Source organism: Ambystoma mexicanum, chromosome 5p (genome assembly GCF_040938575.1).
Source record: "Ambystoma mexicanum isolate Mex_15411 chromosome 5p, UKY_AmexF1_1, whole genome shotgun sequence".
Taxonomy (NCBI): Eukaryota; Metazoa; Chordata; class Amphibia; order Caudata; family Ambystomatidae; genus Ambystoma; species Ambystoma mexicanum.
Window position 1 is genome coordinate 503,903,125 of NC_090930.1, and position 1,153,433 is coordinate 505,056,557.

Genomic DNA, 1,153,433 nt, shown 5'->3' on the forward strand with positions numbered 1-1,153,433 from the left:
CCGCCGGGGTTCATCTGCCCTGTCTGGGGCGGGATTGCAGCCCACGGGGAGTGCTGGCAGTGGTTTCCCGCCTCTCTGAAGCCGGGTGTTGGAGCACTCCCATCCTCGCCTACACTACGGCATTCCCTGCCGGAGGGGCGACCACTGGACCTTTCCTCTGAATGCGAGCAGTGGGGGAGTGGTGGCCCCTGCCACTACTAGCCTGCCTCCTGCGTGCTGGGGGCCCCTGGGAGCCTCAGACGGCTTCCGGAACAGTGTCTGCAAGCCACCATGGAAGGATCAATCATCACCTGCTCCGCCCGTGTGGCGTGAGTCCCCCTCCTGGGTGCTCGGCCTGTGTGGCTCCAAATGGTGGTCTTGTTGGGGTCGGGGTGCTGAGGCCAGATCTCTGGGTCTGCTCTGCCGGGGCCCACAGGACCTGCCCCTTCCCTCCTTCCAGAGCTCACTAGCACTCTCCTCGACCTCCCGGCCCTCTGGGTCCCCCCCTGCAGACCTGGCTGGTGTCATCCTTCTTGTAGCTTCCTGGGCGCCCCTGCCCACCCCCCACCGGCGGCAGAGCGGAGTGACCTGGCCCCACCGGCGGCAGAGCGGAGTGACCTGGCCCCACCGGCGGCAGAGCGGAGTGACCTGGCCCCATCTACCTTCACTCCGGGACCCTACAGCAACTGGTGAACAGAGCTTCAACGGCCTGAAAATGCTGAGAGGGGGCTCCCCCCCACCGCCCTATGTGCTGACTACCTCCATCACCGCAAAGGACCCGACAACCCCATACAGTCTGCTCACCTCCTGGGGCACCCCAGCCCACTCTACTTCCCTGCTACTACCACCCTTGGTCAGTGTGGACCCCTTTCTAGCGGCTTGGATCTTCCTACGGATCGAGTGGTACTCTCTCGCCAGCCAACACTTGTGATCTTGGGCGAAACTCGGCGAGAATTTCACCCCCCACCCTAGTTCGTGGCCAAATCTTTCAAACTCTCCAAATCGGCAGACATTTCCACCATGCTGCTGGCAATGGAAAAGGGGAAGAAAGCAGACCCTCCAAAACCCACTCCTCAAAAGGTGCCGGATGATAGAGGGACCCTTGCAACCAAAGAAGACCTCCAAACCCTCATGTCTGATATCAAAGCGGAGTTTAGGCCCTGCATGTCAGAACTTGCTACAAAAATGGAACAAACAGAGCAAAGGGTCATTGACATAGAACATAGGATGGGGGAATCCGTAGACCTAGCTCAAGAACACTCCAACTCACTGGCGGAGGAGCAACGCATTATTCAGACCCTCATGGACAGAACTGAGATCCTCGAATTCAAGCAGGAAGACTTGGAAAACCGCGCCCGTCGCAATAACCTGCACATCCGAGGTGTTCCCTCCTCTATCCCTGACAAAGCACTGCCCGAATACGTGGGCAACTTTTTCCAATCGCTGCTACCGAACCTGGACGATGCTCAGCTCTTACTCGACCTCACACAGACTGCGCCCTTGTCGAGGCACTCACTCGGACTATTCCCCCCCATCCCCCCGGATGTGATCACGAGAGTCCGCTTTTATACCACCAAAGAAGCCATCTTGGCAATTGGTCGCTCACGCGATGAATTATCATTTTAGGGTTCTCCTCTCCAAATGTCCCATGATCTCTCTCCCCCCTGACCCTGCAGAAGCGCAGAGCTCTGCACCCGCTCGCACTCTTCCTCCGTGACCAACCGATCCGCTATCTGTGGCTGTTCCCGACAGCTCTTCAATTCTCACATATTGGCACTCCGCGGACCATCTGTCATCTTGACGACGCAGCCACCCCCCCGCCCCGAAGAGGAAATCCGCCTGCAAAGGTTACAAGACGAGGGAACCTCAGTGGCGTTCCTACAAGAGACTCGCCTGATGCCAGCGGATTTCTCCCGCCTTCGCAGCAGACTTTTTCCGCTACAATTGTTGGCTTCTAATGGCACCAAGACGGGAGGCACCGCCATCCTCTTCGCAAAGGAGCTGAATCCGCAGATTCTAGACTTGATACGATGCAAAGAGGGTCGCTTCATTGCAGTCAAATGCATCATCTTCGACCAACTCTACACCCTTATCTCAGCTTATGCTCTGAACGAACATCAGGACGGCTTCTATCGTGATCTAGAGGAGTCCCTCCTCCCATTCATAGAAGGGAAAGTTGTTGTTGGGTGAGACTTTAACGGGGGACCAGACCCACTGAAAGACATCACACAGGGACCTAAAATTGGCAAAAGATCTGCTTCATCTTTTTCGGACCCTGAACGTAGTCGACACCTGGCGAGTGATGTTCCCAGAAGAGAAAAATGTCACCTTCTTTTCATACGTACACTGTACCTTCTCTCGAATTGACCTACTGCTGGCCTCACCCCAGATCCTGGCCTTCACGGATGATATCACCATTGGCCCCTGGATCCTCTCAAACCATGCTCCAGTCTCACTGACGATGCAAGCTCACGATCTGGGAGCCCCCCACCCCCAACCTCGCCGCAGATGGAACCTGTATTACCCAATCCTGAGTGATATGTCAGTGAGGGACTCCATTGCCAGGACAATAAAAAACTTCTTTACGGAAAACCCCAACGAGGACACCTGCCCAGCCAATACCTGGGACGCCATGAAGGCGGTACTCAGAGGGGAACTGATTGCCCAAGGAGCAGCCTTTCACAAGCTTAAACAGGCGGCCCGCGCCGTCCTGGAATAGGCAGTCCGGGAGGCAGAAGCCACTCACAAGCGGAAGGGCTGGTCTCCGAAATCCTACAGGGCTCTATAGGTGGCGAGAAAGAAACTAGAGGCGCATTACGCCGAGGCCACTCCCCACCTATTGACTATAACAAAGCAATGGTATTACCTCCATAATAATAAAGCCAATAAGCTGCTGGTGAATAAACTAGCCAAAACAAAGAACAAATACCATCCCGGGCCTTCGGGACTCACAGGGCGTGATTCAATTTACGCAACGCGAGAAGCTACGACTGGCCGTGGCCCTCCAATCGGAGATAATGACGGCAGCCCAGAGGAACCTAAATGAACAGCAGTCGTATATTCAAGAGGCAGAAACCCAGAGCCCCAAGCCCGGATGGGTTTTCCACTCGCTTTTATAAACTTTTCCGTCCTCAACTGGTGTCCCCCTTAACTCAGCTCTGCAATCCATTTGTCGCCACTGGAAGAATCACCCCCACCATGCAGGAGTCCATTACGGTCCTCATCCTCAAGCCCGCAAAGGACCCCAAAGACAATAGTTTGTACAGGCTCATCTCATTATTAAACCTGGATTCCAGCATATATTCCAAAATTCTGGCCAACTGTCTGGCACCCATTCTCCCTAGCATTATAAACTCAGACCAGACTGGGTTTATTTCCCACTGGTCAACGAGAGACAATATTCGCAGAGGCCTGAATCTAATATAGGTTGCCAATCGGGAAGCGCAACAACTTGCCCTGCTGGCCCTGAATGCAACCAAAGCTTTCGACAAAGTGGATTGGACTTACTTACACCTTGCCCTCGAAGCCTTCAGTTTTGGCCCGACATTTTGGAAAATGGTTTTAGCAAACTATCAATCCCCCAACACCCGCCTAAGAGTCGATGGCTTTCTGTCGGACCAAGCCCTCTTACTTGTGGTACAAGACAGGGATGCCCCTTGTCCCCTCTACTCTTTGCCTTGGTTATAGCGCCCCTGGCCCAACACGTCTGCCGGAACCCCCGGATTACAGGCCTCCAGATGGGCTCTGTCCAACAGAAGATTGCCCTCTACGCCGATGATGTGTTGCTAACCATTACGGACATCAAGGCTTCCATGGAGGCGGCTTTGGCCAAAATTCGGGGATTTGGGAATTGGGGAAATCAGTGGCCCTGGGAGTGGGACTGGGCCCAGGCGAGAATGAAGCCCTAGAGAAACTATGCCCACTTCAGTGGATCATCAAAGCTATTCCATATCTAGAGATCCAGATACCCGCCCATCCGGCAAGTGTATCAGGCAAACCCCTCCCCTTATTCGAGGAGATGAAGGATCGCACCCGCTGGCTGTCGCAAGTGATCTCCCCTTTGGGCCGTATCACGGCCTGCAAAATTAACCTCTTTCCGCGATTTCTCTACGCCTGTTCCTCCCTACCCACCTCAATCCCGCTTCCCCCTCTGCAGCGCCTGCAAAGGAAAATGATCGATTTCATTTGGAGGGGCAAGAAAGCGCGTATCTCCCGAAGAACCATGCTGGGTAGTTCAAAATTGGGAGGATTGGGGGTCCCGGATCTCCGTAAATACCACACTTCAGCGCAGCTATCCCACTTCCAGGCATGGGGCATCGCCTTGGGGCGCCCGAAATGGGTGGAGATCAAACAGTCCCGTCTTCCTCTCCCCCTACGCTTTCTCCTGTTTATCCCCACCGCACTGCGCCGAACTTGGCCACGAATACTGACCTCCATTAAGCAAGCGATGCGTGCGTGGGATTGGGCCCGTAGACACAAAGGCATACCGGGGGACCTGAGTACCTTCTCCCTAATCTTCCTCAACCCGGCCTTCTCCCCGGGCTCGCGCCCAACGAACTTTAGAAACTGGGTGGCAGGTGGCCTCGAATCATTGGGCAGCTCTTTGATGGGGGCTCCCCACGCCCATTTGAACAATGCAAAACAACCTTTCAACTTGTGGACACTGGTGCTCCCACCCCTAGACACGAGCGGTGGCGATGAGGGCCCCTGCCCCACTACAACTCGCCATAAACTACCTGGCAGCTCGAGGGAAAATCACGGCCCTCTATGGACTATTGCAGGAGGATCCCGTCAATAAGCCCTCCTACATGTCCCAGTGGAAGGCGGACCTGGGCCATGCTATAGAGGACCACTCCTGGATGAATATCTGGTCGAGAACGCGCATGGCCTATCCTTGCATCACTAATCGGGAATGTGCCCATAAACTGCTCCTACGGTGGTACTTGTTAGGGAGAATTCTCATAAATGGCTGATTTCCCTTACCTAATGAGTCCCTCAGCAGCTTTTCTGAATTGCTAGGGTTTATTTTTTTCACCTGGTAAGAGTGTGAGCCTTTTTTGCCACTCTTACATGTGTTTTGCTTTGTGTTGTTTACCATTTGTGTGATCTTGGGCTCTGGAGCCTCACCTACTCCATGAGCATCGTTTTTATGTGTTACACAGCACCTTCAGTGCAGTGACACAGGGTTGTCTTTTAGACTTCTCACTGACTCTATTTTTCTGGGACTGTCTCCCAGAAACATGTAAAGTTGCAATTAACTTTATGTAGTCTCTTTAAATCACAGACCCAGTACAACCCATCCTACATGGAGTATTGGAAAGGGTTAATTCTTATCCCTTTTGTCGGTTTCTCTTGGAGCACTGTTTCGCTCCCTTTTCATCAAGATTTGGTTGGTGGCAGTGGTAACTACCCTATTTTTTTATACATCGGTTATCTTGTATAACCATGGTATTGTTTTAGGCTATTTTATTAGCCTCTAACATAAACCTGCTTAACCAAATATATTTTGTTTCGGCTCCGGCTGGGTTTATTCACCATTTCTTTTTTGTTAAAGTCTTTCTCGTGTTTAATCTGCGCGCCAAACCAGGTTTGGTCCCTTTGTTCGCTGTCTTTTCGCAGGCTTCTGCATAGAAGCCGTCCTTAAGGTGCCTGAAAGTCTGGGTAGGCAGGATGTGAGGGAGGGGTCTTAGGACCCCTGCCATGGGTTCCCTTGGTAACCCAAGTCGCACTCCTGTTTGGCTGGGTGACTATCCTTGCCAGGACAGCCACCCTGCTGTGTGATTGACAGCCAGGCTGCGTGAATGGGGGGGAAAACTGCATAAAAAGCAGTTCTCTGAGATTGGAAAGGCAGTCACGCCACTGGAACGAAATAACCAACGAGGAGCTGATGGAAGAGGACCCCTACAACGACTGAACCGCCCGGTGAAGCCCTGCTGCAGGTCAGAATCTTCAGAATCCGACGACAGAGAAGATCCTCCAAAAAATGTCTTCCCTTGAGCTGGTGGGACCAACCAGTTCACCCAAACTGCAAGCCAGGACCCCTCCTTTGGTCGAATTCGCTGTACAGAGCTACAGTGGGCAGGATAGCCAGGAAGGTTGGACCCTGCTTGGGTTTTAAGGAGCACACCTTTTATTTGTTGTTTCACTCTGCTGCTGGTTTCTTCCCTGGGTAGTGCTGGACCCTCCAGTCTTCCTACTTGTCAGTCCGACAGTCGCTTCAGGAACCGTGAGCCTGCAGGAACTACCAGGAACGTCCACCTCCACTACAGCTTCTTCTCTGTTTTAAGGTACGTGCAAATCCAGTTGTTCGTTTCGTTCAACCGCGGTGAAAGTGTTTGAAATCTTTCTCCAATCCGAGGGCTTGTCCTTACATTACATTAAATATGTAGTGCGCGCTTTTGACCCTCCGGCATAAAGCCGCAGATCAGACAAACGGGTAGTATACAACAGTAAAACACAAAGACATATCCTTCTCTTGGGAGAAGAAAGAGAAGAGAGGGGAAGACAGATTGTTTACAGCTGGGTGAACCCATGAGATCAAAATTGCAGGATTCTAGATAATGGTGGATCGAGGAGTCATAGCGAATAGGTTCTCCAAGTATAGATTAGGTAAAGAGATGTGTTTTAAGTTCTTTCTTAAAGACATACAAGGAGTTTTGATGCCTTAATCGATCCGGAAGTTTATTCCAGAGGGAAGGAGGCCTGACATTAAAAGCCCCGTTTTCTACCTTAGAAGTCCTACTTCTGGGCTGTACAATCAGGTTTTGAGTTCCTGATCTAAGAGAACATTGGTTGGGTTTCACAATAATGTGATTCTGTAGGTAAGTGGGCACAGCTTGTTGCCTACACTTAAAAGTGATAACCAGAACTCTAAAGGCTATCCGGGATTCTATTGGAAGCCAGTGAAGAGATCTTCTGGCCTCAGTTATGACTGTGCTTAGGGAGTCTTGAGAACTACTCTGACTGCCCAGTTCTGGACAACCTGCAATCTGCGTAATTCAAGTAGACTAATGCCTAGAAGAAGACTGCAGCAGTAATCCAACTTTGCCCCAATTACTGGCCTGGCAATAGTCTCTGCGCATTCTTGTGAAATCATAGGCCTTAAGTGGGAGAGAAGCTTAATATAGTAAGTAGCTCCTGCCACAACTGTGGAAACATGAGCCTTCATGCTTAAGGTAGAATCCAGGGTAACTCCTAGGATTTTAGTTTTTGGCAGTGGAGAGATGATGTCATCTCCTAGTTTGAAGGAACTATAGGCTGTATCAAGAGTTTTTAGAGCCCTTGCACTACCAACGATCAGTAGCTCTGTCTTGCTACGGTTCAGGGCAAGGAAGATTTTCAACATCCACTGTTCAATTAGAGTGAAGATTCTATTTACTTCAAGCTCATCCCTCTCATGGAATCCTGTTAGTGGAATGACGCATTAAGTGTCATCAGCATAATTTGAGAAAATAACCCCCTCCTCTTCTAACATGAAGAAGAAAGGTGCCATGAAGAGGTTGTATAGACAAGGTGATATGCTCGCCCCTTGGGGGACTCCGGATAGCACCGATATAGGAGTGGCTTCTGCCGTAGCCGTGCAGACTCTACTGCTTCTATGCTCCAAGAAAGATTGGACCCACTTCTCTTCTCTTTGAACTAACTTTTCTGCCAACCAACCTCGTCCGGAATCCACGGCACGATCTTTACTGCGAACTACCCTGAACCGTGTGATCTTGAGCAAAAGACTTTTGACCCATTGACTTTGGCCCTAAGCCTTTTCTACCTGATTCTATCACTCTAGTTCCTCTTGCTCAATTGCCCTGAGTACTTACCTGTTGGTGTGGTTCAATTTCTATTAACTTTGTCTTTCCCTCCCTTTTAAATTACTGGAGTGCCAGTTTTCTCCCACTTCATTTTGTGAGCTTAACTTGGCTGGAACTTATTGGGAGTGGTGTGGTGTAATAAGATTGTGATTTTTTTATTTTTCAAAGTAAACATTTTATTCAAGTATTAATCAGTGACAACAAGAAAGAAACAAACGGACATCAGAGTTAGCGCATGATTGTGGTGGAATAGTTCATTACAGTGGAAGGAATAGATAATAGGAGAGGGAATTTAGTATGCAACTCATTCATAGCAGTGTTTGGGCGGGAAAATGGCGAGAGGGGGAAATATCTTTATACTGGACTAGTACGCGTCCATGCGAAGTTCAGTTCAGCCAGCGGACGCTAGGCGGCTTTAGTGTAAGGGCCGGGTAACGGTCTGCGTAGTCCATGAATGGGGCCTAAGTGTTCTGGAAGGGCTTGAGGTTGCCCAGGCGAATTGCAGTGATTTTTCCGCAGTAACGATGTCCCAACACTTGGCCCACCATAGCGGGATAGAATAGAAGGGCCCTCGTGGTGCTTCCAGAGACGAGCGAGGGCAACTTTGGCCGCCAATAATAGATGAGTGCAAAGGCGAGCAGCGTTTCCTGACATCGGCACATCTGCCTCCCCCGGGTCACCCAGCAAAATTATTCCGGAGTCCAAAGGGATGTTCAGGCCTGTTATTGCTCCTGACATGTGTCGGGAACCCCTTCCAATAGTGCGCCGCCTTGGGGCAGTCCCATAGGAGGTGGAAAAGCGAGCCCTCTTGCGGGCACCCCCTCCAACAGTTCGGTGAGGGCCTCGCGCCCGCTTTATGCCGTTGGGTTGGTGTAATATAGTACCTGAAGCATACTTTATATCCCCCTTCCCTATTGGTAACACATGGGGTACTTTTATGGAGTCTTGACCAAATGTTGTCCCAAACATCAGGCTCCAGTGAGCGGCCCAAGTCCCTCTCCCAGTTCAGCATGTACCTTTCCTTCGCTTCAGGGTTGGCTTTTTCTAGGAGTTTGTAAAGGGTGGAGATCTTACCTTTTGGAGGGGATGCTGTCAGTGATAGTTCAAGGGGAGTTAGGTCCCTGGAGCCACGTTCTCTGAGCGTTGAGATCCAGTGCCGGATCTGAGTATATCGGAATCGTTCCTCCTCTGTGATATTGAACTTCTCCTTGCAGTCCTCAAAGGAAAGCGGCTGGCCCTCCTTTAAGAAGTCTGAGATTTTGTGGAGGCCGCCCTCCGGCCACTTGGCAAAGCTACGGATGCAAAGGCCAGGGGAGAAGCCCGGGTTACTCCAGATAGGGGTTAGTGGGCCCAGTGAGGTTTTGATTCCCCATTTTCTGTTTGCAGTTTTCCAACTGTCCACTGTGTTACAAGTTGCTGGAAGCGGAGACATTGCTGGTGGGGTTTTCTGAGATTGGATGTGAGGCAAGTCAGAAAGGGGGGGATTTACACCATGCTTCCTCCAGTTGCAACCAGGCCGGGGCGATCTACTGAGCGGGTCCAAGTGTAAGCGTGCACGAGTTGAGCTGTGCGCCGATATCTAGAGATGTCAGGGACCCCCAGACCGCCAAGTTGTCGGCTGCGGATCATGATTTTCCTGGCAATGCGAGGTCCGACAGATAAATTTCATGATATCCCGTTGTAGGCAGGCAAGATCCGCTTCCGGAATATGAGTTGGGAGCGCGTGGCAATGGTACAGCACTCTGGGGAGTAAGTTCATTTTTACCGCGGCGGCCGGGCCCAGCCACGAGATTTCTTGTTTGTCCCACCGTTTCAGATCTGCGCGCAGTGATTTAAACAGCTGAGGGAAGTTGTGTTTGTAGATTAGTAGGCCAGATTTGGGGATCTGGACGCCGAGGTGTTGGCCCATGGGATTGGAAACTCAGGACATAAGGTGTTTCCCTGGAGCCTCGGGAGGTTGATCGGAAGGACAGAGGACTTATCATAGTTCACCCTGAACTCGGAGCATGTTCCAAACGCTTCTAATTCATTGAGTAGGGGCTGTAGCGAGCTGGCTGGGTCAGTGATGGTGAAAAGTACATCATCGGCGTAGAGCGCAACCTTATGTTCAGACCCGCCCACCATGACCCCCTTGATGTTAGGATTCAGGCGGATTCTTGCTGCGAATGGCTCCATCGAGAGGGCGAACACCAAGGGAGATAGCGGGCACCCCTGCATCCCTGGCGAGTCCCCCTGGACATAGGGATGCTCGTTGATTTCCTCCCATTGACTCTGAGTTGCGTTGATGGGTGTACATAACATGCCATTAACCAGGTTATAAAGTTGTGACCTAGGCCCATATGGGAGAGGGTGTACCGGATGAAGTCCCAGTTCACTAGATGAAACGCCTTATGTGAGTCGAGAGAGATTACCAGGAGCGGAGTTTTCATACTGTTCGCGGACTCGATGATATTGAGTGTGCGCCTGATATTATCGTGTGTTCCTCTGCCCGGAATAAAGGCCGTCTGGTCTTTGTGAATTGGCTCGGAAAGAATCCTAGCCAGTCTGGCCCCTAGAACCTTTGAGTAGATTTTCCCGTCAGTATTCTTTAAGGCGATTGGCCTATAAGAGGCTGCTTGCTCAGGGTCCTTTCCCGGCTTCTGCAGTAAGATGGTGGTTGATTCGGCCATAGTATGTGTTACCTTTTTGGTAGATAGAAATGAGTTGAATGGCAATACTAGTTGCGGGGTCAGAATGTGAGCAAATGATTTATAAAACTTGGGCGTTAACCCATCAGGGCCTGGGGCAGTGTTCTTAAGCGATTTAATGGCATCTAGAATTTCCTCTGCGGAGATCGGGGCTTCCAGGTGGTCCAGCAGGATTTCAATTATGTCTGAGGTGGCAAATTTACTTATGCCATCAGACACCTTAAGACTAGTGATGTTGTTTCTAGTGTGAGTTTTTCGTAATTTGTACGCTAGCAGCCGGTTCACCTTATTGCTTTTGTGATAATAAAATTGTTTCGTGTATGCCAGCGCCTTTCCAGTGCAGTCGGCCAAGTGAATCTCCAAAGCCCTCCTCGCCTTTTTTAGTTCCCTGTCCGCCTTTCTGGAATATTGTGCCTCCCCAGATAGAGAGGTCTGCCGAGACTGGTGCATGGTCAGACACCGTCCTTCTATGGATTTCGATGTTGCTAAAGCAAGGGAATAAGGTACTGGAGGCCAGTAGCACATGGATTCGGGAGTGACCACCGTGTGCGTTTGAAAAGAACGTGTAGTCATATGTGTCAGAATTGGCTACCCTCCATAAGTCAACAGTGCCCGATTCCCTGAGAAATCTAGCAAATGCCAGGGCGCGGGAGAAGTTGGGGTTGGATGGGGGTAGGGACTTGTCCTTTATGGGGTCAGGAACTAAGTTAAAGTCTCCTCCGACTAGGAGATGTCCTGAGGTAAAAGTTAGGAGCGGGGGAAGTAGCTCAGCTATGAATTTGTCCGGATTTTCAATCGGGGCATAGATCCCAGCGATTGTGATTGGTTGGTCTGCAATATGACCCCGGATGAGAAGGTATCTGCCCGGTCTTTTTTAACCATGGGGTTGGATAAAGGGAATTTGTCACTTAAAAGAACCGCCACCCCTCGCTTCTTCTCCCCGCCAGAGGCGAAAAAGCCCTGTTTGAAGCGCTTGAATTTGATTCGGTGTTCGTCAGCTGGCAGGAGATGAGTCTCCTGGAGAATTACTATATCTCTGTTTAGAGCTGCCAGCCTGTGCTCCACCGATTTGCGCTTCCTGGGGGAATTAAGACCTTGGACATTCCAGGTGAGGATGCAGACCTCTCTAGCGTTATTAGGGTCTACTACTTCTGGGCGCGTAGCATGAATTGTGCAGGCAAGCTATGTAAGAGCTGCAGGGTTGTGGAACCTTCTCGAGTGAGCGTGGTATTGTGCTGCAATTACCGATGTCTACTAATAAAACTATAACCATTAACTGGGGATTTTGGGGAGTTGAACAGTTCTTTAAACCCAAAACTGCCCCCACCCCAAAACTCTGAGAATGAGAGCATAAAGCTCATTCGTGGGGTTACTGGCGGGCCCCGCCGCCGGGAGTTGCATCCCACTAAGTGAACAGAGAAGCCACCCGGGTCATGGAATAAAGGATCCAGGGGCTGTGTAGAGCATATGGGCCTGGGGGTGTGTTCTAGAATGCGTGCCTATTGCTCTACCCCTGGGTATTGGATGTTATCACAGTATCTCCCGTGTAGGATGTGGGGAAGCTAGATAGCTGTTGAAAATCAGGTGTTGCGGGGGATCACCAAGAGAAGAAAGACCTTAGTCTGGAGAGTCGGCAACCGAAGGACGAGCGGGGACCTCCAATCAGTCCGGGTTATTCTGCTTCCGGGGGCCCCGAGGCCTGCGTCGCCCACCAGCCCGGGACCAGCGGTTGGATATAGGTGAGCTGGGCTGGGATTGAGAGCAGGTAGCATGATCAGAGTCCTCGTCTGCGGGTTTTGTTCCTAGGAATCGGCTTGCCTCCTTGAGGTTCCGGATTTGCCTGCGCACACCCTCCCACTCGAAGCACAGAGATGTGGGGTGGCGCCATCGATATTGCACTTTCTTTTCCTGAAGTCATTCTGTAAGGTTACGAAGGGCTCTCCTTTTTTGAAAGGTTATGCTTGACAGGTCTTGGAATAGTGCGATGTTTGCTCCTCTAAAAGTGATTTGTTTTGATGATCTGGCCTCTCTCATTATTTCCTCTTTAACCCTGAAGAAGTGGATCTGGGTGAGAACATCAGGAGGGTAGGATGAAGCTTGCCTAGGTGCCGTACGGTGGACTCTGTCGATCTCCAGCGGGGCACTGTCCGGGAGAGTTATAATGAACCTAAGCAGGTCTTTAACGAAGCTCTCAAGATCTGCGTTAGTGATTGAGGTGGGGATCCCGCGGATGCGGATGTTGCGCCGGGAGCGGTTCTCGCTGTCCTCCTGTTTGAGTTAGAGTGCGTCACATCTGGCTTCCAGGGTTGCTATTCTGTTTAGGTCACACTCTAGTTCGAAAGCGTTGTCACAAAGGCCATTCTCCACCTCCTCTGTGCGCTTTTCCACCTCCTCCACCCTTCTGTCAAGAGATGCGATCTTCTTGGTGATTTCCTCCATGCCCTTATGGATCTCCTTGGTAAGGGCTGCTAGAAGGTCTTTTAAGTCTGTTTTGGTGGCAAAATGCTCGGCCTGCGGTTGCTCCGGTGAAGGAAGAGCGTTGGATGTCGCGGTAGTGGTCTGGTCGGTTTTGCCTGCCTTGTTCTGGCCAGAGTTGGACATCATTGCTGCAATATCTACTTGTTTCACCGATTTACCACTCTTTGGCATGGTCCTGCCGAGTGGTGGGAGTAGGGGAAGAGGAGCTGCTGCTGTACCGCCAAATCCACTCATAGATCCCAGGTCCAGCCCTGCCAGACAGGTCCAGTATCGGGGGGAGAGTGGCGAGCCTCCCTCCACTGATGGTCAGTTCAGACCGGCACGGGCGATGGGGATGAGTACAGAGTGGTTTTGTGAGCTGCCTGGCGATTTGTTCTTTGCAGGACCGGTGGACTAGACTGTGCCAGCGGGGTAGAGAAGCGTTGGGCGGATTGAATGGGGCCAAGACCCCCCGGAGCCAGGTTGGAGGCGCAAGAGGAGCGGAGGTGAGGATAGCCTGATCGAGGGCTGCTGTTGTCGGGCGAGGGTGCTGCTTTGGATGAAGGAATGCCCCCTGACGTAGATCTAGATTTACAGGGGCTCTCCACGCGGGTCCCGGCTCCAGCAGTGCATGCAGGGTCCACTGGGGCGACGTGCAGAGGGCTCTAGGCGGGTACGCTGGGGTCCAGATGGGAGGGTGGAGCACCAATGCCTCTCCGAGCGTCGGGAAGAGCTTTCACTGGTGTGAATCCGAGCCCTTGAATCCCAGGCGTCGCTGGCATGAAGCGGGTGTTCCCCAACCAGACCCGGCCGAGGCGGAAGGTGCTCTTACCCAGAGAAAAAGTTTACGAGGGGGTCCCCGCTTTGTGGTCTGCTGGAATGCCTCCCGGTTTGGGGGGGCGGGGGGGGGTGGCGGCCTCTGTGAGCTCGGAGCCGCGGGCTGTGTCCCGCCGTTCAGCTATACTTCGGGTCCCGCTGGCAGTCGCCGGAGTCCCCCGCGGGGCGATGTGTCCGGGTTGGGGAGGAGGCTCCGTCCAATGGGGCTTCTCCCGGTGCCTCGCCGGAAAAGTGGGTGCAGAAGATGAAGCAAGGGGTGCCCCTCCCCCACCGGGGCCTCAAGTGCTACGGGCGCCCGTTCGCCATTTTAGATTTTCCAACGCGAGCGAACACGGCTCACCAGGCTTTCAGATGGCATATAATCGCTGCCAACTCCACACGATCGATGCAGCAGGACTTCATAATGCTGTAGATTCTAAGACCGGCTCGGTGGGAGCCCCAGGCCGTGGGGAATTCACTCTGACGACGGGGCTGTCCAGGAGCACCTAAGGAGCCATGCTCCCTCAAGATTGTGATTTTTTTCAAACTGCTTTATGATGGTGAAATGTTATGTAACTAAAGAGTAAATAAATGTATATTCTTTTAATTGGATGGAAACCTTGAGTCAGTGTTTGTTTGAATCATAGTAATTGCTGTCCTTTGTTTAACTATTTGATACTGCTCACTTGCTCTTGAGATGAGTCTGGCTGCTCAGCCATCACTACCACTTTACTCTGTAGTACGGGCTTGTACCAAAGGTGAATTTGTACTGTCACTTGTAGTCTTAATTGTGTGTGGTGTTCCCAAAGGGTCCTGCGTATAATTCTGCCTAACTATACCCCCCCTCTCCGTCTCCACCACTTCAAGCGGGCTCTGGACCCGCATTGTTGGCGCCTCTGCAGCCTTCCTGGATCCTACTTCTACATGTGGTGGACTTGCCCTAAGGTAAGAGAATTCTGGTCTCGCTGTCTGGCCACAATAAGAGAGATTACCCAAGTGACTATTCCACTGGCCCCTGAACATGTCCTCCTGGGGATTCCAATCCCAGGCTCTTACCCAAGATCAGAAAGGAAGGCAGTGCTGATAACCCAACTCTTACTAGCAGCCAAAATCACAGTGGCACGCACATGGAAGGCCCCCTAGCGACCCTCTGGTGGGTAAAAATGTGGGACATCCTAATAGCCGAAAAGGTCACGGCAACCAAAGCGGGCTCCCTCCATCACTTCATGAACATTTGGTCTCCACTGTGACCAGAACTATCCGGCCCTGACCTATAAGCCGCGCTTAGTTGCGAGAGCCCTGCACCCAACATCAGTATATGCTGCACGACCCGGCCCAATGAGACTGAGGGATAAGACCCATCCGAGGACTACGAGGGATGGATAGGTGAAATGTTGATTTATATGCATTGCGCGGGGTGGTATGCAAATGTTGACGTATGTTCACCTGTGTGCTGATTTATAAATAAACAAATTAAAAAAAGACACAAGAGGAGAAGGAAGAACAGACAAAATAAACTGAGGCAACAAATTAAAAGGACACTGCTGAGGAGGCATTCAGATATTCGATCAGTGGACTCCACATTTGACTATATTTACATACGTCAATTAGAGAAGTGATGCAACCCTTTTTATATTCTGTGAATGTAGCATATATAATTCCACCAAGTAGCATAAGATAAGCGATCAAAACGTGTTAGGAAAGATTTCATAATTGTAGGGAATTTTCCTTCCATGTGGCAACCCCTAAACTTTTTGCTATTGTTTTTTGTTCTTGACTTTGCCAGAGAAGTACAGCCTTCTGCCGCACTTCTCTGGTCTTTCGCTCCTTTTCTTATGGGGAAACTGACATGCCCTTAAGACAGTCAGTACCGGGGAACGCTGTTTCCCGTAGTTTCTTTTATCATGTTGCGGCTTTAGTGCAACATGACACAAGAGGGCACTGTAAGCTAAGTTACAGCTCTCTTGGGTCTCTAGCCTTCTACAGACCCTAGATACTCTTTTAGGATGGTATTTGATCGGTGCAAGTCATTCAGGGACTCGAATGGTGGCAGCGATCGCTTTGTTTATTTTGAGCTCCTTTTGGCGTTCTGAGCACGTTTTTGCTCTGAACCCAAAATGGTGGCCTGGCTCCCAAAATGGCCAGTCCACGAGGCTCCTTTGTCCTGTCCACTGACCGTCTTGCTCCCTTCACCTTCCCCAGGTCGGGCGACCCGGGGCCTTCCTTATTTGGGCATGTACTTTCCCGCGAAACGTGATTGCTTTCGCGGGCTTCTACATGTCGTTTGTGTGCCTCCAGGGTGTGGGCTGGGATGTCTGGTCCCAATACACATCCTGGGTGCCAGAGAGTCTAGGGTGGTGTGAATGCCTGGGACCACCGTGGTCCGTGATTGGTCCACGTATGGTATGTGTGTTGATGAGCGGATCTCCCATTGGCTCCCCTCCGTTTTGGCGCGAAGGGAACCGTGGATAAGAGGGGGCTGGAAACACCACTACCATGTCGATCTCCTGAGTTCTCACGAACGAAGGAATACAGGAGCCAAGTATCCTGCAACCAAGAGGCTGGACCGAGGAATCGCTGGTGACCCGCTGAAGGAATCCTCCTTTGCACTGCTGTCGTCCTGTGAAACCCTTTCCGCCTTGGATCGAACCAGAAGGCCTGTACTGGTGCTTCGACCTTTGGAATAGCAGGAACAGCTATTCCCGGCGACTTCATCATCTCCTGCCAAGTAAGCCTTCGGAAGTGTCTCTGGGCCATCCAGTTGACTGACCAGCTTACAAGGGAGTCCTGCTCTGCAACTGCCGCCAGGTTGTGTTGTATTTCGAGTCCTTGTCACTCTCCCACGCTTCGTACGCTTGGCGTCCCCAGGTCTGAAGGGAGGAGTGTACATTTGGCTTGAATACACACGGCCGCTCCGTTGTCCTGCTGCGGCAACAAAACTGTGCTGGTTTCGTCGATTGGGACGTCTTTTTGCTCTACACGACTACGAGGCGTTCCCTGCTCTTCTGAACCTGCCAGCTGCTGAAACTAACGTGGAGAAGCCTGGGCCTGCTTGCTTCGGGGACCGGTGAGTAGTTTAGCTAGGATCTGGTCACCCTCCTGCAGTATCCCATTGCTTTTCCCTGCTGTGTAAAAACAGCACCCTTTTGGCCGTACTCGCGCTCTGCTTCTGCTCGCTGTGGAGGCTGCGCTTGAGTTGCGGAACCTGTTCTCCTTCTGCTGTGCACTAACCCGAACTGCCTGACTTCCTCTGAAGAGCTTCCCCTTTTGCCCGTTGGCACCGGCGTGGCAGGTACTTTGAGCACAAGGCTCCACTCTTCGCAGGGCTCGGACTTCCATCTAGTTAGGTGCCTCTGAAGGCGAACTGAGTCTAAAGCGTTATCGCACTGCCTGTTTTCCTTTCCTTTCAGGTGGACTACATATTTCGTGCTTTAAACGCTTGCGACTGTGTATTTGTATATATATTGTGTTGATATGGTATGTGTTGGTTTAATATTGTGATATTGTGATTTTCTCGCTACGGTCATTATTTTAAAGGCCTTAAAATAAATGTGTATCTATATTTGATATAACAACTGTTTGGAGTAGTTTGTAAGCGCTCTTGCTTTGTGTGCTCACTGCGGGCTTTCAGTCACCCTCACCCCTCTTGAGACCTAGTCTTGACCGCCGCGATCGCTACCTTGATTGGTCTGGCTTGTCCAGAGGTTACCCTGTTCCAAGTAATTAGGTTGGCCTTCTGAACTTCTGCGCCACCAGGACAGAGTTCAGAAATCCGTCTTAACAAATTGGTGTACAGCGGTGGGATACGACTGAAGGTATCCAGTGTTGCGCTCGAACTAAGGCATTTCAGGTTATTCCAAACAGTACACGTAGTGAATTGTTGTAATATAACTTTAAAAAGGCCATAGTCCTATCAAACAGTATGGAAGCAAATACCTTGTTAACTTTAAATGCTTCCAAATCAGAAACGCTGAAAAAGATGTGTGCGGAGAGAGGTGTTTCCTCTCAAGGCACAAAATTGGAAATGATCCAGAGAATCGTGGCGTGGCAAGAAGCGCAGCTTGACGCTATAACTTCCGAGGACAGTGCAGAAGGTGGTGGGGCTGCTCTCACTGGCAGAACCGACGGTTCTGCCGCTGCACTGATCCATCGCGACCACGAGGACAGGGAGGATGTAATGTCTAATGTTTCCTCTGCCAGTGTTGAGGGGGAGGCTATGCTTGAATTCAAGAAGCAAGAGCTGCGGTTTAGGCAGCAGGAGCTTGAATTCAGCATAGCCAAACTAAAAATCGAACAGGCAGAAAAACAGAAAGACAGAGTTCACCAGTTGGAACTGGCCAAGCTTCAGGTTGCAAATGGGTCCAAGGGTCCTAGACATGGGTCTGGGGCTTCCTCTCATCCACGGTTTCCGAAAGATCTGCTCAGTGTGTATGAAGAAAGGAATGACATTATGGACTGGCTGAATGCGTTTGAGTATGCATGCGAGGTCCAGGAAGTTGACAATGCTGATAAGATTGCGTGGTTGCTCAGTAGACTGCCCCATTCTGGCTGCAGTGCCATTATGGAAATGTCGAAGGCTGAGCGGGCTGATTTCGCAATGTTAAAGCAAACTCTCATTTTAAAGTTTGGGAAGACTCCGGCCCAATATTTAAAGCGTTTTCGAGAGTATAAGAAAAAGGAAGGTGGTACTTGGGTATCTTATGTCGCTGAATCTTTGAAAAACTTAACTGGCTGGGTCGAAGGTTATAAGGTTTCTACCTTCGAAGGCATGATAAATCTTGTCATGCTGGAACATATTTTTGCTTCTTCTTCCCCGGAGCTTAAGCAGCATTTGGCCGATTCGAAGGAGATAGATCCTAAGAAGCTGGCCATTGCAGCAGACTTATGGGTGTCACATCGAGTGTCCCATAAGGACAAAACTCATCCTGGTAAGCAGGAGGAAGGGAAAAAGTCCAAAGATATGGAGGGTGGGGAATCTGCTAAATCTTCTTCCCATAAGGGCCACAAAAAGAAAAACAAGAGTAAGACACAAGAGAACTCACAGGGTAGTGGAGGTCAGCCTCCGAAACAGAACTCTGGTTACAATAAGCCTCCCTACGTAAACAGACCCAATGGGGCTTGTTTTTCTTGTGGAGCAACTGACCATGTGAAGGGGGATCCCCGTTGTAAGGTTAGACCTTTGGGGGTCCACTCCGCTAATCTGGCCTTCTCCTCCTACGAGGAAGAAGAGATTACAGGAGCATCCTTCTCCTCAGACTCATTTCCCAGCGGGATAGAGGCTGAGGTAGTTTTAGTGTCCCTGGGTTCCTGGGAGCCTAAAGTCGCAGAGGCTTATGCTAGGATCCCGGATAATACCAAGCACTACTTTAAAGACAGTGTGCCGATCAATGGAGTGGATACTCCAGCTCTTAGGGATAGTGGGTGCAGTCGAACTGTAGTGGATTCTACCTTGGTAGACTCAGAGGAAGTTGCCAGAGCTACTCTGATGCCCACTAAGTTGGCTGACGGCCCCCTCCGTACGTTTCCCGTGATCCCTGTAAATCTTACTTTAAATGGTACAGCAGTCAGGATTCCAGTGAGCATTCAGAGAAACGTCCCGGGAAAGGTCTTGTTGGGCAATGATCTCAGAGCTTTAGGGCTCGTAGGAGACACTGCCGAAAGACCCTACACACGGTCTCAAGCACGGGCAGCATTGGCCAAGTCCAATACGCCGCCCCAGCCGAAGGGGAAACCCAAGGCGAAAGGAGTCTACAAGTCAAGACGAGGGAAAGAGAATATTCCCCCGAGCTCGCCTACCACTGCGGTGGAGGAAGTTGGTCAATCGCCCGGGCCTGACGAGGAGGTGGCGATGCCTGAAGTATTCGACCCCAACGATCATCCTGAACTAAAAGACTTGTTAGTTGAAGGAGGTCCTGATAGGGACGAATTCAGTAAAGGCCAACGTGAGTGCCCATCTCTGGAAGGCCTAAGGAGACAGGCCTGCTCCCAGCTTGAGGGTGAACCTCCTGGGATGCATAGGATTTACCAGGAAGGTGGACTCCTGTATAGTGAGCCCACAGAGTCTACAGAAGGAGACCATAGGAGGTTGGTGGTTCCCCTTGCTGTTAGGCCCTTCCTCCTGCAGTTGGCGCATGAAGTTCCCCTTGCTGGTCACCTCGGTATGAGGAAGACCAAGCAAAGGTTATCCATGCACTTCTACTGGCCCAAGATGGGGGAGCAAGTAGAAAGTCACTGCAGGAGTTGTGCCGCCTGCCAGTTGTCTGGTAAGGTTGGCGCGACAATCCAAGCTCTGTTGGTACCGCTCCCAGTTGTGGGGGTACCATTTGAAAGGGTAGGGATCGACATGGTTGGTCCCCTTGACCCGCAAACATCCTCAGGCAATAGGTTTATCCTGGTGCTGGTCGACCATGCAACCAGGTATCCTGAGGCCGTCCCATTTACAACTGTAACTGCCAAGCCAGTTGCAGAAGCTTTACTCGGCATGTTTACTAGGGTTGGCTTCCCTAAAGAAGTTGTGTCGGATCATGGCAGCAACTTTATGTCGAAGTATAGGCAGGCTATGTGGAAAGAATGTGGGGACACCTACCGGTTCTCTTCTGCATACCACCCCCAGACCAATGGTCTGGGGGGGCGTTTCGACAGGACGTTAACGAGCATGATTGGGGCTCTGGAGGAGCCTCAGAGAAGAAAATGGGATCTTCTTGTTTCATGCTTACTGTTTGCCTACCGAGAGGTACCACAGGAGGGTGTTGGCTTCAGCCCCTTCGAACTTCTGTTCGGTCATCCCGTACAGGGACCCTTAGCCATCGTCAAAGAGGGATGGGAGATGCCCACTCCCCCTGTTGCTACCAATGTAGTTGATTATGTGCTAGGGCTCAGAAAACGAATGGTACTTCTGATGGGCTTGACTAGTGATAAATTGAAGGCAGGGCAAGCGCTGGTGAAACATTGGTACGACCAGAAAGCTTCCCTCATCAACTTTACACTTGGTCAGCAAGTCCTGATCATGAATCTCATAAGGCCTCGAGCTTTACAGGACAAATGGTCAGGCCCTTACCCAGTGGTGGAGCCCCTGGGTGAGGTTAACTATTCAGTGGACCTTGGAAGGCCTGGACAGGCTCCCAAAGTGTTTCACATGAATAGGCTGAAGGCTTTCGGCCCAAGCGTCGAAATCGCAGCACTGCTACTGGCTTCAGATGTTGAGGAAGAGGAGTCTGAACCTCTCCCCGACCTGTTCCCAAGCAGTCCTTTAGTTAGCTCTTTTGAGGGTGTCCGAGTGGCCCCTCACCAAAATGGACAAGGCTCAGTGGTTTACCTTGGACATGAAGTAGGTGGAGGGAGGATACAGCCTCTACCCAGTAAAGTACAAGCAGTACAAGACTGGCCTACCCCCACTACGCAAACCCAAGTGAGAGCCTTCTTAGGACTCACGGGGTATTACCGCAATTTTGTGGCAGACTATGGCACCATAGCTGCTCCTCTGACTGCCCTCACAACTCCGAAGAAACCCAAGAAGGTAACTTGGACCGACGAGTGTGAGAAGGCCTTCAATGGCTTAAAAGACTCCTTGTGCCAGGCCCCTGTGCTCAGGGCCCCTGATTATCAAAGACCTTTTATCGTGCAGACGGATGCCTCTGACACTGGGATAGGAGCTGTACTATCACAAGTAGATGAGAATGGTAAGGAACACCCTATCGGTTTTATTAGTCGCCAGCTTAAGGACAGGGAGCTCAGATGGTCCACGGTAGAGAAAGAATGTTTCTCTGTTGTGTGGGCCCGAAGGAAGCTGAGGCCCTACCTCTATGGGACCCACTTCACTGTGCAGACTGACCATAAGCCGTTAAAGTGGCTAATGAACATGAAGGGGGAGAATCCAAAGTTGCTTAGGTGGTCCATAAGTCTACAAGGCTTCGACTTCACTATTGAGCATAGGCCAGGTGTCCAACATAGCAATGCTGATGGGTTGTCCAGAATGTTTAAACGACCTGAACAAGAGACTCATCCAGGGGTGGATTAGTTCCCCCTGTCCATAGTCTGGGAGGGGCGAGTGTTAGGAAAGATTTCATAATTGTAGGGAATTTTCCTTCCATGTGGCAACCCCTAAACTTTTTGCTATTGTTTTTTGTTCTTGACTTTGCCAGAGAAGTACAGCCTTCTGCCGCACTTCTCTGGTCTTTCGCTCCTTTTCTTATGGGGAAACTGACATGCCCTTAAGACAGTCCGTACCGGGGAACGCTGTTTCCCATAGTTTCTTTTATCATGTTGCGGCTTTAGTGCAACATGACACAAGAGGGCACTGTAAGCTAAGTTACAGCTCTCTTGGGTCTCTAGCCTTCTACAGACCCTAGATACTCTTTTAGGATGGTATTTGATCGGTGCAAGTCATTCAGGGACTCGAATGGTGGCAGCAATCGCTTTGTTTATTTTGAGCTCCTTTTGGCGTTCTGAGCACGTTTTTGCTCTGAACCCAAAATGGTGGCCTGGCTCCCAAAATGGCCAGTCCACGAGGCTCCTTTGTCCTGTCCACTGACCGTCTTGCTCCCTTCACCTTCCCCAGGTCGGGCGACCCGGGGCCTTCCTTATTTGGGCATGTACTTTCCCGCGAAACGTGATTGCTTTCGCGGGCTTCTACATGTCGTTTGTGTGCCTCCAGGGTGTGGGCTGGGATGTCTGGTCCCAATACACATCCTGGGTGCCAGAGAGTCTAGGGTGGTGTGAATGCCTGGGACCACCGTGGTCCGTGATTGGTCCACGTATGGTATGTGTGTTGATGAGCGGATCTCCCATTGGCTCCCCTCCGTTTTGGCGCGAAGGGAACCGTGGATAAGAGGGGGCTGGAAACACCACTACCATGTCGATCTCCTGAGTTCTCACGAACGAAGGAATACAGGAGCCAAGTATCCTGCAACCAAGAGGCTGGACCGAGGAATCGCTGGTGACCCGCTGAAGGAATCCTCCTTTGCACTGCTGTCGTCCTGTGAAACCCTTTCCGCCTTGGATCGAACCAGAAGGCCTGTACTGGTGCTTCGACCTTTGGAATAGCAGGAACAGCTATTCCCGGCGACTTCATCATCTCCTGCCAAGTAAGCCTTCGGAAGTGTCTCTGGGCCATCCAGTTGACTGACCAGCTTACAAGGGAGTCCTGCTCTGCAACTGCCGCCAGGTTGTGTTGTATTTCGAGTCCTTGTCACTCTCCCACGCTTCGTACGCTTGGCGTCCCCAGGTCTGAAGGGAGGAGTGTACATTTGGCTTGAATACACACGGCCGCTCCGTTGTCCTGCTGCGGCAACAAAACTGTGCTGGTTTCGTCGATTGGGACGTCTTTTTGCTCTACACGACTACGAGGCGTTCCCTGCTCTTCTGAACCTGCCAGCTGCTGAAACTAACGTGGAGAAGCCTGGGCCTGCTTGCTTCGGGGACCGGTGAGTAGTTTAGCTAGGATCTGGTCACCCTCCTGCAGTATCCCATTGCTTTTCCCTGCTGTGTAAAAACAGCACCCTTTTGGCCGTACTCGCGCTCTGCTTCTGCTCGCTGTGGAGGCTGCGCTTGAGTTGCGGAACCTGTTCTCCTTCTGCTGTGCACTAACCCGAACTGCCTGACTTCCTCTGAAGAGCTTCCCCTTTTGCCCGTTGGCACCGGCGTGGCAGGTACTTTGAGCACAAGGCTCCACTCTTCGCAGGGCTCGAACTTCCATCTAGTTAGGTGCCTCTGAAGGCGAACTGAGTCTAAAGCGTTATCGCACTGCCTGTTTTCCTTTCCTTTCAGGTGGACTACATATTTCGTGCTTTAAACGCTTGCGACTGTGTATTTGTATATATATTGTGTTGATATGGTATGTGTTGGTTTAATATTGTGATATTGTGATTTTCTCGCTACGGTCATTATTTTAAAGGCCTTAAAATAAATGTGTATCTATTTTTGATATAACAACTGTTTGGAGTAGTTTGTAAGCGCTCTTGCTTTGTGTGCTCACTGCGGGCTTTCAGTCACCCTCACCCCTCTTGAGACCTAGTCTTGACCGCCGCGATCGGTACCTTGATTGGTCTGGCTTGTCCAGAGGTTACCCTGTTCCAAGTAATTAGGTTGGCCTTCTGAACTTCTGCGCCACCAGGACAGAGTTCAGAAATCCGTCTTAACAAAACGATCAAAACATTTCCAGTTAGAAGATATTAGATGAAAACCAACAAAGACAAGTAGTATTCCGCTGTTTGGCTGAAGCTTCCTTTCTTAGTAAAGCATACGTTCTATGCGTCTCCTCCAAGCAGGGACCATCCCCTTCGCAGTGGCCCAAATTCCACGTTGTGCCCACCAGTCTCCAGAAGATGCAATGCCAGCAAACGGAGCCACCAGTTTCTCCGGCTGATCCTTCGCCCAGTCCAAACTCTTGCTACTTCAAGCCTCCCTTGTGCTTCCCCTGATCATCAGCTCTGTCCTCCTCTTTGCCAGGGCCTATCTTTTCCCTGTCCATCCATGCCTGCACCTCTTCCGGGAGGTCAAAGAACAGCGCCCTGTTCTTGTGTATAATTTTAGACGGGCTGGGTCAGCCTCAAAGAATTGTGCTCTGTTCTTCTGCACCTGGAAGGTGTAGTCTGGGTAGACTGCCAGGTCAGCCAATACTCTATTCAGTACCTCTTCTCCCCCCCCCACCCTCCACCCCCGAACTCCCTTGTCTGGAGAAGGCTAGTATTCTCACCCTGTCCTTCTAATTCAGGACCCTTGCAATTATCGGTCTGGGGGAGGGGTGACCCGGGGAGTCGGCATCTGCTCAAAGCTCTGTGAGCCCTCTCGATTGTGAAGCCCTGTGTAAGATTCCCAGTCCCAATTTCTTGGAATAGCATGTTTTCAATGTAAGTTGTGTGGCCCGTGCCTTCCTCCCCTTCTGGCAGTCCTTCGGGCCCGTCCTGCCTCCTCGACCCTGCTTTCCAACAAGCCAACCTTCTGCTGTAAGACATGGACTTTAACATGCATCTCTGATCTCTCGCGTGTTCTCCTTCACTTGCGTTTATGTAGTAGTGCGCTCTGCCAGGCTACGCACATCCTGGCGCAGCACCCAACATTTAATTGTACTGCTGGGATCTGTGCCCCAAGTGTAGCCTTCAGATCCGCTATGGCCTGCAACATCTGGTTGTGTAGTTCCATGGCATCACCCCCTTTTGCTTGAGCCCGGTCCATGTTTCTCCCAGGAGCCTGCTGAACGGCCTTGGCGTAATTATCTGATGTCGACTGGCCTGCTTTCGTTTTGGCCACTTTGGGAGGCATCCAGGCTGCCACCGTCTTTGGTTGCAGGCTGCAATTGTCGGTCCAAGGCTCCACTCCAGGTTACCGATGCACAACCACCACAGCCGCAGCGGAGGCACTTGAATCACGCCAGCTTCACATAGGGGTCTCACCCATAAGCCAGTAAGCCAAGTCTGGGGGAGGGCTGTTGAGCTTGCCCACTCCCTTCTCCTATTCCGCTGCCCCTTGTGTTTCGTGTTGTCTACAGCTCCTTGTACCTCAAACTTGCCCCAAGGTGGCGCCCCTGATTGTATGGTTGTAGCAGCTGGGCCTGATGGGCACAGGCTTGGTCAGGGGAAGGTTAACCGTTATGCTCCTCTTTGTCTCCAGATGCAGAGTCAGCTTTAAGGGGTGCTCGGATTCTGGTACTCCTTGCTGCTTCATTAGCAGACCCGTCCCCCAGTGCCTCATTTGTAGGGGCTAGCCGTGGCCAGCCTCTCCAGCTCCTATAGGAGCGCCAGGCTCTTCTCTGAAATCACTGCCCAGCCCGAGTACATTGCTTGCAGGCCACTGGCTTCTTACACTCCTGCTGGGTGTTTGGGGTAGGAGAGAATAGGGTTTCCAGGGAAACCCTATGGGGAAGAAAAGCCTGTTGAACTTCTCCTAGCATGTTCTGAGCCCTTCAAACGGCTGGATTGAGTGGCGAGAATCTGTTCAGTTATGATAGCAGGCAGAAGGCTGGCAGAGCTGCAAAATACCAAAGAATAGAGTGAATGTAGTTCCTAAACTGAGAAACAAAGTGAGGCATGAGCAAAGGGGGCATGTGTTTACCATTTGTGTCTCTGCTGAACAACGAAGGACTGGATTCCCAAAAGGCGAGTGTGTACCAGTGTGAGAAAGGCACGCTGTCAGGTAGGTAAAGAAGTTGCAGCTCCGAGAAGGCTGAAAACAGGCACAAGATTGTTAGAAGGTACTTGGAGCCAATGACTAGGGATCAGAATAGGAAACTAACCTACCCGGACAGGTTTCGGTATACGCTGTAGTTGGGTGTGTGACAGAACAGGGTGCGGTTCCAAGCTGAGGGGATGTGTTCCTGATTGCTCTGGAAGTGCCGCAGGCGTGTATGCAGAAGGTCGGTAGTCTGTTGCTGTGAGGAAAAAGGGGAAAACTTTAAAGAGAGACAGAGAAGCAATTAGATGGGAACGGAAGTCAGTATGTGAAGTGACCGTACCGGGAAGGCAGACACCACTGGGAACAGGAAGCGGAAAACAGGAGAGCCGCAGTTGGGAGGGGAGAATCTGCACGAAGGAAAAGAGAAGAGTTTTTTTTTTTGATAACTTTATTTATCGAGTTTTGAATAGAATTTTGCAACACATGAAACAAAACAGCAAAACCGAACCCCCCCCTTATCCCCCCCCGCCCCCAGACAACGAGCCTCCACTTCTCAAATCACCATTCCATTGAAAAAACGTATCACAATCGTTGCAGGTCCAACAGTCTCAGGTGCTGCGGGCACCAAATCACCCTAAAGTCATCTTTAAGGAATTCCAACAACTCGCCCCAGTCTGCCGCAAAGCTCTGAAGTTTGTTGAGAATAGTATAAGTCACCCACTCTAGAGCCACTATTTCCCACATCTTCCGGAGCCAGTCCTGGGAAACAGGGACCTCAGGGCTCTTCCACTTCCGTGCTATTAACTTTATCGCTGCCAACACCAGTATCACCTTTGCTTTTTCCCCCCCTTTAGGTTCACCCACCACGTTTTTTGCCCGGATGCCTAGTAGAATATGTACTGGAGATCTATCATCACCCGGGCCAAAGACCAAATTTTGCGCTTTCTGTATCTTCCCCCCAGAAAGGTGCAATTTTTGGGCATGACCACCAAATGTGCTCGGCGGTGCCCACCATGCCGCATCCCCTCCAACACCTCTCCGAGACCTCTGGGTACATCCTATGAAGCCAAGCGGGGGTATAATGCCACCCATACAATACCTTATACCAGGTTTCTTGTAATTGGGAAGCCTTAGCCAATTTAAGGATCTTTCTCCATAAACCCTCCCACTCTGATTTGCCAATCTCCCTCCCCACCACCTGTTCCCACTCCCTCATAAAGGGCCACTGGGTGCCCGCAATAACACTGCACAAGATCTTATAACTGTTAGAGATTAAGCCTTTCGATCCATCGTTAGTGAGGAGAAATCTCTCAAATCGTTGGGTCTCGGGTGGCCGCCTTTTTAACCCCTGAGTGCATAACCCAATGCCGAATTTGCGCATACCGCAATCTCTCACTTTCATGGATGGCAAATTCCTTCTTACAGTCTTGAAAAGACAATTCCCCCCCTCTGAACATATCCGCCAGTTTCCTGCAACCCCCTTCCTGCCACCGAACAAAAGCCCCCCCTCTCCAATCCCGGGGTGAAATCCCCATTACCAAAGATAGGGGTGAAGGGTGATGGGAATGTAGTTAAGCCCCCCGAGCGCACCAGTTTGTCCCAGGTGTCCACCAGAAGCTTAGTAATAGCGCTCTCATAGAGATGCTGGGGCCTGAACGGTTTGGGAAGCCATAGGATTTCTGCTAGGCTACGATGCGCAACTGCCCTGTCCATCCTCATCCAGAGTTTATCCGACGGTCTCTCGGCTCCCAACAGCCATTCCCTAATGACACAAAGCTGTGCAGCCTCGTAGTATTGCCGCAAATTCGGCAACGCAAGCCCCCCCCTCATTCTTGGGCGCCCTCAGGAGCTTAAAGGCCACACTAGCCCTTTTCCCTTCCCAGATGAACCCTTTGGTGAGCAAGTCTAGCTCTTTACAGAAAGTTGCTGGAACAGGCAGCGGGACAGCCTGGAATAGATACAGAAGCCTTGGCAACATGACCATCTTCACCGCGGCTATCCGCCCCACCCAAGAGACCCTGAGATCTCTCCACTTTTGATAGTCCTCTTTTACTGCTTTGAGGAGCGGGGGAAAGTTAGCCGCATACGACCCTACTAAATTAGCTGTGATTTTCACCCCCAGGTATCTGATCCCTCCCGGGCTCCACTTAAATTGCAAATCCTCCTTTAGCCTGTCCCGTTCCTCAACCCTTAATATCAGGTTTAGCACTTCCGACTTGTTGGTGTTAATCTTCAAACCCGATGCCTCCCCAAAAGCCACCAGCAAGGACACACTCGCTGGAAGCGATACCCTTGGGGCAGTTGACATCAACAGCATATCGTCTGCGAATGCTGCAACCTTCTGCCGCTCTCCCCCAAAAGGGATGCCCTGAATCTCCCTAGTCTCCCTGATTGCCTGGAGGAGAGGCTCCAAGTATATCGCGTAAAGTATTGGAGAGAGGGGACAGCCTTGCTTTGTTCCTCGCCGCAGATTTATTCGCCTAGAGGCCTTCCCATTAATCATCACCCTGATGCTGGGGTCTTGATAATTAGCTCGAACCATCCTCATAAAGTCCCCCCCAAAGCCCATCCTTTCCATTAATTGGAACAGAAAAGACCACTCCATGCGGTCGAAAGCCTTTTCTGCATCTAGTGCCACCAGGACCGCGGGAGTGTTCGTCTTCTGCGCCTTTTCGACTATGTGAGCCACTCGCCTGATGTTGTCCGATGTTTATCTACCTCTAATGAACCCTGCCTGGTCGGGGTGGATCAAGCTCGGGAGGATGGACTCGAGACGGCTCGCCAGAATCTTAGTATTTATCTTCGCGTCGACATTAATCAACGCTATCGGGCGATATGAGGATCTTTCCTCTGGGTTTTTATTAGGTTTGAGAAGGAGGGTGACCTTTGCCTCCTCCATGGTAGGGGAAATCCTGCCCGTTTGTCTAAAAGAATTAAACAGGGACGTCAAGTGCGGGGCTAACTGTAAACTAAACAATTTGTAAAATGCAGCAGTAAAACCGTCAGGGCCGGGAGCCTTGTATGCCGGCAGGCCCTGATTACCTTTAACACCTCCTCAGCTGAGATTTCTTCATCAATGACTTCCCATGTATTCCTGCCAATTAACTCCAGTTCCACCTTTCGTAGGAATGTCTCCTGAGATTCACTCTGAGGATCCTGGGAGTCGTACAAGGAGTCGTAGTATTCTGCAAAAGCCTCCTGAAGTTAGTCTTGCCTTGTAATCCGAGCGCCAGATTCTGATTTCAGCGCGGAGATTGCATTCCTTGCCCTGCTACCCCTTAATAAGCGCGCTAATAGTGCTTCCGGCTTATTGGCTTTCATGTCATATTTTTGCCTGACAGCTAGGAGGGCGCCCTCAGCCTTTTTAGTGCGCAGGAGTTCCAACTGACCCACCGCCTTTCTGTAACCCCGCATTGCCGCCTGGGAGGGGGTATCACCCGCTGCCTGCCTCGTGACCTTCACCTCAGCTTCTAGCTGGGTTTCTAGGGATTTCAATAGCTTCACTCGATGAGCCGCCGCTGCGATCAGTTCCCCACTAATAGTAGCTTTAAAAGCATCCCACCTGATTCCCTCTCCGGTATCCTCCTTCCTGTTAATATCGAAGAATAATTTTCTCTTTTTCTCGATAACCCCCCTAACCTCTGGGTCTCTCACTATGGCCTCTGAAAATTTCCACCCCCACAGACCCTTCGCTCTCCGACCCAAGTCCAATACCATGGAAACCGTTTTATGGTCCGCTATTCCTAATGGCCCAGTCTGTGCCTCGCGAATACATTTGGGTCTCGGCAGGCCTGGTGGGTAGTACTGCGACCCATGCACCCCGATAGAAAGGTGTAGCCCTCCTCCTCTCCCTTACATTCCCTCCAAACATCCCGCAGCGCCATCCTAACGATCCTGTCCCTCATCTTCGCGGACATTACCGCTCCTCCCCCATAAGCCCGCTGGCCATCCCTGTGCCTCCTCCTATCCCATGCAATATTGAGGTTGCCCATAAGGACGATCTCACCCCATGCCTCATCCTCCAACACCTGCAGGACTCGATGCAAAAATTGTTCCTGACCCGAGGTAGGGGCGTACACTACTGCAATTGTGTATTGGGCCTCTTGACACCTTCCCCTCGCTATTATATACCTCCCTTCCTTATCCCTAACCACACCACATACACTGAAATCCACTGTTTCGAATGGCTAGGGCCAACCCCCCCTTGCTTTGCTAGGGCCTGAAGCGTGGAGGATCTGATCAAAGCCGCATAGTTTTAAATACGCTGGTCTCTATGTATCAAGTGCGTTTCCTGCAGCCCCAGGATATCCGGCCCTTCCTTCTACATGAAATGCTCCAGCTTCTTCCTTTTGAGAGGGGTATTTAACCCCCTCACGTTATGCGTTAACCACTTAAGTGAACCCCCAACACTGCGTGGACGCTGAATCTGGTGACCTCCAATTCCCCTTCCCCTCCTCTGGTTGCTCGTTGCCCTCCCCCCCCCACACCCTCCCCTGTGCCACCCCCCCCCTCCAACCCCACCCCTGAAGGATAACTCCTTCCCGCACTTCTTCCACTCCTACCTCGGGCATCTCGCCCTTCTCTTTTCCAACATGGCTGCTCCACCTGAAACCCCAACGCTTTCATCCACCTTTTAGAGGCCCACCACCCCTATCTCTGACCAATTCACATAGGGAATCGTTCACTCGAGTGCCCTCCCTTCTCCAGATTTTCCCAGGTGCAGCAGATCGTTGTCCTTTTGGTTCTTTCCTCCGTTTATCCCTTACAGTTGCCCATTCCCAAGGCCTGGGTCTAGATCTGCCAGTCGTGTTTCTTGGACTCGAGCTTGAGGGTGTGTCCTCTTCGTCCACGCGTATCAGGTCAGCTCCTTCTTGCAGTGATGTAATGCACCTCTCAGCACCCTCCCACTCGAAGAGCAAACCCAACGGAAAAGTCCATTTGTAACGTATCACTTTCCCATTTAATATCTTCAGTAGTGGGCCCATCTGCCTCCTCTTCAGGAGCGTACTGCTCACCAGATCGTGAAATAGCGTGATCTGTTGACCCTCGAACATGATGGGTTCCTTTAGTCGTGCTGCCCTAAGAACCGCCTCCTTCTGGGCATACCTTGCGAAAGCCGCCAGTACGTCCCTCGGCCTCGCTTATTGACCCTTGGGCAGACGCCCCGTCCTGTGCACCCGATCCAGCTCGAGCTTTCCAGGCTCGCACTCACCCAGTATGTCTGCAAAGATGCCTTGGAGTACCGCTTTCAAGTTCTTGTCTTGTACAGTTTCCGGCAACATTTTCACTCTAATGTTAATTCTAGGGGAACGACTTTCCAAATCCTCCATCTGCGTTTCTAGGTTTCTGGTGGCAGTGTCCAGCCTTTCAATCGCTTCACTATTTGCAGTAGTGTCCTTGTCCACTTCCTGGAGGCCTCTCTAAGGTATCCGTCCTTTCGCCCAATTGACGCATTTCTTGTTTCATTTCTCCTAGGGCTTCATTGAGATCTGCTCGCATTAACTGGAATTGTTCCTGAAAAGTCTTGGTTAGGTTGTTTTGTAAGGCTTGCAACTCCCCAAGGAATTCTCGCCTATGCAGTATTGCTGTGTCCTCTGCAACCCCCCTGGGAGGAACCCTCCCCCACCGACTCACCGGGGGATCTGCTTCCTTCCTTGGAGGCCTGCGCCGGCCACAGTCCATGAAGGGTGCCATGATTATCACCTGGGGCCGGAGGCAGCCTAATCCCCCTCCCCTTGATCTTCGTGGACATTCTGCCCGCCTCGCCTCTCTCCGAGGTCTTGCTGCTGCCCCAGTATAAGGCCGCGGTCCAACCGTGCCCCACCGTGAACTCTCCGTGGCCAAGCGGGTGAGGTTCCCCGCAGCGTGGGACCGCCTCCGCCCGCACAACAGGCCCGGTGGCCGTGTCTCTCCTGGGGCCCCTTTGGATCCTTAGCCATTGGCCACGCCCGGCAAGCTGGGACAGCCCCTCGTCCTCCTCAGGGGCAGATATCGTTGTGGCTATGCTCCTTTGGCCACTCTAATGATCCTTCAGCCCAGCCCGGGCCAGCAACACTCTGCCCCAGCGCAACTCGCACCTAATGGCCCGGTGTCGCAATCTCCTCTCCACCTCCCTGCAGACCAGCTCAAATTGCATGTATGGCTATTGGGGAAGCCGAGGCCCTCACTCCTGCGCAGATTTCGCCGCACCGTGGACCGGTAGGTGGGACGTCCCTCCCCTTCCTACCTCCTCTTGGGTCTCCGGGGCTACCCGCCCGCGCTGCAAGACGCCGGGCCGCCTCTTCACCGCCGTGTACAGGAGAGGCTCCGCTGGGCCAATATTCTCAGGCCTCCGATCCGGGTCTCCTGTGCCCTCTCGGCCCACAGGCTGAACCGGAGACCCGTTGCTATAAGCGGAGTGCCTCCTGGACAGGCTCCCTCGCCGCTGCCGCTCACACTCTTGCAGGGACCTAGCCTTCTTCGGGACCGCCGGCGGCATATGATCCGCTCCCGCCTGCTGCGCCACCCGCCGGGCCCTCCTCCAGTTCTCCGCTCTGGGCCTCTTCAGCGGGCTGGTGCACCGCGGCCCCCCGGCGAGCCGCGCACTTGGACCGTGCCGCTGCGGGTCCCCCTGCAGTTCTCAGGGAGTCACCGACCCCGCCGGCAGCCGATCCCCCGCAACACTCACTTGGGCCCTGGTGCCAAACTGGGCCCCACCTTCCAGGAAGGCCGCTGCGTCTCCGCGGTCTTCGCCGCCCGGCTCTGGCACTTCTTGAATTGTTCTCCCGCAGGTCCAGATGGTCCCGAGCTGCCGGAATCTCAGCTAATGCTGGGGTGGTGGGCACCTTTTGCAGACGGGTCCGGGAGCGCCGTCGGCACGTCTACACAGTGCCGGCGGCCATCTTGGAATCCCAAAGAGAAGGGTTTTAAGAATAGAAAGGACTAGAGCAATTTGAAAACAGATAATCGACAACAAATTCACGGAGCGCTTGCTATGAAGAATAGCGACGCTGCTCCGTTCATGGCTCCTGATATCCTCCATCAGACACAGGGGGGTGGAGCTAGAATTGAGGAGGTAGAGGGAATGTCTGGAACGCTGCAGACACTTAGTGGCGCTATCTTGGGGGAAACTCCAGAATGCAGCAGCAATCCTCTTCCATCTGTGCCACACAGACCATTGCAGCCTATGAGGCATGACCAGGGCCTGCTTGAGATCTATCGCGCAAGCATGCTTCCGAGTATCTTGTGTGGACTGGTAGCTGTAAAAGATAAGCAAGTATGCTGGCTGAAGAAACTTGAGGGTAAACTACTGCAAACTGTCATCAATATCCCAAACTCTGCCGGTTGAGGCCTTGAGATTGGAATTCGGGCAACCACATTAATGACAACTTGGCGGGTTCAAAGAACTTTATTATATGCAAAATATTGACCAGCCAAAACTAATTTTTCCTGATGGGAAGCGGTGACAATATTATAGAGGAAAAATACTTTTGTTAATGAATTACAAAAAACGGCACATAGTTTCATATAAGGATTAGATTTGGAGCCAGATGTCTTGAGTACAGATCCTAACTATGAAATTAAGATAAAAAACAAATCAAGATGCTGGGACAGGGTAATGAACGTGTATGAGCTCTCGGAAAAAGTAAGGTATAACGAATATTCACGACAAAGCTTTACATGGTATAGACCATGTGACTACTTGACTAAATTATGCACCATGGAATTAAAACGCTTTGGACTATGCGTCTAAATATATTACCTACTGCGTCTAAATATATTACCTACCATGGACTATATTGGTTCTTGGCGAAATACTCCACCTGAAGCACGCCTCTGCAGATTGTGCCACAAGGTGATTGAGACTTGCCACTACATCTTGACTAGTTGTGTGCCAATGAAAGAATATTATAGGAAGGCCTATGTTAATCTTGTGCAAAACATCGAGGATAATGCTAAGCCCTCATTTTGGTCCACTTTCTGTGGTGCTAATTCGTTATTAATAGTCACAGCTGCCTATTATATATGGAAGGAAGCAGAGAAGGAACTTGTTAAATGTACCAAACAGGCAGATTGTTTTTTTTTTTATTTTATTTTTTTTATTTTTTATATTCCAGTTACCAACCTTTATAAGTATTAATGCATTTTTATTCTATTATGAAGGGCTAAAATTGTGAAATTGAAGTGTATTCTATTGTTTTTTTTTAAAATATTGTTTTGCAGCATTCCAGGATGGCGGCCGGCTGTGGAGGACGTGTGTAGGTGTCTTTCCCGGCCGGGCTGCATAATAAAGCACTTCAAAATAAGGAGTTTGGGTGAGTTCTAACACTAAAAAGGGTGATAATACCCCTGGAAGAAAGCATAGCACCACGGCACCGATTAATATCACCTACGGCGGCGTAGGAGGTCAGCTGTCCAGCCTCGAGTGGAGTCACCGGCGTGGAGCACGGGAAGGCGCGATCGCCAGGCAGCGGAGGGGCGTCGCGGCCCGCTGAGCAAATAACACAGCCAGAGCCCTCAGCGAGTGGTGGGGAGCCCGGGAAGGTGGACTGAGGCCAGAGCCGATGAATGAGAGGAGACGATTCGGGGGACCCCTGCCGTCACTCCGGAGGGCATAGAGCATCGGAGCAGGAAGGAGACCAGCCCTGAGACGTCGGCGGCTATCAAGGGCTGCGCAATCCGCGACAGCCACTGAAGGGACAAAGAGGCGGCTGCCGTCAAACAATCTCCTGCGAGGCCCCATCTGGTGATCGCCCCCCCCAACCAACGTACCGCAAGGAACAAATTGGCAACCAGGGGAAGGAGGGAGCAAATTCCTCTCCCCCCCCACCCTCCCGAAGAGCGATATAGACCGGGGATCAGCACAGCATAGCACCACAGGGGTGCACCCAGGGGGAAGGACTACAGAGCGCCGGCCCACTGCATAACGGGACCTACAGCCACATCATACGGCAGACAGCAGCGGGGGGGAACTTTCACCTCTCCCAACCATCGTGCATATTCTCTGTGAGGGGGAAATAGCGGAAAGGAGCGACGCGACATAGGGCGAAGACCATCAGAATCCAGACATAGCCTCAAAGTCTCTGGTGATATGAAAGCAGGAGCCTCTGCGAGCAGACGTACATGAACGCTGAACTGGCACAGAGGGGTGGAGAGGAGACCTCTCGAGGGGAAGCGCAGGGAGTAGAAAATAACCCAGAGCGGGGGACCTCCATAGGTGGGGGGCAAGCAGCATTTCTGATACAACAGGCCCCTGGGCAGGGCCCAAGGGTATACCCCGCCAGCCCTCCCAAGAGGCCATGAGAGGGGGAGAGTAGACAGTGCGGAGGGGGCAAAGAAAGGGGGCCCCTCCCCATAGACTGGCACACTGGATGGGGATCACGATATAGACCAATCGCTACCCAACTCTGGCTCCAAGTTTACAGGCCTTGGGTTCAAGAGTGTGATAGCCTAGCAAATTGCGATCCACCGAGGATCATCCCACGAGATCCCGTCATAAATGAGCCCCCCCACACCCCCTGAAGGTGATAGAAGGAAGGGTCACTTGAAGCCAAAGAAGCCTGTAACCAATACGCCAAAGCAAGGAGACGATGCCACTCAGTAGTAACAGGAGCCCACAAGCAATATTGACTTGCGCATTGATGTCCAAATCTAGAGATAAAACCCTGTCTCAGTCCCCCCCACCCCCCCCAAAGGAAGCAAGGCCGGAATCTGAGGCAGCTGTGGAGCACACAGGACCAACCCAACACAAAGGCACGAGGCCCATCACCAGACACTCGCACCTCCCCTCAGAGCACCATGGAAGAGGGAACGATGAACAAAACAGAAATGCAGAAATACTTCAGGGAACTGCAATCTCAGCTACTTATGTCCGTGCAAGAACAATTCCAATCCTTAAGAGAAGATATTCAGGAGGTTAAGCAGGATACAGCGAAGTTGGAGGAAAGAACTGACACGCTTGAAAGGCAAATGCAACAGGTAGGGGAAGCTCACAAGTCAGACGAGACTTTGGAACATCTTGCCTGAGCAGCTACTAACCTAGAGCTCCAATGTGAAAACTTGGAGAATAGGTCTAGAAGATCTAACATAAGGATTAAGAACCTACCTGAATCTATTGAGGATGGAAAACTGCGGGGAACGGGGACCCAACTATTTACAGACATTAAAGCGGACGATACAGAGCCACAAGTAAAAATCGATAGTCCATAGAGTAGGCCCCAAAAGATCTGCAGAACCAGGAATAAGGCCATGGGTCGTCTTGGAAGCCATGTCGTCCAACGTCCGATTCTCTGTAAAGCAAGGGTCACAACCCATACTAGTCAACGGCCAAGAAGTAGCCTTATACCAAGACCTAGCGCAGTCAACTCTGCAAAAGAGACGGAATATGGGTCCTTTGGTACAACGCCTAGTAGCTAATCAAATTAAGTACAAATGGACATTCCCATTTGGCCTCTTCCACCTGGGAGGGGAATCAAGCGAGGAAAGGGAACGAATTTTAGCGCTGAAGAGCACGGCAAGTAACACACAAGATCTCCCACAAAGGAGACTAAGGGGCCCCAAAAGACCACCAGAATGGATAACTGTGCCGAAAAGAGGCAAAGGAGGGAAGACCACCTAGAATACATAACTTGTGAGAAGCTGCAAGTGGTTAAGTCCCCACCGTGAATCATCTGGCAAGCAACCAGGGCAAGACAGGGACTCGCCCGAACAATCATACACAGGCCCGGAGGGACGAGGAAGGGCGTAGCTGGAATCTACAGTGGGGGTTAGGATTCCCCACAATGGGGTGATGAGATGGCTAGGGGTCTGGCAACACGTGACAGTACGTCTTAGTGCAACCAGGATCCCAGTCCCCTCGTAAAGAGGTTAAGGGGATGGGATACGGGAGGGGATGGCGGCAGCAAAGCAAGGCGAAAGAACAGAAAGGATCATCAGGATGCGACAAGAAGCACCAATCGTTCAGACCAGACATGGATAAGCAAAAGATGGGCCGTATAAGGATCATATCGCAAAACATCAGGGGGGTGAAGACACCGACAAAGGGAGCTAAACTGGAAAGACAAGCCTGGAAAGTCAAAGCTGACAGTATGTATCAAGAAACACACATAGTGAGAAAACCAAAGCTAGAATAAGAGGGGCCACACAAATATACCAGTCCAATGCAGAGGGGAAAAGAGCGGGAGTCTTAATTGCCTTACAGGACAGTCTGAATGCGCAAGTCCATAATTATTGAGCGGACAAGGAGGGGAGATATATCTTCGTCAATGTGACATTGGAAGGACAACGCCTAACCTTGGCGTCAGTATATGCCCTCAACACGGGTCAGGAGGAATTTCTTAGAGACACATTAGATGCGCTTGAAGAATGCGCAACGGGGGACATTATCCTGAGAGGGGGATTTTAATTTGGCATGGGACCCCAAACTAGACAGGAACTCTGGCAAACGAACAGAAGCAAACACATGTGGGATGTTCTAACCCACTAGTCTATGCTCTGCAACATCACCGTGCGCTGTTTTCATCAAAAACAGAATGGCCGCCAAAAAAATCTATGCGCTAAAAATCTTTGAAAAGCGCGCAGGGAAACCTGAAAAATAGGCCGCCAGACCATTTTGCTTATGTCAGTGGTAACACAGGAGACCACTACCAAAGCCTATCATTGGGCTACCCACAGAGTAAAATAAAACTGCTTGAAAAAAGCAGTGCTGCATTGCAAGGGAAACCCAGAACTGCTTTAAAAATAAATTTTTCCTTGGCTGTTAAATTTGCAAAATAATGATTCTCAAACAGCAGAAAAGATCCAACATCCTTGTTGGGTGTTAAACATCACTTTATTTAAAGAATCCACCTAATCACAATATCAGCAGAAGCACATTTCATCATAAGGAAATCCACATTAAAAGGTGCTTGCATGAGAAAAATATGTCAGAAATGGGCGCAGTACCGCCGCTCTCCCATGTCAGAAGCTGGCATTTACTTATACTGCCATTTAAAACTTGTACATTAAAATCAAAGTCTGGAAAAGAAGAGACTTCCTATCAAAAGCAATATAGGTTGATACAATTCAATCTCTGTTTTAAAAAGGATAGAATTAAGAGATTTGTGGCTATATTTGTTAAGAATGTTAATTGTATTCTAGAAAGACTATTTTAAACGGTGTTTAAAAGTTAGTTAAAGCCAGCCACACTGGGCTTCAAAGACATTCCAAAGCTTCTCCCAAACAAAGGAATCTTCCCCCCTGCTCTCTGCTGAGGAACTGGCAGGGAGTTGTGAAAGGAGGTGGGAGGAGGACTTTGGCCTGTTGCTCTGACAGGAGACAAAAGACTCCCTTGACTGAAAGGAAATGCAAATTTGGGTGTCAATAGAAACCAGCTGCTGGCAGGAAGAGGCTCAGGTTGCTCTTGGCTCAGCCAAACCTTGGAAGCGGGGCAAGACTGAAATGTGTATCTGGAACAGTAGAAAATATAGTTTTGAGAGACTCCTAGAAAACTGTGCCAAACTGGTAAAAATCTGAAATTTACAGGTTGTTAAAATGAAAATGTGGCTCACCGTTTGAAACTACTCTGGAATCTGTGCGGTGTTCAGAGACTGGACCACTAAAAATGTTGGTATTGTAGTAATTGTAATAATGCTAGGAATATGAACATTTACAGGATTATGCCCAGTTGTTATGCGCATGTATGTGGAAAGATTTGTACAGATCTGACACTGGGTAACCAACCAAAAGCGCGAAAAACTGTCAATTGTGAACCGAAACTCTTAGGAAGATGGTACTTGGACAGATACGTGCCTTATTTAATCTGTAATGTAAATATGTATTATTAGCAAGTTGGTGATATTGTAAATATGCTTTATATAAAAAATATATTTTCTGTGTAGAAACAAAGGGGAGGTTTTTCCCTGGACCATAAACACAGCATCATCATGACACTCTGGTTTCCTTCTCAAATCAGGAGAGAGGGAATACTTTGACCAATCAGTTTCCTAGAGGGTGGGCTTAGTATAATCAGCCTATTCACCCCTTTGGGAAATACATAAATAGGGACTGTTGAGGACCTAGAGACACACACATTCACCCATCAACTGATTTACTGGCGAAGCACTCTGCAGGAGAATCCAGGTCAAGATCCAGAACTCTGAAAGCAGAAGGCCCAATCCAAAGCTTCTCAGCTGGCCTTTAAAATCTTTCAACCTGATTTTAACCCCAAACTTCCAAGGAGCACAACAAATTGAACAGCCTGGCTGTGCTGTTTCTCTGCTTCTTGCCAAGAACTCTTGCTAGAACCCAGAGATCCAAACCAGCAGAGCAGAGCTGTAACCCAGAACCAATCCGTCAGATCCAGTCCAAGAAGCCGTGCAGAGACCAGAGTGCCTTGCTGTGTGCAGAACCAAGCGCCTGAATCCTGTCCAGTGGCTAGCAGATTCCAGTCCAACACCCTTTGACCAGATCCTGACGGGCCTATTCCAAAACCATAGTGGTGAGTATTTAGCATAGAATTGTCCATAGCCATTGCTTATCCTTAAGTAATCCTATCCAACCCATTCCAACATATTCAGACTGCATTGCAGAATCTCCTCTGTCCTGAATCCTTCTCTCATCCATATAGTCCTGTGATAATTGTAGTGATAAATCATCTTTGCGCTAATATATATTTACTGAAGAAGGGCAAGTGTCGCAGCGGGCAAAGATCAGATAGAGGCACCTCTGGACTGGTGGCTGTACCATTGGTATCTCACATCTTCATAGCCCCTTAGTGTAAAGCCAATCCTTGTTTGTAATCTTCAAAACCGCATCTTTCATTTGAAATCTTGACTCTTTTTGAAAAAAATCGACCTTTACTAAAACCTTCATAACTTCTGAACCGTACATGCTAAGAACGAAATTTAAGTGTCCTTATAGTTTTGCCGCAATCACGCTTAACGCGCACGGTAACGTTTGCCACAGATCGGTATTTGGCTCAATTTCAACACATGTAAAATAGTTATTCTTTACATTCAACCTCTGAATTCAGTTTCCAACCTGCTGGTTATCCCATCATCATTGCTAGTGTTTACCTGAAGCTATCCAAAGGGGCTCACACTAGTTCTGAATCCAATTTAGCGAATTAGTCATTTTTCAGCCTTTTTTCCCTTCATTCAAAGCCACATTCAAAAGCATCTGGCCTGTTTAAAATCACTCCTGTTTCTCTCTAAGCTTGCTGTGGGGAATTGGGATTGAAACTGCATTTGTAGAGTGTTTATTCCTGAAACCTGTTTTCTCTCCTTCCATCTCTATTTTGCATATTAGGGGGGATTGAGTAGTATCAGGGGGAAAGAGTGATTACATTGCATTTGATTGAAAAGTATTATTTCTGTGCTGCATTAATTTCCTGTCATTGCATTTCATTGAACCCACACAAGGTTTTCTTCTATGCTACATTATTCTTCTCATCCATATTCCTACTGATTAAAGAGATTGTTGACGGTCATATCACCGATTGGTGATCATTGTGTAAATATTAATAGTGTGATATCTAGGTATTGTTCAAATTCATAAAACTGTGACATATATCTACAAATTCATAAAATAAATCTTTTAACTTTGCAGAACAACCTACTTCTTGGTTCAATGAGACCGGGGGGATTCAAAGAGAGGGGCATGATATAAGGGTACATCGTTCTGAAATAAAAGAACTTTAGACATAAAAACATATAATTAAGGGTTCCAGCTGGGCATCTCACACTAGGCATTGACTTAGGTGTAGTGCTGTGTTGAAACCACTTACACATCCCAACGAAGGCAACGAAGACGGCGTTTGAGACACTGTCCCTCCATGTCTTGTGGAGAGTAAAGAAAGGACAACACGGATTCACATATTACTCCCACATATATAACTCTCAATCGAGAATTGACTACGTGTGGGCATCAACAGCCCTGGTCGGGAAGATCAAAGAGATAGAAGTGGGTACGCTTTTGCTGTCCAATCATGCACCGATAATAACCTCACTCAACATCCGGAGCACTAGGGGGAAGATGTGGACCTGGAGATTTCCGGCAGAGATCTTACAAGAAGTTGGTATCCTGGACACGATTAGGGAGAAAATTGATACCTACTTCCGGGAGAACGCCACAGGAGCGGATCCCCCCGCCCTCCCAGGGGGTGGTGTGGGATGCGTTCAATGCAGTCTTTCGGGGCGAAATAATGTCTCTGAGTGTAAGAAGAGACAAACAATTAGCACAATGGGAAACGAATCTGGAGGAGAAGCTGGAGGATGCAAGAAGGGAGCTAGTGAACAATCCCTCCAAGAAAACAAAGCTGGCCTTAAAACACAGCCAAGGCCAACTGGGGCTGCTTCAAACACAGAAAGCGGAACTGAACCTATGGAGAACGAAGCAGAGGTATTACATATCAGCCAACAAAGCGGATTGACTGTTGGCACAACAACTCTGAGCGAAGGGTTGAAAAATGACAATAACGAAACTAAAAAAAGATGCAAGGGGAAATCAAAACCACAAACGAAGAAATGGGAGAAATTATGAGGGCATACTACCTGACCCTATACCGAACAGAGAACCCAAATGGGGAGGATCAAAAGAAATTCCTCGACGGCATTGTACTGCCTCAAATAACAGAAGAAAGCAAACAAGCACTGGAAGAGGATATCCAGTTGGAAGAGATAACCCAGGCAATCAAATCTGCCCAGGAATAAAGCCCCAGGACCAGGCAGCTATACTGAGGTTTTCTATAAGTCATTCCAAGAAGCACTGGTCCCTCGATTGACAAAACTATACCACACCTTCAAAATACAGGGCAACATAACACCATCAATGAATGAGGTGAAGGTAGTGATATTTCCCAAACCAGGAAAGGACCTGACTCAACCAGGGTCATACCGCCCAATTGCCCTAATCAATCTGGATGCTAAGATCTACACCAAGATACTTGCTGACACTCTCCACACACCCAACATCGTTGGTGGCCCCAGATCAAGTACGGTTCATCCTGAAGAGACAGACGGCGGACAACACAAGAAGTGGTCGCAACTCTTCACGATGGAGCGCATGGGTTTCGGGCAATCCTATCTAAGAATGCTAAAGGCCAACTACAAATCCCTCTCCAATGAGGATATCAATAAATGGTCTTCTATCACCCAGTCTGTCCCTAACGAGAGGTACCAAACAAGGATGCCTGCTATCACCCCTTCTTTACGCTCTTTTTGGAACCCCTTCTGGCGAAAATACGATTGCATAGCCAGATTCACGGCATCCAGATAGGAGGGAGGGAACATAAAATTATGGCCTTGCAGATGATCTGCTGGTAGCCATGACAAACTCGCATGTCTCTTCCGGCATTGCTTCATGAGCTAGATTTATTCGGCACCATCTCCGGACTCGAAATCAATAAACGCAAGCCAGCGATCCTGAACTTAACAATGGACCCACGGGACCTCGAAGAACTTTCTCGCAATGCCAGCATGAAAACTGCAAAAAATACCATTACCTATCAAGGAATTAAACTTCCATCTTCGGTGACACAACTATATGCAGCATATTTTCTGAGCCTACTAACGCACCTGAAGACTATCCTGGGGAAATGGAACCCCCTCAGCATATCACGGTGGGGCAGGATGGCAGCGGTCAAAATGACAATTTTACCAAAGCTCCTCTACCATTTCCAGGCGCTCCCAATAAAGCTCCCGAAAACATTTTTCAGAGCACTCAAAAAGATGGTGTCGGCCTATGTGTGGAACAACAAACCGAGAATAGCAATGATGTTGCTAACGGCACAAACAAGAAGGGGGATTGGCACTCCAACACTTTAGGAAATACTATGAGGCTGCACAACTACGAGTGATAAAGGAGTGGGTGGCATACACTCCCAAACACATATGGGCAAAACAGGATGAGGCGGTGGAGGGTGCCCCTCCATCGGATCTCCTCTGGAGAGACAAAAGATATAGGCCCCCCCAACATCAAAATCAGCAAAGTTTTGGGGGCAGGCATGGATGCATGGGACTCGGCAATCAAAAGGGGGACGCTGACGACATACCCACCACCGTTTACTCCGATCTTCGGTTATCCAGACTTCCAACCAGGGATGGACAGCAATGCCTTTACCGCCTGGAAACAAGGGGGATGCACCAAAAGGTGTGATATGTACAAGGGGACAACGATCATGACATTCCAAGAATGGCGCCAGGAACTGGGTCTAAAACCATCAGATGTGTGCCATCGCCTCCAAATTACGCACTGGTTAGCGATTCCGGCTAACAGCGAGGCCGCCACAAGGCTGCAGACTAAACTTGAAACATTTCTTACAACGAATCCGGGGAACCAGCAAGCTAATATCAAACCTGTATAACATCCTGAACAAGCAGGGAGAAAAGGTGCAATGGAACTACATGAGAAAATGGGAGAGGACACTGGGGGAGCTGATACTGCGAAACCAATGGGTAGAGGTATGGCGTAAGCTTCCACAATTTGCAAGATCCATACAACTGAGAGAAACCTGGAAAAAAATTATCTTCCAATGGCACCTAACCCCAGAAAGACTGCATACTGTATATCCCACCTCCTCTGAGAAATGGAAGCACATCTGGTGGAGCTGCCCAGCCTTGACTAACTTCTGGAAAGATATAAAGGAACAAGTAGGGAAAATGATGCAGGGAACGGAGGCCCTAGAGGATAGGGTGTGGTTAGCGGGCCTATGGAATCCGACAGAACACACAACAAAAAGTAGAAAAAAAGTATAATGCTGCTTATCATAGCGGCCTGGCTATCTATAGCGTAACTCTGGAAACAGAAAGCCCCACCCCCCCACCCCAACCCTGGTACAATGGCTCCAGAAAGTATGGAACTTTATCTTGCTGGAATGGATCACCTATAAAATTTAGGGATCTCCAGAAGAATTTCAATCAAATTGGGGCACCATCTTGTCATATCTCCAGAGTGACTACATTCTGCAATGGAGCCTGCACAAGATCTGTATACTGAACATTCTATAGTTGGAGCAAGAGAAAGATAAAAGTATACAAAGAGGACATCCGCCATCCAGGGGTGGAGGGAGGGAACAGGGGAGGGGGGAGAGAGGAAGCGGGGGGGCTTTTTAAAATGTTTATTGTAATATTTTGGTGATAACGAATAAAATATATTTCAAAATCATGATGTTTTGCATACATGTGCTTGTTTTTGTAAATAAAATGTGCAATACATTTTTAAAGTTAGCGGTGACAGTTTTTTTTCCACATTCATAACAATGATGACCGAGGGTGTCTTTGCATCTACGGCCTAGTCAGCAATACTGACCATGACCTGGGTGGCGGCTGTGCTGATTTTGCAGATCCCCATTATTACCTCCTTCCCAAAGGACTTGGAGGATGACCTGCCTGAGAATTTCTACTCGGACCGTAAAGGGGGCCAAGGGCCCAGGAGGGATCTCCACATGAGGGATCATTCTATCCATTTGCCACTCCAAGGGGTTTCAGCCCAACTCCATTCCCGGCTTAACCCCAACCAGCACCCGGGCATATGTCACTCGACGTCACCACCCTGCACACCTTGGTGGTGGTGGAAATTCAGCAGAGGCTGCCTGCTGCACCTGCCATTGAGCCGGCCTGCAGTCCACCCAGGTCTCTGACCAGGAACCCCCCCACTAGGCCAAGTCCTCCCAAACTGAATCGTCGCTCGAGTCTTCCCAGGCCAAAGCGTCAGCAAATGCCGCCCCAAAGGGCCTTGACCCCAGTGGAGGAACTTCCATCACGTATGGACACCCATGCTACTCCTACAGATTATGTCCCTGCTGACGGTAAGCCTCTGGGTACTGATCAGCCAGCCAGGGCGTAATTGGCTCCTTCCACACCATGATCTCAAAGGCATACAAACTCTGTCTGGTACCAGAGAAAAGAGGGTTTCATTTCCAGCAACATGAGTCCTCGAGGAACACTGTTATGTTGGTTCCCTTGTGGACGACGTCTGGGAGGAAGGTCTTGCCCCTTTGAAGACTCAAGTACAACACCCTCCTGGAGAGAGGCTGGAGACAAAATACAGGGTCCTGGACTCTGCTCCCAGGTCGCAGCCCTCTCTGGCCTAAGTGGCGTCGGCCACCGCCAGGAAGCGGTCGTCCAATCCCTCATCCTCTTCCATGGTGTCCTGGACCAGGAGGGCAAGAAGCTTGATGCGTTCTCATTATTTACACAGTGGCTTCCACCTGCAAGGCCGCCAAATGGGTGCTGGATTTTCTTCAGCAAGGCCACGCCTTGGAATTTCTTGCCCACCTGCCCCTTAGACACTCCCTCGCAGCCCAGGGGAGGAAACAAGCAGTTTTCTGGTGCATGGAGGAAAGGATAAGCCGGCCCCTCGACACACTTCTCAGAACTCTTCTGGCTTCTTGGAGACACAGTACCCGCACCACACTTTCTCCTGCCTCAACTTGCAGCCTCTGTGTCTTCTCCCTAGCCTGGTTCTCAGCAACTTTCTGAGCACAAAAAATATAACATCAATCGGAGCACACCTATTTACATAATCGTAAATAAGAGTTTGGGTGCTGGGGAGGAATACACGCCCTGACACTGGAGCCTGTATTAAACATGAACAAAAGAAAAGTGTCTAAATTTAAATACACTCCCGTCCCCTGCACACCTTTCAAACTGAAATAAATCAGTCAATATTTACATAGAATTTACACATTTTATAAAAATGAATGTAATAATAGAACAGAAATAACAGCATACATTTGCTTGATTCAGATGAGAAATAGTAGTAGGCTTTACATATAGCCAACATTTAAAACAAAAAGAAACAAAGTCAAAAATAATCTTTTGGCAGATGAATTGCAATTTCAAGCTCAACGCGTTTCGGGGAAACCCCCCTCTTCAGGAGCAAAGATCTGCAAATACATATATAAACAACATTCTAAATCACCACATAGTCTACCCATTCTGCTCACCCCAAAACCCAAGAAGGAGACGGCCTCAATCCTGCACGTCTCTAAATTTTCTAGACAAAGCTTTCACATTAAACAAATTTTACAAAAACATTGGTCCATTCTTCATCACGATCCATCGCTATTGGAATTGTTCCCTAATCCACCAATGATGGTGTATAGAAGAGGCAAAAACTTGAGGAATAGGGTTGTGAAAGCGGAAAGGGGACCTAGGGAGACCCAATTGACATTTGCTACCAAAAGGGCACATTTCCTTGTTTGACGTGCAGCCACTGCAATAATGTGGCAAAAGGAGAATACATTTTACACCCACATACGGGCAAGAAAATTAAACTTAGAGATTTTGCTACATGTAGATCTACAGGGGTGCTCTACATTATTAAATGCCCGTGTGGCTTAATGTACGTTGGGCAGACAGCCAGATCGGCCCACGAAAGGTGGACAGAGCATAAATCCTATATTTGCTTTAAAAATGAAATCTCCAGTGGCCAGGCATTTCACCAAAGCCAGGCACACCATTGCACAGTTGAGATTTAATGTGTAAGAAGTAGTGAAGAAACCATCTAGACGGGTAGATTCTTTGAGGATGCGTGCACAGAGAGAGATTTTCTGGATAGACCTCTTGGATACGTTATCTCCAAGAGGGCTCAATGAGGAATTCTCCTTGAATTGTTTTATCTAGGGGAATAAGTATGGTTTAAATGTGTATGGAGGTGTTTTGGGTCCAATGTGGTGGTCTGTTACTTCCCAGTTGTACAGATTGTACTGATTGGGTGGCTCCATTCTTTTACATGGAATATTATTTATCTTTTCTTTGTTTGTGTTTGGGTATTTTAGGCAGGGAATTTGGTTGGTATTGGTTGGCTATGGTAACCAGTACTGTGGTAATGCCTTGCATTTTTGGCCATGCCCACGAATGTGGGATTTTTTGTGGTAATCGAGTATATATGAGTATGGATTCTGGGACCCGTGTGGTTTTGGAATTATTGTGCTTTTGTAGGCAATTTAATTTTAATTTAATTTGGCATTTTATATAGCGCTACGAACCCTGAGGTATCTGAGCGCTGCTTATTATTACCCACGGTGTGTGGTGCTCATTTATCGACCACGGAAGGATGAAAGGCTGAGTTTGGCCCTGCCGGGATTCGAACCTGCGTTAGCAGCCTCTGCACGGATGTCAAAGCGAGCGCTCTACTCGCTGTGCCACTTGACCGGCTATTAGTTCTCTCTAATATGATTTTTTTTTTATTTGAGTCTTTCTTCTATGTTTATTTTGTCCTTTGTTGTTCTTGATTTAACTGTATTTTAGTTTGGAGTAATTATTGTTAATACTGTTCCTTCGAGGTATATGGATATTTTATTAGGGGTAGATTATGTTGTTTGAAATGGTGGACACACACTTTACCTTTTGGAATGGTGCAGGTTTGTCCCTTTAAACTTCTTACGTTTGAGTGTTTGTTATTTTCGTTTTCTTTTAATCCCGTGATTAGTATTTGTATATCTTTTTTGCTTTAAATAGAAGTAGAGGTTTTATTTATGTGTACTTTTATAAAGGGGCGTGTTGGAAGGATTTTCATCATGTGCCCTTGTCACGTGACCATCGTGAACGCGGATATATTCGTAAGGATACATTATTTTTATATCCCTGGTAAGGACATTTGATCGGCACCTAAGGCATATTATTCATGCCGAAGAGAATGTCGTTTGGATGTGTAAAACTCTGCGTTAGTGTAGTTAATTATTGGGTTATCACGTAATTAGATCCGGGTAAATGCGTTCACGTGAAGTTAGTATAAATTTGATTCTTCACTGTTCTCGCGTTCTCGAGACTGTGCGACTTTACACCCTGAGAGGAAATGTTTTGGATACCCTGGAGAGGAGAATCAATGTAATTGTAAGTAACATCTTTGGAGTGCTGTGTTTATATATGGGTCATTTCAGTTTGAATTTTCTATATATGCATTTCAGTTAAGGTGAATTTATATGCATTAGTGTGTGTCTGCTTGTTTTTACAGTGGACCAACACAAACTTACTAGAGGCTGGATGCCCCATCTAACAAGTGGATTTTCACGGTCTATGTGGACTTTAAGTTTGGTTCCTGGTTAACGGTTACAAGAAATTGTTTAAGGTAAATGCACAGTGTATATAGCATTTTCACGTGGGTTGGTGATTTTAGTGTACCCTTTGGTATATAGGCGTCAATATGGTTTTAGCTCACTATGTTGAGTTGTGCACTATGGGGTTTCATTGATTGGTTGGTGACTGCATGCTTATTCTGTTTGGAATTTTTTTACAGTTGTACTTTAGATATTAGGACAGCATTGATTATTTAGTTTTATCGAGTTATAGTTGTGGGAGAGGTTTGTTTTGATGAGCTGTGTTTTATTAGGCAGCGTATAGTAATTGCACTGACTTGTTTATACAGCTGAGAACCTTTGGGGATCTCGTATGGACTTGGTTTTTCTGTGCACATTCTGCACAGTTGTGAAATGAATATTCCATTGTTCATGTTGGCAAGAACTCAAGCAAAAGGTACACATGAGGGTTATTTATCCTCTTTTTTGATTTCCTTTTTGAGTTTGATTTTTTGGAGTCACACCAATCTAGCTGAGCTATAATAGCCACGATGTAACAGTATTTAGAATATTGTTGGATCCTTATTTTTGCTAAACCTATAGAGAGTAAGCTATGGAAGTTGTGTTTAAGAATCTTCAGTATGGCGTAGACTATGTGGTGATTTATCATTTTGTTTATATATGTATTTGCAGATCTTTGCTCTTGAAGGTGGTTTCCCCGAAACGCGTTGAGCTTGAAATTGCAATTCATCTGCCAAAAGATAATTTTTGACTTTGTTTCTTTTTGTTTTAAATGTTGGCTATATGTAAAGCCTATTACTATTTGTAATCTGAATCCAGCAAATGTATGCTGTTATTTTTGTTCTATTATTACATTCATTTTTATAAATGTGTAAATTCTATGTAAATATTGACTGATTTATTTCACTTTGAAAGGTATGCAGGGGACGGGAGTGTCTTTAAATTTAGACACTTTTCTTTGGTTCTCAGCAACTTTCTCTCGGCAGCTCTTCCATCTAGCCATCCAGCTTGCCTCTCTTCTTCGCCCCTGTCTCGCGCTAAGTGTCTTTCTGTGCTCCACCTTTTATAGTTTGGAAAACAGTCAATGAGTTTCAGGTGTGTGTGATTGTGACTTGAATGCCTGACCCTGCCTCACCTTATTAGTGGGACAAGGCCAGTACATGTTACTAGTGGTAATCTTCCTAGTCTGTCTTCCTCTTCCTCGTCTGTGTAGTTGTGCTGATAAGGAGGGGAGTATGGGAGTTGTAGTATCCCAAAAAGGTAGAGGTAATATCCGGTAAATAACTGTCGGGACATGGGGTGGGGGGGGTATCATGTCTCACTGTAGTGCTTGTGTGAAAATGAGTTAAACAACGTGGCGCCGGTGTGCGGCCATTTTAGACATTCACTCCCAAACCGCAATGAAAGTCTACGTTGCTGCGAGCTCAGTTAGGAGGCAGACCTGATTTCTGCAGCGGTTGCAATATTTTAGCATGAAGTAGATGAGTTCACTGTGTAGGATAGTTTTCGCATTGTTCGCTCAAGGATGAGCTGAGAGGGGATGTGCGGGTGCATTGATAAGGGGTGCTGGGAACGAGAGCGCGAGAGACGAGCTGAGTTTTTCCACTGTCTGGATTTTCCCACTTTTGCCTCCAATACTTGCTGTCTGTCCTTCAGCAGGGGGGCAGTTACTAACACAAAAGAAAAGTGACTTTGAATGGGATGATGAGCAGGAGAAAGCATTTCAGCTAGCTAAAGATACAATCCAAAAAGCGCTTGACTTATGGCTTTTGAGAGCAGGAGAAGTTGAATTAAATGTGTCTGTACATGGCAATTAGGCCAATAGGACAGGAAGCATTTTCCTTTGGCCGTTTTGGTACGTAAGTTCCCCGAAGCTGGTGATGGATATACTCCTTTGAAAAGCAGTTGTTGGCATGCTATTGGGCTCTTGTAGACACAGAGCAAATGACAGTGGGTCATGATGTATTGATCCGACCAGCTATTCTGATCATGCAATGGGTACTGAGCTGTCCTAAAACACATTGAATAGGACATGCTCAAGAGGCTAGCATCATTAAATGGAAATGGTACATTCAAGATCGTGCCAAAACAGGAAAGGGTGGCATTGCAAAGTTACACAAGCAAGTGGCTTGGGTTCCGCCAGTTGATTTGGAATCTTCAGACGTGACAAATCTGTGTCTCCTGTAAAATGGGGGGTCCATAATGGGGATTTGATGAGTGAACAAATTCAACATGCTTGGTTCACTAATGGTTCAGCTAAATATGTGGGGACCGAGCAATACTGGAACGCAGAGTTGTACAATCCCAAAATGAAGAAAATATTGACATCAGGAAAGGGAAAGAGTAGTCCGTTTGCGGAACTGTATGCAGTTTATCGGTATTGAAGCAAGAAGCGCCAGGTCAATGTCATGTGTGCACTGACTCGTGGCCTGTGTCTAATTGACTAGATGTTTGGCTGTCAACATGGCAGAAGAATGGGTGGAAGATTCATGCAAAAGAATTCTGGGGAAAAGCACTGTGACAAGATGTCGCAGAAATGTTGCTGCGTAGTAAAGTGACTGTGGATACAAATTGTGCGACTCATTAGAACGTTGGTTCAATTTTGTTGCAGATGAACATGCCAAATTTTCAGCTATGTACGCGAGGTCTGAGGAAGATGATCTAGAAGGGATTGCTAAGTGGGCACACCAGAAAAGTGGGCATCTTGGAGAAAAGGCTATTGGGTGGGCACAAGATCGAGGAATTGGTGTTACTTTAGAAGTAGTGAAAACAGTGATTTTTCAATGTCCATTGTGTCAGCATCAGAAAGAAAGATCTATTCTGCATGTGATTTAAGTCACATTGAAGCGAGGTAAATTACCTGGACAAATCTGGCAGATCGCTTATATCGGTCTGATGCCATCAGCAGAGGATGTTGGTATGCGGGTACAATTGTGGACACGTATTCAGGATACTTGATGGTATTACCACGAAAAAGAGCTACACAGTTGAATACTACATAATTATTAGATCAAGTGGCAGTATACTATGGTGTACCTTTTACAAATTAAGTGACAATAAATCACATTTTAAAGGATAGCTGATTCCTGACTATTGTCAGGAGAAGGGCATCGAATGGATTTTCCACATCCCTTATCACCCAAAGGCTTCGGGATTGATTGAGAGAATTAATGGTTTATTGAAAGAATAGTTGCGAAAGACTGGGAGTGGTAACCTGAAGGGGTGACATGAACGCATTTCGGATGCAGATCAAGTGTTAAATAATGGACGAATTGCAAATGGTGAAACTCCATTAACACGAATGTTCGCCAGCTTTACAAATGAAACCAAACAGGGCTTTGAAATGTTGATGTACTGGGAAATGTTACCTGGGGCTCTCACTCCTTATTAAGCGACACCAGAGTCCGCAGGGGTGGATTTGCATACTATGGAGGAGATCGGAATTTAACCAAGAGGAATCAGTGTTATTGACACTGGAATTGAAGTGCAAATTTCATCAGAACATATGGGATTGATTGCCCCTAGATCTGGGTTAGCATTGAGAGGGATTGAGGTACTTGAAGGGATTGTGGATGCACATTATCAGGGAGAAATAAAAGTAATTCTGATCAATAGTGGAGAGAAAATGTTACCAATTCATAAAGGGGATCGAGTGGCTCAACTGATTATTGTCTCTGTAAAATTATCCATGATTAAAAAGAACCACCCACTGTGGTAACTACATGTGGGGACAAAGCCTTTGTCCTACACATGGGGACAAAGGTTCATCAGACAAAATGGTTCCGGGGACAAATGTTTGGGTTGAGAAGCTAGTGGCCCGCCGGTTCCGACAGATGTAATTGCAGCAGGAGAGGATCAGATTGTTTAGTAATGGAAACGGGAAAGAGGAAATGGAGCCACATTCCCGCTGACAAATGTTATTCACGTGAGTGATGTACTTCACCGATATCTTGTTTTTTCTGTAATTTATGTTTCTCCAGACTCTGTGTGTGATGTGTGCGCTTGTGGATTTGTGGGGAGTCTGTTCGGGAGGGGTCTGGGGACATGCTACAAGATGTGGCGAATGTCTCCATTGTACAACTAACTCTGATGATCTGGATGACAACTAACAGCTTTGATGTTGCCCGACACCGATTCGACTGCACTGTACCGTGGGTTTTTGAGGAATCCTCGTGACCATGGGCACAATGTTTTGCCCTCTTCCGCGACATCCATGTCTTTTGTGCGGCATGGCTATGCTGCGATTGTCAAGCAACCTGAGAATGCGGGCTTTTCTAGCCCGTCAAGTTTTGAACATCTTGCGCTTTTGCCTGGCTGATGTTCATGATGCTTCGAATTTGATTTCCACGTGTCTTGTGGCCGTACCAACTCCGGCACCTGCGCTGAAACATGTTTTCGGAATGCTGCATAATTATTCTCTGATTGAGGACTCTGATGTGAGGAATTCCTTTTCTGTTTGAGTACTGCACATTTTGTGCCGACACTGATAGCAAGTGGAGGAATATGACGCGCATTAACCTATGACATTGCTCCAGCCGATGAAGGGAGCTATCCCATTGAGGAGACAGAAGTGAACTCCGGGTGATGAAGTCTCACTGAGAGGGAGGACGCTCCACTCCAGACCCCGTTAGTCAACATCTCTCTACCTACCTGCATTGGGACTGAGTAGTGTTGCCATGGCTGTGATTAAGCTTTGTCCTATGACTGCCCTAACTGTGATGTATACTTTGTGTTCTTGTCCATGTATCTATGTATAACTAGTTGCATAGTTTTATGCATGTTTATGGAATATGAATAAAGGGCATGTAAAGAGCTGATTATTTCCTAATTACTGGTCTAAGTGTATGTTATTGCCTTCCAGAGTCCAAGAACCTTTAGTGTGTGTAATAGTGCAAGTAATTCTTTTTTGTTTTTATAACTCTGTTTATTGAGTTTAAACAGCACAACATAAAAATAAAAACAAACCTGAATCATGGGCATACAGCAGATGTAGGCAACAAGGCAGTATCAAAAGCGAAAGGGGCCCCGCGGGGCCAAGGACCGTAAGACAGTTGTGAGACCAGGCAGGTAAAAAAATGTTAACAGTGGAACTGGTCTACTTCCACCGGCAAATTTCAGTGATCATCGAGCCATTTAACCCATATTTTTTTGAATTTGCGGGGCAACCCCGTACGTTATAGATCCGGCGTCCTGAAGCTGCGCATCTGTCCAACTCATTATTCCAGCGGTTCAGGCACAGTGGGTCAGCAGAGCTCCATTTAGCCGCAATTAGTCTTTTGCCAGCCCCCAACGCCATCGCCAGAAACATTTTTTCGTATTTTGACAGGTCTACTTCTCCCCAGATGCCTAAGAGTACCATTTTGGGATCCCTAGGAATTGGCGCCGCCAGGGCAGCAGAGATCGTGTTAATACAGTTCTCCCAGAAGACTTGTAACACCTGGCAGTCCCATATCATATGGTAGAAGGTGGCAGGCTCAGTTTTGCATCTAATGCATGTCCCGTCTTCTAATCCCCACCCCCCCCACCCCCCCATCTGGCCATTGCAGTACGCGAATGATATGAGCGGTGAAGAATTCTCATTTGTATTAGTCTGAGTTTAGATTCTATCCCAATTTCCCTGGGGGACATTAATGCATCAACCCAGTCTTTTTGGGCAACGTCTGGAGCTGGTTGTGGGTTGCGTGGAGGATCTGTAGCAGGGTTAACGGGGCCATGGTCTCTAGTTCAATACGGATATGTGGTAGTATGGGGTCTGCGTGTATCCAGTCGTTTACTACCCCAATCTGTGTCGCAAGGTAATATGTGCGTATACAGGGTAAACCGATGCCTCCCTCCCATACTGATCTCTGGAGCGTGTCAAGGGCGATTCTGTATTGTTTCCCTCCCCATAACAGCATGCAAAGGTTTCTGTCAATAAGTGCAAAGGTTTCTCGGGAGATGATAAATGGGACGTTTTGAAGAACGTACAAAAGTCTGGGGAGGGTCATCATCTTGAATAGCGCGGCTCTACCCATTAGCGACAGGGGGAGTGATTGCCAGTGGGAGGTGTCTCTGTTAAACCGCTCTATCACTGGTTGTAGGTTAAGTTGGAGGAACCCTTCAAGTGTCGGATCAAGCCGTATGCCCTGATATTTAAATTCCCTAATAGAGATATGCTATGGGCAGGTCTCAGGGATCGCGGACTCGCCACCCTGGATCGGGAAGTAAATGGTTTTGGTTTCATTCACCTTTAGGCCCACAAAGTTCTGATACTCCCTAAGGTTGAGGGAGACAGTCGGGCATAAAGTGCTCGGGTTACTAAGGTATATGAGGAGGTCATCTGCGTAGAGCGAGAGGCGGTCCTCTCCCCCTCCCGGCCAAACGAATCCAGTCCAGTTGGTGTTAGCTCTGAGCAAGTGGTTCGATGGCCAGGAGGAAGAGAAGCGGGGACAGCGGGCATCCCTGCCTCGTACCTCAACCCAAGGGAAATGATTTAGAGGACCTGCCGTTCACCCTTACCGTGGCCTCCAGGGATGCATAGAAACTTAACCCATGATATAAATGATTGCCCCAGGTTCATCTGAGCCATGATTGCCCACAAAACACCCCACCCCACAGAGTCAAAGGCCTTTTCAAAGTCCACTGCCAGGAGGGCTAGTGGCCCGGTATTTCTTTGGCTGTGCTCAACGCCAGTTGGATTCTGCGCAGGTTCATGTGAGTGGATTTATTGGGCATGAATCCACATTGGTCTGGGTGGACGAGGGTCTCAATCGCCTGCAGTAGTCTGTTAGCAAGTGTTCTGGCGAGGACCTTGGCCTCGCCATTGATCAGGGATATGAGGCGATAGGAGGCACATTCCTCTGGGGGTTTCCCAGGTTTATGTATGACTACTATGCATGCCTTCCCGAGGTCCGGGGGAGAGTGACCTTAGCTCTTTGCTGCGTAGGAACATACGGTGCATATGGGTGGATAGTGTGCCACCGAGGCATTTCCATGTCTCTGTAGGGAAACCGTTGGGACCCGGAGTTTTCCCGGGTTGGAGCTGTGCAAGCGCCTCTTGTACCTCGGCCTCTGTGATTTCAATGTTCAGGAGATCTGATTGGTGCTGTGAGAGTTTCGGGATCTCAATCCGGTCAAGGTAGCATGAGGGTTCGGATAGCGAGCTCCCGGTGGGTGGGGTATAAAGATTCTTATAGTAGGCGGCGAATGCCTCAACAATGTCGGAGTCATCTGTCAGCAAGGTTCCATCCGGGGATTTAATGGCACGTACATGTCCCCTGCTTTGTTTGCGTCGCTCCAACCAGGCCAGGGTCTTATTTGCTTTGTCGCCTCATTCATAAATTTGGCTCCGGACTAGCTGGTGGGCTGTTCGTGCATGGTCTAAAGCCAGGTTGCTGAGGGTATCTTGTGCCGTTAACAAAGCCTCTTTTGCCTCTCGGTTGCTGTGTTCTAGGATTTGCTGTTCACACTCCAAGACTCGTGCTTCTGCTTCTCTAATCATTTGGGCTTGGCATTTTTTGTGGGCGAAAACCGCTGACATAGCTTCCCTGCAGAGGACAGTCTTGTACGCCTCCCAGATTGAGATTGGGCAGTCCACTGAGGCATCGTTGATTTCGAAGTATTCCGTTGTCTTTTTTTCCAGTTCTTCCGCAGTTTCTGGGAGTCGTAGGTGGTATGTGTTCAAGCGCCAGTTACAATCCGGACATCAGCAGGAATTCTTTATAGTTAGGAGCGGAGAGTGGTCTGAAATCCCCCTTGTGAGGAATTCTGCATCTAGTAGTCTGTGTTATGCTGTGGGGGATGAAGGCATAATCAATCCTGGAGAGTGACTTGTGGGCGCCAGAAAAAAAGGATAAGCCAGCCTCGTTGTTGTGGAGTGAACGCCATGTGTCCGTCAAACCCAGGGCTTCGGCGAACATGGCGAGTGGTGTGGGAGCGGGGCGGCTTCCGGATCTCCTATGAGATCTATCGGCTGCGGTGTCCATCACTTCGTTGAAGTCCCCAGCTATAACCCATAACAGCTATCCCCCATAAATCTGCCTCTTCTTCCAGGAGCAAGTTCGGAGAGCAGTTCTTTCATAAGCTTGGGGGTGCATAAATTGCTGCGAGGCCCCATTTCTCGCCCCAGATGTCAGCAAGTATCATTACGTAGCGGCCCCGGGGGTCAGTTCTGACCTTCTTAACCTGTAGGGGGACTCGCTTGTGGACGAGTATAATCGTGCCCTTGGTGCCTTTCGTGAATCCGGCATGGTAGGTATGCGAGTAGTTGGATCTTTTGAAAATGTTGGTGCTCGTACCGATCAAATGTGTTTAATTTCGGAGAGCTATGTCCGGTGAGTAATGATTGAGGTACTGGAGCACTAATCTCCACTTTATGCTGGAGCCGAGGCCGTTAACGTTCCAGGACAGTAGTTCATTCTATCTGCGTGGTTCTCTTGTCAGGGCATCTGGAAGGATCAATGGTGGTTGCGTATTTTCGGGCGGGAGGTGTGTAGAGATGTTCCTTCGGGGGAGACATCCGGGGGCCGCCCCGTAGTGGTGTGCCTGATGACTGGATGATTTTAGTGTCAACGGTCTTGCCCATAGACAGTGCTTGATTGTCTTGCCAGCGTTTGTCGGTATCATGCCTTCTCGTCCCGTGATTCTGTTTCCTTTCATTCCTAAAACTCCCCCCACCCTGTACTCCTCTCTCTTCTCACCCCCACCCCCCAAACTGGGAGCACCTGTCGCCCAAACATTAAACTTAGACCTTGGTAAACTTCCTCGGGATAACCCGGACTGCGATGGCGCCCACGCCGGATTAGGAGCGGCAGCCGCTAAGTGAGTGTTCCCATGTTATTGTGTTGCAGATTAGTCCCCATATTGCGTGGACCTTATCCCTTTTCCGTAGGGGTCCCAGCCGCGTCGCCGTCTGCATTGGTCGGAGATCGAGGGGGCGAGGGCCGCCCAGACCAGGGCTTCTGCGTGGGCGGGCCCGGCGGTGTGCGTCTCACTCTAGAATCCATGCGAACTTGGGTTTCAAGCCAGTCCCATGCATCTTTGGGGTTATAAAACAAATGAGTAGTGGACTTTAAGCAAATAGGGCATATTTGATAGACAGCGACTGGAGTTTCTTCTTGACAGAGTCAAATGACTGGCGGGCTTTTTGGACTTTTCTAGTGTAATCTGGATAGAAACCGACACTGTAGCCGTTGTATGTGATCGGGCCAGAGGCCCTTGCCATTTGTAAGATCGCATCCCGGTCCCGATAGTTCAAGCGTGCAATTATTGTTCTAGGCGGGGCTCCCGGGGTAGGTTGGCCGGTGGGGACTCTGTGTGCCCTCTCTATGGAAAAGAATTTGGATAGCTTTTTAGGGGCAAAGACATGGGCGAGCCAATCTTCTAGGAAAATTTCAGCACTAGGGCCTTCCTCTTTCTCTGGTATTCCGAGGATCCTGACGACAGTCAGGTCAAAAACTACTTCGGCAAGCAGTAAGTCGGAGTCTTGACGTTCTCGACCTGACACCAAAAAGTGAAAGGCTTCGACCCAGGAATCTAGTTGATCCCTGGTTCTGTTGACGAAAGCTAAAACGTCGAGTTGGACGTCTTCATCGCCATCAGCGCTGATCACTTTCGAAGTCAAAGGCATCTCCATCGAAGAAACCTTTGACGGTCCCTTCAAATCTCTCGAGGCAAATTCCGGTACAGGAAAAAAATCTACAAACCTGTACCGAGGTCTGACTAAGTCAATGCCCTCTATTTTTGAAGAGGAAAGTGCCTCTGAGGGGGTTGTTTCTCTGTTAAGGTCAAATCCGGCTCTAGAGACGTTCCTGAGGAACTAAATGACACTGAGTCAAGGCTGAAAGACCTCTGCGACTCCCTCCACTCTGCCAGTGGTCTAGATACGTCATGGGTTGGAGCAGGGCCTCACCAACCTTTGAGCAGGATGATTTGATAGACCTCCTGAATCAAGGTCCACAAAAAGACCCAGTTCTAAGGAAGGTAGAAGCTAACTGGGAGACTCCTGAGGCTGGTCCAGGTATGAATAGGAGCTTTACTGGAAAGTATAGAGCAGCTTCCAGTGACCCTGATTATCTCAGGAAACACCCTACACCTGAGAGTCTAGTGATCCAGGCTATCCCTCTATTCCCCCTCCAGATAGAGAATATAAGAAAGTGAATGCTTGGGCTCACAAGGTGTTTACCTCGGGCAGTATGGCTCTAAAGCCCACGAATGTCACATATACCCTAGCCAGGTTTACCCATACCCTGTGCGACTGTATTAAAGAGGTGGCTGAACATATTCCAGACGGTGAAAAAAGGGAAGGCTTTCTGAATACAATTAAGGATGGTAAGGAGGCGATTGGGGGGAGTGTCTCCAGACAAGGCTAGATACTGCTGACCGCATCAACAGATCCATGGCTACAAGCACGGTACTGTGCAGATTTGCATGGTTGAGAAAGTTGAGGTTTGCAACGGACGTGCAGGATAAGCTTCTCAACATGCCTTTCGACGGATTGAGGTTGTTCGGCAGCAAGGCGGACAAAAGCTTGGAGAAGCTGCAGACCTCCATTCAGCAACCTTATTCGTGCTTATCTTCCTGGAGAGGTTGTTCTTTTCGTTACTACTCCTCCTTTAGTAGAGGAAAAGGACAGGCTGTACAGAAAGGACAAATGAAATTCCCTCGTAGTGGACGAGGAAAGAGTGCTAAATCAGCCTTAGCAGCGGCATCTTTACCCTCAGCCGCTGCTGCAGCCACCTCTAAACCACTCTGAGGCTGTAACCCACAAGACCCCGGTGGGAGGCAGAATCTCTCAACATCTGACTGAATGGCGGGGCATTACTTCAGATGCTTGGGCACTGGAAACAGTATCCCAAGGTTACTGCCTTTGTTTTCTAAGGAGGCCTTGGGATCATCCATCGGGACCGAGCTCTGTCAAAATTCCAGATCCGCTCTTTGTGAAAGAGATTTTAACCCTGCTAGAGGAAGGTGCAATAGAACATGTACCTGTAGCGGATAGGAACAAGGGTTGGTATTCCCCTTATTTTCTAATCTCCAAGAAGGACGCAGATTTGAGACCTATCTTGGACTTAAGAAACTTGAACAAGTTTGTCAGGAAGGACAAGTTCAAGATGGTCACACTTTCTCAGATCTTTCAGGCTCTCCAACTCCAAGACTGGTTGGTATCATTGGACCTTCAGGGTGCTTAATTTTATGTGCCAATCCATCTGAAGCACAGAACGTACCTGAGGTTCTTGATTGGCGGTTCTCCTTATCAGTTTCGAGTTCTGCCATTCGGGCTGACCTCTGCCCGAGGGTTTTCACCAAACTGATGATGATGGTGGTGGTAGCGAATCTCAGGTGAGAGGGGGATTCACGTCTACCCCTACCTGGACGAATGTGTTAATCAGGGCTCGTTCACCTGAACAGGCCCAGGAGCATCTGAGGATCACCTGTCACTTCCTTCAGACTGGGCTTCTCCTTCAATTACAAGAAGTCCCATTTGATACCTTTCCAAAGACTCCAGTTCATCAGAGTGGTCTTGGATACTTCCTCGGGCAAAGGCTTGCCTCCCGAGGTGAGAGCTCAACACATTCTGCAGATGGTAACGCAATTTCAAAATGCCCAGCGTCTGCCAGCCTACGATTATCTGAGGTTGCTCGGCCTCATAGTATCCTGCATTTTTCTGGTGCCAGAGGCCAGATTGAGAATGAGATCCCTTCAATGGGCCCTCAGGACTCAGAAGTCCCAGTTTTCGAGGAATATGTCAGATCTTCTGCAGGGTCCGAGCAAAGTTGCTTAAGACCTTCTATGGTGGGCCTGCAAGGACAATATTCTCAAGGGAGAATCTTTTTGGCAGCCATGGCCGGAGATGCCTCACTCAAGGGGTGGGTAGCCAGCAGTCGTTGGTCTCCATCAGAGTCCAAACTATACATCAACCTTTTAGAGCTGAGGGCAAGCGCTGAAGGCCTTTCTGCCCTCTGTACGGGGAAAGAATGTCCTGATAATGATTCAACACAGTGGCCATGTACTACCTCAACAAGAGAGGAGGCGTAGGGTCACTACCACTGTGCAAAGAGGCAATGCAGCTCTGGTTCTGGGCAATACCAGAAGGAATCTCTCGATCAGCGGTTCATCTAGCCCAGAGAGCAGAACACAGCAGCAGACGCTCTGAGCAGGCAGAGCTGTCTCCCACGAGTGGGAACTAGCTCAGGAAGTCCTTCAAGAGATCTTCACCCTTTGGGGAACTCCTCGTGGATCTGTTTGCGGCCAAGGTGAATCGGAAGTGTGAACAGTATTGCTCAATGGAATTTCCTCCGAGAGGAGCTCTAGGGGATGTGTTCGTAGTGGACTGGGAATTTCCACTCCTGTACACGTTCCCTCCAGTCCCCGTGATTCCACACGTACTCAGGAGGTTGAGAAAGTTCAGAAGGCCAACAACAAAATCTTTGTACTGGTGTCATTGGAATAAGTTCACTAACTGGTGCAAAGACAAGAATGTGGATCCTTTTCAATGTGGCACTCCTATAGTGCTGTCCATCCTATTGCATCTGGCCAATCTGGGGTTCCAGATTGGTACAAGAAAAGGATACTTGGCTGTGCTTTCCATCTTCAAGTGCTCCTCTGAGGAGGTTTCTTACTTCAAAATTCCATTAGTTATCCAATTTCTGAAGATACTCACTAAAGTGTACCATTTCATGTCCCGGCCTTGGATTTAAATCTTGTGTTAAAGTTTCTAACGGGTATACCCTTTGAGCCTTTACATTCCTGCTCAAAAAAACACTTGACATTGAAAACTGCCCTTCTTGTGGCACTAACATCAGCCCGCAGGGTAAGTGAGTTGCAGGCTCTTTCATGCAGACCTCCTTATACTATTTTTCATAAAAATAAGGTGATTCTTAAGGTTAAATCATCTTTCTTGCCAAAAGTAGTTTTTGACTTTCACCTGTCTGTTACGCTCACCTGGCTCCCACGGGGGCGTCGATCGGAACTGGGCCGCTCTTTCCACCAGCGTGACGCGTAGCGCCGAGATGACTGACTGGACTGGCCCACTCAGCCTAGTTTGTCTGGCTCACAGGAATATACTTCTGCAAAGGAGAAAGGGGATTAACCACCCGTGGAATTGAGCGTTAACCCACCTTCCCCACCCCCCTTTGTCTTCCCACAGATCGCTCTTGATATCTCCTCTTTAGTCTCACCTGATGGTTTGGAAGGATGAGCTCTCTATCCTGCATCGAACGCAGGGGCGCGTAGATGACCAGTTACTTCACTGGTGTGGAGGAATTGGCGAGTTCCAGAGCGGTATTGACTCTAAGAATCCAGGCAAGGCGCCGTGAGATGGTAGGTAGAAAGAGTTCAAAATGTCTGATCTTCACTCTGTCCGATTCCTTGCAGGTTGCCGGTTTGCCGTCACGAAGAGTTCCACGTGGCAACCGGTAAGATTTAGGTAAGTCTATTGTGGAGATAGATTTTCCCCTATAGTCCTTTGTTTTCCCCTTAGGGGCCCGGGGTACGGCGAAGATGTTGTGTAAGCTGCGCCGACCCGAGATGAGCTAAGCACCCCCTGTGGTAATCGGGTAAGTCTTTGGGGGTTAGCTTGCTTACTTGTCCTTTTGTTTTCCCTTATCTCACCTTGTTCTTGTCTCCCTAGGTGTCGGCGAGCGGCCGGGAGATGCTGAAGATCGCGATGAGATGCAGCGAAGGCCGGTGAGTTCAGCGCGGCGCCGCAAGATGCGAGGCGCGAGGCGACGCACGTGTGACTTCTTGCTTCCAGCTAGAGTGTGTGATGGATCAAGGATTCAGGTAAGGATTACTGTGATGCTCCTGTTCTAACCTCTTCTCATTCTTTCTTCTCATTTCTAGGAGCTCTGGGCTTGAAGCGGGCGTGGCAGAAGACTGGAAGCTGCTGCAGGCATGGTGAGCGTTACGCTGCTGGATGCAGAATAACGCGAAGCGTGTGCTGCTGTTCGGGCGTGGTTTAAATAGCCTTGGAAGAAGTCCCAAGTAAGTATCCTTCCATAGCCCCACCCGAGTAAAAAGTAGTCCCTCAGGTAAAATAGTCCCTCCTAAGCCTCATTTGGCTTGAGGCCTTTTGCAGCATGGTCTGCACCAGGTAAGTATGCAGCATGGTCTGCATCAGGTAAGTATGCAGCATGGTCTGCTTCAGGTGGGTTTTTCTACTATGAGCCTGGCGCCCATGGCGCCAGGACTGACTCTATGTTTATGAGCCTGGCGCCATAGGCCCCGGTTTTGTCCATTAATGTTTGAAAATCCAGTGCCTCCCCCTCTTGCCAGATATCCCCCAGGGTAGCTGGGCCCACTGGCTCCCAATATGTCTGGATTCCTTTCCTCAGTTGGTCATCCGTGCCGCATAGCGCCACAAGTGGCGCCTGCGGGGAACACAGGGCCGGGCCTCCCATGGCTCGGCACTCTCTATGCCAGATTTCCCAGCCCAGTGTTAGCAATCTCGGTCGTCTCCCCTGCATTTTTTTTTAAACTTTGTTTTGTTGTATTTTGAAAATGCAAAAATAAACTGGCCTGACCTTCAGGCTCTGTAACTTGCAACATAGCCCGCTCCCCGCCGCCCCCGCCCCGCCGCTCCCCATCCTCGCCGCCCCACTGTTATACTGATTTGTCGACCCTTGGTCCCCTTATATGGTGTGTTGATACCGGCCTCTAGTTCCCATTGGTTCCAGTTTGTGTAGGAATTGGCGAAGCTGTGGGGAGTCAGCAGTGGAGAGCAGATATAGTATGTAAGGGCCCCATATATCTGGGGGCCTCGCGTGCAGTGGCAGTGTTCTTATGAATTCTGTTTACACTTCCTGACAGTAGAGTATGTCCTTCCTCCAGTTGGCCAACGCTGCAAGCACCAGCAGTATATTTTCTAGTTTCCTCATCGGTTGTGTCAGTGTTTTCGTCATCCCCAGTAGTGTTATGATTGGATCTGGTTTAATCTCTTCGCCGATTATCACTTCGATTTCAGGGAGTGCTTCTGACCAAAATTTGGCTATTGGCGGGCAACTCCAAGCCAGGTGTACGAAGTCGGCTGCCGGTGCACCGCATCTGTCGCATGTGGCATTTAGTTCAGGGTGGTGCTTGTTCCTTTATTGGGGTGTGTAGTAGATTTGGTGCAGGAAATTGAAGTGGATCTGCTTGAATCGTGAGTTTAGTGCTACTTTTTGTGTTTGTCGTAGTATGTAATTCCACTAATCGTCTGGGATAGATGTTTGCAATGATTTCTCCCACCTCTCTTGTCTTGGAGTTCAATGGTGACGTGTCTGTTAGAAGAGATCTGTATAGATGATACCAGTTTCCCCTCACCCTGTACCTGTATCACTCCATGTAGCAGCTGCCAGGTTGGTGGTTCCTGTGGGAACAGGGGGATGAGTTCTTGCACGGCGTATCAGAGCCTAAAGTATATAAATATAACTATGGAGGTGGTGCTTCCTTTCTCTTTCGCATGTTGGGGCGTCATGAAGGTTTCCTGGTCGAAGAGGTCGTCCAGCATGCTAATTTTGCATTTGTCTGCCCAATTGAGGAATACTTTTTCAGCGGTAAGGGGTATCCCTGGAATAAATTTAATGGGGAGGAGGGGCGAGTATCTCGTCTGCACTTTATACTTATCGGCCATTTTCCGCCAGATGGAATAAGTGGACTGCACAATATTTAGCTTTGTGTAAGGTACCGTCTGCTTGCTGATAATCGCGGCTCTCAACAGATTTGGCGAGCCAAGGGCACGTTCGATCTGCACATGTGGTCTTATGAACTGCGTTGAGTACCAGTGGCTGAGATATTGGTCTTGGGCAGCCCAGTAGTATTTTTCGACATCAGGGAGAGTAAGGCCACCCCTCGACACAGGAAGCGCGTGTGATGAGTGTGCTACTCTTGCTGGTTTGCCCGCCCAGACAAGATCTAGTACTAAGCTCCTCACAGTCCCCAGGAAGCGTCGGGACAATAGGATGGGAATCTTGGCAAACAGATATAGGAGTTTAGGGAGAATGACCATTTTCACCAGCGATACCCTCCCCCACATGGTCAGAGGAAGCGATTTCCACCTATTCACCGTCTCGCATAGTGCCTTGAGAGTGCTTTCGTAATTGTCTGATCCCCAGGTATCGGACATTTGCGGTTTCCCATTTAAAGTTAGTCGTCTACGAAGGGACTGGTGTTGGTGTTCAAGGGAAAGACAATAGATTTGGCGTGATTGATTTTAAGCCCTGACACCGTCCCAAACTTTGACCTCTCGCATGACGGGGTTGAGATTTGCGCTCGGGTTTTGAATGAACAGGACAATATCGTCAGCATATAGGGATATTACCAGTTTATGGGGACCAATATTTAGACCTCTATGAATTTGTCATTCTCGAAGGCCTGCTGCCAGGGGCTCCATAACTAATTTAAAGATCAGGGCGGATAGTGGGCATCTCTGTCTGGTGCCGCGTTGGAGGTTTATATATGCAGAATTTGTTGTTCCTAGGGTTATCGCGGATTGGGGTTGATTATAGAGGAGGGAGACCAGTTTGATGTATTGTTTCCCGAGCCCATGTTGCTGCAGTACGGCGAACATAAAGGGCCACTCAACAGAGTCAAAAGCTTTTTCAGCATCTAAAAGCACCGCTATTGCCTGCTGGTCGGGATCCAGAGCTGCTATCACCCCGAACAATCTGCGTATTCCGAACGTAGTGTTACGTCCGGGTACAAATCCCACTTGATCTGCGAGTATTAGTGTAGGCATTAGTGGAAGTAGTCTATTCACTAAGAATTTTGCGAGGACTTTATTATAGAGATTAATTAGCGAGATTGAGCGGTATGATTTGCAATTTTCGGGGGGTTTATCTTTTTTATGCAATAGGATTACATAGGCTTCTCTTAGGGTTTGGGGGAGAATGCCGGACTCACTTGCTTCCTCATATACTTTTAGAAGGAGGGGGGCTATGGTGGGGGCAAAAAATGTATAGAATTCACCAATTAACCCGTCAGGACTGGGGGCTTTGGATGAGGGTAGGCTCTTTATTGCGTCGTGAATCTTTTCAAGTGATATGGGGTCGTTTAGGGGTTCCCGGAGTTCCCTCTCTACCCAGTACAGCTCGGTTTCACTGAGATATTTACGAATCGCCTCCATGCCTGATGGGTGGTTGGCGCTGTATAGCTCTTGATAGAACGACCAGAAGGAACACTTCGACAATTTTGTCCTCTTTGTGTACCAGGTCTCCTTGCAGGGATCTGATTCGCTCCACCTCTGTGGGTTTTCTGTCTGCTGCAATCAAACGTGCCAGGAACACTCCTGGTTTCTGGCCCTCGCCGTATTGCCTGACCCTGTGTCTGTGTCCCAGGAATTTTAGTTCATGCTCAGCTAGGGTCTTAAAGTTGAGAAGTTCTTTCTTCAAATCTGCCTGGGTGATGGCTTCTTTGGTTGGGAGTTGCTGGTTTTCTAGGGTTTTTAGACGATTTTCGCTGGTGGTTAGTTCGCGACGAATTAGTTTCAAGAGTCCGTTTTCTTTGGCTAAACACACCCCCCTTACAAAGCATTTGAGCGATTTCCCACAACGTCCCTGCAGAGGTGACTGTGCCCTGATTGATTTCCAGGTAGGTCTCGATTTCTTCTCGTAGCTCTGTTGCGAACACTTGGTCAGCGAGTGCACCCGGCTTAAAGCGCCATTGTGGCGGCTTCAGATTGGTGTGTGTTAAACTGCATTCGAGTGGGACAGTGGCGTGATCGGAGAAGGTTTTGGGAAGTATCTGGCATGGGCCCCATTGCTACTTGCTGTGGGATGAGACCAGTAAGTAATCCATGCGTGAGCTCGAGTTGTGGACGCTGGAGTGGAATGTGTAGTCCCTGCCTTCCCAGTTTTGGTGTCTCCATATGTCTATTAAGTCGACTGCTTTACAGATTTCTTGCACCTGTAGGCTGGCCTTGGATGGGTTCGTTGTTGTTGAGTGTGTCCTATCTTTCTGAGGATCGAGGTGGGCGTTCCAGATTATGGTTGCATTGCCCACTTGTGCCAGTCGAGATTGCACCCAATCAAAATTATTCGCTCCGTCGGTGTTAGGGGCGTAGGAGTTGACAAAGACAGTTTCCTCTCCTGCCACCACCCCCTGTACCATGAGGGTTCTCCCTTCCCCATCTTTTTCAGCTTTAATCAGGCGAAAGCTTAGAGATGAGTGTATGAGGATTGCTACTCCTCTGGTGTAGGATGAATACGATGCAAAGTAACAGTGACAGCCCCAGTTGCGTGCCCAGCGGTGTTCGTTCTGAGGCAGGAGGTGTGTCTCTTGGATCATTGCCACCTCTATCCTATGGCGTCTGAGGAGTTGCAGGACCTTCCTTGTCTTGGCTGGGTTGTTGCCCCCTCTAATATTTCATGAAGCTACCCTGAATCTTCTTGGTAATGTGTTATTGGGTGCCCGCAGTGAGTGAGGGAACGTGACAGGCTTCCTGTGATTCTTGCATCTTTGACTTTTTTTTTATAGCATTCCTGATACCATCTCGGGGTCTTTGTGTATGAGGAGCTTTTAGGGGCAGAAGAGCCAGGGCGGTGGCTGGGCGGTGACGGGCAGCGCACGTCTTGAATGACAACATTGGAACTTTTCCCATTGCGTGGACAACCCCCAACTTGTCCGTCGGGAACTCCCCCCCCCCCCCCCCCCCCCCAAGTTGAACTAGAAACTTGCTGTGCATGGGGCACGGGTGTCCCTCCAAGAGTCGGCTCCCATTCCCAATGCCGATATTGCCCTGACGGCAAGTTTAGGTGAGCATCAGTGTTTCATTTGTTCTTCAGGTAGGAATTCTACCCCCTCTTTCCTTCCTCGATAGTCTGGCATTTTGATTGGCTGCTTTGCACCCTTGTCTGTCCAGGAACAGTGTGGCCTCGTCGGGTGTAGTGAAGAAATGTGTACCCCCATCATATTGAATGCGAAGTTTCGCTGGGTAGACCATTGAATAGGGGATTTGGTTATCCCGGAGTCTGTGCTTTACATAGGTGAAAGACTTTCGCTGAGCTTGTACTGACGGGGAAAAGTCCGGAAAGAATTGAATTTCATCGCCATCTTACTGGGGTCTGCCTTTCTCCCTTGCCAGCCTCAAGATCTTATCTCTGTCCTTAAAATTTAGCAGTTTGGCTATGATCGGCCTTGGTGGTGCGCCTGGGATGGATCTGGTGGACTGGATCTTGTGGGCTCTCTCCACTACAAACAGCTGGGACAGCTCATTAGGTCCAAATAGTTCTGTGCATAATTTTTCGATATGTTCCTCCATCTTGGTTTGTAACTGCTGTTCGCTAATTTCAATCACCCTTATGTTCCATCTGGAGCGCCCTTCTAGGTCCATTTTTAGCCAGGACTGCTTTCATTTGACCTTCTAGTGTAGTGACTCTTGTGGTGAGTGAGGACGTTCCATCGTCGCGATCTGAGACTATCTGCTCGACGTTGTCCAGTCTATCGCTGTGTTTGTCGAGACGGTGTTGAAGGTCTACTTTGGATGTTAGTGTGTCCATCTTGCAGTCTAGACCGCCTATTCTGGCTTTCAAGTCCATTAGTATTTCTCGGATGTCAGGTTGTTGTGGATTCTCTTCTTGGAGGTTTGACGGGGATTCTGGGTGGTTCTCCGCTCTGGAAGCCTTGGGCGCTGGGCCTGCATCGAAGTTAAGTTTCCTTTGGGATTTGTCATTTTTGCCCATGGTGGCTGAGGTAAAGTTTGCCTCCTGAATGATGTTAGAGACCGCACTATGTGAGGGCGGGGCCAAGAACTCCGGGTTGGAGGATTTGCTGATCACAGATGAGTGAGTTGACCTTTCGTGCGGACAGACGGCGAGGCTGTTGTTTTCTAAATGGTGAGAGTAAAGCAGAGCGTTGCCTACCTGTCACTGATTGTGGTCCTGTTGCATTGGCATAGTATGGGAGGGCCGGTGCAGACCCTGTGATTGAAGACTGCACCGTTGTTCTCTTTCTCGTTAGGGCTTGGTGCCGGGGAGGGGCGTTGTTTACGGGAGGTTCGTGGCGCGTGTAGTACGGGTTTATAAGTCTTAAATATGCAGTATATATTTCGGATGGGCGATGCGCCTCTTGTGTGTCCAGGGAGGCGGTACGCAGCCGGCGCTGGGGAGAGTGGGTCCAGTGATTTTGGGAGGGTGTCCGGACTTGCCTCTGGCTGACTTGCGGGGTACCCCTTGCTTGTGGCCTCTATCAGGTGTTTTACGTGGATGCCACTTGTTGGTGGTAGTGATTGTTGCCCTACTCTCCATACGCCAACCCGTGTCCTCACCACCCCCGCCTCGCCTCTCTCTCCTCACCTCTTCACTTGCGGCTGTTGTTGGCTCCGGCTTGGTTTCGTCCCCACGGGGGGGGAGGACCGCTCCGTCTCCTCTGCCAGGACGCGAGGGTGTTTCAGCCGCTGCCCCGCCTCGTCTCTGTGCGGTGCAGAGCACCGTGACGTGTGCGACTCAGCGCGGGGAAGCAGGTGGCTCCGGCTGCTGTCGGTGCTGGTTGCAGGTCGCGGGGGCTCTTGCTCTGTGTACCGCTGCGTTGGTTCTCGATTTCGGGCGCCTCCCGTTCCCAGGCTGCAATTTCTCCCGTCACGCGTGGCGCCGTTCTGCGTATTATGAGCCTGACTGGTGCTGCCCACTCCCACAGCGCCATTTTGAAGGGGACAGCTCCGTTTTTCACCCTTCTTTCGACCGCAGGGTCAATCTTGGAAGGTTCAGATATTGCACCTGAAAATATTGAGTGATACTCGTCAGGGATTGCGCAATTAGACAGGATTCATTTGGGTGTGTGCTGGGAGCTCACAGGGACGTCGCCATCTTGGACAGGCCTCTCTCCCTCCCCTGCATCTCTGACTTGGGTCGCCATATTAGTTTGTGTAGGAAGTATGGAGCACTCTCATCCCTCAACAGCCTGGATTCTGCTGTCTCGTCTTCCGCTAACCACCTGGCTACATATTGTAATTGCGCCGCCAGGTGAATATATATCTTAAAGTTCGGTAGATCTATCCCTCCTCTGTTGTACGCATTCTGTAGTTTCCACAGGGCCACTGTGTTTCTAGTATTGTGCCATAGGAAACCTCTGCATAGGCTGTGTAGTTTGGTGAAGAAGCGCATGGGTACCATGTGTGGGATGTTTGTGAAAAAATATAGTAGCCTAGGTAAGACCACCAATTTAAGTGCGCACTCCTATCTCACTTTATTGCTGTCTCAAATAAATTGCCAGTGGCTCTAATGCGAGGATATACAGCATCAGAGACCATGGGCAGCCCTGTCTCGTGCCTCTGCTTAGTTGCCATTTATCTGAGATTATCACTCCGGTTTTTACCCTGTCTGTGAGGGAGCTATACAACATTTTTACCCACCGCAGGTACCCAGGTCCCATCCCGTATTCTTTTAAGGCCCCCATCAACCATGGCCACCTGACTGAGTCAAAGGCTTTGACTGCATCTAACGAGACTACTGCTATTCCGTTTGGGTCTGCTCTATGATTTGGTGGTCTCCTGTGATTATCGGATATGCTTCTGCCTGGGACATAACCAGTTTGGTCCAGATGTAGTAGTTTATTTATCACCAGCTTAAGTCTATTTGCTAATACTGACATGAGGATTTTGCTGTCTTGGTTTAACATAGATAGTGGTCTGTACGACCCGCAGTCTACGCTAGACTTGTCTAGTTTAAGGAGCGGGATGATTACTGCTTCTCTCAGAGATTCTGGCAGTCTTCCTATCTCGTATGCCTCATTCAGCATTGCCAGTAGCGGGGGAGGAATCTCTTGCTTGTACGCCTTATAAAACTCACTGGGGAGCCCATCCGTGCCTGGGGCTTTGCACGTGTGTTGATGCCTCACCACTGCTTCTAGCTCCTCCAGTGTAATTGGGGCTTCTGGGTTCTCTGTCTTCTACGCTTAATTTGGGCAGTCCTATGTCCTCTAGGATCTCCTGAGTCTCTTTCTCCTCGTTCTCCCCCGTATCTGCATAGAGGTGTCTATAAAAACTGAGGAATCTCTCGTTCACCATCTCCTGGGTGTTCCAGACTTGTCCCGCCTCCCCGCTATCTCTCTAATTGCTGGTCTTGGTGCCTCGTTTTTGTATAGCAACGCGAGCAGCCTCCCTGGTTTGTCCCCTCCAGTGTGTTGTCTTTCGATATATTTCTTGTAATTCATGTTGCTTAACCTCTCCCACAGCTCCCCGCCAGCCAGTTGCAACTGGCTCACACGTTCTGCCACCTCCTGTGTGCTGCCCTCTGTAACGAGCCGCTCGGGAAATGACCTCTCTGGACACAAGTACGAGGGAACTGAGTTTAACTTTATTTTCCTTAAAGATCAGGAACTGACGGTTAGTGCATAAACGGGTCGTGCATTAGACCATTTCCACCAAGCAGCCTTTCAAGTCTCTTTCTGAATGTCCTTTGCTCTGTGGAACACTTTAAACTTTCTTTCAAGGCGAGTTTCCGGAGAAGAGATTCTTCCCTTCCCCGATCTTAATTCCCTTTCCAAAGTGAAACATAAACATAAGTCTTAAGCAGAACCAGACTGAAGGTGGCCGTCTTCTCCTGTCATCTAGCTCTAAATTTCTTTGCTTTTCTTTATGCCCCTTTTAAAAGAAGGTTGTTCGTTTGTTCGTGACCCATAGGCTCCCCTGGGTTCCCTCTTACATGTAGCAGTTCAATCCTAAACGTTTTGTAAGGCCAGTATTGTTCACGCATTCTGGCTGTGTGAGTGAGTAATTAACGTTTCTCACCTTCGATTCCTCGTTCGCCTCCGTATCTCCAAGGATTTCCGCTTCGGCCTTGAACACGCTCCGAACCTCTCATCTGTGTCTGTTCAAGGCAACTGACAGCTCGTATGTCAGGTCGGCCCTCGGCTCTCCCTTGCTTTCGGGAGCCGCGATGAATCAGCTGTTCTCGGAGCCTCTGTCGATCGCCGGGCAGGCTCCTCCCCCACGACGGTGGGAGCCGGTGCTGTGAGCGAGTTCTTCACGGCTAATCTGCCTGGGCAACACGTTGCGATCAGCTGTGCTCACCTCGCCACTTGTAATTTCAGCTGCCTCACAGTTCGTAGTAGCGGCGCACATGCTCACAGGTCAGAACCCTCAACCGTTAGGTTCCGAATGTTTCTCAACTTGGGAAAGTCTTTCAGGTTTCTTATGTCGACTAACTTGGGTAAACTTGGGTAAACTTTTAACATCAGAGCTCAACAGGAGCACAATCACTCATAGCAGACGAACATCCTCTTCTAATAAGCCCACTCGTATACAACATTCTATTACTAGAGAGAAGTACCTCATAAGGAATTCTTCTCATTGGACTGGGGGCATGTCTTTTTCTTCATAAACCCTCCCCTCTAGAGGCATGATGACATCACAATACCATTCAGTCTTCATGGCTGAGTGAACAGTTGTCTAATTGGCTCTGGCTTGTGCTCTGATCTGGCTCTTCTTTCTCCACTTCATCACACCCTCTTTATTCATTATTGCTTCCAGTCTTTTCTCTGTCTCCTACAGCTCTCGCTCTATGCCCCCCTGGAGCCTTTTAGATTTGGATATGGCTGCCCCCCTTATTACCACCTTAAAGGCCTCCCACAGAGTTCCCTCAGATTTCACGCTTCCTGTATTATTCTCAAAATAACTAATTATCTCTTCCTGTAGGTCCTCTCGAAATGTAGTATCCTTCAGTGCCTCGGCCCTAAGCCTCCATGTTGGGATTCTGGCACTGGGGGGCTGGTGTCGCCACTCCAGACCAAAGGGGAGTGGTCTGATAGTATTCTAGCTTTGTATTCTGAACCCACCACTTCCCCGGCTATTTCGGGGGTGGCGAACACATTATGGCGAACACATTATCCAGCCTTGTGTACAGATTATGTGGGGCTGCAAAGTGTGAGTAGTGTCTTTCTGTCGGGTGTTGCCGCCTCCAAATGTCCTCTAGCCCAAAGTCTCTTAACAGGGCTCGTAGCGTTCTTGCTGCGGGGGTGGGTTTATCTAGTTTTGTATCGGATCTATCCATTTTAGGGTCTAGCGTACAGTTGATCGCTCCTCCTGTGAGGGGGCTGATCTTGCTATATAATGTTCTATAGTAGGTTACTGTGTCCTGGTTGGGGCATATGTGCTTATAATGCATAGTTCCCTGTTCTCTAAAAGCCCCCGGAGCGCTACCATCGTCTCATCCGGTTCCACTGTGATCTGTAGTATCTGGAAAGGCACCTGTGGTGCCACCCAAATGATCACCCCCCCCCCCCGCACCCGCCTGGTGTATGCTGAATAAGTTGCTCCTATAGTAGTCCCTCTCCACTTTTTCTTGATTATCTCCTCTTTCTCCTTGCTAAGGTGAGTTTCCTGTAACAGAGCTACATCTACTTTTTGCCTTCTCAAGTACATCATCACCTTATTTCTCTTCAGGTAGGTGTTGAGTCCCCTGACGTTCCAGGTTATTATTCTGAGGTCACCCTTTATCTTTTAGATCCTCATCCCTGTTACTCCCGCCATATCCTTCAGCCCGAGAATTCTTAGCGTGGATCATGCGCGGAGGCGCGTGCGTGCATGCTCGTTCCCTAACAACTATCACTACTCCCTCCCCTCACCCCCTCCCATTCCAACCCCAACTGTTGCCCAGCTCCATCCCTGGTTCTCAGGTGATCCCGCATTTGGTCCTGTCCAGCTAGGCCGGTACCGGGAGCCCAGCAGGGGTTACCGCTCTACTGGTAACTCAACTAACCTATCTAGGGGGGTGTGAGATCGGGTGATCTGTATTTCCCTGTTATATGCCACAGTTTACTTGCCTTCCCATTGAGTAACACAGCTAAAGTCAAGTCCCACATCTTATACAGCACCTCGCTCTCTGAAGTCTCTGCGTCATTTCTTCGTGCCGCTTTCCTTCTGGCCCTCCTTCCCTTCCGGGCAATTTTGTGTGTCCAGCCAATCTGATGCCTCCTCTGGGGTGTCGAAGAATAGTGTCCTGTTCTTGTGGAACACCTTCAGCCTCGCCGGATACATCAGCAAGTATCTATGGCCCACCTCCCGAAGCCTCCTCGTTACTGTTCCGAAGTTGAGTCGCCGTCGTTGCACCTGGAGTGTATAGTCAGGGTATGCTGTAATTGAGGCGGATGACCTTCGGATCGTGCCTCCCTTGCGGAAGTATTCCAGGATCCTTACTCTGTCGCAGTAATTTAGTATTTTGGCTATGATGGGTCTTGGGGGGGATGGGGGGATTGGGGGGCCTTGCCAGGGCCCTATGTGCTCTTTCCACTGCAAATCCCTGGGTGAGTGCTCCCCCCCCCCCTTCTATTTCTTGCAGCAACATGGATTCGATGTACTCCGTGGGTTTCAATCCCTCTTCACCCTCCGGCCCCACGATGCGCATGTTTCTGCGTGCCATTTCTTCGGCCCTGCTCTCCAGGTTGCCCGCCTGCTGGCGTACTGTGTGAATATCGGAGGCGTGCGAGGCGCAGGCTGCTGTGTTGGCCTCCACTTCTTTTTCTAGTTCTCCTGTGCGGTCCGCAATTGCCCTTACATCTAGTCTCAGGAAGTTTAGATCTATTTGTACTGCGTCAATTTTAGATTCCAGCGCCACTTGCAATGTGTAGTCATGGCAGCTTCCAGTTTCGTTTCCCACGCCGCTTTCAGGTCTGCAATGGTTTCCAGGATTTGCCGGTGTTCTCGCGCTGGGGTTACCTCCAGCTGGGCGCTTCTATCCTAGCTTCTAGCACCTGCCGTTGGGTTGGTTGTGGGGGTTTTGTGAAGTCCTCCATCGTGGATTGCTTCCCTTTTGTTTTATTCAACTTGGTTGCCATGTCTTACACAGTTCCAGCTCCGGATGGTGCAGCCTTTTGCTACCATCAGGCCCTCAGCCTTACGTGTGTGGGCTAATTGCTGTCTCCTTCAGGTGTTTCAGCACCGTTTTCTATATCCCAGGCAGTTGTCTCCTTTGGGCTAGTTCGCTGTGGTGCTACCCAGGTTGATTCGTCCTGTTTCCGCACCTCGCCTGGGGCGCCCTCAGCTTGCACTGCACTTTCTGCGCCGCTCCTTCTGCTTGGCTACTGTCTTGTGCAGCAAGGCTCCAGTGGGGATGTCTCGGGGCAGTGCTGCTGGTGCCGTAATGCATCTCAGCGAGGTCTCCTCCTTGCCTGCCTCCAGAAGTGGGGTGGCGCCTCACTGCTTCTCTGGGCTGTCCGTGATTGTAGTGCAGCTTCAGGTACCTTGGCTGGGCTTATCTCTGCACCTTATAATGGCTTCCCGTGTGGTCCTTTGCAGCGCTTGTGGCACCATTATTTCCTGGAGCCAGTGTGTTGCAGTACGGCCTAGCTACCACTCGCCCACTGCCTATGTCTGTTTCAAAGATGTGCCCTGTGGGTCAACGAAGGATTCCAGGACCTTCAATGCTTAACGTCTATGTTTGCACCCCAGTGTGGCGCCTCCTCACCTGTGTGTCTGGGCAAACACTCCGAGAAGGTCAGAGCCTCCCCCTCGCACTGCCTCAGCCTGTCATCCACAGCTCACCTCCCGTTTGCTGCATTATTTTACTTCTTTGGGGCTGCTTGCTCAGTCACACACTCGCCTTCGCAGCCATCACTCCCTATTTCCAGGCTTTCGCTCTCATCTGGGCTCCTGTCACCCAGGGAAGCCCACTGTTGTGGCAGGGTGCTGGGACCTCCCTCTGTGCACTCCCTGCCTCCTCCAGGAGCGCTGCTGGCTTAGTTCCATGGGGGGCTCGACCTCCCCTGCGCTTTCTGCATCCCGGCTCACCACTTGTTGTAGTACCGCCGGTCGCGGTACATCGGTTGGCCAACCCGTGGGCACAGTGCTGTGCACCCGCCTCGAGCGCTTTGTGTTGCGCTCCGTGTGCCGCTGAGCACACGCCGTGGGCGGGCCCCAGAGGGCGTTCGATCACCCAGTCCAGCACGGGTCCCGCCTGGCCCGTCCTCTCTAAGCGGTTCAAAGGCGCCTCCTGCGCTCGACACCAGCACGTGCCCCCCCCATGATGGGATCGCTGCTCCAGCACTGTACGTCCCTCGGGTCTGTGGCACCCTAAGTGCCTCTTTGCCAGGCTTCGCCTCTCTCACCCTGATGTCGCTTGACTTCACCACCCGGGTCACTCCGCCGCTCCACGCCGCAATTTCTTGTATGGCGTGTCCCTGGTGCCAGGTCTGCACGTTTGCCCTGTAAGGGTCCTGCTCACTGGTGCCGCAGCTCACTGCAGTCAGTGTATTGACTTTCGGTTCTGCGGCACCCGCCGCATCTCCATGCCTGGATACTCGCAGTGCGAGTTAAGGCCCGTTGGCATCCCCGGTCAGGATTCTTCCCCTGTCCTGCACCGCTAGTTCTGTTTTAGTGTCTCCCGGGAGCCAAGTCCGCGAATTCCTTCTGCAGGGCTTCTGTCCAGTGTTGTCGCAGCTCTCCGTGTCTGTTTTCTTTGTTCTATGGCGCGGCAGCCATTTTTATGGGAGTCCGTCAGGTAGTTAGTCCTCTGCACACGGGGCACCGTCCGCTCTGGAGGTCGGATTCAGTTTCTTTTGTGCGCATCGCGTGCCATACATGTTCCCATGCATTTGCTCATCTTCCCAATGGGTTTTCTGCGGTCTGGAAGGCAGATTATTGCAGGATGTTTAGCCGATCGCTGGGATCTCTGGAGCTTCCCGTCCTCCTACATGGCCGTCTAGCCACACCCCCAGGCTTCTGACACGAGGTTGGCATGGTTCAAGAACATGGTTTGTTACCACAAAATAAAGGCCTAACTTTCCCTACCACTTTCAGGATTCTCATACCTAAGAAACAATCTCGGGTGCAAGTTGTCAGAATCTCCATATAACTAATAAGCATGTCCTCTGTGGAAAACTCCTGATCTGACCCCATCAATAGTAAATATAAAATAACAAAATAGCGTCCCTAGGAGGATGAATCCCTCCTCCTAGTCAGTCTCTGCGCAGATCATAACAATTCAAGTGCAGGAAGGCGACCAGGAGAATGTCTCCCTTCTTCTGGTAAAAAAGTCTCTTCCCAAGTTCAACCAACACTTAATCAGCAGTTGCAACTATTGCCAGAATTCCTCTAAGGGATGTTGAGATTCCTTGCTTGTCACTCTCTGACAAGAGTCAACCTCTTTATAGACATCACCGGGACGAGTGAGATTACTGCTGATGCACTTCTCAATGATACACACCTTCTTAGGAGTACTGAGACAAGGGAGATCCAACTTGATGCAACCTTCTGCACACGACCTCCTGGCTCTCCTGGGGCCCCATTTTATTTTCAAATTTGTTTATTGGCATTTGTTATTTGTTACAAGCACAGGATAATTACCATGACTGCCATCAAATAATAAATCACATTGCATCTCGGATTATTAACATTTACAACTTAACATTGAAACTTTAACTATCTCCAAGTGTTTTGTTTCTTGAGAAGCCGGTGCCGAGTGGGGGCACAGGGGGGGATTAGGACTTTCAGGGGAGGGGAACTTCCCTTAGCAGGGATCGCATGAAGTTATGATTGGGCTGCCTCGAGGACTCCAATTCTGTCCGTAGGTCTTCCTACTGTGGGTTTGTGCTGGCTCAAGGTGGCTTATCGTCGGAGGGGTAGAACAAGGGGTCTGTGAGTCCTTTCCAGGCATCTAAGGTCATACTCGAGGCATCTGTGGATCTGGCCACACTTTCTTCCCAGGCTTTCGTTTCTGCCAGCACCCATCGTTTCAGTTCTCTGTGCCAGATTTTCTGTTGTGGTCCCGATGGTTTCTTCCAGGACATTGCAATTGTCCTCTTAGCCAGGATACACATAATGTCCATTAATCTAACGAGGTGCTTTAGCTTTGCTGGTCTGGAGTATGTGCCAAGTAGGCACTCCGCAGGAGTCCATTCATATCTGGTCAGCCCCAGATTTTCACTTGTCTGCTGTATTAAAGACCACAGGGATTGTGTCCTGGCACACCGCCAGAATGCGTGGAGCAGGTCCGCATTGTCCATTTCGCACCAAGTGCATTTGGAGCTCTGAGTTTTATGGAGTTTGGCCAGCCTGGATGGGGTTAGGTATGTCCGATGCAGAAGATTCAATTGTATTTGTCTAAATCTATGATTCCTGGATACTGTTTTAGGAAATGTCAGAGCCCTTTCCCATTCCCCAACTGTTAATTCTCGGCCTATGTCTGCTTCCCATCTGGATTTCAGTCCAGCACTGCGTGGGTTGGGGGTGTCATTTAGGTGGCTATAGATCTGAGACACTGGTCTCCCTCCTTCTCCCAGTTCATACAGTAGCGTAATCAGGGGGTTTGTGTCTGGTTCCTCTGGCCATGTCGACCATCTGGCACGTGCCGTGGATCTTAATTTTTGATACCACAGAAACTGGCCTGTGTGAACATCATTTTCTTCTTGAAGCGTTTCAAATTCTTTGAACTCCCCCCCCGTGTACAAGTCCCCCCATGAGTATATCCCTTTCTGTTCCCAGTGCCTGAGGTGTTGCAGGTCCCCGGGATAGGTCCGAGACCAGCGGTATGTTCGGGGAGTATTGGTGTTTGACATGGGCGAGGGATTCGGTCCTATGCCAGATTTTGCGTCCAAGGGTGACCATTAGGGGAGCATTTCTTATCAGGTGGGTGGGGGCCCAGGAAAGTTCTTTCATATACAACGGGGAGACCAGTGGCTGCAGGAGTGGCGTCTCCGATGTGGCATCGTCTGCTAGCCACTTGGTGACAAAGCTAAGCTGTGCTGCCAGATAGTATTTTTCAAAGTTTGGGAGTTGGATTCCCCCCTGAGTATACGGTAATGACAACGTGGTAAGCGCTATCTTACGTCTTCCCTTCCCCCACAGGAAGTCTCTCAGCATACTTTCCAGTAGGCGAAAGAAGGGCACTTTGATGTAGAAGTGTACGTTCTGAAATCCATACAAGAATCTGGGAAGGACAATCATTTTAATTATGGAGGCCCTGCCCATCATGGATAGGGGAAGTTTCGCCCAGAAGGCCATAGATTTCCTCAAGGTCGGGAGAGCAGCCTTAGTGTTGCGCTTGTGCATTTGTTCCGGGGAATGCGTTATGTGTATGCCTAAGTATTTGAACGAGGTGTGTTCCCACTGTATTCCCACCGAAGGAAGCTCCGATGTTTCCTTTCCCTTAAGATTTGCCAGGGGGAAGAGGCAGGATTTTGCCCTGCTGAATTATATTCCAGAAACCTTCACGAAATTGTCTAGGACTTCCAGCACCGTGGGCACATTGTAGTATGGGTCCCTAACAAATAATAGGACATCGTCCGCATAGAGAGAGATAATGTGGTCAGTGTTTCCCAGCCGGATCCCAGCATCAAAAAATTGCTTTAGAAAATAGATAGCAATGGGTTCTAGGCCTAGTACGTAGAGCACGGGAGAGAGGGGACAACCCTGTCTGGTTCCTCTGCATATGTTCCAGACCTCCTATGCTTCCCAGTTTTTACTCTGGCACTAGGTTTCGTGTATAGTATCTTGATCCACCTAATGAACCTCAGGCCGAAGCCAAACCCTTCCAGAACCGCCAATAGCCATTCCCAAAAGATCGAATCGAACGCCTTGATGGCGTCCAGGGACAGCAGTGCGTATGCTTCTGTGCAAGCTTCAGTTTGGGCGATAACATGCTGCACTCTGCGCAAATTCATGGTTGTGTTTCGGGCTGGTATAAAGCCGCATTGGTCTTCATGTACTACTTCCCCTATAATTCTGGCCAGTCTATTTGCTAACACTGTTGTCAGGATTTTCGCATCGTAGTTAAGCATTGCTATCGGACGGTAAGAGTCACATCTATCAGGGGGTTTATTAGGCTTAATAATCGGGATCAGGGGGGTCTCTCTCATACTATCGGGTAATATCCCTGTCTCGTGTGCTTCTTGAAAGACCTCGTGTAGCAGGGGCGTTAGGGTGGACTCATACGCCTTATAAAACTCAGTGGGCAGACCATCGCTCCCAGGCGTCTTGCAAGTGGCTAGTGATCTAATAGCTTCTGTGATGTCCTCAGTTGTGATATCTGCGTCTAGGGCCTCAGATTGTTCTGGGGAGTCCTATCTCTTCAAGGGTGTCCATGATTTTCTCTAGGGGGATCTGGTCATTATGAGAGTAAAGGCGTTCATAGAAGCCCTCAAAGGTATCGTTTATGGCTTGCTGTGTCTGTGCTACCCCCCCTCTTCAGTTTGTACCCCAGTGATTGTGTGCCTGGGGTGTTCTTTCTTGCAGAGCCAGGCTAGCATTCTGCCTGGTTTGTCTGCCTCCGTATGTATTCTATTAGTTTTGGTGGCATAATCAAATTTGGCGAGCCTATTCCATGCTAAGGTAGAGTTAGTTCTAAGTACTTTGAGGTTATTCTCCCTTTGTTCTGTGGCAACCGGGGCTGCTTCCAATTGTTCTATCTGCTGCTCCCAGTGGATCAGCTCGCCCCTAAGTTGTTTCTTAACGCCCCCTGCCTTTGCTATGATTTCCCCTCTCGTTACTACTTTTAGGGCGTCCCACATTGTGCTTAAGCGGTCCACGCTTCCGGTGTTTCTTTCAATGAAGCTTTCTATGAATTCGTGTAGGTCTTCCCTAAATATCGGATCTCCCAGGGCATCTATTGGCATTCTCCACATTGGAATAGGAGGTCTGGGGCCAGTGTGATTTCAACCCACCAGAAGTGGCGAGTGGTCGGAAATGGTTCTGCCCAGATATTGGGCTTCTTATATTTGTGGCAGATGTTCGTTGCTTATGAAAACATAGTCCAGTCTGGTGTGGAGACCGTGCGGAGAGGAGAAATATGAGTACCCTCGAGCGTCAGGGTGACACTCTCTCCAGGTATCTGCCAAGTGTAACCTATCGGTTAATAGGGAGAGGGCTGTTGTAGCCGCTGAGGGCCCTTTTGGATGCGGGAAGGACCTGTCAAGTATCGAATCATGGACACAGTTGAAGTCTCCCCCCCCAAAAAAGGATTTCATGCCTATATGGCGCAATCTTGGCATACATGGAGTTTAGGTGCGATGGGATGTTAGTGTTGGGGAGGTAAGAGTTCACTATGCAAATATCTATTTGTTCTAGCCTGCCCCATAGTATTACAAACCTTCCCTCTGGGTCTGACTCGGACTTAATTACTTGGAAAGGGAGTTGTGGGTGAATCCAAGTATATACCCCTCTTGCATACTTAGAGTACGAAGTTCCGACCCCCTGGCCTCCCCAGTGTTCACTTAGCCTCGCTAGGGATTCAGCCGTGCAGTGTGTCTCTTGCAGTAACGCTATCTGCACTCTCTTTCTGTTCAAATGGGACTTGATTCTATTCCGGCGTAGGTATGAACCCAGACCCCTCACATTCCAGGTCAATATCTTTATATTTATTTTAGCCGCCATTACAGGGTAATTGAGTAACACTCACAGTTGTCCGACCCCTGTTGACCTCGTTTGTCCTTCTATCCTGTCCTGGTCTTCTCCCCACCTGTCCTCTCGTTCCGGCCCCAAGTCCTTCGCTGGTTGGAGATTTTTGAACTTGTGTAAATCCCATTGTGTTGAATGGGGGAAAAACTAAACAAAACTTTCCAAACTGACCCTAGCAGTTGCTTTTAACTTGCAGCGCTCAGGGGTTCCTGAGCCTTCCAGGCCACTCCTGGCCTTCCGGATCAGGTTGTGTGTGAGCAAACTGCTTACACCTTTTCTGGTGGGGTGGGTTGTTTGTCCGCCGCTTGCATGCTCCTCCGATCTCGCGTCCGATGTTGCAAGATTTGTAGTAGGACTTTCATAGTGATTCGTTCGTCTACGGTTCGTGTTCATTACCTTTTGTTTTCTGCAGGGACTGCCCATTGCTTGCGTTCACTGGGGGGTGGGTGGTCATCCTCGGTCTGAGTTCAGTGGTTCTTCCTTGTCGTCCGCCAGGTTGTTATGCTCAAGCCACATGTTAGCTGCGGCTGGGGTCTCTAGGAACGTTGCTTTCCCTTTATATAGAATCTTGAGACGTGACGGGTATAAGAGCATGTATTTCAAGTTGAGCTTTCTCAGCCGGGCTTTTATTGGAATGTAAGAGTTTCTGGCTCGTTGTACTGCAGGGGTGTAGTCCGGGTATATAACTATTATTGAGTCATTTCTTTTTATCTCCCCGCCTTCTCTAGAGAACTGTAGTATGGTTTAGCGGTCTCTGAAATTTAAAATCTTTGCTATGATTGGTCGTGGATGAGATCCAGGTGGGGGACGTTTCTGAAGAGACCTGTGGGCCCTTTCGACAGAGAACCCCTGGGAGAGGTTTGCCGCCCCTATTTCTTGCTGTAGGAGCGTTTCAATGAAGGTCGTCGGGTCTGGGCCTTCTAGATCTTCAGGGACCCCCAGTATACAAATGTTATTACGGCGCGCCCGACCTTCTGCGTCCACAGAGCGGGCCTCTAGCCTTGCCACCTTTTGTTCCAGATCTCTGACCGTCATCTTTAGATCTCGGGTGTTCTCAACATTTTCCTGCAGGGCGGTCTCTGTCACCTTGACTCTTTCCGTTAGGTTGCGGGCGTCCTGCCGCATGAGTTGCATGTCTGACTTCACCTCTTCAAGCCGTCCCTCGAGTGATGTGCGGAGGGCAGCTATTGCTTGGAGGACTTGCGTGTGTTTAAGGTCTTCCTCTTGTTGAGGCAAGTCTTCGGGGGATTCTCGGTCTTGTTGTGATGACTGCCGTTGGGGTCTGACTGTCGTGAAGGAGTCCATCGTGACCAGTTTCGGCTTGGTCCTGGGGGGAGACATCTCCTGGTTTGAGGTCTATAAGTGCTACCCCCTGCAGAGTGCAGGTCTGTCGACGACCCCTGTATCTAAATTTTCGTGTGGGCTTCAAGGGAACTTTGGTCCCAGGGATCCAACCCTGGCTTTTCAGTTGTTTCTAGCAGCTAGTGTTTCCAAGATTAGATTTCAAAATCTTGACCAGTGGCTGTGGGCTCAGGTTGTATGGAGAGCCTTGTTCTAGGAGTCGTTGTGGTGCAAATAAGTCCCGGGCTTCAGGCTGCGTTCAGTTTATTTCTGGTTCCTGCCTGCGTCTCCAATGGGCTACCGGCAGGCAGGTGTCGTCCCACCGCCTGTGGGTCGGGCCCCCTGGGGCTCCCAGTCACTATATTGTTCGCCCTTCTCCCCCCCCGGGCCTTAGTGCTGTGAGTGGGTTCTTTCTGCTGGGGTCTTCCTCCCATGGATCTTCCTGCGTATTAGGCAGCCTCTAGGGCGACAGGGGCCCCACAGATCTAGGCCAGTCCTCCTCGCAGGAGTCAGTGTTGGGCCCCAGGGCTGGCCGTGCTTCGCTCCCTCAGGCTGCTGGGAGGCCGTATGAGGCAAGTTCAGGTGATCCCGTTAGGGAGTGTTGTGAAGGGGACCCAGTCCCGCTTTCAGCGTTAATGAGGGGCCCGCCGCCTTCTGTTCTGTTCCCCGTATCTCCGCTCAGCTGTGAGCTGTGAGCGTGGTTGGTCTCACCTTCGTGCCGCTGGAACTGCTCAGTGTTCCCTGTTCCAGCGTCCGCGGCGGATACGACCTCCTCCTGGCCGCGCCCACGCAGCGGTTCCTCCGACCTCCGCAGCCGCAGCAGTCATCGGCGCCGGCCTCCCGCTCTCAAGTGTCCGCCGGCGGAGCAGGTGACGGGCTCCTCCACAGCGGCCGCCCCAGCTGCAGCGGTCCGTAGGATGACCCGGGGGGCCGAGGCTGGCTCAGTCCTACTCCGCGGCGGGCGCCGCCATCTTGGAGTCCCAGGGGGCTCGGCTTCGGGCTTCCGTTTTCCGTCGTCCGCACACCGATTCCGCCCAGTATTGCTGCCGAGTGCTGGCAATCGGTTCCCCCACAATATTCTGGCCTCAACTCGTGTTGTGGACCTGGATTCAGCGAAAGTTGAGCATTTGTCTCAGGATCGCGGACGGAGCTCCGTGGAGGTCTGACTTTACGGCATGCGTGCTGGCCACGCCCCCCCTCCCGGGGCCCCATAACCTTCTCGTGGAGGCAGCAGCGTTTCCAGTTCTTCCTGGGGTGTTGGTAGTGGTTTTTGCCGTTCTTTTCTCACCGCCCCTCCACCCTGCTTCCACGGGGCCTGAGAGCTGTCAATCTTGGTGTTGTTGTTGGACCACCAGGTCCACCTCGCTGAGGTCATGCCACCACAATTTTCCCTCCAGTTGCTTCTCTGGTTAGCTTTTCCTCCTCCTTGGGACTGCTCCGCTGATGGCTTCTCACACAGCTGCTGCTGGGACCTTTCCTCTTGCCAGGTTTGAACTTCCCAGTGTTTCAAGCTTCCTTTGTCAGTTTTTATACCTGGTAGTGGGTTCCTCCCCATCAGACTGTCAAGGTTTGTCTTTTGTTTCCATGGAGCGATCTTGTCTCGTTGGGGCATCTTTGTTTCAGTACCTTAATAAGAGGCTATGGTGATCTTTGTCATGCCACTTACCGGCCATTCATTACGGAGGCAAGGGACTTGCAGGGTCCTGTCCTGCCGCATCTACCCAAGGTGGTGGTTTCCCTGCGATGGTTTCCTGCAGGATTCCGCATTTCGGAGCGCCGCCATCATCGCGGCTCTGCACATGCACGGATGACCGTATTCGTCGTCCCGTGCATGCGCAGTGCTGAGGGCTACGTGGCTGTTTCTGCTTTCCCTCCAAGCCTCACTTTTGTCCATCCCCCCTATATTAAGGAATGAGCCGGACGACCCTGCCCGTCTCAATGCGGTTTTCGGCTAGTCTTGTTTACTGTAGTACTTGGCTCCCTGTGCTCTTTGTACCTTCCCTTTTGCTGCCTCGCATCCTTCCTCACCTTGCCTTCTGTTCTCCCCTGCCTTCCAGATCCCCCCCTTCTAGCCTTCTCTTGAACAGCCTGTCTGTTTTGGCCTTCCTTGACTGTCGCCCTCGTCAGTCTTTTGCCTGTCTGCCCTGGGTTCTCTACTCCTGCCCGCATCATCTTTCTGCCAGTGTATCCTGTGGAGTCCTTTCTGGTTTTACCCTTCAACCTCATCCAGCAGTTCTGAAGTTGCCATCTGCCTGCAAACACTTCTTGCTCCTGCTGAAATTTACTAAGGCCTCCCCTGTCAGTAGTTGCACTGTTCCGACGCCACATAAATCACGGGAGTGCCAGCCTGTGGCATTGGAAGCCAGCCCAGCACTGACCCTATACCAGAGCAACAGGGGGTGGGGGGTTAGGGGGGTGTTGGGTTGGTTCCTTGCACTGTCCTTTTCTCGACAACACCGTTGGCATTCTGGCTTCAAGACCCACGCAAGAGCCCCGATGAACAGGTATGCAGCGTTGGCGCGACGCACAGTATAACAGATTGAGACTCCTCTCTCTCTGGGTCTCTGTATAGAAGACATGCAAGCTCTTAGGGACGAGATGCAGGCTATTTGCCTAGAAGTCACTCCATTGCACCAGGAAAATGCAACTCTCTCAGTTTCGTACAAGAAATGGGACCTGCTTCCCCTGGCAGAGAGTGCTATGGCGCATACTGCACCTTAGCCGTTTGATGGGGACCCAAGACATCTTGCCGAGTTTTGCAACCATTGCAAGATCCACTTCCTTTTTCGGCCCACGCACTTCAATCTGGACAAAGCTAAAATCGGTTACGTTTTGGGGAAATCTAACCTGAGCTGATTTGGCCTGGGCAGCGCCCTTGGTATCCTCAAATAGTCCCATACTGAATGACTTCACCGCTTTTGAGAGAGCCTTTTTGGATGTATTTTCAATCATGGACATCAGGCAGGGCAACAGTGATATCATTGCTTTATATAATTAGTTTTCGGCAGCTAGTCACAGATTCCCTCTGGCTGGAAGTGACCCAGAAAAATCTTATTTCGATATGGACTGCAAGATGAATATAAGGACAAATTGCTGCACATACCATAACCCGATACGATACAGGCTTTAATGCACCAGGTACTCAAAACTGAACACCGGTTAAGTGCGGATGTGAGAGAAGGAACAAAAGACAGAGGAGACAGAGTGAGCTTTTGACCACTGGTACCCCCAGGGGTGATCCAAAAACCACCTGACGCAGCTCCAGAACTAATGCAACTGGGAGCAATGCACAGACCATTATCCGAATCTGAAAGGAACCATAGAAGGGCTCTCTGCCTGTGTTTGTATTGTGGGCCATCAGGGCATTTTTTGGGGACTTGCCCTCTACATCCTCCTAGGAAGTCAGAAAACTAGTTGGTCTGTCATTGGGATGGAAGGTGGCGGCGGCAGCCCCATCTATTTTAGCAGACCTTCCGCCCCACAACCTGGCTGCCAAACCCATGCAACCGGCAGCATTATTGGTATTGCAAATAAAGATTGGGTGGCTGGAAAGAATGAAGAGACCATGGCCCTGCTGGATTGTGGGGCTTCAGGGAATTGCATTGACTCCGAGTTAGCTGCCACAGTGGGACTACCCCTGCATGAAAAAGACAGCAAGCCCCTGATTGAGGTCGTTGATGGCACCCTGTTGTCCTCGGGGTCCATACACCAACAAACGGGGGTGGTGACCTTATGGGTGAATGACCATCAAGAAATGATTTTGTTGGACGCTCTTAAATCCCTGTCCAGATGTATTGGGCCTGTACTGTTTGTTGTTTCACGATCCGTACATTAATTGGGAGACTCAAATGGTTATTTTTGCCTCTTCTCATTGCACTACGACATGTTATCCTTCCAGCTCCACACCTTCCTTACCCCTGCTGCCAATGCCTTTGGGAGGTACCGGTTCCTAGTGCTTTTGTACTGTACAGTCGTTACCCATGGAGTATTGCGACTTCTACCAAGTCTTCACTGAACCAGCGGGCATCCCATTCACCTCAGACAGACCTTTTGATTGTTCAATGAATCTTTTGCCCAACTCGCATTCCTCTGTGGCAAGATCTACTCTCTTACCGTCAATTAGTGGCCCATGGACACAGACACATGCAAACATGGGTTAACCACCCCCTTACTGTTGTGGGGTCAATGCACAAAAGGTATGCCCTGGGGTCACCCCTACTGACACCCATGGAATGAGGAGAAAGGCCCTTGGACCTCGTCCTGGCACCTATGGCACCAGGCTCATGGGAGGGGTAATGAACATTGAAGGATCAATGACTTCCTGGTACCCCAACATGGCAGAGCATTGAGCCAATATCCCTGTCTACACATGCAGACCAGTGTATGGGTGTGGCTGGCCTATTAGGTGTGGCTGGCTATATAAACCACACCCTTGCCTTGCATCATGCTTCGCGTTGCTCTGCTTACAGAAGCGTAATGCTCACCACCGTGATCAGCAACCTCCAAAGACGATAAAGAAGTATTCGGATCTGCGATTAACTTCACCCGCTTATTCATAGTCAAATTCCATTTACCCGAGACTTTTTCTCGGACAATCCCGATCCGCCGCAGCAGAATCTTCAGTCCGCTTCAGCATCAACCCTTGGAGCCACGGAGCAGATCGACCGGCACCTGTAAGAAGAGACAAGACAAAGTAAGCACAAGAAAGCAGCGTCAGAAATAAAAACATCAGACTCTTAACTATAACGCCGCACCAGATTAGGCGCACGCATACCTACGACGGCAGTCCAGTGCACCAAATTCTTCTGCACTTGTCATCCATGCTGGAACCGATTGAGCGCACACACATCCACCACAGCAGTAAGTCCAACACCGAAACCTGTGAACAAGGAAAAGACTATTAATCAAGGACAATACCATTATTCAATAAGACTAATAACCAGACACGGAAAAGGCTTCTAATCGGAGCAAGGCAAGCAAAGGGCAAATCGAGTCATTGTTACGCTTACCTTGTCTCTGCGGGGGCGTTGGGGCACAGTTGTAGCCCTCCCAGGGGTGAAATGCGTCCAGGGGATGTGCTTGCCTTGGGCACCAGTGACTGCGGTAGGAGCTTCTCAGGCCGACACACCTTTTAGTAAAGGCTGTCGGCACTCCGTCCTACTACTTCTGGCAGGGGCGCTTAATTGCCAAGTACCAAGTTCCTTCACTGGTCCTTTGCAGGCGGTAGTCCAGTCTAGCTGCGACTACCCAGTTCTTTTGGTAAGTAGTGTTCTTAATCTTGTCTGTCTTCTTTTGCATGTTGGTTTTCAGCCTTTCCTTGCTTGCCTTTTGTATTGTTTGTCTTCCGTTACCTTTTGTTTGTTTGGTTCCTCAACAAGTGTCTGTTCTGTGTGTTATTATCCGTACCTTCTTTAATCCTGTTCTTTGCTCTTTCCCCCGTGTATGTGATGGAAGCGGGGCCCTGGAGCTGCTGAGCACGGATGCTGTAACCGGAGCGATGAAGAACTGGGTCTGCGGTTGCAGGTAACAGGTATGTTGTATTGTAGCGTTGCGCGTGTGCTCTTAAATGTGGTGCGGCTTTCCAGTTGTTGCGATGCGCTAACCTTGTCTTGTTTTCTGCTTTTGCAGTGACCGGACTCGTCGAAGAAGTCTGCCGTGGAGAGATGGCAAAGCGGAGCGTTGGATTCCTGGGTGAGTATTTCTCTGCAGGTTAATGCGTCGATAAGCGTCACGTTGCTTTTAAATGCAAGTTAATGCGAAGCACTGGCTCCGAGGACGAAGCGGCTTATATAGCTGGGCTCCCTTGGCCATGCCCATTAGCCTGTTCTGTCTGCCACGCCCAGCAACACCTAGTCACTGGCACGTGAAGCTGGGCAAAGAAGGCCACACCCAGCACTTTGCAAGTAAGAGGTCCAATGGAATTACTGCACCCCAATGTCAATTCCTCACATGAGTCTGGTGCCAGAGGCGCCAAGACAAAGTCCAGCCGGGCCCCCTGTGTCTGTGTGTTCTTAAGGGACACAAATGAGTCATTCCTCGGCATGGTCCCATGGCACCCACCATCCGGGGTATTTGTGTATGTGATCCAGAGTGTGTGGTTGTGACAGTCATTGCTGCAGCTGGACTGGGCTTGAACTTTACAGATGTATGAACCAGTGGAGAAACTTGGTTCTACAATACGGAAACTGCGCCCCTGCTGAGAGCAAGCAGGATGGATAGCTTGCCTACAAAATACATAAGGTGGGGAGTATTCTGGGGGCGGGGAGTGCAAAGAAACACAGAACCCAAGGAACTGAGACACTGGGTAGTGGGAATTAAGAAACATACATTTATCGTTATTTCCTCGTTGTAGATGTTGGCCATAGAGCAGACCAAGTAAACATCACTGCTGATCCAGCCCCTGAGCAGACGTCCCACGCCCAGCAACGCCCCTGCAGAGACAACACTCACGCCCCGGGAGAGAGGGGTCCTCCAACAATACAATGAGGACTGTCTGAACAAGGGACACATAGTTGCCTCCAGATCACCTGCAAGTTTCCGTTCTGCGTACAGAACAAGGAGGGGACTCTACTTCCCTGCATCGATTAACGCCAGTTAAACGATGTCACCCAAAAGGACCGGTATCCACTACCTTTAAACCTGCTCGGGAAAGGCGCTATAGAACTAGTGCCTGTAGCGGAGAGGAACAAGGGATGGTATTTCCCCTATTGTTTTATTCCAAGTAAAGACAGGGGGCGGATGGGAGGGTTGAGACCCATCCTGGACTTGCGTTGGTTGAACAAACTTCTCAGGAAGGACAAGTTCAAGATGGTCACTCTTTCTCAAGTCCTACAGGCCCTTTAACTTCAGGACTGGTTGGTGTCTCTGGACCTACATGATTACTTTCATGTGCTGATTAATCCCAAGCACAGAAAGTACCTGAGGTTTGCGGCTGGCAACTTGCACTTTCCGTTTCGGGTCCTGCCCTTTGGATTGACCTCCGCCCCAAGGGTCTTCACCAAGCTCATGGTGGTGGTGGCAGCGTATCTCAGTCGAGGGGGGGCGGGGGGATTCACGTCTGACTGGCTGATCCGTGCACGTTCTCCTGAGCAAGCATTGGATCACCTCGGTCTCAAGTGCTGCTCCCTCCACAAGCTGGGCTTCGCCCTCAATTTCAAGAAGTCACATCTGACACCTTCCCAACAGCTCCAGTACATTGGGGCTGTGTTGGACATGTCCTTGGGGGAAGTGCTCGCCTCCCAAGGTGAGGGCTCATCACATTGTGCAGATGGTGGACAAGTTTCAACATGCCTAGTCTCTCCCGGCTTTCAAATTCTTAAGGTTGCTAGGCCTCATGGCATCCTGCATTTTTCTGGTGCCAGATACCAGGCTGAGGATGAGATCCCTGCAATGGGTCCTCCAAGATTCAGTGGTTGCAGTTCTCAGGCAAGATGTTGGATCCCGTTCAGATTCCACTCTCGGTCTCCCAGCATCTTCTGTGCTGGGCCAACGAGGGGAACCTGATGAAGGGGGAGCCGTTTTGACAACCGTGGCCGGCGGTGACTGTAGTGACAGATGCTTCCCTCACAGGATGAGGAGCTCATGTCGAAGACTTGCCCACCAGCGGTCAGTGGTCTCTGTCAGAGTCCATACTCCACTTCAACCTGTTAGAGCGGAGAGCCATCAGGCTGGCACTGAAGGATTTTCTGCTGTCTGTGCGGGGGAATAGTGTCCTGATCATGACAGACAACACAGTGGCCATGCATTACCTCAACAAAAAGGGGGCGGGGGGTTGGGTCACTCCCGTTGTGCAGAGAGGCAATGTAGCTGTTGTCCTGGGCAATCCAGCAAGGAATTTCACACTCTGCAGAGGATAATGCGGTCCTCCACCCAGAGGTAATGACTCTCAAACTTCATGCTTGGTATCTGAAAGGTTGAGGTATAAGGATTGGGACCTCCCGGATGATGTGATGGAGTTGTTGCTTTCGGCCAGGAGTCCAGCAACAAAATCCCTGTATTGTTGCCATTGGCGTACGTTTTACGACTGGTGCAGAGGACAAAATGTTGATCCTTTCAAGTGTTCCATTCCTGTGTTTTTGTTTTTCTTACATTCTTTGGTCCACAGGGGCCTTCAAATGGGTACCATTAAAGGTTACCTACCTGGCGGCGCTGTCTATCTTCAAACGCTCGTCTGAAGAATGTTCTTAATTTAAGATTCCTATTGATTTCCCAATGTCTTAAAGGGCTCACTATTGTGTGCCTGCCGTCCCCTTTCCAGGTGCCTGTTTGGGATCTGAATTTGGTTTTGAAATTCCTGATGGGTGCTCCGTTTAAACCTTTGCACTCTTCTCCTTTGAGATTGTCTTTCAAGACGGTGTTCTTGGTTGTGTTTACTTCCGCTCGCAGAGTGAGTGAATTGCAGGCACTTTTATCTAAGCCACCCTATACTGTGTTTCACAAGGATAGTGTTGTACTGAGGGCATGTCCTTCCTTTTTACCTAAGGTAGTGTCTGAATTTCATTTAAGCCAAAAAGTGGTTCTACCGTCTTTCTATCCTACTCCTCCTCCTCATCCTGGTAAGGAAGAGGAGCGACTCCATAGGTTGGGCCCTTGGAGAGCTCTGAGCTTTTATATTCCTAGGATGTCCAGGGTCAGAGTGGACAATTAACTCTTTGTGGGATATGCTGGACACCGATTGGGCCAGGATGTTACCAAGCAGACCTTGTCCAGGTGGATTATTCTCACCATTACTGAATGTTACCGATTGGCGGATAAGGAACCTCCTGAAGGGTTGCAAGCTCCTTCCACTAGGGGAATGGCTACTTCCACAGCCCTACAACGGGGTGTTCCTATTAGGAATAATTGTGATGCAGCCACATGGGCTTCTATCCACACCTTTGTTAAACATTACTCCCTGGATGCGTCCATGGTCAAGATATGGCCTTTGGTAAGGCGGTTCTTTATTCTGCCATCTGATTGTGTACTCTAAATTATTTTCCCTCCTCCATTTTCTGGAACTGCTTTGGGAGTTTATGAAAGATGTGGAATACTTTGGAGGACACAATCAATTTGAAGAACGAAGTTACTCACCAACATTCTTTCGACTGGATGTTCCTCCAACATATTCCACATCGCCCTCCCATCCTGCACCTCTGGAGAATTTCGTAAGCGATTGCAGATTACGTTTCCGCAAGGCTATGTGCAGTCAAGCAGGCATTGGATAGGTGTCGCACGTTATGGAGGAAAAAACATAAACTGAGGCTACGGGCGCCGTGTGTCCTATTTATAACATGCAGTGACATTGCCTTCGAGGGACATCGGCCCAACACTATCGACGCAGGACGCCCTCTGCTGAAAAAGTTTCCAAAGTATACAGCTGTGGATATTACATGTCAAAGATGTGGAATGCGTTGGAGGAACATCCAATCAAAAGAACGTTACCAGTTGGTAAGTAACTTGGTCTTCTTCCATATTCACTTTTTTGCTTCCCATACACCTTCCTGGGGTCTGATCTAGGGTTCACTTGCACCTTTCCTACTCTCCTATGCCTCTGACTTGTTTCGCCACACTTTTCACTGCCCATTACCATCCTTCATATTCTGTCCACACCCCTTGGAGCGTTCCTCTTTCTATAATTGCTCAATGATTTCTTATGGCACAAAGAGGTCACCGCTGGATCTTTCAAGGAAGGCTGACCATTCCATTTCTCTTAATGGGGCCAAGCAATGTATCTGCCCTGTCAGTTGTTCCATCATGTACATGTCCGTGGCTTTCAGTGCCCATTGCTGCTCACCAGAGAGCTTCTCTCTCTTCCATGCCCCTGCCAGACAAGCCCTCGCTGCCAGCAGTGGGGCATGTGTGGGAGTTTCACCCACTCCCCCCTCCGCTACTTCAATCCCAAATAGTACTATGAGTGGCCTTTCTACTAGAAAAGGCTAGTTGCCTTTCCACCCCTTCCACAGCCTTTATCCATCCCTGAACCTCGTTCCAATACTTCTGTGCCTTCCCACATGACTACCACACATGCCAATAGTCTGCCTTTTTGCCCACATTTTCTCCAGCAGTGGGGATCCGCCCCTGGGTACATCTTAGATGGCCTTACCGGATCCCGCTGCCATCTATATAAGAGTCTGATTCCAGGCAACTTGTACTGGCATGCTGTAGAAGTTTGGTGTGCATTCTCATAGTGTTCTCCACTGGTTAGCATCTAACTCCATTTCCATATCCCTTTCCCATTTCTTTTTTATATGTTTCTATTTCCCCTCGCTGCGCCTCTAGTAGGGCCTGATACAGCTTGGATATTAATCCCTTCGTTCCTCTCATTGCGCTCAATACCATTTCTGTGCATGTCCATTCCCTCCGCAGCTCGTCCTTCCATTTGCCTGACATCAACACTCCCTTGAGCTGCAGGTATTTGAATACTGAGATTTTACCTATGCCCATATTCTCTTCCAATTCCGCCACCTCTATAAATTCTCCTTTCTTGAGGACCTGTCCCACTCTTTCCAGTTTTGGCTCATGCCAGTCTTGGAATCTGGTGTGGTCTGGGATGAGGTCGCGTATTTGTGGAGGGGGGGGCACATAATTGACTCCGCGGAGACGGCCATGTTGTAACACCACCTACCATCTTTCTTGACCCTACACAGCACCCAGAGTGGTCCAGAAGTCTATGCGTCTTTACTTTTTTCGGGAATGCCTCCTGCGGTGCCCAGAGCCATTTCCCCCAACGTGACCGTTATTCATTGGTAGTTTTCGATACCTACCACTGTTTCTGCTGGTCCACCCTTCTCAGTTAGCTGTATCTGCATTATATACGCAACCCTCTGCTTCTTTCCTTGCCATAGAACTTTCCCAATTCTCCTTCTTAACTCTGCAAAATGGAGGACTGGCAATGCCTGATATTGATATAAGTACATTACACGGGGAGCAGTACCATCTTTACTGCATTTAATCTGCCCAGCCAACCATGTTTCCAATTCTCCGAAAAGCCTAAGCAGTAGTTTGGAAGAGGAGTTCAGCCTGTATAGCATATCTAGGTCCCCCAGTATTCTCACCCCTAGGTATTTTATGCTTTCATCTGCTGCTGGCAACCCAAGTCTGCCCCATTCCCCTCTTTTCTCCCTGATTTCACCCCCCAACAGGAGGAGAAATTACTTGTTTACGTTCACCTTAAATCCTGATACTGTCCCATAGTCCTCCAATGTCGGGAGCACCTTTGGTACCGATGTGATTACATCCGAAAAATACAACACTTCAACAGCATACATACTTAATTTGTGACTCTCCTCTCCCACCTTAATGCTGCTTATCTGATCAACCCCTTGTATCTTCTCCCCCAGGGGCTCCATCGTCAGCGCAAATGGCAGGGGTGATAACAGGCATCCCTGCCTTGTGCCCCTGCTGAGTTTTATTTCCCTGGACGTTTTCTGATTCACGACAACCCTCGCTGTGGGGGTCTGCGTAGATTGCGCCAATAGCCCGACACATTATGTCCCCAGTGCGTAGTTTCCACAGTATTGCGAACAGAAAGGCCCATTTGACCCGATCAAAGGCCTTTTCCGCGTGTAAACTCAACCGTGCATGGTCGGCCGGATCTCCGGCAACGTGCTCCATGAGGTCCAGGGTCTTCCGTATCGCATCTGGGCCCTGTCTTCCCGCTATAAATCCCATTTGATCTGGGTGGATAATATGGGGCATCTTCTCCTCGAATCGTGTTAGTATACATGTGAATATTTTTTCATCTCCATTTAAGAGCGATATGGGCCGGTAAGATGAGCACTGGGCCGTGTTCCTCTGTTCCTTGGGTATTACCGTTATCAATGCGCTGCTTAAGGTTCCCGGCGCCTCCCCCATGTCTAAAATATTATTGTAGATTTTCACCATGTGGTGTGTCGGGACCCCTGCAAATCTTTTATAGAATCCGATGGTAAAACCCTCTTCCACTGGAGCCTTAACATTCGGGAGGCGAGTAATTGCCTCCTGAACCTACGGTTATCGGGCTCTCTAGGTGGTCCGCCTCTGGGCTTGTGAGCTAGTAATTTTCACTACCCGCAGTTATTCCTCCACTGCAGTGTCCACCGTGGGGCCCTCCGATTTGTAAAGTTTCGGGCCAAGCCTTATGCTATTTCTTTCGGTGTTCTCCTAAAGCCCTCTTTGGGATCTTCCAGAGCAGATACCCATATTTCCACCCTCTGCGTCCAGAGCTTCGCTGCCAAAAGCGCATCCGCTTTGTCCCCATTTTGGTAGTATTTCTGTTTTTAGGTATCTTAGCTTCCCAGTGTTTCCCTATTCTGATCTCTTACAGTTCCGCCCTCTTTGCCTGCCACTCCTCACTCATCTTCTCTGTCCTCTTCCCCCCCTGGAATTTATCCGTTCCTCCCCTTCCTTTATCTCTTTTCAGTTTTTCTTCCTGTAAACCTTTCCCTTTTCCTCCGTGAGCCTTCTCTAATCAGCAGCCCTCTCCAAGTTGCATTCTCCGCGTCCCAAACTATGCCTGTGTGCACCTCCCCAGAATAATTTATCTCAAAGTACTCTGCTATACCTTTAGCAAGTTGATCTGCAAGTGTAGGTCCTTCCAAAGTAGTTCATTGCATCGCCAGCTGCTGTCTGATCTATACAGCTCTTCTACATCTAGGGTCATCCGGACCATATCATGGTCCGTCCACCCCACTGATCTAATGTTACAACTCATCACCCTTGTCCCTTGGTCCCTATTCAATAGCAAATAGTCAATTATGTGCAGAGAAAAAGGTATAGCCTCTTTCACATGGGTGTGGCATTCTCCGCACGTTCAGTAGGCCGTGTGCCTCTATTGTGCGCCCCAGATGCCCTAATCTGTCCTCTCCTCCCTGGGTCCCTTCGTCTCCCTTTGTACTTCTGTCCCATGTTCTATTTGCCCAAGGATTCGAATCTCCCCCCACAATGTATAGCTCTGCTCCCAGCATCTGTATCGCATCCAACGCCTTCTGTATGAATCCTGCTTGCCACTGATTTGGCGCATATACCGTGGCAGTACCACTCTTGCCCCTTCTAGAGTGCCCTGCAGTATCAGCCCCTCCATGAGCTTGGACACTACACACTCCTTTAGCCTCCATTGTTTTTGCAGGATCATTCCCACGCCCCCTCTCAGGGCCCATTCACCCCGCCCCCTTCACCTGCCGCGCTTCTTTCAAAAAAGCACTATTACGGAGTTCCCTCACCATTAAGGTCCTTTTTGTTGGCGAGTTTAAGCAGTTTACATTTAGTGTGCCCACAACCATACCCCTGTTAACTTCATCTATCCCCTATCCCCATTTGCTTGTCTCTTCCATCCCTTTATAGGTATTGACTCTCCCCTTACCATATCACATTTGTTAGAGTCTACTCCTTTTTTTTTCATAACAGAAACTCCAACCTGAGGCCCTACCCCCAATGAACTTTTTAACCGTTCGTAACTTTAACCTAATGAATTCTGTAAAATTCGTTGACACCCTCCTTTCAACAGAGGGCCACCTTGGAGTGCAATTGATTCGCTCCCTCCAGCATTTAGCTTTCATACCTTTACATCCGGCCTGGGATTACCACTGTTCACTCATCCTTCACCCAGTCTCTTCTCAGGAGTTGCTAACTTGCGGCTGCTTTGGTGTCGTGGGAGTCTTGTGCGGAGATGGTCCATTCAGTCGCATGTATTTTCTCCCCGTTTGTCCTCTTTTCCTTCTCTTCGGGCTGGCTTCTCCCTACTCATGGATGGTCCCTCAGGCCCCCTCATTTCGACTTCCATGTCTGCAGTGAGGTGTTGCAGGTATTGCTCTACCTCATCCACCGAGGTTATGCGATATTCCACTGCTTCCACTTCGAATTGCAACAAGAATGGGTACCCCATCTATACCTGATACTTTTTCCTGAGCCATTTTGTGACGGGTCTGCAGTCTCTTCGCCTGGAGAGCATGAGGTTTGACAAGTCTTGATAGATCATCACCTGCAAGTCTTCGAAGTCAACTTCTCTACGTTGTTTCGCTCTATTCAGCATTTCTGTTTTTTGTCCTTGTACCTTAGGAACTTTGCCACAATGGAGCGAGGACCACTTCCGTATGGTTTCCCACCTCTGTGCGCTCTTTCCTGCTGTACCACTTTTCCCTCTTCTGCTTCAAAGAGGTGGTGCCAAGTGCCCGAACCTTCTCTACTTGCCTCAGGGTCTCTCCCACTAATTCTCTGAGGCCCAGTATTCGTATATTTCTCCATTTTCCAAGTCGTCTATCTTCCGCATGACTTCTTCTTCTCGGAGCTCCATCTCGGTCATCCTGGCATCTAGCTGCATTTCCACCAAGTCTGCATTGAGCTGATTATTCGCCAGCTTCTCCACCTTGCTTTCGACGGTGCCCATTCTGCTTGTTAGGCTCGCCAATGAGGCCTGCAGATCTCCTCTAAGGGCCTTAATTTTTGCCAGGATCTGCCCCAAGTCGTCTTTCCTAGAGAAGAGGGACATTTCCACCTCTGTCAGCACGCTCCCCTCTGGGGCCTTACACATTGAGTCCATCCTTGATTGTAGCCTGCAGGACTTCCTCTCCTGCTCTCCTCCGATGTCTTTCTTTTTGGACCTCCTTCCTTTGTCCCCTTCTCTCCACCCTTTATCTCTGTGTCCATCCTCCCCCCGCTGCCGCTTTCCGGGCGTCCAATCGACGGGCCCCAACCACTTCCCTTCCTCTATAGTATTCCTTCCTTCCACCTGGTTCCTGCTGCTGCCCTATCTGGTGGTGCGTTCACTGCTCTGCTTGTCCAGCTGCTGTGAGGTGCTCCAGGGTCAAGTCCCAACAGATGGGCGGCAATTTAGCATATATTCTGCCCGCTCCTTATCTCAGTCTTTCGCACCAGGTGCACTTTCTCCTCTGTGGGTCTGCTTTACTCAGGGTCTGTCTCTGTATTAATTGTTAGGTTCCGTTTGCTCTATTGTTTTGGGGAGAGTGAGCACAGCAGTAGGAGCCCAGATATGTCACTGGTGTACTGGGACTTGGCTGCATAGAGGCCGGGAGCTGTAGCAGTTGTTAATCTGCTTTCAAGTCCATTTTGGGGCACAGCGAGCAGGGGCAGTGCTTCAAAAGGTGGCCTCTGCTGTTCTCTTCCTGTTGTCAAACGTTCCTCCTGTGCATTATATCCACCTCATTGCCTGCTCCTGCGGGATGGCCAATTGCCCGGAGAAAGGGGGTGCCCATTGCCTGCTCCTCCCCTCTATTTCCTCTGGCGTTTGTGGGAGCCTGTGAGTGCTGCTTTCCTCTCGCTATGGTCTGTCTTCCTCCCACCTCTAGTGGAGATATGCCAGGGTTGGGTCCGCGTTGCAGCCTTTTGCTGTCAGATTATGCGTCTGCATCTCTGCGGTTTAGCCTTTTGCAGCAATGGATTCACTTTACCCCCTTACCGGGGGAGTAGCCTTCCTTAGGTGCTGTGTGGCTGCCTCTCCAGGCCCTGCTGCTGATGGACCCCTTTTTTTGTTTTATTTTTTTCATCCCCCCTCCACACTGGCCTTCTGTCCACAATTGTATTTGGGTGGGGGGAGGGGGGTCTGCGTTTGCTAGTGTACCATTTCTGTGGTCGTTCCCCTGTCTTCTGGTCTCCACCTCCACGCAGTGAGCCTCTCCCTCTCTGCCATTCTCACTATCGCAGGCCTCACTCCTTGCTGCAGCTGCTCCTCCTCGCTCTGCAGCGTTTGGGTCAGCCAGGCTTCATCACTCCATGGGCACCGGCTCATCTGCTCTCACGCGCCCCTCACTATCATTCAACTCTTCCGCTGCTGGGCTTCACAGCAGGCCCCGCTTCACTGTTGCTCCTCGAGGGATCTTTGATCCATGCCACTGCCCTTGCGGGGGCGCCAGCATGTACCCGAGGCTCCAGTCGGTGCGAGCTCCCTGCTGCCAGGAGGCCACGTCTTTGCCGGGGTATCCCAGGAAACCCAAGTCGCACTTTGCCATGATTGGCTGAGGTGGTTGTCCGGGCTGGACAAACCCCCCTGCTGCGTGATTGACAGCCAGGCTATGTGAATGGGGGATTTTCGCATAAAAGGCAGGACTCTTGGGCTGGAAGTCAGTTGCCACTGGAACTACAAGGAACCTAAGATAAGCGGAGAAGAAGATGGCTGCTGCAACTACTCCGTCCCGGTGAAGCCCTGCTGCAGTCCTGAGCTATCTACCCTTTGACGACCAGAGAAGATCCAGTCCGGAGTCTTCTTCCCTTGAGCCTGGTGGGGTCAACCAGCTCATCTTCCACAGCCAGAGGATCCTCTTCATGGTCGAAATTGCTGCACCCTGCTGTAGTGGTCCGGATAGCCATCCGAAGAGCCTCTCCTGTTTTAAAGGAGCGCACCTTTTATTCACCGTCGCTGCTGCTGGCCTCATCCCTGAGTGGTGCAGACCCCTCCAGACGTCATCCTTCTCGTCTCCACGACCGAAGTACCAGGAACCGTGGGTCTGCAGGAAACTACCAGGAACAACTACCGTGGCACCAGCTTCTTCCTTGAATAAGGTACTGTGTTCTGTTTCAAGGAACTAAGGTGAATCCCTTTTCTCCTCCTCCAAGGCTTGCCCTTGTCTTCATTCCCTCTTCTAACTTTTGCTTCCTCTGTAGACAATATCCAAGTACTCCTGGCAACATTGCATCTTGAACTGTCTGACTGTGTGAGCCTCGACAACAGGAACCCGGTTCCAATTGACACTGGCTCCGGCCTATTGACTTGTATTTCTGTCAGCGAGTGTTCTCTGGTCCTGTCTGCCTTGACAAAAGTATTGCCTATGATTTTTTTGCCCAAAAACTCTCTCTGGTTAGCCCAGGTGTTAAGTGTGTTTTTGCCCTGGTAACACTTCTCGCCGCGGATACGCATTTCGTTAATACGACCAAGCTGTCAAAAAGTGATCACATATGTATTCCCGGTAACGTCTTTTGTTTCACAAAACCGGTCAACCAAAACATAAGCTATTTACCTTCTGTGCCAAGAGAATTGGTTGTTTGTAGTGTATTTTACGTGTGGTTTTAATGTTAGTGTTGTGTTTTACAGATGGTTTAAAAATAAATGTACTTCTATTTTTTACCTGAAACCTTGAGTCAGTGTTTGCTTGAATCACAGTAATTGTGGTCCCTTTGTGTAACCTCCGCTACTGCTCATATATTCTTGAGATAAGCCTGGCTGCTCCGCCTACGCTACTGCTACCACTTTAATATAGTAGTGCAGGCTTGTACCAAAGGTGAACTTGTATTACCACTTGTAGTCTTAATTGTGTGTAGTGGTCCCTAAGGGCACTGCACAGGATTCTGCCTAACACTCTACTCCTGCCCGCATCATCTTCTGGTCAGTGTATCCTATGGTGTCCTTTCTGGTTTTACCCTTCAACTTCATGCAGCAGTTCTGAAGTTACCATCTGCCTACAAAGACTTCTTGCTCTTGCCGGATTTACCAAGGCCTCCACTGTCGGTGCTTGCACTGTTCTGATGCCACGTAAATCAGGGGAGTGCCACTGCATATCATTGGGAGCCAGCCTAGCACTGACCCTTGTCTCAGAGCAGAGAGGAAGGGGTTGTTGGATTGGTTCCCTGCACCGCATCATCTTCTCAACACCACTGTTTGCAGTCTGCCTTCAAAACCCAAGCAAGAGCCCCAGTGAACAGGTACGTAGTGTTAGGGTGACGCACAGTATAACACTTTACGTCTCCTTGGGGCCTACTCATCTCAGTACTCTGAAAGGTGCTTGTATTACAATATAGTACCTTTAGTCTTATAGGTAGTAGTGTGAGGAGCTTGGGGTACGAGAGGAAAGGGGAATCAGGGAGGTGAGTCATGAAATTAATGTCCCTGTCCCCAAGAGGTGAGTCCACCCCTGGAAGGTCCTCGCGCATGTTGCCAACACTAGGAGATTATTGGTTAGCTGCCACACCACCCTAGCCTTGCATCTAAAGAAGGGCTTCCCGATGGGAAGAAGTGATGTCATCCCATGATTCGTCACAGCACCCAGATTGCCGAAGGTGAGTACACATACCGCCAAGTGATGGAACTACTTTTTGGGTGCCTAATTGCAATATGCCATGTATAGCAAGATTCTAATGCACCTCTCCTGTAAGTGGAAGTCCATGCTACACCATACTGTGTCACACGGTAGAATGCCACCGCTGCTCATACAGCCCACGCCTGCTTTTCCAACCACAAAACATGACACTCTGTAAAATCTGATAAAACAATGTCTAGGACGCAGAAACGCGCACCTATCTGTGCCAGACAGCCCTGAAGTTTACAAACAACGTTCTCATGTATGCACAAGGGGAAAACTATGGCCATAACCTTTACCACAGGTGCACCAACAATAATACATGTTAATACTGTCACATGTCACTTACCCATGCCTCCATTTACCTGTCCAGCTAGGACAGTCAGTAGACGCTTGTCATCTGTATTACCCAACAGTGAAGAGGAACATCCATTGATGTCCAGGACAATAGCCACCAGAGGTACTGACAAACACCAGTGCAAGCATCAACACTAGAGCCTACGCAGCATCCATGAGACCGGGCATGGACAAAACAGGAACCTATTGGCACAAAGACACTGGCCACAGGTCCATAACATAATGGTGTTAGATGACATCCTACTTGCAAGCCCCACTGCAGAACTGATGCCTGCCAATGTCACGATTTTGGGCACAGATGACAAACTTATCATGTCACCACGGATAACTCACTGGTGAGCTCTTGCAGAACATATCCCCCCCCTTAGATGGACACAAACACCCACAGTGGGCATGATAATCCAGAGCCTGTTTGACAGTCCACTTCTCCCCAGCCAGCCCCTCTTCCAACGGGGACCTATCATGGCATGGAACCAGATGACATAGCGGAAACATGCCATGGGCAATTCTCGCAAAATGCAGGAACATGCAAGCCAGACATGAACGCCAGGAGAAACTTATCTGCCAACATCTGAACGCCATTCAAGAAAGCCATCACAGGGATAACAAAGAAAATGGGATGGTAGAATGCCTGTCAGTGTGCCTCTAACACCAAACTGTTTACCAGCCCTTACTTTGAAGAGCCAGTGGATGAGGCAGACCACTAAAACCATCTCACACTGATTTCCTGTCGGGGAAGAGGGTCTAGTCGTCGTCGCATCAGATATGACAGCTGTGGCACACCATACCAACCCCTCACCCTCTGCTACAGAAGAATTGCAGCTGGGCACACCTCCCCAGTGGTCATCCTGACCATCTCAGTCCCCACCTCCCAGCCACACTTGATTAAGAAAAGGTTCCATGTTGCCATTAGAATTGCTCAGACAATTGCCACAAGTTGGTGGTGGGTGGAGTGGATTGTTGGTGGGTGTGGGGCGGGGTGGTTATTATGTGGAGGGGGTTTGTTGTGTCAATAAATGTATGTGGAAAAAAGTGGCTCTTAGGAATTTGTATTCCTTTCTAATTGCAATGTTTATAGCCATGTGCTTCCATTTCATGGCACAACACATAGCTAGTTGTTTTCACAATTGGCTGACATCACTGCTGCTCTGCAAGGCCGATTAACCTATTGAGACACCCCATACCTCGGTTTTACAGAATCACCCAAACCTAATCTGAGTGGCCATGCTGCTGCCTGGTTATGCGGCCCACTGTGTTCATTCCATTGTTGCTGTCCCACATGGGTCGCCTCCTTCCTCTTTGTCTTCTCCATCAGGAAGATGGTTGTCTTGAGTGTTTCCTGATACACAAGTTCTGCGTTAAGCAGCATGCAAAGATGATATCCTTCACCTTTTCAGGTCTGTACATCAGAGCTCCACCTGTGCGATGCAGGCACTGAAATCTTGACTTCAGGAGCTCAAAGGCCACCTCGACCACGTAGTGTGGATATGTGCTTCATTGTATCATCTCTCCTGTTGACCTGTGATGAGAATAGTACAATGACCAGTTAATGTTCACTTACGTACTTCAACCTATGACTCCTGACGCAAAGGAGAATTCCCTTGCCTCTGGGTCTGAATGTGGATGAGACTATGCCCCTGATTCATCGAATTATTTGCGCGTAGAATGCACATTTGCGCGCCATTCAGCCCGAAAATCCCCATACCTCAAACGGGGATTATCGGGCAGAATGGCGCGCAAATCTGCATTTTACGTGCAGATCATTCCATGAATCAGGCTGCTTCTATGGAAAACCTCCTTAAGACCACTAGCATTCCCCTCCACCTTTTCAGGACACCAGCATCCCGATTCCCCCCCACCCCCTTCAAGGCACCCAGAATTCCTGCTGTACACCTGCGCCTTTGATTTTTCTCATGCAGGTTGCCACACATAGCTAATGGTCATGCCAGTTGCCCTATGTGAGTGGCCATGTAGGCAGGAAGGTTGCTGTTGGGCAAGATCATGGGATGAACCTGGAAAAATTGCACAGCAGTGTGTGATGGTCCGGTTGGTGTCACAGGTCATCTACACATTGAGAGTGTGCATCTTGCGATTCTTATAGACCTGCTCCTGGGGTGGTACCAATGGGACATGTGTACAATCCAAGGCACCAATCATGTTGGAAATGTGTGCTTTATCATAGTATCATTCTTTTATGCCATTGATGCCATCCATGGTCGCAGACAGTGCAATGTGTGTTGAGGCATGGTTCTGGAGGGCACATAATGCCTGGTTGAGGACTCTAGAACAGGTGGATTGTGAGTTGTGATATGCCATGCAACATGCCAACCGAATGCTGGTATGTGCCTGTTGCAAAACATTTAGCAGAAACGCCAACTTCAACAAAGGAGGGATGGCCATGAGTGTGCTGATGTTGCGTTCCAGCTCCCTCTCAATGAGGCACGGTACCTATACAATTGTGCTCCTTTCCAACCTATACAGTGTACATATTTGTATGTACATGAGTGCCCAATGGGAGGGTTGTACTCTGGGGATGCGTGGGATTCTCCTCTTTGCCTGTGGGGCCTGTTGTGCCTTCTGTTGCTGCATAGCATCATGTCTTCTGCCTTCAAATAATAGCGCTCTAATGTGGATTGATAGAGCTCCGCCTAGCTACCTGGTGATGTGTGCTATTCAATTGGGTATTTTAATACACTTTTAGGGCTGGTTGGAGGCCCCTGCGAGTGGGCCAGATCAGCCACATATAGAGTTGTTTACAAATGAGCTAGTTAACTGGGAACCCTTCATTTTAACATGTTTTAATGCAATACATCAATGTATAGTTTTTGCAGAATTTTGAAAGTTGCCAGTGATCAGGCACATGTATAAAGAGAGGGAATGGGAAATTATAGGCCGCTCTCATTGAACTCCCTTGCAAAGTTTTGTGAACAATTTTCATTGAGTAGGATAAATACATATTTTAGTAAAAATCATTTTATTTAAAAGCAGGGCTCCACAAGGGGGTCAGTGCCAGTGATTAGTCCTTCCACTTCATCTTTTGATACATTTTGTGTATTTTAAAAAAAAAAGAAAAGAAAAAGCAGACTTTGCACAGAACTTTGCTAGATTTGAAAATGGCCTTTGACATTGTTCCTAGAGCTCTTCTGTGAGAAACATTGTAGAAATTGTCTATCCCACTGGCTGCCTTCACAGCAATTCAACATACGTGGAGGTATTCGATGAGGCACAAGTGGGGAAACATTGCGATGTTTTGCAGTTCAGAAGAGAGTGGGGCAGGGATGTGTAATGGCCAGCAGCTGTTCTTCCTATACGAGATGGCGGAGGAACTTTCCAAAGCAGAAAATGCAGAAGCCTCATGCCTTCATTGGATCAGTTCTGGAATCCTTCTGTTTCAGGATGATTCCACCCTTATTTCGAAAACCCACATCTGTTTGCAACGGATGTTGAACAAGTCAAGTGACCTCTGCATAGGAGAGGGTCTAGCCATTCGTGTGAGCAAAACCAAACGTACTAAGGTGTGAAAGCCACCAAGATTTGACCTCTTGCTTCAGGCAGATAAGATCAAGAGAGTAGGATTCTTTTGATTACTTAGGTGGACGATTTAGCAGGGATGTTTCGTGGTGGCCACAGGATGAGAAAAGTAATGTGGCCTATCAAGAAGTGGTAGGGAAGTTATTTGATTTTCAGAGTGATGTGGAGGTTTTCATGAACCCTAGATGTGTTCAGAGGACAAGTCGTAAAAACAGCTCTTAATGGGACAGAATCGTTGGGTAACAGCAATGTCTCAAGTTGATCTGTCAAGACAATTCCCTATTAGGAATCTCTGGTTGCTGAAGATTACTACTCTGAATTTCTCTTTGATTTGGACAGTGGGAAACTTAGGAATTGTCTTACAGGTGTCAATTAAGCAGTTATTACATTGGTTAAAGTTATGGCGTACCCCCAGCATTAAGTAGGAGGTTTTTAGGGCTGTTGTGTTAAACTCTGGTTATTTGTCCTTGCTTAGGTTGAAAGAGATAGACATGGGTAGAAATGTAGACTGTCTGGGGGAAGGCCTCTTAATCGCCTTAACCCAGCGGGCCTATCTTCACAGGAATGAGTGCTCATTTTGTACGTAAAGAAAGTTTATTGTACAATCATCTGGGGGTCAGTTAGATGGTGCTGTAGAACCAAACTAACCCAAATCTCAACAAACCACATCAGTTGACATCTTGTATACAATTTTTGCAAGAGTTAAAACACTGCCAGATACTTTATTACACTCCACCCCCCACATGTGATTGGACAAAAACCTCTTCAAAGTAATGCCATCTTTCTCCAATTCCCACATTCTCATTGGCAGCTGTTATCTTAACCACCATGTTCATCTCATGGTACAAAACACCTTCTTTTAGGATGTGTCTGTGGTAGGTCATGACATCATCCAGTTGAACATTTGTAACATTTGTATTCAAACATAATTCTTTACTAGTAATAGCTGGCCTAAACCATTTTAACCTTAACCTTGAATTGCACCTGGTTTGCATACATATTTCAAGTGATATGAAGAAGGGTGGGTAAACGAGTTCTCTTTGAATTAGTGATAACTATCTCATTCCCCAGATCACTAGTTCCATTGGAACTTTCTGATCTAAATAACAGCCATTAAACGCACATAGCCCATCTGAAAATACAATTACAATTCCTGGTTTTAAATTACTTTAGCCTTGGGCATTGACTCGCCCCATGTTTTACTGCTGGCCAAAAACAAATTGTGAAACCTCTCTATCAAGCTCCCATGCATTCAAGAGATTACATCTGCAGTGTGCGAAAGTTTTCAGACCATAAACCCCATGGCCAGCTTCTTCAGTTGAGCTGACCGTGAGGTTGAAGTTACTTATTTACCCATCCTTTGGCCTCTGGCTTTTGAGAAAGTGATTCTTCAGGATTTCAAAGTTCACTTGGCAAACAGCCTGACTGCTGTGTTTTGTTAAAAAGCCCACTACATTTAGATACACACATTTCCTATGTATTTGTATCAGTGTGCATTCATGTTTAATAACTGTCATATTGTCTTCAGTGGGTTCTCTATGACCAGTCCTCTTTCTTACATGTGCATTAAAAACCTTCCCCGTCTTTCAGTGTCCACGTACTTCAGAGCACCCCATGTGTTAATTGTGTTTTTCATTTGGTGGTTTTAACATTTTATCTTTCTGCGCATGTCTAAGCTAATAAGTATACGTTGTAAACAAAAAGTAACATCCCATCCATAATTAACAACACTGTATACATATGAAGTAACAAAGAGTGGGACGTTGCTAGCTGCCATAGAGTGAGGCAGCAGGAAAAGTGAGCTCCCGTCGGATCCTTGCCATCGATATGTAATGTCTGATTTTTGCCAACAAAACGCAAGAGAGGTCGAGCAAGCATCAATGATCGCTCTGGAGAAGCCTTAGTCGCAGTGGCGGGGAACACAAAGAACTGTGTGCTTTGGAACGCAGTGACCCCAAGATAGCGACTTGAGCCGCCACGCACAGAGATTGAATTCAGAGCTGCTGCCTGACAGGATCGCCAACGTGGGTTGGAGCGGACGGCGTAGGAAGACCAGCCAGCGATTGGAGGGAAAAGATGAGACGAGCGGGGGCGGTGTGTGACAGGACTGAGTACTCTGAAGACTAGAGCTGCTGACCGCAGTCACACGGGTGATGAGAAACTGCCTGGTGAGTAGGAGGGAGAGTGTGGTGTGGGAAGTACCCGGTGGGGGCCTAAGATGACCCAACTCCGTGAGAGCTGTGAGGCATCAGATCACCCAGAAAGGGCCCTGGTTAGAACTGATCTGGACAACCATATACTTCACGGGAGCATGCCATTGCGGTGGACTGGGTGCACGTCGGGCTACACGGCCAACAAGATGATCGAGCCACGGGCACCCACTTCAGGGTGCAGCTGCAGAGTGTAGTACGCGGAGGCCCGTGTGAGCAAGACACTGGCCATTGAATGCGTTTCAGAAGTAGGCTGAGGTACAAACAAAGGCAAACCTGTCCACCCAGCCTGCCACATAGCAGGGACACACTAAGGACAGCAGGGAGCCATTGCGGCGTGACCCCCAATAGGAGGGATACACCTCTATCAGTCAGCCCAGATAGTGACCCAGATGCCAGATAAAGCACAGAAAGGCGAGGGCAAACAAATGGTGATGGATGCATATGCCCGGAAAGAAGATGGAGAGGCGACTCCATTAGTGGCTACTGGAGCGGTGTGAGGAACCTACCGGTAGGCCCGCAGGAGTAAGGGCTGATCCTAGCGGTCCTGAAACCATCACTTGAGCACAAAATAGACGCTGTGATCGTAGACGTGGGGCTGCTGCATCAGGACGTCCGTGAGCTTGCTGACAGAATGGGCATGGTGGAGCAGAGGTTACAGGAAAACACTGCCAATATAGCCAGTACACAATTATCATGATTACTAAACTTGGGCTCTCATATAAACCTTTACTCCCTTTAACTCTGGAAAGTGGAGGCAGGTGAGGAAATCAGGTAGGGGCCAAGTGGGTAAAAGCCTGGCATTCAAAACACTCACAGCAGTCTCTCAGAACAAACACTCCCATCACTTAGGACGTTGCACACTTGTTTCCTGGTTTTTACATCACTTACTGCCACTCCATTATAGACATTGTGGAGCATCCTGGCATCCTGGAAGTTACAGTGCATTCTAGTGTTTGGGCATGGCTGCCTTTTAAAAGCCACGCCCGGAGATCAGTCCGTGCTTCGTGTGCTTCCTGTAAGCTCGGGAGCACACGCTTGCCGCCACCTGGTCTTCAGTCTCCAGTTTTTTCCAGATCAGGCTTCTTCCGACAGCCGGAGTCCGCACTCGCTTTATCGGTCCTGCAACGAGAAGGAGAGAGAAATCAGTTAGTGGACACTGAGTTTCATGCGCCTGCATGCTTTGAGGCAGAACTGTAAAACTTACCTCGCGCACCGCTTGCAGCAGGAAAAGTCATTAGAACTCTTCCGCCATCTCCGCTCACCACTATTGCTGCAGTCCAGTGCTGTGAACTGGCACGCAAATCAGCAAGCGCCACGGCAGATCAGAAACATCATATTTGAATAACCCCAGTGAGGTAACTGGGCAGTCACGGACTTGGTGACTCTATTTACCTGAACTTACCTGCAAACTTACCTAAACTGAAATCCCAGTGCAGTAACTGGGTAACACGAACTCGTGGAACTAAAGCAGCGAACTACTGGAGGCAGTTCTCAAGGACAGCAACTCCAGAGCAGCTCCAAAGAAATAGCGTCCCTGCATGAGCAGGATGGAGTGCGCACCAAATGAAACACAGGTGGGACACGCACTGTAGTGAATTAGGTATCTAGGTGGGTTGGGAGGTCGAAGGAGGGTAGGCTATCCCTTTAATTCAACCCTAACCATTCACTCTTTTGGCAGGTCAGACTTCCCACTAGAGGTGGTGTAGAACCAGAGAAGGAACTGGAAGACTCCATTGCTCCTGCAAAGACTCAGGTAAGCGTGACAACAATCCCAGATGACGGATGTGATGGAGAGAGTATGGATACTGGAGAACCGAGTGGAGGAACCAGAGGGTAGAGCCCGATAGAAGAACATCAGGATACTAGGCCTCCGAGAAGGGGAAGAAGGCAAAGACCTGACAAACTGCATGGAGAACCTACTAGTACAGGAAATGGGGCCGGGCACGCTGACCCAAGTATTCATGGTTGAGCAAGCATGCAGAAATCTGACAAAAAGACTGCTGCCAGGAGCACCTCCGAGACCTGTGATGCTGAAAATAATGAACTTCAAGGACCAAGAGTGGATCCTGTCGAGAGAGAGAGAGAGAGAGAGAGAGAGAGAAAGAGAACAATCATGTGGAACTCCTTAAAACTGGCTATTTATCCAGACTATACGGCCTAGGTGCAAAAATAGAGAGCACTGTTTGGAAATACTAAGGAGAGACTGAGGAGAGCCAATCTAAGATGCTGTTAATATACCTGGCGAAGGTAAAGGTCCTGCACAATGGTAGATCACTTTTTTTTTTTATTTTTAAACACGCTGGAGGCGCAGTCCTGGATGGACGAATAGGGCTTTCCACAATTGCCAGGCAGGAACACCCAGAAACATGGTTGAAGAGGCACGACTGACTAGAGCCTGGCTCTGCTTGCGAGACCATTGGGACAGATGGTAAAGATGGACGTTGATATGCATAAATTGGGAGACCCACGGCAGTGGTTTTGGACATGAAGGCAACCTCAGTGGGCAGCTACCGAAGTCCTCCCACCTAGGAACCAGATGCCTGTTGGAAGGCATCAAGCTGCTTCATGTCACCCAAGGAACGGGAGAGGGAGGAGGGGCCGGGAGAAGCGGCTGAGCAAGAGGACGCAGTATGCGGCTAGGCAGTTATCCAAGGTTTTCTTAATGGTTTTAGTTTTGAGTTGGGGGTGGGAGATAAGCTTACCAGGTTAAGGGGTTGGCCAATGGGAAGGGTAAGGTTTACAGGGGAACTGAACTGTGACATGTGCGAGGTAAAAAGAAGTGATGGACTGGTACAAGGTCATGGTGATGGGAATGATACAACCCTGGGAGTCCACACTAGCTGGGTACAAATGGCCTGGGAATAATCACCTGGAATGTCAGGGGACTTAATAATTATTTTAAGGGACTACGTGTGCATGCGTATTTGAAAAAGATTGGGTACAAATAGCGTTATTGCAGAAAACGCACCTCACAGTGGACAGGCAAGCTATGATAGCTAGGAAATGGTGTGGGAAGCTGTACGGCTCTACTTTCTCGGCATGCGTGAGGGAAGTACCAGTGTGGATAGCCCCTCGGGTCCCTTTTCAGCTGCTGGAATTTAAAAAGGACAATGATGGTAGGATGGTTCTGGTGCACAGCTTGCTAGAAAACGGGGAAATATAATCTTAATAAACGCATATGCCCCGAACCATGACGTGACAATATTCTTCAGATCCTTATAGCTAAAATTAGCCACATACAGAGGGACAACATGGGTCTGGGGAGGAGAGTTTAATTGCACCCTCAACCCCCGACTAGACCGATCTAACGAGAAACATAGGAAACCAGCGCCATCGGCTAAAATACTGGGTGCCCTCCTGAGTGACTTAAGGCTAGCAGATATTTGGGGGGAGAAACGCTGAGATGCGAAGATGCATTTCTCAGCTCCCCATGGAACATACACCCGAATTGACTATTTATTCACGGGGGTGGAAACCTTGGGAGAGTTCGGAGCCATCGACTAGAAAGCTAGAATGTTATTGGACCATGCCCCATTATCTCTACACTGGCAGGCAACTGTCCCGAGGGCACCAATACCAACCTGGAAACCAAGGCCCTGCTAGATGATGCCTTCAAGAACCACTTGGAAGAAACACGTATTTTACCACTAACATTGGCAGTGTAGTGACAACAGGCACACTATGGGAAGCTTTCAAAGTAGTTGTCAGAGGGGCAGCACTAGGGAAAACGGGTGGCATTAGGGCAGACCTACTGAAGACCTGGGATCGTTTGGAGAATTACCTAGCATGGAAACAAAACATAACCACAGAGGGGAACGCAGGAGAGGCAAGACTGTTAGTACTGCGCCAAAAGTGTATAGCAGAATGGGAAAGACTAGGGAGACTGGATTACATGAGATACTCGCAGAAACTGCATGCGGAAGGGGACAAGCCGGGGAGATTGCTGGCATGGTTATGTAGGCGCAAAGAACCCAGGGACATGATTAATAGCGTTACAGATGAAGATGGGATTGTAGTCCGGACCCAGGGGGAAATTAACAGTACTTTTGCTAGATTTTATCAATCCCTGTACTCTCGGAACGCCGCAGCAAGCAGCGCGGACATTAATGAAGCCCTAGGCCAAATAGATCTACCACATTTAGCAGGTGAGCAGACGGCCATGCTGGAAGAAATCAGTGCAGTGATAGCTGAACTCCCGACGGCTAAAACTGGGACCGGACGGCCTCCCCAGGGAATTCTGTAAGGCATACAATGATGCACTGGCAGCAAGGCTATTGGAAGTCTATATAGAAGCGTATGAAGCAGGCATAATGGCCAAAAGCCTGCCCATACTTAAACCAGGGAAACCCCTCCAAGTCTGCAGATCCTATAGGCCGCGCTATATGATGAACCAAGATAGCAAAATCTTGGTGGCATTACCGGCAAACAGGCTTAAGAGGGTGATGGGAGGCTTGATACATGCAGACCAAACCGGGTATCCCGGGGTGCTGAACCTCATGGAATCTAAGGAGACTACACCACGTAATGGCACACATTATCTGGAGGAGGACTGTGCGGTGGCCTCACTGGACGCAGTTAAGGCCTTTCATTTGAGAGCCCTGGAACGGTTTGGGATTGGCAAGGCCTTTATGAGGTGGGTGTCATGATCTCTGCTTCCAAAAGGTCAGGGTTTTCCCAACTCCCTTGGAAGCAGATCCATAACCCAGGTTCCGAGTGCCAACCAGTCCCAATTGGGACCTTTTGGACCCAGTCCTGGCGCCAGTGGCACCAGGCTCATAAATATGCCCAGTCCCAGCGCTGGAAGCGCCGGGCTCATAATGCTTGGGTGGACTTACCTGCAGCAGACCATGCTGCTTACTTGCCTGCCAGTTGAGCCTCTGATCCTCTTCTGTTTGGAACTACTTTTCCTGATGGGTGGGGCAGGAGCCACTCCCTAGGTTCAGAACACTGGAACTCTTCTGGAAAGCAGGAACTCTTTTCTTACCTAGGCGTGGCTGTGGAAGGAGACACTTAAGCACTACAGGAGGCTATTTAAACCACACCCGATGGATGAATCTTGCTTTGCGTTATTCTGCATCCTCTGCAGCAGAACGCTCATCGTGTCTTCTGCATCTGATCCTGGGCCTAAGGAAAAAGGCTTACCATCCTGAATCCAGTCTTCAGCAACACCTTTAAAGACAAGAAAGAACAGGTTAGCATTACGGTCTTCAGTGACAGCACTTCACTTACCTGGTCCATCGGCTGTCACCAACGCCTCGCGCTGCATTCCGGCATCTGAAAGACAAAGGCTTACCTACTCTTCGTGCGCTCCGGAGGTCTTCGCACTGCATTCCGGCATCTGAAAGACAAAAGCTTACCAACTCTTCGCACGCTCCGGAGGCCTTCGGCGCTGCATCCCACATCTGAAAGACAAAACAAGGTGCGTTTAAAGACATTGGGGAACTTTAATACTCACATGCCATTACTCCTTTCCAAATCTAACCCAGTGGGTATTCCGGCACCCTGCAGCCGCTCCGAACTTGTACCTGCAAAATAAAAAGACAGTTAGAGCGCATTGTGAAGCAGGCAACAAGCGCTTACTTACGTGCTTCCAGGCGCTTCTATTCATCACACGGGCTCCAACTTCAACTCACTTCAGCCCGTCATCCGCCATCGCCGGAACCCTGCAAAACAAGAGACATCATTACTAAAGACTTTTAAAGACATTAGAATTACTCGAAACTTACCGTTCGTGCAGTAAACGACGGACAGCAGTCCTCTGAAGTCAAGAGGCCTGCTCCCCTTATCCAGTGAAGAAACTGGTTACAGCACCCTGCCCCGAGGCAGATGGAGAGCACGGCGTTCACTTACCTAAGGTGAGAGCGTTAACCTTTGGGGTTCTACAGGAGAAGAGAAAGGGAAGAAGAGAGAGACATTCAATAACCCAGTTCATTAATCCCATATTTTCTATCTGCAGACATCTTACCCTTCGAGTCAGACATACAGTGCACAGAGGTCCAGCCCAAAGAGCCAGCCGTGTGTTACACATCACCTTTGAAGATACGGTATACGCCCAGTCAAGACCGGCGCCTCTACGGGAATCAGGTGAGCGTTACAGAACGCAAAGCCTACCGCAAAACTCCCGTCCAGGCGCTATGGAAACCTCGGATACCGACCAGCTAGCCCAGTTACTTGGGGAACTAAGGGCAGAAGTGCATGCAGCCCGTCAGGAAACGAATGCTCTAAGAAGGGAACTGATTATTTCCAAGGAGCGAACAGATGATCTCGCTAGACAATTGCTACAGTCACAAGCCGGACAGACCCCGTTACCCGCATCTGGGGGAAATCTTCCTTCAACATCCTCTATGAATCCAGTGCAGATCAACCTACCTGGGAATGTACCTCTGGCTCCGCCCGAACGATTTTCTGGTGACCCAAAGAGGTTTGCAGTATTTATCAATCAGTGCCGGTTGCATTTCTTATGCCGGCCAGCAGCCTTTCCAACTGATCAAGCTAAAGTAGCTTTCGTGCTTTCGTACCTTAGTGGCAATGCGGCAGACTGGTCGATCCCTCTAGTAAATCAAGACGATCCGGTCCTCCATGATTTTCAAGCTTTTCAGCTCAGTATGGAAAAACTGTTCGCAAGACATTCACAGGGGCAGGCCTTGGACAATGAGCTTCTTTCGTTGCGACAAGGTAATCAAGACCTTTTGGCTTATATTGCGTCTTTCAACAGACTGATAGTTGAAACTCAATGGCCTGGGGACAAAAGGATTACGCTGTTTTATAGAGGTCTACGTGGAGAGCTCAAAGATGTGTTAGCCCAAGTAGTGAATCCCCCACAAGATTGTTCGGACTATATAGACTTAGTCGTTCAAATAGATCACAGACTGCAGAACAGGAAGGCCGATCGTTCCAAGTTTGATGCTCGAGTATTTTCCAAACCGCCGACTCCTTTCAAAGGAGTAGACTCCGGGGAACCCATGCAAATAGGGGGCCTGAAAGGTCCTCTAACACAAAAGGAGCGGGAAAGGAGAAAACAGTTGCAATTATGCCTCTATTGCGGAAACTCAGGGCACTTTCTTCGAGACTGTCCGGTGAAACCTGCCAAGAAGGCAGTAGGAGCTGCAGTTACCAAAGTTACAAACTCTGAGCAGGGAAACAACCTCGCCCGACAAGAATAGAGGTCCCCTTGCCGAGCGTGAAAACCAGTTCCGTGACCTCGCATTTCGTGATACCTATGGTCCTCATTAGCCCTGATAATCCGGATCGTTTACATGCAATTGAAGCTTACGTCGACAGCGGTGCCATCGGCAATTATGTGGATCATGAAATGGTTTTGAGGATGAATCTAACTCTTTGTCCCAAGGCTGTAAAGGACGTCATTACTACGGTGGATGGAACGGAGATAGCCTCCGGACCAGTAATGCATACCACTCAAGAGGTGACGCTAGTAAGTCAAGATGGACACCATGAGAAGATCGTGTTCGATGTGATCAAGGCTCCTCAGTTTCAGATTATTCTAGGAATACCTTGGTTAGAGAAACACAATCCTCTGATCGATTGGCGAGCAAGAACGGTCCAGTTTCCAGAATGTGTCTCTACTTGTCACCCTCCACCTGGTGTTGCACTGGCAGCAATTTCTTCAGAGACTCCCCAGTTACCTCCCGAATACCTAGAATACCAAGATGTTTTCCGGAAGGATCAGGCTAACTCTCTACCTCCTCATAGGTCTTATGACTGCCAGATAGACCTGATACCTGGATCTACTCCTCCTTGTAGTAGAATTTATGCCCTCACCGAGCCTGAGAACCTTCACCTTCGACAATACCTGGATCAATACCTGGCAAATGGGTTTATTCGTCCTTCCAAGTCCCCTGCTTCTTCAGCTTTGTTCTTCGTTCCAAAAAAGGAAGGAGACCTTAGAACTTGTATAGATTATCGCTCCCTGAACCAGATCACCGTCAAGAATAGATATCCGTTACCTTTGATCCCTGAACTCCTGGACCAAGTCAGAAAAGCATGCATATATACAAAGCTGGATCTTAGAGGAGCCTACCACTTGGTACGAGTAAAAGAGGGCGATGAATGGAAGACGGCCTTCCGCACCAAATATGGGCTATTTGAATATCAGGTCATGCCCTTCGGACTTTTCAATGCCCCGGCCGCCTTTCAATATTTTATGAACGATGTCCTCAGAGAGCTCATAGATGTGTGTGTTGTTGTTTACATTGACGACATCCTCGTTTATTCTTCATCGGAATCTGAACGTCGGAAACACGTGAAAATGGTCCTCGAAAGATTGCGTCAACACAAACTTTTCACTAAGTTGGAAAAATGTGTTTTCAACGTGACTGAAGTTGAATTCTTGGGATTCATATTATCACCTAGCGGAGTGCGTATGGATTCAAAGAAGGTCGATGCAGTTCTCAAATGGCCATCACCATCCTCCGTAAAAGGTGTGCAAAGCATGTTAGGCTTCGCTAACTTTTACCGCAGGTTTATCCCCGAATTTTCTCGAATAGTCCAGCCCATCACTGCCTTGTTAAAGAAAAACAAACGTTTTGAATGGTCTACCGAGGCGGAACAAGCTTTCCAGGATTTGAAGACTAAATTAATCTCTGCACCAATCTTAAAACACCCTCGCCCCGAACTCCCCTACATCGTGGAAACTGATGCTTCAAGCCTTGCCATGGGGGCAGTTCTATCACAAAAGGACCCGGTAACCAATCAGTTGCATCCCGTGGCATTTTGGTCCCGCAAATTCTCGCCTCCTGAAATCAATTACACGATTACTGACAAGGAACTTCTGGCTATCAAGTCTGCCTTTAAGGCTTGGCGGCATTATCTGCTGGGGGCCCGACACACCGTTACTGTGATTACGGATCACCGAAACCTGCAATATTTGAAAACCGCAAAAGCCCAATCCTCTAGACAACTCCGTTGGGCATTATTCTTTGCCGAGTTTGACTTCATAATTACCTATCGACCTGGTACAAAAAACGGTAAAGCTGTTGCCCTTTCTCGGATGGGAGTGGAAGAACACTTGATCAACCCTAAACCTGTACCAATCATTCCCGAACAAAGAATTCTGGGTGTAATCGCCACAGAATCCATAGAGGAAGTTAAGGATAAAGCCAGGCAACTTGTAACTCCAGCAGACATACAGAATTGGCATCTGCAGGGAAAGGACTTTGCAGTAAAGGACAACTTATTGTATTTCCAAGAACGATTATACCTGCCCAGCACAGATTTACAGAAAAAAGTAATCTCTTGTTATCACGATTCTTTAATGGAAGGACATCCCGGTATGGCCAAGACCTCAGAAAAGATCAAGCGCTACTTCTGGTGGCCGTCTTGGAAAAAAGATATCAGAGACTTTATAATGTCCTGTGGAGTATGCGCCCAAAACAAGAGTCAAAAGGAAAGACCAGCAGGCCTCTTACGCCCTATTGACATCCCACCTCGCCCTTGGCATACGCTTTCTATGGACTTCATCACCGATCTACCTCCATGCTCCGGATACAATACGATTCTAGTAATCGTGGACTTATTCTCTAAGATGGCGCATTTCATTCCCCTCAAAGGCTTGCCAACAGCAGCAACTCTGGCCTGAGAATTTCTCGAAAACATCGTCCGACTGCACGGTTTTCCTTCGGTTCTAATTTCGGATCGAGGTAGTCAATTTATTTCTCATTTTTGGCGAAGTTGCTGTCGGTCGGCTCAAATTGATGTGAGACTATCGACCAGTCACCACCCTCAGACCGACGGACAAACCGAGAGGACCAATCAAACTCTGGAACAGTATTTACGCTGCATGCTGCAACAAACTGAAAAAACTTGGAAAGACATCCTTTGGATAGCCGAATATGCCTACAATAACTCTGTCCATTCGGGAACTGGGAAAACCCCGTTTTTTCTTTTATACGGCAGTCACCCTCGAACCTCGGAGTTGGATCCCCTCCAAGATCTTGAAACACCAGCAGTAGACTACCTGCATTCTACAATCACCCAAGCCTTTAAAGAAGCTGTTTCTCACCTTCAAAGGGCTAAAGAACAATACAAGAAAGGAGCAGATCAACATCGGAAGGAAGCCCCTCAATATCAAGTAGGGGATCAAGTCTGGTTATCCACCAAATATCTACCTCTAAAAGGGCCACGCACATTCAACCCAAGATACCTTGGTCCCTATTCCATCACTACCATAGTAGACCCAGTAGCGGTCAAGTTGGACTTGCCCCCGCACATAAAGATACATCCGGTCTTCCACGTCTCTCTATTAAAACCCGTGCAACCTCAAACCCGACTAACTAAATCTCCAAAACCCATCCTAGTTGATGGAGAACTCGAGTTTGAAGTCAAAAGCATTCTGGACTCCAAGATCTCCAAATCTAAACTATTTTACCTAATTGACTGGAAAGGCTACGGCCCCCAAGAGAGATCCTGGGAACCTGCTGAATATGTCCACGCTCCTCGCCTAATCAAAAGATTTCACCGAACATTTCCTGACAAGCCAAAACCCCCGGAGAAGCCCGGTTTGGGAGGGGCCTTGAGGGGGGGTACTGTCATGATCTCTGCTTCCAAAAGGTCAGGGTTTTCCCAACTCCCTTGGAAGCAGATCCATAACCCAGGTTCCGAGTGCCAACCAGTCCCAATTGGGACCTTTTGGACCCAGTCCTGGCGCCAGTGGCACCAGGCTCATAAATATGCCCAGTCCCAGCGCTGGAAGCGCCGGGCTCATAATGCTTGGGTGGACTTACCTGCAGCAGACCATGCTGCTTACTTGCCTGCCAGTTGAGCCTCTGATCCTCTTCTGTTTGGAACTACTTTTCCTGATGGGTGGGGCAGGAGCCACTCCCTAAGTTCAGAACACTGGAACTCTTCTGGAAAGCAGGAACTCTTTTCTTACCTAGGCGTGGCTGTGGAAGGAGACACCTAAGCACTACAGGAGGCTATTTAAACCACACCCGATGGATGAATCTTGCTTTGCGTTATTCTGCATCCTCTGCAGCAGAACGCTCATCGTGTCTTCTGCATCTGATCCTGGGCCTAAGGAAAAAGGCTTACCATCCTGAATCCAGTCTTCAGCAACACCTTTAAAGACAAGAAAGAACAGGTTAGCATTACGGTCTTCAGTGACAGCGCTTCACTTACCTGGTCCATCGGCTGTCACCAACGCCTTACCAAAAAGCTTACCAACTCTTCGCACGCTCCGGAGGCCTTCGGCGCTGCATCCCGCATCTGAAAGACAAAACAAGGTGCGTTTAAAGACATTGGGGAACTTTAATACTCACGTGCCATTAATCCTTTCCACATCTAACCCAGTGGGTATTCCGGCACCCTGCAGCCGCTCCGAACTTGTACCTGCAAAATAAAAAGACAGTTAGAGCGCATCGTGAAGCAGGCAACAAGTGCTTACTTACGTGCTTCCAGGCGCTTCTATTCATCACACGGGCTCCAACTTCAACTCACTTCAGCCCGTCATCCGCCATCGCCGGAACCCTGCAAAACAAGAGACATCATTACTAAAGACTTTTAAAGACATTAGAATTACTCGAAACTTACCGTTCGTGCAGTAAACGACGGACAGCAGTCCTCTGAAGTCAAGAGGCCTGCTCCCCTTATCCAGTGAAGAAACTGGTTACAGCACCCTGCCCCGAGGCAGATGGAGAGCACGGCGTTCACTTACCTAAGGTGAGAGCGTTAACCTTTGGGGTTCTACAGGAGAAGAGAAAGGGAAGAAGAGAGAGACATTCAATAACCCAGTTCATTAATCCCATATTTTCTATCTGCAGACATCTTACCCTTCGAGTCAGACATACAGTGCACAGAGGTCCAGCCCAAAGAGCCAGCCGTGTGTTACACATCACCTTTGAAGATACGGTATACGCCCAGTCAAGACCGGCGCCTCTACGGGAATCAGGTGAGCGTTACAGTGGGTGAGATTATTGTACACCGCACCTAGGGCGAGAGTGAGAACAGGGAAACTGATCTCTGAGGTACAGAAGGGCACCAAACAGGGTTGCCCGCTATTGCAGATTTTGTATATCCTGGCACTGGAGCCACTGGTGGCCTTCCTGAGAGCAGAGAATGCGTGCGTAGGTATAGATGGCACACTTGGTGTCTTTATACACGGATGACATGTTATTGTATGTCATCCACCGTGAGGATAATATGCCGCACTTGCTAGAGGTTCTAGATTGTTTTAAAACAATTTTTATTGATTTTAACAAACACAGCAACCAAAACAGGACCATACAGTGAATATCAATCATAGCATTCAAATGTCGTATACTGTATCATGTTATATCCCCCTCTATCCTGTTGCCCTCCCCCATCCCGAGCTTACTCCCCATCACTGCCTTTGGCCATCTCCTCTTGGGGTGCCTTCCTCCCCTCACCCTCCGAGGACGACTCTTCATCAAGGTTAGCCAGCGTCGCCCCAGTTAAAGCAGCTAGCAAGTGCCTCCAGGCCCTCAATGTCTCAGCTTCATCTTCTCCTCCTCTATTGGCTGCTTCACTCCACACCACTGTTTCTGCGTCCACCCATTTCTGAAGGTCGTTGCACCACACTTCCACCCTTGGACTATTAGTTGCTTTCAAGCCCATGGCAATTCTACGCTTAGCCAGTATATAGGCCAAGTCCTTTAGTTTTCTGACATGTGCCAGCTTACGCGGTCTAGGAAATCCCCTCCCCCCCCACCATGCATGCCCATAGAGATTCTATCTCCAGCTTAATCCCGTTCTCAGAGATGGGCCACCTCCACAAAGAATTTCTTTATTACGAGGCATGCCCAGAACATGTGTATTATTCCTGCGTTCACCTCCCCACATTTGGGACATGTTTGTACCCCAGCATTCTTGAACTTTGCTATCCTCTGGGGGGTCAATCAAATACGCCCTGTGAGTAATATAGAACTAGATTTTCTGCACCCTCGTATTCTTGGACACATTTTTATGGTATCTATGAACCCTCCTCCACAATCCGTCACTCATAGATTCCCCTGCTTCCTCTTCCCAGTCCTGTCTCAACTGGAGCACCTCTTTCCCCACCCTGGACACCAGCAGTTCATAATTACGGGAAACTTTGTGGCCACCGTCTGATATATCATAGAATGTTTCTATGGCCATGTCGGGCAGACCCTCCAGTACTATTTCTGACCACTTATCTTTTATCTTCTGCTCCAGCCTAGTGTAAGTAATATATTGTCCGCGGTGTAGACCAGTATCTGCCATCAGTGTGTCGAACTCCACTGCATTCCCTTCTTGCCAAATGTCTCCCAACGTAGCTATTCCAATCGGTTCCCAATGCTTCCGGATTGTCTTCTTCAATTGCTCGTCTACTCCTTTCAATGCCACTAGCAGCATTTGTGGGGAATGTGGGGTCGGGTTCCCCATGACCCGACAAGCTCTTTGCCAAATCTTCCATCCCAAGTCTAACATTATTGTCTTGCTTCGGCACCCATATCCACTCTTAAGAAAAAACAGGAAAAACAATATACACTCAGCCCTCAACAATCTGGACTCTGGTGAGTCTTCCGATAATCTTCTGACTACATGTTGTAGCTGGCTGGCCAGATAGTAAATCTCAAAGTTGGGCAATTTAACGCCCCCTTGGTCATACGTGTTTTGCAGCTTCCATAATGCTATCCTTTTTCCAGCGTTGTGCCATACAAACCATCTACATATACTTTCAAGCCTGACAAAGAATCGCTTCGGCATCATGCATGAAATGTTTGCAAAGAAATGCAGCAACCTAGGCAGCACCATCGTCTTTAGCAATGCCGCTCTCCCCATCATGGTCAAGGGGAGCTTGGCCCTGAACCTCCTGCTGTTTTCAATGTTAGTCACTGCCTTCTCAGTATTATGTTTGTATTCGGCCTCAACTGTATGGTGTGCATCGATCCCCAGGTACCTGAAGGTCTTGGTTTCCCATTGTATTGGCAGTAACAGCAGTTCCTCCCTTGGTATCTCCTATATCTACCTAAGGGGAATATACATGATTTCTTAGGGTATACCGTTATGCCTGATGGCACAGTGTATCTCCCCATCACTTCCAGAATATGCTGTAGGTTCTCTTCAGGGTATCTTAGATACAGCAGCATATCATCAGCATACATAGATATCAAGTGTTGCCCTCCCTTTGTGCTGATCCCCACCTCTCCATATTGTTACCTCCTTGTATATCGCCTGGGATTCTGATGCTAAGATAAACAGCATTGGGGACCATGGGCATCCTTGTCTGGTGTCCCTACTAAGCTTCCATTGATCTGAAACTATTGCTCCCGTTCTAACATGGGCCAGGGGCTTACTGTATAGCAGCTGTGCTCATCTCAAGTGCGTGGGCGCCACCCCATACTCCTTCAAGGCCACCATCAACCAAGGCCACTTGACCGAGTCGAAGGCCTTTACTGCATCCAATGAGATCATAGCAACCTCCTGTGGTCCTCTTACGTTTGTTCTATGATGTGGTGTAGCCTTCTAAGATTATCAGATATACTTTTACGTGGTACATACCCATTCTGGTTGGGATGTATCAGTTTGTTAATAACCGGTCTGAGTCTATTCGCCAACACTGCTGTGAGTATCTTGCTATCTTGATTAAGCATGGATAGCGGTCGATATGACCCGCAGTCCATGCTTGGTTTGTCAGGCTTAAGAAGTGGGATGATAATCTCTTCCCTTAGGGACTCCGGCAGTATCCCTTTGTCCAAAGCTTCATTTAGCATTCCTAATAGAGGGGGAACTACCTCTGCCCTGTATGTTTTTTGTAGAACTCGCTACGGAGTCCATCCGCCCCTGGGGTCTCACTAGTAGGTAAAAGCTTAATCACTGATTCTAGTTCTTCCCATTTAATTGGAACCTCCAGGGCCTCTCTCTCTCTGCCGTCCCTAACTTGGGAAGGCCAAAATCCGCCAGCGTTTGTCACCTCCTTCCCTTCACCCTCCTCAACATCCCTATACAGTCGCTGGTTAAAGTCTAAAAAGCCTCTGTTAACCCCTTCTTGGGTATCCAGTAATTGTCTCATTCCCCGTACTGCTCTAATTGTTTACTTGGGTGTCTCACTCTTGTACAGCCAGGCTAGTAGCCTGCCCGGCTTGTCTCCCCCTGTGTGTTGTCTTTCCACATATTTTCTATAACTCAATTTACATAATCTCCTCCATTGTTCCCCACAATCCTGTTGTAACTGTCTTATTCCAGCCTCCTCAAGGGAATGCTCGCCCTTTCACATAATCGCCTCTATTTTCTTTTCCACTTCCTGCAGCTCGTGTGTTATTCCTCCTTGCAGACCTTTGGATTTGGATATTGCTGCTCCCGTCACCACCACCTTAAATGCCTCCTATACTGTACCAGCCGAGTCTACACTGTTCATGTTATGTTCAAAATATTCCACTATTTCTTTTCTTATATCCTCCCTGAATATTGTATCTTTCAGAGCTTCGGCCCTAAGTTTCCATGTAGGAATCCGTGCCCTGGGTGGTGAGTATTGCCATGTTACCACCAAAGGCGAATGGTCAGAGAGGACCCTCGATTTGTATTCCGACCGCACCAGTTCCCCCGTCAACTCCGGTGCAGCAAATATATAGTCTAGCCTCGTATACAGGTTATGTGGGGCAGAATAGTGGGAATAATGCCTGTCCTGCGGGTGGCGCATCCTACACACGTCCACCAGGTTAAAGTCTATCTTTAGGGCTTTAGCTGCCGGGGTGGGCTTGTCCATCTTCATGTCTGATCTATCTACCTTGGGGTCCAGTGTACAATTAAAATCTCCTCCCCATATAACTGCACCCCTCCAAGTATGGACTGATTTTATTGTATAAAGTCCTGAAGTAGCCTGTGGCGTCCTGGTTTGGGGTATATGTGTTGACTATGCTCCGCTCCCTATTTTCCACCAATCCTCTTATTAGTACCATCCTCCCATCTGGCTCTACGGTAGACTGCAACAGTTTAAAGGGGACATGCGGTGCAATCCACCTAATAACCCCTCTGCCGTACGCCGAATATGTCACCCCTACAGTGGTCCCTCTCCACTTCCTCTCCACCAGTTCTTCTCTTTTGTTAGGTGGGTCTCCTGCAATAAGGCAATGTCAACTTTCTTTTTAAATAACTATTGAGTTCCCTGACATTCCATGTAATTATCTTAAGATCCCCCATCCTATCCATATCCTGTTCCGCCCTTCACCCCCTCGCCCTCCGCAGTAATGTATAGGTGTAAGCTCGCTCTCTAACTTGTAACACCCCGCCAAACTCCCCCACTCCACCCCACACATCCCCAACTGTTGTCTCCCGCCCACCTTCCCCCTCCATTTCCCACACAACCCCAAATGTCGCCCAGCTCCATCCCTGGATCCCAGGCTCTCCTGCATCTAGCCCTTTCCCGGTAATACCGCTACTCGGCGCACTGCAGGGGGATACCGATTTAGCAGTAGCCCAACTAAACTAGCTGTCTATGGGGGAGTGATGCTGCGTTTCTCGGTGCTGTTGCATCACCCATTATAAACACACATTTTACCGCTCTGTCATTCTCCTTCCTCATCTCTGTTTTATCCCCCGGGCCCTGTCATGCACTGTTATATTCAAGTCCCAAAGTCAACTTCTCCCCCCCTCTGCCCATCCCCACCTCCGCAGGTTCACTTATCCATGCTGCTCTCTGTCTTGTCGTCCGCTCCTGCTGGGCAGTTCTGTGCATCCGACCATTCTGCCGCGTTCTCCGGAGTCTCAAAAAACAGGGCTTTGCCTTTATGGATCATCATCAGTTTTGCTGGGTACATCAGCATGTATTTGTGGACCACTTTGCACAGCCTCCTCTTGACCGCCCTGTAGTTCAGCCTCTGTCTCTGTACCAGGAAGGTGTTGTCTGGGTATGCCGTAATAGACGATGACGCTCTATGTATTGTTCCTCCTTTCCTAAAGTGCTCCAGTATCTTCTCCTTCTCTCTATAGTTCAATATTTTGGCGATGATCGGTCTTGGGGGTACCCCCGGTGGCGGCCTCTGCATCAGTGCCCTATGTGCTCACTTTACTGCAAACCCCTGGGTGAGCACGCCTCCTCCAATTTCCTGCAGCAGCATTTTTTCAACGTAATTGGTTGGCTCTGGTCCCTCCTCCCCTTCTGGGAGCCCCACAATCCGCATGTTGTTTCTTTGTGCGCGCCATTCCGCTTCTTCTGCCTGATCCTCTATATTGCACACTTGCTGCTTCAGTGTGTGTATTTCGAGGGGATTGTGTACTCCGACGCATTGCACATCTTTGACAGGTAATGACCACAGCTGTGCTGCTTCGGAATTTTTTTCGGCGAAGGTGTTCTGCGTCGATGACGTCGATACGTTGTCCCTTGAGGGCCTCCATCGAGGGTCGACTTCACCGGATGTTATATATGACGCACGGCGCCCATAGCCTCAGTTCTGCTTTTTCCACAAACGTGTTTGCTCGGAATCTCGGCACGCTCGGTTCTTCTACTTCAAGTACGATGTCTTCGTCTTCTTCTACCCCGAAGTTGGGCTTTAAAAAATGTCGGGACTGCGGTTCCAAGATATCCATCAAAGACCCGCATGATGTCTGCCTCTGGTACCTCGGCGAAAGCCATGCCACCGATTATTGCGATGACTGCCAGTCCCTGACATCGAAGGCCTTGCGGGAACGGAAGAAGAAATTAACGGTAGATAGGGTGTCTAAACCCCTAAGTCCAAATCCGCGGGGCTTTCGACCGACTACTCGAGGGGCGACTCTCCGCATCAGCGTAAGTCCAGGGGGTCTCAGTCTCGGAGTGGTTCTTGCCATTCCTCTGCCTCTTCTAGGCATTCGCGGAAGCGCCGGCATAGGTCGCCTTCCCCGTCCTCGTCGGAGGACTTCGCCAGAAGACGGTTGGCTTGTCCTACCAAGTATTCGTCGCCGGCCGAATTCTGCCAGCAGATGATAGCGATTTTCGAATCGCAAGGCACTGTTCCGTCCATGCCTTCGAGAGAAGCCGGCAAGGAACGGGCTAGAGCCACCACTCGCACACCTTTGGGCTCGGGTGGTCGGCATGATCATCGGGAGCTGTAGAGGTCCCGATCGGACAAGGTTGATCGCCATAGCCGTGCCAGATCCAGGTCCCGGTCCTCGACGCCATTGAGACTGTCGCCACCTGTGAAGCCTTCCAAGAAGGCGTTGTCACCCTCACCTGGTCTCCACGGGGGCGTAGCACGTAGTCATATGACCGGGAACTGCACTGGTGTAGTTTTGATAGTATAGCAGTGTCCTCTCCCTTGTTATCTCCCCAGAAGGCGTTGGCCTGTAATGTTGAAACAAGAAGTTAGCTATGAGTGGGTTGGATTGGCCCCACTACCTGCCACCGCCCGGTGCCCGACTCCTCTCCTGCTCACCTATGAGTTTGGTGAGGTTGGTGCTCCGTCCTGCTTGACCTTCAGCAGGGGCGCGGTAGGCTCAGTCTTTCTCTGGGCGCAGTTACTTCACTGTTCCAGAGTACTGTTGCTGCTTTTTCGGAATGCTTGGTTAATCCGGTGAGTCTCTATCTCAATAACAGCTTGGTATAGATGCTCATATTGTCCCAAGGCTTTAAACGTGTTTGTCTTTCTTGCAGATGCAGTTTTCATGCATCGTCTGGGAGAAGATTCGGCCCTCCTCGGATGCTGAGCTGGTTGCCTCCAGGTGAGTATAGGTGCGGATGAGTGGCGCCGGTTGATAGAGTAATGTTCGTTTGTATGGTGCGCGACTAACCTGCTGTTTTCTGTTCCCCTTTTGCAGGCGCGGCGCGGCCCCAAGATGAAGAATGGAAGAACCGCTCCGAAGAAACCCAGAGGATGCAGAATTCCAGGTGAGTATCGGGAATCTGCGTGGGAGTCCTTTTCCAACAGGGGCGGCAATCAGAGAACCAGCCGGAGATGAGACCGATGGCCGGAATTGCAGGTAAGAGCTTGTCGCTGTAGAAACTCCTGTTATTCTCCGTATCTTGTTCCAGGCACCGATGGATGGAAAGCACCAACGGGCGTGGCTGAAGAAGCGCGGGGGCAGAGCAGACACGGTGAGCGTTACACTGCAGGAGTGCAGAATAATGCGAAGCATGTTCTGCTTGCAGGGTGTGGCTTATATAGCCTTGTAAGTAGTTCCAGGTAAAGTAGTCCCTTTACCACACCCTGTCTCTCAGGAAGAATAGTCCCTCTGCCACACCCTGGATTCAACAGAAGAATCAGCCTCACAGGCAGATTAAGTAGTTCCATAAATTCAGCCCATTTCATGAGCCTGGCGCCAACGGCGCCAGGACGGAGTCCATGAGACTCTGAGGCACTTTCTTGGGGCCTGCAAAGTCCTTCTGGTTGGCGGGGACTGGGATGGGCCCAACAGCTCCAGGGGTTTTGGAGCACGCACCATGACAGCACTCCCCCCTGCCCCCCCTCACCCCCCCACCATGCCCCCCAAGGCCCCCATAAAGGCGGGGTCTCCCCTTGGTCCTGGTTTGTTTGGGTGACTATGATTAAACCTTTTCAGCAATCGTGGTGCATGAATGTGTTCACTGGATTCCCATGATCTTTCGTGTGGTCCATATCCTTTCCAGTCTATTAGATAAAACAGTTTTGATTTGACAATTTTCGAGTCCAGAATATCCTTGATTTCAAATTCAGGTTCTCTGTCGACCATGATCGGTTTATGTGGTTTCAGAACTCGGGTTCTTGGTTGTACTGGTTTTAGAAGTGAGACATGAAACGCGGGATGAATTTTCATGTGTGAGGTTAAATTCAACTTCACTGCTACCGGATTGATGATAGCCTTAATGGTGTATGGACCTATGTATCTGGGGTTGAAGGTTCGGGTTCCTTTCATGCGTATGTGCTTAGATGCCAGCCAGACTTCATCTCCAACTTGATACTTTGGAGCTTCACTCCTATGGTTGTCTGCTGACTTCTTGTACCTTTCCTTGGCTTGTTTCAGCTGATCTGTTGCTTGTTTGAAAGCCTGGGTGATGGTAGAGTGCAAACTTTTTACTGCTGGCATTTCCAAAGGTTGAGGTGAGTCCGATTAGAAGTTCGTGGATGCAAACCGTAAATGGTGTAGAAGGGGGTCTGTCCGATGCTGGAGTGCAGAGAGTTGTTGTAGGCGTACTCGGTTATCCATAAAATGTCTTTCCAACCGTTTTCAGACTCGTGTAACATACATCTGAGGTATTGTTCTAGACTCGCAGGGGTGCACAACTGATTTTGACAGGGGGCCGAAAGTACCTTACATGAGGGCTATAGTGGGCCGAAAAGTAAATGTGGGCGGGGCGGTAGGCGGGGCGTGGCAGGAGGCTTTTTAAACCCCCAATTTGTACTAAACACATGGAAAAATAATGTTTTTGAGGGGTAACGATTTTTATTTGTATTTCAAACTTACATTTTGTACTACACATTTTCCATTGTTATAATTTATTTATATTTAGTTATTGTATCTCGCCTGTTAATTAACTTATATATATTTTATTGACCCTAGATTGGACATGCCGTTATTTTGGACTGCTACAGTTTGCTATTTGGGTTGCCCAAGAGGAGTATGCCCTTCGTTGAGTCAGGTTTCCTCAAAAAGCCAAAGATGAACATCTCCTAACTGTGCCTGTTTTAGCTTTATTATTGGGTTCACTCTTGGAGTGCAACACTATGCCCCATGGCCCCCTCACCCCTAACCAAACCCTATGCCCCATGGCACCCTCACCCCCAACCAAACACTATGCCCCATGGCCTCCTCACCCCCAACCAAACACTATGCCCCATGTCCCTCACCCCCAACCAAACACTATGCCCCATGGCCCCCTCACCCCCAACCAAACACTATGCCCCAGGGTCCCCTTACCCCCAACCAAACACTATGCCCCATGGCCCCCTCTCCCCCAACCAAACACTATGCCCCATGGCCCCCTCACCCCCAACCAAACACTATGCCCCAGGGCCCCCTTACCCCCAACCAAACCCCATGGCCCCCTCACCCCCAACCAAACACAATGCCTCATGGTCACCTCCAGCATGCACCCATACAGACCCGAACCCCCCCACCCCCCAACTCAGCACACACACAAACATGCACCCATACAGACCTGAACCCCCAACTCCAAACGCCCACCCCCCCAACTCAGCACACACACTCTCAAGCATGCACCCATACAGACCCGAACCCCCAAATCAGCACACACACAGACCCGAACCCCCCACCCCCCAGCTCAGCACACACACAAACATGCACCCATACAGACCCCAACCCCCACCCCCCAAATCAGCACACACACAGACCCGAACCCCCCAACTCAGCACACACACAAACATGCACCCATACAGACCCGAACCCCCCCTCCCCCCAACTCGGCACACAAAAAACATTCAAATCAAAACATTCATACACATCTGACACCCCCCCTACCCCCGCATCTCAACATACACACAAAATACATTCAAATCCAAACATTCATACACATCCGACACCCCCCACCCCCGCATCTCAACATACACACAAAATACATTCAAATCCAAACATTCATACACATCCGACACCCCCCCCCAGCCCCCCATCGCAACATACACGCACAAACATAAAGCAAAACAGACCCGACACACAAACAGACCACTTACCGGAGACGTGCTGGAAGGCAGGTAAGCGGCAGGTAAGCTGGAAGTTACTGGAATCGTATTACGGCTGGCGTGGTCCAAGGCTGAAATGCCTTCCGGCATCAAGCCTTATTGACCACGCCAGCCGTAGTGCTGGCCCTCCATTGGTGCAGCACACACGCACTACGTGGCTCATAGGAGCGACGTGGTGCGTGTGTGCTGAGCCAATGAGGGCCAGTGTTTTGTCTGACCCGGAAGACAACACAGACTTTCCTAATGGAGGGCGGCTGCGGGCCGCCCTCCATTAAGAAAGTCTTTGTGCCTCGCGGGCCGGACAAAAGAGCATGGCGGGCCGCAACTGGCCCGCGGGCCGTATGTTGTGCACCCATGTTCTAGAGTCTGGTTGGTCCTCTCAGTCTGACCATCAGTCTGGGGATGGTGGCTGGTGGAAAGTCTTACATCGATTTGCGCTAATTCGCAACACTTTTTCCAAAAGCGCAACATAAATTGGCTGCCACGATCCGAAATTAGGATGGAATGAAATCCATGTATTCGGACTATCTGCACTAGAAATTCTTTAGCCAAGGTTGTGGCTGAGGGTAGGCCTTTCAGTGGAATGAAATGAGCCATTTTCGAAAATAAGTCCACCACCACCAGAATTGTGTTGAACCCGTTACAAGGGGGAAGGTCAGTTATAAAATCAAGAGACAACGTATGCCAAGGCATAGGCGGAATATCCAGTGGTTGCAGTTGACCTGGTGATCTTTTCTTCGAGGCCTTGTTTTGTGCGCAAATTCCACAGGATAATACAAATTGCTTGATGTCTTTATGCCATGTTGGCCACCAATAGTATCGCTTGATCTTGGCTTCGGTCTTAGCTATCCCAGGATGGCCTTCAACCAGTGATTCGTGGTAAGTCGATATGACCCTCTCCTGAAGTTCTTTACTGGGTAGGTAGAGACGTCCCTGAAAATATGGTAAGTAGTTTGAGACCGAATGATGAACACTTTTAGTAGACCAGTCTCTCAGAGTGTCTGTATCCATGAGATGTGTGATTCCTTTGTGGATGTCGTCTAAGGTTAGAGACGTTGTCACTCCTAATATTTTTTCTCCGGGAATGATGGGCACTGGATCTGGGTTGTTGGATTCCTCGTTTACCCTAATGCGATATGGGGCGTCAGCCTTGCCGTTTCGACAACCAGGTCGGTAAGTGATCACAAAGTCAAATTCGGCAAAAAATAATGCCCATCGGAGTTGGCGGGATGATTGGGCCTTTGCCACCTTCTAATATTGTAGATTGCGATGATCAGTGATTACTGTAATTGTATGTCTTGCACCCAGAAGGTAATGCCGCCAAGCCTTATAGGCCGCCTTAATGGCTAGAAGTTCCTTGTCGGTAATGGCATAATTCAATTCAGGTGCCGTGAATTTTCGTGACCAGAAGGCCACTGGATGGAATTGACCCGTTTCAGGATCTTTTTGTGAGAGGACTGCTCCCATTGCTGAAGCGTCAATCTCAACCACGTACGGTAGGTCTGGACGTGGGGGTTTCAAGATCGGGGCTGAGATTAATTTTTGCTTCAAGTCCTGAAAGGCCTTCTCGGCTTCCTCTGACCATTGGAAACGTTTGTTCTTTCGTAGTAGAGGTAATGGGATGCACTAGCTGTGAGAAGCCTGGAATGAAGCGGCGATAGAAGTTCGCAAATCCGAGCATACTTTGAACTCCTTTTAATCGAGGTTGGGGAAGGCCAGTTGAGTATGGCGTCGACCTTCCGGGAATCCATGCGTACACTATGTGGGGTTGGGACAACCCCAAGGAATTCGACCTCCGTAACATGGAAGAAGCTCTTTTCCAGTTTTGCGAACAGTCTATGTTGCCGAAGTTTATCCAAAACTGCACGGAGGTGTTTCACATGTTCCAGTTCAGACGATAAATCTACCAGGATGTCGTTTATGTATACTACGACACACACATCAATCAATTCACGCAGGACGTCATTCATGAAGTACTGGAACGCCGCTGGGGCGTTGCAAAGACCAAAGGGCATTACCTGGTATTCGAATAATCCATATTTGGTGCGGAAGGCGGTCTTCCATTCGTCCCCTGTTTTTTATTCGTACCAGATGATATGCCCCTCCGAGATCGAGCTTGGTATAGATTTGGGCATCTTTAACTTGGTCCAAAAGTTCAGGAATTAGCGGCAAGGGGTAACGTTTTTTAACTGTGACTTGGTTTAATGCACAGTAATCGATGCATGTCCTAAGGTCTTCTTCCTTTTTAGGTACGAAGAACAAAGGCGAGGCTGCAGGGGACTTGGATGGGCGGATGAAGCCTTTAGCCAGGTATTGGTCCAAATACTTTTTTTAATGCAGATTTCCAGGCTCCGTAAGTGCATAGATTCGGCCACATGGAATCTGTGCGCCGGTATAAGGTCGATTTGACAATTGTACGATCTATGGGGAGGAAGGGTATTCGCTTGATCTTTCTGGGAAACGTCCTGATAGTTTTGGTATTCTGGAGGTAGCGGATTAGGCTGATTCGAGACAGTTGTAACTTTCTTAACCAAAGGTTCCTTTGTTTGGTAACAGGTACGAGCACATTCGACTGAGGTCAGCCTCTTAGCACGCCAGTCGATGCAAGGATTGTGAGATTCTAACCATGGCATTCCCAGAATTATTTGAAATTGTGGAGCTTTGAGTAGATCGAATACGATGTCTTCCCGATGTCCGTCTTGGCACAAAAGTGTCATTTCTGTTGACGAGTGCGTTACTGGCCCTGACGCGATCTCAGTTCCATCGACAGTGGTGACTAAATCTGTAGTTGCCTTTTCGCACAGAGGAAGATTCATCCTTGTAGCCAAATCGTGATCCATATAATTTCCAATGGCTCCGCTATCAATATATGCTCTGACTGCATGCATTTGAGAAGGCTGTTGGTGATTTATGAGGATCATTGGCAAGACGAGGTGCGAGGTCTGAGAGTCCTTCTTTTCGCTCGACAAGCGGACCTCTACGCTTTTCGTGCGTGGAAGTTTTCCGACTCCGGCTCCGTTTCCACTTTGCCGGCACCTGCGACTGCTTTCTCGGGTGGCTTTACAGGTCAGTCTCGAAGAAAGTGGCCAGCAGAGCCGCAGTACAAACATAGCTGTTGTTGTCTTCTTCTGTCTCTTTCTGCTTTGGTTAATGGCCCTCGCACCCCCCCAATTTGCATGGGTTCGGCCACGTCGGAAGTCTTGGATGCATTCTCCTTTGGGCGCACAAACACCTGAGTGTCCATCCTAGCTCGATCTGCCTTACGGTTCTGTAGTCTATGATTAAGCTGAACCACCAGATCTATGTATTCCGCACAATCACTAGGGGGGTTGACGTCCTTCAGCTCCCCTCTTAAACCCCGGTGAAACAGAGTTGTTCTCTTATCGTCTGGCCAATTGGTTTCTACTATCAGTCTATTAAAGGTTGCAACGTACGACAACAGATCCTGGTTGCCTTGGTGCAGGGACAAGAGTTCATTATCCAATGCCTGACCCTGAGATGGCGGGCAAACAACTTCTCCATGTTCCTTTGGAACCCCTGGAATTCTCGCAAGATGGGATCGTCCCGATTAACTAGAGGGACCGACCAGTCCGCAGCACTGCCACTGAGGTAAGACAATACAAAGGCTACCCTTCATTGGTCATCTGGAAAGGCCCCTGGCCTACATAGAAAATGAAGTCGGCACTGGTTCATAAAAACCGCATACCTTTTTGGATCTCCTGCAAATCGTTCTGGAGGTGCCAAAGGTACGGCCCCTGGAAGGACCACTTGAACCGGATTTCTGGGTGCAGTCGGAACCGTTGACCCCAATCTAGGCAACAGTGTTTGCCCCGCCTGGGATTGAAGCAATTGTTTAGCAAGCTCATCTGTACGGTCTTTAGCCACGATCAATTCCCTCCTTAAAGCGTTGGTCTCCTGCCGGGCTGAATGTACCTCAGCCCTGAGTTCCCCCAAAAGTTGGGCCAATTGGTCAGTCTCTGAGGTTTCCATGACGCCCAGGTAGAGAATTTGTTGAAGGCTTCGCGTTCTGTAACGCTCACCTGGTCTCCACGGGGGCGTAGCACGTAGTTGTATGACCGGGAACTGCACTGGTGTAGTTTTGATGGTATAGCGGTGTCCTCTCCCTCGTTATCTCCCCAGAAGGCATTAGCCTGTAATGTTGAAACAAAATGTTAGCTATGAGTGGTTTGGATTGGCCCCACTACCTGCCACCTCCCTGTGCCAGACTCCTCTCCTGTTCACCTATGAGTTTGGTGAGGTTGGCGCTCTGTCCTGCTTGACCTTCAGCAGGGGTGTGTTAGGCTCATTCTTTCTCAGGGCGCAGTTACTTCACTGTTCCAGAGTGCAGTTGCTGCTTTTTCGGAATGCTTGGGTAATCAGGTGAGTCTCTATCTCAATAACAGCTTGGTATAGATGCTCATATTGTCCCAAGGCTTTAAACGTGTTTGTCTTTCTTGCAGATGCAGTTTTCGTGCGTCGTCTGGGAGAAGATTCGGCCCTCCTCGGATGCTGAGCTGGTTGCCTCCAGGTGAGTATAGGTGCGGATGAGTGGCGCCGGATGACAGAGTAATGCTCGTTTGTATGGTGCACGACTAACCTGCTGTTTTCTGTTTCCCTTTTGCAGGCGTGGCGCGGCCCCAAGATGAAGAATGGAAGAACTGCTCCGAAGAAACCCAGAGAATGCAGAATCCCAGGTGAGTATCGGGAATCTGCGTGGGAGTCCTTTTCCAACAGGGGCGGCGATCAGAGAACCAGCCGGAGATGAGACCGATAGCCGGAATTGCAGGTAAGAGCTTGTCGCTGTAGTAACCCCTGTTATTCTCCTTTTCTTGTTCCAGGCACCGATGGATGGAAAGCACCAACGGGCGTGGCTGAAGAAGCTCGAGGGCAGAGCAGACACAGTGAGCGTTACGCTGCAGGAGTGCAGAATAACGCAAAGCGTGTTCTGCTTGCAGGGTGTGGCTTATATAACCCTGTAAGTAGTTCCAGGTAAAGTATTCCCTTTACCACACCCTGTCTCTCAGGAAGAATAGTCCCTCTGCCACACACTGGATTCAACAGAAGACTCAGCCTCACAGGCAGATTAAGTAGTTCCATAAATTCAGCCCATTTCATGAGCCTGGCGCCAACGGCGCCAGGACTGAGTCCATGAGACTCTGGGGCACTTCCTTCGGGCCTGCCAAGTCCTTCTGGTTGGCAGGGACTGGGATGGGCCCAACAGCTCCAGGGGTTTTGGAGCACGCACCATGATAGGCGTCAACGCCATCAGCGCCATGTCCGTTGAGGGACTCTCTCAAGGCTCCGAAGCAGTTGTCGAAGTCATCAGCGCCTCGGTCGATGCCGATTCCATCGGCGCCCTGGACGACGTTTGTGGAGGATTTGCCAGAGGTGCCCCGGAGGGCTGTGGAAACTCTGAGGAAGGCCCTCATTAAGACTGTGAGGCCTGTTTTTGAGCCCTTCTGGTCCTCCACCCAGATTGTATTTATTCCAATCTTTGGATAATATTTCAGAGGTGGAAGAAGGGTCTGATGAGGAGATGGTTGTGCCCCCCTGATGACCTGTTGTCTGGTCACAGTCAGATGGAAGAACTCCGTCAGTCCTTGCATGACGCCAGTGGTCTTGATACCAATCCGGAGGTGGAGTTTGGCAGGCCTGAGCCTGGTATGCATGCCAAATCCTCGTATAGGCGCCTCATGTCGAGGGTGACTGATTACTTAGAGTGGTCTGCTCCACCTGTTGATTTTCTTCAGGAAGATCTGACAGATATCCTAGACCAAGGTCCACCCAATGACCCGGTGTTGCCATTTCATATGGCTTTTCAGAGGAGGGTGGAAGCGGCTTGGACTGCTCCGGAGGGTCTCCTGGCAGTGAATAAGTCGCTTCCGAAAAAATACCGTCCAGCCAGTGGTGACCCCTGCTACTTATCAACGCACCCTACTCTGGAGAGTTTGGTGATGCAGGTATTTTCATCTGGGGGTATGGCTTTGAAGGCAGCCAATTCCGTTTGTGCCTTGGCAAGATTCACTCGCACTCTGTGGAATTGTGCATCTTTGGCGGCTGAGCATATTCCCAAAGTGGAGGAACGGGATGGTTTTCTAGCCCTTGTGCAGGATGGCAAGGATGCCATGTGTGAAGCCGTTCAGTCGGGTTTGGACACGGCAGACTGTCAGTCGGTACATGGCTGCGAGCACCGTGATACGCAGATTTGCGTGGTTGCGGAAGTCCGGGTTTGCTCCTGATGTGTAATCCCGGCTTCTCAACATGCCCTTTGATGGTGTCCATCTGTTTGGCAGCGAGGCTGACGAGAGCCTTGTGAGGTTGCAGACCTCCAAAGCTGCAGCAAAGTCTTCGGGTGCTGCAGTACGTCAACCTCCGCCTTTTCGTCCTAGGGGACAGCAATGGAGGGGAGGTTCCTTTCGGTACTACTCTTCCTTTGGTAGATTGAGAGGCGCTGCCAGTCAAAGGGACCACCGTCGGAGTACCAGAGGTGGAAAGCAAGGTACTCGAGGTGCCAAAGCCGCTCGGACAGTTGCCTCTTTGCCCTCGGGCACTGCCGCAGCCGCGTCCGCTCAGTCATGAGGCCATGTCCCATGGTTTGCTGGTTGGGGGCAGACTTGCGCAGCATCTTCGAGAATGGTGTGCCATTACTTCAGATTTGTGGGTTCTGGAGATCATAACCCTCAGCTATTGTCTCCCCTTTCGGCAGAGGCCTCACCGGTGAAGCTCTCTTTGAAGTGTCCGGATCTGCTCCTTGCACAGGAAATCCTATCCCTGCTGGAGAAAGGCGCCATAGAACTGGTGCCTGTAGCAGAGAGGAACAAGGGATGGTATTCCCCTTATTTTTGATCCCGAAAAAAGACGGGGGATCGAGACCCATCATGGACTTGCGTTGGCTGAGCAAGCTCCTCAGGAAGGACAAGTTCAAGATGCTAACTTTCTCAAGTCCTCCAGGCCCTTCAACTTCAGGATTGGTTGGTGTCTCTCGACCTCAAGGATGCTTACTTTCATGTGCCGATTCATCCATCCAAAGCACAGGAAGTACCTGAGTCGCCAACCGCGAACCTCGCTTTTTCAGTTTTGGGTCCTGCCGTTCAGATTGACCTCCACCCCGAGGGTCTTCACCAAGCTGATGGTGGTGGTGGCAGCGTATCTCAGGAAAGGGGGATTCATGTCTACCCCTACCTGGATGATTGGTTGATCAGGGCACGTTCTCCTGAGCACGCCCTGGATCACCTGTCCGTCACCTGCCACTCCCTTCATAGGCTGGGCTTCTCCCTCAATTTAAAGAAGTCCCATTTGACACCTACCCAGCGGCTCCAGTACATCGGAGCAGTGGTCGACACTTCCCTGGGGTTGTGTTCGCCTCTTCAGGTGAGGGCAGGGACGTCATTTGGGGGTTGCCAGAGGTCGCAACTGCGACCTCTGAGGTCTGCCTTGCGACCTCTGTGGTCTCCCTTGCGACCTCTGTTTAAAAAAAGAAATTAAAAAAAACATTTCGTTTCTTTTTTTTTCGTTTTTTGTAACGCAAGGTGGCTGGCTCTCATGTTCAGGCCCTTTAAACAAAAAAAAAAAAAGAAAAATAAGAACAGGGGTGCCACAAGTCTAACACTTTCAGCACTGACCCTAAATAAGAAAGAATAGGAAACCAAACAATGTGTCTTTCGGGAATTCTGTACAATAATTGCTAAACTCATTAAAGGTTTATTTCAGGCACACTTCAGGGTGTGAGTCACTGATTTAGTCTGTTCTTAAAGGCCTCAACTCAGCCTTTAATCCTTCTGAGGTCGATAAATGAGTACCAAGACAGGTTGGGTGATATTGGGTGTATATTTTTTCTATATAAAGCGCTTAATCGTAAGTGCTATACAATAACACATCATTATCATTTGGGCATGGACGTCTGCTTGCATTCACAGTAATTTGGTAATATGGGCCTATACACACTGACCTTAACGCTACATATGGCGATCCATTCTTGCATGAAATGTACATCACATTATAGTGATATCGTAACCATATTTTTCGTAGTGTACAATGCTGTGATGTCACTTCCTGTTTTGGCAATGGGTGAAAGGTTCGTGTTCCATCGCTCCCGCGATATCACCTTGGGGTGTGGTCAAATGACATCACTTCCTGTGATGTCATCAGGGGTCAAGGGTCGTGTGATGTCACTTCCGCTACCCCTGGCATTTTGGTGAAATGACGTCCCTGGGTGAGGGCTCATCACATTCTGCAGGAATGGGCAATTTCAACGTGCCCAGAGTCTCCCAGCGTTCGATTTCTTGTGGTTGCTCGGCCTCATGGCATTCTGCATTTTCCTGGTGCCAGAGGCCAGGTTGCGGATGAGATCTTTGCAGTGGGCGCTCAAGATGCAGTGGTTGCAGTTCTCCGGCAGGATGTCGGATCCCGTTCAGATTCCACCCTCGGTCGCACAGGATCTTCTGTGGTGGGCCGTCTATGGCAATCTGATGAAGGGAGCTCCATTTTGGCAACTGTGGCCGGAGGTGACGATCGTGACGGACGCATCCCTCACGGGGTGGGGAGCTCATGCCAATGAGTTGACCGCCAGCAGTCGGTCTCCGTGGGTTGTCAGGCTTGCCCTGAAGGGTTTTCTGCCATCTGTGCGGGGGAAGAATGTCCTGATTATGACGGACAATACAGTTGCCATGCACTACCTCAACGGAAAAGGGGGGGCAGGGTCACTCCCGTTGTGCAGGGAGGCGATGCAGCTCTGGGTCTGGGCCAACCAGAAGGACATTTTTGATCTCCGCAGTTCATCTGGCTGGAGACGAAAACACAGCGGCGGACGCTCTGAGCAGGCAGAGCACGGTCTCTCATGAGTGGGAGCTGGCTCAGGAAGTTCTGTTGGAGTTCTTCGCCCTTTGGGGAACCCCACAAGTGAATCTCTTCACCACCAGTGTCAACCGGAAGTGCGAAATATTCTGCTTGCGGGAATCTCCTCCAAGAGGAGCCTTAGGGTACGCATTTGTAGTGAAGAAAGTTCTGCGACTGGTGCAGGGTAATGTGTATCCTTTCCAATGTTCCATTCCTTTGGTTTTGTCCTTTTTGCTTTCCTTAGCCCACAAGGGCCTGCAAGTGGTTACCATTAAGGGTTACCTGGCGGCAATGTCTCTATTTAAATGCTCGTCTGAGGAATGTTCTTATTTTAAGATTCCTTTGATTTCACAGTTTCTAAAAGGGCTAACGAATGGGTTTCCAACGTCGCCTTTCCAGGTGCCAGGATGGGATTTGAATTTGGTTTTAAAGATCCTGATGGGAGCTCCGTTTGAGCCCTTACATTCTTGTCCGTTGCGACTGTTATCCTTTAAAACTGTATTTTTAGTTGCGGTACTTCTGCACACAGAGTGAGTGAGTTGCAGGCACTTTCCCCCAAACCACCCTTCACTGTGTTCCATAAGGACAGGGTTGTCCTTAGGGTGCGGCCTTCTTTTCTTGCGAAGGTTGTGTCGGAATTCCATTTGAGCCCGAAGGTAATTCTTCCGGCGTTTATCCTCCTCCACATCCTGGTAAGGAAGAGGAGAGGCTCCATAGGTTGGATCTTAGGAGAGCTTTGAGTTTCTATCTCTCATGGATGTCCCGGGTCAGAGTGGACGATCAGCTCTTTGTTGGTTATGCTGGAAGGCGTTTCCAAACAGACCTTGTCCAGATGGATAATTTTGACGATCTCTGAGTGTTACCGGTTGGCGGCAAAGGTCCCTCCAGTAGGCTTACGGGCTCACTCTACTAGGTGTATGGCGGCCTCCACTGCTCTACAGAGGGGCGTTCCGATTCGCAATATTTGCGAAGCAGCCACATGGACCTCTGTCCATACTTTTGTGAGACACTGTTCCTTGGACTCATCCATGGGCAGGATTTGGCCTTTGATAAGGCAGTCCTGTATTCATCAATTTGATTGGGCATTCTAAAATTCTAAATTTGTAAATTCTTTTCCCACCTCCATACGTTGGTACTGCTTTGAGAGTCTGTCAAAGATGTGGAATACGTCGGAGGACACAATCCCCTCGAAGAACAAGTTACTTACCCTATCTGGTAAAGTTCTTTCGATGGGATGTTCCTCTGACGTATTCCACGTTGCACCCTCCCAGCCTGCCCCTCTACAGAATTTCTTATGCGATAGCAGCTTACGTTTCCGCAAGGCTTTCTGCAGTCATACTGGCAGTAAATTGGTGCCACACGTTCTGGGGAAAAAACTACAACTGAGGCTACGGGCGCCGTGCATCCTATATATAACATCCGGTGACGTCGACCCTCGACGGAGGCCCTCGAGGAACAACGTATCGACCTCATCGATGCAGGACGCCTTCGCCGAAAACATTTCCAAAGCAGCACAGCTGTGGTCATTACCTGTCAAAGATGTGGAATACGTCGGAGGAACATCCCATTGAAAGAATGTTACCAGATAGGGTAAGTAACTTGTTCTTCCGCAGCGTTCGCCATGCAAGTGGTTGTGTTGGCCTTCACTTCCCCTTCCAGTCTACTTGTGCGTTCCGCAAGTGACCTTGGGTCCTGTCGCAGCAAATTGATGTCCACCTGCACCACATCTATCTTAAACTCCAGCGAGGTCTTTAGGTCGGTCATCGCAGCATACATTTTTGCTTCCCCTGATGCTTTCAGATCTGCTATCGCTTCCAGGATCTGGTGATCATCCCGCACTGGGGCCACTATGCCTTGCGTATTTTGTCCTTTGTCCTTCCCCCACCTCCATTGTAGACTGCTTCCCTTTCCCTTTGATCAGCTTACTGGCCATTGCCTCTACAGGGGTGGTCCCCACGTCCTGTGTTGCTGGCCTCGCCTCCCTGTCTCACAGCACCACCATTTACCTTGCCGCTCAGTCTTCCGTGAGTTGCGCAGTGCTGGAGTGTCACTGTGCACGTTCAATCCTCTGTTTATACCTCTATGCCAGGCCAGCCTCTGGGTCTCTAGTCTGGATTCTTCTCATTTGCAGATGTTTTTGTACCCCCTTGATGCTAGGGTTATATATCAGTTCAGTGCTCTCGGGTATCGAATACACAGGGAAAAATCTAGCCTATTCCCATTAGGACTGCGTGGCACAGCTATGGCACAATCGCCAATTTTAGGGCTGAGGTAGGAGGAGAAAACCTTCAGATACTTGGGAGTGAATGTATGGCACGGCCCTGCCTCTACACCATAGATGACACACCGAAGGCATTAGAGGGGGTGGAGAACTCTATGAAATTCTGGAAGTGACAGCCACTGGGAGTACTGGGCAGGGCGGTATTGTTGAAGACGGTGGCACTCCCGCGCCTCGGTTCCATGTCTTTCCATCGAAAAATGTTCCATCTACACATTTTTCCATCCATTTTTTTCCAATGACAAAATGGCCATCGAATGCATTAGTGTTTTTTTTTATTTTTTTGGGGTGGGGGTGTTTTTTTATTTTACACCCCAAACCACTGTTTTGAACCCTTAAAACCCACCCAAACAAAATTAACCCTTGACCCCACAAAAATATGCATTCAATGAACATATTTTCGTTGGAAAAATTTCAATGGAAAAGGTTTTCATGGAAAGACTGCACACCCTGCGCCTCCTATACCATTTCACCACTGTACCATACAACATACCTAGGGGATTCTTTAGGTGGCTGGATGGGCTGACGAGGGAACTCCTTTGGGGGAAAGGAAGGAATAGGATTGCTCTTGGTACGCTGCAAAGGATTTGTGCCAGCGGTGGGATGAGAATACCCAACTTGGAGCTGTACTACCTGGCCGGGCAGCTGCAGTTTGTGACAAGTTGGCTCGGAGATGACATCACGTTAGACACCCAACTTCTGCAGCCAATGCTGGAGCATTATCTTTTGAAGGAGGTACTATGGGCAGATGACATGCAGATACCAAGACTGTCTAGGCTACTGAAATTTGGCAAGGACCTGTGGAAAAGGGCCTGGAGACTTTGTGGACCCCGGACCCATAGTCGAAGTATATTCCTATAGCGGGGATCATGGGGACACATCCAGGCATGGTGGGACAGATCAGGAAGCACTGGGAGGGTAAAGGTATTGATATGGTTCTATTGCTCTATTGCTCTTGGAAGGAAATAAGACGTTGAGATTTACGACCCTGGCTAGTGTATGTGGAATACACAAAGGACCATTTTTGACGTATCCGAGTGTAGTTGACAGGTTGGACAGACGGTGGCTGGGTGCGGAGGGTGAGAGGGAGGCAAATAACCCTACCAGGCACGATTTATGATATACCAGAAGGGGGACACATGGTCTCCAGAATATATGACTTATTCCAGGAAGTACTGGATACAGAGGAATTGGCAGCACACAGGGAGTGGGAGCGCGACCTGGAAAGGGCCCTCAGACACTGAATGGTAGAGAGTGCTGTCCGATATTAAGAAAGTTTCTAGAAATGCTAGGTTCCAACTCACCCAGACATGTGTGACTCACAGAGCGTACCTGACTCCACATAGAATGTCATGCATGTTTAGGAATAACGAACACGGTTGCCCAAGATGTAATCAGGAGGGTGCAGACATGATGCACATGTTCTGGACATGCCCAGTGATGGTAACGTTCTGGCATAACATAAGAGTGAAGAGAGGGGGGGGGAATGCAGGCATGGCCCTCCAAGTTTTGTTTGTTGGGATTGTTCCAGAGAGGAGGGAAACAACCTGATCTGTAGCCTAGCAAAACGTAGGAAAATGATGGCCTGGAAAATGTTGGAGGGCCGCAGGATAGAAGCTTGGTTGGCAGACCTGAAGAGCTGGTTGTTGGCTGAGACGACAGTGTGGCATAGGGCGCTATAAAGAGGAATGCATGAGGGTAGAGGGGGGAATAGGAGAGTGGAATGCACTAATACAGAGAATGTTCGATACTGTGGACACTGGAAACCCCTGAATTGGAGGAAAAGTGGCATATAGCTACAGATTAATGGAACTAAAGAGGGGCAGGACATGATAAGCCACAGCAACAGGTGTGGGGCGGGCTAACCCAGATGTTGGGCCAGAAGAGATGACATGTACTACTCATGTGCAAGTATACCTGGAAGAACACATTGTCACAGTGAAGACTGTTGGTTTGTTTGTGCAATTAAAACAATACAAATGTTAAAAAAAGAAAATGCTCTGTTGGCTGCATCCCCAGTCATCAATATGGCACGTGCAACATAAACCCCCGTTGCTTGTGGGGACCTTTCCTGACCACCCCCAACAGCTCAGACCGCATTCTGGAAAATCTAAATGCAAAGAAGGAAACTTTGGAAACCTGTGAAAACAGCCTTTGAGGAGTGGTCTTCTGCAGTTAGCTGGCTAATTGCATGAAAGGTAAACTTGTGAAGGAGTAATTAACATTGAAGTGCCATGTTTGAAGATCACCTTGTTAAGATCAAACCATTTTATTTTCAAGTTCTGTAGTTAAAATTACTTTTAGGGTACTCACCCCAGGACATCTTTTCAATTGTGGCCTGAAATATAGGGTCTGCGTCATTTTTGTTTTCAACAAAGAGGATGCTTGCATTTTCTTTTGTTCTGGTCCCTTATATTCTGGGCCTTTAAAAAGAATGGTTTCTTCCCTTGCTGAGAAAGTTGAGGGTAAGAACAATAGTGGTGGCATTAAAAGTTAACAAATTCAATAAATGCAGATGAACAAATATACATGGTTTTATGGCAGTACATTTTTTTTTAAAATGAGTATGGATATGGTCCAGGTTTTTAAGGAAATCACCTAGTGGACAGTTTTATGATCGTTGGGTTAGTAGTTAAAATTCAATTAAATCCTATAATGTTTTAGTCATTATAAAAACGAATTAAGGAACAAGTTCCTTACATGTAACTGTTCTCCAGCATGGGTCTGGCATGGATTCACATGCTCATGAATATTCCCCGTCGTCAGGCTGGGAATCCTCAGTAAAGAAAAAATCAGTTAGTTTCTTTTCTGATCTGTCTTTCTTAGTAGTAACCAATCACTGGTCTCTGGGTCATACTGTCCCCAGCCAATGACTGCCCTCTCCCTAAGCCCCGCCCCTGGCAGCCATCCTCCGATTTGGTAGCACGTAAAGCGGCAGTATGACCAAGTCAATAGCCGCAGAGGGGAAGGAGGGAGGGTTTGCATGTGAATCCATGCCAGACCCATGCTGGAGAACAACAGTTACAGGTAAGTAACTTGTTCCTTCTCCAGCATGGGGTCTGGCATGGATTCACTTGCTCATGAATATAAGAATACATAGCAGTACACACATACACAACCACGGGAGGTGGCAAGGCTCAACATTAAGCATTACATAAAACTCAACATTAAGCATCTCTTACCTCCTCACCAGGCTCACCTTAAGCGAACAGGTTGCGCAGCACTGCCTGGCCGACTCTGGACTCCTCCCTGGAATCCCAGTTGACGCAGTACAATCTCGTGAAGGTGTGCGTCGACCTCCACGTAGCAGCCCTGCAGATGTCCAGCAGGGACACACCAGACAAGAACGCTGTGGTAGCAGTGATCGCTCTGGTAGAATGGGCTCTCGGACGGCCGGGCAACGGTCGGTTTGCCAACCAATGACAGTGCATGATGCAGCCGGAGAGCCATCTAGAAATGGAAGCCTTCGAGAGAGCCTTCCCTTGGTTCACAGATCCAAAGTTCACAAACAGCTGTAATGTCTTCCAAATACTTTGTTTGGTCCACATAGAACTTCAGCGCTCTAGCTACGTCCAGCGAATGCAAAGTCCTCTCGGCCGGCGACGAAGGCGACGGGAAAAAGACTGCTAACACCAAGGGCTCATTGAGATGGAAGTCCGACGGCACCTTGGGCATGAAGGAGGGGTGCGTCCTCAGCACTACCCTCGTCTCGTGGAAAGTCAAGTATGGATGCTTGCAGGGGGCGTGGCTATCCAGCCATGGAGTAGGACGTGGTTCCCTGTGAGCTCCTGCAAATCCGAAACAGATCCGTATGAAATGATGCCAGATGTCACCCGATATCCCTGAAAACGTAGGCATGGGTGCCTGAAGGTGTCCTGTACATCAGCTGGAGCTTGTGCAAGTGGCGGGACGGAGGTTTGTGCAGAACAGGGCCTGTCGAGAAGTGGATGACCGAGGACAAAGGAATCAAGATGGCGGCCCCAGACACCAGGACCGAACTGTTCAACAGCCGACCTGCAAGTCCTGTGCTTATGCCCTGCAACTGAGATATGGGCAAAGGCCGGCACACTGCATCCACCAAGCTTATAGTGGGTACTGCAGCAAATATGGTGGAAAAGGGCTAAAAGACTGCTGCGTGGACCTGGTGCGGCTCAACCATGAGCAGGGAGCACACACAGGAAGCACCCGGAACTGACCCGGTGCATTTTCAAGGACTTGCTCGTTTGGACCACTGATGGTGGGAGCTTTGCGGGCGAGTTGTTGTGGGGAGTCCAGCAAGAAAGAGCCCAAACGGGATGTAGCCGAAATGTATGCAGGCTACGCGATGATGTAAGCACTCAGCTGGCCGAGCATCGAGTGAAATATAGCCCGAAGGGCGAGACGTGCAGAGTGAGCGCATGCACCAGACGAAGTGGGAAGTGTCCCAGGGCTGAGGTGAACAGTATTGAAGTTGGCCGGGAAATGTAATCCTCATAATATACAAAGTAACAGCGCTCGTCTGCTAAAGGTGCCAAAGGGAAGCAGCCCGGCTCACAGAATCTGTCACATTGAAGGAGAAGGAGGAGATGAACAGAGGGAGCAGGCTTCAATAACATCAGTGGATGTTACGATGATATGAACTAAGCCATAGATGAGATAAGAGGCACTCAACACGTGATATTTCAACACGTAGGCGTGAGATAAGGGAGCCAACGTGGTGCGAATGTGCTGCAATAAAGTGTAATGTGCAGCATGAGACAGAGTGAGCAGATTCCGATGTGCACAGGCACTCGGTAAACACACAACACGGGGCAAAGCCGGAGAACAAAGAAATGAGGACCGTGGATGACATCACGAAGGTAGAATACCACAGCAAAGCACTTTCAGAGTGTTCCGGCTTGGGTAACTGGAATCGTACCTCAAGGAAAAGCATCAGAACTGTGTCCTAAGAAAGGGGTGCCAACACAGCCTAATTAGACCGGGCTGTAGAACTGGAAGGATAACTGCGCATAGGCCCAGCGCAGGAGCCTGCACGCGGAAGTCGCCAGGAGATATCTGACTCGGATGGGAATTTGCACATGTACTGTAAAAACACAGCCAAAGGGCAGGGTAATTTGGACTGGGAGCAAGAATAAGTGGCTAACCGAATCTGACACCTGAGGTGTGCAGTGTGAGTGTGTAATGACTGCAACCAGGCCCGCAGTGAAGCTGGCATCCAGCTGTATAGGCCAGTCAAGGAAGGTCATGCTGATCAGCTGAAAGGGTGAGACCAGGGGGCGAACAAAACCCGGGAAGCTTTACAACCGAACTCGAGCGCCTAGAGGCCACAAAAGGATACTGCTGAGGCCAGGACTCTGATGGCAACACGAAATACACACAGGTGTGAGGCCTGAAACAGGGCATGCCACGGAGGAGGCTGGCAGAGCTTTTGAGGTTCTGAGGCCCCCATGCTTGGGTAAGGCCTTGGATATTGGAACGGAGTGTGTGCCCCCCCCTACTTGTGGAACATAAGAGGTGGGCAGACCCACAACATACGACTGCTGCGTCGTGTCTAATAAGCCGCTAAGACAAAAAGTGAAGCAACCTACGCTGGACGAATTTGCCAGAACACCGCCGGGCCCGGAGAGTGCTAGGAGCAAAGACAAGCCCCCCGCAAGTGGCATGGCCGCCGCGGGCACAAATCAAGAGGTCCTGGCTGCAATTGCGGATTTGAAAGCAGACTTGAAAGCGGCCTGGGAGGCCAAGCTCGAATTAGTTGTGTCTGAATTAAAGACAGTGTTAGACCTTAAGGTCGGTGAAGTGCAGGAGGAGGTGAATCTACTCTGACAGGATGTAAGGTCCCTGTCGGAGCGCACGGAGAGCCTGGAGAAGGAGGGGAGTTCGAACACAGCGGACTGCGCCTCACACAAGTCAGAACTGCATGCCCTGGTGCAAAGAGTGGGCAACCTGGAGAGTAGGGCGGAGGAAGCGGAAAGACACGCCCGAAGGAACAACATCTGCATTGTGGGTATACCGGAGGGAACAGAGGGCCATAACCTCACAGAGTTTGTCGAAAACATGTTGCTACAGGAGATAACCGGAGGAGTTCTGTCTCAAGGATTTGCTGTGGAACGAGCACATAGGGCTCTGAGGAGGAGGCCGCCGCCGGGCAATCCGGCTAGGCCAGTTATCGCCAAGATCCTTATCTATCGAGACCAGGAGAGGATTCTGGAACACTTTCGCAAAGGTGGAACAATCAAGCGAGGGGAGGCAAACATAACAGCCTACCCGGACTATACCCTGATGGTACAGCGGAGCCGAATGAACTTCGGGGCTGTTAAAAGGAGACTGAGGGAAGCGTGCCGGAAATACATGCTACTTTACCCGGCGAAACTGAAGGTCTTTCATAAAAACAGAACTTTATTTTGTGACACTCTGGAGGATGCCATGGGATGGCTTGATACTCAGGGTTGCCCCCAGGAGCCCGACATCCAGACGGAAGAAGGAGGCGGACGAGATAAGTAAAGAGTAATGGGAGCACTGGCAGATGGTGCGGCTTAAGACTATGGGACTTCATTATAGTCATCGATGTGGCCTGTTAGTAAATGGGATCAGAGTAGAATAGATATTGTATTGTGTGCACTACGACTGTAGCTTTATTAAGGAGCCTTGCAGGGCTAGTCCTCACACCCCCATTGAGTATTAATAGTTAAGTGGCCATTAGGGCGACTTCACCCTACTGAGCTCTGAGCGTACCAGACAGAGCTAGATGTGGGGGGTGCCTGAGATCCAGGGATGGAGCTGGGCAACAGTTGGGGAGGGAGTTGTTGGGGAAGGGATGGGCAGGGGGAGGGGAGGTAGGTGGGGAGTTCGATGTGTATATAGTTTTGGGGAGTTTGAGTTTAAACACGAGCCTACAGGGAATAGCCCTAGAATTGTATCTGTATTGCGCAGGCGGATGGGGTTGGCTGAGAGGGAGGGAGATGGGTACTGACGAGCCATGGGGATCTTAGAATAGTGACATGGAATGTCAGGGGACTCAATAGTTATTTAAAAAGGAATAAGGTCATGCTGTATTTGAAAAGACAAAAGATAGATATTGCATTGCTACAAGAGATGCATTTGACGCGGGACAAACTGGAGCTGGTGGGGAGAAAATGGAAAGGTACTGTAGTGGGGTCTTCGTACTCGGCCCATGCTAGGGGTGTGCTGGTCTGGGTGGCGCCGCGCGTCCCGTTCCAACTGATACAGGAAACGGTGGAAACTGAGGGGCGTTTGGTCATAGTGAGAGGGTTGGTAGAGAATAAAGAGGTGTGCATTGTAAACACGTACGCCCCTAATCAAAGCACGGCGGAGTACTTCCGGACTATGTGCACCAACCTGAGCTTGTGGGTGGCGCGGTGATCTGGGGAGGGGATTTCAATTGTGTGTTAAACCTCGAAGTAGACAGGTCGGATGACAAGGTGGTCAGGCTGGCCCCAGCAGCTAGGGCATTGCAGTCGTTGCTAGACTACTTTGGATTGGTAGATGTGTGGAGAACAAAGCATCCTAATGAGAGGCAATACTCACATTACTTGGCCCCACAACAGCTGCACACTAGACTTGATTATGTCTTTGTCACATCAGATGTAATGATAGAGATCGTTCACATAGAATATAAAGCGAGGGTCCTGTTGGATCACTCGCCCCTGGATCTGGTTTGGCAATACTGCCGCCCTAGGGCACGGATTCCGACATGGCGCCTCCGTGCGGAGGCGCTTAAAGATCGGGTTTTTCGGGAGGATATAAGAGATGAGATCATTAGCTATTTTGAGGTGAACACAGGCAGCGTGGACTCCGCGGGGACACTGTGGGAGGCCTTCAAGGTGGTGATGCGGGGTGTGGCCATCGCTAAATCGAAAGGCCTGCAGGATGGGGTCTTGGCTGATTTACAAAGGGTGCAAGGGGAATTAGAAAGAGAACTAAAAAGTGAAAGCATAGACACCGAGCTGGTGCTTAAACTACAGCAACAGTTCACGGAATACTGGGAAAGGCTCTGCAACCTTAATTACAAAAAGTACGTTGAGAGACAACATGCGGGTGGAGATAAAACGGGCCGTCTCTTGGCGTGGCTATATAAGAGTGAAACCCCTAGGCCGCCGATTAGGACAATAACCAGAGAAGATGGGGAGGTGGCAGACACCCAAGAGGGAGTCAACAGGGAATTTGCAGATTATTATAGAAAACTATATGAGGATAGAGGAGGAGGCAGCCGGGATGAGATGCTGGAAACTCTGCAAGACATGGGATTGGCCAAGATAAGCACAGAAGAAAGAGAAGAACTAGATGCACCAATTACTTTGGAGGAGTTGGAGGAGGTTGGTAGACAGCTACCTACTAGTAAAACCTCGGGAGCAGATGGATTACCTAGTGAATTTTATAAAGCATATGGGGCGGAAGTGCTCCCCCCCAATGTTGGAAATGCTCAATGAGGCGTTTGAAGTAGGACGGTTGCCGGAGTCGCTCAGAGAAGCTATCATAATACCGCTCCCTAAACCTAATAGACCTGGGCATAGCTGCGGATCGTACAGGCCGTTGTCGATGCTGAACCAGGACAGCAAGATATTAACGGCTGTCCTGGCAAATAGACTGCGGAAAGTAATTAGCAAATTAATACACCCGGACCAAACGGGCTATGTCCTGGACAGGAATATTACTCACAACCACAGGCGACTCCATCGGGTGATCGAATAGGGCTGTGACAATGAAGGAGAGGTGGCAATCGTGTCTTTGGACGCAGTAAAAGCTTTCGACTTGGTCAGATGGTCGTGGCTGCTGGCGGCTTTGGGAGAGTATGGAATGGGGCCGGGGTATATTAGGTGGGCGGAGATGCTGTATAGTGCGCCACTAGCCAGGGTGCGAACAGGAACAGTGATATCTGAGAGATGGCAACTTAGCAGAGGCACTAGACAGGGGAGCCCCTGGTCCCCGATGTTGTACATTCTGGCTCTGGAGCCCCTGGCACTATACCTGAGGCAGCAATACGATGCGATCGGTATTGAGGTTGGGGGGGAACGGCACCTGATATCCCTATATGCGGATGATTTGTTATTATACTTGAGATACCCGGAAGAAAATCTTCAGTATATTCTGGCGGTGATGGAAAGGTATGCCAGGTTGTCCGGTATAGCGGTGAATCCCCAAAAATCTAGCATTTTCCCGCTGGGCAGTTACAAGGGAATCCCTGTAGAAAGATTGCCGGTGTTGCAGGTGCCGTGGACTGTGGGCTCCTTCCGCTACCTTGGAATAGGTGTGTGCCATACGGCGGAGGAGGAACACAGGCGTAATACCGAGATGGCTGTTGGGAAAATCCGCAAATGTATGAGGTTTTGGGAGAAATTGCCCTTAGCGATGATGGGGCGGGGAGCGATGCTTAAGATGGTGGTTCTACCTAGGCTCCTACATTATTTTAGCAATATCCCACATATGATTCCCAAGAGGTTTTTTGTTCAACTAAATGTTATGTGTAGAGACTTTCTGTGGCATGGTACCCGGAACAGAGTAGCGCTCTGGAAGTTGCAGAACTTTCACGAAAAAGGGGGTGTCAAGCTACCTAATTTTGAGGCCGATTATATAGCGAGTCAATTACAGTTTGTGGCCAAATGGCTTTCTGATGAAGCGACCCCTGAACTTAGATTGTTTGGGTAGGACTGTGCCCCGTTTTACCTGAAAGAAATTATCTGGTTGCCTGAGTCAGAAATAAAGGAGTGCCCGGGGATGATGAGGCTTGGGTGGAAAATGTGGTGACGAGCATGTATAATGATGGGGGACCCGCTCCCGTGTTCCCCTCCGGTACCTCTGGTTGCTTTGGCGGGAGGAGATGAGCAACTGAGGGTGATTGTCAGAACCTATTGGGAGTCGGTTGGGCTAGCAACGTTGGGAGATATATGGCAGGAGGGGACCATCAGGGAGTTTGAAGGACTTGGAGAGGAGGCAGGACTACATGGGGGCCAGTATGTTACGTATCACAGGTTGGTGCGGGAGATTCGTTTAACGTGGCCTGAGACAGTGTTGGCGGAGGAACCGGACGCCATTATGGGGATGATATATGACACAGCTGAAGGGGGGCATGAGATCTCTAGATTGTATGAGATGGTAATGGCTAAAGTTGGAAAGGAATCGACACATTTGAGATTGGATTGGGAAACGGAGGTGGGAGCCCAAATGGAGGATGGGATGTGGGAGCGGGCCCTGGGATACCATAAGAAAGTATCTAGGAATGCCAGATTGCAGAAAATACAGCTGTAGTAACGCATAGAGCGTTTATGACCCCGCTGAGGAAATCTAAAGTCAGGAATGCTGGGAGACAGGCGTGCCCTAAGTGCGATGAGGAGAATGCTGATATGACACACATGTTTTGGTCATGCCCAGTGATCGAGTATTTCTGGAGAGAAGTCGCACAAAAGCTAGCAGAGAAAGGGGTCACGCTCGCTGTAGACACAGCTTGGGCCTGCCTGTTGGGAGGGTTTCCTAGGCCACGAAAACTGAAGCATGTTGGGAAACTGAAAGACTTGGTGTACGTGCTTGCAAAGCGAAGGATAGCTATGGGATGGAAAAAGTGTCATAAGCCACGGGTGGAGGTGTGGTGGAAAGAATTACAGAAATGGGCAGAGGCTGAAACGGTGGTGTGGCAGGAGGCAAGTAGCATGGCTTGGGAGGAAGAAGTGGGTACCCTGATGGCATGGAAAGCATTTATATCCGTACTATTTGGAACAATGTTAGATCCAGAGGAATCTGATGAAAATGACGCCCTGCCGTGTGTAGCAGATACTGAGTGTGAAGGACAAACATGCTCGTGAAGGGGGGTGGGAACAGGGGGGCAGTGAACAAAGACTAATTGATGTAATGATTGTGGATTGCACTGCGTGTTTGGTTTGTATTGTTGGTTGTATTGAAAAACTAATAAAATTCTTTAAAATAAAAAAAAGTATGGAGGCTTGCAGGATAGGGCCTGAATCTCTCCCACGTGTCGTGCAGAGGTGATGGCCACAAGGAACACTGTCTTCCATGACAGGAACTTCAATGGAGCTGAATGCAAGGGCTCGAATGGCGTGCCCATGAGCCTGGTCAGCACCACGTTGAGCTCCCATGCCGGGGCTGGAGTCTTCACCGGCGGGAACGATCGAAACAGTCCTTTCATAAACTCCTTCACCAGGCGATGAGACCACAGGGACGACCGTCCTGCAGTTCTGGTGTATCGGGAAATCGCTGCCAGATGTATCTTGATGGAAGCATGAGCTAGTCCAGCTTTGGCCAGCGACAGTAAGTATGGTAGCACTTGAGGGGCTGTAATCCGTAGAGGGTTAATCTTCTGCGCACGGCACCAGAGAGAGAACCTCTTCCACTTGTGTCTGTAGCACTTGAGAGTTGAGGACGCCCTGGCCTTTGCAAGAACCTCTCTGCAGTCAGCCGGGATATCGTACCCTCCAAACTCTAGTGCTGCAGGAGCCAGGCCTGCAAGTTCAGCGACTCCGGGTCGTGATGAAGAATGGCACCTCTTTCTCTGGAGAGAAGATCTGTGTCTGTCGACTGTTTGACTTGTGGGGACGCTGACAAGTCCAGGAGATCCGGGAACCATATCTGTCTCGGCCACCTCGGTGCGACGAAAATCATCCTGCACCGGGACCTCTTGAGTTGGTTGATGAGCCTGAGCAGCAACGGCAAGGGAACGAAGGCATACAGGAACAGGCCGTCCCAGGGGAACGAGAAAGCATCACCCATGCTCCTCGGCTTGGGGAACCTGCTGGCGAACCTCTGGCACTTGGAGTTCGACGCTGTTGCGAACGGGTTGATTTGGGGTTTGCCCCATTGCCAGAAGAGTTGATCCACTTGATCCTGACGTAGTTCCCACTCTTGGCACAAGGCCATCTCCCTGCTGAGTGAGTCGGCGATGGTGTTTATTATCCCTGCTAGATGAAAAGATACCAGAAACATCCCCTGGGCAACGGCCCAGTGCCACAGATCCTGGGTTTCCTTGGACAGGGCTGGGGATCTGCTTCCTCCCTGCTTCCGGATGTAGAACATCGTGGTGGTGTTGTCGGTTAAGATCCTTACCTCCTTGCCCTTGAGGGACGGGAGGAATGACTTGAGGGCCCAGAACACTGCTCGGAGCTCCAGTATGTTGATGTAGAGCGGCCTCTCCTCTGGGAGCCACAGGCCTCTCGCGTGAAGATCTCCGGTGTGTGCTCCCAACCCCTCCCGGGAGGCATCCGTCGTCACCGTCACCTGGTATGCTGGGGTCTGAATGTCCGTGCCCAACGCGAGATGCGCGCGGGTGCCCCACCATCGAATTGCTTGGCGGAATACTTCGTTGAGTGAGATCTTGTCCTCAAAGCTGCCTGTCGCTTGCATCCAACAGGCGCCGAGGAACTCCTGCAGAGGGCGCATCCAAAGCCTGCACAGGCGCACCAGATGGATGCAAGAGGACATCATCCTGTAAAGGGACTTGATGGACCTCACTCTGTCCACGTCTGTGGCCAGCAGACGCTGTACCTTGCCCAGGATGGCCTGCGTTCTTTCCTCCGACGGCAAGGCCAATCGCGCCACTGTATCGAGCTTGGCTCCCAGAAACCGCGCGACCTGCGACGGAACCAGGTGGGATTTGGGGAAGTTGATGGAGGATCCCAGGTCCGTGAGCAGCCGGACGGTCTTTGCTGTGTTTTCGATGGCGAGTTCCCTTGTCCCTGCTTGGATGAGCCAATCGTCCAGGTAGGGGTAGACGTGGATCCCCTGCAGGCCCAGCCGCGCCTCCACTGGTGCTAGGCACTTGGTGAACTCCCGGGCGCCGACTTCAATCCGAACGGGAGGGCCTTGAACTGGTAGTGCTGCCCTTGGACTACGAACCTGAGAAACGTTCGGTGTCCTTTTAGGATGAGGATGTGAAAGTATGGATCCTCCAAATCCAACGACGATAGGAAGTCGCCTTCCTCCAGCTGGCCCAGCACGTGCTGGAGGGTGACCATCCGGAACTTCTGTGCCTTGATGTATTTGTTTAGCCGACGTAAGTCCAGGATGGGACGACAACCTCCTGTCTTTTTCCTGACGAGGAAGTATCTTGAGTATACTCCGGAGCCTCTTTGGGACTGGCTCGATGGCTCCTTTCTTGAGCATCGCCCTTACCTCTAACAGCAGTTGAGGGACGTGGTTTTCCTTCCTGGCCACTGGAGGAATTCGGGGGCACTTATTTAGAAATTCCAGAGTGTGCCCGTGGACCAGGGCATCCAGCACCCAACGGTCGGTGGAGATGGACTCCCACACGCTGACGAACTTCGTCAGCCGGCCTCCCACCAGGGTGCTTCGGTGGGGGCCCGACACAACTGCCGGTTCAGTCTTGCTTGGAAGCAGCCTTGCCTACTTGACGACGACGGCGAGATCCACCTGACTTGCCTCGTCCCCTGTAGGCTTCTTGCGATGAGGAGCCGGCCGCCTGACGGTAGGTCGAGGAGCCGCCGCTGAATCCTTTGGAGGCACTTTGCTTGCCTCAGGAGTTCCGAAAGGGTGACCGCCGTTGCTGCAGAACTCCCAAGGCCCGAGCCGTCTCCGTGTCGGTCTTGATGGCCTGCAGCGACTCATCCACTGTCTTTCCAAACGATTGTTCCTGTCGAAGGGCATGTCCAAAACCTTGGCTTGCACGTCCTGGCGGAAATCCGTCGCCTTGAGCCACCCCCTGCCGTCGAAGGCAAACGCTGTTGCTCAACTGGCAGAAACCGGTGTCGGCAATGTCCGTGGCCACAGTTATGGCATGGTCCAACGCCACCTCACCCTCCTGTAGGATCGCCAGGGCCTCTGCCCTCTTGTCGTCTGGGAGGAAGTTCAACCGGGGGGCGATCTTGAACCACAATTCCCTGTCGTAGTGGGCCACAATCGCTAGGGCGTTGGCCACCTTAATCGTCGCCGCCGACGAGATGACTTGCCGTACCATGGCATCCAGCTTCTTTCCCTCACCCTCCGGTGGGGAAGTTGAAGACAAAGCCGATGCCCCCCCCTTTCCTTGGCCGCTGCTGAGACGACCGAATCCGGGGTCGGCTGTGCCCTAAGGCACAACGGGGCGGCGTCGGGGACCCGGTACTTCTCGTACCGGTCCCTCTTGGCAGGTGTCGTGGACGGGTTCTTGAGGAGGGCAAGTCCCTCATCCCAGATGTCATCCAGCAACGGCACCGCGAGGACAGTCTTCCTCTTGGCCTCGCGCCGTTGGTAGAGGAACCCTTCCTTCTACTTCTCTACGGGGCAGAGCTGAAAAAGCTTGGATGCCCTGGCAATCATGGCGTAGAAGGAGCCAATCTCGTCGGGGGGGCGCCTGAGGAATTGGAGACGGGAGGTCAGACCCATCGTCACCGCCGTCTTCCGTCCCCGTCGTGGCCGTGTCTGTTCCCGTGTCGTCCCTCGGGACCAGGGAAGCCGACAAAGGCTGAGAAGGCCGTGAGGGCTTATGGGGCACTGGATGAATTCTCCTCCTCTTGTTTGGAGGGCTTCCTGACGGACCCGGTACAGCTGGGTCATCCGTCGGGGGGTAGGGGCAGTCTCGTCCTTATCTCTGTGCGTAAGGCTTGGATTGCCGTCAAAATGGCCGCCGAGTTGTCCTGCGGCTCGTGCTGCGACAGGCGTGACAGGTACGACGGTTGCTCCTCATCCACAGGAACCTCGTTGTCATTGCCACCCTCGCTCTCGTCGTTCCCCTCGTCGGGATTCCTCCCATTGGACCGGGCCTCTTCCAAATTCTCGGTCAATTCGTCCTCGGAGGTTGTGTCCGTGTCTATAACGGCCACCGCCCCCCCCTCTTTTTCCACCGGGGTCTTCACGGGGGTCTTCTTGATGAGCTTACAAGAGGATTCCCTCTGCGGAGGCAGGGAAACTCTGGGCCCCGATGTTGCCTCCACTGGGATAGCCTCCATAGGCTTTGCCAGGGCCGCAGCGACTCCCTCGATAGAGGCCTTAGCCGGGTGAATGAAGGCCTTCACCACCTTGGGTGCGCTTGAGGCCTTCACCTTAGGGGGAGGGTCAGCGCCTCGCTCCCCCTCGGCCGGTTCCTTCGAGATCGACCGGGGCCTCTCCAGAAGCTTAGCCGGGGTCTCGGATTTTCTTTTCCCCGAGCCAGAGCGTTGGCTAGTGGTTGATGGCGTTGGTGAAGGTGCGCCCTGCCTGGCAGCCAAGGAGCCCGACCGTTCGGCGCTCCCGGTGCCTGCAGACTCGCGGTGCTTTGCCTTCTGTTGGGCTCTGTCGCCGGGGCGCCCTCACAGGTCTTAGAAGACCGCTCAGACTTCTTCTTCTCACCTGCTGGGCTCTTGCCTTCCAGCCAGTTGGAGAGACGGGTCCGACGATCCCTCATAGTCCGATCCGACATGTTCATGCAAAACGCACAGTCCTTCTCCACGTGCATTTTGTCTTTGTGGAGGCAGTAAAGGCATTTCAAATGCTCGTCCTCGAACACATTTTGTAGGTTACATCCAGGGCAGATCCTGAACAGTTGGCCCAGGAGAAGGGAAGCTCGACTCCCGGCAATGTTCTTCTCGTCCGTGAGGTAGGCCTCAAACTTCTGGCATCCTCCAAGAAGCGTAACTCGATGAAAACTTCACCCTTGAGGGGTGTAAATAAATCCGAAACGGGTCCCCGTTGATCGGAAGTAGAAACAGTGGAGCTTGAGGCTTGATTAAACCGAAAAATGAGATAAATCTCTTTGAAAAAATGCAAAACGCAGTAAAAGCTCGAGAGCTATAGCACGAGGACTCCCAACACTTGAACGTGCAGTAAAAATCTGAGGATAGCTGCCAGGTGCGGGGCTTAGGGAGAGGGCAGTCATTGGCTGGGGACTGTATGACCCACAGACCAGTGATTGGTTACTACTAAGAAAGACAGATCAGAAACGAAACCGATACTTCTTTACCGAGGATTCCCAGCCTAACGACGGGGAATATTCATGAGCATGTGAATCCATGCCAGACCCTATGCTGGAGAACTGAGCTTTTATACTGCTCATTAAAATATGTTTGGGTTTTTAGGTTTTGTTTTAAATGTACCCGTTTTGAATGTTAGGTTAATAAGTCTTTACACTGTTCCAAATCTCCACCATAGCAGTTTCTGAGTGCCTATGCTTGTCCGTGGAGTGGCGTACTGTGTCCCTGACAAGGTTATTCGTCTGCTGGAGGAAAGAAATTACCATAGGGGCGATAAGATGGTAAAGAAAAGTAGGACTAGATGCTAGAAGGGACGGGAGAGATTCAACGGGGGACGAATTATTTGTGATTGCATGGGTGCATGTCAGTCCTGCTTGGTGGACCATGATTCTGCCCAAGAGAGGACGACATGAGCTTGAGTGATATTAACATTTCCAAGGCAAATTTAGAGAATTTAAAGTTAATACACAGTTTAATGTTGGATGCATGAGGGGCTGGTGAGTGTGGCCAGGCTATCCCAGAGATTATCTGGCTTATTTGCCCCAACATCTCTATAGGTTGTACTCTACGACATACCAGGACTGCCTAGCCAACCAAGAGTGGCCTATTCAAGTAAGTACTGTGTATAAAGGTGAATATTGTTGGAATGGAGTGGTCGAGTGAATATGAGGAAATGGAAACACCCAAAAAAAATGTGTAAAGCTTTTGTAAACCATGAACAAATGATTTTAAAAAAATAAAGGGCATTAGCAATAGTTTGTTCTGTGTCATGTCATTCTAAACTTTATTTTAAACTTTATTTTAGCTGAAGGCAAAACAGTGTGGTGCCTTATTTGGGAGTAATCCATCACCGTCTAGTGATACATACCACATCTATAGTTGGAAAATATACCCCAAGTATGTCTCAGGATCAGTCATGCGTTTAAGCTTTTCACAACTGCCAAGGTGTCATTTTGATTCTGGGTTCTGAAACCATGCTCGAGCGAACAGGAGAACACTTACTACTTACCACCTAAACGGCCACAAATAGTCGGGTCCTCTGAGAGCAAAGCCCTGGACTGAGCTTCCTCAGAGTTCTTGAAGTAGTCTATAGAGACCCCCAGCAGCAATGCTGGATTTGAAGCGTTTTTTTTTCTCCTAAGAGTGAGACTCTTTTTCCCACTCATATTTGCTGTGTGTGTTCTAGGCTATTTTTGTGTTTAATGTCTATGGGGTTTATCTCACCCTCATAGGAACCATCTTTATACACATGTGTTACACAGCACCCTCCGTGCAGTAACACAGGGGTGTCCTAGGGACCCCCAAACATAGACTCCATACCCTGGGACTGACTACTGTCTCCCAGGGAATATAAAGTCCCCATTGACTTTACTAGTCAATAGATATGAACTAAACCAGTACAAACCATCTTACTATGGAAGTACTGGAAAGGGTTAATAATTTTTCCCTTATGTTCATTTTCGAGAGGGTACCGTACAGTCCCTCTCTCAAAAGTTTCTGGCTGGTGGCAGTGGTTTACTACTGTAAATATTCGACTGCAAATATTTTCCTATGGGATTTTCCCATTGTTTGAGGCTACCACTTTTACTGACAGCCTCGAACGAACCGCCGGTTTATATTTTCATTCATTTTAATCCAGTGTTTTGTTTTTTTTGGCTAGAACTTTTATAATAATTCTTTCTTGTGTCTTTCTCTGTGATCCTAACCCAGGTCGGGATCCTTTGTTCGTCCTTTTGGCAGGCTTCTGCCAAGAAGCCCTCCTCTCTGCGCCATGGAGTCTGGGGTAGACCCATTGTGTGGGAGGGGGAGTAGGCCCCCTGGATAGGGTTGCCTAAGCAACCCATGTCGCACTATATCCTGATAGGCTGGAGGGTCTCCTGCCAAGATGACCACTCCACTGTGTGAGTGACAGCTAGGCTGTATGGATGGGGATCTTTTTGCATAAAAGCAGGGTCCTGAGGACTGGAAGAGCAAGACATCGCCACTGGAACTAAGAAGCTGAAGAGGAGAGAAGCCAAAGACCTCTGCAACGACTCAACCACCGGTGAAGCCCTGCTGCAGCGTCTCACCACTTTTCTCCACACAACGAGAGAAGATCTTCATCTGAAAGAGCCTTCTTCCCTTGAGCTGGTGGGGCCAATCAGTTTGCCAATCGCCGTCCAGGACCTGCCTTGGTTGAATCGCCAGTGCCCTGCACTCAGAGACCGGATAGCCAGGCACCCGTCCACCACAACCGCGATTTAAAGGAGCATACCTTTTAATCCGTTTCGGCATCACCGCGGCTGGCTTCTTCCCTGGGCAGTGGAGTAACTCAAACCTTCCTCCACGATGAGAGCCTGTCTTCCTCTGCTGGACAACATGAACTGCAGGAACTGCCAGGAACCACCGCCACCGCAGGAGCCGCTTCCACTTTTTCAGGTACTTTGTTGTGCCAGGCCTCCCGTTTCGGAGGGTGTTTCTAAAGGTGTTTGAAATCCTTTATCTACCTCCTCCTGGGTTGGCCCCCCTCCCACCTATCGACTAACATTGTCTTCCACTCGCTGCAGCCACCTTTTCGAATCGTTTAACAAAGACTTGACTGCAGCTACAAGAACATTTTGCTCCTAGGCACTTTGTCCTGTACCACTGACTCTGGCACAGGCCTATTGACTCTGGTTAAATCTGTTAGAACTGCCTTCTCTAGAGTGCTTCTCACCTAGAAATGTGTTGGTGCACCTAACTCTTATAACCACCTATTCCTTCCCTCTTTCTTTAAACTTGTGAAGTGCCATTTTGCTTGGTTTTCACCTCAGTATTATACATGCTAAAGTACTGCCTTGCCTAAACTTGTTCACAATTCTATTGGGGAGTGTTGCTAAGGTGTCTAAGAGTATATTTCTGTATAACTTGTTCTTTCCCTCTCTTGTGAGAAATTGTTAGAGTGCCCTTTGTGTTTGGTTTTCATTGTGCCATTTTGCTCAGTTTTCACTCTTGCTCAAACTTGTCTACAATTTAATCAGGGAGTTGTGTATACTTTTCTTGACTGATTTTAACTTGCTTTAATAACTGTGATTGATGTGTTAAACTAGAAGTGTGTAAAATAAATATATATTCCTTTTAATACAAAGCTTTGGTCAGTGTTTCCTTGTACCATAGTATTGTAGTCATATTGTGTAAACCCGGACTACTGCTTATCTCCTGCTTGAGATAAGTCTGACTGCTTAGCCACAGCTACTAACTAAATCTTTGTGGTACAGACTGATACCAAAGGGGATGTATTGCTCATAACTGTAGTCTTAATGTTGTTCTGTAGTGCTCCCTAAGGGAACTGCACAGGATTCTGCCTTACAAGTAGTATTCCTCTATGGCTGTGGCTAGGCTCTTCTGGGAGTTAATCTGCACAATACAAGCTTGTCTGCCCTTGTAAACCAGGGCTTCAGTTACCTTGTCCTGCTAATGGAGGTCAGCATTGCTTCCCAAGTCCAACGCAGTGTAGACTTTCCTTACCTGCTTACATTTACAGGTATGCTTCAGGGATTGTGACCCTTTCCTGGAGCATTTTTCTGTTGATTTGTATTATTTATTTATTCACATTTTATTTCCTGAACTGTTAGGCATGGACAAAACAATGGCAGTTTCTGCGGACTGGCGGCATGGCGTTTGAGACAATGCTGTGGAACTGGGTATTACTATTCCCATAGAAACCCATGTACTGTGACATCTAGCATAACGTGATGACATCATGTCACCTTACTGTGGCTCACCGTTCCGGTGTACTGCATTTCGAGAGCCTGCCATCGCTAATTATACAAATCTGAGACAAACCTGTGGTGCTCCTCAACCTCTTTGGATTTTGATCTGCTGTTTTTTAGTAGCATTCTTTGTTTCCTAGCATTTTCCCTGAATTGATGAGCTTGCCTGTCCATGGATCAGTTGATTGGATTGTCCATGTGCCGGTTGATGTATTGATCTATAGTGTCGATTCCATCTATAGAACATTCACAAAGCACGCTCTTTTATGACCTCTAACGCCACAAAGTTATTGGTGCCTGCTCTAATCCTTTCACATCTTGTTTACTGTTCTTCTGCACTCTTTGGTCTTCCTATCTCTCGTTTAGCTCCATTAAAATCAGTTTTCAATGCTTCTATCCGTACTTTGTGTTTGCTTGCTCCTCGTGACTCTATTTCGGACTCTTGCTAAACTTGGATGGCTTTCTTTTAATTTCCGTCTAAAATGTAACTTTTTAAACCTAGTTTTTAAAGCTCTTCATGGTCTTGGTCCTCATTATCTCTCTTTGCTTGTCTTTTTATCTTCCCTCTCGTTCACTTCGTTTGGTGTCTCATCACCTTATAGTTCCACGTCCTCCTTGTGTTCAATCTCGTTTCCGTTCTTTTTCTCTCTTGGCACCTTTAAAATGGAATTTGCTCCCACTTTCTCTTCGTTCTATCTCTGTTTATTCATTTTTTCAGGTCGCTCTAAGATCCCACTTTCTATCTGATTAACGAAGGTATTTGCAATTGTTGTACTGTTCTTTGTTTTAAGTATCCTTTGTACCGTTTTTGCTCCTATGTTCAGCACTTTGGCATAAAGCGCTATATGAGACTAAATAAAATACAAAATCTCCTTTTGAGCAGGGTTGTTAAGCGATCTTGCCTCTGATTCCTTTTTTGGTGTATGGTTGACTGCGTTTACCCTATTCCACCCACTCTTGTGTGCAAAGTTCTCTCTAAGGTATTTGGTTCTCTGGTATTTCTGCCATCCCCATGTGGACTTGTTTCAGTGTTTGGAAGTGGATGGTGGATGTCTGCAGTTGATCTGTTACCTCTTTATTGTAACTGTTCATTCATCTTTATTTGTCCAGCAAGGGAAGTATGGGTTTGTAGGACTTTGGCATCCAACTGGAAGCTGTCACACCACCTTTGAATTTACAACCGTCTCCTATGTGTAGGTACACCCTTGTGCTAATCTGGTCAGTCCCTGCGAATATTTGTGCGCAGTCTGTTGTAGTGGAAAGATGTAATGATAGCTAGAACACAGTCCACCTGTGGAGCCGGGATTTAGTTCCAGGTAACTTTATTTACCGATGACTGGTCGGACTACCAAGACAACATGAATATATCACAACAGTAATTCTTAAAACAACATCACAGTGGGCGGTATATCTGGTCTTTGGACTTTGACCCTATACCTCAGTTGGGATTAAATCTTTTAAGTTTGCTGCTCAAAAACCTCTCTCTGAGGTAGGTGACTTGGCTGCAATTAAGGGAAGGTTGTTGGTTGTTTGCACTTTGTTTTCATCACAGACTTATTTCGCTAGTATGTAGCAGCAGGGGAGAGAGTCGTGCAGTATTCCTCCTGCTGTTTTGCCCAAATCCTCTGCATCAAGTTTATTCTGCTCTCTGGTGCAGTGCTCTTGCGGGATGGTTGAGGGGGGAGACTTGCTGGGCTGTAGCTACTGCTCGGTGGAAGTCCTACATAGTCAGATTGTGAAGCCCTTTATCTTTCCCCATTGGAGCAGCAAAATGGAGGCCACCGCGGATCCTGTGGCAGCCCTTATCAAAACTGTAGCTGATTTGCGCATGGAAATGTTTGCCGCTCATGCTAACATCAACCAAATGATTGATGATTCAAAGTAAGTTTGATCTACTTCGTCATAACGGGAACTTCGTGGGTGTAGCGGCTGGGCCACCACAGCCACTTTCTATGCTGCCAACGGTCCTTGTTCCCTCACCCGGTCTGATTCCTATGGTGTTAGCTAATCCTTTTCCATTAGCTCACCCAATCGGTTTATGTGGATCCCAAAGGATACCATACCGTTATCATACAATGCATGTTACACGTTCTCTGTTGCCCAACAGCATTTCTGGATTCCACAACAAAGGCTGCCTTTGTACTTGCTTGCAAATGACAGCGTTATTTGTCTTTGACATCCTATTGGCAGCCTGGAACCATGTATTTCATACTCATTACAAAGAACAGGCTAACAATCGTGAATTCCTGGAGCTGTCACAAGGGAAACAGAATGTTTTGTTCTATGTCATCTGGTGTACTCAGTTGGCAGCTGAAACCTCATGGCCTGAGACTATGAAGGTAGCAGTATTTTTACAAAGAATTTGTAGAAGAACTCAAAAATGCCTTGTCAATGGTGCCGGCTCTTCCTCACTCCTATCCGGAGCTACTGGACTTGGTGTTACAACTGGATGCTTACATGTCTGAGAGATTTAAACTACTTTGTGTAGAGGAGATCCTTAACCCATGCCAACAGGGTTAATTTAAGGTCCCCTTACCTGGGAGAAAAGAGAACCTAGACAGTCGTCTAATCCGTGCATTTTTGTGTGGGCAAACTGGCCATTTCATATGTAGCTGCCCCAAGTGTCCAAGCAAAAAGGGGGAAACTCCAAGGCACGCCATAAAGGGAGCTGCCTGGATGGGTCTGACTACAAGTGGCTCACGTTAGCTGCTTGTTTGTTCACCACATCTGGAGGTGGAGTTCCTTCTCTCTACACAGGAACCACTGTCCGCTTTTGTCTTGGTGGACTCTGGTGCCACAGGCAAATATAAGGGTATCCTCTCTGCTAAGAAGAGAAGCATTCCTGTGGTGCCAAAGGAGTGTCCTGACCCTTTAGGTTGCTGTGGATGGTACCACGTTGACATCTGCACCCGTGGAAGTCCAGACAGTAGATGGCGTCATGGTGACCACTCGGGGGCATAAAGAAAGCCTTAGTTTTGACCTTGTTGCAGCACCTCCTCTTAGTGTCATTCCTTTTTTTTAAAACTGATTTATTTGCATTTCTTTTTTTTTTAATTAATACACAAAATGCTGTTACAATAGCTCATGCTTATGAAGTGAAAAAGCCCTCATACAATATAAAATAAAAACAATTCGTCATAAAACTTGAGGCATCCACCAAATGCCAAGGACTGCAATGTATGAAATATATAATTAAACTATCCATATAAATATAAAATCAAAAATGTAGAGTTATCTTAAGTTGGAGTGATCTCTCATCTAATTAATCTTTTAACCCATATTTAGGAAATCTTGGTGTCTTTCTTAAGATACCTTGGTTGTAGTGTCACAATACAATCCTTGCATTGACTGGACAACTAAATCTGTTTGCTTCTCTTCTGAATATCGCTCCAAGTGTTGTTTATCCAATACTCGACTGCAGGAATCAAGCTTTGCCCAGCTTTCCTGTCGTGGGAGTCGTGTCTCAAACACTTAAGCAATATGACCCGAGCGGCGGGGGCATTACTGACTTGGGTAATGCCCCAGGGCCCATAGTTATAGGCCCGAGCGATGCGAGGGCCTTAACGGAGTCCCCGGGGCATTAACTGAGTCGGTAAAGCCCCAGCCGCGAGGGTCATAATGTTATTAATAGCCAGGACCGCAATATATGCGTGACCGGGGCACTAACGCTGCACCGTTTCGGGACAGGAAAAAAAAAATCAAACCACCAAGAAAATGGCCGCCGGGAAAGGGAAAACGGAGTCCGTTTTCCCTTTCCATGGCGTCCATCAGGAGCTGACGTGCTGGGAACAGAAGTGTTCCCAGCGCGTCCGCTCCCGGAAAAAAATGGCCCCGCTCCGATTCTTCACATGGCGGGATGCTTCCCTCGTCACCCGGCGGGGACGCAGGAATAAGAAGGTAAGTGGGGGTTGGGGTGTGGAGGGAGGAAAGGGAATTTAAAAAAAATCCTTACCAGAGTCCCCGGCGGGAGGGCCAAGGCAGCCTCTCAGCCGCGGGGAGGCTTGGAGCGGGGATGGCCCCGCTTCCAGTCTCCTCATTGGCTGGGGGGCTGCCACGCGCCCCGCCGAGGACAAGGCGGCTGGAATCCCGGCCGTGAATCGAAGGATTCTCAGCCAGGTAAGGACCCGGCGAGAGCCAATCAGAATGCGTGTTGCATTCTTCTTGACTCTGGCCGGGTACTAATATGGAATACGAAGATTATCTTGATGTATTCAACAATGCTGAACCGCTATCCCCTCATAGATCCTACAATTGATTGATTGATTTGGTTGAAGGGGCATATATACCTGTGGGTGGGTTTATTCAGTCCCCAAATAAGAGAAAAGGATGAGGGCTTAGGAGACTGTATTTTCTTTCAAAAACTTTATTAACAGGTTCGCAACTGTTCCGACACCACGAGCTAAGAATGCAGAAACTAACAATACAAGTACGAGTTATAGTCCTTCTACCAGCAGCAGTCCATTGTCCTGGATGACATAAGAAACCATTTCCCTTCCCTCCTCCCCAACCCTCCCTCCAATTATCCTCCATCAGCCCACAATAACCCACATGAATTAATTAGCCCCGCTCAAGGCAGCACCCAAAACACTCCTTGTTAAACAATGAAAATAAATTGTAGCAGCCATAGTGCAAGGCCATCATGGGCCATCCCCCTCCTCTTAGTCACTATCAGGGCAGCTTCTGATTCACCCTGCATACCTTCCCCTTCTCCAGCCAGGCTAGCCTCCCTAGTTAACAAAAAAGTATGCACAGGGCCCCATATATCCCCCTGCTCAAGAACACCCAGGCATCAGGGTGCAATAATCGTGCTTCACATCGCAACACCACGCAGCCATTTTTCCAGTCGATGCAACAGGGCTAGACCAAGTCTCAGGATACATCTTTTAGCCAGAAACCTACATGTTGATAACAGTTTATTCCCACCCTTGGGAAGTCTCAGGAGCCATCGAAATAAGCAACAAGCAATATCCAAATGCACTTTGTAATACACCTGCTCCCAGTCGGCTCTGTTACTTGCCGCGTCAAATTTCTTCTGCACCACCGGAGACCAGTAAGCTCAATGAAACATTTTAAACTGTATCAATTTAAATCTAGGATTTATTGCCACCTTCTTATTATACGTAAACATAGAGCGCCATTGAGCATCCCCCATATCCTCTGCCCATTTAGATCTGCATGCTAATGCCTCCCTAGGAGCCAAGCCCTGCACCATGCAATAAATAGCAGAGACCACCCTGTCCGCATTTGCCGAGTTGACTAGGTATTTCAGAACTGCACTCGGCTGCTGTTCAGTCGGGAAACCCAGGACAACCCCCCCCAATGTAAAAATCAAATCTATTAATTCCCAGGCCTGACCACTCTCTCTTAATGACCCTGTTGCACGTCTCTTAATCAGTGGTCGAAGTGGGCGGGAGCGGTTGGGAGTGGTGCTCCTCTACTTTTTTAAAGTAAGTTTTACCATTCCTATACTTATATTTGAAAAATAAATCGTTCCCGGAATGGTTTCGTTTTAAAATAAAAGTGTAGGAAGAAGTTGAAACTTGCACGTTCAGTGCACTACCCTGAACGTTCCTTTAAGCAGCAGGGGCATGTGGTTTGGGTTTTGTATTGTGCGTGGGAGGGGGTATGGGTATGGGGTTTGTGGGGAACGGGGCAGGCAAGTAGGGAACATAGTTCCACTACTTCTTTTCTTACACTTCGACCACTGCTCTTAATCATCCGTAGTGAGGCTCAGAACAACAACGCTGAGCTCAGCCACGGAGCAGCCTCAAGCAGTGTTTTCATGAACCAGTTCAGTCATACTATTCGGCGGTCCTACAACTAAACCGAGACTCAAAGGGGGAAAAATCCCTGAAGTTACCTAACCTATGGGCCCCATCAGAAGTGGGCCAGGAACTGAACTTGAATTGTGTAGTTTATTATTCTCTGATCTCCTAAGCGGCCTTCCCCGCACTTATAACCACCCAGGGAAGGTGTGCAGAGGGGAGATTGGCCAGGGTCCGTTAACCAACCCTCAGCAAGGTAGGGACCGATAAGCAAGGGACCAGGAACCGGAGGTGTGGGTTAACCGGGTGTGGTCAGAGGATGACTGAGTCCAAGAGACCAGCAGGATGATGGAGTGAGCGGCAGGTTGTGGATGTGAGTTGTGGAGGCATTTTCATAGGAGTGATAGTGGTTCTGTAGGGTGTGTGTCTGCATATTTGTGAGATGGATGTGCAGAAAGGATAGTGTGAATGTGAGAAGACCCGAACTGAGTGAAATAAGGTTTACTGTCCAATAGTGGGAGCAGGAGGAGTGTAGTAGTGGGAGGAGGGAGTGTAGCAGGAGTAGAAGTGTAGTAGTGGGAGGAGTGGGGAGAAGTCTGAGTCGTAGTTGTGGGAGTAGGATTAGTACAAGTTGTTGTAGTGAGAAGAGGAGTAGTAGTAATAGGAGGTGGCGGAGCGGGAGTGGAGTAGGAGGAGTTGAAGTAGGATTGGGAGATGTAGTACCATCAAAGGGTGGAGGCAAATTATTTTTCAGAAAATGGCTTACTCATTAAAATGTCATAGTTATAAGGTTGTCATCTTCAGATAATTTGCCCATCTGGCAAATCCATTAATGAGCAAATAATTGAATTATGTGCCTATGGTTGTGTTCTGGAGAAAATTGTCATCTTCTGTTCCTTTGCACAGCTGTAATTACATAATGGCAAGTAAGTGGCATGCATACCCAACTTTCCTTTATTGAATAATTTGCATATGCTGCTTTTTGTACGAGTGAGGTTTGTTTGTTGCCACCATGCATTATATCGATATGGCGTTAATCCCCTGTTCCTTGGGCTGGAACGGGGGATAATGGGCCGGCAGCCCAAGTTAACAACCCGAACGAAGCGAGGGCGGGTAACGAGGGCTCTAGGCGGTTATCCCCCATTCCAGCCCAAGGAATGGGGGATAATGGCTATTAGCACAGTGGGTTTCCAAAGCGGTAACACAGGGGGTGGGGGGGCGGTAAAAAAAGAGGGATTTTCCTTCGTACAACGGGATGTGCTTGCAGGTCCCCTCTTCCCTTTCCTTGGCGGCCTGCAGGAGGGGAAAGGAAGGAGCTGCGGCGGGAAGTGCCACAGAGATGAGGTAAACTGGGAGGTCAGAGGGGATACAAACAATAAGGGAACAGAGGGTGGGGGAGAAGATGGCGGCAGGGGGAGCCAGCTGTCAGGTGAGATGGAACTCTGGCTTTCAACGGTGGTTCAAGTCTGTATTCCTGGCCACCCGCCAGGGTGCTAATCAGAAATATTACTTTTATTGTCACCTACACTGCACTGTCAGCATTTGATACTCTGTCCACCTGACACGTGGGTGATGGGTAGATAATCTTCAAATACAATTAATTTAGTAATTTTTATGTAACAAGACAATTAATTAAAATACTTAATTAACATCACTACACCTCTCAAAGAAGTGCCCTTCAACTTATGACCAATGTTTGCTACAAAATGTCCTAAAAATCCCTTTTGGGGAGGGAAGAGGTCCCAAATACTTCAGACAAATGTTTATTCCTGATCAATTTTTCAGCAATGCAGCAGGCACCAGGTGCTTTAAAATGCACTATTTGCCAGTGCATGTCAAAGGAATTCTTAGGAGGTAATCCCCAAAAGCCCAAGTGAAGTGATCTGTAAACCCATGTTCCGACAGTATTACTAATCTTCGATGCTTAGGAATGCACCATTTACCACTAAAAATCCCACATTTTCCTTGGGCAGTACCCCATATTCCACCTGAAGATCAGTGCTCCATTTCGGACAAATTAAACATTTGCACTAAATTTCTTGAAAATATTTTGAGCAAGAACCCAAAGCCCATGGTAATCTTTTTTAGTTCCACTATATTGTTGAACAACTTGACAGGCCTCATCTGTCTAAAAATGTCATACTTGCTAGTCAATTTCCTGAACATTTCCTGTAGACAACCACTTAGGAGCATATGTTGGGCTGGTCGTAATGAAAATCAAAGGCGTAAAAGCCTTGCATGAGGCTTTTACGCATTTCATTCAAATCATGCCCTATTTTCATTGTGTATGGCAGATAGGAGCGGTGGATGGTAATTTACGATTCCGCCACACCCTTCCTCTCCACCATGCAAATACTCCCAACATTTGCGCCAGTATGCATTTTCATGCTAGAGAAATTACTGGGGATTCTTATGTAGTCTGCCTGCGTTTTGCACAAAAAGCAGGCAGACTAGATAGGAAGCCATTGTAAACACTGCCTGCCATGGCTACATGGCAGGCAACATTTACTCCAATTGCACAGCAGAGTGCTAAAGAGTGGCGTACAAGCATGGACGCTTCTTCTTTTGCGCTCCCTTTTGCACTCTGCCATGCAATTGAGGAAAAGTAGATGGCAGAGACCTGCTTACTCAAAAGTGTAAATGTGCAATGTCCCTTCCACCTAATTACAACGCACTTCAAAACGCACCTAATGTCAAATGAAGCTAAAAGCCATTGCAAATGTTCTGGTCTAGAATTGCACATGGTCTAGATAATTGTCATGTACTGCAAATTAATGTTATATTAGCAATCTTAAGTTCTAGGTTGTTTTTCAATCATTTTTCCCAACTGAGTGCAGATTTGTTCCGTTGAAGAATGGATGTTGCTCACCATTTCGTTTTATATGCTCGTTTTGCTCATTCCGCGCAATAGGTTGGGGGATCCCTGGTGTAGACTGTAGGGGTCAACAATATCTAGCACTTATCAGGGGCTTCAGAGGAGGTTCATAGCGAGAGTAATAGCTCTAGACCCCACATAATTGTAATAAGAACCCTTGAACTGTCCTTGAGACTGTGCCATCTGACAATGCAACACAAATAAGTGTAAGTTATAAAGTTAGTAATGCAGAAACCAAACTGCACACTTTTCTGGGATTGTGGAAAAATATTGAGCAAAAAGAATACTGGGTGCGCTTTTACTGTGCATTCGCCACAAACAAAAATGCAGCATTCCATAATACAGAACGGGGTTGTGGGGGTGTCCCCTACTCGCCATGTTCGGTATTATCTGTTTGGGGGATGCAGGAGTGTCCCGTGCTTCCAATGGAAGGAGTGCAGTGCCGGCAAATAAAGTATGGAAAAAAAGGCTCCTGTGACGGATTTCCCTACCCATTTTAGCGGTAGGAGACGTACGTCGCAGGGAGATGGACGAGTGGAGGTTCAGTCCGGACAGGGCTGTCAGATGTGGTGAGAAAACATTTGGTTTGGCCCCCTTACAATTTTTTGCACTCAGCCAGCGGCGGCACCTCTGCAAACAGGAGACTTGAGAAATCTCCCTTTGAGTTTGTGTGCAGGATCCCAAATATGGTTTATTAATACAACCCCAAATCAACTACAGCAAAGTTAGATTTCTCTACTGAAGAAAGGTTTATGCAGGACTAACTTTTGTGTCATATGTATAAATATATATAGGATAGCATGAGCTCTCCACTCCACCACCTTTAACTCTGAGTGTCAGTCACTTTTCCAAGCAAAGAGTTAAGGGCAGATCTTTTTTCCGCTGGGGCCTCCCTCTGAAAACAGCCTCTCTGAAACTTGAGCATAACCATCTTTGGTTCCGGAAGCAACTCAAGACCTGTCTCTTTGCTTCTGCCTTCTCTCTTCCTCTCATCTGCTGATCACCTGCCTGATCCATTCACTGGTCACCTGGTCAAGCTCTGAATTCGGGCCCTGGCCTTGCCTGTCCTGTTGCAATCCTGCACTGCCTCTTGGCTCCCTTGCACTTGTGGTCTGTATCTGTAACCCTACTGTGCCGCTCTTGCACTTATTCTCAACCCGTTGGCTGCACTTATGAGTACCCACACTTGCCACCCATTGGCTGCACTCTTGTTTCTCCTTTGTTCCTGCACTTCTGCATCCTACCCCACCCTCGGCACTTCTCCCCTCCCCCCTTCCCTACTCTTGCGCGATCTGAATGACACAAGGCTTAGTACGATCTGTGTTTTGTCCTACTCTTTTGGTCCCCCTCCTTGCCTTGTCGTGCCTAGAAACACTTGTGTACAGGCATGTTATGAATGCCATATCATTAAGGAGCACACTGCCCCTCTGTGCGCATTAAAACACACATCATACACAGTGACTAATGATGTACAGTGGAGGCTGGTACATTTCTGAACTTAAGAGGCTTAAAGGTTTGTGCCAATTAGGCAGGATGAACAGAGCACAGTGAGGGGGCCCAAACCAAACAAGGGTTGCTTGAGAAGGCGTTCTCACTCCCCCCAAAAAAGTTTGAAACTTTGGGTTAAAATTAGAACTTCATACAGTTTGCATTTGGTTTTGTATGGAAGCACATGGAAAACCCCAATAGTTGCAAATCACAAACCGTGCACAGGAACATTTTTCAATACATTTCATACCGCCTTTCCAGGCAAGATATGCTAGTATAAAAATATATTCATGCTTGTGGTTCTCATGTATGTCCATGCAGGCTGCATCAATATATGCCATTGTTACCATGTACGGACTCCCAGCCAGTAAAAATACCATGCCACAGAAAGTATATCCAGGATGACTGTGTACCATAAGGGTTATTACTGGCTAGATTGGCCTACATTCAATGTGGGCCAATTTAGCCAAGTAGTATGTTTGCTTTAACCTTGATGCATAGTCCTGTGCATCAAGGGTAAAGCAAAAAGAGCATTGGCAATGCTAACAGTTTGGGCATTCGTGTAGGCATGGGAAAGGCACGTCTGTATTGGTATTAGCTGGCCATTAATAGTGCCGGTGCAAAATGGTTTGAGTACCTGAGCAGCTAATGGCAGCGCTTGGCAAATGCCTAATACTTATACACAAGCCAACACTGTTGGCTTTACCAATGCTTGTTTTAACAGGACTTCAGCGAAAGACACGCAGGGTGTTTTTAAATCAAGTGGCCAAAGCCAGACCTGATAAAGACATTTTTATTACACCAGTTCTGTGTTTACAACTCCAATGAAGTCATGAACTCTCAGAAGACTCCTTTGAGAAAACACTTGCAGGCACATTGAGGGCAACGTTTGATGGCAAGGCGTGTTTAAAGCTAGCTCAAAGAGTTCAAATGCACAGGTGTTTTGGGTGGGGAGGGCAGGAACTGGGTGAGAATTACCATAGGGATTAGCATTGCCTTGAGAAGGTAGGTAAATAGCTACACAACATCTACAAGCTTTGTGTCCCTCCACATATGCCATTTCTTCCTTTCTGTACTCAATGCTATCATTGGGACTGATCTTCCCAGACCCAGGAGCTGGTAAAAAATTACTCACCAGATTGGAACTACAGCTCTACAATCTGGGAAATCTGTGCACTATGTTTATTTTAGAAGGCTCTGGTGTGTTTGTGCTTTAAACTATATTGGGCAGGGATTTGAACCGTAGTTTCTACGTTTCACAGTGAGACACTTCCCCACAAGACCACTTGAGGGTCTGAGCGGGAGCCCTATGAAATCCCTTGTCAATGTTGCACTGTACAGGAAATATTGATGTGCATTTTTTTGGTTTAAAAGGGGTGCAGATTTTGAACTTGGCTAATGATAAATCCTCTGAGTGGAAGAGGCAAATGTTCATGGGGTGACTAAAATACCTGCCCTACGCCCTCCTAATCATCCCGTCGCTGGGCCCGGCCTCCTTCACTGCGGTAGGAGGGATGCCCCAGAAAAAGTCTATTTCCACCACTGTCTGTTTGCTAAAGGAATAGTTTTAGCTTATTGGTGGCACGCCTAATAACCCAAACAAAAAGAATGCCATGCAGTGGCGCAACACCATTAAGCGGATCAGTATTACGCTCACCTGGCTCCCACAGGGGCGTCGGTCGGACCCGGACAGCTGTGGTCTCCACCCACGTGATGCGTAGTGCAGCGATGACTGACTGGATCTGCCCTCCTAAGCTTGTCTGCTTAACCCGTAGAAATATTCTCCTGCAAGTGGAGAGCTGGATTTAGCCATTTGTGGATTCAAGTGATGGCACCCCCATAGTCCTCCCCAACTAATCGCATCCGAAATGCCCTCACAGCAATCTCGCCTTATATTCTTGAAAGATGAGCTCTCCCTCCTGCGTGGATTTGCAGGGGCGCATCGATTCCAGTTACTTCACTAGTTTGAAGGCTCGGGAGAGTTCCGGAGAGTATTGACTCTGAGGTTCCTGGTGAGGACCAGTAAGTATTAAGTTCATAGAGTTCAATATGTCCGATGTTCACTCTTGTTCCCCCCCCTTCCTTTCTTGTCTTGCAGCTGGCTCGTGAAAAGATGCTCTTGTGGCCACTGGTGGAGCTCAGGTAAGAGTCTGTATTACCCGGCGCTGTCCGGTAAATGTTGCATGAGGAAAACGTGTTGTTTTGTCTCTCTTTACAGATGCGGCACGTGAAAATATGGAGAGTCACAAAAGGATGCCTCCGGTGGTAAATCAGGTAAGTCTATGGTGGTAAGAATATCGGCTCACCTTGTGGTTTTCTTTTGTCTCCTAGGTGCCAAAGTTCGGCGAAGAAATGATGGAGGCAGCGCCAACCCGAAGGATGCTGTGAAGACTGGTGAGCATGGCGCGGCGCTGCAGCTGGAGGTGCGGCACGTGCCGAAATGATGTTCTTTACAGGTCTGGAGACAAGATGGATCCAGAATCAGGTGTGGAATAGAAATAAATTCGTTTTCTAACCTTGTCCCTTTCTTTCCTCTTTGTTTTAGGAGCTCTGGATTCGAGGCGGGCGTGGCAGAAGACTGGATGCAGGCTGCAGGCACGGTGAGTGTTACGCTGCTGGATGCAGAATAACACAAAGCGTGTGTTGCTGGTCGGGTGTGGTTTAAATAGCCTCAAAAGTAGTCCCAGGTAAGAAGTCCCTAGAACCACACCTGAGTAAAAAATAGTCCCTGGGGAAAAATAGTCCCTTTCAGGCTTCATGTTGGATTGGAGTCATTTGCAGCATGGTCTGCCTGAGGTAAGTAATGACTATGAGCCTGGCGCCTTAGGCGGCAGGACTGATTCCTACTATGAGCCTGGCGCCTAAGGCGCCAGGACTGAACCCAGATAGCCCTAGCCGGGGCTGCTGAGGTTTTACTAAATGTCTAGATGCCTGCTCCGGGGGCTGAGGGGCTTGGTCCGGATGCCTGGGGGTAGGCATCATGACGGCCGGGCTCTAGCCCCTTCCTGAAAAGTTGGGCTTTGTTGACTCGACCTGGCTCCATGGGCGGCGCCAGCCCCTGGCCACTTTCAGGTAGAAGGCCTCTTTCGATGTGTCGCCAGCCTATAGCACTCGTTAAGGAGCAGCATCAGCATCAAACATGCAGAGCACAAAAACCTATCCATGTGATATCAACAGACTGACTTTGATAAAGTCTTAACTTCTGGTCTCAGCTTTTAGATGGCCCACCTCTCCAGAGATTAGCAAAGCATTATGAAAGTAAACGGCCTCTGAATTGGGGTGAAAGGTACGACTAGTGGCCAAAGGGAAGGTGAAATAGCTTTTCAGCTTACTAGCTGGGCTCAGGGAATTCAGAGGGAAATTGGAGCAGGGCTGGCTAAAGATGTGTCAGGGCTGGTGGGGTCCCATTTCTTTTTGATGTTTGGGGCACACCTTACTGATTGAAACAATGGTCTAATACACCTGTGGAGTGCTTAAATCAATAAAGAAGTCAAAATAATGCAGCAAGGAGGTTCAAAGCTGCAGATTATCAGTAGGTTTCTGTGTCATAAGACTGCCAACATGGGGGCAGCTACTTGGGGCCCATTTCATCTGTAAAAGGAGAGAACTCCTCTCCCATCAGTCAGCGTGGTCACACTGAGCAACGTGAACACTTTGACTGACAGGAGAGGAGCCCTCTCTTGTCATTCAACATGTCCACGTTGTCAGCTGAATAACGTGAGGCAGCAGAGCTCATTTCTGAGCCCTGCTGTCTCCCATTATTTTGCTGTTTGTTGCTGAGCCAAACGGCTTTGCAACAAACAGCAAAATCATTGCAGGGTCAGAGAGCAGACAGCACAGTCCCCCATGTGAATAAAGGACACGGGAGACTGCTGCCTTCTCCTTAGGAGATGGGGTCGCGAGGCCCCCCGCAAGCGTGAGGCCCGGGGCAGTTTGCCCCCCCCTGGACCCTCTTCGTGCCGGCCCTGAGTCCGGAGTGAAGGTAAGTAAGAAGAGGCAAATGGAAGTAGGGAGTGGGGGGCGGTTGCAGGTAGGGGGAAAGCAGCACAATGTGATTTATGTGCTCACTCCGCGCCGCCATTTGTGGATTCAGTATTTTCTTATTCAAAATAACGGGGCAGGACATGATCTTGTAAATCCCACTTTTCTCATGCACTTCCTTCATTTACACTCTTGTTTCATAAAAATACACGGAAACAGATCTTCCGGTTCACCTTCTGTAAGTACTGCTATTGTTGGCACATGCCATTTCGTATCGCTGCACAGTTAACGAGTACCAGGCTGTAGTATGATTTGACCCTAAATGCCAATACTGATTGATTATTTCACTCCTGGCATGTGACATCTTGAGATGCCGCCCGATGAGTTGTGCTAATTTGAAGACTTGGATACAGTCGAGGATATTTTTTTTTATTTTATTTTGCTTTTATCAATTTTATGATTTTGCAAAATGGTTTTCTATCTTCCTCTTCATTTTCTGTTTTCTTCTGCTTTCTTGCACTTAGGTTTGTCTGTTTCGAGACCATTGCTTTAGGCGGCCAAGTTTGCTGCGAGGAGTCCCGTCTCTTTTTTGGCACATTCGTCCAAGGCGGCTTTTAGGATTTTTGTCGTTGCTAGGGACCATGAAGTCCTTGAGCCACTCATTAAACGGGACCACCACACTTCTTCGTCGTACTGAGAGAAAGGTTCAAGTAGAGGGCTGAGGAATGCTCTTCTCCATTTGATGGTCTTCGGGCAGTTTAAAAGGAGATGTTTCACTGACTCCTTTTCTGATAGGATTTTGCACAGACGACAATGGTTTGTAGCAGAGAGGCCCCTAATGGCCCGGACTTCATTAGTTGGCAATAAGTTCAACCTTGCCCTTAGGAGAATAGAGCGGAGAGCTCTATCCGGAAATCTTTTGATGATTTCAGTCATAGTGTTCAATTTTTTCGGTTGAGATGATAGGTGTTTTAGGAGTTTATTTTTTTCCGCAATTGTTTGAGTTTCAATCCAGTCTTCTTGGTCCGTTTTCCTTTTTACTTTGGTTGGATTTTGGATCAATGTCTCTTCTGTGTATGCGAAGTTAGCCAGACTTGTTCTTTGTTTGGCGGCCCATGTATTCAGCATCTTGCAGCTATAGTTGTTCATTTCCGTATTTATCAGATTATATAGCGGTGGAGATTCAGGCATGAGCACTTTCCTGAAGAGGGACATTTCTCCTGCTCTTTTACTGCTTTCATGGAGCGTAGGCCCAGTTCTCGTCTGATGGCTGCAATCGATGTCGAATTCGAAAATTGGAGGACTTTCCGCCAGAAGTACCCCTCCAGTTTTTCCCAAATTGTCAGTGGGATCGTGGGCAAAGCTTCTCCTCTGTAAACCAGTCATGGGGCCACTTTTCCTTTATAGAATTTTAAGACCGGTAACGGAGAGAACCACCAAATTATCTGTCGATGATCCGAGCCTGGGTTGTGAGCTTTCGTGTTTTTTCCCACAGATGTTGTTGCATTGCAGCTTCTGTTTTGGAGCTGTCTATCATCACGCCAAGGTATTTAAAGTTTTTGATGACCTCCAGGGCTGCTTTTTCAATGTGCCAACTCGATTTTCTTGACTTCTTTCCAGGTGGTTTTTCCATTATCAAGATTTTCGTTTTCTCCTTGTTTATCTCCAGATTGTTTGCGGATATGTAAGAGGCCAAATTGTCCAGTTGTCTTTGGAGGCCAATTTCTGTCTGGTCAAGGAGGATAATGTCATCAGCATAAAGAAGTCGAGCTAAGGGTGTTTGGCCAATCTTTGGCGGAAAAGATCCTGTTTGATTTGCACTTTCTTTGTAATCGCCTAGGAAAGAGATGAACAGGGCAGGGGCCAGTGGACATCCCTGCTTGACTCCTCGGAATGTTGGTATTACTTCAGAGAGTAAGCCTTGGTGGGTCAGTTTAACTCTCATAGAGGTTCCTGTGTGGAGGGCTTTGATGGGTTCCAGTATTGCGGCCGGGCAATTCCAGGAGGACAATTTGGACCATAGCATCTCTCTATCGACTTGGTCGAATGCCTGGGTGAGGTCTATGAAAGCTAGGAAAACCTTTCCTGATCCTTCCATGAGTTTGTTCTTTAAGATACTACGGATCATGATGTTCACTGTAGTTCCACAGTTCTTTATGAAGCACGCTTGGAAATGGTCGTTGCATTCAGCAGATTTTGCCCAAGTTTGAAAGCTCCTTTGTAGAAATGAACCGTAGATCTTTCCAATGGTGTCTAGCAAAGCAATTGGGCGGTAGTTTGCAGGAACCAACCTGTCTCCTTTCTTGTATATGGGGGCGACCACGGAAGTGGACCATGAACCTGGAATTGTACTCGACAGGGTACAGTTTTTGAAGACTTGACTGATAAAGGTGGCCCATTCCAACGGGTGGTTTTTCAAATCGATGTTGGTAATTCCATCGGCTCCCGGTGCTCTTGACGATTTTAGCCTTTTTATGGTTGATAAGATGCCATCAATATCAGAGAAGTCCTCCCAGGCGGTATGTTCCGATGGCTCGTCTATAGTAAGTGAATTCACATTTGGGAGCTTGAAAATAGAAGAGAAGTGAGTTTTCCAGGTGTCCTCTGCGACACAGTTTGATGTTGGAGCGGTCGTGGGGTTATCGTTCTTTTTTTTTAATCAATTGCCAAAAGGCTCCCGAGTGTTTGTCTGCCAGTTTCCTTAGCATTTCTTCGGCATCTTGTTGATATAGGGCTGATCTGTGAAATCTTAACCAAGACTTGTATCTTTTTTGTTCTACCGTGTAGATTTTCACTGCCTCACTTGATTTTAAAGTTGCCGCTTGTCTCTTCGGTTTCTGCAGTTTTCGGCTTTTAATTACCAACTCGCTGTTGTACTCGTGCATCGGGTGGACAGAGATCCTTGCTTTTTTCTGTGTTTTTAAATAGTAGGGAATTAGCAGAGGTTGGTAGTCTGCTAGATGAATTAGGGGCCCAGTTTCCCTATATTGTTGCTTTGCGTAGTTTCTAGTGAGTTCTCTAATCCTTTCAGTCGTGAGTCTGAGACTATTTCCTTGGGCTGTAAGTTCCTGGGGTTCAGACAGGTACACTCTTGTGCTAAACTCTGAAGGCCAGCTGATTTTCAAGATGTTATGGTCGCTGGCGGAGGTCCGCAATACTTCGAATGAGGCAATCCGAGTTAGCATGCCCTCAGATGTGAAGATGTAGTCAATGGTTCCCTTTTGCGCACCTCTTTCCCAAGTCGGGATGGGGTTTGCTGGGGGAAGGGCCTGCTCAATATTATGAAGGTTTCTGGTGTTCATTAATGATTGCCATTTCTGCCCTTGAGACTCTGCCTGAATTTTTGCTCGCTGGTGGGTGGTGTTCTGTCCGTTTTTCGGGTACTTCGCGTTTAAGGCACCACTCATTATGATTAGTGCCTCTTCCTGAGCTGCTAGGATTCCATCGATCTCTGTTTCGATGATTTTAAGGAATTTCTCATCGGTGATAGACTGCGGATTCCAGTACGTAGTGATTATGACCAGACATTGGATTTCCTTTTTTTTTTTTTTCTCAGTCTTTGATGCAGAGGGGGGCGCCCATTCCACCAGCACTGCTAGATGGTTTTGAGTAGCGGCTAAGCGTTTCTTGATTGTCAGACCAGCTCCGGTCCGGACTGCTACCAAGAGACCGGAGGACGGGCGGCCCAGTCGACCTTTTCTGGCAGGTGAGACCATTACTGAGAAGCCATTGATTCCTGGTTTGTCAAGGAGCCATGTTTCTTGCAGCGTTATATCATATTCCGCAAGGTTGACTTCGCCTGGTCTTGTTAGATGGCTAAATCCTCTAGTGTTCCAAGACATCATTGTAATAACGGAGCCATCTTGAGTCTTTGTGTATTGTGAGGCTGCTGAAGATGGTTGTTGGATCTTTTCTCTGTTTGGCAGACTCACTGATGTTGGTTGCTATTTTTTCGTCGAGTATTTAGGAGCTTTAGGCAACCACGCTAGTAGTTGTTTAATAGGAGCAAATGTTGACGAAGTATTTGAGGATTGAAGAGGAGACCTCTCGCTCATCACTTCTTTTAGTTTGTCATTCGCATTTTTGATTGATGTTTTAGGTAGTCCATGTAGAACTGGGCTTGGGTTTCTTTCTTCTCTTACCCACCCCAAGGGGTTTTGATTTCCTTTTCTTTTTGAACATTTGACCTCTTCACCGAGGTCCTGAAAGGTGGCCGTCCGATGGCTTGATGGTTTAGCTTGTTCGTGGGTGCTCCAATTTGTTTCCGTTGGTGGTGGATTTTGAGTGGAGCGCAAATTCGACGAATGATTGGTTTCCTTGTCTGACGAACTTGTCCATTCTGTGATGGTATAGCCACGTTTGAGGAGGTCGATGGAGTCTTCTCTTGAACCCCTCCTCACCGCGTGAACTTTGACATGAAGAAAGGCCTTGGACATGTGTCCTTTGTGGTAAGGCTCGACTAGCGTTAAGTCTGCCATTGTCAAGTGCCTAAAATCTTTGGTATGTTTCAGGATTTTTAGGATGGTGCCTCTATTCAATGTTATTGCTTCAGAGTTTTGTGGAATCTGTTCTATCTTGAAAATGGTAGACGGGGGCAAATTATGCTGAGGCCTGTGGAGTCGTGAGGAGAATTTTTGTCTGTTAGGACTTCTTTGCTTTTTCGGGCTGTAGCGTCTTCTGGGACTGTCCAGGCTTCTTCTGCTTCTTTGTTTAGGGTTCTCATAGTCCTTTGATTCCGTTTCTTTTTGACGATTTTTTGGAGATGAAGGAAAGTTTCTCGTCGCTTGCGGACCTCTCGGATGTCTGGAGTTATTAGCTTGGGACTCTTCAATGTATGGGCCACTCGTTCGTCTGCATTTGTTCAGTAGAGGAGAGGCAGGCTTGTTACTTTTTGTGGGTGTTGTTTGCTTGCCAAAGTGCCAATTCTGTGGGTTCACAGCACTCGTCGGCGATATATGAATGGTTAGGTTCATGAGGTTTTCATCACTCATAAAATCCTCTGCTGTGATTGGGGACTTTCTTGGATTGACCCGGTTGGGATTTTCTTCTTGAGGAAAGCTGGTTGATACCGGTCTCGAAGGTTCGCTTTCCTTGTGGTCTTTCACTTTAGGCCTAACCGAGGGGCCTGTTTGCTGAGTCTGTCATTTTGTTTCCTTAGGGTCGGAATGCTCTGTGGCTTTGTCAGCCTATAGTGAAGTTTTTACTTTCTCCACCCGCTTAGGAGACGTCAGTACGCCGTCCTGGCTCTTCTTGTGATTCCGGTTTTCGGACAACTTAATTGGTGCCCCTTTTGATTGAAGGGGGGTGCTAGTAGTCCCCTGTGTGCTGATTCCATTCAAGGGTAAGTTGGTTAGGACAGGGTGAACTGGGTAAGACAGGTTCTTTTTTTTGTTTGTTCTGATATTCAGGACAATTGACAGAAAGCGCTGGTTGGTTGGATGCCAACTGTTGCTTGAATGGATTGACGGTTTCTGTTTGGGACCCTTGATCTATAGAGTCCTTAATCTCAATGGTTCTCTGGCTTCTCTGCTTTGGTGTTGGGGCCAATCTGGTGGGCGCAAGCAGAATTTTGTTGAGCAGTTCGGAGTCCAATTTTTCTTTTGCAGCGATATATCCTTCCAGATAGAACAGTTTTGTGTGAGTCATTGCCAATAAAGTTGTTTGATCTTTAAGTGAGTCACTTATTGCCTCATATAGTTTGCCAAATGGGGCAAGGGCGATTGTAATTGCAGACATTAAGGTTGGTATGTCTAGTCGTTTAGGAGGTGAATCTTTCTGAGTTTCGGCTTGTTGCCGCTCTCCTGATTTACTTTTTCTTCTTGGTGTAACTGGAGGCGGAGTCAAGGGTGGAAACTTCTGCTGCACGCTTCTTTTTTCGCGTCTTGAGTCCTTGGAAATTGGTGATAGACTTACTTGTTGTCGTGAGAGCCTTAAAGGGGAGCTTGTCTGGTTTCCCTCTGCGTTTGCCTGAATTAAGGACGCAGAGATGTCTTCAGGTTGAGGTTGAAGTCGCCGCGCACTCTCGGCTTGAGCCGTGTTAGGCGAGAGAGGTTGCGAAAGCAACAATTTTGTAGGAGTTGGTAATGGCAAAGGGTTCTGTATAGGGAGGTTAGGATTGGCTTGCGCCCGGTCCTTGCATTGAGCAGCATCCATGGAATTAGTAGATGGTAAATTTGCGGGTACTGGTGGAGTAATCGGGCGCAAAGGTATCTGATTTCCTGCACTTGCACACGGGAGACTAAAGGGCCACTTTGTTTTGGTCGTTAATTTCTGTTAAACCTGGTAGACTTTGGTTTAGGCCTGTTGGGTGCTCTATGGTGACTTCTAGTATCTCTGCGAGTTCTTTTAGGACGTCATATTTTCTTTTCCCTTGGCACATGAAGTATTCCTTCAGGGAATTGCATATGACTGTTTTAGAAAGTGCCTTGAGAGCAGATGTTTTTTCTTTTTATTCTGGACGTTGTTTGGGTAATTTTTGTTGTTTTTTGACGTTGCTGGGTGTGACACTTTTGGTCCAGATCTCGATTTTATTTTTCTTCTTTGGTGGAGGGGTCACAGACAGCGAAATAGAAGACTCCATTATTTCCAGTTCTTCTATGGAATCATCCATTTGAACACTGGATTCCGAGAGAGGAGCGTGCATCTTTCTCCCCTCTGACGTTGTCAGCGTGATTTCTTCCGGGAGCCACCTGGCTACGCCTTCACTTGGAGGCGGTGCCGCGTCTTCGGAGGCGTGGAATAAAGCCTCGGTCCGCCTTTGCTCTGATGAAGATCCAAGGGGAGGAGACCTCCTTTCCTTTTCCACTCCGACCGGCACCACGGGCTCGGCGGTGTTGCCTGAGCCCGGGACTTTGAACGGGACTTCCATGGCCTCGAGCAGCGGTCCACGAGCACCCGCAGTCAGCAGCGTTGAAACAGTGAGTTTACTTGGAGGTCGGATCGGGAGCTGCAAGTCTTTTCTTTAAACAAACCTGGCGGGACAACTCAGACCGGCTGGCGAGTCCCTCGCAGGCCGCCATTCGGTAGGCTGCACTGGAGGTGAGCCGGGTGTTTGAACCGCCTCAATTTGCTCTGGCTGTGGTAACACGTACGATGCTGTTGTTGATACTCTGCTCTGTGTAGTCTCACTTACATTCGGGGTATGCAAATTGGTGAAAACGTCCAAGTCAACCAGAGCATATGAAATCTGTAGAGGGGGGGGTTGTAGACCCCGCGCGGACGATCGATGAAGGCGCAGTAGCTATAGCTGTGGTACTTGCACCCTTTGGGTCTTTGGCGAGCGTCAAAATCAGTGGGGGGCATCCACGGGTTCCTGGGGTCAATCGGGCCGAGGGGCCCCTGCTTGGCTCTGGTCTGTTGTAGGATAGGCTGGCACTCCGCAACCAGCGCCTGTCTTCCTCCGGATCCGAAGGGGTTTTAGTTTCCATGGCTTGGAGGTCTGCCCGTCCTGCCCACGGACTGCCACAGACTGCAGCTACTCAACTGTGCTGCCAACTCTGCGGCCGCTTCGCGGGTAGTATGGGGTTTTATGGACCTCCCACACACTGGGAACAGCAACTGAAGAGAGACTCGGGTCTCTTTAGAGGTGGGCAGGGTAGACTGCCACAGACTGCAGCTACTCAACTCTGCTGCCAACTCCGCAAAGATATAATATCGCCTTGTGGCTATATGTTATGTTTTGCTAAGAAATACCCACCATGTTGCATTTTTGCCATAACATTCCTACATAATCATGCCATCTGCCCAATTATTCGTATTTACAACCTGATATTGGCATCAAATGACTGGACATTTTCATTAAGCCCAGTGAGGAAGAAGAGTAAGGGATCGTTTCTACAAGGTCTCTGCAAAACCCAGGAAAGAAGCTGGCCGAATGATTAGAACGACTGCGACCCAACAGGCCAAGTAACAACACTGGCTAAGTTAAAACAATACATGAAAATAACACCAATAAAAACAACCAAAGCAGGCCATTAAAATCTCTGTATTGTATATTTTACTTTTGGAGCATTTGTACAGTACTAGATGACTGCCTCAATTCTTTTAATTATATCTAACCTTCCACAAAGCTACAGATACGTTTCCTGAAGCATTACAGCCTTCAGTAACAATCTTAATACACATCTATTGTCAACACCGTGAATTATATGTCTCGTGGTAGCTGTGTTTATAATCTTCTTCAATATGTTGCATACTAGCACTTCGAATGCACATGTTCCTGTTCTAAAATAACCTAAGGATGCATATAAATGTGCTGGTTTTACAAACATTTGCATTAACAACAGTTGTTAGCGTACATTAACACTATCCATCATGAGCCCGTGCTTTTCGGACTGCCTCTTAACTTCGGACAAGCACAGAAAAAATACAACTAGCACTTTGTTCCACCCTTGCTCCAGGGTACATACTTAACCACCCTTCAAGCTGGTCAAAGGCATGATTTTCAGTTCTCTTACGGACTTGTACATAATAGGCCATGGACTTATCTACAATACGATCACTGACAGCTACATTTTGATGTATGGTAAATGGGGAAGCTCATGACATACGCATGTGATCATGACCGGTGTTCTACGGGGGTTGCCAGGAGGGCGTGTCCTGTCAGCCCATGATGCACAGTGCCGTAATTTAAGCAACTGGCCCACTAGGGGTCAAGGCCACGTCGTCCAGGATGTCCGTGTTTAGTGGCTGTAGGATTTAGCAGGGGCCATTGCCCTAGGTATCATTTGGAGGCTGCGTTGGGGAGCCATGGGTGGCCTGGTGACAGGAAACTGTTGTGTGGCGCTTACACAAGGAAGGCAGTCACTGTTTGTCATTACTGCACCTTTCTCCTGTTCAAGTCATCTTCTCCCTCTCTGGCGAGGAGCAAAAAAAGAGTAAAGGAGACATGGACCTCAGCTAGGGTCATGGATGCAAGCAGGAGAAGCCAATAAGCAAATGTCTTATTTGGCAGAGGCTCTTGCTGCAGTGTTGATGTCTCTAATTCCTTGCTCCCCTCTCAAACATGGCAGATAATCATAGAAAGTGGATTTCAGCTTTGAATCATTAACAGTAGAACTATTTGTCTGAAGTGAAATAGATGAATTACAGCGAACTTCAGATGAATGCTGATGCAAAGCATACGTTGAGTACACCCCGAATAGAGATTTAATATTCATCACTAGTTCTCTTGCCTTGAATGACAATTGGACAGAACTCTGAATTTACCCCAAAATCAAAAGGATGAAAAAAAACATGAGTCTCGCTATAAACAGTTTGTAGTTGCTGACTGTGCAATCTGAGTGGCTTCCTTTGTTAAGACGCTAGGCGTGTATTTGGATTCACAACTATCCATGCAGAGGCACACACTCCAATTGAGGTCCACCTGTGCTTATGTACTCAAATTGTTGAGACAAATCAGACCTTAGCTAGCTGATAAAAACAGATCTCTACTTGCCAGTGCCCTAGTAAATCCCAATTTGGACTATTGCAATAGTCTGCAGGCACCTCTATTGTCAACTTCTAAAAGTTCCAGACCATCCAGAATGGGGCAGTGAGGGCCATTCAGGGCATTGGCAGGAGAGATCATGTTACCCCTGCCAGATTGGCACTTCACTGGTTACCAGTTAAACAGTGAACCGTCCATAAAATGTTCACCGTGGCCCACAAATGTAGGTCTAGGAATGCACCTCAGTATCTTTGTGCCAACGGAGATGACAAGCTTGGTCAGCCACGCATTAAACATCCGAAATTTGGGGTAGGAGGTTTGATGCATGGGCAACCTGTGCTTGGAATGGTGTTGCGGCCTCGCTGCGGGCTATTCCTTGCCTGCTTCACACTAAAAGAACTGTAAAAACATACCTGATCAACCAGAGGGATTAACTGTTGATTTCTATTTTCGACCTACGTTTTATGGCATTGAAGTTCTCTGGTCCTCCGGTATCCTTTAGCTCTTTTACAACCTTCGATCTCTGTATTGACTGCACGTTATGTTGGATGTGTGACCTGACGCCTATGGTCGTGTGGTGCTTTACAAGAATTAAATTATAATAATAGTTATCTAGGCTGTCTAGGGATGGTATTGAGCTGCTGAAGGACATCCTTGCTCTACCTAATGGAAGTAGTTGGTAAAGTAGTTGTGAGCAGTGCATGAAAGTGATCAATTAGTTCTAAAAGTGCTTGGTAAGTGAGTCTTTCCCACTGATGATGTGTCTAGATGGTAGCAAAGTATGCATTTTAGGCAACAGATATGAAGTATACATTTTGGGATATGCAAGAGATAAATTCCCCTTTTTATTATAATTTACAAGGACTTTGTTACACCAATCTGTTATTTTTCATGCTATTCCTATTGTATATAAGTAGCAGGTTGTGTGCCAGTAGGCTGTAACAGCTGGTGTCCCTTAATTGTCTTAGCGCTTCCTAGTTATAACCCAGACCAGTCATTAGCACCGTATTACCAAAGCCTTTAACAGCCTCTATTATATTAATATCATGGTCAGAAGGAGATTAATTTGTCCTAGATATTTCTGTTCAGGTATCTTGCATGGCTTGCATCTATTGGCACTGATTTGCTTGTAAATTGTCAAGATCCTTGGGAACCACTGATTAGACGTCAATCATATTGTGAGTGCCAATATTGAGTATAAGAAAAGATTTTGCTTTTAGTTCACTATTTATGCTACATGTTAACATCTAGGTCGACAAGAACAATATCGACTCCTACAGGCTTGTTGTTTGTTTTTTTATTTTTGATTGCCAATAGAGCGAACCAAGCTCAAGAGTAGAGGAGCACTTTATAACAGGATTGGGCCAGAATTGGGCTTGGCATTTTATACAGTAACGCAGTTGACACTGGCACCTGCTAACAAACAAATGATTTTTTTCTTTTATTGAAACTTTTTATTGCTATGAAAACAATACAACAACCAAGGAATAGCATACATTTAGTACAGGAAAACACTGATACACTTCGAATGTATATAAAAATAGTTATCCACCTGATGATATCAAATCATAATTGACGATTTTGTGTAATGTTTTTATGTAATGATTTCTGTAACATTTGAAATTGGGTTCATGGTTTGTTCTAGAGACATGGTTCTGGTGTCATTCCGTTCCACATTTCGGCCACTTTAATCGTATACTATCTAAACTGCAATTGAGTTCATACACTGTAGTTTTATGTAAGTGACGATTTCGTGTAAAGTTTCATGAGTGGTGGCATTCTGTTTCACAGGCATCCAACTACGATGGTGTACTGTCTAAATCTACAATTCTTAAGGCGTTTTAAGTGTATTAACTGATGAAGTTGTGTGATGAACTTGTGTAACTGATAAGTGACACTACCGTAACACATTGAATTGGGGTTATTGTATCCCCTAAAGATATGGGTCCGCTGTCATTTCATTCTGTCCCACGTTTCTCCAACTTTTCTGGTATACTGTCCCAACTTTCCGATTCCTGAAACAGGGGGGTGAGAACAAAGCAAACTCTTGGTGCAGTATCCCTACAGGCGACCAAGCCGCCGAGTTCACAGCAGTTGCCAGGAGGCAATTCTATATATAATATATAGTTTTACACCTAAGGTGCACGCTTGTAACTTTCAAGTTTAGCAAGTACTATAACACAGTAAAACAATGGAAGAACATGTGCAATAATCTTAGAATAGTAAACCACTTTTGTAGGCACATTAGAATAGCTTTTTCAGTAACAAATTGTATTGCAAAACCATCTGAAACATATATGCAAACCTTTCCAAACTATTATAACTTTAGGTAACTTTGTTCCAGCCTTTCTTAAAGAGTCCAACCCTATCTTATGAGAGTCGCACAATGCTCAGAGGAAAACATTGCCCAAGGTTCAGAGTGGCAGAGTCCAACAGGATCTCTTCTGTGTTTGCACATAAGTACAAGTTAGGTTTCACAGGTCAAGGAAATTAGGATGTTTCCTTGAAGGATTACCCCAAGGACCAATGCCCTAAGGCAGGCTAGAGTACAATGGGTTGTCCACCCCAATGTAACCCTTTGGGGACCTGAAGGGGTGCGAGATGCAAGCGATCTACAGCCTCCGGGATCACCGGATCAAGCATGCAGACTCCAGGTAAGTTGCACCATGAGCAGGACAGTACCTTCAAGTGAAGAAGCAGCTGCTGCAGGACAGTTCCATCGGTGAGGCGACAATAATTTTGCAGGTTTCTCGTTCTTGGTGACAGAAGAAAGGGACTTCCACGGATCTGGTGACAGCTTTTGTGCAGACGGACGCCCAGCAAAGGACCTTTGTGGTTTCTGGCTTGTTGGCACCTTTTTCAGGCTTGGATGAAGAACCGTTGTCGAGCCGGTAGACTCTACCTATTTTCTCAGTCATCGTCTCTGGTGAGGGGACTTTGGAGCTGCTCTAATCACTGCAGGCTTGGAAGAATGCCCACAGCGTTCTAGGCTAAACTGTGCTTCAAGAAAATATATTTGACAAGTTGTAGTTTTTAAAGTGTTCAATTTTAATTGGATGTTTTTCAATGCAACCTGTGTCTCTTCTTTTTTGTTTTTGAGTCCTCAGGTTCGCGTCAGAACCGGCACATTTCGCTCCCATAGCTGTACCTTGTTTTTGGCAGTAAATTGATTATTGAAACAGAATATTTTGTTGTTCAGAGTGAAGGAGTAGCATCTCAATTAACATCAGATTTTGGGAGTGATGAGACCCAGATCTAGATTTAAAAATCAACCAGAACCAATGCAAATGGGAGGTGTCAGGGGGCCCATATCTCAGGCTGAGAGAGATGAGAGACGCCAACAACAACTATGTCTTTATTGTGGAAAGGCTGGCCATTATCTCAAGGACTGCCCAGTGAAACCATCTCGAAAACCCTTGGGGGGGGGGGGGGGAATCAATCAAGATAAGAAAGAACAAAGTCTGGAAAACTCCAGCGCCCGGCAAGTATAGAGGTCAGCTTGTTGAGCATGGAAAAGGTTTCAGTGACCTCACATTTTGTGCTTCCCATTATCGTAATTGGTCCAAAGCACCCAACTCAAATGCATGCCTTACACGCGTACATAGACAGTGGGGCGATTGGTAATTATATGGATTTTGATCTGGCTAGCGAGATGGGTTTTCCTTTATTGGACAAGTTAGTGGCTGAGAAAGTTTCAGCGGCGGATGGCACTCCATTAGTGTCAGGCCCTGTAACGCAACGCACTCACGATATTACATTGCTTTGCCAGGAAGGACACAGAGAGAGGATCTCCTTTGACCTTATTAGTGCACCCCAGTTTTAAATCATTTTAGGAATGCCTTGGTTGGAAAAGCATAATCCTGTAATTGATTGGTGTTCTAGAACTCTGACCTTTACTCCAGAATGTAAAGTCTCATGCTGTCAGTTGGAAGGTTTCCGAGAGATCTGTACCCACCATTCAGTCTGTGGAATCAACTCTAGGGATTGTAGGCATGTTACCTCCTGAATATAAGGAATTTCAGGATGTCTTTGAGGAAGGACAAGCAGAGGTGTTACCTCCACATCGACCACACGATTGCCAGATTGATCTTCTTCCAGGAGCCCCAATTCCATGCAGCAGAATATATGCACTAACTGAGCAGGAAAACACCCATCTGAAAACCTATTTGGATCAGTACTTGGCCAATGGTTTTATAATGCCCTCTAAAACCCCCCCAGCCTCTCCCCTCTTTTTCGTACCAAAGAAAGAAGGAAGCCTAAGAACCTATATAGACTACCGCGCATTGAATCAGATTACAGTTAAAAATAGGTATCCACTTCCCCTCATTTCGACCCCACTGGATCAAGTAAAACAAGCGCAGATCTTCACCAAACTTGACCTCAGAGGAGCTTACCATTTAATCCAAATTAAGGAAGGGGAAGAACGGAAGACAGCTTTTTGTACTAGATATGGCCTTCAAGTATCAAGAAATTCCCTTTGGGCTATGCAATGCCCTGGCGGCTTTTCAATGTTTTATGAATGACGTCTTGAGAGAACTGCTGGATGTTTGTGCGGTGGTTTACATCGATATTTGATTTTTTTTTTTTCTGCAAACCCTCAGGAATATGTGGAGCATGCAAAATCCGTCCTAAAGAAGTTGAGAGAGAACTCTTTGCATGTCAAGTTGGAAAAATGTTCCTTTCACGTCTCTGAATTTGAATTTTTGGGGTTTATTCTATCCTCTCAGGGCAACAAGATGGACAACAGGAAGGTAGACGCAATCCTCACTTGACTGGCCCCAACATCTGTGAAAGGAGTCCAAAGTTTTTTGGGGTTCAGTAACTTTTATCAACGATTTGTGTCTGACTTTTCCCAGTTAGTGCATCCCATCATGTCTCTGTTCCGGAAGAATTCGAAATTTGAATGAACCCAGGAGGCGGAAGAGGCCTTAAATTAAAAAAACGGTTTACTGCGGCTCCAGTTCTACAGAATCCACGACTGAATCTTCCCTTCGTGGTTGAGACTGATGCCTCTTGTGTGGCAATGGGGCAGTCTTCTCTCAATGCAATCCAGACACTCGAGTATTACACCCGGTGGCATTCTGGTCCAAAAAAATTCAGCAGCTGAGCTAAACTACATGGTTCCTGATAAAGAGCGGTTGGCCATAAAAAAGTGTGCTAAAAGAATGCAGACATCTACTAGGAGCATGGCACACTGTTACCATCTATACTGAAACCTGCAGTATCTTCGTTCCGCAAAGGTTCAATCCTCACGACAGTTGCGATGGGCACTTTCCTTTGCTGAATATGATTTTGTTATCACATTCCGGCCAGGAGTACGAAATGGTAAGGCCAATGCATTGTCTCGCATTGGAAATGGCGAAGAGGCCTATGTGACCCCAGCTCCAGTGGATATCATTTTTGGAGAAAAGATTCTGGGCGTAGTGGGTGCTACAGATTCGTCCCTCGAAACTGAGAGAGGAGGTTAAGAATAGCATCACCACAGCAGAACTGCAAGAATGGTTGATTGGAAAAACTCAAGGTTGTATTCAGGATGGCTTGCCATTTTATCGAGGACGTTTATACTTACCAAAAAAAAAATTACAGACACAAGTGATGGCTGATTACCATGGCTCTTTGATAGAAGGCCACCCTGGGGTGACCACAACCGTGGCTAAGATCAAGAGGTCTTTTTGGTGGCTAACCTGGCGCAAAGATGTTGTTCAATTTATTCAAACTTGTGGAAATTGTGCTCAAAACAAGGCTCAAAAGAAAAAACCTACGGGTCTTCAGTCATTGGCAGTTCTGCCCAATCCATGGCATACCCTTTCTATGGATTTCATCACTGATCTACCCCCATGCAAGGGTTTCGAAACCATTCTGGTAGTGGTGGATCTATTCTCTAAAATAGCTCACTTTGTGGCTCTAAAGGGACTTCCAACAGCACAAGTTTTAGCAAAGATCTTTCTTGAAAACATTGTGAAATTGCATGGATTTTCTTCAATCGTGGTATCTGATCGCGGAAGTCAATTTATCTCAAGGTTCTGGAGTAAGTGTTGTGAATTGGCCAAGATTGATGTATGCCTGTCCACTAGCCACCACCCACAAACCGATGGGCAGACTGAGTGCACAAATCAGACGTTGGAACAATATTTGCGATGTATGCTTCATCAGACTGACGATTCATGGTTCGACATTTTGTGGGTGGCAGAGTATGCCTACAATACGTCAGTGCATTCCTCCACTGGACTCAGTCCCTTCTACACCTTACATGGTCGTCATCCACACACTTCTGTTTATAATCCTCCAGAACCCCTGGAGATGCCAGCAGTTAAAACCCTCCATGACACAATCTCGGCTGCAATAGTGAAGGCTCACGCTCATTTGTCCACAGCCAAAGACTCCCAGAAGAAGTTTGCTGATCGCCATCGCAGTGATTCTCCAGAATATCAGCTGGGGCACTCAGTATGGCCAGCTTCAAAGAACCTTGCCTTGAAAGGGTCTCGGAAATTTCTTCCACGATTTTTGGGACCATTCGCAATGGAAGCAGTCCTCAATCCCGTGGCCATGAAATTGGCACTTCCAAAGAAGATTAAGATTCATCCAGTCTTTCATGCTTCATTGTTAAAACCAGTTTGTCCAGACACCCGAGTTGAAAAGGCCCCAGCACCACTAGAATTGCAAGGAGATCAACCAGAGTTTGAAGTCGAGGCAATTCTGGATAACAAGGTGGTGCGCCGACAGTTAGTTTACCTTGTAGATTGGAAGGGTTATGGCCCACAAGACAGAACATGGGAACCCCTTGAAAACATTCATGCTCCCAGGTTATTGAAGGCCTTTCATCAGAATAACCCAAGCAAACCATGGAGGGGTGTTTTGAACCTAGGAGGAGCGTTGGGGGAAAAATACTGTCATGATCACGGGCAGGCCATCAAATTCAGTTCCCCAGAAGGGTTGGTCATCAGCCTGGCACTCTTGGGCTACATACAAGTCAGTTCCTGCAGTTGCTCGATTTCCCACTTCCGGATCACCTAATATGGCCAACTTGTTGGTTGTGTTTGTGTAGAGGTGTTTGTCTATGCCTCTAGATCCGGCTTGTCCAACCTTTTTGAATGTGGGGCCGAAGCATTAACTTTTTGTCACCCGGTGGGCCGGCGAGCCAAAAGTCAACAACCTCACCCAAATCTGTATATTAAAAAGCAATGGTGTGTGGCCTTTGACACAATAGCATCACAGGCAGTGATAGCCATGCGGTCCCAAAGATAGCTTTTGGTGTCCGGGGCAGTGATCAAAGGTTAGTTTCTTGTGATTTCTTCCAGTGTGTATGTGTTGATATTTTTCTGAAATAGTGGGGGCGACCAAGCTTAGCGAGGGAGCTATAAGGATCTAGGGAGGGTTTGAGGGGGTGCCCTCGGATTTCTTTCCAAATATGGGGCTGAAATGGTGCCTTTTACAGCAGGAGAAGTGACCAAAAAGCCATAAGTTTACTATCAGTTATAAAGGGGAACATGCACATTCCATGTCACCAACAGCAGTCAAGAACATTTTAGAACACAACACATTTTAATGATCACTGTGTCCACAGTGTAAGACCGCACTGTCACTGATGTAACACATTGGCATGCTAGTTTTGCCCAATATATGCCTCTGTAACAACAGGTCTATGCTGGCTGTTCCCAATTTAGGCCAGCATTGTCCTGTAAAAAGCATGATTGATGCTGCCTGAGCATGTGCCCAATACATATACCAGCTTATCTCTGTAATACACATTCATTACTTCTGTGTTAATGGCGATGCCGCTGCTGCCACAACCCGGTTAATGTATTTATTTCTGCAATGTTGGTCGGGTACCTGTTTCCCACCAACATTGAAGACATAAATAAATTAATCAATCTGTTGGGCCTCCCCACAGGGACCTGGGCTGAACAGAATTGCTCAAACCATGTTCGCAGTGTTCCCTCTTGGGATGTTTACCTGCGGTCAGGCTTCCATTCGGCCAAACCACAACAGGCCATCTCCTTCCTCTACCCATGTAATGCGGAGTGGCAAACCGGACATACTGTGTGGTTCACAATGGCTCCTCGCAGCAGACATGTGGGAGTCAGGCATATGACACAGGCCCGACAAACATTCCCAGAATAAATAAAACGGGCCGCGGCTGAGGCCTGTAACTGCCTCTGGTGCCCCTTTGCAGGGGTCACCAGAGGCAGTAACAGTCCTCCCCATGTCCCGCTCCTCTGCAACGACCCGGTTAATTTATTTATGCAGTGTTGGTAGGGTACCTGTATCCGACCAACATTGCAGAAATAAATAAATTAATCGGGTCCACAGACCCGACAAACATTGCCCAAATAAATAAATAAACCAAGCCGTGGCTGAGGCCTGTAACTGCCTCTGGTGCCCCCTTCCAAGCATACCTGCCTACATTTGAAAATCAAAAACTCTGAGATGTATGCCCTGCTCACAGTCACACAAGACTCCTCCCATTTGCACATGGCTCCGCCCACATATCAAAAAAGTAAACTCTGTTACAATGTGATGTGACATCAGAAATTTTCAGTTCAAATTGAAATATGCATATTTCATTAAATTGGCTTTTCACAACCACCCAAATTGCATAGGACAAAAGGCATTCATCTTCCATAAAATCAACACATTAAAATGTGCACATGTAAACTCCAAGAACCGATACAAAGGTTTTCCCTGAATTTTGCAGTACCGAAATTGGACATTTCACCTTAGTCGTTTTTCATCAGGTTATTTAGTGCAGTGGTGAGTTGTCCAGCCTGCAAACCTAATGCCTGTGGTTCAATGGGACTTAAAAATATGGGTGGACTCAGTCCACCCACTTACCCTCGACTTGAGCCCTGGTAATCTGGGCAAAAAGAATGAAAGCAAAATAAACGCGCGTTTGCATTGAAACTTGGCAAAAAAGAATGAAAGGTTAAGCAAAATAAACGCTTGTTATTTTGCTTCACCTGCATTCTTTTTGCGAATTTGCTGGAAGCATTGCAGGCATTGCTGCAGAGACAGACACACTCGGCCACGGACCCGACAAACCTTGCCCAAATAAATAAATAAACCAGACCATTGTAGTCTGGTCCGTAGACCCGATTAATTTATTTATTTCTGCAATGTTTGGTACCCGACAAACATTGCAGAAATAAATAAATTAATTGGGTCCACGGACCCGACAAACATTGCGCAAATAAATAAACCGGGCCGTGGCTGAGGCCTGTAACTGCCTCTGGTGCCCCCTTGCAGGGGACACCAGAGGCAGTAACAGTCCTCCCAACGTCCTGCTCTTTTGCCATGACCCGGTTTATTTAATTATTTCTGTAATGTTGGTCGGGTACCGTACTCGACCAACATTGCAGAAATAAATAAATTAATCGGTTCCACAGACTCTCTTGAGCCCTGCAGGTCACATCAAATGGCTTGGAGGGCCGCATTGTGGCCTGCGGGCCATATGTTGGACAACCTTGCTCTATATCATCTCCCTTTATAAGCCCCGCCCAGCGAGTAATCCGTGCTTCACGTCGCTTCTGCTGTTGCAGTTGAACGCTTACCGCGGATCCTGTCAGATTTCAGCACCTCAGTTTTCATCTTAATTTTCCAGTAGAATTCCTCTCAGCATTTAATTCCCCTTATCTCCCAGTCTCCTCCGTCCCTGCCTGCTCCATTTTTTCTGCCATGCCGTCCTGTTCCTGCCACCTCTCCAAGCCGGAGGTTCTCTGTCAGACGCGTAGCTTCGGCAACGTTTCCCCTCAGCTGTCAGCTATGCTCCATGAGAGCACGTTTACCCGACTACCTACAAAACCGCAATTAGCGAATAATGAGTTCTAAATACTTTCGTACCTGCAGAATATTTGTCCGTCTCTTGGACTTGGCTCAATAAATATTTCTTTGTTTTTGTTTGATGGTAATAGAGTTCTGTCGTTTCTTGCAACACAGTTAGCGGCTTGCCGTTTAATAAAGTGTTTTCACTTGACAACTCCATTTCCCTTTGAGTGTTAGTCTGCTCTGCACTACTTTGGTGCAGGGAAGGCTTTAAATAAGAATTACGTCACATTGCTTCCAACAAGCCTTAGTTCAGTAAAACAAATGAAGCAGCTCCATAGCATCGCACGCTACTTGTGCTTATGTAGTTTTCTGCCCCTTCAGTAGAGTTTCATATTTTAACACCTCAGCTCAGTGACCATATATTTTCCCTTCTCAAATATTCGCTCTGCCCACAGTACCTCACTGCTGATTGGTTCCCGTTGTAGGTCTTAATTTGCTGCTGGCCTCATTTATTTTCCCATTGTCCACCTGCATCTTCTTTCCTTCTAAAGACCCCTTGCATTCACTGAGTTTCCATACTTCCCCTGTGGACCTAGATTGAGTTAACTATAGCTACTCCACGCCTCATCATTCTTCAGAACTAGCACCCCTGCACCAGAGCAGGATGGAGAGCTCAACAAAATCAAAACAAAGGTGAGCTGATGTACACCATCCTACACTGAAATCATCTCTGGATCAACCTCTACCTAGACATCTGTGGACTGAGTTTTAAGTTCCTATAGGGAATAATAGTTGTTTATCCACCTTTGCAGAAATCGCCAGTTTATTCTCCTCTAAGAATACACCCCCCCTACGCATCCGAACCAGGCGCCCCCCACAGGGTTCAGGTAAGCGTTACAGGTGGACCAGTGCGGGAGGATCACCTGGATGAGGGGTCTTTGGGGAGTAGAAGTGGGATACCAGATGGTGAGTCGTGGTATCCCCTTCCCTTTAACTCCTTTACCCCATCCTACCAGGAAGGATATGATTTTCAACTCTGGCGGTGCAAGTGAGTGAGGAAGTGCCTTGGACCCTCCTGGGCTTATTTTTGTAAATTGGCCTTTGTAAAACTGCAGCCCCAGCCCCCTGTTCCTTCCGTGTTCAGCCACGTCTTTCCCTCCCCTCATCCCACCTCCCTCCCGCCCCGCAACCCTTATTGGCCCATCCTCGACTCTTTATTTACCCTCCCTAGGCAGCCCTCTGCTTGGCAGCCCCTTCGGCTAAGGGCCCAGAGGCAAAGGGCAGCTCCTATATTGGCAGCTCCAAAAAGTATCAGCAGGTGTCCGCAGGGAAAGCCAGAAACCAGCAGCAACCAAAAAAAAGGTAAGTGTGGCATGGGTGGGGAGTAGAGCAATTACTCTACTCCGGAAAACCCTGCCACTCAACATTACCTTCCCTCAGAACTGTGCATGTTAGCAATGCGGCACTCAGTTAGAATTGTGAACTTTAGCCTGCATCACATCTCGATAGGACTGTGAATGTTAACAATGCCGCACTTAGAATTGTGAACATTAGCCTGCATCACATCTAGATAGGACTGTGACTGTTAGCAATGCCGCAGTTAGTTAGAATTGTTAACATTAGCCTCTGCCAGACCCCACGGTACTGTGAATGTTAGCAATGCTGCACTTAGTTAGAATTGTGAACATTAGTCTGCACGAGACCCGACAATATTGTGAATGTTAGCAATGCTGCACTTAGTTAGAATTGTGAACACTAGCCTGCATCACATCTACATAGGACTGTGAACGTTAGCAATGCCGCACTTAGAATTGTGGACATTAGCCTGCACCACACCCAAGCAAGATTGTCAATGTGGGCAATGCCGCTGTCACGACCCACATCCAAAAACCCCTCTGGCAAGCCCATGGGCCAGGAGAGGTCTTGGCTAGGGTCTCCAATAAACCTGCGCATCCTATGGCGCCAGGCTCATACACAGTGAAGACGTGTTTGGGGAACTACTTTATTTTGAAGCTGCCAGCCAACATGGAGGCATCCACATAGCTTGGCTCCTAGGAACCAAGCTATGCGGTATAGTGTTTTGGGTGTGGTAGTCTGGGAACTACTTTACTTGGACTACTTTCTTGAAGCTATTTAAACCACACCCGACTTGGATAATACGCTTCGCGTTACTTTGCAATCCTGCAACGTGGCGTTCACCGTGTCCAGCTATACCCGCGAACCTCGGAGAAACAGCACCTGTAAGGAGACAAAAGGAACATTGTTAGCAGCAGCATCTTACCTGCAATTTTCATCTTTCGCTGCCGACAGCTCCTGCGAACAGCTTCCTAGGATCGGCACGTCTCCCGGACCGACGGATCTGCAAAAAGGAAAGAAACAAGGTATTAGAGACATTACAACATAACAACCTGTGCCAAAAGCTTACCTAGCAGGTCGCCCCTCGACCAGCATCGCCTCGGAATTCCACACCCTGGGTGAATACCTCGATCTATGGAAAAGAAAACAGGTTAGCAAAGGCAAGGCATCACTGCGCTGCGCATAGCGCCTACTTACTGCATCATAGCGCTCATTACACGCCATCATTTACTGGCGAGACCCAATTCAGCCAATGCACCACACTGGACTTCCGCACATCTAAGGAAGAGAAAGAGACATTATTAAACCAAGAAAGGCATGCAGGAATAACAACAATATACAAGAGCAATAAGACCTACTTGAAAGACTTCAAACGGGCCGGCATCAGTGAAGTAACTAGATCGCATCCGCTCACAAAGGACAACGCGCCCCTGCCAAGAAGGCAGGACGGAGAGCACACCTGAATCAACAATAAGGTGAGGAGAGGCCCCAGAGGGGCTGAAGGCATACGGGGTGGTGGGAGGCTAATTACCCCAGTTGACCAGTCTTGAACATACCCCTCCTGTATTACAGGCAGAACCTCTCCCACTGGCCACATCTGGGAACCGCAGAGAAGGATACCACTGTCCATACGGCTGGGTGGCGTCCCCGTGGATACCAGGTGAGTGTAACAGAATGCGAAGCCTGCCAAACCAATCCACCAGGGTGCCATGGAGACATCAGAATTAGACCAATTGGCCCAATTGTTAGGGGAATTTCGTGCTGAGGTTCATTCTGCCCGACAAGAGACTAATGCTCTCCGGAGAGACCTGTTAGTGACCAAAGAGCGCACTGAAGAGATTAGCAGGCAATACTTGCAATCACAGGCAGGACAGACGCCTCTACCTGGAAGCAATCCAACGATGCAAAACCCCACCATACCATCCACTACCTCCACTCCGGTACAGATCATGTTACCGGGAACAGTTGCTCTGGCACCACAGGAGAGGTTTGCAGGCGACCCACGGAAGTACACAGCTTTCATGAATCAGTGTCGCCTTCCCTTTCTTTGCAGGCCTGGAGCATTTCCAAATGACCAAGCTCGGGTAGCCTTTGTTTTATCATACCTGAGTGGTAGCGCAGCAGATTGGTTTGTGCCATTGGTGACCTATGATGATCCTTTGTTACATGACTTTGGGGGGTTTCAGAGGAAATGGAAAAGCTTTTTGCTCACCATACCCGAGAACAAGCAGTAGACAATGAACTCCTTTCCCTCCGACAGGGGAATCAGGACTTGTTAATGTACATTGCTACTTTCAACAGATTGGTTGCCGAAGATAGGTGGCCTGAAAACAAAAGAACCACGTTGTTTCATTGGGGCTCAAGAGGCGAATTAAAAGACATTGTAGCCCAAATGGTTGATCCTTCCATAGACTATTCTGAATTCATAAATTTAGTCGTGCAACTAGACCACTGGTTGCAAGACCGAAAAGCAGACCGTTCCAAAATGGATCCTCGGGCTGTGTATTTTCGACCAAGAGACAACGCAACTCGAGTGCAACAAAACACTGTGGAGCCCATGCAAATCGGAGGGGTACGACCTCCACTAACAAAACAAGAGCGAGATAAAAGAAGACAACAACAACTATGTCTGTATTTTGGAAAACTAGGACATTTCCTGAAGGACTGCCCAGTAAAACCCCCAAGGAAGATCATCGGGGCCACAGAAAAAGATGAAGAGAAGGAATCGAAATCGGAAATCTACCCAGCTCGGCAAACGTATAGGTCAGTTTGTTGAGTGAGAGGAAAGAATCACTGACCTCACACTTTGCAATACCAGTGATCTTAATTAACAACCAACGGTCGTCAAGAATGCATGCTGTTGAAGCATACATCGACAGCGGAGCAGTTGGAAATTATATAGATCAAGACCTGGCAGCAGAGATGGGGCTTCTCCTATGTTCCAAGCCAACTACGGACAAGGTCACTACGGTGGATGGGACAGAAATCGCTTCCGGAACCCAATGCACAGCAGAGGTCATCTTGCTGTGCCAGGACGGACATCGGGAACTTATTTCGTTCGATCTCATCAAGGCACCTCAATTCCGGCTAATACTAGGGATGCCATGGTTAGTTGCTCACAACCCTTTGATTGACTGGCGGGCACGGAAATTAACCTTCCCCAGCGACTGCTCCCCAGCCTTTTATTATCAAGAACAGAAACCTGCCTTCAGTATCTCTACGACTCCCGGAGCGACTGCATCAACCCTGGGAGTAACTAATACCTTGCCTAAGGAATACCACGATTTCCAGGATGTATTCCAGAAGGACCAAGCAAACACGCTGCCGCCGCACAGCCCCTATGACTGTAAGATTGACCTTGTTCCAGGTGCACAAGTCCATTGCGGCAGAATCTATGCTCTTACAGAACCTGAAAATCTTAATCTGAAGTCTTATTTAGACCAGTACCTTGCAAATGGATTCATCCGTCCATCGAAGTCCCCTGCAGCCAGTCCTTTGTTCTTCGTACCGAAAAAAGAAGGGGACTTAAGAACCTGTATTGACTACCGCGCATTAAACCAGATCACCATGAAGAACCGTTACCCCATACCACTTATCCATGAAATGCTGGACCAGGTCAGAGATGCCCAGATTTACACCAAATTGGATCTTCGAGGAGCGTACCACCTGGTCCGAGTCAGAAGCGGAGACGAATGGAAAACTGGTTTCCGTACCAAATACGGTTTGTACGAATATCAAGTCACGCCCTTTGGGTTATGCAACGCTCCTGCAGCATTACAATATTTCATGAATGACGTCTTGAGAGAATTAATTGATGTCTGCGCCCTAGTGAACATAGATGATATCGTAGTGTACTCAACCTCAAAACAAGATCATATCAAGCACGTTCGTTCAGTCCTCACCAAGCTCCGTGAATATCATTTATATGCAAAGCTTGACAAGTGTTTTTTTTCACGTCACTGAAGTTGAGTTTCTTGGTTTTATCCTTACTCCAGGAGGCATCAGGATGGACGTGCATAAAGTAGACGCCATTTTGAAATGGCCATCACCAACGTCATTGAAAGGGGTACAAAGCATGTTGGGCTTTGCGAACTTCTATCGCCGGTTCATACCAGACTTCTCTCAGGTTGTACACCCGATCACCGTATTGTTACCAAAAAACAATAAAAAATTCTCACCTCCGGAGATTAATTACACCATCACTGACAAAGAACTCTTGAATATCAAATCCGCCTTTAAGTTCAGGCGGCACTAACTTCTGGGGGCCAGACACACCATTACAGTTATCACGGACCACCAAAACCTGCAATATCTTAAAACAGCTAAAGCCCAGTCCTCACGTCAATTACGGTGGACCCTTTTATTCGCCGAATGATTGTCATCACGTTTCGACCAGGGGTCAAGAATGGAAAAGCTGATGCTTACCTAGCAGGTCGCCCCTCTCGTATGGTCACTGATGACTTAGTATATACGACTCCAGACCCAGTACCCATTATACCTGAAGACAAACTCTTGGGCCTCACGACAGCCTTAACTCAAGTAGAACTGAGAAACGAAATTCGACGGACCATGAATCCTGATGCTTTCCTTGCATGGCAAGCGCAAGGGGAACAATATTCCATCAACGACCACTTACCCTTTTTTAAGGATCGTCTGTATGTACCCACCAAGGAGTTACAACAACATATAATTTCAGGTTATCACGATTCACTGATCGAAGGGCACCCTGGGATCACCAAGACTCTAGCTAAGGTAAAACAGAACTTCTGGAGGCCTGCCTGGCATAAAGACCTCATCCAATATATTCAGTACTGCGCAGTCTGCGAACAAAATAAGTCGCAAAAACAAAAACCATCCGGTCTTCTACAACCTTTAGACATTCCTCCCACCCCATGGCACACTCTTTCCCTCGACTTCATCACTGACCTACATCCCAGTCAACGGTTTAACACCATTCTTGTAGTCGTGGGCTTATTCTCAAAGATGGCACACTTTATTCCGCTCAAAGGCCTCCCAGACGCATCCACTTTAGACAAAGTGCTCCTGGAAGGTATTGTTAAACTACATGGCTTCCCATCAGTCCTAATCTCCAATCGAGGTAGCCAGTTCGTCTCCAACTTCTGGAGAAAGTGTTGTGCAATGGCGCAGATTGACGTCCGGCTATCTACCAGTCATCACCCCCAAACGGACGGTCAAACCGAGAGGACCAACCAGACTCTCGAGCAATATTTCCGGTGCATGTTGCACCATGAACAAAGAAACAGGAAATACTTACTATGGATAGCCGAGTATGCATATAACAATTCCTTGCATTCAAGTACGGGACAAACACCCTTTTATACCCTTTATGGTAGACATCCACGTACCTCTGAACTGGATCTCCCAGCCAGTTTGGAAATGCCAGCAGTGAAAACTCTTCACACCACCATCCCTCAGGCTTTCAAAAAGGCCAAAGAACATCTTATTCTCACCAAGGAAAAGCAAAAGCAATTTGCTGATCAACACCGGAAGAAAGCCCCTGACTGTAGGAGACAAGGTTTGGTTGGCCGCTAGATTCGTACCCATCAAGGGAACCCGGACCTTTCAACCCAGGTACTTAGGGCCTTATACCATCAAGGCAATTATCAATCCAGCGGCCGTCAAACTAGATATACCACCTAACCTATAAATCCATCCAGCATTTCATGTGTCCCTTTTAAAGCCAATGCAGCCCGGTACACGGATTGGGACACCACCAAAGCCCATACTTGTTGACGGAGAACCAGAATTCGAAGTCAGAGGCATCCTGGATTCCAAGTATTCTAGGGGCAAGCTATGCTATCTAATCGATTGGAAGGGATTTGGACCCCAAGATAGACCCTGGGAACCCTGTGAGAACATTCATGCACCACGTCTGATCAAAAAATATCATCGAAACTTCCCAACTAAACCTGGGCCGGGCAGAAGAAACACCATGAGAGGGGCCTTGCAGGGGGAGTGCTGTCACGACCCACATCCAAAAACCCCTCTGGCAAGCCCATGGGCCAGGAGAGGTCTTGGCTCGGGTCTCCAATAAACCTAGGCATCCACTGCCTAGGCCCTCTTGAAGCCAGTCCTGGCGCCTATGGCACCAGGCTCATACACAGTGAAGACATGTGTTTGGGGAACTACTTTATTTTGAAGCTGCCAGCCAACATGGAGGCATCCACATAGCTTGGCTCCTAGGAACCAAGCTATGCGATATAGTGTTTTGGGTGTGGTAGCCTAGGAACTACTTTACCTGGACTACTTTCTTGAAGCTATTTAAACCACACCCGACTTGGATAACTCGCTTCGCGTTACTTTGCAATCCTGCAACGTGACGTTCACCGTGTCCAGCTATACCCGCGAACCTCGGAGAAACAGCACCTGTAAGGAGACAAAAGGAACATTGTTAGCAGCAGCATCTTACCTGCAATTTTCATCTTCAGCTGCCCACAGCTCCTGCGAACAGCTTCCTAGGATCAGCACGTCTCCCGGACCGACGGAACTGCAAAAAGGAAAGAAACAAGGTATTAGAGACATTACAACATAACGAACTGTGCCGAAAAGCTTACCTGGCAGGTCGCCCTTCGACCAGCATCGCCTCGGAATTCCACACCCTGGGTGAACACCTCGATCTATGGGAAAAGAAAAGAAAACAGGTTAGCAAAGGGAAGCCATCACTGTGCTGCACATAGCGCCTACTTACCGCATCATAGCCTCATTACACGCCATCATTTACCGGCGAGACCCAATTCCGCCAATGCACCACACTGGACTTCTGCACATCTAAGGAAGAGAAAGGGACATTATTAAACCAAGAAAGGCATGCAGGAATAACAACAATATACAACAGCAATAAGACTTACCTGAAAGACTTCAAACGGGCCGGCATCGGTGAAGTTACTAGATTGCATCCGCCCACAAAGGACAATGCGCCCCTGCCAAGAAGGCAGGACGGAGCGCACACCTGAATCAACAATAAGGTGAGGAGAGGCCCCAGAGGGGCTGAAGGCATACAGGGTGGTGGGAGGCTAATTACCCCAGTTGACCAGTCTTGAACATAGCCCTCCTGTATTACAGGCAGAACCTCCCCCACTGGCCACATCTGGGAACCACAGAGAAGGATACCAGTGTCCATACGGCTGGGTGGCGTCCCCGTGGATACCAGGTGAGCGTAACAGCCGCACTTAGTTAGAATTGTGAACATTAGCCTGCACCAGACCCAGACAAGATTGTGAATCTTAGCAAAGCCGCACACTTAGTTTAAATTTTGAACATTAGCCTTTGCCACACCCAGACAAGATTGTGAATTTTCGCAATGCCGCACTTAGTAAGAATTGTGAACATTAGCCTTCATCACATCTAGATATGACTGTGAATGTTAGCAATGCTGCAGTTAGAATTGTGAACATTAGCCTTCGCCACACCCAGACAAGATTGTGAATGTTAGGTAGTCCAACATTTGGATAGAATTGTGAGCATTAGCCTGCGTCACATCTGGGTAGGATTGCGAATGTTGGTAATACCATACCCGGTTGGAATCGTGAACATTAGTCAGCGTCAGACCCGGACAGAACTGCAAGTGTTACAAATGCCACACCCAATTAAATTTGTGAACATTGGCCTGAGCCTGACCCGATGGAATTTGAATGCTAGCAATTGCCACACCTAGCTAGAATTGTGAACATTAACCTGCGCCAGATAGGTTCTAGAAGCGACATGAATGTTAACAATTGCCACACTTGGTTACATTTGTCGAATATTAACAAACGCCACACTTAGCTAGAGTTGTGAACATTAGCCTGCACCGGACCCAGATGGAATTGTGAATGTCAGCAAATGCCACACTTAGCTAAAGACGTGAACATTAGCCTGCATCACATCTAAACATGGTAGTAAAATGTCGGCAAGCACCACACCTGGAAAGAAGAACCAAAATTATCAGTAACTTCAACCTAGAAATTGCTCCTGCTGCATTGACACATAATCCCACGCAAACACTCCCAACCCACATCATTACGCTTACTCTCTACTCTACACCATCACACAATTAGAATGCAGCTATACTCCTGATCAATTCGGCCTAGCTGTTCACATACAAACATTACCCCATGAACACCTCATCACTCTAATAAAACACAGCTATCCCATGATATTCCGGCCTAGCTGCTCACATAAGCGTCCTACAGGTCTATCGCAGCCAGAACCCAGTCTGGGTGTCCACCCACCAGACTGCAAACATTCAACCGATATCTTTCCAACATAACGCTAGGATGCAGCTACCATCTGGCAATTACATCAGCTGCACATATAACTGGTGCACCCTTCGACACTATCTCTCTACTGACCTGGACTGCGGTCCCCGAGGGCGTTCAACCTACCAGTGCTTTGAGATCACACCAATGATATATAGAGCACTATATAAATGCCAAATAACATAACATATGCAGGGACTGAACTTAAACCTCAACCCACTCGCCCCCCCCTTTTTTAGACACAAACACTTTCTCACGGACAGCTCACTGTGAGGGAAAACGGACTAACACCCGAGCCGTATACCTGACATGTCCCACTACAATGGTCAGGCAGGGTCAGGCAATTACTGATCATTAAACACACACCTGACTTCCAGCACACTTCCCCACACAGATAAACGGCAGAGCATGAAAGCACACGAGGAAGCAGCAGTTCCAAGATGGTGGTTTAATATGAGGCGGAAGATGGCGAGACTGAAGAGGATTGCAAGGAGGGAAGTGCCCTTGACCTTTTCACGGAAAGACAGTATCTTTCATGAGCCTTTGAGAATAGGAAACTTAAGACCTGGAATTAAAGCTGAAGAATCCTGCATTGTGTGTCAGAGGTACCTGGGGCTCTCCTGCCTGGATAGGCAACGCGGGGAGAGGCGTTTGCTGCCGTGGTACTGTCCTTGGCTCCTACAACGAAGCAGCACCAGTGAGTTGGGGAGACTGATACCAGACCAGTCTATGTGGAAACCAAAATTGCAAGCAGCAACATTGTATAAAGAAAAGTGAAGAGAACAACGTATGAAGTATATATAGCAAACATTGCAAATATAATTAAAACAACAGAAGAGTGACTGAACTTTGAAGCTAAGATAAGATACTGTAGATAGTGGTCTGGCATCACGTGGGTGCTCATTTGAAAGTCTGTTAGGTATCCAACTGAAAGGTAACAAATGTTATAAGAAAAGGAATTGTGAAATCGAAGTGGACCTGCAACGGGTCAAGCCAAACCCTATACACATTTGTAAGTCTTTGATACTTGTTGTAAAGTTGACATTGGTCCGAGCCCGGCTGAGAGAGACTAATTGTGTTAAAGGGATCACAGCCCGGCTGAGGGGGATCCGGGCTGAACCGTGAGTCGCCCGCAAGAGGAATATCCTACAAACATTGTGTAGAAGGGATCTGAGCCCAGATGAGGGGGATCCAACACGACAAACATTTTGCTAAAGGGATCGGAGTGGCTGAGGGGCATCCGGGGTGAATAGCGAATCACCGAAAGTGAATACTTGTGAGAGTCTAAAGAAGAAAGGAACTCATTGTTTATTTGGTTGCATCAGGTCCTCAAGGTGAAGAGACTTTGAGAACAAGGAGACTTGTGTGTCGAAGGACCTGATGCCATTGCTTGAACTGTATCCTTGTGCTAAAGAAGGGAGAGATTGTGCTATGTTCGAGTGAACCGCATTGTCCCATGCTGAAAACGTGGGAAGGGGAGGCCAACCGCCTGAGCATCCTGACATATCATTTTTAAACACTTCTTTCTCTCCCATAACCTTGTTTCCCACACTATTTGCATTTAGACGTAAGGATTGGCAATACATTTTTTTGGTATAGGCCCTTTTTTGACAAGACATGACTAGGACTGCATTATTATTATTATTTGATGGTCGTAGCTTTCTCCCATCTGTAGTTTTAGGATAAGATAGGCATTTTTCACACCCTTCTTTGAAGTTCAATAAACACCCTTGAACTTTGGTCACTTGTGTCTGTTTTACTGTTGATGCCATGCTTTCTTTACAGGGTTTAGGAAAGCGAGACCACCATTTTGGCTAAATTTTGTGCCTTGGCACCCTTACTTCAGCTGTGATGAGAGCCTTTGACAAAAGTCCATAAAAAGTTGTGTAGTAAATACACTGCCACCAGCCTGAACCAATGGTCTTTTCACAGTAACCAAAAAGTTACTGTAAAGTCAAGAAAAGGGATACATTGGATCCCCTCTGAACTCCACATAAGGTGGGGTGTGTTGATCTTGCAAATAAAATTCAGGTACGATAAACCTACCCCTGCCTTGGTAACTGTGAGTTAGCCAATGGAAAATAGAGAAACAATGAAGGAGAAGCTCTACCAACTTCCAACAGCACTGCACAGAGGGTGCTGTGTGCTGTAGATGCCTTAACATTGGAGGAAAGCATGACTCGAAAAAGAAATACCAAGAAGAGGTATAAAGGGTTCCCATGATTAGAGTAAAAGGAGTGAGGGTGAAAAAAAATTCATACTCAGTCAAAAATCCAGTAGTCAAGCAGTGCTGGGGGACCCAGGTGGAGCGACTTTCACACAAAAATTGAAATCTACTCTAACAATTGTCTACTATCCCTGTCCCTCTCTCCACTCCCACCCACTCCAACAACAGTTGGTGTAGAGAGCAACTGGTACCTATATCAACATGATAAAAAAAGGACATATTCATCAAAAGGCACAATGGCATATCGCCATAGCATTTAGGGTATATCCCATATGATGGGTCTTTTATGAGCTAATAGATACCCTGCACATATCCCAGTGTTTTTAATTACTCATTCCATTTATTACACGATAGACATGGAATATGTATTCTCATGCATCGTTTGGCACAAAAGTGTCAAACAGTGGGCATCCAATATCGCAATTTTCCACCCCTACTGTGCATGGATTAACACCTCCATCAGATGCTTCATATATATGTTGATCGTATAAAGCCCAAAATTTGTCTGATTTGGGGCGAACCCATACGCCTTCTGAAACTGTGCTCTTCCAATGCACATGTTTTTGGTGTGAGTATAGAAACGACACTAACCAAGTACAGAAGATATATTATGTTGGCAGAAAACCAGTCGCATCATATGCCCTACATCGCCAACAATAGAATCGTCAGTATAACCATAGGGCGTCCATTTTGAGTAACATCCGCCATTTGCTTTCCTTCCTTTCTGTCAAACGCTTTGAAAGCTTATACACGGTAGGAGGCCACAACTTGTATGTTGAAAGATCAGCCCAGACAGAAATGCCAAACAGTACAGAAATACATTGTTTTCCTTCCTCACAAGTCCTTGAAGGTGAGCAGGGAGGCATTAAATCAGCGGCCCAGGTGCTGGCTGGTCTTGCTAAACCTGTAGAAACAGGCCGTTAAACATGAATTATACTTTTCTAGCAGCCCCCCTGCCCCCCCGGGGCTCTTCTTAGATCAGGCTGACCCCTAGTTCACGAATAGAAACCAGCGGATAACACGCTTTGGAATGTGTCTCTCCTACAAACACAGTATCCTTGCCGAACAAGTGCCTTATGTTCTTCATAATAAAGAACTGTCTGCTGACTACAAATTGCAACTGTTGCTAAAACGAGTATAATAGATTAAGTAAGAAACATGTCATATTTGTCATAATCGTCAATTACCGAACCCTAGCTCGAGAAGATACATTATGGGCTGTTTTGATGTGTCACAAAAAGATTGTATGATTGCATGTTTATATATATGATACTGTTGTAGAATGTTCGCTCTCTTGCATCTCACGAGGTCTGGGTGACACACGTTGCGAGACGTTAGACCCCAGCAGGCCGACTGAGAATATATTTTCTTTGCAATAAACCCTAGTACTTGGAAATCCAACCTCGTATTACTAATATATGGTGGTTAGGCCTTGTTTCCATATGCAGAGGGTCTTCAGGGCCTAGCAAAAAATGGCGCCCGAATAGGGACCGTCCCCCTTTTGCTCCATCGTGTACGTTGAATTTGAAGAAGGCAAAAAAAAACAAATCGAGGACGAGGCCTTCAAATCGGGATCGAAAGGTGTTCGGGGCGCCCCTGTGAAAGTGATGAGAGACTCATTTGCAGCTCTGTACACAGCCGATCCCTGATCGACGAGCAGCGGCCAGAGAGCATCGAGACGAGGGTCCCGAAACGAGGCAGATTGAGCCAGATACGCAGTCACGACGATTCTTGGTTGCGTCTGTATACGGACGAATTGCATCTTGAGTGACAAACTGATTGATCAGGTGAGTCGTGCCTCGATTCTTAACAGCCCTGATATGGATTGAGAGTTGCTCTTGCAAGATCAAACGCCCAGGGTAAGGTACGAATAAGATCAATATGCCTGGGAAATTGTCTTCCTGTCTAGTGGGATTTTTCCACTGCGGTAGACAATCTTTGGAAACTGGCTAGGTTGCGCCACCCATAGGGTCGCCAGCGTTTGAAATGTATGTGAAATATGGAATAGGAGCAATAATTTTTTATGTAGTTTGGCATAGGCAGACCAGACATGTAGCAGATTTGCAGTGGCCTAAAGATGGGACTTTTGAATTGGCAAGTATAGAACACTTAGAATCAGTACTGCTGTGCAAGAAAGCACACCCCGCGACATTTAATGTCATAAGAGACTGGAGGAAGGAAGCTAATCTCTGTTTAAAAAGTAGGGAGAAACATGCACGGAGACACAAATCAAACACAGAAAAAGCACTAGAACTAGATGAGCTCAAAGTGACATAGGATATCAGAAGAGGGGATAGGAGTTTTCAATTAGGCATACAAAAAATATATCCACAGCAAGAGTTGCATGCATCAGATGAACTGATAAATAACATTCCGGATGAACAGAGACAAGAATGTCCTCAAAGTAATTTTGACACTATTGCATCAGCACACATTGCTCCACCTCAGTTGCCACCCCTTATTCCTGTTGTTCCATCTGCACCATCTCCCCCTGTGCACGTGACACCATTTCCCCCACTACTGACAGAGCATGAATTAGCAGCTGCCACAGGAAGCAGTTCTACGGAGGCGGGGCCTGTGCAAAAAGTGAGCACTAGAGTAACTCGTAGTACGGTTAGCAAATAGAGAAAATAACAGTTGAAAGAATGGGCAGAAACATACATTGAAGGCAATGATGAGGGATCTACGCATAGTTCCATGTATGACTATAAGAAGCTTGGCGAACAACAGGTATTGTTAGAATGCATGGGGGAGTATCTTATAGATAGATGGAAGAAATCGACTAGTATGTTAGCACTGCAGAAGTTGCGGGATCTAAATGTTTTTTCGCGTATGAGGGTAATGTGCGGCGGAAGTAAAAGAACACGTAGGCTGGCTATTTGAGTTTAAAAGTGAGCTTGATCAATTGCATGAAGAGTTGAAAAGAGGGAAACAATAGGTGGTACCATATGTCCAGCAGCGTTGTTTTTTTCGCGCCTTTAAACCCTGTTAGTGAAGAGATGTAAATGTGTTTGCGAGAGGCGCTTAGATGGATTACGGATTCTACCATTACTCCAATGGAAGTGCATGATACATTTGATCAGTATACTGTAGAGATGCAGAGGAAGGTATTGCAGGTGATGGTTGAGTATTTGCAAGATTAGTGTTTTGAAAATCATTTTTGTTCCCCCCCCCCGATTTAATGACAATATACAAAAGAGCATTTAAACCTGAAACTGGAAGGTCCGCCCTCTCCCTCAATTTAGCTATATTGCTTAATAAACAAACCAATGAGGAAACGCGTAGTTTACAATTGCCCATGAGAGAAGTAGCCCCACATTTGTACCAAAAGTAGAGATTGCTGCGGCTGATGGACAACCACCGAACGTAATAGAAGCCCATTATACAGCACAGTTCGTGCATGTGCCTTTTTCCAGACAGGAGGTAAATAATATAAAACAAACGATCCCTGATTTAAGGAAGAATCCAGCAGGATTCTATAAGGAGACTGAGTCCAATTTGAAATAGTCTATTTTCACAATTAGTGATATGGATGTATTATTTCCTGTGATTCTCCTGATAGATATATGGAAGCAAATTAGAAATGTAGATGTTGTTGATATTTTGGGTGGGACATGGGAACATTTGATTAAAGAGGATGCAGACAGAAAAGCTGGCGAGAAGCCACCGCCGGTTCTGTTAGCATTACCAGCGCGAATAGTACAGAAATTAAAAAATTTAATACCCGAAAAAAGAATTGTCTGGGACAAATTAACTGCGTGTGTACAAGGTAAAGATGAACTGGCTACTGACTATTTCAATAGCTTCGAAGAAGTATTTGCAGCTTTTAGTGGCCAAGATTTGAGTACTGAACCCGGGAAGAGATTATTTGTTGACAAATATGTGAGAGTGTTGCTACCGAAAATTCCAAATTTAATAATGACATCTGAAAGTGCATGGCAAGCAAAATCACAGAGTGAAGTATTACACATGGCACAATACTATGAAAATAGAGTAAATGCAGAGAAAGAGAAAGAAACAAGGGACAGAGTTAATTTAAAAATGAGGGTATTAATGCAGCAGGTAGCAAATAACAGGGGCGGAGGGAATGCACAAACGAGAGGGAACTTTTCCAACATGCACGGAGGTCTAATTGGACTGAATCAATGTGCATATTGTAGAGAAGAAGGTCATTGGCGAGCACAGTGCCCACATTTACAAAATAGGAATGGAAATGCCCGAGAAGGCAGAATAGAGGTCGCCCGGCAACACAAGGACAAAATAGGAACTCAAGGATGCCACAAAATCAGAATAATCAGGGAAATCACAAGCAGAATCAGAACCGAAACCAGCATCAGCAGAATAGTGCAGGAGATGGAAACGTTTTTGATACTCAATCAAATTCATACTACTCTGGCGACTTTACATCTGATGATGTATTGTTCAACTAGGACAGCCCAAGACGGGTTGGAACCAGTATCTATTCCCGTAGACCAGAAAGGGCCCTATGTGGAGATGAAAGTTGGGAATAGGGAGCACACTTTTCTAGTGGACACAGGTGCACAGAAGTGCTCAATTGACCATCACTTGGTTCCATAAATACCACTGTCGGGGCAAAAGAACGTTTCAGTAGGGTTCGCAGGTACACCAGTAATTAGCCCAGTGTCACAGTGAGTACCTATAACATTAGGCCCATTCACTGAGTCTTGCCCATTTCTTTTGACACAAAATAGTGGCGAAAATGTATTGGGTTTAAATTTGTTGAAAAAATTGAGTGCGGTTATTCATTGTTCTCCTAATGGAGTGTTTTTGACAATATCACCACAAAAAATGCCAGTGTCACAATTTTTGTCTAAACCATTACCAACTGAATTAAGTAGTGTACCAATTTGTATATGGGCAATGAATGATAATGATGTTGGTTTGAAAATAGAGCCGGTAAAAATTGTTTTCAAAGAAGGAATTACATTGCCATGCATTCCACAGCATAACATTTCGGTAGAAGGTGAAAAAGCATTAAAATGCATTGTTTCTGATTTAATTAAACAAAATGTAATTGAAGAAATTACTGGTAGCACTTGCAATAGTCCAATTATTCCAGTTTACAAGAAAGGAGGAAATGAAATACCATATTGTTTCATAATTGATTTGCGTGGATTGAATAAAGTAGTTGATCACCAATTTCCATTGGTCGCAGATGTCACTACTATTTTAACTATGATTCCAGCATCCGCATCGCATTTTAGTGTTGTAGATCTGAAGAATGCATTTTTTAGCATTCCGGTACATCCAGATAGCAGATATTTATTTGCTTTTACATTAGTAGGACGTTCTTTCACATTCACACGAATTCCACAAGGTTACACTGAGAGCCCGAGTATTTATAGCAGAGCATTAAAAGAACAACTAGACGTGCTAGAGCTACCAACGGGTTGTGTATTATTGCAATACATCGATGACCTCTTTATTGCTGCTGACACAGAAGACATTTGCAAAGAGGGTACTGTTAAATTGTTGACGCATTTGGCAGCACATGGGCATAAAGCGTCATTAAAAAAATTCCAGTATTGTCGAAAGGAGGTGGCCTATTTGGACTACCTACTTTCGAAAGAGGGAAGGAGACTGACACCAGAAAGAATAGAAAGCATCTCTGGTGTGCCTATTCCAAAGACACAGAAGGAAGTCAGAGCTCTAATAGGCATGGCTTCATATTGTAGGCAGTGGATTGCAAACTTAGCCATAATTGTGAAACCAATGGTGGAATTAACAAAGAAGGATGTTGCTTTGCCTTTGCCATGGAGTGTGGAATGTCAGGATGCATTTGATATGCTCAAAATTGCATTGTGCTCAGCTCCAGTTTTGGGCACACCAAATTATGAAAAGCATTTCAAGTTATTTGTGCATGAGAGTAATGGTTGTGCTTTGGCTGTTTTGACTCAGGAACAAGGAGGGAGAAATAGACCATGCAGTTATTTTTCTTCCGCGCTGGATCCTGTTGTACGCGCTTCGCTGCGCTGTTTGCGAGCTGTTGCTGCGGCTGTCGCGTCAGTAAAACAAACCGAGGGAATGGTTTTGGGTTACTCCTTAACCTTAATGGTGCCTCACACAGTAGACGTTCTTTTAAATAGAACACAGACGCAACATCTTACATCAGCTAGACTGACGAGATATGAAATTGTCCAATTTTGAGATGTTGCGCTTTGAATCCTGCAGAGTTAATGCCCCCTCCCAATGAAAGAACGGGTGAAAAGGAACCACCACCCCATGATTGTTTAATGGTTACTGAGCAAGAAACGAAAGGAAGAATTGACCGATACCCCACAGAAAGAGCCAGATGGAGAACTGTTTTGTGACGTTCCTGTTTCAAATTATCCAATGGTACATCAACTGCTGCATACGCCATCACGACCCTAAAGACTATTGTAGAGAGCAAAAGGATCCCGTATAATTCAGCACAGGCTGCAGAGATAATAGCGTTGACCAGAGCATGTGAAATTTCTGAAAACCTGAATGTAAACATATATACTGACGCATTTGGGGTGTACAATTTTGGTCGACTCTGGGCTGAGAGGGGTTTTCTGACATCAGATGGAACCATGATTCAACATGGTTCTTTGATAGCAAGATTGGTGTCTGCACTTGCGCGTCCTAAACGATTAGCAATAATAAAATGCGAAGCGCATAAGAAGTAACATGTAACGTTGGAAAAGGAAACGCATTTGCAGACAAAATTGCGAAACAAACTGCCACGGAACTACATACAAAAATGTGTATTGAGAGGTGAGAAGAAGTACCCTGCATGATAGAAAATGGGATTGCCACAGTTAAGGAGAGATGCAAACAGAAGCAACTGCAGACGAAATAAAAGCTTGGTCTGAGGGTACAGCAGAATTAGACATAGAGGGTTGCTGGGTAGACAAAGAGAGTAAAAAGTGGATGCTGCCCAACTCCTATGTAACAGCGATGGTCATTATGGCTCACAGCCCCACACACATATGTGCCAGGAAAATGATTCAGCATTTAGACACAGTATGGCAGAATCCGCACATTAGAAAAACTGCCGAAAGACTGGTCCAGAACTGTATGACATGTTTACAACATAACATTGGAAAAGGAACCACTACTCCAGTAGGTAGTTTTGGCCCCCCCTCTATGCCCTTTGAAGTCATCCATTTTGATTTCATAGAAATGGAAAGGTGTCAGAACTTCAAGTACGTCCTTGTAGTGGTCTGTGCATTTAGCAAGTGGGTGGAGGCCTATCCGCTTAAAGACTGCACAACGATGAGCACAGCAAAGGTGATGTTGAAGGAATACTTCTCCCGTTTTGGCCTGCCACCAGTCATCTGGCCAGACTACGGGCCGCACTTTGTTGCCCCCGTAATACTACAGATTTGTGCAGGCCTCCAGATTGACAAGAGATTCCACTCGGCCAGACACCCGATGAGTGCCGGTCTTGAAGAACGCCAGAATGGCATTTTGAAAAACAAAATTAGTAAAATATGTTCAGGGAGTCAGCTGAAGTGGCCTGATGCGCTGCCATTAGCTTTGCTGTGCATGCGAATGTCTGTACAGGTAAGGACTGGGCTCTCCCCATACAAAATCGTGATGGGAGACCCGCGAATGTTTGGATTGCCCCGCAGCCCAGACGTTTGAATGACATTGAATACCCTTTGCTCAGCACTTATTGTAACGTGTTAACTCAGAAACTGTGTTTGATTCATCAGCAGGTGCAGGGGGCTCTTCCTGTCAAATACACCGTTCCAGGGCATTGTCTGCAGCCAGGAGAATGGGTGCTGGTGAAGAATTTTGAAAGGAAGTCTTTGCTTGCACCACGTTGGAAGGGCCCTTACCAGATCCTCCTGGCAACACAGACTGCAGTCCGAGTGGATGGTCGAAAGGCATGGATCCATGCCACCCACACAAAGAGAATTCCATTCCCGTAGAAAGTGCTGCTTGATCCAGACGTCGAAAAAGAAACAGCTGCACTTGATCCGAAAGACACGATCGCCAGTTCTGTGCCAAAAGAGTTGCCTAAACCTGAGAAAGAACCTGGGAAGATTGCCACGAGGGAAAGAGGGCCAAAGGTGCCCCACCCTTGCTCAACTGTAGCTGCATCGTCACTCATTGCATCACAGGCTGACACGAAGCCTGCCTCCCGAAGTGGAAATGCATTATTCATTGATCACACAGTACCTGGAGCAATAAGGTACGACCTACGTTCTCAAAGTCAAAAGTGATCTGATCTGCATGTTTTTTTTTTGCCTCTATTCCCAACACGGATGAATTGAGAATCGGAGGCCTAGGGAAGGGGAGAGTGGGAGCTGTATCAATCTGCATCATATTGAAAGCTCTGGAACGCGGCTTCCCGGTGCTATCTTTGAAAAAGTGAATGACCAATGTGATCACTCCGTGCGAACAAGCGGAGCGCATATGGTACCAACACGATTGATGCTTGCTCTAAAGTCTTGGGAGCACTGTGCAGAGTCACAATAAGCTTGCCACTCCTTTATCAATCCAGGTTAATGAGAACTGGCCTAGATGCTTTGCTGTTATTTGGACGCTTTGCTGTTTATTTGGATGCTTTGCTGTTTAAACGTGTACTGCTGAGAAGAAATTCTTTCCAACGAACAGTGCCGAGATAAAGATTGCAGACAATGCCTATACTTACTCCTGTTCCCTCCTGCACCAACGCTGATGATATTGTAGAGATAGAGACTAAAAAGACACAAAAAATGTTGTAAGACACATATGTTAACAATTATAACACTGTGAGCGTGGCCAACGGGCGCAGCACGGAGACGTGATCCTTCGGGGCTCCCGAGGCCGCCAGCCGTATCCTGCAATATCCTACCCGAATAAAAACTGCAAATGAAGGAAAAAAGGTGTTTTCCGGTAGCGGAATATAGCCGGCCCTATATGCTGTAATCTGAGCAAAAACTGTCAACTAAATCCATAGAAATTAGCCGAAAGAAAAATCGAAGCGACTGCATCTGAAAGAAATCCAAGATGGCCGTTGTGCGCGAACGCAGCAACGTTCCACATCCTGGTGCCCGCTGAAGCGAAGCCGCACACAGACAGCCACCGCATTTGGAGGGGAAGAGCGTCCCCTGACCGTTGCGTGGACCGGCATATCGCCAGACCACAGGCGACGGCAGCGGTGGAGGAGATCTGCTGCACATGACGATCAGCATCGAGCCTCCCACCCTCCCTCCCTCAAGCACTCACACCGAACGGTCGTGGGCGCTTCGTGTGATGTTGAGCGCCTGCTGACCTGCTCACGCCATCAGATGCCGGAGCCCAAACTGCGAACAATCCGGTAAGGAGAGAGGGAGGCGGGTCCTGGACTCTGAACCCTGCCCAAGGAATATCGTGGGGGAAAAACCTCCCGCTCCCCCCCCCTGCCTAGCGGGGCAGACATGCTCTTATCTGGCACCGAAAATCATGAAGGACTGTATAGCCGACCCATCCGAGGAAGGCATGAAGTGAGAGGACAGCCCTAACCTTGTCAAGCCCCAATCAAACAACTGAAAGAGACACTGGCCTGGGCAGAAACACCAGCACAACAACGCTGGAAACACGCAAACAGACCCGGGAGGGGGGAACCCAAAAACTGCGGACCACGAACCAAGCAGCTAGGACACTGAAAGAAGATCTGCCCGCTCTGCCCACGCAATCCTCTCAAAATTGAGTTGCAACCACAGCCTCCTCGATATACGTGAACCCATTAGCACAACCTCCCAGCTCGGGGATAGCTGGAGGGGCAAAAACTCAAAACCTGCTCGGGACTGAACCCCTGCCCAAACTCCCGCTCCAACACGGATAGGGGCAACAAGAACGGAAGAGCCAGAGAGGGAAGACGGTGGTGGGCTCAGCACCACCTCACAACAAGACACACTGAGTGCCGAATGGCGCGGACGCGTAGGTGCACAGCAGAAATCTGAATCCATCCCCTGACTCAAAGTGGAACGAATCAGGGGACACACTACCGCACACAGAAGCACCAGAAAAGACTGCATTAACAGCCCAAATAAAAGGGCGCTAAACAGTGGGACAAACGCGCAGACATTTAAAGGTGCTCCAAGTGAACTGGCAGGCCCACAACACGGGGATCAAGTAATAGCGGATGGAATTGCCACCCCCTGAGGCTTGAAGTAGGAGGGCGCCACAACCTGTAAATGCGCAAAATAATCGTTCTACCTCCAAACTGTTACGGCACATAACTACCGAACTCGAACTGCAGCAAGTGGAATAAACACTCCACACCAGTATATAACAAAGGCACTGCGCTTAAAACAAGGAGGAAACATGAGAACGTGCAAGCTACAACAAACATAGCTACAAGCAACAACCTGCAAACTGTAGTCCCCCCTGGCAAAGAAACAGAATCAACAAACCAAAAGCCCTAACTGTGCAATCCCTAATCATTGCCTCCTGCTGGGGTTGACGACCCTGTGGGCAACGAACCCAATATACCTGCGAGACGAGATTGCCAGATCCCCCCTCGCGAAACTAAACTACTTCCCACGCTACAACAACAACCTCACAACATGGGGAAAGATAAGCCCAGGAAAACCTCCACACAAAGCTGGATAGAACAATATACGACCACACCACTGTCTTGCTCGCCGGAAAGGTCGGCATCAACCGAACCAGAGAACACAGAGAGATGTGATGAGTGCCATTGCCAGCTCCACAACATCAATGGAAAAGAAAATGGACAGTATTGGTGCCGAGGTATCTCTATTGAGACATGACCTGCAGAAGCTAACTGCACGTACCGAAGAGGCGGAAGCATGCATCTCGGAGACCGAGGACAATCTGCGGGGGTGGGTTAACCGTCAGATGACTGACATGTTAGAACTCATAAAAACCTTAGAAGGAAGAATGGATGAAAGTGAGGGAAGGTCGAGGCGCAACAACATCCGCATCCTCGGCCTCCCTGAGAAGGCAGAAGGGGCATGCATGGAACTATTCCTTGAGGAATGGCTTGCAGACATGTATGATATGAAATCCTTCTCCAAATTCTTTTCTATTGAACGGGCTCATCGCATTCCAACTGGCATAACCGCACCTGGTGCACTGCCATGTACAGTCATCGCAAGATTCCTGAATTATAGGGATAGAGATGCCATACTACAAATGGCAAGAACAAAAGGACCCATCACCTATAAATGCTCGAAAATCGCTTTCTTCCCTGACTTCACCAAAGAGGTGGAAAAGCGTGCCAATCCTTTGACCCACTCAAAAGACGCCTGCAATCACTGGGAACGAAATATGGTCTAATCTTCCCTGCTCAACTTAAAATATTCAGAAGCATGGAACTGGGCAGAATGACATATAGAAGGTGATTGGAGCACAAGGAGGAAAACAGGGAACGAACGCAATAGACCACATCCAGAGAGACCACCAGACAACAGACCCCAACAGCAGCAGGAAGAAATGCCACAACAGGAAAATGCATGAAAGGAAATGGCAACAGACAAAGCAAACGGAACCACTGGAACTAAAAGGCAAGAAAGGCCAGCTCCAAAACAAATCTACAGTGCAGAAAACACACAATGGCTGGCGGCTGAACCCGACCCGCCCCCCTGACAAGGAAACGTATGCATAGCACTAAGCAAAAGTACTATACTGCGTAGATCCATTGCTTGGTGTTTGTGTTATGAAGGGGCGACAGATGCTTCAGTTGGGGGCAAAGTATGGGGAGGGGGGGAGTTGGACACAAGTTTAAAAGATGGAAAAGCTCAATGGAACAACGTAACCTACATAAAGCAGGTGTTAATCAAACACTGACCATTGTTCCCTGCCACAAGTCAAGTGCAAGCAACGCCCCCACTCTGGGAGGATTCACTGTCATCTGTAACCATGAATGCTAACGTAACTCTGCAAGACAATAAGACCAGAGCCTTAAAACTTCTTACCTGGAACGTAAATGGCTTAGGTAACAGCCTGAAAAGATGATTAGTAAGACAGTTCCTGAATAGGCATAGCCCAGATATAGCCTTCCTAACAGACTCACCTGGCAGGTACAACCAATGCATTATTCAAGCTTTCCAACTACCGTACGACCATACAGGTAGGCTTCACGATGGGAGCCAGAGGAGCATTGATACTAATACATAAAAGACTGCCGTTTACCCTCACGAAAATAACGCAAGACACCGGGGGCAGATTCACCTACGTCATAGGTACGCTCTGGAACAAAACAATATCCCTCTTGGCGATCTATGCCCCGCCTACACTACAAACCATGCTAATAGAAGATATAACGCCCTTGCTAACCAGTTATACCTCGGACATCTTAGTCCTAGGAGGAGACTTCAATGATGTCATGAGCAATATACAGGATCGTACACAACTACGTAACAGAGACCCCACCCGCCGAACCAACCTAGCCACATTCGTGGAAGCATTTGGTATCAGGGATGTATGGCGAGACCTGCATCCGGAAGAGAGAGAATATTCCTATCACTCTGGGGTACATGCATCGTTGCCACGTTTGGACTATTTCTTTATGCCGGCAGCAATAACACATACAGTAACACAAGCAGAATACCTCCCAAGAGGCATTTCGGACCACTCCCCTCTACTCGTATCAATTACGACATGCAAACCAACCCCCCCACTGGTATGGAAACTGAACAACCACCACCTAGGCTCCCTGAACTAATAGAACACCTACAAAATGCCACCACAACGTACTTTGAACTGAATAATGGAACGGTGGACTGTCCTGTTATACTATGGGAAGCCTATAAACCGGTGATACGAGGAGAAATCATCTCCTGGACAGCAGCACAAAAGAAAATATACCTGGAATCACTGAGGGAAGCAGAAGCAAACGTAAAGCAAGCAGAAAAGACACACCTAAACTAGGACTGTCCTGACACAAACAGGGCCTTGGTTCTGGCGCTAAAAAAAACCGCAAAACATTGCATTGGCCAACGCTAAACAGGCACATAGAGCAATGAGAGATTCTATCCACTGGGAGACACTCTGGGAGATCATGCGTAAAATGGGGTTCCGAGAACAATTCCTATCCTGGGTCCAACTACTGTATAATGCACCAACGGCTGAAGTCCGAGTGAATGGCTGGACATCACAATCCTTTGCCATGGGAAATGGGACGCGGCAAGGCTGCCCCTATCAGCCCTCCTCTTTGCACTGGCCATGGAACCACTGCCTCAGCTGCTGAGAGAAACATCCACATGGAGAGGCATCCCCGGCGGTCCAGAATGGGAGGACAAAGTCTCACCGTACGCAGATGACTTATTGATATATCTACGAGACCCCAAGGTGACATGCCCAGTAGTGACACAGCTACTTCAGAAATATGGGACCTTTAGTGGCCTAAAAGTGAATTGGTCCAAATCTACACTATTTGCATTAAACGATTTAGGTAGGGAGGCCCCCGAACCCTGCCGATATAGAATAGCCCCCGAACACTTCCAATACTTGGGTATCAGGATCACAAGGAACCTCAATGATTACACACTTAATAACTTACAACCCATCACAGAGCGATTTGCAGGCGACATGCAGCACTGGATGTCCCTACCCTTGACCCTGATAGGTCAAGCTGCATTATTTAAAATGCTGACACTTCCCAGCTACTTATATGTACTCCAGAATGCCCCACTGCATATACCTGTAAAGACGTTCCGGAAAATAGACTGCACACTCAGAAAGCTCCGAAACCTCTTATGAGGAGGAGACTTCAATGATGTCATGAGCAATATACAGGATCGTACACAACTACGTAACAGAGACCCCACCCGCCGAACCAACCTAGCCACATTCGTAGAAGCGTTTGGTATCAGGGATGTATTGCGAGACCTGCATCCGGAAGAGAGAGAATATTCCTATCACTCTGGGGTACATGCATCGTTGCCACGTTTGGACTATTTCTTTATGCCGGCAGCAATTAACACATACAGTAACACAAGCAGAATACCTCCCAAGAGGCATTTCGGACCACTCCCCTCTACTCGTATCAATTACGACATGCAAACCAACCCCCCCCCCCCACTGGTATGGAAACTGAACAACCACCACCTAGGCTCCCTGAACTAATAGAACACCTACAAAATGCCACCACAACGTACTTTGAACTGAATAATGGAACGGTGGACTGTCCTGTTATACTATGGGAAGCCTATAAACCGGTGATACGAGGAGAAATCCTCTCCTGGACAGCAGCACAAAAGAAAATATACCTGGAATCACTAAGGGAGGCAGAAGCAAACGTAAAGCAAGCAGAAAAGACACACCTAACCTAGGACTGTCCTGACACAAACAGAGCCTTGGTTCTGGCGCAAAAAAAAAACTGCAAAACATTGCATTGGCCAACGCTAAACAGGCCCATAGAGCAATGAGAGATTCCATCCACTGGGAGACACTCTGGGAGATCATGCGTAAAATGGGGTTCCGAGAACAATTCCTATCCTGGGTCCAACTCCTGTATAATGCACCAACGGCTGAAGTCCGAGTGAATGGCTGGACATCACAATCCTTTGCCATAGGAAATGGGACGCGGCAAGGCTGCCCCTATCAGCCCTCCTCTTTACACTGGCCATGGAACCACTGCCTCAGCTGCTGAGAGAAACATCCACATGGAGAGGCATCCCGGGCGGTCCAGAATGGGAGGACAAAGTCTCACTGTACGCAGATGACTTATTGATATATCTACGAGACCCCAAGGTGACATGCCCAGTAGTGACACAGCTACTTCAGAAATATGGGACCTTTAGTGGCCTAAAAGTGAATTGGTCCAAATCTACACTATTTGCATTAAACGATTTAGGTAGGGAGGCCCCCGAACCCTGCCGATATAGAATAGCCCCCGAACACTTCCAATACTTGGGTATCAGGATCACAAGGAACCTCAATGATTACACACTTAATAACTTACAACCCATCACAGAGCGATTTGCAGGCGACATGCAGCACTGGATGTCCCTACCCTTGACCCTGATAGGTCAAGCTGCATTATTTAAAATGCTGACACTTCCCAGCTACTTATATGTACTCCAGAATGCCCCACTGCATATACCTGTAAAGACGTTCCGGAAAATAGACTGCACACTCAGAAAGCTCTTATGGGGAGGTGGACACCCGAGGATAGCCCTACAAACACTACAAATGTCGATATGGCTACAGACATACTACTGGGCTAGCCAGATGTCGGTAATAAATGATGCAATGCATGAGGACGCCACAATGCCACATGTACGGGCATCACCCCCCTTGGAACTATATGCGGCAACACCCAGAGCTATCCCCCGAAAAATGGCATCACAGACGTCTTGTATCTGGGCAGAATCACATACCTTTAAAGGTTGGCGAGACAAAGCTACGCCAATACAACCGATATGGAACAATAGAAATCTCCTTGAAGTAGCTAAATTACCGAAATGGCCAGTATGGATGAGATGTGGTATAGAAAAAGTGGGAGACATTATAGTAAAATGTGCCATTAGACCCTACGATGAACTGATTCTGTCCTTTAACCTCCCAGAAGCGGAAAGGTACCATTACGCACAGCTCCGGCACACACTACAACACCTCCCTACCCTTGCTGACATGTCAGATAGTACTCCATTAGAGCGAAATGTAATAAACCACATCCAAGCCAAAGTCACCACAGTAATGTACAGCGTCATCACCTCCTTCGCCACACCAGAACTGGTACGGCTTAAAACAAAATGGGGAACTGAAGTTGGGGAGATTATGCCGGAAGATTGGTTTCAGATACTAATGTACCCCCGTGAAGTCACCATATCGACCAGATTACGATTAGTCCAACTAATAGTACTACACAGGATCTATTATCCGAGGGCAGCACTGTATCGCTGGGGTAAGATAACAGAACCCAACTGCTTATGCTGCCATAGGGAGGAAGGAACCTTCTTTCACACACTGTGGTAATGCCCAAATATCAGCCACTACTAGCAGCAATGCTGCGACATCCTTACAAGAGTTCTAAAGCAAACGATCCCCAGGGACCCCAAGTTACTGCTACTGAGAGCAGACAGTGAGATAGACCTATCAAGATACGAAAAGCACTGCTTCATGACTGCAACAGCAATAATCAAATATAGCGCAACTATGGGGAGCTGCAGAAACGCCGCAAGTAAGCCAATGGATCATTAATGTACAGATTTGCATCGCCATAGAAAGGAGAGTATATAAAGCCAGGGGATGCCCTGAAAAAGCAGACAGGATCTGGCAACGATGGGAAGATACGATGTGAACTCTGAAATTTTTAATGATATAACACCGTAGAATGTAGGATAGGGAACTTTCCATAAAACACATATTATATGTGATCTATATGAGCACGTATTCCATCGAATGTTATTGTACTCTGGTCCGGTGAGGACCAGTGGTTATATGTTACAAAACCAATAAAATATGATATTAAAAAAAACAATTATAACACTACTCTGCATTTTGATTACATCAATCCCAATGTTTTGGTATCTGGAAAATGTGCATCCTTGAAGCTCGATTTTGCCTACTACCAGTGTTCCTGCCACAAGCAGTCCAGTGCATGTGCTTTCTTATACTCTCCCATCATTAGAATTAAGACACAGAAAAGGATATAATAATAACACATTGCTTTTGATTATGAATATGACTCACACAATCCTGAATAGGACGAATTGTTGGGTCTGCTCCCATTTACCCCAGCATGGCGGAAAAGGGATGGGTTGGTACGTGCAGCCACTACCGCTAAATGCAGCATGTTATGCATCAATGAGTGCACTATTTTATGGGAAGTGGAATAAGAGTGATACTGGTCAATTGGATGAATCAAACATAGATGAGTTTGAAAGAGTGGTAATGGAACCTGTGGGCTGTTCCGTATTTAACAGGGCGAGAACGATAAAACCAATGGTGAGGTCGGAAGATAGACTCTATGTGCCTTTTAAATCGTCCGTAATGACTTTCTACATAATAATAATAATAATAATAATAATAATTAGGCTTTTATATAGCGCTACAAACCCTCAGGTATCTGAGCGCTGCTTATTATTACCCACGGTGTGTGGTGCTCATTTATCGACCTCGGAAGGATGAAAGGCTGAGATTGGCCCCGCCGGGATTCGAACCTGCGTTAGCAGGCTCTGCACGGATGTCAAAGCGAGCGCTCTACTCGCTGTGCCACTTGACCGGCTTACATGAATCCAGTAGTGAATAAAGATGTTGTGCCTCCCTCCTATACTATTAATTACAGTCCACGAACTGTCCCATTTTTCTTACGGAAAAAAGGCTCCTATTCAGTAGGAACATTCACTAGATGTATGAATATTGCAATACTTGAAAAAGAGGAAGAACCAATATATGTAGGAGATCCCGTATATTTTATATGTGGAGAACAGGCTTATCCCTCGTTACCTAGGAATTGGGGAGGGACATGTTACTTAGGGATTCTTTTTCCTGGTGTATTCCTTTCCAGAACTTCAGATATATCCAAATTATCCAGATCTAGGCCACGGCGAGATGAGACAGGATTAATTGCAGAAGATATAGCAAAATCATTAATACCATTCTGGGGGCAAGCGATAAATTCATGGAATATAAGAAAACTGTCTATGGTGCTAGAAAAAAACGATAAATGGAACAACTGTTATTATATAATATGACGCTAGAAGAGAAGGCAGTTAAATTAATGACACTTCAGAATAGAATGGCTCTTGATATCATTTTGGCCGACCATGAAGGTGTTTGCAAAATTGTAGGGTCAGCATGCTGCATATTTGTAAATGACTCCTCCCCTACGATTTTTGAAGCAATCAAGAAATTGCACATCTTGAGTTCTGACATTCATACCCCGACAGGTGGTTGGAATCTGGACATAAGCACATGGTTTTGGGAACTGCTGCGTTCATGGGGATGGAAAATGATTGCAATCTTAGTAACACTATTTTCAATCTTTATTCTCTGTTGTTGTTGCATACACTGCCTGCCCATCTTTTGCTCAAATTACAAATGAATGTGTACATGCAATGACAGAAAAACAAACTCCCATGTTGACTAAGGGTGAAAAATACGAAATGAAAACAATGAAGGAATTCATGTCAATTAGTATTGAAGATGACGATTATAGTAGCATGCATAGTTCAGACTGAGATACATGGTCAGATGAAGATGAGATGTATGGTTGATGCTCTTGGCATATGGCCAAAAGGAGGGTTTGTGAGTCTAGAAACGACCTTAACCAAGTACAGAAGATATACTATGTTGGCCAAAAACCAATCACATCGTATGCCCTACATCGCCAACAATAGAATCGTCAGTATAACCATAGGGCGTCCATTTTGAGTAACATCCGCCATTGCTTTCCTTCCTTTCTGTCAAACGCTTTGCAAAACGTATTATATTCTGAAAGCTTATACATGGTACGAGGCCACAGCTTGTATGTTGAAAGATCAGCCCAGACAGAAATGCCAAACAGTACAGAAATACATTGTTTTCCTTCCTCACAAGTCCTTGAAGGCGAGCAGAGAGGCATTTAATCAGCGGCCCAGGTGCCGGCTGGTCTCGCTAAACCTGTAGAAACAGGCCGTTAAACATGAATTATACTTTTTTTTGGGGGGTTTTTTGTTTTAATTTTATTGGTTTTTACAAAACTTTAAAATGAGTACAACACATACACATACACACACATATTAACATGTATCCTATGACAATCACCATCAATCCGTCCGTTTTCCATAATTTCCATTTCTAATGTTTATGGACACTGTTTCACCCAGTGTTACTGTTTACGGAAGATCCTTCTGTTGATGTCAAGCAAGTTTCGATTATTTCCAACAGTCGCGTTAAAGGGAGTATTAACTTTAAGTCAGAACCCTGAAACATCAGATTCCACCAATCGTCTGCACATAGGGAGGGATGGTTTAAGCTCCAGGGTCCCAAATGAATTGTCCTCTCAGATCTTAATTTAGTACAAAATAGCACTAAATGCTTAAGTGATTCGTTTTCCCTCGCACACAACCTACATTCAGGTGACAGATGATCGTAACCCTTCCATAGGCGAAGCCGGTCAACGGTTTTAAACATATTTAATCGAAACAGTATGAACAGTCTACACGCCTGCGGGTTGGGAAATAGTGCCACATATTTCTGAAGAGTGTTGAAGGCACGTGATTCTAATGGCACGTCGCACATTCGGCTGGCGGCTGATCTCTCCACGCAAGTTTCATCCCAATCTGCACGCCAGATTTTAAGTTTGGCTGCACCTGGGTTTTCATGAAGCATATCAATTTTGATATCATACTTCTTTAGGATTGCTTTGCATCTATTTGTCCACATGTGAACCACTTTTGAATTATCGGGAGAGGTGTTGTAAAAGATGTCAAATTGTGGAATCTGCGCACGAGTGCAGGTCTTTCGGTACAGGTTCAACAATCTCCAACATATTCTTGCATGCATCGATGTTAGGTCGAGCCCATATCTTATACACGACGTCTTCACACCCCTCGGAATTATACTTTTCTAGCGGCCCCCCCTTCGGGGCTCTTCTTAGATCAGACTGACCCCCAGTTCACAAATAGAAACCAGCAGATAACATGCTTTGGAATGTGTCTCTCCTACAAACACAGTATCCTTGCCGAACAAGTGCCTTATCTTCTTCATAACAAAGAACTATGTCTGCTAACTTCAAATTGCAACTATTGCTAAAATGAGTATACTAGATTAAGTAAGAAACGTGTCATAATATGTCATATTTGTCATAATCGTCAATTACTGAACCCTAGCTCGAGAAGATATATTATGGGCAGTTTTGATGTGTCACAAAAAGATTGTATGATTGCATGTTTATATATATGATACTGTTGTAGAATGTTCACTCTCTTGCGTCTCACGAGGTCTGGGTGACACACGTTGCGAGACGTTAGACCCCAGTCGGCCGACTGAGAATATATTTGCTTTGCAATAAACCCTAGTACTTGGAAATCGAACCTCGTGTCTGTCGTATCACTAGTATATGGTGGTTATGCCTTGTTTCCATATGCCTAGCAGGGGGTGTGAGGGTTCAGAAATGAAAGCCGGACACAAAGTTGTCATGTTTTTGGTTATAGACTTTTATTCAAAATTAAAGGCTTGGGAAAATGCCTCTCTGACCCTATTCTAAAGAGGAAATTCCCTACCTATAACAAAAAATTAAGGATCTGTATTTGTCAGGATATCATGAATCAAAAAGATGTCCTTGTGTCTAAAACATTCTATCCTGACCCTCACGCTAAAACAAAATAAGAAAGTGACAATGGAAATGTCTATAACCTGATATTTACACAAAAGGTGTTCTTAAATAAAAGTAGAATGGCTTCAATGTAAATGTTCTCCAAAGTGGAAAAGATCTTAATTCCAGAGGGTGATTCCCTTCCCCTGGAATCTTCACAGGTATCACACATGTCTCTGGGACTAACAGTTCATTAAGCCTTTGTTAACCCACAGTAATCCTGTTAGATTAACACAGTTCTGTTTTATACGTTCTCTTGCAACAAAAGTTCCTTATTTTAACACGAACACTGTTTCTGCGTGACACTCCTTGAAGGGTGGCACTTTGCCTGGTATACTCCCCTTCCAGGACTCTTTATGCACTTCCAACTGCCTGGTGTACTCTCCTGCCAGTACTTCTCTTTGCTTCACTTTATACACACTTGCAGACTTATGTATTTGCAAAAGTTAACAAGGAGAGGGATTTCCTTCCCTCTATCCACCTTTTCATGCTCTGGCTTTGCACCCGTTGGTTATGGTCCCAGACTCATAACTGTCACAGCTTTGTAAATGTTTACAAGGTGAGGGTTTTTTCTTTCTCCCCTCTTTAACCTCTCCTGGGCTTTGCTTCCCATATATTTATTACGGTTTCGATTTTAAAAAAATCGTCTGCCTTTTCCTATTCATATACAATCTTCTTTCAGTTCACTTTTGTAACTTCCCAATACTCTAATTCTCTTCAGCGTGGTCACCAAAATGCTCTAGGATCCCCACTCTGATTTGGCAGACTCACTGGCCCCTGCAGAGTTTCCAGGCTTCCTCCGCTGTCGCAGCATATCTTCGCTGCAGGTTTCCCACTCTCTGTGGCTCCAACGTCTCTCCAGGCTCTCTCCTGGCTGCGCTTCTGCACACTGGCTTCTCTTTGGCTCCCCGTAAGTACAGTGCTGCTTCTCTTGGTGGCCGTTCAGCCAGGGACCCTCTCGTGGTTCCTGGCATCTCCATGGCCCACCTCGCTCTAACAACGCTTCCTTCCTTCTCTGCCGGCGAGCCCTTTCACTTCGCAACACCGGTCCGTGCCTCTGTTCTATGCACGCCGGCTCATGCCTCCAGCTTCTGTGCACCCGCTTGTGGCCCCAGCCTTTGCCCATCTTCCCTGGAGAGATCACGTCCTCTCCTGAGCGCTCTCTGCAGTCACCGTAAACTTCAATGGGCCTCTCCCCAGTGGGGGAAGGAAACACCCTCTCTCTGATTTCCCCCCTCCGTGAGGGAGTTTGCAGTTTCTCTTAGGCTCTGGCACCCTGTGTTGTGGGTATTGTCGGAACAGTAGTCCCTTTCTGATAATATTGTAAAAATGTTTGCAATAGGTTTTAAATATAAACTATGTTTGTAAGAAGAGTATGTGGAGCTGGAAAGTCTTTCAGAATTTAACAATGCCGGTTAGTTGAGAGTTGGATTTCGGGATGTGACCAAAGCTTTCCAATACCCTTCCCTGGATGAAAAAGGGAAAACACCACAATGGGCCCTTAGATTTTTCCAAATGGGGGATTTGTCCTGAAAGGGGAAAGGGGGATACCGGGCCTCACCCGATGAAGTCAGGACATTTCCCAGGAGGCCGTCTCCCCCATGGGATCCTCCCACATACAGCCACCCCCAGGGTCCGGATCATGTAGCGGCTGTCGTCCCCTGGCCACACGGGAGAAGGTCACCACTGATAAAACAGTGATGAGTCCATTGGATTCATCACAGGGGGCCTCTGCCTTCCAGTAGATCATTACAGCCTTAGCAGCCACAAATAGCATGGTATGTATGAGTCGTCTCACTGTGTTATCCTCATGCCACTCACCTATATCTAGACCAAATAACACCTGTGTGGGAGAACCTGTTGGCCAATAAGGTTTAATCCTAGTACGGATCCAAAGTATGTGTCCCATTGGTCCTGTTTGCCCGCATTTTCTTCAGCAGGAAGGTGACTGCAATAGTTTCATAGCATATAACATGGTTGGGGTAGGGGCGTGGCTAGCTGGCATGCCGTGAGGACACCACGGATTTGAGGCTCACAGCTGAGATTCTATAATTAAGATATTTCGTAGGCACAGACCTGAATCCTCTGGGCTGAAGCATTGAGGAGGTGCTGCAAAGGAGTGTAGGCATCCTGAGGATCACAGTGGGGGAACTTGCTTTAGACCGATAAACCAGTTGCTGCGGAGAACATTTACCACTGCAAGTTACAGGCCCTGGAGGCTGACGCTGGGCACAAGGGTGCTTTGTGAATTCTAACCTGCCGGCGGTTGACATTGCTTTTCAGCTCTGCTCCACACTGGTGGGGTCTTGGAGCGGGACTGAGTCGAGCGGCTCACGGCATAAGCACCGTTGCTAAGGGAGGCTGAGACGGGGCCCGTGCTCTGCGGCTGCATATATACATACAATGACAAACGTTGTTAAAGGGACGTTATAGTTACCAGTAAAACCGAAAACCCTTGCCAGTTATGGTAAGCATCCATAACTCACGTCACCACTGTGCACTGCTAACACTAACACCCAGGGCATTAAAGATGACATCACAAATGTTATTTATGACACCACCAATGAAATAACATATTTAGGCCACTTGTTTTTGTTCACTGACCCTCTGAATATTAAAACTTAAAAGGTGCTATATATCTAGACGTTAACCTTGTTGTATGTTCTTAAAGTATTTTCCTCAGGATTTAATATGAGCTTGCGGTGCACATACACGGGGCAATAAGCAGGCCTCAAACACACAATTAATTTGTGTACATGCAGATTAACTTTAATGTTATTGACATTTTCTGAAGATGTTGTATCTTCCTTACTTTAGTTTCCCTGTATGTGCCTCTGCTTTATATGCATTGTGGGTCTTCATATGTATTGTTTATAATAATACAAGTGTGTGTTAAGTCTTCAATTGTTAGCTATTTATTCCATGTTTAACATTACTCAAAACTCTGATAAGGTAGCATTCATTAATTTACTACTGAAAATTACCAGATTACAAATATTGTATTTCTATGGTACATGCTGCAGTCATTACCTATGTGTATGTATGATTACGAACCTGTATTAACAACATTCCATTAGAATGTTTTGTTTAGAGGAGTACATTCTTTAATACATGAAGTACTTCATGATAGGTCTCCTAATCACCTCTGACATCATATTATTATTTTTATTATTATTTTTGCATTTTTTAAGCGCTCACACAGCCCAGGGGCATCGAGGCGCTGTTACAGGAATATGTCTCTTAGTTGCGTATTTATGGCACGCTTAATACCCAGAGGTTTCTAAGCGCGGACCCGGGGATCAAACCTGTGCTTCGTGTCGTCTTGTTTCCAAGGCAAGCACGTTGTCGCTGAGCTATCCTCCCGGGACAATCTTGCTACCAACATTGTAAACACAACCCCCTGTAGGCACTTTTCATCACAATTAATGTAATATTTAATGTCCCCGGTGATGTCCTGGGTGTTAGCATTGCACGGTGGTGGCGCGAGTTGTGGTTGCTTAGCTTACCATAACTGGCGAATTTCTGGATTTTTCCGGTTTTAACCATAACATTCCTTTAACAAAGGTTTTTTCACTGAATTACATTGGTTTTTACCAGCGCACTCTAATTTGCTCAAACTTCCTAATATTATACTTACCCTTAACAGCATTTTCGGCCCATCTAGAAAGTTTCACCTTAAACCTGTGCCATTCCCCACCTTCTAGCAACATTTTTAACACTTCTATGAACTTTCTGCAACTTTTTCAACAGTTTTTTGTTTGCTGAAGTTCGCGAACACGCACCATCATCGCATACTTTCCGGACAGTGTCACGTGCCCATACGTGCACGCAGTGTGTTGACGTGTTTGCGGACTGGTCCGTGCTTTGAAAACCATTAGATACTGCTACGTCCCGTCCCCTTTCCTCCACACTTTTGGGACATTCCGTCTAGTGGGACGGGACCAGAGCACTTTTGTAAAAAAAAGTATCAAATTGAAAAATATGTCCTTCTTCTCTTTTTACGCAGGGTACTGCACGCGGCCGTAACCCCGCCCTCCTTATCTCCACCCCACGCATTGCCTTTCAATCCTTTTCTACGCATGGTCGGGGCTGAACGCACTTGCATCACCGGGAAGACTTTTTCCCGTTGTCCTTCTCTACTGCTCCGGTTCTGCGGTTGCCTAGTCCTCCTCTGTTGGGACTCGTGCTTCTACTGCGACTCCTTTTCAGTCCGGGCACTTCAGCGTCGCCTTCGTCGGTGGGAGGAGGTCTTCCAGAGAGTTCCTCCACCGCATTTTCAACTCTCCATCGATGGAATGAAGAGACACCCGGTAAGTTCTTTACTATTCAGGGCACTCCGGCCAGGGGACTTCTTCCCAAGGCCCTCCAGGTCCCGGAGGGGCTTCAAAAGCTCTGCTACCAGGGTTTCCCCTAAGGTGCCTCGCAGGCCTAATAGGCGTACCAGGGTTTTCTCCGAGGGTTCCCGCGAGGGGTCTGCCGACACCGGATTTCGATCCGAGGTTCACCAATCAGGTGCTAATAGCCAGCCCAGTCGTGCTGAGGCTTTGGGTACCGGAGTTCACTCCGTGGTCTCCTTGTCTGGAGCTTCCCATACAGACACTGGGGTGCGCCCTGAGGCCTCCGTTGAGGCTTTCTGTACTGAACCACGGTTCAAGGCCCCCCTCTGTGGAGCTATAAAGACCAAACTCCATTCCCAGGTTCCTTTCATTGAGGCTAAGGTGTGTACTGACAGAACTGAGAGACCTGTTAAGGTCTTGTCTGGGAGGTGGATTCCTCAACTTTCCTGTGATCGCGGTGTTACTGGTTCTGTTGAAGGGGCACAGGGAGAGGTCACTGACCGTGTCTCCTCTGTTACCGGCTTTGCTGAGGTTCCTCTCTCTTAGAGGCTAATTCAAGGGGTCACGTCAGGATGTCCAGTGAACATCCAAGGCCCCATAGTACCAGCTATGCCAAGTATCCTTGTGTCAAGGCTAAAGTTTCGATCAAGTCCCCTGACCTGTCTGTGGAGTTACCTGCCTCATCCACACATGTGACGCAGTTCTCGTCAGATGCTCACAACATGGCGGGTCTTCCCGCGTGGTCTACGGCAGCCATTTTGGATTCTTCCCCTCACACCCACGCTATCGACGGCGGGTGCTGGGAACCTTCTTTTTGGTGGACAAACTTGTCCACAGGACAGTGGGAATCCGTTCCACCCCTCCTATGACTGGCGCCACTACCGCATACAGTCTCGCTTCCTCCACTGGTCTATGTAGATCCCGTTGGCGGCGGGCCCTCTTGGCAGCCTTCCTCACTACGTTCGTGGGGGTATCCCCCTCATGAGCGGCCTCTGCCCATTCCACTACCTAAAGTTTCGGCAGAGTATGGCTTTTTTGGGAAGTTTCAGAGTCTTATGAACACTGGTTCTTATGAACGCAGCCGCCCATCCACCTGGAGGAGCTGGAGCACTACAGGAGTAGTGCCCACCCATCCCAGTGGTTCAGGATCACCTGCCGCCTTACTTAGGTAAGCCCCTGGGCTTGCTGCACCCCTGGTAGCATCATATTGCATTTGGTGCCTCGATCATCCTACTTAGAGCATAATTCAGCATTTCACGTAATATTGCTTCATGAAGCCCCTCACCGGAGCTCAACTGCTGTTTTGCGCTGATCGGCTGCTACAGCCCCTGGAAACGCCATTGCAAACCACAAGGTTTGCACAATCCAAGAAGGCCGACTGCCGATCCACACACGCTCTCCCTGCCTAGCCTCTCACTGCCGCACCACGATTGGCTGGAGCATCCCTCTTTGCCACAATCGGGAGCCGGCAGGCATTTAGCCTGCCCAGAAGCACAAAGGCCCTGAGAACTAAGGCTGACTCCTGTCTTCAGCCTGTGCAGCCGCCCACCATCCACCTGGAGGAGCAGGAGCTCCCCCAACACTGCAGGAGCAGTGCCCACCCATCCCAGTGGGTCTGGATCACCTGCCGCCTTATTTAGGTAAGCTCTTGGGCTTGCTGCACCCCTGGCAGCATCATATTGCGCTTGGTGCCTCGATCATCCTACTTAGAGCATAATTCAGCATTTCACGTAATATTGCTTCATGAAGCCCCTCACCGGAGCTCAACAGCTGTTTTGTGCTGATCGCCTTCTACAGCCCCTGGAAACGCCATTGCAAACCACGAAGTTTGCACAATCAAAGATGGCCGACCGTTGAACCACACAAGCTCTCCCTGCCTAGCCTCTCACTGCCGCACCACGATTGGCTGGAGCATCCCTCTCTGCACCAATCGGGAGCCGGCAGGCGTTTAGCCGGCCCAGAAGCACGAAGGCCCTGAGAACTAAGGCTGACTTCTGTCTTCAGCCTGTGCAGCCGCCCACCATCCACCTGGAGGAGCAGGAGCTCCCCCAACACTGCAGGAGCAGTGCCCACCCATCCCAGTGGGTCTAGATCTAGATCGTTTGGTGCCTCGATCATCCTACTTCGAGCATAATTCATCATTTAATGTCATATTGCTTTGTGAAGCCCCTCACTGGAGCTCAACAGCTGTTTTGTGCTGATCGCCTTCTACAGCCCCTGGAAACGTCATTGCAAACCACGAGGTTTGCCCAATCCAAGATGGCCGACCTTCGACCCACACAAGCTCTCCCTGCCTAGCCTCTCACTGCCGCACCACGATTGGCTGGAGCATCCCTCTTTGCACCAATCGTGAGCCGGCAGGCGTTTAGCCGGCCCAGAAGCACGAAGGCCCTGAGAACTAAGGCTGACTCCTGTCTTCAGCCTGTGCAGCCTTCCTCGTCGTTCGCCCAGACACCATGCCCAAAATCGCCCCCATGAACATATGGCCCATACTTGCAGACCCTGATGATTTTCGCCGCTGCCGTGGACGTTCCACCATACACATTCAACAGTAAGACTCTGCACAACTGTGAACTGTGAACATTCGTGCTTACCCCCTGTACAACTGTATGTGTGCTCCCCCACAACTCTCTCAAACAAACTTTTGTTCTTATCAATCTGCCTTTTGTGCATGCCTCAGCTCTCTGAAACCTCACCCCGCTCTTTCAGGCACAGTCATCCTTTACCTGCCTCGATCCCGGTCCTGTTACTATCTAGCATTCTGATGCCTGCCTTGTTAATCTCGCCAGCACGCTTTATTCTTGCTCCAAGACCCTACTTTGCCTATTGTGACGCCATCAACACGCATGCACTTAGCTAATGTGTTGCCATTGTACTTGTAAACAGCTACTGCCTTATATTGCCTCACCACTAGTGCCGAACCCCTGCTCACTGCCATTGTGACGCTCCTGCGCGTGTAACTAACTACTTGATCCACATACATTCATCCAATGAATACGATGCCACCGCTTTTTGTGACTATATTGTGCATTTGTGTCTAGCTATTGCACTATACTGCCTTGCCACCATATTGCATTTGTGTCTAGCTATTGCCCTAGTCTGCCTCGCCACCATATTGCATTTGTGTCTAGCTATTGCCCTATACTACCTCGCCACCATATTGCATTTGGGTCAAGCTATTTCCCTATGTTGCCTCCCCACTATTGCTGCACCTCTGCACATGCTACCAACGTGATGCCCTTGTGTCGGTGACTGACACCCTGCACACCCACCTGAGGTCTACGGCCAATTACCTACTACCCTCCCCACCTTAGCACATCACTATCCACCTTAATGTGCGCCTGTTCTCTCTCTGCCCGTGCTATCTACCGCCCTTGATAACCTGCCTACTTGCACATTGTTACTATGGTCGACCAGCAGGCATATATCGTCTGCATCTACTGCGCTCTGTGCTGCACCCTCCTCCTATTAGCACTGTTAGGACCTATCCTCATCAGTAGTAACACTACTTGCAGCACTGACACTGACCCACCTACAAACTCACCCTCTCTCCTGCGCGCCACAACGCCTAACCATCATGTCTACTACCCCTCATATTCCATGCCTCAGTGGCACCCTGTGCAACACACAGCAGCTAAATCATGCCCCAGCTAATGGCACTGCTGCTTGCCCCAGCAACCCTTACCTCAACTCACCCTCCCTTTGGCTTGAATACTTTGCACCTAAACCAACCGTGCATTGGCCCCTTGAAGAATCTTAGACTAGGCTCTAGACTACCTCATGCCTCCTACCACCGCACTAATATTAACGAGCGGACTAACTTGTTCCACCCAGAGCTAATAGCACCCACCCCCCTTCACCCTCCCACACCCGCAGTGGGTGACAATCCTATTGCCAGCAACCAACCTCATACTCCCACAACACCTCTCAAAGCTGCCTTCATCAACACCAGGTCACTTACAGCACACGCACTTGATGTGGCTGACCTTATCACCACGCACGACCTTGATTTCTTAGCTGTCACCAAAACCTGGCTCCATGCAGCCTCAGGCACTCTCCTATCCCAAGCGATCCCTGATGGTTATACCATTATAAGAGGTGACCACAACTCTGGCCAATCCAAAGGAGGCGGTATTGCCTTTATACACAAAAATACCATTAGTCTTCGCCCTTCCTCTACTCTCCAAATCAACTCTACGGAATTGCTCACAGTGAAGCTAGCGATCACCCCCAATCAGACTATCACACTCCACCTCATCTACAGACCACCTGGTCCTCTATCGACATTTGCTGAAGATCTCTCCTGCATCCTTGCCGATAACACTAAGTCTAAAACCCAAATCATTATTCTTGGCGACTTCAACCTAGGCTACCAAGACCCTCATGATGCCACCGCGCACGACCTCAACAACCTGTTACTTAACCTAGGCCTCACACAACATATCAATACACCAACACACTCTAAGGGTAGGATCCTCGACTGGATTGCTACATTAAACTGTGACACCACCATTGCCTCCATCCAACCAACCATGTGCATGGACTGACCACCACCTCATCACCTTCAGTATCCCTACCAAAATGAAACACACGACCACTGAGATCGTACCTGCCACCGCCACAGAAACGAGTGCAACATAACCTGCGCCAAATTACTTCCACTTATCCTCCCCGCTCTCAATGATATTTCCCACTCATGCTCTGACCCTACCGTCCTGGTAGACACTTACAATCAGACCATGCTGAAAGCCCTTGACCTCATTGCTCCCACTAAACTTCGTAAACCTAAACCTCGAGCCCACCTCAACTCCTTGTTCACGCCACAGCTGAGAACCCTTCGCAAAGAAAAAAGGAGCTTCGAATCACGCTGGAAAAGTAACCCAACTGAAACCAAAAAAGCTAGCGTTATTCTAGCCACTCTAAACTATAAAGAGGACATACTTCAGGCCAAAAGAGATGAGTATAACAAACGCATCGAACAAGCTCAGTCTAACACCAAGAAGTTATTTAGAATCTTAAAGGAACTGGAGTCTCCTCCTACTCCTCCTGACACTTGTTCTAAAGACAGTACCTGGTGCACTAACATTCAAAAGGCCCTCCTTGGCAAAATCACCACTCTCCAAAACAAAATCAATGACAAAAAAAACAGCCTGCAGACTAGTGTGCAGCACAATATCAATCTGACCCGTGCTAGCACTAACAGCGATACTCTAAAACCATTCTCCTTCTCTCCCTTATCCATTACTGAAGTTGAGCACATCATTAATAACCTCAAACCGTCCAACTGTCAGGGCGACCTATGTCCCCCCGCCATTATTAAGGAAGCCTCGTACAGTCTAGCTCCCTATCTTAGCACACTCATAAATTCATCATTCAGTTCTGGGATTGTCCCCGACAACCTAAAGTATGCCTGGGTCATTCCCTTCCTCAAAAAACTCACCTTGGATGCTAACATACCCACTAACTTCAGACCCATTACCACAGTCCCCTTCTTCCTTAAAAATTCTTGATCGCGCAGAATACTTGCAGATCCAAGCTTACATGGAAACTAATAATCTCCTGGACTGAGACAATCAGGCTACCGCCCTCGGTATGGTATGGAAACTGCCCTCTTAGATCTAAAAACTCAGATCGAAGACCTAAAAGACAAGGGCAAGTTTGTCCTATTACTCCTTTTAGATCTTTCTGCAGCCTTCGATTTAGTAAATCACCAAATCCTCTGCCGTCACCTCAAAATCACTGCCAACTTCTCGGATAAAGCCACGGCCTGGATCACCTCCTTTTTGGAAAATAGATCCATGAGTCTTTTCCCCCTTCTGCCACTGCTGACCCCGCGCCAGTCACCTGCGGGGTTCCTCAAGGTTTGTGTGTTTCCCCGACACTTTACAATGTGTTCACGAAACCACTCTTTGATATTTTGGACTATCTGGGTGTCACATTCTGCCATGATCCTGCTCGCCTGCCACCCAGCACCGCTACATGCGCTTCTTCCTTTCTTTCCTTGTTTTACCGCTGCAGTTTTGGACTAATCTAGTTGCATGTTCCATTCCGGATTTTGGATTAAACCAGCAGATGCATTCTGGGACATGTAGGCTGTACAAAAGGCAGAGGGCTGGAGGAGGCATATTAAATTCATTTGTTTGCAGCAAGCTACTAAAAGCTGCAGAGGGCCTAATTGCATTCACCTGTTCCAAGCTACTGCAGGCTAGGCTGCAGAGAGCTGGAGAGAACTTGATTAGAGTCCCCTGCTGCTACTGCTGCAGGCTACTGAAGCCAGGGCTGGACTTAATTGAACACAGCTGCCAGAGTCTGCAATCAGCTCCACCCTGCTGGCCTGCTGGCTGGGAGGGCCTTTATAAGCTCACTTTGAACAGAATCTGGGAGTTCGTGCTGGTGCTCCTGTTAGCAGTTTTTGACCTTTCCTGGAAATCCTCTTTTGGCCTTTTATTCTTGTTGCTGTTGATGCTTGCACCTGCCTCTCCATTCTGCTGCAACCTTTTGCCCTGTTCCTTTGGGCTCCCACCTGGTGGCTCTGCCACACTCCGCTGCCTTCTGCCCTGCTCCTCTGGGCTCCTACCTGACGGCTCTGCCGCACTCCGCTGCCTTCCGCCCTGCTCCTCTGGACTCCCACCTGACAGCTCTGCCGCACTCCATTGCCTTCCGCCCTGCTCCTCTGGGCTCCTACCTGACGGCTTTGCCGCACTCCGCTGCCTTCTGCCCTGCTCCTCTGGGCTCCTACCTGACGGCTCTGCCGCACAACACTGCCTTCCGCCCTGCTCCTCTGGACTCCCACCTGACAGCTCTGCCGCACTCCGTTGCCTTCAGCCCTGCTTCTCTGGGCTCCCACCTGGTGGCTCTGCCGCACTCCGCTGCCTTCTGCCCTGCTCCTCTGGGCTCCCACCTGACGGCTCTGCCGCACTCCGCTGCCTTCCGCCGTGCTCCTCTGGGCTCCCGCCTGACAGCTTTGCAGCATTCCGCGGCCTTCTGCTCTTCTCTGGGCTTCCCTGCCTGGCAGCCTTGCCACACTCCTCTGCCTTCTGCCCTGTTCCTCTGGGCTCCTTGCCTTGCTTCCTGCCTGTTCCAACTTCTGATATACTATCCTGTCCTGTACCTGGTTATTTCATTCAACACTGCTTTCTACTTGTATACATCTTGGTCCACTGTGGTGTCTCCACTTGAATCCGTTTTACAGTGTGACCCTGGGTTGGTCTCCGTTCAGATCAGATAAGGGAAGACTTCTGTTGCCTTCACATAGTCTGTTGAAGTCGTACCCTTCTCAGTATATGGTCTTTCAGTTTTACCCTTGCACTGAGTACAACAGTTTCCTCTGCAGGCCCAAGTCATGATGTTGCTGTATGACTGTTAAGAGTAATCTGCTGGTACCTATCCCAAGGGCTTTCCTTAATCATTGGAGACCCCTTATCGTATTCCAGTACACCCCTATTTCTGATCAATCCGTGTTGCCCAGTGTACTTGCTTGTCTTTGCCTTTTCTCTGTCTCTTTGTTTACTGCCTGCTCCTGCAGTTCCTGTGAATTCCTGTTTCCACTAACAGCTTGGTATGTACCTTTAATCTGTTATTTTCTGGCATTGTCTCCGTAATCTCCCTTAAATCTACTTGCATACAGAAAGAGATAGCCTCTTGCCCTGTGCTCTCCCCGCCTAGACTTGTGACGCATATACCAATTACGCTGATGACACCCAGATACTCATCCCTATCACAGGTGACCACAAAACTGACACTCTAGCCATCAATTCCATCTATCAAATCATCCAGGCTTGGATGGCTCAGCATGAACTGTACTTGAACGATGAAAAGATGGAGATTCTCATCCTAGGATCTCACCAAAGACTTGGTATCTATCTTGACACCACCTTATCACTTTCGAGACAAGTTAACGCTGTCTCCTCTGCTGCATTTTATACATGCAAGCTCATCACGGCTTGTCGTCCGTTCCTATCACCAGCTAACTGCACTACATTAGCCAGGAACCTGATCCTGTCTAAGATCGACTATTGTAACGCCCTCTACCTCGGCACTAACCAATGTAACATCAGCAAACTACAGATCATTCAAAATAATGCCATTAGAGCGGCACTTAACATCCCTAGGAACCTCCACATCTCAGACACCAGACAGAGTCTCCATTGGCTATCAGTTTCCCAAAGAGTTTCTCTCAAAGCACTATCGCTAACACACAAAAGCCTCTCGCATCAAGCACCAAGCTACCTGGCTAGTAGATTTTCTCTACACACCTCCTCAAGACCACTTAGAAGTGCTCAAACCAACTGCCTCTCCATCCCCCGCTTCAACCTCCAGAGATCAGGCGGGAGCAGTTTCCCAGTCATGGCTGCGAAACTATGGAACTCCCTACCTAACCCACTCAGAGCAGAAGCATCCTTCCTGGCCTTCAAGAGCAAAGCCAAAGCCTGGCTGGCAGCCCAAGACCAGCCTGATTACTAGCACCCACTGGCACTCCGCTACACTTGCGCAAACCTGCTAGCTGCTCTGCAGGATTGTTAATATGTATAGTACTTGTATATTTTCTAAAATTGCATTTTTATTTTAAATTGCCTTTATTCCCTTCCCTTGTTCTCTTTTGTAGGCACCCTATAACATGCCTGTAACCTAAATCATGTGCCCGGATGCCCTTGGGCCTGGTGCGCTTTACAAATAAATAAAATACAAATACTGATCACATGAGGGAGTACTTTAAAGGTCTTTTTAGAGAAATCTACCCGCTGTCACCGCATCCTGCCCTGGCAGCTCCAGACACGGCACCTGTCGCCCCGGCAGCGGTACCACCTCTACCTCACGGCCCGCCTCCACCTCTTCCGCCTCTGCCTCCGTTGTCCCTGGGTTGACATGACCCCAGCAGAGCGAGACGTCAATTTGGCGCTGGTCGCATCGAAACCAGAGGATCCTGATGTTCTGGACGACCCTCAGGCAGACCAGGATAGTGAGGACCAGCCCCGCTCTGTCAGGACATTCCATGACCGGGTACTGGACATGATGTCACTCCTTGACATACCAGTTCCTGAGGCACCTGCTCTGCAGGAAGGGGTGCTTTCGGGGGCGCTCACCATGTCACTCCTTGACATACCAGTTCATGAGGCACCCGCTCCGCAGGAAGGGGTGCTTTCGGGGGCGCTCACCTTGTCTCTGCAGGAGCGCACCGGCCTGTACCTTCAGAAGGATGTTCTGGCCGAGCCCCGCAAAGTCTGGGATAAACCCCACTGTGGGCTACATACAAATAAGAGAATCTACGCCCGTTACAGGCTTCACACCTCTGAGGAAGTAGCCTTGGCGTCATGTCCGCTCCCTTCCTCAATGGTGGTTGCGGCCGCCACTCTGCAATCCAAGCCGGCCTCTGCGACCTCTGCTGCTGCGGCTCAACTTCTGGCCAAGGAAGACAAGTTGCTCGATTCCTTGGCCAAGAAGGTTTTTTCCAACTCAGCACTGCAATTGCGTCAGGCTAACACGGAGCTCATTTTGGTGGCAGCGAATATGAAACTGTGGAGGGATTTGGTGGACTTCCAGGAGTTCATTCCTGGGGACAGGCTGGAAGACTTTAAAGGCGGTTTGTCAGATGCCAGGGTATTGGTGCAGGATATGCTGGAGGATGCAGTGCATCGTGTCGACACCTCAGCTCGAGGCTTCATGTTGGGGGTGGACACCTCTCGTCAAGCTTGGCTTCACGCAACAAAGTTTTTGAAGAAGGTCCAAGATAAAGTTCTGGACCTGCCTTTTGACAGCAAAGAGTTGATTCATTCTTCAATGGATGACGAGATTACAAAGACGAAGGCGAGCATGCAAACTGCCAAGTCTCTGTCGGTGCTTGTGAAGCCCCCAGTCAAAGCTCCGAGATTTGGATCCCAGTCCCGGTCCTCCTCTGGCTTCAGTGGGTTCCAGGACCGCAGGTCACGCAAACTTGATCCTCCGACAGGTAGCTCCCGTGGGAGACAGCAGCGGGGTCGATTTATCGCTCGGTCTTCAGCTGCCTCTTCAGGGACAGGTAGTCTCTCTGCCGAAAAGTCTGCAAAATGATATTTTTTGTCGCTCTCACGAGACTCTGGTGGGAGGACGAATCTCATCTCATCTGGAGCCGTGGCAAACCATCACCGAAGACCGGTGGGTTTTGTCCATCGCTCGGGCGGGCTTCCCCTTGCCCCTTTCCCCTACGCCACCCTTCAATCCTCCCTTTCAGCAGTCGGGAATGCCATCCCTCAGAGCCGAGTAAAAGAAGCTTCTAGATCTCAAGGCGGTGGAACCAGTTCAACCTTTCTCTTCCCCAAGAGAAATTCAAGATGATTACGCCGTGCCAAATAAAGTCCTCTCTTCAGAAGGGCGACTGGCTCAGCATTGTGGACCTTCAGGATGCGTATATGCATATCCTGATCTGGAGCCCGCATCGGAATTATCTGCGGTTCTCCCTGGGAGAGGAGCACTTCCAATTTAGAGTGCTCCCTTTTGGTCTCAGCTCTGTGCCTCATGTCTTCACCAAGATGATGTTGGTCATTGCGGCTTTTCTTCGGCTACAGGGTATTCATGTGTATCCATATTTGGATGACTGGCTTCTGCGCAGTCCTTGTCCAGTGAAAGCCTCGAGCAATCTTCAGTCAGCTCCTGTTCTGCCTTGGGCTGTCAGTGAACTGGCGGAAATCTTCCATGACGATCTCTCAAGACCTGATATTCCTGGGTTTCCATTGGAACACGATCGACTGCAGAGTGTACCTGACTGTGGACAGGATAGTGGATCTGTTAACCACATATCAGGTTTTCATTCAGTCAGAGAGCATGTCGGCCTGGTGGTTCCAGAGGCTCTAGGCATCATGGCCTTGTGCGTGCTTGCTCTTCCCCTTGCTCGTCTCAAGATGCGACTCACGCAGATGGCTCTTCGGAGCTCCTGGCTTCAGGCAGTGGACCCGGACACCAAAATGATTCCGGTTCCACCCTGCATGATTACAGATCTCCTATGGTGGTCATCTTCCAGCACTCTGTCGGTGGGTGCTCCTTATCAGGAGCCCTCCTATCAAACAACCATTACGACAGACAGACTCCTCCCTGATTGGGTGGGGTGCGACGTTGGATCAGGCTCAGGTTTTCGATCTATGGTCGGCACAGGACAGACAATTTCACATAAATTATTGGAGCTTCTGGGGATTTTCCTGGCGCTCAGAGCTTTCAAGCCAGCGATTGTGAACAAAGTGGTCTGTATCTGCACAGACAATGCGGTATCCATGTTTTACATCAACAAGCAGGGGGGTACTAGGTCACCTCCCCTTGTAGATCTAGCCATTCAGATTTGAGAATGGGCCATTCAGCACAGTGTTTGGCTGCTGGCAATGCACATTCCTGGCCAACTGAATGTGACTGCAGACTCTCTCAGCTGACGAGCGGTGGTCAGCTACGAGTGGGAACTGAACACAGAGATCCTCTCTGACACTTTTTCACTATTGGGGCACTCCAGAAGTGGACCTCTTTGCGACGTCATCAAACAGGAAACTTCCTCTTTGTGCTTCCGGGAACGGACTCTGAGCTTCTTCCCTGGGGGATGCTTTCGAGATTCTGTGGCACAACATGAGGGCCTACGCATTCCTGCCTCTTCCTCTGATTCACCAGGCGCTGTGCAAGCTCAGGAACACAACAAATTGCACTCTCCTGTTCATAGCCCCTTAGTGGCCAGCCAGATTCTGGTTTTAGGAGCTTCAGCATCTGTCAGTCTGCTCACCGATCAGGCTTCGGTTTATTCCCTACCTGCTTCACCAGAGCGATCAGCAGATGTGGCACCCCACCCCACAATCATTCAGCTTGACAGCCTGGTGCCTGAGTTCAAATCCTTAGAAAGTTTCAACTTGTCCGCGGATAATATGCGTATTATCCAGGCGGCTATAAAACCTTCGACAAGGTCTCAGTATAGGAGCAAGTGGCTCTGGTTCTGTCACTGGTGTTTAGCTAAGCAGCTGGACCCCAGAGAAGCTACCAGCGACACGGTCCTGTCATTTGTTTCTCATCTGGAAACGCAAAAAAGGATGACTAAATATAAGAGGACACTGACAACACCCAGAACCGACCAGAGAAACTCTCACCACAACAAGCGAGACAACGCTAAGTGAAATAAGACACAAGCGACACCCATAAGGACAGAAATCGGCATCCCTAGCCAACTCCAGACAACAACCTCACCACCCCATAATTGCTACCAGGTATCGTGCTTGTATAGAGTTGTGTGAATGTTGGCACTTATCACACTTTGAACTAAGTTGGACACTGACCGTATGGAGTTGTGAATGAAGGCAGGTACCGCTCTGGACGTAATGCAAGCAGTGGCATGTGCCACATTGCGAAAGGGCTAGGGAACGATGGCTTGCAAAATAAACGGAAGATGATGAATGCCAACCACCCACCACATATGGATGGAGTAGCCTTGACTAGTCAATGCTGCGCACCGACTAAATTGGGAATGCTCTCTGAGCCAGATTAGAAGGGACGCACATACACCTGCCTGCCCCACATACAAACAGCTGTCACTTAGGTGGCATAGGCCGAACTTGGGTAAGGCTATGAATGTGAGTAGAGGCCATGTGTGAAAGGAACAGTGAGTATCGGACGGCCCAGATCAGGACAGAGACGCAGAAATGCTCCCACACCCTACCTGGAAAGAACACGGAAATCGTGCACCTCACTTTGGGGCCGCAATACCAATTAACCAATCCACTAACAATTTCACCCCTCTGCATACACCTCTCAAACGCTAACCAAAACACAACCACAAGCCTACAACACAACAATCCTAACAAACTTCACTACACTGAAAAAATAAAACACACATAGTCTGACTCAACAGAACACGACGACTACCGACCGTAAAACACCCCAAGCCCAGCCAATGGACCCACCGGCCTGAGACCGCCATCAGCACATCACTGCTCTCTTGCACTTTTCCAACTTATTCCTACTAACTCACCTCCCCCTTTTTTCCCTTTTTCAGAGCCGCCAGGGGACAACTCCGGTGGTGATAGTGCGCGGTTCAAGTATCCTTTAACATTAACATTAACATCTGGCATCTTCAGGCATACATGTCTTGTCTTGTAGGACTTATTTGTCGGCTATATGTATTGTGTAGTAAGAGAAGTGCATGAATAGAAAGGGGAGTAGGGATTGACAAGTGCTGATAGGAGCCCAGAAGAAAAGTGCCAAGAAATGCCAAGTTGGGAGGCCACTGGCTAACTGCTGAGACAGAGGACTCCCAAGGTTAGGGTAAACCGCCGCCAGGCGGTAGACCCACAAGGGCAGTGCTGAAGGGCAGGTGGGGCGGGTGTACTGGTGTCGACTAGATATAAGGCCTGGAATATGTGAAGTCCATGAGGGACCAGGTCACCAGTCTCAGCTCAGTGGCAGTGGAATGAGCTTGCAGGCAAGGGATTAAATACAACAGGAAAAGGGAATCAGAGGTATTTTTTATTTTTTGGGGCATTTCAAATTTTAATAAACATAAACCCATCCCTTCTTACCCACCCCTTACCCTCACTTCCCCAAACCCACTGCCCCAAACGCAGTCATATGTTGTCCACCAAGGATCCAAGTCTATGCAATGCCTAAAATCTGCAGTTTGTGTGGGCAAAGTGCACCATTGTAGTCATCTTGCAGAAATTGCAGTACCAGTGCCCCTTCTTTAGTAAAAGCCTGTTGCGCTCCCTGGATAGTATAGGACATCAACTGTAAAGCAACAAAGTTCCACACCTTCACAAACCAATCATGAACATGTGGAGGATCTTTATCTTTCCAGTGTTAGGCAATTACCGCTAAAGCTGACACCCTTAGAATAGCCTGTGCTTTTCGTTTGTATTTAAGCCATTTTCTTTCCTCAGAAGTAGCAATTCCCAACAGAATGTCCCTTGTATGAACCTGTGACCGTTTACCAACTATAGTTTGCATATGCTTGTTAATAGTTCCCCAGTAACTGGCCAATTTAGGACAAACTAACCATATATGTATCCAGTCCCCTTTCCCATTGTGCTCCCTCCAACAGTAATCAGTGCTGATTAATTTAATTTTGCATAACCTTGAAAGTTTTAAACTCTTCATAAAGCCTTCCTTGGCTCCTGACATTTCTGCTAGAACGGCCCTAAGACAATTAGGAGTGTCTGGTTGTAGGGGCCTGGAGGTTCTAGCCCAAATATCCTGTAATGGACTTTCTTTAGTCTCTTGAGACCTTGATCGACCTGCCAAAACCACTTTCTTTCTTGTTCCCGGCATATTATGCTTGCCTCTTGTGGGACCCCCCTGGTCTGGAAAAAGCTAACGACAATAGCTATACTGGTTGGGAGCAAGACCAGGCTCCACTTGGTGTTGCAAGTGCACTATAGAAATATCTTAATTCCTGCTTTAAAATTGACTCTGATTCTGACTCTGCCAGAATATTACTGCCCACAAGGATACCCCTACCACCACTTTTATATGATTAATTGCACTATTTTAGTATAAGCAAGAGATAATTATCACTATGTAGTGTGATGTTTGTCTGTAGTGTTCATTAAACAGGCAGGCTATGACTACAATTCAGGCCTTTAGAGTTTTCTTCAACATAAGCTGAGCTGCCAAATTTCTATACTGATGATGTTTAAGATCATATAAATTACTTTATTATAAGCCGTAGATTCATAGCAGTAGCCGAATCACCCTGGTACTAATGAGTACAGAGGCTAGATAGAGTATTATTAGTGTTGACCACTGTAAGGCTCCTTGTGTCACGATGCCTGCCCCCGGAAAGCCAGACCAGGCCCAGCAACCCCGGAAGCAGGCATCATGCCACTTGAAGCATGCCCAAAAACCCCAGTTAGGGGCTCTTTGGCTACAGTCCTGGCGCCTATGGCGCCAGGCTCATAAGAATAAAGTCAGTCCTGGCGCCATGGGCGCCAGGCTCATTACAGAAATCTTACCTGTTGCAGACCATGCTGCATACCTACCTGATGCAGACCATGCTGCACGAAGCCACAAGCCAAATGAGGCTTAAAGGGACTACTTTACCTCAGGGACTCCTTTCCTCTCGGGTGGGGCTGTGGAAGGATACTTACCTGGGACTTCTTCCAAGGCTATTTAAGCCACACCTGGACAGCCACACGTGCTTCGCGTTATTCTGCTTGCTGCAGCGTAACGCTCACCATGTCTTCAGCAGCTCCAGTCTTCGGCCACGCCCGAATAAGCCCTGGAACACCTGGAACAAGAAAAGGAGAAGGAGAAGAGGTCAGAACAAAACCCTTACCTGTATCCTTGATCCAGCACATCGCGAATCCAGCATCTCCAGGCCATTCTTCAACACCTGGGGGAGACAAGAACAGATAGGTGAGCAAGGGCAATACAAACCACCCTTAAAGACTTACCTGATTTACCACAGGGGGGTACTCACCTCATCTCTGGTCGGCGTAGTCAAATCCCGCATCACCGCCGCACCCCGGCCCCTAAGGGGAAAAAACAAGGACAATACAACCTACCCCCAAAGACTTACCTGATTTACCACAGGGGGGTACTCACCTAATTTCGGGTCGGCGCAGTTAATTCTGCATCATCGCTGTACCCCGGCCCCAAAGGGGAGAACCACAATAGACTTACCAGGATCTACCAATTGCCACTTGGAACTCTTCTGGTGGTTTAAATCCGCAACCAGCAAGGAATCTGGCAGAGTGAAGATCAGACTTTTGAACTCTTACGAACATTTGGACTTAGAGTCAATACTGGAACTCACCAATTCCTCCACGCCAGTGAAGTAACTGGTCGTCTACGCGCCCCTGCGCTCGACGCAGGATGGAGAGCTCATCTTTCCAAATCTTCAGGTGAGATTTAGAGGGAACTTCAGGAGTGTTCTGAGGGCAGACAAGGGGAGTGGGAAGGCGGGTTAACGCTCAGATTACGGGAGGTTAATTCCCTTTCTCCATTGCAGAAAGATATTCGTACGAATCCAACAAACGAAGCTAAGTGGGTCTGTCCAGTCTGTCATCTCGGCTCTACGTGTTACTCTGGTGGAAGCAACAGTGGGCCAGTCCAGATCGACGCCCCCGTGGGAATCAGGTGAGCGTAACAGAACGCGAAGACTACCCACAAATACCCACCTGGGCGTCATGGAGACCTCGGAAACCGATCAGTTGGCCCAATTATTAGGGGAACTAAGGGCCGAAGTGCATTCTGCCCGCCAGGAAACCAATGCCCTCAGGAGGGAATTGATAGTGTCAAAAGAACAAACTGATGATTTGGCCAGACAGCTATTACAAAGCCAGGTTGGACAAACACCTCTACCTGGACTCGGGGCCAGCCCAGCTCCGGTGCCACCGAGTAACCCGGTGCAGATAAACCTTCCTGGAGCCGTTCCCTTGGCTCCGCCTGAACACTTTGCCGGAGACCCTAAAAGGTTTGCTATATTCATGAATCAATGTCGCTTACACTTTTTATGTAGACCTGGAGCTTTCCCAAATGATCAAGCCAAGGTAGCTTTTGTACTGTCATATCTCAGTGGCTGTGCAGCGGACTGGTCCATTCCGTTAGTAAATCAGGGTGACCCGATTCTTCGAGATTTCCAAGGTTTTCGAACTAGCATGGAAAGACTGTTCGCCCGACATTCCCAAGGACAGGCTTTGGATAATGAACTTTTATCCTTACGGCAAGGTAATCAGGATCTTTTATCTTACATTGCAACTTTCAATAGATTAGTTGTGGAAACCAAATGGCCTGAAGCCAAGCGAATTACATTATTCCATCGAGGGCTTCGGGGAGAACTCAAGGATGTTTTAGCCCAAATCGTGAACCCGCCTTTAGACTGTGCTGAATATATAGATTTTGTGGTCCAGTTAGATCAGACTTCAAACCAGAAAGGCTGATCGAACCAAGTTTGAAAACAAGGTCTTGGTTAAAACCTACGTACCCTCGAAGGGGGTAGATGCCTCAGAACCCATGCAAATCGGGGGGGTTAGAGGACCCTTAACCCAGAAGGAAAGGGAAAGAAGACGGCAACAGCAATTATGTTTATATTGCGGAGCTACTGGTCATTTCCTTCGGAACTGCCCTGTAAAACCACCGAAGAAAACTATAGGAGCAGCAAACGAAAACCACTTGAAACCTGACTCGGGAAAAGATCACGCCCGGCAAGCGTAGAGGTCAGCTTGCCGAGCTTAAAGAAGACACTCTGACCTCGCATTTTACCATACCCATGGCCCTTATAGATCCAGAGCAGCCATCACGCATGCACGCGGTAAAGGCGTACGTAGATAGTGGAGCCATAGGAAACTATTTGGACTACGGATTGGCTTTCAGGATGAATCTACCTCTCACCCGAAAGACCACTACCGATGTCGTCACCACTGTTGATGGAACTGAAATTGCCTCTGGGCCCGTAATTCATTCCACTGCAGAGATGACTTTGCTGGGTCAGGATGGACACCGAGAGGTTATGGTGTTTGATTTAATCAAGGCTCCACAGTTTCAACTGATACTGGGAATCCCTTGGTTGGAAAAACACAATCCCTGTATTGATTGGCGAGAGAAGAGACTAACCTTCCCAGAATGTGCTACCACCTGTTAACCAAAGAGAACTCTAAATTCAATACTGGCCCCAATAATCCCAGCTGGCATACAATTACCTGCTGAATACCAAGACTTTCAGGATGTCTTTCAAAAGGAGCAGGCAAACATCTTACCTCAAATCGTATGATTGTGAAATAGATCTCATACCAGGAGCACAACCACCTTGCAGCAGAATCTATGCCCTCACGGAACCTGAAAATCTCCACTTGCGCCAGTATCTCGCTAATGGCTTCATCCGCCCGTCCAAGTCCCCTGCATCTTCCGCTTTGTTCTTCGTGCCAAAAAAGGAAGGCGACCTTAGAACATGCATTGACTACCGCGCGCTGAATCAGATAACTATCAAGAATCGGTACCCATTGCCTTTGATCCCTGAACTACTAGACCAGGTAAAGAACGCTTGTATATACACAAAACTAGACCTTCGGGGGGCATATCATCTGGTACGCGTCAAAGTGGGTGACGAATGGAAGACTGCTTTTCGCACCAAGTACGGATTATTTGAGTACCAGGTGATGCCTTTCGGACTGTGTAACGCTCCAGCAGCCTTCCAGTTCTTCATGAACGATGTCTTCTGAGAGCTCATCGATGTTTGTGTAGTCGTTTACATCGACGATATCTTAGTATACTCCTTATCAGAATCCGATCATGTAAAGCACGTCCGAGCAGTCCTAGAAAAGTTACGCCAGTATAAGTTATACGCTAAACTGGAAAAGTGCATCTTTCACACTACGGAAGTAGAGTTTCTTGGATTTATTCTGACCCTGAAAGGAATCCGGATGGATACACGGAAGGTGGACGCAATTCTTAATTGGCCTTCGCCAAGCTCAGTCAAAGGAGTTCAAAGCATGCTCGGCTTTGCCAATTTCTACCGCAGGTTTATCCCGGACTTCTCACACATTGTACATCCCATTACAACACTATTGCGAAAGAATAAACGCTTTACATGGACAGAAGAAGCCGAGAACGCCTTCCAAGAGTTAAAAAAGAAATTCACGTCCGCTCCTGTATTACGACACCCGTGCCCAGAGCTTCCCTACATAGTGGAAACAGATGCATCCAGTTCAGCTACGGGAGCAATGCTCTCCCAAAAGGATCCCGAAACTAACCAGCTGCACCCAGTGGCGTTTTGGTCAAGAAAGTTTTCGGCTCCCGAATTAAATTATGCTATAACCGACAAGGAACTGTTGGCCATCAAGTCCGCCTTCAAGGCTTGGCGGCACTATCTGCTGGGCGCCAGGCATACCATTACGGTCATCACTGATCACTGCAACTTAGAATACCTAAAGGTAGCCAAGGCCCAATCTTCACGCCAACTCCGTTGGGCATTGTTCTTCGCCGAGTTTGATTTTGTAATAACCTATCGACCAGGTTGTAAAAATGGAAAAGCTGACGCCCTGTCCTGAATAGGAATGGGAGAAACAGAAAGAGCTTTAGAACCTGTACCCATAATTCCTGAACAGAGGTCCTTGGTCTGACATCCATACACTCTCTGGAGGACATTCAAGAAAAGGTCCATCAACTCTTTGGTTCCGATGCCTTACAGGGCTGGGCAAGGAAAGGCCCAGAGTATTCTGTCACCAACAATCTACCTTATTACCATTTTGCCACTAGAGGAACTACAGAAACTTGTCGTTTCTCATTACCACGACACCTTGATGGAAGGACATCGTGGCATTGCTAAAACTGAAGCCAAAATCAAGAAACAGTTTTGGTGGCCCACCTGGCGAAAAGATGTCAAATTGTTTGTCATGTCTTGTGGCATTTGCGCTCAAAATAAAGGGGAAAAGAAAAAAAACGCTGGATTATCACAACCGTTAGACATACCACCTACTCCTTGGCATACCTTGTCATTAGACTTTATCACGGATTTACCCCCGTGCAAAGGTTATAACACCATTCTAGTTATTGTAGATCTTTTTTCTAAAATGGCCCATTTCATTCCTTTAAAAGGAATACCTTCAGCTTCAATCCTGGCCAAGGAGTTCCTTGAAAATGTTGTCCGTCTACATGGCTTTCCTTCCGTGTTAATTTCAGACCGGGGAAGTCAATTTATTTCACATTTTTGGAGGAAGTGCTGCCAGCTGGCACAAATTGATGTTAGACTTTCAACCAGCCACCATCCCCAGACCGACGGTCAAACTGAGAGAACCAACCAGACTCTTGAGCAATACCTACGTTGTATGCTACATCAATCTGAGGAGTATTGGAAAGACATTCTTTGGATCGCCGAGTATGCATACAATAATTCTGTACACTCAGGAATTAAACAAAGCCCTTTTTTTACCATATATGGTCACCATCCTCGAACCTCAGACTTAGATTCTCCCCAGCATTTAGAGATGCCTGCGGTGGACCATCTCCACGCTGTTATCACACAAGCCTTTAAAGAGGCGACTGCACATTTACAAAAGGCTAAGGATAAATACAAGAAGGATGCTGATCAACACAGGAGTGAAGCACCGCAATACCAAGTAGGGGACCAAGTATGGTTAGCCACCAAGTACTTACCAATCAAGGGAACACAGACTTTTAACCCCAGGTACTTGGGACCTTATTCTATTAAGGCTATTATTAACCCAGTGGCCATCAAGTTGGACCTGCCTGGTCATATGCGTGTTCATCCTGTTTTTCACGTGTCTCTTTTGAAGCCTGTGCAACCAGGAACTAGACTAACCACCCCACCTGAACCTATCCTCATAGACGGGGAACCCGAATTCGAAGTCAAGAATATTTTGCACTCTAAAAGGGTGAGATCAAAACTCTTCTATCTCATTGATTGGAAAGGTTATGGTCCACAAGAAAGATCTTGGGAGCCTAGTGACCATGTGCATGCACCTCAATTAGTGAAAAGGTTCCACCAAGAATTTCCAGACAAACCAAGGCAGAGAGGGAGAACAGCTTTAGGAGGGGCCTTGAGGGGGAGTGCTGTCACGATGCCTGACCCCGGAAAGCCAGACCAGGCCCAGCAACCCCGGAAGCAGGCATCATGCCACTTGAAGCATGCCCAAAAACCCCAGTTAGGGGCTCTTTGGCTACAGTCCTGGCACCTATGGCGCCAGGCTCATAAGAATAAAGTCAGTCCTGGCGCCATGGGCGCCAGGCTCATTACAGAAATCTTACCTGTTGCAGACCATGCTGCATACCTACCTGATGCAGACCATGCTGCACGAAGCCACAAGCCAAATGAGGCTTAAAGGGACTACTTTACCTCAGGGACTCCTTTCCTCTCGGGTGCGGCTGTTGAAGGATACTTACCTGGGACTTCTTCCAAGGCTATTTAAGCCACACCCGGACAGCCACACGTGCTTCGCGTTATTCTGCTTGCTGCAGCGTAACGCTCACCTTGTCTTCAGCAGCTCCAGTCTTCAGCCACGCCCGCTTCAGCCCTGGAACACCTGGAACAAGAAAAGGAGAAGGAGAAGAGGTCAGGACAAAACCCTTACCTGAATCCTTGATCCAGCACATCGTCGATCTGGAAGAGAGAAGCCTTCTCAGGTGTATTGCCACGCACCTCGCAGAGCTGTGCCGAACTCACCAACCGGGGCTGCATTCCTTTACTCCATCGCGAATCCAGCATCTCCAGGCCATTCTTCAACACCTGGGGGAGACAAGAACAGATAGGTGAGCAAGGGCAATACAAACCACCCTTAAAGACTTACCTGATTTACCACAGGGGGGTACTCACCTCATCTCGGGTCGGCGTAGTCAAATTCCGCATCACCGCCGCACCCCGGCCCCTAAGGGGAAAAAACAAGGACAATACAACCTACCCCTAAAGACTTACCTGATTTACCACAGGGGGGTACTCACCTCATTTCGGGTCGGCGCAGTTAATTCTGCATCATCGCTGTACCCCGGCCCCAAAGGGGAGAACCACAATAGACTTACCAGGATCTACCAATTGCCACTTGGAACTCTTCTGGTGGTTTAAATCCGCAACCAGCAAGGAATCTGGCAGAGTGAAGATCAGACTTTTGAACTCTTACGAACAATTGGACTTAGAGTCAATACTGGAACTCACCAATTCCTCCACGCCAGTGAAGTAACTGGTTGTCTATGCGCCCCTGCGCTCGACGCAGGATGGAGAGCTCATCTTTCCAAATCTTCAGGTGAGATTTAGAGGGAACTTCAGGAGTGTTCTGAGGGCAGACAAGGGGAGTGGGAAGGCGGGTTAACACTCAGATTACGGGAGGTTAATTCCCTTTCTCCATTGCAGAAAGATATTCGTACGAATCGAACAAACGAAGCTAAGTGGGTCTGTCCAGTCTGTCATCTCGGCTCTACGTGTTACTCTGGTGGAAGCAACAGCGGGCCAGTCCAGATCAACGCCCCCGTGGGAATCAGGTGAGCGTAACAGAGCTCCTTGTCACTTTATACTAATGCAGTTTCTCCATACATGGGGCCCATATCCTGTTTTACGTGTATGTTTCCCAGGTTTTCCTCAGTGTGCCACCGCTGTTCGCTAAATACTCCTATTGAGTTGCCTCCAGAGTCACCAGCCCGTATGCGACTTAGCTCCATCCTGGTTTCCCCCCAGATGACTTTCGGAAAAGCCACATTGAGCCTGTCCACTAGCCACACCTTGATGTTGAGATACAGGATAAACTCTGCTATGTTAAGTCTGTTCGTGTTAATCCAGATCGAGCAGCAGATTGTGTCCCATGGTATAAAAGTCCTCCATGGCCTCTTGTGTCGTGGGGCCCACAGAACTTTTCAAAGATCTTTAGGTCATTGTGCCCCGCGTACGCCTTATGTGCGATGAAGCATGTTTCCCCACTTAAGCTCACAGCGAGTGCTTTACACCGAGTTTTAACTTAACCCCAAACTTGTGTTACTGAATTAACACAACATCCACGGAGGTCTTGGTGGGGACCTCTTCTCCCAGTCAGGCCTTTCTGTTACTGATAGCCCGCAACAGCTGTTCTTCACAATTCACTAGTTTGGGGTGAGCTTAGTTTGCGATTCGTCCGAATTTTACTGCAAGCACCATCCACGTACTAATTCTCGGCCGTGGCCAGGCTGTGTTGCTCCTACTCCTTCGATAACTTTCCGACCATAATCTGCCAAATTGTGTCCAAAGGAACGCGGATCTCAAAGAAGGATCATCCCAATAATGTAGACCAGGAAACTGCTAATGAAAAACCTTGTGATGTGCCGGTATTGAATATTTTCGGGACGAGCACCGCCTGCACACGTTCTTGGTGCACAGTGGCCATTTTGGAAATAAGATCATCAAAAAAAAGCAGAGTTTTTAAAAGTCTTCGAAACTTAAGGAAGTTCAGCTTAAGTATGAGGCGCAGGAAGGATGTTTCAAACAAAGGCACCGGCCAAAGAGAGAGACATGCCTCCAGTTCTCTATTTCAAAAAGTATTTCACAAGCAGAGAATGGAGTTACAGGAGCAGAGGGCTGTAGCAGGGCAGTAGTCGGGGAGACCAAGTTGGAGATATTGTAGTTCCAGGCCCCAGAAAGCCTTGTCAATGATACAGAGGATATTGAATTTCATCCTTGCAACCACAGGAGCTAATGTACAGATTTTAGGGCTGCAGCGATACAATCACTGGGCTTGAGGCCAAGAATAAGTGTTGCAGCCCTATTTTAGATTAGCTGAAGGGGGCGTACACAACAAAAGGGGAGGTTAAGGACGAGGCTGTTGCAGTAGTCCAGCCTAGAGAGGATAAGGTCTCTAGAGACATTGAGCTTCTGGGGTAAGGTGAGGAACGGTACAATGCCTATAAGGAGGTGATGCTGAAAGTGGGCTTTCTTTACAAGCTCCAAAATGTAAGGACTAAAGGAGAGAGAACTTAATGATGACCCAAATGTTTTTGGCCTCACAGGATGGTGAGAGTAGAGTGGCCAGCTGGTAGGAGAAAAACAGGGCACAAGTATCACAATAAGCAAGATCTCCGTTTTACTGGCAATGAGACAGAGATTGATAGCCGCACACAATGCCTCAATGGCAGTCAAACAATCGGGGATAAAAAAACAAGGAGAAGAAATTAGTTTAGGGAAGTTTGATGACATCACTGATGCCAACACATGTGCCTTAGTTTTAATAACCAGCCTCCACAAGGGATTGTCAATATAATGTTGCCACAAAACTATCCAAGGTCATTGGGAGAAATACATAATTCAGCACACAATCCATTGCTATAAACACCATTGCACTACAGACTTCCTTCCAGCATAGCAACCATCTCATGCAGAAACGTAGGCATTGTCTGCAGCATGCACCTTAGAGGTCCAACAGTCACATTTTTCCCATGCTACATAGTAAAATGATGAATGCTTTATTTTGAGAGTTTTGCATACTGTGAAACATGTAATAAGTACCCAATACCCCCTCACTGACTACATATTTGTACTACTACACACAAACCATATAGAGACCACAACGCACCATGGTAGTGCGAGTTATGGTTGCGTACCTTACCATAACTGGTGAATTTCTGGGGGGTTTTCGTTTTACCTGTAACCATAACGTCCCTGTAGCAACGTTTTTCCATTGAATTTCATAGGTTTTTTTTTTAGTAGTGCAACTTAACCATAACGTCCCTTTAACAATGTTTTTTGTTAGTGAAATATATATAAATTACATGGCCTGTGGTAGCGGCCATGTAGTTATGGTTAAGTTGCTAAACCCATAGGAAGAGCACTTTTTTGATCGGCTTATAACTTCGCTCCCCCTCGACGAATCCTCACCAAACTTTGGTGAGGTTTGGTCAATGGGGTGGGGAAAAGTTATAGGGGGTCCCAAAATTTCTTTTTTTCCCATAGACTGAATGGAGAAAAAAACTTTGCTTGCGCCTACAGCCCAAACCACTGGACGGATTTTCACCAAATTTGCGGCAGGAGGGGCGGCTTGGTCCCGAAAGCGTGCTTTTGTAAATTAGGTGGAAATCCGGCCAGTAGTTTTTTTTTAAACAACCAAAAAGTAGGCCCCAAAGAATTAGTGACATCTATGTCTGCTCCGTGGACACACTTCCCGGTTCGCTCTGTGGACACGGCACCGATTGGCTTAGAGGGCAACGTGGTGTCCGCAGACATCGGACGCGTCTGCTGATTGTATGGTGAAAAGCGTGAAGTGCGTCAGATTTTTGGAAACGCCCGCCATCTTGGTTTCACGGACATCGCAGTAAAAACATATTAAAAAACACAACATTGCTCTTGTCAAGCTTATCAAATAATCTCTGGGGAGGTGAGGGGTGATGAGGATAGGATGGGATATGGCTAAACAGGTGTTTTTCACTGCGAAAGTCCGCGAACAGTCCGCATGTTCGCGGACGGTCCTCGGAAGTTCGTGGACACCTCAGCATTACAGGGTTGGTGAAAAGCAGTCCTTGGATGGCTTATAACTTTGGCGCCACTTAATGAAACTGCATGAAACTGTGCAGTTCTACGCCTGACCTGAATCTGAATGAGTTTGCAAAGTTTGGTGGGATTCTTCCAAGAGGGGGCAAAATTAGTGGGGAGGTCCCAAAATAATGTAAAGGCTTATAAATGTGGTGCCATTTGACAAATATGCACAAAGGTTTGCAAAAAGATTATAGATCTAGATATACATGTTTTCGTAAAATCTGAATGGATTTGGTTTTTTGACAAGTGTCATAATGTAGGTGCAAAGAATAGTGATATACCTTTGGTGACTGAGGTGTAGCCTGTGGCCATGGGCAGTGGCCAGATTGTCCGGGTCATGGAATAAGGTCATGATCCGGACAATCGGGCTACTGGCCATGACCACGAGGGACAACACATGGCGTTAAAGTGGCCATATCCACCTGGCACTGGCTTTGTGGTAAAGTTATTCGAAATTGGGATAGGTTTGAAAGGGAAGAAAAATTTGCTCGTGGTAATATGGTCATAGGGTTCTCTTTTCGCCTTCTGCAGGCTGCCATGGAAAGCAAAATGGGGCCCTGTATGGAACCCCGCCTTCCCTTTCCATGGTGGCCATCTTGGAAAAGGATTTTCCTTCCTGTTGGAAGAAAAATCCTTTTTTTTAGCACTTTGGGAACCTAGAGTGCTAATGGCCTTCATCCCCCATTACAGGGGCTGGAATGGGGGGGGATAATGGTCCGGAGACCTCGTTATCCACCCTCGCTTCTCTTGGGCTGATAACGTGGGCTGCCAGGCCAGTATTCACCGTTCCATCCCTGGAACGAGGGATAAACATCACAATATTGCCATTAGCATAATACAAAATGCAAATTAAATGTTGGAAAATCTTATTGAGTCTATGTACTTTACTGAGAAATATAAAGTAGGTGGAGTCTATAAGTTTTTTTTTTGTTCTATTTTTTAACCATGAAAGGTGGTTCCTAAAGGAACATTTCTTTTATTGTTTTTGGATGCATTTTTTTTTGTTGGCAGGAGAACTTATAACGAAAGGTGGGGAGGGAAATGAGGGAAGATGAACCAAACACTAATATGGAGGGGCAGGTGGACAGGGGAAAATGTTGCGCATGTGTTATTTCAAAGGTAGGGGGCAGTGTTTCTCATGCTCCTTGATTACAGCAGTGGTGGTGTCTCTTGAGGAGGAGGGATGGCATTAGCTGATTCCATTTTAAGATAAATAGCAGTTTTGCTAAAATTATGTACTGTGTACTAGATTGTTAATGGATGAGTAGGAATAGGTGTTGGAGCTGTGCAAGGGAAATTCTGAAGTTGAAAGTTCTTAGATCAGTAGAAAATGCAGTTCCGAACTCTCCGCGAAGCATGGATCTTATCGTGAAGAGAGGATGGGTTCTCAGACACGTCATCATGCCGCGTGCCAGCGTCTGGTCATGTGGCACTGTCTGGAATGACAATGACACTGTCAGATGCAATGAAGTCAGATGTTCATAGACGTTATGGTTAAGTTGCGCTAATAAAAACCTATGAAATTCAACGAAAAAACGTTGTTAAGGGGACGTTATGGTTACAAGTAAAACCGAAAACCCCCTGAAATTCACCAGTTATGGTAAGCTAAGCAACCATAACTCGTGCCACCACCGTACGAGTGGCAAGTTGTACGAAAAAATACTTTCAGGCAAGCACTCTGATCCTCAGCGTAGAGGCCACTTATAGGGTGAGGAATGGGTGACGAACCAAGAAGGCCAGTTAGCTATTACACCATGTGCCCCAACGTCATGATGCATGATGGGGAGGGCAAACTATGCAGTACTCAGCAGAAAATGCAATTGTGTGCTCAATGTTGAACGGTGGAACTGTCTGGAAGGGTTGCTGTAGAGAAAAATATGGCTTTTTCTTTCTCACAGGAAACAAACATACTATGATCAGATTTCAAAGAATATATACATACGTTTATGGTCATTGTTATGAGCCCGAGAAGACCTTTTAACACCATCAGGAATTGAGGCTGACACTGGTTAGAGTGCCTTGTTATAACCAAAAGTATTTAAGGAAAGGGATGGATAAAAATGTCCTGTTGTCGGAGGGGAGTGAACAGCCTCTAAAACCCTTATTAAAATCGTGTGTAACAATGAGGAGTCCATGCCTATTGTCGAGACTGTTCGCCTAATAGAACTCTAGAGCAGCTTTATGAGGCAGAAAAGCAAGAGAAGGATTATTAGTTTAAGGGAAGAATAAAAACATGCAACCACGTCATCCCATAGCTCTCAACTCACCCGCTTTTGGCGGGTGTCACCCGCCTTGCAAAGGGCTGACTCACCCGCCAAGCCTCCTGCACGCCCATTCATTCCAATGGGCGTCTCACCCGCCAAAAACAAAATCGGGTCATTTCACCCGCCTTTGCGAGACAAATGGTTGAGAGCTATGTCATCCACCATACAAAATACCTATGGACCCTCCTTTTGCATGGGTAATTGAGTACATAGGACCGTGCATTGGAAATATATGCATATATTTGAATGCTTCCACGTATGGTGTTGGCCCTGGGCTGGTATGTAAAACCAGCAGCTCATCAGCCTGTATAATGACCGTCACCTTTACTATATCACTTGTAAGCAGCAAGTGAAAAACAACACGGTTTGAAATTAAAGCTGGGAGAGCTAGGAATTTCTTGGCTAGGGTCGAGCCAGGGGCTCCGGCCTGGCTGTTGGTGCCAAGCACGAGCCGAGCCAGGGAAATGGACGTGCAAAACAGGAGGGCTCTGTGTCCGCAACTGGGGGGCGAGAGGTGTAGACAAGAAGCTGGGCAGAAAAGGGGTGCAAGGGGATGAGAAAAGGAGTGGGAGGGGACTAGGGCCCAGAAAAGAAGTGCAAGGGGATTGGGGGCATGAGAAAAGGGATTCAAGTGGGCTGGGGCCATAGAAAAGTGGTGCAAGGGGCCTGGGAGCGGAGAAAAGAGGTGTGAGAGGGCTGGGGGCACATAAAGTGTGCAAGGGTGGCTGAGGGCCCAGAAAAAAGGTGCAAGGGGGCTGGGGGTCCAGAAAAGGAGTGTAAGGTGACTAGTGGCCTGAGAAGAGGGGTGCAAGGGAGCTGGGGCCTGAGAAAAGGGATATGAGGAGCTGGGGGCCCAGAAAAGAGGTGCAAGGAGACTAGGGGCCAAGAAAAGGGGACTATGGGCATGAGAAGAGGGGTGCGAGCGGCCTTAGGCTTGAGAAAAGAGGTGCGAGGGGGCTGGGGGCCAAGAAGAGGGGTGCAAAGGGACTAGGGGCCCAGAAAATAGGTGTGAGGGGACTAGGGGCCCAGAAAAGGGGTGCAAGAGGACTAGGGACCTGAGAAGGAGTGCAAGGAGACTAGAGGCCTGAGAAAAGAGGTGCGAGGGGTACGAGGGGGTTGGGAGCCCAGACAGGGGGTTGCAAGGAGGCTGAGGCCTGCAAAAATAGGTGCAAGGGGTATGGGGGCCAAGAAAAGAGGTACAAGGGGCCTGGAGGCTGAGAAAAGGAGTCAGAGGAGCTGGAAGGTTGATAAATGTGGTACCGGGGGCAAAGAAAAGTGTTTCGAGGGGGATGGGGCTGATGAAACGGAGTGCAAGGGGGTTGGGGCCGAAAGAGGGGAATGGGGCCCAAACACAATGTACTGACCTTTAAATTCACCACTACAAAACAGGAGCACTCTCGCCTGACTTCCTGCCTGTCCCGAACACCTGACTTCCTGTTGTCCCATCCCAGCCAGGATGGACAGGAAGTCAGGCAAGCACGCTCCTTTTGTGTGGTCGGCACTTCAGAAGCGTGTGTTTTTTTAAAAATTACTTACAGGGATTGGGGGCAGCTGGAGGTGCTCATTGCTGGCCCCTGCTTTGGGTATGTACTGTCCCGAGATGAGGGTGCGGCCAGAGCCCAGGTTGTGACCCAACTCTATTTGAAATATGTTATTGTCTCTTGAAGGCAGTAGTCCACTGAGCAAGCAGGGAAATTATACACATATACGTGAATGCACCTAAGCAGGGTGTAGGCCCTGGGCTGGTAAGAAAAATGATAGTCTCTTGGGTAGTGTAGAGGTTGCCAAATCTCTACTAAGTCGCTACTGATCTGCAAGTGCCAAACAAAAGGTGTTTAGTAAAAAAACGATATTTATTCTTGACAAATACAGTTGGTTAACAGTCATAGCTCTCAACCATTTGTGTTGCAAAGGCGGGTGAAATCACCCGATTTTGGTTTTGGCGGGTGAGACGCCCATTGGAATGTATGGGCGTGCAGGAGGTTTGGCGGGTGAGTCAGCCCTTTACAAGGCGGGTGACACCCGCCAAAAGCGTGTGAGTTGAGAGCTATGTAACAGTACTACATCATTACGCATGTTATTAGACAGTACAACACTGAATAACTTGACAGCCATTAATAATGCCCCCTTTCGAGAGTTGACATTTGGCGCTGCTTCCATCTGTAGCCCTTCCTCCGATCTCAACAAATTTCCACTTTCCCAATTAACTATATTTTATGTAGCATGTTTTTGGACAAGAAATTGCAAAACTCCATGCAGTTATCTCTGGATCTAGACGTCACAGACAACATTGTCACAAACAGTGATTCGCAGCCATTGGCCCACACCAGAGTCGTCAACCACTCCTCTCTCTGATGAATCAGAGGTGATCATCCCAGAAACCCTGACCTGGACCCCTTCTCATGTGGCCAGGGAAAGGCAGCCACTACCTGATCCTGACCCTGGGGGTGGTATTATGTGGGAGGGACACATGGAAGAGGCTCAGGTCAGGAGAAATGGGAGAACACTCTGAATAATTTCCCTAATGATCATACAGTTTTAATGGATTATTGTTAAGTTGAAGATTCTAAGGTTAAAACAACTGCAAACATTGTGGACTTCAAGTCCCATAATGCTCTTAGTACTGAGATGAGTGTGAGAAACCAGAAGGTGTCTCATCCACTAGTCCCCAGGGATCTGTCGTCCAGGTGGCCAGGACACGGCCATCGGTTTTGGATTAATTTCCTGGGGGTGGACCAGGAAATCACCTGGGCGAGGGGTCTTCGGGGAATGGGAGTGGGACACCGGATGGTGAGACGCAGTAGCTCCTTTCTTGTAACACCGTTAACCCATTCTATGTGGTAGGATATTTAGGAACTCTACCCCCACCCCCTCACTTTTACAACACAAACACTTTCTCACTGACCGCCCGCTCTAAGGGAAAACAGACTAGCACCCGAGCCGTATACCTGACGTGTCCCAATACAATGGTCAGGCAATTATTGACCATCACACACACACCTGACTTCCATTACATTTCCCCACACGGATAAAAGGCGGAGCACGAGAGCACACTTTGAGCGAGGCAAAACACACAAGGAAACAGCTGTTCCAAGATGGCAGTTTAACGAGAGGAGAAAGATGGCGAAACAGAAAGGATCACAAAGAGATGAGTACCCTTAACCTTTTCGACAAGGAAAAATTGCTTTCATGGGTCCTCTATATTGGAAGGCATAAGACCAGGAAAACCAGTTGAATAATCCTGCATTGTGTGTCAGAGATACCCGGAGCATCCCGCGTCAATAATCAAGGTGGGGAGAATCACCAGCCACTGTGGTACTGTCCTTGGCTCCAAGAACAAAGTCGCTTCAGTGAAAACCACACAGCTGCTGAGTTGGGGGGACCGATACAAGATCAGTCTGTGTTGAAACCAAGGTTGCAAGCACCAACATTGTATGGCGAGCGCTGGTGCGAACGTTGTTAAAACGCGTGTGATCAGAGACGCAAGTGAAGCTAAACTGCTGCTGAGTGATTGAACTTTAAAACAAGCTACAATACCTTTGACAGAGTGGTCCGGCACCGCGTGGGTGCTGAAAGGTCTCTATAAGGTATCCAGCTGAGGAGTAACGAAAGTAGATACATTTGACCCGAGCCCGGCGGAGGGAGATCATTCGAAAGTGAACGAATAAATGTGAATCCAAGCAGTCCTGCAATGGGTCATGCAAAATCCAGCGCACGGTCGAAAGGGGGTTCTGGGGTGAACAGTGAATCACCCAAGACGGTTTTGTATTAAAGCAGATCTGAACCCTGCGAAGAGGGACCCGGGGTGAATCGAAAATCACCCAAGAAGTTGTACATAAGAATCCTAAGGAGAAAGGAACTTTTGAATGTTTGTTTATCGCATTAGGCCCTCTAAAGTAAGAGACTTTGAATGGCAAAGAGGCTTTGGCACAGAAGGCCCTAAAACTGAAATTTGAACTGATTCATGAGAAGCCAGAGACTGTGCTAAGCTCCAGTGTGCTGCCTTGTCCCGTGGTAAAAACGTGGGAGAGGGTAGCCAACGGCTTGAATATCCTGACATATCATTTTCTTTTGCATAACATTGTTTCCCACACTATTTGTATTTAAGGATTGGCAATAGGTGTATTGGTATAGGCCCTTTTATTTTGGCAAGACACGACTAGGACTGAGTTATTATTATTTGATTATCGTAGCTTGCTCCCATCTTTAGATTTAGGATTACATAGGCATTTTTCAAACCCAGTTGAAGTTCATTAAACACCCTTGAACTGTGATCACTTCTGTCTGTCTTACTGTTTGATACCATGCCTTCCTTACAAGAGGAAGAGGGATCCCGAGTTATCCAGCTGTACTAAGCAGTCTAGTGGTTGTAATGACCCACGCGTTTAAACATGTAATGACCCATGCCTTTAAACATTTAAAGGCACTTTAAGTGCAGGTCATCAGAGAGCGGTGGGAGCAGCATAAGCATCAGGAAGAAGCAGAAGACTGGGGCCGCTGCTGTGTTGACAGCGGGACGCTATGCTGAGAAAGTTGCAGAAGTCAGAAATCCTGTCAGATGCAGATAACATACAGCGGAAGCGTTAGTGAGGCCAGTTGTCCTGAGGGAGAGAGAAGCTCTCTGTGTCCTGGAACCTGCTCCGGTGTGTGGCGATCACTGGAATGTGTGCGGATCAGAGAAGGCTCCATTTACCAGAAGCGCGAGCAGCAGGAGTTTAGCCAGAGCTGTCCGGCACCAAGGAAATCCTGATGAACGCAGAAACTGAAGCAGCAGGTCCAAAGGAGACGCATGGAAACACTGGTGAGTTGGCCTTCGCTAGGTAACCCTGGGGTGCTCCGAAATAGATCACTGTCCCAGAACTACATTTTTGAATACCAAACTTGGGCCAAGCTCCCCAATGCCATCCGCTGGCCCTGCTAGAAAGGAGGCCTTGCCAGTGTTGTTAACCACCAATGGGAACCAGGGAGCCAAGGGGGTTGCAGGCAGGGGGGATTTAGCGATTAGCATTAGCTATACGTTGGAGAAAGGACGTTAGGAGAGACAGACATTCTATGGACGCTTTTGGTTGTTTACCCACCCATTGCCATGTTTAATCCCTATGGTATTCCCACCAACTACCTGCCCCTCCCTGCTGAAACATATCTCTTGGGTACTCTTTGAGCTAGCCATGCCACAAAGTAACACCAGACTTTGTGCTGTATAGGGCCTGCTTGTGTTATAGCTAAGCATTCATTTGAGTGTTTAATGACTTGATTGCATCTGTCAGAGTCCCGCAGTTCGTGGCAGGGACAGATCGAGGAAGTGCAGTCTGCTAACTGTTTTGTTTTGTGGAGGAGGAGCTAAATACTCTATATCGGCGCAGAGCCCTGCAGTGTCCCGCAGTTCGTGGCAGTTCGAGGTAGTGAGTGGTGTGAGATCGATTGAAGGTTGAAGGTTGGCGGCCCTGCCAGGACCCTGTGAGTTTGCTGGTCTGATTTGTGGCGGGGGTAAGCTCATGTATTCTTGTGCTGTGTCTCGATTGTTCACCTCCCCGGTATCAGTGATTTCTAACTTTCCATGGCCACTTACGACCTCTGGACCTGCTCTATCGCCTTGTCTTTGCTGTGTTTACCCTCTACAGTGATTTTGCAGGACTCTGGTTCCCTGGTCGTCCCTCATGAACTGGAAATCCCCTATCAATGTCCTGAACCATGCTACACAGAGGATGAGCGAGTCTCCTTCCTCTGTTACCTAATGCCTTTGCTTTTGCCTCCCTGCTATGCATGCAAGCTCCGTCTCCTCTCCTCCTTGACTGCCCCTCTTCACAGAGCCTACCCATTATGCCTCCCATGAAATATAACACTGAACCCGAAATCTCCTCCCTCCAGTTAGGCACTCACATGAAGAAAAATAATGTTGCATGCCACCCCCTCCACCATGTAGACTCTCTGACCTGCATGCTACTTGACACCAGATCATTGGTTAAGCACGCACATGAGGTATCTGCATACATTGACAGTCATAAACTTGATGTCTGCACCATCACGGAAATGTGGGGCTCTGCTGCGGCTGGACTATCATTGCACCTAGCTATCCCAGTCGGGTACTGTATGCTCAGACAGGATAGAGATGTAGGGAGGGGTGGAGGTGTAGCCTTCATTTAAAAAAACTCTCTGTCAGCCTGGGAGATTAAGGGACATCTCATGGACAGAGTAGAATTCCTACATATAAAAATCAGTATGAACACCACTTAACTTCATCCTGATTTATCGCCCGCCCTCCTTCTCAGGCAATTTCATTTTAGCACTTTCTAGCGATCTCCTCCCGCTTCATAGTGTTGGGTGACTTCAACCATTGGCTGGGACATGCTCATGACCCTATTGCGTCTGAACTAGCTCAATCTTTTACAGACCTGGGCTTTCATCAACTCACGATCTGGGTCATACCCTAGAATGGGTATCTGCTATGCACCTTATCACGATGTGCTGGTATCTCCTTGCACCTGGTCTGATCTTTGTTCACTTTTCTATCACTCTGCCCAACGCTACCAAAGTCAAGTCGCACTTTACCCAAACTATTTCACATCGAAATAGTAAACTCCTGACTCAGGAAAGAATTGAAGGTTTGATACCACAGGCTATGCCGATCCTGGAGACGGATGACACAGGCATCGTAGCCAAGAAAATCAAATCCACTCTGGACTTGGTGGTTAACACCCTAGCACCCCTAAAAAGAAAGAAAAATCTGCAGAGCCCAAAAGAACTAATTCCTGGTTCTCTACTGAACCTCAAACACTCAAAGCGGATTCCCTCAAACTATTTTATATCTGGAAAACGAATCAATCACAGCTAGCACTATAAAAATGCATCTAATAAATACAAAATAGCAATAACTGAAGCTAAGAAGACGTACCATAATGCTAGAATCTCTCAGGCATCCTCTAACTCAAGGGAATTATTCAAAATCATAAAATAGCAGGAGGTAACTCCAGAATCCAAAGCATCTATGATTATTAAAGACGATAATTGGTGTCTTGACATCCAGAATGCTATGACAAAGAAATTAGAAGGGATCCGGGAAGGTATAGCTATCAAAAAGAGTGCTACGGACACCAGTTGTATTCTTAGAGATGGCAATATATTCTCCAGAAACACGGATATCCCCACTTTTGACTTCAACTTTATTTCTGAGGAGGAACTAGCCTCTATCATCACTAAACTTAAGGCTACAAATTGCACAGGAGACCCTTGTGCATCCACTATCATTAAAGCCTGCCCTCCCTCACTGGTGCATGCCATCTGCAAGTTTGTCAACTCCTCCTTCTTTTTTCCGACGGTACCGTTCCGGACGAGATGAAGCAAGCCTGGGTAACACCACTCTTAAAAAAAACGAATCTGGATCAGAATGTCCCCACCAATTACAGGCCAATAACGAACACCCCCTTTCTGCTAAAATTATTGTATCGGGTTGCGTACTCCCAAATAGCTCAACATCTTAATCTGCATCCCCTCCTTAACCCTTTTTCAATCAGGCTTCAGACAAGGTTTCGGTACTGAGACCTCCCTATTGGACCTTAAATCACAACTCCTAAAGAGACTGGACAATCAGCAGATCTCGCTACTTATCTCTCTAGACCAATCCCCGGCATTTGATCTGGTCAATCATAACATTCTGGCCGACAGGCTCCTGTCTGTAGCAAATTGCTCCCAGGCCGCTACCAAATGGCTGATTATCCAACAGTATTAGTAGGGTGTGTGCTAATGAGGCAAAGGCTCCAGCTATTCCGGTGCATTTTGGAGTTCCGCAAGGAGGTAGCCTATCACCCTGTATCTATAACATCTTTATGGCTCCTTTCTTTCCTCACCTCACACAAGAGGAGATACTCTTTTCTAACTATGCAGATGATACACAATGTGTCATCCCACTCACTGGTCAGCATGATCTGGATGAAATCGAACTCAACTGTATATTCTCCATCATCGAGCATTGGATGATGCAAAACAATCTGGCGCTCAACCGGGGAAAGACAGAACTCATGGTAGTGGGTTCTGAGGGCATATAAACACCTTAAATTGGGGGACGTTCAAATCCCCACCCTCCCAAAAGTAAAAATCTTGGGAGTGCTACTGGATCAGTCGTTAAACATGAAGGCCTGTGTGGGTAGCACGGTTGCATCCGTCTCCTACTACATCAAATTTCTGGCTCATCTGAGACCTTTCATCTCCCAACAGAACGCAGAGGCGATTGAACGAGCCACTATAGGCGCTAAACTAGACTATTGCTGCAGTCTACTGGCGGGGGCTAGCAAAGTCACCATTAGCAGACTTCAGGTAGTCCAGAATAGAGCGGTTAGAATCGTAGCTGGCCTCTCATTTCGTTCCCATGTGACAGAAGCACGACATGTCGTATCTCGTATGGAGGCTCGTATCTCCTTCAGACTTCTGGTCATCACCTTTAAATGCAGTATGGAAACTATGCCCCCATATTTACAGAGGTATATTGGGGAAAAACCTTGTCATAGAAACTGTTACTCACCACTCCGAAATAGGCCCAAGATATGGAGGAGTGATCTTGGAGATGATGGTGGTACAAGAATCGATATTCAGCCTTCCATCCCAGCTCCCCTGAGTACAAGACTCAGGCTTCCTCAAGGAGGGGCTCTTTTCTACAATGTACCTCTCTGCTGTTTCAGTTGGGACAGACAGAGGTGTCAATTAAATAAAAGAGCAGGGAGAACACACACCGCCAATACCAATGCTGCAAAGGAATACAAAGATATTAGACAATGTTGAAATTAAACCAAGTAATCAGAACAGTTGTATTTAACGGGAAACTACCTAGGTAAGTATTGGAGTGGATCTTCCCCGGGGCGGATCTACAAAAAATATGAATAAACACAAGGAGTGGGATAATTCTAAAGGCCTTCCTAAAGTATCAATCCACCTAAATATCGAACCAATAACAAATAACCTGAATAAGGATATCTTGAGAAAGTAGTCCATGAAACGGAAGACAACGAAAGGAGAAAATAACAAACAGGAATGTTAGTATAGGGAAGTAGCCCCGAATGGCACGAGGGTCGCACTAGTGCCGGGTTGGTGCAGTTTCAGCAGAGCATTTATATGCACTTGAAGACACGTTCACAATATAGTCACTCAATGTTCCAGAATCCAACAAAAGACAAATATCCAAACAAGGCCGTGGAGAGAAATAATAGCAGAGACGGGATTTGTCAATGATAAGTATGTACCTGAGCACACACGCATCCAGAGTAAGCGTAGAAAGTTACAAATTGTTGACAGCAAGTCCTCTGCAAGGAAGGCTTTGTGGTTCCGCGCCCAGAAGCGGCTAACTGGAATGTAGTACCGCAAGAGACAGCAGGAAGCCGAATCCAATAACGTTCCGAGTCACAAGCCAGACGAGCACGACAGGAATAAAGGAGGAGGCAAGCCAATCCAGAAGTCAGGCAAGGGTCAAAACCAGGAAAGCAGATAAGGAATTCGTGTGGAGGAGACACGAAGTAGTAACGGACGTAACCACTGTAGCTTGTAACGCTAATTAGCAGCAACAAGCCCCTTGAAAGACGGTGGTTTTAAAGCCATATGGGGGTGTGTCTTGCCACGTACAGGACATGTCAGCTGACACGGAGTCCGTCGTAGTTTGTACAGGCGCCATGGCAACCTGTATCTGGTCCACAGAGGAGCTTGTAAAGAAGACGTATTCTGCAAAGAAGACCGCAGGGAAGCCCGAAGTGTAACAGCATCCTCCCCCAAAGACTCCGGCAACCCCCTGGCGGAATGGAAACTCCTCAGAAGCGCCGGACAATGTAAGTTGGACAGAGGCTCCCTGGTACGGTCCTCAGGCCCATAACCTTTCCAATCCCAAAGGTAGAACAACGTACCCCTAGACACCCTGCAGTCCAGGATGCGCGAAACCTCATACTCCTCCTCTCCATCCACCAAGATCGGCGAGGGACGTGTAGGCAGACGAGACCCCTGGATGAAAGGCTTGATCAGGGAGACGTGAAAAACTGGATGAATCCGCCATGAGTTCGGCAGGGAGAGCTTGACCGCCACAGGATTTATAACATCAATAATGGCATAGGGCCCCACGTATTTAGGCAAAAGCAAGCGTTTGCCCGCAATTCGTAAATTACGGGACGACAACCACACCTTCATGCCGCTCAGATAGACTGGTGCAGGGGATCGATGCACATCGGCATATTTCTTGGCACGGTCTTGAGCTCGGAGCAAATGACAGCGTACTCCCGATGAATCTTATCGAGATCTCTCACGCAGTCTCTTGCTGCTGGATTGACAGCTGGCAATACCGGATCAAGTGGGAGTGCCCTAGGATGACCACCATACAAGGCAAAAAAGGGAGAAACCTCTGTTGATGTATGCATAGAGTTGTTATATGCAAACTCCGCGTAAGGCAAAAAAGTAAACCAAGACTGCTGGAACTGAAGGCATAAACAGCATAGGTACTGTTCGATAGTAGCATTAGTTCTCTCAGTCTTCCCATCAGTCTGAGGATGGTATGCCGAGGAGTACCTGTCCTCGATACCCAGGGAAGCTGTAAGAGCCTTCCAGAATCGCGAAGTAAATTGTGTACCACGGTCAGAAACAATAACCGAGGGTAAGCCAAAGAAACGAAATACATTCGTCTTGGACAGTCTCGCCAATTCCAGAGCCGAAGGCAAGCTGGAACAAGGTATGAACAGTGCATATTTTGTGAAGTAATCAACAATCACCCAAATGGTGTCATGACCCTGAACGTCAGGGAGTTCCACAATGAAATCCATTGACACCATCTGCCAAGGTTTGTACGGAACAGGCAGAGGTTGTAATAAGCATACTGGTTTGGCTCTAGATGTTTTACATTGAATGCATATGGAACAAGTCAAAATGTAGTCCTTTACATCACGAGCCATGGAAGGCCACCAAGCCCAACTCCGTAAGGCTTCAAGAGTATTTTGACTTCCTGGATGTGCTGCAATCAAAGAATCGTGGGACCACTGGAGAGCTAAGGCTCTAGCTTGACCTGAGGGTATATAGACGTGCCCTTGGATAAATGGCATACCCTCAATTACTTCTAGATTGAAGTCAGTGATTTCTTTTGGATGGGTTGAGACCCAATCAAGGATGATTGAACGCAAAGAGGGCTGAACTGAACACCCACAAACAACTTTGTTCGGTAGGAGAGGAAGTGCTTCGACCTGTTGGGACTGGCCACCCGCATGGAGGCGAGAGAGAGTATCAGCCGAAACTTGAGCTTTAGCAGGACGGTATGTGATAACAAATTGATACTGTGAAAAGAATAAATGCCACTGCGCCTTACTAGCTGTAAGGCATTTCATAGATTTGACGGCTAACAGACTGCAGTGATCCGAGTATACCGTTACAAGATGTTTGGCCCCCAGAAGATGATGTCTCCATTCCAAGAATGCGTCTCCGATGGCTAAGAGTTCGCGTTCCGTGATGGAATAGTTCCTTTCGTAAGATGTCAACTTACGAGAGAAGTAGGCAACAGGATGAATCTCGCCGGAATGAGGACAGGTTTGTGTCAACACCGCCCCAAGAGCATAACCCGAAGCGTCAGCCTCAACAAAAAAAGGAAGATCAGGATGTTTGAGGACAGGGGCAGAAGTGAAGGCAGATTTTAATTGATCAAAAGCCTTGTGAGCTTCTGAAGACCATACAAATGGTACCTTGGCACTTGTCAGAGAGGTAAGAGGTGCAGAGATTTCAGAAAAGCCATTGATGAAGCGTCTATAGAAATTGGCAAATCCCAGGACTGATTGTAAAGATTTGACTGAATTGGGCACAGGCCATTCCAGGATAGCTCTAATTTTGGACTGACTCATGCGCACCCCGTTGTTAGTAAGGTCATACCCCAAAAATTCCACCTCTGAGGTGTGAAATATGCACTTTTCGGCTTTTACAAACAATTTGTGATCTCTCAGACGTTGGAGCACTGTTTTGACATGTATTTGGTGGTCTTCCTGGTTTCGTGAATAGATCAAAATGTCATCCAGGTAGACAACAACAAACTGGTCAAGGATGTCATAAAACAAATCGTTCATGAATGCCTGAAAGGTGGCTGGGGCATTACATAGCCCAAAGGGCATGACAAGGTATTCAAATAGACCGTAACGTGTTTTAAAAGCGGTCTTCCATTCGTCCCCCTCTCTTACGGACCAGATTATAAGCTCCTCTGAGATCGAGCTTAGTAAATACCTTGGAAGATCCCAACTGATCAAGGAGGACAGAGATCAGAGGAAGAGGGTACTGGTTTTTTATGGTAGCTGCATTCAAAGCACGATAATCAATACAGGGATGTAAATCCCCTTCCTTCTTAGGAACAAAGAAAAGTGGTGATGCAATTGGTGATTTGGATGGACGAATGAATCCCATGGCCAAGGCCTTGTCTATGTAATCTTTAAGTACTCAATCTTCTTTGAGAGTGAGTGAATACACCCTGCCAGATGGTATTTTTACTCCCGGTATTAGGTCTATTGGGCAATCATAGACTCTATGTGGAGGTAGTGTCTCCGCCATCCCTTTGTCGAAAACATCTGAGTAGTCTGCATATTGAGAAGGTACCATAGAGACAACGTTGTTAGAAACGGCTCCAAAATGCATAGTAGGAGAAACCAGTGCCCTGACCGGACTATCCTGGGTAATTCCAAGTAATGTAGTGCATCGGGCATTGCACATATTGGAAGGGAACTGAATCTGAGATGTCGACCAATCGATGGCAGGGTTATGAAGCTTCAGCCATGGAATACCCAGAATGACTCTGTAGGCCGGCGCTTTGATGATATTGAATGATATCTCTTCAGTATGGCCTTCATCGGTACTCATCTGCAATGGAACCGTCTGGTGAGTTACCATTCCAGATACAAGGATTGAACCGTCCACTGCATTCACTGTTTCAGGTATAGCTTTGCGAACCAGTGGTATTCCTGACATAGAGGCAAAGCATTGATCAACATAATTACCCGTTGCTCCTGAATAAATCACGGCTGTTGTCTGGAATGAAACACCATGATTCAGGGAAAATGTAACAGGTAGGCGAACTAGATGGCTCGGGTTCTGTAATGTAGAGTCCAAAGGCGAACTTCCCGACGTATGCACTCCGTCTACTGTCGGGATTTGGCGTTTCCCGCCTTTCTTTTGGGTTTTTTGGGACATTCAGGCAATAAATGGTCAGAGGCCCCACAGTACATGCAGAGATTGTGTGATCTATGATATTCTCGTTGAGCAGGGGTGAGTGGTCCCCTAACCACACCAATCTGCATAGGTTCTGGCGCAGGAAGTGAAGAAGACGAGGCCTCTGCTGAAACTGTGCTGAACAAAGCAGGTTTCTTTTGGCCACGTCTTTCAGATTTACGGGCATCAATCTGAAGGACTAAATCTAGCAGTTCCCTAAATGCCGTGGGGACTACAGGAACAGTGGAGAGGATGTCCTTTAACTCCTCTGAGAGGCCTTGATAGAAGACTGCAGTTTTCTTTTCTTCGAGCCAGTCAGTTTCTGCTACCAACTAATTGAACCGGGCCAAATAGACCAATAGGGAGTTGTTCCCTTGTCGATGCTTTAAGAGTTCCAGGTCAGTAGCTTGAGTAGCGTAACTTGTATCAAATACTTTACTCATCATAGCAAGAAGGGCATCACAATTGTAGAGAACATGACTGTTGGATTCTAACAATGGGTTAGCCCATGCGGCTGCAGTGCCTCCTCAATGTGACAAAACAAAAGCTGCTTTAGTAGTAGAAGTTGGAAATGAAGCGGGACGGCACAAAAAATGCAGTTTGCATTGGTTGATGAAGGTTCGGTATTGGTTAGGATCGCCTAGGAAGCGTTCAGGAGGAGCTAGAGGGAACTGGGTTGTAAGCATGATAGGGTTTGATTCCTGCTGCGGAGGTGGAAACCCTGATCCTGATGCTGTAGCACCAGCACCGGCCATCTGTGTCGCTGGTGTGGTAACCAAGGCCTGAATGGCGTCCATACGTTGGCGCAGTGCCTCTTGTGCATTGGTCAAATCGGTTCGTAGATCCGTGACCATTTGCATGATTTGAGTCAAAGCATCACTGGCCTCCGTGGACATTGTTCGTGGCTGCTAATTCTGTTACTCGACACTCCGAAATAGGCCCAAGATGTGGAGGAGTGACCTTGGAGATGATGGTGGTACAAGAATCGATATTCAGCATTCCATCCCAGCTCCCCTGAGTACAAGACTCAGGCTTCCTCAAGGAGGGGCTCTTTTCTACAATGTACCTCTCTGCTGTTTCAGTTGGGACAGACAGAGATGTCAATTGAATAAAAGATTGGGGAGAACACACACCGCCAATACCAATGCTGCAAAGGAATACAAAGATATTAGACAATGTTGAAATCAAACCAAGTAATCAGAACAGTTGTATTTAACGGGAAACTACCTAGTATTGGAGTGGAGCTTCCCCGGGGTGGATCTACAAAAAATATGAATAAACACAATGAGTGTGATAATTCTAAAGGGCCTTCCTAAAGTATCAATCCACCTAAATATCGAACCAATAACAACTAACCTGAATAAGGATATCTTGAGGAAAGTAGTCCATGAAACAGAAGACAACGAAAGGAGAAAATAACAAACAGGAATGTTAGTACAGGGAAGTAGTCCCGAACGTCACGAGGGTCGCACTAGTGCCGGGTTGGTGCAGTTTCAGCAGAGCGTTTATATGCACTTGAAGACAAGTTCACAATATAGTCACTCAATGTTCCAGAATCCAACAAAAGACAAATATCCAAACAAGGCCGTGGAGAGAAATAATAGCAGAGACGGGATTTGTCAATGATAAGTATGTACCTGAGCACACACGCATCCAGAGTAAGCGTAGAAAGTTCCAAATTGTTGACAGCAAGTCCTCTGCGAGGAAGGCTTTGTGGTTCCAAGCCCAGAAGCAGCTAACTGGAATGTAGTACCGCAAGAGACAGCAGGAAGCCGAATCCAATAACGTTCCGAGTCAAAAGCCAGACGAGCACGACAGGAATAAAGGAGGCAAGCCAATCCAGAAGTCAGGCAAGGGTCAAAACCAGGAAAGTAGATAAGGAATTCGTGTGGAGGAGACACGAAGTAGTAACGGACGTAACCGCTTTAGCTTGTAACGCTAATTAGCAGCAACGAGCCCCTTGAAAGACGGTGGTTTTAAAGCCATATGGGGGCGTGTCTTGCCGTACGTCTTCCACGTACAGGACGTGTCAGCTGACATGGAGTCCGTCATAGTTTGTACAGGCGCCATGGCAACCTGTATCTGGTCCACAGAGGAGCTTGTAAAGAAGACGTATTCTGCAAGGAAGACCGCAGGGAAGCCTGAAGTGTAACAGAAACCTGTGCTCTAATAACCAAAATGTACTCTAGCAGCCTAGATCTAAAACTAAGAAAACGCAATTGGGTGCCTTTTTCTGTGCAGCCCCTAGGCTCTGGAATACTCTGCCAACTCATCTGAGAAGCTCATTGTCTGAGCATTTAAAAAAAGGGGCTCAAAACCTTCCTTTTTAACTAGTCTCCTCTCCCTGCTTCTCATCTTTCTGTCTCCATGGTTTCTCGGGACAGCTTTGTTTCTGTTTATGTTATGTTAGTCTTGTCCGCGCCCTCACACCCACGGGTCTATGGCTGCACAGTACAAATGTAATAAAGTAAAAGTAAAGTAAACTAACTGAGAAAAAAGCCTCGCCGGTCACGGTCCAAGATTTAAAGTTAAAACCATTAACCCCAGCTGCAGTTACGCCCATAAGCAGGGGCTTATTGGCCCCATTCACCGGAAGTAACTCAAACTCTGCTGTCATGGAAAAAATAGGTAAGGGGGGAGGGACTCTCCTACAGCCTATTCAACTAAGGACCTTACTGTTGGATGCAGTCCCCCCTTTCCTTTCCTACTTTGAGACGGGTGCGCTTTCACCTAGCCCCACAAGCTTCAACGCCAGTTTTTGCAAGCACCATTTTGGGAAATCCTACTTTCAATCATTTTTGTTTCAAAACAAAACAAACAGTTTGTTCCCGCAGTCAGTGGGACACTCTGCTAACCCTGGCATAAATTCAGATGCACCACCTAACGAGAATGACTCATTTTTAGTTCTGCTTACTAAAAACAAGGAGATCCTTAAAGAGATCATGGTTTTGGAACTCGGCCCCTTCTTTAATGAGGAGGGTGCCTGGTCTCCAATTTCACCAGCAAGAACTATCAGAAGTGAATTTCTCTTGCCTCACAACAAGAATATTTCCATCTCAGCAATTGAGGATCTTGAACGGGATCAAACTGATTTGGGGAACCAATGTCTTTCACCTTCACCATCACCGGTAGCCAAGACTTTTCATGAAACCCCAAAGGCTTCATTTTTACCAGTCGAAACCCCTCAACCAGAAGGAATTATTTGTTCCCCTGCAAAACATACCGCGGTCTGCCTAGCCAAAAAAACAATGCCATTATGCAACAAGTGTGTGGGTGCCCAACGGGATTTGAAAGCACTATATGAAAACGAAAACCCATCTGTTATCAGACATTACAGAAAAAATGCTCGTAGTGGAATCCTTCATCAAAGATCTCCAGTGGTCCGTGCTGTTTGAGCTTATGCTCAGACTGGTCCTTTTTGTGGGAATTGGTACGCAAGGGCCTGAGTCTGTGCCCATACCCCGGTAGCCTAGTACTTCCCTGCAATCAAACAATAAGGTTGGATGCGGTCTGCTGCCTCTGGATGCTGCTGCAGCAAGTTTTCATCATGATAGAAGCAGCTGCTCAGATAGACCCAGCCCTAATGCAAACAGCGGAGGCTTTATTGCGTGAAGGGAGAGGGGCTGAGTGGCTGAGTTGGCTGAGTCACCAATGACCCCGCTGGCACCTTTTGGGATTTTCGGTCTGCCTTCCGTGGGGGACAAACAACGTAGATATTGTTCTAACACCTGATTCACCCTCTCACTCTGCCCGTCGCTCTCAGGATGATAGGCAGAGGAAAAGCGTGCATCGATACCCAGAAGCTTAGCGAGGGCCTTCCAAAAACGGGACGTGAATTGAGAGCCACGGTCTGACACAATGACCTGTGGCAAGCCGAACAGACAAAAGACGGACCTGAAGAACATCCGGGCCAGTGATGGAGCAGAAGGGATCCCTTTACAGGGTACAAAACAAGCCATCTTGGTGTAGGAATCTACTACTACCCAAACTGTATTGAAGCCCTGTGTACGAGGTAGATCAGTGATTAGGTCATCAAGCCCGTATGCCAGGGCCTCGGAGGTATCGGTAGGTGTTGTAGCAATCCTAGTGTGCGTCCTCTACTTGACTTACACTGAGCGCACACCGAGCAGGTGTCAACGTAGATCTCCACATCGCGTCTCATTGACGGCCACAACACCAGCGTTTAAGCAGATCTAAAGTGTGCCGTTGTCCTGGGTGGCCGTTGATAAGTGCGTTGTGGGACCAATCCAGGGCTTGGGTATGTGTGTCATTAGTGGGCAAAAACAGTTTCCCTTGTATGAAAAGCAACCCTTCCTGAAACACCGGATCCCACTCAGTCAATGCATGGGGATGTTGCAAGACCCAGTGGTGTATGGCGGTTAACATGGGTTGCGAGGGCGTGCAAGCACATACCACGTGCCCCTGTTCTAACAATGTGTCTGGAAAGGACGGGAGAGATACCCCCCAGGCGAACGGGACAATGCATCTGCCTTTCCGTGAACCACCCCAGGCCTGTGTTTAACCACAAAATCATAAGCTGCGAAGAATAGGTGCCAAATAACCTGTCGGCTGTTAATGCATTTAAGTGACGCCAGATCTTGCAGTTTCTTGTGATCGGTGTACACGACAGATTGGTGTTTAGCGCCCAGGAAATGGTGTCTCCAGACCTGAAACGCGTCTTTGATAGCTAGGAGCTCTTTCTCTGTGACTGTATAATGCGTTTCGGTCGACGTGAACTTCCTTGAATGATATGCCACCGGGTGCAGGTGACCAGTAGTTGGACAGGGTTGGGAGAGGACTGCACCCAGTGCAAATGAGGATGCATCAGCTTCTACAATGAAGGGGAGCTCTGGATCCGGGTGTTGTAGGACCGGAGCTGTGGTGAAAGAGGTCTTAAGGGAATCAAAGGCAGCTTGGTGCTCGGTAGACCAGTGGAAAGGTACATGAGGACTGGTCAAGGCTGTCAGAGGTGCAACAACAGAAGAAAAATGGGCGATGAAATGCCGGTAGAAATTTGCAAACTCTAGGAAAGACTGGAGTTGCTTACGGTTCCCCGGAACCGGCCAGTCCGTGATTGCACGGATTTTAGACTGGTTCATCGCCAACCCCCCTGGAGAGAGATGGAATCCCAAGAAATCGACTTCCTTCGTATGAAACAGGTATTTCTCGGGTTTTTTGCGAATAACGCGTTCTTTTGGAGTCGGGATAACACTTCTCTGACATGAACGATATGTTCTTCGAGTGTAGGGGAGAACACAAGTATGTCATCCAAATATATCAGGACATAGATGTCTAAGATGTCACTGAATACATCGTTAATGAAACGCTGAAAAGTGGCCAGGGCATTACATAAGCCGAAGGGCATTACAGTGTATTCAAATAAGCCTTGGTGAGTGCAGAATGCTGTCTTCCACTCATCCCCTCTGCGCATGCGAATCAGGTTGTATGCCCCCCGGAGATCCAGTTTGGTGTAGATAGACGCATGGGTTAGTTTATCTAAGAGAGTAGAGATGAGGGGGAGGGGGTAGCGGTTCTTGATGGTGACAGAATTCAACCGCCTATAATCCACACAGGGGCATAGATCCCCCTCCTTCTTTGGAACAAAGAAAATGGGGCTTGCTGCGGGTGAGGTAGAGGGTCTGATGTGGCCCAGAAGTAAGGCCTGTTGGACGTACTCTTTTAAGGCTAGTTCTTCGGACGGTGACAGAGAATAGATATGGCCCTTTGGTATCGAGGCCTCAGGGACCAAAGCGATGGGGCAGTCGTATGGCCTATGGGGCGGCAGACCTTCAGCTGATGCCTTATCAAACACCACCTGGAAATCATGATATTCTGAAGGTATACCGGTTAAGGCTGCCCCTACCGTATGCGAGATCCCAGACGGCCCATCCTCCCTGACTGTTAACGAAGCCACCGCCCCAAGAGCTTTTGCAGGGTTTGACATGCCCTCTGTGTCCACCAGGCAGTAGTGTTGACAAACCTCGGACTCAAAAAGAACCTGGCCTGTACCCCAATTTATAAGCGGATTATGCTTCCTCAACCAGGGAATGCGGAGTATGATCCCGAACTGTGGTGTGAAAATGAGGTCAAAGGATAACATTTCCTTGAGGGTGCCTTGAATAATCATTTCCATAGGGGCGGTTTGCTGTTTGATTGGACCGGAAACAAGGGAGGAACCATCGACGGCCTGTACGGGCTTGGGGTGCTTTTTTGAGATCAGTGGTAGGTTCAGTGTGTTGGCCAGTGTGATGTCTATGAAACAACCGGTCGCCCCTGAGTCTATGTCTATGTGTACAGAGTGTGAGCACTCCCTGGTGGGGTATAACAGAGCATGGACAATGACCGGTCTTATAAGGCTGAAAGCTGGGATGGCCTTGGAGGAGTTCTGTAACAAGCTCTCCTTGTCCCCTGTTCTCAAGGGCGAGCTTTCTGAAAACCCGAGTTCATGTTCTTTGGGCGGTGAGGACATTCCTTAACGAAATGCCCATTGAGGCCGCAATAAAAACAGGCATTGGGTGATGGGGCTGCATATACCGCCAATTTGCATGGGTTCACTGGAAGTATCTGCCGAAGAGAGGGATTGGCTGTTAGAAAGGCCGACTTCTGCTCAACGCTCGGTTCTCCGGACATCTGCCTGAAGTGTTAGATCTACCAGGTCGGAATAGGACGCTGGGAGAGAATGTACAACCGAAAGGGCATCCTTCATAGCACTACACAAACCTCTATAGAACACCATGGCCTTCTTGTTTTCAGGCCAGGAAGTTTCTGCGGATAATTGGTTAAACCGTGTAATGTATTCTATTAGGGTTTTCTTACCCTGAGAGAGGTCTAGTAACTCTAGGTCCTGGGACTGTGCTTTATGCCTGGTGTCAAAGACTTTGGACATTTCACTCACCAAGAGGTCGAAATCATAGAGGGCCGGGTGATAATTTTCCAACAAAGGGTTCGCCCAGGTAGCAGCTATACCGTCAGGTGTGAAAGCAAAAAGGCCGCCTTGGTGGTTGAGTCATGGAAAGCCTGGGGTCAGCAGAGGAAGTGGAGTTTGCATTGGTTGAGAAATGTTCGATACCCTCTGGGATCACCCTGATACCTTTCCGGAGCAGCTAGAGGGAACGGAGTAAGTATTACCCGGGAACCGGAGGTGTGGGAGGCGTGGAGGGGCCTGAGTTTGGGGGCGCGATATCCCCGAATTCGGAGTCCGCCGGTAGTGGATGGCGGACACTCTTTAAGGAGTCTAGGCGGTGGTGGATGGCGGTTGTAGCTGCAGCCATGTCCGTCCTAAGGGCTGTGACAGCTTGCATTAGAGCGGCCACGAGGTCCCCGGATGAGGCTGCCATCATCTGGAGGACCAGAAGGCTTCACAGTCTGTTAAGACTTGATGGTCGTCTAGACGATGAACCCTCTGTCCCCAAGTACCACACGGGCAAATAATAAGATAACTGGCCGTGCAGTCTTTGAGGCCACAGGTGTAGAGTACCATCAGCCTGGAACCAGGAACGCCGGAAGGACCCCCCTGACCACTGTAAGGCAAGCAACGAGGTTAGGTAATGAAGGCAATTCAAAATAGGAACAAGGAACAAGGCACACAAGAAGGCTTACCCAAATGCAGATGGTAGGATACCCTGGGTGTAGCAATGGGCAGGGGTCTACAGTGGTCGACGGCGGCAGGCGACAGATGTTAAGTAGGATGGCACTCGAGATGTAAGGTTAACACCTGATTCAGCAGAAAAACATGAGCAAGGCACAATGGCAGGGAAATCCGTGCACAGTCCAGAACACAATCCAGAGTCAGAAGCCAAGCGGTAGCGACTATAACAGGGGATGATCCAAGAACAAATCCGGGTGAAAAGCTGAGTTCGTAGTTTCCGGGTAAAACGAATAGAGCAAAGGTACCAAGGAGAGACAAGAAGAAGAAGACGTCCGTGAAGCAGTCCGTGATCGATGTAATCCAGAAGTAGCAAGAACAATGAAAACGCCAAACAGTAACTGCCGTGAGCAGCTGTGAAGTGTTGTTTGAGTATCCGCTCGTTTCTTTTGAATGGTAAGATGGTCACATGATCGGGTCACACAGCGCACTTTCCGTGTCACGTGCTTGGTCAAAACAATGGAGATTGCTTCCTGGTCACGTGATGTATGCTCCACGTCCCGTACAGCCTCCAAAGCATGTTACTACCTGGTCACGTGATGTTTCAAGCGACGAGCCCCCAAGCAAAGCCGATACCTATGGTGCGGCGTGGAAAGACGTCATGGCATCCGCCACTGGAGGTAAGGAGTCCGAACCGGGCATAGGACTCTCTTGTGTCTGTGCCAGGAACTGTCGCCCAGCCGCCGTCGGCGGCTGCGTGGAGGCAAGTGGGAAAAAAGGGAATGTCTGTTGGCATGGTGTCGTGCGCCTGGGGATGTGACATTGTCCCTGCCACCGAGCCTTCAAGAGCAGTGCAACCACAACCAATCATGTCAATTACCTGCACACAAGAAAGCTCGACAGAACAACTTGCCATTAACCATCTAACGCAGTGGTCTTCAAACTTTTTGGCCTGGCCCCGCCCCCCCGAGCAAAATCTGGGTAGGCCGGGCTCCCCCAAAAATGCCAAATGGACATTATGTACAAATGGCTATGAACTATTGTGCGCCGTCACTGCAACCTACTCCCAGTATAGTCCCTGGGCACCCCCACGTGCTCCCATCACAGTCGCTGGGCTCCCTCATCCCACTCCTACCCAGTCCCCGGGCTCTCCCCACCCCATCACAGAACCTGGGCTCTCCCCAACCTGCTCCCACCACTATCCCAGTGCTCCCATCCATCCTGCACCCACCACAGTCCCTGGGATCCCCCCCACCTCGTTCCCAACACAGTCTTAGGGCCAGTGGGAGCTGGTGAATTTTTTAAGTGGAGGGGCATAAATATTTCCCAAAAAAATGTTCTAGCGACTGAGCGCAGTGGTGGAGCCAGAACCAATCAATGGGGGCGGGAGGGGGTTCGTGGGGTGTTTTCCACCCGAGAATTCTTTTTAAATAATGGGTTCAAATGTTGCATTTTGGAGCATACTTAAAAAAAAATGGGTAAAAATCCAAACAGTTTGCAATTGGCACTCGGGGGCAATGGGGAAAAGCATGGTATTTTTGACTGGACATCTATGACAGATAAATGATCCCTGTCCCTGGGCTCCACAACGCCTCAGAAGGAGAGCGGATTTTGGCAGGTGGGTTTTAAATTTTTTAAATGCCTTTGTTGTACAACCCTCCTTCCTCCCTCTAACTCCCACTCTCCAAAATCAGCTCAACAGACACACCACACATTACACATCACTCTATCATTCATACGAGTACCCATCACCATGCACTCACTCATTACAAGCATACACGCATCCATACACATATTTAAGTAAAAAATAAATCAACATAAATATACCTTCTGCAGGGGCCTTTGCATGGGTGCTGAAATGCCCCACTCCAGGTTGCTCTGTCCATATGTGCGAGGAGGCGCAGGAGATCCCCCTCGCGCATACAGACATGCAGTGCCCCGCCAGCATTTCCAAAGAGCTATGCAAGGCTGGCTAAGCAAAACGCCACCAGTGTTGCATGGCTCAGTGAGCATGTGTGGCTGGGCAAATGAACTGTCAAAGGGAAACAGTGTTTCCCTTTGACAGTCCAGCCAGCCCAGAAGCACTCCCTCAGCTGGAAAAAGAAGCGGAGGGAGTGCTCAGTGTTTCACTGGGCTGGCTCCTGGGCTCCTCTATAATGGCTGAGGGAGCCACTGAGTGGACACCCCCTCGACCATTATGGATGAGCCGCCATGCTCGGACTGACTTATAGGGCAATGTCCGTACCAAAAATGCAAAATGCTAGTGTAGGCCGGTCAAAATGGCCCACTTTTTTGGCCAATGTGGCCCAGTTTGATGAGTTACTTCACTATGCAGCTAGTAGTTTTGACCATTGTTGCTGAATAAATATTCTTTAAATATCACAATTTGCTTACATTTCAACAAAAAACACCCCCTTGGGTACTATTCAAACCGTCTGTGACTAAAGGAATGAATATCCATTTGCAACTGCGGGCCACTTTTTCATTGGTGCCTGATAGAGTTTTATGGTCCAGTCTGACCATGTGAGCCGCCCCTGCCCTTTTCCTCCAATCTAAAAAAAAAAGAAACGTTCCTTTTTTTTAACATTTCATGCTGGGCTCTCACGCCCCCCGCCCCATAGGGGGGCACAACCCACAGTTGGAAGACCTCTGATCTAACGGGTCACAAGGCATCTCAAGATGGCACAGATTGGAATTGGGTGGCAGCTTGTTTGAACGGCCATAATAATTAGCAATTAGAAGGAGAAACCGCCACCTCCTTCACACTAATCATGGTTTTGTCGTGGAACTCGAGAGGGTTCACCAATCTGCTATCACAAAGGGACTCTCCCATTCTCGAGTCTGATCTCTTTTGTATAAAGGAATCCTGGCTTTTGGAGTCTCTGACTGTGGATGGTTACCATTGTCTTCTGAACCCGGCATATAAGGGCATTAAAGGAAGACCAGCCTCTGGCTTATTGTTCAGCATTCAGAATGACATTAGTATAACAGCAAAATCATATTCCTCGCCAAACGCCTTCCTCCTGGCAGTTCATCGGACTTGGAACAAGGATATATATGTGGACATGCCCCCCACTCTAGTGTTTAATCTGTACTACCCTAATGTATTAACGAAATAATCTTTGTTGGGGGCTATTGAAGATGTAATTTTTGAATGGCAAAATGCGAACAACGGCAATTCTAACCTTTTTGTGTGGTGATTTAAACGCATTGTGTTTAGATATTGCTGATGTTGGTGGCCTGACTCATAAAGTCGCAGCTAGGAAGCGTGGGAATGCATGTAATGAGCTAATGAGTGCCTGGGACTTGACCATGTTGAATGGTATGATTGTGCGAGATATGCTGCCAAATTCTACCTGGCATCGAAGTAGTTCCAGTAGTTTTCAGGACTACTTCTTTGCCTCCGGCGAAATCCTGCAATCGGCTAAATCCATGACAGTAAACAAAAGGTGAAAAAACAGGGAAAGGATAATAATCCCCGGTATGAACAATATATATAGGAGTCAGTGGGAGTCAATAGAATCTGCTGGAACAGTGAGTATGGTCAAATTCTACGTTATTCTTGAGCGCCTGTTCGCTCTAGATAACCTAGTCTATCAAGTGGACCCCTAGATGGGCTATAGAAGACATATCCCAGTGAATCGGGCAGATAGCCTGGGCCACCCTTACCTCTTGTGCAGACAGGCCCACCCACAGTGCCACTGATTTCCCAAAATTAATGTTAAACCCAGCCACCCGCCCAAACGCGTGAAGCTCATGCTAGGCCGCCTGTAAGGAAGGGACAATGTAAGTGATAGATAGGAGCACATCACCTGTGGGATGTATTGACCCACTCTGCTATACTATGCGGCATCACTCTGTTATCTATGGTGCAAGAAACAGCAAAAATGGTGGCAAAACTCTTGTGCGTGCCAAAACCTCCAAAACCGCATTTTTCAATACACAAAAAGATGGCTGCACAACCTGCCACGCATGGTGCATATGTGGTGGAACAGAGCACACACTGCAGAAAAAGTGCAAGTGGGCTCCATGACAAGCAATCAGAGTGCAGAGGGAGCAGCAGCACTTTGCAAGTGAAACTCCAAAATTTGCCTATAATGGCATTTACTTTGCAAATAAAACTCCAGAATGCCCGTACATAACACTTACCAACACTCAAAATCTTGCTTGGTGCTCAAATTCATTTAACCTAAGGAAGCACTGTGAATGTACAAAGTCCTGAAAGGTTAAGAGCAAAACATTTTTCAGCAAAACTGGATTGCGTGTGAATGACAGTTCCTGTCAAAAATCTGTGTGCAGCACACTGAGCTCTCGTGGTTAAGCTTTAAAGGTATCTAAACTAAAAGCCTGCTGGATTAGCAAAGTTAAAAGGATTGTTGCTGAAATAAACACAGATCTCAGTTGTTTTTGATCCCACAGGTTTAAATCTAAGAATGTAATTTACCTAGGTCATCTGATGCAAAAAGTTTGTTTTCTGCTGGATTTTAGATTAGCAAGTATAAAAGGATTGTTGCTGAAAGAAACACAGATCTCAGTTGTTTTTGATCCCACAGGTTTAAATTTAAGAAAGTAATTTATCTAGGTCATCTGATGCAACAGGTTTGTTTTCTGCTGGAATTTAAGTCAAGAAACTAAGAATAAATTAGCCTGGCTGGGCTGCAAGAAGTGGAAAAATAGGTTTCCCCCGAGGGGAGGGCCTTCCTCTCAGCAGATACTCACTGACATATGATAATTGTGGGGTAGGACAGACTTTTGTCTGCAGCCAGAGACTGTACAATGGCAGATTCTCCAGGCCAGGAAATGGACGTGTGAAGAGGTCGTAAACTTGGCTTGCAAAAGGTTCCCAAAGGTGGGGGCTACTCCTTGAGCTCCAGAGAGAGACAAAAGGCGGACCATTTGCTGCTAAGAACATGTAATGAACAATTTTTAGAGACTCATAACTTGTTATCAGAAATGGTGAAAAATATAAAAAGGGAAGATTTGTAAATTTCAAGATGTGATGGAGCTGTGTAGCATATTCAGAACAGGAATGGCAATATATGTGGTTTTATGGGAACTGTATTTATGGTAGAATTGCTACACTTTGCACACACATTCCTATGGTAAACACACATATTTGTGGAAATTTGGAGAAAGTTTGAAAAATGTTTTGATGGTGAAATGGACAAAAAGCTGCAGAAAGGCGAAACAAGATCTCACAGCTGCAGGATTTTGATGAACAGATACTCCATAAAATATGGAATCCTTGTATGTTATTTTCATAGAGGTTACAAATGTATAAATATGTATTTAGGACAACATTTGATTTCAATACCAGTGGCTAGGGGAGGTTTCTAAGGATGGTAAATGCCAAGCCATAAATGTGACATCATCTGTCTTGGATCCAATCACTCGAATGCAAGGCGGAGATGAGGCTCTGATCCAATCCCGGTCCACAGGGGCGAGTTTAGTTAAGCCAGCCCATACACCCATTTTTGCGATGTCATTTAAAAGGATACATAGAGACAACTGACAACACATAGGAACTCACTCTTCTGATTCCAGCGAAGCACTCTGATCCAGCATTCAACATCCAGAATTTAACATCCTTCCAGATTTAGATGCCAAGGACCAGGCCAAGCAGTAGCTGAACCATTGTCAGCAAGGCCTCAATCCTCAAACCTATCCTTACAACCCAGTGAAGCGCTGTGGTGTGAGAAAGCATCCTGAAATTAGCATCCTGAAACTCAAGAAGGGCAGATCCTGTGCAGTTCCGGAGACCAGCCTAGCTGATCCAGTCCTGTGCCTGATATGCTGTCTTTGCTTGATAGACCCAATCCATTGACCAGAACAGTGACTGTCCAAAATCTTAAATCCTAGTGGATTGTGAGTATTAATAGGACGCTAGAGAACTATTGTATATCTTGCATTATCTTGTTCCATTCTGATTTCAGAACTATCCCTACTTTCCTAACCAGTAACAGTGTCAAAATCTTTAGTGCTGTCTTATTCTGTCTAGTTGCAAATGCGCCATTTTCATAGTCATCTTTATTTGTGTTACTCTGATCCATAAGTCTTACTTTGAGTCTATGGACTGGTGCCGCCGGCGATCTGTTACTGAAGTCATGAATCAGTCTCGGAGCTTACTTTGTCCTGACTTGGTTGCCTAGCCTGAACGCTCTAGCCTTGAGTAGAAGCATAAGCCATATTTTCTGATTCTAAACTGAAGTCCTTGTGCAAATTCGTGTCTTTATTTTCGAAAAACACCTCTCACTAAAAACTCCATAACTCTGTCAATTCTTAAGATAGAAGCAAACTTTCAACTCCCACTTGTACCTAACATCCTCAGCTGCATCTACAACTATAAGTGCGAAACAGTGCGGTTGACCCGGTATATCAAAATTTGCATAAGTAAACGTTTGCCGCAAATTTACCGTTAGCAAAGGTTTTACACGTGTGAATAGCTTTAAATTATTTCCCAACTTGCTTTGGAGATTCCAATTGTTTTCTTTTGATTAAATCATTGCTTTTGCTTGCATGTATCTGTTCAACGTGGCTCCCGTAGGAATTTATGATAATTTAAGCATTTTTGAACATATATTGTGTTTTTTCTCAGCCAATGTCATGATTCCTGCCCCCAGCCCTCTGAGACATCAGGCTGGAGCCAGGCCAAGATCCCCTACATGGGCCTTAAGGGCCTCTCCATCCTACCAGAGACCCACTTGGAGTCAGACCTGGCGCCTGTGGCGCGAGGCTCACACATAGCTCTAAAGAATCCCTTGGCATTGAACTTGTAATGTTTTGTGGGCAAGATGGATGCCCCACATAACCCAGTTCCTTGAACTGAGTATGCGGTCTAGCCTTTTGGGTGTGGTTCATCCCAGGGATACCTGGAAGCTATTTAAACCACGCCCGGCCCGAGAAACACGCTTTGCGTTTCTCTGCACCTGCAGCGTGACACTTACCATGCTCGGATCGGTCTTCTGAATGCCTTCGCCTTTCCTCTGCATCCTGCGCACCTGCAAGAACAAGAACAGCATTAATATTATACTTACCTTGGGGAGCAGTCGGCTTCCATCCATCGCCCCTCCGGTCCTGTGGGCAGCTACGGCGGTGTCCTCTCCATCTCGGCACGCCGCATCCTAAGGGAGGATAAATGAACGGAAGAAAAGACATTAGTAAGCATTCTTGTATCTTAGCTTACTCGAAAAACTGTAAGAAGAGTCAAAAGCTTACCTGAACTCAAGCTGCTTGGGGTAACTTCAGCTGCGGAGCATCTCATCGACCTGCAAGGGGAAAAGACATTCCAGGTTAGCACGGAAAGCATAAGGATGCGCCGCACATCGCGCCTACTCACCACATCTTGCCCTCTCAGTCGGCTGGGATATTGCAGCACCTGAAAGGGACACAGAGACAAACATTGGTGAATACAAGGAAGAGCGGGCAGCATCGTGCATCGCGCTCTCACTCACCGTAGTGCTCGGCTACCCTCAGCAGCACGACGCCATCTCCGACCCCCATCCAACACCTAAGGAAGGAGAGACACGTTATAGAAGGGACACGAGTCAAAAGGACAGTTCATAAGAATCGTTCAACCTACACGTCGGGCTGAAGTTACAGCAAACCCAGTCCATTGGGCCTGTGCCAGTGAAGCAACTGGGCAGCATAGAGCCCTCATCAGTCAACACACCCCTGCACCTAAGGGCAGGATGGAGAGCGCACCACACAAGAAAGCAAGGTGAGGAGTGGACAGAGGGAAAGGTTTGGTCCCCAAGGGAAGAGGGGGTCAAGCAAGCAGAGACAATAGAGTTAAACTCTGGCAATACTGTGTTTCAGGTCCAGTCTCCAGTCGAACAGATTCCAGGGAAGGGTTCGAGGTCGTAGGAGGTCCAAACAGGCTGAGTGGTGTCCCAGTGGATACCAGGTGAGCGCTACAGCCAATTTCAAAGCCATTCTGACAGTTGAAAAGTGAAATCCGTTTTCTCTTGTGTTTAAAGGGGGATGGTGGGAGTGATATTCTGTTTGTTTGGTCTTATTCCTGAGTACCTGCTCTCTTCTCACATCTATTTAAATTGCTATTGGTGGGTTGAGGGGTGTTGCAAGGGGAACCTCTAACCATAGTGCTATCTATTCCAAACCAACCCAAAAGTATTCCTTTCTTTGCTGCATACTTTTTGTGTTCATTACTTGATTCCCAGTGCATTAAAGATCTTATTCATTGTTCCTGTCACACCATTGGTGATTGTTGTTACCTATAAAAAATATATTGTTATTTTAAATTCTAAATAAATAAACAAATAATTACCTTTACACTTAGCCTGATTCCTGGTTCAGTGTAACTTGGGGGGTATTTTGAGAAGGGTGTGATATCAGTGGTATATCATTCAGAATATTGAACTTATAGATAAAAATAAATAAGGGTTTCATTTGTGCACTACATGCTGGGCGAGACTTGGGTGTGTGCCTTATTGAAATCTCTTACACATCGGCATACATCTAGACCTTATGGGGGGAGCCCTGTACTACCGGGGCCTGGATTGTGTCATTCCCTCAGATGTGTTGGGCCAACGGCTCCATAATAAGTGCAAACAGGAGGGGCAATAACGGGCATCCCTGACGTGTCCCACAGGTAAGGGGAAGAGGGGGAGAGCATTCATGAATGATCTCAAGAGAGGTGTTCAGGGTGCAATAGTTGGCGGCTATCACCTTTCTAAACTGCGGGCTGAAGGCTAACGCCTCGAAAGTCAGGTACAGAAAAGACCAGTCCACCCTGTCAAATGCTTTAGTAGCGTCCAATGCCAGGAGGGCAAGTTTCTCATTGTCATGAGAGGCCAGTTCAATCAGGTTTAGCGCCCGCCTGATGTTGTCCCCCGTTTTCCTGCCCAGGATGAAGCCCGTCTGATCCGAGTTGATCAGTCGGGGAAGAAGTGGGGCTAGGCCATGGGTGCACAACATACGGCCCGCGGGCCGGACAAAACAGCATGGCGGGCCGCAACTGGCACAAAGACTTTCCTAATGGAGGGCGGCCCGCAAGCAGCATCGGCCGCCCTCCATTAGGAAAGTCTTTGTTGTCTTCCGGGCCGGACAAAACACTGGCCCTCATTGGCTCAGCAAACACGCACCACGTCGCTCCTACGAGCCACGTAGTGCATGTGTGCTGCACCAATGGAGTGCCAGCACTACGGCTGGCGTGGTCCATAAGGCTTGATGCCTGAAGGCATTTCAGCCTTGGACCACGCCAGCCGTAGTACGATTCCAGTTACCTCGCCAGCGTTCCAGTTTACCTGCCTTCCAGCACGTCTCCGGTAAGTGGTCTGTTTGTGTTTGTGTGTCGGGTCTGTTTTGCTGTATGTTTGTGTTGTGTATGTTGGGGTGGGGAGGTGTCGGGTGTGTATGAATGTTTGGTTTTGAATGTTTTTTTGTGTATGTTGAGATGCGGGGGTGGGGGGTGTCGGATGTGTATGAATGTTTGGTTTTAAATGTTTTTTTGTGTATGTTGAGATGCAGGGGTGGGGGGGGTGTCGGATGTGTATGAATGTTTGGTTTTGAATGTTTGTTTTGTGTATGTTGAGATGCGGGGGTGGGGGGGTGTCGGATGTGTATGAATGTTTGGTTTTGAATGTTTTTTTTGTGTATGTTGAGATGCGGGGGGGGGGTGTCGGATGTGTATGAATGTTTGGTTTTGAATGTTTGTTTTGTGTATGTTGAGATGCAGGGATGGGGGGGTGTGCATGAATGTTTGTTTTGGAGTGTAAGTGCGGTGTATGTTGAGATGCAGGGTCTGTATGTGTGCATGCTTGCTAGTTTCTATGCTGATTTGGGGGGTGGGGGGGTTTGGGTCTGTATGGGTGCATGCTTGAGAGTTTGTGTGCTGAGTTGGGGGGTGAGGGTTCGGGGCTGTATGGGTGCATGTTTGAGAGTGTGCTGATTTGGGGGTGGGGGGTTCTGGTCTGTATGGGTGCATGCTTGAGAGTGTGTGTGCTGAGTTGGGGGCTAGGGGGTTTGGGTCTGTATGGGTGCATGCTTGAGAGTTTGTGCGCTGAGTTGGGGGGTGGGGGTTTGGGTCTGTATGGGTGCTTGTTTGAGAATGTGCTGATTTGGGGTTTGGGGGTTCGGAGTTGGGGGGTGTGGGGGGTTTGGGTCTGTATGGGTGCATGCTTGAGAGTGTGTGTGCCGAGTTGGGGGGTTGGGGGTTCGGAGTTGGGGTGTGGGGGGTTTGGGTCTGTATGGGTGCATGCTTGAGAGTGTGTGTGCCGAGTTGGGGGGTTGGGGGTTCGGAGTTGGGGGGTGGGGGGTTTGGGTCTGTATGGGTGCATGCTTGAGAGTGTGTGTGCCGAGTTGGGGGGTTGGGGGTTTGGGTCTGTATGGGGGCATGCTTGAGAGTTTGTGTGCTGATTTGTGGGGTGGGGGTTCAGGTCTGTATGGGTGCATGTTTGAGAGTGTGCTGATTTGGGAGGTGGGGGGTTCTGGTCTGTATGGGTGCATGCTTGAGAGTGTGTGTGCTGAGTTGGGGGTTGGGGTTTTGGGTCTGTATGGGTGCATGCTTGAGAGTATGTGTGCTGAGTTGGGGGTGGGGGATTCGGGTCTGTATGGGTGCTTGTTTTAGAGTGTGCTGATTTGGGGGGTTGGGGGTTTGGAGTTGGGGGGGTGGGTGGTTTGGGTCTGTATTGGTGCTTGTTTGAGAGTGTGCTGATTTGGGGGGTTGGGGCATAGTGCTTGGTTGGGGGTGGGAGCCATGGCGCATAGTGTTTGGTTGGGGGTGAGGGGGACATGGGGCATAGTGTTTGGTTAAGGGGCAATAAAATATATATAATTTAATTAAACAGACGATATACAATAACTAAATAGATAACAATGGAAAATGTGTAAGCAAAATGTAAGTTTGAAATGCAAATAAAAATCGTTACCCCTCAAAAACATATTCTTTTTCCATTTGTTTAATACAAATTAGGGGTTGAAAAAGTATCCTGCCACGCCCCGCCTACCGCCCCGCCCACATTTACTTTTCGGCCCACTATAGCCCTCAGGTAAGGTATTTTCGGCCCTCTGTCAAAATCAGTTGTGCACCCCTGGGCTAGGCGATTCGCCATCACCTTGGAATAGATGTTAGCATCACTATTCATAAGTGATATTGGCCTGTGCGAGGCCCAATCCTTAGGATCTTTCCCCGTTTCAGGACCAAGATAGTGTTGGAGTTTCTCATCGAGTGCGTTACAATTGCAACCTCCCAGAATGAATTAAAAAGATGTTAAGGGTGCAAGCAGCTGACCACTAAACCGTTTATAAAATCTAGGTGAAAAGCCATCTGGGCCCGGGGTGCGGGACTTCAGGGATTTGATTATAGCCTCCACTTCCTCCTGTTGGATCAGAGCGTCCAGAGCCTTCCTATCTTCCAACACCAGCTGGGGCAGGGAAGCCTCTGCAAGGTATTGCCTCCTTGCTTCCATCGGTCTGTCTGTCGTGGCCATGTTCTCCAGTAAGTGATTTTGAGCAATCTGCAATTTCACCTGCTTGGTTCCGGAGGCCTGCGATAAAGTTTTGCCTTGTAGTCTTCGCTAGTTTCTTCGTTAAAAGGTGATTGGCCATATTACTTTTAACGTAATTCGCCTGCTTAAACGATAGTAGGCTCTGTACCGTTTCCTCCCCATATAGGGCTTCCAGCTTATTACGTGCCACCAGTAGGGCAGCATGCACCTTAGGTGACCATCCCTTCTTATATTTAGCTTCAATATCTTGTATCTCCTGCTCCAGGCGAACTCTCGTCTGTTTCTTCCTTTTGTAATATGCTGCCGTGTGGGCTATTAAGTGCCCTCTAATAACCGCCTTCATGGCATCCCATGTTGTAGCCGGGGAGGTCAGTTCTGAGGGGGTTTTCTCAAAAAATTGTTTTTAATTGCATGTGCCACCTCATCTCTTAGGGCCAGGTCGTTCAATATCGGGTCATACAGGCGCCCCTGGGGTCTGGAGACGGGGGTCGGGTTCGATCTAATCTGTAAAGACACCGGGGCGTGATCCGTGAGAACCTTCGGGTGATTTCCACCTTATTCGTGAAAGATAAGAGCTGGAGCGAGACTAGTAGCAAGTCAATACATGAGGAAGTGCGGTGGACATGCGAGAAGAAGGTGTAGTCCCTTCCCTCGGGGTGCAGCACCCTCAATGCGTCCACCACACCCAGGGATCTGAACAGGTGGAGAATCCCAGTGCAATTTTGTAGTCTTTGGGGGCTGGTGCATGTGATTGGTCCTTATCCAGGTCGGGCACCCCGTTGAAGTCCCCTCCCATAATGATCTGGCCTTCCAAGAATTGGAGGAGGGCGGACTCCAGGTCTGCCAGAAAGCGTTCCTGGCCCTCACTCGGGGCGTAGGTCGAATGCAGCTGACCCAGGAGTGTCCCCTTCACACCTATGAAACGGCCACCAGGGTCTAGTCTAATTCCTGGAACGGGACGTCCTTGGCCACCAGGATAGCTGTCCCCCCAAACCCCCCAAGGCCAGGAACTGCTTTGGGAAATCTCTGCTCCTAAAACAGGCATAGTCCTCCGGCAACAGGGGAGTTTCCTGGTGGAATATCACTGCCCCCTCTAGATGTGTCAAGCGTTTCAGTATAGACTTCCACTTCACTGGGGAATGGAGGCCTTTAACATTCAAAGTGATGAAGTTCACCTCTTGGAATGGAGTTTCCACGCTCTCCTCGGTTAACCCGCACAGGGGGAGAGTGGTGGGGGGGGGTGTAAGTCAGGCGATCAGAAGTTGCCATTCAGGGTGTAGGGATTTCTGCATACCTGCTCCAGCTGAATTTTCCTTTAACAAAAAACAACAGAACTTTGAACTGAGTCCGAACTCTGGACTCCCAACTTTTCGACTGCCACAGGTCATCGGCAGTACACTCCAAGGGCCTTCGGGTGACATTCACCTTCGAGTCAGGCATAGGCTGTGTGAAGCCTGCCAAAACTGACATCATGTGCCCAGTTTCTGTAAGCTCCTTAGGGTCGGCCGTCCAGGGCATCATTTGGCGAGGGTAATATAGGATTCAAGCTTTACCTCCATCGTTCATGGCCAGAGACGGATCCGGCTGTAGGGACCCTTTATCTCCTATTTCGACTTTTCTGGACCCTTGACCAGGCCACTTGTCTTGGTTTTGGGAGGTCGTCTGCATCCTCAGGCAACATGGAAGCCACCTTATTTGTACGGCGAGGAGGGGTTCAGTATCGTTTCTGCATCCTCTAAATGTGCAATTGCTTGTGAGGTTCCTTTGTAGGAAAACTGGACTGCGGGTAGGAACAGACATCGATATCTAATCTTTTGCTCTCTGAGGAACAGAGTCAGAGGCCTAAGGGCCCTCTGTTTCTGTAAAGTCACTGCTGCGGGGTCCTGAAAAATTTGCAGGGGGGACTCCTGGAACGACAGTTCGTCATGGTAGCGGCCAATTGCCATTATTGCATCCTTCGTCGTATAGAAGTGGACTCGGGTGATCACATCCGGCAGGGACTCGGAGTCCAAACTACTTTAGGGACGCAGTCTGTGGGCGCGATCCAACAGGAGCTGGGGCTTCTCGAAGTTTGGCAGAAGGGATAGAAATAGGTCTCCAATGTATTCTGCTAGGTTCTGGTCCGGGACGGACGCCGGAACTCCTCGAATTGGTAAGTTATTTTGTCAGGCCCTGTTCTCCAAGTCCTCCTGCTTGTACTCCAAGATCTCATTTCTGTCAGTTATGGCTGTTGTTGTATTTCAAGAAACGACGTTGCATGCTCACGGGCCAGGTCCTCTACTTCTCCCAGTCTTTGCTCTGCCTCCGTCACTCTTTGATCCGTATGCTCAAGTTTGGTGGTAAGTTCTGTCATGCAGGAGCGGAATTCTGATTTAATATCAAACATAAAGGCCTGGATATCTTTCTTGGTGGCTAGTTGTCTGGTCCCTCCTTGTGATGCTTGCAGTGTGGATTTGGCTGTCTCAAGCTTCTTTTCTTTTTCCCCCAGGAGCAACATGGTGGAGATATCGCCACTCTTCAGGGCTTTAAGATGTTTGGCCATAGCAGTGCTATCTCTCTCCGAGCTCTGCAGAGCTTCTATTGTGTAGGAGCTAGTCGGAGAGCGCTCTCCCATGCTGAGACAGATTGACAAAGTTTGCTCTTGTTAGAGTGAGCACTCAACTTCAAGCTCCAGGGCTCCACCTTGAGTGTTGGGGTTCATCCGGGGCTTTATGGGCCTGTCTTCCACCTTCTCTATGGTGGGGCGAAAGGCAGGAAGTCAGCTAACCAGACCTCCGGATTTCTCCAGCCCTCCAATTACATCAGAACCCTGCAGGGCTGTCACAGCGGTGCCAGAGCGGTTTCCCTGGGCCCAGTCGCCTGGTGGTGTAGCGCGGTGGGACCCCCGTCAGCTCTAGGGAAAAAGGTGCGACAGAGCCCTCTTCATGGGCCCAGTATTCGCAGAGCAGGAGAGGGCGGGGGGAAAGAGTCCTCCAGTGCCAGGGATCTGATCTGTGTGCACTGGTGAGCCAAGGGTCTCTTTGGGCACTTCCCCTACCCAAGTCCGTGTGAATGATGCAGTGGGGGGGGCATGCAGATGTCTCTCTTTTCAATATGCTCCTTGACAAATTGCCTCTCGCATCCCGTGCCAGCTCGCCCCAATCGCACGCTTACCGGCGGTAGAGCGTTGTCCTCCACTGCTATGTATTCGCTTGGCGGGAGGAATCTTCTTGGGCAGTGTTGCTGCAATGAGCAGCCCAACTGTGATGCTGTGTGGGACTCCGCTGCACAGCCCGACTGGGCTTAAAGATTGGGTGTGATTCCAAGATGGCCGCCGGCACTGAGTAGACATGCCGACGGCGCTCTCTGGACCCGAGTGCTGTGAAAAGCCCACCGCCTCATCAACGCCCCTCGTTGGGGGCGAGCAACCCCCCAGGGGGGTAAAGAGAAGGATTTGTTCCCTTGGGCACAGAGGAACGGCTGAGGGACAGCTCCGCGAGCGACGGAGCTGCAGAGGGAGCCACGAGCGCCAGGCGGCCCGAGAGAGGACGACGTCGGGAGCACCAGAGGTGGCGCCGTGAGGAACCGGGGGACCCGCCCGTCTTCAGGTGCCCGAACGGGAGATAGTATTGGCCCCCGACAGCAGGAGCGGGCGGCGACTGCGGCGGGGGCGGGAGAGCTCCGGCGGTCGCGGTGACTGCTTCACCCACCCGCTCCGGTGTAAAGCACGGTGAGAAGCAGCGCCCAGGAAGAGGGGAGCGGTGCGGATCCGCAGAAAGGGGGATATCTCGCCGGGACTGGTGCGTAGCAGAGAGCAGATCATTGTTGGCTTCGGCAGGGGATCGGTTGAAGGGGTTCTGCTGGTGCTCCCATTCCCGCCGTTAGAGCGCAGCTCTGCAGGGGAGCCCGGGCGCCGGGTCACCACGCAGCGGGACGTGAGAGGCTGCAGCGGCTGTGCCTGCGCTGGGGTGGACAGCGCAGAGGGACATTCCCCAGCGCAGCAATTTAATCAAGTACCAGCATGTTGTTTTAGGAGCCGGAGGAGGACCGTTTCTACTGGAGAGCCCCCCGTTCAACCGTGGGGTGAGGAGAGGCTGGTGATCGCCAGGCGTGTATAGAGGATGCAAACTCACAGACATGGTGTGCCTGCCATTGGTTCGGCCCGTGGTGAACGCGGCGGACTCTCCCCCGAATATGCCCCTCCCTTGTTGCTTCTGGCGAGGGCAATAAAGGGAGTCTACAGAGGTTGCACGAAGCAGGGAGGCCGTCTGGATTCGGCCCGGTAGTGGATTAATAAGGGGCCACACCCGGCGCATTGCCATTCCCCTCGGGTGGTACGCAATAGGCCAGCCTTGTAGCGGACCCGCGGAGCTCCGGGCCCAGAAGAGGATCAAGGGGTTGTTGTTGGTCCACCGTTGGATCCCGAGGAGACCTACTAAGACACGGGGAAGTTGGGGAAGAGTGCATTATGGCCGCAAGACCTAAAACCAAAGGTGGGAAGGGGGCACAAGCCCTGGGGGACTCGTTGGGCACACTCCCGGTGATCTGGCCTGTTCAGACCCTGAAGGAAGGCGCTGAGAGGTCTTCGGAAAAGGCAGCAGAGAGCGTCGCTCTGGGGATGCCGGAGGAGCGGGCAGAATTGTCCAGACAGGAATTCCTGGGAGAGCTACATGCTCTGCAGTCGAACCTAGCAAAGACATTTCAAGAACAATTTCAATTAATGCTTGCAGATCTGAACGAAGCTTTAGGGGGGATAAGACAGGAATTGCAGCAAATTGGGGAAAGGACAGACACGCTTGAAAAAGGCCTCCAAGAGCTAGCTGAAGAAACCACAGACAACAGTGAAGCCATAGAAAGATTGGACGTGGCTACACGAAACCTTGAAACCCAAGTGGAGGATTTAGAAAATTGATCCCGGAGGATTAATATTAGGGTGAAAATGCTGCCGGAATCGGTTTCGGACAAGGACTTTAAAGGGACAGTTCAAAGCATCTTTGCTGATATCCTGGGTGAAGAGAGTCCCGAGAATATTGAGATGGATCGCGTGCACAGGACTGGGCGAATACCCAGAGGACAGATGCAGAGACCTCGGGACGTGCTTGCGGCTTTTACGAGATATGCCCAGAAGGAGGCGGTCCTCCGATCAGCACGGCAGCGGGAACCCATTATGTTCAAAGGGTGGCAAATAGCGCTATATCAAGATTTAGCGAGTGGTACGCTCCTGAAAAGAAGGCAAATGGGTCCAGTGTTAAAGGTGCTAAAGGAGAAGGCTGTAAAATATAAATGGACATTCCCGTTTGGCCTGCTCTTTGAGTGGGAAGGAACTCGGAAGCGAGTTACCACGCTACAGGAGGGGGCGGATCTGCTTCGAATAGAGGTGGAGGAATCCCCTTCAAGTTCGGGAGGGCAGGGAGCGGAGGGGTGCCCCAGGCCGAGACCCTGGGAATGGATGCAAGTAGGAGACAAGAGGAGGAGAAGACCTAAAGGCAAGAATTTGCAGTGAAAAGGAAGCTCAGAGGAAGAGCAAATTGGAACGGGAACTGATCCATGAGTCTTCATAGCGGTAATTGAGGTGGTGGGCCTCTTGAAGGTGTGTTGTAGATATGGGTCCTAGGATAGCAACCATTTTGGGTATGAAAAGGGCGTAGATGCCCGAGATAGGAGTGGAGGGAGAGCGGGGAGGAGTTATTCTTTCAGGGGGGGATTAGGGGAAGTGGAGTGAAGTGGAGTGAAGTGGAGTGGAGTGGAGTGGGATGGGGTGGGGGGAGTGATGAGCTGTCCATTGGGGGAAGAGGTAAAAGGGCGGTAGCACATGACGAGGAACATGACATATGTTTTACCTCCTTAAGTGGCTAACACACATAATGTGAGGGGGTTAAATACCCCACTCAAGAGGGAAAAGCTTGAGCACTTCACGAAGAAAGAAAAACCTGATATCATGGGCCTCCAGGAAACTCACCTTCTGAGCAAAGATCAGGGTAGGTTGAAGTTGCGGGGCTTTGACCAGATACTCCATGCCTCTGGCCAAAGCAAGGCGAGGGGGGTGGCACTGGCAATTAGGAATACGGTGGACTTTAGGGTTGACGCAGTAATAAAGGATAAAGAGGGGAGATATATTATAGTCAGGGGGAAATGCCAGGAGGCCCCATTCACTATTGCAGTAATCTATGCCCCCAACACTGGTCAGGAGCAGTTCCTGCTTCGAGTGCTAAGATTACTAGAGGATCATTCTGGGGGTCAGATAGTTTTGATGGGAGACTTTAATATAACTTGGGATAGGGAGAGGTATAGGGATGGCAGAAGAACGAGAGGAGGGGGAGCAGTAATGGCGACTGAGTTGAGAGATAAGATTGGTAGAATGGGGCTGAGGGACGTCTGGAGGGAATTTGAAAGGAGACGAAGAGGGCTACACCTTCCTGTCGGGAGTGCATGGCTTCCAGTCCAGAACAGATTATATATGGGTATCGGGGGGATGGGTTGGCGGTATTCGGGAGGTGAGCATGGGGCCAATAGGAATAGTGGATCATAAAGTAGTTTCGATGGTTCTGGAGCTGGGCCGGAAGGTAAGGGGGATATGGGGCTGGAAGTTTTCAAGGGCGGTTCTGAGGGACCCGGAAGTGCGGAGGGGCATGGAGGGGAAGATTAAGGAATTCTTTGTCACCAACCGGAAGGAAGACACGGGGAAGAGATAAGGTGGGACGCATTTAAGGCTACCATCAGGGGGGATCTGATAGCGGCAGCGTCCTTTCGGGCGAAGCAACTGACAGCGAGGGAGGTCCAATTAGAGGCAGAAGTGGAAACGGCTAGACAGGCAGCAGGCAGCACCCCCTCCTGGGTAGCCATGAAAGTTTATAGGACAGCGTTGGGGCAACTGGAACTCTTGCGAACCAAAAAGGCTGAGGGAGCGATGTTGGCAGTGAGGCAGAAATATTATGCAAAGGCAAATAAAGCAGACGTGCTGCTAGCGCGCCTGCTCAGAGGAAAGAGGGGAAAGAATGCTGTCACAGCATTAAAAGTGGGTACCGGGGAGAGAGTCACAAGGCGGGAAGAAATACAGGAGGCGCTAGCGAGCTATTATGAATCCCTCTGTGCCTCCCAAAATCCCAGCAGTGAGAGGCAGGAAAAGATCCTCCAATCGTTACAGTTGCTGCAAATCGATAACGTGACAAGGGAGGCCCTCAATCGGGAAATTACTGAGGAGGAGGTTTGTGGGGTGATTAGGGCCCTTCCAGCAAATAAAGCCCCAGGTCCTGACGGCTATACATCAGCCTTTTATAAAATGTTCTTGTCGCATCTGGCCCCACATTTGACAACATTATTTAATCGATTCCGACAGACGGGTAAAATAGCTCCCTACATGGAAGAGGCAAAGGTGACCTTAGTCCTTAAACCACATAAAGACCCGGAAGAGAGAACGTCTTATCGCCCCATAGCGTTAATCAATACAGACACCAAGATATATACAAAGATCCTGGCGAATAGACTCGACCACATTCTCCCACAGTTGATACACCCCGATCAATCAGGCTTTATTAAAGGTAGGCAAACCGCAGATAACATCAGGCGGGTGGCCCATCTAGTTGAAAAGGCACAGAGGATGAACACTCCTGCGGTTTTGGTGGCACTCGATGCAGAAAAGGCCTTTGACCGCGTGGAGTGGTCCTTCTTGTTTAGAGTAATGGAAAAGATGGGCTTTCATGGGGAATTTTTGACAGTGGTGCAGGCTAACTATCAAGCCCCGTCCATTAGGACGACATGTTGCTAATGCTGACAGCACCAGGCGAGTCTCTCCGAGTTAGTATGTCCCTACTGGAAGGTTTTGGAGAGGTTTCGGGCCTGAAGATTAATACTGACAAGTCAGAGGTCTTAAACCTAACACTGAAGGGAAGAGAACGGGAAGAACTGCAGGAGGGCACTCAGTTTCTATGGAGCCCGGGAGGGATTAGATATTTGGGAGTCAGATTAACAGCGACTTTAGCTGGGTGGTATTCAGCAAACTTTCCTCCTCTTCTCGAGGCAATACAGAGGGATTTTCGAAGGTGGAGAGAACTCAGAGTCTCGTGGTTAGGCCGGATTGCAGCAGTAAAGATGGTCATCCTCCCGCGCCTGTTGTATTTATTCCAGGCAGTCCCACAGCCCGTTCCGTCTAGCTTCTTTAAGCACTTGGGAACCCTGACTAAAGAATTTCTGTGGGAAGGGAAAAGGCCAAGGGTGAGTGGTAATTTATTGATGGCCCCTAAGGGATAGGGAGGCTTAGTGCTTCCAAATTTTCGGCAATACTACGAAGCGACCCAGCTCCGAATCATTAGAGAATGGCTGAGGGAGGGGGACGGGCAACAAGAAAAGCTTTGGGTGAAGATGGATAGAGCGGTGGCACATCGCAAGTTGGCGGAAGTGCTTTGGCTACCCAATGGGGCTAGGCCTCAGCATCTTTATGAAAGCTCAATAACCAAGTTAATGGCTGATAACTGGGATAGGTTGGTGGGCTCTAAGGGAATTACTACATATCCATCACCATTTACCCCTATCTTTGGCAATAGTAACTTCACCCCGGGCATGGAGAAGATGGCTTTTCTGGGATGGCAGCAGGGGGGGTGTAGGAAGTTGTGTGATATGTTTCGGGGAGGAGAACTCCTTTCGTTCGAAGATTGTAAGCGGGAATTCGCAGTACAGGAGGGGGAGAGACTGCGATATGCACAAATAAGACATTGGGTAATCCACCCTGGGATTCGGGAGGCGGCAGTTAGAGATACAACGCAATTCAAGACCTTTCTGCTAACCAATGACGGATCGAAGGGGCTCATTTCCAATATATATAAGATCTTGGGGAGCGCGCACACAGATCCCGAGTGGGCGTATATGCGGCAGTGGGAACGGGTGGTTGGGCGGGAAATCAGCAGGGCAGAATGGGAGAGGCTATGGGGAACGATTCCTAAGCGGGCCAAGGCAACTCAACTTCAAGAAATGTGGTACAAGGTTTTATTTGGGTGGCACTATACCCCGGCCCGGCTCCATAGAATGTTCCCCGCTAGATCGAGTTGTTGTTGGAGGGAATGTGGTCTAGCAGGCACAGCGGAGCATATCTGGTGGACGTGCCCCAAGATTGGCCCCTTTTGGGAGGAAATACGGAGGGCGATGGAACAGCCCTTTGGCCCAGGAGACTAACGAACGCCGGAACAGATACTCCTGGGCGTTCGTGGACCTTCGGAGATGAGGGGATTCAGGGGTAGGGAGAAAGCAAAAGCGATATTAATCCTCGCAGCAATGGTGTTAATAGCTCAGAGATGGAGGAGCCCCGTGATCACCATGAATCAAGACTGGCTATGCAAAATATGGGAGATAGTGGCACTGGAATGGTCATCGTACGCCATGGACGATAAAGTCCAGCAATTTGCAGCGGAATGGGGTGAAGTTATGACTTTCCTCAAAGATGACTTTAGAGTGTTCTGGTGCCCGCAACGCCTGCGACTGCTGGACCTACAATAAGCATGGAGAGGTTGTTTGGAAGAAAGACGTTTGGTGGGGATGGGAGCTCATCACATGGAGAGGTGGGGGAGTGGGGGGATGTATGGGAATGTTTTCTTTTTTTTCCCTTGGGTGTTATGTTGTAAAATTCAATAAAAAGAGTTTTAAAAAAAAAAAGATTGGACGTGCAGCGGCTGCCCGGGTGCTACACCCAGCCTGGGGTCTGGAGCTCCTACAGCGCCCCGGTGTGGGGGAGTGACGGGATGCCTCCTGCAGTCCCACGCCAGAGTTCCGGCATCTTTGTTGACATCAAGGGGGCCTTCCGCGCCCTGGCTCAGCCATGGGTGGCCGGGTAATAGGTCTCTCTCGCTGCAAATTGAGGTTCTTGTTAGCTGGGTGGGCTCCCTCAATCATCTCCTCACCAACGGACGGCCTTTCCTTCCTTCGTGCTTCTGGTGGGCGTCCGCCATCTTTGGAACGACAAAGCTGCGGTCCCAGACTCAGCAGCGGATTTCGGCCATCAGCTATGCTCGATAACGTTCCATATTGGGGCTGCTGGTGCACGGTCCCTTCCTCTCGTGGGAGACAGCTTTGCCGGCTTGCAGGTTACGCGGAAACGGTATTATTGCTCAGGCATCAGGCTTTACACAGAGCCATCAGCAGAGCTGCCACATCGGTGGAGCTGCTGGCCATGCCCCGACTTTAGGACTTTTTAAATTTCTAACCTGGAGAGAGTGAGACCTTTTTTCCCACTCTCTCGTGTAATTTTCCGTGATTTGGACTCTCTGTTTCTTTTGACTTTGGAGTATGACAAATTCCATAGGCATCATCTTTACATTGCGACACACAGCACCTTCAGTGCAGTGACACAGGGAAGTCTCTCAGATGTCCCAAAGGTTTAAATACCTTATCTTGGTGAAACATTTTGTAAATTTCTAGACCCAGCACACACAATAGTGTTACTTAGTATCCCCTTTGTCTAGTTTCTCATGTAACAATTTTATGTTACCCTTTCTACAATTAATGGCTGGTGGCAGTGGTTTACTTTTTCCTACCACTGTGTGTTTTTACAGCGGTCTGCAATTGCAGCTACAATAAAGCACCCATGGGTGCCCATTTTGTCAAAATGGCCCGGTCTTTGTTTTTCACCATTTCTGGTTGTGTTGGAAAGGTCCTTCTTGAGATTTACTCTGCGCGCCAAACCAGGTTTGGTCCCTTTGTTCGTTTTGTCTTTAGCAGGATTCACCGGTGAAGCCCACCTCTGGCTCCAGCGTGTCTGGCAGGGGCAGGAAGTGAGGGAGGTCCCTGAATCTCCCTGTGCTTAATCCCCTTGTTTACAGGAATTAACCCAAAGGTGATTGGCCGGCTGGCTGTCCTTGGAGGACAGAAACTGTTTGGTTGTAGAGGTGCACACTTGGGTTGTAATGAATGTTGATTAAAATTCAAACGCTTTTTTTGTGAATGTGAGTAAACTTTATAGTGCTCCTTGTTGAGATTTATGCTACTTGATCCAAATAATGAAAAGAAGGCATGGTATCTCAAGAGGAACTCGAGATACAAACAAGGGCACAAACTTGAGCAGCATCAATAGCTGCAAAACATTATTCCATAAACAATTTGTTTATACTGGAGAAAATAATTCAGAACAATATGGTTTAAACAAAAGTATTATTATTGGTGATAACAATTACCAACATAAATCTATTTAGAGATAGTCATAACAAATAATTCTCAGTGCCATGATTCTCATAGTTCCAAATTTGCCTACATTTTTATCAAAAAACACAATTATTTTACAATTAGATACTGCAAATGAACATCTAATTCGATTGTCATTGAATAACCATAATTCATTCAATTTAAACTTGTTTCACAAAACACATGGGGGGTCATTCCGAGGTTGGAGGTAGGTAATTACCGGCACCGGTAAGGGTGCCGATGCCGGTAATCCCTTACCTCCGTATTCCGAGGTCCCTTTGCGGGTCCTTCCTTACCTCCTGCTTTTAGCAGGAGTAAAGTACGGGACCCGCAAAGGTACTTCGGAGGTAATTACGGTACCGTAATTTACGGTGCTGTAATTACCTCCTTCCCCATTCCCATTGAGCCCTATGGGGCAGAAATGGGAATGGGGAAGGACAAAAGGTGAATGGGGAATTACCGGTCCCTCCAACCCTGGAATGGACCGGTAATTACTCCATTCACCATGCCGGATTTGGGACGGTTTCGGAGGCAACCATGGAGCTAATTACTCCATGGTTAGCTCCAAACCCGGAATGAGGCCCATGGTCTGATATCTAGACAGGGAAGTGCTGTTGTTGTATCTCCTATTTTATACTACGCCTTTCGGGTTGATTAAAACCCTTCTTCAGGTATCGATATCAGTTGATTCTTTCTGAAAAAATTAATATAAAATAGTATTACTAAATTAATCATGATGTTCTGAAGGTTATTAACTAAAGCAAAAAACTGGAACCTAAATAAGTTAGTCACTTAACTAACCAGTAACTGTAATCAGTGCTCCTGGTCAATATTCGCAATTTGACTCTGAAAAGGATGTTCAGATCCTATAATTAACAGAAAAGAGATGTAGCAAAAATCTGTGACTTGCATTTTACCTATTAGTGAATCGCGATCTATCACGGGACCAGTAGCATAAAAGAAAGTGCTGGGTCCCGCTCATGGATCGCGGCCTATATACATAGTTAGTGGTTATAAGTGACATAACTTGTGACTCACCTATTCGGTTAAGTCATCCACAATCTTGTCGACCGCGGATTCGTGAAACCTTTCCACGGTCCCTTAACCTCATCATGAACGATGCAAGGTGGCTAGAGTAAAAGACAGTAAAAGCTTGGATGTAACTACGAGTTAATGTACGTAATCATACATAGACATATGGCGCAATTAACCCTTTGTTTTACCTATATAACTCAGATTGAGCTGATTTAACATGGCCGGAAATATCTACAGTTCATTTGTGCAACTGTATGATTAATACAGAGATTAGCCAGGTCTGTCAGAAGAAACATGATTCATTGTATTTGGCCACAATAGACCTTTCATCCGCTTTTGATGCAGTAGATCGGGGTCTATTGTGGGTCAAATTGCAGAGGTCGGGTATCCCATATGGTTTACTTTGGCCTAATCAGAGGCCTACATTCCAGGTCGAACAAACAGGTTTTACTTGATCAAAAAGGATCATTGTCTCGCACCACCCCAACTTCTAGAGGCATCAGGGAGGGATGCAGACTTGCTCCCTGCCTGTTCAATTTGTATTTGAGTGATATCGGGGACTATTTAAATTCGGCAGCATTGGCTTCTCCTAGGATTCACAATCTAAAACCTATCTGGCTAGCCTATGCCAATGATTTTTAAATTTTCGATCTTACCCCGATTGGCCTACAGCGCCTCCTGGCTGCATTTGCTAACTTCGCCTCGGCTCATAAACTCAAGATCAAACCAAATAAAACAAAAATATGACATTGTACAAGGCATAAATTAGTTTCCTGAAATTGATTAGCAGAGTTTGCTAATTCAAATGTCCTTGATTAGCAAATAAATCAATTTGATTAGCAATATTGTACTAATATTTTTAATGTAATCAATGCAAATTTTTACAAATCCACTTTTTCGGCACACTGCTGCCACCCAGAGGCCAGCCATGCACAGTGAAACTTGTTTTTGACATTTACTGCGAACAAGGTAAATGCTAAATGAAAGTTTCAAACATCCCCTGCAAATGGTACTCACCCTACATAAAATCTAAACAAGTGGTTTGCCACACAATGATTGCGCCACACTTGAGTTTCAAATAGACATTTTTCTTTATATTTTAATGTTGGGTCTCAAAGGTTTTCCATTTAATATCACATAGCCCCTAAGTTGACACGTGTTTCGGCTACTCAAGAGCCTTTTTCAAAACAAATAGGGCTAAAGCATCTCAATTCAGTACAAAATCATATTCTTGCTCCATCATTTTTGAAAGAAAGTCCCGGGTCAATCCCTCATCGTACTATTTTTCCTGTTCCTCGCGACGTTTTGAAAAAGGCTCTTCAGTAGCCGAAACACGTGTCAACTAAGGGGCTTTGTGATATTAAATGGAAAACCTCGAGACCCAACATTAAAATATAAAGAAAAATGTCTATTTGAAACTCAAGTGTGGTGCAATCATTGTGTGGCAAACCACTTGTTTCTGTTTCTCTAACCGAGGAGGTAGGGGATTGGTTCCTCCAAATAATTGCCACACGGATGCGACACGGCTGAAAAGCTGATAACAATATAAGGTCGCAAACATAAGAAGGTGTACCCACAATCATCCCCACAAGACAAATATTCTCTACATAAAATCTACTCGACAATGCGAGTGGGTAAGTAGACTTTGCGAGGCCTGGATGAGTATCTGTAAAATGTAAAAGGTTTGCAGCCTTTTTATCATATCTATTTATTTGTGTCCCCATTCATGCAGCTAACACCGTTTGGCCAGCTCTCTCCCGCAGCTGCAAATATATAGTGCAATCATAATCATAATCATAGAGCAAAGCAAGCTCTCAACACTTATTGCAGTGTATGGTATTGCAGTAGATCTGTAGATGTACAGACTGAATGGAACTATTGATCACTACTTTGTGTAAACATGTAGTTATCTTTGTACATTCATTATGTAAGAGGAAAGAAAGTAGAGACTAAGCAGAGTGGATGGTGTAGTAGGCAGTGAACTGGGAAAACTTGGTGGAGTATTGTAGTTTGCGTGCATCTCACTTTCTGGGTAGCTGGTATAAAGGAACAGGGTGATAGAATGGGTTGCTCACAGGTTTCACAGATGAATGCAAACAGAATGTCACAGAACTAGGTTTGCAATGACAAGTATTTTGTCGTGAAATCATGTACATTTTAAAAGTGTTCAATGCCAAAACACAGGACATCCTGTCCTCTCTCTCCCCACACCACCTTTGCCTGCATCCACTTCTCTTGGGTCCCCCTCGCACATCCCCCCTTCTTATCGCCTCCTTCTCCCCTGCCACACCTGAGGAGGTCTTTAGACAAGTCCGGTCCATGAAAGCCTCCTCCAAATAGGTTGACCCTTGCCGTCCTAAAACCACCAAGGACAACATTGATTCTCTTGTTCCAGCCTTGGCCGACCTCTGCAACCTCTTTTGCCACTGTAGGTGTCCCCACTTCTATCAAGCACTCTCTTGTGCACCCTCTGCTCAAAAAGCCTTCTGCTGACCCTTCTATCCCGGCAACCTATCACCTAATCTCCATCACTCCTTTCATGAGCAAACTCCTCGAGAAATTAGCTATCTCTCAGCTTACCCTCCATACTGAATCTGTTGGTTGTCTCCATGACCATCAGTCTGGCTTTAGAGCATCCAGAGGCATGGAAACCTCTCTTCTGAACCGCGTGAAAACCTGCTGTTAAATCCTCACCCTAACTCTCCTTCTGTCCTCATTCTTCTCGATCTCTCTTCTGCCTTGAACACTGTTAACCACAACATCCTGATCTCCCATCTCTGTGATCTGACCATGGCATGGCATGCCTCCTTTCTCTCTGACCATCCTTCCCAGGTGGAACTTGAGTCCTTTCTCTCCTCTATCACTCTCTCCACTTGTGGCGTCCCCCAGGGATCTAACCTATCCCAGTGGTTCTTCAATGTCTGCATGGCCCCTCTTGCCCACTTGATCTCTACCTTCACCTCTAACATTCCGTGATATGCGGATAACACACAGCTTTCCTTAGGCTACCCTCTGCCTCTTTCTCCTCCTCGCTCATTCCTGACTGTGTTTCGGTAATTCAGTCTTGGTGTTCTGCTAGCGATCTCTGCCTCAATGCCAGTAAAACAGAGATCATCCTCATTGGGACCCCTGCCCCTGCTTTCCCAATTTCCCTCTGGCCGGCCTCCCTTGGCCTTGCGCCCTCACCTTCTATTGAGGCAAAAAACCTTGGGGTCATTTTTGCCTCTACTCTCTCTTTCTCTTCTCACATCTCGGACCTCTCTAAAAAGTCCCACTACCAACTGCACCTCGTCAGAGCTACTCTACCTTTTCTCACCTTCCCCCAAAGTCTCGCCGTCTCCAGAGCCCTGGTTCTCATTAGGCTAGACTACTGCACCAGACTCTTTCTCAATCTGCCTACTTCTACTTTCCACCTCTACAACTCATCCAGAACAGGCACTGAAATCCCTCCACTGGATCCCTGTAGGTGCTAGGATCAGGTTCTAGACCCTCTGCATAGTCAACAAGGCTTTCTGGGGCCAGTGACCACACTATCTACAACACTCATTTCCTAAATACTCTCCTTCTAGAGCCCTCAGTACTGCCTCCTCCGACTCTCTGGTGTGAGTTGTTTTTCCAAGCAGAGATTTGGGGGTAGATCATTATTCTCTGCAGGTGCCTCCCTCTGGAACAGCCTCTCTGCCTTGAGCAGGAACTCCTTAAGTTCCGGAAACTCCTCAAGACCTTCCGCTTTCTCTCTCTCTCCCTTGCTAACCTCCCCTCTCTTTCGCTCCAGCTTCACTCCTCCATCTCTCCCCTAACTCTGCTCAGTTTTGTTGACTGGTCGCCTGGCTCACCTCCAGAGCCTCACAGGTCCCAGGCTCCCCCGCCAGTCTTTGCACTTGCCTCCGGGCCTCTGCACTATGCCCAGCACTACTGCACTTTCAGCTTTTGTTCCATGAGAGGGGTAACCCCTACTGCACTTCATCATGTGTTCCATGAGAGAGGTAACATCTCTGCACTTAACCCACGGCCCTGCTGGACTGGGCGCACCTTACCCCCTCCCCTTTGACCTCCGTCTGTACACTTGCATGACCTGAATTTACTAGACCTAGTAACTTCTATCTTGTCCCCTCTTTTTCTCCCCTCCCTAATCTCACCGCGCCTGTTACATTTCATGCACTTGCAGTAGGTGAAATGCCGTCAGGCCTAGTACGCTAGTTAGTTTTTGTCAGATCATTCGGAAACTTCAAGGCCTAAGAATGACTACTGTTTTTCCCTTGCACCCTTCCCACCTTAAAGCGCTTTGATGCACGTCACTTGTTTATAAGCACTGTACAAATAAACAATTACAATGTACTCATTAATAGGATGCATCTTCCCCATCAAAATTAAATTTTGTTGATACTATGACATTTAGATACAAAAAAAGCTAGATTTGCTGTAAAACATGGAGACAGTGCAGTGTTTTACAGTATCAATACAGTAATTATACATTATGTAACAGCTTAAATTATAGGAATGGAATTGCATGACTGTCTTTTTAAAAAAAAAAATTAACACATACTGGTCAGACAGGATATAGTTAACTAAAAGTATTATCTCCATTACTTCTGGTTTGCAATTATTTGAAAAATGAAAACAAATTCTTGCCTAGCCCTCATTTGGCAATTAAGAGTGGAGGAGATGATTACTGCTGCACTCTTCCTCCATTAGCCCTGTTGAACTTGCAGTGAACAAAGGAAAGAGAGTGAAGAGATCCCCCGAGGGTATGAGAGGAATGCAGGGTGAGCTGTGCTTTCATCGAACAGGGTAACTTAAATAGCTAGCTTTGCTACACAAGTTTCAATTTAATTAATAAACCTACAGAATTGCATAGCAAATTGCTATGCGACACTGCTTATTTTATGCCTTGTAATGTACAAATAAGAAAAAAAACGAAATTGTCTACTTGCAAAATTGATCAGAGCCCATTGGAAAAAGTTGATAGTTTCATGTAATCTGTGATTCCCCATCTTTGTTAAACAGCCCAAACGGCTTGTTGGGGGTTGGCTGTTGGCCCGAGGGGCGGCACTTTGTAATCAACTGTCATGGGCTGACTCCAGATATGGCAAATTCTCTATCATTCCTTGTGTGAACTTTTACAAAGGTAAAATAGTCCCAAAATGAATGTACGGTATAGAGCTTTTGCCACTGGGGGTCTTGAATGTACTATCATTGAGGGGAGGATGTGGAGGAAGGTACTGCAGGTATCACCTGGGATTCCTCTTGCTGCAATTCCATATGAGATAGGTCTTTATTCATTAAAAAAAATAGAGCTAATTGGAAATACCTGGCTTTTTAGAAATGCTTGGCTTTTTATTACAAAAATGCTATGTCCAATGCCCACTTCTTCACTTTACATGGAACTTGATGTCATTCTTAAGGAACGTGGTGACCCATTTGTGCGTGAATTTGCAGCATTTTGCAAACAATTCCTCTGTGATCTCGGGCTTGCATAGAGTGATCTTGTTGATAACCCAATGAGGATTAAAAATAATTTCTTTATAGACAGGCCTGGGCCCACACAATTGATACTTTTCATTCGTATGACTCCTTGAAACACTTGTGACTTGACTTTAAAACACCTGGTATTATTGCTCCTTATCTCTCTATATACTCGCATCGGTCCATCAGACACCTGTTTATTCGGTTTCAATGGCATTTGATTTATACCAGGGAAGTTCTTTATCGTTATCTGTCAAATTAATGCGGCCTTTGTCGATTCTGCAATTTGTTAACTTCAACTGAAACATTGGAACATTTATTAATCCACTGTTCTTATCTCAGAAGCAAGTGAGAACTGCACTTTAGGAGATTTTTAATATCTTTGGCTGTAATGTCAAATGACTTGTTTTGGCACTTTTGTTTAGCTGGATGAACCACCTCACTGGTCCTGGCGGTTACTGGTTTTCTAACATCGTTAAAATTGGAGTGAACTGCTGTTTTTTCTGTCTCTTCATTCATTTCTTTAAAAAAATAATGTGTATGATAAGTTAAAATTATCTAGAAAGATATATAATTTGTCTTAAGTGATCTTGTATGTTTTCATTTAGGAAATAATAATGAATTGGGATCTGTTAACACATTTTTATACTGTGTGATTAGTTAATATGAAAGCAAAATGTATTGTAATTTTTGTCAAAGGTTATTGTATAATCATAATACAATAAAGGGCACAGACTTTAGGAGTGAGAAACAGATAAAACCACAAAATTAATTATTGATGGAGAAGTCAGGTCTTAGTTAAAGGGATAGTGCGCTCAAAAATGTTATTGTCCGGATTGTTCGGGCATGTGTTTTTCAGCATACTGTGATCGATCGTAAAAAACCTTCCTATGCATCTTACCTTAGTTTTCCTCACTTTTACATATGCGAAAACAAGGGGTTGGGCGCGGTCATCTTGTGCTAATCTTATCCGTTGCTGCATCACTCTAAGGTCGAGTGCCCCTGCGCCACTAAATCATATCCCCCACCCCTGAAGCTGCTATCACTATTCCAAATGATAGGCTCCACCTATTTTCATGACGTTAGTGGGCAGCGTAGCCAAACGTGCCCAGTCATCACTCACGTAATAACGTCAGGTTAACGCAGAACCCAGAGGATCAAAACACACATCCTCTCACAGCGTGTCCCAAATCGAATTTGCTACCAATAATTTTGAAGAAAACATCATTAATCTGCAATTTCGCAAGTGCTTTTATTTATCAAAGAATGCTCCAATAACCACATTATCGAGATTCACTGATTGCGATGAAAGACCAATAGTTGTGTGCCCTTGAGCTTGAGTGACAAATGTTTAAAATGACTCACATGGTGTTCCTTTCGGGGGAAGATGTGGATTGGATGCATCAGATTCTTGATACACCGTAAACGATGACAGGTTGCTCCTTGTCTCTAGTACCGCCAAAGGGCATATCGGTCCCGGCTATCGTCCCACATGATGGTGATGCTGAATAATGCGGTTAGACGTATCTGCCATTGTTGGTTGAAAAAGCCATTCCACGGCAGCTGGAAACTATGGCATTTACAGAACGTTACAATATATCTGTGTAGATAACAGAATAATAATATATTTTAGTATCCGTTCTTTATTCTAATTTATGTTATAATTGTGCACTGGATGAAACAGAATAACGAACACAAACCACACAATGAACACACACAGACAATGTGGTGGACTATTTTAGACTACGATGTGCATGAAAGGTTAGCGCTGAGAAGTCGGTATAGCTCCCAAAGATATGGATAAAATGACTCAGAAATGGGACAACAGACAGATGGCATTGTAACGGAACTGGGAATATTATCTATCGAAAAGCAAACCAAGTACCCTTGGAAAATGTTCTGCCTCCAGCCCTTCCAATAATGCTGCTTTGATTGCACACCCTGATATTTCATGGGACAAAGTGGTTTAGATATCACTAGCCTGCATACGGGTTGTGGTTTTGGGTCGTCTATGAGTAATTGTCACAATATGCTCCAACGAACAACCCACAACAATGTAAATAATCAACACCGGCTAAAAATCCAAACCTTCACTCATTCCTACTTAAACTAAACACAAATAACAATTATTAGTAGACTTATAAATGAACCGCGAGTTACACACTCAGTTTTTTAAATATGGCGTGGTATACGAAACAATGTATTTTGTCCACTATTTACCTCAAATGGCATTTTTGCACGTCGCTGAATTGACCCATATACAAACAGAACAATTTCCCCTTTTTTCATTGTAAAAAATATTATGTATAGTTCAACTTACATTATGTTCAATAGTTCCATTCTCTTGGCGTAACGCGCAGTGTCTGCTCTGAACAACGGTTTGCATAAATTGAAACTAAATGTTCCAATGTCCACTTTCATAGTAGTAAATGTTATATTTTTTGTGGGTATTCCACATCTTCTGTCCTTCTAGCCTGGCGATTGTTCCCTTTGGTCCAAAGTCACATAACAATTTAAGCTTTTTTCAGCATCTATGTTAGGTAGGTTTCGTTTTTGTGAATGAATGCCACAATATTTAAACATACCGAACAAGATGCCGCAGTGTGTACTGATTAATTTCTTCTATACCCACAAGCATCATCCCACGAAGTGACCTTCACTCCATGGACCAATGAGCACAGTTGGCCCACATATCATTCGAAAAACCCAAGAAAAATAAACAAATTGTTGGCTGGCATCAACCAATGCTGCACGATCTTAGATACTGTATCACCCATCACTAGTGTAGGTTATGAACCTATATGTGATGTAATTCACGACACTGTGGCCTTTCCATGGGCAAAAGCATTACATCTGGAGTCTCCACGTTCACGAAGAGCAACTACCTTTGATGATTATTTTTTCATTTCAGAATAAAGTTAACCTTATTAAACCCTGCAACCTATGTCTTTGCTTCTTTCTCGAGAGGTTTGTATTCATTATGTTCTGAGCGCAACAGGGGACAGCCGTTCACACTATCTATCCCACCTGAGGCAGCTCTTCTAAGTTCAAGCGAGACAGGTCACATTGCTTCCCCATACCAGGTTAGTTGTATTCATGATCCGACTGGGCCTTGTCTCAATCGGCCGTGCGTGTGCATAGGGTAAGCGCAGAAGAGCGTTAGCCATTTTTTCGGATTCATTCCCTGATTTTCAAATGCAGACCTGAGAAGTCTGTAGCCTTGTGCTCAACCTTGCAGTAGTGCGCAAAGTCACGCAATCGCGACGGTCAAGGGAAAAGCGTATCTTCTTGGGAAGGCCGTAGCAAGTCATGAAGGGGCCTGAGGCGATGAAGATTTGGTTCACACTATTCCAGTAGGGTGTGCCCTTCGCGCAGATCAGTTTTCGAAATCTGAAAACGGCCGGTGTGCGCAGGCCAACCCAGCCAACATAGAATTCCTTTGGTAGACTATCCGTTGTACCGTGAATATCGGCAAGAAATCACATAGTCTCTAATAGGCACGGTATAAAACTATGAATTGTATTCTGTATAACTGTCATTCGAGGAGAGTTGGTACTTGGGGTGTAATATTCAATGACAGTTGCTTTTCGTTTCACAGAGCTGGGGAAGCCATGACTTCAAATTAGTTTTTGAACACATTTATATTGACAGTAAGTAAAACCGATAGTACAAGGCACTCAAAGCCTTGTGTAACCTAGGATTACTTTTGTGTCTGTACAAAACAGACCACAATATCATCTGATGTTATGATATGGCATTTATAACGCACATATGCACAAGTGCTTCAAGGCGCGACAAGGCAAGGGAGGAGAGACCGAGGGAAGACAGAGACAAAGATCTTTCTAGGCCAGGTGACATTGATATCGCAAAAGTGCAAAAGGAAGGGGTGAAGGGTAAAAGTGTAATTGGAAAGGGGGCGGGGCAGTGGCGTGCATAGGATAAACAGTCAAAATAAATAAAGGAAGACATTAAATAAAAAGCGCGGCCAGCAGGTGGAAAGTGCAAGGGTAAGTGCAGACAGCAGGTGTCAATTGCTGGTAGGGGGCTGTAGGGATACAGAAACAGTCCCCAAGTGCAAGTGTTGCCAGGGGGGCTGTGCAGGTGGGCAACTGGAGGGGAGGGGACCTAGGCCTGAGATAAAAGGGTACCCAGGTCAGACAGTATCCTGGCAACCAGCACAGTTTCAGGCAGCAGATCAGCAGGGGATAGGAGGAGAAAAAGCAGATAGAGATAGAGGAAAGGAAGGACCCAAGTTGGAACAGGGAGGGTCGATAGGAGAGCAAAGAAGTCAGCCAAGCCAGGGCATGATGGGTGATATCCCGGTTATCACAGAGACGGTTGAAGAGGATGTTAGGGTTCACCATGTCAAAGGCAGAGTAGCGATCGATTAAGATGAGGACACGGGGTGAAGGAATCAAGGTTGGAGATCACATGCTTAGGGATGTTCAGGAGAGCTGTTTTCTGTGAGTCCTGAAAAAGTACACACAGCATCCAGTTGGATGTTAAAGTCTCCAAGAAGGAGACTTTAACAAGGAGACTTGTTAATTAAGAGGCATTAAGTAAACATTAATGCTGACCTTGGACAGAGTGGAAGGAGGCCAAGAGGGCCTCCCACCGGGTGCCACCATTAATGGGAGAAGAAGAGAAAGTAGAGATCAGAGACCATATGTAGAGTCCATATGTGTGGCGAGGTAACGACAAAGAGGATGTCGATGAGGGGTTTGCCTGGAGGTAGCACAGGTATAGGTATCAGCGATAGGGAGGCCTGGGTTGGAGACCAGGATGTATTCGTAAACTTCTTCCTACCATATTTAGTGAGGAGAGCAGGGTAGTCGATAGAGAAACAGTTACAAAAAATAGGAGAGACAGAGAGCGCCAAGGAGTTGGTAGACATAGGAAAGAAGAGGAATGGTGTAAGAGGGGGCTGGGAAAAACACAAGGGAAGGACACAGGGAGGGGCGCATGCAAAGCAAAACACGGGGTCACACTGTATGGAAACCTAGCAACAACAGACACTTATTACGAAAATGTTGATAAAGAGGATACATTGGAAAATTACATTTTGGACACAACGGTGTGCGATTTAGAGCTATGGCGTACCCCAAAAAAACAAACACATCAAAAGACTAAAATAGTCTATGCGAGAGTTACTCGCCAAGGTGTTTGAAAACTTTAAAAAACACTAAGGCAGAAAGTTTTGGAAGTTATGGGGTTGACACAGGTCAATTGATTAATCATTGCTATGTAGATTTTACCCACCATTGGCTTTCAATGCCAGTGCCAAGCACTGCATATGTGTATGTGGTTTGGGTCACGAATTAGGGTTTTACATACACCAATTCTCAGTGTCCCGTTGACTGATGGCAAATATCCATTTGACCATCATTATATCAGCAACCAAAATGGGTAGTGCAGCAATGACTTGCTACGGCAATTCCATTTTCAAATATATCACGAATCGCAATCGCAGACATGTGTCTTATCGTTTGAGGAACATTAATATCAATAAAGGGAAGGTGAAAGAAATACATGAATGAATCCTACACCAAATTTAATCTGCATAATTGAATAGTTTTTAATACTTTTTGTAGCATTGAAATTGAGTGTAATAGCATTCCATTGTTGATGTACAATATACAAACATTGGGGAACATATCAAAAATGTTATTGTGAGCAGATTGTGAAGACAGCTAGTTATTATTTATATCGGGAAGTCAACTGTTCCACAAGTACCTTTTTAGGTGGACAGAGGTCGTTTGCAATGTTTTGTGGCACTTTGTGTCCTAGGAACAAAATCTGGATCGATTCCATGAGTATGCATTGCCAACACATTCAATGTCAAATCTTTCACAAATGTGAATTCCATTTCCTTCGTTTTGTGAAGGCATTGAGGTAACAAAGCATCCCGAAATGTCCTGCAGTTTTCGCTTGTTCCCGTTGTGCTCAAGTACAACTAGTCTTATTCTGGCCTCCATACCATCTATGCTGAAATGCAAACTTTTGGGCCTGTACTTTAGTTACATGTTGTGGAACACCTCCAAATCTCCGGTATGACAGAATTCTTTGAGTCCCTTCATGTCTCATGAAAGCGGTTCATTGTACACAATTTCCTCAAGAGCTTTGTTTGGAGGTGAACATGGCACCAACCACTTCTTTTTGCGTTTCTGCTCCTCCGATACAGGTCCTTGTACGCATTTGTGAACATTTTGGTTTTCTGTCCATGAGTGTACGTTGGAACAATGGTGCATCAATGAATGACATATTTCAAGTGGAGTTTTGACAGACCCATCACAAGTTTTGGAGCTCCAGCAAAGATAGTTGCTGATAGACTGACACCACTGTAAGATTTCTTCAGAACCCTTTTTTCTACCAGCAGCTGTAATTATTTTATTGACTGATTTGGCAACGTGACATACATCGAATTGATGACGAATGTGTGGAAACTGCTCTTGCATGACCTTGGCTATCGAAACATGCTGGTCAGTGGCTATCAGCTCTATTTGTATTCCCCTCGATTGAAGATGTTTGACGGATTTGATGAAACCATGTTTCTCTATGGCCACAGAAGATGTACTTTCGGATACCTGCACTATCGCCGAACTCACAGGTTTTTTACTTTCCATGTCTTGAAAGTGGTAATTGCAGTACTTTGCTGAAAATCCTGGGCTGTCACACTGACTGTCACCAGCTAGCCTTGAAGAGGGGGCATACTGTCACACACTTCATGCACCTGCCATCCTGGAGGCTATGGAATACATGGCGGCTTCACCGCCATTATAATGTGCCATTTGTTTTCTTTCCATTTCCTGGTTCCGCGCTTTAGTCTTTCTGTCTGTCTCTGTGTTCTTTCCTTTTTAACCACGGCCCTTCTTTGGCGCCGCACGTTGCAACCCTACTGCTTTCCCTTTCAGGTTTACGCACTAGTACTCTTGCTTACTTGCGTGCTTCTGTTCGATATTCTCTTCTAATTTTGTTTACCCTCGTTATTTCTTTTCACAGTCGGGTCTCGCCTTGTACTATTTTTGTGACTCTCCTTCCGTCTATTTTCGTATGGGCAGCTTCCCGTCCTCTCTCGCGGCCACGCTCTCTTGCGGTCCTTGCTCTGCCTTCTTTACTTACTCCGGTTCCACCTCTACCCTTCTTTTCCTACTTGTACCTTTTCCTCTTTTCTTTCCTCGCTTGCTTTCTTTTTTCCGTTCGCTGGCTTACCTGCCTTCTGTATATCCACGGCATTCAGTTTCCAACGCCTTGGATTGCCATCAGTTGTGTCCTGTTTTCTTACCCTTCCGGAAAGACTGATTTTCCTACTGAGAAAGTTATCCTCCATTGCTACAATCCTGTGAAAGACTCTAATAATTTCTTCAGGATTACTGGACTCTTCGCTTCTCAGCATTCTACCGGTCCTACGGCCCCTGTGCAGTCTTACCTCTGGAATACATCAGCGCTGGGATACCATGCTCCACGGACTACGAGAGGTTTTTTCCACCGTTTGGGCTTTTTCCTCTCTGAGGCTCTCTCGGAACGGGGTCCTCTGTTTACCTTATCTATTAAGGTGTCAGAGTGGCTTCACTCTGAGGGAGGCTGTATCTCTTCAGTAAAAAACGGAGAGATGGGAGAAAGAAGGGACGCCTGCAAGACAGTTCTTCTGAAGACGCAGTTGAGGAGGAGGGGGAGATTGTAATAAGTGATACTCAAGGAGTGGAAGACAAAGTGTTCCACCCTTACTTGAAAATGCATCCAAAATTCTATGGCACAGTTGCCCTTACAAACGTTACTTCATTGATAAATTAACTTGGGTTTTGGAGTCTAGACACATTACAAAAGTGAACACCCATTCAATTCATAACGGTTTGGGTCACAGAGAAATAGTGTTTCTTAGTTGAAAGTGAAACACACGCAAGCGATGAACACTCCGGTTTGCAAAAAGCAATAGAAATATATCCAATTTGAAGAATAAATTGATTCGTCAGTGATGGATCAAAGTTACGACAGTGTAGGAGACAAACACGAAATATCTATCGCCTCAGTGGTCAAAATGACATCACACCTAGAGTAAATTTACTCGTTACTTGGATTGCGAGGGTGAACTGTGGCGCAAAGTTTGTGCATAAGCACCATCATAATCTTCAACACAGACCTTGTGAGGCAGGTGGCCCTGAAGTCATGCAGCTCGGTAACGCACAGCAGAGGTGTGTCTTCTCCTGATATGTTGGCCAACCATCCAGAGTTTTCTTTGCAGCAGCAGTTCTCCACCTCGGTTGGCATGACCTTGCAGCGATTGCAGGTACACCAGGTACTTCCATGCGACTAGGCTCAGGTTCCAGCGATTCATCTTCCCAAATATCGTTCGATTCCCCATTGTTTCCACATCTTTCTCTTTCGTTTACTTCCTCCTCGGAATACTCAGGCTCGTACTGGTACGGCTGTATTACTACCGTTATGCGACAAGTTTTTAAATCAAATGCAAGTAATGATTTAAATCAATAGTAAGGCTAGTGTAAGTATCGGTTCGCATGGGCTTTGTGCTAAGAAAGTAGCTGAACAGAGCAGAAACGAGTCACAGACAATCCAACAAAAAAGATAGTGAAAGATTGAAAAAACAACTCTGAAGTTGTCTGATGAGAAGGGGTCTGTTTATACTCACTGAGGAAAGAGGCGCTCAGCCATTTCCATGGAGACACGTCAATAGCGTGCGCACAGAGAACCTTGATACGAGACATGCATTGGCTTTGTGAAAAGGGGCGTAAGCTTCTAGTGATGTCAGCTTCAGGGGCGGGTGATATAGTTTACGGCCGCAAGGGCACTCGAAATTAGGGTGATGGATCAACGGATAAGATTAGTACAAGATGGCCGCGCCCAACCCCTTGTTTTCGCATGTGTAAAAGTGGGGAAAACTAAGGTAAGATGCATTGGAAAGTTTTTTACGATCGATCACAGTATGCTGACAAACACATGCCTGTATGACTGGAACAATAACATTTTTGAACGTACTATTCCTTTAAGTAATCAAAATGTCAGCACTTGTATGTTAGGTAAGTGGTAGGGAGGGTAAGAGTGGACAAGTGACACCTATCCTTCACAGCAGTCCTCAAGTGTTCGGTGTCAGATGAGAAGGGGAGAGTTAAGGCAGCTTTTAACAAAAATGCTTCAGCTAAAGAGTCTCACTGGAATGTTTGTAAAGATGTTAGATGCTCTAACACCACAATGGGTCAAAAATGGCCACAGAAAGAGTCACAAAATAATTCTTCTTTTAAAATAATTATGGAAAAGATTAGTATATATCTTCAATGTCTACTGGTTTAACATGCAGGAAAATGGGTTGCATTCTGGGATTTGACCTCTTCATTCAGGATGTGGAATATACAGCTAAAATAATAATCTGTTTGTCTTAACATGTTCATAAAAGGCTTTACATATTGCCAAGTGGCTTTAGGTGATTGCTGTACTTTGCAAGGGAATTCTATAAGACTGTATTATTGTAGTTTTTGAAAGTCAGATGCAGGGAGCATAACCTCTGCATCTCTAATGAAAGGGGTGCCTGGTGGGGGGGTAGGTGATGTAGTATGTGCCCTGCAGGGCCCAGCATGCGGCAAGCCCCCCCTGGTCCCACAGACGACACGCAGCTCGCCGCCTGGGCTTCGCGCATGCACTGAAGCATCGCGGGACCGCCCCGTTTATTCCACGCAATGGAGTTACGTCACTCTGTCGTACATGTCTCTTAAAGCAACACACCACACTCCTCCTTTTCCATAACAACAAAGAGTGGAAATCTCTCCCACAATACAACCATGGCAATAACATAACAAAACTCTGGATTTACTCTAAGCAAAGTTGAAAGTTGACTTCATGTTTCTATCACATAATCTTTAAGGTGAGCTGGGTTCCCCGGCCACTACGTTGCGGTATTGCCGGCCTTCGCCACAGCTCGGCCTCTCCTCACCTGCGTCCCTTGGTCCAGGGGGCATGAGAGCGGTCACCCCCTCCGCCTTCGTCAGGCTCTTCTGCGCGCTTTCTCCCTGGCGACCCACTTGGTGGACTGTTCTCCCTGATCCTCCAGAAGAAACTGGTATGCCTCGTGACTGTGGCGCTGCCGTCGGACACTGTCACCATTGACCCTTTCACAGCCACTATGTCACCATTGACCCTTTCACAGCCACTATGCGCATTGGGTTGGGTTCGTACGCAAGCGACAACTTCTCTTGTGGGTGCTGGTTTCTCACTATCACCTCATCTCCCAGCGTCAGCTGGTGCGGTCTGACTCTTCTTTGGATGTTCCCCCCTTCATTCCTGGCTCTCCTCTCCATACCCACTGTGTCATTGCCAATTTCTGCCGCTTCTCGTTCCACGGTGTCTGGCAGCAGCACCCTCGGACACCTTTTGAACATGGCCTCTGCCGAAGCAAAGCCCCGGTGGAACACTGGGGAGTCGCCCGATACTCCCTCAAGAACTGGTGAAGGGATCACCTGAGACAGTGCCCTTGGCAATGGGATATGCAGAAACACCTTACTGAGGGTCATGTGGGAGTTATCTTGCAATGGTGTATCCCGTACTCACTCATGAGCTGGCTGAAACTTTCACCTTGAAATGGTGGCCCGTTGTTGGAGCACACCACCTGTGGCAGTCCATGAGTGGCAAACACCTTCTTCAGAGCCGCTGCCACGTCACCAAAAGCTACCGACTCCAGGAACTCCACTTCGGGGTACCTTCCCCATTGGTCAACGACCACTAGAAAGTGTGTGTCTCTTCCTGTCGAACCACATGTACCTTCGAATGGATTCTGTCCTCCCACGTATTCCTCATCTTAGATATAGCCTTACCTTCTGCTTTGCTGCTTTGGAAAATATATCCTTACCTTCTGCTTTGCTGCTTCGGAAAAAAATGTTCTCTCCACCAGAGGGCGCTCCAATCGAGGCTGTGGCGTCGATGTCCCTCGCCGGCATCCGTCGAGCGCCGATGTCATCCACTGTATAAATGCCTCGAGCACGCCCGTTGGCCTCAGTTCCGTTTTTCTGTTAGCTTCGCTTCGGATCGAGAAAACGGTGCTTCAGTTCGTAGAAATGTCGTCTTCATCTAATCCTCCCACTGAGACTGGATAAAAAAAATTCCAGAAATGTGGGAGAAAGATGTTGCTGACTGATCCCCATCGGAATTGCCTCTGTTGCCTCGGTTCCAACCACCGTATAGACAAGTGCGGTTCCTGTCAATCGATGACCCATAAGGCCTTAAAGGTACGGAGAGGTAAACTGGCGGTAGGGGAGGAATCCTCAAAGTTTTGTTCGAATGGGGAGAAAAGACTCGACTGAGTCTTCATTAAAACATCACAAAAAATATAGTTTGAGGAGTAGATCCAGGAAGTCCTCTTCTTCTTCCTCAAAAAAGGCAAATAAAAGACGACACCAGTCTCCCTCTTCCTCGACGTTGTCTGAGGAAGTTATTACATGTCAGTCGAAACGTGATTCCCCAAAAAAGTGGGAAGCCTTGAGAACATCTATGCTGAAGATTTTTGAGAATGAGGCCCAGACTCCCTCAAAAAAGTCTAGCGAAGGCCATGCCCCTGCTTATACAAAAAGTGACACAGGAAGATCTAAGACAAGAAAATCCGACAAAAAATCATCGAGGGTGTCGTCCAGGGAATCTTCCCCGACGCCTCATATAAAACGCCTACCGGTGCAAAAATCGGGGTAGAACTCGAAAGAATGGTGTCAGACACTCATACGCCATCAAAACCCTCATCTAAAACTTCCTCGAAGACTCTATCGTAGGCGGTCGAGCACAGGGTGTCAACAAACCATCCAAAAAAGTTACGTCGATTGCACAGTCGACGGTGTCGAAGGCTCCTTAGACGGTGTCGACAATTCCTTCGACGCGGTCGACAATTCCTTCGAAGGTGTCGAAGATTACCTCAACGACATCTAAGGTGATGACTACAACGTCGACGCCATCAGCGCTTTTGTCAACGTCTTCGTTCATTCTGGTTACAAAATCGACATCTGTGTCGAAGTCTATGCCACCTGAAAAGGTATTTCATCCTGAAAGTAGACAGGATTTCTTTAGAACCATGTCCTCCATTTATGAGGGAGGTTCATCAGGAGAAGATGTTTCACCTGCTGGTGAGAAATTTTGTACAAAACAAGTCCCCGAGGAGTTGATGGACCCTCAGTCTAAGATGGCAGACTTATGTGAATGCTTGCAGTCAGCAAGTGGTCTGGACACATCTCCAGAATATGAATTTGAAAAGCCTGACCCGGCTGAGCATGCTGATGCAGGATATAGAAAGTTGACGAACAGGTAACTGAATTTATGGGGTGGAGCAGAAATTCACCTGTTTATCAGGAGGATGATATGACTGACATCCTTTCAGGCGTAACTCAGCAAGACCCCATACTCCCTTTTCATGTAGCTCAACAAAGGAAGGTGAACACTGCATGGGAAAACCCTGAATCTATTCTGGCAGTAAATAAAAAATATATTTAAAAATATAGGCCCTGTTCTTCAGATCCTGAATATTTGAGTAAACACCCATCACCTGAAAGTCTTGTAGTTCAGGCAGCTTCTTCTACTATAAATGCTGTATATCCTACAATTCCCCCAGATAGGGATGATAAGAAGATTGATGCATGGTCCCGAAAGATTTTTACGTCAGGGAGCATGGCTTTAAAATCTACAAATATAGGGCATGGCTTGGCGACATGGTGAACGGTCGGGTCCAGTGAGAGCTCCTGGCCGCGACCGCGTGTTTACCTGTAGTGCCCCAGTAAAATCAGGCTTTCGCGAACAAAACAAAGTCGCCACCCGACAGAGCCGGGAGGCTTCGGCAGCCCATGCCTTACTTTTTCCGTCCTAAAACTGGAGGGGGACCGAGCTTGAACTGTTTTTCCCCTGCGAGAGGTCTCGGCACAGATGGCAATCCAAGATGGCGGACTGCAGAGCGGCATAATCAAGCCTTCTGTCCGGCGTCCGGGCGGAGCGGGAACTGGAGGAGCTCACTCCGGAGCTTACAGCAACCTTTCTCCCTGAATCGGCAGGTCCCGGAGGCTCACGGCACCCCCGCCCGAAGAAGCACCTGTGTTGGAGGATCGCCTGACCCCGTAAGCAGGGCGCACCGCATCTTTAGACTAGCAGCAGCAGCGAGTTGAGTCCCGCTACGGAAAGCGGCAGCACAAGACTCCTTCGCCCGCCGTCTCCGAGTTAAAAGACCCGTGACTTTCCGCAGCCTGGGGGAACTTCAGCAACTGCGGCGCCTGTATCACCTGATCCGCAGTGCCCTTCGCTGAAACCAGCAGACTCCGCGGTCATATGAGGCTCAACGACCCCTCGGGCAACCATCAGCGGCGTCAGAGCAAGCCTGGCCAGGCACGGGGCCCTATCTCTCTCCCGGAGACTAGCAGCTCCTCCCCCATCTCGGGGGAAGCATCAGGGCCCGCCAGGGAGAAGACAGCAAAGACCGTCGCTTCTCCGGGTTCCCGCCCCCCGATCCGCTAGCTCACCGCCACCTGCAGCCTCGGGGGCCCGTGGGCGACTCGGGGCCTCCTGCGTCCCGGCTGGGGCTGGAGACGCGGGGGCCTAACCCACATCTAGCTGCCAGCAGCAACGCCTGGACCCAGGAGGGAGCTGGAGGTGCACACCTCGGAGCCAACCACAACCTCTCTCCCTGAAGCGGTGAGATCCAGAGGCTTCCTGCATCCCCGTTCGTAGAAGCAGCCGAGTCGGTGCAGTGCCCGACCACTAAAGCAGCAGGACCCTGCGAGTCCCCCCCCACTTGCCCCGGCACGGGAGGAGCGAAGCACGGCGTCTACAGACCAGCAACAGCAGCGGGGCGAGCCCCACTACGGAAAGGGGCAGTGTGGGGCCTCTCATCCCGTCCTCCCTGAGGTTGAAGGTCCCTCGACCATTGGCAGTCTGGGGGAACATCAGCAACTACCGTTTTGGTAGCACCTGCAGCCGCAGGGCCAGTCAGTGTAACCAGCGGGCCTCGCCTCTGAATGAGGCCCAACGAACCATCTGGCAACCACCTGTGGCATCAGAGCAAGCCCGGAGAACCACGGCACGGGGTCCCGCCGCCCTCCCCAAGCTCACCAGCACCTCTTCCACGGCAGCCAGGAGGAAACATCAGGCCCTGACAGCATAAAGACAGCTAAAATCACCACTTCTGTGCCGTGGGGTTCCCCCCCTCCACCTCCCCGTAACTTACCGTCAACCACAGCCTCTGGGGTCCAGGAGTGACCAAGTGCTTCCTGCTTCCTGCGTCCCACTTGAGCCGGGGGCACGAGGGTCCATCTCACACCAGACCGCCATCAGCAACTCCTGGAGCCTGGGAGGAACGGGACCCCCAGCGATCCCAGGGGGAAGGTAAGGTGGCACCTGCCGCATTCTGCAGAAGTTCCTTGGGCCAGCGAGTCAACCTCCCACCCCGGCTCCCAGGCGAGGGGTCGAGCCACCTGCCCAGGCACGGACCCTTCCGGGAGCGGGACTGGGGCACGAACTTGTGGGGGAAGCCGCATCTAGCCTCCCACATCGAACCTCACAGCTCCGGGGGTCTCCCTGCGCCTTCCACCGGAGACACCATCTAGCCACCAAGGGCGACCTGTAGCCCGGACACCTCCCTCCTGAACTCCAAGACTCGGAAAGTACCAAGCAGCAAAACACTCAGCCTGTTCTTTAGCAAAGACCCCACACGAGTCCGTCCGGCCGGGCGAACGGGATCAAAAGGGGGCCCCAGGCATTCTAAAACAACCCACCCCGGGTGTGGGGCGGAAAGGTTCCTGCACAAATCACAAGAAGTAATGTCTAGGAACCCAAAAGCATCCAAACAAGCCGACATCGCGACCCTGCTATCCACCAACATGGGAGAAAAGACTAAGAAAGGGGAATGCAGCAACGCTGTGGGCGCATCCCTGGACACCAGCGGCGAGCCTCCAACCCAAGCAGTGACTAAAGCTGACCTCTAGGAGCTCCTCTCTGCCATAACTAAGGAGTACTACAAAGGGACAGAGGAGCTGTAAGAAGATTCAATTCAACACTACAGCTAAGTCAATGCCTAGTCTGGGATCCTGAATGGAAACCCTTATTGATATATCTTTATGTCCAGTTCAGGAGTTCTGGATGACTACCCCTATATAACACCCCTCTCTTAGAATCCCCCTGACCCCACTGAGCCAAGAAGTAGTTCTGTTTTGCAAGTTAAAAGGTTTATTTGAGAATTTAAACAATATATATATATATATCACACTTTATAATAAATTAATATCTGATAGTACACTTAGACATATGATGTTGATCAACAATGGGTAATCTGGCACTAGCACACTTCTTTATAATCAATGAGGAGTTAGTATAGGATGGATAAAGTAGCAAAAATACTTTTATGATTTCAAGGGAAAAGCAATGAGGAATAAAATGCAGTAAAAAAATACTTGATATGATTTTAGCAAAAGATAATATAATCACTTTTTCTCTGGCAATTCACCCCCCTCCCCTATGCAATGTAAGAAATGGAAGGAAATGGAAGTAACACACACAGTTCTTAGGAATGCAATCAAATATAATTAAGTTCACCCCAGCAAGCTTAGACCACAGATAGAAGTTTGAAACACAGGCCCAAAATGCTTTTAAAAGGTGATGGCAATGAAGTGAGAAATATGCTGAAAATGGTTTTAATTCCCTTTAGGAGGCTTAGGGGGAGTGGTAGCTACTTGGGATGAGTTCAGGCTCACTTTAGCAATGATTCAGGGATGGTTCTTAAGATGCAAACGAATTTTAGCAGTTCAGGCAAAAGCAGCTATCTTTTCACAAGTAAAGAAATCGGGCCAAATCGCAAATCGCGACAAAATTAGCGAGTGCGCGAATCGTGATTGCGGAATAAGTATAAGGAGTAGGAAGTCGGTTCTAGGCTTGTTGAAAAGCTTTCAGAGGAAAGTTAAACCAAGTTCGTAGCCCAAACGGTTCCAGAGATACGGACAATTAAGTAAAGATAGTTTTTCGGATTTAAAGTAAACTCAAAATGACAAGTGACAGCTATGCAGCTGCAGAATTGACAAGTGACATTGGTGCAGCTTTACAAAATGACAAGTGACAACTTCTAGGAGGCAGTTCTGGTTAGGTTAAAATAGTTTGGATTAGATTATTTTAAACTAAGAGCTTACTTCTGTCACAATCTGACCTAAGTACTCACAATATATTTTTGAAATATGCCTCGCCACGGATCTGGTCAGGTTTTGGACTGGACTCCGGTTCTGGTCTCTGCACTTCACAGTGATCTGGGTCAGCTCTCTGGTTCTGCTCACAGCGGTCTGGGTCACTATGGATCTCTGGTCTGGTCTGTCCGGATACAGCGGTCTCTGCACGGCTCCTGGATCTCTGCACTGGCCCTGGCAAAAGTTCTTGGCAAGGGATTCAAGCAGCTCGCCCGGCTGTGAGTAGCTTGCAATGATTTGAGGCCTGCTGCAGAGAACTCAGCTTGTGGTTTTAGGCCTCTGATTTAGGTTCTAAAGTATAAGTTCTAGGTTCTGGAGTATGTAGCTGGAGTCAGTCTGGAACTGGTATCTTCTGGATGTTTTGTGGTCCGGCAAAACGCTCCGCAGCAACTGGATTTGAATGTCCTCTCTAGCTTCCAGCTTTTCTCTCTTCCTTGATAGGGGAAAGGAAATGTGAGTCATGGTGATGCTGTTTTATGGCCTGCAGAAAGGACACTCCCCTGTCAAATTCCACACAAATCTATATTTGACCCAAATACATATTGCACAGATACACAGTTGTTTAAAATTACATGCAACCATCACATATCACATGAGGTATACTCTGTTCAAACTCTGCTCTTCCTGGGGGCTTGCATTCAGAATGGCAACATTTTGCGCTTTTTAACTGGTTTTGCAATATCGGACATTTACCCAAATTTACACACATGTGCGCAAGGAGTATGGACATTAATTGATGAAGTGTCAGATTTTTAACATGCAGACATTTGGAGTGAGACCCTATTTTCCGCTAGCAACCCCCCAGAATACACCACAGGGTTCTAAAGCATCTCAAAATGTTCACAGAAAAATCACAAGAATTATGGTATCATTTAGATAATTTTGACAAGTCCGCACCGTGAGTTATACATCTTTCTTAAAATCATATTCTGGCCAACAGGGGTGTGTCTTCCCAGGTCACATGGTGGAGAAACCAGTCTATCCACTTTCTTTAAGCTCAGCCTGTCCTCAGAGGGGGCTGCCCCTCCCCGTTTCTGCCAAGAGGAAGCCACTTTTACGACGCCCCCAATATAACATTTGCCTGAGTCCAGGACAGGCCTTTGTTCAACTCCCTGTAGCTGCTCCACCCCTAATCTAATCAGAGAGGTGACAACTCCTTTTGGCAAGGGGAAGAGTGGCTGAGCAGGTTTTAACTCCTGTGGGGGTAGATGTCAGGCAGAATTGGAATCTCTTTAAGCCAGTTTTAGCTACATGTCATTTTTTTGTTCCCAGTTTAAATCACTTACGATTTTTACATACACATTAAATAATTACTTCCTTCAAGTCATTTCAGAATATAGTTTTACATTGTATCCACCTCTTAGCAAATCTTTCCTTGGTCTGGTTTTGTTTAATTTGTTCAATTTTACACAAAAGTCTGGTGGTTTTAAAACGCTGGCTTTCTGATAGTGGTGAGTACTGGTAATGCAACCATTTTTGGGATTTAAGAAAATGAATTCCCCACAGTTCTAGGTTGCTTTTGGCAATCAGCATTGCCATTCCCAATGGTTTCAGGCTACTGTGTGGGTAACCCAATGGTGGTTTTAGGCAGTGCCCTCCTGTGCTCACAACATAGGCAAAAATGGGTGGCAGCCTCTTCTTCATGCATTTCCCTGTGCATTTTCTGGGAAGTTCTGGCCATCATGATGTTTTCCATGCCAGTACTGCACAGTTTTCCTATTCTGGCGTACATGTGGGCTTTACGGCCATCTTGGATTTTCTAAGCCCACAGTACCAAATGTTGCAGCATGATAGCTCAAACGTGGGTCAGGACACCCAACAAAGCCCCCCCACGCGACTGCACTTTGAATTTGAGTCGATGGGGAGTCGGGTGCACAGAAGGTTTTGACCCACGCACTGGTATGTCCGCATAATCTTCTTCCAATTCTCCAAATAGCACAGTTCAGCATCTTTTCCTCCATCCGGTACTGATCGATCGGTTCTCCTCGCCGGTCCTGATGGGAATATTGGGCGGTACCCCGGGCCCCTTGGGTCTCTGCTCCCGGTCTCCGGATCGTCCACCTTGGTCAGTCTCCATGGTTTCATCTCTCCTAGGATGATAAAGCAAAGCGGCAATACACATTCCTAGACATTTTTCCACCACTATTAATGGTGTGGTGAACATATACATTTTATGATTCGGAAGATATGAACATATACATTTTCTTTTTTAAATTAGGAGACAAGAACATCTATATATATGTATGGATCACAGAATTTTATATGCTATATGTGGAATATTTTAGGGTTGGAACTGAATTACTCTGGAGCGGCCCCCTCTGGTATTGCAGAGGACTCCTCCAGTTGCTGCAGAGTGTGCCTGGGATGGCAACACTTTAGCTGATTTATATGTACCCACTTGTCTTCCCCCTCTGCCAAACCGCCTTTGGGGGATGCGGATCTTGTAGGCCACAGGGGAGATCTTGTCTATAATTTCAAACGGTCCCTTCCATGTAGGCAAACATTTTCTCTGTTTGGCCTGGTTTCTTTGGAAATTGTATAGATAGACCCGATCACCCACCTTATATTCCTTTCGGGTAGTTTTTAAATCATAGTGGGTCTTCATGCTCTCGGCTGATCTTTCTAGATTCCGCTGAGCATATGCAAAAGCATGCTGAAGGTGTTTCCTTAAATTCTCCACATACTCATGAGTTGTGGAGGCATTTATCAACGTTTGCTCTTGGGTTCTGTAGAGCAAATGCTGGGGAAGCACCATCTTGCGTCCAGTCATCAACTCAAATGGTGACATTTTGGTTGCAGATGAAGGGGTAGATCTGATGGCCATTAGGACCAGAGGTAATCGGATATCCCAACTTGGCCCAGAATCTGCCACAAACTTTTTTAAGATGCTCACAATTGTCCGGTTGTAATGTTCCACTGCTCCAGAAGAAGCTGGCCTGTAAGCAATATGTAGCTTTCTTTTGACCCCCAGTATCTCCCACATCTTTGTCATCACTTCACTGGTGAAGTGGCTACCTCTGTCTGACTCAATCCTTTGAGGTAGACCAAAACGGGAAAAGATGTGGTTAATCATCAGGGCAGCTGCAGTTTCTGCCTTGCAATTTGGGGCTGGGAGACATTCCACCCACTTGATAAACAAGCATGTCACAGTCAACATGTACTTATTCCCCCTAGCAGAGCGAATCACGGGGCCTATAAAGTCAATTTGCAAATCTGACCATGGGAGTGTCATTCCCCTCTTTTGGAGAGGTGCCCCGTGTGTGAGGGATGTTGGCTGAAATTGTGCACACACAAGACAACCCTTCAAATATTGGTTGATGTCCTGGCCCATGTGTGGCCAGTATGCAACCTCTCTTAAGATTTCCAGTGTTGTGTGAAACCCCCTATGACCGGCAGTGGCCGCATCATGGGCGTGACTTAACATCAGGCTCCGGAATGAGGTAGGAACCACCCACTGATCATGGCCAGCTTTGGATTTCCTTACCAGCAAACCGTCTTGGATTCGGAACATTTTTGGACATTTCATCAACACTCTTAGGTCCTCTTTCCCAATGTAATCGGTATCCGTCAGGGGCAAGTTCTCAGGGTCCTCAAGGTGTTGGTAAAACTTACCAATAATTGGATCCCCCTTCTGAGCTGTAATTAAATCTGCATCAGGGGTCTCCTTACTCCATTGTGCAGTTGAAAGATCATTGTGAGCATTTGTCTGGGACCTAGTGATAACAGTGACCTGGATTTCCCCCAACAGGGACTCTATTTCTATTAGATCCCCTTGGATGGCCCTGGTTTTGGCCAGCTGATCAGCTAAGTCATTTCCAGTTTTGTCTGGTCCCTCTACTTTGGAATGACCCTTGATCTTTTTCCAGTAGATGGTCATCCCATTCGAGGTGACCAGATCATCAATGTTTTGGATTAACTTCCCATGTTTGAGGGGTTTGTTATTAGCACATAACATGCCTCTGGTTTTCCAATTAACCAGGTGCTCCACGAACCCGTTCCGTACATAATCCAAATCGGTGATTATGACCAGTTCGTGGAGTTGATGTTGGACAGCAGTGAGGATGGCCTGATGCACAGCCATCAACTCTGCCACCTGACTACTTCGGGGACCAATTTTGTATCCAGCGGAGGGTTCTGGGAACTCCTTCACCCATGCATTCCCTACGCCGACCACCAGTTCTTTCTCCCCGTTGTTGTCAACATGGTACGAGCATCCATCCACATAGACAGTGGGCATTCCCTCACACTTGTCTTCTTCAAAGACTTTGTGTGGGGAATTAAGGTATGCCTCCATGTTGTCCTTGATTTTTAGACTTTCGTCCTCGAGACAGTTTTCTCTGGCACAATCATGCAAGTCAGCCAGACCTTGCGCGAGGGGACTCTTCTTGTTTTGGCCATATCTGACCTCCACAGGAAAGCCTTGCATTGACAGAATCCAGGAAGTAATTCGGGAATTACTCACATTTCCGGCCCGGATTCTGTCACTTTGGAGATATTGCAGAGGCTGGTGTGGAGTCTCCACTATGATGTGTTCCCCATGGATAAACGGGCGGTAATTCTTCAATGCCCACACCGTTGCCAGGAGTGCCTTCTCACAATCGTTGAATTTTTCCTCCACAGAGGATAAAGTTTTGCTCGCATAGGAGATTACTTTATTGACCTTGTCATGCTTTTGGTATAATACTGCCGTCAAGCACGTATTAGAGAACCCCGTCTCCAGGAAGAACTCCTTGTTTCTGACAGGGTAAGCTAGGCAAGGCGCTTGTGAGAGGCTTCTTTTGAGTTGTCTTATCGCCTCGGCTTGTTCTGGACCCCATTCCCACTTGAGCCCCCCCTTCAGGAGATGAATCAGGGGTCTGGTGATCTCTGCGTAGCCCTCAATGAACTTTCTGCTGTAATTAGTCAGTCCAAGGAGGCTCCTTAGTTCCCGCAGAGTTGTGGGGTCTTTCAGTTTCTGAAGTGCTTCCACTTTCTTTTCCTGGGGACAGAGACCCTGAGGAGTAATCTCATGCCCCAAGAAATTAACACGGGTTCTACACCACTGTGCTTTCTGAAAGGAAAGTTTTGCTCCGGCGGCCCTCAACTGGGTCAGAACATAACGGATCTCCGCTATGTGTTCCTCCACAGATGAACTTTTGATGAGGACATCATCTACATAAGCCAGGTTACCCCTTGCACCCAGGTCGGGCATGGCCTTGTGTAGGAAAATGTTGAATTAATTGCCGGAGTTGAGGTATCCGAAGGGAGTCCGGGTCCATGTGTACTGCTGGCCCCCAAAGGTAAAAGCCAGCTTGTATTGGTCCTCCCTACTGACAGGCACAGTCCAGTATCCATTGGTCAGGTCTATTGCAGTGAATACCTGTGACCCCTGGATCTGGGCCAGCCCTTGGTCAATGTAGGGCAGAGGCCATCGGGAAGTATGGACCCGTTAGTTGAGCTCCCTGAGGTCGGCGCAGAGTCTCCACTGGCCGTTTGGCTTCAATATTCCCAGCACCAGGTTATTGAAGGTGCTGTGTATCGGACGAATTATTCCCCGGGACTCAAGGTTCTTAATTATTTCAGTAAGGGACTCCATGGATGCGAGAGGCAAACGATATTGCTTCACAAACACTGGAGTCATTCCAGGGTCCGTGGGAATTGTTGTGGTGTGGATGTCGGTGCGACCACAGTCATATGAGTCTACCGCAAAGAGATCTTGGAAATCCAAGAAAACTTGTTTCAACTTTTGCTTCTGTTCCAGAGTCACACAGGCATCAGCTAGGTTGACTCTCTCTTCCACCATCTGCCTGAAGCCTGGAAAGACTTCTGGTTTGGCTATCTCAGCGGCCTCCTCCAGCTGGGTGGAGAAGTCCCTGGTCAGAGTGCTGATTTGGACTGGAGGCTTCATGTGGGAAAGGCAGCCCTCATGGACCTGGAAAATCACCTCATCCCTCCTGAAGTCACAAGTCACATCTTCCTTACCATAAGGGCAAGAAGTGTACACCAGGAAGTTCCCCCCATGCCGGGTAAAAATCCTGTCTGGTGTTGTATTGTCATCACTGTCACTGTCAAAGCAGTCCTTGGGGATTGGTCCTAACAGTTCATTTCCTAAATCGATGGAAAAATGTCGGTCATCAACCGCCATTCCAATAATGGTGCCTGCGGCTAGAGTAATACTCTTTAAGTCGCTGTTATCCACCTTTATTAGAATGGTGTCATGTTCTATGTTGACTAATGGAGTTGGGTTTACCCCCAACCCTTGTTGTTGGAGAGAAGCGTTTAGATGTATGTAAGCATCAGGGTTTTTCAAATGTTGTCCTCTTTTAACTTTCACTTCCAGGGAGAATTGTCGGGTCCTTTCTGGGATGGTGACTTCCTCTGTGATCTGAATTTCAACTGCATAAGGTAGCAATTGAGCTGACCTAAATGCTTTTTCTGGATCATCAAAGCCCATGGGATTATCCGCTAATCGGGACCAAGCTTTGAAGTTTTTTAGGTCCAAACTTGCCAATGGAGATTTTGAGCATACACCTGCTTGGCAGGAGATGTTTGGAATTAGGTGCTTCCAGGTCCATTTCCCATTTGTCTATCAGTTTGAATGTGGGAATGGCTGGATCTTTTGGGAGTTGGCGGAACATGGCTTCGCTGATGAAGCTCTTACCGTTGTTCACACACACTCGAGCGAGAACAGAGTCCTTCCCATCATTTAACTGAACAGGGATGAACAACTGCTCTCCAATTTGCTGAATATCAGCCAGGCTCTGAGCTGATTTCACATCTTTCTGGACTATAGGAGTGGGAGTTTCTGATTGTGGATTAGTAAAGAATTTCAGGGTGTTTCCTTCCAGTGTGGAATACCACCTTAAACTGGAAGGAAGGTTGATTTTCAGAAATAGAGAGGACCCCCCATCACCAGTCTGTTGTCCTACTGCTATTACTGTCACGTCTGGAGTTTGGTTGTTCTGGAAGTGAAATTCTACTTGGTCAGATTTTTGTTCAACCATGTGGCAGGTGCCGTTTAAACTAACATGGTTCACACTCTGTTTTAATTTTATTGGTCGGCTAGTCTGGGTCCAGAGGACCTTGTTTACACAATCTATTAGGGGTGACAACCTTCTCAGGAGGTCATTCCCTAGTAAACAAGGGGTGCCCTCTGGAGTCACTACTATGACCGGGTGTTTCACCTTGTGTCGCCCAATTTTAATGTCCAAGTCTGCAGTCCCCTCAACGGGAATTTCCTTCCCGTCAAAGTTCTGCAGTTGTCCAGGAAGAGAGGTGAGAGGAATTCGGTAATTCTCCCCCCTTCCTGCATTTAGTTCCTCAAAGGCCCTTTTGGACAGAAGGGTAGCTTGGGATCCAGAGTCCACCAGTGCCAAAATTGTACCCTGCCCCTGTACCTGTACCGGGGCATAGTATCTTCCCTCCTACTCCTCAAGGGGGCACAGATAATGCACATTTTTGGACAACTGGTGGGCTAACTTTCTGGTTTTGGACATTGCTAGCGAAGAGATTTGGGCAGAATTCTATGGAGAGCCTTGGGAATCTGAAAGAAAAAGTTGGCAACTGGAGATCAGAGCCATTGTGGGTTCCCCTGGTTCCGGTTCTGGGCCGCGCCCCCCTTTTTGGAGGCAGTCACCAGGATGGGTTTGAACCAGGGGATTTTGGTATTGTCGGTTCTGGGATGAGATAATGGGCGGCGGTAGCTCAGTCTCCACATCTCCCCAGTCTGACTTGACATCCCTTGGGACCCATTTTTCCTTGGGAGGAGTTCCCCAGGATCTTCTGAGGATCCCTCTCCCTCAAATTGGAAGACCTGTACCTCCTCCACAAAGTGGGTCTGTTTGGGTCCTTTGTTTCTCCTACCCCCCCTCTGCTCCTTGGGTGCCAACCTTTCAGGGGTAGGAGATTTTGTTTCCGGTTCCTGGTTTTCCAGGGGCTGTTTACAAGTTGGGAAGGAAGCTTCCTCCAAGGCTTTACACCCCCCTTCCCCTTGTGCCTCCTCCCTGTGAACCGGTGTGTTATCGGGGTGCTGCCCCAGTCATTGTTCTGGAGCACCAGGTCCAGAGTTTGGGGCATTCTGCGATGGCATGCTCATCTGAGGGTTGTGTTGAGCCCTCAGTATGTGACCCAGATCTCGTGCCATATTTTGGACCTGGCGCTCAAGTTGTGAAACCCGCTCAGGCTGATACGGGGCTCTATTTTCTCCCCTGGGCTGATCCCGGGAAGGGTAGCTATCCCTTCTCTGGTAGTACCCCTGGTTGGGAAGATTTTGGTACCCCTCCACCCTTGGCTTCCCCTCTCCCGGATTAGGTTGTCTGGGCTCAGGGAATTGGGGAAAGAAGGATGGATGATTTTGGGGCTGGAAATTGGGTGGATACCTGGGGAAAAAGTTCTGCCCAGGATTTGGAGAATTTCTGCCCTCCTGTGGGAAGTTGGGAGGGAAGTTCCCTGGGTTAGGTGCTTGGCTGGATCCCCCCCCCTTGGGCTGGAGGAGTCCACACATAACCCAGGATTGGTCGGTTTCCCTTATAGCGGGGATTTACATAGTCAGGGGAGCGGGGGACCCCATTTGTGGGACTACCTCCTCGACTCCCTGTCTGTGACTGGCCCGAGGGCCTTCTGGGCTGTGAATTATTTGGTGCAGGCAGGTTTTTAGGCACCCCCATCTCCAAATCTAAAACGGAGGCAACCTTTACCTCTGCCACCTTGGCAGCAGCAGGGGTGCTGTTGCTTTTGGGGTTTTTCGGCGCGTTATTTTTATTTTCGATAGGCTTCTGCACCTCATAGATCCGGGTAGCCTGTTCAATGACCCAGTCTAAAGATCTTTTCTCATGAAAATCCGGGCTGGGTCATTATGTATTTGGGTAAGGCATGGAAAAACGTATTGATAAATTCTCTGCTATCCGTGCGCACCCTTCTGGTGGTCTGCGCAAAATCACGTTTTAATTCTTGCACAAACTCTTATGGGGCCTGATCCTCCCCACATTGCAAATTGTAGGCTGCCCTGCGAGCCTCTTGAGGATTTCTGTGAACAGAAAAATGTTTCAAGATGGCCGCCTTATAGGTGGACCATCTTAAATGATTTTGGTCCTCCAGCCCCGCAAAGAAACTGGAGTATTCTGGGGAGAATGTCCATTTGACGTACTGGATGCAGCTACTGCTGTCCTTCAAATGGAAAGTCTCCATCATTTGCTCATAGAGCTCCAAGTGTTCCCAAACGGAATACTTGGCGTTCTTATGATAAGGCGTGATGACACACCTTATTGCCTTTATTTGCTTCAATGGGTCCTTAAGCAAGGCCCTTTTTGCCTTATTGGCCTTTTTGGTTCGGGTAGCCCTGGTCCATTCATCCTCTGACTCAGAGGCACTGCTCCCAGAGGTTCCTGTCTGATCTTCCAGGTTTTCCCGGATTTTGCGAGCCTGGGAATGGCTGGCAGAATGTGGGGACCTGGTCTCCTGTGTCCTGCGCCGTTCAGAGGAGTCTTCAGATTCCTCCTTGCTGCCAGGATTTGATGGGTACCCCCCCCCACTGACCTAAATGGGCAGAAGTTTTCAGGATGCCCTTAATGGGCCTACTCTCCTGGGGTTCCCCACTAAATTGCACTGTGCTTGGGTGCCCATACCCGGATGCCGGCCCATCCATTCCTGGGAGGTACTGGCCTATGAGCCCCATACTTCTAGCTGGATAGTAATCTGCCATCCCCGTGGCCCTGGGCTCATGTGCGCGAGGGGACATGGGGGTGGCAGAGTCCAGGGACTGGGAGAGATGAAGGCCTCTGGTACTAGGGCTCCTGAGGCTATGCTCAGGAGTTTCTCTTTCCCAGCGAACCTCATCTCTATCCGCCCCTGCTTCCTGTTCCAATGCAAGAGCCTGCGCTTTCAGTTCCTCAGTTAAGGCCTTACTAGACTCTATCAGTCTCTCCTGCATCGCTACCTGTTGCTGGAGCCTATCATTGTGCTGACAGAGAGCCTCATTTTCTCTCTGTGCCTCCTGATTGGTCCTGGAGTACTGGGCCAGTCTTTGCTGCAGGAGGGTTACCTCCTGAGTCCCTTCCCTACTGGCCTGCTCCTTTGTTGCCAGAGCCTCCTCCACCCTCCTGGTGTGCTCTAACAAGTTTTGGTGTTCTTTTTGGAGGTCACCCAGTCCCTGGAGGGCCAGGTGATTTTCTTCCATTTTCCTTTTTAAATGGCAGACTTCCTGGCCTAAGGTGTCCCTTTCCTGACTAAGAGTCTGCATCTGTGCCGCCAGGTCGTCCCTTTGCCTTTGGAAGGCACCAGCTCTCTGGCGCTCCTGATCAAACTCTGCCTGGGTATCCAGGTCTTTCAGAATCAATGTATTGCTTTCTGCCTTTTCCCTATCTAGGTGGCTTTGCAGGGTGACTACCTGCTCAGCACATACCCTATTGAAATCTAATTGTTGCTCCAGCTTTTTCTGGCTCTGTAGTAGGGAGTCCAAACCTTCTTGGTACTCCTTTTGCAAGGCCAGAAATCTGGTATCCTGGTCAGCCTTTTCCTGTTGTAGGATGTCCATATCCTCTTTTATTTTAATGATATACTGCCTACTATAATTTTCTAACTCCTGGCTCCTCTGCATCCTCTGCTCAGAAGAGACCAGGTCAGATTGGACCTTCTCTAACACCATCTGTCGCTTATTTGCCAGATCTTGGCTTTCAGTACATTTATCCTACATGTCTCCCATATATAGGTACAGGTATGCCGCTATCCTGGCAATCTTATTGTGTTCATCTTTGGCTATCGTTCACTCAGGGCCACATGTAATGGACCCTGATCTCTCCATATGTCTGACCCTGTTTCAAGGACCTGTTGCGCGATGGCCTGCAACCAGACCGTTTGGTCCTGGTGAGTCCACTCACCTCTCACAAATAGCTTATGTAAGAGGTGCTCCCTCGCTATTTTCATGTCTACCAAGGTCGTCATTCTAGAGATTGATCTCTGTCCTGACTTACAGAAATTAGTATTTTATTTTTGCAAAACAGACCTTTTCCTTAGAGTGTCCCTTTGAAGAGTGCTTTACAGCGTAAAACAGCGTGGTGATCCGACCGGATGTATGTATCCCGTCAGTTAGCACACTGTATTAAGCTGCACAAGAGATAGATCTAACCCAGACGTCCGGCTCGAGCCCCCACTTTGTAAGAAGATTCAATTCAACACTACAGCTAAGTCAATGCCTAGTCTGGGATACTGAATGGAAACCCTTATTGATATATCTTTATGTCCAGTTCATGAGTTCTGGATGACTACCCCTATATAACACCCCTCTCTTAGAATCCCCCTGACCCCACTGAGCCAAGAAGTAGTTCTGTTTTGCAAGTTAAAAGGTTTATTTGAGAATTTAAACAATATATATATATATATCACACTTTATAATAAATTAATATCTGATAGTACACTTAGACATATGATGTTGATCAACAATGGGTAATCTGGCACTAGCACACTTCTTTATAATCAATGAGGACTTAGTATAGGATGGATAAAGTAGCAAAAATACTTTTATGATTTCAAGGGAAAAGCAATGAGGAATAAAATGCAGTACAGAAATACTTGATATGATTTTAGCAAAAGATAATATAATCACTTTTTCTCTGGCAATTCACCCCCCTCCCCTATGCAATGTAAGAAATGGAAGGAAATGGAAGTAACACACACAGTTCTTAGGAATGCAATCAAATATAATTTTGTTCACCCCAGCAAGCTTACACCACAGATAGAAGTTTGAAACACAGGCCCAAAATGCTTTTAAAAGGTGATGGCAATGAAGTGAGAAATATGCTGAAAATGGTTTTAATTTCCTTTAAGAGGTTGAGGGGGAGTGGTAGCTACTTGGGTTGAGTTCAGGCTCACTTTTGCAATGATTCAGGGATGGTTCTTAAGATGCAAACGAATTTTAGCAGTTCAGGCAAAAGCAGCTATCTTTTTACAAGTAAAGAAATCGGGCCAAATCGCAAATCGCGGCAAAAATCGCGAGTGCGTGAATCATGATTGCAGAAAAAGTATAAGGAGTAGGAAGTCGGTTCTAGGCTTGTTGGAAAGCTGAGACTCTAAGCTTTCGGAGGGGTCAGCTCTCTGGTTCTGCTCACAGCGGTCTGGGTCACTCTGGATCTCTGGTCTGGTCTGTCCGGATACAGCGGTCTCTGCACGGCTCCTGGATCTCTGCACTGGCCCTGGCAAAAGTTCTTGGCAAGGGATTCAAGCAGCTCGCCCGGCTGTGAGTAGCTTGCAATGATTTGAGGCCTGCTGCAGAGAACTCAGCTTGTGGTTTTAGGCCTCTGATTTAGGTTCCAAAGTATAAGTTCTAGGTTCTGGAGTATGTAGCTGGAGTCAGTCTGAAACTGGTATCTTCTGGATGTTTTGTGGTCCGGCAAAACGCTCCGCAGCAACTGGATTTGAATGTCCTCTCTAGCTTCCAGTGGCTCTTTTTATGTGGTTTGAAAGTGGGTGTGTGCGCAGCATCACTAAGCCAACCCCTCTCTCAACTGATCATTGGTCAAGCTTTTCTCTCTTCCTTGATAGGGGAAAGGAAATGTGAGTCATGGTGATGCTGTTTCATGGCCTGCAGAAAGGACACTCCCCTGTCAAATTCCACACAAATCTATATTTGACCCAAATACATATTGCACAGATACACAGTTGTTTAAAATTACATGCACCCATCACATATCACATGAGGTATACTCTGTTCAAACTCTGCTCTTCCTGGGGGCTTGCATTCAGAAATGGCAACATTTTGCGCTTTTTAACTGGTTTTGCAATATCGGACATTTACCCAAATTTACACACATGTGCGCAAGGAGTATGGACATTAATTGATGAAGTGTCAGATTTTTAACATGCAGACATTTGGAGTGAGACCCTATTTTCCGCTAGCAACCCCCCAGAATACACCACAGGGTCCTAACGCATCTCAAAATGTTCACAGAAAAATCACAAGAATTATGGTATCGTTTAGATAATTTTGACAAGTCCGCACCGTGAGTTATTCATCTTTCTTAAAATCATATTCTGGCCAACAGGGGTGTGTCTTCCCAGGTCACATGGTGGAGAAACCAGTCTATCCACTTTCTTTAAGCTCAGCCTGTCCTCAGAGGGGGCTGCCCCTCCCCGTTTCTGCCAAGAGGAAGCCACTTTTACGACGCCCCCAATATAACATTTGCCTGAGTCCAGGACAGGCCTTTGTTCAACTCCCTGTAGCTGCTCCACCCCTAATCTAATCAGAGAGGTGACAACTCCTTTTGGCAAGGGGAAGAGTGGCTGAGCAGGTTTTAACTCCTGTGGGGGTAGATGTCAGGCAGAATTGGAATCTCTTTAAGCCAGTTTTAGCTACATGTCATTTTTTTGTTCCCAGTTTAAATCACTTACGATTTTTACATACATATTAAATAATTACTTCCTTCAAGTCATTTCAGAATATAGTTTTACATTGTATCCACCTCTTAGCAAGTCTTTCCTTGGTCTGGTTTTGTTTCATTTGTTCAGTTTTACACAAAAGTCTGGTGGTTTTAAAACACCAGCTTTCTGATAGTGTTGAGTACTGGTAATGCAACCATTTTTGGGATTTAAGAAAATGAATTCCCCACAGTTCTAGGTTGCTTTTGGCAATCAGCATTGCCATTCCCAATGGTTTCAGGCTACTGTGTGGGTAGCCCAATGGTGGTTTTAGGCAGTGCCCTCCTGTGCTCACAACATTGGCAAAAATGGGTGACAGCCTATTCTTCATGCATTTCCCTGTGCATTTTCTGGGAAGTTCTGGCCATCATGATGTTTTCCATGCCAGTACTGCACAGTTTTCCTATTCTGGCGTACATGTGGGCTTTTTGGCCATCTTGGATTTTCTAAGCCCACAGTACCAAATGTTGCAGCATGATAGCTCAAACGTGGGTCAGGTCACCCAACAGAGCTGAAAGGCAAAATTGCGTCCCTGGATAGGAGAGTGGGGGAAGTCGAAACCAGAACAGAAGAAACAGAAACCACCCTGTTTGAGCAAAACTTCGAGACCGGGGAAGGGGCTGATAGACTCGCCGCTCTGGAAGCCAGGTGCGAAGCCCTCGAGAACAAACAAGAAGAAGCCGAAAACAGATCCAGGTGCAACAATATCCGTTTGAGGGGAATTCCAAGTTCGGTCCCGGACGAAGAACTCAACACCTATGTCAATGACCTGTTTCGCTTCATCCTAACGCTCCCAGACGGAGCTCCCCTGGAACTGGATAGGGTCCACAGGGTCAGAGCCAGACAAAACGCCGTTGCGATGCCGGACGTTTTAGCAAGGGTTCACTTCTATAAAGTCAAGGAAGAAATCATGCAGAAAGCCAGAAGCTCTGCCCGAATTAGCTTCCGAGACGCTGAAATATCTTTGTACCAGCATCTTGCAGCGGCTACTCTCGCAAAAAGGAAGGCCCTTAAGCCACTTGCCGAATGGCTGCGTGAGAGGAAAACGACCTATCGCTGGGGCTTCCCCACAGCTCTAGTCTTCAATTGGGAGGGCAAATCTCGCATAATCCCCTCCCCCAGAGAAGCCGAGCGATTTATGAACCCGGGGAGCGAAGAGGGTTCATCCGCTGAAGCTACGGAGGCCCCGGGGAGACCCCGTGGGGACCCCACCGGAGCTTGGACCAAGATATCAGGGCGCCGCAGACCCCCAAGGCCCCCGGGCAAGCCAAAAAAGGATAACAACCGCTGAGCAAGTGGTTCCTGCCATCTGGGGCCCTTGGGCGAGGGGAGTCCCACGATTCCCCCAGGCCCCATCGCCCGCGCCACGTCAAGAGATGCCGAAAAGCTTCAAGCCGACTCTATCAAATGGATTCTCTAATCTCAGCCTGAAGTTTACTGGTCAACAGAAGAGGCACTGTTTGCCTCCATGCAGAGTTACTACACCGGTCCGGCCGAGTGCACCGTTGGTCGAAGGCTGGTCCTGATACCATGTTACTGTTTGGGGGGGAGAGGGGTGGGAAGGAGGGGTGAGGAGGGGTGGAGATCCTCCTAAAGGGGGGAGAACTGAGGAACAAAACACCGGAAGACATGGAACAAGAAATTCTTAAGGAAAACCACAAAATGACCCATTTAAGACTCACAGGATGGGTCGCTAGAAAAAACACTTTCACAACCTGGAATGTGCAAGGGCTCAACGCACCAAGAAAGCGGAAATCAGTTGAACACAAACTAGATCAATTAGGTGCTGACATTGTTTTCATCCAAGAAACCCACCTGATTGCGGAAGATGAAAAGCGAATACGTTTCCGACGCTACCCGAAATGCTACTTCGCCTCAGCCGCACAGAAAAAGAGAGGAGTCGCTATATTACTAGGCCAAGATCTCCCCCTAACGCAGATCACCATCAAAAGAGATCCGGATGGTAGATTCCTACTCCTGAAAGGCCTCCTGGTCGAACTCCTGTTCACACTGATGGCAATCTATGGGCCAAATAAAGAGCAAGACCAATTCCTCCGCAGTCTGCTCCCAACTATCACAGCATTCTCCACGGGCCACATGCTAATCGGAGGCGATTTCACTCTCCCCCCCAGACCCGAGGGTGGATAAGACACTCCTGGCCTCGAGGGAAGACTTTGGCAAATCCCTGGCCCTAGCGGAATTCCTTCGGGAACCCGAGACTATAGACATATGGAGACTACGCATCCAGGGAAAAAGAGACTACACTTTCTTTTTGCATGTACACAGAGGTTATTCACCGATTGACCTCTTACTAGCCGCTAACAACATGGCCCCTTGCATGGAAAAAATCCAAATCGGTCCTATCGCAATCTCGGACCATGCGCCAGTCACGATGACGCTGCTGCTTCACGGAGCTCCTGAACCTAACCAGCGGCAATGGAAACTGCAAGACTACATCCTTACCGACATAGTGGCCAGCTCCGACCTTGGGGAGGCGATACAGAATTACTTCACCGAGAACACAACCCCAGAATCCTCAATGGCAACGGTATGCGATGCCATGAAACCGGTGATCCGAGGGGTGGCGATGGATTCAACAGCCAGACTCAAGCGCCAAAATCTGATGAAGCAACGTAAACTGGAAGAAAGTCTCGTTGACCTGGAAAACAAGCTCAAGCATTGCTATATGAAAACAACACACCGTGAACTAAAAGGAGCTAAAAGAGAGCTGGAGATCCACTTAGCAGACCGGGCCGCCAGAGCACTAATCTATACTAAACAGTACTACTACCTTAACAGTAACAAAGCGAACCAGCTCCTAGCACACAAACTGAAAAAGCTCCAAACCAGGAACCACATCCAAGCCCTGCTGGACAAGAATGGCTCCTTAGACCATCTGGATCCTGAAAAGCTTGTGATAATGATGTAGCACCACAAGGAAATCATGGCAGGACCTACGACGCTAACCTCGGCCATCACTCAATTCTTGGCTCCTATCCCAAAGCCACAGCCAGCCCCGTCACTGTCTGACTTGGCGGGCCTAATCTCAGCAGAGGAAGTCATCGAAACGATCCGCCACCTGAAAAACACGACTCCCGGTCTGACGGTCTTTCTTCAAAATTCTACAAGAAATTTGCCCACCTGTTAGCTCCACAGCTGGCAAAGCTATACAACTCCTTCCTCTCCACTGGCTCTATGACAGCATCCATGAACGAGTTGATAACAGTACTGATCCCAAAACCGGGGAAAGACCGAAGGCAATGTGCATCATGTAGGCCCATAACGCTCCTAAATGATGCGAAAATATTCGCCAAGATCCTGGCAAACCGGCTGGCCCCTTCCCTCCCAGAGATTATCCACCCAGACCAAGCGGCTTCATTCTGGGAAGGGGCACCCAAGACAATACCCGCAGAACCATTAACATCATTGAATCAGCAAACAGGTTGGGCTCAAGGCTAGCAGTCCTCTCCTTAGATGCGCATAAGGCATTTGATATGCTCGATTGGGGCTACGTGGAGAAAATCCTACAGCATTTTGGCTTCGGCCCAAACTTTGTAAAATGGGTTCTAGCCAAAAGCCTCTTACGCAAATATGCCTTAACGGGGCCAAATCCAGCAGTATAAACATAACCAGAGGCACGAGGCAAGGATGCCCACTTTCCCCGCTTATTTTTGCCCTATCAATGGAACCATTTGCGGACAGGGTCCGCCGAAACTCATCAATACACGGCCTCACGATCAAAAGGAAATCCTACAAAATCGCCTTATATGCGGATGATGTGCTCCTCACACTAACCCGACCAGCAGAATCAATAAGAGCCCTATGGCAAACTCTGGAAGAATTTCGTGCAGCCTCAGGGTTCACAATAAACATCTCCAAATCAGTAGCACTAGGCATCAACATTCCAAGCAATTCCAAATCCAGTCTTGAAGCGGAGTTCCGGATCCCCTGGGCAACAAGCAGCATAAGCTACCTAGGAGTTCAGATACCCAACAAAACTGAGAAGCTGTACAAAGCAAACTTCCCTGCACTCTTCAGGGACCTGAAAAACGATATCAACCGATGGAAAAAGCAAGAAATCTCATGGTTCGGCCGGATTACGGCGATAAAAATGAACCTAACCCCACGACTGCTATATCACGCACAAGCCCTGCCAGTGACAATCGGGGGGGGGGGAAAGCTCTGCGAAAGCTGCAAGGAGAGATTTTGAACCTCGTCTGGGAAGGTAAGAAGTCCCGCATCCCGAAACGAATCATGCTCCGAAGTGCCGCCCTAGGTGGCCTGGGGGTCCCAGATGTAGCGAGGTATTGTCTCGCAGCCCAGCTAGCCCCGACCTACACCTGGAAGCTCCACGTCAACCGCCCCCGATGGCTACAACTGGAGGAAGATTGGAGCAGTGCCCCGTTAGAAACCCTGCCTCACCTCAAAGATCCTAAAAGGACCCAAGACCTGGGCCCCCTACCAGCAACAAGGAACACGATCGCTGGTTGGAAAAGAGCAGCCTGCCGGTGGAAATGTAGAGGCACAATGGGTCCCCTTACACCAATCTAGGACAACCCAGACTTCTCCCCGGGAGTCTCACCAAATCAGTTCACGGAATGGAGAGCTGGGGGCTTAGAGACTATGGCAGACTTCTTAGAGAATGGCCTCCCTCTAAACTTCGAGGAGTGTAAAGCAAAGTTCAAAATTCCGGAGACTGAAAGGTTTCGCTACATTCAACTGAGGCATTGGCTGTCGAATCCTCAGGTCAGGAAACAGGGTAGTAGAGAACTAACAGCATTAGAACTTACCCTCTCGGGAAGCCCCCCCCCCCCCCGAGAGGGAAAATCTGAGCACTTTACAAGTTGTTAGACAGAGCAGACCCCACTAAAAAAGAACCATATATGCTGAAATGGGAAGAGGACATCGGAAGACCCATTGAACCAGAGGAATGGCACCACATTTGGTCCCGCGCACAGAAAAGCTCGAAATGGGTGACAAACAAAGAAAGCGCATTTAAAGTATGCTAGAGATGGTACCGAACCCCCGTAATCCTAAATAAGTGTAACCCGGCTGTCCCTGCGCAGTGCTGGTGGGGGTGCTCAGACCGGGGAACTCTGTTCCACCTTCTCTGGGCTTGCCCGAAAGCCACCCTATTCTGGAAGAATATTTTGGAACAGATCAAAGCAATCACCGGGCTCACCATCCCCTGGGACCCAGGAATCCTGCTGCTGGGGGCGATAGGAGACGGCCAATTCCCTGTAACAGGCTGCCTGGCGGAACTCTGCTCCCATCTCCTCACAGCCGCCAAGATTGCCATTGCCAGACTCTGGAAAAACCCAGAGGGCCCATCCACGCAAATGTGGTGGTCCAAATACTGGGATATAGTGGCAGCCGAGAAAGTGACAGCCATCAGACTAGGCAACAAGCCCAAATTTGAATACATATGGGCCCCCTTCCTGGACTACGTGCAACAATTCCCCGGGTGGCAAGACAACCCCCAGCCCTGCGCTGGATGGAAACCCAGTACTGAAAAGAACGAAGCAGAAAATATGCCAGAGGCACGCTTGGGTTCTTCCACATCCCTCAGGTGCTGTAAAACCACCCTGACCAGACTCCCCCATCCCGAAGAGCCTGTGCCGAAGAATCCGTCCCAAATCCTGTCAAAGAGTCTCCCCGAACCTTTGAAACTATGCCTTGGCTGAAATGAACAGTCTTCTGTTCCTAATGTGTACACAGCTCCTTGTCCCCCTCCCACCTCCTCAGTTGTTATTAACAATTTTGTTTTCATCTTGTTTTGGTAGAAAACGCATGATTGGCTAAATCTCAGTTACATCTAATGCGGCTTTCCTCTCTTAAAAGCTTAACAAGACTGTATAGTATGTAACATTCAAAGAACCCATATAACTTGTTGTGCCAAAAACAATAAAAATAATGGTGGGATGAAAAAATCTACAAATGTAACTTGCACCCTTGCAAGATTTACATATACCCCGTGGGACTGTATGACAGCGGCAGCTGAACACATCCCTGAAGGTGAGGAACGTAAAGGGTTCCTGTCCATAGTAAGGGATGGAAAGGAGGCTTTGGGGGAATGCCTTCAATCAGGTTTGGACACGGCTGACAGTATCAGAAGGTCCATGGCGTACGGGACTACGCAGATTTGCTTGGCTGAGGAAGTCCGGTTTTGCACTGGATGTGCAGTCAAGGCTTCTCAATATGCCATTTAATGGCTCAAGGTTGTTTGGCAGCAACGTGGATGAAAGTTTGGAGAAGCTGCAGACCTCCAAAGCGGCAGCAAAATCACTTAGTGCCGCCATACGACAACCTCAACAACGCCCCTACACAAGCCCATCTTCCTGGAGGGATCATCCCTTTCGAGTTTATTACTCATTTGGAAAAGGAAGGGCCAGTCAAAGAGGACAAAGGAAATTTCCTTGGGGGCGAGGAAAAGGTACTAGATCTGCCCCAGCAACGGCAACTGTCCCTTCAGCCGCTGCTGCAGCTGCCGCAAAGCCACTCTGAGGTTTTGACCCACAAGACCCCGGTGGGAGGCAGGATCTCACAGGATCTGGAAGAATGGCAGGGTATTACTTCAGATGCTTGAGCACTGGAAACAGTATCCCAAGGTTACTGCTTTCCTTTTCACAAGAAACCTCAGAATCACCCGCCGCGATACAACTCTGTCAAACATCCAGACGTGCTCCTGTAGCAGGAAGTTTTAACCGAGCTACAGAAAGGTGCAATAGAACATGTACCTGTAGCGGAGAGGAACAAGGGTTGGTTTTCCCCATATTTCCTCATACCAAAAAAGGACTGAGGATTGAGACCCATCTTGGACTTGAGAAACTTGAACAAGTTCCTCAGGAAGGACAAGTTCAAGATGGTCACACTTTATCAGATCCTTCAGGCTCTCCAACTCCAAGACTGGTTGGTATCATTGGACCTTCAGGATGCTTAATTTCATGTGCCAATACATCTCAAACACAGGAGGTTCGCGATTGTCAATTCTCACTATCAGTTTCGAGTTCTGCCTTTCGTGTTGACCTGCGCCCCGAGAATTTTCACCAAGTTGATGGCGGGGGTGGCAGTGAGTCTCAGGAAAGGGGGGATTCACGTCTAACCCTACTTGGACTATTGGATGATCAGGGCACGTTCTCCCGAACAAGCCCAGGAGCATCTACCCAAGACCTGCCACTTCCTTCACAGACTAGGCTTTTCTTTGTGCTTAAAAAAAGTCAAACATGATACCATCATAGAAACTCCAGTTTATCGGAGCAGTCCTGGATACTTGCTTGGGTAAAGCCTCGCCTCCCGAAGAGAGAGCTCGCCACATTCTGCAGATGGTAACAAAATTCCAGAATGCCCAGCATCTACCTGCCTTTGATTTTCTCAGGTTGCTCGGTTTTATGGCATCCTGCATTTTTCTGGTGCCAGAAGCCAGACTGAGGATGAGATCCCTTCATTGGGCCCTCAGGACTCAATGGTCCCAATTTTCAGGGGAAATTTCTGATCTTTTGCAAGTTCCAGCCAAAGTAGCACAGGATCTTCGATGGTGGGCTTGCAGAGAACATATCCTCAGGGGAAAATCTTTTTGGCAACCATGGCTGGAGATAACGGTAGTGACGGACGCCTCACTCACAGGATGGGAGCTCACACCAACGAGTTGACAATCAGTAGTCGTTGGTCTCCATCAGAGTCCAAACTACACATCAACCTATTAGAGCTGAGGGCAATCAGACTAACTCTGAAGGCCTTCCTGCCCTCTGTACGGGGAAAGAATGTCCTGATAATGATGGACAACACAGTGGCCATGTACTACCTCAACAAAAGAGGAGGAGTAGGGTCACTACCCCTGTGCAGAGAAGCAATGCAGGAAGGGATCTCTTTATCGGCAATTCATCTAGCCAGAGAGCAAAACACAGCGGCAGACGCTCTGAGCAGGCAGAGCACAGTCTCCCACGAGTGGGAACTAGCTGAGGAAGTCATTCAAGAGATCTTCGCCCTATGGGGAACCCCTCAAGTGGATCTGTTCGTGACCAGTGTCAACAGGAAGTGCAAACTGTACTGCTCAAGAAAAGTTCCTCGGAGAGGAGCTCTAGGAGACGCGTTCGTGGTGGACTGGGAATTTCCACTCCTGTATGCGTTTCCTACAGTCCCTGTGATCCCTCAAGTAATCAGGAGGTTTAGAAAGTTCAGGAAAACCATGATCCTAATTGCCCCGGATTGGGCCAGGAGAACGTGGTACCTGGATCTTCAGGACATGTTCATCTGCCCTCCAACACGTCTTCCACCAAGAGAGGATCTTCTCTCGCAAAAGCAAGGTCACGTTCTCCATCCACAGGTCAAGACACTCAACCATCACGCATGGCTTCTGAGAGGCTGAGATACAAGGATTGGGACCTTCCAGATGACATCATGGAGATTTTGCTTTTAGCCAGAAAGCCAGCAACTAAATCTCTGTACCGGTGTCATTGGAACAAGTTCCGTAAATGGTGCAGAATGTGGACCCTTTTCAGTGTAATATTCCCACAATATTGTCTTTTCTGTTATACTTGGCTAATCTGGGACTCCAGGTTGGCACGATAAAGGGTTATTTAGCAGCGCTATCTATTTTTAAGCGCTCTTCAGAGGAAGAATCTTACTTCAAAATACCTTTGATTGCACAATTCTTGAAAGGTCTTAATAATGTGTTCCTCCAATACCTTTTGAAGAACCTGTGTGGGATTTAAACTTAGTACTAAAGTTCCTCACATGCATCCCATTTAAGCCTTTACATTCTTGTCCGTTAAGGCTCCTTACTTTAAAAACCATACTTCTAGTGGCAATTACATCAGCTCGCAGGGTAAGTGAGTTGCAGGCACTTTCTAGCGGGCCACCTCACACCATCTTTTATAAAGATATGGTTGTTCTTAGGGTCAAACCCTCTTTTTTGCCAAAAATTGTCTCAGATTTTCACCTGTCACAGAAAATAACACTGCCTGCTTTTTACCTTCCGACACACGCAAGTAAGGAGGAGGGAGGAAAAGCTACATAGATTGGACCCTTGGAGGGCTCATAATTTCTATATTTCAAGATTGGCGAGATTACGTCAGTGTGACCAACTCTTTGTGGGATACACAGGCCGTAAATTGGGGCTGGTAGTGACTAAGCAAACATTATCTAGATGGATAATTTTGGCTATAACTGAATGTTATAGATTGGCTTGGAAAGATCCTCCGGATGGGTTAAGGGCTCATTCAATCAGGGGCATGGCGACTTCAACAGCACTTCAAAGGGGTGTCCCAGTGCAAGATATTTGTGCAGCAGCCACCTGGTCATCCATGCACACATTTATAAAACACTATGCCCTAGATTCGACTTCTTCACATGGAGGTCTCTTTGCTAAATCAGTACTTCAGTCTAAACATGACTAATATCTCTGTACTCCTGCCTCCAATACAAAACTGCTTTGGGAGTCTATCTGAGATGAGGAATACGTGGGAGGACACAATCCATTTGAAGAACAAGTTACTTACTAACTGTAACGTTCTTTCGATTGGATGTTCCTCCCACGTATTCCTCATCGAACCTCCCAGTCTACCCCACAGTACAGTTTACGTGGTTTACACTCAAAATTCCTTTAAGGCTTGGGCATACCATTAACTACAATCCTTGGCAACAATATACGAAAAAACAGAACTGTGTCCAAAGGGCGTGCTCAAGGCATTTATACAGCGGATGACGTCGGTGCTCGACAGATGCTGCCGAGGGACAACGATGCCGCAGCCTCGAGTGGAGCGCCCTCTGGTGGAGAGACATTTTTTTTCCGAAGCAGCAAAGCTGAAGGTAAGGAAATATTTTCCAAAGCAGCAAAGCTGAAGGTAAGGATATATTTAAAATGAGGAATACGTGGGAGGAACATCCAATCGAAAGAACGTTACAGTTCGTAAGTTACTTGTTCGTCTCCCACGATTGTGTGCTTCGGGGGATGGACTCGATGGATTGCTCTCATTGTGCCGGGGCAGCTGCCTTACACCAAACCCATCCAGCTACAAATTCATCCGCCTTCTTTTCCAAATCCGGAAACCAGACCTTTAACCTCAGGCGGCCCTTAGCTTTGGCCATCCCCTGATGTCCCTGGTGGGCCAGAAAGATGACTTTCTGGATTTTGATCGCTGGGACCACCATTCTATCCCCTCCCAGCAGTAGGCCCGATTCAGTGAACGACAGCTCTTCCGTGACCCTCCATAGTTGTTCCAGGGTGACACGGTCCTCCTGGGTCCTTTTGCTGAGTCCTTCCAGAATGGTCTTCCACTCCCCTTTTTGCAGTGCACCTCAAAGTAGGCCAAAACTCCCATCTTCCTCCGAGGCCTTTGCTAATTCCTGGATGGGAATGGAGTTTGGGGTAGAGGACTCAATGATTACCTGTACATGTTCCTCCGCTTCTTCAGCCGTGACCTCCCTGACGACCCCTTTCTTCTGTGGGTATCTCGACTAGTAGTCTGCTGCATTGTTGGCACCGGGTTGGTACACCAGAGAGACTCTGTATTGTAAGAGGGCCAACATCCACCTCTGTATCCTGACTGGGGGCTTTGAGGACGATCCCGCCATAATCGGCAGCAAGGGCTTGTGGTCTGTCACCACCATTACAGGTCTCCCCAGCACATACAGGCGGAACCCCCACAGCACCGCCAAGTCCTTGTGCTCAATCTGGGAATACCTTTGCGTCGTTTCAGAGAGGGTACCGTTGGCAAACACGATCGGCCTCACTTCACCCTTACTGCCCCGAAGCCAATGGGTTTGTATCCACAACTTTTTCAGATGAAAGGGACGGGTCAAAGAACGCCAGTGTCTTCCGCCGTGAGGGCCGATTTCACATCATCAAAAGAGGCCTGCTCCACTGGGCCCGACTGCCAGATGTTGTCCTTCCTTGTCAGGCTCTTCAACGGCTCTGACCACGTGGCCAGATTCCTAATGAACCTCCTGCAGTACGTTACCATCCCAAGAAACTGCGCACCTCTGTCATCGTCTCCGGGGACCTGGCGTTCATGATGTCTTGCACCTTTCCTTAGGTCGGGCAGCAACCTGCCTTCCTTGAAGACAAATCCAAAGAATTCGGTGCTTGTCTTGAAAAACTCACACTTCTCAATGTGCAGGCTGAGTCCCGGTGACTGTATCCACTCGAGTGTCTTAACCACCCTCACCATGTGCTCCACTTCCGACCCGGCAAACACCAGAACATCATTGCTAACGTTTATGATGCCCTCTAGGTCAGATAGGGCACCCTGTATTATATTCTGGAAGACCTCTGAGGCTGATGACACACCAAAACTGAGGCGCTTGTACCGGTATAATCCTTGGTGAGTTGGGAAAGTGGTTATATAAATGGACTCAGGGTGTAACACAACCTGAAGGTACTCGGCCTTCATGCCAAGCTTTGAGAAAAACCTGGCACATTTTAATTCGGCAATAATGTCATCAATTGCGGGTGTCAAAAGCCTATCCCTCTATCACCTTGTTTGGCAGCCTCATGTCCAGAGAGATTCTGATCGACTCAGGTTGTTTAGGTTTTCTTGCAATGACAATGGGTGGTACCTAGGGCCCTGGCCCTTCCACTTTCTCGATAATGTCAAGTCTGGTCAGATTCTCCAGCTCTTTGTCCGCAAGCTCCTGTAGATGAAACAGAACTCTCCGGTGTTTCAGGGCAACTGGGCACCAGCTGCCGATTTACGACAAATACACCTGCAAATCTCTCCAGCACTGCCTGCACATCCTCGACGTACACGCTGTATGCAAATGCCACAATCCCCAGTGCCTCAGCTGCTGCACAATTCAACAGGGTGTTGCCATTAATGTCTGTGATGAACAACGTGGCTTTTATTGCTTTGGATCCGTGTTCCACTTGTGATACAAACGCCCCATCAGGGAAATAGGTTGGTCCCCTCTTAACGTGAATATGCGTGCTCTTGGGTGCTTCAGCACCGAGGGTCCACCATCGCCTCATAATGCGCTTTTGCAATGAGGTTGATGGAAGCCTGTGTCCACCAAAACGGGAATCGATGAGCTGCCAACTCGTACCATACACTTTGGCTGTCTCCTTGTCTTTGCCTTTAGCACGCTCATGCTGGCTATGAAGAAAATGTTTGCCTCGTCCTCCTCCTCTTCAATCTCCAGTTCTGCCGCCTCCTCTTCCTGGTCCGTGAGGGCCACACTCTGAGGCTGCTGTTGTCTTAAGGGCCCAAACCTGACTGGGCCCCTCTGAACGACCACTGGGATTGGTGTGAAGCACATCCACACGTAGTGGTCCAAATTGCCACACCTTCCAGATGCTTTCCCCTTCGCTGGACATTCTGAGGATGCGGGCCGTCATACCTGCACTGGAGGCACAATGCTGGTGACTTTATGCCCCTCTCACGTGTCGGCGCCATAGTCCTCTGTGCGTATCGCTGCGTTCATTTTGGAGGCAAGTGTTTCCGCCACCTCATACGATCAAACCAGTTCAAGAATTTGTGCTGTCAGCCATGGTCCCTCAGTAGCTGCCAACACAACTTGCCAGATGCACACCCTTGGATTCATTGGTTCTGTATCATACCTTCCTCGTTGTCCCACGCATATGTGGGCGAGAGGCGCCAAAGCCGGCCATGAAACGTGTCCAATATCTCATTGTGTTTCTGCTTGGCATTACACATGACAAACCTCTCGTAATCCATATTTGCAAGGGGCATAAAATGTTCCCTTAGCACATCTGTTGTCGCACCGTATGTCCCATCAACTGGTAGCAACGACTTATAGACCTGACGAACCGCAGAGCCAGCCTTATAAATGCCACCTTGCTTTCATCGTCCGTCCCTCCTGTAGCCCTGAAATACATCTCAAGGCAGTCAATCCAGAAGTTCCACATTGGTCCCAGATTGAATGGTGCCCCTGAGACATCAAACTCCAGCATTGGGGCTAGTAAACCTTGTTGGCACGGCACACACACTCTCACCTGGGCGACTCTACCAGCTGCAGGCCTACCATCCTGATTGTCCTGCATTGTGCCGGTTCTAGTGGGTGGAACTGAGTTTCTGGCACTCAGGCACCCCTCTGACAGGGGCCGCAACCCAGACAAGCACGTGGGCACACAGGCGCCTCTTTTTGATAAGGGCCGCAACCCAGATGACACACTTGCCACCCTATCACTGAGTTATCTGGAGCCCACCTTGCCGATGCCACCCTCCTCCATATGCACAGAGAGGCTCAATAAAATTGAAGAGAAGAAAAAAATTATTTCCTCCCCTTTCTTTGTTCCAAATTGTGCACAGTAGCAGGAAACCAAGAACAAGAAAAAAACAGAACAATCAATGTTTTTTTTTGTTGTTTTCTTCAGATGTGATCGATCATTGCATCTGTGGGTGCTCCATAAAATTGAACGGGAGGTGCACTCCTGTAGAAAGCTGCAACCTCAGCGAGCAGACGAAATATAATGTCTCTTACCGTGACGTACATGTCGGCACTGCGGCCATTGAACGTTCTTCCCTCGAGCTACTGCTTGTGTTCGCCAGCGCCTGGCCCAACTGTCAGGTCCTTGGAATCACTGATGACTTCCTCGCCGCCAGTGAAGTGTGCACCCGCATGGCCTAGCATGCGGCAAGCCTCCCTGCCCCCGGTCCCACAGACGACACAGGACTCGCTGCTCACAGTCCGGGCTCTGCACGTGGACTGATGCATCGCGGGACCGCCCCGTTTATTCTACGCGACAGTTACGTCACTCTGTGCGCGTGTGTTTCTTAAAGCAACACATCACAGGCGACACAATGAAAATGCAAGGCTTTTTTTCTAAAGCTTGAAACTCTCGCTGACATGCAAGCTTCAGGCTTTAGAAAAAAAAGCCTTGCCTTCTAGCAGCCTGGTGGGCTGGGGCTAACCAAGGGACTTTAAAGAGCACCGGCAGGGCCCTGTCTCAAAACCAATTTGCTGGGGCTCCACCCCTGCTAGTCATGGCCTACTTAAAGCCCTGTACATTGTATTATGTCAGGCTAAGACATACTATCTCATGTTACATCATGCCAGTTGTCTGTTGTCTGGGCCCTCTCTTCTGACACCTCAAAGACAAAACATCTGTAGAGCCACTCCACCTTAAATGGGATGATGGTACAATGCAGGTGGGCATACACAATTAACTAGCAGTTGGAAAAGCCAACCAGACACCACATCACAACCACAGTATTACCAGGCTGGCAAGTACTTACATTTTGTCCTTCAACCCCCCCATCTTTTCCGGGGTTGTCAGAGGACTTATCATGTGCTTTAAATTGCTCAATTTGCTGGTAGCTTGACACCACTTTTTCTTTTCCACAAAACATTTTATTACATTTTTGGTGAGAGTCAACAATGCAGTATTCCAGCTTGACACCACTTTTAACAAACATACCTAGCCATAGAACCCCCTAACCCCAACAAATAGAACAGTTCCTGAACGTAGCACCTTCATTGCAATTTGAAGAATGAGCCCTTTAGACCCACCCCCAACCATGAAGTTTTATTCTAGTTCAAGCCGTTTAACGTTAGTGAGGAAGCCGGACGAGGAGGTAATAGTGGAGATGCCCATTTGCAATGAGAAAATTGAAGTACCTTACCCAGTTGTAGAAGTGTACCAAAAAAGTGACTGTGACTCAGGCGGGGGACATAGTCGCAACACCCCACACCGGCTTTTGCCGGGCCGTGCATTTGGTTTACCAGGTTTACAATTCACTTTGTTTACCCTGCGGCCCTCCACACATTTCCCTTTTTCCATGCCCTCCACCAACACCCCCCGACCCCCGGAAATAATACACTGACTCAGGTTGTGGATGTACAGTCCGCAGTTGCTATATTAAGCAGGAGGTAGCTTACAGGTGCTCTGTTACTTGGTAATACAGCATCAGGTTATTCTGCTCTGAGCTGCACACCCTTACACTCCTCACTTGGTGGCGTGCAGCATCCGTTGAGCGGAACTGACGCCATTACTTTTCCACTTTAACTTAGCATGAACTCAAACTTGATGGCGAGCAGCATCCGTTAATCGGAACGGACGCTGTTACTTTTCCACTTTAACTTAGCATGAACTCAAACTTGATGGCGAGCAGCATCCGTTAACCGGAACGGACGCTGTTACTTTTCCACTTTAACTTAGTATGAACTCAAACTTGATGGTGGTCAGCCTCCGTTTGTGCGGAGCTGACACCATCAACTTTAACTTTTCCACTTTATTAACTTGTTACTTGTACTTTGAACACTGCCCCTTTTGGCACCGGCTTTTTTTTGCAGCCGGTTTCTCTACTACTACTTTCCCAGGTGCAAGATCGTTAAACCTTTTCACCCCCTGTTGCCAGCACCCCCCCCCTTGCTCCGCGTTGGCCAGGTGTTTGTGCTCTAAACTTTCCCTTCACCCAACCCCTTCCTAACCCTGGCCCCCCGCTTTCAGGTCCCTATCTTATTCCTCGCCCCGGGGTCCTGCCACTCTCTCGCCTCCTCAACCCTTCCTCTCTAGGTACCTGACCTCTGCATCTTCCACCCGGTCTCCAGGCCTACTACTCGCTCCCCGTTTCTTGTGTGACTCTCCCCTTGTTGTTCCCCATTAGGTTTCTGTTCTCCTTCATTCCCTGTTGCACTTGCCCCCTTCCCTTACCCCTTTGCCTGTCCCTCTTTTTTCTCTGGGGGTTCCCCCCGCCCCCACTCGCCGCCCCTTTTGCTCCCCCTGGTACCCGACCACTAGTCCTCTGCCAACTTCCCAAGTAGCTGCGCCGCTTTCTGTACATGTGTCCCCTTCGAAGGGATTGTGTCGCCTGACGTATTCCTTATCTTTGATAGATCATCTCCCAGCTTGCTGGCCTCGGAAAACAATTTTCAGAAGAGGGCGCTGTGCGTCGACGTCCCTCGAGCCGATGTCCCTCGACGGCCTCCGTATCGGCGCCGACGTCATCACGAGTATAAATAGACTCGCGCAGCGTCCATTGCTCAGTTCCGTTTTTCCGTGCTTCGTGGGGCCTCGGAATATCGTTGCTCAGTGCTTCAGTCAAATATATCAATTATTCCTCGTGAATACCGACTCGTACTCAATGGCTTCCTCACCCGAACCGACGACTCCACGGTCCGGCTTCAAAAAATGTCGAGACTGTGGAAAGAAAATGTCGTTGACGGATCCTCACAGGATCTGTTTGTAGTGCCTGGGAATCGAGCACCATTGTTTGGAGTGCGAGGACTGCATGTCCATGACGGCGAAAGCCTTGAAGGAGCGTAAGGGGAAGCTCGAGAGAGGTAAGGCAGTTAAAACGTCTTCGAAAGTTCCCTCGGCATCACAAAAGGCATTCTCGTTCTAGGTCTGGAAGTAGTTCCCATCACTCTTCGAGATCTAAGCATTCAAAAAAGAGACGAAGATCCCCTTCCTCGTCTTCCATTTCCCCAAAAAAGGTCTCCTGCCCCACAAAACATAGCTCTCAGGCTGAGTGGGAGGAATTCAGGAAAAATATGCTAAGTGTTTTCGAGAAAGCGGCCTCGACCCCCTGGAAGACTGCTGAGGGTGATACCCTGGGTGAAAGACCCGAAAAATCAAAAAGCCGCGAGTCGCAGTACACGGCAAAAGAAGCCACTCGAGAGCGTCACGAACCCTTGAGTAAAGGCAAAGTTGCGTCTTCGACGCCGTTGTCGAAGATCCCTTCGACACATAGATCGGCGTCGTCGACGCCATTATCGAAGGGTTCTTCGACGCACAGGTCAGTGAGTCGACGCCGTTGACGTTTTCTCAGCCAATCATGACGAATTTGGCTCCTTCTGCTCTGGAAATGGGATTTATACCATTTTCAAGACCTGATCACTCCAGAGCCTTATCTTCTATTTATGAAGAAGGGGAGGATTCAGATCAGGAAAGACCTTTTGAGTTGCAGGGATCTGCAACTCCTGCACCAGAGGAATTTACCTTTGAGGAAGGTAGGTTGAAAGACCTCCATGAATCCCTACAGGAAGCAAGTGGGTTGGACACTCCCCCAGAAATGGAATTTGCCACACCAGACCCAGGGGAACATGCTGAAACCCCTTATAGAACCTTGATGGCAAGGATAATAGAGTTTATGGGATGGTCCACACCCTCACCTGCTTTTCAGCAAGCCGACCTCACAGACATCTTGGTCGAAGGTCCACAGGAGGATCCTGTGGTGCCATTTCATGCGGCATTACAAAGTAGAATATTGGCAAACTGGGAAACACCTGAGGTAATCCCGGCGGTTAACAAAAAATGATCAGCTAAATATCGGTTGTCTTCTGCTGACCCTGAATATTGATCCAAACACCTAACTCTGGAGAGTCTGGTTGTTCAGGCAGCTACTTCAGCAGGTAGTAAATTGGCTTACCCTACTGTTCCACAGGATAGGGATGATAAGAGATATGACTCAGTTTGTTTGTTTGTTTGTTTATTTATATGGCACACCGGACCAGAAGGTATGAGGAGAGAATATTCTCAACTTAGTTACAATACTGTACATTATTTACATTATTATACATAGTGGGTAGATGCAGTTACAGTGAGTAGAAACAGTTACAAGGATACAGAGTAACATTGCGACATAGTTACAAGTTGAACAAATGTGTAGTGGTTGCAGGGTGTCATTATTGGCTGTCATTATTGGTCTTTGTTCTTAAGCCACTGGAGGTAGTTACGCCTAAATTGGTGATAGGTTTGAGGTGCTCTGATGGAGGGTGGTAGTGAGTTCCAATGTTGGGCTGCTTTTACCTGGAAGCTGTTGCCGCCCATTTTCATGCGCTTGAATCTGGGAACAGCGAGCAGGTTAGCGTTGCTATTTCTGGTGAGTCTATTGGGCATGTATCTGGTTATTCTGTCTGAGAGATAACGGGGAGCTGCGTTGTTAGGGCATTTGTGGGTGAGGGAGGCTACCTTAAGCAGAATTTTGTCCGAGGTAGTGAGCCAGTTGTGAGTTCTCCTAGTATTCGAGATGTGTTCTCTTTTAGGGAAGTTAAGCGCTGCTCTGAGGACATTGTTCTGTAGAATCTGGATTTTATTGGTAATCTGTTTGTTGGCGCCTACATAGAGGGAGTTACAATAGTCCAGTTTAGATAGTATGAGAGCTCTGGCTAGAGTAATGCAACTTTGGGTGGAGCGAAGGGTTTGGCAGAGCGTATAAGCTTGCATGTGTAGGCTGTAGTGGATGCCATGGAGCTGACCTGTTTATGGAAGGAGAGGGTGGAATCGTGATAGATGCCAAGGGTTTTCACTTCCTTAGCTCCCTTTATAGGGTTGCCGTCAATGGTGAAGCTGGAGTAGTTGAGGTCCAGTTTGTTTAGGTTCGTGACTGATCCCAGGATGATGAGTTCGGTCTTGTCATCATTCAGGCATTGACTATGGGAGGCCATCCATGCCTGGATGATGAGGTACACCTTGTTCACCAAGGCCAAATCCGTGTTGTAGTCTCCCGTCAACGGGATGAGGATTTGGGTATCAGCATAGTTAGTGTAGGTGATACCCAAACCGTCGAGATCATCAAACAGGGGCTTAGTGAAGGCGTCGTACAGTGTGGGGGAGACACAGGACCCCTGCGGGACCCCGCATGTGATGGGAATGGGGTCAGCGGAGGCCGTGGTGGAGAAGACGCGCATGGATCTGTTGCTTAGGAATGATGTGATCCAGCCTATAGCTTCTTGGGAAAAGTGAGCCGCCGAGTCTAAGTGGCTACATAGGATTTTATGATCAACAAGATCAAAGACTGCCGAGAGGTCTAAGAGGAGCAATAAAGCAGTTTTCCCATTATCTCTCAGAGTGTCAATTTGGGTCTTGAGGGCGACGAGTGCGGTTTCTGTGCCGTGTTGGGGTCTAAAACCTGATTGCCGGACTCCTAGGAGGTGGTTTTGTTCAAGGAATTTTTGAATTTGAAGGTAGGCTGTCTTGTCGAGGATTTTTAGTAGGAAGGGGACGGTGGTGATGGGTCTGTAGTTAGTGGGTACGGCTGGGTCGAGTTTGGTTTTTTTTAGTAGGGGGAGAACCCGGGATTCTTTGAGGTTTTTGGGGATGGTGCCAGAAGAGAAGGAGGCGTTGATGAGTTTGGTGATAAATGGAGATAGGTCTCTGGGCGCGTCTTTGAAGATTTAAGGTGGGCATAGGTCTCCTTGGCAGTTAGAAGGCTTGAGGCCGAGTATGATTTTTTCTACTTCTAGCGTGTAGACTTTGGAGAAGCTGAAGCGAGTGGGGGGGTTGAGGGGAAGGTGTTGAGGGATGGTGTGAGTAGGGGTGTTGTTAGGTTTGGCCTTGGATAGGGTCTCTTTCTTGTTGTTAATTTTGATTTGGAGGCCTGCGACTTTATTGGAAAGGGCATTTTGGATGCTGGTGCACCATTGTTTGTCTTTCTTGCAGGTGTCTGGGACCGGGATGGGAGTCTCCAGCTCTTTAAGGATGGTGAACAATTCTTTAGTGCTGGATTTGGCATGCAGTATTCTCAGATTGTAGGATTCTTGTTTGGCGAAGAGGATTTCTTTTTTGTAGGTAGAGACTATTTTGTTGAGGATCAGCTTGTTGCTGTCAGTGGGATTTTGTCTTCAAATTTGTTCCTTTTTTCGTTTTTCTAGTCTGAGGGCTTTTAGGTGGGCCGTGAACCAAGTATTCAGGTGTTTTAGTGGTGTGATGGCATCTAGGACGAGGCGCATGCTGTTGTTGTAACTTTCAACCAGATGGTGGGGGTTGGAGTTAGCAGGGAGTTGGTTCAGTGTAGGTAGAATGAGAGGGATGAGTTTTTCTGCAGTTATGTTTTTCTTGCTTCTAGTCGGGATGGCTGAGGCTAGGGAGATGTTAGCGATAGGGCTGGCCGCTTCGAGTGTGAAGGAGAGGAGGAGGTGGTGGTCAGACCAAGATTGCAGGGTGATGGCAGTGATGGAGATCGCACAGTTGTGGTCTGCTATCCAGTCAAGAGTTCTCCCTTTGTTATGAGTGGGGGTGGACACTCTTTGGGTGAAGCCTCGTTCTGATAGTGAGTAATTAATGGCTGACACTTGGGTGTCTTTAGGGTCATTGTAGCCAAAGTTAAAGTCTCCTAAGAGGAGGCATTGAGAGGTATTTTTTAAGTTGTTAGAGAGGATGGAGTTAAGGTCTTCCTCAAAGGAGCCTAGAGGTCCGTATAGTAGGTGGATGGTGATGGTTTGGGAGTTGGTAGTGGGGAGTTTGGCTGTGAGCAATGCACAGGATGAGTAGTGATCGGTATTGTCAGATTTAAGGTTGAGGTGGGTTTTGGCGATTATAGCGAGGCCACCACCTCTAGAATCAATTCTGTCTGTTCGGAGGATGGAGAAATTCTCAGGGATGGCTAGCGCAAGGGCTGGGCCAGCTGCTGCATGAAGCCAGGTCTCTGAGAGGGCTAAGAAGTCTAGTTCTTCCATTAGGATGAGGTCTGCTATGTCTGTCGCGTGGGCTACTATAGATCTCGCATTGATTAAAGCCCCTCTTATGGGAGTAGTGGTATGTTTACTCGTGGTAGGTGTAGAGGTTGATGATCGAGACTTGTGTTTGGTAGTAGTATTAGTTTGGGTAGGCTTAGGTAAGTTTGTACCTTTGTTGGACAGGATGGTCAGGATGTAAGGCTGGGGCCAATTCGGTGGTTTGGTATGGGTGGAATCCCTAGCTCTGGGCTCCTATATTTTGGGGAGCCTGGCGCATAGTTTGGAGTTTCTAGCAGAGAGGTTGCACGGTGTAGAGAGGTGCATGGTGAGTGGCGGGGTGGTAACCATGCTGGTCAGGCCTGGTAAGGGGGTGCTGAGGAGACTAGTTGCGTGGATAAGGTGGATGATGACTCTCAGCAGTGCTGAGTATATACCTGGTAGGTACATGTTAGTGGGAGGAGGTGCGAGCAGTGGGCATGTGTTTGATATCAGCTGGTTCCTGAGTTGTTAAGGTTAGCCTTACCTAGGATCAGAATCAGGTAGGCAGCTAAGGCACGTTAGATTGCAATGGCTGAATGGGCCAGCGATACACCTAGATTCAAAGTCAAGTGGACAGCTAAAACACCATGGAGTGCATTGACCAAAGGGGGCAAAGACTCACCTATATTCAAGAGTCACGTAGATAGCTAAGACAAATTGGAATGCATTGACTAAGGGGGGGGCAAGGATTCACCTAGATTCAAGAGTCACGTAGACAGCTAAAACACAATAGAATGCATTGACTAAGGGTTTGTGGGGTACTCTATATCTAAGTGAGGGGCTAATTAGTCTAATTTTCTAGGTGGGCAGGTGAAGTAGCAGGACATGGAAGCTAGGTCTGTAGGTACATCTGGATTAGAGAGTCGAATACAGCCAGGATTAGAAGGCAGCTATCAGAGGCAGACTAAATGCTACTATCAAGATACATTATAGTGGCAGGCAAAATACAGTTTTCAAGGGCAGGCTGAATACAGCTTTAAATACAGCTTGCAGGGGCAAGTTAAATGCAACTTTGAAAGGCAGGCTAAATATAGCTTTTAAAATACAGCTTGCAGGGGCAGGCTAAATGCAACTTTCAAAGGCAGGCTAAATATAGCTTTAAAATACAGCTTGCAGGGGCAAGTTAAGTGCAACTTTCAAAGGCAGCTAAATGCAGCTTTCAAGGCAGGCTAAATACAGCTTTAAAATACAGCTTGCAGGGGCAGGCTAAATGCAACTTTCAAAGGCAGGCTAAATGCAACTTTCAAGGCAGGAGCTTGCAGGGGCAGGCTAAATGCAGCTTTCAAGGCAGGCTAAATACAGCTTTAAAATACAGCTTGCAGGGGCAGGCTAAATGCAACTTTCAAAGGCAGGCTAAATATAGCTTTTAAAATACAACTTGCAGGGGCAAGTTAAATGCAACTTTTAAGGCAGGAGCTTGCAGGGGCAGGCTAAATGCAGCTTTCAAGGCAGGCTAAATACAGCTTTAAAATGCAGCTTACAGAGGCAGGCTAGATGCAGCTAGCAGAACAGGCTGAGTACAGCCTTCAAAGGCAGTGTACATTTAAGAGTTCACGTGCAGCTGTCATGTATAGCGCAGAAGCATGTAGATGCGTATGCATGTGTAGCTGTGGGCCATACAATGGGTGTGCCTGATATAGGGTGGTGCAGCAAGTGGGTGGGATTAGATAGCAAACGGCATAACTTGGGAGAAGTTGTCAGGAGTTTGCTGCCAGGAGGGCCATCTAGTATCACATTTGTAGTAACAGGTACTCGGCGTTCACATATAGGTTACCTCAATGTAGTGGAATACAACGGCGGAGCACCAGGAATATGGTGTACTGCGAGGGTCAAGTCCAGTGGATAGTCTGTGTAGGTTCTGGAAGCCTGGGGGTGTGATGATAGCAAGCAGGGTAGATGAAGGTCAGGCTTAATGTCCTGGCGCAGCCTGCAGCTCGGTCAGCTCAGTCAAGATCGGAAGTCTTTTCCCGACGCCTTCTCACGGCGGCCGGCTCACGCCTTCCGGTTCTCTGATTGGCCTCTTGACTATGGCCAAAAAAGTCTTTTCCGCATGTAGCATGGCGTGGAAATCCATCAATGCTACTTGTACGCTCGCAAGGTTCAGCCACACACTTTGGGAGTGTGCTTCATCAGCGGCTGACTGCCTCCCGGAGGGAGAAGAAAGGGAAGCGTTTCTCAACATCATTAAGGATGGTAAGGACGCAATGTGCGAATCCCTTCAGACTGGCATCGATTCTGCTGACAGCATCAGCAGGGCCATGGCAGCAAGTACAACAACCAGGAGATTTGCTTGGTTGCGAAAGTCTGGGTTTGCTCCAGATGTGCAAAGCAGACTCTTGAATATGCCCTTTGACGGCTCTTCTTTGTTTGGTAAGAAGGCGGATGACAGTTTAGAAAAACTACAAACATCAAAGGCAGCAGCAAAGTCCCTAGGAGCTGCAATCCGTCAGACACCATATCGCCCCTCAGGAACCTCTTGTAGAGGTAAGTCCTTTCGCTTTTATTCCGCATTCGGAAAAGGCAGAGGACAGCCGGTTCAAAGGGGTCAGAAAAAAATTCACCCGAGGTGGACGGGGTAAAAATACAATAGCCGCAGCAGCAGCAGGTGCCTCTTTACCCTCGGCATCTGCATCAGCTGCCTCCAAACCGCTCTGAGGACTCTCCTCACAAGACACCAGTAGGGGGCAGGTTAACTCAACATCTGACGGAATGGCAGGCTATTACGTCAGATGCTTGGGCATTGGAGACAGTTGCCCAAGGTTACTGCCTGCCCTTTCTACGCATCCCTCAGAGTCATCCACCAGGGAACAGCTCTCTGAAAGTTCCAGATCCGCTCCTCTTGCAGGAAATTGTAGACCTGCTAGAGAAAGATGCCATAGAACCGGTACCTGTAGCAGAGAGGAACAAGGGCTGGTACTCCCCCTACTTTCTCATACCGAAGAAGGACGGAGGACTGAGACCTATCTTGGACTTACGAGAATTGAACAAGTGCCTCAGGAAGGACAAGTTCAAGATGGTAACTCTCTCTCGGATCCTTCAGGCCCTCCAGCTCCAGAACTGGCTGGTATCTCTGGACCTCCAGGATGCTTATTTCCATGTGCCAATCCATCTCAAACACAGGAAATAACTGAGGTTCGCAATTGCCGGCTCTCATTATCAATTTTGAGTACTGCCATTTGGGCTGACCTCCGCCCGAGGGTCTTCACCAAACTAATGTCGGTAGTGGCTGCAAGTCTAAGGAGGGAAGGGATCCACGTCTACCCCTACCTGGACGATTGGCTGATCAGAGCTGTATCTTCGGAACAAGCTCAGACCCAGCTAGATTATGTCTACCACTTCCTTCACAAACTGGGCTTCTCCCTCAATTTAAAGAAGTCACAGATGATACCATCACAGAGACTCCAGTTCATTGGAGCGGTCCTGGACACTTCCCTGGGAAAAGCCTCGCCACCAGAGGTGAGGGCTCAAGATATTCTGCAGATGGTCACCAAGTTTCAAAATGCCCAACGTCTCCCAGCCTTCGACTTTTTGAGGTTGCTAGGCCTCATGGCATCCTGCATCTTCCTTGTGCCAGAGGCTCGCCTGTGAATGTGATCTCTTCAGTGGGCACTGAGAACTCAGTGGTCGCAGTTCTCAGGGAGAATGACAGACCTCCTTCAGGTTCCGGACAAGGTGGCTCAAGACCTTCAGTGGTGAGCCTGCCAGGAAAACATCTTGAAGGGGGAACTGTTTTGGCAACCATGGCCGGAGATAACAGTAGTTGCAGATGCCTCACTCACGGGGTGGGGAGCCCATACCAACGACTTGACCATCAGCGGTCGTTGGTCTCCATCGGAGTCCAGACTACATATCAACCTGTTAGAGCTGAGAGCAATCAGACTAGCGCTGAAAGCTTTTCTGCCATCTGTACAGGGGAAAAATGTCCTGATAATGACGGACAACACAGTGGCCATGCACTACCTCAACAAAAGAGGAGGCGTAGGATCACTGCCACTGTGCAGAGAGGCAATGCAGCTCTGGTTTTGGGCAATTCAAGAAGGAATCTCTCTATCGGCAGTTCACCTAGCCGGAGAGAAGAACTTGACGGCGGACGCTCTGAGCAGGCAGGGCAAGTCTCCCACGAGTAGGAACTAGCTCAGGAAGTCCTTCAGGAGATCTTCACCCTTTGGGGAACCCCTCAAGTGGAACTGTTTGCCACCAGTACCAACAGGAAGTGCGATCTGTTTTGTTCAATGGAATTTCCCCCAAGAGGCGCTCTAGGGGACGCGTTCGTAGTGGACTGGGAGTTTCCACTCCTGTACGCGTTTCCACCAGTCCCTGTCATTCCTCAAATGATCAGGAGGTTGAGAAGATTCCGGAGGACCATAATCCTAATTGCCCCAGACTGGGCCAGGAGAACGTGGTACCCGGACCTTCTGGACATGTCCATCTGCCCTCCAATTCGTCGTCTTCCACTCAAGGAGAATCTTCTCTCACAGAAGGGAGGCCAGGTTCTCCATCCAGACATCAGAACCCTCAACCTTCACGCCTGGCTTCTGAAAGGTTGAGATACAAGGATTGGGACCACCCTGATGACGTCATGGAAGTGTTGCTTTAGGCCAGAAGGCCAGCAACCAAGTCTTTATACCGCTGCCGTTGGAACACATTTTTCAGCTGGTGTAGAGAAGAGAATAGCGACCCCTTTTCATGTGGTACACCAACGGTGTTATCATTTCTACTCTACTTGGCAAATTCAGGCCTTCAAGTTGGCACTATCAAGGGCTATCTCGCAGCGCTATCGATCTTCAAGTGCACTGCGGAGGAGCCTTCGTATTTCAAATTACCCTTAGTAATACAATTTCTAAAGGGATTAACTAATGTCTACCTTCCAAGACCTTTCCAGGTTCCTTTATTAGACTTAGATTTAGTCTTAAATTTCCTGATGGGTACTCCTTTCAAACTACTCCACTCTTGTTCGCTAAGATTTCTCACCCTTAAAACTGTCTTATTAGTGGCTTTAACATCTGCTAGAAGGGGAGAGCGAATTACAAGCTCTAGCTTGTAAACCCCCTCATACAATTTTTCATAAAGACAAGGTTGTCCTACAGGTGAAGCCTAATTTCCTCCCAAAGGTGGTTTCTGAATTCCACATCACTCAGAAAATTACTTTACCTTCATTCTATCTGCCTCCCCATCCGGGGAAAGAGGAAGAACGGCTACATAGGCTGGACCCAAGGCGGGCTTTAAGCTTTTACATCAGCAGACTTGCTAGGATTAGGCAAGCAGACCACTGTTTGTGGGTTACCCAGGGCATAAGTTGGGACTACCGATAACAAAATAAACCATTTCCAGATGGATTATTTTGGCCATCCTGGAATGTTACAAACTGACAGGGAAAGAGCCTCCTCATAATTTTAGGGCTCATTCAACCAGGGGTATCGCAGCCTCCTCGGCCCTCCAAAGAGGGGTTCCGGTTCGAGACATATGTGCGGCTGCCACATGGTCGTCCGCACATACCTTCACAAGATTTTACAACCTGGATTCCTCCTCTAGTCAAGAGACTAGGTTTGGCAAAGCCGTATTACATTCGGTTCATTCCTAAAAGGAAACATGGTGTTTTACTCCCACCTCCAATTGCACATCACTGCTATGGGAGTCTATCAAAGATAAGGAATACGTCGGATGACACAATCCCTTCGAAGAATAAGTTACTTCTTACCTTGTAACGTTCTTTCGATGGGATGTTCCTCCGATGTATTCCTTATCGCCCGTTAGGAAAGATTTCTTAATTGTGGGTAATTTTCCTTCCATGTGGCAACCCCTAAACTTTTTGCTGTTGTTTTCACCAGGATCTAGACTTTGCCAGAGAAGTGCAGCCTTCTGCCGCACTCCTCTGGGCTTTCGCTCCATTCTTAAGGGGAAACTGACATGCCCTTAAGACAGTCAGTACCGGGAAACGTTGTTTTCTGTAGTTCTTTTATCATGTTGCAACATTCGCGCAACGTGACACAAGAGGGCACTGTAAGCTAAGTTACTGCTCTCTTGGGTCTCTAGTCTACTACAGGCCCTAGATACTCTCTTGGGATTGTTAACGAACGGTGCAAGTGAATCACGGCCGGGACTGGTGGCAGCGATCGTTTCTTTGTGTTTTTGAGCTCCTTTTGGCGTTTAAGCGCGTTTCTCGTGCTTAGCCCAAAATAGTGGCCTGGCTCCCAAAACGACCAGACCACGAGGCTTGTTGTCCTGTCCGCTGACCGTTTTGCCCCCTTCACCTTCTCCAGGTCGAGCCGACCTAGGGCCTTCCTTATTAGGGCATGTACTTTCCCGCGAAACACAGATGCTTTCGCGGGCTTCTACAGGCCTTGTGTGTGCCTCCAGGATGTGGGCTGGGATGTCTGGTCCCAATACACATCCTGGGTGCCAGAGAGTCTAGGGTGGTGTGAATGCCTGGGACCTCTGTGGTCCGTGATAGGTCCACGCATGGTGTGAGTGTTTTGTGAGCAGATCTCCCATTGGGTCCCCTCTGTTTTGGCGCGAAGGGAACCGTGGATAAGAGGGGGCTAGAAACACCACTACCATGTCGATCTCCTGAGTTCTCACAACAAAGGAATACAGGAGCCAAGTATCCTGCAACCACAAGGCTGTACCGAGGAATCGCTGGTGATCCGCTGAAGGACTGCTCATCTGCACTGCTGTCGCTTGGTGAAACCCTTTCTACCTCTGATCGAACAAGAAGGCCTGTACTGGTACTTCGACCCTTGGAATAGTGGGAACAACTATTCTCGGCATCTTCACCATCTCCTGCACGTAAGCCTTCGGAAGTGTCTCTGGGCCATCCAGCAGGCTGACCAGCCTACCCAGGAGTCTTGCTCTGTAACCGCCGTCAGGTTGTGTTGTATTACGAGTCCTTGTCCCTCTCACACGATTCGTACACTTGGCATTCCCAGGTCTGAAGTGAGTAGTGTACATTTGGCTGAAATACACATGGGCGCTCCGTTGCCCTGCTGTGGTAACAACCTGTGCGGGTTCACTGCGTTTGGGACGTCCCCAACTCAACTTCTGCTGCTGCGGAATCTACACGACGCCGAGACGTCCCCTGCTCGCATCTGAACCTGCCAGCACTGAAACTGACACGGAGAAGCCTGGGTCTGCTTGCATCGGGGATAGGTGAGTAGCATCGCTAGGAACTGGTCGCCCTCCTGCAGGAGCTCATAGCTTTTCCCTGCTGTGTCTAACAGCACGCCTTTCCATACTCACGCTCTGCTTCTGCCCACAGTAGAGGCTGCGCTTGAGTCGCGGAGCTCTGTTCATCTTCATTTGTTCACCAAACTAAACTGTCTGATTCCCTCGAAGAGACTCCCCTTTTTGCCCGTTGGCACCAGCGTGTGCAGGTACTTTTGAGCACAAGGCTCCACTCTTCGTAGGGCTTGGACTTCCTTTTAGTTAGGTGCCTCTGAAGGCGGACTGGGTCTAATTATTATTCGCAATGCCTGTTTTCCTCCCCATCTAGGTGGTCTACACATTTCGTGCGTCTAACTCGTTAGACTTGTTTGTATTTGTATATATATTGTATTGGTTTGGAATGTGTTGGTTTACTTGAGTTTTATTGTGATTTCTCGCTACGGTCAATGTTACAAAGGCCTTGTAATAAATGTGTATATATTTTTAATATAACACCTGCTTGGAGTAATTTGTAAGTGTCCTTGCTTTGTGTGCTCATTGCGGGCTTTCAGTCACCCTCACCCCTCATGAGACCTAGTCCTGACCGCCGCGATCGCTACCCTGATTGGTCTGGCTTGTCCAGAGGTTACCCTGTTCCAAGAAACTAGGCTGGCCTTCTGAACCTCTGCCCCTCCAGGACAGAGTTAAGAAATCCATCTTAACAGCCCCTCCCATCCATCCCTGCAGTAATACTTCCCTTGTGGTTGCAGCTTACGCTCCTTCAAGGTCAATAACCAATTAATGTAAAACAACTGTTAACGTCAAAACGGAACTGAGCAACGGACGCTGCGTGATTCTATTTATACGCGTGGTGAAGTCGGCGCTGATACGGAGGCTGTCGAGGGACATCGGCTCGAGGGACGTCGACGCGCAGCGCCCTCTACTGAAAAAAAAATTCCGAGGCCAGCAAGCTGGGAGATGATCTATCAAAGATAAGGAATACGTCGGAGGAACATCCCATCGAAAGAACGTTACAAGGTAAGAAGTAACTTGTTCTTCTCCCCTAACTGGATTTCCCTGCGCCCTGTTACCTTGTGCCTCCCAGCCCCTACCGCCAGTTGCTTAGTCCACTGCCATAACTCTCGGGCGGCTTACGGCACCTGAGAGTTCCCCACGTGCCTCTTCGTAGGCCTCTTTACCTGGTTCGGCGCCCCGGTTAGCTTTGATCAGTTAACCTCCCCTAGGCACTTACGCGCCTTGGCTTAACCTTCCATTTACATTATATTAGCTTATTTTCAACTTTACTTTTCATTTTTCGCTTTTCATTTTGCACTTATTTTTCGTATTTCTCTTTACTTTCTATCCCTTCTCCCACCACCCTCCACATGCACCCCGTGGCGCATCAGAGGATTATGCCTCTGCCGTCACATTCAGTGACCTCACACAATTTTCCTTTTTCACAAATTTTGTCCCCTCTACTTTCTTTTCCCCTTTACCTTTTTCCCTCCTCCCCCAACCCTGCACATACTACCGGGCACATCGGAAGTTATGCCCCCGCTGCCATCATATTCAGTGACCTCCTACACTTTTCCCAGGTCACTTGACCTCTTACATTTTCCCAGGTCACCTGACCGCTTACATTTTCCCAGGTCACCTGACCTCTTAGACATATCTCCCTTGCCAATTATCCCTATTTTATGCCTTGAGCCAACCCTCCCCGTGATGGAGTCCCTTCTCAACATAGTTTGTCTTACCACCTGGAGTCCTCCTTCGCCCCTTTGTTACCATCTTTTCCCCCATTTGTGACATCGTTCTAATACTCTGCACCTGTGGCGGCGAACCCTCCTTTCTTTTACTTGTTCACTCCCCCAAAAAGTCCTTACTCTCGTTGGGAAGCCACTGCTTCCTGCCTAATTATGCCAGCCAGAGCAACCTTCTCCCTGGCAACACATGCTTAGGGTTTTTTTTTTTAAGATCCAACTTGTGCACCCTACCTTAATTTTCCACTTTACTTTTATTTCACCTACTTTCAACTTTACTTTTCACTTTACTTTCACTTCATTTATGACTTCTTTTATATCCTTCCTCCCACTACCACCGACATGCCCCCATTGCACATCAGAGGTTATGCCCCCGCTGCCATCCTACTCAATGACCTCACCATTTACCTATGTCGCTTGACCTGTTACACCTTGCCCAGGTCTCCTGACCTCTCACACATTTACGCCCCCCCAGCACTCTTCTACATTTCTACCATCTGTTTCCCATTTGTGACATCCTTCTTATACTCTGCTCTTGTGGTGGCGAGCCCAACTACCTGTTACTTGTTTACTCCCACCTGAAAATTCCCTGATCCCGTTGGGGAGCCAACCGTTTCCTTCCTTATTGTTTAACCTCCAACCTCTTATTCCCCCCACTTAAGTTCACCACCCTCTCAATCTCTGTCCTTACCTGCTAACTACCACCTTGGCTGTCCCTTTCCATGTCCCTGCGAAGTCCCCCTGCCCCCACCCTTGTTACGCCAGCTAGAGCACCCCACTCCCCCGGCAAGGCAAGGCCCTAGGGAGAGGGGGATCCAACTTGCGCAACCTAACTACCACATTGTTCGCCAGGACTTTGTATGGTTTGGGCGTTTGCTACTATGTGTTGGCTATCGTTAATTTTGCGTTTCACATGCTCTTGCTCCTTTATGCAATTCCTTTCCCTTGCTTTGTTTATCGCATCTGTAGATTCATGAAGACTGTCCTAGTCCTGGTCTGTTCCGCCATTTAATGCCAAGCATCCCGGAATCCTCATTGGTGCCCTTTGTCCCCTTTAATACTATACTGGAGTACCCGCCTGTGCTTTCAGGAATGTTGACTGCCCTTCAGAATAGCATTCATATGGTTAGTCTAGTCATCTTTACTTTTCACTTTCCTTTCCCTGTTGTGGTTTCTAACCCTAGTATAGTCCTGGGATGGTTCGCCTCGCTCCCACTATACAGGATTCTCAAATCTAGGTGTGTTGTCCCTTGTAGTCTTGTACTCAAACTGCACTGTGGAACTTAAACTCCTATTATGAGACTTAGACCTCCAACCCATTAATCGGATTCACAAATCTAGTTGAGCTATCCCTTGTAATCTTGTACTCCAACTGCACTGTGCATTTCTTCTCCATTGTTAAATGTCCTCCACCTGCTATGTGAACTTCTTCTCCATTGTTAAACTCAGGCCTCTCTCCCACTATACTGGATTCTGCAATTTAGGTGTGTAGTTGCTTGTACTCTTGTCTTCAAAATGTATTGTGTTAAACTTGGGCCTCTCTCCCGCTCTACTCTTGTATTCACACTGCATTGTGAAACTTAAGCGGGGGGGGGGGGGGCTGAAGAAAGATACTGGGCTTGGCAGTCCCCCCGCCTTATGTCTGCTCCCTGGAGCACAGCCATCTGTGGCTGGGCCTGGGGACACCCTTTTCATCTAATAAGGAGGCATGGTGGGAGTGCCCCCCACCCTCCTTCCTAATTGGGTCTCACAGTTAAGTAAATTATGGGTTACCACCACTATGTGCCGTAACAGTTGCCTTGGAAGCTATGTGAGGCCTCACTTTCTTTTTGCTGCCCCCAACAGTGTCCCGCAATTCACAACATTATATTGTCCAGTTGACTGATTATGTGATTTGAGTTTAAGCTTCGCTGTACAACTGGTTGGGTCTACTGGCCGTGCATTGCTCAGTGTAATTGTGGATGTCCCATTGGTTTTCTCCCCCTGTATATGTGTGACCTGTGCTAAATGTGTATTACAAGGTTCTGACTTCCTAATCCACCGTCAGGTGTTTCCGCTGAAGTACCTTAAGCATTGCAGCACATAATACAGTGTTACGACACCTGTTGTCACTGTGGTGCCCAAATGCACTACGGCTTCAATCCCTATTGTTATTTGTCAACTTGCCCAGCTATTTCATACAACATTATGTTCTAAAGTTGGCACTTTCCTACCTGCGCCTCATTAGCCCGGACATGTCCATCAGATACTTATGTTAGTGTATTTCCTGCCACAGCTCTGAAGCTCACCTTTCCCCTCTTGAGCTAAACTTGGCCGTACCGCCACCCTCCCACTTGTAGCATGCATGCCTATGCCCAGTGTGTTGCCCGATACCCTATGGTGGGTTGCCCTCCCTTACATCCCCATTGCATACAATTACTTCCCATAACTGTCATATCCCATAATTTTCCCTTTATTTCCCATTGCTCCCCTGTCCCCCTCTGTTCTTAATAGCCCACTACCACCCAGCGCTGTTCCCTTGCCATTTCCCACCTCCCCATTCAATTAATGCCTGTTTTTTGTCCTTTTCCCGCCCCCTTCTTATCCCAACTGCCCACTTCTATTGTCCACTGTTTCCCCTTGGACAGCCTGCATACTTTGTGTTCTTACCCAGCACCAACCCTTTTTCTGCAAATTATCCGCTTGTCAAACTTCTTGTGAACACTGACCTGAAAAATACAGCTAATATGTTGTTGGCAGAATCCAGGGCAGTTCCCTTAGGGAGCACTACCCCGGATTAGGACTACAGGTGAGAGCAATAAATTCCCTTTGGTATCAGTCTGTACCACAAAGATTTAGTTGGTAGCTGTGGCTGAGCAGTCAGACTTATCTCAAGAGGGAGATTAGCAGTATTCAGGGTTGACACAATAGGTAGTACAGTACTATGGAGCAAGGAAACACTGACCAAAGTTTTGTATTAAAAAGAAAATATATATTTATTTTATACACTTCTAAGTCAACACATAGATCACAGTTAATAAAGTACGTTAAGTTTAGTCAAAAGAAAAGCATATACAACTCCCTATTCAATTGTAGACAAATTTGCGGTATAGTGAAAACTGATCAAAACAGCACAGGGAAAACCTACTACAAATGGCACTCTACCAATTCAACGAAAGGGAGGAAAGTACAAGTTAAACCGAAATATCTTCAGACACCCCCTAGCAACTCTTCCCTGAAATTTTGTGAACAAGTAATGCACAGTAACACTTTAACCAAAAGACAAGTGAATGAAAACTGAGCAAAATGGCACTCCACAAGTTAAAACAGTAGGAAGGATGAGGGGTTTAGAAGATTTAGGTGCATCAACACATTTCTCATTGAAAACTAATCTAGTGAGAGCAGATCTAACAAATCAGCCAGAGTCAATAGGCCTGAGCCAGAGTCAGTGGTACAGGACCAAGAGTTTAGGAGCAAAAGTGTTCTTGTAGCCGCAGTCAAGTCTTTAGTAGAAAACTTTTGAAGAGGTAGATGCAAGGCGAAAGACGATGTTAAGAGAGAGGGCGGCCGACCCCACAAGTAGTTAAAGGATTTAAAACACCTTTAGGGCTACCAGGGAGAAAGGGCGGCCTGGCGGAACAATGTACCTTAAACGTGGAGAAGTGGCTCCTGTGGTGGCGGTTGTTCCTGGTAGGTCCTGCAGGTCGAGGGGTCCAACAGAGGAAGAGAGGCTCTCGTCGTGGAGGAAGGTTCGAGTCGCTGCACTACCCAGGGATGAAACCAGCCGCGGTGCTGCCAAACGAAGTTTAAAAGGTACGCTCCTTTTAATCGCGGTCCGGGTCAATAGCTGCCTGGCTTTCCGGTCTTCAAGTGCGGGGCACTGTCGAGTCGACCAAGGCAGGTCCGAGGATGCGATAGGTGAACTGGTTGACCCCACCAGCTCAAGGGAAGGAGGCTCCTCCGCTGAAGATCTCCTCTCATCGTGTCGAAGAAAAAGTGGTGAGACGATCGGGCAGGGCTTCACCGGTGGTGTAGATGCTGAAGATGTCTCTGGCTTCTCTTCCCTTCGGTTCCGTAGTTCCAGTGGCGACGTCTTGCTCTTCCAGTCCTCAGGACCCAGCTTTTATGCAGAAAGAGACCCGTTCATACAGCCTAGCTGTCACTCACACAGTGGAGTGGTCATCTTGGCAGGAGACCCTCCAGCCTATCAGGTTAGAGTGCGCTCTGAGTTGCGGTGGCAACTCTGTCCAGGGGTTCTACTCCCCCTCCCAAACAGACCCACCCCAGACTCAGTGGCGCCGTAAGGAGGCATTCTTTGCAGAAGCCCGCCAAAAGGACGAACAAAGGATCCCCGACCTGGGTTAGGAAAATGGAGTAAGACTCGAGAAAGAAGTTTTATCAAAGTTCTGGCAAATAAAACCTACCGGAGTAAAGTTAATAAAAAAATAGACCGGCGGTATGTTAGAAGCTGTCAGTAAAAGTGGTAGCCTCGAACAATGGGAAAATCCCATAGAGAAATATTCACGTTTGAATATAAAAGGTAGTAACCACTGCCACCAGCCAGAAACTTTGTAGAGGGGCACTTTAAGGTACCCTCTCGAAAATGAACATAGGGGAAAAACTATTAACCCCTTCCAGTACTTCCATATTAAGATGGGGTGTACTGGTTAAGTTAATAAAAATCGACTAGTAAAGTCAATGGGGACTTTACATGCCCTGGGAGCCCGTTGTTAGTCCCAGGGTATGAAGTCTATGTTTGGGGGTCGCTATGACACCCCTGTGTCACGGCACGGAGGGTGCTGTGTGACACATGTGCATAAAGATGGTTCCTATGGGTGAGAAAAAAGATCCCATAGGCATTAAACACAAAAATAGCCTACAACACACATAGCAAAAATGCCTAAGAGTGAGAAAAAGAGTCTCACTCTTAGCAGGTAAAAAGAAACAAGCCCTTCAAATCCAGCAAAGCTGCTGGGGGACTCTATAGGTAAGGGAAATTAGCCATGAAATGAGAATTCTCCCTAACATATGTTAGTACAGCACACCACGTTGTGTTCATACGCAGTACCAATCCTATTTGCCCGAATTCTCCACTTGTCAAGCTTCTTGTGCACACCTTCCTGAAAATACAGGTAACATGTTAATACAGCATACCACGTTGTGCCAATCCCTTGCCCTGCACCTTTTACACATGCCTAATGCGTGGGCAACTGGTCCCCCATGTAAATTGTGGTAATCCATCTGTATTTCAAGTAAACCTAACAGGATACGTGGCAACTTCTTAACTAGCCCACATCCCCCTTTCACTCTCTTACGAAAGTGTGTGATCCTGGGCACATTATCTAATCGCTGTGTTTTTCTGGAGTCCCTATAAGTGACCCATTCATATCTTCTATTGCTCTCCCATTATGGTATGAGCTGTTATAAGTTAACTCCTTACTTGTGTTATTAATGTCTATCGAGCTGCTACCCATATCGTAAAAAGTGTCCTTTGCATTAAGTTCTGATTACAATGTGTTGTCATTTGTTTTGAATTGACTTTATTATTTTTTTTATTTTATTTTTTTATTTACTCGTATATAATTGCTTTAGCAATTTTTACAAGAATCTTGCAGTATTCCTTAGGAGCTAAGAAATTACAGACATAAAAGAAGAAGGAAGAACGAATGAAGATAAGTCCAAAAGTCGAGCAGAGCGAAGCCCTGGTGGCAAGGTCGCGCCCAGAAGTCAGGAGAGAAGAGGAAGAAGAAGAAGATGAAATGTTATTAGATTAAGTTAATTGCCTCCATCAGGGTCTTTTACTGCACCGGTGGGTCTCTGTTCAGTTCGTTCATTTACTTTTTGGAAGGCTGCTTCCAGAATTTTTGCTGCGGCCAAGGTCCAGGGAGTCTTTCCACCTCACATTAGTCTATTCCACCAGGTGGCTTGTTCCTCTCCATGTATGCCTACCCAGCTGGTACACAGGTTGTTGAGGAAGTCCGTCCGTATTTTTCTTAGCTCCGGGCACTCCATTAACAGACGTCTTATTGTTTCCGGTTTGTCGGTTTCTCCACATAGTCTGCAATCTTTAGGTGCAGTTTTTAGTCGGATTGCCTGAATTTCTCGTGTCGGGAGGAGATTTAAACGTGCTCTCATGTAGAATGCTCTTAATCTTTTATCCGGAACCTTTGTACATTATGGTAGCGCTTTATTCAGGCTATTGAAGGTTGGTGGGAGATGTTTTGCCAATTTATTTCCATGTGCTTTTTCCAGGGTGTTTATCCAGTCTTGGGTCTTCAATTTGTCTTTTACTCTTTCTGGGTTTGCTTGCAAGTCTGCTTCTGTGCATGCTACCTCCTCCAGTTTCTATTTTAGCTTGTCCATCCAGCTGTTTAAGGCGGTCAGTTTACGACTTGATATTTCAGTTCTGATAATCTTATATGTTGGTGGGGCCTCTGGTAGTAAAGTATTTCTTAGGATTTGCATGGCACTCAATGTTACTGATTGTTCTAGAGAGAGCAGGCCTAACTCTCGTCTAATAAGGTCCATTGAATCTGAATTAGGTAGACCTAGCAGAGTTTTCCACAGGTACCCTTCCAATTTCTGCCATATAGTGTTCGGTATATTCAACATGGCACCCATCCCATAGGTGATGGTCGGGACTACTTTCCCTTTGTAGAATTGGATGACCGGAGTGATAGAAAATTTCCCGTATTTTCTATCCAGGGTTCTCATCTGTGCTGCCAGGTTTTTTGCTTTTTTCCAAAGAGTTGTTTGCATGGAGTCCTCTTGGTTTGAGGCATCTATCAGGACTCCTAACTACTTGTAGTCAGTAACCACCTTGATTTTTTTCCTTATCCAGATACCATTTGTGACTTCTGTTTTTTTTTGTATCTCTCCTTCTTAATGTCAGAATTTTTATTTTTTTCTTATTTATTTGTAGGTTGTTTTGTTCCATGTATGTCGCCAAGTTGTTTAATTGGCGCTGTAGGCCTATCTCCGTCTGGTCCAGTAGAATAAGGTTGTCTGCATACTGTAGCCGTGAAATAGTTGCGTTTCCTAGTTTAGGCGGGAAGTACCTTGCTGACAGTTCTGTTTCTTTAAAGTCACCCAGGTATGCGATAAAAAGTGCTGGGGCTAATGGGCAGCCTTGCTTTACTCCGCGGTTGGCTGTAATTCCACGCGTCAGCGTACCTTGGGTGTTGAGGCAAACTCTTATTCTGGTGTTCTCGTGAAGGGCCCTCACTGGGTCCAGTAGCTCTCCTGGGCATTTCCAACTTTCCAGTTTGCTCCATAGTCTTTCCCTGTCCTCTCTGTCGAAAGGTCTATGAAAGCCATATGTACTGGTGCCGCTCCTTGCTTTACCTTTGCTTTTATAATGTTCAGCATAAAAATGTTTACTATGGTGCTTCCGTTCTTGAGGAAACCCATTTGAAAGGGGTCGTTTACCGGTGATGTCTTGGCCCAAGTTTGAAAATGCCTTAACAGTATAGTAGCGAAGATTTTCCCAATTATGTCCAAGAGTGCTAATGGGCGATAATTGCCCAGTTCTTCTCTGTCGCCTTGCTTGAAAATCGGTACAATTACTGCTTCTGTCCATGATGTCGGGATCGCTTGTGCATCTCTGCAGTGCTCAAAGAGCGTACTGATGAAATCTGTCCACGCGTCAGCATTTTGTTTGATATCTATATTACTCAGGCCATCCGGGCCTGGTGCCCTTGATTTATTGATTTCTTGAGTCTTGTTATTGCTGTACTTATCTCTTGTTTATCAGACACATCAAGCCAACGTGGACCTTTCGTTCTTTGTATTCGCGTCGTAGATGATGACGGAACTTTGAACAGATCTTCTAAAAAAGTGGCCCATTTTTCTTCACTCACCGCGTTGGTCAGTCGGTTGACTGCTTCTTTATTGGGCTTTTTGATGAGTGTCCAAAAATCACTACATTTCTTGGAGCTTAGGGCCCTAAACATCACCTCTGCATCCTTTTGTTCTCCAGCATTGGATCTCTCATGGATTCACATGCTTACAATATTCCCCGTCGACAGACTGGGAACCCTCGGTAAGCTTATAAAGCCTTTTCCCATAGGAAAACGTTCGACACTTTTGTTTCCTATCTATGTCGTTTTGGGCCGCGCACGCACGCCCCACTAGGACGTAGTGGTATAAATGCCCCGCCCCTGCGTCTCCCTTCAGATTTCAACCGTCTCCAAAGTGGGAACACCTTGTGTATTTTCTACTTGGTTAGGTTGTGCTGTTGCGGTTTTTCTCCTAATGTCGGGAAAAGCACTGTTCCGCTCGTGCGCTACGTGCGGACTAAAGAAGGTCTACGAGGGGGACGGACATATGGACTGCATTTACTGTCTGCACCCTCATCACTCGGCTCACAAGTGCGACATATGTAAGGGCTTCTCCCAGAAGACTCTTAAAGATCGGAGTCGCAGACTTGTCGCATGGTTGAACGACGGAGCGGGGGCATACCCGCCTTCGGAAGTGGGCTCCACATGCAGCGCGACCTCTGTGTCAAAATCTTCAGGGGCTCCCCGCCGCTCATCGTCATCGGAACCCCCGGTAAAGAAATTGCGACCGGTGGACAAGGAATCATCGGTAGGCCATTCCAGGGACTCTTCTTCGAAGAAGGCCTCTTCGTCCTCATCTTCAGCGAGGAAAGACAAAGAAAAATCTAAATCCTCCTCGGGCGATCGTCATAGATCGACCTTGAGTCGAGAGACAGAGAAACGCAGGTCGAGTTCAGAAAAAGCGGGAGCAACGCATAAGCCTGCGTGACCACCACCATCATCGACGGTTGGGCAGTCGTCAACTACTTCTCTGCCGCTGACGCAGTTGACATCAACCGTTCCTGGATTGCAGACGATGTCGACGACGGGGCCGACTATTGCTTCGTCGACGGATATCCCGCAAGAGGCCTGGCGTCCAGAGGTCTACGACCCAATTTTGCCGGACACACTTCTACAGCAGGAGGCCCTGTCGGTGTCCTCGGGAGACGAGGGTGAAAGGATGCCTGCCCTTGCAGACCTGGGGTTACAAGTTACCAAACCATTCTTCGGGAGCATTCCGGGTTCTGCCCCCCTGCTCAATCCGCAATCGTTTTTATCATTGGAGGTCTTGTCCACGCTGCAAACGCTGCTGAGGACACTGGATGACAGACTGCCTCGAACAACTCCGGCCAGGTCGGTCGTCGACGACCCAGGCCCGCCTCGCCACCCTCCACCTTCAACCCCCACGGCAGGGCCTCCGGAAGCAAATCTCTCGGCCCCACGCCGCGAGGAAGGGGAACTGTTGGATTCGGAATCAGGCAGCAGAGCGTCATCGGTAGTCTCCCTTTCCCACTCCAGGGATCCAACCTGGGAGTCCGATGCAGAATTGGAAACCCAGAGGAGCCCGGCTCAGCCGTCTCCCCCAGACGATATCGGGTAATTTCACAACATGATGGCCAGGGCTTGCACGGAATTCGGGCTAGCCCAAGAAGAAGAAAAGGACTGTTTTCTTTTCGACCACATGGGTAAAAGGAGAAGGTTGGTGTTTTCAGTGCTCATCCTGGATCATGTGTGGAAGGAATGCCTTCAAACCATGCGTCACCCTTTCTCAGAGCCAGCGATGAAGGGTCGCCTAGGGAAAAAATTCAAAGCCCCGGACTCTACTCCCAAGTGCCTTTCCTCAATCAACACCTGACTCTGTGGTATCGGCGGCAGCAGCGAGAAAGGCAAGGGCTCAACACAAGTCTACGATCCCCCCGGAAAGTGATGCTAGACGCCAGGATGTGTTCGGCAAAAAAGTCCTGTCGGTAGGTGCTACCACAGTGAAGGCGGCCAATTCTCTCGCCATAGTTGCTAGATACGACAGGGAGATGTGGCATTGGTTGGCGCCTATACTCGAACACCTTCCGGATGAACATCGAAAAGCAGCTATGTTGCTGGTCAGGGAAGGTGAGGAGGCTTCAAATAATGCCATTAACATCGCAGTAGACCTTGCAGAGTCGGGGTTTAAGCAGGTGAACAACGGCGTAGTTCTCCGACGACAGGCATGGCTAAAATGCACCAACTTCCGACCGGAGGTGCAGTACAAGGTACTGGATATGCCTTTTGAAGAAGACCACCTCTTCGGCGAGAATGTCGACGAAGCCATGAAGGGCATGAAGGAGGACTCGGACACGCGTGTTCCTTGGGGGCCCTCCAGAGTGGTCGGAGTTTCCGGTCTTTTCGTCCATTCAGAGGAGCATCGGGGAATTCCAGATTTTCATCGAGGGACCGACCCTTCGGTAGGCCAGCATATTCCTCTCAGGGATACAGGCAAGCTTCGCAAGCGGCTAAACGTCGCCGGGACTACCAGGCCCCCAAGAAGAGAGCAGGTTACTCGTCGTCGACGAGGGATAAACAGAGCAAGGACCAGCAATGACGGGCATCAGAACGTTCTGGGGGGCAGAGTATCATGTTACATCAACGAATGGGAGCTAATAACAACAGATGGACACTGTAAAATACGGACATTCCCTGCAATTCAAGAGCAACCCTCTGCATATTTCACCGGTGTGTGTAGCTCAATCCCATCTGAGCGTGTTGCTGCAGGAAGTAGCACTTATGCTACAAAAAGGGGCTATAGAACTGGTCCCGTCGTCACAAAGGGGCCAAGGGGTTTATTCCCGATACTTTGTGGTGAAAAAGCCAAATGGAAAGTGGCGTCCCATCCTAGACCTGCGCAAAATAAACAAGTCATTGAAAAACATAAAGTTCAAGATGCTCACGCTCCAAGAGGTGATCAGGTCAGTTCAAGAAGGGGTTTTCTGGCGTCTCTGGACCTGCAGGACGCGTACTTCCACATACCGATGTGTCGGCGACACAAGAAGTACCTAAGGTTTGTGGTAAGGGGGACTCACTACCAGTTCACAGTTCTTCCCTTTGGACTGAAATCTTCCCCCAGAACGTTCACGAAATGCCTGGCTCCGGTGGCAGCCTGGCTGAGAAGGCAAGGCCACCATGTATACCCGTATCTCGAGGACTGGTTGGTGAGGGGGTCCTTCCCGGCGTCGACGCACAGGAGTCTACAGGACACCATGAGCCTCTTGCAACAATTGGGGTTTGCGATAAACTTTGAAAAATCCTCGTTAACGCCGTCCAAAAGCTTGGTGTTTCTGGGTGCACAGTTCGAGGCCCAGTTGGGGTTAGTTAGACCATCCCTCGACAGGATCACCAGGTTCAGTCGATTGGTAAGTCAGTTGAAAATCAATTCCAGGCTGTCGGTGAGAAAATATACATCAATCCTGGGAGCTATGGCGTTCTGCATTCCTCTGGTGCCCAACTGCCGCCTTTTCATGAGGCCAGTGCAACAGTTTTTGGCGGATCGTTGGACGCAGGCTCAGGGCCTCTGGTCAGACAGGCTGACCGTCGACGACGACAAGCTCCTATCAACTCTTCGGTTGTGGAAGAGAGTTCAGGATATTTCCAAAGGAGTACCCCTACAGGAGCCGGAGTTCCGGTTCACCGGGGTGACGGACGCGTCCCTAACTGGCTGGGGAGTGCACATGGGCACTCTGCAGACACAAGGCCGTTGGTCTCAGAAGGAATCTCTCCTGCACATCAACGTTCTGGAATTGAGAACGGTTCGCTGGGCCCTGAGAGCATCCTGCCTCGCATCAGGGGATCCACAGTGAGAGTTTTGACGGACAACACCACGGCAATGTTTTACTTAAGGAAGCAAGGTGGCACGCGATCCAGAACCCTCTCCATCGAGGCTCAGAAGGTGTGGCACTGGGCTCTAAAACACGATAAATCCATCGTAGCTCATCACCTGCCAGGAGTGAGGAATGAGCAGGGGGACTCATTCAGCAGAAATATGGACCAGATTCACGAGTGGGAAATAGACACCGATCAATTGTCAAAGGTCTTCGAGAAATGGGGGTGACCTCCGCTGGATCTCTTCGCCACAAAGGCGAACAAGAAGTGCGAGATGTATGCCAGCAGGTGGCCACAGGAAGATTCGGTGGGAGAAGCATTTTCCTTCCCGTGGACGGGCAACCTTCCCTCCGTTCCCTCTGATAAGGAGAACTCTGCAGTGGATACGCAGGTACAGGTGCCGAGTCATCTGATAGCGCCATGTTGGCCGAGGCAACCATGGTTTTCCGACCTGCTTCATCTGTCAGCGGATCACCCGATAACGTTCCCCAAGGTGCCCAACCTCTTGTCCCGGGATGAAGGAACGGTGTGGCATCACAACCCGAGCAGCCTCAACCTCACAGCTTGGCTCCTGACTTTTCAGAATTTGGTGCCTTGAACATTCCCTCGGACTGTCGGAGGATATTACAGGCTGCGCGGGCCCCGTCCACCAACAAGTCCTACAGGTGTAAGTGGAGGAGATTCTGTACGTGGTGCCAAGGATAGGCAGGAGTGGAACCTCTGAGGGTTACTCCGGAACAGCTTCTCCCGTATCTACTACATTTGGCGAAGAGTGGTTTGTCTTTTTCATCACTAAAGGTTCACCTGGCGGCCATCTCTAGGTTCACAAGAGGGAGGAAATCAACGCCCTTGTTTAGTGACAGGTTAGTGAAACACTTCATGAGAGGTTTATTCCGGGCGTTTCCCCCAGTTAAGCGTTTTCCACCGACGTGGAGCCTTAACATGGTACTTGCAGGGTTAATGAAACCACCCTTTGAGCCAATGGCCACGTCGTCGATGAAGTTTTTATTATGGAAAGTGGCTTTTCTAATAGCCATAACATCGGCTAGACGGATCTCAGAGTTGCAGGCATTGGTCATAGACCCTCCATATCTCAGATTTTTCAAAGACAAAGTGATCTTGTCAACGAGTCCTCGTTTTATCCCGAAAGTTCCTACGACTCATCCATTACATTCATTCATTGTCCTGCCCACCTTCTTCGCGACTCCCTCATCAGCTGCGGAAAAGGTCTTGCATACCCTGGATGTCAAGAGAGCTCTAAAATGTTACCTTCATCAAACTCAACAACTTCGATCTACGCAGCAACTCTTCGTTGCATATGGGCCTTGGGCAAAGGGGAAGGCAATTTCAAAACAAGGACTGGCCCGATGGGTCTCGTCGACGATTGCCTTCTGTCACTCAAAAGCGGGAAAACCGCTACAAGGACGTCCGAGAGCTCACTCGACCAGGACGACTTCGTCGTCGACGGCGTTGTGGGCGGGGGTTCCACTGACAGACATTTGCAGGGCGGCAGCATGGTCAGTGCCCCATACATTCACCCGCCACTACTGCCTCGAACGAAAGCATGCGGACGAGATACAAATGGGACGAGCAGTCTTGCGACATCTTTTTCAATAAGGTAAGCCCTTCTCGGGATATGTATTTGTATATATATATATATATATATATAGATATAGATATAGATATATGTACGAATATACGCATGGAGGTAAACGCGTGTGTTTTATGTATGCTTTTTGGCTTATATAAATATTACTCAGTGCAGTACTGTGGCATGTTGTTAATTTCGAATCTTATGTGATCATGATTCGCCTTTTTGCAGGATGGGGTGGGTGCTGGATTGCATTTACACCGCCTCCATTGTTTCAAGTTCACTGCTGTGCATTCTATTCTAAGCATGTGAATCCAATGCTGGAGAAGGGAATAGTTTCTTACCTGTAACTCCATTTCTCCAGCATTGGTATCTTTCATGGATTCACATGCTGTCATCCGCAATCGCCACCGCGGTTGGCGGCTCCTTCCACGTTGGAGACTGCGAACCGGCAGGTAGGGTTTGCAGTCCCTTCTTTGTTTTTGGTAAAGGCTCATTGGCCGGCCGCAGGAGTGCCGGGAGTTAAATTCTCCTTCCTCCCGGCAATCGCTGCGTTTCAACCTCGCTGGTTCTCGCTCCAGCTCCCCTGGTTCCTTCGCTCTGTTGCTGTGTTGGCTCCTGTCTTATCCGCTGCTCGCTTTTGCTCGACTGCGGATCTTGGTGCCGGCTGGTTTATTCGCTCTCCTAGCGAATCGCTTTACCTACCTGTCTTCTCCCTCTTTGCCTTCCCTTCTGGCAGTGGTTTTTCTCTCTTCCTGTTTTTTCTCCAGCCGTCTTCTCGGCTCTCCCGGGGATCTCCTCTCTCCTCTCAGTTGCTGCCTTGGCGGCGGGTCCTGTTTCATCTCTTCGACTCTGTTAGCGGTTCTCCAGTTTTCTCTTTTCTCTTCTTCTTTCTCTCTGGGCTGTGTTCTCGGGGCCTGGTGGGTCAGCCGTCCCGTTTCCTCCAAGGCTGCTGGTACCCTACCTCGTAGGGTTTTCTTCTATTCGACGGCAGTTAACTTCCCTGCTACCGGAGTGTGTTTTCCCATCATCTTTCCAGCGGAGTTCAGCACTTCTTCAGCCCAGCAAGTTCTGCTTTGGACATTCAACTGCCTACGTTCTCCCGGCTAACGGGTTTTTTCCCCTGTGGGGGTTTTTCCCTTATTTTCCGGCCTGCTCCCGGAAGAGGAGTCCCGGGACGGCTGTCCAGCCAGCTGTCACTGTGGCTTCACTCCGAGACAGGCAAGTGCTACCAAAAAAAGGAAGAGACTACCTAAGTCGGCGGAATCTACTAAATACAGACAACTCAGGAAGTTCAGGTGAGGAGAGTGTGGAGGGACGGGAGGACCAGTCGGTTCAGAGGTCTAAACAGTCACACATGCGCCCTCCGGCCTCCCCAAAATGCAATCATCTTGTAGTTTTTGTTTCACCCCGTTCCACTTTGGAGGGGTCGAAATCTGAAGGGAGCCGCAGGGCGGGGCATTTATACCACTACGTCCTAGTGGGGCGTGCGTGCGCGACCCAAAACGACGTAGATAGGACACAAAAGTGTCAAACGTTTTCCTACGGGAAAAGGCTTTATAAGCTTACCGAGGGTTCCCAGTCTGTCGACGGGGAATATTCTAAGCATGTGAATCCATGAAAGATACCAATGCTGGAGAAATGGAGTTACAGGTAAGAAACTATTCCCATACTGCACGTGACGGTGTCCTAAAATCGAGGTTTTGTATGCCGTTGTTGCCAATTGCAGGTTTCTCCACCCTGTCGTGGTGTTAAGCCTCTTAGCTTGTTTTTTTGTTTTCCTTAATTCTCTTCTTCTTTCAACTAGCTCTTTATCGTATGCGTGTGTGTTGTTTGTTTTAGCGGGGGTTTCCCCTTTCCTTTTCTGTCTGTGCTGCAAGAGGAAGGGTAGATAGTCTGGTCGTGCTGTTTTCTGGTCCTTGGTAAGGACTTCTCTTTGATATTTCTCCGTAATGTTTGCGATGTCTGAAGCTGTTAGGCGCAGGCGAGTTAGCTGGTTGTTCGTCTCTATCGAGTGTTGATACGTTTGGGTGAGATGGCTTGTTGATGACCATGCGATGGTTACCAAATTGTGGTCACTCTCTCTGGTTCTAACTACTGCGTAATTTTCTATGCAGTGTAGCATAATTTTCGACGTAAAAACGTAGTCCAGGGTAGCTTTTTATTTACCTCTCTCCCAGGTTGGTATCGTCTCCCCCCATGTTCTCGATGTTGCGACATTGTGTAGGTTCCTTGATTTCATCAAGGCATTCCATCTGGCTCCTCTTTCTTCTGCTTGCGTCTGCACGTTCCTCCTCTCACTATTTTCCGTATTTTGGTTGCAATTGGAATTCAAATCTCCACATATGATTGTGTGTTTGTGGATCTTCCACTGAGATGATATCCAGCTTGTCTTCTATTTTTTTGCAGAACTCCAGGCTTGATATTTTCTGCGGGTGCCGCTTTCAACCATTTCCACTGGCCTTTTGGTTTTCTTAGGTCTTCCCTTTCTGGCTCATCCTCTCCTCTTTCTTTGGTCTCTTCATCCCTTCTATTTTCTTTTGTGCCCTCTTTTGCTGGTCTTTGATGTTGTTCCTTTCTTTCCGAAACATGACTGTCGTTATAGAGTCTCTCATTCTTCCATGCCGGTCCTTTCTGCCTTTGCCCCTCGGGGTAGAGCTCTTTTACCGCTTAGCTCCCGTCTGCCTCCTTGATTGCTGTAGTTCCTGTTTCTGAAGTTTCCCTCTTTCTTTTCCAATCTTCCTTCGTATCTTTTCTGCTTTCCCGGAGATTGAGGGTTTTTCATCTGTTGAAATATACCCTCTTCGTTCTCCTTATTTCTTCCCCTTCTACTCAATTGTTTTTCTTGTTGCATGATTTCGGTCAATGTGAAGCCTATCTTTTTAAATTCTTTTTGAGGTTCATGTGTCAAACTCTTTAAAGCCTTGCTTTTAATGTGGAGATATGTTTTTGCTTTCTGGTCACAGTGGTATGGTTCTATCAATAGGAAGTCGTCTGTGTTCAGGTGTTTTAGTCAGTTGATTTTATTCAGTGTTTTTAGCACTGTTTTCCTGTTTAGGATGATGTACTCACTTTTACGCGACGATTGTTCCAGTTTGAACACTCTGACTTCTTCCGGTTCTTTTTCTCGTCTAGTTAGTCTCTCTCTCCTTGGCGTCCTTCTTGTCCTTTCCTCCCAAGTTCGTTGTAATTTTTGTTTTTTCGGTGTTGGCGACCATCTGTTCTCGTTTCTTCGATTCCATTCTCATTTTTCTTTTGTGTGTTTCAGACGACTCTGCTCCATTTGGTTTTCACCTTGTTTTTCGCCAGATATTTGCCCCTTCTTTGTGTACGTCTTGTGCTCCGTACACATCACTGTCTCGATTTGGTCTTGTTTAAAATGCTCTTCTTGTGGTATCTGTTCATGATCTTTTTCATGGACGGTTTCTTTATCTGTCTCCACCTCAGAGTAGACTGATATATCCATTAATGAGCTTGTCATTAGGAACTCCTCTGTCGTTTTTGGCGCGTTTTCTATATGGATAACCTCTTTTTGCTTCTTTGTCATCTTTTCGGTATCTCGGCTAGGACTTTTAGTTAAATCCACATTTATTCTCTCTTTATTGTGCACTGGTCGTAGGGTTGTCTACTTCTGCGTGTCTATTTGCTTTGCCAACTGTAGGGCTATCTTTTTTTTATTGCTTTTAGGATTTAGGGTCTCTTCTGGCTGTATAGATTGTCTGTGGTTGCTGCGCGTCTGTTCCATATCATCTTTCTCCTTTGTTGGACATGTTTGGGTTGAACTTTCCACGGTCTTGTTTAGTGGCTTAGTTCTTTGTGTGCCTTCCCTGGAGTCTGTCTCCATTTGTGCCCATTTCGCCTCCAGCCTTGATATTTGTTTTTCATTTTTGGCTTCTACCGCCGTTATGTAGCCTTCTATAAATTCAAATTTGGATAGTAATTTCCCTAGGATAGTTGTGTTGTCTTTTGTTGCTTCGTTCATTGTTTCGTACAATTTGCCAAAAGGGGCAAGAGCGATCGTTATTACTGCCATAATTGTTGTCATATCTTGTTTTCCATTTGGTGAGTGTTTTTGTGCATCCATCAAAATTTCACTGTGTCTTCTGTTCTTCCTTGGTGTTTGTTCTTGGGTGTGAGAATGGAGGTAGGCCTGTGACATGTTTTCCGGCCCACCAGGAGTCCTGGGTGGAGATGGGGTTGGTTGATACATTCCGTGCTCCCCGGTGGTATCCATTAATAGCGATGTTTTTTCTGCAGTTTGGAATGGTCGAGTTTCACTTCTATTTAAGTTGTGCAGATGAATTTTTGTCCAAGGCGGCTCACTCATTTTCCCCTGTGCCCCTTGTATTTGGGGAAGCGCCCTTCCCCCCTCTTCCTGCAACTTTTTATGCCTCTGGGAATCTTGAACCAACTTTTTATCTGTGGGGTCTTGTTGTTCCTGTTGTAGTGGACTCCCCTCTAGCTGCGGGTTCACCTCGGCGACGGGAGAGGCATTTTCCCGTGGCCGGATCTCCTCATTTAAAATTTGAGGTGTCGATTCTTTCGTCATCTTACTAGAATGCTGACTCTCCTTTTCTTTCCTTGATGGAACCGTTGAATTTTTTTCTTCTAATTGAATTGTGGTGTCCGATGTTATTGATTTCTGAGGTAGGTTTAGAGGCCTGTCCGGTCCCGTTTCAGTTTCACTTTCAGGACTTCTGATGCCTTTCGAGTCCTCAGTTTTTCTTGTTTTATTTGCAGGTAGAATCCCGTCTACCACTTCTAGCATTTCTGCGTCGGTCAATTCTATTACTGAGTCCAGTTTTCATTTGAATTGTTGTTTCTTAAAGAAATTCAACAGAGCATTTGAAATTAGTCGGTTTGGTAGAGTGTCTGTTTGGTTTTCACCTCTCTTTTTTCCCCCCTTTTTTTTTGTCTAGTTTTTTATCTTTAACTTCACTAGTTTTGTCCGTGCCTTTGCTACTGGTCAACATATTTCGAATAGGTTTTCCTTTTCTTTTTGCTTTTGGCACCTCTTCCTTTTGTCTTTTGGTGGTAGTTATTTTCGTTGGTTTTGCCTGAGACGTTTTTGGGGAAACTCTCGATCGGTTTCCCTCAGGCTCCTTCGCTTGTCTTACTTCCATACATGCTGGATCAAGTTCTGCCAATTCTTCTCTAACCACTGGTCGTTTTATTGGGTCAGCGTTTGCTGACAAGTCTTTATCCTCTGTTATGTCAATTATTAAATAATCTGGATTTTGAGTCCTTAGTTGCTTCTGGTGGTGAATTTGCGCTGTTATCTGTATTGTAACTTTCCCCTCCTTTCCTGGTTCATCAGATTTGTTTGTCTGGGCTCCTCCTTTTGATGGGTCGCCCTCAGGGGCTTCCCTACTCGTTGTGTTCAAACTTTGCAGTTTTATCCGTTCCACCTCTTCCACCCTCCCTGTGGATGTCGACTTCACTGCCGACTTTACTGCGTGCTTATTTGCCTGGACTGTCGCTATTGCCTCCGACGGCTCACGTGTATTTGTTGGGCGGGCTGGGGCAGGAGCAAGGGCCAGCCTGGATAGCCCTCCGGCCATCTCGACTGGAACACCTCTCGCCGAAGCGGGGCTCCTGCCTCTATCTCTGTCTCTGCCCCCATTATACACTGCCGCTTCCGCTTGACCTGTTAGCAAACTAACTTTGCCTCCAGGTGCTGACCTTGGCATTTCCTACCCCGTGCTGTTTACAGCTTTTAACATTTTCCGTGGTTTATTTTGACGATCCGGGGGACCTCTGGCAAAAAGTCAAAAAGGGGGTTTGTGGCTTGTGGGGGCGTGAGTGTAGCGGAGCCGTTCTTACCTCGTTTTACTAGAGGTGACTTCTTCTCCGGCAGATGCTTTGCGTTACTTCTGAGGCATCTCGGCTCCAGCTCATCCGCACCAACGTCCACATCTCGCACCCCCGTGAGTTCTGCTTCTGCCGTTGTGTTTTTACTTTTTTCTGGGTCCTCAGGCTCCTCTGGGTCTGTGCCACTGCCCCTCTGCACTGACTGCATGACTGCAGACTGCTCGACTCTGCTGACTCCGTGAGGCTCCGCTGTCCGCTACTCGAACAGGATACAGTTTTTAAAGTGGGTCTGCCCACAGTAAAGGAAACGAAAGGCAGACTCCTGCAGACTGCTCGACTCTGCTGACTCCGCTGTCATGTTTATTATTATTATTATTATTTTTTTTTATTCTACTGCAATCGAATGTGCCTATGCTTAATGCCTGAGATTCTGGGAAAATTCAACACATACATCAGATGGACAAACACTCACAGGCTCAATATTGACTGAGGCCAGAAATTCAGTGAAGCAAATTAGCAACGGTTACGTTTGAGGAATAACACATACGAAATGCATTTGTGGCTCCTATGATTGCATTGAAAGAGGCTGCGCTCTAACCATGAAGTTTTATTCTAGTTCAAGCCGTTTAACATTAGTGAGGAAGCGGGACGAGAAGGTAATAGTGGAGATGCCCATGTGCAATGAGAACATTTAAGTACCTAACCCAGTGGTAGAAGTGTACCAAAAAAATAACTGTGACTCAGGCGGGGGACAGAGTAGGAGGTAACGGAGCAACGTGCAACACATTTTTTCAGTGTTGCAGCCATACTGGTTGTCACCCAATTGAGTTGAAACAGATGTCAGTTTAGCTATAATTGCTATATGGTGGTAAGGCTGGGGAGTTGCTAGGTCTGGAAAAGACCCGGGGCTAAGCCCATGTCGGAATTGTTGGGACTGGGGGCTAGCTAGTCTTTTGGCTGTAGCTCCCGAGATTCTATCCGGGGCTACAATCAAAAGATCAGGGGCTGTAGCCGCCCCCCAAGCAACGCCCCTGTGGTAAGGTGAAGTCTGTTTGAACTTCACAAAGAACAGATGGTGAAAATTGTTGCAAAAAGTAGTGAAAAAATAAAAGTATTCGAACGCTGCCCCCGACCGTTCCCGCTCACTTAGACCACTCTCACCACATACATCCATGCTTTGTTTTACACATTGAAAACAGTCCTCGCATCTTTTCATCAAAAAATACACACCCATTTTCCCCAGGATTATTAATATTTCCTTTAGACTGCAGTTTTGAAAGTTGGCGTTTTGCATGCAGCTGAGCTGTAACGTTGCCATTCATACTAAGACCAGGCGTGGATTTCTTTCCCTTCTCTTCTCGGCCTGGCGGTCACCCAAAGGCTCATTGCGTTCTGCGACGGAACAGGATTGCTCGCTGTTTGCCCTCACGCAAGAGTGCGGAGCTGTTCCCAGCACCTGCACTAATCACCGGAGAGGGCCGTTAGTCCGCTCCCGGCTTCACGAGGTTCGCCACTGATCCGGATCCTTTCAAGAGAACAGACTTCTGTCTGGCTCGCCGTGTTTTACAACAGGCTCAACAGCGTAGCATGTCACCACAGCGATTTTGCGGTGGGCGGGGTCCGGGAGGGAGGTAGGCGGGCGCCCGCAGGTTCAGGCTTCCTCTGTACGACTGCAGCCTTTGCATCTGCCTCACAAGCCTGCATCGCCTGGACCTACGCACTGCACTGTACGGAAGACAACCCCTGCATTTCAGGATGGTGATATACGTTTACATCGCGAGCTGCTCTGGCTCCACATCGGTAAGCCTCGTCTTTTTTTGTATCCAGATGCAAGAAGTTGGTGTTCCCTCGTGTAGGGCGAACGTAGACATTTTCATAATTGTTGAATCAAGTTTGCTCACTCTGCCAACTTTGGCATTTCACGTTTAGTACTTTGTTTACGTTGGTTAATTCATGGATGGAGAGTGCCTGGTGAAGAAAAGGCGTTGAGTTAATTTCGCTGCTTTGTGAAAACACATTCTAATTTGCAGCACATAGTGTTTACATTGAGGGCATGCGATGTTTTGCTTTAGTAAATTCCGTTTACCTTTTCCCTTAAGGTAGGTGTGATACGCTTGTTGGCTGCCTGTGCCTTCCACAGCAAATGAAACACGCACACTATTGCAGTAGTCAAATGCTCGTTTGAGGCGGTGTCCAATCCATCGCCAATACTTATGAAATAATGGAAGCGGAACCGCCTTCCCGTTTTCCTGGTACCATCTGTAAACCCCAGACTGGCACGCGTCACTATGGTAATACGACGGATGCCCCTGGTACAGGGTGTATGATTCCGAGGAGCATTCTTTACTAGCAGAAAAATGCCGGACGTTTACGCCCCAAGGGAACGGCTGCATCATACCACTTCCCGCGCTGTTGATGGCCTGTGCGGATGGTAATAATTGCTGTGAACTTTGACCATACCCATCACAGAGGCCGTCGCATGTTTCCTCCAGCGACCTTTTGTGTACAAAATGTTATGGTTTCGCCATTGAAGCCACTTCCTCAGTTGTCTCTGTTTAGGAGATCTTGCGGGATTGCTTTCTGTTTTTTGCAATTTACACAGCAGATTAGACGTGGTTTAATGCAGTTGTGTGTTTCAGAACTTGTACCGAGTGACAAGAGCATAACTGGGATATTCCCAACGGTTGTCCCCGAGCCCAAGGGTCCAAGGCGTTTCCTTTGGATTTATCACGCTCTCCACACACAGAACATGACGTTGTTGAATTTCTTCCTTTTGGTTCTTCTCTACCAGGATGTACATTTACTCCATAGTTAAAGTGAAACCAATCTATGTTGTGCGTGTCTTCCTTTATTGGCTCTCAGAGATCTCTTGATCAAATTTAACATTAGTTTGACGAAGACCAAAATGTTGACATGTTTGTGAGGTGTTTGGTTAAGCCTAAGCAGGAGGCTATTTATTGATGGTCAGAAGCTGAAGCGGGTTCACCATTTTCAATCTGTAGGACTTGCTTTTGACACAATTGAAGTCCTACAGATGGGAACACTAGCATTCGGTTAAGGGATGATTTGGGGCCGAGGTGAATATTGTTGCTCCATTTCATTATGCCACAACGGCAAAGATGTAATTACTCAAGTTGTTAGAGCATATGAAAGGGAATGGTAACCTATGATGTTGTTTGGTTGCAAGGTTTGGAATGCTTCTCGTTTTTACTTTGTGCTGTTAGGTACAAGTGGGAACTCATGCATTAGAGTGGATGTCTATCTAAAGAATGGTCCCACCTGACACTCTCCCGTATACTTCTCCACCTAGAAACCTCTGAATCATATGACCCCTTCTCACACCTTCTCTACTTTGATCTCCAAAACTGTCTCAACCTCCTACGTATTAGGAAAATCAACACTACCAAGCATCTCTTAACCACTCTTGTCTTCTCTAAACTGGACTACTGTGCCAGCATCCTCTTTGGTCTCGTCAACTATGCTTTTTCCGTTGACCAGATCATTAACTTTGCTACCAGGGTTCTCTTTGAACTCCCACACTTCACATCTACTTCCTCGTACCGTCACCAGTATGGATGACTGATGATGCAAAACATGACCAGATTTACATTTCTTCTCCTGGATTGAAAATCTATCCATGGTAAGGCAACACTGACTCTGCAAGTCTTCTCGTAATCTCTTCTCTGCCTCCTCGATTACCCTTGTGGCTCCTCGTCCTACTTGCCCTTCCGCTTCTTCTCTCTTCTTTCTCCACTTGCATGGAATTCTCTTCTACTGGACAGCCGAGAAACAGTTCACACGGATTTGTTCAAAACCAAACTAAAAGCCTACCTCCGCGCCTCTGAGTTACCCTCTTAACATACCTCTCATCTGCCTGCTAGCTAACGTTTTTCCCATGCCTCTAACCTGCCTGTGTCCCTCACTTCCTCTGCCTCCTCAATAGCACTTCACCCATCATGGTCACGTCCAGAGTACAGCTAGCCGTACCGCCTACCTGCACTTAAAAATGTCCAATGTTGGGGATCCAAGATGGCCGCCTATGCAGGGAGACGTGAGTGAGTCTCGCTCCTGCCGGGCCGAAAATAAAGCACCGATCCGTGAGTTCCAGATGAGATACACGCCCTCGTGAGCCTCCCAGTCACCTGGCATCTCAGGACGAAAGTAGGAGCCCGTGAGCGGCTGCCCGTTGCAGCGCTGACAGAGAAGAACACCCCCCCCCTGCCGGAGCAACAACTAGCTGGTGTGCGGTGAAGCCGTGACGGGAGGGAGGCTCAGTCGGGATCAACAGGAGCGGAGGACGCGGACTGCCGGAGCCGAGGGCACCTAAGGGTGTCAGCAGACTGAGGGGAGAATCCAGCGTACTTCGGCGGATGAGCGGATAGAGCCGCACCGTGGACGCCTGCCCCTCCCCCCGCCGGCCAAGGCGCGGGCTGCGCCGCAGTGAACGCGGGAGAAGCCGCGGGTGCGGGACTCCTGATCGGGGGCCCCCGGTGAAGCGGCACACACAAAGCGCGCTGACAGACCTCGTTTGGGGGCTGGGAAAACACGGCCCACGCCCCGCCGCCGAGGAGCCAGCGAACTAGGCTAAAGGCAGAAGCGAGGGGAGCCAGGTTGGCTCCGGACCGGGAAAGAGCGCAGGGACGGCATCCAGAGGCCCACGCAAAGCTGCAGGTGAGAGGCCTCCATCTGCCCCGTCCCCCCCACTTCCACATCTCCCACGGCATAAGTGGACTCATTGGGCCAGACAAGCCCTGGACTGGCTGGGGGTAGACACCCCATAACTCTCAGCATATAGATCCTCGTGGAGGGGAGGGGGCAGGGGGGTGCAGGAGTGGGGGAGTCTGTCCACGCTCCCCCCCCACTAACAGCAAGAGGGCTCACATGCTGGCAGTTCCCTAAGAAGAGGTAAGGTACCTGCCCAACAAAGAGCACATACAGCGAACCCAGAACAAGGAGTGATCACAAAAGGGCACCCCCCCTCCATGAAAGACTAGGCCGTAGTGGGAACCCACGAATATACGCACATAACAACAAAGAGACTTCCGCGGGAGGGCAATGTCTAAAGCTAAGGGAAAAGGGGGCACATCCCAATCAAACCCACAAGCGGCCAAACAGGACTCAAGCATTCTACGGTTTATAGTCATAATGTCGGAAAAAAAATGTCGACAGACAAAAATGTCAAAAAAAAAATGTCGAAAATAATAATGTCGACATCCTATACTTATAATGTAAAAAGTCATTTTTTCGAAAAAAAAATGTCGACATTTTTTTTTGACATTATGACTATAAACCCTTAAAACTATCAACACCCCCCTGCCACCCCCCCACACCCCCCAACCACCCTTTCACCCCTCATACTCAACACATACCATTTATTTATTTATTTATTTATTCAATAAATAAATAACCTAAAAAAGGATCATTTACTATGGGGGGGGGTCCCCCCCACACCCCCCCAACCACCCTTTCACCCCTCATACTCAACACATACCAATTATTTATTTATTTATTTATTCAATAAATAAATAACCTAAAAAGGATCATTTACTATGGGGGGGTCCCCCCCACACCCCCCAACCACCCTTTCACCCCTCATACTCAACACATACCAATTATTTATTTATTTATTTATTTATTCAATAAATAAATAACCTAAAAAGGATCATTTACTATGGGGGGGTCCCCCCCCCCCCCGCACCCACCCAACCACCCCTCATACTCAACACATCATATATATATTTATTTATTTATTTATGCATACACTAAATTAAATTTCGAAAAAATATCGAAAAATGTCGACATTTTTGTTTGTCGACATTATTGTTTTTCGACATTAATTTGTCGACATTTTGACTGTCGACATTATTGATGTCGACATTATGACTGCACACCGCATTCTACAACTGTGGGCTTCATATACACCAGGGGGAGAGCACAGGAAGACTCCACAACAGAAGACACCCCCCGCCCCCACAAATCAAGCAATCAACCCCCTTCTAAGGAAGACATGCACGCCTGGTTCGTGGAACTGCAGGACAAATTTATGTCAACGGTACAGGACCAATTCGCTACATTTAGAAACGACATGAAGCAAGCTGTCCATGAGATAAATAGACGTAGCCAAATTAGAAGAGAGGACCGATACCTTGGAAAACATTGTTCAAAATGTGGAAGAGGAAGCAACACAGACAAACGAAACACAAGAACAATTGGTGCGATTAACCCACAACCTGGAAATTCAATGTGAAGACCTGGAAAACGGATCCTGCAGATCTAACATCCGCATTAAAAAAATGCCCGAGACAGTGTTGGATAGGGATCTCAAGAACGCAGTGCAAGAACTGTTCAGAGACATAATCGAGGCACAGGATGTAGAAGCCATAGGAATAGACTGAGTTCATAGAGTGGGTCCGAAACGCATGGGAGCCCCCGGGGATAGACCCAGGGATGTGCTAGTGGCGCTATCCTTGTACCCACAGAAAGAGAACATACTAAGGAGGGCAAGGCAAATGGATCAAATAAGGATGAACGGGGTAGACATCCAGTTGTTTCAAGACCTGGCAGCAGCGACACTACTAAAAAGGAGAGAAATGGCCCCACTGACCAGAGAACTGGTCTCAAATGAAATAAGGTACAAGTGGACTTTCCCGTTCGGCCTACTATTCGAGTGGGAGGGCAAGCAAAGGAGGGTGACAACCTGCGAAGAGGGACTTCATATAATGGATATACAGATAGAGGAGGCTGTACGCAGTAATACGAAGGCAAGGGGGGAATCGCCAAAAAGACTGAGAGGGTGGGTGGAGGCAAGGCAGAGAAAAAGACGAAATGGAAAAGGGGGTATAAACCCAGCAACAGTGGAATAGGGCCTGGCCCAAAGAATGGTGACGACAAAGAACTGCCACCACCCTCTGATCCTGATGAGACACTCAAAACTCTCATGGAACGAGATTGGAGATAAGTCCCATTCACGGCCCGGCCGAGGATCAGGAACAGACTCACTGTAATGGTCAAAGAGGACGCAGGGTTTAGGACTCCCCGCAAAGCACGACCCGAGTACTCTGAGGGCAAGGAGCGATTGGCACAATGCCATGGCAACCATAGGGACCCGGGTCCCCCTCGGGATCAAAGTTTGGTTATTGTTAAAAAGTTGGGGGGGAGTTAAGGTGTTAGGGGGGAGGGGAGGGTGGGTTTCGCCGGAAGAGAGAATGGACCTCCGCATAAGGGCGCAGTGGGCTTCCAATCCGGGCCAGAAACATGGGTAAGGCCAGAATACTAACATTAAATGTAAGGGGCATGAATTCCCCTGTGAAGAGGAAGAAAATAGAGGATTTGATCAGAAGGGAGAAAGCGGACATTCTGCTACTCCAGGAAACACACATTAAAGCAAAGGACAGGGGAAGGATAGGTCTTAGAGGGTACAGAGTATTGGCACAATCTAATGCAGAGGGGAAAAGAGCGGGGGTAATGATTGCCGTAAAGGGTAGACAAGTCGCAACTCTCATAGACAAGCAGATCGACAAAGACGGGAGATTTGCATTCGCTAATATCATGCTAAACAGCACCAAGCTAACTCTAGCATCGATATATGCACCGAACACGGGCCAAGATGGATTCCTTCGGGATACAATGGGGAGACTGGAGGGATTTGCGAAGGGAGAGATAATCATGGGGGGACGATCTGAACATGGCATGGAATCCGCAGGTAGATAGGAGTTCGGGGGGACCCCAAAACCAGGGCGCTCCATCCAACCATCTCAAACAAAGAATGGAGCATATGGCGCTATGCGATGCATGGAGGGAGCTAAAGGGTCAAAACAACGGCTATACATACTATTCGCACGTTCATAATACGATGTCGAGAATCGACTACTTCTCGGTCTCGGTGGGGCTGCTAGGCAAGATCCAGGGAATAGAGCTAGGCCCCATATCTTAGTCAGACCACGCCCCGCTATGGTTAGACATACTGACCCCAGGGCAGGGAGGGGGGCTCTGGCGCTGGAAATTCCCGCAAGACCTTTTGATGGACCCGGCTACGGGAGAGGCATTAAAGGACAAAATAGTTGAATACCTTGAGCAGAACGATACGGGCGATGTCCCAATGGGAACAGTTTGGGAGGCGTTCAAGGCAGTACTCAGGGGGCATATGAAAGCCTTAAAGGCCACCAGGGATAAACAGAGGTATGTTTGGGAAAGAGAGCTTGAAAAGAAACTGACAGACATCCGAGAAGAACTATTGACTCACCCCACCAAGAAACTCAAGAAAGTGCTCAGACACACGCAGGGGCAACTAGAACTCCTCCGAAACAAAAAAGCGGAGAGATCCTTCCTATACCTAAGGCAACAATATTCTATTAAGGCCAACAAAGCAGACAGACTTCTAGCAAGGCAGCTCTCGGCAAAGCAAAAATCCATGACCATTCTCAACATCAAAAACACACAGGGAGAGACCCTTACATGCTCCAAAGACATTGGGGAGACATTTAGGGCATTTTACCAAAATGTATACGCAACAGAGCACCCAAACGAGGTTGAACAGAAGATCTTCTTAAAGTCCCCCCCCATACCGAAAATATCTGAAGAAGCCAAAATCGCACTGGAATCCCAGATTATGGAGGAAGAGGTGAAGAAAGCAATAGCAGACCTCCCAAATAACAAAGCACCTGGTCCAGATGGCTACACTGCCCCATTCTATAAAAAATATGCAGACATACTCACCCCAATTCTAACGAGACTGCTGAATTCCTTCAAGGAAAGCGCAAATGTAACCCCATCCATGAATGAAGCAAAGGGCCTGGTGTTCCATAAACCGGGTAAGGACCCCTCCCTCCCCGGCTCGTATAGACCCATTGCACTGATTAACCTAGACTCCAAGATTTACACGAAAATTCTGGCGGCCAGGCTCTCCCCATTGCTCCCCTCTCTAATTAACCCCGATCAATCGGGCCTTATCCCGGGCAGGCAAACACACGACAACCTTAGAAGGGTAATTCATCTAATAGAGAAAATAGGCATCACACACTCGCCAGCAATTCTATTGTCACTCGATGCCGAAAAGGCTTTTGACCGGGTGGAATGGTCTATATTCTTTAAAACCCTGGTACACATGGGATTCGGTAACCATTACATAAACATGATCAAGGCCAACTATAACTCCCCCTCGATAAGAATAGCGGTAAATGGGGAAATTACGGAAAGGGTACCTATCACCAGGGGAACAAAACAAGGCTGCCTGCTATCCCCCCTCCTTTACGCTATCTTCCTGGAACCATTGCTAATCAAAATAAGGGAAACAATCCACATCAAGGGGATAGAAATGGCAGGCAGTCAGCACAATGTCATAGCCTATGCAGACGAGATGCTTCTGGCACTAGAGGACCCGAGGAAGACACTTCCAGAGACAGTGCAAGTGCTGGAGACTTTCGGGAAATCTCAGGCCTAAAAATAAACCGGAGGAAATCGGAAATCCTCCTCTTAGAAGGGGATAGGGGGGCTCTGGAGAGGGAGGCGGGTCGGTTAGGCCTGAGAATAGCGGAAGAAGGAATCAAATACTTGGGGATAACAATTACACACAGGGTGAACACGCTATATAAATGGAACTACTCCCCCATTACTAACTAGAGTGAAAAAAGACCTAGAAAGATGGTGCCCGCTTATGATTTCATGGTGGGGAAGAATCCAATCGGTGAAAATGAACACTCTTCCCAAGTTGCTGTATTATTTTCACACTCTCCTGATATTAATTCCCAACTCGTTCTTCAAGGCGCTATATAAGTCCGTCTCGTCATTTATCTGGAACAGAAAACCCCCGAGGGTAGCAAGAACCGTCCTCGTGACACATATCAGAGAGGGGGGGACTATCACTTCCACACTTCAAACATTACTACCAAGCGGCGAAACTGTGGGTGCTGAAAGAATGGTTGGGGGATGACCAACGAACCATGTGGGTACCCCAAGACAGGGCGGTAGCGAGAACCCCACTTGAGGATGTGCTATGGAAACTCAAGCAACATAGCCACCAAAACCTCTGCATTAGCGAGATACTGAAAACCACACTGAACGCCTGGGATGAACAAACCAGAAAGGGCACCATGACCACAGCTACAGCCCCATTCACGCCTATTTCTGGGAACCCCCAATTCCCGCCCGGACAAGAGCAGGGAGCGTTTGAGAAATGGGAGGACGCATGATGCAGAAAAATCGGGGAAATGCTTCAAGACAACGCAGTGAGAACATTCGACGAATGCAAAACGCTGTGGAAACTCAACAGCGGATAGGTATAAATACGAACAACTTAAACACTGGATAACAACGCCTGAAATTGCACAGGCAGCCACCAGGGAACTGACCACCTTCGAAAAATTCCCCCTAACTAACGCCTTTGACAAGAAATTAGTCTCCACACTCTACAACTTTATCAATACACAAGACAAGAAAATAAAGTGGGCCTACATGAAAAGATGCGAAAGAACACTGGGGGAGGAAATCCCTAGGCACCAATGGCAGTCGCTGTGGGCAGATATCCCTAAATCGACACGAGCAGTGCAGACTAGGGGAAATGTGGATAAAAAGTTACTCAATGGCACTACGCACCGGAAAGGCTCAATTCCATGTACCCCTTATTGTCTGACCGCTGCTGGAGGGGATGCCCTGAAACCGGCACCTGGAGGCATATTTGGTGGGACTGTCCAGGGGTCAAAGGATTCTGGAGAGAAATGATACTGGAAATGAAAAAGATGTTCCCGGATGCAGACCAGCTCGGAGAGAAAGTGTGGTTGTGCGGATGGAAAGAGCAACAGGCCAGGAGATACAGCAAAGCACAATGGCGCAGCTTCATGGGCCTGGTCATAGCGGCCTGGGCAACTATTGCACAGAAATGGAAGAAGCGCGACCCACCACTAATATTCACCTGGCTGCAGAAGATCTGGTCCCAAATGGCCATGGAAAAGATAACTCACCGAATACAGGGCTCGAGCGAATCCTTCATGAAGGAATGGGGGGGTCTTAGAATATCTGCAATCAGACTATATGGAACAATGGTGCCCGCACAACATAAGATTTACAGACATATTTTCCTCATAACTGGTCCCGAGAACAAAAATGGACAATAAACTACTCTTCTGGGGAGTGGGAGGGGAGGGCAGGTTGGGGGGTGGGTGATGGGGGGGGGGGGGTTGATGTTTATGAAATTGCATAATGTTTATACTGTAAATCAATAAAAACAAGTTTAAAAAAAAATGTCCAATGTTGGTTGTCCTTAATCTATGTATGTCCACTTATGTAAAGTCAATGAAAGGAAAGAGCCCTTGATAACGACCCTTGCATCCCCTACACAACCATGTAACTGAAAACAGTAAAAATGAATCCTGAGTGGAACCTGGAATTACTTTAGGCACACAAATCTATATCAAAACTGTAATTCGTGAACAGTTTACAAATCAATTCATAGGAGGAAAATTCATCAAGATAACATTTAATAATGTAGTTAAACAATAAAGAGCTCAACGCGTTTCGGGAAGTGTTCATCAGGAGCTTGAATTAGGTTTTCAGTTCAACATATTCAATCTTGCATTACTGCAAAATAAACAGTGTATTAGCCTTAACTGTGTCTTAATTTGAAGAACAAATGGATCTATTTAGTAGAAGATCAGACTCCCATATTAGGGATCCGCCTTCACCTGGATTCCAATGGCAGACAATGAGACGGAATATGTCTGATAATCGCCTCCAAAGGACAAAGCCCCTGTGTCCACTTCAGAGATGACTAATGCGATCGGTGGAGACATGAACAATAGTCCACGTCTAACTTTTTCTAGAATTTTGTAGAGAGGTAAAAATTCAGGAGTAACTACAGTGTAAATATATCACCTACAACTAAGAGACAACAGATGTCATTGCTTCAAAACCTCCGTCTGTATGGTCAAAAACGACTAATCTCTCCCTACAAATGAAACCTAATATAAGTGATGTGCCTCAGCGTATCATTCAATGTGCTGGACCAAACGTCAGCAACCTAATGGTTACAAAGGAAACATTTCCTACCTTATGTACGTGTGCGAGAAATCAAAAAGTGTCAATAAAGTGTCTTAGATCAAGTCCATAACAGATAGCGGATTCCTCAAATCATGCTATAAAAGAAAAGACAAAAACAAAATGGTCACTCTTCCAACATACTGCTAGCAAGTGTAGTATCCAAGAAGTAAAGGGGTAAACTCGCCGTTGCCGCACGCTCTGGCATCTCACAGAGATGTTTACAAGTGGGAAATGCATGGGGCGCTGAGCCACCCGCTATTTCAGTCAAAATATCACGTGTGTTGTCATCACGATGACATCACAATGCAAACAATATGTCAACACGATGCAAAACAGGCTAAAAGCCCTGTCTGACTGTGTAGGCGGGTGGCACGCCACAAATTCGATGCACAGCAATAGAAATGTTAAACAGCAAAGCAAGGACTCACATTGGTCATGGTGTGCCAAAGAACGCCTATAACAAATAAAATGCCTAACTGATGTCAATGTTGAAATAGCAAAGCAAAGAATCTCCATGTAGTAGTGCGACATCAAATACTTATGCCAAGTACTGAAACAAAAGGGTAAGTGCCACAAAGTATGCAATCCAGTTGGATAGGGACCAACCCAGAGTAACATTCTATGGGATCACATATCAACTGAGGGAAGATCGTTAGTTAAAGTTGTTCAACAGAAGGATTATAGAAAAGCTCCCAAATAATAATTTTAGCACTCATCAAATAGACATTAGACAAGGCTTGGAGAAATGAATGGATTAGCCCAAGGACAAAGGTGTTTTTGACCCAAGAGTTTCCGATCACTCTTGTATTCTACGTTCTCCCTAAAATACATAAGGATTTAACCAATCCTCCTTTGAGACCCATACTAGCGGGTACAGATGGCATATTCAACCCCATAGCTACCTATCTTGATAAGGTGTTACAGGCTATAGTCCAAGGTATTTAACATACCTCAGATACACCTCTGACTTCACCAAGTGCATTAAAGCACTAGACCCATTACCCACAGACTGCATCCTAGTCTCTTTCGATGTACAAAGTTTGTATACCACCATTTCACACTCGGGGTCTAGATGCTCTCGAGTGGGCTCTACTGAGAGAAGGCAGCCATAGGCTTTGTCCTGGAATTAACAAAAATTATTCTGTCTATCAACTTTCCGCTTTGAGCATATTGCCCTTTAGAAACGTGCATATGTAATGCATGGGATCACACCACAATAAGTTGTTTTTCTGCAGAACTTTCTGCACGTGTAATATTACTTTTTTATATTTGGAAACTCACTCTGTGCTTTACTTCGCCATTCATTTCTTCAGGATCTATACATTTTCTTTAGCCAGTATCTCAAGACGTCGTGCACACTTATTTATGACGTTATCAAATTGGTTGGCTTCTTTTCACACTCCTGCAGGTTCTCATCACATTGAGGTTACATTCGGTAGAGTTGCCTCATTGGGCATCTTCTTTCAAACACTCGCTGCATTATTGGTATTATGGCTGGTGATGGGTACGGCACAATCTCATGTCTCCAATACACAGGAGGTAGGGGGATGGGATCTCCTGCAGATGCACACAGCTGCTCCTCTACGCCTCCTCCCTCTGGTCGAGTCCTCGACCACCTCCTCAATTCTCTTGATGTCCTTGTATTTCCTTTTGAAGAAATGTTTCTTTGGTGTCCATGTTTTCGTCACCCCCCTCAGGGTGCCTGCTGTTTTGATGTGTTCGTCCACACTCCAGGTCATGTAGTTACATTGTCCATTCGGGGTACAGTAGACCCATCGTCCCACATATTTCTTATGATCCTTTGGATACCAGAACTTTGTTCCCTCAGGTGCTACAATGCTGGCCTTGATGTAATCTCTGATGGCGTCATCAGTCAGCTCCTTTACTTCTGGTTCATCCTTGGCATGATCTTCATTACTACTGTTTCTTGGTAGTTTTCTTACACTTATTATCCTTATCAAATAGAATCCAAATATGATTATCGCCTTGGCAAACTCCTGGAAAGGTTGGACATCTCTCAGCTTAACCTTCATTCCAATTCTATTGGCTGTCTCCATGACCACCAGTCTGGCTTCAGAGCTGCCAGAAGCACGGAAACTGCTCTCCTAAACATCCGTGAAGATCTGCTCACCAACCTTGACTCAAACATTCCATCTGTCCTCATCCTCCTCGATCTCTCTTCTGCCTTCGACACGGTCAACCATACCATCCTGCTCAACCGTCTCTGTGAAAACCTGGGTATCACTGATCAGGCTCTGGCCTGGCTGACCTCTTTCCTCTCAGATCGACCCTCCCAGGTCCAACTTGGGTCCTTCCTTTCATCTATTTTCCTCTCTACCTGTGGTGTTCCCCAGGGGTCTAACCTCTCGCCCTGGCTTTTCAACCAATACCTGGCAACTCTCGCCCACTGCATTGCCATTTTCTGCTCAAATTTCCAGTGCTACGCTGACGACACTCAACTCATTTTCAAGCTGCCCTCTGCCACCTCCTCTCCCTCTCTCATCTCTGATTGCCTAACTGCCATTCAAGATTGGTGTGCCGCCAATGATCTTTGTCTTAATGCCAGCTAGACGGAGATCCTCCTCATCGGCACACCTTCACGATCCTTTCCCCTCACTCTCTGGCCGGCCTCCCTTGGCCCTCCTCCTACCCCCACCTGCAAGGCTAAGAACCTCGGGGTCATCTTTGACTCCACCCTTTCCTTCTCCGCCCACATCTCTGAGGTCTCTAAAAAGTGAAATTTCAGAATGCACCTCCTCAGAGGTACTCTGCCTTTCCTCTCCTTCCCCCAGAAGCTCATGGTATCTCAAGCTCTGGTTCTCTCTAGCTTGGACTATTGTAACAGCCTCTTTCTAAATCTACCTGCCTCTACTCTACGCCCTCTGCAACTAATCCAGAACAGGACTGCAAGACTTGTCCTTGGCCTTAAGCCCTGGGATCGTATCTCTCCAGCTCTGAAATCTCTCCACTGGCTCCCAGTGGATGCAAGGATTAAATTCAAAACCCTCTGCATTGTCCACAAAGCTTTCTGGGGCCTGGGTCCAAAATACCTTCAGCTATCCCTCCGCAAATACCTCCCCTCTCGAGCTCTTCGCTCCTCTACCTTCAACTCACTCAGGGTCAGTCGTTTTTCTAAGAAACGAGCTGGGGGTAGATCTGTCTTCGGCTGTGGCCTCCCTCTGGAACAGCCTCCCTTCCACTCTAAAACTTGAGGAGAACCATCTCCGGTTCCGGAAGCACCTCAAGACCTTCCTCTTTTCTTCTGCCTTCGCTCCCCCTCTCCCCTGCTGATCTGTTCTTTGTTGGCACCGTGCACCTGGCCACCCTCTGTCTTTTGGGCCCAGGTACCTGCTCATCCTGCCACCCTCCCGCACTGCCTTCGGGCCACCCCTTGCACTGGGGTCTGTATCTGTACCCATACAGCCCCCTCTTTTTCTTCTTGCACTTATCAGACCTACCATGTCTGCTGTCTTAAACCTAGCACTTGCAAATTGCTGGCTGCATTACCACTGTTTGTTGCCTTTATTATTTATTTATTGTTATTGATCTGTTTCGCCTCTGCTTCGCACTTTTCCCCTCCCCCTCTCCCATGCACTTGCGCGTTCTCAATGTCACTGGGCCTAGTAAGATCCTCCCTTGCCTTGTCGCGCTCTGAAACACTTGTGTACGAGCGCGATAGAAATAAAATATCAATCAACCAATATTGCTCCAAGGAACTTGAACAAGTTTGCCAGCCAATAAAGAATCCACAAGAACGGGAAGGCGAACCTACTGTCCTCTTCAATGGCTGATGTCTTGTCCACCATTTTTATGTGCAAATCTGTCAGCAACTCTATGGCCTCTGTTAATGTTACATTCTCTCCGTCATGAGATGGTGTGAATGTGCAACATGATGGCCTGATCTTGGCGCAAACGCCTCCTTCCGTAGCTGTGATCATGTCAAGGAACTACAGGTTCTGGAGGGTCATCAGCCTTATGGCCCTCAATACTTTTTATCGCATTAAATCACTTTATGGTGGCATTGATTGTCTGGAGCAGCTCCCATCTGGTGATTTGTAACCACCTGGCGTTTACAGCAGTCTGAACCGCAGGCATGAACATGGATGTGAACAACACTGCAGCTTTACTGAACAATTGGTGCTCATCGGGAACATAGCCAAAAGCTTGTTTTGATTCTGCTGAGAAGTAAATGGATTTCTTCCTTCGCAAGAGATTCTATTGATCTTCTTCTCAGGTGATCATCTACTTTTGGGAACTATTCAATCTTCAGGTCACTTTGTGGGATCTCCAATGCCGGAACATGATGTAGACAAGAGAACACACTCCACCCCAATTCCTGGGTAACCTCATGTATGCTCTATATCCGCAGACCCCATACCGATCCATTAAGGCAGCCGTACCTCTACTCATTCCTGGAACGTCCATGGTGTTTTTACATCCCTTATCATGTCCAACATAATTCTTTCCCTTGCTTTGAAAGCACATAGTCGCATTTATTAATGGGACTACGGATACTGGCCCAGCTTTATCCTCCACCATTGTCAGCAGTATAGAGTATTTAGACCATGACTTCAAACACTCATCGTTCACCTTCTGCACTCCTTACACTGCTTCTTTTCTTAGTAGATGAGCTGCAGAGGTTGTCTTCCCATCTTTTACTGGTGTGTACTCGCCATAGATCCGCAACTGTGACCGTTCCCAGCATCCAAGCATTCCAGTCTTCCCTGTCATGTCAGAACAGTTAATTTTCTTCTTCAACAATCGCCTCATCCTGGCCTGTAGCAGGGGACATGAGCATCCAGGTTTCTTCTCCATTTGTTTTGTTTTGATATAATCATCCTGGTATGGGAACGATTGCCTTGATCTCCATTGCAATGTCACCCAGCTCCTTTGGAACTGTCCTCTGGTAGTGCATGCTGCTAGATGACTGAGGCACTTCGCATCCTGCACCAGCATTTCTTTTGAAATTAATGTTTTGACAGTATTCATGGCATAGGGGATGAGAGAGCCCCCACCTTTTCATGTGCTGATACCACATATTATTTTATTTCCCAGGTGAGCTGCGTTCTCAAGATAAGTATTTATCCCCTGATTTTCTTCTTCTGCATCTCTTATGTCGTTTAACATGCTCGTAGAGATTAACAAAATTATCTTCATTTGTACCTCGACTGGGAAGAATCATAGACTTTTTTTCAATGTTATCAGTAGGAAAATAGATTTTCAGAAATGTGAGATACAGAAAGATAAAGAGAATACACATGCATATGTATATTACGCATAAACGTCTGCAGAACCATTTGTTGTGCCATCCTAACGCATGCTGAGTTAGTGCTCTCTCCATAACCGCATTGCACGCTTCTTGAATCATTTTTACTGTAAGTATTCAATTTCGTATGTGTAATTGTACAATTTGCTCAATCGCGTCAATAGTCTTCTTATCACTGGACCATTCTCGGGATCCTGTATAAAGGTGTGAATATCAACGTGTCTCCTAATGAGGGTAAGAACACAAAAATAGCAACCACAAGACTGTTTGTATTAGTTCCAACAGGTATCATGTATCTTATTCATTAAAACCGATATCCTCCACGAAATGAATCTGGATATTGATATATCTTCCAATTTCTAATCAAAAACTGATGTTTAGGCATAATACTGATGTATAATTTGTTTTCCTCGATATATTTCTAAAAGTTTATTTCAGCCTCTGGATTTTTTCCACAGGTCTATGCACTTCCTGCTAAAATATATAAGGAGTGTCCATTCCAGTACAATAAAAACATGTGCTATCACTTGCTGCTTTATCGTCCTTCTTCCTGGTCATCGATCGAGTCTGCACATGTAAGACAAAAAGAAGAATTTCTGCATCTGGGTCAGCAACCGTTGGAGGTCTCGCCTTCACGTTGCTCAAATACAGCCAAGCTAGTCTTCCCGATACCTTAACTGCAGAAGGGGAGACTTCCTCAATGCACAATGGTCCATTACCAGAAGGTGGCACGAACCTAGATTTAAAGTTCTTTATCAGTATTCGGTCCCAACATATAACTTTGGTGTTGGCGATAGTTCACTTGGATTGGTCACTGGATCATCCTCTTCCGTGCTCTCGGACCTCTCTCCCCGATGCTTGACTTGATCTGAAATGAAAAATACTGGTAGTCATACATGTCAATCGTGCATTTCATCACCTAGAGTGTTCGCTACACTCTGGGCATCACTCCTGACCCTAGATAGAGGTGTAAGAGGCGTTTCCATACGACGCCCCGTAACTGATTCGTGCAGGGTCAGGTGGAGGTCAGAACCTGGCTGATTCTGAAGGGCATATAAGGCTCGGGGAAGACAATATAGCCATCTTTCTTTAAATTCAAATTAATCTTTGCAATCCTTTCCTTGAGCCAATTGAGTCTCTCACATTTCCTGTTTGCTTGCGGGTGATGAGCAGAAGAAAACGTGTGTTTTGTGCTTAATAGAATCTGTTCAAATAATTGACAAAATGTGGACCATTATCGGATCTTAGTATTTCGCACACACTCCATCTCGGGAATACTTTGCACACTGAAAACTTTGCTGCACAAGTGGCATCAGGGTGTACACATGGATCAGCTTCGATCCACCTGGAGAAGGGACACACTTCCATTAATAGATACCTGTAGCTATTACCTGATCCGTAAATGCTGGAACTGACCCTTGGTTGAGGTATTACTCCTCTAATTGTTCTTAGTGTATGCCCAGCAGTAAACCGTAGATGCACAGTGCAATTCACCATGAACTGTGCAACGTGTTCAAATCAATTAGGAACAGACCAGTGTTCTGTAATAGTGGCAGAAAAACTTTGGTTATATACGTGGGGTAATGTAGTTGCTCAAGTGTGTCTTTCAATAATCCTGTCGACATTCTGGTTTTCCTTTGCTTTCCTGTCGCCATAATGCTTCCGTGGGGGATAAAGAACACCCCCTTTGTTTACATAGCTCTTGCTCTTCCTGTGGGGCTCTTGCATGAATCTCTATTAATGGGAGCATATTAAACCCTTCTCGTACTAACATAGTTCTGGTTAAACCCTCTTTAATATCGAAACTTGAAATATCTGGGGAATATGCAACTGTTTGGGCTTCTTGCGTGTAAAACGCGCGCAAGCGCCGGTTTTCCGATTCATGGAACACATTGCGCGTGGCTTTCCTGAGACCTGCGTGTAATCCTCGCGGGTCCAACACGTCACTGCGACACTACGAATGCCTTGCGCAAGACATCCAGTGAAGGCGCACACCGTCCAGGGCACACATCTAAAAATGGGGCGGAACACGTGGAATGGGTAACAAGCGTAAATGTGGGCATTACCTGGGAAGTACCACAGTAAAATACTCGCAACGCCCACACGTGCGCTAACAACACGTATTCATGTAATTGAACTGGGCTCTCCTGCGCATGGGAAAAGACGCGCTAATCCGGAAACGCGTCCACCAAGCGAAAGCAGGCGTAAGCATCACTGCGCATTGAAAACAATGCATAAAAAGCATGTGCGTGCGAACACAAACGCGCGTATACAGCTACGATGAATGTTACCATTCCTCGCAGCAGTGATCGTGGGACACCGCAGGAGGAGGAGGATAGACTGGCCCCACAATTTTTTTCCCAGGACCAGCCTTTTTGGGATGCCTGATGACCCGGTCTATGGCAGGTATAGGTTTCCATCTCATATCATCCTAGACCTGGTCACTGAGTGGGAGGATGACCTCGCATCACCCACTTGTTTTCCCAAGCACTGAGCCCCTTGGAAAAGGTGCTCAATGTACTGTATTTTTTGGCCACTGGGTCATTTCAGCAGACAACTGCCATAGTTGGGGGTGTTTCACAGGCCACGCAGTCACGCTGCCTACAGCAGGTGTTGGCAATCATGACTGCACGCCCTTAGTCCGCAGGCACATAGACATGCCCAGGACACCCGCAGAAAGGCAGGCCGTGGCCCCGGGCTTCTATGGGGTGGCACACCTCCCCAAAGTTCTTGGTGCCATTGATTGCACCCATGTGGCCATACGTCCACCTAGGGCCACAGAGCACATCTATCGCAATTGCAATCGCAAGCACTGGCATTCCATCAACGTGCAGGTTGTATGTGGTGCCAAGGGAATCATCACCTCTGTATATGCTAACTATCCAGAGTCCACCCACGATAGTTTAATCTACAATGTAGTTTAATCTAGAATGTCACCCCTACACCTGGCCCTGGAAGCTGGGAGGCATGGCAACTCGTGGGTCACTGGTGAGTATAAATGGCCCGCCATTTGCATACATGTCTCACGCAGACTAAACCACATCACTGACAACCCATCTCACCTCCACAAGGCACAGTGCCTACGCTCTGAGCACCTACATGATGGATGATGCCAATACGGTACCCCACCACACCACCCCAGGTAAGATACAACGCAGCCCATATTACAACTAGGGCCATAGTGAAGCTCACATTCGGAGTGCTAAAGTCACGCTTCTGCTCCCTTGACCACTCTGGTGGACAGCTACTATATGCACCTTCAGTAGTGTGCAGGATCATTGTGGCAGCATGTGTCCTGCACAATGTTGAAACACGGCGGCCCGTACCGGTGGACATGGTGGTGTCCCCACATCCCTAACCACATGCACGGCGGCTGCGCATGGGACGGGAACGGGCATGTGGCGAGGCTGCCCATACCCAGTTTGTGGCAACATTTTGTACCTAAAATCCAATAGCTGCAGAGTGCACACACCCTGGCACATGCCAGGCCACAATCGATGATGGCAAAGGGACAAACGTCTGTCCAAGCCTTAGCACCCTGAGAATGTGGCCTCGGAAGTGCCACATTGTGTTGCTTTTAGTGCTATGGAATACACACAATCTGCCGTGTACAAAAGGGAATTCTGGAAGAAGGAGCTTCCAACCACCACCATGCCAAAGCAACCGTCTAAATGCTGGTATGATGCCCAAACCCCCACTCAATTCATGTCGCCTGTCCCACACAATGTTCCGTGGCATTCAATTCCCAAGCAGAGAAACAAATGAATGGCCAACACATAACACCACTGCCACAAAGTGATGAACAATCAATGGACCAAGTCCATGAATCAACCCACCATATCAACTAAACGCAGCATACACAGGAACAACAATTGTCCAGTACAACATACCAGAGCCATAGCACCCAACAGTGAAGCCCTCCTCCCGTGACCAGACACAACTGCACTTGGGCTACAGTGTGCAGCGACGTTCGCATGTCAGCCTTGGACATGCATGTGTTCCAGACAACCAAAGGGATCATCTAATTGTATACAGCCGTAAGGCCAACACCAATGAAGACGGACCAGCAAATAAATGACGTTAACACAACAACAAAGTATGGGACTAAATGCACAAACCAAAAGGGACAAACGATCATGATTCCCACGAGCGGTGTATACACATGTTGGACTTGAGACTGCCCACAGATATCATAGAAGCCCATTGCCAATGTGTAAGTTACTTTCACACAATGCACTCCCTGCAAGCCCGTGGAAGGGGGAGGCAGGAGGCGGACATGTGTCTGGACCCCAAGGCACAAACAAGGAGGGTACCAACACGCGTCAAGCCTGCATGGGCCCAGCTGGAAACCACAGTGGCCCTTCATGTGATGGTGCTGCTTGTGGCTGCAGGACTGCTTCCCTCCCCTGATCAGCTGGCCCAGGAGTCAAGACTGTGGAGCGTAGCCCTGCAGCTGCATCCATAACCACCACAAACGGATGCACCAACACAGACCCTCCCTCCCCTTTCAGACGCTTGGGATGCAACCGGATCCACACTCCACGCACTCACCTGCGACATCACAGAGGCATCCATGTCTGTTTCACCGCCGGAGCCATAGGCATCTTCAGAGGCTGACTCAGACTGAGTCACGTCCAGGATGGCTTGCAAAACCAGTGGATTGTCATGGGCTGCCCCCCCGCGTCCTCCACTGGTGGTTGGTCGTGGCTCACTATCCTGTACCTCCTCCCCTCCTCCTCTGCCTCCAGTGCCTCATCACCTGCGCATAGACAGAAAAGCACATGATTAGTCATGGAAACAGCGTAGACCATATACATAGCCCCCACGATGTCGACATGCAAGACGTCAGCCTGCCCTGTCACAATCTCACACACGTATGCAGTGTCAATGCAAGTGATGGACAGCATGAAAGAAGACATGACCATGTGTGGGAAGGGCAAAAACACATATGGTGCATGGCGCTCAGCACCTGCTCCAAACATGGAGCACCTGAATGGCATAGTCCATGCACCAACATCCATGATGTAAACACACATATGCCACGTACCATAGCCTTGCATTGCTCTGCTAAATGCAACAGATGTAACGTGCTTACCACTGTCACAGAGCCATGAATGAGGGATGTGACCTGACGTGTAACCCAAAAACTTAATACACAAAAGGTGGCAAGATGCAAGGCTGCAGTGAAATGTTGAATGTGGACACACATGTCCCATGAGTGAGTGGTCCCTGCACCACAGGTGAATGTCGCACAAATCAAACACAACACACTGACAACCCATGGGAATGTAGCGGCCAGGTGGAAGTGGAAGTGCATACAACATGTGTCAATTGCGTGAAGAGGGTTGTAGGTGTACATCCAACCTCCCCCGAGAGTGGTGTATGGCGTGGATGCAGTAAACGTGTAAAACTGTCAGCTCAGAGGCCTGTGACTGAGGACAGAGTATGGGCAAGTGACTAGTGCATTCCATCATTTATCGTGGACGTCATCGGGGGTGAGGAGTAGTGAAAGCACAACACATGTCCAATCACCATAAGAGGGACCTGACCTGGATAAGGATCACCTCCAGTCCAAATCTGACACGTAGCCCATACCAGAGAGAGACCCTCACCACCAACTGATTGCAATGTGAGAAGTGATTGACCCTGAGTGAACATTGAAGGCATGATCACAGTCCATGCCAATGTGGAAGATGGATTTGAGGTAACCTTGCCCACAGCTCCCAAATGTCCCTGTGGAGATTGCACCGTGAAGGAATTAAATAGCTGTACCCTCTGTGACGCAATGCCAATATCACAGTCCTATGGAGATGCAACACCTGCTCCAAGACAAAAGAACAACCCACACAGTCCAACTCAGGATGAGTTGCCGAGCACAGTGATTAGGAGCACATATATATTGCTAGAGGACTTTGCAGTACCACACCACATGTATGACCAGTCCCCTGGAGACTGCGGGCTGCCGTGGGGAAAGGGAGGCCACCCCAATGGAGGTTCGGCTGGCAGGGTGAACAATCAGAGACGTCAGAGATGAGCAGAGAGAGGGACAATGTGGACTAGAATATGGTCACAGCCCATCAGACATCACGGGTTTGATCAGGAAGAGGGCTAAGAGGTCCGGGACAGAGGGTGTAACTGGAGGATTGAGCACATGTGCAGATGTCCATTGTCAGGGAGTGCAGCACAAGTATGTATCGGACCACCATAAAATGGTACACCCATGGTAGTCATGTGAATGCATGCAGAACTGCCACACAATCCACACATGGCCATGACGCAACATATATGTGTCCTTGACACACATCCATCACCACTCACCAGACATTGCCTTATAATTTGGAAGTCCCCCACGCCCTGGATCAGCTCTGCATCAATCATCTGACTAGCGATGTCCTCATGTGTAGTGAGTTCTTCTTCCCCTGCTGCTGGTCCACCTCCAGTCATCAGAGTGGAGGAGTAGTTGGCACCCATCTTACCTTTGGCTCGGTGCCGGAGGTCATTCCAGCGCTTCATTGCCTCAGAAGCTGTGCACCTCTTAATGCCCAGGGTGCTGATGCGATTGGCGACACACTGCTAGTCGGCCATACGCTGGGCTTGCATATGAGCACTACCTGCACGCACAAGCGTTTCAGCCTCGTGTTCCTGCACGTAGTCCAAGAGGATCTGGATCTCCGCATCACTGAAGCTCCTCTTCCTCACCGTAAAAGTCCCCTGTGCTGTGCCTCGAGGACTAGGGGCCTCATCACGACTTGGGCGGTAACGCCGGCGCTATTGGCGCCGGCGCTATCTGCCCTACTGCCGAACTCCCCGGCGCTAATAGCGCTGGATCACGAGTTTGGCGGTAATGTTAATCCCCATTCCCCATTGAGCCCATTTGGGAATGCCCCATTCCCCATTGGGCTCAATGGGGAAATTTCGCACTAATACCGACGGCGGATTTCCCGCCGGCGGTATGAGCGCGAAATTTCAGCGGATTTCCCCCCAGCTCAGAGCTGGGGCGAAATCCGCCGAAGTCCTGATTTGGCGGACCCTTAAATCCGGCGGTAATAGCGCTACCGCCGGATTTAAGGGTTACCGCCAAAGTCGTGATGAGGCCCTGAGTCTGTTTGCCTACTGCCCGCTTACCCTTCGTGCAGGATTGTGCAGTCCCTGTGTGGCTGAGACCACTTGGGTCAGTAGGGGCAGGAGCACTGGTGGCCGGAGCTGAGACATCAGCCACTGATGCTGCGAGTGGAGGTGGCCGTGCAGGCATGTGTGCCTGTGTGCTGGTGGCAGGTCCCTGCAGCGCATGCCTCTTGGCCTTGGGGACATGGACATGTGCCCCTTGGTCTTCCTGGCCCGGGACCACAACAGGCATGGCAGAAGGACCCTGAGCCTGGGTGGCAGGTGCTGCAGCTGCCCCTGCAGCCACCGGACCCTGGTGAAAGGGGGGCATGTCCCTCCCTGTATGGACCTTGGAACTCCGGACCCCTCGGCCACTTCTGCCAGCTCCAGCACGTCGGGCCCCTTGGCTACCTCTGCCAGCTCCAGCACCTCCGCCCCCTCGCCCACCTTTGCTTCCCTTCCCACCTTTTCCCCTCTCAGTCATGGCACAGATGGAATGGTGCAATGGGGGATGCAGCAGACAATTGACTTGGGCAATTGGAGTGAGTGGGCAGGGTACGTGCTGTTAAACGTACATGCGTGCCACAGCGAGGCTCAGTGTGACCCCTGGTGGAAAATGGACGGGTCGCACAACGCTAAGGCACACCCAAAAACAAAAATCAACATGTACGCGACCCTTGGCAGTCCACGTGTGATGAAAAAACATCCTGCATTACGCTGTGGCACCCAGCAACACAAAAAATGCACACGCGTGGACAACGTAGGCTACTATGCACCCAAAAATGGGGTACGTGACACACGGGGGCAACCACAGAATGAAAAATGCATGCGTGACTCACCGTCTGCCTAACACACACGCGCCTGTGCACGTAGGCAACTCTCCCGCCAAAACAAAAAGTACGCACAGTAGTGAAATATTCCCATGCAAACTCACAAAGAAGTAAAGTTCACGCATCTGTCCCCACGAAAAGCATGTACAGTGTACTGTTTTTCTACACAGACCTTTAACCCGATACGGAACAGCAACACCCAATGTCCAGCGTCACGTAACTTACGCACTTAGGGCCTTTCCTCCGATTACACGCTAACACGCTGTTTCTGCACGTGCAGAGTCACTGTTTTCCGGCTTGCCACGTGAAAACATGCAGAAGACCCACGCTCCTGCCTCCAAGGCCATTTACCTGCCTCCAACTGCCCCGAGCTGCCTCCTAGAGTCGTCTGCTGCTGCCAGCCCACTCTTTGTGCCCGCTGCCCACGTGCCCTGCATTTTGGTGCCTGCTCTGAAGCCATTACCAGTGATCCTGTTGTTGTGACCATCTCTGCTGATCCTGAAGACTCCCGACTGCCATACCACCGCTCCACAGCCCAGCCCCAGGACCACCTTGCCCATCCACACCTGCCTCGGGGGTTGCCATGTCCACCCAACACCATATGAGGCAAGTGGCAACCCCCTGGCAGAGAGGCAGAGGGCGTCCGCTTCTTCTCCACCGAAGTTGGCATCCTGGTGGAGCAAGTCCTGGGGCATCATGATGCCCTCTTCCCTGGGCCATCGTGAGTTGACAAGGAAGGACGGAGGAAGATCTGGGCGGACATCGTGGGTGCCATCAACGCAGAGGGGGTGGCACCCTGCGACTAAAGAGCTGGGAAGACATCAAATCCAGGACCCACAACAAGGACCGGCGCCTCCTCAAGGTAGTTGATGATCGAGCGAGGCGTGGGGCCGGTTGACCACAAACGAGATGAGTCCTGGAGCGCTTCTACCCAGCGCTGTACCCCCAGGTCTTGGAGTTGGTGCTGGAGTCGACTGGTAAGTGTTCATGTGTTCTTGTCCACCATAGTGCATGTTGACATGTTGCTGGAGTGTGCACCTTGGCCTAATGTCTGGCATGCCTCCTGTACAGGTGTGCATGTCCCAGACAGTGCTGCATGCAAGTCCATTCAAACATGTGCCACATCAATGGAGTCTGTGTTGAAATGCATGATGCGCACCGGCATGTAACGACGCACACATGTTTGAATACCTGTGTCTGGACTGGGGCATGCGAGAGGTGCGACACATGGGTGCTCATGTCACCATCATGGACGTGCATGGTGTACATGTGCGTGTGTCTGAGTAGTGAGTGTTGACTGGCCAACCCCATGGATGCATGACACATGAGCATCTCAATGCGTGAATGACTCATGTGGCCCAGTTGTCCCCAAGTGCACTGTGACGGGAGGACTACATGGCCTGATGCACGACTGTCGGGTGATTTATGTGATGTGCATGTACCAGGATGCATGTGAGGGTCAGCCCCTCTTCTGATGTGCTTGCAGTGCCTTGTACATGAATGTGAATGTTTGTTGCACATGGCATGCATGTCTGCGCATGTGTGCTGCTTGCACTGACCTGTGTTGGGGAGGGTGATGGTGGTTGTGACGTTTGACAGTGCCACTCATGTGCATTTGCTTTGTGTCAAGCAGATATTTGTTCGGTACACTGATGCTTGTGTTCAATGTCTCCCTATCCACAGCGACGACGGAAGAAGAGGGCGGAGTTGGTGCTGTGGAGCACCGCAGCAGGGATGCCTCACCCAGGCACCGAAGCAAGGCCCAGTCACCCTCCCAGGTTATGTCATCTTCTGGGAGCGAGGAGGCTGGTGCTGCATCAGTCATCGGTCGTAGCAGCCGAGGGGATGCCCAAGAGGGTGAAGTTGGTCGTGGGCTCCTCGGCAATGGGAGGGACAGGTGAGACCACACAGGGGCAGTCCGATGCGGAAGACAGTGGGGAGTCATCCAGGTTGGTGGTGGTGTAGGAGGAGGAGGAGGCCACATCAGCCCAGCACATGGGGCCTGCCGGGGGTGATAAGGTAGGTGTTTCTGGTGCAGTCCAGGGTCAGTGGCCGGAGGCAGTGCAGGTCACAGTGGAGGGGCCTGTGACTGCTCCTGTCCCTGGAACTGTACCAGTGTGCACCTGCGGGCATGCCTCAGGCCGGACCCATCTGCAGGTGGCGGATGTATCCACGGAAACGGATCTTCCACTACCTGCGGATGAGGCAATTCATGACAGGGTTGAACCAGGCATACAGGCAGCATTCGTGATGATGTGCTGCCTTCCAATCGGGGTCTTGCACATCATCACAATGAGGTCTGTCGCCTCATCAACGGGCTAGCACAGTTCATGGTCAGGAATGTGCTATGTGTGCTGGCCACTGCTGCAACCCCCCCCTTTCTCTTCCTCCTCTGTACGCCAGTCGTCCTCACTGCCATCTTCTGGCCCAGATACCACCAGGGCCCCCTGTGTACCTCTCTCAACCCCGGCGGGCAGTCTGGTGGAGACCACATCCCTGCCACGGTTGGGAGTCGAAGGAGGATCATCAGAGGTGGTCACCGCAGCAACCGGACCAATGGCAATGGAGGAACTGCAGGCATCAAGCAGCAGGGCACGTGTATGACAGCCCCGGGGGTTGTCATACCGTAGGCTGTCCCGGGGGTACAGGCACCAGGCTTTTTGGTGGCAGCAGGCTCGACGTAGGAGGCAACAGGATTCTGGGCCCTCAACATCAGAGGGGCAGGTATCTGCTATCGGGCAGGAGGGAAATGTGGACCTTAACACAAGGATGTCTTCCGTGTTGGATCGAATAGGCCAGAAGATCGGAGCAGAGCGGCAGCGGGCACATGGGGCACGACCAGGGCGGAGAACAGCCTGCGTCGGGCGGAGAGGCGTGCTGAGTTGCCCGAGGAGTCTCGCAGGGAGTTTGAGAGGAGCATAATGGAGTCCCTGCGGGGCCTCGAGGGGAGAGCACAGGCCTGCCTCAGGGAAATAGATGCAGAGTCTGATGATGCCCTGGCCGAAACTCTTGGGGAAAATGGTGAGTCGTAGGACTAGCCTGCTGCCTTTGTAAATAGTTCTTTAGGAGTAGGTTTCATTTGATTTTTTTGATTTTTATTTCGAGTTCATGGACTTTGATCCACATCTTGTAAATATTTCTTTCTTCTTAGACTTGTTATGGATGTTGATTTATGTTTTGGGATCATGGACCCTGGAGCTTTGAATATAGTTGAATAAATATATTTTACATTTTTTGTTCACTATGAAGGATTTTTTTTATGATTTCTGTTTATAATTTGAGAAGCATCAATGGAAATGGACCACTTTTGAGTTTTTCATTTCTTAGATCACATTTCTTTTTATTTTATTTTCATTTGTTTTACATTCATGTTGATTTTACTGGTTGTCTTTTAGTTAGTGTGAGTTTTATACATTTATACCTTTTTATACCTTAACATCCAAGTGGTGTCTGCTCTCAATGCTTTGGTGCATGTCTCACTCTTCCTTGGCTCTGTTACATATCCCTGCTGTTGAGCAATGTTGTTCATGTGTGTGCAAACATGCAAATGTGAATTCGTGATTCCCATGCCATAGGGAATGTACTGGGGAGCAGGACCAATGGATGGGTGTTGAGGTGCACTATGGTGGGGCAGCGTGTGGTGGCATTTTAGTGGACATATGCTACATGATTGCATGTTAGGCCAATGTGGTGGGGGGGCATGAGTTGGGGCCTGCCAGCAGGTTGCCGTCACTGGTGGGGGACATAAGTCAGGGCCTGCCTGCGGGGTATGGTCACAGGTGATAGGTGGGGCCCTTGTGGTGTGGGCGGCCTGCGGGGTATGGTCACGGGTGAACTGCCTGCGAGGTATGGTCAGGGGTGATGGGGGTTAGGGGGGCTTGTGGTGTGGACTGCCTGCAGGGTATGGTCATGTGTGATTTGGGGGGGTCCCTTGTGGTGTGGGCTGTCTGCGGGGTATGGTCATGGGTGAGCTGCCTGCGGGGTATGGTCACGGGTGATGGGCGGGGTCTCTTGTGGTTTGGGCTGCCTGCGGGGTATGGTCACGGGTGATTGGGGGGGCCCTTGTGGTTTGGGCTACCTGCGGGGTATGGTCACAGGTGATGGGTGGGGTCTCTTGTGGTGTGGGCTGCCTGCGGGGTATGGTCACGGGTGATTGGGGGGGGGCCCTTGTTGTTATGTTATGAAATTTGTAATGCGCACCTGGTAACCAGAGGCTGATGGGCGCAGACTAACAAACATGAAACAGAACTACGTATACATCAAGAGCTAAAGCAGTCCATGGTTAATACTGACACGGGTCTACACGAAGAGCAGTGTTTTCAGCTTTTTAAAAAAAAGTTCTGTTGAAGCCAGAGTTCTTATGTGAGTAGGGAGGGCATTCCAAACTGTAGGAGCCGCAACTTCAAAGGACCCTTGTCTTGTCTTATTGGTCTTGTGCCGAGGAACCACGAGTATGCTCGAGTTGTCTGATCTCAATGACCTTCCCTTGTCTTTCATGATTATGGCTTCCTTCAGATACAATGGCATTGGACCAACAATGCTTTTTTTTGTTATCAGAAGGAGCCTGAACAGAATTCTTGCACCAACCGGTAACCAGTGGAGACTCCTTCTGGCCTCCGAGACATGATCTCTTTTTCTCAATCCCTTTACTACTCTTACTGCCCCATTTTGGATGACCTGAAGGCGATGAATCTCCGACTGAGGAATGCCCACCAAGAGACTACAGCCATAGTCTAATTTTGAGCCAATAATGGCTCTAGCCAAGGTTTCAGAGTTTTTTCAGAAATAAATGGGCGAAGATGGCAGAGTTTGAGGAAATAGGAGGCTGACGAGACTATTCACCTGCGCCTTCATGTTTAAGTGTCTATCCAGACATACGCCCAGCGTCTTAACCTTGGACAGTGTATTAATAACACAATTGTCCAGGTTATTGTTCTTATATTCCTCGCCTGGTTTGTCCAGTTTGTTTGGCGACCCTACCAGAAGGAGCTCCGTTTTGGCACTATTCAGGGCCAGTCCGTTAGCTACCATCCAATTTTGGATCTTCGCATAGATTCTATTAATGGAGGCTTCATCCTTTTGATGTATTCCTGAAATAGGAAGGATGCATTGCGTGTAATCCGCAAAGTTTGCAAACACGATCCCCTCCTCTTCCAGCATCTGGAAGAAAGGGATCATGAAGATGTTATAGAAACACGGAGACACGCATGCTCCCTGAGGGAACTCCATATAGTAAGAGCACGGGATCGGCTTCTGCTATTTCACTGGCAACTCTAATTTGCCTATCCTTTAGAAAGGATGTTACCCATTGGATGGCCTCTTCAGAAAATAATGCATTCTCTTTTAACCTGGTGGACAGAATCGAATGGTCCACCAGGTCAAAGGCTGCTGAGAGGTCCAGAATCATCAGTAAAGCAATCTGACCCTTATCCATAGCCTGAATGAGATGGGATTTAAGTGCGAGAAGCGCTGTTTTCGTGCCATGATTGGCCCGGAACCCAGATTGATAATTATGTAGAATTTGATTCTGTTCCATAAATAAAGAGATCTGGTTGTACACCACCCTATCTAGTATCTTAAGAAGAAAGGCAGTGTTGGTAATGGGCCTGTAACTAGCGGGGGTGAGCGGACATAGATTCGGCTTTTTCAGTAAAGGTGTAATCCATGCATTTTTCAAATTGGTAGGCACTACCTTTGACTCAAATGAGGCATTAACAAATTTGGTGAGGGCTGGTATTAAGGTGGGTAGGCATTCCTTGATTATAATGGCAGAACATGGATCACCTTTACACCTTTATGGTTTGGGCTACCTGTTGGCCATGGTCACGGGTGATTGCGGGGGCCCTCGTGGTGTGGGCTGCCTGCGGGGTATGGTCACAGGTGATGGGGGCCCTTGTGGTGTGGGCTGCCTGTGGGGTATGGTCACGAGTGATTGGGGGGTCTCTTGTGGTGTGGGCGGCCTGCGGGGTATGGTCACGGGTGATTGGTGGGGTCTCTTGTGGTGTGGACTGCCTGCAGGGTATGGTCACGGGTGAGCTCCTTGCGGGGTATGGTCACGGGTGATGGGGGCGGGGGGCCCTTTTGGTGTGGTCTGCCTGCAGGGTATGGTCATGGGTGATGGGGTTGGGGGGGCGTTCCTTGTGGTGTGGGCTGCCTGCAGGGTATGGTCAGGGGTGATTGGGGGGGGTCCCTTGTGGTGTGGGCTGTCTGCGGGGTGTGTTCGTGGCTGATGGCTGTACGCGCAGGCCTTTCCACACGATTTGGCTGATGTGAGCGGGGTATGCTCCGATTTTTCACGCCTTTACGATGGATGGTGACTGTGTGCTGGGCAAAGGATGGCACAGGGCCTTGCACCGTTTGCCCATTTCACTGGCTTTTTCCTGCGCATGGGACTGTGTTGGGGGCATTACTGGCGCTGCTTGCTGTTCATTGCGCCACGGCTACTGATGCCTCGGGGGAAATCCATGAATATGCTTGCCACACAATTGCTGTTTTGCGCTTTCTCGGTGTTAGCGCTGGATTCTATGTATCGGGCCCAACATCTATTTGTTTAGTATGGGCTCCGTATTTTACGACTGCTAAGGACGCATGTTGTACTGGAGAGCCATCTGCACAGAGATAGACCCTCATGTACGGTTGACGTCACACAGGCGGAGTCACTGTACACTGTCGCTTCCTATCCTTCATGTTTCTGAAGCGCGACAATAAGCGCTATTAAATCTGCTGCTTGCTCTGAAAAGTGAGACGGTTGTCTTGCACTCGCCACTACTTCAAATTCACCATTTAATCTGCGTCTTATTACTGCAGAGCCTGAATACCTTTCCCAACTAGTCTGATCAATTTTCAAATAACGGTCAAAAAGAATCTCCCCTTCCGTCAAAGCATTTTCTTTCACACGGGTTAGATCATCCTAGAATTCAACATAATTCGCACAGTCATGCACATGATCACCTTCTATTTTACATTTTACGGTTTTAATTGCTGGATTGGAAATCATTACTTCATAAGCGGAAGCTCTTTGGGATGTTACCCTTTGGTTTCTCTAAAAGGGCAAATTGGGCATGCTTCACGTAAAGAGTCGAAGATTAGCCCATGACATTACTTGTGGACTTCTCAATTGCAAATGCGGCAGCCGCCAAAGACTGTTTGCAAGGGAAGTGTTGTCTCATAACTGGGTCTAAGATCCTGCTGTAATATGCCAAAGGCTTGTACCCTAATGTTGTCTTTTGTGTAAGCACTACTGTCATGACTGCCCCATTTTTGTGCGACAGTAGATACAATTCCTCGCCATAGTTGGGAATCCCTAAAACTGGAGCTGTCAAATTGTTCTTTTCAACTCCTCAAATCCTTCCTCCATTTCTTCAGTCCATTCTATCCTTTCCTTACCAACTTGTGCTTTCTTTAGTGCTTGCAAAAATGACTTCATGTATGTGCTGAAATGAAACACCCAGGCTCTGCAATAATTGCACAAGCCCGAAAACTGTTGCATCTGTCTCACTGTTTGGTTTCGGTGTCTTCCTAATTGCCTCAGCCCTTTCATGTGTCACTTTTTTCACTTCATGTGAAATTAACTGGCCTATGTACAACACCTCTTCCTTGCAATACTGTAATTTCGCCTTGTCCACCTTATATCCTTTGCCTGCTAAAATGGTCATTAGTTGGACAGTCTTGCCTACAGTCGTCTTCTGTTTGTACTGCAAATCAATGTCATCTACGTACTGTATCACTGCCTTTTTAAGATCCATATTGCCTAGAACCATCTGTAGGACCATATTAAAGATCGATGGAGGACTCGCAGTACCCTTAAGGCAAACAAGTATGTTTTAGTCTTTTTTTTTTCTTTTTTCTAAACATAAAGGAAGTCGGGTCTTGTGAGTCCTTATGTAGCAGGATCGAGAAACACATTTTTCAATTTGATCATTGTGAAATACTGAGCTTCAACTGAGATGTTGCACAATATTGTCACAGGATTAGGAACTAAAGGAAACTCTCTGCCTCTACAATCTGGTTAAGAGGTTGCAAATCCTGGATACACTTCCACGGCCCCCCTTCTGATTATTTTGATCAGATACACTGCGGTATTGCACAATGACTTCGATGGCACTAGGATCCCCTGATTCATCAGTGCTGAAATAGTCTGGAATATACCTTTACCAGCTTCTCGGGACATGGGCTACTGCTTTGCTCTAGGTGAAATTGCTCCTGGTTTAAACTTTATTTTAACATCCACTATTCCCTTCAATAAACCTACGTCATAGGCAGGGCTCCAGATAAGGAAAGTACCAGGCTTTTTTACGACGCAAGCTTTATTATTTTACTGGGTGCATTGACACACAGGTTTAGAGCAGAGGGCAGTGCAAAGGTCAAGTTACTTGACAGAAAGCTGAAGGCTTTTTGTGATTTATTTTCATGGATGTAATTGCAAGCCACCTCTGAAACAGAATGTATTTCTCTGAAGCCTTTCAAAAACATAAACTGCACACTGATAAAAGGAATGGTTTCTTTCCATTCAGCTTCAGAAGCACTGTGCATGTTTTCCCAGACTTTTAGGATTGTATCATTAATAAAATGGAAAACTAAGCTGCAATTGAGAATTATTTTTTATTTTAACAAGTTATACTTCTTTTCCAGTGAAAGCAAACCAGTATTGCACGATTATATTTTTCAGAGTTCCGGTGCTGTGTGCATAATCATGCAGAAGCAGATCATTTTTACACTTTTAATTTACAGTCTAATTATGTAAAATGATGACTATGCACAGTTTAATTTACATCCATTGAACCTTGCAGTCAATGGGGTACACTACTATAAATGGTCAGTGGCAGCAGAGTCTTTGCTCAAGGGTAATTGTCATTACACTGATCACAGGTGTTATAGCCTCTCAAATCTTCAAGACTACAAATAAAACATCCAAAACCTGACCCTCAAGAAAGTGCAAGCGCTGTTCAAAAACAAACAAATGAAAGTTGCATTGGTAATTGAAATAGAATCTCAGCAAAAACCTGCCCCTGTGATAATCCAGATAGGTATTTAACTTTATGTAGCGCTTCATAAATGGTTTGTCATACATCTAGGTACTGTGATCATTATACCTCAGTTGATGCTCAGTTAACCAACTTCTGAAGGATGTTAGCCAGTAAGATAGCTCAGCTGGTTGAGCACTCGTTGCTGCAATCTCTGCGTGATCTGTGGGTTGTAGGTTCGAATCCTGGCAAGTCCAACTCAGCCTTTCATCCTTTCGCAGTCGATAAAGAAGTACCGACTTTGGTTTGGTGGTAATAGTGATAAATATGTTCTATGTACAGCACTGTGCCAAAAGAGCTATATAAATAACCATTTGACCACTAGATTAGATATAGAATTTAGCATGAAGTCTTTGCCTCTGCACTGTTGTATCATAACATCGGCATACCATTAGGTAGTAATAGCTCCAGGAAATTAGGACTTTCATTAAACATCAAAAGACAATTCTTCTATCGAATCTCAAAACACACAATACAAATTCATGTATGCTTTACTATATAACTGGCTAGGTTTTAGTGATTTCAACATTTAAATATATACAGGAGAGCTCAAATGGCCAGAAATAATGAAAGATGTATTCTATCAAAATGCAGAAAGCTGCCGCATAGTAATGATTTCCATACAGTTTTTTTCACACATCGGCTGGATGTCGCATATATTTTACTCTATTGCGAAGGAGAAAAGTCATTTCTATTCTCTTAAAATCACATTTACTCTCAAAGTTTAAAAATAGAGTAAAATACTCCCACCTCAAAATATTATCTGGAGCACTGGTCATAGGGGCCTGTGGTCCATAGGATACTTGGCACCTTTTCAAGATCTTCCTGAAAAAATGCTCGTCATTGCCGCACTATTGTCATTCGCTGTGGGATTCCTCTCTTCCCGATCCTTCTCCAGTATGTAATGCTTATAAAGAACACTACTTCATCATCGATACGTTCATCTCTGAACATGTCTTCATCTGTATTGTCAGTCATTCATTGTTATGTCAGTCAATATGTATCCCTCTTCAAGGGCTATCACAATTTTCCATGATCTATCTTCGTCATCCATCCCTTCAAGCTTTGCTATCTGGCCTTGTACAGTAGCTGCTTCCAACTCTACAGGAATAGTCTGCCCATCTTCCTCATCCATAGGTATTCATGGTCTCAATAGAAATTGATCAGGTAGCCTCACAGCAGACCAGGCTGCCAATGCTTACTCCGTATAAAAAGACTTACGGATCTACCGGGATGCCTTGCAGAGCTACTTGCCCTGTGAACGCCAGTATGTACTTTCCTACATTTAAATAGTGTTCCAGGAATGGAGCACACTAGTCCTTGATTGGTAAATGAAATCGCCAAGTTTTGTCATCAAATCTCTTCCTAAAATGTGTCTGTAGTGAATATAAAAAAAGGAATAGACATGTCACATTCCCCTATAGAGACCAGTGATTTGTCAGTAAAAGGGACTATATTCGTAGCTCCAGAGAAACCTTTACATTAGGTAGGTACATTAGGTAATTTCCCTCCCGGATACACAAGCAAGTTTCCCCAGTGTGTACAAGAAAAGGATTTTCCCCCCATCGTCGCATCGACCCTTGGTTCCTCTTGGGGTAGTCTGGTGTCACAGATAGGACTGAACACATCAAGTCACCCTGTGAGCTATCCTATTGAGGGTACAAGCTCATCCCGTTCCCCTAAAAGGATTCACTCCTTCCACAATGACACCTCCTATTCTAGGCATCAATACTTGTCCTGCGTTCGCATATTGTTGTGCCTGCATAGGTGTTTGTTGCGATTGTCCTTGTGGTGGGTGCATTTGTACTTGTCCCTGCTGTTGCCCTTGCTGTATTTGCGGCTCCTTTGCCTGATTGGATGTGCGATCCTGGCCAAAGAAATCTCTTGTTTGTGTGCTATATGGTGGTGCATAAGCTGTCCCCCACACCCACTTTCTTGAAAACTGGCCATTTTGTACACTCCCTCAGCTCCTGCACACGCACACAATATGCCCTATTATTCCGCAAGTCCAACACACTGGGGGTGGCCCTCTGGCAAACCCTCCTTGATTGTATCCTCCCTGAGCACCCTGGTTCTCACTCTGTGATCCATTGGGCATGAATTATTCATCTGCAATGTACCTATTGCTTCCTACATTCCCAATCCTTCGCCACTTGTCAATACTGCCCCTTCCATGGCAAATTTAAACTAATTTGGTTCCTCGGTTTTTCTATTTTGGTGTTTCTTTTTGTTCTTTTCTTGTAATAACCGACAGTGATGTACTATTGTCAACTGTTTTTCGGCCCATCCCCACTTGTTTTTTCATCGATCTTTGTACTGGTAACCCCTGACATAAAATATGATACAATAGTGCCACTGTCTTTTCGCCACTAATCGCGAGTTTCAAGCTGCCAGTTTTCCTGAATACCCTGAATGTAAGAAATGGGGTCTTCATCCTTCATTTTCCATGTCATAATTGTACCCATATCCGATGTCAGGATATTGTACCCTGAGAGCCATCCAAACATCTGCCCTACAATTATTAAATGGCGCTCCATCATGCGCTTTGTATTGGCAGTTACACTTGAGTTACCCACTTTCTTCCATTTGTCGTCCCCCCTCTCCGCAGGAATGGCTGCCAGGAGACCTTTTATGTCTCCTGTGGCCAGCGTGTTTCCGCCTGTCATTTTCTCTTAATTCATAGATCCATTTCCCAGCCCTCGACATCAAACTAGGTAGCTTGAATTTTAAATTATCCTTATCCATCTGCGGCCATGGAATGTATTGTGTTCTTGCTCCCACCTTCTCTAGCAAGGGAAACTGCGAACCCCATCCCATAGTCGGATCCCACTATTAGTCTATCTATGGCAGGGGTAATCGTCCCCATTCGCCTTCATGCTACTAGCAACCTTAACCTGCTTACGTATGGTGGAGACTCTTCCTTCTCACTATATGATCGTCTTCAGGGAAGCTCAAGATATGCTATGGGCTCTGGCGTCCTCTCTTTAGGATGTTCCGTATTTGACCATCTTACTTCCTTGTCCATCTGTCGGTTTCCTGGGGGGGGGGGCACGCCGCCTTTCCTTCTGACTCACGACCTGACCATTTTTCATCATCTGATATTGCTAGACCCCAACTAGTGTGACTATCGGTGCTTTATGTGGGCCGAGGCTGGGCCCCGGCAGTCTCCAAAAATTGAGGCTGAGCCGGGGCCCTGCCTGGGCCCCCGGTCCCACCACTTCACGGCGTGTCATTGTCACTCCACGGCCGCAGCTGCGACGGGAGATGAGCCCACTGTCATTAAGTCAGGCAGCTGTGACTGACGTGAGTGCAGGGCAGTCGCAGCTTCGCTCAAACTAGTTTGTGCGAAGCTGTGGCTGGCTGGCACTTGTGTTAGTCGCAGCTCAGGAAACGCACGGCGTCCCCACCATTAACACCCTTTGTCTCCACTACCTGTTGTGCCTTTTACAGCGTAAGGCTGCGAGTAAGAATTCCGTTTCAGCAGTGCACTGCAACAGGCTCAACTGGAGTGGAGAGAAGTGTGTTAATGTTTGACCCATTAACTCCATGACGGAGACATTAGCTTCTGAAAGCGTTTCGGAAAGCCTGTCATTGCGTAACCTGCCAGGCAGACAAATAGTGCCTCAAAGGGTGACGCAGTATTGTCGAACCACTACTGATTGGGATTTGAAAACAGCTGATAAAACACGAGCAATCCATCACTTAAGACACTTCTGATGTTTTACTAAAGGTTTCTAAAATTCAACCGGTAAAGAAAAATATTTTTCTAGTGATACCATATCTCACAAATGTAAAGTGTGAGCATTACACTCTATAAGTTACCTCTATCGAACATTATGGAAACCCACCTTGAAGCCCTAATGTTATTGCACACAGTATTTGAACAACACATTCTTGCAACCCCAACATGTTTCAGCCTTGCTTGAATCAAGGTCTCGGCTTACCTTGGTGGATGGAAAGCTCTTAATCATAGCCACTGGCAATTCTTCGGGATATCTTCCATTCCAGAATTTAAGTCAATCAGGACCATTGCTCAAGGGTACCAACCAAACGCAAATCAGTCTTCTTCCTGCCACTGTCGGGAGTTATCCATCCTAAATGCAAGTTCATGCCCCACTCTGCAAGGGAATACAAGGAACCCCTGACACATTTGGACTGTGTGGGGCCCCGTCAGTGAAGTGCAGCTCGGTCCAATATGCAAAAAGAGCAGGGGATCCCTTTTGGCCCACTTACGGGGACTCACTAAATGAACAACAACAAAAGGTGTTGGATGGAGAGATGCCTTGGGTGGCACGGCTATGCTTAGATGTGGCCCTTAGCTGGCAGTGCTGAGAGCTCCTGACTGTGCTTCACTCATGACAACCAATGAGGCTCACGCATGTCTGGAGTGGCTTATGGCCTCCATAGGACAGACGTAGCGCAGGTTCAGGATTGGCTGGCCGTTCTACCATTGGGACCTAACTAGATTTGTTTAGGTTTTGACTTTCTGTAATAAAAAAAAAAAACATTCTGAAAAACTGGTTATGATTACTCAAAAACGCAACCTGTCCCATTTCAGATATGAAATGACGAGCCACTACTGGATTCTATGATTCCTTAACTTTGATTCTGGTTCTTGTAATTTCTGCATTCACAAGAGGGGACTCCCAAAATAATCTCACATGGAGGAGGTGCTACTGTACGCTGTGGGGCTACACTGCTGTACAGTGTAGCATTATATCACACTCTGTTACTATTTACTACACCAGGACTTTAAATGTTGCAGATAAGACACAGTGCCATTAAATGATTTGCCCAGGACCACACTTTTTGGTTGTACCAACAGTGTTGCAGTATGCGCTTACTTATGTAGACGAACCACCCGTGTTCATTTTTACATGTTCTTTTTTAGGCCACGCCCATTAGGCAAGCCACGCCCCCAACTGAGGGCCCCCCTCTCAATTTCTTACCCCATTTAAAGCACCAGTGATTATCATCCTATTCACGGTCTAAATCTAGTCTACTTAAGGGCAATGCTCAGTGTTTACCAAGGAGCATATTTTCTTCTTCAATTCGTGGTCGCAGTATCAGGATTCGATTACTGCTACCTTGAGTTCCATACTTGCTATCCCGTCTTAATTGTTGATAGACCGTATCGATCCTTCCTCCAATGCCTTCCGCATCATATCTTTCAGAAGATACTCTAGGTGCTGCTGGCGTTACTTCCTTTATCGGGTGAATCTCGCTCTATTACATTTGTATTTCTGCGCTCGGCCGCATTTATTCCTTTAGGTTGAGACTGGCATCCAAACCTTGCTGTCCCCTATTCTGTTCCATTTCTTCTACTTCCCTTCGCTTTCTCGCATCCCTTCTAGCCTTTTCTTCCTCTTGCCTTTTGTTCTTCCCTCCTTACTCCTTCTCTTCGTTTCTCTTCTCTGTAACCTTTTGTCCTTTAATCTTTGTGCTTCCTATCCCCGTCTTCTATCGCCCTTTGTCTATTGTCCTACTTCCTTTGTTCCTCTGGTCGTTTTTCATCTCTTTTGTTCCTCCCCATATACCTGTTGGCGTTGCTCCCTGCTCTTCCTTCCTTGTTCATCCTTCCTCAATCTCTTTTCTCGTTCTGTCCTTCCTTTCTTGCTCTGCCTCACTTCCTCGATGGTTTTCGCACCTAACCTGAGTAGTTCTGTCCTCCCATCCATTTGTTCTGTACAAGCGTTACCTCGTCAGCCCTATCCTTTTCTAGCTTCCATCGCCTGATCTCTCGATCTGTTTGTTGATTAATTTCTTTCTGGTCTCTCTTCTGGACTGTCGTAAATACTGTAAGTGGAGGGAGGGGGGTTCGTATGTCGGGTTACTATACACCGCCGCTGCCTTCAACTGTTTAAAAGGATAAACCCCAAGCTCTTCTAGATTTACTCTTTTACTTTTGTGCAAGGTAAGAGGAGCTGAGGGCTCAACACCCTCTCCCTTATGCTGATTAAGCATCCACTCCTCTGGTGGTGGGTCCTCCTTTTTTTCTGTGTACGCAGCGTGCAGGTATGTGGTTATGTGCTGCAATACCGCATTTGACCATGATTCCCCTTGTGGCCTTGGCATGAACATTTTATCCGCTGTGCCCTTTACCCATTCTGCACTATACTGTTTGAGCTTGGGCGCATGTTTTGGCAGTGTCTTACAAAGGTCTTACAAAGGTGCATGAGAGGAGTGTCCTCCATAACGACAAGTCTCAATTGACTGTTGATACCTACTAGATCGTTAAATAAATAAACATTTAAAAACAACAAATATGAGCATGCACCATCAATCGCTGCTCAGTCCTCCTTTGTTTCGCTAATCTATGTTTTGATTGGCGTCAGCCATTTAATACACCTTAACTTCAAAAATTTACTTTGCAATCTTTCACAATTCTATTGCTCCTTGAAACTTCACACAATAAACAATATTTAGACTAATCCCACACTACAAATTATTAACCCCCATGATCACCTGCCCTTCATTATTAATCATTTATAATAAGGGGTATACTTCTCCCGCCTCTACTTATTTTATCCTTTACATGGTTTAAGACATCACCTTTCACGGTCTGACCACGCATATTCTCTGTTTTATCCCTACTCCCGTTGGAGTTTGAAATATCTTCTTCCAATTCCCTTGAACTAGGATTTCTTGGTGCTATATTTGTATACTTAACATTTCCTGTTAATCAAAATATCACAATCTCTCCCCTTTAGATTTCCATTTCCCTTAATCTACTTACATTTGTTAATCGACTCGAGGCCTTCGGTATCGTCTCCTCCTTCAATCTGACCACTTCGCCTTCCGTCCGCAGAGCGCACGTGGAAACTGAGCAGGGATTTCTTCAAAGGAGAAACTACCCACCGTCTCAATTCTTCTTGCAAGTTTATTTCTATTGCCCGCTTTCCACAGGAAGCCGCGATCTTCCAATGCCGGAGGGTGCGTGATCGTCCGAAATACTGGAGCAAAACAAGTTTGGATCTTTAAACCATCCTCTGCTACCATGTGAGCATACAGCCCTTTAGGAACGTGTATATGTAATGGATGGGATTACACTAGAATAATTGAGTCCACATAACGGAACTAACTCGGGAAGATGATGAAGTACTGTTTTATTAGCAAGTATCTAAAACCGGGAGGTTACAACGAACATCAACAGACGTACGCTCAGTCTCAATGATCTCTGCAGAAAATAGTGTTTTTATATGCAAAATGCGTAAGAGTGACATGCTATGTGGCAACATTGAAAAAACCTATCAAAGGTCCGGATTGGTGAAGGGAGACATCCAAGTATGCCTTTCTATAGGAGCTAGGATTGTTATTGGTTGTCCATTATCAGGTGGGCAACCTATGCCTACCTCTTAAAAACATGTAAAATGCAGTTTCTCATTGGTCTTGGAACTATAAGGTTCTTCATTATATGGACTAAGATAATTGGTTGGCATGCTTAGGCCACGTCTGGAACATTCGGCTCATTTGGCAGCACGTAAGCCAAGACCCAGGTGCAGGGAGATGGGACATGAATCTACCTCACCACCCCATTAGCCCAACATCTCATCGCTCATGCCTTCTGCCATGAAATTGTCTTTGTACGTGGCTTTGCTTAATATCCTTGAGAATGCTGAGGACGGAGGGTACTCGCTATCGTGTGTGGGACTTAAAGTTCAAGCTCGATTTCCGTCCTTGGCTCGCGTGACGGGTGACCACGATTTGGTCCATTTTGCAGCTTTTAAATGCTTTAAATGAATAAAAGTTTGTCATCCTTTGTGCTCTATCTTGCACCTTAATGTGTGAAGGTTCATCCTCTGCATACTCCTCCTTCTTCAGAATATATAACTGACCTTTCTTCTTGCGTCTTGCCTCCAGGCCAGGCAGCCTTGCCATACAGCTTCACAAGCTTATTATTCGTGCTCTGACACAGTTTTCTATTTCAGCTTCATGGGTTCTGGCCTACTAAATTCATGATACCAATGTCCAGTTGCTATACAATGGCAGCTTTGCCTGCATTCTATTCACTACTCCTAGCCACCTTCCATGATGACTTGATCTACCTTGCATTTCAGCAAATGTACATTTATTGAGTGGTTGTTTTCTGCAGCACTTTGTCCATGTGTAATCTTCCTTTACTATATTGGGGAAACTCACTCGATGCTTTACTTTGCCATTGGTTTTCAGGATCTATACAACCTCTTTAGCCAGCATCTCGAGACGTCGTGCACACTTCTTTATGACGTCGTCATCAATTCATTGGTTAGCGTCTTTTCACACTCCTGCAGGATATCATCATGTCGAGGGTACATTCGGTAGGCTTGTCTCAATGGGTAGCTTCTCTCAAACACTTGCTGCGGTGTTACCATTATGGCTGGTGCCAGGCACGGCACAATCTCATGTCTCTAATACACGGGCGTTACGGGGCGGGATTTCCTGCAGATGCACACAGCAGCTCCTCTACAGCTTTGATAAACAATTTTGTTTACAAGCATCTGGCACGTCGATGGGTTCAGCCATAGCCCTGGCCTATGCAACCTTCTTTATGTGTCCTCTTGAATACACACATGCTCCAAAACATAGAATGGTCCTCTAAATTACTTAACTGGAAGGGATGCATCGATGATGTGTTTGCCATCTGGAGTGGGACAATTGATCAGCTTGTCATGCTTCTAGAATACTTGAACTCGATACATTATCGAATTAAATTTACAGTGGAAGTAGGTGACCCAAAACTAACTTCTTGGATGTGGAGATTGAGATAGTCAACAACAAATTATGCACCACCATCTTTAGGAAACCAACAGACGTCAACAATACTTTACATTATCTAAGTCAACACCCGAGACGACTTGCCAGTTCTTGAGACTGCGTCTCGTCATTTCTGACACACAAACATTTGAAGATGAATGTGATATGCTGACAGTGAGGTATCGGGAGAGGGGGGACCCAATCAGCATTTTACAAGAAGCTCGCACTAAAGTGAGCGCAAGTTCACGGGATGACCTGTTGACCCCAAAACACAAGAGTGGCGATATGCCGTTCATATACACCATGAGATGATCTAGTCGGAGTCACCATATATCTAGGATCATTAAGAAAAACTGGAAGTTAGTCCAACTTGACAGACAGCTCAATACACTTTTCCCCAGTCCATCTATGATGGCCTATAAAAGGGGTAAAAACCTTTGTGACCATTTAATAAAGGCATAAAAGACTAAGGGGGTCATTCAGAGGTTGGAGATAAGGGAAAAACGATGCCGGTAAAGGATTACCGGCATCGCTGACCGCTACGGGCTATTCCGACCAACCAGACCGCCATTTACGGCACCGTAAAGTACGATGCCGTAATTATCGGTCTTGGGGTCGCGCGTGCACCCCACCATGCCGAAATTAGCGGCATGGCGTAAACCGGAGCTGATCATAAGTAAGGAGCACACGTAAATTACGGCCTCCTCAAGCCCGTGAAGTACCTTACCGGCATGGAGTACATACGGGCATCTCAGAGAAGGAGTAAAGAACCCTGAGCAGTGGGTTCCAGAGCCACAGGTGCACACAATCAGCACAGGTGGAGGCAATGGAGTCTGCCACAGCAGAAAAGGAACTCGGCCACACACCACACCCCCTCCCACACCAAGATGACACCAATGGAACCAGCAAGGGCACAACCACAAAAACCCCACCAACAATACCAGGCCCCCCCATTGAGGAGACACAGTGGGAGAAGGAGGGGGAGACAGGCCCTGCATGCAGCACCAGTGCAGTCTCCGTCACCACCCCAGCAGCCCCCATTCCCACGCAGCATGTCCGGTCACTCAAGGAAACCCCTGAGCAGATAGACACCCCTGACCACCTTGACCGTGACATGGTCACCACCATATTTTGCCTGAGACATACTGAGATAAGCGAACAGCATACAAATACACACTGCTATCCTGGCACAAGAGACGGTGTAGCCTGTGCCCCACACCCATGCCACAGGCATCTACCAGGACACAGTGGTGCTCATGCATGGCATGTCACAACCGTCCATTACACGGACACCAAAAAAATGCTGTATTACCTCCCCAAGCACACAAGGGCCCACCAATCCCCAACATGGACCACCCAGGAGACACAACAGTAAAGTTGGCCCCCATGCATCTGCAGGCATGCCAAATGACATTGGTGCCCCTGACAGCACTCACGTGTCATAGATGGACCAGCATGGCATGCAGGTGGCGGATAGCAACTGCAAACAATACCAGTCCCCTACGTGCAGACGGAATGCAACGCAACCAAGAACACCACATATGGATGGGCGCGACATCAAAGAACAATTCATGACTCAATGGCCCAGCTGATTATCACGCTACCGTGCCACATGGGGCGACATGCAGGATGACGTGCCCGGCTGCTTGTTGAGTTGTCTGACTGTGTCATGCCAGTGCATTGGTGGCATGAGGTGGGTGACTGCATGAACCAACTGGGCGGAAATGATGAAGCCATTGTACGATATTCACCCCACCAGTGCAACGGCACATGAGTACAGAGTCCCACATCGATGCAATAAGGCACTCACAATACACTACGTTTCCACCATCTGACAAGGCCAAATCCCACTACACATGCACCAACCAATGGCAGCCACCACAACCGTACGCACATATAGGTCGACACGCTGCATATGCACAATGTGGCTGCCCCCAGCATGGCACCACATGGGAGACACATCCCTGGGAGTGGATTGAACTGGGAGCAGCAGGGATACCCCACCACGTCACCGGCATGGCATACCCATAGGAGTGTTGGAATTCACCATAGTATGGATAAGAGCAGGATGATGACCATGAGCCACTGACTACATCCATCACACCCAAATACGAATCCACACAGTACACAGCACCACATGGATCGAACATCAGGACTGCTGCATGCATCAACGAAGCCTGTACCACGAGATGACCATGCCATTCATTGTACGTGGACCATCTTGTAGACGCACCCCCCCCCCCCGACAGCATTCCATTGAATTGGACACATATTGGGGCCATGAATGGGCGAAATGCATCCATGGACATGTGCGTGTGGCCATCAGTGAAACCCTGCCATGTCAGCCAAGTTCAGTTCTCCACCATGACAGTTCAAACACTCGCCTCAATTGGCTAGACATGCAGGTGTTGGTGGCTGTCCCTTGACACCATGGTACATGACCCCTGTCAGTAACCCACAGAACAGGCCCAGGGTAAACCAAATCACTGGCCATACCCGTGCATGCGTGTAGATGAGGCGGTCACCTGGCTGGCGTAAGGCACATATGAGTTGGCGACGCTGGACTGGTGTAATGGGCCATACAAAGAGCAGACAAGATGTCCAGAACACAAGTCAGCAGAGGGTGGCATGACATGGGCACACAGGGCACTGGATGTGTGTATACTTGTACACCATGCACTGTCAGTCGTCATCATACACATGCTCAATGATGAATGTCCACAACTGTTCAACTTTGCAACACCAATAGTGTATTGTAAAGAAGGAAATATTGTGAACATTAACTGGACCCCTCCCTCCCCCCAACTGCACAACGAACCCTCAACCTCCATCCCCCTCCCCCCCAACTCCACAGCACTGGTCCCATGTAGGACTTAAAGGCCACATGTGGCAGCAATGACTATTGTTCCTTGCTCCCCTGGCCCGGGGGGGGGGGCATGTCCTTGCGCGGCATTGAACGCCGAGTGCGCCTTGCTGGGCTGCCTTGTGTGGCCTCACTGGATGCGGCCGTGTCCGCCTGCTCTGGCTGGGTATTCGAATGGCCTGCCTCAAGGGAATTGGCTATGCGGCCAAGGATGTGGCACAGACGGCTTGTGCTGTCAGGGTGTCACACAACCGGTCGGTGCAGTCGGTGAGTGTCTGCCGCATTTCCCTCAGTCCATCATGCCATTCAACGTGGGCCTGCCGGTTGTCCTCCATAAACTCTGTTATGAGGTCTGGGAGCTGATTCACCCGACGTGTGCCGAATGATGGGAAACCATCAGTGAAACCACTTGCCCCTGCATGCTCGGCTGAGGGCTGCACCGGTGGACTTGGGACATCATCATCATACACCTACGGGTCAATTGGAGGACTACAGACAGGTGTTGGTACATCTCCACAGTCACTACATGAGGCCAGGGGTACGATGCAGGGCTCCGGGGTGTGGACTCTGTGTTGCTCCTCCTCCTGGGACACCCCGCAGATGGGTGACGTGCTGTCTGCATACTCGTCAGGGCCAGTGGCAGCAGCCTCCCCAGAGATGCTCGACTGCGCCGATGTTGGGGTTGGCATTGTGGCAGGCACCAATGCTTGAATGGGTTGTGGTGGGGCAGCATCCAGTGGCCTTTCCGGAGGCGGGGGGGCTGTTGTTTTTGGTGCAGGGATTCGCTTGACCCTGCCACTACCCCTGGAGGTGTTTGGCTGGCTTGGTTGTGGGTCGGCGCTGTCATGGTCAGTGCCTGTGGGGGTAGAAGAGAGGGACAACATGAGTGATTGTAAGATGTCCTTTTTGCATACATGGCTGCATTCACATTTCAGTCGATCGCAGTTTGTGGACTTATGGGTGTAGCTACGGCAGTGGTACATGTGCATGAGTATGTCATGTATGCATGTTTGGGAGTGACTCATCGTGGCCTGGTTATGTGCAGTTTGGCTGGCACAATGCCGAGCCGGCTGCACAGTGTGCATGATGGGATGTGCAAGTTAATGCACTATGGTTGATGTGCGTTATGTACTCGCACTTGGCCCTTGATTGCGTGGCACTTGCCTCTGCATTAGTTGGATGGGGGATGGGTTGTATGGGGGGAGAGCAACACGAGAAGGTGCCTTCAATGGCCCTTGGGGCAGTTTGAATCATGCAATGGACATTGGCAGTGTACACTGTGAACACTCACCTCCTTCGGCAGAAGTCGTTGCCCCGCACTCCATATTCCCCACGCCCTTGATCGATTCTGTGCCCATCAGAGCCGCACACGTCACCTCCCACGGCTCTAGTTGCACAGGGGTACTTGGTCCGCCTCCCGTCTGCAATGGCCTGGCTCCGGTTGCTGGAGAGGAGGCCCCGCACCCGCAGGTCATCCCACCGCTTGCGGCACTCCCTGGGGGTGCGGGGGGTGTTTCCTATGGCGCTCACACTCTGGGCGAGTTCAGCCCAGATCTTCTTTTTGCGGAGGATAGACTCCCTCCGCATGTTGCTGCTGATAACGACATCCGCATGCTCAACCAGGTAGTCCACCATGCCCTGAAGTTCCTCTGGGCTGAATCTCCTCTTGCGGATGCGGTCCGCTGCCTTCTTTGGTGCTTTCGGCATGTTGGTAGTCGTCTGATCCTTTTCCAATGTCTTATTTGCTCCAAAGGGTGCTGGCGGATGAGGATTGCAATGGATTGTGTTTTTAAAGATGGCCGCCGCTCTCCTTCCCGTTCCTGTGCGATGACGTAATTTCCGGTTCCTTTTTTTCGGTGACTGTAATTTACGGTATCCGTAATTTACGCTCACCGTTATGTACTGGCGCTAGTCTTCCAAGGCGGTGTTGCTATTTACGTGTCGCAGCATGCCGGTAGGGGGTTTGCGGGTCGTTTAGCGGCAGGCCGCTCAGTACTTTTCCGGCATGGCGAAAAGCGCGTGTCCGCGAGGTCGGAATGCGCCGCAATTAGCGGTCTGACGCCAGGGCGGTGTTGTACTTTACGCCATGCCGGACAATACCGGTACTTACCTCCGATCTCGGAATGAGGGCCTAAAACATTGAACCAACCAATTTTGCACCAACGTAAGAATGTACCTTTCCATTGCAATAGTGTCATCAAATGCACATATGTGAGGCATTCATGCGCAGGGGCAAAGATCAAATTGAGGGATTTTGCTACATGCGACTCGAGTAATATTATCTGTGGACTCAGCTGCCTTTGTGGCATCTTTTACGTTGGGCAGACTACAAGACGCGCGAAAGAAAGATGGAACGAACATAAGAGCAACATTAGTACCTCAAACACTAAGTTACCAGTTGCTAGACATTTTTCAGAGAGGAGACGCACAGTGGCACAAATGAGCTGTATAATACTCTAGTTTGTACATAAGCCCCAGAGAGGTGGTAACATGTCTAAAAAAAAACAGAGACAGCAGGTATTGTCATGGATTGGCAAATTGGACAGTCTTCACCTAGCAGGGATGAATGAAGATTTTTATTTGGGAGCTTTTCTACAATCCTTCTGTTGAACAACTCTAACTGCCGATCTTCCATCAGTTGATATGTGATCCCACATAATGTTACTGTAATTCTGCTGTAACCATATAGCATCAAATGTATGATCACTTGTCGATATCCATTAGATTCTGACTATATTGGGGTGGTCCCTATCCAACTGGATTGAGTACTTTGTGGCATTTACCCTTTGGTTTCAGTACTTGGCATAAGTAGTTGATGTCACACTACTACATTGAGATTCTTTACTTTGCTATTTCAACATTGACATTAGTTTGGCACTTACTTGTCATAAGCGTTCTTTGGTACACCATGACGATGTGAGTCCTTGCTTTGCTGTTCAACACTTATAATGCTGTGCATCGAAATTCGGGTGTGTCATCCGCCGACACAGTCAGACAGGGCTTCTAGCCTGTTTTGCATTGTGTTGACACATTGTTTGCAACGTGACATCCTCGCGTTCACGGTATGACGTCACGCGTGATATTTTGATTGAAATAGCGGGCAGCTTGGCGGCCCGCACTTTTCCCACTTGTAAGCATCCCTGTGGGATGCCAGAGCGTGCAGTGACGGTAAGTTTAGCCCTTTACTTCTTGGAAACTCTACACTTGCTAGCAGTATGTTGGAAGAGTGACCATTTTGTTTTCGTCTTTGCTTTTATAGCATGATTTGAGAAATCTGTTATCCGTTTACGTACTTGATCCAAGACACTTCATTGACCCTTTGTGATTTCTCTCACAGGTACATAAGTTAGGAATTTGTTCCTTTGTAACTATTAGGTTGTGGACGTTTGGTCCAGAACATTGATTCACTGAGGCACATCACTTATATTAGATTTCGTTTGTAGGTAGAGATCAGTCTTTTTGACCATACAGATAGAGGTTCCGAAGCAATGGCATCTGTTGTCTCTTAGTTCTAGGTAAGATATTTTTTTACACTGTAGTTACTCCTGAATTTCTACCTCTCTACAAAATTCTAAAAAAGCTAGCCAGGCATTATTGTCCATGTCCCCACAGATCGCATTAGTTATCTCTGTGACGTGGACACAGGGGCTTTGTCCTTTTTGGAGGTGATTTTCAGACCTATTCATTCTAATTGTCTGCCATTGGAATCCAGGTGAATGGGGATCCCTAATATTGGAGTCTGATCTTCTACGGAATAGATCAATTTTTTTTCTTCATATTAACTTTGAGACATAGTTAAGGCTAATACACTGTTTATTTTGCAGTAATGAAAGATTGAATATGTTGAACTGGTGACCTAATTCAAGCTCCTGATGAAGGAGATTTCCCGAAACATGTTGAGCTTGTTATTGTTTGATTAACTACATTATTAAATGTTACCTTGATGAATTTTCTTTATACAAATTGATTTGTAAAGTATCCACGAATTACGGTTTTGATGATGCATTTATTTGCCTAAAGTAATTCCTGGTTCCAATCGGGATTAATTTTGACTGTTTTCAGTTATATAGTTGTCCAGGAGACGCAAAGGTTCTTATCAAAAGCTTTCCCTTCATTGATGTCATATTTTCCACCTGGTGCCTGGGTAGTTCTCCCCCACCCCCCCGCACTCTCGTTTTCACTGGTTACCCTTAACTTGGAGTGCAACATCAGTGTTTTTCTTAACACACTTGTATTGTCCCCATTGACTTTTCCATTTACTTCCCTCCCAGCCTAGTCAGAATGTCCCTCAAACTCACCCCATTGTAAGAAGCTCACTGCTTCCTGTCAAATCTGATGTCTTATATATTGTACGTTCTTTTGTGATCAAAAGAGCATTGTTCCCCCTTTCTCTATATATTAATAAGGTATGTGAATGCCTTTGTCAAGTACACATATTTAGTTTGGGCTATTAGGTGGAGGGGAGACGCAAAGCTTGTAGTTGTTGTTTGGTTATTTTCCCACCCATGCTATGGCCATTTCCACCCATTTCTTTCCCTTCTCTTCCCAAAACACCTCCACATGTGAACCAGTTGAGCTCGCTTTAATCAAGCGTTCTCATCAAACCTTGCACTCAAAGTGCATGCCAGTGTTTTTTCCAAGCAGCCTTCTGATGGTTAATAAATTACTTGGAGCTGTACATTACTACTGTAATAAAAATGTCCTAACCAGATCTACCTTCAGCCACTCCATTTATAAGCACTATGCATGTCCTCTGAAGTCCTGTTGAAAACAAGCATTGGAAAGCAAACAGTTTTGGCTTATGTATAAGTTTTAGGCATTTGCCAGGCACTGCTGTTACTAGACGTCCAGGTACTTGCACCATTTTGCACCTGCTACCATCAACAGCCAGTTAATACCACAATGTCAATGACTGGTAAGTGCGTTTCTCATTCCTACACAAAAGCCCAAACTGTTAGTATTGCAAATGCTTGTTTTTACTTGGAAAGGCAAATGTCGAAAAGCTTCCTGGTCATTTCAAAGGTCTACCTATCCAGGTAGCCTGCCCGTATCTGGGCCTGATTTCAGATGAAATCAAATTGGGTCCTGCTTCCAGTCCTTTCCACTCCTTTGTGGCTTTAAAGTGGGGTTATATATGGACAGAAACCTGGAACAGGAGGCTCCAACCCACGTTTAGCTATGACAGGTGTGTGTGCAGTGCCTTCAGCCGCATTATGGCACAGGCAGTGGCTTAGGACCCAGCTCGAGGGAAGCCTTCTACCACACTGACGTGGGTCGGTGGTGGGAGTTGATGCTCTGTTTTGGATGAGCTTCTGCCCCTTGTTTAGTGAGTGGTGGTGTACTGCAACCGAGCATGGGCAGCAGTTGAGAGCCAAGCTGGGCTCAGAGGTGACCGATTACCACTTTTCTCATGGTTCTCTTACCTCCAGCTCTTTTGCCCATACATTGTTATCTGCATTAGACTACTTTGTTTTCGTTCTCCTCTTTTGTCTCATCTGCACCTCGATGTAACGAAGTTCCTTCCTTCCTACCTACCTACTCCGGGCCCCTTTGTCTCTCATTTTTGTCTATACAGACCTCTCTGTGTCTCACTATCACTGGGCCTCATTACGAGAATGGAGGTAATGAAAAAAGGAAGGTGGCAGTGCTCCAGATAAGATTTTTAGGTGCGAGTATTTTACTCCCTATTTTTAAACTTTGAGAGTAAATGTGATTTCAAGAGAGTAAAAATGACTTTTCTCCTTTGCAAGAGCGTAAAATGTATATGACCTACAGCCGACGTGTGCAAAAACTGTATGGAAATCATAACCATGCAGCAGCTTTCTGCATTGTGAAAGAATACACCTTTATTATTTCTGTAAGGTTGATCTCTCCTGTATTAAATGTTGAAAACACAAAAACCTAGCCAATTACATAGTAAAGCAAGCATGAATTATATTGTGTGTTTTGAGGTTCGATAGCAGAATTGTCTTTTGATGGTTAATGAAAGTCCTTGTTTCCTGGAGCTATTACAACCTAATGGTATGGCAATGTTATGATACAACAAACAGTGCAGAGAGGCATGGACTCCATGCTAAATTCTATATGTATTGTCCCTGGAGGATAGCGCAGGGGCAACATGCTCGCCTTGGAAGCAAGACGACACAGAGAAACACACGTTCGATTCCCCAGGTCCGTGCTTAGAAACCTCTGGGTATTAAGCCCATTATATAGCTTTTGGCAAAGCGCTGTACATAGAACATATTTATCACCAAACAAAAGTCGGTAATCCTTTATCGACCATGAAAGTTGGGCTTGCCAGGATTCGAACCTGCAACCTACAGATCACGCACACATCGCAGCAACGAGTGCTCAGCCGGCTGAGCTATCTTATTGGCTAACATCCTTCAGAAGTCGGTTAACTGAGTATCGACTGAGGTATAATAATCACAGTGCCTAGCTGTTGGATGAACCATGTATGAAGCACTACATACAGTTAAATACCCATCTGGATTATCACGGGGACAGGTTTTGCTGAGTTTCTATTTCAATTACAAATGTAATTCATTTCTTTTTTTAACAGCGCTTCCACTTCCTGGAGAGTCAGGTTTTGGATGTTTTAATTGTAGTCTTGAAGATTTGAGAGGTTAGAACACATGTGATTGGTGTAATGACAATCACTCACCCTTGAACAAAGACTCTGCTGCCACTGACCATTTATAGTAATGTACCCCATTGACTGCAAGGTTGAATGGATGTAAACTAGACCGTGCATAGTCATCATTTTGCACACTGTTTTTATAGTTGGAGTGTAAATTAAATTATAAGTGTAAAAATGATCTGCCTCTGCATGATTATGCACGCAGCTCAGGAACTTGGAAAAATACAATTGTGCAATACTGGTTTGCTTTCACTGGGGAAAAAGCATAATTTGTTACAAAATATTAATTCTCAATTGCGAGTTTTCCATTTTATTAATTTTACAATATTAAAATGCTAGGAAAATAAATATGCACAGTGCTTCCGTTTGCAGCAAGCAACACAGCAGAAGCCGAATGGAAAGAAACCATTCCTTTTGTTACAGTGTGCAGTTTCTTTTTTTGAAAGGCTTTAGATAAATGCATTCTGTTTCAGAGAAGTTTATCCATGGCTTGCAATTACCTCCATGCAGATAAAAATCAAAAGAAGCGTTCTGGTTTTTGTCAAGTAACCTGACCTTTGCTCTGCCCTCTGCTCTAAACTTGTGTGTAAATGTACACAGGAAAATAATAAAGCTGGCGTATTTACAAGATTTTCATGTGTAAAAAGGCCTGGTACGCACCTTATCTGAAGGCCTGGAAGGCGGAATGGTAATGGCGGCATCGTTAACGGGTCTGGGGCATTCTGACCCAACAACCCGCCAATACCGGCACCGCCCGTACCGTGCCCCCTCATACCGGCATGGGCGCGTACATGCGCCCCTTTGGAGAGTAAACGCCGGCATGCCAGTAATAGGAGGACATCACAACCCACGCGGGCATGCAAATACCGGCATCCTGAAGGCGGTAATCGGGGCCTGCACGATGGCGGCCATACAGGCATTGCGGACCACCCGTAAACCGCAATCGGCAATCAAGCCAACTGCCACAGGTGCACACAATCACCACAGGTGGACTCAATGGAGTCTGGGCCAGTATAAAAGGAGTACACCCACACACACCACACCCCTTCCTACACCAAAATGCTACCACTAGCTGTTGTAATCATGGCGCTGGAGGACATGCCTATACTGCTACAACAGCAACTACAACTACAGCAGCAACAGACAGCACAGAGGAGACGAAGGAGGGTGAGACAGGCCCAGCAATTACCACCAGTGCAGCCAGTAGTACCTCGTAGGCAGCCACCAATCCCTTGCATCAGACCCAGCCCATTCAATCTAACCCCTGACCAGATCCACACCCTGTACCGGTTGGACCGGGACACCATCAACACCATAGTGGACATGATAGGCAACGACATTGCCAGCCTCATAGAAATATGCACTGCCATCCCCCCGCTACTAAAGGTGGTGTCTGTGCGCCAGTTCCTGGCCACAGGCACCTACCAGCACACAGTGGGCCAGCTGCATGGCATTTCACAACCACTATTTTCACGCATGCTGACCCAAGTGCTGGATGCCCTCCTGAAGCACGCTAGCACCTACATATCCCTACCACGGACTGCCCAGGAGATAGCCGACACCAAAGTAGGCTTCCATGCACTGGCAGGCATGCCCAATTGTGTTGGTGCCCTGGACTGCACCCATGTAGAATTGGTAGTCCCCCATGCCGCAGAGGCGGTGTACCGCAATCGCAAGCTATACTACTCCATAAATGTGCAGATGGTATGTGACTCCAGCAAGATCATCACACATTGCTGCGGCCAATTTCCCGGATCAACACATGATGCCATGGTGCTGTGTAACTCCACGCTACCCCATCACATGGAGCGACATGCTGGACCACGTGCCTGGCTGCTTTGTGAGTTGCCACACTGGCCCATGACAGTGCATCTGGGTAGTGATGTGTTGGGATGCATACTCCACCTGGGTGGGGAGTGGGGGGATGCATACTCCACCTGGGTGGGAATGGGGGGGTGCATACTCCACCTGGGTGGGAATGGACGGTGAGTGGAGAATGCACGCAGAGCTAAGGACTCCTGAGCTGAACCCCCCCAAACCCCAACATGACACATCATTGGCACACATCTGACCATTCACATATATAAATGACCACATGTAAGATGCATAACCTGGCCACCATGTGCATGACAAGCAATGCATGACTAAACAGGATTGCAACTGTGCCAATGTGGCTAGTGTGACCATGCACAGTGTAGTTTACACAGCAGAAATGGGAGGTGAAACATTGTCGTACAACCACAGTACATCCTCCTCAGCATGCATTATTTCACCCTGCATCATCTGTTCAATGCCATCCAGACTACCTCACCATATTGCAGTATCGAATGCATCCAAACAATATTGGTGCATACGTACAGGGACATGTGCAGGTCCACAGCAAATAGCTGTGCCCATGACTGTGTATCCTGAAGGTGGCAGCTCAGAGTGACTCACATAGGCCTATCTGTATTCTCTTGCAGGTGATGGAGGATATCCCTTGAAGCCATGGCTACTTACCCCTGTGCGGGACCCGCGTAACATCCATGAAGAGGAGTACAATCGGGTACATACAAGGACCCGTGTTGTGATTTGAGCAGACCTTTGGCCTGTTGAAGGCGCGGTTCCGCTGCCTAAGCAGGTATGGTGGAGCACTCCTTTATGGCCCTGAGAAGGTGGCAAAGATGACCATGGCCTGTGTCATGCTGCACAACATGTGCGTCCAGAGAAATGTACCACTGCCACCTGACATTGACATGCATGCACCGGGTGAGGATGATGAGTATGGAGATGGTGGAGAAGCTGCACCCCTGCCATTACGTGATGCACAGGATGGCCATGCACTATGCCAATCCCTGATTCACAAATAGTTCTGACACCCAGGGGACCTTGATAGAAATGTCAGTGACACATTTATACTGTGTCCATGTGGACATGCACACAGGGAATGTGGGGAGTTGGCCACTGTACACCGTCATACATTAAATTGATACACACGAAAAGATGACTGTCCAGCCATTGAATTTTTTTAACACAATGGGTGTATTTATATCAACTGAAGAAAGTGCAACCCCACCACTCCCAAAACCCCCCAGTGAACTTCCAAAACACCCCAAATTACTACTCCTAATACTCCCAATCACCGCCAACACCATTTTACCCACTCCCATAGTTCTCCCACACTATTTGCGGGACTTCTTGCTGTCCAGGGGTGCCATTTCAGTGTGCCTCGTACTCAGTCGTGTTTGACGGACAGGGCTGGAGGGTCCAGAAGAAGCGGGGGCAGAGGAAGCGGGTGTGGTGGATGGGGAGGATGCTGTGCTGATTTGCATGCCTGGTGCAGGTTGCAACAGCTGAGACCTTGCCGGCTACCTCCTGCCAGATATCCTTCTTGCGCTGCTGCACCTCGCGCTTCAGGTTCTGCTCATTTATCACATCACCATGTGGGGCAAGGGTGTCTGCCAGCATGTTCAGTTCTGCATCAGAAAAGCGCTTTTTGCGCGGGCGAGGGGGTGGGGGGGTACTTTTCCAGGTTGCCTTTGACATGGTGAATGGATTGCCACTGGTCTCTCCTGGAAACTGTTGGTTTGGAAGGATTGCAATGGATTGTGTTTTTAAAGATGGCCGACGGCCCGATGACGTTACTTCCGGATCCGGTATTACAAGCCCGGTATTAGCATGTTGTTATTACCGAGTCGGTATTAAGGGCTTCCTCCTAGGCGGATGCGGTATCGGCGGGTCCCGTGATGGCTCTATTGGGGGGGGGGGGGGGTTGGAGGGCCTTTAGCGGCATGCCGGTATGGCCATTACTGGCATGCGGGTTCGCTTGTGCTCGCGCACTCGTAATCATCCGCTATTAGCGGCATCATACGAGCACGGACCCGCTCGTACCTCCATGCCCGTAATGGCCCTGTTTTTAGCGCGCTACTCGTAATGGGGCCCTTTGGCCCTTATTCCTTCTGTGTGGCAGAATGCTTGTGCTAGAAAAGTGGTGATAGTGGTTACACCTTGGCTGGCTTCTGCCCCAGGGAATGATTAACTTAAACACCATGAAGAGAGGGTCTCTGGAATGCCCCTTGTGACCCCCATAAGCATGGCAGCCCAAAGAGCCAGAAATACACGATGCCTGTCACTGTTTGGCCAGCCCCCAGGGTCAGTGACATCTACATATGCAAACAGATATTCGAAGGGATTGTGTCCTCCGATGTATTCCTTATCTGATAATACGTTTCCAGCTTGCTGGCCTTGAAATCTTTTCTGTAGAGGGCGCTGCGTGTCGATGACCGCCGAGTCGATGTCCCTCAACAGCCACCGTATCGGCGCTGACGTCACCATGCCCATAAATAGCCACGTGCGGCGTCCGTTGCTCAGTTCCGTTTGTCCGTGCTTCGTGGGGCCTCGGAACATCGTTGCTCAGTTCAGTCAGATAATCTAATCTACATCTACTCGAATATACCAACTCATTCTCGATGGCATCTTCATCAGAACCGACAACGCCGCGATCCGGCTTCAAGAAATGTCGAGACTGCGGTGAAAAAATGTCGATAACGGATCCACACAGGATCTGCTTGTGGTGCTTGGTAGCCGAGCACCATTGTTCGGAGAGTGTGAGGACTGCATGTCCATGACGGCGAAAGCCTTGAAGGAGCGCAAGGGGAAGCTCAAGAGAGGTAAGTCAGTCAAAACCTCCTCGAGTTTCTTCGGCTGAGTAGAGGCATTCGTCTCCTCGCCGTCAAACATTCCCATTCTAGATCTCGAAGTATCTCCCACCATTCGTCGATATCAAGACACTCAAAGAAGAAGGCGTCGAAGATCCCCTTCCTTGTCTTCGTCTTCCGTTTCCCCAAAAAGGGTCTCCTGCCCCACAAAACATAGCTCTCAGGCTGAGTGGGAGGAATTCAGGAAAAAGATGCTAAGCGTCTTCGAGAAAGCGGCCTCGACCCCCTGGAAGACTGCTGAGGGTGATACCCTGGGTGAAAGACCCAAAAAATCAAAAAGCCGCGAGTTGCAGTACCCGGCGAAAGAAGCCAATCGAGAGCATCGCGAACCCTCGAGTAAAGGCAAAGTTGCGTCTTCGACGCCGTTGTCGAAGATCCCTTCGACACATAGATCGGCGTCCAGGACGCCATTATCGAAGGGTTCTTCGACGCACAGGTCAGTCGAGTCGACTTCGAGGCCGAGAAAGGAGAAACCCACGGCCACCTCACAGCCAGTGGCCATACCCAGAGCCTCGAGCACGAGAATGTCGTCGACAACCTCGAGTAGAATCCCGATACTCTCGAGTTCATATAGGCCTCTACCACCTTTCTCGACACCTTTTTCGATGGCTTCGAAGCCTTTAACGTCCGCGTCGACGACGTCAATCATGACGAATTTGGCTCCATCTGCTCTGGAAATGGGATTTATACCATTTTCAAGACCTGATCACTCCAGAGTCTTATCTTCTATTTATGAAGAAGGGGAGGATTCGGATCAGGAAAGACCTTTTGAGTTGCAGGGATCTGCAACTCCTGCACCAGAGGAATTTACCTCTGAGGAAGGTAGGTTGAAAGACCTCCATGAATCCCTACAGGAAGCAAGTGGGTTGGACACTTCCCCAGAAGTGGAATTTGCCACACCAGACCCAGGGGAACCTGCTGAAACCCCTTATAGAACCTTGATGGCAAGGATAATAGAGTTTATGGGATGGTCCACACCCTCACCTGCTTTTCAGCAAGACGACCTCATAGACCTCTTGGTCAAAGGTCCACAGGAGGATCCTGTGGTGCCATTTCATGCGGCATTACAAAGGAGAATATTGGCAAACTGGGAAACCCCTGAGGTAATCCCGGCGGTTAACAAAAAATTATCAGCTAAATATCGGGTGTCATCTGCTGACCCTGAATGTTTATCCAAACACCCAACTCTGGAGAGTCTGGTTGTTCAGGCAGCTACTTCAGCAGGTAGTAAATCGGCTTACCCTACTGTTCCACAGGACAGGGATGATAAGAGATATGACTCTATGGCCAAAAAAGTATTTTCCGCATGTAGCATGGCGTTGAAATCCATCAATGCTACTTGTACGCTCGCAAGGTTCAGCGACACACTTTGGGAGTGTGCTTCATCAGCGGCTGACTGCTTCCCGGAGGGAGAAGAAAGGGAAGCGTTTCTCAACATCATTAAGGATGGTAAGGACGCAATGTGCGAATCCCTTCAGACTGGCATTGATTCTGCTGACAGCATCAGCAGGGCCATGGCGGCAAGTACAACAACCAGGAGATTTGCTTGGTTGCGAAAGTCTGGTTTTGCTCCAGATGTGCAAAGCAGACTCTTGAATATGCCCTGTGACGGCTCTTCTTTGTTTGGTAAGAAGGCGGATGACATTTTAGAAAAACTACAAACATCAAAGGCAGCAGCAAAATCCCTAGGAGCTGCAATCCGTCAGACACCATATCGCCCCTCAGGAACATCTTGAAGAGGGAAGTCCTTTCGCTTCTATTCCGCATTCGGAAAGGGCAGAGGACAGCCGGTTCAAAGGGGTCAGAAAAAATTCAGTAAAAATATAAAAGCCGCAGCAGGTGCCGCTTTACCCTCGGCATCTGCATCAACCGCCTCCAAACCGCTCTGAGGACTCTCCTCAAAAGACACCAGTAGGGGGGCAGGTTAACTCAACATCTGACGGAATGGCAGGCTATTACGTCAGATGCTTGGGCATTGGAGACAGTTGCCCAAGGTTACTGCTGCCTTTCCGATGCATCCCTCAGTCATCCACCGGGGAACAGCTCTCTGAAAGTTCCAGATCCGCTCCTCTTGCAGGAAATTGTAGACCTGCTAGAGAAAGGTGCCATAGAACCGGTACCTGTAGCAGAGAGGAACAAGGGCTGGTACTCTTTCCCCCCCCCCCCCCTACTTTCTCATACCGAAGAAAGACAGAGGTTTGAGACCTATCTTGGACTTACGAAAATTGAACAAGTTCCTCAGGAAGGACAAGTTCAAGATGGTAACTCTCTCTGATCCTTCAGGCCCTCCAGCTCCAGGACTGCCTGGTATCTCTGGACCTCCAGGATGCTTATTTCCATGTGCCAATCCATCTCAAACACAGGAAATACCTGAGTTTCGCAATTGGCAGCTCTCATTATCAATTTCGAGTTCTGCCATTTGGGCTGACCTCACCCGATGGCCTTCACCAAGCTGTCGGTAGTGGCTGCAAATCTAAGGAGGGAAGGGATCCAAGTCTACCCCTACCTGGACGATTGGCTGATCAGAGCTGTATCTTTGGAACAAGCTCAGATCCAGCTAGATTATGTCTGCCACTTCCTTCACAAACGGGGCTTCTCCCGCAATTTAAAGAAGTCGCAGATGATACCATCACAGAGACTCCAGTTCATTGGAGCAGTCCTGGACACTTCCCTGGGAAAAGCCTCTCCACCAGAGGTGAGGGCTCAAGATTTTCTGCAGATGGTCACCAAGTTTCAAAATGCCCAACGTCTCCCAGCCTTCGACTTTTTGAGGTTGCTAGGCCTCATGGCATCCTGCATCTTCCTTGTGCCAGAGGCTCGCCTGAGAATGAGATCTCTTCAGTGGGCACTGAGAACTCGGTGGTCGCAGTTCTCAGGGAGAATGACAGATCTCCTTCAGATTCCGGACAAGGTGGCTCGAGACCTTCAGTGGTGGGCCTGCCAGAAAAACATCTTGAAGGGGGAACTGTTTTGGCAACCATGGCCGGAGATGACAGTAGTCACAGATGCCTCACTCGCGGGGTGGGGAGCCCATACCAACGACTTGACCATCAGCGGTTGTTGGTCTCCATCGGAGTCCAGACTACATATCAACCTGTTAGAGCTGAGAGCGATCAGACTAGCGCTGAAAGCTTTTCTGCCATCTGTACAGGGGAAAAATGTCCTGATAATGACGGACAACACAGTGGCCATGCACTACCTCAACAAAAGAGGAGGCATAGGATCACTGCCACTGTGCAGAGAGCCAATGCAGCTCTGGTTTTGGGCAATTCAAGAAGGAATCGCTCTATCGGCAGTTCACCTAGCCGGAGAGAAGAACTTGACGGCGGATGCTCTGAGCAGGCAGGGCACAGTCTCCCACGAGTGGTAACTAGCTCAGGAAGTCCTTCAGGAGATCTTCGCCCTTTGGGGAACCCCTCAAGTGGATCTGTTTGCCACCAGTACCAACAGAAAGTGCAATCTGTTTTGTTCAAGGGAATTTCCCCCGAGAGGAGCTCTAGGGGACGCGTTCGTAGTGGAATGGGAGTTTCCACTCCTGTATGCGTTTCCACCAGACCCTGTCATTCCTCAAATGATCAGGAGGTTGAGAAGATTCCGGAGAACCATGATCCTAATTGCCCCAGACTGGGCCAGGAGAACGTGGTACCCGGACCTTCTGGACATGTCCATCTGCCCTCCAATTTGTCTTCCACTCAAGGAGAATCTTTTCTCACAGAAGGGAGGTCAGGTTCTTCATCCAGACATCAGAACCCTCAACCTTCACGCCTGGCTTCTGAAAGGTTGAGATACAAGGATTGGTACCACCCTGATGACGTCATGGAAGTGTTGCTTTCGGCCAGAAGGCCAGCAACAAAGTCTTTATACCGCTGCCGTTGGAACAAATTTTGCAGCTGGTGTAAAGAAGAGAATATCAACCCCTTTTCATTTGGTACACCAACGGTGTTATCCTTTCTACTCTACTTGGCAAATTCAGGCCTTCAAGTTGGCACTTTCAAGGGCTATCTCGCAGCGCTATCTATCATCAAGCGCACTGCGGAGGAGTCTTCGTATTTCAAATTACCCTTAGTAATACAATTTCTAAAGGGATTAACTAATGTCTACCCTCCAAGACCTTTCCAGGTTCCTTTATGGGACTTAAATTTAGTCTTAAATTTCCTGATGGGTGGGTACTCCTTTTGAACCACTCTACTCTTGTTCGCTAAGATTTCTCACCCTTAAAACTGTCTTATTAGTGGCTATATCATCTGCTAGAAGGGTGAGCGAATTACAAGCTGTATCTTGTAAACCCCCTCATACAATTTTTCATAAAGACAAGGTTGTCCTACAGGTGAAGCCTAATTTCCTCCCAAAGGTGGTTTCTGAATTCCACATCACTCAGAAAATTACTTTACCTTCATTCTATCCGCCTCCCTATCCGGGGAAAGAGGAAGAAAGGCTACATAGGCTGGACCCAAGGCGGGCTTTAAGCTTTTACATCAGCAGACTTTCTAGGATTAGACAAGCAGACCAACTGTTCGTGGGTTACTCAGGGCACAAGTTGGGACTACCGATAACAAAACAAACCATTTCCAGATGGATTATTTTGGCCATCCTGGAATGTTACAAACTGGCAGGGAAAGAGCCTCCTCAAAATGTTAGGGCTCATTCAACCAGGGGTATCGCAGCCTCCTCGGCCCCCAAAAGAGGGGTTCCGGTTCGAGAAATATGTGCGGCTGCCTCATTGTCGTCCGCACATACCTTCACAAGATTTTACAACCTGGATTCCTCCTCTAGTCAAGAGACTAGGTTTGGCAAAGCCGTATTACATTTGGTTCATTCCTAAAAGGAAACATGGCGGTTTACTCCCACCTCCTATTGCACACCACTGCTATGGGAGTCTATCAAAGATGAGGAATACGTCGGAGGACATAATCCCTTCGAAGAACAAGTTACTTCTTACCTTGTAACGTTCTTTCGATGGGATGTTCCTCGGATGTATTCCTTATCGCCCCTCCCATCCATCCCTGCAGTAATACTTCCCTTGTGGTTGCAGTTTACGCTCCTTCAAGGTCAATAACCAATTCATGTAAAACAACTGTTAACGTCAAAACGGAACTGAGCAACGGACGCTGCGCGAGTCTAATTATACGCGTGGTGACGTCGGCGCCGATATGGAGGCCGTCGAGGGACATCGGCTCGAGGGACGTCGACATGCAGCGCCCTCTACTGAAAAAAAAATTCCGAGGCCAGCAAGCTGGGAGATGATCTATCATAGATAAGGAATATGTCGGGGGAACATCCCATCGAAAGAACGTTACAAGGTAAGAAGTAACTTGTTCTTCTATCTGATAAACGAGGTACAAGACATGTTTGTGAAATATAGGAACCAATCTTGGGATTATTTCATCTTTATAATGTGGGGTTTTAATGCCAAGTTGATGAGGTAGGAAGTTGAAATTGAGGATTAGGACTACTGAGGCTAAAATGTACCGTAATTAGTATGGCCTAGTATTTACAACAAGGATGTAGGTGTATTAAGAAGGCTATGTGTAAAATAAATATTGTAAAATGCACCAGCAGTTTATTTGAAAGAGGATTACTAATTCACCCTACGTTCCACAGGCATTTGACGAGTACAGAATTGCACTGTGTGCGTCTATTCAAGAGTTATGTTATGAATGGTCACGCTATGTTAGTTTTCAAAATAAAGTATTGATGAAGAAAACTGGCGTGGGTGATCCCTCAATAGAACATAAATGAATGGGAAAAGTGGAAATGGGAAATCCATAATATGGGCAGGATGAGAGCTAGTAAAGTTGTTTGGAAAGCTAATGGATATGATGAGGATTTCATTAAGATCATGGGGGTCGAATGCTCTGTAAAAACCTGGGAACAGCTAGTTTAAGCCACACATGGTCATGGTCAAAGTCAGCCTCCATGCTTAGAGAGTAGGCAGGGCTGGCTGACGGACCGCAACCAAGAACGTGATAAGGTACCGTAGAGCGGCAACCAAAGACGCTCTTCAGAGGCACTGTCAAACAAACTGATGTACAACCAATTCCCCCTTCCTGCTCCTCCAACATTTGGGGCTAGCCACACTACACATAGACACATGAGAACCAAGCTAATCCTCGCACGCAACAAACTATCTGAGACTCTAGACGTAATCTTAGAGGGAACATACCCTTGCACATAATCCATAAATCCATTGACGCTACACAAATGCACATCAACACTACATAATAAAAACCCGCATCCGCGGCTCTGGCCCCCCTTATGGATACAATGACCCCCACATCCAACACACACACTAGCACACATCCGAGGAACTGAGTCGTACCCATACGATTCCAACAAGCAGGGCCTCTCGAACCAACTCCCACACGAACGACATCGCACACACACAGACGCCTGTTCCTCCTATAATATTTATAACATGGGCTAAAGAAAGAAAATGTATCCGCGAGTTGCTATAGCCAAAAAGGAAAGCAAAAAAAAAAAGATTGGCAGTACATAACTCTGGGCCTAGAGAATACTCAACACATTAAATTGCCCTACATGTCTGAAGAATTATGGCATGGGCTTAAGCCTTATGAACGACATAGTGATGCTATGAAGGGGAACACTGCAGTCGGAGTAGAGTAGTTGGAGGATTCATCTGTGTTTTCAGAACATGGAAAGAGCTAATGCTCCACACAAAGATGTAGGGTATAGGAGGAACCTGTGGATAGTCAAAAAAGAGCCGGATATGTGGTCTGATCTTATTCTGTCCCCAATGATGACCCTTGAAGTTCAATTGTTACCAGAACCTGGCCACCATACAAAAAGTGGGTCCCTCCGACTGGGTTTATTTCAGGTACTTTACTGTTATCCTTGCAGTAGTTAATTGCAAAATACATGAAAGGGAACGAAAGGTTAAAACAAGTCTATTATTTTCTATCTAATATTTTTTTGGGTTCATTTGGAACACTGTGGCCAAATTGGAAGACTGCAGTGTTTGTAAAAATGTGATGTACACAAGGAAGTTTTTGGCAATCTGGGTTCAGTCAAATGAGCCTGATCGCAGAGGTAGGGCTGGGCTATGCATGTTTATAACTGGCTGTCGGCAGGGATGCTTACATGCTCCAGCCAGTTTCATCCTGGCCGATATGACAATCTTCATAGCAACTTTAGCGGCATTCCTCCAGTGTCTAGGAAGTAAACAATGGCTGCTACTGATGCTTTAGGAGAGTCAGAATTAGGGGCAGGGGGGGGCATAGGAGGGGGGTGTGTGCCACAAGTAAGGGTATGTGTACTTGGGCCACACACTAACTAGAGCCCTGGCCTATGGAGCGTGTGCGGGTCAGGGCAGTAGACTTTGATTTTTCTGGGGTGACTGGATCCTGGTGGACAAAATTTCAGGACGTCCCCTCGTAAGTATAGGGATTTTCAGTGGCAATGGTACTGCATACTCTGCACCCCTGGTGGGAGCAAAGCAGGAGCACTGGGGTGCACTGGTAGCATACCTTTAGTGCACCCAGCTTCTCCTTTTAGTTCCAAATCACAGGCTCCAAGCCCCACTGACAAGCTGCATGTGTGTGCCGTGGGGGTGGGGGGGGGTAGCCTGTGACTAAGAAAGAAAAGGAGAGGCAGTTTGCACCAAAGGTATGATACCCGTGCGCCCCAGCCCACTTCCTTTATTTAGTGAGAGGTGCTAACTCCTAGCAGGCAGCCCTTGGATTCAAGGAGCCGTGTGGTTAAAGGGCTACCTGCGGGGGTCTCTGGTTCCCCACAGCCAGCCCCATGTGGTTCCTTGAGTGAAAGGGCAGCCTGCTGGGAGTTGGCGCCTCTCACTAAAAAACGGAAGGAGGACTATGGCGCCCAGCCTCTGTTTTTTGTTTCTTAGTGAGGAGCCAACACCCAGCAGGCTTCCCTTTCATCACTGACGTAGCGGGGACCTCTGCAGCACCTGCGGTGTGGGGGGCGCCCACCAGGTCTAGGGGGTGCCCTGGCCCAGTCCTCATCCATCTCGGGAGCCTAGCTGAGGGGCAATGTGCTCGCCTTGGAAGCAAGACGACATGGAGCAACACAGGTTCGAACCCCGGGTCCGCGCTTAGACACCTCTGGGTATTAAGCGTGTTATAAATAACCTATCGTATCATATCCGGGTGAAGGATGGGCCAGGGCTCGCACTGCGGGAAGGTGGTGCTCTGCCTCTGGCTCAGAAGGGGTAGGAGCTGAACGTGACATTTGCTACACGTCACGATCAGCTACTAACCCTTCTCCGGCTTCCTCGCGCTTCGCCATATGTAGGAACCAGCAAGCTTTCCCAGCTTCCTGGTTCCTGTCTGTGTGCAGAACGGAGGAGCTGGGAGAAGAGACTTGGAGTGACACAGTGGGTTTCGGGTTTAAGCTGAAAACCGGTAAGAGTGTTTTTCTTCTTCTTTTTTCTTTCTATTTAAGTGTATGTGTATTTTTCATGTATGAGGTGCATGTCACATGTATGTTTGTGGTATGGGTCTGTGATTGGTGGGTGAATGAGTATGAATAGGATAGTTGGTTTGAATGTTCTGGGTGGGTGGGCCCGTGCCTGTGTGGGCCCGTGCCTGTGTGAAGAACACAGTGTGGGTGGATGACGTGGTGAACGTGTATGAGTGGGTGACTGGTGGGTGAATGGATATGAATGGGATTTTGTGGGTGTTTGTTCTGGGTAGGTGTGAGCCTGTGTGGAGAATGCCGCATGAGTGGATGTGAGAGATTGTAAATGGGTGAGTGAATGGTGGGTGAATGTGTATGAATCTGGTAGCGTGTGTGTGTGTGTGTTTGAATATTGTGGATAGGTGGGTGCCTGTGCGGAGAATGCAGTGTGAGTGAATGTGAGAGATATATGGGAGAGTGAGTGGTGGGTGAAAGGGGATGAATGTGGTTGTGTATGTGCGCACAAGGTCCTGGGAGGCCGGAGACAACTAGAGCATTTTTGTACACATCCATAAGTGACATGGCATGTTTTACTGGGATAATTGTTCTTATGAGCCTAGATTAGCCTACATTGGAACCAGTTTGAACATGTTTTCTTCTTGCGGAGTGTCCCTTTTTAAAGGCCAAACCAACTTTCTTACATTGCTGTACTGGCATATATTGGCAGATCCAGCAATGACATGTTTTTTTTTTTTTTTTTTTTAATCGTCATTACTGCCATTATGTGCAAAGCGAACAGGAGTATGTTCTTATATAGAAATACTGGCATATGTTGGTGGACCCAGCATGGAAATGTATGGGCACAGCCAGCATGAAAATGTTTTTTAGACTGGCATATATTGCGCGGAAAGACCAGAAAATGCATTGGAAAAGCTCCTGTGTACTGTTGTTGTCTTGCATCTATTGTATTTTTTTAGTTACCTTACAAAACCAATTGCAAACTGTCTGGCCTTTACCCAAATTCTCGAAGTGTGCTGTATAATGCACCATTTTAACCCATTATTCAAAACATTTTCTCAGGGAAGGGGGATAATTGCCCCCTCCCCCCACCCCTGAACCTCCAAACCAGTTTTCATTAGCCCGGGCTCCCTCGCTATGCCTGGTCAGAATCGCATATTTGTTGCAAATATTTACAGCCCCCAATAAATCAACTCACCAGCCATCACTGGTGGCTGGTATATTTGAACGCGATAACGAGCCGAGAGGCTGACGCTCCAGACGGATGATCCTTGCACATCGAGCACATGGAATGGACTGCCCGCGGAAGTGCCTTTACAATCTATACAAAATCTATGACCAGAATTCGATAGCCCACCATATGAGCAATCACCTTCAAGGAGAGGGCGAGTTCTGAAAGGCACCCGCGGTCGACCTAAAGGGAAACAGAAGGAACTCATCACGCTGTGACCCTGCCACATCTTTCTCGCCTTTTGAATCTGAAAGATGAGCACACACAACAAGACCATTGGTCTGACCGGAAGGATTACAACTTATCGGATGTCGCCATGATAACTGATGCCTGACTTACACAAGTAGAACGATCTTTCATGAAAACCCACTATTCTTGAGATCCGATACCGCAATAACGCAAAGGTAGGATAATCCGTATATTCCCTGGGTTGGTTGGTTGGTTGATTGATTGATTTATAGAGCGCTTTACACCAAGGCGCTGTACAGTGGAACAACATAATACAAGATAACAACAAAGTAACAGTGGGAGCAAAATGACATCATGAATCATTCGACAAAACAGTGCAAAGAGCAATTAACTGAAGGTGGGGGGGAAGAGGAGTGGGATTAGGTGTGGGGGGTGGAGATGAGTTGGACGAGGGAAATGGAAGGGAGAGAGGAGGAGGAGGAGGAGGAGAGGGAAGAGAGAATATCAGAGGGAAGGGAGAAGGGAAAGGGGGAGGGGAAGTAGCAAGGGCAGAGGGGGAGTTTTCAAGGAGGAGAATGGAGGAGGAGGGATTTAAGGGAAGTGCGAAATGAGGTGAAGGTTGTGGTAGAGCGGATTGTGAGAGGGAATGAGTTCCAGTGCAGAGGTGCAAGGAGTTGGAAGGAACAGAAACGGGAGGAAGCGCAGGGGGATGGAGGTACAGTGAGAAGGAAATGATCAGCGGAACGAAGGGAACGGGAGGGGGAGTAGAAGGAGAGAAGGGAGGAGAGATAAGGAGGAGCAAGACCATGGAGGGATTTGAAGACAAGGCAGAGAAAGTAAAATTTTAGCTGTAAGTGAAATGGTAGCCAGCCAAGGTAAGATAGTGAGGAAGAGATGGAGTCACGGGATGTAAGGAGACAAAAGGGTATGAACAGCAGAGTGGTAGATGGATTTAAGAGGGGCAAGATGAGATGCGGGAAGTCCAAAGAGTAGGGAAGAGCAATAGAAGAGGCGGGAAAAGATGAGAGAGGAAATTAAGATTAAGAACCTTCACCAATAAGAGAAACTTTTCAGTTACGACCATCAGCGTCCGACCTTTTGGACTGCTGGCAAGGGGAACATACCTTGTTTAGTCCTCTCTTCACGTCTTCCAGAACCAGAAGATCTGAACTATCGCTATCTTAACCAATTACTTGTACTATTTTACTATACTGGGCTAGTAGAACAGCACCAAGATACTGTTTGCTTGTAACAACTTCAATCCTATGTTGCCCCTGATGAATTTCCAAGGATTAAACCCTGAATAGATTAGGAAAGAAACATGTTGGGCTTTTTAACCATGTTTGAATTTTTATATGTTTGAGTGAATACGAATACATGAGAATATGAATGGAATGAATGAGAATGAAGTGGAAGAGTGATGAATTTAGGTATGTCCAAAATGATTCTGCACAACACAAGCCACTTTAAAGTCTAAGTCACGATTTTGAAGTTGTCCCACACACACTATCACAGTGAATTACTGTCTAGCACTACACTAGCCCCTTGAACACACTTTTTTTTAACACGTTTTGAATCATAATTTTGTGATATGATATATGTTGTATATATTTTTGTATAATGCAAATTAAAATGTGTATTTTTCCAACTCAAAGCAGTAATGCTTAAATCATTTTCGAGTGTTGGTTATTCTTTGAGGACATGAGTTAGCTTCTCCTGTCTCTATAAGAAAACAGTATTCTGGAGTCATAAACTCTATTATTTGTGTTAACCCCCTTATGAGGGTCTGCTTTAGACTCCAAACAACCACCCTCCACCTCCTTGTGTATTGATGTGGCTGGTATATTTGGACCAGGCACCGCCCCTTCTTTCTACGTTAGGTGACGCATTTAAGCTTTGATTATAAAGCATACTTGCATCTTTAACTTGGAGTAGTGTGTGCCCCTGCAGCTGCATAATCATCATGGACGTTGCGCACGTCTGGTGGTCAAGGCAGGTTTGGAGTGTGACTTGCCCTGTGCTTTATGGAGTTTAGGGGGGACCCGAAATGTTGTTACACCATTGCCTTTCATCAAGGTGTTGCATAGTTAGAGCTGTATACAGGTGTCTGTGCTTTTGATTTAGAAAAAAAGTTGGGGCATCGGGCAATGCATCTCCTTCTGAATGAAATAAAACAAAGAGCTGCTGGCTACCCTTTAACTATGCAGTGCTTTGACTCAATGGGCTGCCTGAGGGGTCGGCGTATCTGGGGTGAGTTGGCAGGGCCTGCAGCCCTTTTTGGAGAGTGCTGGCCTGTACCGCAGCTAGCCCCGGCCACTTAAAGCTCTAGCTGCTACTACACACAGATGATATGGTTCATAACAATTAGCCCCCTTTGCTTACGTAATTGCCTGGGCTTTGTAACTGCGTTGTGTTGACTTTCCGAAGAGGAAAGTCATTCCACCGCCCCCCGAATTTGAACCTGTTATTTCTGTGACAGATGCACCAACCCACATAGTTATTTGGTTTAATGGCTTGCACTTAAAAATGGGAACAGAATATAATGTATGCACCAACCGCATGATGGACATTGTATTCCTAATTGTACACTTCTGTAATTTAAAATGTTTAGTTTGCTGTTAGGCCGTTCTCCAAACACACAACTGAAACCAGTAAATAAAGTTCGTAAAATACTTTTGTTGCCTGCAGATATTCTGTACAGAACGTAGTGTTGCCGGAAACTCTATCATTGCTTCGGCCCTGCTAACGACTGATGTGATAGAAGTTTTAATTTTAGTTTAGAAGGAATGGCAACATTTTCCAAGATATTTCTGTTTTTGTCATAAGGGGTGAAGGATTCTTTACTGAGCGCTTCCCGCGTGTGCGCGAGACAGTAGCTTTAGCATGAGGCAGGAACGTTTTGGAAAAGGCAGCTGGCTGGCACGCACAAAGTTACAGGAAGAGAGAGAAGTAGTTAGAATCGATTACACTGCTCTCGTCGCGCACCTCGTGCCAAGGAGAGAAGAGCAAGGGGACGGGTACGTAAGCCTACCACTGTGTGACTCCCAGCAGTGCAGCGTTCACTCGGGAAGCAGTTTTTGAATGCCTTTTCAACCATTTCTTGGTGCAAAATGCAATGTTCTTATAATTTGCTTCATTCTAGTTTGGAAGTCGAGCTTTACTCTGCACGGAACCAGCATTCTCTTCAGCTAGAAGAGGTATGATCCTTGCAGTGATTGGGAGACTGGGCTTCCCCTGTTTTCTGTGATGCCTGCACTCTGGCGTAGCTGGATTTTATATGGGATGTAGTCTGTGCTGTCCCTTGGACGTTGCATTCTTTTTTTGTCAAAACCTTTTTTATTGAAACATCAATTCACATTGAAATCTTTAACAGTATAAACAGTGGCAAGGATATTTGAATGCAGTTCAACAGTACATCAATATTCACCTGCCTAGAACTCCACGAATAGCGCTGAGACCAATTAATTTAACAGTGGGTTGACATTTCATTTTGATCATTATAGTTCATTTGTGACATTGTTACTCTTGGGGATGTATTGCTGCAGTTGTATGTAGAAGAAGAAAAGAAGGAAAGGAGAGGGAAAAAATAAAAAAAAAATCATTTTCCACCTGCTTCCCCCATAGTCCGGGTGTTGTTCTTAGTGTCCGATATTCTCCTGTTCTGGTGCTAGGTCAACCATGTCCCTTGTTTGTACTGAGATTCTCAGGGCTGGAGAAGGCATTTGATCAGTCTTGGTTGGAAGAACATATGTTCCTTTTCTTCCACATGGTCTAGAAATGGGCCCCAGATTTGTCGGAATTTGTCCGTTCGATTCAGTAATGTGGCTGTTAGTTTCTCCATTCCCAAGAGTTCCCAGACCTTGACCCACCATTGTGCAATACAGGTGCCCTCAGGCTCTTTCCAAAAGCGCGCGTAAGGCGGGCTGCCATCAGTAGTTGAGTGATGAGCTGCGCTCTAGGGCCAGATTGCGGGTATGATCCGTCCTCAGGGGAATCTCCCAAGACCATCACTATTGGGTCCAAGGGGAGGAGGGATCCGCAGATGTCTTTAATTTTGGAGCGAATCTCCAACCAGAAAGATTGAATGGTCGGTCAGTGCCACCACATGTGACCTAGGTCCCTTTTTGCTCCGCACCCGTGCCAACAAGTGTCAGGGTAGTCAAAATTCATAGCATGCAGTCTCTGCGGTGTGAAATACCATCTGTAGCATATTTTGAGTGCGCATTCCCTCACCGTCGTGCATCTGGAGGACTTGTGTGCTCTGGCCCAGATTCTCTGCCATGACTCAGGAGAAATCTCTTTCCCCAGCTCTTTCCCCCAAGATACCATGTACGGCAGTTCCTCCTCCTCTGGGGCTATTTCTGTAAGACGATAGCACGTAGCTACATTATGGGCACGTTGACCTTCTATCGCAGTTAGTTCTAGGCCTATGGGGGGGTCTGCTGGCTGCTTTTCTAACTAGCGGGTTGGTGATCCAGTGCCTAAATTGAATGTATTTAAACCTTTCAGATTCTGGGAGGTTAAATTCTCCTTGCATTGAATAAATGTTAAGGGGACACCATCAGCGTATGTCTCATGCAGCCTCAAGATTTTAGTTCCCGACCATTTATGATAAGATCTATGTTGAAGCCCCGGGGTAAAGATAGGGTTTTGTGTGATCTGAGTCATAGGGCCCAGACCCGGGGTCAGTCCTCTTAAGGTGAGCTGTCTGTCCCAGCATCTGAGTGAGACGCTCGTGGTTGGGAGGAGTGGAAGTTGTGAGGCTTGTGCTTCCCGCGGCAGCAAAGGGAGGTGAGATAGGGGGGCCACAGTGAATGTCTGTTCTATGTCTCGCCATTTGGGGGGGGTCCTCTTGGACCACCCAGACCAGGATAGGGGCTATCTGAGATGCACGATAGTATCTTACCGTAGATGGGAGCCCTAGTCCACCAAGCTGCCTACTTCTGATGAGGATCTTGCGCTGGATTCTAGGTGTTTTACCCTGCCAGATAAATTGGCATATGGCTTTCTGAAGGTCTTGTAGGTCTCGCTCTGGGATATAAACTGGGAGCGCCTGAAATACGTAGAGAAGGTGGGGTAGTAGAATCATTTTAACAGCTGTCATTCGCCCCAGCCAAGAAATCTCCTGGGGGGCCCATTTTAGTAGTGATTCCTTAGCTTCTTTAAATAGCGGGGGAATATTAGCCTTCACCAGCCCAGAGTAACTTGCAGTCAAGTGCACTCCTAAGTATGTTATTTTGGAGGTTACCCAGCTGAGGGAGAATTTGTTCTGTAAGGCGTTTAGCACCTCGGGGGTTTCGGACAGGTTCAGCCCCTTTGATTTGGCTGCGTTTATTGAGAAGCCCGAGATCTGCCCAAATCTATCCAGCAGAGCCATGAGCGGAGGAACTGAGGTCTGGGCCTCTCACAGAAAGCAGAGCACATTGTCTGCGTATAAGGCCACTTTGTGAGTCTGATCTTTTAATTTGAACCCTTGGATTTCAGAGTGTAGGCGGATATGTTGGGCTAGCGGTTCCATTGCAAGCGCAAACACCAGCGGCGATAGGGGACAGCCTTGCCTGGTCCCTCTGCCAAGAGGTATCCGCGGAGTCCAATGGGCGTTGAACCTGGGTGGTGGGGATCTGGAAGTTGGCCAGTATCAGCTTGGAGAAGTGCGGGCTAAACCCAAAGCCCTTCAGGACAGAGTGTAGGTAATTCCATGACATGCTGTCAAAGGCGCGATGGGCATCTAATGACAGTAGGGAGAGCGGAGCTGAAGTAGAGGGGGCGAGGGCTATCAGATCAATTGCTCTTCTGATATTGTCATGGGCCGATCTACCCTGAATGAAACCCGTTTGGTCTCGATCTATTAACTTAGGTAATACTTCCCTCGGACGACGCGCTATGATTTTACTGAAGATCTTACCGTCGGTATTGAGCAAAGCTATGGGCCGATAGGAGGCGCAATCTGCTGGGTCTTTTCCAGGTTTTAGTATTAAGGTGGTAAATGATTCGCCCATAGATGTGGTGACTGATCCCAATTCCCACAGGGTATTAAATAAAGTAGTTAAATGCGGTGTGAGTTCTTTCACGAAGGTTTTATAGAATTTGTTTGGGAATCCATCTGGACCCGGGGCCTTCCCAGTGGGGAGGGATTTGATGACTGCTTCTATTTCTTCCCCCGTTATTGGAGCTTCTAGGGTATCCTTCAGGGATCGGGGTACTTGTGGGAGCTCCGCTTTGTCTATGAACTCATTAATGAGGACCGGATTCCCTATATGCGGGGGTAGCGTGTTCCGTGAAGTAGTCTTCTATGATGTGACACTTGCCCTCCTCCAAGTATGTGCCTTTGCCTGTCCTGTCTCTTAAGACGTCTATTCTATTTTGTTTGGTCTGCTTCCCTATTTTGGCCGCTAATAATCTATTTGCTTTATTCCCTTTTGTGTAAAAGAATTGTTTGGTGCGCATCATGCCATAGGCCGCCCGCCCCACGTGATGCGCTTCCAGCGCTTTCTTGGCCACCCTCAAGTCCCTTAATGTGCGCCGAGTGGGTTTCCTCATATGCAGCCCTTCCAGTCTGAGGACTTCCTCCTCTAATTGCTCTCGCAACAATTTCCTGGATCTCCCCCGTTGCGCAGCCTGATCTATTAGGTGGCCCCTGAGTACCGCCTTCCCTGCATCCCAGATAGTCCCCCAAGCTCACATCTCCCGTGTTGTTTTCGCTATAATACAGCTCTATAGTTTCCTTGATGTGGGTCCGAATCATTGGGTCATCTAATAGGAAGTCATTTAGCCTCCAGGGGGGTTTCGTGGGAGGGGTGACTCGAGGGGGTGTGATAGATAATAGGACCGGGGAGTGATCTGCTAGTGCCTCTGGAAGGATCTCTGCCTCTAACACATTTGGGATCAATGAGTCGGCTATCATGAACATATCGAGTCTTGAAAACCCTCCATGTACTGGTGAGAAGTACGTATAATTCTTTTCTTCTTGGTGAAAATATCTCCATACCTCGATCAGGGAATGATCTCTCAGCACAGAGGTGAGGGCCTTGAAGTTGTTACCATCGTTTACTGTGGGGGGGTAGTGTTTTGTCAGCCAAGGGATTGATTACTGCAATAAAATCCCCTCCTAGAATTACCTCCCCCTCAGCGTGGTCAAATGGGGCTTTGGACAACTTTGTGAGGAACTGACTTTGATTAGAGTTCGGGCCTTAGATTGAAACTAGAGTGACCTTGCGGCCGTCTAGTGTAGCGTTAACCAGTAGAAACCTCCCCTCTTCATCACAAAACTGTGCGTTATTTTGGAAAAAGATCCCTTTGCGCACCAAGATGGCAACCCCACGCTTTTTCAAACCGCTCGATGCAAAAAATCTAATGGGATAATTTCTGTCATTCAGGCGGAATTCATCCGCTGGGCACAGGTGTGTCTCTTGAAGAAACAGGAAGGAGGCATGTAAAGACTTCAATCTATGGAGGAGTGCTTTTCGCTTCAAAGGGGAATTCAGACCATGCACGTTAAGTGAGATACATTTGTAGCTAGGGGTTGCCATGGCTCAGTCAGTCAGGTTCCATGGGTAATTTGAATCTCCCCGCCATCACCAGGCAAATGCGTTTACTTGAGTGGGGCACAGAGGACCAACCGGGATGAGGGGCATGGTGAGCCAGAACATAAACTTTCTCTGATAGCAACAGGTGGGAACATAACATAAGAAACTCATTAAAAAACGTATAAAAAAGGTCTATAGCATCAATTACGGTAGTTATTTCCATCAAGAACTGCAATGATCGGAGTCCCCAAGCAAGGTAATTTAACCTGAATAATACTTTTGTAGGGCGCCATCCAGTCTGACGTCCAAGTCGGTTACAAATAGAGAATTTCCAGAACCCAAACTACGTTTAGACCCAAGGTTCAGGGGTAGCGGGTAACTACCATAGTTAAACTGGGGTTTAACATGGGGGAGTTGATCGTTATTTGCAGGTAACAGTCTGATTGAAGGCCTCTGATGAGACCTACCAGGGGGGGGAGAAACAAGGGAAGAGTAACATTCCAGTGCATAGGTGAGAACCTGGGTGTTATGCTCCCCACTCTCACAGCGGGGTTCCCGCATCGGGTCCCGGCGGGGAACAGGTGGTGTCCTCGCTGGGTACCTTCCTTCGGGTGAGGGTATAAAGTCGCTCTCTCACCTTCAGCCTGTACAGATCTCTGCCCAACTCTTCCCCTCCGAGGACGCCGGCGAAGGGGCCCCGCCAGGGGTTTTCGATGTCTTCCTCAATTCTGATTCATCATTAGGGGCTGTCGCATTCTCCGGTCTATGGCGGGATCTCCCCCTCCTAGGCTTTGGCGCAGGGCGAGAGATGGACTCGTCGCCCTCCGGGGGCCGTGGGTTGTGGTCCGCCCCATCAGAAGACTCTTCCATCAAGCTTTTCGCTTCTTCCTCGGAGGATATTATGTGGTGTTGGTTGTTGAGTTCGAATATAAGCTTGCAGGGGAACGCCCAACGATACCGGAGTCTCTGATCTCTCAACCAGGCTGTCACTCTGTGCAGGCGCCGTCTGCGAGCTAAGGTGTATGGGGCCAGGTCCTGGAATAAGTGTATCTCGGTGCTCTGAAATCAAATTGAGTCTGCGTTCCTGGCTGCCGCCATGTCTTCTACCGCCAGAAAGAAGAAGTGCACTCGGGTAAGTACATCTGGAGGCAAGTTCTTCTTCAACTGGGCCGAGGAATACACGCGGTGCGTTCTGTCCAATTTTAGCTCCTCATTTGGTGGCAGCTCTAAGAGGGCTCTAAAGAATGTCTCGACATATTCCGCTAGGTCCCGGTCGGGGATCTTCCGGGGGACTCCACGCAGGCGTATGTTTCGTCTCGACCTGTTTTCCAGATCAGCTTGTTTTGCCCAGATGTCCTCCGATGATCTTTACTCTTCCTGCCAGGGCATCATTGTCATGGGATTGCACGCAGGTGACATTCTCTAGGTCATTGACCCTGGATTCCAGCCCCCCAAGGTGGGAAGTAATATCTGCAAGCGACTGGGCCAAAGAGTCATTGGAGGTTTTAATCTTCTTCTTAATTTCCTGGGTGATATCTTGTTTAAAGGACTTGAACATATTCTCCAAATCCTCTTTGGACACAGCCATATTGGTATTCAGCTCCGGAGTTAGAGCAGGGAAAGTGGATGGGTCTCTTGGTTGAGGTGATAAATAGGCTTGTATACTGTTTTCTGCCTTGTCCCCGATTTGGGCATCCCCAGGGTGATGTAGATTGCGCTTGATTGGCTTCTCGTGGAGACCCCAAGTTCCTGAGGAGAGGAGTATGTAAGAGCGCTCAGCCCGTGCTTTGGTATTGTTATGAGCTTCTAAACTTGTTGTGTCCCACCGCAGCTATAAATCAAGCGGAGTATACCAGGGCGCTTGGACCCTCCCAAAGAGTTTCTCCTTAACAGTGGCCCCTTCTCCCGGCTCCACGGCTCCTATTAGGTTAATTCCAGGACCCCCTGGCGTGTTTGTTCGTGACCCCTTTGCTTTCAGTACCTGATTATCTTGCTGTCTATGCTGTCTGATCCCGTAGTCACGTGGTCATGGAGCAGAGTGGCCTCATAGTGCTGTAAATCCGCCGGGCCGGTGGGATGATCAGGGTCACTCTCCACGGACCCTTTATTGTCAGACTTCGCGGGTCAGGCACTGCGGGTGCAGCCCTGGCTTCAGGGCCGGAGGGCCAATGGTGGAGTGGGCTGAGAAGAGCGGCAGCTCGCAGCGGAGGTTCTCAGAAGGCCCGTCCGCCTTGTGCTGCACAGCCCCGAGCAGCGCTCCCAGGGGGGGGGCGGCAGGGCGGGCAAGCGAACGCAGTGCTCTTGAAGGGGCCAGGAGGCGAGGGACTCACCCGCAGGGAGGATCAGCTGTAGCCCGGTCTGGTTCTCCTGTCGGGACCCGGGGCCCGGTTTCCAGGGGCCGGCCGGAGCCGCTCTCCGGCGCTGCAGGGGGGGGGGCGGGGACCCAGCGAGGGAAGCCCGTCCGTTCTAGGGCTCGAGTAGCCGGAGAGTCAGCTGTCCTCCAGCCAAGGCGAGCCGTCCCGGGCGGGGCTTGCAGGGGGACTGAGTCGCTGCCGCAGGGATAGTCGGATGGCTGGGTTAGGGATACTGTGAGCGCTCCATACGTAGCTCCACCACCTCCGATGACGGATGACGCTCGGTTTTGATCGCCTCGGACCTCGCTCTCCACAGGGCACTTCTGCCGGGCTCGGCATTGCTCGTGTGTCCGTTCCACCCTCGGCGCCTTGGGTCTGTTGCCGCCGCAGGGGCCCTCCGTCTCCCCACAGGGATTGCTGAAAAAGGCGCGATCCGCCATCTTGGGTTTCCCAGTGCCAGGAATCACTGCACTAAAAGTGCATTAATCCCCGAGTCTTTCCCTTCAATAATTCGGCAGCGGGTCCCTCTACATGTCATCTCAGTTCGGTTTTCGCATGGGGCTGAAATTCTTCCTTTGAGAGGGTTAAAACGGCCGACTTGGGCGCTGCAGACCAGAGCTCAGAGGAGGCACGTCCGCATGGTGTGCCGCCTGGCCACGCCCCTGGACGTTGCATTCTTAATAATCGGGCCTATTTTTTAAAAAAAAATTTATTTACTTGTTTATAATCAAGAGCATTTGATTTTTACAAGACGTTGATACGCAACATAGAAAAACACATTTTGTAAAAGAAGAAAGATTGAAACCAGTAAACTAAGTGCTTCTCTAAAGAAACTTAATGTCCCAGCAGAAAAGAAAATCAATATTCATTGAATTACACTTGACTAGGTTGTAAATTCTGGTTTAGACTCAAAGCTGCTTCTAAGATCTTGACTGTCGCTATAGACCACTTAGTTCTGTCTCCTGCAATCAGACGGCACCACCATGTGTTTTCCTCTCGGAGTGATAAATCATACATCAAAGGGAGCAAATAGGCTACCCGCAAGAATGCGGTTCTAGTGCAAGTCATGAGTAAATGTCTTATAGTTTCCACTGTATCTGGCTCCGAACAGAATCTGCAAGTATGAGCGTTAGTTTTCGTGCGGATTGCTATAATTTCCTGCGTCGGTAGCTGATTGAATCTTATTTTCATAAAAGTTTTCTGCATTTCTTTGTTGGGAAATTTTTTGCAGTAGCTCATAGGTTGGTTAAGTTTATTTATTGTTGCTGGTAAATGAGCCAGGAGCTTGTTTCCTATGGTTTTTTCACCAGTTTGGATCCAATCTGCTTGTGCTATTTTTGCTTTGATTCTGTTGGGATTCACAATCGGGTCATCTGCTGAGCAAGCCAAATCTGCTAATTGTTTTGTAAGTTTTTGTGCCCAATTATTTAGTGCTCTACAACGGCCTTGGCTGAGCTCTATCTGGACCAGCTTATAGATTGGAAGGGTATCTGGAAGAATAATTTTCTGAAAGAGACGCATCTGGCTTTGGTTAACTGATGCATGTAATGATAGTAAGCCCAATTTGCGTCTAACAGCAGCAATTGAGGAGGATTTGGGCAGACCCAACAAGGCTTTCCATAGGTAGCCTTCCAGCTTTGTCCATATGGTATTATCAATGTTCAACACAGCATCCATGCCGTAGATGATTGACGGAACTACCTTTTGTTTGTAGAATTGGATCGCTGGAAGAAGCGAGAATTTGCCATATTTCCGATCCACTAATTTCGTTTGGGTTGTCAGAGTTTTGATCTTTGTCCATAGCGCTGAATAGGTCGCACTTTCTGACCTTTTTGAATCTATCATGATTCCCAAATATTTCATAGTAGACACGGTTTCAAGTTTCGTGTTGTTCAAATACCAGTGGCCTTGGTGAATCGTTGTTTGACGACTTTTCCCCATCGTCAGTATTTTTGACTTATGGATGTTTATCTCCAAATCGTTATCGCTGATATAGTTTGCCAAGTTCGTGAGTTGGCATTGGAGACCTATTTGGGTTTGATCTATAAGTATCAAGTCGTCAGCGTATAACAATCTTGAAATTTCAGTATTGCCCAATTTGGGTGGAAAGGCTCTGACCCCAGGTTGTGTATGCCTGAATTCTCCCTGTTTAACACCACACTCTGATGGAAATTGGTCCAATAGCATCCCTTGCCAATTTAAGCGTACTCTTAGTTTGGTATCCGTATGTAATGCGATCACCAGGCCTAAGATCTTTGCTGGGCAATTCCATGTTGTTAATTTCGCCCACAGCTTTTGACGGCTGATCTTATCAAAGGCTTGTGTTAAATCAATGAACGCAATATAAACTGAAGGAGCACCGTTCTTGATATTATCCTTTATGATGTTCAAAATCGGGATGTTGATACTGGTGCTTGCGTTTTTAACAAAGCCCGTTTGGAATTTATCTAGACAGGGCGCAGATCTCGCCCAGTTGTGAAATCTAATTAATAAGAGGGTCGCAAAGATCTTTCCCATGATGTCAAGGAGGGCGATGGGGCGGTAGTTTGCTGGACTTTCTCTATTTCCCTTTTTAAAAATAGGTACTATTACCGCCTCAGTCCATGTTTTAGGTATTTGCCTAGTGATCGTACATTGCTTGAAAATGTTTGTAATTAAGGCGGCCCATTCCTCTGGGTGCTGCTTTAGATCTATATTGGTTAAGCCATCAGGGCCGCGAGCCCTAGAAGTTTTTAATTTCAAGATAGTCGCCAGAATTTCATCGCAATCAGCCAGGTCTTCCCAAGATGATGTTGTGCAGCATGAAGATTTGTTTGAAGTTTGCGGGATAGGAGCAAATTGAGATGAAAAGAAGGTTATCCACGCCTGCTCTGATACGGCATTCGAAAGTTGATTGTTTGTCTCATCATCTTTATCTTTTTTTTAAAAAAAATGTTTATTTATAGCAAGGCAGTATAGGTTACAAACAGTATCGGATGGCAGCATAACATAGCAAAAGAAAGATTCTGGCTGTGTGTCCTTTTCCCCCCATCATTCCGGTTTTCCCGGGCCAGAGATTCAGTCTATCACCCCCGCCCGGTGTGTACTCTCCCGGTCCCTCAGGGCCCAACGGGCGTTGATTGGTTTGAACGTCATTGCGGGAAATCGCTGATCATAGTCCAGCACTGGGGCCCATACATTCTGGAAGCGGTGCAGAGTCCCTGCTCTCGCTGCGGTGACCTTTTCCGCTATCAAGATGTCCCACAGTTTTCCCCACCAGTGGGCTAGGCAGGGGCCATCCTGCGACTTCCAGAAACGGGCCAGAACTGTCTTGCCCGCCAAGAGGCATTGTGTGAGGAGCTTAGCCCTGTTGCCGGAGCGGGGGTAGATTCCGGGGACCGGGATCCCCAGCAGAATTGTCTCAGGGTCCAGTGGGAGGGCGGAGCCGGTGATTTGTTCAATGGTTGAGAGACACCTGGTCCAGAATTGCTGGATCTTGGGGCACGTCCACCACATGTGAAGGTAAGAGCCTGGCTGAGTGCAGCCTCTCCAACAGGCGGGGTCCACTTGTGGATTCATGTGGTGGAGTCTGAGAGGGGGGTAATACCAACGCAGGGTGAGTTTGTATGCACATTCTTTGTTGGTGACGCAGGTGGAGGAGGAGTGGGTGCGGGACCATATGTCCACCCATGTTTGGTCCTCAATCGGGTGGCCTAGGTCCGCCTCCCACTGGGCCATGCATCGGGTTTTTGCCACCAGGAAATCCCCCAAGAAGCGTCTATATATGGCTGAAGTTCTTCCTCTAGCCGGCAGATCCGCAAGAGTTAGCTCCAGAGGAGTCGGGGGGCGAGTTGCCGCTTGGAGGGTCCGGGGGTGCGAACACCAGTGGCGGAGCTGGCAGTACGTGAATCTGTCCCTCTCTTGAAGCCGAAATGTCTCCTTGCACTGTTCGAAGGTCCGGGGTTTGTTTTCCGAGTACATCTGCCCCAGGGTTTCAAGGCCCCCGTCTATCCAATTCTGGAAGTTGCGGGGATGAGTTCCCGGGGAGAAGTTGGGATTGTGGAAGATCGGCGAGAGGGGGCTCTGGCCCCTCGGGATTCCTTTCTGCTTTAGAGCCCAGTCCCAGGAGCTTAGGGTCTGCTTCGTTGTCAGTAGGACGTCCTTCCAACGCGCCCTGAGGGAGGGTTGGATGTGAGGGAGGAACCGGAGGGGGAGCGGAAGCTGGGCTTGCTCCAGTTCCACCCATCTGGGGCGGGCTGTGCTCGACTGCCAGGCGTGTATGTGTGATAGTTGCGCCGCTGCGCTATAGGCCTGCAGGTCCGGGACCCCCAGGCCTCCTAGCCTGGCGTTACCAATCAGGGTCTTGTGGGGGATCCTGGCCTTTTTGCCTTTCCATATGAATTTCGATATCTTCCTCTGTAAGTGGTGGAGGGTCTGGGCCGGGAAAGGCACCGATAGGGACGAGCAGGCATAGAGGAACCTAGGGAGCAAGTACATTTTGACGGCTGTAATCCGGCCCATTAGTGAGATCTCTTGCGTGGTCCAGGGCTTCAGGTCTCCCTCCAGCTCCCTGATCAGTTTGGGAAAGTTCGCCTGATAGGTCTCCCTTGGGTTCGCCGGGATGAAAACTCCTAGGTAGGGGATCGAGTGGTCCCGCCATTCGATCGGGCATAGACCCGTTAACGCCTCTTTTTCCTCTGGGCGGAGGCCGATTCCCAGGGCCACTGATTTGGCGAAGTTAACAGTAAAGCCGGTAACCTCCCCCAATTCCTTTATTTCGGCCAGGGCGTGCTTCGCTGAGGTACTGGCTTCTGTGAGTGTCAGTAGTACATCGTCCGCGTAGAGAGCAATTTTGTGGTGGGACGGGCCCACCTGAAGTCCCTTGATGGACTCATTCCGCCTGATCTTCTGGGCGAAGGGCTCCATCGTGAGGGCGAAGAGCAGGGGTTACAGCGGGCAGCCCTGCCTTGTCCCACAGGTCAGAGATATCGCGGCTGAGTGGGCGCCATTGATCCTGAGGATGGTTTTGGGCTGCTTGTAGTTCGCTAGGATCATGGCTCGGGTTGTCGGGCCGAACCCAAATGCTTCCAGGGTACATTCCAGATAGGACCAATCGACTCTGTCAAAGGCTTTGGTTGCGTCCAGGGCCATTAAGGCCAGGCCTTGGGAGTTGCGGTGGGCAATGTCCACCAGATTCAGAGTCCGCCGGATGTTGTCCCCTGCTGCTCGATGAAGAATGAAGCCTGTTTGGTCGGGGTGGATTATTTCCGGGAGAATAAGTGCCAGGCGGTTAGCCAAAATCTTCGAATACAGGTTGGCGTCAATATTCAGTAGGGCGATGGGCCTGTATGACGCCGGATCCCTCGGGTCTTTCCCCGGCTTAGGAAGGAGGATCGTCACCGACTCTTGCATTGTGGGGGTTACGGAACCCGAAACCTGGAAAGAGTTGAAAAGAGCCACCATGTGGGGGATGAGCTGGAGCTTAAATATCTTATAGAACCTCGGGGAGAATCCGTCTGGGCCCGGGGCTCGCGGTTTGAGGGCCTTGATGGCTTCGTCGACTTCATCTGTTATTGGGGCTTCCAACTGCTCTCGTGTGGAGTCTGGGAGACGCGTTAAGGCTGCGTTTCGCAGGTATGCCTCCTGCCTCGTCCGATCTCGTGGGGGCGCTGTCATGACCTGGGTTAAGTGGTCCGAAGCTAGTTGTAGTTTCATCTGTTCGGAGTGATGCATCACCCCCCGTGGGTCTCGGAGCCCTATAATTGTGTTAGTCCGTCTTGTTTTAGCTAGCTTGGCTACTAGCAGCTTGTTGGCCTTGTTGCTTTTGGCATAGTAAAATTGTTTGGTCTTCGCCAAAAGTTGCGCAGTGTGTTCCGCATAATGGGCCTCCAGTTTCTTCCTGGCCGAACGAAGCGCTCTTTGCGTTCTGGGAGACCAGCCACTCTTTTTCTGGGCTTCCTCAGCTGCTCGCAAGACCTCCTCCAAGGATAAACGGACGTGTTTCCGGTTTCGATGGTATGCTACGCCTTGGGCTATCAGGGATCCCCGAATTACAGCCTTCATTGCATCCCAGTTATTGGCTAGGGAGGTGTCCGCGGCTGGGTTCTCCTCAAAGAAGTTCTTGATGGTGGTAGTTATATTGTCTCTGATTGACATATCATCGAGGATCGGGTCATAGAGCGCCCATCTGCGTGGCGCCTTAGCGTGGGTGTTCTGAATGCTTAATTCCATTATTGTCGGAGCATGGTCTGATAGAATTCGCTGGCCTATAGATACCTCATTAGTGAGGGCGAGAGTTTGGGGGGAAGATAGGAGGAGGTCAATTCTGGAATAAGTTCGGTGAACGCCCGAGAAGAAAGAGTAATCCTTCTCGGTGGGGTGAAGCACCCGCCATGTATCCACCACCTCCAGGGTTCTGAAGAGCCGCAGCAGACTGAGGGCCTGACCGAACTCGCCAAGAGCAGGGGGGTGGGATTTGTCCTTAGTGGGGTCTGGAACCCCATTGAAGTCCCCTCCAATTATTGTCTGGCCTTCCGCAAAGCTTGAGAGGGAGGAGCCCAGTGAATCATAGAAAGTTGCCTGTCCCGAATTGGGTGCATATGCCGCTACCAGGGTGTAGAGGTCCCCCATTAGGAAGCATTTGATGGCCACGAAGCGGCCCTCCGGGCACATCATGGAATCTCAGATCTGGGGGTGCAGGTCTTTCCGGAACATAATTGCTGTGCCCCCCTTTTTAGAGTTCCCCGAGGCGAAAAACTGGCGTGGATACATGCTAGATCGGAGACGACCGAAGTCTGCCGGGAGGAGATGAGTCTCTTGAAGGAACACCACTCCGGCCTCCTCATCTTGTAGCTTCTGGAGAATCGATTTGCGCTTGGGGGGAGAGTTGAGTCTGTTAACATTCCAGGAAAGGCATCTCAGCGTCTGGTGTTCCGGGATCGGGGAGCTAGAGGTTCCATGCTTGGGGGATGGAGGGGGGACTCCAGGTTGTCCATTAGCTGCCATCGTGAAGAGGGTGTAGAAGCGATCTGTACCGCACTTGCAGTTTTAACGGAGGCCCCCAACGGGAGGCCAACTTTTTAACTGGCGGGGTGGGAAACATTGTGGGTGTAACCCCACCCCAGGCCAACAGGGCCAATTGTATCTGAAAAAGTAACGTACGCATCCAAGGACTCTAAAATGGAGCGGACCTTGGAGGGGGGCATAGGCCGTGAAAGAAGCCCGCCGCACTGGGTGAACATAGGACTGTGTTGGGCCGGAGTTGCTGCTTCTGGGTTTAGCTGAAAGGGCGTCGGGCGTCCGGGACGCCGGAGGAGCGGAGGATATTTAGGGCCGCTCGGACTCCGGCTATCATTTTCTGTTGTTTCGGGAGGCCCTGGACCATGAGGGTCGCCTGGGTTGGGGAGGGAAGGCTGACGTAGGGCTCCCTGAAGCATCCAAGTCTGGGGAGGTAGTTCCTTCGGAGGAGGAGGATTTCTGCATGATTTTAGCGGCATCTTCTAAATGGGATATTCTCCGGAGGGAGCCATTATAAGAAAATTGCAATGCTGTGGGGAAGAGCCATCTATATTTGACTTGACGCTCCTGGAGGAAGAGGGCTAAAGGTCGGAGAGCCCTTCTTTTCTGTAGGCTTGAGAGGGAGAGGTCCTGATAAATTTGAAGAGGGTGACCTTGGAAGGAGAGTTCATCTCCGGACCGACTGATAGTGGAGATAGCTTCTTTTGTGGAGAAATAGTGAACTCTTGTAATGACATCTGGGAGCTGGTCGGAGTCTACTCCCCGACGCGGACGCAGTCTGTGAGTCCGATCCAGCAGCAGTTGGGATTTATCTAGTTGTGGGAGGAGGGTTTGGAAGAGGTCTCCTATGTAATCTGCAAGATTTTTGTCGAGGACTGAGGACGGAACTCCCCGGATTCGGAGGTTATTCCGACGGGCTCTGTTTTCTAAGTCTTCTTGTTTGTGTTCGAGGATTTCGCACCTGTCTTGGAGGGCTCTTACTGTTTGCTGGATATCTCCCATAGCAGATGTTTGGTCTTGGGAGCGGTCCTCGATCTCACTCAGTCTCTGCTCCACCTCGGTCACCCTGTGGTCCGTTGATTCCAATTTGGTGGTGAGTTCCGACATGCAGGACCGAAACTCAGCTTTGATGTCTGCCATAAACGCCAGTAGATCACCTCTGGTAGCTGGGGTGTCACCCTCCTCCTGGGAGATCGTTGGGGTGGGTTTAGCTGAATCCGGTTTCTTTCCCTTGTCAGGAGCGGTGAGCATGGTGGCAATGTCCACGTTTTTAGTAGCTTTCGACTGTCTAGACATGGTGGCGAATCGTGGGTGGGAAGATGGTTTGGAAGGCCCACCCTGTGGTCGGGCGTCAAGGCTCTTGATTGAGGAGAGGGAATGCTGGTTCCGAGCTTGGCCGGTGCACAGTGGCTTCAAATAAGGGGGTGAGCTCTCCAGATCTTGGTGGTGGGCAGATGTGTGGGGCGTAGGTCCCGGTGGGTAGATAGATTGTTGTGCGCCCGCTTGGGACTGGGCCAGGGAGAGAGCGCGGGTGATACAGTGGGCCGGGGCGCCCCAGGAAATACGCAGCCAAGTCGCTTCTGTAGCTGAGGGGGGGCTTCCCCTCCGGAGTCAGGGGTAGCCCGGGGGGGGAGGGGCGGCCAGGCCCGGGGGTTAGCCTAGCCAGGTCGAGGGGCGTCGGTGAGGGCCTTAGGCCGGGGCTCCAGGTGGGCGGCGTTGGTTCGTGGTGCGTAGGTCAGGCCCTCCTCGGGGCTTGCAGCTGTGGACCCCCCAACGCGGCCAGGCCAGGACCACCCCTCCTCCGTGGACCCAGGCCCGGATCCCCTGGTGGGGATGATAATGGGAGGGGACCTCCAGGTCCCGGGCCAGGACGGAGGCCCCAGACGTCGGTATGGGCCGGGGCGCCCCAGGAATGCGGCGTATGGGTTCAGGATCTCCGGGTATTGGTCGGGTAGCGAGGAGTGGAGGCTGGAGCCGGGGGACAAAGGGGGGGGGGTGGTGTGGCCCCCACCTCAGGTGCTGTGGCAGGTCTGGAGGGCTCCTCTCGTGTGGCCCCGGAGGGATGGGAGGCCAGCCCCCCACCCGGGTCCTCACCCCCAGCAGCCCCTACCTGATAGGCACCGTCCGTGCCGTTCTTCGTCGGGTAGCTGCGGGCAGGCCTGGGCCGGAAGCGCGGGAAGCGGAGGCCCCCTGCGGGCGGCTCAGCTGCGCAGCGGTCGCTTCGGGGAGACCACCGGAGGAAAAGTCCGGGGGGCTGGTGCCACTCCGCCGCGCCCCGGGCACTCGAGGAGCTGAGCCGCGTCCGGATGCGGCTTCAAGGAGCTCTCTTCGCCCTCCTGGGCCGGGGGATGAGCTCGGCCGCCATCTTGGGAATTTGTCGCTGAAGACGGCTCGGGAAGCCGGGGCGAATAACTTCGTCCCCGCTGGGCGTTATGATCCCCGCTTCAGCCTGTATGAGCCCCAGGCCATCCGACGTCCATAGGATCAGTCGGGCTCCGGTATCGAGGCGTAGAGCCGCATTAGGGGCCCAGAAGCGGCGGGCCTCGCACGGCGGGCCTCAGGGGAGCAGCCACATCGCTGGCGCTCCAAGCCACCCATCATCTTTATCTTTAATCAGGGACCAGAATTCTCTGGGATTTTTTGTTGTTAAGGTCTTTAGCATTTGCTCTGAGTCGTTCTGGTACATTGCTGCTTTGTGTTGTCTCACCCAAGATTTGTATAATTTTGTGGCAGCTTTAGCAGAGTCCTTTTGTTCCTGATTTTTGGAGACTTTAGCCAGGCGGTTTAGTTTACGCATTTGTTTTCGTTTTGGAACCAATTCACTATCATACTCATGTATCCCTTTTCCGTTGGGTCGATGACATAGACCTTTTTTCTTTCCTATGCGGCAACAACAAGGGCATGTAGTTTGGTCTTCTAGTTGGGTCCGTCATTGTTTTGCTGAATACATCACATTATTTGGCGATTTCCTTGATGTTTGTCGCTGTAAGTTGGATTCGCGAAGACCTTCGCGCTACCTCCACCTCAAACGGATATACTTGCTTTGGAGTTGATTCTGACTCGAGAGTCATTATCAAGGGGTTGTGGTCGCTAGATTTTGTTCTGTATACCTCAAAAGAATCAACAAAGGGGAGGAAAGAGTAGGACACATAAATGTGGTCCAGTGTTGCTGACGTTTCAGCTCGTTCCCAAGTTGGAATTCGGGGTAGATGGCCTCGAGCTGATGCAACGTTGTAAAATTTTCTTGAGTCTATACAATCAGACCACAGCGCACCTCTCACAGCTGAGGGGCAGAGATAGGACGTGGCAGAAGTTTGATCGATTCTTGCGTTCAAATCGCCACAAATTATGATGTAGTCAGTTTTCTCTTCAAAAAGGAATTTGTCTATAGTTTCCGCAATGTTATCAAGAAAATCTGTATTACTTATGCTCTGCGGATTCCAATAGACGTTGATGATTGCGAGGTTAGATTTCGTGTTACTTCTCGATGGGGTTTCTGTACGGAACCACTCAGCTAATAGGGCTAACATGCCATATGATTCGGCCACTTTCTTTCTAATAGAGATGCCCGATCCGATTTTAATTGCCGTTAGGAGGCCTGAGGACGGTCTTCCAAATAAACCTTTAACTGCTGGAGAGATGTGTGTCATATCCATCTAGCACTGGTGGTTCCATTAGCCACGTCTCCTGGAAACAGATGACATCAAAGTTGCTCAAGTCAAAAGCGTCTAGCTTGGTCAGATGATCATGACCCCTCGTGTTCCAAGAACACATGATACTCCTATTCCTGCAAGGACATTTCAGTTTTAAAAGTGCCGTAGGCGTCGCTGAATCTTTTAGTTGTTAATTTTGATGGTTTGGGTTTAAAACCTTTTTTAACCATCTCCAGGGCCCCGATGGTTCGCGCTTTTTATTGTGGGGCCACTCAGCACTTTCGTCAGTAGACTCTGGATGCCTATGATTTTTCCCCCATCTGGGATTTGAACTCCAGTTGCCATCATATTGGAAATTTCGATGATTTGTATTGATGATAGACGAATGTAGTCTCGATCTGAATCGCCCCCTGCTAAATTCGGGTTTCTCCCTAAAGGCAACTCTTCTATTGCCCACTGACAGATCTGTAAAGTTAGGGTGACGTTCCGATTGGTTTGCCACCGTGTTACTTGGAAGAGGAACAATCTTTACCGCAGGTTCAGACACAGGGATTTCTTCTAGCGAGAAGCCCAATTGAATCAAGGCCGCGGTCACATCTTCATCACCGTCTAGGTCCACAGGATGGTTCACATGAAGGTAAGTTTTTGCCTTCCCGTCCCTATGGTAAGGCTCAACTAGTACAAGATCCGATGTTTTTAAAGATTTCAATGCTGGTACATTAGTTAAGATTTTCAAGACCGTCTTTCTGTTCAAGACTAGGAAATTTTTTCCAGGTGCAAGTTGTTGCATTTTATAGACTCGAGTAGATGTTGCTTTAGAGTCACACCGCTGCCTTGTCTCTAAGGTGGTCTTTGTTACAGCATTTTCAGTTTTTGACTTTTCAGAGATATTGTCATGTTGTTTTGGTCGCAAGTCCCGTTCTTTGGCGGAAGAATCCGCTGGTTCTTTTTCCCCCTCTTTACAGATGGCAACTTTTGTTTTGTTTGTATTTGAAGGTAAGGATTTACTCGCAATTTGTGGTTCTTCTGCATCATTTGCATTTAACTCTGAGTTCATTTCCTCTTCATTCAAATGAACCGTCAAATCAAGGAGTGACAAGTTCCTCATTGAACCTTGCTCATTTGGTTTGGAATTATCAAGTTCGATAATAGTTTGTTCAATTTCTGGATTGTTGTACACTGGGGCTTGAGGTGCAATCTTTTCCTGAATTGGAACAGTTACTTTAGGAATTTTAAAGATTGATGGCGTTTTTGTGAGTTCTTTGCTTTTTTTCCCGTTTAGAGGCGTAAAGATTGGACGCTGATTTCTTACGGTTTGGTTTTCCTTTGCGCCTTTTGTTTGCAAGTCCTTTGGATTTAACAAGGGAAGATGTTCTAACTGAGTTTTGCATATTTTCTCCAAAATTTCTTACGGTGCTTAATCTGGTAATTAAAGACTCAAGCCGGGTAAGCTTAGAGTCCCATTGTTTTTCTTTCTCCACGTTTTGTTGGTTTTGAGCGGTGATGAAACCTTCCAAGAATGTTACTTTTGTATTTGAGGTTGAGACAAGAGTTAAGGAATCCTTCATTGAATCGTTAATTGATTCATACAATTTTACAAAAGGTGCAAGGCCCACTGTTATAGCGGACATGATTGTAACGAAGTCCGTTTTTTTTTGTTGGTGTGTCTTTAGGTAGGTGACCTACCATGTCACTGGGTCTTCTGTTTCTCACCGGTGTTGAGGTGTCTTTTGGAGAGTCGTTGTATGGAAACTGTCTTCCAGATGCAAAATCTGATAGTATTGTTTTTTGACCATACGAAGCCAGCACAGGTGGAACGGCTTTAAGAAGGGACTTGTTCCTTAAGTCCGGTTGGACTGGTATTGGTGACGATGTCTTTCTTTGGTTATGTCCACTCGTTAGAGGGGAAATAGTTGCTGGTATTAATAGATTATTCCCCAGTCCGCCTCTCTCTGAACGATGTGGGGGCACGTCTTCGTCGGAGATTTATTGCCTCTGTTCGTGCTCCTGTTTGTCAAGAAATGATCCTGTTTCTTTGAACATCCCTGCCACCTCGACTGGTGGACAATGGAATGGTTGACTGATCACACTGGACCTCAGCTGCACTATAGATGGTATCCGCTATCTTTTCCTTTTGTGGCAGCACTGAGGGTAATTCCAGCGGGACATCAAGCATTTCTGCGTCAGAAAGTTCGATGTCTGTTTCTGGTATCCTCTTTGTTTGTTTAAAAAAGAATTCTTTGAGAGTGTGTGGTGTCGGGAGATTCTGAAGAGTAGATTTGACTAGGTCGCATTTTTTTTTTGTTTCTAGTTTGTAGCCCTTTTTTGTTGCTGGGAGCCGTGATCTAAATGTTCCCCCAATTCCTTTTCACTCTTTCTTGATAATGCTCTTTTTTTTTTTTTTAATAGCGCCATTGCAATTTCTCTCTTCTTGGCAATGAGCTCACAGGCTGCGGCGTTTGGTCTGTTTCCCAGAGTTTGTCGGTCCAAGACTACGTCCATGGACCCATTTTCATGAGTACAAGTGGTCACAAGAGCCAAGACAGCCTGTTTTCTTGAGGCTTGGCTTTGCCACGAGGTGGCAGCAGAGGGGAGCTCCGCGTCTACATCGCCGGAGACTAACACAGGCTGAGGTTGAGAAGCAACGGCTTCCGCCTGTGAGGAGACTTGGCGGCTTTGATGATCCGGATCCTTGGTGATAGAGGGGGGGGGGCCCCGACACTCTCACCGATGGAGAAAGAGGTACGTGGGAGCCACAAACAACCCCCGCTGTCGACGTGGCGGCGCGCAAGCTGAGGTCGGTCGCGCGGGGTCCTACGACTCCGCTTGGCTCGCTCGCTCTCACTCGCCGCGGCGGAGGCCCGCGGGGTGCCAACAGCCGACAGCGGCGGGCTCGTACTATGCGGCGGGCTCCCAACCTCCGGCGTTGGGACCATTGCAGTTGCAGAGCAATGGCCCTCCCCTCGCAGGTCCACAGCAGACTGGGCTCCAGATGTATTCGGAGACGAGTGGGGGGGGAGGGAAACTGTGTGAGTTGGGAGCAGAAAACTCGGAGTGAGCAGGTACCGGGGCCAGATACGTTGTTTCACAGGAAATGTTCGTAGAATCCTCCTCCGAGTTTTCACTCATTACACTCTCCAAAGTACCGTAAGACATGTCATTTAGTGCATTCTGAGCATTCCGAGAGATCGCTACCTTACAGGTCACGTTTTCAAGGGGGTTTTCAAGGGGGCTGGAAGTAATTTGGGTGGGGGCGTTAAGGAGCATAAGGAGTTAGCATTAATTCCGCGGTTTTTTCTTGCCGTGTAAATTTTACGCGGTTCTTTCTGCTTCTCCAGGCACAGATATTTGCTCCTCAGTACCCTACCAGATGGACTTTTTATTTGGGGGTGAAGGGAGGAAAGTTCAGAATTTTCCATAACGATTTCAGGTCTAGGAAGCAGGGGGTCCGTTTGCAAGTCCATCTCTCCTTACCTCCTAGCCTCAGTAGACTGCAGTTGACTGCTCGCACCTCAGCGAGCCAACTCCGCGTGTCCGCTCCGCGTGAGTACTGAGGCTTTTGACAGTGAACACAGTAGAAGGACTGCAGGCGGGCCTATTATGGGCAGGAAAAAATCAGGACAACCTTTTAAGGGTCGCAGACCGAGGAGAGCTATCACTGTTGGTGATGCTGGACCTTTCCGTGGCCTTTGACATGGTCGACCACTATATCCTGCTCACCCTCTTGAGTGGTACGCTAGGTCCGAATCTGACAAGTGCTTTGTTTTTGTGTACTTTTTTATTAAAACATTTTTTTTTGTTTTTTTTGGCTGACCGACAACAGCAGGTCAAATTTAGGGGACATATTTCAGACCCTATCCTGATGGGATGTGGAGTAGCACAAGGGTCCTCCTTATCGTCCCTGCTTTTTAACCTGTACTTGCGGCCTCTGATGGATATTCTGAGGAGTCACGCATGGGTTGAATTATCATTCCTATGCCTATGACACCCAGATTTTTATCAAAATTGAAAATATCGAGCAAACTTTTCTTAAGGTTAAACAGTGCCCGGAAGAAGGAAGTGAATGAGTGGACGTCTGAAAAACCAGCTTCAGCTGAATGCGTCCAAAATGAAGCTAGCACCGTTTGAACCTAAACATCTAATCACGGCTTCAAAAGAATCCTTTGTTCCTAGCATCCTTGGTGTAGAGCTGGGGTTCACTTCGAGGATCAAAAATGTGCCTGCATCTGGCAGGATAATCTTAGAAGCGAGGGTCAGATTGGTGCCACTGTGCAGGCAATTTTGTACACACTGCGATTGCTACAGCAAGTCTTGCTGATCATTCCAGGTGAAGACCATGTTGTGGTGGGTGCAATGACGAATGTTCATCTGGACTATTGTAACAGTCTTCTGCTAGGCATTTCGGGCAAACAAGTGCACAGCCTTCAAAAAGCCCAGAATGCGGCCGTTACACTGGTCGGCTGTTTAGGTATATCGCCCCATGCATCCACTTTTTCCGAACACTGCATGGATGGCAGTGGAGGACTGTATCACATTTAAGGTGGCGTATGATTTTTTGAAATGTTTAAATGGACTGGCCCCTGAATATTTGAGAGAAAATATGTCGCTACCAGCCAACTACGATGCTACGCGATCAAAAGACAAGCTGCTGTTGACTGTTCTACTGTCGGTATGCGTCTCATGAGGAGACGGTAGGTTTCGCTGTCTTTGGCCCATGGCATCCACAGAGAGATTATGGCCTATGACATGCTTTATCAGTTTTGTAAAACCCTCAAGACCTTTCTTTTCAAGTAGTGGGGAGGTGGGGTTAGCGGGGGCTTGGGGGTTCTATTCATTTATCAAAAAATGATTTTGTGGGTGTGCCTATTCTCTGCCATTTGTTTCTGACATCTGCTGCACCGCTATACGGTGAAGTTCGTCCTGAGCGTGTTTTAAATGCTCAAAATCAAATCAAAATCATAATTGCCAGACTTTTTTATGGATAAAAATAAGGACTTGATGAGGTGCAGCTAAAAGCTGCTCCTACCTTTATGGCATCATCTAGTATTAAGGGGCTAATGCATACAGCGCTGTAAATTTACCTTCAACATGACATGTAAACTATGTTTTTGTTCATTTTGTTATGTTACTGATGACCTGGTATGTGTGTATGCCAGCAGATGGCGTGTAAAGTCAAAAGTAGCTCCTGGTAACTGTTGGCGTCATCCTAAACAGGCTCTTCTAGGCTACAAGCAGAAGTTAAAAAGCTTCCCGCAATTTTGAGCCCAGCCTCTTTGTGAATGGAAATCGATTAGAAACCTTCTCCTCTCCACTCCTTCATGAAATAAGGGTGTACTGCTCCAGTTCGACTCTGCAGCGCTTGGAGCATCACAAAAATGCATGTCTTTTGTTGTAATATGTCTTCTAAATTGAACATGCTGGTGCTGCTGTGTCAAGCTTGTGTGTGTTATGCCATGACTGGCGACGTTGAATGGAATGTTCAGGGGAGGGATTTGCCCAGAAAAGACAAACATGTGCTCTGTCAAATTTGTTCTTGCCGGAGCGGCCAAGGCCAGGGTCCCACATGTTGAGAAGCGCCTCTGCCCTTGACTGCAATTTACCCGCTTCGCTATTTTATGTTTGGATGTGCCTCCTGGAGACTGGCAGTATGCAGCAATATGCAGTTGATTTACAGGCTGCATTGAAAAGTTGTCCTTTGCTCACCAGGACAGCCCAAGCCCAAACACTAAAGTGTCCGAAAGTAGTATACATGTTTCGTAGTTTGCAGACGTTTTACTAGTGTAAGGGCGAGTATTGTGACAGATGAATAGAGCACCACACCCAGTGTGGCTTACATGCTTAAGACTGCATGCTTTAATTACTATCACAGATGTAGTTAAAACGGTTTGAGCTGGGATGGAGAGGGACATGCGCTGAGCTGTGGATTGCCGATGGGCTGTGGCGCATGGGCACGAGCATGCCGTGCTGCATTTGCCAGCTGCGTACTAGCATAAATTGATAGCAACAGGCCCTGAGAGCGGTGCGAACCAGGTGATTGACCTGTGACATGCAGCAGTGAGCCCCGGGCCAGACTGCATGGGCTTGGAAAAGCTAGGTTTGGCCTCTCACCGCCTGCTTGGTCAGGCCCTGGGCCAGGAAGCGAGAGCTGCATGAGCACAAGCATGGCCGGTGTGGCCCAGGTAGAGGAAGTGGCCTGAGGATTGGGCTAGACCAACCTGGGGCAAGACTTGGTGTGCTGGCGGCAGCAACAAGTCTTGGCTGCTTCTGTCAGGCGGTTTGGGTGAAGAGGACCGGGGCAAGACCAGGGTATGCATGCAGTGGGAGGCATGGCGGGTCTACCCATCAAAGCGCAGCAAAGATGCAGAGTGGGAAGTGGGCAAGACCTACCCTTACCAGAAGGAGCAAGTTAACAGCGTGAGTCCGCTGTGGGGCATTCCAATGGAGGACCCTTGGCGATGATGATCATGATGATGGTGGTGCTCCTCTGAGGGAAAGGGGGTCTGTCTGGAAATTGTAATTTAAGTGGTCTTATATACTGTCTGTCTGACACTTGCTGGTCTTGCTGAGCTTATAATCATGCCTTTAGCGGTAACATTTTGTCATAGGCGCCCCTCTGCGAGAACGAACACAGCCCATTGACCTGTTCTTTGGGAAGGTACTCACTCGAGAGTCCGCAGCCACACTTTAGCTCACTGTGCCTGGGTGGGGGTTACGTTGGAGGCAATGGTCTTGTGCAAGCAACAGTGATATTTGACATCGTATGTGGAGCGCAGGGAAGACCACATTATTGGCAACACTGCACCAGATAATTCGGGAAGTCACCATAAGGCATCATTCTCTGAGTGGTGTACACATGGATCAAAATAAAAAATGGGACCTTATCGGGACAAGCAGTGAGGCTGACTAGTGTGACAAATTCAGTAAGCCCAACTTGTGAAGAAGGCATGGTGTGACGGGCCTACCAGGTTGGACACCAGAGCCAGTCCTACTCCAGAGGGTGAAGTTGGCAGTTGAGATCACTCCAGTTCCTGTCCTCTCCCCTCATGCCTGCATGTATATGACCAGTACCACTGTTTTTTGTTTTTTTTAAACGGTTTTTATTTGTTTGTTTTAAAAATTAACAATACAAACCAAACTGGCAGCGCTTTTTGCAACAATCACATGAACATCAATTAGTCAAGACCACTGCTCCCCCAATCCCTCCCTTGTTTGTCCTTTACTTTCCATATCTGCTACGTGTGGCAGGGTATCACCTCCTTCTGAGTCTGCTGAATCCGTTATTGTTCCAAACAGTCCTGCTATTAATACTCTCCATGCCATCAGGGTACCCACTTCTTCCCCACACATGCTACATGCCTCCTGCCATACCACCGTTTCAGCCTCCGCCCATTTCTGCAATTCCCGCCACCATACTTCCACCCGTGGCTTATGACACTGCTTCCATCCTATGGCATTCCTTTGTTTTGCAAGCACATATGCCAAGTCCTTCAATTTCCCAACATGTTTAAGTTTCCGTGGTCTGGGAAACCCACCTAACAGGCAGGCCCAGGCTGTATCTATAATGAGCGTGACCCCTTTGTCTGCTAGTTTTTGCGCCACTTCTCCCCAGAAACTCTCAATCACTGGGCAAGATCAAACATGTGTGTCATATCAGCATTTTCCTTATCGCATTTTGGGCACGCTTGTCGTCCCGCATTTACAAACTTCGATATTCTCATCGGGGTCATGTAAGCTCTGTGCGTTATATACAACTGTATTTGTTGTAATCTAGCATTTCTTGACACCTTCTTGTGGTATCCCATAGCACGCTCCCACATCCCATCCTCCATCTGTGCTCCCACCTGTTTCCCAATCCAACCTCAAATGCGTCAACTCCTTCCCAACCCGGTTCATCACCATCTCATACAAACTAGAGATCTCATGCCCCCCCCTTCTGATATGTCATATATTGTCCCCATAGTGGCGTCTGGTTCCTCCGCCAATACAGTCTCAGGCCAGATTTTACGAATATTATGCACCAGCCTTAGGTACGTGACATACTGGCCCCTATGCAAGCCCGCCTCTTCCCCTAGTCCTTCAAAATCCCTAATGGTCCCCTCTTGCCAAACATCCCCTAATGCAACCAGCACGACCGACTCCCAGTAGGCCCTGATTATCATCCTTAGTTGCTTGTCTTCCCCTGCCAAAGCAACCAACGGCACCTGCGGGGAACACGGGTACGGGTCCTCCATCATTCGACATAATCTACGCCACATCTTCCACCCCAGCAACATCATTCCCGGGCGCTCCTTCATTTCTGACCTAGGCAACCAAATAATTTCCTTCAGGTAAAACGGAGTGCAGTCCTGTCCAAACAGCTTAAATTAGGGAGTTACCTCATCAGAGAGCCATTTGACCACATATTGCAACTGACCAGCAACATAATAGGCCTCAAAATTAGGCAGCTTAATACCCCCCCTCTCATAGAAATTCTGCAACTTCCATAGCGCCACTCTATTCCGGGTGCCATGCCATAGGAAGTCTCTGCACATACTATTCAGCTTGGCAAAAAACTTCTTAGGTATCATATACGGAATATTGCTGAAAAAATGTAAGAGCCTAGGCAGGACCACCATTTTAAGCATCGCCCCCGTCCCATCATCGCCAACGGCAACTTCTCCCAAAACTTCATGCTTATATGGATTTTTCCCACAGCCACCTCGGTGTTATGCAAATGTTCCTCCTCTACCGTGTGATACACACCTATTCCGAGGTAGCGGAAGGAACCAACCGCCCATGGTATCAGCAACACTGGCAACCGCTCCGGAAGGGTGACTCTGTAGCTACCCAATGGGAATATGCTCGATTTTTGCGGGTTCACCGCTATGCCAGACAGTTCTGCATACCTTTCCATTACCTCCAGAATATATTGAAGATTTTCCTCTGGATATTTCAAATATAATAGTAAATCGTCAGCATACAGGGATATTAGGTGTTTCTCTCCCCCTACCTCAATGCCTATCATGTCATATTGTTGCCGAAGGTACACTGCCAGGGGCTCCAGGGCCAGAATATATAACATCGGGGACCAGGGGCACCTTTGTCTGGTGCCTCTGCTAAGTTGCCACCTCTCGGATATCACCGCTCCTGTACATACCCTAGCTAGCGTACAGCACTGTACAGCAACTTCGCCCACCTAATGTAGCCCGGCCCCATCCCGTATTCCCTCAGGGCCTCCAGCAACCACGACCACCTGACTGAATCGAAAGCTTTGACTGCATCTAAGGACACAATCGCCATTTCACCCTCGCTCCCCCATTCAACCACCCGGTGGAGTCGCCTATGGTTGTGGGTTATATTCCTGTTGGGGACATAACCTGTTTGGTCCGGATGTATCAATTTACTAATAACTCTCTGCAATCTATTAGCCGGGACCGCCGTCAATATCTTGCCGTCCTGGTTCAGCATTGACAAGGGCCTGTAGGAGCCGCAGCTATGCCCTGGTTTGTTGGGCTTAGGGAGCGGTATTATAATCGCTTCTCTAAGCGATTCCGGCAACCGGCCCACCTCAAACGATTCATTAAGCATTTCTAGCATGGGGGGGGGTGGAGGGGGAGTACCTCCTCTCTATATGCTTTATAAAATGTGCTAGGAAGTCCGTCCGCTCCCGGGGTCTAACTGGTGGGCAGCTGCCTCACCACCTCCTCCAATTCCTCCAAAGTAATCGGTGCATCCAGCTCTTATCTTTCTTCTGCACTAATCTTAGGTAATCCCATATCTCAAAGTTTCCCTTCTCCTCTCGGCTGCCTCCCCCCCCCCCCCCCACCCCTGTTCTCATATAGTGCCCTGTAATAATCCAAGAATGCCTCATTGACTCCTTCTTGGGTGTTCGCTACCTCTCAATCCTCTCTGGTTATCGTCCTAATTGGGGGCCTAGGGGTTTCACTCTTGTATAGCCAAGAGACGGCCCGTTTTATCCCCACCTGCATGCTGCCTCTCAACATACTTCTTAAAGTTAAGGTTGCAGAGCCTTTCCCAAAGTTCCGCACACCGCCGCTGTAGTTTAAGTACTAGCTCTACATCCCCCCTCCACTATTGAGTTCCCTTTCCAGTTCATCCTCAGCTCCCCCTAACTGTCAGGACCCCACCCTGCAGGCCCTTTGATTTAGCAATGGCAGCACCCCGCAACACCACCTTAAAGGCTTCCCAGAGCGTGCCCGCCAAATCCACACTGCCAGTGTTCTCTTCAAAATAATGTATAATCTCGTCTCTGATATCCTCTCTGAAGACCGGATCCTTGAGCGCCTCAGCACGGAGGTGCCACGTCGGTATCCGCGCTCTAGGGCACAGTACTGCCACCCCAGGACCAGAGGCGAGTGGTCCGACAGGACCCTCGCTTTATATTCTATTTGGGTGGTCTCTACCACCACATCTGGCGTGGCAAAAAAATAATAAAGTCTCGTATGTAGTTGTTGCGGGGCTGAGTAATGCGAATACTGCTCCCTATTAGGATGTTTCAGCCTCCAAACATCTGCCAGCCCGAAGTCATCGAGCAGCGTCTGCAACGCCCTGGCTGCTGGGGTGGGCCTATCAATCTTATCAGATCTGTCTACCCTGGAGTTCAGCACACAATTAAAATCCCCTCCCCAAATAACCGCCCCACCCCCACACGTACCCAGGTTGGTACACAGAGTCCTAAAATATGCCGCCGTGTTTTGATTGGGGGCATACGAATTTACAATGCATACCTCTTTATTCTCCACCAGTGCCTTCAATATAACCATCCTCCCCTCTGTATCCATCACCTCTTGTGTAAGTTGGAGCGGAACGTGTGGTGCCACCCAGACCAACACTCCCCTAGCGTAGGCAGAATACGGAGAACCCACTACAATACCTCTCCACTTCTTCCCCACCAGTTCCAACTTTTCCCGAGTCAGATGCGTCTCCTGCTACAGTGCAATATCAATCTTCTGTCTTTTCAAATACATCATGACCTTGTTCCTCTTTAAGTAACTATTGAGTCCCCTGACATTCCACGTTAGGATCTTAAGATCCCCCATAGCTCATAAGTATCCTCCCCCCTTCCGTGCAGCCAATCCCACCTGCCCATGCGATACAGATACAGCCCTCTAGCTTTTTCTTGTAGCCTCATGTACAAACTCGAACTCCCCATAACTATGTACACCACAAACTCCCCACTTCTCACCCTCTACCCAGCCCTTCCCCAACACCACACTCCCCAACTGCTGCCCAGCTCCATCCATGGAACTCGGGCACCCCCACATCTAGCCGTGGAAGCACCAACCAATGCCCAGAGCTCAGTAGGGTGAAGTCGCCCTAATGGCCACTTAACTAAGGTTACTAAGTGGGGTAAAGAGATCCGCTCTGCAAGGCTCCCCTAAAAACAGCAATAGTCACAGTGCTCATAATATATTGTTTAACAGTCTGAACTTCTCTGCCTAAGGCCGCTCAAATGACTATAATCAAGTCCCAGAGTCCTATTCCGTGCCATCTTGTAGCGCCCTCCTCGTGCACTACTTAGCTCCTCCACGTTCCACCGCGAATCCCTGAGATAAAGCTCCTCCGGGTATCTCCTGCAACAGCATAGATTCGATGTACTCCGTGGGATCGTGGCCCTCTGATCCTTCTGGCAGGCCCACGTTGCGAATGTTATTCCGTCGGGCGTGTCCTTCCGCCTCCTCCGTCCTGTTCTCCAAATTGCCCACTCTCTGCACTAGGGCATGCAATTCGGCCTTATGGGAGGCACAATATGTGGTGTTCGGGCTCACCTCTTTCTCGAGGGTTTCAGTGCGCTCCGCCAGAGACCTGACGTCCTGTCGAAGTAAATTCACCTCTTCCTGCACCTCACGACCTTAAGGTCCAATGCCGTTTTCAGCTCAGTAACGGCCAGTTCAAGTTTAGCCTCCCAGGCCGCCTTCAGGTCCGCAATCGCAGCCAGGACCTCTTGGTTAGTGCCCGTCACAGGAATGCCGCCTGCAGGCGACTTATCCTTGCTCTTGGAACTTTTCCAGACCAGGGGACGTCTTGGCGAAGTCGTCCAACGTGGGCTGCTTCGCCTTCGGTCTCACGGTTCTATTAGACATGATTCTGCAGCCATACAGGCCGATTCGCGTTAGTATCTCAACATAGGGGACATGCGTTCCGCGCAAGTTACAAGTGTGCACACAGTCCACTCCTATCGCCCGACCACCGTGCGGCCTGTTCCTTCCTTTGTTCCGGTCATTGATCGGCCATTTTGTTTCGTCTTCTGTCTCCGGCGCTCCTTATCTTTTTCGCACAAAACTCCACCACCATTCCTCCTATGCCTTCCAAAAGTTCACCAAGCGCAGTCAGACCGTTCACACACCAACATGTGTTTTCAGCAGTCATAGGCGCGTTGTTATGCACTATTTCGCCAGGATCATTTCAGGATCTCCGGAGCTCCTCCAGATCGCGTCCTCCTACATGGCCCTCGTAGCCACGCCCCCCACCAGTACCACTGTTAAACAACCCATACATCTTCAACCAAGTGTTGCCACTTTCTTTCTTTTCATTTCAGGTAGCAGAAAGCAAAACCCTAAGCAGCCAAGATTACAGCCCCAAAGAGCCTCCAGTCAGAATACTCAAGTCATCAGATGGACCGATGAGCGGGTAGAGCGAGAGCTGATAATAGGAGCAGCGGAGAATCCGCTTGGCTGCACGCCGCCAAATTACATCCATGCACTCCAGCAACCGCAGCAGAGCTCCACAGCAGGAACATATTACAGATTTGCCCTAATGTGGCTTCCATAAAACCCCAAAGACCTCCCAATTCTTTCTAGTGATGTAGCTGCGGGGCTGCCCCTGACTGTTGCCGCTGACATTAACTGAACCCCTATTTTACATGGGCCACCATCAGCCCAACATGGAGGTCCCTTGTGGCAAAAAGGCGTGGGGCTTGACCCTCTTTTTATGTATTCTGTCATTTTGCATGCCTCTTTCGCAGAGAAGCCAAGTTGAGATTAGCTAGGGCATGAAGGCCAACAGGAGAAGGTGGTGGGAGGATAAGGAAGGGACCGGAAACAAGTAGATGGGGCTTGTTCGTGTGAGGTCCGAGGAGGAGGTGACCGACTAAGACACCAGAAGGAAGAAGGATGGTAAACTGGAGTGTGGAGGCGTTTTGTAGATGAGGTGAGGTAGTGGTTGGTGAGATCAAGTGGTACTGTTGTGAATGCGTGTGCAAGGTGGCTGTGTGAGAGAGTTGGAGAGAGAGTGAGTGGAAGGTGATTGATAGAGTGAAAGGAGGGCGACCGAGTCAAAGGTTGGGTGGATTAGCAGTGGTGTGGAGAGTGGAGAGTAGTAGTGGAGTGGGGGGTAGAAGTGGAAAGTAGTAAAGGACACACTAGTAAGAGAGAGTAGGTGGAGGGGGGAGTAAGAGGGGAGAGAAGGAGGTGAGAGGGTGAGGTGAGAGGGGGGAAGTAACATCAGAGGGTGGAGTTGAAGTGTAGAAGGAGAAAGACACTGGAGGGAAAGTGAAGGAGAGAAGGAGGGAGTTGAGTTGGAGGAGATTAGTGGAAGAAAGGTAAAATAGCAGAGAGAGATGGGGAAGAGGAACATTGGGGTGTGAAAGGCAAGGAATGGTGGGGCTTGAGTGTCTGGAAGGTACAATCATACATCCCTTAGAACTAACCTTAATGGTAATGTAGATCGAGCCTAAGAAGTCCCAGAGGGAAGTTACACATGTAAGGCGATTTAGGCCCTCACTGACTGCAAGGCTGAACTTGGATAGTAGGCGTTTACAAGCTCTAGATACTAACCTGGGGAGCACGGATGCCTGGGTCATGGAGGGCACTACTGCTTGTAGACAAGAGATCGAGGGATGTCCTTCAGATCTCTCCCAAGAATTTTAATAAAAACACTTGGACCATCTCTGGGAGTCAACATGTTCTTAAGGCCATCTCTGACATGAGTTAGGTGGCATATATGCATGTGTGTGTATATCTCAGCCACGCTTCTTGTTTACTGGTATTAAGAAGCCGGACAGTCCATTGGATGTAGTCTGAGGCCTGCTTTAGTTTATATAGGTAGGTTGACCTTTAAAGTACTGAAATAAGGGCAAAGATGAAGGCACTGTTATTATTAGTTTACTAGTTTGTGTTACAATTTAGTTACTCGTTTGGGGCTGTAAAAACCCTTTTTGCATTATGCTTGTTATTGCCTGGTAGAGCTATTAAGAATTCAGGTAGTAGGGCGGATTCCAAGATGGCCGCCGGGTTGCTGGGACGCGATTAAAACGCGCTCTGCCCGGGCCGCCGAATAAAGCACCATAACGCAGCGAAATGGACGCGGCGAGCGGTAGGATCGGCCTCCCCCTCCCCACCCCCCACACTCTCCCGAGCCCCCAGGAGTGATCATCGGGCCCTGTGAGGGTCGGGCTCAGCGCGTGGGCACGGGGAGCGGAGCCCGCCCTTCCCCCACCGGGAGGTTACAGTGGGCCGGGCCGGCTCCTCGGCCGGGAGATCCGGGTCGGAGGCGCCCCGCGGGGCAGAGAACGAAAAGAACCGAGCGGGGGGCCCGGGTTGGATTTCCCTGCTCCCTCCCCCTCTCCGCAGAGGTCAAACTACGGCATGACGAGCCCCCAAAGACGCAGCGGAGGCACCGCCCACCCTCCGTCGAGGACAGCGGGAGCCGCGAGCAATGGAGCCGCGACACAGAGGGAGCCGCGTAGGCGTCCCTGCCCCTTTATGCGGCGGTGAGGTGAGGTGAAAACACCTGCCAAGTTCTCCCCCCTTTTGTGGGAGACAAATTAAAGGAACGAGGAGACGGTCGCAGGAGGAAGTCTCCCTCCCGTGGGGGCCCTTTAGCTGCTCCGGTCGAATCGCACGGAGCGACCTGCAGGTAGAGGGGCACAAACAATGCAACTCCCAGAGGGGGGCGAGGGGAAGGAGACCCCCCCACCCCAGCTGAAACAAGGAAGTCAGGACTGCATAATACGCGCACAGATAAAGGCCATAAGGAGAGGGAGGATGTATCCATCGCCTTGATAAATCCCATGAGGGGTAGCCCAGCAGCGGAGGAGGGGGGAGACTGGTGGGGCCAGAAGGTAATAACCCAAGCAAGAGCACAAGAAGAAAGAAACCCTGCTCTGGGGAAATTCCAGCAAGCACGGAAGGGGCCGAAATAAAAAGGAAACATTAAGAACAGTCCCAACAAAGGAAGGGTTCCAGCCCGGAGCGGGAAGAGAGCCCGACGGGGGTGGCGGCAGAGGCGCAATACTTAGCCCCGAGGAGACCACAGAAAGCCAACGTGCACTCCAGATACACTCCTCGAACATGTCAAGGGCGAAAGGGAAGAGTAGCGCCACCCAGCAGACCCCTTCAGACCTCAAAGCAAGCCGCAAATATCCTTCAGATGTGGTCGACTGACTCCACGGCGCAAGCTAAGGGAAAGTCCCAGGAAGAACTGCAAGGGGAGAGCATGGCGCCATGCATCACCAACAACCATCCTCGAGAGAGGACATGCAAACATGGTTTCAGGAATTACAGGAAAAGTTCATGTTAACAGTACAGGAGCAATTCACGACAATGAAGGATGACATGAAACAGGTGGTGCAGGAGCTGAAGGTTGATGTGGCCAAAATGGAGGAGAGAACAGATGTACTGGAGAGAGTACAGGAATACATATGCTGTGGCTAAGCAAGGGGATCCAAGGTCAAAGAGCAAGTACCTTACAAAATGGGGCGATTGCGCATTGTAACTTATAACATTAGGGGGTTGAATCACCCCACAAAGCGGGTTAAATTGGAGAAGCAACTCAAAAGGGAAAGGGCGGACCTATTACGGCTCCAAGAAACTCCTATCAGAGCAAGGGACAAACGGAAAACTCGAATAAGAGGATACAAGATTTGGATACAAGCAAACTCAACAGAAAAAAGATCGGGAGTCCTTATAGCAATAAGCGACGGGTGGGATGCCAAACTGGAGGATGTCACCGCAGATAAAGAAGGAAGGTATGCGTTCGCAAATTTATTGATAGAAGGCCAGCGCATCACACTGGCGTCCGTTTATGCGCCCAATATGGGACAAGATGGCTTCCTCAGAGATGTTCTGGGAAAATTGGAAACCTTCGCAAGAGGGGAGGTGATTCTGGGGGGAGACCTTAATATAGCATGGAATCCACAGGTGGATAGAAGCTCAGGGTGTGCACAAGGCCAAGGGGCGCCCTCAAAACGTCTCAAGCAGCAGATGGACCAGCTTGCCCTAAATGATGTGTGGAGGGAACTGAAGGGGGAACAACAAGGGTATACCTACTTCTCACATGTCCATAGCTCCATGTCAAGAATAGACTACTTCTGGGTATCTGTGGGACGTATGGGTAAGATTCAAGGGCTGGAACTAGGAACGATTGCCCTATCCGATCATGCACCCCTATGGCTTGAACTGAATCTCCCGGGGAAAACCAACGGGCTCTGGAAGTGGAGATTACCAGGGGATATAATTCAGGACCCGGTAGCGGGGGAAACTGTAAGGGAAATGATAGAGGAATCATTAACGCAAAATGACACTGGGGAAGACCGATGTCCACAGTCTGGGAGGTGTTCAAAGCTGTTATCCGTGGGAAGATAATGGCGCTGGAGATAACGAGGGACAAACAGAGGTATATGTGGGAAAAGGAACTAGAAAGTGCAAAACAGACCTACAGGAGAAAATAACAGCACATCCCACTAGAGCTTTAAAGAAAATGCTAAAACACACACAGGGTCATCTAGAGATGCTTTGCACAAAAGGAGCAGAAAGGAGCCTATTATATCTAAGACAAAGATACTGCATAAAAGCAAACAAAGCAGACAGGTTGCTTGCAAGACAACTCCATGCAAAACAGAAAGAAACAATGATCAAGACCATTAGGGATACGAAAGGGGATCAGCTGACGCGCACACAAAATATTGGGGAGACATTTAGAAAATTCTACCAGAAACTATACTCTACAGAGCACTCGGATGCAGAGGCACAGGATAATTATCTTAATTCCCTCCACATCCCATAAATTTCAGAAGAAGACAGACAGGCTCTAGAGAATCCAATACGGGAAGAGGAAGTGGGAAAAGCAATAAGGGACCTCCCGGTAAATAAAGCACCCGGCCCAGATGGTTTCACGGCCCCATTCTATAAAAAATATGCGGACATGCTGATTCCGACCCTAACCAAGCTCCTAAATTCATTCAAAGATTGCGGCAATGTGACCCCCACAATGAACGAAGCGAAGGTCCTAGTTTTCCACAAACCAGGGAAAGACCCGTCCCTCCCAGCGTCATACAGACCAATCTCCCTAATAAATATAGATGCAAAAATGTACACAAATACTAGCAGCAAGACTATTCCCGCTCCTTCCAAGGTTAATTAATCAAGACCAATCGGGCTTCATCCCGGGAAGGCAAACCCATGACGACCTGAGAAGGATCATTCACCTAGTGGAAAAATAGTCATAACGCAAACCCTGGCAGTTCTCCTCGCAGTCGATGCCGAGAAGGCGTTCAACCGGGTAGAATGGTCCATGCTATTTAAAACCCTGAAATGTATGGGATTTGGGGAACAATTTATAGCAAAAATAAGAGCAAACTAGAACTCCCCATCCAGTAGAGTGGCCATCAACGGGGAGGTGACCGAGAAGGTAATAATATCAAGAGGTACAAAACAAGGCTGCCCGCTCTCCCTGTTACTTTATGCTATCTTCCTGGAACCCCTACTAATGAAATTAAGAGAGTCCACTCACGTCAAAGGGATAGACATGGCAGGCATGCAACACAAGGTCATAGCATACGCAGATGACATGTTAATCGCACTAGAAGACCCGGGCCGAACACTAGCAGCAGTGGTGGCGGAACTGGAAGACTTTGGGGCCATCTCTGGCCTAAAAATTAACAGAAATAAATCGGAAATTTTAATACTGGCAGGGGACCGGGGGAGAATAGAAAGGGAAGCAAAAGTACTGTACCTCAAGATCGCAATGGAAGGCATAAAATACCTGGGTATAACATTAACTCACAAGGTAGGGCTACTGTATGGGAAAAACTATCCGCAGCTCATTGCAAGCTTACGCAGAGATCTGGAAAGATGGAATCCTCTGATTTCTTGGTGGGGCAGAATTCAAGCGGTCAAGATGACCATCCTCCCGAAGCTACTGTACTACTTTCAAGCGCTCCCGGTGGGGGTCCCCAGAACTTTCTTTAAAACCTTATCCAAAGTGATCTCATCCTTTGTGTGGAAAGGGAAGACCCCGAGACTGGCCAGGGCAATCCTAACCGCACCAACCAGGGAGGGGGGGATTGGCACTCCCCTACTTCCAGAAATGCTTCCAGGCGGCTCAGCTAAAGGTGCTCAGGGAATGGATGGGCGACAACCCGCAACCGATCTGGGCGAAACAAGACAAAGCAGTAGCAAGAGCCCCGCTGGTGGAATTACTCTGGAAACAGAAACAACATAGACACCCCAACATGGGGATTAGCAAAATAATGAAGACAACAATGGAGGCATGGGACAGCCAAACACGAAAAGGGATAATGACCACCGCACTGGGCCCTTTCACGCCCATTTCACGAAATCCACAGTTCCCACTGGGGTTGGAACAGGGGGCCTATGAAAGATGGGATGAGGCGGGAATAACGAAAATTGGGGAAATGTTCATTGAAGTCAGGACTCGCGAGTCGTGCTACCCTCGCATATAATGCCGCAAACGGGACAAATTCAGATACGAACAACTCAAACACTGGTTAAAACCCTGGAAATAACTGAGGCAGCGACGAGAACCCTCACTCCATTTGAGAAATACGTCATATCCAACTCAGGGGAAAAGAAATGGGTCGCCACTCTTTACTCCTTCATTAACTCTCAGGAGGAAGAGGTCAAGTGGTCATACATGCTCAAATGGAGCAGAACACTGGGGGAGGAACCAACAAGAAAGCAGTGGGTGGACCTATGGACACTGATCCCCAAGATGACTAGATCAGCGCAGGCAAGAGAAATGTGGACCAAAATAGTAACACAATGGCACTATACCACCGAAAGACTGCATACAATGTTCCCCAAAACGACAGACAAATGTTGGAGGGAATGCGGAGAGGTGGGAACGTGGAAACACACCTGGTGGGATTGTAGGGGGATAGTGCCGTTTTGGGAAGAAGTGAAGGCAGAGATGGGGAAAATGTTTCCAGATGTGGGACAAATGGGGGTGGGAGTATGGATGTGTGGAATAAGAAACGAAACTGCTAGAAAATACAAAAAAACACAATGGAGAGGCTTCATGGATCTTCTCATAGCAGCATGGTCAACAATAGATCAGAGTTGGAAAAAGAAAGACACCCCACTGACTTTCACGTGGCTACAAAAAGTGTGGACATATTTGGCAATGGAGAAAGTCACCCATACAATACAAGGAACGAGGGACAGGTTCGCAGCGGAATGGGGAGGAATCCTGGAGTACCTCCAGTCGGTTCCATGTAATAATGTCGCCACAAAAATATCGCCATGCAAAAATATCGCTGAAAAATTGTCATTTTTTGTGGCGTCATTATTGCATGGAACATGCGGGGGACACCCCCGCAACCCCCAAATTATTTAAAATAAAAATGTTTTTTTGCCCTTGTCGCCATATATATGGTCACCCAAATAATATTGCCACGACATTTTCCCAGCGATATTATTTACGGCGACCATATATGTGGCGATATTACCCGATACCCTCCAGTCAGAATTTATGGAACAATGGTGCCCACACAACATTAAAGTAACGGACATATACAGTGCATAATGTAATCCCCGAACGTTGATAACTGGTGCCCCCTGAGGAAGGGTGGGGGTAGTTGGGGGGGCGGGGGGGGGGAGGAGGGGAGGAGGGGAGGGGAGGGGGAGGGGGGTGTTATTTTGTTTGTTGTACGTTATGTGAAAATCAATAAAGACAAGTTTAAAAAAAAAAAAGAATTCAGGTAGTAGTCCATCGCTGTCGCGACCCTCGCCCAAAACCCCCTCTGGCAAACCCATTGGCCGGGTGGAGTCAGGCCCCTAGAGCCTGGCATCCTCTTCAAAAGCCCTCATGGGGCCAGTCCTGGCGCCTATGGCGCCAGGCTCATACACCATGAAATACAATGTGCTTGGGAACTACTTTGTTGTATTGTCAGCCAACATGGAGGCATCCACATAGCTTGGTTCCTAAGAACCAAGCTATGCGGTCTAGTGTTTTGGGTGTGGTAGCCTAGGGACTACTTTACCTGGACTATTTTGTTGGGGCTATTTAAACCACACCTGAGCAAGACAACACGCTTCGCGTTACTTTGCAGCTTGCAACGTGACGCTCACCGTGTCCAGCTATTCCCTCGAACCTCAGAGAAGCAGAACCTGCAAGGAGACCAAAGGAACATCATTAGCAGCAGCATCTTACCTGCAGTCTTCATGTTTAAACACTCGCAGCTACCGAGAACAGCTTCCTCGAATCTGCACGCCTCCTGGACAAAACGACCTGAAAGAGGAAGATGGAGGCAACATTAAAGAAAGCAGTAGAGACATTTACAAATTACGAACTGCTCAAAAGGCTTACCTGGCTGGCCGCCTCTCGGCTGGCACCACTCCGGACATTCCACTCGCGCTGAAGAACACTGCGACCTACAAGGAAGGAAAACGCAGGTTAGCAAAGGCAAGACTTTGCAGTGCTGCGCATAGCGCTTACTTACCGCATCATAGCGCTCTTAATGCGCCATCATTTACCAGCGGGGCTCAACCAAGCCAGTTTGCCGCACCGCAGCTCTGCATACCTAAGGGAGAAAAAAGAGACATTTTAAACAAAGATGCAGGTTAGCAACAAAACTAAAGAACAGCAATAAGACCTACCTGAACAATATCAAACGGGCCGGCGTCAGTGAAGTAACTGGACCCACTCGCCCATGAAAGACAACGCGCCCCTGCAAAGAAGGCAGGACGGAGAGCACGCCTAATTCTACCACAAGGCAGAACCTTCCCCGCAGACCACATCAGGGCAAAGCTGAGAAGCATACCAGCGAGTCACCCGGCTGGGTGGCGCCCCTGTGGATACCAGGTGAGCGTAACAATCTCCTGCAATTTGTGTGTCATCTTTGTCAACAGCTGACTTAACGTACTCCTTCGAATGGATTGTGTCCTCCCACGTATTCCTTATCTTTGATATTCCCATATCCAGCTTGCTGCTTCGGAATTTTGTTTTCCCCAGTAGAGGCCGCTGCGCGTCGATGCCTGTCGATGTCCCTCGGAGGTCTCCGTCACAACCTCATCGTCGTCACTGGTATAAGTAGGCGCACGCAGCGTCTGTTGCTCAGTTCCGTTTTTCCACGCTTCATGAGCTTTGGGAACATAACGCTTGGTTTCCATGAGGAAATGGAATTTTTTCAAGTTTTTCTTCGAGAAAATCCTTCACTACTTTGTTCAAGATGGCCCCTTCATCAGCTTCAGCTGTGCCCCGAACTGGCTTAAAAAAAATGCCGAGATTGTGGGGCAAAGATATCCTTAACAGACCCCCACAGGGTTTGTCTATGGTGCCTTGGGGCATCCACGTTTGGAATATGAGGAGCGCTTACTGATGATGGCAAAAGCCTTAAGAGAGTGCAGTTGGAGAGATGTAAGACCAAAAAAACCTATTACCCCCAATCAAACATACCTCAGACGAGTCGAGACTGTTGTCTCCTAAACAATCCTGTTAGAGATCTCGAAGCGGATCACACCATTCATCCGTATCGAGACATCATATAAAAGGCGACATAGATTGCCTCAACCTCATCCTCCAGTTTACCGGAGAGGGTAACATGTCTTACCACAAATAGCTCACCGGCTCAGTGGGAGGAATTTCGAAAGAAAATGTTAAAGGTGTTTGAGAATGTGGCCTTGCACCCCCCACCCCCACCCCTTAGGGACCCCTAGAGGTGATACACCAGGACAAAAACCTGGTAAACTTAAAATCTGTGAGTCGTCGACCTCGGCATCACATACTCCTCGAGAGCGTACAAAACTCTTGAGTCGAGAAACTGCATCTGTGACGCACAAGTTGTCATCACTGTCGACTCGCATGTCGAAACCAAAAACTGCGTCATCGACGCTGACAGCGATTATGTCGAAGGAGAAGTAATTGACGCCCGAAGGTCGACCCCTTTGACACCGCTCGGTTCAGTACCGTCAACGACTCAATTGAAGATGTCGAAGCCACTGTCGATTCTATCCACTACCTCGAGGCCAATCTCAACTCCATCGAGGCCAATGACGTCCACGTCGACGGTTACAAGCTTAGCTCCACCCATAGTGTCTGCTATTGCTCCTCCTTTGTTAGAAAGAAGTTACACACCTCTGACCCGCTCAGATTGCTTTAAATCTTTATCCTCAATTTACGAGGAGGGAGAGGATTCTGATGCTGAAAGACCCTATGGTCTAGAATGTGTGAGACCTTCCATTCCAGAATAATTGATCCTCGAGAAGGTCAGATTGAAGGACCTGCAGGACTCATTACAGGAAGCAAGCGGGATTGATACTTCCCCTGAGGTGGACTTTAGTAGGCCTGTTATAGGAGATCACCCAGAGGGTAATTATAGGACTCTTATGAATAGGGTTCTGGAATATATGGGGTGGTTTAGGCCCATACCAGTAAACAAGCAAGTTGACCTCACTGATATACTCTGACAAGGGGCCACAAGAAGACCCCATCATCCCTTTTCACAAGGCCTTTCAGAAAAAGTGTTCACAAATTGGGAAACGCCGGAGGTGATCTCTGCAGTCAGCAAAAAACTGTCGGCAAAATACAGAGCATCAACTGCCGACCCACTGTACCTATCTAAACATCCTACCCCAGAAAGCATAGTTGTTCAAGCCGCAACTTCTTCAGGAAAACACACTTCATATCCCACAATCCCACAGGATCGTGACGACAAAAAGTTTGATGCCATGGCCAAGAAAGTTTTCTCGGCATGTAGCATGGCCCTGAAGTCTGCTAATGCCACATGCACGCTGGCAAGATTCAGCCACACCCTTTGAGAGTGTGCTTCAATGGCGGCTGACCATCTCCCTGAAGGGGAGAAGAGGGATGGTTTCTTGAATATTATCAAGGACGGGAAGGACGCGATGTGAGAGTCCCTCCAAATTGGTCTCGATCCGTTGACCGCATCAGCAGAGCAATGGCGGCTAGTACCACAATCCACATGATTTGTGTGGTTGTGGAAATCTGGATTCGCTCCTAATGTACAGTCCAGATTTCTGAATATGCCCTTAGACGGCATCTATCTATTTGGAAAGAAAGCTGATGACAGTTTGGAGAAGTTCGCAAACTAACAAGGCAGTGGCCAAATCCCTTGAAGCTGCAATAAGGCAAACTCCAAACCGCCTTGCAGGTGCACCCTGGAGGGGTAGGTCCTTTCGCTATTACTCAGCATTCGGAAAAGGCAGAGGACTGCCAGCTCAAAGAGGCCAGAGACGCTTCCCCTGTGGTGATGGGGTAAAGGTACTACGACTGCAACAGCAGCTACTGCTTTACCCTCAACATCTGCGTCAGCTGACCCAAATCCTATCTGAAGAATTAATTCACAAAACATCAGTAGGGGGCAGGTTAACTCAACATCTGACAGAATGGCAGGCTATTACTTCAGAAGCTTGGCCATTGGAGACAGTCATCCACCGGGGAACTCTTTGATGTTTCCAGACCTGCTCCTTATGCAGGAGATTGTAGACCTGCTAGAGAAAGCTGCTATAGAACCGGTGCCTGCAGTGGAGAGGAACAAGGGTTGGTACTCCCCATATTTTCTAATTCCAAAAAAGGACTGAGGAATGAGACCCATCTTGGACTTGCGAGAATTGAACAAGTTCAAGATGGTTGCACTTTCTCAGATCCTTCAGACCGTCCAGCTTCAGGATTGGTTGGTATCTCTGGATCTTTAGAATGCTTACCTTTATGTGCCAGTACATCTCAAGCACAGAAAGTACCCGAGGTTCACCATTGGCAACTCTCTATCAGTTTTGGGTTCTGCCAATTGGGCTAACATACGCCCAAGGGTTTTCACCAAGCTAGTGGCGGCTGTGGCAGCAATTCTCAGGAGAGGGGGGATTCAAGTCTACCCCCTACCTGGACAAATGGTTGATCGGAGTGAATTCCCCAGAACAGGCTCTGCAGCATCTAAACTGTTTGCCACTCCCTACACAAGCTGGGCTTCTCCCTCAACTTCAAGAAGTCCCACATGATACCATCACAAAAACTCCAGTTTATTGGCGCTGTCCTGGACACATCCCTGGGGTAAGCCTCGCCACCAGAGGTGAGGGCTTAAGACATTCTGCAGATGGTAACAAAATTTCAAAATGCCCAATCTCCCAGCCTTCGATTTTCCTAGGTTGCTCGGCCTGATGGCATCCTACATCTTTTTGGTGCCACAGGCCCGTCTGCATATGAGATCTCTCCAGTGGGCTCTCAGGACCCAGTGGTCACAGTTCTCAGGAAAGATGTCAGATCTCCTACAAATTCCGAACAAAGTCTCATTGGACCATCATTGGTGGGCTTGTCGGGAGAACATCTTTAAAGTAGAACCCTTTTGGCAACCATGGCCGGAGATAACAGTAGTGACGGATGCCTCGCTCATGGGTTGGGGAGCCCATACCAACGATGTGACCATCAGCAGTCGGTATCCATTGGAGTCCAAACTACACACAAACCTTTTAGAGCGGAGACCAATCAGACTAGCGCTGAAGGCTTTCCTGCTGTCTGTACGGGGAATAAATATCCTGATAATGAGGGACAACATAGTGGCCATGTACTACCTCAACAAAAGAAGAGGTGTAGGGTCGCTACCACTGTGCATAGAGGCAATGCAACTCTGGTTTTGGGCAATACAAAAGGGACTCTATCAGCAGTGTATCTAGCCGGAGAGAAGAACACAACAGTGTATGCTCTGAGCAGGCAGAGTGCAGTATCCCACGAGTGGGAACTAGCTCAGGAAGTCCTTCAAGAGCTCTTCGCCCTTCGGGGAACCCTTCAGGTCGATCTTTTCGCAACGAATGCCAACAGGAAGTGCGAGCTGTACTGCTCTGGGGAATTTCCCCCGAGAGGAGCTCTAGGGGATGCGTTTGTAGTGGACTGGGAAAATCCACTCCTACGCATTTCCTTCAGTCCCCGTCATTCCTCATGTAATAAGGAGGTTCAGGAAATCCATGATCCTAATTGCCCCAGATTGGGCCAGGAGAACGTGGTACCTGGACCTTCTAGACATGTCCTCCGATTCGTCTTCCACAAAGAGGATCTACTCTTGCAAGAGGAAGGTCGGGTTCTCCATCCGGATTTCGGGACTCTCCGCCTTTCAAGCATGGTTTCTGAAAGGCTGAGGTACAGATATTGGGACCTGCCGGATGATGTAATGGAGGTGTTGCTTTCGGCCAGAAGGCCAGCAACCAAATCTCTATACTGCTGCCGTTGTAACAAGTTCTGCAGCTGGTATAGAGATAGGAATATTGACCCTTTTTCATGCAATACACCTATGGTGTTAGCTTTACTTTTACACTTAGCAAATGTAGGACTCCAGGTCGGCACAATTAAGGGTTACCTGGCAGCACTGTCCTTCTTCAAACGCACTGCTGAGGAACCCTCATACTTTAAAATACCCTTCGTAATTGAATTTTTGAAGGGGTTGACCAATGTTTATCCTCCAAAACCTTTTCCGGTTCCCCTGTGGGATCTGAATATAGTTTTAAAATGTCTAATTGGTACTCCTTTCGAGCCCCTTCATTTGTGCCCATTGAGATTTCTTACACTCAAAATTGTCTTTTTGGTGGCAATAACTTCTGCCCGAAGGGTAAATTACAGGCTTTATCCTGCATACCTCCCCACACTGTTTTTCACAAAGATAACATTGTTCTGCAAGTGAAGCCTAATATCCTCCCAAAAGTGGTTTCGGAGTTTCACAGTACCCAAAAAGTTCTGCCTTCTTTTTACCTTCCTCCACATCCGGGGAAGAGGAAGAAAGATTGCATAGACTTGATCCAAAGCATGCTTTGAGATTTTATATTAGCAGACTTGCAAAACTGCGACAAACTGACCAACTTTTCGTGGGATACAGAGGTCATAAGCTGGGTCTAGCCATCACCAAGCAAACCATTTTAAGATGGATCATCCTAACTATTCTGGAATGTTACAAATTAGCTGGTAAAGACATTCCACAGCACCCAAGGGCTCATTCAACCAGGTCTATCGCTGCTTCGTCTGCTCTCCAAAGCGGCGTTCCAAAGACATTTGTGCAGTTGCCACATGGTCGTCTGCACACACCTTTACAAGATTTTATAGCTTGGATTCCTCCACTAACCAAGAAACTAAATTTGGGAAGACAGTGTTGCATTCAGTGCATACTTAAAGATACCATTTTTACTCCCTCCTCCTAGATATATTACTGCTTTGAGAGTCTCTCAAATATCAGGAATACGTGGGAGGACACAATCCATTCGAAGAATAAGTTACTTACCCGTGGTAACGTTCTTTCAACTGCATGTTCCTCCCACGTATTCCTTATCGCACCTCCCATCCTTCCCGCAGTAAAACTTTTCTTGTAATTGCAGTCTGCGCTCTCTAGGATAGTAACCAGCCCATCCGGCACAATACTTAACACTTCAAAAATGCAACTGAGCAACGGACGCTGCGCATGACTACTTACACCAGTGATGACGTCGAGGTCGTGACTGAGGCCTCCGGACATCGACTCGACAGGTATCGAAGCGCAACGCCCTCTAGTGGGGAAACATTTATTTTTTCGAAGCAGCAAGCTGGAAATGGGAATATCAAAGATAAGGGATACGTGAGAGGAACATCCAGTCGGAAGAACGTTACCACGGGTAAGTAACTTGTTCTTCGAAGGGATTGTGTCCTCTGACGTATTCCTTATCTTTGATAATTCGTCTCCAGCTTGCTGGCCTCTGAATTTTTTTTCTCAGTAGAGGGCGCTGCGCATCGACGTCCGTCGAGTTGGTGTCCCTCGACAGCCACCGTATCGGCGCCGACGTCACCATGCCCATAAATAGCCATGCGCAGCGTCCGTTGCTCAGTTCCGTTTTTCCGCGCTTCATGGTGCCTCGGAATATCGTTGCTCAGTTCTTCAGTCAAATATACTTCATTATTCCTCGAATGCCGACTCGTACTCGATGGCTTCCTCATCCGAACCGACGACTCCACGGTCCGGCTTCAAAAAATGTCGAGACTGTGGAAAGAAAATGTCGTTGATGGATCCTCGCAGAATCCGTTTGTGGTGCCTGGGAGTCGAGCACCATTGTTCGGAGTGCGAGGACTGCATGTCCATGATGGCGAAAGCCTTGAAGGAGCGTAAGGGGAGGCTCGAGAGAGGTAGGGCAGTTAAAACTTCTTCGGAAGTTTCCTCGGCGGAGTCAAGACATTCGTCTCCTCGCCATCACAAAAGACATTCTCGTTCTAGGTCTCGAAGCAGTTCCCATCACTCTTCGAGATCTAAGCATTCAAAAAAGAGACGTCGAAGATCCCCTTCCTCGTCTTCTTCCGTTTCCCTGAAAAGGGTCTCCTGCCCCACAAAACATAGCTCTCACGCTGAGTGGGAGGAATTCAGGAAAAATATGCTTAGCGTATTCGAGAAAGTGCCCTCGACCCCCTGGAAGACTGCTGAGGGTGATACCCTGGGTGAAAGACCTGAAAAATCAAAATGCTGCGAGTCGCGAAAGAAGCTACTCGAGAGCACCATGAACCCTCGAGTAAAGGCATGGTCATGTCTTCGACGCCATCGTCGAAGATCCCTTCGACGCATAGATCTGCGTCTTCGACGCCATTATCGAAGGGTTCTACCTCACAGCCAGTGGCCATACCCAGAGCCTCGATCACGAGAATGTCGTCGACAACCTCGAGTAGAATTCCGATAGTCTCGAGTTCCTCGAGGCCTCTACCAACTTTCTCAACGCCTTTTTCGATGGCTTCGAAGCCTTTAACGTCCGCGTCGTCGTCGTTTTCTCAGCCAATTATGACGAATTTGGCCCCTTCTGCTCTGGAAATGGGATTTATACCATTTCCAAGATCTGATCATTCCAGTGCCTTATCTATTTATGAAGGAGAGAATTCGGACCAGGAAAGACCTTTTGAGTTGCAGGGATCTGCAACTCCTGTACCAGAGGAATTTACCTCTGAGGAAGGTAGGTTAAAAGACCCCCAAGAATCCTTACATGAAGCAAGTGGGTTGGACACTTCCCCAGAAGTGGAATTTGCCAAACCAGGCCCAGGGGAACATGCTGAAACCCCTTATAGAACCTTGATGGCAAGGATAATAGAGTTTATGGGTGGTCTACACCCTCACCTGCTTTTCAGCAAGACGACCTCACAGACATTTTGGTTAAAGGTCCACAGGAGGATCCTGTGGCGCCATTTCATGCGGCATTACAAAGGAAAATATTGGCAAATTGGGAAACCCCTGAGGTTATCCCGGTGGGTAACAAAAAATGATCAGCCAAATATAGGGTGTCTACTGCTGACCCTGAATATTTATCCAGACACCCAACTCCGGAGAGTCTGGTTGTTCAGGCAGCTACTTCAGCAGGTAGTAAATCTGCTTACCCTACTGTTCCACAGGACAGGGATGATAAGAGATATGACTCTATGGCCAAAAAAGTCTTTTCCGCATGTAGCATGGCGTTGAAATCCATCAATGCTACTTGTACGCTCGCAAGGTTCAGCCACACACTTTGGGAGTGTGCTTCATCAGCGGCTGACTGCCTCCCGGAGGGAGAAGAAAGGGAAGCGTTTCTCAACATCATTAAGGATGGTAAGGACGCAATGTGCGAATCCCTTTAGACTGGCATCGATTCTGCTGACAGCATCAGCAGAGCCATGGCGGCAAGTACAACAACCAGGAGATTTGCTTGGTTGCGAAAGTCTGGTTTTGCTCCAGATGTGCAAAGCAGACTCTTGAATATGCCCTGTGACGGCTCTTCTTTGTTTGGTAAGAAGGCGGATGACATTTTAGAAAAACTACAAACATCAAAGGCAGCAGCAAAATCCATAGGAGCTGCAATCTGTCAGACACATATCGCCCCTCAGGAACCTCTTGGAGAGATAAGTCCTTTCGCTTCTGTTCCGCATTCGGAAAGGGCAGAGGACAGCCGGTTCAAAGGGGTCAGAAAAAATTCAGTAAAAATACAAAAGCCGCAGCAGCGGCAGGTGCCTCTTTACCCTCGGCATCTGCATCAACCGCCTCCAAACCGCTCTGAGGACTCTCCTCACAAGACACCAGTAGGGGCAGGTTAACTCAACATCTGACGGAATGGCAGGCTATTACGTCAGATGCTTGGGCATTGGAGACAGTTGCCCAAGGTTACTGCCTGCCTTTTCTACGCATCCCTCAGAGTCATCCACCGGGGAACAGCTCTCTGAAAGTTCCAGATCCGCTCCTCTTGCAGGAAATTGTAGACCTGCTAGAGAAAGGTGCCATGGAACCGGTACCTGTAGCAGAGAGGAACAAGGGCTGGTACTCCCCCTTACTTTCTCATACCGAAGAAAGACGGAGGACTGAGACCTATCTTGGACTTACGAGAATTGAATAAGTTCCTCAGGAAGGACAATTTCAAGATGGTAACTCTCTCTCAGATCCTTCAGGCCCTCCAGCTCCAGGACTGGCTGGTATCTCTGGACCTCCAGGATGCTTATTTCCATGTGCCAATCCATCTCAAACACAGGAAATACCTGAGGTTCGCAATTGGCACCTCTCACTATCAATTTCGAGTACCACCATTTGGGCTGACCTCTGCCCCGAGGGTCTTCACCAAGCTAATGTCGGTAGTGGCTGCAAGTCTAAGGAGGGAAGGGATCCACGTCTACCCCTACCTGGACGATTGGTTGATCAGAGCAGTATCTTCGGAACAAGCTCAGATCCAACTAGATTATGTCTGCCACTTCCTTCACAAACTGGGCTTCTCCCTCAATTTGAAGAAGTCACAGATGATAACATCACAGAGACTCCAGTTCATTGGAGCGGTCCTGGCACTTCCCTGGGGAAAGCCTCGCTACCAGAGGTGAGGGCTCAAGATATTCTGCAGATGGTCACCAAGTTTCAAAATGCCCAACGTCTCCCAGCCTTAGACTTTTTGAGGTTTCTAGGCCTCATGGCATCCTGCATTTTCCTTGTGCCAGAGGCTCGCCTGAGAATCTCTCCAGTGGGCACTAAGAACCCAGTGGTCGCAGTTCTCAGGAAAAATGACAGATCTCTTTCGGATTCCGGACAAGGTAGCCCGAGACCTTCAATGGTGGGCTTATCGAGAGAACATTTTGAAAGAACTGTTTTGGCAACCATGGTTGGAGAGAACAGTAGTTACGGACGCCTCACTCACAGGGTGGGGAGCCCATGCCAACGACTTGACCATCAGCGGTTGTTGGTCTCCATCGGAGTCCAGACTACACATCAACCTATTGGAGCTGAGAGCGATCAGACTAGCGCTGAAAGCTTTCCTGCCATCAGTACAAGGAAAAAATGTCCTGATAATGACGGACAACACAGTGGCCATGCACTACCTCAACAAAAGAGGCGGCGTGGGATCACTGCCACTGTGCAGAGAGGCAATGCAGCTCTGGTTTTGGGCAATTCAAGAAGGAATCTCTCTATCGGCAGTTCACATAGCCGGACAGAAGAACTTGACGGCGGACACTCTGAGCAGGCAGGGCACAGTCTCCCACGAGTGGGAACTAGCTCAGGAAGTCCTTCAGGAAATCTTCACCCTTTGGGGAACCCCTCAAGTGGATCTGTTCGCCACCAGTACCAACAGGAAGTGCAATCTGTTTTGTTCAAGGGAATTTCCCCCGAGAGGAGCTCTAGGGGACATGTTCGTAGTGGACTGGGAATTTCCACTCCTGTACGCGTTTCCACCAGTCCCTATCATTCCTCAAATGATCAGGAGGTTGAGAAGATTCCGGAGGACCATGATCCTAATTGCCCCAGACTGGGCCAGGAGAACGTGGTACCCGGACCTTCTGGACATGTCCATCTGCCCTCTAATTCGCCTTCCACTCAAGGAGAATCTTCTCTCACAGAAGGGAGGTCAGGTTCTCCATCCAGACATCGGAACCCTCAACCTTCACACTTGGCTTCTGAAAGGTTGAGATACAAGGATTGTGACCTCCCTGATGACGTCATGGAGGTGTTGCTTTCGGCCAGAAGGCCAGCAACAAAGTCTTTATACCGCTGCCGTTGGAACAAATTTTGCAGCTGGTGTAGAGAAGAGAATATCGACCCCTTTTCATGTGGTACACCAACGGTGTTATCCTTTCTACTCTATTTGGCAAATTCAGGCCTTCAAGTTGGCACTGTCAAAGGCTATCTCGCAGCGCTATCGATCTTCAAGCGCACTGCAGAGGAGCCATCGTATTTCAAATTACCCTTAGTAATACAATTTCTAAAGGGATTAACTAATGTCTATCCTCGAAGACCATTCCAAGTTCCCTTATGGGACTTAAATTTAGTCTTAAATTTCCTGATGGGTACTCCTTTCGAACCACTCCACTCTTGTTCGCTAAGATTTCTCACCCTTAAAACTGTCTTATTAGTGGCACTAACATCTGCTAGAAGGGTGAGCGAATTACAAGCTATATCTTGTAAACCCCCTCATACAATTTTTCATAAAGACAAAGTTGTCCTACAGGTGAAGCCTAATTTCCTCCCAAAGGTGGTTTCTGAATTCCACATCACTCAGAAAATTACATTACCTTCATTCTATCCTCCTCCCCATCCGGGGAAAGAGGAAGAAAGGCTACATAGGCTGGACCCAAGGCGGGCTTTAAGCTTTTACATCAGCAGACTTGCTACGATTAGGCAAACAGACCAACTGTTCGTAGGTTACTCAGGGCACAAATTGTGACTACCGATAACAAAACAGACCATTTCTAGATGGATTATTTTGGCCATTCTGGAATGTTACAAACTAGCAGGGAAAGAGCCTCCTCAAGAACAAGTTGCTTCTTACCTGGTAACGTTCTTTCGATGGGATGTTCCTCCGACGTATTCCTTATCGCCCCTCCCATCCATCCCCGCAGTAATACTTCCCCTGTGGTTGCAATTTACGCTCCTTCAAGGTCAATAACCAATTCATGCAGGACTTATCTTATGCTACAAAACGGAACTGAGCAACGGACGCTGCGCGTGGCTATTAATGGGCATGGTGACGTCTGCGCCGATACGGTGGCTGTCGAGGGACACCAACTCGACGGACGTCGATGCGCAGCGCCCTCTACTGAGAAAAATGTTTCGAGGCCAGCAAGCTGGAGACCAATTATCAAAGATAAGGAATACGTCGGAGGAACATCCCATCGAAAGAACGTTACCAGGTAAGAAGTAACTTGTTCTTCTCGCAGCTGGACTGCAGAGGGTGAGTTGGTAGGTAGTGGTCCATTCCTGGCCCAAGGCCCAGGACAAGAACAGTGCTACAAAAATGAGCCAGTACCCGACATTCAGGGCATCCCACATAATACTCTGTGTAGCTCCACCCCTCAGCCCAACCACATCACTTCGTCCAATTCAGCCCCATGAAAAGAAGGGGTGGGGGAGAAAGCTACCACAGCACATATTTTACCATTCACAGCGCTGCAAATGGACGATAGTGATTCATGCAGATGAGCGTTAACTGGTGAGTGGCTGGCTGAGGTTTGAGTGTTGCTTTGACATGGCTGCTAAAATTAGGATCCTGTACTTTTCAGCAGCTGGAAGGAACCGTTAAAGAACTTGCTCTGCGAAATGTGATCCAGCATCTTAATGTATTCTCTCATTCGTGCAGAGAATTTCAGATGTACTATTCATGGATTGTTTACACTTTCTTTTCCTTGCCCATTGCCTATAGAGATCCCAATCTTTGTTCTCTGCCCCTTTTCGAATCCTAAGAACGGTGGCCCTGCGGAATGCTTCAACAATCCCCACTTGTACCTTGTCACAAGCTCTCAATGGTGCTGTATTATGTTAATCTGATGAAATACCCCAACAACCAATTTTACAAACTTGAATGCCTTTTTGCAGAAGTCTCTTGCAGAACTGTGAGTGGGTTTATTTACATAAAACGGAGGTCTGGCATGTGTTGTTAGTTTTTTTTTTTTGCGCTTCAGTAATGTAATCGAACAATTTAGCGCCAGGTTATTGACCTGCATGCTGCTGTTAAGATTACAGCATCCTTTAGCACCACTTCCAAGGCAGGAACATGGCTTGCACGAAGCGCATGTTTTCCTCTGAAGACATTTTGAAATGCTTTGGTGTAGACCTGTTTTACAGCAGATTGAATATTCCTATTTTTAGATCTGCGAGAAAAGTGGTTGTATTCACTTGTTTGGCTGCCCTGTGTTGATTTTTCACAATGTAGCGACGACACAGCCATCATTTACCATTTTTTTGCTGTAGTGCTTCCCAGAAAGATTCGGTGCACGGAAGACCGCAGGGAGGCTGAATTAAAGGACGTTAGCTTCTCCCCGTGTCCCGGGATCATGTTTCAATTTCCAGACGCTGTACAGCCCAAGGACGCATTGCTTACTGTGTGCCACCGAAGCATCGAGCAGGGAGTCTGTTTCCTGCGGAGGGTTATTGCTTGATTTACATTTCCTTTTAGCTGACCTTCACCCAGAATCGACTACAAAGAAATGTCCAACTACAGCTTTGACAGTAGTACCGAGTTCAAAATCAGATATTGGTGTTTGCGTTAAATAAGTACAACATAATACAATGAGAATGTATAGGAAACGCCCCCCACCCCCTCCCCTACAGCACGGCGCAGTATGCTTGTGTAGCTCCACCAGAAACAGAAGAACATTTAAGTTATGGGGGCATTGGATTTGGGAATGTTTCAAAAAAGGTAGCAGGCACTCCTCTCCAGAAAGAACATGGCATAATAACCTGTTCTGAGATGAGAGTTTGCAGCACACGCTTTTTGCTCACTGTACCTTTCACAGATGGGAAATATCCATTTGCATATCAGTCTTTGTCCCGCCCACATGGGCAGTCCAGCACCGAAATGCTATGGCAATTCCTCTCTGAACAAGAGTACCAACAGCAACCCCATACATGTGTTTCAGCCTTGTTGAGCCTCATCTGTGAGGTGAAGCTGTGGCTCTCTGAGCACAGTGAGCAGATTTGGGAATGTGCATCATGTCCTTGCAGTCTTTGCTGTATTCAGGGATCACAATAGATGCACACTTTTTCTCGATTACCTTATGTCCTTTACGGGTTAAATGTCTTTAAGGCGTGTGGTAATGCACTTTCATACACATTCTCAAAAATACAGGCTTAATGTCACATAGCTGTATTTGTAATGCACTAGTTGGCCTGGGTAGTCCAGGGCGGTGCCTTATAGGAGTTTGTATCTGACTAACCAGGCTCTCCTAGACTACAAGCAGGAGCGAAGTAGCTCAGTAATTTTGTTCTCCGATTTTATTTATTTAAGCCACTGAAAAAACACACACACACACACTCTTGACAAGAGCATTTTGAGAACGCAGTGAATTATTGGGATAGGAGACCAATTACCTCACAGCATTTGCATTCACGAGTGAAGACGGTGTGCCCACCTTTGTAGTACATCCTCCTGTGCAGGGTTATTTGAATTCTGGGATTCTGTGTCCATGCCATAAATCCTATATTGGGAACCCAATGCATTTTCACTCATGCCATTATCTTTACCTCAATATGCATATTTAAAGCAAAAAAAAGAAAGTAAGTTTAAAGCGCATACCGGTGTAAAGTTGCTGAAGAGCTCAATGGTGAAATTCAAGCAAATGCACTGATACTCGAGCACTGTATACCGTTCTTTTGCCGAAGTAAATTACTTCATTGTAATTTATTTTGACAACCTTACTTAGTGGTGAAGTAATTTTTGTATGGGGTTGTTTTTTATGTTGGGGGGCTGTGTGGTTAAGGGGTGGGGATGCTAGTGGCAGGGAATAGGGTATTAAGGGTGGGGCCCCAAATTAAAACAAAAATGTGAATCAAAATTCGAAGTAAATCACTACGAGGTAGTTTACATCAACAAAATAACATAGAACCCAATAACGAGCATCCCAGTTTTAAATGGAGCTACCTGTTGTATCAAACTGAATGTTGCTTTAATCAAGCCCTACAGACATGCAGCCATCACTTTACAGACACCATGATGTCCCTGACACTGTTAATGAAGCTGGGAGGGAAAGGCAGAGGATGAGTAAGGAGAGAGGGTTCTAAGGTGTTTTACCGAAGCAGTGTCTGGGACATCATGGTGTCTGTAAAGTGATGGCTGCAAGTTTGTAGGTCTTGATTTAAAGCAAAATTCAGTTGGATAAAACGGGTAGATCCATTTAAAACTGGGATTGCAGATTGGCTCGTTATTGGTTATTGGCTTGTTATTCGTATATTGTTTTGCTGAAGTAAACTAACTCATAGTAATTTACCTTGCATTTTGATTCACATTTATTGGGAACACCACCTACAATACCATATTCCCTGCCACTACCATCCCCACCCCTTAATTCCACATCCCCCTTACATTAAAAAAAATACAACCCTCAAAAAAAAGTAAGGTTGTCAAAATAAATCACAATGAAGTAATTTTCGGCCAGCAAAACAACGGTATATCGTGCTGAGTGTCTGTAGGTGCATTTGCTCGAATTTCACCATTGAGCTGTTAAGCAACTTTACATTGGTCTGCGCTTAAAATCTTACTTTCTTTTTTTGCTTAAATATGCATATCGAGCTAAAGATCATGGCATGAGTGAAAATGCATTTGGTTCCCAATATGTGATTTATGGCATGGACACAGAATCCCAGAAACCAAATAACCCTGTAGGAAGGATGTACTTCAAAGGTGGGCACACCGTATTCACTCGTGAATGCAAATGTTGTGAAGTGATGGGACAGGAGCAATGTGATTGGTGGAATGATACACGTGATATGCCTTGGATAACAGAGGTTCAAAGACTACACTGTCAGAGGTGATTGTAGATTTTTCTTAAAATTGTGTTGACTGTTTTATTGTTAAAAGGCTGTTTGAGCTTTTCAGTAAAGAAGAGAAAGCAGAATATGTCACCTCTGTGTCTTTAATAGAATCATGACTTTCCTGAACGTTAATGTGGAAAATATGGATTGGCTCGTTATTGCAATGTAATAAATGTATTAAACGTTGCAGCACAGTTCAGTGGTACAATCTACAAAGTAAGTTAATTGAAGAAAATCAAAACTTCTGGTGTTATAAGTACACAAGTACATATTGATGCCCATGCAAATGCACAATATATTGTCAAATAACTATTTTTAAATCGTGCGTTTGTTGAGCTTCTAAAATATGTTTCACAATTGAAATCACTTGTCTTACACACTTGTGTAAAGAAAGCACCACTTTTCTTTTTAATGCTGTCAACATTTTGCCAAACACCGCACATGTTTATTTAATTTTTGATGGTGAAACGTGGGCATCTTTCATGACTCACCGTAAAGCGATGCCCCGTGGTTTAGCTGACCCGTTCAGAGCGTCCGTTTATTTTTTTTTATTGTTTTTTTGTCAGCTACTGTCAGCTACTGGGAATGGGAAAGTTATACGTCCAGTAACATGACACCAGCAAAAACGCACCGAATTCCAAGTCCAGGTTTTGAAATTATGTTGGCATGACCGAATAAGAGGTACACTTTGTATACAATCAGTTGTATACACCATGTAAGATTGTGTTCATCTTGGTGCAACATTGATTTCTCCTGCACGGGGTCTGGCATGGATTCACATGCCCATGAATATTCCCCGTCGTCAGGCTGGGAATCCTCAGTAAAGAAAAAATCAGTATCATTTTCGTTTCTGATCTGTCTTTCTTGGTAGTAACCAATCGCTGATCTCTGGGTCATACTGCCCCCAGCCAATGACTGCCCTCTCCCTAAGCCCTGCCTCTGGCAGCCATCCTCAGATTTTTACCGCACGCTCAAGTGTTGGGAGTCCTCGTGTTTAGCTCTCGAGTTTTTTTACTGCATTTTCACGCTTTTTCAGGAGATTTTCTCATTTTTTAGGTTTAATCGAGCATCAAGCTCCACTGTTTCTACTTCCGATAACGGGGACCCGTTTCGGAATTCTTCTACGCCCCTCAAGGGTGAAGTTTTCGTCGAGTTTACACTTCTTGGAGGATTCCGGAAGATCTGCGGCCTACCTCAACAGACATGGCCCAGGACAAGGGAAGCTCGACGCCCGGATCCAAGCTGTTCAGGAACTGCCCTGGATGCGGATTATATAACGTTTTCAAGGAGGACGAGCATTCGCGATGTCTCTACTGCCTCCATGGGGACAAGACGCACATGGAGAAGGACTGTGCGTTCTGCAAGAACCTTTCGGAACGGACCAAACAAGATTGTCGTTCCCGTTTTACCTCCTGGCTGGAGAAGGGCACAGCAAGTGAGAAGGCGAAGAAGAAGGTTGAGGGCGCCCCGGTGACGGGGACCCAACAGAAGGCCAAGCACCGCAAGTCCGCGGGCTCCGGGAGCGCCGATAGGTCGGGCTCTTCGGTTGCCAAGCAGGGCGCTACTTCCCCGGCACGCTCGACCATGAGCCAGCGCTCTGGTTCGGGGAAGAAGAAGTCCGAGAACCCGGGTAGGCCGCTGGAGCGGACCCGGTCGATCTCGAAGGAGGAGCGAGGCGTTGACCCTCCCCTCAAGGCGAAGACCCAGGACGCACCTAAAGTGGAGAGGGCCTTGATCCACCCGGCTAAGGCCTCTACCAGAGTGGTCTCTGCGACCCTGGCGGAGCCGGCTGAGACTACGCCAATGGAAACGGCCTCTGGGCCCAGAGTATCCCTGCCGCCGTGGAGGGAATCCTCTTTCCAGCCCACCGCTAAGACCCTCGTGAAGCCCCCGGCTGAAAAAGAGGGGGGGGGGCGGTGGCCGCTACAGACTTGGAATCAGCCTCTGAGGAGGAACTGGTGGACACCGAGAGGGGCCTCAACGAAAGGTCCATAGGCCTCAATGAGAGGTTCATAAACCTCAACGAGAGGTTCGAGAAGGTTCGATCCCAGGGGACGGTCCCTGCTGACGTGATCGAAGATAACGACGAGGAGGACGAACAGGGCCCAGTGGAACAGCCTTCACGTCCGTCGCAGCCATTGCCCGAGCCCCAGGATAACTCAGCAGCCATTTTGTTGGCAATCCAATCCTTATGTACCGAGATAAGGACGAGATTACCACGAACCCCGACGGAGGATCCAGAACCAGGCCCGTCAGGAAACCCTCCGAACAAGCGGAGAAGAGTCCACCCCTCTCCGCCCTTCGTGCCCGCGAGGCCGGTGGACCCCTCATCCCCTTCGCCGGGAGAGGATACGGGGACGGACGCCGATGATGACACAGCAGACATCCCGTTGCCACCCCCCCCCCGCGGGCATCCCCAGCCGACGAGGTTGGCTCTTTCCATGCCATGATAACCAGGGCATCCAAGCTCTTCCAGCTCTGCCCTGAAGAACAGAAAAAGGAGGGGTTTCTGTACCAACGACGAGAGGCTAAGAGGAAGACGGTCCTCGTGGTGCCTTTACTCCACGACATCTGGGACGAGGGGCTTGCCGTCCTCAAGAACCCTGCCACGACACCCGCCAAGAGGGACAGGTACGAGAAGAAGTACCGAGTCCCCGATGCCGCACCCTTGTGCCTCAGGGCCCAGCCCACGCCGGACTCGGTCGTCTCGGCAGCGGCTAAGAAGAAGGCAGCGGGCGCGGCGTCTTCAACTTCCACTTCCCCGCCGGACAGCGAGGGCAAGAAGTTGGACTCTATGGGATGACGGGTCATCTTGTCGGCGGCAACGACGATTAAGGCGGCCAATGCCTTAGCGATCGTGGCCCGCTCTGACAGGGAGCTCTGCTTCAAGATAGCTCCCCTGCTAGATTTCCTGCCTGATGATAAAAGGGCAGAGGCCCTAGAAATTCTGCAGGAGGGCGAGGTGGCGTCGGATCACGCCATTACGGTGGCAACGGACATTGCCGATACCGGATTTCGCCAACTGGGCAACGGAGTTTGCCTCCGACGACGAGGATGGCTCAAGGCAACAGACTTTTGCCAGGACGTCCAGACCAGAGTGTTGGACATGCTGTTCGATGGCAACAACCTCTTTGGTAAGGCGGTGGATGAGTCTCTACAGGCCATCAAGACCGACTCGGAGACCGCCCGGGCCCTTGGAGTGCTTCAGCAGCGACGGCCCTTTCGGAGCGCTGGAGGCAGACAGGGTGCCTCCAAAGGATCCAGCGGTGGCTCCTCCTCCTACCGCCAGGCGGCCCGCTCCTCTTCCCAGGAGGCCTACAGAGGTCGCGGCAAGCAAGGGGGGGGGTTCCCGCCGTCGTCGCCAAGGAGGCCAAGGCGGCAAGGCTGCGTCCAAGCAAGACTGACCCGGCCGGGTGGTCGGGCCCCCACCGAAGCACCCCAGTGGGAGGCCGACTGACGAAGTTCGTCGGGGTGTGGGAGTCCATCTCCACCAATCATTGGGTGTTGGACACCCTGGCCAACGGGCACTCACTAGAATTCCTAAAGAAGTGCCCTTGCATTCCTCCCGTGGCCAGGAAGGAGAATCGCGTCCCTCAACTGCTGTTGGAGGTAAAGGCGATGCTCAAGAAAGGTGCCATCGAGCTCGTCCCCAGGAGGCTCCGGGGCTCCGGAGTGTACTCAAGGTACTTCCTCGTCAGGAAGAAGACAGGTGGTTGGCGCCCCATCCTAGACCTGCGTCGGTTAAACAAATACATCAAGGCACAGACATTTAGGATGGTCACCCTCCAGCACGTACTGGGACAGCTGGAGGAATGCGACTTCCTATCGTCGCTGGACCTGGAGGATGCCTACTTCCACATCCCCATTCTAGAAAGGCACAGGAAGTTCCTCAGGTTCGTGGTTGAAGGACGCCACTACCAGTTCAGAGCCCTACCGTTCGGATTAAAGTCGGCACCCAGGGTTTTCACCAAGTGCCTGGCACCAGTGGCGGCGCGGCTGCGCCTGCAGGGGATCCACGTCTACCCCTACCTGGACGACTGGCTAATCCGGGCAAGGTCAAGGGAACTCGCCGTCTATCATACGGCGAGGACCGTCCGGTTGCTCACGGAGCTGGGGTTCTCCATCAACTACCCCAAATCCCACCTGGTTCCGTCACAAGTAGCACTGTTTTTGGGGGCGAAGCTCGATACAGTGGAGCAATTGGCCTCCCCTTCAGAGGAGAGAACCAAAACCATCCTGGGCAAGGTACGGCGATTGTTAGCCACAGACGTGGCCAGGGTGAGGTCCGGATGATGTCCTCATGCATCTACCTTGTACCCCTTTGCAGACTTCGGATGCGTCCGCTACAGGAGTTCCTCGACGCCTGGTGGGTTCAGGCGGGGGGCTGCTTCGAGGACAGGATCCCTCTCGACGAGGAGTTGCGTCGGGCGATCCTATGGTGGGGCACCCGGGCTCACCTCACAACGGGCACGGACTTTCAAACCCCGGCGTTTCAGGAGACAGTGACTACGGACGCCTCTCTGGAGGGTTGGGGGGGGCCCACACCGGAGAGCTCCACGCAAGAGGCCTTTGGTTCCCGGAGGAGAGGTCTTTTCACATCAACATCTTGGAGCTCCATGCAGTGTTCTGGACGCTCAAGTCGTTCCTTCCGTCCCTCAAGGACAAGGTGGTGAGGATCTTCACCGACAACACCACCATGATGTTTTACATACGGAAGCAGGGAGGCACCAGAACCCCAGCCCTATCCAAGGAGGCCCAGGATCCGTGGCACTGGGCCGTCGCCCAGGGGATGTTTCTGGTTCCCTTCCACCTGGCAGGAATAAAAAACACCATCGCCGACTCACTCAGCAGGGAGCTGCGCTCGTGCCACGAGTGGGAACTGCGCCAGGATCAGGTGGATCGACTCTTCCAACGATGGGGCAAACCCCAGATCGACCCGTTTGTGACGGCGACGAACTCCAAGTGCCAGAGGTTCGCCAGCAGGTTCCCACAGCCGAGGAGCATGGGCGATGCTTTCTCTTTCCCTTGGGACGGCCTGTTTATATACGCGTTCCCTCCATTGCTGCTCCGCCTCATCAGCCAGCTCAAGATCTCCAGGTGCAGGATGATCCTCGTCGCACCGCTGTGGCCGAGGCAGATCTGGTTCCCGGACCTTCTGGACTTGTCAACGTCCCCGCCAGTCAGGCTGCCGGCGGACGCGGATCTTGTCTCCAGAGAAGGAGGCGCCATTCTACACCACGACCCACAGTCGCTGAACTTGCAGGCCTGGCTCCTGCAGCGCTAGAGTTTGGGGGATACGATATCCCGGCTGATTGCAGAGAGGTTCTTGCAAAGGCCAAGGCGTCCTCAACTCTCAAGTGTTACGGTCATAAATGGAAGAGGTTCTCTGTCTGGTGCCGTGCACAGAAGATTTACTCTCTGCGGATTACGGCCCCTCAAGTGCTGCCGTACTTACTGTCGCTGGCCAAAGCTGGACTGGCTCACGCCTCCATAAAAATACATCTGGCTGCCATCTCCCGATATACCAGGACTACGGGACGGGCGTCCTTGTGGTCTCATCGCCTGGTAAAGGAATTTATGAAGGGACTATTCCGTTCATTCCCGCCGGTGAAGGCTCCTGTCCGGGCGTGGGAACTTAATGTGGTGCTGACCAGGCTCATGGGAGCCCCATTCGAGCCTATGCACTCGGCGCCCTTGAAGTTCCTGTCATGGAAGACAGCGTTCTTCGTGGCCATCACCTCTGCACGACGAGTGGGAGAGATTCAGGCCCTATCTTGCAAGCCTCCATACTTGACTTCTTTTCATGACACAAGGGTAGTGCTTAGGACGCACCCCTCCTTCATGCCGAAGGTGCCGTCGGACTTCCACCTCAACGAGCCCTTGGTGTTGCCAGTTTTCTTCCCGTCGCCTTCGACGCCGGCCGAGAGGACTTTGCACTCGCTGGATGTAGCCAGAGCGCTGAAGTTCTACGTGGACCGCACAAAGAGTTTTCGGAGGACGTCACAACTATTCGTGAACTTTGGGTCTGTGAATCAAGGGAAGGCTCTCTCGAAGACTTCCATTTCCAGATGGCTCTCCGGCTGCATCATGCATTATCACCGGTTGGCAAACCAACCGCTGCCTGGCCGTCCGAGAGCCCATTCGACCAGAGCGATCGCTGCTACCACGGCGTTCCGGTCTGGTGTACCCCTGCTGGACATCTGCAGGGCTTCTACGTGGAGGTCGACACACACCTTCACAAGATTCTACTGCATCGATTGGGACTCCAGGAGGAGTCCAGGGTCGGCCAAGCAGTGCTGCGCAACCTTTTCGCTTAAGGTGAGTCTGGTGAGGAGGTAAGGGATGCTTAATGTTGAGTTGTTGTATTGTTTAATGTTGAGCCTGTTGCCACCTCCCGTGGTTGTGCATGTGTATACTGCTAGTATTCTTTTATTCATGAGCATGTGAATCCATGCCAGACCCCATGCTGGAGAAGGAACAAGTTCCTTACCTGTAACTGTTGTTCTCCAGCATGGGTCTGGCATGGATTCACATGCGAACCCTCCCACCTACCCCTCTGCGGCTCTTCACTTGGTCATACTGCCACTTGGCGTGCTACCAAATCTGAGGATGGCTGCCGGAGGCGGGGCATAAGGAGAGGGCAGTCATTGGCTGGGGGCAGTATGACCCAGAGATCAGTGATTGGTTACTACTAAGAAAGACAGATCAGAAACGAAACTGATACTGATTTTTTCTTTACCGAGAATTCCCAGCCTGACTGGGAATATTCATGAGCATGTGAATCCATGCCAGACCCATGCTGGAGAATAACAGTTACAGGTAAGTAACTTGTTCCTTAAACACACTAATTTTCACTCATGGGCGTAGTCGGTTTGCTTGGAAACCTATTAATCCTTCTATTTTTGTCTTTCATTACGTTACAAACCCATTCATTGTCAGTTTGGTATTTAGTATTAAATGTGCTGGATGTCTTTCGTTTTGTGCCATAGATGTACATGGCTGGTTCATTGGCATCTGTTTTGTATTAATATCCTAGCACGTTAAACTGTGATAAACAATACATTTTTTGTTCCTTAACATTCCACGTAAATTAACTTTTCCATGCTCCCATATTTTGTTCTGCCTTTCAGCAGAATCTACTAGCCTGCCTCCTAGGCAACATAGAGTCCGGTGAGCCTTACTAGACAGGTAGGGTCTCCACATGAGTCTTCTATGTGCTATAATTCAAACAAAGTAGAGTATCTGAGACAGAGTTTCAAAATGACAAACTAAAAGTTATATTGTGCATATCGTACCCTCGAGCGGACTTCAGGTTCTTCCACGACCAGTATTTCATGGAGAGCGGAGAAGTGAAGTGCACGCTTCTCCCTTTATACAAGAAATGAAGCCTGCATCAGCATAGGTCCTTTTTGTTATTCATTTACAAGAGATAACAACACAAATATATTAAGACTACATACATAATAGTGCCCTAATCCCCAGAAGGTAGAACACATTATTAATTCAACAATATTAGTTGTTATTGCGAGTGTCCACATTACTTATGCCTTTTAATGACAAACTCTTTCGGCAGTTAATGGACGGTGACTTATGTTCGAGGCCTTAAATACAGAATCCACTTGCCCTCTGTTTCAACAGTGGTCACCCTATTTGTATAACCTTAAAAAGATACCTTTTGTGCGTTTAAGAAAGTGGAAAAAGGCTGAACACCATGACTCAATGTGTAACTAACCTCTGCTTGGTGCAGTCAGTATTTGCATAGCATTTAAAGAAGAGAATATAGAGCCATGTTGGAACAGCTTAACTTACTTTGCAGAATAGATGGACCTGTCCTTAAAGTTATTTAACCTAGGTTTATCTGTGAAGGCCAGGCGATTGATACATGCCCTCTCCACTGACCCAGTCTTTTCCTGTAATAACTGATGGAGAAAGCCATGAACACATTCCTATTTTGTTTCTACTCAATGACTGACAAATGCGATTCCATTTTGAATATTAGTGAAAGAACCGTATTTTGATAACGAAAATGGAATTGGCTTAGGACTAAAAGATGCATATTATTCTTATATTCTAGCACACAGGTGTGAACTGCCCCATCCTCCCGCCCACACTTTTTTCCTATAAATACCCCACACTGCATTTTATCTCATTAAATCATTGCAATATAAATACTGGTTCATTGACTTTTACTTGAATTAATAAGTGAACAACATGTACAAAAATATGACTATAAGAATGCATTTTCATTTCCCCAGGTTTATGGTAACTGTCTAAATAAATGTAGTCTCCTGGATTTTGCTGCCAGAGAGGTGCATATTGCTACTGCATAATCCTATTTTCCCAACAATTTTGTTGAACACACTGCTAGGAGGTTGTTCTAAATGCTTCGGCAGAAGAATGGAAGTATGAAATAATAGTTTGCAGCAAAGATGGTTGTGAATGCAGTGCAGGGGGTTTCCCCTATTAATACGTAATAGAACTGGCAAATGCATAACTTCTGATTAGCTTATTTGTCGTGAGGGGGGGTCTTCATCCCGTCTAGGTGGCTTTTTAGCCAGCAACCCTTTGCATGCTGGGAGGACTGGAAGGCCTATTCTTATAATGGAAAAGGTAAGGCAAACTAAAATTCTCCCCATGCAAGGTGTCACCTAGAGGCAAACCTGGCAAAAGGCTAACTCTTGTGACATTCGGTTAGGTGATGGCTACGAAAAAAAATACCTGTGCTGTACATTGGGTGCACTCTTTCTCGATGGTTCAAAGTAGGGATGTAACGGTATACTGTTAAAGATACCGTGAACGACTTAATTGAACAATAATAACAGTCATGTTGTTTATACCGGTATACCGTTTATACTGTTAAGTGTGCTTTTCAATCTGATTTGGAAAGGCTGCAGTAAGCAAGTGCTGCGCAGTCTTGGTCTTGCACTGTTGGATGTGCCGTCTGCCAAGGGGGCCTTGTTTGGCGGACCAGAGCATTGGGAAATTGAGGCCACATTAGTAAATGCAGCTTTGCTGCTGTGACCGCTCTTTCTCTGTGATCAGTAGTCGAGTCAAAGATCAGCCGACTTTGCACAAATTGTGTTGAAATCTGCCCAGTTCCTGCACCTTTGTGTTCCCCATGCAAAGCTGGTAAGGATGAGCTGACTTACTGGTTCTATAAGCATACCGGAAGACTCCAGTTCATAGACTCCGCCAGACCTGGATTTCATGGGCAAACTAGAACAAAGTTATTTTGTTTCAGGCAGTATTTATTTGAAAGGCAGCATATGGATTTTAAACGTTTTCACACAGTCGTGCTGCTCCGCTCTACAGGTCACATCTTCTATAGTGATTGTCCAGATTTTCAATTTGCAATTAGCAAGAATACAGGGACATCACGAGGATGAGCTGAGGGCCTGAACTGAAAGTGAGCATTTTATTTTTCCTTTTGTTTGTATGTAAACAAATGTAATAAAATGTTTAGTGACTTGCAAAACAGTGGAGCCAGGAGCACTTTGCTTAGCAACCACTCAGCCAGCAGGAGCAGAAATGTATCGATTCAGCCTGGTCCGGCATCATGTGCCATTAGTTCAGTAAGTTAAGGTCCTACTGCACTGAGCAAACACACATTGGAACAGCTCTTGCTCTGGCTGTGAAAATTGTAAAAAAAAAGATGGCCAGCGAAGTCATGCATATCTAATAACTCTCCCCAAGGTTTAGATTCACGGAACATAAGTTTCTCACGGTCATAGATTGGATAGCCATCCTGTTCTGTTTTAGCTTATAATTCTGGGATTTGTAGATTTTTAGAATTTCCCACCAATTTGAAAGATGGGGAACTACACATCCCAGAATTCAAAGGGGGGAATGAACTGGATGCCCTTCTGATGTATGTGCACAAACAACTTTAGCTCTGTAGACCAGGCATGGATTGGCCGATAGGGCAGCAGGCCCATGGGCGAACCAAAAATGCGAAATGCTTGTGTGGGCCAGTTTTTTGGGTTAAAGTGGGGCACTTTTTTGGCCAAAGTGGGCCAGTTTGATTAGTTACTTCACTATGCGGCTAATAGTTTTGACCACTCTTGCTGAATAAATATTCTTTTAAATGTACAATTTGCATCACATTTTATCAAAAATCTCCCCCTTGGGTACTATTCAAACAATGTTCTAAAAGGAACGAATTCCCATTGCAACTGTGGGCCACTTGTATGTTGGTGCCCGAGACAATTTTATGCCCCAGTCCGACCCTGCTGTAGACTTTGTGAACAGTGGGCCTATAAGTGCTTTCTGCTAGTAAATAAACTGGCCCCCACTGTCCTCTGTATAGATTTGCACATTGGCACTAGAGTGGTTGCTTCGCTTGATCCTTCACCTACCTGCCTTCTGCATATGGTACTGGACGCAAGCAGGCAGGACAGATTCTACATTCAATTTGAAGTATCCAGAGCAATGGGGGTGAAATATTTCTTAGGTCTATTCTCAGTTTGTGACACCACCCATGAAAGCATTCCTCCATCTGAACTCGCATCACAAGGGTCCTTATGCACTCAGACCTGGTGAAAACGGTAATGGTGGTGAGGTGGTGGTCTAGGCCATATTTGTGCCGATATGTATTTTAACTGTCATTTTCAAAGTTTAATTTTTTTGCCACTATCTTTAAGAAGGTAAATGAACATGTATTGCAAGAATCAAGAAAGAAATCAACAGCACCCACTGAACGTTGTCCCTTTAGGATTACATGGTCAGTGGGGACTCCGACATCAGCCTCATAATACACCAGGCAGATGGTAAACAAGCTATAGTGATTAGATCACTATGCAACCTTTCTGTGTGTCTGTGTTGGCTATGACATTTTGACAAAAGAAACACAATGACATGGGCTTTCAGACCGCACATGAGTGACTTTTCTTCCTTTAATGGGATAAAGAGTTGTCAAAACAAACTTTTTGTTGCAGTGAGGGGTCATGATGCCCATGCCATGTGGTTCCAAAAAAATGCAAGTCGAGGCCAATTTTCAAAGCGATGACCTGTGACTGAGCAGCAAGCTCATTGCTCAAAATGTGCATTATAACACTTCCACTAGTCACTCTTTCATTCAAGGCGATCAACGAGTGAGCGCCATGAAAGACCAATTCTGCAGCGGCCTTAAATTCCTGGAGGATCAGCTAAATATGTGCAGACACAAGTTTCAAAATGCTACCTTGCTACAGCTGGAAAATCCTGCCTGCGTATTCGTACGTTAGCTAAAAAGCATTTACTTAATGGTAAGTTAAAGAACTTCAAATGCAAGAAGGCAATGTAAAAAAAAAGTCCTTTTTTTGCTACAAGTAGTTTCAGTTGTAGCAGTTTTTAATGCCATTCCGTAAACCACACGTGCCTGACACAAAATCAATATGTTAGCAATAGGAAGAATAAGTACAGTGCCAAGAAGGAAAAGGATTTACTTTGGGTTGGCAGCTTTGGGGTTTATATATTCATAATGGATAATGTTTTATAAACATATGACAATGGGGGATTTCCCTGGTTCTATCATTGAATTTACATATAATAAGTCACACCGCGAAATTCACTCATCTCAGCGGGTATTCCCTGCTGCCATACGAAAGGGTAACATGTCCGTAATTACTGAACACCTTTTGGCCCGCAAGTAAACTAAAGGCTGTAACGTAAAGAGTGTGTGTGTGCGTGTGTTTGTGCATGCGCACAAGCGCATACTACCATCAACCTCCATTGATCTGTGGCATGCAGATTATCAAGATGGCAACATGTTCATCTTCACCAGTAGCCAGTGGGGGTGCTAACAGCCTAAATGACCACTTAAGAAAAGCTATTAAGTTTGCTTTGCCAGTCGCAGCAGCCCCCCCACCCCTCTCTACACACGTGTGTTTGTGTTGTTTGGTGGAAGCAAGAGGTGGCATTTCAGTGGAAAGTGTGTTGAAAAGCCGAATTCTGGTCCTAGGTGCCTGGCTTTCTTTGCGATGATAAATCTGACCATTTTTGACCTTTTTAAGAAAATATTTGTTAAGATAAGTAACTTCACCTGCTATACCGCGATAACCATGATATACCGTAATTTGGCAAGAAGGTTATCGTACCACCATAAAACTAATACCTTGACACCCCTAGTTCAAAGTGTGTTGCTATTGGGAGGAAAGGTCTAAAGAATTCACTTTTGGTAAATTCACTCCTCTGTGGGATCTGCGGGTGTGTGAGAGAGTTGCTGTAATGCTTACTAGTTAGGAAACTGAAACAGGAAGTACGGCTGCACTATGAAAGCAATCGACATGAAGCGTTTAGATGTTCTGTGTTTGATAGGAATGTAGAGCCTGTTCAGAGAGACTTGGATGATTGCAACACATTTTAACTGAAATAATGCAATGACTAAATCCGGTTAATCATATTATTATAAACGAACGAAACTGACTGTTGATGTGCTTAAATACTGCAGAAATATGTGAATTCATTAAATCCAGGGGTCAAGTCCTGAATAAAAGGTGGGGGGCTCGTTAACACAAGTAGAATGTGGTGCCACCAGGAATTAGTAACAAGGTGCCCACTGCAAAAAAGTGGGGGGACTCGTCCACCCACGTGTGTACCCTTTGCTTGTGTTCTGGTTAAGTCTGTTTACCGCCTAGACCTGAAATATTTCTTTTTGGTGGCTTAAGGTTCCCTTCCACTATAAGATTGGGAAAGGCAGACTGGTTGCATTTATAATCATTGTTCCCGTTCTCTGCAATGCATGGAAAACTCCATTGTGCCATTTCCCCAGTATTTTATTGTCGTCGCCCGCCCCATTTTGGTGTTGGGCTCGGTTGCGGTGTGTCCCCATGCTTATGTATTTGCAAGGGCCTGTGGACGCAACCACACTCTGTAGATGCCTGGCGATTCTGATGTCATTGGAATTGCTAGGTATACAAGGTAAAGTGTTAAGGAAAGTGTGTGTGTCACTTTCCTCCTGAAAAGATGCAAAGAAATGTTCCTTTGTGAAGCCATGTAAAGAACCCCTGATGACTTGTTGCTCCTGTGTCCAGTGGCTCGGAGTGGGTTGCATGATGGCATTGGCCAATGCTTCTTACAATGCTAGATGCCTGGAATTGTCTATGGCAGGATTAATATTGAAATACTCTGCATGCAGGAGAGCAATGCATCTGGGATTGATGCACGATTGTGGATTACCCCTTATTCCGCATCCACAAAGAAAGGTCAGTGGCCCAGGATTAGCTCACGTATAGCTGTGAAAACTGGGATTCTCCCTCAGGCCCAGAGTAAGCAGGTGTACTTAAGGATTTGTATGTATAATCTGTCTGATTGTGTCACTTGGAAATTTGGTTTGCCTTGTTGATCCATCAAGGGTTATAGTGGTGAATTGACAAGCAACATGTGTCTGGAGGCCGTTTGATGGCTTTTTCTTTAGCTTGCCTGTAGAATTACCTCCTTTACCTCCTGCCAGTTTGACATGCTTGTGTGCTGCAGACTGCTTTCATAAAGATTTTTTGGGTACCATAAGTTTGATCTCACCAGGGCTTATTGTGATGTCACTGCATCCTGGTCTTCTGCTCTCTTGAGTACTGCCTGAGTTATGAAAATAAAGGACAAGTGTACATGATGGTGTCAGCCATGGTTTGTTTCAGAAGTTTCTTTAGCAATATTATTCAAGGCTGTATCACGCCTGCATACATACATCTAATGATCCAATAAAGGGCTCATATATTCCCTTGGGCTTGAAAGTAAAATCATTCTTCTGGTATAAAGATATCGATGATTCCATCACTGGTCTTGACTTCTGGACATCCCCAAGGGAGACAAAACATTAATTTGTTGAGCCTTTTGCTATTTTACAAGTTTTCCCTTAACAGTGGAGATGGGTCCGATTAGGTCACATGCAGGAGGGTAGTGGATTGGGGCTGGGAGACCATGGCGGTCCCCAGAGGACTGCCTTCTGTTCTGTGATGCTGGCCTCAGAGGTGGTATTCTGCGGATCCCCGAGGGTTACCACCAAATGTATAGTCTCTTGTGTCTGGTATCTTCCTGTCATCCCAATTAGCCACCATCGTCCGCATGTCAGGTCAGGGGGCTGTCTCCAAGCCAGTTCTTCCTGACTCTTATTTTATGTCCATGCAAAAGGCATTTGAATCTAGTGAACATAAGAGAGAGCAATTTACATAGTTAATGGTTATCTAGAAAACCTGTTGTGGTTGCAGTCCAAGGTCTAGTCTAAAGAGACTCCTAAACTAGCTCCATGGGGCTTTACCTAATGGCGAGCGTGAGATATTCTTTTCCAGGCACTGTCTCCAAGCTAAACTGATGTCTTGTTACCAATATTGCTTCAATATGCTGCACATCTACTTCGCTTCAGCTTGCTGAGAGGATACTGTCCTGAATTTGTAAACCAAAAGGAATCGTTTCTGGGTTTTTTCCCTGTCCCATTTCTTTTGTCTTAAGTGCTTTGCCGTCTGTGCACTCGCACAATATATCCTGATCCGATATCCTGAGCAGACTTTGCATCTCTTTCCTATTTTACTGCAAAACCATAACATCCCCTTTAGTCTTCTATTTCTTGGGTGAACGTGCTCCCACTAATAGATGTCCAACAAACACTAAGTTGATTTCTATGTGAGCCTTGGGCACTGCTTCCCTGAAGCATTGCAGCACTAAGCATGTTTTTTCATACATTTCTATGCTGTACATCTGCAGGTGTACAGACAGACGTACATGCTCCTCCTTTGCCTTTTGCCCTCCTCTCGCGCTCTCCTCTACCGGCATTTGTCCTAATCTTCTTTTCAGCCTTCTTCTCGATGACTCGCTCTCCTCATTCTGTGTCTCCTTTGTTCGCGCGTATTTGACATCAAGGTCAATTTGCTCATAGTACTGTGTCTCTGCTGACCTGGTATCATCCCAGAACGGTTTGGAGTCCATCATCCCTGTGATCCATTCATTCTTTTTTGTTTCACTAACTCCATGCTTTACAATTTATACTCTGATGCAGGCTATATCCATAACTCATCCATAGTCCTCCTTCCACATACAAATGTTGTGTTGCAAGATACTACCCTGGCACAAAGTAATTTGCCCCTAGTTCTCCTAATGCACACAGCTCCCAATTCTTTTTTTGCCAAGAGTGAATTATCACTAGCTGATGGCTAGTTACAAGTGGACATTTTGAGGCATGTGCTTGTCTGAACTATTTGTATACATCCACTCTCATGTTCTCTTCCACCTGCCATAAACTATATATTCCTGTGTGGCTTGCTAGATCCAATGAACCATTTAGGGTCCCAGAGGGCTGACTCTCTAATCTGGACTGGAGCACAGGCGTGGTGATGAGAGAGCTTATTTTTGTGTTGTAACCTTATTTTGTGTTTGGCATTAGGACTAAGCAGAAAAATGCCTAACTGAATACTTTTAGCATTATCTCTCACTTGCAACCAGGAATCCTCCCTCTGGTACTCGCATGAATACAAAGGGGCCACTGAAGACCCAGTCCTTTCACCGATCTCGCTAACCAGGGACCCATACATACTTTCTGGGTGATCCATTGGAAGGTTGGTTCATCATAGAAACTGCAGGATTAGGCAGGAACACTGCTTTCCTAAAATCCCTGCATTACAGAAACAGTAAACAAGTCTAAAATGAATGATGCACTGGCTTTACACCCGCACGTAAAACTACACATTAAAAGAATTTGAATGATAAATATACCGGATTATTCATAAGAAATATATATTTTTTACTTTGGTAGGATATTGTGCCTCACTTATAAAAAAAAAAAAAACTTCCACAGGAAGAACATGGTTATAATTTCGCCTGCTACCTTTTATTAGCAGTTGTATCCTCCTCCCGAGTTGCAGCTGCGTGCACCAGAACATGTCGCTCTAACAAAAAGCCTTAATGTGGTGACTCGAATAAAAACATTTCCATAGTTTCTTGCAAAAGCGTAGACCTAATGTCTCCACCTTTAGAAACCTACGTTGAGGTACGGAACTGTTTTTCTCCATTACACGCCTAGTGAAAGGATTACAAGAAATTCAGGACCAGAGTCCCTTACCATCCCCTAAGGATAGCTTTGTTTTTAACAAACCAAATTGTTCTCATTGTCTTTTACCATTAGAAGACTTCCCTCTTTTAATACTACTGTATTCCTAAATTCACTACTGCATTCCGAACACCAGGTGACATCTGATAATAAACATTCTCCAGCATTGGATCCTTCATTGATTCACATGCTGTGAATATTTCCTGTCGTCGGGCTGGGAAAACCTCGGTAACTTTAGCATAGCGTTTTTCTATGGAAAAACACTGAGGGTCTCATTACACGGTAGGCGGTAAGGGTTAACTCTCACCGGTAATGGTACCGGTGACCGTTAACCCTTACCGCCTTACTATGAGGTCCCTTAGCGGGTTGGTACTTTAACGCCTGCTTTTAGCAGGCGTTAAAAACCAACCCGCTAAGGGACCTTGGTACTAATTACGGCACCGCAAATTTGCGGTACCGTAATTGGCACCTTCCCCATTCCCATTATGCCCTATGGGGCAAAAATGGGAATGGGGAAGGGCAATGGTGGAAGGGGGAATTACCGCCCAGCCAACCTTGGAATAGGGCGCTAATTCCCCTTTCCACCAAGGCGGTGCCGGTATTTTACCGGCATGGACCAAGGTGCTATTAGCACCTTGGTCCACCGCCTACCGTGTAATGAGGCCCTGAGTGTCCTATCGATGTCTTTTTGGGTGCTTTAGCTGCACTAATGGGACATCTAGCATAAATAGCCCCGCCCCTGCGGCTTCCCTTCAGATTTCAACTGCCTCCAAACTGTTGGGATCGCCTTGTGTTTCACTCGAAAATTGCTCTTAGTGGTCTACACATGTTTTCGCTGTTTTGTTCTTTTCTGACCGATCATGTCATTAGTAGGCCTGAAAAAAATCATTGTTTCGGCCGTGTGAGACCTGCGGCCTCAAGAACGTTTACGAAGGGGATGGGTATGCAGACTGTCTTTATTGCCTGTATCCCAATCATTCCGCAGACAACTGAGATTTGTCAAGTCTTGATCTGCTGGCTGAATTAGCGTTCTTACCCTGGTTCGGAGGTTGGTTCGGCCCGCGGGGGCGGGTCATCTGCTACGACGGAGAATGTGTCATCTTCGCACCCGATGGTGCAGTCGGCGGAATCCCCCTCGTAAGAAGCGGTGCACGGCAGGGCCAGCGTCAGAGGTGGGGAAGGCCGGTAAGTCGTCTGGAACCAGGTCGGTGCATCAGAGTAGATGGATTGGGTGGCCCCCCTCAGGACAAGGTGCCCAGGGTTGAAAAGTCAAAGGAAGTGAGTGCCAGGTCAGAGAAGTCAGCGATGCTATCGCACAAGTCCTCAGCGGCTGATAAGGAGAAGTCGAAGTCTCTAACGTCTCCTCATTGAAGCGATCGTCAGCGAAGGACCGGCATTGTTCCTCTTCTGGCCGAGAGCCTTCCAAACATCGAACCAGCTCCATGGCCAAGTGGTCCGCTTTGCCGGAGAAGGCCAGGCCAGTGGCGACCTTGGTTCCGTCGCTGAGGGGTTCGTCTACAGAAGTCCCTCTGTCGACGGTGGTGGTGCCGCCTTCTGTTCCTTCAGCGGCTGTGGTGACGACAGCTCTGTCGTCGATGGGCTGGATTCCTCATTGACGACCACAGCGGCAGGTGGGCCGTTGACATCGGCAGTGTCATGGCAGTCTGGGTCCGGCTTTGGCCCGTTGGAGATACTTCAGCAAGACCCCACGACATACACTTTTGACTCACATCCGTAAGAGGAAAGTCATCCATTTTTCGATCCATCAGCGTTGGATCTGCAGCCGTCGGAGCCGTCCACGCCGGCAGACCTGGGGGCTGTCTCGCCTCAGTACCCATTGGTGAATCCGCACTCGTTGCTGTCCAGGCAGGTGCTGAACATGCTGCAGTCGCTTTTTGGGCAGTTGGATGCACGGCTCCCAGTCCCTCCAAGCTCTGTGGAGCCTGTGGAGCAGGAGGCGTTGTATATGGCGCGACCGAATGAGGGTGTTGGATGCCCCTCACCCAGGCCACCCGCAGAAGTGCCCCCGGTGCAGTCTCCAGTGGTTTTCACCCCTCCCTTGGGCCTTCCAGAAGGGGAGCTGGTGGATTCGGATGTTCCATGTGACACTCTGTCAATGGCATTGTCGTCGCCCAGGCTGGCGGATACCTGGGATACCGGCCCATAAGTGGATCCCTGAGCAGCCCTCTCCGCCAGATGATGTTGGTGCTTTTCATGCGATCATGGCAAAGGCTTGTCAAGAGTTTGGCCTTGCTCCGGAAGAGGAGCGAAATTACAGTTTCTTTTTTTTATTTCATCACATGGGGAAGAGGCGGAAGGCGGTCTTCTCTGTCCCCATATTGGACAACATGTGGCAGGAGGATCTGCGCACGATGCGCTATCTGCTCTCGAAGCCTGCGGTTAAAGGCCTCTTGGAAAAGAGGTTTAAGGCGCCGGAGTCTTCACCCAAGTGCCTCACGTCGCAACCCACTCCGGAGTCGGTGGTGGCATCTGGTCGTAAGGCACGTAGTCTGAAGTGTGCGACACCCCCGGCCAATGAGGCCCGTATGCAGAATGCATTTGTCAAAAAGGTGCTTACAGTGGGGGCTATGACGGTCCAGGTGGCCAACTCTCTAGGACAGGGAGACGTGGTACCAGTTGGCTCCACTCTTGGATCATCTGCCTGAGCAACAAAGGAAGGAGGCAATGCTGCTGTTTCGTGAGGGGGAGGAAGCCTCCAACCACAGCATTAACATTGCGGTGGACCTGGCAGAGTCAAGGTTCAAGCAGATCAACAATGGTGTTGTTCTCCAGACACAGGCCTGGCTGCGATGTACCGATTTCCGGCCTGAGGTGCAACGCAAAGTGGTGGACATGTCATGTGAAGGTGAACAGCTGTTTGGGGTGAAAATATAAGTGTCGTTGAAGGAATGAAGGAAGACTGTGATACGGCGAGATCACTGGGAAAGCTGCAGAGTGGACGCTCTTTTCGCCCCTTTCATGCATTTCGTGGCGCCTCGGGGAATGGCAGATTTGTGGGCGCCTGCGACAGGGGCTACGGTTGTCCCAGTTATTCCTCCCAAGGGTTCTGACGTTCTTTCCAGTCTGCGCAGAGGAACAAGGACTTTGAAGCGCAGCAGAAGAGGGGTCTGGCGGCCTCAGCTAGTAGCGGCCGGCAGTCTAAGCCTCAGCAATGACTGCCATATATATAGGCAGTGAACTAAGTGGCAGAGTGGTACACCATGTCGACGAGTGGCGTTTAATTACGATGGACAGATGGGTGCTGGATGCAGTATGATATGGGTGCTGGATGCAGTACTTTATGGCCACTCAAGAGTTTCGGTGCCCGCAACTCCCTATTCCACCAGTGAAGGTGTTGCAGCCCCCTCTACCAATCTTGCGGCAGCAGGTGCGTCTGATGTTGGAAAAAGGAGCAATTGAACTTGCCCCGGTGTCGGACAAGGACAGGGGGTGTACTCCTGGTATTTCGTGATCAAAAAGCCAAATGTAAAGTGGTGCCCTATTCTGGACCTGCAGCCATTGAACAAGAATCTGCAGCGCCTGAAATTCAAGATGCTGATGTTGCAAGACGTCATACGTTTCGGTCCAGCCAGGGGAATTCTTAGCGTCGTTGGACCTCGAGGACACTTCATTCCACATCCCGATGCTTCCCAAACATCGCAAGTTCCTACGGTTCGTGGTCGGCGACGATCATTGCCAGTTTTGGGTTTTCCCGTTTGGCCTCAAGTCAGCTCCCAGGACGTTCACCAAGTGCCTGGCTCTGGTGACTGCCTTCCTCCTCAGGGAGGGGCATCATATTTATCCGTACCTGGACGACAAGTTGGTCATGGAGGCGTCTCCTCAAAGTACACCAGAGTCTCTCTGGGCATCAATGCTCATGTTAAAGCAGCTGGGCTTTGAGGTCAATTTTGTAAAATCTTGTCTAACGACTTCCAGGCACTTGGTTTTCCTAGGGGCCCAGTTTCATACGCAGCTCAATCTGGTGAAGCCGTCAGTCGACAGAATTCAGAAGCTGATCTCCAGGGCGGCCTCGTGGGGGCCAGGAACGTCGGTCACGGTCCGAGGGTACATGTCTCTTCTCGGATCCATGGCATCCTGCATCCCTCTTATCACTAATTGTCGTCTGTTTATGAGGCCAGTGAGTTTCTCGCCTCCAGGTGGTTGCAGAGCCTCGGTTCCTGGTGCGCTAAGGTGGTCATCTCCCGTGCTTTGGTGGAGGCCCTGCAGTGGTGGACTCGCTCTGACAACATTGTGAGTGGCATGCCCCTAGTGGATCTGGATTTTCAGAACACAATCGTGACAGACGCGGCCCAGTTGGATTGGGGTGAGCACCTTGACCAGTTTCAGGGCTTAGTCTCTAAAGGAGGCGTCATTACACATTAAACGTTCTGGAATTGGAGGCCGTACACTGGGCCCTGGAGTCTTTCCTGCCTCTCATTCAGGGTACAGTGGTCCGTATTCTGATGGACAAGACCACCACAATATTTTACCTGTGCAAGCAGGGCGGCACGCAATCACGGCTCCTGTCCTTGGAGGCTCAGGCGGTCTGGCATTGGGCCATTGCTCACGGGATTCACATCACCGTTTTCCATTTGCCAGCCGTTTAGAATGTTCAGGCGGATGCTCTCAGCAGGGCCGCAGGTCAGTTGCACGGATGGAAACTGAAGGACGCCCAGGTGGCGAGAATTTTCAGGAAATGAGGGGGGGGGGGTGTCTCCCCCTCTGGACTTTTTTTAGTCAGCCCGGAAAGCGAGCAGTGCCCACTCTTTGCCAGCAGGATGGCTCATCCAGACACAAGGGGGGGGACGCGTTCTCATTCCCGTGGACGGGCCTGTTCGCATACGCATTTTGAAGGGATTGCGTACTCCGATGTATTCCTTATCTTTGATAGATCATCTCCAGCTTGCTGGCCTCGGAATTTTATTTTCAGTAGAGGGCGCTGTGCGCTGACGTCCCTCGAACCGACGTCCCTCGAGCCGATGTCCCTCGACGGCCTCCGTATCGGCGCCGACGTCACCACGTGTATAAATAGACTTGCGCAGCGACCGTTGCTCAGTTCCGTTTTTCCGCGCTTCGTGGGGCCTCGGAATATCGTTGCTCAGTTCTTCAGTCAAATATATCAATTATTCCTCGTGAATTACTCGATGGCTTCCTCAACCGAACCGACGACTCCACGGTCCGGCTTCAAAAAATGTCGAGACTGTGGAAAGAAAATGTCGTTGGCGGATTCTCACAGGATCGGTTTGTGGTGCCTGGGAATCGAGCACCATTGTTCGGAGTGCGAGGACTGCTTGTCCATGACGGCGAAAGCCTTGAAGGAGCGTAAGGGGAAGCTCGAGAGAGGTAAGGCAGTTAAAAGTTCTTCGAAAGTTTCCTCGGCGGAGTCGAGACATTCGTCTCCTCGCCATCACAAAAGACATTCTCGTTCTAGGTCTCGAAGCAGCTCCCATCACTCTTCGAGATCTAAGCATTCAAAAAAGAGACGTTGAAGATCCCCTTCCTCGTCTTCGTCTTCCGTTTCCCCAAAAAGGGTCTCCTGCCCCACAAAACATAGCTCTCAGGCTGAGTGGGAGGAATTCGGGGAAAAAGATGCTAAGCGTCTTCGAGAAAGCGGCCTCGACCCCCTCGAAGACTGCAGATACCCTGGGTGAAAGACCCGAAAAATCAAAAAGCCGCGAGTGGCAGTACCCGGCGAAAGAATCCACTCGAGAGCGTCACAAACCCTCGAGTAAAGGCAAGGTTGCGTCTTCGCCGTCGTCGAAGATCCCTTCGACACATAGATCGACGTCGTCGACGCTGTTATCGAAGGGTTCTTTGACGCACAGGTCAGTCGAGTCGACGCCGAGAAAGGATAAGCCCACGGCCATCTCACAGCCAGTGGCCATACCCAGAGCCTCGAGCACGAGAATGTCGTCGACAACCTCGAGTAGAATCCCGATACTCTCGAGTTCATCGAGGCCTCTACCACCTTTCTCAATGCCTTTTTCGATGGCTTCAAAGCCGTTAACGTCTGCGTCGACGTTTTCTCAGCCAAACATGACAAATTTGGCTCCTTCTGCCCTGGAAATGGGATTTATACCATTTTCAAGACCTGACCACTCCAGGATCTTATATTCTATTTATGAAGATGGGGAGGATTCGGATCAGGAAAGACCTTTTGAGTTGCAGGGATCTGCAACTCCTGCACCAGAGGAATTTACCTCTGAGGAAGGGAGGTTGAAAGACCTCCATGAAACCCTACAGGAAGCAAGTGGGTTGGACACTTCCCCAGAAGTGGAGTTTGCCACACCAGACCCAGGGGAACATGCTGAAACCCCTTATAGAACCTTGATGGGCAGGATAATGGAGTTTATGGGATGGTCCACACCCTCACTTGCTTTTCAGCAAGACAACCTCAAAGACATCTTGGTCAAAGGTCCACAGGAGGATCCTGTGGTTCCATTTCATGCAACATTACAAAGGAGAATATTGCCAAACTGGGAAACACCTGAGGTAATCCCGGCGGTTAACAAAAAATTATCAGCTAAATATCGACTGTCTTCTGCTGACCCTGAATATTTATCCAAATACCCAACTCCGGAGAGTCTGGTTGTTCAGGCAGCTACTTCAGCAGGTAGTAAATCGGCTTACCCTACCGTTCCACACAACAGGGATGATAAGAGATATGACTCTATGGCCAAAAAAGTCTTTTCCGCATGTAGCATGGCGTTGAAATCCATCAATGCTACTTGTACGCTCACAAGGTTCAGCCACACACTTTGGGAGTGTGCTTCATCAGCGGCTGACTGCCTCCCGGAGGGAGAAGAAAGGGAAGCGTTTCTTAACATCATTAAGGATGGTAAGGACGCAATGTGCGAATCCCTTCAGACTGGCATTGATTCTGCTGACAGTATCAGCAGGGCCATGGCGGCAAGTACAACAACCAGGAGATTTGCTTGGTTGCGAAAGTCTGGTTTTGCTCCAGATGTGCAAAGCAGACTCTTGAATATGCCCTTTGACGGCTCTTCTTTGTTTGGTAAGAAGGCGGATGACAGTTTAGAAAAACTACAAACATCAAAGGCAGCAGCAAAATCCTTAGGAGCTGCTATCCGTCTGTCACCATATCGCCCCTCAGGAACCTCTTGGAGACGTAAATCCTTTCGCTTCTATTCCGTATTCGGAAAGGGCAGAGGACAGCCGGTTCAAAGGGGTCAGAAGAAATCCACCCGAGGTGGACATGGTAAAAACACAAAAGCCGCAGCAGCAGGTGCCTCTTTACCCTCGGCATCTGCATCAGCCGCCTCCAAACCGCTCTGAGGACTCTCTTCACAAAACACCAGCAGGGGGCAGGTTAAATCAACATCTGACGGAATGGCAGGCTATTACGTCAGATGCTTGGGCATTGGAGACAGTTGCCCAAGGTTACTGCCTGCCTTTTCTACGCATCCCTCAGAGTCATCCACCGGGGAACAGCTCTCTGGGAGTTCCAGATCCGCTCCTCTTGCGGCAATTGTAGACCTGCTAGAGAAAGGTGCCATAGAACCGGTACCTGTAGCGGAGAGGAACAAGAGCTGGTACTCCCCCCTACTTTCTCATACCGAAGAAAGACAGAGGACTGAGACCTATCTTGGACTTACGAGAATTAAACAAGTTCCTCAGGAAGGACAAGTTCAAGATGGTAACTCTCTCTCAGATCCTTCAGGCCCTCCTGCTCCAGGACTGGCTGGTATCTCTGGAACTCCAGGATGCTTATTTCCATGTGCCAATCCATCTCAAACACAGGAAATACCTGAGGTTTGCAATTGGCGGCTCTCATTATCAATTTCGAGTTCTGCCATTTGGGCTGACCTCCGCCCCGAGGGTCTTCACCAAGCTAATGTGGGTAGTGGTTGCAAGTTTAAGGAGGGAAGGGATCCACGTTTACCCCTACGTAGACTATTGGCTGATTAGAGCTGTATCTTAGGAACAAGCTCAGATCCAGCTAGATTATGTCTGCCACTTCCTTCACAAACTGGGCTTCTCCCTCAATTTAAAGAAGTCACAGATGATAACATCACAGAGACTCCAGTACATTGGAGCGATCCTGGACACTTCCCTGGGAAAAGCCTCGCCACCAGAGGTGAGGGCTCAAGATATTCTGCAGATGGTCACCAAGTTTCAAAATGCCCAACGTCTCCTAGCCTTCGACTTTTTGAGGTTGCTAGGCCTCATGGCATCCTGCATCTCCCTTGTACCAGAGGCTCGCCTGAGAATGAGATCTCTTCAGTGGGAACTGAGAATTCAGTGGTCGCAATTCTCAGGGAGAATGACAGACCTCCTTCAGATTCTGGACAAGGTGGCTCGAGACCTTCAGTGGTGGGCATGCCAGGAAAACATCTTGAAGGGGGAACTGTTTTGGCAACCATGGCCGGAGATAACAGTAGTCACAGGTGCCTCACTCACGGGGTGGGGAGCCCATACCAACGACTTGACCATCAGCGGTCGTTGGTCTCCATCGGAGTCCAGACTACATATCAACCTGTTAGAGCTCAGAGCAATCAGACTAGCGCTGAAGGATTTTCTGTCGTCTGTACAGGGCAAAAATGTCCTAATAATGATGGACAACACAGTGGCCATGCACTACCTCAACAAAAAAGAGGAGGCGTAGGATCACTACCACTGTGCAGAGAGGCAATGCAGTTCTGGTTTTGGGCACTTCAGGAAGGAATCTCTCTATCGGCAGTCCACCTAGCCGGAGAGAAGAACTTGACGGCGGAAGCTCTGAGCAGGCAGGACACAGTCTCCCACGAGTGGGAACTAGCTCAGGAAGTCCTTCAGGAGATCTTCGCCCTTTGGGGAACCCCTCAAGTGGATTTGTTTGCCACCAGTACCAACAGAAAATGCAATCTGTTTTGTTCAAGGGAATTTCCCCCGAGAGGAGCTCTAGGGGACGTGTTTGTAGTGGACTGGGAGTTTCCACTCCTGTACGCGTTTCCACCAGTCCCTGTCATTCCTCAAATGATCAGGAGGTTGAGAAGATTCTGGAGAACCATGATCCTATTTGCCCCAGAATGGGCCAGGAGAATGTGGTACCCGGGCCTTCTGGACATGTCCATCTGCCCTCCAATTCGTCTTCCACTCAAGGAGAATCTTCTCTCACAGAAGGGAGGTCGGGTTCTCCATCCAGACATCAGAACTCTCAACCTTCACGCCTGGCTTCTGAAAGGTTGAGATACAAGGATTGGGACTTCCCTGATGACGTCATGGAAGTGTTGCTTTCCAGCCAGAAGGCCAGCAACTAAGTCTTTATACCCCTGCCGTTGGAACAAGTTTTGCAGCTGGTGTAGAGAAGAGAATATCGACCCCTTTTCATGTGGTACACCAACGGTGTTATCCTTTCTACTCTACTTGGCAAATTCAGGCCTTCAAGTTGGCACTATCAAGGGCTATCTCGCAGCGCTATCGATCTATTCTATTCTATCTATTCTAGTATACTCTCACTACATGTATCCTTTACTAAGGTCTGACCTTACGACGTGTATCCTTTGATTGTCCAGGTGGAGGTATACCTAACCAGTGTTCTGTTCATGACACCATCTAGGTAACTATCACCTCATCACCCATCTTCCCTTCCTAGGTAAGATCATCGAGAAAGTGGTAGCCACGCAACTGCAGCAACGCATCGACACCAGCAATCTCCTCCAAACCTACCAATCCGGGTTTAGACCCAGACGCAGAACAGAGACGGCAACCGTACAGGTGGTCGACTACGCTCTCTATCCTTGACGACAGCCACCCCTGCCTCCAGGTTCTACTCTACCTCTTGGCTGTTTCCGACACAGTAGACCACAGGCACTCACGGACACCCTACATTGGAGCATGGGGATCGGCAACCTTGTTGTACGCTTGTTCATATCCTACCTTGCCAACTGACAGCAGTTTGTTTAGATGGATTACTCTAGATCACCAATGCCACCCATGATCTGTGGAGTCATGCAGGATTCCATCCTCTCACCATTGATCTTCAATCTCTACATGGAGCCTCTGGGAGCCATCCTAGCCTTACACAACATCCACCAACATGCTGATGTCACACAGCTATACCTCAAGATCGACCCCCTCAAGGACATCCACAGACTCAATACTTTCCCCTCGCTGATCCAGTCTTGGATATCCAATTTATACCTGAAGTTCAACCCCTCCAAGACCAAATTCCTATTCATCACCAGCACCACCAAACACCCAGACAAACATACTTGGTTATCACCCATGAACCATGAGGGCTTCACACTTGAGTTGACCTCCTGCGCCAGGTCCCTCCTGGTTCCACATCGATGGACACCCCTCCTTCAAGACACACATAACTAAGAAAACTCAGACAGCTTGGTATCGGCTCTCCCTTCTGAGGAAAACCAACCCCTTTCTTCCTCCCTCCAGACATCTTTAGATCCACTGTTCAAGCACTGGTCCTATCCCACCTGGATGGGAGCAATGCCCACCTCGAAGGCCTCCCGTTGTTTTCCTTTGTACCCCTGAGAAGTGTCCCACATGTGGCCGCACACCTCTACACAGAAACGACCACATCATCCGGCCCTCATCGACCTTCACTGGCTTCCAATGCACATACGAATCACCTTAAGTCTTGCTGCATCATCTATAAGGCAGTCGCCCTCAAGTCACTCAGCTGCCTCACAGAGAATCTCAGCATCTCCAGAAGCCAGGACACGTGCAGACTTGAAATCTGCTGCTGCAAAAAGGAAAGGACCAGAAAACTAGCCACCTCTGTCTATGTCCCAAGGCAATGGAACCTCCTCCCCATCTGCATCACACTCTCCCCCACACTCCTACAATTCGTAAAAAAAACTCCAGACCCACCTCTTCAAGGAGTCTCTCCTCCTTAACAGCTAGGGCATCATGTTGCCCCCCCACCCTCCACGCCACCTGATTTGCTAGACGCCGTCTGACCCTCTCCTCTGTTACACCCTATACAGCTCCACCACGCCTCTGTATTTTACCCGCCGCTGTATATCTTTTCTTTTTTTTATACCTCTGTAAAGCGCTCCTTTGCTTCTCGAAGATAAGCCCGTGCTCAATAAATACGGTATTAATTTAATACAAAATGGTCTTGCATGGTGCACTTCTGTCATTTTTTTTTTAGCTTTGATGCCCATGGCGCTGCAACAAAGGGGTTAATGAAAGAGAGGACAAGGCTAAAGCAAAACCAGTAATGCGATGTTGCAAGCTCTATGTACCTGGGTCTTGAGTGCCAGTGTGTTCCTGGGTGGGAATTGGTCAAGAGAGCCTATTGTGTATATCCTCCAGAAGTAGAAGCCCAAGCTTTATCAGTTGGAATCGGCTCTGGGAGAAATGGTTAGGCCAGGAGTCTGCAACCTAGGGCTTTCCAGATGTTTTAGACTATGGGCCTCATGCCAAGTTTGCCGGTCTGGAAATAAGGGTGTGCCGATAAGCTCACTGGCACCCTTGTTTACAGACTGCAAACTATGTGTTTGCCTGCGGCTGTACCCGACAGGTCTGACCCTGCCGGGCACAGTGGTCACGGTAAGCAAAGCCATCATGGAAGCACCAGCACCGTTAACAATTGTCCCGGTGCTTCTGTGTCCCCACTACCATAGAGTCCTAAGGGACTCGATGAGAATGGGGATTAACAACATTACTGGCACCTAACTTCCTGGCCGCCCTGACTTGTAATAGCCCGTTGGCACCGGGAAGTCAGGTGTTGGTAATTCTTTATGGGTCCGGCGGCAACCTGCCGCTAGCACCGGCAGGGTTGCTGCCAGACCCGTAATAAGGCCCAATGACTTCACTGACTATGCTAGCTAGCTAGCAAAGATGGTAGTTGTAGTACAAAACCTCTGTAGAGCTAAAGGTTACAGGCCCTTTGACACTGGTGTGTGTGTGTGTGTGTGTGTCTGTGTGTGTGTGTGTGTGTGTGTGTGTGTGAGGTTATGATGTTGTTATACTGCTATTCTAGAGTTAAAGTTGCAAGTTTGTTTTAGTTGTGTATGTTTAGTGTGTTCAGTGAATTGTGAGGGACCTTTCATATCAAATCAACCCTTTCCACTTAGAGAGACTGGCATAATGTGTGCTGTTAAGCAATATGCAGTGTGCAAACATTTGATTACAGTTTGAGTTTGATAGTCCAGTTGCATGTTGAATTATGTAGCTGAAGTTGAACATTAAAATGTGTCTAGTACACACGCACACACAGTTCCTTAATAAAACGGTTCTTGTGCATTGAGGTTAATGTAAAGACTGGAATAGCCAACGCGTTTAGTTATCGGAAAGCAAAATCAAGTAATTGAATACAGGACAACGTTATTGTGGTTAACTGGAGGGTGTGGGCGTTCTGCATCTGAGTGACGTTTACAAAGGGCAGAATATAGCTTTCATGCCCTGGCGGCGGTGCGGACCAGCCTAAACTTTGTAGGCACCTCAGCTTGGGCTTTGGGGCTTTAATTCCCACGTCTGCCCTGCCGCAGGGGCGTGAAAGCTCGCACCCTGGGTTTTCCTGGGGTGCGAATTTCATGTTTTTCTTCTGATGGGAGAGCACATCTCCCGTCGGAATGAAAAAAAAATGGCTGCTGCCATTAAAATAGAAAAGGGACTATGTCCCTTTTTTGATGACTGTAGCCATGGAAAACAGGTTCCAAAATGACCGCCGTAATCCGAAAAGGGACCCAGTCCCTTTTCTATTTTTATGAAAGCTGCCATTTACATTGACCCCCCTCCTGACCCCCCACCAGACCACCCCCGGTGGGAGGTAAATGCATGAGTGTGCCTGTGATGCTGGAAATGCATCGTAGTGACAGGGCCTCTGTATCCTTGTCCTTTACTGCCTTTAATGGTGTGTTCTATCGTGTTTTCCGTGTGGGACTCCTGGTGGTGCAGCTCTCTTTTGGGTTGGTGTACAGGCCCATGGGATACCCTTATGGCCCCCATGCGTTGGGGTATAACTCTGTGCCCCTGGTGTATGTTTTTGGGCACCTGTGTGTGGCCCACAGAGCAGGGTATGGGCTGGTGGCAGCTCCATGATGAATTTGACAGGCACTCTGAGTATCCTCTATTTTGGGATACCCAGGCCCTGCCATTGGAATCAGTTGATTCCCGATAGGAAACAAGATGGCCCCTGTGGCCTCTTGCTTTCTGTTGCCTGTTCCCTTGTCTTCCCAAAGTCCCTGGAAGCCCTGACTCGGTCCCTTCCCCTGACTGGCTGTTGGGTGGAAGTTCCATATATGGCGGCGTTGTGAAGTCCAGGCCAGACTGGCTGGAGCCTTCCCAGTGACTGTATGTTGTGGGTACGCCCTGTGGTTGGGACTTGGGTGAATGGAGTGTGTGACGAATAGGCATTCTGTGTTGTGGATGTCTAGTATCTGGTGTTTGACACAATGACTGAGACAGCCCTGCCCGAAACTGGTATGAATGCAGTGTGGAGTGTTGAATGGCTGGGTACTTGTCTCAATACACATAAATTGTTGTGAGTGTCTGGAGAGAAGTGAATGGCCTGAATGCACTATGCACCCGATTGGATGCCTGCCTGCATGAATGCCCTTCTGACCGATTGGTTGCCCGGGTGTGACCCAGCAGAATGAACGGGAGATCAACTAGTATATCTGGGGGCCTCTCAATGCTAGAATTCGTGTTCAGAAGCTGAAGAGAAAATGGTGTTGAAACTGAAGCTTAACCTTGAAGCCCTGCTGGAAGAGAAGAATTGCTGTTGCCCTTCTTCATCAATCTGAAAGCTGCTGTGTCTCCAAGGACTGACCCAGAGAGGACCTAGTAAGGCGCCCTCTTCCCGAGCTACGAGGGACCATCGTGCACCAGCTGATCTTTGCCAAAGCTCCCTGGTAGACAGACCTATGACCGGCTGCCAACCGGAGACGGGGTCCCCCGCGGAATCACAAGGAGAAGCGCCTGGACACTGTTTTCCACCACCGTCGAAGACCGGAGCCGCCATGCTCCTGTTGCCCAACAACTTTCGATTCACGGACGCGCTCGTCCACACCGCTGCTGCCTTATCCTGCCAGAGACGGCCAGGCCGTCGACATGCCGAGGAGCATCCGCTGGTGGGTTTCCCGCCACCCAAAGACCACATATGCCGACGACTCGACGCCCTTGCTAGGCCACAGTTTTTCAAACTCTTTGTGGTCCTGATCTATCGACATCGAGGTGCCCTGCACGCCTCATCCTTACAGGACGTCTGCGCTCCGTCGCCGACAAGCACTGCTAGGAACGAAGCTGCCACTTCATCGCCGGACGGTCGACGACCCGTGGCTTCTGCCTTTAAAGGGAGTGCACTCAAGAAGGGCCGTCGATTTCCCGACTAGGAACTCTACAACACCAGGTACTTTGGGGTTTCTTTACTTTACAGGTTGCCCAGGTGGGGGGGGATATCCACACAGAGCTATGTCTAGGTAGCAGGGCCAGTATTCTGCCTATTGTTCTAACCAACTGCTTGCCTCTTATATCTATTGTTGGTTTCCTTTACAAACTGACTTGTGACATTTAACCGTACATTTGATGCACTTTAATGAGATCATATAGTAAGAGTGGTACCACGTAGAACTGTATATCTGCCATTGTAGATAACCGAGTACAAATTGAGTTATCGTGATATTGTACATAACCTTGAACACTAATTATATAAAGACTGTGTTAACTAATGCAGTGTGTGGACATTCCTTTGTGGGGGCTTGGGGACTACACTGTACTTAAGAACCATCCTGCATCACCTCCTGAGAAGCTATTTATTTATTTATTTTATTTATTGCATTTGTTACTCGCCCAAACCCTTAGGTACCACGGCGATGTTACAGACAGCTTAGTTAAAACATTTCTTGGAAATTGCCAGTCGGGCGCAGTGCATGTGAATACAAAATAATCATACATGAAAACTTTAAATGCAGGGCTTAAATACAGTGATATTTCCTGAAGCATGGAAGAGGCTTTTAGTCTTGGTTATATCAAGCTAGGCCTTGATTGCTCGACCACGTACCAATAATAGAGAATCTTAGCTGGGGTCCTCTGTGCCTCTCCTCTACCATATAGAGAGCAGAAGTACAGACACCCCCCTCCAGTCTTTACACTTGCCCAGGAAAGGTGGATTGTGATTGGTCAATCTGCCTTTCCCGGGTGTGATTATTACAAACCACATCAGAGTCTCGGTAGACAAGGGATCACATATAGATGCTTGATCAGGTCGGTCCCAATTACTTCATCTTCACTTGACAGTGGCTGGAGGCAACAGACTTGGGCAGGAACGTGTGGGAGATTATTTTTTCTCATCACAAATCAATAGTAGATATTATTTAAGGCCTGAAAATGGGGAGAGGATTAAATAGGTGTGCAGAGCAGACCAGAAACCTATGCGCTGTGGAATGGTTAAATAAGGAAAAAGGGACAACAGTATGGTCTTAGTATATATCCAGTTTATAGCAATCTTGTAAGGTATTAAATTGCAGTATATAAGTTAAAAAAAAACGATTATTATCTATATTTATCTTACAAACCGAAATCACAGTCACAATCCATAATAGGCATTTATCCAAATACCCGAGTCAAAATCCAAAATCATGATCTAAAATATAATTAACATTTGCCCAAACACCTGACCCATAGTCACAATCTAACCATAATTAGAATCTGGTCCAACATAACTCATTGGACAGCATGTGCCAATGTTTTGCCCTACTTGGCTTTTTCGAGGTTAACAAAACTGGTTTATATAATTGCAGATGATTAATCTTTACTAGTTAAGAGGGGAAATGAGAGAAATAGAAAGATTGAGTTATGTTAAAATATGATACATTATTAAGCATGCTGATACAACATACATAATGTCTGTCAATTTTTCAATTACTCATGTTGCAATTGGATAGGGCTTCTGGTTCACGTGCTGTAAAAGCTATGGAAGCCTTGATGTAAGCTTTCATGCACTGATTTCCTAGAAGCTACAGACATCGACTGGAGGCAGTGCAGAAGCCTTGAGCACTGCTTCTCCCCCATTTCACCGGCAGACGCTGCAGGAGCACCGTATCTAGAGCTCACAGACCCGATCGGAGGTAAGCCCTGCGGGGCTACATTATGCTGAACACTAAAATTGAATTTGAAAGGAAAATCGAAAGGTTTTGTGGCTAGCGCTACACACGCACCTTTTTTACTGGAGATATTTCCATTATATTTCCATGATGCGCACTTACTGAAAGGGTGCAATTGAAGGGGTACATCTTGTGGAGAAGCTACCTGGCTATTAGAATAGTAATGGAGAATCTCCGTTCCAAAATGGCCACCACATCGTGCTAAGGAGCCAGTCATAGCCAGGGCAGCTGCTCCGCTTTGATTGGGTTGCTACTTCCTAAGATCCAATCCTCGACACGGGCAGGTGGAAGCCGGCCCCTTCTACGAAGGCCCCGTGGGTAAGGCCTCTGTCTGTACCTGTACAGCTCGGAGGGCTCCTCTCGCCCTTGAACCTCCCAGGCAAACTATGGAACAGTCTGCAGGCAAGCAGCCTGAAACCCCACAAACTAGGGCATCTGCAACTCAACGCACCCTGCTGAACATTGTCATTGCCTTCCCCAATAACCATAACAACTGTGAACCATGGTGTGCCTGCACCATTCTGCCTTCCTTGCTTTTCTTACTCTCACTTAGGCCTTCTTTGTCACAAAATTTTAATCTGGTGTGTGTGTGTGCGCGCTCAACATCTTTGCACCCCTTTTGCATTGCATTTTGTGTCTCTTTAAAATCAAAGTCCCAGGTGTGTGTGTTTAACATCTCTGCACCCATCAGCAGTACTACACATGCTCTTGTTTGCATTGGCTACTAGGCCGCCTGGTGAGATGTGCTCCAACTGTGCTGTGCAGCCACTCCCCTTTCTTCCAACGATCCTCTACCGCCTCTATGGCACTCACCATCTCCCCTATCTTTAACTGCTACACTATCACCTGTTCTCCCTCTCTCACAAAGTCGAAGAAAAAAGCTTAAAGACATCCTGACCACCAACCGTGGCCTACCTCTTGCAGACATCTGTCAGCGCAACTTCCAGACAGATCACAGATATCCTCTTTTCTGTCCCCTCTCCAGATCTATGGACTCTTCATCTCTACTCTCTCCCCTCTCACATCCTCTCCCACTAATGGTGGCACTTAATGGGAGGTCCTCTTGGCGGGCTTCGCATCATCCAAGTGTATCATTAATGTGTCTCACACAGGCACTATTTTGATTCAGGGTCCTCAACCCAACCTTCTCTTCTTTGACCGGCTCCTGCCGTCCCTCATTAACTTCCTTCCCAGACCTGCTACTCCTTCTTCCACTCTCTGTCCCCACCTCCCTCCGGCTATAAGATATGATTGGTTATTTATAACGTGCTTAATGCTAAGAGGTTTCTAAGCGCAGACCCGGAGATCGAACCTCTGGTGTTCAATGTTGTCTTGCTTCCAAGGCAAGCACGTTGGCCCTGAGCTATCCTCCGAGACGAGGCTGGTGTATCACGCCCCTGTACTCCTCCGCAAATGACCTTCAAAGGTGGAGAACTCTTGCATCTAGCCACGCTTAATGCTTGTTCCGCCATCAAACACTCTGCCTCCTCCTTGAAGACATTGACCTCGATATCCTTGCCCTCACCGAAGCGTGGTTTCAAACTCAGCTCAGCCACTGCTTTTGACTCCCTTGTCCCTGTTGGCTATACAATCATTTCCAAGCCCCACCCTAACTGTGCTGGCATTCGGGTTGCTTTCATCTTCCCTGAGTGGGTTCTTTCTTCCTTCATACCCACCCAGCCTTACTCTTCCTTTGGGTCTGCAAGCCGGTCATCTCTCCCACCTCCTCTCTGACCATTGCTACTATCTGCAGTCCTCCTGGCTCTCCCTCTTTATTTCTCTCTGAATGGGCCGATTTCTCCTCCTCCTCTCTCCTGGCAAATCCCTCTAAAGCGATTTAAACATCCACTTTGACTCCTCAATCTCGGCATCCACTCTCTTCTGTGACCTTTGCACCTCGCTCTCCCTCTCCATTCTCCCTTCCGGTCCTACCCACTTAGCTGGACACATTCTTGATGCCTTCAACCACAATGATCTTTCAGTCTCCTCCCCGCTGATCACCCCTCTCTCCTGGTCTGACCACTCTCTCCTCTCCTCTCACCTGGGCCCTCTCAGCCTTCTGAACGCTCCTCTCCCAGCCCCAGCAACCTTGTTCACGAACATCTGTCTGATGAACTAAGTGTCGGCTGCTGCCTTTGCATCTACCTCCACCTCCACCCCCACCCCCTCCTCACTATTGACTTAACCTCTGAATCTGTGCTCAGCAACCTCCATCTTGCCATTACTAACACCTTTTGGCATTTTTGCCCCAGTCAAGAGGATTTGCCTGAAACATGCCTCCAAGCGTAACACCTGGTATGACCCCAAACTTGCAGCCTCAAAACGCAAGTGCAGAGCTGCGGAACGGAAGTGGCAGATGTCAGGCTAACCCTCGGACAAACTGGCCTGTCGCCTGCTCCAAAGGCAATACAGACTTTCCATCCGCACCAAGAAAATTGCCCACATCCAGGCTTGTGTATCTGATGTATCCAACAACACGGCTGAACTCATTAAAATCTGCATGGAACTAGCCAACCCTTCCGCAGTCTCATCTTCACCCCTTCCTTCTCAGACCCTCTGCAACACATCGGCCACACACTTCACTGAAAAAAACAGGACTTCCTGAGCCCCCTTGCTTCCCTCTTCCCCCTTCACCACCACCACCACCCTGCCTCCTGCAGCCTACCATCCGTCCTCTGCCTTTCTCTCCTATCCCACCTGATGAGGTCACCAGAGATGTCCCCTCCATAAAGGTCTCCTCCAAACAAGTTTCCCCTTGCTCTTCCAGAATCATTAAGGACAATATTGGCTCTCTTGCCCCTGCACTTCCTGATTTCTGCAATCACTCTTTTGCTACTGGATCTTTCTCCTCCTCCCTCAAGCACTCCCTTGTGCGCCCCCTCCTGAAAAAATCCTCTGAAGACCCATCTTGTCCTTCTAACTAATGCCCCATATCTATCACCCTCTTCCTTGAGAAACTCTTGGAGAAGCTGTTCCCCCCCCCCAACCAACCCAGCACACTGAACTTGTTGGTTGCTTCCACGACCATCAATCTGGATTCCAAGCATCGAGAGTCGCGGAAACTGCTCTCCTGAACACCTGTGAGGAACTGCTTGCTTCTCTTGATTCCAGCTGTTCTCATTCTACTTGATCTCTCCTGCATTTGATACAGTCAACCTCTCCATCCTCATGGAACGATACCCTAGGTATTTCGGAGCGGGAACTGGACTGGCAGACCTCCTTACTTAGTGACTGTCCGTCCCAGGTTTATTTTGGGTGCTTTCTCCTCCCCAACCTCCATCTCCACCTGCGGTGTCCCCCAGGGCTCCAGTTTTTCTCTGTGGCTTTTTATCTTACTCCACTTGCATGCCTCATTCCTACCTTCTCCCCTAACTTCCAGTGTTATGCAGATGATTCACAACTCTTCTTTAAACTTCCCTCTGACCCTCTCCTTACTTCCTCCATCATCCCTGACTATCTGCCATGCAGTCCTGGTGTACCTCCAACAAATATCTTCCTTAACGCCAGCAAGACTGAGATCCTTCCTATTGGGACGCCTGCTCCATCATTCTTCCCTTCACTCTGACCATCTTCTATGGGCTCTCCCCCGCCTCCTTCATCTGAAGCCAGAAACCTTGGTGTCATCTTAGACTCCTCTCTATCCGTCCTGCCTCACATTCTGGACCTTGCCAAGAAGTCCCACTTTCAACTCTACCTCCTCAAAGGAATTCTTCCTTTCCTCACTTTCCCCTAGAAGCTCAATGTCTCCAGAGCTCTGGTTCTCTCTAGGCTTGACTACTGCAATAGCCTTTTCCTTAATCTACCCTCTTCTTTACAACCCCTCCAGCTAATTCAGAATAGGGCTGCAAGACTTCTCCTTGACCTCACACCCATGGACCGCATCTCTCGAGCCCTAAAAGCTCTTCACTGGCTTCCGGTACCCTCTGCATCATCCAAAAGGCTATCTGTGTCTGGGGAGCACGCTATCTACAACTTGCTCTCACTAAATACACACCCTCCAAATCTCTAAGTTCTTCCAGCACCAACTGTGTGTCAAGCTCTTTGCTAAACAGCGAGCTGGTGGCCTTTCTCTTTCCACAGCAGGCTCCCTCTTATGGAACAGCCTCCCCTTCCTCTTTGTTTTGAGCCGGATCTCCTCAAATTCCAGAAGCTCCTGAAGACATTCCTTTTCATCTCCTCCTTCCCTTCCCCCTCCTCTGCTAAACTCTACAGCTGCTGAGATTGGGGACCAATGCCCTTGTGTGTCCTCCTGACCCCTGGCCTCCAACCCCCAATCGCTGTTAGCCTCTGCCAACTCCTAGCACTTCCATCGACTCCCCCTGGCTTACGCCATCACATGCCTGCACTTATTTATTGGCAGCTGACCACTCAGCTAGGCACTTACAGCTGCTCACCCTCCCGAGCACTTCCCTCCTGTACACCTATCACTACCGCCCCCCAGCCTCCCCCCTCCCACTCCTCTCGCTCTGTACTCGCACGTTCTGAATGCTCACAAGGCCTAGTAGGTCTGTCTCTATCTTTTACTGTGATATTGACTTTCACTCCCTTGTTCCTTCCCTGCTGCCCTTTGGCTGCTTTGAAACACGCTTTACTTGTTGTATAAGCACTTTACAAATGCACAATAAATAAATTGAATAAAAGAAGCTACATGTATTTAACAAGATGAAAGGTTGTAAAATAGCCACTCCTTGTTGTAAACTGGCCTAGCTGAGAAAATCGCTTGCGGCTCAAATCGGCGATTGATCTCCATGTTGCAGATTTTGAATCCTAACTGGGGCGACTCAGCCACTCATCCTCCCAAGATCATGAAAAGGTTATTTCTTTTAATTGGTCCAATGGGAATTGTGTAGAGTCGTGCTTTATATAACAAGCTTTGCAAATATTTTAATAATTTGGTTTTTAAATCTGTTTATCGTATAAGCATAATCACATTATAGAAGGAATAACCGGAGATCATAGTACCAAGGTACAGATTGAAATGCCACAAAAAACCAACAAACGTTGTAAGCTTATTTGGCATGTTCTCAATTCAAATGGTGAACAAAGTGTATTGCAATTAGGCGGGTGTTGATCTATGCACCCAACATTTTATTCATCGACAAATGGTTTGATCAATAGGTTAATTAAGCCTTAAAATCCCAAAGGAAGCTGATCTACAAAATCTTTGTAAGGAATTTCATTATAAATCTTTCAAGCAAGCTCTTAATACTGTAAGATGGGTCTGGAAATTAAAGTTACAGGTTTCTACTGTGTGTAGTTATATGAAACAAAAAATACAAACCTTTACTAGTCTGGTATTATCCCTGAAGCCAAGAATGTTTCTAAAAATCAAACGTCTCAGGTGGAACATTTGTTTTTTCTTTATGGTTTCATTCTTTTGTCTCACACTTTCTACCAATCCTTCTCCAGAGAGGGAAGGTGCCAGTTTGGAGGGCCCCAGTCCCTCTCTATTCGTTTTTGGTTCTCCTCGATAGCTGTGTCCCCTTATCTTGCCCAATACTGCAACTGCACAATGCTTGCGATCTCTCGGTCTCCCCTACTAAGCAAAACTGACATGGAGAGAAAGAGAGACAAAACCCTCCAAGCGGCAGAAGATTACAGAGAGCTGAAGCAGCCACAATGCCTATGCACACAGAGCTCCACCAACGACTGCAACTCTGAACAGAGTCAGAAGGCTCTGGCTGAGTGGCGCGGAGCCCCACCAGCAGACTGTAACCTGGCATAGGGCCGCAGAATGGTCCAGTTGGGAATTTGGCATCCTGTATACGCCCGGAAATTGCAACAAAAAGAATGTTAATGACTGTAGTGGACCACCATTATTGAAATGCAGTGGGCCCCATGTCTCAGAAAGGGACGGGGCTTAAGTGACCATTTATGCCATTCTTCTCTTGTGATGCCTCCCAGGGGAGGAACAAAAGTCGATGATTTGGTCCGGGAAAACAGGTGAGTGAGGAAGCCAATGAAAGGGACACGAGGGACGATATAAGGAGGAACATAAAACTTTAAGGTGTGGGTTGTTTGTTTGGGTGAGGTCGAAGGAGACCGACTGAAACCAGATGTAGGAAAGACGGTGGAAAAAGGTGTGGAGAAGAATTATTGAAGGAATGTCCGAGGTGAGGTATTGGTTAATGAGAGAAATGTGTACTGGATTGTGACTGTGTGTGAAAGGTTTGAGACTGTGAGTGGGAGTGCAAGGGTGAAAGGAGGGTGACTGGGAAAGAAGGTTTGGGAGTAGTAATAGTGTGGGAAGAGGAGAAAGAGGAGTCGTCGTTTTGTGGAGAGAGGGGTAACAGTGTGTAAGACAGGGGTATTGCGAGAGGGAGAGTTGTATGGAGAGAAGTAAAGGGGGAGGGGGAGATCAGAAGATGCAGGTATGTAGTAAAGAAAGCTGAGGGGAACATCTCGGGGAGGGAGTAGGAAGCTGTAAGGAGAGACAGTGGGATGGGAAAGAGGGATGAGGAAGGAGGACAACTAGGAGAAAGGGTGTGAAAGGTAGAGACCAATTAGGGCCCGAGTGACTGAAATGCACCTATTCTTATTGGAAACTACCTTTAGTGATCTTTTGGCTACGGACCAGTTCGATTGTTCTGAGAGTGAGCTTGTGAGATGAAACGTTTTCTTTCGGGCCATCAATTTTATCCAGATTATTGTTAGATAGTAGGGGTTGACAATTGAAGACCGCCTGGGCTAAGAGGGATTGCCCATCCCTACGATAGATGGGGAGGGGGAGCCCGTAGAGAGCCCCTCGAATACGGACAAAATAAAAACTGGTTGGTTTGTTCTTCAGGCTATCTGTGACAATGTATATATGGACTTGCTTTCGCTACAAAACACACTAACGCATCCTTAATTCAATGTTGAAAACACATTTTTCTTATCCTTTTATTTTCCTTTTCATTGCTTCATTTCTTACCTAGATGAGAAAACTAGGGTGCAACTGCTTTTTCAGTGCACATAGGCAAAAGTAACGCAGTAAATATGTTCAACATGTGATATTTGATTTTTCGAAATAATATAAAGTTAGACTTTTTTTGTAAATGCACATCCTGTCGCTAGCTCAAAGCAAACGAGGCTGAACACCTATGAATATCACTGGTGAATGTGGGTTACTTGATTTACAGTTCGGTTTAGAAACAATAAGGCAGTTACTTGACTCTGGTGCTGCGTTCCACGGAACTGTGCGCCTTTCTCGATGCATCACGCCCTCCGAACTTCCGCCTTTTTCTCTTTAAAAACTGTAGGCGAGGCTGCTATATGGACAAGCGATCCCCATAGGTTCTCCTCCGTCAGCTGAGCCATAACCGTGTACTTTGGTTCTCAAGTAACATCTTCAGGCCCACGGTGCACTGTTATGGGGCATTTGTGTTTTCTTCACATCCTGCCAAAAGCCATCATAACTCATATGGGCGAGACGCCGTCTTTATTATCCCTCGGGGAATGTACATTTCTGGAAAGTTTTTCGTAAGACCTTTTGAATTGTTGGCATCACAGTGGATCTCGTTTTTCTCATTTATGTTAACAATTTAGTCGGATTGACAAACATTTGCGTTGGTGCGGCTTTATGAAAGACAACTTTGTTTCCCGAAATTCAATCTGCATTTATAAGAATCTTCTGTAAGTCAATAAACACAGACAGTCCCGAACATCCGTTTATTATTTAGACTTCGCAAGGATTCTGTCCAAGGGTTCTAGAAATAACCCTAACGTATGTTTGATTCTGCGAGCAATGAAGTACATTCTTCATTCGTTTTTCTGGCATATTTTAAGAAGACTGTGTGCAAGGAATGGTGGAGAGTAGTTCCCCATCACCTTCGAATCTCCACCCACTCTGCTGCTTGCTGCGATTTTTGTCTTGTGCAGCTATGGCAATTTTTCTAATCGCCCAGATACGGTCCCTGTAATGTGCTTGCGAAACTCGCAATTTATTAGACTAGGAAGATATTAGTCCAGAAACCGACTTTAGAGACACGTATGGGGGATTGGGCAGTCCCAGGATTCAGTGCCTTAGAATAGTAAATGAAAATGAATTCACCAGTTGTATAGGGACGTCATTTCACCAAAATCCCAGGGGTGGCAGAAGTGAAATCACACGACCCTTGACCCCCCCATGACATCACAGCAAGTGATGTTATTTGACCCCACCCCGAAGTGATATCCGGGAAGCGATAGAACACGACCTTTCACCCGTTGACAAAACAGGAAGTAGCATCATATAGCATTGTACACTACGAAAAATATGGTTACGATATCACTATAATGTGATGTAGATTTCATACAAGAATGGATCACCATATGTATCGTTAAGATTGCTGTGTATAGGCCCATATTACCAAATTACTGTGAATGCAAGCAGACGTCCATGACCAAATGATAATGATGTGTTATTATATAGCACTTACGCTTAAGCACTTTATGTAGAAAAAATATACACCCAATATCACCCAACCTGTGTTGGTACTCATTTATCGACCTCAGAAGGATGAAAGGCTGAGTTGAGGTATTTAAGAACACACTAAATCAGTGACTCACCCCCTGAAGTGTGCCTGAAATAAACCTTTAATGAGTCTAGCAATTATTGTATTGAATATCAGAAAGACACATTATTTGGTAATCCTATTCTTTCATATTTAGGGTGAGTGCTGAAAGTGTTTAGACTTGTGGCACTCCTGTTCCTATTTTTCTTCTTTTTTTTAAGGGGCCTGAACAAGAAAGTCAGCCACTCCAGAAGTAAAGAGCCACATGGTGCTGGCCACAGCCCAGGAGCTTGCATTTAAAAAAAAACTTTTTTTTTTCTTTTTTTTTTATAGAGGTCGCAAGGAAGACCACAGAGGTTGCATGGGAGACCTCGGAGGTCGCAGTCGCGACCTCTGGCAACCCCTAAATGACATCCCTGTGTATTTTGTTTTTTTATTTGCTTTTAGTTCGTTTACAAGAATAAATTCATGTAGAACCTTTGCAAAAATATTAAATCCATATACAAAAATGTCATCATTACCTCAACATATATTAAAAAAAAAAAAAATTAAAACAAAGTGCATGATAGTTTGTACAATATTCATATCCAAGTCATCATTTACATTTTTCATATATAGGCCAATTTCACTGCAATCGAAACAATAGCATGTTAAAAGAAATATTTACTAATCAATTTGCCATGTAAATATTTCATTTTCAAATCAATGCGAGTTCTTTTTCAATATGCTTACAAAAGCTTACCAATTCATAGATTAAACGGTTGTGAACTCCTTGCATCATTCGAGACCATAAAAACTCGAGGCAGTCCTCATATTCAATATTACAAATTTCCTCAATCTATCTGTCCTAATTGTTTTGAAATGAGGGCAATAGAGTATGAGGTGCTTCAATGTTTCATAAGGTTCGTTACAGTCATCAAAGCGACATCCCACAGAATCTTTTATGTCATTTACTTTCCAGTTCTTAGTTCTTTCTCTTGTGTGGTAAAGATTAAATCTAAAACGAATATATGCTTTCCTAGTAATTTCACAGGGAAATAGTATAATGTGGTCATATCGAGGGATGCGCTGCTTGACAAATGCCCCGTATTCCTTATATAGTTTATAGGTCATGATCCGATTGATAGTTAATCACCAATCTAAATCAAAAAGTTTTTTTTTTTAGCATAACAGGGGCGATGGTAAACATCATTCACTGTAATATTCACTTTGCTTAATAGTTGTTGCATTTTCAAATGGTGATTATGAAATGAGACAGGAGTATGTGTACCCAGCATCTGATTCATATCCACATATAACAAATTTGTAGGTGGATAATGCATTTTCATATAGTTGGAAAGCTGTCTCCATTTCCATCGAGACGACAGTGCGACCATCACCAGTTCATGTCGGATGATGGCATTTGGTATAGACATTGGTAAAAACATTGCAGCGTTCAAAAGTGATCCTTGTAAGCAATCCAGCATGGTAGTCATATCGCACAGACAAATATCAAGTGCATAAAGGATAACACTCTCAGTCTTCAGTGACATAAATTCAATTAACGGTGTTAACGAAAACTTGCAAAACCGTGAGTAAATCTTTTTCATTTGCGAAAGGAGTGGCCTGGTTCTTGCACTTTATAATATCCGTCCATGAACTAATAGAACTCTGGGCCGAGAGGTGGTACCCTAAATAAATAGCAGTGTTAATGCAAGATATCTGTGTGTCCATGATATGCCATCTGAAATTGCCTTTTTTCTGTTTCACTCCAAATTAAATAATGGCAGTTTTTGCCGGATTTGGGGTCAGGTTATGTTCCTTTGCAAATTCCACAAAGAGTGTTAATTTAGTTTGTAACCCTGCCGGGGTAGGGTCAAACAAAATAATGTCATCTGCGAAGGCCATCCTTTTCAGTGAGATACTCCCGACCTTCACAGAGATCAAGTTCTTGTTTTCCCAATTCTTGTCAAGATCAGACATGTAAAGGTTGAACAGGGTTGCTGCAAGGTTTTAACCCTGTTTTAAACCCAATGCTGTTCATATTGGAGCAGTGGTACCCCCATCCGTTGATACTTTTATTCTATACAATGTATTTGTGTGCAATTTCATAATCCAATACATCGGAACACTCGGAATTCCCATCTCCAACATTTTCAACCACAACAAGTTACGAACAACATTGTCGAATGCTGCACTCATATCTATCATTGCAATATACACCGGGTTAGAGTTCTTGTTTTTTGCTCCTGCGATAACATGAGCAAGGATACCTACATTTAAAGTTGTGCTCATGCACTTCCTGAAACCAGTTTGAAATTTTGAATATAAGCCCTTTGTCTCAATGAATTTCTCCAGATCGTGTAAGAGTAAGATCGCAAAGATTTTTCAGTATCGATTAGAGAAATCGGGCGATAGTTTTCAGGAAGAAAAGGATCACCCCTTTTAAATATCGGGACTATGTTTGCAGTTAGCCATGATGGTGGAATGTCCCCGGTATTGAAGGTTTCAAATTTGATGTTTGTGATTTCTGCCCACATAACGGGATCCGCCTTATAAAGACAGGGGGGAAGTCCATCAGGACCTGCAGCCTTAGAGTACGACAGCCGTGAGATTGCCCAAATGATGTCACTAAGGCTCCACTTAGGCCATGGTATATTATTTTGGTCCACTAATGAACTCGGAACAAGGCGAAATGTATTGGGCAATTGATATTTGGCCGTTATGTAATTTACCCAAGTCTGATCAGAGATGCAATTTGGCATGGGCAGCAAGATAGTTTTACAGTGAGCTTTTAAGGTGCGCCAGATGACGCGGATATCATGTGACGCAATGGCACGTATTAATTCACAGTTCTCCTTGTTGTGTCTTAAAATACGCGCAAATCTTAGGTTGCGTTTGTAGAGGGACAAAATTTGTCTCCGCCTTTCCGTAAATCCCTTGCTACCTAAATTGCTTTGTTTCAAGTGTCTTAGGGATTTTTTTTCCCTTTTCAGTAGTTTACATTTTTGATCATAAATATGAGTATGTTTCACAATACTTTGGTTTTTACGAAATTTATTCAATACAGTTTTAACTATTTCAGAGTACTCAGTGCAAGACAGTTTTTGAGGGTTAGCACAGTCTTGCCCAAGCCGCCCTGTTTCTAGCGATATCTGTTTAACGATCTGGTTGCATACCCCATTGTTCCACCTAATGGAGTGTTGGGGCGATTGATTTCCACCAATGCTAGTGTACTATTTGCTCTAAACTGTTGACAGTTCAATTTCAGAGATGTAGTAAGTTGCGCATGATCGCCGATCAATATCTGATCTATTTCTAACGGAGCCATGTGAGTATGGGGCATTTGTCACTCCTCTTTCCCATGTTATTTTGGATTTCATGTCAATAGTCACTAGTGAATCCAAATCCCAATCAGTTAGGAGTTCTCTGAACTTAGCTCCTCTCCTACACGATAAGGTTGATGAGTTAGAAAGGCCTATTTCATTCGCGTTTCTGCAGTCACAGTTAAAATCCCCCCCTACAATGATATCACAAGTCGAATACCTGCCATCGATGAATTCTAAGCATGCATCCAAGTCATCAAGCATCTTATCTATTGTTACATTGGCAGGGTTCCAATATAAGGAAATAACAATTAATGAGGAATATCTAATTGAAGGTATGTCAAGATGGATACCTAGTAAACCTAGAGTCCCAAACTGATTTAGATTGAACTTTAAGTGAGGTGTTAATTGCAATTGCTAACCCTCCAAAGCGGCAGGCTTGTTGATGTCTCTTAGCTGGCGAGCTAAAGGTAGAGTAACCAGCCATTAGAAAGGGTTCAGTTTTCATAGATTCTTGTACAATGATTATCATTGGTTGTTCGTCACTAGTAAGATTGGAGTGCCATTTCAATAAATTCATATAGCCACAAGAGTTCCAAGAAATGATTTTAAGTTCTGTATGGTTAGGTGGCTATGTGACAGATGTTTGATTGTTGAAGAAGTATTGGAGCACAAAATGGCAGAGCCTTGGTTCCAGCCAAGGAAAACCTTTTTCATTTGCTACACCTTTGAGAAGTTCAACTAAATCCGAATCCGAGCCCTCTTTCAGTTTCATACTCGGTCCACTCAAGTCAAAACGATTTGCATCAAGCTATCTTGGGGGTTCTAAAAATGCAGCAGCTTCCTCCTCGGAGCCAAAAGTAAGCAATGCCAAACCCTCACTTTTTATTTCCTCCCTGCTGAACCAAATAAATTTCATTATGGCCTCAGAGCTGAGATAACATACAGCCCTGAAATTATTTGATCTAGCCATAGAGACCCTGGTAATATCAGATTTCACCATTCTCAGTTGGGGTATTTTGGAGAATAGAGAGAATATGAATGACGGATTAATGCGTCCGTCTATCAATTCCACAGCGTTCCCCTCAAATCCAAGAATATACTGCCTTTTAGCTTCTAGGTGTAAAGACCTCATTGGAATTGAGTTCAGCGCTGGAGCATCAGAAGTTCCCACTTTCAGAAAGGTGCCAAGAAGTTGATTTGAAAGAATCCCACTATTACCACTCCTATTCTGACTATCTAACTGAGGCATTTTACTCGGGGCTTCATAGGTTTCATAGTTATTATGCAAAGGGGCGTTGTTGTTAACACTTTGTGATAATTATCTACTTTGTGAAGAACCATGAATAAATATACAATTTTGGGACCGTCCAGTATAAATTGGTTCAGCTTGAAGAGAACGTCTAAGCTTAGGGCTCTCAATAGGAAGCATAGTCGATGATTCAACCAATGCTATTTTTTTACCCATACCATTTACTGCAGTTGCCGACTTAATCTTATTCACCCCACCTGGTGTGGTGTTGGTTATTTCGGCAACCTCAACTTTCGTTGTTTTACCCATACCATTTACTACAACTAGGGACCTTTTTATACTCTGCTCACATTTATTGTTCACTATAGGTTCCATAGTCCCAACATGCATACATGCTTCACTGTAGGATTTTCTTATCGGTAGATTCAAACTACCACAACCAGGGGAGCCAGATTGTTTAGTATCATTTTTCGTCGTACAACTTCTCCCTACCGTCGGGAAATAATTGTTTAAATGGTTTTCGCTTCGATGCCTTTCTTAGGTTCACTTACAGACACTACACCTCCCTTATCATGATTTTCCAAAACCTTTAAAGACATCTTACATGTTTTTGGTTTAGTTAGAGATTTGCAGTTCGTTACTTTCTCAGATGGGTTCTTCTCCAACTTTATACTGCCTGAATTAGAATTTAGAGTCTTGGGAGGGACTGCAACCTTCATTAGTGAATTTGTTATAATACCATTTTGACTCAATTAATTCTAAGCTAGGAACAGCTCTAATATCCTTTCCTGATCCACCTTCCCTGTGGATCATTGCTTCCTTCCTTCGATTAGCGTATCTCTTAATAGCACGTAATGTGTATTTAATTTTTTTTTAGCTCGTCGAGACATGAAGGTAAATGTCTACTTAGATACAAGATTCTCATTCTCTATCTTTTTTTGTTGTTCAATTTCTTCAACTAATATGGATGGACTGTCAGGGGTCGGTAAGGATGGTTCCCTTTTGGAAAAGTGAGTTGCAATAGTGATATTCAATGATGCCTTGATCTCTTTCAAGTCATTATCACATTTGCACTTCACAGGTTCAAGCAAAATATCCTGACTACTCCGTTGCAGACAATTCATACATTTGTCATGGCTCACAACACCTCCATCACTAGTTCCTTGTCCACTGATTTCAGATTGAATGGATCTAAGGGTATCAACTGCAGTTATGAACCCCTCAATTCTATCCATTAGTCTTTGTTTCCTTAAATTCAAGGTGAGGGAGCTCATGGCCCTTGTCAAGAAGATCTAAAATTTTGGTGATCACCGGGAGAGGGGTTGGGGTTTTCAGAATCATCCTGTAACAATTTATTTACTTTGGACTTTAATCTGATCGGGGGAGTATGAAAGTGCGTGCGGGATTGCTCCAATATGTCTCTCATCCGGTACATCATCTATCTTAGTAAAATAACTGCTATTCGGTTTTCTAGCAATACCCATCTTTGTTGTACCATAAACTAATGGAGTCATCATGCTAATAGATTGATTAACTTGTGCATCTAGTGTAACCATCTTCTGCATAGTGATATTAAATTGGTCTTTACTAGGAGTGCAGGAAGCCGATATAATCATACAATCACTCGTATTCACATCTGCACAATCTCTTTCCTCATCCTTTATAGGGACATGCATACAAACAGAAGATACAGCATGAACTTTGGCTAAATGGGTAGCATGATTCGCAGTATCTAAGCAGGCCACGGGGTCGATAGTAGTACTCCCAGCCAAAGCGTCCATTAATGGCAGTTCGTGATATGAAGTGCGACCTTTGCACACCATAGAGTCAATGTTAGAAGATGTTAAAACATTAGTTAATACCTCAGTGCAACGCCCACTTCGCAAGCCTTGAGCCATTATTAATTGCCTCACGTAAAATTACAGTGGGATATACAAATACAGCAAATGTTAAGACTTACTTTTTAGGATTAAACAGCTTCAAGAAGGGAACCTCTCCTACTGCGAAACCAAATAGTTTCGAAGTCACAACCTAATCAAGTGGAAAATAGCCTGTCGTTTTATGTGTTGAAGACAGCCGTGTACCCCGAGACTGACCTGCCAACAGCCAACAGTACTTTTTAGGTACTTCGCTGGTGCACAGTGCGAGTGCGCTGGGCTAGCTGGTTATAACGAAGTGACGTGGGAGTAACACTCATGGGGGGCAGAGCGCCAAAACCCAGAAACACCTTAAAGTAAAAGGTTGTAAGTGGAACGATTTTGCCTGCTACACGTATCGAGTCAAAAATAAACACATAATGTCCTTAGCAGTGTGCTCTATCAGTGCACAATATAGTTAAAAGTCCATTCTATGGACACACAATATCCTCAAATGGTCCGGGCTATGGACACACATTGTCATTAGTCAATGCTTAGTGGCCAAAAGTAGTTAAAAGGGTGATACCCATTCAGACCTGCTTCTTCCTGTTGCAGGGTCAGGCAAATCGTGTGCAGTGAATAAAGACGTCCTCCTGATGGACGGACTGACTGCTGCTGCTGCTCGTGGCTCAATAAACGTGGAAGCAGTGCAGAAAAACGTTGCTCGACCTCAATTCCAACAGCCAACAGTACTTTTCAGGTACTTCTCTGTGTATTGATGGGCGACATGTTGGAATGGTCAGGAGTCGCAGTTGTTACCCCTCGTGACTTCTTTGTGACCCTTGGCTATGGCATTTCAGCGGTCATGCCAAACTGAAAATAAAGATGGCTAGTCACGCCCCTGTTTAATGAACGTAGTATCTCTCATCCCTTCCTAACCCCTTAGGTGCCTCATGAATAAAGACTGCTAGGGGGATGATGGTGGGTCAGGGGGCACTTCCTCTTGATTCAACCTGAACCATGTTAGCAGTGCATTCATGCGGCAGCGCAAGCAGCTAGATTGAGTTAAGGGGTGGCAGAAGATGAAGACACATGGCTGTTCTTAGTGTTGTTAGCTCCTGCAGTGCTGGGAACAGTCCAGTTGCCCGAGTGGTGGACCTGGCCATATACTAAAGTAAGCATGGGTGGCAGAATGTACGTAAGGAACACGTGAGTCGGCATATTACATTGTATGACTTTTAGCATACGCATCAGGCAATGAATGGTTACGCGTTTGAGGTTGCATTCGTCCTATGATGGAAGCAACTGAGCAAGAAAGTCTGTACCTTACATATTCTGATGATACCCAGATCTTGAGGCTATTACTGGCATAAGATACTAGTATCTGAATATATGCCGTTACATTTAGTGTGGTACATGAGAATGTGAAGCATTATTTGTGATATTGGAACACCAGACGGACAGTTATTCTTCATTAGTTGACATTTAATTAGGTAATACAAGTGTCCGTTTTTAATTTATTAAAAAAATAACCACATTTTTTAATGTCTGTGTCGACCGGGACTTTATATGTATCCTTGTTTATGCAAACAAATATTTTACGTCTCACTTCGAAAATGTATCGGTCACTGTCATACAATGCTACCAAAAAGCTAGTCCAAAAGAAAAAAATTTCATTTCATTTGCATCTTGCATGCAGTAAATTCCCCAAGATGGTCTCGTTGTGAACACATGCTAGTTAAAAATAAAATTGTAATCTCGGCGAAACCGACATTCCCGCCAACGGCAGCTGGTGCATTTTTTAATTGTAGGTTTGTAAATATTGGCCCCAAATTTGAGAGTATGATCGAGCATAGTGAGGGAGCCTGGTCCAACCCAGAGGGGTTCGCGGGGTAGTGGGCGTTACATTTCCCCACCCACCCCACCGAAAACGTTTTTTGAATAATGGGTAAAATTGATGCATTATACACCATACGTTCCGTAAAAACGTGGGTAAAAATTCAGTTTGCAATCGGTATTGTAGTGTTACTCATGAAAAAAATCCAATAGGTGCAAGTTACCAACAGTTTACAGGAGCTATTAACCAAAACCTTTTCATGGTGCCCTTTCCCAGCAATAGATGCCAGTATAAAACATTTTGAGGGATATGTGGGTGGGCTCCACTTTTTTGGATATAATTAAAGTACATTAAATTATGTATGTGATGTCAACCAGAAGCCTGAAGTGCACTCTTTCTGTTCATATGTTGGGGTAGTGGTATATATTGACAGAACCAGTTTGTACATGCTTTCTTTTCGTATCACTACTGGTATTATACGCTAAGCAAATATGAGCAGTCACCAGTTCTGAGTACACACATCAGTGTATGTCCACAGTTTAACACATTTTCACACTAGCTGTGCCCATACATTTCCCTGCTGGCTGCACCTATATAAATGCCAGTATTCTCATATAAGAACAAGCTCATGTTTGCTTTGCGTATAATACCAGTAGTGATACTATAAGAAAGCATGTACAAGCTGGCTCTGTCAATATATACCACTACCCCAACATATGGAAAAAACGCCTGTTGGCTTTCTCATTAAAAATGCCACGCTACAATAAGAAAACATGTCCAAACTGACTACACCAATGTTGGCCAGTATAGACACAGAATCCTCATGTTTGCTTGATCATAGATGCCTAATAAAACATCTCGAGCCATGTTAAGAAATAGCTACACTGACTGCACCAAAATGCCAGTCTAGCCACACAATAACACTTACCATGTTCCTCTTACTATAGATGTCCAGTAATACATGATAGCCCTCTCCACCCTGGTCCAAAGCAGTGCTCTGGGCCTGCACACTGTGATGAATTAAGGGAATGTGTTCCTTCTTCCTAAGGGGGGCGCCTTCCCCCACCCCCACTACCTGTGAGGCTAGGGAGGTGAGCCTTGGGGTTGAGGCAAGTGGGACCTCACCAGAAGAGACTCCCCCTGTTGGGGACAAGGACACCTGTTCTCATGAGAACACCATGTTGCCCTCCAAGTTATGGCTTATATGGACTTGTGTAATACACCAGAATGTTATCAGTTTCATGAAGATAAAGTGAATCTACATTATCGGCAACAAGAAACCGAGGCTATCCCTTTAAATCGGTCTCCAGTGGACTGTACTGAGAATACGGAAAAGGGATGAAATGCCAAAGAAAGTGAGAGGGTGGTAAGCCGAGAAAGAGAAACTGACGGAACCAGCGGAAGCCCCCTTTAAGTAGCAGAGCGGAACAAGGAATGGCTGTCGCAGAACACAAGCCTGTGTAAACCAGAGCAGCTCGGACGCAGAGCGATAAACACTGGGGAACTGGCGTTTGAAAGAAGAGGAAATCCGAACACTTTGGAACAGTTTGGTGGTGGCATGCCCACAAAGCAATTGTACAGGTGGACAGCCCACCCATATAATGCTGCCTACCCCACCAGCATGAGGAAGGAACACCCCGATCCAAATCACGGCATCACTGCTATCCTGAAGGCAAGAGTGCGATTTAGGAGATAGATGCCGTGGAAAGTAAGTCGGGGAGCTATGAAGAAAGCAAGAGGGAGTCCGACAGGTACAGGCACCTTTACCCCTGAAAATAAAAGGTAATGGGGTGGGACGGGAATACCAGAAGGCCAAGAGGGACTTGTGATAAGTTTAAACGAAACCCGTCCCAGTACTAATGGGAAAAGAAGTGGAAATAATCTGATAAACCCAATGAGATCAGTGGAAACATGAAAACCAGTAAGGGGGAGTGACATTTTTTTCGAAACTATTTATCCTGGGAAAAGGGGAAGGATAACCCATATCCAGACGATAAGAAAGAGGGCTTACTTGAGAAAGACACTTGGGGAATAAAGACCTGTGAGCTCAGAAAAATAAGCCTTGTACAGGAAACGGCACCCTGGGAAGAGTTGGATTATGAACAACCAAGATATTCGGGAGGAGAGCAATATACACAAGGGTTTTGAGTTCTACAAGAGAGGAGAGGGAAAGAGAAGGAACCTGAAGAGAACTAAGACAATCTCCTAAGAAAGAGGGAAGGGAAAGTACCAATCTCCTAAAAGAACTGTAGAACTTAATCCAGAGGATAACCAGAGATTATTTACGAATGTTTATTTATTTATATACCCGGGGGTATCTGGGCGCGTTGCAAGTTCTTTACATGCTACAAGTTGCAAATAGGATCAGGTACAAGAAGGATATTTACAGGACATAGTAACAATTTTACACGCCAGGAATAACAAGATCATACATAGGATAAATGCAGACACCCTTTTACAGAGATATAGACGGTGTAGTGTTCTGGTAAATCCTAGATGAAGGAGATTGGTGACTGTCATTAACCCTTTGCAAGGAGCCAACCGTTGGCACTTCTCCTAAAGCTAAAGGATTGGTCAGCTCTTAAGGATGTAGGTAAGGAGTTCCAAAGGTAACAGGAAAGCTGCTACCCCCTGCTTTCTTCAGTTTAAATCTAGGGACCTACAGGCAAAAAGAATTAAAGGTCCTGATGGGGCGTGTCAACATACTTTTGACAATTTTACCCCTTGGGCATTTATGAGTGAGGGATATCGTTTTATACTGTATCCTATGTTTAACTGATACCCAATTATTCTTCCTTCTAGTCTCAGTGATGTGTTGTCTTCTAGGAATGCTAAGTGCAGTTCTAAGTGCATTGTTATGTAATAGTTGAAGTTTATTGACTATGTATTGGCTGACACCAAAGTAGAGTGCATTGCAATAGTCTAGTTTCGAGAGGATTATGGCTCTTGCTAGGGTAGTAAAACTCTCTGTAGATAGAAATGGGTTGCAGGCATAGATCAATTTACCTGTGTACGCTGTCGCTTGGGCTGTAGCGTTAACTTGCTTACGCATGTTCAAAGCTGAATCCAGGTAGAAACCTAAGGTTTTCACCTCCTTTCCCACTTTAATGTCAATACCGTCAATGTTAAAAGAAAGGTATTTATTGCTGAGTTTGAGTCTGGCAGGTGCTCCTAGGAGCAAAAGCTCAGTCTTAACATCATCCAGACATAGGCCATGCGTGGCCATCCATGCCTGAATGATGAGAGATTTTGTTGACTAGTGCCAGGTCAATGTCATAATCGCCAGTCAGAGGAATGAGGATCTGGTTGTCATCTGGATATTTGGTGTAGGTGACACCCAGATGGTCTAGATCATCAAACAAAGGCTTGGTATAAACATTGTACATAGTAGGCAAAACACAAGATCCTTGCTGTGCTCTACCTGTTATAGGTATGAGGGTCTGCAGATGCTGAAGGTGAGAACACCCTCATAGACCTATTATTCAAAAAGGATTGAATCCAGGCTGCTGCTTCATGGGAGAAGTTGGCAGCTGTGGAAAGATGTTTGCAGAGCACTTTATGAGGCACCAACTCAAATGCGGCAGACAAATCAAGTAGAAGTAAGAGGGCAAGTTTCCCATTGTACTTAAGTTTGTTGATTTGGTTCTTCAGGTCAATCAAGGCTGTTTCTGTGCCATGTTGGGGTCTTAAGCCAAACTGCCGAAGCCCTAATAAGTTGTTAGTCACCAGGTACGCTTGTATCTGGAGGTAGGCAACTTTGTCTATTATCTTTAATAGAAAAGGGACGGTTGTAATAGGTCAATAATTAGTTGGGATATTGGGGTCCACTGTGGATTTCTTTAGGAGTGGTAGTTCCCATGGGTCTTTGAGGTTTGTGGGGACTGTACAGGTATGGATGACGAATTAGAGTAGTAATGAAGGGGGGCAAGTCTCTGGCAGCCTCTTTGATAATGGAGGCCGGGCAAGTATCTCCCTGGCATCTAGAAAGTTTAAGTGAAGCTATGATGTCTTCCACTTCTTTGGTTGAGTCTTGTGCAAATTTAAATTGCTGGGGGCGATTTATTTAGCAGGAACTGATTGGGTTCTCTGTAAGGTCCCTAGGTCAGGGAGATTCAATTCTTTTGCTGCTATTTTGTTTTGAAGGAGAGCGATTTTATTGAACAGTGCATTTTGGATATCCGTACACCAGGTTTATCCTTTATGGAGGTGTCTGTGGAAAAGATGGGGGATTCCATTTCTCTTAGGATGACAGAGTTCTCTGGTGCTAGAGCCATCTTTGTTGATCCTATCGTTTTAGGTCTCACGTTTAGTTTGTATGATATCCAATTTGTATTTAGTTGTGATCTTTCTTTAGTAGGTTGTCTTTGTTGGTCACTGTTGGGTAATTTTTTCCACAGTTTCTGCTTTCCTTTTTTCTTCCCGTAGAGCTTTGAGTTTATGGGTGAACCAGGAGTTAAGATGGGCTCTCGGTTTGCTTATACGCATTTTGAGAGGCACAATGTAGTCAATAGCTTGTGTGATAGTAGAGTTGTACAGATCTACTAGCAGAGCTGGGTCTGAGGAGGCAGGCATAGCATTTAAGTTCGGGAGTAGATGGGGGCATAACTTGCCAACTGTAATGGTGTGTTTATTCCTAGTGGTAAGTGGAGGGGCTAGCAGGTTAGTCCTGATAGGAGGTAAGCGATCTTGGATGGGGAATGTCAAAAGGTGGTGGTCAGTCCACACGTATGGTTCGATGGATGTTATTTTTGTTTCACAATTAAGATCTGCTACCCAGTCAAGGGTTCTACCTTTGGCATGCATAGACTGATTAACCCTTGCGTAAAGCCTAATTCCTTTAGGGAGTTAGTCAATGCTAAGGCATGCGTTTGGTATTGGCAGAGAGTGTATTTATGTCGTCTTCCTCAAAAGAGCCAACAGGGCCGGGAGGTCTATAATGAGGTGCGTTGTTAAGGTTCGAGTGTAAGAGTTAGTTTCACAGTCAGCAGTTCACAAGAAGTGACCGGAGGATGTGAGGAGACTCTTAAGTCCTAGACTGGACTTGGCTATAAAGGCAATTCCTCCACCTCTAGACGATACTCTATCTAATCTCAGGATAGTGTAATTCTCCGGGATAGTAAATTGGAGGGAATGACTGGCTGCTGCATGGAGCCAAGTCTCAGTAATTGCTAAGAAGTCAAGTTGTGTAGAGCTAATCAAGTCTGCTATATCTACAGCGTGGGCTACATGTATTTGCTATAGTATGCTACGATCAAGTATCAAAGAGGCCAGTTAGGAAGGGGCAGATATTAGGCAAGATCAAAAGGTCAAGTCTACAAGTTAGTACAGCGTAGTAAATAAGCATTTTAAAAAAAACAAGACCAATGGTAAACGTGGCCACACAAACAAGGCAGGAATATCTCAAGAGTATTAAATTACACAGGTAGTTTTAGACTAATGATATGAATGACTGTTGCAGATGCAATGCTAGCCGCCGTTGCCGACTGCAGATCGTTCAAAATATATAAAGTTGGTAAATGCTCTGCAATAACTCAGTTTGGGCGGTGAATCAGAGACTTGTAGGAGATGGTGTCAATTAGTGCCTATGGTGTTTGTATGAGCATGCACGAGCCATCACTTGATAGCTGGTAGACATATACAGCTTTCCCTCAGCGATTGTAGAGCAGGTTGGCACAGGCCGGGACCACAGATATAGCATGTGTAGATCTCAAGTGTATTATGACTGCACAGACATTGCACGGACAGAGCGCAGACGGGGCCTTTTTCTTCAGCCTTCTTTGGCTAGCCGGCTTCTGCCTGCTGGCGTTATGGATTGGACAGCTAAAGAGGCTAGTTGCTAGGCAACTATTACACAGCCTCCTTGTGAAGCAGGAAGACGCCGCCATTTTAAAATCAGGCTGCTTATTGGCTTCCTTTCCCCACGTTTTCAGTACGGGGCAAGGCGGATCACTTGAGTAAAGCACACACTCGGGCTTCTGCGGCACAAGGATACAGTTCAATATCTACAGTTCAGGACTTTCTTTGGCCAAGCCTCTTTACTTATTGCAAGTCTCTTGAATCGGGGAGCCTGCTGTGCAAAAACAACACTCAAACTCTCTTTACCCTTCACCTGTATTCAAGTTTGGTATTCACCCTGGATCCCCCTCTTCCGGGCTCAGATCCCTTTCAAACCAATGTTCAGACAATAATTTCTCGGGTGACTCACGGTTCACCCCAGATCCCCCTCAGCCAGCTTCTGGTCAATTAGTCTCCCTCTGCCGGGCTCGGACTAATTGTGATTTACATTATGCTATGTTATGAGAAGTTTTAAAGCGCACTGTCACCAGAGTTATCTTGGCGCTAAGAAGGAGAGAAGGAGGAATACCAGTAGAAGGCGTAGCAGAGTTAGCAGAGTTAGAATAGCAGGGTCTTCACAGATTTTCTAAACGCTAGGTGATTAAGCATAGCCCTAATCTTAGGTGGCAGGTTGTTCCACAATTGAGCCGCGGCCACAGAGAAAGCCCAACCTCCAATCAGTTCACGACGGTATGAGGGGACCACCAACAGGTCGGCTGATGAGGAGCGCAGCGAACGGGAGGGGAGATGGCGTACAAACTTGGACTGGAGATATTCTGCCCTCAGTCCATGAAAGGCTTGGTGAAGAATGCAGAGAGGCTTAAACTCAACTCTCTGGCTAACAGGGAGCCAGTATAAAGCACGCAGTACCGGGGTGATGTGAGCCCCATAGGGAGAGCCGGTCGCAGTGTATGCATCCAGGTTTTGCAGGCGCTGAAGCTGCTGGATTAAGCCTTTAGGCTGTGCCGGATATAGTGAGTTAGTCGTCCAGTCGGCTGAGCACCATGGCAGCAACAACCGGGGGATGGGGAGAGACTGGTAGAAGCGGTAGAAACTTCTTCAGTATCTTAAGATGGAAATGACCCACTTTGCACACAGCTGAGACTTGGTCATTCATAGACAGTGAAGCAGAATGGGTGATACCGAGATGCTTAACCTTTGTCACTAGGACAGGTAGAGGAGCTAGAAAAGAAAACCAAAAGGTAGACACCCAAAGTGAAGGATCAGGGGGGTACCCACCACCATCACCTCTGTCTTGTCCCCAATCAACTTCAGCCAGTTTCGGCCCATCCACTCACCTATAGCAGTCAGGCACTGATGGAGGCGCAACGACACCTCAGTAGGATCTAGATCGAGACGGATCAGAAACTGGGTGTCGTCGGCATAAGAATAGCACCTGATGCCGAGGGAGCAGATGAGACAAATAAGAGGCCAAATGTAAATGTTGAAGAGAATGGGCGACAAGGCAGAGTCTTGAGGGACACCACAAGCAAGGTGAAAAGCACGAGAAAGATAGGAAGGAAGCGAGAGCACCTGAGCACGGTCGGCCAGGAATGACGAAAACCAAGCTAGGACCTGACCCACAATCCCAATCTGGGACAGGTAGGTCAGCAGGGTGAGTTGGTCGACAGTATCAAAGGCTGCTGAAAGATCTAGCAAAATCAGTGCCCCCACCCCACAAGCATCAACTAGCCTGGCCATGTCATTCTGAACCGATACCAGTACGCTTTCCGTGCCTCAACCAGGCCTAAAGCCGGATTGTGCAGAATCAAGTAGGGTAGATGACTCTAGAAAAGTGGAGACAAGAGGGGAGACCAAAGATTCCAACAATTTCATAGGAAATGGGAGGAGAGAGATAGGATGGAAATTAGAAGGGTCAAGCGAGGGCTTCTTCAAAAGGGGGATCGCGGTGGCGATTGTAGGTTCAGCCGGGATAACTCCTGTCTGACAGGAAACATTAACCAATGAGTTGAGTTCCATAGAGATGTCACCAACGATTTATTATTTTTTTAAAACATTTTTGTTTTCATGACTACTAGTGGAACTATGTCCGACGGGGAGCTAGATTTAATGCGCTGTATGGCCTGCATAACTGTTTCCTCAGAGAACAATGGAAAGGTAGACAACTCTTTTACTTCCGGCGAGCTACCCACAACTGTGTAGTCGTCATTTTCAGTGGCAGGCACCTGAGACGATTGGATAGTAGATCGAATAGCCTCAATCTTGGATCTAAAAAAGTGGTTTTCTCAGAGGAGAACTATCAAAGACTTTCGAATGTGCACAGGGTTTAGTTTGACCCATTGCATGACCACTTAGATCTCAATGTTCCTCTTTCTCACACTCCGCATCAGTTAGATACCTAACAGAGACTTTCGAATGAGCGCTCAGGTGGCGCTGGACCACTCTGTGTATGGTATCTCTTGTTCTGCTTTTTCTATAACAAATATCGGGAAGGTCTCAAATCCCAGTTCTTGAAATGTCATCTCCAGTCTAGTAGAAACCCCAAAAATCGTTGAAATTAGTTCTATCTGGTAGGAGAAAACAGATCGTTTTTTAGGTCTACTTTATTGTGGTCGCTAACATGGCTATTGATTACCTCAAGCCTTATGATGTCATGTGCTAAACCATTGTAAACCACAACATAATCGAACCTTGATTTAAGGATATTTCTGTGCCATGTCGGTTGTGCTGGGATATCACCTTCTGTGTAACCATTTAAGACAGTCAGACCCCAACCTTACCAGATGTTCCGCCATAAAGTGCCATCTTCTACCTGCAGTATTGCATATGGATTTCCCATAGTCCACCTCCCTTCCACCTCTACATCTTGGGGCAAGCAATGAGAATTGAAATCGCCTACCATTAATACTTCTGAAGCAGTATATTGTGATTTAAATGTTCCCATCATGTCATCTAAAGTAACTTCTCCTTTGGTTCCAATTATATTCGCGTCGCTCATCATAAACACCTCACACCCTGTTCTCTTTATACAAAGTTGCTGCTTGCAACCTTGGTTCAAAGCACAAGCTGGTTTGGTGTCAGTCTCTCTGACTCTCCGGCTGTGCTGTCTTTTCTAACGCCGCTTTGTTGCAGGATTCAAGGACAGTACCACAGCGGCAATGGCTCCTTTCCGCCTGGGTTATCCGAAACACTGTGCAGGTTTGACCCGGCTTAGTTCCTGGTCTTCGGTTTCTTACTTTCCAAGGCTCACGAAAGTAACGGTCTTTAGAGATCAAGGGTACTCCCCAAACCCCCCCCCCCCCCTGCAACCCTCTCTGTTCTCGCTATCTCACCCCTTGTAGTAAACTGACAATTTGGAACTGCTGTTTCCTCGTGTGTTTTGCCTCACTCAATGTACTTTCGCGCTCTGCCTTTTATCCATGTGGGGGAAGTGTGATGGAAGTTAGGTAATAATCCGTAATTGTCTGACCTGGCCTGACTATGTTGTTGGGACATGTCAGCTCTAAGTCTGTGTGAACTGTTTCCAAAAGCGATGGCCGTGTCCTGACCACCTGGATGACCATCGGGTGAGACACCTTCAGGTTTCTCACGCTACATACACAAGCACGCATACAAATTCAATTTCAGCTCTTACCTTCAGGCCCAGTCTGGATGCTTCTCCTCACTGCAACACTGCCTCCAGTGACAAGGGCCTTCCAAAGCCCACACACAGAAACGGGAACCAGGAAGCACAGTGCACTTCCTGGTTCCTGTGCATGCGCACTGGAGTCGAAGCAGAACCTCACATTTCCAGCGCCCATTCTGCGCCCCTGCACATTTAGATGTGCAGTGCCCCAGCCTGCTTTCCCAATGGGCCATGTAAGGCTGGGGAAGCAAAACACCCTTAGCATTGCATGGTCCATTGGACACGCCCGCTTGGGTACATACACTGTCAACTGGAAACAGCGTTTCCCTTTGAAAGTTTAAGCCGTGTCACCTCCATAATGGGTGAGGGTACTTGCATATCGGCACACTTCATTCAACATATTGAAGTTGTCCATGTTTTTTACTTTCTGTTTGTCCGATTCACCCAACGTGTGTGTGCGAACATTGGAATTATTTCCGCTACGCATAGACAGAGTATATTTGGTTTGGACAATCCCTGCTATTTATTCTCACTTCCAGGGTTGCGCACTGCACCATAATATATATTACTACAGTCATTGGGCTCACCATCCAAGCATGTAGACGTTTCGGTGATGGTATAGATTGAGCTGTACCTATTTGAGAAAGTTGTTTCTATTTTTTTTTAATCACTTTTTGTTATTTTATAAACACACCAAACTTTACAAACATTTAGGACATTCATGTATATGCTTCATGTCATTGTATTCACATATTATGCTTCAGTCCTTCCCCCCCTCCCGCCCCCTTAACTCGATCCCCCTACTTCAATACCACTGTTTTCGTTCCTCAGGGTTGGTCTTCCTCATTGTTCCCACTCGTATCATCTTCACTGATTCCGCCCTCGGAGGGTCCCACCATTGTGGCCACCAGTTGTCTCCACGCTGAAGTTCTTTCTATTTGCAGCTGGAATGGCCATTAAACACTTGTTTTTGGCACCCTTCACACAGGGAAGGCTTTTAAATGGATACTTCACTTACGGTGTGGGGGCACTTGCCTGCATGCATGATTTGGCATGCTGACTGTGAGACATGGCTCAGATGTCAACTAACCAGGGTTATTGGCAATGTATGATGTGGTTTTTGTAAGTTGAACTAAATGTGGTTTTCTTTTATATCCCCACCCCAGTATCCTTTAAGTTCTTATGTTTTGGATTTACTTTGTGGGTCCAATCAGTGAATGGTTAATGAATATTTATTTTGCTTGTGGTATTTTTTATTTTTTGTCTATTCCTTAGATTATGATTGGATTGGTTGGACTGGTGTGTCATTACTAAATGGTACTTCCTCCAATCCTTATGCACCTGATCTCTTTTTAAAAAAATGTTTATGCCACTTTGTTACATGAGTGCTTCGTGTTACTTTTCACATTAGCCTGGAAAAAGACAGTGATGTTGAAACATGTACCAGCTGTTTATTTTAATTTTTTTAATTAAAACTTGGTTTACTTAATGAATTGACTGTGGTTGTGTCATTGTTTAATTATCTATGATTTACAGAGGGGTATCCTATATGTAAAGCAGCTACGATTATGCCGGATATGTGGGGAGACGGCGAGTAGGCTCATAGCCTGGTTGATCCAGAGAGAGTGGGGACGGCGCTGATATGAAGGTATTAGGGATAAGGATGCCTGATTGGTTACACACCAGGAAAGCATATGTGTTGTGTTCCATGACTTCTTCAGTGATCTGTATGCTAGGAAGGATGGGTTTGATGCGGAGCTAGTGGCTACAAGGTTGGAGGAAGCAGACTTGCATAGGCTGACTGAGGAGCAAAGTTACAATTTGGGGAGGATGATTGGGGGTGGGGGTATGATGTGGAACGGGCCATTGGGAGTTTGTGCCTGGGTGTAAAGACTGGGTAAAGACTCCTGGGGTGGATGGTCTGATGGTGGAGGTGTACAGAGAATTTATGGATTTGCTTGTGGACCACTGGAGGCCTAAGAGTTCTGGGAGCAGGGGGTGCTCTCTGGCCCCATGCAAGAGACACTGGCGGTTATTCTCCCCAAGGAAGGTAGGGATAGTGAGGATTGTGCTTCTCACACACCGCAGTCCATGATTAATGTGAAAATCCTGTGTGAAATATTAGTGGGTCAGCTGAATCGGGTAATCCAGATGCTGGTGCATCCGGACCAGACTGGATATGTTCTAGGAAGGAGTGCCTTGCATAATCTCAGGATTCTGTTTAAAATCCAAGACAAATTCTGGGACTCCACCGAGAGTGGCAGTAGTCAGTTTGGGCTCTTATAAATCTTTAATTGGGACTTCCAGTGAATAATGCTGGGTGAAATAGAACTCTGCACTGGTTCCTAAATTGGGTTAGGCTCCTGTATGGGGCTCAACGACCAGAGTTCATGTGAATGGAGCATCTCCAGTCTGTCTAGTGTGCCTGGGAATGTGACAGGGATGTCCTCTTTCTCTGCTGATCTTTGCAAGGGTCGTAGAGCTGTTGGTGTGTGTAATGAGAGGTATGAGGTGGTTGGCCTGCTGATGTGTGGGGTACAACATTTTATTTCCCTGTACACAGACACTGTATGGCTGGGACCCAGTGAGTAACTTGGGGTGGGTTGTAGCATCGGTTGATGAGATTGGGGTGCTATCAGGACTGGTGGTGAACCAAGCCAAGTTCGTGCTTTATACCATGCCTTAAGTGGGGGAAGGCCTGGTGCATTTAGGGATGGAAATCTCTGAAGGGGGAGAGGGGCTTAGCTACCTGAGTATTTTGGTAAGTGCAGACTGGGAGCAGGCGTACCAAAGGAATATTGAAAGAGCAATGCAAGCTTTCAGAGTTTTGGGAAAGGTTCCCTATCTCAGTGATGGGGGAGAATGGCCTTGGTTAAGATGATCGTTTTGCTGTGCTGACATTGATGTATTTTTCCAGGCAATGTCCATGCCTGTGCCGGCGTCATGCTTCCTTACTCCGAACAGGGTGCTGTCTAAGTTACTGGGAAAGCATGGAGCACTGAGGGTTGTCCTTGCCACTCTGCAGTTGCCTGCTGTCAAAGGTGTCATGACGCACAGGTGGTCGCTGTGGTGTAAGTGGAGACCGATCCATGTTTGTATGCTGTTACGTTGCAACATCGACCTTGGAGTGACGGTCTAGTCTTTTCTAACATACTAGCGCATCCTTTGTTTGTCTACGCGCGGCTCAGCACGTTGCAACCCTCTCTGTTCACGGGGTAAGACGCTAGTGCCTTTTCTTAACTTCCTATCAGTTCATACACATTTCTCCTTGCCCTGCCCTTTGTTTTACGGTCCGTTTTTCTCCAGAACGTTTTCTCTGCTTTTGCTGATCTTCCCCAACCATTGTGTTTGTAACCTTCCTGATCCCTCTGCACTGCATGTTACTTCCCACAAGCACTGTTCTTTCATTCTGGATTCCTTTGAAATCCTTCTTCGCTTTCCGGAGTGGAGTCGCTATTAGCACCTTGATGGATACCAATCAGCTCCGTATGTGCAAGCCATCTCTCTGGGGGGTTTTCTGCCTTCACAGGCTTTTCCCCCGCAAGGTCACTCTTGTCGGTATTCCGTGCATCTGTCTGTTTAAAGCGGACTGGCACAGTGGCTGCTGAGAGGAACAGACCTTTTCTCTTTAAAGAACGCCAGCCAGTTCGACAGAGAAGAGAACAAGTAAGGAAGCCCCTGACGCAGAACCATTACAAGAACAAGGTACGAGCTCTGATGACCATTCTGAGAGTTTTGAGAAAATGGGGTATTGGAGTGCCTGACTTCAGATGTTACTACTAGGCTACTGTACTCCAACATATGGTGGATTGGTTCGTTAGTCGTCACACTGAGCTGATTATTGACTGGATGGAGATGCCATATGCCCTGCAACGTTTGCTGGAGCTGCTGGGCGGACGGGCGTGGGTATTAAGGAGGCGTCCTACTCAAGTCAGTACCATTATCTGGATATTATGGCAAGCTACGAAGCTCCTGGGCAGAGACTTCCCTTTCTACGAGAGATGTACCCAACATCTAGTACGTTTGGGACGTACCCTCCATTTCTTAGGTTTTACTAACATTATGGTGCAGATCAAGGCTATTTGGGATGGCTTTCCGGAGAGATCGCAGACTCGCAGGGTAAATCTTATGTTGCCAGAATTGACTGGGGACACTGGGTGTATTTTGCAGATCTTTGCAGCAGAAAGGGCGGAGAAGAATGTTGAGGCGGCCGCATTGAGACAAAAATGGGAAGAGTATATGGCGGAAATTTTCATGGATGAGGAATGGTGCAAAGTGTTGCCACGCATGAAACAGGTTTCAAGGAATGCGAGTCCCGTGTATCCAGCACAAGCAAGTGAGATGGGCATACATCACTCCTGTGGCAGTGGCTAAAACGACTTTGGGCACCGACCCCTCTTATTGGATATAAGAAGGAAATTGGGTTGCATTTGCACATGTGGTGGGGATGCGATGTGGTTAATTTGTTCTGGATTGGTTGCTGGGCAACTGTTGGAGCGAACGGGGATGAGGTTTCACCTGACAGCGAAGCAGTGTGTTTTGGGGCTACTCCCTAGTAAAAAAGTTAAATGTCAGAAGACGTTGACTTGAGTATTTTTATGGTGCCTGATTCTAGCGAAGCGCACACTAGCGATGACCTGGAAAGTTCAAATGGGGCCTATATATGGTGACTGGCTGAGGGCGGGATGTTAATGGATCAGGGCAGAGAGGGATGTGGCTCTTGCGCTGATATACCCTGAAAACGATCCTCTGCGATACACCGCCTGGCATGAAATGTGGACCTGATACATGATCGCTCGGATCTGACCTCCAAGTATATCTTTGGTCCTTTGGCTGTTGGGTTAGTGTAGTGGAGATGGCGGGAGGGCTGACCTCGGGCTGACGGGGAGAGTGAGGGACAATATGGGAGGAGTGGAACAAGGTGGGGGTGCATAGCTGGTGGAGAGCGGTAGCGCTGATGTGTAGGTTGAGTTGGCTGCAGGAGTCCAGGGGGAATGATGGGACCTGAGAGCTGTAAACACACAGGAGTGGAAATGTACTCTTTCACTTGGGGATATTGGTAAGTGAAGGTGGGGGAATCGTTGTTCTTCCCTGGTGTACGAGTATGCGATTAGTAGCCTGGGTAAATGTTCTAGAATGAGTTACTTGAAGCTCAAAATACTGTTGTATTTCATCACATGTTTGTTTGAAAACTGATAAACAAAAGGATTAAAAAAGAAATTCTTCAGTGCTTAACCAGCATTGTTCCATGGTCGAACCTACTGGGACAACTCCATCGAGGCCCTCGCAGACTACCTTTCCATGAGCAATAACTTTTGCTGCCTTGTCCACTGTGCTGTCAGACGATTTCCTGCTAAGGGGACTTAAGAACAGCCTCCCATGTCCACAAAAATAACAAAGCATCCCATTTTCACACTGGAACCATGCATCTTTCCCATTTGAGCTGAGCCTTCCTGCATTTCTCTAGAGGACATTCTGGAATACACTAATTACTCCGATTTTAAAAGCCTGAAGGGCTTTTCATCCGATTGCAAAGATGAGGAGTTGGCAAGTTTCCGAACTTGGAACGAGAGTTCCTAGCATCCCTCCAAGGCCTTCTGCTCCAAAAATGCGGTCTGAACTCCATCCTTGGGATCCGGCCGGATGCCATACTAGACTGCCTTCTGCTGAAGTGCAGCCAACCCCACTACAACCTCTCAATGTACCCTCAGACTCGGAGTTTCACAATGTTGTACAAGATACAGTTTCTACACATTCCTCGTCTACTAATGAATTGTATTATATTGTCCCAGACAATGGATTACCCAAACAACTTCCACCACGGGATTCTCCTCTGGACGTGATCAAAGGTTTCCATTTTACTATGGCAAAGGTCAGAGAATTTATTTTCTGAATGTTAGACCTGCTGCCTACTGCGGGTTTCCTATAAAAGCAGAGAGTCAACCAAAAATGTTTCAGTCCACATCTTGGAGCATGAGCTGCTGGCCATGAAGAACCCTTAAGCAGCCCCTCGCTGTGGAAGGGCGCTGTGGGCTTTGGGCACACATGGGGGACCTGCTTCGGTTTTTTGAGGCCACGCCGACTTCAAGACAAAACTCGCCAACCCACCCCGCAGGTTGAAGCCTGCTTGCCAAGTGTGCTGGGGGTGTTTGGCACTTGTAGGGGAGTGAGGCTACAACCCATTAACACACTGCCACCTGATACCCAAGACTGCACTCTATCTTCCCTGGCAAGTTGGGGAGCTGCAACGGGGGTGGGGGAGGGAATTATACTGCGCTCCTCCAGACCTATGCTGCCTGCTTCTGGCATGACCATACGTCCCCCTGCAGACCCCTGCAGCTGACTTCCCTTCACCCCCTCACCCATGAGCCCTAAACTACAATTCTTAACCAGCAGCCCTCTCATGGGGCTCAACGATAGTTGGTGGCTATAGGAAGATGGAAGAAACCTACGCCATGGAGAGGGTTGCTTGTCCCCACTACCCCCTTAATACCCTTTCCATTTTTTCGGAAATCCCTTCTGAGCTTAAGCTCAAGTTTGAGCCGGGGGAACACAGGAGGAAATCCTTCTTGCTGAAATCGCAGGCTGCCAAAATGGCCTCTGTAACAAAGGACAACCACGAAGCCCCCCCTCCAATGATCACAGGCGAAGCATACAAACTAAGCCAAGAAATTTGCAGTTTCCTGGGTAGTGCACTGGTCACAGGGGGTAAACTGCTCCCTCCCACACTTCTGTTTCCCTCAAGTCTTACCAGTATTGAAGGAGGGGCTCATGAGATAACTCTGTTGGCGAGAACCGTGAAAATGATGGGGTGTTTGGTTTAGGTACTGCTGTTGGCAGTATTGTTGGTGGAGGGCCCCTGCTGGACCTGCCTGCCGAGGGAAGGAAGGACGGGGGCAAAATCATTATGGGTGACTTGGAACAATTGGTTGCTAGCGTTGCACCACCAGTTGTGCCGTTGTCCTCTTCCATCTCCATCTCCATCTCCATCTCCACCCCAGTTTTGGATCCCAGAGAGAACTACTACACACAGTGTCTCCCTGAGCTATGCACTGATACCCCAGGAGACGACACAATCCCCAAGCTGGCCGCCCTTTACCACCAGGACACCATGGATGACAGTCCAACCACTCTTATCCCTCCCCAGGCCTTTAGGCGAGGAGTGGCCGCTCATGATATCATAACTGATCCTTTGCTTACGGATCAAAACAGAACCCCACAACTTGTAGAAACACTGGGACCAGCGACCGCAGCTGAGGACATGCCTATAGCAGGACATGATGCCACTAATGTTGATGGGTTTTGGGGTGAGAACCAGATCGACCTGATGGACCTCAGCCCAGCAACAAGCTCCCCACCCTGCCTTCCATTGTGAAGCAACCGATTTCTTGTACTCCCTTTCCTAAGAACTAGGATCCACCCCATGGTTGCAGCTGTAAGCAAGTCCTAGACGAGCTGGCAGTTATAAAAAAAGACTTGTATTCGCTCTAATTGAATCTGGAGGAAGAGGGCATGGGGTAACAGGAGGCCAAATTTATGGTCTCGGGATGCAGGACCCACATAACCCCATGAGGCATCTGAACCATGGACCAACACAGAACCCCAGAGCACTGGCAACAAAACTGGCTCCTACCCCCTTATCAGGAATGCACCCCAGGTCGTTAACCAGAATGAGCCACACGCACCATCCTCAAAATAAGGAATCCCGGGGAGCAATATGTGTGGTAGTTTGTTCCAAAAGGAACCAACAAGCCCCAACAGACTAGTGCATCACATGCGAATAGGATCCATAGAACAATGGAAGATTTTTTGGGCCCCCCCAGGGCTGTAGCCGAGTCCGTCATTGTTCCTCACTTGGGACCCTGGGATGGCCCGAGTAACAGCAATAATATTGGGAGGCAAGGGAGGGGCACTGTATTCTTGCATGGGTTACCCAAGCTGCACCCTACTGAATGAGAACCCAGGGACGCGCTCTTACTGGTTCCATACAATGAGAGCCTGTCCATTTGTAACACAAGATGCCATAATGAGTTGCCAAAGACTGCATTTTGAGGGCGATTTCTCTAGTGACGCTGTGGAACTAGATTTCAGGGATTGGAGAATGACATATGGGGTCCTGGAGAGTGAGGGCTGTACCCAGAATAAATCCAGCAAGATTTCCATCAGCCCTACCGCTTCTTATAGTAACATTTCCCTGACTGAAAATAACTCCTAAAATCCTGTTTTTCGGCTGTAAACTTAAAGCCCGTTGGGCTTAAGATCTATGGGTCACTGGCCTGGCAAATAGTCGGAAGGTCTTCTACTATTCATGCTCCTTTGATTGGGGGGGGGTCTTGTGTTCTCATGAATCACTTATTCTCTGGCTGTTAAGTAATTTACTAGCTTTTGTATCTTGTCAGGATGTATTTTGATGGCCAATGGCCGAGAAAAGTTATGAAAATTGTTTTGACAAAAAATGAAAGGCACCTGCTAGCGCCCAAAATGTTATTGCACACCCCAAGCCAGGTTAGCAAATCCTTCTTCGCCACGAGCAGTCCCACCAGGCAATGAAGGCAAGCAACTCAATGATTTTGTTTATGGCGATCCTGCTGAGGTACGTGTGAGGGGTCAGAAATGTGAGCTGGGCAACGTTGTGACGGTTTTTCAAAAGATGCCATTTTATTAACTTTCAAGGTTTGATAAAAGCCTCACTTTCCCTACTCTGACGAGGATTTCCCTGCAGCAACAAACAGAACAGTTAAATTCACATCATAACAACTGCTTCTCTTTCTAATCTAGGTGAATTTCCCTTCGCCAGACTCCAGTAGGATTTTGTTCAACAGGTCAAAAATGTTAAGGAAATCCTGTTTCGTAACAGCGTTCCACTTCAGTTCTCTTTTGGTTCCAACTTGATAACATAAAATCCCAACTAGATAAAACAATAAAAGTACAATTTGATGACACAAATTCCAACTTGCTTTCAACCAATAAGTCCCAAGTATTCAAAAAAGCTTTCCTCCTTTTTACTTGGGACAAATTTCTTGAAGTCCATTTTGTTCAGCAACTCAAAATGTTTCCTTACTTCATTGGTTTCAGATGTTTCGACAATATTGAACACTTCTGCAGTAATTCACACAACTCTTGCTTCAATGATATTAATTTGTCATGATGACTCTGCATTAATCTACAAGACTTTATTGGTTCTTCAACCTCTATTTCAAGATATCTAACTATACCACAGTACTTCAATGGCTTCCACTTGGTCTACCCACCTGCCAGGCTTTTTAAGACAAAGCTCTCTGCTCTGGTATACTCTCCTGCCAGAACAGATCCAAATGCTACAATGTCCTCTGACCTGGTGTACTCTCCTGCCAGGCCAGAGTAAACTACTACTTTCAAGTACCTCTGTGCTGAAGGTTGTACTCCAGGTTAGCAATGTCTTTTGCTCCAAAACATCAAATATACAAAACACTTCAAGGGAAACCAGAATCACACTGGTGCTATTTGTTACACACGTGGGATTGCCGCACAATCTGCAGGTTATGTGCCACTCCCTCTGAACATCTTCCTTCAGAAGGAAAGCCTTCCTGCCACTCTTGTTTCTCCCCTTTTCCACTAACCAGCAAAGGTTTCTGTTTTAGTTTCACACTTCTTTGGCAATGAGGTTTTAAGTCCTTCTCTCTTAGGACCTCCTTTTCATGAGCAATGTTTTTTTACCAACACTGAAAACACCAACTGCCTTCTTTTGGCATTGGCAATTCTGGTTCTTACTTAATTGCCTGGATATATTTCCCTTTACGCTTTGGCAATGATGGATTATCTTTTCTCTCATAGGTATTGGCCCTTTTTGTTGTTGGTTTTTTTTTTAAACACTTTATTTTAGGGTTTTAACATAAGCATACAAAAACGACCTGTGTCGACAGGTTCAATTACCAACGATAAGAAGAAAGGAAGCAAAGAAAGGGAATTAAAAAACAAAGACCAGAAAAGTCAATACGTTCAGGCACATACAATCACATCTAATATCTGTGCGTCGCGCAATTAACAGCGTAAATGCTCTTTAGGACAGTCTGTTCTGTTGAATGCATCAGTAAATAGCGGGGATCTGACGTGGAACCAGGTTATGGTTGCGGGGTTTAGGTTTGGGAGCTTGCAACATTCGGAGCAGTCAGCAAGTAACTAATGTAGGGACCCCAAATATCAGGAGGTCGTGCATGCAGGGGAAGGGTCCGTGTAAACTCTGTATCCATGTCTTGACAGTATAGAATATCCTTCTTCCATGCGGTGAGTAAGGGCAGGGGGCCGCGTCCCCAAGTTAGGGCTATTCTTCTGCGGGCAAGCACTAGGAGCAGAGAAGCCAGCCTTCTCACTGGGGCCTGCAGATGTTTTGTCATGCTCAAGAGTGCCACGGTAGGATCAGGGGGCAGCACCTCACCAATTATGTCGCCCGCATGTTGTAAGACTGCGGACCAAAATCGGGCGATTCCCGGGCAATGCCATGCGAGGTGCATAAAGTCAGCGGAGGGGGTGCCACATCTTTCGCATTGGTCAGAGGCTTCGGGATGGTGGCGTCGCTTCTTCTGGGGGGTATAGTATGTTTGATGCACGAAATTAAAGTGGGTCTGCTTAAAGCGAGTATTTAAGGCTACTTTTTGGGTTTGCTGAAGGATGTAGGTCCATTCATCTTCGGGTATTGTGGCATGGAGGGCCGCCTCCCATCTCTGTTTCGCCCCTACGGCCGTCACTGCGGTGTCCACGAGCAGTGATCTGTAAATGGTGGAAACTAACCGCCCCTCCCTCCCTGCTTGGATCACATTGTGTAACAGGGTCCACGTCGGTGGTTGTTTGGGGAATGTTGGGAAGTGGGCCTGCAAGGTATGACGCAGCCTGAAATAGAGAAACATATCCAGCGAGGTGGTGCCGCCCCTTTCTCTGATCATTTGTGGCGTCACAAACACACCGTCAGGAAAGAGGTCCCCAAAGGACTGGAAATTGGTCTTGGCTAGCCATATCAAAAATACTTTTTCATTGGTCAAGGGAATACCGGGGATAAACCTAATGGGTAGTAACGGGGAGTATCTTATCTGTAGCTCGTATTTACGGGCGATTTTCCTCCAGATAAGATACGTGGATAGGACTGTGTTCAGCGTGTTGTATGGAACTGTGAGATTGCTGAAAATCACTGCTGTCAAGAAGTCAGGGGAGGCCAAAGCTCGTTCGACTTGTACATGCGGGCGGACACACTCAGTGACATACCAATGGCTCAAGAATTGGGCTTGAGCTGCCCAATAGTATTTTTCTATGTCGGGGAGTGCAAGGCCGCCCTGTGACACCGGTAATGTCAGCGTTGTGTAGGCAACTCTAGCAGGTTTGCCCGCCCATATTAGTTCCAAGATGAGGCTCCTAATTTTCAGAAGATATGTGCGGGGGAGCATTAGGGGTATATTCGTGAACAGGTAAAGGAGTTTAGGGAGAATCATCATCTTAGTCAATGAGACCCTCCCCCATAGTGTTAGGGGAAGCGACTTCCATCTCTGGATGCGCTCGCGGAGGGATTGGAACGCCTGCCCATAGTTATCCTTAAAGATCTCATCACGGTTAAGCGACATGAGGATGCCTAGGTAGCGAACCCTGGTGCCTTCCCATTTAAATCCGTGGTCGTCACGGAACGGAATTGGTAGCTGTTGTCAACGGAAATATGACCGATTTAGAGTGATTTATTTTAAGACCAGAAATGCCGCTAAATCGGATCTCTTCGCGCATGATCGGGTTGAGATTAGTTTGGGGATCTTTAATGAAAAGCATCACATCGTCCGCGTAGAGGGAGACGATCAATCTATGTGGGCCTAGGGTGAGGCCTCTATTGATTCGGTGTGTCCGTAGCCTGGAGGCAAACGGTTCCATGGCTAAGGCAAAAATGAGGGCCGACAGGGGACAACCCTGCCGAGTGCCACGTTCTAGCCTGATTCCGGGAGATCTCGTAGAGCCAAGGGTGATGTAAGAGCAGGGGCCATTATATAGTAGTGAGACCATCCTTATGAAAAATTTTCCCAGGCCCATTTGTGCGAGTGTCGCAAAGAGGAATGGCCATTCGACAGAGTCGAAGGCCTTCTCGGCATCTAACAGTACCGCTATGGCCTGCTGTTTAGGGTCGAGTGCAGCAATGACTCCAAACAGTCAGCGAATACCAAATGTTGTATTGCGACCAGGAATAAAGCCAGCTTGATCCCCCAGGACCAGTGCGGGCATAAGTGGAAGGAGACGATTTGCAAGGATCTTGGTCAGAATCTTGTTATCGAGGTTAATCAATGAAATCGGCCTGTAGGAGGCGCAATCATCTTGGGGTTTGCCTGATTTGTGAATAAGCATTATATTGGCTTCGCGTAGGGTGGGTGGTAGGATCCCTCGCTCCAGGGCCTCCTCATATACTTGGAGGAGCAGTGGGGCTAGCGTGGCTGCGTGGGCTTTGTAAAAATCGCCTGTGAGACCGTCAGGCCCAGGTGCTTTAGTGTTTGGGAGAGATTTTATCGCCTCAGTGATTTCCTCCTGTGTAATGGGTGCATTCAGAGGTTCGCGCAGGTCATGGATAACCCAGTACAGTTCGGTATCGTTAAGATAGTTCTGAAGCTCTTCAGGGCTACTGGTGATTCGAGAACTGTACAGGTCCTGATAGAATTCATGGAAGGTGCTCACAATGTCTTCTTCGATGTATGTCAGATTCCCACTCGATCTAGTCTCAGAAGACGGGCCAGGAGCGCCCCAGGTTTCTGACCCTCCCCATATTGTCTGATTTTGTGTTTGCGGCCCAAGAATTTCATTTCACGTTCGGCCGTTTCTTGGAATTTTGATAATTCTATCTTTAGGTCGGCCTGGATTTTCCCATCTGGGGATGATGTTTGTTTCTGTTCGAGGTCTTTGAGGCGTTGTTCACTTTCTGTTAACTCGCGTCTAATCAGTTTTAGGATGCCACTTTCCTTGGCCATGCACATGCCTCTCACGTAACACTTCAGAGTTTCCCACAACGTACCGGCTGAATTGACTGAGCCTAGGTTCGTCGCAAGTAAGGTGGAGATGTCCTGGCGGAGCTCCTCTGCGAAGACAGGATCCGAAAGTGCACCCGCTTTGAATCTCCAGTTGATGGGGGGGGTTTTCGGAATCTCGGATATCACGAGTTCGAGTGTGACCATGGAATGGTCGGAGAGGGTGCGTGGCAGAATTTGACAGGGGCCCCTTCTGTACGGACTGTGGGTCGACATCAGCAGATAATCAATGCGGGAGCTGGTATTGTGGACCGCTGAGTGGAAAGTGAAGTCTTGGGAATCCGGATGAGTGTGTCTCCAGACGTCGGACAGCTCAAAGGCCTGGCAGATCTCTGTGACTTGACGGCTGGCGTTGGAGGTTCTGCTATTTGCACCGTGCGATTTGTCGATTAGGGGGTCTAGCGGGGTGTTGAGATCCGCACCCCAGATGATTGTTGCAGAGGCGCACGCTCCCAAATTTGACATAATCCAGCTGAAGTTATTCGGTCCGTCGACATTGGGGGCATAGGTGTTCACCAACACTATTTCCTTCCCGGCCAATAGGCCTCTTACTAACAGGAACCTGCCTTCCTCGTCCTTCCTGCAGCCGATCAGGCCAAAATTGGCTTTCTTGTCAATCAGTATTGCGACGCCCCTCGCATATGAGGAGTACGAAGAGAAGTATCTATGGCAGCCCCAAGAGCGGGCCCAGCACTGGCTCCGCTGATGGTGTGAGGTGGGTTTCTTGTATCATGGCGATAGTGACCTTGTGTCTCCGTAAGTATTGGAGGACCTTCCTGAGTTTGGAGGATTGGTTGGCACCGCGGATGTTCCACGTAGCTGCTTTAAGTGAACCCAGATTCCTGCGGTAGAAAGGAGGGGACTGACGCCACTTCAGCCATACGGATCAGATGGCACTTAAAGGTACGGGTGGGCCATTTGCGCTTCACATGTTCCGGAATGATGATCTGTAATTGTTGTGTGTCTGAACGTAATTGGTGGGACGAGTACAACTTGATAACTCCTTTATCCCTCCCACACGTAGGCAACCCCCAACAGGCCCACGATATACCCACCCTCCTCATCCTGGGCAACTCCCAACTGGCCCATGGTAAACAGTTCCCAGTAAACCAAACAGTTAGCATTGCTGTGCTAGGTGCGCTAGTGGCCCTCCAAGTGGAGGCTGGCTCCCCATTTCAGTGTGAATTTGTTCCATTGTGGCGATGTTGTTGTCATTTGGTAACGAGAGATCTCCTTTTCGCGCCAGTGATCAAATGGGTCTCTTATGGCGGATCTCTTCTCGGTCTGTTGCCCCGTTGGGGGTTTGCTTCATTTGGCGTATGTCTGCAGCCATTGCGATCTAGGTATTCATTGGTCTCTTCCGGCGTGTTGAAGAAGTGAGTCTTACCTCCGTATTGTATGCGAAGTTTCGCTGGAAAAATCATGGAGTACTGTATTTGGTTCTCTTGTAGTCTACGTTTTACTGCCGTGAAGGATCGCCTTTGCGCCTGAACTGATTGGGAAAAATCTGGAAAGAATTGAATCTTGTCGCCTTCATACTAAAGCGCACCTTTGTCTCTGGCGGCTCTCAAAATGGCGTCCCAGTCTCGGTAATTGAGCCGTTTTGCTATTATCGGCCGAGGGCTCATACCTGGGACCGGACTTGCGTTAGGGACTCTATGGGCCCTCTCGACCACGAAGAGCTTGGATAGTATCTCCGATCCAAATAGATCTGTGCAGATCTTTTCTACGTATTCCTCCATCCTTTGGGTGGGCTGGTGTTCTCTGACCCCGACGATCCTTACGTTGTTCCGACGAGAGCGACCTTCGAGATCTTTGTTCTTGGCGCTCACCGCCTTCATCTGTGCTTCCAATGAGGCTACTCTGGAGGATAAGGCCGATGAGCCGTCATCGAGGTCAGAAACCCTCTGCTCAACTGTGTCTAATCTGTCAGCATGTTTGTCCAAGCGATGTTGGAGTAGGTCGACTTTGGAAGAGAGGGAGTCTAGCTTGCTGCCAAGGCCTCCTATTCCCGCCTTGAGGTCTAATAGCATTTCTCTGATGTCAAATTCCTGTGCCTCTCCGGCATCCTGGGATAGTTCTTGATTAGGTGATGGTGGTCTGCCGCTTGCGGAGATTGCCTTGGAGGAGGAACAGCCTTCGAAATTAAATTTTCTCTGGGATCTGTCGTTCTTCCCCGTTAGGTGCGGGCGACGTAGCACTCGGGAAGCAAGAGACTCAGGGTGTGTTGGTACCAAGAAGGCTGGGGGGGACCTCCGGCGTGTATCACAGATCTCGGGACAAAGGATTGTTAACGCCCTGCCGCCAGTATAGAGTCTGGTATGGAGAAGGAAGGGGAAATGGCTGCGAATCCAGCGTGATTTCGCCTATGGGATCCCTCGCAGGTAAGCCCTGGGTGGTGCTGCAGACTAGGCTGGGCCGCCTGCAGGTTCAGGAGGTCGGATTGCGCCAGACATCTGATTCGGTTTACCCACTTGAGTGTAATGCATACGAGTTCTTTGGGATCACGGAGGTAGAGGGGTGATCCCCTGCAGGGTGGCCTCCACCTTATATTCACCCCATGTGCATGGATCTGCTTGGGATGCACTGTGCGGTCCTCTCAAGGCCCCATGTCTGGCGAGTATGCAGTGCTACTGGTGGCTGTACGGTGCAGGTCTGGACTCACAACGCTTTCTCCCCCCGCAGGGCCGCGGGGCTGCCGGATAGAAACCACGGGAGATCGCGGGCTGACAGGTCCGACGTGGATTCTCCCGTTTGCAGCCGGGATGCAGGGCGCGCGTACCTGTCTTCCTGAAGGACCACAGCTCGGATTACTGCGCTGTCAATTGCGGCCCCAGCCGCCCCCGCCGGTCTCTCGGCCCCGTCTCGGCTTCCGCTGCCGCGCTCAGGCCGGCCTCTCCACCAGGAGCTCGGCAGCGCACGGCGGGCGACAGGCGTCGCGGAGACATGGACCTTCGTCCTCCACAGCGCTGCAGGGGCTTCGCCAAGTCGCGGACTTCCCTCCGAATGGCGAAGGCTGGTCCAGCTTCTTGCGTGTAACGGCCTCCTCTAGCTCCAGTGAGGCCGTGCACTCCGGCGGATGAAGGGAGGGGGGGAGGGCCTCACAGCTCTTCGCACACAGGCGAAACCACGGGGGGCGAGAGGAATTTCTGCCGGAGCCTGTGGAGGAGCATTTCAGCTGATAGTGGCTGGCGTTTACAGGCGCTTATATGCCATGGAACACGCGATTCTTCAGGATCGTTTAGGGAGCTACACGGAGCTCACCGGGAGGCCGCCATCTTGGACGGCTCTCTAGCACCCTCAACTTTTGTTGTTGGTTCTTATTGTGCCCCACAATCGCACTCTTCTGAAATGGTAATTTGGATTTTTGTTTTATCATTTGCGCCCAGCTCGGTTCACAACAGCAAAATTATCTTGCTTTATATTCAGTATTCAATAGGTTTCTTCTTCCCTTACTTTGCTTAACACAGTTGTATTGTTAAGGCCCATGGACTGGTCTAGTGGCTGGTTACAAAGCGCTCCGGGGTCACTATCTAACCGTGAACTGGGTATGGCGTGCACGTCCATTCGCCTTGCTGCCTCCAGGTCCTCTGCTTCAGTTTCCCCATGCAGGCCGGGAATCTCTCCTCCTCGGTCTTCTGCGACTCACGTCTGTCACCAGCTGGGCTCTCCTGGCTCCCACAACACGTTGGTGCTAGTCTGTCACTGGTGCTTGTAACGCAATTCCTGGAGCAGGTTTACTTGTTTGTGTGGTGGAGTCCTCCTTATTAGAATGGGACAAATATTCTTATAGGTTATGTTAATAGCCTTTTATACTGTGCCCAATTGCCACTATAGTGGTCTCTGGGGGATTGGTTTGTCTGGAGGTTGGCTTATTGTGCCCCCACCAGGGGCATTCCAGAACTTAGTTTGTGGACCAAAAGGAGTAGAGAAGATGAGGTTAGAAAACCAGGTGAAAAGTCATATAAAGAGGGATGGAGTCATAGATGGGAGCAAAGTGATGTTTAGTGATTACTTCAATGCACGTTGATCCATTTAGGTGAATCATAGATTGGTGCACCAAAAAAGCTCTATTCTAAACTTGATGTCTAATGAACCATTTACCTGAAGCAGTTTGAGGGACACTAGATAGTTAGTGTGTGGCTGCGTGATGGGCTTGAGATGTACTCCAGCCGCTCAGCTAAGTAGTTAAATCTTTTATGCAGTGATTTTAACAAATACAAAACAAGGAATGGAATTTGTAATGAACCAAAAACACTGGGGAAAAAAGCACATTTTTAAAAGCTATATATATGTAGTTGGGAATGGGAATAGTGGTTTTGGGGGTGGTGGAAAAGTATGAATTAAAAAAAGGGGCTGGGGGATTCCCCCCAAAAACAAAAAATGTTTTTTTAGGTGTTTTTGGTTTGTTAAAAATACATTTGTTTTGTGATTCGTTAAAATCACATGTAACCATTAAATCTTACTGTAATAGTTTATTTGTAAAGCGCTTATACGCAAGTGAAGTGCTTCAAGGCGGGAAGGGCACAAGGGTATATCATTGTCATTCTTAGGCTTTGAAGATTCTGAATGATCTAACGGCAATAACTAGCATACTAGGCTACAACATTTCTACTACTATACGTGTGTGACAAAGAGTTGGGTGGGCGGGGGGCAGTAGGGGAGGCATATGCATGCAGTAGCAGCTAGCTAGGGATGGGAGGTTTAGGAGGACATGACAGACAAACATACTAGTACATACAGGTTGTGCAAGTGCACTGACAGAAGTGCGAGGGAGGGGTAGAGGACAAGTGCGCCCAGTCTAGCAGGGAGCCAGGATTAAGTGCAGAGTGGGAACGTATTCTGAATGCAGTAATGCAAGGCAGAGTGCGGAGGCCCGGAGGCAAATGCAAGACTGGCAGGGGAGCCTGGGACCTGGGAGGCTCTGGAGGTGTACCAGGCGATAAGTCAGCTGATTGAACATGATGGGGATTGAGAACTAAGGAGGGAAGTGGGAGAGAAAGAGAAGGTTAGCAAGGGAGAGGAAGAGGAAGAGGGAGAGAGGAAGAGAAGAGGAATCTCTTGCGTTTCTAGTCCTGCTCAAGACCAAGAGGTAGGTAGGCTGCTGGCTAATCGCCATCAGCCATGATGGCTAATGGCTTTTTGACCCTACATACCGGTTACATTTTTCCATGGGGCAAACTCCATAAAGCCATATGCAATTATATGAAATCCATACTCCATGCATGGCTCTGATTAGAAAGTGATTAGAAAGGGTCTGGCACACTCTGTAGGATGACCTCTGTGACATCCTGAACGACGACTGATGTGGATAGTGAAACCTACTGCATAGAAGATCTGAAGAGGGCAAAGTCAGACTGGGAGAGAGAAGCAGGGAATGAAAAGCCAAATTAACAAGGGGGGTCCTGGGAGTCCCTCTGCCAGACATTAGTCCTGGTTACGAGAGACTTACCCAGAGTCTTTAGCTCATCTTTCACAGAGAAGAAATATCCCAAACATATCAGTCTTTGTCCTGCTCTTGGGCAGTCCAGCACCGAAATGCTAGGCAATTCTCCTCCTGAACAAGAGTACCAACAGCATCCCCAGACACGTGTTTCGGTCTGGTTGAACCTCATCAGTAGGGAGGAGCTGTGCCTCTCTAAGAATAGTGAGCAAGGGAATGAAAAGCCTACTGTATGGGTGTTGCTGTACATAGACCCCTATTTTGATGACACACTAAACGCGAGGGTCTCTGCTTTGAGGAGTATGCTTAGACCTTTTCTACATGGGTGCATGAATCAATGTGGGCTTTGCCATTGGCACAGATTAGCACAAATAAAGCAAATACAAGGTGACTGCTATCCATGTGCCCCTTGTAGCATCATCATTTTGTAGTTCCTGATGATCCACTGATGGGTAGATTAACTAGTTGTGTTCAGGGTAGTTGGGCTACTCTTCAGAAAAATGTGATATTTCTGTTTGTGGGCTACTATGTTTGGAGAACCCACCCGCTCCTCAAGAGTTCAATGACCCTCATAAGGGAAAGTGGTGTGGGCCCTTTCATGTCAGTTACTGCCTAGCTAATCCTGTCGTGCAGCAACACGCCCCTGTACATGTTTTCCATCTTTCTCAATAAAGGTTTTTCACTTGCATGTGTTGCATCGTTCCTAGCAGGGTGTTTTATTCTCGTACGGAGTTCTAGATTATGCGTCCCCTGAACCATAACACAACTTGATAATGCCTTAAAAGCGATGTAGTGCTTTAAGTGTCATACCTGTGTGAAAGCGGCTACTTCTTAAACACTACTAATGTTATAATTCTGGGTTTTAGTCACGGCTGTGGCCTTGAGCTGCCTGGCTATAAATATAGCAGATAAAATAATTCAGCAGCGCAACTCTGCGTGATCTCAGTTGGACGTAGCAGAAAGGCTCGGAGTCGCTGTGATGCTGGTATTTATAGAATTGCTCCTGGAAAGAGGGAATATGTGCTGTCTGCCCTCATAGCCCAGTGCCATACTCGTAATATGCTGCTTTGTCCAACATACCGTACTACTAGCCTTACTTTAGTCTTCATTATGTATACAAATATTAGCAGGTACCCCTGCTATCCCCAAAAAACGATTTTTGTTTTTTAGCACACTTATAGAACTTTCTGGTTGGCTCAGCCAATCAGGAACACAATCCCATACAAATATGGGCACTATTGCCATGTATTTTCTAGGTTTTCCCATATTATCCAAGCATCTGAGCCGCAAACTGGCGTTTCATGTTTACTGAAATATACAGTGCGATGAAAACATATTCAAATGCAGGCCGCAAGAGTTGCTTTTCCATGTTGTGTGAAGGAGTCATGAAGGAAGACGGACAACAGATTCAGAATTAAAATAAAACTCTTTATTAACTTAAATGTCAGGATGGAGAAAGGTCTAACTTGCCCTATTTTAAGGTGGGATTTCCCTACCTAAATGAAACCAAGGAAAGCTTGATTGAGTCAATGGGCCTCATTACGACCCTGGCGGTATGGGGTTAACGGTGCCGTAAACCCTGTATTGCCTCATTACGAGGTCCCCTCGTGGGACCTGGTAAGTAACGCCTGGTCAAACCAGGCGTGCTTACTGGGTCCCGCGAGGGGAAGAGGGAGAAAACAACGGGCCAACTCGTAATGGCCCGTTGTTTGCTCCCTCTCCCATTCAGCCCTATGGGGGCTGAAATGGGGAAGGTCCGGGTCCTTCGAGGGAGGATTTACTGGGCCTTCCGAACTCGGAATGGCCCGGTAATTCCTCATTCCGTGGACCCGGACCCAGATGGGATTTCGGCGGCAGCCATGCCGCCAATAGCGGCATGGCTACCGCCGAGGTCGTAATGAGGGCCAAAGAGTTCAACTTAGGAATCTGTCTGTGTCCAAAACTTATACTTGCCCTCACACCTAAATCTGTACAATGTGAAGGGATGTCGGCAACCAAAAGAAAACAATGTTCAACATAAAGTCCTAAGCTTCTTTCAGCTTTCAGCTTCTTTTCAGCTCCCCTTCCCCAAGAGTAAAATAGTTCCACAAAAAGTCTCAGAATTACCTTCTTCCGACTCAGGTTGAAATGGTCTTAATCAACACTCAGGGTTCCTTTTCCAAAGTCTAAGCAACACAATTTTAAATGCATGGTAACCTTGAGACTCCGTTCTCACTTCTGCAAATGTCTTAAAGCTCAAGCATTGCCTTCCCCAAGATATAGTTTTGTTGGGCAACACAGTTCAGATGAAAATCTTTTATAATCTTAAAAGTTCAATTATGGCTGTTTTCAAATATTTATTTCTGTAATTTGTATCTTTCACACACGTTGTTATCCGTGTCCCTTTCTGTTGTTCAATTCTTAAAGTTTCACTGTAAATCAAGCTTCAGCATCTTTTTATCAGTTGATTCTGTAAAATTATGTTCACTTCATCGTTCAAAACACAGTGGTTTGTCTATTCTTTAAAGTTATGCTCATTTCAAAACTCATGCATGTAGTTTGCATATTGTTGAGGATCCGTTCCCTCTTTGTATTAAAAAGTCTTTGTTCGGTTTGTTAGCAAAGCTTTGATTCAGTTTGGTATTCAATGATTATTAGTTTAACTTGTGACTCATTTTCGCTTTATTTTTTGTTCAATATTCGTTCATTTTACTTTAATTGAATTGCCTGGTGTTCGGAGACCTTCGAAAATGTGTTTCTTGAAACACGCAACCACTCCGATACAAAGTATTCCCAGCATTTCTGTAATTGACATAAAAGAATCGGACTTTTGAAAACATGCTCGTTTGAGACATGCGACCACGCCAATAAAAATTATTCTTGCATAACAGAGTTCACACGCTCATTCACCAGGTCTCACATTCATTAGAAACTCGTCTGGTCTGCCGATTTTTACCATAGTTTTTCCTGGAAACCTGGTGCATCCGGAGGGGTGGCAAGATGTCAGGTCCCGGACCTGTCACCGCCACGGCCCGGGTAAACATACCTGCCGATTGTACCCACAGTGGTGGCTTGAAAGCATGGGGGGGGGGGGGTCTCGTGCCTCAGGCGCCGGGGCTAGGAATCCGGCATGCCAACTTGCATTTCCCCAGCATCCTAGCACAGGGCGCCACCATGTTGCTTCCTGCAGGCATGCGTGGAGACACTGCACTGGTCGCATGCGCAGACGTGTCATAGTCACGGGGACTATGTGCCGGTCAAGTGGCACAGCGAGTAGAGCACTCGCTTTGACACCGTGCTGTGCCTGCTAACGCAGGTTCGAATCCCGACAGGGCCAAACTCAGCCTTTCATCCTTCTGAGGTCGATAAATGAGCACCACACACTGTGGGTAATAATAAGCAGCGCTCAGATACCTGAGGGTTCGTAGCGCTATATAAATGCCAAATTATTATTATTATTAATTATTAACCATGGCAGCGCCGCCCGCAGCATTTGAGCATTTAAACTCTGCCTCTACACTGAACAGATGCTTCTGTATGTCCCTTTGCTCCTAGGCTTTTGTTACCTTGCCTTTTCTCTGTTATCCTGTCTGGTTACTTGAGATCTTCTGGCCTTGCCTTCTCTGTTTCCTGGGAGCCGGTCCTCTCTCCTTTCTGTTACTCTATCCTCCCTCTGCTGATGTCCTGCCTGTTACCCTTGGTTCCTTCCATCCTTGCCTGACACCTCCTGTTCTGCCTGCTCCTTATGTCATCTTTTGGAATTGTGTTGAAACTAGTGCTGTTCCATCTGTCTCCATCTTCTCAGCACTTGGTGGCTTCCCCGGCCAGCATCTCTGCGCTGTTCCTGCACCACGTAAATCCGGGAAAGCTGTCCCCAAGGCCAAAGACATTTTCCCTTTTCCGCTTTAAAAATACTTATGTTAGAATGTGAGGGTCAGAATAGAACTTTGGACACACAATGTTTTATTTTGGGCGCTCTGACCACTGACGGATCCTTTGTTTTGGTTTTTGGTAGGGAAACTCTTCTAGTGCAGGGACAGAGGCATTTTCCCTACCCCTTTTATTTTAATACGCCTTTGACCAAAACTATGACCCCCTTGTGCCCGAATCATTCCTGACTCGTCACACAGCCCAGGTTGTCCTACCAGATGCAACCAAGGTTTTTAATCTTGGTGGCAAAATTCCGCCGTTGTCAGCAGTAAGGTGTTTAGCATCAAATAAGGCCACTTCTGTTTTCTTTGTATTGGGTTGCAGCCAGTGCATGGCCATCCATTTTCTGACATTATCAAGGCACTGCCCAATTCTGAGAAGACTCCTCCCGGTCGCCAAGCTTAATAAACACTTGTGTGTCATCAGCATAGGATTGGAAGCTGACTTTGTGACTCCTTAGGATGCCCATTAGTGGTCGCAAGTACAGGGGAGATGAAGATAACCTGTGATAGTGGGTTAGAGTTAAACACTCCCAAACTCACTTGTTGCTGGCCGTCCGATGAGGGATACCTAAACCATTTAATGGCGTGTTCTGAGAGGCTTCCTACCTCCCTAAGCCGTCTTAAAATGACAGTGATCTACCATGACAAATGCTGCAGAAAGGTCCAACATTACTAACAAGGACAATTCATCTTGGTCCGCCACCCGGAGAAGCTCATCCCAAACTGCCATTAGCGCCGTCTCTGTACGAAGTCCAGGCCTGAATCCTGATTGGAACAAGTCCTTCGTCACATATCCAGGGTATTCCCTGGCTGTGGTTATCCAGCTACTGGGTGGTCATTTTTTAGCTCTTCTGTATCTACATTTTATTTCTTCATTAAGGGTGTTATGACTGACTTTTTTAGGTCCAGTGCGACTGTTCCTTGTAAAAGGGACGCATTCACAAATTGCATCATAAACAGGGAGATATGTCTCCAGTCGTTGTGCTGTTAGAGGCCAGTAACCCAAATAGTACGTTGTTAGGTTGTTAGTAGGTTTAAGCGCCTGAAACAAAATCAAAACCGTATCCTCGGACACTGTTTTTTTTTTTTTCTTTCACTTTATTTTTATTAAGATTTTCAGGAATGAAAGAAAAACAGAACCCCCAACAAACACTTGGCAGTATTCAACGAATAACCATATCAAATGATTGAACACTCCCATTTTCTTAGTGTGCAGGAATACTGATTTGGCTTTGAAAATATTCACTTTACATTCTTTCAAAGCAAGCTTAACCTTAAATGCCCAAACTGGAGTTCCAGCTTCCTCTACTTCGATTCGGATGCTCTGTAGTTTTTCCTCTGGGAGGCCAGAGCAGGAGAAAACCAAGGCATATATTTTTCCTTTAGCTTCCTTGGCCTAAGAGGTGCAGCTTTAGAGCAAATGTTGTCCCTAGCCGTTGACCACATGGCAAATAATTCATCACATTTTAATGATGGATCAGTAGAGGCCAAAGCCCTCCTTACTTCCAATCCTTATAAGTTATATTCCTGCTAAATATTTAGGCTTGCGGGATAGCACCATTGGCTTGCCGTTAGAAAACGGTTTCCTTCTCTTAGGGCAAGTCAAAAAGAACATCATCACAAAATGGTTTGACAATGACACGGGTATGGTCGTAATAGTCACCCGTCCAGATCCTCTCTCCACAATTGGGTCTGGGAAATTGCCTTGAACGTGAGGAGTGATATGGAGGGGTTTTAAATCATGATTCCTCAGAGTTTGAATTAAAAATATAAACCCTTGAACTGTCTCTGGGCGTTGGTGTGTTCTTGGGGCCATCTGTAACATACAAAGTAATAACATATATTTCAAAAGCAAAGAACATCAGCTGAAATAGACGTTTTGGGATTCAATATTCTTTTTCACAGGAACTGATTTATTTCAGAGAGTACGTGAATATGTTCTTGTACAGAGAAGAAGTGAGTCAATATTAGGTTTTTATGATTTATACTGCGCACCAATCACTATTACGTTCTCTCGGTTTGCCCTGGTGGATTTGAAAGAGGGGGATGTGGAGCTCAAATTAGTGGGGAGAGAAGGAAAATGCAAGTTAGTTTTACTGTTGTGTTAATGCGTGCTGACCAGAGTTCCCTGAGCTCTGTGTGCAGGTCTGTTTCTGGGTGGAGAGCAAAGAGGCATTTATGTCCAGAGGGGGGCCGGGGACTGGGAGTCTTGCGTACCAATGGTACTCGGAGGCATTGTCTAGGACTGTGATATAAAAGTTGATTGAAGTGGTGTAACTTTCTGTTGTTTGGTGGGAGGGTTTTTCATTTGCAGTGTGCAAGTAGTTTAGTGGGTGTAAGTTTAGTGTATATGGGCTCGCAGGTCAACAACGTTACTGCATTGAGGTTAGTGGAGGGCCGAGTAAGCAACTTGGAGCATTCATCTGGTGAGGTTATGGCGACATTTCGATAGTGGTGACGATCAGGTAAAGTAGTTGTGTAGAGATGCCTTGAGGCACACTGTAGTGTTCTGCATCTTTAGAGAAATCAGCCTTGATATGGAGAGGACCAGGCGAGTAATAGGAAATATTTGAAATTTGTATTTGTATGGGTGTTAATCCTGTTGGTGCTGCCTACTCATGTGTTTGGTGGCTCCCTAGGCTGTCGAGAGCTTGAAATATGCCACAAAGATAAATTCCAAACACTTTTTTTGATAGGCTCTCCACAATGTTACTTTTATTTCAATTGCTTGAAGGTCACATATGTTCTTGTGTAATGTTCAAAAAGAAAAAATCAGCGATGATTAAAGTCCTTATTTGTTGAAAATGGAATGATACATTTCCTCTGTTACTTGATAAGTATATCTTAATTAAAGTAGGAATGTTCCTTGAGCAGCTCCCGCGTCCAAACAGAATCCAGTGCAAGTAAACGTCAAGGAGAAATCCAAGGGACTGCCCATGACCATAAATCAAGGAACATTCCTACTTTATTTAAGATATACTTATCAAGTAACAGAGGAAATGTATCATTCCATTTTCAACAAATAAGGACTTTAATCATCGCTGATACACTATACATTTATGCTTACTTCCTGATGAACCACTGAAACACAAGTGGGGAAACACGTGTAGAGGACAACTATTGTTTTTTCTTTTGTCTTTTTGAACATTACACAAGAACATATGTGACCTTCAAACAATTCAAATAAAAGTAACATTGTGGAGCGCCTATGAAAAAAAGTGTTAGGAATTTTTCTGTGTTCTGCATCTCTGGCTGTGGACAGTATGCAGCGGCCGGTCTTTTATAAGAGTCCGTGAACACTAGGAGGAGTGGAAAATATAGGAAGCATGCAGTAGTGTGTACTGAGTAGATGGTGGGTGACAATAGTTCCCAGCGGGAGTTCAGAGTAAGGGTACCAGAGAAGGTTGAGTGCTGGTAGGGTTTCTAGTATTTTGAGAGACCGGTGTTCGTCTCAGAAAGCAGATGCCAGCGTCTCTCATCAACTCGGGAGAACTTTGAGTTGGGTTATTCTTTGATTCTGATGAGGAAGAGGGATTTTGCCAAGCGAGTTTCTACTGCTGCACACCAAAAGCCTTGATAATGCCGGCTTACTTTTGCACTTTCTCACCGATTTGGGTACTTTTAATTTCCCCCTTCGTTTATTGCCAACTCAATTGGTCCGATCCCAGAATACTATTTTCCTATTTTAAGAGTTAAAGCTGGAAATACAATGCTCGGACGGAGCCACATTTTTGTGCGAAGATGATACTGCAACCCTTTTTGGCACATTACTGCACATTAGTCCACTGACCCCATGTGGGTGTGCATCTGGTGTCAGGAATGCACCCTTCACGACCGTCCATATGCATAGTGGCCGCGAGTTTCTTGCTCTGGCAGCCAGTTCCTTCCCCCATCGTGCGCCTCACACTCTGTGACTGAAGGGCTTTGTGAATTGGTTTCTTGGTTTCTGACTTGTAAGTCTGCAATCGCTAATTAAAAGGTTGATTTTATTACAGCCCCTGGTCAGTGTATCTCCGTGAGAACATGCTTGAAAGCTCAGAAAGTGATAGTGTTGTTGCTTGAAAGTCTTAATTTTACTCAATAACGTGTTAATAACCCAGTCCAATCCAGGAATATCACATTTTCCATTTCATTTTGACAGGTCGCTTTTCTTACTGTAAAAGTATTCGTAAAGAAACACGGCCTGATGATTTTGTTTGCCTTATGAAGTAATACTACTGCGGCTGTGCTCAGCTGCTTGTCTTGGAACAGAACTAAATGGCTTGGATGTGTCTGCAAATTCATACTGTTCTCAGCAACGATGGCAGGGTCACATCAGACATGGAGCCAAGAACTACTACTGGCTCAGTGCCCCATTGGTACATTCATTTGACGTGGACCTTTAAAGGAATCTTGCACCCTGAAAAGGCAAGCCTTTCTGAATGTTAGCGCCTCAGTGATACGATTAGGAACGCAATGCTAGCTGGCGGCTGTAGAGCAGAATGTAGTGAAGGCAATTCTATTTTCTTTAGCATCTTATTTGAATGGAATTGGATTTGGGAGACCCTTTCTCGTCCTTGGGATTCCCCTACACCCAACCGTCAAACCCCAAAATTGGCATTGCCAGACTGTCTTCATGGGCTCTTCTGCGCTGGCTGCAGTGTTCCCAAAGTGGATGCAGACCCACTGAACAGCACACACGTAGTTGATTCCTGCAAAAGGAGTTTGTGAGCCTGAAGAAGAGGTAGATGGTGGTTAGAGATTAGAGAGACTCCACAACAACAAGGTGCTGACAATCTGTGCTGATGTTGGGTATTCAACTCACCAAGACAAACCTAGACGTGCACCTCCACAAACCAAATACCGCGACCAAAGCAAACATTACAGAATGAAAAACCGACAATAAAACTACTCCACAGACCACCAGAAACCAACTTACCAACCCCCTCTTTTGCACACCCTTGCGCCTCTCACGTACTACACACGCCAGGAGGGCCAGTGAAACAACCCATCCAAAAAACACTAACCACACTCCCTCGCTAACCATGCTACAAAACCAAATACTTGCGGACAACAAACAACTCGGACATTGGGCACCACCCTTTTAGCCACAACCAGCCCAGTGCATATAAGCACACCTAGAAAGCTCTCTCTCTCACTCTCTCACACACACACACAAACACAAACACCCACAAACACCAGTTTCTCCTGGATCTGTAATCACCAACAGAAGAGCACATCTTCGATCCTATCTCTCTCGCCCTCACTGACCAATCCCCCTACTTTTCTTTTTACAGAGCCACACGAGTCCCTGGAGACCATGCAAATGACAGCAATTCACAGTATAAGTCAATATTACATAACATGTAAGTGAGGTTAGACAACACCTGCGGTTGATGGGCAGGCATGTTTAGCAACCATGGTCCTGGGAAAGGAAGTAAAGGAGAGTTTGACTGCTGAAAAGGGGAATACGGGGGACTCGTGGCAGTGTCACTTTATAGATTTATAGAACTGATTTGGAATTGTTGCTGCAAATGTCAGATGTTTGTTCTCAAGTGTTCTGTACAGATATAAATATGTAAATTAAGCACAACTTTGGTTCTTAGTATACGGTAATATTGCGAGGAGCCCCGGAAAAAATATTCTGCCATGCTTTTTTACATATCTGCTTTTTTCCTTTTAACAACACCAGTGTTCAGCGGGACCTATGACAGTCATTTGCCTTATGCTGTCCCAAGGCATGGGTCGTGGTACCTGCGGGACCCAGAAAAGCCTGATGTAAAGATGGCAGCTAAGACTTTTCAAGAATCGGAGTTCCAGCCACCAAAACCTTGATGCCACAGACTTTGAGGCAGTGCATGGTGGAAACCGGAGATATCACCTACCAGTAAATGCACCCCGTCCATGAACGATGTCCAGATGAAACACTGGAAATGAGGTAGCTCAATCCTTTTCACAAAGACCTAAACCCTAGCTATATTTGTGACCCGTAGCAGCAAATCTTAATACTAATAAAACAAATCTAGCTATAGGCAAACAAGACAACTTTGCAAAAGATCGGGAACAGGTGTCCCACCCAATATCGACCCCCCACTGTGGGATCCTATATAGCAGCAGAGACTTTCAGAGGCTTGCTCACCAAGACTTGGAGATATTGACAAACACTGTGAACAGCCATTAAGAGCCACGTGGTCCTCTTTGCTAGGAGGGACACTCACAGAAACCTGCTGAGCAGATCAAATAGCCAGGAACTCTTCCGGAAAGCTATGCAATGTAACTGTCTCCACTATGGCATCCAATATGCCAGTTGGAATGCCTCCCACAGACACTCACCGATGTCAAAATATCCACATATCCAGAGAGGCTGATGAGACTGGAAAGCCTAAGAAAGCTGAAAGGCAGCCAACTGTTCCCAAGCAAGCAGGGCACTGGATCCAGGGAGAGTGGTCTATGCGACTGGAGACGGAGAGAAAGAAGGACACTATATCATTGAAGAGTGAGCTGGGCACTGTGTCCGTGGGAGCAGAAAGAAGTTAGCCATCCAATCTAACCCTAGACGGATTATGAATGGCAAACTGGGTGGTATATCCCTGTGACTGTGATTTGTGGCAAAGAACCATTTTTATTGATAATTCTAAGATAGGAACAGTGGTTTTAGTTGTAGATAAACCCCTTGGTCTCATAGGCGTTTATTGGGACTCCATCTTGACGATACAGAAGAGTTGCACGAATAATTGTGTGTGATGTGTTGTGTTGATCCACATCCGACCCGAGGCTCTTGCTACAGTACTGTAGAGGAGATGGGCAGTAGGTGTGCCACTTGTTGCCTGCCTGACTGGTTTCCCCTTCATAATAACATAATGAACCCTACAAGGATGCTAATACCAACCATAGTGTGCATGGAATGCGGAAAGCATGGTTAGCAAACGGGCCTTTAAGACAAAAAAATGTCAACAGACCAGGGACTGAGACGGCCGGACATAGTACATTGCATATACTGCAATCTGAAAAAAGGTGCTGCTGCTGACCAGGTGATCTTAGGTTGGGGCCGTCCCTTCCTCCATCCCGCACGGCGATCATTTTTTAAAATGCTAACGCATTCGGTAAGTGGATGCTAAACTCTCTAATTGGCTCCTTTTCTGCTAGAAGATTGGGCCTTGGGATTACCAGAAACATAGAAGAGGCCATATGTTTCTCAGGCAGGCTTTGGTCTAGCTACACCCAAGGTGGCAGATGCTTCAATGCCCGAGGGTGTGGTAGGGGGAAGTTAATTGCCTTCACAGTTTGTTTTTCTCTGCGATTTTGGAAATGACTTCCAGTACTGCATGAAATATCTATTCTATATGCATTTCGTATCAGGAATTTCCTGCGTAAAATCAGCACTATCTCAGATCTTGCAAGGAAATATCTATCTTGAAGACCTGTAGAATACCAATCTCACATAGATGTTAAGAAGGATTTCTGAACTCTGTCCAGGAGGGGCAGTGGTTCAGGTGGCCAACCTAGTTTCTTGGAACAGGGCAACCTCTGGACAAGCCAGACCAATCAGGGTAGCTATGGCAGGCGGTCAAGACTAAGTCTCAGGAGGGAGTGAGGGTGACTGAAGGACCTCAATGAGCACACAGAGCAAGGATACTTACAAATTACTCCAGACACATTTATTACAAGGCCTTTGTAACACAGACCATAGCAAAGAATCACAGTAACACTAAGTAAACCAATACATCACACTCCATACCATATATATATAAAAGACCAGGAGGGTCAAAAGGGATGACTGCATGAAATATGTTGACAACCTAGAGGGGACGAAAAGAGGCAGTGCAGTTAATCTTTAGACCCAATTCAGCATCAGTAGTCCCAATTCAGCATCAGTAGTTATTCACCTAACTAAGACGCAGTCCAAGCCCTAAGAAGAGTGGAGCCTTGTGCTCAATAGTACATGTCTGCCAATGCATGCGGTTGTTCCAATGGACAAAGCAGGGTCTATTTAGAAGTCTCTAACAGCTCGGGAAGGTGGATAAGGCGATGAAGAATAAGTTCCCCCTATTCAAGAAGGACCTCCATTTTGAAGGCAGAGGCAGTTCAAGAGTTCGGGAGGGAGTCGCTATTTCGCAATAGCAGTGGACAGGAGAGGGGCCCCCAGGTGCCACTCATGCGTAAAGTTGGGCTCTGGCACTAGGGGCCACCGGTTGGGGTAATGATTATACACCGGTCCCTGAGGCAAGGAGACCCAAACTTCGGCAGGTTAGTCCAATTCGGTCGCAGGTTCGACAGCGGCAAAAAGGACGTCTCGGCACCTTTTAGTTCCTGAGATCCAGCGAGGATTCCCAAACGGGACAGTGGTGATTTCTCCGTTCTGGGGGGATGAATCACCCCAGTTTCACTGCAGCAGGCTTCAGGGGCAAGAGGATCACAAATGCAGTGGACGTGCAAAGAACGCTGCCACAGCAGGGCCACACGGTAACCGTGTTTACTCCGGTCTGGATGCACTCGTCTCACTTCTGACCTGGGAGTGCCAAGTGTATGAAATTCGGTGTGAGGGTGCTGTGGACACAGAGCTAGCAGTATACCAAGTTTCGAGGGCCTCCTCGAAAGGATGGCGGAGACAGAGCACTGGTCCTGTTTAAGTTGGTCAGCCCACTGGTTGGTCCAGGGACACTTCCAAGAAAGCTTACTTGAAGGTTTTGGTGAAGGTGCCGAGAATAGTTGGTCCCACTATTCCAATGGGTCGAAGCTTCTTTGCAGACCACATAGGACAACCAGATGCAGAGGGATCCCATGGGACGACAGCGGGCTCAGGGTGCCAAACCTTCCAGCGGGTCACCAGTGGTTCCTCGACTCAGCTTTGTAGTTGCAGGATACTTGGATCCTATCCTTTGTTCAGTGAGCAATCAGGAGATCGACATGGTAGTGGTGTTTCCATCCTCCTCTTATCCAAAGTTGCCTTCACGCCAAAATGGAGAGGACTCAATGGGAGATCTGCTCACAAATACTCACTCCATACGTGGACCAATCGCAGACCACGGTGGTCTCAGGCATTCAGGACACTCCAGACTCTCTGGCACCCAGGATGTGTATTGGGACCAGACATCCCAGCCCACATCCTGGAGGCACACACACAAGGCATGCAGAAGCCCACGAAAGCATTGGGATTTGCGGGAAAATGCATGACCAAATAAGGACTGGCCCGGGTCGACTCGACCTGGGGAAGGTGAAGGGGCGAGATGGCCAAAGGACAGGACAAAGAACCTTGTGGCATGGCCATTTTGAAGCCAGGCCACCTATTCGTGCCAAACGCGGTTAACATGGCAGGAAAGAGTTAAAAATAATGCAAAACGATAGCTGCCACCAGTCCTGTCCATGACACATCTGCACAGTTCATAAAAGGTCCAGCGAGAGTATCTAGGGCCTTTGGAAATTACTATTGACCCAAGTGTGCTGTATAGTAAGATACATTGCACACTTGTTACATGTTGCACAAACGTTGCAACAGGAGAAAACGACTAAGTGAAACAAAGTCTCCCAGTACTGACTGTCTTAAGGGCATGTCAGTTTCCCCATAAAAGGTGAGTGAAAGCCCAGAGGAGTACAGTTGAAGGCTGTGCTTCTCTGGCAAAGTCAGTCAGTGGTGTCTAAACAGCAGCAAAAGTTTGGGGGTTGACACATGGAGGGAAAATTACATACACATATGCAATCTTTCCTAACAATAGACTGTTGCCAATTCAGAAATTGAAGCATCAAGTGCTTCTGATTGATCCACTGCATCTTCCCGAATGGCGCAAGGATGTTGTACAGATATGCATCCTCAAGCGCAGAGAGGTACCTCCAGTGAGGGGACCAAAGGCAGCAGTCGAGTTCCAGACATTAGCATGTAGCTTTCCGCCGCAGGCCAGGTCGGTGGTCGGCTATTCTTCAGAGATGACCATATTCCCGCACAGTGAGGATACAGGCAACATCTGGCATGATCGGAATCCCGTTGCCTAGTTTTTTTAATCTTCCCTCCATGTGGTACTGCTTGGTATTCTTGCCAAGAGTAAAGATTCATAAGCAAGTGGAGAGTAGTGAGGCGTGTGGAGATTGCTAAATATTCACCTTCAAAAGATCCCTTCAATCCTCCGGCTCCAAATCTCTGCTGGTCAAACACTTCTCCAAGCAGAGAGGTGGCGGCAGATTCGTCTCCTCGGCTGGCCCCCTAATCTGGAACAGTCTCCCTCTGTCTTGAACAGATCTTCTCAAGTCCTGTAAACTATTCAAGACTTTCCTCTTCTCCTCCATCTTACCTCTCTCCCTCCTGTGCTAACTATCCTAACAGTCGCTGAGGTTGGCGGCCAGGTCCCTCAAGAGTCTAATAGCTTCCTGGCCATCTGCCCAATCGCCACTAGCACCCACCCCCCTTGCACGGGCCTTTGGGCCCACACCTGCCTGTTGGGTGCTTGTCTCAGGCTTGCCCTTTCCTGGTGGGCGGTTGACCTCCCCCTTCCTTGGGACTCTTCCACCCTCGCACTTACCTGTTGCCTCTGCAACAGACCCCTCTGGCACTTCCATCCTGGACCCTCCAGCATTTATCCCCCCCTCACCCCGCCTTTCTCTCTGCACTTGCACGTTCCAAATGTCACAAGGCCTAGTAGTACTGCTGTTTTTATGATTTATTATTTGTCATTTTTGTTGTTTACTTGTTCACTTGCTCTCTTCCCTTTTGCCATGTGGCACTTTGAAACACTGTTTTTGTTGTATAAGCGCCTTATAAATGTCCAATAAAATAAAGATCGTGGATCCATACTTGATTATGTAATTTATACTTTGAAAATACAGAAGTAAATTATTTTTAAATTCTGTTTTGTTTGGAAGAGAAGACATGACTGGCAATTATATGCACCTATTAAGTTGACGTGCTGGGATTGCGTTTTGCCTCGTTTAATATCTACATTTGAGAGGTGCACACGATGTCTTATGAGAGCCAGCCTGTAATTGGCTACTTGCATTGCAAGCTTGCTCTAAAGACCTCCCATCTCTATTCCTCTAGTTTACACTTCCCTGTAGCCTGTTCACGACTGTTTTAAGCGCCTGCTGCTGTGAACAGGAGGCATACTTTTCTTCCATATTTGGCGCTTCTGTGCCTCGCTGCTAGGCTCATAATGGCGTGTTTGAGAAATTCTGTGTTTTTTCTTGACCATATATGGCAGGACTGCTTGCTCCGCTTGTGCTGCTCTCCGACCTGAGCTCTTGCTGCTTTTTACGCGACGAACTCGCTGCGCAAAAGCAGCGCTCGCACTTGTGAGGGATTCGAAGGGGCTGCACTTGCGCTGTTTCTCGAACTCGCTTCCATTTTACAGTAACCAGGTCCTTGTACCATAAACAACATTTGTTATTTTTGTGTCTGTGTCGTATCCAAAGCAAGAGCAGTCGCTTATTGGCCGAACGTGCTTTCTTCAGACGTGAAAAATGTCTGCGACGTTGTTGAATTGGAAAAGCATGCCAACCCCAATAGGGTAATTTGCCGTGTTGGCAGAGATTCTGGAAAGATTTATAATCTTGAGATGTTTTTAAAAGGTATAAGTTCTTTAATGAAAGAAAACACGTAGGTGTCTTTTAGTAACGTAGTCCATTGTGTTAAAGGAAGGCGGTTTCTTTTTTTTGTTTTGGTGCAGTCGTTAATTTTACTTAAAGCACCGACATGTGGCCTTCGCAGAACAGTGCCAGAGAATTGTTACGGACCGGTTTTGCTGTAGTTTCCTGGGTTTTGTTTCTGCAGTTGTAACTTTAAAGTACACTTTTTTCCTTTCCATTTTGATCACTACCATAAATGCATTTTAATGGGCCGGAGAAGTGGCGCAGCTCAAGTAAATATGCCTAGTTTTGTTGTGGCAACGGACCATGACATATCTTGACTGTGGGGTCGCTAGAAATCAGTATAGGGTGGCGCACTGGGGGCAGAGGGATGGGGTGGAGGGGGCAAAACTACAACAAGGGGCGGAGAGTGGTGGCTACCTTTTGAGACCCTGTAAAGACTGGAGGGGGGTGTCTGTACTTCTGCTCTCTATGATAGAGGAGAGGCATGTTAGGCAGAAACCTGTGCAGTTCCCTCTGGGACCACTGCAAAAGATTTAAGACTACAGGTGGTTGGCAGTAAACACAATTGGTAGCAGTCTGTACCACCCAGATTTACCTGGTAGCCGTGGCTGAGCAGTCGGACTTCTCTCAAGAAAAGTTAGGCAGTATACAGAGTATTCACAATAGATCAAAAGAACACAGTAGAACAAGCAAACACTGACCAGAGCTTGGTGTAAAAGATATAATTATTTATTTAAAAGCACATCTAATAAACACACTGGCACTAAGTTTTAAGCAGTTCAGAAACACGGTCACTAAAAGATATACAATCCCTTCAACGATTAATAGACAACTCTTAGTTAAAGCAACACTTATTTTCAGACAGCGGTGAGCGCTTAACGCAGATGACCCTCTATTCAATCAGTAAAAAAAAAGGGAGAGAAAGGCAGAGCAAAGATAGAAACGGATCCCAACACTTTTAGAAGAACAGTATAGGAGGTAAAGGCAGGTTAAAACCGTAGAGTCAAAGTTCAAAAGGCCGGACCCACTTTAAGAGGCTCCGGTCGAAATGTGTCCAAGGTCACACGGTTTGAAAGTGTACAAACAGTCTCGCAAAAGGTTCGTAAAAGAGTTGGACCAAAGAAAGGGACCAGTTAGATGGTCAAGGCAGCCAGCCCAGTCCAGAAGGTTAAGGGATTATTATTACCTTGTAGCAATCTTTAGAAAGGGAGGCCTGGCAGACACGGTACCTTAAAATGGTGAGAACGCTCCAGCGGGGGCAGTTGTTCCTGGCAGCGGGTGCAAGTCGGTGCTTCGTCCGGGGGAAGAGAGGGTCTCGTCGTGGAGGAAAACAGGAGTCCGTTGCACCGCCAGGGAAGAAACCAGCCGCGGAGTTCTCAATTAAAAGGAGCGGTCCTTTTATTCGCGGTACAGGGGTACGTGGCTATCCGGCTGCCGGGGTGCTTGGCCATGGGCGCTTCGACCACTGGACGTCCTGGGATGCGAAGAAGAAAGCAAACTGGTTGTGCCCACCAGTCAAGGGAAGAAGACTCTCCAGCAGGGAGATCTCCTCTGTCGTTGGGAAGTGGTGAGTCGATTCAGCAGGGCTCCACCGGTGTCGTCGTAGCAGGTCGGCTCAGCTTCTCCCTCTTCGGATTTTCAGGTCCTGTGGCGACTTCTGAAGTTCCAGTCCCCAAAGCCCTGCTTTTATGCAAGAAACCCCCATTCATTCAGCCTAGCTGTCAATCAAACATGCTAAGTGGTGAGCGGGGTGGCTCACCACTTGGGCCAATCACACAAGAGTGCGACCTGAGTTGGCAAGGGAACCTGGTCCAAGGTGCCTAAACCCCCTCCCACACACCCTGTGGTACCCAGACAGAGTGGCACCACTTTGGAGGGCTTCTGTGCAGAAGCCCGCCAAAAGTGGAACAAAGGGCTCGACCTTTGGTTTTGAGTTACAGAGGCGAACACAAACGCCATTTTAAAACCGAGTTTTGGCAGAAAATACAAACCGGTGAATTAATATTAAATAAATAAACCGGCGGTATGTTAGAGGCTATGTTAAAAAGTATTAGCCTCGAACAATGGGAAAATCCCATAGAGATATATTCGCGGTTGAATATAAAAAGTAGCATCCACTGCCACCAGCCAAAACTCGACGAGGGGGGGGACGGGACAGTGCCCCCTCGAACAACAGACCCAGGGGCAATCGAATTGCCCCTACCAGTACGCCCACAATATGATGGTTTGTACTGGTTCTGTTAGTAATTTGGGACTAGCAAAGCCAATGGTGACTTTACATGCCCTGGGAGACAGTAGTCAGTCCCAGGGTATGGAGTCTATGGTGGGGGGGGTCGCTATGACACCCCTGTGTTACTGCACGTAGGGTGCGGTGTAACACACATAGTAAAAACACGAGACCCTATGGAGTAAAAGACCCCATAGCCCATAAAACACATTAACATACAAAGGAACACCACAAATCATGTCCAAAAGTGGGAGAAAAAGAGTCTCACTCTTGGCAGGAGAAAAAAACAAACTCCAGAAATCCAGCAAAGCTGCTGGGGGACTCACTAGGTTAGGAAATTCAGCCTTACAGAGAATTCTCCCTAACAAGGCACAGAGGACCCCAGCCAAGATTCTCTATTGGTACGTGGTCGAGCAATCAATGCCTAGCTTCTCAAGAGGTGATGCGGGCTGGTTCTTAAGTACAGTGTAGTCCCCAAGCACCCACAAAGGAATGTCCGCACATTATTAGTTAAAACAGTCTTTATATAATTAATATTCAAGGTTATGTACAATATCACGATAACTCACTTTGTACTCAGTTATCTACAATAGCAAATATACAGTTCTACGTGGTACCACTATTACTATTAGATCTCATTAAACTGCATCAACTGTATGGTTAAATGTCACACAAATTCGTAAAGGAAACCAACAATAGATATGAGGAACACATTTTTTTTATTTAATTTTTTTTATTTCAGTTTGTATTGGTAGCAAAATTAATTTACACCTTTACAAATATTACATCTTAAAATCATGTATTACAAATGTTAAAAGAAATCAAATCAATACTGTCTCTCTTGACACAAAACAACAATATTCACATATACATAACACATAAAAGCCTAAAAAGGCCTCAACAACCGTCAAAATCACCTCCAACTCTAGGGGGTAGCAGAAAAATACTAAATTTTAAAAAAATTAGACCGTCACCATGAGCACCATGTAGGGTCCTTTTAACCAAAGAGGAAAACAGACACCAAGCATCTTGGAGCTTTCTTTATACCCACATTAGAAGAGAGAGCATTTTACACTGAAACTCTATAAAACAACTTCATAGAGAACACCACTTCTAAGACGATCAAAATGATGACAATGGCCCCAGCACCTGCTACTAGAAAGTAAGTGGCTATCTCATAAATACGATACAAACATTTGGCCAGATTCCATGCAACTCCTCAGACACCTACACACTTCGTAAGGCCAAGTTGTGTTGTAGCAGCTGTTCTTCGATGAGCAGAACAAGTTTAACTGTTGCTAGAATCATTGAGGTGGTATTACCCTGCATGCAACAAAGCCAAACTAAGTGACGTTCAAAGGTAGAGTGTGAATACAAAAAGGCACCCAAACAACAACGCCTATGTCGAAGAAGTCACAATACATAAAAAGATGTTCCAGGGTTTCACTCTCGAAGGCTTAAGACAGAATCTGCACACTTCCCACTGTACCTGGGCCTTATAAACGGACCAATTCCTGATCCGATGGGCCATATGGAATAGGTCAAGGCGGAAACGCATGTAGGTTCTTCTTGCCGCTTTATCAGGGCAACATAATAAATATGGTAATCTAGGGGAGACAGCCTGCCTAAATGTGGCATAGGTAGAAAAGGAGGAATAACCCCCAATCAAGTCCGAATTGTGAGCCCATGAATTTTCAAAAAAACGCATTTTGACCTTATGCGGGTGATCTATTAGGTCTTGTTGTGACATGTTCAAAGAGATTAAAATAGCCTGTATTCGGGCGTTAAACTCGCACATCGAAGTTGGATGTTTTTGAGCTAACATTGTTTGGAAATCCTCATAGTGGGAGTTTGGAGGCGGAGTAAGCATTTTACAAAAGGTATTTACCATACGCCACTGATATTTGTCTGCTAAAGGATAAAGACCCAGTTCATGTAGAATGATAGGATTGGGGAGATAACCAGGCAAACCCAAGATAGTTTTCCACAACTTACCTTGGAGCAAATTTAAAACAGGCCCCAAGTTCACAAGACATACATCAGTTGCATAGAGCAGAATAGGTTCTACCTTCAGCGTATAATATTGGAACAAGGGGCTGAGGGAGAATCTACAGTATCTTGTAAATTGATTCTCATTTGGGCCAGCAAGGGAGCCAGCTTAGAATTCAACACTGTGCGCAATGCACCGACAGACGCTCCATTCGACAGGTGGTAACCTAGATAGGTTATTTCTTCTTTTTTTGTGATGGGAAGCTCATTAATCACAAAGTTGAATTTTGGTATTTTTTTTTTTTAGCAGTAAAAACCATTATATGAGATTTTGCTGGATTGATGGTCATGTTATTTAGAGTGCAATGCTCATAAAAGGTATTTAATTTATTTTGGAGACCAAAAGGGACCCTGTCGAATAGGATTACGTCGTCGGCGAAAGCCAACCAGTGTAGCCGAAGTTTACCCAATGCTACCGGGAAGGAGTTGGTACCTAGCCATATCTGCTCGATATCCGCCAGATAGAGATTAAATAAAACCGCTGCCAAATTGCACCCCTGTTTCACCCCTATACACGTGGGATGATGTCTGATAGAAGCCCTTCAGAGTTAATACGGACCCTGTAAGACGTGTTTTGATGCAAAGCTGCTATTATTGCTACTAATGCAGCGGGAATACCATAAGTTAACATCTTCTGCCACAGACGATTTCGTAGGACATTATCAAAGGCAGCTGAGAGATCTAATGCTGCCATATATATGGTGGCAGTAGTCTTACAATGAGCGTCGTGTAGAAGATGGGCAAGAGTCAAGGCGTTTAACTGTGTGCCCATTCCTTTCCGAAAGCCGATTTGGGCTTTTGCCAAAATGGGAGAGGCACTTAGACAGGCTTCCAGCTCGCAGAGAACTAACTTTGCAAAGATTTTTGCTGATGTGTCGATTAAGGCGATAGGTCTAAAATTTGTCGGGTTGCTTAAAGCACCTTTTTTGTGGATAGGAATCACTGTGGCCCTTAGCCATGATTTAGGAATTCTGCCGGATTCGTAAACCAGCGGAAGCGTGGCAGCAAGTACCTGGCCCAAAAATTCGGGTCATCCTTGAACACGCAAGGAGGTAGCCCGTCAGGCCCAGCCGCCTTTGAAAATTTCAGTTGGGCAATTGCCCATATAATATCTTTAAGAGCCCACGGACAAACACGTGGGAACGACAGCTGCATTGTCAGCGGTTCCGACGAAAGGTGTGTTTCAGGGGCTTCATATTTTTGATGAAAAAATTGCTCCCATTCTATGCCTGTGATGGACGCATCCATTCGCGTATCCACTTTTCCCGTCGGATTTCTTAGAATAGCCCATACTTCACGAGTTCTTTTTTTGCATAGCAACTCGATCATATTTTGATTGGCTAGAGTGAAAGCAGCCTGTCGAAGAGATTTTAATTGCGTTTTAAATCGGGCAACAATGTATTCTTTTCTCTAATGTAGCCGGAAATGTGCAACGACATTCGTTTCAGCTTGTGTAGCTCGCTGTTTTTTTGCCTTTTTAATAGTGCGACTGCGTCGACATTAACACGGAAGTCACGCAAGTTGCTGTTGTCGCGCGAGTCTTTCACAAGGTTGGCTAGGTGCCCATGAATCATTGCTAAATTTATCTCATTAATTTTTTCCATGTTACCCACAGAGGCAAAATCATCATGGGACACCAGCAGGTCCCTGTTAACCAGATACACCAATTTCCGGCACACTGACGGATGCCAGTTTACAGAGATAGTGTGCCTATCTCCTTTGACCAGACAAACCGGGGCTGAAACCTCGTAGGCCACACTCTTAATGTGTAGGCGCGAAGTCAGCATATGGTGATCGCTCAGACCCACATCCCGAATAAGGATAAGGTTGAGGAGCCCAGTGCACGCACTCGAGGCCAGCAAATAGTCATTGAGGGATGCGGCTTGACTACGCCTCCAGGACGATCTACTTGAACGATTCACAAGTTGTATAGGATAGATCCCCCTTTCCCTAAAAAAGAGTGCCAAGGTATCTCCTCTACGGCGGCCTTGTTGGGGCATAGGCAGAGGAGTTGGGCGTAGGCAATGCAGGATTGTTGAGGGGCAGATAAGAATTCAAATCGCCTCCAATGACAATTTCATGGTCGGGACACATGCCTGCCGCAAGACCCAACATACGATCCAAATCTTCTAAAAGCGAGATCAACAACACCGCGTTTGGATTCCAATAAATTGACAAGAGAAAAAGAGTTGAGATAGAACAATGCTCAAACGAGGCCTTAACCAAAAGGCATGAGTCCGAGGAGTCCATAAGGGCTAACACTGCCTTCAAGCCATTGTTGATTAATATGGCAATTCCCCCTGCAGGGCGACCAAATTTTTGTCGACAGACAGGGACCGAAAAGCAAGTATAGCCATCCAGGCAGAGTTCGCACATGGCCATTGTTTCCTGCAGAAAGAGAATGTCAAGTTTTTGCTCAGGCACAGCCCGTCTATGCCATGCCCCGAGATTGCTTAAACCACAGCAATTCCACAAGGCAACAGAGAGACTGTGCAATTATGATTCAGAAGTAGGCCCTTTTATAACTGCCGCCACTTTTAGCAAAGGCTCCAACCACGCCTAAACCGCTAAGGGTTTGGTTGAGCGAGGCCAATTGTACAGCTAGTTGGTTGGCGTGAGCTTCAAAAATGACCGCAGCGGGTTCTGCGGGGCATTCTTTTGGCGGCTCAGGTACCCAATCTAGAAAGTCCCAAGCACTTTCCATATCCAAAAACAGACGCGGAACAAGCCCAATTAAGTAAAAATCATCTGCGAACTCCAAGAGCTTTTTGGTTATAATCTGGGATTGCACTCTGCAGAGCACTCTGTGGTTGTTATGGGTCGCCAGCTTAACCCAATCCAGGTCCTTGGGTGATAAATTTCTTAAGGCTGGAATCTGAAAGAAAAAGTTCATCAGGAATGACCTATTAATCCGAGCAGGGCCATTAATCTCGGGGTTACTAGACCACCCAATGATTAATTTCATATCCTTGGGCGTTTGTGCAAAGGACAAAGCCTCATTGGCGGTCTCTACTGCTGGGACTGGGCACTTATGCAAATTCCCAACTACACCATGCCGGCTCAGGTCCGACGGCAACTGGGCAGACTGGGGATGGTGGGCCAAGTCTTCATGTGCTTCCCTGTCGATGGCAGCCTCTGGCAAAATTGCAACAGCCTCATATCCTCCGGCTGAACGTGGCGGGGGCACGTAGGGACATGCTAAGCTTGCAGCAGCAATGGCTGGCAGGGCGACCGATTCACTCACCTGCGCACCAGGAGGAGATTCCGTGGGCTCTGGGGCGGGTGCAAGGCTTGCAACCGGAGGCACCTTTGTGCCAACTAGCTGTCTAATAAAGACTTTTCTCGATTCAATATTTGGAAAGAAACAGTGCAATAGCGGTTGCGTTTTTGCCGTTGGTGTTTTAGGAACGGCACCAGGGGGGATCTGCACATTCCCGCTTTTTAGGGCTGCAATCTGCAGGTGTTTCCTACTTTCCTCGTCAAGATCCCCCAAGTCTAAACCCAAATCGTCGTTGTTACTCAGATTATTAGCAATAGGTGGTAAGCAGGGTACAAGGGGCATCTGCACTGGCCTACCTGGGTGGGCATTGATGGCTACTTTACTCTGCATGGCCTTTGTCTGTTTGAGACGTTTTTGGGCTCGTAAAAAGGACTTTCTCGCCTTGCGAGAGATGAAATGCCTTCCTTCATGTTCCACCGGCCCCTCTTAGACTTCCAACATCGAAGTAGGATCCACCATAGAGATCGTAACCAGGGGATCAATGAGCGCCGTCAACACCGAAGGACTGTCCGGAGGGACGACACTCTCCTCTACAGCTTCAGGACTCTTGGTAAAAGAAGCAAGTCCGTCCTGGAGCGGTGGAGTCCCAGCCATTTTATACAGGAGTTGTTCCACCTGCAGTAGCCGATCATGCTGTAATTTAGCTAGTTCAAAAAGGTCAAGGGCCTCTGAATCCCCATAGTCTAAGGTGAGTCTCTTATCTCCCTGCACTACTTGTGAATAGGATCGTTGGGGCATGAAGGCAAGATGAATTCCAAAGTCAGTTTGGGTACCTTGTGAGCAGGTCAAAATGTCATCTCGCGAGGATCGCAGGGTGGAATTGACATTTGCCAACATCTTTTCAAATTGAGCCAGGTAGAAGGCTTTGGATTGATTGTCAGCTAAGATATAGCCTTCCAATTTTGACATCTTGTCTTTCATGGATCCCAGCGAACCTTGCATCTCCCTTATTGAACAATGGGTAAGCTCATGCCCCTTGTCCAACAAGTTAAGTATGCGGGAGATGACAGGAAAATTAAAAGACTCATGTTGCTGGGTAATGGAAGAAGAATCTTCAGGAGTAGAGGCCGATCTAGCTCCCTCTTTCGGAGCAGACAAGTCAGCATCCTCATTTCCAAGGGAGTAAGGGTCGATACTAGGTGGAAGAAACGTCCCTGTTGGCAAACCCTCGTCAACTAGAAAGTTGTCATAATGAGGCACAGGCGTTGCTTGCAAACCTTTTACCGACGTCATTAAGGCCTCGTCTGTTAGCTTGACGTCAATATTTGTTTCTTTCTGTTGGCAGGTGGAAGTGTACTTGTTCCCGGCAAGGGAACAAGCTCGAGGCGGGAGAAGAGGGGCCAAGAGAGAGGCGCACTCTTTTTGCTAATTCACTAATTACAGTAGGTGCCATCATAGAGGTGTCTAAATTGTAAGGAAGACCTCCTTGTTCATGGACCAGGGCACAATTTGGGTCCTGGGAAAACACACCTACATCACCCACCACCCCATCCATGTCGTTAGCATCTTGTACGGTGAATGTTGGCTGAGCCAAGGAATTGGAAAGCCCAGGGGCAGAAATATAATTTTCTAACGAGGGGACTACAGCATTGCTAACAAAAACTTTGTCCGAAACCACTCTAGTGATGGTCTCCACTTGCAAATTAGACATTTTTACAGAGGCTTTTTTGGTTCCGGTTGGCGATGGAAGGGAATTGAAAGGGGTTCTATTCCCTGCGTGATACTTGGTTGTCTTCGCAGTGGCATCTGTTTTGCAACCACTTCTAAGAATTGGGCTCATACTATAATACTAAACGCACCTCAAGTACGAGTTGTAGTACCCCGCCCGTTTGTATGTACACAATGTAGCCTGAGGAAAGAACAAAACTACACCTTCCACAGTAGTGACAAGAAATGCTTAGGTAAAAGTCACTAGCCAATGCAACAACTCCAAACAGAAAGAAGTGGTGTCCAACGCTAGCTCAAGTATGAAACTTTACTCTATACCATATAGCAAAGAAATCATCCCTATTTGGAACTGACGGGACAACAAAATCGCATGTGACAGCAAACGGCAACCAAACGTTTACAGGAGGCCTGGAACTGTACACTTACGATGGTAAACATACAGTAATTCAAAATGATAGAGCGAGCACCTCAAACCGACGGGATCAAATGCTTTTAGCCCACAGTCTCCCGTCGGCAGGAAGGAACCTAAAAACTTAGGAGAAGTATAGAATAGCCCCTCTGTGCTTCTGCTCTAAACACACACCTTCCTTGCTAGCACACAATAAGTATTTCCAAACTACTGGTTCAAATACGAGGCGTACCTCTAAGAGCCCCTTAGCGAAATTCGCCACCAGCCCTTCTTAAGGTGTGACAAGCACCACACCTCCGCCTCAAGGCGCCCTGCGACCCGCGAACAGCCAACAGTACTTTGCAAGTACTTCGCGGTGCGTGGCGCGGGTGCGCCAGAGGCTGTTTGATAAGGAGGCACAAAGGGGCGGGGGGCTTCACAGGGGGCGGGGGCCGGCTTACTACAGGAACTCCTTTAAAAAAAAAAAAAAAAAAAAAAAAAAAGCACACTGATTAGAGGTCTGTTGAAAGGCACTCAAAACCGTGGGACCTCCCACAAAAACACAACTCCCAATGGCAACACTCCACCAGTAGGGCCACCCAACCCAGCAAAAGTCAATGGGCACACAGCCCGGTGCACCCCACGCTATAATCACTCAAGGTCAATAATTCAGGAGAAACAGTCACCTTGAGTCAGGCACTTCGGTGCAACCAAAAAGGACGTCCTCCGGTCGAGGGCGCGATGAATGGAAAGACCAACCATGCTCCGACTAGAGAAGCAGGGCAAAGTAGGCAAAGTCCCAAGTCCAAATCCAAGTCCTAGGGCAAAGCGACGACGCAGCCGGCAGCCAACAGTACTTGCAGAACGCAGTTGGTTAGAACAATAGGCAGAATACTGGCCCCGTTTACCTAGACGCAGTTCTGTGTGGAGACCCCCACCCCCCAACCCAACCTGGGCAACCTGAAAAATAAAGATATATTACAAGCCCAGTCCATATATTCTTCACAAGAATCTTTCCAATAGTTCAGCAACCCCAAAGTACCTGGTGTTGTAGAGTTCCTCCTCTGGGAATCGACTGCCCTTCTTGAGTGCCCTCCCTTTAAGGCAGGAGTCGCGGGTCGTCGAACGTCTGGCAAAGAACAGGGTGAACTACAGCAGTGAAGTGGCAGCTTCGTTCCTTGCGGTGCTCGTCAGCGACGGAGCGTAGACGTCCTGCAAGGAAGAGGCGTGCGGGGCACCTCGATGTCGATAGTTCAGGACCGCAAAGAGTTTGAAGAACTGTGGCCCAGCAAGGGCGTTGAGTCGTCCGGTGTCTCTGTGGGCTTTGGGTGGCGGGAAACCCACTGGCGGATGCTCCTCCGTGCGTCGACGGCCTGGCCTTCTCCGGCGGGATAAGGCGGGTGGCGGTGCGGACGTGAATCGAAAGTTCTTGGGCAACGGAGCACGGCGGCTCCAGTCAGCGACGGCGGTAGTCGACGGTGGGGGACAAAAGTCTCGGCGCTTCTCTTTGGGATTCCGCGGCAGTCCCCGTCTCCGGTGGGCAGCCTGTCGTAGGTCCGTCTACCAGGGAGCTTTGGCAAAGATCAGCTGGTGCACAATGGTCCCTCGTAGCTCGGGAAGAGGGCGCCTTTACCAGGTCCTCTCTGGGTCAGTCCTTGGAGACACAGCAGCTTTCAGATTGATGAAGAAGGGCAACGGCAATTCTCTTCCAGCAGGGCTTCAAGGATAAGCTTTAGTTTCAACTTTTCGCGCCTTGAAACACTTGTGTATAGGCGCGTTACAAATGCCATATCATATCATAACTCCAGTTTCTCTTAAGCTTCTGTACACTAATTCCAGCAGTGAGAGGCTCCCAAATATACTAGTTGGCCTCCCATTCATTCTGCTGGGTCACACTCGGGCAACCAATCGGTTAGAAGGGCATTCATGCATGCATGCAGGCAGCCAATCCGGTGCATAGTGCATTCAGGCCATTGACTTCTCTCCAGACACTCACAACAAGTTATGTGTATTGGGGCAAGTGCCCAGCCATTCAACACTCCACACTGCATTCATATCAGTTTCGGGCAGGGCAGTCTCAGTCATTGTGTCAAACACCAGAAACCAGACCTCCACAACAAGAAGTGCATATTGGTCACACACTCTTCACCCAGGTCCCACCCACAGGGTGTACCCACAACATACAGTCACTAGGAAGGCTCCAGCCAGTCTGGCCTGGACTTCACAACAACACCATATATGGAACTTCCACCCAACAGCCGGTCAGAGGGTTGGGACAGAGTTGGGGCTTTCCAGTACTTGGGGGGGGGGGGGGGGGGAGGGGAGAAAGATAACCGGCGATAGAAAGCAAGAGGCCACAGGGGCCATCTTGTTTCCTATCAGGAATCAACTGATTCCAATGGCAGTACCTGGGTATCCCAAAATGGAGGATACTCGGAGCACCTGTCAAATTCAGCATGGAGCTGCAACCAGCCCATACCCTGCTCTGTGGGCCACACACAGGTGCCCAAAAAATACACTAGGGGCACAAGGTTGCACCCTCACCATGGGTGCCATAAGGGTATCCCATGGGTCTGTACACCAAACCAAAAGAGAGCTGCACTGCCAGGAGTCCCACGTGAACTCCTGTGCGGAAAACTCAACAGAACACACAATAAAAAGCAGTAAAGGACAAGGATACAGAGGCCCTGTCCCTCCGATGCATTCCCAGCATCACAGTCCCCCAGCAACTTTACTGGATTTCTGGGATTTAAATTTTTACTTGGAAAGAGTGTGAGCCTTTTTTCCCATTCTTTCATGTATTTTGATGTGTGTTTTCCTTTGTGTTCTTTGGATATGGAGTTTTAGAACAACTCCATAGGCATCATCTTTTTCTTGTGTGTCTCACAGCACTTTCAGACTTCCCAAGGTTTAAATACCTTCACTGGGACTGACTACTGTCTCAGAGCCCAACCCCTTAAATCCCCCAATCTCGCCCAGTCCGCCCCCCCCAATCCTCCTTGCAGGCTGTGTGCAGAACCTTGATCCCCAAACATGCAATTTCTGTGCATACGGGATCCGAATCTGCAAACGCTTAATTAATCTCCTCCATGAATCAACCGTGCAAGACCCTGGGTTAAATCAACAGCAACCATGAACATTCATAGACCCAAGAGCACCCTGCAAAGAGTAAGGGTGGATGGACAGTCTCTTGATTCCAACATGGGGAAAGGGCAGTGACCCAGGCATCCAATAGGATGCAAATTGTACTTTGGCAGCCAGGTAGTATAACTGGAGTGCATAGTCCCCCCTGATCATACAGTCTGACAAGGGTTTCCAATTTCACCCTGGGGCGATTTATGGCAAAAAACATGCATGTCTAAACCATCTTGACTATTTCTATGCAGCCAAACTTAGAAAGGGGGAAGAGTCCTCCATCGCTCAAACTTCCTTCGAAGACAGCTCAAGTAGGCATAATGATTATCTCGTAACAAGAAAATATGGCTCCTAATCACTTTAACTCCTAGTTCTCCAGCATGGGGTCTGGCATGGATTTGCATGCGCATGAATATATCCAGTCAGGCTAGGAATCCTCAGTAAAAGAAAACCGTTTCACTTTCACTTAAAAACTAGATTTATCCTCTAAGCTAATCGCTGTCCTCTGGGTTTTACTGCCCCATCCAATGACAGTCTTCTCCCCAAACCCCTCCTCTGGCATCCATCTTCACATTTTTACAGCACGTTTCAGTGATGACAGTCCTCAAGTTTGCTCTCCGAGCTATTTTTTCGTGTTTTAGATTTTTGTTCCAAAGAAGCCTGTGTGCTCTGCTGACAGTGGGGACCTGTTGGCGGTGAGGTTTCACGCCCCTCAAGGGCGAAGATCCATCGAAGATTCTACAAGGCCTCTTGGGCCTACTTTGCGCCCTCCATGACGTAGGAGAAGGAGGGAAGATCCCCTTTCTGGCCCTGCACCAAGTGTGGGCTGCAGAATGTGTTTGTGAAGGACAAGCACCTGCACTGCCTCTACTGCCTTAACCCTGACCACAAGTAGAGTGCGAGATATGCCTTGGTTTCTCTAAGAAGACCAGAAAGAGCAGGCATTGTAGGCTGGCGGCATGGCTGAACGCTAAGGCCTCTGACCGTGTTCCGAGCAGAGTCATGCTTTGCCCAGGACTGGCTGGTCCGAGGATCAGTCTTCTAAGTCCTTTGAGGGCGCCACCTCTGTGGGGGTCCAAGACAGGGCCAAGAGTTTCAAGTCCGGGTTCGCCGTGGAAGTGAGTCCCAAAGTAGATAGGGCACGATCAGCATCACCTTCCGCTTCCATTGCCACAGTACCATCAAGCTCCTCTTGAAAGAGGAAGTCATCTACCCCAGCTAAACTGAGTGAGAAATCCGAGAAGCCGTGGACGGAGAAGAAAGCTGCGCAGGCCAAGCATGCTCAACTGGCACAGGCGAAGACTTCGTTGGTGGCTCTGTTGATGTCTACCGCTACAACAGCTACAGGCATGGATCCTACAAGGGTAGCTCCCACAGCTCAGAGTGTCCCTACCCCCTAAGGCACAACACTGCCGTAGTGACCTTGGCAAAGTCTGCATGCACGCCCGAAGGGGTGAAACCGGCCCAGATCCCGGTTCAAGACCCTACAGGGGGAAAAAGGGAGCGGCGAGGAGGACCCGAAACAGTCCTCCCAGGCTGTCGACCAAACCATGGAGGCCTCGTCCACGGACAAAGATCAGCAGTCCTTACATAGGGTCCACAAGGATGTTGAAGAAGACGGCGGCGCAGGGCCTAGTTTTCTTGTTCCGGCCTTCTTAGCCGAGGGACATTTCCTTGGCGATTCTGTCAACTCTGCACACCTGGGTGTCAGAAATCCAGATGAGGATGCCTCTGGCCACAGTATCTGTGGAAGAAAAGGAAGAGTCTTCTGACGCCCCCAGTTCAACTTCCTCCGTCATGTCCAGTCCCTTCTCCCCCAGCAGACCCAGACATGGGTACGGGAGCGGATACGGCCACGATGACGGATGAGGACATTGTCACAGCGGATAGTGAACCGCCACATTTGGACGCTCCACATAGGGTCTCCACCAAATGAGGTGGGATCTTTCCTCTCCATGATTGCCAGGTCCTCCAAGCTATTACAGCTGGTGCCCGAGGAAACTGAGAAGGAGGGCTTCTTGTATCGGAGGTGTGAGGCCAAAACAAAGACTATCATGGAGGTGCCTTTTCTGGACGATGTTTGAGAGGAGGGCCTGGCCCTCATGAAGAACCCTTGTATGGCTCCAGCCAAAATTGATAGGCTGGAGAAGAAATATAGGGTGCCGGACTCTGCACCCAAGTGCTTGAGGTCGCAGCCATCACGGCGTTCGGTGGTGTTGGTGGCTGCCAGAAAACGGTTGGCTAACCGGTCCTTGTCTTCTTCGTTCCATCCGGACAGTGAGGGGAAAAGGATGGACGCCATGGAAAAGATGATTTTACACAGCAGCGTCCACTATCCAGGTGGCCAACACACTGCTGATCCTGGCCTGGTACGACAGGGAACTGTGGTACAAGCTGGGACCGATCTTGGAGTTCCTCCCCGACGATAAGAATACAGAGGCCATCGCTCTCTTCCAGAAAGGGGAAGTGGCGTTGGATCACGCCTTCAGTCGCATTGGAGGTCGCCGACACGGGTTCCGCCAAATGGGGAACAGTGACTGCCTTCATTGGCAAGATTGGATGAAAACCACACATTTCAGTCAGGAAGTCCAAGTAAAGGTGCTGGACATACCCTTCGACTGAGATAATCTCTTTGGGAAGGTCATCGACAAGTACCTCCAGGCCATCAAGACGAATACAGAGACGGCCCATTCCCTAGGCACTCTTCAGCAGCACTGCTTGTCTTTTTGCTCCTCCAGGGGAAAGTCGAGCCGTTCTTCAAAAGGGTTCCCCACGTCATACTGAAAGCCTTCCAGATCCTCAACACCGGAAGCCTACAGAGGCCGTTCCCAAGCTACAGTAGTGGAGGCCAAAGTCGATGTCGCAAGCCTGAACAGACTGGGACATCCGGCCCCCACTCGTGGACCCCGGTGGGAGGCCAGCTGATGAGGTTAGTCTGCGAGTGGAGAAAGATCACCACCGACAGATGGGTGCTGGATGCTCTCGGCCAAGGACACACCCTGGAGTTCAAATGCAGGTGTCCACGGTTCCCTGTCCGGAGCAGCACATCCCTCAGCTTCTGGAAGAGGTATGAGCCATGTAAAAGGTGTGATTGAGTGGTTAAAAATGGCTCTGGGGCTCTGGAAGTCTAGTCCAGATACTTTCTAGTCAGAAAGAAGACCGGGGACTGGAGGCCCATCCTGGATTTACAGCGTCTGAACAAATGCATAAAGTCCCAAAATCTCAGGATGGTCCCGTTGCAACATGTGCTCGGCCAACTGAAAAAAGGAGACTTCCCGGCCTTGTTGGACCTGGAGGACACCTATTGCCACGTCCCCACTCACAAGAAACATCAGAAGTTTCTACGTTTTGTGGTGCAGGGACAGCACTAACAGTTATAGGCTCTCCATTTCGGCTTGAAGTCCGTCCGAGAGTGTTAACGGAATGCCTGGCACCAGAGGATCTACAGTGCATACACGTTTATTCGTACCTGGACGACTAGCTGATTTGCGCCCGCTCTCGGGAGCTGGCCGACAGGCACACAGAGATGACCTGGGATTGTCTGTCAACTATCTGAAGTCCTGCTTAACGCCATCGCAGAACGCGCTGTTCCTAGGCTGCAGACTCAATACAGTGTCTTGCCTGGCGTCACCCTCAGAGGAGAGGCTAGCAGCCATTCAAGGAAGGATGCAACGGCTGTCGTCAACTAAGACGGCCACTGTGCGGGCCATCAAGTCGTTACTGGGCATGATGTCGTCCTGCATCTACCTCGTCCGTCTGTAGGTTGCAGGTGCGACCCCCTACAGGAGTTTCTGGATGCCCGCTGGATACAGGTGTCCGGAAGCTTCGCAAACAACATCCCTTTCAGCAAAGAGTTCTGTTGGGCGATATGATGGCGGTGCGTCCCTTCCTACATCACCCAGACCACAGAATTTCAACCCCCCCCCACCCCCATACCAGGAGACAGTCACCATGGATGCCTCCCTGGAAGGTTGGGAAACGCACATCGGATGTCTGTACGCCAGATGCCTGTGGCTGCCGGAGAAGGATCCTCATATCAACATCCTGGAGCTACGGGCAGTGTTCTGGGCCCTCAATTCGTTCCTACCATCTCTGAAGGGCAAGGTGGTAAGGATCTTCACAGAAAAAACCATCACCATGTTTTATATCAGGAAGTAAGGTGGCACCACTCTCCAAAGAAGCACAGGACATGTGGCACTATGCCGTCGGACAGGGGATGTTCCTTGTCCCTTTGTCCCTCACCACCTGCCGGGGAGTCAAGAACACCATTGCAGACTCCCTCAGCAGGGAACTGTGCTCCTGCTACGAGTGGAGCTTCGTCAGGATCAGGTGGGCCGCCTACTCTTCAGCATAAGTTCTGGCATGGATTCACTTGGCTCAGGAATATTCCCTGTCGTCAGGCTGGGAATCCACAGTAAAAGAAAAAATCTGTTTCAGTTTCATTTCTGAACTGTCTTTCTCCTAACAACCAATCACTGAGCTCTGGGTCATACTGCCCCCAGCCAATGACTGCCCTCTACCTAAGCCCCTCCACTGGCAGCCAATATTCAGATTTGTACTGCACGTTCAAGTGTTGGGAGTCCTCGTGCTTAGCTCTCGAGCTTTTACTGCGTTTTTTTGCTTTTTGGAAGAGTTTCTCTATTTTCTGGTCTATCGAGCCTTGCGCTCCAGCCATCATCCTTCCGATTAAGGGGGACCCGTTTTCAGATTTCTTCAGGGCCCCTCAAGGGTGGATTTTGTCTAGTTTCTGTGGAAGCTTCCATTCGTTTCGTCAGGCCTACAACATGTGGATCATGTCGGACGAGAACAAGGATTCCCCTTCCCTGTTCAAGCTGTGCTCCGACTGCGGTTTGCGGCATGTTTACATGGACGATAAACATTCCCAGTGCCTGTACCCAACGCATAAGGAGGAAGATTGTGCGTTTTGCCCTGAACTCTCGAAACGCACGTTGAAGGATTGGTGCAAAGGGCTGGAGGAGTGGCTGCAGGCCAAGGCCTCTGCACTGGGTGGTTCCCAGGAGCATGCCTCTCTCGGATCTGGGAAAGCTGAGCGGGCTTTTAAGTCCTTTTTTAGGGTGCCCCTCCTGCGGGAGTCCAACAAAAGGCCAAGCACTGCGTGTCTGCTACCGTCGGGAGCACCGTTGCGACGGGCTCCTTGGCAGCTTGGGCGCGTTCAACATCCCCAGCGGCATCGGTCTCCAGTCAACGCTCCGGATCTTCATCCAAGAGGAAGTCGGATCACCCAGGCAAGCTGAAGGTGGCCCCGGAGACGACCAAGGAGAAGACCAAACGGGGTATGGCGTCCGGCCTACCCTCGGCAGAGAAGGCCAAAGGGGACCGCGCCTCCAAACCGGCCCCTAAGGAGAAGGCCAAGCAGGACAAGGGGCCTGGCCTGACCATGAAAGCCCAGGTGCACCAGACGAAGGTGGCTCCTTCCATCAAGGTGGTGGTAACGTCCCTTTCGAAGGCTGCGGGGGCGGACCTGCAGTGCGCCCTTCCAAAGGCAAGAGTGTCCCTCCCTGCCAGGAGGGAGTCTTCATTCCAGCCCATTGAGATGACCCCAGAGAACAAGATGCCGGTCATCTCCCCAAGACCGTCCCCTCTGGATGTGAAAAGAGGGGGAAGGGGAGGCGTTGAAGTCCTCCAGGGCACGGATATCTCCTCTGCTGAGGAACTCCTTTACCTCCAGACCATCCAGGAGGAGGGTGGCGATGAGAGAGACGTCGGAGTCGCGCCAGGGTGACAATGAGGATGACTGAGATACTGTCGAGGAGGGTGACGGAGGGCCACAGGACGTCGAGGGCCCTGGCCCTACTCTTACGCCCCAGCTGCCGGTCCCTACACCACAGCTGCCACCTAGAGATCTTTCAATGGACATTGTCTCTACCCTTCATGCACTTGTATCTGAGATACAGAAGAGGATGCCGGCGAAGCCGGCACCCGCTCTCCCAGCGGCGCCGGTGCCGACCGCTCCACTGATGATTGGGGAACCTCCATCCAAGAAGAGGAAGAGGCACCCGCAGCCCCCTTGCCACCCATCGCCTCCTTCTCCACTACCCCCCATGGTGAGACGGAGTCGGACGCAGTGACCACGACAGGCATGGATGACGACAACGACGGGATGGGAAACCTTGCATCCCCTCCGCCCAGATCCTCTCCACCGGACAATATAGGTTTGTTCCATGCTATGATCTCCAGGGCAAAGGAGCTCTTCCAGCTTGTTCCAGAGTAGGAGGGCTTCTTATACCAGCACTGCGAGGCGAAGAGTAAGACCATCCTTTCAGTCCTGCTCTTGGATGACATTTGGGATGAAGGACTGGCGCTTCTGAAGAACCTTTCTACGGCCCCAGGAAAGAGGGACTGCTTGGAGAAGAAGTACAGGGTGCCAAACTCCGTTTTTAAGTGCTTGCGGGCCCAACCGTTGCCAGATTCAGTGATTTCTGCAGCGGCCAAGAAGTAGTCATCTGGCGCTACGTCTTCGGCAGCAGCTACCCCTCCGGAGAGCGAGGGGAAGAAATTGGATGCGGTGGGAAGGTGGGTTATTTCCCCTGCAGCAACGACCATCAAGGCTGCCAACGCCCTCGCTATCGTAGTGCGCTACGACTGGGAGCTGTGGATCAAGCTCGCAGGCAGACACAGACACAGAGATGGCATGTGCCCTTTCGGTCCTCAGGAGGCAAGTCTCCCCGATCTTCGAAGGGTCTGCGGCAGGGGCTCCTCCTTTCCTCCAGCTCCTCGGACCAGGAAACCAACGGGGGCTGCTCCAAGGCCTTCGGAGGAGGACGCTGTTGTCACCAGGGTACCGGCTGGGACGTCGGGGCCCCCACCCGAGCACCCCCGTGGGAGGCCGGCTGGCGAACTTCGTCAGCGTGTAGAAGACAATCTTCACCGACCGTTGGGTGCTGGATGCTCTCGCCCAGGGACACACTCGTTCCAGTGGAAGTGTCCCCAAATACCACTGGTGGCCTGACAGGAAAACTACGTCCCTCAGCTGGTGCTGGAGGTTTGGGCCATGCTAAAGCGGCGATAGAGCTAGTTCCAAAGCGACTCCGGGGCTCCGGAGTGTATTCAAGGTACTTCCTCGTGCGAAAGAAGACTGCGGCTGGAGGCCCATTCTCGACCTGGGACGACTAAACAAATACATAGTCCCAGAAGTTCCGAATGATCGCTCTTCAACACGTGCTCGGAAAGCTACAAGAGGGAGATTTTCTGTCGTCGTTGGATCTGGAGGATGCATATTTCCACATCCCCATTCACGAAGGACAACCCAAGTTAATATGCTTTGTCTTTCAGGGAAGCATTACCAATTCAAGGCCCTTCCCTTCGGGCCGAAGTCGGAACCCATAGTCTTCTCCAAGTTCCTGACGCCGGTGGTGGCCCATCTACGACTACAAGGGATTCACGTCTACCCGTACTTGGACAACTGGCTCCTCCGTACCAGTTTAAGAAACATCGCCGTCGACCACACAGCGAGGACCGTCCGCTTACGGACGGATCTGGGGTTCTGCAAAGTTCTGCTTGACTCCATCGCAGGACGCGCTGTTCCTGGTATCCCGGCTCAACACGGTGTCATGCCTGGCGTCACCATCGGAGGAGAGAGTAGCGTCCATCCTTGGCAAGGTGCAACGACTGCTAGCACTGAAGATCGCCACAGTGAGGGCCATCAAGTCCCTGCTCGGCATGATGTAGTCATGGATTTATCTGATCCGACTATGCAGTTTACGGATGCGCCCACTGCAGGAGTTCCTCGACGCCTGTTGGATTCAGGTTTCTGGAAGCTTCCAGGATAGGATTGCGCTCAACGAGGGGTTCCGTCGGGCAATAAGGTGGTGGGGTGTGCACACGCATCTGACCTGAGGCGTGGATTTCCAGGCTCCACCCCACCAGGAGACGATCGCGACGGACGCTTCCCTGGAAGGATGGGAGCCCACACCGGAAGTCTTCACGCGAGGGGCCTGTGGCTGCCGGAGGAGAAGACGTTGCACATCAATGTTCTGGAGCTACGGGTGGCGTTTTGGGCCTTTAAGTTTTTCCTGCAGTCCATGAAGGACAAGGTGGTGCGGGTCTTCATAACAATACCACCGCAAAGTTTTACATCAGGAAACTGGGGGGCACGAGATCCCCATTGCTCTCCAATGAGGCGCAGGATTTATGGCACTGGGCCGTCGCCCAGGGGCTGTTCCTCATCCCATTTCATCTGGCAGGAGTAAAGAACACAGTTGCCGACTCTCTGAGAAGGAAGCTTTGTTCTTGCCACGATTGGGAACTTCTGCAGGACCTAGTGGAGAACCTGTTCCTCAAATGGGGCAATCCCCAGATCGACTTGTTTGCGACGGTGTCGAACACCAAGTGCCGGAGATTTACCAGCAGGTTTCACCAGCAGGGTAGCATGGGGGTCGCATTCTCATTCCCTTGGGAAGGCCTTTTTCTGTATGTGTTCCCTCCGTTGCTGTTGTTATTTCGAGTCATCAGTCAACTCAGACGGTGCTGGCGCCGGATGATCCTCGTCGCACCGGCGTGGCCGAGGCAGATCTGGTACCCGGACCTTCTCAGCATGTCAGTGTCCTCACCAGTCAAGCTGCCAGTATTCTCGACAGGGAAGGAGGCGCCATTCTTCACCACGATCCAGGGTCTCTGAACATGAAGGCCTGGCACCTGCAGTGCTACAATTCGGTGGCTACGATATCCCAGCGGACTGCAAGGAAGTTCTCACCAAGGCTAGAGCATCATCTACTTTGAAATGCTATGGGCTCAAGTGGAAGAGATTTGCTATTTGGTGTCGTCCCCAGAAAATCAACCCTCTGAGGGTCAAGGCCCCTCAGGTACTACCATATTTGCTGTTGGCCAAATCTGGGCTGGCTCACGCCTCCATCAAGGTTCATCTGGCGGCTATATCCAGCTACACCCGATCCTCAGGACGACCCTCCTTGTGGTCGCACTGATTGGTCAAGGAGTTCGTCAAGGGACTATTTCGCTCGCTCCCTCTGGTGAAGGCTATGGCTCCGGCGTGGGAGCTCAATGTGGTTCTTACTAGGCTCATGGGAGCCCTGTTGAAGCATATGCATGGAAAACAGTTTTTCTCGTGGCCATCACCTCTGCACAACGGGTTGGTGAGATCCAGGCCTTCTCTTGTAAACCACCGTACTTGACTTTCCATGAGATGAGGCTGCGGACGCACCCCTCCTGCATGCCCAAGATGCCATCGGACTTTCATCTAAACGAGCCCTTGGTCTTGCCTGTGTTTTTTCCGATGCCTTTGTCATCGGCTGAAAGGACTTTGCACTTGCTGGATGTGGCTAGCGCGCTGAAGTTTTGTGTGGCCCGCACGAAGAGTTTCTGTAAAACCTCTTAGCTCTTTGTGAAGTTTGGTCCTGTGAACCATGGGAAGGCCCTGTCCAAGGCTTCCATTTCCAGGTTGCTCTCTGGCTGTATTGCCTACTGTCACCGGTTGGCAAACCGAGCGATGCCTGGCCGTCCGAGAGCCCATTCCACCGGGGAAATCGCTGCTACAATGGCTTTCCTCTCTGATGTGCCCCTGCTGGACATTTGCAGGACTGCAATGTGGAGGTCCACGCACACCTTCACGAAATTCTACTGCGTCCGATTCCAGAGTCGGCCAAGCAGTGCTGCACAACCTGTTTGCTTGAAGGTGAGCCTGGTGAGGAGGTAAGAGATGCTTATGTTGAGCCTTGCCACCTCCTGTGGTTGTGCCTGTATGTACTGCTATGTATTCTTTATTCATGAGCATGTGAATCCATGCCAGACCCCATGCTGGAGAAGGAACAAGTTACTTACCTGTAACTGTTGTTCTCCAGCATGGGTCTGGCATGGATTCACATGCGAACCCTCCTGTCGTCCCCTCTGAAGCTCTTCTCTTGGTCATACTGCCACTTTATGTGCTAACAAATCTGAAGATGGCTGCCTGAGGAGGGGCTTAGGTAGAGTGCAGTCATTGGCTGGGGGCAGTATGACCCAGAGCTCAGTGATTGGTTGTTAGGGGAAAGACAGTTCAGAAATTAAACAAACTGATTTTTTTCTTTTACCGAGGATGCCCAGCCTGATGACGGGGAATATTCATGAGCATGTGAATCCATGCCAGACCCATGCTGGAGAACAGTTACAGATAAGTAACTTGTTCCACGTCGAATGGGGCAGACACCAGGTCAATCTGTTTGCGACGGCGGTAAACACCAAGTACCAGAGGTTTGCCAGCAGATTCCACCAGCTGAGGAGCCTAAAGGATGCATTCTCCTTGCCTTTAAAAAGGGCTGTTTTCTGTAAGTTTTGCCTCTCTTCTCTCTCCTGCTACGATCAATCAACACACTCGGACTGTGTCAGTGCAAGATTATCCTCATCGCCCCAGCGTGGCCGAGCCATATTTGGTATCTGGACCTTCTCAGCTCGTCAGTGTCGCCTCAGGTCAAGCTGCCAGTTGTTGCAGATCTTCTCACCAGAGAAGGAGGCGCAACCATTCATCGCACCCCAGGATCGCTGAACCTGAGGGCTTGGCTCCTGCAGCCTTAGAGTTTGGAGGATATGAGTTGCCTGCAGACTGCAGGGAGGTACTGCCAAGGCCAGGGCGTCATCGATGGTCGCAACTAGAAGCGTTTTGCTACGTCATGCCGGTCGCAGAAGATTACCCCTCTGAGGGTCACCTGCCCCACAGATCCTTCCATCTTTGCTATCCTTGTCCAAGACCGGTCTGGCGCACACTTCCATGAAGGTACATCTTTCGGCCATCTCCCACTACAACAGGTCCCCAGGAAGATCTTCACTTTGGTCCCACATACCCGTCAAGGAATTTCTCAAAGGACTTTTCCAATCTTTCACGCCGGTCAAGGCTTCTGCCCCGGTGTGGGAACTCAATGTAGTTTTGACGAGGCTCATGGGGGCTGCCATGGAGCCTATGCATCAGTCCCCACTTCAGTTTCTTTTGTGGAAAGCAGCTTTCCTTGTGGCGATCATCTCTGCCAGAAGGGTGGGGCATTGATGGCTATACCATTTTCATCACAGAAGTTCTCAAAAATCTTCAACTGGGTACGAAGACCCATGGGTGTCTGGGAAAGCAAGACTGCATTGTCAGCAAATAAATAATTGGAACTTTCTCTTCCGCCAAAGTGGGTGCGTCAGTTGACCTACACAGCTATTTGTTGATGAGCCCATTGATAAGTAGGCAGAACAAACTAGGGTCTAAAACGCATCTTTCTGGCATTTATATACTCCTAGCAAGAGAAACATGAATAGTGATCTAGTATGATATCAGGAATAGTCTCTGTGAGATTTATTTTGTATACCACTCTCAAATCATTTTTGTTCTGAGACAGACTGTTAAATTGAGGCGAGGGTTTAAGACCCACCCCATAGATTTTGTCCACTGTGACTATATTCCAGGGACAGTTGTCAACTAAATATACCCTGCCCCGTTATTGATATTGCTACCAGTCTGATTGGACCAATATGCTTTTCCAGTGCCAAGTGATTGGGTTCCTTTTGGTTCGCCTAACCTTAAACCTCCCCAATCAGTAGCATGGACCATGCTATCAGAAATGCTGCTCCCAGCCCCTGCCTGGTGTTGCGGGAAAAAAAACCCGATATGAACTCCATGTTGCACCAAATCTTTAATAACAGCACTGCAAAGGCGAACAGAAACATGAACAACATACAAACACCTTGCAGTCAAAGTCTGTGTTACCCCGTTGCTTTATCAACCGGCTTTACAACTTTTCGGTATATTGATTTCAGTAGAGCAAGTGGAAGATTCAATGTCCACACAAACGAGGACGTTAGTCTCCCCAGTAGCTTACTTTAAAGAGCCAGGCAGACACTCAAGGTAATTTCCATTCTTCATGAGATAACCAACACTAATGCGTACCTCTTATACAATTGAACCTTTTTCAATGCGTTTTCAAACTTTTGTTTGAAGGAACTTTATCAGTGCAACTGAATATACATTTTGGGGGTGTATGCATATTTGTAAATCATTTTGCTAAGCCAGCAGATCTCAAACGTGTGAGTAAATACATTTAGTTGCCAAGTTTATTTTTCCATTCCACCTAGAGACACATTTCACAATGGATTCCTTACTCGGCAACCTTAGGCCTAACACTGAATATAAGGGGGCATAGTCATTCTTGAATCGGCATGCTCTTTGCACTCAAATTCAGCCACATTTATACATCCCATCTACATTCTTTAAACAGTCATTGAATAATATTTGATTTTTTTTCCTCAATTTGTTTCCTCGTCACTGGCATATGAGGACCCTCTGAATTACAGATCTTTTTGCTCCTTTGCCCATCTTTCTTATGAATCCCCAACAAAAACACTGAGTACGCCAAACGTCTGTGTGTATCTGTATACAAATCCCTATATTAATTAATATGTACTAAATTAAGTTAATCAGCTGCTTTACATCAAATTTCAGGTAAGGTCCATTCATTGATATTTTTACAACTGTGATGAAGCAAAATTGGCCCAACGTATAAAGTAATTTGTAGACGGTTCATACTGGATTAAATATTGTGTTGCCTTTTGTGTCACAGAAATCAATTGCTGAATGTTGCAAATTATAAAGGACTGAGAAGATTCACTGAACAAAGTATAACATTCTATGCTTTGTATATGCTTCAGTATTGTAAGGGTGCAGGAGTAAGAGTCTGACAAATTGGTGGTATGCTTGTTGGCAAAGACTTTTATCAACGTAAAAGAAAAGGAAAAACCCATTTTACCCTATGTTTGAGTGATTGCCCCATCTCAACCAAAATACTAAGGACTCTCTCGGGATGTCCGTAACGTAAAAGCTCCACCGTTCTGCGTCCACACCTATTTCCGACCCTTACAGCTAAACTAAGGCAAAACTGGGCGTCTTCTAAATCCAGGTGGAGCCTTCTCTCGCTCTCTGGATGTGACCCTTTAAAGTCCCGTTCACAACGTAAAAACACAAGGAGTGATACAGTTCCCAAGTACCGAAAAAAGGGGTAAAACTGTAGTGCCAAGTCTGTATACTATCCTGCCAGACATGATTATAGAATTCAGCACTCTAGTAAAAGTCTCTTCCTTCTAAAGTTGGTCCTCAAACCCTTGTTTTAATCTCTTGCACTTTTCCACATCGGCCCCAGATCACTCTGGGTTGGCTCGGGTTCTTCCTGACTTGTTCTCAGTCCTTTGTGGGTCCCAGACCCATTTCAGCTTTCTCGGGTTCTCCTCGACTTCTCTTTTGGGCCTTAGCCCCTTTTAAGGTCTTTCTCGTGCGGGCCGCTCACTCCTGTGCCTCGCTTTTGTGGTTGTTTGTTTTAAATTCTTTATACTCTTTCACCTGAGCCCCAGATCCCTCTGGGCTGCCTCTGGCTCTCCTCCACTTTCACCTAGATCCCAGGTCCCACTGACCGGGTTTGGGTTCTCCCCGACTTCCTCACATAGATCTCAGATCCCCTGGGCTGTTTCGGGTTCGCCGTGGCTGGTTGTGCCGTTCCTGTGTGGGCCCCAGACCCTTTTCGACCTTTAGGCCTCAGCCCCTTTTGAAGTGTATCTTCCTTTTGTGCGGGTCCTGGACCCTGTGGCTTGCCCCTGGTCCCAGACCCTGATGTGGTGCATTGTCCCACTGAACATATCTGGTGTACTCTCCTGCCAGGTACTGTTCCGCATATATGTTACACAGTTCGTTTCAACTTTTCTTTCCCTTTATACTTCTCTCCAGTCTCCAACCCAACTTAGCTTCTGTAATTCCCTTGGGTTCCAGACTCCTTTACATTAGCCTTCCAGGACACTTGGTTCACTCTCCTGCCAAGTGCTCACTGGAGTGGCCCTTTGGTTTGTCCTTGTACTCCTTGGGGTCCTTGACCCGCGTGGCAATAGCTTCAACTTGCTTTGGATCCTGACCCTCCTTGGTTTCACCTTGTTCAGTTTCTAGCCCCTCTCACGGACCCAGGCAGCACCCATACCTTGATTCTGGGCTCCTACGACTCTGGATGACCTTCTGCCTCTGTTGCTCTTGCTGGCGCTGTCTTCCGGGATCCTGCTTCACTTTCAGTGTGTTGGGCTGCGTGACTCCCTTCAGCATGTCAGGCTGCTCGGCTTGGCTCCAGGGGGTGTCCCAAGTGTTTCTCGCACTTGGGTTCCTTCTCGCTTCCCTGGGTCTGTCGGCTCGTGACAGCACCTCGGCGGACGGTGGATTCGTTCCACCGTCTTCCTGGTCTACAACTTCTCACCGTGGTTTCACCTTTGCAGCATTCAAACTTGGCTATTGGTTCCTCTGGGGCAGACTTGACACCGAGCTAGTTCGTCTTCTAATTTGTAGTCCGTGTGGCCAAGAGGCAGTCTCCAACAACTAGACTGCATCTTCTAGTCCTCATTGCTCCCCGTTACTCCTCGTCACAGTACTGAACTGTTGATCTCTATAGAGTTCAGTATCACTCTTCGTCTCATTATTTTCTTGAGACTCAATTTACTCAACTCTATAGGTGAATGCAAGTGTGGGGAACTACAGGGTACTGACTGGTATTAAGGGAAGGAGTTGCAGATAGGAAGGTGGGGAATACCGGGTTCTCCCAAGATGATAGTAACCAGTCCCATGAAGGATTTCCCTTCCTATGAGAGCCATCCGCTGAGTACCACCACCAGGGGGACTATCGGGTAGCAGCATCACCACCTTGGCCTCATGGGAAGGGGTCTCCCCCATGGAAGCAGTGACAATACCCTGGGATTTGTCACAGTATGCAAAGTAGTGTGTTGCAAAAGGATGCACACATCACAGAATGCTGTGATGTCCATACTTGCCAATACAGGGGTAGAGATGGTTGTGTGCTTACATTGTAATGTATGAAGATGCACTTTGAAGTCACTTTTGTACTTCAGACTTTGTTGTCATACTACCAGGTGAATGAGTACCAGTCCTTTGATAGCTGGCATCTGATAAGTACCACAGCAAATGATGGTAATAGCAGTTAATATTATGGAAAATGGTGGATGCCTGGCCGATGCCCATTAAATGCCTTTACAAGAGCCAAAGCTGTCAACTTTTTCAAGCCTTGTTAAAATGTGCTGTGGAAAATCTGGTTTAAATGCAGGGAGAGCTGTGGTCATAATGTTTAAATTCAGTGTGTGCTAGATGGAAAACAGTGATTCATTTGCGAATACCTGATGCCATCTGTAGAGACTTAAATTACCTCACATTTTATTGAAGGCACCAGATCATTAGTCTGGAACTTGCTGCTTGCCACATGTTTAGGACTATGACTCCTATGATCTCTCACCGTTGGCAATGCTGGCAAGGGCTGATGGGAGTTGTGGTCCAAACATCTGGAGACCCAGAGGTTGTAGACTTCTGCGTGAGATAATCCAGCGTTTGAAGGGAATTAGTCCGTAGTTTGCTTCTAAAAGCTGCATGTGTACACTGATACCTTTAGCGCGCAGTGTTGCCCATTTTCTCTCCCTTCAATAATCATAGCCATTGTCCCTTTTTCCTAGTTGGATTACATTTCACATGCAATAAAAAAGGCATCTTAATTTCTGTTTGTTTAGCTGGTTGTTTAATATAAGCAATCACTAGTCCTTAAGGCGAAGTGCTCCTGTATAGTATGAAGATGCATATTTGTCTTGAGCCATCCTGTGGATGTTGTGAATTTTCTTTAGTTAAAAACCCTAAAACTGTGGAAACTTCATGGTTTGGTAGACTTTGGGATCTGACAATTTATTTCATATTTTTTTAAGATTAAGAAAAAACAGCAAGATGTCATGGGCTTCTTTGATGCTTGTAAGATTCCTTATGAAGAAAAAGACATAGCAGCAAATGAAGAAAATCGCAAATGGATGAGGGAAAATGTTCCTGAGAACTGCCGACCAACCACCGGCAATCCACTCCCACCACAGATCTTCAACGACTGTAGGCATTGTGGGGTAAGGAAAAAATCCACAAGCGCCAGGAAAAGAATATATTCTTTATTGTTGACTTTTACAGACAAAGTATTTTCCTATTGGCATACACTGTGGAGCTTCACAACTTCAGGTTAGCTGTATGCTTAGCCTGCACATACATATACCCCTCCCTATAATTAATCCTGCAGTGGCACATCTTCACCTGTGGCAAACTGCCATTTGAGGTTTTTTGTTTTGATAACAAGTGTTCTTTCTGCAGGAATATGTGCTCTGCTTAACAGACAAACTTACCACAAATGCTCAGTGGTTAAAAAGTAGTGTTTGTGGTTACACCTTCATGATCCGGGACTAACCTAATCGCTGCCATCCATATAGTGCCTACATGCTTACTTCTGCTTTAAACAGTACAAAGACACAACAGCAGCTGAAGGGTAACATTCCCCCTTCAGACACATGTTGCATGCAGCTTCAAATGTGCACATGATAAATTGTGTAGCCATTTTACATGTTCCCTCCCTTTAGGGGCTAATTGTCACTGGAGAGATTGACTCATATTATACAGATGTTCATTGGCACTTCGGATACTATTAATGCTCAAAGATAGAAACGGCCCAAACCTACCTATCAATGATGGGATTTTATTTCAATTCTTAATGGGCCACGTTAAAACTCATTGATATATCCAGTGCATAGTCGTGCTTGGTGGCAATGTCTGTCCTAGGACCATGAAAGTTCAATGCTTGGTGAAGCTAAATGTTAAGCAACATTCTCTCCATGGTGAATGTTGTGGTATCATTAAAAACAATGCCATATTAGTTGTGACAGATGTTTTCAGGGTGTAATGAACATTTGCTGGGAAGGCTTTCCCTCTTAAGTGATTCCATGTTGTTTAAGGAATGAGAGAGACATGACATATGCCTTAAGAACTTTGGAGCTTGCCTTTAGCTCAGGATCAAAAGGTCAGGACACTTGGGCACACTTGGAAGGACAAAGTATTCCTGGGGGTGCATGGCTGAAGAAAAGTAACGCTCTGTGTGTACATATGGCTGAGACCCCAAGCACCTTAAAGTCCAGATGCATTATCTCTGTCTCTCGAAGTAGTCACCCACCACCCCCTTAGATTCTGGCCTCTAGAAGTAGCTCAACAAACCAAGAACAGGATTTCAAAGCTGTTTCAAGCCAACAAACTGAGATCATTACATACAACATGCTGCCTTCCGAGCCCCAAACTACTGGTACTCCTGTTTAGATGCCAGAGGAAGGTAGTCAAGCTACTTGATTCTGAGCCGTCTGCTGTGCAATTGAACATCTTAAAACCACTTGCCAGGTTCAAAACACCTGGTTCTAACCTTCTGTTACCGAAATGATCAACGTGGGTCCCATTCCTGCTGGACCTAGAGACCCTAGCTCACTGATGAGGCTCAATGAAGTCGAAACCTGTTTGGGAGATGCTTGTGATCATGTAGTTTAGGCTGGACTACCCCTTTTGGCGTGGAACAAAGCCTGATTTGTATATGGTCTTTTCCCTTTAGTAATGGCTTGGCAGGTGAAGAACGATGGCCTGGGGCGTTGCCCAGAACAATGCCAGAGCAGGGTTCGAAATTGTTGGGAGCTGTTTAGCTCCCGGTTATAGCCATGGGAATCCTGGTTAACTTGACCCACCAACAGCTACCAGGAGCTACAGTTGACTCCCCTGGCAGGTGGTGCCAAACCTATATAACTATGTGATATTAACTTTGTAGTGTTGGGAATGTGTTTACAGGAGAATAAACGACATGCCTAAGGGACATTTAATGCATATTGTAGAATAAGCAAATGGACAACAAGTTAAAATGTGCATCTTGCACTCATGTTTCATTTGCTGCGCACTATGGACTCATTCTTGGTTCCCAGAGTTTGCTTCTGCTTTCCGGGTGATGCCAGATACCCAGGAGCTGCTTTTTGTTCCTGGCCAACACATCCCAATTTCGACCCCTGCAGAGGTTTAAGCTTCATTCTAAACCTTGTAGACATCGCCGCCTTTGGTTTTGCTGTAGTCACCCCTATGATCAAGCCATGTCGACTCAGACTTTGCTGCAGTACCTGAATTCGTTGAGCTATTGAGCCAGCCATTTATAGATACACTGCACATTGCACAAATACCATATGTAGACACATTTATTGCTTACACTAGGGCTGCATAATCAGTCTATACTCCTACGTCCCGTCCCCTTTCCTCCATACTTATGGGACATCTCTCCGTCCTGTGGGACGGGACCGGAGCACTTTTGTAAAAAGCATCCACATTTTTTTCAAAAATTTGTCCCTCCTCTCTTTCCTGCACGGGGCCCGGCATGCGCCCGTAACCCCGCCCTCCTTGGCTCCGCCCCGCGCATCGCCCATCAGTCCTTTTCTCCGCACGATCGGGGCCGGACGCACTTGCATCCTCAGAAGATTTTCTTCCCTTTTTTTCCCCCTCTCCGGCTCTCGCTAGCGTTCGTTTACTACTCTGTCTATGTCTTTTAAACTAGATTTTCCAGACTGTTCATCGTGTCACCGTCGATTCGCGAGGGCGGATCCCCATCCTCTTTGTTTAGAGTGTTTGGGTCCGGAATACCGTTGGGACTCCTGTTTTTACTGTGACTCCCTTTCGGTCCGGGCACTTCAACGTCGGTTGGAGCGGTGGGAGGAGGTGTTCGGACGGACTCCTCCTTCTCATTTTCAGGCGTTCATTGACGAGCAGAAAAAACGCCCGGTAAGTTCTTTAATTTTCAGAGCACCCCGGCCAGGGGATACCTTCCCGGGTTCCTCTCGAGCCGGGAGGGGCATGATTGCTCTGTTACCGGGGTTCGCCCTGAGGTGCCTGTCGGGCCTAATAATTCTATCGGAGTTTTCTCCGAGGGTCTCCGTAAGGGGCCTGTAGATACCGGAGTACGCTCCGAGGCCCCTCCTGTGGGGGCTGTGTAGACCCAGTTCTACTGAGTCGTGGGGTACCGGAGCTTGCACTGAGGCCGCTCTTTCGGCTTCCCTCAAAAACAAAACCAGAGTACGCCCCGAGGTCTTGGCTGGGCTTGTGGTTACCGAACAGATGTTCGAGGCCCGTGCCGATAAGGCTTCTACCGGGCCTAGGTCCGAGGTCCCTCGTACAAAGTCTAAGGATACCAACAGTTCTGAGGGTCCGGGCAAGGCCCTGTCGGTGACAGCGCACCGTTCCCGCTCTTGTGGTGACACCAGATCTGTTGAGGCGGCAAAGAAGAAAGTTTCTTCTTTTACCGGCAGTGCCGAGGCTCTTCCTTCGAAGGCTCAGTTGGCGGTTGGTATGTCACAGAAACATTCCAGGCCTCATAGTACCGGCTCGGCCGAGGTTCCTTACGTTAAGGCTAAAATTAAGACCCCTGATCCATCGACAGGGACCCCTGCCTCACTTTCTCACGTGCCGCAGTTCCCCTCAGATGAGGACAAAATGGCGGCCATTCCCGCCATGACCACGGTGGCCATTTTAGGTACTACCTCTACAACTATGCCATCGGCCCCTGGTGTAGGGTTCGGTCCTTCGGGTGAACCTAAGGTCCCTTGTGCGCATCCTTTCCGGCCGGTTTATGATTGGAACGCCCGGATGCCTCTTCCGCACAATGTTTCGTTGCCCGTGGGGGCGGCTCCCTTGATTTATGTGGATATGTCGGCGGAGGGGCCGGTGTGGCACCCTTCCCCGTTACGTCCCTGGATTTGTCCACCTCATGAGAGGCCTCCCCAGGTTCCGAAACAATCTCCTGAGGACGCCTTTTTCGGTAAATTTCAAGCGCTTATGCGCACCGACCCCATGTGGGAATATTTCAAGGGGCTTTTCAAGGAGATATGTCCACCCGCGCCTCCGGCTCCACCCGTTCCTTCGGTGGTTCCGCCGGCACCTCACTTGCCCATGGTGCCTCCCCCTGCGCTTCCGCCTGTGCCACCATTGTCCCCAGTGGACAAGGCAGTGCCTGATACGGCTCAGCAGGATCCGGACCCAGGACAACGAGGACCTGCCCCGCTCTACCAGAGCTTTCCATGACAGGGTACTGGACATGATGAGCTTCTTTGATGTTCCGGTGCCCGAGGCACCTGCTCCGCAGGAGGGCGTGCTTTCTGGGGCATTCACTTTGTCTCCTTTGGAGCGTACCGGCCTGTTCTTGCAGAAGGACGTTCTGGCCGAGGTCCGAAGAGTTTGGGAAAAGCCACACTCGGGACTTTTTGTAAATAAAAAGATTGACGCGAGGTACAGGCTACATTCCTCGGAAGAAGTGACCTTGTCGTCTAGTCCGCCTCCCTCCTCCACAGTGGTGGCTGCGGCCACGTTGCAATCCAGACCTGCAGCTTCCTCCTCTGGGACGGCGACTCAGGTCTTGGGAAAGGAGGACAAGCTCCTGGACTCCCTAGCGAGGCAAATCTTTGCCAATTCGGCCTTGCAGCTCAGGCAGACCAATGCAGAATTGATTTTGGTGGGAGCTAACTTGCGGATGTGGAGAGGTCTGTCGGAGTTTGAGGAGCACATTCCGGTCGAGAAGCTGGAGGATTTCAGAGGAGGCCTTTCCGATGCCAGGGTCTTGGCCCCGGATCTCCTGGAGGCTGCGGCTCATCACGTAGACACCTCGGCTCGGGGTCTGATGCTAGGGGTTGATACCTTGCGGCAAGCATGGCTACATGCCACTAAGTTCTCGAAGGAGGTGCAAGACAAGGTTCTGGACCTTCCATTTGATGGTAAGGAGCTTTTTCACTCTTCTACTGATGTAGAGCTCACCAAAACCAAAAGACAGCACTCAGACGGCCAAATCACTGTTTGTTCTGGTTAAAGCTCCCTTCAAGGCTCAAAAGGCTTTGTCGCAAGGTCGACCTTCCTCTGGTTTTAGGGGTTTCCTCGACCGCAAAAATCGCAGAGTGGATACTCCTGCGGGGAATAACCACCGTAGACAACAGCGTACGCGGTATTTCTCCCGCTCCTCAGCCTCCTCATCAGGTTCAGGTGGCACCACCACCGATAAACCTGCCAAATGAGGGTTTTCCGCGCTCGCACGAAACCCTGGTGGGAGGACGCATTGCGTCTCATTGGGAGGCGTGGCAGACCATCACAGAAGACAGATGAGTCTTGTCAGTCGCTTGAGCGGGCTTCCGCTTACCTTTACCCCCTACCCCACCCCTCAACCCTCCTTTTCAGCTGTCGGGCTCACCCTCCCTCAAGGCCGAGGTTCAGAAACTTCTGCTCCTCAGAGCTGTGGAACCCGTTCCCCTTGGGGAGCGAGGGGATGGCTTCTACTCCCGGCTGTTTACGGTGCCCAAACCCAACCAGGCTGGCCAGCGCACCATCCTAGACCTTTCCCAGTTCAATCTTTCCCTACCCTAAGAGAAATTCAAGATCACGCCCGGCCAGATTCGCTCCTCGTTGCAGGCGGGCGATTGGCTCAGCGTGGTGGATCTTCAGGATGCGCACATGCATATCCTGATCTGGAACCCACACAGGAGATACCTCAGTTTCTCTTTGGGAGAGGAGCACTTCCAGTTTCGGGTGATTCCTTTTGGCCTCAGTTCGGCGCCGCGTGTCTTCACGAAGATGATGTCGGTGATCGCGGCCCATGTTCGTCTCCAGGGTGTCCATGTGTATCCCTATTTGGACGACTGGCTCCTACGCAGCCTTTGCCCGTTGGCAGCAGCGGGCAACCTCCAGTCTCTCCTTCAGCTCCTGTTCCATCTTGGGCTGTCGGTGAACTGGCGGAAATCCTCTATGACGGTCTCACAGGACCTGACTTTCCTGGGTTTTCGTTGGAACACGATAGACTGCCGAGTGTATCTGACCGGAGACAGAATGGCGGATATGTTGGCCACGTGTCGGATGTTTACGCAGTCAGAGAGCATGTCGGCCTGGTGGTTCCAGAGGCTCCTGGGCCTCATGGCCTCGTGTGTACTGGCTCTTCCTCTTGCTTGTCTCAAAATGAGACGGACCCAGATGGCTCTTAGGAGTTCCTGGCGTCAGGCTGTGGACCCGGATTCCAAACGGATAATGATTCAGGATTCCATGAGAGTGGACCTGGACTGGTGGTCTTCTCCCAGCAACCTGTCAGTGGGCTTGGGGTTCCAGGACCCAGCCCCCATGGTGACAATCACGACAGACTCCTCCCTTTTCGGGTGGGGTGCGACGTTAGATCTTCTTCAGGTCTCGGACCTCTGGTTACCTCAGGACAAGCTCCTGCACATAAATCAATTGGAGCTTCTGGCGATTTTTCTGGCGCTCAAGGCGTTCAGACATCTCATTGTCAACAAGGTGGCTCGCATAAGAACGGACAATGCAGTGTCAATGTACTACATAACCAAGCAAGGGGAAACGAAGTCTCCCCCTCTCGTGGATCTGTCCATCCAGATTTGGGAGTGGGCCGTGCTTCATGGGGTCTGGCTGCTTGCAGTGCACATCCCGGGCCGGCTGAATGTCGCCGCGGATGCCCTCAGCCGGCAGACCGTGGTCAGCTACGAGTGGGAGTTGAAGGCGGAGATCCTCTCATGGATTTTCTCGCGTTGGGGCACACCGGAGGTGGACCACTTCGCCACAGCGGTAAACAAGAAGCTTCCTCAGTATGCCTCCAGAGTGGGCTGGGAGCCTCCTCTCTGGGGGACGCACTCAAGATCCCATGGCACAACATGAGAGCTTACTCCTTCCCGCCTCTTCCTCTGGTTCATCGAGCAATTTGGAAGTTGAAGAGTTCTGTCAACTGTTCTCTTCTACTGATAGCTCCGTGGTGGCCGGCCAGGTTTTGGTTCTCAGAACTTCAACACCTGTCGGTGTGCCCGCCGATCAGGTTACCAGTAACTCCCGATCTTCTTCACCAAGGGGAACAGCAGATGTGGCACCCCTCACCACAATCGCTCAACTTGGCGGCATGGTGCCTGAGTTCACAACTCTAGAGCCTTTGGGTTTGTCTGCAGATAACATGCGCATTATCCAGGCAGCCAGGAAACCCTCGACCAGATTCCAATACAAGAGTAAATGGCTCAGGTTCTGTCATTGGTGTTTGGAGAAAGAATTGGACCCGAGGGTGGCGACAATTGACACGGTGCTGTCCTTTGTCTCCTCCCTAGCAGAGTCAGGGGTTCATGTTTTGTCCTGCAGGATTTATCTCTCGGCGATTTCCGCCTACCTCTCTACAGACCAGTGTTCTTATTTGTTAACTAACCCGATGATGAAGAGACATTTTGCTGGTTTGACACGCCTCTACCCTCCGGTTTGTAGTCTGCACCCGCCTTGGGACCTAAATGTAGTCCTGACTGCGCTGTGCCATAAACCTTTTGAGCCAATGGCTACGGTTGATCTCGAGTACGTGTCCTGGAAAGTGTCCTACTGGTCGCCGTTACGTCAGCGAGGAGAGTGAGTGAGCTCCAGCATTGTCGGTGGAGCATCCTTTCTTGATCTTTCACAAGGACAAGGTAGTCCTTCGGACGAACCCAGCTTTCCCACCAAAGGTAGTGACCGAATTCCATCTGAATCAGTCGATTTCCCTTCCGGTCTTTTTTCCGAACCCTGCCTCGGAAGCGGAAAGGGTTCTACACTGCCTGGATGTTCGAAGAGCTCTTAAATTCTACCTGGACAGGACTGCCGAGCTTCGGAGCTCTTCCCAACTGTTTGTGACCTTCGGTAAACCCCAGGGCAGGCCGGCGTCTAAGACATCCATTTCCAGATGGATTGCTGCCTGTATCACGGAATCTTTCACCGTCCAACAGCTGAAACCTCCTAAGGGTATCCATGCACATCAGGTGCGAGGCAAGGCAGCTGCGGTTGCTTTCCAGAAGTATGTTCCCTGGGAGTCCATCGCTAGAGCGGCTACTTGGGCCTCCCCATCTGCTTTCTGTAAGCATTACTGCCTCGATATGAGCTCTAGGGCTGACACTCAGTTCGGCCAGGCTGTGCTGAACAACCTGTTTCAGTAAGGGGTATTTCCATCCACCCATAGTTCCTGTAAGGAGTGCTTGGGAATCTCCCATAAGTATGGAGGAAAGGGGACGGGACGTAGGAGTATTACCAGGTTACTCACCGTCTCACCGTAGTGACCACCTTACTCCTAGTCCATAGTCCCCTTTCCTCCATACGCCCGCCGCCGTCCCCTCTAATAAGGTTCCTCTGTTATTGCTAATGGGTCTTGGACCCTGCGATAGAAAAGGACTGATGGGCGATGCGCGAAGCGGAGCCAAGGTGGGTGGGGTTACGGCCGCGTGCCGGGCCCCGCGCAGGAAAGAGAGGAGGGACACATTTTTGAAAAAAATTCGGATGCTTTTTACAAAAGTGCTCCGGTCCCATCCCACAGGACAGAGAGATGTCCCATAAGTATGGAGGAAAGGGGACTATGGGCTAGGAGTAAGGTGGTCACTACGGTGAGTAACCTGGTAAATATTCCTGATGTAAAATTCCTCTCCACTATTCTGGCTAAGAAAAACAGACTGTACATTCAAAAATTCAAAATGTATTTACAGAACTAAGTCAACTTAAAATTGAGGTAGTCTCCCACTTTATATGACCGGAACCACTATAATAAGTCCATACAGTGAAATTATCCCTGCCTACATTGATCTTGCTACTAAGTTTCACCCAAGCATTCATTTCCATATGCAATTATAGGTATAGATTATACTCTTAAAGTTGCTCAGCATTTTAAATACTCTTTCTATGATTCCTTCTATCCAAGCAAGTCCGTATTCTTCAAGGATAGCATTGCCGCTTATCAGCCAGTGTATGCACATGTTTAAATAGACCCATTTTAAAGTTCTTCAAAAACACTTGATTTTCTACAGTATCAAGAGGAGTATGGTATTGGACAAAGGTTACTTGAACAATTGACATTTAGAAACATATTTACTTAACTTAGTACTCTTGTATAAGTGTGGGGTTGTGAATGCATTGGATAGTAAGTGCAAGTCATTTTAAATGTAGGCAAAAATAAATTACAACGTACTCCTACAGGTTTGAATTGGAAAAATACTTACAAGGATTGTGCACTCTTCTCTGAACACATTTTTGTGCAGTCTTCTCAAGTATTCGCAGCTTTCTCTGAACATATGTATGTAACTTCCAATCTATATATGTACGCAACTTTCAATCTACACAATATATATTACTATTTATTTGCCTTCAACTCTTTAACAATATGTTGAAGATGTCATCTTCTCCAGTAAAAGTTACCATGTTAACATTACACTTTAAGAAAGGCGTGGTATCAAAGTAAGACGGCCACAAGTGATCACAGTTCAAGGGTGTTAAAGAAACTGTAAATGTGGGTGAGATAAACACCTAATCCAAACCTAACTCTAAGATGGGAGCACGCTACGACCATCAAATAATAACAATACAGTCCTAGTGGAGTCAAGTCAAATAAGGCCTATACAAAAAACCTATTGCCAATCCTTGCCGCTATACTACAAAAGAGTGTGGGTTGATGTTCACAAGTAAAGAAAGAAGTGTCACAATAGAAGTCACGATGGTATGCTCGGGGGTCTCCCTTCCTCCATGTTAGAAGCATGGGACAAGGCTAGACTCTTGAGGACTGCACACTTCCAACCTTCTCCGTGCCAAACTAGGTTCCTTTTCCAGTATCAGGGCGTTCTGTACCAAAGTCTCTTTGATACAAAGTCTCTTGCTTCAGAGGGCCTGATGTATCACAAACAACAAACAGTTCCTTCGGTCAATCTTTACGGTGGGGGATTTCTCCTCCCCACTGGATCCCCCTCAGCTGGGCTCCAATCATTTTCACAACGTTAGCCTCCCTCAATCGGGTTCAGACCAACAACTCACTGTGACCATCCCTCAGTCGGGTTCACGTTTGTCATCACAATGTAGTTCCCTTAGCTTTTCAATATTCAGGAATCTCAATGTCTTTTTAAACAATTCTGCAGGTTACTGTCTCCCCTTTACTTGGGTCCCCCTCGTCTGGGCTCAGACCTGCTTCACCTGCTTCCCAAAGCACTTGTCACTTTACACAGAGCCTTCCGAAGGGCGGGCACGTCTCGCTGGGTCACTCCATGTTGCTATGCAAGTGTAGGTTTCACTTCATTATAATTTATGTAGTGTTCCTATCAGTACCACTGTTCACTTCACAACTTGTCAAAGACTCAACTGTACAAGGGACATTAGCTTGACCCTGTATGACCACTTTAACATTTCACACCGGCTTCCCCTAGGGCCTCTTGGTTCTTAGTTCTCTCAATTCACCATTTTATTTTATTTATTTCAATTATTAGAAAGTGCCACATGCCCGTAGGCATCAGGGTGCACAAAAACAAATAACAGCCAACAACAAGAAAGTGAATAGCATGGGAAGGCTGCAGCAGGGTGATGGTTCTAGGTTCAGCCTGGGTTAAGATTGAACAGGAGCGTTTTTATTTCTTTTTTTTGAAGAGGGCCAGATTTACGGCCATATGTATGTGTCCTGAGATTGTATTCCATAGCAGCGGTGCTTGAGTATTGAAGGAAGTACCTTTAAAACGTGCCAGTTTGTGTCTAGGCTGTATGAAGGTAGGATAGGCGGAGGGGCGCAGCTACCTTCCGCCTACTTGAGATTTTACTCAGTCAATAAGATAAGCAGGACAAGCACTTGTTCGGCATTTGAACGATAAGGTCAGGTTCTTATGAGAGATCCTGTGTTTTACAGGCAGCCAGTGAAGGGCCCTCCTCTGAGACATGAGCACATTTAGGCAGTCCCTGGATGGCACAAACTACGTTATTCTGTGCAACTTGCTAGACTTGAATGTTAGACTGCGGGGTGCCTGCCAAGAGACTATTATAATAGTCGAATCTAGAGATGACTAATGCAGTGGCAAGCAGGGCGCAGTTATTGGTGGAGAGGAAGGGGTGAATATAGTTAATTTGCTTAGTGATAAGGCTGCATGATGAACGGATAAAGGAGACGTGTGGTCGTATAGATAACTAGTCATCGCGAATGACCCCCAGAGTCTTGACCTTTTTTGATTCTGGGATAATGTTATCTGCTATGGTGAAGTTGGCGTAGGCAGGGTCTAGTTCGGCCAGACAGACTTTAGAAGCCGCAATCGGGAGCTCTGTCTTTTTACAGTTTAAGGCGAGAGAATTATCCATGCCTGAATGGCTTTATAAATGGAATTTATAACCGCCGAATACTGCTCATACTCCCCACTGCGCTGGATGATGACTTAGGCATCATTGGCATAGTTTGAATACCGAACGCCTAATGCATCCAGCATATCTAGAAGTGGTTGAATATAGATATTTAACAGAATCGGGGATAGGCATGAACCCTGTGGGACACCACATGTTTGGGGAATGGGGGTGGGGCTCGCCTCACCGACTGACAAGCAAACAGTGCGAGGGCCAAGGAATGAATAGATCACTGGGAGGCAAGATTGGAACAATGAGCAACCTCCCCCAAGCGTGTAACCAGTAGAGTGGTCTACCAAATTGAAGGCTGCAGAGAGGTCCAGAAGCATCAGCATTGCAGGATGACCATTGTCCACAATTCCAACCAAGGTGGATTTAAGGTCAAGCGTGGCGATTTCCGTCCCGTGCTGATCCCTGAACCTAGATTGGCGTAAACCGAGAAACTTGTGGTCTTCTATGTGTTTTTGTGATTGGAGAGAAGTCAATTTATCCATGATCTTAAGGATGACTGGAACATTCGTGATGAGCCGGTAGTTATAACTGACATGTGAGTTGAGATTAGTTTCTTCAGCAGCGGCGTAATCCATGCCTCCTTAATGGAGGATGGGACCACACCCTCATCGAAGGAGAGATTGATGAGTCAAGTCATCCATGCTGCTAAGACTTCAAGTGTATCTTTAAAGATATCAACTGGGCAGCAATCTGCTGGGCAAGGAAGTAGGTTTATGGCCCTGGATGATTTTTATAATTTGTTCCTCTGAATAGTTAAAGCATGGTACATGATCAGTATCACTATCAGAGGGAAGAGTTTGTACATCGGCCGAATGAGTATCGTGTCCTGCGTGGACAGGAGGTTAAGTTTCCCTATGGGAGGAAAGTTTTGCTAGGAAACCGTCATGGATTCCCTGGCACCAAGCAGTATCCTTGACGATATCATTATTGGTGGGCGGTGAGTCCTGAAAGTCTGTCAGTATCTTAAAAAGTTGACTGACATTGGAGCCAGCCTTATTTTTTTTTTTTTATATTATATTTTATTGGTTTTGTAACATACAAACTTTGGTCCTCACCGGGCCAAGACACAAAACAAACTAAAAACAATAATACCGTACAGTGGAATACTCGAACAAGCAAACCATACAAAGTCGCATTAAAGTTGTTGTGCTAGTGTGAAGGATCCTCTACTGCCCTGCACATTCTACGTTCAGGAGTGTTATATCAAGTCTGGTTGCAGAGTTCACAACTCTTCTTCCCATCGGTGCCATATCTTGTCCGCCTTTTCAGGACATCCTCTGGCTTTATACACTCTTCTTTCTATGGCAATGCAAATCTGTACATCAGTGATCCACTGGCTAATTTGCGGCGTCTCTGCAGCACCCCATAGTTGTGCTATCTTCCTTTTAGCAATTGCAGTCGTCATGAAGCAGAGCTTTTCATACCTTGACAAGTCTATTTCACTGTCCGCTCCAAGGAGTAGCAATTTCGGGTCACTGGGGATCGTCTTGTGTAGCACTCAAGTAAGGATGTCACAGCATTGCTGCCAGTAATCGCGGATGTTTGGGCATTCCCACAGTGTATGAAAGAAAGTTCCTTCTTCTCTTTGGCAGCGTAGGCAGTTGGGTTCGGCTATTTTACCCCAGCGGTATAGGGCTACCCTCGGGTAATAGATTCTATGTAGTATTTTTAGCTGTACCAATCACAGCCTGGTCGATATGGCCACCTCCCGGGGGAACATTAATATCTGAACCCAGTCTTCCGGTAATATCTCCCCAACTTCGGCTTCCCATTTTGTCCTGAGCCGCACCAGCTGCTTTGTAGCGAAGGAGGTGATGACGTTGTACATTACTGTGGTGACTTTAGCCTGAATGCAGTCTGTTATTATATTGCGTTCTATTGGCGTGGTATCTGGCATGTCAGCTAGTATAGGGAGGTGCTGCTGGAGTGCGTGTCGGAGCTGTGTGTAATGGTACCTTTCGGTCTCTGGGAGGTTAAAGGATATAGCCAGTTCTTCATAGGATCTGATGGCGCCATTTGTTACAATGTCGCCCACCTTCTCTTTACCATACCCCACCCATACTGGCCATCTGGGTAATTTGGTTACCTCGTAGAGGTTTCCATTATTCCATAATGGTTGGATTGGCGTGACTCTTGTCTCCCCATCCCATGAAGGTATGTGATTCAGCCCAAATACGGGGCGTCTGTGCCGCTATGTTTCGGGGGGCGCTCTGGGCATTGCCTTGTACAGTTCCAGGGGGGGCGAAGCCCGTACATGTGGCAGTGTTTGGTCTGCGTGCATTGCATCGTTTACTACCGACATCTGACTGGCCCAGTATTATGCCTGTAGCCTTGGTAGGCCAATTCCACCCTCCCATATTGACCTTTGTAGTGTTCGTAGGGCAATTCTCGGGTGTCCAACCCCCCATCAGAGCTTTCTGAGTATATTGTCTATGTTCCGGAATTCTTTCACAGGTATGTGTAGGGGGGGCGTTTTGGAGCACATACAGGTAGCGGGGGAGTGTCAGCATTTTGAACAGTGCGGCTCGGCCTAACAGGGTCAAGGGTAGGGTCATCCAGTGCTGCACATCCCCTGTGAATCGCTCCGTAATGGGTTGTAAATTGTTCAGTATGTAATCATCTAGATTCCTCGTGATCTTAATTCCTAGATATTGGAAGTGATCAGGGGCTATTCTGTATGGGCAAGGCTCGGGAACCCCACTACCTAGAGCATTTAGTGCAAACAACGTGGATTTGGACCAGTTTACTTTCAGGCCGCTAAAAGCACCATATTTCGAAGGGATTGTGTCCTCCGACGTATTCCTTATCTTAGATATCTCTTTCCAGCTTGGCTGGCCTCGAAAATTTTTTCTCTCTAGAGGGCGCTGTGCGTCGACGTCCGCCGAGTCGATGTCACTCGACAGCCGCCGTATCGACGTCATCCTGCCTATAAAGGCCGCGCGCAGCGTCCGTTGATCAGTTCCGTTTTTCCGCGCTTACTCAGTGCCTCGGAATATCGTTGCTCAGTTTCGTAGAGAATTATTCCTATTTCCTCGAGATATTCGATCCATACTCGATGGCTTCCTCGTCGGAACCGACGACCCCTCGGTCCGGCTTTAAAAAATGCAGAGACTGTGGAAAAAAGATGTCGCTGACTGACCCTCAGAGTCTGTCTGTGGTGTTTGGGAGCTGAACACCATTGTTCGGAGTGCGAGGACTGTATGTCCATGACAGCTAAGGCCCTGAAGGAGCGTAGGGGGAAGCTGGAAAAAGGTAAGACTTCTAAAGCTTCTTCTTCCTCGACGAAGTCGAGACATTTGTCTCCTCGTCACCATTCGCGCTCCAGGTCTCGAAGCGGGTCCCATCACTCCCCGAGATCGAAGCACTCGAAAAGGAGACGCCGAAGATCCCCTTCTTCGTCCTCCTCTTCCTCTGTTTCACCTAAGAGAATCCCTTGCCCCACGAAACATAGTTCCCGGGCTGAATGGGAGGAATTCTGAAAAAATATGATGAGCGTCTTCGAGAAAGCGGCCTCGACCCCCTCGAAGACTGCCGAGAGCGATGCTCTGGTCGAAAGACCCGAAGGTCCAAAACGCAGCGAGTCGCAGTACCCGGCGAAGGAAGCTTCTCGAGCGCGTCACGAACTCTCGAGTAAAGCAAAGACCTTGAATCCTTCTTCGAAGCTTCCGTCGATGCCGTCGACGAAGGTTCCGTCGATGCCGAGGTTGGTGTCTTCGACGCCGTTGTCGAAGGGACCTTCGACACACGGGTCTGTCGACTCGACGCCATCCTCAACACCGGCGTCGACGCCAAGGAAAGTCACGGTTGCGGCGCACCCAGTGGCTATTCCCAGGTCTTCGATGACGATGTCGTCGAGATTGTCGACATCCTCAAGCAGAATTCCAATTCTATCGAGGACCTCGAGGCCTCCGCCTTTGTTTTCGACGCCACGTTCGAAGCCTTCAACGTCGACGACATCGACGTTTTCGAGGCCGATTACAAGAAGTTTGGCACCCTCTGCCTTGGAGATGGGTTTCACACCCTTTGTGAGTTCAGACCAATTGAGAACAATGTCCTCAATTATGGAAGAAGGAGAACTATCTGACCAAGAAGAGACATTTGAGTTGCAGGGATCTGCAACCCCAGTTCAAGAGGAGTTATCCTCAGAGGAACGCAGATTAAAGGAACTCCATGATTCCTTACATGAGGCAAGTGGTTTAGACACTTCCCCAGAGGTGGAGTTCGCTAGGCCAGACCCGGGGGAGCATGCTGAAACCCCTTATAGAGCCTTAATGGCCAGGATCACAGAATTTATGGGTTGGTCAACAACTTCACAGGCTTTCCAACAAGATGACCCCACGGATATTCTTGACAAAGGTCCACAGGAGGATCCTGTAGTACCTTTTCATAAAGCTCTTCAAAGGAAAATCATGACGAACTGGGAAACCCCAGATGTCGTCCCGGCAGTAAATAAAAAACTGTCTACTAAATACAGGGTATCTTCTGCAGACCCGGAGTTTTTGTCCAAACACCCATCCCCAGAAAGTCTGGTGGTACAGGCAGCATCTTCTACTGACATCAAGAAGGCTTACCCTACCGTCCCACAGGACAGGGACGATAAAAAATATGATGCTATGGCTAAGAAAGTCTTTTCGGCATGTAGCATGGCGTTCAAATCTATTAATGCTACTTGCACCCTTGCTAGATTTAGCCATACACTTTGGGAGTGTGCTTCTACAGCGGCGGACTGCATCCCGGAGGGAGAAGAAAGGGAGGCGTTCCTAAATATCATAAAGGACGGTAAAGACGCTATGTGCGAATCCCTCCAGACGGACATTGATTCGGCTGACAGCATCAGCAGAGCAATGGCGGCAAGTACAACAACTAGGAGATTTGCTTGGTTGAGAAAGTCTGGTTTTGCCCCAGATGTGCAAGCCAGGCTCTTGAACATGCCTTTTGATGGCTCTTCTTTGTTTGGGAAAAAGGCGGATGACAGTTTAGAAAAACTGCAAACATCAAAGGCAGCAGCAAAATCCCTAGGCGCTGCAATCCGTCAGACACCTTTTCGTCCCACAGGAACCTCTGCGAGAGGCAAGTCCTTTCGCTTCTACTCCGCATTCGGAAGAGGTAGAGGACGACCGGCTCAAAGGGGACAAAGAACTACCCGAGGTGGACGGGTTAGATATTCAAAAGCCGCAGCAACAGCAGGTGCCTCTTTACCATCGGCATCTGCATCAGCTGCCCCAAAACCACTCTGAGGACTTCCCTCACAAGACACCTGTAGGAGGCAGGTTAACTCAACATCTGGCGGAATGGCAGGCTATCACGTCAGATGCTTGGGCATTGGAGACAGTTGCACAAGGTTACTGCCTGCCTCTCTTACGCATACCTCCGACTCATCCACCGGGGATCAGCTCTCAATAAGCTCCAGATCCGCTCCTCTTGCAGGACATTTTAGACCTGCTAGAGAAAGGTGCCATAGAACCGGTACCTGTAGCGGAGAGGAACAAGGGCTGGTACTCCCCTTACTTTCCCATTCCGAAGAAAGACGGAGGACTGAGACCCATCTTGGACTTGCGAGAATTGAACAAATTCCTCAGGAAAGACAAATTCAAGATGGTAACTCTTTCTCAGATCCTTCAGGCCCTTCAGTTCCAGGACTGGTTGGTATCTCTGGACCTTCAGGACGCTTATTTCCATGTGCCAATCCATCTCAAACACAGGAAATACCTGAGGTTCGCAATTGGCAACTCTCATTATCAATTTTGAGTGCTGCCATTTGGGCTGACCTCCGCCCCGATGGTCTTCACCAAGTTAATGTCGGTAGTGGCTGCAAGTCTAAGGAGGGAAGGGATTCACATCTACCCCTACCTGGACGATTGGTTGATCAGAGCTGTATCTTCGGAACAGGCTCAGATCCAGCTAGATCATGTTTGCCACTCCCTTCACAGACTGGGCTTCGCCCTCAATTTAAAGAAGTCCCAAATGATACCAGCGCAGAGACTCCAGTTCATCGGAGCGATCCTGGACACTTCCCTGGGAAAAGCCTCGCCACCAGAGGTGAGGGCTCAAGATAATCTACAGATGGTTACCAAGTTTCAAAATGCCCAACGTCTCCCAGCCTTCGACTTTTTGAGGTTGCTAGGCCTCATGGCATCCTGCATTTTCCTAGTGCCAGAGGCTCGCCTGAGAATGAGATCCCTCCAGTGGGCACTGAGAACTCAGTGGTCACAATTCTCAGGGAGAATGACAGACCTTCTTCAGGTTCCCGACAGGGTGGCTCGAGACCTTCAGTGGTGGGCCTGTCAGGAGAACATTCTGAAAGGAGAGCAGTTTTGGCAACCCTGGCCAGAGATAACCGTAGTCAAGGATGCCTCACTCACGGGGTGGGGAGCCCACGCCAACGACTTGACCATCAGCGGTCGTTGGTCTCCATCGGAGTCCAGACTACATATCAATCTGTTAGAGCTGAGGGCCATCAGACTTGCGCTGAAGGCTTTTCTGCCATCTGTACAAGGAAAGAATGTCCTGATAATGACGGACAACACAGTGGCCATGCATTACCTCAACAAAAGAGGAGGCGTAGGATCACTACCTCTGTGCAGAGAGGCGATGCAGCTCTGGTTTTGGGCAATCCAAGAAGGAATCTCTCTATCAGCAGTTCACCTAGCCGGAGAGAAGAACTTGACAGCGGACGCTCTGAGCAGGCAGAGCACTGTCTCCCACGAGTGGGAACTAGCTCAGGAAGTCCTTCAAGAGATCTTCGCCCTTTAGGGAACCCCTCAGGTGGATCTGTTCGCCACCAGTGTCAACAGGAAGTGCGATCTGTTCTGTTCAAGGGAATTTCCCCTGAGAGGAGCTCTAGGAGACGCGTTCATAGTGGACTGGGAGTTTACGCGCCTGTATGCGTTTCCACCGGTCCCTGTCATTCCTCAAATGATCAGGAGGTTGAGAAGATTCCGGAAAACCATGATCCTAATTGCCCCGGATTGGGCCAGGTGAACGTGGTACCTGGACCTTCTAGACTTGTCCATCTGCCCTCCAATTCGACTTCCACTTAGAGAGAATCTGCTCTCACAGAAGGGAGGTCAGGTTCTCCATCAAGACATCAAAACCCTCAACCTTCAAAACCCTCAACCTTCACGCTTGGCTTCTGAAAGGCTGAGGTACAAGGATTGGGACCTCCCTGATGATGTTATGGAGGTGTTGCTTTCGGCAAGAAGGCCAGCAACAAAATCTTTATACCGCTGCCGTTGGAACAGATTTTGCAGCTGGTGTAGGGATAAGAATGTCGATCCCTTTTCATGTGGTACACCAATGGTTTTGTCCTTCCTACTTTATTTAGCGAATTCAGGCCTTTAAGTTGGCACCATCAAGGGCTATCTCGCAGCGCTATCCATCTTTAAGCGCACTGCGGAAGAACCATCCTATTTCAAGTTACCCTTGGTAATACAGTTTCTAAGACCATTCCAGGTTCCCCTATGGGATTTAAATTTAGTCCTAACTTTCCTGATGGGCACACCTTTCGAACCACTCCACTCTTGTTCGTTAAGGTTTCTTACCCTTAAGACTGTTTTATTAGTAGCACTTACATCTGCTAGAAGGGTGAGCGAGTTACAAGCTTTCTTGTAAACCCCCTCATACAATCTTTCACAAAGACAAAGTTGTTCTGCTAGTGAAGCCTAATTTCCTCCCAAAGGTGGTTTCTGAATTTCATATCACACAGAAGATTACCCTTCCATCTTTCTATCCTCCGCCCCATCCGGGGAAAGAGGAAGAGAGGTTACACAGGCTAGACCCAAGAAGGGCTTTAAGTTTTTACATTAGTAGACTGGCTAGGATAAGACAAGCAGACCAGCTGTTTGTAGGCTACACAGGTCACAAGCTGGGGTTACCGATAACTAAACAGACCATTTCCAGATGGATCATTTTAGCCATTTTGGAATGTTATAAACTGGCAGGAAAAGAGCCCCCTCAAAATCTTAGGGCTCATTCGACCAGAGGTATCGCAGCTTCATCGGCCCTCAAAAGAGGAGTGCCGGTTAGAGACATATGTGCGGCTGCCACATGGTCGTCCGTCCATACCTTTACACGGTTTTACAACTTGGATTCCTCCTCCAGTCAAGAGACTAGGTTTGGAAGGGCAGTATTGCACTATATTCATCAATAAGAGGAAGCATGAAGTCAGTACTCCCACCTCCAATAACAGAATACTGCTATGGGAGCCTATCTAAGATAAGGAATACGTCGGAGGACACAATCCCTTCGAAGAACAAGTTACTTCTTACCTTGTAACGTTCTTTCGATGGGATGTTCCTCCGACGTATTCCTTATCGACCCTCCCATCCATCCCCGCAGTACTACTTCCCTTGTTGTTGCAGCTTACGCTCCTTCAGGGTGATTAGTCTAGTCCAGAAAGAATTATTGTGGGCTACAAAACGGAACTGAGCAACGGACGCTGCGCGCGGCCTTTATAGGCAGGATGACGTCGATACGGCGGCTGTCGAGGGACATCGACTCGGCGGACGTCGACGCGCAGCGCCCTCTAGAGAGAAAAAATTTACGAGGCCAGCAAAGCTGGAAAGAGATATCTAAGATAAGGAATACGTCGGAGGAACATCCCATCGAAAGAACGTTACAAGGTAAGAAGTAACTTGTTCTTCTGGAGCAACTGTGTCACCACCAGGCACGTCGTCTTGGGATCCCTCAAATATAGCAGTAGGTCGTCTGCATATAATGAGACTCTGTCTTCCCATTCTAAACCCCCCGGGATGCCACTCCATGTGGGTGCCTCTCTCAGCAACTGGGCCAGTGGTTCCATGGCCAGCGCAAAGAGTAGGGCTGATAGTGGGCAGCCTTGTCGGGTCCCTTTTCGCAATGCAAAGGGACGTGAAGTCCAGCCGTTCACTCGGACTTCAGCAATTGGTGCCTCATATCGGAGTTGGACCCAAGAGAGAAACTGTTCCTGAAACCCCATTTTTCGCATGATAGCCCATAGAGCTTCCCACCGGATGGAGTCAAACGCCTTTTCAAAATCTATTGCAAGTACACCCAGGGGGATGTTGAGGGCCTGGGCCCGCTCAATGGCCAAGTGTATTCTTCTTATGTTCATTCTCGTGGACCTGCCTGGCATAAAGCCACATTGGTCCGGGTGGACTAGGGATGTTATGACCTGCTGTAGGCGTATCGCTAGGAGTTTGGCCAGAATCTTGGTTTCACCGTTAATGAGAGAGATGGGCCTATATGAACACTACTGATCCGGGGGCTTAATCACTTTGGGTATAACAATTATTGTAGCTTTCCTCAGGTCCGCCGGGAGGCGTCCCGTTGTCCGGGCCTGTTGGAACATGTTGAGTAGGTGGGGAGCTAGGTTGTTACAGCCTATCTTCTTCCAGGTTTCTATAGGAAAGCCATTCGGTCCAGGGGTCTTCCCAGACTGGAGCTGCATCATGGCCATTGCAATTTCGTCTTCCGTGATGTCTCCTTCTAGACCAGCAATCTGGGTTTCATTGAGAGTCGGGAGGGTGATACCATCTAATATAGAGGTATCAGGGGGAGTTGTAGGTGCCTTATATAGTGTCTCGTAAAACTTTGCGAATTCCTCAGCTATGTCCTGGTCCGTGAGGCAGGGTTCCAAGTTTTGGGACACAATTGCTCTCACATGGCGGTGCCCTTCGTCTCTCCGTTCAAGCCAGGCTAGGACCTTCCCCGCTTTGTCCCCAGTATCATATATTCTGGCCCGCATAGCACTATGTGCCTGCTTGGCATTGTCCAATGCAATGTTTTGCAGTTTCTTTTGGGCTAGCATCAGTGCTCTGTTGGTATCTGGACAGTCATTGATAAGATGTGTTTCTTCTGCTTATTTTATGTTTGTTTCTGCCTCTCTCAGGGATTCCGAATGGATTTTCTTTTGGGCTGTCGTCCAGGAGATGATTTCTCCTCGTAGCACTGGTTTGTATGCCTCCCAGAGTATAGAGGGACTGTCTACTGATCCTTCATTGGTCTCGAAGTACTCTGTAGTGACCTTTTGAATGCGTTCAATCAGCTCAGGGGAACCTAGGTAGTAGTTATTCAATCTCCACACCGGTGGAGGAGCTGGTTTGCACGTCGTGAGTGATATGAGTAGAGGGGAGTGATCTGAGATGCCCCGTGGAAGGTATAGGGTTGCGTTACTGTTTGTGTTATTGTCGCGGGCATGAAGAAATAATCCAAGCGTGATAGCGATGCGTGTACTCCAGAGTGGAAGGAGTACTCCTTTTCTTCCGGGTGCAGGTCGCGCCACACAGCCTTAATACCAAACGCTTCCACAAATGTAGCCAGATTGGTTCGACGGTTACGGTCTCTGTTACGTAGATGCGTACGGTCTTGTACATTGTTCATGACGTCATTGAAATCTCCTCCTAGGACCAAAGTGTCCGAGGTGTCGCTGGTTAGCAAGGGTGTTACATCGTCCATAAGTCTGGATTGGAGAGTCGGTGGAGCATAGATCGCCATAAGGCATATCGTTTTGTTCCAGAGCGTGCCCGTGGCATATATGAATCTGCCCCCAGTGTCCTGTATTGTTTTGGTGAGGGTGAGCGGTAATCTTTTGTGGATTAATATCAATACCCCTCTGGCTCCCATCGTGAAACTAGCTTGTATGGTTGTGCGATAGTTCGAGCGCTTAAATAGTGCATTGGATGTACCCGCCAGATGGGTCTCTGTTAGGAAGACTATATCCGGGCTGTGCCTGTTCAGGAACTGTCTTACCAGCCTCCTTTTCAGGCTGTTTCCTAGGCCATTTACGTTCCAGGTGAGTAGTTTTAAAGTTTTGTTCTTATTGTCTTGTAGAGTTGCGTTCATGTGTATGTTTCCAGCTGGTAATGGAGCCTCCTATAGTGGGGGCGTTGGACGTGTGTGACTTGCAGCAGGGATCAGTAATTGCTAGTCGATTAATCACTGTTTTATGTAATATGTAGTGCTTCATTGAGTATTTCCAACTTGTAAACTTTTGCCAAACTCCCCCCTCCCCATACTTCATCCCCAACCGAAGCATCTGTCGCCCCTTAACAGTTCAAACTTTACTTAGACAGTATATCTATGCAGTCTAGAGCTCTGCCTATCATTGTACGTTCGTTTCTTGCTGGGGGGGGCGGGACGGTTCCAGTCGCCAGCCATTACTTACTTTCTGCCATGTGAATCTCGTTTTTAGCAGGTTTCATTTCTCTTTCGTGTTTCGTGGTTTCACTTGCCTTTTCTGTTGCCGTTTCCGTCATGTGTTTTCCTGTTGTGGCGCATCTTCCTGCCGCTGTGGTGGACTGTTGTCCGGTGGTCTTTCTGGATGTGGTCTATTACGGTCGTTTCCAACCTTCTTCTTTCCGTTCCAATCGCCTTCGATGTGCCTTTCTGCCCAATTCCATGACTCTCTGGGATCCGTAAAGTGTACTGTAGTGCCCTTGTAGTATATCTTGAGTTGAGCAGGAAAAATCAGACCATATTTGATTCCAAGCGATTGGAGGCGTTTTTTAAGTGGGTCAAAGGATTGGCGCGCTTTTTGGACTTCTCTAGTCAAGTCAGGGAAAAAGGAGATCTTCGAGCCGTTACAGGTGATGGACCCTTTCGTTCTTGCCATTTGTAGTATGGCGTCCCTGTCTCTATAGTTCAGTAGTCTTGCTATGACCGCACGCGGTGGCGCCCCAGGGGTGACCCTGCCCTTTGGGATGCAGTGGGCTCTTTCGATAGAAAAGAATTTGGAGAAGGATTCAGTATCATATATGTCTAATAGCCATCTTTCAATGAACAGCTCCATGCATTCTCCTTCAGCCTTTTCCGGCAGGCCTAGGATGTGGACGTTATTGCGCCTTGATCGACCTTCACTTTCGTCTACTCTTCCCTCTAGGGATTTCATTTGTTGTAGCATGCCGGCTATCTGGCGATTGACACCTTGTAGATTGTCCTCGGTCACCGATATGCGTGCTTCCGCCTCTCCAGTGCGTGCGGTCAGCTTCTGCAAGTCATGTCTCAACAGGGATACCTCAGCTCCAGTGGCGTCCATTTTCTTTTCCATTGATGTCCTGGAGCTGGCAATGGCGCCCATCACATCCCTGAGGGAGAAGTCCTCCTCCATGATGTCTGGTTCGGTCGATGCTAACCTCTCTGGTGATCTAGACAGCGGAGTGGTTGCATACTGTTCTATCCTGCTTTGGGTGAAGGTTTTTCTAGGCTTGTCCTTCCCCCATATTGCGAAGCAAGGCCTTGTGTTATGAAGAAAAGTACATTCTGCGGTTGGGAGGCACTTCTCAAATCGCTATGGGTTGTGAGAAACTGTTGCCGGGGGCCCGTGTCTGCATTTATGCGCCAGTATTTCAGAGCCTGCGCTGGGAAAGCAAACGGATCTCAGTTCAGTTCCTGGGTCGCAGAGGACTCGCACGGCAGTCTCTCGGGGTGTTGCTCTAACCCAGGCTGGGGGCCCGCTTGCACCGAGATGGGATCACGGGAACTCCTCTCCCACAGCGCATTCCAGGCAGGCAGACAGATTTCAGGGCCCACCCCCGCCTCTCCTTACCAGGTCTCGTGGATTCCTCCTCCCGGTGCACACCACAGGTCGGCAGAGTAGCAGGTAAGCAGCAGGCTGGCGGGCGCTCAACGATGTACAGAGCGCCTGCGTCCACTCAGGAGGCCGGGGGGGGGGCAGGAATTCTGGCGCGAGTCCCCACACGTAGCCGGTCCCCCCTCTCCGGCAATATGTTGGTCCACGTGGGGGGGGGGAGGCAGTCCCCTCCCTCTGAAGCAGTGACCGTCTCTGCACAGCTTCTCTTCCACAGGTACCAGGATTTGAACCTGGGTTCGTGCTCCGCAGCGCCCGGCGGCCATTTTGGAAACTTCCCAAACATCGTCACTCCAACTTTTACCAGCTTATTTCTCCGAAACTGGCAGCCGATGTCACACTTGGACCACCGGGCATGAGAAACGTTATGTTCCGATACCCGAAAACACCTTTTACTTCACATGGACAGTCGTTTTTCTAGCAGGATATTGCAGGATACGGCTGCCGGCCTCGGGAGCACCGAGTGCTCACGTCTTCATGCCGCGTCTGTTGGCCACCTTCCTGGAGCCAGCATTATTGAACCGATTGTTTTACTAAGAAGACTTGGAAGAGGATATTGCAGTCTTAAATTTATTCCCTGCTTGTTTGTATTGTGCCAGTAATGTAGGATTAGGATTTTTACGCCAGGCTCTTTCGCATGCCCTCTTCGCTTGTCTGGCGGAGATGACATTGTCAGAGAACCATGTGTAGTGGTGCACTTCAGGCTTAATAACTTCCGCTTCAGCTGAGCCAGGTCTGAAATGGCTTGTTTTAAGGAGGAGGTTAGATGCTCCACTAAAGATGAAGACTTAGTAAAACTAGACAATGGTTTTAGTCTGGACGATGGGTGGGTGGAGAGACTGGCAGGTGTTACATTTTTGAAATTACGTACAAACTTGGTAATTCGAGGCAAGGTGTTCATTTTAGCTAAAGGGTTGGGGAGAATAAGTGTGTCCTCCATCAAAGAGTGGCATGACCATGCACAAGGAAGCACTTGCAGATGGGAGGTGTATAGATTTTGGGAGATCATCCAGTCTAACGTCTGCCCACCTGTATGAGTGGCCACGTACACCCATTGTCTGAGCCCGAAGGAGGAGAAAGAGTCTGTAAGAGCAAGGCTCTGCTTATCCAGTGGATTCCTAGCCCAGTAATTGAAATCACCAAGGATGATCAATGGGTTTTTTGATTTTATAATATGAGCGAGCAGCTCTGTGATCTGTTCCTCAAAGAGTGGCATGACTCTAGGGGCTCTATATAGAGTAAGCACATTTAATGAGGAGTTCTCAGATGTTTTAACTTTAATCCGAAGCGATTCAGTCATCGGGACTGGTGTGTGGGATGATGTGACAGTCAAGGAGGTCCTTACACATAAGGGCCACCCCTCCCCTTTGCTATTTTCTCGATCTGCTCGAAAAATCATATAGTTGGTGGGAAGAGTAGCATTGCTAGGTATAGCAGGAGCGGGGCCTTTGTCAGTCTTTCGAATGAGCGTTCACGTGGCGCAGTACCACTCGAACGTTGATACCTAGTTTGTTCACAAAAAGACTTGAGTCTATTATCAGCTTTTCTTTATGCAAAATGTTGCCACTGTTTCTTCCGACTCACTGGCTGTGCTGAACTCGTTGGCTTTTCTTCAACTGGAGTCAAGGACCGTACCACGGCAGCAAACTCTTCTCCCCACCCTGGCTATCAGTGCGGGAGGGCCCTGTGTACCGTTCACATCTGTCACACCAATTGCCAGATGCGTTTCCCAGTCTTGCGGTTCTTTCATCAAAGGCTTTGTGGGCCTGGGTTGAAAAGGGCAAGGGCAATTCCCTCCTTGTCGTCCTTTTGGTTTCCACTGCCTTTCTCCTCCGTTTGAGCTGCCGTTTCGAAATCGCTGCTTCCTCGTGCATTCAGCCTTGCTCAAAGTGTGCTCTCGTGCTCTGCCTTTTATCCCTGTCGGGAAGGGAAAGGACCGCCAGGTGTGCGTAGTTGTAGGCAATTGCCTGACCCTTGTGTTGGGACATGTCAGGTAAACGGCTCTGGTGTTAGTCCGTTGACTTTCATGGTGTGAGAAAGTGTTCGTGTGGGAAAGGGGGAGAGTAGAGTTTCTAAGTATCCTACGGGATAGGATGAGGAAAAGGTGTCCTAAGGAAGGGGGTACCGCGTCTCACGCTTAGGTGTCTATCTTCCACTCGCCAGAGACCGCCCATCGAGGTGATCCTCCCGCACTGGTCCACCCCCAGGAACTGGACCCAATAGCGATGGCAGTGTCTTGGCCACCTGGATGACAGATCCCTGGGGACTAGCAAGTGAGACACCTTCAGGTTTCTCACAACTTGTGCATTTCAAGATGAGGGACTTCAGCGGTTTAAACATTTGTATGATTTTCTGTGAATAGTATGAATTCTGTGCTGATTTCTATTGCTCGAACATATAATTTATGACTAGACTCGCACCATCTGCAAATATGCCAGATATATGTTAAACAGTAGTTTGTCATGAATACATTATGGCCTGGATGATTCTATACCAGGATGAGCCAATGATTCCATTTTAACTTGGCATAATTCTACAAAAGCCATATGCATTCAATTGCACAAAATACTGTCCGTTTTAAATTGCACCTTTGTACAAAATGCATTGGGTGTTAACAATATAACATCTCAATTGGTGCTCAATTTAAATGAGGTACATAAGACACCATATTTAACACTGCCCCTGTAACTTTGTCCCTTTAGCTTCCCCTTGGTTCCTAGCATCTTTTGATTCTGGGAATTTGGCCATTGATCATACTATGGGCATTTTGGATTTATATTGGAGTTTTCTATCCTTGCATTTTAAATGTGGCTTCTTTTGGGAACAAAACTTAGATCCTCAATCTGGAGCTGCTGCCTCAGTAAACTTCCTTTTCAGCAAGCTGCCTGAAAACTAGGTTACAATATGGGCCATTCACCTCTCTGGAAGGGCTTCCATCTCCATTATGCCTACGATAGTCATCCAAATTTCAGCGCTGCTCCCCAGCAGCCTCCTTCCAATTGAATCCTGAAATATTTGTCAATAGACATCTACCAATATTCTAATAATCTCAATTCTGTGTGCAAGCTATTTTATAATCTTCAGCTCCTCCCCACATATTGTGAATGTGGCAGGGGATGCTCATCGCTCTTGAACCCGATCACTGCAAAGGTGGGAGAGAATGTCATTCCTTGTGTTATGGAGAGGCAGTTAGTCTAATTACAATAGCTTTCGATGAATATGTGCTACTTCAATAACATACAGATCCATGAAATCTACACATCCGTAGGAAAAATTAGAAATTAAAAATGTGGAATGTCGGTGTGCGTTAAATATTTCTAGTTAATGATTTTTCCCATTTATCTTAATTTTTTTCCATTATGCCCCAGGTGAATTTCGGGTTGGGTGAAAGGCATAATTTGTATTGCCAACATGCAATTTAGTTAAAGCTGGTAGGACCTTCCTTTCTAAGGAAAAGAGAAATTGCCTCTTTTTCATTTTACTGAGGACATAGGCAGCTCAACAGGACTTTGATTCAAAGTAAACATGGTCTCATGACTAAAGCCTGGAAAAGCCAGTTTGAACACGCCTTCCTCAGCATCTGATACTTACTTAAACAATAACAGTCTTAATTTGTGATCTGGGATCCTGTAACACAAATTCCTAAGGTTGGAGGTGAATCCAGTTACTTGTTAAAGCATGTTCCATTTCATGGTAAATAAAATACAGTATTCTTCAGAGTGTAAGTACATGGCAAAACACAATGGAACTTTGAATAATGCTTCACTTCTACACTGCACTTCTCATTATTTTATATTCAAATTCACATGTGCATCTGTTAAATTATAATTGCATTTTCGCATGAGTTAGCCATTGAAAGTAAAGGAACACAATTTAAAATTGCAGGTCTATTTTCTCTACACATTGTATCCAAATTATAGGAATGTGCTGAGAAATCTTAAGCTTCAGAGCTGGAAAAATAAGTTTTCTGGGACCCAGGATGAGTTCCATTGCAGATAAACACTCCAGATGCCTGGGCCTTATCTTTCTACATGTGGCAAATGTTCCACCTTCAATATGCATTTTTCTGCATGTCGTTTCATACTAATCGGGCAATAGTTGACAAAATGCATGAATTGCATTTGTCTTTTAAAGCATGAAATCAAGCCTTTAGCACTTTTACTTCTAGGAAATTCCTGTTGAAATAATTAATCACAGTTCTTGGCATGTCTTTAGCATTGACATGCCAGTCTCTGGATTCAACTAAAGCTCCTAGAAACAATTGTCTCTCGTGTGCACGTGCAGTTATTTGCACGTCTCATTTTACAAGAACACCTTTTTCATCACGGCAGTTAGCAGGATGCACAGTAAAATAAGAGGCATAATTTTGTGAATGGCGCCTCTCGCTTTATAGAAAAATGTTATGTTGTCAGTTCACTTTAGGCACTTATCCTTAGGCTTCAAAGTTTTTACACATTGCACCAGCTCAAAACTGTTGAACCGCAACTATTACTCTTAGTTCTTAGTACATTTTCTAGGTGCTTCCTAAGGTAGACAACTTAGGCTAGGTGCCTTTTGTCAGGCATCTATGGTACCCTGAACTCATTGCCTTAACGTGAATCCTTGGGATTGGTACAGTCTCGTTATCCTGCCCTATTGAAAGATAATCCAGACTAATTCTGTGTTTTTCCTATTTTTTTTAAGTCATTTTGCCTAACTTTTCCCTTTGTAATACATTTCTCGGAATATTCAGCCACATATGTTGGGCAGTACACATTGTTGGGAAGTTTCTGATGCTGATCCGCATCGCTGAAGAATATAGCATGTCCTCTGCTTATGCTACTAAATGCAATGGATCTATACTGTGTATTTTTGCCTGTTGAACATTTGACATTTTTTGAACTTTTATGACGGAACCATTTTTGGGCCTAGCCTTTGCATCCATTTAGAATCTGATTTTGGCACACCACCAACACTGCTTTTATTCTGCCCAATGCAACACACCTGGGAATTACTGTCATGCAGCATTTCTTAACACTGCAAGAGCATTCAGACTTTTTAGGTGCTGATTCATAGATGTGCCTATTGCCGCTGCCCGTCAGTTTTTCTCTGTCATGTCTGGGAAGAATGCCCTACCATTAGAGCATGTACGCTAATGTAACTCTAAATTCACTGTTTCACATTCATCCAGTTCTAAATCCATGCCATTACCTATTAGGCCTGCGTTTGCGGCCTGATCGCGTATCTCAAACAGCACAATGCTACCTCTATCTCTTGCTTCTACCCTTGTTCGGTGGCGGCGTGGACATGGTCCATCTCTGAATTTTAGTGCACTTCGTATACGGTGTTGATGGCCATGATTTACTCAATTGTGGATCTTAATTGGTTGCACATGTGAGATTATAAAGGGAACACAGCATGATTTAGCCATTTTGTGAGAATAACGAATCCTCAAATGATGAAATATCAGAATAAACATCTAGTGCAAGTACAAGGGCTGTATGTGTTAGGGCTACTAAAATAAATGCAGAACGGAGTTCTATGATTGAGGGCCGGGTACCACACTAAAGAAGGAACCTGCGACAGGTCCAACAAAACATGCAACATAAAATGTATGTTTGAACTTATTTTATTGAGGCCAATTACTGGTTGGGTTAAAAACCTCTAGGAAATGGGGGTTCTACAGCTAAAAATGTTGTTCTGAGCTTGGAACGACCCAAGCAAAAGATGTCTGTATGCGGTAAACGGAGTAGTCAGTTTAGTAGAAATGTTCACCTCGATCGCGATCATTTATTTCAAAATAGTCTCAGGGATATAGCACCCAGCATTCTCCTTTCTTAGGATCACAGTAACAGGGTTGTAGTGCTCAGCCATTTCTAAACATAGTTGAGAGCATATAGTGCCTAGTCAAGACTTGGCTCATTTAACAGTCTCAAGGATATAGCACTGGAATGCTTATTGGCTCAGTTTAGCGTCACAAGTATTATAGCCTCAAGCTTGCTCTTTGCCCATTTCATCTTCACAGGAAATGGGCTCTCCCACTGACCATCAATTTCAGCAGTTACTTTGGGAGACTTCGGACGCTACGCTGCCAAGCCATTGTGGCTTAAAGAGCTGAGCAAAATTCCCAAGCTTGTCCAGTATCTTTAGCTCGTTTCCTTCTGTCATTCCGCACAACTACCTGGGCTTGTGCTTCAAGGCAAAGTCTAGGTGATGGGAACTTTTTTCAGCATCCTCAAGATTTGCTGGCTCCTGGAACACTGCCTTGTTCTCCATTGGGGAGGAAGGATAGCTCACGGGCAATGCATTTGTCTTGAAAGCAAGACCATGCAGCGCAACACAGGTTTGAATCCCGATCCCGCGCTTACAAACCACTTGCTGGTATTGAGCGCGTTATAAAAGAACTATAAAATGAGTGAGAGGCACAGTCTGCAGTCCATGGACCGCGACCAAGACGGTGACACCACACAGAAACCACGCAGAAACTGTAGCTGGTAAGGTGGGTGCTCTTTTTGCACCTTGCCGTGGTAGACCAACTCTGACTTTAGTCTGTGAATGTCCAGGGAATTTCCTAGCTGTTATAAAGCATATCTATTTGCTGAGGTCGTGGGGCGGGTCTGTGGACTTTGGCTCTCTGACTCTCTGACGAGAGGCTTCCAAATTAACTCAGCAATGAAGGAGAAAACAAGAGAGACCCTCTTAGAAGTGAAGGGGGAAAAACCCTCCCATCTGAGGTGGCCGCTGCGTGTGCCTTTCCAGTGGTCACTGAGCACTGTGTTTTAGAACGGGGGGAAAATTGCACATTTTACCCCACTATGCCAGACTAAAACGTATAGCAATGGTGTAATACAGGAGAATATTGTTATAGACATACTAACTGCTAAACCAGGAATCTCTGAAGTAACTACATGCGAAATCTCTGGTCTGGTGCTCAGCGAAATTGAACGCAGACTGCTCCTTCTGTGAACTTGGAGAACGAAATAGCAGAGTTAGACAGTATAAATGAAAGGCTGAGCATGATGACTGGCCTTTTTTAAAACTTGGGTTACTAGTTTTTCTACGGACTCTACAACTTAAGACTACTGACCTGGATCGAAAGCCTCAATGAGGAGTGACCACTCCTCTGTTCCCTTTTAAGGCGATGAATTTGCTGGTAAGGAATCCCCAGGCGCCAGCCTTAGTTCGCTGGCGGCTTTAAACATTGTTCTACATACAGGGGTCCCCAACCTTTTTTGCGTAATGGGTAAAATTTGTATATCAAATGAAATGGTGAGCAACATCAATTTTCCGACCGAACATATCGGTGCTCAGTTGGCGGAAAAATGATTGCAACACACATTAGAAATGTAATAAACTAAAGACTGCTAATAGAACATTTTAATTTGGAGTACTTAACAGTTATCTACAGCACGTTTTTTGTAAAATATATTTGCAAGGTCTTTAACCTATTTTGACATTAAGTGGTTGTTTACAGGAAATGTTGAGGACATTGACATTTTAAGGACATTTTTAGACAAATGCGACCAGTGAAGTTGTTCCAAAATATAGTAGGCCTAAATAAACAGTACCAGGGGCTTCAGGTCCTCGAGCAAAGTATTTGTAAGAAATTTAGTGCAAATGTCTGGATAGTAAAATTGGTCACGAATGGAGCACTGATGTTCATGTGTACATTGGGATTCTGCCCAGGGATTTTCTGGGATCTTTAGTGGCAAATGGTGCATTCTGAAGCATACAAGACCAGTGTTACTGTTCCTCAGTCATTGATTGCTCTATTATGGGCTGTTCTTTCTTCAGGAATGTTAGGAAAGTTTGCATACCTTATTGAACAGAGTGATCACTATCCTCTTGAGTTACTTTTCCAATGGTCAGGGGTGTAGGCACCACAAAGATGATGTCAAACAGCCACAGGGGCTGGTTGGTGATGCCTACGCTCAACAAGGAGGCATTGGAAAGAATTAGTAATTCACAAGAAATTAAGATATTCTCTCAAAACTGTTAAACAGATCTGAGGCCACACATGGAAGTGTCAATTTGTTTGAGTCTTTGGTTAAAACTATCTGGGACAGAAATATTGGTAAACAGTGTTTCCAAGTTCAGGAGGCCCAGGTTATAGAAGGGAATGACCCATGGTTCGATGTAGAATCTGAAAGAAAATGGAATTGTGATATGAGTGATGTGAGTGGTGCATACATGGCTGGTTAGATGTATAGTTTCAAAAGAAACACAACAAATAATATATTGAGAAATGATGGAAGCTTTTTCGAAGGACATCAAATTGATTTATGTTTAATGTGATTGTCCAGACAGTCATTATGCCATCTCCTTGAACAAGTAGTGCTTGGACCACCAGCCCCCCATGGTTGTAGTCTAATTTCCTTACTGAAAATTGCCAGTAAGATATTCTCCAAATGTTTGTTGCTCAGACTGGGCTTCAGGGGAGAGCTGAAGTACGTGCACCACTGCTTCACTCTGAGCACCATCATGGAGAAATATGCTAAGGTTAAGGGAGGAAGATTATTGGTGTTTTGTTTTCAGATATGGAGAAAGCATTTGATTTGATTGATAGAATCATATTGTTGCGTAAAATCACATTTGAATGGGGTCCTTAATGGTTTATTAATTCTTAACCAAATCTGATACGCAGACATCTCTTGAGTCTGTCCAGTGTACAAGAAAGGGGAATTTATACATTGATTTTCTCCACCAATAAAGGTGAAAAGGAGGGATGTCAGTTGACCCCAATGTATTCCTTTAAGAGTTTGACTCTAGTACTTCTCTAAGGAAAGTTAATCCACCCTTTCTGAAGGGGACATTTTATAGCATGCTTCTTTATGCTGACGACACTGCTATTTGGGACTTGGAGCTGGCAAGTCTCCAACCCAGCAGGGCCTGCTATACACAAATTACTATTTTGGGAACTATAGTTTGAAATTAAATATAATAAAAACAAAAATGACAGTGTTCTGGAAAGGGGTGAGTCTTGTAGCTGATTTTTAAACAAATGTAGAGATGAAGAGGTATTCTCATTTTAATTTGCGCCTGCTCTTCTCAAAGAGCGGTGCTTGTATCAATCATTTTAAGGAGGCCACTGATAAGGCATCATTAAAGGAACAGTATGCTCAAAAATGTTATTGTCCCGATCGTTCGGGCATGTCGTGTTAAGTATACTGGGATAGATTTAAAAAAACAGATGTCCTATGCATCTTGTTTTAGTTTTCCACACTTTTACACAAGCGAACTTAGGGCGATCGATCCACGGATAAGATTAGCACAAGATGTCTGCACCCAACACATTGTTTTTAAGTGCCCTCGCAGCAATAAATAAAAAAACGCCCGCCCCTGAAGCTGACATCACTTGTCCGAACGAACGATCTGCTCCACCTATTTCCATTACGTTTGTGGCCAGTGTATACCACGTGCCACGTCATCACCCACGCCTGCAGAAACAGGAAGATAAACGCAAGATAAACATAGATATCCTCACACAGAGCGTACCTTCTCTGTCTTGCCCAAAATAGCATTTGCATATAGAATATTTCAATAATACATCAGTAGTCTTGCAATGTAACAAGTGCTTTTATTTTTCAAAGAACGTTCACAAGAAATGATCAACTCCAGGAAATGAACGATTTTATTTTATTTCACAGGTAAATTAGAGCTAACAACCATTGCATGACTCTCAAGTTACGCAGATGACGCTGATCGATCAATGTTCTGTGTCTTTGTGTTTCCATATGGTACAACAGCAAAACAATTCAATGACCCACTTGGTGCCCCGTGTGGGAGAAGACATTGACCTCGGTCCGTGGGTCAACCTAAATGGTTGCTATGTTTGCTCTTCGTTTTCTCCATGTGGTTCTCCATCCCATTGGGAGCTATACCTGCTTCACAGCGCTCAACTGGACGCAACTCGTTTTCTCAAGTAGTACACCATGTTTGGATGCGTGTGTTAAATATTGGTTGTTTTGTGCTTATGATTAGGTTTCAAACAGTTATGAGTTAAACGGTTACTGTTGATTGAAGAAGCCATCGGCTGGCACCTGGAAGCTATGGCACGGGCAGCACGGTACCTGCGAACAAAACGCAATAAAAATACATTTCAGTAGTAGCTCTGTACTCTACAAGTAACGGTATAGCTCCCAATGGGATGGAGAACCACATCGAGAAAACGAAGATCAAACATAGCAACCATTTAGGTTGAACTACGGACCAATGTCATTCTAAGGAAGCTGGCAAGATTACTGATCGAAAAGCAATCACAGTGCACACAGACAACGTTTACCCCACTGCCCCCAGCAAAGACTTTATGAAGCTCAACAGTATCGTATGTTCCATTGGACAGAGCGGTTTCGATATCACTAGCCTGCATACGGGTGTCATTTGTTTAATTAGTTTATGCATACAGCACCCTAGTCGTTTTTAATCCCAATAATAATTTTATGTAAACTTTAATTTATATAATTTCTGGAAATTCCATGGTCCGTTTCTTCTCTGAACAACCGCTGTGTACAATGTATCGCACAAGTTCACACAAACTTGCGGTATGTCTACTCTCAATTTATTAAATGTTATCTTTTTTTTTTCTATTTCCCCACAACTTATGTCCTTGGAGCAACTGTTGTCTAGCATTCAAGGCCAAATTACAATAAGGTGCTTGTCCATTTCAAAGGCAGAGACATTTAGCTTTCAATTTCGGGAAAAAGAATGCGGGGGAAAAAAAAAGCAATGATGCGGTACAGTTTTTCAGAACATGAAGTACAGCTTGAAACATCCATGTAATATAACGTGTCAACATTCACGAATTGTGTGTGTTGCTGCAAAGCACGTGTGTATAATTCCACATAAACCCAAACTTACCCTCCTCCAGAACTGTTTCATGCCACCAAGCGCATTCCCTGTCGATGTGGTAGTCTGCTCTAGTATATTATCATATCTTTCACAATGTAACATGTGTGAGTTAGACCGTAGCCTTCGGTACATGGAGAGATGGTATCAGATTACACACGCTGTAATCTGTAGACGGATGAGCAAAAAACCAATTGTAGCCTTCCATCCTCTATATAATACTGTTCTCCAGCATGGGGTCTGGCATGGATTCACATGCTCATGAATATTCCCTGTCGTCAGGCTGGGAATCCTCGGTAAGAAAAATCAATATCAGTTTCGTTTCTGATCTGTCTTTCGTAGTAGTAACCAATCACTGATCTCTGCGTCATACTGACCACAGCCAATGACTGCCATCTCCCTAAGCCCCGCCTCTGGCAGCCATCTTCAGATTTTTACCGCACGTTCAAGTGTTGGGATCCTCGTGCTATTGCTCTTGAGCTTTCGTGCTTTTTGCGCTTTTTCTTAGGAAAATGTTCTCTTTTCCGGTCTAAAGAGCCTCAAGCTCCACCGTTTCTTTATCCGATCAATGGGGACTCATGTCGGATTCTTCTACGCCCCTCAAGGGTGAAGATTTCGTCGAGCCACGCTTTTGGAGGACTCCAGAAGTTTCTCAGGCCCATCTCGATCATGGCCTAGGAGAAGGGAAGCTCGACGGCCGGAAAGCTGTTCAGGGTCTGCCATGGATGCCAGCTTCAGAATGTCTTTAAGGAGGACGAACACTCCCTTTGTCTCTACTGCCTGCATGAGGACAAGACGCACGTGGAGAAGGACTGTGCGTTTTGCGGCAATATGTCGGAGCGGACCATGAAGGACCGCCATCTGCGTCTCGCCAACTGGCTGGAAGGGAAGAGCCCGACGGGCGAGAAGAAGAAGAAGAAGTCCGAGCGGTCTTCTAAGACCTTTGAGGGCGCCCCTGCGACGGGGGTCCAACAGAAGGCCAAGCACCGCGTGTCCGCTGGCACCGGGAGCGCCGAACGGTCGGGCTCTACGGGCGCCAGGCAGGGCGCATCCTCCCCGGCGCTATCAACCACGAGCCAACGCTCTGGCTCGGGTAAGAGGAAGGCCGAGCACCCGGCGAAGCTCCTGGAGAGACCCCGGTCGAGCTCGAAGGCCCCATCGGAGGGTGAGCGAGGCGGCGACCCTCCCCCCAAGGAGAAGGCGGTGAGCGCACCTAAGGTGGTGAAAGCCTTAATCCATCCGGCCAAGGCCTCTATCGAGACAGTCGCGGCGGCCCTGGCTCAGTCTGTGGAGGCTACACCAGTGGTGGCGACCTCGGGGCCCAGAGTCTCCCTGCTACCGCGGAGGGAGTCCTCTTTCATGCCCATCGACAGGACCCCCGTGAAACCTCCGACGGAGAAGAAAAAGGGGGGGCAGGAGGTCGTCGTGGATTCGGCCTCAACCTCTGAGGAGGAGCTGATCGAAGTCTTAAGCCACGGCGTTGGTGTGGAAGAAGACCAGCCCGAGAACGTCGAGTGTGCCGAAGGGGCTCCTGACCGCCCGTCGGACTTCCCTCAACCAGTGCCGCAAGACAACTCGGCGGCCATTTTGTTGGCTATACAGTCCTTATGCTCTGAGATAAGGACGAGATTGCCGTTACCACCAACGGAGGAACCTCTCCCGATGGGGGACCCGGAGCCAGGTTCTTCTGGGAGCCCTCCTCCTAAGAGAAGGATTCATCCTCCACCTCCTTTTCAACCATTGTGCCCTGCTCAGCCCTCCTCCCTGTCCACGACCCGTGGGGATGATACGGGGACTGACACGGCCGCGACTGGCACAGACGACGAGGTTTACGACGAGGATCTCCCATCGTCACCTCCTCCCCGGGCTTCCCCGCCCGACGAGATTGGGGCGGGGAACGTTTCATGCCATGATCGCCAGGGCATCCAAGCTTTTCCAGCTCTGCCCGGAAAAGAAGAAGGAAGGTTTCCTTTATCAATGGCGTGAGACCAAGAGGAAGACGGTCCTCGCTGTACCTCTGCTGGACGATATCTGGGATGAGGGTCTCGCCCTCCTCAAGAACCCATCCACAACGCCTGCGAGAAGAGATCGGTACGAGAAGAAGTACCGGGTCCCGGACGCGGCCCACTCTGCGGCGGCCAGGAAGAAAGCGGGGGGGGTGGTGGTGCCTCGGCCTCTACGTCAACCTCCCCGCCGGACGGCGAGGGAAAGAAGTTGGACACGATGGGACGCAGAGTCATCTCATCGGCAGCGACAATTAAGGCTGCTAACGCCTTGGCTATCGTAGCCCGCTACGACAGGGAGTTGTGGTACAAAATCGCCCCCCTGCTGGATTTCCTACCAGACGACAAGAGGGCGGAGGCCCTAGAGATCTTGCAGGAAGGAGAAGTGGCATCGGACCACTCCATTACGATAGCGACGGACATCGCTGACACTGGATTTCGCCAGTTGGGCAACGGCGTGTGCCTTAGCTCACCGCCTTCTCCTTGGGGGGGAGGTTTCGTGGTCCAAGGGCGTCACTACCAGTTCAGAGCCCTTCCCTTCGGATTGTGGTCGGCACCCAGGGTGTTCACCAAGTGCCTCGCACCGGTGGCGGCGCGGCTGCGCCTGGAGGGGATCCACGTCTACCCCTACTTGGACGACTGGCTCATCCGAGCAAAGACCAAGGAGCTCACCGCGGAGCACACAGCGAGGACCGTCCAACTACTCACGGACCTGGGATTCTCCATAAACTACGCCAAGTCCCACCTGGTGCCCGCGCAAGACGCGCTGTTCTGGGAGCGAAACTCAACACAGTGGCGCTTCTGGCCTCTCCGTCGGAGGAAAGGACGAGGGCCATCTTGGGCAAGGTGCAGCGGATGCTGTTTGCGGACGCGGCCAGGGTGAGGTCCATCAAATCCCTCCTCGGAATGATGTCTTCTTGCATTTATCTCATCCGCCTGTGCAGGCTTTGGATGCGCCCGTTGCAGGAGTTCCTGGACGCTCGCTGGATCCAGGCGTCGGGCAGCTTCGAGGACAGCATCACACTCGACGAGAGCTTCCGACGAGCGATCCGGTGGTGGGGCACCCGCGCGCATCTGACGGTGGGCATGGACTTCCAGACCCCGGGCCACCAGAAGACAGTGACCACGGATGCCTCCCTGGAAGGGTGGGGAGCGCACACCGAAAATCTGCACGCGAGAGGCCTTTGGCTGCCGACAGAGAAGTCCCTCCATATCAACGTCCTGGAACTCCGTGCAGTGTTTTGGGCCCTCAGGTCCTTTCTTCCGTACCTCAAGGGCAAGGTGGTTCTTCACCGACAACACCACCACCATGTTCTACATCAGGAAGCAGGGCGGTACCAGATCCCCAGCCCTGTCCAAGGAGGCTCAGGATCTGTGGCATTGGGCCGTCGCCCAAGGGATGTTTCTGGTGCCGTTTCATCTGGCAGGGATAAAAAACACCATCGCCGACTCGCTCAACAGAGAGCTGCGCTTGTGCCACGAGTGGGAACTACGACAGGATCTAGTGGACCGCCTCTTCTGACGGTGGGGCACACCCCAGATCGATCTGTTCGCGAAGGCGATGAACTCCAAGTGCCAGAGGTTCGCCAGCAGGTTTCCCCGGCCGAGGAGCATGGGCGATGCTTTCTCGTTCCCCTTGGAGGGCCTGTTCCTATATGCGTTCCCTCCATTGCCGCTGCTGATCCGGCTTATCAACCAGCTCAAGAGGTCACGGTGCAGGATGATCCTCGTCGCACCTGCGTGGCCGAGGCAGATATGGTTCCCGGACCTTCTGGACTTGTCAGCGTCCCCGTCAATCAAGCTGCCAGTAGACGTGGATCCTCTCTCCAGGGAAGGAGGCGCCATCCTCCATCACGACCCGAAGTCGCTGAACTTGCAGGCCTGGCTCCTGCAGCGTTAGAGTTTGGAGGTTACGACATACCGGCCGACTGCAGAGAGGTTCTTGCAAAGGCCAGGGCGTCCTCAACTCTTAAATGCTACGGACACAAATGGAAGAGGTTCTCTGTCTGGTGCCACGCACAGAAGATTAACCCTCTACGGATTACGGCTCCTCAAGTACTGCCGTACCTGCTGACGCTGGTCAAGGCTGGACTGGCGCACGCTTCCATCAAGATTCATCTTGCTGCGATCTCCCGATACACAAGAACCACGGGACGGACGTCTTTGTGGTCTCATTGTCTGGTGAAAGAATTCATGAAGGGACTGTTCAGATCGTTCCCGCCGGTGAAGGCACCGGCCCCGGCGTGGGAGCTCAACGTGGTGCTGACCAAGCTCATGGGACCTCTGTTCGAGCCTCTGCACTCAGCTCAGTTGAGGTTCTTGTCGTGGAAAACAATGTTTCTTGTGGCCATCACCTCCGCACGACGGGTGGGAGAGATCCAGGCCCTCTCCTGCAAGCCCCCGTACTTGACTTTTCACGAAACGAGGGTGGTGCTCAGGACGCACCCCTCCTTCATGCCCAAGGTGTCGTCGGACTTCCACCTCAACGAACCTTGGTGTTGCCTGTTTTCTTCCCGTCGCCTTCGTCGCCGGCTGAAAGGACTTTGCACTCGCTGGATGTGGCTAGAGCGCTGAAGTTCTACGTGGACCGCACGAAGAGTTTTCGGAAGACATCACAACTTAGAAGGCTTCCATTTCCAGATGGCTCTCCGGCTGTATCATGTACTGTCATCGGTTGGCAAACCGACTGCTGCCTGGCCGTCCGAGAGCCCATTCCACCAGAGCGATCGCAGCTACCACGGCGTTCCTATCTGGTTTGCCCTTGCTGGACATCTGCAGGGCTGCTACGTGGAGGTCGACGCACACCTTCACGAAATTCTACTGCGTCCATCGGGATTCCAGGGAGGAGTCCAGGGTCGGCCAAGCAGTGCTGCGCAACCTGTTCGCCTAAGGTGAGCCTAGTGAGGAGGTAAGAATTGCTTAATGTTGAGTTTTGGATGTAATGCTTAATGTTGAGCCTTTGCCACCTCCCGTGGTTGTGCATGTGTGTACTGCTATGTATTCTTTTATTCATGAGCATGTGAATCCATGCCAGACCCCATGCTGGAGAAGGAACAAGTTACTTACCTGTAACTGTTGTTCTCCAGCATGGGTCTGGCATGGATTCACATGCAAACCCTCCCGCCTACCCCTCTGCGGCTCTTCACTTGGTCATACTGCCACTTCACGTGCTACCAAATATGAAGATGGCTGCCAGAGGCGGGGCTTGGGGAGATGGCAGTCATTGGCTGTGGTCAGTATGACGCAGAGATCAGTGATTGGTTACTAATACGAAAGACAGATCAGAAACGAAACTGATACTGATTTTTCTTACCGAGGATTCCCAGCCTGATGACGGGGAATATTCATGAGCATGTGAATCCATGCCAGACCCATGCTGGAGAACAACAGTTACAGGTAAGTAACTTGTTCCTTACGTACACTGTCTTACCAATCAACTGTACATGTTCAGACACTGTGTGTGATGTCCTTACTGGCGCTGTGGCCCTCCGAAACGCACCTGGGTCATCCCTCTCTGTAACCATCACGCGAGACAGGTGACATAGTACATACCTGATCAGTGTGTCAGCTTGTTCTTAAAATTGCAGTAGCTGGTGAAGTAAATGATCGTGCTGCTGAATGAGAAACTGGTTATTCTTGGGAAGTCTGTGTCAAGTCAGAAAGGGGCATGAGGCGATGAAGAGTTGGTTCCCACTATTCGAGTATGGTGTGCCCTTAACGTCAGATCAGTTTTCAGAAGTGTGAGAATACCTGGGTAGCACAGGATAATACAGCCAACATCAAATGCCTCTGTCTGTCTGCTATCCAAGAGCGGTGTGGAACGTTGGAACAATGGTACATCAATGAACGCCAGTTCTCAAGTTCTCAAGTAGAATTTCCACAGATCCATCACAAGTTTTGGAGCTCCACCAAAGATGGTTGCTGATGGACTGACATCATTGTATAAGGTTTTCCAAACCCTTCTTTTTCTCAGCAGCTGTCATTTTTCTATTGATTGATTTTGCAACGTGCCATACATCAAATGTATGCCGAATGTGTGGAAACCCCTCTCGATTGGCCTTCGCTATTGAAACGTGCCTGTCAGTGGCTATCTATTCTATTTTCATTCACCTGGATTGCAGAAGTTGAATGTATTTGATGAAACCATGTTTCTCCATGGCAACAGACGGCGACCATTCAGGCACCTGCACCACGACAGAATTTTTTTACTTTCCATGTCTTGAAAGTGGTAATTGCAGTACTTTGCGGAAAATCATGGACTGTCTCACTGTCTGTCGCCAGTTGGTCAGAAACGTTTGCCACAGTATCTACTGTCCATTGAGATCTGTTCGACATTCCAAGCGTGACTAATAGCGGGGAATAAGAATTCCCTTTGGTATTTGTAGTATTGAGTTTTAGCAGGGAACTCAAGACCACAAACTGACAAAAACTAGAAATCTTGCTGAAAGTCGATCCGCTGAAAAGTAAAGCTGCTGAACAAAGTATATTTCCAGCTGGCACTTTGTCAAGCATCGGTTGAGCAGACCATGTAAATGTATTAAGGAGGTGGACACAGGTAGCATGGATTTTAAGGTTGGTGCCTTGTAATGTGCGAGACACATTCACCAATGGCTCCCCGCATATCTTGGCCCCGATGGTATGTCCACATTTCAGCATTTGTACAATCTCTATCAGGCAGCTATCCAACACAATGTACTTTTGCTCCTTTAATAGCCAATCGTCCTCCAGTACTGATTTTTGTGTCGACGGTGGTGGACAAATCCCCAATACTTGGCAAACTGAAGTCGAGATCTTGAGCAAGTTCATCGGTCAATTTCTTTGAAGCTTCAACCTCTGCCAGTTCATGCTGTGATAATTGAACATGAATTGGAGACATAGGTAATTTTAAATGTTTTTTGGGTAGAACATTTTTAGTGGGTGAAATTTGTGTGAAGGTTTCGGCAAGCAGTTGCAATGCATCATCACTTGACTTTGTAAGGGTTGCATGTCGCATTCCATTCATTTTCCGGCCACTGGACGTATGCATCACTAGTGTGCTTGTTGACCCTACCACGCTGCGCCTGAGATATTAGTTGCTCCAATGTGAAATCTGTTTGGCAAGCAACATGGTTTCAAGCGATGTCTGTGTCTTTATACTCCCCTTAAAAGAATAAATAGACGAAGATGCTGAATGTATTGCACACATACAGAACATACGATGTTGCAACTAAAAACCTAGAAAGACTAAATCATCTGCTCAAAACCTTGTGCAAAACAAACTGGTACGTTCTTTACACTTGTTTTCGAAACAGTGGCCTTCTCTTTGCAGGCGGCGACATGAAGCTGCAAAAAAAAATGTTTGTATGGTTTTAATACAACAAATTTAATTTCAAAACAAACATAAGTATGCATCTTTAATTGAATTTAATTTCATTTATATAATTAATTTCAAAGTAAACAAACATAAGCACGTACATTTTACCTCATATATGTGTACCTCTTTTCCATGCACCTCTTCTAAACCCACATCTGGAGTACATTCCGTGAATAGAGAAATGTACAAAAAAATACGTCAAAGTGCACAATAAAGGTTTTAATTTGACAGAGCACCTCCAAGCTAAGTATTTTAAATAGACTTTGAACCATATAATGGAACATTAGTATTGATAAAACCTCTAAACGAGTGTACTTGACTTGATCATAACATTCAGTTCACATTTCACTTGATATCCCTCCGAGTACAAACATGGACTTGATTGGAGGTCCACCCCTGTAAAACATAGTGATTACAATGTTGCCCTGCAAAGTTTTTTGATTTGAAATGTGTCCTTGGTAACTATTCTGCATTAGGTGGGTGGGGAGTGCAGCGTTGCAACCAAAACCAGAAAGGTTTTAAACAGTGCACGGTTACATACGTTTATGTCTCAAAGTATATCCAATGTTTGATGCACTCTGATTCTTGAAAGTGAGATGTGAATAGAAATAGCTGAAGCTGTGGACCTGTTCCAAAGGAGGAAGAGATGGTAGTCGAAGTTCCACAATCCACCTGTAATACAGCACTTGTTTTAATACGTATTATGCAGAAGAAGGCACATACTGAAATGAAAACAATTAGATGCAGATGATGGTACGTACACACACCCATACCTGCCACTTTGTACAAATAGCCAGTACTGCACATAATACCTTTTGGATTTGGTAACATTGAAAGCATACCACATGCAAGTAGTTAAATCGCGTACAAAGTGTAGTGTAATAATTACTTGGTAGGTGTATAAGGTTGATGTTGACGCCGGAAAAGAAATTGATGCAGAATCTTGCTCCTTCATTTTCAGCCCAATGGCTGAAAATAGTACAATGGAAAATGAAAATGAGTTCTTGAAAAGTGGATTTATGCAACACTATAACATTTGACTTTGTGCAGGTCAGTAGGGCTCACATTGGGATAGAAGTCGTGTTGGACGTTTCGTCGCTTGCGAGGGTCTGTTCTTCCATCAGTGTGCTCTAAGTGAAGAAGGATATGTCAACTAACACATTTCTTAACATTTCAAATGGGCACTGTGGAAGTCTTCATCAAGGATTTAATTTATTGGTTAGAATCTCCAGAAAGCGAGAAAAGATGAAGCATACTAAGATTACATTTTTGACACTTGTGTTGAATTTGTTGATTATGGAAAATGGAGTAATGGAACATTGATGTAGATAAACAGTTGGAAGATCATAGTTATTAATGCAGACCATCGTCATGCATACCAACAAACATAACAAACTCAATGTTCACTACTCACCTCAACAGCCGCCTGCGGAAAGTAATGTTTTTTTTGTGTACCTTGACTGGTCGCTGGTCGTACATATCCTCGGTGAAGTGCAGGCTGCAGACGCAAAATCGATTGGCCCTCACGTCGGCCAAGATTTCCTGTGCCTTAATTTCAGTCTCGTTCACTTTACAACAATTGCAATTTATAATCCACTTTATTGAATCAATATCGTTTGGGAATACATGCGGGATAGTAACAGGATATATGGCGTGGCTTCCAGAAGTGCAACCGACGACCACACATGATGGCATTCTTGAAAAGCATGCGAGATCTGTATAAAGAAATATGAACTATTAGCACGAATAATGCTGGATGAATGTGAATAAAGGAATTTGCACAAGCTATTTGTCTTTAAAGTTTAATTAAAATAAAAGAACGAAAAGCTGTGTAACCTAGTCAACAACTTTGTTATACAATTGTTAAACTGCACGTTCTACTATGACGCACAGTGATGAATTGTGGTAGTTACTGAGAAGAAATACCTGAACTAATAACCAATGCCTAAGTCTTTGAGATACATGAACATTAAATTCCTGGGTACATTTGGTTGAAATCGACATAAACGTTCATAGTAACGTTCAATGAACATAGGGAAGTAATTAGTTGACATACCCTTACTTTGGGGAACAGATGAGCCGATTCAGCAAGCAGAGGAACAAGTATCCGGTGAACAGGTAGCTCGATGACGATATACCTAGTAGATCTCCCAGATGTTCTCAAGGTAAATCTCAAGATGTTTATAAAGGCTTACAGAAGTGGGTGTGGGTGTGAATGGATGATGTGTTCATAGACACTCACTCTGCCGTTATCCCAATGGTGCCCATCTGCCATATGAACCCACCCTGCCGCCTTTCCAGCGCACAGGCATAGGCCTACTTGTACCGGATATAGGGCAATAGGGCCAGGTTTGTAACACAAACGCAAACATGCTTGTGTGGGTCTTTGTTTTTTATTTTTTTTAATGTCGCATACTTTCTTAGGCCATGAATGCCACTCTGAGTTAGTCCAATATGTGGGTAGTAGTAGTAGTGAACACTGTTGCTGTGTGTGTATATATATATATATATATATATATATATATATATATTTATTAACGAGCACAACTTACAACGCCTTATCAAAATACTCAGCTGCATAATATTCAAATTCTGCACGAGAAAGGTGGATGAATGGGGACGAGTTGAGCACAAAAGGCAATGAACACTGCTCGGTGGACAAAAACATCGCTTAATTGCAGGGACGGGGTCTTGAAGAGGGGAATATGGAGAAACAGTATGGCATGTCCATGTACACAAAATAAATTCATGGGCCCTGGAAGGAAGCTACCAGTGATTGCAAGAGAGCTTGCCAGACCAGATGTAGGTCCACAACACAGAAACCTGATCACCCACAAAGTTGGCAATCGGTGAGCTAAAGAGGGCTAGTTCTAGTTTCAAGGTAGAATTGTCCAACAAGTACAGATGTAGGATAACGATACACACCTGTTTATTTGTGTATGGACGTGAAGAGGGGAGTCTGCAGACATAGGGTCTGGGGAGGCAATGTGGACAATAGGCACCGTGCGGAAGATCCCTTTTAAGTGTACATGGTGTTTGACAACTTGAGCGGTCACACCCACCCAGCCCCCTTGAGAGCGCACGGTCATAGGTGTGAAATTGATACTGGAAGGGGGGGTGGATGGGGACAAGGTGAGTGCAAAAAGTGCACCAACCAGGGCTGGACTGGCCTACCAGGTAGTGTGGAAATTTTACGGTGTGCCTCTGCACTCTGTGCCTATTTTGTATTTTATTTAATTGGGTGATGTTAATGGGACTAACACACTACAAATTATATACTTGAGGTTGCAGTACAGTATGAGAACATCCATTGTACTGTCTGCTGTCACTGGGGAATTTCTTGCGAATGGCTCTAACGACCTAGACGGGTATTACTCATTGAACACAGTATCCAAGCCTCCCATGATGCCACTATGTAAACCAGCGATAGTGCACCAGCCTATACCCCCTGTGAAAGAGAAACATACATAATTTAATTGAATGAACCTGATAAGTGTACCACCCAAACTTCAAAAAGTGCATCCAAAATTCAATGGCATAGTGGCCCTTAGAAAAATAAAGGCAGGGACCCTTACAGCACAAGTCCCAACGATATGCTAAAGGAAATAACACACCCCAGAGGTTTGATCTACCATCTGCCTTGCTTCGATCCTAGTGATATAGGTGGATGTGTGTTGCTTTTGGGTGAATATACCAATGCACATGACTAGGGCTGTGGCGGGTGTTCTGGAATGGTCAATGCATGGGGGGTCAAATGAGTATCAGCATGAAAGCAACTGGGGAGTCGGGGCTGGTGGCACCCTGGCTTGGAAGCGTTGGAGTTGAGAGGGCACAGACAGTTTAGTGGAGATGGAATGTACACTTGGGATATGGCTTGTTAGTCTCGCACTCTCCACAGAGCACATTGTTTCGGGAATGATACTGCAGAATTGTAACAAGGCATGGCTGGACTTACGTGAGAACAGTGCTTGCACGGAGCTGAGCGGGAGAGGCAATGGTGTGTCTGGCCTTGCCGTGCGCGGCACTGGGGATGGAAGAGCCGCATTTCTACTGAGAGATGGATCACATTTAGGACAAAGTATTAGAAAAACAGGAAATTCTAATGGTCTCAGTAGTCAAAATTACATCACATCTAGACTATACTTACTTATTACTTGTATTGTGAGGCCGGACTGTTGCGCAAAGTTCGTGCATATGCACCATCGTAATTCTCAACACAGATCTTGTGAGGCAGGCTGCCCTGAAGTCATGCAGCTCGGTAATGCAAAGCGGTGGTGTCTTCTTCGGCTATGTAGGCCGAGCATCCAGAGTTTTCTTGGCAGCAGCAGTTCTCTGTCTCTGTTGGCATGAGCGGCCAACAATTGTAGGTACACCAGGTTGAAACGTCTCCCGTGCGACTCGGCTGGGGCTCATGCTCAGGTGATTGATCTTGCAAACCATCGTCTGATTCCCCATCGTTTCCGCAGCCGCCTCTTTCCATTAGTTACTTCACTGAATACTCTGGCTCGTACTGGTATGGCTGTATTGTTGACATTGTACAACAAAGATTTAACCAAAATGAAAGTAACAAGTGAAATCCGTTCCTCTACTGTAAGTAACGGTTCACAGGGGCTTTGTACTAAGAAGATGGCTGAATTGAGCAGAAACGAGCCACAGGCTAAACACATTGAAACTATTGACAAATACTCTAGAATGTTGTCTTATCAGAAAGGGTCTGTTTCCGCTTCTTTATGAATGCTGTGTCCTGCCATTTCCATGGAGACACGTCAATAACTTGCGGACATGGAATGTTGAAACGAGACGTGCGTTGGAGTTGTGGAAAGGGCTGAGCGCATCTAGCGATGTCCCACTTCAGGGGTGGGTGATCAATATTATTGCCGCAAGGGCACTTGAACTTAGGGCGATTGTTCCACGGATAGGATTAGCACAAGATGGCCGCGGCCTACATGTTGTTTTCGCCTGTGTAAAAGTGTGGAAAACTAAGGTAAGATGCATAGGAAAAATGTTTTTGATCGATCCCAGTATGCTTAACACGACCTGCTCGAACGATCGGGACAATACACATTTTGAGCGCACTGGTCCTTTAAGGATTAGAGGGCTATTTACATTTTTATTTCAAGTTTGGGGCATGCAGATTGGACATGTGCCTGAAGGGATATAAGGCACAGGACTATTCCATGATTTTTTATGGCAGCAAAATCTGGGGTGGTTCAAACTGTAATGTCCAGGAGGAGTTGTAAAATAAATTCCTGTGCCAAATACCAGTTTGACTTCAAGGTATACCTGGTAGCACCTTATGAGCTAAATTTGAGGTATTAGTTTAAAGGTGTCAGGCCAGTTAAGACTGTTTCTTATTTATTCAAAGAAAATGATTGAGGCCTCCCCTGTTAAAAAAACTAAGAAAAATACTTGTGGTGCTGGGGCTAGATGGGAGGGGGGTTGTAAGGTAATGTCCATTTGGATAGGGGTTAGGATATAACTAAATTTGGCACATTAAGTTGATGCAAAATATTTCTTAAGCAAGAGCTTGTCTGATGGGGGAGAGGCAGGTGTCTAAAATATGCATAAACTGCCTTGTTTAACTTTTTATGCAGACTTACATACACATGTAAGACAGCAAGAAGAAATCTATGAAATAAGATCCCCAGATGGCAGGAGGCTGATGCTGTTATGTTTAAATGTACCCACACCTCGATTAATGAAGAAGTGCAGGAGGAAACAGTGTACCTGCAAAAATTTGTCAAGGACCAGGTTATATATATATATATATATATATATATATATATATATATATATATATATATATATATATATATATATATATATATATAAAATTTCTGAGGCTTGTGGAATCTGCTTAGATCACGTGCTGTGCATAGGGCGACATCTAGTGGAAGCTGCAGAGTATTACAGTTTGTTTTTCGAAACTCGAAAATGCGCGTTGACACAGGGCGTGCCAGTAATACTATCCCTAGTGTGACGTCCACTGTACCCAAGATCCCTCACGTGTCTAGGATCCTCAGATTGTATTTTTTCTGACATGAGGTAGCATGACGAGTAGCGTGAGTACAGATAATCCAAGCAGATAGATAAAAAGTTAAGACTACAAGCAACCATGCGCCTTCTCTCAGAGGGGAGGAAGGGTGGGTCGCATGTGAATCTAAGCAGATACAAGCATCAGAAATACGATTACGGTGAATAATGTATCCCTTCTGAGGCTTGTGGCATCTGCTTAGATCACATGCTGTGCATAGATTAGCGAGCAGTACCTGAAGGAGGTGGGATGTGAGAAGGGTCATGAGCAAATAAGTGTCTTAGAACCGCTTGTCCCACTTGTGTATCTGCCTTGGAATGGGTGTCAATGCAGTAATGCTGAGTAAAAGTGTGAGATTACGGTGAGTAATGTATCATATATATATATATATATATATATCTATATCCTTTTTGAATATGTTAAAGATACTTTTTTATTTTGGTATTGTTCTATAGGAATTTTAAGAAATATGATACACGTGTTTAAATGTTGCTAGCTAAGGAAGAAATAAAATTAAATATTGATTAATACTATTCATTCATTACATGTAGGCTTTAAAGATCACTTCACTTGTGCTTTGGAGGTTACCTCCTAAGAATTTATTTTTTTGCATGTAATGGAAAATAGTGAATTCTAAAGCCCCTATGGCCTATTTTTTTGCTGAAAAAGAGGTTAGGAATAAAAATTATAATTTTCTGAAGGATTTGGAGCCTCTCGTCTCTGCCCAAAAGGGATTTTACACACAACCATTTCATTGAGGGGTGCGGTGGTATTAGCTAGGCTTTTGGATGAATTAATTGGCTGGTTAATTTAAATGTATTAACAGTAATTTAATTGGATTTGAACATAGGGCAAATTAATGATGAAAAATGCGGCATGCATTTGCCTTATCTGCCCATTCTCCAAGTGCCAGATTGAGAGAGTATCACACAATGACAATGTTGGCATCAAACAGAAACCTAACTAATACAAAAAGCAGTGCATACAAACTATTAATAAAGGAAAGTTGGGTATGCGTACCACTTATTTGTTCATTATGCTCTTCCTAGCTATACAAGCAATAGAATAGGACCATTTCCCCCAGGACACAAACATGGTTCAATTGTTTTGCCCATTAATACATCTGCCAGCTGGGCACAGTATCAGAAGATGACTGGGTTTAAACAAGGACACTGCTTTAGTAAGTCAGGACATTTACTGAAAAATAATTAGAATGGTGGCAACAGACTAAAATCTTGCATCTACAAAAATAAGCCAACAGGAACCACAGTAGGCTCATTGGCCAACATTCTCGCAGAGTTCAATGCTACTGAGGTCTTATCCCTTCAGCACCTCTTTCTAGGCCTCCACACCATGGCCCAGAGTAACTGGCGAGCAACAATTTTAGGGTGCTGCGAGCAACGGGGATCACTGTTCTATAGTCTTTCATTCGTCTTTATGACCCGGTGGCCTATGAGGTGAGAGCAAACTCAGTGGTTCTCGCTGAACTAAGGGCTCTAATGTTGGCTTCATCTTTAGGTTAAATCGGAACTTCAGAGATGCCGGCGAAGGAGGTTGAGTCAAAGATAAGTGTCACAAGGGGTCTGGCTATTACTCCCTTGACTCTGATTACATTTCCAGTACCCTTTTCAGGGAATATTACTATGATTGAAATTGTTATCACAATCACGGAAAAAGAATACTTACGACGGAATGTGTCTAGTAAAAAATCCCAAAACGTAAAAGGTGACAAAAAGCTGAATAAAATAAAGGCTCCAGAAAATTATGTGCAATATTTTTCTTGCATCCAAGAATGAAAAATTAAGAAGTTCAGCAAGAAGGGGTCAACTAAGTGCCCAGAGAGGCAAGGGGATCAAGATCTTCTCAGGGCTGCCTGAGGAAATCTGTTGTCTGCAGTTTCCATGCTCCAATCCGCAAAAACTAACCTGCTCGACTAGGCACAGACTGTTGGCAAAGTAAAGACTCAACAATCCATCAAGGGGATACAGCTTGATCAGCAGGCTGAGTCTGTGAAGGAATCCTGTGGCTGGAGATGCTGAGTGCACCAAAGGTCACAGGGGCGTGACAGATATCTGGAAAGGAACCTTGGACTGGAAGGAGCTTGTGTAAATTCTACCTTGGCACCTCAGTACAAGCTGATCTCAAGAGACACTGGCCCTTCGTTTGGACATGCACATGCGAGGAACCTGAGCCTAAGGAACGCCGGGTCAACTAGCCTTAAAAATGGGGCTTTGTCTTCCCAACCTATTATCTCAGAATATGTTTTTGACAAAGAACAATGCTTTCTGCTAAATCGGTCCATGATCCTGAGCCTGCTTTCTTCAGTGCCAGAATTGTGCTCCATATCTTCGGCAGACTTGACATTTGTCCATCTACTCGACAAGGGTTGGTTGCAAGGGAAAATGTGGTTAATCTTGTATTCCTTCATCAGAAAGATATCTTGCTAAAAGGCTTTGAGAGTTATTATATGGTACAGTCTGATCATAACTGGGAGACAGAGCCAAGAAGAAATCTAACTGTAACTTGCCATCTTGACAATGATCAACGCAAGCACTTTTACAGGAACCAATTGCCTTTTGGCTGGGAATGGCTTGCAAACACCTTGCCACAAGTCCCCATTTCGAAGGGATTGTGTCCTCCAACGTATTCCTTAGCTTTGATGTTATCCATTCCAGCTTGCTGGGCTTGGAAATTTTTTCAGTAGAGGGTGCTGCGCGTCGACGTCCCTCGAGTCGGTGTCCCTCGACAGCCTCCGCATCGGCACCGACCTCATCATGAGTATACATAGACTTGCGCAGCGTCTGTTGCTCAGTTCCGTTTTTCCGCGCTTCGTGTGCTTCGGAAATGTAACACTGAGTTTCTTTCTTCAGGAAAACCTTCTTATTCTTCGAAGATAATTATTATTACACAATGGCTTCTTCATCCGAACCATCAACTCCACGGTCCGGTTTCAAGAAATGTCGCGACTGTGGGAAGAAATTTGTCTTTTTTTATTTTTTTTTATTTTTAAATTGATTTAGCTGAATTTACTTTTTCAATTTATAACAATACTTTTATCAAAATTACATATAAAACTATAAAACAAGGGCATTCTCTTCAATTCATCATAACTGGAATAACATCCTAGAATGGTAATGTCACATATAGAAATGAAAAATAGTGAGTGAAGGACACACTAACCATGATAATTAAAAAAAAAAGTAAAACATGGTTTTCTGAGACACATAAAAAAAATACAGACGAATACAAGAACAAAGATATCACATATCATTGCTGGTAGCATAAAAACAAGACAATTAGCATTTGGCTTTCATGTTATAATCACTTTGTACATGGTAGTGGTCATAATAATTAACATCACATAAGGTTGTGAGGCCTTATAGAATGCATTATATACTACAACACCCCCGCTAGCACCAATAATAGTGATTGCATTTGAATATTGCATTGCCAATCAATTGGCAGAGCAATAAGTGTATCACTGATAGATCTCAGAGGACATTCATCATCAAGGATCAATCTATTTTATCAAATCTAAGGCTCACAGAAAATTGATTGCTGCCAATTTTATACTCGTGGAATTAGTGGTGGAAATCACAAGCCATCTAAATTCATGTCTCATCTGACTAAAATAGGCCAAGTGTTTATTGAAGTGACGTTGTCTTAAATGCATAAGTGCTGGACAGTCTGCTATGACATGCTCTAAGGTTTCAACCGTTGTTATATTGTTGCAAAAACGACACTCTGAGGATTCAGGCGCGATCTCTTTCCTGCGTGCTTGAATTTCACGAGTGGGGCATAAGTTAAAACGCATACGCAATAATGCATTCCTAATTATAGGAGAAGGAGCTTTACATATATAGAATGCCATTTCTCTAACGTTTTGCAGCAAACACAGATGGGTCAAAGTCTTTATATTTCAAGCAGGCATCTCTAGTATCAATCCAATCCATCATATACAGCTTTTTCTTTGCTCTATCCGGATCAGAAACAAGAGTTTCAATAGAAATTTCCACATTTATTAATATGGATAAGATGTTTTTAGACCATATTTTAGAGAACTGATGGGAGGACGACAACAGATAACTGGATACCGTGGCCAAGGTTGAATTATCAAGTGCAGATAATAAGCATTTTCTAAACAAGCTACATAAGCGCCAATTGTACATTGCCAATAACGAGGTCAGTCCTAATTCATATCGAATCATCGTTCCTGGAGTGCTTTGTGGTAATTGAAGAATTGCACGCCAAAACTTTGCTTCCAGTGCATTCAGAAACACTGGTTGAATCACACTATATGTTTCTAACCCGTATAGAATGGTAGGGATGACATTTTGTAACCAGAATATAAGGGCAGGCTTAATAGAAAATTTCCCATATTTGTGCATAATTAGTCGAGTCTGGCGTATTGCTGCGAGAATTTTAACTTCAATTTTTGTTAACTGAGATTGGATAGTCGCAGGACCATCAAATACGATTACAAAATTGTCTTTAACGGATCCTCACAGGATCTGTTTGTGGTGCCTGGGATCGGAGCATCACTGTTCGGAATGCGAGGACTGTATGTCCATGACGGTGAAACCCTTGAAGGAGCGTAAGGGGAAGTTAGAAAGAGGTAAGGATATTAAAACTTAAACTCCCTCAAAAGTTTCTAAGTCTAAGAAGAGGCGTCGTAGATCTCCCTGTTTTTTTCCTCTACCCTCTCCAGAAAGGGTCACCTGCCCCACAAAACACAGCTCTCCGGCTACATGGGAGGAATTCCATAAAGAAATTCTTAGCGTCTTCGAGAAAGCGGCCTCGAACCCCTCAGAGACGGTTAAAGGTGATACCCTGGGTGAAAGACCCGAAAAATCAAAACTCCGTGAGTTGTTGAACCCTCGAGTAAAAGCAATAAGACCGCATCATCAACGGCGTCGTCGAAGAGTCCTTCGACTCACAAATCTGCATCATTGACGCCTTTGTCGAAGGAACCTTGACATAAATCGGTTTCTTTGACGCCACTGTCGACCCCGATGAAAGACAAGCCTACAACTGCCACTACATCACAGGCAGTAGAGGCGTCGAAAGCCCCGACACTGACGTAGAGTGCCATCGACAATCTCGACGACACTGAGTATGATTCTGATCCTCTCGACTTCGTTGAGGCCTTTTCCAACATTTTCGATGCCCTTCTCAGGATTGTCGAAGCCTATGACGTCCACTTCAACAACCTCGATGTTTTCTCAGGCAGTAGCAACAAATTTGGCTCCTTCTCTTGAAATGGGTTTTACACCATACCCTAGATCTGACTACTTTAGAGCCTTGTCCTCTATATTTGAGGATGGGGAGGACTCTGACAATGAGACCCTTTGGTCTGCAAAGGTCTACAATACCCATTCCAGAGGAATTAATCTCTGAGGAAAATAGGTTAAAAGATCTTCAAGAGTCCCTACATGAGGCAAGTGGTTTAGATACAGCTCCAGAAGGAGTTTGCTAAACCAGACCCTGGAGAGCATGCTGAGACTCCTTATAGGACTCTGATGGCCAGAATGATTGAATTTATGGGGTGGACTACACAGCAGGATGACCTTACTGATATATTAGATAAAGGTCCACAGGAGGATCCCGTTGTTCCTTTTCATACTGCTTTGCAAAGAAAAGTATCTGCTAATTGGGAAACTCCTGAAGTTATCCCTGCAGTAAATAACAGACTTTCTGATAAATACAGAGTATCAGCCTCCGATCTTGAATATCTCAGCAAGCATCCAACTCCAGAGAGTTTAGTTGTACAGGCAGCGACTTCATCAAACAGTAAGTCGGCATACCCCACTATTCCTCAAGACAGGGATGATAAAAGATTTGATGCCATGTCAAAAAAGTATTTTCGGCATGTAGTATGGCGCTTAAGTCTATCAACGCCACTTGCACACTAGCAAGATTCAGCCACACACTTTGGGAGTGTGCTTCAATTGCGGCTGACTGTCTCCCTGAAGGAGAAGAATGCAATGCATTCTTAAACATCAGGGATGGAAAGGATGCAATGTGCGAGTCCCTTCAAACAGGCATTGATTCTGCTGACAGTATCAGCAGGGCCATGGCAGCAAGTACCACAATCCGAAGGTTTGCGTGGTTGCGGAGGTCTGGTTTTGCTCCAGATGTACAAACCAGACTTCTGAAAATGCCCTTTCAAGGCACTTCTCTATTTGGAAAGAAACTGATGACAGCCTGGAGAAATTGCAAATATCCAATGCCGCAGCGAAATCCCTTGGGGCTGCAATCCGGCAGACTCCAAGTCGCCCCTCAGGAACCTCCTGGAGGGGTAGGTCCTTTCACTTTTACTCCGCATTCGGAAAAGGCAGTGGACAGCCAGCTCAAAGGGGCCAGAAACAATTCACCCGTGGTGGATGGGTCAAAGGTACAAGAGCCGCATCGACAGGTGCTAATTTACCCTCGGCATCTGCGTCAGCCGCTTCTAAATCCCTCCGAGGTCTCCCCTCACAAGACACCAGTAGGGGGCAGGTTAACTCAACATCTGGCAGAATGGCAGGCTATTACGTCAGATGCTTGGGCATTGGAGACAGTTGCCCAAGGTTACTGCCTGCCCTTCCTACACACTCCTCAGAGTCCTCCACCGGGGAACAACTCTTTGAAGCTTCCAGACCCGCTCCTTATGCAGGAGATTCTAGACCTGCTAGTGAAGGGTGCCATATAACCGGTACCCGTAGCGGAGAGGAACAAGGGTTGGTATTCCCCCTACTTTCTAGTACCAAAGAAGGACGGAGGACTGAGACCCATTTTGGACTTGCGAGAATTGAACAAATTTCTCAGGAAAGACCAGTTCAAGATGGTAACCCTTTCTCTGATCCTTCAGGCCCTCCAGCTTCAGGACTGGTTGGTATCCCTAGAACTTCAGGATGCTTATTTCCATGTGCCAATCCATCTCAAACACAGGAAATACCTGAGGTTCACAATTGGCAACTCTCATCAATTTCGAGTTCTGCCATTTGGGCTGACCTCCGCCCCGAGGGTCTTTAACAATCTAATGTCGGTGGTGGCTGCAAGTCTAAGGAGGCAAGGAATTCACGTCTACCCCTACCTGGAAGACTGGTTGATCAGAGCAGAATCTCCGGAACAAGCTCAGATCCATCTAGATTAGGTCTGTCACTTCCTTCACAGGCTGGGCTTCTCCCTCAACTTAAAGAAGTCACAGATGATACCATCACAGAGACTCCAGTTCATTGGAGCAGTCCTGGACACTTCCCTGGGAAAAGCCTCGCCACCAGAGGTGAGGGCTCAAGATATTCTACAGATGGTCACCAAGTTTCAAAATGCCCAACGTCTCCCAGCCTTCGACTTTTTGAGGTTGCTAGGCCTCATGGCATCCTGTATCTTCCTAGTGCCAGAGGCACGCCTGAGAATTAGATCCCTCCAGTGATATGATATGATATGGCATTTGTAACGCGCCTATACACAAGTGTTTCAAGGCGCGACGAGGCAGGGAGGAGGGAACAGGGGGAAGACAGACAACGATCCTACTAGGCCAGGTGTCATTCAGATCGCGCAAGTGCAGGGGTAGGTGGAAGGGAAAAAGTGCAAGGGGAAAGGGGAGAGGGGGAAGTGCTGAACAGGGTAAGTAGAATAAGAAATAAATAATAGAGCCAGCTGGTGGCAAGTGCAAGGTAAGTGCAGACAAGTGCTGTGAGGGGGGGGGCTGTAAGGGATGCAGAGACAGTCCCGCAGTGCTGGGGTTGCCAGGGAGGCAGTGCAAGTGGAGAGTGGCTGGGCCAAGGACCGAGGTCGGTGAGAGTGGCCCAGGTGCAGGTTCAGTGCAGTTTCAGTGAAGAATTAGCAGGGGAGAGGGAGAGAGAAAGCAGAAGCAAAGAGGAAGGTTTTGAGGTGCTTCCGGAACTGAAGATGGTTCTCCTCAAGTTTCAGGGAGGCAGGAAGGCTGTTCCAGAGGGAGGCCCCTGCCGCAGAGAGAGATCTACCCCCAGCTCGTTGCTTCGAGAAGCGGCTGACCCTGAGGGAGTTGGAGACAGATGAGCGAAGGACTCGGGAAGGAAGATATTTAGGAAGAGAGAGTTGAAGGTATATAGGCCCCAGGCCCCAGAAGGCCTTGTGGACAATGCAGAAGGTTTTGAACTTAATCCTCGCAGCCACAGGGAGCCAGTGTAGAGATTTCAGTCCTGGAGAGATACGGTCCCTGGGCTTGAGGCCAAGGACAAGTCTCGCAGTCCTGTTCTGGATGAGTTGCAGAGGGCGGAGAGTAGAGGCAGGCAGATTAAGATAGAGGCTGTTACAGTAGTCCAGCTTCGAGAGAACCAGGGCTCTGGAGACAGTGAGCTTCTGAGGAGGTGCAGCTGGTAGTGAGACTTCTTAGAGACGTCAGTAATATGAGGAGAGAAGGAGAGTGTGGAGTCGAAGATGACCCCGAGGTTTTTTGCCTTGCAAGTAGGAGCAGGAAGCGGGCCAAGCGAGGCTGGCCAGAAGGCTGCAGGGAAGGAGGGAGTGGGTGTGCCGATGAGTAGAATCTCAGTCTTACTGGCATTAAGGCAGAGGTCCTTGGCGGCACACCATTCCTGGATGGCAGACAGACAGTCGGAGATGAGGGAAGGAGAGGAGGAGGCCGAGGGTAGCCTGAAAATGAGCTGGGTATCATCCGCATAGCACTGAAAGTTGGGGCAGAGAGTGGCGATGCGGTGGGCAAGGAGTGCCAGATACTGGTTGAACAGCCAGGGAGAGAGATTAGATCCCTGGGGGACACCACAGGTAGAGAAGAAGATGTCAGAGAGGAAGGACCCCAGTTGGACCTGGGAGGGTCGGTTGGAAAGGAAAGAGGTCAGCCACGCCAGAGCCTGACCAGTGATACCCAGGTTATCACGGAGACGGTTGAGCAGGATGGCATGGTTGACAGTGTCAAAGGCAGAAGAGAGATCGAGCAGAATGAGAACACACGGAGTGTTGGAGTCGAGGTTTGAGAGCAGGTCCTCACGGATGTTCAGGAGAGCAGTTTCCGTGCTTCTGGCAGCTGTGAAGCACTGAGGCACTAAGGACCCAGTGGTCACAATTCTCAGGAAGAATGTCAGATCTCCTACAAGTCCTGAACAGAGTATCACGAGACGTTCAGTGGTGGGCCTGTCGGGAGAACATCTTGAAAGGAGAACAGTTTTGGCAACCATAGCCGGAGATAACGGTAGTCACGGATGCCTCACTCACGGGGTGGGGAGCCCATGCCAACGACTTAACCATCAGTGGTCGTTGGTCTCCATCGGAGTCCAGACTACACATCAACCTCTTAGAGCCGAGAGCGATTAGACTAGCGTTGAAAGCTTTTCTGCCATCAGTACAGGGAAAGAATGTCCTGATAATGACAGACAACACAGTGGCCATGCACTACCTCAACAAAAGAGGAGGCGTAGGGTCACTTCCACTGTGCACAGAGGCAATGCAGCTCTGGTTTTGGGCAATTCAAGAAGGAATCTCCCTATCGGCAGCTCACCTAGCCGGAGAGATGAACTTGACGGCGGATGCTGTGAGCAGGCAGAGCACAGTCTCCCACGAGTGGGAACTAGCTCAGGAAGTCCTTCAAGAGATCTTCGCCCTTTGGGGAACCCCTCAAGTGGATCTGTTCGCCACCAGCATCAACAAAAACTGCGATCAGTATTGTTAAAGGGAATTTCCCCCGAGAGGAGCTCTAGGGGACGCGTTCGTAGTGGACTGGGATTATCCATTTCTGTACGCGTTTCCTCCAGTCCCTGTCATTCCTCAAATGATCAGGAGGTTGAGAAGATTCCAGAAGCACATGATCCTAATTGCCCCGGACTGGGCCAGGAGAACGTGGTACCCGGACCTTCTGGACATGTCCATCTGCCCTCCAATTCGTCTTCCACTCAAGGAGAATCTTCTCTCGCAGAAGGGAGGTCAGGTTCTCCATCCAGACATCAGAACCCTCAACCTTCACGCTTGGTATCTGAAAGGTTGAGATACAAGGATTGGGACCTCCCAGATGATGTCATGGACCTCCGTTGCTTTCGGCAAGAAGGCCAGCAACAAAGACTTTATACCACTGCTGTTGGAACAAATTTTGCAGCTGGTGTAGAGAAAAGAATATCGACCCCTTTTCATGTGGTACACCAACGGTGTTATCTTTTCTACTCTGGCAAATTCGGGCATTCAGGTTGGCACTATCAAGGGCTATCTCGCAGCGCTATCGTTCTTCAAGCCTACTGCAGAGGAACCGTCGGATTTCAAGTTACCTTTAGTAATACAATTTCTGAAGTGATTAACCAATGTCTATCCTCCAAGACCATTCCAAGTTCCCTTATGGACTTTTAAATTTCCTGATGGGTACTCCTTTTGAACCACTACACTCTTGTTCGCTAAGATTTCTCACCCTTAAAACAGTCTTATTAGTGGCATTGACATCTGCTAGGAGGGTGAGCGAATTACAAGCTCTATCTTGTAAACCCCCTCATACAATTTTTCATAAAGCCAAAGTTGTCCTACAAGTGAAGCCTAATTTCCTCCCAAAGGTGGTTTCTGAATTCCACATCACTCAGAAGATTACCTTACCTTCATTTTATCCCCCTCCCCATCCGGGGAAAGAGGAAGAAAGGCTACATAGGCTGGACCCAAGGCGGGCTTTGAGCTTTTACATCAGCAGACTTGCTAGGATTAGGCAAGCAGACGAACTGTTCGTAGGTTACTCAGGGCACAAATTGGGATTACCGATAACAAAACAGACCATTTCCAGATGGATTATTTTGGCCATTCTGGAATGTTACAAACTGGCAGGGAAAGAGCCTCCTCAAAATCTTAGGGCTCATTCAACCAGGGGTATTGCAGCCTCTTCGGCCCTCCAAAGAGGGGTACCAATTCGAGACATATGTGCGGCTGCCACATGGTCGTCTGCACATACCTTCACAAGATTTTACAACCTGGTGGTTCAGAGTCATTTTTTCGAAAACAAAAATGTCGAAAGTCATTTTTTCGAGAAAAAACATTTGGAAAAAAAAAGTCGAATGTCTTTTTCAATGTTTTTTTTTTTCGAAATGGGGTCGTCCCCCCCAAACCCCCTTTTTTCTATTTTTTTTATTTTACCCCTTTTTTTTTATTCCCGGACCCCCAAAAAAATATATAATTTAAAAAAAAGAATTTGACTTTTTTTTGATATTTTTTTTTTCGACATGTTTTCGAAAAAATGACTGAACACCCAACCTGGATTCCTCCTCTAGCCAAGAGACTAGATTTGGCAAAGCTGTGTTGCACTCTGTTCATTCTTGAAGGGAAACATGGCAATTTTACTCCCACCTCCAGTTACACACCACTGCTATGGGAGTCTATCAAGATAAGGAAATCGTCGGAGGAACATCCCATCGAAAGAACGTCACCAGGTAAGAAGTAACTTGTTCTTCTCTGGGCTATTGCTAGTCTGGTGGAAGCCTGCAGGGGCCCCTTTTGAGCAACAACATCCAAAAATAGTGCTTGAACCACACTCTACTCTTACTTTGAGGTGACAGATCAATGCATCTGTTCTCTGTAGGGATCCCTGCTGGAATGTAGGGTTCTGCAGCACTCGTTTCCCCTTTACATACTCTTATTAAGATCCTGGTGTTTTTGTCTGGCTGGATATAGAAAAGAGCAATATCGATTTGATGAGAGGGCAGCAGTGCCCCCCTATTTTATTGGGATATGTATCTTCTGACTCAGCTATACACTGTGAGTCAGACATGACAACATCTGCCCTTTTCTGCCTCCGGGTAACTCACGGCTGGGGGTCAAGGCCCTCGTATGCATGCTTTCCCAAGCTGCCAAGTCCCCTTTTGCTATGTGATTGTCGGGCATCTTGACTTCATTAAAAAAATCAATTGTAGAAAAGTAGAAGTCGATGTTCTGGAAGCTTGCTGCAGAGCAGGGTGTGGCAAGCATCAGGACCTATCTGAATTTGCAGATCCTGGTGGTGCCCTTGAACATGTAGTGGAGTGATTGGAGGAGTGTGATGGGGTGTCCATGTGTTGAACATTTGGTAGTCTGCCACTAGATCATCTCTGTATACTCTTGCCAAGCATTACTGCCTGGTCCTTCTAGTAGTGCATAATGCCCACTTTTGAAGGTCCAATTTGCAGCAGACTTTAATTCTGGATATTCGTCCCTTTAATCTTTTGCCCACCAAACCGTTGTATGGCTCTGCTTTCGAAGTCTTTCAAAAGATGAGGAATCTGTGGCAGTACAGTTTGCATTAGAAGGACAAAGGAGCTACAATTGGGAATAGTATTTCTGATGGATTCAATGTTTCTTCCACAAATTCCTCATCAGGTGCTAGTGCCACCGAAAAAGCTGTAACGGAGCTGACGATGGAGCTGTAGTTTAAATATTGCTGGATCTAGACTGCTTCTGAATGTATTTCAAGCAGTCATTGCCAAAGCCAACAGTTGTTTTCAATTTTTCAATTTTTATTTATATGCTAGAATGCAGTAAATAATTAGACCTTACATACCTAGTGAAGTTCCATAATTGTCTGGAAGTTAGCGTTCGAAGAGCTCTCTTCATGGTAGTGTATGACGCCTCACTATGTCTAATGTTACTGGCTTTGACTGGACTTGTTTTTAAAAGTCTGCCTAAAAACAGAGTTTCTGGCCACAACGTACATGTTGGTGGCTATTAATGTAGTTAGGTTGTGAGAGATGGGATCTGTCTGAGGGTGAAACAGAGCCAGAGCAAGAGTGGGAGAGATCCAGGGGTGGAGTTTGCAAGAAAGATATGTTATAGAATGAGAGCAGGAAAACAATGGATTCCCTTCTCAATTGATCTGTGAATTAAGAATAGAATCAAAGACAGCCTAAAAAATGTTGGTGCTAAATCTGCTCCTATCAGCACAGTAGGTTCTGAAGCTCTAATCGGCTTAGTAGAGATGATCTATGGCCGGCTGTTTCTCACCTGTCCACAATGAGTCTACCAGACCAAACACATCCATCCATTCCCATGGACTTGCACATATTGAACAAATGTGGAGTCTGCAGAAGACACTACAGACGTTCATGAATTAAAACCGGGTATAGTAGGAAGAGGGCGCTAGGCAGTTGTAAAGAGTGTGGAAAGTAACTCGGGGAAGTAACACGGGTGTAGGAATTCAAAATGTGCAGCTGCTGGCTACAACATAAACGGTGTGGGTGTGATGGTAAACCACAAAGCAGCTGAGTATCCAATTTGATTCACAAATAAAAGTAGAAGTTACTTGCGATTTTACAACTGAAAAGGGTTCTCCAAAATAACTGTTGATGAAAATACTTTCCCGATCTCTCGCCTGTCAGAGTTCCAATTAAAACTCCTCGTTTTACATGTAAATTTATGCTGCAAAATACTTTGCGTTTATATCTTTTTCGTCCCCTGATCGCTCTACATCCTGATTGCTTGCAGCCCTGGACACTTTCTTCGTCTTTCCACATCAAAGCAACTAAAAAGCTGTTATTTCCTAATTTGATGGTACTCAATTTATCGAACTTGGAATGAAGGTCTCAACCGGTCCGCCTGCACTCACACCTTCAAAGTACAGACTTGTGCCATGTCAAACGTAACCCGTGAGATATCTGCTTTTGTGCTTTCAAAAAGTTAATCCCACTACTATTCCTTCAAATTCTCCATTATTGGATCTTTCATGGATTCACATGCTTATAATATTCCCCGTCGTCAGACTGGGAACCCTCGGTACACTTATAAAGCCGTTTTTCCATAGGAAAACTTCGACACTTTTGTGTCCTATCCATGTCGTTTTTGGGCTGCTCACGCATGCCCCAATAGGACGTGGCGGTATAAATGCCCCGCCCCCGCGGCTCCCTTCAGATTTCAACCGTCTTCCAAAGTAGTGGGATTACCTCGCGTCATGAACTATTTTGTCAAGGTTGTTCGTTGTATTTTTTCCTGATGTCTAGAAAAGCTCTGTTCCGCCTGTGCGCTACGTGCGGGCTGAAGAAAGTGTATGAGGGGGATGGACATATGGACTGCATATATTGTCTACACCCTCACTACTCGGCAGACAAGTGCGACATATGTAAGGTCTTCTCCCAAAAGACTCTTAAAGACTGGAGTCGGCGGTTAGAGGCCTGGTTGAGCGATGGAGTGGGTACGTACCCACCTTCAGAGGTAGGCTCCACGCGTAGCGTGGCCTCGGCATCGAAATCCTCAGGGGCCACCTGCCGTTCGGCATCGACTGAACCCCCGGTGAAGAAACCACGCCCGGCAGAGAAGGGGTTGTCGGGAAGCCATTCCGCAAGGGAATCTTCACTGAAGAAAACCTCATCATCATCACCATCGTCGAAGAAGGAGAGAAAGGAAAAGCCGAAATCCTCCTCAGGTGATCATCATAGATCATCCTTGAGTCGAGAGTCTGAGAAACGCAGGTCAAGTTAAAAAAAGGCGGGAACGACTCAGGGAGCTGCGCAGGCACCACTGTCGACGGCGGGGAGATTGTCGACTGCCTCACTACCAATGATGCAGTTGGTTTCGTCTATTGTTAGGCCGCAGGTGGTGGCTACGACGACGTCTGGCCCAACTTTAGCCTCGTCGACGGAGATTCCGCAGGAGGCCTGGCGACCGGAGGTATTCGACCCAGTTTTACCGGAATCCTTGCTGCAACAAGAGGCGGCCTTGTGTCTCCTCTGTGGAAGAGGAGTGTGAGAGGATAGCTGGGCCTGCAGAGCTCGGGTTACAAGGGGTTAGCAAGCTGGCTCTTTCCAGCGGAACTAATATCCCAGTTACAACCCCTCTTCTTAACCCGCAGTCTGTTCTATCACTGGAAGTTCTATCCACATTGCAGACCTTGTTAAAGAAACTGGACGAGAGATTACCTCAAGTGGCAACTCTGGCCAAATCGACCGGCAACGAACCTGGCTCTTCCCGTCAGCCAACTCCGTCGATGTCGACGGCTGTACCGACGCGCGAGGACCTCACAGGTGCACGCCAGGAGGAAGGAGATCTGCCGGACTCAGACTCAGACAGAGGGTCCTTATCGGATGTTTCGTTATCCCCCTCTATGGATCCAACCTGGGAGTCGGAGGCAGAATTCGAAACACCAAGGAGCCCAGCTCAGCCGTCTCCCCCGGACGACATTGGGTCCTTCCATGCCATGATGAGCAAAGCGTGTACTGAATTCGGATTGGCTCAGGAGGAAGAGAAAAAAGACTGTTTTCTATTCGACCACATGGGAAAGAGAAGGAGGTCGGTATTCTCAGTACCCATCCTGGATCATGTGTGGCAGGAGGGTTTACAGACGATGCGTCGTCTTTTCTCGGAGCCCGCAATAAAAGGTAGGCTGGAGAAGAAATTTAAGGCTCCAGAATCCACCCCCAAATGTCTATTCTCCCAACTAGCCCCAGACTCAGTGGTGTCAGCGGCGGCGGCGAGAAAAGCAAGGTCCCAGCACAAATGCACGACCCCCCGGAAAACGAAGCCAGGAGACCAGATGCTTTTGGCAAGAAGGTGTTGTTGGCAACGACAGTGAAGGCAGCCAACTCTCTGGCTATAATGGCCAGGTGTGATAGCGAGATGTGGCACCGGTTGGCACCCATTCTAGAGCATCTCCCAGAGGAACATAGGAAAGCGGCGAAGTTACTCATCCGAGAAGGTGAAGAGGCCTCAAATCATTCTATAAACATCGCTGTGGACCTTGCAGAATCAGGATTTAAGCAAGTCAACAATGGGGTAGTTCTACGGAGAAAGGCGTGGCTTAAATGCACCAACTTTAGACCTGAGGTGCAATACAAGGTGCTGGATATGCCCTTTGAGGGAGACCTTCTGTTCGGCGAAAAGGTGGATGAGGCACGTTCTTTGGGTGCCCTCCAGAGTAGAAGGAATTTTCATTCTTTTCGCCCCTTTAGGGGAGCATCAGGGAACTCCCGATTCTCAGCATCAAGAGTCTTTCAATAGGCCGGTGTACTCCTCGCAGGGCTACAGACGGGCTTCTCAAGCGGCGAAGCGACACAGAGACTACCAGACCTCCAGGAAGAGGACGGGCTACTTGTCGTCGAGAGATAAGCAGGCCAAAGACCAACAATGACGGGCATCAGAACGTCCTGGGAGGCAGGGTATCGCATTGTGTCGACGAATGGGATCAAATAACCACGGATCAGTGGGTGCTGGACACTATAAGGTTTGGACACTCCCTGCAATTCAAGAGCAACCCTCTGCATGTTCCACCAGCGTTTTTGGCTCAACCCCACCTAAGCGTGTTGCAACAGGAAGTAGTGCTTATGCTACAAAAAGGGGCTATAGAATTGGTCCCTGCATCACAGAAGGGTCAGGGGGGTTTATTCCCGATATTTCGTAGTGAAAATGCCAAACGGAAAATGGCATCCCATTCTCGACCTTCGCAACCTCAACAAAATGTTGAAAAGCCTAAAATTCAAGATGCTCACATTCCAGGAAGTGATCCGGTCTGTCCAACAAGGGGAATTTCTGTCGTCTCTGGACCTTCAAGATGCGTACTTCCACATACCAATGTGTCGACGACACAAAGTTCGTAAGGTTTGTGGTAGGACGGACGCACTACCAGTTCACAGTGCTTCCTTTTGGGCTAAAATCCTCTCCCAGGACGTTCACGAAATGTTTAGCTCCAATTGCAGCTTGGTTGAGAAAGCAAGGCCATCACGTGTACCCGTATCTCGACGACTGGTTGGTGAGGGGATGTAACGCTCACCTGACTCTCACGGAGGCGCTGGCCTGGTTCGCGCTGCTGTGACCTCTTCTAAGGTGATGCGCAGGGTTCGGAAGACGGACTGGACCGGGCCCTCAAATCTGGTTTGTCTGGCTCGCAGAAGTATTCTTCTGTAGGCGAAAATAGGGGATTAACTGTCTGCGGGGTAATGCAATCAGCCTCCCACTTTCCCCTCTCACCCTCTTCGAAACCCTTCTGTGATTCCTCGTAGCGTCTCACCTTAGGGTCTGGAAGGACGAGCTCTCCATCCTGCTTCTGATGCAGGGGTGCGTTGGTATCCAGTTACTTCACTGGATTTTCGGATTGGTGAGAACCAAACTTGCTTGGCTTCCAGGTAAGTTTTTTGATAAGAGGTTCCCCTTGTGTCCATGCATTAATGTACTAATGCTAGTGTCTTTTTCCCCTTAGGGGCCGGGGTACGGAATGCCGGGGAACAGGCACCGACCCGAGATGAGAGGTGAAATCCTTGTAGAAATCAGGTAAGTCTTTAATGAGCGTTTTTTTTGGTAATGCCTTTTCATTCGCTCATTAACGCTGATGTCTCTTTTTCCCCTTAGGGGCCGGGGTCCGGAAATGCCAGGATGCGGCGCGGACCCGAAATGAAGAGGGATTGAATCAACAGGTAAGTCTTAACATGGAGATTTAGCTTTCCTTATTCCCATCTCTCTCACCTTTTGTTCTGGTCTTTTTCTCCCTAGGCGCTGGGGCGTGACTGCGAATCCGGATGATCGCTGCTGAACATGGAGGCGCCCTGTAAAGGTGAGTGGAATGCGGCGCTGCAGCGATCGACGCAATGAGCTTTTAAATAAGTCTTCCTTTTCAAGATTGTCGGCGAGATGTCTCCGCGATGCGGATTTAGCAGGTAAGGACTTTTCCTTCTTCTGTTCTCTTCTTCTCTTCCTTTGCAGGTGATCCAGGATGCTGGCAGGCGTGGCAGAAGTCAGGATGCAGGAGCAGACACGGTGAGCGTCCAGCTGCTAGATGCAGAACAACGCGAAGCACGTGTGGCTGTTCGGGTGGGGTTTAAATAGCCTTGGAAGAAGTTCCAGGTATGTATCCTTCCCCGACCACGCCCGGATGGTAAATTAGTCCCACAGGTAAAGTAGTTCCTTTCAGGCCTCAAGGAGGCGGGGATCCTACAGCATGGTCTGCATCAGGTAAGTGCACCCAAGCACTTCCATAATGAGCCTGGCGCCACTGATGTCTTTTATGAGCCTGGCGCCATAGGCGCCAGGACATTGTCCAAAGGGCCCCTATATGGGGTTGCTGGGTCCTTCCTTGGGGACTGGATGTCCGCTTTCGGGGACGCAGAGCTTGAACCGGCTCCCCGGGAGTGGGCATCATGACGGGGGATCCTCCTCTATGGCAACTCAAACAAGTTTGCAAGCCACCATGCAACTTCTACGACGGCTGGGATTTGCAGTAAACTTCGAGAAGTCTTTGTTGACTCCGTCAAGAAACTTAGTTTTCTTGGGAGCACAGTTCGAAACCCAGTCAGGGTTGTTGAAGCCATCCATCGACAGAATCCACAGACTCAATCAGATAGCAGGTCAGTGGAGGATCAATATCAGAGTATCGGTGATGAAATATATGTCGATTCTGGGCGCTATGGCGTCTTGCATTCCTCTGGTGAACAACTGCCGCCTGTTCATGAGACCATTTCAAGAGTTCCTGGCGGACCGGTGGACCCAGACCCAAGGGCTCTGGTCGGACAAACTGGTTGTTGACGACGACAAGCTCCTACGAGCTCTTCAATGGTGGCAGAGCTTTCAGAAGCTATCCAGGGGGGTACCCCTGCAGAAACCGGAATTTCGCGTGACCATAGTGACGGACGCGTCCCTGAAGGACTGGGGAGCACATATGGACACTCTCCAAACACAAGGTCGATGGTCTCCGAGGGAATCGCTCCTGCACATCAACATTCTGGAGTTGAGGGCAGTGCGCTGGGCCCTAAAATCTTTCCTACCACACATAAAAGGCCCAGTAGTGCGAATATTGACAGACAACACGACAGCAATGTTTTACTTGAGAAAACAAGGAGGCACGCGGTCCGGAACCCTTTCCACCGAGGCTCAGAAAGTATGGCATTGGGCTCTGAACCACGATATAACCATCGTAGCTCACCATCTCCCTGGAGTAAGGTACGAGCAAGCAGACTCCCTCAGCAGGAAAATGGACCAAATACACGAATGGGAGATAGACAGTCTTCAGTTATCGAAGATCTTCAAGAAGTGGGGGCAACCTCCTCTGGATCTCTTTGCAACGAAGGAGAACAAGAAGTGCGAACTGTACACCAGCAGGTGGCCACAGAAGGGCTCTCTGGGGGAAGCGTTCTCCTTCCTGTGGACAGACAAGTTTCTCTACGCCTTTCCCCCGTTTCCTCTCATACGGAGAACCCTGCAATGGATTTGCAGATACGGTGTCGAGTCATCCTAGTGGCTCCGTATTGGCCGATACAGGCGTGGTTTTTTGACATGCTTCAACTGTCAATAGAGCAGCCGATAACATTTCGGAAAGCCCCGGGCCTCCTGTCCCAGGACAAAGGGACAGTGTGGCATCACGACCCGGACAGTCTCAATCTCACAGCTTGGCTCCTGACTTTTCGGAGTTTGGTGCCCTAAGTATTTTGTCGGATTGTCGAAGAATCCTGCAGGCTGCACAGGCCCCTTCCACGAACACGTTGCATGCATGCAAGTGGAGAAGATTCTGTGGGTGGTGTCCAAGTCAGCCAGGATTCTTCTCCCATATCTGCTGCATTTGGCGAAGAGCGGATTGTCTTTTTCGTCGATAAAGGTGCACCTAGCGGCCATCTAAAGGTTCACAAGGAAAAGGCAGTCGTCTCCCTTATTTAGTGATAGGCTGATAAAACACTTCATGAGGGGTCTATTCCGCACATTCCCGCCGATTAAGCGTTTTCCACCGACATGGAGTCTTAACTTGGTGTTAGCGGGCCTAATGAAAGCTCCCTTTGAGCCGATGGCTTCCTCGTCTATGAAGTTCTTATCGTGGAAGTTGGCTTTTCTAATAGCTATTACGTCAGCTAGGTGGCTCTCGGAGATACAAGCATTGGTCATAGGTCCGCCGTACTTGAGGTTCTTTAAGGACAAAGTGGTGCTGTCGACTAATCCTCATTTTATTCCAAAAGTGCCTACTGTTTATCCTAAACATTTGTCGATTGTTCTACCTACCTTCTTCGCAATTCCTTCATCGGCTGCGGAAAAGGCCCTGCACACTTCGGACGTGAAGAGCAATTCAGAACTACGCAGCAACTGTTTGTGGTTTATGGCCCGTCGACGAGAGGAAAGGCAATCTCAAAACAAGGACTAGCTAGATGGGTCTCGTCGACGATTGCTTTTTGTCACTCCAAAGCGGGAAAACCGCTAGAAGGACGTCAGAGGGCTCATTCCACGAGATCAACTTCGTCCTCGGCGGCGCTGTGGGCAGGGATTCCGCTGACAGACATTTGCCAAGCGGCGTCCTGGTCGGTGCCACACACGTTTACCCGTCATTACTGCCTTGAGAGGCAACATGCGGACGATGTGCAGATGGGAAGAGCAGTCTTGCGCCATCTGTTTCAGTGAAGTAAGCCCCGTCCAGCGGGAATGACTATATATATGCTTCTTTCCATATGTGTAGATGTGTAAAGATATGTAGATATGTGCTTGTACTACGCATGTAGTGATTATGACGATTACTGGTGTGGTCGTTCGGTGAACTGGCCGGATATATTTGCTTATGTAAATGGATATAAACTGTGAACAAGCCACTGGGTAGTGGCGAAATGCGTCAGGCTGCCGTCTGGCAAGAAAACTCTCACTGGGAGAATTTAATGGATTTTATATCTGCTGCAAGTGAAAAATAAAGGTTGTTTTACAACATACAACCGGCGTTGCAGTGTTTGCTGTTGGTTGCCCGTGATTATTACGTCATTTGGAACACTTTTGTACGTGGAGTGCTGCTCGCCTGAACAGTTTCTTCTGATGCCGTTCGTATTTGATAAAAAAAAAAAAAAAAAAAAATATATATATATATATATATATATATATATATATATATATATATGTGTGCGCACATAATAATGTTAATTGCATTCACACCGCCATATCAGAGTTACTGCTGTGCAATCTATTCTAAGCATGTGAATCCATGAAAGATCCAATGCTGGAGAAGGGAATAGTTTACCTGTAACTCCATTTCTCCAGCATTGGTATCTTTCATGGATTCACATGCGCCCGCCGGCCTCCCCTGAATGCATTGTACATTCTGTATTCCCCCATGCTACTTTGGAGGGGTTAAAATCTGAAGGGAGCCGCGGGGCGGGGCATTTATACTGCCACGTCCTATTGGGGCATGCGTGAGCAGCCCAAAAACGACATGGATAGGACAGAAAAGTGTCGAAGTTTTCCTATGGGAAAACGGCTTTATAAGTGTACCGAGGGTTCCCAGTCTGACGGGGAACATTCTAAGCATGTGAATCCATGAAAGATACCAATGCTGGAGAAATGGAGTTACAGGTAAGAAACTATTCCCTTTCCTTCCAATGCTTGCAACCCTTTAAGACCAGGTCTTCTTCGCTTTAGACAATCAGCTGTGTAATGCCGGCTCTAACCACCTATAGAAGCATGCAGTCCATGCTTCTCCTTACTTTTTCTGTTTCCAGCTCCCTATCAAATCAGCACGCTTGGGATGGAGGCTCTAATCGCCTGTGAATGGCTGCATTTCATGTTTCTCTGTGATGTTTACACACTGGGCACTTTACTAGTAGAAATAGACAAGCTGTCTCAAGCGAAGCACTAGGTGAGTCTTTTCCTCTCCCACCCCTGTGCAAGCTCGAGTAGTGTTGGAGCTTTTAACACCAGGCTCATGTGTATATTAAGTGACCTTCTGCTTGTTATTGGTCCTTGGCTGGACGACATTGCCCTACCACATAAAGGAGTCTTCTGGTCTGGGCGCTAACCTTTAAATATTTAGCCTCTTTTTTACCTTTCCCTTTCAACTAGCATTTCTAGTATTTTCATGTCTTCTTTAAAAATGCTGTCATTGTCTTGATTTACATATTTTCTTTTTTTTTTTTCTACAACTCTTCCATGAGCCTTCCCTGGCGACAACACTCAACCCAATTTCTGTTCTACCATTTTTTTCAAACTACTTGCCCCCATTTTAATCTTCAGGTTTAATTCTTAGATTTTTTTTTTTAATTGTGTTATTCTTCATGCACTGACGTATAAGTTTTGTCCCACTCATTCACCTGAAACTGCACTGGTTATTGTGCCATTTTCCTCATCTGGAGCCCAACATTTCAAACTTTCACTTATTCAAGGGTTCTTTTGTTCACTATCGACACTTCCTTCAGGCCTAAGAATTTGCACTCACCATTAGCTATTGACGAGAGATAAATATTCTGTTGTAATAAACATGTGCTGTGTGCGTAAGCCGGGGGAGGAGGTGTACGTGTATTTTTATGCCTGGCTTGTAGGTTGCAGCTTGACATTTGTTGTCCCCTTTATAAACTGAACTCTCCACTATTAAATCCATTCGCTTCATTTATTCTATCCCTTCAGAAGACCACTCCTAGATGTCTCCATACACCATTTATTTTCTCTATCACATGTCTTCATTAACACAAAGCATGTATAGGCTAGACATAATTTTAAGTACAAATGAATATTAATCGGCAATTCAGCTGAAGTGGAAACATGAGGCTTTTATAGATCAACAATATTACATTTTTTTTCTTTCAAGCTTAATGGCTGCAAGCTCTGGAGTGCACTTCCTTTATCGATTGGGTCTTCTGGCTACCTTGCTACTTTTGGCTCTTCTTTTCAAGTCAATCTTTCCTGATGAAATCCATTTTGCGTAATCAATACTAGTTTAATAGTAGATATTGCCCCAAAATCTCAAATAAAAAAACATATGGTAGATTTGATCGAAATTTTCAGCTGTATGAAATTCGGTGAAATCAACCCTACGGTACTATGGTAGCGAACAAGGGTTGCATGATTGTCCCACCACACTTTTGTTAGCTTCAGTGGTACTGGAGATTGCAGGTTTGCCCTCCTCTTCCTGTACAATAAAGTTGTACAAAAGAAAAGGGGTCTCTGTGGGGCTGTAAGTGATGAGAACCGTCATCATAGGGAGATGGGAGAGTCGGTGGCACACAATGAGGTGTGCCACCAACAGGTAAGGTAAGTAGGGCGATCGGGTTAGGGGATTTGCCTAAAATCATGCATGATTTGACCGCAGTGCGCATTTGGAATTCGAAATTGGTGGTTCAAAGGGCCAACCTATATACCAAAATCACTGCTACAGAGGGGATGGGGGAAAGGCAGAATATCTGTTGGCACAGCAACTGGCAAAAGGTGGCATGAAATCGAAAAAAGCACAAATTGCCAATTTCTGTTGTTTTACAGATTTAAACAAATGAGTGGGGCTTTCACGATTTGGCTACTTGGAAGCAGAGTTTCAAATCACATGCTTTAAATCTGGGACTCTGTGCAGTGGTCCTTTCTTTGCTTCTGCTCAGACCAATGTGTGCCACCATGTGCATGTACTCTATTTACTGTGCTGCTGCTTTCTCCCTATTGAGCAGCGCCTTGCCCTCTATTACTTTGTCTACTCCCCCACAACTCACCATGTGCTCTGGCCAAAATCATACTGCACCCTCCCTTGAGCAGGGCCCCGATTCCAGTGAGCAGGAAGCAGAAAGGCCTTGGTCCACAGCAGTTTCACACTAAATGTGTCCCTGAGATAGGTAGGGAGAAGAGTGTTCTTTTCTCTTGGAGCCTTCGCTCCACACCCCGAAGGCAGAGAACTTTGGAATAGAATGTGTATCAAACAGATCGCAAAGGGAATCCTTCTGGTCTCAGCCAAAAGATTAATCAACTCAAGGGAATGTCCCCTCTTATATAGGCAAACTGCTACAGCAGATAGGTCCAGATCATGCTTGTTATCAAGGGTCATATACAGGCTGCTGTAACTGGTGCCCTTTGCCTTCTGTTGTCATACCCAGAGAGCCTTGTCGGCAGGAAGTAGTGAGGGGGTTAAGAGGTTTGGAAAACACAAGCCATTTCCAAGATGGTTGAGTCCCTTTTAGGACTAAACATCTTCTCTGGGCTACTCCTAGCTCCTTCTTCTTCCTTTGTCTGCCTACTTCAAAAGTTCTCCAGTGATCCGAACGCTGGTGTGAAAGGTCACTGTCATGTCCGGACTGTCGGGCAGCACTGGTGTCCAGGAAACCTCCCTTGGAACGGTGTAGGTAGGGTATGGTATCACAAGTATGACACCGACACAATGGATACATTTTGTAAAACCTTTATTGAAAGTATTGGGGTCAGAGAAACTCCTATTTTGCCCTATAACTAAGATGGGAGTAGTCTCGACCATCAAACGATAAACAAAACAGTCAAATCAAAATGGCCTATGCTAACAGACCTAATGCCTGCCCCATCTCTTGTAATAAAAGTGTAAAAAGGAGAAATGTATGCAAAGGAAAAATCAGTGTTCAAAAGAATAAAGGTAGTTGAACCAGCTCCCATCCTCGTGTTACACCTCACAGATTAAGGCTGTCCCTGTAGGCAGGATGATGCACTCTGGCTCGGTTTCCAACACTAAGCAGTTCCAACCCGTGGTTTGGCGCCTGCCTGGCCTTCCACGTTAAAGTCTGTTTCTTGACTTCAAAAATGATATTCCAATGTAAAGTTCACTTAGGTCCCCCTCTGTCGGGCTCAGACCTCTCGCGTCTCAGTTCAACACAAACTTGCCTGGGGGCTCCCTTCCCCAAGCTTATTGTACTTCCGGACTCCCTCAATCAGACTCAGACCCCTTTCGGATGTCGAAGACTTTTGAATGTGCATGGCTCGTTTTACTGACCACCGCAGGACCACTTCGACTCATAGTTCACATTTACTCTCGCTTAACTCACATTTGCTTTTGACTTTCTAGCTTCAAACCATGTACCTTTCACAGAGAATTCCAAATGAGCTACTTCCTTTCGCTGGACCACTCTGTTACTTAGTATCGCTGATTTTACAGCTGCTTTTTACTTCAAAGTCCATTCACAGGTCTTCTTTTCTTCACGTCTCATCCACACACGTGCAGCCTTCACTTATGATATAATGTTGCTACTTCATTTGCTTTAACATACACCAGTCTCTCAGGTCGCTTTTCCAACTTACTGACTGTGTGTGCTTCTTTCTTGTTTTACTATTTCCAATTCACAAGTCAAGATTAGTACCACAGGCTTGGCCTTACCTCCCCAACTCTGCCGTTCACCCAGGAGGGTCGCTGGCGTCCTTTAAACACAATGCAATCTTCACTTGTGCGATATGGCTTTCTCCAAGTGTCTTTCGCGGTCTGTATGAGGCCACTACTTCCAGTAGGGAGCCCTTGGGGTTTTCGGCCTGCTGCTCTTGTCCCTTGGTCCGTTGCACTGCTCCATTAGGTGTGCATTTGTCCCGGAAGTTCTGCTCGTACTCGTGTTCCGCCTTGCTCAGAGTGTGTCTTTAGGTGTTGCCTTTTATTCATGTGAGGAGAACTAACTGGTATCAGGTGTTTACACTTAGTATAAAGTAGCTGACCTAGCCTGACCCAATTAACGTTACATGTCCAGTACGATGTGGGAGAGTTAGTCTGTTTACTCTGTCACCCTCTTCCTCGGCCCTGGGGGTGGGGGGATTGGGACAAAAAAGGGGGGAATGCTGCGTCCCACCATCAGCTGTCTCACCCCCACTCCCTGAAGACCCTCACCCAGGTGACCCTCCCGCACTGGTCCAACCCCAGGAAATTGATCCAAAAGCGATGGCTGCGTCCTGGCCGCCTGGATGACAAGTCCCCGAGACAACCTTTGGTTTCTCACATTTCCTGTGCCCTGAAGGAAGATGTTGGCCTCCCTCAGCGGAATCAAATTGGCTGCTCCTTGGACAGGTTCCCGCATTGTTTTTGTCGGTATACCCAGTCCACAGAGCTCCTACACACCCAGCTCTGTCAGGAGTGAGTCACCTCACCAAGCTGACACTACGGTCATTCAAATGTTATAGTTGTGCAGAGTGAGGAAACGGACACACAGGTGACATGTTTAAACATTCTACTTTATTTAATCTTAAAAAAAGAAAAGGAAAACCAACCTATACCCAACTCTAAAGTGGATGAGGGGGTTTCCCTCACTCAAAGTAAACACTAAGGGTCTTGTCAGGATATCCCAAATCAAAAATGTCCAATGTCCTGTCTGAAGAACAGACCTCACACTGTCTCTTATATCTAATTCTTAAGTAAACTAACAGTTAAAGAGGGGAGGTTTGTCCAGAAGAATGACTCCCTTCTTCTGTATTTCTTGGATGGGGTTGGTTCTCCTCAGCCTGCATCAATGACTACTTTCAGGAGGCAAAGCTGTTTCTCTCTGGAGGTACTTGAGCTCCCAGGATGTAAAGTTCAGTGTTCCAACTGTAGGTTAACTCTCCTGCTATCAGACCAAGAAAATACAACCCACTAGGTAAAAAGGCTACATGCACCTGTTTTTCGAGAAGGACAAGAGCTTTTATTTTGTATACAAAAGAATAAGGCGACAGGGTATTATGAGTCCATTGCCATAGAGCTCTCCTGTACTCCATGCAAGATTCTGATTATAAACACAAAAAACGTCACATATGACACACTCGATATACAGTATTAATCCCCACCTGTATTGGCTTGTCTATACATACTAATATTTACATATAGCCCATTCTCCAATTGGTTTCTCTGTCTTCTCACCCATCTTCCTCACATGTGGGTAACGTCATTGTCCATCTTGAAACACTGCAAAATAATCTGTTACATTCAACTGGCACCACCCTACCTTTTAATCCTAACCATGTGATGTGCACCTGGTTATCAACATGAACTCAGCATTCGACTTCGAGTTCAGTCTGATCCTTGAAAACAAAGCATCCTTTTATCATCCCAGACACATTGGAGCACCCATCATGCCCTCCCCACTATATGGGCATCACTCTTGGCTCTCTCTGGCACAAACCATAGATCATGTTGTTCTCCACTTTCCCCTTTAGCAGTTCTCCTCCCCAACAGTAAACCTAGTTTCTCACTAATCTATCCAGTTTGCGAAGGATTTGGGACCCATTTTCCTACACATCCGGTAGTTCAAATAGAGTGACCATCTAGTGTCTTAAATCTTAGGTCATGTTTTGGCAACCCAAGACCTCTGCCTCGCTTCCCAAGAGTATGACCTTCATGCTAGGTTGCAGCCCCTTGCCTGTTCAGCCACACACATTCCTGCATAATTGTTCTATGGCCTAGTGGATGTGGGTGTATGTGCATGTTTCTTGCCGCGTCTGGGAATTGAAATGTGATGGTCAAGCCAGAAATAAGGCCTCGTTGTTCTGTGTCTTCAACACATGTTGGGAGAATTCAGGCCTACTCTTAAATGCAACACTACTTTGTTATGACTACCATGCATATACATGTGTAATGTATCTCACATGATTCTATTGCAAAGTTACAGATTAGTTCCCTCCCATGTGATTTCCCGCTCCCGCCAGTTAGTCCCATCTGTAAAGCATCCACTGCAGCATCCTGCATCTTTTCTCCATATTTTAGTGTATTTTCCACAATCTAAACCATCTGGGAGAGGCAGCAATCTGCACATGCATCACAATATTCCGCCGTTTTAGTTAATCCTTCATTAACTAACTTCTCCCTTTATCTCTCTCTATCCGCTTCATCCTTAGGCACCTATGCCCTGCACATGTGGCTCAGACTACCCCTATCCGTACATATTTTTCTGGGGTACACGTAAGGTATCTACAGTCCCCATCACCTGCTAAATATACCCAGTGCTCCTTATATTTTTCAGGAACCTGTGGGGGCGATGGTAATGTCCCTTGAGAGGGCAGTGGGGGGTGAATAGGCTGCTCTATTCTAGCCATTTGTGGCTTATTTGTATCTTCAGTTTGAACCTGTCCATCTTTTGTGCCCGAGAGAGCCGTTCATGCCCCAATAGTAACAATCATTCTTGCGCTGTTGGGGTTTCCCTTGGCACAGCATCAAAGCATCATCTGGCACATGCAAACAGCACCAATAGGGACACCACGATCAAAACCCCAAGCCAGGATGGCGCACAGGAAAGCAGCGTGTCGAACCAATCTTCGGCCTGCACACCGAATTCGTTCTCCATGGCAGTCTTTAACTTGTGCAAGGCCCCTATGGTGTGCGTCAACAATCCGTTCTCTGCATCATTTGGGGGTATGTATGAGCAACAGGACAACCCAATCTTTTTGCACATGCCCCCTTCCATCGCCATCAGGAGATCCAAGACATGCTGGTTTTGAAGCGTCATTAACCGGATTGCCCTCAGCTCACTTTTGATAGCATTGAGGCCTTGGTCGGTATTTGCGGTAGCCTGGATTCCTGGAGTCAAGAGCGAAGCAAAGCTTTAGTATACAGACGATGTTTGTCTGGAATCGCTTTGAGCAACTTGGACGATTCCTTCGACAGATAATTTTATCTCTTCCTTCTTAACTTTACCAACTGCTTCCTCTTCTTCTTCTGGGGGGGTTGGATAGAGGGTGGTATGGATTGTGGTACCCTGTGCTTAGAGGCTATTGTCAAAAGAACTACTGGCACCGCCAAGATAGCTGAGTGCAAAGTTGTAAGTACACACGTGCCTCACCAAGAGGGTGGAAGATGCAGGTAAGCTAGATTGCCACACGCCCATTAATGATGCTGTTCCTTTTGCAAGATCAGGAATGAACATTGTCTTGTTACCAGTAGTGTTTGTGTCTACTGGAACAGTCCCATGCCCTCGAAAACAAAACTGATTTTCATCTACTTGTTGCACTTGTACTGGAGTTTCACGTGCTTCAATCCATGTTAGTTTGTGTATGTATGCAGTCCATATCGCAAAACATTTCTTATTGGTACTCTATATAACTTCTGCTCCGAACCCCACCAACCCCCCTGCTGCACAGCTCACCACTGCTTTCTCCCATCTATTGACACAAAACACCCCTTCCAGTTTTAACATGGGCAGTGGCTTGCATTAAGGGGCACTGTCGTCTTTGGCACACTTCTCTCCATCTCTGTCCATTTAGCACCACTGAAACCTTGTGCCCTTGGAATAAGCTGCAAATCCAACACAGCGCTAAGTGCACCAAGCACTGGGCCGCTAAGTGCAATATTTCTTGGGGTACTAGCATTTTCGGTGCCCCAGATACATGGGGATGAGGGAGCACACATGACTCCTGTTGTACCTCTGTTTCCCTACTGAGTTCATGTAGCTGCTATTCCATATATTTATTATTCTGGGTGGTGTACATTAGACATTGTATGAAACACTATGGGCCTCATTATGAGCCTGGCGGTAGGGGGTTAATGGGGCCGGTAGAGCTGCCGGCCCTGTTAACCCCCTACTTACTCATTTCGAGGACCGCTTGCGGGACCCACTAAGGATGCCTGGTAGAACCAGGCGTCCTTAGCGGGTCCTGCGAGCATGCCAGGATGCTATTAACGGGCCCGTTGTTAGCATCATCCCCATTCCCCTTGAGCCCTATGGGGGCTGGAATGGGGATGTACCGGGTTCAGGTTCCTTGAATGGGGAAATACAGGGCACTCCAAGATCGGAATGGCCCGGTATTTCCTCATTCAGGGAACCCGGACCCAGTACCCGAAATGGGGGTAGCCATGCCGCAAAAAGCGGCATGGTTACCTCCAGGGTCGTAATGAGGCCCCATAACCTTTTATGCTGATCGTGTTCCTTTTCCTCTGCCAAACCCCCTCTCACTCGCATTCTTAGATTGAGAGCTTCTTGTATTTTCATCACTTGGTGTTGTGGCTTCAAACTATTTATCAAAAAGTTGAACCTGTGTACATCCCTTTAAAGGATTACACCCCAGCCCCCCTTTGTATGGGCTACCCATATAACCTCACTCGACATGAATAAAAAGAAACCAAAAACAAAACCGCACATAAGCGGAAGCAATATTGTAGTACAACAGTGTTTTGAACACAGGCATTTAACACTGTTAAAGAATGTACTCCTTTGTAGATACATAATAAAACTTTTCGTACTCAAGACATTTCACACCATGAAATCCACAAATGTATCTAAAAGAAATGTGAAACATACAAAAGAAGTAACAAAACCCCTACTCAATAAACACTGAAATGCAGTTCTTGCTGCCATCACCTTCTCCAGCACGGGGTCTGGCATGGATGCACATGCTCATCAATATTCCCCATCGTCAGGCTGGGAATCCTCGGTAAAAGAAAAAATCAGTTTCAGTTTTGTTTCTGAACTGTCTTTCTACTAATAACCAATCACTGGTCTCTGGGTCATACTGCCCCCAGCCAATGACTGCCCTCTACCTAAGCCCCTCCTCTGGCAGCCATCTTCTGATTTTTACCATACGTTCAAGTGTTGGGAGTCCTCGTGCTTTAGGTCTTGAGCTTTTACTGCATTTTTGTGTTTTTCTAGAGAGTTTACTCTTTATTTTCCGGTCAAATCAAGCCTCAAGCTCCACCGTTTCATCTTCCGATTAACGGGACCCGTTTTGGAATTTTGTACGCCCCTCAAGGGCGTTTTTTCGTCGAATTTCACTTCTTGGAGGATTCCGGAAGATCTTTGAGGCCTAACCCGCATGGGCATGGCACAGGACAAAGGAGACTCGACGCCAACTGGATCCAACCTTTTTAAGATCTGCCCAGGATGTGGACTACAGAACGTCTTCAAGGAAGATGAGCACTCCCGGTGCCTCTACTGCCTTCACGCCGACAAGCCTCACGTGGAGGAGGACTGTGCGTTCTGCAAGAACATGTCCGTCCGGACCATGAAGGACCGTCGTACTCGACTTGCTAAATGGCTGGTCCAGCAGCAGGTGAGAAGAAGTCTGAGCAGTTTTCTAAGACTTTTGAGGGCGCTGCGGCGACCCAACAGAAGGCAAAGCACTGCAAATTTGCGGGCACTGGGAGCGCCGTTGGTTTGGGCTCCTCGGCTGCCAGGCAGGGCGCGATGTCACCGACGCCGTCAACCACGAGCCAACGCTCCGGCTCGGTGAAAAGGAAGTCGGGGAACCCGGTTAAGCTTTGGGAGAAGCCCTGGCATGTCCCGACAGAGAAAGCCAAGGGGGAGCGAGGCGGTGACCCTCCCCCCATGGTGAAGACGCACCCAAGGTCGTGAAGGCCCAGATTCACCTGGCTAAGGCCTCGATTGAGGGAGTCGTGGCGGCCCTAGTGAAGCCTGTGGAGGCGACCCCAGTGGAGATGTCCTCCAGGCCTAGAGTTTCCCTGCCATCCCGGAGGGAATCTTCTTTCCAGCCTATCGAAAAGACCCCCATGAAACCCCGGGATGGGGAAGAGAGGGTAGTCCAAACGGACTCAGATACCTCTTCCGAGGACGAGCTGTCTATCGTCAAGGCAACCCTGGACAAGAGGTTCGAGGAAACCGCCCGCGGGAAGGAACCCGATGAGGTGGACGTGGAGAGCGAGGGTGGAGCCGCCGAAGAGTGGCAGATCGACGAGGAACCAGACACCCCAGCGCTCCCGTCGCAACTGATGCCACCTCCTAAGGACAGGCAGGATGACATTTTGCTGGCACTGCAATCCCTGTGCACCGAGATAAGGACAAGGCTACCCTTGCCTCCGGTGGACGATCCAGCGGCGCCTGGACCGTTAGGGAGTCCTCTACCCAAGCAGCAGAGAGTCCATCCTCCCCCACCCTTCCATCCTTCACCTCCATCCCCTCCACCAAGGGATGAGACTGAGACGGCGATGACGGGGACGACGACGGTGGTGACGCCCGAACGGATATCCCATCACCCCATACCTGTGCTTCCCCTCCTGACAAAATTGGCCCCTTTCACGCCATGATCGCCAGGGCATCGGAGCTGTTCCAGCTATGCCCTGAAGAGCAGAAGGAGGGGTTCCTCTACCAACGACGGGAGGCCAAGAGGAAGACCGTCCTCTCAGTTCCGTTGCTGGACGACATCTGGGACGAAGGACTGTCACTTCTGAAGAACCGATCCACGGCCCCTGTGAAGAAGGACCGGTACGAGAAGTAGTACCGGGTCCCAGATTCCGTGCCTATGTGCCTCAGGGCACAGCCGTCCCCGGATTTGGTTGTCTCCGCAGCGGCCAAGAAGAAATCGGCAGAGGCGACGGCATCAACTTCCACTTCCTCACCGGACGGCGAGGGAAAGAAGTTGGACGCCATGGGATGACGGGTCATCTCGTCGGCAGCGACAACCATTAAGGCAGCCAACGCCATCGCCATCGTGGCCCGCTACGACAGGGAGCTGTGGTTTAAGATCGCTCCTTTCTTGGACTTCCTCCCAGATGACAAGAGGGCGGATGCCCTGGAAATCCTGCAGGAAGGATAGATGGCGTCGGACCACGCCATCACGCTGGCCACAGATATCGCTGACACCGGTTTTCGCCAGATCGACAACAGCGTTTGCCTTCGCCGGCGTGATTGGCTCAGAGCCACAGACTTCCGTCAGGACGTGCAGATCAGGGTGCTGGACATGCCCTTCGACAGGAACAACCTATTCGGCAAGGCAGTGGACGAGTCACTGCAGGCCATCAAGGCAGACACCGAGACGGCCCAGGCCTTGGGCTCTCTCCATCAGCAACGGCCGTAGTTTCCGACCTCTGGAGGCAAGTCTCAAGGTGCCTCCAAAGGATTCGGTGGCAGCTCCTTGTTGTACCACCAGGCGGCCCGCTCCTCGTCGCCAAGGGGGCAAGGCATCAGCGAAGCAAGACTGAACTGGCCGTGACGTCAGGCCCCCACCCGAGCACCCTGGTAGGAGGCCGGCTGGCAAACTTCGTCGGCGCGTGGAAGTTCATCTCCACTGACAGTTGGGTGCTGGATGCCCTGGCCCACGGGCATACTCTGGAGTTCCAAAAGAAGTGTCCCCATTTTCCACCAATGGCCAGGAAGGAAAACCACATTCCACAGCTGCTGTCATGCATGCCGGACGTGGTCCTACCTCCTACGCTCGTAGAACAGCTAGACCGTTCTATTCCAAATGGCGGTTGTTCGATACGTTGCCGGGAAAACGACGTTTGCACTTTTCACGTCGCTAACTTCACGTGTATTCTGCTTCGTCACGTGAACTACGGCATTACGTATATAAGCAGCGTGGAAACTTCACTCGCTGCTTCTGATCGAATCATTTGGCGTTGTGTAGCTTAACCTCCGATCTGCATCCTTGCAGGTTACTTCAGCTACTTTTTGGGCCTTCTATAGCGTGTTTTCCGCCACACGCTGATTCCTGGAGCTGTTTGTTCGCGTGTCCTTCCACACGCGCACGTTGTCTTCAAACGCGGCTGTCCTGGGCTGCGTGAATCCTGTTCGCGTGCAAACCCACAAGCGCACGCTATCTTCAAGCGCGGCTGGCCTGGACTGCATGAATCCTGTTCGCGTGTAAAATCCACACGCGCACGTTGTCTTCAAACGTGGCTGTCCTGGGCTGCGTGAATCCTGCTTGCGTGCAAACCCACAAGCGCACGCTATCTTCAAGCGCGGCTGGCCTGGACTGCATGAATCCTGTTCGCGTGTAAAATCCACACGCGCACGTTGTCTTCAAACGCGGCTGTCCTGGGCTGCATGAATCCTGTTCGCGTGTAAAATCCACACGCACACGTTGTCTTCAAGCGCTGCTGGCCTGGACTGCGTGAATCCTGCTCGCGTGTAAATCCACACGCACATGTTGTCTTCAAGCGTTGCTGGCCTGGACTGCGTGAATCCTGCTCGCGTGTAAATCCACACGCACACGTTGTCTTCAAGCGTTGCTGGCCTGGACTGCGTGAATCCTAATCGCGTGTATTTCCGCACGCGCACGCTATTTTCTTCGCGGCTGTGCAGAACCGCGTGTACTTTGTTTATACCATAAAAAGGGCGATATTTCCAATTCCTGCACCTGTGATATTAACAGGGGGATTGATTCATTTCTATACTTTTCTCTACGTGGGAAGGAAGCTTTTCAAGGATTATTGGAAGGTGACAGTGAACAGTACTTTGGACGCTATCCTGTGGTGCATCAACACGGTATCTAGCGTGAGCCTCGTTCCGTTCGGGATAAGTCTCCCTTACTAATCTTCCCTTCCTTGTCGTTTGTTCTACCTTTGGATTTCCTCAAGAGACGTCTGCTGGATTCTTCTGCCCTAGACTTAAGGTCAGTGTGTGCATTCATGTCATTTTCTGTTCTATCATACTCAGTTTGGGGCAGTCTCTTATGATACTTTTTGTTCTAGGCTGACTTCCTATACCTCACCCACGCCCTTTCCAGTGATCCATCTCTCTGCCTGTTTTGTCAGTCAGAGAGTTGTATCATTTGGAAGGTCTAAACTTGACTTCACAACTATCAAATCGTGTGAACAGGGATCCGGAAGACCCTACCACCTGTATCCTTTTGAGTACCGTATCCTTTTCAGTCAATACTTTGGTGCTTTCTGACAGCTGCTTCTGGAGGTACGAGCAATGCTGAAGAAGGGCGCGATAGAACTCGTCCCAAAGAGGCTCCGGGGCTCTGGCGTATACTCACGGTACTTCCTCGTCCGAAAGAATATCGGTGGCTGGCGGCCCATTCTAGACCTCCGCCGCCTCAACAAATTCATAAAATCCCAGAAGTTCCAGATGCTCCCATTCCAACACATTCTTGGACAACTGGAGGAAGGCAACTTTCTTTCGTCGCTGGGCTTGGAGGATGCCTACTTCCACATATACACAAAGGACATCGAAGGTTTCTGTGCTTCGTGGTCCAAGGACGACGCTATCAGTTCAAGGCACTGCCCTTCGGTTTGAAGTCGACGCCAAGGGTCTTCACCAAGTGCCTGGCACCAGTGGTGGCGCGGCTGCCCCTGCAGGGGATCCACATCTACCCCTACTTGGACAACTTGGCTCACCCGAGCAAAGTCAAGAGAACTCCCCGTCGACCGCACATCGAGAACCGTCCGCCTGCTCACGGAACTGGGGTTCTCTAAACCTTGCGAAGTCCTGCTTGGCTCCATCGCGGGATGCCCTATTTCTGGGAGCCAGACTCAACGCGGTGGAACGGCTGGCGTCACCGTCGGAGAAGAGGATAAAAGCCATCCTGGGCAAGGTACAACGGCTGTTGACCACGGAGGTTGCCAGGGTGAGGACCATCAAGTCCCTGCTCGGCATGATGTCGTCATGCATCTACCTTGTGCAACTGTGCAGGTTACGGATGCGGCCGCTGCAGGAGTTCCTCGACGCCCATTGGGTACAAGTGATGGGAAGCTTGGAGGACAAGATCACCCTCAACGAGACTTTCCGGTGGTGGGGCACCCGTGTGCATCTGGTGGTGGGCATGAACTTCCAGATCCCAGCGCATCAGGAAACGGTGACGAACGCCTCCCTGGAGGGATGGGGTGCGGACACTGGAGATCTCATGCAAGAGGCCTTTGGCTCCCGGAGGAGAGGTCTCTACACATCGTCGTGGAGCTCCACCGTGTTCTGGGCCCTCAGGTCCATCCTCCCGTCCCTCAAGGACAAAGTGGTACAGGTCTTCACCGACAACACCACCACAATGTTCTACATCCGGAAGTAGGGGGGTACCAGATCCCCAGCTCTATCCAAGGAAGCGCAGGACCTGTAGCACTGGGCCATCGCCCAGGGGATGTTCCTGGAACCCTTCCACCTGGCAGCAGTAAAGAACACTGTTGCCGACTCACTCAGCAGGGAGTTGCGCTCCTGCCACGAGTGGGAGCTCCAGCAGGATCAAGTGGATCTACTATTCTGACTATGGGGCAATCCCCAGATAGATCTGTTTGAACGGCGATGAATACCAAGTACCAGAGGTTCGCCAGCAGGTTTCCCTAACCTGGGAGCATGGGCGATACATTCTCCTTCCCCTGGGACGGCCTATTCCTCTATGCGTTCCCACCATTGCTGTTGCTTCTGTGACTCTGACTCAGACGGTCCCGGTGCAGGATGATCCTCGTCGCACAGGCGTGGCCGAGGCAGATATAGTACCCGGGCCTTCTGGACATGTCAGCGTACCCTCCAGTCAAGCTTTCGACGTTCGCAGATCTTCTCGCCAGGGAAGGAGGCGCGATCCTGCACCACAACCCAGGGTCGCTGAACCTGCAGGCCTGGCTACTGCAGCACTACAGTTCGGAGGCTACGATATCCCGGCAGACTGCAAGGAGGTACTTGCCAAGGCCAGGGCTTCCTCGACTCTGACGTACTATGGACATAAATGAGAGAGGGTCTCTGTCTGGTGCCGTGCACAGAAGATCAACCCTCTACGGATTATGACCCCTCAAGTGCTGCCGTACTTGCTGTCGCTGGCCAAGGCGGGGCTGGCGCATGCATCCATCAAATTTCATCTGACAGCTACGTCCCACTACACCAGAATTCCAGGGCGGTCGTTGCTGTGGTAGCACCGCCTGGTGAAGGAGTTCATGAAAGGACTGTTCTTCTCGTTCCCGCCGGTGAAGGCTCCGGCCCCAGCGTGGGAGCTCAATGTGGTGCTGACCCGGCTCATGGCCCCTCCATCCTAGCCTTTGCATTTGGCGCCGCTGAAGTTCCTATCGTGGAAGACCGCGTTTCTTGTAGCATCACCTCCACACAATGAGTGGGAGAGATCTAGGCCGTCTCCTGTAAACCTCCATAACTGACATTCCACGAGACGAGGGTAGTGCTGAGGACGCACCCCTTGTTAGTCTAGAAAATACCCGACCATAGCAGAGACGATATATTAAGTTGGCCGAAAATCAACCGCATCGTGTGACTAGCATCGTCAGTACAGAATTGACAGCATAACCATAGAGCGTCCATTTTGTAACAATAGAATTCGCAGTTTTGCTTTTTCTTTGCTTCTGTTCAAATGCTTTGCTAAAAGTGAATTCTATTTCGTTCTGCTCATGCACAGAGCAAGGCCACAAGTTGCATGTTGAGAGACTAGCCCAGACAGCGATGCACTGTTTCCCTCCTTCCCTCCCTCTCTCCCTCCCTCACAAGTCCTTGGAAGTAAGCAGAAAGGCATTTAATCACTAAGCAGGTGCCAGCTAGTCTCGCTGGAGCGGCAGAAACTGTAGAAATAGGCAGTTAATGGCTTAAATTATACTCTTTTGCGGCCCCCCTTTCTTGGGCCCCTTTAGATCGAGCTGACATCTAGCTCACAAATAGAAACCAATAGATAGTAAGGCTTGGAATGTGTCCCTCCTACAAACACAGCTTGCTTGCAGAACAAGAGCACTATGTTCTTGGTAACAAAGAATAGTGTCTGCACCTTCACAGATTGCAACTGTTGCTGAATAAATGTCTTCGAGGGTGTCATATTCGTCATAATTGTCAATCACCGAACCCTTGCTAAAGAAGATACATTATGGTCGGTTTCGGATGTGTCATTACTGATAATATGATGGTCATTTTGTATATAAGGAACTGATGTAAAATGTTCGCTCTCTTGCATCCCACGAGGTCTGGGTGACGCACGTTGCGGGACGTGAGACCCAGTCGGCCGACCAAGACCATTTGCTTTGCAATAAACCCTAGATTTTGGGAATTGAACCTCGTGTCTGGCGTATCAGTTCGTGTGTGGTGTTTGTGCCTTGTTTCCATGCTTGAGGGTCCCCTAGGGGCCACGTCACCCTCCTTCATGCCCATGGTGCCGTCAGACTTACATCTCAACAAGCCCTTGGTGTTGCATGTTTTCTTCCCGTCGCCTTCGTCGCCGGCTGAGAGGACTTTGCACTTGCTGGATGTAGCTTGAGCACTGAAGTTCTATGTGGACCGCATGAAGAGTTTTCGGAAGACATCACAGCTGTTTGTGAACTTTGGCTCTGTAAACCAAGGGAAGGGCCTCTCCAAGGCTTCCATTTCCAGATGGCTCTCCGGCTGCATCATGCACCGTCACCGGTTGGCAAACCGACCATTGCCCGGCTGTCCTAGAGCCCATTCAACCAGAGCGATTGCTGCTACTAAGGCGTTCCTGTCTAGTGTGCCCCTGCTGGACATCTGCAGGGCTGCTACGTGGAGGTCGACGCACACCTTCACAAGATTCTACTGCGTTGACCGGGATTCCGGGGAGGAGTCCAGAGTCGGCCAGGCAGTGCTGCGCAACATGTTCGCTTGAAGCTGAGCCCGGTGAGGAGGTAAGAGATTCTTAATGTTGAGTTGTTGAAATGCTTAATGTTGAGCCTTGCCACCTCCCGTGGTTGTGCATGTGTGTACTGCTATGTATTCTTGTATTCATGTGAATCCATGCCAGACCCCGTGCTGGAGAAGGAACAAGTTACTTACCTGTAACTGTTGTTCTCCAGCATGGGTCTGGCATGGATTCACATGCAAACCCTCCCTCTCTCATGATGCCTTCCCCCAGGCATCCGGACCAAGCCCATTGGCCCGGGAGCAGGCATGTAGACATTTAGTAAAACCTCAGCAGCCCCGGCTAGGGGCTATTTGGGTTCAGTCCTGGCGCCTTAGGCGCCAGGCTCATAGTAGAAATCAATCCTGGCGCCTAAGGCGCCAGGCTCATAGTAGAAATCAGTCCTGGCGCCTAAGGCGCCAGGCTCATAGTCATTACTTACCTCAGGCAGACCATGCTGCAAATAACTCCAATCCAACATGAAGCCTGAAAGGGACTATTTTTCTACAGGGACTATTTTTTACTCGAGTGTGGTTCTAGGGACTTCTTACCTGGGACTACTTTTGAGGCTATTTAAACCACGCCCGACCAGCAACACACGCTTCGCGTTATTCTGCATCCAGCAGCGTAACGCTCACCGTGCCTGCAGCCTGCATCCAGTCTTCTGCCACGCCCGCCTCGAATCCGGAGCTCCTAAAACAAAGAAGAAAGAAAGGGACAAGGTTAGAAAACGAACTTATTTCTATTCCACACCTGATTCTGGATCCATCTCGTCTCCGGACCTGTAAAGAACATCATTTCTGCACGCGCCGCACCTCCAGCTGCAGCGCCGCGCCATACTCGCTAGTCTTAACAGCATCCTTCGGGTCGGCGCTGCCTCCATCATTTCTTCGCCGAACTTCGGCACCTAGGAGACCAAAGAAAACCACTAGGTGAGCCGAGGGAACCAACAAATATAATTCTTACCACCATAGACTTACCTGATTTACCACCGGAGGCATCCTTTTGTGACTCTCCATATTTTCACATGCCGCATCTGTAAAGAGAGACAAAACAACACGTTTTCCACGTGCAACATTTACCGGACAGCGCCGGGTAATACAGACTCTTACCTGAGCGCCACCAGCTGCCACAAGAGCATCTTTTCACGAGCCAGCTGCAAGACAAGAAAGGAAGGGGGGGGACAACCGTGAACATCAGACATATTGAACTCTATGAACTTAATACTTACTGGTCCTCACCAGGAACCTCAGAGTCAATACTCTCCGGAACTCTCCCGAGCTTTCAAACCAGTGAAATAACTGGAATCGACGCGCCCCTACAAATCCACGCAGGATGGAGAGCTCATCTTTCAAGAATATAAGGTGAGATTGCTGTGAGGGCATTTCGGAGGTGATTAGTTGGGGAGGACTGTGGGGGTGCCATCACTTGAATCCACAAGTGGCTAAATCCATCCCTCCACTTGAAGGAGAATATTTCCACGGGTTAAGCAGACAAGATTAGGAGGGCAGATCCAGTCGGTCTTTGCTGCACTACGCATCACGTGGGTGGAGACCGCAGTTGTCCAGGTCCGACCGACGCCCCTGTGGGAGCCAGGTGAGCGTAACACCCTCCGACCCCTCTGCGGCTCTTCTATTGGTCCTTCTGCCATTTTACATGCTACCAAATCTGAAGATGGCTGCAAGAGGAGGGGCTTAGGTATAGGTCAGTCATTGGCTGGGGGCAGTATGACCCAGAGACAAGTGATTGGTCATTAGTAGAAAGACAGTTCAGAAACTGATTTTCGAGGGGATTGGGTCCTCCGACGTATTCCATATCGCTTACTTGTCATAGATATGGAATACGTCGTCGGACCATCCCATCGAAAGAACGTTACCAGGTAAGAAAGTAACTTGTTCTTTTTCCTTATACACCCAAATTAAAAATACTCAGATAAAGGGCTAATCGTTGGGGCAGCATTTGTGGTGCTTTCCTGACATCAGACAAATGCACCCAATACCATAGTTCTTTCACTTTGACAGCAAGGGGAGTAGCATACACCACTGTATAAGGCCTGTTATAACTGGGTTTACTGCAGCTCGCAACATTTTTCACATACACCTTATCATTTGGAAACCATTGCAGTTGTGGCTAGCTCGAAGATTCTGGTACAGCGCTGTTATCAGTTTCGTCCGGCTGTTGTGGAGCAGTCTGTCGAGAAAGGTATTTAATACACTTTGTTAACTGAGTTAAATACAAATTAATTCATCCCTCAGAATTGATGCAGCCCTATGACCATCTGAAGCATTAGGCACAGTTGATAGTGGTGTGTACATATGTCTCCCTGTCACTATTTCATGAGGGGAGAGGTAGTGGTCCTTACAGGGATCAGTCCTCCAACTGAACAAGCCAAGGGGAGACAACGCACCCAGTTCCTTTTCAGAATGTACTCCTTTGGAGATGCATAATAAAAGTTTTAGTAATGAAGAAATGTCACACTACAAAATCCACAAATTTATCTTGGGGCATCACTACCTTCCCTGTACTTGTCTGTCTCCATACTAAGTCATTTGCAGATTGAACACGCCCTCTCCTTTGTCACACCTACTTCTCACCCTGTTACGCTTGTCCTTGAATCCCGACAATTTCAGTCACTGGAAGAGCCTTGTATGGAACTTGTAACTGCAATTGCATATTTACAAAAACAGGATGTTCAGAAATATCCTGGAGAGGCAAATATGCAGCCTGTTAAGGGCGGCACACTTAACCTCTGCGGCAATGAAGGCTCAGAGAGAGCTGCATTTAGTCGAACTAACAGAACTACGTGCTGCAGTCCCATCTGCCCTACGAAATCCTCTCCTCATCCACCTTGACAATCCTTAATGAACAGTAGTTTTGATGTATGCAGAGTAAGAATAAATTGTTACTCGGCACCCATGCGCTGCCTGAAATGCTTCAATATGAGCAATTCTCTTTGTGCAGAGTAATGCCCCCGAAGCCTCTGAGTCAGAAAAACTTAATGGTCTCTGTCCACTAACTGCACCACTGCTGCCCCAATATGTGTCTGGCTAGTCTCTTGATCAATAGTTGACCCAGCAACAAAAAACACTTCGAAGGGATTGTGTCCTCCGACGTACTCCTTATCTTTGATAATACGTTTAAAGCTTGCTGGCCTCGGAAATGTTTTCTGTAGAGGGCGCTGCGCGTGGATGTCCGCCGAGTCGATGTCCCTCGACGGCCACCGTATCAGCGCCGACGTCACCATGCCCATAAATAGCCATGCGCTGCGTCCGTTGCTCAGTTCCGTTTTTCCGCGCTTCGTGGGGCCTCGGAACGTCGTTGCTCAGTTCAGTCAGGATAACTAACTATATCTACTCGAATATACCTTATCGTTCTCGATGGCTTCTTCATCGGAACCGACGACGCTGCGATCCGGCTTCAAGAAATGTCGAGACTGCAGTAAAAAAATGTCGATAACGGATCCACACAGGATCTGCTTGTGGTGCTTGGGATCCAAGCACCATTGTTCGGAGTGTGAGGACTGCATGTCCATGACGGCGAAAGCCTTGAAGGAGCACAAGGGGAAGCTCGAGAGAGGTAAATCAGTCAAAACCTCCTCGAAAGTTTCGTCGGCTGAGTCGAGGCATTCGTCTCCTCGCCGTCAAACATTCCCATTCTAGATCTCGAAGTAGCTCCCACCATTCGTCGAGATCAAGACACTCAAAAAAGAGACGTCGAAGGTCCCCTTCCTCGTCTTCTGTGTCCCCAGAAAGGGTCTCTTGTCCCACTAAACACAGTTCTCAAGCTGAGTGGGAGGAATTCAGAAAGAAAATGTTAAGCGTCTTCTTGAACGCGGCCTCGACCCCCTCGAAGACAGCTGAGGGTGATACCCCGGGTGAAAAACCCAAATCAAAACGCGTCGAGTCGCAGCACCCAGCGAAACATTCCACCCGAGAGCGCCATGAGCCATCGGGTAAGAAGGCACCATCTTCGTCGTCGAAGATTCCTTCGCACGGATCGGCGCCATCGACGCCGTTGTCGAAGGGTTCCTCAACGCATCGGTCGATCGACTCGACCCCAACGCCGATGAAAGAGAGGACCAAGGCCACTCCACAGCCAACGGTGATTCCAAGGGACTCCGGCACGACGCCGAGACCGTCGTCGATGCCCTTGAGTAGGATCCCGATCATCTCAAGTTCTTCGAGACCCCTTCCAGTTTTTTCGACGCCGTTCTCGGCGCCTTCGAAGCCTGTTACATCGGCGTCGACGACATCGGCGTCGACGACATCAACGTTTTCTCGCCCAATAACGAGTTTGGCTCTTCTGCCTTAGAGATGGGTTTTACACCATTTCAGAGGTCAGAGTACCCTGGACTTTCTTCAATTTATGAAGAGGGGGAAGATTCTGACCAGGAAACATTCGGTTAACAGAGGACCACACTGCCTATTTCAGAGGATTTCACCTCTGAGGAAAGAAGGCTGAAGGACCTACAAGAGTCACTACATGAGGCAAGTGGGCTGGACACTTCCCCAGAAGTGGAATTTGTTAAGCCAGACCCAGGGGAACTTGCAGAAACACCCTATAGAACCGTGATGTCAAGAATTATTGAATTTATGGGTTGGTCTGCGCCTTCACCTGTTTTTCAACAGGATGATCTAACAGATATATTAGACAAAGGCCTACAGGAGGACCCGGTGGTCCCCTTCCATGCAGCCTTACAAAGGAAAATTGCATCTAATTGGGAAACTCCTGAAGTTATCCCTGCGGTCAATAAAAGATTGTCAACCAAGTATAGGGTAGCGGCTGCTGACCCTGAATACTTATCAAAACACCCGACCCCAGAAAGCCTGGTGGTTCAAGCGGCAACTTCATCTAGCAGTAGGACCGCTTACCCTACTGTCCCACAGGATAGAGATGACAAGAGGTACGACTCTATGGCGAAGAAAGTCTTCTCTGCCTGTAGTATGGCGTTGAAGTCCATCAACGCCACCTGTATGCTCGCCAGGTTCAGTCACACACTATGGGAGTGTGCTTCATCAACGTCTGACTGCATACCCGAAGGAGAGGAAAAGGAAGCCTTCCTTAACATTATTAAAGATGGCAAAGATGCCATGTGCGAATCGCTTCAAACTGGCATCGATTCCGCTGACAGTATCAGCAGGGCCATGGCGGCAAGTACAACAATCCGCAGGCATGCGTGGTTGCGAAAGTCTGGCTTTGCTCCAGATGTACAGGCCAGATTTTTGAATATGCCCTTTGACGGCTCTTCATTATTCGGGAAAAAGGCTGATGACAGTCTGGAAAAGTTAGACCTCTAAAGCAGCAGCAAAATCCTTAGGAGCTGCTATCCGCCAAACTCTTTTTCGCCCCTCAGGAACCTCTGGGAGAGGAAAGTCCTTTCGCTATTATTCCGCATTCGGGAAAGGCAGAGGACAGCCGGCTCAAAGAGGCCAAAGGAGATCCACCCGAGGTGGACGGGTCAAAAGTAGTAAGACCGCAGCAGCAGCAGGTGCCTCTTTACCCTCGCCATCTGCATCAGCCGCCCCCAAACCACTCTGAGGCCTTCCCACACAATACACCTGTAGGGGGCAGGTTAACGCACCATCTGACGGAATGGCAGGCTATAACGTCAGATGCTTGGGCATTGGAGACAGTTGCCCAAGGTTACTGCCTACCCTGTCTACACATTCCTCAGAGTCATCCACCTCTTGCAGGAAATTATAGACCTGCTAGAGAAAGGTGCCATAGAGCCGGTACCTGTAGCGGACAGGAACAAGGGCTGGTACTCCCCCTACTTTCTCATACCAAAGAAGAACGGAGGACTGTGACCCATTCTGGACGAGAATTGAACAAGTTCCTCAGGAAGGACAAGTACAACATGCTGACTCTCTTTCAGATCCTTCAGGCCCTCCAGCTCCAGGACTGGCTGGTATCTCTGGACCTTCAGGATGCTTAATTCCATGTGCCAATCCATCTCAAACACATGAAATACCTGAGGTTCGCAATTGGCGACTCTCATTATCAATTTCGAGTTCTGCCATTTGGGCTGACCTCCGCCCCGAGGGTCTTCACCAAGCTGATGTCGGTAGTGGCGGCGAGTCTAAGAAGGGAAGGGATCCACGTCTACACCTACCTGGACGATTGGCTGATCAGGGCTGTATCTTCGGAACAGGCCCAGCTAGATTGTCTGCCACTTCCTTCCCAGACTGGGCTTCTCCCTCAATTTAAAGAAGTCACAGATGATACCATCACAGAGACTCCAGTTCATTGGAGCGGTCCTGGACACTTCCCTGGGAAAAGCCTCGCCACCAGAGGTGAGGGCTCAAGATATTCTACAGATGGTCACCAAGTTTCAAAAGGCCAACGTCTCCCAGCCTTCGACTTTTTGAGGTTGCTAGGCCTCATGGCATCCTGCATCTTCCTTGTGCCAGAGGCTCGTCTGAGAATGAGATCTCTTCAGTGGGCACTGAGAAGTCAGTGGTCGCAATTCTCAGGGAGAATGACGGATCTCCTCCGGATTCCGGACAAGGTAGCCCACGACCTCCAATGGTGGGCCTATCCAGAGAACATCTTGAAAGGAGAACTGTTTTGGCAACCATGGCCGGAGATAACAGTAGTCACAGACGCCCCACTCACGGGGTGGGGAGCCCATGCCAACGACTTGACCATCAGCGGTCGTTGGTCTCCATCGGAGTCCAGACTACACATCAACCTATTAGAGCTGTGAGCGATCAGACTAGCGCTGAAAGCTTTCCTGCCATCAGTACAGGGGAGAAATGTCCTGATAATGACGGACAACACGGTGGCCATGCACTACCTCAACAAGAGAGGAGGCGTAGGATCACTGCCACTGTGCAGAGAGCGATGCAACTCTGGTTTTGGCCAATCCAAGAAGGAATCTCTCTATCGGCAGTCCACCTAGCCGGAGAGAAGAACCTGACAGCGGACGCTCTGAGCAGGCAGAGCACAGACTCCCACGAGTGGGAGCTAGCTCAGGAAGTCCTTAAAGAGATCTTCGCCCTTTGGGGAACCCCTCAGGTGGATCTGTTCGCCACAAGCACCACCAGGAAGTGCGATCTGTTCTGCTCAAGGGAATTTCCCCCGAGAGGAGCTCTAGGAGACGCGTTCGTAGTGGACTGAGAGTTTCCACTCCTTTACGCGTTCCCACCAGTCCCTGTTATTCCTCAAATGATCAGGAGGTTGAGAAGATTACGGAAGACCATGATCCTAATTGCCCCGGATTGGGCCATGAGAACGTGGTACCCGGACCTTCTAGATATGTCCATCTGTCCTCCAATCCGTCTTCCACTCAAAGAGAATCTTCTCTTGCAGAAGGGAGGTCAGGTTCTCCATCCAGACACCAGAACCCTCAACCTTCACGCTTGGCTTCTGAAAGGGTGAGGTACAAGGATTGGGATCTCCCTGATGACGTCATGGAGGTGTTGCTTTCGGCCAGAAGACCGGCAACAAAGTCTTTATACCGCTGCCGTTGGAACAAATTTTGCAGCTGTTGTAGGGAAGAGAATATCGACCCTTTTTCATGTGGTACACCAACGGTGTTATCGTTTCTACTCTACTTGGCAAACTCAGGTCTTCAAGTTGGCACTGTAAAAGGCTATCTCACAGCGCTTTCCATCTTCAAGAGCACTGCAGAGGAACCATCGTATTTCAAGCTTCCTCTAGTGGTATAATTTCTCGGGACTAACTAATGTTTACCCTCCAAAACCATTCCAGGTTCCCTTATGGGACTTAAATTTAGTCTTAAACTTCCTAATGGGTACTCCATTCGAACCACTTAACTCTTGCGCGCTGAGATTTCTCACGCTTAAAACTGTCCTATTGGTAGCACTAACATCTGCTAGGAGGGTGAGCGAGCTACAAGCTCTCTCCTGTAAACCCCCACATACAATCTTCCACAAGGACAAAGTTGTACTACAGATGAAGCCTAATTTCCTCCCAAAGGTGGTTTCTGAATTTCATATTACTCAGAAAATGACCTTCCCTTCGTTCTACCCTCCTCCCCATCCGGGGAAAGAGGAGGAAAGGCTACATAGGCTGGACCCAAGGCGAGCTCTCAGCTTTTACATCAGCAGAATGGCTAGCATCAGGCAAGCAGACCAACTGTTTGTAGGATACTCAGGTCATTAGTTGGGACTACCCATAACAAAACAAACCATCTCCAAGTGGATTATTTTGGCCATCCTGGAATGTTACAGACTAGCAGGGAAAGAGCCACCCCAAAATCTCAGGGCTCATTCAACCAGGGGTACCGCAGCCTCTTCGGCTCTCCAAAGAGGGGTACGGGTCCGGGACATATGTGCGGCTGCCACATGGTCGTCCGCACATACATTCACAAAATTTTACAATCTGGATTCCTCCACTGCTGAAGAGACCAGATTTGGCAAGGCCGTATTACATTCGGTCCATCCCTAAAGGGATACATAGCATTCTCACTCCCACCTCCCAATTACATGCCACTGCTATGGGAGTCTATCAAAGATGAGGAATACGTCGGAGGACACAATCCCTTCGAAGAACAAGTTACTTCTTACCTGGTAACGTTCTTTCGACGGGATGTTCCTCCGACGTTTTCCTTATCGCCCCTCCCAACCCCGCAGTGATACTTCCCTTGTGGTTGCAGCTTGCGCTCCTTCAAGGTCAATAACCAATTCGGGCATGACTTTTCTTATGCTACAAAACGGAACTGAGCAACGGACGCAGCGCGTGGCTATTTATGGGCATGGTGACGTCGGCGCCGATACGGTGGCTGTCGAGGGACAGCACCCTCTACAGAAAAAATTTCCGAGGCCAGCAAGCTGGAAACGTATTATCAAATATAAGGAATACGTCGGAGGAACATCCCGTCGAAAGAACGTTACCAGGTAAGAAGTAACTTGTTCTTCTCCGTCATCCAAGGCATAATGACATACCTTGGGAATACCATCCTCATGGCCCTCTTAAGTAGTGCAGTCATGCACGTCATCGTCGGTAATGGGTTCAGTCCAAAAGGAGTATGGATTTACTGTTTTACAACGAACAATATGAATGGATAGGTTTGAGAAAATCAATTAAAATGCAGAAGCCCTTTGCGAAGTCCAGGTAGATTTGGACCTCTCTAGTATTGCAAAAACAGAGTGTTCCACATACAATGTTAATGAACAACCCATAAGGATCGTTGCAGATTTCTCAATGGCGAAGGCAGCAGCAGCCAACGCCTGTTCACAAAGAAACTGTCCTTGCATGACAGAGTCTAGCATACCATTGTAATAGGCCAAAGGTTTATGACGCATCGTACTGTGCTGTGTCAACATAGCAGTCACTTGCTCATCAGAATGCAAAAAAGGTAAAACAGAGATGACATCTTTTCCTGAAAAGTAGTATATGACGTATAGTCCAATATCCATGCTCTACAGTAGTTAGTAGTTAGACAAGCCAACACATGTCTGCATATCATTAACCGCCACTGGCTGGTGGGTAGTGCGTATTGCTGCTGCTTGTTCTGGAGTTACTCTTTTACTGTTCACTGAAATCAATTGTCCCTCAGCTGACAGTATTGCAATTTTGCTCTGTCCACCTTGTACAGCTATTACAGAGCAATAGTGTCCTGCCTGCACTGATGCTCTGTAGTGCTACATACCAGAAACTCATCCAAATATTGAATTATAGTACTGGGAACAACAATATTGCCCAAATCCTCATGTGACACTCTTGAAGATGCTTGCGGACTCGCAGTACCCTTGAGGAAGCCTAGGATGCTGAAATTGGCTCCTAGCAGACCTAAACGCTACTAAGATACTGTGAATCAAGATGAAAGGGTACTGAGAAGAAAGCATTCTTCAAGTCCACCACAGTGAAATGGGTGGCCTCAACAGGTATATTGCTTAATATTGTAGCAGGATTTGGAACCACTGGAAATTCTATCTGTACAATGTCATAAGGAGGCCTAAATCCTGAATCATTCTCCAACCTGCCCCCTTCGCTTTCTTCTCCAGATAAATAGCTGTATTACAGGGCGAGTTAGATGGTTCTATTCTATCCTGATGCAAAAGGGCCGTTATAGTGTCAGGAATTCCGTCCTCTGCTGCCTTTCATAAAAGATACTGTTTCACTTGAGGCAGTATAGCGCCGGATGTTAAGGTAATACAGATTGGCGCAGCACTCTGTGAAAGGGCCAGATCATGCAGATTACTCGTCCACAACTTATCAGGTACTTGAGACAAATCTGCAGAAGCAAAGAGGGAACATTCACTACCAATAACATGGGATGCACACATCCAATATTATTTCCCCCTCATTTTCTCTATTCCCAAATAAGTCCTCATCTGAGACTGTTTCATTGGAATGGCCGGGTCAATGCACAAACTGTACGTCGCTAGCCTTTATTTGAATGAACTATTATCAACACAATTGTGTCTTTTGCCACTAGAGCTCACTCTGTATCGAGTTCAGTTATGGTTCCGTCAACTACCTCCTGGGGCTCGGAAGGCCTGAACAAAAACTCGGAAGGTCCCCAGCAGTATTTGTTTGCTACCTGTGGTAATGAGCAAAGTGTTATGGTACTGCCGTATAAGAACAAATCTGATGCCGGGTGTCGAACAAGACCATGCCTCTTTCCGTAAACATGATGGTCATGTTGAGCTTACTCAAAATGTCTCTCCTCTGAGACCTTAACATCCACCTAGATGCTTTATGTCCTTCTGCAGGTTCTCTCTCGCTCTCTCGCTCCCCCTCTTTCTCTTTCTCTCTTTCTCCCCCTCTTTCTCTCTTTCTCTCTTTCTCTTTCTTTCTCTTTCTCTCTTTCTCTCTTTCTCTCTTTCTCTTTCTCTTTCTTCCTTGCAGTCTCCTTCTCCTTTCCTTTCGACTGTTTACAATGGTGGATAAAAGACTGAATCCCCGCCCAACCCTTCGCCTCAGTCCCCACTATCTTATCGAGCACCTTTTGTACCTCCTTTGGGAGTTGTCTTTTGACCACAAAATAGAAAATTTGAATTGCTCGATCCCATGAATCTCCTATTTCAGCCTGCCACATCTCTTGTTTATGTAATATATATTGGGCCGGGTCCTTATCCCGCATCGTTCTCTGTATAATCAATAGGATGTCGGGCGTATCTGGGTACACACGCCGTAGTGCCGCCCATACTTGAGGCCTATGTCATTAAAAAGTGCCCCATCATGACAGTCATCACCCAACTTCACACCCAGGAAACCCGCTTAAGCCCATATGTCATCAGCCTGATCTCACAGAATCGACACAAACAAACTTTTCAAATCTCCTACGGCCAAGGTAGTACCTGCTGTATGCTTCTCATCCAATTACCCGCCCCATCTGTGAGGGACGGGCGTGTCTTTGAGGTTTTTATTGTCCATATGTGCCCAAGATTTATACTGTGCTCTCCCCGGTCCCTTATATAGTGATGGAAACTGCATTCCTACTGTCCTCCCAACTTTCTTCTTCCCTCACCAATCTCTTAGCTACTGCCATTCGTCCAAACCTATTTCATAACCTGGGTCCTCACAAACTTTATACTTGTGGGGAAATCATGGGTAGCTGCTCTTCCCCTTCCAACTCATCTACTGTATCCCGCTCCACTTCTCCTTTGTGTTTATTATCAAACTCTTCCTCCGACCATGCCACAACATACTTCATACTTTCCTCTGGCCTCCTATCTTCCCTTTCTTTCTCTATATGCACGTCCTGGATAGCTGTGCTATCCGAAATAAAAATCTCTCCTGGCCTCCATTCATCCACCCCTACAGAAGTCTGCTGTCCATCCCTTGGTTCTAATTTTAATCACGCCAATTCACCCTCCACCTTCCTCAATGCCTCTATCAGCTCTTTGTGGTTTCGTATTGATTCCCTCAGATCCCTTACCCCTCGCAGCGGTTGACGCCATGGCGTTAGGGAGATTCTGATACTGTGCCGACGGAAGTGGCGGGGGAGCTGTGGTGGGCAAAGAAACCTGCATAGGATTTGAGTATCTGACGGAGAATGCGTGTAACGGGGGCGGGAGTGCACTGTTCTTTTTCAGTATGGGCCACAGGGGAACTTGGGACAGCAGCCACAGTAGCAGTTGTACTACACAGAGTAATCACTTCACATACCGTCCTCAAACAATCTGTATGCCCATCGTCTGTCTTCCACCATTTTCCATAATTCTAATACTTCCTTTCAATTTTCTCTTTATATTTAGCTGTCACAAATGTGAATCTATGACTCAATACCTCCCTATTATTTGTCCCCTGCTCTGGCCATGGTTTAAATATCCCCCCCTTCCACAACCCATTCCCTATGGTACTTGAGAATCTTATCTCGGTACAAAGGAAGGGCTTTACACATGTATTCCAACAGGGTTGTTGGCTCCATTGTAGCCACCCCCCGCCCCCCGCCGACGTATTACAATATTAACAACGCCCCTGCCCCGCCCCAACAAACCGTACCTCACCCCAATACACATGTCCTATGTCCCTCACTTACCCTCATTCACCATCCCTTTCCACCCACATAAACACAAACACACACTACCTATGTCGCACCACAATTGGGCTTCCTCTGCCCACCACTAACCATCACAAAAATAAAAGATAAAAACACAATCGGTTCGTATGGGGGTGACGCTAGGTTCACCCTTTTTCGATAAAGACAAGAGCTTTTAGTTTGTATACAAAATAATAAGGTGACAGTGTATTATGAATCCACTGCCATAGAGCTCTCCTGTCCTCAGTGCAAGACTCTGATTATAAACTCAAAAATCGCCACATATGATGCACTCGATATACAGTATTAATCCCCCACACGCATGGATTGTCACCTACATACATGCTAATATTTACATATAGCCCAATCTCCAATTGATTCCGCTGTCTTCTCGCCCATCTTCGTCACACTTGGGTAACGTCCTTGTCCATCTTGAAATACTGCAAAATTGGTTAAATTCAAATGGCACCACCCTACCTTTTTAATCCTAACCACGTGACGTATACCTGGTTATCAACATGAACTCAGCAGTCGACTTTGTGGTCATTCTGGTCTTTGCAAACAAAGCAACCCTTTTCTGATCCCAGACACGTTGGCATCCCCATCATGCCTAACCCACTGTATGGGCATAAATCTTGGCTCTCCCTGGCACAAACCATAGATCATGTTCACCACTTTCCCCTCCCTAAGAGTAAACCTAGTGTTCCACTAATCAATCCAGTTCGCTAAGGATTTAAGACCCATTTCCTGCACATCTGCTAGTTAAAATAGAGTGATCATCATTATGGGGGGCGCTAGTGTTTTAGATCTTAGTTCAGTTAATGTTTTAGCAACCCAAGATCTCTGCCTCGCTTCCCGAGAGTATGACATTCCTGCAAGGCCGCAGCCCCTCGCCTGTTCAGCTGCACGCATTCCTGCCTAATTGTTCAAAGGTCTAGTTGATGTGGGTGTACGTGCGCGTTTCTTGGCATGTCTGGGAATTGAAATGTGATGGTCAAGCCAGAAATAAGGTCTCGTTCTTTGTCTTCGACACAGCTTGCGAGAATTCAGGCCACTTTTAAATGCAACACTACTTTGTTATGATTACCGTATCTGTAATGTATCTTACATGATTCCATTGCAAAACTACTGATTAATTCCCCCTATTTGATTTCCCTCTCCCGCCAGTTAGTCCCATCCGTAAAGCGCCCCCCCCACCCCCAACACCGTCCTGCACCCATTCTCCATATTTTACTATATTTTCTGCTATCTTAATAGTCTGGGAAGGGACAGCAATCTGCACATGCATCCCAACACAACTAGCACAAAACATATTTTCTAATCCTTTCTGTAGGGTTGTACACTTTACAAAAACCACGTTCCCAATGCCAGGTGGAATGTCACTCTTCCCTCTTTCTCAGCATCTCTAAGGTATCAAAACAAAGTTCTCAACGACTGGGTTGGTGGGTGTCTTCCTTCCCCTGGCCTTTGACAGGCTTTCAGAAAGGTGCAACACATAGCTCTCGGCGCCATTGGGAATGTCTTCATTCCTGCTGCCTTTCACAGGTTGTATATGTCAGCCATCTTTGGCTCACAAAGTATAGGTCTGATTTACTCTCCTGCCAGATGAATGCATGCCCACTGATGCTAGGGAAAAAGATTTTTACAAATATAAACAGTTTTTATCACACAAAAAATTGGTATGCCTGCAATGAACTCTGCTGCTCAAGAACGTTCTGCCGAAAAATGGTACAAGCAGAATGTTATGAAGGAAACTAATCGTCAACTGTGACATAAACATATACAGTAAAAACCCATGTGTCTGGTTGGTGAGACTCTACACATGGTCAGCCCACTCCATAGGAGATGGCAGGCCATTGGTCCCAGCCTCGTCAGTCCATCTTCCATCACGTGGGGACTGCTGGGCTCATCTCCAAGGAACTAAGGTCGAGTTTGCAATTAGTTACTATGTAAAACAATGTACCGCCTCCAACTCCGTCCGGGTCAGTCGCTTCTCCAAGCAACGAGTTGGTGGTAGACTGCTGGGGCCTCCCTCTGGAACAGCCTCCCTGAAACTTGAGGAGAATCATCTCCGGTTCCGGAAGTACCTCAAAACCTTTCTCTTTGCTTCTGCTTTTTCTCCTCCTCTCCCCTGCTGACTTCCTGGCTGATGCTGAAACTGCACTGGGTACCTGGCCACCCTATGATCTTGGGCCCAGGTCCCCTCCCCCGCCCTTCCTGGCAACCCCCGCACTTGGTGGACTGTTTTTCTGTATCCCTACAGTCCAACTACTAGCACTTGACACCTGATGTCTGCACGTACCCTTGCACTTGCCACGTGCTGGCCGTACTTTTACTTTATTTTATTACCCCATGTAGTGCACTATTCTGCCCCCCCTTGCACTTTTCTCCTTCCCTTTCCCATGCACTTGCGCAATCTGCATGACACCTGGCCTAGTAGGATCGTTGTCTGTCTTCCCTCTGTTCCCCCTCCCTTGCCTCGTCACGCCTTGAAACACTTGTATATAGGCGTGTTATAAATGCCATTATGATGTGCACCTGGGAGGCTCAGAAACTGGCACAGGGGGAGGCTTAAGATCACGCCGACCCACACATCCTTCACTCATTCTGTATCGCGATATCCGCACTCAAGGCTTCCACCCTCACTTTGGACTATAATTTATTCCACCATGTACCTCGCATTATAAATCTTGTCATTATAAAGTGGATTGGTCATGTTCTTTTAGATCTTTTATGGCCAGTGGGTTTATGGTTGGTGGTCTGGGGTCACTTGCTATCATGGAATTCAGGGGGCTTGGGCTGGGACAGTTGTGGGTGCCATAACTCGTGGTTGGCTGGGTAAAGGGTCGGAGGCCTGCTTTGGTCTGGCTGTGATGAACGTGCATTATGAGGTGCGTGCTACTGTCTTGTGGCATTGCAGGGCACATTATTTCTCAGGATAACTCGTATTGGCAACAGTTGTAGAACAGAGGAGAGTTTCTATGCAAGCTAACAGCGTGGGTCTCTCTATTGTCAGTGTTTGCGCCTATTCAGCTTTCTTCGTTGGGTCAGTTTACCGCGCAGCCATGCAGCGCCGAATGTTTCTACCATAGCTACTAAAATGTCTACTTATATGTGCGCACGAAGTCAAAGCATCTATATTTCGCATAATATTGCCTCTGCAGGGTCTGTTAGCACGCACTCGTGGCGTATCGCAGGTGTATTTATGGGATTCACCTTACTCTAAAGCGCCTATTGGGGTGGGAGAGGTTCATTTCCTTCCCAACACAGATACTAACACTGTGACAATGAAGATGCACATATGAGGATCCTTTCCTCCTCTTTGTTTGGGTTCCTAGCCCACGTTCTCTTAGTCCTCTTCTTCCCTCACAGCCCACCTGGTTTTTTTCTCTCCCAGGTACTGCAGATCCCAGACTCGCACTACTGATTTCCAATTCTTTCTTTGTTGGCTTGGTTCACTCTCCTGCCAAGCACATGTCCACTCTGCCGTCTCTCCCACAGCTCTGGTGTCCCAGACCCTCTTATCCCAATCACTATCGTACCGCTGTCTTCCCGGACCTGCAATACCTCTCTGATTACCTGTGTACCTGTTTACCTGGTCTATGCGGGTATCGGTTCCTTGCTAGTAATTTGGCTGTGTTCTAGAGTCTCCTTCCGTCTGCAATGACTCTGCAGTCATCTTCGGCTTCCCCGTAGCTCATTCTCCACACTACACGCTTCCCAGGGTTTGGGGGTGCCCGGAGTGGCAGCCCACCTGCTGGCCGTGTGGTCCTTACACCTTGGACGGGCCTTGGACTCTCACTGTCCGTGTCAAGGGGCTTCCACCTGCTTTTCTTGTCCATGAAGACTCTTGCGGCTCCTCAAGGGAGGGGTTGCCCCATGTCTGGGCCTTTCCTCACTTTTTATGCACCAATCAAGTCGATATTCATTTGACTTCTCACTTTGGTTCCACGGTTCACTTGTTAGTACTCCGTGGCTCTTCTGTAATAAACACCGTCAGGATGGGGACATGGCGCAGCGATCTGGCAGCGCTTTACCGGTCTCCTTCCTGTAACATGTTGGATTTCAGTACTGCAGGCGGCGGTCTAGTGTTGCAAGCAGTCACCGACCTATCCATGGCCACGCCCCCCTACGCACGCAACGCTTATCATGAGACAGCAACGGCAGTTCAGCGCGTTGCTACTCTCCACAGAGCCCAGCTACGTTTCGTGAGTTTGTTTACTAACTACTTACTACTTCTCCTTGCCATACCTAGAATCAGCTCTCTAGCTCATCTGTCCTGATAGGCACTTTAACGCTTGTTCTGGCTTTCGTCCCAATCTTTTCCCCTAGCTATCTGCAAAGGAATCCCTTCATCGCTCCAGAATTCTTCCGCCTGCACGACATGGCGGAGACGTCTCCTTTGACAACAAACGCTCACTGAGCGGGTACGTCTCTTCGTATTCTTCCCATCTGCTCTATCATTATATAGTGGTGAAAGATCTTGTGGCTTCATACGTAGATCTCATTCCCTGTTTTCCTTCAGGCAAAAGCTTCAATTCGTCTCTCGTAGCTATTTTCTCCGACCCACGTTCAGAGCGGAGCTCTTCTCACCATCTTTCTCCGAGGGTAAAATTCCTCAAGAGTATCTTAAGGAAGTCAGTTCAGTTCCCTCTTCTACCTGGTTCATACTTCTCTGCTTTTTTCACAGTCTTCTGGTTAGTTCCTACTAACCTCCCGGGTCTAAGATCGGGGGCCACACCTTTCCTCTTTCAGTGCTTATCTTTTGCTAGTTTTGGGTAAGCCTCCCATTTCCTCTCTCTTATACTCCACTTATTAGTTAATGTATGTGATGTGGGTTAAACTTTAATGTCCTCTTATATTGTTACCCGTTTCCAGTAGTCCTTATTGACTGCACGAAGATCATTTATGACATTGAGAAGTATCATCCATATCATCCGGATCATTCCTGGGGAGCAGCTATCTGGACACCTCGAACCCCAGCAGCTCTTCTCGGCACAGGGTTTTTTCCCCTACGGGGGTTTTCCCTGGAGGGCTCACCCCTGGCCTGGACTTTTTCGTTCCGGTCAGCGGAGGGACTTCTAGGTATTTCCTCATTCTCGTCATAGTCTCAGGGAAAGGATTCAGGTAGGTGTTTCCTATGTTTGTTCTAGCCGTGCTAAAATATTTGTGTGATAGTTATTACATCTTCCTCGTCTCAGTACAAAGTGGGTCAGTCTTCCAGGATTTTATTTCACCTTTGTCTTGGTATTAGGAAGGGGAACTCTATTTGTGTAGTTGTTCCTCACAGTACTAAATGCATAAGTTTCTCAGGAGTCCTTCTGTATCTTAACTCAGTGAAGGGGAACTCTACTTGTATCGTCCCTGCTCTTCCTCTTCTCAGTACTTCCCATACTGGAAGTGTAATAAAAACACATGGGATCAAAGGGAATGGTACTGGCATGGGTTTGTGAGGAAGGTGGGCTATGAGAATACCATGTTCGTCCCAGGTCGTCACTATTTCCATAGGGGGCTTCCCTCCCCGTGAGATCCATCTGCTGATTACCACCATCAGGAATATCGGGTAGCAGCCTCACCTCCCTGGCCTCATGGAAAGGGGCTTCTCCCCACCCCCAGAGGAGAAGTGACGACATATGGTGATTCGTCACTGTATAATTGGGTAACCTCAGCAGCTACCTTGTCATAACTAGACATGGCTCATATTTACAATTTACCTTGCGACCAGGCAACTGTGGTACACAAGTATGTATTCAACCAAGGTTGCATATGATGAAAGGCTACCCTCTGCCTGTTGAAACTTTGTCATAGCAGCTGTTCAGGAAGGCACATTCGATCATTGTGCCTGCTTTGCAGCCACTGCAGGGCAGTTACTGGAGAAGTTAGCAGACAGTCACATCAAAGGCTATGAGTGTGCTTCGATTTTGGCATGGAACATCATGAACAGGGCTTGGGGGGTGTTTTACTAGCAGCCGTCCCTGTCAGAAAAAGAATTACCTACATTGTATTATTAGACTATCCTGCCTTCACCAGATGCCGTTCTGTCAGTCACCTATAATGTAAGGGGGGCCACCAGATGGTGAATTTTGGTGATATGATTGGAAAAAGAAAAGGGTCAGCTATCGAGGATTGCTGATGGAAGAATTGGAGTAAATAAAATAGAAAAGGGCATAGTATAAACGGTCAGAAGTCAAGATGGAAGAGGTGGATTTTAGTCTTGTGAAGAATGTATAGACTGAAAGCACCCTGATCTGTAAGACCGATGGGCTGCATGAATTCTGGCATAGAAAAAAGGTTGGTTGTCATCATTATAATATTTTGGCAAATAGTTTAATTTTATTTTTGTTTTTTTGTTCGGACAAATAGTTTATTTTAAATCTAAAGTCACCCTTTCCTCTTAACCAACCAGACCCCTTAGATCAAGCAATGAAACCCACCTGGAACCAAAATCATACCTCAAGAAAAAACTAGGGGGCTCTTCTTTCTCCCACCTGGCAGCAAAAACCTGGAACAACCTCCCAAAAGAAATAAGAAACACGAAAGACCACCTAAAATTTTGAAAACTCCTACAAACCTGGCTCTTCAACACCTCGGAACCAAACTGAAACAACTAAACAATGTAACAGGAAACACACAGAACAGATTGACAGAATATAGGATGGTGCATACAACACCCAGAACCGACTAAGGAAACTCCTACAACAACAAAGAGACTACACTGGGTAGAATAGAACACACACGACAACACCATAAGGACCGATTTAGCATACATGCCCAACACTACCTAAAACCTTTCCACTCCATGAACATTAGAAAGTGTCACACTTGGATAGAGCTGTGAATGTTGGCAAGTGCCACAATTAGACAGACATGGCAAGGTTTGCCTGCACCGGACCCAGGCAGAGTCGTGAATGATAGCAAGGACAACATTTGGACGGAATCGTGAACATTGGCCTGCGCCGGACCAAGACAAAATTGAAAATGATAGCAAATACCTAATGTGAACATTAGCTTGCGTCCCATCTAGATGGGATTGCGAGGGTTAGCAATACCACTGTTTCGTGGAGCTGTGAATGTTGGCAAGTGCCTCCCTTAGACAGAGTCATGAACATTGGCCTGCGTCGCATCTAGACGGGAGTGTGAATGTCGACCAGTACCACATCTAGACAAGAGTAGCGAATACTAGCCACTGCCACATCTAGACTGCATTGGGAATACTACCATTACCATATTAAGACGGAACTGTGAATACTTACTTGATTCACATCTAGAGAGGTTAGATAGGTTTGAAGGAGGGCCAGTGCCTCATCTGAATTTAATAGTGAATATTTGCAGGTGTCATGTAGACAGGATTGTGAATGTTAGCCAGTTTAGGATCAAGATAGAAATGCAGAGATAATCACGCAGAACATATAGAAAGAAAGTAGAAATTCAGCACACATCACTTCTAGATGGCAAGGCCATTAACCAATCCACTAACAATTTCACCACTTGGTCAGGCGCGCTATATAATAAAATAAACAAACCCCTATGCATACACCTCTCAAACTCTAATCAAACACAACCCTAAAGCACCAACAAACGCACAAACTTCACTACACCGCAACAACAAAACAAAGCACACATAGCTTCGCAGAAACAGCACATGACGGATACCGAACAGAAAGCATCCCAAGCTCAGCGAACGGTGTTAACTGAACTGAAGCTGCCAACAGCACATCACTGCTCTCTTGCACTTATCCCGCTCGTTCCCACTAACTTCATCCCCCACACCCTCATACCCTTTCCTTTTCAGATCCACCAGAGCGCCAGGGGACCACTCCGGTGGTGATAGTGCACGATACAAATATCCTTTAACATTCCATGCAACCCACCCTATCATTCTCCTCAGCGTTTCCTGTTGTAACCTGCTAAAGAGTGTTTCATTTTTTTTAATTTTATTGTAACCTTCTCTCCCTCCTTTCCAAACATGGATAAAGAAAGTCACTTGTGGATAAAGGGAATCCTCGATAAAAGCTTGTCCATTTTTGTCATTGTTTTGACTGAGACCAGGCAAAAGAGGCAACATTGGGTACTAAAATAGACCAGTTGAAACTCTTCATAGCAGGAAGCTGTGCTCAAGTTTCTGTCCGAAAAGCACTCTTGGCCCCACAAAACTCACACGGAATGATGAATGCACACACCTTTCCCTCTTCAAATTACCAGTGTGTCTCATCCCTCTCGGGAAGCCATTTTAAAGCATGGTTATTTATCGGGCTGGGTTTCTACATCTCAGATGGCATGTTGTCTGCTGAAATATGCAACACAAGTAAAATCTCACTGTTGTAAACGGGCACAAAATAAATGTACACATTAGGGGACATACAGGGGGGCGGGGTGGGGGGCTACATTTGATTTCTTAAAAAATAATAAATGTTCTGTTTTACAAAATGTCTGCATCAATGGTCTCCAACTATGTCCTTTGTTTCTAATTTCTTAGGATTATGATAGTTTCTTTGATGCCAGAGAAAATAATGCCGTATATGCTTTTTTAGGCTTGGAAGCTCCTCCTGGTTCAAAGGTATGTAACACATTGTGCATCTTTAAATCATGTTTGAATCTTGGCTATGTATTTGCATCAGGGCTGCTATATAGATAATGTGTCTTAGAGGATGCTGAGCAAGACTCTATGATCACAAAGCCTTACTAGATTGTTGCATAATGGTATGTTCTCTTAAGGGATTTATTTTCTGTTCTTTGTCAAAAAATGTTAAATTACTGTATCCTCCAAAAGAAATCTTGCCAGTGTTGGTTTGGCCGATGAATTATCATTTTCAAAGCGGATACTAATAGTCACGCAAAAACAGATCAGATCAGGTATCAAGTGGCAGTGCCTCTTGCCCAATGCCTAATGGGCTCCATTGCTATTGGAATGGCGCAATGAGCGTGGGATATGCTAATGTTTTTTCTTCTCTGGTGTGTGTTCAATTCAAGGTAAAAGGCTCCCAGCCCTTTTCCTAATCTTATCAACAGACATTGCTGAAGTAAAATGAATTTCGAAGGGATTGTGTCCTCCGACATATTCCTTATCTTTGATAGATCACTTCCAGCTCGCTGGCCTCGGAAAATGTTTTCAGTAGAGGCCGCTGCGCGTCGACGTCCCTCGAGTCGGTGTCCTTCGACAGCCTCCGTATCGGCGCCAACGTCATCATGCGTATAAATAAACTTGCGCAGCGTCCGTTGCTCAGTTCCTTTTTTCCGTGCTTCGTGGGCCTCGGAATCGTGTTGCTCAGTTCGTTACTCAAAGTATATTATACTTATTCATGGAGTATTTCTTACTCGCTTTGATGGCTTCCTAATCTGAACCTTCGACACCACAGTCCGGCTTCAAAAAGTGTTGAGATAGTGTCACAGGATCTGTTTGTGGTGTCTGGGATCGCAGCACCAGTGTTCAGAATGCGAGGACTGCAAGTCCATGTTGGCGAAAGCCTTGAAGGAGCGTAAGGGGAAGCTAAAAAAGAGGTAAGACTCTTAAAACTTCTAAAACTCCTTCGAAAGTTTCCTCGGCAGAGTCGAGACATTCGTCTCCTCGCCGTCACGGTAAACATTCTCGTTCGAGGTCTCAAAGTAATTCCCATCATTCTTCGAGATCCAGACATCCGAAAAAGAGGCGTTAAAGATCTCCCTCTTCTTCTTTTGTTTCCCCTGAAAGGGTCACCTGCCCCACAAAACATAGCTCTCCAGCCAAGTGGGGGGAATTCTGAAAAAGGATGCTTGGCGTCTTTGAGAAAGCGGCCTCGACCCCCTCGGAGACGGCTAAAGGTGATACCCTGGGTGAAAGACCCGAAAAGTCAAAACGCCGCGAGTAGCTGCACCCGGCGAAAGAAACTGCTCGAGAGCGTTCCGAACCCTTGAGAAAAAGCAGTAAGACTGCGTCATCGACGCCTTCGTCGAAGGCCCCTTCGACTCATAAATCTGCGTCATCGACGCAGATATCGAAGGGCCCGTCGACGCATAGATCAGTCGAATCGACGCCGAGGTCGACGCCGATAAAGGAGACACCTACGACTAACTACCTCGCAGTCAATAGTCATACCGAGGGCTCCCATCATGACCTCGAATGTCGTCGATAACCTCGACGACTCCGAGTAGGATTCCGATCCTCTTGAGTTCTTCGAGGTCGCTTCATACCTTTTCGATGCCTTTTTCGGTTTCTTCAAAGCCTTTGACTTCTGCGTCGACGTTTTATCAACCAGTTACCACAAGCGTAGCCCCTTCTATTTAGAAATGGGTTTGAAGCCTTTTCCAAGGTCAGATTATTTCAATGTCTTATTCTCCATTTATGAAGAAGGTGAGGATTCTGATCAGGAAAGACCTTTTGGGTGGTAGAGAACTGCCACACCTGTACCAGAGGAATTTATCTCTGAAGAAAATAGGTTGAAGGACTTACAATATTCCTTGCATGATGCAAGTGGGTTGGATACTTCCCCAGAAGCAGAATTTGCCAAACCAGACCCAGGGGAACATGCTGAGACCCCTTATAGAACTTTAATGGCCAGAATGATAGAATTAATGGGTTGGTCTACACCTTTACCTACTTTTCAACAAGATGACCTGACAGACATCTTGATTAAAGGCCCACAGGAAGATCCTGTGGTTCCATTCCATACTGCATTGCAGAGGAAAATATCGTCCAACTGGGAAACTCCTGAGGTTATCCCGGCAGTTAACAAGAAGCTATCTGCCAAATATAGGGTATCTGCGTCTGACCCTGAATATTTGTCAAAACATCCAACTCCAGAGAGTCTGGTTGTTCAAGCAGCAACTTCATCGAACAGTAGATCTGCATACACTACTGTTCCACAAGACAGGGATGACAAGGGATTTGATGCTATGTCAAAAAAGGTCTTTTCTGCATGTAGCATGGCACTTAAATCCATTAGTGCTACTTGTACGCTTGCAAGATTCAGCCATACACTTTGGGAGTGTGCTTCATCAGCGGCCGACTGCCTCCCGGAAGGAGAAGAAAGGGAAGCTTTCCTGAACATCATTAAAGATGGTAAAGACGCAATGTGCGAATCCCTTCAAACTGGCATTGATTCTGCTGACAGTATCAGCAGGGCCATGGCGGCAAGTACTACAATTCGCAGGTCTGCATGGTTACGAAAGTCTGGTTTTGCTCCAGACTATTGAATATGCCCTTTGATGGCTCTTCTTTATTTGGTAAAAAGGCTGATGACAGTCTAGAGAAGTTACAAACTTCTAAGGCAGCAGCAAAATCCCTTGGAGCTGCAATACGTCAAACTCCCTATCACCCCTCCGGAACCTCTTGGAGAGGTAGGTCCTTTCGTTTCTATTCCGCATTCGGAAGAGGAAGGGGACAGCTGGCTTAAAGAGGCCAAAAGAAATTCACCCGAGGTGGACTGGTTAAAAGTACAAAAGCCGCAGATGCCTCTTTACCCTCGGCATCCGCATCAGCCGCTTCTAAACCGCTTTGAGGACTCCTCACAAAACACCAGTAGGGGGCAGGTTAACTCAACATCTGACAGAATGGCAGGCTATTACGTCAGATGCTTGGGCATTGGAGACAGTTGCCTAATGTTACTGCCTGCCTTTCCTACGCACCCCTCAGAGTCATCCACCGGGGAACAACTCTTTGAAGTTTCCAGATCCGCTCCTTTTGCAGGAGATTCTAGACCTGCTAGAGAAAGGTGCCATAGAACCGGTACCTGTAGCGGAGAGGAACAAGGGTTGGTATTCCCCCTACTTCTTGATACCGAAGAAGGACGGAGGACTGAGAGAATTGAACAAATTCCTCAGGAAGGACCAGTTCAAGATGGTAACTCTCTCTCAGATCCTTCAGGCCCTTCAGCTTCAGGACTGGCTGATATCTCTGGACCTTCAGGATGCTTATTTCCATGTGCCAATCCATCTCAAACGCAGGAAATACCTGAGGTTCGCAATTGGCAACTCTCACTATCAATTTCGAGTACTGCCATTTGGGCTGACCTCCGCCCCAAGGGTCTTCACCAAGCTAATGTCGGTAGTTGCTGCAAGTCTAAGGAGGGAAGGGATCCACGTCTACCCCTACCTAGACGATTGGTTGATCAGAGCAGTATCTTCGGAACAAGCTCAGATCCAACTAGATTATGTCTGCCACTTCCTTCACAAACTGGGCTTCTCCCTCAATTTAAAGACGTCACAGATGATACCATCACAGACTCCAGTTCATTGGAGCGGTCCTGGACACTTCCCTGGGAAAAGCCTCGCCACCAGAGGTGAGGGCTCAAGATATTCTGCAGATGGTCACAAAGTTTCAAAATGCCCAACGTCTCCCAGCCTTCGACGTTTTGAGGTTGCTAGGCCTCATGGCATCCTGCATTTTCCTTGTGCCAGAGGCTCGTCTGAGAATGAGATCTCTCCAGTGGGCACTAAGAACTCAGTGGTCGCAATTCTCAGGGAGAATGACAGATCTCCTTCAGGTTCCGGGCAAGGTGGCTCGAGACCTTCAGTGGTGGGCCTGTCAGGAGACCATTTTGAAAGGAGAACTGTTTTGGCAACCATGACCGGAGATGACAGTAGTCACGGACGCCTCACTCACGGGGTGGGGAGCCCATGCCAATGACTTGACCATCAGCTGTCGTTGGTCTCCTTCGGAGTCCAGACTACATATCAACCTGTTAGAGCTGAGAGCAATCAGACTAGCGCTGATGGCTTTTCTGCCATCTGTACAAGGGAAAAATGTCCTGATAATGCCAGACAACACAGTGGCCATGCACTACCTCAAAAAAAGAGGTGTAGTAGGATCACTGCCTCTGTGCAGAGAGGCGATGCAGCTCTGGTGTTGGGCAATCCAAGAAGGAATCTTTCTATCGGCAGTTCACTTAGCCGGAGAGAAGAACTTGACAGCGGACGCTCTGAGCAAGCAGAACACAGTCTCTCACAAGTGGGAGATAGCTCAGGAAGTCCTTCAAGAGATCTTCGCCCTTTGGGGAACCCCTCGAGTGGATCTGTTCGCCACCAGTATCAACAGGAAGTGCGATCACTTTTGTTCAAGGGAATTTCCCCCAAGAGGAGCTCTAGGGGACGCGTCGTAGTGGACTTAGTTTCCACTTCTGTATGCGTTTCCTCCAGTCCCTGTCATTCCTCAGATGATCAGGAGGTTGAGAAGATTCCAGAAGACTATGATCCTAATTGCCCCAGACTGGGCCAGGAGAACGTGGTACCCGGACCTTCTGGACATGTCAATCTGCCCTCCAATTCGTCTTCCACACAGGGAGGATCTTCTCTCACAGAAGGGAGGTCAGGTTCTCCATCCAGACATCAGAACCCTCAACCTTCACGCTTGGTTTCTGAAAGGTTGAGATACAAGGATTGGGACCTCCCAGATGACATCATGGAGGTGTTGCTTTCAGCCAGAATGCCAGCAACAAAAACTTTATACTGCTGCCGTTGGAACAAATTCTGCAGCTGGTGTAGAGAAAAGAATATTGACCCCTTTTCATGTGATACACCAATGGTGCTATCCTTTCTACTCTATTTGGCGAATTCAGGTCTTCAAGTTGGTACAATCAAGGGCTACTTTGCAGCGCTGTCGATCTTCAAGCGCACTGCAGAGGAGCCATCACATTTCAAATTACCATTAGTAATACAATTTGTGAAGGGGCTAACTAATGTCTATCCCCCCCGAGACCGTTCCAAGTTCCCTTATGGGACTTAAATTTAGTTTTGAATTTCCTGATGGGTACTCCTTTCGAACCACTCCACTTTTGTTCGTTAAGATTTCTCACCCTTAAAACTGTCTTATTAGTGGCTTTGACATTGGCCAGGAGGGTGAGCGAATTACAAGCCCTATCTTGTAAACCTCCTCATACAATTTTTCACAAGGACAAAGTTGTCCTACAAGTGAAGCCTAATTTCCTCCCAAAGATGGTTTCTGAATTCCACATCACTCAGAAAATAACCTTACCCTCATTCCATCTTCCTCCCCATCCAGGAAAAGATTAAGAGAGGCTACATAGGCTGGATCCAAGGCGAGCCTTGAGTTTTTATATCAGCAGACTGGCTAGGATCAGACAATCAGACCAACTATTCATAGGTTACACAGGGCACAAACTAGGATTGCCAATTAAAAAACAGACCATCTCCAGATGGATTATCTTAGCCATTCTAGAATGTTACAAATTGGCAGGGAAAGAGCCTCCTCAAAATCTTAGGGCTCATTCAACCAGGGGTATCGCAGCCTCTTTGGCCCTCCAGAGAGGGGTACCGATTCGAGACATATGTGCAGCTGCCACATGGTCGTCCGCGCATACCTTTACTAAATTCTACAATCTGGATTCCTCCTCTAGTCAAGAGACTAGATTTGGCAAAGCTGTGTTACACTCTGTTCACTCTTAAAAGGGAATATGACAATTCTACTCCCACCTCTGTTTACACACCACTGCTATTGGAGTCTATCAAAGATGAGGAATACGTCGGAGGACACAATCCCTTCGAAGAACAAGTTACTTCTTACCTGGTAACGTTCTTTCGATGGGATGTTCCTCCGACGTATTCCTTATCGCCCCTCCCATCCATCCCCTCAGTGAAACTTCCCTTGTGGTTGCAGCTTACGCTCCTTCAAGGTCAATAACCAATTCATGAACAGATAATTCCAAGCTACAAAACGGAACTGAGCAACGGACGCTGCGCGAGTCTATTTATACGCATGATGATGTTGGCGCCGATACGGAGGCTGTCGAAGGACACCGACTCGAGGGACGTCGACGCGCAGCGCCCTCTACTGAAAAATGTTTCCGAGGCCAGCAAGCTGGAAGTGATCTATCAAAGATGAGGAATATGTCGCAGGAACATCCCATCGAAAGAACGTTACCAGGTAAGAAGTAACTTGTTCGTCTCAGTGGATTTCACTTTTACAAAAGTGATGGGCAAGGAGATTCTTTGCTGAAACTGTTACTTTACTTAAGTATGGCACAGGGTAGCATCATCAATCTTTAGGGACGTGGATATTCCAAAAACGTAATGGGAATTAAGTGTTAGAATAGTATTAGTAAAATGATAGACAATTCCCACTCTTACATAGTAAGGCATGAAAGAAGAGCGGGTGAGATGATTTGTATTGCAGGCACTGGAGACTAACGTTTGCTGCAAATACCTACCAGAGAGCATGGGTCATTACCAAAATGTGTGGAAAAGCCGGTGTTTCTCTAATATTAAGTACAAAGATTGAGGCAGAGGTAGTTCCAGAGCAATATGCTGCAAGACACACACCTGTAACGTTTACAATAGTTCTTTGAAGCCCAGGTAGAATAAAGGGTAAGCTGAGCATTAAAATCACTGGAGCTAATGTTTTGAAGGACTGTGACAAGTAGCAAGTGTCGGGAAACATATAGCTTACTAGGCAAGTCATAGCCCTTAACACTTAATTTGGTCATCAGCGAGGGGCCAATGACGAGATTGTCGTTATGTGTGAAAACGTCTTCTTCTAAACTACTCCTTAGATGTAGACCTTCACAAAAAGAGTTGCTGTAGCCAGCAATGTTCCAACTGTGGGCCTATTGCCGTAATTGGTAGTAGTAAACGCATTTATTGAGCACAAGCAAAGTACCAACAGAAGCCAGTTTTATTGTGCTGAACAAATTGTACAAAACATAAGACAGAACATAAAAACAACACGAACGCAGCATAATAACTAATAAAAATTGAGAAAAACATCTGAAAGCAAACATTGGCCAACATATTTTTAAAAGTTAAACCTATATATCCAAACGTTATTATGCTACCTGTAGGGTAAATACATGTATTCATTGTAAGTTGAGACAAAGAAGACTGAATTTATAAAATGCTACTTTGGTGACTGCATTAATCTGAAGCAAAAGTGATAGTTTGCTTTGAAAATGAAAACAAAGTTAAATATGGGTTAAGACAGAGGGAAGGCCATCAAAATAATAAGTGTGGGTGTGTGGATGGGATGAGATGAGATATGCCGAATGTGCAGGCTGAGTTTGGCACAATCGCTATGAGCCTAGGCAATTATTTTGACGTTTCAAGTGCTTCTCTCTGTTCCTTCATGGATCTTAAATGGGCACTTTATTCTGCGGTCCATAAAGCACTGGGATCTATTTCGCTAGTGTTGTGCTGCATCCACTCTTGTTGCCGCTGATGCATTTGGTCCTGTTCTCTTATGTTGGTGAAATTGCGTATCTGTTGACATGTCAAGTTGTTGAACAACGCCTTCCCCGCAATCATCCCTCTTCCTCCCATCCTAAAAAAGTGAATGGAAACAATGCAGTGCATGATTATTTCCTTATTTGCTTTTTATAAAATCATGTTTAATGCAAAATAAAATTCAGGCTAGCAAATCATGAGTCCATATAGTAAACGTATACCCATTCTAATAATGAAAAGCAGAGCAGTTAGTTGATTGAAGATGGGACTGTGTTCAACAGTGGGTGACCCTGTCAGTAATTTTCGGGAAAATTACTTAAGTCTATACCCAAACACGTGTACCAATCAAGAGTGCATATACCCTTTCTTTGCTAAGGTGTAACCAGTCCCAGCAAACTGGTATTTTACCATCTGAGCCAATAAATGTGTATGGCCCCTACACCTGCCAGGTGTCCTAAACCATCCACTGTTCGCTAAGCATTGTTCCTCAAGGTTATGCACATGCACCCAATCTACTGCTAGCAAATAGATGGGTTTTCAGTGGAGAAGAAAACCACTTGCATGTGAACATGTATGTTTTCACTGATTGTCTGCACTTAAAACCCCCTCCCTTTCCACAAGATTGAAGGTGCTGATCATCAAGGTGAGGACATTTCAACTGCTGTTGAAGTCCCTCATGTAGTCCTTTCCAACTTTAAAATAAACGTGTTTTTAAGCATGACTGTGGTACACCATAAACATCCCACTATATTATTGTTTTGTGGTCCTTTCCATTTAACATATTGGAGAAGATCAATACGTTCAGTATCAAGTTAATGAAGCCTTCATAAAAAAAGACTGTCATACAAATACTTTATATAGACACAAAACGTGACGTCTTGGTTTCAAATGACAATGTATTTGTCAAAGCTTTTGCGATCTGTGATAAACTAGAAGTAATACCAATGGGAATGCTATGTGGATGGGGGAGGGTGTGTGTAGAATTATCTATTGGATAGGTTGATTTATAGGTTCAGCTAGGACAACATGAGTGATTTAACGCCCCCAGATATATAGTCCCACTCAACAATTCTGGGCAAGTACACACAGTATTTCGCAATTTGAAATTTATTTCAAAGAATAGCCACTTTAGACCCCAAGGAGATCACCAGAATGGTATAAACTCAAATACAATTGGTCAATCAAATCGAGTTTACTTGCCTGTATGAACATACTGGTTTACATGCAAGCATTCATTCAATATAAATGATCTTGGCCATGATATATCTGTGCTTGACGAACAATGTTTTCTTATTTAACCAAAAGTACTATAGACAGAAGCAAGGTACCGCGATGGGAACGACTTTTGCCCCGTCATACGCAAATCTCACAATGGGGTATTGGGAGAAATATGAGGCATGGAAGGAAAGTAACGAAAAGTTCACGAATAAGGTGATCATGTGGCAACTCTACATTGATGACTTATTCATCATATGGAAGGGCTCTCCAAAGGACTGGATGGACTTTGTGGAACATCTAAATAAAAATGAGTACAATCTAAAGTTCACCGAAACTCACAGTCCCAAGGAAGTTGTGTTTCTGGATGTCACGGTCCAAATTGATGAGGGGAAAATAAAAACGAAAATGTTCCGCAAGCCAACAGGAACAAATGCCCCATTACACGCGAACAGTGCCCACTGCAAAAATTTAATCTGGAGTATTCCGTACGGCGAGTTTATCCGTCTCCGAAGAAATTGCTCGGAACTCAGCACTTATGACGATGAGAGTAAAATCACAGCCTGGGGTTTTAAAAATCGGTGTTATCCCAAACGAATCATCGAGAGAGCTTATTTAAAAGCACGTCAATGCGAGAGGTCCATATTGCTACTAGATCGTAGCAGTAAGACACCTAGTACGGATCAAGAAATTACAACTCGTCTGATCTTGACGTATGGACAATCTGCAAAATATATCAAAAGCATCATACGCAAACACTGGAATACATTGATAGTGGACCCGGACTTGAGACATTCATTGGGAGAATATCCCAATTTTGCCTTCCGAAAATGTCAATCTATTAAAGACAAACTAGTAAGTAGTTTTATGCCACCTGACACCATACCCCAGCAGCCCACTTGGCTAAGCAGTAGGAAGGATGGCTTCTACAAATGTAGAAAGTGTAAGATTTGTGAATATGCGGAGGAGTGCAGCACATTTCTACACCCCATACTCAAGCGAACTATCTCCATTGTGGACAGAATAACCTGTGACTCAGAGTACATAGTGTATGCACTCAAATGCACTTGTAATAAGTGGTACATAGGCAGTACCAAGTGCAAACTTAAGATTCGAATACAGCAACATATAAGAGCCATCAAAAATCAAGACTATTCATACCCTATTGCCAAACATTTCTGGGAGAAACATGAAGGAAAATTAAGTGACTTTTCGTTTATGGGGTTACAACAAGTGAAGATTGGACCAAGGGGAGGAGATAGAGAGAAACTGCTCAGACAAGGAGAAACGAGAGTCATCATTGATTTCGAGAGCAAGTTCCCATCGGGACATAATATCGATGAGGAACTTTATACTTTCTTGGGCGAATAAATCACTGGGATGTTATATTATCCCCCTCCTGGAAAATCAGTAAAATGACTATGCACTGAAGATTGTTAAGCCTTCCCTTAGAATTCCCCCTATGAAAGAGGGTTTTTTCCGCCAGATGGGTTCCACTGGCGTCATTGTTTTTAATTATGTTTAGACTCAGGTTATCCTACCCCCTTATAGAGCCATATTAAATTAGCATGCCTGCCTGCCTTAGATGAGGGAGATGTTCATGATTGGGTGTTTTCATTATTTTCTTGTCAGCACCAGTCACTCTAACAAAAGGTGTATATAACAATTTGTGGCAGATAATAGTAATGGTATGCCGTGGTAAAAATGAGATTGTATGCATTATGCATCGTATTACAGTTCTGCGGTAACCGTACCCGTTGAAGGGATGAATTATGTACCATAAGTCATAGATCCGAAGGGATACGGCATTGGTTCCACACCCCATTAACGGAAGATATTCACAAACCACTGTTTGGGCTGGAGAATTAGATGTGTTCTAAGAAACCTTCAGATGCAATCAAATTCATAAATATACGAATTTAGATTCGAATTGCCATTTGTTGAAACTGGGGTTTTTTTATAAAAAGAACATGTGCACATATAATAATGATGCGATATTGATTGATTTTAACACCCAGTCTCCATGTTATATTGAGTAACTGAACCTATTTAAAAATGGCGGACAGCTTGAATAGGCAGAGGGCACTGAATTAATTTTAGTCCTACCTTTATTTTGAAGGTCAAACTGTAGGGGGAGGGTTTAAATACTGTGTCTTGGAAAACTGAATTCATGTGAACAAGCTACAAGCTGTAGCGAAACGCGTCATCTCTGAGGTTTTCCTTTGTGTTGCTGAGCTGGAGGTTTCCACATGGAACTTTTAAATTTTGTATGGAAATAAAGAAGATTTTTTAAACTGAGCGACGGTGCAGCTGGCTTTTGTTACGAACGTTTTGATTTACTCTGCAATTACTCACAGCATCCCGGGAGTGCGGCTCGAGTTTGCGCCAATGTTTGGTGCAAGAAAAATTATGATATATATATATATATTTTCTGATGTTTGTTAATCTGCTTAGAATCACATGCTGTGCATAGTCCGACATCCAGTGGTCACTGCGGAGTATTGCATTTTGTTTTTCGTAGTCGAAAAGGGACGTCGACAAGGCATGTCTGTAACACTATCCCTATAGTGACGTGCAGTGTACCCACAATCCCTCACGTGTCGAGGTCCCTCAGATTGTTTTTTTCCGCCCAGATATTGGTCGCCTTTACGCGGAGCTCCTCGAGAGACATTTCAAAAACTTTATTCGACCTTTGGTCGTTCTTAACTTATATTATTACTTACATCCCTCCTTCGGCGTCGTAGCTGCGAAGCTGTTCACCGCCGATCAAGATCTCCGACGGCGGTGCCTTCGACGGAGGAGGTTGTTCGGCGTTCGCCGAACACGTGGCCTGGCCTCGACTGCCAAAGACAGTAGGGAGAGTGGGGTCGTGGAACATTTATTGGTTCTCTTTGAGAATGCCTTTCCCTTTCCCCTCCCTTTCCTTCGGGGTTGTTGTCACATGCAATCAGTTCCTCAGCTATGGAGAGGACACCCTTTAGGTTTTGTCTGCGTTGCAAAGGCAAGTTTACCTGGAAAGACCAGCATAAACGGTGTAACTGTTGCTTACCCCTCCACGGCTGTGCGGCCTGTCAGCTCCTTAAGCCGAAGACTTTAAAAGACTGCAGGGTCAAAAGGTGGGCAGCCTACGCCATGTCTAGGTCTGATTCATCACACGCCGCCGCCGTTGAAAGTGACGAGGAATGTGACAACCTGACATCCGTTTCGGAAGTCGTAGACCTCTCTAAGGAGCGTTCACGCTCCTCGTCGTCTGTCCCCGGACCCGACAAGCTCGGCTCACGCCCTGCTTATGGGGATGAACACCCCGGTGACAAGGACGCACACAGAAAACACTCCCATAAACACACGACCCACGGCTCTTCCTCGTCGAAGACGAAGAGAGCATTAGCGCCAACGGAGACGCAGGTCCTACCGGCGGCCTCCTCAGACCATAAGAGTCTTAAGCCCCCCTCGCAACCGCAAACACGACTAGCGACTGGGCTACCCCCAGATAAGGGCGCTATCACTAAACCGCCAGACCACGCGCACCGTAAGAGAGCGCCCGTCGGCGTAGAGCAAGTGACGCCTGTAACGTCGACGCCGGAGGTACCCTCGACAAACAGTTTAGTTGTTGAGAGCCTGGCGTGGATTATTTCCAGCGGATAGCCAGAGACGGACGGCGAAAGAAACATCGATCACCGCTCATAAGGCCTGGGGGACGCCGAGAAGGTCAGAAGGAAGGCAGTAACCGCCCCCTCCTTCGAGAGGGACTCTAGCCTACCAGAAGGCTTTTCCGAAGGCGAGGGGAACCTTTCTTTGACATTATGGGATAGGTCGAAGCGTTTTCTAATGGAAGGCCCTCCCCTTCCCCCCCGGACCACTCTGGGGTACCTCACGAAACCCTAGAGAGACTCCAGTTCTGTATGGACAAAATGGAGAGGTTCATGGAGACTCGGAACCTTCCAACACCCAAGAGATCAAGAGAGGGACCTCAGGAGGATCCCAGGGCCAAGTACCCTAGGCTGTTTGTCCCCCCACCCCCCCAAGAGGATGTAGATTTATATGACCTCACTGGAGAGGACCCCCACTTTCAGGAGGATGATGAATTCTTAGGCAATGAAGGGGAAAAAACTTAGAGGAGGAAGGTTTTGAAGACAACCTGGATATGGGTGGTGGGGGCTCCGGAGAAGACCCAGAAGACGCTTCACAGCCCTGGCAGTCCCCATCAGCGTTTTCAGACCCTGATGCCATAAACCTGTCCCCACCCAAGGACTTACCTATTAGGAATACGTCACCTATAGACAATCAACCTACCTTTAATGCACTACTAAGCAAGGCAGCAGCTCATTTCGAGATCGAAACCGGGGAAACTTCTCCTGACATCGACTTTGTAGAAAAGATCATTAAGGAGAAACCCCCTGTCAGCCAAACCATTCCCCTTCTCGCCTCAGTAAAGGGACGAATTATTCCTTCACTATCCACTCCCGCGTTGATCAGAGGGGTCAACCCGAGGATAGAAAAATTATTTAGTCCTTCTCCATCGGACCCGTTATACATCAGGGGCTACTCTGTACCAGGCTCCTTAGTGGTGACAAATACTAGGAAGAGAGCAGGGGTCCCGCTGTCAACTAGCGAGACACCACCAGATAAAGAGGGTAAAAAATGGTATGCCCTAGGAAAGAGGATTACAGCCTCAGCTGCCTTTTCCGCAAGAATTGCCAACAACAACTATTTGCTGGCAAGTTACGCAGATGCACAATGGAGCAAACTACGTAAGGACATTGAGGAGGTACCGGAACCCCTACGTATTCGGCTTCTAGCCACGGTGACTGAAGGGACCTTAGTCAATCAAAGCATCATAAAAATACTCTGGATGCTGCAGAAACAGCTGGCCGTTCCCTAGTCCAAGGAATCCTCCTCAAACGCCATGCATGGCTCTGTAATTCAGGCTTTAAACCTGAAACACAAGCATCTCTAATTAACAAACCTATAGAAGATGCAAACCTCTTTGGTAAGGCGGTGGATGAGGCACTAGAGACCGCAAAGAAGGAATTTGACACCATCAAAACCCTAGACCAAATTTCAAGGCCTCCCAACAAACGTGGTTATGGCAACAAATGCTTTTTTCGAGGCCAACGCCAGCAGCAACAATACTCTGCAGGTAACTGATCCTATAACCAAGGCACCAGTGGACAATACAACCAAAGAGGACAACGTCGTGGCAAGGGAAGAGGTCGGGATCGCACCCCTAGAGGTTCCCAAGCCACCAACACTAAATGACTCAAAGATTCGGGTCCCCTCCCATGCTTCGCCGGTCGGGGGCCGGTTAACATCCTTTCTTCCAGCATGGGAGGGTATAACATCAGAACGCTGGGTACTATCAACCATAGCCCGCGGTTACTGTATAGAATTCAACAGTTCCCCTACATACAGACCCCCAAGGGGACGACGCATGTCGCCAGAACACCTTGCCATCCTTCTTCAAGAAGTGGACCAACTACTAGAAAAAGGAGCTATAGCGGTCGTGCCTCTATCCCAGGTAACGGAAGGTATTTATTCAGTGTACTTCCTTGTACCCAAAAAGGACTTAACCACGCGCCCTGTACTAGATTTGCGCCCAGCGAACAAATTTGTCAAACCTCAAAAATTTCGTATGGTGGCTCTACAGGAGGTAATCCCCCTGCTTTCACAGGGAGATTACATGACAACACTGGGCATGAAAGATGCATACTTTCATATTTTAATGTTGCCAGCTCACAGAAATACCTCAGGTTCATGATAGAGGGCAAACACTACCAGTTCAGAGTGCTACCCTTCGGCATAGCATCAGCGCTGAGAGTATTCACAAAGGTACTGGCAGTGGCAGCGGCCCACCTGTGCAGGTTGTCCATCCCAGTATACCCTTACCTTGACGATTGGCTTATAACAGGGGATTCTTACGAACCATGCTTCTCAAATACCCAAGACTGTAGACCTTTTGTTTCAACTGGGCTTCTCCATCAACAAGAAGAAGTCCACTTTAGACCCCAGCCAGATCAAACAATTCCTAGGGGCTCTAATTCGAACAAAGGACGGCCTCATCTTCCCCTCCAACGAGAGGGTCCAAAACATGCTGTTTCAAATCCCTCAATATGTGGCCGGTCGAGAGGTGACGGTACGCAAAGCAATGCGTTTACTAGGAATGATGGCGTTATGTATGTACTTGGTACCTCACGCGCGCCCATTGCAAGAGTGGCTCAACAGCCAGTGGTGTCAGGCCAGCGGACAATGGAACGATCTAGTGGTGGTCTCGCAGGCCTTGGTTCTCTCGCTATGGTGGTGGTCAAAGGAAAACCTGGTAATAGGGAAACCATTCGCCACCCGCCCAGTGGAAGCCACTCTAACCACAGACGCATCCCTCACAGGATGGGGGCTCACCTATCCCATCAGACTGCTCACGGAGTTTGGACTCCGAGCGTAGCATCCAAGCACATAAACTTGCTGGAGCTACTAGCTGTGTTCAAGGCACTGAAAGCCTTCCAGGCACACCTGCAAGGGAAGACAGTGATGGTCCTCACGGACAGCACCACAGCCATGTACTACCTCAACAAGCAAGGGGGCACTCACTCTCCAGGACTGTCCAAGCTATCCCAGAACATCAGAAAGTGGGCTCTCAAGCACAACATGTTCCTACTGTCACAACATGTACCAGGGGAACTCAATCTGCTAGACGAACTCAGTAGAGACTTCCCTCTGCCCTCAGAGTACGAATGGCGGTTACACGAAGACATCGTCTTCGACGTCTTCACACAATGGGGATTCCCAGAAATGGATCTGTTCGCAACTCTGGAAAACTCCCAATGCCAAGATTACGCCTCCAGGTACCCCCAGAACCAATCCAAGGGGAACGGTCTATCGATACCATGGTCAGGGAAATTTGTTTACGCTTTTCCCCCCCGACTCCCCTTCTTTTTTTTAATAACATATTTTATTGGTTTTAAACATACATACAATGCATCTACCTTACCCCCCCCCCCCTCTCCCTCCCTTCAACATTCCGGTTGGTACACCCTTTGATTCCAGTCATTGCTTTTCCGCACCATTGTTTCCGAGGCTTGTGTTTCTTTTCATGTCTCGTATGTGGAATGTGTCCATCTTCTTACCCCCCCACTTCACCGGCAGTTTCTACCACACACAGTCCTCCCATTTCCCCCAGATCTTGTGCGCCTTTGCCGGGCATCCCCGTGCTGTGTATATTCTATGCTCCTGTGCTGCACAAATGTCCATTTCATTCGACCATTGGTTCACGGATGGGCTTTCCGGGGCTCCCCATTTTTGTGCTATATCTCGTTTTATCAAACCCATTGCATTGGAAAGAAAGATACCCTCCCACTTGTTCGAGACGCTCTCGTCTGGGGCCCCCAATATCATTATAGCAGGTTCTGGGGTTATCGTGCGCCCCAGGGCTCTTGTGAGTTGTTGACAGCATTGCTCCCAGAAAGTCTTGATTTCAGAGCATCCCCAGAGAAGGTGGATGAAAGTGCCCTCCTCCCTTCCACATTTCAGGCAGTTGGGGTCCTCTGCTCTTCCCCAGCTAAATAGGGCCCTTCGCGGATAGTACACCCTGTGTAGTATTTTTAGTTGTACCAGTCTGATCCTGGAATTAATTGCTATTTCGCGTGGGTGCATAAGTATTTGGATCCAGTTCTCTGGTTCAATAGGCCCCACGTCACGCTCCCATTTGTTCTTAAGGCTAGTCAGCTCCGGGGTGGCAAAGGCATTAATCGCCTTATACAGGATAGTGGTGACTTTTGCAGGAATGTGTTGTACCAGGAGGTTACGTTCCAGGGGTGTGTAATCTGCTAGCTCGTCAAGCTCTAGCCTATGTGCACCAATGGCATGTGTTAATTGTAAATAGTGGTAATTTTCTGCTTCTGGCAATCCATATGTTTGCTGCAGGGTTTCGAATGGGAGGATTGAGCCATCCGTAACGATGTCTCCTATTGTGGCTATCCCAGCCTCCACCCACCTGGTCCATGCATTCAGCTTCCTCACCTCCTTCAACCTATGGTTGTGCCAGAGTGGTTGTGCCATGGTAACTTGTTTCCCCCAACCTATGTGGGTATGTGCCTGCCTCCATACCGTCGCGATATGGGTGGACATTGTTTGTGCGGGGGGCCTGGCTAGGGTCTGGTATAGTGTTTCCAGTGGCGGGCTGCCCCGGGTAATGGGTTCCTCCGCTCTAATATGTGGTTGTCCGGGATCTCCGTGGAGGAGGTCGTTGACTACGTTTAGTTGAGAGGCCCAGTAGTAGGATCTTAGATGTGGGAGACCTATACCCCCCTCCCAGACGGATCGTTGTAGTGTGGATAATGCAATTCGGGGCTGCCCGCCCTTCCATATCAGTTTTCCAACCAGGCGCTCTATTTGAGTGAACTCTGAGTTTGGTATGGTCAGTGGGGCGTTCTGTAGCACATAAAGAAAGCGCGGGAGCGCCATCATTTTAAAGAGGGCCGATCTGCCCATGAGCGTAAGAGGGAGGAGCATCCAATGTCTTACGTCCTCTGCGAAACGATCCACTAGTGGGTGCAGGTTGTGGGTCACATATTCCGAGAGGATCCCGGAGATCCATATGCCCAGATAACGGAAGCCCTCCCTTTCTACTCGGTATGGGATGCCTCGGGGAATTGCCATGTCCCCCCCCTTCACCGGGAACAGGATCGATTTATCCCAGTTGACCCTTAGTCCACTGAATTCCCCAAAAGTCGTCAACATCTGGGTTATAATTGGGCATGCGTGCTCTGGGTCGCTGAGGTAGAGTAGTAGATCGTCAGCGTAAAGGGACACTTTGTCCTCTCTTCCATCCGGCCATCGGAATCCAGACCATGTGGTGACTTGTCTGAGCCATTGGGCCAGTGGTTCGATCGCCAAGGCAAATAGGAGGGGGGAAAGAGGGCAGCCCTGTCGGGTGCCCCTGCCCAATGGGAAGGCTTTCGAGGTCCAGCCATTTACCCTAACCGTCGCCATTGGGGCTTCGTATAGCAGCCGTATCCAACCGAGAAAAGCCTCACCTATATTCATGCGTCTCATCACCGCCCATAAGCTTTCCCACACTACCGAGTCGAACGCCTTCTCAAAATCAATAGCTAGAAGAGCTAGTGGCGCTTCTATGCTCGGGGCTTTTTCCAAGAGTAAATGTAGCCTGCGTAGATTCATTCTGGTGGATCTCTGCGGCATAAAGCCGCATTGATCCGGGTGGACCAATGTGGGTATGGCCTGTTGGAGTCTATTGGCCAGTGCCTTGGCAAGAATCTTCGCCTCACTATTAATAAGCGATATGGGTCGGTATGATGTGCATTGGTCAGGGGGTTTACCCTGTTTCGGAATAACCACAATATTTGCTGTTCGTAGGTCCCTCGGGAGGATGCCCAGGTCTTTGGCTGCTAGGAATAGTTCCCGAAGGGGGGTCGCCATTTTGTTACTGCCTAATTTTTTCCAGGTCTCGGCCGGAAAGCCGTTAGGACCTGGTGTCTTCCCAGATTGTAACTGGGACATGGCCTCTGCGATCTCTGCTTCATCCAGTTCTCTATCTAGATGTGTTTTTTGCTGTTCCGAGAGGTATGGAATTGCGATCTCATCCAGAAGGGACGGATCCATTGGTAATGTCGGGGCAGCGTAAAGTGTGGTATAGAAGTTGGCGAATGCCTCCGCTATTTCTGGGTCTGTTTTGGCAGGGGTGTTGGGGTTCTCCGTTATCTGTCTGACATGCCGGTGCCCTGCCTCACGGCGTTCCAGCCAGGCCAGTAGTTTGCCGGCTTTGTCACCATACTCATAAACTCTGGTCCTGGTCTCCCTGTGCGCCTGTTTCGCATTATCTAACGCTGTGTTATGAAGAGTTGCTCTGGCTTTCATAAGGGAGCGGTGGACCTCGGGGCTGGGACTGGTGACATATCTAGTTTCCCATTCCTTTGCGGCTGCCTCCGCCTCCGTGATTTTTTTGTTTTGTTCTTTCCTTTTATTACACGTCCATGCCATTATTTCCCCTCTAAGTACCGCCTTATGGGATTCCCATAGCGTCACCGGGCTTTCTACAGAGCTTGTGTTTATTTCGAAAAATTCGTCGGATTTTTCCGTAATGTGTTTCACGAACTCTGGCAGACCCAGGTAGTAACTATTTAACCGCCAGGTCCTGGGGGGCAGGGGTTTATCCACCTGGAGCATTAATTCCAGGGGGGAATGGTCGGAGATACCGCGGGGAAGAAGTTCCGCTGTCTTGACCCTATATGCTTCGGGGGTCGGGAGGAAGAAGTGATCCAACCTGGACAGGGATCCATGAGCCCCTGAGTGAAAGGAGAACCCCTGATCTATGGGGTGGAGGTCTCTCCATACGTCACTCAGCCCCAGAGCTGTTGCAAAGGTCGCTAATCGGGTGGGTTTATTTGGGTCTCGATTTCGTATATGAGTTCGGTCCCGTGTATTGCACATCACATCATTGAAGTCCCCTCCCAGGATCCATAGGTCTGGCTGTTGTTGTACCATCAGTGCCGTGACATCCCTTAGGAGAATATCCCCCAGACCCGGCGGGGAGTATATTGCCAGGATGGCCACCTTCTCCTCCCATAGGGTGCCCTCAACCAGCACAAAGCGGCCCCTGGGGTCTAGTTCCACTGCCGACAGTGTAAAGGGGAGCCTCTTGTGTATAAGAATCAGGACTCCTCGGGAACCCATCGTGTACCCTGCGTGATGCGCCTGGCGATAGTTCGTCCTGCGGAAAAATTGGCAGGTCGTGCCCGCTAGGTGCGTCTCTGTGAGGAGAGCTATGTCAGGAGAACGCCTGTTAAGGAATTGCATTATAAGTCGGCGTTTTATGCTTGAGCCCATGCCATTCACATTCCATGTAAGGAGTTTTAAGGATCTGTGCCGTGTATTAAGTCCCCTTGGGGCATGTGTTTCTTCATCTGAGCCGCCGTTATGTTGTTGTGTGGCCATTCCTGTCTACAGGTCTAGATTGTTGTATCGGATGTGTATGTGATGTATGCGGGTATAAGGATGCGGTGGGCATGCCCTTCGGGTGCGTGGGTGTTGGGCGTGAGGTGCATCCTAGCTTCTTGGTGGGAATTGGTTTGGTGTCGTGTCCCGGATAAATTTTAACATATAACAACTCCCCGTCCCCCCTCCCCATACTCCTCCCCAACATGAAGTATCTGTCGCCCGAACTTTACTGGCGCTGGAAAAACTATGCGGCCAGATTAACTTAAACTTAAACTGTTATTTCTTTCCCTCTGACTTACTACTCCTTACTGATTCGAGTGTCCGGAGCCTTGGGTCGGGGGCGTGGTGGTCGCCGGTGGTCTGTTGTGTTGCTTCTGATTAAGTACGTTGCGTTTGATCCTTCGTGCAGCGGCGGCTACGACCTCACTCTAGTGATTGTTCAAACAAGGAGGATGTCGCCATGGCCCACCTAATGGGCCGTTGGTTAATACGTTCTATCCCGGTTTCCATCTGATCTTTGGTTTTGCGATTGACTCTGTTAACTTCTTTCTGGGTCGGGATCCCCATATGGTTCGTCGTGGTTTTCCGGCGCGGGGTGTTGAGCGGGTCCATTCTCCCTTGGTCTTGGTCTCGGTCTTTCCCCCCGGTTTCGCTCAGTCCTGGTCCAGTCTCCCACGATGTGGGTTTCGGCCCAACTCCATGCCTCCTGTGGGTCAGTGAAGTGGATTGTCTTGCCTTCGTGTTGGATTTTCAACTGTGCCGGGAACAACAGTCCGTATTTCACGTTCATCGAGTGCAGCTTCCTTTTCAGATGTTCAAAGGACTGTCTGGCCCTCTGGACTTCGCGGGTGTAATCCGGAAAAAAGGCGATCCTGGAGCCATTATATGTCACTGTCCCTTGTGTCCTGGCCATCTGTAAAATGGCATCTCTATCGCGGTAATTGAGAATTTTTGCAATAATCGTTCTTGGGGGAGCTCCTGGAGTTGGTCGACCGGTGGGTACTCGGTGCGCACGTTCCACCGAGAAGAAATTCGAGAAGGTCTTTGGGGCGAAAAGGTCCGCTAGCCATTGCTCCAAAAAGAGTTCCATACTGGGGCCTTCTGTGCGCTCCGGCAGGCCCAAAATGCGGATGTTATTGCGTCGGGACCTGCCCTCTCCCTCCTCCACTCGGGCTTCTAAGGTTTTCAGGCGGGTTAGTGTTTGCGTGAGTTGTTGGTGCACACCCCCCATGTCGTCCTCCACATTGGATATTCGCTGTTCTGCTTCTCCTGTTCTAGAAGACAATTTTTGGAGGTCTTGGCGAAGAAATGAGACCTCGGTGGAGATAGCGTCCACTTTTTGTTCCACCGAGGAGCGTGAGTTGGCGATTGCCGCCATAACGTCTTTTAGTGAGAGGGTCTCTTCCATCGGGGGGGTGGTGTTTGTTTCAGTGTTCTCCGCAGTTTGTGTCGGTTGTGAGCTTGTTGCATACTGATCCATGGTGCTCTGCGTTGCGTTCTTCTTGAATCTTTCCTTCCCCATGATGTGGGAGATCCTCAGGGTTGTGGACGTGGGAGTTAAAGCGTCTTATCCTCCCACGGCGTCGTCAGGGCTTTCCCCCGCTACCTTGCCGCCCCTGCCTCACACCCGTTGTGTTGTTACTTGGTCGATTGTATCTTCGTCTTCCCCAGGGTCTCAAGAGCTTGTGGATTATGCTCGAAGCCCGACGCGTGGGGAGCACCTACTTGCTGTGGGTCGTCCCTTTGTTGGCTTGTTAGTAGGGCAAAGGCACCGGAAGATATCACAGGCCAGTATCGGCGTTCGATGGCACGTCGTCGCGGCCTCACAGCCGTTTCAGCATATCAATACGCTCCCACTAGAGTCTCTCGTTGCGGGTCTGCCTGCAGCTGCGGTCCGGTGGCGGCGTCGGCTTACCAGAGAAATACACGGTACCCTCCCGTTATTCTCTCCTTGTCCTCAAGGCTTGCAATTGCGCCGGGCGCGCCGGACGCAGCCCAGGTTGTCCGCCCGATTTGTTTATGTGCGTGGTTGTGTCCACGGTAGCTCAGTTCTAGCCGGTCCGTCGCCCGCTTCTCGGGCCCTTGTCGAGGGAGTGGCGCAGGGTGGGTGGGGGTTATTCTCCCCCCCTCTGGTTCCTTCAGTGGATCGGGCTCGGGGCCTTCGCTGTGTCTCTAGCTACTCTCCGACGCGGCGGCCATCTTGCTTTGCCGGCGGGATTTCCCTTCGTTTCTTCAATGCAGATATTTCGTTCACCGCGCCTCGTTTTTGGTCTAAACCTTGGTCGTTTGCTGTCGCCAGGTTCCGCTGCACAAAAATGTCTTTATTTCTTCTGAACGAGTTCCCGAAGCAAAGGATTTTCCAGGATATTTCGGGCGGCCACGAGAGCGCTCGGGGATCACGTCTCCATTGCGCGCTCGCAGGCCACGCCCCCCCCCGACTCCCCTTCTTAACAAGATAGTGCACAATATGCACCAGGAACAAGTTACCATGATACTGGTGGACCTTATGTGGGCCAGACAGCCTTGGTTCGCTCACTTGATGGAGATGTCCCTATCTCCTCCAGTGAAACTTCCCTGCCCGTACAACATGTTGTCACAGCACAAGGGCAGGACACTGCATCCATGCCCTGAGACCATGAACTTAGCAGCCTGGCTCCTGAGATCATAGAATTTGGACATTTACAACTCCCGCAGAGATGCATGGACATCCTCAGGGAGGCTAGAAAGCCTAACACTCGTCACTGTTATTCTAGCAAATGGAATTTCTTCCTCTACACCAGATTTGTCATCTGGTGTAGAGGAAGAAACATCAACCCTGTTGACTGCTCTCCCACACAAATTGTTCTGTACCTGACCCATTTACTGGACTCAGGTCTAGTATTCAATTCTATTAAAGTCCACCTAGCAGCACTTTCTGCATAACCACTTCCCAGTTTAAGGTGTCATGGTGGAAAGTCCCAGTTATTAAAGCCTTTATGGAGTGGGTAAAGAGAATACACCCTCCAATAGCAAACCCAGCTCCCGGCTGGGACCTAAATGTGGTACTTACCAGGCTCATGGGCTCACCCTTTGAACCCATGCACAAGGCAACTCTTAAAGACCTCCCTCTTAAGACCGCCTTCCTAATAGCTATCGCCTCCATTAGGAGAGTAAGTGAACTACAGGCTTTCTGTTCTAGACCCCTTTGTAACGGTTCACAAAGATAAGGTGGTTCTACGCACACACCCAAGGTTTGCACCGAAATTCATCTCGAAATTCCATGTCAACCAATCAATAGAACTACCAACGTTCTTTCAAAACCCTTCAAATTTGGGAGAAAAAAAGTCTGCATACACTTGATGTGCGCAGAGCGGTCATGTTTTATATGGAAAGAACTAGACCACTGAGAAAGACTAATCAGTTCTTTGTCTCGGTGGCAGCAGGAAGAGAAGGAGATGCAGTCTCAAAGTCCACTATATCTAGATGGATAGTTCAATGCATCACTCTCTGTTACACTCTTGCTAAGAGAGAACTACCCTTCAAGTCAAGAGCACACGAGCACACTCTACTCGAGGCACTGGGGCATCCATAGCATTCATTGCAAACGTTCCGCTTGAGTCCATTTGCAAAGCGGCAACCTGGAGTTCTGTACACACCTTTACAAAACACTAGTGTCTAGATGCCCACTCTAGATCTGATTCCCAGGTGGGACAAGCAGTATTAAGACATCTTTTCTCTACTGTTCCTTCTCACAACCCACCTCCAACTCCGGGTACTGCTCGCTAGTCTATGCACAGCATGTGATTCTAAGCAGATTAACAAACATCAGAAGACAATGCATTACTTACTGTAAAAGCATTTCTGATGGTTGTATCTGCTTAGATTCACATGCACCCATCCTTCCTCCCCGCTCGGATGGAAGGAACATAGACATCTTTTTATATCTCTTTTCTGTACACTCACGTCTAGAAGGCTCCCTCAGGGCAGAAAAAATACAAACAGAGGGATCTCGATGCGTGAGGGATTGTGGGTACACCGCACGTCACTATAGGGATAGTGTTACAGAAACGTCTTGTCGACGTCCCCTTTTCGACTACGAAAAACAAAATGCAATACTCCGCACTGACCACTGGATGTCGGACTATGCACAGCATGTGAATCTAAGCAGATACAACCATCAGAAATGCTTTTACGGTAAGTAATGCATTGTCATATTTCTGAGGCTTGTGGAATCTGCTTAGATCACATGCTGTGCATAAGCCGACATCTAGTGGAAGCTGCAGAGTATTACAGTTTGTTTTTCGTAACTCGAAAATGGGCATCGACAGAGGGCGTGCCAGTAATCCTATCCCTAGTGTGACGTCCACTGTATCCATGATCCCTCACGCGTGTTGGACCCTCAGATTGTTTTTTTCGCCACCGTCGGAAGCATTGTTGCAGAGTTCCCTGGCTTTCAGCCATTTATTCATATTTTATCTAAAAATCCCCGTTCTTACAATCCCACGTCGAGAGATCGAAGATCGACGTCGGTCCGGAGAACGAACAACCGTCGAGACTGCACAACGGACTTTGGGCCTCAGAAGGCCTCTGGCCTCGGCCCTGCAAGTAGGGAGAGTGGGGAGTGGACATTATCACACTCACTTTATTTCCTAAATACACTCACCCGCTGCCATTAGGTGACATATGGAGAGTACTCCATTTAAATTTTGACCCAAGTGCAACCGCAAGTTCCCTTGGGTTGACAAACATACCACCTGTAATCTCTGTTTGCCAAGGGTCCACCCCGAGGCTAACTGCAGAGCGTGTAAGCTCTTTAAGGCTAAAACACTAAAGGACCGCTCCACTAAACGTTGGGCCCATCACGCCAGGCAGCTCGAGGCCATGGAAGCGGTGGGATTCTTCAGTGATGGCAGCAGCACCGCCTTTTCGGACGGCGAGGGCACAGGGGCGTCAAAAGACAACCAAACGCTAGTCCCTCGACCTTGTCCGGCGGGGCAATTATGGGGAACACACCCGGCGACATGAGCGTTACCCATACTACTACATACACCTAAACACACTAACCCCAGCCGAGATTCGACACGCGTGTCTAGTGCTTGGAAGAAGGAGGCACATAGAGAGCGGTCCACAGGGTCAGTGTCCTCTGGGCGTTCCAGGTCGAGATTGCCTCACGACACATGGCAACCATCCACAGTTGCCAAGAGTGCCTCGCTCCCCAAAGTCACGTAGGTATGGTCGTCAGAAGACTAATCCGACCTCCACTCACAAGCAGCACGCTTAGGGTCGACTTCGGCAGCTCGTTCCACGTCTGCCTCAGAGTCTTGACGTTCACTCTCTAAAAATACAGAAGCTAGCCTACACACACCTGAATCTCGGCGCCAGGCGTCGAAAGATTCAGAGAAGGCCAGACCATCAGGGAAACACTCCTCTACTCATGGTAAAGGGGACAAACAACAGAAGAAGTCGTCACACACACTTTCTGCACCCCAAGTCCACAAGGACAAACATGGGTCTTCAGATAAAGTTACATCTAGGACCCCTGATCCTGTCACCAAGCCTAAAGTTATCCCTCCCACTCTACAGGATATGGGAATAGGAGAGAAACCTCAGCAAGAGGTGGTCATCCCCAGTTCCAGGGAATGGAGCTCCGATGACATCGACAGGGTTTTCTTTGGCTAATTTCTATGAAAAAAAACCCAGATTATTTTCTGAGCTATCAGAGTACCCCTGACAACTCTACTCCTTCAGGATCCAAACTCTTGGCCTCCCAGTAAAAGACCTTGTGATGAAACTCCAGCTCAGGGACTGATTTCAGACCCATTCTCTGTTCAACCTTACCACCAGTATCCTGAAGACCCAGAAGTACAAATGCTGGATGACCAAGCGGGAGTCGATTATTACGGAGACGACGAGGACCAAGATGAGGAGGAAGACGAGGCCAAGGTCTATAATCTAGACTCACCTGTTAACAAAGAACCACCGGTCACTGCCTCACCTGTGGATAATCACCTCTACTGAATGAGGTCTTAGTTAGAGCTGCAGAGCACTTTTACATATACACTCAAGGGGCTCAAGAAGAGAGGGACTTTGCAGAAGGGATCATGGGGGATAAGAAACCCATCGCCAAGCCATACCTATTCTGAAGTCCATCCAACGCAGAATTGCCTCTTCCCTCCTCAACCCTAATCTCACTAGGGCTGTCAACCCCAGAATTGAAAAATTGTTCAGGGCCGCCCAGTCAGACCCACTTTATATAAGGGGTCAACTTAAGCCCGACTCATTGGTAGTCACAAACACCAGGAAAAGAGCGGGGACACCTCTATCATCATCTGAAGCTCCCCCAGACAAGGAGAGCAAGACGATTTATGGGTTAGGAAGGAAAGTGGCCTCTACTTCCGCTTACCAGGCAAGAATCGCCAATACCACCACCCTGCTGGCAAGCTATAACTGCCACCAGTGGGAGCAGGTAGCTGCCCTCATCACCTCTGCACATGAACCACTAAAGGGCCAGTTAGCCCAGATTGCGTCAGAGGGTAGATCAGTGTCCGGGTGCATTCTAAAGGCGACCTTTGACGCCGCAGATAATACAGGCCGGCTCATCGCAGAGAGCACTGTCCTCAAGAGACACGCTTGGCTCAGACAGTCAGGGTTTAAACCCGAGACCCATGCTTCTCTTATCGACATGTCGTTGGAACCGAATGCCTTGTTTGGCAAAGCGGTCGAGGAGGCACTCAAAACTGCCAAAGATTAATACGATACCCTAAAGTCCCTGGGACAATTGACGAACAAACCCACGAACCAAAGAGGGAATAATAATAATTTTCGTCGCTCATGCGGACAAAATTCCCAGAGGGGTTCCAATTACTCACAGGGGTCAGAGTACATCGTGGGGTGGCAACCAACAAAGTACCCAAAGTTACAGTAGAGGTAACAAAAGGGGCTGCGGTAGAGGGAGAGACAGCCCAGGCAGAGGCGATACGCCTCCCAGCAAACACTGACGCTCTGCTCAGGGTCCCTTCCCATGCATCCCCAGTAGGGGGACGCATTTCCAACTTCACCCAAGCATGGGAAGGGATCACCTCCGACAGATGGGTGCTGTCCACGGTGTCCGCAGGATACTGCATCAAACTGCTGGAGCGCCCGCGCATCCACCCTCCAAGACAAAAAATGCACTCCCTGGACCACCAAAAGATCCTCCTCGAGGAAATCGTCAATCTTCTCACAAAGGACGCGATAGAACTCGTCCCTGGCAACCAGGTAAACAAGGGTATTTATTCAACTTACTACTTTGTGCCCAAAAAAGATTTGACAATGCGCCCAGTATTAGACCTACGCCCTGCAAACAGGTATGTCAAGCCCCAAACATTTTGCATGCCTACGCTCCAAGAGGTAATTCCCCTCCTAAAAAAGGGAGATTACCTGGCAACATTGGACATGAAAGATGCCTATTTTCATATTTCCATGTTCCCACCTCACAGAAGATTCTTGCGCTTCAAGGTGGACAGCCAGCCCTACCAGTTGAAGGTGCTGCCCTTTGGTATAGCCTCGGCTCCAAGGGTATTCACCCAAGGTACTGGCGGTGGTGGCGGCACAACTACCCAAGGAGGCAATCCCAGTGTACCCTTACCTGGACGACTGGCTCATCACGGGGGAGACCCCAGTAATTTGCAGTTCTAACATCCAAAGAACAATTGACCTCCTCTTCGAATTGGGTTTCTCAATCAATGAGAAAAAGTAAAGCCTGGTGCCAAGCACCCCCAAACAGTTCCTAGGAGCTGTCCTAAACACTCAAGAGGGGTTGGCCTTTCCATCAGAGGAAAGAATTCGAAATCTACTACTGCAAATTCTTCAATATCAGCCCGGTAGCCAGATAAGGGTGCGCAAAGCGATGTTTGCTAGGCATGATGGCGTCATGTATTTACCTGGTTCCCCACGCGCGCCTGCGCATGCGACCCATGCAGGAATGGTTGGCGAAACAGTGGTCTCAGGCAAGTAGTCAAAGGGACAGTCTAGTGGTCGTTTCGCCAACACTAATACAGAGTCTTCACTGGTGGCCAAGAGAGAACCTGTCAAAGGAGAAACCCTTTTACGACCCAGAGATACAGGCCGTAGTCACTACAGACGCGTCTCTGTTGGGGTGGGGAGCACACCACCTTCACCACACAGCTCAGGGTCTCTGGTCTCACACAGTGGCCAAGAATCACATAAACCTGCTAGAGCTTCTGGCAGTCTTCAGAGCGTTCAAACCCCACCTGTTAAAACTGTCAGTGCAGATCTTAACAGACAGCACAACAGCTATGTTTTACATAAACAAACAAGGAGGGACTCGTTCACCAAATCTGTCCAAGCTTGCCCAGAAAATTTGGAAATGGGCACTCAGACGGAACATTTACCTGTCATCTCAACATGTCCAGGGGATCTCGAATTCACTAGCGGATGCCTTGAGCAGAGATCCCCTCCCAGAAGAACACTAATGGTACCTACACGAAGAAGTCGTAGGAGACCTCTTCTCACAGTGGGGTTTCCCCACTATAGACCTATTCGCCACAAGCGAAAACAGACAATGCCCAGGATTCGCATCCAGGTTCCCCCAGCCAGGCTCCACAGGGAACGCCCTGTGGATGAACTGGTCAGGGATGTTTGCCTATGTTTTTCCACCCACTCCTCTGATGAGGAAGTTGGTCAACAAGATGCACAGGGAATCGATGAGGCTCATCCTAGTTGCTCCCTTGTGGGCGAGACAACCGTGGTTCCCACACCTGCGCAGACTGGCAGTGTGCCAACTCATCAAACTCCTGTGCTGGCACAATCTACTATCCCAGCACGGAGGACAAACAGTGCATCCTCAACCCAGCTCGATGAACTTGGCAGCATGGCTCCTGAAGTCAGAGTTTGGCCATGTCAATCTACCACAAAGATGCATGGATATCCTAAGAGAATCTAGGAAACCAAACACAAGACACTGTTACTTTGATAAATGGAAAAGATTCGTTATTTGGTACCAGAATAAACAGATCAACCCAGTTAATAGTACTCCTTCCAATATTGTCACCTACATGCTCCACCTGCTAGACGTAGGGCTGGTATTTAATTCACTCAAGGTACACCTGGCGGCGCTACCAGCCTACACCACTTCCCATAACAAGGTGTCGTGGTGGAAAGTATCAGTGGTTAATGCATTCATGGAAGGGGTTAAGAGACTCCACCCTACAATTTCTAACCCACCACCAGGATGGGACCTTAATGTGGTGCTTCCTAAACTCATGGGGGCCCCCCTTTGAACCCATGCATAAAGCTAGTCTCAAACACCTGACCTATAAAACTGCCTTCTTGGTAGCCATTACATCCATAAGAAGGGTCAGTGAAATTCAGGCTTTCAGTGCATGATCCTTTCTTTACTGTTCATAAGGATAAACTGGTTCTACAAACTCATCCTAGGTTCTCGCCTAAGTTCATTTCTAAATTCCACGTCAACCAGTCCATTGAGCTACCGGCCTTCTTCCAAGAACCCAAAAGCTCTGCTGAGGTGAAACTACACACTCTAGATGTGCAAAGAGCGGTCCTCTACTATGTAGACAAGACCAGACCGCTAAGAAAGATAGACCAACTGTTTGTCTCGGTAGCTACAGGCCGAGAGGGAGAGCTCATCTCTAAAGGTGCCATCTCAAAATGGATAGTCAAATGTATCCAGCTGTGTTACTCCCTTTCTGAAAAGACTCTGCCTTTTACGCCAAGAACCCACTATACAAGAGGCACTGGGGCCACTCTGGATTTCATTGCAAATGTACCCCTTGACACCATTTGCAAAGCAGCTACATGGAGCTCTATTCACACTTTTACTTGGCACTACTGCATTGACACTCATTCCAAGACAGATACTCAAGTGGGACAAGCGGTTCTAAGACATCTGTTCGCTCATGACCCTTCTCACATCCCACCTCCTCCTTCTTCTAACACTGCTCTCTAATCTATGCACAGCATGTGATCTAAGCAGGTTCCACAAGTCTCAGAAGGGATACATTACTCACTGTAATCGTATTTCTGATGCTTGTATCTGCTTAGATTCACATGCGCCTACACGGGTGAGGCATCATGGGTACAGTGGACATCACACTAGGGATAGGATTACCGGCATGCCCTATGTCGACGTTCATTTTCCAGTTTCGAAAAACAAACTGTAATACTCCGCAACTTCCACTGGATGTCGGCCTATGCACAGCATGTGAATCTAAGCAGATGCAAGCATCAGAAATACGATTACGGTGAGTAATGTATCCCATATATCTACTCCCCTCGCTTCCTCTGTGGCTACCTCTCCTCCCGCCTTCTCTGCCTCTCTGTGGCATCCAACAACACGGCCAAACTCTTTAAAATCTGCAAAGAGCTTTCCAATCCTGCTGCAGTCTCTACCTCTCCTGTCCCCTCCCAGGCCCTCTGCACAACTCTGGCTTCTCATTTCACCTCTGCAACCCAGGACATCCTGTCCTCTCTCTCTTCCTCTCCTCCTCCCTCCTCTACTCCCCTCTCTTCCTCTGGCCCTTCTGTGGCCACCTCTCCTTCCTCCTTCTCTGCCTTTCCCCTTTTCTCCCCAGACGAGGTTTCAAGACAAGTCTGATCTATGATAGTCTTGTCAAAACAGGTTCTCCCCTGTTCCTCTAAAACCATCAAGGACCACATTGACACCCTGGCTCCTGCTTTGGCAGACTTCTGCAACCACTCCTTCGCCACTGGAGTCTCCCCCCCCCCCTTCCTTAGGCACTCCCTTGTGCAGCCTCTTCTTAAACCCTCTGATGACCCTTCTTGCCTTGCTAACTACCGCCCAATCTCATCACTCCATTCCTGGGAAAACTCCTGGAAAAGCTGGCCATCTCCCAGTTTAATTTTCACACTGAACTCGTTGTTTATCTCCATGACCATCAGTCTGGCTTCAGAGCTGCCAGAAGCACAAACTGCTCTCCTGAGTATCCGTGAAGATTTGCACTCCACCTTGGAATCCAATACCCCCTGTGTCCTCATTGATCTCTCTTCTGCCTTTGACACGGTCAACCATGCCATCCTGCTCAACCGTCTCTGTGATAACCTGGGTATCGCCGATAAGGCCCTGCCTTGGCTGACCTCTTTCCTCTCCGATCGACCCTCTCAGGTCCAACTTGGGTCCTTCCTCTCCTCTATCTCTATCTCTACCTGTGGTGTTCCCCAGGGGTCTAATCTTTCTCCCTGGCTATTCAACCAATACCTGGCCCTTCTTGCCCACTGCATTGCGACTCTCAGCCCCAACTTTCAGCACTATGCGGATGACACTCGGCTCATTTTAAGGCTCCCTTCTGCCACCTCCTCTCCTTCGCTCGTCTCTGACTGTCTGTGCGCTATCCAGGAATGGTGTGCCGCCAACAATCTATGCCTTAATGCTAGTAAAACTGAGATTCTCTTCATCCGCACACCTGCTCCCTCCTTTCCTGTCGCTCTCTGACCGGCCTCTCTTGGCCCTCTTCCTTCTCCCACCTGTGAGCTAAAAACCTTGGGGTCATCTTCGACTCCACTCTCTCCTTCTCTCCTCACATCTGACGTCTCTAAGAAGTCACACTACCATCTGCACTGCCTCAGGTATTCTTCGTTTCCTCTCCTTCCACCAGAAGCTCACTGTCTCCAGAGCTCTGGTTTTCTCTAGGCTCGACTACTGCAACAGCCTCTTTCTAAATCTGCCTGCTTCTACTCTTCGCACTCTGCAACTCATTCAGAACAGGACTGCGAGACTTGTCCTTGGCCTCAAGCCCAGAGACCGTATCTCTCCAGGACTGAAATCCTTCTGCACTGGCTCCCAGTGGCTGCGACGATTACGTTCAAATCCCTCTGCATTGTCCACAAGGCCTTCTGGGGCCTCAGTACCTTCAACTCTCTTCCTAAATATCTTCCTTCTCGAGCTCTTCGCTCATCCGCCTCCAACTCCCTCAGGGTCAGTTGCTTCTCCAAGCAGCAAGTTGGTGGTAGATCTTTCTTTAGCTGGGGCCTCTCTCAGGAATTGCTTCCCTGTCTCCCTGAAACTTGAGGAGAACCATCTCCGGTTCCACAAGTACCTCAAGACCTTCCTCTTTTCTTCTGCTTCCTCTCCTCCTCTCCCCTGCTGAACTCCTGACTGAAACTGCACTGGTCACCTGGTGATCTCGGGCCCAGGTTCCCTCCCCCGCCAGCTGCACACCTACATTGCTTCCCGGGCAGCCCGTGCACATGGGTGCTGTTTCTGTATCCCTACAGTCCCCACCAGCTCTCGACAATTGATGTCTGCACTTACCTCTGCACTTGCCACTAGCTGGCTGCACTTTACCTATTTTCTTATTTATACTTTACTGTTGAACATACGTATTGCACTTACCCCCCCCACTTACCCTCTCCCCCTCCCCTGCACTTGTGTGATCTTAGTGTCACCTGGCCTAGTAAGATCGCTGTCTTTTGCCTCGTCGTGCCTTGAAACACTTCTGTATAGGCGCATTATATATGCCTTATCGTATCATATCATACAACAATCTTTGTTAAAGGGATGTTATGGTTACAAGTAAAACGGAAAAACCCCAGAAATTTGCAGTTATGGTAAGCTAAGCAACCATAACTCGCACCACCACCGTGCATTGCTAACACTAACACCCAGGACATCAAAGATGACATCACAAACGGGGAACTATTCTCAGTTGTACTAACATTTCAAATACCACACACTTTATATCATTCCACCATATTACAAATAATGTATACTCCCCCTACAGTACCTAGAATTACTATATACATATAACTATGCTATGTGTTGCCAGTGTTGCCTACGACCCATACCCCCAAGAATCTGGCTACTGGCCATAACCACCACAATATATTTAAACCATATAACAAGTACGTACGATACACCTTCAAATAATAACTCACCCGTAACCACCTGCAATGTAAATGATGTCAGCGGACACAAAAATTGACAGTTGACTCTGCAGCATCTGCATACCCTTTTTTCACCTTGAGAAACTGCTCCATATCATCTTTATTCCACTCCCCCACCCTTTCCAGCCCCTCTTTCGACCACCAAATCACCTCAAATGTGTTTCCTAGACGCTTTCCGCACTGCGCTATCTGCGGAAAAAGGCTGCTGTATGCAGATCCAACATGAAAGCCGTTCTGAAAAATATGACGCGCCTCGCGTTTTTCACCATCCAATCAGTGGGCGCGTACGATGTCCGCAGACATCACGGCGTCCCCTGATTGTTTATTTAATTTTATTTGTTTGTAGCGTGCCGAAGCGCGCAGCCATCAGAGCACGAACATAGAGACACAGACAACAAAGAAAAAACAGGACAGCAGATTAATTGTCACAGTAGGCTAGTCATTTATTTAAATGGAAGCGTTTTCAGTTTCTTTCTGAATATCAAGTAGTTTGATTCTAGTCTTAAAGTGCAGAGGAGCCCATTCCACTTTGATGCTGCTTTTGCGTCGAAAGAGCGTCCACGTCCATTCGCTCTTTCAGCACGTATGATTCTCACCAGATCTTGAGATTCAAATCTCAGGGACCGACCTGGTTCATATAAGGTTATTTGTTCTTTCAAATAAGCTGGAGCTGAGCCGTAGAGGCAGTGATGTGCTATGGTCACTGCTTTAAAGGCAATACAATCATCTAAGGCTAGCCAGTGGAGAGACTTTCTATCCTCTGAGATGTGCTCTCTTCTAGTTTTCATTCTAATGTTTCTCACTGTGTTATTTTGGATGGTCTGGCATTGCGCGATGCAGCCCATATTACCTCCAATCAATAGGGTGTTGCCATAGTCAATCCTGGAGAGGATTGTGGCGCTAGCAATGGTGGCACAATTCTTTTAGCTCAGAACAGGTCTAATACATTTAAGCTGCCCCTGGTAGTACTGGCAGTTTTTCTTCAAATAAACCATGTGTGCTTCCGACCCAAGGGATGCCTCCAAGTAAACGCCTAAGGTTTTAATCTTGTCAGAGAACGGCATGTTTGATTCTCTGATACTGAAGGAAGCGTAGTCGGAGTCAAGTTTGGCCCTAGCCTGAGATGAACAAAAAAATCATGAGCTCAGTCTTGCTTCAATTTAAGCAGAGCCAGTTTGTGTTCATCCAAGCCTTGATTGTGTTATAAATATTGGCAATCTTGGTATTGTCTGATTTGTGGCACCCACTCAGTTCAATTACTAATTGGGTGTCATCGGCAAAGTTGGTGAAAAACACCCCTAGGTTGGTAAGACGGGTGCAAAGACACCATAGATGCAAGTTGAACAGGAGGGGGGGGCAAACTTGCCCCTTGTGGTACACCGCAATTGATAGGACGAGGCAAGGAAGACTGCTCTCCCCGGTGGATTTTGGAGCTTTGTTCCGCAAGAAAGGAGGACACCCAATCTATAGCATCCTGAGAGCAGTGGCCTGATTTTTCTAAGGCTTCTTAGAGTTTCTGATGGTCTAGCAAATCAAAGGCCGCTGACGAGTCCAAAAGTACTAGCATACCAGCCTTTCCTCTAACCAGGATGTTAAGCATTTTGGTTTGAAGATCAAGTAGGGCGGTTTTGGTGCTGTGCGATTCTCTGAAGCCCGATTGCTGATTGTGGAGAAGGTTGTTTTCATCCGCAAAAGCTTGACGCTGTCTAGTTGCTGCCTTATCTAAGATGTTCAATATAAAATTGCACTTAGTTATCGGGCGAAGGTTGGATGGTTCGTGCTGATCGGGTCCCGTTTTTACGTTGGTTGTGACTGTGACCGTTTTAATAACTGCTGGGACCTTATTGTCTCTGAACGAAGCATTGACCATTTTAAGAAGAAATGAAGCAAATATGTCAGTATTTTCCTAGATAAGTTTAGGGGGCAAGATGTTCTCTGAGCAAGCTGTTTGGCTAATGGAGGAGAGAAGCATCTTCATATCCTCTAGTGAGAGAGGGTGAGGGTTGAACTTAAATATATTCCTATTTAACCCTTTAAGTGCCATGGGATTCCCCCCCCCCCCTCAGTGCCCAGGCCTTTGTTGGTGATTTCGGTATGTCGCCAAACATTTTTGTTACATGAGAGATCTCGGCCAAATTTGGCTCCTTTTTTCATGTAGGTGGTCGTAACGCCACCCAGGAATCCTAGGTTGCTGTAGAGGGAGGGGGGGGGGGTTGAGAAAAAATAACCAAAAAGTGGGAAAACTTTGGTTTTTTTTCAAAAAATGCCAATAAAATGATGTACACAGAAGCTTGTGTTTTTTTTCCTTGTAATAGCTAGGAACAAATGGTTTGCTGTGCTGGATTCCCCAATTTCCTGGCTTTCAAAAACAGGTTGAGTAGAAACGAAAAGAAATTATTTTTATGTGGTTATCAACCAACGTGTGAGAGGTAGGCGATTTTGGCCATTTTAGCCAATTGGACATGTGTGGACGGAATGGAAGAAAAGGGTAGGAAAACCGAATTGGAGGATGGAAAGGCATACATTTCTGAGAAGTAGACACAATTCCAAGTTGAGGAAGGTGTGATTTGCACAGGTCAGGCAACAACTAGTTAGGGGAAAATTCCATAGTTTGGGGAAAAAGCGGGAAAGTGACCAGTTAAAAGGTATGTGGTGGACATGGTTGGCTTGGTACAGTAGTGGCTTCTATGAATTTTGAGAAAAACAATGCTCTGCTACATTCCCTCTACTCTTGCAGTTATGAAATCACACATTTTGTGTAGTGTTTCGCAAAACAAGCAATACCACAAGCCAAAAACTGAGCCATGGTACACGGGAGTTTTATGCTTACGGCCTGAACAGACATACTTTGCTTGCTGTTCCTCACCACATTAGTTTTCCTGATTTACACATGCTTACATTTTTTGAAAGAGCACCGGCAGACCTTTTCAAGGGTAGAGGACTTGTGCAGGTTAAAGTATATGGTGCCTAAAGCAGAAACTAAATGCAGGGCACATTTGGGAAATGAAAGGGTTGTGTGACAAAGGGCACCATCAAATGGGTAGAAACGTTATGAAAACCATACAAACACAACAAATGTCATACCTTCCCGCATTCCCACAGGTGTCCCGACGAAAATGGTACCTCACATGTGTGGGTGCACCTTCCTGGGACCCAAGGGGAAAGCCTAAAACACGGCTAACCCCAAGTCTTTTCCGACAGCTGAATTTCAGGATTTTTTCAGAAGGGCACACCATACAGATATGGGCCTAGGGTGTTCAAGCCACCAAGGAAAACAGGGAACCCCATGCATTTCCGTAAAGAGGACAAACGTGGGAATGCACAGAGGTCTGACTTGCACGAAGCGGCCAGAATTTATTACCCAGAACCCCCGACAAAGTGAACATTGTGTTTTTTCCCCACCAAATATCACACTTTGTCGGGGATTGTGGCTAATGAAAACTGGGGCAATTTGCGCAAGGCAGACCGCTGTGGATTCCCACGGGTGTCCTCTTTTCGGAAATGCATGGGCTTCCCTGTTTTCCTTGGTGGCTTGGACACCCTAAGCCCAAATCTGTAGGGTGTGCACATGCGCAGAATTCCTGAAATTATGCTGTGCCGAAAGACTTGGGGTTAGCCTTGTTGTAGGCTTTTCCCCTTTGCGCCCAGGTTGGTGCACCCACACATGTGAGCTACCATTTTCATCGGGAAACCTGTGGGAACGTGGGACGGTAGGCCATGTGGTGTTGGCGGCATATTTCGCTGGGTGAGCAGAGTGAAATGTGCGGAAATTGTGTTTTTTACCCCCAAATTTGGACTTTGCCGGGGGTTCTAGGTAATACATTCTGGGCCGATTTTGCGCAAGTCTGACCTCTGTGGATTCCCATGGGTGTCCTCTTTTGGGAAATGCATGGGGTTCCCTGTTTTCCTTGCTGGCTTCGATACCCTAGGCCCAAATCTGTAGGTTGCCCACATGAACAAAATGTGCTGTGCCGAAAGACTTGGGGTTAGCCGTGTTGTAGGCTTTCCCCTTTGCGCCCAGGTAGTTGCACCCACACATGTGAGGTACCGTTTTCATCGGGAAACCTCTGGGAACGCGGGACAGTAGGCCATGTGCTATTGGCGACGTGTTTCGGTGAGTGGACAGAGGGAAATATCTCTGAAATTGGCTGGAAATAAACACAATTCTCAGACATTTCGTTCTGGCCACCCACCGGAACACACCGCCAACAACACATGGCCTACCTCCACGTGTCCCGATGAAAACGGTACCTCACATGTGTGGGTGCACTTATCTGGGCGCAAAGGGGAAAACCTAAAACATGGCTAACCCCAAGTCTTTTCCGACAGCTGAATTTCAGGATTTTTTCAGAAGCGCACACCATACAGATATGGGCCTAGGGTGTCCAAGCCACCAAGAAAAACAGGGAACCCCATGCATTTCTGAAAAGAAGACACCCGTGGGAATCCAAAGATGTCTGACTTGCGCAGATCTCCCCAGAATGTATTACCCACAATCCCCACCAATGACCCACATGAGAGAAGGGTACCCAAGGCCAGGGATATTACCGCCGATCTTGCTGGAGCTCTGGCTGGCCGGCGTTACAGCTTCTCCCAACCAGGGAGTCCTGGCAGTGTGCCAATTACTCCCTGAAGGGAAAAGCTGTAATGCAGCTCAGCCGCAACTCCAGGACGGTTGGAGGTGATCTCCCCGGACTTGGACATCCATGTACCATGTGGGTGTACCGGCCCCTAAGCATAGCGGCAGCTCCAGGGAGCCCCGGCAGGATCCTCATTCCTCCCCAGAGGTGACACCTGTAACGTAGCACAGCCAGAGGTGCAGCCTGGGCTTACAGATGGACAATACTATACAGAGAAAAGAGGATCCGATGTTGAAACCCTCCCGTCCCCTGCACACCTTACAATACCATACTTAGACGGTTAAATCATTGCCTTAGAGTAATAAAATGATCAGCAATTGACAATTAGTTAATCATGAAAGTTAAATAATGAAATAGATATCTGTTTAAATGTATCACACAAAAGTGTGTTTAATGATAAAATAAACAAAAGCAATTTGGTCAGAAAAGAGAGTACAGTTTAGTTCACACAAAATGGCTGACGCGTTTTGAGAAATACATTCTCTTCTTCCAGAGCCTGACGTAATTCCTGAACTGTGAATTAAAAATGGAGAGAAAAATATAGGGCTCAGTCCATTACACATCTAGATAGCTAGCAGCCGTTAACATATTACTTGATATCATGGTCTGCGAGTCAATTTTTCTTAAATTCCAATATTTGTCACATCACGGTTTATATATGAAGCCAACTGCCTCCATGTTATAAAAATAGGGTGTGGGCAAAAATGTATAACTAGATATAAGTGGATAGTACGGTTATACATTTTTTCGAGCTGTGTGCAGAAAGTCTAACTGCATCAAAGTATCCATGCATGTAAGTAAGTTATAGAGTACACGCTTGAAATGGGTACTCACCTAGTTTGAGCTAGTGTGCTTCCTTCTGATGCTTGGATCTTAACTAACACTCTTTGTTGCGGCATCTAAGTGCGGCAAGTGCGACGTGGTTCCATAAAGTGTGGCCCATAGTAAATGAAGTGTCTGGAGAACATATTATTCCTATAAACAATAGTTAATTCCCTGTTAGTGTCACAACAAGATTCACCCCACTACCATTGTGCGGTGAAAATAAGGTAAGAATTATCTAATAAGGTGAACTCACCATGGTTTGCATATTGAAAGATTTGTCAAATCGAATCTGCCGAGTTACACCATGTGACTACAAAAAACTGCTGCGGTGTTGCGTATGCTGTCAATATCCCCTGCGTTTATTTCGGAGGCGTCTGCCACAGAGCTGCTGTTGCTAACTGTGGAAAAAGTACAGAGCCGCTTTAAAACCTTACATAACAGATTACATATGCTTGGGTGTGATGAATTCCATCTAGAGTGTAACTCGCGTATGCTTGTGTCTTCGTTTGCTTGACGGATCGAGATTCCTGGTCTGTAGAAAGCTATTCAGTCAGGCTATCCACTGTCTGCTGGGCTAGCGCGTGTATGTAACTATGGGCAACTGTTACTAGGATGCGTCTGCATGGACCCTCGGAAGAGCCCCTCGCGAAAAGGCTAAAACGAGTCCGGATCTTAGAGAACATAGAAGGACTACTATGTGTACAAGTTGATGCTTAGGGAGCCTATCTTCCTGGCGGCCATGTCGGAATGGTAATAGTATTCAATGACAATAATGGTCTGTATGATGTGTTGTGTTAAAAACAGCTCCTGAAGATGAAATAAGGGAAGAAAAAGTCATGATTGTCAAAATATCTAGTTTTTCAAAGGGTGGTAACATGTGGGTCGTTGACTTCAGATTTACATATTCTGAAATGGATGTATCGCTATTAGTGCAGACAACTAGATGTGCCTTATGTAGTGAAATCATTCATCAGTAGATACTTATGTCCGCTACAACTCCATACCAAAAAACATTTTTTGAGACATTTTTGCTGAGGGCCAATTGTAAATGTACTCATCGATCCAAATATTGGAGAAATAAGTTGAGTTTTTGTTTTACTATAATCATGAACATGGAATATTGTGGGACATTGATACATGTCTCCAAGTCATAGTACTCGATCAACAGGAAACTATTGTGTCTTGATTAACGACACAGAAAAAAAACTCTACAAAGTAGGGCTAACCCAGAACGTTTGATATTTCAACTGGAGAAACTCATCAGGAGAGAAATCTCTCAAAAATTACACGCCACGACACTAGTGGAATATTATATATCCCAAAAAATACCTCGAGGACTTAGTTTATATGCGACCAACTCTATGTAGTGAAAGCAAGAAATTCTTGGAGCAATGGGATCACATTTTGAACAAATGTTCATTAGACTTGATTCTTCTCACAATTGAAGAAGTGTCTAAATCGTTATCATCTATTGACATTGAAATAACCACCCTGAAGACTCAATTAGCCGAATTTAAATCGTCAGAGGAACTTGCAGATCTATTATCTGATATCAATCAAAAATTGGAGAACTATAAATCCAAAATAGAACAGAAACTTAGAAAATTCAAAAGGGAGATTTTTGATTATCTTAACGATATTGTATATACATGGCAAGAGTATTACCATCATCGCAATCAAAGGAATAAATCGAATAATTCCAACAGAAATAATTCAGGTAGTGACAGCAGCATCGGGGACCCCATCCAACAGGGAGAAACACAAGCACTAACGGAGATTACAGACCTGAGGAGATTACTTCCATTAATTTAGAAACACCACAGACATCCACCAGCCCAGGAACATCAGGTGTTTTTTAGGAACACGGGACAGACCAAAAGAAAAACGAGGAGAGGCAAAGAGAACACAAAAAAAGAAAAACAAATAACTGAAAACCTAGTGGTGAACATATCCAGTAAAAATCTTTCTAGTGATCAATTAAACATGTTGAACCGCAGGCTTTTGTTTGTACCAACCAGTAATACCACCCTGTTTGAAGAGAAGGTATCCTTCCATAAGCTATTAAGGAAACTTGGGCTCAAAATTTTCTTCAATGATGATCTGGATAAAGGACAGTCCATCGCAGATGAGGGCACCCAGGAATTTCGCCCTAAAAGTAACTTCGACCCCTACATTCAAAATTCTATGCTAAACTTGTTTGAGAAAACAGTCATATCTGATCTGGAGAGAATCAATTTCAAGACAACATCACCACTCAATGCAAAAAAATGCCAACTAGACCATATTGAAGCCCTGGCAAAGGATGAGGAGTTGACTATTAAACCGGCCAATAAGGGCGGCACAATTGTAGTAATGGACACCGTGAACTATACACAGAAGTGCCTGGAACTCCTCAATGATGAGAATACATGCATAAAACTTGACAATGACCCTATACATAAAATCAAGATATTGATTGATAATAGAATTGAAGAAGCACTTGATAATAACTGGATCAATGCAAAAACAGGTGCATTTTTGAGAAACCCACATCCCATCACTCCAGTTTTCTATGGTCTCCCAAAGATTCATAAGAACCCAATCAATCCTCCATTGAGACCAATAGGGGCTGATACAGACAGTATCTTTGATCCACCAGCAGAATACATTGACAGATCACTCCAAAAACTAGTACAAGAAACTCCGACATACTTACGTGACACAACCGACTTTCTGAACTGTATTAATGACATTTCAGCCCTGAGCATGGAATGTATTATTTTCAGTATGGATGTGTGCAGCCTGTACACATCATCCCACATGCAGAAGGCATCAAAGCGGTTGAATGGCTCCTTGGGAACTCGGAACAACTAGAGGACACAAGACTAATTTTGAAACTACTGGAACTCGTACTGTATAATAGTTACTTCAGGTTTCAAGGAAAATATTACCAACAAACTACAGGAACATTTATGGGCTCACCAGTGGCCCCAGTGTATGCGAATACATTTATGTACATGTTTGAACATCGCTACGTATTGGATCATCCGGAATGGTCATGCAAGATACTAACATGGAAGCGTTTTATAGACGACATCTTTGGCGTCTGGTGTGGAACCCGAGAAGAGCTGGATTCCTTCTTCAATTATCTAAACTCAGTGCACAATCATATCAAATTCACTATGGAAGTAGGGACACCAGCACTACACTTCCTGGATGTCAATTTGGAGATCAAAAACAACCGGATCGTAACAGCACCATACCATAAACCAATGGATGTAAACAATCTATTACACTTTACAAGCTCACATCCCAAATCAATGATCAAAAGTCTTCCATCCAGCCAGATCCTGAGACTTAAACGGATTACCTCAGACCCTGCGGGCTTGGATACGGATAAATTTGAATCTAGAGGTTGCCCTAAATCTGTTCTAACGGGAGCAAAACACAGATCGGAGTCAATCCGTAAAGAACATCTCTTAACTCCAAAGAAAAAAGAGAAGGAAACACCTTTACTATACATTTCATTTCAAAGTATTCCAGACAAAGCTTTCAAGTGGGCAAAGCAATAAAGAAACACTGGAATATTCTGCACAATGATCCTCAATTACAGGAACTATTCCCTAAACCACCAATGATGGCGTTCAAACGCGGACAAAACTTCCGGGACAAGCTTGTGAAAGCCGAAAGACCTCCAAAAGATAAACGTGTTCTCACAACAAGAAAGACTGGCACCTTCCTGAGCTTATGTTGCAAACATTGCAACAACGTAATAAAGGGAGACACAATCTCGCACCCACACACTGGAAAGAAGATTCAATTTAGAGATTATGCAAAATGTCTAACCACATGAGTCATCTATGCCATTAAATGCCAATGTGGGAAACTATGTGGGTCAAACCACAAGAGCAATCAAAGACAGGGTGACTGAACATAAATCGACCATAAGATCTAAAAACATTAAATCACCCCTGGCAAGACACTTCCTGGAAAACAACCACACTGTGGCACAGCTTAAATTTCAAGTACTAGAGAAGGTGAAAAAACCAGTTAGCGATGGCGATTACCAAGCTGTATTGTCACTGTTGAACACCCACCTTGATAAGACACAATGTTTTCCTTTTTGATAGATTACTATGACTTGGAGACATGTATCAACGTCCCACAATATTCCATGTTCATGATTATAGTAAAACAAAAACTCAACTTATTTCTCCAATATTTGGATCTATGAGTACATTTACAATTGACTCTCAGCAAAAATGTCTTTCAAAAAAATGTGTTTTTGTATGGAGTTGTAGCGAATATAATCTACTGATGAATGATTTCACTACATAAGGCACATCTAGTTGTCTGCACTAATAGCGATACATCCATTTCAGAATATGTAAATCTGAAGTCAATGACCCACATGTTACCACCCTTTGACAAACTAGATATTTTGACAATCGCAACCTTTTCTTCCCTTATTTCATCTTCAGGAGTTGTTTTTAACACAACACAACACATCATACAGACCATTGTTGTCATTGAATGCTATTACCATTCTGACATGGCAGCCAGGAAGATAGGCTCCCTAAGCATCAACTAGTATACATAGTAGTCCTTCTTCTATGCTCTCGAAGATCCAGACTCGTTTTAGCCTTTTCGCGAGGGGCTCTTCCGAGGGTCCATGCAGACGCATCCTAGTAACAGTTGCCCATAGTTACATACACGCGCTAGCCCAGCAGACTGAGGATAGCCCGACAGAATAGCTTTCTACAGACCAGGAATCTTGATCCATCATGGAAGCGGACACACGAGCATACCTAAGTTACACTCTAGACGGAATTCATCACACCCAAGCATATGTAATCGGTTTTTATCTTGTATACAAGGTTTTAAAGCGGCTCTGTACCTTTTCCACAGTTAGCAACGACAGCTCTGTGGCAGACGCTTCCGAAATAAACGCAGAGGATATTGAAAACATACGCAACACGGCAGCAGTTTATTGTAGTCACACGGTGTAATGCGGCAGATGTGAACTCCAAGATTCGATTTGACAAATCATTCAATATGCTAACCATGGTGAGTTTACCTTATTAGAGAATCCTTACGTTATTTTCACCGCACAATGGTAGTGGGGTGAATCTTGTTGTGACACTAACAGGGAATTAACTATTGTTTATAGGAATAATATGTTGTCCAGACCCTTCATTTACTATGGGCCACACTGTATAGAACCATGTCGCACTCGCCGCACTTAGATGCCGCAAAAAAGAGTGTTAGTTAAGATAGAAGCATCAGAAGGAAGCACACTAGCTCAAATTAGGCGAGTACCCAGTTCAAGCGTGTACTCTATAACCTATTTAAATGCGTGGATACTTTGATGCACTTAGACTTACTGCACAGAGCTTGAAATAATGTATAACCGTACTATTCACTAATATCTAGTTATACATTTTTGCCCACACCCTATTTTTATAACATGGAGGCAGTTGGCTTCAGATATAAACGGCGATGTGACAAATATTGAAATTTAAGAAAAATGGACTTGCAGACCATGATATCAAGTAATATGTTAATGGATGCCAGCTATCTAGATGTGTAATGGACTGAGCCTTATATTTTTCTCTCCATTTTTAATTCACAGTTCAGGAATTATGTCAGACTCTGGAAGAAGAGAATGTTTTTCTCAAAACGCGTCAGGCATTTTGTGTTAACTGAACTGTACTCTCTTTTCGGACCAAATTTGCTTTTGTTTATTTTATCATTAAACACACTTTTGTGCAATACATTTAAACTGATAACTGTTTCATTATTTAACTTTGATGATTAACTGTCAATTGCTGAACTTTTTATTACTCTAAGGCAATGATTTAACCGTCTAAGTATGGGATTGTAAAGTGTGCAGGGGACGGGAGGGTTCCAACTTTGGATCCTCTGTTTTTCTGTATAGTATCGTCATATGGTGGCTCTGTGCCAGGGCAATTTTTCCTCCCCAGCACCTAAAAAGTATTAAACACGTAACTTGGATATCTTGAATAGTGTATAAAAATCAATGAATCTCTGGTGTGCTCCGCCTTACTCTCTATCTTGCAGACGGACAACCCACATGGGAGGCATCTGCTCCCAGGGAAACACCAATGTTCTGCTGGCATGGGGGGGCAAATTGTGGTCTGCCCCGGCAATTGTGCCCCAGCCCACCAAAATATCTGCCCATCCAGCCCGAGTCTCACCCACCACACTGACAGTGGGCCCTAACCATAGAATAATAAAAAAAAGTACTTGCATAACGTTGCAGCTGCTCGCGTAGAAAAAGCTGTAAAGAAAACAAAAAACATGTTACCTACGGTCACCCCAGCAAAAATAAATCTACACTCCTACTTTCCAAGCATGCCCCCCTTGCAAGCCATCTCTGGTGGTCAACTGAACCTCAACCTGCTAGGCCGTAAAGACCCCTCATGTGGAAACTAAGGCACAGTCACCATATGCTAGCGACACGACAGACACAAGGTTTGTTTTTCCAAACAAGTCTGGTTTATTTCAAAGTATTCTCGGTCGGCTGACTGGGGTCTAACGTCTCGCAACGTGTACCCAGACCTCGTGAGACGCAAGAGAACAGGCAACGCTCAAGCAGCAATATTTATACATGACATGCAATCTTTTTGAAGGCATTACAAACCACCCATAATGTATCTTTTTAGGCTAGGGTTCGATGATTGACAATCATGACAAGTTATAAGTCCTTATTCATTCTAAATATACTTATTCTAGTGACAGAGACAGTTCTTTGTTATGGTGAACATTGAGCTCTTAATACAGCAATGCTATCATGTTTGTAGGAGAGACATTCTTTAACACGTTATCTGTGCGTTTCTATTCATGTACCAAGGATCAGACGGCTCTGAGGCAGAAAATACCATTCTCTGCGAAGGAGTACCGCTAGCAAGAATATAATTCATACTTTAACTGCCTATTGCTACAGAGTTTGCGAGACAGACCGGCACCTAGGTCGCTGATTACATGCAGTTTCTGCTTGCCTCCAAGGACGTTGTGAGGGAGGAAAACAATGTATTTCTGTATCGTCTGACATTCCTGTCTGTGTTGGCCTTTCAGCATTCAGGCTGTGGCCTCGCGCCGTACATGAGTTCGAAGTATGGAATACATTTTACAAAGTGGTTTTACAGAAAAAGAAAAAGCAAATGGCGGATATTTCACAAAATGGACGCCCTCTGGTTATTCTCAATACGTTGACGTTTCCGTGCTGGCGATGTATCGTACATGATGCGATTAGTTTTTGGCCAAAATAATATACGTACTATACCTACTATATAGGGTCGTTTCTGGACTAACAAACCCCCTCCCCCAACACATTTGCCCCTTCCTACGGGCAGATAGCAGCCCCCAGGGAGGGCTGCATTAGGTACCCCCCACACTCCATTTGGGGTGGGGGGAGAAGCCCACCCCAAAACTTTGGACAGGCCCCCAATGGATGGGGCAGTAGGGTTTGGGCACCCTGGGGGCAGATTGGCACACCAGTGTGCCCATCTGCGCCAGGGCAAGTTTGGTAAACAAAGAAAAAAATTGAAAATGTCAGGCTACATTTTAGGGGGGCTGAGGGGCACCCTACACCGCCGGGGAATTTTGTAATGTGAAGGGGGGTGCAGCTCTCCGCCGCCCCAATGGAGGTGCGGGGCATCTCATGTAGCCCTCCCTGGGGGCAGATGAGGGGGGGCTGTCATGCATTCCTCCCTGGGGCCAGGTGTCCCTTCCTAGGAGCAGATATCTGCCCCCAGGGAGGGCTGCATGACATGGCCCCCTCTCCATTGTTTGGGGGGGCACCACCCCTTCCCATTAGAACATTTCCCGTTGGTTTGGGGTTCCCCACAGCCCCCTCTAAAATGCCGTCTACCATTTTCACTTTTTTCCTTTGGTTACCCAACTCCCCTTGGCGCAGATGGGCACAATATTGTACCATTCTGCCCCCAGGGTGCCCAAAACCTACTGCTCCACCCATTGGGTGGCCTGTCCTACATTTTGTGGTGGCCTTCTCCCCCCAAATAGGTGGCGGGGCACCTCATGCAGGCCTCCCTGGGCCTCCTACAAACGGCTGTACGAGGTACACCCCCCTCCATTTGGGGTGGGGGTGAGAGGGCCACCCAAAAATGTGGCCCAGGCCCCCCAGTGGGTGGGGCAGTAAGGTTCCGGCACCCTGAGGGTAGATTGGCACACTAATGTGCCCATCTGCGCCATGGCAAGTTTGGTACACAAAAAAACGAAAATGGTACACTGCACTTTAGGTGGGCTGAGGGGCATCCTAAACCGCCAGGCAATTTTCTAATGTATTGAGGGGGTGACCCTCTCCCCCCACACCAAATGCAGGGGGCGTCTCATTCAGCCCTCCCTGGGGGCAGATAAGAGGGGGGTTCTCATGCAGCCCTCCCTGGGGTTACATGCCCCTTCCTAACTGTCCACAGGGAAGGCTGCATGACATGACCCCAAGTCCATTTTGGGTGGGGGGGCAACCCCTTTCCGTAAAAGAAATTCCCTGGTGGTCTAGACCCCCCAACACCAGCCATGACATTTGATTTCTTTTTTTTCTTTGCCCCCATTCCCTAGGGGCAGATGGGCTCCCATCTGCCCCAGGGGGGCCCTACCCTGCAGGCCCCATTGTTTGAGGGGCCTGCCTACACTTTCCTGGTGCCCCCCCCCATTGAATGGGGGGGGCACCTCATGTACTCCTCCCTGGGGTGAGAAATCTGCCTCCCAGGGAGGGCGAGAAGGGGTCCCCCCTTTCCACTTGGGGTGGGAGGGAGAGGGCCACCACCCTTTCATGTAAAAAAGAGCGCTCTGCGCCCGATCCGAGGCCAGCAATGCTGTCTCAAGGTGTTGTTGGAAAGGGGAGATGCTCCCCTTTCCAACACCATCTAAACAAAAATCCATGGTGGCTAGGGTTCCCAACCCCCTCCCCATTGCGTTCGATTTTTTTTTTTAATTTCTTTTAATATTTTTCATATGCCCCCACCCCTGGCGGCAGATGGTCACCCATCTGCCACCAGGGGTCTTCATACATGTGACCCCATGCTTTGGGGCCTCGGGGGGGGGGGGGGTGGGAGAGGGCTGTTACCTAGTAAGCAGCCCTCACCCCTTTCCAAACACATCCCTGGTGGTCTAGTGACATCGCTGAGCGCGGATCGAGTGCTCGGCGCCCGATCCGCACCCAGCAATCCTTACACAAAAGGTGTTGTTGGAAAGGGTAGAATTTCCCCTTTCCAACGTCACCTGCCTTGATCTCCGGCTTGAAATACAGCTGGAGATCAAGGCAGAGCAAGGTTGTGACTCACTTTGTGTTTTCACTGCGGCAGCCGAAAATGGCTGCCACAGTGAAAATGCTTTCACTTTCATGTCGGCATGCATTACGCACACTGGCGTGAAACTGAAGGTAATCCAGCCCCCGGGCAGTGAGGAGGGACCTCCCCCTCCGAATGGCCCAGGGGTTGGATTACTGTTTTGAGGGATCGCTCAAAACAAAGTGCCAAAAAGGACGAGCTATCTCGACCATGGCAACCTGGAGGTAATGTCAAGGACAAGATACCTCGTCCTTGGCACTTAAGGGGTTAAAGGCTTAGGGTCTAACTTTCCAAGGATGAATTGTGCTTGGGTGGAAACATGGCAGGAACTTATAGACTCACGTGCCTTTTGGATTTTATTGTGAAATGCGAGTTGAACCTTCTCACAGTCTCTTGTGAGGGTTGGAATGGAGGTGATGTGGGGGGGGGGGGGGGGTTTACAACTGATTTCAAAATCTGAAAGAGCTTGCCCGTGGAGTTGGTGGCTGCAGAAATGTGTTAATTGAAAAAAAAATATTTGCCTCAACTGATTTCTGTTTGTATTGTTTCTCCAATTCTTTCCACTTTCTCTTATGAATTTCTGAAGGATCTTATAACCACTTTCGAGGGGATTGGGTCCTCCGACGTAGTCCATATCTATGACAGTAATCACCACATCTGTGCTGCTTCGGAAAATCTTTCTGTGTCTTGCGTCGATGACGTCGATACGCCGCCCTCGAGGACCTCTGCCGACGGCCGCCGTCACTGGATGTTATAAGTAGGACGCACGACGTCCGTGGCCTCAGTTCCGTTTTTTCCACGAACGTGTTCACTTCAGAGATCTCGCGCACCTCGACTCTTTGGAGTTTCTGTTCTTTATCAGTTCTTCGAACTTGTTCGTTTGTGAAGTTATCCTTCGTGATGTCTACCTCATCTTCCACCCCGCGTCCGTGGCTTTAAGAAGTGCGGGGACTGTGGGTCCAAGATGTCGGCGACGGACTCACATGACGGATGCCTCTGGTGCCTCGGGGAGGCCCATGACACGGATGATTGTGTCGACTGCCAGTCGCCTAGGTCCAAAGCCTTGCGGGAGCGCAAGAAGAAACTGTCGGTAGATAAGGTGTCCAAGCCACGGAAGTCGAGGTCTGCGGGGCTTTCGACGGACGATTTGAGGGGCGACTCTCCGCATCGTCATCGGAAGTCCAGTGGGTCTCGGTCCCGGAGTAGGTCCTGCCACTCCTCCTGCCTCTTCGAGGCACTCCCGGAAGCGCCGTCATCGGTCGCCTTCCCCGTCCTCATCCGAGGACTCCGCCTGTCGGCAGGGTGTTAGGCAGAAACCTGTGCAGTTCCCTTGGGGACCACTGCAAAAGATTTAGGACTACAGGTGTTGGCAGTAAACCCACTTGGTAGCACTCTGTACCACCCAGGTTTACCTGGTAGCTGTGGCTGAGCAGTCAGACTTCCCTTAAGAAGAGTTAGGCAGTATGCAAAGTATACACAATAGGCACTCAGATACAATAGCACACGCAAACACTGACCAGATGTAACGCTCACCTGATTCCCACGGAGGCGCAGGTCTGGCTTCGGGTGCTGATGCTGAAGATGGACAGGAAGGCTCCCTCTACTCTGGCTTCTCTGGCTCGCAGGAATATTCCCCTGTGCGTGAAAAGGGAGTATTACCTACTGACTGAGTTATGCTCAAGACTCCCACTCTCTTCCAACCCTCCACGATACCCTTCCACGATTCCCCATGAAGTCTCACCTTAGGGTCAGGAAGGATGAGCTCTCCATCCTGCTTCTGATGCAGGGGCGCGTTGAAACCCAGTTACTTCACTGGATTGAGGATTGATGGGAGTTCAGGTAAGCTTGACTATTCAGGTAAGGCGCTGTAAAAGTTCTGCTGCAAGTTGAAAAGTCCAATCTCAATAATAATGTTCATTGTCTTGTTGCAGCAAGCGCTAATGCTTATGTCTTTTTCCCCTTGGGGGCCGGGGTTCGGAATGGCGGAGATATGGCGCCGACCCGAAGTGAAACATGCAGTTCCAGTAAATGACAGGTAAGTTCTGGATGAGCGCTCGGGTAATGTCTTTGCATTCGCTCATCCAATGTCTTTGTCTTTTTTCCCCATAGGGGCCGGGGTCCGGAAAATGCCTGGAAGCGGCAAGACCCGAAATGAAATGGGAATGACCCAACAGGTAAGTCTTGGAAGGAAAACTGAGCTTTTCCTATTCCCTTCCTTCTCTCACCTTGTTCTTGTCTTTTTCTCTCTAGGCTCTGGGAAGTGGCTGTGGATCCGGATGATCGCTGCTGAAGATGGAGGCGTCCAGGATAGGTGAGTGAAATGCAGCGCTGCAGCGATCGTAGCGAAATGCTTTTAAAAATGTCTTCCTTTTCAGGATCGTGGGTGTGATGTCTCTGTGGTGCTGATTTAGCAGGTAAGGTCTTTTGTCTCCCTTTGCAGGTGACCCAGGATACTGACAGGCGTGGCTGAGGTCCAGATGCAAGAGCTGACACGGTGAGCGTCCAGCTGCAAGGAGCAGAACAACGCGAAGCGTGAGTTGCTGATCGGGTGTGGTTTAAATAGCTTTGGAAGAAGTTCCAAGTGTGTATCCTTCCACCGATCAGGTATGTATCCTTCCCCGACCACACCCGGGCGGAAAGTAGACCCACAGGTAAAGTAGTTCCATTCAGGCCTCAAGAGGGCCTGGATTTAGCAGTAAGGTATGCATCAGGTAAGTGCACATTAAAACACTTGAACACATGTCTAGCTTTATGAGCCTGGCGACTAAGGCGCCAGGACAGGGGTCCAGCATGGGCCTGGCGCCTAAGGCGCCAGAACTGCGTCCAAAGGGCCCCAGCCTGGGCCCGCTGGCACTCCCCTGGGGGAAATGATGCCTGCCTCTGGGGTTGCTGGGTCGGACCTGGCTCCTTGGAGGTAGGCATCATGACACCAGAGCTTTGGTATCAAGGTATATAATTATTTATTTAAAAACACACTTATTGAAACACTCCAGCACTATTATTGTAATTCACTCGAAACACAGTTACTATTATTATATATACACTCCTTATTCCTTATCAGACAAGTCTTAGTTAACACCACTTATTTACAGACAGAGGTGAGCGCTTAACTATAGATGGCACTCCAATAAGTTAACAGAGGGAGGGAAAAAGGCAGGATGTAGGAAAATACACCACGCTAATAACTCTTAAGCAAGGCAGGAAACTCAAAAGTTACTTGTGAGCTAAAGTCCATAGGCCGGGCCCACTCTTGGAGAGAGCAGGGCACAAATGCACCCAAGATCACACAATGACAACGGGCTTAAAAAACCTTGCAGGGAGTTCAGAAAGGTTTTAGTTAGGCTCAGAAAAGTTTAGCCAGGGTGTCCCAGGCTAACCCAGGGTCGAAAGCCGGGGGCTAAATCTACCCCGTATAGTTGGTTGCAAGGGAAGCCAGGTGGAACACGGTACCTTATGTGGAAATGATCCTCCAGCGGGGCAGTTGTTCCTGGCAGCGGGTGCAAGTCGCGGCGTCGTCCAGAGGAAGAGAAGATCTCGACGTGGAGGAAAGATGAAGGTCGTTGCACTGCCAGGGAAGAAACCAGCAGCAGAGTTTTCCGGTTAAAGGTACTACCCTTTGATTCGCGGTAGTGGTAAAACGTGATATCCCGGTTGCCGGGGTGCTTGGCACAGGCAAGGCGGCCACTAGATGCTCCAGGAAGCGAAAAAGGAAGCAGACTGGTAATCCCCACCAGTCGAAGGAAGAAGACTCTCCGGGCTGGAGATCTCCTCTGTCGTTGGGGAAAAGTGGTGAGACGGTTCAGCAGGGCTCCACCGGTGGTGTCGTCGTAGCAGGTCGGCTCGGCTTCTCCCTCGTCGGATTCTTAGGTCCTGTGGCGACTTCTGAAGTTCCAGTCCCCAAAGCCCTGCTTTTATGCAGAAAACCCCCATTCACTCAGCCTAGCTGTCACTCAAACATGCTAAGTGGTGAGCCGGCCGGCTCACCACTTGGGCCATTCAGGACGGAGTGTGACTTGAGTTGCCTAGGCAACTCAGTCCACGGTGCCTAAATCCCCCTCCACCCCTCCTAAGTACCCCAGACAGAGTGGCACCACTTTGGAGGACTTCTGTGGAGAAGCCCGCCAAAATAGTGGAACAAAGGGCTCAACTTGGGTTAGAGTCACAGAAGCGAACACAAATGCCATTTTAGAACCGAGTTCTGGCAAAAAATACCAACCAGAGAATTAATATTAAATAAATAAACCGGCGGTATGTTCGAGGCTGTAGGAATTAAATAATTAAAGTTGGTAGTCTCGAACAATGGGAAATCCCATAGGGATATATTCGCGGTTGAATATAAAAAGTAGTATCCACTGCCACCAGCCAAAAGTCGATCAGGGGGACGGAGACGTACCCCCTCGACTAACAGACCCCGGGGCAATCGAATTGCCCCGGCCAGTACGTCCACAATATGATGGTTTGTACTGGTTCTGTTCAGAATTTGCGACTAGTAAAGTCAATGGTGACTTTACATGCCCTGGGAGACAGTAGTCAGTCCCAGGGTATGGAGTCTATACTGGGGGTTCACTATGACACCCCTTTGTCACTGCACTGAGGGTGCTGTGTAACACACATACCAAAAACACATGAAGCCCTATGGAGTAAAAGACCCCATAGCCCATTTAAACACATCTAGAATCAAAGAGACACGCTCAAATCATGTCCAAGAGTGCAGGTAAAAGAGTCTCGCTCTTGGCAGGAGAAAAAAATAAACCCCAAAAATCCAGCAAAGCTGCTGGGGGACTCACTAGGTTAGGAAATTCAGCCTAAAAAGAGAGACACCGCTCGTACGCCTTCGGGCTCGGGTGGTCGGCACGATTCGCGGGAAAGGTCCCGCTCGGACAAGGGGAATCGTTCTCATCATGCCCGTTCCAGGTCCCGGTCCTCGACGCGCTCGAGACCGTGTGCACGTGTGATGTGTTCGAGGAAGACGTCGACGCCAGTGGCGCCGAGGTCGTCGATGGACTCTCTCGAGGCTCTGCCTCCGAGGAAGTCGTTGACGCCATCAGCGCCCAGGCTGTCGAAGGACACGCTCGGGGCTCCGCCCTCGAGGCCGGTGTCGAAGCCGTCCATGCTGTCGGCGCCGCGCTCAACGTCAACGCTGATTCACTCAACGCCTTCCGAGGCTGTGGTGTTGGAGGCACCCCGTGGCACGGGGGAACCCCCTTGAAAGGCTCTGGCCAAGGTCAAGCATGGTTTTATTCCCCATTCTGTGCCCTCTTTCCGCCATCTTGAGTACATTTCAGAGGTGGATGAGGGGTCTGATGATGGCATGGTTCCTGATACGGTGCCAGATGAGATTCTCTCGGGGCATAGCCAAATTGAGGACCTGCTTCAGTCCCTGCACGACGCCAGTGGTCTGGACACCTCTCCGGAGGTGGAGTTCTGTAGGCCTGAGCCTCGCACTCATGCCGACTCCTCGTACGGTGCCTTATGGCTAGGGTCACCGAGTACTTGGGGTGGTGTGCTCCCCCAGGGGATTTTCTTCAGGATGACCTTGACCAAGGTCCACCAACTGACACGGTACTGCCATTCCATGTGGCTCTACAGAGGCGGGTGGCGGCGGCTTAGACTGCTCTGGAGAGTCTCCCGGCAGTGGGCAAGTCTTTGCCGCAAAAATACCGCCCAGCCAGTAGCGACCCCTGCTACTTGACCAAGCACCCCACTCTGGAGAGTTTGGTGGTGCAGGCGGCTACGGCCCCAGCAAAGCAGGCGTCGTATCCTGCCATCCCTCCTGATAGGGATGACAAGCGTTTTGATGGTTGGGCGAAGAAAGCGTTTTCTTCAGGGGGTATGGCGCTTCAGGCGGCCAACTCCATGTGTGTCTTGTCTCGTTTCACGCACTCTGTGGAACTGTTTCCTTAGCGGCTGAACATATTGCCGAAGGGGACGAATGGGATGGTTTCCTTGCTATGGTCCAGGATGGCAAGGATGCCAGGTGGGAGGCCGTTCAGTCGGGTTTGGACATGGCAGATTGCGTCAGCCGGTCCATGGCGGCGAGCACCGTAATACGCAGGTTTGCATGGTTGCAGAAGTTGGGGTTTGCTCCTGATGTGCAGGCCCGGCTCCTCAACATGCCCTTTGACGGGCAACATCTTTTTGGCAGCAAGGCTGACGAGAGCCTTTAGAGGTTGCAGACCTCCAAAGCTGCAGCGAAGTCGTTGGGCGCTGCAGTTCGACAACCTCCGTCTTTTCGTCCTAGGGGACAGCAATGGAGGGGAGGTTCCTTTCGTCATTACTCATCCTTTGGTAAAGCGAGAGGAGCTGCCAGTCAAAGGGGCCACCGTAGGAGTGCCAGAGGTGGAAAACATGATACTCGAGGTGCCAAGGCCGCTTGGGCAGTTGCCTCTTTGCCCTCAGGTAACGCCGCAGCCGCTTCAGCTCAGTCATGAGGCCATGTCCCATGGTTCGCCGGTTGGGGGGAAGGCATCTTGTAGAGTGGCGTGCCATTACTTCAGATGTGTGGGTTCTGGAGATCATAGCCCACGACTACTGTCTTCCTTTCAAGCAGAGGCCTCACGACAATCCACCGGGGAATCTCTCTTTGAAGAGTCTGGATCCGCTCCTTGCGCAGGAAATTCAACCCCTGCTGGAGAAAGGCGCCATTGAACTGGTGCCTGCAGCGGAGAGGAAAAAGGGATGGTATTCCCCTTATTTTTTGATTTCCAGGAAAGACGGGGGATTGAGACCCATCATGGACTTGCGCGGTTTGAACAAACTCCTCAGGAAGGACTAGTCTAAGATGGTTACTTTCTCTCAAGTCCTCCAGGCCCTTCAACTTCAGGACTGGTTGGTGTCTCTCGACCTCAAGGACGCTTATTTTCATGTGCCGATCCATCCAAAGCACAAGAAGTACCTGAGGTTCGCGGTTGGCGACTCGCAGTTTCGGGTCCTGCCGTTCGGATTGACCTCCGTCCCGAGGGTCTTCACCAAGCTCATGGTAGTGGTGGCAGCGCATCTCAGGAAAGGGGGGATTCACGTCTACCCCTACCTGGACGATTGGTTGATCAGGGCGCGCTCTCCCGAGCAAGTCCTGGATCATCTGTCCGTCACTTGCCACTCCCTCCACAAGCTGGGCTTCTCCCTCGACTTAAAGAAGTCCCATTTGACACCAACTCAGAGGCTCCAGTACATCGGAACAGTGCTTGACACATCCCTGGGGCAGTGTTTTCCTCCCCGGGTGAGGGCTCATCACATTCTGCAGATGGTGCACAAGTTTCAGCTTGCCCAGAGTCTCCCAGCGTTTGAGTTCGAGATTGCTCGGCCTCATGGCATCCTGCATTCTTCTGGTGCCAGAGGCCACGTTGCGGATGAGATCTTTGTAATGGGCACTCAAGCTCCAGTGGTCTTAGTCCTCCGGCAGGATGTCGGTCCCTGTTCAGGTGCCGTCCTCGGTCGTCCAGGACCTTCTGTGGTGGGCCGTCGAAGGCATTCTGATGAAGGGGGCTCCTTTTTGGCTAGCCTGGCCGGAGGTGACTATCGTGACGGACGCATCCCTCACGGGATGGGGAGCTCATGCCAACGAGTTAAGTCAGCAGTCGTTGGTCTCCGTCGGAGTCCAGACTCCATATCAATCTGTTGGAGCTGAGGGCCGTCAGGCTTGCCCTGAAGGCTTTTCTGCCGACTGTGCGAGGAAGGAATGTCCTGATCCTGACGGACAACACAGTGGCCATCCAGTACCTCAACAAAAAGGGGAGGGGGCAGGGTCACTTCCTCTGTGCAGGGAGGCGATGCAGCTGTGGTTCTGGGCAATCCAGCAGGAAGTTTCGATCTCAGCAGTTCATCTGGCCAGAGAGGAAAACGAGACGGCGGACGCTCGCTCTGAGCAGGCAGAGCGTGATCTCTCACGAGTGGGAGTTGGCTCAGGAGATTCTCCTGGAGATCTTTGCCCTTTGGGGGACCCCTCAAGCGGATCTCTTCGCCTCCAGTGTCAACCGGAAGTGCGAAAGGTTCTGCTCGCGGGAATTTCCTTCAAAAGGAGCCTTAGGAGATGCGTTCGTGGTGGAGTGGTCATTCCCACTGCTGTACGCGTTTCCTCCAGTCCCCGTCATCCCGCAAGTGCTGCAGAGGTTTCGAAGGTTCGGTTCCCGGATGATCCTCATTGCTCCGGCGTGGGCCCGGAGGACGTGGTACCCATACCTTCTCGACATGTCTATCTGCCCTCCACGTCGTCTTCCCTACCGAGATGATCTGCTCTCACGGGAGGGGGGTCAGGTTCTCCATCCAGAGGTCAGATCCCTCAACCTTCACGCTTAGTTTCTGAATATATATATATACAAGTCCCTGTATCGTTGACTTTGGCGAAAGTTCTGCGACTGGTGCAGGGTTAAGAATGTGGATCCTTTTGCATGTGACATTCCTGTAGTTCTGTCTTTTTTGCTTTCTTTAGCCCACAGGGGCTTGCAAGTGGGTACGGTTAAAGGTTACCTGGCGGCGCAGTCCATATTTAAGCGCTCGTCTGAAGAGTGTTCTTATTTTAAAATTCCTTTAATTTCTCAGTTTCTAAAAGGGCTCGCTAATGTGTTCCCTCCGTCACCTTTCCAGGTGCCCGGGTGCCCGGTTGGGATTTGAACCTTGTCCTCAAGTTTTTGATGGGTGCTCCGTTTGAGCCTTTGCATTCTTGCCCTTTGAAACTGTTAACCCTTAAAACTGTATTTTTGGTTGAGGTCACTTCCTCTCGCAGAGTGAGTGAGTTACAGGCACTTTCAGTTAAGCCACCCTTCACTGTATTTCATAAGGACAGGGTTGTCCTTAGAGTTCATTCTTTTTTTCTTCTGAAGGTGGTGTCGGAATTTCATTTAGGCCAGAAGGTTGTTCTTTCGGCATTTCATCCTCCTCCACATCCTGGTAAGGATGAGGAGAGGCTCCATAGGCTCGAACCTAGGAGAGCTTTAAGCTTTTATATTTCACGCATGTCCCGGGTCAGAGTGGACGATCAACTCTTCATTGGTTACGCTGTGGTAAGCATTTGGGACAAGCTGTGTCTAAGCAGACTTTGTCTCGCTGGATTATTCTGGCTATTTCTGAGTGTTACCGCTTGGCGGGTAAGGACCCACCGGTCGGCTTGCGGGCCCATTCTCCCAGGGGTATGGCTGCCTCTACTGCCCTACAGAGGGGTGTTCCTATTCGTAACATCTGTGACGCAGCCACCTGGGCTTCGGTCCATACTTTTGTACGTCACTACTCCCTCGATTCCATCCGTGGGCAGGATCTGGCCTTTGGCAAGGCAGTCCTTTTCTCCGCAATTTGATTGGGCATTCTAAATTTCTTTTGCTAAATTCTTTTCCCACCTCCTTGCATTGGTACTGCTTTGGGAGTCTGTCATAGATATGGAATATGTCGGAGGACCCAATCCCCTCGAAGAACAAGTTCTTACCTGGTAACGTTCTTTCGATGGGATGGTCCGACAACATATTCCATATCGCTCCCTCCCTGCCTTCCCCGCTACAGAATTTCTTATGCGATTGCAACTTACGTTTCCACAAGGCTTTGTGTGCTCAGACTAGCAGAAGACTGGTGCCACACGTTCTGGGAAAAAACTACAACTGAGGCTACGGGCGTCGTGCGTCCTACTTATAACATCCAGTGACGTCGGCCGTCGGAGGAGGTCTTCGAGGGCGGCGTATCGACGTCATCGACGCAGAACCCGAAAGATTTTCCGAAGCAGCACAGCTGTGGCGATTACTGTCATAGATATGGAATCCATTGAAAGAACATTACCAGGTAAGAGAGTAACTTGTTCTTCTTTTGAACTTCCTCTTTTCTCTTTTTTAGATTGTTGGTTTCTGCATTAAACCATTTTTGATGGCTTAAATTGGATTTAACCTGTTTATATTTCATGGGGGCATGTAGGTCGATAAGTTCTTGGAATTGGTTGTTGTACATTGTCACAATTTCATCACATGAATCCTTATCATAGGTGCAGGCCATGATGTTAGTGATACCCTGTACTAGGATGTGGGAGGTGATGTTTTAAAAATTTCTACTTAAGTGCTGTTTTTGGTACATTGTCCAATTTCCTGGCATTGTCTTTGGGGGTCATTGAAAACTCGACTTTATAATGGTCGGACCATATGCAAGGAATTGTTGTTTGCATTATGTCCACATTGCTAGAGATTACCCAGTCTAGTTGATTTCCCTTTGCGGTTGTGGGTTCGTTGTTGGACACCGAGAAACCAATACAGGGGTGTCTGCCCCCCGAATAGGGAAGTGAGTCCGTGGACCGGACCCAGTTATCACTAATTTGTTTTTTTTACCTACTTTTTGGCTGATTTAAAATAAACTACTGAATAGATTTATACCAAATTTACGAAAGCATGCTTTCAGGACCAAGCTGCCACTTCTACAGCAAATTGGGTAAAAATCCGTCCGGCGGTTTGGGCCGTAGGTGTGAGCAAATCGTTTTATCCATTGCGTCTGAGGATTTCCCCAAATTTTGGGAACCCCCTATAACTTTGCCCCTGCTTGATGAAACTGCACCAAACTTCGCAAAATAATTTTCTGAGGGGGCCTTATACTTTTTATTTTTGCAAAGTTTGTCTTGGATTCGTCTGGGGGGAGGGCGGCAAAGTTATAAGCCGCTCAAAAAGTGCTCTTCGTATGGGTTGAGGAACTTCACCATAACTACCGGGCCACTACCGCAGGCCCTGTAAAAAAAAAAAAGAATATACATGTATATATTAATATATCACTCCTAAAAGAACTAGGCATTTTAAATACATGCCTTCTATATTTACTTCTGTCTAGAAAGCACCATTTCTTCAATGATAACATTCCTGCTTTTCTGCCAGTGTATCCATTTACTGATATAAAACAAATTCAAAAGCAGTTTATTTTCTCCAATATCAAAACAAGTATGGTAACAGAGAAAGGTTAATTGAAAAAGCAACATTTAAAACCTATATTCCTTTTACTTGGCTCCCTCTAATGCATCAAGAGTGAGACTCGGACACAGTAGCAGTTTTTGTGATTACCAAAGACGTTAATTATCAATACAAAAGAAGGGTTTGGGGAAATCCGACCTATCCATAACTCTAAGAGGGGTTTCCCAGCCCCAACAAAACTAAAGAATAGCTGTGTCAGGATGTCCAAATCAAAAAGAGTCCTGTGTCCAAATTCCTAAGTGGACCCTCGCACTCTAAACTCAATATAATGTGAAGATGGGGGTGTCTGTTAGCTGCACACCTACAGCTTCCTTCCACAGTCCAAACACAAAGTTCCAACGTGAAGAAAATCAAATTTCCACCAGAAAAAGGGGCCTTCCCTTCCCCTAGGTTTCTTCTCGCTTTTCACGATCCCTTTAATATGTTTGAAAAGAAAACCAATAAAGTTCCACCAGGAAAGGGGGGGGGGGTGTCTTCTTTTCCCCTATATTTCTTCTGGCTTTTCACAGTCCATTTGTAAAGAAAAAATATCCACAATCTCAAGGGGGACGACTTTTCTCTTGAATGTCCTTCAATTGAACAGTTCTTTTGGATATTCAATTCTTGCTCTCTGGACCTCAAATGTTTTATAGCAAAGGGGCATGGTCAGTGGTGTATTTAGGATTTCTGCTGCCCTAGGTCCAACTAAATGCATGTACCCCTCTATCTTTCTCTGCCCCCTTCATTTTTGCCCTTTTGCCCAGTTTATCTCGAGTCCATAACGCAACCGCTCACCAACTAACTACATTTAGTACCATGCTTGGCCATTCTAGATTTTGTTATAACAATAAAACTCTACACTAAACCAAACTGTACTCTTCCGAGTTCTACACTCATGCTTACCAATAGCTTATCACATTTGAGAAACATGCGTCCCTACTTGGACAACTATATCTACTCCCACTCATCCCAATAAGGTCAACCACCGTAAGACCGTTACGGTGGTGATGAGCTCAGTATACATTTTGGATGACATAACACAGAAGTATATACTATTAAAGTGGAGCTGAAGAAAACTTGTTACCCCTTTTGGTGTTTCTCACCACTGTGGGTTATTGTATTTGAATGAATCAAGTCAAGTGAAAAGGGTGTGTTTTCACAATGCAAACTGGACTTTCTCTTGGAACTCGGCTGTGCATCTCCTTGTCAACCTTAACAAAAAAAATATAGAATACAGGAATCAAGCTTATAACTCCGACCTAGGGTAGGCTACCATCAGACTATCGGACACTCCATTGTAAATGCTAAGGAATGTTAAAGAGTGAAACTGTTGCAGTTTGGACGGGTTACTTTCTCTGTAAAAGCCTGTTTTGTGCACAGTAAATCGCTTGTCAGACTGCACCTGATATGAGACTGCAATGTACAAGAGAAGGAGGCATACAAATTCTCTGTCGTCCCTGATGTTAGAATGTTATTTGAGTCACAGCACTTTAAGTGGCCAGAGCAAGGATGTTCAACAATTGAAATTGAGAGTATGACATGTGCGGAAGCTGTGGTCTAAATGATGAACGTCATCTTAATAACTGCTAAAAGGCTTTCATAGAAACGGAAAAAACAATACAATACAGACAGCCCAGCGTCACCTGTCAATGACGTAAGCAACAGCATACGTGGTGTGAATCCAACTTGAAAGACTTAAAAATATAAAGTAAACAATCCTATATATGAAATGCCTCATCCACTTTTTCTTTTTAGTCATTCTGCGAGTACGAGGATAGATAATCTCGTCATTCGGTATCGTCACTTCTGGGGCTGTGTGCTTAATTCTAATATTCTCAAACCAAATGCAAACATTTGTGCAGGAGTCTTAGGAGCCAAAGCATGGCAGCGCTGAGCAACAGCCACCAGGGCCTGCAAGGAGGTTCTCTCCTCTTGCCTCTGATGCTTTTTTCCTGAGCCTGTGCCAAAAATGCTGCACACAGCCAGTCTGTGATCATTTTCACACCGACCTCGACCAATAGCAAACTCGTTCCTTCCCATGCTTCCCGCTGCATCTAAAAGAACATCACATGCCCTGTTGTTGCGTGACATACGCAGTGTCACCTAGTACATCTGGCAAGCATTTGTTTACTCTGAAAATGTATATAAATGACTGACTGTTCTGGTCTTGATGGTCGTGCCGATTATTGAATACCTCCGTCCCCAAGTACCACACAGGCAGAATGACCAAATACTGTCTGTGCAATCTTTGAGGCCACAGGTGTAGTGAGCCGTCAACTGGAACCAGGAAATGCCGGAAGAACCCCTTTGACCACTGTAAGGCAATAGACGGTTATCAAACTAATGCAATATGGACACGGTAATAAGGAACTGATTGTAACAAGGCTTACCTAGACGAGCTGTGAGCCAGGTCGTAATGCATTAGGGGCAACCAGCAGAGACAGTGGGCCGGGTTCCAGAGGGGCTTGGGTAGTAGTTCCACACCTGGGCAAGTTGGGACAAGAGGAGTCCACAAAACATATAATGGTGTCAGAAACCAGTTCAAAGCACAAGGTCCAAGCAAAGGGGCAGTCCGTTTGAGCAATCCGTGAAGTAGGTGCAGGGTCGAATATCTTTAGAAGCAAGCCAGAAGTGTTCCAGGGCAATGGTAACATATGAGGCCAGGAAGAAGTAGAATATCCAAAAACAGTCCGTGGTCGAAGTTTCCAGGGTAATGGAGACGAATGAAGCCAGGAAGAAGTAGAATATCCAAGAACAGTCCGTGGTCGTAGAGCCGATGAATCCTTGATGAAAACAATAACGCCAAACAGTCCTTACGATAAGCAGCTGAGAAGCGCTGCCACCGTGGCTTCCGGCGCTTTTGACTGTTAGTTGTAGTCACATGATGCAAAAACGCGGAAGCGTGGGAAAGTCACGTGATGGCAGAGGATGAACGTGATTGGCAGCAGTTCACCTCACGTGACGCGTGAATCGCCGTGTTCCTCGGCGGTGCTGCAAGGCATACGGGAGTTTCCACGGGAGTTGCCAGGACAATGAAGGTCAGAAAACACCTGGAAAACCAGTCATCCTTCTCCAGTGTCGAGCGGAAGGCCGTGTTCCTGTGCAGCGAGTGATGTGCCAGGTAAGTGCGGGCTGATTGTGGGTTGCCTAGTGGGTTGCCTAGTAGCGAGCACACTGGGAGACGTGACACTGACATCAAAAACTGAAGGACATTAATCAAAACTGGTTATGAAATAAATAATACTAAAAGTGCCACTGTGTTGGAATTTGCCGCTTTAGGCCATGGCCTAGTATGCCTTATTGTGAAAACATCACTGGGTATGAGGGGGCTTTCTGTCACCAAGCATTTTCCATTGTTTCACATTTCCTCCTGTCCCTGATTTACTCTCCTGCCATAGTCTTAGGATTTCGTTACTTGGTTGCGGGCCCCAGGGAAGTGTGCCTGTTCACTCTCCTGCCAGGGTTTAATGTCTTCATTGTGAGGGTTAGGGGTCCCAAACTCGCTGCTTGCCTGGTTTACTGTTCCACCAGGGCTCTTTCAGTTCAGAATTCACTATTTTGTATCCAGGAAATTATGTTCATATACTGGCCCTCTTCCAACTGTCTTAATCTCTGTATCAAAGATCCCAGCTCCCTTATCTGAGCTCACTCGCACATTTATTGGTATGGGGCATTCAGCCTGCTGTCCCTGTCTCATTATCTGTGCTTCCTGAACGTCGTTGCCGGCTGCAGCATCTCACTGCTTCCTTCACAGCTTGCTTGCCGACTGGGATCGCGTCTCATTGGCTCCACGGTTCTCGTTTTGCCGCCTTCTTCGTTCGGCAGCTCCTGCTGTTTGTGACAAAGGTGCAGCAAACCCTTCTCTGCCCAACTTTCCTGCACGTCGCTCTCGACCGCCTCATCACTCCGGTCTGCAGCTTTCTCTCCTCCAACCAGCGTTGGGAGAAGCAAGTCTCTTTCTCTGTTCAGCTGTGCCATATTTGAATGTCCCATCCCTTGTTAACATTCTCCAACAACAAGAATGTGGCGTTGGCTTACCGCTTCTAGTGATCTTTATTATTCCATCCTTCTTCTTCATCTCAGTATCACCAAGGTGGGGGAGATATAAGGTAGAGTGGTGGTCTCAAAAATATGGAGATTCTTTATCCACTTTACAGTCTGCCATACAAGAGTGGGGTAAATGACCATGGATGTTGCAAAGGAATACAGGAACGATTCTGGTCTGACCTAGCAGGTTCACTTCATCTCCCAGAGGTTTGTTCTGCCCAATGTGGTGCTCCAGGGATCCAATTTAAGAACTGTTCTGATCCAGTCTCTTTACTTTGCCTGCCTGGAGTTTAGCCACCTCTCAGGTGGTCCTCCCGCTAGTAGCCACCCCCAGGGTCAGTCGGGTAGCTTCTGCCTTTCTGTGGCTTCCCTCCATGGAAGTAGTGACAATATTTCTAGATTCGTCCCACTCCCCTATAGTAGTGTGGAGTTGTGAATGTATTGGCTATGTGCATATCATTTAAATGTAGTCAAGACCAAATTACAACCGACTCCTGCAGGCTTGAATTAGAAAAATAATGTTCTCAGAATACTGCACTCTTCTCTGAGCCTATTGAACATCGATCTTATTGAATGCACATCAACACATATTGTCCTGTACCTAACTCACCTGCTAGATACAGGCCTGGTTTTCAATTCTCCGAAAGTCCACTCAGCTGCGCTTTCACCATATACCACGCCCCAGAAAAAGTGTTTTGTGGTGGAACATTCCAGTAATTAAAGCGTTTATGGAAAGGGTAAAAATACTTTATCCTCCTATTTCCAACCCAGCTCCCAGGTGGGACCTGAACATTGTACTTAGCAGACTAATGGAGCCTCCCTTTGAACCAATGTACAAGGCTAAACTTAAGGCACTCGCCTACAAGACTGCCTTCTTGGTGGAGATCAGATCAATAAGGAGAGTTGGTGAACTGCAAGACCTTTCAGTTCAAGACCCATTCATCACGATTCACAATGATAAGGTGGTCTTGCAGACTCACTCACGATTTGCGCCTACATTTATTTCAAAGTTCCATGTGAACCAGTCCATAGAACCACCAACCTTTTTCCAGAACCCCACTAATGCGGCAGAAAGAAACCCTCCACACACTAGATGTGAGGAAAGCAGTGATCTATTATCTGGAAAAGACAAAACCACTAAGGAAGACAAACCAGTTTTTCACCTCAGTGGCAGCTGGTAGAGAAGGGGACCCTGTCTCTAAATCAGCAATTTCAAAGTGGATCGTAAACTGCATCACACTATGCTACACACTTGCCAAGGGAGATCTGCCCACACTCTTCTTGGGGAATAGGGGCGACATAGCATTCAATGCAAATGTTCCTCTTGAGTCCATTTGAAAGGCAGCAACCTGGAATTCTGTTCTCACCGTTACACAACACTGCCTAAAATACACACTCTAGGTCTGATTCTCAGGTAGGACAAGCAGTGCTAAGACAACTCTTTGCTACTGTTCCTTCTCACATCCCACCACCATCTCAATAATCAGAAATGCTATTACGGTGAGTAATGCATGTCTTACAAAACCATTTCCCTTGTCCATTTGCAACATATTTCACTCGCTTGTAAAATACTGACAATGGCAATTTAAAAAAAAACATTTTACTCGATGTTTGAAAAATAGGGAGTAACAGAATCACACTTTAAAATCTTATTTGGAGCATTTAAAGAAAATTCAGACTTTGGCCTACAGATGGCACTGTTAATGTATCCCCTGCACCTTCTCTTTCCTAATATGAAAGCACTTCAATGCAAGTTTTAATTTGCTTTTGTATGGAGATCGATAAGCTGCATGTCGTTACCTGGGTTAATGGGGCTTATGATTGGGGGTCCATGTGTGATATAAGTGATGGGTTTTGTTGAAGCGCTCAGGCTGGACCACTTGGCAGTGCCTTTATTTGTATCATCTTCAGAACAAGTTTACATTTGTGAATTCGGTAGAAGCTTTGTGGCCTTGTATCTTGTGAATTAATTCCAGAACTGGGGTTATTGTTTAGAAAGGTCAATTTTTGAACAGTTTCAAGTTACCCAACCTACAATATGGAGAGTGATTTTAAGTGAAGTACATGCAAGGCTGCTTTGTCTATAGTACATTTTACATTATTTTGATTAAAAAGAAACCTATACAAAGGCGATCATTTAAAACAAATTATAGGTTTGTAATACACAAGTGGATTTTGCCTCTTGTGACAAATCAAGGGTATTTGTTCCTTGTCTCCAAGGGGGAGACAGCCCCTTTGATGCTAGCGGGCTGACCCTGCTCTGCAAGACCGTCGGTAGGGGTATGGGCAAGTGGAACCTCAATGGGAATGACTTCTATTCCGATAAGGAATTCCCCAGAGCCAGTACCACATCTGCATGTATGGGACTGCCTACAATAAAGATCAGCCTTATGTTTGGCTTCAGGCAATGTGGGAACAAAACCGCTATACCAAGAAAGAAAAGTGGTCTCTTTAAAAAGAGATGTGTATATAACTGGAAGAGAAGCTCTTGTGAGGAGAGAGCGTACGGTATGCAGGAGAAGCCCTCTGACGTGATTACGCCTTGGAGAGGTGGAGCAGATCGGAGTTGCAGAGCCTGCAACTTTTGGATAGGCAAAGCTCCAGAGTGAGACGCTGGAGAACCCACAGGTCCTCTAGTGGGAGAACAGTTGTCCGAATGGGAAGCTAACACCTGTTCACAGTGTTGGCGTGACTAGGGCTGCTTCATGGTGGCCGAGACGCCCAATTTACGACATCAAGACCAATGTTCCCTCTAATTATTTTTCTCTCAGAGCGGAAATGTTTGGCTTTTGTATGTGCATTATTTTCCATGTGCGCAACTAACAATGTAAGCCACTTAGTGAGCATGCGCTTTTAGTGAGCAGTCCTTTCTGAAGAGTTTCGATGGGAATTTCCCCAACCATTGCAATTCCTTTAAAATCAGTGGACAAGTTGCCTCTTAAAATACTTTTACCAAAGATATGGCCTAAAAAAACAAATATTTAATGTTATTATGAAGAGAGCTTATCAACTAGTGTGCTGAGAAAAATATGGGTATGCGCAAAAAAAATTGTATGGGCAGTACAAATAATAGGTTTAGCTATGGCTATTCATTTGCCGACACTGCTCTAAAACTATGCAGAACATATTTGATGCCTTTGGAAAAAACACTTGTGTGTAACCAAAAACAAATATTGCTCATCATAACTGAATTTGGCTAGTAAAATAATTATACATGATACTTGGCAGAAAAAGTTTGTGCCACTTTAATGTAGTTCAGAGGCCACGAGAACATACCTCTCAACTTCTTATCCGGTTAATAATTGCATCACAGTAACTGCACCACCGAGTATAACGATCAGAATGCATTTGCCCCTGCTTACCATAAACATTCAATTGTCCTGGGAATAGAACAACTACAACACCTACTCAAAACCAGCATTACAGCTAAGAGGCATACATACCACTCGCTTTACTCTGCAAAAACAGGAAAATGCACCCAAAACAAAAGGATTAAGAATAGGCCGAACAAAAAGAGGGAAACAACTAACACAAGGTAGGCTACCAAACCCACAAAGTGCCACTGATATTTACAAATCGATGATCAGCAGAGCAAGGGCATAGGAAGGAACTTTACTATTAATGCCAGATTTCAAGAATAGCTTTAGGGGGGAAGGAGCACCTTTTTAAAAAGCATAATGTATCTGTATTGGCAAAGCAAAATACTTTTTTACTCCATGAAAAATCATTGGGATTCCATGTAGGGAGTACAATCTAACAAGAACCCTGCTTCTCCAGCATGGGGTCTGGCATGGATTCACATGCTCATGAATATTCCCCGTCGTCAGGCTGGGAATCCTCGGTAAAGAAAAAATCAGTATCAGTTTCGTTTCTGATCTGTCCTTTTGTAGTAGTAACCAATCACTGATCTCTGCGTCATACTGACCACAGCCAATGACTGCCCTCTACCTAAGCCCCGCCTCTGGCAGCCATCTTCAGATTTTTACCGCACGTTCAAGTGTTGGGATCCTCGTGCTATTGCTCTCGAGCGTTAGTGCTATTTTTTTCACGTTTTTTCTCAAAAAATTTCTCTTTTTTTCGGTCAAAAGAACCTAAAGCTCCACCGTTTCTTCATCCGATCAACGGGGACCCGTGTCGGATTCGTCTACGCCCCTCAAGGGTGAAGATTTCGTCGAGCCACGCTTTTGGAGGACTCCAGAAGTTTCTCAGGCCCATCTCGGACATGGCCCAGGAGAAGGGAAGCTCGACGCCCGGAAAGCTGTTCAGGGTCTGCCTTGGATGCCAGCTTCAGAATGTCTTTAAGGAGGACGAACACTCCTTTTGCCTTTACTGCCTACATGAGGACAAGACGCACGTGGAGAAGGACTGTGCGTTTGGCGGCAATATGTCAGAGCGGACCATGAAGGACCGCCATCAACGTCTCGCCAACTGGCTGGAAGGAAAGAGCCCGTCGGGCGAGAAGAAGAAGAAGAAGAAGAAGAAGTAAGAGCGGTCTTCTAAGACCTTTGAGGGCGCCCCGGCGACGGGGGTCCAACAGAAGGCCAAGCACCGCGAGTCCGCTGGCACTGGGAGCGCCGAACGGTCGGGCTCTACGGGCGCCAGGCAGGGCGCATCCTCCCCGGCGCCATCAACCACGAGCCAACGCTCTGGCTCGGGTAAGAGGAAGGCCGAGCACCCGGCGAAGCTCCTGGAGAGACCCCGGTCGAGCTCGAAGGCCCCATCGGAGACTTGGTTTTCTCCTCTTCGAAAGACATCCAATATACCATTTGAAACTAATATTAGGATGATGTTTGTAAAGAAGTAATGTCTACAAATGTGATATTGTCTGTGCCCTACTGTACATACATACTGTACTAATTCTATGCACTAAGTTTTTTGGCACCTTCAAGTTTATGCCATGTGAGTTCTGTACTGTGGCTTTACTCTACTGTATTCAGACTCCCACACTAAACTGCTGGAAAAGTGTTGTTCTACAAAACTATCGTAATATCATGGGTAATTTATTTCCATTTTCTTTATTCTGTGACATTAGCTGAATAAATAAGCTAAGAGTCACCTGTGTTTTATTGCATCATTTCTTTATACCTCTGTACTGTAAATAGCACAATCTCACAGTCTCTAGGATACAAAAATATGTGAAATGAGAAAAGTCTCACAGTAATCAGAAAAACAAACAATTACTGTATGATAAAACATATGTGGCAGGACGCCACCCCTTTGTTTCCAAACCCATCGGAGCGGGAGCAAGGCGGTGACCCTCCCCCCAAGGAGAAGGCGGTGAGCACACCTAAGGTGGTGAAAGCCTTAATCCATCCGGCCAAGGCCTCTATCGAGACAGTCGCGGCGGCCCTTGCTCAGCCTGTGGAGGCTACACCAGTGGTGGCGACCTAGGGGCCCAGAGTCTCCCTGCCACCGCAGAGGGAGTCCTCTTTCATGCCCATCGACAGGACCCCCGTGAAACCTCCGACGGAGAAAAAAAAGGGGGGGCAGGAGGTCGTTGTGGATTCGGCCTCAACCTCTGAGGAAGAGCTGATCGAAGTCTTAAGCCACGGCGTTGGCGTGGAAGAAGACCAGCCCGTCGGGAGGGACCCCGACATAGGAGACGACGAGAACGTCGAGGGTGCCGACGGGGCTCCTGACCGCCCGTCTGACTCCCCTCAACCAGTGCCGCAAGACAACTCGGCGGCCATTTTGTTGGCTATACAGTCCTTATGCTCGGAGATAAGGACGAGCCTGCCGTTACCACCAACGGAGGAACCGCTCCCGACGGGAGACCCAGAGCCAGGCCCTTCTGGGAGCCCTCCCCCTAAGAGAAGAAGGATTCATCCTCCACCTCCTTTTCAGCCATCGCGACCTGTCCAGCCCTCCTCCCCGTCCACCACACGTGGGGATGATACGGGGACTGACACGGCCGCGACGGGTACAGACGACGAGGTTTACGACGAGGATCTCCCGTCGTCACCTCCCACCCGGGCTTCCCCGCCCGACGAGATTGGATCGTTTCACTCCATGATCGCCAGGGCATCCGAGCTTTTCCAGCTCTGCCCGGAAGAGAAGACGAAGGAAGGTTTCCTTTATCAACGGCGCGAGGCCAAGAGGAAGACGGTCCTCGCTGTACCTCTTCTGGACGATATTTGGAATGAGGGCCTCGCCCTCCTCAAGAACCCATCCACAACGCTGGCTAGAAGGGATCGGTACGAGAAGAAGTACCGGGTCACGGACGCGGCCCCCTTGTGCCTTCGGGCACAGCCGACCCCGGACTGGGTCGTCTCCACGGCGGCCAGGAAGAAAGCGGGGGGGGCGCAGCCTCTACGTCGACCTCCCCGCCGGACGGCGAGGGAAAGAAATTAGACACGATGGGACGCAGAGTCATCTCGTCGGCAGCAACGACGATTAAGGCGGCCAACGCCTTGGCTATCGTAGCCCGCTACGACAGGGAGTTGTGGTACAAACTGGCCCCCCTGCTGGACTTCCTACCAGACGACAAGAGGGCGGAAGCCCTAGAGATCTTGCAGGAAGGAGAGGTGGCGTCGGACCACGCCATTACGATTGCGACGGACATCGCTGACACTGGATTTCGCCAGTTGGGCAACGGCGTGTGGCTTAGGCGGCGTGGATGGCTCAAGGCTACTGACTTCCGTCAGGACGTGCAGACCAGAGTCTTGGAGATGCCGTTCGACGGAAACAACCTGTTTGGGAAAACAGTGGACGATTCCCTTCAAGCCATCAAGGCGGACACGGACACGGCCCGGGCTCTTGGGGTTCTCCAGCAACGGCGGCCGCCCTTTCGGAGCGGCAGAGGCAAACAGGGTGCCTCCAAAGGTTCCAGCGGCGGATTTTCCACCTACCGTCAAGCGGCCCGTTCGTCGTCACAGGAAGCTTACAGGGGACGAGGCAAGTCAGGCGGACCCCGCCGTCGTCGCCAAGGAGGACAAGGCGGCAAAGCCTCGTCGAAGCAGGACTGAACCGGCCGTGGGGTCGGGCCCCCACCGAAGCACCCCGGTGGGAGGCCGGCTGGCGAGCTTAGTCAGCGTGTGGGGGTCCATCTCCACTGACCGTTGGGTGCTGGACGCCCTAGCTCGGGGTCACGCGCTCGAGTTTCTAAAGAGGTGCCCGCGCGTCCCCCCTGTGGCCAGGAAAGAACATCAACTTCTCTTGGAGGTAAAGGCGATGCTCAAGAAGGGCGCCATCGAGCTCGTCCCAAAGAGGCTTCTGGGCTCCGGAGTTTACTCAAGATACTTTCTCGTCAAGAAGAAGATGGGAGGATGGCGTCCCATCCTGGACCTACGACGACTGAACAAATTCATCAAGGCACAGAAGTTCCGGATGGTCACCCTCCAACACGTCCTGGGTCAACTGGAGGAGGGCGATTTCCTGTCGTCGTTGGATTTGGAGGATGCCTACTTCCATATTCCCACCCTAAAGGGACACCAAAAGTTTCTCAGGTTCGTGGTCCAAGGGCGTCACTACCAGTTCAGAGCCCTTCCCTTCGGATTGAGGTCAGCACCCAGGGTGTTCACCAAGTGCCTCGCACCGGTGGCGGCGCAGCTGCGCCGAGAGGGGATCCACGTCTACCCCTACCTGGACGACTGGCTCATCCGAGCAAAGACGAAGGAGCTCGCCGTGGAGCACACGGAAAGGACCGTCCAACTACTCACGGACCTGGGATTCTCCATAAACTACGCCAAGTCCCACCTGGTGCCCGCGCAAGACGCACTGTTTCTGGGAGCGAAGCTCGACACAGTGTCGCTTCTGGCCTCTCCGTCGGAGGAAAGGACGAGGGCCATCTTGGGCAAGGTGCAGCGGATGCTGGTTGCGGACGCGGCCAGGGTGAGGTCCATCAAGTCCCTCCTCGGAATGATGTCTTCTTGCATTTATCTCATCCGCCTGTGCAGGCTCCGGATGCGCCCGTTGCAGGAGTTCCTGGACGCGCGCTGGATCCAGACGACGGGCAGCTTCGAGGAGAGGATCACACTCGACGAGATTTTCCGACCAGCGATCCGGTGGTGGGGCACCCGCGCGCATCTGACGGCGGGCATGGACTTCCAGACCCCCGGCCACCAGGAGACAGTGACCACGGATGCCTCCCTGGAGGGGTGGGGAGCTCACACCGAACATCTGCACGCGAGAGGCCTTTGGCTTCCGACGGAGAAGTCCCTCCATATCAACATCCTGAAACTCAGTGCAGTGTTTTGGGCCCTCAGGTCCTTTCTTCCGTCCCTCAAGGGCAAGGTGGTAAGGATCTTCACCAACAACACCACCACCATGTTCTACATCAGGAAGCAGGGCGGAACCAGGTCCCCAGCCCTGTCCAAGGAGGCGCAGGATCTGTGGCATTGGGCCGTCGCCCAAGGGATGTTTCTGGTGCCGTTTCATCTGGCAGGGATAAAAAACACCATCGCCGACTCGCTCAGCAGAGAGCTGCGCTCGTGCCACGAGTGGGAACTACGACAGGATCTAGTGGACCGTCTCTTCCGATGGTGGGGCACACCCCAGATCGATCTGTTTGCGACGGCGACGAACTCCAAGTGCCGGAGGTTCGCCAGCAGGTTTCCCCAGCCGAGGAGCATGGGCGATGCTTTCTCGTTCCCCTGGGAGGGCCTGTTTCTATACGCGTTCCCTCCATTGCCATTGCTGATCCGGCTCGTCAACCAGCTCAAGAGGTCACGGTGCAGGACGATCCTCGTCGCACCTGTGTGGCCGAGGCAGATATGGTTCCCGGACCTTCTGGACTTGTCAGCGTCCCCGTCAATCAAGCTGCCAGTGGACGCGGATCTTCTCTCCAGGGAAGGAGGTGCCATCCTCCATCACAACCCGAAGTCGCTGAACTTGCAGGCCTGACTCCTGCAGCGTTAGAGTTTGGAGGATACGACATACCGGCCGACTGCAGAGAGGTTCTTGCAAAGGCCAGGGCGTCCTCAACTCTTAAATGCTATGGACACAAATGGAAGAGGTTCTCTGTCTGGTGCCACGCACAGAAGATTAACCCTCTACGGATTACGGCTCCACAGGTACTGCCGTAACTTCTGACGCTGGCCAAGGCTGGACTGGCTCACGCGTCCATCAAGATTCATCTTGCTGCGATCTCCCGATACACCAGAACCACGGGGCGGACGTCTTTGTGGTCTCATCGTCTGGTGAAAGAATTCATGAAGGGACTGTTCAGATCGTTCCCGCCGGTGAAGGCTCCGGCCCCGGCGTGGGAGCTCAACGTGGTGCTGACCAAGCTCATGGGACCTCCGTTCGAGCCTCTGCACTCGGCTCCGTTGAAGTTCTTGTCGTGGAAAACAGCGTTTCTTGTGGCCATCACCTCCGCACGAAGGGTGGGAGAGATCCAGGCCCTTTCCTGCAAGCCCCCGTACTTGAATTTTCACGACACGAGGGTAGTGCTCAGGACGCACCCCTCCTTCATGCCCAAGGTACCGTCGGACTTCCACCTCAACGAACCCTTGGTGTTGCCTGTTTTCTTCCCGTTGCCTTCGTCGCCGGCCGAAAGGACTTTGCACTCGCTGGATGTGGCTAGAGACCTGAAGTTTTACGTGGACCGCACAAAGTGTTTTCGGAAGACGTCACAACTTTTTGTGAACTTTGGACCTGTCAATCAGGGGAAGGCTCTCTCAAAGGCCTCCATTTCCAGATGGCTCTCCGGCTGTATCATGTACTGTCATCGGTTGGCAAACCGACCGCTGCCTGGCCGTCCGAGAGCCCATTCCACCAGAGCGATCGCAGCTACCACGGCGTTCCTATCTGGTGTGCCCTTGCTGGACATCTGCAGGGCTGCTACGTGGAGGTCGACGCACACCTTCACGAAATTCTACTGCGTCGATCGGGATTCCAGGGAGGAGTCCAGGGTCGGCCAAGCAGTGCTGCGCAATCTGTTCGCCTAAGGTGAGCCTGGTGAGGAGGTAAGAATTGCTTAATGTTGAGTTTGATGTAATGCTTAATGTTGAGCCTTTGCCACCTCCCGTGGTTGTGCATGTGTACTGCTATGTATTCTTTATTCATGAGCATGTGAATCCATGCCAGACCCCATGCTGGAGAAGGAACAAGTTACTTACCTGTAACTGTTGTTCTCCAGCATGGGTCTGGCATGGATTCACATGCGAACCCTCCCGTCTACCCCTCTGCGGCTCTTCACTTGGTCATACTGCCACTTCACGTGCTACCAAATCTGAAGATGGCTGCCAGAGGCGGGGCTTAGGTAGAGGGCAGTCATTGGCTGTGGTCAGTATGACGCAGAGATCAGTGATTGGTTACTACTACGAAAGGACAGATCAGAAACGAAACTGATACAGATTTTTTTCTTTACCGAGGTTTCCCAGCCTGACGACGGGGAATATTCATGAGCATGTGAATCCATGCCAGACCCATGCTGGAGAACAACAGTTACAGGTAAATAACTTGTTCCTTATAAGCCTTAGATGGAAAGTGGAATTACAGGACACATAATACAGGCTATAGTTTTGCCCACTCGTCATCACCACAGCCTGGCCGAAATTGAACAAGGGCCTCACTGAGGTTTCTTTAGGATCACCTTGGAAGGAAATCACTTAGATTTGCCTTAAGTTAACAGCAGTGATGCTTGGAGTTACAACAGATGGACTGCCTTGTCCTGTAACAAGGGGCCCCTCTTATTCAATTCACTGCTATCAGTTGAACAAGAAGCATTAGGATGCCGAGACTGTTACTAGAGTTGCCTTTCTTTTAATGGGAGCAAACACATTTCATTCACTGTACTGTCGAAGCATCTGACTTGGTTTCTGAAAGTTGCTGATTTGGTCTTCACTCCCATGAATCCGCAGTATTTTGCAGCTTGTACAAGAATGTTTTCAACATCTGCCACCCTAATATTGTTGGGTTGGATTATACCAGTGCTGAGTGAAAACCTTTTTGTAAAGCAGATAGTTATCATATCATGTATTAATGTCTATAGCCAACAGAACTTGGAAAACCTGGAAAGGATGCAGATTGCGTGAAAGCATTGTAGCTGTCTGAACAGCTGTTGCCCTAATGCTACTTATGAGCAGTGCCACGCAGAGCCCATACCCATAATTTGTTCCTGGCCATATAAATGATGTTGCAATGTTGCTCTCCACTTATAGGCTACAGTTAGCAATGCTAAAGTAGTAATGGCGGAGCCTGACCTTTGCCTACTCAAAATCCTTAGAGTGCAAATTAATATTTGAGTTTTAGAATGCCTTCACTTAAAGGATACTGCTTCAAACCATGACGAACCGTAATTCTGGAGCTTGAACATTATTCAAATTACAATAAACATAAAACAAGTAAACTTGGGTGCAAGAGTGGATCCCTTTTGCAGATTCAAGGTATGAAGATTTAAGGTTGTCCAGTAATAGCTAAATGTGGTGTTGGCTAAAAATGTATCAAAGTATAAAAATCAGGAGTCATCGGTTGGGAGGGGGGAGCTGATGTGATTGTTTGCAGGCATATCTCAGTTAGATCTTCTGCTCATGGATCCAGATTTTCATATTCATGCTTAACCTCTTGAGCGTATACTTTGTTTTTAGGGTCTTAGGTTTTTAAGGTCACTCTTGCATAGTGTGTTACTGTAAATAGACTAGACAAGAATATTTAGACTAGTTGGAGTAAGTTGGGTGTATAAAGAGATAAAGCAAGTGTAATGGAACTGCTGTGAATTGTGCTTTATTAATTATTGAGAAGATGGGAATTGTCTTTGTGTGCTACAAAACCTCTTCTGAGCGGCACCCAGAGGAAAGCTGGGCAAGCACACATACGCACAATTTAGAGGGAACATTGGTCGAGACCACCAGAGTACTGCCTATGAACGTAGATGGTACCCTGCATCAGAGGAGCCGAGAACGCTATGCCGTGAAGGCAGACACAGAAAAGACCAACTGAGAAGCCAATTACTGAGTGTGCATAGAGTTCCACAAGGTTCCCCTGCGTCAGAAAAGGTACCAGAGAGAACAGGAGAGGCAGGAGACCGCTGGGACAACGTATTGGAAAGAAAGAAACCTCTTAAAGTTACGAGTATGCATGTCTAACATTTAACGAGCAGAATTGGAGATATATGAAATCAGTACAAAGCGTGACGAAGAAAAAGATCAAAAGTGCAAGCAAATACCCTGTGAGGAATGGAGAAGCCCCCAAATACTGAGGCTTAAAGCAATGAGAGAGCCCCAGCAAATAAGTATAACCAGCATTGTGAAATCAGACTGTCCAGGGAGCAGATTAATAAAAGAGAGAATCCATTAACAAGAACCCAGGAGAGGGGACGGTCATACAAATCGTAGGGAATTATAACCCTCAAGAATATAAGAGATATACAGGTAAAGATCACAGTGTGAGAAAGTATTTCAAGGAAAGGTTTTGTAAATATGATATTAAACAGAATGCAAGGCCTGCAAGTATATGGGAAGAGTTATGAGCTCATGAAGGAAAGCCCAAGAGACTGAGGGAATGTAACTTAAAGAAACCTGTATTCTAGAGAGACACATTTTGTGTATCAATAACCACAGGAGATAAGATACAGACTCAAGAGAAAGCCGCCGCAAAGAAAGCAAGAAGAGACGACCAGGTTTTCAGTTATTCATGTTAGCGGTAGGGACAGCTACAGTTAGGTTGGGACTGAGGACAAATTATATTTTTTGACTACTGACAAAAGACGAGGCTCTTTAGTTCATTTAGATAGGCAGGGTGATCATTTAGTAATAGGGAGAGATGGGTATTTTCCCTTATATTTTCATTAAAGAAAGTTAACATGTCCTTCTTCCGACCCACCATTTATGGTGTTAGAGTGGGATGTCAACCAACTGATAGAAATTGGAGACCTGTGCTGTTCACAGTTAAACCCAAGAGCTAAAGCCCCTGCTGTAGCCACGGAGGAGTACATAGGCTTTGACTTGCAGAGCACAGATGAAATTTCAATTCCACCAAATGAGAGATGCTTGATGGTCACGGGACTCTCTCTCGTCACCCTCAGTACCTATAATTGGGCTAGCCTCCAAATAGGGGTTAGCTTGGAGATAAGGCTTGATGTTATGACCGGGGTTATAGATACCGACTTCAGGGTTGATGTAGAATTCCGAACCCTTAATCGTGGAAATAATCCCTACCCAGGTAAGGAGGGCATGAAAATAGCCCGAGGGATTCTAGAACGTACCTTGTTCCTGATACCCCAAGAGGTGAAAGAATTAAGAGACTTAGAGGGATTTTGGAGAAGCAGATATCCCCATAGAGGAAGCCATCAGAGAATGGGTGGAGGAGGTCGCACCCCTTCTCGTTCTGGCTTTTACCCAAAGAAACAACCCTGCCCTCACAAAGACTTGTGCTAGAGTGACCACCGAAGAAACTGGGTGCATTCATCCTGGACCTGTTATCTTCATAAAAAAGGTTTGTTGGGGGTTGGGTATTGAGAAAGATGGCTCATCCTAATCAGTTAATGGTCCCCGGAGCCATCAAAGTATTGTATTCGAGCTGACACATTTACATCTGATGGCCGCTCATCATGGGGTGGAGAAAAACCCACAGTCCGGAAATTGCCCGTTTCTACTGGCACAGTGTTTTCACTCATGTTAAAAACTACATTTTGGCTTGAGACATCGGCCAACAAGTCTACAGTAACTCTAGTCCCGATAGCACCCTTGCAACCCTTGACGATTATCAAGGTCTCTTTCTCTAGAATAGTGATGGATGTAGTGGGTCAGCTTGAAACATTTAAATTGGGGAACAAATTCATTCCAGTGATCATGGACTATGCCACATGTTATCCTGAGGCATTTCCCCTTCACAATAACACCACCCAGCAAATTCTAAACCATCTGTTAAACTTTCTCTCTAGAGTTTGATTCTCGAAGGAGATCCTTATTGACTAACGCACAACATTTCTGTCCCTGCAAATGCAAGAGGTAAAGGAGTTAATGCGCATCAAAAGGACATCAGTCTATCATCCCCAGACTGAAGGCGTAGTCGAAAGGTTCAATCAGACATTAAAAGGAATGTTATAGAAACTTGTTGAAACTGATGGTAGGAATTGGGATGTCATGTTAACTTGAGCTTTATTCTCAGTCCCAAAGGCCCCTTTGGCGTCCCATAAGATATTCCCCTTTTGAGCTTCTTTATGGGAGGGAACCACAGGAAGTTCTAGACATGCTAAAGGGAACATGGGAGGAGATAAAGTAGGCAATTTGACCAATTTCCCAAACTGCAAAAAAATTGAAAACCCATAAGATGGGCGTAAGAGAAATTGTAAAACAACATTTAGGTCAGGCCCAGGAACATCAAAAGGCAGTTTATAAAAACACGCTGTCAACAGATTTATTCTGTCGATCAAGTAGTCCTAGTTCTCCCAATGTGTGAAAATGATCTCCAGTGTTATGGACCCTATGAGATCCTAGATAAAAAAGGCCCCTTGAATAATCGAATATCTCAGCCTGATAGCTGGCAGAAAGCACAAATCATGTTAACCTACTCAAGTTGAAGGTAGACCCCAGCAAATCAACCAGTGTCTCATATGGCAGCTCTTCTTACTGACTCAGAAATGGAAAATGCATTAATTTCCCCATTGTAACCTCGTTCCCAACAAGAAGATCTTAGTGACTTACTATTTTAGTTCCCCAAAGTATTTTTGGAGCAACCAGGAAGAGTCACTTATTTCTATAATTTCCGAAGACCGGCAGGGAAAACTATAAACCTTATTGAATCCCAGAGGCCAGAAGAAAAATAATTAAGAAGGAGATGGAGGAGATGCTCAAGGCTGATATCTAGTCCTCTGAGAGTCCCTGATCCTCCCCTATTGCCCTGATTGCTAAACCCAATCAATCTTGGCATTTCTGTATAGAGTTTAGGAAATTTAATTTGATTTCCATCTTTGACAATTACCCCATACCACAGATTGATGACTTAATAGAAAAGTTGGGTCCAGCTAAATACATACCTATATTGGATTTGACAAAAGGATGCTGCTAAGTTTGACAGCGGCATTGGCCAATCGGCTAAAAAGGGTGATACCCCGTCTGGTCTGTGTGTACCAGTGTGGGTATGTACCAGAATGCAACACGGCATGGAATCTCCGGAGACTCCATCACGTCATTGACAGGACGAACCAAGAGGAGGGAGAATACGCAGTGGCGTCATTAGATGCAATTAAAGCGTTCGATTCAGTGAACTGGGACTGGCTAGTAGGGGCGCTTGCCCACTTTGGGATAGGCAGGGGGTTCCTACGCTGGATAAGGCTGCTGTACAATGACCCGAGGGCCAGAGTTAAGACGGGAAGGCATGTCTTAGGAGAGTGGAGCATAGGGCGAGGTACGAAACAGGGGTATCCGCTGTCCCCGATGCTATATATATTGGCGCTGGAACCGTTCGCAGCCTTCCTAAGGGCGGAGTACGGAGACACCGGCATAGTGATAGATGGGAAAACGCACCAGATTTCAATATATGCAGATGACATGCTGCTTTACGTCCAGGACCCACGAACCCATTTACCAGACCTATTGGAGGCACTGGGAGCGTTTGGGAGGCTATCGGGAATCACCATCAACAAGGGGAAGTCCTCACTGTTCTCCCTGGTGCGCCTGAGGGCGATGACGTCAGACCAGCTACCACGCCTGGGCCTGACATGGACCCCAATCACCTTCAGATATTTAGGGGTGGACATATATCACGACACCGCGGAAACACACATGGCCAATACGCAGGCAGCCCTGGACAAAATAGAGAACGCCATGCAGTTCTGGAAAACACTATCACTGGGGATGGTGGGCCGGGCGGCCCTAATGAAGATGATAGTTTTACCCCGACTCCTATATTATTTCACCAATATCCCCTAGAACATCCCCAGGTCATTCTTCAGACGATTACACTCCATAACATGGTCCTTTCTATGGGAGGGAAGGGAGGAACAGGGTAGCACTGAGCACATTACAAAGGGGCTACGAATGGGGGAGGGATCAAGCTCCCAGACTTTTAGCGTTACTACTTGGCTGCACAACTTCAATTCGTGGTCCGATGGTTGGGGGAAGACACCTCCATAGATGCAATACTGTTTCGACCATCGCTTCAGCGATACTATTTGAAAGAACTACTGTGGATAAATGAGACCCAAGCAAAAACCCTTCCCAGAATAGTCTAACTAGGCCGAGCACTGTGGAAGAGAGCATGGAAAGTGCAGAACATAAGAGACCCCTGTTCAAGGCACATTCCCCTGGCGGGACTGGTAGACACCCGTATAGCAAGCATAGCAACGTTCAGAACACAGTGGGAAGACAAAGGAGTGGCCCAAGTAGGTGACCTGTGGCAAGAACGACATTGGGTAGACTTTCAGACCCTGGCGGAGGAGCAGGACATACACAGTGGCCAATTCATACTGTATAATAGCATGGGCCAAGGAATAAGGACATGGTGGGAGTCCCTGCCGGAAGAGGAAGACATGGATGGGCCGCTGGACGCCCGGTACGATGTATTGGAGGGGGGGACACACCGTGTCCAGACTTTACGAACAATATCAATTCTCGGACACTGAACAGCCAGACAAAATGGGAGGAGGAACTGCAGCGACCCCTCAGGGACGAAGAATCGAACAGAGCCCTTCAATATGCGAAGAAAGTTTCCAGAAACGCAAGGTTCAGACAGCTGCAGTTCTACATAGTGCACAGGGCATATTTAATGCCTAAATATGGGGGACAGTCAAATACGGGGTTGTCCACGCTGCCAGGAAGAACAGGCAGATATGGTGCACATGTTTTGGACATGCCCGGGTGTGACAGCCTTCTGGAATACGATACAGGAAAGGGCGTTGAATGCAGGAATCCATATGCGAGCTTGGTCGCCGGCCTCCTACATACTGGGCCTGTTCCCGAGGGGCGACAAGCAAAGGATCCATATAGCTAAAATGATAGACCTGATGACAATTCTGGCGAAACGCTGCATCGCAATGGCATTGAAAGCAAGCGCAGGGCCATTGATAGAAGGCTGGTGGGTGGACCTACAAAAATGGGCAATAGCAGAAACTACAGTCTGGACCAGAACCTCGCAGATGGGAGAAGAGAACAGTGGGGCCAGAATACTAGCGTGGAATACCTTGGGAGCGATGAGGAAAATGGCGCAATTGACTTGAGTGAGCTGGGAGGAGCGGAGACTTGACCTGCCCGCACCAGTGCGCAGCACGCAGACAGGAACGAGGACAACGCGACGGAGGAGGAGGGCACCTAACCGTGACCCGAGGGGATAACATACATTATGAACTTAAACCCGAAAGTGCGAGAGCAAATGTTGAAAGTTGTTGTTTATTTGTTTTGTGTTTGTTTGTTGTTAAATGAAAATAAAGAAAATTGTTTAAAAAAAAAAAGGATGCTGATAAGTTCCATTAAATCCAGTGGACCGGGAAAAAGACATCCTTTTCTAAGCCACAAAGCCTGTTTCAATTCAAAGTCCTTCCCTTTGGCTTGCATGGAGCTCCTCCCACCTATCACCCATTTACGGACAAAGTATTAAGACCATGCACTACTTTCTATGTAGCCTATCTGGAGGATCTGATGGTCCAGAGTAACAGCTGGTCAGAGCACGTACACCACTTCTATTCGATCACCCATGCTCTCAGACAAGTAGGGCTGAGAGCAAACCCACAAAAGTGCCATTAAGCCCAGTCGGCCATAAAATGTCTTGGCTACTTTGTGTGGAATGGCCTTATTCAACCTCAAAGGGAAAGTAAAGGGGAAGTCCTGCACTTATATCCCTGATTCTTCAGGTGTAGTGTACTTGTATCCAAGATTGTATCAGTAGAATGGGATGACACTCTTTTAATACATATTCAAATTTTATTCAATAAATTCATCACACGGAAAAAATCATCTAGATACCATAAAAATTGATAAACACAATTTCATACCAACAATCATAACCACATACAAAACACACAAATCACACGGTAAGAACACCCACGGTGTTTCATACATCAATAGGTATTTGGAGAAATAATATTTCCCTTCATTTACTACATTAAACAATGACCCAGTCCCTAATATTAGGTGTCGTGGTATATCCGATGCCGAATTGAGGTCAGATATCTTTCACAGAAAAGCGTCGACACGTATTTTGGTCGGAGACCTTCTTCAGGACGTAGGGCAAAGAAAACCTTCGCCCTATTCTTAACAAGTATGGGCCCGTGACCAATCCCCAGGTTCCAAGTCGAGGGTAGGTGAACGGGATAATGGACAGTGAAGCAACTAGGTCCACTGAACGCCCACACCAACCACGCGCCCTTGCACAGAGACGCAGGCCGGAGAGCTCAACGCACAAAAACCTAGGGTGAGCAATAACCTCAAGGGAGGGGATTTGGATCAAAGGGAGGTGGGAGTCCACCCATCACAGAACCAGTATCTTAACCCTCCATTCTCCTGTTATAAGCACTACCCAAAGTCTGGCAAATAACCAAGCAGAGAGGGGTCCAGGATAGCGCTTAGACCTACATCCAGTATCGTGTGGCGCCCCCGTGGATACCAGGTGAGCAGAACACATGATGGGTGGACGGTTTGGAATGAATCTGAACCACTGGCATTGCTCTGGGCAACCTTCCACACCAACATGTATTGGCCCATCTGCGCCATTGCAAAAGGGGTTCTGCCATATGCAAATCAGTCAGGTACTGCCACCAATGGTAGCAGCCCTGCCCGAACTGCTAGGCCAGGTCCCCTCTGCACAGAAACACAAGCAACCCCAGACATGTTTCGGCCCTGTTGGGCCTCCTCAGTGAGCTGCAGTTTGATTCCCTATGGCGCAGCGAGCAAGGAACCCACGTCTGGCCATAACCTCTCTCACATAGTGAGACAAACTAACCACAAAAGTGATGGGTGGAAGGTTTTGAATGAATCTGAACCACTGGCATTGCTCTGGGCAACCTTCCAAACCACCATTTTTAGCCCGTCTGCGCCAAGCCTGATTTGTATATAGTTAGTTAGTGAACACCATTAAAGAATATAGAATGTAACATATGCATCAGTCACAAATGTAATCTTTGACTTAATTTATTGAGAAATTTCATCAGCCGACACGTGTTTCGACAATAAAGTCGTCCTCCAGACCTGCTCCTTATAATTCACAGATACAGTAACAGGATGCTCAGAACTGCATAATGCCCGTTTCCTTCTTAGTATATGAAGTCACATCAATGTGGCTAGTTGCTTGAGTCCACAAGACTTCTATAATTGGAACTGCTCTTGTTAATACTATTTCAAGTATACATAGCGCTACGTCCTATATAATGGGTAGTTATTGAGTCAGAGGTTGGCGAAATGTCTGTCATATTCAGGGGGTCTGTAGATGAGTAGGAAGCTGCAGGTGAAAGTCAGAGGTAGTGAGAGTTTTACTAGAAGGATTCACAGGAGGCAATGCATGTCTGGGATTCGACGAGTGAGACGGAAAAATGAGGATTGAAGAGGACTACAACTCGGCCACCTCTGGAGGGTCTATTGTGGGCGATGAACATGTAGGGGAAGGCTTTGTGTGCTACCGTTTCGGTGATAAAATGAGGTTGGGCTTGTCAGAGGTTAGGAGGTCAAAGATGCTGCGTCTCTTTCTTGCTACAGAGTGGGCATGGAAAAGGATACATGCAACTTTGTGAGGGGAGGTGGTTTTCGTGATGCTCATCGTAGTGGGAGCTTGGCAGATATGGGTTCCTAGTGGGTGTGAACATTCAGGGTGGTTGACTTCGGTTGAGGTGGGGTAAGGAAGGGGCAGGGTACCTGTGGACTTTGAGTGTCGGGTGAGAGGGTTACGTCGATGGAGGGAGGGAAGAGTAGGCGGGCGGAGGTATGTATGTGAGGGACGAGGGGTGGGTCAAGGGTGGTTGGGAGGGAGGTGAATGGATCATTTGGGGTCAGGGTTTAGGGGGGTTGATTTTGGAATGAGTCTGGACGGTGCTGGGGGATTAGGTGTACAGGGGGAGAAGTCAAGAGAAAAGGGGTAGAAACTGGGGAGGGAGAGGTTGGGAGGTTGGGCTGAAGCAGAAGTGGTGACGAGTGGAGGATCGAGGGAGAGGACCAGTCACGTTTTCTGCATTTTGTGGGTTTTGGTGCCAGAGGGGTGTGAAAGAGGGTGGGGGGTCAGAGGAGGAGGGAGATGAGGCTACCGTTCTAGCAAGGGCGAGACGAGCTACTTTCAGAGAAGGGAAGGGACATGAAGGGGGGTTTGTTGGCGGGGTTCAAGTAGGGGTTAAGGGGGAAGGAGAGGGTGGCATAGGACGTTGGTCAAGAGGGTGGTGAGTTTCTCAGAGGGCACAAAGAAGGGGTGGGAGTGGAGGTGGAATTGCGCTGTTTGGAGCGCCAGAGGGCTCCCCTGGCTTGGGAGTTTCATATTGGGCGTGGTGTATGGGTGGGGGGTATCAGGGTGTCCTCAATGGATGTCAGAGGGAGGGTGGAAGCCAATGTGTTAGGGTGGGATGGTGAATGGGAGATGAGCGCTTAAGGAGGCAGGTGTTTGGTGCACCAGAGTGCTCCTCTGATCTTAGAGTTGGACGAAGGATGATGGTAGAAGAGTGGGTGGGCAGCATCCGGGTGTATTGATGTACGGGGCGTGGGGTTGTGGTTTGCGATCAGGAGGGGGATAAAGGGGCAGTCGTGAAGTTGAGTGCTAGAGCGTGGGCCGTGCACCGCGAGGGGTGCACCATAGGGGTATGGTGCAGGGCGGCTAGGGATCAGGATGGGTCGGAGAGGGGGTATATGATGAGCTGGGATCTCCATCCTGGGGGAAGGTCATAGGCAGCACCTAGCGATTGATGTAGATGTAGTGGCCCTAGATGTACAACCAGTGTCTAGATTTTGGGCACCATGGCAGTGGGAGAGGGACAAAGAGGGTAAAAGTAGGATGGAAGTCTAGATGCAGTAGCGGCGCCTAAAACATAGGCAAGGAAATCACCGTACTATCTCAGATAGCACTTACTAGTTGTGAGTCGAACCAGCAAGAGCAATTCTAATTGTGTAGCGTAGGCAAGTAAATCACAGTGACATTTCAGGGGGTACTTTCAAGATGTGAATCAATGTAGCTTTCTAGTAAGATCACAGTGGACATCCACAGCTTTCTAGATCAATGTAACAAGACCGATTCTATGTGAACGGCCCAGGCAGGTAAGGTACAGTACTATCACGGTGGGCACCCTCTAGATATGAATCAAACAAACGAGAACAGGTTCTAGATGTACAGGCAGACAAATCACAATACTATCTCGGTGGGCACCTTCTAGAAGTGAATCAGACAAGCAAGATCAATTTCAGGTGTGCAGGCAGGTAAATCACAGTACTATCTCATGGGCACTTTCTAGGTGAGAATCAAAGTAACTTTCTTTCTAGGTGTGAGTCAGTCGAACAGGAACAATTTCAAAGTCACAGTGGGCACTCACTAGATGTGAATCAGGCTAACAGGAACGATTTCTAAGTGTGCGCGACAGGCAAGTGAATCAGTAATATCTCAGTGGGCACTTTCTAGATGTGAATTATTGTAACAAGAACAGATGTGATTCAAGTCAATCAGAACAGATGCCTAAGGTGCGACGCAGGCTAACATTTACAGTGCTAGTATAGTTTGCAACGTGGTAGGGCGTCCAGGGTAGAGCGATTCCTCACCTTGGTCTTTCCCCTTCAGGAATGGCTTGGCAGGCAAAGAATGATGGTCTGGGGGGTTGCCCTGAGCAATGCCAGTGGTTAAGATTGATTCTAAACCTTCCAGCCATCACCTCTTCTGTTTTTGCTAAAGTCACCCCATGGTGGACGGGTATGCCCAGACTTGGGTCCCGTGCCTGCTGGGCCTAGAGACCCAAGCTACTCCTCACTGATGAGGCCCAACCAGGCTGAAACATGTTTGGGGATGCATGTGGTCTCGTGCAGAGGGGATGTGATTTAGCAGTTCGGGCTGGACTGCCCCTATTGGGGTGGGACCAAGCCTGATTTGCATATGGTAATTCGCCTTCTGTAATGCTTGGCAGGTGAAGAACGATAGTCTGGACGGTTGCCCAGAGCAATGCCAGTGGTTAAGATTGTTCTAAACCTTCCAGCCATCACCTCTTGTGTTTTGCTTATACCGAATTACTCCACCCTGGCAGCCATGCTTACTAACAAATTACAAACAACCCCATACACTAACTTGGGATAAGGATGATCAAGCTACTTTCGAGGGCCTGTAAAGCATCCTCTTTCAGGAACCAGTTGTGAAGATGCTGGATTTTAATAGTTACTCATGCAAACTGATTCCAAAGTTGGCGTAGGAGCAGTCCTCTCCCAAGAGTATGATGGTTTTGAGCATCCCATATTCTACACCAACAGCAAGCTCTTTCTCTGACAGCAGTCCTATGCCATTGTGCTACTCGAGGTCTTCGGCTGAAATGGGCAGTCTACACCTAAGATACTATCTAACGAGGAGGAAGTTCAGGTTAAATTACCAACCACTCACTGTTAACCTAGATGAACCTCACCAAAGACACTAACCCGAGAGTGTTGAGGTTGTTTTTATAACTACAATCTTTTTATTTTAATGTGGAACATCAAAGAGGAAAAGAACAAGGAAGTGTTGACTTTTTGAGCGTATTCCCACAGTAAGAGGAGGAGCCACCACTGCAAGGGGAAGGGTATGTAAAGAATTGAGGGTATTCATCCTTTCTCCCTAAGGGGGAGCCACCTCCTTTGAGCCTATGGAGGTGAGCGTGCACAGCAATACCCTGCCTAGCGTTGTGTGCAAGTGCGACCTCAATGAGAGTGACTCTCCCCCTCCCCCCTCTTAGGGTGCGAGGGGTCCCATTCCGATGCGTAATTTCCTAGAGCCAATATCTACATTTATGGGATTGCCTGCGATGAAGATCAATCAGTCCTTATGTTCGGCTTCAGGCAATGTGGGACAAAACAGCCATACCAAGAAAGAAGAGATGTCTTTTTAAAAAGACATGTTTCATAACTAGGACGAGTAGCTCTTGCAAGGAGAGAGAGAGAAAGAGAGAGAATGGTACGCAGGGGGAAGATGCAGAAGCATGGAGTTTACTTCACACATTTACACAGCATTGTGTAGATATGCATGCAAGTGCATCCCAAGAGGTCCAAGCAATACTGGTAGCTAGTGTATGCAAAGTATGCCGAGCAGATTCACAAGCACCAGAAGGCAAATATTTACCCAACAATCTTCTTTCTGTGGTTGGTATCTACTTGGTCACATGCGCCCACCAAGTCTCTCCACGTGGTAGATGTATCTCAGTACAAAATAAAGTTCTCTCATACAAACATGGTAGAAAAGCAAACCATCTAAGGGCATCGATGCGTGAGGGATCATAATTGTCTGTACACATAGTGTAGGGTTAGTGTGATAGGAACACCCCTGTCGATGCACTTTTTTGATTCTGCAAAGTTTTGCACTTCAAACTAACCACTAAATGGCGGCCTCAACAAAGCATGTAACTTTAAGCAGATACAAACCACAGAAAGATGATTACTGGGAAATGTGATGCTTCTAGGGATGTCATCACTGCCTTCCCTGGGGAAAGCCTCTCCTCATGTGGCCTGGGAAAGGCAGAAGCGACCAGATATTGACGCTGGGGGTGGCTATCTGAGGGTGGACCACACGAGGGGAAAGACGGCCCTCATGGGATTGAAATGGACTTGCTAGGTGGAACATGGTATCCCCTTTCCCCTTAGAGCTTGACAACACCCCTGTAACTCCCCAATCCTCCATGGCATTTTGTAATGTTGGACAAGAACATCCAGTCATTAGTAATGGCAAAGTTCTTTCATATCTTTATTTGAAAATGTCTGACATACTGAGATGAGGAGGAGAACTAGAGTGATGAAGATTGCTGAGGCTGAGAAGTAAGAGACACGCTCTAGTTATGGGAGAATTCAGTTGGTGCTGGGACATTCAAAAGCACCAAGCATTGGGCAATATGGAGTCTCACTACTACGAGTCTGGAAATCTGATAGAAGCAAGCTACAGCATGCAATGAGGAGGCACGATCAGAAGAAGCTCTGAAGCGGGAAGTTTGCCATGTGAATGCTGTGAGCAGACGAAACTGCAGAGTGAAGTCCGAGGCATCATGGGAAATTGAGAGCCGATAAAATGCCTGTCAGACAAGGGAGCAAGCTGCTGGGAGAACCAAAGGACGTCCAAACTGCCGAGTGAAGCCGGTGAGCTGATAGAGGGAAGTTTGGTTGCTGGGGCGCCTCGTTGTGTCTATTGTGTACCATTAGAACAGAATGGTTTGAACTTGGTGAGCCCTACCAGGGGAACTGGGACGCCAAGGTATTTGTTTAGAGAAACGAAGGCGGATGAGAACGGGTCGAGGACCCAATGTATAAAAGAAGCAAATATCAAATCCTGGAACAGTTTATTGATAAAGAAGGAAAGTTTGTTCATTGATAGAAAGGCCTGGCAGGAGAGTATACCAGGCAGAAGACTCTGGGACTCGCACCCAATCGTGTTGATCCAAATCATTGATAGCATAATGGGAGTGGGAGTGTTGCAGACTGACAACGGGGAGTGGGGGAGGTCTGGGACTCCCTGTCATTCTTTTTTAATTTTCGGGAGTGTGTGGAATCCAGGGGAAAGGAAGTCAATCCCCCCTGGAACTGGAATTGGGACATTTTGTGACCAGGGATTAATTTCCCCCTGATGGTGTCCAGAGGCTAAGAGAAGTGGAGCTGTTTCTTGAACTTGTAGGAATATGGTAAAGGTCAAGGGAAGATCCATACCCCTTGAGAGTGTGAACTTAACAAAACCTGAAGGAACTGTGGAAAAGGAAAGCGCCCCCCCTGAGACTTGTGGAACTTTGTTTTCAGCACCTTTCTTTGAAACCTTATGTTGGAATTTTGGAAAAGAGCTGCGAGTGGCCAGCTGAGACATTTCCCTTAAGGGTCAGGTTTGGATTTGGACACAGGACGGAGAACTTTACTTTGAACATTCTGACACTTACAGAAAGTAATGTTTGATCCATGTATTTAAGAAACAGGTGACCTACAAGGGTAACATTAACATAGCAGGGACAAGAACATCAAACTACATTAGCTGCCACGTTAGGGAGTGGTTGGGGACATTTGGGAAGGATGGGAAGGGGGAGCAGAAGAAGCTTCCCCTTTGACAAGTAAGCCTAGCTTTGAAGAGATTCAGAGTCTGGCCGACATTGTTTGTCAAGAGCATAGACTAATCCTCTGGAGGCACTGACATGGAGAGAGGGGGGGGGGGATAAAAGTTTGTGAATTTCAGGAAAAGGATTGACCTTCCATCTAGGAGGTGATCCAAGCAAGAGCAGGTTTGCAAGTCCCAAGGTCCTGCAGAGTGAGGTTGAGGGAGTAGTGATCAACCATGTCGAAAGCAGCAGAAAGGTTCAAAAGGATGAGTGTAGCAGAGAAACACCCTCACTCAAAGACCCCTCCAAGACGTAGACCCAGTCTAAGGGCTCCAAACACGACACAGACCCCTCCTACATGGCACTGAAAGATCAGGTTTTATGTCAAAACATGCTGCTGACCAGTCAAAGATGCCAGCTAAACATAGTACCAATTCCTTTCTTCAGGGTTCAAAAAAAGGCCACAGAGCACTTGGTGCATGCTTCTTCATACACACTTTTTTAAAGGTAATATCAGTAGTAAGGAGAGACCTGCTTAACATCAGGATACAAAAACTTTGGTTTCCTTGGCACCCAAAAACACAAAACCTCTACTCCAATGAAATCTGTTGCTAGTCGCAGAGTAAAATTGCCTAGGCGTCAATCGCCTCCGCGCCTAAACTCAGGGAGGAAACCACATATTATTCTCCTATGTAACAGTCTTTGACCTCTGCCTTACAGGCTATTTGGTTGCAAAAGGTTTACTCCTCACAGGAGAAGATGGAGAAGGAAGAATCTGAAGAGGAGATGCAAGAAGAGTGTGAAGATTTTGGGGCCCCTTACATTCCACATGAATTTCTTGGCGAAAATATGGGCTTCATGGAATCTGTCCAAGATAGAAATCTTCTTGCAGGAAAGGCAAGACAAACTCCAAAGGAAACTCCCACCACACCTCTTCCGGGACCTGTTAAGGATACTTGTATAGACTTCATACACCTAGATGATGTTTGAGGAGGAAGAAGAGGACTCTGAGGGGGAGGAACCTCCAGGGGGAAATGGCCCAGACACCCCACTTAGTTACACCATAGATTCTCTTGACAATAAGGAACCACCACTAAAAAGGCAGTGGCTCGTTTCAGCATCAGAATTTAGGATACAGAGCAGAGCAGAAGATTTTCTCGAGAAGATGCTTGAGAAGTGCCCAATTGCATGCTGCCTGCCACTGTCAAACTCTGCCAAACAATAAATTCACACAATACTACAGATGCCAGGCTCTTCAAGAGCTGTTAAAATGAGGGTTCAAAAAACCATATTAGCCATAACCATCTGGCCCAACTCATGCTATGGGACACACCCCTCCTTAGTCACTGGTTTTCACTACATCTACGAAGAGATGTGCTGCCCCTTTGCACGTCAGAGCACCTCTGCCCCTAGAGAAAGAAAGTTAAAACGACCTATGCCATGGGTCATAAATTGGCTATCTCACCAGCTTAGAGTTTGCGATTGGCTCACACCACAGCTCTCATGTCACACGATATGGCTCCATACAATGGGACAGTTTGCAATCTTTCATCCAAGAAATACCAGTGCTCTACAAAACAGAGTGCGATCTATAGTTCAGAAGGGTAAACTGGCTGCCAATACATTAATCGAGAATTACCTTGATGCCATGGAACCAGCCGTTTGGCAAGTTACTGGTGTGTTGGTTTTAGAGACGCACTTGGCTACGGTATACAGGATTACAACCCAAAACACAAGCCACTCTAATCAACAAACCTCCAAAGAAACTTTATTTGTGAAATCATTCAACAGTGCCCTAGAGAAAGCAAAAAGGCATTTCACACCTTGAACACTCTAGCCCAGCTTACCAATGCTTTGGGGGGTATCATGTAGTTGCAAACATTTCGTGCACAACCCCCTCAAGGTTATGGTTCATCCCAGTGGTTTTCACAGGCAACTCGGTGGGTACAAAGCCGACATGGGTTCCAATGAGCTTCTTATTGGTCCCAAAACAGAACGCAGTGCTGTGGTGGAGGCTGTGGAATTGAGATGCCCACTTCCTCAAAAAGGCGACTCTGCAGTACACGTCCCTGCCAATATTAACCCCCATACGGGGAAAGATACGGGGAAAGATAACATAATTCGTCAAGATAAGTGCATTTGCCCGCACATTGGAGATGATTACGACCAACAAATGGGTGTTGCACACTATAAGAAGGGAATATTTCATTTAACTGCTTTTGAAGCCTTACAATACACCACCCAGGCACAATCAGTTGTCCTTATAATTCCTTCTACAAAAGGAGGCCATACAAGTGGTGCCATTTCAAGAGAACATCAGAAGTATATATTCAGTATATTTTTTTCTTTCAAAAAATACTTTGCGTGATACCAGCCTTGGATCTAGGGCCAGCAAAAAGATTAGTCAAACCAAACCAAGTTTTGCGTGACCACCTTGCAGGCAATCACCCCACTGTTGAAACAGGAGGACTGTATGGCAAGACTTGACATAAAAGATGTATATTTTCATATGTCCATGTGCCTAGGACATCGACGTCACCTCCTATTTAAGGAAGACGAAAACACATTCAGTTCAGGTTCCGTTATTTGGAAGAGCATTGGGCCACGTGTGTTCACAAAGATACTAGACGTGGTTGCTGCACACCTGTACAGAGAGAAAATACAAGAGTATCCCTAACTGGATAAACAATCAAAACACAATCATCACTGTCCATTAACTAGGGATCTCAATGAATGCACAAAAGTGGAGTCTAGTTCCCAGCCACATCAAAAATGTACTCGCAGCAAAAAATAAACGCAGCAGAGCCGATGGCTAACTCGTTGTGGGAAGGAGTAAATGCTTTCGGGTGCAGATTGCTTTTTATCGGGCTAATCGGTCTGTAGAAGTGCATAATATATAATCAAGAAACTCCTAGGGATGATAATTTCCTGCTTTCATCTCCATACATTCGCGCATCTTTACATGCAACCACTCCAAGAATGTCTTGCATAACAATGGTCACAAGCTAAAGGTGACTCGGATGAACTGTTCGTGTTCATTTCGCAAAAGGTTTTTGGCACCGAGATGTGTGGTCTTGCTGCTCTTTTGCACATTCACCCATAAAAGTGACCATTATAGCAGATGCATCAGTGGTGTGGGGCGAGGTTCTGACTGTCGTGCACAGGGCAGTTGGGACACCTCGGCATCCTCCCTTCTCATAAATGTACAGGTATTAATAGTGGTGAAGCAAGCTTTGAGCAGCTTCCTAACTATACTCCCCCACATGAGTGTCCCAATAAAAACAGACAACACTACGACCATAGAAGGCAGGACACACTCACGAACATTGTCAAAAAGCAAATTTGGCATTGATACATAAAAAAGGGTATGTATAGACAAGCACGACAAGTCCCAGAAGTACACAACTGTCTGGTCAACAGTTTAAGCAGACTAGTCGTTCAGCAACATGAGTGGGAACTTGGCATACATACTGATAAGTCTGCCGCAACGTTGCATGGATATACTTTGTGAGGCACAAAAACTAAACACCAAAAATGGCAACTTTAATACATTGAAAGGTTTTGTTATCTGGTGCAAGAAAGAACAAGTCAACCCTGCAAATGGCTCTCCAGCAGACATTGTTACCCATCTCCATTATTTGCTCTTCCTAGTGTACATGTCCTTAAGATTCACTTGCCTAATCTGGCAGCATTTGCCATTTCTCAATGTTCAGTGTCCAGATGGAAAGTAGTGTGGTTTTAATTGTTTAAGGAAGGAGCAGATTAACCTTTTATAGCAATCCACAAAAATAAAGTTGTGCTTGTAACACATCCACGTTTCACCCGAAAACGTATTTCAAAATGTCATGTCAATCGAGTGAGTTACCAGCATGTTTTCAAAGCCCTACTAATCGAGGAAGGAGAACTGCATATCCTCTGCGTGTGCAGAGCAGTCCTGTCTCATATGGACCGAACAAAGTTACTGCACAAAATACATCTATTCTTTGTGTCTTTTACAACAGGGTGGTGGGAGTGGAGGAGTCCAGGAACCAAATCTACCATTGCACTGTGCATTGCGCACTGCATTCAAGATTGTTACAAACTAGCACACAAACCCATGCCGCTCCCTTCTAAAGCTCATGCCACAGATTTAGTGGGGCAATATTAGACTTCATTGCAAATATTTCATTAAACACCATTTGCAAAGCTACCACTTGGCGCTCAGTGCACCTTTTCACACAACATTGTATCCATATAAGTGCAAGGGGAGATTCTCAGGTGGGCCAGGCAATGCAGACACTTTATTTCCCACTGTTGCTACAGCTCACCTACAGTCTTATTCAGGTACTGCTTGCTATTCAATGCAAAGTAAGCACGTCTAAACAGTCTTATCTGTGGCTTGTATAAGCTTAGTCACCCCCCCCCCCCCCCCGTGAGAGCTGAAGTACAAATGCCCACTGCTTCCTAGGCTTAAACAACATACACCATGTCAGGAAAACAATCCGAGGACGTCGACATGCAGAGAGCAACATTGCAACACCCTTTAATTTTGGAAGTAAACAATTGTAATACTCTATACTAATCACTAGATGGAGCATTTATAAAGCATGTGACTCTACAAAGATACAAACAAATAGAAAAATAGTTCAAAGGATCACTCCCGTGCTACTGTGTGCTCACAAGTGGTATAAAAACCATCGAAGCATTCATACGTAATGTATATAGAAAATAATAAATATGCTCCAGAGTGTTGTGGTCAGGTGCTTTACTGTAGAAGGATCTCTTCACATTTACTAAGTTGAGACAGGCGTGATTATAGCCAGTGCTTTTTGGACATATGGTCCATCATCTGGGCGACACCTGTGAAAAACCTAAAACAAATACAAGTGATCCCACTATAAACAGTGAATACATGATTATAACCAAAAGTAATGACCATATAATTGATGCACAACTAATGGACATACCGGTCTCCAATAGAAGAAATGGATTATAAGTCTGTGGTGTTAAAATCTATAATTAATGCGGGGCATATAAAGTGCAAATATAAACAAACACAAAGTGTTGATGTACTAGAAAATACTAGAATCGCCTGTAAAGACATCTGTCACAGATGGCCCAAGAAATACTCCAAGTCTTGAAGACGATTCAACGATTTATGTTATGATTTATATTACAATTTTCAGGGCCCGACGGGTGTTAGGAAAGATTTGTTAATTGTGGGTAATTTTCCTTCCATGTGGCAACTCCTAACATCTTTTGCTGATGTTTTCACCAGGATCTAGACTTTGCCAGAGAAGTGCAGCCTTCTGCCGCACCCCTCTGGGCTTTCGCTCCATTCTTACAGGGAAACTGACATGCCTTTAAGACAGTCAGTACCGGGAAACGTTGTTTTCCTTAGTTCTTTTATCATGTTGCAGCTTTCGCGCAACATGGCGCAAGAGGGCACTGTAAGCTAAGTTACTGCTCTCTTGGGTCTCTAGTCTTATACAGGCCCTAGATACACTCTTTGGATTGATAATGAACAGTGCAAGTGAATCACGGACGGGACGGGTGGCAGCGATCGTTTCTTTGTGTTTTTGAGCTCCTTTTGGCATTTAAGCGCGTTTCTCGCGCTTAGCTCAAAATGGTGGCTTGGCTCCCAAAATGGCCAGACCACAAGGCTCTTTGTCCTGTCCGCTGACTGTCTTGCCCCTTCACCTTCCCCAGGTCAAGCTGCCCCAGGGCCTTCCTTATTTGGGCATGTACTTTCCCGCGAAACACAGATGCTCTTGCGGGCTTCTACAGGCCTTGTGTGTGCCTCCAGGATGTGGGCTGGGATGTCTGGTCCCAATACACATCCTGGGTGCCAGAGAGTCTAGGGTGGTGTGAATGCCTGGGACCTCCGTGGTCCGTGATAGGTCCACGTATGGTGTGAGTGTTTTGTGAGCAGATCTCCCATTGGGTCCCCCTCCGTTTTGGCGTGACGGGAACCGTGGATAAGTGGGGGCTAGAAACACCACTACCATGTCGATCTCCTGAGTTCTCACAAACAAAGGAATACAGGAGCCAAGTATCCTGCAACTACGAGGCTGAACCGAGGAATCACTGGTGACCCGCTGAAGGACTGCTCCTCTGCACTGCTGTCGCTTTGTGAAACCCTTTCTACCTCTGATTGAACGAGAAGGCCTGTACTGGTACTTCGACCCCTTGGAATAGCGGGAACAACTATTCTCGGCATCTTCACCATCTCCTGCACGTAAGCCTTCGGAAGTGTCTCTGGGCCATCCAGCAGACTGACCAGCCTACCCAGGAGTCTTGCTCTGTAACCGCCGTCAGGTTGTGTTCTTGTCACTCTCGCACAATTCGTGCACTTGGCATTCCCAGGTCTGAAGTGAGTAGTGTACATTGGGCTGAAATACACACGGCCGTTCCGTTGCCCTGGTGTGGTAACAAACTGTGCGGGTTCACTGCGTTTGGGACATCCTCAACTCTAACTTCTGCTGCTGCGGAATATACACAATGCCGAGACGTCCCCTGCTCGTATCTGAACCTGCCAGCACCGAAACTGACGCGGAGAAGCCTGGGTCTGCCTGCATCGGGGACCGGTGAGTAGCATCGCTAGGAACTGGTCGCCGTCCTGCAGTAGCCCATAGCTTTTCCCCGCTGTGTCTAACAGCACGCCTTTCCGTACTCGCGCTCTGCTTCTGCCCACAGTGGAGGCTGCGCTTGAGTCGCAGAGCTCTGTTCATCTTCATTTGTTCATCGAACTAAACTGCCTGATTCCCTCGAAGAGACTCCCCTTTTGCCCGTTGGCACCAGCGTGGGCAGGTACTTTTGAGCACAAGGCTCCACTCTTCGTAGGGCTTGGACTTCCTTTTAGTTAGGTGCCTCTGAAGGCGGACTGGGTCTAATTATTATTTGCACTGCCTGTTTTCCTCACCATCTAGGTGGTCTACACATTTCGTGCGTCTAACTCGTCAGACTCGTTTGTATTTGTATAGATATTGTATTAGATTTGTATGTGTTGGTTTACTTGAGTTTTATTGTGATTTCTCGCTACGGTCAATGTTACAAAGGCCTTGTAATATATGTGTCTATATTTTTAATATAACACCTGCTTGGAATAATTTGTAAGTGTCCTTGCTTTGTGTGCTCTTTGCGGGCTTTCAGTCACCCTCACCCCTCTTGAGACCTAGTCTTGACCGCCGCAATCGCTACCCTGATTGGTCTGGCTTGTCCAGAGGTTACCCTGTTCCAAGAAACTAGGCTGGCCTTCTGAACCTCTGCCCCTCCAGGACAGAGTTCAGAAATCGATCTTAACAACGGGTGTCCTTCATTCCATCTTGTCTAAGACGCACCAATACTCACTAGCACAGACATCCTTAGTCCGCGGATGACTGTATATCACAAATTCACCCCTACTGTCCAACTTCTTACTGATGCTACCAGTGAAGACCTAAAGGCAGAACACCTTCTCTGTCTGTATTCCCTTAGGGACTTCTAGACTCTCCCTACAATATCCACTGGTTGGTATTCACGAAGGGTTGTTGGATAGTGTCTTTGAGACACTAAGCCTGATTCGGTCTCCTTTCTATCTGAGCCTCATATTCCTCTTCTTGGAAATTTTGGTGAATTTCCTCCCAACTCTCCTCCCCCATCTACAACTGCTTCTACTCCCTGTGTCTGTCTCCTCTGTCCCTCCAATGTTTCTTACAGTATGCAGTGATGTTAACAAATTAAATTACAGAGAATGATGTAGTAATAACGAAAATGTCATAATGAAAACATATCAAATTTGTGTTTAAAATGTGTATGGGTGGTGGGGTAAGGGGTCACAATGGGTTTGGAGGTGGTTTGGGTGGGTTTAAAGGCATAGAGAAACAGGGAGTTTGCGGCACGGGGGACCACCCAAAATAAAAAAAATCGATATTTTTCATTGTAACATTTTCGTTATTACAGCATTCTCTGTAAATTAATTCGGGAAAATCTCATGTATCCGTTTCTTTCTCCTTCTAACCCATGCCCTGTTGATGTTACTACTTTCTCAATGATACTTCTGCTCCCTCCTCCACACTAAGGCTCCCTCTTCCACACTACAACATCCTTCTCCACATTACAGCTCCCTCCTCCACCCTACTTTCTATTCAAACAGAATCACAGTCGGTTCATATTCCCCTACACTTCTCAGCCTAAACACATTTGCCACACTTTCAGGCATACTAACAGCACAGTAAAACTTGTATTTACTAACCAGTGCCTCACCTGCTTCACAAATTGCCTCCACATCTCACTCAACCGTGCTTCCTCCTGCTGGTTTCTTGGTCTGCTATCTTCACTTCCTCTGACCTCACCCGAACAACCCACATCTCCCTGATTCCTGTTGCTCCTGTTAACCACCTCCTATCTTCTGTTGGGTCCTCTAACTCTGACTAATCTGGCCTCTTACCCCCACCCAGAAGCAATCAGCATTCCAGAATGTTTTAAAATGTGGGATAAGCCCAGCACCTTTGTGCCGCACAGAACCGCTGTGCAGCAGGTATTGCAGTGTTCATGCCCATGTTGGGGGACAGAGGAGCTATTCCCCTTGAGGTAAGTGTAGTCTGTTGGAACAGCCACATCTCTAAAGTCCCTGGTGGTCTGGGGCCCCGCTCTGAACTCCTCCACTGGCATTCCAAGGCTGGCATGCGGTGCGTGGCTCCCGGGATTGCCATACAGGAGCTCTGGTTCCTGTCTGTTTCTCCCCTTCCTGTGGTGTGTATGTTGGATTATGTGGTGAGTTTCTTTCTCCACCGAACAGTTCAGAAGTATTAGCGTGGGTGCAGATGGTTCTCTGCCTCATAGATGTTCACCTTCCTGATTCGTTGTGTTTCTGACATGGGAAGAGAACACTCTGCCCGCATGTTGGGTCATAGGCATGGGGTGGTGCAATTTTGTACTGCACATTGTGACGATTCATGGGATCGCATCACTCCCCCCTCCCCCTAGAGGTGAGCCCTTCCCTGTGAGGCTAAGGAGGGGACCTCAGTGTGTAACATGTACCCTACAAGGTGACGGAGTGGGGGACCTCCAAGGGACAGAGACCCCCTTACCTTTGAGACAGTCATGCTCAAGGATTTCCAAGAAATAACATGAAGACTACTGCCTTATTGTAATACTCCCTCCTTTCTTTTATGTAAGACATGGCAATACCAACACGAGGAGGAATACACATAGTGATCAGAAGTCTTCTCCAAAAGTACTGAGAAGATGAAGATTGAAGGAGTAATGCAAACTACTCCTTTTCCAAGTCTAAACAGTACTAAGAAGAGGTGGCCCCAAGGAAGCAAGAATGCCTCAACAATACAGAAGGACGATTCTGGCACTCAGCTGGGGAGGAGTGCCAGCTACAGGCCATAAAAAGCAATAAGGGACTAAATGAGAAAAGAAGCTAGTGTGAAGCTTGTCAAACCTTGGAACGATGAAGTGAGCAGGATAAGCTTGTCCTCGGTCATGAGGACGTCGTGGAAGCCTCGGAAGGACTCTCTGTCGTGGAGCGGAGACTGGACCTATGCAGAATCTGGAACAAGGCTAACGGTGCTGTGACCTCTAGGAGATGGGCTCTGCGGTCCTTCAACTCCACCGCTATCCAAAGGCCTAATTAGCCACAGAGTCAACGCAGTGCAGCAGGGAACAGCAAGAAGACACAAGGTCAACACCCCAGGAGGAACTAGTGACCTGTACCCATGATAAAGAAGGTAACGGGAGACCCAGTAGGGGTTTGGGCAACACTGAAGAGTACTTCGGGAGTAATCTCCCTTGTATCAGTAATTACAGAGAAGGTATGAAGATTAAAGAATGCCTCAGGAGTAATCTCCCTCGTCACAGTAATTACCAAGAAGACCTCAAGAGTAAAGAGTACATCAGGAGTAATCTCCCTTGTTACAGTAATTGTGTAAGGGATATCAAGAACACAAGTTGCCACAGGAGTAGTCCCTGTCCTCCGAGAAGTTGTGGAATTGACAGAAAAAGACACACATTTCGGGAGTGATCTCCCTTGTTGCAAAAGACCAGAACAAGAAAATCCAGGTATTGATATCATTGAAGAAGTTCCTGGAAGGATTTACAATGGCCTATCAAAGTTATTGCCACAGACTCTTAGAAGTCAGCCCTTAAGGCTAAACCAGTTGAACCAGGAGAAGGGAGTCATTCTACTGGTTATTTTTTTTTGTTTGCTGAAATCTTTGGTTAATGGTAGGGTCAGAGTAGGATAGTTTGTGGACAGACACTTTAGTTTGACAACCACCCTGACGACGAGCACATGAGACAGAATTCAGTTAGGTAGGGCAATCCCTTTAATTGTAGGGAAAGAAAGGTGCTTTTCCTTTTTGTTGAGTTTAGATCTTGAGTTCAATTATGACCCCTTTGACTGATGCCTTCTTCTGACTTACCACAATATATACCAGTTGGCACATGGGGAAAGTATAGGAATTGAGGCACCCCCAAATGCCACCAACCCACTCTGAGATATGAGTGGCACTGGATTTCTCCCTGGTAGACATCCCACTCTAGGCTGAGAGTGATTCCCAACACCCTTGATAAGGTCGGGGGGGGGTGTCGCACAGAACAAAACTTCACTGTGAACCAAGGGACCCTCTCACGTACAATACAACACTTGCAGTGTATGGCCGTGGGTCCCAGGCCTGTAGTCCATTTTGATGCGGCACTGGAGGCAGAACAAACCAGATTGCTCCAACTGGCTGTCTCGGGCCGAAATGAAGGTGCAAGATCTATCAAGACTTCCAGAAATCTTGTTTGCCATGTTGCCAAGGAGACTATTTAAGCTTCCCCACTTTAGCGGTAAGGGCCCTGCATTCTAATCTTTAGTCCTTGCTCAATGCTAGTTATCTGAGCAACTTGAAGGTTTACCACAATTTGAAAACTTTCCACAACATGAAGACTTGCCTGCATTTGAAGACTTACCGGCATCTCAAAACCTTGTCTGAGCACCTTGAAGCATTACCTGAGCAAATCGAATCCATCTTTGATTGTCAGCAACCTCAAGGCATTATTATCTCAACTCCAGTGGTGAATCCAGGATTGTACTTATCTTCAGTCCTTCAACCTCCAGTCCTCAGATTTTTCTCCTGCAGAAAGAGAAGGAATGGTAAGTGATTCATTGCTCGTTGCGCATAAAGTGATAAGTGAGTATCTAGAGACATTTACTAAAGGAACCAAGAGTTGCCTCATTGACTCTCAAGTTCTTAAAGACAATTCATTTGCGCGAGAGATGCTCCAAGTTACTACCACAGCTTGCCCACAATTAGGGGAACATACGCCAGCGTGGAAGTCCCTGCTAGCTGTCGTTGAGTCAGTGAAGTAACTGGCCCATTCAACCTCTCAATACCTCCAGTGTCGATTCAAGGTACTTGCCACTTGGTTGGGGAATGCCAGGGTTACAAAAGGTAGCATGAGTGGTCCCCATAATCCTACAGTTTCTCACGTCTCTCCATTTACAGGTGGTGTGCCTGAAAATCCAAGGTCAGAGCGTTAGACGCACTCATCACCAGGAACACTTGGGGAAGAACCACCTGGTGTATAACCCTACCTCTCCTTTGTGGATTTATTTGGGCTGTTCACAAGACCACCTGGAAACTGCAAAGGAGAGACTGGGACTTCTTGTTGACCTTGCAAGACCATGGAAAACAGGTGAGCATTACCGAAACAAGAAATCCAAACAAGGTCAAAGCACGCTGATGGCCAATATAGTTCCAAGAGGAAAATAATTATCGAACTATGACTGAAAGGATCATATTATTCTTGGAAAAGGCTAACTAATCCTTTAACCGCTTATTGGACAAAAGACTACAATCTAAAAGCATTTCACTTGTGATAGCAACAATCAGTTTATAGATCCAAAGATTCTCTTGGGCATTTTCAAAAATTGGGGCGTTTCAGATCGTGGTCTTGCATCGTTTACATATAAAAAATAGTCCTCATTCGTTGCACCGGGAGCAACAGAGTCCAATCTATCAATCCAGTAGGCCTCCTTGTGATCAAGCATTTTATGAATATCATCACGTTGTGTGCTTACCACCTCTAAAACATGGAAACCAGTCTGAAAAATTCAGAAGTGACTTGCCACCTCAATGCTATACATTAAGGCTGCACACATTTTACTCGTATGTCCCATCCACTTTCCTCCATCCTTGTGGGCGTCCCCCAACATGGGGATGGTACCGGAACCTTTGGCAGTGAAAAATAGAGCTTCCCCTTAAAGTTTAGTATCGGGCGTGGCCACGCCCCGCCGAGGCGCCGTCCTCCGGCACCTAACCTTAGTCCCTTTTTCCACACAGACAGTGTCGGACCTAGTAGTCAGCACATATGCTTTTTTAACCTTCCCCTTGCTCCCCTTCTTTGTTTATTCAATCTTATTCGAACTCCCTTTGGTGCCTTGCCTCCCCCGGTACATGTCGGCTGCAGGAGCATTCACGAGATGTGCTTTTTGCGACCACTCGTTCCACCCTCGGACCGCCGTGCACTCTTGAGTGCCTGGGGCCCAACCACCACTGGGACTCATGTTCAGTTTGCAGCGCTCTCGGTCACAGGGCATTGAAGAATTGGTTGTCGCAGTGGAGGGAGATCTTCCACACTTCCCTTCCACCCCATCTTAAAAACATAGTCTACAGGACCTCTCGTCAAGACAAGGTAGGCCCTCTGTTCAGCACGCAGCACTGCTAAACCGCGCAGCAACTCCTTCCCCGGGTTTCCAACAGACAAGGGATCCTCGAATTCAGGTTCTAGCAGGCCTGAGGCTTCTTAAGGCTACCAGCTCCCAAGCTGAGGGCCCAGGGGCTGTTCCAGGCACTCCAGGGGCAGATCCAAAACTATCTAGGCTACCGGTTCCCAAGCGGAGGGGCTCAGAAGCCCAACCGGGCTGTCCTCAGAAGGGCGATCAAGTTCATCCTCTTCTTCGTCCCCAAGGGGCAAGGGAATCATCGAGTGCCACCTCCAAGAGTCTGTCCTCTGCATGATCCAGCATGGCTACCGGCACAGGTGGCGAGGGCATCCAGCCTACTGGAACTTGCTCCGAGTCATGAGTCAGGGCGTTATTGACTACTGCCGAACGGGCCAAAGGCTCAGTGTCTACCAGAGTGATCTCTGAGGTCGACACTTCCGCTTCGGGTGCAAGACCCAAGCTGTATTCTCCCGGGTCTGAGGCCTCTTGTGACTCAGGGCCTTCGCGCCCTCCCGCCCAGGGTGTGGCGCAAGGTTTCAGAATGGCAGAGAGGTAAATGGTGATGCATGCTAGGCCAGCGGCCATCTTGGATCCAACTCTGTCCCCGCCCATAGAATGGGCTTTACAGGAGGATCCCAGGCCCCTTGCCTCTGGAAGTGGTAGCAGATCTTACGGTGGTAGCAGATCCTGCGGTACAGGCATCTGGTCTGCTCAGGGGTACATCTACCCTCTGCATCCTTTCGGCTACATGCCTCAGACTTCTTGGCGCTTTGAACAGGAGCAGAGGCCCAGCGCCTTGGAGTGCCAGGCCCCTAGGGACACAGCAGCTTGTGCGGATTGAAGCGCTTCCTCTTCCTCGTGCCTTCCCCTCAGATGAAGGGGCTCCTGAAGGATACAGTGAAGGTCATCCCGCAGGCGGTTCCTCTCCGGCCCCCTCCTCTGGGTGGTACTCCTGTTCCTCCATCGATTCTGGTCCCTCCTCCATTCCAGCCCTACTGGTTATTCAGGCCCCTCCTCCTCTTCATGTACCACCAACGCCTCCCCTGCAACAGCCGCTGGACTTGTCTTCGGCTCCGGACTAGGGGGAGACCATATCAGCACCTGTGTCCCAGGGCCTGGACTCCCTTCGGTCTATAAAAAATAAAAGTGGGGTGCGGTGCGATGAGGATGACCAGGACGACAAACCCTTGGCATCTCTTAAGGCCTTTCGTGACAGTCTCCAGGGCCTGGCAGAGTTTTTGGGGGTCCCTCTTCCCAAGGAAGCCGCCCAGGAGTCAGGCGTGCCAGCAGAGGTTTTGGGCAGGCACACCATGATCCAGTCTGGCATCCCTCTCCAGAAGGATGTCCTACAAGTGGCTAGAAAGGTCTGGGAAAAGCCAATGCAAAGGCGAACAAGAAGCTAGACAGCACGTTCAGGCTGACTGACATGGAGCCAATCCTCCTGGCCTCCCACCTGTAGCCTCATTCCTCTGTGGTGGCTTGCAGCCTCATTATATTCTAAGCCATCTTCTTCGTCACCTCCAGTTGCCTTTGGGCAAACACTGTTATGCCATCTCAGCACTTGATCTGCGGCAAGCCAACGCTGATGCCCTTTTAGCCACAGCTAACCAGAAGCTGTGGCAGGAGCTCAGGGAGTTTTTGCCTGACCTACCGGGGAGAGGCAAGCCTCCTTCAAGGCCAGTCTGGTGGATGGGCAATCTGGTGGATGCCCGGGCTGTTGATCAGGGCCTCATGGAGTCTTTGGTCTCACACATTGACACTGACACAGCCAGCAGAGGGTTGTGCTTCGGTGTCGAGATGAGAAGGACGGAGTGAATGCATGCCACTATGTTTTCATCTGACGTGCAAGAGCGGATCCTAGATCTGCACTTTGAGGGCATTGACCTCTTTCATTTGTCAACCAATGATGAGTTCACAAAGAAGAAAACCTCCCATCAAACCGCCACGTCCTTGGCCATCCTGACAAAAACAGGGCAGAAGTCCTTTCCTCAATCTCAGGGTAGGACTGAATTCAAACCTTGCGCTTTCACCGGCTTCAAGGAGTTCCGGGACAGTGGCATGCAGAGGCCTGACCGGTCGCCCAGCGACAACAGGAGGAAGCAGCAGAGGACTTTGCATGGGCTTTTCCGCTACCCATCCTCTGCCTCACCTCAGACAAGCCAGCTGGAAGCACCTTTTCAACAACTGTGGGAACCTTTCCATGGTCACCACGGGATTCAGCCCTCCTCTTCCTTATCCTCGTCCATCCTCTCCTCCTCTTTGTCAGATTGGGAGGTCCTATCGCTCCTGAAGATGCAGGTGGTGGAGCCGGGACTGGAGGTGTTCCCTAGACATTAAGGATGCGTACCTGCATGTCCCCATCTACCAGCCGCATCAGAAGTTTCTGTGGTTCACGATTATGTCGGACCATTTTCCATACAAGGTGCGCCTTTTGGCCTGAACTCGGCCCCACGTGCCTTCCCGAAGTTGATGAACGCAGTAGCAGGACTTTTCAGCTTGGAGGGCCACCACCTGCACCCTTATTTGGACGATTGGCTGGTGAGGGCGGGTTCACCCGAGGGAATGGTGCACTCTTGCTAGAGGTTGGCGGATATCCTACATCAGCTGGGGTTCTCAGTTAACCAGAGAAAGTCACTGTTGTGCCCTTCCCATAAGCTGGTCTTTCTCAGAGTGCATTGGAACATAGCCGTTCACAGGTGTTCCCCACGCCCGAGAGGCTCCTTTCCCTTTGCAAGGCAATAGGGCACTTTTTGGCCAACTCGGTATGATAGGATATGGCACTTATAACGCGCCTATACACCAGTGTTTCAATGGTGATTCCAGCATCTTCTGTGGCTTATGGCCTTCTGCGTGTTCATGGTGCAGCACGTGCATCTCAAGATAAGACGCTTCCATATCCACCTCGTGGCCAATTGGGACCAGGAGACTGGTTCACTGTCGAACAGGATCCCAATACCTCCACTCCTCCTTCCCGATCTGCGCTGGTGGTTGATAGACGGCAATGTTTCTGTAAGCGCCCTTTTCACCTAGCCAGAGCCTAACTTTATGAATATGACAGACTCCTCCCTTCTGGACTGGGGGGCTATGGTTGGTTGCAGCCTCATCCTGGTTTCCCCCCACTGGCCTTCGAGACCCAGGTTTTCGGATATGCAGCAGTTATGCTCCCAGGATCCAGTCCACCTTCCATTCTCCAGCAGGGGCTTTCTGACGCAGCAGGGCATCTGGACTCTGCCAAGCCGATGCTGGCGGCCTGGTTCCTGACCAGCTGAGGCTTCAGCATGCTCAATTTTCAGATGACAACTGGGACATCATTCAGCAGGCCAGGACGCCCTGGACTCGGTCCCAATATAATAGCAAATGGACTAGGTTCTGCCTTTGGGCTCATGACAAAGGTCTGGACCCTGTCACCTGTCCTCTGGATGAAGTACTGGCTTTTTCAGCACACCTGGGTCGTTCTGGAGTTCAGGTGGATACTTGCTGCACTTATTTGGCGGCCATTGGGAATTAAAAGAATTCCCCTGAGCATGTGTTTTCGGTGGCCAACTTGGTGGTGAAGGCCCCCTTAAGGGGTTGTCTAGGCTTTTTCCTCCAGTGCATAGGCCGTACCCGGTCTGGGACCTCAATGTAGTTCTTGCAGCTATGCAGCGCAAGCCTTTTGAGCTGATGGCCTCTGTGGACATCCGCTTGGTGACACTAAAGACAGTTTTATTGGTGGCTCTCATCTCTGCGCGCAGGGTTAGTGAGCTGCAGGTGTTGTCTTCATGCAAGCCCTTCACCACGTTTAACAACGACAAGGTCAGCTTGCGGACTCACCCTAACTCCCTGCCCAAGCTGGTATCTCCATTTCATCTGAATCAAGAGATCTGCCTGCCAGTGTTCTTCCCGAACCCGCAGTCAAAGGCGGAGAGTGCCCTGCATTCCTTGGACCTCAAGAGGGTCCTAAAGTTCAACCTCTGTACAGACCCACCAGGATTTTACGGCATGAAATGGCCAATTTTGCAGCACAATTTGTATTGACTGGAGGGTGCAAGATTGGTACATTGCAGGAAAGAGGCCGTGCGTAAGGCTACAAGAGAGCCAGGGTGTCGTATGTATCTTTTGTATCAATTTAATAGGAAGAGTCCTAGATGTCTCTGGCTTGGTAGAACATAGTTTGTTTTGGCTACGTTTTTTGGTTTAATGTGCATGCCTATTTAATATTAACATTATTAATCATTATCAGTAATGCTGAAAATATTCCCCTACTATGTTCTCCAATCCCCTAAACACCCACGCACGTCTCACCCAACACATGTCTCACCAATTCCCCATCACAACTTGTATTTTCAAACCTCACGCTCAGTCATACACATACTCACATTCTGTGTCACACTGCCAAGTTGCAATTTGTGCTCTCCAGTCTCTGACAAACTCCAGATCATACTCCCAACTCACACCTTACTGTCCCCAATTCCTCCCGCAGTATACAGTCCTTCATTCTTGCGTGCTACATCTGCATCTGGCATCCTTTCTCCCATTCTATCTCACTCTTCCCTCATCCTTTCTCCCAATCTGTAGCTTACTGCCTCTTTCCAGCCAACCCCTCTACTTTTGGCCCACTACTACCCCTGAGTCCACGCTCCTTCCACTTTCTGTACCTCCGCTCTGATTTCCGGGCCATTGCATCCGCTCTGCTCTCTTGCCCACTGCTTCCCCCTCTGACCCACTGCTCTCCCTCTGATCTCCCTTTGCTTTCTTGCCTACCACTCCACGGCTCACCCATCATTCACCCTCTTTCTCCTTTCTCACCCATATTATGACTATTTCTGAATAGGTTTGTGTTGCAAGTGCTCTCCCGACAATGGTCTACAGGCTCCCTGTGCATTTCACAGTGAATGGCTCTTAAGGGTCCTGCCACTGTAAAATGCAACCCAAAAAAACATTTCTATCCCATTTGGGGAACAGAAATGCAAGTGAGACAGCAAGTGTTTTTTAAAAAAAAAAACTATTGGATGAGTCAGTAGGGTCAGTAAAGACCCTGTAATGCAGTGGCACCCCTCATGCACATATTAAAGTGGGCGCATAGGGTTTCCTACAATTTCTGCACATTTAAAATTGCATCTTGTTTGTCAATTTGGGATGCGCTTTTAAATGCCCAGAAACGCCCCCCGATTTGCACAAATGGGTAATAAAGGACATCTGAATGGGAGCATATAAGAAGCGTCCATTCGGATGTCCTTTTGGATTTTTTTTTTCGCAAGTCATGAGATATGCTTGTGCATTTAATTTCTTGAGTCAAAAGAAAAAGTTGAGAAACTGGCCCCATTAGTATTTTTTTTAATTTGTTTAGCAAAAACAGCAATTTCTGTGGGTGTTTTTGCAAAAACTGCTGTTTTTGCATTTTTTTGTTTAAAAAAACAGCAATTTTTTCTGGTATTTTGCAGGATTGGAAAATCGCTATAAACTTGAGGGTCTGTCTCTCGACAAAATACTTCAGGAAGTCTGAGGCATTGTTGGTGACTTTTGGGGGCTCCTCCCCAGCTCTCAGGCTTCCAAGGCTTCCATCGCCCGTTGGATGGTTTCAGGCCATTTCAGAGGCGTATATGGCCATGGGCAAACATGACATGAGGGGATTCATGTCCATGTGATCGGAGCCACGGCCGTCGCGTTTCAGAGATATACTTTGTGGGATGTCATCAGCAAGGCGGCTACTTGGGCCACTCAGTCGGCCTTCTGTAAGCACTACTCACTGGACACCATCTCCAGGCTCTATGCAGGGTTTGGTCAGGTGGTTCTGAAGAAAATGTTTACTTCATCCTAGATATGAGGCATGTTATCACAGCTCCACCCTATGTTCTTGTTTGGAATTACCCACAAGGATGGAGGAAAGGGGATGGGACGTATTAGTAATTAAAGTTACTCACCGTAGTGACTAGAGTACTCATTGTCATAGTCCCCTTTCCTCCATATGCCCCACCGCCTTCCCCCGCTAGTATGCCAATGGTTAATATGTAATAAGCGTAGCCAGGTATCTTAAGTGTACGATATGTTCGAAGGAGACTGAGGTGAGGCGCCAGAGGGCGGGGGCTCAGCAGGCCATTCCCACCCGAGGCTGCGCCCCCACATGCTATACTAAATTTAAACGGGAGGCTCAATTTGTCGCTGCCAAAGGTTCTGGTACTATCCCCAGGTTGGGGTACGCCCACAAGGATGGAGGAAAGGGGACAATCCACTGTGAGTACTAGTCAGTAACTTTAATTTGTACCCAGTTTATAACATAGAGGTGGTCCAATTCAAATTCGAGCATTCAATGGTTTACTTAAAAGGGTGATATAGTGGCACCCATAGAAATGCCTGCTGTCTGCAAACAATATTGATCCTTCTATTTGAAGTATGAATTCTGTGAAATAAATTATAATAATGCCATTATAAACTATTTAGAGGCCACTAGATGTTTCTCCTATGTGGCCTCCACTCCACTGCTTTGAAGCCCAATATTACTCCATTTGGTATAGTTGTGTGGAAACAGTTAACATCTATGGTGTACAAAATGTCTCCTGTCAAATTGAATACCTTTCAGAATGTGTAGAAAGTGAGTAGTGTCCATGATGTATGTGTTTGTTTTCTGTATCAATGGTTGTAAGAAATATTGCTGTAAATGCCAAAAAGTTCTAGCATACCCTTAGTAGCAGCTATAATGGGTCTACCCAGTGGATTAGTGGGATGTTTCTATACCTATATCTATAAAAAGTGGGAACCATACAGTGTACTGAAAACCAAAATTAAAGCAATACACAGTTCCTTGCTCCACTATATATTTCTGTAATATTTTAAGAGCCATGTCTTGCTCTCTACACAACTGCCCATTATTTTTATGAATCTAAATGATCTATCTGGGCTTTTTATAATCCCAGAGATATACAAGCCAGCAATATAACAAATGCTTTAAAAGGTCTGGGATTTCTATTCACAAAGAATTATTTCAACCATGATAAGGTCTGGAATTTGATTATAATTTGATTTGTTCAAATTAATGGGACAGTAATTGACTCTTTAGACTGCCCCTATTATGCTGTCATATAGTGTGGCCTTACCTCTCCTCATCTGTCCTTTTCTAAAGAAAGTTTCAAATTATCTATAGTATAGAGTACCTTCAAAGATAAGAAAAAGGTTTCAGCACATTCATTATACCCTCATTTGTTTGATTTTAGCTTAAAAACGGCAGCAAATCGTACATACCTTTTGATGGCATTAATGAGATTGTATCACTCAAAGAGAAATATGTGATGCTTTGCACTATAGGTAACAAATGTTACATCAGTAGCCTAAAGCCATAGAAGACTGACCCTAGAATTGTGGAGAAAAGTTGAGGACGACTCAAATTGCTCAAATTCTTGCACCTCAAACAAGCTTGCGTCACTTATAAATATGCCATCTTTAATGCTAAAAAGACTTTTTATGCTCAGCAAATTGAAGCTGTCAATTCTTCTAAGGATTTATTTAAAATCTTGTGATTTAAAAAAAACACTAAACCTTTACTCTACCTAAAGTCCAACTCTCCTGAGATTGGTGCAGTCAAACACCATTCTCTTTTCAAGAAAACATTCTGAGCATTGGATTTTCAGTCACTCCTACCTAAGTGGACCATTCTCAGAGAGACACTGGCACCATCATGGAAAGTGAAAAGCTAAGCACCACTCAATCTAATCGGTGAGGTATTCCACATTAAACCCATTACATTTCTGAAAGCTTGGGCTATTGTTGTCAGTCAAAATCCCACCAATTTTCCCGCAGTCCTTTTCCATGTGTCATAGTTCAACAATGTACAGATAATCTTAGTCCCATTATTAACGATCTTATAAATGCCTCAATCAATTACTCTATGGCTGTGGAGCCCTAAACAAGCATGGGTTACACAAATTATTAAAAAGCCAGGTCCTGATGTTTGTGCTCACTATCGCCCCATTACAAATGTGCCATTCTTACTGTCAAAACCACCACCATCCAACTACAGACACAACTAGAAGAACACTAGCTGCTTAGTGACTTTCAATCCGGATTTCCTCAGATGGAGAAGTATGGTGACCCTTCTTGGATTGACTACGCAAGGCGAATCGGAGTACTCATGTTCGATTCCTGCTCTACCTTTGACACACTGCGCCATTGCATCTTACTCCAGCATGTCGGCAAAGTGAATAGCGTGTTGGAGTGCCTCTAACTGGACGTTTTAGGCTGTAGAATATTTAGGATTAGGCTAGGCAATTTTAAATAACAACTTTAGGGCATGGACTTTGGGGTTCCTCAGGGCTCCTTTATAACGCCCCTTTTGTTAATTATTTGTATTAAAACCTTGCATGATGTTTGGTAGATCAAGTCATAGTTTTTCAGTATCATGCTGATGATATGCAGATAGTCTTCTGTTTGTAGGGTGACCATGAGACTAACCTCTTGCGTATACATCAGATCTTCAGCCAAGTTTAGAACTGGATCATGGAGTAATGACCGGGTTTGCATCTAGGAAAAATGATCTCCTGATGGTTGCAGCTGCCCATACACTGCCTAATGGCTTAATCATATTTGCTAACCTTCCTCTGTCCTGCTTTACAAAGCCACTACAACAAAAAGTAAGAACACTAGATGAGATTTTTTTATTCAATGATCTGCCTAGATCCTCCAATAAATAGTATCACCAGGTCTGCAGATCATTACCTGATGCTTTTGATCTGACTTTGGCCACTGTTATCTGAATCTGAAGCTGACTGCAACAATTGTTTTACATTTCAGGGTTCTGCGTGTTGGGGTGGAAGGTTTGTCCGGTGTAGTCTAGAGCTTCCTCTGGCATCACATCTGTCTTTTTTTGTGGGTCGATTTCTGATATGACTGGTTTCTAGGTGGAGAGATAGTGATACATTTATGATGTTTTTGCTTTCATTTTAGTCCAAATGTTTAGTTCCTTTAGGTTTGGTGGTGCTATAGAGGTGTTGTGGACTCTGATTGGCGGTTCCTGTCATTCGGTGGAAGTGTGGTGAATTTTCCATTTCTTTCTCTCCATTCTTGTTCATTTGTCCTTTGTGTATCTCGGCATTGCTGATATGGATTTCCAAAATATACCCTGGTGGGCAGATTTTAGGAGGCCACTCTAATTATGATGAACAGGGAGGCTTGGGATTTAGCCAAAACCCAATCAAGGTTGAATTACAGGCAGGAGAACTATCAACCTTCTGAATTACAGGCAAGAGGAACTGGTTCAAGGAAATAACCTGCACCAAAAAATGGAAGATCCAGCCATAGGATAAAGTGTTACTGTGTCTACTGAAATTTCAACAACTCGGATTGAAGTATGAACAATGCAGCATTCTATTGGTCTGGAGCCTGTGGTCCAATTTTGTTAATGTATGACATCACAAAATGTACCTCCCTGAAAACCTAACGTGGATCGGGATTAGTTAGTAAGGTAAACTATAAACACATTCTATAAGGGGTTAGTGTGGTAATTGGGTAAAACATATCTGGTGGCTCCTCCTCCGACCACCTCCAAATGTTGCAAGAATCAATGTTACTGGTTAGTGTGAGGTGATTGGATGGTGGAACAAAGTATGAATGAGCTTAATGTGGAAGGTGGTGGGCAAAGAGGGTCTTCTCAGCCTTGGAGCTTTGGAAAGTTATCAGGTCAAGTGCAACTATTCAAGGTGGTAAGAACGGCCCCGAAGGTGCTGCATGTTCTCAGCAAGTTACCATCGCCGATCTCCTAGGCCTTGAGACAGAACATTTGTCTTTTAGCCTGGTATTGCTTCAGTTCGATGGGAACAGTCATCTCAGTCTGGCTCAAATGAATAAGCTCGGTCTTGCAGATTCAGATCATGTGCTTAGGGATCACAACATTGATTTCTCCTGCTTGCAATTAAGAGGATTTTTGGCTTGTATTCCTTGCAGGTGTCCTATCTTTTCTACTGACTTGAAACCTTCCTCCTGTTGGTGTCCTTGGCGAGGCTGTGCACGGTGGCTTCACTGGAAGCCCGGTCTGCGTGTTTCAGCAAGATCAGCCTGTCAGTTTGTCTCTGTATTCTCGAGTCCATTCTGCTCCTTCCATTCACTCCAATGTATTTGCGGCTTCCATCTTGATTTTCATGGCCGCCAATGTTAGTTGCGTGTAAGAATCAGCAAACAGTTTGTGTATTTTTGTGCATCTTGCGGTTTCCCTCTGGCAAATAATCTAAGTGTCTGCGTAACTTCATGCAGGTGTGCTTGTGTGCTTTATGGAACGCGTTTGTCATGGTGTCATTTGCGACGTCGTCGGCTTTCTTCGAGGTTACACTCGGTCAGCTTGCTCCATTGATTGCAGCTGTATCTCTTCTACACTGTCATCAGGATAGGGTCTGAACAGTTGTTTGAGTGAGTAGCGCTTCTCACACCTGCGATACAGCAGTAGTCTCCACCATGCTTGCACCATACTCATCTTCCCCAATGTTTGCGTGGATCTATGGTAAATGAGAACTTTGTGCCTGGAGGGAACAGAGGACATTGCTTCAGGTTTGATTGCAATACATCAAAAGGTTGTGTGCCATCTGTTTTTGTCTCTACATCCAGTAATATTTTCATCGCCTTTGTCTTTTCAGTAGTCTTCTTGCACTGTGCTAAAGCTACTCTGCACTGTGCTAAAGCTACTCTGATAACACAAAAGGCGAATGATACTCGCACTAAGGCAGCTATGAGTACCACCAGTCCACTAGCCATCCATGATGGTATCCAGTAAAAGATGTAGGTCAGCCGATCTTCATCTTCTCTTATTGGGTTTGTCACTTTCTCCATTTTGGCGTTCTGGTCTGATAATTGCATGATCGCCTCAGTGAGTCTCACCTTCCATGACTGCGAGGAGATTGAGAACGTATATGTTCTGTAGGCTCATCAGTCTCACAACTCTCTACTCCTCTTTGATGGCATTGAACCCCTTGACATACAAGTTTATTGTTGGCTACAGTTCCCATCTGGGGATCTGGAGCTCACGTTGGCTTGGATTCCTGGAACTGATGCAAAGAACATTTCAGTTCTGCTGAACAGTCTTTGCTCTGGTGTTATTGCGTCCAATGCGTCTTTCATCTTGGTCGATGCATAGTTTCCTCTTTGCTCTTGTCAGCACCCCAGATCTCTTCTTCCTTTGGTGTGTTTTCCTTTTGGGGAACCTATCTATTTGTATGTCTTTTCGAGGCACTATTAATGCTGGTGTGTTCAATTGCACTAGATAGCATATTCCTCCTCAGTTTGGCGGTAGTTGCATGCATGCTTTGGACCCGCAGGCCCAGTAGTGATCCATTTAGCACTGCGGTACCAACCTTCATGCCTGGTATCTTCGATATTCATTTGCATCCTTTGTTTTCGCCAACCTTCACTGGACCATCAATCTGGAAACGCAAGGAGGCATTCTCGAGCAGTATGATTGGCATAGGACCTACTTCATTCTCCACCCAGGTGAGCAGCTTGGCACTTTCTGCCCATTCCTTGATCTAATCGTCATTTTCCTTCTGCACCACTTCTACTTGGACTGTCGAGTGCATGTGCGCTGCACCCTACCATTCCTTCCATCCTCCTCCTGTGGATATTTGTCCGTATACCAGCAGCTGATGTCTATCCTGGCATCCCTCCTATCTCCTTCTGTCCTGTTTCCGGGCATTATAACTCCGGTTTGTCTCACTATTCTGGCTTCTCCTTTGTTTGGGCCATCTGGAACGTATTCTATTGTCTTGTCTGTACTCCAATAGTCATCTACAATTTCTTGAGTCTTGATGTAGCTATCTTCATACGGGAACGTCTTCTGTGACATCCACCTCAGTGTGGCCCATCTTCCTTGAAATCAGCCTCTTGATGTGCAGAGTGATAGGTGCATGAGGCATTGGGCTCTGGCCGTTGGAATTTCTGTAGCTGTGAATGTTATGTAAGGACTCATGTCATCATAGGGGATGAGGGAGCACACATAGCAGCTCTGTTGTGTCTCTCCCCACTTTGGTCATGTGCTGATCCCATACGCTGTTGGACACGTGGGTTGAATCAGCTAGGTATGCATTTACTTGTTCAAAATCCATGTGTGCGCTTAACCTGAGTCTTTTTACCTCTCGGGCTGCGCTAGTTACTCGCCCAGATATGGCTTCAGTAATCTCAGGAATAGGGGTTGTGTTGACATGTACTTCAGCATGTGCGTGAGACAATGCAACCTTTTATAATGCAAAGAAGTAGAGACAGCCAAATGCAGCAAAGATCAACACAATTTTCTTTGCCGGAACTTCCAAATCTTGTAAGGCTATACGGCCCTCTGTTTTGTCCATAGAGTCCACAAAACCACTTGCAAAAACCTTTCATGTTCATCATTATTACGTCTGAATTATACGGATGATAAGGTCATCCTTGATCACACGACCGTACGCCTCCAAAGATCATATCAAGACCTTATATGGTTTTGCCTGTGAGCATGGACTTGGACCCAATGCCTCGAAAACAAAGGTTATGACCCTGGGTCGAGGGGCACATGGTGCCCCAACTTTTAAATGGAACCTAAATCGTGATCATCCTGAGCAGATGGAGTACACTTACCTTGGAGTCTGTATTAGACCAAAGGTCTCATCAGCCCAACTGGCAGAGTATCTCGAGGAGAGCCTGGCAAAAATGGGTCTCAATCAAAAAAATTGTGAATGCCAGTGGGGGCGCTCGGTTAAGGCGAAGATCAATGCTTGTAGGCTTTCAATCATTCCAGGTATATTATACACACTGGAAGCCTTTCCGGAGAAGGCGTTATGTTGGTTACCCAAATAAGAGGAAAAAATTCTGCGCTCGTTATTGGGTTTACCAGCGTCGGAGCCGGTTGAAGCTATACGCCTGGAACTTGGGCTCCCTTCTATATGCACCTTATATGCACCTTATAGAAAGTCTCTGCATGTACATTATAGGCGAAAATGCAGTTTGGTGGGTCGCCGGAAAGGACTTTATTAGACCTCAGTCTGCTATTCTCTCCTGTTTTGCAAAAGTGTCTGGTATAGGGATTTGCCCAAGATGGCGAAGCAGCATTTTTCTGAAATTGGATTCCATAGGGAGCTGGTATCGTTGCAGGAACTTTAATTATTCGAATTGAATCAGAAGTAAAAATATCTTGACATTTTGCAGGCGGTGGATTGTGAAATCCACCGCCTCATTGTGAAAATATACTCAATATTCGCAGCAAGGTTTTATTGACTCCCCAAAGAGCTATCTTACTAAGTTCAGTACTCCGGCACTAATCAGATTTATTTCCCGCCTTCGGTTGAACATCTTACTGGTACTAGACAATAAGGGGGCTTGGGTGGGCATAACGAGGGGAGAGCGTCTTTGTAGACTCTGTGCTAAACAAGTGGTGTCTCAGAGGCACATTCTTACCGGCTTTGATGTACTAACTAGAGAACACAAGAAGGGTTACCTAAATTTTAGACTTCATCTAACAGACCAATTTTGGAATATGATTTTTACTGCAGAGTCCACAGCCGCCTATCACATATGACAAAGGGTGGCAGTTAAATTGGCAATCTTAAATGAATTTTAAAGTTAACTGAATTATTTTATGTTTAGGGGGAATCCATCTTATTTTAGGATAGAAAAAGTTCAGACGATGAGATTTTTTTTTTTTTTTAATCTATGCAAGTGTGATTTTAGATAAGAATGTATTTGTGTTTTTTGTGATAATGAATTGCATGGTTGTAATATCTATGTAATTTTTAATATAGTGTAAAAGGATTGGTTCATTTTATCCAAAAGCACTTAATAAAAAAATTAAATACATTTAAAACAAAAGTTATTACTCGTTAGGACAATCAGGCTCACCTGCAGTAATATTGTGCCAATGCAGCAAGAAACAGTAGTTCACAAACAAATTGTATTTTCGCACTATTATGCAATGCATGTGGTGTCTCCCCGTGTCAATATTGGGTAAGAAGGGGCTAAGTAGAGAAGGAAAACCCTAAAAGAACACCTTGGGTGCTATCATTTGTCTGGAAGTTAATGCAAGTTTTTAAAAGTGCTCTTCAGCGGTTGTGCAGGTAGAAAATTATTCGCCCAACTCAGTCCAAGCATTCACGATGATTACTTAGTTTAAGGAAAAGACAGTGTGTCTAATCTGGCTTTTCAATTTGCTCTTATCTAGCTCTAGTCCTTGATGAAAGAGGTGGTTGCCGATGCAGTTCAGATTGTTCCACTGGTGCGTTAACTTCATCCTTCTTTGACCTCCCGCGCGGGGACTTGAGCTGTTGAGAGATAAAAGAAGCATTTGCCATCATTGAAGCGAGATATTCATGCATTTCATCTCCCAAAACAGTGGCTGTACTTTGGCCATCTTGTCAATGCTCTAGCAGGAGGCACAACCACCTCTTGAGTGGTTAAATGGTGGTCAGATCCAGGTTGATTACGCAATGCGAACTAGGCGAAGGGCAGGCAATGGAGAGTGAGATCCATTGTCTGTACGCAGGACATCGCACACCACCATCGTTATAACACCTCTTTAATGAGGAATTTCGCTGCACTGAGGGCATCTGGGTATGAGCATGGACCAGCTTCGATCCAGCGAGAAAAGGGGCAAACAACCACAATCCTATATCTGCACCCCTTGCATACTTGGATCATGTCCACAAAATCTATGTGGAGATGTTGGAAAGGCCCATTAGGGTGCAGTATTTCTCTTCACACTACGTGTTACCTGCGTTGAACTTTTGGCATACTATGCACTTGCCCATAAAAGTGGCAATACATTCAGCCAGATTGGGATATAACCAATCTTCCCCAATATATGCCGCAAGGACATCTTTACTAAGGTGAGTAGGATAGTGCAACAACACTGAGGGAATCACTAGCTTTCCTCTGCTTTCCTGTTGCCACAGTGAATATGTGGGGGGATATTGAACATCCTCTCTTTATCCACAGCTCTTTCTCCTCTGCTGGTACTCGCCCCTGACATTCCACTATTTGGGTAACTGGTAATGAGCTGTATCCCTTTTGCGATATCATGCTAAGTGCAAACTTACAATGATTAGGTGGGGTGTCAAACAGTGGCACAGCACAAAATGTGGGGCCCCCCTGCTAGCCGTGCTGAGGGCCCTCCCCCAACTCTGCAACAAATCACAGGTCGCGCCACGCTGTGCATCGGCCTAGATTACCACGCTTGTGCAATACACGCAAACATGCTGCTGCAGGGGTACCACACACTGCACTAGGAGAAATAAATAAATGTTTTAATGCATTATACACTAGACTTTCTGAGAAAAATTGGCTAAAAGGCCAGAGCGTTTGCAATTGTTTTGTAGGGTAATACCAATATAAAAATCCAATGCATCCAAGTCACCAACAGTGCACAAGAAAATGAATGCTTTAATATAATGCTTTGCTATAATGCTTTGCTCTCGCGCCTTGAAACCCTTGTGTATAGGCGCGTTATAAATGCCATATCATTAAAAATGCCATGCCACAATGACAATATGTCCAACTGGCTGCACAATGTATACCAGTCTAGACACGTAATACCATATTACAGTAAAGCATGCCAGCCCACCTTTAGACATACCTAGACTGGTTGCACCAAAATGCTACTTATCGTGGTTATTTTATCATAGATAACCAGAAAAATATACAATGCTGCAGTAAGAAACTGCTAGACTGGCAGCACCCAAATGACAGTCTAGCCAGGTAATTACACTTAGTAGGACTGCTTTATTAGAGATGTCAAATTAAAAGAAAAAGTCAAGCCAAACTAAGAAAGGACTTGATTGGCTGCACCAAAATGCCTCTCTAGCCAGTAATACCACATATCATGCCTGCTTAGCCTGGACATGGATGACCATTACGATTTACCGCACAATCCCTGTCCCACCCCACCCGCACATCCCCCGCCCTCCCCCTGCCCCAAACTCCAAAATAAGGTTCTCGGGCAAGAATGACCTCCACATCCCATTTAATTGTCCCAGTGCTTACGTATGAGGCTCCTTGCCTCGTAGGTAATTACTGGGATGTGGAGGAGTGGCACTAGAAGTAATGACAATTACAGGTAAATATGCCAGGCATTACCTCCATGTCCCTCTACCTCATCCCAGTACTTGTGGATGAGTCAAGGTGCCTCATACACAAGTACTAGGACGAGGAAGAATAGGGCTACGAGCAATGAAGATTACCAATAAGTAACCAATGGATTAAACACAAGTAGTGGCGCAATACCATTGAGCGGACGGGGCTTCAGCCCTCTTCCACCACTCTGTTCTTGACCTACAAAGCCAGAAATTAAACATCACCTGGGTTTGACTGTTAACAAAGGCCCATAAATTACTAACGTAAATCATTTCACTGTTAGTACCTGCATTCAAATGCATAATTATTTAGGCAATTGAAATCTTGATGTGGGTTTAGTACACTTGCATGCCAGGGAAGTGATTGGAAGGGTAGAGAGAGGCCAGGAGACCGCTTGTTCTCACAGGAGACCATAAGAGGGTGCTTTCAGACTTTTACACAGAAAGTTAACACAGGGTGACAAAAAAAAGGAGGCCCCCTCCCAGGGCATGTTATGCCAGTGGTGTCACTTATTTATTTCTGTAAAATATGCTGCTTGTTTTGCTTCTGTGTCTGTGGCTTCGTTGCCACGGGAGATCACGTCCCCCCTCGTGTGTGCTTGGCACTTTGGGACTGCTATGGCTGATGTGAGTTGCAGCGCATCTATGAGCCTAGCAAATAGGGGCACATGCTGCACAGGTGTGCCGTCGGCGCATCGGTAGACCCTCCTTTTCCAACGTGACAGCCGAGCGTGTTCTGTTGACGTCACGTAAGCAGAGTACACTGATCTCCTCGTCCTCATGCGCTTCTAATGCCATTATGAGAGCTACTAATTCTGCTGCTTGGCTGAAAAATGTGAGGGCAATCTCGCACATGCCACTATTTCAATTATCCCACTCAGTTTCAGCTTTACTATTGCTGTCCCAGTATGCCTGTCGCCTGATTGATGGTTGAGGACCTGTCAATAAAGAGAACCCTCCCTCCCCCAATGGCGTTCTCCCTTGCTCTGGAGATGTCATCATAGTGTTCTGTGTATAAAGTACAGTCATGTACATTGTTTCCTTTTACTACTGGTTCTGCTATGGATGTCACCGGGTTTACAACTCTGCATCTTACTACTTTTATTGCTGGATTCAAGATAATTACCTTATTTACATACTCTGTGTGGTTAATGTGCTCTTGGCCTTTTGAAGGATAGCAAAAAGGGCATGTTTCACGTACAGCGTGGTACTACGACATTGACCACTTTTCTACTGCAAAGACTGCAGCAGCCAATGGGATGGTGACCTCTCATTACTGGATCTAAAGGCCCTCTGTAGTAAGCTATTTGTTTGTACCGTAGGGTTGTTTTCTTTGTCAGCACTGCCGGCATTACCACTCTGTTGGAGTGTGAGAACAAGATTTCTTCACGTTAGTCAGGAATCCCTAACACTGGGGCTGTGCATATTTCCCCTTTCAGTTCTTCAAATTCTTCAGTCCTCTCCTTTGTCCATATCAGCTTACCATCCCCCATCTGGGCCTCCCCGAGCCTGCTTGAAGAGGTCTAGTGCATGAGCTGTAATCGAACATTGGGGCCCTGCAATAATTGCAGCTACCCAGAAATGTCTGCTTTTCCCCCACAGTCTGTGATGGTGGCGTTCTGAAGATTGCCTCTGCTCTTTCTTTGGTTACCTTCCTGCAATATTAACTGTCCAATATACAAAACTTCACTTTGGCAATATTCTAGCTTTGCATTGTCCATCTTGTAACCCTTCTCTGCTAACATCATCTGCAACTGTACTGTGTCCTTCTGATACTGTTCTTCTGACCTTCTGCATGTCAAAATGTCATCCACATATTGAATGACCCTGCTGTCCAAATGCATGTTTCTTTGGTCCATTTTAAGGACGCTGTTGAATATAGAGGGTGATTTGCAGTACCCTTGTGGGAGTCTTGTATGTTTCCACTTTTCATTTCTGTATAGAAATGCCGTCAGATCCTGTGACTCCTGATGAAGCGGGATGGAAAAGAAAATATTCTCCAAATCTATCTCTGTGAAATTAGTAGCTTCCGGCTGAATGCTACAAAATATTGTTGCTGGATTGTGAATCAATAAGAATTCTGCTTCAACAATGTTGTTCAATGGGTGCAAGTCCTGAATAAAATGCCACAATCCCCCTATTGCCTTCTTCACTGGGTACACAGCTGTATTATACTGTGATTCTGAGGGTACCAAAATACGTTGCCGCACTAACACAGAAATTGTCACATACATGCCTTGGTCTGCTTTCCTGGCTAAAGGATATTGTTTTGCCCTTGGTAAGATCGCCCTTGTCTTGAGCTTGATTTTAACAGCTCCCACTCCCTTCAAGCCAAGGTCATGCAGGCTATTGGTCAATAAGATGCTCAGTATTTGTGCTAGATCTTCCTCAAGGGATGGCGCTGGCACCTTTTATCAGTAGCGTCATTCTCTGTGGTACTTCCCTGTAATGAATTCTCACCCAATAAGTAATGCTCCTAAAGAACACTGTCTACAAATCAGAGTAGTCATCTCTGATCAGCTCTTCGTCCGTCAAGTCAGTCAGTCTATGCCCTTCCCCAACCACAATCACTGCTCTCCATGCCAGTCCTGTATCATCAGTCCCATGTAGTACTGTCCTTTCGTCCCTCACAATAACGGTCTCGGAGCATACACCTGCCCTTCTTCCTCGTCTAAGGGAATCTCTGGTCTGAACAAAAACTCATTTGTCAGACGGAACAGTTTGCCCTGTATCCCTGGAAGCCATGCTAATAGTGCCTCCACTCCATATTGAAATAACTCTGCGTCTACAGGCACCCGCCTCTATACGGTCTGGATGCATAATGCATGAATACATTCTCGTGCGTTCATGTCGTGAATACCTGGGTCGAACGCACTATTCCCTGCTCGGTGAACAAAATGGTCATGTTAAGTTTGCTCATCATATCCTTCCCCATTATGTTAACTGGTGCTTGTCAGTAATATAACGGTGGCATGGTAAGGTCATATTCTCCTATAGTAATTGGAAGTTTGACAGTGAAAGGAAACACATCTGTAGCCCCAGAGAATCCTTGCGCATTCATGGCAATGCCTGACCTTGGGTATCTTCCCCCTCCCTAATACAGGATCTGGTTGCCCCGTATCCTTAAGAAAATAGTACTGCTTGCCACCTATGGTTACCCCTACACATGGTTCCTTGTTATGGTCGGGGTGTAACAGATGGGATTGAGCACATGAAGTCTGTCTGTGGGGTGTCCTATTGTGGATATAAAGTTGTCCCTGTAAAGGTGTCGCTCCTCCTAGTCTCTGTATGGGAATCTGCATCGCAAAGTCTGCGTGTCTCGTGACTACAGCATTCTGGTGCTTGCTGTGCTGTTTGTGGTGGCTGGGTGTACCCTTGTGCCTGCGATGTGTATACCATGGGCTGTTGTGACTGTACTGGTGCCTGTTGTGCTGTCGCCATTTGCAGCACATGTGTCTGCGTGTAATCTTGGGCATAATAGACAGGCCACTTGGCTTGATAGGTTGGTCAAAACGTCCCGCCGTTTTGCTGCATGCCCCCTCTGCTTCTACACATTTGACATGTGGCCCATTTTCCCACACATCCAGCATTGCGGTGGATCTTCCATAACTCTAGTCTGTCCCCTGTTAAACCGGTCTCCACAGAGCTCCATTGGATACCCAACTCATCTTCCCCAGGGCACCACTCCTCTTCCCCGTGGCCAATAGTTTTGGTCTCCTCTTCGTTCTGAGTAACCACTCCCTCTCCACTCGTCAACATCGCCCCTTCCATTGTATACTTTGATAGGTTTTTTATACTAATTTTCTTTCCTCCTGTTTTCTTTCCTCGTGTTGCTTTCTCATGTTTTCTTGCATTAGTTGACAGTAGTGTACTATAGTCAGTGGTTCTCTGACTATGGGTTTACCTCCATTCCCACAAAGGTCTTTCATTGCTTCTGTACCTGCTCTGGTAACCCTTGGCTTAATATGTGGTGAAATAAACCCACTGTTTTGTCCCTCTGTTCCAGTGTCTCGAGACGCCAACGTTCTTGTATCTCATGAATACATTGAAGCGGGTCTTCGTCCGCATGCATTTTATGTGCCATATTCGTGCTCTAGTCAGTTGTGTCTAGGTACTGTATTCTCAGAGCTTGCCATACGGCTGCTTTGCTGTTATTGAACGGTGTACCATCATGCGCTGTCTTCTGTGCTGTCATTCTGGGGTACCCTGCCCATTTCCAAACATCAGCTACCTACCCAAGAATTACTGAGAGTAAGCTCTTCATGTCGCCCACTGCCATGTCGTTCCTCCCGTCAATCTTTCTAACTCGTATATCCACTTCCCCGCTCCTGCAGTCAATGAGGGTAACTTACACCTCAAATTGTCCTTGTAACTCAGTGCTAAGAGGAAAGTGCTGTTACTCCCAGCACATCGACATATTGACTCATATCGAGGCTATCACTTTAATTTTCTTCATATTGACTGGGAAGGCGCAGAGCGCCTGTGAAGAGAGTCTGGCGGAAAGGGGCCCCTAGGGGTCCCTCACGTCTATGGAAAGAAGGCAAGTCACCACACGCGATAGATACGCCAGACACGAGGTTGTATTCCCAAAGCTAGGGTTTATTGCAAAGCAAATGGTCTGTTGGCCAACTCGGTCTCACGCCCCGCAGCGTGCATCTCTAGACCTCGAGGGGCGCAAGAGACGAATTACGTACATCAGTTACATGTATACAAAATGCATATCATACAATCAGCTGTGACATGTTTAACACCCCCCTTTATTGGGTTTCTTTGAACTCGGTTTGATGATGGACACTTTCGACGAATGACACCTTCAAATGTCTATTCTAGTAACAATATACAACTTTGCAAACTTTGCAAGTGCGGAGATATCTTTTCTTTCTTGACCTGCTTCTGTTCTTGGAAGCAAGCTACATACGGTGGAAGAGTCACATTCCAGACCTTGCTATCTATGAGGTGCTATTCGTGTCCTGGGAGCCGACACGCTCTACAGGGCTTGGAAAAGGGGGGCTGTAAGAAGAGCATAATTCAAGCCTTTTTAGCTGCTTTATTCTAACATATTCTACCATATAACGAGACTGGCTGGAAGCTGTGAAATGATTAAATGCCCTGCGGCTCTGCTTCAAGGCTACATTCGGGAGGGAGCCGGGCATTCCTTCCCGGCGCTGCCTACATTGTGTTTCAACAAACTCTTATTAGCCTCGCGGCCCTGCGGCCTTGTCCTTTCATGTTCAGACAACCATGTTAACAGTCGAGCAGTGTAAGCAGAAAATGTGCTGCGAAGCAATTTGAACAGAAAGCAATGAGCAATTGTTAGAAAACAAAATGGCGATCCTTGTTACATCAAAATGGCCATTCATTGGTAAACTCGGAAACCTGTATTTCCATCGTTTCGTGCATGAGACGGTTGGCCTTCGGCCACCAAAATACATTTGCTGTCAATCATGAGAGGTATCCATTTTTCTAAACTGACAAACCCTCCTTTGGCCATATGCCAAACGTCTCATTCATTTAATATATCCTCCTCTGATGACGATAAGTCTGAAGCACTTACATCTGAATCTTGCATGCTATTATAAGCATCATCATCTTCATTAATATCTATAGCCATTAATTCTTTCACTGTTTTTATTTCATGTGTGTCTCTGTCATCCTGGCCATAAGTTTGTTTTCTTTTTGTTATCATATGCATGCATCCCTTCGTACATCCCTCAGTTACCTCAGTGCAAACTAACGGTAGGCAGTGTATGCAACAACGGCACGTTATGAATATTCCAAACACCACTACTAATATCGAGATCAACTTCCATCCCCAAGAACGCAGTATCCCCCAAAACCAGGTCTATATTCCCAGCCCCCTTCTCCAGTAGCTAGTTCGGAGCTTAGGACATGCATTTTCTTTATTGCTTCAAAAATCGTAGGGGAATAGTCATCTACAAATATACTGCACGCTGATCCTACAATCTTGCAAATTCCCCCACGATCAACCAGGATTACATTGAGAGCCATTCTATTTTGCAGCGTCATTAACCCGATTCCTTTTTCTTCCAACATCATGTTAAATAGTATATCTGTCATTGTGTTTATGGTTGTCATTGTGTTTATGGTATCTTTTAGTATTCTGGACAGCTGCCTTATGTTATAGGAGTTCACTATCTGGGACAAGAATGGAATGAATGATTTTGCTACGTCAGTCGCTATCAAAACACCTTCGCTACTCCTTTTAGTTCTAGATAACCTGGCCATGTCTGCTGTTTCTAAGAGGAATACTCCCGGGAAAAGTAGACCTAGGTAACCTGTTCCTCCCCAGTTTCTGGGCAACCAAGGATATGCTTTCTCTCCACATATAAAATAGACTGGATCTCCCACATATACTACTGGTTCTATTTTCCATTTTAATACCACTGTATTCATGCATCCAGTAAATGTTCCTACTAAATAGGAGCCTTTCTTTTTTAGACAAAAAGGGATAGTTCTCGGGTTGTAGTTTACCGTCTAAGAAGGTTGAATTGCATCTTTGTTTGCGTCTGTTCTTACACGGAACGTCATCACAGATGTTTTAACTGGTGGGGACAATCTATCTTCTCTATTTTGTCGTGTTATTTTTCGCATACTTTTTTTTGTAGGTTCTGGGGTCATCACTTGTGCTTTATGGAATATGGAACAACCCACAGGACTCATAATTATTTCCTCAAACTCATTCATGTTTGTTCTGTCTAATTGACCTGTACTACTCTTATTCCACCTTCCATAGAACATTGCACTTAAAGATGCACTGCATGCAGAACTCAATGGTAATGGTTGCACATACCACCCTATTCCTTTCCCTGCATGCTGCGGTAAATGGGCGCATACCCAACAATTATTTTTCTTTAGAATTGCCTGCGTCATATTCATGATGAGTAATGGCGTATTGTTCCCATACCCTTCTCTGTGTCTCTCTTCCATTGGGGACAAGGTATGTAATCACCTGAACCGGGCTTTCAGTAGTGGATATATTAACTATTGGTAACAACATTCCCAGTGGGTGTATAGATTCCACATACCATAACACCAACGCTGTCGTTATTGGTGCTACCACACTCATGAAGCACATTATTATCGTCAAAGCCAGCATACAATTTTTTTTTTTTTTTACCATGCGTTTTCCCTAAGTTTAAAGTCTTTATAACTAACTCATTCTCAGCCGTGGTGCAGGAGGAGGCTGAAACCGGTCCCGACATTTTTCTCACTGTCCTTCTTCCTGACAACGTTCGTCGTGGATATCTCTCTTCGTCGCACTTGTCCGGATGTCAATAAGTTCAAAGGAATTGTCAACAGTTTAGTCTGCCAGCCCTTTGCAGCCTGGTTTGCTTATTCATTCTAGGCAAGATCACTTATTCTCTCTCATACTGCTCAGAGGACTTCTGAACAGCTCTCTATTGCCTTAGTACCATGTGCGCCCAGCTTGTCCGCTCTGGTCCAGGACACATGTACTTTTTATGATCGCACCGAGGAGCCGCGAGTCTTGAATTGTCCGATTTGCACAATTCTCACGCTTCTCTCCTCTACACCTCCAATTCCTTCTCTGTCCATGAGCGGAACCAGAGGTTAGCATAAACACCAAAGAACTGTGGATCACTCTCTTTCGAGGCCGCAAATCATATCGCCTTACTCCTGGTATTGTGTGATCCGTGAACAGTGCCGATGCACTTCCAAATCCAGGCTCAGCGTCAGCCTGCGACGCAATGACAGATGCTGGTGTGCACCGCGACAGTGATGCAAATTCGTTCTTTCGCTCTGGCGCAGTGGCAAGTGCTGGTGGGCGCCAAAGGGGTACACGTTTTGTATCTGACGTTATTTGCAATGCAGATTTCGTGTCGGCCAGCAGTGATGTAGGTTCTGCTGGGCAACGTTGGGGCACCCTTTGCCCTTCCCCCTTTTTGGCAATCTTTTCAGGCTTTGTTTCGAGTTTCACTTTCCGCTCAGACAGATTTAGCGGCAATGGACTGGCAGCAGTTTCTTTCGTTTCTGGGACCGCTGTCTCTTTCTGGTCATCCGGATTGGGCAAATCATTAAGTGGAGATGGGATCTTTTTGGCATGGGTGGCATGCATCCACAACTTCCTCCCATCCACCCGTATTGCTGTCTGCGTTGCCAGAAGCACTTGATAGGGGCCTCGCCACCTGGGTGCTAACGACGATTTTCTCTCAAAGTTTTTTAGCAGTACCCAGTTGCCTGGCTCCAACGTGTGCCATAGACCAGTATATTTTACGGGTAGAGCCTCCTGCACCTGCTGATGAATCAAATGCAATTTCTGCATTAAAATGCCACAATAGTTGCTAAGTACAGGATGTTCCACTTCACTCAGTCGCTTTGGCTGAGGTGCGCACCAAACAATCGCCGGCCTCCCCATCACAATCTCATACGGGGAGAGTCCAGTCCTAGCCTGTACAGACGTACGCATGCACAATAGCGCTATCGGTAATTCATCCACCCAACTCAACTTGCTCCCTGCACATATCTTGCTAATTTTTGACTTGAGGATTCCGTTGTGCCTCTCAACAAGACCGGCCGAACTCGGATGCCTTGAACTATGAAATCTTTTATCAATCTGGAGACCCGCACATATCTGTAACACCACTGCGCCCACAAAATGTGGACCATTATCTGACCATATAACACGGGGCAAACCAAAACGGGAAAAGTATTCTTTAAGCAATACTTTTGGCCGTACTCATTACTGTGCAGTCTTTTAAGGGATATGCCCCCACCCATTTGCTGAATGCACAGATCACCACTAAGACATATTTCAAGTTTTGGCACCTCTCCATCTCTATGAAATCAAAATGGATTACCTCAAAAGGCATAGAGGGCAGGCCAAAACTGCCTATTGGAATCACTGTTCCCTTTCCTACATTGTGTTGTAAACACGTGATACAGTTCTGCACCAACCTCTCTGCATTCTTCTTTACGTTTACATTCTGCCATACCGTAGATAGGTGCTGTATTATTTTTTTCGCACAGATGTGAGTAGGGCTGTGAGCCATTATGACCATTGCAGTCACATAAGAATTTGGCAACATCCAGTTTTTAGTTCCCTTGTCCACCCAACAACCCTCTAAATCTAACTCAGCCAGCTGCCCATCCTTGTATCTCGTCGGCCGTGGCTTCGGCCTGCATCTCTTTCACAGTGGCAATTCCATCTTCTATCATACAGAGTACTTCCTCATTCGGGACTGTCATCATTTTATTATTCAAATCAGTGGCAGTTTGTTTCGCAATTCTGTCTGGAAATGCATGTTACCTTTTTATGTGCCTCGCATTTCACTATTGCTAGGCACTTTGGAAACGTGAGTGCAGACAGCAATCGTACAATCAAAGGGCCATGTTGAATTCTTGCCCCATGTGATGTCAAGAAACCTCTCTCAGCCCAGAGTCGACCAAAGTTATGAACCACCCCAAAAGCATACTGACTATCATTATAGATATTTGACTATCAGTATAGATATTCACGTTCAAATTTTCAGAAATCTCACAGGCTCTGGTCAATGCTATTATTTCTGCAGATTGTGCCGAGTTGTCGCGAATTATTTTGCTTTCTACAACGTTCTCTAGGGTAGTGATAGCGTAAGCGGCAGTTGTCGTGCCATCAGGTAGTTTGAAACAAGAGCCGTCACAGAATAACTCTCCATCTGGCTCCTTTTGTGGGATGTCACTTAAATCAACTCTCCCCTTCGTTTGTTCCTCAGTGACCATTAAGCAATCATGGGGCAGTGATTCGTTGTCACCAATTTCTTTTATGGGCAGTGGCATTAATTCTGCAGGATTCAAAGCGCTACACCTCATAATTTGGATATTGGGCGCGAACAAGATAATCTCATATCTTGTCAGTCTAGCAGAGGTGAGGTGTTGCGTCTGTGTCCTATTTAATAGGACATCTATATCATGTGGCACCATCAGAATTAAAGTATGCCCCAATACCATCCCTTCCGTTTGTTTCACCGATAAAGCAGCCGCCGCGACAGATTGCAAACATCGTGGTAGTGCGCGCGCTACAGGCTCCAGCGCAGTAGGAAAATAGCCGCACAGCCTATTTCTTCCACCTTGTTCGTGTGTCAAAACAGCTAATGCACAACCTTCATTCTCGCATACAAATAATCTAAAAACGTTTTCATAATTTGACATGCCCAAAACTGGAGCAGAACATAATGCAGTTTTCAATTGATCAAACACTCTCTGACATTCTTCATTCCATTGCAAAGGCATCACCGCATCCTTCTTAGTTAATAACACCATTGGCTTCCCAATTAACGCAAAATTACCGATCCACTGCCGGCAATAAGAAGCCATGCCTATTATGGCTCTGACTCCTTTCTGTGTCTTTGGAATAGGGATACAAGAAATACTTTCTATGCGTTCTGGCATTAGCCTTCTCCCCTCTTTCAAAAGTAAGTAGCCCAAATAAACTACCTCCTTTCTATTATATTGAAACTTCTTCAAACTAGGTTTATGGCCATGTGCCGCTAGGTGTGACAGTAGTAATACGGTGCTCTTTTTACAAATCTCTTCTGTATCAGCAGCGATCAACAGATCATCTATATATTGCAATAGTACACACCCCACTGGTAATTCTAGCATGTCTAGCTGCTCTTTTAACGCTCTACTGTAAATACTCAGACTTTCCGTATATCCTTGTGGAATGCGCATGAATGTAAATGACGTCCCCCTAATGTGAACGCGAACAAATATCTACTGTCCGTGTCCACAGGAATGCTAAAGAAAGCGTTTTTTAGATCAATTACGCTAAAGTATTTTGCTGAGGCAGGTATCATTGTCAATATTGTAGTGACATCTGGGACCAAAGGAAATTGTGGATCTACTACTTTGTTTAGCGCGCGCAAATCAATTATGAAACAATATGGTACTTCATTGCCTCCTTTCTTAAACACTGGAAGAATCGGGCTGTTACATGTACTGCCTGTAATTTCTTCAATTACCCCTAATTTCACCAAATCTGAAACAATACTTTTTAATCCTTTTATCTCTGTTAGCCGAAATTTTATACTGAGGAATTCTTGGCAGTGTAACTCCTTCTTTCAAAATGATCCTCACTGGCTCTATCTTCAAGCATCCTACATCTTTGTCACGCATCGCCCATATACAGGATGGCACTTCTCTTAACTCTCCTGGCAAGGTTTCTGACATGAATTCTGACACAGGGGCATTTTGTGGCCAAATCGTTAGACACACCCCATCTGACGTACAATGTATAATCGCACCTAGCTTTTTCAACAAGTTCAATTCCAACAAGTTCTCCCCACAATGGTCTGTTAAAAGGAAAGGACAATGTTCAGTGAATGGTCCTATACTAACTGGGACTGGTTGGGACACTGGGTTTATGACTGGTGTACCTGCGAACCCTACGGAAACATTCTTTTGCCCTGACAGTGGTATATCCGGAACCAAGTGATGGTCTATTGAACACTTTTGCGCTCCTGTATCTATAAGGAAGCGGTGCTCCTTATTCCCGACTCCCATTTCTACGTAGGGTCCTCTCTGATTCACGGCAATAGACACTGGTTCCGACCCCTGCCCTGGGCTGTCCTATTGGGGAAATAACACATCGTCCGATGTGTAATCACTACTATTACTGTAATACGTATTTGGCTGCGTATTAAAAATGTTCCTATTCTTTCCTCTATTTCCCCCACTCTGATTCCCATACTGTTGGTTTTGCTGACCCTGACTCTGGTTAGGAGCACTTTGGTTTTGGCCTTGGTTTTGACTACCTTCATTATTGTGGTGCTGCTGCATACTATTCGTATTTGGTCCATTCGCTCCTTGGTGCCCTCTGTGCTGTCTTCTCTAACCAGAACCATTTCTATTCTGTAAATGTGGACATTGCGCTCACCAGTGTCCTTCCTCCTTACAGTATGCACACTGATTTGGTCCCAATGGTCCCCCATGCATATTCAAATTACTCCTCCCATGTGTGTTCCCTCTTCCTCTATTATGTCCTACTACTTGCTGCAGTAATACCCTTGTTTTCAGATTTACTCTCTCTCCTCCTGGTCTTTTCCCGCATTCACTCTCGTCTCGTAATATTGGGCCATGTGCAATACTTCACCCAGCGTTTTTGCTTGACATGCACTTTCTGATGCCATTATTAGGTTCTGAATTGGAAGTCTCAACCCCCTCACATATTTATCAACAAATAGCCTCTTCCCCGCTTCCGAGCTTACATCCTGCCCACTGAAGTCTGCGAATACTTCCTCGAATCTATTGAAATAATCTGTTGCTAACTCATCCTTGCCTTGCACACATGCAGTCAACTTGTCCCATTGAATTCTTTTCTCTGGGACAATTTCTTTTAAGTTCTGTATTATGCGTGCTGGTAATGCTACCATTTTCGCTCCTGGTGTCCCTCCAACCGCTTTATTCCTGTCCTTCTATTACCAAGTCCGCCCATGTGGCGCCATAGGCCGTTGCGTCATCCACCTTTATTTGCTTCCATATGTCTGTTGGCAGGATCACTGGGAATATTAGTTCTATGTCACCCATGGTAAGCACGGATGATTGCAGGCAGGACTCTACTTCCTTGTAAAATCCTGCAGGATTCTTTCTTATATCGGGAAACGTCTGCTTTATGTTGTTCGCCTCCTGTCTGGAAAAGGGGACATGCACGTACTGGGCGGTATAATGGGCTGGCGTTACCTGCGCTGCTACGTTGCCCGCTGCGGGAACCTCTGTTTTTGGCACAAAGGTAGGTGGGACCTCCCTCATAGGAAATGCCCCACTTACTGTCCCTCCCCCTTCTCTCATGTGCAATAATATTCCCAGATCAAGCGATAGGGCTGTCTCTCCTGTCCCTCGCTCTAGTGCTCTCTTATATACTGCCATTATTTCGGGTGGGCTGGCCTTGTCGTTTTTTATATCTTTGTCTAGTAAATGTTCAGCCATCGACTGCAGTGCTTTTCTTTTCATGGGCCGGGAATATTCATCAAATATCTCATGTATCTCCATTGTGGGGATACTGGGATCCGACATCCATCTGAACGCTTCTCGTATACATACTTTCAATTTGTCGCCCCTCTGTACTGACGACATCGAATGTCGTCGCTGTGTATATGGCTCCACCACCTCCTTTCTATTTCTCCCGATATCCTTACCCCTGTACAGTAAACATTTCAGCATATTCATTATCCAATTCATTTTTACGTTCAAAAAGTCCATAAACATGTTCCCTCACTTCATCTCTTTGTCTACAACGTGCTAATGTATTCAAGTCTAACAATCGCTGTGGTGGTAATTTCCCAATTAATTAACTGTTTCCATCTCTCACCAAATATTCACCCATGCATTCCAACACTACCTGTCTTTCATTGCTTCATTCGGAAGTCCTACATCGAAGCCAATGCTGCCGTCCCATCATTCCCGTCTATATACATTTCTGCCTGTTGCTGCAATGCCACCTTCCTTTCTTTGCTGGTCGCACTGCGAGTTACCCTTGTGCATCCACTTTGTTCAGTCCCGCCTCTCGCCCCCGCGGTTTCAACTTCAACCCCTGGAGGGACGGATGGTACCGAGTCTGTATCTAAGGGGGTAGGTGCGGATGGGACAATGGGACCGGGGAGTGCCTGTTGTGGGCCTGGTTGGCTAATAGGAATTGTTACGTGCGCGGTCTGTGGCTGTGGAAGGGCTTGAGCTGCGGGAGGGAGAGTTTGAGCTACGGAAGGGGTTTGGGAAATAGTTACTGACGTGTTTGGCCTCGCTTCTAATCTTGGGCCTTGTTTTGTATGGATCAATATGTTTTCCATTACTTCATCTGCTATGTTCAATTCTCGTGGGTATATTTTTTCTATATTTAACTGGTCACGTCTACCTGACCTTCTTAGACTCTCAGTGCACTCCTCCTCCTTTTCTTCCGTACTTCACCTTTTGATTTATGCCTGCGCGCATTCTTCGCTCTACTTCTAAATCGGAGCATTGCTTCCCTTCTACAGTCCTTAACAATATCAAATGCTGCGGGACGCGCTTTCTTTCTTATCAACACTCTTTCCAAATTATCTATTCTCGCTATCTCAAAACTACCATTTATCGGCCACTGATGGTCTTGTTGCTTTCTGGTTTTCCTATGCCAAGTCTCACAGAATATTATCGCTCCCACACCATACTTTACATACATCTCATACGCCTGTGTTCCCCCAGGTGGTGCAATTTGGCCATCTTCCAAAGATTGTCTATCCCAGAGAAAAAACCCTGCTAGGGTGGACAATACCCCAGGCATGTTTCAACCTTCCCCCTGGTTAATCAACCTTACCTAGGGCGTTTGATTTTGCAAAGTCAACTCTCAACCAATATCAGGATTACTTTGAATCGGGGAATGACTCGCCTGATAAATCAATTTGTCCTCCAGGACACAATTCGTCTGTATACTGACGCAAGCAATGACGTTGTGTCTGCGTTCCTTGGCTTCCGCCTCGTTTCGGGACCCTCGCCTCCTTGTTCTCTAGCCAGATATGTCGATCAAGGATCGGATGTGTGCAGATCTGCAAAGGAATCTCTCATCACTTCGACAGGGCGCCCCGAACACCTCTTGATCCCGGCTCGATCGTCCCGTCCTCGTCGTTCTCCGCCTTTACTCAATTACAACGTACACGATGGAACAAGTGGGGGAGTGTCCCTTTTCGGGCGCCATCTTGAAAGAGGCCCCTAGTGGTCCCTCACGTCTATGGAAACAAGGCAAGTCACCACACACGATAGATACACCAGACACAAGGTTGTATTCCCAAAGCTAGGGTTTATTGCAAATCAAATAGTCTCAGTTGGCCATCTCGGTCTCACGCCCCGCAACGAGAATCTCTAGACCTCGAGGGACGCAAGAGATGAATTACGTACATCACTTGCATATATACAAAATGCATATCATACAATTAGTTGTGACATGTTTAACACCCCCCTTTATTGGGTTTCTTTGAACTCGGTTTGATGATGGACACTTTCGACGAATATGACACCTTCAAATGTCTATTCTAGTAACAATATGCAACTTTGCAAGTGCAGAGACATCTTTTCTTTGTTGAACAGAACACAGTGCTTCTGTTCTTGGAAGCAAGCTACATACGGGGGAAGAGTCACATTCCAGACCTTGCTATCTATGAGGTGCTATTCGTGTCCTGGGAGCCGACACGCTCTACAGGGCTCGGAAAAGGGGGGGCCGTAAGAAGAGCATAATTCAAGCCTTTAGCTGCTTTATTCTAACACATTCTACCATATAACGAGACTGGCTGGCAGCTGTGAAATGATTAAATGCCCTGCGGCTCTGCTTCAAGGCTACATTCGGGAGGGAGCCGGGCATTCCTTCCCGGCGCTGCCTACGTTGTGTTTCAACAAACTCTTGTTAGCCTTGCGGCCCTGCGGCCTTGTCCTTTCACGTTCAGACAACAATGTTAACAGTCGAGCAGTGTAAGCAGAAAATGTGCTGCGAAGCAATTTGAACAGAAAGCAATGAGCAATTGTTAGAAAACAAAATGGCGATCCTTGTTGCATCAAAATGGCCATTCATTGGTAAACCCGGAAACCTGTATTTCTATCGTTTCGTGCATGAGACGGTTGGCCTTCGGCCACCAAAATACGTTTGCTGTCAATCATGAGAGGTATCCATTTTTCTAGACTGACATGGCGATGAGTCCAGTCACTCGCCAGTCAACCGACTGTTGCAGAGTTGAATTGGTTAAACACTTGGATGGACCCGGCGCTGGACCCCCAGCGCAAACCAAGAAAGTTGGTGAGGCGAGAAGTCATCATCATGAATGAGTCTTCAGAGCAGTCCAGGAGCCTTGGAAGCACCAACCCGCACCCACATCTGCATCTGCAGGCTCCCAGCAATACGCTAGTCGAGGCTCTTGAGGTATGTGCTTGCAGTGATCGCGAGGCGTATGCGGGGGCCAGTCAAACAAGAGTAACCTCTTGGTGGGCACCCCAACCCTAACTTTGCCCCTCCTCCCTTCTCTGCCATTGGAAAACATGTCGGACACGGCAGTCGTCGGGAAGGAACCAGGGGCGTCAGCGGCTCCAATGGAGGCGACACCGGTGACATTAACTACGGCTGCAATGGCAACCCTAACCCCAACTCCATCTTAAAGAGGCAAAGCTACTACTTGCCTCTCTGACTCCTCCCTTACTCATGCTGACTAATCTCTCATTTATCCTGATGAGGTTGAGGTTCTGTGACTGCTCCCGCTGCATCCCAGCCACGCAACCCCCGTCTTGTGAGTAAGTGCCGCGTTGACATACTGGGTGTTCACCAAGAGCCCCCCCCCCATGTAAACCTGCAGAGACTCATGTAAGTTCTCATGAGCAACTACAACCCTCCTCAGTGGGCTCGAAAGCTGCGTCTGACCTCATTAAATGAAACAGGGGTTATGGGGGTTTGACAGGAGACAGCTCGATGGGAGACAGCGCTGTCCCTTGACAAACACCAACCTATTTTGCCTAGAAGAACTTGAAAAAAAATTCAAAAACTTTGGCTCCAGCCCCCCCTCTCAGTACAAGTAGAGGAAGGCTCACAGGCGACAACTGACCTTTTGAAGTTACCGCTTGTGCCTTGCCGTTCTATCGAGACAGGCTCCTTTTCCGATTTGAAAAAAAAAAAACAGACCCTCTAACTCTGCATTTCGGGAAGAAATCCATCAGTCTTGGAGGGGCCTCCATGAAGAGACAAACCCAACCCGACCCAAATGGAAAGGTGAGCCTCCACATACCTCTGGGTTGGGGGTGTGGGGTAATACCCAAGAGACCAGCGGCCCTACCTGCTCGAACACGGCCTGGGACTATAACACCTACATATGATCCACCCAGCAGAGACCTAATGGATGGTGAACTGTTAGAAGGCTTGAGAGTCGTCGATACTTGGACACTGATGCCCTCTAACATTGGCTCTATAAATACAACATCTGAAGCAAGTATTCCTGCGCAAGCTTAAGGTCTGACTTTTTACCCAGGAAGGAAAGTGATGCTGAGGACATAGCAGACCGAGTCTTATTCAGGGCCCATCATGACAATGGGCCGCCCTCTGAGGCACACTGCTCTGAAACGGCAAGTCATAACGTACGTCAAGAAATCGACATCTTGAATTAAAAAATTAATATACTTATGGTGTCTTCAAAATCTATTAAGGGAGCTAACATCAGCAGTGATCCATCAAACTCTGGAGATCAGGCGATGATAGAATTAGCAAACCGAGGCGAAACTCTGCTTGAACAAGAGATCGAATCAAGTTCTGAAATACGTCAACAATGCGCCAATTCTTAACCTCTTAAGTGCCATTGAGGTTCCCCCCCAGTGCCAATGGCTTTTTTTTTTTAAATCGCGGTATTCACCGCCCAAACTCGCCAACATTTCCCCCCTCATTAACCCCTTAAGTGCCACCAACGAGCCGGCTCGTCTGTGGCAACCTGGAGCGGTTTTTACCGACGAGCCGGCTCGTCGCTGGCATTTAAAGGGTTAAAAAAGATCAATCAGATCACTGGAAGAAACTATACAGAACAGTCAGCCCAGATCTCCTGAGAATTCATCTTTTCCCTATGTGGACCATGAGGGGAACAATCTGAAACATCATGCAAAGTACAAAATCGTGCAAAATAAAAAATCGGGGAGTGACGTCTTCAGTCAAATGTCGGTGGTAACAATCGCAGTGGCTCCATTCATGAAACTTTGAGGCTTTGAATGATACCCTAAAGGACCAAACAACTTTGTTGGCAATGCTCCATACCAAAATATCTTGCATAGAAGACTTAATGACCGGATCCAAACAGGTGGGGTAGCAGAGAGTTCTGCATGAAGCAGACCTTAAAAAAAAAAGAAAAAATCAGCAGTCGCCAGATCAATGGTGGGAAAGCCGCTAAGGAATTGCCTCCCTCTAACACAGTGGAATGTTACCTAATGGAAGATCCTTCTGAATGCGCTATAATAGATACAGAGCTACCAAAGCAGAACTTATACCAATCGGTGGAGCACGTTTCCACAGCAAGGGAGGAAGCCCGGTTGATTCACAGAAGCAAAACATTCACTCAACATTCACTAAATATTTTCCTTCTCAAGCTCTTACCTCATCCGCTTCCAACTCCCTCAGGGTCAGTCGCTTCTCCAAGCAACGAGTTGGTGGTAGATCTTTCTTTGGCGGGTGGGGCCTGCCTGTGGAGCAGCCTTCCTGCCTTTCTGAAACTTGAGGAGAACCATCTCTGTTTCCGGAAGCACCTCAAGACCTTCCTCTTTGCTTCTGCTTTCTCTCCTCCTCTCCCCTGCTGAACTCCTGGCTGAAACTGCACTGGTCACCTGGCTAACCTGTGTTATCGGGACCCAGCTACCCTCCCTGCCAGTTGGGTTCCATGTGATATTTTCGGCGGAAAAATATCGCCATATTTTTGCGGTGAAAATAACACCCCTGCAACCCCCGCATCATTTTTTTATGTGCGGGGGACACCCCCGCAACACCCGCACCTAATATTTTTGCCACCAAAAATATCTCCTATGGCCGTTCCCGACGACTATATGTTTGGCGATATTTTTGCTGCCGAAAATATTACCCGATACCGCCAGTTGCACACTTGCAGTGCCCCCCGGCAACCCTTGCACTCTGGGGCTGTTTCTGTATCCCTACAGCCCCTACCCAGCACTTGGCACCTGATGTCTGCACTTCTTATTTATTGTTATTTATTTATTTTACTGTTTATCCTATGTATTGCACTGCCCCTCACCGTTTCCCCTTGCATTTTTCCCCTTCCCCTCTCCCCTTGCGTGATCTCAATTTCACCTGGCCTAGTAGGATTGTTGTCTGCCTTCCCTCTGTTCCCCCTCCCTTGCCTCGTCACGCCTTGAAACACTTGAGTATAGGCGCATTATAAATGCCATATCCATCATATCTCTGCCCTGAGAAAAAGACGGAACGGAAAACACTCCCATCCAAAAAGGGTAGCGTCAAAAGCTTTCCCGGTTATTGAAAAAAACAAAGAAACCCCCGGCATCGACCAAAAAGTCTAAACCACTAATCACTTCCTGACAGCCCACTCAAAGGACTCTAGAAGTTTTAGAGAAAAGTGAACCTTTCATCTTTCAGTGATGGGAAATCCACTAACCTGCAGGAGAAACCTGGAAACTCCTCTCTGAACTCTAACTTTGAGAGTGATCAAGTGCAAAGCCTAGATGAAGATGACGGAGAGCTTTTGCTAAACCTTACCACTCACTCTGTAGATGTTGATGAAGACACTGCACACGTGCAACAAACACATTTTTTGAGCCGGAGTTTAACACGTGAGCATCCCTTGCCCTAAGTCCCTACAGATCGCCCCCGGCTGGCGCAAACATTCCTGAGACTCGCAGAGAAAAGAGAGATTGCCAAAAGGAAATGTCATACTAACAGTACACACCTGGAACTTCTCAGTTCCTCTAAATACATATAACAAGTAATCACAACGTCCACCCACCAACAGGCCCGACCCTGCAGTCTAGCTGGCCCCCATGGGGAAAAGAAAACGGGGCCTTACTGCTCCTTCCTTGAGACTGCCAGACTTCTTTAAGCCAAAAAGGAATCCTGGGGATTCGCTGAAGGAACCAGCTGCCCGGAATATCTTTGAGGAAGGGGGTTCTACTTCATCCAGCAGATGAACATGCCGAGGCAAAGCCAGAAGCCAGCCTGAGACTGGAGAGAGTGGTCGACCAAGGGATGAAATGCTTCCTGAACAGATATGTGCTAACGCTTTGTCATTGCATTCCTCCACTGCGACAACTGACATCCAAAGACTTTGCTATTATTGAGTTCCTGAATGAAGACCACACCAATCTAGTGTCTCTCCATCTTCATTGAACTGTGGTCAAGAATCTTTTGTTATCTTTAGCAGTCTCCTGTCACTAGATTTCGATATAACTGAAGTAAGAGGCCCAATATACGAGGGGCCAAATGAATTGTCTTCTAATGTGGCCTGTCCATCTTATGCGGACCAACCTCTCACTTCAAGGATTCTTTACATCAAATGTGAGAGAGGCCAAACCCTGGCTAAAGAAAGTCCTACCTTGGCTGATAAAGGGCAAGTTAGACCGGGGCCCGAGGTACAGCAGCTATTAGCAAACAAAAGACTGAACATAACCTTGACAATAACTTGCCTAAGGATTACCTTCCTTTGTGGGGAAACCAAACTTGAGGTGACTAAACCATTGGAATTTTCAGAGGAGTCCTCCTGGTTCTGGCTTGTTGCAGTTCTTACAACGGATGGCCAGAATAGCAAAAAAGAGAAAAACCGAAGCCGACCTGCCTGTCACTTATTTTTTGGAATGCGCAGGGTTTCTCTCATTTGGTGAAAAAAGGGGAAACGCCTTGGTCGAATGCAGACTGTATATGCCTGCAAGAAATCTGGCTAACTAAAAAACTGATGCTGGATGGCTTTGCAGCCTTTCTAATCCCATCAATTTCAACTGGCTCTGGACACCCACTAGCAGGGCTCCTAACTTTGGTCTGGTCAGGCTGAAATCCACCAATCATGGGCTGTTTATTCAGTCAACAACTCTCAAAAAAACTCAGCATGATGAGAAGTCTCAGGCAATACACACTAAACATCTGTGCTTAATCAATATCTATTGGAACCGTGCAGGTCGGGATAAAAAAGATGATCGATGATACCGCAGAAGACATCGATGAAGCATCTAGCCAGGAGAGTCCATCAGTCCTTGTGTGCGGCTATCTAAACTCTCTATGCGGGCAAGACCAAGCAGTCCAGACATCCTTGATGGCCTTTGTTAGGCAGAGTGTGTATGCAGTACCTTTTGGGAGCACTACACACAACTAGGACTACAAGTGTAAGCAAAAACAACCTTTGGTATAAGTCTGTACCACATAGTTTTTGGTAGCGAGCTGAGCAGCCAGGCTTATCTCAAGAGGGAATGTGAGCTTGTAAGGGTGTTACACAAAGGTCTACAATGACAAGTGTTCAGATAGACACTCATACTCCAGGTTTCTTGGTAAAAACACGTATTCATTTACTACGCAATCATTTATAAAGCATTCACTAAATGAGGCAACCAATATCACACAAAAATTATACTACAATTTTGATTACTAAGCCGATGACCTCCTTTGAAGTCGGAGCAAAATAGCCTTGAAGTAGGAGCAAAAAGGCATAAGTTAATAAATCAAATATTACAGTTACTCTAAAACAGTGCAAATAGTTTGAGTTCACCAGATGAGTTGATTCAATGCAATAGGTAGGCCAAAGTCAATGGGATAGTGTCTTGTATAAGTAAAAACGGTTCTGGTATTTAAACGGAAAAGTCTTTGCCACGGTTCTTAGAAGTAGTTCACGGAAGAAAGGTCCATATGGCGGGTCAGAAGCTGACTAGGCCTGCAAGTTGCCAAAGTTCCACCAACTTTCGCAGTGAGAGGTAAGTTCTCTGTCAGGTTTTCACAGTACCTTATTTTGAAGACTTCTGTTCCTGGCAGATCTCGCTGTTGCTGAGCCTCAGTTGTGGGGACAAGAGGGAGGACGTCGGGGGACTCCTGCACGGGGATGGGCCTCAAAGCTGTGAAATTGGCAAATCTTCGATTTCGGTTGCTGTTCTTCAAGCACACAAACTGGTGTCCTTCCCCCTGGTTAATCCTAACCAGCTCCGAGAATGGTATCCAGGTGGCTTACGAGTTGATTGGTCCTTTGAGTTGATTGGGCCTACCAACTCAAAGGAAGAATTTGTCCTTGGAGGGGCTTCTCTGATTAGATGAACTTGGCAATTCGGACCTGCAGCAGGGCTCCACCGGGCAAACCAAGGGTGCAGTAGTTGCAGCAGCTGTCCTCTTGCAGCTCGTCTTTGGTTCTTTCGTTCCAGTGGTCAACTCTGCCTTCCAAGCCAAGAGACTCGCCTTTTTAAACAGTTTTCTCTTATTCATTCCAGCCTAGCCGCCACTCACCCAGCAGGGTGGCTGTCCTTGCCAGTCAGTCAGCCAGCCAAACACGCCAGAGTGCATTTGGGTCTACTAGGAGACCAAGCACAGGGAGTTTCGGGCACCACTCACTTCCTGCCCACCAGACACTCGAGCACCAGAGGCGATCTTCAGTCCTGACGCCTGCCGAAGGCATAGAAACAAAGGGACCAAACCTAGTTTGGCGCGCAGAGACAAACTCTCGAAGGACCTTTCCGAAAAGAAATAGCGAAAAACGAAGTCTGGGACCTGTTTAATCAAATGGGGCTTAGGCAGCATATTGAAAAACATGGCTCCCGTGATTTAACGCTACCAGTGTTCGCAGACGGAAAAGTAATGGTAGTTCTTTGTAAAACCACTGCCACCAACCATTTCGATAGGAAAGGGTAGCATGTGACTGCTACATGAGTTTCTAGACACTGGATACCAGGTAACCCCTCCAACACTCTGTTGTAAGATATTGTGTGCTGGGTCTTAGGAATTTAAAAAGACTAGTAAAGTCAATTTAACTTTACTTTCTCTGGGAAACTGTAGTTTATCCCAGAGAAGGTATTTAAACCTTGGGATAGCCTAGAAAGCAGAGCGTGTGCAGAGGGTGAGCAGTCGTCACGCCAGTCTTTCTACACTGTCTACACTGAGAAGTGCTTTAAACTCAGTCATTCACCGCAGAGCGGTGAGCGGAGCGTGAGCAGAGGGTGAGCAGTCGTCTGCAGTCTGCTGCAGACGATGGAGGCGCTGATGCAGACCGGCATACCTGGGACTCGGCCTAATCAGCCCGCAAACGCTGTCACAATGGATTCCTTCGCCTTGGAGGCCTCCCTCTGAATATTACGGAGCTCTGTGAAGTCAGCTGACAATAAGAACACCAAATTCAAACCAACGCCAGGCCTCAAAAAGCTGAAAGATCAAAGAGTACCGCCGAAGGCAATGATAGCAGTACCAGTGGCCAGTACGAGCACTACAAATACGGCGAACATTATCTTTTTCCCGACCCAAACAACAGTTTCTACAGGTAGCAAAGAACAAAGCCTGAAAACTACCCATAGGACCGAGGCAGAACCCCTCAGTGCCTCGACAACCCTCTCTGATGCAGCAAGCATATCGACAAACACGTCCCTTAACGTGTCGGACATTTCGGACTCCGATTCGGAAGCAGCGAACCCAGAAATCCTTTCTGAAATCGCTGAGTCAAACGTGCACACACTACCTGCCATACCTGTTTCTCCAGTGATACAGACCCAGGGCTTGGGGTCCTCTGATGTCTCTCGTCCTGCCGTAACACAGCGGGCTTGCTCCATTCCCCTTGAAAACCGCTCCCTCGTCCGACTGGCTCTGCCTCCCCGTCTCAGAAACGAGACGAGAGGTGCGCAGGATTCACCCGTCGGAAGGACGGATGGCCCGGGACCCTGTGCAGCAGGCGATGGGCGTGTGGCCGTGGGAAGTGGGGCCGCCGAGGCGAAGGCAAAGATGGACGCCTCCATAGAACGGGATTCCGCTATGATACCAAAGTCCACCCAGAACGACGCTGTTCGGCTGTCTGAACCAGAGGGCCCCTCCAAGGTCTTCACGACGGACTCAATTTCCATCGCAAATGCCATGACAACCACGGTGGAGGCCCAGTATCATGCCTCGCAAGAAATGTCAAGAAATGCAGACGGTCATTCGGCCCCTCTGGCCCCCCCCATTAACAGTTTGGGTTGAATCTTTCGTACAAGGAACTGCTGCAACAACAGGGAGAACGTCTTGCGCGACCTTAAAGAGTTTGCCTGTCTATCCAATGAATCCATGCGCACTTCTTCATACAGACACGCTTTCGGACTTGCCCAGTCCCCATTTGGAAGCAGTAACTGCATCGGAATTAGAAGTCAAAGACCCTCAAGAAGCTATTAAACCAACTCAAAAAAGAAAAAAAAAGACTACTATAAACGCAAAAACAAAATTAAACAGAACAAAGAAAACTGGAAAAGCTACTCTTCCTGCACCCCTTCTCTCTAGCGCTTTGAAAGACTTCATAAACAAACAATTTAAAATAAAATTGGACCAAACTAAAGAACTGTCAGATGCAGAAATTTTGGAGGCCATACAAGACCTACCACTGGTGTGCAAGTCAAGGAAATTAACCTCTGGGCTGCCCAATCAAGCCCAGATTCAAACGGCTATCAAGAACCAACTAATGGGATTGAAAGAAGTTTTGGAGGCCCCGAGAAATGAAGAGGTACCTGAAAGGGGTGCATCAAACCCTAACAACAAGGTCCGTTCGATCATAGAAAGTAACAAAGATCCAGAACTACAGGAAGCGATTTGCAACACAGTCGGTGAAAATCGATCTGACACTGACAACTCGCGGAGGTTAGAGGCCAAGCAATACGAGTTACCTAAGCCGTCCAGTCCGAAAGACTCTGTACGGGGAATACAAATCTCGTCCACACCTAAAAAAGGCCTGCAACAGAAAGCCAGCTCATATACAACACCACCAGAGAAACAGCCTCTTCCGGACCATCGGGCCCCAGATCGGGCCCCAGATGTGGGGCACTCTCAAACGGACGACCATACGCCAACTTCAAACCAACCTTTTCAACAAAAGCCACATCTCAGATCACCCCCAAAGAACAGAAGACTAAGTGAAATCACAGCCTCAGGTAACAAAGACTCGCCTTTGAAAAAAACAGATCTTCCAATTATCATGTCAGCAATTACAATAGCCCTAGCATCTTTCGGAAAGCTGTATGAATCAATCAACGATTCACTGAAAGATAGTTCGGTCCTTACTGCAATGATGCACAGCAAATTAATTTGTTGAAGGTTTCTTTACAGCATTGGACCAGAAATACAAAGATCAAAGCGACATATGGGACGCAAAACTGAGTCGGCTAGAAGACGTTTTGTCTCGTATCAAACCAGCTTCTCTGCCTACCGTGGAAAAAGAATCTCAGACTGAAGGGCCAGTCATTCCTTGAGATCTGGCACCGGTCTTCAAAAAACAATCAGAAAAGCAAACCCTAGGCAATGCAACAGTGACCAAACATCAGAAGACCACGGAAATTTAACAGACGGCAACATTGTCGACTAAAAGTAAACCACTGCTGAAAATTGCAACGACTAATGAATCGAGAGGAAACGGAGAGCAGATAGTATCGGCTCTGGATCCACTGATGACAAAGAGAAACAAACAAAAGGAACCAACAAAAGAAACCTCAAACGTATCTCAACCAACCCAAAGCACTAACAGGTCAGTAATTTGCATGTCCACCTCTCCGAGGTCGCTAAAAGAATTTATAGTCCAGAGTTCGATGATGGACTTAACTCAACGTCTGGATGGAGCAGATGGTGGAATTACGACGCCAGTGACTACAAAAGGCAACTGTACCCTAACCATCGATCCTATTGAAGTAACTATTACCTCGGCGCAAAGGAACAAACCAGAATTAAAACTCCATTCCAGCACCAGACCCGACGGCCCGGAAGGATCAAAAACAACTTCCAAGGCCAGTTCCTCATCCAAACCGTAAAAATAGTCCACCAAGAAGCTCAAGGGACGATCACGCTAGACAAAGAGGTCCGTCCCTAACGGAGACACGTCTCTTCAAAATCGAACAAAAAACCTCAATCGAACAGTATATGGTCTTAAACCGCAATATGGTTCTTAAGACGCTTAAGAAGGTAAAAACCCTACGAAATCTAAAATCGGATGATTTTGTCCTGATTGAGCCATATCACAGAAAGAAGATCGTAAAGGCGTATTTACACATAAAAAAACGAGCCTTGAAAGAACTCTCTCAAGATGCTTACGTGGAATTAGCCTACTTGGGGTTCAACTTATGCAAGATTCATACCGTCACACCCAAAGGGTCCCGAAGACTCGCCCACAGAACCTCCCCAATGAAGAACTACAGGTTCAAATCCAGAACTGAAGATCTATATAGATCAGGAAGAAGAGGGAAAAGCCCAACAGTTATATCGTACAAGACTGAGAGACCCGACGGCAATTCATCAGAAGGAGTGTCTGGCTCTGCCCACTAGAAACACAAGTTAAGCGATTACGAAAGATTTGAACACAGAGAAGAGAGGGGACAAAAGCACAAGTCTGATCGATACACTAAACCAGCCACAACTCTGCATTTTCGAGATAATGAACGAAGAACTTCACCATTCAACGACACATCCGCAAGAAGAGCCATCAAACAAACCCTGACGGACCCAGAAAAATCAACAAAGAAAGACAAATGGAGTTGGTTTCGCAGTGTTCTAACTCCAGGGTTGAAAAGATAGCAACCATCGAGAGATGCTAAGTCGACGATACTCACATCCCATTCGTCTGCGTCACCACCTGTGAGTGAAATCTTAAGTATAGCATCATGGAACACCAAGGGACATGTCCATCTCACAGAACCTGAGAGCCACGACCTCAGTTGCTATGACATCATATGTTTGCAAGAAACGTGGCTGCGCGAAAAACCGGCACTTGACGGCTACTGCATTGAAATATCTCCGGCCCATAAGGGACCCCTAGGCTGCCCCTCGTCGGGTTTACTCACAGCGATCCGGGCTGGTTCCGGGGTATCAAATATAAAGGTCATAAAACAGACCTACGAAATCCTGGCAGTTCTCACCACATGGAATCCGGATCCTTCTCCACTAAGTCGGGAACACAAGATGTAGTAGCAATAATAAATGTGTACTGGAATCCTCAAAAGACCTCAACTGAGAATATGTGCGAAGAAGTGACCAACACAATTGATGACATTGCAATCAACTACAATTCTTCTAACATTTTGATCTGCGGTGACCTCAACGCTAATTGCGCAACATGCAGCCCGACTCAAAGAAAACAATCTACGAATTCGACCTCCTCAAATAGGGGTTTGGCATGGAACGCAATTATGAAATCTCGTAATCTTCGGAATTCGGCCATGGTGACTGACTTAGATGCCCTGATTCCAACTTGGGAAAGTGACACATCATCGGCAACTCTTGACTATATCTTTGTTTCCAATGCGCTATATCTCAACATAATCTCCTTCATTGTCGTCAAAACAAGACAGTGACCACAACCTACTAAATCTCTCATGCAGATACAAGGGTACAATGTCACAGTTGTACAATTCAAAAATTGAGACAAATCCGCAACAAACTCGATTACGTATGATCGCATCAGACGTCTGTAAACTTACAGACCAGTTTACAAACCTAATGTCTGATCCTGTATTGCAAGATGGCGTGGCTAGATCGAGCTACATTCCACTTCTTCTGGCCTTCAAAAATCCTAGAAACAGCCTCAATACGCAGTCGATCCAGCACACCCACGAATACAATGTAACTCTGGTCACCAAACGCAGAGCCCTAAGAAAATTAAGAAGAGAAGCAGTGAGTTGGAACCTACCATCAAATTGGGAAGTTCTCAAGGTGGAAACCAGACATTACAAGCAATGGCTGAAAAATTCAAGAAGTCTCCTTTATCAAGCGGACGCCGAACAGATGTCGAAGGCACTTGCCAACAAAAAATCCAGAGACTTTTGGGCATTGATAAACAAACCAAATAAGATGGCAAATTCGCACATGATCAATCCGGTCCAGGAAAAAAATTGGAGTATGCACTTTTCGAAACTGTTCCAACCACCAGAAGGAAACAAGGAGGTTTTTACACAAGCCACCGACTCCGCATGGGTGGATTTGACAGACATAAGTGACATCAAATCCACAATAATGAAATTAAACTCATCAAGAGCAGCCGGACCGGATGGTTTGGCGAACTGTGATCTAAAACGACATCCGGACGAGTGGTCTAAGCTTATTAGCGCAATCTTCAGAATGTGCAGAGACAAAAGAACAGATCCGGAATCATGGTCAAAAGCTCTGATCGTCCCAATTTTCAAAAAGGGCTCCAGAGAGGATCCCCTGAACTATCGGCCGATAGCCCTTCTTGATGTTATTGGGAAGATTTTCGCTTCTACCCTCTTGTCACATTTTCGAAAATGGGCTCTCTCCTCCAAATGTTTCGATCCTCTGCAAACAGGCTTTCAGAAAAATTGAAGACTTGGGACTGTCCCGAATCGATCATGGAACCCATAATCAGTCTTCATAGTGACACCAGCATGAAAGTTTGCCTAAACAATCAAGGCCTAACATCGAATTCAATCCCGACGTGTCGCGGGGTGAAGCAAGGTTGCCCACTGGCTCCGACGCTGTTCATATCGTTTTTGGGAGATTTCAAGGATAGCCAAAGTAAGATCAGATCATTTCCACCGAAAATTGGTTCGGCAAGAATTTCCCAGGTGGGTCTCCGTCAATTGGACAATCTGTCAACGTACATACAGGAGAACAACTTGGAGATTAACAAATCCAAAACAAAAATAATGATCTTACAAAAACCAACCAGTAAAAAGAGCGGTTTCACTGGCATCTCAATGAGACACAAATTGAAGTGGTGGACTCTTTTAAATATCTGGGAGTTCAACTCGACAGCTCGAAGAAATCTGGCACCATGCAATCCATCCTATGGTCGAAAATGAAAAATCTAAGCGCAATTGAGACTTGTTGACCGGAAATATGGGAAGTTCTCACTCCAACCAGCAATAAACTACTATAAAACAAAAATTGTTCCGTCGTTGACCTACGGCATGGATGCCATACCATCAATCCCTCCGCTACTCTGGCAGAAACTTGAAGGCCACATGTGGAAAGCTGTCCTGGGTCTACCAAACTCTACTGCAATAGCTCCTATAATGCGTGAACTTGGCCATCTGTCTCTGAAAGCAGTGGTAGACCACAGTTCGCTCCAGCTATATAGAAAAATCATTCACCCGGAGAGTCTCAATCTATCAAATGATGGCAGAAGAACTTGAAAATGGCTCTAACCATACTATGAACCGGTGGGCTACGGATCAAAAACAAAAACTACTGACAATAGCGTGCACAGAAGAGGAACTGAAGAAGAATCCAACTAGGAAAAAAAACGAAACTGGAATGTTGGGATTGGATCAATATGATCGAAAAAGCTGCAACAAACAAACTTCTAGCAAACCTTCCCACGAATACCAACAAATTGAAAGAACCCATGGAGCATTGCAAAAAATACCCCGACAAACTATTGATGAGAACCCTCTTAAAAGCCCGCCTAAATGTTTTACCAACTCAATAAATTCTAGCAATTACAACGGGTTCAGAGGAAAAAAACCTGTAGGCTATATGCAAACTCCGAAGAAATTGAATCAATAAAACATCTATTGATGCACTGCCCTGCCCTTCACCAAGCCAGGATCGCCTATTTTTCCCCTTTGACGGCTTCCTCATTTGTGGGGAACGAACATATCTGGTGGAATCGGCTAATCACAGGAGAAAAGACTCGATGGCACACGGCTGCTGCAAAACTTTTGAACCTGGCAATGGAAAGAACAAAAGTGACAGTGGAGGTCGGAGGCTCAACGAACCTTCAAATAATCTAATTGCAAGGATCGCACCAAATGTAAGACACTAGGCGAAATGAAATTGTGAAGATTGAAATGCACTCTTGTAAAAATCCTTTTTTTTGGGGGGATTAAAGACAAGTAAAAAAAAAAAAGCCTAGAAAGGCTTCCCTGTTTTACTGTACTGAGGGTGCTGTGTAATACATATGAAAAAATATTGCCTATGGAGTTGTCTAAAACTCCATAATCGGAGAATACAAGAGTAAAAAACACATCAAAATACATGAGAGAGTGGGGGGAAAAAGGCTCACACACTCTCCAGGTAAAAAAATCAAGTCCTCAAAATCCAGCAAAGTTGCTGGGGGTCTCTAAGCTGAAGGGAATTAGCACATTTATGAGAATTCTCCCTAACCACCCGTGCCCATCAAATCTTGAGAGGCCAAAAATAGTAATCATTGATGAAATCACGGGTCCTGCACCTTCTAAATGGCAACTTTGAAGACCAAAAATGCTGTGCACCAACTTGGCAGTGGTGGGCTCAAACCTCAGTAATAGACTTCATTTTCGTTTCAGGAGACTTGATAAATATAATAACATCCTTTAAAGTAATACTGACTACGGCAAGTGACCACAACTTACTGGAAGTGAGTTGGGAGGAGGGCTTGGTGAGGTCTTCCCACTTTGCCCCCAGCCAAGTTGAACTTGCAAACAAGGGACGGAGATTGGAGATGACCAAGAAAGATGTAGAAAGACTGGGAGCAACACTCTCAGAAAACAATCTAACAAACTACCATTGTTGGCACTTTACGTGCTGCTCCTGGCACGTCACCTGATCCAGACATCCCACAGCAAGGCATACATTAGTTTCCAGAAATGGATTAGCAGAGTTTGCTAATTCAAATGTCCTTGATTAGCAAAGAAACCAATTTGATTAGCAATATTGTACTAATATTTTTAATGTCATCAATGCAAATTCTTTAAAATTACGCTAGACCTGCAGGTTGAGTAACTTAGCTGCCTACTCGACCTAAGAGAAATGCACTTGACCCATCGTCCTGGTAAAGCTCTCAGACTCTGCACATAAGGAGTAATTATTTCTGCGTTATGTGACTTGCCTTTGGAATGCTTCAGGCGTTTCTCGGGTTCTAACTTGCCCTTCTTAATGTCGTCCTCTCCACCCCAGTGTGTTTTCTGCTTAGGGCTAACTTCCCTGGAGGGGTTGCGTGACCTCTTCCCTTCGTTATCGTCACTTTCCCCTAAATCCTCATCTGACACCATGGTTCCCATTCTGTCATCAATGTCCTTGTCGTCTTCGTCTTCAGAATTAAGCCGCCTCAACATGAGTTTCCCCTGTCGTTTCCCTGTTATTCTGTCCAGTGAGTCGCTCTCCCCCCTCAATGGAGACCATGCTATCCTCATGCTTGCGTTAGGGGTAGAGGTTCTATCCCTCCTGCTCCTATACAGTATCCCTAGTCTTCTCCATATCCCCTCTTCCTCATCGTCATTCAAATGTTTTGGTCCTGTCATGATGTCCTCTACCTCCTTGAGGTGACTCTCTCAACTTCCCTCTTTCCGCTCCAGTCTGCTGTCTTCCTTCTTCCGCTCTACGCCAATGCTCTTTAATGAATCTTTTGATTTCCAGTTTCCTCTTTTCCCTCTCGTGAGAAACCTGAAGGTGTCTCACCCGTGAGTCCCCGGGGATCTGTCATCCAGGTGGCCAGGACACGGCCATGGCTATTGGAACCAGTTCCTGAGGGTGGACCAGTGCAGGTGGATCACCTGGATGAGGGGTCCTCAGGGAGTGGAAGTGAGACACAGTATCCCCATCCTATCAGGTAATATATCTAGGAACTCAATCCCCCCCCCCTTTTCCGACATCAACACTTTATCGCGGACAGTGCACTGTGAGTGACAACGGACTAACACCAGAGCCGTATACCTGACACAAGGGTCAGGCAGAGTCGGGCAATTACTGATAATTACACACACCTGACCTCCATTAAACTTCCCCACATGGATAAAAGGCAGAGCATGAAAGCACACTCTGAGTAAGGCAAAACGCATGAGGAAGCAGCAATTCCAAAATGGCAGTTTAAACCGAGGAGAAAGGCGGCAAGACCAGAGAGGGCTGCAAGGAGGGAATTACCCTTGCCCTTTTTGGAGAAGAACTGAGACTTTTAAGAGGCCTTGAGGAAAAGAAACATTAAGACTGGGAATTGCAGCTGAACGGTGCAGTGTGTTCAGAAGGCACACAAAGCCCTCCCGCATTGATAGCCAACGTGGGGAGGATCTATTGCCGCTGTGGTACTGTCCTTGACTCCGACAACAAAGCAGCACCACTGAACATCATGACTTATCATTTTGGGAACACTACTTTCTTTTTCATAAACATTTCCCCACACTATTTGTAGGTTAGCAGTAAGCATTGGCAATATGTTTTTTAGTACAGGCCCTTTTGTAGTTTTAAGAGACTGCACTAGGACTGCATTATTATTATTTGATGGTCGTAGCTTGCTCCCATCTTAGATTTAGGTTTAGATATGCGTTTATCACACCCTGATAAAGTTCAATAAACACCCTTGAACTGTGGTCACATGTCTGTCTTACACTCTTCACTTGCAACGGTCTCTTTTTTGTCCTCGCCTTTCATCACATTTTCCTCCATTTCTTTCTGCCTTTTCTTCTTTATTCTCTCTCCTTTTCTTCTGCTTTCTCTGCCCCCATTATCTGTCCTCTTCCTCTTTCTCCTGGTGTTTCTTAGCTTCCTCCTCATCGCTTCTATGCTCTGAGTAGTATCTGTCTTCCTACCCACTCGTTTAGTGGTACCGTCGCTTTGTCATCCCCACTGTGTCCCGGTGCCACCTTGTCGGCCCTGTTAATTTCGATTGCAGCTGGCTGCGATTCGTACGTTCATAAATTATAGTCCATATTCTCTTATTTGCTTACTTTGCGCCACCGAGTGTGCCAGCTCTGCTATACGCAGGTGGTGCATAAACAGGGTTGGTATATCCTGCCGCTGCTTTTAATTCTTTCAAGGGGTAAAATCCCTGGCCTTCTGCCGTAGGATCTGAGCGTTGATGTGGTGGAGCAGCTGTGCACGCTTTGTCCCCCACATCATGCTGGCTCAGCATCCACTCTTTCTTGGGTGGGGTCCTCTTCCCTGTCCTCAAACATTTTCCATAGCTCCAATATAGCTAATCAGTTACTCAGTTTGTGTCCCCTTATATGCAGCATGTAAATGCGTGGTCGTGTGTTACAGCACAGATTTGAAAAGACTGCCCGGCCGCAGCCATGGCTTTGCCATTTTTTCTTCTGTATCGCGAATTCTCCCCTACCTCTCCTATCAAATTAACAACCACCCTTCACAGCGCCAACCCATCTAGCACTTCCTAAATGGTCAAAGACATGGTCTCAATCACCTGCCCTTATCGGATCTCTTTAACCTCTCCCTCTCTCTGCTCGACTCTGACCTGACAAACCTTCAACTACCCAACCTTTACTTGGGAAACCCTAAGATGACCCAAACAACCTGCCAAGCTTTCACCTAGTTTCCCTTCTCTATTATTCAAATGTCCTTGAGCAAGTAGTCTTCAACTGGATCACTAAGTACCATGAGGATTATGGCCTTGGAGAGCCACATCAATCTGGCTTCTGTTGTTAACACTACACAAAGACTGCACTCAAGCTAACTTTCTCCCGGATGCTCACCACTTATTCTTCTGTACTTATTGGACCTCCCTGTTGCTTTCTGCATATTCTCACTTCTCCTCACTCTCCAGGACCTTGGATTTCACAAGTCTACTTTTGCCGGGATTGCCTACTACTGGAAGGTTTTATCTTTTAAAATCTTGTGGAACTCACAAATCTATAACACCACCCGCCTGCCGGTCTATGCCACCCAAGGGGTCAGTCCATGGATATCTACTCTCACCCTCTATAAATCGCTCTGGGAAGAGTTCTCGTCCTTTGGTTTCCACTATCACCACTTTCAATATATTTGAATCCTGTTGTGTCTAAAATGAGGGAACGGTCTTCTTGGCCAGCGACCCAACCCTCCCTAATCCATTTCTTGTGCTTTTTGTTGTTTTTACTCAGCACTACACTGTGCCATTTGCTTTCCCTTCTCCCACTCGCTTCCTGCATCCCTTCCCTCTCGCTCCGCCTTCCCGAGCCTCTGATTGAGCCTCGAACCCCATTTCTAACCACCCGACCATGGCAGCCCCTCTGCCCGTGCAGCCCCTGTGGCTAAAGACTTGAGGCAAGTGACAGCGCCCACAGAAGCATCTCCTGATGTCAGCCGGGGAAGCATGAAGCCTGCACCCATCAGCGACCGACAAGGTAGGCGCAGTGTGGACAGGGGGGGACAGCAATCACTGCACCCAGTTCAACTGTGCCACCCCCCCCAATTACCCTCTTTCTCTTATTTCACCACCCACATGCATCTCAGTGAGCTTTATTGCCTAGCCATCTCTCCATTTCCAGAAAAGTCGCATTTCTTGCATTGCTGTTGTGTTAAGACTAGGCCTATTTCCCCACCTTTAGGAAAGTCAAATCTGGGCATTTTGCAGTGTGCTGTCGCTCCCCCCTGTCTTCCGTCCACACTACTCCTTCATTCCCCCTTGGTGTGTTGCCTGCTTGCTGCCTCCTCTGTCCCTCCTTCAGTGTGTGTAACCCTCCCTCTCTGGTGCTTCCTGTGGTGTTCAGCTGTGGGATGTTTCTTCCCATTCTCCAGCATGGGGTCTGGCATGGATTCACATGCTCATGAATATTCCCCGTCGTCAGGCTGGGAATCCTCGGTAAAGAAAAAACCAGTATCAGTTTCGTTTCTGATCTGTCTTTCGTAGTAATAACCAATCACTGGTCTCTGCGTCATACTGACCACAGCCAATGACTGCCCGCTACCTAAGCACCGCCTCTGGCAGCCATCTTCAGATTTTTACCGCACGTTCATGTGTTGGCATCCTCGTGCTATTGCTCTCGAGCGTTAGTGCTATTTTTTCACGTTTTTTCTCAAAAACTTTGTTTTTTCGGTCAAAAGAGCCTCAAGCTCCACCGACTCTCCATCCGATCAACGGGGACCCGTGTCGGATTCGTCTGCGCCCCTCAAGGGTGAAGATTTCGTCGAGCTACGCTTTTGGAGGACTCCAGAAGTTTCTCAGGCCCGGACATGGCCCAGGAGAAGGGACGCTCGACGCCCGGAAAGCTGTTCAGGATCTGCCCTGGATGCCAGCTGCAGAACGTCTTTAAGGAGGACGAACACTCCTTTTGTCTCTACTGCTTACATGAGGACAAGACGCACGTGGAGAAGGACTGTGCGTTTTGCGGCAATATGTCGGAGCGGACCATGAAGGACCGCCATCAACGTCTCGCCAACTGGCTGGAAGGGAAGAGCCCGTCAGGCGAGAAGAAGAGGAAGAAATCCGAGTTGTCTTCTAAGACCTTTGAGGACGCCCCGGCGACGGGGGTCCAACACAAGGCCAAGCACCCCGAGTCCGCTGGCACCAGGAGCGCCGAACGGTCGGGCTCTACGGGCGCCAGGCAGGGCGCACCCTCCCCGGCACCATCAGCCACGAGCCAACGCTCTGGGTCGGGTAAGAGGAAGGGCAAGCACCCGGTGAAGCTCCTGGAGAGGCCCCGGTCGAGCTCGAAGGCCCCATCGGAGGGGGAGCGAGGCAGTGTCCCCCCCCCTCAAGGATAAGGCGGTGAGCGCACCTAAGGTGGTGAAGGCCTTAATCCATCCGGCCAAGCCCTCTATCGATACTGTCGTGGCGGCCCTGGCTCAGCCTGTGGAGGCTACACCAGTGGTGGCGACCTCGGGGCTCAGAGTCTCCCTGCCACCTCGGAGGGAGTCCTCTTTTGTGCCCATCGATAGGACCCCCGTGAAATCCCCGGCGGGGAAGAAAAAGGGGGGGCAGGGCGTCGTCGTAGATTCGGCCTCAACCTCGGAGGAAGAGCTGATCGAGGTCTTAAGCCACGGCCTTGGCGTGGAAGAAGATCGGCCCGTCGGGATGGATCCCGACGCAGGTGACGACGACATCGTCGAGGGTGCCGACGGGGCCCCTGATCGCCCGTCGGATTCCCCTCTGCCAGCGCCGCAAGACAACTCGGCGGCCATTTTGTTGGCTATACAGTCCTTATGCTCAGAGATAAGGACGAGACTACCGTTGCCGACGGAGGAACCTCTCCCGTCGGGGGATCCTGAACCGGGACCTTCTGGTGTTCCCCCGCCCAAGAAAAGAAGGATTCACCCTCCACCTCCTTTTCAGCCGTCGCGCCCCGTCCAGCCCTCCTCCCCGTCCACTAGAGTTTGGAGGATACGACATACCGGCCGACTGCAGTCCTCGACTCTTAAATGCTACGGACACAAATGGAAGAGATTCTCTGTCTGGTGCCACGCACAGAAGATTAACCCTCTACGGATTACGGCTCCCCAGGTACTGCCGTACCTGCTGACGCTGGCCAAAGCTGGACTGGCACACGCGTCCATCAAGATTCATCTTGCTGCGATCTCCCGATACACCAGAACCACGGGCCGGACGTCCTTGTGGTCTCATCGTCTGGTGAAAGAGTTCATGAAGGGACTGTTCAGATCGTTCCCGCCGGTGAAGGCTCCGGCCCCGGCGTGGGAGCTCAACGTGGTGCTGACCAAGCTCATGGGACCTCCGTTCGAGCCTCTGCACTCGGCCCCGTTGAAGTTTCTGTCGTGGAAAACAGCGTTTCTTGTGGCCATCACCTCCGCACGACGGGTGGGAGAGATCCAGGCCCTTTCCTGCAAGGCCCCGTACTTGACTTTTCACGACACGAGGGTAGTGCTCAGGACGCACCCCTCCTTCATGCCCAAGGTACCGTCGGACTTCCATCTCAACGAACCCTTGGTGTTGCCTGTGTTCTTCCCGTCGCCTTCGTCGCCGGCTGAGAGGACTTTGCACTCGCTGGATGTGGCTAGAGCGCTGAAGTTCTACGTGGACCGCACGAAGTGTTTTCGGAAGACGTCACAACTCTTTGTGAACTTTGGACCTGTCAATCAGGGGAAGGCTCTCTCGAAGGCTTCCATTTCCAGATGGCTCTCCGGCTGTATCATGTACTGTCATCGGTTGGCAAACCGACCACTGCCTGGCCGTCCGAGAGCCCATTCCACCAGAGCGATCGCAGCTACCACGGCGTTCCTTTCTGGTGTGCCCCTGCTGGACATATGCAGGGCTGCTACGTGGAGGTCGACGCACACCTTCACGAAATTCTACTGCGTCGATCGGGATTCCAGGGAGGAGTCCAGGGTCGGCCAAGCAGTGCTGCGCAACCTGTTCGCCTGAAGTGAGCCTGGTGAGGAGGTAAGATGCTTAATGTTGAGTTTGATGTACTGCTTAATGTTGAGCCTTTGCCACCTCCCGTGGTTGTGCATGTGTGTACTGCTATGTATTCTTTATTCATGAGCATGTGAATCCATGCCAGACCCCATGCTGGAGAAGGAACAAGTTACTTACCTGTAACTGTTGTTCTCCAGCATGGGTCTGGCATGGATTCACATGCGAACCCTCCCGCCTACCCCTCTGCGGCTCTTCACTTGGTTATACTGCCACTTCACGTGCTTCCAAATCTGAAGATGGCTGCCAGAGGCGGTGCTTGGGTAGAGGGCAGTCATTGGCTGTGGTCAGTATGACGCAGAGACCAGTGATTGGTTATTACTACGAAAGACAGATCAGAAACGAAACTGATACTGGTTTTTTCTTTACCGAGGATTCCCAGCCTGACGACGGGGAATATTCATGAGCATGTGAATCCATGCCAGACCCATGCTGGAGAACAACAGTTACAGGTAAGTAACTTGTTCCCACTCATCCCTCTTGCCTCCACACACCCTCTTTGATGCTCTCAATCTGTCCCATCTTCTCAAACTGCTACCCTATCTCCTACCCTATCCCTTTCACTAAGTCTGGAACGAAAGGGTTGAAGAGGGATATCCTGGTCTCCAACCCAGGCCTCCCTATCGTCGATACCCACATTAAAGCTTCCTCGAGACAGATTCTCACCAACATCCTCTTTGATGTTCCCTCTCCAGACCGATCGACCCCTCATAATGTCTTTTCTCTCTCCCTCTCCCTCTCCCTCTCCCTTTTCCTCTCCCTCTCCCTCTCCCTTTTCCTCTCCCTCTCCCTTCTCCCTTCTCCCTCTCCCTTCTCTCTCTCCCTTCTCTCTCTCCCTTCTCTCTCTCTCTCTCTCTCCTCTTCCATTAATGGCAGTACCCGATGTGAGATCCTCTTGGCTTCCTTACATTCCTCCAAAACCATCATCAATGTCTATCTAAATGGTACTGTCTTGGTCCAGGGCTCTCAGCCCAATCCCCTCCTTTTCGATAGGTGCTTCCCGTGACTTATCTTTTTCCCTTATCCTGCTACTCCATGAAACACTTCTCTGGCTCTTCTGCCTCCTCTCTGGCACCTACCGCCTCTTCCTCACTGGCCCCTACGCCGCCTCTGACTACTGCCTCTGCCCACTCTCAGGCCCCTCAACCGCTTCCGCTGTGTGTACCGCACTCATGTACCCCACCCCGGAAGTCTTTCAAAAGTGGCAACGTTGCTACTCTAAAATCTCGCTCTGCTGTCAAACACTTCTATGACATCTGCCACCCCCTCAAAGACCTTGACCTGGATGTCCTCGCTCTCACGAGACATGGTTCATGGCCAGCTCTGACACAAGTTTGGCCCCTCCCCTCCCTGAGGGTTGCAAGATCCCCTCTGATCTCAGAACCAACCGGCCCGGAGATGGAGTGGCCCTGATCTTTCAGGAGTGGGTCCCTGCTTCTGTCAGTCCTACACAGACCTACTCCTTTGAATGCCTGGTCTGCAGGCTCTCTACCTCTCCTGGCCTCCTTTTGACTGTGGCCACCATCTACAGGTCACCTGGCCAGGTCACCCGCTTTCTCTCAGCATGGGCTGACCCTTTCCATCATACCCTCTGATCCAACACATTCTGACACACACCTTGGATGTTCTCATCTCCTCAGACATCCCTCTCTCTAACCCACTCACCACTCCTCTCTTGTACTGACCACTTTCTGCTCTCTTCCCACCTGAAACCACTTGTCCTGCAGACAAAGCCTACCCTAGCACTGCCACTGTCCTTCTCGATCATTCGACCCATGAAGTGAGTGTCAGTGGAAGCCATTCCCTCTACTTTCTCTGCCCCTCCTACTACTGCGGCTCAGTCACACTCTGACACAGCCTTCTCTAACCTGCATCTTTCTATCTCCAATACTCTGGACATCCTGGCCGCTGTCGTCATCTGCTTGACGCCTACCTCCAAGTGCAACTCTTGGTATGACTTAGACTTCACCACCCTGAAACGCAAGTGTAGGGTGGCTGAGAGGAAGTTTAGGGTTTCGGGTGCATCATCTAACAAACTGCTGTCTGCTCCAAAGGCAATACAGACTCTCTGTCCTTTCCAAGGGTCCATATCCAAGCCCGGTCTCTGCGGCATCTAACAACATGGCCAAACTCTTTAAAATCTGCAAGGAGCTGGCCAATCCTACTGCAGTCTCCACTTCTCGTGTTCCCCCTTTGGCCATCTGCATGGTGCTGGCTGTTATTGTCACCATAAAACCCAGGACATTCTGTCCTCACTTTCCACTTCCTTTACCTCTCTCAGGCCCCCTTCTGGCCCCCTCTTCCTCTTCCTCTCCTCTTCCTCCCACCTCCCTTCTCTATGTCAACACCCGACAATGTTTCTAGACCAGTCTGATCTATGAAAGTGCCATCCAAACAGGTGCTTCCCTGCTCTTCTAGAACTATCAAGGACCACATTCTCACCCTTGCTCTAGGCCTTGGCTGATTTCTGCAATCACTCGTTCACTACGGGATCGTTTCCCCTCTCTCCTCAAGCACTCCCTTGTGCAATACCTCCTTAAAAAGACTTCTACCAATCCTACGTGTCCGGAAAACTATCGCACCGATTTCTATCGCTCCTTTCCTGGGCAAACTCCTGGAAAAGCTGTCCATCTTCTAGCTCACTCTCCACACTGAATATGTTGGTTTCCGTCCATGACCATCAGTCTGGCGTCAGAGCATAAAGAAACCAGCAATTAATGCTTTTCATTCAGAAGATCCACAACATTCAACCCTACATACCATTCATTTCACTTCACCAAAACAAAATCCATGCACACTACAATTCTTATGACCAATTCATTAGGGTCAATACTCTAGTGTTCAAAAGTATATTACTATTTGAAATTCGATTTTTAATACAGTCTTCACAACTGGATAACCGCCTTCATCACATTCGGCAGTCTGTCTACACGTGTTTCGGGTTGTATTAGCTGGACTTGACTAAGTCCACTATGTACACCAACCCTCTTCAGGACAAACAGGATCATCAATCACATCCCATTCGATCTAACAGGGTGGATCACATTGCCTAAAACAACAATAAAAAATAAAAACCTTCAATTGTATTGTTCATCTTTTGTCATCCTCTTGATTTCATCACATACTAGTATTGTATAAAGGGTCTACATATAGCACACAATGTTGTATTCCAGTCCACCTTATCGTTAGGCGACTGAAAAACAACTCTTAAATGGAAAAATCCGGCATTGCCCTCTTGGCCTCCCTCATTTGTAAGAACCACCATATAAGGACACTGTCCAAAAAATTCATAGTATAATATTGTACCCAAATACATTTAAAGATATTTATTTTTCATTTGACCAAGCAAATACACTTACTCCAAAACACAGCGAATGAAGAATTCCCTCGAAGTGTCTCAAAAGTTCGATGTTAATCCTATACTTGTAGCCGTTTTACGTGGTCACTATCATAAGTACAACTCTTATGTTAGGGGATCATCACATTCCGACATGTACCTAGAACCAAATCGGAAAACATTCCTCATTTCTGTTTATTGGCTAAAATCAAAAGGCAATTTACCATTGTTTTCGTGCCCCCTCACCTTTTTATTAGGGTTATCTTCTTTACTCCAAATGTGAGCATCTCCCACTTTTGCCTTTCTTTTCCTTCACAAAGCTCAGTGGGCCTTACACGATAGACACCAACTGTGGAAATATTTCCTGTGAAGTAATAACATGAGTGTTTCTCAGTTTATTGTAAAAACAAGAGGACCGGGAAACCATTCCCCAATTGCGTCTTATGTATCACTGCCGTACTTTTCATGGGCTCCATATTTAAGTTCGTAAAAATCGCGGTATTTAGTTATACAGTCCACTTTCGTTCGCAAGTGTCCGCCCTATTTTTCAAGTGCGACTAACTACTGAATACTCCAAAAGTATCCCAAAAGAAATGCTAGCATTCTTCTTTCGCTTCGTTCTGCAACCTGATAGTGAACAAAACGGCAGCATTTCAGATCACACAGTGCTGCACGTCATCGCTACACATCTAAAATCTTCCCCAGTGATGGCTTCACGAGTCACGGCCACACTTATTTAGCCTTATGTATAACACTTACTGTCCACATGCAAGAAAGTCCATCAATACCTTTCCAAGTGCTCACATATAGCCCGTCCTGGCTTACCTGTTTTTCGTGAAAACGCTGCCTTTCGATAATACACGATAGACACGGTCGCCGTCGGTTGCCCTTTATATTGTCAGCTGATCAGTCTGACTCTCATCATGGGTATAGAAAGAGGACTAGTTCCTTTTATTACGCTTCCTGATTCTCTTTTACTCTTTCTATCGAAATGAAAGAATGTCTGCATGTCTTTCTTTTTGTATAGATATCCGGTACCTTATACCCACAAACAGTATCTACGCTGTGTTTAATTTCTTTTAGCGCATCAACAAGTGAAACACATCAATGTCATACTAGTTACGCGCTCAAGTCATATATCTTTCTCGGACTGAAAAATCCCGTTGTATCCGCTGTTCTTTCTGTATTCTGGAAAGAGACAATAATTGTCTAATTCTTTTTCTCTTTTTCGGATCAAACCACATACAGTGAGTGATTCAACCCTATTGTATCCCACGCTCCACGTTTATAAATGTCAACTTTTTTTTATCCTCTGGGACTGTGGGTAAAGACATCTGTCTCACTTTTACTCAATATACTTGGTGGGTTATGAGAGTATTCCATTCCACTGATAGATTTAATCCTTGTTTCACAGTATTGAGGGAATAAATCCATCGTTGGTCCATTTTGTGTAAAATATTCGCCATGTCTACCCCTCTTCTTGATGGACTCAGTTTGAAGAATGAACCATTTCAGGTCTGTATCTCGGTGTTTCGAAAAACGACTGATAGGAATACTTTACTCCATTTCTCTAGTTACCATCCGGTGGGACTACGGCAAAACCTTCCTTATGGTCAGTTTTTGCAAGTGCGGCGAAATTGTTCAGAGAAAAGAGAATTTGAAAAACATGCAGCATTTCTAAAGGACCGATTTAACCCCAAGTGGATATCCGAGGAAGTTAGTGAAGGATAATCTGAAAAGAGTATCCAATACGAGTAGAGATATTTGCCTTACCCCCGGAACAAACAGAAACAAGAACGGTTGGTTTGTGTTACTACCTACAACCCTCTGAGCAATGATATAAAAAAGATCATTAATCGCAACTGGGACCTCATTAAGCAACCTGGCTCCCTAAGCACGAAACCCATGTTTGCTTTAAAAAAAAGTAGGAACTTAAAGCAACAACTGGTACATACTTACCCAGAAAAACAGAAAGAGCCCACATTGTTCAATCAGTGGGGTTTACCTCCTATTTTAGGCCACTATAAATGTGGAAATTGTGTAGCCTGTCCACTGACAGAAATGAGGACAGAATTCATTCACGGGACGATTAAATGGCAATTGAAACATCACACAAACTGTAAAACTAAAAATGCAATTTATATCATCATGTGCCCATGTAAGTTGCTATATGTGGGAAAAATCACACGTGAAGTAAAACAACGCATTGGGGAACACAGGAGTTGCATTTGCAATAAGGTGGCGGACAATCCTTTAGTTGAACACTTTACAAGTTTGAAACACTGAGATCCGGACCTGAAATGGTTCATTCTTCAAACTGTGAGTCCATCAAGAAGAGGGGGAGACATGGCGAATATTTTACACAAAATGGAACAACGATGGATTTATTCCCTCAATACTGTGAAACAAGGATTAAATCTATCAGTGGAATGGAATACTCTCATAACTCACTAAGTATATTGAGTAAAGGTGAGACAGATGTCTTTACCCACAGTCCCGCAGGATAAAAAAAAGTTGACATTTATAAACGTGGAGCGTGGGATACAATAGGGTTGAATCACTCACTGTATGTGGTTTGATCCGAAAAAAAAGAGAAAAGAATTAGACAATTATTGTCTCTTTCCGGAATACAGAAAAAACAGCGGATACAACAGGATTTCTCAGTCCGAGAGAGATATGACTTGAGCGTGTAACTAGTATGACATTGCTGTGTTTCACTTGTTGATGCGCTAAAAGAAATTAAAAACAGCGTAGATACTGTTTGTGGGTATAAGGTACTGGATATATATACAAAAAGAAAAAAGAGAGATGCGGACATTCTTTCATTTCGATAGAAAGAGTAAAAGAGCATCAGGAAGCGTAATAAAAGGAACTAGTCCTCTTTCTATGCCCATTATGAGAGTCAGACTGATCAGCTGACAATATAAAGGGCGACCGTGTCTATCGTGTATTATCGAAAGGCAGCGTTTTCACGAAAAATAGGTAAGCCAGGGCGGGCTATATGTGAGCACTTGGAAAGGTATTGATGGACTTTCTTGCATGTGGACAGTAAGTGTTATACATAAGGCTAAATAAGTGTGGCATTGACTCGTGAAGCCGTCACTGGGGAAGATTTTAGATGTGTAGTGATGACGTGCAGCACTGTTTGATATGAAATGGTGCCGTTTTGTTCCCTATCAGGTTGCAGAACGAAGCAAAAGAAGAATGCTAGCATTTCTTTTGGGATACTTATGGAGTATTCAGTAGTTAGTCGCACTTGAAAAATAGGGCGGACACTTGCGAACGAAAGCGGACTGTATAACTAAATACCGCGATTTTTACGAACTTAAATATGGAGCCCATGAAAAGTACAGCAGTGATACATAAGACGCAATTGGAGAATGGTTTGCCGGTCCTCTTGTTTTTCCAATAAACTGAGAAACACTCATGTTATTACTTCACAGGAAATATTTCCACAGTTGGTGTCTATCGTGTAAGGCCCACTGAGCTTTTTGAAGGAAAAGAAAGGCAAAAGTGGGAGATGCTCACATTTGGAGTGAAGATAACCCTAATAAAAAGGTGAGGGGGCACGAAAACAATGGGAAATTGCCTTTTGATTTTAGCCAATAAACAGAAATAATCAATGTTTTCTGATTTGGTTCTAGGTACATGTCAGAATGTGATGATCCCCTAACATAAGAGTTGTAGTTATGATAGTGACCACGTAAAAAACGGCTACAAGTCTAGGATTAACATCGAACTTTTGAGACACTTCGAGGGAATTCTTCATTCGCTGTGTTTTGGAGTAAGTGTATTTGCTTGGTCAAATGAAAAATTAATATCTTTAAATGTATTTGGGTACAATATTATACTATGAATTTTTTGGACGGTGTCCTTATATGGTGGTTCTTACAAATGAGGGAGGCCAAGAGGGCACGTGCAGGATTTTTATTTTACATTTAAGAGTTGTTTTTCAGTCGCCTAACGATAAGGTGGACTGGAATACAACATTGTGTGCTATATGTAGACACTTTATACAATACTAGTATGTGATGAAATCAAGAGGATGACAAAAGATGAACAATACAATTGAAGGTTTTTATTTTTTATTGTTGTTTTAGGCATTGTGATCCAACCTGCTAGATCGAATGGGATGTGATTGATGATCCTGTTTGTCCTGAAGAGGGTTGGTGTACATAGTGGACCTAGTCAAGTCCAGCTAATACAACCCGAAACACGTGTCGACAGACTGCCAAATGTGATGAAGGCGGTTATCCAGTTGTGAAGACTGTATTAAAAATCGAATTTCAAATAGTAATATACTTTTGAACACTGGAGTATTGACCCTAATGAATTGGTCATAAGAATTGTTGTGTGCATGGATTTTGTTTTGGTGAAGTGAAATGAATGGTAGGTAGGGTTGAATGTTGTGGATCTTCTGAATGATGAGCATTAATTGCTGTTTTTTTATGTGATGTATTTTCACACCATGAGGTGGGTTTTAGATATGCAATATTAAATATTTTGTACGAAGGAAAAGAATATTGTATCATTTGTGATTATTTATGAAGAAGCAAATGTATAGATTGTCATCCTCTATCTATGGGTTCACCTCTGGTTTTGTACTATATATTTAGCCCGCAGAACCCTAGATTATTGGGCTATCCCCTTGTTTTGTGAATTGGCTTCAGAGCAGACAGTGGCACAACTGCTCTCCTGAACACCCGTGAAGATCTCTAATCTTGATTCCTGCCGTCCCTCTGTCCTCATCCTCCTTGACATTTACTCTGCTTTCGGCGCGGTCAGTGACGCCACCCTCATCAATCAACTCTGTGAGAACCTAGCATCACGGATCAAGCCCAGGCCTGGCTGACCACATTCGTCCTGAACCGACCCTCGCAGGTCCATCTTGGGTCCTTTCTCTCCACCACCTCTCTCTCCACATGTGGTGTCTCCCAGAGCTTTATCCTCTCACCCTGTCTCTTTAATGTCTATCGGGCCCCTTTGGCCCACTTGATCTCCAACTTCTCTTCTAACTTTCAGTGTTATGCGGATGACTCTGCTCTCTTTCAGGCTTCCCTCTGTGTCTCATGTCCCTCATTCCTGACTGTATCTGCGATCCAGGATTGGGGTGCCTCCAACGATCTCTGCCTTAATGCCAGTAAGACAGAGATCCTTCTCATTGGGACCCCTGCTCCCACTTTCCCCTCTCACTCTGGCCTCCCTCCCTGGGCCCTCTATGCTCACCTTCCTGTGAGGCAAAAAACCTTGGTGTCAACTTCGACCCCACGCTCTCTTCTCTCCTCACATCAGTCCTTGCCAAAAAGGCCCACTTCCAGCTGCACCTCCTCAGAGGTATTCTACCTTTTCTCACTTTCCCCCAGAAGCTCACTGTCTAGAGCCCTGGTTCTCTCCAGGCTGGACTACTGCCACAGCCTCTTTCTCAATCTACCTGCCTCTGCTCGCCACCCTCTACAACTAATCCAGAACAGGACTGCAAGACATATCCTTGGCCTAATGCCCTGAGACCGTATCTCTCCAACCTTGAAATCTCTCCACTGGCTCCTGGTGACTGCAAAGATCAAGTTTAAGACCCTCTGCATCATCCAAAAGGCTTTCCGAGGCCGGGGCCTGCACTGCATCCAACTCTCTCTCCATAAATGCCTTCCATCTATATCCCTTCACTCTGCTACCTCCAACTCTCTGAGGGTCAGACGCTTCTCTAGGCAGAGAGTGGGGAGGGGGTAGATCTCTCTCCTCTGCAGGTGCCTCAGTCTGGAACGGTGTCCCTGCCCTCTTACTTGAGCCGGATCACCTGAAATTCCAAAAGCAGCTCAAGTCCTTCTTTTCACCTCTGCCTTCTCTCTCTCGCTTCCCTGCTAACTTACCTGTCTGCTGTGCTGAATGGTTGCCTGGTACCCTCAGGGTGTCACTGGGTACCAGGCTCCTCCTACCCAGTATTCCTTGAACAGCCTCCTGGCCTACCGCGCACTTGGGGGCTGCAAGCAGTAACCCCTACAGTGCCCTGCCTCCTAGCACTTACCTAGAGCTATGCTGCCCTGGCTGCGCTTCCCCTTCTCTTCCTTCTTGCACTTCCCCCCTCTCCCCTCCCCTTCCCCCCCTCTCCTTGCACGTCCCCCTCTCCTCTCTCCTTCCACTTTAGTGTCAGACTGCACAAGGTCTAGTAGGATTGTTTGCCTTGTTTTCCCTCTGTCTTCACTCCCTTGTCTTGTGGCACCTTGAAACACTTGTGTACAGGTGCAATATAAATGCCATATCATATCACTTTGCTGATGACACTCAAATCTTTGGTCATTCCTTTCTTCCCTCAGCCATTACCAACGGTCTCACCAGTTCTTCACTGGATGGCTCTCTGCTGCCTGTTGCTAAACTCTTCAAAAACAGAAGTCCTTTTCATCCAGGATTCTAGTACCATCCCAACTATCTTTCATCTCCTTTCTTCCTCACCGTCTTGCTTCCAGGGCAAATGCTTGCAGCCTTGAGGTCCGCTTTAATAAAGACTGTTTGATTGCAGCAATTCAGTTCTCCCTCTGCTGCTTGTATTATTTTACTCTGCATGATGTGCCAAATGCTCCCTAACAGCTTCATGCTGAGGTTTATGGGAGGCAAGAACCTTTGGCTCCTGGAGAGGTCTGCTTTAATCTGAGGAATGCATGTGCCCATTTCACATTCCTTAGTATGTTGAGTGTGAGGAGTTGGATTCTGCTGTGCAGAAGTACAAGGATGAGTATGGGTAAAAATGCCAGCTCAGCCCTTACAGTTAAGGCAATCATAAAATGAAAATCTGTACAATTAAGAGATATACCTCCTCCGCCTTTTGTGGTAACGTGGGCCGATGGAAGGCTATGCTCTTAAGTGGGCTGTGAATGGGATCCGGTAGTGACCCAAACTCAGTAATGCTGTCCAAAAAAGACTGAAAAAATGCAACAGACTGAAGAAAGTAGCACTCTGCGCATGACTACAGGTGTGATGGGCAAATTAACAAATGCAAAAAAAGGATGTCTTTGGGTGAAAGAAGGTGCAGTAGTCACTTCCTAAGTGAACCAAGGGGGTAGTTAAATTGGTGGTTAACAGTACCTCGTTTTGCTTCTTTGTAGGGTTAACAGCATTAAACAGGCTTTTGAACGTTAATGTGAGTGGATTGAGCTCCGTTTGGTACGGTGGATCTGTTGTGGTAGTTTAGGTATTGGAATTAGAGTGTCGAATGTATGGGAGGTTCCAGAGAGGGACGGTTGAAGGGATTGCCAGAGGATGTGAAGGAAGGAGCTGTGACTATCGCTGGTATACAAAGAGACATATCAACTATATTGACTGTGTTACTTCAATTTGGTGACGAGCGCCAGCGGAGCGGAACCGCCACGCGTACCTACAGTGCTGCAGAATCTGGAGGAAGCGCCATCAATATTGCCCACATCACTCGGTCCTAGGGAGGAGCGCTGGGTGAATCAAGGTAGGCGCACAGCAGGAGCCTAGCAATTGAAGGCCTCAACGCTGTACTGAAAATATTAGAGGAAAGGACCCTACATCATCGATTTTACTTGATGCCATCTTGGAAACAAGCAGAAAGAGAATCATAATAGTCGCTTTGCTCTTCCTCGTCCCAGTGGGGTGGAAACACTCTTTATTTTGAGATTTTCTTTTGTGGGTGTGTATACAACAAGTGTTAAACACACATCATTACTATGGCAATGCAAGGCTTCACTGTAGATCCCCTAGAGAGCTTCCTCCCAAATGTGGCACAGCCGACTGTGCCATGGCCAGAATGGAAGGAATATTGGTACAACTATATAAAGAGAGTAGAACCATGAAGATCTCACCGCAGAGAAAAAGAAAGTACAGTTACTACATGCATTAGGTCCTGAAGGACAATGGAAACAGAGAATTGCCAGTGCTGACAGCTTTGGATGCCAGTGACGTAGATGCACATGAACAAGTGATAAGACAACTTGATTACTATTTTGCGCCGGAAACTAATCTAGCCATAAATGGATTTAATTTTTTTACCAGAGTACAGAAAGAGGAAGAAACGATGGAGGAATATGTTTCAGCATTAAAGAAATTGCCATTGACCTGTAGATTTAGTGCTGGTATGACTTAAGAATTGATACAGGGTCAAATAATAATACACACCAAGGACTCAACAATCCAGGACAAACTGTGGATGATAGTAGATCCATCTTTACAGCAAGCACTGGCAATCGCGTAGAGGATAGAACACACTCCGAGATGTTCCAAAGAAATAAAAGATAAAAAGAACGAAGTAAAACAAGTGTCAAGTAAAAGTCACCAGCCATGTGTAGCAGTAGTTAAAAAGAAAAACGAACCACAAAATGAGAAGGACGATTAAGAAAGCAGCAAGTTTAATTCCAAGAACAAGAACCGAGGAAACATTTTTGGAGGCAAGCAAATGTCTGCCATGAGAAACGCATACAAGAGACAAGATGGCAGTGACAGGGATAGATGTTTAAGGTGTGGAAGAATAAGACACTACGCATCATCTAAACATTGTCCAGCGATTGACAAGATATGCACAGCATGTAAAGGGAGAGGACATTTTGCTGTATGTAGAAGTAAAAAGGAATATCAGTAATCCAAGAAGATTCAGAGTCCGGAGAAGAGAAGATAGTAGTTGTGCGTGCCTCCAGAAGATGTAATGACGATGAATTAAAGTGGCCTACAAGTGAAATAATAGAAATTTGGGCGTTCAAGTTAATGGTAGATAGTTGCTCGCCATACACAATTATCACAGAAACGAGGTGGCGAATTGTAACTTCAGGAGGTTTGAGAAAAAGACTTCACTGGTCTGGTATTCTGAACCCAGCAGGGTTTGAAGGGTCAATGATAAATTTGATTGGATATTTTACAAGCAATGTGCAGTTCAAAGATTGTTCAACCGAAATCAAAATATATGTGGCCAAGAAAGGGGTGAATGTTTTTGGATGGAAAGACCAAGCTAGACTTAAAATCTGTTTATATCCCTGTGAAAGTGACCCTGTGCTGTATGTAGAAGAAAGGAAAGAGCGGTGTGGAGACACCAATGCACAACGTAAAGAGGTTTTCAAGGCAAAGTTGGGATTGCTAAGCAGATATGCTCATACGATCATTCTAAAGCCCAATGTCATACCAGTTGTGCACAAGAAAGCGAGACCTGTTCCATTTGCATTGATGGGAAAATTGGAAGCAGAGTTTGATTAGAAAAGGAAGATGTGATTGAGAAGGTAGAATCATCACTATGGATGAGCCCAATCATAGTAGCATTGAAGAAGAATGGCAAGCTCTGAGTTTGTGTAGGCTTATGGGACCTGAACACAAATATCCTGGTGGATAATTACACTATGCCAGTTATAGCTGAGATGTTAAAACTGTATAGAGGGAGCAGATGTTTTAACTGCATTGGATTTATCCAATGCTTATCATCAAATCAATTTGACGGAAGATTCCAGAGATTTTACAGCTTTCATTACTCGCTTTGGGATGTTTAGATATAAAAGTATGCCGTTTGGGCTTGCTTCAGCAGCAGCTGTATTTCAAAGAGCGGTGACTCAAGTGTTAAAAGAACTCAACGGAACATTAATATATGCGGGTGATATAATTATATTCGGAAAGGGATCTAAAGAACATGATGAAAGATTGAATTTGGTGCTAGAAGCATTAGCTAGGAAGGGCCTTAAGTCGGAAAAAGCTAATGTAAATTCAGAGAAAGTGAAGTTGGGCCACATTGTAAGTGGTAAAGGGTATCGACCAAAGGTAGATGCTGTAAATGCTATCGAAAATGCTCCAGCCCCAGTAGACAGGGATGGTGTGAGGTAATTTTTAGGGCTCTGTGATTAGTATATCAAGTTTGTACGGGACTTTGCCTGCATCACAGAACCTATACAGAAGTTGTTAAAAAAAAGGAACAACGTTATGATTGGACTGAAAGGTGTGCTGAAGCATTTAGAGAGATTAAAGATAGTATTTTTAATGTTGTTCACTTAGGTGTGTTTGTTGTTGGGAAGAAAACTATACTCGCCGTAGATGCAAGTGGTGTGGGTTTGGGAGCACTCGGCTATAGGGTAAACAAGCAAAAGTAATTTGTTACGCCTCAAGGGCTGTGACGGAAGTGGAAGGATGACATTCTGTGGTTGAGAGAGAGCTATTGTCCTGTGAATGGGGCATACATTATTTTCGTAAATAGGTTTGGGGAAGTAAATGTACTTTGTGTAAGGATCACAAACCTTTGTTGGAGTTGTTGGGTGTGAATGGGTTGTGTAAGGCCACACCAAGGTTAGGGAGACTCCGTGTAAGGTTGCATGGTTATGATTTCACAATCTGGTATGTTCCAGGTGTAAAGAAATAGTCGCAGATATTCTTTCACCGTTGCCAGTTGAGAATGGAGAAGTCAAAGAGGAAGATGAAGAGGACGAGGTAGTGCCAGTTGTACAAGATGTTTTATCTAGGAGTGAGTGGTTGAGGAATTTAAACGGATGATGTACTTAGTAAAGTGTTCACTGTTAAAGGTTGGCCGGCTAAGAGTAAATTGGATAAAGTGTAGACCATTTTAGGAAGTCAGGGAGGAATGTTCTTTAGAAGGTGAGATGGTAATAAGAGGTGACAAATTAATGCCCCCAAGCGATTTGAGGAAAGATTTAATAGAAAAGGCTCATGAGGGGCATCCAGGATCAACCGTAACCAAACGAAATGTAAGACTGAACTACTGGTGGCCAGGCATGGATTTAATGGTGGAGAGATTTGTAAGAAATTGTTGGATGTGCCAGAATTCTGATAAGAGCTGTAAAGCTTTAAACATTTCAAGTTATCCAGTGATCAAACTTGGTGTAGTTTGGGAATAATTGGGAATTGATATTGTAGGGCCATATCAGAGACTTGGAAGAGAAATGAGAATTCTAATGGTGTAGAGCACCTGCGTGGACTATGAAATAATATGTTGCACCATGTTTTCTTTGTATTGCATAGAATGTTGATTTGTAGTGATTCTTACACAGAGTACCTGCGTGGACCAAAACTAAATCACACCATGTTCTTTATATTGCATAGACTGTTGATTTAAGTGACTTTTTTACAGTGTTTTGGTTATCAGTCTCATAATATTTGTAGTTTGACATGTTCTGTTTTGCATTGTTTTAAGTTTTTTAATGTTTTGTTTGTGGGGAGGGGGCTTTGTTGTGGTAGTTTAGGTATTGGAATTAGAGTGTGGAATGTAGGGGAAGTTCTAGAGAGGGACGGTTGAAGGGATTGCTAGAGGATGTGAAGGAAGGAGCTGTGACTACTGCTGGTAAACATATAAAGAGACAAATCTATATTGACTTTGTTACTTACTTCAAGATTGTGTTGGCCCAAGCAGCAAGCAGGCGTTTAGCAGGGGTGACTGCGGTCACTCTGTGTGGTTTGAAGGAGTGCTATTGGTGATGCCGATCAGGGGGATCACCAGGATTTCTTCGAGGTGGGGCTGGGTCGAGTTGGGTTGTCCCCACTGGGAAGAGTCGACCAGTGACGTTCCAGTGTTGCCAGTCAGCGGGCGACAGTCATGGAATTGGTGAACAAGTTGATCTGTGAAGCGGACATTTGAATGAGTTTGGTCCCGGCATCGAGCAGTTGATTCAAACCTAGCTGTTGACAGGCTCAGCAAGGGCACAATAAAGTATTGAGCTGTTTCGAGATTCTGACGATACAGTTCGATATGAGTCGGGGAGCACAAAAGACAAGGTGGCATATTCCCTCTGGTGCTATGGGCAGTGAACATAGTGTGACTGGTTTGGTGCAGCAGAACAGGGAGCATCAGCTGGTCTGGTCCTCCGGATTATGTGAGGCCTGCTCTGCGGGGACTAAAGGACAGAATGGTTCCATTCAGAGTCTGCTCTCCCTGCTTTAGGAGATTCTGATTCAGAGTGGCAGGCGCCGGTCCACAGCAGGAGTCGCCCCCAATGTGCCCTGGGCATGGGTAGGAAACGGAGCTCCCCTCTGCTTTGGACTGCTCCTTCACTTCAGACTGAGCTCTTTGGAAAGTACAACCCTCCCAAAAGAGGTCCTGTGAATCCTTCTCAGGTGTGGTGTTCCAGAGTGAATCTAAAAAGTGGTGAGAGACCCCCTTTTTTTTTTTTAAAGGCAAAAGCCGAGGTGATTGGGCTAAAGCTAGAAGCCTTAGTGATTCAATCCCTGTTCCTAAAAGAAGTGTACCGTGCCCTTCTGACATCACAAGTGGAGTGGACAGGAAGGAGAGCGAGGGTGAGGAAGGATAGCCCAGAGGCAACGTGTTTGTCTTGGATGCAAGACCACACAGCACCACAGAGGTTTGAATCCCGATTCCACCATTAGAAACCACAAGGCTGGTATTTAGCGGGTTATAAATGAACAATTCAATTAATAAAATGGTGGAAGTCTCCTTGCACTGGACATCCATCCTGTCTACTCAAACCCCTCCCCATACCCGTCTTACTAGGATCAAAGCCAAAGGCCTTTAGAAATGCAGCACTCTGGTGTGAGGCTACACCCTATGAATCGGTGTGATCCACAGATTCAGTGGCCATAGGCAGGTTTAAGGCTCTGGGAGAGCGGGAAAGGGCTCCATAGGGGACACTGGTCAATACTGTTCAAAATACTGCCTAGAAACGTTTCCAAATTCTCTCCCCATGCATGTGTTGGTCTCCCTGCCCCAGTCTTCTCTTGGCTCTACCCACCTCTCTCCCCTGCTACTTGCTTTGCAGTAGCATTGCAGATCAATTTGAGCACTCTCTTTAGACTAGACTGTTGTGGCAATCCTATAGGGCACTAGTTTGCATCCTCTCGTGGACGGCTTAGCACTTCTTCCTTCCTAGTTCAAGAAATTGAGTACAATTAAATTGGCTAGTTACACCATTTGCTAGTGGGAAGAATCTGGCAGAAATGTAAGTGAAGGGGCATGAATAAATGTCCCTGAGTTGCCTTGAGTGAGCACAACAACAGGCCTGGCAGATGGGGCAAAGGGAGGGTGATTTCTCCCTCATCCATTTTTTTTAATAGGTTGAAATGCAGCCTCTTACATCACAGATTACTGAAAAACTCCAGTGGGCAAATAAGTGGTTTTGGGGTTACTCGGGCAGGGTCAAACTCCCTTCCACAGACAAACTTGCTATTGAACATCGCCTACGGCCATGCCCAATGAGTCCACTAGGTGGCACTGGGGTTCCCACAGCAGGGCCTCCAACCCTGCATTGGTCCACATAGAGTGTATGGAGCATGCCCTACACAATACAAGTGCCCAGTACTGTGGAAATTTGATATAGCATTAAAATAAAATGTCAGTTCAGAGAAAAAAACGTTGGTTGTAGGGCCGGTAATGTTAAGATGGCCTGATTAAAAAAATATATATATATTCCTTCTTAAAAGAACGTTAAAAGATTGATAGCTCTGGCACCTTCATGTACAGTTCATGACAACATATGCGGCAACATGAATTACATGCATGTAACTAAACTTTGAACTGAATTTAAGCAATGAAAAATACTCAAGGAGAATGAAGAATGTATGTTTTGCTAACATTGTGTGTGGGACAGCAATAAAAGAACCCGGAGAACTGTAAACATTTAAAAAGACAATATTCCTGAGTAGTTTACTTACTGAGATTTTATTTTAGCACTGCATGCCTCTGCCTGCCTCATGGCTGTTTTTAAAAATGGCACTGGCACAATTATCGTGGCTTTAGTGTCCGAATTTCTTGGGTTTTGTTGTTTTTCGTTACACCCATTAAATCCCGGTCAGAAACATTTTAAATTAATGTATATCTCGGGAGGATAGCTCAGGGGCAATGGGCTCGCCTAGGAAGCAAGACGACCGAGAACCAGAGGTTCGATGCAGCGGGTCCGCGCATGGGTATTAAGCACGTTATAAATAACCTATCATATCACAGGCACAAAATCTAAGTTTCGGTTCTCACTGGAGCTAAGGAAGAAAGAAGTAGTCCGTTTGTGGGTCCCTTAATAGTGCTACAATAACAAAGCAAAAGGACTGATGGAGGACAACTTTGCAGATCTGTAAAAGCCTTTATAGCGCGGTCAACAGGCAGTGGCGGCACGTCCATAATAGGTGATGAGTCACAGATCCACCCTCATTATGGACGAGACACTACAAAGCCTACAGAAGCAGGAACACTTGGTTTCCCTTTAGTTTGTAGTACCCCAATGCCCATGCTCACTGCCAGGGGTATTTTGCTTTCCCAAGCTTCCATGGATTGTTGGTTGAGCAGCCTGGGCACCTGCATGGACACATTTGTAGAGGGCTTGCCTGTACATTGCCACCCATTCAGAAGGCCTGGGGCAATGGTTTCTGACACTCTGGCTCCACCTGACACGCCAGCAACCAGGCAGGGCCTATCTGCTTCCTGTCTGCGTGGCATGCAGGAGCCAACAGGCTTGGAGATAAACTGTAGAGAACGTTGAGCTAAGCTAGAGGGGGCACAGGGACTACGTTCGGGCAACAAGCATGGATGTTTTATCACAGTAGCACAACAGGCCTTATGGCGAAAGGCAAAATTATTCATGTTACATGAAATACTGACTTTCATTGGTGAAGTGAGTATGTAGGGTTTCTTACAGCAGTATAGCATGTATCATTGGCATTTTGAGCAAAGCCATAATGAACATTTTGATGTACCCATACTGGCCTACATTATTGCAGCCAGGATCATACATGCCAACATTAGCCCTTCCATTCAGGAGACACTAATCTAGTCCTGGTTTTGACTTTGCATTCTGGGACTTGCAGTTCTGAGATTTATGATATCCAGGACTTCAAGTCCCAAAATGCAAATTTAAAACCAAGCCTGGACTATTGTCTGCAGAATAGAGTGCATAATGTTGCCATGTATGCTAGTATGGACATTCTTTCTTACAGTAGTATTGCATTTTTTTACTGCCATTATGGACGAAGCCAATATGTGTTCTTACGTGGCCATAGTTGCCTACATTGGTGCAGCTAGCATGGACTTGTTTTCTTATATTGTACCTGCATTATGGGCAAAGCAAACATGATTGGGTTCTCATGTGGGAAAACTGGCATATATTTGTGCAGCCAGCATAAAAATATTTTTTTACACTGGCATATATTGTGGACAAAGGCATCATCATGAAAATGTGTTGGAGATTGCTACTGTGCTCCATTGGTGACTTGGCATCTTTTGAAGTTTTGTATGTTACCTCATGAAACAGATAGTAAACGGTGGCTTTTTACTCAAACTCTGGAATCTCATGCTGACTGATCGATCAATTGAAAAACACTGCTGAAGGATAGCCTTCGTTTTAAATTGTGGAAGGATTGATCCCTTGCCTCTAAAGGATGTGTACATTTACTCAAAATGATTCCCATGACAAAATGTCTTTTCAGAGCAAGTTTCTTAAATGGTCAATCTACTTTCTTCAAACATTTAAGGCACTAACACCCGCATCACATATTTTCCTTAAAGGATAATAAAGGGCCATTATCCAGTTTAGTTTTTCTGGGACTTAAAAACAAAGATGAAATGCTAATTGTGTCCCTCCAATAGATTTGTCAATGTGCCTTATTTTCAATATTACTACTAGGCATCAATGGAATTACAAAATTTAGGGTACCTCATAAGAGTTTATGTTCCATGAGCATTTAACGTAAATGAATGACCTAAAAGCCTTGCATAAGGCGTTTACGCCGTTCATTCACATTAAAGCTCATTTTACAGGATTTGTATGGCAGAGAGGGGGAGAATGCAATTTGCATTTCAACTGCCTCTCTTCTCCACCATTCAAATGCTCCAGCATATGTGAGGGCATGGATTTTAATGCTGGCTCAAACCCTGGAGATTCCTATTTCTTATGCCAGCTATGTGCAGCAGCATAAAGCTGACGGAACCCAATAGGGATCCTTTGTACATGTTGCTTATCATTCTCGCATGGCAAGCAGCGTTCACAAGTAAAAATTAACCGCTGCCTAGCATGCGAGCATGTCAGGCAGCGTTTATCCACTTTGCACGGCAGAGTACATAACTTCAGGACACATGCTTTTTGCACGCCATGTGCTGTGCAAGTGATGAAAATTTGACAGCGGGGACCTGGCATTGCCTTAGCGCAAACGTACCAGGTCCTAGTCATCAAATTATGTTATTGAGCAAAATTAGCTCCATAGAGAATTCTTTAAATATGAGATTGGCCAAGTTGTCCCCACCCCAACAAATAGTTTAGTACAATCATTTTAACAGCATACTCCTTGTAGCGATATCTATTTTGCAATGAAGGATTTACGCAACATGAACACATTTTCTTGGAGATGGTCGGAGATTATTTTGTTAGTGAGGTTAGGGCTATAATAAATGTTCGTTTTTTAGACAAAATCATGGCCTCTTTTTTTTATCGAACCATTAGATGGTTTTCAGTATGAAACTACCAGCTCTCCATGCATTTTTCTGGAAATATTATTCCCCAGCTAAATTATTGCACGGAAAGCCGAGCACCATCATTTAAGTAAAACCATCCTGAAACCTATCTTTCTACTCGTATCTGCCTACACTATTCGACCTGTGCCAACATAATCCGTTACCCACTAAAGAACAAATTATTGTTTAGTATGAAAACTCCAGGAAAGAGAAACCGGAACTATTCATATTCATAGCGATACCTATATTTAGGCTTGTCGTGGTCAGGGTGTGGATGGAAACCCACCCCAATCACTTGTTCAATTATATCAGGAATTAATCTAGTTTTATCAAACAGAATAAACTATCGACTAAGCCAGAGGTTGATTTTGAGAGCTTTTGTGTGATGTCGACAACATCGTTCTTTGACTTAGACTGCTTTGTCGCTCTATGATCTGATGGGCATTGCCCATTGTTTTGTTATTCTTCAGACCTTAATTCTTATTGGTACTCCGGCTTTGCAAATCAAAAGAGAGGCCATACAACATAAGAGTACTTTGTCTCAGGAAACCTAGTAACCGATCAACCGATCGGAGTTGCCCATGACCCACTTGTAATTGGAGGAGAACCCTGATGAACTTGCATGGAGAATTTGTGATCCAGAGCTTGAGCTTGGTGCCTATTCTGCATGTGACTGAATAAGATTGGTTTAAGGACGTATGGAACGCTGTTGTGGCATGCTGGGAGATTATATACCACTTTAACTTTCTCAGTGTTCATGATCAGGGGGATTCCAAACGGCCGACGCATGAGAAGAGTAGTGTGCATGTGTTCCATTTTCGTCTTCGGCAAGCACTTTTACTATACTTCCTCTATGGAACGCACTAGTCATCTTATATGAGGAAGTTAAAGTTAAGGCACGGTTCTGCTAGTTGGCGTTACAATTTTTTTTTTCGTTTTGTCTGTCATTTATTGTGACACTGATTAACACATTTCAAGGATGCTACTGTTATACACATTTTCCAACAGCACTCTAGTACGTTCTGAATTTAAAATGAAATCCACAATTAAGTTGGTCGAAGCACTTTTTACTTTCAATAGTTTCTTCCTATACAACAAGTACTGTACATGAAACTGAAAATGCCCTGCTGGTAGATTGCATCATAGTGCAGTGAGATGAAAGACTGGATCCGCATTAGTCGCACGTCTTACTTGTGTTTATTTTTTATTCCAGGAGGCCATAGCTCTGGAGAAGCTGAAAGGATAACCTCCCACTGCCTCATCATACCATAAAGGGAACCTACGCAGCTTTTACAACATAGCATACTTGCCTCTGCTTCAGGAAAGACTTATTTCTACAATGTTGATGCTACACTTGAACCACACTCTACTACAAGTCATTGTAGACAAATCAGATAAACGTTTGTAACGCATGCAGGTGGAACAGATGGAGCCGGGATAATCGCAAGACAACAGATGGCTCTTTTACCGAAGAAGATGAGTTGGCTGGTGGCCTTCTTCAAACCCTTGTCCTACACATACTTACGCTTTTCAGAGAAACAATAAACACACTATTCCTTATGCAAACACACATCTACGCTTCAAAAAATAATTGTTCGCAAAGGGTAGTGTCAAAGTATGTACAATCTATAATGTCTTCCCAGCAGTGGAGCATGCATAAGGCAGCAAACCTCTGAATGTGATGACTTTTAATGAATAACCATTTTCTGTTAATTGGAAAAACAATGAGCAATACTAATTGTGGCACTAAATGCTTCTAAGCACCCGTTGAACAAGTACACTTGCAAAACTCTTAGCCTGATGACTGACCTGTGACTCAGTGCTACCATCTCACAGGTGCCTTGCCAGGACAGTCCTCTGGCTGCAGTCTCCATATTACTTTAAGGACGGCTTTTGGTGCCAACTGACATTCCTTTTACACATACAAAGACACATGTACAAGAAAGCATTGTTAAAAATCATGCGTGTTTAGTGTTTTGATGAAGATGTTTTTACTGTTTTGATTCCATTTAATCTAAAAAAAAATAGGACCATTCTTCAACAAATAAGATTTTAATTAATATTTCTCATGTTTGAAAACAACCCAAATACAGTATTATACTAAAATGTTGCAATGCTGCCCGTTTCATGGCCGTTTCATGTGCATTCATTGCAATACTTTCGTCTCAAGTGCCATGCAATTTCTCTTTCGCGAGACCCATTCCCCATTCACATGCGTCACACATGTATTGATCAGATCATCACTCTTATATTCTGGCTTGGTCCTCGCTTCAGCAAACGTATGCATTTCTGGGACTTGTATTCATGGTTAACTTCCTTTGAACCAGTTAGATTTAAGCATCTGACATAGATGGTTTGTAAAAGGAAAGCACAGCACATGACTGAAAAAGTAGTGTCCTTATATCTTGGAGTTATCCGCCATTTTGACCAACGATTACCAGGTATCATGTCACCACTGACACCATGATCCAGTTTTATTTTTCCCTTTAGCATCTTTGTAAATATGTGATTCTCCAATTGACTTAATTGAAGTGAAAAACGACCAGAACTCTCAGGATGCGTTGAAGTCCAAGACTGTAATCAGATGCTGACAAAATGGGCTACTCTGGCAACTCGCCTCTTAAATCAGTTTAGTATAAATGCCCTCATGCTATTACAATATTAAAAGCAACTCTACCTTGTTTCACAGCTAGTAGCTTGCCAACTCTGCCAAGCTCCACTGCTTCATCATTCCGATTGACGCACCCACATTCCCTGCATCCAGGGGTCCACGCAAGGTCCAAGACCTTTTTGCAAACATTCCTTTGCAACCCGTGCTTAAAGCCTCTGGGAAATCCTCACAGAGAAACTGGGCCAGACCGCGATGGGAACCCCAGTGCAGTTTTACACTCCATTTATTTTTTCAAAGTAATAAGAAACAAATAGAAGCTATGTTTTCTGTCCCTTATGAATGCCATATCAATCGCTGAGATGCATTAGCCATGCTATTGCCCTTTCCACTTTCCCATGAATCTTTAGTGCCAACATTTGCTTAATGTGTGATGCTTCCAGCTTGCACAACTATTAGTAGGCGATTGAAAGTGAGAATCTACTGTCATTGTCTGCTTTTTGGTTAGTAAACCGGCTCGTAAGCGCCACTGACCCCTTAAACATTTAATAAAATGTCAACCACCAAATTTCAGGTAAGGCAAACTTTTTAGTGTGAAAAAGTTTATATTTAAACCATTAACGCATTTAGTTGTTTTGCAAAGCTGTATAACACATTGTATCTACATCGAAGTGCTGGAGTACTGAAGAATGCCTTAGTTTATTAAAATGAGAAACATGTTATAATTTCGGGCTGTATTTTTCTAATGTTCACATCACTGACTGTTGCCAGCTTGGGTGTGGCAGTTCACAAAGGATCTGGGTGGCTCTGGGTTCAGCTTTACATACTTGGCAGATAACCATATGCTCATGATTATCGGGTATAATTTGCTTTTATATTTAACATTTAATTTGCCATTCCAATAAAGTTATGGTTGAAAATCCTAAGACTCCTTGAAACCTTTATTTTCATATTACACCCCTTTGGGGTTTTAGTTAAGCACACTCCCTGTATGTAGCACCATGTTTTTAAAAATGTCTTTAGTTGAAAATGGAAAGAACAAATGGTGCTTTGCTTGAATGTTAGTGGCAGTTATGCTCCCTTGTGCTCAAGGCTACTGAAATGTGTATTAAACTGGACGATCTAGACGATATATACGAGATATCCTTAGAAAACTGAAAAAGTCCCGGGTGCCAGGCCCTGATGGTATCACTAATTTTGATCTAAAAACGCACCCGGATTAATGGGCTAAATTCATAAGATCAGTGTTTACGAGATGTGCGGCTTCTCAATCTGTTCCCCCCCTCATGGCTTTCTGCAATAGTGGTCCCCATATACAAAAAAGGAGACACACAAGAACCCACAAACTATCGGCCAATTGCCTTATTGAACCCAATAGAAAAAGTCTTTGGATCACTACTTTTGAAAGAATTTCAAACCTGGGTCTCGAGCCCCATGCAATGACAACTTTCAAACGGGCTTCAAAAAAACACTGGGAACCGCGATTAACATCTTTCTGCTAACCATCTTAAAAAGCAAAGGGAAGGAGGGCAGCCTTAGACTTTTATTCACAGCATTTATAGACTTTTCTAAGGCCTTCGACAGAGTCGATCGTACCAGACTCTGGGAGAAACTGGCAGCTTGGGGCTGCCCAAGTGACATCCTTAATCCTATTAAAGCCCTACAAACAGACACCAACATCAAAGTGCGGTTAAACCAACAAAGATGACTATTTGCTCAAATCGAGACAAAAAAGAGGCGTTAAACAGGGTTGCCCATTGGCCCCGGCCCTTATTCTTGCCTACATGGGGGATTACCAACATTCAGAGGTCCTGATCAGATCTTTCCCCCCTAAACTTGCGCAAACAAACATCAGCAGACTACTATAGGCGGATGATCTTATCCTACTGAACCTGACCCCCATAGGCCTACAGTGCCAACTCGACAACTTATATACATTTTGCACCGTAAACAACTTAGAAATAAACATTGATAAGACAAAGATAATGGTGATCGAACACTTGAGCAAGAAGCCGGAAAGATTCAACTGGTCTCTAGACAAAACCACAATTGAAAAAGTCAAGAAGCTTAAATACCTGGGTGTGGTTTTAGACAATTCAACAAAAGGTTTGGCCATGCAAGAATCCCTTTCTCCAGCATGGGGTCTGGCATGGATTCACATGCTCATGAATATTCCCCGTCGTCAGGCTGGGAATCCTCGGTAAAGAAAAAACCAGTATCAGTTTCGTTTCTGATCTGTCTTTCGTAGCAATAACCAATCACTGGTCTCTGCGTCATACTGACCACAGCCAATGACTGCCCTCTACCTAAGCACCGCCTCTGGCAGCCATCTTCAGATTTTTACCGCACGTTCATGTGTTGGGATCCTCGTGCTATTGCTCTCGAGCGTTAGTGCTATTTTTTCGCGCTTTTTTCACAAAAACTTCGATTCTTCGGTCAAAGAGCCTCAAGCTCCACCGATACTACATCCGATCTACGGGGACCCGTGTCGGATTCATCTGTGCCCCTCAAGGGTGAAGATTTCGTCGAGCTACGCTTCGGAGGACTCCAGAAGCTTCTCAGGCCCGGTCTCGGAGATGGCCCAGGAGAAGGGAAGCTCAACGCCCGGAAAGCTGTTCAGGGTCTGCCCTGGATGCCAGCTGCAGAACGTCTTTAAGGAGGACGAACACTCTTTCTGCCTTTACTGCCTTCATGAGGACAAAACGCACGTGGAGAAGGACTGTGCGTTTTGCGGCGACATGTCGGAACGGACCATGAAGGACCGTCATCAACGTCTCGCCAACTGGCTGCAGGGTAAGAGCCCGTCTGGCGAGAAGAAGAAGAAATCCGAGCGGTCTTCTAAGACCTTTGAGGGCGCCCCGGCGACGGGGGCCCAACATAAGGCCAAGCACCGCGAGTCCGCTGGCACCGGGAGCGCCGAACGGTCGGGCTCTACGGGCGCCAGGCAGGGCGCACCCTCCCCGGCACCATCAACCACGAGCCAACGCTCTGGGTCGGGTAAGAGGAAGGCCGAGCACCCGGCGAAGCTCCTGGAGAGGCCCCGGTCGAGCTCGAAGGCAGAGGAGGAGCGTGGCAGTGCCCCCTCCCTCAAGGACAAGGCGGTGAGCGCACCTAGGGTGGTGAAGGCCTTGATCCATCCGACCAAGCCCTCTATCGAAACGGTCGCGGCGGCCCTGGCCCAGCCTGTGGAGGCTACTCCAGTGGTGGCGACCTCAGGGCCCAGAATCTCCCTGCCTCCTCGGAGGGAGTCTTCTTTTATGCCCATCGATAGGACCCCCGTGAAAACCTCCGTGGAGAAGAAGGGGGGGCAGGGCGTCGTCGTAGATTCGGCCTCAACCTCAGAAGAAGAGCTGGTCGAGGTCTTAAGCCACGGCCTAGGCGTGGAACAAGACCAGCCCGTCGGAATGGGTGCCGACGCAGGCGACGACGACGACATCGTCGAGGATGCCGACGGGGCCCCTGCTCGCCCGTCGGATTCCCCTCTGCCAGCGCCGCGAGACAACTCGGCGGCCATTTTGTTGGCCATACAGTCCTTATGCACTGAGATAAGGACGAGGCTACCGTTACCGACGGAGGAACCTCTCCCGTCGGGGGATCCAGAACCGGGACCTTCTGGTGTTCCCCCTGCCAAGAAAAGAAGGATCCATCCTCCACCTCCTTTTCAACCGTCGCGCCCCGTCCAGCCCTCCTCCCCGTCCACCCGAGGGGATGATACGGGGACTGACACGGCAGCGACGGGTACGGACGACGAGGCATACGACGAGGATTTTCCGTCGTCGCCCCCCACCAGGGCTTCTCCGCCCGACGAGATCGGATCCTTCCATTCCATGATCTCCAGGGCTTCCGAGCTTTTTCATCTCTGCCCCGAGGAGAAGAAAAAGGAAGGCTTCCTTTATCAGCGGCGCGAGGCCAAGAGGAAGACGGTCCTCGCAGTGCCTCTGTTGGACGACATTTGGGATGAGGGTCTTTCCCTCCTCAAGAACCCTTCCACGACACCAGCTAGAAGAGACCGGTACGAGAAGAAGTACCGGGTCCCGGACACGGCCCCCCTATGCCTCCGGGCGCAGCCTACCCCGGACTCCGTCGTCTCCGCGGCGGCCAGGAAGAAAGCGGGGGGGGGTGCGGCCTCCACATCGACTTCCCCGCCGGACGGCGAGGGAAAGAAATTGGATGCTATGGGACGTAGAGTCATCTCGTCGGCAGCGACGACGATTAAAGCGGCCAACGCCTTGGCTATCGTGGCCCGCTACGACAGGGAGCTCTGGTACAAGATGGCTCCCCTGCTGGATTTTCTGCCGGACGACAAGAGGGCTGAGGCCCTTGAGATCCTCCAGGAAGGTGAAGTGGCTTCGGACCACGCCATCACCGTGGCGACGGACATCGCCGACGCGGGGTTCCGCCAGCTAGGCAACGGCGTTTGCCTTCGACGTCGTGGATGGCTCAAAGCTACGGATTTTCGGCAGGACGTCCAGACCAGAGTCCTGGACATGCCCTTCGACGGGAACAACCTGTTTGGGAAGACGGTGGACGATTCCCTCCAGGCCATCAAGGCGGATACTGAGACGGCCCGGGCCCTGGGAGTCCTGCAGCAACGACGGACGCCCTTTCGGAGCGGCGGAGGCAAGGGCGCCTCCAAAGGTTCCGGTGGCGGTTTCGCTTCCTACCGTCAAGCGGCCCGCTCGTCGTCGCAAGAGGCCTACAGAGGACGAGGCAAGTCTAGCGGACCCCGCCGTCGTCGCCAAGGAGGTCAAGGCGGCAAGGCCGCGTCCAAGCAGGATTGAACCGGCCGTGGGGTCGGGCCCCCACCGAAGCACCCCGGTGGGAGGCCGGCTGGCGGGCTTCGTCAGCGTGTGGGAGTCCATCTCCACCGACCGTTGGGTGCTGGATGCCCTGGCCCGGGGCCACGCGCTCGAGTTTCAAAGAAGGTGCCCGCGCGTCCCCCCCGTGGCCAGGAGAGAACTTCACGTCCCTCAACTTCTCCTGGAGGTAAAGGCGATGCTCAGAAAGGGCGCCATCGAACTCGTCCCAAAGAGGCTTCGGGGCTCCGGAGTCTACTCGCGATACTTCCTCGTGAAGAAGAAAACGGGAGGATGGCGCCCCATCCTAGACCTGCGACGGCTGAACAAGTTCATCAAGGCGCAGAAGTTCAGGATGGTCACCTTACAGCACGTCCTGGGTCAACTGGAGGAAGGAGACTTCCTGTCGTCGTTGGATTTGGAGGATGCCTACTTCCACATTCCAATCCTAAAGGGGCACCGAAAATTCCTCAGGTTCGTGGTCCAAGGGCGGCATTACCAGTTCAAAGCCCTTCCCTTCGGACTGCGGTCGGCACCCAGGGTATTCACCAAGTGCCTCGCACCGGTGGCGGCGCAGCTGCGCCGCGAGGGGATTCACGTCTACCCCTACCTGGACGACTGGCTCATCCGCGCCAAGACGAAGGAGCTCGCCGTGGTCCACACGGCAAGGACCGTCCAACTCCTCACGGACCTGGGATTCTCCGTGAACTACACCAAATCCCACCTGGTGCCCGCGCAAGTCGCACTGTTTCTGGGAGCGAGGCTCGACACAGTGTCCCTTCTGGCCTCCCCGTCGGAGGAGAGGACCAGGACCATCTTGGGCAAGGTGCAACGGATGCTGGTGGCCGACGCGGCCAAAGTGAGATCCATCAAGTCCCTCCTCGGGATGATGTCTTCCTGCATCTACCTCATTCCCATGTGCAGGCTCCGGATGCGCCCGTTGCAAGAATTCCTGGATGCGCGCTGGATCCAGACGACGGGCAGCTTCGAGGAAAGGATCAAGCTCGACGAGAGTTTCCGGCGAGCGATACGGTGGTGGGGCACCCGCGCGCATCTGACGGCGGGCATGGACTTCCAGACCCCAGCCCACCAGGAGACTGTGACCACGGATGCCTCCCTGGAAGGGTGGGGAGCGCACACCGAAAATCTGCACGCGAGGGGACTCTGGCTCCCGACGGAGAAGTCCCTGCATATCAACGTCCTGGAGCTCCGTGCAGTGTTTTGGGCCCTCAGGTCCTTCCTTCCGTCCCTGAAGGGCAAGGTTGTGAGGATCTTCACCGACAACACCACCACCATGTTTTACATCAGGAAACAGGGCGGAACCAGGTCCCCAGCGCTGTCCAAGGAGGCGCAGGACCTGTGGCATTGGGCCGTCGCCCAAGGGATTTTTCTGGTGCCGTTTCATCTGGCAGGGATAAAAAACACCATCGCCGACTCACTCAGCAGGGAGCTGCGCTCGTGCCACGAGTGGGAACTACGGCAGGATCTAGTGGATCGCCTCTTCCGACGGTGGGGCACACCCCAGATCGACCTGTTCGCGACGGCGACGAACACCAAGTGCCGGAGGTTCGCCAGCAGGTTTCCCCAGACGAGGAGCATGGGCGATGCTTTCTCGTTCCCCTGGGAGGGCCTGTTCCTCTACGCGTTCCCTCCCTTGCCTCTGCTAATCCGGCTCGTCAACCAGCTCAAGAGGTCACGGTGCAGGATGATCCTCGTCGCACCTGCGTGGCCGAGGCAGATATGGTTCCCGGACCTTCTGGACTTGTCAGCGTCCCCGCCGATCAAGCTGCCGGCGGACGCAGACCTACTCTCCAGGGAAGGAGGCGCCATCCTCCACCACGACCCGAAGTCGCTGAACTTGCAGGCCTGGCTCCTGCAGCGCTAGAGTTTGGAGGATACGACATACCGGCCGATTGCAGAGAGGTTCTTGCAAAGGCCAGGGCGTCCTCGACTCTTAAATGCTACGGACACAAATGGAAGAGGTTCTCTGTCTGGTGCCACGCACAGAAGATTAACCCTCTACGGATTACGGCTCCCCAAGTACTGCCGTACCTGCTGACGCTGGCCAAAGCTGGACTGGCACACGCGTCCATCAAGATTCATCTTGCTGCGATCTCCCGATACACCAGAACCACGGGGCAGACGTCCTTGTGGTCTCATCGTCTGGTGAAAGAGTTCATGAAGGGACTATTCAGATCGTTCCCGCCGGTGAAGGCTCCGGCCCCGGCGTGGGAGCTCAACGTGGTGCTGACCAAGCTCATGGGACCTCCGTTCGAGCCTCTGCACTCGGCCCCGTTGAAGTTTCTATCGTGGAAGACAGCTTTTCTCGTGGCCATCACCTCCGCACGACGAGTGGGTGAGATCCAGGCCCTTTCCTGCAAGGCCCCGTACTTGACTTTCCACGACACGAGGGTAGTGCTCAGGACGCACCCCTCCTTCATGCCCAAGGTACCGTCGGACTTCCATCTCAACGAACCCTTGGTGTTACCTGTGTTCTTCCCGTCGCCTTCGTCGCCGGCTGAGAGGACTTTGCACTCGCTGGATGTAGCTAGAGCGCTGAAGTTCTACGTGGATCGCACGAAGGGTTTTCGGAAGACGTCACAACTCTTTGTGAACTTTGGACCAGTCAATCAGGGGAAGGCTCTCTCGAAGGCTTCCATCTCCAGATGGCTCTCCGGCTGTATCATGTACTGTCACCGGTTGGCAAACCGACCGCTGCCTGGCCGTCCGAGAGCCCATTCCACCAGAGCGATCGCAGCTACCACGGCGTTCCTATCTGGTGTGCCCCTGCTGGACATATGCAGGGCTGCTACGTGGAGGTCGACGCACACCTTCACGAAATTCTACTGCGTCGACCGGGATTCCAGGGAGGAGTCCAGGGTCGGCCAAGCAGTGCTGCGCAACCTGTTCGCCTGAGGTGAGCCTGGTGAGGAGGTAAGATGCTTAATGTTGAGTTGATGTGATGCTTAATGTTGAGCCTTTGCCACCTCCCGTGGTTGTGCATGTGTATACTGCTATGTATTCTTTATTCATGAGCATGTGAATCCATGCCAGACCCCATGCTGGAGAAGGAACAAGTTACTTACCTGTAACTGTTGTTCTCCAGCATGGGTCTGGCATGGATTCACATGCGAACCCTCCCGCCTACCCCTCTGCGGCTCTTCACTTGGTCATACTGCCACTTCACGTGCTTCCAAATCTGAAGATGGCTGCCAGAGGCGGTGCTTAGGTAGAGGGCAGTCATTGGCTGTGGTCAGTATGACGCAGAGACCAGTGATTGGTTATTGCTACGAAAGACAGATCAGAAACGAAACTGATACTGGTTTTTTCTTTACCGAGGATTCCCAGCCTGACGACGGGGAATATTCATGAGCATGTGAATCCATGCCAGACCCATGCTGGAGAACAACAGTTACAGGTAAGTAACTTGTTCCTTTTACTAAAATCCGAAGTTTGGCAACCAAAGGTAAAGCTATAGATAGAAAATTTGGTAAATTTTCTACCATTCCATTCTTAAACTTCTACAAATCAAAGGTGGTTCCTACTGTGACCTACGGTTCTAAGGCCATGATTCAACCCCTGTCGTACTGATCCGACGAGAACTAAGTTTGCTTTCTCTTCAGGGCACGGTTGATTGTAATACGCTTATGCTTTATAGAAAATGTCTTCTTCCAAACTGTTCCTTTCTCCACGGTCTAGTGCTTAAAGAAATCCAAGCTTCAAGCTGCAAAATGCTTAACCTATGGAAAAACGAAAATCTAGAGCTACTAAGTGCACAGTAGACGAGCTGATCGACAAGCCAACAAGAATAATCAAAAAAATAGGAGATGGACTGGATCAGCACTCTGACTGCAGCTGCCAATAATAAACTTATCTCATTTGCCTCCAATATGGAAGAAACTAAATGTACTTCAGAAGTACATAAAAGAAATTCCCTGGTCGATCGGCACGCAATCTCATAATGAGAGCAAGACTGAATCTCCTTGATTCCAACTAAATACGTCACATTAGAGGTCTGTCTCTGACTAACATTTGCAGATTCTGTGACAGAGAAGGAGACCATTCGCCATTTACTACTGTCTTGCCCATGTACGATGGAGATACGGCTTCCCTACATGAAATACCTTCTTCGACAATCATCAACGACCGATGAAGAGACATGGTGGCCAAGGATGATCAGTGGAGATCGAACGTCATGGCAATTAGGATTTTTAAGATCCTCCAACAGCTAACGGAAAAACTAGAGCTTAAACGAAACTAACTAAGACTTTCTTTCTATTGTTTTTCTTCTTCTAACGCCACTAACACTAAATGTCTCCCAAATTGAAAGGCTGTCACTAGGGTGACAAAATATTCACAAAGGAAAACTGAAGATGTAAAAAAATCTATTATTTGATTAGAATTCAACAATTAAAAACAAAAAAAAGTGTATGGAGTGAATTGCTCCATCGAAATAGAGTGTAGGGTGGACATGTACTCCGTTTATAAGATCAGTGGGCGAGAAGCAAGAAACAGGTGTTATGTTATAGGTGGGTTTCATAAAGCGCCACAATCACCGGACAGGGGTATATCGGTGTGTGGAAGACAGTTCAAGCATGGACCAGACAAAGCTTATATTGCAGTACTCTTCTCCGGTTCCATCACCTTAGAAATCCTACCCGTCTGTTAACCAACATTGGCATTTTCGACCTGCCCTAAAATGCCTCAACCACCTCAGTCCATGGCCCCAATACCATATGTCTTAGACCCGAATGGCCAAACTGAGGACATCCTGTTGGCTTGCTATGAACCCCGAGCTGGCCTCATGTTCCTTGGCCGCAGTGCTTTAAGTGGGATATGAAATCAAGCGGGGACTCTAAAAAGGGTGTGTTGCGTAAGTGCAGGGCATTGTTAAAAGGGGCCCACATGCCCCAAACAATACATCATGATAACCTGCAAACATTTATTTTGGGTCACTAAACATTGCCACATTTGGTCTTGTTGGCATCCATTCTGCATCTTGTAAATTAATTGCTGCTCTGGCTCCATTTGTAATTAAATTGCTGTCTGTAAATAAAACCCTCATTCAGTGTAGGTAAATTTATCTGTGAGTAAATCCAAATATGAGAACAATCGGGGGAACAAAAGGCACCAGTGTGGCTGCTGGCTGCTTTGCATACTAATAGAGATTTTTATGACAGAAGATTAACCACACATTTTTATATTTTGCAAATGTGTCTGTGATCGTGTTTCAAGCACGAAACCTTCCCGAGCATGTAATGTGCACCGTGCTTGCTTTGCAGTTCATTTGTCACAACATTCTCTCTAACAGGAAATGGTCTGCAAACCACACACCATATACACTCGTTTGGACAGCCTCATATCTTGGGGGTGAGCTGTGGGATGTTCTGCTTGAGCAGAAGACGACTTCTCATTTCCCTAAATGCATTCCTTTTACAGCTTGTGGATGGATTGCTGGTCCTTGCAATCCCAAACTTGTGCAAGTTTCATGAAGCACAATTTAGGCCTCCTGACATTGCTTAGGGGAAAGCACCAGGGGCTGCGTATTCATTGGGGGATGAGTCGTCCCTGCAGCAGTTCAGCGTGGGAGCAATTTCTGGATACTGCGGGGGGCAGTTCCCACGTAAGCCACCGCAGCCCACGTAAAGACCTGCTTGGCCAGATTTAACATAAGGAACCCAGGCTAACACCCCTTTGTGGACCCTGTGTCCTCTAGAAAGCCTGAACATGAACTCTAGTATGAACTGGAACACGAAATGTAATAATGTATTGGCCTTGTATTCTGGTGAGCCTCTTCACTCAGCAGCATTATACAATGGTTTTCAACTGTGCTTATGTGAAAGAGTGCAAGTGTGCCCTGGCCAGAAATGTAAGCATGTATGTTTGTGCTACTCATAGTAGATTAGTTTTATGTGTGTTCATCTATAAGGGGTTTGTGTAAATTGTCAGGTAGCAGAGCCAGTTAGAGTAGTTCTTGAGAAGCCATGGCAAATCTCGAACACCTACATGGAAATGTGGCTATTTTATCCTGCCAAATTTTGGGATTATATTGATAAAAGTGTTCTAGGCTTAAGAATCCTATAGATAATATAATGCAGATATATTATTGATTCCTTGTTGAATAGCACCTTTTATATGCAACAATTGCAAAACATGAACATAGTTATAAAAGTACAACATCAACATAATCCTAGTAATACAGCCGACACATGCTTAACAGCATAGACCAAATGTGGCCCTGCACTCTCCTTGAAACGGGCTATATTGAAGCCTCAGTGAAAAGAAACACCATACCCAAGAGACAATTCTCGGAGTTCCCATTTGTGAATTTCTCTAAAACCAACTTTTAAACTTGGTACAATATGGAATTGATGTTGCATTCAAATTTCACTTCATCTCAATGAAAACAAACCAGTCATTTCAAGTACTCCTAGAACTTTGCTTTGGATTTCTACAAAACTCTGGATATGTGTTGAAATTAAAAGAAATGATACGCAGTGAGCATAATAAGAAAAATGGATCAATATTTGTCCTCAAACTAAAAGCCTTGATTAAGCACCCAGGCGCGAAAGACGCATCACCTGTACTACTTTGTTTACGTTGATGCTGTACTGTGATCATTATTTTTCTTTTTCGTATAATGATCCTTCTAACATCTCGAGAATGAGTGGTGAGTTGTATTGACTGTCCCCAACATTGGGGGTCACCTGTTTGCTTTCTTGTTGCCTGCAACTGATTTATCGTCTGTATTTTCCTGAAAACTTGCTTCGCACTTCTCGAATATGGCCTAGTTTTTGTGCCTGAGTTCTGATGCAGACTCGAATGACTCAGCCTTGACCTATACTGCTTTGCATCCTCTTTTCCGGCCCAAAAAGCTTCTGTCCTCTCCACTAGAGGTCTACAGAAAGGTTTCAGCTCTCATATGATGCTGCCACTATCATAATTCTGCCCTCTTCCTTCATGTTTATCCCGAAAGACCATGTATGCCCGACAGTTGTTACGTCACGTTTCTCAGGCAACTTTTTATTTACTTTTCTAGAATTTCAGCAACCAAATTGGTTAAACCAGTGTTCTAGAAAATTCCGTTCTCCAATAGATTAGGGCACCTACTGTTCATGCTCAGTAAATTGCGAATTAACTGCACTGCCCTGTGCAGCAGCTGTTGTTAACAAGCTCATCTTAGACAACGAACGTAACCGTGCACCAGCACACACGAGTTATTGCTTTAGGGAGAGCCAACAAAAGATAATTGGAGAAAAAGCAATCGCATCAGACAGAAAGGACGAGGTGGACAGAAAGTGTCCCTGCGGCGCGAGGCATGTGGGCACCCATATATGCCAGTATTTTAACTTTATTAAGTAGGCATTTAGCCTCACAGCCCAGTTAATGTGGTGTCAGGGTATGTTGTGAATTATTGGGGAGAATGGTGGATTTTAAAATGATCTTAAAAGAAGCACTTGCAATGCCAACAATTTGCCGTTTGTGTAGGCATGGGAAAGGCACTTGCCAAGCAGTGTCATAGTGGTATTAACTGGCCATTGAAGGTAACAGCTGCAAAATGGTGGAAGTACATGGGCATATAAGAGCAGTGCATGGAAAATGCCTAATACTTATACCCAAGCCTAAATCGTTGGCTTTTGCCAATGGTTATTGTTAAATGGACTTCAGTAAAGAACACACATAGTGCTTAATTATTTGAGTTGCTGAAGGCAGAGCTGGTAACGACATTTTTATTACAACAGTAGTGCGTTTACAGCTCCCATTAAGTCATTAACTCACAGAAGACTGCTTTGAAAAAACACTGGCAAGCACTTTGAGTAGCAGGTTTGATGGTAAGTCTTTAAAGCGAGCTCAAAGAGTTCGCATGCAGAGGTGTTTTGGACGGGGAGGGGCAGGAACTGGGTGGGAATAGCTATAGGGATTAACATGCCCATGGACAGTCAATGGGTGGGCAAATAACCAAACACTATAGTGTCAAGGAGGAGGCGAACGTATATGCATGTTGAGTGTATGTCGATTTATTATGTACTTAATGATCTTTACAAGTAATGTAGTACGGGGAAACAAACTCCGCCTCTTCAGCTCTCTCACTGCAACCGTCTCCTCTCTCCCTCCTTGTGCCGTGTTATCAGATTCCATGTCACGGTGTGCAACGCTGCATACTACACATCCCCTTTCTTTCACAACGGTTCTCCTTCCACTCTAGTGAGCGTACTCATTTTGGTAAGTTGGTCTTCGATAACTTCTTCCAAACTGTGATGTAGAAGAAGACATATGTGCTGTACCAGACAAGAAATCATCACCATAGACAACTCTCTCCTTTCTCTCCTCCGGTTTCACTCTGTTAACTCTCTCCAAGTTCCACACTCTTCCATCTTTTGTCTTTACAGCATGTCTGAACACTTCTACAACCTTGATTAGTTTCGGCCATCTACAACCATCACCCCTCAACACTGAAAGTACTTTGATCCTGACCCAACTTCCTACCCTCACAGGAGAACGCTTCATAAATCTCCTGTTCTCATACAGAACTTTGTTCCTCGTTTGTTTACGCCTGATGTTTTCTTCCACACCTTCCAAATTTGCACCCATGCCAGCTACCTCACCCATCCAACCCGGAAAGGGCTTCATAATACCCTTCCTTCCTCTGCTAAGCTCAAATGGTGAGACTCCGGTGGTACTGTGTGGCGTGAACCTGTGCCCAATCATTGTCTTTCTCACCACACACTTCCAATCTCTCCCATTAGACCATGCCTACCTGATAGCTTCTTTAATAATCCTGTTCTACCTTTCCACAATTCCATTATTCTGTGGGTGGTATATGGCACTAGTTTTGTGTAAGATGGGCCTTTTCTCACAGTACTTCTCCATCTCTCTTGACTTGAACTGCGGCCCATTATCTGTGAGAATCTCTCCTTTATACCCTTCACGGTCACATAAATCCTCCAAGAATTCAGTCACTCTTTTGGTAGTGACATGTGGTGTCCATCACACCTGCCCACCTCATAAAAACATCCACTAGAACCACACCATACATCTGACATCCTTCACTCTACACTGGGCCAATCACATCAATAGCTACTTTCTCCCATGGTCTCCCTGGGATGTCTGTGAGAATGTTCTCTATCTGGCTGTCACATGCCAGCCCCCAGTAATTGTTCCTTATTCTTCAATTGCTCTTTAATATTCCTTGATGTCCTAGTCGCACAATCTTTTCCCTCAGTTCCTCAGGTGGAACCATCTTGTGTCCTTTCATAACGATGCCATCTAACACGCACAGTTCTTCCTTGATATTCCAAAAACCTTCCTCTGCTGCCTTCTGCGCAGATTCTTTATTTAATCTTCCATTCATCCATCAATTAATTAATAACAATATTCAATTTGACATCTCTTTCACCTTCCTCCGGCCACTCCTGTCTTGATATCGAAGGCGTCACTATTTCACAAATCTTATCCTGTACCTCTCCTTCCTTCTCTTGTTCTACCTTAGTAGTCATCCGCAATAAATAGTCTGCAGCATAATTTCTTACTCCTGGAATGTATTGGACCGTAAAGTCGAATTCCTGCAGTCTGGACACCTATCTTCTTATCCTTCCTGATAACTTGTCCAACCCTTTCGTGGAAAACACTTCAACCAAAGGCTTTTGATCTGTGTGTAATTCAAATGTGATACCCCATATGAAGCTTCTAAATTTGTCGATAGCTAGAGCTTTCTTTTCAATCGTTGCATAATCCTTCTCTGAACCTTTCAACAGCTGGGCAGGCAAAAGGTATTACGACCTCTTTCCCTTTTTTTGACTTGTGTGAAAACAGCACATAGACCCACATTGCTTGCATTAGTGGTAATTAGTGTATTTTTACCTCTTTGATAGTTGTTAACACCATTGCTGTTGTTAAAGCTCTCCATGTCTTTAAACTCATCTTCACATTGGTCATTCCACTCAAATTTCCCATTTGATTTAACATGCTTCTCAGGGCACTTGTATGATCAGCGAATCCTCTAACAAATTTGGAATAGTATTCTGCCATTCCTAAAATGTTTCTAACATGTTCTTTACAATTTGGAGTACTCATGTGTTCTATTGTGTAAATCAAATCTTTCTTGGGAGAGGCTCCCCCTTTCTAAAATTTCATGACCCAAGTATTCAATTTCTTTTCTGTTCATCTTCATCTTTTCTTTGCTGAGGGTCATTCCAACATTATTTAGTCTCATGAAGACTCTAGTCTTTGGTCATGCTCTTCCTTGTTTTCAGCGTATAACAACAAATCGTTTTGAAAAGAAATCGCACCCTCTTCTCCTTCAAATAATCTGTACATTCTTTTGAAAAACAAAAGCTGCAGATATGAGACCAAACGGCATTCTTTTATATTGAAACAACCCCTCTGGTGTTATGAACACTGTTAGATGTCTTGATGCCTTATGTAGTTTGATCTGATGATACGCAGCAGTGAGATCAAGTGTTGAAAACAGTCGCTGGTCCCGTTGTTGATATAAGGTCATGTATATTAGGCAGTGGGTATGTTTCTGGAATTACACATTTGTTGCGTTGCCGGAGGTGTACACAAACTCTGACCTTCCCTGTGCTTTTCCTCACTACTATTACTAGTGGTGACACCCATTCAGAAGCATTGATCCTCTAACTTCCGCAGTTCTTTCTTCACTTTATCTCTCATTGACAATGGAGAATTCCTGAGCTTCTGGGCAACGGGATTACTGCCTTCTCTCATATGCGATGTGTGAAACCACTCAGACAACCTATTTCGTCTCTGAATACTTCCTTCGGTATCCTTTTACTAATTAATTTACTCCTTGGACTGTGAAAACTGATTCTTCGGCATTTGGGTCTAGCCTCACTTTTAAGTGTTTCCGATGCATCCAACTCAGGAGAGGGGAGGCTCCTTTCTTTGATACATTCACGTGCCCTTCTGCTGCTCTTACTTTGAAGTTGAGGGTCGCCTTAAACCACCCAATTAGGTCTATTTTGACACCTCCGTAGGCTCTTGGATTAATGTCTACCTCATGTAGATACTTGGGTCAAATTTCTTTCCACACAGCTTCTGGAATGAGCGTATTCTTGGCTCCAGAGTCGCCCATCATCACTATTGGGGTACCATTGACACGCAGAACAGTCTTGGGGCTGTCGGCCTCTCCTTCCTCATTCCCTACTATATGTATAAACTCTTCCTCATCACTTTCTCCATCATCAATCCAGTTTGTGCTCGCATTCTTATTCCTGCAACATTTGGCTAGGTGACCTTTTCAGTTACAGATTGTGAATATTATCCTAAGTGCAGGGCAAGTCAGATTTTTGACCCAATGGGAAGGACTGTCGCACCTGTAGCATGTTCTGACAGTCATTCTTCCTCTTCCTCTTTGTCTCCCCCTTCCTTGCTGGAAATCCATGGTTAAACGTCTTCTGATTTCCCGGTTTACTCCCTCTGTTGTCATTTTTTCGTCGTCTTCTCACATGTTGACTCTCAATTGCAGCAATCGATTCATCGCTACTGAGTTGAGGTGTGCCAATAGGGGAGTTTTTCACGGATATCTCTTTTAGTCTTCCTTCAAGTGTCCTTACGGATTTCTCTGTGTGTTCAACTTCTTTTGCCATGCGTAAAACAGTCTCAAGTGGTGGATTGTCTTCTGCCCCTAATCTTTCTCTCACCTTGCTGCTACTGCACTCTAGCATGAATTGATCCGAGTCTCTCATGCAATTGTTGGTTAAAATTACATGTTCTTGCTAATTTTCTTGAAGCTGTGATGTATTGTTTTACATTTTCACCTTCTTGTATGCATGTTCCAAATGTATATCTTTCCAAGATCATGCTTAGTTTTTTTTTCATAGTGCTCAGACATTTATTTTACTGCTTTTTCATATTCATTTATGTCTTGGCTCTCTTCACACGTTAGTTCTGGTAGATCTTCAAACTTTTCTTGTCCCGCTGGCCCTAGTCAATGTAGAAATAGTGATTTCTTTCTTTTCCAAGGTATAGTTGGTTCACCAATCTCTGGTAGAAACATTGTAGGAGGAGTTAAACCATGCATTGCCATATCTCCTGCAGCCGTGGTGGTTGCTGCTTATTTAGGTGCAGCGTTGGTAAAATGTAATAGAATGAAAAAAAACACGTTTTTTTTTTTTACTGGGTAGAGTAGGAGTTGGATTGGAAGTTGTGGAGGAAGTGCCAGACTTCCTAAAACGTCAACCCTGCGCGTGACGTCACGCGCAGTGTTCACAGGTTCTTTTCTCTAAAGTGGCTTGCCAGCACCTCTTTCCGCTTCTCTTTTTATAGCTTTTTTGAGAAGCTAAATTATTATTTCATGTGAGTCGGAGCACGCTGTGCCACTGCTGTCATGCTCTTACCTGTGGTTCGGCTTCCATAGGCGTGCAAATGCCAGGCAGAGCTCACCACCACTTCTGAGGTGGGTTCTCTCATCGCCAATTCTGTAGTGTCCAGGAAGAGACACACGCATATGCATGCGGAGTGTAAGTCGATTTATTATGTACTTAATGGTCTTTACTAGTAATGTCCTACAGGGAAACGAGCTCTGCCACTTCAGCTCTCTCACTGCAACTGTCTCCTCACTCCCTCCTCGCGCTGTGCTCCATGCTCACGCTTCCACACTGTCATCAAATTCCATGACACGGTGTGCAACATCGCATACTACACCCACCTACAAGGTTTGTGTCCCTCCTCGTATGCCATTTTTCCCTATTTGTACTCTAATGCAATGGTTTCGGTTAAAGCGCCACCTAACAGCCCAGTCTAAAAAAGGAAGTGCAATTATTACAAACTTCTTTCTCTTATGAACTGATAAAGGCCTCCAGCTTGCTTTGGTCTATCAATGAATGTTCTTTATTGCAGCAACATGCAATCACAGCAAAGAAGATTAGGTGATAAAGTGAAGGCATGCCCCTAAATGCTAACACCAGAAAAAATACAACCCGCTAGGGAAAAAGGCCCCAGATGCTCTTCCAAGTGAAACAAGTATTTATTTCTACAAACAAAAGGTGCATCAGCAAAGAACTCTGCTGCAAAGGAACGTTCTGCCAAAAAGTGTACTAGCAGAATCTTATAAGGAGACACTGCCTCAAAAATGATGTAATTGTGGCTGGTTGGTGCGACCCTACACATGGTTGGCCGGCTCCATAGGGGATGCCAGGTCATTGGTACCTGCCCCGTCCATCCTTCCATCATGTGGGTTCTGCTGGGCTCCGTGTCTCCAGGGAACCAAGGCCAAAGAAGCAATTAGCTACATTTGTGAACAGTGCTACTCTATCATTATACAGTGCAGCTGGCAGGCTCAAAGACTGGCACATGGGGAGTCTCAATGTCACACTAACCCACACATTTTAATCATCCCGATCGCGTTTCTCGGCTTCTAAGACTTCCACCCTCATTTTTTAACTATAATTTATCCCTCCCCGTACCTCGCACTACAAACCATGTCATTATAAAATAAAGGTGGGACAACCATACCCTCGGATCTTTTATGGGTGATTGGTTTATGGTCGGTGGAGTGGGGTCAACTGGTATCTTGGAATTCAGAGGTCTCGGGACTAGGGCAATTGTAAGGGCCATAATTCGTAGTTGGCTGAGTGGGGGGGTCAGAGGCCTTCTCTGGCCTGTTTGTGATAACACGCACACCAAGGTGCCCAGTACTGTCTCGTGGCCTTGCAGGGCACATTCTTTCTAGAACAAACATATTGGTAACAACTTTAGAACAAAGTAGGGTTTCTGTAGAAGTTGGCGTAGGCCTCTCATCAGCGCTTAAGCCTATTCATATTTCCCGTTCAGGCTTGCAGCCTGTGTCCAACACACTAAATACAGCATGGCCATGCAGCCCCTATGCTTCCACTATGGCTACTTAATAATCTTCAAAAATGGTGTTTGTTTATACGCGCGCACTATGTCTAAATTACATACAATATCATTGTGTGGGGACCTTTAGAACTCCCCCTGGTTTAGTAAAATTCTTTTAATGGGGCTGGCCTCATCTTAAAGCGCCTGAAGTGGGGTGGAGGGGGTTTGCTCCCTTCCCAACAAAAGCAACACCCCCACAAGCAATGATGGGCACCTGCAGTTTTAAAGGGTGTTCAATCCTGATGGCTTTTACTTTAATCAGATGTTATTTTCATTGTAGAGCAATATTTATTAACTTTCTTCAGTCTTCTGGAAGACATGGATCAAAGACTGAAGTGAAGGCGACACTTGGGGACTGGTAGACGCTGCCTGCTCTGTGACGCCAGCCCCACAGGGAGTATGTGGGGGGACCCTCGAGTCACCCAATCCCGGTCTCCATCACAATCACCATCCAAGCACCCGGCTGACATTCAGGAGAGGGAAATTAAGCCCACATGGCAAAAAAATCTCCCCATCCCTATTTATTCATTTACCCTTGTAACCACGCTGGAAACGCCAACTCGAAACTCTACAAGCATAGATAGGCAAAAAGGCTCTAGGGATTCGAAATTACTCAGTCTTAAAACATTTACCAGCAGAAAAGGCAGCTGACCAGAGAACTGGGATGCCTTTCACCCCAAATAAATTTACAGGGTAAATGGCGTGGATTAAAAAAAGGCTGCCAGCCTTTTAACGCCCCTACCCCTTGTAGGGAACCGCATGCTGAGTCCTTGAGTAATTGTGCATGAATTCTGTGTTAGGCTTTGATGGATTCTCCTACCTTGTCTCTCACCTGTATTCTGTTTCTGTAACCGCAATAAGGACTCACCTTTTCAGACTGCAGACTGGGGCCACCTTCATTATCCGGAGGTTGGGTGTAACATTTGGCGATGCTTAAAGAGTCTGTTGTTGGGCGGAAATATAGTTCTGGCAGCAACCTCCCCTGGAAAGACCCCATCAATACTGATAATCGTGGCCTACACTGCAGAGATGGTGTGCAAATCTTACCCAACCCCAGCATTGGTACCTGATGTCCTGGTGCGCCTTCTGTCTATGCCACACATGAATGTGCTGCTCATTTGTGGCCCTTCCTTTCCCCTATGACGAGGGAACCGCAAGAAGTGAGGAATGTGGAGAAGATCGCTGCAGCCACTTCACTGCTGTTTTGGACAATCGGATGACTTTAAACATGCCCATGATTTCTTTGGGGTTTATAGTGCTGAAGGATGAGGTGTGAGTGCAGGCACTGCTGGGATATGTAGTACATCTGTTACGCTAGCTCTGTGACTGCACTGGCTATGCGCTAGCCTTTATCTGCCATGAACCATTGGTACCATTTGGGGCCTAACTAATTAGCCTACGTTCAGCGAGACCATTGCTGCAATGCGGGGTCTTATGCTTTTATTTGCGTGTCTAAAGACCTGTATCTGGAGCCGGAACATTGTTGTGCATCACAAGAGGCTCTGATCATTGCCGTAGAATGCGCTGAACTATTTTCCTTTTGCATGGCACAGTCTGTGGTCCTCCCCTACCATAATTCCAAGGGAATGGGATGCCTTCTTGATACAGTATGGGCGGGCATGCGTCTCCTGGAACATACCGTCTCCTGGAACATACCGGCTCACATAGAAGTAAACAGTAACATACATAGAGTAGTTCCTGAGCTCATCTCATATGTGAGCCGATATGTTCAGAAAACATAGAAGTAAATAGTAACATGCATAGAGTAGTTCCTGAGCTCATCTCAAGTGTTCCATTAACGCTAGCAGTTGGACGTTTGCAGACGGTTCTTGGCTGGTGCTACTATTTCAGTGTTGTTACTTAAGTCCACTGCCCCATTGTGGGTGCCTCCCCAAGCTTAAGGTGCTTGTGGGTGGTATTGAGAGTATCCACTGGTCGCACTCACGTGCTCAAAAGTGGTATAGGAACCACTCCTATTACTGTGGGTGGCTGGGGGAATTCCCTTTATCCAGTGCATATTGTACGTCGGCCAATTAGTAGTTAAAAAGGCAATGGGCCCTATTTCAAGACCTGCCTTATACAAACTTCTTTTGAAAGAGCAGCCTATGCATTTTATCTGATATTAACTGCTGCATCTGTGTGAAGTAAGATCATTGTGAGCTATGCCCCAGCTCATTTATTTCTGCCGCAACCAACTCAGATCTATAGTGTCACACTGCTGTGTAATCCAAAAAGGCAGGGGGTGGTCCTATTGAATAATTTATCAAACTTGAGACATTTAAGAAGAAGTCAATTGACTGAAGTTTCTAACCCCTTTCTGAAGCTGTTTGTAGCACAGAAACATTTTGTTCTACGTTGCCCATGACGTATACTCTTTTAAGCACATAAAGGCAAAGATTTTGCAAGTGACCTTGAGAAGCGCGATTGGCCAATAGTTGTACTTTTTTATAAGGTAGAATAATGTTTGATTTTGACCACGTAGTTGGTGATAAGGTAGAGTAACAAATACTCTCTGCAAAAGGAAGGCTTAAAAGATCTGCAGGCCTCAAGCCCAGAGCTCTCAAGATTGTATTTATTCCCAACGGGAATAAATGCCCTGGTGTCAATGGCAGAGAAATACCCCTCCCATGTGTCTACTTCAATTATGTTAATAAAAAAATGAAACCAGGTTTCTAAACCAGTTCAGTTGTGCCTGCTAGGAGCCCTCTTCTCTCCTGCGTACTAAGGTTTTAGAGTCATGTCTCCTATCAAGAAGTCTTCAATTTTTCAGTAACATATGCTAATGTTCCCATATGCACTGATCATTTTTAATGTATAACACTATAAGGCCGCATTGGGTGTAGTCCCTTATAACAGGGAAAGAATGTTGAGGTACACGCAATTATATATTCTGAAAAATAAAACTGAGAGGGCAGGAAGAGTGACAATAATCTGCCTCATCTGAAAGCAAAGACTGCTCCTGAATTAACAGAGCCATACCAGCGATATTTTTCTCTGACCTAACAATGCTATTCTTTCCCTTATTCACCCTTCAGAGTTCCCAATACAACCAGAGAAATCCATGCCTGAAGTTTAGTGGCCAAAGGCAAATTGAAACACAAGTGGTAACTGGCCCTGGGGTCATAAAGGGATCTGCATTGACCCACCTTAAATGTAGATAGTGATGTATAAACATAATCCAATGTTTATTTAATGGTCCCTTGAGATCAAAGCCCAGCAATCTCTCGTCACTTGTCCATGCAGCATCACAAGTTCCTAATTGTGTAATAGGTTGGCCCAAGGACGACCTGGCCGAGAGCAATCGTAATATTTGAAATAATTTAAGACATTCTGGCATTGATGTCACCCACCAAAATTTTTTCATATGTAGGTGCTCACTCAAACCAATGTTCGATAGTGTCCTGAACTGCTCCTCTAAGCACTTGAATTATTTCCATGTCCGGAGGACTATAGTCATTGAGTAAAAGCCAATTTCTATTATGAAGGGGATTGTTCCATTCAAAACGTAAAGCAAATAAGTCAGGACAAGCAGCTGCTAGTACAGATACAAATGCAGACAATGCCGCCTTATTAGCAACCGATAGACCCCCAAAATCGAGCCCTTTGGAAGCTTTTTAGCAGCGTATAACAAACATGCAAAACCATCAATAAAAAGTGTCCTGTCTGGCCAAATCTCTTAAGGGCAGATAATGTCATGCGTACTGAGAAAGAATGTAAACCTCTGTTCAGAAAAATCTTAAAACCCCTAGAGTTCCAAGATGCTAGGTCAAGCTGGTTCGGCAATACTTCGGGGTCTAGCATGAATGGACGGTTCTAGCACTAAACGCAACCAGGACCAGTTGGAAGCATGAACTGAAGAAAAAGGCTCATGGGACTTAGTAAATATTGCCACCCTTTTTATTTTGTTGAAGCATTGTAATCTATAATAAGGGTTTTTAAGTCCTTCGCAGAGGTCCCAGTTTTAAGGCCATCATACACACACTCCGAGGCCCTCTAACTTCTGTCACACCATGCTTCAACTTTATGACCCCCATCCTCTTTCGCTCATAATAAGTATCATAAGCCAGTGTGAGGAAACAATCTGTCTCAGAATTAATCATGACATGCAAATTAACACCAATAACAGCGTCTTGCTCTGTAAATTACACCAAAAGATGTCTTGTGTAATCAGCCTGTGTAGATTGGGAATCTCATTGAAGATCTGCAGAATTCGACTGCGATTAAGAGGAAATTCTCTAGTCTCTGCGAAGATTGTCTCCAGATATCGAACCAGCGAGTCCTCCACATTGCATTTTATTTTATGATCATTGATTAGTGAAGATGAGAGACAGTATTCAAAATGGAATTGTATGGTATTGTTAGTCCAAACCAAACATTTCACATCAGCTGCAAGGTTCATATCCACTTTGAGTGTACCAAGTAAAGGACTGCATACTTCTACCACTTTAGGTCCCCTTGACCGCTTGCAGCATTGTTTTTTACTTTGACTTTTTGTTTGGTGAGGCTAATCCACCGTTCACAATGTTCGGCCCCACTGATAGGGATATGGCAGGCAGTAGAAATATCTGAATATCCCATACATTGGTACTTATCAGCACAACTTTAGAAGAGCCCCTAATGATGGCCTCATTAGGTTTATTTTTCATGCAGCCTTTCCTGTGTGGCTTTTACAAAGTACAGGAATTATTCTTAAGATGGCAAAAACTCACTGCTTTTTTGCTTTCAACTTTCATGAGCCCAGAGCCTTCATAGGACTTTTGAGAACAATCACCTGTTCCCAGATGACATAGCTCCTGTTCTTCCAGGTGCTCTTAGACCCGTTGATTATCCTAAGAGACAGTATTTTTTAAAACAAATATTGGCTCAGGAGTGTCAGTTAATCGTGATGTATTCGTGTTGGTAGTGTGAGTGCCAAATTCAAAAAGGGCATCCCTACAAAAGATGATGGAAGATCATTCCTGATAGTGATGTGGGTCTTGACCAGCTTTAGTATTTAATTTATTTTTATTTTGTTGAGCATTTGTAAGGCGCTCCGTACAACAGAATTCTGTTTCAAGGCGCCACAGGGCTAAATTGGAAGGGAACAGGGGAAATAAAAACAATGGCAAAAACAGCAATAAACAGTCAGTCATAATAGCTTAGTCACATTCGACCATGCAAGTGCATTGGTAGAAGTGCAGGGGAAGGGGATGGAAGGAGTGACCGAGGAGTGGACAAGTGCAGCAGGAGGGTCCGTGAGGGAAGTGCTCAGGGGAGCCAGGAGGAGGACCTCAGGCTAAGTGCTGGTAGAGACGACTCAAGGTGGGATGTGGCACCACCAAGAAGGGGCCCACAGGGCAGTGTGGTGGGGGGAGGGGTGCTGGTATTGACTGGGAGAGAATGCCTGGGATCCTGTGGGATTCATGAGAATCGTGCCATAGCTGCAGTAGGGTGATTAGCAGGGAAGGCAAAGAGGTAGAGAAGAGCACAAGTCTGAGTAGGGAGGCTGTTCCAAAGGTAGCCACCAGCCAAGGAGAGAGACCGGCCCCCCACTCTCTGCTTGGAGAAGTGTTTGACAGTAAGAGTTTGAATTAGAACAGCATTGGGATATAGCAGGGAAGTGTTTAGGGGAGGGGTGGGGTTGGAGATAGCGTAGTCCCAGGCCCCAGAAGGCCTTATGAATGATAGAGGGTTTTGAATGGGATCCTTGTAGCCACTGGGAGCCAATGGAGAGATTTTAGAGCTGGAGAGATACAGTCCCTGGGCTTGAGGCCAAGGATAAGTCCTGCAGCCCTATTATAGATTAGCTGGTAGGGGCAAAGGGAGATTGAGAAATGTAGTCTAGCCTCGAGGGTAACAGAGCTCTAGAAACATTGAGCTTCTAGGGGAAGAATGCCTCTGATATTGTCCACAAAAGTGTGAAGAGCACCCAGTGTAGGTGATGAGGAGATGGCAAAGTTGGATGGTTAATTTACATAGGACTCCTTTAGAATGGGGAACCTCCTTCTCTCCGTGAAATCCAGAATAGGTCTAACAATTTCCAGAGCCATGTAGGATTCATCCAGATTTCTCCACATTGCAGACCTTACTTGAGCAGATAGAACACCCTCAATTGGAGCAACACTGGACCTCACGAAATTCCCTCTCCAAGCTTAAGCAGGTATAGAAGAGAGCGCTATTGACTGGTCCGCTGGTGAACTGATGCAATGAGGCTTATTTTGAAAGGAGGCTGAAATGACCTTAACCACCAATGTTTCAATTATAGGTGAGCCTGGTGTATGATGCAAACTCTGAACACTCGGAAGTCACTGTTATTTTAGGATAATGTGCCTTAGATGGAAGGTTAATTACCTCCAGGCTATATCCTCCAGTGACCTCACTTAGATTAGGGCAGTGCCCTTTCTTAAGTCCTGTTGCATGATGCTGCCATGGTTGAAGTCACTCGTGTCATTTTTACTATGAAAGCTATAGCCCTCAAGCACCATGTTGCACAGCACGAGCATAAAACCTTAAGAAAACTTGTCAAAGCCCTTGGGGCACGACAACCAAATGGTACATTGCAAGGCAAGCACGGTTCTAAGTGCTGTAATCACCAAGAGGTAAACAAAACAAAATTCAAGCACAGGCCGTAAATCTTTACCACTTATTACAGCATTCCCCCTACAAAGGCACAATACACACCACGCTAATGCAGTCAAATGGTAAGGCAGCACAGATATTGCATAGTCTCGCTGGCACATGAGGCAGTAGCCTGAAGAGTGGTAACAAAGTAACACAAGGAAGGCTGTGATCGTGCAGGTTCTACACGGGTCCTATTCTTCACCTCCAACCCCCACGCCTACCTGGTCCAACCGGCTCCTGTGTTGAAGGAACACCTGGCAGCTCCTCAAACATTGCCCCGTTTACACTTCTGCTCCAGCCCTCTAGATAATGGGTGTATTGGACAATTTCACTCCATAAAAAATACGCAAATACTCCCAAAAATTAAAAACGGGGAGTACAAATACTCTCAACAAAAAAATAGGAAACAGACTCTTGGGCCCGGTTTTCACCCAAACAGCTCTGCGGATTTGTTTGGGGCAATAGTGCATGTAGAACCAGAGGAGGAAACTACTATTAATACTCACTGATTGGAAGAAGTACACATGTATATTTTAATGAGCATGAGATGCATAGGTGCAAAGAAATAATGATCACAAAAACAATTCCAGTTTACCAGTTAAAACATTTGTACTGGTTTATAAAATACTCCCATTTGGAAATGGACTTACATTTTTTTCTCCCCTAAAAATAATTTTACTCCCAACTTAAAAAAAATGGGAGTGTATTACTCCAACTTCAAAATCTTATCTAGTGCACTGAACAATCCTCATGTACATGCTGCTGTCTGATTATGTGTATGCAGCCGCGTCCGAGTCACTCTTCGATCCAATTAGCAACACTGAACTTTAGTTACAGACCACTGGGGTATCCTGACATTTTTCCTTTACACTTGAGGCATTCCCTCGTAATTATTTTGTCTCTGCACTGTAATAATACCCTTATGTGTCTGGTCTGTTTATTCCAGTCACATAAGTGACAGTTGCCATCATTTTTCTTTCAGAAGATATTATCAAATGGTTGCATCTGGCACCAGGCAGTAAATAGGGCCAATGGAATCGCACGTCCTTGAGTGATTTCTGTTGACGTCAGTTTCTGGTTGACTGATGTACATCCATTACTGTGCATAAGAGTGTCTAGGAGGTTGTTTATGCTTCGTGAACAGTGGAGTGAATGCTGGGGAAGGTTCAATAGGTGTAAGTTGGGACAAACCTTGTGAGAACATGGATCTGGTAGTTGCCTCATGCAGAGTTCCTCGTCTCTTAACTGTAATCTGTAGCATTAATAACGACTCCCATATTCTAGACCGCAGACTCCATTGGTTCCTGCCTTACCCCCTTTATTATCCAGAGTGCGCTTGTTACACCAGCAGACCCGACCATTCAGGGAGCCGGCATCGGGTCCAGATAGTATAAAAGAGGCTCTGTTTCCTCTGAGTGAGTCCCGGCAGCATGCCTCCCCTGCCCAGAAGAAGAAAACTGAGCGGTCTTCTAAGAACTTTGAGTGCGCCCCTCCCGTGGGGGCCCGACATAAGGCTAAGCACTGCAAGTCCACTGCCTCCTGGAGTGCCGTTGTGATGGGCTCCTCGGTGGCCAGGGTGAATTCTGTATCTCCAGCACCTTAGACCATGAGCCACCGCTCAGGTTCTTAAAAGAAGAGGAAGTCAGACCATCCGGGCAAGCTTGTGGAGAAGACCCAAGCCAGACCGATGGAGACCGCGAAGGCCCAGGTGCATCAGGCAAAGACCCACACTTCCATCGAAGTAGTAGTGGCGTCCCTTGTGAAGGCCGCTCAGGCGGGTTCCCAGGGCGCGGCCCTGAAGGCGAGGGTATCCCTGCCTGCCAGGAGGGAGTCCTCTTTCCAGCCCATCAAAAAGACTCCAGAGAAGGTGATGCCCATCATTTCACCAAACCCATCTCCCCTGGTCGCAGAGAATGGGTGTGGGGGCACGGTAGTCCTCCAGGGTATGGACATTTCCTCAGAGGAGGAGCTCACCAGCCTCCCGCTCCTCCAGGAGGAAAGATGCGTCAGTAGCAGGCCCTACGGGGGATCCCGACGAAGGTGATGACGAGGAGACTAACGAGGAACAGGGCGGTGATGGAGCAGATCAACCTAAGCCGCAAACACCTCGGTCCCTGTCGCCTCCACCCCAGCAGCCACCTGAGGATATCCCAGTGGACATTCTTCTGGCTCTGCATACCCTGTGCTCGGAAATCCAAACAAGGATGCCTCTTGCGCCAGTGGCCCCGCCCACTGCGCCGGGCCCCTCAGAGGAACTACCACCCAAGAGGAGGAGAGTTCACCCCCCTCTGCCCTTTCACCCCTCACCTCCCTCTCCCCCACCGAGGAATGACACTGAACTGGACATGGCGACAACGGGCACTGGCACGGATGACGACTACGGCGGCTTGGGGGATCTCTGGTCTCCACCGGCCAGATCTTCACCGTCCTACGAGATTGGCTCATCCACGCCATGATCTCCATAGCCTCAGAGCTGTTCCAGCTGGCCCTGGAGGAGAAGAAGAAAGAGGGTTTTTTTAACTTCCTAACCAGCGCCGGGAGGCAAAAAGGAAGACCGTACTTTCAATCCTGTTATTGCATGACATTTGGGACAAGGGTTCGTCACTCATGAAGAACCCTTCATCGGCTCTGCCGAAGAGAGATTGCTATGAGAAGAAATACAGAGTGCCGGACTCTGCGCCCAAATGCTTACGGTCCCAGCCATATCCAGACTCTGTTTTCGGCGGTGGCCAAGAAGTAGTCTTCGGGCTCATCCTCGTCGGCGGCAGTTAGATGCCATGGGGCGAAGAGTGATCTCGTCGGCAGTGATGACCATGAAGGCCGCTAACGCCCTGGTCATTGTGGTGCATTACAACAGGGAACTTTGGTTCAAGATTGCCCCCCACCTGACTTCCTTCCCGACGACAAGCGGGCTGAGGCATTGGAGATTCTACAGGAAGGCGAGGTGGCTTCGGACCACACCATTACAGTGGCCACGGACATTGCCGACATAGGATTCCGCCAAATGAGTAACAGCATTTGCCTTCGTCGGTGGGGCTGGCTGAGGGCCAAGAATTTCCACCAGGATGTTCAGTCAAAGGTGTTGGACATGCCCTTAGACTGGGACAATTTGTTTGTAAAGACTGTGGACGAGTCTCTCCAGGCATTCAAAGAGGACACTGAGACGGCTCGTGCCCTGGACACGCTTCAGCAACAGCGGCCGTCCTTTTGGACTTCTGGAGGGAAATCCCAAAGTTCCTCTAAAGGATTCGGAGGAGGTGTCTCGTCCTACCGTCAGCCCCCCTGCTCATCAGCCCAGGAGACCTACAGGTGCCGCGCCAAGTCTGGAGGTGGACATTGTCGTCGCCAAGGCTCCCAAGCCGGAGTTTCGACATCTAAAGAAGATTGAACCGGCCGTGGTGTCGGGGCCCCCACCTGTGCACCCCGGTGGGAGGCCGGCTGGCAAACTTAGTCAGCGTGTGGAAGACCATCTCCACCGAACTGTTGCCCACGGACACACACTGGAGTTTTAATGGAGGTGCCCAAGGATACCACCAGTGGCCCGTCATGAAAACCACGTCCCTCAGCTGCTTGGTACGGGCCAAGTTAAAAAAGGGGGCGATCAAGCTTGTCCCGAAGAGGCTCCGGAGTATACTCTAGTTACTTCCTCATCAGAAAGAAGACTGGTGGTTGGAGGCCTATTCTGAACCTCTGCCGTCTGAACAAGCACATAAACTCCCAAATGTTTCGGATGGTGACCCTTCAGCACGTGCTAGGACAGCTGGAAATGGGGGATTTTCTATCGTCGATGGACTTGGAAGATGCCTTTTTTCACATCCCCATACACAAGGGACACCGCAGGTACCTACGCTTTGTGGTTCAAGGATAACATTACCAGTTCAAGGCCCTTCCCTTCTGGTTGATGTCGGCACCACGAGTGTTCACCAAGTGCCTGGCCCCGGTGGCGGCACAGCTACGTTTGTTTGTTTGTTTCTTTATTCATTTATATTGCGCGCCAGACCCCAAGTATGAGGCCGCAGGAGCAGCAAGGTTATTCTCAGCTTAGTTACAGTGCTGTACATTAATTTACAGTGTGTACATAGGTTAATACAGTTACGATGGATACAGTAAAATAGTTTACAATATATACATATTTACAGCATTTACAAAGGCGATGTCAGTTATTGGTCCTTGTTCTTTAACCACTGAATGTAATTACGTCTAAAGTGTGGGTAGGTTTGCGGTGTCCTTAAGGAGGGTGGTAAGGAGTTCCAATGTTGGGCTGCTTTCACCTGGAAGCTGTTGCCGCCCATTTTGGTTCGTTTGAACCTGGGAACTGTGAGCAGGTTAGCATTGCTAGTCCTAGTGGGCCTATTGGGGGTGTATCTTATCATTCTGTCGGCTAGGTAGCAGGGGTTGCGTTATTGAAAGGAGGCTACTTTGAGCAGGATTGTATCGGTGGTAGTGAGCCAGTTATGGGTTCTCCTAATGTTAGAGATGTGTTCTCTCTTAGGGAAGCTAAGTGCTCCTCTGAGAGCATTATTTTGTAGGGTCTGGATTTTATTGGTAACCTGTTTGTTGGCTCCTACATAAAGGGCGTTACAATAATCCAGTTTAGATAGTAGAAGGGCTCTGGCTAGAGTAATGCAGTTCTGAGTGGATAGGAAGGGTTTGGCTGTTCTTATAAGCTTACATGTGTAGGCTGTGGTGGTGGCCATGGAGCTAACCTCTTTATGGAAGGAGAGGGCAGAGCCGAGGTAGATACCAAGGGTTTTCACTTCCTTGGCTACCTTGATGGGATTGCCGTCTATAATGAAGCTGATGTAGTTGTGGTCCAGTTTGTTTAGATTTGGGGTGGATCCGAGGATGATGAGTTCAGTCTTGTCATCATTCAGGCATAGACTGTGGGAAGCCATCCATGCCTGGATGATGAGGTACACCTTGTTCACCAAGGCCAAATCCTTGTTGTAATCTCCCGTCAACAGGATGAGAATCTGGGTATCATCGGCATAATTAGTGTAGGTGATACCCAGACCATCAAGATCATCAAACAGGGGCTTTGTGAACACGTTGTACAGTGTGGGGGAGACGCATGAACCCTGAGGGACCCCATCTGTGATGGGGATGGGGTCAGCGGAGGCCGAGGTGGAAAAGACGCGCATAGATCTGTTGCTCAGGAACGACTCAATCCAACCGATGGCTTCTTGGGAGAAGTGGGCACCCGAGTATAAGTGGGTGCATAGAATTTTGTGATCAACAAGATCGAATGCTGCCGAGAGGTCTAGGAGAAGCAATAAAGCAGTTTTCCCATTATCTCTGAGTGTCGATTTGGGCCTTAAGATCGATGAGAGCAGTTTCTGTCCAATGTTGGGATCTGAAGCCTGATTGCCGGATTCCTAGGAGATGGTTTTGTTTGAGGTTTTTTTGTATTTGTTGATAGGCTGTCTTATCTAGAATTTTGAGCAGGAAGGGGACGGTGGTGATGGGTCTGTGTTAGTGGGTATAGAAGGGTCTAGGGAGGGTTTCTTTGAGTAGAGGGAGGACCCAGGATTCTTTGAGGTTATTGGGGATGGTACCTGACGAGAAGGAGGCATTAATGAGTTTGGTAATGAATGGTGAGAGGTCTCTTGCCTCATCTTTGATGATTTGTGAGGGGCAAAGGTCGCCTTGGCAATTCGACGGTTTAAGGCCGAGTATGATCTTTTCCACTTCTAGCGTAGAGACTTTGGAGAAGCTGAAGCGGGTGAGTGGGTTGGGTGTAGGGTTCTGATGAATGGGGTGTAGGGGAGTGTTGGTGGAGTTAGTGGAGTTAGTTAGCAAGCCTTTCTTTTTGTTGATTTTGATTTAAAGGCCTGCGACTTTATTGGATAGGGCGTTTTGGACACTGGTGCACCCTTGTTTATCTTTCACACAAGTGTCTGGGACAAAGACAGGTGTTTCCAGCTCTTTGATGATAGTGAACAGTTCTTTAGTGCTGGATTTGGCTTGTAATATTCTCTGGTTATAAGATTCTTGTTTAGCGATAATGATTTCTTTTTTATAGGTAGAAACTATTTTGTTGAGGATCAGCTTGTTGATGTCTGTAGGGGATTGTCTCCAGGCTTGTTCCTTTTTGCATTTCTCTAGTCTGAGAGCTTTTAGGTGGGCAGAGAACCAGATGTTCAAGTGTTTTTTCGGCTTATATTTTCTCCGTTTAAGACTGATCGCATACTTTTGTTGTAGCTTTCTACAAGATAGTGGGGGTTGGAGTTAGCTGAGAGTTGGTTCAAGGTTGGGAGTATGAGGGGGATGAGTTTTTCCACTGTGATGTTTTTCTTGCTTCTCGTAGGGATAGCTGTGGCTAATACGTTATTGGTGATGTGGCTTGAGGCTTCAATTGTGAAGGTGAGGAGGTGGTGGTCGGACCATGGTTGCGGGGTGATAGCGGTGATGGAGGCCACACAGTTGTGGTCTGCTATCCAGTCAAGGGTTCTCCCTTTGTTGTGGGTAGGGGTGGTCACTCTTTGGGTGAAGCCTAATTCTAACAGTGTATTGTTGATGGCGGTAGCCTGGGGGTCTTTGGGGTCTTTTAGGCCAAGGTTAAAATCTCCTAAGAGTAGGCTCTGGGAGGTATTTTTTAGGTTGTTGGAGAGGATGGAAGTGAGGTCTTCCTCGAAGAAACCTAAGGATCCAGGAGGTCTGTAGAGTAAGTGGATGGTAAGGGTTTGTCAGTTGGCAGAAGGAAGCTTAGCTGTGAGTGATTCACATGATGAGATGTGGTTTGTGGTGTCAAGTCTGATGTTGAGGTGTGTTTTGGCAATTATGGCGAGGCCTCCGCCTCTGGATTCTGTTCTGTCCGCTCGGAGGATAAGTGTAGTCATCAGGGATGGCTAGCGAGAGAGCTGGGCCAGGGGCTGCATGGAGCCAGGACTCGGTGATGGCTAGGAAATCTAATCTTCTGTCATAATGAGATCTGTTAAATCTGTGGCATGGGCTACTACAGACTGCGCATTAATTAACGCACCTCTTACGGGCGAGGTGATGGTTTTGGTGCCGGTAAATATGGTGGTTAAATTGTGGACCTTATGCTTAGTCATAGTATTAGTTAGGCTATGCTTGGGAATGTCTGTGGTTGGTTGGTAGGGGTGAACGTGTGCATAGGCGGGGTCCGGTTGGTCAGTTTAGACTGGATGGTGTCCCTGGCTCGAGGCTCATATAGTTTGGATAGTCTGGCACGTAATTTGGCGTTTCTGGCGGAGAGGCTGCATGGTGTAGAGAGGTGCATGATGAGTGGGGAAGTGGTGCCTATAGGGGCAGGGCTGGAGGTAGGGCTAAGATAACTGGATGAGTGGATGAGGTGGAGAATGACTCTCAGCAGTGCTGAGTAGATGCCTGGTAGGTACATTCTGTTGGGTGTAGGTGAGGTGCAGCAGTCAGGTGGCAGGTAGGTACTAGCTACTAGGTGCATTTTAGATGACCTGAGTGGAATTCAGAAGCAGGGCAGCTAGGTGCAAAGTGCAGTAATCAAATGCAGTAGTTAGATAGAGGGTAGGTTGCTACAGGTCTACTATACAACATTCTGGCAACAATTATGGCAACAGGGTCTGTCTAGATTCGAAATTCCCAAAAACAGCATAAATCACAGTAGATTACACTATGTAAAATGAGTCTGGGGTCAGTGTTTCAGCTACATTCGAAATTCCCCAAAACAGCATCAATCACAGTGGATTACACTATGTAAAATGGGGGCAGTGTTTCACCTAGATTTGAGATTCCCAAAAACAGCATAAATCACATCTCATGTAAAATGAGTCTGGGGGCAGTGTTTCACCTAGATTCGAAATTCCCAAAAACAGCATAAATCACAGTGGATTACACTATGTAAAATGGGGGCAGTGTTTCACCTAGATTCGAAATTCCCACAAACAACATAAATCACAGTGGATTGCACTATGTAAAATGGGGGCAGTGTTTCACCTTAATTCAAGATTCCCAAATACAGCATAAATCACAGTAGATTACACAACACTTTGCTACCCATGGAGAGCAAGTTTGAGTGGGGGGGCTCAGTGTTGATGTTATACATGTTCCAAGTGGTATGCCTGATTCGAATGTTTGTTGAAGGTTGAAGAGGTGGCCAGTTGAAGGCTATAGCATATAGCAAGAGTTTCCTCTATTAGAGTACTCAGCAGGCATCACTTTCTCTAGGCGCACGGGCAGGGGGTCTGGCCCTGGGCTCTGGTCAGCTCGGGAGAGTCTCAGGACAGTTGCTAGCCTTGCCCACAGTGCCTTCCCAGGAGGGTCTGCTCACGCCTACCAGCCTCCGATAGGCTTGGATAAGCAGAGCCAAGGCCAATAAGGAGAAAGGCTGTTACCATGGAAGGGACATTAGGCATGGCAGATTGAGCAAGAAACACGGGCGGCCATCTTGGAAAAGCAGACATCTCGTGTGTTGTATTGGCGTTGATGGTGCACTGAGGGTCAGATGGAGACAACACAGCTTCTGTGCAACATGAATGCATTAGTGGTAAATGCACATAGTTAATGGCCAAAAATGTCGTGCCTACTGCGCCTAAAGCGCTAAGAATAGCCAAATTATATTCAATAATTTTAAATGGTGGCAATGGTCAGCATACCTCCAGATGGACTACGAGGGATCCACGTGCACCCGTACCTGGACGACTGGCTCTTCTACGCAAACTCAAAGGACATCGGCGTCGACCAAACGACGAAGACAGTCCAACTCCTGACGGACCTGGAGTTCACTATAAACTTTGCATAGTCCTGCTTGACTTCATCGCAGGATGCACTGTTTCTGGGAGCCCGACTCAACACAGTGTTGTGCCTGGTGTCTCCGTCGGAGGAGAGGATTGCGCCCATCTTGGGCAAGGTACAACGGCCGTTGGCCCTGAAGGTTGCAAGGGTGAGTTCCATCAAGTCCCTACTCGGCATTTCGTCATCGTGCATATACCTCATTCGGCTGTGCAGGCTGCGGATGCGCCCACTGCAGGAGTTCCTCGATGCCCTTTGGATTCAAGTGGCTGGGAGCTTTGAGGACAAGATCACACTCAACAAGAGTTTCCCTCGAGCGATACAGTGGTGGGGAGTGCGCGCACATCTGCCCGCAGGTGCGGATTTCCAGACCCCACCTCATCAGCAGACGGTCACGACAGACGCCTCCCTGGAAGGATGGGGAGCGCACTGCGGAAGTCCTCGTGCAAGAGGCCTGTGGCTACCAGAGAAGTCTGTGCACATCAACGTGTTGGAGGTGCGGGCAGTGTTTTCGGCCCTCAAGTCCTTCCTTCCATCCCTCAAATGCAAAGTGGTACGGGTCTTCACGGACAACACCACCACGATGTTCTACATCCGGAAGCGGTGGGCCACCAGATCCCCTGGCACTCTCCAAGGAGGCGCAGGACCTTTGGCACTGGGTCATAGCCCAGGGGATGTTCCTCATCCCGTTTCATCTAGCAGGAGTGAAGAACACCATCACCAACTCTCTCAGCAGGGAGCTACGCTCTTGCCATGAGTGGGAACTTCGGCAGGACCAAGTGGATCACCTGTTCCGCGGATGGGGCAATCCCCAGATCGATCTGTTTGCGACAGCGACGAACACCAAGTGCCGGAGGTTCACCAGCAGGTTTCCCCAGCTGGGGAGTATGGGGGACGCATTCTCTTTCTCCTGGGACGGCCTGTTTTTGTATGCGTTCCCTCTGTTGCTTCTTCGACTAGTCAATCAACTCAGACAGTCCCGGTGCTGGATGATCCTCGTCGCACCGGCGTGGCCAAGGCAGATATGGTACCCGATCCTTCTGTACATGTCAGCGTCACCTCCAGTCAAGCTTCTGGCGGTCGCAGGTCTTCTCGCCAGGGAAGGAGGCGCAATTCTGCACCATGACCCAGGATCTCTGAACCTGAAGGCCTGGCTTCTGCAGCATTAGAGTTTGGGGGCTATGATCTTCCAGCAGATTGTAAGGAGGTGCTTGCCAAGGCCAGAGCTTCATCTACTCTCAAATGCTGCGGGCACAAGTGGAAGAGGTTTGTCGTTTGGTGCCGGACCCAGAAGATCGACCCTGTACAAGTCACTGCTCCACAGGTACTTCCGTATTTGTTGTCGTTGGCCAAGGCAGGACTGGCCCATGCTTCCATCAAGGTTTGTCTGGCGGCTATTTCCCGCTCCACCAGATCTCCTGGACGATCATCCTTATGGTCGCATCGTTTGGTTAAGGAGTTCGTCAAAGGCCTATTTCGCTCGTTCCTGTCGGGGAAGGCTCTGGCCGCGGTGTGGGAGTTTAATGTGGTGCTTACTAGGCTCATGGGTCCCCTGTTCGAGCCTATGCATTCAGCGCCACTGAAGGTTTTGTCGTGGAAAGCAGCTTTTCTTGTGGCCATCACCTCCGCACAACGAGTGGGAGAGATCCAGGCCGTCTCCTATAAACCACCTTATTTGACATTCCTCGAGATGAGGGTGGTGCTGCGGACACACCCCTCCTTCATGCCCAAGGTGCTATCAGACTTTCATCTAAACAAGCCCTTGGTGTTACCTGTATTCTTCCCGACTCCTTTGTCGCGTGCTGAGAGGACTTTGCACTCGCTGGATGTGGCTAGAGTCCTGAAGTTCTATGTGGACCGCACGAAAAGTTTTCGGAAGACGTCGCAACATTTTGTGAACTTTGGACCTGTGAACCATGGAAAGGCCCTCTCCAAGGCTTCCATTTCCAGGTGGCTGTCTGGCTGCATCAGAAGTATCGGAGAGGTGGGCACCACAAGTTTTTTCTTTGCTTCAATTGAATATATGAATTTCACCTTCAGTGTCAGATTAAATTGATTTTAACCTGGAGCTACCAGTTCAAACCTAGTCCTATAGCACAAGGACCTTAATAAACTAAAAATACAGAAACAAGGCAACTCTGCCTTATAACTGGCGCATCTCAGTTGGCCCCTCTGTAGGGCTGCAAATTTTCCAAGAAGTTCAATTTCTTCTTCAATATGTTATTCAAATTAAATACAAAAAAAGTCAAATGTATCTATGTACTTTTAGCCAGGAATGTTTATTCACATTCCCGTTTTTGTATAATTATTGATTCACATTACACTGTGTTGGGCGATCATATTTTGCCATCAATATGCATTCTGCCAATGCATTTCGGTTAGAACCTTCGTCAGGGCTGTATATAGGCACTTGATTACATCATCAAGCTAATCATAATTATATATTCATCAGTTTAAATGCATTGCGTGGTTTGAATACAGTATATTAACGAATTCACACATACCATTTGGTTTGTCCCACGTATATTCAATAGTTCCGCCAGATGAAAAATAAACAACCAGAAATAGCCATTTAGTTTCAGCATTATGAGCTCTATATGCATTGATTTTTAGGACAAAAACGAGTCCTACCTGATCGCTTTGAATGTGTTTTTCTCTCTAGTGTTTACAAGCCCCAAGGGCTTCTGTTGCTCTATTTCGTATTGTAACCCCCGCGGCCTCACGGCTGCGTATGTTTAGATGCGTAACGAAGCGCATATGTCCATCGTGCCTCTGTTGAAGACATAGGCAATTAAACAGCCATTCTCATATTGTTGTATCTATTGTAAAGAGCGGCGAGTATTCGCCGATGCTTACCTAGAGTTCCAGCGTTGTCCTGCCGTCTGAAGAGAGACGTGCGCGCGCATGCCTATGTGTTTGATTTAAACGTTGTCATGGAGACGGTGGCGAGGTGCCGTGGTCCAACCGGAATGCTGGAGCACGTACGCCTTGCGCCCCACCCCCGGGTGTTAACCCTGGGGCGGGGGATGTCTCCATGGCAACCTCTGTTCCACTATGTGCGATAAGTCGAGCTGTCAGTGCCTTACTCATGTGTTTAACTCTTTATTCGGATAGCTAAACATACTATTTGTTAGATACACTATGTGTGATTTTTCATGGGTTTCTACGGTGCATTACGTGTATTACATGATGTAAGAACTATGCTATTACTACTATTTCTCTAAACTCTTTTGAAAGGTGTGTCTGCCGTGTGTTAAACCCTTTCATATGAACATACTCTCTGTTAAATACATTGTGTCATTACACATGAGTATCTCTGGTGTATTACCTATTTCACATGATGCATGAACTCTACTGTTCCTACTATTTCTCTTTTACTCTTTTAAATGGTATGTCCGCCATGTGTTTCATGATGTATGAACTACGCTATTCCTACTATTTCTCTTGGCTATTATGAGAGGTATGTCTGCCTCATTGGCAACTATTAGCAAAAATTAGCTAAGTGTGCACTAAGTACACAGCCTAGAGCTCATTATCTAAATTTCGACCAATGTTAGGTACTAATGTAGTTAGCTGAGAGCAGTGAGTCTCAATATGAATATAAAGAGCGTCAATAGTGTGTCATAAGTGCAACCCAAGACAGTTAACCTAAATGATGATTTAAATAGTGTATAGTGTTAAAAGTACTTCATCTACAGGTGCAAGCAGCAGACATTCACCCAAAATAATTTTTAAACAATTAAAACATGCAATGATTATTCAGCTAAGCATGAATGTTAAACTTCTTGGAAAATTTGCAGCCCTACAGAGGGGCCAACTGAGATGCGCCAGTTATAATAAGGCAGAGTTGCCTTGTTTCTGTATTTTTTGTCTCGCTGCATCACCCATTGTCACCGGTTGGCAACTGTTGCCTGGCCGTCCGAGAGCCCATTCGACCAGAGCGATCGCTGCAACTACGGCATTCGTGTCTGGTGTGCCCCTGCTTGACATCTGCAGGACTGCTACGTGGAGGTCGGCACACACCTTCATGAAGTTCTACTGCGTCGACAGGGATTCCAGGCAGGACTCCCGAGTCGGCCAAGCAGTGCTGCGTAACCTGTTCGCTTGAAGGTGAGCCTGGTGAGGAGGTAAGAGATGCTTAATGTTGAGATGCTTAATATTGAGCCTTGCCACCTCCCGTGGTCGTGCATGTGTGTACTGCTATGTATTCTTTATTCATGAGCATGTCAATCCATGCCAGACCCCATGCTGGAGAAGGAACAAGTTACTTACAAGTAACTGTTGTTCTCCAGCATGGGTCTGGCATGGATTCACATGCAAACCCTCTCGCCTACCCCTATGCGGCTCTTTTCTTGGTCCTACTGCCACTTTACGTGCTACCAAATCTGAAGATGGCTGCCAGAGGAGGGGCTTAAGTAGAGGGCAGTTATTGGGGGCAGACTGGGGGCAGTATGACCCAGAGACCAGTGATTGGTTGTTAGGAGACAGACAGTTTAGAAGTGAAACTGAAACTGATTTTTTCTTTACTGAGGATTCCTAGCCTGACAACAAGGAATATTCATGAGCATGTGAATTTATTCCAGACCCATGCTGGAGAAGAACCGTTACAGGTAAGTAACTTGTTCCTTACACAGCATTGTCCTCTTGCGAAGAAAATGCCCTGCAGATAGGCTATCTTCCTGAAGCTCATAGTACAGTACCCATGAAATTGGTTGTGCAATTAGCATCGTTGAAAATAATGAAAAATTCAGTGGAAAAGGTTTTATGTTCCTCAGCAAAGAGAGAAGTATTTTATATATTTTTTTTGCTCTGTTTCAAAGGATCTTGGCCAAGCCAACCCACTCTATCCATATGTGAATATACCACATGTCCTGGTTCATATAGGTTTCGAATATCTGGTTATGTGGCACTTTACATTTTGCCTGTGGCTTTTTGACGCCAGGATATCCTAATGTGATGTTTGTAAAACGACACCCTGCGTATGATACGGATGTCCTAGACACCTGAATGAACTCGAAGTCAAAGTTGTATTTCAGTCGTCAGTCTGTCTTTGAGTATAATTGTAGTGCTGGTGTATCAAAATATACATGCCACCGTACAGACTCGTCCTCCGTAGATTTCATTTAAAAATTAAGCCTCCCCGGACAGCGTAGTAGATTGATAGTGTGTTGGCTTTCACAGTGGTGGGAATTGTGTGAGTGATAGTAGAGAGGGCAGGGATTGAGTGTGTGGGTGGTAAGAGAGGGAAGTCTTAGGGTCAGTGGGTGGGGCTAGAGAGAGCAGGGATGGGAGGGGTGGATTATGGTAGTTGGTTAGGGGCAAAAAACATGAGGAACAAAGTAGCTTTGAGAGGACTTGTCAAAAGTAGCCCAAACAAATCCCAACCAGCTAATGAGGGTGGAATGGGTAGGTGTTGGTAGAGAGAGTGCATGTGGGTGGGTGGGTGCTTCTACAAAGGCAGCTTCAAGAGGACAAAACAAATTGTTAGTGAAAAATAGCCCAAAATACCCAAGTATGAAATCACTGCTCAGCTGGGAAATGGAAAGCCATGCATCCGACTTGCTTCTAATAGTTAAGTAACTTCTCATTGGGTAGTACGACAGAGGAGTTTGGAAAACAGGATTTTATTGATTTGCCCATTTCATGCCATGGCATTGCCTGTTGCTATGCCAACCAGATATTCTCATTTCAGAACCAAGACATTCTCACTCTCAAGTGCTAAATCATGTCAATGAAACGGCACAACCATGAAAACCATGTGCTATGAAAACACGTGTTTACTCATAGAATCCAATGTAAACAATCTGATACTGCAATTTGGGAGTCAAACTGGAGTTAGAAAAGTAAAATTAATATTGCATGTAATGCTCTGTATCAAATGCTTTTGGCAAGTATCTAAGCAAAGTGTGCATCGTATACAGGGTTGGACTGGGGCCATCAGTCATTCGGCCCATGCTGAACGAATTTGAGGACCTGGGGACCGGTTTTATGACCGCCACCCCTGGGCCGGTTTTATTGGCCATTATTGATTTTTGTAACTTATGTTACTTTAAGTAACATAAATTATTTTTCTCTGGCTGCACAGCGGATTGGGGATTGTCGATGGCCACTGCAGCATTCATCAAAGCAAGGTAACACACACACGTTAGTTACCCTGCTTTGATGAATTATGCAGAGGGAGAGGGGCCGCTGTGCTCGCAGGCCTGCCTCAGCGCCTGATGGACACCCGGCACACCGCTCTCCTAATTGTTTGTTGCTTGGAACACTTGTAAGTTACACGCCTGCCCCTGACTTCGCACACTGCACTGTCTGCAGCAATGATGCAGACAGTCCATTTGCAAGTTGCTTTCACCTTTGCTGGTGCCAACAAATTGTTGATGCACTTGCAAAGTTGAAAGCAACTTTGTTGTCCGAGTGCCCTGGGGCCTGGCTGGGGAAATTGCCAGGCAGGCAGCAGAAACTTCAGCGAGGCGCGAGTCTGTGGCCTGGAGAGAGAGGTGGGTCACACACATCTCAGTCTCAAGTCAGTGGGGGGCGTAATTGGCTGGGCCTGGCCAGGGCCCGGCATTTTCATTTGGGCAGCAGCAGCACCGCATTCAGCGCCTGCCCCACCACTGTTCACTTCTCTCACTAGAAAGGCTCAGCCTCAGCACAGCCAGCTCTAGCCGAGGAGAGGACGTCGGAGTCGACCACCACTTGTTTTAAGCGGCTTTCCTCCATGCGACCCCCAGCAAATTAGGACATTTACTAAAGAAGCTGATTTTTCTTGTCTTCCTGCATCTGTTGTAAATACTTGTATTATATATGTGCCAAAAACATAGTAGTTTGTGTATTTGTTATATGTATTCACTTTTGTGTAATAATAAAATTGTAATATATTTTTTCAACAAGTTGTGTTTGATGTGATTCTGCATTGCTTTGTGTTTCTCTTGGACAGTCCGGGTATTTTCAAGTAAGGATATCCATTTGTTAGATACTAAGGTAACCACAATCAGTAGCTTTCTTTGAGTTTACTTTTCACAGCTTGTGCATTTTTTGTGAACTTAGATTTGAGACCCCCTCACTAGCTGTACCACATTTGGAGTAATCCCCTTTTCATGTTCATGTGATGGGGTCAGACTCAGCCAGGTCATGTGCCTGGAGTGGTGCCGCCAGCGGATGCCTGCTGTGCTGTCACTGCCTGCCATGGTGGCAGCCAGGACTCCTGCTGGTGCTGGGTCCCCACACGCACACAGATACCCGGGCCGGGCGGGGGCCTGAGAGTGCACCACCACTTGGTGTGGGTGACCCTCCCATGTGTGTTGCCCCTTTAAGGGGATGCGTCCCTCTCACGTGTATTGCCCCTTTAAGATGGGCCATGACTGTGTCATGGCCCAAGCTAATAAAAGGAGCTCCTGCAGGCACGTGAGACAGAACGGCTGCAGACTCCCAAAGACGAACGACTGAGTCCGTGTCTCATTAATGATGTAGGCCGCAGGCCTACACATGGCGGCCCAGGCCTGCAGGCCCTGATGCTATGGGACCCTCGTGCCAGGATGGTGGCAGAGGTCCGCATGTTCAGGAACCTGGCAGGCTGTGCCCCCGCCCTGATGGTGCTGATGTCCCATAGCACCTGGGGTTCTGCCGGATGTCCATGGCAGGCCCCAACCCCCACAGGCACTGGGCCTGTCGTGTGCTTTCATGAATAGCACCCTGGGGCGCCTGCCGGATGTCCATGGCAGGCACCCCCCCAACACCACCCACCACTGCCCTGGGCTGGCAGTGGCATGCTCTCTCCTCGTCGACGAGACGTCGGCTCCAGACAGTCAAATTTGAAAGTGCACCGTGACCGCTGGCGCAGGCAAGCAACTAAGTAAGTGCGGAACGGGTTACACCTCTCTGCTCTTTTGCACAGGACAGCTGGGCAGGACATTTGCACCCCTACACTTAGAGGATTCGCCAGCCCACACTAGTGTCCTCATTTGTTTCTGAAAACTTTTGGGCACACGAGTATGTGTGTGGCTTACATGAGCACAGACTTGCCTTGGGACTCTGTAGATGATAGCAAGCAGGGTGGCTGTGATATCGTTTTTGTTATGTTCCAAGGAATTGATTGAATTGGCTGTGACCATTCCCAGTTTTCTCTTCAAACATACATTGCATGCTGCAGGTGCAAATACGCACAGTACCAATTTACAAGGTAATGTGTTGCAGCGAGTTTTGAATCAATGGCATTCACAAATGTGGGCAGCTTCTTTTGTGGGTCGCTTTTGTTTTGTAGCCCTGATTGATGCCAGTACATACAGGTGGATTAAAAAATACATTCAAGTGTGTGAGATGGGTGTGTACACATGTGAGAGCAGCCCGTGAGTGTCTGTCTGAGAGTGGGTACATTGTGTGTGTGGTGTGTGTGTGCACGTGTTGGAACTGGTGTGGGTGTACATGTGTTTGTGCATGTGCAAGGGTGGCTTGGAGGGGGCATCCAACTCATATACAGAACAATACTGGTTTATGGCACACAGGCAATATAATGGCTGTGGCTAACATGGCTATGCTGGTATGTATTTAGGGCGCAGGCAACGCAATAATTTACTGTGGCAATGCTCATATATATTTGACACAACCAGCATGAACATGTGTTGTGTTCTTACAGTGGCATACGCATATTGGCATGTATTGGGCACATCCAGCTTGAATATGTGTCTTTACAATGCCATGCTGTATATATTGGACCCGCCTATCTTAAAATGATGGCAAATTACGATCCGTGTGGGAATCAAAATGACCGCACTATCCACCAGTACGGTATGCTGCATGCAATTGGCAGGCATTTTCTGCACAAAGCTGCTGAGTGGTGCATACAGTCACATCCACCGAACACAGCTTCTACTTGGAATAACAGCACATACATCTCTGCCCGCAGAGAGACGGTAATCTGAATAAACCAACTGGGAGGGATCTCTTGGGAATCTGGCGTCCCCAATGCACGCACATGGCATTTACAGTTGATTTTGCAAACTGCTGTAAAACTGCATGGAAACACAGAATCGCGTAGTTTAATCAGTCAATATTGCACAGGGAAACTGACTTACACATAAGCGGTCCTCTTGGTTCAATAAACAGGCATGACTAAAATTACCCCGATTTCGTATAATATCTTATTTGGACTTCTTACTTTACATACAATACAAAATGCATGAATAACTACTCAAAGGCATGATACTGTTTTCAGCAGCTACATGTTGCCTGGTGAGTTAGGTGGGAGGTGGAATTTGTCCTATTTTCCCACATTCTATTATTTAAAAGGCATCCTGTCGACCTTTAATATTTTATGTACAGAAATGGTTGTACCAGCGAGAGGGAATGAAATACAAGAAACTACTTTATTGAATAATTTTGGTTTGTTATGTGACTGGATCCAAAGGCAGGGCATGCTGGAATGCTCTTTCAGGGGGTCAGGGAGGCATCGGCCCTATGGAAGCAAAGGATGCTTGAATGGGCTCCCAGTGGCATGCAGTGCCGGCCCATATGTCAGGAGCCTCTGCTGACTATGGTCTCTACCACATAAATGGGGTGTCTTTGCGGTGAAAGTGGTTGCGTTTTATCAGACCCACTCCCTTTATGTTGCTCTTTATCAGATGGAGTTAAGTCCGTTTTGTGTTAATAGAGCTTTTACTTTGATGTCACAGAGAATATTGATTCAGCAACAATGGTCAACTACTAGCCGCATACTGTATGGCCAAAGCATCGTTGGATATTTAAAAAAAAAGATCTGGCAGGAGTGGCCTGGCTGATGGATGTGATGAAGATGTAAGAGTGTGGACTGATGTTGATAATTTAGGCTTAAAACGAAAGGAGTGGTATGGATGCATTGCAGCGTTTACGTGTTACTTGCAGAGCTTGGTTGTCTACACTAAACGATGAGCCATGAATGGTATGGATTTGGAGCTTCACTGTGCACTATTTGACTTCATGGTAGACACTTGTAGTGTTGCCAGACAAATGTACCTTTTTGTTGCATAAACAGGCAGTACAAAGTTGTGTGATTGTGCTTCATAAATTAACATTGATAGACGACTGATTCATGGATGTAGAGGGGACGGCTGATGTGTCCATGAGTCCATTTGCAGGGTTTCAGCCGCGGGATGCGTATTCACGCTGGGGCATCTGTTTCATACTGGGACATGTGACGGGTGTAAAGACTGGATTGGGGCATCTGTTTCATACTGGGACATGCAACAGGTGTAAAGACTGGAGGGGGTATCTGTACTCCTGCTCTCTATATGCCAGATTTGAAGCACAGAGCACCCTAGCCAAGATTCTCTATTTGGTAAACTGTAGACGTGCAAACAAGGCTTAAGCTCTCAGGAGGTGGTGCAGGCTGGTTCTTAAGTACAGTGTAGTCCCCAAACACCCACAAAGGAATGTCCACACATCATGTTAGCGATCACACAGTCTTTATATAAATGAGGTTCAAGGTTATGTACACATTCACAATAACACACTTTGTACTCTGGCAATACTATAATGGCAAATATCTACAGGTCTATGTGGTACCACTCTTAACTATTGATTCATTTAAAATGCATCAACTGCTAACAGTTCTAATGACATACAAACCAAATGGTAAGATGAATCAACGATAGACACAGAAAGAAGCAAGTTAAATCAAGCAATGGCAGAACAGTCTGTCCCACTACCATGAGACCGTTCTGTGTGAGAATCCACCCCACCTGGGCAACCTGAAAATAAAGCATATTGACAAGCCCAGCCCAGATATGCTTAATATAGTCTTGATTCCTTCTAAAGGTTCTACAACCCCAATGTACCTGGTTTCGTAGAGTTCTTCAATGAGTCGTTGACGGGCCTTCTTGAGTGAACTCCCTTTAAGGCAGGAGCCACGGGTATATATATATGTAATATAGTCTCAATTCCTTCTAAAGGTTCTATGACCCCCAATGTACCTGGTTTCATAGAGTTCTTCAATGAGTTGTCGACGAGCCCTTCCTGAGTGAACTCCCTTTAAGGCAGAAGCCACGGGTCGTCGAGATTCCAAGTGAAGAAAAGGTGAATGCTGTTGTCGGGGAAGCAGCTTGATGAAAGCTTGTGAATGTCCTGTGAAGATGAGGCGTGCGGTATACCTCAACGCTGATAGTTCATTGCCGCAAAGAGTTCATTAATAACTTTGGCTGAGCAAGGGCGTCGGTTTGTCGGCATCTGGTGTCGGCAATCGTGATGTGACCACGGCTGGCTGTCGAATCTTCAGTGGCGTCTTTGAGCTCTTCGGGTCGCGGGAAACCCACCAGTGGATTTTCCTCGTTCGTCGATGACCTTGACTTTCTCCAGCCCGGACAAAGCGATCGACTATGATGAGCAAGGGAGTCCTTGGATCAAATATCTTAGGAAATGGAGCGTTGCGGCTCCCGTCGGTGAGCAGCACAATGTCAAGTGGTCCCTGCTTCTGGGCAACACCTTCGACAGGCTTCCAGCGTTTATAGCAATCCTGCAAACCCTGGTCCACGACGATGGACTTGAATGTCCGGCTGCTTCACTTCGGATTCCATGGCAGTCCCCTTCTCCGGTCAGCAGCCTTTTGAGGGTCTGACTTCCAAGGAGCTTTGGCCAATATCAGCTGGTGCACGATAGTCCCTTGTAGCTCGGGAAGAGGTCTCCTAGCCAGGTACTCTCTTGGATCAGTTTCTTGAAGGCCCAGCAGCTTTCAGATTACATCAAAGGGAAACAGCAGTTAACCTCCTTCTTCCAGCTCGGCTTCGAGAGTAAGCATCATTTTCGACTTCAGCTTCTGAACGATTTCCATCAGTGAGAGGTCCCCAGATATACTGTTCGGTCTCTCATTCCCTCTGGTGGGTCACACTTGGGCAACCAATCCTTCAGAAGGGCATTCATGCAGTCAGGCCACCAATCAGGCTCACAGTGCATTCAGGCCATTCTTCTCCATCCAGACATTCGAAACATGGAATGTGGATTCGGACAAGCACTCTGCCATTCAGCACACCACACTGCATTTGTCCCAGTTTCGAGCAGGGCTGTCTCAGGCTTTGTGTCACACACCAGATACTAGACACCCATAATATGAAATGCGTATTCGTCGTACACTCCATTCACCTAGGTAGCACCCCACAGGCGTCCCCACAACATACAGTCATTGGGAAGGCTCCAGTCAGTCTGGCCTGGACTTCCCCACACTACCATATATGGAACTTCCACCCAACGGCCAGTCAGGGGAAGGGACAGAGTCAGGGCTTCCCGGGACTTCGGGAAAACAAGGTAACAGGTGATAAAAACCAAGAGGCCACGGGGACCATCTTGACCCCATCAGGAATCGACTGACTCCAATGGCAGGGCCTGGGTATCCCAAACTGGAGGATAATCAGAGCACTTGTCATACCCTGCTCTGTGGGCCACACACAGGTGCCCAAAAACATACACTAGGAGTACATGGTTGTACTCCTACCCATGGGTGCCGTAAGGGTATCCCAAGGGTCTGTTCACCAAGACCAAAAAGAGGAAGAGTCCCACGCTGGGAGTGCCACATGAACTCCTGTGCAGTAAACAAGAAAGAAAATGCATGATAAGGCGTAAAAGACAAGGATATGGAGGCTCTTTCCCTCTGATGCATTTCCAGCATCACAACAGGTGCATTAGTGAAGTAACTCATTAAAGTGTTGGCCAACAGTTGCAAATGGCTATTAATACCTTTTGTGACACTGTTTGAATGCTAACCAAGGGGGAGTATTTTTTTAAATAAATTGTGCTTTTTAAAGAATATTCAGCAACACTAGTCCAAACCACTAACCCCATAGTGAAGTAGCTAATTAAATTGGCCCACATTGTCCAAGAAGTGCCCTACTTTGACCAAGAAAACTGGGCAACACCAGCATTTTGTGTTTTTGGTTCGGCCATGGAGGACACTTCACAGGGGCAGTGAGTACTGCGCTGTGTGGGAAGGTTGTTGCATGCTTACTGTTAGATGATAAGTTGAAAGAGCATCAGCATTCAAGCCAGAAACTGTGCGAAACCTCCTTGTTCCCTTGCTAGTGCCTTCATATGAATCCACATAAAAGGATAAATACTTTACAGTTAAGTTGGGACATACACAGTTGAGAATAGCGTGTCATTTTGTTACTACCTACGAACCTACATAGAAGTAATAGCCTTTATTTGTTATTCACGTGTTTTAGTGGAACGAGTTTCCGTTCAATTTCATATGGGTCAGCACAATGACAAACTTGGTGGAATTCGAGCAGGGATAGCAGCTTTCAGCACAGCAATACTTGGACAAGAAGAGTGACATAGGTGGGGCTGGGCAGACCTGGGACAAGAGGCAGCATGAAAATGTGTTACAGTGGTAATGCAAGCGCAGATTGTTAAGGCCAGTACATGTTGTGCATTTTCCTTTCAATCAATGAGCCAACGTGATGATTGCTGTGCTGGAAATCAGAGCTTGTTCCTTGGAGTGCATGGGGTCTTGAAAAGCATTTTATTTACCTAATGAGCATGTGGATCTCAGAAGAGCAATCCCCCGGGTACGGATCCACCCTCTCTCACTTTCTCTACCACATGCCTCTATTTCTCCCTCTCACTCTGTCTTTCTCTTTTCGACTACTTCTCTCTCTCTCTCTCTCTCTCTCTCTCTCTCTCTCTCTCTCTCTCTCTCTCTCTCTCTCTCTCTCTCTCTCTCTCTCTCTCTCTCTCTCTCTCTCTCTCTCTCTCACACACACACACATTATTTTATACATCATCTTGCTGTCTATTTGAAAGCTTATATTCAAATGACCTTTACCTGTTTACTGCATTCCCGCTGTTCCATGCACTAGCATGTTACTTTCTGGAAATTCTTTAGCAATTTGCATCCTCCAAATGAAATGAGGAATACATCAACACGTCACAAATCATCCTCCTATAGTTTTTTAGCTCAATTTGTATACAGCTTTCATGGTCCTGGATGCTCTACTCCTTTTTTCTTTTGACAGACTATATATGGTTTAGCCCACAAAAGGAATGTTATCACTTTCTCAAGCGTTTACACAAAACATAACATGCAACAGAAACATGAACCTTCCATAAGACGCAATTCACAGAGGATGGTTTGAGGGCCACTTTTTTGAGGCGAGGGGTGGGGCACTTTTTTTTTGGGTGTCCGGGCCTATTTATTGTCCCAGTCCGACCCTGATCGTATATGCCTATGAATGCAGTGTGCTTGCATCAACGGTAGCCGCTTTGTGAGCAGAGGTTGTCTTCAAATACTGTCTCATCAGTGGTTTCATGATATGTAACTTCAGTTTAGTGACAGTGAGTTATGCATTGAATTATGGTCGTGCTACAGTAAATATTTGGCACTCAGAATTATTTTGATTCTGTCAGAATAATGATGTATATTTATTAATTTAGCAGTAACGGCCTGGATCCCGAGCTAATAGGCATGAGCTTAGCGAGGCCTTTTATGAGGGTCCCACAGGTGATTATTGCTATAAGTACCCTGGGTTGCCAATATGGAAACCCGGGGTGCTTGGAGAAATGTATTTTCTTGCAATGAATGGGGCGCCGCATTGAAAGAAAATACTTTGTAAAATGGCCACCAGGGATCAGGAAGGCGGGGCTCCATACGGGGAGCCCTTCTTCCATTTACATGGTGGCTAGCAGCAGGGAGACGGAGTGGTAGGTAAGTGGTGCTGGGGGTCGGATTGAAGGGGAATTGTAAGGAAAGGAATGTCTGTATCTGGATGTCCATAACAGAAAAACATCCTTGTGTCCAAAACATCCTATCCTGACCCTCACACTACAAACAAATGAAAAATGTGTAAGGAAAATATCTACAACTGGCCAGAAAGTGTCCACAACTGGAACAAGTATAATTCCAACGAAAATGTTCTCCAAGGCAGAAGCCCCTTCCCTTGGATTCTTAATTATAAGAAGAATAGTCACTTTTGTGAACCGGTCCTTGATGTCTTGTTTGGACTTAGAAAATCCTTGTTTAGGTACCAAGTCTTTAACAGACTTTCTTTAATGCAACTTACTCTTACGTCCTGTCCCCTTTCCTCCATACTGCATGGGCGTCCCTTTCAAGGGACGGGAGACGGAACCTTTTTCACCAGAAAAAAAACCTTCTTCCCCTTTAAATTTAGAGGCGTGCAGGGGTGCGGCCCTGGGAGCATGCGCCGCCCTGACTCCGCCCTCCGGCGCCACACCTCACTTCCATTTTCCACGTCGACGGGAACGGGCCGAATTCACCAGCGCTCCTGGGTTTGGCTTCGGCCGTGTAATTCCACGCGCGGATACTTCTTCTCTTTGTCTTTTTTATCATTCAAGTGCTCGGTCCTCAGGCGTCACGCTCCTCCCTGGCGCATGCCGACTTCGACAGGGTTCAGCAGGTGTCCATCCTGCGACAGGCTCTTCCCAGCTTCAGGCCCCCACACCTTCTGCCTACGTTGCCTTGGCCCAGACCACGGTTGGCAAGCTGTACAGCGTGCAACGCCCTGTCATCGAGGTTGCTGAAGAACAGAGTAGCCAGGTGGGGGGAGCTCTTCCAGAAGTCGCCTCCAGAGGACCTCAGAATTTTGTGAAACATTGAGCCAGGCCCAAGGTAGGGCCTCTATTTTTCATAGCCCCTGCAAGGCAGACTCCTTCTCAAGGACTTGCCCGCGCAGGAGAGACCGCTCAGGTCCTTGTACCAGTGCGTGCACCGAGGCTGCTCCAGATACCGGCCTACTGGTCGAGGGATCCTCGGATCCTCCCGGTGACAGTGTTGAGGGACCGGAAGGTTCTCTGACCGGGTCTACACCCGAGCATTTACCAGCATTATGTCTGAGGGACCACGCCCTAGTACCGTCAAAACTGGCTGAGGGGGTGCCTAAACGCAGCTCTACTGACCCACGGGCCGAGGGTATCACACATACCGGGTCTAGGCCCGAGGAGCAGGGTAGGCCTTGCGATCCACACTTAGAGTCTTGGAGGAGGCTGGGCCCAGCAAGCCGAGCAATCCGACGCAGGCACGTGGCAGGCAGCTCGACCAAATGGCCACCATGCCAGACATCGGCAGCCATCCAACCCCATTCCAGGAATTCGGCAAAGAACGAGTGTCAAGGTGGGACTGGCCTCAACCAGGTATGTGGCCTACAGCCTATCCTTCATATGCACAGGGCAGGTTCCCTCTGTGTCTATACAGGCAGGGTATACAGCGGCTCTAGCAGCCTCCTGCTACCCTGTCTGTATCCCCTACCACTCCTCCGGCCTGTGAAGACAGGTTTTTTGAGAGGTTCCTTGGGCTCATGAAGTCCCCTCCGATGGGGGTTATCCTCAGGGAGGTCATCAGGGGCGTGCTCCCTCGATACTACCGGTACCACAGGTTCCTCCGTCGGCACCCCTGGCCCCAGTGCAGCCTCTGCCTCCGGCTCCCCAGCCGATTCCTCAGGCGGTTCTGTACCAGCCTCCGCCTCAGCCTCCGTCCCCAGTCTCTGTACCTCAGCCTCTGGCTCCCGCTACTCCTCCACCTACGCAGTATCCTCCTGACCCACAGGATATGGATGAGGAGGAGGATCCTGATACGCCATCTTCAGCTGGGGCCTTCCATGAAAGTCTTGCGGGGCTGGCAGATTATCTGGGCCTACCTCAACCCGAGGTCGAGCAACCGGCTGAGGAGGTGCTTGCTGAAGTCCTCACGCAATGCCCCTCGGCCAAAACAGGAATTCCACTGCAGACTGATGTAGTCTCCCTGGCCAAGAAGGGTTGGTTCAAGCCCCACTCTGTCCAGCTGGTCAATCAACGCCTGGTCGCCAAGTTCTCGCAGATGGAGGAGGATACTCTCTTGCTATCGGCCCATCCTCAGCCACACTGCTTGGTCATCGCTGTGGCATCACTATACTCCAAGCCTCAGTAGTCCTCCGCCTCCTCCTAAGTGATGCTGCTAGGCAAGGAGGAGAAGATCTTGGAGGCGTACAGGTAGAAGCTGTAATCAAACGCATCCTTGCATCTTTGTCAGGCCAACGCCGATGCCATTCTGGCTGCCAGTAACCAAAGGGTATGGTGGGAAATTGTGGACTTCCTCCCAGAACTCCCTACGCAGAGCCAATCACGTTTTAAGGCGGGACTAACTGAGGCCAAGCTGGTGGTGCAGGACTTCATGGAATCCACCGTGGCCCATATTGACACCTCTGGCCGTGCCATCTGTATCACCACGGACATGAGAAGGACAGCCTGGCTCCATGCAACGAAATTCATCCCGGACGTCCAGGAATGCATATTAGACCTGCTGTTGAAGGGGGTGGGACTTCTTCCACTCCACCACGGACGAAGAGGTGGACAAAAATAAACAGCTCACAGACGGGCAAGTATTTATCCATCTTGACAAAGACCACGCCCAAATCGTACACCCAGTCACAGCAGCGCTCCGACAAAGGGCATACGTACAGAGGGTTGCGTGGCTTCCAGGAACGGAGATCCAGGAAGCCTGACCGCTCAGCGACTCCAAATCGGCGCAAGCAACAAAAAGGGGAGAGGGGAGTAAGGGCTTTTTCCAGTCCCCCTCCTCCGCGACATCCTCGGATGGAAAGAATGCATGATACGCCACTTCAGGTCCACGTGTCTCCACTGGGGGGCAGGCTTGCACTCCATGCACATTTCTGGCACCAGAATTTTGCTGACCCCTGGACCCTCTCTGTAGCATCCACGGGGTACCGCCTACCCTTCCCAGCCTCTCCTCCCTCCTCCCCTCTGCTCCCTCAAGTTGGGACAGCAACTCTTCTGGCGGAGATCCGGTCGCTTGTAGAGAGCCAGGCAGTGGAGGAAGTCCCAGCCTCCCAGCGAGGCTTGGGCATTTACTCCAGGATTTTCAGGATTCAGAAGAAGAACCAGGCGGGCTTGACAGTTGTGCTGGACCTTTCCACCCTCAACCTCTCCTTACCCCTAAAAAGATTCAAGATGGTTATGCCAGCTTTTATAGCAGAGACATTGTGCAAGGGAAACTGGATGTGCTCCCCGGATCTGAAGGACGCGTACATACACGTCCCGATTTGGCAGTCCCATCGTTCTTTCCTCCGGTTCAGGATCATGGGCTAACATTTCCAATACAAGGTCCTTCCATTTGGCCTCAACTCGGCCCCCAAGTTCTTTATCAGACTCCTGAATACAGTGGCTGCCCTCCTCAGAGGGCAGGGCCTCCACATATACCCATACCTCAATGACTGGCTTGTCGGGGCTACATCTCCGGAAGAAGTTCACCACTCTTCCCATGCCCTTATGAACACACTGCACGATCTGGGCTTTTCGCTCAATCTCAAGAAGTCGCAGCTGCAGGCCACGCAGACTCTGACTTTCATGGGCCTCATCTGGGACACGTGCTCCGAGAAGGTACTTACATCGGAGGACAAGATCGCGGCCATCAAAAGGGCCACCACCCACTTCCTCAGCAGAGAGGTGACCTTGGCATGGTGGTACCAGCATCTCCTGGTCTCTTGGCGGCGGTCCTATTAGCCGTCCCACACACAAGACTGAGGATGAGGAGGATTCAGCTGCACTTCGTGGCCTCATGGAGCCAGGAGTGGCGCTCTCAATCCGAGATGATCAACGTTCTACACCATCGCTACACCCAGACCTAAGATGGTGGTCCAGGGAGTGCAACCTACAGGCAAACCCTTTCGGCCTCCCTCCCCCCAGGTCGCCAGGCCACCATCAGCACAGACTCCTCGCTCGAGGGCTGGGGAGCCACCCTGGACGATCTCTCAGTCCACGGCACCTGGACTCGACAGGAGCTGGAATACCACATCAATTGGTTAGAGCTGAACGCCATCTGGTTAGCACTCAGCACAGCGCATTCCTCCCACTTCTCAGGGGCAAGGTTGTCCTCATTTAGATAGACAACTCGACCAGCATGTACTATGTCAACAAGCAGGGAGGCACCATATCCCCTCCTCTGTGCAGAGTGGCAATCAGCATGTGGGAGTGGGCCCTGGAAAACGACATCTACCTCATGGCAATCCACCTCCCGGGGGAATCCAACCTGGAAGCAGAAAGGCTCAGCAGATTGGGAGCGGACAATTAAGAGTGGCAGCTAAACGACCTTGTTATTCAGAGATCTTCAACAGATGGGATCATCCGCAGGTGGAGCTCTTTGCCACCTGGCACAACAAGAAGTGCCCTCAGTTCGCCTCCTGGCAGGGACAGGGCGACGCATTTCAGCTTCAGTGGAACGGCATGACGGATCACGCCTTCCCGCCCACTCCACTGATTCACAGAGTGATTTGCAAGGTCAAGGAGTCTCGCCAGCTAAACATCATTCTAATAGCTCCATGGTGGCCGGCCAGGCCATGGTTTTCGGAGCTGCTCAGCCTCTCGATGGGCCCAGCACATCTTCTGGCACAGCAGGGGGTAGGGTCATCCACCCCGCATCACAGAAGCTAGCTCTCACAGCGTGGTGCCTGAGCAGGCTAATCTGGAAATCATACAGGGCGCTAGGAGCAAGGCTACCAGGGCCCAGTATAAAAGTAAATGGATCAGGTTCTGCCACTGGGCAAACTCCAAGGAAATTGACCCCCTGGCATGTACTTTGGATGCCATGCTCTCCTTCTTGGCGTACCTCGCCCACTCTGGCATGCAGGTGGACACCTGCCGTACGTACCTCGCAGCCATTGGCGCTTACAGGAACTCGGAGGAGGGGATCTTCTTCTCCTCCAATCCTATCGTCAAGAAACATTTGACGGGGCTAGCGAGGCTCTACCCGCCCATCAAGAGGCTGCTCCCCATGTAGGACCTTAACATAGTCTTGGGCGCCCTGGCGCACAAACCGTTTGAGCCAATGGTGTCCGCGGACATCAGGCTGGTCACCATCAAGACGGCCTTAGCTCGTAGAGTCAGCGAAATCCAGATGGTGGTCGCCTCAGAGCCATATACTACCTTTCACAGAGACAAAGTAGTCCTGCGGACACACCCAGCATTTCTGCCCAAGGTGCCATCTGCTTTCCACTTGAACGAGGAATTAAACCTCCCTACGTTCTTTGCCGATCCCAAGGACGAAGCACAGAGAGTGCTGCATTGCCTGGATGTCAGGCGTGCCCTGAAATTCTACCTGGATAGAACCAAGGGCTTCCGCAAATCGGATGCCCTGTTTGTCACTTTCGGAGGCTCAAGACCTGGCTATCGGGCCTCCAAGGCCTCCATATTCCGCTAGATGATCTCGGCCATCAAAGAAGCACAGGAGGGCCAGCACAAGCCTCTTATGGCCAACATGCAGGCCCACGCAGTCAGGGCCAAGGCAACGGCCATCGCATTCCAGTGCCATGTCCCTTGGCAAGTTATAAGCAGGGCGGCCACTTGGGCCACTCCCTCGGCTTTCTGCAAGCATTACTGTTTGGATTCCGACTCTAGATCTGATGCAGCTTTCGGACAGGCGGTTCTCAGGAATCAATTTGCTTAAGGAGGGTCTCCTCTCCACCCTAGAGCTACATTCAGTTGTAATCGCCCATGCAATATAGAGGAAAGGGGGGGACGTTAGAGTAATTATAAGTTACTCACCGTAGTGACTAACATACTCTTAGTCCTTAGTCCCCTTTCCTCCATACGACCCACCATCCTCCCCCCTAATAAAACCGGTGTCATTAGGCAATGTTAAATCTATTGTCGATGCGTCAATGGGGACTTAGGTGTGGCGTCAGCGGGCAGAGTCAGGGCAGTTCATGCTCCCAGGGCCGCACCCCCACACGCCTATAAATTTAAAGGGGAAGAAGGTTTTTTCTGGTGAAAAAGTTCCGTCCCCCCGTCCCTTGGAAGGGACGCCCATGCAGTATGGAGGAAAGGGGACTAAGGACTAAGAGTATGTTAATCACTACTGTGAGTAACTTATAATTTCTCCTCTGTCTGGAGAACAATGTCTTTCTTTAACAACCAACTTTCCAGGGTTGAACAAATAAATGGCAATGTTTCCTTTAATATTTCTTGGGGCTTGCAAATTGCCTGGTATACTCTCCTGCCAGGTTCCATTATGCAATGCCAACTGCCTGGTGTACTCTCCTGCCAGGTTCCATTATGCAATGCCAGCTGCCTGATATACTCTCCTGACAGAAATTTCGTATATTTCGATTGTGTGCTGTCTTGCTTGTCAGGAATTCTCATATATAGTTAAATCGCCTGGTTCTTTGGTTTACCAGGACTTCTTGTATGCTTCACTATATCATCAATATTGTAGGTATGGCCTTTGGGTTGATATCAACTATATATATATATATACATATATATATATATATATATATTACATGGATGCGGTAGCGTCCATGTAGTTATGGTTAAATTGGTGTTTCCATAGGAAGAGCATTTTTTGGGTGGCTTATAACTTCGCTCCCTCTGGACGAATCCTCACCAAACTTTGCAAAAAAAGTATATGGCCCACTCTGAATTTGTAGAGGTTTGGTCCAGGGGGGGCAAAGTTATAGGGGGGGTCCCAAAACTTTAGTTTTTTCCCATAGACATAATGGGAAAAAACTTTGCCCACGCCTATAGCCCAAACCTCTGGACGCATTTACACCAAATTTGCGGCAGGAGCGGGGGCTTGGTCTCGAAAGCGTGCTTTTGCAAATTTGGTGTAAATCCATCCAGTAGTTTTCTTTTAAATGACCAAAATGTAAGGCAACAAAATTAGTGATATCTCCGTTTGCTTCACGGACAGACTTCCCGGTTCGCTCCGCGGACAGCGCCCTGATTGGCCGAGCGGCTTGCGCGATGTCCGTGGACATCCGACGTGTTCGCTGATTGGATGGCGTGGAGCGCGTCAGATTTTTGATGGTGCCCGACATCTTGCATTCGCGGATGACCACGGACAGCGAGGTGAAACTTGGTTTAAAAATTGTATTTAGTGGAGTGTGTTGGTGTGTAAGAGTGTTTGGGGAGGGTGGGGAGGGTGGGGTTGTATGAGATAGGTGCAATGTTGTATTTTTTTAATGTGCTAGACGCTTTTGTTGTGTTCGATTTGTCTGCGAACAACACGGCTGAAATGTTCGTAAATAAGCAGAATGGATTCGGTGTCAAGTTGAAAGTGTTCTAAGAAGACTCATGGGGTCCTGGAATGTTCGCAGGGGGTGTCCTGAAGGCGTTGTCTGTATTGTTCGTTGTCAAGCTGAAAGTGTTCTAAGAACACTTGCGGTGTCCTGAAATGTTCGTACATAAAGAAAATGGGGGTGTCCTGAGGATGCTGTCCGTATCGTCCTCTGGCAAGTTGAATGTGTTCTGGGAACTTCCTTGTGTCCGCGGACATTAAAATGGTTGCAATGCTTGAATCTATGGGTGTGATATGCTGCGGTGGTTGTGGCCAGGGTATAGAATGTTGGGTGCATGGCCATTTGGCCATGCACGCAAGACTCTATGCCCTTGCCACAACCACCGCAGCATATCACACTCATATGCCATGCGCCCAAGAGTCTATGCTCTGGGCACAAGCACCGCAGCATATCACACTCATAGTGGCTTATAACTTTGGGTCAAAAACAAATTTATAAGGAACATTGTTATAAGCCAGTATGGGTGTGATATGCTGTGATGGTTGTATTTATCATGTTATACTTACTATTTGGTTTAGTAACGGGAGTCCATGTTTTTCTTGTTCATTTCTGTGATAAAAGAAAATAGCATGTTAGTATTAGTATTTTATAAAGACTTATTACATTGTACAATCAACATTTTCTTCTTTTTTTTTAACCCTCATATTTAGTACATGACAAACCAGAGTACTGTGCAATTTGCTCAGTTTCTGTGTTTGTTGCTAAAATCATTGGGTCTGTGGGAGAAAAAAAATCCATGTTGGATTAAAAAAAAACCTTTTTGTGTTATGCTACAGTTTATTTGTTTGTTTGTTTTCAGTGTTTACTTGTTGTTTCTGGCTAATGCTTTATACATTGGATTGTTCCAGTTTTTGGGAGCAGTAAGATATTAGGTATTTGTTTGGATATTGTAAAATTTTGGAGCATTGGCCAATTGGCGTATTCTAACTGTTTTTTTCTCTATTTGAGTGGTATTAATTTATCTGATTAGTTGTAGCATCTTTGGGCAGGTAGATAGCTTTTGGAATATTGTGACAGTTTATATTTTTTTTACTACAAGTGTACTTAAGGTTTAAGTGCAGTTTAGTTATCAATTTTTTTTTTTTTTTTAACATTAAATAAGCGTTTGTAAGATTTGCTGGTAATCTCTGCTTTAGAGTAATGGTACTATCATTACATTCAAAACATCCACATTTCTTTTTTATATATGCAGTGTAGTGCCCTGAATTGGTTGTGGCTCCTGCGTGGTAGATTATACCTATTGTTGAGAAGGTTTTCCTACTAAGTGATATTTGACCATGTGTGAATCCAGTCAGCTTGCAGTTGTTTTTGGTACCATCTGCATTGTAACGTAGAAGCATCATTATTACGTATTTACTATGTGTTTGTATTACTAATGTGGAGCGATTATCTGAATTGCAGGTCGAACATAATCTACCATGGTTTGCATTTTGTACAAGTTGCTGAAATGGAACGGATTCACAATTAGGTATTGATATATACACAAAGCGTTCATTGGGGATTTGTTCTTGTGTCACAATGTTTCAGAGAGTTCATGTATGTTTCCACATGTATGAAATCTGAAAGATTTCATTTATAGTTATGTTTTTGTTTTCCAGTACTAATAGTAAGTACATTAGAAATTCTTGTGGATCTTCCTGAGAGTTTATAGTGAATTACACCATTCCAGCACAGTAGTCCAATTGTTGTCTTATTCCATAAACACTATACGTGTTGTCAGGATTGTTTGCTGCGTTTCTGTGAAGTACTAACATTTGCAAACACAATGGGTCTGTACTGTGTAAGTAAATGTTCTCAACAATTGGTGGTAATTGAAATAGAATATTCATTGCTACATTTGCGTAGCAACTTACACCAACTATATTTGAGAGTTTAAATGGACCAGGTAGTTCTGTATCTGACTGCTTTTTTTGGAGTTTGTCTTCCTTCTTTGAAGAAGTACCTGGTTTACTTTCCCTAATTGATTCTTTTGTGCTTGTGGCACTTGATGAAGTATTACTTTCTTTTACTCTCTTTGGAGGATTTGCAGTGACATCCTGTTGCTTTTCTGTTTGATTTATTTTTCTTTTATAATGTTTTACTTTTTGTGGAACAGAATATGTGTTTAGATGGGGAGTGTATAGTGAACGAAGTCTATTGTATTCTAAAATGCAAGGAATATCAGCATTTATTTTACTTGCATCAAAGTTGATTAGAAATAGACCGTCAAGTGTACGTAAGCGTGATAGTGCTACGTAGCTCATGCCTTCTTTAAAGACTGTGTTACCAATGTCTATCATTGCTTTGTCTAGGGTAAGACCTTGTGATTTATGAATGGTGACTGCGTATGCAAGAGTTAGAGAAAATTGTTCTCTGCGTACATACATGTCTTTGAAGAGAAGGAATCGAGCTGTTGAGCGTCCTATTCTTTTTACTTCTGAAAGTTTGTCAAAGAGAATATTGACAAACTGAATTCTGTTGTCACGTGGGTATGTTTGAAAGCCAACAACTGTACTCAGTGCTCCATTAACTAGTCCTTGGTCCACGTCAAGGTTACGTTTCAGCATTACTCTGCAATTTAAGGATAATTTTAATATCTTTTCCAAGCCTGCTGTGTTTGAGATTGATTTTTCTAAACTATTTAGTCTTGTTGTGGCTTGGTCACACATGGGTAGTGTCATTCCATGTACATCTAGTTTGTCTGTGGCGCTAATTTCCATTATTGGTTGCATTTCTTTACTTAACATTATTTCATTGAATTTGAAACAGCTTGCAAGAGTTGGCATTAAGGCCATACAATTTACATTTTTGTGGGCTAATTGTTCCATAACATCTGTAGCACATGCATTATCACCATAAAGTGCATGAATGTGCCGGGTTTTCAATATTGCTTCTGCTTCTTTAGAAAGTTTATCAACTCTGATACTTTTAAAGATGTTGGCATAAGTGAGATCTGCAGATTGGCGCATGTTTTCTGTTAATTCTCTGTATTGGAAATGTTGCCAAAGGTTGACATTTCCTATGCTGCCAACAGTTTTACGGCAGAGTTTTTGTCCTATTGTTTTAAAAATAGGCTCACCTTTTACTGGTGCCAATTGAAAAAGATCCCCGAAAACAATAATGTGTTTTCCTGCAAAGAGCTCTTCATAGTTTGTTTTGAGTACTTCTTAGGTTGGACAGCATGCTCACTTCATCTATTAGTAGCATTTTCATTTGTTTCAATACTCTGCGTAGTTCCATTGCAGCTTCTGCAGAAAGTTTGTAATAATCTAATTTGTTTTGGTGTTCTACTGGCAGGAGTAGTAATCGGTGTAAAGTGACACCACCTTTGTTGTAGGCAGCTAAACCTGTGGGGGCAGTGACAACTGCTGACAGGTTGTTGTTTGTCAATTATTGAAAGAACTTACTGATGATTTTGATTAGGAATGTTTTGCCAGAACCAACTTCACCACTGACATACAATATTATAGGTTTGTAATTTTGACAGGTGCATTCTTCGTTTTCATGTTGTACACCATGTGCAATGTCTTTTTTTACTTCTTAAAAAATGCTACCTTGCTCATTGTTTAGCTTTGATTGAAGTATAGTTAAGTCTTCTTTATCTTCATACTGACACATGGTGTTTTCTACTTCTATCATAGCTAATTCTGCCTCATTTGTTATTAGTGGGTCTCCCAGTGGTTCTTGGCTTCCTGTGACAGAAGGTTGACTACTGTCAGGAGTATCCTTATCTAGTTGGGCATGGAGTTCTTCTTCGTGTTGCTGTTCATTGTGCAACATTGTTTTGTACTGTGCAAAGTTTACATCATTTATACTGCTTTCATTTGCTTTGAAAGCGTCTTCATATGAGTCATAGTTATCTAGTATTTCTTCTTCTTTTCTCCATGGTTTAAAGAGTTGTAGCAGGGACATGTAATATATTTCTTTATGTTGAGGAGTGTTTAATGACAATTTGATATGATTAATTAAATTTGGTTTGGTGAGTTTTACTAAGCTGCCTTCACAGTTTGTCACTTTGTATTTACGGTTTTGTTCATCAGGTTTTATATTTTTTTTTGTATGTGTAGTTTTGGGCTATGTGGTATAGACACATGGTTTCCAAAGTGGTACTCCTGTTTGGGTAGTATGTGTCCAATAAATTGTTTTTTAAAATGCCTTGGCTGTTGGGATCATGTTTGGCTATTGTTTCTATATCTTCATATGATTTTAGAACTCTTTTTCTAGATTTAGCTGGACGAAGACTTAGCCATACTATATTTGCAGATTTACCATACAATGCAGTACCAGTTAATCGATCAGCTGCTTCATAGGATCCACATTCTCGATGGGACAGCATTTTTATGCCCAAGCTGTATAATTTCTGAGACACTGTTTTATCTGATGACAGGTCATTCCAGAGGTCTTGGAGCTCTGTCTTTTCTGATTTGGTTAAGTATGTTGTGTGACATATCGTGCAACTGCAGTAGAATTGTCTGCAATGTACTGCACATCTATGTTTGCATTCCATAAGTGGGCAATGATTGCATTGTAATCAATTATATATTTTTCTTCTTCTTTTCTTTTTATGCAATATGTATTTTTAGGTGACTTACCTTTAACACTATGTCTAACTGAAGACATGAGGTTGTTCACTTGACCTGTATTTGTAACTGGTCTAGGGAAACCAAATCGGCATTTGGTGTAGTATTTCCCTTTGTTTTTGTATTTGCAACGACAATATTTGCCACATTTGTGTCTTTGGAATTGTAAAATATTTGCATGAAGATCACTATTTGTGGATTCTGATGGAATTTCACAAGTGACATATTTTTCAATAAACTGTAAAACAGTGGCATCACTGTCTTGACCAAATTTAGGAGCATCTTTAATCCATAAAAGCATGTGGACATGTGGTGCTCCTCTGGCTTGGTATTCTTTTCTCCAAAAGAAGTGTTGCACTTCTCCAAGGGGATGAACAGTTTTATTACAAATAAAATGTAGCATAGCAATGAAGCGATGGTGAAAATATCTTGAGGCATTAACAGGATCCTGAGAAAAAATTTCTCCAGGTGTTAGTATATCTATGTTTGTTTTGTTTTCATTTGATATGCATAGGAAAGCATGTAAATCTTCCCATGCATATTCTGCACAACTTAATGTAACAAACCAAGTGGGTGGGCCAAGGTTTCTGATCATATAACGTACATCTCCATGACGTTGAAACCAGTACTCTTTAGTACCACGCATATTTGCTAATAGATTTGTAAGATTTGCTTGTAAAACCTCATCTTTTTGTTGAACTTTATGTAATAATTGTGTAGCTGTCATATTTTGAAATTGTGATCCTGATTTTAATGTGTGCAACTCCTTAACATAAAGTTGCTACTTCACTTTCAAAGAGTAGGTGCAATATGTATTCCACATTTTGTCGAAATCTGGGATCTTCAGAATACATTCGTAATGAGCGATATTCTGATGCTGATATTTGAATAGGTCTATCATCGTATCTTCCTCCTTTGCCAATCGGAAAAAGTAGAAGAAAAGCACGTGCTTCTATACTTTTTTCCCATATGCTGATTGGTGATCCTTTTGTTTGACGCATTTGGTACGTTTCCAGTGCATCTTCTATGGTGTCATTAGAGTGTAATGGATGAACTGTATAATGGTCTAAAGTGTTTGATATTGTAGCAGGATCTAGGAGCTCAAATTGACCAGCTTCTTGTGTCTCTTGAATTATTTCAGTTGTATCTTTCAAGTTTTCTTCAATATTAATTTCTTTGTAATATTCATTATTCTCTTTAAGATATTGAAGGGCTTCTCTAACTTTATGTAAATCTACCAGTTGTTGCCAATTTTTTTTGTCTTTTGTAGGTACTCCATTTACCAAGATAATTAAAGATTGTTGCATTGGATGTTGTACTCCTAGAGTGTGCACATTTCCTTTTAGATCTAATGGTAAATACACTACTTTTCCACGAATACCTTTCACTAATTCAGAGGGAGGTAATTTTGCAGTTTTTGGTTGAAGGCGTATTATTGCTTGAAATGGGTGCACTGTTTGAATTATGATGCTCTCATATAAATTAAGTTGTTGAAGGGGTTTTGGTAGTGGATATAATTCCAAGTTATTTGTGATAGCACGTGAAGGAGTTTGGTTTTTGTCAAGTTTTGTAGTGCAGTAACTGCAAAGTATTATGGGGTCAGTTATTTCGTATTTGTTTTCTGCTATAAGGTAGAGAGCTAATTTAAACCATTTAGATTCTTCATTGTCTTCTATTTTGTATGATAGGTCTACAGTTTTGTGTTACTTTTATAAAAAAGTTCTGCAGCAACATACACATACGTGGTTTGGTACTTCAGCTGAAGTACTTTCAAATTTTAGTATTTCTTTTTTGTATGCGTGTAGTGAAAGGTTGCCATGTGCAGAATTGTTACGAAGTTGGTTTACACCTAATTCATCTTGTAAGTGGGTTTCACTTCCAAAATATTTTTTCTGGATATAGTCGATTTCTTTTAGTAGGTCTTTTTCTGTACCATGTAGAAGAATGTTATTTAAATTGGCTAGTGCTAAAGCAGGACTTTTAGCATAGTACAGTTTATAAACTAGATTTCTTATACTTGCATGATGTGTTGATATCCTTTTGATATCATGGAAGGTTGTTTTGCAAGTAGGTCCTGTAATGCAGGCCAATGAATGTCCTTGTAGTCCTGTGTACTTGCGTACTGGACAGGTATCCATATTTTCCAGTAGTTTCATTTTGATTTTGTCTTTGCTTTTCACATATTGATTGAGGAATTGGCATAAAGACTTGAACATTTTTTTGGGAATTTCACACATTGACGTGCATGGCCATTTGTACACTAGATGTTCTGATTCAGTTGAATGGAGGGGTAAATCTACATTTTCAGGGCATATTTTTGTAAGGAGTACTTCTTGTTCCATTATGGTATTATTAACTTTTTCATAACCTCGACCACTGCTATGTATGGCAATTGTATTTGTTTGCTTTTGTTTGTACGCTTCTTCATTAAAGTATGGTTCTGTGCTTGTAGTGTGACTTCATTCACCTTCACAGATATTTAAGAAGTTATTTCTGTTGACATTTCGTTTATTGAGAAGTCTTTTTTGTAATTTAGTTATTAGTTTTGTTAGTGGTTTTATTCTGTTTAACACTAAAATAAATAACTTTTTTTCGAGAAGAATTGCACTGTCTATCAACGCTTCTAAGATTACTTTTCTACGATAGGTTTGAAGTGTTGAACCTGGTTTCTCTCCTGTTTTCATAAGATTTTGAAGGACTTTGTGACGGAACATTTTGGCTAAAATACTTTTCTTGGTATGCTTACTTTGTACTACATCAAGATTCATAGAAGAATTTTTATTTGTATTGATAGTTGATTTTCTGTTAATTGTTTTTTGGTTTGTTTTACTTTTTGATAGAGGAGGCAACGTTTTTGTACTGGAAACTTCTTCTGTTTCACTACATGACTGTATTAGCTGTTGTTTCAACTTTTATTTACAAATTCTGCTATAGATGGATGTTTATGTTGGAGAGTTTTCTTTTCATTTGCTTTACTTCTGTGTTCCTTTCTACAGAGTTGCTTTTTGGTTGGCATTCTTTAGGGTCTGTTGAAAAAAATACAGAAGGTATAGGTTGGGGTGTTCTGGAATGCATGTGTGTTGTGTGCATGAGTGTTTGAGTAAGATGATAAAGATGTATGTAATGGTGTGTGACTGTGCTTTGGGAAGTACAACTACTAGGAATGAGTATTCTTGAATTAATGTGTTACTAAACTGGGGTTCAGATGACAGAAAAATGTAAGCCAGTGGTTTGGAGAAGTATAAATAGTATATCTAAAGCTATACAATTAAAACAGTTGTTTGTTCTACAACATCTAAATTCTAGCGGCTGAGTTGGGTAATTTGTGTGTCGAAAAATAGGAAGTTGTGGGCCATTCTGCCAGTAAATCACTGTTGTGATTTTTGGTCAGAATGGTACAGAATCTCTATTTTTAGGCACAGAAATAGCATGAATTAACCTTACAGTGTGTTTGAGTAATAATTAAAATATTATGGTAACATTTTACTTACTTTTTTTCTAAAATGGGCAGTTTACTTCTTAGTTGTTCTTTGTACTTCAAATTCGGCTGCTTCTTTTCTGGAGAATGGTCTTCACTGCAATTGTAAAAGAAAGAAATTAGTAATTTGGTTTGTATATAGCACTGTTTTTAATTTAGACATAGATTTTTTAAATTGAAATGCTCAGCGCCTTCCTCAAAACCATTAAAACTATCTTATGACTAACTGTAGGAAAGAAAATATCTTTACTATGGCTTGTGAAATACATAATGTACCACTGTATACCACTATTCCTGTAACTAAGCTTTTCCACGTAATAGTGAGTCAATGTCATAGCCTGCTTTTCCACGTAATAGTGAGTCAATGTCATAGCCTGCTTGTCCTATATAAATGTAAGTAATTATATAAATTGAAAAAATTAAAACCAATTATGTGTTTGTACAAATATTATTGTTTGAGATTTGAGCATAGAGTGTGCATGTACTTTTGTTTGATTATATGTAGTCTATATATTTTATTTCAAAAATGTTGCTTTAACTTTATTTGTGTGTGTGTATGAAGAAATTAAACGGTATCAAGGTTTGTAAGTCACAGTTAATTTTAGGACAATGAAAAAATGATTGTAGATTCATTTTACAGATTATACAAGGTAAAAGTCAGTTAGAAAATGTGTTCATGTACTGTATAGAAAATATGCATACCTGTAGTTTGTGTTCATGCATATGGATATGGACGAAGCTGCAAGTAGAAATCTTGGAGACTTGTATAGTATTTCTCGTAGATCGTGCTTGCCAATGGTATGAGACTTGTACTCCGAGAGATTCATCGTACATTTGCAGTGCTGATCTATGATGATGCAGTTACATGTAGAGGTCTTGGATTTGATTGGTGAATGGTCATGTGATTTCTAAGCTACATCCAATGAGGGAATGGTACAGAGAGTGAAGTGGAAATGGTAGAAGGGCTGTCCATGTTACGATATGTTTGCGGACATGGCGGTAGTTCTAGGACACTGCGTATTACATCCTGGGAATTTGGGGTGGGGAGGCATGCAAATGAGATTGAATGTAGCAAGGGATTGGTCAGTAAAGTTTAGTGAGTGTGTTGTGCTAGGAGAGGTTTTCTCAGATATTCTTTTTGCTGAGAGAAGAACAGATAGCTATGGCTGAGTGTTTAAAAAAACAGATTGTGTGGATTTTGGGAGACTCGTGGATACATTGGTTGAAGGTGCATGCAGAAAGCTGTGGAGTATCTATAGATCTTGGATTCCCACATGTGGAAGTGCACTGGCATTGAGTGCGTGGAATGAAGTGGTTGGACTTGCTACCTGTGCAACTTTGAAGATAGAGGAACATCCAGACATAATTGTAATTCATTGTGGAGGGAACAGTTTAGGACATGTGTCTGGAATTTCTTTGCAATTTGCAATGAAAGAAGGACTTCAGAAGATCATGGACATGTTTCCAAACTCCAAAGTATTTTTTTCACGGATTGCGCAGAGACAAATGTGGCTTCGTTCTTTCTCATGTGGTCCACAAATGGAGAAAGCAAGGCGTAATATCAATAAGGCTGTTTGTGCCTTCCTAAGAGATTTTGGCATGTCCTCTTTTCACAATGAAAATATTATGTTTCGTAGTACATACATTTTTCGCAGAGATGGAGTCCATCTTACTTATGCTGGCAATCAGATTTTTCTGAGAAATGTACAAAATGCATTGCGACATTTTTTAGAAATACAGCATCCATTTTGAAGTAGGTGTTAAGTATTTATAATTTTTGACATACAAACACCTCCCAAAGGTTCTTTTCATAGCCACCACTTGCTCCCACAGAAAAATGCAATGGTTACACTAGGGTAGCACCCCAATTTTTTTTATGTTCGTGAACTGTCTGTGGACTTTTAAGATATACAAAGGGCCCTGCTTTATTTATCTTCACTTCTATTTTTTAACTGTGAAAGGCGGCTCTGAAAAGAGCCTTATTTTTTTTATTTTTGTTATTTTGTATTTTTTTTGGTTTTTTATACACGACACACTAGGAGAGGAGGGGAAAGGAGGGTAAATGGTGGGACACCAACCACAGGGATAAGAAAGGGCAAGCTGAGAGAGGAAGATGTAGAGTGGATTTTATTTGGGTAGTGAGCAGGTCTTCTCATGCTCTGAGACGATAGTCTCAAAAGCACTCCGAAGTCGCTCCCCTCTGCAGAGTACTGTGTCACAGTACATACATACAACTGTAACCCTCGAAAGGTAAGGGTCATCAGAATTCTGTATGGCCTGTGAGGCAGCTTGAGGAAGATGCTTTCCCACAGAGGTGTTCCTCGTGGTGACAGGATCAGAAACGGAGGATGAAGTAGAGGCAATCAACCTACTACGCTCTTCGCAAGGTACAACCTGGCGAATGGCCCCAGTGTGGAATGAGTTCAGGTGTCGCTTCATGGTCGTGGTCCCAAAGCTGTACGCACCATGGCTCTCGCGACTGAGTACCATTTTGCACTCATTGCAGGTGACACGGTTTCGCACGAGCCTTAGGAACATTCCCATGAATGGTAAACAACCGCCACACCCAAGAATCACGCCGAAGGCAGGTAGTAAGGATTTCCTCTACCTCATTCTTGTCATCCTCTTCTTCCTCCTCTGTATCCTCACTCCTGTTCCCCTCTTCAGGCCCTTGGGGAGATGGTGGTGGTGGAGGGGGTGTGGGTGGTGCTGAGGCAGATGTAGCACCAGGTGGCAATAGTGGAGCCATGGATGTCATCGTCTTGGAGATGGAAATGTCAAAGTCTGCAAAGTATGCAGCAAAATGCAGTGTGCTCTGTGGAATAGCCAGAAACACAATGAGAATGAGCTCTAGGGCGTTTTCTTTTATAGGGGTGCTTGTGCGCGGTTCGCAGACATGCGCGCCATCCGCAAGACAGATCGAACACCAAAAAAGGTTCAAAAAGTCACAAAAACTATGTGGAAACTTAGGATTAGGATGTGGGATTTGTGGTATGGTGAGGTTTTAATGAGAAATATTGTGGATTACTTGGAAATGTACTTTTAAACTGTTCGGGGATACGAACAGTGTCCACATTCAGAACACGCGATCACCCTGGGCGCGGTCACATGATTGCTTCGTGAGCACGTTCGCTAAGGAAGCAGCCGTCCGCAGGACACCCAATGTACAGACATTGTTTTGCGCATGCGTGTGGATGTTCTATGGACAGTTTTCGGGTCCTGAACTAATTAAAAGTGCGTCACACGTAAAATGAACAGTTACGGACAGCCATTTGTTCTTAGCACAGTTTAACTTACTTGCGAACAATACAGACAGACATAGCGTCCCCAGCACACCTCCATTTTCGTTTATTTACGAACAATACAGGACACCTGGATTGTTCTTAGAACAGTTTCAACTTGCTAGCGAACACTACAAACAGGCATAGTGTTCTTAAGGACACCTCCATTTTTGTTTATTTACAAACATTTCAGGACAGTACGAGTGTTCTTAGAACAGTTTCAACTTGCATGACAACATTACGGACAGATATAGTGTCCTCAGGACACTTACATTCTCGTTTATTTACGAAAATTTCCGAGCAACCGCGCTGTCCGTGGACACCTAAATTGGTTTTAACACAAAGAATTGAAAGTAATTACAACACAATATAAAAAAGTAACTTTATTTGGCATATATAAACAATTTATGACTGTGAAGGTGGGGCAGAAATGGGAACAAAAACAGGAGAATTAGGGATTTCAACATAATTGGGATCAGGTGAAGAAGGGATGGAAATGTCATCAAAATGTTTTGGTCTATGGAGAGGGTTTGGGGTTAAATGAGTGGGATATGGTGGAGGGGGGACAAGTACAGGTGGGACAATGGTATGTTGTTGGTAGTTTTAGGTGATCTTCCACAAAGTTCTTTAAATCGTTAAAATTTGCCATAAGTTGGTCCATTTTTTGGTTAATGTGTTGTAGAGTGTTATCCACCACTTCTTTTTCTGTGGTAGTGGCAATTTTTGTATGGTCTGTAAAAAAAAATGTATATGTTAAATGCATACAAAATAATATTTATTAATTGGTTTATATAGTAAAGTGTGTACCATTAGGTGCACTATCTTCTGACATTTCGTCTTGTGGGAAATGCTCCTCTAGCCACTCCAGAGTAGTACACATTTCTGTGAGAAAACAAAAAAGTAATATTTTTTTTTTTATCTAATACAGAAAGTTTAAAAATATATGAGTAAAATGAAGTGCACTTACTATTTCAGGAAAGTATGTGATGAGTAGTCTGTACATCTGGTTTTTCTCTTAGTTGTGGAGTGTCTGTGAGGTAATTATGTTGGAAGCCACTTTATCTTCTTTTGGTATATTCCATTTTAGAACATATTGTATTTAAATGAATGGTTAGTGTGTTACATATATGGGTTACATTTCTTAAGTATTACTACATATACTTTGTATGTGTGCTGCTTTGTGAATTTGTTAAATGTTCCTATGTTATGATTTAACAATTACACATACCCCCCCAGAGTTTTTAGGTGGTGGTACTGTTGTTCGAACATGTCCGCGGACAGTCAAATTCAGTAGAAAGGGTTCAGTATGTTCCATATTACATGTACATAAAGTCAAAGTTATTATTATTAAGTTGTGCTACTAAAAAACTATGAAATTCAGTAAAAACCGTTGTTAAAGGGACGTTATGGTTCAGTTGCGCTACGAAAAACCTATGAAATTCAGTAAAAAACTTTGTTGAAGGGACGTTATGGTTAAGTTGCGCTACTAAAAAACCTATCAAATTGAGTAAAAAAACTTTATTAATGGGACGTTATGGTTCAATGTAAAACCGAAAAACCCCTGAAATTCGGCAGTTATGGTAAGATAAGCAACCATAACTCACGCCACCGTGCACTGCTAACACCAACACCCAGGACATAAAAGACGATATCACGAATGTCATTGATGACATCACTGATGACATCACATGGCTGGCTCTCCCTTTTTTTCCTTTACTGACATATCTAAGCCACATAGTTTTCTTCAGTAACAGTCAGGAAGTAAAAATTGAAAAGGTACTATATTTGTAGACTTAGGGTCAAGTCATATCATATGAAACATATATATATAGCGGAAGACACAGGCTTGAAAGAGAGCAATCCTTTCTGTGCATGAAGATAATCATTAGAGTTATCAGCACTTTCTCATAGTTTTATTTTTATTACTATACCTTCCCTGTATATGCTCATATTTGTATACATTGTACTCACACTCCTTTCCTTAGGGTTCACTGACATCATTTGATACACATACATACAGTAAGTAGCAGCTTTGAAACAGAGCAATCATTTCTCTGCATAAAGATAATCAGTTAGGTTATGAACTATTTCTGCTACTACTTCTGCTTTTTTGCTTAATTCTCTGTCCCTGTATATACTCATATTTGTATGTGTTGTTGTCTCTTTGTGTTTCGTCTGTATTAAGTGTAATTATGTATTAAGTGGGTTTTATTAGCTACTTATTACATGTTTCACAGTACGCAAAACTCTAATAAGAAAGCAGTTATCATTTCATTATTCTACATGGCAAGATTATGAATATTGCACCTTCATCATGTATACTGCACACACTGCCTAAGTTTCTGCATGAGTTGCTTAGTATACTGGATAGAACTTCATAATAGAATGCTATTTATATCAATGCATTGCTTAATGCACTAATTAGCTCATGATATTTATTCAAATGATCCTTTACACTTTTTGGTCAACATTATAAGAATCGCTCCTACAGAGTTTTCATGAAAAGTAAATGCACATGTGATGTCTTCAGTGATGTCATCAATGACATTTGTGATGTCATCTTTGATGTCCTGGGTGTTAGTGTTAGCAGTGCACGGTGGCGCGACTTATGGTTGCTTATTTTACCATAACTGCCGAATTTCAGGGGTTTTTCGGTTTTACTTTGAACCATAACGTCCCTTTTAACAAAGCTTTTTCATTGAATATATATATATATATATATGTATATGGTTTCTTTCATTTTGTCCCCACATTTACATTTCAGATATTCACAGTTCATTGTGGCTTCCCTTTTTGCTTTTTGATATTCAAAACTAGCCTTTTGTCGTATTCACAAGGTTACAATATTCAAATTGCTGTTGTCCCCACTGGCTTCAGGTATACTCACTGGCTTTCTCCAGCATCTCTGATCGTGTTCGCACTTCTGCAGCGTGCTGCTTTCACCCGCTTTCCAATCGGGAGGCTGTAGACGTTCTTCCGGTCTCCCTCGCGTCTCTGCGATTGCAAGTCTGGTTCCCTTGAGGATCTTGAATGGAGAAGGCTAGCTTCTGGACTCGCTGAGTGCCCAGAACCTTCCTTGTGGCTCCCAGCGTCTCCACAGCCTTTCAGTCTCTGACTCATCATCTCTCCCGTGCTGGCCTCTTCTGCTCTGCCACACTGGTACGTGAACTTTGCGTTCGTGAGCTCTTGAGTAGGAGCCAACATCTGTGTTTGGGAGCTCTTGTGTTGGAGGCAACGTATTCTCCTGCACTGCCTCTGCGACTAGTGCACTCACCAGGTTTAAATGCCAGTGCAGAGGTGCTTTGGAAAAACAACTAGACTGTACATTGTCGTTCATGTTCTTAGTCATAGCTCAAATGCCTGCATCTTCCTCGTCTCTGTACTTTGGGAATTCTGGGATTTCAAGTTCATAGAGGTTGTTAAACACATGGTATTTGAACAGTTCTCTTTACTGGTTTTACAAAAAGGAACTTTAGGAGAAAAGGGTGTTATGTTGGAGCAGTGTGAGTTGGTGTTGGGCCATAGAAATATGAAGAAGAGGGTTCACTAATCCTACCAGTGGAAACATGTATCGGAGAGTATGCCCTTGGGGTCTGGGGCATCAGAGGGTCTTCCTCAAGAAAAAGGGTCTTGGGTGTAATGGTGTCGTCCTCATGGGAATGGGGAAATACTGCGTCTCATCCAGTGAAGTCACGACATCTCCCCGGTAGCTGTCTCCTCCCATGTGATCCTCCCTCATAAAGCCGCCTCGCTCCCTGGGTCAGGATCAGGTAGCGGCTGCCGTTCCCTGGCCACATGTGAGGAGGTCACTGCCAGGGAATCTGTGATAAAGCCACTGGATTCATCACAGAGCACAGACCTAGTGAAGTGACTAGTCACCTGTAATAAACAGTAGAATATTAACGTGTCATGTTTCATCAGAGATCTGACAGATCTAAGTGAAATGATCTTGAATTTTAGGTTATGTTCTGTAAAAGCCCACCATTTTGTCAAGAATTGGTGTTCGAGAAGAAAAGCTGCCCCATCAAGATGTGGCGATGGGGACCTATCTGGTAGCACAGCTAAAATTGATAGGTTTCCCCAGCCTTGACCAATGATTGAGCACAAATCAGATAAGACGTTGACACATGTGTTTTCAAAGGGATGCATTGATTTTTGTTTTTATAAATCAAGATAATCCATACAATCTTGTTCTGTGAAAGGTTCTAGCATTTAAGCTAATCATGCACCCTGCACAGCAGTGTAATATCTTGAAAAGTGATTCAAAAGAAGCGATTGGGGCATATTTCTTAAACTTTTCTCAGTGGTCTGTCATAATTCTTCTCAGTGCTAGAGATCATTTGGAACATATTTTGTTGCCCTGACCACTTGCTGATACATCTGAGAGCAGGCCCAGTCCCAGAAATAGCCAAGTGAGCCTTAAAGTAGTTTATTTTACAACAAAGTTATTACAGGTGTCTAAGATGGTGGACTAAAACTAAGAATGTAGGGTATTTAAATAAAGCAAGGATGAGCACTTTCAGCGTGCTTAAGTACCATATGCTACCCCTCTCTGCCTTTAGACTCTGCCTCCCTGACTGTCAAGTAAGAGTCACTCAGTCTTTCAAGTGTAGCAACACTTCTTCCTTGGCTTGGCACAGGGGCACCTCCTTTATCAATATGTTCAGAATGATGGCCTATTCATTGGTCTGTTCCTCCTCTCACGACTCAGAGCCCTGGGCATTAGTCAGGATCCTGATCTTGTATAATGCTGCATTAGACCACTCTGAGGGAATGGTGAGGCACAGGGCCGGGTGCCTTCCGCAAATCTGCCACAGTCTCCTCAAGTACTGAGCCGACAGGCAGCCTACCAGACATGTTTCACTTGGACTGGGCACCACTTATTTCTCCTGTTCTCCCTTACTCCCCTCCACTGTGATTTATCTATGCCTCAACGATCCGACCCTCTTCACCTCCCCTTTTAGATTCAAACCGTTTGGTATTTCTGCCTCTTTATTCTTCTTTAAAACCATTGTTCCAGTGTCCTCAGATGTTATGCTCTTGGCACCCCTCCTTCTCCCCTTTCTGTAATCCTTCACCTCGGCTCTCACTGCTACATTTGTCTTTCACTACAGCTCCTTCACTTCACTCCCAACATTTTCCTCTCCTGATGTTTTCATTCTAGCCCCCCACCACTCCTGTCTCTCCTTTTCTCCCTCCTCCACTCTTGAAATCACTTTGCTTTCTGTTCGTTGCTCTATGCCTCTCCTGGAAGTCTTTTCAGTTTTCTCACAATCACTCTCCTCTTCCTCCTCTTTCTGCCACACTGCCTCTACTTTCCTCCTGTCCTGCTCGCACACCACATATCTCTCGCCCAACATCGCTCACAGCTCCAGATCGCCACCTTCGGCCTGTTTTGCTTCCATTCACTAACACACGCGTTCAGCACAGAATGCGGACACCCTTTATAGATGTGCAGGTTGGCCTGTGGGGCCGCTGAATGCTGGACCACGCTTAGCTTGTTAAGCTGAATTCATATATTGACTCTCCCAATCCACGATTGTGCCCACAACTTCTCCCTGTTGATCCTCGAAGCCACGAACAGAGCTGCAGACCAAGCTGTCATAGGGACCATGTGCCATCTTGCCTGTCGGATCTCTGCTGTCACCGCTTGGCATCCCTACAGGTCCTATTAATTTACTCACATCTGTCCATGCTCTATCGTCATGCTCATAGTTGTGAAGGATGCACTTGGTGATTGTTGACTAAGCAGTGTATGGCAAATGTGGGTAAGAAGTGCCAAGAATTTGAGAGCAGTATTTGTGCAGGGAAAGGATTTGGCGTGGTTAGTCCAATTTTAAAATAAAAACAATTGAAGTTTTGATACCTTATACTGAACAAGAGGGCTTTGATAAGGATGACATCTGCCACAACATGGTTCTGTAACACCCCAAAGTAGAACCCCTGGGTTTGGTGCGCTATATAAATAAAATAAACAAACAAACGAACAACATGCTTCTCTGGTAACTGAATGGGGCTCATTTTAGGATCTGTAACTCAGTCACAGGGATCGTTTATGTTGGCACTGGGCATACAAACTTGAACTCCGCCCCTTTTTCACTCCACCGTGCAAATGAAGTAAACTCGCGTTTTCAATGGATTCAATAAGAATCCCCAGCATTTGCAACAGCATGAAAATGAATGCACACATGCTGGAATATTGGTATGGAAGAAAGGAAGGGTGTGGCAGGGTCCTAGGTTACGAAAGTGAGAGGTTGTTTTGACCCACTTAAAAAAATCCTCCTTGGGCCTTACTGTCTCTGCTAACTTTAATCGTGTTTCACGTCTTCCACTCCTAGTCAAGCTTTTGGAAACCCTTCCCGCTCCCTTCGTTCTACTGATCTCTTCCTTCTCACCGTCCCACCTTCCCCATGTGCCCCCTCCCGTTTCCGCTCTTTTCAGCTCTTAGCCCCCTGCACTGGAACTCCCTACCTCTCTCTATCTGCCCCATCCCCACCTTTTCCTCCTTCCGTGCTTCCTTGAAATCTCTCCTCCTCCATTCCCCACCCTGATACCCTATACTCCCCTCTCATTCTTCTCTCCATTCCCTCACTTCTTCCCCTACTCTCCTCTCCCTACCCAATCCTTTCCCTCTTACCCTTACCTCGCTCTCCTTACATCTTCACCCTCATACCCTTTCTTCCCCTCCTCCTTTCCCTTCCTCACCCCCTCCTTCCCTCACTTACCCTCACAGGTTAATTGCTCTACTTACTTTTTTATTGGCTTGATTCATGTTTTGTAAATTGCTTCTACTGTTATACATTTCTATGTATTGTGTTGTTATAATGTACAGCGCTTTGGATTGAAGCGCTTTATAAACACAATAAATACAAATACAAAATACTTCTCAATTCCAGTGTTTTTCTTCACTACTGATGAACTCGCTTTCTCCTGTGCCAGTGCATTGATTCTGTGGAAATGTACTTGTTAAGCTCCCATCAACAGTAACCATCACCTTCAGCCTCACATTATTTACAAGGATCATGTGTCCTGGGCTTGTAATTCTACTCTGGCCCTCACACTCTAAATAAACTCTTAGGTGTAATGGATATTGTTGCTTGCTTTTCAAAAGTGCCCAAATGTTCAAGTTCAACACAAAAGTTCAAATCGAACTAAAAGGGTTCCAATGAGCAATCTTCAAAGTTCGAGGGAATTACTTTCTTCCCCAGATTCCCTGTTCCAATACCACAAGTACAAAAAATAATTATCGGGTGCCTAGAGGATTGCTGTCCCCCCTTGGTATCTTTGCTTTTCTTGAGGAACAGTTCCCTTCCCCAGGCTTTCTCTTCATCCTTTAACACTTTGACAATCTTGAGGGCATGTCTCTTCCTACGGACTTTCCTTTATATACATTCACAACAGTTCATAATCCCCCGGGAATTACCTTCCTTGAGATTCTTTATAACTTATCTCTCTATTGATCTTCACCTGGCATACTCTCCTACCAGGACTTGTTACACACATACTTGGCTTCACCTGGTATACTTTCTTGTCACACAAATACTTCACTTCACCTGGTATACTTTGTTAGGACTTTATCACACAGATTACTTTCTCTTTAAGGCTGGGGTTCAATAACCACCGAATGACTTGATTTGCATTTTGCCTCTCATTGTGTTTTCAAAAAGCGACTAACTTTATTAGGCCATCCGATAACCCACTTGTGCTCTATGGGTTCACCGATAACTTCTGGCCTCCCTTCTCTTTGGTTCCCTCCATTTTGTTATTTCTATGGAGCGGTACACATGCGGTGGCAACCTGGTAACCCAAGTATTCTCCCCTGGCTTACTGGTTGCCTTCAGTGCTCCTTCGCTCCCACCTGCTTCAGCATACAGACTTTGTGTGCTCCTGGTTAAGCACTGTACCATTGCCGTGTCTCTCTTGGTGGTGCATGGTTCCCGGTGCTCCCTTTCTGCGTTGAGCTGCCCGCACCAAAGCTTGTCCTTTCCTTGTTCAGATTTGCCTTCACGTCGCCTGCTGCGTTGTTCCCTTCCAGCTTGGCACTCAGCATTTCTGCAGGTGGCACTGCAGTTCGCATCTGCAGCTCTTTCTTTTTAGCCGTCAGGTGTAGCCGGGCCGAATGTAAACTTCCTGGCTTGATTATTTATCCAACATCTAGACCGCAGTGTTTGTCTTCCAAGTCTCGTTATCTTCATTACTGATTCTTTCTCTTGTCAGTGGTCATGGGACCTTTTCCTAAATGGCTGTGAGGAAGTGGATACTGAACTTTGTTGGAAATGATCCTCATCACTGCCTGCTTCTTCCTTGTCCTAGTTGTCCATATACTATCCCTCATGGGAGTTTGGGGAGTAACAAAAGTAGATCTACATAGAGGTTGGGGAGGAGTGTGACAGTATGCCATTAATGGACGCGGACAGAGGGAACATCCCTGAAAGGAAAGGTGGAGTATGTGGTTTCCTCCAACCACGTCCCATTATCTTCCTGAGGTGCACCTCCCCAGAGATGGTCCTCCCTCATATAGCCACCATCCTCGGGCGCTTCCTGGGACCGGGGGAATATATAGCTCACAGAAAGATGTCTGGGAAGGTACAACCAAAGCAAGATCAGACAGTGGCTGCCATCTCTTGGCCATATAGGGGGAGGTCTGCTCAGGCAAAGAAGTGAGGGGATTGCCAGAGTCATCACAGTCATCTTAAGAAATTCTTCACCAAACCCACATTTCCTCATGACAAGCTCCGGAAATCTCCAGTCTGGCTGTCAAAAGGCCTTTTTGACATCCTTGCTTCGGTCCCTTTGCCAGTGGAACTGTATCTGTTAAGCCCCATTAACAGTAACCACTCACCTTGGGCTCCACATTATTTTCAAGGACTATCTTAAGAAATGCACCTAATTTTCTTCATGACAAGCACCAGAAATATACAGTTCACCTGGTCGAGGGCCTTTTTGACATAGTGTCAGAAATGCTTTTTGTAGCTTTGCCCTGCTTGATTTATCAGCAAGATGGAGTCACTGTATATTTTTGAAGGTGTTTCTATTTAGGATAAATCTCAACTGATCTGTGTCGATCAACTCTGGAAGGATGGGTTTGAGTCTACTTGCCATTATCCTAGTATATAGTTTCATGTCTACGTTAATAAGCACGATCGATGATGAGCATAACTGGGAGTTTTCCCCTATTTTTGTATGACTGATGCTTGTGACAAGACCAATAGGCCTCATGAAGGGAGGATGGGAACTCCTCTTAGTCGGGGGTGGGCGGCAAAATATGTAGGATCCCAAGACCAGCCTTAACCCTGGCTAGGAAGGTGAGAGCTGAGAAGGGCTAAGGGGTCAGTCCCTCCACCCCCTTGTGCCAGCATGTGCAGTCAGACACCATACCTCTAAGACAAAATTCATGGCAGGTTCTTTGTTTACTTTGAAACTGATTTAAGAGATGAGCGAACCAGGAGACCAGCCAAGAGAATGAAACACTCCAGAGCTGCACGCTATCCACGTAAAGGTCTCTGAAACTTGTACACGAAAAGGGTGCGGGCAAACCTGCAGCATCCAAGGCTAAACGGACTGTCTCATGCCTAAGAGAGAGAGGCCAAGGGGAAGGACACCACTACATGCATGCAAGGCAGACCAAGCAACACTTGATGATGGCCAGCCTTGTCTCCTGGTTCTCCTTGACCTCTCAGCAGCATTTGACTCAGTAGACCACCAGACATTCACCAAATATCTACATCACTGCATGGGGTTCAGCGAGAACGTCCTCCGCTTGTTGAAATTGTACTGCAATGAAATTGCTAATATAGCGCTGCTCAGGGGGTCGCATCTACCAGTGGTGGGAATAGGGAGAAAGGAGGGGGCACACCCGGCGGGGGATAGGGCATCCCTGACGGCTGCCCGCTAGGTGCCTCGAGCATGCACGTAACTTGAGATTGTGCAACTCTTGGGTGTGTGGCCGCACAGGGTGAATCAGGCAAAAACGACAGGTGAGTAGATTGCATGGGGGCGACCCAGACAGGCCATGCACGGGAGTTGTGTAGACCCCTCACGATAATGGGGAAAGGGGAGATTCACTGAGACGAGACAACAGCCGCTGGGAACAGAACTAGCTGATACATACAAGTTCGTCAAGCTGAGCCCTCGTGCGCTCGCTGCGACTGGGGAGAAATTAAGCTCTCAGAAATATGCCTGGGAAGGTACAGCCAAATTATGACCAGTTTCAAATTGTCCCTTGGCAGGTGGGCCTGGCAAGAGGGATGTGTGGCGAGGTGTGATCCGCGAAGGAGCCAATTGGGTACGTTTTGATGTCCCTGGAAAGTAACAATTATCTTGTGATCTCGCTGATGTCCACGGGGCAGTTCATTGGTCGGATGCCATGTGAATGTCTCCTTTCCCACAAGCTCAGGATGTCTCATGTTTTTTCAATGTGTGCTGACCAATGGCAGGTTATTAAAGTCCCAGAGGTCAGCACGATTAGGTAGCCTGTAGTAACTGCTATCTTCTGGGGTGGGGCAGGAAGGAATGTGGTGCCACAAGGGAGGTGATGAACCAGGGGACGGTGGGACAGTTTGCTCCAATCATTTTTAACAAACCTATGTTTAGCTGTAGGGGATTGACGAACCCCACCAAATAGCTTTGTGGAACACTCTCTATCTCGTATCAATAATTGCAATTGTTTTTCGCTGTGCTAATGTTGTTCTGGCTATATAAATTATCGGGCTGCGGTGGGCGATTTTGTCGGCTCTCATCAACCAGTTCTGTTCCACAGTGCTGTTGGATTTGTACTTGCCCAGCTGTAATACACAGCATTACTTCTTGCCTGGTGTATGCTCCTTCTTTGATTAATTTGGTAATGTATCAATTATGTGCTCACAGAGGACCCTGAATACATTTTTGGAGACCCCAGCAAGATCCTCAGTTCCCTAAGACAATGGAGGGTATTCTGGCTGCCGCCCTGGGGGAGCAGATCCGGTGACCGCAGAGCAGTTCTACGTGCACCATGAGAAGGCCCACAGCTGCTGAGTTTGCAAAGGTCTGCCTGGTCATGAGCACCACCTTTGCTCAGGAGGAGGAGCGGGTCGGCCGGGAAGGCTCAGTGCTGAGCGGGCTTGAGGATCTTTAGGACATGTGAGTGTACCCATGCATGAACGTGCTGTATCATGGTTGCATGCCTATGAGGGGGATGGGATCTTTTTATGGTGTTTAGGATGCATCCTCAAGGTGGGAGGATGATTGGCCGTTAGTCGTAGATTTCTGTGGACTATACCCCATAGGGAGTAACAGTACAGGTGTGGGCACATCTGCGGTAGAGCAGGGAAGGTTCCTAGTAAGAGGCAGACCCCTTTAGACAGGAGTTGCGCCATTGGGGAGAATAGGGTGCTGTTTATTTTTTGATTTGTTGAAGTAGTGTTTTGGAGTAAAGGAGGAGTACTTGTTTGAAAGTATTGTTTGTTCATCGTGTGGCATGGACCAATGTGGAAGGGTCAACGCCAAGGGGTACCAAATGTATGATATTGCGCTTGCCATTTTAGACGTGAACATCAATGTAGGGGAGGGGTGCGGTCGGATGCCTGCCTACACTAACGTAGGTAAAGGTGAGTCCACAGAGAGGGCCGATGGTATACTAACAAGTAGTGAGTGGGTGGGAGTGTAGAGAGGGCCAGTGTGCACAGAAAAGGAGTCAGTGGATGGGCCTGTGGAGAAGGCCAGAACGAGAGAGTGTGTAGGGTGTACACGGAGAAGAGGGGTGAGTATTTATGCTTGAGGAGTGAATGAGGGTGTTGGTGTGAATATGACAGAGAGAAAGGACAAGAGGAGAGAAAAGAGGGGACTGCAAGGGTACAATATAGGGAGGGGGAAAGGGTGAACAATGGCATTTCGAGATAGCCAATGAAGGCAAGTCTCTGTTAATGCACACTCCAGATTGAATACAACCCTCTAGGGAAATAAGCCAGGAGATAGCTTGCAAGGATAACACGTTTTAATTGTACAGAATACAAAATATCAGAAAAGGATCTGCTGCTAGAGAACGTTCTGGTTAATCATAAAACAAGCAGGAGCTTAAAAGTAGTTGTGGCATCATCACATGTAGTACAATCTAGCGCCACTGATTGGAGAGTCCATATACATAGGCCTGCTCTATATGGGATGCCAGGCTACAATTGGTTAGTTCATTCACCCCTGTTCAGGCTCCATGTGAGTCAGCTGGGCTCATTTTATCTGGTAAAGGTCGGGTCGCTCATAAAATACAGTGTTACTGAAAGGGGCCCGTAGGGGACACTGACGTCTATGGAAACAAGGCGAGTCACCACACACGATAGAGACGCCAGACACGAGGTTGTATTCCCAAAGCTAGGGTTTTATTGCAAAGCAAAAGTCTCAGTTGGCCTACTCGGTCTCACGCCCCGCGACGTGTATCTCTAGACCTCGAGGGACGCAAGAGAGTGAATTACGTACATCAGTTACATATATACAAAATGCATATCAAACAATCAGCTATGACATGCTTAACACCCCCCCTTTATTGGGTTTCTTTGAACTGGGTGTGATGGACATCTCCGACACTATGACATCTTCAAACATCTATTCTAGTAACAATTTGCAATTTGTGAGTGCGAAGGCATCTTTCGGTTATTGAATAGAACACTGCGCTTCTGTTCTGGGAAGCGAACTACATACGGGGGGAGTTGCATTCCGGGCCTTGCTATCTATCAGGTGCTATTTGCGTCCTGGGAGCCGACATGCTCTAGCGGGCTCAGCAAAAGGGGGGCCGTAAGAAAAGCATAATTCAAACCTTTAGCGGTATTATTCTAACATATTCTACCATATAACGAGACTGGCTGGCAACTGTGAAATGATTAAATGCCCTGTAGCTCCATTTCAAGGCTACATTCGGGAGGGAGCCAGGCATTCTTCCTGGCGCTGCCTACATTTGTGTTTCAGCAAACTCTTGTTATCCTCACGGCCCTGCGGCCTTGTCCTTTTCACATACAGACAACAATGTTCCACAGTCGAGCAGTGTAAGCGGAAAATATAATGCGAAGCAATAGGAACAGAAAGCAATGAGCAATGGTTAGAAAACAAAATAGCGATTCTTGTTACATCAAAATGGCCGTTCATTGGCAAACTCGAAAACCTATATTCTGTCGTATCGTGCATGAGACGGTTGGCCCACGGCCACCAAAATGTGTTTGCGGTCTCAAAGTAGAGGTATCCGTATTTCTAGACTGACAAACCCTCCTTTGGCCGTATGCCAATCGTCTCATCTATTTATTGAAACCTCCTCTGGTGATGATGAATCTGAAGTACTTATGTCTGAGTCTTGTATGCTATCGTGGACATCATTGTCTTCATCAATATCTATTGCCATCAACTCTTTTACTGCTCTCATCTCATTTGCGTCTGGGCTAGTTCGATCATGAGGCTGTTTTTTCTTTGTTCTCATATGCATGCATCCTTCCGTACATCCCTCAGTTACCTCTGCGCAAACTATGGGTAAACAATGTATACAACAACAGCACGTTAGGAATATTCCGAACACCACTACTAATATTGAGATCAACTTCCATCCCCAAGATCGTAACATTCCCCAAAACCAAGATCCTATTCCCCAGCTCCCTTCTTCAGGAGGGAGTTCAGAGCTTAGAACGTGCATTTTCTTTATTGCTTCAAAGATCATGGGGGAATAGTCATCGACATAAACGCAACATGCTGATCCCACTATTTTGAAAATTCCCCCACGATCAACCAGGATCACATCGAGAGCCATTCTATTTTGCAGCGTCATTAACCTGATTCCTCTTTCTTCCAACGTCATGTTAAATAATATATCTGTTGTTGTGTTTATTGAATTCTTTAGGATTCTGGACAGTTGCCTTATATTATAGGAGTTCACTATCTGTCCTAAGAATGGAATGAATGATTTCGCTACATCAGTATATGTTCCGACTGAAAAAGAGTCTTTCTTTTTTAGACAAAAAGGGACAGTTCTTGGGCTATAATTCACCGTGTAAGATGGGGGAATTGCATCTTTGTCCCCTTCTGTTCTTACACGAAACGTCATTACAGATGTTTTTTCTGGCAGGGACAATCTATCTCGTCTATTTTGTTGTGTTATCTTCCGTGTACTTTTCCTCGTGGGCTCTGGGGCTATTACTTGTGCTTTATGGAAAATGGAACAACCCACAGGCTTCATTATCATCTCCTCAAACTCATTTATGTTGGTTCTGTCTAATTGATCCGTATTACTCTCATTCCATTTCCCATAAAACATTGCACCTAAAGATACACTACATGCAGACTTAATGTTAATGGCTGTGCATACCACCCTATTCCTTTCCCGGCATGCTGTTGTAAATGGGCACATACCCAGCAGATTGTTTTCTTCAGGATTGTTAACAGTAAGGTGTTATTTCCAAAACCTTCCCTGTGTTTTTCTTCCATTGGGGGTAGGGTATAAATGATCACCTGAACCAGGCTTTCAGTAGTGTATATATTAATTATTGGTAAAAACATTTCTAGTGGGTGTATTGTTTCTACCCACCATAATATTAGGGCTGTCGATATTGGTGCTACCACACTCATAAAGCACATTATTATCGTTAGTACCAGCATACAATTTGTTTTACCATGCGTTTTTCTTAAACTTATAGTCTTTATAACTGACTCATTCTCAGCGGTGGTGGTGCAGGAGGAGGCTGGAACCGGTCCCGGCATGTTTCTCGTTGTCCTTCTTCTTTCTTATCACAGTTCGTTGTGGATATCTCTCTTTGTCGCTCTTGCTCTGATGTTTATAAGTTCAATAGAATTCTTTGTCACAGTTCAGTTCTGTCTGTCCTTTTTAGCCTGGATTCGATTATTCGTTTTTAGGCGAGATCACTTGTCCCTTCTTATACTGCTCAGAGGACCTTTGAATAGTTATCTTATCGCCTTAGTATCATGTGCGCCCAGCTTGTCCGCTCTGGTTCCGGACACATGTACTGTTAATCAGTTATCTCACTTGCAATAGTACCATGTGCGCCCAGTTTGTCCGCTCTGGTTTCGGACACATGTACTTTTTATGATCGCAACGAGGAGCCGCGAGTCTTGAATTGTCCGATTTGCACAATTCTCACACTTCTCTCCTCTACACCTCTGGTTCTTTCTCCGTCCATGAGCTGAACCAGAGGTTGACATAAACACCAAAAAGAACTGCGGATCACTTTGTCTTCCGAGGCCGCAGGTTGTATCGCCTTGCTCCTGGTATGATATGATCCGTGAACAGTGCCGGTGCACTTCCAGACTCAGGCTTGAAGTCAGCCTGTGGCGCTACTGAAGGTGCTGGTGTGCGCCGCGCCAATGATGCAGATCCATTTTTTGGCATGCTGGCAAGTGCTGGTGGGCACCAAAGGGGTACACGATTTGGTTTGGCTGGGATCTGCAAGGCAGATTTCGTGTCGGTCAGCAGTGATGTCAATTCTGCTGGGCAACGTTGGGGCACTCTTTGCCCTTTCCCCTCTTTGGCAATAGTCTCAGGCTTTGTTTCGAGTTTCACTTCTCGTTTTGGCAGATTAGGTGGCTGCTTACTGGCAACAGTTTCTTTCGTTTCTGGGACCGCTGTCTCTTTCCGGTCATCAGTGTCAGGCAAGTCTTTAAGTGCAGTTGGAATCTTCTTGGCATGGGTGGCATGGATCCACGACTTCCTTCCATCCACCCTATTGCTGTCTGCATCGCCAAAAGTACTTGATGGGGCCCGCGCCACCTGGGTGCTAATGATGACTTTCTTTCAAAGTTTTTAGCAGCACCCAGTCTCCTGGCTCCAGCGCGTGCCCCGGACCGGTGTATCTCACTGGTAATGTCTCCTGCACCTGCTGATGAATCAAACACAATTTCTGCATTAAAAGGCCACAATAAGTACTAAGCACAGGATGTTCTATTTCACTAAGTCATTTTGGCTGAGGTGCGCACCAAACATTTGCCGGCCTCCCCATTACGATTTCGTACGGGGAGAGCCCAGTTTTAGCCTGTACAGACGTACGCATGCATAATAGTGCTATTGGTAATGCACCACCCAACTCAACTTGCTTCCCGCACAAATCTTACTAATCTTTGATTTAAGAATCCGTTGTGCCTCTCCACAAGACCGGCAGAACTCGGATGCCTTGAACTATGGAATCTCTTATCAATCTGGAGACCAGCACATATCTGTAATACCACTGCACCCACAAAATGCGGTCCATTATCAGACCATAGGACCCGGGGCAAGCCAAATCTTGAAAAGTACTCCTTCAACATTACTTTTGCCGTACTCATTGCTGTGCAATCTTTCAAAGGCTATGCCTCCACCCACTTACTGAATGCACAGATCACCACCAAGACGTATTTTAAATTTTGGCACCTCTCCATCTCTATGAAATCAAAATGAACTACCTCAAACGGCATTGAGGGCGGGCCAAAACTGCCTGTTGGAGTCACTGTTCCCTTTCCTACATTGTGTTGTAAACACGTGATACAGTTCTGCACCAACCTCTCTGCATTCTTTTTTATGTTTACATTCTGCCATACTGTAGAAAGGTGCTGTATCATTTTCTTGGCACAGTTGTGCGTAGGGATGTGGGCCATTGTGACCATTGCAGTCACATACGAATTTGGCAACATCCACTTTCTAGTTCCCTTGTCCACCCAACAACCCTCCAGATCCAACTCAGCAGATCCCTCTGCCCATCCCTGTATTTCATCGGCCGTAGCCTCAGCCTGCATTTCTTTGACAGTCGCAACTCCATCTTCTATCATACAGGGTACTTCCTCTGTCTGGACCGTCATCATCTTGGTATTCAAATCAGTGGCAGTTTGTTTCGCAATTCTGTCTGCAAACGCGTTTCCCTCTCCTATTTTGCATGTTACTTTTTTATGTGCCTCGCATTTCACTATTGCTAGAAGCTTTGGAAACGTGAGTGCAGACAGCAATCGTACAATCAAAGGGCCATGTTGAATTCTGGCACCATGTGATGTCAGAAACCCTCTCTCAGAGTCGACCAAAATTATGAACCACTCCAAAAGCATACTGACTATCAGTATATATATTCACATTCAAATTTTCAGAAATCTCGCAGGCTCTGGTCAATGCTATTATTTCCGCGGCTTGTGCTGAATTATAGGGGATTCTTTTACTTTCTACAACACTCTCTAGGGTAGTGATAGCATATGCGGCAGTTGCCGTGCCATCTGGTAATTTAAAACATGAGTCGTCACAAAATAACTCTCCATCCGGCTCTTTCCGTGGAATATCACTTAAATCAACTCTTCCCTTGGTTTCTTCCTCAGTGACCACTAAGCAATCGTGGGGGGGGTGATTCATTCTTCCCAATTTCTTTTAAGGTCAGTGGCATTAATTCTGCAGGATTCAAAGCGCTACACCTCATAATTTCGATATGGGGCGCAAACAAGATAATCTCATATCTTGTCAATCTAGCAGAGGTGAGGTGTTGCGTCTGCGTCCTATTTAATAGAACGTCTATGGCATGTGGCACCATCAGAATTACAGTGTGCCCCAATACCATCCCTTCCGTTTGTTTCACTGACGCAGCAGCCACCGCGACAGATCACAAACATCGTGGTAGTGCGTGCGCTACAGGGTCCAGCGCAGAAGAAAAATAGCCGCCCAGCCTATTTCTTCCACCTTGTTCCTGTGTCAAAACCGCTAATGCACATCCTTCACTTTCACACACAAATAGTCTAAAAATGTTCTCATAGTTAGGCGTACCCAAACCTGGAGCCGAGCATAATGCAGTTTTCAATCCATCAAATGCTCTCTGACATTCCTCATCCCACTGCAAAGGCATAACCACATCCTTTCTAGTTAAATTCACTCATGGTTTCACAATGAACGCAAACTTACCAATCCATTGTCTGCAATATGAAGCCATGCCTATTATGGCTCTGACTCCTTTTTGTGTCTTTGGAATAGGCATACAAGAAATACTTTCTATGCGTTCTGGCATTAGTCTTATCCCTCCTTTCGAAAGTAGGTAGCCCAAATAAGCCACCTCCTTTCGATTATACTGAAATTTCTTCAAACTAGCTTTATGGCCATGTGCTGCTAGGTGTGACAGTAGTAATACAGTGCTTTCTTTACAAATCTCCTCTGTGTCTGCAGCTAGCAATTGATCATCTATGTATTGCAAAAGTACACAACCCATGGGTAATTCCAGCATGTCTAGCTGTTCTTTTAATGCTCTACTGTAAATACTTGGACTTTCTGTGTAACCTTGCGGAATCCACGTGAATGTATATGATCGTCCTCCTAATGTGAGCGCGAACAAATATCTACTGTCCTTGTCCACTGGAATACTAAAGAATTCGTTTTTCAAATCTATTACACTAAAATATTCTGCTGAAACAGGGATCATTGTCAATATTGTAGTGACGTCTGGCACTAGAGGAAATTGCGGATCTACTACCTTATTCAATGCGCGTAGATCAATTATGAAACGGTATGGTACCTCATTACCTCCTTTTTTATAAACCGGAAGAATCGGGCTGTTGCATATGTACTGCCTGTTATTTCCTCGATTACCCCTAATTTCACCAAATCAGTAACAATACTCTTCAATCCTTCCTCACCTTCAACCGAAATTTTGTATTGGGGTATTCATGGTAGGGTAACACCTTCTTTCAAAATAATCTTTACTGGCTCTATCTTTAAACATCCCACATCGTTGTCATGCATTGCCCATATACAGGTTGGTACTTTGCTTAGCTCCCCTGGTAACGCTTCAGACATGAATTCTGACACAGGGGCATCGTGTGGCCATATCGTTAGAAACACTCCGTCTGCCGTGCAATGTATAACAGAACCTAGTTTTTTCAACAAATTTAATCCCAACAAATTTTCTCCACAATCTTCTGTTAAAAGGAAAGGACAATGTTCAGAAAATGGTCCTATGGTAACTGGGGCTGTTTTGGATTCTGGGTTTATGACTGGTGTACCTGCGAACCTTACGGAAATATTCTTTTGCCCTGACGGTGGTATATCCGGAACCAAGTGATGGTCTATTGAACACTTCTGTGCTCCTGTATCTACAAGAAAGCGGTGCTCCTCATTCCCGACTCTCATTTCTACGTAGGGTCCTCTCTGATTTACGGGAATAGACACTGGTTCCGACCCCTGTCCTGGGCTGTCCCATTGAGGAAATAACACATCGTCCGATGTGTAATCATTACTATTACTGTAATACGTGTTTGGCTGTGTATCGAAAACATTTCCACTCTTCCCTCTATTTCCCCCACTCTGATTTCCATATTGTTGATTTTGCTGTCCCTGACTCTGGTTTGGGGCATTTTGGTTTTGGCCTTGGTTTTGATTACCTCCGTTATTATGATGCTGATGCATACTATTCCTATTTGGTCCATTTGCTCCTGGGTGTCCTCTATGCTGTCTCCTCTGACCAGATCCATTTCTATTCTGTAGATGCGGGCATTGCGCTCGCCAATGTCCTTCCTCTTTACAATATGCACACTGATTCGGTCCCACTGTTCCCCCATGCATATTCGAATTACTCCTTCCTTGTGCGTTCCCTCGCCCTCTGTTATGTCCTACTACTTGCTGCAATAGTACCTCTGTTCTAATTAGACATTCCTTCAAGTCTGCCCCCACCTGTTTTAGCAACGATAATTCGTTCACCATCTCCTTCTGCCCCGGCGATGGTAACTGTTGCCGTTTATTATGCGACCCCTTTTCCCCCTTCCCAGGTCTCCCGATATCCCTACTCCTGTGCGCAGGTGTAGCAAACACTTTGACAGGTACAGTAAACGTTTCGACATAATCATTATCTAATTCATCACTAAGCTCAAAAAGTCTATACTCATGTTCTCCTACTTCTTCATCCCTCTCCCTACAGCGTGCTAAGGCATTCAAAACTAACAATCGCTGTGGTGGTAATTTCCCATTTAGCTGTTTCCATTCTTCCACCAAATATTCACCCATGCATTCCAACACTACCTGTCTTTCGTTGCTTCTACGGAAGTCATATATCGAAGCCAATGTTGTCGTCCCATCATTCCCGTCTATATACATCTCTGCCTGTTGCTGAAATTCCACCTTCCTTTCTTTGCTGATTGCGCTGCGGGTTATCCTCGTGCATTCCCGTTGGTCAGCCCCGCCTCTTGCCCACGCAGTTTCAACTTCAACCCGGGGAGGAACGGACAGTACAGAGTCTGTGTCTAAGGCGGGAGGTGCGGATGGGACAATGGGAACAGGGAGTGTCTGTTGTGGGCCTGGTTGGCTAATAGGAAGTGTTACGTGCATGGTTTGTGGCTGTGGGAGGGCTTGAGCTACCGGAGGGATAGTTTGAGCTACGAGCGGGGTCTGGGAAATAGCTACTGGCTTGTCTGGTCTTACTCCTGATCTTGGGCCTTGTTTTGTATGGGTCAATATATTTTCTATCAATTCATCTGCTATGTGTAATTCTCGTTGTGGGTATATCTTTTCTATATTCAACTGGTCACGCCTGCCTGCCCTTCTTAGACTTTGTCCACTCCTCCTCTTCTTTTTCTTCCGCTACCTCACCTTTTGATTTATGCCTGCGCGCATGCTTTGCTCTGCTTTTAAATCGGAGCATTGATTCCTTTCTCCAGTCCTTAATAGTCTCAAATGCTGCAGGACGCACTTTCTTTCTTATCAAAACCCTTTCCAGGTTGTCTATCCTCGCTATCTCAAAACTACCATTAATCGGCCACTGATGGTCTTGTGGTCTTGTTGCTTTCTGGTTTGCCTATGCCAAGTCTCACAGAATATTATCGCACCCACTCCATACTTCACATACATCTCATACGCCGGCGTTCCCCCAGGTGGTAGAATTTGCCCATCTTCCAAAGATTGTCTATCACAGCGGAAAAACCCCGCTAGGGTGGACAATACCCCAGGCATGTTTCAACCTTCCCCCTGGTTAATCAACCAAACCTAGGGCGTTTGATTTTGCAAAGTCAACTCTCAACCAATATCAGGAGGCTTTGAATCGGGGAATGACTCACCTGATAAATCAAGTCGTCTGTATACTGACGCACCAAAGGACGTCGTGTCTGCGTTTCTTGGCTTCCGCCTCGTTTCGGGACCCTCGCCTCCTTGTTCTCTAGCCAGGCACGTCGATCAGGGATCAGATGTGTGCGGATCTGCAAAGGAGTCTCATCACTTTTACAGGGCGCCCCGAACACCTTTTGATCCCGGCTCGATCGTCCCGTCCTCGCCGTTCTCTGCCTTTCTCAATTACAACGTTACGCGATGGAACAAGTGGGGGAGGGTCCCAATTCGGGCGCCATCTTGAAAGGAGCCCCTAGGGGACCCTGACGTCTATGGAAACAAGGCGAGTCACCACACACGATAGATACGCCAGACACAAGGTTGTATTCCCAAAGCTAGGGTTTTATTGCAAAGCAAAAGTCTCAGTTGGCCAACTCGGTCTCACGCCCCACGACGTGTATCTTTAGACCTCGAGGGGCGCAAGAGAGTGAATTACGTACATCAGTTACATATATACAAAATGCATATCAAACAATCAGCTATGACGTGGTTAACACCCCCCCCCCCCCTTTATTGGGTTTCTTTGAACTGGGTGTGATGATGGACATCTCCGACACTGACACCTTCAAACATCTATACTAGTAACAATTTGCAATTTGTGAGTGCGAAGGCATCGTTCGGTTATTGAATAGAACACTGCGCTTCTGTTCTGGGAAGCGAACTACATACGGGGGGAGTTGCATTCCGGGCCTTGCTATCTATCAGGTGCTATTTGCGTCCTGGGAGCCGACATGCTCTAGCGGGCTCAGCAAAAGGGGGGCCGTAAGAAAAGCATAATTCAAACCTTTAGCGGTATTATTCTAACATATTCTACCATATAACGAGACTGGCTGGCAGCTGTGAAATGATTAAATGCCCTGCAGCTCCGCTTCAAGGCTACATTCGGGAGGGAGCCGGGCATTCTTCCTGGCGCTGCCTACGTTTGTGTTTCAGCGAACTCTTATTATCCTCACGGCCCTGCGGCCTTGTCCTTTTCACATACAGACAACAATGTTCCACAGTCGAGCAGTGTAAGCAGAAAATATACTGCAAAGCAATAGGAACAGAAAGCAATGAGCAATGGTTAGAAAACAAAATGGCGATTCTTGTTACATCAAAATGGCCGTTCATTGGCAAACTCGAAAACCTATATTCTGTCATATCGTGCATGAGACGGTTGGCCCACGGCCACCAAAATGCGTTTTCGGTCTCAAAGTAGAGGTATCCGTATTTCTAGACTGACATTACTTCTAAAGTATCACACTAAGCCTGCTACTACATTACTGTGGCATGCACCTGGGCGGCTCAGAGACTGGTGGCAGGGGGAAGGGAGGATGAAATACAGTTACACTGACCCACACATTCTGGAGTTTGTTGATATGGCTCTTCTTGTACCCAAGCTCTCCACCCTGGGTTTTGTTCTATTATTTATCCCTCCCTGTACCTCGTGTTACAAAGGACGTGTTTTATGCTGGGGGTAAAACAGACGTGCATGCTTAGATATTTTGCAGTCATTTGATTTGTGCAGAGACAGGGCGGTCTCTAACATATCAGGGAATGCAGAGGTGTGGGGGTCAGGTTAGTGGTGTGGGGCTGGCTGGGTGGGAGTTAGAGGCCTGCTGGCAGCTTGGTGATAATGGATGGGCACTGTGCGGAGCCCGGTGTTGTCTCAAGCTCTTGCAGGGTGCATTCCTCTGAAAGATACTAAATATTTGCAACAGTGAAGGGACATGGGGGAAGTGAACTTCTGTGAGAACTGGTGGTGCAAATTCATTCTGTCTCAATGAGGTGATGTTGGGCCTAGTGAAATCTTTACATGGAGCGCGACTAGTGCAGCGTGGTCATGCAAGTCTGTATTTTCGTCATAACTACAAAATGGCACTTTTTTCTATGTGTCTCCTGATGTTCGCACTATATTACTTTTGTACCGAGTCTCATAATGCCGTTCTCTCCCCCTTATACACTACACTATCTCATTGGGGTTTCTCATTACCTGAAAGCGATAAGGGGGTTGGGATAAACTCATTTCCATCCCAACACCCGATCAACCACATGTGCAAAAAAACCGACCCCAATACAGTGATAAATAATAAAGTATAATTTTCAGTGCGTCCACGAGACAGTGTTTCTATGCCTGGCCTTGGGAGGGAATGTTTGACAGTAGAACAATAGAACATATGTTTTCATATTTATCAACTAAGTATAACGGCTCTAAATTAAGGAGCAGGCAGAGTATTTTGGCCCCCTGGAAGTTGTTTGAGGATAAAAAGAATGAACAACAAAGTGGAAGATTAGGAAAGAAGAAGTGATGGATGAACCCAGTCCCCCACCCCCACTCTACAGAATATATCCAGTGTTAACACCTGTGGCAGGGTATACAAACCTGCAGCGAGTGTCCCCAGATAGAGGGGGGAACAAGGGAACAAGAAGAGCAGAGAAACGTAAAGGAGAGACGCCATGGCAGGAGAGAGAAGAAGTATCTAGCAGACATAGAAAAGAGCACATAGTAACAGGTGAATGCGCTGTTTGATGAAGTGGAAAGAGTTATCGAGAAGCAGTCAGGAGATGGAAGCACGGGAGAGGAAAAAGGGTTGAGTCAGGGAGAATACAATTCAAAATGGATGGCCGAGATACAGACAGAGGGGAGATGGAGATGGAACTAGGGGATGAGAGCAGCACCCTGTCAGAGGATAAAGAGGAGTAGGTGGCATTGAGTGACTGGGAGGATAAACAATGGACACGAGAGAAGAGAGGAGAAAGGGGCAGAAGCAGAGAAGGAGAGGAAAATGTGAGGAAAAGAAAAGGGACTGGTCAAGTATCCTCTTCAATTGGAATGAGAAAGCACAGACCGGAGGGGTACAGACAACGAGCGGCAAGGGTTATAGACAGGGCCATGGGTGACGCAGGTGCCATTATTACAGAAGGGACAGGGGACACACATAAACTCATTTGTAGTTTGCCCTCCCTCATGGTAGGGGCTGGCAAGTGGATATACGCAATTAGAGAATGCAGGAGTGACGTTAGCAATAGGGGATATGAAAATCTTATTTGCAGCAATAAGAGGAGTACAAGGAGACAATATATGGGAACCGGCAGGATACAAAAGGGTGAAACATAACACAAATGCACCCAACGGAGCACCATTTGGTACCTTTCTGGCTCATGTGTGGAAGGTGTTGAGGAGCATGTGTCTTGACAGCTCAGATTTAGGAGCTGTCATGACCCGTAACATAAACCCAGATGAAGACCAAGCAGAGTATATAAAACAGTTCCAGGAGCTCTGGACGCAGGAAATGCAGAAACCATGGAATAAATACATACCACTATTCTACCACATATTGACCCGAGGGCTGCCGTCGGATGTCCAGGCGTCTTTAGATAAAATGGTGGAAATTGAGGCAAAGGGATGGCCGGAGAAGGAGGCAACTATAGTGCACTACTGTAGGAGAAAGCAGGAGAGCGAGAGGCAGGCAGCAGAAAACGCTGCTAGAGCAGAGAACAAGCTGGTTCAGAAGAAGCTCACAAGATATACAATGGAAGGAGCTATGCTCATAACCAACACTGCTGCAGTGGCTGCCGCCCAACAAGGGGGGGTGCCCGGTGGAGAACAGGCCCCTCACCGTGGGGAAATTTGCCACCACCTCATGCCCCACAATGGGTGACGGAGCAGCAGGGGGGATATATATACGGGACTATCCCAACTGGTGGGCCAAATCCAAATGGGAAGAGGATACCCACAGCGAGGAGGAGGAGGAGGAGGATATAGGGGAGTAGGATACAGGTTCATGGGCCCGTGTTTCATATGCGAGAACATGGGGCACTTTGCACGCACTTGCCCCTTTGAGCAGCAAGCACAGGCAAACCAATTGGTGCAGCAGCAGGATTCCAATGCGCAGCAGTTTCAGCCTCAGCAGGCATTGCGCAGGGACAGCAACCACTCCCTCAAGTGCAGCTACAAGCTTCAGCAGGGATGGTGGAGAGCACAGAAACATCCCCTGGGTAGCCACCAGCACCAGACCAGACACAAGGGAATGCAATGGTACTAGGACAGAATGTGGTACCCCACTACACCGGGGTCAGCATCATGGCTGGAAATCCTTTCCTGTTCCTGCCGATTGTAAACCCCCAATAGGAGAGCCCACAGGGAGCGCATGTGTGTTCAGTCCTAGCCATAACACAAGACCCGGAAGAGGACCCTGAGGTAGCAGTGAAGATAGGACCAAGAGAATGTTCATTCTTGATAGACACAGGGGCCACCAAGTCATCTCATTGTCAGATTTATGGACATGCAGGGCTTCTCTGATGATATTGTCAAGGTTCCAATAACAAAAGATTTGCCTCTAATGATAGGGACACAGCATATCATTGTGCCCCTACTGTATTCAAAGGACACCACAATAAACTTCTTGGGGAGGGATCTATTAAGCAAGCTAAATGCAACAATATAATTTACGGAAAAGGGGATGTGTGCTCGACACCGGGCATGTTCCACGCCAGAGTGGCTGCGCTCCTCCTGGCAGCACACATGCACAGCACACTACGAGGACAGCACTTGTACTCCAAGTTGTTCCTGTTATGGGGTTCAAATAATGTTGGGATGGGTACCAGAGATACAGGGAAAGGTGTTCAGACTGGCATCAGACTTCTTATTTAGACCACAGTGTCAGAAGGAGGACGTTAGGGGCACCACCATAGTGTAACAGCTTGAAGAAGTAGTGAACTGCAAAGACATGGGGGCTCATTATGAGTCCTGCGGTACGCCTACTGGTAAAATCAGCATGGCTGCCGCCAGTCATTATTGTTCCGGCGCTCGGCAATGGGGACTTACCAGCGCATTACTGCCCAGCGGTCCCTATGGCAGGGCGCCGGAAAAAGAAAAATCCACATTCCCATTCGACTCAATGGGAACGAGGAGGACGGATGCACCGGCACTGTGTGCAACAGTGGCAGTGCATCCGTAAAGGTCTGCGGTGCCTTTCCACCCGCCAGGTCAGACCTATTACCATGGGTTGCCCACTAGTTCTATATGTGGAACACTCTTTTTGCCATCCTGGAAAAATCGAAGAGCACACTAACCACACTGAGAGCTTCAGGCTATGAGATTATACTGACAAATTTGGCATTTGAGGTAGTGAGGTGTTGTGTGGTTAATCCAGCGACATTCATTGTGGAACCAGCAGAGAAAGGGGACTACATGCACAACTGTGCAGCATAAATGTACTTAATGGAAGAGAACATACAGGTAAAGGAAGAAGAGATAGAGGAAGGAGCTATGGCCTTCATTGATGGGTCATCAAGCATAGATTTGAATACAGGCAGAAGACACAGTGGTGCCTCAGTAGTCTACTACAGGGATGCAAGATTTGTGATTGCATCCCAGCACAGGCTACCATCGCATTATTCAGCACAAGCAGCAGAACTAGTGGCCATGATAAATGCAGTACACATGACGGAGGGGCATGTAGGGAACAACTTTTTTGTACTCTGCTTATGTCACGTCCACTATACATGCTGGATTGAGGCAATGGAAAAGGAGAGTATTCAGGAGGAGTGATGGGTCCCCAGTACATCATGCTGAATTACTAAATTAACTAACAGAGGTGTTGAAGATGCCAGAAGAAGTGGCTATCATGAAGTGCGCCACCCACACAGGGGGGCAAGACTTGATTTATCAAGAGAACGATATGGCCAATCAGGCAGCAAATGAAGCACACTATTTCCCTGAATGAACAATGTGGCTATACCCAGGCACAGAGGGGAGGGTGCCAATGATGGTTGCACTGGAAAAAAAGCAAGGATCAAGAGTGGCAGAGTCCTTTAGTACCCTACCAATTGTGCAAATCCGTACATGGAAGGACCCTTCCGGCAATTGCATATTGACTATGTCGATATGCAAGAGAGATGTACCTCTTATAGGTATATGCTTGTGGTCATCTATCTTTTTTCATGTGGGCTTGAGATGAGACCCTGTGCTCGCCATGATGCTAAGTCGGCTGCAACACATTTTTATGTGGGAGGTGCTTTCCAGATGGGTAATATGTGATGGAATAAGGTTGGATAATTGGCAACATTTTTCAAACAACCTGGTTAAAGAAATAACAGTTGTTGGGAATAAAGCACTGACTCTGTACAGCGTATCGGCCGCAAGCAAACAGCCTTGAACATCTAAATGGTTTGCTAAAAGAATGCATAGCAAAGCTAGCAACAACTTTTCCCAAGAATTGGCTATTTTGCCTCCCTTTAGCATTCTTTGCTTTATGCAATTCTCCTGGTGCGGATCACCATTTGACTCTGCTTTATGCAATTCTCCTGGTGCGGATCACCACTTGACACTGCATGTAATTGTTACTACCCCTCTTGCCCGTAACATTTTGAATGCTCACACAGTTGCATAGGATTTGGAGGAAGAACTGCAAGCATCTTTGACTGAATTGACTGAAGCCCTAAAATACGTGTCTCACCATGTCCAACGTTCAATAAGTAAGCAAACAAAGCAACACATACACAACTGCACAAGGCACAGAGACCTTTCCACAAGCGACACCCCTCTATCCTGGTGATAACATTTTCATCCACAATTTTTTGCGGAAATGGCAAAACCCTAGGTTCACGGGCCCCTGCCGTACATGCAACTCCTACAGCAGTGAAGATAAAAGAGAAGAAAGCATGAATCCAAGTATTGGATGTTTGCAAAGACAACAGAGTTGCCCCCTTCAGAGAAGAAGAGAGGGGGCAAACATGATGGGAAGTATTCCACAGTTATCATAAAAAAGAAAAATCTGCTATAAGACTTTACAGAAGGCCTGTGCAGGAGGAGCATAAAGGGCAAATGGACATTGGGGGAATGGGAGAAGATGCAAAAATAAAGTGGTAATAGGGATAGGATTGGCTTCTGTCATTTTGTTCTGTCTCTCTTTGCTCTGGCTTTTATCACACAAAGAGTATAGAGGCACGGTTAAAGAAAATTAAACAGGCACACATGACAAATTAAGTGTATTCAGTGCAGAAAGGTTTTATGATGCAATTGGGGGAGAGAGAAAGACGGCATCGGGAAACATCTGGTATGACGAGATTAAGCGCGTCGGGTGAGAGAGGGCTAAGGACAGTTGCTATGTGTGCTCGCTAATCCCACATGTCAAAGAGACACCAAGACCATTCCTGCGCTGAGAATTAACTGAATGGGAGGTGGGGATGCTTGATGCACCTATCTTTATGTACGACCTGTGGGTTGCTTCAAGGGCAAATGGTGGAAGTCCATTGGATAGAAGAAGGGGTATATAAAGCATGTCTGGAAAAGAGCCACAAAGCAGATAGTACTTGAATATGTTAAGGAGGGGGCACGAAGGGGAGTAATACTGTTTACGAACCACCAGAGGGTATATTGAAATCACTTAATGGGACACGATATCCCATGGTGTCACACCAGACCCCAGATGGGAATATGGGGTTTGGTGTTTCACGACGAGAGATGGGAAAGAGGGATGAGGCAGTGTCATAGACAGGGGCTAGTAGGGTTTAAAGAAGGGGTGGCCAGAAAAACAAATGAAAGTTATAGGGCAGCATGGACTACTAATGTACATGGTTTGATATAGATAGATGAGAGACATCAACCAGTTCATATAAAGCCTCTTGCACACCTTTCTTTGTGTTTCAGAGCAATGAAGGGTGACTGTATTAGGTGTCAACACTGGCTGACAGAGGACGATGAACATCCCGGTGTTGCAGAGTGAGACAGCAACAATGATGGACCAGTGGCGGGCATGTGGGTCTAGAGCATATTCACAGTTGCCTCCAGACTGGGGAGGAGTGTGCACACTTGTCACGCTTTGCAACCCTGCTTTGGTCGTGCCTCAAGCTGACGTACTGTCATTTAAAGATCCCACTATATTGCGGCGAAAGGGGATTGTGGAAGAGCAGAGAAAAGATGAAGAGGAGAGAAGGAAACAGACTGAGAGGAAAATAAGCAGCAACTGCATCTCAGAAGAATCCATGCAAAGTTTGGATGCTATCCCGCAACATTTGAGTTTGTTTAGTAAGGCATCTGTTTTCTTTATGTCATTGTTGCTACTTGGGGTGCAAACTGCCATGAATGCCAAGTGGCTTCAGATCACAAGGAATGAGGTGCTACAGCTGGCAAATGCAACCACAAAAGGTCTGAATGCAGTGAGGGAAGAACTCTAGGTACTATGTTTGCTAGCACTTCAGAACAGGTTTGTTCTAGACTTAATGACAGCAATGGAAGGAGGGGTCTTCCACAAGATCGGCAGCAGTTGTTGCACAGCAGTTCCCGCTAAGGATGCCACCGGATGCTTGCAGAGGCGATCGAAGAGATCTGCATTTTGCATGAGAAAATGATTAAAGAGACACAGGACATCCCATCAGGCAGTTGGCTGAACTCATCGTTTGCCCGGGTGGCTGTCTGCCCTGTTTAAGATAACTGTCCCCATGCTCGTCGTGATGCTCATTGTCATCTGTGCAGGACAGTGGATCATCAGGAATTGTGATTGTGCAAAGAAAAGGGTTAGATATATAATGTCTGCTAATGAGGTGGGGAAGGAGGGCTGTACAAGGGAGATTCATCATTCCAGAATAAATGGCGGCATGGATGGTGTACAGGTAGTCTTCATAGCCCCACCAGTGAACATAGAGGATTATGATACCTTTTGGGTAGCATACTCACCAGATGGGTGGGATTGCCTGGTAACATTGGAGGTGTATGAAGAACGAGGAACCATGGAAAGGGTAACAAGAATGTGGATGACAGCAAATAAAGAAATGTAGGGAAAAAGAGTGTCCGTCGATAGATCTATCAAAGGGGGAAATGTAATGAAATTGCTGATGCAGCGCTGCCCAGCGGGGCGCATCTACCAGTTGCGGGAATAGGGAGAAAGGAAGGGGCACCACCAGCAGGGGATAGGGCTTCCTTGATGGCTGCACGCTAGGCACCTCAAGCATTCACGGAGCCCGAGAAGCTATGGAACTGAAGGGGGCTGTAGAGGGTCTAGGGGGTGCGTGATGAGCATGATTGCGTAACTATAGGTGGTGTGGCCCTTCAGGGTGAATCAGATAAAAATGCCAGGTGAGTAGACTGCATGGGGGGACCCAGACAGGCCGTGGACAGGTGTTGCAAAGACCCCTCACAACAGTGGGGCGGGGGGGAGATTATCTCAGACAAACCGTTCCTAGGAGACAACGGTCACTGGGAACAGAACTAGCTGATACATACAAGGTCACCAAGCCCTTGTGCGCTCGCTGGGACCGGGAAGAAATTGAGCTCACAGAAATATGCCTGGGAAGGTACAGCAATGTATGACCAGCAGTTTCAAATTGCACCTTGGCAGGTGGACCTGGGAGAGAGATGTTGGGCGAGGGGTGATACGTGAAGGAACCAATCAGAAGGTATGTTTTGGTGTCCCTGGAAGGTAACAAGTATCTTGTGCTCTTGCCGATGTCCACGAGGCCCCTCATTGTTTGGATGCTTGGGAGACTAGTGAGCTCTACTAATTCTGTGGTTGCTAATTGTCCGGAATTGGTCACCCCTGACAGACCCCCGGAATTTTCTTTTGATCAGATAAAGGATTCTGAAATAAAAAGGGTTGTGAGGAGGTTAAAACCAACCATATGTCCAAGTGATGTATATCCAGTGAGCATAATCAAGGAGTCCATAGATATCCTAGATATCCTAGCACCATTCTTGACAGAAATGTTTAATTCCTCCTTTCTTACAGTTTAAAGTGGTGTGGATATCTCCTATTCTTAAAAAAGATTCTTTAGATCCTACAGTGGTGGGTAATTATCGACCCATCACAAAAGTTTCATTTCTCCTGAAGATATTTGATAGAGTAGCCTATGAACAATTTCAAAGTATATAGACACATGGACTGCTGGGTGCCCGCCAATCGGGCTTTCGAACTCAGCATGGCATGGAAAGTGCTATGTTGGATTTGTGAGCTAGTCTTGCGAATATAGTGAATAATGGTCAAATTGCACTGCTAATGTTGCTGGATCTCTGTGGCCTTCGATTTGGTGATCATGGCCTGCTGCTCCGACTTGGCAATCGCTTGGCTAGCATCTTTTTTGGGCCCACGTCAGACACAGGTGATGGCTGATGAGTTTCAATCAATTTCTGAATTGCTAACGTGTAGGGTGCATCAGGGAGCTTGTTTCTCCCCGATTTTGTTGAGTATGTGTATGCGTCCTTTTTTTGATCTCTTGGATGTCGCCTGCGTTGTTTATACCAACTATGCCGACCACACCCAGATATTTCTGGCACTCACAGGGGAGTATAATGCAGATGTACCTAGGATCAATCAGATATATTCACTGATTCAAACATGGATAGCCTCCAACTCATTGGCTTTAAATGGCGGTAAAACAGAGCTCATGTTGATGGGTTCTAGTCGGCACCTAGTCTTGATCCTGACTATATGCAGATTAGGATCGATGATTGCAATATCTAGGTTAGTCCTTGTGCTAAAACCTTAGGAGTATACCTGGACTCCGGTTTGTCTATGAAACAACATACTCTTCACGTCAAATCTTCTTGTGCATACACTGTCAAAGTTATTAGGCAGATAAAGCCCTATCTTCCCCCAGCCAATATATCAATGTTGGCGACAGCTCTGGTAAATTCCAGAATTGATTATTGTAATAGTCTTCTGGTGGGTACAACTAAAAGTAATATCAAAACTCTACAAATAGCCTAAAATTGAGCTTTTAGAGTCGTTTGTGGGTTGGCAAGAACAGAACACACAACACAGGCGAGGAGATCCTTGCATTGGCTTCCAATTCATCACCGGATATCTCATAAAATTCTGTCTCTTATGTATAAATGTCTCTCGGATTAAGAACCTACTTAACTGGCAGAGTGACTTCAAAAGGCACCTGCTCTGTCCTCTTTGCGCTCTAATGGGAATAGGAATCTGATTGTACCACATTTTAAACTAAACAAGTTTGCTGGGACTTGTTTTGACGCTCAGGCACCTTGTCTGTGGAACTCTCTTCCCTGTAAAATTAAAGATATTCCTGATTTGTCAGGCTTTAAAAGAGCCATAAAAAACTTCCTATTTAATTCTAAGGATTATTGTGACACCTTATTGATGTTGACCTTGGTTCCTGACTCGTTTTTTCTTCTTATCTGACACTTCTTTTGTTGTTTGTCTGTGAGCGCACTGAGGCCTATGTGTGTGATGCGCTATATAAAAGTGTACTAATAATAATATTGCTGTTTGAATGTCTCCCTTCCCACAAGCTCAGGATGTCTCATGCTTTTTCAATGTGTGCTCACCAATGGCAGGTTATTAAGGTCCCAGAGGTCAGCACGATTATGTAGTGTGTAGTAACCACTAACTTTTGGAGTGGAGTGGGAAGGAATGTTGTGTTTCAAGGGAGGTGATGAACCAGGGGGTGGTGGTACTGTTTGCTCCAATCATTTTCAACTAACCTATGTTTAGCTATAGGGGATTGATGAGCCCCAACAATTAGCTTCATGGGACACTCACTATCTCATATCAGTCATTGCAATTGTTTTTTGCTTTGCTAATGTTGTTCTCGCTGTATGAAAGATTGGGCTTTGGTGGGTGGTTTTGTAGGCTCTCATCAACCAGTTCTGTTCCACTGTGTTGTTTGATTGGTGCTTGCCCAGCTGTAATAAACAGCATTACTTCTTGGCTGGTTATGCTCCTTCTTGGATTACTTCGAAACGTGTTCACGGAGGACCCTGAGTACAGTACCTAGTTCATTGCCTTTTGTTTGTACAGATTGATTCCTCCAGATCTCCAACCCTACCCATTGCCTATGGAGTCCCACAAGAATCTATACTCTCCCCCATGATCTTTAATCTTTATATGAAACTACTTGGAAGCCTCCTTGCTCCACACAACATCCACATCCCCCAATATCAGGTGATGCGCAGCTCTACTTCAAGATATCCTCTCTCGAAGACATCCACAGGCTCAGGGCCTGCCTCTCATCCACAACTGGATATCCATTGCTTACCAGAAGCTCAACTCCTCCAACACTAAATGCCTACTGCGGATCAACAACACTGAACACCTGGACATCCAGACCTGGCTCTCTGCTATGCACCTCAATGGCTTTGCATCCCAGCTGGCCACCTGTGCTAAATTCCTTGGGTTCAACATCGACAGACACCTCGTCTTCAAACAGCACATAGCAAGGAAGACACAAACAGGTTGGTACCAACATTCTCCCTGTGAAAAATCAAGCCCTTCATCTCAGAAAAAATCTGCTGTTCATACCTTAGTCCTCTCCCACCTGGATGATGGAAATACCCTTTTAGAAGGCCTCCCAGCAACTACTCTGACATGTGTTCTGCATGCTGCAGCATGACTCATCAAAGGACTGCAAATTCGACCACATCACTGCAACCCACATCAAACTGCACTGTCTTCTGCTACAAGCCGGTATCATTTTCAAATCCTGCTGCATCGTATACAAGGCTGTCGCACTGAAGTCCCCGAGTTACCTCACTGAGAAACTGGCATCTCTGAAGGCCTACAATCCACCATAAATAAAGACATGTGGAGACTTTAACTGTGCTGGTGGAGGAAGGAAAAAACACAATACAGGTCTTCTCCGTCTATTCCCAAATACTCTGGAACTTCCACCCGATCAACATCCAACTTTCCCTCTCGCTTTGACTGTTCAGGAAGGAGCTTAAGACCCTCCTCTTGAAGGAATAGCTTCTCCCCCCTAACACCTAGGTCCATACACTCTACACTCCCCATCTTACCTGACACTGATCCCCACTGTTTCCTCCCCTGGTTACTTGTAGATCCATTTCAATCTATTGCTTTTGATTCCCCACTCCCTTTGTTTCTATACTCCCTAACCTTATTGTTGCCCTATGATTGTAAAGCGGTCCATTGCTTCCCAAAGCTAGGTCTGCGCTCAATGATACTCTAATAATAATAAAATGCTGCCCAGCTACAGTGATCGATGTCACTGGGTGGCAACAGAGACCCTAGAGCTGGACAGAGGGTCACAGACCCCCACCATGATTGGACTTACCTTGATGGTACTGGGTCGGAAGTTCACAAATACAAACTGACATTTCTCTTCCCAGACTGAGATGGCAGCTCTGCAGCAGACCCGCATGAGGATGCTGGTGGGGCTTAGCCCCTCAATTATATTATTAGCTCCCTGTACCACACCCTAGGAGGAGTAAACGGGCCAGAATGACTGTGGATACGGGCCAAATCCAGGGAGAGGCAGGGGCATAACGAAGCACCTCCGGAAGCAGGATGAGTGGGTTATTTGGGTGATGTCAGTGGTGTTGGACCAAGAGACCAGCAGGAAGAAGGCAGGAACCACATATTGTGGAGGCAATTTTGGGAGAAGATGAGGTATTGCATAGTGAGCGCAACATGTATTGCAGTGGGAGTGTGTGTGGCAAATGACTTTAGGATATACTGTGTAAGAAGTGACTTAAGTGTATAGTACTGAGTGAAAGGTAGTGGTTTGAGTGGTAGTAGTGGGAGGAGGGAGTAGTGAAGTGGAGGAGGGTGTAGTAATGCCATGTTTTGAGCCTTGCTCCTGTACCCTTACCTACCTCTGGATGTTTTTGTGGGAGGTGAAGGGTATGGTCTATCACACCAGGAAGCCAGCTACAAAACTGAACCCCATGGGCTCCCTGGGCGTATAACCAATAAGCAAGGAAAAGCCCCTCTGAGTATCTTTCCATGCTGATCTCAGTGACCCACTGATCATGTACCCATGTGGTTGCCTGCTAGTTCAAGTGCATGAAAGGGAAAAGCCAATAAGTGCCACAGCCCGCTTTATCTATGAGTAACGCCATTTGATGTGTATTGTTGAGAGACATGCAAGGGGCACAGCCATCACCAGCATTTCTAAATAGTCCAGGAATTCCTTCCATAGCATGGAGCAGGAGGATCAAGCTATTCGCCATTTCCGTAGAAGTATTAGATGGTGATGAATACGCTGATGTAAGAAAGCAAACATACTGCTAAACAATTTAGGGTAGAAGGACACCCAGATTTTGAGAGTCTTCCCATCCATCCACCAATAGTGACTGACCATGGCACATGTCTTTTCGGAAGTCCAACTGTGCATTCAAAAGAGGTTTGCTGAAGTGCAAAATGTGATGCTCCAAAGGCTGAAGTTTTATACTAGAAAACAAGCAGCCTCAGAGTTATGCCCTGTTAACTGCCCATTACCTCTGGCTTTTGTGTCACTTATGACAACAGGATTTAAGACGTATCAGGGACCCATGTTTGTCCGGGTCAGTTTGACACATTTTTCTCTGTTTTTTTATGGAGTGGTTCCCCCCCTCCCCAATCCCTTTCCCATGTTATAATACTGCACCTCTACGTCAACTGCAGGGATCATAATATGCAGGAGAAAATGATCAATAAAAGAACCTCACACTAGATTAAGGCATGAAAACAGATATGAGATGCAGACACTTATAGAAGAATGATCAGACTGAAGTAATGAGGGAGAAAGGGGCCATAGGTTCAACATGATACAAACTACAATGTCTACAAACAAAACCAAACACAGCGGACCAACTTTACTTGGCTTATTGTTCTAAATGCTCAAGGAGAGAAGCATGATGTTCGAATTGAAAGAAAGTAGGCCAATACATGAATAACTGCATATTCAGAACACAACGCAAAATTAATGTGTAGCTGTGGTATCCTCCAGCAAGACTGATGCATGTCTGTCTGAACCTACAGGTTTGGCAGTACCACTGAAGAAAAATAACCCAAAGTCGAAACTATGTTGCGATGCTCAAGTGAAGCATTTCTGGGTGATGATGCTAGCTAACATACAGATCAGGGACGGATCCCATGATACGTCTGAGTGACGCTTTAAAAACCTGCATGGAAGTGGAGGAGCTCTGCCTCAAACCCTCAGATGTCACACCAGAATTGTATGTAGGAAATAAAAGCGGTCTCATGACCTACACCAAATGCAATTTGAAAATCAAGGGAAGACAAACCCAAGACAAAGTGTATGCCACAGAAGCAGGTGAACTGATGTTGAGGTGGAATTAACAGAGAAACCTCAAAACCCTACTTGACTAAGGCAGGAAGGAACAGGTTATGTCCTCAAATCAAAATCAATGGAAAACATACTTGAAAGTCATGCCGAGATATTCGACACAAAACTAGGCCGCATGAAACCGTACGTTCGTCGCATTCTGCAATGAAAAGGCACTGTACCCACAAAGAACCAGGAAGGCCCAGTTCCCATCACAGCCAGAAGTGGACTGAGGACATTGTTAGATAACATGGAAAGAGATGGAACAATGGAAGCAGTTGAGGCCAGAATTTCACTAAGACCAGAGATTCCCAAAATAAAGGTGGCGCAATGAAGGTGAGGGCTGGCGCGCGCCAGCTGAGGTGTGATGCTGTGTGTCTGCTGCTTTGCTCTCGCTCTCAGAAACCATTCAGAAACTCTTGGAATCAGCAAATCTCCTTAGCTCCACCATCTCTGAGGTGTTACGCTGTCAGGGGGCTTCCGCTGCCTGCAAACGCGTCTCTCTCCTTCGGCATGTACTGTCCTTCGGTCTCCTATTCTCAGTTACATACAGATTTTTGGTTAAAGGGACATATCTTCTTTCTTGGTTGAAACTGTATATTTTAGCGTTGTCTTCATCCCAGTATCTCGATTTTACTCTTCTATACCTCTGATAGTCCCATGTATGCTATCATGGGGTATATCTTAGGGGGTTCCTCACAGGAATGGGAGTCCTTGTCCCTAAAGGGGGAGTCTCTCCCAGTGAGGCAAGGGTGTAGAAGCTCTGGTTTTTGATTTGTATTAAGTAGATAATGACATGGGTGAGTCAATTTTAAAGCCACCTCTGATTTCAATAATACACATGTCAACAATGTGAACCGGGGTCAGCTGTGGAAGCTTTGTGTGTATTCTGTTTGTTCCAGCCATTAGGACAAGAGATTGAAAGATGTTGCCACTTTTTTTTTATCCTTTGTGAGGTTGGGTAACACCCCTCCAGCAAGAGAGCATCTCAGCAGGATCTGTCCAGGAATAAATGAATCAAATGCATCCCTTAAACAAAGGGGCACAACACACACCATTGTGTTGCAAACCAAAGGGCCTTTGATGATGTGGGCAAGGGAATGGGGGAGTTGGAGTGAAACGGGAGCTCAGCAGACTTGGGGAAGGGTTCCACCATCTTGATTTCCTCTAGACTCTTCTTTTGTTCCTGTTCTCCACACTACCTGCAGCACAAAGCACTTTGGGTATGATGCAATAAGATAAATACCACTTATCACAAGGACAGGGATTGGACACCTTAAATCAGGCTTGCTTTTGTCTAACCTCCTGTGGACATTTGCCTATAACTATAAAAGAAGGGGTCTTCCACTCCTCCTTTAATTCATTCTTGGATTGCAAAGAGAATTCATTGTACCTCTTTTGGCATAGTTAACCTTTCAATAGCCCCCTGCCATTGAGGTGAAGATTGAGCGATCCAAGGCAGAGTCAAACTCTACTCACTACCTATTGGGTATAAACTGCTGCTGGAGAAAGACCTGCCTCTCTGCAAGCTCAGGGCCTCACTGGAAGCGAATGACTCCTGCTGGTGTTAGCTACCCTCCCCATGGTTGGCAGAAAGAGAACAAGGAATCTTGTCCCTGAGCCCCTGGATTGGGACTCAGAGCAACAGAAGAAGCCAAGCAGCTGGCCTCCTGCATTTTTACAGCATCAAACCACATCAAACCTTGTTGACCACGTTCAAATACATTCAAACCAGCAGAACCTGTGGGGCTGCTTTTGGCATTTCTTCAAACAAGTTCACTGCTGCACGTGCAGAAGCACACTGCTGCGGAAGAATTTGAACTGCCGTACCTCAACCAAGCACCTTGAGCCACCAGCATCTTTGTCTTTGACCCATGATCATACATTGAACCGACCCTGGTGGCCCTGTCGACCCATTTCATTGCACCACCACATTGAACCACAACTAGCATCACTCCAAACCCAACTCAATGCCTTCACCATGTCTGGATCACTGCAAACCTTGCTTCCAACCCCAATTCAAACCATTGCAAAATGACAAGAACCCTGCTTCGACTCCATTGAGTCTGTCAAGAACTTAAGGTACTGTTTGGAATTTCCCAGGTCCTTTTGCTGTCACTAAAGAAACTGATTAACCCCCCTTTTTGCAACCATTTCGCTAGGAAGCATATCCTTTTTGAACACTGAGGTATTTTGTTGCCTTTTTCTTTCTGCTAAGTATTCAGAGTACTTGCATCTTTACATTCTGCATGTCTCAGTCTTCCTTTACAGTTTCTTTAGAATATGTTATACTACAGTTTTTATTGCACATTGGTGTGTTTAATTTAAGTTCCTTCACTATGGAATGATTTTGGCATGCATTTAAAAAAAAAATATATATACAGTATGATGAGCTGGATGTTGCGGGGGACACCCCCGCAGCACACCCAAACAAATAAAAATTAAAAAATGGGGGCTGCGTGGGTGTCCCCCGCAACACCCAGCTGACAACACTGTACAGTATAGTGGGTGGGGTGTTGCGGGGCACACCCCCGCACCACTCCAGAGAAAAGAAAAAAAAACGGGGGCTGCTGGAGTGTCCCCTGCAACACCCCGCTCACTATACTCGATGGCATAGTGAGCGGGGGTTGCAGGGGGAAAAAAAGAAACTGACCCTGCAGCACTGGTTCCCATTCACAAAAGTGAAAGGGAACTGGCGCAAGGTAAATAGGGTGTGTGTTGGGGGTGGGTGGTGGTGTGTTGCGGGTGTGGGTGGGTACGTGTTGTGGGTGTGGGTGGGGGTGTGGGTTTTGTAGTATTTTTAATAATGTGTTCGCATGGGAAATGTACGAACATTTTGTGTTTGTGCATTTCCCATGCGAAAATTTCCATCGCGGTAAAAGAAGCTGCGGTCGGATCACACAGATCCGGTCTTATATCCACATCCTCTCACCTATTGTTAAGGACACTGATCCTCTGCTCTGTAAATCAATGTTAAGGTTTTGTATGCATTTTTTGTTCCAAAAATGTATTGTTTTCAGGGATGTCATTTGGGGGTTACTAAGGGTAGCAATTGCAACCAAGGCGTCCCCCAAGGGACCCCTGACCCAGCCGCTGCTACCAAAAGAAATCATTTCCATTTTGGTTTTGCAAAACAGAAATAATTTCTTTTTGAAGTTAGTGCGGGTGACTTCAAACAGAAAATAATTCATTTTGAAATCCGAGCCAACCCCCACCCCGAGGACATGGATGGCTCTGGCTCCTGTCCTCTTCTGCACACGACAGGAAGCAGAGCTGGTTCCTTCCATGTGTGCATGCTGGAGCATCAGAGCCAGAGGAGGAGCTGCAACAACGGATTCTGAAAGGTAAGGATAGATGAACAACTCTTCCTTGAGAAGGAAGAAGGAGAGATGGTGTTCCAGTTAGAGATCCCCTGTCCAGTAAGTGTACTAGAAAATATGGGACACAACTGGTGAGAGCTGAGAGCATTTAAAGAAGGTCCCAAAGAAATTGTGGACCACAGGGTCCTATGATGTAGGGGTACTAAAGGGAATAGGAGCAGGAAAAATATAACAAAGAGTGAGCTCTGCTACCATGAGCAAAACAATAGCCACTATCCCGGGAGGCAGACGAAGGCGATATACTCCACCCTTCACGCATCATGGAAATGGGGCATAATACAGACATCAACATCTCTGTGAAACACTGCTATATACCCAATAAAGAATTCAAAAGGGTGTTCAGGGAGATTTTTATACAGGATTTACGCCAACAATGTCGTGGAAGCAGAATTTCCACTTGTGCCAAAACCCTGCCCCAATGTTATGGAACATCTCGACCAAGGCAAACTATTTCATGGTTATTGACCTGAATAATGCCTTCTTCTCCATCCCACTACACCCCAAATCCAGATAACTTACAGCGTTCACGTATCGGAGGTCCAGATTTGTATATACTAGGCTCCCACAGGGCTACTGTGAATCACCAAGTATTTTCAACAGAGTGATTCAGATGGATATAAGCATCTGCCCAGCACACTGATCAAATACAGTGAAGATTTACTTATGTAGAGTGCAATAGAGGAGCAGTGCAGGGCATACTCAGTGTTTCTTTTGACATTACTAGCAGAAAAGGGGTGTAAACATGGAAAAGGAGATGTTACAATACTCTCAGGAGCAGGTGGTGTACTTGGTACAAATAATATTCATAGAAGGCTGCAAGATAATGCCAGAAAAAGCAGAAGCAATACATAAGACTCCACGACCACACACGGTGAAAGAGACACAACAGTTTCTAGGAATATGCAATTATTACAGGGCCTGGGTGTTTGACTATTCCACCTATGCTAAACCCCTGTTACAGGCACTCAAGGAAGAGCAGAAAGAGAAAAGGGCAATACAGTGGACCTCAGAGATGAAGGACAATTTTGCCGAACTGAAAGAGACACTAGCCCATGCGCCAGTGTTGGCAACCCCTAATTACAAAGAGAATTTCTATTTGTTTTCTCATTCTGACGGCTCTGTGATGACGGCAGTCCTCAGGCAGATGAAGCTACAGGGGCACAAGCCTTTGGCATATTACAGTGGTCTCTTAGACCCAGTGATGCATGGACACTTCCCCTGTGAGCAAGCGCTTGCCGCAGCTGCGTTTGCAATAGAAAAGGCAGCAACTGTTACCATGGGTTGCCCAGTAGTTTTATATGTGGAACACTCTTTTTGCAAACCTGGAAAAATCGAAAAGTACACTCACCATGCTGAGAGCTTCAGGCTATTGGATTATACTGACAAATTCGGCAGTTCAGGTATTGAGCTGTTGTGTGTTTAATCCAGCGACATTCATTGTGGAACCAGCATAGAAAGGGTACTACATGCACGACTGTGCAGCATAAATGTACTTAATGGAAGAGAGCATACAGCTAAAGGAAGAATAGATAGAGGAATGAGCTATGGTCTTCATTGATGGGTCATCAAGCATAGATTTGAATACAGGAAGAAGATACAGTGGTGCCTCAGTAGTGTACTACAGGGATGCAAAGTTTGTGATTGCATCCCAGCACAGGCTACCATCGCATTATTCAGCACAATCAGCAGAACTAGTGGCCATGATAAATGCAGTACACATGACGGAGGGGCATGTAGGGAACAACTTTTTGTACTCTGCTTATGTCACGTCCACTATACATTCTGGATTGAGGCAATGGGAAAGGAGAGGATTCAGGAGGAGTGATGGGTCCACAGTACATCATGCTGAATTACTAAATGAAATAACAGAGGTGTTGAAGATGCCAGAAGAAGTGGCTATCATGAAGTGCGCCACCCACACAGGGGGGCAAGACTTGATTTATCAAGAGAACGATATGGCCAATCAGGCAGCAAATGAAGCACACTATTTCCCTGACGGAACAATGCGGCTATACCCAGGCACAGAGGGGAGGGTGCCAATTATGGTTGCAGTGGAAAAAAAGCAAGGATCAGGTGTGGCAGAGTCCTTTAGTACCCTACCAATTGTGCAAATCCGTTCATGGAAGGACCCTTCCGGCAATTGCATATTGACTATGTCGATATGCAAGAGAGATGTACCTCTTATAGGTATATGCTTGTGGTCATCTATCTTTTTTCATGTGGGCTTGAGATGAGACCCTGTGCTCACCATGATGCTAAGTCGGCTGCAACACATTTGATGTGGGAGGTGCTTTCCAGATGGGTAATATGTGAGGGAATAAGGTTGGATAATGGGCAACATTTTTCAAACGACCTAGTTAAAGAAATAACAGTTATTGTGAATAAAGCACTGATTCTGTACAGTGTATTGACCGCAAGCAAACAGCGTTGAACATCTAAATTGTTTGCTTAAAGAATGCTTAGCAAAGCTAGCAACAACTTTGTGCAAGAATTTGCTGTATTGCCTCCCTTTAGCACTCTTTGCTTTATGCAATTCTCTTGGCGCAGATCACCACTTGACTCTACATGTAATTGTTACTGGAAGGAGAACCTGCCAAGTACAATCTAAGTACTGTTGGCTGTGGACTTGGACTGGACTGCCCTGTCGTTTGGATCTTTTTTTTCACAGCGCCGCCTTTGTTTCGCGCTGCACCGCGCTTCTGCCTCCGGTTGCCGTGTGCACGGCTTGGAGTCCCTGAAAGCCAGGAGGACGTCTCACTGTGTAACACACAGTTTGCCTGGCCCTCGATTGAGGAAAGGAGGTGACTGTTTCCTATTACTTGACTTGTCCCTGCCCACGACTTGTTCCCTTTCATTTGATTTGTTCCCTGGGCAGGGAACCTTTCTCGTTACCATATCTTTTGCTGCCTTACTGTTCTAAGTGTGTATGTTCCTAGCGTTGCCCTGGAGGAGTGGCTTAACGTTCTCCCTTTTGTGTTCCTCCCCCCTAGGTTTCCCTTTCAGAGGAGGCCCTGCCCCCTCGTGCCGTGTGACGCCCAGGAAGCCTCTTCAAAACTCAGCCTCCTCGCGCACCCGCGCCGCGCACCTGCCAAGTACAATCTAAGTACTGTTGGCTGTTCGCGGGGAGCGGGGAGCGTGGAGGGCGGAGGCGGCTTTCAGGCTTCCTGCAGCGTCTTGCATGGCCTAGTGTGGCGAGTGCTCTGCTATTCTTTTTCCACAATCACAGTGCAATCCATTTGACACTTTTTGCTGCAAACTCCGTTACTGTGGTCTACCAGTTTGAGAACCGGGGGGAGTTAGTCCTAGGGGAGGTTCCCTGTGTGGGGCGCCTTCTTCATTGTGTCCAAGACGAGTCATATGTGTAACTACTCTGACATAATTCTAATATGTTACTTTTATGTGTTTAGAGGCTATGTTTACCCTTTGGTAAATCTCTTAGTGAATTTACAGAGGACATTTCTTGAAGTGTGGGCTTGTGTTATTACAGTACCTGGCACTTTGTTGTGTGGCACTACCCTTCTCCTTGGACAAAAAGGGGTGGGTCTAACTGTTTGGTTTTGGGGTGTGTACAGCGGCTGAGTATGAGCCCGACTTTAAGAAGTGGCTGTAAAACCGGCTCCTCTCCGCCAGAACCCGCTAAAGAGTCTGTTATTCACATCCAATTTACTCCTCTTCCTCTGTTTCTGGCAGCATCTGGACCTTCACTACCTATGTCTAACCTCTTAATAGAGAGGGGGGTTGGGCTGGGCAAGGTGGAGTGTAATGAGACTGTCATATCGGCGGTACCATCATTGGTCATCCCTTTCTCTTCTCATGGACCGCCTCCATCCTTGGCTGCGTCAACATTCTCAGTCCAAGAAGCCAACGACTTTGTCGGAGATGAGGGTGTCGTGACTAGCCACGGCCTTGAATTAGATTGTTCCTCCATACAAGGCCTTCGAGGCCTTCCTTGTCTCGCTGACACGTCTATTTTGGCACCTACCATTGTCAGCGAATTAAGCAAAAGAGTGCGGCTCTCTTTGGGACCTTCGTCTCCTGCGTCGTCTGCGTTTCCCTTTCGTGAACAAGTTCACTTTCACCTCCCCTCAGAAACTAACAGTGAAAGGGTTTTGGAAGGGGGACCCACCTCTCTCTATGACAACATTCAGACTGGCGACAAGATGTCGGTAGGGCCTTTCTCTGTAGGAGGTGCGGTCCCTTTCTCCTTAGTGAATGAAGAGGCAGACCTTCCAGCTCTAAAGGGAGATGTTAGATCGGCCTCTACCCCAGAGGACTTCTGCTCACATTCTCAGCTCAATGAACCCCTCAACTTTCCAGTAATTTCACGTATTCTCAACTTGCTGGACAAGGGGCATGAGCTGACACATTGCTCCATAAGAGAGATGCAGTCTTCATTATCTCTTATGAAAGACAAGATGGCCAAACTGGAAGGCTTTATTCTAGCTGAAGAACATTCCAGATCCTTCTATCTGGCCCAATTTGAAAAAATGCTGGAGAATATTCCAGCTAGAGCACCTCAGATCCCTACTTCTATTTCAACTTTCAATCAAGGTTCCCAGACTGATCCGGAAATGTGTTCCATAGTTTCCCCACAGACTTCTTGCTCCCAGGTCGTGAAAGGGGTAAACCCGGTTAAGTTGGAGCATGCAAATTCGGAGGTCATAGACTTGGTGGAGGTTCTCAAACTCCAGCATGAACGTCTATTACAGGTAGAGCAGCTTCTTTATAAGCTAGCTGTAACCCAACATCAACTGGACCCAATAGACTCCTCAAGAGAGGGATCCGATGGTACTCAAGGTTTTGCTGCTCCTCCGGACAGTCCCTCCGCCTTGACTGACATTATCGAGGCCCCGCCTAGTCCTGTATCGACGGTGGCAGATTTATGTTCGGACTTGGAGGAAGGACCTGTGGTGCATGAAGGAAGACACTTTGTCTCGCGTAAAGCAAGGAAGTCCTTCCTTAGAGCTCAAAAACGCCTAAACCTTACTAAGGCTAGTCAAAAGAAAGCTATCTTTTAAACACCATCTCCGGTTTGTGCCCACTTGATCTCTGAATCTAAAGTAAATGTGGGTATTGGGAATTGCCACGACGACCTTGGTTTAGCCTTATGTGATCTTGACGAGGAAAGCAGGAAACATCTACAAATTGCAGCTTTGAAAAATGACAATACTCAGATCGCCCCTCGCGGCCCTCAAGGAACTCCCACGGTCAAGCTGCAATCTCAGCTCCATTCCTTCTTTCCCAACATCCAACCTAGAAAGGCGAGCACTACGATTCCAGCTGAGGCGACAGTGACACTTGCTGTGAGCCCAAGCAGTGCTCCCGTACAGTTGGAAGGGTCTTTGGTTGGTAAGGATGTAGCTGCTATTCCTTTAGCACCTCGTGTTGCCGTAAGTGAAGATCGCGCTTGTCCTCCTCTGCTTCCAGAAGCGCCGGTGATTTTGGCGTCTTCGGCAAGGCCACCTAATGTGGAGGTTATGCACCTCCCGCATATAGCGGTTGGAAAATCTTTTCCTGACGCCTTGTCCTTTACGCACCCACCAAAGGACATGAAACTAATCCTTGGTTGGACTAGTAATCTAGAGACAAATGGCCCGGCTCGTATAAACAGGTCATTTTTGATGAATTCGTTTTTTCAAATTCCAGCTCTTAGGAATCTCTCATCTAAGGACCTCGACTGGGTCAAATTGGCAACCCATAACAACCATAGAGCCCTCTGCAGAGTCCAATCGCAGATTATAACTAAAATGCTGTTGGAGTTTGCTGAGGATTTTCACTCCATTGGTCTTACACCATGCCTATTTCCGGATATGGATAGTGCATGGGCTTTTCTTGACTGGGTACCTCCCACTTTGCCAGTATGTCCAGTGGGGCTAGGTATAGATTCGTCCGACTCTCAGGTTACTCAATTATCACTCCAATTAGCATCACTAACCCAAGTACTGAGTGGGCTAGCTTGGCTGGAACCCCTGATAAAAACAGCTGCAGCCATTAAGGGGCCTACTCCAGGTTCATAACTGGCCAGTCTGACTATTTCATCCTGGAATTGTTGTGGCCTGGGCAACCTGGTTGAATGGCATAAGCGGGTTGTCCCTGACAAGAAACCCGACATACTTTTCCTTCAGGAAACAATGTGCCTACATGAGATTTCTCTCGACGGGTATTCCAGTTTTTCTGTTCCAGCTAGCCGTTTACTTGCAGGCCGTCCTTCTGGGGGTACTGCTATTCTTATTAAAAATGGTCAAAAACAGTGGCTTCTATTCTGGATACTTCGACATCATGCATCTTAGTGGAGCTGTCGTTTGAACACGCTAAGGTCTTGCCCTTGCTTTTAATGTCGTTGTATTGGAATCCTAAGTCAGTCTCCCTCACTTCTCTCTTGGAGGATCTTGACAGGATTTTGGGACATGCTTTAGTCTCGTGCCCCAATCATGAAATTGTGATCGGAGGTGATTTAAATTCATACCTCCAGTTTTCTAATATACTATGCTATCCTACTTCTTCCTCCTCTTATGCTCAACAAGCTTCTCATAGAGGGTACCAATTGTCAAGTTTCTTTGAAAAATGGGGCATTTACCCGATTCATTTGGCACCTCACTCTTTACATATTTCATGGTCACGGGGCAATGCCTCATCCCTCATTGATTATGTCCTTGCATCCAAAGTGTGTTCTGGGTTGCTTGAACCAGTCTCAATTTTAGATCTGGGCCTGAGCGACCACCATATGCTGTGCTCTGAACTCCATATGCGGTGTGATGTCTATATGTCTTCACCTCCTGTCTGTTTGGCGGCTCCCGACAGAAACTCCATCTCTGTCAACTGGAATCCTGTCGTGTGTAGGAAACTGGCGTTCCTGGTGAATAGAGATCTCATATCATGCCAAGATGACCTCATATCGCCGGCGAATATTGAAAAAATTAACGAAAGAAACATCAATATGATTCAGACACATTTAATATCCCTAGTGAAGGACACTTTGGGTAAAGATATTTCTTTAGATGCTCATCCAAATTCGAATCAGATAGCAATCTTAAAAAAGCAAAAAAATCGAGAACTGGCTAATATAAGAAAAATGTCACTCAGTCCTCTCATCTATCATCGTGAAAAAAACTACATCATTAGGCGCTTTAAGCACCAAATAAAGCATCTCCGTCAGGCTGCCTACACTCTCGCCAATCAACATATGATTAGTCTGCTCTGCAAAAAAAAAACTCGAGAATTATGGGCCACTTTAAGAAACCCGTCAGGTAAGGTGGATTCTCGTTCTGTGGCGACCATCTCGGGAACCGAATGGGAGAAGTTTTTTTCCCAAAAATATGCTTTGCCAACTATGCATTCCAAAAAAGAAAGTAGAAATATGTATTTGCCCTTTCCGCGAGTCTGTCCCTGGGACATAAAAGATATTATATGGGCAATCTCCCAATTGAAGTTTTCAAAAGCAGCTGGTCCAGATGGGCTCCCCCCTTGTGTTCTAAAAGACGATCCTCATTTCTGGGCCAGTTATCTCCTTCCTTGCTACCAGCTGATCTACAAAACTGGCAAAATCCCGACATGGCTGACCGCCATAATTATTCCAATACATAAAAAGGGTGCGTTAAATAATCCTCTAAACTTCAGGCCGATTGCCCTTATAGATACAGCTGGAAACATTTTTGCACGATTGATCCTGTCAGAATTGGAAGTCTACATACACGACTTAAAAATTCTGTCAAAAGCCCAGGTTGGTTTTCGGAGAGCAATGGGCACCCAACTAAATGCTTCTATTTTAGCCCATCTCCTTCGGAATACTCATTCTAAGTCCAACGGCACCATATACATGGCGGCTTTGGACCTTTTGGCTGCATTTGACAATGTACTTCGCACTCGGCTATGGCAAAAGATGCTGGCTTATGGTATACCATCTCCACTAATAGCGTTAATCGCAGCATTACACCAGAATACATCCTACCGGGTCCGTATTAATGCGGAAGGGCTATTGACTGACAACATACCTACGTACATAGGTGTTAAACAGGGCTGCAATTTGGCTGCAGTCCTATTCAATCTTTACCTTGCAGATATCGACAAGATTTGGCAGGGTTCCAACTCGTTCCCGGCTATACTGGGTTCTATGCGGCTCCATTGGCTAGCATTTGCCGATGACATCATATTATTCGATAGAGTGCCGTTTGGACTCCAAAATAAATTAAATCTGTTTGGCGAATATTGTAAGCTGAATAACATGACCATTAATTCAGCTAAATCACATATATTGGTCTTCACTGCAAAAAAAAAAGCTTCCGAGAGTCAACCTTACAATAAATGCTCAGCCGATTTCGAGAAAAGAAGAGATTCACAAGCCGATTCATGGAATAATTAGCGTGGCGCAAGTGGGCAAAAACGTGCGAATCGCAGTGGAATAGCAAAAATCGCAGTGCAATTGCGAAAATCGCACGAAAAGCAGCGCACGTCGATTCATGGAAGGCCGTGCGCGAGAAAACCAGCGGATGTGCGATAAAAAAGTGCGCGGCGCACGTTGGCGCACAGGCCATCTAACAGGGTGCGCCAGGTCACAGCGAAAATCGCACAGGCCACAGCGAAATTCGCACATAGCGCGGCGCACGCAACAAAAGTAGGCGGAACACAGGCGTAACACTCGGAATGGGGAACAACTTGCCAAAACGTGGGCGTCACGGGGGAAGTACAGGGCACAAGTGCGCGGAACGCCCACACGCTCGCCTACAACACGTATTCATGGAATAGAATAGGGCAAAAAAGCGCACGCTCAAACCAGCGCACAGGCACAAACACGACCGCCACAAGAAAGCAGGCGGTAGCGTCTCTGCGGCTGTAAGAAATGTGCGCCAAAAGGTGCGCCAACAAATAGCACCTATATACTGCCATGATGAATGTCCCATACTGTGGCCCTCCAGGAAAAATGACGTGCAAAGGGGTACCCACAAACACGGACACCCGCTGACAAAAAATACGTGTGCGTGTATACCGGGGTGCGCGGGAAGTCTAACACGCGATTTCAGCAGGGTACGTGCATCACAGGGGTTCGCGTGAAGTTATTCACGCGATCGGGCCTGGGGGAGCGGGCTACGTGTATTTCAGGGGTTCGCGTGAAGTTTCACACGCGATCGGGTCTGGTGGAGCGGGCTACGTGTATTACAGGGGTTCGCGTGAAGTTCCTCACGCGATCGGGCCAGGGGGAGCGTTCTACGTGTATATCAGGGGTTCGCGTGAAGTTTCACACGTGATCGGGCCTGGGGGAGCGGGCTACGTGTATTACAGGGGTTCGCGTGAAGTTCCTCACGCGATCGGCCCCGGGGGAGCGGGCTACGTGTATATCAGGGGTTCGCATGAAGTTCCTCACGCGATCGGGCCTGGGGGAGCGTGCTACGTGTATATCAGGGGTTCGCGTGAAGTTTCACACGCGATCGGGGCTGGGGGAGCGGGCTACGTGTATTACAGGGGTTCGCGTGAAGTTCCTCACGCGATCGGGCCTGGGGGAGCGGGCTACGTGTATATCAGGGGTTCGCGTGAAGTTTCACACGCGAATAGGCTGGGCGCGTGTATTTCAGGGGTGCGCGGGAAGTTCCACACGCGAATAGCCTGGGGGCGCGTGTATTCCAGGGGTGCGCGGGAAGTTCCACACGTGAATAGCCTGGGCGCGTGTATTTCAGGGGTGCGCGGGAAGTTCCACACGCGAATAGCCTGGGCGCGTGTATTTCAGGGGTGCGCGGGAAGTTCCACACGCGAATAGCCTGGGCGCGTGTATTTCAGGGGTGCGCGGGAAGTTCCACACGCGAATAGGCTGGGCGCGTGTATTTCAGGGGTGCGCGGGAAGTTCCACACGCGAATAGCCTGGGGGCGCGTGTATTCCAGGGGTGCGCGGGAAGTTCCACACGCGAATAGCCTGGGCGCGTGTATTCAAGGGGTGCGCGGGAAGTTCCACACGCGAATAGCCTGGGCGCGTGTATATCAGGGGTGCGCGGGAAGTTCCACATGTGATTTGACAGTGTGGGTCCTCCCAGGTGTACCCTGTACACCATCCACGGCCCCTGCAGGCAGCCCACACCACAGGGGACTACCCTGCATCCCTGGTCATGTCCCGCAGGCAGCCCACCCACCATGGGCATGCCCCCCAGCAAAGGCACATGTCTCCTTGAACTAATGACCACCAACTCATGTCCCCTTGCACCCCCACCCCCCAGCACTGTGGGGCACCTGCCAGCAGGCCCCCACCCATGTCCAACTCATGTCTCCCACCACCCCCACCCCCCAGCCACCAGGGGCACCCTCCACCAGGCCCCCACTCATGTCACCCACCACCCCCACACCCCAGCAGTGCAGGGGCAGCCTCCACCAGGCCCCCACTCATGTCTCCCACCACCCCCACCCCCCAGGGGCACCCTCCACCAGGCCCCCACTCATGTCTCCCACCACCCCCACCCCCCAGCCACCAGGGGCACCCTCCGCCAGGCCCCCACTCATGTCTCCCACCACCCCCACCCCCCAGCCACCAGGGGCACCCTCCACCAGGCCCCCACTCATGTCACCCACCACCCCCACACCCCAGCAGTGCAGGGGCAGCCTCCACCAGGCCCCCACTCATGTCTCCCACCACCCCCACCCCCCAGCCACCAGGGGCACCCTCCACCAGGCCCCCACTCATGTCTCCCACCACCCCCACCCCCCAGCCACCAGGGGCACCCTCCACCAGGCCCCCACTCATGTCTCCCATCACCCCCACACCCCAGCAGTGCAGGGGCACCCTCCACCAGGCCCCCACTCATGTCTCCCACCACCCCCACCCCCCAGCCACCAGGGTCACCCTCCACCAGGCCCCCACTCATGTCTCCCATCACCCCCACACCCCAGCAGTGCAGGGGCACCCTCCACCAGGCCCCCACTCATGTCTCCCACCACCCCCACACCCCAGCAGTGCAGGGTCACCCTCCACCAGGCCCCCACTCATGTCTCCCACCACCCCCACACCCCAGCAGTGCAGGGTCACCCTCTACCAGGCCCCCACTCATGTCTCCCACCACCCCCACACCCCAGCAGTGCAGGGTCACCCTCCACCAGGCCCCCACTCATGTCTCCCACCACCCCCACACCCCAGCCACCAGGGGCACCCTCCACCAGGCCCCCACTCATGTCTCCCACCACCCCCACCCCCCCAGCACTGTGGGGCACCTGCCAGCAGGCCCCCACCCATGTCCAATCCATGCCCCCCTGCACCTGGGTCCCAACATTCCCCAATCATGTCCGTAATGCCCATCCTCCCCTGCCAAAAGGCCCAACCAACTATCACACCCACCCACATATCAAAGGCAATTACATGTTACAACCCCAAATTAAATAATGCAATTCAACACATGTCTGTCACACACAATGGCTGCAAGTGAATGACAAAACACCCAACATGACATGCCTGAAAGCAATGAGATGATACGACACATTGAAGATTAAAATAATAATATGTATTGAACAGCAAGTAGAATGGAAATGAAATAAGAAAAAACACAAAGCAAATCAAACAAAACAAGATGAATGTCCAAGAAAATAATCAGAAAAATTAAAATAAGCCAATGAAGAACCATGAAGAAGATCATCCTGGGTCCATGAGCCCAACCAAATTAAACCTAACTATGACTACTAACTAAAAACTGAACTATATACAAAAAAGTGGTGCATTGTCCAATCGCAACCAAAAGAAAAATCAAAAAAACAAAGGAAACCTAACCCTAACTATACAACTATATACAAAGGCAGCGGGCTATTCGGACGGCTCACTGGTTGTTGTCATGGGCCAGGGCATCATCGAATTCCTGGTCAATGGCTTGGAGGCGGGCATGTTCCCGGGCCCCGAGGTCCCGCAGGGATAACGCAGTGTCAAGCTCCCTGCGAAGACCCTCGAGGCACTCAGCCCGCCTCAGCGCCCTCCGCATGGAGTCCTCCGCCCTGACCATCGTGAGCCATTCCTCCTCTGCCCGCTGCTGCTCCGCACCTATCCGCTGGCACAACCGCTCCCACACGGAAGCCACTCCCATTCCAGGGTTCGCCTGCCCTCCGGCCGATGCCTGCACCCCTGATGTTGATGGCCCCGAGCCATGATGACTCCCACGAAGAGCCTGTTGCTGCCTCCGACGCAACTGCCTGTGCCAGCACGACGGCATCCAGGCTGATGGAAACCACCGACGCCGTCGTGCACGTGCCCTGCCCGATGATGCCGTCACATCCTCCATCTGCTGGGGTCCAGTTGCTCTGGTGTCCACCCCTGCTGGATCTCTGACTCCCGACTGTGGCAGGGATGGGATCCCCACCGAGCTGGCTGCATTGGTCGGGGCAGGTCCACAGGGGGCCCTGGTGGCATCTGGGCTGGAAGACGGCAAGGAGAACGACTGGTGGATAGCCTGCACAGAGGAGGAGAGGGCCGCCACATTGGCCAACACATGCAGGAAACCCCCGAACATGGCCGATCCCAATTGGGCCACGTCGGCACGGTGCACTTCGTGATGACGTGCGTGCTCCTCCCGGGAAGCACGCACGGCATCACGAATCACAGCCGTGCGCATCGCGACCCCAATCAGGACCTTCTCCGCACGGCCAGGGGTTCCCACGTCCGCAGGTGGAGGGGAGTCAGGTGACATGGACATCCCCTCTACCTGCGGACAGGCCTGGGACGGGGCATCCCTGCTGGTGCATGGTGGTGCACTCACAGGGTCAGGGACAGCGACATGCACAGGCCCCTCCACGGTGACCTGTGCTGCCTCCTGGCCCTGGACTGCACCACTTGCACCAGCAGGGATGCCCCCACCAGGCCCCATGTGTGCCCCAGTGCCGGCCTCCTCCTCCTCTGTGCAAACCACCAACCTTGATGGCTCCTCACCGTCTCCCACCGTGGCAGGCCCCTGTGGGGGCTCACCCACCCCTTCCGCTGCAGCCGTGGGGGCATCCCCGCCGCCTTGCTCCACAGCGCCGTCTCCGCCCTCTTCTTCACTAGCCGCTGCGTAGAGGGAGACAAAGAACACAAGCATCAGGGCACTGTACAATGGTCCCCTAGACAGGAAGCAATAGCAGATGAGCACCACTGTCAAAGTACACTTCCATCATGTCCCTCCACAACACATGGGTCAGTCCAGGCAAAACACACACAGTAACAGGCATGGTGCATGCCATGGACATTTCCATGCATGTCCAATGGACTCTTGAAACATTCAATGATATGGAACTCACATGCATCATGGCTCATGCCCATCACATGCACACACTTCACCTCAGTCACATCCATCTGGCCCCAAACACACCAAACACAGCGGATACAAGGGTAATTTGGCTGCTTTACTGAATCTGTGCATTGTCACACACATGTGTCATGCATCCATGGCATGCACAAGTCACAGACACGCAGGTCAGGCACACAGACATGGCTACCATATATGTACCTGGCATCAGCACCCATCCCTCACCCCCACCCATGTCCAGGTACAGAGACTGGCATGCTCTCATGTTCAAAATCTGCATAGGGCTCCCCATGCGGCATTTCAACACATGCAACAACCATGTGCATCACACATCACTGGTCGCACATGCATTACCATGATGTCCCTGCACACATACATGCATACATGGCCTATGGCACACATACAGGCAAGTATCATAGAACCAGCACACCGCAACATGCCCTGTCTCACACAGTAATGCATGGACACTTACCGCTCAACTCCAGACGGGCCTCCCTCTCAAGGATCTGGGCGTGGAGCGCTGGGCGTACGCGTTCCAGGACCCTCATCTGGATGGAACTCATGCGGCCCCGGCCCCCCTCCACGAGGCGCCGGGCCTTCACAAGGGTCCTGGACCTCAAGTCCTCCCAGCGCTTCTTGATCTTCAGGACGTCGCGGGTTGCCACCCCCTCCACGTTGATGGCAACCACACAGTCGGCCCAGATCCTCTGCCGTCCTTCCTTGCTGGCGCGGGACGATCCAAAGAGGGCATCATACTGCCCCAGGACATGCTCCACCAGGACACCAACTTCGGTGACAGTGAAGCTGGTGCCCCTCTGCCCCTATGGCCTGGGGTTGCCACTGGTGCCAGATGTGGAAGTGCCCGACATGGCAACCCCAGAGGCAGGTGTGGGTGGGCAACTGGGTCCTGGGGCTGGGCTGTGGAGCGATGTAATCCCAGTCGGGAGTCTTCAGTTCCAGCAGGGGTGGACACAGCAACTGGACCCCTGCAGATGGCTGATGTGCAGGCACCAAATGGCAGGGCACGGTGGCAGCAGGCAGGCAGCAGCAGATGGCACGTGGGAGGCTGCTCGGGGCACTGGGGGGCAGTAACTCGGCCTTCTGGGCAGGAGCGTGGGCTTCCGTGTGTTTTCGCGTGGCCAGCTTGATACGGAGTGATTTGGCACGTGAAAATCCTGCACGTCAGCGTGAAATCCGAGGAAAGGCCCTTAGTGCGTAAGCGCGTCAGCACGCATACGCGATTCTATTGGACCAGAGTCCCTCAGCGCGTAAGCGCGTCTGTGACGTGACCCGCACGGGTGTTCCCCACTCAGCACGTGATGACGGGGTACACGTGGAGATACTGCACGTCAGAGTGTCATCGCGTGTAATTGGACAAAAGTGCGCGTACACGCGATTGGCCTATGTACGTGTATTTAATGGGTGCGCGGGCACTTACACACGCAAGTACGTCAGCGAACCTGTATCCCGTGGTGCGTGTGAATTTCCACACGCTATTGGACTGGGAACTGGATTCCAGGGGTGCGCGGGTCACACGCTCGCCTAGAACACGCGCAAAGCATAAATTTGCGGACTTTAACAATAACAAGCTCAGACGGCAGGATGAACATACCGTTCCTAGCAGCAGTGGCAGTGGGCTACCAAAGGAGGAGGAGGAGGAGGATAGTCAGGGCCAGAATATTCACACCCAGAACCAGCCTTTTCGGGATGCCTGATGACCAGGTGTATGGGAGGTACAGGTTTCCACCACACATCATACTGGACCTGGTGAGTGAGTGGGAGGATGACCTCACATCACCCACCCTGTGCTCCCAAGCACTCAGCCCCCTGGAGAAGGTCCTCAATGTACTTCACTTCTTAGCCACTGGATCATTTCAGCGGACAAGTGCCATAGTGGGTGGGGTGTCACAGGCCACCCAGTCACGCTGCCTACACCAGGTCTTGAACATCATCACTGCACGCCCATCAGTCCGCATGCACATATACCTGCCCAGAACACCTGCAGAAAGGCATGCTGCCGCCCTGGATTTTTACGCTGTGGCACGATTCCCCAAAGTGCTAGGTGCCATCGACTGCACCCATGTGGCTCTACGTCCCCCCAGGGCATCTGAGCACATCTATAGGAACCGCAAGCACTGGCATTCCATCAACGTGCAGGTAGCATGTAATGCCAAGGGAATCATCACCTCAGTATATGCCAACTATCCCGGGTCCACCCACGACAGCTTCATTTACCGAATGTCCACCCTAAGCCGGGACCTAGAAGCTGGGCGGCATGGCGATACATGGCTGCTTGGTGAGTATGTATGCCACTGCACATGCATGCATGTTGGATACTGAGCAAGGTCACAACCCCACCAATGATACCAATCACCACCTCCACAGGGGACAGTGCCTACCCTCTCAGCCCCCACATGATGACGCCAATTCGGAACCCCACCACGCCACCCCAGGTAAGATATAACACAGCCCACATTAAAACCAGGGGCATAGTGGAGCGCACATTCGGAGTGCTAAAGTCACGCTTTCGCTCCCTTGACCGTTCTGGCGGGCAGCTGTTATACGCTCCCCCAGTAGTGTGCAGGATCATAGTGGCAGCATGTGTCCTGCACAACGTTGCAACACGCCGGGGCCTGGCCGTGGACATGGTGGTGGCCCCACATCCCCAACCACATGCACAGCCGCTGCGCATGGGAGGGGAAAGGGCACGGGGGGAGGCAGCCCGTACACAGCTAGTGGCTAATTACTTCACATAGAAATCACACCCCTGTGGAGTGCACACTGCCCTGGCACATTCCATCTGACAATCAATGATGACTCAACCTGACACTGATCCTGAATGTCTGGAGAATGAACCGGGAATACCATGTCAGCCTGAGATTGTTCACCTGGAAGTGTCACAATGTGTGCATCCCTACCCACACAGACACCACCAATGCAGTTTTGTTAAGTTACACATGGAAGCAGCTAAAATGAATACCCACTTGCAAAATGCAACAAGAGGACAGTGCCATGTCAGCCAACCCAACCCCAGCGCCGCCACACGACACACCGTGCCATGTCATGCTAATTGCAGGTAAACAAAGTAATCCCCACAACATGACATCAGTCTCACTATGTACAGTGGCACTATTAGAAACCTGCAACACCTGAAATGCTCACAGCAATGCCGGACCAACAACATACTTGAGCACGTAGTACCATTAACATGACATCACAAATGTTACATATTAGTAGTCTCACCACCTGGAAATGCCTGCACTCCCACCACTACCAACTGTGCAGTGTTGTCGCCATGTAGAGTTGTAGGTGCACTGCTGGCAACATGGTCCCCATCTCCAGACTAGAGGTCCTTGTGTGGACATGAGGAAGGGACCTGCAAATTGGGAGGTAGACACAGAAGAAGAGTTACACATCAATGCAACATGCAGTGTACAACACAACAGCAATATGCACTATGAATGTATACACAGTATTGACTACAGACTGGCCACACAGCTCATGGGAGTCCAACGTCACTGTGTAATTCACTGTCACTTGGGCACACCCTTTGCAAGCCCATGGAAACGGGAAGCAGGAGGGGTGTGTGTGACTCAAACCCAAGCATCTGAACCAAATACATTACAAGCCTGCATGTGCCCAGCCACAATGCAGCGTATGCCCACAGGAACCATGGAAGCCAACAGATCGAAGCCAACAGATCGTCCCACAAAAATTGGGAATAAAAGAAATCAAAATAAAAATAAAAATAAGAAACAATCAAAAATGGCCATTGATGGGCCCGGGGGGGTTGGGGAGGCCACCCAGGAGGTCCGAGGACAGGATGCACACCAGAACCCACCTGCGTGGATCCTGGGAAGATAAAACACCTCCATGGGCTCATGGCCCACATGGCTAGCCTATTGTGGGAGTATCACTGCTGTCGCTATTATCACCCTGTGCAGCTGCATCCGGAGGTGGTTGCACTATGGGAGGCAGCCCACGCAAGGCCCTAGTCTGCTCCTCCATGGCTGCAAGCATGCGGGTGTGGTAGGTCTGGTTCTGGAGGATGAGTGTGAGGAGGTCCCCATGCAACAACTCACGGGATGCCCGGACCTCCGCCCTTGTTGCCTGCATCTCAGCTGAGAGCGTACGGGTGAGACGCTCCAGCTGCTGTTCTGTCCTTTGGTGTGTTGAAGCCTCAAGCTCAACAAGAGTCGTCCTGAGGTGAAGGAGCTCCTGCCTCAGGGCTTCCCTGTGGCCCTGGGACTCAATGGAGATGGCCTCCTGCAGAGTCGCCAGTGCCGCCCGCCTGTCCCTGTTGGACCCCAACATGTCCTCCCTGTGTGACTGGCAGATGGAGTCGGTTGCCTGCTCTAGTCGCTCCATCAGCCTTTCTGGGGGGACAATGGAAGTGGCCACCCTATCCATGGCCTGAGCCATCATCTCGGATGATGCAGCCTGTTGGGTTGCCATACCGTAAATGGATTGCTCCCATGCGGTATTGCCGGGTGGCGTACGGCCACCACGTCGGCGGGCACCACACCTGTCTGGGGCAAGGCGAACTGCGCCTTGCTGTGCCGGCACTGCCTGAGGCTGCAGGACTGCATTCCCCCTCTGATCTGCTGGCCCAGGAACAGGATCAGATGTCGCGGAGTGTGACCCTGCATCCGTAACCACCGAAGGCGTAGCTGCCAACACTGACATCCCCATGGAGGGTCCTGACCCTGGTGCAGGTGGGTGAGACAGAACAGAATCCCTCCCTGGAACACTCACCTGCGACGGCACGTAGGTCTCATCCGAATCAACACCTGAGTACAGCTCGGGGGAGGTGCAGCCAGAGACACCCCTTGAGAGCACGACCTGCAGCACTTGTGGGTTCTCCCCCACCACCACACCACGTCCCTCACTGGTGGTTGGTCGGCCCTGGGACCCCTCCTGGGTCTGCACCATCTCCACAACCCCAGCAGTATCAGGTGCGTCTTCCCCTGCAAAGACATGAAAACAAAGAAATGGAAACAGGCATTAGCACCATGGCACACAATGAGGGCTGAGAAGCAAGAGAACCAGTACTTGATTGACACATGTCCCACATGACTAAAACCCTCCCATGCATGCACCCTCACTGCGTATGAAGTGCAGGCAAATGGCACACACTGATGACACCAAGATGGAAGATGAACACATTTTCTGCATGCTGCCTGGCAGTGGCATCACACATTGGCCTGTGATTGCCAGGTGAAACACACATGCCATCACACAGATGGCATGTACCATTGCAATTGAGTGAAGATGGAGAGGAGGGCAGCACCTATTCATTCAGTCCAGTTCCCACATGTAATTGCTTTTCTAATTCTAACAGGTCAGATTTTTCACCTGGAGCTGCCAGTCTGAAATGGTCCAATTGCACAGGGAGATGTGTGTACAAATGATATCCAGGTAACAAAGTCACTCCACTTTACCATAGCCATGTCAGACTTGTGACTAGTGGACAGCGACATGCCTAGTGAAAGTGGTGGAATGCAAACAAACTGACTGAATGAACAGTGAAAAATGAGCAAATATGTTGTGGCAAGGTGACACTTCAAGGGCAACTGGCATGCAGTTGGCCTAGATGTCTACTGTTGGCAGAAGGGATACTGCTATGGCCAAATGCAGCTGCGCAGGAAGGATTGCATGAAGCACATGGCTGACCCATACGACTCAGGCGCACACACTCTCACCTGGCACACAAACAGAAGCCCTCACACACACACCATGCACATGGATGACACACACATGCATGTGCACTCACCGGACAATGCCTCGTAATCAGCCAGATCTCCTACGCCTTGGATCTGTTCCTCCGTGACGTAGGTCCCAGCGACTGACTCATGTGGAGTGAGTTCCATGTCTACTACTGGAGACCCACCTCCAGTCACTAGAGTTGCGGCATGACTTGAGGCCAGCTTACTCTTTGCCCTGCGCTTTAGGTCATTCCAGCGCTTATAGCAATCATTGGCTGTGCGCCTCACAATTCCAAGGGCACTTACGATGTCCGCAACGGTCTGCCAGTGTGCCTGGCGTTGTGCAGGTGTGGTCTTGGATCCTGCAACAATGACCATCTCGTTGTCATGTCCGGACACATACTCGACAAGTGCATTCAGTTCGTCATCCGTGAAGCTGGGCTTCCTGGACGGGCCGGACTGTGTAGCCGTGTCTGGGGCATCAGCCTGTGCCGGACGAGCACTCTTCCTCTTCCGCTTGGAAGGTGGTGGTGATCCTGAGTGTCCTGCGCCGCTCTGGACACTAGGGGCAGGAGCCCTGGTGGACTCTGTATCAGGAGTGTGGGATTGCACACTCAGCATGGGAGTTGGTGCAGGCATTGGCTCTAGTGTGATGGTGTCAGGGGGAATGTCAGCAGCATGGACTAGGACCGACACTGTCCTGGCTGGGTGTGTGAGGGCTGGGGTGGATGGAGCCGCAGCTGCCCCTGCAGCCTCTCCGCCCTGCCTCCTTGGTGCAGCAGATGACCTTGCTGCCCCAGATCCACGTGGCATGATGGCATCAACGTGCACCAGCGCACGTGTCGTAGCCCTGCTGACCTGGAAGTCAGCCATGGAGTCAGCCAGGTCTGGTGCCACAATGGGCTGGTCCAACAAGGGCTGAGCATGGATGGTGTCAGCCACATCAGCCTCAATGGGAGGGGGGAAGGGGGGGATTATGGGTGCCCGTGACTGGTCCTCCACACATGGGGGGGACAGGCTCACCCTGCAAGTTACGACCACGTCCCCTACCGGATCCACCACGGCCACCACTTGTGGCTCTTCCACCTTTGCCACCCTTACGGAATCCTCGCCTCCCAGCCATGGCACTGATGTTAATGTGCGTATGGGAGTGGATGTAGACTATTGTCCTGGGCAATTGGGGGCCAAAGGGGTTGGGTACCAGATGGTAATTGTACCCTAGTGCTCTAGCAAGGCTGAATGTAACCCCTGGGGAAAGATGACGGGTCACGCAACGCACAGGAGGCCCAAAAAAGGGAGATGACGTGCACGCAACCCCTCCTAGACCACGTGTGCAGAAAGAAAAACCTGCACTACGCTGTGGCACCCAGAAACACAAGAATGAACGTATGCGTGTCACACGCAGCCTAGAATGACCTCTGAAGGGGTAGGCTACACACGGGGCAAGCACAGATGTTAGATACGTGCGTGACTCACCGTCTGCCTGGTAAACGAGCGTGTAAAAGGAGCACGTTTGGTTGGCAACACCCCCGCCAAAAGAAGATTTGTACGCTGTCTGAGGAGACAGGACAACAGTAGAAGGGAACACTGTTTGAGGGAACAGGCCCAGGTAAACCAGTAAAAGCGAAAGAAGAGAAAAATCTGTCAGAGGTAACAGGGAATACAAACTTGAAACGCTGTGAAGTAAATCGCGTGTGAAACGACAAGAAGTACAGAATTCACCCACTCGCTCTCCACGAAAAGCACGTACAAGGAAGTGGTGTTCTACGCGTACCTTTTATACAGGCCCACACGTCCAGCGTCACTTACGCGGCGTGTACGCGCTAGGGCCATTTCCTCCAATTACACGCTTTGTCACTTCTGCGTGTAGGGACATTTCCTCCAATTACACGCTTTGTCACTTCTGCGTGTAGGGACATTTCCTCCAATTACACGCTTTGTCACTTCTGCGTGTAGGGACATTTCCTCCTATTACATGCTTTGTCACTTCTGCGTGTAGGGCCATTTCCACCAATCACACGCGATGAGACTCTGACGTGCAGTCTTTCCACGTGTGCTCTGTCATCACGTGCTGTGTGGGAAACACCCGTGCGGGTCACGTCACAGACGCGCTTACGCGCTGATGGCCTTTGGTCCAATGGAATCGCGTATGCGTGCGGATGCGCTTACGCGATAAGGGCCTTTCCTCGATTTTCACGCTGACATGCAGGATTTTCACGTGCCAAATCACTCCGTACCAAGCTGGCCACGCATAAGCACACGGAAGACCACGCTCCTGCCCAGAAGGCCGAACTACTGCCCCCCAGAGCCCCGATCACGCTCCCACCTACCATCTGCTGCTGCCTGACTGCCTGCTGCCCACGTGCACTGCCATTTGCTGCCTGCACATCAGCCAGGGGTGCTGTTGCTGTGACCACCCCTGCTGGTACCGAAGACTCCCGACTGGAATTCCATCGCTCCACAGCCCAGCCCCAGGACCCAGTTGCCCACCCACTCCTGCCTCTGGGGTTGTCATGTCGGGGCAAACACCATCTGTGACCACTGACAACCCCCGGCCAGAGAGGCAGAGGGGCACCAGCTTCAGTGCCACCGAAGTTGGTGTCCTGATGGAGCAAGTCCTGGGGCAGTATGATGCCCTCTTCGGAAGTTCCCGCGCCGACAAGGAAGGACGGACTCGGATCTGGACTGACATCGTGACTGCCATCAACGCGGAGGGGGTGGCAGTCCGGGACTTACAACATGTCAGGAAGCGCTGGGAGGACTTCAGGTCCAGGACCCTGAACAAGGCCCGGCGCCTCTTGAAGGCAGCGGATGCCAAGGGGCGCCGGGGCCACTTGTCGGAAGAACAGATGGGGGTCCTGGAACGCATATCCCCAGCGCTCCACGTCCAGGTCCTGGAGAAGCAGACCCGTCTGGAGTCGAGCGGTGAGTGTACATGCATCCTGATTGTGAGCAGTGCGTGTGTTCATTATTCGGTATTGTGCAGGTTGCACATCTGTTTGTATGGGGTCGAGTATGGGTGGGGGTGTACATGGCTGTGGGGCTGACACATGCGAGGGCTGTAATGTGTGAGACATGGATGGTGCTTGTGTGTGTAGGCTTGCATGGCAAATGCAGTTGTGCGTGCACACATGTTTGTATGTATGTGTATGTAAGTAGACATGTCCGTGATGTCACACATGTATGTTGTATTGGGCTGCATGTATGAGCACTGTGTACATGTGCATGTGTGTGTATTTGACAAGGGTGCAACAGTGATGCAACATGGATGCATGTGACTGCGGTATGTGTAAGCCTGATTGGCAGATGTGACATGGATGCGCGTCTGAACAGTGCGACACTTGGCCGAGGTGTACACATGCATGCAAGTGTGGTGGTGTGTGTACATGTGTGGTGCACTTCCTGTGTTGCATGTGATGCCTGGGTCAACTTTGGCTGCTCATGCTGTTGTATGTGTATGGATGGTGGTGGCAGTTGCGATATGGCTGTGGTATGGCTCATGTGTGCGAGTTGCAATGACATGTGTGTTGGGGATTGTGATGACATGTCTGAGGTTTGCCAATGCCACTCATGTGCAACTGTCATGTGTGTATGTGTCCATTGTACAGTGCCCTGATGCCTGTGTTTTGTTTCTCCCTGTCTGCAGCGTCAACTGATGAAGAGGGCGGAGAAGGTGCTGTGGAGCACAGCGGCGGGGATCCGACCGCCAGCCGGAGACGCAAGGCCCGGCTCCATTCCCGTGTTGTCATCTCGTCGGGGAGTGAGGAGTCCGGTGCCGCGTCCCAGGCCGCAGCTGCCGGGGGGAGGTCCAAGAGGCGGAGGTTGGAGTTGGACTCCTCGGCAGCAGAAGGGGCAGCTGGGACCCCACAGGGCCCAACAGGGGAAGATGGCACAGAGTCATCCAGGTTGGTGGGGGGGTCTGGTGGAGGAGGAGGCCGTGCAAGCACCAGAGAACGGGGTCTGGAGGTGGGGATCCCACTGGTGCTAGTGGTGCAGTCCAGGACCAGGGACAGGAGGCAGCACAGGCCGCCGCGGAGGTGCCTGTGTGCAATCCTGTCCCCGATCCTGTCCCTGCATCATCTTGCACCAGCAGGGATGCCTACGTCCAGACCCGTTTCCAGGCAGGGGATGAGCTGACGTCAACTGGCCTTCCTCTGCCTGCGGACGTGGCTATCCAGGTCTGGGTTGAGCCTGTCCTGGCTGGTGTGGCGTTGCGTCAACGGGCCATGCAAGGTGACCTGCAGTCTTTTCATGGAGAGACTGCACGTCATCTCGAATGGCTCGTTGACCACGTCAGCCTGCTGGGACAGGTCACCCAGGCCGGATTCCTCCGTCTGATGGGGCTTGCTCCGACCCCCTCCTCAACTGGACCCCCTACGCGCCAGTCGTCCTCTGTGCCATCTTCCCACCCATCAGTCACCTGGGTGCCCTGTGGAGCTGCCTCTGACGGTGCGGCCAGGCTGGTGGAGGAGGCATCCCTGCCACAGTCGGGAGTCGGTGGTCCTGCAGGGGTGGCCACATCAACAAGTGCACCCCAGCCGGCGGAGGATGTGCAGGCAGCAGGAGGCAGTGCACAGGCAGAGGCAGAGCAGCAGCAGCAGCAACATGGTGGGAGCCATGAAGGCTCGGGGCTTTCGACATCGGAGGGGCAGGCATCGGCCGGAGGGCAGGGGGACCCAGGACAGAGAGTGTCTTCCGTGTGGCAGCGGTTGGGCCACGCCATAGGTGCGGAGCGGCGGCGGGCGGAAGAGGCGCGGCTCACAATGGTCAGGGCGGAGAACTCCATGCAGAGGGCCCTGAGGCGGGCCGAGTGCCTCGAGGCAATCCGCAGGGGGTTGGAGGAGGACACAGCGTCGTCCCTGCGGACCCTCGGGGCCATGGAACTGGACCGCCTCCGGGACATCGAACAGGAGTTCGATGATGCCCTGGCCCGGGACACCACAGAGTGAGCCGCTGGACTTGCCCGCCGCCTTTGTATATAGTTCTTTAGTTTTAGGTTTCCTTTCTTTCGTATTATGATTTGGAGTCGACGGACACTGCTCCACTTTTTGTATATAGTTGATTTTTAGGTAGATTTTTTAGTATGTTTCCTTTGTTCAGTTGGGCTCATGGACCCTTGTTATTTTTGTACATAGTTCTTTATTGCATGGAGATTTTTTTACATTTGACTTTGGACAAAATTTTTTTCTATTTGGATTTCAAGTTTCATTTTTTCATACGGACATGCAGCTTACTTTTTTCTCATTCACATTGTAGTTAGTTTTCTTTCTTTAGCATTCTTATTTTTTTTCAATACAATTTTGATTGCATACTTCACTGTGTGGTATCATCTCATTGGTTTCATGCATGTCATGTTGTGTGTTTTCCCATTCAATTGCAACCATTGTGTGTGACGGACACGGCTTCATTAGCTTCATGAACATTGGGGGTGTAACATGTGATTTCCATTTCCATGTGGGTGAATGGGTTACTTGGTAGGGCTTTTTGGCTGTGGAGGCTGACCATTACGCACATGATTGGGGATTGTGAGGACCTGGTGGGGGCTGCCCATGGTGGCAGGGCGGTGGGGTGTGGTGGGAGACATGATTGGGGGCCTGGTGGAGGATGCCCCTGGTGGCTGGGGGGTGGGGGTGGTGGGAGACATGAGTGGGGGCCTGGTGGAGGGTGCCCCTGCACTGCTGGGGGGTGGGGGTGCAGGGGGACATGAGTGGGGGCCTGGTGGAGGGTGACCCGGGATGCTGGGGGGTGGGGGTGGTGGGAGACATGAGTGGGGGCCTGGTGGAGGGTGACCCTGCACTGCTGGGGTGTGGGGGTGATGGGAGACATGAGTGGGTGCCTGGTGGAGGGTGCCCCTGGTGGCTGGGGGGTGGGGGTGGTGGGAGACATGAGTGGGGGCCTGGTGGAGGGTGACCCTGGTGGCTGGGGGGTGGGGGTGGTGGGAGACATGAGTGGGGGCCTGGTGGAGGGTGCCCCTGCACTGCTGGGGGGTGGGGGTGTGGTGGGAGACATGAGTGGGGGCCTGGTGGAGGCTGCCCCTGGTGGCTGGGGGGTGGGGGTGGTGGGAGACATGAGGGGGGGCCTGGTGGAGGGTGCCCCTGCACTGCTTGGGGGTGGGGTGGTGGGAGACATGAGTGGGGGCCTGGTGGAGGGTGCCCCTGGTGGCTGGGGGGTGGGGTGGTGGGAGACATTAGTGGGGGCCTGGTGGAGGATGCCCCTGGTGGCTGGGGGGTGGGGGTGGTGGGAGACATGAGTGGGGGTCTGGTGGAGGGTGCCCCTGGTGGCTGGGGGGTGGGGGTGGTGGGAGACATGAGTGGGGGCCTGGTGGAGGGTGCCCCTGGTGGCTGGGGGGTGGGGGTGGTGGGAGACATGAGTGGGGGCCTGGTGGAGGCTGCCCCTGCACTGCTGGGGGGTGGGGGTGGTGGGAGACATGCATTGTTGATCAGTAGTGCAAGGTGACATGTGGGTTGGCTGGGGGGCATGCCCATGGTGGATGGGCTGCCTGCGGGACATGAGCAGGGGTGCAGGGTAGTCCCCCGTGGTGTGGGCTGCCTGCAGGGGCCGTGGAGGTTGTGGAGCATACACCTGGGAGGACCCACACGGCCAATTCACGTGTAGTACTCCCCAGAACCCCTGTAATACACGTAGCCCGCTCCCCCAGGCCCGATCGCGTGAGGAACTTCACGCGAACCCCTGAAATACACGTAGCCCGCTCCCCCAGGCCCGATCGCGTGTGGAACTTCCCGCGCACCCCTGAAATACACAAACCTTGCTCGCACTGGGCCAATCGCGTGTGGAACTTCCCGCGCACCCCTGAAATACACATCCCTTGCTCGCACTGGGCCAATCGCGTGTGGAACTTCCCGCGCACCCCTGGAATACACGTACCCTGCTTGCACAGGGCCAATCACGTGAGAGACTTCACGCGGACCCCTGAAATACACGTAGCCCGCTCCCCCAGGCCCGATCGCGTGAGAAAGTTCACGCGAACCCCTGTAATACACGTAGCCCGCTCCCCCAGGCCCGATCGCGTGAGGAACTTCACGCGAACCCCTGAAATACACGTAGCCCGCTCCCCCAGGCCCGATCGCGTGAGAAAGTTCACGCGAACCCCTGTAATACACGTAGCCCGCTCCCCCAGGCCCGATCGCGTGAGGAACTTCACGCGAACCCCTGAAATACACGTAGCCCGCTCCCCCAGGCCCGATCGCGTGAGAAAGTTCACGCGAACCCCTGTAATACACGTAGCCCGCTCCCCCAGGCCCGATCGCGTGAGAAACTTCACGCGAACCCCTGAAATACATGTAGCCCGCTCCCCCAGGCACGATCGCGTGAGAAAGTTCACGCGAACCCCTGTAATACACGTAGCCCGCTCCCCCAGGCCCGATCGCGTGAGAAAGTTCACGCGAACCCCTGAAATACACGTAGCCCGCTCCCCCAGGCCCGATCGCGTGAGAAACTTCACGCGAACCCCTGAAATACACGTAGCCCGCTCCCCCAGGCCCGATCGCGTGAGAAAGTTCACGCGAACCCCTGTAATACACGTAGCCCGCTCCCCCAGGCCCGATCGCGTGTGGAACTTCCCGCGCACCCCTGAAATACACGTTCCCCGCTTGGCGTTTGCTGTTTGCCAGCCCGGTGAACTGGTCCAGGGTTAGCGCAGCCCTTTGCGATGATTTAGCGATTTTGATGGCTTTTCCTTGCGCGAGGGCGTTCTTGGGGGCGTAACTGGCGCTGCTGCAGGGTCGCTGCGATTCTCTGCGCCACGGCTGGTTTGGGAGCCTAAAATCCATGAATACGCTGTGCGCGGAAATCGGTTTTAGCGCACGTGCCTGGCGCAGTCAATCGCACGCGGACACTCTGCGCCAGCCGCTTGCGACACTTTTCTGCGAAATTCTATGAATTACCCTGTCAGTATTTGGGCTATCACTTATCGAATGGGACGTCTGCTAGCAAGTGGCGTACAGTGTTGAACGCAAAGTTTAACCCACTCCTGGCCCAAATGAGAATTATCTTTACCAAATATTGTCGTTACTCCCTCCTGCCTCTCATACAATACTATGAAAATAGAGCCCATTCTCCTATATGCAATCGACATGTGCCTTCTGAACTTGGGGCCCCTCTTAAATCTCCTACAAGGCAAACTCTGGAAGAAGAATTTGGGGCTTCCCGGATATCTACCCAACGCTATAATCATACATGAATTGGGCTTATATCCATTAGAAGACAAATACCTTTGGCGGACTGTAACTGCATTTTCTAAAATGATTTCTCCACCCCCAAACTCACTCTACGAGGACTTTCAGGAAATGCTTGCTGGAAAGTGTCCAATTTCGATCTCCAAGGTGAAAGAGATGACACATGCGATTTTAACTTCTTTGAATATGACGCAGGATGATTTGATAAATACCCCTGCCAAAGTCAAAAGGCGCTTTTTCAAAAATTCCTGGGCTCATAATTCTGATCAGATTGGAAGCTACTCCTCCTTTACTGAATATGCCACTTTCAGGCATGCAGTTGCACCTCGGTTGCCATATATCTTATGCTTCCCAGACAAAGTAGCAAGAAGGTCATACATGCGCTTCCGCCTGGACCTTATCCACACGGGTGCTCGTATTAGGAATTGGGATTGTTATAGGGCTTTGGCAAAATGGGAGGGTTGCAGATTTTGCCTAAACGCATCTGAGCCCGAAACTCTGGAACATCTCTTTATGTACTGCAACTTCTTTCTCAAACAGAGGCAATGTTGCCTGGGCGCATATCTTACTTCTCTCTCTCTGTATGAATGTCATCTAGTATGGCTGAGATGTATGCAGGGAAATTCAAACTCCATCATACTAGCAACTGTTAGACTTGTTACATTAATTGAGGAGCAATTGTTGTCACTCAATAGGACCTTTTGGAGTGGGTAAACTTTGGGTGTCTGAGATTTTGTTTTTCTTATGATTGATGGTATTAGCCAACTGTTTGTGGGAGTGTTTAAGCTGGTGGAGGGCAGCGATGCCACACCATCATTGTTATCTTATGTTAGGCAGGCTATCTGTTGTTGTAGACTTCCACTTGTGATTTTCGATTTTTGATGATATATTGGAAATATGCTCAAGTGTTTTTATTATCTTTTAGTTATTCAAGTATTGATCAACTTTGGCTGTTTTTCATGACTTTTATATGTTTTATATGTGTTATGTACTATTTGTCAAGGTGTAAATTAATTTTTGCTACCAAAACAAATAAATAAATAAATATGAAAAAAAAAAAAAAAGAACACATGCACCTACCACTCCTGTCCGTACAATTTCAAATGCTCACACAGTTGCACAGGTTTTGGTGGAATAACTGCTAGTATATTTGACTGAATTGACCGATGCCCTAAAATACGTGTCTCACCAGGTCCAAAGTTGAACAAGTAAGCAAACAAACGACACATCCACAACTGCACAAGGCACAGAGACCTTTCATCAAGCGGCACCCCTCTATCCTGGTGATAACATTTTCATCCACAATTTTTTGCGGAAATGGCAAAACCCTAGGTTCATGGGCCCTGTTGTACATGCAACTCCTAGAGCAGTGAAGATAAAAGAGGAGAAAGCATGAATCCAAGTATTGGACGTTTGCAAAGACAACAGCTTTGCCCCCTCCAGAGAAGAAGAGAGGGGGCAAACATGATGGGAAGTATTTCAGAGTTATCATTAAAAAAAAATCAGCTATAAGACTTTACAGAAGACCTGTTCAGGCGGAGCATAAAGGGCAAATGGACATTGGGGTAATGGGAGAAGATGCAAAAATAAAGTGGTAATAGGGATAGAATTGGCTTCTGTCATTTTGTTCTGTCTCTCTTTTCTCTGGCTTTTAACACACAAAGAGTATAGTGGCATGGTTAAAGGATAGTTCCGGGACTTTTTTTTTATTGTCCCTACGGGTCGGCCATGTGTTTGTAAGCATAAATCGGTAGATCGTAGGAAACTTTCCTATGGACCTTACCCGACTTTTCGCCCATTATCGCACTCGAAATCAGCCTCCATTTTGTGATAATCCTATCATTTCGCCCCATCGACCTGGCTCACCTGCCTTTGCGGCACTAAATCAAATCCCCCGCCCCTGAAACAGACTTTATCAAAACATTCATATTCCCCGCCTCTATCCGTGACGTGACTGAGCTGCGTAGGCAAACGCGCCCAGGCGTCTTCTACGCGACTCCACACAGACCCCGGAAATCAACACAGATCAGCTCACAATACAGCGCACCACAATTCGGAATATGAAACTGTACTTTGAAATCAAACCGCAAGATTGTAAATGTGGTAAAGTACATTTATTTGACATCAAATGTTTAGAGAATATTCAGCGATTTGCATTTTTATTTGCTCATGTTCCAAAAAGTTCGTATTGAGGGAAGCGATGTTCGTGTGCAGTACACAGGGTGTTGGTTTACGATAAAAATAAGCTCTTCGGTCGCACTGATAATCGCATGGCTGTTCCAACAACGAAGCACTAGGCCACCACAACGGTAGGTATGTTGCATCTAACCGTTAGTACCGCGTAAGGGCATACTTGTACTTGGCGATCGTCCCATAAAATGGTCAGGGTGGTAACGTTGTTCACGCGGAGAAGCAACTGGCGGCTGTAGAAGCCGTCCGCCGGTGTCTGGTACTCGTGACACAGACAGTAGTGAATGATGTACCTAAAAACATAAAAAATGAAATTAGTCTCACCATCAGATCCTTATTAAAATTATTCATTTCATAGCGAGGACAGCGCTACTGGGTGTACACAAGTGTTTAAAGGCGTGGCGAGGCATGGAGGGGGGGGGAGTTGAGTACAAGGTAAGTAGCATAAAATAATAAATAAATAGGGCCAGCTGGTGGCAAGTGCAAGGTAAGTGCAGAACAAGTGCTGGGAAGGGGGGGGCTGTAGGATACTGAGACAGTCCCCCAGTGCAGGGGTTGACAGGGAGGCAGTGCAGGTGGAGAGTGGAAGGGCCCAGGACCGAGGTCGCAGACAGTGGACCAGTTGTAGCAGGGGAGAGGGAGAGAGAAAGCAGAAGCAAAGAGGAAGGTTTTGAGGTACTTCAGTAAAAGCAGATGTTTCTCCTCAAGATAGTGCGCGGTAGAAAACAATATGCCACATAGAACGAACAAGTACAACTGAACCTGTCTTTAAAGCCACTGTATAGTAATGAAATTGCGGTATAAACTCATCAAAAGTTACTTACATTATATTTGCATTTTCCATTGTGTCTCTGTGTAGGGCAGACCCGAAACACCACTCCTTCTTTGCCGACGTTACTTCTTCTAATGAACGTGGCTCATCGTTTCGTTTCTGAAATTTTATTCATTATCTTTTCTTAGTCTTTCGGGATGGTCCCGGCCTGTCAAGGTCAAATCACAATAGAACCTTATACTGGGTCGTGGGCCGTTCCGCCACCCGAGCAAAACATCAAAGCAGCTGACCTTCACTTTGAGCGAGCACACATTTCTAGTTTGGGCCTGCAACATGAGGAGACTCGAGAGAACAGACAATCAAATTACAATCATTTAAACCGTGATGTGTATTTCTCAATGAGCTCTGCTTTAGGTGGACATGGAACAGAGGCAATGTTGGGTGGCAATGCAGTTGTCCCCTGCATAGGTTCGTTCACCACTCCATGTATGTGCCTATCGAGGACATCTACGATAAGTCTCTCAATAAACTCATATTGCATATCCTCAAACACTGGTTTGATCACCCATTGTTTACTTCTTTTAGTGAAGGCCTTATTGTAGCGAAGCGTCCCTAAAGTTCCGGTCGTCCTACTTTGTTGACGGCCAACATTATGGTTATGTGCCAAGACCGCTAGAAGAGTCCGATTTATCATGCCTTCCATGCCAAAATGCAATCTTTTGGGCCTGTACTTTAGGCACATATTGTGGAACACCTCCAAATCTCCTGTGTGGCAGAATTCCGTGAGTCCCCCTCAAATCTCTTGTTATAGTTTTATCAAATACAATCTTTTCAATGGCCTTGTGAGTGGGTGATGAAGGAATCAACCACTTCTTCTTCCGTGCCTCCTCTGTGGACAAATGGCCATGTTCACATTTGTGGAAATGTTCATTTGTCGACCATCGATGTACGTTGCTACAGTGCAACATTACTGACCGCCATTTTTCCAGTAGAATTTCCAACGACCCTTCACATGTTTTTGAGCTCCACCAAAGATGGTTGCTGATTGACTTGGATCACTGTGAAATACCTTGCATATCTTTTTTTTTTCCTGCAGCCGACAATTTTTTATTGATTGTTTTTGCAAGATGCCATACGTCAAATTGGTGATTTATATTTTTGTACTCTTCTCTCATTGTCTTGGCAATTGAAACGTGTCTGTCCGTGGCTATCAGGTCGATCACCATTCCCCGCGATTGTAGTTCTTGCAATGATGCTACAAAGCCAACTTTCTCCATGGCCACTGAGGATGTACTTTGTGACACCTGCACGACCACCGAACTCACAATTTTCTTACTTTCCATGTCCTGAAAGTGGTAGGTGCAGTACTTGGCTGAAAATCCTGGGCTGTCGCACTGTCCATCACCGGCTAGCCTGAAGCGTTTGCCCGCGAATGTACTTTCCATTGACATTTTTTCCATTCTCCAAGCTTCGCTGATGGCTGGAAATAGATAATCGGTTTGGTATTTGTAGAACTGAGTTTTCGCAATGAAATGGATTCCCACAAACTGAAAGAAATACTGTAACTTTTTAAAACTTGAACCACTAAAAAGTGCGGCCGCTGCACAAAGTAGATTGCCTGCTGGCAGTTGCCCCAGCATGGGTTGTGCAGACCATGCGAACGGATGATATTGTGTACAGGTGGCATGTATTTTAAGGTTAGTGCCTCGAATTGCACGAGTCACATTAATCAATGGCTCCCCACATACTTCCCCACCAACCCAATGCCCACATTTCATCATCATAATAATATCCATCAAACAGCTATCGAATACAATGAATTTGGCCTCTTTCCTTATACTGTCACTCTGCATCCCAGCTGGTTCGGCCTGTAACGTTGAGGACATGTCACTCGCATGAAAGGTACAATCTCTGATATCGTCTTCCGCTATGCTGAGTGATATTGATGGTGTTTCATTGTCGTCCATGTCATTCTCTTCCACTGCAACAACTGTTCCTTGTCCGGAGATGGGAGAAAAAAACAATGTCTTCAACTTTCGCGCGCTCTTATTTTTTGCGGGTGTGGATTCTGTGAATTGATTTCCGACTGCATCCAAACTACCAGGAGGACATTCACTATCAATGGCTGGTGGTGGTATAGCTCCGTTGTCAATCACTTCATATTCTTCCCATTGGCACGATGCATCTCCAGTCTCAAGTCCCTGCCAAAAGGTTTGACAAGCAACATCTCTCGTTCGCTTCACTGTCTGTGTAGATCTAGTTCTTACACCCACTCGCAACTAGAGGACAGATTAGAAAAGGGATGTTCAGTTTAAACACAACTTACAGTATTGAACTATTGACAGTGAAAGACAACATAATATAGTGAACAGGACACTAACCTTCTTTTGCTTTCTTTTCTTTGAAACTTTCTTGCCTCGAACTTCAACATCTGGACGCTGTTGCTCCGACTCGTGTGTGCATGTCTCCACTTCCTCTCGCGCTGCAACGACTATATTTTCATGATAAGCACATCCATCACTCACTGAGGCTCCATCGACTCCCTGAAACATAGAACTTTCATTAGTATGTATAATAATATTGAAAACACAAAATGTACTTGGGGACCAATACCCATACGTACATCTCAATAGCAAAACACGAATGAACGCATTGTGTAGAACATTCAAACGACAATAGTTCACGCATTGTTGATCTAGTTAGATTGAACTGTCAAGATCCATACCTCGGGCTCCGCATAGACTTCCATTGATGATATTATTGAAGATGACGCTTCAGCAACTCCCTGAAACACAGTAATTGCATTAGTATGGTTTTCTATTTTGTTTAAAAGAACATAAACTTTCTGCAGGCGTCAACGGCTCATCTAAATAGACCTGCACAAATGATCAGTTGTCTAAAATAAATAATGGATATCTAAATATTATTCGATTTGCTCCATCGTTGGAAGTGTCACCACCCAGAGATCTGCATCAACTACTAGGGGTGATATTCTTGTTGAAGAAGCTCCGTCAGCTCCCTGAAACATAGTACTTGCGTTAATAAAGAAGGAAGTATAGCGGATGTAATCACGTCATTTGATCTCGCATGATTGATCTGTCAGTATCCATACCTCGAAATGCATAAGAACATCAAGGGACGCTGTAACTGCGGTGCACACTTCTGCAAGCTGTTGCGCCGACCCGTAACTGCATGCTCCCCCTTCTTCTTGGACTAATGCTCCATCGACTCCCTGAAACATAGGACTTTCATTAGTAATGAACACAATATTGAAAAAAGAAGACACATAGGAGGGCGACAACAGAAGGACATACCAATGGCTAAAAACGAAAGAAACATTGTGTGTAACAATCACGCTACAAGAATGCAAGATCTGATGATCTCCATCGATGGAACTGTCCGGAAACGTACCTCGAGCATCTGAGTGACATCTACGGTTGTCGTCAATGCGTTGGACTCCTCAGCATCTCCCTGAAAGACAGTACTTGCATTATTTTGGATAACAATAATTATAACTGAAAACAAAGACTAGAGGACGAGTACTGTGGTGTACCATTAGGTAAAATAATTACACGATCAATTAAAACTATTGATTTACATGCCTAAAACAAGTCAGTGTCAGAATAGCTAAGTAAGATTACCCGATAGGCGCTTGAAGTGGCTGATGACTGCAATAACGACACGGATGGAGAATCTTCCGCCTTCATATTGAGTGGATACATAAATGGGGAAATTATTGTTAGCTAATGCTACACACTACCGCAATGCCGAGAGATAAATACGTAAACTTGACTCACCAGTGGAGGGATGTGGACGAATAGAGTGGGAATAGCGGTTGAGAGCAATTTTCGCCTCGCTCGCGGTGTTTTCTTCTTTATTAGCAATGATGTGGAGTACATGTCTGGGCTAAAGTGCCTGCTGCAGATGCGGTATCGATCACCCCTCTTGTCCGCAAAGACTTCTAGGACTCTACTTTCTAGCTCAGAGGCTGGATATCCGCAATATCGGACCCATTCTCTTATCTGATCTATTGTCTTAGGGAAAACATGCATTATAGTACCTTCAGATTTGTTATGGGTCTTCGAAGGGCAACCGCCAATGGAACAGGCAGGCATTATGGAAAGTTCTGAAAAGTAAAGATCAACAATTCTCTATGAATACCAATGTGTTAAAACATTAAATGACACATAAAAGGTTCAATGCAAGGTCCGTTTTGGTTCTTGGAACTATACACGTTATTCACATGCGGATAAGTATTTCAATAACTTTCAAAAAATAGAAAAAGTAATTTGACTAAACTCAGAACATGTGACTAGTTCCTTGCATGTACTGTCGTGAACGAAAAGAAAACATGGATGCAATTTGATGACTACTAGCAAATAGATATAAATTAAAAAATTGGACGCAAAATGATTATGGTACATGGACTTACCTTGACGAACAAACAGTTAGATGCAGGGATCAGAGTAGTTTCTTGTCGTAGAACAGGGAGCAGTTCACAGGTTGCAAACTGACGAGTTTTCTCAAAGTGGTCACGGAAGTTCACAGAGACGAAGAGCAGATAACCAGCACCTTCACGGGTTGACTAGCAAAGCGCAAAGAAGTTCTCATTAGAAATATGAAGTGGGTTATAAAGAATTCGAAACAGGGGTGTGTTTGTGAATGAATGACGTGTATATGTCGTGGCATTATGCGGATTGCAGGGGGGCGTCCAGCGTGAGGGGGGATGCTTGGCAGGAGACACGGGGTCTGGAGGTAGACATGGGAACAACAACCCATGCTCTATAGACCACTTTGAAGTGTACATGGTCTTTGGCACCTCTTGGCCTTTATCGCTCCCTGACAGCTCCACTTGCCAGCAGCGCAAGTACCCTGGTGCGAACTGCCTTTGATAGGGCGGGGGGTGGATCGGGGTGGTGGTCGTGCAGACAAGACACAGGAAGACTCGTGAATGGAGACACACTTATGTGGATTGCAGGGGGGCGTCCAGCGTGAGGGGGGATGCTTGGCAGGAGACATGGGGTCTGGAGGTAGACATGGGAACAACAACCCATGCTCTATAGACCACTTTGAAGTGTACATGGTCTTTGGCACCTCTTGGCCTTTATCGCTCCCTGACAGCTCCACTTGCCAGCAGCGCAAGTACCCTGGTGCGAACTGCCTTTGATAGGGCGGGGGGTGGATCGGGGCGGTGGTCGTGCAGACAAGACACAGGAAGACTCGTGAATGGAGACACACTTATGTGGATTGCAGGGGGGCGTCCAGCGTGAGGGGGGATGCTTGGCAGGAGACACGGGGTCTGGAGGTAGACATGGGAACAACAACCCATGCTCTATAGACCACTTTGAAGTGTACATGGTCTTTGGCACCTCTTGGCCTTTATCGCTCCCTGACAGCTCCACTTGCCAGCAGCGCAAGTACCCTGGTGCGAACTGCCTTTGATAGGGCGGGGGGTGGATCGGGGCGGTGGTCGTGCAGACAAGACCCGTTTGCCGCAGGGCCTCACCAAGGAGAGGCCATCTAACTGAATGTAAGAGGATGGCTGCAGGATCTACTACATGGAAGGCAGGGGGGTGAGTTTATAAATACCTCACCCTCCCAGGAGAATATATGGGGGTCATCTCTGTACCCGGTGCCCAAAAAGAGGATTTATTATGATCAACCATATTTATTATTTACCTATAACCATGTTTTGTATCAATAAAATCCAACAGCTTTTTATTGCCAACGCTTGATGCCAACCCACAAAATAATATATGTATGACTGCTGCATATATCGGTTCAACGGTTATGTGGATTGAAGGTGTGCGGCCAGCGTGAGGGAGGATGCTGGCCGGAGACATGTGGTGTGACAAGACAAGGCACTGGAAGGCTATTCAACGGAGACACACTAGATTCATTTAAAAAATCAAAACAACCATTGTTAAAATATATGTTGGGCTTTATTTTAGATTTTAATTAAACATAAATAATAAACATTACACATTGTAAAGTTGAGGTTGCAGCACATCGAGGGAAAATCCGCGGTATTGTCCACTGTCACTGGGGAAATGTTGTCTAATGGCAAGTACCGCACAGGCAGGTATTACTCTCCGAACGCGGTGTCCGAGCCTCCCGTGAAGCCACCAAGTGAAGCAACGATAGGCCACCAGCCTGTACCACCTGTGAAAAAAAAAGATGCAAACTGTATTAAACTGACCAAACTTTCTTATCAATGTCGATTCAGGTAACACATGTCATTTTTCTTAGAAAAAAATTATATCTAGAAAATGCACTATATGGAACCAATTTACATGCGTTCGAATGATATGTAAATGTAATTTTATATGTGGGAGACGACCATGAAATAGTAGTGGCATCACTGACATCACAAACAGAGTATACTTACTCGTTACTCGGATTACGCGGACGAACAGTGCCACGAAGTTCGTGCATAAGCACCATCATCATCCTCAACACGGTCCGTGAGAGGCAGGCTTCCCTGAACTCTGGCAGCTCGGTGATGCATTGCGGACTTTGCTCGCCTTCCTGCAGACTTTGCTCGCTTTCCGAAATGTAGGCCAAGCACCCGGAATTTTCACGGCAGCAGCAGTTCTCCTCCTCAGTTGGCATTAGCTCGCACCGATTGCACGTGCACCAGGTGGAGACGCCGTCCATGCGACATGGTCCAGGCTCTTCATCCGTTGACTGGTCCTCCCAACTGCCGCCCGAATCCCCATCGTTTTCGCGTGCTTGCCTTTCCAGTAGTTCCTCCTCGGTGTACTCGGGCTCGTACATATACGGCATTATTGTGGCCATTGTGCGGTAAAGATAGTAAAATAATTTACAGAGATGGTACAGGTGTTCACACGGGCTACAAGCGGCGAAGGTAGCTGACCAGAGCACTGAAACGAGTCACAGAATACTCAAAGTAACACAGAGAGAGGAATGGAATCGAAAATCTGCTGCTGTATGTTGTGAAACGGTCTGTTTATACTTATTGGGGAAAGAGGCGTCCTGCCATTTCCATGGCAACACGTCAATAGCTGAGGCGCAGCGATTGTTGACACGAGACGTGCTTGAAATGGGCAGTACGCGTCTGCTGATGTCAGGCTCAGGGGCGGGGGATTTGATTTAGTGCCGCAAAGGCAGGTGAGCCAGGTCGATGGGGCGAAATGATAGGATTATCACAAAATGGAGGCTGATTTCGAGTGCGATAATGGGCGAAAAGTCGGGTAAGGTCCATAGGAAAGTTTCCTACGATCTACCGATTTATGCTTACAAACACATGGCCGACCCGTAGGGACAATAAAAAAAAAGTCCCGGAACTATCCTTTAAAGAAAATTAAAAGGGCACACATGACAAATTAAGTTTATTCAGTGCGTAAAGGTTTTATGATGCAATTGGGGGAGAGAGAGAGACGGCATCCGGAAACATCTGGTATGACGAGATGAAGCGTGTGGGGCGAGAGAGGGCTAAGGGCAGTTGCTATGTTTGCTCGCTAATCCCACATGTCAAAGGGACACCAAGACCATTCCTGCCCTGAGAATTAACTGAGTGGCAGGAGGGATGCTTGATGCACCTATCTTTATGTAAGACCCGTGGGTTGCTTCAAGGGCAGATGGCGAAGGTCCATGTGGTAGAAGAAGGGGTATATAAAGCATACCTGGAAAAGAAGCCACAAAGCAGATAGTACTTGAATATGTTAGGGAAGGGGCACGAAGGGGAGTAATACTGTTTACGAACCACCAGAGGGTATATTGGAAACACTTAATGGGACACGATATCCCATGGTGTCACACCAGACCCCAGATGGGAATATGGGGTTTGGTGTTTCACGAAGAGAGATGGGAAAGAGGGATGAAGCAGTGTCTCACAGAGGGGCTAGTAGGGTTTGAAGAAGGGGTGGCTAGAAAAATAAATGAAAGTTATAGGGCAGTGTGGAATACTAATGTACATGGTTTGACATAGATAGATGAGAGACATCAACCAGTTCATATGAAGCCTCTTCCACACCTTTCTTTGTGTTTCAGAGCAATGCGGGGTGACTGTATTAGGTGTGAACATTGGCTGACAGAGGACGATGAACATCTCGGTGTTGCAGAGTGAGACACCGACAATGATGGAGCGGTGGTGGGTATGTGGGACTAAGGCATATTCCCAGTTGCCCCCAGACTGGGGAGGAGTGTGCACACTTGTGACACTTTGCACCCTGTTTTGGTTGTGCCTCAAGCTGATTTACTGTCATTTAATGATACCTCTATATTGCGGCGAAAGAGGATTGTGGAAGAGCAGAGAAAAGAGGAAGGGGTGGGAAGGAAAACAACTGAGAGGAAAATAAGCAGTAACCACATCTCAGAAGAATCCATGCAAAGTTTGAATGCTATCCCGGAACACTTGAGATTGTTTAGTAAGGCATCTGTTTTCTTTATATCATTGTTGCTACCTGGGGTGCAAACTGCCATGAATGCCAAGTGGCTTAAGATCACAAGATACAAGGTACTATAGCTGGCAAACGCAACCACAAAACTTCTGAATGCAGTGAGGGAAGAACTCTAGGCACTATGTTTGCTAGCACTTCAGAATAGGTTTGTTCTGGATTTAATGACAGCAATGGAAGGAGGTGTCTCCCACAAGATCGGCAGCAGTTGCTGCATGGCAGTTCCCGCTAACGATGCCACCAATAGGATGCTTGAAGAGGCGATCGAAGATATTTGCATGTTGCAAGAGAAAATGATTAAAGAGATGCAGGACATCACATCAGACAGTTGGCTGAACTCATTGTTTGCCCGGGTAGCTGTCTGCCCTGTTTAAGATAACTGTCCCCATGCTCGTCGTGACGCTCATTGTCATCTGTGCAGGACAGTGGATCATCAGGAATTGTGATTGTGCAAAGAAAAGGGTTTGATATATGTCTGCTAATGAGGTTGCGAAGGAGTGCTGTACAAGGGAGATTTTTCATTCTAGAATGAATGGCGGCATGGATGGTGTACAGGTGGTCTTCATAGCCCCACCAGCGGACATAGAGGATTATGATGCCTTTTGGGTAGCATACTCACCCGATGCGTGGGATTGCCTGGTAATAGGAGACACACTGGAGGGGTATGAAGAACAAACAACAGTGGAAAGGGTAACAAGAATGTGGATGACAGTGAGTAAAGAAATGGAGGGAAAAAGAGTGTTGTTCGATAGATCTATCAAAGGGGGGAATGCAATGAAATTGCTGATACAGCACTGCCCAGGGGGGCGTATCTACCAATTGTGGGAATAGGGAGAAAGGAGGGGGCACCACCAGCAGGGGGTAGGGCTTCCTTTTCCTTAATGGCTGTACGCTAGGAGCCTCAAGCATGCATGGAGCCCGAGAAGCTAGGGAACTGAAGGGGGCCGGAGAGGGTCCAGGGGGGCGTGATGAGCATGATTGCGTAACTATAGGGAGTGTGGCCGTGCAGGGTGAATCAGGTAAAAATGCCAGGTGAGTAGACTGCCTGGGGGACCCAGACAGGCTGTGTACAGGTGTTGCAAAGACCCCTCACAGTGGGGTGGGGGGAGATTCTCTCAGACAGACCGTTCCTAGGAGACAACGGTCACTGGGAACAGAACTAGCTGATACATATGAGGTTGTCAAGCCCTTGTGCGCTCGCTGGGACTGGGGAGAAATTCAGCTCACAGAAATATGCCTGGGAAGGTAAAGCAAAGTAGGAACAGCAGTTTCAAATTGGCCCTTCGCAGGTGGACCTGGGAGAGAGATGTTGGCCGAGGGGTGATACGCGAAGGAGCCAATCAGAAGGTATGTTTGGTGTCCCTGGAAGGTAACAAGTATCTTGTGCTCTCGCCGATGTCCGCGAGGTACCTCATTGTTTGGATGCTTGGGAGACTAGTGAGCTCGACTAGTTATGTGGTTGCTAATTGTCCCCAATTGGTCACCCCTGACAGATCGGAATTTTGTTTTCATCAGATAAAGGATTCTGAAATAAAAAGGGTTGTGAGGAGGTTAAAACCAACCATATGTCCAAGTGATGTATGTCCAGTGAGCATAATCAAGGAGTCCATAGATATCCTAGCACCATTCTTGACAGAAACTGTTAATTCCTCCTTTCTTACAGCTAAAGTTCCACAGTCACTTAAAGTGGTGTGGCTATCTCCTATTCTTAAAAAAGGTTCTTTAGATCCTACAGTGGTGGGTAATTATCAACCCATCACAAAAGTTTCATTTCTCCTGAAGATGCTTGATAGAGCAGCCTATCAACAATTTCAAAACTACATAGACACATGGGGCCTCATTTGAGTTTGGAGGTAATCATGGCGCTATTAGCTCCATGACTACCTCCAATACTGGTACCGAGTCCGCCCTCGTTCAATGGGGACTTACCGGTCTATTCCGACCTTTGCCGGACCGGTAAGTCCCCATTGGAAAAAGCCATTCCCCATTCCCATTTGAACCCCCATAGGGCTCAATGGGAAGGGGGAAGGAGCTAATAACGGTACCGCAATTTGCGATACCGTTATTAGCTCTAAAGTCCCTTAACGGGTCCCGTCTTTAACGCCTGGTTAAGGAAGGGACCCGCTAAGGGAACTCTGAATAGGCTGCAAAGGGATTACCGGCACCGGTGTCCTTACCGGTGCCCGGTATCCCTTTGCGCCCAACTCGTCATGAGGCCAATGGACTGCTGAGTATATGGCCAATCGGGCTTTGGAACTCAGCATGGCACGGAAACTGCCATGTTGGATTTGTGAGCTAGTCTTGCGAATATAGTGAATAATGGTCAAATTGCACTGCTAATGTTGCTGGATCTCTCAGCGGCCTTCGATTTGGTGGATCATGGCCTGCTGCTAGAAAGACTGAGAACACTGCTAATTGCTCTGACTTGGCAATCACTTGCCTAGCATCTTTTTTGGGCCCATGTCAGACACGGGTGATGGCTGATGAGTTAACGTGTGGGGTGCCTCAGGGAGCTTGTCTCTCCCCGATTTTGTTTAGTATGTATATGTGTCCATTTTTTGATCTCTTGGATGTCGCCTGCGTTGGTTATACCAACTATGCCGACCACACCCAGATATTTCTGGCACTCACAGGGGAGTATGAGGCAGACGTACCTAGGATCAATCAGATATATTCACTGATTCAAACATGGATGGCCTCCAACTCATTGGCTTTAAATGGCGGTAAAACAGAGCTCATGTTGGTGGGTTCTAGTCGGCACCTAAAAAGTCTCGATCCTCACTATATGCAGTTTAGGATCGATGATTGCAATATCTAGGTTAGTCCTTGTGCTAAAACACTAGGAGTATACCTGGACTCCGGTTTGTCTATGAAACAACATCCTCTTCACGTCAAATCTTCTTGTGCATATACTGTCAAACTTATTAGGCAGATAAAGCCCTATCTTTCACAGCCAATATATCAAAGTTGGCGATAGCTGTGGTAAATTCCAGAATTTATTATTGTAATAGTCTTCCGGTGGGTACAACTAAAAGTAATATCAAAACTCTACAAATAGCCCAAAATGGAGCTATTAGAGCCATTTGTGGGTTGCTAAGGACAGAACACACGACACAGGTGAGGAGATCCTCACATTTGCTTCCAGTTCATCACCGGACGTCTCATAAAATTCTGTCTCTCGTGTATAAATGTCTCTCGGATTAAGCACCTACTTAACTGGCAGAGTGAGTTCAGAAGGCACCTGCTCTGCCCTCTTTGCACTCTAATGTGAATGGGAATCTGATTGTACCACATTTTAAACTAAACAAGTTTGCTGGGACTTGTTTTGACACTCAGGCACCTTGTCTGTGGAACTCTCTTCCCTGTGACATTAAAGATATTCCTGATCTGTCAGGCTTTAAAAGAGCCTTAAAAACCTTCCTATTTAATTCTAAGGATTAGTGTGACACCTTATTGATGTTGACCTTGGTTCCTGACTCTTTTTTTCTTCTTATCTGACACTTCTTTTGTTACTTGCATTGTTTGTCCGTGAGCGCACTGAGGCCTATGCGCTTGATGCGCTAAATAAAAGTGTAATAATAATAATATTGCTGTTTGAATGTCTCCCTTCCCACAAGCTCAGGATGTCTCATGCTTTTTCATTGTGTGCTCACCAATGGCAGGTTATTAAAGTCCCAGAGGTCAGCACGATTATGTATTGTGTAGTAACCACTAACTTTTGGGGTGGGGTGGGAAGGAATGTTGTGCTACGAGGGAGGTGGTAAACCAGGGGGTGGTGGTACTGTTTGCTCCAATCATTTTTAACTAACCTATGTTTAGCTATAGGGGATTGATGAGCCCCACCAATTAGCTTCATGGGACACTCAATATCTCATATCAGTCATTGCAATTGTTTTTGCTGTGCTAATGTTGTTCTCGCTGTATGAAAGATTCGGCCTTGGTGGGTGGTTTTGTCGGCTCTCATCAACCAGTTCTGTTCCACTGTGCTGGTTGATTGGTGCTTGCCCAGCTGCAATAAACAGCGTTACGTCTTGCCTGGTTATGCTCCTTCTTGGATTACTTTGAAACGTGTTTACGGAGGACCCTGAGTACAGTACCCAGTGCCTTTTGTTTGTACAGATGGATTCCTCCAGATCACCAACTCTACCCATCGCCTGTGGAGTCCCACAAGGATGTATACTCTCCCCCATGATCTTCAATCTTTATATGGAAGTACTTGGAAACCTCCTTGCTCCACACATCATCTACATCCACCAATACCAGGTGATGTGCACCTCTACTTCAAGATATCCACTCTCGAAGACATCCACAGGCTCAGGGCCTGCCTCTCATTGATCCACTTGTGGATGTACATTGCTTACTAGAAGCTCAACTCCTCCAAGACTGAGTGCCTACTGCGGATCAACAACACTGAACACCTGGACATCCAGACCTGGCTCTCTGCTATGCACCTCAATGGCTTTGCATCCCAGCTGGCCACCTGTGCTAAGAACCCTTGGGTTCAACATCAACAGACACCTAGTCTTCAAACAGCACATAGCAAGGAAGACACAAACGGGTTGGTACCAACGTTCTCTCCTGTGAAAAATCAAGCCCTTCATCTCAGACAAAATCTACTGTCCTAGCCTTAGTCCTCTCCCACCTTGATGGTGGAAATACCCTTTTGGAAGGCTCCTCTGAGATGTGTCCTGCATGCTGCATCATGACTCATCAAAGGACTCTGCAAATTCGACCACATCACTGCAGCCCTCATCAAACTGCACTGTCTTCCGCTACAAGCCGGTATCATTTTCAAATCCTGCTGCATCATATACAAGGCTGTCACACTGAAGTCCCCAAGTAACCTTACTGAGAAACTGGCATCTCTGAAGGCCTACGATCCACCATAAGTAAAGACATGTGGAGACTTTAACTGTTCTGATGCAGGAAGGAAAAAATCATAATACAGGTCTTCTGAGTCTATGCTCAAATACTCTGGAGCTTCCTCCCCACCAACATCCAACTTTCCCCCTCGCTTTGACTGTTCAGGAAGGAGCTTAAGACCCTCCTCTTGAAGGAATAGCTTCCCCCCTAACACCTAGGTCCATACACTGTACACTCCCCATCTTACCTGACACTGATCCCCACTGTTTCCTACCCTGGTTACTTGTAGATCCATTGCAATCTATTCATTTCTCTCCCCTGTTGTTAGATACCCACTCCCTTTGTTTCTATACTCCCTAACCTTATTGGTGCCCTATGATTGTAAAGCGGTCCATTGCTTCTCAAAGCTACGTCTGCGCTCAATAATACTCTAATAATAAAAAAATGCTGCCCAGCTACAGCAAATGATGTCAATGGGTGGCAACAGAGACCCTAGAGCTAAACAGAGGGGCACAGACCCCCACCAGGATTGGACTTACCTTGATGGTACTGGGTCGGAAGTTCACAAATACAAATTGACATTTCTCTTCCCAGGCTGAGATGGCAGCTCTGCAGCAGACCTGCATGAGGATGCGGGTGGGGCTTAGCCCCTCAGTTATACCATTAGCTACCTGTATTATGCCCTAGGAAGGGGAGATGGGCCAGATTGGCTGGGGATAGAGGCCCAATCCAGGAGAGGGAGGGGCATAAAGGAGCACCTCAGGAAGCAGGATGAGTGGGTTATTTGGGTGATGTCGGTGGTGTTGGATCAAGAGACCAGCAAGTGGAAAGCAGGAACCGCATATTGTGGAGGCAATTTCGGGAGAAGATGAGATATTGCATAGTGAGTGCAAAAGGTATTGCAGTGCGAGTGTGTGCTAGTGTGGCAAATGAGTTTAGGATATACTGTGTAAGAAGTGACTGTTAAGTGTATAGTACTAAGTGAAAGGTGGTGGTTGGAGTGGTGGTAATGGGAGGAGGGAGTAGTGAAGTGGAGGAGGGTGTAGTAATGTCATGTTTTGGGCCTTGCTCCTGTACCCTTACCTACCTCTGGATGTTTTTGTGGGAGGTGAAGGGTACGGTCTATCACACCAGGAAGCCAGCTACAAAACTGAACCCCATGGGCTCCCTGGTTGTATAACCAATAAGCAAGGAAAAGCCCCTCTGCGTATCTTTCCATGCGGATCTCAGTGACCCACTGATCACATACTCATGTGGTTACCCGCTAGTTCAAGTGCATGAAAGGGAAAAGCCAGTAAGTGCCACAGCCTGCTTTCTCTATGTATGAGTAACGCCATTTGATGTGTATTTTTGATAGCCATGCAAGGGGCACTGCCACCACCAGCATTTCTAAATCGTGCAGGAATTTCACCCATAGGAAGCAGGCGGATCAAGCTATTTGACATTCCCGTAGAAGTACTAGATGGTGATGAATATGCTGATGTAAGAAAGCAAACATACTGCTAAACAATTTAGGGTAGAAGGACACCCATCTTTTCAGAGCCTTCCCATCCACCCACCAATAGTGACTGACCATGGCACATGTCTTTTCGGAAGTCCAACTGTGCATTCAAAAGAGGTTTGCTGAAGTGCAAAATGTGATGCTCCAAAGGCTGAAGTTTTATACTAGAAAACAAGAAGCCTCAGCGTTACACCTTATTAACTGCCCATTACCTCTGGCTTTTGTGTCACCTATGACAACAGGATTTAAGACGTATCAGCGACCTATGTTTGTCTGGATCAGTTTGACGCATTTTTCACTTTTTTTATTTAGTGGTTTTCCCATTCCCCCCCAATCCCTTTCCCATGTTCTAATACCGCCCCCCTACTTTCTAAAAAAATCAATAAAGTACCCTAACCCACCACCCCTATGAAAGCTGCAAAAATGTAGGAAAATCTGCCTTTTCGTCAAATGCAGTGAAATGGCGTTAAGTGGGCGGGTCTCTAAAAGAGATAGAAGTCAGCTGCAGGGATCACAATATGCAGGTGAAAATGATCAATAAAAAGAACCTCACACTAGAATAAGGCATGGAAACAGAGATGAGATGCAGACACTTATAGAAGAATGATCAGACTGAAGTAATGAGGTAGAAAGGTCAACGTCAATGTAGGCGCCATAGGTTCAGCATGATACAAACTACAATGTCTACAAATAAAACCAAACACGGCGGACCAACTATACTTGGCCTATTGTTCTGAATGCTCAAGGAGAGAAGCATGATGTTCGAATTGAAATAAATTAGGCCAATACATGAATAACTGCATACTCAGAACACAACGCAAAATTAATGTGTAGTTGTGGTATCCTCCAGCAAGACTGATGCATGTCTGTCTGAACCTACAGATTTGGCAGTACCACTGAAGAAAAATAACCCAAAGTCGAAACTATGTTGTGATGCTCAAGTGAAGCATTTCTGGGTGATGATGCTAGCTAACATACAGATCAGGGACAGATCCCATGATACGTCTGAGTGACGCTTTAAAAACCTGCATGGAAGCGGAGGAGCTCTGCCTCAAACCCTCAGATGTCAGACCAGAAGTGTATGTAGGAAATAAAAGCGGTCTCATGACCTACACCAAATGCAATTTGAAAATCAAGGGAAGACAAACACAAGACAGAGTGTATGCCACAGAAGCAGGTGAAATGATTTTGGGGTGGAATTAACCGAGAAACCTCAAATCCATACTTGGCCCAGGCAGGAAAGGTTATGTCCTTAATTCAAAATCACTGGAAAACGTACTTGAAAGTCATGGCGAGATATTCGACACAAAACTAAGCCGCATGAAAACATACGTTTGTCGCATTCTGCAATGAAAATCTGCTGTACCCACAAAGAACCAGGAAGGTCCAGTTCCCATCACAGCCAGAAGTGGACTGAGGACATTGTTAGATGACATGGAAAGAGATGGAACAATGGAAGCAATTGGGCCAGAATTTTGCTAAACCAGTTGTTCCCACAATAAAGGTGGCGGCGCCAGCTGAGGTTTGATGCTGTGTGTCTGCTGCTGTGCTCTCAGAAAACATTCAGAAACTCTTGGAATCAACGTATCTCCTTAGCTCCACCATCTCTGAGGTATTACGCTATCAGGGGGCTTCCGCTGCCTGCAAACGTGTCTCTCTCCTTCGGAATGTACTGTCCTTCCGTCTCCTCTTCTCAGTTACATATAGATTTTTGGTTAAAGGGACATATCTTCTTTCTTGGTTGAAACTCTATATTTTAGCATTGTCTTCATCCCAGTATCTCGATTTTATTCTTCTATACCTCTGATAGTCCCATGTATGCGATCATGGGGTATATTTTAGGGGGTTCCTCACAGGACCGGGAGTCCTTGTCCCTAAAGGGGGAGTCTCTTGCAGTGAGGCAAGGGTGTAGAAGCCCTGTTTTTTTATTTGTATTAAGTAGATAATGACATGGGAGAGTCAAATTTAGATAGTGTGGTCTGCTTACCAGATTACCATTTCCTTAAAACTCCATGCCAAAAGCATAGTACCACATGTGCCCTGCCACACCAGTCTCCTGATCTGCAACACCTGCACTCCAGTGGCACAGAGTAGGTTCAGAGGTCACAAGTGCCCTTTTGTCATTTGCAGTGACGGCCAAGTCACTGCAGTGCTTTGGTTACATTGAAACTCTGCACCTCTGTTTCAGCACTACATAATTAACATAATTGAGGAATTATCCTTCAGGTGCCAGTTTAATCTTGAAACATAAGCCATACTTGAGTTAGGGGGTATGGTGGCTGGTAATTCTCATAATAATTAAAGCCACATCTGATTTCAATAATGCACATGCCAACACTGTGAACCGGGGTAAGCTATGGAAGCTTTGTGTGTATTCTGTTTGTTCCAGCAATTAGGACAAGAGGTTGAAAGATTGTGCCCCTTTTTTTGCTCCTTTGTGAGGTTGGGTTAACACCCCTCCAGCAGGAGAGCATCTCAGCAGGATCTGTTCTGGGATAAAGGAATCAAAGGCATCCCTTAAACAAAGGGGCACACCACACAGCATTGTGTTGCAAACCAAAGGGCCTTTGATGATGTGGGAAAGGGAATGGGGGAGTTGGAGTCAAACCGGAACTCAGCAGACTTGGGGAAGGGTTCCGCCATCTTGATTTCCTATGTACTCTTCTTTTGTTCCTGTTAACCACACTGCCTGCAGTACAAAGCACTTTGGGTATGATGCTATAAGGTAAATACCACTTAACACAAGGACAGGGATTTGACACCTTAAAACAGGCTTGCTTTTGTCGAACCTCATGTGGACATTTGCCTCTATCTATAAAAGAAGGGGTCTTCCACTCCTCCTTTGATTCATTTTTGGACTGCAAAAAGAATTCTTTGTACCTCTTTTGGCATAGTTAACCTTTCCATAGCCCTCTGCCATTGAGGTGAAGATTGATTGATCCAAGGCAGAGACAAACTCTACTCACTACCTATTGGGCGTAAATTGCTGCTGGAGCAAAACCTGCCTCTCTGCAAGCTACACTGGTACCCAGGACCTCACTCGAGGTGAAAGACTCCTGCAGGTGTTAGCCACCCTCCCCATGGTTGGCATAAAGAGAACAAGGAATCTTGTCCCTGAGCCACTGGATTGGGACTCAGAGCAACGGAAGAAGCCAAACAGCTGGCTTCCTGCATTTATACTGCATCAAACCAAATCAAACCTTGTTGACCATGTTCAAATGCATTCAAACCAGCAGAACCTGTGGGGCTGCTTTTGGCATTTCTTCAAACAACAAGATTGCCGCTGCATATGCAGAAGTATGCTGCTGCGGAAAAATCCGAACTGCCGTGCCTCAACCAAGAACATTGAACCACCAGCATCTTTGTCTTTGACCCATGATCAAACATTTAACTGACCCTGGTGGCCCTATCGACCTGTTTCATTGCACCACTACATTGAACCACAACTATCATCACTCTACACCCAACTCAATGCCTGCACCATGTCTGGATCACTGCGATCCTTGCTTCTGAGCCCTATTCAAATCACTAGCACAATGACAGGAACCCTGCTTCGACTCCATTGAGGCTGTCAAGAACTTAAGGTACTGTTTGGAATGCCTCTTGTCCTTTTGCTGTCACTAAAGAAACTGATTAAGCCCCTTTTTGCAACTTTTTCAATAGAAAGCATATCCTTTTTGAACACTGAGGTATTTTGTTGCTTTTTCTATCTTGCTAAGTATTCAGAGTACTTGCATCTTTACATTCTCCATGTCTCTGTCTTCCTTTACAGTTTCTTTAAAATATGTTCTACTACAGTTTTTATTGCACATTGCACATTGGTGTGTTTAATTAAAGTTCTCTCACTATTGAATGATCTCCTCCTTCTCTGCACTACTCCGTCACTATTTAAATGCAACCTCCTAGCTATCCTCATTTCTGAATAGTCACTTTCATAGCATTCTATGCCACCAATTTCCCTGTTCTCCTCTCCCCTACCTCTCTACGACAACCCCTCGGCACTTCTCCCTCACCCCATCATTCTAAACTTAGCACTTCCTCCACTAACCCGTTCCTATATCGTGCTCTACTGGCCTCATCCCTGGTTCATGTTTCTACCTCCCCTGCATCATCTGAACTTATGGTATCAGTAGAAATTACCAAAAAAAAGTTCGACATATACTAAAAGGTCATAAATGCATGACACCAAAGGTTCAAACACCAAAAGTTCTAACCTTTGGTGGCATGCATTTAAACAAATATATATATATATATATATACAGTATGGTGAGTGGGTGTTGCAGAGTACACACCCGAAGCACACCTAAAAAAACATTAAAAAAAACAGGGGCCCCCGCAACACCCGCTCACTACACTGTACAGTATAGTGAGCGGAGTGTTGCAGGGGACACCCCCGCACCACTCCCGAGAAAAGGAAAAAAACAGGGGCTGCGGGAGTGTCCCCCGCAACACCGCGCTCACTATACTAGATGGTATAGTGAGCAGGGGTTACAGGGGGAAACCCCTGCAGCTGCCCGCAACAAAAAAATTAAAAAGAAAAGGACCCTGCGGCGCTAGTTCCCTTTCACAAAGTGAAAGGGAACTGGCGCAAGGTAAATAGGATGTGTGTTGGGGGGGGTGGGTGGTAGTGTGTTGGGGATGTGGCTGGGTGTGTGTTGTGGGTGTGGGTGGGAGTGTGGATTTTGTAGTATTTTCAATAATATGATCACACTGGAAATGTACGAACATTTTGTGTTTGTGCATTTCCCATGCAAACTTTTCCGTCGTGGTAAAAGAAACCGCGGTCGGATCACACAGATCCGGTCTTATATCCACATCCTCTCACCTATCCTTAAGGACACTGATCCTCTGCTCTGTAAATCAAATGTTAAGGTTTTGTATGCATTTTTTGTTCCAAAAATCTATTGTTTTCAGGGATGTCATTTGGGGGTTAATAAGTGTAGTAATAGCAACCCAGGCATCCCCTAAGGGACCCCTGAGCCTGCGCTGCTACCAAAAGAAATCATTTCCGTTTTGGTTTTGCAAAACCGAAATTATTTCTTTTTGAAGTTAGTGCGGGTGACTTCAAACAGAAAATAATTCATTTTGAAATCCGAGCCAACCCCCACCCCCAGGACATGGATGGCTCTAGCTCCTGTGCTCTGCTGCGCACATCAGGTCCTTCCGTACGTGTGTGCCGGAGCATCAGAGCCAGTCATGCCTGCAGAGGAGGAGCTGCAACAACGGATTCTGAAAGGTAAGGATATGTTTTAAATGTAAAAGTGTGTGTGCGCACAGCCATGTGTGTGTGTGTGAGAGAGAGAGAGACAGTTATGTGAAGTATGTGTGTGTGTATATATCATTTAGTGTGTGTGCGCATGTACTGTAGGGTGAATGGGAGGGCACGTGTGCAGAATGAGGAATGGTGTGATCGTGTGGATTTTGGAATCTACATTGTGCCACTTTCCTACGTGTGTGCTATGTATTCGTATTTCCTCCATATGGCACAAAGTACCAAACTTAATAAAGGATCCACACATCGGCTTGCAGCCTGAACATCTCGGAGCCACCATTGATATTCATGTTGAGACTGCAAGGCGCTGATGGAGACCCATGCCCGCTTTTCCTGAAACCTGGATTAACTGGAATCGGCCCACAGATCTTTGTAGTTAAGCTTTGTATCATAACCATGAGGCAAGCACAACCCGTGCACACAATCTGTTCCATTGTTGGAAATTTGCTCTTGTGACTATTCTATTCACCCACTGCCAAAAACCAATGCAAGGGTTGACTTTCAATGCTTGAGACTACTCTGGTTACCCCCATGCTCACAACGTTGGTGTTCTCTCCAATCACATACACACTCATTCTTATTTCACTCCTCAATTCCTCCCCTTTTCCAAACGCAAGGGATAACCATTTTTGCATTAAATATTCCTGGCCCTACGCTGCTAATGTAAACTGTCTAATGTTGGAGTGGATTTTTTCCTACTTTTGGGGGAATTTTAGGTTAAATACAATTACTTTATATATGTGACAAAATGAAATGACTAATATTCTGTAGGTGTTAAAGGATGAGTAGTGGCTAAACCGTGCCCCCTGCCCTCAAACAACTACCAAATAGACATGCCAGTCATAAAGGTGAAACAGACATTTAAGGGATGCCCCTTTACCTTTTGTGGTAACGTGGCTAGAGGGCAGACTTTACTCTTGAGGGGTGTTAAGGTAATCAAACACTAGCAACGCAAACAGCAATAGTCAACAATCCAAAATAAAGGAATATGCATGGCTATATAAATATACTTTAATTAAACACCAGTTTCCGTTGCCCAGAGCCACTTGACGTTTTGCACCTTCTGCAGGGGTGTGTGCCATGTGGTCATTGATCTGCTTCTACTTCGGACATTTTCAATCCTTTATTTATTTAATTGTGCGCTCTCTGGTGCTTTCTCTCCCTTCGCTATTTCCTGGTCCCTGTATATTCCATTTCTCTCCCCACCCACCATTCTGAGAAGGTGCCGCTGAGGCCATCAGGAAAGCTTCACGAGGATCTCTGCCCCCTTTCCGTCTCCATGTGGCCTGGAGTCAAAGGGTAGGAAACGACTGAGGATCTCCCTCTCTCTCAACGTTCCTTGCCACACTCAATATGTGAGAACTGTCTAACAAATGAAAATGCTTCAGAAAAATTCCAACACCTGTAAATATATATAACCAGCTACAATCTACTCTTTTTTTTCATATCCCGACAGGAGATGACTGTGGATTTGCTTGGTTCTGGCTCCGTTTCTTAGGGACAAACCACCTTCCATTTCATGCAACAGTCACATGTATTTTCTTTCCATTGCATGGCATCATTTGGCCTTGGACGTCTGCTTACATTCATAGTAATTTGGTAATATGGGCCTAAACACCATGATATTAACGCTGCATAATGGTGATCCATTCTTGTATGTAATGTATATCATATTACAGTGATAGCGTAACCATATTTTTCTTAGTGTACTGAGGAACTCTGGTATGTGGTGACACTTCTGTTTTGTCAAGGAGGGAAAGGTTGTGTGCCATGATTCCTGTGATGTCACTTGGGGGTGGCATCAAATGACATCACTTCCTGTAATGACATCAGAGGATGAGTCATGTGATGTCACTTCCGCTATCCCTGGCATTTTGGTGAAATTATGTCCCTGATTCTTTTCCCTTTAAAATATATATATATATATAACAAACAAAACTGCAATTGAGCAGTTTACCACGCCACAGACCCACGTTGTCACTGTGGTAATAGTCCTTTGTTTGTTACTTACTTGTAAGTGAACAATTGAAAAAACAAACACACAATAACGCGTTTCAACTAAAACGGGCTTCGTTGGACTGTTAATGACACAATGCGTACTTCCTATTTACCCAGTTTCCTGTTTCCATGTAAGTCCCTTCCTTTATTCAAAAACACTAGAGTTCTCATTCATTATGCATTAATTGACCATTGCAGGCAGCCATGTTGGATTTCCAATTTCATTTGTCATTTGGGTTGTATAGGCCTGTCAGCTTATTGCTTTGTGACACAAACATGTACAAATGCACAAACGCAAAGGATGCATATTATCTGGTAATAATGATACAAAATCTGGCACATTGATAAATCTAATAAATTAAAACGCTATTTCGACTTTGTAAAGTGCATGATGCACGTATCTAATGCTATTAACAGTTTATGAGACTTAGTTGTGCAAAGCGTTGCTTAGACTTAATAAAGTGCATAGAGCATACCATGCACGAATACTGATTGTGCAAATTTTATATTTGGAAAGTGTCTAATGCCATTAGGAGTTTGAAGAGCCTGGTCAATTTATTGTTTTGTGACACAAACATGCAAACATGCACAAACGCGATGGATGCCCTTTATTTAGTAATAATGATAAAACATCTAGCACGTTAATAAATCTGATGACTTAAAACGCTGTTTCGACTTTGTAAAGTGCATGGTGCAAGTATCTGATGCTATTGGAAGTTTATGAGACTTGATTGTTCAAAGAATTGCTTCGACTTAATAAAGTGTGTAGTGCATACCATGCTGGAATACTGATTCTGAAAATGTTATATTTAGAAAGTGTCTAATGCCATTGGGAGTTTGAGAAGCCTGATTGATTACCTGGACTTGATAAAGTGCATAGTGCCTGGACTTGATAAAGTGCATAGTGCATACCATGCTAAAATATTGGTTGTGCAAATTATATATTTATAAGGTGTCAAATGCTGTGCAAAATCGCTATCATTTTCTAAAATAATCGACAAAAATATTACATATTATATTCTCAGGGATAAATCACACCCACCATTATATAAAAGAAAACATTTGTTAAATACTACGGGACAGACTATTTCTAAGCAGAGATTTTGAATTTGGGAAAAAGGTCAAGATTTGTCATTCTGGTATACTGCATTGTGTCAAAAAAAGAGCTTTTTGTTAAAAAGTTGTGCTGTGTCCGAAACTATTGAATGCGCCTATACCAGACATACATAAATACTATATAAAAAAGTAAGATTTTTCAAAAAGGCCCACAACAAATACTTGTTCAGTTTGCTGCCCCAAATATTACTGTTCTTTCCTTCTGTTGAATGCATTTAATGATCCTGTTGTTATGTTGACTTCATATCTCATTTACTTGGGGAAAATAGTGCAATTAACTTGTCTAATTTGGTACATTTTTGTAAATGTTTTGGACAGCATTGTCATTTCTGCTTTACTACAGACTTCTCAATTTCTACGTGATTGGTAATCTAATTTATTCCCCTATAAATGTGTAGAGTTCTTCATCTATCTACTTTCCAATTGTTGCAGCTGGCGCTCCCCATCACCTCATCTTGGGTGTTGTTGAACATGGTCTATTCCAAAGTATTTAAGTGACTTTATGTCTCCTTTATGAACTTCTGCAAAATATTTTGCTAGAGGATAGGTTGGATCTTGATTTTTAATTGCTCTTAGGTGCTGCAATATTCTGATCTTGACTTCAAATGTTGTGCTTCCTATGTACCAAAGGTTACAGGTGCAACTGATTACATATCTCACAAATGCTGTGCTGCACAGTATAGTTTTTGTAATTTCCACTTTCAATCCTGTATGGGGATGTTTACATTGTCTTATATTTTCCCCAAATTTGCACGCTTTACATTTGACACATCTCTGGAAGCCTTTGATTTTGTCTGGAAGCCAATTCGATCTGGATTTAGTTTGGAACAAACTTGGAGACACTTTCGATTGGATGGATTTCGCTTATCTATATTTTACACTGGGGTTTGTTCTGAGCAGTGAATTAATTGCCAATGTTTGGACAATATATAAATTACACGGCCCATGGTGGTTAAGTTGCTAAACCCATAGGAAGAGCTCTTTTTCGGTGGCTTATAACTTCGCTCCCCCTGGACAAATCCTCACCAAACTTTGCAAAAAAATTATATGGCCCACTCTGAATTTTGCAAAGTTTGGTGAGGTTTGCTGAAGGGGGGGCAAAGTTATAGGGGGGTCCCAAAATTTCTTTTTTCACATATTTCAACCAAATTTGCAGCAGGAGCCGCGGCTTGGTCCCAAAAGCGTGCTTTTGTCAATTTGGTGTAAATCCGTCCAGTAGTTTTTATTTAAACGACCAAAATGTAAAGTAAAAAAAATAGTGATGTCTATGTCCGCTCCAGGGACACACTTCCCGGTTTGCTCCGCGGACAGGACACCGATTGGATGATCGTCTTACGTCATGTCATGTTCTCTGATTGACTGGGATGAGGCGTGAGGTGCGTCAAATTGTTTCAATGCGCCCGCCATAGTGGATGCGCGGACATGCGCTGGAAGTGAGCATAAATCCAATTTTGGGGGGTGTGTTGGTGTGTATGAGTGCTTGGAGAGGGTGAGGGAGTAAGAGATGGGTAAATGCTGTATTTGTTTAGGTGGGAGAAGGCCGTGATGTGTTCGCAGTGTCTACGGTCACTGCGGTTGTCAGCGGACATACTAAATACTGGGCGCACTACTTAGAATGTTAATTGAAGTGCATAGTTTTGAGGTGGATGTATTATATTTTTGGGTTGTGGTCATTTGGTAGTTGTTTGTTTCTATGGGTGTGTTATGCTGTGGTGGTTGTGGCCAGGGCCTAGAGTCTTGGGTGCATGGCCAAAGGCCACAGGCCGTGCACCCAAGACTCTAGGCCCTGGCCACAACCACTGCAGCATAACTGTACAATGCTACCAAATATTTTGATTGTGGTATGTGTGCTGCTTAGGGGAAATAAATGCAAAGGATTTGATGGGGTCACCAGCTTATTACTCAGTAGGTGATTACTAAGTATTGGGTGATTCTGTGGTGCTTGGAGATGGGAGAGTCTGAAATAAAGTAAGGGTTGCAAGGAAGGACCTGGTGCTTGTGTTGCAGACTGAAGGGAAGGGGGGAGCTGTTGTATGTCTTGCTTTACAACACTGTACATAGTTGTAGATGATGTCATAGATATGACTGCACCTGTGTATAGTTGAATGCTGTTGTGCAATCTAGAACAGAATGGGCAACCAGCTTGAATGAGGGAGCTGTGTAGATTAGAAGAACAGTTGTAGAGGCAGTGGTGTTGTTTCAGCTGGGAGCCTTTCAAATGATATTGGCTATCTGTGTGCATAAATAAAGATGCATGTACTCATTTTGGCTGCGTGTCATTTTACAACACACTAGAAAGCCTTTTTCCATAATTATACTGTTATTTCTCCCATCTTTTAACATGAAATGACACTGTTAGCTAGAAGTGTGTGTTGTGTCTGATTACCATTATAATAATTCCTAAAGGAAGTTGAAATGATAGATTGTATGTAAAATATCCAGAATGTATAGAAAGGAAATCGTATGTACATTCAATGCACTATAATGCATTAAATACTATTATGGTTCAAATGTAGATAAATAGGTGGCAGTGGTTACACAAATGACAGAATGAATGAAGAGAATAACAGTTTCCACATTACAGTTAGTAATATGGGTAAACAAATAGTTGGAGAGCAGACAGATTTGCAAGTGACACCTGATCATAGCAGATGGGAGAAATGACAGTAAGCTATTTTATAGGTTATACAGGGTAAGTGGAAGTTACCCTGTTTATATGTATTAATACAAGAGCTGTACATGTACTGTGCAGAAAATATTCACAACTATAGTTTGTGTTCATGCATGTGGATGTGTATAAATATGCAAGCAGAAGTATTGGAGAGTTTTATAGTAGTTGTTGCTGAGGTGCTTTGCAATCACAGCACAATTGTACTCAGAGTGATCAATAGTACATCTAAAGTGCTGAATTGTGATGATGGAGTTAGATGTAGAGTTCTTGGATGTGATTGGTTGATGGTTGTGTGGCTGCTTAACAGTAGCCAATAAGGGAATGGTGCAGAGAGTGAAGTGGAAAGGGTAGAAGGGCTGCCCCAGTGTTAATCGCTCTGCGGAGAGCGCGGCTGTTCGCAGACAGGACATGCCACATCCAGGGCTTCTCTGCACATCTGGCATGGAAATAGGACTAGGGGAATTAGCCAATGAGGTGCTGAGTGTGTCATTCATAGGGAGAGAGGGTATTCATTTTTTTCATTGCTGTATGCTGTGAAGATGGCTGTGGTTGCTGAGATGGTCAGAGTTAGAGTGTGGATAGTGGAAGATCATTATATTACTAATCTGCGGTGGTATGCAAACATGTGTGGCATTTCAGACAAAGTTGGGATGCTCGGAGTGGAGGCTACCTGGTGTGATGTGCCAGGGAAACATTTTCGAGGTGTTTATACACTTTGTAGAAATATGGTTTATTTTAACGCATTTGATATTCTGGTGGTAAATTGTGGAGCAATGTATTTGGGCTATCTGAGTGAAACAAGTTTGCTGAGTGCATTGAAGCAGGTGCCAAAGTAAATGATGCACCTGTTTCCATCTGCTAAGATAATCGTTTCACAAATACCACCTAGGACTGCATGGATGCCTTGTCATGTATTTAATCCTCAACAAGACAAAGGAAGATGTCTTGTTAATGAAGGAGTATCTTGTTTTATGTATTCTGTGGGCATGTCATTCCAAAATGAAAACCTTTTGGAAGATGGTGCAATTTCTTCTTGTAATGGAATGACTTTCACAGATTTTGGTCATGCAATATTGCTTGGTAATATGCAGCCGTCAATCAGGAAGTTGTTGTGAAGTCATGTAACAGATAAAATCTGAAAAAGCCTAAACAGAAGCCTGAAAAAATCCGAAAAAAGGCTCTTTTCAGAACCCACCTCAAAGGGGAAGTGGGGCGCACTATTTAAATTTTCATTCCCCACCCTCAAATATTTCGATGTGTCCGCTGACAGCGCGTTTGTGCGCAGGGAGTGCGTTTTACATACAGGGATTTTGTGGTTGAGAGAGATGCACAGGAAGGGGTTGGTCTATAGGGTTTACTGGGTGTGGTGTGTGAGCACAGATTTTGTCAGAAAGTATTTTTCCTGCGGAGAGGGGAGATAGCTATGGCTGTGTTTTTTTAGAAAGTAGATTGTCTGCATTTTGGGAGATTCATGGATACATTGGTTGGAGGTGAATGCAGATCACTGCGGAGTGGCTGTTCATCTTGGATTCCCTCATGTGGAAGTGCACGTCTGTGTAATGAAGTGGCTGGATTTGATACCTCTCTGTGCTACTTTGGTGACACAGTGTCATCCAGACATTATTAGTATTCATTGTGGAGGGAACAGTTTACGACATGTGTTTGGAATATCTTTGCAATTTGCAATGAAAGAAGGACTTGGGAAAGTCATGGACATGTATCCAAACTCCAGAGTAATTTTTTCCCGTATTGCGCACAGACAAATGTGGCTGCGTTCTTCTTCATTTGGTCCACAAATGGAGAAAGCAAGGCGCAATGTTAACAAGGCTGTCTGTGTCTTTTTGCAAGATGTTGGTATGTCCTCTTTACACAATGACAATATTATGTTTTGTAGTACACACATTTTTCACAGAGATGGAGTACATCTTACTTATGCCGGCAATCAGATTTTTCTGCGAAATATACAAAATGCATTGCAACCTTTTTTATAATTAGAGCAATCCATTTTGCAGTAGGTGTTGACCATTTTAAGTTTTCGAAACACAAAAAAAACACTACAAAAAGGCTCTTTTCAGAGCCACCACTTCCTCCCAGAGAAAAGTGAATGCTTGTGACAGGGCAGCACTGCACAGATTTTAGATGTCCGCGGACCTCTAAAATTGCACAGGGCCCTGCACATTTCATTGACACGTCTCTTTTTGTACTCTGAAAGGCGGCTCTGAAAAGAGCCTTTTTTGTGGTTTTTGTTGTTTCATTTTTTTTTGTTGGTTTCTTAAACACGACACACAAGGAAAGGAAGGGAAAGGACGGTAAGGAAGCAACACCAACCACGGGGATACGAAAGGGCAGGTGGAGAGAGGAAGATGTAGGGTGGGCCTTCTTCAGGTAGGTAGCAGGTCTTCTGTTGCTTGTTGACCACAGTCTCGAAAGCACTTTGTTGACTCTCCCCCCTGCAGATTACGTCACAATACTGTGACCTTTGAAAGCTAAGGATCAACAGCATCATGTATGGCCTGCGAGGCAGCTGGAGGGTTGCGCTGCCCCACAGGAGTGTCTCTTGTGGTGGCAGGAGCGGAAACTGAGGATGTTGCAGGGGAACTCAACCTACTACGTTTATCGCAAGGCACAATCTTACGAATAGCCCCACCGTGGAACGATTTTAGGTGTCGCTTCATTGAGGAAGTACCATAACTGTACAAACCCGGTTTCCCATGACTAAGGACCATCTTGCACTGATTGCAGGTCACCTTGTGTGCATGTGCTTTTTGTACTCCTTCAACAGTGGGAAATAACCTCCACACCCAAGATTCATGGTGAGACCTAGTAGTAGGGACTTCCATTACCTCATCCCCTTCATCCTCTTCATCACTCTCCTCTGTATCCCGACGCCTGTTCTCCTCTGCAGGCCCTCGGAGAGTGGTTGGTGGTGGAGGGGATGGGGGTGCTGCTGAGACAGCTGTTGCACCCGCAGCAGCCAAGGATGCTATCAGGACAGCTGTTTCAAAGAGCAAGAGCAATCCAATGCAACAAGGACCAGTCTCTGTTCTGGAAGCCCAAAAACAGAATAAGGAGCAGCTCTCGTGTGTGGCCTTTCATAGGGGTACTGGGGCGCACTTCGCAGACACCCCCGCTGTGCCAGGACACTATGAACACCAAGAAAGGGCTCAAGAAATTCCTAAAAGTATGCAGATCACCAGGGACATAGTGTGGGGGATGTGCAAGGGTGAACTTTTCCAGGAAAATAACTTGGTTTGCCGAAAATGACACTTTTTAGGTGTCTGGGGGCCCCAACAGTGTTCGTTACGCTTTGCACGGGTGCGGTCACATTATGATGTCGAGGACACATTGGCGAATGGGACGGCTGTCCGTAGGACACCAAATGCGTGGGGTTCAGTGTATGCATGTGTGTGGGTGTTCTACGGACAGTGTTCCAGTCCCAGAAGTAATTAAAAGGGCGACACACATGCAGAGGACAGTTGCAGACCGGCACGATGTTCGTAGGGGCAACAGTGTGCTACGCATGCGTGTGGGTGTTCTACGGACAGTGTTCAGGTCCCCAACCAAAATTAATGTGCGTCACAACTTTGTTGACAGGCAGATGGGCTATGTGTTCTACTGAGATATTCATTCTGGTTACGGACAATGCGCACAGGGGGAATGTTCTTAGGACACTTTATTTTGCATAACTACGAACATATGGACATTTTTAGTGTTCTGCGGACACCCCCCATTTTGACTACAGCCTATTCGAACAGGTATAGTGTCCTTAGGACACCCCATTTTGGTTAATTAGGGACAGGTGAACATCTTGTGTGACCTAAGGACACTTTCATCTTGATTGAGGACGGTGCAAACAGGTATAGTGTCCTTAGGACACCCCCTTTTGGTTAATTATGGACAGGCTGACATCTTGTGTGTCCTAAGGACACTTCCATCTTGATTGAGGACAGTGCGAACAGGTATAGTGTCCTTAGGACACACCCATTTTGGTTAATTGAGGAGATCCCGGACAGCCACTCTGTCGGCGGACACCCTAAATGCTTTTTTAAAAGTAAGACACAGAGGAATATACTAACAACACACTTAATATTTTATTATTGTACAAATGTATAAAAATTACGAAAGAGAGCGGGATCCAGAAACTGAAACAAATACAGGGGAATTAGGGGTTTGGACATCATGGATGGTAGGGGAGGGAGGGACTGAAGTCTCATTGTAACGTTTTTCTTACTGCAGAGGTTTTGGGGATAGTTGGCTGGGACATGGAGAGGGGAACACGTACATGTGCGACAGTGATATTTAATGTTTTCTTTTATATGGTCCTCCACAAAGTGTTTTAAATTAATTACATTTTTCATTAACAGATCCATGTTTATCTCCATTCGCTACAGAGGATTTTCTAACGTCTCTCTTGGTATAATATTTTGAATGTCTGTACAGTCTGTTAAAAAAATTGTTAAGTACACATAAAATAATGGTTATTAATTGGCTTATGTAGAGAAGTGTAGTGTCTACCATTAGTATCACTGTCTTCACTCATTTATGTTTATGTTTATGTTTACTGAATTTATATAGCGCTTTAAGCCAAGGAACATTTTCTTCCAGCCATTCCAAAGTACTAGACATTTCTGTGTAAAAAAAAAATGTTAGTTTTAGTGTACCTAATACAGAAAGTTTATAAATATATACCATAAATGTAGTGTACTCACTAGTTTCTTACTATCTTACTAAGTTTTGGTGTTACTGCTGCGTAGGTGTCCTGTTGATTTGTGCTGTGGAATTTCTGTGAGGTTATTCTGTTGGAGGCATATTTATTGTGTTTTGGTACATTCCACTATGTTGCATATGCTATGTAATTGGACTGTTACTGTCTTATATACACAGTTTCAGTTCTTATTTATTATTGAATGTAATTTATTTATGTGCTGCTTTTCTAACATGTTTATTGTTTTCTTTTGGATGATATAACAATGTAAGATACCCGCTGAGTTTTTGGATAGTGTTGATGTTGTCTAAGTCCATCCGCGAACAGGCGCATGGTCCCCGGACATCAGACCCACTAGCGCAGGTAGGGGGTTCAGTATATTGTATTTTATATGTATATAAACTAAGGGCATCCTATTAAATATTTATCAAATTTACATTATCTATATATCTATTTTCAGTGAAAAAACTTTGTTACGGTTAAGTTGTGCTACTAAAAACCTATGAAATTCAGTGAAAAAAACGTTTTTAGAGGGACATTATGGTTAAGGTGTGCTTCTAAAAACCTATGAAATTCACTGAAATAAACTTGGTTAAAGGGACGTTATGGTTCCAAGTAAAACTGAAAACCCCCTGAAATTCACCAGTTATGGTAAGCTAAGCAACCATAATTCGCGCCACCACCGTGCACTGCTAAGACTAACACCCAGGACATCAAAGATGACATCACAAATGTCATTGATGACATCACATGTCTGGCTCACTCTTTTTTTCCTTTACTGACATATCTAAGCCACATGGTTTTCTTCAGTAACAGCCAGGAACTAAAAATTCAAAAGGTACTATATTTGTAGACTTATCCTTCAAATATGTTCTTACAGTAATTCCCTTAGGGTCCAGTCACATCACATGAAACATATACATATGGGAAGACACAGGCTTGAAAGACAGCAATCCTTTCTGTGCATGAAGATAATCAGTAAGGTTATCAACACTTTCTGATAGTTCTGCTGTTTTTTTTACTACTGTACTTTTCCTGTATATGCTCATATTTGTATACATTGTACTCACACTACTTTCCTTAGGGTCCAGTCACATAATGTGCTACATATACATAGGGGAAGTAGCAGCTTTGAAGTAGAGCAATCATTTCTGTGCATGAAGATAATTAGTTAGGTTATAAACACTGGGCCTCATTAGGACCCTGGCGGAGTGGGTTTCCGCCAGCGCTAATCGCGGCGGACCCGTCCGCCGTACTACGAGTTCCCTTAGCGCCATGGAGGTTTTCTCCGCCTGGTTTTACCAGGCGGAGAAAACCATGGCGCTACGGGACCTCGTTGTTAATTACGCCACCGTATTTTACGGTGGCGTAATTAACTCCTTCCCCACTCCCATTATACCCTATGGGGCAAGAATGGGAATGGGGAAGGGCAGAATGGGGATTGGGGATTTACCGCTCCGCAAAGGTCGGAATGGGGCGGTAAATCCGCCAACCCCCATGGCGCTATCGACGGCTTTCCGCCGTGCTTCGCGGTGCATTTAGCACCGCGAAATCCGCCAGGGTCCTAATGAGGCCCACTGTCTTGTAGTACTGCTGCTTTTTTGCTTGCTTCACTTTGCCTAGATATGCTCATATTTGTATGTGTTCTTGTCTCTTTGTGTTTTGTCTGTAATAATGCAATTATGTAGTAAGTGGGTTTTATTAGCTACTTATTAGATGTTTCACAGTACACAAAACTCGAATAAGAAAGCAGTTAACTGGCGAATTTCAGGGGTTTTTCGGTTTTACTTGGAACCAAAACGTCCCTTTAACAAAATTTTTTTTCAGCTAATTTCATAGGTTTTTAGTAGCGCAACTTAATCATAACGTCCCTATAACAAAGTTTTTTTTGACTGAATATATATATATATATATTACATGGCCTGCGGTAGCGGCCATGTAGTTATGGTTAAGTTGCTAAACCCATAGGAAGAGCACTTTTTGGGCGGCTTATAACTTCGCTCCCCCTGGACGAATCCTCACCAAACTTTGCAAAAAAAGTATATGGTCCACTCTGAATTTGTCTTGCAAAGTTTGGTGAGATTTGGTCAAGGGCGGGGCAAAGTTATAGAGGGGTCCCAACATTTCTTTTTTTCCCATAGGCTGAATGGAGAAAAAAATTTGCTCACACCTACAGCCCAAACCGCTGGATGGATTTTCACCAAATTTGCGGCAGGAGCGGAAGCTTGGTCCCAGAAACGTGCTTTTGTAAATTTGGTGAGGTAAAAATCTGTCCAGTAGTTTTTTTTAAAACAACCAAAAGTAGGTCAAACTTGAAGAGTTTGTGCGTTGGTTGTAGTTATTATTTTAGAATGTTAATTGAAGTGGATAGGTTTTGAGGTGATGTGTTATGTTTTTGGGTTGTGGTCATTCGGTAGGTGCTTGCTTTTATGGGTACAGCCTTCGGCCATGTACCCAAGACTCTAGTCCATGCACCCAAGACTCTAGGCCCTGGCCACAGCTACCGCAGCATAACACACCAATGCTACCAATCATTTTGACTGTGGTATGTGGGTTGCTTACGGGATATGTCTTCAAAAATGTGAGTACTGATTGGCAGTAGTGTACTAGTGTTTATAGGATAGTGAGGTGATGTGTGTTAGTTTGTTTGTTGGATTTTGTTCAGAATGTTGGTATTGAAGACTAGGCATGTTGGGTTGTATTTATTGGTGAGGTGTTCATTCACATGACTGTGCTATGTTGCATTGTTTGTGAGTCTAATTATTATTTCCTTACTGTTTCCTTTGTTGAGGATGTATGTAGAGATTTGGCCAGGCCATGCAGTCAAGATTGCAGGGTTTGGCAACAAGAACTGCAGTATAAGATACCCATGGAAGCAAACATTTTGGATTAAGGTCTATGGTCAGGTGTTTGCTTGAATGGGTGTGTTATGTTGTGGTGTTTGTGAGTCAAATCATGATATACTTACTGGTTGACTTTTTGTGGTTGTATGCAGTTTTTTTCATGACATGGGTAGTTGGAGCAGACATTTTCTTTCAATCACTGTGATACAAGCAAATGTCACATGTTAGTGTAGGTAGTTTATAATGAATATTGCATTGCATAGTAGACATTTCTGTATTTTGTCGACCTTCATAGTTAGTACTTTAGAAGTACTATAATTCAAACCAGTGTATTGTGCAATTTGCTCGGTTCATGTGTTTGTTCATTAAATCATTAGGTCTGTGGGAATAAAAATCCATGCTGGATTAAAAAAAAAAACTTTCTACATTGTGGTACAATATATTTCTTTGATTATTTCAATAGGAGGAATTGAATAGGTGTATGTTTTTTTATTTGGAAGTGGTGGTAGTATTGTTGCAATTAGATAGCAGTTGGTGTATTCTAACTGTTTCTTTTTTGTTGCTTTTTAGCAGTATTTTTTTATGTGTTTACCTGTTGAGAATTTTGGGGCAGTTTAATAGCTATTGGCGTATTCTAACTGCGTATTTCTTGTTTCATTTTAGTGGTATTCACTTATCTGTTTGCTTGTTGCAGAATCTTGGGGCAGTTAGATACCTGTTGGCGTATACTAACTGATTATTTCTTGTTTCATTTTAGTGGTATTCATTTATCTGTTTGCGTGTTGAATAATCTTGGGGCAGTTGGATACCTGTTGGCATATTCTAACTGTTCATACTTTTAAAGTTGAAGTTTTGTTGATGTTCATACACAGATTAGTTATAAAATTATGCTTTTAAGAATATTAAGTAAGCGTTCTCATGGTTTGCTGGTAATCTCTGTTTTAGAGTACTGATAGCAGATTCGAACTATCCACAATTCTTTTTTATATATGCAGTGTAGTGAGCTGTATTGGTTGTGGCTCCTACGTGGCAGATTATACCTATTGTTGTGAAGGTTTTCTTACCAAGTGATACTTGTCCATGTGTGAAGCAAGTGTTTTCTAGTACTTTTAGTAAGCCCATTAGAAATTCTTGTGGATCTTCTTGTATGTTTATAGTGAATGTGTCCATTCCAGCACAGTAGTCCAATTCCTGCCTTATTCCAGAAACATTGTAAGATGTCAGGATTGTTGGTTGCATTTCTGGACTAACATTTGCAAACACAATTGGTCTGTCCCGTGTAAGTAAATGTTGTCAATAATTGGTGGCAATTGGAATAGAATATTAATTGCTACATTTGGGTAGCAATTTACACCAGTTGCATTTGAACATTGAATGGACCTGACAGTTCTGTGTCTAAGTCATTTGTTCGAAGTGCGCGCTGTTTCTTTTAAGAGGTAGTTGACTTTGTGCAGTAGATTCTCCTTTGGTTGTGGTCTTTGATGAAGTATTAGCTTCTTTTAATTTCTTTGGAGGAATTGCTGTGGTATCCTGCATAATTTGAGTCTGAAGTAGTTTTCTTTTACAGCTTTTTGTGGAACAGGATACGTTTTTAGATGGGGGTGTAGAGTGAACGGAGTCTATTGTATTCTAGAATGCAAGGAATATCAGCATTTACTTTACTTGCATCAAAGTTGATTAGAAATAGTCTGTCAAGTGTACGTAAGCGTGATAGTGCTACATAGCTCATGCCGTCTTTAAACACTGTGCTACAAATAACTATTAATACTTTATCTAGGGTAAGACCTTGTGATTTGTGAATGGTGACTGAGTATGCTAGAGTTAGAGAAAATTGTTCTTTGCATACCTACATGTCTCTGAAAAGAAGGAAGCGGGCTGTTGAGTGTCCTATCCTTTTAACTTCTGATTGTTTGTCAAAGAGAATATTGACATAGTGAATGTTGTTGCCACGTGGGTATGTTTGAAAGCTAACAACTGTACCAAGTGCTCCATTAACTAGTCCTTGGTCAATGTCAAGATTACGTTTAAGCAGTACTCTAAAGTTTAAAGATAATTTTGATATTTTCTCAAAACCAGCTGTGTTAGAGATGAAGTTTTCTAAGGTATTTAGCCTTGTTGTGGCTTGTTGACACATGGGCAGTGTGTCATGAACCTTCGGACACGCCCCTTCTGGTCCTCCTGGTCCCTGTCACGTTGGGGCTTGCACTCTGTTGTACTACCAACATGGCCGCAAACACTGAACGCTACCTGCCAGCCTTCACGTTCATTGCAGCATGCTCGATAAATTAGCCACACCCCCACGGTTCCGCGCGTCTCAACGCTACTGTTAGCTGTGGCTAGACGTGTGCTCCGTAGTTCGCTTTCTCTGAACTTTGTTGCCTTCCTGGTTCCCGGACCCTTGCTTCTCCTTCTTACCCAACCTTCTCCCAGAATCCGTGCACTGCCTCTGAGTGCTTTCCTTATTTTTTTCCTGGATTTCCTGGAGTTTACTATCGATCCCGGACAAGAAGCTGAACCAACACTTCAACCTGAAGATGGCCGAGCGGGCTTGTACAGGATCCGAACCATAAGGAAGAAAACCTCTGCAACGGCATCCATCAAGCAGCGAAAACAGGTGAGAAAGGGGGAAACCTGTGACACAGTGTCATACAATGTAGGTCCAGTTTGTCTCTGGAGCAAATTTGAAGGATTGGATGCATTTCTTTTTTTAACATTGTTTCATAACATTTTGAACAGCTTGCAAGAGTTGGCATCAAGGACATACAGTTTATATTTTTGTGTGCTAATTGTTCCATGACATCAGTAGGACATGACTCATGGCTACAGAGTGCATCGGTGTGCCTGTTTTTTTTTAATATAGATTGTATTTCTAGAGATAGTACACCAACTCTAATACTTTTTAAAATGTTGTCGTATGTGAGGTCTGCAGACTGACGCATGTTTTCAGTTAATTCTTTGTATTGGAAATGTTGTGAAAGGTTGACATTTCCTATACTGCCAAGAGGTTTACGGCATAGTTTGTGCCCTAAGGTTTTAAAAATAGTTTCACACTTAACTGGTGTTAATTGAAGAAGATCTCCAAAAACTATAATGTGTTTTCCTCCAAAGAGTTCTTCATTGTCTGTTTTCAAGACCTCTTGTAATCCGAGGTGAATGAAGGCTAACATTAGATTGGAAAACATGCTTACCTCATCTATTAGCAGCATTTTCATTTGTTTGAAAACTCTGCGTAGTTCCATTGCAGCTTCTGGAAAAAGTTTGTAATAGTCTTAATTTGTTTTGGTGTTCTACTGGAAGGAGTAGTAATTGGTGTAAAGTGACACCACCTATGTTGTAGGCAGCTAAACCTGTGGGGGCAGTTACAACAGCTGACAGTTTGTTGTTTGTGAATTGTTGGAGGAACTTGCTGATGATTTTGAGTAAGAACGTTTTGCCTGAACCAGCTTGACCACTCACGTATAGCAGTATAGGTTTGTAGTCTTGGCAGGTAAAATTTTTACTTTCATGCTGCACACTATGTTCAATTTGTTTTGTTATTTCTTGGAAAATGCTAAGTTGCTCATTGTTTAGTGGCAATTTTAGTAGAGCAAAGTCTTCTGTAGATTGTTCATACTGACACATGGTGTTTTCCACTACAGTCATGGCTAATTCTGCCTCATTTGCTATTAGTGCCTGTCCAAGTGGTTTTTGGATTCCTGTTACAGAAGGTTGACTACTGTCAGGAGAGTCCACATCTAGTTGCATCTGGAGTTCTTCTTCTTGTTGCTGTTCATTGTGCAACATTGTTTTGTACTGTGTAAAGTTTACATCTGTTATGGTGCTTTCTTTTGATTTGAAAGCCTCTTCATAGGAGTCATAGGCATATAGTAAATCTTCTTCTTTTCTCCATGGTTTAAAACGTTGTAGCAGGGACATGTAATACAGCTCTTTATGTTGAGGAGTTTTTAATGACAATTTCAAATGCTTAATTAAGCTTCATTTGGTAAGTTTCACTAAGCTGCCTTCCCAATGTTCCACTCTGTATCTACCTTTCTTCTCATCTGGTTTAATATTATTTTTGTATTTGATGTTTTGGGCTATGTGGTATAAACAGATGGTTTCCAAAGAGGTACTTGTGTTTGGGTAGTATGTGTCCAGTAAGTTGTTTTTCAAAATGTCTTGGCTGTTGGGATCATTTTTGGCTATTGTTTCTATGTCTTCATATGATTTGAGAACTCTTTTTCTAGATTTAGCAGGACCAAGGCTTAGCCATACTATATTTTCAGATTTTCCATACAAGGCAGTACTGGTTAAATGGTCTGCAGCTTCATAGCAGCCACATTCTCTATGGCAGAGCATTTTTACACCTAAGCTGTATAATTTCTGTGATAATGTTTTGTCAGATGATATTTCATCCCAGAGGTCTTGGAGCTCTGTTTCTTCTGCTTCGGTTAAGTAGGCTGTGACATATTGTGCAAATGCAGTAGAATTGTCTACAATGTACTGCACATCTATATTTGCATTCCATATGAGGTCAATGATTGCATTGTAATCATTGATGTATTTTGATCCTTCTGTTCTTTTTATGTAATATGTGTTCTTAGGTAATTTACCTTTGACACTATGTCTATGTGCTTATAACACACGCGCATCGGGGCGCGGGGAGCGCAGAGAAGTTCAATTCACATTATAGTACTCTCAGAGTGTATAGTGTATCCTCAGCTCTAGGGATACACTAAAATACTTCAGGCTTATTGGAATAAGAAGGTTTTCAAAGCCTTCCTGAAACTGAGGTAGTTTCCTTCTTGTCTTAGGGTCACTGGTAGACCATTCCAATATTTGGCCGCCCTAACAGGGAAAGATCTTCCCCTTCCAGTAGCTCGTTTGCCCTCTGGTATATTCAGGAGACCCGTGTCTGCTGACCTTAGACATCTTTGGGGCACATACCTGGCAAATTGTTTTTTGAAGTAGGCTGGTACTTCCCAAAGAGACATCTATGGACTATCGTCATTGCCTTAAACTTTACTCTGTCCTCTATTCTAAGCCAGTGCAGTTCCTTTCTTCCTTCTGATATATGGTCCCTATGATTTTTCTTTTTAATGATGCGAACCTCATCGTTTTGCGTTACTTGCCATTTATTTAGCTCTCTCTTAGAGGCTCCCAATAGCAATGCATTGTGATAATCTAAACGAGACAACACAATTGCTCTTGCGATAGTAGCCGAGTTGGTTTCATTTATGAAGGGTCTAATTGCTCTCAGAAGGCGTAGGTAGTACCTGTTGTTTTTGTACAGGTAGTTGACCTGGGTGCCTGGAGCCCATTGAGGCTTCTATCATCATACCTAGGGTTTTTACTTTAGATACCACTGGTATGATGGCTTCTTTAATGAGGAAGGCCTTGTTTTGAGAGTCCAGCTTGGACCAGGCCTGAGTTCAACCAAAAAAACATTCATTCGGTTTTTGTGTTGTTTAAACACATCCAGTGCCTCTGCATCCAGGTGTCAATGGTGTTGTATATTTCCTCTAACTTAGCACTATCTACTGCATAGTCTCCTGTTAATTCAAAAATCAGCTGCGTATCATCGGCGTAATCGGTAAAAAATACGCCGATGTTTTCTAGCAGTGAACAAAGACTTCTTATGAGTTTCTTCTCATGACTTTGACATGTGGGTTCTCTAACTGCTCAAAAGAGGAATTTAGGAGTATCTCTAGAGTCGCTAGACTATGGTCAGACCATATACATGGCCCTGTCTGTATCTGTGCTGATTGTAGGTTGTTTGTACAGATCCAGTCCAACTGGTTGCCCTGCGGGGTGGTGGGCTCATTATTTACTACTTGGAAGGCCATATTATTTATGACATTTTCCAAAGCGATGGCCTCTTTGTTGTCTGGATTCCCTCTCCACCTATTCTTATCCCCTACTAATAAGGTGGATGAGTTGTCAGAAACCAGTTTATCTATTTGCGAAGATAATTCGTTTTCGAAGTCTGAGGGTGGTCTGTATATCACGATAATATTCAGACAGTCATTTGGTGTGTGAGTTAGCTTTAATTGAATGGTGTCACACCCTGTACATTCAAAATTTGTTTTAAAAAGGTGCAGCGCTTCTTTGGCTATAACTGCTACTCCTCCGCCCTGTCTGTGGTCTCTGTTTTTATTGTATAGTATTTACCCCTCTGGGACTGCATCCATACCTGCTGGACCGATAGGATCTTTTAGTCATGTTTCAGTAATGCACATAATGTCCAGGGTACATAATGTCCACTATGGGCCTCATTGCGAGTTTGGAGGTAGCCATGGTGCTATTAGCGCCATGGCTGCCTCCAAAATCATGTCCGGGGTCTGTGAATGAGGAATTACCGGGTCATTCCAACCTGGGATGACCCGGTAATTCCTCATTCACAAAACCAATCCCTATTCCCATTCGAGCCCCCATAGGGCTCAATGGGAACGGTGATGGAGATAATAACAGGCCCGTTGATAACGGGCCCGTTGTTAGCTCCTTGGTCCCCTCGCGAGATTCAGAAAGGATGTCTGGTTTTACCAGACGTCCTTTCCGGGTCCCACGAGGGAACCTCGTAATAGGTGCTGGTAAACCCATTCTGCCAGCCTCGTAATGAGGCCCTATTACGACCCAGGCGGTAAGTTACCGCCTGGGCCGTGACTTTACCACCATGGCGTAAACTATGTTTACGCCATGGTGGTTGGCGGACTTACCGCCCCATTCCGACCTTGGCGGGGCGGTAAGTCCCCAATCCCCATTTACCCTTCCCCATTCCCATTTTTGCCCTATAGGACATAATGGGAGTGGGGAAGGCGTTAATTACGCCACCGTTAATTACGGTGGCGTAATTAACTCCATGTTCCCTTAGCGCCATGGATTTTAACACCTGCTAAAAGCAGGTGTTATATCCGCCATGGCGCTAAGGGACCTCGTACTCAGGCGGTAAGGGTCGGCGCTGTTTACGCTGCCGTAAACCCCTTACCGCCTGGGTCGTAATGAGGCCCATGAAGTTAATTGACCTGTTGTCGAAACAAACTGGTCTAGGGAAACCAAAGCGACATATGGTGTAGTATTTCCCTTTGTTTTTATATTTGCAACAACAATACTTCCCACATTTGTGTCTTTGAAATTGTAAAATTTGTGCATGAAGGTCACTATGTGTTGTTTTCGAAGGGATTTCACAAGTGACATATTTTTGGATGAACTGCAAAACATTGGCATCACTGTCCTGACCAAATTTAGGAGCATCTTTAATACACAAAAGCATGTGAATGTGTGGTGCTGCTCTGGCTTGGTATTCTTTTCTCCAAATGAAGTGTTGTACTTCTCCGAGGGGAGGACCAGTTTTATTACAAATGTGTAACATAACAATGAAGCGATAATGGAAATATTTGTATACATTTTACAGGATCTAGAGAGCAGAGTTCTCCTGGTGTTTTTATATCTATATTTGTTTTGTTTTTTGTTTGCTATGCATAGGAAATCGTGTAAATCTCCCCATGCATACTCTGCTCAACTTAATGTCACAAACCAAGTGGTTGGGCCACGGTTTGTTATCATACAGCGTACATCTCTGTGACGTTGGAACCAGTATTCTTTTGTACCACACATGTTTGCTAAAAGATTTGTAATGCTTGACTGTAAAACCTCATCTTTTTCTTACACTTTTTGAAAATTGGTACCTGATGTGTGTGCAACCCCGTAGCATAGAGTTTCTAGTTAACTTTCAAAGAGAAGGTGAAATATGTATTCCCCATTTTTTTCTGAATCTGGGGTCTTCAGAATACATTCATAAAGAGCGGTATTCTGATGCTGTTATTTGTGTGGGTCTTTCATCGTACCTACCTTCCTCCTTTTCCAGTAGGAAAGAGTAGAGGAAAGGCACGTGCTTCTATACATTTTTGCCATATGCTGATTGGAGGTCCTTTGGCTTGTCGCATTTGGTGAGTTTCCAGTGCATCATCTATGGTGTCTTTAGAGTGTAGTGGGTGAATTATATACTGGTCTAAAATATTGGATTCTGTAGCAGGATCTAGAAGTTGAAATTGACTAGTTTCTGACGAGTCTTGATTTATTTCGGTGGTTTCCCTCAGGTTTTCTTCAATATTTATTTCTTTGTAGTATTCATTGTTGTCTTTTAGATATTGCAGCGCTGGTCTAAATTTATGTAAATCCACGAGTTGTTGCCAAATTCTTTTGACTTTTGTAGGTACGCCTTTTACTAAGATAATTAAAGATTGATCTATTTGACTTTGCACTCCCAGAGTGTGTACATTTTCTTAGAGATCTAATGGTAAATAAACTACTTTGCCACAAATGCCTTTCAGTAATTCGGAGGGAGGTAGCTTTGCTGTTTTTGGTTGAAGGCGTATTATTCCTTGAAATGGGTGCACTGTTTGAATTATGATGCTCTCATACAAGTTAAGTTGTCGCAGGGGTTTTGGTAGTGGGAATAATTCCAAGTTATTTGTGATAGCACGTGAAGGTATTTGGTTGTTGTCAAGTTTTGCAGTGTAGTAACTAGTAAATGCTCAGTATTAAGGGGTCAGCAATTTCGTATTTGTTTTCTGCTATAAGATAGAAAGCTAATTGGAACCACTTGGAATCTTCATTGTCTTCGGGTTTTGTACATTATGTCTACAGTTTTTGTGCTATTCTTATAAAAAGTCCTGCATCAACACACACATGGTTTGGTACTTCAGCGGATGTATTTTTAAACTTTAGTATTTATTTTTTATATGTGTGTACTAGAAGGTTGCCATCTGTAAAGTTGTTGCTAGTCTGTTGTAAAGCTATTGCATTTTGTAAGTGGCTTTCACTTCCAAAATATTTTCTCTGGATAACGAGTAGTTCTTTGGCTGTAGCATGTAGAAGATTGTTATTTAAAGTGGCTAGAGCTAAAGCAGGACTTTTGTCATAGCACAGTTTATGAACCAGATTTCTTATAGTTGAATTGTGTCTTGATATCATTTTGATATGGTGGAAGGTGCTTTTGCAAAGAGGTTCAGAAATGCAGGCTAATGAATGTCCTTGTAGTCCTGTGTATTTCCGTACTAGAAAGGAGTCCATACTTTGTAATAGTTTTATTTTCAATGTGTCTTTGCCTTTCACATACCGATTGAGGAACTGGCGTAAAGATGTGAAAGATTTTTTGCCTATGTTACCCATTGATGTGTACGGCCATTTGTAGACTTGAGGCATTGGTTCAGTGGAATGGAGAGTTGATACTAAGTTTTCTGGGGATATTTTTGTGAGCATCGTTTCTTGGTCCATAATGGTATTGTTAGGTTTTTCATGGCAATTGGGTTTCTTTGGTTTTGTTTGTATGCTTCTTCATTGAAATATGGTTCTGTGCTGGTGGTGTGACTCCATTCACCTCCACAGATGTTTGCGAAGCTATCTTTGTTGATATTCTGTTTATTGAGAAGTCTTAGTAGTTAGTTTTGTTAGTGGTTTCATTCTGTTTAAAACTAAAATAAATAATTTCCTTTTGAGAAGGATTGCACTGTCTATGAGATCTTCTAGGATTAATTAATTTTCCACGGTAGGTTTTAAGGGTTGTGCGTGATTTCTCTCCTCTTTTTATAAGGTTCTGAAGGACTCTGTGGCAGAACATTTTTTGTGAAATAATTTTTTTGGCATACTTGTGGCTACATCAAGATTTATAGGTGCAGTGTTAGCACTAGTGGAAGCTGCAGTCTTGTTAATCACTTTCTGTTTTGTTTTACATTTTGAAAGAGGAGGCAAAGTTTCTTTACTGGAAGCTGGTTTTGTTTCGCTTAGTGACTGTATTAGCTGTTTTCTTTGAACTTTTTGTACAAATTCTGCTAGAGGTGGATGCTTATTATGAACATTTTTATTTTTATTTTGTCTACTTCTGTGTTGCTTTCCATGGAGTAGCTTTTTGGTAGGCATTCTTTGGGGTTTGTTGGAGAAAAAAAGAAAGTGTTGGTTGGGATGTTGTGCAGTGTGTTTGTGCTTTGTGCATGAGTGTCTGAGTATGATGGTAAGCATGTATGTAGAGGTGTGTGATTGTGCAATGGGCTGTTACTTTAGGTTGGGAAGGCTTTTCTTGTATTTGTGTTACTATACTGGTGTTCAGATGACAATACAAACTATACACCTGCTGAGTGGCAAGCAGTACTACTGAATCTAAAGCTGCAGGGTTAATACAATTGTTTGTTCTACAATACTAGAATTCTACAGTGTTTGAGTAACAGTTAGAACATTATGGCAATATTGCACTTACTTTTTTAGATGGAAAGAGTAGGTTTCTTCTGAGTTCTGGTTCGTACTTTAGACACTGCTGGTTTTCAGGAGAGTGGTCTTCACTGCAATTGTGAAAGAAAGAAGTTAGTAAATATGTGTGTTAATAGCACTGTTGTTAATGTAGACATGATTTTTTTTGTTTTTGCAGTAGTAGTGCTTTCTGATAACTGTGCATAGCATGTAGATGCAGTTTCCTTTGTCTATTGTGCATTCTGTATATTTTACTTAGAATCTGTCAGTTGAACTTGCCTTAGAAATGATTGCAATAGTAAGCACACAGAGCACGCTTGACTTTTTAAGGCGGTGTTATTGGATGTTAGGACATAGTAGAAATAACTGTATGCTTTTCTTGCTGTTTATACAGGATAAATGGCAGGAACTGTGGGGAAAAGCATGCAATGTATGCATTTGTGAAGGTGTGGGAAATAAAGAAGAAGGATTTGATGGGTTCGGAAGCTTATTACTCTACATATTTGTAGGGTAGAAGGTTCAAATAAGAAAACCTGGAAATGTGGCAAAGGGACAAAGCAAGTTTACCAGAGTGCAGGTGATTAGCAAACTACTGGGTGATCCTGAGGTGCTTGGAGATGGGAGAGTCTGAACTAAAGTAAGGGTTGCAATGAAGGGTCTGGTGCTTTCGTTGTAGACTGAAGGGAAGGGGGAGATATTACATGTGTTGGTTTACTACACTGTTTGTACATAGTTGTACATGATGTGATAGACATGACTGCACCTGTGTATAGTTGAATGCTATTGTAAATTCTAGAACGGAATGGGCAACCAGCTGGAATGTGAGAGCTGTCTAGATTGGAAGAACAGTTGTAGAGGCAGTGGTGTTGTTTCAGTTGGGAGCCTTTCCAATGATATTGGCTATCTGTGTGCACAAATAAAGATGCATGTACTCATCCCAGCTGCGTGTCACTTTATAACACCTTACAAAGCCTTTTCCCACAATTATACTGTTAGTTCTCCCATCTTTTAACATGAAATTACACTTTGTTAGACAGCTGTGTGTGTTGTGTCTGATTACTATTATAATCATTCCTAAAGGAAGTTAAAATGATAGATTGTATGTAACATATCCAGGATGTATAGAAAGGAAATTGTATGTACCTCCTATGCACTATAATGCATTAAATGCTATTATGGTTGAAATGTGGATAAATAGGTGGCAGTGGTTACCTAAATGACAGAATGAATGAAGGGAATAGGAGTTTGCACATTACAGTTAGTAATATGGGTAAATACAAATTTGAAGAGCAGACAGCTTTGCAAGTGACACTTGATCATAGCAGATGGGAGAAATGACAGTATGTTTTTTTACAGGTTATACAGGCTAAGTGGCAGTTAACCTGTTTATATGCATTTATACAAGAGCTTTACATGTACTGTGCAGAAAATATTCATACCTGTAGTTTGTGTTCATGCATGTGGATGTGCATGAATCTGCAAACAGAAATCTTGGAGCGTTTTACAGTAGTTGTTGCTGTAGCTGCTGTAGCAATCACAGCCCAATTGTACTCAGAGTCATCAAGAGTACATCTAAAGTGCTTCTCTATGACAATGGAGTTAGATGTAGAGTTCTTGGATGTGATTGGTGGATGTTTGTGTGACTGCTTAACAGTAGCCAATGAGAGAATGGTTCAGAGAGTGAAGTGGAAAGAGTAGAAGGGCTGCCCCAGTGTTACGCACTCCGTGGACACTGCAGGTGTTTGTGGACATGGCGTACCACATCCAAGGCTTCTGAGCATCAAATGGGAGTGTATTTTGGGGTTTAGCCAATCTGGTGTTGAGGTTTTGCTTTGTATTGAGAGAGGCTATGTGTAGTGAAGATGGCAGAGGTGAAGAAAGTCAGGGTGTTGGTGGTTGGAGATATATTTGTGAATGGTTTGGAGAAGTATGCTAAATCTAGGAATGTGGCTGACAATTTTGACATAAAAGGAGTGGAGGTGGTGTGGTACACTGTGCCTGGTTTTAATTTGCAGGCAATGCTGGAAGTTTGGCAGAATATGGCTAGGTTCAATAGTCCAGATGTAGTTGTCCTGCACTCTGGAGCTCTGCATTTAGGCTATGTCGGTGCCCCTAGTTTGTTGCAAGATCTGCAAAACTTGGTTCAGGCAGTCATGAAAGTCCTTCCAAATGCCAAGGTTATTTTTTCTGCTTTGTTACCTAGGGTAGTATGGGACAATAGTTCAGTTTTTTGTCATCAGCAAAATGTTGCTAGGTGTTTAATTAACCAAGGCATTTTTGCTTTTATGATTAGAGCTGGGATGTTTGTTTGCAATAATGACAACATTGACTCTGGTAATGTTTACTTTAAAGCAGATGGCTTGCCTTTATCTTTCATGGCAAATGCCATGCTGTTTTGGAATATAAGGATTGCTTTGGAGAAGCTAATGTGAAGATATTTGTAGGAAAATAAGGAAACCCCCCCCCCCAAAAAATACAAAATAGAAGGGGTTTCTGAAGCATCTCCAAAAAAGGCTCTCTTCAGAGGCAACCTCAAAGGGGAGGTGGGGTACACTATTTAAATTTGTATTCCCTACTCTCAGATTTTTCGATTTGTCCACGGACACGCATATTACATACAGGAGTTTTGAGACTGAGAGGCATGCAAATGAGACTGCATGGCGAGGGATTGATCAGTAAGGTTTACTGGGTGTGATGTGTAAGGAGAGACTTTGGCAGAAGGTCTGTTTCATGAGAGGAGAGCAGATAGCTATGGCTTGTCTTTCAGAAGGCAGATTGTCTGGATTGTGGGAGACTTGTGGATAAATTGGTTGGAGGTGCATGTAGATCACTGTGGAGTGGCCGCACATCTTGGATTCCCTCATGTGGAAGTGCACTCGCATGGAGTGCATGGAATGAAGTGGCTGGATTTGGTACCTCTTTGTGCTACTTTGGTAACATAGCGTCATCCAGACATTATTATTATTGTTCATTGTGGATGGAACAGTTTAGGACATGTCTCTGGAATCTTTTTGCAATTTGCAATGAAAGAAGGACTTGGGAAAGTCATGGACATGTTTCCAAGCTCCCAAGTAATTTTTTCTAGTATTGCGCAGAGACAAATGTGACTGCGTTCTTCTTCATTTCATCCACAAATGGAGAAAGCGAGGCGCAATGTCAACAAGGCTGTTTGTGCCTTTTTGAGAGATTTTGGCATGTCCTCTTTTCACAATTAAAATATTATGTTTGGTAGCACCCACATTTTGTGCAGAGATGGAGTACATCTTACTTATGCTGGCAATCAGATTTTTCTGCGAAATATACAAAATATATTGCAACCCTTTTTGGAATTATAGCAATCCTTTTTCCAGTAGGTGTTGACCATTTGAAGTTTTCAAAACACAAAAAAACCCACCAAAAGGCTCTTTTCAGAGCCACCACTTCCTCCCGGAGAAGAGTGCAATGGTTTTGATAGGTCAGCACCCCAAAAAATGTAAATGTCCGCAGACTGTCCACAGACATCCGAAAATGCACAGGGCCCTGCAGCATTTCATTGGCACTTCTATTTTTGAACTGTGAAAGGTGGCTCTGAAAAGAGCCTTTTTTTGGTTTTTGTTGTTTTGTATTTTTTTGGTTTTTCAGACATGACACATAAGGAAAGGGAGGGTAAGGAAGGGGCACCAACCAGGGGGATAAGAAAGGGAAGGTGGAGAGAGAAAGATGTAGGGTGGGCCTTAATCCGGTAGTGGGCAGTCCTTCTCATGCTCCCGGACCGCAGCTTCGAAAGCACTTTGAAGGGTCTCCCCCATGCAGAGTACTGAATTGCAGTACATACACAATACTGTGACCCATCTAAGGTAATGGTCTACAGTATCACATATGGCCTGCAAGGCAGCTGGAGAGATGCGCTTCCCCACAGGAGCGCCTTTTGTGGTGGCAGGAGCAGAAATGGAGGATGCTGCAGGGGAACTCAACCTACTACGTTTATCGCAAGGTACAACCTTACGAATAGCCCCGCCATGGAACGACCTTAGGTGTTGCTTCATTGAGGTAGTACCGTAGCTGTACAAACCTGGTTTGCCACGACTCAGCACCAAGTGGCACTGAGTGCAGCGCACCTTGTTTGCACAAGCTTTCGGTACTCCATCACGAGTGGCAAATGACCTCCACTCACGTTCAGTGCTAATAGTAGGGCATTCCACTACCTCATCCTCTTCATCCTCCTCTGCATCCTCAAGCCTGTTGCACTCTGCAGGATCTTGGGGAGGTGGTGGTGGTGGAGGGGTTGGGGTGGTGCTAAGAAGAAGTAGCACCAGCAGCAGCCATGGATGCCATCAGGACAGCTGTCAGGAATTTTCCAAAAGGAATTAATGCAGTAGCAAAAGCAGGTCCACCAAGGATAAATGTCCAGCAATGCTCTGTCTTGCTTGGAAATCCAAAAGCAGAATGAGGATCAGCTCTGGGGTGTGGCCTTTTATAGGGGTGCTGGGGCGCACTTGGCGGACACCTGTGCTGTCCGCAAACACTTCGAACACCAAAAAAGGAGTACCAAAAAGTATGTAGATCGCTAGGGACATTGTCTGGGACATGTGCAAGGGTGAACTTTCACAGGAAAATTCCTTGGATTGCTCAAAAAACGCTTTTTTGGTGTCTGGGGGCCCGGACTGTGTTCATGAACAAGGACCCACCCTTAGCGTGGGTGCTGTCACATGATGATGATGTGACACGTCCGCGAATGGGTCGTGTGTCCGTAGGACACCAAATGCGTGGGGTCGTTGTATGCATGCGTGCGGGTGTTTTATGGACAGTGTTTGTGTCCCCGTACTAATTAAAAGTGTGACACACGTGCAGCGGACAGTTACGGACAGGCGCAATGTTCATAGGACCAAAAGGTGTAATACGCATGCGTGCGGGTGTTCTACGGACAGTGTTCAGGCCCCCGAACAAATTAAATGTGCGTCAAAAATTTGCGGACAGGCGGACGGGTGATGTATTCTATGGACAAATTCATTCTGGTTGCGGACAATGAGAACAGGGGCTAGGTTCTTAGGACACATTATTTTGAACAGTTGCGGAACTGCAGACGGATTTAGTGTCCTTAGGACACACCATTTTGGTAAATTGCGGACATTCCGGAAACCCACGCTGTCTGCGGACACCCCAACTGCCTTTTTAAAAAAAACAAGACACAGAGGAATACAGTAACAGCAACATAACATTTTATTATTGTATAAAAATATAGAAATAATGAAAGAGAGGGGGAAGCAGAAATTGATACAAATACAGGGGAATTAGGGGTTTGTACATGTTGGATGGTAGGGGAGGAAGGGATTGAAGTCTCATCATAACGTTGTTCGTGATGGGGATTTTTTGGAGATGGTTGGCTTGGACATGGAGAAGGGGGACAGGTACATGTGGGACAGTGATATTTAATTTTTTCCTTTATATGGTCTTCTACAAAGTTTCTCAAAATAATGAAATTGGTCATTAATTGATCAATTTTTTGCTCTAAACGCTGATGATGATTTTCCAAGGTGTCTGTTTCAGTATTATTCTTGTCTGTATGTTCTGTTAAAAAATAAATATATCTTAAGTACACATAAAATAATGGTTATTAATTGGTTTATTTAGAGAAGTGTAATGTCTACCATTAGTATCACTGTTTTCGCTCATTTCGTCCTGAGGAAAATTTTCTTATAGCCATTCCAAAGTACTAGACATTTCTGTGTAAACAAAAATATATATATATATATTTTTCAGTGTACCCTACTACAGAAAGTTTATAAATATAGGAATTAATGTAGTGTACTTACCAGTTCGTTTTTTTAGTTTTGCTGTTACTGCTTCGTAGGTGTGCTGTTGGTTTTTGCCTGGCAGTTTCTGCGAGGTAATTCTGCTGGAGGCATATGCTATGTAATTGGACGGTTGGTGTCTTACATATACAGTTTGCACTCTTATTTATTTTTGAATATCATTTATTTATATGCTGCTCTTTGAACATGTTCAGTGTTTTTATTGCATGATACAACAATTTAAGATACCCCCTGAGTTTTAGAATATTGTTGATGTTGACCGAGTCCGTCCGCGGACATGCACAACATGCACACGGTCTGCGGATATCAGAACCACTAGCGTGGGACAGGGGGTTTAGTATGATCTATGTTGTATATAAACTAAGGTAATCCTACTTAAAACCTATCAAATTCATGCTATCTATATCTATATTCAGTGAAAAAATATTTTTTAAGAGGATGTTATGGGCGCTTCAAAAAACCTATAAAATTCTGTGAAACAACTTTGTTAAAGGGACGTTATAGTTAAGTTGCGCTACTAAAAACCTATGAAATTCAGTGAAAATACTTTATTAAAGGGATGTTATGGTTACAAGTAAAACCGAAAAACCCCTGAAATTCGCCAGTTATGGTAAGCTAAGCAACCATAACTCGCACCACCAACATGCACTGCTAAGACTAACACCCAGGACATCAAAGATGACATCACAAATACAGCACAACTTAACCATAATGTCCCTTTAACAACGTTTTTTCACTGAATATATATATATATATATACATATAATTAGTAATGATTTCTGCTGCAAAGGCTTCTGGTAGGTGCAGTCATCAGGTTAGCAAGGAAAAAGCTCACGCCCAATCCCACAATGGAGAAAGGGGGAGAGTAGCCTGCAATGAGGCACTCCAAAGCAGGGCATATATCACCCCGGTGCAGCACCCTATGAGGTCTTGAAGATTCCACCCTTCAAAATCCTGGAAATATGGTAAAACGAGGAGAGGGGCGCACTTCAGTTCCCTGCACAACCTTTTCAGACACTGGTGTTCTCCTCGGACCGGTTTCTGTGCTCTTACACGTCATCAGTGAGGCAGTCTTAACTTGCAGCTCAAAGCAAGTGCAGGTGATGATAATGATTTCTGCTGCAAGGGTTTCTGGTAGATGTAGTCATCAGGTTAGCAAGGATAAAGCTCACGCCCAATCCCACAATGGTGAAAGGGGGGGAGTAACCTGCAGTGAGGCACTCCAAAGCAGGGCATATATCACCCCGGTGCAGCACCCTATCAGGTCTTGAAGATTTCACCCTTCAAAATCCTGGAAATATGGTAAAACGAGAAGAGGGGCGCACTCCAGTTCCCTGCACAACCTTCTCAGCCACTGGTGTTCTCCTCCGACCGGTTTCTGTGCTCTTACATGTCATCAGGGAGGCAGTCTTAACTTGCAGCTCACAGCAAGTGCAGGTGATGATAATCAGTAATGATTTCTGCTGCAAGGGCTTCTGGTAGATGTAGTCATTAGGTTAGCCAGGAAAAAGCTCACGCCCAATCCCACAATGGAGAAAGGGGGGGGGAGTAGCCTGCAGTGAGGCACTCCAAAGCAGGGCATATATCACCCCAGTGCAGCACCCTATCAGGTCTTGAAGATTCCACCCTTCAAAATGCATTACCGTAGCAATGAATCCATGTAGCTGTATAGTATTGCAATTCCTATGATCCAAAACTACAATGTCTATGACCTCAGTGCAGAATAATGTCTACAAATACTCTTGAACCAGTCCCTCATGGTTAATATGTTTGAATATAAAGTATTTGATAGTATCTGTGTAAGTACAATTAGTAATTGCACACCCTCAACTAAACAAAAATGCTAAAAAGTACATATGAATTGAGGTAACATTCGGGCTAGTACATATAATCAAATCTTTAAATCACCCTTGATATTTTTTATCATGAGTTACCATCAAAATTCAAAGAAAAAGCAACAATATTTACAAAATATTCTAAAAATAATTCATTCTCATAATAGAAACCGCCAGTGTTACATAGGGGAGGCTTTTTTGGAAGTACAAAATATATAAAACATAGTCTATAAATGTCTTCATCCAGCTAGTATGACTATGAGATTACAGAAGTGCTATATTCTAGCCAGTTCCCCTCTTGTGATATGAGAATCAACCAAGTGGCAAATCAGTATAGTCTTAGGTACCGAGGTATGTGTATAGTTCCTCATCTAGGTTGTCTCCTCCAGCTCTCTTTGTTTCCAGATCCAAAATGCACTTTGTCTCTCATTGCCTCAAAAAGAGCTTATGATTTCCTCCTCTAGGTGGTTTCAGGACTGAGTGGATACCAAAGTAAGCAAAACTATCCAGTTTACCTCCATGTGTTTTTTGGAAATGAAGTGCCATGGGGTATGTCGGGTCAATGTTCTTAATTGTTCGTATATGCTGGAGCACTTTGAGTTTTAATTTACCTATAGTGCTCCCAACATACCATTTGTCACATGAGCAAGTAAGAATTTATACCACATATTCGGTGTTGCATGTAATACGTGACCTTATTGCAATATCTTTGGCCAAGATAGGATGCAGATAATTTGTGGTGTTAATAGCAAATTGTCATGCCTTGCATGTCATACATTTATGGAAACTCTCTGTTTTAGTATTCAGCCAACATTAGCCATGGGGATTTACCATAGGGCTCATAAATCTACACACAAGGTTATCTTTGAGCGAGGTGGATCGCCGGAATGTAATGTTCATTTTTTCACCCAGTATTTTACCCAGATGTTCATCCAATTTCAAAACATGCCACTGTTTGTGCATTATCTGTTGAATATTCCATGAGCCTTTGCCAAATGTCAAAATGAGGCATGTAGCACTGGTTTCTGGATCCGCTTGAATCACCAAATTGGACACCAACAGGGAGGTATGATCTTTATCTCATGCTTTAATGTAAGCTCTTTCTAGTACCTTCTTGGGATAACCACGTTGTTGAAACCTCAAAGCCATGCAGGCACATTCAGTATCAAAAGTTTCAATTTTAGAGCAGTTTCTCCGTATGCGGATGAACTCTCCATAAAATATGCTCCACTTAAGGGCTGTAGGATGGTTACTCATCGCTTGCAGTGGTATGTTAGAACTGGTGGGCTTTCTGTAAATTTCAGTACCCAATTCTCCTTGTGCCACAATAACAATAATATCTCAATAAACGATAGTAGTATTACTGTGGCTCTCGGTGAACTGAAGCTTTAGCTGATTTACATTAAACCCCCAGAAATTCATCAGTCATGGTAAACTAATCAACCATAACTCGCGCCACCACCGTGCACTACTAAAACTAACACCCAGGATATCAAAGATGACATCACAAATGTAATTTATGACATCACCAATGACATAACATATCTAGGCCACTTGTTTTTCTTCACTGACAGTCATAATATTAAAATTCAAAAGGTGCTATATATCTAGACATTAACCCTGTCGTATATTTGTAAAGAACTTTCCTTAGGGTTTAATATGAGCTTATTATGCATATACACGAGGCAATAAGCAGGCCTCAAAACCACAATTAATTTCTATACATGAACTTGAATGTTATTGACATTTTCTAGTGATGTTGTTTCTTTCTTCCTTACTTTATTTTCCCTGAGTATGCCTCTGAGCAGTATGCATTGTAGGTCTTCATATGTATTGTTTATACTAACACGAGAGTGTAGTAAGTTTTGAATTGTTAGCTATTTATTCCATGGTTAACATTAATGAAAACTGTGAGAATGTAGCCTTCATTATTTTACTATTGAAAATTACCAAATTAAAAGTATTGTACTTCTATGGTGCATGCTGCAGTCATTGCCGATGTGTATGTGTGATTATGTTCCTGTATTAACAACAACACTCCAATATAATATTTTGTTTAGATGAGTACATTCAATAATGCATGAAGTACTTCATGATAGGTCTCCTAATCAAATCTGACATGTTGCTATCAACATTGTGAACACAACTACTTGTAGGAACTTCTTATGACAATTAATTTAATATGTGATGTCATCAGTCCAGTGCACGCTGGTGGGTAAATTATGGTTGCTTAGCTTACCATAACTGGTGAATTTCTGGTGTTTTTTCCGGTGTTACTTGTAACCATTACGTCCCTTTAACAATGTTTTTTCACTAAATTTCATAGGTTTGTATTAGTGCAACTTAACCATAATTTACCTGTTAACAATGTTGTTTCACTAAACTTCATCTAGGAAGTTTTAAACTGAAAATGTACCCTTGCACAGCTCCTACACCTATTTTGCTGATTATCCATTTGCAATTGAGGAAACTGCACATGCTTGGAAAAATATTAGCAGAACTGCTACTTATCTTCAAAAATAGCATCAGCCATTGCCATCCCTCATCCCCAGGAGCCACCACCACCAGTACCACCAGCTGGAGGTCCTAGATAACGGAAGAAGTGGAATCATTTAGAAAACAATCAAGAGGACCAGGAAAATGAGGTAGAGGAAATGCCTACCACTAATACCCAGAGAGAATCATGGGTGTGGCAGTTTTTTTACCACCATTGGGGTGTACCAAAGGCTAAAGCTACTAAAGAAAAATGCACTGAGTGCAACGTTGTAGTCAGTTGCGGGCAACCTGGGCAGTACTCCTACAGGACCACCTCCATGCGCTGTCACACCAAATCCAACCACCACGATGCTCTGAGAAAGGCTGTTCCTTTCTCAGGAAGTAGTAGGCTGTCTTCCGGTACCTCATAATCCTCAACCAATACTGCCACCACACAGGCTACTCATGTGAGGCACACGATCCCACCAGCTACCTTGCAAGCTATAACAGAGGCTGTTCATCCATATCTTTCGTAGACAACTGTACTCTGTATATAATGCAATACACCCCTCTGCAGGGGGGAGCAGTTTCAAAGTGCATTTGAGGCTCCAATCAAGGAGCATGAGAAACACTGCCCCCTACCTTACATTTGATGCATGCTCAACATCTTTCCCTGTCCACCTGCCCCTCCATAGCTGTGTTTGCTTTCCCTTCCCTTACTTCCCTCACCACCTTACTTCCTGGCCACTCCTGCAAATAAATAAAGAAATAAAAATAAAAAACTCCAAAAAAGGTACCTTTAGGAACCAGCTTCACAGTTAAAAAATAGAAGTAAAAAATATAAGCTTATAGACTCCATCTACTTTACATTTTTCAGTAAAGTAGTTAGACTCAATAAGATTCTCCAACATTCCCATTTGCATTTTCTATTATTCTAATGGAAATAATGAACAATAGTATACTAGAGAAAAATAACAAAACACAGAAACAATTTTCTGTCCCAAAATCATTTCTCTAGCATACATTAAGGACCATAATCCATGGCCCTTTATGACTATCTGAGGTCTCTGCAGACCCCTCTCTAGCCTATGCACCGTTGCACAAGACAGCCCTTCTAGCCTTTTTACCGTTATGTTTGTACCACTCCCTCATTGCCTGCTTTGAAAAAGCCACACCTATATGCACCAATTAGTTAAATAAAACTCTATAGACAGCCTAAAGACAACAGCCACAGGGTACGATAAAGATAGGGTACAGGTGTCATAATAAGAAAGATCTCTGTTTTACTGGCATTGAGACAGATATTAGCCTCACACAATGCCTCAATGGCACCCAGACAATCAGGGATAAAAAAACAAGGAAAACAAATTAGTTAAGGGCGTTTAAGGAAAGATGTGTGTCATTAAAATAACAGTGGAAATAAGAAAAGAAGAAAAACCTCAGGTGAACCAGAGGGAGGAAATAAACCTGTAATTTCCACAATGATAGGATAAAACCCTGGGGTACTCTGCAGGTACACAGTGAGGTGGTGGAGTACAAACAGCCCAGTGTCAGCTGAGAAGGGCGGTTAGTGAGAAAAACAGACCAGCCAGTCCAGTGTCCGGTCCATGATGCTAAAGGTATCATGTTATCGTTTAATAAGGATACAATGGTTCACTCTGTAAAAGGTGGAGACGTCAATGAGCACTATCCTCAATTGTACTACAATCATAAATACCATATACACTATTGAGACAGAGATTGTTAGCCACACACAATGCCTCAATGGCGGTCAGACAATCAGGGATATAAAACAAGGAAAACAAATTAGTTTAAGGAAAGCTGTGTGTCATTAACATAACACTGGACATGAAAAATTAAGAAATACATCAGGTGAGCCAGAGGGAGGAAATAGATATGCGATTGCCACAATGATGTGATAAAACCCTAAAGCCCTGGTGTACTCTGCAAGTACACAGTGAGGTGGTTGTGTACAAGCAATCCAGTTGTAGCCAGGAATGTTTCACCATGTGAAAGGTGGACGAGACATCAAGGAGAACTATCCTCAATTGTAGTAAATCATAAATACTATATACACTTTAATTATATCATTTCACCATATTACAAATACTGTGTTCTGCCCCTACATTACTTATAATTACTATACACATATTACAGCTACCACACTATATTACAACCATAGAACAAGTACATACAATACACCTTCAAATAACAAAACTCACCCAGAACCCCCCACTATCCATATAATGTTTGCAGACAGTAAGAGGTGACTGCAGACTCGGCAGCACTTGCACACCCCTTTTTTCACCTAGAGAAACAACCCCATATTATCTCCATTCCACGCCCCTACCCTTTCCATGCCCCTTTTCAGCCATCAAATAACCCCAAATGTTTTTTCCAAATTGTTTGTTGTCGGCGCTGTCTGCGGACTACTGCGGTGTCTACAGACTGGGCGTTACCCGCACCCCCTTTCTTCACCTAGCAAAACAGTTCTATATCATCTTTGTTCCACTCCCATCCCTCCTTTCAAGCACCAAATAACCCTAAATGTGTTTGCCAGACTTTTCTCCCCAGCGTGCTATCTGCGGACACCAGTGGCTATCCGTGGATGCAACATGGCGACCATTTAAAAAATGATGACACACCTCACTCTTTTCACCATCCAATCAGAGTCCGATGTCTGTGGACATCCAGCCGGACCCTGATTGGTCCAGGGACTTGTCGGCAGACCAAATAGAGAAGTGAGTCTGTGATTATTTTTACCCACTGTTTGACCGTTTAAAAAAAAAAACTACTGGACCGATTAACACCAAATTTACGAAAGCACACTTTTGGGATCCAGCCGCCATTCAAGGTGCATATTTGGTCAAAATCCATCCAGCGGTTTGAGCAGAAGGCATGAGCACATTTTATTTTACATTGCATCTGAGGATTTCCACAACTTTGGGACCCCCCCATAACTTTGCCCTCCCTTGAAAATATGGCACCCAACTTCATAGTATCATTCTGAGGGGGGCCATATACTTTTTTTTACAAAGTTTGGTGAGGATTTATTTATGGCAGGTGACGTTATAATCTACCCAAAAAATGCTCTCCCTATGGGAAGAGCAACTTAACCATAACTACAGGACCGCTATGGCAGACCCTGTAATATATATATATGTATGTATATATGGTAGTGCCTGTGTAGTTATGGTTAAGTTGCTAATCCCATAGGAAGAGCACTTTTTGGGCGTCTTCTAACTTTTGTAAAAAAAAGTACATGGCCCACTCTGAATTCTTTTGCATATTTAAGTGAGGTTCAGGGGTGGCAAAGTTATAGGGGGGGCTCAAAAGATATTTTTTCCCATAGACATTTTCCAACAATCAGGTACATATTATCATCAGACACAGTCATCAACAACAGTGGTTGCGCATAGTTTGATTGCTGTCTTAGAGGCCGTCCTCTATAGGTGTTGATAGGTCGCCTTGGTCGCGCTTCTGCGCTTAGTGTTTCTCCCCCGTATCCCCCCATCCCTCGCAGGTGTCAAGGCCTGGCACCCTCAATCTCATGTTAGGCCGTGTTACCGGGCCAGATCAGAGCCAGGAGGGGTGGTCTTTTGGTGCGAGCTGGGTATTTATCGGCATAGTCCATAAATGGGGCCCACACATTTAGAAAGTTGTTCAGGCGGCCCGTGCGAATTGCTGTTACCTTCTCCGCAACAACGATCTCCCAACATTTTGACCACCATAGGTGAATTGATGGCCCCTCTGCGTTTTTCCAGAGCCGGGCTAGTGCTACTTTTGCTGCTAGGAGCAGGTGGGTGCATAGGCGTGGGACGTGGCCAGGGAGCGGAAATTCCCCATCTCCCGTCTCTCCCAGAAGAATTATTCCGGGGTCCCAGGGGAAGGTGATCCCAGTTAGATCGCTGATGTGACCCACAATCTCCCTCCAGTACCTTTCGGCCTTCGGGCAGGACCAATCCATGTGGAACAGTGTGCCCCGCTCTTTACATCCGCGCCAGCAGCTCACTGAGATTTCAGATTTGGCTTTGTGTAGTTGTTCTGGGGTGATGTAGTACCTGTAGCACAGTTTGTAGCCGTCTTCTCTGTTCGATATGCATTGCGTGCATTTATGGAGTCTGGTCCAGATTTACCCCCAATCCTCCACGTCTACCTCTCTGCTCAGGTCTCTCTCCCAGTCCAGCATGTAGTTTTCTTTTTTAGAGGGATCGGTTCTGTTTAGTAGGGAGTGTAGCGTCGAGATTCTGCCCCTGGAAGGGGGAGACTGAAGTGAGAGATCCAGCACTGTTAGATCCCTAGATCCCTTTTCCCTGATCTCTTTGTGTGACAACCAATGCCGGAGCTGGGCATCGTGGAACGTCTCTGATTCTCCCACCCCAAACTTTTCCTTGCATCTCTCGAATGTTATAGGGAGGCTGCCCTCCAGAAAGTCTGCGATCCTTTGTAGTCCCCCTACCTTCCATGCTTCAAAGCCTCTCACCGAGATCCCTGGGGAGAACCCAGGGTTATTCCAAATGGGGGTTAGTGGGCCTAATGTTTCCCGGATGCCCCATTTCCGCGATGCTGCCCTCCAGCTTTCCATGGTTACTCTGGTTGCTGAGAGGGGGCCTCTCTTGCTTTCGGATTTTATGGGTGGAAGGTGTGGCAGATTCACCAGTGGGACTGGGCACCAGGATTCTTCTAGTTGTTTCCAGAGTGGTTGGCCAGATGGTTGGGACCAGGTGTATGCGTGTGCGAGTTGGGCTGCGTGAGCGTATCTCACCACGTCAGGGACTCCCAGCCCTCCCAGGGACTTTTCACGGGTCAAGATTTTTTTGGCTTTTCTGGGCCTTCCCCCGCCCCCCCAGACAAACTCCTGTATTTTCTTCTGCAGGGAAAGGAACTGGGAGTGCGGCGTAGTGATACTGGAGCCTGGGGATCAGGTTCATTTTTATGGCGGTGATGCGTCCAAACAATGAGATTTCTTGAGTCCCCCAGTCCTTCAGATTGCCCCGAAAGTCCCTGAACAGCTGCAGGAAGTTGGTTAGGTATAGGCAGGAGGGGTCCCCGGGAAGCTGCACCCCAAGGTATTCAATGGATTTTGCAGACCAGGGAATCGATAATGTTTGGTCGAGGGCCGCTCTTTGTTGTTTGGAGAGGTTTTTGGGGAGGGCCGATGATTTATCTAAGTTAATCCTGAACCCGGAAACCATTCCAAAGTCCTTGATTTCCCTCCAGAGGGGGCTGAGGGAATGGCTCAGATTGGTTATGGTTGCGAGGACGTCGTCCGCATAGAGGGCGATTTTGTATTCGTGGTCTCCCACCCTTAGTCCCTTTATGCTCGGGTTCTGCCGTATTCTGGCTGCAAAGGGCTCCATGGAGAGAGAAAAGATTAGCGGGGAGAGGGGGCAATCCTGCCGGGTGCCTCTGTTGATTTTTATTTTTCCAGATTTGTGGCCATTGACCCTCAATTGTATGGTGGGGTGTTGATAATTAGCCATGGCCCATTTGCTGAAGTTTGGTCCAAACCCAAAATGACCCAACACCTTTCGGATGTAGCCCCAGTCCACTCAGTCAAAGGCCTTGTGGGCATCTAATGATATTATGGCCATTCCCTCCCCCGTCCTGTGGGCGCTTTCAATTAGGTTGATTGTGTGCCGAATATTGTCTTGTGTCCCTCACCCTGGAATAAATCCTGTTTGATCCTGATCAACTAAATCTGGAAGGATCGCCCCCAGCGTGCCCGCCAGTACCTTTGAATATATTTTCCTGTCATTGGTCATTAGTGCTATTGGTCGATAGGAAGAGGCAAGTTCGGGATCCTTCCCTGGCTTGTGTATAAGCACTGTAAGGGATTCCATCATGGAGTTCATGACAGTGCCTGTAGTTAGGAAGGAATTGAACAAGGCCGTCAGGTGTGGGACTAGGATGTTTGTGTATGTTTTATAAAATTTTGTCATGAAGCCGTCAGGGCCCGGGGCTGTGTTTTTTAATGATTTGATGGCATTGGTTATCTCTTCCGGGGTGATTGGGGATTCTAGTTGGCGGGCAAGGATTTCATCTGGGGGTGGGTGGGGCCCAGGTAACTGGGTAAGTCCAGAAGTGGCGTGGGCTGCCCTGTCATAATTGCTCTGTGGTGGTTCACTAGCTCCTCCATTTTATCTGGCTCTGTGTATTTAGCCTTGCCGTCTGCTCCCTTGAGCCTCGAGATGTTATTCTGGGTGTGTTATTTTTTTAGCTTATATGCAAGTATCTTGTTTGCTTTGTGATATTTGCCACCCACCATTGCTCCGCCCCAGCGCTAATCAGGGATCCCCTGACCACGGCCTTCACGGCGTCCCAGGTCACCCCTATGGATGTGTCCGCAGGCACGTTTTCTTTAAAGTAGTTCCCTATGGATTCCCCGATCCCCCTTCTAATGCTATCATCTAGCAGTATGGAATCGTGTAGTTTCCATTGTCGCTGTGGGTAGGTTCTCTGGCCCGAGATGCTGAGGTTGGCGGAGACTGGGGCGTGATCTGAGATTATGCGTGTGTGGATCTCAATCTTGTCCAAGCAGGGGAATGGGCGCTAGAGGTTAGCAGGAGGTCAATTCGTGAGAAGCCTCTGTGCGCTCCAGAGTAGTGGGTGTAATCCCTTGCGTTCCCGTTGGCCAGCCTCCATGCTTCAATCGTGCCGGTTTCCCATAGGAGCCTGGCCAACGACAGCGCGTGTGTGAAGTCGGGACCGGTGGGTGCCAGGGTTTTATCTATCTGGGGGTTGGGGACAAAGTTGAAATCTCCTCCTATAAGGAGGAATCCCTCTTTGAATGTTAGGATATTTGGAATCAGGTTAATGAGGAATTTGTTCTGGGCGGAGTTCGGGCAGTACAGTGTCACGATAGTGATGGGTTGCTCCCCAAATAGCCCCTTCAGCAGTAGGAACCTGCCCCACGGGTCCCTTTTGACTGAGATCTTAGTTAGGGGGGCTCTATCACTAAGGAGGATTGCTACCCCGCATTTTTTCTCCCCAGAGGACGAGAAAAAGGCCTTCTTGAACCATTTGAATCTGATTCACTTTCATCAGTTCGAAATAGGTCAGTCTCTTGAAGAAGGACTATGTCTCCTGCTAGTTGCCCCAGTGTGTGTTCCACAGATCTATGCTTTCTTGGGGAGTTAAGGCCCTGCACATTCCAGGTGAGGATTACAATATTATGAGTGTCAGTCATCCTGGGCAGGGGTGGTGATTCGCGTAGCTACGAGCCAGGCGTAAATGGGGCTGGTATGGACCATATGAGTGGCGGCCTATAGTCTGTGTTGCACAAGGGCACTTTTTGTTGTTGGTGAACTATGTGGTGTGGCCGTTAGCATATATGGGACAGGAGAGGAACCCCTTCCCATGCTCTCTGGTACCTTACCGCCCCGCACCCTCTCCCCACCCTCAACAAACTTAGCAGAAGAGAATTCATCCTGCCAACCAGGGTAACTGGCAGTGCAAGTGCACCTATTAACTGGCCAACTGGGCCCAACACGTATGCTTTGGTGTGGCGTAGCAAAACAGAATCGGGGCACAGGGATGGGTGTATCAAGAGGTGAGGGACCCCTGAGGCCTGTTACTTTGTTTGTTCTATGCGGGTCCCTGTGCTCCTCCACCCCTGCTGGGCGTTCTCCTCCCCACCTCTAGATCGCGGACCGGGCTGGAGCCCCCGTGAGGGTGTCAGGTCCCAACGTAGGACCCCCCCTCAGCTTGTCACTGATGCTGTGCAGATGCTGGTGATTTGCGGGGGGGCCTCGGATCCTGCGCCTCCGGCTCACCCTGGACCAGGAAGTTCCTGGTTGCCTCCCGGGCCGCTTCTTCTGTATCCGACTCCTCCATGCCGCCCCCGATCCCCATTAATTTTTCTGCTTCCATTAGAGAGTGGATCTCCCGGTTGGCTCCCTCCCAAGCGAATCTCACAGATGTTGGGAAGCGCCAGTGGTATGGGACTTTCCATTCCCAAAGCCATTCCGTCAGTACCTTGAGCGTTTTCCGCTTTTGGAGGGTAGCATTTGCTAAATCCTGATAAAGTAGGATTGTGGAGCCTTGGAAGGTAATTTGGTGCATCCCTCTGGCCTCTCTCATAATGTCCTCCTTGATCTGGTAGAAGTGCACCCTGATGCTCGTCTCGGGATCGTTCTGTGAACTCGATCCAGTTCCAATGGGGCCTCGTCCGGAAGGGTGATGATAAATCTGAACATTTCCAAGACACAGGGTTTCATTACACAGTAGGCGGTAAACCATGGTGCTGTTAGCACCATGGTTGCCGCCGGTACCATAACGGTACCACCATGGAGGAAAGGGGAATTACCACCCCATTCCAAGGTTGGTGGGGCGGTAATTTTCCCTTTCTCCATGGCCCTTCCCCATTCCCATTTTTGCCCCATAGGGCATAATGGGAATGGGGAAGGAGCTAATTAGCACCAAAGTCCCTTTGCGGGTCCCAATTTTAACGGCTGGTAGAAGCGAGCAACAGGCGGGTGGGGGCCAGGGGAGTCCCACTCCAGCAGTTGGGCTTACGGGGTCCCTGAGCCACAGGCCACAGGTAGTGCTTCCCTCTTTGACTTAGTGGTGTAGGGGCAGCTCCGCCAGGATGGGGGTGTGTGTAGGTTTCTTTCTTCTGTGACGGGGTGAGAGTTGGGTGGGGTGCGTGGGCCTGCGCCCCCGGCATCCACCAGCTACAAAGGGCCACCGGCAGCAGTCTCCAGCAGTAACTGGGGCAGCCTCTCAGCGAGGGGTTGTTTCCTGGGTGGGCGCGGGGGGACCCGCTCTTGGCAGTGTTTTTTTTTTTTTTTTTGGGTCTGGCCTAGCTCTGTTCATTCGCTGCCTATGCAGCCCCGGACCAGTTGGGGCTGCTTATGGTGAAATCTTGCGCTGGATTGTTGTGGTCGGCTAAGTTTTATGGCCCCCGGTCTCTTGCAGCACAAGTGGTATAGTTGGCCGGAGGGGCTGGGGGCAGCATGTGTGGGTGATGCAGAGGAGGAGTAGGAGGGGCAGGAGGATGGCTGCCACCAGTGTGAGGGCGAAGAGGGATTCAGGCTAAGCCCCCACCCCCTCCGCTCATCTCTGATCTCGCTTCTGTGGGTCCATTATGGAGGGAGGGGGACCCCTCCCGCTCCGCTGGATCACTGGGAGAGCTGAGGCAGCCAGAGGCGCAGGTCCGCAGCGCTTCGGTGATCGCGGGAGGCCAGGTTCCACAGAAGCTGGAGGCAGGAGCAGGAGTCGGAGCTCCCCACGGTGCGCAGCTCCGCCTGGTGGGGCGTCTCATCACAGACGGTGGTTCAGCAGGGCGAGAGAAGGAGCAGGCATTGAGGCGGGTCGGGGCGGGATCAGCTTGCCTCTATGCTGCCGGAATCAGCTCTGCCGGAGGTGAGCCAAGGCTGGCTGTGCTCGGCAGCAGCGTTGGGCGCTCTGGGCCATTAAGCTGCACTCGCCCACCCACCCCCCTGCTGGGGCCCGCGTTTCTTTGTGGAGGCCGCCATTTTTTCACCTGACTGGTCCGGGTCCTCGGCTAGAAGAGCCTGGGAAGTGGACCAAACACCAACCATTAGCCGCGACCTTCAGGGGATGTCTGCCCCAGGTATTCCCACGTAGCTTCAGTCAGTTTCGGGAAGAAATGAGGCGATGGGCCGGCATTATTCCGTCCGGTGAACTGCAGTTGCCAGGAGCTCCTAGGGAGACATGCCAGTTGCGGCGTCTCCAAGCCAAGCCCCTAATACCATTTTTTTTAGATAGGTCTGTGAGTAAACACACATTTGGAGAGGAGACAGGTTTGCAATTGATACTTCATTATACCAGATGGGATAAATGAAGTAAGGTCATTTTACAGTTTATACAGGGTAAGTGGAAGTTACTCTGTTTATATGTATTCTTAGAAGAGCTGTACATGTACTGTGTTGAAAATATGTATGCCTCTAGTCTGTGTTCATGCATGTGGATGTGCATGAATCTGCAAGTAGAAAAATTGGCCAGTTTTATAGTAGTTGTTGCTGTAGGTCTGTTGTAATGACAGCAGAATTGCACAGAGAGTGATCAATAGTACATCTAAAGTGCTGATGTGTTATGATAGAGTTAGATGTTGAGTTCTTGGATGTGATTGGTGGATGATTGTGTGACTGTTTAACAGTACCCAATGAGAAAATGGTGCAGAGAGTGAAGTGGAAAGGGTAGAAGGGTTGCCCCAGTGTTACACGCTGGTCGAACATCATGGGTGTCCGTCGGCAGAGTGTGCTACATCTGCCGTTTCTCAGCAAATGCAGCATATGGATGTGCATGAATCTGCAAGTAGAAATATTTGCCAGTTTTATAGTAGTTGTTGCTGTAGGTCTGTTGTAGTGACAGCGGAATTGTATTGAGAGTGATCAATAGTACATCTAAAGTGCTGATGTGTGATGATAGAGTTGATGTTGAGTTCTTGGATGTGATTGGTGGATGATTGTGTGACTTCAATTCTACAGTCACTATACAAATGTGGATCTTGCACCAACTAAATGTAATGTTAGTAAGATGGAGAGAGGTAAAAGATATGGGTAAATCATATTGCTTGGCTATACTGTGATACAGGCGTCATTGCAGGTGTTTGATGAGTGCAATGTCCACATACCTTTACAAAGCGCAGGCATTTACAAAAGGAATGCCACTGAGTTGTTGGTTCAGAGGGTGCATACTGTGAGCCTACTTAGCAGACTTCTGCTAAGAGGTTGTATACAACTGAGTATGCTGGAATTTTCAAACATGACGAAGGAGGATTTCTGTGCTATAAAGGAAGTCGTTTCAATGCATAAATACACGCATGATTCCAATCACTGTATCAGTAACTAGTCTGCCAAACATTGGTTTCAGTCTGATATGCTCCACGCTATATTTAATGGTCATCTTCCTATCCTGCTGTCCAGTCAGTGCACTTTTGAGCCTCGCTTGTATTTCTAAACTCCCTGCCACTACTTGATGTCCAAGTGCATAGCTGCCATGTGAGCCACTAAGAGCCATTCCTGGCTTTTCTCGTTGCATGATTGGATTTGTAGTTTCATGTTTCCCTTGCTAAGTATGGGCCTACAAATTCCAGCATGTAAAGTCAAAAGCAAGGACAGGCTCGTGTTAACAGGCATGATATGGGACCACTCGACATCTATGCAAGTGTCCATCAAAAACTCATGCTCCCGGCAGGTTTTGCAACTGCTCTGCATAATCTGCTATGCCCAGTCATGTGCTTTTAAATGCTCCTGTAGTAGATGTGTTACCACATGTGGGTTTTTAGGCAAGAGAGAGATACAGAGAGAGAGATAGAGAGAGAGAGAGAGAGAGAGAGAGCGATGCCAGTCTTCCAGTCTTTGCATCAGGCCATGTATTTTTGAAATGTCAAAATTCACTTGCAGGATTAAAATCACTTCTTTTAATCCTGCATGTTAATTTTGCTTCCCATTCACGCCTCGTTCACACTCCCATTCACACCTACTGGTGGTGGCGCCCTCTCGACGCTGGCACATCAGGCAGCCACCTGGATGGCCTGATGCAAAGACCGGCCCTAGTATCATTGTTTTTACTTATTTCATCACAAGGAAAATTTACTTCCAGCCATTCCAAAGTTGTAGACATTTCTGTGTAAAAATAAATATATATATATTATTTTTACTGTACCTAATACAGAAAGTTTATAAATATATAAAATCAGTGAAAAAATCTTTGTTAAGGGACGTTATGGTTAAGTCGCGCTACTAAAAACCTATGAAAATCAGTAAAAAAATCTTTGTTAAAGGGACGTTATGGTTCGAAGTAAGCAACCATAACTCGCGCCACCACCATGCACTGCTAAGACTAACACCCAGGACATCAACGATGACATCACTGATGACATCACATGTGCACTTAGTTTTCACACAGGCTTGTCATTGTAATGTTGGCAAAAAAAAATCAGATATCTTTGGAAGAACTATCATTCAGCAAATAGTTCATTAAGCGCTGCATTGCTCTAAACACCATTGCATTATTCAGTTCTTTCTAGTACATGTACGCACTCATGTACCCACGTAGGCATTCTCTGCAGAATGCGCCAAAGAGGTGCAATATTCAAAACCTTCGATATTGGATAGTAAAATGATGAATGCTTTCATTTCAGAGTTTTGGATAGTGTGAAACATGTAATAAGTACCTAACAATGCCTTCCTTATGGCATAATTGTTCTACTACACACAAACCATAACGAGAATACAATGCATACGACTACGAGTATGTGCAGGGAAAGTAAAGTAAGCAAGCACGTAAATGATTGCTGTGTTTCAGGCTTCTTTCTTCTCCTTTGTATATATATTATATGATGTGCCTGCAACCTAAGGAAAGCAGTGTACCAACATATGAGAAAGATAAGATCTACAAACATAGTACCTTTAGCATGTTTAGTTGCTGGCTGTTAGTGAAGAAAACCACCTGCCCTACATATGTCAGTACACAAAAAAAGAGGGAACCAGAACTGTGATGTCATCAGTGATGTCATCGATGACATTTGTGATGTCATCTTTGATGTCCTGGGTGTTAGTCTTAGCAGTGCAAGGTGGTGGCGCAAGTTATGGTTTCTTAGCTTACCATAACCTGCGAATTTAAGGGGGTTTTCGGTTTTACTTCAAACCATAATGTTCCTTTAAAAAAGTTCTTTTACTGATTTTCATAGGTTTTTAGTAGCGCAACTTTCAACAGTTTCTTTCACAGAATATATGTATATATATATATAATATATATACATATATATATATATTTAAAACAAAAGGAAAAGTAGTTCCACTTTTCTACACAAGGACGGCACTCGATGCTGTCAGGACGTCAATAAAAATCTCCCGAAATAAATAAATCCTCCATTCGTCACGAAATTTGTTATGCCATATCCAGCTTTATTAAAGGCATGACAGGACTACCATGCGTTTCGCAACCCTCCTGTTGCTTGATCACATATACAAGTGTGTATTTTGCACAGCGTTATAAATACAACCAAAAAGAGAGACAGTTTGAACTCCATGGTTTTGCCCAGCACAATTAGTCTCTTTTCTCTTTCACCTTGATTCAATCCATATGGACTCTCCTTTGTGGAACTGCTGGCGGCCATTTTGGAATATGTTCCATATCATTCTCACTATAGTCGATGTTATACACAATGACAGATTTTAGTGAACCGGCAGTTTCAAAATGTTATAGCTCAAGTAATATGAAAATACATTGTAATAGAGCCGGCATCAATATGCCTTATTAGCTAATTTTCAAAAGAGCAGCCTGGATTTCCCAATCTTTATCGACCATAAAAATAGTATTCCGCTGTATCGGATTCAATGAGGGAACTTGTTTTACAGATTATCCCATCGATGTAAGGGAGGAGAGGAAACATGATACTCGGACCTCTCGGTCATTCTCGAGGTCGTCATTAAAGTGCTGTAAACATTAGTCGTCAATGATTACACGTATAAAACCAACAATTCCTAAAGTGCATAGTGCTCATCATTATTCCTCACATGCAGACAATTAATTAATTGTCAGCAAACTCATTGATAGTACAGACAGAAAATGAATTAATAAAGTGCATAGTGCTGTAAACATACATTGCTACTGACAATCAGTATACAATATAAAATATTGTAAAACCAGGATTTAGGGAAATGCAGGCTAGAATTTAGACAAAGGAGAGGGAAAATACCAAAGGGAAAGGGTATAGAGAAAATGGGAAAATGGGGCTAAAAAACTGCAATTTTCACTAAAGAAGTTAACACACATTATATAAAAAAAGGTTAAAAAGTTGTTAAAACAAGCTCAGATTTCAATTAATAAAGCAGAGAATGCCGACTGTTGTTGACTACAGAAAACTTGTTAGAGTTCAAATGCTTAAGGGGAACTATGTACCAAGGAATGTATACAATTCTTCATCCAAGTTATGTCCTCCTGGTTTTTTAGTTTGGAAGTCTAAAATGCAACGAGTCTCCATCTGTCGCAGTTCAAGCTCTCGGTTACCACCACGTGGGTTGAGTTTAATATGATACACACCAAAAAATCTAAAACTGTCCAATTTGCTCTGATGTTGATCTCTAAAATGTACTGCCATAGGATATGAGGCATCTACGTTTTTAATGGCACGCATATGTTGCGAAATTCTTAATTTTAACATGCCAATGGTGCTGCCCACATACCAAAGATTGCATGAGCACAATAAAACATATACCACAAATTCGGTATTGCATGTGATTTTAGTTTTGACTTCAACATCATACCCCAGTATTGGATTTGTGTAACTGGTTTTGTTCAGTGCAAATTGCCAGGCTTTACATTTGGTGCATTTCGAGAAACCAATATTCCTTTTGTTCAACCACAAAGGTTCCACTTGGATTGCATTTTTCTCGGCCATGAAACTTGTGACTAATGTGTCTTTGATGGAGACTGACTTCTGGTAGGTTATATTAACACGTTGCTCCATGAATGGAAACAGAGCTTCATCGGTTTTCAGGACATGCCAGTGTTTTTGTAGTATTCGCCTTATTGTTTTGGCATGTGAACCATACGTGAGTATCAGCCTTACATCATCGGCTTTCCAGTGATTGTTCAGGTATTCGATTAGTGGAGAGCAGTGCCGCTCGATCTAGATTTCGGGGTTTGATATACGCTCTTTCAATAATAGCCTTTGGGTATCTTTGTTTGTTGAAATTTCGGGCTGTGATTTTGCACTCCCTGTCAAAGCAGTCCAATATGCTGCAATTATGTCGAATTCTGACGAACTCACTGTATGGTATACTCCATTTAAGTGGAGTCGGATGGTTACTTGTTGCAAATAATGGCATGTCCGAACTTATAGGTTTGTGGTGAAGTTCAGTGCTGATTTCTTTTTTGTCCGTTTTTACCAGGGTATCTAGAAAGATTAAAGATTCTTGGCTATGGGTCTCAGTGAATTTAAGATTTAAATTATTGACATTCAATATAGCCACAAAATCTAACCAATCATTTTCTTTTCCATTCCATAGGACAAACAAATCGTCAATGTATCGTAACCAGAGGACATCTTGGTCAGTGTACTTGTTATTGGCATCAGTCCAGACTATGAATTGTTCCCACCATCCCATAGTGAGGTTTGCATATGGTGGTGCAAAGCTTGTTCCCATTGCTGTTCCACGTAGTTGGTTATAGTAGACATTGTCAAAGAGAAATACATTGTTTGTCAAGCATAAGTCTACCATTTCCACAATCATTTGTCCATGACTCAAATGATTTAACGATCTACTGTCGAGAAAATATTTGCATGCTTTTTTGCCATCATTGTGTTGGATAGAAGTATAAAGTGATACTACGTCCAGTGTGGCAAACATAAAGTTTCTTTCCCAGGTGATTCCTTCAATTTTGCTGAGGAAGTCTTTCGTGTCGGAGGTAAGAAGGTAGCGTTAGAACTAAAGGTAGTAATGTTTGATCAACGTACTTTGACATATTTTCTAATGAGGCACCATTCAGGGTAACAATGGGTCTTCCAAGGGGGCAAGTAGGATTTTTGTGGATCTTTGGTAAGAAGTAGATTGTGGGGATAATGGGAGTTTTATTGAAAAGATATTTCCAGTCATCATCATCAAGAATATTCAATTCCTGCCATTTACGCAGAAAGCACTCAACTTTAGTTTTTATGGATTCCAATGGATTTTCCTCAAGCTTTTCATATCAGTGTTCATCGCCAAGTTGGCGTTGCGCTTCCTTCACATAGTCTTCTCTATCAAGAATTACAATGTTACTTCCTTTATCTGAAACTTTTATGATCACATGGTCAACTTCTTGCAGTTCTTTTAAGATTTTTCTTTCTTTGAATGAGAAGTTTGGCTTCATGGTATTTTTATATGTTCTGGCTTTCTTCAGGTCTTGAATAATCAAATCCTGAAAGGCTTCGACTTTTCCACTTGGCTGAAATATAGGGTTAAATCTTGATTTAGCTTTTAGGGTGCTCTCGATAGGCCAATCAGTTTCTATGTTCAGCATTTCTGGAGTGATGTCGACAGCTGTATCTGTTGACAGATCCGTGGATTCTAATTCAGCCAGAGCAGTTAATGCTTCAAAGTCCTCAATTGCTACTGCTGTTCCACCAGATAGACTTGATTTAGGTTTTGTTTTTGGTGGATTCAAAATAAAAAATTTCTTCAAACGAATCTTTCTCATATATTTGAAGAAATCAATTCTGGTTTCCATGTAATCATATCTTGCTGTAGGGCAGAAGTTAAATCCATATTGGAGAACGTTTATTTGATCCTGGTTGACTGCATACTTGGAAAGATTGATGATGCTTCTGTCAGAGTTGCTAGGCTCTATTGTGCCTTCTTCTTCCCAGGGCGTGTGGTTGTGCCTTTCTCTGACTCTGAGCTGCCTGTGCCCTTGTCCCCTCCTTGTTTTCTTCTTCCTTCTGATCCTTGGTGTCCTTTGCCCATATTTTTGGTGTTTTTTTTTTCTGCCATCTAGACCGAGCATCCTCATCTCCTCTAAAAAATTAGTTTTTTTAGGGGGATTTTCATTGTTGCTCGCAGATGCCTCTGTCTCTGAAGTTGTAGCCGCTTCACTCGAGACTGGAGTTGTCTCTTTACTTTTCAATACTTTGATTAGCTATGTTTTTCCTCAAATTGTCAAATCGGCATGCAAAGTTGTAGACTCTTCCTCTTAAATAATCTTCTTTGTCGCGAAGGAACTTTCTCTGTTTGCGTAATTTGATATGTTCCTCATAAGCTTATAAAGTTGTTTCCATACTTTTTCTGAGTTTGTTGCCTTCTTCGCTAGGTTGGATAGTGCCCAATTGCTCATTGATTTCTTCTATTTCTGTTAACACCTTGTCTCTGTCAATTCGGGCATATTTTATCAAAATATTTAAGAACTGTCCCGAGCATACGTTGGTGGAATCACCCCATTCTTTGAGCATCTCTGGGTCTTGTTCCTCAAAGGAAGGTGATGTTAAGATTCTGAGCCCGCGTGGGATCCTTCCGACATCCACATAGTTCTGGAGAGAATGCTCCTCCCACCATTTGCTCACTTCCTTTTTCTGTAGTTTTTCCAATTCTTTCAGTAGACTGATTTCATTTTTATCTACTGTGTTGTTTTCTATTGTGTTTTTGCTTGCTGTTTTGATTTGCTGAGCCTCACTGAATACATTTTGTGCCTCTTCACGGCATGAATATATATTTGGTAGTGGCTGTGTAGTTATGGTTACGTTGCTGTTTCCATAGGAAGAGCCCTTTTTGGGTGGCTTATAACTTCGCTCTCCCTGGACGAATCTTCACCAAACTTTGCAAGTATATGGGTCACTCTGAATTGTTTTGCAAGGTTTGGTGAGGTTTGCTCCAAGGGGGGCAAAGTTATAGGGGGGGGTCCCAAAACTTATTTTTTTCCCATAGACTGAATGGGGAAAAAACTTTGCTCACGCCTACAGCCCAAACCGCTGGATGGATTTTCACCAAATTTGGACTAGGAGCAGCGGCTTGGTCCCGAAAGCGTGCTTTTGCAAATTTGTTGAAAATCCGTCCAGTAGTTTTTTTTAAAATGACCAAAAAGTAGGTCACAAAAAATGTGTGATATCTATGTTCGGTCCGCTGACACACTTCCCTGTTCGCTCCGCGGACAGTGTCCTAATTGGCCAATCGGCTTGCGTCATGTTCGCGGACATGCAACGTGTTTGCTGATTGGACGGTGAAGAGCGTGAAGTGTGTCAGATTATTGGATTATTGGAAACGCCCGCCATCCTGGATTCGTGGACGTCCGCGGACAGCACGGTGAAACTTGGTGGAAAAATACTATTTAGCAAAGTGTTTTCGTGTGTAAGACTGTTTGGGGAGGGTGGGGGAGTAAGAGATGGGTTAAATGTTGTATTTATTTAGGTGACAGGCACCCCTGTTGTGTTCGTTCTGACCGCAGACAAATAGGTGTGTCCTGAAATGTTTGTAAATAAAGGAAATGGGGGTGTTCTGAGGATGCTAGAACTGTCCGAATTGTTCGCAAGCAAGCTGAAACTGTCGTAAGAACACACACGGTGTCCTGAAATGTTTGTAAATAAACAAAATGGGTGTGTCCTGAGGATGCTATGACTGTCCATATTGTTCGCAGGCAAGTTGAAACTGTTCTAAGAATACAGACGATGTCCTGAAATGTTCATAAATAAACAAAATGGGGGTGTCCTGGGGACGCTGTCCGTATTGTTCCTAGGCAAGTTGAAATTGTTCTAATAACATGTGTCCTGGGATGTTCGTAAGTAAACACAATGGGGGTGTCTTGAGTACGCTATACCTGTCCGTACTGTTCGTAGGCAAGTTGAAATTGTTCTAAGAACACATCAAGTTTCATGGGATGTTTGTAAATAAACAAAATGGGGGTGTTCTGATGACGCTAGACCTGTCTGAAATGTTCGCAGGCAGGCTGAAACTGTCTTAAAGACACACGCGGTGTCCTGAAATGTTCGTAAATAAACTAAATGGGTGTGTCCTGAGGATGCTATGACTGTCGATATTGTTCGCAGGCAAGTTGAAACTGTTCTAAGAATACAGACGATGTCCTGAAATGTTCGCAAATAAACAAAATGGGGTTGTCCTGAGGACGCTGTCCGTATTGTCCGTAGGCAAGTTGAAATTGTTCGAAGAACACATGTGTCCTGGGATGTTCGTAAATAAACAAAATGGGGGTGTCCTGGTGACGCTATACCTGTCCGTACTGTTCGTAGGCAAGTTGAAACTGTTCTGAGAACACATCAAGTGTCCTGGGATGTTCATAAATAAATGAAATAGGTGTGTTCTGAGGACGCTATGCCTGTCCGTACAGTTCGCAGGCAAGTTGGAACTGTTCTAAGAACACTCGTCATGTTCGCGGACATTAAAAGTGCCCATATAGCATAGTTAAAATGTTTGACTCTATGGGTCATACAGCCATGCTCCCAAGACTCTAGGCCCTGGCCACAACCACCGCAGCATATCACACCCATAGTGGCTTATCCAGTCTTGGGTGCATGGACAAGACCAAATTTATAAGCACCGAAGTTATAAGCTATTATGGGTGTGGTATGCTGCGGTGGTTGTGGCCAGGGCCTAGAGTCTTGGATGCATGGTCAAGACCAAATTTATAAACACTGAAGTTATAAGTCACTATGGGTGTGATTTGCTGCGATGGTTATACTTATTATAATATACTTACTGTTTGGTTTAGTAACTGGAGTACATGTATTCCTTGTTAATTTCTGTGATAAAAGAAAAGATCATGTTAGTATTGGTAGTCTGTAACGACTTACAACATTGAATAATCAACATTTTTTTTACCCTCATATTTAGTAGATTACAAACCAGTGTACTGTGCAATTTGCTCAGTTTCTGTGTTTGTTGCTAAAATCATTGGGTCTGTGGGAAAAAAAAATCCTTTTTGGATTAAAAAAACTTTTTTTGTTATGCTACAGTCTATTTGTTTGTTTGTTTTCAGTGTTCACTTGTTGTTTCTGGCTAATGTTCTATATGTTGGCGTGTTGCAGGTTTTTGGAGCAGCTAGATATCTGTTGACATATTGTAACTGTCTATTTTTTGTTATAATGAAGTGGTATTGATTTATCTGTTTGGATATTGTAAAATCTTGGGGCAGTTAGATACCAGTTGGTGTATTCTAACTGTCTATTTTCTATTATAATGTAGTGGTATTGATTTATTTGTTTGGTTATTTTAAAATATTGGGGCAGTTAGATACCAGTTGGCGTATTCTAACTGTCTATTTTATGATATAGTTTAGTGGTATTCATTTATCTGTTTAGTTGTTGTAGAATCTTGGGGCAGTTAGATAGCTGTTGGCATATTCTAACAGTTTATAGTTTTTTAATAGAAGTTTTGTTAATGTTTAAGTACACTTTAGCTAATATATTTTGGTTTTAAGAAGATTAAATAAGCGTTTGTAAGATTTGCTGGTAATCTCTGCTTTAGAGTAATAGTACTATCATTACATTCGAACCATCCACATTTTTTTTTATATATGCAGTATAGTGACCTGCATTGGTTGTGGCTCCTGTGTGGTAGATTATACCTATTGTTGTGAATGTTTACTTGACCATGTGTGAATTCAGTCAGCTTGCAGTTGTTTTTGGTACCATCTGCATTGTAACGTAGAAGCATTAGTATTACGTATTTACTATGTGTTTGTATTAGTAAGGTGGAGCGATTATCCGAATTGTAGGTAGTACATAATCTACCATGGTTTGCATTTTTTACAAGTTGCTGAAATGGAACGGATTCAGAATTAGGTATTGATACATACACGAAGCGTTCATTGGGGATTTCTTCTTGTGTCACATTGTTGCAGAGAGTGCATGCATGTTTCCACATGTATGAAATCTAAAAGATTTCACTTACAGGTATGTTTTTGTTTTCCAGTACTTGTAGTAAGTACATTAGAAATTCTTGTGGATCTTCCTGTGAGTTTTTAGTGAATTTCACCATTCTAGCACAGTAGTCCAATTGTTGTCTTATTCCATAAACACTATACGTGTTGTCAGGATTGTTTGCTGCATTTCTGTGAAGTACTAACATTTGCAAACACAATGGGTCTGTACTGTGTAAGTAAATGTTGTCAACAATTGGTGGTAATTGAAGTAGAATATTCATTGCAACATTTGCGTAGCAACTTACACCAACTATATTTGAGAATTTAAATGGTCCAGGTAGTACTGTATCTAAATGCTTTTTTTGGAGTTTGTCTTCCTTCTTTAAAGAAGTACCTGGTTTACTTTCCCTAATTGATTCTTTTTTGCTTGTGGTACTTGATGAAGTATTAGTTTCTTTTACTCTCTTTGGAGGATTTGCGGTGACATCCTGTTGCATTTCTGTTTGATTTATTTTTCTTTTATAACGTTTTACTTTTTGTGGAACAGAATATGTGTTTAGGTGGGGGGTGAATAGTGAGCAAAGTCTATTGTATTCTAAAATGCAAGTAATATCAGCGTTTATTTTACTTGCATCAAAGTTGATTAGAAATAGACCGTCAAGTGTATGTAAGCATGATAGTGCTACATAGCTCATGCCTTCTTTAAAGACTGTGTTACCAATATCTATCATTGCTTTGTCTAGGGTAAGACCTTGTGATTTATGAATCATGACTGCGTATGCAAGAGTTAGAGAAGATTGTTCTCTGCGTACATACATATCTTTGAAGAGAAGGAATCTAGCTGTTGAGCGTGCTATCCTTTTTACTTCTGAAAGTTTGTCAAAGAGTATATTGACAAACTGAATTTTGTTGTCGCGTGGGTATGTTTGAAAGCCAACAACTGTACCCAGTGCTCCATTAGCTAGTCCTTGGTCCACGTCAAGGTTACGTTTAAGCATTACTCTGCAATTTAAGGATAATTTTAATATCTTTTCGAAGCCTGCTGTGTTTGAGATTGATTTTTCTAAACTATTTAGTCTTGTTGTGGCTTGGTCACACATGGGTAGTGTCATACCATGTACATCTAGTTTGTCTGTGGCGCTAATTTCCATGATTGGTTGCATTTCTTTACTTAGCATGATTTCATTGAATTTGAAACAGCTTGCAAGAGTTGGCATTAAGGCCATACAATTGACATTTTTGTGGGCTAATTGTTCCATAACATCTGTAGCACATGCATTATCACCATAAAGTGCATGAATGTGCCGGGTTTTCAATATAGCTTCTGCTTCTTTAGAAAGTTTATCAACTCTGATACTTTTAAAGATGTTGGCATAAGTGAGATCTGCAGATTGCTGCATGTTTTCTGTTAATTCTCTGTATTGGAAATGTTGCCAGAGGTTGACATTTCCAATGCTGCCAACAGTTTTACGGCAGAGTTTGTGTCCTAATGTTTTAAAAATAGGCTCACCTTTTACTGGTGTTAATTGAAGAAGATCTCCAAAAACAATAATGTGTTTTCCTGCAAAGAGCTCTTCATAGTCTGTTTTGAGTACTTCTTGTAATCTGAGGCGAATCAAAGCTAACATCAGGTTGGAGACCATGCTCACTTCATCTATCAGTAGCATTTTCATTTGTTTCAATACTCTGCGTAATTCCATTGCAGCTTCTGCAGAAAGTTTGTAATAGTCTAATTTGTTCTGGTGTTCTACTGGTAATGGTAGTAATCGGTGTAATGTAACACCACCTATGTTGTAAGCAGCTAAACCTGTGGGGGCAGTGACAACAGCTGACAGTTTGTTGTTTGTCAATTGTTGAAGGAACTTACTAATGATTTTGATTAGGAATGTTTTGCCAGAACCAGCTTCACCACTGACGTACAGTAGTATAGGTTTATAATTATGGCAGGAACATTCTTTATTTTCATGTTTTACACCATGTGCAATTTGTTTTGTTACTTCTTGAAAAATGCTACTTTGCTCATTGTCTAGTTTTGATTGTAGTATAGTTAAGTCTTCCTTATCTTCATACTGACACATGGGGGGTAATTCATAGAATGCAGCGCACAAGTGGCGCACGCGGCTGGCGCACAGTGTGCGCGTGCGAATCCCTGCGCCAGCCGCGTGCGCTAAAATCCATTTCCGCGCACAGCGTATTCATGGATTCCAGCCACCAAAACCAGCCGTGGCACACAGTGGCGCAGCGACCCTGCAGCAGCGCCAGTTACGCCCCCAAGAACGCCTCTCGCGCAGGGAAAAGCCATCAAAATCCTCAATCCAGCCCAAAGGGCTGCGCTAACCCCGTACCAGCACGGCAAGCGGGCTAAGTGTATCACTGGGGTGAGCGGGAAGTACCTCACGCGATTGGCCCCGTGCGAGCAGGGTACGTGTATTTCAGGGGTGCGCAGGAAGTTCCACACGCGATTGCCGCAGGGTACGTGTATTTCAGGGGTGCACGGGAAGTTCCACACGCGATTTCAGCATGGTACGTGTATTTCAGGGGTGCGCGGGGAGTTCCACACGCGATTGGGCCCATGCGAGCAGGGTACGTGTATTTCAGGGGTGCACAGGAAGTTCCACACGCGATTTCAGCAGGGTACGTGTATTTCAGGGGTGCGCGGGAAGTTCCACACGCGATTGGCCCCGTGCGAGCAGGGTACGCGTATTTCAGGGGTGCGCGGGAAGTTCCACACGCGATTCCAGCAGGGTACGTGTATTTCAGTGCTGCGCGGGAAGTTCCACACGCGATTTCAGCAGGGTACGCGTATTTCAGGGGTGCGCGGGAAGTTCCACACGTGATTTCAGCAGGGTACGTGTATTCAGGGTGCGGGGGAAGTTCCACACACGATTGGGACCGTGCGAGCAGGGTACGTGTATTTCAGGGGTGCGCGGGAAGTTCCACATGCGATTGGCCCTGTGCGAGCAGGGTACACGTATTTCAGGGGTGCGCGGGAAGTACCACACGCGATTCCAGCAGGGTACGTGTATTTCAGGGGTGCGCGGGAAGTTACACACGCGATTTCAGCAGGGTACGCGTATTTCAGGGGTGTGCGGGAAGTTCCACACGCGATTTCAGCAGGGTACGTGTATTTCAGGGTGCGGGGGAAGTTCCACACGCGATTTCAGCAGGGTACGTGTATTTCAGGGGTGCGCGGGAAGTTCCACACGCGATTGGCCCCGTGCGAGCAGGGTACGCGTATTTCAGGGGTGCGCGGGAAGTTCCACACGTGATTCCAGCAGGGTACGTGTATTTCAGGGGTGCGCGGGAAATTCCACACGCGATTTCAGCAGGGTACGTGTATTTTGGGGCGCGGGGGAAGTTCCACACGCGATTGGGCCCGTGCGAGCAGGGTACGTGTATTTCAGGGGTGCGCGGGAAGTTCCACTCGCGATTGGCCCCGTGCGAGCAGGGTACACGTATTTCAGGGGTGCGCGGGAAGTACCACACGCGATTCCAGCAGGGTACGTGTATTTCAGGGGTGCGCGGGAAGTTCCACACGCGATTTCAGCAGGGTACGTGTATTTCAGGGGTGCGCGGGAAGTTCCACACGTGATTTCAGCAGGGTACATGTATTTCGGGGTGTGGGGGAAGTTCCACACGAGATTTCAGCAGGGTACGTGTATTTCAGGGGTGCGCGGGAAGTTCCACACGCGATTGGCCCTGTGTGAGCAGGATACGCGTATTTCAGGGGTGCGCGGGAAGTTCCACACGCAAATTCAGCAGGGTACGTGTATTTCAGGGGTGCACGGGAAGTTCCACACGCGATTGGTCCCGTGCGAGGAGGGTACGCGTATTTCAGGGGTGCACGGGAAGTTCCACACGCGATTTCAGCAGGGTACGCGTATTTCAAGGGTGCGCGGGAAGTTCCACACCCGAATTCAGCAGGGTACGTGTATTTCAGGGTGCGGGGGAAGTTCCACACGCGATTGGGCCTGTGCGAGCCGGGTACGCGTATTTCAGGGGTGCGCGGGAAGTTCCACACGCGATTCCAGCAGGGTACGTGTACTTCGGGGTGCGGGGGAAGTATCACATGCAACATCATCATGATACGTGTATTCCAGGGGTGCGTGGGAAGTTCCACACGGGATTCCATTAGGGTACATGTATTACAGGGGTGCGCGGGGAGCACCACACGTGAATTGCACGTGTGGGTCTTCCCAGGTGTTCCCTCTACACCCTCCACGGCCCCTGCAGGTGGCTCACACCACAGGGGCCTACCCTGCACATGTCCTGCAGGCACCCCATCCACCATGGCCATGCCCCCCAGCCAACCCACATGTCAACTTGCACTACTGCCCACCAACGCATGTCCCCCTGCACCCCCAGCCACCAGGGGCACCCTCCACCAGGCCCCCACCCATGTCTCCCACCCCTACCCACCCCCCCAGCAATGTGGGGCACCTGCCAGCAGGCCCCCACCCATGTCCAACTCATGTTCCCCACCCCCCCACCCCCCAGCAGTGCAGGGGCACCCTCCACCAGGCCCCCACCCATGTCTCCCACCCCCCAGCACTGTGGGGCACCTGCCAGCAGGCCCCCACCCATGTCGTCCCACACCCCACCCCCCAGCAGTGCAGGGGACCCTCCACCAGGCCCCCACCCATGTCTGCCACCCCCCAGCAGTCATGGGGCACCCTCCACCAGGCCCTCGCCCATGTCCCATCCATGCCCCCCTGCACCTGGGTCCCACCAATCCCCAATCATGTCCGTAATGGCCATCCTCCCCTGCCAAAAGGCCCAACCAACTATCACATCCATCCACATATCAAAGGCAATTACATGTTACACACCCAATGTAAATAATGCAAATGAACACATGTCTGTCACACACAATGGCTGCAAGTGAATGTTAAAACACCCAACATGACATGCATGAAAGCAATGAGATGATACGACACATTGAAGGATGAAAATAAAAATGTATTTAAAATCAACTTCAATGGAAATGAAATGAGAAAAACCACAAAGCAAAACAACCAAAAGATGAATGTCCATGAAAATCAAAAACACACAGCACAATCAAAATAAATGGTGTCCAAAGTCACAGTCAGAAAAGTAATCCAAGTGTAACAAAAACCATTGCTCCATGGCGATTAAAAAAATCCATTGAAGAACTATTTACAAGATAATCCCGGGTCTATGAGCCCAACCAAATGAAACCTAACTATGACAACTAACTAAAAACTGAACTATATACAAAAATGTGGCGCATTGTCCAATCGCAACCAAATAAAAAAAAAATAAAGGAAACCTAACACTAACTATATAACTATATACAAAGGCGGCGGGCAAGTCCAGCGGCTCACTCCGTGGTGTTCCGGGCCAGGGCATCATCAAACTCCTGTTCGATGTCCCGGAGGCGGTCCTGTACCATGGCCCCGAGGGTCCGCAGGGACGACGCCATCTCCTCCTCCAACCCCCTGCAGATTGCCTCAAGGCACTCGGCCCGCCTCAGGGCCCTCCGCATGGAGTTCTCCACCCTGACCATTGTGAGCTGCGCCTCTTCCACCCACCGCCGCTCCGCACCTATCTGCTGGCCCAACCGCTGCCACACGGAAGACACTTCCCATCCTAGGCCCTCTTGCCCTCCGGCCGATGCCTGCCCCTCCGATGTTGATGGCCCCGAGCCATGATGCCTCCCACGTTGACTCCGCTGCTGCCTCCGACGCCACTGCCTCTGCCAGCACAACGGCATCCAGGCTGATGGAATCCACCGACGCCGTCGTGCACGTGCCCTGCCTGATAATGCCGGCACATCCTCCATCTGCTGGGGTACAGTTGCTGTGGTGTCCACCCCTGCTGGACCTCTGACTCCCGACTGTGGCAGGGATGGGATCCCCACCGAGCTGGCTGCATTGGTCAGGGCATGTCCACAGGGGGCCCTGGTGGCATCTGGGCCAGAAGACGGCAAGGAGAACGACTGGCGTATAGTCTCCACAGAGGAGGAGAGGGCCGCCAGATTGGCCGACACATGCAGGAAACCCCCGAACATGGACGATCCCAATTGGGCCACGTCGGCACGGTGCTCTTTGTGATGACATGCGTGCTCCTCCTGGGAAGTACGCACGGCATCACGAATCACAGCCGTGCGCATCGCGACCCCAATCAGGACCTTCTCCATATGGCCAGGGGTCCCCTCGTCCGCAGGTGGAGGGGAGTCAGATGACATGGACATCCCCTCTACCTGCGGACGGGCCTGGGACGGGGCATCCCTGCTGGTGCATGGTGGTGCACCCACAGGGTCAGGGACAGCAACATGCACCGGCCCCTCCATGGTGACCTGCGCTGCCTCCTGCCCCTGGACTGCACCACTTGCACCAGCAGGGATGCCCCCACCAGGCCCCATGTGCGCCTCAGTGGCGGCCTCCTCCTCCTCTGTGGAAACCACAAACCTGGATGGCTCCTCACCGTCTTCCGCCATAGCAGGCCCCTGTGGGGGCTCACCCACCCCTTCCGTTGCAGCCGCGGGGGCATCCCCGCTGCCTTGCTCCACAGCGCTGTCTCCGCCCTCTTCTTCACTAGCCGCTGCGTAGAGGGAGACATAGAACACAAGCATCAGGGTACTGTACAATGGTCCCCTAGACAGGAAGCAATAGCAGATGAGTGCCACTGTCAAAGTACACTTCCATCATGTCCCTCCACAACACATGTGTCAGTCCAGGCAAAACACACACAGTGACAGTCATGGTGCATGCCATGGACATTTCCATACATGTCCAATGGACTCTCGAAACATACAATGTAATGGAACTCACATGCATCATGGGTCATGCCTATCACATGCACACACTTCACCTCAGTCACATCCATCTGGCCCCGTACACCCCAATCACAGTGGATACAAGGATGACTAGGCTGCATCAGTGAATCTGTATATTGTCACAGGCATGTGTCATGCATCCATGGCATTCACAAGTCACAGACACGCAGGTCAGGCACACAGACATGGATACCATATATGTACCAGGCATCAGCACCCATCCCTTACCCCCACCCATGTCCAGGAACAGAGACTGCCATGCTCTCATGTGTACAATCTGCTTAGGGCTCCCCATGTCGCATTTAAACACATGCAACAACCGTGCAGTTCACACATTACTGGTCACACATACATGCGTACATGGCCTATGTCACACATACAGGCAAGTATCAGACAACCAGCACACTGCAACATGCCCTGTCTCACACAGCAATGCTTGTCCACTTACCGCTCAACTCCAGACGGGTCTCCCTCTCAAGGACCTGGGCGTGGAGCGCTGGGTGTACGCGTTCCAGGACCCTCATCTGGATGGAACTCATGCGGTCCCGGCCCCTCTCCACGAGGTGCCGGGCCTTTATGAGGGTCCTGGACCTCAAGTCCTCCCAGCGCTTCTTGACCTTCTGGATGGTGCGGGTTGCCACCCCCTCCACGTTGATGGCAACCACACAGTCGGCCCAGATCCTCTCCCGTCCTTCCTTGTTGGCGCGGGACGATCCGAAGAAGGCATCATACTGCCCCAGGACTTGCTCCACCAGGACACCAACTTCGGTGGCAGTGAAGCTGGTGCCCCTCTGCCCCTCTGGCCGGGGGTTGCCACTGGTGCCAGATGTTGATGTGCCCGACATGGCAACCCCAGGGGCAGGAGTGGGTGGGCAACTGGGTCCTGGGGCTGGGCTGTGGAGCGATGTTATCCGAGTCGGGAGTCTTCTGTTCCAGCAGGGGTGGACACAGCAACTGGACCCCTGCAGATGGCTGATGTGCAGGCACCAAATGGCAGGGCACGGAGGCAGCAGGCAGGCAGGCAGGCAGGCAGCAGCAGATGGCACGTGGGAGGCTGCTCGGGGCACTGGGGGGCAGTAATTCGGCCTTCTGGGCAGGAGCGTGGTCTTCCGTGTGTTTTTGCGTGGCCAGCTTGATACGGAGTGATTTGGCACGTGAAAATCCTGCACGTCAGCGTGAAATTCGAGGAAAGGCCCTTAGCGCGTAAGCGCGTCAGCACGCGTACGTGATTTCATTGGAACAAAGGCCCTTACAGCGTAAGCGCGTCTGTGACGTTTCGTGCACGGGCGTTGCCCTGGCAGGGCTTGGAGATCCCGCGTGCCTTTACACTGCTCTGTACGTGCTTTTCGTGCGGTGCATGTGTTTTTCATCCGTTGGGGTTCACACGCTATTACTTCACAGCTGGTGTTGGCTACGCGTTCTTCTACACGCAAGGCAGACGGTGAGTGGTACCCCGCTCCCCCCCAGGCCCGATCGCGTGAATAAGTTCACGCGAACCCCTGAAATACACGTAGCCCGCTCCCCCAGGCCCGATCGCATGAAAAAGTTCACGCGAACCCCTGAAATACACGTAGCCCGCTCCCCCAGGCCCGATCACGTGAAAAAGTTCACGGAAACCCCTGAAATACACATAGCCCGCTCCCCCAGGCCCGATCGCGTGAAAAAGTTCACGCGAACCCCTGAAATACACGTAGCCCGCTCCCCCAGGCCCGATCGCGTGAAAAGCTTCCCGCGCACCCCCGAAATACACGTACCCCGCTCAATCGCGTGTGTAACTTCCCGCGCACCCCCGAAATAAACGTACCCCGCTCAATCTCGTGTGTAACTTCCCGCGCAACCCCGAAATACACGTACCCCGCTCAATCGCGTGTGTAACTTCCCGCGCACACCCGAAATACACGTACCCCGCTCAATCGCGTGTGGAACTTCCCGCGCAACCCCGAAATACACGTACCCTGCTCAATCGCGTGTGGAACTTCCCGCGCACCCCCGAAATACACGTACCCCGCTCAATCGCATGTGTAACTTCCCGCGTAACCCCGAAATACACGTACCCCGCTCAATCACGTGTGTAACTTCCTGCGCAACCCCGAAATACACGTGCCCCGCTCGCACAGGCCCAATTGCTGTATGTTGCCACTTTTGTAATGCGCAGGGACGCTACCGCCTGCCTTTGTGTGGCGGACGTGTTTCGGCTTGTGCGTGGCTTTGCCCTATTCGATTCCATGAATACGTGTGGTTTGGGTGCGTGTGGGCGTTCCGTCTGCTTCCCTGCAGTACATCCCCAGTTCCGCCCTTATTTTTGCACGTTGTTCCCCATTCCGCGCGTTACACACCGTGTTCCACCCACTTTCTAGTGTATTCGCCAAGGTTGTGCGCTTTCACTGTGCGCGTCGCGCACGCCTTTCGGGATGTTGCAGTGACGTGTGCGCCATGCACGGGTTTGGCGCACATCCCGAGGAAAACACGCGCAGGGACTTCCATGAATCGCACGCGTGCGTGTGCGCCTGTTTTTTTGAGCTTGCGCCTGCTTGCGCCTGCTTGCGCCTGCTTGCGCAAAGATTTTCGGCGCACATTTGTTCCATGAATCGGCCCCATGGTGTTTTCTACTTCTATCATAGCTAATTCTGCCTCATTTATTATTAGTGGTTCTCACAGTGGTTCTTGGCTTCCTGTTACAGAAGGTTGACTACTGTCAGGAGTGTCCTTATCTAGTTGGGCTTGGAGTTCTTCTTTGTGTTGCTGTTCATTGTGCAACATTGTTTTGTACTGTGTAAAGTTTACATCAGTTATAGTGCTTTCATTTGCTTTGAAAGCATCCTCATATGAGTCACAGTTATCTAGTAATTGTTCTTCTTTTCTCCATGGTTTGAAGAGTTGTAGCAGGGACATGTAATATACTTCTTTATGTTGAGGAGTCTTTAATGACAATTTGATATGATTAATTAAATTTGGTTTAGTGAGTTTAACTAAGCTGCCTTCACAGTTTGTCACTCTATATTTACCTTTTTTTTCATCAGGTTTCATATTATTTTTGTATGTGTAGTTTTGGGCTATGTGGTATAGACACATGTTTTCCAAAGTATTACTTGTGTTTGGGTAGTATGTGTCCAATAAATTGTTTTTTAAAATGTCTTGGCTGTTGGGATCATGTTTGGCTATTGTTTCTATATCTTCATATGATTTTAGAACTCTTTTTCTAGATTTAGCTGGACCAAGACTTAGCCATACTATATTTTCAGATTTACCATACAATTCAGTACCAGTTAAACAATCAGCTGCTTCATATGATCCACATTCTCTATGGGTGAGCAATTTTATGCCCAAGCTGTATAATTTCTGAGATACTGTTTTATCTGATGACAGGTCATTCCAGAGGTCTTGGAACTCTGTCTTTTCTGCTTTAGTTAAGTATGCTGTGACATATCGTGCAACTGCAGTAGAATTGTCTGCAATGTACTGCACATCTATGTTTGCATTCCATAAGTGGGCAATGATTGCATTATAATCATTGATATATTTTTATTCTTCTTTTCTTTTTATGTAATATGTATTTTTAGGTGACTTAACTTTAACACTATGTCTAACTGAAGACATGAGGTGGTTCACTTGACCTGTATTTGTAACTGGTCTAGGGAAACCAAATCGCCATTTGGTGTAGTATTTCCCTTTGTTTTTGTATTTGCGACGACAATATTTTCCACATTTGTGTCTTTGAAATTGGAAAATTTGTGCACAAAGATCACTATTTGTGGCTTCTGATGGAATTTCACAAGTAACATATTTTTCAATAAACTGTAAAATAGTGGCATCACTGTCTTGACCAAATTTAGGAGCATCTTTAATCCATAAAAGCATGTGGATATGTGGTGCTCCTCTGGCTTGGTATTCTTTTCTCCAAAAGAAGTGTTGCACTTCTCCAAGGGGAGGAACAGTTTTATTACAAATAAAATGTAGCATAGCAATGAAGCAATGGTGAAAATATCTTGAAACATTAACAGGATCCAAAGAACAAAGTTCTCCAGGTGTTAGTATATCTATGTTTGTTTTGTTTTTATTTGATATGCGTAGGAAATCATGTAAATCTTCCCATGCATATTGTGCACAACTTAATGTAACAAACCAAGTGGGTGGGCCAAGGTTTCTGATCATACAACGTACATCTCCATGACGTTGAAACCAGTACTCTTTAGTACCACGCATATTTGCTAATAGATTTGTAATATTTGATTGTAAAACCTCATCCTTTTGTTGCACTTTTTCGAATAATTGTGTAGCTGTCATATTTTGAAAGTGTGATCCTGATTTTAATATGTGTGCAACTACGTAACATAAAGTTGCTAGTTCACTTTCAAAGAGTGGGTGGAATATGTATTCCACATTTTGTCTAAATCTGGGATCTTCAGAATACATCCGTAATGAGCGGTATTCTGAAGCTGATATTTGAATAGGTCCATCATTGCCAGTAGGAAAGAGTAGAGGAAAAGCACGTGCTTCTATACTTTTTTCCCATATGCTGATTGGCGATCCTTTTGTTTGACGCATTTGGTAAGTTTCCAGTACATCTTCTACGGTGTCATTACAGTGCAAAGGATGAATTGTATAATGGTCTAAAGTATTTGATATTGTAGCAGGATCTAGTAGCTCAAATTGACCAGCTTCTTGTGTTTCTTGAATTATTTCAGTTGTATCAAGTTTTCTTCAATATTAATTTCTTTGTAATATTCATTATTCTCTTTAAGATATTGGAAGGCTTGTCAAACTTTATATAAATCTACCAGCTGTTGCCATATTTTTTTGTCTTTTGTAGGTACTCCATTTACTAAGATAATTAAAGATTGCTGCATTGGATGTTGCACTCCTAGAGTATGCACATTTTCTTTTAGATCTAATGGTAAATAAACTACTTTTCCACAAATGCCTTTTACCAATTCAGAGGGAGGTAATTTTGCTGTTTTTGGTTGAAGGCGTATTATTGCTTGAAATGGGTGTACTGTTTGAATTATGATGCTCTCATATAAATTAAGTTGTTGTAGGGGTTTTGCTACTGGGTATAATTCCAAATTATTTGTGATAGCACATGAATGAGTTTGGTTGTTGTCAAGTTTTGTAGTGCAGTAACTGCAAAGTATTAAGGGCTCAGTTATTTCATATTTGTTTTCTGCTACAAGGTAGAGAGCTAATTCAAACCATTTAGAATCTTCATTGTCTTCTATTTTGTATGATAGGTCTACAGTTTTTGTGTTACTTTTATAAAAAGTTCTACGGCAACATACACATACATGGTTTGGTACTTCAGCTGATGTACCTTTAAATTTTAGTATTTCTTTTTTGTATGTGTTTAGCAAAAGGTTGCCATGTGTAGAATTGTTGCTTAATTGGTTTAAAGCTATTTCATTCTGTAAATGGCTTTCACTTCCAAAATATTTTTTCTGGATATAGTGAATTTCTTCAAGTAGGTCTTTTGCTGTGCCATGTAGAAGGATGTTATTTAACTTTGCTAGTGCTAAAGCAGGACTTTTAGCATAGTACAGTTTATAGACTAGATTTATTATAGTTGAATGATGTGTTGATATCCTTTTGATATCATGGAAAGTGGTTTTACAAGTAGGTCGTGTAATGCAGGCCAATGAATGTCCTTGTAGTCCTGTGTACTTGCGCACTGGACAGGTATCCATATTTTGCAGTAATTTAATTTTGATTTTGTCTTTGCTTTTTACATATTTATTGAGGAATTGGCGTAAATATTTGAAACATTGTTTGGGAATGTTACACAAGTTTTCAGGGCATATTTTTTGTAAGCAGTACTTCTTGTTCCATTATGGTATTATTCACCTTTTCATAACCTCAACTACTGCTATGCATGGCAATTGTATTTGTTTGCTTTTGTTTGTACGCTTCTTCATTAAAATATGGTTCTGCGCTCGTAGTGTGATTCCATTCACCGCCGCAGATACTTAAGAAGTTCTTTCTGTTGACATTTCGCTTATTGAGAAGTCTTTTTTGTAATTTAGTCATTAGTTTTGTTAGTGGTTTCATTTTGTTTAACAGTAAAATAAATAACTTTCTTTTGAGAAGAATTGCACTGTCCATCAACGCTTCTAAGATTAATTTCCTACGATAGGTTTTAAGCATTGAACCTGATTTCTCTCCTGTTTTTATAAGATTTTGAAGGACTTTGTGACGGTACATTTTGGCTAAAATACTTTTCTTGGTATGCTTACTTTGCACTATATTAAAATTTGAAGAAGTAGTTTTATCTGTAGTGATAGCTGATTTTCTGTTAATTGTTTTTTGGTTTGTTTTACATTTTGATAGAGGAGGCAAGTTTTTGTACTTGAAACTTCTTGTGTTTCACTAAATGACTGTATTAGCTGGTTTGTTTCAACTTTTTTTTTACAAATTCTGCTAGAGATGGATGCTTATGTTGGACACTTTTATTTTCATTTGCTCTACTTTTGCGTTGCTTTCTACGGACTTGACTTTTGGTAGGCATTCTTTAGGGTCTGTTGAAAAAAAGATATGGGTTGGGGTGTTCTGGACTGTATGTGTGCTGTGTGCATGAGTGTTTGAATACGATTATAAAGATGTATGTAATGGTGTGTGATTGTGCATTGGGAACTACAACTAGTAGGGATAGGTATTCTTGAATGTATGTGTTACTAAACTGGGGTTCAGATGACAAAAAAAGTAAGTGGTGTGGAAAAGTACAAATAGTAAATCTAATGTATACAATTAAAACAGTTGTTTGTTCTATAATATGAAAATTGTAGCAGTTCAGTTGGGTAATTTGTGTGTCCAAAAATAGGAATTTGTTGGCCATTCTGGCTGTAAGTCGCTGTTTAAGACATGGAGATTTTTGGACAAAATGGTACACAATCTCTATTTTTAGGCACAGAAATAGCTTGTATTAACGTTATAGTATGTTTGATTAATAATACAAATATTATGGGGATATTCTACTTACTTTTTTTCTTAAATTAACAGGTAACTTCTTAGTTCTTCTTTGTTCTTCGAATTCGGCTGCTTCTTTTCAGGAGACTGGTCTTCACTGCAATTGTAAAAGCTTCAAATTAGTAACTTTGTTTGTATATAGCGCTGTTTTTAATTTAAATATTGATTTTTTCAATTGAAATCCTCAGTGCCTTCTTTAAAACCATTAAACTAATTTATTTACATAAGATACATTGCATCTGTTCAGTACATATGATATGTTCATAATGAACAAATTGTATTGAATGACTAACTGTAGCAAAAACAACTATCTTTACTATGTCTTGTGAAATTTATAATATACCAGTGAATACCACTATTTCTGTAAGTAAGCTGTTCTAGGTAATAGCGTCTCAATGTCATGTCTAAATTAAAGTAATTAAGTAAATAAATAAATAAAAACAAAAAAATATGAAATTGTATAAGTATTTTTTTAAAGATTTAAACATAGATTGTGCTTGCATGCAATTTTGTTTGAATATATGTAGTCTATATATTTCATTTAAAAAATGTTAGTTTAACATGATTTGAGTGTGTGTGTATAAAGAAAGTAAATAATATAAAGGTTTATAAGTGATAGTTGATTTTAGGAAATTGAAAAAAATACAGTAAATTCATTTTACAGATTACACAAGCTAAAAGTCTGTTTGAAAATGTGTTAATCTACTGTACAGAAAATATTCATACCTGAAGTTTATGTTCATGCATATGGATATGCATGGAGCTGCAAGTAGAAATCTTGGAGACTGTACAGTATTTCTGGTAGATGGTGCTTGCCAATGATATGACACTTGTACTCAGAGAGATTCACAGTACATTTACAGTGCTGATCTATGATGATGCAGTTAGATGTAGAGGTCTTGAATGTGATTGGTGCATGGTCATGTGATTTCTTAGCTACATCCAATGAGGGAATGGCAGAGAGAGTGAAGTGGAAATGGTAGAAGGGCTGTTCATGTTACGATATGTCCGCGGCATGGCGGTAGTTTGCGGACATCGGGAGTTACATCCGGGGATTTTTGGGTTCAGAAGTCATGCAAATGAGAATAAGCACTGAAAGGGATTGGTCAGGAAAGTTTAGTGGGTGTGTTGTGCCAGGAGAGAGTTTCTCAGATACTCTTTTTGCTGAGAGAACAAAAGATAGCTATGGCTGTGTGTTTCAGAAAACAGATTGTTTGGATTTTGGGAGATTCGTGGAGGGAGCTGTAGATCTTGGATTCCCACATGTGGAAGTACACTGGCATGGAGTATGTGGAATGAAGTGGTTGGACTTGCTACCTCTCTGTGCTACTTTGGAGACAGAGCAACATCCAGACATGATTGTATTTCATTGTGGAGGGAACAGTTTAGGACATGTGACTGGAATTTTTTTGCAATTTGCTATGAAAGAAGGACTTGGGAAGGTTATGGACATGTTTCCTAATTCTCAAGTGATATTTTCAAGGATTGCGCAGAGACAAATGTGGCTTTGTTCTTCTTCATTTGGTCCACAAATGGAAAAAGCAAGGCGCAATGTTAATTAGGCTGTTTGTGCCTTTCTAAGAGATTTTGGCATGTCCTCTTTTCACAATGAAAATATTATGTTTCGTAGTACATACATTTTTCGCAGAGATGGAGTCCATCTTACTTATGCTGGCAATCAGATTTTTCGGAGAAATGTACAAAATGCATTGCGACCTTTTTTGGAATTACAACATCCATTTTGAAGTAGGTGTTAAGCATTTATAATTTTTGACTTACAAACACCTCCCAAAGGCTCTTTTCAGAGCCACCACTTCCTCCCAGAGAAAATTGCAATGTTTGTGATGGGGTAGCAACCCAATTTTTTAAATGTTCGTGAACTGTCCGCGGACTTCTAAAAAATACAAAGGGCCCTCTTCATTTATTTTCACTTCTATTTTTTAACTGTGAAAGGCGGCTCTGAAAAGAGCCTTATTTTTGTTTTGATTTTTGATATTTTGATTTTTTTTTGGTTTTTTATACACGACACACTAGGAGAGGAGGGGAAATGAAGGTAAAGGTGGGAGACACCAACCACAGGGATAAGAAAGGGCGAGCTGAGAGAGGAAGATGTAGAGTGGGTTTTATTTGGGTAGTGAGAAGATCTTCTCGTGCTCTGAGACGATAGTCTCAAAAGCACTATGAAGTCGCCCCTACTTCAGAGTACTGTGTCACGGTACATACATACAACTGTGACCCTCGAAAGGTCAGGGTCATCAGCATTCTGTATGGCCTGTGAGGCAGCTTGAGGAAGACGCTGTCCCACAGAGGTGGTCCTTGTGGTGACAGGTTCAGAAACAGAGGATGAAGTAGAGGAAATCAACCTACTACGTTCTTCGCAAGGTACAACCCTGCGAATAGCCCCAGAGTGAAATGACCTCAGGTGTCGCTTCATAGTAGTGGTCACAAAGCTGTACTTACCGTGCTTCCCGCGACTGAGTATCATTTTGCACTCATTGCAGGTAACACGGTTCGCACGACCCTTAGGAACATTCCCATGAATGGTAAATAACCACCACACCCAAGACTCAGGCCTAGTGCGGGTAGTAGGGTTTTCCTCTACCTCGTTCTCATCATCCTCTTCTTCCTCCTTCGCATCCTCACTCCTGTTCCCCTCTTCAGGCCCTTGGGGAGGTGGTGTAGGGGGTTGGGGTGATGCTGAAGCAGGTGCAGCACTAGGTGGCAGTTCAGCAGCCAGGGATGCCATCAAAGATGCAATGGAAATCTGCAGTTGGCAGCACAATTCGCTGTGCTCTGTAGAAAAGCCAGAAACACAATAAGAATGAGCTCTAGGGCGTGGTCTTTTATAGGGGTGCTTGTGCGCGGTCCGCGGGCATGCGCGCTGTTCGCAGGCAGATCTAACAGCAAAAAAAGTTTGAAAAGTTTCAAAAGGTATGTAGAAACTCAGGATTACTATGTGGGACTTGTGCCATGGTGAGATTTTATTGAAAAATATTATGGATTAATTGAAAATGTACTTTTAATTTGTTCGGGGACCCGAACAGTGTCCGCATTTTGAACACGCGATTAGCGTGGGCGCGGTCATATGATCCGTTTGTGAACAAGTCCGCGAAGGAAGCGCATGTCCGCAGGACACCAAATGCACAGAGATTGGCTAGCGCATGCGCGTTGATGTTCTATGGACACTGTTCGGGTCCTGAACTAATTAAAATTGCGTCACACGTGAAACGAACATTTCAGGACACTGCGTGTGTTCTTGGAATAGTTTAAATTTGCTAGCGAACAGTAAGGGCAGATATAGTGTTCTTCAGAACACGTTCAATTTCGTTTATGTACGAACATTTCAGGACACCAATTGTGTTCTTAGAACATTTTCAACTTGCTAGCGAACAGTACGGACAGGTATAGTGTTCTTTAAGACACCTCCATTTTTGTTTCATTACGAACAATTCAGGACACCGCTTGTGTTCTTAGAACAGTTTGAACTTGCTAGCGAACACTACGGACAGATATATTGTTCTTTAGGACACTTAATTTTTTTTTTTTTACGAACATTTCAGGACACCGCGTGTGTTCTTAGAATAGTTTCATCTTGCTAGCGAATAGTACGAACAGGTATAGTGTTCTTCAGGACACCTCCATTTTCGTTTATTTACGAACATTTCAGAACACCTGCACTGTCCGCGGACACCGACATTGTTTTTAAAAAAAAAAAATTTAAACTATTTACAAGACAATATAAAAATTAAACTTTATTTAACATATATTAATAATTTATGACCGAGAAGGTGAGGCAGAAACAGAAACAAAAACAGGAGAATTAGGGGTTTCATCATGATTGTTATTAGGTGAAGAAGGGATGGAAGTCTCATCAAAACGTTTTGGGTTATGGAGAGGGTTTGGGGATAATTGACTGGGATATGGTGAGGAGGGACAAGTACCTGTGGGGCAATGGTACGAGGTTTTTGGTTTAAAATGATCTTCCACAAAAGTTTTCAAATTATTAAAATTAGTCAACAATAAATCCATTTTTTCTTCTATACTGTGAAAAGTGTTATCCATAACAGGTTTTTCTGAAGTATTTTCTATTTTGGTATGCTCTGTACAAAAAAAAATATATATATGTTAAATGTATACAAAATAATAATAATTAAATGGTTTATATTATAAAGTGTTTACCATTATTTTCACTATCTTGTGACATTTCTTCATGTGGGAAATGATCCTCTAGCCATTCCAGAGTACTAGACATTTTTGTGAGAGAGAAAAAAAGATAATATATTGTTTTATTTAATATAGAAAGTTTATAAATATATGAATAAAATTAAGTACACTTACTATTTCAGGTAAGATATGTCCTATGTACTCAGTGGGTCTGCTCTTGTTCTCAGTTCTGTCGTGTTTGTGAGATAATTATGTTGGAAGCCAATTTATTTTCTTGTGGTATATTCCATTTTAGAACATAGTGCATTTAAATGAATGGTTAGTGTGTTGTATATATGGGTTACATTTCTTATGTATTAGTACATATAATGTGTTTGTGTGCTTTTTTTTAAATTTGTTAAATGTTCCTATGTTATGATATAACAATCAAACATACCCCCCCAGAGTTTTTAGGTAGTGATACTGTTCTTCGAACATGTCCGCGAACATTAAATGAGTTTGCGGACATCAAGTACAGTAGAAGAGATTCAGTCAGTTCCATATGATATGTATGTAAAGTGAAAGTCATTATTGTTAAGTTGCACTACTAAAAACCTATGAAATTCAGTGAAAAAACTTTGTTAAAGGGACGTTATGGTTAAGTTGCGCTACTAAAAACGTATCAAATTCAGTGAAAAAACTTTGTTAAAGGGACGTTATGGTTAAGTTGCGCTACTTAAAACCTATGAAATTCATTGTAAAAACTTTGTCAAAGGGACGTTATGGTTCCAAGTAAAACCGAAAAACCCTTGAAATTCACCAGTTATGGTAAGCAAAGCAACCATAACTCGCGCCACCACCGTGCACTGCTAAGACTAACACCCAGGACATCAAAGGTTAGATCACAAATGTCATTGATGACATCACTGATGAAATCACATGTCTGGCTCACTCTTTTTTCTTTTGCTGACATATCTAGGCCACATGGTTTTCTTCAGTAACAGTCAGAAACTAAAAATGCTATTTTATTTGTAGACGTATCCTTCAAGTAGGTTCTTACAGTAATTCCCTTAGAGTCCAGTCACATCATATGAAACATATACATACGGGAAGACACAAGCTTGAAAGACTGCAATCCTTTTTGTGCATAAAGATAATCAATAGTCCCTTTGGCAAAATGTTTTCAATGAATTTCATAGGTTTTTAGTAGCGCAACTTAACCATAACATCCCTTTAACAAAGTTTTTTCACTGAATATATATATATATATATACCCTTGATTGGACATTGCTTTATTGTGGACTGTTGTACTATTGTGGTTTGGGTCGCTACTTTTTCACATTCACTCCCCTCTTGAGAGTATACATAGCCTGTCCTAAGCCCATGTTACCACAAAATCCAAAGGAGGTATTTCTCGTAATTGTGCCTGTTTTCCCTTTAGGATTGGGATCACTGATGTTGTGTAGAAGTGTAAGAGCTAAGGAGGCGGTTTAGCCACTACTTGTCCTTGTTCTCCTGCAGGGTCATTTCATCACAGAGAGATCATGACAGAGAAGCAAGAGGTTGCCAGCAAAGTTAAGTGACTATACATTGAATTAACATGCTCCTCTATTTCCTTTAGGAGAGGAGATGTGTGGCACTAAATCCCTCTTCCATTTCTCGGACTTCAACTAGACCATAACCTCATGGGGAAGTTATGAGAAGGTATGCATTGCAAGTGGGGGAAATAAGGCACAACCGATCAGGAGTATCTGTTTGAATCGGAGATCAGAGCACGCATGCTAAAAGAGAAGCAAAATATCTGCGTGCTCCTTCTGTAATAAAGGAGCACTACTACTGTGGAGTTGATGTTTCTTTGGTGCCATACGAGCTCCAAATACCACATAGGGCTTCTGATCATCACTCCCCCACTCCTATTCCACAGAGTTAATTCTATTTGAGTGGTGGTGATTTTACAGCCCTAATATGACACTATAGGGACAATCAAATATGTGGCATCCCTTCACAGGGATGTGACCACGGGCGGTGCCCGACTAGGGCTTGGGATGGCTAAAGCCAACCCGCTTTGCGGAAGCAAGCATCACTCTGCTGTGACGCTCAGGCCCCAGGGCTCATATGGCAAGAGCCTGTCAAATTTCTCAACCTCAGAGAGTGACGTATTTGCATACTCTTAAACTTTAATAGCAAAGAGAAAACCATTATTAACATGACTGTGACAGCAGCAAACATACAGAGGCAGAAGACCAAAGCCTGCCGCGGGGATATCAATAGACCTGCTACTTTGCATAACTGTCAAGTTATATTTAGTGATGGGCCCCTACCGGCAACACTGATTCTTATAACCCATGGATTGGCCAATCTGAAGACAGCACCCTGCATTCCAGGGGAACAGCAAAAGAAAAAGAAATTCACTAATTCATCCCAATTTCATAAAGGTACGTAAAACTTTTTTTTAACAATATAAAAGCTTAAAAATAATACGTCAACTAAATGACCATTATAATCAACACATCTAAAATGCAACCAAAGATTTATTGCTGTTATTAGATACGTACCGTTTGTGCAATTACAGTGAGATTCTTTTCAATTCGTTTAAATATTTAAGCAGAGCGATAGACAAAGGCATCTTTTTGCCAGATGAGATCCTGTACCGGAAGTCCTGGGTGGAGAGCCAGATTGGATTGTGAACAAAATGCGAGAAGTGTTTTTCCCTAAGGACAAGGGTAAAAGAGCACGATATAACAAGATGTCTCAGATCTTGTATTAGCCCTTCTCGCACACAGTGCATTCCCCTGCAGATGGATCGAGTGTTAACCATTTCTGCTGTGTTTCATTGGTTTTAATAATATGAAGTCTTAAGCGCAACAACTCAGCTCGCCAAACAGGATTGGGAAAACGTCTTATGTAATATGTGTATAGGCGCGTTATAAATGCCATATCATAAGTGTTTCAAGTCGCGCCGAGGCCAGGGAGGGGTAACAGAGAGAAGACAGACCACGATTCTACTAGGCCAGGTGACATTGAGATTGCACAAGTGCAGGGGAGGGTGGGACAAGTGCGGGGGAACAGGGAGGGGGTAGTGCAGTACATAGGATAACAGTAAAATAAATACAAAAATAAATAAACAAATAAGACAGTGGGCCTCATTACAGGTCGGGCGGTCCTGAATTAACAGTGGCGGTAAACCCGCCGCCACTGTTAATTCCGGACCGCTCGATCCTGAGTCCTGCAGGCGGGAGGTGATGTTCCCGCCAGGTCTGACCTGGCGGGTTTAACACCGACCGCCTGCAGGTGGACGTGGAAACACCAGCACCATCACGAGATGGTGCCAGTGTTTCCACTTCCCCATTCCCATTGAGTCCTATGGGACTCAATGGGAATGGGGATTTACCGAATTCCGCCTCCGGAACTCCCGGGACACCAGGGTCGTAATGCCTTGGTATTTCCGGGAGTCACAGAGGCGGAATGGTAATACGAGTCTGGCGGTAACCGAGGCGGTAAAACCACCTGGTTACCGCCGGACCCGTAATGAGGCCCAGTAAGTTTGTTTGTTTGTTTGTTTGTTTAATCATTTGTAATGCGCACCAGACCCGGAGGTTACCGGGCGCAGCAGTACAGAAAATGCAAAGCTTAGGTTGTAGGTCACAGATAATATACAATGAAGAACATAAATATACAGTTATATACAAGTTCCAAATAATGTACAATGATGTGCATATATGTACAGTTATATACAGGTTATAAGTTGACTGAGTACCAAATATTGCATATAGCATACTGACTAAATGTAAGTGAGGCTGTTGTACATGGAGTGCAGGATAGGGTAATATACTGGCAGGCTACAGCCAGGCTCATTATACATAGACCATAGATGTCAACTAGATGCTGGACAACACTGGTATAGATTAGACCCTGGCAGGCTAACTAACACTAAGCAAGGGTTGCAAATGGAGTAGCGTGGCATCCAGTGGGGTCTGGTATGACTGCTCATGATCAGTAGCGTATCTGCATTAGGAGGTTTAGGAACTCGGTGGGTGCTGGTCAACTAGGTGTCGGAGGCTTTCAGGAAATTAATATATTTCGATCTGAATTTCAGAATGGGCTGGGTCTTCACGTAGGGTAGGTGGCAGTCAGTTCCAGATTTGGGCTGCTTGAACCTGGAAGCTGCTTCCTCCGGCCTTGGACAATTTGAATCACAGTGTGATGAGGCTGTTGACATTGGCGGTTCTTGTTGGTCTAGTAGAGCATTGTTTAGTGAATTTATCCGTGAGATAGCTAGGTGCGGCATTGTTCAAGGCTTTGTGAACCAATGATGCCAATTTTAGGTGGATTTTGTTAAGAGTGGAAAGCCAGTTATTTTGGCGCCTAATATGCAATATGTGTAATCTTTTGGGTACACCAAGAGCAGCTTGCAAGGCGTTGTTTTGAAGGGTTTGTAGTCTATGGATGATAGATTTATTGGCACCAATGTAAAGGGCATTACAGTAGTCCAGTCGAGATAAGATTAGGGCTCTAGCTAGGATAATGCAGTTATTATTAGATAGGAAGTGTTTGCCAGCTCTAATGAGTTTGCAGGTGTAAGCAGTGGCTGAGGCCAAGGACTTCACCTGTTTGTCGAATGAGAGGGTGGAGTCCAGGTAGAAGCCGAGCGTCTTCACTTCCTTGGACACCTTGATGGAATTTCCATCAATCACGAATGAGGCATAGTCATGGCCTAATTTATTTAGGTTGGCATGGGTCCCCAGGATGATAAGTTCTGTTTTATCATCATTCAGGCATAGACCATGTGAAGCCATCCATGCCTGGATGATGATATACACCCTATTCACCAAGGCCAAATCCTTGTTGTAATCCCAGAAAGAGGGAGGGGAATCTGGGTATCGTCTGCATAAAAGTGGTCAGCTGGTGGCAAGTGCAGGGGTAAGTGCAGACATCAGGTGTCAAGTGCTAGTAGGGGCTGTAGGGATACAGAAACAGTCCCCAAGTGCAAGGATTGCCACAAGGGCAGTGCAGGTGTGCAGCTGGTGGGGAGGGGTCCTGGGCCCGAGATCAGAGGGTAGCCAGGTAATCAGTACAGTTTCAGATTCAGCCAAGAGATGAGCAGGGGAGAGGAGGAGAGAAACCAGAAGCAAATAGGAAGGTCTTCAGGTGCTTCCGGAACCAGAGATGGTTCACCCCAAGTTTCACAGAGGCAGGGAGGATGTTCCAGAGAGAGTCCCCAGCAGAAGAAAGAGATCTACCACCAACTCGCTGCTTGGAGAAGCGACTGACCCTGAGGAAAGTGCAGGCGGATGAGCAAAGAGCTTGAGAAGGAGGATATTTCGGAAGAGAAAGTTGAAGATCTCTAGGTCCCAGGCCCCAGAAAGCCTTTTGGACAATGCAGAGGGTTTTGAACTTTATCCTCGCCACCACTGGGAGCCAGTGCAGAGATTTCAGTCCTGGAGAGTTACGATCTCTGGACTTGAGGCTAAGGAAAAGTCTTGCAGTCCTGTTTTGGATGAGTTGCAGAGGGCGGAGAGTAGAGGCTGGCAGATTTAGAAAGAGGCTATTGCAATAGTCCAGCCTAGAGAGAACCAGAGCTCTGGATACAGTGAGCTTCTGGGGGAAGGAGAAGAGACGTCAGAGATGTGAGGAGAGAAGGAAAGTGTGGAGTCGAAGATGACCTTGAGATTTTTAGCCTTACAGGTGGGAGCAGGAAGAGGGCCAAGAGAGGCCAGCCAGAGAGTGACAGGAAAGGAGGCAGCAGGTGTGCTGATGAGGAGAATCTCAGTCTTGCTGGCTTTAAGGCAGAGATCATTGGCAGCACACCACTCCTGGATGGCAGACAGACAGTCAGAGATGAGAGAAGGAGAAGAGGTGGCGGAGGGAGCCTGAAAATGAGTTGAGTGTCATCTGAGATAGAGATAGAGGAGAGGAAGGACCCAAGTTGGACCTGGGGCGGTCAATCGGAGAGGAAGGAGGTCAGCCAAGCCAGGGCCTGATCGGTGATACCCAGGTTATCACAGAGACAGTTGAGCAGGATGGCATGGTTGACCGTGTCAAAGGCAGAAGAGAGATCAAGTAAGATGAGAACACATGACAGGGGAAAGAACATCAAGAGTATCAGATATAGCAGAGTGGAGCATGGAAAGGGCTGTTTCAGGGTGTGAGATAGCCAAGGGGGGTGAGAAAGTGGCGGCAAAGGCCTCAACTGACACACGCTTCATGGGTCGGATAACCGTGCTTTGCTGCAGTGCTGGAGTTGGCTTGGCCTGGCCTGAGGGTTAGAGAGGGTGAGCTGGGAAGAAAGGAGAAATTGATCACTCTAGGAGAAAGGAGTGGTAAGAGGGACCAAAAGGGGAAGGGCTGAAGAGATCAGAACATCCAGAGTGTGCCCTGCAGAGTGACTCGGGCCAGAGGGGAGAATAGAGAGTGAGAGAGAGTTGCAGAGGTCGCAAAAGATTCCAGAGGAAGGACAGGAAGCATCCAGGTGGATGTTAAAGTCTCCAAGAAGAAGGAGTTGAGTGGTCGAGGCCAGGAGGGAAGAGGAGAAGTCCACCCACTCAGAGAGGAAGGAGGAGATCTGACCAGGTGGCCGATATATGGTAGACACAGTAATGGAATGGCCAGGAGAGAGAGAGAACCTGCAGGCGAGGAATTCGAAAGAGGAGTAGGCCTGCGTAGGAATGACAGAGGCAGGAATCCACTCAGGGAAGATCAGGGCTACACCACCTCCGGAGTGGTTGGATCTGGGTGCAGAGAAGATCTTGTAGCCATCAGGGAGTAGAGTGTTAAAGCTCATGACAGAGCTATCCGTCAACCATGTCTCGTGAGACTGGGGACATCAAGGTCGAGTTCCTCCAGAAGGCTGCAGATGTCGGAGGAGTGTTTGACAGCTGAGAGAGAGTTAAGAGTGGCAATATGGAGAAGGTTGCCATCCTTGAAAGACTTCCGGCCAGGGGTACAAATCAGAGGTATGCCCTGCAGAGGTGGAGAAGCAGCCCGAAGGGGGGCAGGAAAGGAAGATGGAGAGGGCAAGGAAACCAAGGAGGGGACCGCAGGAAAAGAAAGGAAATTGATGAGGCACGGGAAGCGTTTATCAAAGAGGAGAAGGTTGGCTTGAGGGCCCTGGACAAAGATGGTACCATTCAAGCAAACATTAACGATGACCTTAGAGGAGTGGAAGGAGGCCAGGAGAGCCTCCCACCGGTGCCACCATTTATGGGAGAGGAGGAGAAGGGAGAGAGCACAGAGACCATATGTAGAGTCCATAGGTCTGGCGACAGAATGACAAAGAGGATGTCTGTGAAAGTTAGCCTGGGGGAGGCACTGCTCTAGGTAGCGAAAGGGAGGCCTGGGTTGGAGACCAGGATGTCCTTTTTAAACTTCTTCCTATCAGATTTAGTGAGGAGAGCAGGATAGTCTATAGAGAAGCAGTTAGAGAAGATGGGAGAGACAGAGAGCACCATAGGGTAGGTAGGGACAGGAGGGAAGAGGAAGGGAGTGGGAGGGGGTAGGGGAGAACAATAGGGAAGGACACAGGCAGGGTGCAAGCAGACGAGACAGACACGAGACAAGTTGACAATTGGACAAGACAACAGGTGCTTAGATAGTGGTTGAAGGTTTTGCTAGATGAGTGCTTTGCTAGAAGGCAAAAACCATAGAACGGCAATACTTTTACAATGCAATTTTAAATACAGGAGAAAACACAGCTAAGTTTGAGAGTACTGAATAGTGTGAAAAAAGGCCTAGGTTTCGCAATGCAATTTTAAATACAGGAGAAAACACACCTGTTTGAGAGTATTCATGTATGCTAGGTTTTTCACATAAGGTAAATGTATTAGTGTTTTTTAGATTACTGATCGAAGTTCTAGTACTTATCCAGTCTGCTCACATCAATTTACGCTTTACCTTGTCTGGGTTGTCTATGAGAATGGCTTTAGAACATTCACAGTTACATAAAATTGCTTCTGCATCAGGATGTAAGTTTATCAGATAGGAATTCTTGTGCGCAAAATGATAGACATTAATATCTTCATACAGCAAATGTTTTTTAGGAATGAGGTAGTCTGTAAAGGGCAAGAACCTTCCAGTTGTAGTATGATTTCAGGTAATGCAGACCTAACTCATAGCGCAGAGAAAGAGGTAAGGATAATTATTTTTTCCATAAACCACCTTCGAGCCTGTCCCAATTAATGTGAGTCGCACAAGTATGACATTCTATGCCATTTAGAATGGATGGAATAATCTTACCTTTATAAAAGTGAATGAGCGGTTTAAGAGAAAATCTGCAAAATGAATGTAGTCGTTTTTTCAACTGATACATACATTGCTGTAGTTTTTTTCCAGATCTACCTTCAGATCTAGCATTGAATGATTAGAGGTAAGAGTAATACCCAAATACTGTACTCTTTTCTCTAGAGGAATGACTTTATCTAAAATCCATTGGGGTTTAGATGTCTTTTTAAGGTGTTTACCAAACCTAATTACGTTTGATTTATTGGTGTTAGTGACTAGGTCATTCACTTTGGCATAGTCTTCCAAAGCTTTTATCAGATGCTGGAGACCTATGCATGTGTTATCTATTAGTGCTATATCGTCAGCATACGCCAGAAAATAAAGCTTACACTTATCTATGACTGGAGAGACAAAGGACAAGTTTTCCAAGAATGCCAGTAGATCGGCAAGATATAAATTGAAAAGGAGAGCGGCGAAGAGACAGCCTTGCCTAACCCCTTTGCCAGTGGGTATCGGCAAGCTTAAATCACTGGCTAAATTGATTCTAACTCGAATAGATGTTTGCTCATGGAGCACCAGTAGGAATGTGCCATGATTTTAATTTGGTCCAGAGTTTTGACCTGTTAACCAGGTCAAACGCCTTTGACAAGTCGATTGGAGCCTCATAGGTAGGTGAGGATATATTGGGCTTTAAGGATGTTAAGCGTCAAACCATTCAAGATGGTTGAAAGCCCTTTACAGAAACCTACCTGAAATTTGGAAAGTATCTGATTACTAGTAGCCCAATTTTCAAGATCTTGCAAAACCAATCTGGGGAAGATTTTTCTAGCACCCTCCATTAGGGCGATTGGCCGATAATTAACAGGGTCTGTAATATCTCCTTTATTATAAATGGGAATCACAATTGCTTCTTTCCATGACGGTGATATATTGTGAGTGTAAATTATTATCTGGAAAAGTTTATTATGAATGATTGTCCAATTATGAGGTTCGGAAGCACTCGTTGGTTAGTCCATTAGGGCCAGCTGCACGAGATTTGGATACATTCTTGATTATTATCTACATTATTCGATTACTATTATTCTACAATCTTTAGCATCCATGGAATATTACTATCAATATGTGTGTTCACAGCAGTGTTTTGGATTGTATTGTCTGCAAAATAAGTCTCCCATACAGCTGCTAAGATGGTACAGGTTTCCCAGAAGTTTTTTGTTTGATCAGGTAAAAGTGTTGAACGCATACACTAACCATCATGAATGTTACACAGAATTCTATGGCTGTGAGACCAGTGTTTGTATATATTTTCCAATTTGGCCTTTCTGGCAGAATAGATATCTGGAGTTAGACAGTTGACATCAAGTTTCGCATCATACTTAATATTTGACATTTGAGAATCAACAGAAAAAGCAGTCTGCAGAGGGCTATGATCACTGTGCAACATGGCTACTACCTGTAGACATAGGCAATGTTGGAACACTTCAGGGCATGCAATTAAATAGTCTATTATAGAGGTGCTTTCCCCATTCGTCCAAGTCCATGCTAGTGGACAATCAGAGTCAACATTGCCATTACTAGTATTAAGATTCCAATCTGCAAACAGCTGATCCCAGGATTCACATTGACTGTTCTTAGCACTTGATTTAGAACAAAGTCTAGCAATAGGCGAGCATCTCTCCACCCTTTGCAACTCATCCAGAACAGGACTGCAAGACTTGTCCTTGGCCTCAAGCCCAGGGACCGTATCTCTCCAGGACTGAAATCACTACACTGGCTCCCAGTGACTGCGAGGATCAAGTTCAAAACCCTCTGCATTGTCCACAAGGCCGTCTGGGGCCTTGGGCCAAAATACCTTCAACTCTCTCTTCCTAAATATCTTCCTTCTCGAGCTCTTTGCTCATCTGCCTCCAACTACCTCAGGGTCAGTGGCTTCTCCAAACAACGAGTTGGGGGCAGATCTCTCTCTGCTGCAGGGGCCTCCCTCTGGAACAGCCTTCCTGCCTCCCTGAAACTTGAGGAGAACCATCTCCGGTTCCGGAAGCACCTCAAAACCTTCCTCTTTGCCTCCGCTTTCTCTCCCCCTGTCCCCTGCTAATACTACTGAAACTGCACTGAACTGGGCCACTCACCGTTCTTGGTCCTTGGCCCAGCCACTCTCCCCTGCACTGCCTCCCTGGCAACCCCTGCACTACGGGACTGTGTCTGTATCCCTACAGCCCCCCTTCCCAGCACTTGTCTGCACTTACCTCGCACTTGCCACCAGCTGGCCCTTGTTATTTATCCTGTATCCTGTATGCTGTATACTAATAACCCTGTACTGCACTTTCCCCTCTCCCTTTCCCCCATGCACTTTTCCCTTCCCCTCTACCCTTGCACTTGCGCGATCTAAATGACACCTAGCCTAGTAGGATTGTTGTCTGTCTCCCCTTGTTCCCCCCCTGCCTCGTCACACCTTGAAACACTTGTGTATAGGCGCGTTACAAATGCCATATCATATCATAAGTCACCACTGATCAAAAGAAGATCAGGGAAGCATATTTTCTGATCAATGAGAATAGTTGAAGGTCAGCTAGACAAGATGTCAGGATTCCAATATATATATTAATTAATTGAAGGCCACGAATAATCAAGTCCCATTTAATATGGCACCTAAGTGCAAGGATGCAGGGAATATTTTCACCAAGGCAGATGACTTCAGAGCCAATAGTATTGCGTATTGCAATAAGGAGACCACCAGAAGGACGCCCACAAACCAGACTCGTGGCTGGCTGACAAAATAAGGTGAAACCATCCAAGTGCTCTTTCGTCCTTAACCATGTTTCCTGAAGGAAAACAAGCTCAAAATGTTGAAAAATATTCTGACTGTTGTCTTTTTATCTAAATGATAAGGGATCCCTCGTATTCACTAAACTAATTTCTTCTTGTTCCTAGAGTTTGTTTTCTTTAACATTGAGAAGATTGAAGACTTCAGTTATTATATCAGGAATTAGAGACAACAGTTGGGATTTGTCTTTGTGAGCTTGGTTAGATCTTGCGCTTGGGGAACTAGCTCCAGCTGAAACAGACATATGACCACTAGATGCTGAAATTGCTTTCACGTCAGAGATCAAGCAGGGTAAGGAAGTTTGTCGAAGAAATTTAGGCAGTGGTGGAAGGGTCGAAAATACCTCGACTCCTATGTTTTTCAGTTCTGTTGCACATGTCAACAGTGCCCTTGCACCTTCCTGTGATTTTAATATTATTTCCACAATGTGGGTGGTTTTATCATAAGGAAACGAAAGTCTCTCAATATCATTAGATGAAAAATGATAAAGGTCAGGAATCCTTTTGGTGTAAGTTAGCATATTATTACGATTTAGAGCCTTGTGACCTTTTTTTGGATTAGATTGTTGAGCCATAATTTAGGTGCTGCAAAGGGCTTGTGCACAACAGCGTGCTCTAGATTATTGGGGACTTGAACTGGCACCATTGGGAAGCTGCTATTCACCTTGTCAAGATTTATGGGCAAAGCATGCTCATCAGCAGAATCAGGAATTGCACTAAAACCATCTGGTTTTTTTAGGTTGAGTATTGTTTACAACAAATTGGTGCTAATTTGCGTGGTTTATCCGGAATAGTGTCTTTTAGACTTAGTTCTTCAGTTTGTGACCCTATGGTGGTTTTTAATGTCCTTTTCACTAAGTCAGAAGGTATCGTAGGTTCCAACTGTGATACTGAAGGAACAGTTCCTTGTGTATCTTCTTGTGGCTTTGAAGGAACTGTCTTGTCACTGGATTTTGGATCTTTTGGGGTCTTACACTTCTTATCAGTGCCCTTATTGAAGTTATTGAGGGCTTTGAAAACATTTCTTTTCCCTGCTTTCTTCTGTTTGCCACTTTGTGGTTTCAATTGTTCATCCTCGTCGTGTTTCTTTTTGACACTCTTTTTGGTATTTTTCTTGTTTTTCCTTTTATTAACAGGCTCGCTGGCTGGTGGTTGAGAGTCTTGTTCCTGATCTGAGATTCAGACTGGTTCACTAGCATTGCCCTAAATTGACACATCATTTATTGTTGGTACGTCCACCATCTGGGCTAAACGTATACATTCCTCCATTAACGAGGCAGATAATGGGGTGTCATCGTTTTTTAGAGAATCACCGGAGACTGGTTCTACATGACCTGTTACACCGGAATTCTCAGTCTGTGGAGCCAAGACAGCGGTATTAATATCGGACCACATAAGATCATAATGAGTCCTGAGTGAAATATGGTTGTTTGCTATATTTTTCACACCTTCCATATGCGCCTCTTCATTCGTTTTAAATTGTGTTGCTATTTGTTCAAATTGGTGGGTCAGGGCTCCTTTCAGACAGCCCAGACTAGAATCACAATTGCTTACTTCCTTGGTGAGTTCCATAGTAATTCCAGAACAGTTGTAGACCTCATTCTTTAAGGATTCGAAAACATTCACCAAAGAATTGAGCACAAAACGTAATGCTGTTAGCGTAGGGTCTTCACCTCTTAGTTGGTTATGATCAGAGATTTTTTTTGGTGAGTTTGCATCCTGTCCACATGTCTCGCCAAATCTCGTGCCTGGGACTGTTTTTGTAATAGGCGTAAGTGAGGAAGAGAACTCGTCAGCATGTTGAATGATTTCAATAGGATGTGACATATCGTTGTTATGATGTGAGGTCTTGTGTATTTGACTAGAAATGTCAATACGCCTATTTGTATCATTTGAATCAATTTTGGTCTGTCGATTTTTGTGAATTGGACTTTCTGCCCAGGAAAGAGATTCGAGTTCATTCAGACTGCGAGATCTTTGTGTTTTTTTTAAATCCAATTATTGATATGACGTTTTATTGTTGAGATGGTAAATTCCATATTCTGGTTTTAAAGTATTTTTTACTAAATGGGTAGAGGTTGATGGAAATATTGAAGGCTCCTCTATCTAAATTAAGGGCACAGGTAAAGGCAATAATTGTGGAGCTTCTTTGTCGAATCTATCTGTGTTGAATCGAATATCTGTGGTTTCATTAGGCAGGCAAGAAAGGTTAGCAGATGCTATTTGACAATTGACGTTGCTTTCCAAATGGCCATCCATTTTGGGGCCTTTTAAATAATTTTTGAAAGTGGTGCTGCACAGATTGTACATCTTCATTAACTACAATGTGCAGTCTTAAAAGTCCATATAAGTTCCACTTAGAAAGCGTGTTAATTAAACACACAATAAGACGTGTGTGAATATTAAAGCGTTCAGTAAGTGGAAAAATGAAAGGCAGCAGAAAAATAAATTGCTGCAAAGAAGCTGGGAGGGTCAAGAACGCAGCTACCCTGAGCGGATAATCTCACGCTCTAATTTTGAGCTGGAGTATCACAGGAAGGGGCTCAAAGGCAAAAGGAAAAAAGAAATTGCCCGCAGTCACCCCGACTGTGTGTGCTTATTTACTTCAGTCTGCTTGTGACTGGCACTTTCCGTACAAAATGTAATATTTAGGAGAGTTCAGAGCACTACAGTCAGGGTTCAAAGGCTTAAGCCCACAGTCACCCGGACTGTTCACGAGAGACACTAGGTCTTTAGAGGGCGGTGTCCAAACGCAGTCCAACCGCAGTGAAAAATGCAAGACAACCCCAATTGAGGGATAATGAGGGTTGCGATTTAAATGAGATTAAATGTGTTGAAACTTACTTGTGCAGCCGAACACAGTCAAATACTTCTGTGCACTTCAATACAACACCAGTCCCCTTCTAGCCCCCCCAACGGACCACAAGCAGGCAGATGTTGTTTCAATGCACTGATGCATGATGCAACCAACTCAGACCCAATCACTGCTTAGAGGAAAGGTTCTAGAGACGTGCAGAGTCTCATAGTAAAGTGTGTCAAGCCGCACCGTATCCCACAGCCGTTTCCCGGGAAGCGTGAGTCGAGGGACTGTGCAGTGTGTGGGGTGCCTGAGACGGTGGGACATTTTTTGCTTAGGTGTGAGAGACATGTTGTGGAGAGAGAATTGATGAGGGTTAGGTTGTCTGCGCTGGGTTTGGCTGAGATGAGTGGGAAGGCTTTGCTGGGAGGTGATGGGGTGAGAGGCAGGAGGAGGAGCAGTGTGTTGTTGGATTTTGTGAGACAGACGGGGCGGTGGGAGGAGTTGTGAAGTTATGTGGGCTATGTGTTGATTGGTGGGTTGGTGCACATCATCCTATTGGATGGGGAAGCGCCTGCGTGGGTCCGCCCATGCATTAAGTAATTAAGAAGAAGTAAAATAACACAATCTCAGTCTATTTCAAGTAAAGGAGCTCAGGGAGTCAAAGCAAGCTTCTCCAAGTGCTCTCGCTCTCCAGAAGCTTGTCGCTCTGTTTTGTTGGCCTCTGACATCATGAAACCGAAGTTACCTCCCAAAAAACGTAAAAGCGGAAGGGATTGGTTAGTGAGGTGAACTATGTATGCATTCCATAAGGGATTAGTATGATCATTGCGTAAGCCAAATCTGGCGACTCCTCCTGAAATCACCTTTATGTGTCACAAATACGAAGTTACAGATTAGTATAAAGGTGATTTGCTGCTGCAACAAAGTGTATACTTATCGTGGAAGGTGGTTAGGGATTGGATAGAAAGGGTCTTCTCAGACTTGGAAGTTTCGATAGTTACCAGGACAAGCGCAACTATTCAAGGTAGTGAGAACAACCCCGAAGGTGCTGCAAGTTCCCAATAAGTTACCATCTCTGCTCTCCTAGGCCCTGAGACAGAACATTCAGCTTTGAACCTGTATTACTTTTTTTTTCTTCCTGCCTGTGGTTTGATGGTTTGATGGGAACAGCCTTTCCCGTCTGTCTCAAATGAATAGGCGCTGTCTCATAGATTCAGGTCACAGGTGTAGGGACCACAAAATGGAGCTCTCTTGCTTGCAAGTGTGAGTATTTTTGGCTTGTATTCCTTGCAGATGTCCGATCTCTCCTGTTATCGTGGAACTTTTCTTCCCTACTTGTCCTTGGCTAGGCTGTGCACAGTGTCTGCGCTGGAAGCCTGGTTTGCATGCTTCAGCAGGATCAGCCTGTCAGCCTTTCCCTGTATTCTGAAGTTCGTCTTGCATTTCCTATTCATGCCAATGTACCCATGGCTTCCGTCTTTATTCGCATGGCCGCCCATTTTAGTTGTAGTTAAGTGGCAAGCGGTTCATGTGTATTCTTAGGTGTCTTGCTGTTTCCGTGTAGCAAAATGTATATGTGCGTCAGTCATCTAACTATGTGAGTCATAAGCATTTGCTTCATGTCTATCAGTAATAAAGCTAAATGTCTGCGTAACTTCGTGCAGGGATGTCTATGTGCTTCATGTCTAACGTATCTGTTGTGATGTCAGTTGTGACATCATCAGCGTTTTCTGAGGTTGTGATCAGTCGACTTGTTCAATTGATGACAGCTGTAACTCTTCAGTGCTGTCATTCGGATATGGTCTGAATGGTGGTCTGAGTGAGAAGCGCTTATCCCACCTGTGATACATCAATGATGGGGAGGAATGGTCCATAAGCGATGTACATCTCTTGTTTCTCTGTTGCTGAGCTGAGAGTGGGATGGGTGTAGCGAGGGCCATGTTTGGGTCTCCTTCTGCAAACCCTCTGTGGTTGACAGGTCGACCACATTCCCTAGAGGACCCTCTCTATTCACGTGCGGCCTTGAGATCCAAACCTTTGCCAGATGTCCATGGTACTTCACAGGCTCATCTAAACTCCAG

At 47.3% G+C, this 1,153,433-nt stretch overlaps 1 protein-coding gene across 1 annotated transcript; it reads left to right on the forward strand.

The window, feature by feature from the left end:
- Positions 1 to 384,164: 384,164 nt before the first annotated feature.
- Positions 384,165 to 909,635, forward strand: SH3BGRL (SH3 domain binding glutamate rich protein like). The gene is made up of 4 exons (XM_069612914.1): positions 384,165 to 384,367; positions 626,634 to 626,819; positions 733,427 to 733,507; positions 907,315 to 909,635. The coding sequence occupies exons 1-4, from the start codon at positions 384,323 to 384,325 to the stop codon at positions 907,345 to 907,347; spliced, it is 345 nt and encodes a 114-aa protein (XP_069469015.1). The 5' UTR covers positions 384,165 to 384,322; the 3' UTR covers positions 907,348 to 909,635.
- The last annotated feature ends 243,798 nt before the right edge of the window (positions 909,636 to 1,153,433 follow it).

Coding starts and splice junctions, on each gene's coding strand:
- SH3BGRL (XM_069612914.1), top strand. CDS start 384,323: ATGGTGATATACGTTTACATCGCGAGCTGCTCTGGCTCCACATCG. Junction 384,368..626,633: donor GCTGCTCTGGCTCCACATCG/GTAAGCCTCGTC, acceptor TATTTTTTTAAG/ATTAAGAAAAAACAGCAAGA. Junction 733,508..907,314: donor AAGCTCCTCCTGGTTCAAAG/GTATGTAACACA, acceptor TTTTTATTCCAG/GAGGCCATAGCTCTGGAGAA.